The sequence below is a fragment of the Macaca thibetana genome, chromosome 3 (assembly GCF_024542745.1).
Source record: "Macaca thibetana thibetana isolate TM-01 chromosome 3, ASM2454274v1, whole genome shotgun sequence".
Taxonomy (NCBI): Eukaryota; Metazoa; Chordata; class Mammalia; order Primates; family Cercopithecidae; genus Macaca; species Macaca thibetana.
In genome coordinates this window covers 9,456,563-10,528,831 of record NC_065580.1, presented here as the reverse complement: position 1 = coordinate 10,528,831, position 1,072,269 = coordinate 9,456,563, and the positions used below count along the sequence as shown (strand labels likewise).

At 44.7% G+C, this 1,072,269-nt stretch overlaps 14 protein-coding genes, 5 long non-coding RNA genes, 6 other non-coding genes and 4 pseudogenes across 52 annotated transcripts; 16 read left to right on the top strand and 13 right to left on the bottom strand.

The window, feature by feature from the left end:
• Window positions 1-117,536: 117,536 nt before the first annotated feature.
• Window positions 117,537-121,580, bottom strand: LOC126950591 (uncharacterized). Its single transcript, XR_007724224.1, has 3 exons — window positions 121,510-121,580; window positions 117,955-118,053; window positions 117,537-117,604 (listed from the first exon to the last, which is right to left on the bottom strand). It is a non-coding gene; the product is annotated as an uncharacterized LOC126950591 (long non-coding RNA).
• Window positions 121,581-128,779: 7,199 nt separating this feature from the next.
• Window positions 128,780-129,219, top strand: LOC126950783 (60S ribosomal protein L32-like; annotated as a pseudogene).
• Window positions 129,220-139,079: 9,860 nt separating this feature from the next.
• On the top strand, window positions 139,080-164,244 carry C3H7orf33 (chromosome 3 C7orf33 homolog). The gene is made up of 3 exons (XM_050784900.1): window positions 139,080-139,645; window positions 162,126-162,380; window positions 163,710-164,244. Exons 1-3 carry the CDS (start codon window positions 139,442-139,444, stop codon window positions 163,782-163,784), a joined length of 534 nt encoding a protein of 177 aa, XP_050640857.1. The 5' UTR covers window positions 139,080-139,441; the 3' UTR covers window positions 163,785-164,244.
• Window positions 164,245-205,082: 40,838 nt separating this feature from the next.
• On the bottom strand, window positions 205,083-254,395 carry LOC126951004 (uncharacterized). Of its 2 annotated transcripts, none has more exons than XR_007724332.1 (3): window positions 254,307-254,395; window positions 206,320-206,417; window positions 205,083-205,807 (listed from the first exon to the last, which is right to left on the bottom strand). It is a non-coding gene; the product is annotated as an uncharacterized LOC126951004 (long non-coding RNA). The 2 variants fall into 2 exon arrangements; XR_007724331.1 differs by lacking the exon at window positions 254,307-254,395 and adding an exon at window positions 211,172-213,443.
• Window positions 253,345-359,321, top strand: CUL1 (cullin 1). Of its 7 annotated transcripts, none has more exons than XM_050784894.1 (22): window positions 253,345-255,141; window positions 286,808-287,108; window positions 311,458-311,632; window positions 314,806-314,973; window positions 317,161-317,211; window positions 317,411-317,501; window positions 318,194-318,357; window positions 324,092-324,254; window positions 325,148-325,278; window positions 340,567-340,674; window positions 340,755-340,861; window positions 343,396-343,444; window positions 343,826-343,957; window positions 345,072-345,189; window positions 346,268-346,344; window positions 346,828-346,959; window positions 349,539-349,631; window positions 356,111-356,158; window positions 356,238-356,320; window positions 356,874-356,979; window positions 357,566-357,679; window positions 358,786-359,321. In XM_050784894.1, exons 2-22 carry the CDS (start codon window positions 286,969-286,971, stop codon window positions 358,864-358,866), a joined length of 2,331 nt encoding a protein of 776 aa, XP_050640851.1. In that variant the 5' UTR covers window positions 253,345-255,141; window positions 286,808-286,968; the 3' UTR covers window positions 358,867-359,321. The 7 variants fall into 7 exon arrangements, with proteins under 7 accessions (XP_050640851.1, XP_050640855.1, XP_050640852.1 ...); XM_050784898.1 differs by having other exon boundaries at window positions 254,805-254,823; XM_050784895.1 differs by lacking the exon at window positions 253,345-255,141 and adding an exon at window positions 255,216-255,425.
• LOC126951001 (signal recognition particle 14 kDa protein-like) lies at window positions 350,945-352,634 on the bottom strand. The gene is made up of 2 exons (XM_050784899.1): window positions 352,249-352,634; window positions 350,945-351,492 (listed from the first exon to the last, which is right to left on the bottom strand). The coding sequence occupies exons 1-2, from the start codon at window positions 352,616-352,618 to the stop codon at window positions 351,257-351,259; spliced, it is 606 nt and encodes a 201-aa protein (XP_050640856.1). The 5' UTR covers window positions 352,619-352,634; the 3' UTR covers window positions 350,945-351,256.
• Window positions 351,151-352,345, top strand: LOC126951003 (uncharacterized). The gene is made up of 3 exons (XR_007724330.1): window positions 351,151-351,261; window positions 352,123-352,185; window positions 352,249-352,345. It is a non-coding gene; the product is annotated as an uncharacterized LOC126951003 (long non-coding RNA).
• On the top strand, window positions 352,551-355,693 carry LOC126951005 (uncharacterized). The gene is made up of 2 exons (XR_007724333.1): window positions 352,551-354,822; window positions 354,869-355,693. It is a non-coding gene; the product is annotated as an uncharacterized LOC126951005 (long non-coding RNA).
• Window positions 359,322-366,119: 6,798 nt separating the features above from the next.
• Window positions 366,120-442,906, bottom strand: EZH2 (enhancer of zeste 2 polycomb repressive complex 2 subunit). Of its 10 annotated transcripts, XM_050785820.1 has the most exons (21): window positions 442,671-442,906; window positions 405,166-405,289; window positions 404,517-404,618; window positions 395,187-395,365; window positions 391,344-391,460; window positions 388,447-388,567; window positions 387,453-387,593; window positions 386,189-386,291; window positions 385,480-385,658; window positions 378,797-378,888; window positions 377,068-377,308; window positions 376,402-376,571; window positions 375,870-375,964; window positions 374,680-374,720; window positions 374,085-374,210; window positions 373,114-373,292; window positions 370,437-370,532; window positions 369,070-369,151; window positions 368,093-368,173; window positions 367,854-367,938; window positions 366,120-366,443 (listed from the first exon to the last, which is right to left on the bottom strand). In XM_050785820.1, exons 3-21 carry the CDS (start codon window positions 404,557-404,559, stop codon window positions 366,383-366,385), a joined length of 2,232 nt encoding a protein of 743 aa, XP_050641777.1. In that variant the 5' UTR covers window positions 404,560-404,618; window positions 405,166-405,289; window positions 442,671-442,906; the 3' UTR covers window positions 366,120-366,382. The 10 variants fall into 10 exon arrangements, with proteins under 10 accessions (XP_050641777.1, XP_050641770.1, XP_050641771.1 ...); XM_050785813.1 differs by lacking the exon at window positions 395,187-395,365 and having other exon boundaries at window positions 404,490-404,618; XM_050785814.1 differs by lacking the exon at window positions 395,187-395,365 and having other exon boundaries at window positions 385,495-385,658; window positions 404,490-404,618.
• Window positions 380,497-380,565, top strand: LOC126951811 (uncharacterized; annotated as a pseudogene).
• LOC126951648 (uncharacterized) lies at window positions 442,065-464,371 on the top strand. Of its 2 annotated transcripts, none has more exons than XR_007724564.1 (3): window positions 442,065-442,185; window positions 456,038-456,139; window positions 463,435-464,371. It is a non-coding gene; the product is annotated as an uncharacterized LOC126951648 (long non-coding RNA). The 2 variants fall into 2 exon arrangements; XR_007724565.1 differs by lacking the exon at window positions 463,435-464,371 and adding an exon at window positions 461,988-462,166.
• Window positions 464,372-562,248: 97,877 nt separating this feature from the next.
• Window positions 562,249-977,502, bottom strand: PDIA4 (protein disulfide isomerase family A member 4). 2 transcript variants are annotated; one of them, XM_050785837.1, is made up of 11 exons: window positions 977,493-977,502; window positions 589,700-589,893; window positions 581,756-581,933; window positions 578,776-578,981; window positions 574,423-574,561; window positions 571,694-571,899; window positions 571,385-571,543; window positions 567,397-567,548; window positions 565,130-565,286; window positions 564,384-564,617; window positions 562,249-563,403 (listed from the first exon to the last, which is right to left on the bottom strand). In XM_050785837.1, the coding sequence occupies exons 2-11, from the start codon at window positions 589,785-589,787 to the stop codon at window positions 562,988-562,990; spliced, it is 1,935 nt and encodes a 644-aa protein (XP_050641794.1). In that variant the 5' UTR covers window positions 589,788-589,893; window positions 977,493-977,502; the 3' UTR covers window positions 562,249-562,987. The 2 variants fall into 2 exon arrangements, with proteins under 2 accessions (XP_050641794.1, XP_050641795.1); XM_050785838.1 differs by lacking the exon at window positions 977,493-977,502 and having other exon boundaries at window positions 571,777-571,913; window positions 589,700-590,079.
• On the top strand, window positions 610,905-611,286 carry LOC126951641 (cytochrome c oxidase subunit 6B1-like; annotated as a pseudogene).
• Window positions 628,222-649,568, bottom strand: ZNF786 (zinc finger protein 786). Of its 2 annotated transcripts, none has more exons than XM_050785811.1 (4): window positions 649,442-649,568; window positions 639,128-639,254; window positions 633,186-633,338; window positions 628,222-630,711 (listed from the first exon to the last, which is right to left on the bottom strand). In XM_050785811.1, exons 1-4 carry the CDS (start codon window positions 649,457-649,459, stop codon window positions 628,664-628,666), a joined length of 2,346 nt encoding a protein of 781 aa, XP_050641768.1. In that variant the 5' UTR covers window positions 649,460-649,568; the 3' UTR covers window positions 628,222-628,663. The 2 variants fall into 2 exon arrangements, with proteins under 2 accessions (XP_050641768.1, XP_050641769.1); XM_050785812.1 differs by lacking the exon at window positions 649,442-649,568 and adding an exon at window positions 636,535-636,658 and having other exon boundaries at window positions 639,128-639,210.
• On the bottom strand, window positions 663,148-1,033,549 carry ZNF425 (zinc finger protein 425). The gene is made up of 5 exons (XM_050785828.1): window positions 1,033,546-1,033,549; window positions 683,613-683,697; window positions 675,128-675,254; window positions 670,085-670,243; window positions 663,148-665,510 (listed from the first exon to the last, which is right to left on the bottom strand). The coding sequence occupies exons 2-5, from the start codon at window positions 683,628-683,630 to the stop codon at window positions 663,556-663,558; spliced, it is 2,259 nt and encodes a 752-aa protein (XP_050641785.1). The 5' UTR covers window positions 683,631-683,697; window positions 1,033,546-1,033,549; the 3' UTR covers window positions 663,148-663,555.
• ZNF398 (zinc finger protein 398) lies at window positions 704,968-736,385 on the top strand. 2 transcript variants are annotated; one of them, XM_050785840.1, is made up of 6 exons: window positions 704,968-705,249; window positions 712,294-712,689; window positions 725,575-725,701; window positions 726,234-726,347; window positions 730,091-730,204; window positions 732,282-736,385. In XM_050785840.1, the coding sequence occupies exons 1-6, from the start codon at window positions 705,226-705,228 to the stop codon at window positions 733,433-733,435; spliced, it is 1,929 nt and encodes a 642-aa protein (XP_050641797.1). In that variant the 5' UTR covers window positions 704,968-705,225; the 3' UTR covers window positions 733,436-736,385. The 2 variants fall into 2 exon arrangements, with proteins under 2 accessions (XP_050641797.1, XP_050641798.1); XM_050785841.1 differs by lacking the exon at window positions 704,968-705,249 and adding an exon at window positions 705,394-705,752.
• ZNF282 (zinc finger protein 282) lies at window positions 749,593-780,541 on the top strand. Its single transcript, XM_050785881.1, has 8 exons — window positions 749,593-749,872; window positions 752,450-752,869; window positions 760,852-760,978; window positions 761,524-761,643; window positions 764,642-764,761; window positions 766,950-767,063; window positions 768,288-768,401; window positions 778,115-780,541. Exons 1-8 carry the CDS (start codon window positions 749,708-749,710, stop codon window positions 778,948-778,950), a joined length of 2,016 nt encoding a protein of 671 aa, XP_050641838.1. The 5' UTR covers window positions 749,593-749,707; the 3' UTR covers window positions 778,951-780,541.
• ZNF212 (zinc finger protein 212) lies at window positions 796,422-812,638 on the top strand. Of its 2 annotated transcripts, none has more exons than XM_050785888.1 (5): window positions 796,422-796,586; window positions 807,742-808,131; window positions 808,253-808,379; window positions 810,212-810,301; window positions 811,061-812,638. In XM_050785888.1, the coding sequence occupies exons 1-5, from the start codon at window positions 796,563-796,565 to the stop codon at window positions 811,912-811,914; spliced, it is 1,485 nt and encodes a 494-aa protein (XP_050641845.1). In that variant the 5' UTR covers window positions 796,422-796,562; the 3' UTR covers window positions 811,915-812,638. The 2 variants fall into 2 exon arrangements, with proteins under 2 accessions (XP_050641845.1, XP_050641844.1); XM_050785887.1 differs by having other exon boundaries at window positions 811,058-812,638.
• ZNF783 (zinc finger protein 783) lies at window positions 820,242-848,361 on the top strand. Of its 2 annotated transcripts, none has more exons than XM_050785876.1 (6): window positions 820,242-820,422; window positions 824,315-824,710; window positions 824,800-824,926; window positions 825,078-825,203; window positions 842,469-842,597; window positions 844,919-848,361. In XM_050785876.1, the coding sequence occupies exons 1-6, from the start codon at window positions 820,399-820,401 to the stop codon at window positions 845,734-845,736; spliced, it is 1,620 nt and encodes a 539-aa protein (XP_050641833.1). In that variant the 5' UTR covers window positions 820,242-820,398; the 3' UTR covers window positions 845,737-848,361. The 2 variants fall into 2 exon arrangements, with proteins under 2 accessions (XP_050641833.1, XP_050641831.1); XM_050785874.1 differs by lacking the exon at window positions 820,242-820,422 and adding an exon at window positions 820,631-823,087.
• On the top strand, window positions 851,206-860,785 carry LOC126951612 (uncharacterized; annotated as a pseudogene).
• TRNAC-GCA (transfer RNA cysteine (anticodon GCA)) lies at window positions 875,729-875,800 on the top strand. Its single transcript has one exon. It is a non-coding gene; the product is annotated as a tRNA-Cys (tRNA).
• TRNAC-GCA (transfer RNA cysteine (anticodon GCA)) lies at window positions 895,098-895,169 on the top strand. The gene has a single exon. It is a non-coding gene; the product is annotated as a tRNA-Cys (tRNA).
• LOC126951628 (nucleophosmin-like) lies at window positions 897,347-898,123 on the top strand. Its single transcript, XM_050785929.1, has 2 exons — window positions 897,347-897,874; window positions 897,962-898,123. Exons 1-2 carry the CDS (start codon window positions 897,347-897,349, stop codon window positions 898,121-898,123), a joined length of 690 nt encoding a protein of 229 aa, XP_050641886.1.
• TRNAC-GCA (transfer RNA cysteine (anticodon GCA)) lies at window positions 913,764-913,835 on the bottom strand. The gene has a single exon. It is a non-coding gene; the product is annotated as a tRNA-Cys (tRNA).
• TRNAC-GCA (transfer RNA cysteine (anticodon GCA)) lies at window positions 931,359-931,430 on the bottom strand. The gene has a single exon. It is a non-coding gene; the product is annotated as a tRNA-Cys (tRNA).
• Window positions 933,092-933,163, bottom strand: TRNAC-GCA (transfer RNA cysteine (anticodon GCA)). The gene has a single exon. It is a non-coding gene; the product is annotated as a tRNA-Cys (tRNA).
• On the bottom strand, window positions 972,893-972,964 carry TRNAC-GCA (transfer RNA cysteine (anticodon GCA)). Its single transcript has one exon. It is a non-coding gene; the product is annotated as a tRNA-Cys (tRNA).
• On the bottom strand, window positions 989,510-1,019,327 carry ZNF777 (zinc finger protein 777). 3 transcript variants are annotated; one of them, XM_050785808.1, is made up of 6 exons: window positions 1,019,186-1,019,327; window positions 1,013,562-1,014,422; window positions 1,012,470-1,012,596; window positions 1,009,359-1,009,472; window positions 994,703-994,954; window positions 989,510-991,075 (listed from the first exon to the last, which is right to left on the bottom strand). In XM_050785808.1, exons 2-6 carry the CDS (start codon window positions 1,014,405-1,014,407, stop codon window positions 989,919-989,921), a joined length of 2,496 nt encoding a protein of 831 aa, XP_050641765.1. In that variant the 5' UTR covers window positions 1,014,408-1,014,422; window positions 1,019,186-1,019,327; the 3' UTR covers window positions 989,510-989,918. The 3 variants fall into 3 exon arrangements, with proteins under 3 accessions (XP_050641765.1, XP_050641766.1, XP_050641767.1); XM_050785809.1 differs by lacking the exon at window positions 1,019,186-1,019,327 and adding an exon at window positions 1,018,386-1,018,456; XM_050785810.1 differs by lacking the exon at window positions 1,019,186-1,019,327 and adding an exon at window positions 1,018,028-1,018,196.
• On the bottom strand, window positions 1,031,235-1,057,318 carry ZNF746 (zinc finger protein 746). 4 transcript variants are annotated; one of them, XM_050785833.1, is made up of 7 exons: window positions 1,056,995-1,057,318; window positions 1,053,700-1,053,999; window positions 1,053,485-1,053,611; window positions 1,052,358-1,052,471; window positions 1,035,632-1,035,823; window positions 1,035,013-1,035,138; window positions 1,031,235-1,033,898 (listed from the first exon to the last, which is right to left on the bottom strand). In XM_050785833.1, exons 1-7 carry the CDS (start codon window positions 1,057,016-1,057,018, stop codon window positions 1,032,811-1,032,813), a joined length of 1,971 nt encoding a protein of 656 aa, XP_050641790.1. In that variant the 5' UTR covers window positions 1,057,019-1,057,318; the 3' UTR covers window positions 1,031,235-1,032,810. The 4 variants fall into 4 exon arrangements, with proteins under 4 accessions (XP_050641790.1, XP_050641791.1, XP_050641792.1 ...); XM_050785834.1 differs by having other exon boundaries at window positions 1,031,235-1,033,895; window positions 1,056,995-1,057,303; XM_050785835.1 differs by having other exon boundaries at window positions 1,053,485-1,053,566; window positions 1,056,995-1,057,303.
• Window positions 1,057,319-1,072,269: the final 14,951 nt, after the last annotated feature.

The window sequence follows — 1,072,269 nt, the reverse complement described above, 5'->3', positions numbered from 1 at the left end:
TATTTTGTATTACTAAACATTTTCCATCATTTCAATGGCATATATCCAATATATGACTATCCCCAAACGTACTTTACTATTATTACTTTACCTGCCTTACTACATTACGTTATTTCTATTATTGGAGTTTTAGATAGTAACTGAATTTTCCCTATGGAAATATTGCTGAGAATAACATAATTATAAGTAGATGTATTTGTTTATCCATCATTTTGACTTTATAATAAATACCTAGAAGTGGGATCCTCTATCAAATGGTAGCATATTTGCTTCACATTGCCAAAGGGTCTTCCCAAATATTTTCCCAGTTTACATTCCTCACACCCTTGACAATTCTGTGCATTAGCATTTTTCCATTTCTGCCAAATTAAGAGGTGGAAAATGCTATCTGAATATTAGTTTAATTTGCTTTAATTTGCACTTCATTGATTACTAATGGGAGTGGACAGCTTTTTCAGATGTTTTTATTAGTCCTTTGAGAACTCCCTGTCATTTAGGAAATTCTTGATCATTTTTTTTCCAATTTGCACCAATTCACACCCCCACCAGCAGTATTTGAGAATTCCCGATTAGACAAGGGCTGTATCAGTGTGAGCTGGACTCACTGGGGCAGACCCAGCAGGCGAGGCTGGGGTGCGAATAGAAGGGCATTTCCATCAGGGAAACTTGCATGTAGTGAGAGGCGGGTATATTTCAGAACCTGAGGATAAAGCAGCTGGGTGGGAGCAGAGGGTGGGTCAGGCTGAGCAAGAAACAGCAGAGATGGGTAGAGGGGTCTCAAGGTGGCAAGACTTGAATCATAGCCAGACCACTTATCCTGTGGACAGCAATAACCCACAACAGGTCCCTGTGCAAGGGAACAATTTACAACTATTGACTTTCTTGCTTGACCAAATATTTAAATTCTCAACATGTGTGGTATTGCTAAAAAGTCTGTTTACCTTCCACCCACCCAATCTCCCAAGCCTCCATCTGCTCAACTCTGCTCCTCAAACACACATCCATATCGCAGTACCTATACCACCACTCCGGCCCGGGCGACAGAGCAAGACTCTGTCTCAAATAATAATAATAATAATCACCATCATCATCATCATCATCATCATCATCATCATCATCATCTGGAAAATAGCTGCAGAAGTAACTCCAGCATGCATATTGGTCCCTGGGTTTCAATACTCAATACATCATATTAAATGCCTCCATCCTCTTTACACTAACCTGGATCGAAAAAGAGAAGAACTGGCATCCTGTGGACAGTAACTGTCGAGAAAGTCCTGAGATATATTTATTCATAAAACCAGGCATCCCAGTGAATCTGTTGGGCCATTTTTTAATAATTTCCATGTCTTCGTCTTAAATAAAACGTATTTCACAGTTTACTCCTGCCCTCCATCCTATTCCCTCGTCTTTGTTCTTCCTGCATAACTTTATCCATAGCTTAAGCGCTGAGGACACAGAGGTAAATGCTGTCACCTTTCACAGACTCTCAGTCCCTCCCTCTCATAATCCCTCCCCCATGGTGTTGTCTGTCACTCATGGCTCTTTGTGTGGGTGTGTGCATTGCTGTGTGATGCAATTCCGTCATATTCTCATGAAAACACATTCACAGCTGAGTTGAATCTATCATCCATGCTTGTCAGAAGCAGGGAGGCCTTTGTGCAATTCTCCTCTGGGTTACAGAAAAGACATAAACATGAAAAATGTGCTTTTAATTATATTTGCTTGGACTCCTACTCAAGTCTATTCTTTTTTTTTTTAGATGGAGTCTCGCTCTGTCACCAGGCTGTAGTGCAATGGTGCAATCTTGGCCCACTGCAACCTCCACCTCCTGGGTTCAAGCGATTCTCTTGCCTCAGCCTTCCGAGTAGCTGGGACTACAGGCGTGCCCCACCACACCCGGCTAATTTTTGTATTTTTAGTAGAGACGGGGTTTCACCATACTGGCCAAGCAGGTCTCGAACTCCTGACCTCGCGATCCGCCTGCCTCAGCCTCCCAAAATGCTTGGATTACAGGCATGAGCCGCCGCACCCGGCCCAAGTCTATTCTTAAAAGCCAGAAGAAGGGGCCTGACGTGGTGGCTCATGCCTGTCATCCCAGCACTTTGGGAAGCCAAAGCAGGTGGATCACCTGAGGTCAGGAGTTTAAGACCAGCTTGGCCAATATGGTGAAAACCCGTCTCTACTAAAAATAAAAAATTTGCTGGGTGTGGTGGCATGCTCCTGTAGTCCAAGCTACTCAGGAGGCTGAGGCAGAAGAATCGCTTGAACCTGGGATGAGGAGGTTACAATGCGCCAAGATTGCGCCACTGCACCCCAGTCTGGGTGAGAGAGTGAGACACCATCTCAAAAAAAAAAAGAAAAAAAAGAAGAAAAAAAGCCAGAGGAAGGACCCATTAACAGCAATCACAGCCCCACAACCAGCTTTGAGGCAACAACAAGGATCTCTGGTTCTAATTTTTCTTCCTAAAATCCTCTGGAGGCAGCACTGAAGACACCATACAGCAGGTGGGGTGATTAAGTCAATTTCCGGGAAACAAGCCAACAGGTTGCATTGTGGTTTAGAACAACAGCCGTGATTAAATAGAGTCTTTGTCCAAACCCCGATTCCATGGTACTCATACTAAGATGCTTCAATTCAATTCTGCAAATATTTATTGAGTGCCTGCTATGTGGCAAGCACAGTGCATGGCGCTGGAGCTAAAAATGAGTGATGAGCCTCTTCTCTCTAGAAGCTCATCCTGACAGGCAGACAGGACACACCCTAAGTGACTCTATTACTCAGGAGCCTATAGTAGGTGCTAATTTAAGGGTTCAAACAGAGGTGCAATGAGGAAAGACAGAAAGGAAACAGTAATCCGAGAAGTAATCCGAGAAGCAGTGGAGCTTAAGAGGTAGGAATTGGAACCCAGAGCCAGTTGACCGGCTTAACACTCTCAACCATTTGACTTAATCTCATTAATCCTCAACTTCAATCCTCAACCTGTAATATTAGCATAATTCTAGTAACATCTTTATTGTGTTGTTCTGGAAAGGATTTTTCAAACAGTGGATGTGTCCTTCTCAGCACAGTGCCTGGCACATAGTAAGTGCTCAGAGTAAATGTTCGATAGCATCAGGGCAGCACACAATAACTTCTTTGAAAATTATTATAATAGGATTTTCTATGACCTCTGAATGTTAATTTTGGAAATGTTCTTAATTCTGGAGGAATCTCAAAAGACTATGCTAAGTGAAATAAGCTAGAAACACACCAGAAAACAAATATTGTATGATTCTACTCACATGAAATAGCTAGATTGGCATATTCATAGAGACATAAAGTAGAACAGAGGTTACCAAGGGCCAGGGTGGGTGTAGCAGGGCAGGAATGAGGACTGGCTGCTTAATGGGTACAGCTTCTGTTTGGAGTGATTAAAAAAAATGGAAATAGATTATGGTGATGGTTATACAACATTGTGAATATACTTAATGCCACTGAATTTTACACTTAAAAGTGGTTAACATGACAAATTTTTATGTAACATATTTAAATAGATACAGATGATAGATGGATAGATAGTAGACAGATAGATAGATAGATAGATAGATAGATAGATAGATAGATAGATAGATAAATAGATAGATCAATCTAAGTACAATGAAAAAAAATTTGTTTTTGGCTTTCCATTGTGGAAGAAAAATACAAGTTCGTAACCATTTTCTTACTGAATAAAGTTTTTCTTTTAGTCCACCAAGTCAGTTCCCATGATGGGCACTGCAGGATTCTGGTCCTACAGAGTTGCCCACTATTCCCTTGGGTGGCCTGCACCCAGCTCTTGCCTCTGGCCCTTCCCCAGAGTCCCATTTAAGAATGATCTGGACACTCTCAAACCCAAGCTCCTTCAGAGATGGTTCTGCTATTTTCAATAGAAAATCCTATTATAATAATTTTCAAATGGGCAGACATATATACATATGAGGACGCTGCAGAGCCCGAGAACCTTGCACAGGTGTGCGTGCTGCTGCAAGCCTGGGAGTTGGGAGAATGAAGGCAGCCTCCTCTGGGGTATAAGGAGAGACGGAAAGAATTAAAAATGTGCTTCTAATTGCACCTGGGCTAGTCCAGCCTCAGGCATGGTCATGGTTAACGTTATGTGTCAAGTTGCCTGGGCCACAGGATGTCTAAACATTCCGTCAGACATGATTCTGGGGTTACCAGCAAGGGTGTTTCAGGATGAGATCAACATTCGAACTGGGGCTGAGTGAAGCAGATTGCCCTCCCCAATGTGGTGGGCACCATCCAATCAGTCAAAGGCCTGAATAGAACAGAAGAGCAAAGTAAGAAAGAAATTACTCCTGCTTGACTGCCTTCTAATTGGGACTGCAGCTTTTTTCCTGCCTTTGGACTAGAACTGAAACATCAGTTCTTCCTGGGTCTCCAGCTGCCACTTCCCCTGCAGATCCAGGGACTTGCAGGCTCTCTTAACTGTGTGAGCCAACTTCTGAGAATACATTTCTGTCTCTGTGTATGCATCCTATGGATTCTGTTCCCCTAGAGAACCCCCAGGAATACATGCGTGGTTTACATCTGAAAACAGAGCACATCCCTCCACAGGCTGAGTTTGGGGTAACTTTTCTCCGAAGTCATGACCTAAATGCAAAATAACTGGGCCAAAAAGGAAGTCCATCAAAAAGATAGACTTTTTGGAATTTTTCCTTTAAATCTCTATTCGTTTCTTAAGGCTAAATGAATTTGGATACCATAAAAAGTACTTTTCATGCTTTTCTGATAAATCCAGGAAAAGGTATGGGATATATATATATATATGTATATATACACACACATATATATCCATATATACACACATATATACATATACACACATATACGCATATATACACACACGTATACACACATGTATGTACATATACACACATATGTATATATACACACATGTACGTACATGCACACACATATGTATTTATACACATATGTGTATATATGTATATATGTACATATATACACACATATACGTGTATATATATACACACACGTGTGTGTGTGTGTGTGTGTGTTATATTTGGTTAATGTCAATCAAGTGTTGTGAGAAACAGCCTCTCATGGGGCAGAACATCCCAGTGAGCAGCTCAGGCTCCTGGGTTGCCTAGCACGTTACCTTCAGAAGCCCTGTGACACGTGTGGTCACGTAGCACCCCAAATCCCTCTCTGTAAAATACCTCTGATATTGCTTCCAGCTCCATAATTCCAAAATAAAGTTCTATGAAATGTACACTAAATAAAAATAGAAATAATTACATATTTGTGACTGTGCATCGATTTACAGATTTACAGACTCATCATTCAAAGCTTGATATCGGCGTCAACTGACATTTGGTAGCAGCAATATCTCACTTCTTAAGGCTTCCTGATGCTGGCTACAAAGCTTAGTGCTTTATGTGAGGTTCAATTTTTTTACTTTTTACATTTTTATTTATTACTTATTTTTTAAAGAGATGGGGTCTCGCTACGTTGCTCAGGCTGGAATGCATGATAAAACTCCATCTCTACTAAAAACACAAAAATTAGCTGGCTGTGGTGGCGAGCACCTGTAGTCCTAGCTACTTAGGAGGCTAAGGCAGGAGAATCCCTTGAACCCAGGAGGTAGAGTTTGCAGTGAGCCGAGATCACACCACTGCACTCCAGTCTGGGTGACGGAGTAAGACACCATCTCAAAAAAGAAAAAAATAATAAAAATAAAACTGATGGCAATAGGTGAATAAAACAGAAGCAGAGCAACATGAAAAAAAATCTAGATATGAAGTTAGATTGAAAGAGAGCCCATGGAGACCTCTCTGGCACAGGTCACAGTCAATACGTAAGCCTTGGCCTCAAACTTTACACTCACCAATTCACAAGATGTCAAACTCCTGTCCACCACATACTGCAACTAAAGGGTGTGGAGTGTTATTGTCTCATCTGAGGCTGGGGAAACCCTGCACTCATTCGTATGTACTCCTACATAATCATCAAACAGATTTGTGCAGTGGTGTCTGCACAGTGCTCAGCAGTCCATGGAGTTTTATTTATTTTCATCTATTTTTTTTGAGATGGAGTCTCACGCTGTCATCCAGGCTGGAGTGCAGTGGCACAATCTCAGATCACTGCAACCTCCGTTTCCCAGATTCAAGCGATTCCCCTGCCTCAGCCTCCCGAGTAGCTGGGATTACAGGCACGTGCTACCACGCATGGCTAACTTTTGTATTTTTAGTAGAGACAGGGTTTCGCCATGTTGGCCAGGCTGGTCTCGAATTCCTGACCTCAAGTGATCCGCCCACCTCAGCCTCCCAAGGTGCTGGGATCACAGGCGTGAGCCACCACGCCCGGCCGTCCATGGAGGTTTAGAGGCCACCGTGGAAGAGGGGAGAACAACACAGTGAACACCTTCTGTGTCTGCTTCCTGGGTGTGCCAGAACAAAGACGAACTTACTGTCTCACAGTTCTGGAATCTGGGATGTCCAAGATCAAGGCGTTGGCAGCGCTAGTTCCTTCTGAGAGCTGTGAGGAAGAATCTGTCTGCGCCTCTCTCCTCTTCCAGTGGTTTGCTGGCCGTAAACCATTGATGCTGTGTCCGGAGCTGCACGCCCCGGCCATAGCGAATAATAATTGAGGATTAAACGCCTGAGCTCTATTCATTTCCACCCCACACCTTCTCCCTATCTTTGCCTTTTTTCCCCTGTACTAATACCCCATTAAAGATGGCGCTCTTCCTGCTTCTTCTTCACTCACTTTTCCCACGCCCGGGAAAATTGTTACTTAATAGCGCAAGCGCAACATGACGTCGGACCGGAGAAACCGAAACTAACCTGGCCACACCCTCAGCAATGAGATCATTTCCGCCTTAGCCCAACCCCTTCCCTTCCAAGTGTATATAAGGCAGTGCATTACCGCCATTAAACGAGACTTGATCAGAGCACTGTCTTGTCTCCATTTCTCGTGTCTCTTGTTCCCCAAATTCCCACCCCCTCCTCCAGGGCCTGCTCTGACTATCCCGCGGGCCGGGATACGTGGCACCCGAACAGGGACCTGGAAACGAGGGACTCCATGAGGAAGAGGACGCCAAAGGACGGTCGACCGCTAACGAAGATAAAAGGAGTCAAACTCTTCCGATCACTGCGGGAACCTGCCGCGTCAGGATCGAAGGTAAGTGACGCGTCCGAAATGGGACAAGAATTAAGCCAACATCAAATATATGTAGGACAATTAAAAGAGGCTTTAAAGATACGAGGAGTAAAGGTTAAAGGTAATGATTTGTTTAAATTTTTTGATTTTGTAAAAGACACTTGCCCTTGGTTCCCACAGGAAGGAACTATTGATATTAAAAGATGGCGTAGAGTAGGGGATTGTTTGCAGGACTATTATAATACTTTTGGGCCAGAAAAAATTCCTGTAACCGCCTTCTCTTATTGGAACTTCATTAGAGATTTAATAGATAAGAAGGAGGCCGATCCGCAAGTCATGGCTGCGGTCGCTCAGACAGAGCATATTTTAAAGGTTAGCTCCCGCTCTAACCTCACAAAGCCTCCGCAAGATACGGAGGAAGATCTCATTTCCCTCGAAAGTGATCATGAGGAAATTAAGTCTCCTTCTGTAATAGATAAAGAAATACCACACGAAAACAAACCAAAAAAATACCCAATTTTACAGATGCTTCAAAAGGAGGAGGAAATTAATAAGCCTAATCAATTGGATATAAATTGGGATGATTTAGAGGAAGAGGCGGCTAAATATCACAACCCTGATTTGCCTCCCTTTACTTCATACCCACCCCCATATAATAAGACACATAATGAGGCTTCTGCGCCCATTGTTATGGCAGCAATAGATCCCAAAGAAGAATTAAAGCAAAAAATTGCTCAACTAGAAGAACAGATTAAACTTGAAGAGTTACATCAATCATTGATAATTAGGCTCCAAAAGCTAAAAACAGGAAATGAAAAAATACCTAACTCAGACGCTATGGAGGGTTCCTTGCGCCCACTTCAGCGGCCTGGACAACATGTTCCAAGAGGGGGCTTAGTTGCTAGCCGACATAGAGAAGACTCCTCCCCCAAAGACGTTTTTCCGGTCACAGAAACCATAGATGAACAGGGACAGGCTTGGAGGCATCATACTGGATTTGATTTTACTATTATAAAAGAGTTAAAGACTGCTGCCTCTCAGTATGGGGCTACTGCTCCATATACTCTTGTTATAGTGGAATCTGTAGCTGAGAATTGGCTCACTCCTACAGACTGGAATACCTTAGTCAGGGCAGTTCTTTCTGGGGGAGACCACTTAATTTGGAAGTCAGAGTTCTTTGAAAATTGTAGAGATACAGCTAAAAGAAATCAACAGGCAGGAAACGGTTGGGATTTTGATATGTTAACAGGTTCAGGTAATTATGCAGACACTCAGGCCCAAATGCAATATGACCCTGGACTGTTCTCACAAATCCAGGCTGCTGCTACAAAAGCCTGGAGAAAACTTCCCGTTAAAGGAGATCCAGGGGCCTCGCTCACAGCGGTTAAACAAGGACCCGATGAGCCATTTTCAGACTTTGTGCATAGACTTATGACCACGGCAGGTAGAATCTTTGGAAATGCAGAAACGGGTGTAGATTATGTTAAACAGTTAGCTTATGAAAATGCTAACCCCACCTGCCAAGCGGCAATCAGACCTTATCGAAAGAAAACAGATTTAACAGGATACATTTGCCTTTGTTCAGATATTGGGCCCTCATATCAACAAGGCCTAGCAATGGCCGCCGCTTTTAGCGGCCAAACAGTAAGAGATTTCCTCATTAACAAACGTAAAGATAAAGGGGGATGTTTTAGATGTGGTAAAAGGGGACACTTTGCAAAACCAAAATAGGAGTCCAGAAGCAAAAATCCCAGGCCTTTGCCCAAGGTGTAAAAGAGGAAGGCACTGGGCAAACGAATGTAAATCTAAAACTGACAGTCAAGGAAATCCTTTACCCCCCAGGCAGGGAAACGGGATGAGGGGCCAGCCTCAGGCCCCGAAACAAGCATATGGGGCAGTCAGCTTTGTTCCAGCCAGCAACAGCAATCCATTTCAAAACTTAGTAGAGCAACCCCAGGAAGTGCAGGATTGGACCTCAGTTCCACCTCCCACACAATACTAACACCTGAAATGGGACCGCAAACCTTAAATACCGGAATATATGGACCCTTACCACCTAACACTTTTGGGCTACTTTTAGGAAGAAGTAGTGTCACCATGAGAGGCTTACAAGTCCTCCCTGGAGTTATCGATAATGATTATGAAGGAGAAATTAAAATTATGGCCAGAGCTATTGATAGTATTATTACTGTCCCTCAAGGAGTTAGAATAGCTCAGTTACTCCTGCTACCTTTGGTTAAAACAGATAATAATATCCAATACTCTAATAGAAATATAAAAGGTTTCGGATCATCAGATATATATTGGGTGCAACCAATTACAAATCAAAAACCCTCTCTAACCTTATGGTTAGACGGGAAGGCATTCACTGGACTAATAGACACAGGGGCTGATGTAACTATCATTAAACAGGAAGATTGGCCCTCTCATTGGCCTACTACAGAAACCTTAACTCACTTGAGAGGAATTGGACAAAGCAGTAATCCTAAACAAAGTTCTAAATACCTAACATGGACAGATAAAGAAAACAATTCAGGCCTCATTAAGCCATTTGTCATCCCTTACCTAAATGTTAACCTTTGGGGGCGAGATCTGCTCTCTCAAATGAAAATTATAATGTGTAGTCCAAATGATATAGTTACTGCACAAATGTTAACTCAAGGATACACCCCTGGTAAAGGTCTTGGAAAAGGAGAGAACGGTATCCCACAGCCTATACTGGTTTCAGGACAACTTGATAAAAAGGGGTTTGGAAATTTTTAGCTCAGGCCACTGACATACCTGCACCCCAAAGGTGCGCTGACCCCATTACTTGGAAGTCAGATGAGCCCGTTTGGGTTGATCAGTGGCCTTTACTCAATGATAAACTAAGTGCTGCCCAACAGTTAGTGCAGGAACAACTAGCAGCAGGACATATTGAGGAAAGTAATTCCCCTTGGAATACACCTATTTTTGTTATTAAAAAGAAGTCTGGTAAATGGAGACTCTTACAAGATTTAAGAGCAGTAAATATCACTATGATCCTTATGGGTGCCTTACAACCAGGATTGCCTTCACCGGTTGCGATTCCTCAAAAATATTTTAAAATCGTTATTGACCTTAAAGATTGCTTTTTTACAATTCCCCTTCACCCTGCTGACCAGAAAAGATTTGCCTTTAGTCTTCCATCTACAAATTTTAAACAACCAATGAAGCGCTATCAATGGAAAGTCTTACCTCAGGGTATGGCCAATAGTCCTACCTTGTGTCAAAAATATGTAGCTGCCGCTATAGAGCCAGTCAGAAAAACATGGGCACAAATGTATATTATACATTATATGGATGATATTTTAATAGCAGGAGAAATTGGCGAACAAGTCTTACAGTGCTTCGCCCAACTCAAACAAGAGTTAACAGCAGCCGGACTACAGATAGCCCCAGAAAAGGTACAATTACAAGATCCATACACTTATCTTGGTTTCCAGATTAATGGACCCAAAATCATTAATCAAAAGGCCGTTATACGTCGTGATCATTTAAAAACTTTAAATGATTTCCAAAAATTACTGGGAGACATAAATTGGCTTCGACCATACTTAAAGCTCACCACAGGAGAGTTAAAACCTCTTTTTGATATATTAAAAGGAGACTCTAATCCAAAATCCCCCAGGTCCATTACTAAAGAAGCATTAATAACACTCCAACAGGTAGAACATGCCATTGCAACACAATTTGTTACCGGTATTGATTATTCTCAGCCATTAATATTCCTTATTTTTAACACAACAGTAAACCCCTACTGGCCTATTTTGGCAGAACAATCCCATTATGTGGGTACACCTGCCCTCCTCCCCTAAAAAGGTTTTGTTGCCTTATTATGATGCCATAGCTGATCTAATTATCTTGGGAAGAGAGAACAGTAGAAAATACTTTGGAATAGAACCCTCTACCATTATACAGCCCTACACTCAATCACGCATCCATTGGCTGTTACAAAATACGGAAGCCTGGCCAATTGCTTGCGCTTCTTATACTGGCGCGATTGACAACCATTACCCACCTAACAAACTTATTCAATTTTGTAAACTTCATGCGTTTGTATTTCCCCATATTACCAGTAAAGAACCTCTCAATGACGCATTACTAATTTTCACTGATGGATCTTCCACAGGACTTGCCGCTTACACTTACAATAATGTAGTCGTTAAATTCCAGACCACTTATACATCAGCTCAGCTGGTCGAATTGCAAGCTATAATTGCAGCACTATCAGCTTTTCCTTGTCAGCCACTTAACATTTATACAGACAGCGCCTACCTGGCTCATTCAATACCCCTCTTAGAGACCGTGTCTCAAATTAAACATATTTCAGACACAGCTAACCTATTTTTGCAATGTCAACAACTTATCCGAAAAAGGACTACTCCCTTTTTTCTTGGGCATATTAGAGCACATTCAGGATTACCGGGACCTCTAACACAAGGTAACGCAACAGCTGACACGGCAACAAAAATCATAGCCACAGTCACTACAGACAATTTGCAACAAGCGCAAAAAGCACATGCCTTACATCATTTAAACGCCCAAACCTTAAGACTTATGTTTAAACTTACCAGAGAACAAGCTCGACAAATAGTTAAACAATGCGCCAACTGCATAACATATTTACCTGTTCCCCATCTAGGAGTTAACCCCCGAGGACTCATCCCCAACGAAATTTGGCAAATGGGCGTTACTCACCACTTAGAATTCGGTCAACTAAAATATATCCATGTATGCATAGACACCTATAGTGGATTCATCAGTGCAACTCTCCAAACAGGAGAGGCCACCAAACATGTCATAGCTCATTTATTACACTGCTTTTCTATTTTAGGAATACCCAAACAAATCAAAACAGATAATGGCCCCGGTTATATATCCAAAACCTTCTTACAATTTTGTAATACCCTACAAATTAAACATACCACAGGCATTCCCTATAATCCCCAAGGACAAGGTATAGTAGAAAGAGCTCATCTGTCATTAAAAACTATTATCACAAAATTAAAAGGGGGGAGCTGGTACCCCGTGAAGGGTACCCCCAGAAACATACTCAATCATGCCCTGTTTATCCTTAATTTTTTAAATTTGGACAGTCATGGAAAATCGGCTGCCGACCGTTTCTGGCATCCTGAATCTCAAAAACAGTTTGCAATGGTAAAATGGAAAGATCCACTCGATAGTTCATGGCATGGCCCCGATCCAGTTTTAATTTGGGGAAGAGGCTCAGTATGCATCTTCTCACAAAAAAATGATGCAGCCAGATGGCTGTCTGAAAGATTGGTAAGACAAATAAATCATAACCATTGTCAGTCCAGGGAAGATAAATCTCCCTGAGAAGTTCTTTCCTTCTTGTTTTTCAGAAAATGAAGCCTAATATGAAATTCCTTTGGAGAATAATCGCTCTATACAACACAGTGACAGTCTATGCAGGTTTTGGTGACCCTCGTAAGGCAAGAGAATTATTAAGAAAACAATACGGCCAGCCTTGTGACTGCAGAGGGGGACAAATATCTGAACCTCCGTCAGATAGAATCACCCAGGTGACCTGCACGGGCAAGACAGCTTACCTAATGCCAAACCAGTTATGGAAATGTAAGTCTACCCCAAGAGATACCTCACCTAACGGGCCGCTCCTAGAATGCCCTTGTAGCTCTTTCCAATCTTCTGTACATAGTTCCTGTTATACCTCCTATCAACAATGCAAATCAGGCAATAGAACATATTATACGGCCACGTTACTAAAAACACAAACTGGAGGCATTAATGACGTACAAGTATTAGGATCCACTAATAAACTTGTACAATCTCCTTGTAACGGCCTAAAAGGAAAGCCTGTTTGTTGGAGCACTACCGCCCCCATTCACATTTCTGATGGAGGAGGCCCATTAGATATTACAAGAATTAAAACCGTCCAGAAAAAATTAGAAGAAATTCATAAAGCTTCTTATCCTGAACTTCAATATCACCCTTTAGCCCTGCCTGAGCTTAGAGGTAATTTTAGGCCCGATGCCCAAACCTTTGATATCCTCAATGCTACTTACAATTTACTTCAAATGTCCAATACAAGCCTGGCCCACGATTGTTGGCTTTGTCTTAAAATGGGCCCCCCTATTCCTCTAGCCATACCTAACCTTTCATTGCCCTATGTCAATTACTCAAATGAATCCTTAGTAAATAATTCCTGTCCTATTACCCCCCCCCCTTAGTTCAACCGATGACGTTTTCTAATTCCTCTTGCCTCTTTTCACCATCATATAATAACACTAAAGAAATTGATTTAGGCTATGTTGTGTTTAGCAACTGTACTTCCATAATCCATGCCACCAACCCTTTGTGTGCTATAAATGGCTCGGTTTTCGTTTGTGGAAACAACATGGCATATACGTATCTACCTACAAATTGGACAGGGCTTTGTGTTCTGGCCACTCTTCTCCCCGACATTGATATCATCCCTGGAGATGAACCTATCCCCATCCCTGCTATTGAACATTTTATTTATAGACCGAAACGAGCCATACAATTTATTCCCTTGTTGGCTGGACTAGGAATCACCACTGCTTTTACTACAGGAGCCACAGGCCTAGGAGTCTCACTAACCCAATATACTAAATTATTCAATCAATTAATCTCAGATGTACAGACCTTATCCAGTACTATACAAGATTTACAAGACCAAGTAGACTCGTTAGCTGAAGTAGTTCTCCAGAATAGAAGAGGTCTAGATTTGTTAACGGCAGAACAGGGAGGGATATGTTTGGCCTTACAGGAAAAGTGCTGTTTTTACGCCAACAAATCCGGAATCGTCAGAGATAAGATAAAAACTTTGCAAGAAGAACTAGAAAAGCGCAGAAAAGGCCTGGCCACCAATCCACTATGGACTGGACTCGACAGACTTCTCCCCTATCTCCTGCCATTTCTTGGTCCTTTACTCACTCTTTTACTCTTCCTCACTCTCGGGCCTATAATCCTTAATAAGCTTATGGCATTTGTCAGACAACAAATTGAGGCCTTCCAGGCCAAACCTATACAGGTCCATTATCATCGCCTTGAGATGACTGAAAATGGTGAGTCTTATTTACCTTAATAAGACCACCTCCCCTGTGTGCTGAACTGGACAGTCAATGACGGGTAAGAGGACACTATCTCCATCGGAGCCTAAGACAGGAGGGCCGCCCTTGCTGCTGCCTTATCCCATGACGGGCCTAGAAGGTGGGGGTGAGTTGACCCAACCTAAGACAGGCGCAGTTCCCGAGGGGTTTTCTTATCATAAAAATATAAAAAGGGGGACCTGTCCGGAGCTGCACGCCCCGGCCATAGCGAATAATAATTGAGGATTAAACGCCTGAGCTATATTCATTTCCACCCCACACCTTCTCCCTATCTTTGCCTTTTTTCCCCTGTACTAATACCCCATTAAAGATGGCGCTCTTCCTGCTTCTTCTTCACTCACTTTTCCCGCGCCCGGGAAAATTGTTACTTAATAGTGCAAGCGCAACATGACGTCCGACCGGAGAAACCGAAACTAACCTGGCCACGCCCTCGGCAATGAGATCATTTCCGCCTTAGCCCAACCCCTTCCCTTCCAAGTGTATATAAGGCAGTGCATTACCGCCATTAAACGAGACTTGATCAGAGCACTGTCTTGTCTCCATTTCTCGTGTCTCTTGTTCCCCAAATTCCCACCCCCTCCTCCAGGGCCTGCTCTGACTATCCCGCGGGCCGGGATAATGCTGAAGCATCACCTCAGTCTCCATCCTCATCCTCACATGGCGTTTTCCCTGTACACGTGACTGTGTTGATACTGCCCCCAACCTTTTTTTTTTTATTTTAAGACAGACTCTTACTCTGTTGCCCCTGCTGGTGTGCTGTGGCACAAACTCAGCTCACTGCAACCTCCACCTTCCGGGTTCAAGTGATTCTCCTGCCTCAGCCTCCTGAATAGCTGGGACTACAGGTGTGAGCCACCACAACCACACCTGGCTAATTTTTGTATTTTTAGTAAAGACAGGGTTTCACCATGTTGGCCAGGTTAGTCTTGAACCCCTGGCCTCTAGTGATTTGCCCACTTCATCCTCCCAAAATGCTGGGACTACAGGTGTGAGCCACCATGCCTGGCTCTTCCCCCTTTTATAAAGACATCAGTTATATCGGACAAGGGCCCACTCCCATGACTTCATCTTAATCAATTACATCTGTAACAACTCTAGTTCCAAATAAGGTCATGTTTGCAGGTACTGGGGATCAGGGCTTAAACATATGAACTGGGAGGGGGCAGGGCACACAATTTAACCCATAGCCTTCTCCTGCTTCAAAGGCCGTATGAATATGTAAACTCACATTTTAAAAGTGCATTTTTGGCCATGCGCAGTGGCTCACGCCTGTAATCCCAGCACTTTGGGAGGCTGAGGAAGGTAGATCACAAGGTCAGGAGATTGAGACCATCCTGGCTAACACAGTGAAACCCTGTCCCTACTAAAAATACAAAAAATTAGCCGGACGTGGTGGCGGGTGCCTGTAGTCCCAACTACTCGGGAGGCTGAGGCAGAAGAATGGCGTGAATCCGGGAGGCGGAGCTTGCAGTGAGCCAAGATCGTGCCACTGCACTCCAGCCTGGTGACAGAGCGAGACTCCGTCCCAAAAAAAAAAAAAAAAAAAAAAAAAAAAAAAGTGCATTTTTATTTTGAATCAGTATAAGACTCACAAGAAGTTGCAAAAATAGTGCCAGGAGTTCTCACAAAGATTGCTTACATAACGCTAGTTAGTACATTGTGGAAAGCAAGAAATTGATATTGGCATGATGCTGTTAACTCTGGAACAGACCTTACCGATCAGCTTTTACATACACATTTTCAAATCGGTTAAGTCCAACAACAATAACAAAAAATAATAACTACATGTTTTAAAGATATAAAATAAGAATAGTACCAGTAAGATATGATTTCCTAATATAAAATATCAAAATATAATGTGCTTGGTTTCAAGAGCAGCAAATTATGGCATTTTAACTACAGTACTTGATTTGGGTTTATAAAATGTTAGCAGGCTATCGAGGCAGAGGTCCAGAAGATGAAATATTTTCCTATTCTTTCACTGGATCGATAAATTCTGCTTTGTGTTCAAAGCCACTCAGCTCAGTGCTTTGCAATGGCTCACTTTCATTTCCCCTCCAGAAACCAAGGTCATCTGCCTCCCCCATTCGGTCTTAGCCACTAAGCCCTAATCCTCACAATTATTAGAGGAATTGCTCTTAGGGCACTACTCGGTTTCTACTCACTTTTTGGAAAATGCAATATGTAATGTATTGGGGAGGGGCAACCACAAAATTCTTGAAATGAATTTAGATCTGAAATTCCAAATTCTCCCAGGAGAAGGGTGGGGATTTGAGATTTCTAGGGTGTAGATTTTACAACAGTTACTCCTTCCCAAAGAGCTCATGCCCACAAAGACCATGACGTGATGAAGAGAATCCTGAAGTTACACCCAGGGAAAGGATGTCCCCCGTAGCAAGAGACGCCAGGCAACTGGAAGGCAAGAAAGATGAGGAATAAAACAAACTTCAGAAGGCACATTTGGATAAAAAACTGACAGAATATGCTCTTCCCACTCTAGATTAGGTGAGACGGCAGGGTTGAGTGAGTGGGCATTGGAATGGCTAAAGATGGGCAGGGGAGGGTTGTGGCAAGAGGACACATTCATGTCTTCCACAGACCTGGCTCAAAGTTCATTATACCTTTGCAAAGTTGAACCTGAGCTTCCTATAGCCACCTAGAGTTCCCACTCCAAGCAACCACTTAGCCATCCCTGTTCCTGGGAGAATTTATGGGGAAAACTGTGATTGGGTCTAATCACCATCAATGGCATCCCATTTTGTTATAATTTTTTAAATCATCAATTTGTGCCAATTTTGATAGAATTAGTGAGACAGTAAGTACCCTACCTGTCAGAGAGAAAGCAATACTTACCTTGACAACCTGAGGAGGCCACACTGGGTATGGATGGTACAGATGCCAACGGAACTTTGAAGAGGTCAGTACATTCAATGAATATATATTGAGCCTGTGCTGCATGTCAGGCTCTCCTCTAGGCCCCGGACATACAGTAGTGAAAAAGACAAACCATTTTTTGACCTTGTGGAACTTGTCATCTAAGGGAAGCAAACAAATAACAAACACCTAAATGTATAATATAACACCAGAAGTAATGCGTGCCATAAAGAAGAAAGCAGTGTAAAGAGAAAAAGAGAAGCCAGGCACAGTGGTGCACGCCTGTAATCCCAGCACTTTGAAAGGCCAAGGTGGGCAGATCGCTTGAGCTCAGGAGTTCGAGACCAGCCTGGGCAACGTGGCAGAACCCCATCTCTACAAAAAACAGCTGGGCAATACAAAAATTAGCCAGGCATGGTGGTGAGCACCTATAGTCCCAGCTACTTGGGAGGCTGAAGTGGGTGAATCACGTGGGCCTGGGAGGTGGAGGTGGCAGTGAGCCAAGATCACGCCACTGCACTCTAGCCTGGGTAACAGAGCCAGACCCTGTCTCACAAAGAGAAAAAAAAAGAAAAAATAGAGGGAGAAAAAGGAGGAAGGTGCTGGTTTAGATCGAGTGGCCCTGCAAAGGCCTCTTGGAGGAGGAAGGAGGCATTTGAGCAGGGATCTGAGTGATGTGAGGAAGCCAGGCAAGTGGTCTAGGCAGAGGGAACCGTAGGTGCAAAGGCCCTAGGGCAGGTGCCAGCTTACTTAGGCAAACTGGAGGGACAGGTAAGTGAGTGAGGAAATGAAGCCACGGGGCAGCCAGGAGCCTGGTCACATTTGGGTCTCCTGGTGAAGATTCTGGATTTTGTGTAAATGTTTGTAGAAAGCCATCGGAGGATTTTGAACAAGGGAGTGACAAAAACATATTTAGCTTTTAAGTAAAACAGAAGTAGATGAAACAACATTAGTTAGGTGTTCTAGTAGTTGCAGGGAGAGATGGCAGTGACTTGAAATGAAGCTGTAGCAGAAGTGGCCGAAGCAGCCAGATTTAGGATATATCTTGTCGGTAAAGGCAGCAGGACCTGCTAATGGATCGAATATAAGGTGTGAAACAAGGATAAGAATCTAAGATTCATACTCCGTTTTGAATATGGTATCACTGATTGCAGTGGGAAACTTGAGTTCTGTTGGCTTTCTGAAATGTGAGGTGTTATTAGTCATCTCAGAGGATGTGTCCCATAGGCAATCAGGGTGCCCGTTAACAAAGCTTTGTAAAATGACTCACAAAAGAAACAAATTGGGCTGGTCCCGGTGGCTCATGCCTGTAATCTCAGCACTTTAGGTGGCCAAGACGGGTAGATCACCTGAGGTGAGGAGTTCAAGGCCAGCCTGGCAAACATGGTGAAACCTTGCCTCTACTAAGAAAATACCAAACAGATAGATATATATATATATATATCTCCAGGCATGGTGGTGCACACCTGTAATCCCAGCTACTTGGGAGGCTAAGGCAGGAATATCGCTTAGAACCTGGGAGCTAGGGGTTGCAGTGAGCCAAGATTGCGCCACTGTACCCCAGCCTGGGCGACAGAGCAGGACTCCCTCAAGAAAAAAAAGAGAAAGAAAGGAAAGAAAGGAAGGAAGTTAAGAGATGCTTAATTGTGGGATATACTGGATTCATGAGAAAGGTGAAGACAGCTCAAATTACAGGGACCCATAACCCTAAGGCCAACTACTCTTTTCACTGAGGTCTGTCTCCAGGGTGTGAGTGTGAAGCCGTCTGCACCACCCTACTCTGGCTCCATGGACTTAATCGTGGCATCTGAGGCTGGTTCTGCCTTTCGGTCTGCCTGGCTGCGATGTTGAGTCCTGCCTGCGTATGGCCGGCCACACTGTCCCCTGCAGGGAGCCTCCTTCCATCCCCAAGCAGCCAGCTGCAATCCCACTCCAAAAGGACGGGACACTCAGGATCTAGGAAATGAGCGTTTTCAAAACACCAGATTGAATCCCTTGGAACTTAAACTAGACTCAATCAAGCTGAAGTTCATCACATCCCTTTGGGCAGCCAGCTACCCCCCATCCTACTACACTCATACCCACCAGGTCCCATTGACCCTGGCCAGAGCCCTGAATTTCAGCAATCCTACCCCATACAGCATCTGATGTTGCAGTTTCTTTTTTTTTTTTTTTTTTTTTTGAGACGGAGTCTCGCTCTGTCGCCCAGGCTGGAGTGCAGTGGCCAGAACTCAGCTCACTGCAAGCTCCGCCTCCCGGGTTTACGCCATTCTCCTGCCTCAGCCTCCCAAGTAGCTGGGACTACAGGCGCCCGCCACCTCGCCCGGCTAGTTTTTTGTATTTTTTTAGTAGAGACAGGGTTTCACCGTGTTGGCCAGGATGGTCTCGATCTCCTGACCTCATGATCCGCCCGTCTTGGCCTCCCAAAGTGCTGGGATTACAGGCTTGAGCCACCGCGCCCGGCCGCTGCCGTTTCTTTAAACATTTGGTGCCCTTGAAACAGAAACTGAATTTCTGAAAACTATTTTCACACAATTTGTCAAGTCACATATGCTGGGAGAAGAGAAACCCACCACCTGTAGCAGAATGATTTTATTTGTGTTTATTTTAAAATAAGGGGGAGAAAGCTATCTGATTTCAGGCTTTCTTGGGAATCTTATCTAGTGATTTGGACAAATGGCTGTATCTAGATAGCAACAAATCAATTTCTGATAATTAACGAACCGTGAAAAATCCTAAGGCCTTACCATTTGTGATTTGAAGGGAACTACGTGCCCTGCTGGAGGGAGTGTCATTATGCAGCTGCTGAGCTAGCAAACAAAACTAGAACATCTCCAGAGAAGTTTCTAACCTTGGTTCCAATTCCTTAGATGCACTTCCCTGACTCTCACTGCGGAAAACTCCAGAGGACTTTTGTCTGTCCTCTGCCCAGATCTGACAGGGGTAGAAGCATGATGCAGCCCTCCCCAGGCGACCGGCTGTCCCCAGAAGACAATATGGCACCAGATGGTCTTTCCCGAATGCTTGGAGAGGCAAAGCGATGGCCAAGGGTTTCCACTAAAGCTGCCACCAGTACAGGAGTAAATACAGGGTCCTTCTTTGTGATTTTGACCTTCACCGACCTTGATTATTCAGCATGACCTTTCCCTGGACCTACGTCATTCCTTTCAAGAACCTTATTTCCATTTACCATTCTCTGGGCACACAGTTCAGCATAATTTTATTTTTAGTCCTATGTCTAGAGACTAACTTCGAGATAATGTTCATAAAAGGTTATAAACTCCTACTGAAATGTATATGGTCATACATTTTCCTTCCCTTCTGTGTCACGGCTGTTGCCTCCAGAATGGTGTTTTCAACTCATTCGCAGTCCCACCTTCTTCTCTTTCTTTTGCCCAAACCCTTTCAGTTCGAATCCACAGGACACCGACGTTAAGTCACCCTTTGTCAAGTGGATGAACACGCACACTTGCATTTTTCTGGAGCCACCAAGCAGATGAAATCCCGTGTGAAGAGAATTCCCATCCTGTCTTTCCGGCTGCCCCAGCTGATAGAAGAGGATTTTCATTGAGAGACCCTCTCTCTGGGCAGCTTCAGTGAGAGCCACATTTCCAGTCCCAGGGCTGTGCGGTGCTGCCAGAAAGCCTCAGAGAGCAGGTCGGCATGGGTGGCAACACGTCCCAGAGGCTCAGGCACAGCAAGACCTCCCTCTTTGTCTCCACAGACGCCAACTTGAAGACCACAGCCACACAGAAGACTAAATTAGAGACTAGGCACTAGAGCTTCCCTAAAGAAAGACGCTGCAGAACTACAGGGTATCCGCAGGATTTATGGCATCCAAAATGCTTTGTGATCTACAGTCTTCTCCATTTCGTCCCTTCATCTTCCCTTCCATGGCTGTAAAAATTTTGTTTCCCATAATTGGGACTGAATGAAAGAGGACTCCTATAAAGAAAGGGAGAACAGCCAATTTGACACCGCAGTGCAGAGTGATCAGATGCATTCAGCTCTGATAAAGGAGAGGACTGAGAGAGAGGCGGGCCCAGGAACCCACGGCTGTCTGTTAGTGGGAGAGTTTATTCACCCAGATGTTGAGTGCTTGTTGTTGTAAGGGGAGCTTAGGAATCAGAGATAAATGTGGTTGTCAAGGAACTCTGCGTTCTGGCTACTTTTTATGAGCTATGTGGCCTGAGATAATTGCTCAACCTCATGAGTCTCTGTTTTCTTAACTGACAAATGGGAAGAATTAAATCCATCAATACATATAAAGAGACTTTCCAAGTGACTACAAATATTAGTCATTATTTGTATTAAAAATAAACTCCTGGACCAGGAACGGTGGCTCGTGCCTGTAATCCCAGCACTTTGGGAGGCCGAGGCAGGCAGATCACTTGAGGTCAGGAGTTCAAGACCAGCCTGGCCAACATGGCAAAACCCCATCTCTACTAAAAATATAAAAAATTAGGCCAGGCATGGTGGCTCTCGCCTGTAATCCTAGCACTTTGGAAGGCCAAGGTGGGTAGATCATGAAGTCAGAAGATCGAGACCACCCTGGCTAACACGGTGAAACCCCGTCTCTACTAAAAACACAAAAAATTAGCCGGGCATGATGGCAGGCGCCTGTAGCCCCAGCTACTCGGGAGGCTGAGGCAGGAGAATGGCATGAACCTGGGAGGTGGAGCTTGCAGTGAGCCGAGATCGCGCCACTGCACTCCAGCCTAGGCAACAAAGCAAGACTCCGTCTCAAAAACAAATACATAAAAATTTTAAAATGAGCCAGGTATAGTGATGCACGTCTGTAATTCCAGCCACTTGGGAAGCTGAGGCACGAGAATCACTTGAATCCGGGAGGCCAAAATTGTGCCACTGCACTCCAGCCTGGGTGATGGAGTGAGATAATTAATTAATTAATAATAATAAATTATTTTTATTTATATTATTTATTTATTTATTTATTTATTTATTTATTTATTTATTTTTCAGAAGGAGTCTTGTTCTGTCTCCCAGGCTAGAGTGGAATGGCGTGGTCTCGGCTCACTGCAAGTTCCGCCTCCCGAGTGAAGGCCCTCAAATCAACCTTCATTGCACTTCTTCATACGTTCCAGGCACTGTGCTGCAGCCTTGAAGGCATGGCTTCAGCTGACCCTCTCAGCGCCCCTATTAGCTCAGTATCCCTAATGCTACTGTTTATAAAGAAACAGGCACAATTTCCCATGGTCCCGCTTCCAGCAAGTGGTGGTATCAGAATTTGAACCCAGTTGTTCTGACTGACAGATCCCATGTGTTTAAATGGAATCCTCAGGGAGGATCGTTGCAAGAAAGACCAGTGTTACAGGCTGAAGTGTGACCCCCACCCCAAAATTCATATGTTGAAGCCCTCATCCCCAGTACCTCAGCCATGACTCTATTTGGAGATGGGGAGGGAATTTAGGTAAAATGAGGTCATCAGGATGGGTCCTCATCCAACATAACTGGTGTCTTTATGAGAAGGGAAGGTTAGGACGCAGACACACACAGTGGGAAGACCACGTGAGGATATGGGGAGAAGGCGGCCACCTGCTGGCAAGAGAGAGAGGCCACAGGAGAAACCGACACCACCGGCAGCTTGACCTTAAACTTCCAGCCTCCAGGACTGTGAGCAAGTAAACTTCTGCTGTTCAAACCCCCCAGTCTGTGGTCCTTTGTTATGGCAGCCCGAGCAAACAAATCCAACTCGTCTTGGAAATCTCACATCAACACAGGGAGACAGGGTAAAATGCACACCAGCACCGACCGCTGCACAGGGCCCAGTGCGCAGCAAGGTCAGGGGCAGATCAATAACGGCTGCAGGAAGAAGGGCTGCAGGACAGAAGCGGCAACAGAAGCACAAAAGGTGTTATTAGTTCACATCGACGGTAGGTGGAATCGATTCTAAAGCTACCACTGTCATTATTTAGATCTCAGAGCCACAGACTTGATCTGAACACCTTCTTCATCAAGGGAAAAATCAAGCCAATTTTTTTTTTTTTTTTTTTGAGACAATGTAAATCATACTTTGTCATCCAGGCTGGAGTACAGTGGAGTGATCTCGGCTCACTGCAACCTCCCCCTCCTGGATTCAAGTGATTCTCCTTCCTCAGCCTCCCGAGTAGCTAGGATTACAGGCATGCGCCACCACGCCCAGCTAACTTTTGTATTTTTTTATTTATTTATTTATATATTTTTTTTGAGACGGAGTCTCACGCTGTTGCCCAGGCTGGAGTGCAGTGGCGCGATCTCGGCTCACTGCAAGCTCCGCCTCCCGGGTTCCCGCCATTCTCCTGCCTCAGCCACCTGAGTAGCTGGGACTACAGGCGCCCGCCACCGCGCCCGGCTAATTTTTTGTATTTTTAGTAGAGACCGGGTTTCACTGTGGTCTCGATCTCCTGACCTTGTGATCCGCCCGCCTCAAACTTTTGTATTTTTAGTAGAGACAGGGTTTCGCCACGGTGGCCAGGCTGGTCTTTTAAACTCCTGACTTCAGGTGATCCACCCCCCTCGGCCTCCCAAAGTGCTGGGATTACAGACATGAACCACCACACCCTGCCAGGAAGTCAATTTTCATCTCCACGGACTTCAGAAAGCCCAAGTTTCAATACTTCAGGTTCCTGTCATTAGGCTTAGTTTTATAAGAAGAACAGGAACAACTCTGGACATTTCACCAGGGGTAGAGCATCATGAGGCAGAACCCTGCCCTTAAACACTTTACTATTTCTTTAGAAGCTTCCAGGTGGAGCCACACCAGAACTGGCCAGGTGAAATCCTGCCTCAACCAATCCCTGGAGGGTTTATCTTGGAGAAAGCATTGCAGGGTCTGTGGCTGCAGTTTGGACTTTTTGACAAGTTTATTTGCACAATTAAAATTTATTTTAGGTCAGGCACGGTGGCTCACGCCTGTAATCCCAACACTGTGGGAGGCCGAGGCGGGCGGATTGCCTGAGATCAGGAGTTCAAGACCAGTCTGGCCAACATGGTGAAACCCCATCTCTACTAAAAGTACAAAAAAAAATTAGCCAGACATGGTGGCGGGCGCCTGTAATCCCAGCTACTCAGGAGGCTGAGGCAGGGAAATTGCTTGAACCAGGGCAGCAGAGGTTGCAGTGAGCCAAGATCATGCCACTGCACTCCAGCCTGGGCAACAGAGCAAGATTCCGACTCAGAAAAAAAAAAAAAAAAATTAAAAGACAAAAATTTTTAATGATGAAGCTGGGTCTCTTGTGTATCCTCAGATCAGAGGCAAAAGAGCCAGTTTGAACGCTCAACCCAAACACCCCGGCTCCTCTGGGTTAGCCCACGTCCCGGAACTGCTGGGACATCTCTCACTGCATCTCCTGCTACTCAGTCCCACAAGTGCTGCTGTCACTCCTGCTCCTGTTAACATCGCCTCAGTGTCAACAACAGCAGGAAATTACAAAGGAATTCAAATGGAAAACTAATCCCTTCCAGGAGACAAAGATCATTGAAGACAAAGCCCACTGGAATGACTTTCTTTTTTTTCTGGTGCATGTGTGTGTGGTGGGGGGCAGTGGCGGTGCATGTGCGTATCTGTCGGGGATGTATGTACAAAAAGCAAAGGAAAGGAAACGTCACTCTTGAAGCTTTCCAGGCCCCAAAAGGCGCACACGAACCACAAATGTAAGGTCAAAATCTTTCCTATTGTTCACCTATGTTTAACAGCAACTCACAAAATGTAATATAACAATTTATAATCATGTTCAACAAACAATAATGTGCACTTTAAATATTCCCCAAAATTAACATTTTTTTGTAGTTTTTAGTTCCCCCAAATTTCTCTACCACCTTCCCGTCAATTTTAATTTCCCAAAGAGAAGAGCAACGTGGCAGATTTTGAGGAACGGAAGAGGCCCTTGACAACTGGGAGCCGGCCTGTCCAGAGCAAAGCTCTGCTTCCTTGGATCAGCCCCAGAACCACCAAATACAGCCCGAAGCCTGTATTAAGTCCGTCCTAGCAGTCTCTTACTGAGGAACCCCACAATTCTCCATGGTGTTGTACACACAGCTGGGAGCAGCGTCTTTCTGTTAAACAGGCGATTACACAGAACACCAGCACGCAATCACTCTGTGACTAGGTGGAAGACGACAAGAGTAAGACCACTCCTTAAGCATGCCTAAACACTGAAAAACATAGAATCGTTTGTCCAAATCACACAAAAACCAAACATCTCCTCATCCTGGTTAATATGGGTGGCCGCTGCTCCTTGACCAGTAACAGCATGAGCCTCTATTCCTTCCAATGCCTTGCAGATACTGTCTGTTAAAATATCTAATCACAAAATTTGTTTCCTGACAACATTCGGTCCAGAGTAAAGCTCTGCTTCCTTGGATCAGCCCCAGAACTACCAAATATAGCCCGAATCCTGTATTAAGTCCTTCCCAGCACTCTCTGAGGTGTCCCACAGTTCTCCACGGTGTGCTCCCTCTTTGCAACAAATAAACCCAACATGTTCCATGACAGGTGTATTCCTGTAGTTCCTGCCCCTTTACTTCAAAATTGCACAATCCTTCTGTGTTAACTGCAGTTACTCAGTTTGCATAGAAGAGCCTCAGACCCAGTTCTCAACACATTCTTCTTAAATTATAGCTTCTGGCTGGGAGCAGTGGCTCACGCCTGTAATCCCAGCCTTTTGGGGGGCCAAGGCGGGTGGATCACAAGGTCAGGAGTTCGAGATCAGTCTGGCCAACATGGTGAAACCCTGTCTCTACTAAAAATACAGAAATTAGCTGGGCGTGGTGGCATGTGCCTGTAATCCCAGCTACTTGGGAGGCTAAGGCAGGAGAACCACTTGATCCTGGGAGGCGGAGGTTGCAGTGAGCCCAGACTGCGCCACTGCACTCCAGCCTGGGTGACAAAGCAAGACTCTGTCTTGGAAAAAAAAAAAAAAATTATAGCTTCTGAGGTCTCCTCAGCTGCTACTCCATCATTCAGTCAACAAACATTTGTTTACAGGGATTTCTCTCTGCTATTTCCCTGGCAGCAAATCCTGGAGACAATAAGACTACCCAGGCTCTGCCACTCTGTGGTCTTTATAGATGACCAAATATTAGAACTGAAGGGACCTCCCTTTTACAAATGATTAAACCGGTACTCAGGGAAGTTAAGTAGCTTAACTTCTAGAACCATTCATACTCTTGTGGACTTTCACCCATTTGCCACAAAAGCACATCTTGTACTGAGTCCCTGGAAGTAGACGCTCAGATGAGGATTTGCATGCACATAACCTGCTAAGGGCATGCTCCCGGGTCAGTAGGGAAGTGGGGGGAAAGAATGGGAACAATTGGAAGAAGCCAGTCAAGGATGGGCTTTTGGATAAAACCTGCAGAGGGTAGTTTCAAGTCAGTGGTTCCCAACTCAGGCAACTGTGCCCCCAGAGGACATTTAGCAATAGCTGGCATATTCTGGATTGTCATGACTTCGAGAGAGGGTCCTACTGTCATCTGGTGGATAGAAGCCAGGGATGCAGCTCATCATCCACCAATGCACAGGCAGCCCCCCACAGCAAAGACGTATCCAGTCTAAAACATCGGTCATGCTGACGCTGAGAAATTCTGGCCTCCAATGCTGACAGAAAAGGAAAGTTTGACAATTTGGACGACAGCCCAGAGACCCAGGCCAGCTGGGCCAGGAGAACACTGAATTCCCTCTTGAGCAGCCGAGAGTCCAGCCCAAGCTTGCATTGAGTATTTGGAATCAGCTTGGGCATTTGACCATTTTGCAAATTCAACCAATTTGTTTATTAAGAGAGTGATTGGGTTATTTTCAGGCAAACTCTCCTCCTTTTTTAAAACTTGAAGTTTGATCTAAAAGTGAAAGTAGCACAATGCAGGAGAAAGGGCCCGACCCTGACAGCCAGTTGAAACTGAGTCTAAATTTAGAGTCATCGTTTTCTCAATAGTATGTCTTCAGGAGGGTTACTTACACTTTCCAAGTCTCTGTTTCCTCCCCTAAGAAATGGAGGTGATCTTGCCTTGTCTTAATAGTGTTGATGTGAGAGTTAAAACGAAGCAATAAGTAAAAAGAAGAAGAACACTGGACCACGTATGTAGGCACTGAATGGATGAGAGCTACTTGGAATTTAATCATTCTGTTAGGAACTGGTCAAATAAACCTTTGGCCTCCAGCATCCTGCCAACCATCTGGTCATTAGCCTCATGCCCAGGCATGGGGGGAAGTTCATCAGGGTGCATGAACTTCAACTTACCAAGGAGAATTGCATCCCAAAAATCTCATATTGCACTACTCTGATTTCTGGCAGAAAAGAAAATAGAGTACATAGTAAAGAAGACAGAATACACACACACACAAGGAAACAGAGGTCCCCCCACCCCACTTCTGGATGGGCTGTAATGAAGCTGCAGAAGAGGGAAGCCCCTGGCTAGGGCGGAAGGAACAGCTGGCACACAGATCAGATGATGCTGTCTTCTAACAAGGAATCCCCGGCACAGCCAGATCAGAGGAGACGTTCTTGTCCTGATGAAAGACTGATGAAGCCTGACAGGTAAACTTTGGTTCTTCCAGCTAGGGCAGCAAATTCGAGTCTTCCTGGTCACAAGAGTTGAGACCCTTCGTGCGCAAAATCCTCATTCCCAGTTCTACCCGCAAAGCAAAAATATTCCACTTGCATGTTGCTTTCATCTGTATAAAGCCAAACTCGCCTGGCTGACTTGGATCCAAGGGTTGATGCGGGTCTCTGCAGTGGGACATCTAGGAGAAGCAAAGCTGCCTGTTCCAGCCTGTCCCCAGGGCATTCGTGTAATTCCAGACACTAGTAATTATTCAACCTTCCCCCTCGCCCCCGGGGCTTCCTCCAATCTGTAACAAACCCCAAGCCATCTGGAGACAAGCGGGATCCTCCCTGCTCTCCGCAGCTTCAGGACACATCCAAAGGAAGCTGCCATCCAGCGTCACGTGGCTTTGCGAACAGATAACATTTCTGGAGCTCTTGCAGTCTGAAGGCATTCGAGATGACAGATGTAACCCACATGATCTATGACAGATACAGCCATGGAGAATGTCACCATTAATATTTAATATTATTTGAATAACTGCCCTGTTTGTCTCACTTAACGTGGCAGGCACTGCGGGCTAGCAGCATGTCTCCCGGGGTGTTTGGCGGGGAACGAAGCTTGTAGAAAATGCTCAATCAGCAAGATGTTCAATAATTCAGATGTAAGATTCAGATGTGCTTTGAGAAATTACATTAAACTTGTTAAACATGACTTAGGCAGACCCCAAAGCACTGGGTACACAGAATTCCCTTCGTGCAAAAGTAGTTACAAGTACCATAGAAATTTACCTATGGGGTTTGAAGGCTCTATTGATGATAACAGCTAAGAAAAGGTATAACATTTAGGGAACTCGTAAATAAAGATGTTTATTAAAATATGGCGATAACTTTTCAGTCTACACCTCCAGGGCAGGAGCAGGGGCACTTTCTCTATCTTCCTATGCCCCTTCCCACCCTCTCCTCTCTCCTCCCCATTACCCCTGCCATGCAGAAACTGGGGCCTGCTGTAAATTCACTAGTAATGACTTTAAATGCTGCTTCTTAACTTTTCTTTTTTTTTTTTTTTGAGATGGAGTTTCGCTCTTGTTGCCCAGACTGGAGTGCAACCGCAGGATCTTGGCTCACTGTAACCTCCACCTCCCAGACTCAAGCAATTCTCCTGCCTCAGCCTCCAAAGTAGCTGACATTACAGGCACCCACCACCACGCCCAGCTAATTTTTGTATTGTTAGTAGAGACAATTTCACCATGTTGGCCACACTGGTCTTGAACTCTTGACCTCATGTGATCCACCCACCTCAACCTCCCAAAGTACTGGGATTACAGGCGTGAGCCCCCACACTCAACCCTGCTTAACTTCTGAAGCCTGCAATTCACATACTCCTCTTGACATCCTTCCCAAGATTCACTTGCATGAAGGTTGTGGTTACCTTCCAATGGCTTCACATGGTTCTTTAGAGAAGCTGGAACCAAGGGCAGTTGCCCCGGAGCAGCATTCTAGGAAAGTGCTTGGTGCTGTTTATGGGGTAAGGGAGGGGCACCTGGAATAATTTAAGGAGACTTGAGCCAAATCATCACCTTGGGGTGGTTACACACCTGCCCTGCACACCACCCAGAAGCTCGAGGCTGTGGAGAGGTTCACGGCAGAGCCTGGGAGAGGCCTGCGGAAGTGATCCTCAGCTGCCGGAAGGAAACACACACTCAGGCCATGCTTTGCAACAGTCTTCTCCATCCCTGTGTCACTCTGGACATAGCCAGGGCCAGGACCAGGGTATGGCAGGCAAAACCAGGGCCTAGGGCACCAATCCAGGGAGGCGCTGGAGCTTAGGGTCATGCCAGCGCAGAGGCAGCGCCTGAAGGCCAACACCTCCTCCTCAGGTGTTGGCCCTGGTTCCCCCCTTGCCTCCTCCTGGTACTGGTCCTGGGAGTATAGACAGCCTTTCTTCCATCCCTCCCTTTCATTCTGATGTTATCTCAGGATTGTGTACCAGGCAGTTTGGAGAAAATCTAGAACAGGTCCTGGCATGCAGTATCACCTAGGAGGCCGGCTGTCGTATCTTGCCTGTTCACAGAGGGCTAAATGAGTTCCTTCAACCCAATTCAAGAATCATTTTTTGAATATTTCCTGAGTTAAAAAGCATTGTGCTAGCTGTTGGAGGATGCCAAAATACATGAGAAGACTCCTGTCCCCACCACGGTTCGTGCTGAGGGATGAAGGCTGCTGGGGGCGGGGCGGGGGGAAGGCACTGCGAGCATGCGTGTGGGGAGTCGTGTGTAGACAGCACCCACCATCCAGGTCCCGCGCCCTGTGCCTGGTGCAGGCGGCTGACAGCAGCTTTCTCCCTTGGGATCACACCAGCCACAGTAAAGCACTGAGTGCCAGCCACAGAACCGCTCCTGGGAGCCTCCGCTGCCTCATTATTGAAGCAGAAATGACACTGCTGTAAAGGAGTGTGTATTAATCTGGGTTCTCTGGAGAAACAAAACCAATGGGTTATAGAGAGATACATAGAAAGAGATCTATTATGAGGACTGGCTCACGTGATTATGGAAGCTGAGAAATCCCGTAATCTGCCGTTTGCAAGCTGGAGGCCCAGGACAGCCAGTGGTGAAGTTCCAGTCCAAACCCACAGGCCTGAGAACTGGGACAGCCAAGGGTCTTGATGGAGTTTGCAGGCGCAGCAACCAGGAGTGAGGATGTCTAAGGGAAGGAGAAAATGAATGTCTCAGCTCAGCAGGGAGAAAGTCCGCTCCCCCTCCGATTTTTTGTTCTAGTTAGGCCCTGGGTGGACAGAATGGTGCCCACCTGCATTGGTGAGAGTTGACCTTCTGTACTCAGCCTGCCGATTCACACACTGATCTCTTCCAGAAACACCCTCACAGACACACCCAGAAGCAGTATTTCAGCGGCTTTCTGGGCATTCCTTAGCCCAGTCAAATTGACACAGAAAATAACCACTGCATTCTCTATTTTGTAATGTAGGACAAGATATTCTCTCATTTAAGCACAAACTCCTCTAATTACTTGAGTTTTAATGTATTGGTATGATGTTCTTCTCCCCTGTCCAAGGAGCTCAAAACTTGCAAGTTGTTCTGTCACCTAGATAAGTTTGAAAATTACTGGGAAAGGGCACTTTCTTTCACAGGCATGAGGTCTTTTTTGGTGGAAGACGGAGGCTGGGCTCTGGCAGGCTCCCACCCCACCTGGCATGAGAGAGTTGAGGGCAGCTCCAAAGCACCCAGCTGCTCAAAGCCACCAGCCACTCTGTTTTCCACCGGAACAGGGGTCAGTTCTGCCCTGGAATTTGCAGCCTAAGTATCACAATTCCACCAGAGTCTGAAGGCAGACTGGTTGTCATTTGAGTCTTTGGAGAGGTAGGATGTGGTCCTTTTGGGCAGAGTCACCCACTCTTCTGGGCAGAGATTATCAGGACATTCAGGTTGAACTGAGATTTCAATCACTATGTTTGAGAATTAATACGCTGTAAATACTCATTGATTAAATCACTTATTTGATTCAGACTTTGCCTAAATGATATTAAGGTAGCAGACAAGAGAACTGAAAACATAGCAAAATGGGTTTCCCTATGTTCTTTTCTGATCACTTGATTAATTTTAACTTTATCTCTACAGAATCCATCTCTGTGTCCTTTAGGAAGAGGGTGTCAAAAAACAACACCTTAAAAGTCAAAGCCATTAACTTTTACTTTTGATCATGAGTTCCCTTTTAACATTTTTTAAAATAAATTTTACATCTCCATGATATGCATTTCTGTTGGTGCACAGTTATTATCGGATATTTTTCACTTTAATGAATCTCTGTGCACACATACTAGGCAGAGGGTAAATTTCCCTGTGTGATGAACAGAAGTAAAATGACAGTGCCATCTTCAGGAAACTAAAATTCTTTACAAAGCACTACATATGTAGCTCCAAGTCAGCTAAAAGTGTTCCCGGATTTGAACATAAATCTCTCCTTTATGTTATAAAAATGGGAGGTGAAGCAAAGGATAAACCTGGGGCAGCTCTTTGCAGTGAAATGCAATAAAATCTTTTAGATAACCACAGAGGCACTAAGGATTTAGTGCTCCTGGAACCAGAGAGGGTGTGACTGCCTTGTTTTATAGCCGTATATTCATTACAGATGGCTAAAGGAGAGAAAACTTAAAAGGAGGAAGCAAAGTTGCCCTTGTTGCAAGCAAACTGCCTGTTTTTCTTAAACTTTTATGATTGCTGAAGCTAGAAGAAAACCTGCGTAGTTCAGGGTGCTGGCTCCTGGTCTGGCAGGTTATTCAGATAAGCCATGGTGTACACCTATAGGTAAGAGCACTGGGGGGACCACCATTCACAGACTAAAGGAGGTTTAGGAAACTCAGGCCATGAATGGCTAAAGCACAGGGCTTGGTTTCAGAGACCCAGAGGTTAGAGCTAGAAAGAAGTTGTTTTATAGATGAAGAAACCGAGAGGCCTGAAGAGGATGCTTAACTTGCCCAAGGTCAGGCGGCTAGACGACCACTGGAAACTCTCTTCATACCTGGAGTCCTTCAATACATGGGCATGTAAACTGGTCTAATCTTTCTGGAAAGCAACTAGGAAATTGATCATATGCTTAGAGCCAGGACTTCCTGCCCATACTGACTTTTATTTTATTTATTTATTTATTTATTTTGAGACAGTCTCTCTCTGTCACCCAGGCTGAAGTGTGGTGGCGCGATCTCGGCTCACTGCAAGCTTCGCCTTCCGAGTTCAGGCAATTCTCCTGCCTCAGCCTCCCAAGTAGCTGGGACTACAGGTGCCGCCACCACGCCTGGCTAATTTTTTGTATTTTTAGTAGAGACAGGATTTCACCGTGTTAGCCAGGATGGTTTTAATCTCCTGATCTCATGATCCGCCCGCCTCGGCCTCCCAAAGTGCTGGATTACAGACGTGAGCCACCGCGCCCGGCCACCATACTGACTTCCAAGCTGCAGACGTGGGGCCTTTCCCTGAGCCTTGCGCTTTGGGGAGCCCCTCCCTTCTCACCCTATTCCGGTTGTCATCTCCCCATGAGGCAAGGAGTCCGAGGAGATCAGGGAACGCCTCACCAACCCCCCTAGATCACACTCCAGCTTCCTGGAACTCTGGAATTCCCCGCCCAAGCAGCCCTAAGCCAGCATTCCAGGCCCTGAGCATATCACCCAAAGGGTAGCAAGGCGTGAAGGTTTACGGGAAGGGAAAGTGTGGTCAGCCCTAGGAGCTTGAGTGTGCAGGCTGAGGTGCCAACACGCATGCGCACAACCCCCTCACAGTGAGAGACAAAGCTGTGGGTGGGAAGAGGAGGGGTCAGGCCACAGGTCAGTTCCTGGTGCCCGTTCTCCCCACACCAGCATGTTCCATTGCAGAACTCCAAGGAACCTAAAAATTCTAAATTCAAACCTTGTATTTCAGGTCATTTTGAAGGCATATTTGTCAAGGTAGATGGCTAGAATATAGTTTATCTAACTTATCAATTTGCTTGATTTATAACTTTTAAACATCTAGACACATTTTTACTTTTGCTCTGAGCTCAGCAAATCAGGAATAGACTGATTTTTCTCAATACTCAGAAGAGTCATAATCAGAAATGCAAACAAAGCTTTATGCACAAAGATGACATTTAAAGCATATTTTATAAGAACCAAAAATATGTATCATCTTAAAAGTGCAATATTAAGTGAAGTGTTAACTAAATTATATTATACCCTAGATGTAAGATGCCTCAAAGATTTTAGGCTTGAATGATTGGAGATGGAGGAAGCACAAGTTGCAGGAGACGGTGAGGAGCTGCAAACCAAGAGTTCCACTGTGGACATACTATGTTTGAGATGCCTGCAGGCAAGCAGGTGGTTGGTTATACAAATCAAGAACACAGGGCTAGAGATATAAATTTGGGATTCATATAAATAGAATTATCATGTATATATGATCATATCAATATGATTACAACCATATATAAAGCCATTGGAATCATATATGATAATATGGATAGAAGTAATATCTATTGGTTGGTTTAAGCCACTCTACTGAGAGCCCAAGAGCAATGCCAACGGGGAGAGGGGAGAACGCTTCTCTTTCTGAAGCCATCAGGCCTCTTCCTCAGAACTTGCTTCCTTTCAACCACATCCAGCCTTGTTCCATTAAGGCCCCTTTTGGCTCCCTCTCTTTTACCACAGACTTGAGTGTTTCAGGCCTATTGATCCACTACAGCATTCTGCATGAGCTTTGGAAAACAGCCAGTAATGGATTAACCCTTTCTATGGCTGAAGTTCAAAGTGTTCCAAGACGGAAGCAGTGAAAGAGAAGGTGGACCACACACTGCACCCTCCTCCCTCCCCAGGCATCTCACTAAGCTCCAGAAAGAGCTGCGGGTGTCCAAATCAGCAGTGGGTCTCACTGTAATGTGAGTGCATCCATCTTTCTGCTGTTGGGACTTCAGTGTAGATAAAGAGAAAAAACAAGAGGAAATGTCCTTCAGGGTCAGTTTCGTCCTGGACACAGGATAAAGTGGGACATAGGGCCACATTGCTCTCTTCTACAGGGTTCAAACACTCAGCAACATTGCAGTCAAGGGCAAATACATGCGTACATAGTTAAATAATTCTGTTTTGCTTCAGGGGGAGTGTTGTTGTCGTTATTTTGAGACAGAGTCTGGCTCTGTCGCCCAGGCTGGAGTGCAGTGGCGCGATCTCAGCTCACTGCAAGCTCCACCTCCCAGGTTCACGCCATTCTCCTGCCCCAGCCTCCTGAGTAGCTGGGACTACAGGTGCCCGCCATCACGCCTGGCTAATTTTTCTATTTTTAGTAGAGACGGGGTTTCACCATGTTAACCAGGATGGTCTCGATCTCCTGACCTTGTGATCCGCCTGCCTCAGCTTCCCAAAGTGCTGGGATTACAGGCATGAGCCACCACGCCCAGCCGCCTCAGGGGGAGTTTTAAAAGATAAAGATGTTGTAGTTATGGGATTTACTGTGTTTCTTTTGAAAGATGCTCATAACTGTTAAGAAAACTGTTATGAGTTTACTTAAAACAGTGAGCAAATCTTCCTCTTTTCCCCTTTTTATTATTATATATATATTTTTCCATACAGGGTCTCTCTCTGTTGCCCAGGCTGGAGTACGGTGGCATGATCTTAGCTCACTGCAGTCTTGACCTCCCAGACTCAAGCCATCCCCCCACCTCAACCTCTCAAGTAGCTGAGACCACAGGCCCATGCCACCACACCCCATTAATTTTTGTATTTATTATAGAGATGGGGTCTCACTACATTGCCCAAGCTGGTCTCACACTGAGCTCAAGCAATCTGCCCACCTCTGCCTCCAAAAGTCCTGGGATTACAAATGTGAGCCACCATACCTGGCCAATCTTTTCCCCTTTTTATTTATAAAAAAAAAAAATTATATGAAATTGGAATGTTACATTTTTTTCCTCCTTTCTCATATATGATTTACAATGTAATCTACATATTTTGCATCATTAGACGTCATTAAAAATAGAAAAACAAAGAACTAGGACTGTGTTTTTCAAAGGCGGAAATGAAAACATAGTTAACATAATCATGTAAATATAAGCAAATAATGTAAATATAAACTGACGACTGAGGAGTAAAAGACAGGAATAAAAGCAGAAAGGCAGGTGATGAAATAGAATACAAATCTAAAGAATATGTGGCTGGAAAATGTGGACACCACTCTTCCAAAATTAGAAACGCAGTCTGTATGCTTTGCATGTGTATGTGTTAGAAGCCGGGGGTATTTATTTATAGATGTACACCTCTATCTCTGTCTCTTATCATTCACTTCCAATCCATCTGGAAGGTGGGGATCAGAAAACTAGCTTCAGGTGAAATGGGAAAGTCTTATCTATCCTTCCTCTCACAACGCTCCACAGCCCATACCTTTCAGAATGCCTTCCTTTTTCACAAAGCCCTCTGCCCAGCCACCTTAGGCAGCTCACTCACTGTGCCCAGCCTCCTGTTCCTGCACTCTCCAGCTCCACCACTCACCTTTCCCGTGGTGTCCTACTCACCCAGATTCAGCTGCCTCTAATCTCATTTCTTCCCATAGTCACCTCTGAAGTGTAGTGTCAAATATCACAGTAAACCCATTATATCTCCATCCATGTGACCTAGAGCAGTACACTTAATCTCTGGTACATCGGTTTCCTCCCCTGCAAGGTGGAGTTAATACTGGTGCCTGCTTCACAGGCTTGTTGTGAATAAGTTTGTGGGTCAGAAGGTGCCACAAGGAGAGCACTCAGCACGATGTTGATCCATGGTCACATTCAGCAAGTGTCAGCTTCCATTCCTATCAAAGACCCGGTGGAACAAAGTGATGGTGCTCCCACCTTTGGGGGTGTCAGCCTCTCCACTCCATCCCCCAACCTCCCAGTCTCTGTGGCTCTGCTTTTCCTTTTATATTACAAACACTTATGGGGTTTTTTTGGTTGTTATTTTCTGTTTGTTTGTTTGTTTGTTTTTGAGATGGAGTCTCTGTCACCCAGGCTGGAGTACAGTGGTGTGATCTCAGCTCACTGCAACGTCTGCCTCCTGGTTTCAAGCAATTCTCCTGCCTCAGCCTCCTGAGTAGCTGGGATTAAGGCACCCACCACCACACCCGGCTAATTTTTGTATTTTTAGTAGAGATGGTGTTTCACCTTGTTGGCCAGGCTGATCTTGAACTCCTGACTTCAGGTGATCCGCCTGCCTCAGCCTCCCAAAGTGCTGGGATTACAGGAGTGAGCCACTGCACCCGGCCAACACTTACGGCCTTTATAAAAAATACTTCTGAGACTTTCATGAGTTGTCTCTAGATTGATTCTAAAATTGAAAACCAATAAATGCCACTTATGTGATGACAGCTATGTAAATATTATCACTATAAAATCAAGTAGTGTGCTACTGAGAGGTGACAACATGCCAGCAGCCCTCAGTATCGGCACCTCCTCGGCCTCCTCATCCACTCTGGCAGTGCTTGAGGAGCCCTTCAGCCCGCCACTGCACTGTGGGAGGCCCTCTCTGGGCTGGCTGAGGCCAGGGCCCACTCCCTCTGCTTTCAGGGAGGTGTGGAGGGAGAGGGTCAAGCAGGAACCTGGACTGCGCATGGCGCTCACAGGCCAGCACCAGTTCCGGCAGGCATGTGGGGGCGTGGGGGCGCCAGGCATGCGCAGCCCGCACTTGGAGCCGCTGGCCAGGGCCACCCCCTCAGGGCAGTGAGGGGCTTAGCACCTGGGCCAGCAGCTGCAGAAGGTGCGCCAGGTCCCCCAGCAGTGCCGGCCTGCTGAGGCTGCGCTCGAGTTCTCACGGGACCTCAGCTGCCTCCCTGCGGGGCAGGGCTCAGTACCTGCAGTGGAGTCCACTAGGTGAAGCCAGCTGTGCTCCTGAGCTAGTGGGGACTTGGAGAGCTTTTATGTCTAGCTAAGGGGTTGTAAATGCACCAATCAGCACTCTGTGTCTAGCTCAGGGTTTGTAAATACACCAATCAGCACTCTGTGTGTAGCTCAAGGTTTGTAAATACACTAATCAGTACTCTGTATCTAGCTAACCTAGTGGGGACTTGGAGAACTTTTCTAACATTCTGTGTCTAGCTCAGGGATTGTAAATGGACCAATCAGCATTCTGTCAAAACAGACCAATCAGCTCTCTGTAAAATGGACCAATCAGCAGGATGTGGGTGGGGCCAGATAATAAAAGCAGGCTGCCCCAGCCAGCCAGTGGCAACCTGCTCGGGTTCCCTTCCACACTGTGGAAGCTTTGTTCTTTTGCTTTTTACAATAAATCTTGCTGCTGCTCACTCTTTGGGTTTATGCCACCTTTATGAGCTGTAACACTCACCACAAAGGTCTGCAGCTTCAGTCCTGAAGCCAGCAAGACCAGGAACCCACTGGGAAGAATGACCACCACCAGACATGCTGCCTTTAAGAGCTGTAACATTCACCGGGAAGGTCTGCGGCTTCACTCCTGACAGCGAGACCACGTAGCCACCAGAAGGAAGAAGGTCCAGACACATCTGAACGTCTAAAGGAACAAACTCCAGACTACCATCTTTAAGAACTGTAACACTCACCGCAAGGGTCCGTGACTTCATTGTTGAAGTCTGCGAGACCAAGAACCCACCAATTCCAGACACACTATGATCACACTTCCTTCTCCCCTATGCTACACAAAAGAGACTGCACCAGCAACACGTCCAAATGCATTCTCCCTTTGTGTATGTTGGGAGATAATGCTGATCCTTCTGCACCAGAAACATCTTCTGAGCAAAGGACACCAATAGCTTTGTTCAAGGATGTTTGGATAACAGACAACCATGGAACCTAGAGGTAGTGTCTCCCCACTCTGGGACAGAGGGCGGATTTGTTTATAACAGTGATTTCCTCCCTTCAATTAAGAGCTACCTCTCCCAGACCATTCTAGGGTAATATAGCTGGACAGCCCTCCTTTTTCTCCCCTGAGATATTCCCGGGTAATGAAGCCAACATCTCTCCTTGGAAGAAGAAGAGGCAGCTTTGATGGCTATACCTATAGAAGATCAGGATCTCCCATCTGCATGTTACTCAGCTGTGCACAAACCCGCTGTATGTGCAACATCCACCTAAGCCTGATCCACATTGTCCCCATGAGACCTGGGGGCAAAGGGGAGCAAGGCAAACATGGAGTCCACGGAGCCTGTTGTGCTATGAATAATAATCCAGATCCCCCTGGGCTCCTTTCTCCTTACTGGCTGAAGCTCTACAGTATGGCGAATCAAGCAACTTAGCAGTTTCACTGGTTGCTGCCATTTAAGGACTGCTCGACTCTTTTAACAGTTTACTGCAATTATTCAAAATCATTGTGCCACAGTTTGGTTTTCTTTTTGACTTGTGCCTTTCTTGTATAATTTGTTGTTGTTGTTTCCTGGAATTTTTCCTTCATTCATGGCTTGGTCTTATTCTCAGACTTTTCCAAGCCATTGATGATACAATTTTCTATCAAATTCCCCCCTCTTGCTTTTTCTAGATCATCCTCTGGTGGTCTCCATGCTCCTCTCCTTACATGGACTCGTTGCTCTGGAGGCCTTCTGCATAGTAGTTATCTGGGAACTTTTCTTTTAGATTGAATGTACTATTTCCTAAAACTCATGTTAGTATTTATTGTTTCACTTTTTCATTTTGCTGAAATACATCTGCAAGTAACTCCCAAAGAAAAGGTGTTTTGTGCCTGTAAAGCAATATTTTGAGTTTTTAATTATATAAAGATTTTTATTCTTTTTTTTTTAACCTTTGATGATTTAGATTGGTATAGAATTGAAATCAGTTCTCTTCAGAAATTTGATGGCATTATTCCATTTTCTTATAGATCAATGGCTGTTGATGACATATCAAACATCAGTATGATTCCTGTTCATTTGTAGGTAATCTTTTTGTCTCCTCCCTGAAGTCTTTTGATTTCTTATCTTTACACTTAATTCCCTGAATATCTAAATGAGGCCTTTTAAAGTTTATTTTGTATAGCTCTTTCACTTTGAATATTCATGTTCTCCTTCCATTCTGGGAAATTTTCTTGTATTATATCAGTGATACTTTCCAGCCTCTTCTATCTGGAATTCTTGTTAGTCAGGATTTCAGCTCCTAGACTCATGTTACATAACTTTTCTTTCCTCATACGTAAAAAATCTCATTACATTTTGTTCTTCATTATGAGAGGCTAGGCTGAGTACATTTTCTACCAACTGAGTCATCAAGATCCTGGAAGGAAACAGATGGCAAATGCAAAAGGTAAGTGAGGAAAATGTCATAAGGAAACAGTAGAGTTATGGTCAGTGCTAAAGAAACAACAAAGAATGGTGAAGTTCCCATAGATCCGCAACAGAGCAAAGTCATTATCACCCCTAAACCTGAAAGGGTCAGGAAAAAAAGCAAAGTTACTGGAAAATGAGCTGCAGCCATGAATGAGGGACCATCTGGCAGGAATTGTGGCCACAGCAGAGAAAATCAGTCATTGCCAAAACCACACTCAGCAGAGTACTGAAGATTCTCATTATTCATGGTAGCTATGTTCTATAAAGGCACCACAAACACTGAATCAGCAAATACTGCTTCTAGGAGAATGACGGGGTTAGGCTCCTGTAAGCGTCTGGTCACATTTTTGCCAATATTTAATTCATAAACTTGTTTTATGTGTGTTTGTGTTTAAAGACATCTTATTTAATATATGTTGTGGATTCATTAACATTAAACTCATGGCTTACAGCCCTTATCATGGATATCTGAACAAAGGTTATCTAATCTGTGTTTTTTCCATAAGGCACATCACAGATTTCTAGCACTTAGGAACAATAGACAGCACTACACTTGGGGCATTTTAAACACTGAAATCACCAAAACCAAAACACCCACAAAATATAAAAGTATGGCACTAAATAGACTGAGAAAAGGACACTTGTTTATATTGTGAGAGCTTAAACAAGAAGGAGGAGCATCGCCTGGTTCCATCTCAGCTGGGAAGTGTGTATCCAGCAACTCAAATTTTTGGCCACTCTGTGCTTGTCTGTAAAGGACAAAAGAAGCCCATGAGCACTGACTTTGGGGTGATGAATAAATTAGTGAATAGGCGAATTCACATATGTGGAATCCAAGAATAATAAAGATCGATCATGCTTTCCTGCCCTCTAATCAACTGGCCTTTCTTTGGCCAAACTCAACCAGAAGTCAGAAGCAACAAAGCCCAGATAATGCAATTTGTACGAGTCAGTCTCCCAGGCACAGAGTAGGATAGAAAAGAACAGAGAATACATCTGGAGGGAAAAACAGAAAATCCAATCCACCCTTACTATTGAATTTCAAAATTGGCAGTTATATATTTCACTTCCAGGAGATATTCCATTCTCTGTTTTTGTTTTTTTGGGGTTTTTTTGTTTTGTTTTTTTGACATTTTGCACACAAATATCTTCTCAAACTTCTCTGAAGATAACTAAAGTTATTTTTTATTATGGTATGCCTTTTTGTACATGTTTTAATTCTCTTTAGTTACCTGTGTTATTTCTGATTCCTCCAAAGTTTTTCTGTTTTTGTTTTGTTTTGTTTTTTTGAGATGGAGTATCCCTGTGTCACCCAGGCTGGAGTGCAGTGGCACAATCTTGGCTCACTGCAACCTCTGCTTCCCGGGTTCAAGCAATTCCCCTGCTTCAGCCTCCTGAGTAGCCAAGATTACAGGCATGCATGACCACGTGTGGCTAATTTTTTATATTTTTAGTAGAGGCAGGGTTTCACCATGTTGGTCAGGCTGATCTCAAATTCCTGACCTCAAATGATCTGCCTGTCTTGGCCTCCCAAAGTGCTGGGATTATAGGCATGAGCCACCACACCCGGCCTCCTCCAAGATTTTTTTAATCAGTAAATATAGGTGTCTTAGTCTGTTTTGTGTTGCTATAACAGAAAACCTGACACTGAGTAATTTATAAAGAGGTTTATTTAGCACATCATTCTGCAGTCTAAGAAGTTCAAGGGGAATGGCCCTAGTATCTACTCAGCTTCTGGTGAGGGCCACGGGCTACATTAAAACATGGTAGAGAAGGCCAAAGGGGAAGTGAATACACGCAAGGAACTCGTGGGAACCAGATCGTTCCTGGGAGAACTCACTCCAATGAGAGACACCATTTATCTATTAATTAAGGATCTGTCCCCATGACCCAAACACCTCCCATTGGGCCCCACCTCCCAACACTGCCAGCTGGCAGTTAAACTTCCACGTGAGTTTTGGTGGAGACAGATGACATCCAAACCATAGCAACAGGTATTTCTTATCCATATCATATTCTTTTCTCAACTGTATGACCATAGTTGTAATATTTATTTATTTACTTACTTGATACAGGGTCTCACTCTATTGCCCAGGCTGGAATGCAGTGGTGTGCTCATGGCTCACAGTAACCTCAATCTACCTGTGATCAGGGGATCCTCCCATGTCAGCCCCCCAAGTAGCTGGGACTACAGGTACACCCCACCACACCTGGCTAATTTTTGTATTTTTTGTAAAGATAGGATCTCGCCATGTTGCCCATGCTGACCTCAAACTTCTGGGCTCAAGGCACCCACTGGCTCGACCTCCCAAAGTGCTAGGATTACGGGTGTGAGCTACCATGCCCAGCCTGGCCGTATTTTTTTAAATGAGGTAATAGAAAAGGTAACGGTAGGGCCTATTGACAAGTAGGCTTTACTCCAGACTGGGGCTTCTCAGCCTTGACACTACTGATGCTTAGGCCTAAGTCTTTGTTATGGGGCTGATCTGTGCACAGTAGGATGTTTAATGGCATCCCCATTCTCAACCAACTGGATGCCAATAGCCCCACCCCTCTTGTGGTGACTATCAAAAATGTCTCCAGGTATTACCAAATGTCTAGTTAAGGCCAAAATTACCCCATGGTTGAAAACCATCATCTCATCATCCTACTTGAGAATTACTTAGAAATCCAGGCCAGCCGCGGTGGCTCTCGCTTGTAATCCCAGCACTTTGGGAGGCTGAGGCGAGTGGATCATGAGGTCAGGGGTTCAAGACCAGCCTGGTCAACACAATGAAACCCCATCTCTACTAAAAATACAAAAACTAGTCAGGCATGGTGGCATGTACCTATAATCCCAGCTACTAGGGAAGCTGAGGTAGGAGAATCACTTGAACCGGGAGGCCAAGGTTGCAGTGAGCTGAAATCGCACCACTGCACCCCTGCCTGGGTGACAGCATGAAACTCCATCTCAAAAAAAAAAAAAAGAAATCCAAATACTCAGGTTCCACTCCAGATGTCCTGAATCCCCTAAAACTGCTTGCAGGTGGAGCTCAGCAATCTATTTTAACAATGCTCCTGGTAATTCTGAATCACACAAATGCTGGACAATGACCGCTCTACGGTAAGAAGGTGAAATACTTTCCATTTTACTGGCACACTAGAACATTAAAAAAGAACATGATTTTTTTCACCTCCCAAGAACTGAGCGCATAGCCTGGACTCTCCATTATCAGCCCTGCTTCCTGTTCCCACCCTTACATATTTTAGTCTTCAAGTCAGGAGCTTGCACTAACTTCCACCAGGCTGATCACCCCCTCTATGGCTCACCCATACTCCAGTATTCTAGGGTGCCGCTGCCCACTCCACCAGTTCACACCCTGCCTCTCACTGTGCGTTTCCAAGAAAACTGATGAAACCTCCCATCCCATTGCTTCCCTCCCATTCTCACTGTTTTGTCAGTTTCTACCTTTCTTATCCCTGTACTATAATCTGCTAAACTGTGAATAGGGGGAATAGCATCATGACTAAGAGTTTGGCTCCTGGCGTCAGACTCCCTGGGTTCCTCTTCTGGGTCTGTCACTTCCTAGTTGTGTTTGTCTGGGCAAGTCACTTGACATTTCTCTGCCTCAGTTTCTTCATCCATAAAACTGGGATAATGGTCCTTACCCCACAGGATAGTTGGGAACGTTAATGAGTTAGTGTATGTAAAAAGAAAGATTTGCCATTAAATATGAAGAATTGGCTGAGAGCAGTGGCTTATCCTTGTAATTCCAGCACTTTGGGAGGCCATGCTGGGTGGATCACCTGAGTTCAGGAGTTCATGAACAGCCTAGCCAACATGGCAAAACCCCATCTCTACCAAAACTACAAAAATTATCTGGGTATGGTGGCATGCACCTGTAATCCCAGCTACTCGGGAGGCTGAGGCAGGGAGAATTGCTTGAAGCCAAGAGGCAGAGGTTGCAGTGAGCCAAGATCGCACCTCTGCACTCCAGCCTGGGCAACAGAGTGAGATTCTGCCAAATAAATAAATAAATAAATGGATGGATGGATGGATGGATGGATGGATGGATGGATGGATGGAACTGAACACATGCATTTACTTCTAATCCCTCCCACAACCTGACTAAGATTTTAAGAGACAGAAAAACGGAGAACTGGAGTTGAGATCATTCTGGAGGCCGAAAAGCAGCAGGAAGGTCGGAGAAGCAGCCCACATGGCACTGGAGAATCCCCTAAAGACTTGGGAATTGATGGCACCAGGTACCTCTTCAAAACACAGGCAGAGTAAGTAAAAGTTTGCCTATTGAATGCGAAGCTTGATTTCTGCACTGCAAACCCTCCCCACCCCCAGATTTCCTCCCTGACTCAGCTCCCAGAAGGTTAGCAGCCAGGCTCATACTCTTCCAGCCAGAGAGTTGGAAAGAAAATTTTCCGAAAGTTAGAGACCTGAATTTCCAGATACATAAGTCCATCTCATGGTCTGCAAAATACATGAAAGTGATCCACATAGAGGTACCTCATGTTTCAGAACAGCAAGGCCAAAGAATAGGTCCTTCAAGTTTCCAGACAGGGGAAAAAAATAGGGCACACAGTCACCCAGAGACAGCAATCTGCCATAGCTTCAGATTTCTCAAAAGCAACGCTGAGCGCACTGCCTTCGAATGTTGGAGGGAAAATGATTTCCAACCCGGAACCATGCCACAGCTTGGGGGTTTGATCCTTCCAAATCGAATGCTGGAGTCTGATCCAGCGTTGGAGGTGAGGCCTAACGGGAGGTGTTTGGGTCATGGATCATCCCTCGTGAATAGATTAATCCCCTCCAGGAGGTGGGTGGGGGTGAGTGAGTTCTCGTTCTATCAATTCCCATGAGAGCTGATGGCTAAAAGGAGCCTGGCACCTCCTCTCTGTCTCTCTCTTGCTTCCTGTCTTGCCGTGTGATCTGCACACACCAGCTCCCCTTCACCTTCTTCCATGAAATGGAGGCAGCTTCTGCCCTTACCGGATGCAGAGGCCCAGCCTTGAACTCTTCCAGACATGAGAACCGTGAGCCAAATACACCTTCTTTATAAACTACCCAGCCTCATATATTCCTTTATAACAACACAAAACAGATAAGACAAACCATAGGTCGACTGAATTACCATGTGAGAGTACACTAAGAACATTTCCAGGTTTGGAGAATCTCAATCCAAATTAGATCGACTATTCTTCTACTGTCAACATTCCCCTTTGCTTGCCTTTAAGTGGGGAGAAGGCAGTAAGGCGGTACATGCTCCCCTAGAACAGAGATTCCCACACTGCATGTCCTGCAGAGTGCCCGTACCCCGCAATTCCCCTCTGTGAACCGAGGGTGGGTGGGGAGGTCCCTGCCTCTCCCCCGCCCTCCCCCCCTCTCCCACCGCCATTCCTCTCTGTGGAAGGACAGAGAGTGAGGAGGCCCCACCCCACACCTCCTCTCCATGGGATGAGGGAGGGTGGCGACCAGGCCTTCTCATGACTTGCTGATTCAAGTGTTGTACATTTCACCCTTCCCAGTAAACAGGTAGAGGAGGAAAACTTTTTTCTCTGTACTTCTAGGTTCTCCAGCTGGGGTTCTGGAAATTAAACTGGCAAAAGATAGACTAACCAGAAGAAAGCACAGTGTATTCATATATACAGCGTGTATCCATGCGGGGAAAATGTAGTGACCGATAATTGGAAGGGATCATTAGAACTTAAGGTTCTACAGCATCTTAACAAAGAACAGTAAATTTGTAGAGAAATGACAACACTAAGGGGTTTAGGCTTTGAGGGACGGCACACCGTGGGAAGGTAAATGTACAGAGGAAGCTAATGGAAGATACGCGTTATTTTAGGAATGTTTGTTGTATAGATTCCTGCGCTGTCTTGAAGCAAATAAGTCTAAGCCTACTTTTATCAGGCAGGGGAAGCAGAGAGTGCTTTTTTTGGCATCTGCTGTTCCTCAGTTGTCTTCAGCTCAAAATAATCCTTATGCCAGAATGGCATATTTTGGGGTGACATATTCTGATCCCCTACACTAGGGGTTCCCAATCCTCAGGGTCATGGTCTGTTAGGAACTGGGCTGCATAGCAGATGAGGAGGGTCCGAGAGAGCATTACCACCTGAGCTCCGCCTCCTGTCAGAACAGTGGCAGCATTAGATTCTTATAGGAGCACAAACCCTATTGTGAGCTGCACGTGCGAGGGATCTAGGTTGCATGCTCCTTATGAGAATCGAACTAATGCCTGATGATCTGAGGTGGAGCAATTTCATGCCAAAACCAACCCCCCTCCCTTGTCTGTGGGAAAACTGTCTTCCATGAAACTGGTCCCTGGTGCCAGCCAAAAAGATGGGGGACTGCTGCCCTACAGTATGATGAAAGAATTTGTTCCAAGTCCTATGCCCTTCAGGTGACATCCCAAGCTTAATAAAAATAGCCCATAAGCTTGAATTAAACTTCCTACCTTGGTTAAGGAGTTGGGAGGGGAGGAAGAGAGTGCGTGATGATCTCTCTGGTTAATTTCCCTTTTCTGTAAAATGTAAACAATAGTATCTATTTTTCCAGGACTCTCTGAAAATCAGAGATAACATATATTCAGGACTTAGTAGATTAGTTTGCTTATGTTGGAGACAATCATAACTATTTTATTACTTAATTACTTCAGTTTGCCCTTCTTAAAATACAGCAGCCAGTTGTTACCTGAGTGGTACCAAATATAGAATCTGGACTCTCCACTCTGATTAATGCTGACTGTGACTAGTGTGGCCTTCTCCAGCTGCTAACTCAGGGTGGACTGGAATAAGCTAAAATACCTGATCTTTTTTCTCTTTCCTTTATGTAGTAAAATTTAAGTGCTAAACCATTTATTTCTATTGAAATTCACTTTACTGGTTTCAGTTCAGCATGATAGCCTATTGAAATCATTTTATTAAGACTTTCTTCTATAATATTAGGTCTGTCTTCCCACTTTTATCTCATAAGCCCACATTTTACAGTCACTTTTTCTACATTTGTATCAAAATCATTAATAGGAATATTAGGACCACAGGCAAGGCTATCCGCCTCTCCACTAGTGACATCACTGCCTAGTAGAAGACAGTTCCCTTTTCAGAGTTACAATTTTTTTTACCTATCCTCACATTTCAAAATGTGGAAAAATTATGTGATTTATTTATTTTATTTTTTTTTTTTGAGATGGAGTCTCACTCTGTCGCCCAGACTGGAGTGTAGCGGTACAATTTCGGTTCACTGCAACCTCCACCTACTGGGTTCAAGCGATTCTCCTGCCTCAGCTTCCCGAGTAGCTGGAATTACAGGCACCTACCATCACAACCAGCTAATTTTTGTATTTTTAGTAAAAACAGGGTTTCACCATGTTGGTTAGGCTGGTCTTGAACTCCTGACCTCAGGTGATCGACCCGCCTCAACCTCCCAAAGTGCTGGGATTACAGGCATGAACCATCATGCCTGGCCAAAAATTACGTGATTATTATATAGAAAAAGTAAATTGAAAAAAACCTCTCATTTCATTGATAAATAGCTGTAACATTTTCCAGTTTTGAAAATGTCTGGATCCTGATAAATCTTGATAAATAACTGTGACATTTTCCAGTTTCGGAAAGGTATGGATCAACACCCCTGAGCATGAAAACATCACAATATCCCCATAAGGATTTAAAATAAACATAAGACTAAGCCGCAAAAATCTATTGTTTTGCAAAATGACACACAGCACACAGGAATGCCAAAATTGTTTTAAAGGCTTTCCCCTAGATGTTTCTCATCTGGGTTGTGAATGGGTTTGATGGCGGTAATGGTGGTTTTCGTTATCGTTATTTTTACTGCCGCTGTATTGGTGCCCCAAGCAAGTGACTAGCCAGCATTTTGTTATCCAACAGCATTGCTGAACCAACTATAAAAATCATCAGGCCAGTGAAAATGGCTCTTATTTGAAAATTCATAAAAATACAGAGTTAGAAGGAACATTAGATATAATCTAATCCAAACTCCTGTCATGAGAAAGAAATACCCGATGCTTTAAAATTCACAGGGAAGATTGTTCACATCCATAATCTAATTCTCAGCTCCACACTGACAGGCATCCCATCCCACAGCAGTCCGCCTTCTCCCCGGATTTCTGGCCGTTTGTCCACAACTCTACACAGCTGAGAGCAGCAGTGGACACAACTCCACACTCCCTGCCCAGAGGTGAATGCTGATTACTCAAACCCCTTCTCCTCCAGGAAAACTGCTGAAAAAGAGTCCTTATACCACTCGGATGCCTCTTAGGATACCTGGATCCTAAGAAAGAGGCAATGAAAGACAACTGTGGAGACTGTCATGGTTGGATGTGACGTCACCACTATATGAAATCTCTCGTACAGGACAGACTACATTTCCTTGTTAACCAGTTTGAGTCCGTTTTTCTGTTTCATGCAGTCAAAATAATCCTACCAAATATAGGAGGGCGTCTGAGTTCCATTAAACACCTGAGGAGCTGAGGCTCAAAGATAAGTTACTTCCCAAACTAGCACAGGAGCAGAGCCAGCACTAAAAGCCCCCGACAAATATTTTAATTCATTCCACTACACCCCAGAGCATGGGGGCTGAGGCTTGAGCCACCCCCTACAATGGCTCCTCCATGTGTTCAACTCACGTTTTATTTCTTGAAACCCAAAGGGCACCTGGTCCTCACCTGCCTCAAGGCGAGGCACTGGGGAAGACGGTCAAAGAGATGTTATTCTCGTTCACAACAGGATCATTCCTTCATGGACTTGCCGGGCCTGTTACTTGGAGCAACCTCAAGGCTGCAACTCAACAAGCATCTGTTAAATATAGGTAGATAATTAGCAAGTTAGTCGCCAGCTGCTACCTGGAGTTTGGACACAGAAAAGATTCAAAGGCAGCTGAGACTGCCTTCAGCACCAACTTTAGAGTCCTGGCTTGAAAGTTGGAACCTTTGCTTCCTCCTAGAGCTGGGATATTCGAGTGTAAAGAGATCTCAGAGGGGATCTTGTCCAACAGCATCATTTCACAGGTGACACGAGTGAGCCCTGATTGGCTAATGCCAGACAGCAGGTTGGTTGTGGAGCTGGGGCTACAACCCAGTTCCCCGGCTGGGCTCTCAACAAGGCATTTCCCAGAGCAATCTGCAATGTGGATGGTAACACCTGAAACTTTTTAATGACCTATCATTCTTAAACGCAAATGCACTTTGCTTATACTGATACGGCTCAGATGAGTGGAGGAACACCAGGGTTCTTGGTCCTTGCACTGGTTTAGATAAAATGACACAGACACACGTGGAGTGGTTTTAAGGAATGGAGAGTTTAATAGGCAAGAAAGAAGGGAGAAGAAAGAAGCTGCCCTGGACGGAGATGAAGGGAGGGAGCTCCAAAGCCAAGACAGGAAACCCAAGTGCTGCGGATACCAGCCAGTTACATGAGGAGTTTGGAGGCATGTCTGATTTGCCTAGGACTCAGAGGATTGGTTTGACCAGGCATATCATTCATGTGGCCACAAAACAAACTGGCCCTCTCACCCTAGTCTTTTAATATGCAAATACAGGGTGCCATGATGTTCTACACACGTGGGGATATATGGGGGCGGCCATGCTGCCAGAAGCATATGGGGGGCAGAGGAAGAGGAGAAGGGGCGATTCCCCATGTTAGGGCGGACCCAGTCTCTAATGGCTTGCATTTGCATATCAAAGGTTGCCAGCCAGGCTCTAAGAGCCGAGGCCCTCCTGCTAGACAAGAAACTTTTCTGGAGCTGCTTTAAAAGAGACAGACACAGTGGCTCACACCTGTAATCCCAGCACTTTGGGTGGCCGAGGCGGTTGGACCACGAGGTCAGGAGATCAAGACCATCCTGGCTAACACAGTGAAACCCCGTCTCTACTAAAAATACAAAAAAACTAACCGGGTGTGGTGGTGGGGGGGCCTGTAATTCCAGCTACTCAGGAGGCTGAGGCAGGAGAATTGCTTGAACCCAGGAGGCGGAGGTTGCAGTGAGCTGAGATTGCATTCTAGCCCAGGGGACGATGCTAGACTCCATCTCAAAAAAAAAAAAAAAAAAAAAAAAAAAAAAAAAAAAAAAACTTTCCAAGGACCTTTTCCTCTCTATCTGCCTAAAATAATTTCTTAATAACTCCTACAACAATACCACGGAGTTCCTGGTTTTGGTCTGAACTGTGCTCACCCAGGATTCATGCATGTCTTGAGGACCCATAGAATGGGAACTTGAGAGCCTTATTCCATAGGGAACCCGGGTGGCCTCAGGGAGTGAGCCATCCTGAAAGGGGACAAGCCAGTGCTTGAACCAACCACATCAGGGGCTCACATTCTAATGCCAAGTGTGTGTGGAGTGCTTGCATTTTTTATCTCTATCTTTACAATTAACCTAGGAGGCAGCAACTATTTGTACCCTGTTTTATTCATAAGGAAACCATGACCTTCAGAAGTTGCAGAATTTCCCCCAAAGTCATACAACTGGTAAGTTACAGAGCCAGGTCTCCGCAGGCTCCAGCAGAGCCTGGTCTGTCAGTGACAACTGCTCAAGCAGTTACCTGCTATGCTAAATTGCCCCCAAAGAAGTAACAGCTGACGTATGCCTGTTTCTAATTTGTGCAAAGAACAGTTTTAAGGACCCTCTACAAAGTAATTTGCTTAACCCTGGTAACCTCCTGTATCAATTTCCTAGCGCTGTCGTAACAAATTACCACAAACTGGGTGGCTTAAAACAACAGAAATTTGTTCTATCAGAGTTCAGGGGGCCAGAAGTTTGAAATCAAGGTGTTGACAGAGCCATGCTCCTTTCAAAGCTTCTTGGGGAAGATCCTCCTTGCCTTTTCCAGGTTCTGGTAGCTCATTCGCAAGACAGTGGAAGCATAAGGTAGCACCACTTAGGTCCAATATGATAGAATGTGACAGAAATGTTGGTCAGAGTTCAACACGTCTACCTTGGAGGCTGTAACCCATCAAAGGCTCCAGCTATTTCAGATGCTAGGACCTACTCCCAATATTCTGACTCCCAATATTCTAGATGCCAGGAGCATCTTCAGCGGAGCAATGCACCTGCCGACATGAGCCAGCGGACAGCACCCAGGCCCAGCACCCCCACGGGACCCTTCAAGAGCTGAGGCCTCAGAGTTGACGTCACTATAGAAGATGGAATTAGAATCAGAGACAATAGCCAGAGACAGAGAAAACAGTAGGCACTATATGGGGGTGGAATCCTAAGAGGAAACCTATACTGGCATTTGAAGTGTGTCAGGCTTTGTGCTAAAATAAACACTCTGCTTCTGTTGTCTCGCTTTATCCTCACAAGACTTCCATGACAAATGAGGAAACTGAGGCACGGAGATTTTAATAACCTGCCCAAGGCCAAGTCTAGGTGGTCTAGCTCTGGAGCCCGCTGCATCACACAAAGACCTGTGACCACCAGCACATGGAAGACAACCTCCCTCTCTGTTCCATCTAATTTCACAATTATGGAAATGTTTTCAGAAAAGCGTGGGCAATTTCATCAGTAGAGGCTCAATAACACCTGGAAATGTATTCGTCAATTGTTAATTCTCCTACAACCTAGTTTCCTGTGCATGTAGAATTCCTGTTCAAAATTGTATTTTTTAATATCAAAGGTTTGTTTCTTTGTACAACTCTGATTGACAATATTCTGTTTCTAAATAAAGAGAAACATTCTGAAATTCTGCGACCATTGAATTACTAGGAAACAGTAATTTCAGCAGTAAGCCACTAGATGGCACATTCTCACAGTTTGAGGCACAGACACACTATTGAACAAATAAATTACCATCAACAGAACATTTTAAAAAATAGGTTCCAAATCAAATACTAGCATCATATGTAATCAAGAAATTGTCTGTGATAGTAACTTATTCCTTAGGGAATAAAATGATAGGATAAAAGTGTGACTCCCATCTACTCCCAAGCCTTACCCCCTAACAATCAATAAAAATTAGTACGACCAGGAGGATTTATACAGAAAAGGAAATAGGTTTTCTATGTGCTTCCAGCTGAGGCTTAACTATCAATCTCTTTGGATAGGAGAGAGGGAGCCTTCTCATATATCTACAGCTGCAACTGACAGGCTCTATCACAGAAACTGACCACCTGGGAACCTGTGGCACCCGGCTCATCCTCAGGTCAGGTTTTTGCCATGAGGTGGCAGCCAACAGGCATTGATTTATGGTGGTAGAAGGGGCATGTGCATGGAAACCTGGATTTGGGCAAGTCACCTGGGTTTAGCCAGGTCACTTCACCTTTCTGAGTCGCAGGGTCCTCACCTGTATTTAGAACCTATTTGATGAAATATATATGGTAACTATGTGAGGTGATGAATATACTAATTTGATTGTAATCATTTCACGATATCTATCAAATCATCACTGTACACTTTAAAATATATAAATTGTATCTGCCAATTATACTTCAGTGAAGCTGAAATATATATAAGTATAAAATATATATAATATGCATATATCATCTATTTGGGAGAGTTACAGCAATGGTTGGGAATAATGACTTTAAAGCACCTCCCACATTCAACAGTTGTCAGATCATTCTTTATAGCTGTTACATCTGTGTCACTTTGGGAAAGTCACTTCACCTCTCAGAGTCTCAGACTCTTCGTCTGTGAAATAGAGACGGTTCTCACCACTCTCCGTCTTCAAGCCATGACTCCTACATTTTATCTTTCTTCCTTCCCGATTTGTTTTTCTCAATAGCTCTTAATGCCACCAGACATAATTTTGATTCATTTGTTTGTTTCTTAAACGTTTCAGCATACAAAAATGCAAGCACCATGAGGGAGGGCTTACCCTCCATCTGGTTCACTGCTGTGGCCCAGCATCCAGGACAGGGCCTGCATACAGCAGGCATGCATAAATATCTGTGCCAGGAATAAATGGAATAAATGAATAGTACTACCTCAGACTGTTGCTGCAGACTTAGATGAGGATACTTTAGCAGAGTTTAGCAGAACATCTGGCCCACAGTAGACGTTCAGTGAGCGGTAGGTAGTAGTTAGTATGATTACCTGTGTGTCTTTTTTTTTTTTTTTTTTTTTTTTTTTTTGAGACAGAGTCTCGCTCGGTTGCCCAGGCTAGAGTACAGTGGTGTGATCTTGGCTCACTGCAACCTCTGCCCCCTGGGTTCAAGCGATTCTCCTGCCTCAGCCTCCTGAATAACTGGGATTACAGGTGCCCGTCACCACACCCGGCTACTTTTTGTATTTTTAGTATGTTGGTCAGGCAGGTCTTGAACTCCTGACCTCGGGTGATCCACTCACCTCAGCCTCCCAAAGTGCTGGGATTACAAGCATGAGCCACTGCGCCCAGCCATGATTGCTTGTGTCTTTGTGGATACAAGTGCAGAATCTCTCAAAACCCCAGTTACTGTAGTTCCAAGTGGAACACAGGTTTGCTATCCGGATCAATTGAGAAGACATATGCAACTCTTAGCTCAACACCTGGCACACGTCCATCCGTCAAGGCTCTGGTAACAGAATCCAGGCTGTGGAAGTTGGCAGCACTCATTTCTTCTACGTGAGGAGCTCACAGAATACACTGTCTTCGTTTCCCAGGTCTGCAGAAACAAATTGCCACAAATGTGGTGACTTGAATCCACAGAAATTCATTCTCTCACAATTCTGGAGATCGGAAGTCTGCGATCAGGATGTTGGCAGGGCCACAGTCCCTTCAAAGCTACTAGGAGAGGCTGCGCTTCCTTGCCTCTTCCGGCTTCTGGTGGCTCCAGGCATTCCTGGACCTGGGCAGCATCACTCTAATCTCTGCCTCCATCTTCACATGACCTTCTGGGTCTCTTCGCGTTGTGTCTCCTGTGAAAATTGTCAGTGGATTGAAGACCCACCCTAATAATCCAGGATGATGTCATCTGGAGAACCTTAATTGAATTGCATTGGCAGAAACGGTATCCAAATAAGGTCACATTCGGGAGTCTTACTTCTGCCTTCACCAAGGTCTCTGACCTACAAATGGGCTGCATTCCAAAGGACATTTTGTCATTCAAAATGTGTTTTCCCAAAGAAACAAGGTCATAAATGGAGGCTAAGTTCTCAGGCGCACCAATCTACAACAGTCTGTATGACCGTCACATAGATAAAATTGCATACAAGTGAATTTCTAAATCATAGTGAATATTGGCCTGGCACGGTGGCTCACACCTGTAATCCCAGCACTTTGGGAGGCCGAGGCAGGCGGATCACCTGAGGTGTGGAGTTCGAGACCAGCCTGACCAACATGGAGAACCCCCGTCTCTACTAAAAATACAAAAAATTAGCCGGATGTGGTGACGCATGCCTGTAATCCCAGCTACTTGGGAGGCTGAGGCAGGAAAATCACTTGAACCCAGGAGGCAGAGGTTGTGGTGAGCCGAGATCGTGCCATTGCACTCCAACCCGGCAACAAGAGCGAAATTCCATCTCAAAAAAAATAATAATAATAATGAATATCGTCACGTCTAATAATTAATATTAAAAATGATAAAGTTAAATAGATCATTTTGTGTCTTAAATGCTAGTCCACACTTACTTGGAGGGGGATAAGGAGGCAGATGAAAGTTTTGATGGAGATGCTAAGGGGTCTTCAAAGGATGCGGTCGTGATCTTTGTTTCATTTAATTTCCTATTCTAGGCGTTTCTTTTTTGTAGTGAGGCTCTATGACCAGTGGCACTCTTACACCTGCAAGCTGGTTATGAATCAAGTTGGCTGAAGGAAGAAATAAGGAGAGATTTTTCTGAAACAACCCATTAAATTCCCCTACGCAAAACATGAGCCTATAAAGATTCTTAAATTTTCTGCATAGACAATTATATCAATTGCTCACAATGACAGTTCTGTTACTTCCTTTCTGACTCTTACGTTTCATTTCATCTTTCTGTCTTACTGGGCTTGGTAGGCCCCTCAGTACAGTGTTGAACCACAGTGATGATAGTAAATACCCTTTTTTTTCTTTTTGAGATGGAGTTTCGCTCTGTTGCCCAGGCTGGAATGCAGTGGTGCGATCTCAGTTCACTGCAACTTCTGCCTTCTGAGTTCAAGCAATTCTCCTGCCTCAGCCTCCCAAGTAACTGGGATTACAGACACATGCCACCATGACCGGCTAATTTTGTATTTTCAGTAGAGACGGGGTTTCACCATGTTGGCTGGTCTCAAACTCCTGACCTCAAGTGATCCGCCCACCTCAGCCTCCCAAAGTGCTGGGATTGCAGGCGTGAGCCACTGTGCCTGGCCATGAATATCCTATCTTGATCCTGATTTTAAAGGAGATGCTTTTAATACTATGTCAGTAACTATGAAGTTTGCTGTCTTTTTGTTTGTTTTTGTCAATGCCCTTCATCATAATAAAGAATTTCTCCTAAAATCCAGGAAGGCTAAGAGTTTTACTCTAGTTTTTGTTCTTTAATAGTAGATATTGAACTTTTTTAACTTTTGAAATAACTATAGGCTCCGATTCCATATACCCTTCAATGGGTTTCCCTCAATGGTATCATCTCGCATCACTATAGTACAAAAGCACAACCAGGAAACTGACATGAACACAATCCATGGATCTTATTCAGATCTCACCAGTTTTACTAACACTCTTCTGTGTGTGTACATTTAATTCTCTGCAATTTTATCACCTGCGTAGATTCACGTAACCACTACCACAGTCAAGACACCTTTCAGTTGGGAGGATCCCAGGTGCTTCTGTAGCCATCGCCACCTCCCTCCGCCCCCACCCCAACCTCTGGCAATCATTAATTTCTTCTGAATCTCTATAACGTTGTCATTTCAAGAATGTTATATAAATGGAATCATAGAGTATGTACCTTTGGGGATTGGCTTTTTTTTTTTTTTTTCGTTCAGAATAATTCCCTTGTGATCTATCCCAGTTGCTGCATATGTCAAGAGTTTGTTTCTTTTTATTGCTGAATAGTATTCCATGCTATGGATGTATTAATCCCATAGTGTGTTTACCATACATGCATTAAAAGACATTTGTGTTGTTTCCAGTTTGGGACTGTTATGATTAAAGCCTGCTTTGAACACGCATGTAAAGTTTTTGTGTGAACATGAGTTTTCATTTTTCTGGGGAAAAAAGCCCAAGAGTGCAATTGTCCGTGGCTATATGGTGAGTACATGTTTAGTATTGTAAGAAACTGACAAACTGTTTTCCAGAGTGGCTGTACCATTTTACATTCCTACTAGCAGTATATGAAATGATCCACTTTCTCCACATCCTCGCCATCATTTCACATTATCACTATTTTTTAAGCCATTATGATAGGTGTGGAGTAAAATTTCACTATGGTTTCGTTTGCATTTCCCCAATGGCTGATGGTGTTGAAGATTATTTCATGCACTTATCTGTCATCTGTATATCTTCTTCAGTGAAATGTCTGTTCATGTCTTTTGCCCATTTTCTTACTGGATTGCTTGGGGTTTTTGGGTTTTTTTTGGTTTTTCTTTTTAACTGTTGAGTTTTGAGAATTCTTCATATATTCTAGATACAAGTCCTTTGTCTGATATGTCATCTGTAAATATCTTCTCCAAGTCCATAGGCTTTTCATCTTCTTCACTGGGTCTTTCGCATTGCAATCATCTTTAATTTCGATGAGGTCTAGTTTATCAATTTAACCTTTTATGGATTGTGCTTTTGGTGTCAAGTCTAAGAATTCTTTGCCTAGATCTAGTTCCCAAAAATTGTCTGCTATAATTTTTTTCCAAAATTTTTATAGTTTTATATTTTACATTAAGTCTTTTATCCATTTTGAGTTACTGTTTGCATAAGCTGTGAGACTTACACAAGGTGTGAGACTCTTTTTTTTGGCTATGAATGTCAAATGGATCCAGCACCATTTGTTGAAAGACTATCCTTCCTCCATTGAATTGCTTTGTATTTTTGTCAAAAATCAATTGGTCATATTTGTGTGGGTCTTTTTGTGAGTTATCTGTTCTGGTCCATTAATATATATCTACCCCTCTGCCAATACCACACTGTCTTGGTTACTATAGCAATATAGTAAGCCTTAATGTTGCGTACAGTGATTCCTTCCTTCCACTTTATTCTTCTTTCACAGGATTGCTTAGGGCCTGTGCCTTTCATTAGCTTATCTACAAAGATTCTATCTGGGATTCTGATAGAAACTGCATTAAACTTACAGACCAGTTTGGGGAGAATTGACACTTTTTTTTTTTTTTTTGAGACGGAGTCTCATTCTGTCACCACGCTGGAATGCAGTGGTGCAATCTCAGCTCACTGCAACGTCCGACTCCCTGGTGCAAGTGACTCTCCTGCCTCAGCCTCCTGAGCAGCTGGGATTACAGGTACACCCTACCACACCCAGCTAATTTTTGTACTTTTAGTAGAGACGGGGTTCCACCATGTTGACCAGGCTGGTCTCGATCTCCTGACCTTGTAATCCACCGATCTCACCTTCCCAAAGTGCTGGGATTACAGGAGTGAGCCACCACAGCCACCTGAGAATTGACATCTTTACTATGTTGAGTCTTCTAATCCAAATAGATGTTGAATTTTCTCAAATGCATTTTTATATATTGAGATGATCATATATCATTTCTTTTTAATATTTTGATGTAATGAGTAAAATTTTTATATTGCCAGACATTCAACCAACCTTGCATAACTGGGCTTAATAATTTGTTTATGTTTACATTTGTGAATGCATGTATCTGTACATGATTGCTACATTGCTAGATTAGGTATACTAAAATTTTATTTAGAATTGAGTTCTAAATCAATGACTGATTTTTCTCTTTCATACTGTCCTTGCAGTTTTGGTTTTAAAATTATATTAGCCTCAGAAAAATGAGTTATTGTTTTCTTTCTATTTTTTAGGAGAGTTTCTTTACAAGTAAAATATTTCTTCTTTAAAGTTTTGTTAGAACACCTCTGTTTGGTGTGGTGTTTCTCTTGCAGGCAAATTATTAACTACTTACTGATTCAAGTTCCTTCATCTTAAATTCATCGGATACATATTTTTCTAGGTCCATGTCCATTTACTCTGAGTTTTCAAATATGTTAGCAAAAGTTGTTTGTGATATTCTCTTATCTTTGTAACCAGCTGCATCTGTAGTTACACCTCCCTTCTTAGTGCAGGTATTGTGTATTTGTACCTTCTCTGATTTTTCTTCAATTAACCTTTTTTGAGGTTTGGTTATTTATTTATTTATTTATTGAGCAGAGTCTCGCTCTGTCACCCAGGCTGGAGTGCAGTGGCATGATCTCCGCTCATTGCAACCTCTGCCTCCCGGATTCAAGTGATTCTCCTGCCTCAGCCTCCCGAGTAGGTGGGATTACAGGCGCCCACTACCACACCCAGCTAATTTTTGTATTTTTAGTAGAAACAGGGTTTTGCCATGTTGGCCAGGCTGGTCTCGATCTCCTGACCTCAGGTGATCCGCCCGCCTCAGCCTCCCAAAGTGCTGGGATTACAGGAGTGAGCCACCGCGCCTAGCCAAGAGGTTTGGTAATTTTATTAATGATATCGAATAACCAAGTTTTGGCTTTATGCTGCTCTGTATTACATGTTTATTTCTTTAATTTCTGCTGTTATATCTTCATTTTTCCTTCCCTCGTTATTTTTTAATTCTTTTTACTGTTGTGATTTCTACTTCCTAAGGCAAAAGCTTAGCTCATTAACTTTTAGGCTTTCTGCTTCCTGTTTTGTTGGAGTAGGGGTAGGACTAATGATTTAAGGTGGGAAGGCGGTTATATGCACAATAATCAAAATGTAATGTGATATATACTACACTGAAAGTAAATGCATGTTATTTGTTTATTAACATATTTAGTTTTTATTTCATAAAATTTCAAACATATATGAAAAATAATAATATAATGGACCCCAAGTACCCATGGCCCAGCTTCAAAAATGACGAAAATCATGGTCAAATTTGCATCAGAGATGTGCTCACTCACATCTGCTCCATCTTGCGTTATTTTGAGGCAAATTTCAGACACCGTATGATTTCATCTATAATATGTATCTATGAATGATAAAGAGTTTAAAAAAACAAAATGCCATTATCACACCTAAAAGGTAATAATTACTTAATATCATCAAATACAGACTCAGTGTTCAAATTTCCCGAACTACCTTGTGCAAGTTTTTCTTGTTTGTTTGTTTGTTTTGTTTTAGTTTTGTTTTTTTTTTAAGATGTAGTCTCGCTCTTTCACCCAGGTTGGAGTGCAGTGGCCCAATCTTGGCTCACTGCAACCTCCGCCTCCCGGGTTCAAGCAATTCTTCTACCTCAGCCTCCTGAGTAGCTGGGATTACAGGCGCCCATCACCATGCCCAGCTAATTTTTGTATTTTTGGTACAGATGGGGTTTCACCATGTTGGCCATGCTGGTCTCGAATGCCTGACCCCAAGTGCTCTGCCTGCCTCGGCCTCCCAAAGTGCTGGGATTACAAGAGTGAGTCACCGTGCCTGGCCCTTGTGCAAGATTTTTTTCAAATCTTTGATTTGTATGAATCAGGATCTAAACAACCCTGACATTTAGCTAATATGTCTTTTAAATGTCTTGTAATCCCCAGCTTCTCCCTCCTGTTTATTCTTACAATCTAGTTCTTGAAGAAACTGGACTACTTGTCTTATAGCTGTACGCATTCTAGATTTTGCTCATTAAATCCGTATGGTGTTGTTTAACAGGTTCCTGAATCCTTTATAATTGCTGTAAACCAGATTAAATTCAGGTTCAAATTTTGGCAAAAAAAAAAAAAACAAACCACAAAACAAAAAAAAACCACTTCTTAAGAAGTGTTTAGGTAGGATTGATTAGTGGATTGTTTAAGCCATGCATCATGAAGCTCCCTATCAACTTTCACCAATGGTTTTGGCAGTCACTGGTAGTCATTATTAGAGTGAATATAACATTGATAATGTTTTCACCAAAAGAAGAAGATCAACTAATCTCATTTAAGGAATATAGCTGTAAAAATCTTTACTAAAATATTAACAAACAAAACTCAAAGTACATTTTTAAATAACATACCAAAACAGAGGGGTTTATCCCAGGAAAACAAAAGTGGTTTAATGTTAGAAATTCCATTAATATAATCTACCATATCGGTAGAGCCAAAAAGAAAACCTACACACTCATCTCCCTAGATGCAGAAAAGCTTTAGAATTCAACTATTTGTGTTAAAAACACATATTTTCTTATGCTGATCAAATACATACCAAAGCCCCAATGCCATTATCTTAGTAAAGATACACTAAAAGTTGTTCCACTAAAGTTTAGAATAACACAAGGATGCCCACAGTCTCCACTACCCCTTAACACTGTGTTGGAAGTATTAGCCAACGCAATTAGAAATAGAAATCAATTAGAAGCATAAGAAATGGAAAAGAGAAGGTATTAATAAAACCATTTCTGGTAAATAATGCTTCTATATATAAGAAAACAAATTTTAAGGAAAAACATACAAATAATAAATTTTAATAAAATGACAGGTGATGGGAGTCTCTGATATTTTTAAGATTCTCCTGCTCTCAAGGTTCTCAAAGCTCAGTTGCTGTATCTCCGCTCCCTCTGATACACGTGTCATTAATACTTGAGTCTGTCACCGTTGGTGTGTTCCCATACAGTCATGTTTGGTGGTTTATAGGGTTACCTTGCCATATTACCACCTAGTTTTGTTGTAAGTGTTAATCTCTAGTTTTGCTATTGTCGTGGCTCTTTTTGTTTCTATGAGGAAATTTGGGTAGATTCAAACACCACGCCACCTTATCATCCATATTAGGCCATTCTTGCATCGCTATAAAAAAAAAAAATCCTGACATTGGGTATTTTCTAAGAAAAGAGATTAAATTGGCTCATGCTTCTCCTGGCTATACAGGAAGCATACTGGCATCTGCTTCCAGGGAAGCCTCTGGAAGCTTCCAATCATGGCGGAAGATGAAGGGGGAGCAGGCATGTCACCTGGCAAAAGCAGGCGTGAGAGAGCAAAGGGGGAGGTGCCACATCCTTTTAAACAAACAGATCTCATGAGAACTCCTCACTACTTCGAGGACAGTACTGCAGGGGATGGTGCTAAACTGTTCATGAGAAATCTGTCCCCATGATCCCACCAGATTCCACCTCCAACACTAGGGATTGCATTTCAGTGAGATTTGGGCAGGGACATCATCCTAAATTTTATCATTGATTCTTCTTTATGTCTCCCTGGTCACCTTTGACAGCCTATTACCCTTTAATCATATTTTCAATTTCTGTGTTATTCCTTCATACATATTAAACATACTTATTTTATCTTATATATCAGACATTTCCAATATTAAAAGGCTCTTCAGGTCTGATTCTGTTGCTTGTTGTTTCTGCTGGAATGTGTGTGTTTTGTTTTTTGAACCCATTTCCCCTGGAACTTTGCCAAACCTCTCTGAGACCCACTTGAGGATATTACTCCAGAATAGATTCATGTTTTCTTTTTTAGATGACTGGAAACATTACAAGTCAGAACTAATTTAAACTAAATTTTCAATTTGGGTAATTTCATCACACAGGCAGTGTGAATTCAAGACTCACACCCACACATGAACTAGTTTATGGTAAATTTTCAATGTAGCCTTTTGTGTTTTAGCCCCTAAACCCAGAACCAAGGTTAAAACAAACAAGTTTCCTCGTGGTCTACTTTTTTGGGGGCCTTTTCTTTCTTCTAGTTTACCTTTTCACAGAGAATTTGGACATTAGAGATCCAGCCTTACTCTGAGGTTTCTAAACTGACTCCCAACTTGTATGAACCCAAAGCGTTGTTGTCCCTTATCCCCTATGCCCCTATGTAGCCTTTGAAATTGAAATTCTTATCAGCAGAGGCTGGCGGATGCCCTTAAGACATATACCATTAGGACAAAGGGTTAGAAGTCTTTGTCTCACTTTTGGTTTTGACTGTTTAAAAAAAAAACTTCCTCTTCCTAATTTTATATCTTACTCTCTAGAAAGACACAGTATAGAACTTGCATATACTTTCTGTGTTCTGAACATTTGTGTCCCCCCAAATTCATATGCTCAAACCTAACACCCGATCTGATAGTATTAAGAGGTAGGGACTTTGGGAGGTGATTAGATCATGAGTACAGAACCCTCCGAAGTAGGATTAGGGCTCTCATAAAAGAGGCCCAGAGGAGCTTGTTGGCGCCTTTTGCATGTGAAAGAACACAGCAAGAAGGCACCATCTATAAGGAAGCAGACCCTCCCCAGATGCTGCAGACACCTTGATCTTGGACTTCCCAGCCTCCAGAACTGTGAGAAGTAAATTTCTGTTGTTTACAAGTTACCCAACCTGTTTGAGTAACTGAGGATACACACAGACTGAGATAATACTTTCTCTGTCTAGCAATCCTGCAAGTATAACAAAGAAATTGGTGCTGCTGTGGTACATTATTGCCACTCTCTCCTTCCATGAGGTTATCATTGAAGGCCCTGGTAAGAGATAAAGCATTCTCATTGTTCACCTTTTTTTCCCCAGACCGCTCAAAGAGGGTGGAAGAGCTGTCATTAAGCCCTAAAGTGGGCTGTAAAGAGAGGCACCTGCAGTGTGCAGATGAAACAAGGAAGAGTCTAAGTAGGAAGAGAAAGAGATTCAGAGACCGGTGGGTGAGCATCGTGCCTATGCCATGGTAACCTCCAAATTCACCAAGAACCTCATTTGGGGTGTTTTCCTCAGGTCTTCTGGGGACAGACTCACCCTTCAGCAGCATCACACCCTCAACAGCAAGACTGGGCTGCTTATCAGCATCACGTCCACCAATGCGACCCTCCCCACATGCTAATCACTACATTCCTATCATCATCTCTAAAGATGTGGTCAAATGCTTTTCTTCTCTGCTCACAAACACATTCCTCAAAGTGATGAATCATAGCCTAGACTGGAGATCTAGTCTACCCAACAGGTCAAATCACATCCTGAAAGCTACAAAGCAAAAGTTAAAGCTAAAGGGACTTTAAAGAAAGGGGTAGAGAAGGACCACCAGCCTCAGTTCATGGTACCATTTGAGCACTCGGTCCTAGCTTGGCCTTGGGGGCCCTACATAGCACTCATCTTCGTGGTTCCCGTTCGAGCATCAGGAGTCTTATTCTTGTTCCAGCCAAGTCCATCCTCGTAAATGTTGGTGTTTCCATAGAGTGGAGCCCTTATGGTCTCTTCCTTTCCTTTCCCTTTCCTGCAACACAAGCTGACTCCATTGTTTTCTCTGCTAAAGCAGTTCCCAAAATTAATTGTAAATGAATGCATATGGCTGTGTATAAATAAAACTTTATTTATAAAAACAGACAGCAAGCTAGGTTTAGTCAACCTCTGTTATAAAGGGATATTAAAATCAAATTGGTTTCAGTCAGCCAATTTGCCTGAGCCTCTGACTCATACAGCAAATTCTCTAATAGACATCTCATAAGCATCTCAACATTTTCTACAAAATGGGGCTCATCATCCTTCTTTCTAAAACCTGCTCCTTTCCCTGAAATCTACACCTGGTCACCCTTCACCCAACAGAGCAGACAGCAGGCTTCACCTGCCCACTCCACATGCATTTAGCTCCAGGATCTACCAGTTCTCTTTCACAAGGGCTGTCGAAACTGCCCACTCTTCTCTATCTCATCCATTCATTTATTCAACAGTTTTATGGTGGTGAGTCACTAGTGGACCAACATTATTTTTGCTTTCTAAAAGCAGCACATACAGAATATAAAGATGGCCCACACTGAATCTCCTTTCCTGCTTTTCAAAGAAGCCACTCACTAAACAATTTAACTCTTTACTGCCTACCTACTTGATTTCATCACAAATGTAGAAATAAGGACATTTGGCATCATGGTGTGCCCATGCTGTTTGGAAAATACCTTGTGTGTTCAGTCATCCAAGAGATAAGCATGCCAGGCTTTGTTTCTACAACAAAGACATAGTCACCCTGTATGTGTGTATCACACACATAAAGCATTTAAGTTTCATAATTTACAGCACACACTGCATAAAGTTTTAACCCCAAACAACGAGATAGTTCTGAAGGTTTGCAGGACAAGAGCAATTTGTGATTGTTACTTGTATTTTGGCTTAAATTGTAATGTGAGTCACTTTTATTTTGGTCTGATCAGTATTTCCTGCTTTATATAAATAATATATATGTTTTAAAACTCTATATATGTGACACCTCTATTTCTTATAATTTTTCAGCACACTTGATTTTAATGTCCCTTTATAACAGAGGTTGACTAAACCCAGCCCACTGCCTGTTTCTATAAATAAAAGTTTTATTTATACACATCCATATGCATTCATTTACATGTGGTCTATGGCTGCATTGGTGCTAAAATGGCTGAGTTGCATACTTACAACAGTGACTCACAAAGCCTAAAATATTAATCATCTGGTCTTTAATATAAAGAGTTTGCCAACTTCTGTCTTATACCATTATTATGGACTTCAGGCCAGCCTTAAGGCTGTAGTCATTGCTTTTCATAGTCAATTTGCTTCTCTTCTCATGCTGATAACTATGGTCCTCTCAACAATGTTCTCCAACAGTCACAAGATACAACAGTACCAGGTTGCTTCCTTGGATGGTTTGGCTGTGTCCCCACCAAAATCTCATCTTGAATTATACTCCCACAATTCCGACGTGTTGTGGGAGAGACCTTGTGGGAGATAACTGAATCATGGGGGCAGTTTCCCCCATACTGTTCTCGTGGTAGTGAATAAATATCTCAAAGATCTAATTTTTTTTTTCTTTTTTAAATTTTAGTTTAAGTTCTGGGATACATGTGCTAAACGTGCAGGTTTGTTACATAGCTATACATGTGCCATGGTGGTTTGCTGCATCATCATCTAGGTTTTAAGTCCTGCATGCATTAGGTATTTTTCCTAATGCCCTCCCTCCCCTTTCCCCCTACCACCTGACAGGCCCCAATGTGTGATGTTCTCCTCCTTGGGTCCATGTGTTCTCATTGTTCAACTCCCACTTGTTAGTGAGAACATGCGGTGTTTGGTTGTCTGTTTCTGTGTTAGTTTGCTGAGGATGATGGTTTCCAGTTTCATCCATGACCCTGCAAAGGACATGAACTCATTCTTTTTTATGGCTGCATAGTATTCCACAGTATATATGTGCCACATTTTCTTTATCCAGTCCATAATTGATGAGCATTTGGGTTGGTTCCAAGTCTTTGCTATTGTAAATAGTGCTTCAATAAACATATGTGTGCATGTGTCGTTATAGTAGAATGATTTCTAATCCTTTGGGTATATACCCAGTAATGGGATTGCTGGGTCAAATGGTATTTCTGGTTCTAGATCCTTGAGGAATTGCCACACTGTCTTCTAAAATGGTTGAACTAATTTATACTCCCACCAACAGTGTAAAAGCCTCCCTATTTCTCCACAATCTCGCCAGCATCTGTTGTTTCCAGACTTCTTAGTGATCGCCATTCTAACTGGCATGAGATGGTATCTCAGCGTGGTTTTGATTTGCAGTTCTCTAATGACCAGTGATGTTGATGAGCTTTTTTTCATATGTTTGTTGGCCACATAAATGTTTTCATTTGAGAAGTGTCTGTTCATATCCTTTGCCCACTTTTCAATGGGGCTGTTTGTTTTTGTCTTGTAAATTTGTTTAAGTTCCTTGTAGATTTTGGATATTAGACCTTTGTCAGATGGATAGATTGCAAAAATTTTCTCCCATTCTGTAGGTTGCCTATTCACTCTGATGATAGTTTCTTTTGCTGAGCAGAAGCTCTTTAATTTAACTAGATCCCATTTGTCAATTTTAGCTTTTGTTGCAATTGCTTTGGTGTTTTAGTCATGAAGTCTTTGCCCATGCCTATGTCCTGAATGGTATTGCCTAGGTTTTCTTCTATGGTTTTTATGGTTTTAGGTTTTACATGTAAGTCTTTAATCCATCTTGAGTTAATTTTTGTATAAGGTATAAGGAAGGAGTCCAGTTTCTGTTTTCCGCATATAGCTAGCCAGTTTTCCCAGCACCATTTATTAAATAGGGAATCCTTTCCCCATTTCTTGTTTTTGTCAGGTTTGTTGAAGATCAGATGGTTGTAGATGTGTGGTGTTATTTCTGAGGCCTCTGTTCTGTTCCATTGGTCTATATATCTGTTTTGGTACCAGTACCATGCTGTTTTGGTTACTGTAGCCTTGGAGTATACTTTGAAGTCAGGTAGCACGATGACTCCAGCTTTGTTCTTTTTACTTAGGATTGTCTTGGGTATATGGGATATTTTTTTGGTTCCATATGAAATTTAAAGTAGTTTTTTCTAGTTCTGTGAAGAAAGTCAGTGGTAGCTTGATGGGAATAGCATTGAATCTGTAAATTACTTTGGGCAGTATAGCCATTTCCACAATATTGATTCTGCCTATCCAAGAGCATGGAATTTTTTTTCCATTTGTTTGTGTTGTGTCTTATTTCCTTGAGCAGTGGTTTGTAGTTCTCCTTGAAGAGGTCCTTCACATCCCTCGTAAGTTATATTCCTAGGTATTTTATTTTCTTTGTAGCAATTGTGAACGGGAGTTCACTCATGATTTGGCTCTCTGCTTGTGATTTTTGCACATTGATTTTATACCCTGAGATTTTGCTGAAGTTGTTTACCAGCTTAAGGAGCTTTGGGGCTGAGACAATGAATGGGGTTTTCTAAATATACAATCATGTCATCTGCAAACAGAGACAATTTGACCTCCTCTCTTCCTATTTGAATACCCTTTATTTCTTTCTCTTGCCTGATTGCCCTGGCCAGAACTTCCAATACTATGTTGAATAGGAGTGGTGAGAGAGGGCATCCTTGTTTTGTGCTGGTTTTCAAAGGGAATGCTTCCAGCTTTTGCCCATTCAGTATGATATTGGCTATGGGTTTGTTATAAATAGCTCTTATTATTTTGAGATATGTTCCGAGATAGGATGGTTTTATCAGGGGTTTCCATTTTTGCATCTTCCTCATTCTCTTTGCCTGCCACCAACCATGTAAGATGAGACTTGCTCCTCCTTGCTTTCTGCCATAATTGTGAGGTTTCCCCAGTTACGTGGAACAGTAAGTCCAGTTAAATCTCTTTATTTTATAAATTGCCCAGTCTTGGGTATGTCTTTATTAGCAGTGTGAAAACGGACTAATACACCTCCCTTGTTCTAAGATCCAACTCCTGGGTCCCCTTTCATAAAAAATAGCTGTGAAAGAAAAATAAATCCTCAGACCCCCAAATCACTAAGCTAAAGGGAAAAGTCAAGCTGGGAACTGCTTAGGACAAACCTGCCTCCCATTGTATCCCTCTGCTCACTGATAGATGCCTATCTGATTGCCTCCTTTGAAAAGGCTATTCAGAAACTCAAAAGAATGCAAGCATTTGTCTCTCAGCTACCTGTGACCTGGAAGCTCCCTCCCTGCTTTGAGTTGTCCCTTCTTTCTGGACGGAACCAATGTACATCTTACATATATTGATTGATGTTTCATGTCTCCCTAAAATGTATAAAACCAAGTTGTGCCCTGACCACCTTGGGCACGTGTCGTCAGGACCTCCTGAGGCTGTGTCATGGCTGCATGTCCTCAACCTTGGCAATATAAACTTTCTAAATTAACTGAGACCTGTCTCAGATTTTCACAGTTCACAAGCGTAAGTGTATCATCCCAAGGACCAGAAGGACATTTTATTTTTTAAATTGACCATCTTTACTAATTTTAAGTGACTAGTTCTGTGGTAATAAATACACACATCTTTTTTTCCCCTTCGTCTCCCCATCTCTCTCCCCTTTCCAGGCTCTGGTAGACACCAGTCTTCTCTGTACCATCATGATATCCACTTTTTTAACTCCTATATATAAGTGAGAATGTGATCTTTATCTTTCTGTGCCTGGTTTATTTCAATTAACATAATGGCCTCCAGTTCGATCCACATCACTGCAAATGACAGGATTTCATTCTTTTCATGGCTGAATAACATCCCATCATCTATATAAACCACATTTTTGGCCAGGCACGGTGACTGCAATCCCAGCACTTTGGGAGGCCAGGGCAGGCAGATCACTTCAGATCAGGAGTTCAAGAACAGCCTGGCCAACATGGCAAAACCCAGTCTCTACTAAAAATACAAAAATTAGCCGGGTGTGGTGACACACCCCTGTAATCCCAGCTACTCGGGAGGCTGAGGCACGAGAATCGCTTGAACCCGGGAGGCAAAGGTTGCAGTGAGCTGAGATTGTGCCACTGCACTCCAGCCTGAGTGACAGAGTAAGACTCTGTCCCAAAAAAATAAATAAATAATAAAAATAAATTATATTTTCTTTGTCCATTCATCTGTTGATGGGCCAGAAGGACATATTTTTGTATTAGTCCTATGATTACTGATTAATTCGGCAAATACTTCTTGTCTCCCACATGCACCAGGAATAGTGTGGCGCGAAGCACTGCCTCAGTCCCTGACCCCATGGAATTTTAGGATGAGTGGGAAAAACAGATGTTAGGCAATAACAGCAAAAGTGAGGCGCCATCAAAAGGAAGTGCGCGGGAAACCGGAGCACACAAAAGGAGGTCAGGGCCAAGTCTAAGATGTCCAAAACGATGGCCCGGATGAACTGATACTGACATTTAAGCCAAGACCTAGAGGATGAACAAGACCAAGCTTGGGAGAAGCGGGTAGGCACCGGCAACAAAAAAAAGAGGGGAGAAGGTTCTCCAGACACAGGAAACAGGGCTGAGTGCATAAGCCACCTGAAGCTAGTGAAAGCAACCAGTAGAGCCTGATCCTTTGTCTATTTTGTCCTCCTTAAAGACTTCAAAGTGACACAGAAGCCTCAGAACCACCAGTGACTCGAGGAGATTCACCCATTCACTGAGTCAGCACATGTTCACTCATGGCCCACCACGTGCCCAGGGTTATTCCAGGTGCTAGAAATGCAAAGGCAAACACCACAAAGTCCCAACCTGCTCTGCTTCTCTGAGGCAGGAGGAAAAAATGCCCCCAGAGGGAGAATCATTCACGAAGGATGAAAGCAGCCACCTGGCAGATGAGTGGAGCCCTGGTTAATAGTTAAGTTGAGATTAACTCAAGGTACATGTCAGCGGTCATTGATCTGACTAGCAGAGAAACTGGATTTACTTTGGGAAATATATTACGATTTAAAGGATGGCAAAAAGAATTTTACTTAGCAGGTAAGACTATTCATTTTAGGACTGAATCGGTGAATTTGGGAGAGTTTGAGACTTGATCAAAAAGAGGTGGTGAGAAATTAGCCATTCCAGTAAAAGTAGCCAACAGACTTAATATTGGACACCCAGAAAGTGTAGTAAGGCATGCTGACAAGGGGAGGGGCTGGCTAGCCACATACAGGATGCTGTTTATTTTTAGTAAAGGATCGGAACCATGTGAGAGCTGCTCAAAACATACTAGGAATACAGCTAAAAATATGATCTCATATGTAGGAGCTGGTCAGAAATGTTTCAGGTAAGGAGAACAATGCCTTTTATTTACCTACAGAAGTGTTAACAGCATAACCTTTATATTACCAGTGCCTGTCACAAAATAGGTTTAAAAACAAAATAGATGAAGGAAGGGAAGAAAATTATCTAGACACCGCAGGAAGGCATCACATCCTAAAACACTGCTGTGGCAGCCTTAGGGATCCAGATGAAGGCAGGGATGTGGCTGAGGATGTAAAAGAACAATGAGGTGTTTCTAAGAGAGATCACAATGAGATGGGAAAAATAACAGAATTAGATGGGAAACAGAAGATGTACCATATGACCCAGCCATCCCATTACTGGGCATATACCCAAAGGATTAAAAATCATGCTGCTATAAAGACACATGCACACGTATGTTTATTGCGGCACTATTCACAATAGCAAAGACTTGGAATCAACCCAAATGTCCATCAGTGACAGACTGGATTAAGAAAATGTGGCACATATACACCATGCAATACTATGCAGCCATAAAAAAGGATGAGTTTGTGTCCTTTGTAGGGACATGGATGCAGCTGGAAACCATCATTCTTAGCAAACTATCACAAGAACAGAAAACCAAACACCGCATGTTCTCACTCATAGGTGGGAACTGAACAATGAGATCACTTGGACTCGGGAAGGGGAACATCACACACCGGGGCCTATCATGGGGGGGGGGAGGGGGGAGGGATTGCATTGGGAGTTATATCTGATGTAAATGACGAGTTGATGGGTGCTGACGAGTTGATGGGTGCAGCACACCAACATGGCACAAGTATACATATGTAACAAACCTGCACGTTATGCACATGTACCCTAGAACTTAAAGTATAATAATAATAATAATAAAATTTAAAAAAAAAAAAGAATGAGCAAAGGGGCTGTGTACCATGGCTCACACCTATAATCCCAGTAGTTTGGGAGGCCAAGGTGGGAGGATAGCTTGAGCCCAGGAGTTCAAGACCAGCCTGGGCAACAAAGCAAGACTCTGTCTCTACAAAAAATACAAAAATTAGCTGGGCATGGTGGTGTGTGCCTGTAGTCCCAGCTACTTGGGAGGCAGAGGTGGTAGGATCACTTGAGCCTAGGTAGGTTGAGGCTGCAGTAAGCCATGATTGTACCACTGCACTCCAGCCTGGGTGACAAGGTGAGACCTTGTCTCAAATAAAAATAAAAATAAAATAATGAGCAAAGGGTTCTAAAAGTAAAAGTCGGGGTGAAAATGGCTATACTGTGCCAACAGAAGGGTCTAGTGAAATTCATGCAAATAAAAACCAAAAAGAATGAGAAGAGCAGGCCACTGTAGACCAAGCTGAAGACCCACAATGAGAAGAGAGGAGGAAGGAGGCCAGTAGAGAGCCAGAGGGGAGAGAAAAGGGGCCAAAGATGAAAAGAAGAAGGAAAGTGGTTATTCAGATTCTTGAAGCAATTATGAAAGTCACAAACACAGATAAAGCTCAGCTCAAGGAAAGATCGTGTGCCGCCTGGAGCATGAAAACACAGTCGTGAGCTTTGGCCCACAGGACTCTCAAAGAGAAAATGAGAGACAATCTGTTTGTTTCTCTTAGCTGCTTACAAAGAGAACTATAACCATGAAGACATTTCTTTAAAAGTTGTCTCACCAATTTACAAAAATAGAAGAGAAGCATACAGAAATGACAACGGTATTGAAGAACATATTTTAAAAGTTTGGAATCGTTTTTGGTTGAAAGGTCTATGATCACAATGCAAACTGGAAATGTGAAAAAGTGCATCTGTGAGGGTTTATGCTACTCCCACCCTCTGCAGTAGCAGAGGAGAGAGGAGGGAAAAACAGAAATATGTGTGAAAGATGAAATGATTTCAAGCTTTGAAACTCTCCTGAGTACAAGAAAGGTGACAACGAATTTTGCTGTTTGTTGGACAAAGTTGATCATGCTAGAAATGACCAAACTCGAAGTCAAAATGAAGCCAAATCCAGATGGGCAAGGTTAAAAGTTCAAGATAAAATTGTCCCTTTTCTATAAACTATATCACAATACTACAACGTGCTATGATTAGAAACACAGAGGGAGAACAAGTAAAACAGCATTTATGTTTCGGAAAAGGTAGGATAAAGGAAAATGTATTGTATTTCATTGTCACACTAACAATTATCAGAATTACCTTCTCAGAAGTGGGACACTTTAGAAGAGGAATATGGAAATTAACAAATTCCTATAGTGGAAGAGGATAAATTACATGAAGGGTGATAAAAATCTTCCTCACTTTTTTTAATGAGGTCGGCATAACTCCGATACCAAAACCTGACCGAGATTACATGAAAAAAAAACTGTAGACCAATATCCCTCATGAACATAGATGCAAAAATCTGTATATGAGTTGATCCAGCAATCCCACTTGGAGCAGTTTATCCTGATGAAGCCTCCTTAGAACTGTACAAAGATTACAGACCGGGTTGTTCATCACAGCGTTATGCTTTTGTTGTTGTTTGATTAAACTTTTCTAAATTAAACTTTTAATTTTAAGATAATTATAGATTCATGTGTCATTGTAAAAACCGAGAAGAAATTCCCACATATCCTTTACCCAGTTTCCCCCAACAATAACATCCTGCAAATTTTCAGTACAATGTCACAAACGTAATGTTGACATTGATACAAAGTAATTTTGGATATGCAAATTGAAAAAGGACCTAGAAATTATGGAGAAATTTCCACTGAGGACTAATTTCTGTTCTGCATCAATGCTAAGTTAATGAGTATATCACTTTCAAAGGGAAGGAAAAATGTTTTCATCCACTGTGTTTATCCACTCTTTCATTGTATCAGCTCTGGAAAGTAATTTTTGTTTATTCAGCATTTGGACATGCTACATAAACGTGCTTCATGATACATCATCAGTTTCTTTTTCTGACAAAGAAAAACAAACGCATCATGAATGAAGGAAAGGTTTTGTCTTATCCCTCATTTTAAACCCCACCTAGGACCCTTCCCCTTGGGGTCTTCCCTCTCGAGAGCCAGTGGACTTGAGCATGGAAAAGCAGTGTTTTGTCATCCCTGCCCATTTCTTCTTCCGGCATGTTGCAAAGATGCATGCTGAAAGCATACACAGTCACATTGGTTGCACAGTCATGTTTTTAAAAATTCCTTCCTTCAGTGCTAAAGGTCAGAGGCATATCATTGACTGCCCACTGTTTTCTGAGAATAGAGCAATTCTCTTTTTAAGCTGATTTTGACATTTGGGTTGCCACTTCGGTGAGCCTCTCTGGGCGCACACATAGCTGTTGTTCCATGAACACTGCCCCAATGCACATTGTCTAGTCTGTATCACAGCACACAAAGTCACCAATAACACGACTTCAGAAACTTCTTCTGTAGCGTGAATTTTCAATGATAAGAAGAACAAACTGCCATCAAGTGCTTCTCCTGTTCTGTCTTTTTCAAGAACTGACTCATACTTTATATGCGGCAAACTTACACTGCTACAAAGCAAAACTATTGATGTGCTCTTCCATATTTTATGCCATATAAATGATGTGACATCCTACGGAGTCATATGATTTAGGAATTTAGCCAGTAGCTTGTTCTGTTTTTCTCTCTGAGCTCAGAACTATGTGGCACTCACTTTTGCAGCTGGTTTTATAAGTTCTCCCACAACTGTGTAACTAATAGTATTCTTGCTACGGAAAGTATAACTGGGTAAACTCTGAATGAACTTTGAGGAGTTTTGGTCTCATCTCCACTTTTAGTAATGAAATTTGTTTGTTTCATGCTGGAAGACTTATTTTGTCTTTGAAGGGGGCATGAAAAGAAAAACTTGGTTTATTAAGGTGGTCGCTATATATTGTTAGAAAATGATGTGAACAGATTAACAGTTTCATGTTACTAACTTGAAAAGTTTTGGCTGGGTGCAGTGGCTCAAGCCCGTAATCCCAGCACTTTGGGAGGCCAGGGAGAGTGGATCACTTGAGGTCAGGAGTTCAAGACCAGCCTGGCCAACATGGTGAAATCACATCTTTACTAAAAATACAAAAATTAGCTAGATGTGGTGGGGCACACCTGTAGTCCTAGTTACTGGGGAAGCTAAGGCAGGAGAATCACTTGAACACGAAAGGTGGAGGTTGCAGTGAGCCAAGATGGTGTCACTGTACTCCAGCCTGGGCAACAGAAGCTCTGTTACAAAAAAAAAAAGCCAGGTGTGGTGGCACATGCCTGTAATCTCAGCTACTTAGGAGGCTGAGGCAGTAGAATCGCTTGAACCCAGGAGGCAGAGGTTGCAGTGAGCCGAGATCGTGCCACTGCACTCCAGCCTGGGCTACAGAGCCAGACTTCATCTCAAAAAGGAAAAAAGTTTTGGAAGAAAATAAACTGAGAGCAGGTTGCAAATGGCCCAGTAAAACAGAGGGGTTTTTTTGGTATTTTTTTTTTTACTGCATTTCCCAGCTGTAATTATCTTGTTAGGCTGATTTTGATCATCATTCCCCTCCCAGATACGGTTTTTCCAGTTCATACAGATCTGCATTCTGCAGTTGCACATTCACTTCAGATGTTTACATTTTGTAAACCAAAAATACAATTCTAAGCCCCTCATCTGACTGAATGGACCCCTCCTCTTAGCCAAGGGGATTTCAAAGTAAACCTGAAAAACTAATTCAGGCCATGATGGGAAGGAGAGGTAGGGCATGCCTCATGACACCTTCCTCCCTTTGGAGTTCAGGCACAATTGACCAGCATTAACATCAAAACAGAAATCTTAAGATTGACAAAACAGACCCTCTGTAGCCGTAAGATACCAAATTCCAACCTGATTCCAGTATAGCATCACAAGACAGATAGCAGGTCCTACAAGAAATCAAGATACTTTACCCCAAAATACATTTCTCTGACATATTTTGAAGTGGCCCTGCAAAGCTGTCTCTTGTGGGGGAAATTTACATTCTGTACAGAATCTTGATCCCTCTCTGGTCTTTTTCTGATCCTGAGGAGATTAGCTGAGAGTCCAGCAACTTTTTAAGGTCTGCATAGGAAACATTTGCCATCTATTGCCACTAAAGGTATCTACCTATGAGACTTCATCTACATAATAAGAACCTTGGTCTCTATAGCCCCTTATCTTAATACAGACACTCCTTTTTGTTGACTCCAGGCATTTAGATAGTAATTTAACTCTGTCAATCAATTGCCAATCAGGAAATCTTTGAACCACCCATGACCTAGAAGTGCCTATGTCAAGATGTCCCATCTCTCCAGGCCAAACCAATGTAAACTTTACATGTATTTGATGTGGGCAGGCAGGTGAGCTCAGAAATTGGGGCTTAGCCCAGCAGGGTTCTTGGCTTCTCCCAGGAAAGAATTCAAGGGGAGGATGGTAGTGTTAGGCAGCAATCTTTCATTGAACCAGAGCTGCTCTTTGTGGATAAGGTCTAACTCCTAGGCGGTGGGCTCAGAGTCAGCAGAGCGTGGGCTGTTGGCAGCTGAATGTATACCCACTTTTAATTACATGCAATTATTAAGGGGTGGATTATTCAGAAATCTCTAGAAAAGGGACGGTAACTTCTGGGTCATTGCCCTGGCATTTGTAAACAGTCATGATGCTAGTGGGAGTGTCTTATGCTAATGAGTAGCAAGGGCAATGACTGGTTGCCTTCAGTGCCGCCTGCTGGTTCCTGCTTCACTTCAGTTGGGCGTCACCTGCTGGTTGTTGCCAGTTTCTTTAATTCATCCTGTCAGACCTGCTGGTCTCCTGCCTCATATTGATTCATGTCGGACTGTAACCTCTGTCCCTTTAAAATGTATAAAATCAAACTGTAACCCAAACACCTTGGGCATATGTTCTCAGGACCTCCTGGGGCTGTGTCATGGGTCATGGTCCTCATATTTGGCTCGGAATAAATTTCTTCAAATATTTTACGAAGTTTGGCTTTTTTCATCAACAATTTTTATTTTAATCCCTTTTGAATCATCGATCCATTCTCGTGCATGAAGGATATGACATAACAGTAATTTTGAAAAATTCAACTTTAACAAAGAATGATGTGTAAACTATGCAGAAAGATATCAGAGGCAAACTGCCTCCTGTTAAGTAATGCTAACTGACGTGAGCCGACCAACAGGTTCCTTGCACTGCATGGTCAGCCCCTCCATCCAGCTTCTCCTCTGGAAATAGACAAGGTCGTTGTGAGAATGAGCAATATTCCCTGGAAGGGACCTGTCTGGTACACAGTGAATTATCCAAAAGAATGGCTGCAACTGTAGTGAAAACAGTGCTCAGAAACTGAAATGAAAAACCAAGATGTTCCTTATGAACTCATTCAAGAACAAGGAGAAGTAAGACAGTAGAAGAAGCAGACAGAAGCATCCAGAACCTGACCCAGCAGCTGCGGGTGAGCAACGCACTCCATCAAGCATAAAAGAAGACCACGAGCAGTGGTTTGGAGTCTGAAGGACACAGACTGAGTTCTCAGACGCTGCTGAGCAGAACGTCTGTGCTTTCTTCAAGTGAGGTCTGCAACAAAGCAAGAAATGCTCACAGATTCTAAAGAGGCAAAAGGACCTATACGGGAATTCAACTCGAGTGGGGCAAACTCACGTCATACAAACAGACTATTCTTGGAAATTTCTGGGAAAATTAGAAATTCTAGGGTGAGGACTGGGTAAGGCACTGCATACCCAAAATTTAAGGGAGCACCACAAATCTCAGTAATTGAGATAAATAATAGTTTAATGCAGAAAAAAACAAAAAACAAAAAACAAAAAACCATGCTATGCACAAAATATCATGATTTTATTTTTATTTTTTAAATAAAGACAGAACCAGTACTAGTTTTTCCTTTGCTTAGTAGAGACGGGGCGTGGTCTCGATCTATCCACCTTGTGATCCGACCGCCTCGGCCTCCCAAAGTGCTGGGATTACAGGCGTGAGCCACCGCGCCCAGGCACTGATTCTAAGTATCCGCCATTTTCTCTCCCCTAGCTGACTTTCTCAATCTCTCTACCCTAGCCCAGCTGGCTCTTGCTAATCCTACACATGAGACAATGACAGTCATCTTTGTGCTTAACCCCAGTGCATGGGCACACAGATTTCGTCACTTGTTATTAAAAATGCAGTTTCTTTTTCCTCCCATTAATCCATGAAGTCAAAATCTCTCTGAGGGTGAGGGTCTCCCCAGATGAGCCCTACAGATGTTGGAATTTGAGAGTCACAGTTCTAGGGCACTCTGTGTCCCTAGCTTTCTTAACATGAGTTCTGAAAAATTCTTTTTCCCTTAGTCGACTGAGAAATAAAACTTTTCAAAAGGAACATCAGCTACAAGACTGCAAGGGGCTGGGCATGGTGGCTCACGCCTGTAATCCCAGCACTTTAAGACATCAAGACGGATGGATCACCTGAGGTCAGGGGTTTGAGACCAGCCTGGCCAACATGGTGAGACCCCATCGCTACTAAAAATACAACAATCAGCTGGGCATAGTGGCGCTCACCTGTAATCCCAGCTACTCAGGAGGCCAAGGCGTGAGAATAACTTGAACCCAGGAGACGGAGGTTGCAGTGAACTGAGATCCTGCCACTGCACTCCAGCCTGGGCAACAGAGCAAGACTCTGTATCAAAAAAAAAAAAAAAAAAAAGGAAAAAAGAAAAAAAGACTAAATGGGAAAAGAAAAACTTTTCAATGACTATGTGAAAGCAAAGAAACATGATTTTGCAAAGCACATACTTCTCCACAGGAAATTCATCTTTAGTCAAAGATGGAAGTATGCCCAGATGGTTTTGTTTCCTGGTACTTTTCTCCCTCAGTCCAATCTCTAATACAGAAGCATCTTCAGAGATATTCTACAAAAACAATGTTCCATGGTCAGATAAGTTTGGGAAATACGGCATACTCTAACTCCCTCTAGAAGTTTAAATTTTACATCAGTGTATAAAAATCCAGCAAGAAAGAAATGTGCTTCTCTTGGCTTAACCCAGACCTTTCAAAGTTTATTACAACACAAAATCATTTTTTTAATCGATCAAATTTTTATTTCAAAAAATTTACATAACCACCTTGAAAGGAAGAAACTAATCCAAGTAACTTTTCTTTAAAGTTTCTTTATGCGACTTTATTTCTAATTACTTGGCATTTTATATCAATTGTTTACATTTTTATACTAACAGATGCATAGTTTTTAAAATTGTGGTAAAAATTTACGTTAACCACTTTCAAGCATACCATTCAGCAGTGTTAAGAATTTTCACCCTGTTAGGCTGGGCACGGTGGCTCACGCCTGTAATCCCAGCACTTTGGGAGGCCGAGGCGGGTGGATCACGAGGTCAGGAGATTGAGACCATCCTGGCTAACATGGTGAAACCCCGTCTCTACTACAAAATACAAAAAATTAGCCAGGCGTGGTGGCGGGCACCTGTAGTCCCAGCTACTCAGGAGGCTGAGGCTGGAGAATGGCGTGAACCCAGGAGGCAGAGCTTGCAGTGAGCCGAGATCACGCCACTGCACTCCAGCCTGGGTGACAAAGCGAGATTTGGTCTCAAAAAAAAAAAAAGAATTTTCACCTTCACCCTTTTGTGCAGCAACTGAGAGCCTTTTTTTTTTTTTTTTTTTTTGGCCTATAACATTTATTTTCCTGTACCAGCTTCGGAAGATGCGGCTCAGGGGGTCAACTGCCAAGCTGGCTTGGATGACAATGAATTTCATCCATCAGTACCTAGTCTGGCTAGAAATATGTAACCACTAATACCATTTGTCAAACACTCTACCTTTCACCATGCATTGCCTGGACTGGCTTAAGCTCTTTGTTTCATTTTCAGATGCCTATTTCACCCTCTTGGTGGACTTGTCACTGGAGTCCTCTTTTCGGTTAGAAGGAAGCTTCAGGTCCTCAGCTAATTTCCTTAGGCAAGAAAACCAAACAATTTCCAAGCCCTTCCCAGCTTGGGTTCCACAACCCCAACTCTCACAGGTGTTCGCCTTTCAGTAAGGCATACTGCCTGCCACCCAATTGCCTTTCTGAAAGATGGCACCAGGTTATGGATCTGCAACTGTGGGGCACGCTTCCCATGTCACTGCGTCTTCATCAACCTGGATGCAACCTACTCGGGCAATACCTGTCCCCACCTCTTTCCTATCACTAGGGAAAATGTTAATACCTACAAATAAAAAGTCCTTATACCCAGTAATGCCCCCTACCACAAGTGAATGTAACTTTAGGCCTTCATCCTTCCATATCGAAATGGAGATGGAGAATAGGAGTCTCACTGAAAATTCTGGCAATAATATTAGGTTGGTGCAAAAGTAATCGTGATTACTTTTAATTACTTTTTTTTTTTTTTTTGAGACGGAATCTCACTCTGCCTCCCAGGCTGGAGTGCAATGGCGCCATCTCAGCTCACTGCAACCTTCGCCTCCCGGATTCAAGTGATTCTCCTTGAACTCAGCCTGCTGAGTAGCTGGGATTACAGGCGCGCGCCACCACGCCTGGCTAATTTTTGTATTTTTAGTAGAGATGGGGTTTCACCATGTTGGTCAGGCGGGTCTCGAACTCCTGGTCTCGTGATCTGCCTGTCTTGGCCTCCCAAAGTGCTGGGATTATAGGCATAAGTCACCGCGCCCGGTCACTTTTAATTACTTTTAATGACGAAAACCGCCATTAGTTTTGCAGTAACCTAATAGCACCCATTGTGATCCACAAGCCATGGCCGCATGCCCTAAATGATGGGGAAGAGCTGCTAGTTTGCACATAAGAGAAGCCATAAGGTAGGGAGGACATTTACATCTGTGGATAGATCAGATACAGCATGACTGTGCCCTTTAAATGTGCAAAGAGATGGTGGGTGAGATACGCTGCTGAGTATGCAGGAGCTGTCATTCTGAGCAGGAGGTGACCAGCATCTATCTCTAATCTGAATGACAGGCAAGGATTTAAAGGAACAGAGGCCATGAGACAAGGCTCTCTATGTGATGCCTTATTGCCTGCAGACCTTCTGGGATTTAGTCATTGTAAAACTGTAAAGAGAAAGGGGCAGTAATGTGTAAGCTGGACCCAGAGGCATCATATAGGATGGGACTGTGGCAATAACTGAAGTGGGGGAGTGTTTTAAAGATATTTAAAGTTTTTATTATATACAGTCATCTCTCCTGATTAATTCTGGGACGTCACCCAGATACCCAAATCCACGAATGCTCAGATCCCCCAGTCAGACTTCCATATCCACGAGTTCCAAATCCCACAGACTCAGACAACCTCAGATTTTAAAAACTGCCTGCTTGCTAGGCACAGTTACTCACACCTGTAATCCCAACACCTTGGGAGGCCAAAGCAGGTGGATCATTTGAGCTCAGGAGTTCGAGACCAGCCTGGCCAACATGATGAAACCCCGTCTCTGCTAAAAAAAAAAATACAAAAAACTAGCCAGGTGTGGTGGCTCGTGCCTGTAATCCCAGCTACTCGGAAGGCTGAGGCATGAGAATCACTTTAACCCGGAGCGTGGAGGTTGCAGTGAGCCAACAACGCACCACTGCACTCGGCCCTGAGCAACAGATTGAGACTCTGTCTCAAAAAAATAAAAATAAAAAATAACTGCCAGTGTGGTACCTCAGGATACAGGGCCAGCTGTATGTGTTTATGATTTAATAATTTAAAAAATCATCCACCCATCATCCATTATCCTATCACCCAGAGGTAACCATTAGTATTTCCTTCCAGTCTTTTTTTCTTCATGCACATTCACACATATATGTATATACATTACACATGTGTATGTAGATTGCAAAGTTGGGATCATATGGTATGCTTAAATATGTACCCTGCTTTATTCGTTTCAATAATATATAATGAATATTTTTCAAATCCTTCAATATTCTTTTAAAATATTATTTTAAATGGTTGCAAAATACATCTTATGAATATGTCTATATTATTGTTTTTAGTTTCTCATTTTTACAAATAATTATAGGATGAATGTTTTGTGTGAGCATCACTATGTCCATGAGAAAAATTACTAGGAATAAAGTTACTGGGTTAGGCCAGGCATGGTGGCTGTATCCCAGCACTTTGAGAGGTCGAGGCGGCAGGATCACTTCAGGCCAGGAGTTCAAGACCAGCCTGGGCAACATAGCAAGACCCTATCTCTACAAAAAAATTTTTTAAATTACCTGGGCATGGTGGTGCATATCTGTAGTCTCAGCTACTCAAGAGGCTGAGGAGGGAGGATTGCTTGAGCCTGGGAGATCAAGGCTGCAGTGAGCCATGATCATGCCACTGTACTCCAGCCTGGGCAACAGAGGAGGAGGAGGAGGAGGAGGAGAAGAGGAGAAGGAGAAGGAGAAGGAGAAGGAGAAGGAGGAGGAGGAGGAGAAGAATAAGGAGGAGGAGGAGGAGAAGAGAGAGAAAGAAAGAAAGAAAGAAAGAAAGAAAGAAAGAAAGAAAGAAAGAAAGAAAGAAAAAGAAAGAAAAGGAAAGAAAAAAGATACTGGGTCAAAGGATTACAAGATTAAACATTTTTAAGATTTGGGCACCTGTCACCCAGTTGCCTTACTAAAAGGCAGCACCAGGTTATGGGTCTGCAACTGTGGGGCATGCTTCCACGTCACTGCATCTTCATCAACCTGGATGCTTCTTTTTTTTTTTTTTTTGTAATTTGACAATTTTCTAGGAAAGAATAGTATCTCATTGTTTTAGTTTGATTTAAATTTCTTTTTATTCCTAATGAGGTGGGGCATGTTTTCATAATATTATTGACCACTGTATTTCCTTCATTTGTAACTTACTCATTCAAGTGTTAATTCATTCTCCTATTAGAGATTTCACCTATTATTGATTTCATATAAGTTTATGATGAGGACTGAATTCCTGTGTCATTTATGTTCCAAATGTTTTAGTCAGTTATTCATTTACCTCTGATACTGCTGATGGTGCTCCAAACTTGTTGGAATTTATACATTAAATATATCCAGGTTTTTTGTATATCAATTATACCTCAGTAAAGGTGTTTTTTAAAATATATATATTTCTATGATACTTTCTGACACAAAAGTTTTTCGTTTTAATGTAATCAAATTCACTGGTCTTCTTCCTTATGGGGAAAAACATATATGCTTAGAACAGTCTTCTGGACTAACATATATGCTAGTCCAGATCTGATAAGATCTCGTAAATATTTACACATATTTTTCTCTGGTTCTTCAAGAGTTTCATCATTACATTTACCTTGATTTACCATCATTTACATTAATTAAACAATATAAAATTTATTTTGGTGTAGGGTATAAGGTAGAGATCCAACTCAATTGTTTTTGTGAATACTTAACAAATTATCCTACTATCATTGTTACATTCTTCACATTGATCCTGCATGCTTCCGAAGATTATTTCCAATTATTTCATATTTTTGCTGCTATTACAAGTAGGATTTTTTAATTATGTTAACTAATTGGCTTTCTGTTTTTAGAATGTGAGAAGATATACTTTGTAGACATATGTTTTGTAACAAGCAACTTTGCTAAACTTTCTAATTTTGCATTGTCTATCAGTTCATTGTATTGGATTTTTCTAGCTATAAAATGTTATCAGTTATAAATAGTAATTTTGTTTCCTCCTTTCTAATAATTAAGAAATTTCTTATTCTTATGTTATGCATTCACTAAAACACTACTAAAGTGCTAAATAAGTTATAAAAGATTACCTCACATCTTATTTTAATACAAAGTATGATACGGTTTGGCTCTGTGTCCCCACCCAAATCTCATCTCAAATTGTCACCCCCATGTATCAAGGTGAGGGACCTGGTGGGAGGTTATTGAATCATGGGGGCTGTTCCCCCATGTTTTTCTCCTGACAATGAGTGAGTTTTCACAAGATCTGATGGTTTTATAAGTATTTGGCAGTTCCTCCTTTGCTGCTGCCTTATGAAGAAGGTATATTTGCTTCTCCTTCACCTTCCACCATGATTGTAAGTTTCCTGAGGACTCCCTAGCCATGTGGAATTGTGAGTCAACTAAACCTCTTTCCTTTATAAATTACCCAGTCTCAGGTAGTATCTTTACAGCAGTGTGAAAACGGAATAGTAGAAAGTATGATAGCATTTATTATTACTCAAATATTTCTTGAGTGCCTACTATGTGTTAAGGTCTGTCCTAGATGCCAGGGATACAATAGTGGACAAAACAGTAAAAAAAAAAAAATAAAATACACCTTTCATAAGCTTACAATTGTAATGGTGCTGATTCCTATCTTAAGACAGATCATTCTTTATAGAAACAACTTCTTGAACAGTCAGGATTGTCAATAGATTAATGAGTTGTCTCAGGTGGCAGGGTTTTCTGATATTGGTATTCAGCCATAGATTAGACGCCTATGCAGGAATGTCCTAGAAACTATTCACAGCATTGAATGGATGGTTGCGCTAGATTAGTTCATTTAATAAACATTTATTGAGTATCTATCATCTGCTAGCTGCAACACATGGAGTTAAACAAAATATCCTCTGCCTCAGAGTCCAGTGGGGACATAGCCATGTGAACAAATATTTATAATAAACTAAAATACAGCATAAGAGAAGTGTAAATCGGGTTATTTACAAACATGGAGAAAGAAATGAGTACTTAACTCTGCTTGCATGAGGGAATTAAGGTGTCATCTGAAGCCTGGGGAACAGCATGTGCAAAGTCAGAGTGATGAGAGAACATGTTTATGGTTGACTACAAATGGTTCAATATGATGCAAATACAGAACTTTGGAGTTCCCTTGCAATCATGAGATTTTATTATTCACAATTAAGCTATACAAATGTTCATAGGGTGTTACACTTCCAATTTCTTATTAAGCCTCTCTTCTCAGAGTCTTTACTATGCTAATATGCATTCTGAATCTCTAGTTATAAGATATTTACTGATAGTCGATAAGCTACTTGTCTTTAAAAAGAGTTTAAGGATTTCAGGCAGCTAACAAAATAGTAAAAATATAAAAAGGTAATTAAAGTAAAAATTTTAAATCAAAACCTCATTAAAAGAGGCCAACACAAATTGGTTTTAGGACATTTTGTGTTGCTATAACAGAATACCTGAGACTGGGTAATTTAGAAACAATAGAAGTTTACTTGGCTCACAATTCTGGAGGCTGGAAGTACAAGAGCATGGCAACTGCATCTGGTGAGGGCCTTTGTGCTGCATCATCTCATGGCAGAACGCAAAAGAGCAAGAGAATATGTGCAAGAGAAAGGAAGGGGCTGAATTCATGCCTTTTATCAGGGACCCATTCCAGCAATAACTAACCTTCTCCCTCAGTAATCCTTGATAATAGCATTAATCCATTCATGAAGGCAGAGCTTTCATGACCTGCTCACGTCTTAAGGGTCCTTAACAGTCAACACTGTCGCAATGGGGACTAAGTTTCCAACACATGAACTTGTGGGACGCATTCAAACCACAGTATAAATATATCAATCTATTGGATGTGTAGTTCCCCAAAGTGTATTCTAGAGAAGTAGAATAGTGATGGTTGCCAGGAGCTGGGAAGAGGGGGAAATAGGGAGTTACTGTTTAATGAGAAGTTTGGGAAAGTGAAAAATGTTCTGGAGATGGATGGTGGTATAGTTGTACAACAATGTCAATGTTCCTAATGTCATTGAACTGTATATTTAAAATGATTAAAATGGTACATTTTGTGTTATGTATATTTTACCACAGTAAAGTATCATATGGAAATCTAGTTCCAAATAGATGTTACCTATTTTTAAAAGGCTCATATCCTTAAATAGAGAGGAGGGAAAACTGAGTTAGAATAGCATAGGTTTCTGGCTGGATGCAGTGGCTCACACCTGTAATCCCAGCACCTTGGGAGACCGAGGCAGGTGGAACACCAAAGGTCAGAAGTTTGTGACCAGCCTGGCCAACATGGTAAAACTTCGTCTCTACTAAAAATACAAAAATTAGCCGGGCATGGTGGTATGCGCCTGTGGTTTCAGCTACTCGGGAGGCTGAGGCAGAAGAATCGCTTGAATCTGGGAGGCAGAGGTTGCGGTGAGCCAAGATCATGCCACTGCACTCCAGCCTGGGCAATAGAGTGAGATTCCATCAAAAAATAAAAATAACATTAAATTAAAAATAACATAGGTATCTTTTCTTCAGGCTCTCTGAGCCTTTAGTATACTAATACGTTCATGAATCTCCAAGAGAAATGTTGTACACCAGTATTTCCCAATTGTATTCAAGCACAGAGTACCTTGCAGAGCTCTGTTTCATGGAACTCACACAAGGCAGTGGTGATATAGGAAACAGAGCATCTACACGATTTATTGTTACATTTACTGTCATTTTCTACACAGCTAAAACAAACAAAAAAAGAAATACAACAAGAAATGGAAACAACAATTTTCTTTTTTCTTGTGCCAAATTCTTTTAAAAACTGAGTGTGTGAATCCTTCTATGGAGAAACAAAGTCCCCAAAAAAGTATCGTCAAGAGTTTTTTGTTGCAGAAGATGTAGAAATGTTCTTCGTGTAGCTCTTTCTAATATTGACCCTCAATAAATGTGAAGCTAAAATATGAACATGTAACTAAGTAACGGTGTCTAAATTGATGTGGTAGAATGTGGACTACAGAAGAACTTTGCGGAAGCAGTTATAAATTACAGAATGGTGGTTCTAGAAATGAACCTTAATTTCCTGTCAGTAGAACACAAGGACATAATATTAATAAACTGACCTCTCTCGTGGCCTTCCCAGGAAACCACAGTCTTCACATTTTGATGTTTTATGTCATGCTGTACTTTTCTTCATACTTTTCAGTTTTCATTTGTTTGCAACATAGGACAATGCTGTAAGTTTTTGTTACAATTTCTTCCAATACTGAGGGGGTAACAGTCTAGTATTTACGCTGCTTTTAAATATCTTTCAGTCTCACACACATCCAGAGGCAATTTTTAATTGCTGCTTCTGACAAACTATCGCCACTTTGACTTCCCTAAAGTCTCTGACAAATAGCCTGGAAACTCCCACTCAAAAACAATCGTTCTTGTTTGTGAGCCTTTCCGAGAGACCAGGCTGGCCAATTGTGTCATAATGTATTGCTGTAATTAAGCATTTTGACGGGAAAGAGACTTGTTTACTTCCCAGCCAATGTACCCTGCTAGGTTTCACACCCGGAGGTGAAGACAGAAACTGAACAGGGAAGCTGGAGCGCAGCAGAGGAGCCTGTCAGATATAGAAACTGTCCATCTCTGCCAGAGCCTGGGGGGCAGTGCTGCTCTTGCCCATACTTGCTCTGTGACATCAACTGTATGGACTCAGACTGGGATGGAACTGGCTCTGACACTTGCTGTTTCAAAAGGCAACCATGTTGCAAATTCTCCCTCTGTGTTTCCAGTCCTGGTTAACAGCATAGCCATCCATCTGGTCAACCACGCTGGAAAATGCAGGGACAACCTTGATCTTTGCCTCTCCTTCGCCTTACATGTTCAATCCATCACACAGTCTTTCAATCCCATCTCAGAAAAGTGTTGAGACAAAAATCCTTCCCTTTCCACCCTCATGATCACTATCAATACTTTGTGCCATCATTTTTCTTGGACTAGTTTTCTTGACTTTAGTTAGATCCTTTTACCTAACTTGAGTCTAACTCTCTTTAACTCAGCTTTTAACCTGCTGCCTGGGTTATTTTTCTAAATCACAGATTATCCAGTGATCCCACTTAAAAAAGAAAAAAAAAGAAAAAAAGAAAAACCTTGACCCTAATCACCTGTAAGTACCGGCAACATTATTTTCCAAAATGAGATCTAGGCAACACTAGCACTACAGGATTTTTACAGGTATTACTGGAAGCAAGGGTTTTGTTTGGTAAACTACATTTAGGACGGCCAAGTTAAAGGATGGGTTTATGATTCTTTATTATAAAATGTGCCAGCCGGGCACAGTGGCTTACACCAGTAATCCCAGCACATTGGGAGGCCAAGACAGGCAGGAGTTCAAGACCAGTCTGGCCAACATGGCAAAACCCCATCTCTACTAAAATACAAAAATTAGCCAGGCATGATGGTGCATGCCTGTAATCCCAGCTACTTGGGAAGCTGAGGCGGGAGAATCGCTTGAACTGAGAAGTAGAGGTTCCAATGAGCTGAGATCATGCCACTGCACTACAGCCTGGGCGACAGAGTGAGACTCTGTCTTAAAATATAAAAAATAAAATAAAAATGTGTCCGAGCCTTTAAAGTATCATGTAACTCCAAGAGATGGGGTGGAGCACTTGGGGATTTCCAAATGTATCCATTCTGGAACTCTTTTTAAAGAATATATTGTAGGCCGGGTGCAGGGGCTCACGCCTGTAAGCCTTGCACTTTGGGAAGCTGAGGCGGGTGGATCATCTGAGGTCAGGAGTTTGAGACCAGCCTGGCCAACATGACGAAACCCCATCTCTACTAAAAATACAAGATGAGCTGGGTGTGGTGGCGCATGCCTGTAATCCCAGCTACTTGGGAGGCTGAGGCAGGAGAATGGCATGAACCCGGGAGGCGGAGGTTGCAGTGAGCCAAGATCGAGCCACTGCACTCCAGCCTGGGCAACAAGAGCAAAACTCCGTCTCAATAAATAAATAAATAAATAAATAAATAAATAAATAGCATATTGTAAGAGTAGGGCTCTTATGCTCCTATGGAGCATACTTCAGAGGACACTGATCTACAGTATAGCATAAAGATCAAGATCTGGCCTTGAAACGCCCTTTCCAGCCATGATGGTGTGGATTAGGATATGACACAACTAGGGATTGGTTCCCATCCTCTGTCTGGCCCATTTTCGAACGTGGTTGTGTGGACCCTTTCTCATCCGTTCTCATCTGCCGGGTCAGGGGGAAATGAGTAAGTGACTGCCTTTTGGGGAAATTAAAATCTGTCATCTCTCCACACAGAAGTGGCACGATCCTTATGTTTGGGAAGGCTTAGAAAGTGGAAAAGTGAGCTTGACAGACTGTTCTGAAGCGAGAAGGCTGCCATGGGGCAGGCTGCTGACGGTGTCAGCACCAGCTCCCCAATTTGAACAAGACACCCAGGAGCCAACAAGGGCTTTTTTCTGTGACCAGTCCAGAAAACTGGTCCCTAACGTTCCCCTGAAGCCATTCAGCTTCTACTGCAGGCCATGTGCTCCCAGCCTGTCAAGGAAGAGGCCCAGCCTGCACTCAACAGTCGCCCCCCTCCCCATGGCACCGGACCACTCCCTCCCATGCCATGCTGCCCTCTTGGCAAGGCTGATCCCAAATGATCTTAGACTCTGTCTTTGATGTTCTGCTTGTGAGAACCTGAGTGAGAGCAGCTCAACAGGTCACACCCCAGTGAGGGAGAACAAGGCTGAGAAGAACAGGGAGTGGGAGAACCCTGATTACGTCAGTCTCTTTCATAACCCTCCACGGCCCTCCATTATCTAACCAAGATGACTCCGTCTGACATCAGGAATCTCTGCGATAGCCCGTCCTCTGTAACCCACGCCTCTAATTACCGGGACAGCACAGTGATTAAGAGTGAACCATGGGGGTAAGACTCTCTGACTCAAATCCTACCTCTACGTGACCTTCACTTCTCTGAGCCTTGGTCTCTATGTCTGTAAATAGAAGGCAATGGTAATAAATAGTGCCCTGCTTCCACGATTGTTTTCAGAATTGAGATCATGCATATGAAGTGCTTAGCCCGGAGCTGGTCACATAACAAAGCATTCAATAAACCAGGAGTTTGTAAACTCTGGTCTGTGAACCAAATTCAGCCCACCACCTGTTTTTATAAGTAAAGTTTTATTGGAACACAGTCACACCTGTATGATCTATGGCTTCTCTCCTGCTATAGCAGCAGAGTTAAGTCATTGCAACAGAGACCGTATTGTCCACAAAGCCTAAAATATTTACCATCTGGCCCTTTACCAAAAACAAATTGTCCAACCCCTGCAATAAATGCTAACTTGTTAGTGTATTCCACTCAAGCCATATTGCTCACCATTTCTTCAATACACCCTGTCATTCCCTCCTCTGTCCTTTGCAGAGGCCTTCTGTTCACCCAGAATGCCCTTTTCACCCACCTGCAGAGCTAAAACACCTACCACCATGCCCAACTCTAGTAATGCTCAGTAGCTCTTTCTTCCTTCTCTTCCCAGCTATGAACTTCTATGACTCTAAGATTCTCCTGATGCTATTACAACTAAAAATGATATCTTTCTAACATCAGTTTCTTCACTGATGCAAACTCACGACACTGTTTTCAGATACAACTTTATATCTCCCTGTTCCTTTTTTTTTCAATAGAACCTCAATAAATATTTGTTAAATGAATGACAATCATGCTGTATATCATCATATATGTCTCTGTGCCCTTAGGCTTCAACTCAAGCATTAGCTTCTCCAGGAAGCCATCCCCGAACCTACAGTTTGGACAGGTGTGTAGTCTCAGTGAAGCACCACAAAGATCCAATCTGATCAAGGATACATTTGGAGTCCAGAGACTATAGAAATGGTGAGAACATATCTATTACTTCCCCCAGATAACCACCCACACAGTGCTGAATGTGCCTCACACGGGGACCCAAAGCATTACTTGCTGTCTCCTTTGTCATCATCATAGTCATCATCTTCCTCTCTTCCTCCTCCTCCTTCTTCCCTTTTCTTTAAAAATTATAAAATATATCATGCAGAGTAATTGTATACACACATATATAGTTTAAGTAATGTATAGTCTAATATATACTTTAAATAATAATAAAGCAAACACTTACATGGCCACTACCCAGCTTAGGTAATGGACCACCATCCATCAATGATGGGGACACTGTCTTCGTACGCATGTCCATCACACCCCCTCACTCTCCATCTTCCACCATAGGTAGCCACTATCTGATTTTCACATTATTTAATCTTTTACTTTTCTTTCAATTCTACCCCATATCTCTAAGCAACACATTATTGACTTTTGTCTGTTTTTCGACTTCATGTAAACTGAACCATACTGGATGCATTCTTCTATGACTTGCTCTTTTGCTGTTGCTTTTACTTTGTTTCTAAGATTCACCAGTATTGATTCTTGAAAGTGTACTTCCTCCGTTTTCACTGTGCATAGTATTCTGCTGTATGAATATGCCAAAATGTACCTATCCACCCCTGTTAATGAACATATTGGGTTGTTTTATATTTTTACTGTTATAACTAATGATACTATGCATACTCCTGCCAATTATAGTCCTTGTAATACATTCCTCAGTGTAATTGCAGAGGTGCTAGAAGATTCAACTTTGTTCATTGATATGAAATTGTCTTCTGATGCAGTTATGCCTATTCATGCTCCTAACAGCATTGTGGGAGAGGCCTCTGCTTCACAGCCTCAGCAACACTTTGTATTATTTTACTTTATTTTTTGCCAATTGAGTGGGTGTTGTTTTATTTTATTGTTTGAGACAGGGTCTTGCTCTGCCATCCAGGCTGGAGTGCAGTGGCATCTCCATAGCTCACTGCAACCTTCAATTCCTGGCCTCAAGTGATCCTCCCATCTCGGTCTCCCAAAGCACTGGGATGACAGGCGTGAGCCACCTCGCCAGGCCAGTTGGTTTAAAATTTATATTTTCCCTCTTGTTAACGAGGTGGAACATTTTTTCATAAACTTATTGGCCATTTATGTTTTTTTCTTCTGTGAAATGTTCATTCATGTATTTTGCCTGTTTTTTAATGTCTTTTTCTTAGTGATTGATTTTTTCATTTATTTAAAAAAATTTTTTTTTCTTACAGATTGGTAAGAATCTTTTTTCTGTGTTCTGGATTCTAATCTTTTGCCCATTCTATGTTTTACAAATAACTGCTCTGGAACCCTAGAAGAGGATCCCTTTTTAGGAATCCGGTCCCAAAAAGATTCACGCCCCGAGTACCAAGTCTGGTGACTCAGCTCAGAGTAGCAGATTCCTGGGTGCTGAGGTTGCAGGGTGCAGCCAGGGCCAAGCTTAGTTTTCCTACTGGGCCAGTACAGATGCACAGAAGGCCTGTGACCATTCCATCTATGGTGCTGGTAATCAAACCTAGAATTCTGGGTCTGCTGTCTGGAGACAGAATCATGGGCAAGGGTTTCCATTGTCCCTTCTTCAGCAACAGTTCTCAGCATCACCTCAGCAGTTCTCAGTTCCCACAAGCTGCCTCCTGCCCACTCAGCACCAGAGCTGGCTGGTCCAGGGAGGCTGAGGACCCTAATGACCACTTCTCTTCTGTGTGGTCAGCGTCCAGCTGGTCGGCGTCCAGAAGCTTCTGCTCCGCAAATAGCCTTTGGCTGCTCATGCACAGCCTCTCCAGTGATGTCTCAGCTGAGCTTTTTAGCAGCTGGCTGGGCTTTTTCAAGGCCCAACAGCTCTCCATGCTCCCTAAAGAGGCTTCTCACAATGCAGCGAGGGACAGCCCAGCAACACCCCTGCAATGTGTGGGGTACTGAGGTCTTGGAAACAGCCCCTTTGTCAGTTTGAAAACAAAGATGTGAACATAAAGTCCTAAATTGTGTTTTCCAAACGGTAAATATGTCAAATATGTAAACCAACTTTACTTCAACCTTGATTTACAATAACTTTTCCAGATCTGAGAAAATTCCCCAAATTAAAAATCCAAAATTGATTCTGTTGGCATGTTTGAAAACATGCTTCTTCTCTGGTCCAACTATTTAAAAATTCTACTGAATTTTTAAATTCACCGTGGCTGGGCACGGTGGCTCATACCTGTAATCCCAGCACTTTGCAAGGCTGAGGTAAATGGATCACCTGAGGTCAGCAGTTCAAGGCCAGCCTGGCCAACATGGTGAAACCCTGTCTCTACTAAAAATACAAAAATCAGCTGGGTGTGGTGGCACAAGCCTGTTATCCCAGCTACTGGGGGAGGCTGAGGCGGGAGAATCTCTTGAATCTGGGAGGCAGAGGTTGCAGTGAGGGAGATCGTGCCATTGCACTGGAGTGACAAGAGCAAAACTCTGTCTCAAAATAAATAAATAAATAAAATTAAAATAATTGCAATTCTAGAGGTGAAGAAAAAACCCTGGTCCGTTATTTTCTGTGAGTGCCCTCAGTACCCCAAAAGAGGGGAAGCTCCCTTTCTGAAGATTAGTTCATTATCTGCACTAGAATTACCTTCAATTGTACATGTTAATTCACATAAGGCAGGCTATCAGGAAGTGAAATCTCTGGGTACCATGAAAACTTATTTCAGTTATTGATTTAAACTTCTTTTCCTGCGAAAAGTATAAAGAGAAAGAGCATCAGAGTTGATTCCATGTTTTTAAATACCCTAAACAGAGAGATTCTTTGCCAATAAAATAACATGAAGTGAGAAAGTAGGGTAGACAGTGTCTAGAAACTAAGTCAACCCTCCCTCCTCTAGAGCTGATAAAAAGAGATCAGCTTCTTACAAAGAAATCATATTCTTCCAATAGTAATAAAAACTGAAGTATACAGGAACAAATCAATCCTGTGTTAAATGTGTGAGAATATGTTTGCATCCCCCTCATTTCCTACTTATTTGTAGTATAGACTTAAAGCAATTTCGCACACATTGGAAAAGCCATCAGAACACTAAATTCCAAAACAACAACTGTGAAATGGTCACAGGATGCTGCCCAGTTCATCCTCATTTTTTTCATCCCAGAACACAAGAGGATGAAATGGATGCAAACCAAATGGAGCCTGGAAAGATGAGTATACAAAACCTTTTCTGTAGGTGAAGTTGTTCAATACACCATTTCAGGGACACATAAATAATAGAAGGAGAAGATAATTAAAGGAAAAGAAAGGAAGGAAGGAAGGAAGGAAGGAAGGAAGGAAGGAAGGAAGGAAGGAAGGAAGGAAGGAAGGAAGGAAGGAAAAGGAAAAGGAAAGGGAAGGGAAGGAAACCTATTTGGAAATGAGAAGAAGATGTAAATAACACTGAGCTAGATTACAGGGTAATGGGAAAATAACTTATCACTAAACACTATTGATTCTCTCTCTTAAATATTCCTCCGATTTGCCTCTTCTCTCTGTCATCCAAATCCAGGCCCATATCATCTGTCCCTTGGAAGACGTGGCAGCCTCTTAAATAGACTTGCTCCTCCATCTCTCCCACACCAATCAATCCTACACACACTTCCAAAGTGCTTTCTCCAAAATGCAAGTCAAATCAGAATAGCTCCCCAGTGTCCACAGCATAAAAATCAAAACTGCCTAGCCAGGCAGGCTCAGCCCTTTACAGTCTGACCTTGCCTTTCTCTCTGACCCAGCTTTTCCCGAATGTGTTCTGTAGAATACTAATTCAAAGGGATGTTACAGACACAGACACGCAAAATGGTTTCTTGGTGAAATAAATTGAGGTAGTGCTAGCAGGACAAAGCTAACTGCAGGATTCTTCAGAGCCTTTTAAATGCTAATAAACATTATGAATTTCTAAGAGGGTCTAATAAACACTGCAGTGCTCCAGCCAACTTTCCTCTTCAGGGTAGACAAACCTATCCTCCAGCTTCCGGGAATATCGGCCACTGACCATTCACAGGCCACCATCCAGAGCTCTGGCTCTCACTGGGATTTGTCCTTAGCCACAGAGCACTGTCTTAACCAAGGATGTGCTTTGGGTATCAGTGACTGGTGATCTAAAGGCCTGGCCCTCTTGCCTCAATTTGGGACATCTCTGAAAGGCCATCCCAACCCTAACGCTCTCTGGAGGATAGTCTGAGACCTCAGCTCCAACCACATCAGGTATCAGTGTGGAGGCTGTGGAATGTGCCTGGTAGAATTCCAACTACAGGGAGCATGAGTGACCCAGGGCCCCATGTTCTGAAACCTGTCTATGTGTACACTGAGGCCATGTCTACAGTGGGCTACTGCCAGTCCTGAGAGGCACGGGATGTCTTTGCCAGCAGACTTTGGCTCAAGCATTCTCCAATTTGGCTCAAGCAATCTCAGATGCTCCCACCCAGACTCCACCAGCCCCAGTGATGTGCTGGTAAAGGTTCACCAACTACATGAGTTTACTATAGATGGTGTTGATATAACGGACTTGTAACACACAATGCATACATAATAATAAAATACACAATACAGTTTACTGTAAGCTCCATATAGCCATTGATTCTCACCGAATGCTTTCATTGGTTTTTGCTGAATTCTGCCTCTGTAGTCAGCGTAGGGTCATCAGGGATGATTGAGCGTAGACACAACATGAAGGTTGATTGACATTCCGTTTATATTAATGAATAAGGCAAAAGTGAAAGCAAAAAACGTGCATCAGAGCTTCACCTGATAGACAATGACATGAGTGAATTCTTTGTTGACTCCGATAAGGGTTTTCAAGTATCAGAAGCATGTGTTCTCAATTTTTGTGCAATTCACAATGTCACATCTACAGACGTGACACACTTTTTTGGTTTAATACGCATTATTAGCATCCTTTCCATCACTTTTTTAAGCCTGGCAATCAACAAAACAGTAAGTCAGGCCCCAATTTGAAGCATATGTCCATTTTTGTAATGCCAATCATTGCACCATGGCTGATGTCAAGCTACTAGCATGTGGGCACAGAGTGTGGAGTTGGGAAGAGATGGGCCCTGCATCCCATGACACAAGTAGGCACAGGGTGCCTGGCCAGTGGAAGTCCCAGGGGCCTGAGGTGGGTCCGTCTCACTTCCTTACACGCATACCTCCCTGGAGCATTCACCAAGAGACCTTCTGCACATAAGTCTCCACCTCAGAGTCTGTTTCCCGGAAATCCAATCTAAGACAACAGAGAATATAACACGCAGCATGCCCCAAACATACTGATCATGGGACCAATTTCCATAAAGTGTCTCACAGAACTAGTGTTTTATGGAATAAAATTTAGGACAATGTCTTCCAGCTTCTCCTCCAACACTTATTTATCCATTTACATGCAATTCTCTAAATACACTATGTTTCTCCAGGCCACAATTCCTTTGCACATCGGTTCCTTTTCCTGGAATTTCAAGTGGACTATGGGGAGGAAAAAGTCAGTTTCCCGGAGAAATAAGGGGAGGGAGGAGAGGAAGTTTTAACCATATTCAGCAATACACACACACAGTATTCATGCCATATGAATCAGGCCTCAGGATCACATTAGGTACATAAGAATCAGGATTTTGAATCAGGATTTGTGGGTACTCAGAGATTCTCTGCGTTCATTCAGGGGTTTGACTTCAGAAGGTAACAGAATAGCCACGTGTCTCCTGGTTGCTTGGGAAGACACCACAGGAAGGGCACTTCTTAGAAACACAAGGTAGAAACAGGTTCTTGGTTCTTACCCAAAAGTTTTTCTTTTCTTTTTTTTTTTTTAAGACAGAGTCTCACATTGTCACCCAGGCTGGAGTGCAGTGATGCAATCTCGGCTCACTGCAAGCTCATTCTCCTGCCTCAGCCTCCCAAGTAGCTGGGACTACAGGCGCCCACCTCCATGCCTGGCTAATTTTTTGTATTTTTAGTAGAGACGGGGTTTTACCGTGTTAGCCAGGATGGTCTTGATCTCCTGACCTCGTGATCCACCCGCCTGGGCCCCCAAAGTGCTGGGATTACAGGCGTGAGGCACCACGGCTGGCCAAAAGTTTTTCTTCACAGAAGATCAACTGTTTTTAAAATGAGAAAACAAAATCCTAAAGACAGCAAAATAAATGATCAAAACCAGAGTGCAGCCAGACGCAGTGCTCATGCCTGTAATTCCAGCACTTTGGGAGGCTGAGGTGGGCAGATCACTTGAGATCAAGAGTTCAAGACCAGCCTGGCCAATATGACAAAACCCTATCTCTTCCAAAAATACAAAAAAGTTAGCTGGTCATGGTGGTGCAGGCCTGTAGTCCCAGCTACTTGGGAGGCAGAGGCAGAAGAATTGCTTGAACCAGGGAGATGGAGATGCAGTGAGCCGAGATCATGCCACTGCACTCCAGCCTGGGCAACGGAGGGAGACTCTGCCTCAGAAAAAAAATAAACAGACAGAGTGCTAGATACACGCTTCCCTCCCCACCCTGGCAAAGGCCTTTCAGGCCAGTGTTAACTCTTTTGCATATACTGTTCAGGATAGATGCTCAGATATTTAGAAGTCAACAGTGTTACTGCAAGTTAGGAGCAACCAGCACTGTCGGGAGGCACGGAGTCTAGAGCCAAGATGCAGCCGGGCTTAAATCCCAGCTCTCAACTTTGCTGTGTGACCTTAAGCAAGTTGCTTTACCTCTCTGAGTTTCAGTTTCTTCTATCTGCAAACTATAGATGATAATACTTACATGTTAAGAGTTGCTGTTAAGAGCATGGACAACTTCCACAAGATGCTTGGTGCATCTTGTACATGCTAACTATCACTATTATTAAAATGCTTATTACCAAAAATTAAACAGAAAAACTGAAGCACTAGGGTTTATTTCTTCTTGTAATCCTATATGACTGTTTTACACTGAATGAAATTGGGAATCCACATCCTTTGGTTTCGCAACCAGATCTTTTGAATCCTGTGCCATACCAATGATTGTCAATGACCTGAAAAATCATCCAAAACTCGGTTGGTGCTGACAATGACATTTTCCATGACAGTGGAAACAAAACTGTAATCTGCTTTTAGATTTGTACCTGGCAGGATGCTTTTAGAAAATTACTTAAATTTTCAATATAATGATGGTTGCTTTCTTTTACAATAATTGGGTGATGTACGGTAGACTAGAAGCCTAACCCTTACCATTATGTAATATACCCACACAGCAAACCTGCACAAGTACCCCCAGATCTATAAAATTTTAAAAAATAAAACAAATAACAAAAACCAGCCAAAAGTATAGATGTGAAACATTTCTCTGAGTGCTGCACCATTTTGATGGAAGCTGACAGATTAAAATTCTCAACAAATACACCCCCTGTGGAATGCTAAAGTACACTTTCGGGCAATTTTTCAGAGCAATGGATTCAATTTATTCTTGTCACCATGGCAACAAGAGGAATCGTTCTATTATTTTCATCATAGCATTTCCAATTATTTTCTCTCACAGTTTAGGCCAGAGACAAAACTAGAAGGAATGAGGCTGACCACAAAATGAACCAAAAACTCATAACTTCCTCCCTGGATTACAGGTTGCTCTTGGATAGGTAATGCTCTTTAGCCATCATAAATCCCATATTAAAGTCTCCAGATCTTCACCAAAAAAAAAAAAAAGTATTTACTTATGAATTTATCACTTTGTCCCTTTTGAGTTGGGGGAAGCAAGAAATGAGACCATTTTACCAAATATATATACTTTAAGAATGTAAAACTAGTCATTTAATTTTCAGAGAGCTTTCCTTTTGGGGGCGGTGAAAGTAAATAATGTTACTCTTCAATGATTACGGACTCTCAAAAACTAAGCAGGATTCTATTCTATGCCTCTAAATTGTCAAATTTCATATATCGGGGTTAAAATCTTATGGCAGCGACATATCCCTGAGGTCAGCATGTCAGATGTGGCCCTTCACGCACAAGACAGAGAGGAAGAGGCATAAATGTTCAAGCAGCACTGATTATTTACCACACACATTACCCACGTGACCCCTTAAGAAGCACGCACCTGGGGAGCAGCCAAAGATAAATACATTCTACAGAAACGAATACAAATGACTTTTCTATCTATGTAACCAGCAAGCTCAGGCCTTCCCAGCTTTGGGCATAAAATGATGCCACAGTGTAATCCCCACTCGCTGGATTAGAGAAACGGATCCCCCTTCATTCTGTGTCCCCTTCCCACTCCTGCCACATATCTGATCATCTGAAGGTGCAGCCTCCAGGAGGCTCAGAAACCTGACCTCCACTCCAGCTCTTCAGCTTCCTTCTCGGCCCGTTTGCTTTGACTACAGCTCCCTTCCCGCAGCTCCAGGATGGCGGCCACCGCCAAGGGAGGAGCCACTGCCCTTCCCTTTCCATCTCTTTCTAAACTCAGTACAGTCCCTTCTCTTAATTCCTCACAGCATGGCTGAGCACTGTGGTTGCTCTTCATATTTCCACAGAAAGGTCTAGGGATGAGACAAGACACGGTGCGGCTACTCTCAGAGCCCATGGCCCTAATGTCACTGTGGCTATCGGAACGTTTGGCAGTGATGGAAATGTTCTACATCCGCACTGTCCAGTACAAGAGCCACTGACCACGACTGTGGCTACTGAGCATTGTACTGTGGCTACTATGACGGAGGAACTGAATTTTACTTTTATTTATTTACTTTTTATTTTAATGAGTTTAAATTTAAGTTAGCCACATGTGGCCAATGGTTGCTGCATTGAGCCGCACAGTTCTAGATAAATCCATGGAGTCCTTCAAAAAACACCTCTCTGTATGTCCCTCTGTAGCCAGAAGTCAACCTTTTCCCCTCCTAGGATTCCAATCCCAGGCCAGCTTTCTGGGGTCCTAGTAGCTTCCCTTCCTCTCCTGACCACATCACTTGATCCAAGCTCAGCTTCTTCTCACATACATTCAGTGCTCCTGGAGGTAAAGTAGCTGCTTTTCTCCTTTTCATAACAGCTTCTAGACCATTCTCCCTCTTCCATTAAAAAAAAAAAAAAAAATGGCTGGGCGCAGTGGCTCACGCCTGTAATCCCAGCACTTTGGGAGGCCGAGGTGGGTGGATCGCCTGAGGTCGGGAGTTTGAGACCAGCCTGACCAACATGGAGAAACCCTGTCTCTACTAAAAACACAAAATTAGCCAGGCATGGTAGCACATGCCTGTAATCCCAGCTACTCAGGAGGCTGAGGCAGGAGGTCAAGGTTGTGGTGAGCCGAGATCATGACATTGCACTCAAGCCTGGGCAACAAGAGTGAAACTCCATTTCAAAAAAAAGTTTTGACTTTCATATCATCAGGTATGCCTTCCACTTCATCTATTGCCACTGTCACCTACTGACCTTGAGGTCACTCCCTTAACTTGGCTCTTGGTTCACTGCCACTCTCTTCACTACTACCCTGTAGTAGTGACTCTGGCCTCACAGTTCCTTGAACTGTCTTCTTCCAGTGATTTTTTTTTCCCATTGGAATTTCCTACCCAACTCAGGCACACTCATATCTATGACCATGCCCCAATCATTACTGGGAACTGTAACCTTGACATTTCCTGGATAGCAAGCATTCTCCCTCAGACAACTGTCTTCTGCCTCCCAGTTTCCCTCCCTCTTGTGCCCAACCCCCACAATCCTTTGGCTGTGCTAGAACCTCCAATGTATTGATCCTAACCCCTTTTCACTGTCCCTCATCCTTGTTCTCTTCCATTCTGACTTCACTTAGAGTCCACGGTTAGTCACTGTAATTTATTCCTTGCATGTCCCTTCAACTCCCTTCCTCCACTTCTGTTTTCTTATACCTACTTGGCAAAACTAAAGCCCTAATTAAAATTACTCCTCCACCTATTTCATCCCTCCACTCATGCAACTAATCATGGCTGGAAAAAAAAATGCCCACGGTGACTGGTCCCAGCTTAACTACATGACCACAAGGCTCAAGAGGGCCCTGATGCCACCAGGCAATCATAGCGTGCATCCCTAATCAGTTCACTTCCCTTCTGCTTCAGGAGGCTATTTTATATTTTTTTCTTTTTCCTTAAACTTCCTATACTTCCTACCTCATCCTCACTCTTGCTTCACACTGCTCTGAGAAAATTGCAGCCATCAGAGTGAAACATCCATTTCCAGCAGAGGACTTGTACCCCAAAAAAGAACTCTCTCAGAACTCAACAATAAGAGAACACCTAAAGTTCTTTTTTAAATGGGCAAAAAACCTAAAGGTACTCTTCACCGTGAAAATATATGAATGGCAAATAAGCAAATGAAAAGATATTCAGTATAATCATTAGGGAAATGCAAATTAAAATCATGAGATATCACTACACACCTACTAGAATGACTATGGAAATAAATGACAGCTAGTGCTGACCAGGATGTAGAACAACTAGAAATCATACATTACTAGTGAGAATGCAAAATGGCACCACACCTGGGATATCAGTCTGGTTTTGTAGTTTTTTTATAAAGTTAAGCATACACTTACCACATGACTCAACAATCCCACTGCAAAGTATCCTAAGAGAAATAGAAATGTATGTTCACACAAGAACCTATAGGTAAATGTTTGTATCAGTTTTATCCAGTATCACTAAAAACTGGAAGCAACCAAGATGTTAATGTTCATTAACAAAACTATGGCACATCTATTTCATAAGATACTACTCAGCAATACAAAGAACAGACTATTCATGCAACAACAGGGAATCTCAAATGCATTTAGTTAAAGAAAAGAAGTCAGATCCAAAGGCTACATATTTTATGATTTTCTTGATATGACATCCTGGAAAAGCCGAAACCATTCTATTAGATGGGAGCTTAGATCAATGGTTACCAGGGATTGGAGTTGGGGAAGAGGATGACGTCAAAGGGATAGCATGATAGAATTTTTGGAGTGATGGAACTGTTCTACAGCATGACTGTGATGGTGGGCACCTCACTGTCAAAACCTACAAAACTGCACATCACAAACAGTGAATTTTACTGTAAGGAAATTTAAAATAAAATATAAAACAGATTTTAAAGAATACAACACCTGCAAACTACTTTTATTACAGCTGTACCCATGTACTCAGCCTTCCTTCCTGAGTTCAGGCTGTATGGGATATATAATATCAATTTTTGAAATTTGTTGACTATTTTTGTGGCCTAATACATGGTCAATATTTGTAACTACTTTTTGTATTTGATAAGAATGTGTATTCTCTGTTTGCTGGGTACAGAGAATCTTATTTGACCAGGCTTGTTATTTGTATTACTTAAATTCTCTATATACTCATTGATGTTTGGCTTGCATGATTTATCAGTTTCTGAGAGCACTATTAAATATTTTCATTGGCTCTGTCAATTTCTCCTGGTAGTTCCATCACTTTTTCCTTTCTCTACTTTGAAGCTATGTTATTGAGTACATAAATGTTTATGATTGTTATATCTTCTTGTTAGATTGCCTCTCTCATCAGTATGAAATATTGCTCCTTGTCCTTTTTTGCTTTAATTATATCTGATACCAATATATCTATGCGACTTTTCATTTTGGTAATATTTTCATTATTTTTCTGCTCCTTATTTTCAGTCTTCCTATGTCATCTTCATTAAGAGTATTATTTCTAAATGCCACATGGTTATTTTTTATTTATCTGAGACTCTTTGCCTTTCATAGGCATAATGATCACATTCATATTTTTTAACCAATATATTGATTTGTTATTTACTAGGATTTTGCTCCTTCTAATCCTATTTTGCATTTCCTATTTTTAGTACCTTTTTTTTTTTTTTATATAGCAAGTGATTTTTTTGTCCCAACTTTTATTTTAGATTCAGCCAGTACATGTGCAGGTTTGTCACCTGGATATATTGCATGATGCTGAGGTCTGGGGTATGAATGATCCTGGCACCCAGGTACTGAGCACAGTACCCAAGAGTTAGTTTTGCAACCCTTGCCCTGCTCACTCCCATTCCCCTCCGGTAGTCCCCAGTTTCTATTGTTGCCATCTTTATGTCTCTGCATACCCAATGTTTAGCTCCCACTTATAAGTGAGAACACATAGTATTTGGTTTTCTGTTCCTTCATGAATTAACTTCGGATAATAGCCTCCAGCTGCATCCATATTGCTGCAAAGGACACGATTTCATTATCTTTCATGGGCACTTAGGTTGGTTTCATGTCTTTGCTATTGTGAATAGTGCTGCAACAAACATACCAGTGCATGTGTCTCTTTGGTAGAATGATTTGTTTTCTTTTGGATATATAACCAGTAATGGGATTGCTGGATCAAATGGTAGTTCTGTTTTAAGGTTTTGAGAAATCTCCAAACTACTTTTCACATTGGCTGAACTAATTTACATTCCCACCAACAGTGTCTATGTGCTCCCTTTTCTCCACAACCTTGTCAGCATCTGTTGTTTTTTGACTTTTTAATCATAACTATTCTGATTGATGTGAAGTGGGTCTCACTGTGGTTTTGATTTGCATTTCTCTGATGATTTGTGATATGGAGTGTTTTTTTCATATGTTTGTTGGCTGCTTGTATGTCTTCTCTTAAGAAGTATCTATTCAAGTTCTTTGCCCATTTTTTGATGTGGTTTTGTTTTTTGCTTGTTCAATTGTTTAAGTTCCTCATAGATTCTGGATATTAGGCCTTTGTGGGATATGTAGTTGGCAAACATTTTCTCCCATTCTGTAGGTTGTCTACTTACTCTGTTGATAGTTTCTGTTGCTGTGCAGAAACTGTTTAATCAGATCTCACTTGTCAAATGTTGTCTTTGTTGCAATTGCTTTTGAGGACATAGCTATAAATTATTTCCCAAGGCTGATGTCCAGAACGGTGTTTCCCAGTTTTCCTTCTAGGATTCCTATAGTTTGAGGTCTAACATTTAAATTTTTAATCCATCTTGAGTTAATTTTTGTATATAGTGAAAGGTAGGGGTCTAGTTTGAATCTTCTGTATATGAATAGCCAGCTACCCCAGCACCATTTATTCAACAGGGAGTGCTCTCCCCATCGTTTGTCATTGTCAGCTGCCAAAGATCAGATGGCTGTAGGTGTGCAACTTTATTTCTAGGTTCTCTATTCTGTTCCATTGGTGTATGTGTCTGTTTTTGTACCAGTACCATGCTGTTTTCATTACTGTAGCCTTACAGTATAAAGTTGGGTAATGTGATAGCTCTGGCTTTGTTCTTTTTGCTTAGGATTGCTTTGGCCATTCAGCCTCTTTTTTGGTTCCATATGAATTTTAGACTAGTCTTCTTTTAGATTTGTGGAAAAATGACATTGGTAGTTTGATATGAATAGTGTTGAATTTGTAAACTGCTTTGGGCACTTATGGTCATTTTAACAATATTAATTCTTCTAATCCATGAGCATGGATGTTTTTCTATTTGTTTGTGTCATCTATGATTTCTTTTAGCAGGGCTTTGTAGTTCTCCTTGTAGAAATCTTCCACCTCCTTGGTTAGATCTATTGCTAAGTATTTTATTTTTTGTGGCTATTGTAAATGGAATTGTGTTCTGGATTTGGCTCTCAGCTTAAATGTTATTGGTGTATAGAAATGCTACAAATCTTTGTACATTGATTTTGTATCCTGAAACTTTGCTGAAGTCATTTATCAGTTCCAGGGGCCTTTTGGTACTGTCTTTAGGGTTTTCTAGATATAGGATCATATCATCTACCAAGAGAGATAGTTTGACTTTCTTTCTATTTGGGTGCTTTTAATTTCTTTCTCTTGCCTGATTGCTCTGGCTAGCACTTCCAGTATCGTGTTGAACAGGAGTGGCGAGAGTGGGCATCTTTGATTTGTTTCAGTTCTCAAGGGAAATGCTTCCAGGTTTTGCCCATTTCGTATGATGTTGACAGTGGGTTTGTCATAGACAGCTCTTATTATTTTGAGGCATATTCCTTCAATACCTAGTTTCTTGAGGATTTCCATCATGAAGGGATATTAGACTTTATCAAAAGCTTCTTGTGCATCTACTGAGATGATCACATGGATTTTTCATTTTTAATTTTATGTGGTTAATCACATTTCTTGATTTACATATGTTGAACCCAACTTGCATCCCAGAAATGAAGTGTACTTCATCATAATGAATTAATTCTTTTTTTAGGAAGTTGTTTTTATGGTGAATGAAGAACAAACTTAAAGTCCTACCACAGTGCCTAGCACACAGGAGAATTTGATACACATTTGCAGAATAAAAGAACATAAAGGCAACTCTTATTGTGCCTTCTCTCATTTCTCTCCTAATAATTAGCAAATTTTAGAATATCTGGACCACTTCCACTCTTAATCACCCACCAGTTAAAGACATTAAGCAGCACAAATTAACTTTTTGATGGATTCAGTTTACAGTATTTTGTTGAGGATCTTTCCATGTATGTTCATCAGAGATATTGGCCTGTAGCTTTCTCTTTTTGTTGTGTCTTTGCCAGGTTTTGGTATCAGGGTGATGCTGGTTTTGTAGAATGAGTTAGGGAGGAGTCCCTCCTCCTCAATTTTTTGGAATAGTTTCAGTAGAATTGGAACTCGTTTTTCTTTGTATGTCTGGTAGAATTGGGCTGTGAATTGATGTGGTCTGAGGCCTTTTTTTTTTTTTTTTTTTTTGGATTGGTAGGTTTTTTATTACTGCTTCAGTTTCAGAAGTCAATATTTTGTTCATGGCTTCAATTTCTTCCTAAAACTGGAAGGTTGTATGTTTGCAGGAATTAATCCATTGCCTCTAGATTTTCTAGTTTGTGATCACAGAGGTGTTCATAATAGTCTCTGAGGATCTTTTACATTTCTGTGGGATCAGTTGTAATGTCACCTTTGTCATTTTCAATTGTGCTTATTTGGATCTTCTCTCTTTTTTCTTCTTTGGCTAATAGTCTGTCAATCTTGCTTATCCTTTGAAAAAACTAATTTTTGGTTTCATGGATTCTTTGGATGGATTTTGGGGTCTCAATTTCATTCAGTGGTGCTCTGATTTTAGTTATTTCTTTTCTTCTGCTAACTTTGGGGTTAGTTTGTTCTTACCTTTCCAGCTCCTCTGGTGTGATGTTAGGTTATTAATTTGAGATGTTTCTAACTTTTTGAGTTAGGCGTTTAGCACTATAAACTTTCCTCTTGACACTGCTTTTGCTGCATTCAAGAGATTTTGGTATGTTGTGTCTATGTTTTCATTTATTTCAAATAAATTTTTTATTTCTGCTTAATTTTGTTTTTACCCAAAAGTCAAATATTAGCAATTTGTTTAATTTCCATGTAATTCTGCTTTTGAGAAATCTCCTTGGTATTGATATCTATTTTTATTCCACTGTGGTTCAAGTGTACAGTTGGTATGGTTTCAGTTTTTTTTAATTGATTGAGACTTGCTTTATGACCAAGCATGTGGTCAATCTTGGAGTATGTTCTGTGCCCAGATAAGAATAGGCGTTCTGTGGCTTATGAGTGAAATATTCTGTAGATGTCTATTAGGTACAATTGGTCAAGTGTAAAATTTAATAAGTCTAGAATTTATTTGTTAGTTTTCTACCTCAATGATCTTTCTAACACTGTCAGAGAGGTGTTGAAGCCCCCCTCTAATATTGTGTGGCTAAGTCTTTTCATAGGTTTAGATGTAGTTGTTTTATAAATCTGGGTACAACAATGTTGGGTGCAAATATATTTAGAATAGCTAAGTCTTCTTGCTGAATTGAATGCTTCATCATTATGTAATGACCTTCTTTTTGTCCTTTTTTATTGTTGTTGGTTTAAAGTCTGTTTTATCTGATATAAGAATAGCGATCCCTGCTCTTTTTTGTTTTCCATTTGCATGGTAGACCTTTCTCCAATCCTTTACTTGGAGCCTATGGGTGTCATTACATGTGAGATGAGTCTGTTGAAAACAGTAGATGGTGGTCGGGCCTGGTGGCTCACACCTGTAATCCCAGCGCTTTGGGAGGCTGAGGCGGGCAGATCATGAAGTCAGGAGTTGGAGACCAGCCAGTTGGAAAGCAGACTGGCCAACATGGTGAAACCCCATCTCTACTAAAAAATACAAAAATTAACCAAGCACGGTGGTGCATACCTGTAATCTCAGCTACTCGGGAAGCTGAGGCAGGAGAATTGCTTGAGCCCAGGAGGTGGAGGTTGCAGTGAGCCAAGATCACGCCACTGCACTCCAGCCTGGGCGACAGAGCAAGACTCCATCTAGGAAAAAAAAAAGAAAAAAAGAAAAGAAACAGCAGATGGATGGATGGTCTTGTTTTTTATCCAGCTGCCACTCGGTGCCTTTTAAGTGGGGCATTTAGACCATTTACATTCTAGGTTAATACTAATATCTGAGGTTTTGATCCTATTGTGAAGTTGTTATCTGGCTTGCTTTGTAGTTTCTATCATGTAGTTGCTTTCTAGGGTCTGTGGGCTACGTACCTAAGTGTGTTTTTGTGGTAACAGGTAGCATTCCTTCATTTTCTTTTCCTTTTTTTTTTTTTTTTTTTGAAACAGAGTCTTGCTCTGTCACCCAGGCTGAAGTGCAGTGGTGCCATCTCAGCTCACTGCAACCTCTGCCTCGTGGGTTGAAATGATTATCGTGCTTCAGCCTCTCAAGTAGCTGGGACTACAGGCACACACCACCATGCCCAGCTAATTTTTGTATTTTTAGTAGAGACAAGGTTTTACTGTGTTGGCCAGGCTGATCCTGAACTCCTGACCTTAAGTGATTCATCCGCCTTGGCCTCCCAAAGTGCCAGGATTATAGGCATGAGCCACCATGCCCCACCCATTCTTTCATTTTCACATTTACAACTCCCTTAAGGACCTCTGTGATGTTGGCCTAGTGGTAACAAATTCCCTCAGGGCTTGCTTGTCTGGAAAATATTTTATTTATCCTTCATTTATGAAGCTTAGTTTAGCAATATATGAAATTCTTTTTTGAAATTTCTTGTCTTTAAGAATGCTGAATATAGGTTCCCAACCTCTCCTGGCTTGTGAGCTTCTGCTGAGAAGTCTGCTGTTAGCCTGATGGGGTTTCTTTTGTATGTGACCTAACCTTCTTATCTAGCTGCCTTTACGAATTTTTTCTTTAGTATTGTCTCTGGACAGTCTGCTGACTATGCCTTGGTGCTGTTCATTTTGTACAGTACCTCACAGGTGCACTCTGAATTTCTGGTATCTAGATATCAACCTCTCTAACAAAATGAGAAAATCTTCCCTTAATTATTCCCTCAAATGTGTTTTCCAGGTTGTTTACTTTTTCTTCTTCTCTTTCAGGAAGGCCAATAATTTGTATGTTTGGTTGCTTTACAAAATCCCATATTTCTTGAACATTGTTCATTTTTTAACATTCTTTTTTCTTTATTTTTGTCTGACTGAATTAATTTGAAAGACTGGTGTTCAAGTTCTGAAATTCTTCTGCTCAGTCCAGTCTATTGACAAAGCTTTCCACTGTATTTTGAAATTCCTTAAGTGAGTTTTTCAATTCCAGAAGAAGCTCTGATTTCCTTTTAGGATGTTTACCTCTTCCGTCATTTACTGGATTGCTTTAGAAGTTTCTTCATATTGATTATCAACCTCATCTTGGATCTCATTGAGCTTCCTTGTAATCCATGCTTTGAATTTATTAGCTATCATTTCTTCGTTTCCATTTTAGTTAGGGATCATCGCTGGAGAACTAGTGTGATCCTTTGGTGGTGTCACTACATTCAGATTTTTCATGGTGCCAGAATTCTTATATTGATTCCTTATCTAGAGAAGCTGGCACTTCTAATTTTTGTAATTATTTTCAAGCAAGTAGGGGTTTTTTTTCTTTCCCCCTACCCATGATGTAATTTTTTTGTTGTTACTACTCTTTTCTTTCTTTCTCCCCCACCCTCCATTCTTTAGTGGGTGTGACGATAGAGAATGCTTGGTGGGATCATTTGGCTTTGCTTCTATAGCCCTATGCACTTCTGTCAGCAAGTTTTATATTGGACTATGCAGTTCGACCTACAAGCTGTAGATGGCACTTAGAGGTAAGAGCCTGTTGCTGCCAACATGACTGGGTATATACTTGATCCTCATTTACTGGGAGAAGTTCTCTGTTGCCTCAGGTAATGGGCTGATTTGTGGAGTGCACAATGGTCTGACTCCCTGCTCAGTCCCTTCATGGGCGGGGGTAGGGGGCCAACATTGGTGAAGCCAGACCAGGCAGGTCCACCTACAGTCCCTGATGGCAGGCACAAGCACCAGTGCTAACTGAGAATCCAGTGGGCTGTTGCCAAGGGCCCAAAGGTGTGCCTAGGCAGGGAGTTGGGAAACTTCCTTGGCCCCAAGTTCTCTGCACAAAGATGGAGGGAGCCTAAATTCCTAATCCAGGAGAGTGGGTGCTCCAGATGCCTGGAGATCTGCCTGGGTGTGGAGCAGAGAGGGCCCCCCTGTACCAGGGTTTCTGCCCATAAAGGGTAGTGTAGCTTAGGTTGATCCAGACAAGCGGGTGCTCCAAGTGCCTGGATTTCTGCCTGGGAGTGAAGCAAAGAGGGCCCCACTGCACCATGATCTCAAAGAAGCAGTTGGGGCACACAGTAATGGCACACACAGACCACCAAGGTGGTCACCAAGCTGGCCCTAGCTACAAGTCTCACTGCCCAGGAGAAACTACAGCTGTAGAAGCTCTCCTCCCACCATAGACTTGTGTTGGAAGAGAGTACAATCCCAGCACCTACTGCTGAGGAGCTTTCCACAGTTCTGACTGTAGAGGTTCCTACCCTGCTCTACAGGAGGTGCTCCAATCTCTGGTCCAAGACTAAAATTCCTGCATGGCTATGCTGTTAGGTCGCCAAACAATGGCTGACTTTGTATACCTCCAGATTAAAGATTGTGTCCTGCTCTTGATCCCGGCTCTGGAAAAATGTCTATAGCTTTGTCTGGTGTCTGTCCTCAGCATCTACAACACTGTCCCCACATCAGCTCCAGGACTTGGAAGAATGAAAGTGCTCTCCCTTAGCCTGGATTGCTCAGATCCCCGGTGGAAAGGTGAGTCACAGAGGGAGGCTCTCTGCCTCTCTTTCACATGGGGGCTTCACTAACTTTAATCAATGGGATGCCATTATGGAGGCTGTTTACCAGCATTCTCTTCCACAGGATCTGGGGTCTCCTTCATGATTCTGATGGATTTGCATTTTTCTTCTTGAATTACACTCACAGAGTTGATTTTGGTGCACCATCTTGCTATTTCCAAGTGGCTGAGGCATGCTGAAAGCTTCCAATCCATTTGGGAAGAAAAGGTGGGGAGTGCTTTCTTTTTTTACACTCTTCTTTCCTGCTTTTAATTAGCTTTCCTTTGTTCTTTTTTTTTTTTTTCATTATTGATTAGTTTGTATTATTTTACTATTTTTCTCAGGTTATCCTTAAATTTAATATTCTATAGCAAAACCTAAGTCAATTAATTTCTATTTCACTCTACCTCCAACCTCCAGGCAAGAAGAGAATCAGTTTGCTTTTGTTCTACCTTCCCTGGCCTTTCTCCATTACCTTCATTTCCTGTGACTTTCATACTGATGTGGTCTGGGATGTTAGGTGTTAGGTTCAATTTTTTTTTTTTTCAATTTATAAATAATAAAATCGTATTTAATTTTAAAAAGTTGTGGGTTTTGGGGCTTTTTGGTTTTGTTGTTGTTGTTTTTGTTCACCAATAATTTCCTACATCTCACTATTTTCCCCTGGATTCATTATTCTTCTTATTGGAGCCCTAAGAATTCTTTCAATGAATGTCTAAAAATTATAAATTGTCTGAGCTCTCAAATTACTAAATATATTTTGTTGTTGTTGTTTTAACTCTTAACTCTTGAATTAACTGGTTAAAGAGTTTTGTTTAAGTTGCAGTTATTCTGCTTTAACACTTTTTTAAAAATGTGAGTTTGTTCTGATACAATTGACATATTAAGGACCAATTAGACATAATGTGATTTACGTGCTGATGTGGGATTTAGTCTACAAAATACACAAACCGAACCGTAAAAAATGCATCCAACTAACCTACATAGTAATGCACAAAATTCATGTGCACACACCTATCTCAAACATCAACCAGCTACCTTAGTATTCCACATGTGTTATAAGCCACATCCATCCACAGCTGGTGTTACAACTTTCCATCCTAATTCAAATAACCCTCCTTACACCACTCACATCCTTTCCAATGCCCACTTCCTCACACAACCTTTAGGTCTTTTTTTTTTTTTTTTTTTTTTGAGACGCAGTCTCGCTCTGTCGCCCAGGTGGGAGTTCAGTGGCCAGATCTCAGCTCACTGCAACCTCCGCCTCCCGGGTTTACGCCATTCTCCTGCCTCAGCCTCCCGAGTAGCTGGGACCACAGGCGCCCGCCACCTCGCCTGGCTAGATTTTTTTTGTATTTTTTAGTAGAGACGGGGTTTCACCGTGTTAGTCAGGATGGTCTTGATCTCCTGACCTCGTGATCCGCCCATCTCGGCCTCCCAAAGTGCTGGGATTACAGGCTTGAGCCACCGCGCCCGGCCCCTTTAGGTCTTTTTTAAAGTAACGTGCCATATTTGTTGTGGTATTTATATATTTCTTAACAAGTTAACATGTGTAAAACTGTGTCACCATTTTTTTCTTGGGGGTTCTTTTTTTAGATAGGAGCATTTTTAAGGGTCAACATTTTTAGTATTATGCCCTATTCCCTTTTTCCCATAAGCCTAGTGGCTTTTGTTACATGATTTTACATAGTACTTTGATTTTTTAGGAGTGCATATGTCACTTTATAGCAGAACTGACTATATTTTCCTTACTGAAATGTCCTTGTTTCATAATCACGTGATACTATTTTCGTAACACAATACTTTCTCTTACCTCTCTGGCTATATGAGATATATTAAAAGTCCTATTCTGATTGCTTCATTAATTTTGCTTTTCAGGGATAAGTCTATATTGGCTGAATTTGTTTTTTCTCTTTTATCATGGGGTTCATCTCAAAGTTTGGTTATTCTTAATTGTGTATTCGTCTTTGTTGAGCTATCTTTATGACTGCCTGCCACCTCTGTTTGTGCTGGAAGAGGCAGGGATGAGCAAGCCCGGTTGCAATATGACACTGTTTTTCATTAGGTTGTTTGGCGGTGGGGGGGTTCCAACTCACTTGGAGGTTTCAAAAACATCGAAGTAAGATTTCAGCCAGGGCACTCCATTACATGTAAATCTTTGTTTTGGTTTTCTATGGCTGCTATAACAAATTATCACAAATTTAGCAGCTTAAAATATAAATGTCTTATCTCACAATTCTGTAGGTCAGAAATCTGGGTGAATTCAGTTGGTTTTCCTGCTTCAGGTATTACAAGGCTAAAGCCAAGGTGTCAGCCAGTGGGGCTCTTATCTGCAGGCTCTGGAAATAAATCTGTTTCAAGCTCATTCAGGTTGTTGGTTGAATTCAGTTCCTTGTGATTGTAGGACTGAGGTCTCCATTTCCTTGCTGGCTGTTGGCTGGAAGTCATGCTCCCAGTCATTCAAAAGACCACCACATTCCCTGGGTCACAGCCCCATTCATTCATCTTCAAAGCCAACGTTGGTAGGTCATATCCTTCTCATGTTTCGTATCTCTCTAACCTAATCTCCCTTCACCTCTTCTTCCTGTCGTATCTCTCAAACCTACTGTTCCTCCTTCCTCTTCTGCTTTTAAGGGCGCATACACTGACATGTGGCCAGCCTGAATAATCCAGGATAGTCTCACTATTTTAAAGTCAACTGATTAGTAACCTTAATTACGTCAGCAAAGCCCCTTCATACCAGTGCCTAGATTAGGGTTTGATTGAATAACAAGGGAACAGAAATCTTGAGGGCACATCTTTGAAATTCTGCCTACCAAAATCTCAGTATTTGTGTCCATTTTATTTACGGTATACAGAAATTTTTTAGGAACTTATCAAATCGTTTCTTGAACTAGATATGAGAGTTTATATCCTACTAAGATGGCAAACTCAGATATATTTAGCTAAGTGCTGGCTCTCTCCCCCAAAATTAACCCTGGAGAAGTTACAGAAACATGTGCTACAGAAGGAAAAAAAAAAAACATAAGAGAAACTACTGAACTTAGTCTTGAATCAATGTATATGACAGAGGTCTGAGGAGGCAGAGTGCATTGGAAGAAACAGTGAGAGGTCAGGTTGGAGAACAACTTTCCATGTTCCATTCTTGCCTCTCTCTCTAAATGCCTTGGGACCATCATGTCTAACCCTTCTTTACAGATACTGGTGAGTACAGCTTAGGCCACGGTGATGTTCATACTGTAGTGACCAAACAGGAGGAAATCACCCTTCCAGTCTCTTTCTCTCCACACTCCTACTGTATTATGACATATCTTGATACAGACTAGAGTCACACATATTACCTGAAAGAGTAGTTGATAATTCCAGAGGAAGAAAAAAAACCCTCAGCCAAAGCAATTACTTCCCTAAGTACAACAATAAAAGAAAGACGACAGATGAAACAACATGTTTCATCTAAAGGTAGGCCGAGAAATTTAAATAAGCATGATAAAAATGCTTAAGGATATCAGGGACTCAGAGCTACCTCATTGCACAACTCCTGAGGCACCAGTCACACTGCATTCCCAGAGAATGATGCCTTTGAGTTGTACAGTGTGGTAGCCCTGTAAGTGATGATATTACTAATATGATATAAAATAAGAAGCAAGGAAAACAGAATCAACCAGAAATATTATGTATAAAAATAATATTTTAAGTAACAAAAACAATAGATGTGATAAAGAGTTGGGTGCTTATTGTTGAAGAACAAATTAGTAAATTGGAAGATCAGATTAGACATATTTAACAATTTGATAAAGCAACAGAGAAAAATAGAGCTTTAAACCACAAAGAAAGAACTAAAGATACAGAAGTAAAGCAATAGAATCTTAATAGGAGGGCCAGAAGGAAAAAAACTATATATACGTATATGTATAAACACAAACACATATATATACATATATATATAATAAAATATGGGAATAAATATTTCAAAAAACAATGACTAGAGAAATCTGGTGGAACCACCTTAACCAAGTGATCAAAGTTATCACCAACAACAGAGCAAGACAACACTACATGTATATTCCCAGCTCTAACTAAAAGATAAGGTAGTTGAGTTATATTTAGGAGATTGGACACTTCCTGATTAACTGCCTGGACTCTGGAGTCAGACTGACCAGATTTGAATCCTAGACCTGCCACATACAAATTGTGTGTGATTTCCTATAAGTTATTCTACCATTTGCATCATGGCCTTTGGGGTTGTTTCTAATGTTCCAAAAAATAGGAGGAACAAAAGTTAATTTGTATCATTCATATCATATTTTGCATGTCATTACAAAGAAAGAAGCCATTCAAACATTCAGGTTGCGAAGTGTGAAGGACCCACAATCCATTTCACAGAGTTCCAGGACAGCAGACCTAACAGAACCACAAGGGCTTCCTACTTTCTTCCACACATAAGGGCTTAGAAGTCATCACCGCCATTCTCATAAGAAAAAAAGCTGAACAAAATGAAAACCAACGACCCCTTTTAGAGTCATCAGAGAACAGACATCACGGGGCAAACTGCTGGTCCAGAAGCTGGAAAGAGAAGAGGATACTAAGAATCTCAGCTTAGCAGGAGCAGAAGTCCAGGAGCAGGAGCCCTCGACTGGAGCCAGTGCTGGTAGGAGCACTCGAACTGCAATTGATAAACTTCTGGAGACTCAGTGTGAACTTGCAGGAGAGTTAAAACTCTGGAAGCTCAGTCTTGGGGTGGGGAGGACATTTTCATGAGTTTCACCTCCAGGAGTTCCTCTAGGCTCTCACAGTGAAGATCAGGGAAAAGTCCCTTATACTTCAGTCAGGGGAAGGGAAAAAGTAACAATTTGAAATACAGCTGACCTTGAACAACACAGGTTTGAACTGCAAGGGTTCACTTATATACAGATTTTCTTCCTCCTCTACTACCCCTGAGACAGCAAGACCAACCCTTCTCTATTAGCCTGTTCTCATACTGTTATAAAGAACTACCTGAGACTGGGTAATTTATGAAGAAAAGAGGTTTAATGGACATAGTTGCACAGGCTGTACAGAAGCATGGCTGAAAGGCCTCAGGAAATTTACAGTCATGGTGGAAAGTGAAGGGGAAGCAACCACATCTTCCAAGAGTGAGGAGAGAAGTGACACACTTTAAAACCACCAGATCTCATGAGAACTCACTCACTATCCCGAGAAGAGCAAGGAGGAAATCTGCCCCCATGATCCAGTCACCTCCCACCAGGCCCCTCCTCCAACATCCGGGGATTACAGTTTGAGATGAGATTTGGGTGGGGACACAAATCATATCACCATCCTGTTTCCCCTCCTTGGTCTGCTAAACATGAAGACTTAGAAGATGAAGACTTTTATGATGATCCACTCCCAGTTTTCTTTCTATTATTATTATCATTATTGAGACAGGGTCTTGCTCTATTTATTGCCCCGGCTGGAGTGCAATGGCGCTGATCACAGCTCACTGCAGCCTTGACCTCTGAGCCTCAATCAATCCTCCTGCCTCAGCCTCCTGAGTAGCTGAGACTATAGGCACACATCATCACGTCCAGCTTATTTTTGTATTTTTTGTAGAGACAGGGTTTCACCATGTTGCCGAGGCTGGTCTTGAACTCCTGGGATCTAGCAATCCACCTGCCTTGGTCTCCCAAAGTGCTAGGATCACAGGTGTCAGCCACTGTACTCAGCAGTGATTTTCTTAATAATATTTTCTCACCTCTATCTTACTTTATTGTAAGAATATAGCATATAATACATATAATGTACAAAATATTTGTTACTCAACTGTTTATGTTATCAGTCCGGCTTCCATTCAACAGTAACCTATTAGTAGTTAAGTTGTGGAGGAGTCAAAACTTATGCTTGAATTTTTGACTGTGCAGGGGGGAGAGGGCTGTCAGTGCCCCTAAGCAAGAATCAACCTTATGCCCAGGAGATTCTGTTCTCCTTAACAAAACCCTGCCCTCAAGGAAAACTACCTTACCAGAGCCCAGCCCATTTGGGTTTTACCAGAGTCTAATCAACCTGAGGGAAGGGAAATACCCAACTCCAGCCCCCTCTCGCCTTCCTGTCTTGCCTGAAGGGGAAAGGGACGTTGAAGGGGCGCTGAGAAGACAGCACAGGGGCACAGGCTCACTAGAAGGCCAAGGCTTAATCCTAAACAGATAGAACACCTCCCCTCCCCCACACCTTCCCATCACATCAGCAGGGCTCCTATATAGGAGACTGCAGATGAAAGAATTACAAGCCTCAGACCCTATTTAGGAAAAAGTCCCTGAGGAAACCCAAAGACAATAGGAGAGACAAAAATAAGATTATTAGAGATTATTTTAACCTCTGACACTTCCAACTAGAAGCAAACAACAAACACAGCCAACTTCTAGCCAGGGTTTCATAAAACCGAAAGTCCCAGTTCCTACCTCAGTTCATAAAACCGAAAGTCCCAGTTCCTACCTCAGTTCCTTGTACCGATACATCATAACTGGGTATCATCAAAAAAATTACAAAGCATGTTAAAAAGCAAAAAAAACACAGTCAGAAGAGACAAATTAGTCTCCCCGAGCATTTGGGGAACAGAGTTTTTAAGGACAACTTGGTGGGTGGGAGGAAGCCAGTGAGCCAGGAGTGCTGATTGGCCAGGGATGAAATCAGAGTCGAAGCTCTTTTCTTGTGCCGATTCAGTTCCCAGGTGGGGCCATAAGATCAGATGAGTCAGTTTACCAATCTTGGTGGTGTCAGCTGATCCATCAAGTGCAGGGTCTGCAAAATATCTCAAGCACTGATCTTAGGAGCAGCTTAGGGAGGGTCAGAATCTTGTAGTCTCCAGCTGCATGACTCCTAAACCATAATTTCTAATCTTGTGGCTAATGTTAGTCCTACAAAGGCAATCTAGTCCCCAGGCAAGAAGGAGGTCTGCTTTGGGAAAGGGTTGTTAACTTTGTTTTACACTATAAACTAAGTTTCTTCTAAAGTTAATTCAGCCTATGCCCAGGAACAAACAAGGACAGCCTGGAGGTTAGAAGCAAGAGGAAGTCGATTAAGTTAGATCTCTTTCACTGTCTGAGTCATAATTTTGCAAAGACAGTTTCAGTTTTGGAGCTATTTATGAAATGCTTATGGTTGCCAACAATTGAACAGTATTCTTTTCCTATGGACTTCATGATCTAAATTGTTCAGCTTTCTCAGAGGTGGATAACAGTATAGGAGAGGCCGTAATGGCATTCAATTACACTTTTTAGAAAAAAATTAGCAGTCCAAAATTAACAGAAACAAATTTTGCTTTACCAATAATAAACAACTTTTCCTTTATAGAAAACATTAATGAAATACAGATGCCAAAATATGTTCAGGTACCTTCTAACAAATTTTCAACTGTTATAATCACAGATTAATCATAGATTATTATCACTCTGGTTTCCCCTGCAGTTTTAAAATAAACCTTTAACTCTTCCTCCTAATTACTGGTGCTTCACGGTTTGAAAATCCGAGCCTTGAAAACATTCCTAGAAGGCTTTTTGAGATGTAATTTTTTAATTACATATTTTTTATCATAAATAGAATGGTTTTGAATACATCTAGAAAATATATGAAGACATTAAGAAGACTTAAATCATCTGTTGTTATTGACTTTTGACAATCAGACATTCCTACTCAGTTATGTGAGCTTAGTTCTTGCCTACAACCTGATCAGCTGCATTTTTCTGCAAGAAAAAGAAACTGGATTTTGCTCCACAACCCTGTCTTTCTCCTGCAGCCTAGATTATGCTGGAAAGTCACAATAGAGTCACGATGCATAACCATAGGCATCATGCCTCCCTTTCTTATAAGAAGGCACCAAAGTTAACTTTTCAAAAGGTTAAAAATGTAATTTATGCATAAGGTAGAGAATGAATGCATGTCAAAAAAATTTCTCATTAATAAGAGAACTAGCAAGATGGCAAAACTGGCTCAAGGAACATTTGAGGAAATGGGTATTTATAGGTATTTGAGAAAAGAATGTTAGTGACTACAATTTTTTTTTTTTTTTTTTTTTTTTTTTTAATACAGAGGTCGCTCTGTCACCCAGGCTAGAGTGCAGTGGCATGATCTTGGCTCAGTGCAACCTCCACCTTCCAGGTTCAAGCAATTCTCCTGCCTCAACCTCCGAAGTAGTGGGGATTACAGGCATGTGCTACCACACTCGGCTAATTTTTTGTATTTGTAGTAAAGACAGTGTTTCACCATGTTGGCCAAGCTGGTCTCAAACTCTTGACCTTAGGTTCTCTGCCCATCTTGGCCTCCCAAAGTGCTGGGATTACAGGTGTGAGCCATTGCACCCAAGCAGTGACTATTATTTATAATGTAGTAACTTGGACGGGATCTTGGAACAGAAAAAGGACATTAGGAAATCTGAATAAAGTACGGGCTTTAGTTAATAATAATATATCAATGTTCGTCAATTGTGACAAATGCACCATATTAACATAAGTTTAATATTAGGAAAAAGTGGGGAAGAGGCAAGTAGCAACCCTCTGCACTGTAAGAGTTAAAGAAAGAAGAAAGAAACATGAAACATGGCTTAACAGTCAAAGATAGGTTTATTTTTGTGGAATAAACCTGAGAGGAGCTTCTAGTCAGTTTCAGTCAGGACCACTCTCTCTTACAGACTAAGAGTATATATTGGTTTTAGGGTGAGGGAGTTTATCACAAGCTTGGAATGTGTCTGTGTAGGGGAGAAGTTTATGGTGGGTTGGAATGCCTCTGGGTGGAGGGAAGGTTATCTTTGGGGCTGACGTCTTTCTGGCCAGTGGGAAGGTTGTCTCAGGGCAGGCACACATCTCTGGTCAGGGAGGGATTTGGAATGTTTCTGGTCAGAGATGTCATTTGTGGTTTACGGTCATGCCGACCTTAGCCATTAGGCTGATCCCCTTTGGATTTAGGCAGTTTTTGATCAAGGTAAACTTAAAATGACAGTGCTTGTCCAAGATGGCGATACTCTTGCTCTGTCATGTACTATCTTCGCAAATTTTGTAAATCTAAAACTGTTTTAGATTTACAAAAAAACTGTTCCAAAGTTTTAAAGATTTTATTTTAAAAAATGAAAAAAATGTTAGTATAAGAGCTCTAGGTTATATAAAACGGGTTACTGTCCTGCAACACACTAAAGCAGTAATTACAAACTTTTAGGTTATCTTTTCTACTAGACAGAATTGATTTGCATCACTGCCAGACAAATAACTCACAATAACATGTAACTTCGCAGACGTGGGTGCTTTAATCATTAATAGATCACAAGACAAACAAGAACATTGCCCTAAATATTTAAATAATTTTCAGATAGACCTGTTCAACAATGCTCCAAAGTGACATTGGAAGGACACACCTGCCTCCTTGAGCGTTATTCCTAAGTTTTGAATATAAAATGAGCTTTAAAAAAAAAATCTCCCAATAGTTTGCCTTCTGAATATATTTAGACATTCTAAAATAGCAGACAATTCAACTTTAACCTTACTTTTTCTATGTAGTGAGATATTGCCGAAGCCTGGGAAGCAGGTTTTTCAATAGGGGTGCCAGGTTTAGCAAATAAAAATACCGGATGCTCTGGTAATTTTGGATTTCAGATAAAGAACAAATAATACAATGTAAATGTAATAAACAATAATTTTTAGTATAAGTGGGTCCCAAATATCACCTAGCTTCATATTATTATTTCTTTGGGCTCGCCCAGTACTAATATTCTATGAAACATTCCCTTAGCAACAAATCACAAAGATAGCAGACACATTTTTTTCTACATGAACTTTGAATCCATTCATATTTTCAGCTTCTTATGTTCTCTACAAACACAAAACTATGTTTGAATACTGTACTCCATTTGCTTTGCTACATAAGCAATTTAAAATGTCACAGAGGATCTCAGGGTTAGACAATACAGGAAGACAATGAGATATCTTTGTAGCCTTACAACAGCTGGGGTTTGGCTCTTAGTGAGACAAAGGTAATCCCAATTATTCACCGTGTTCCTGACCTTCCCAAGGCAAGGATTTGAATAAGGCCCTATTGTTCATACTGACCTAATTCAAAGTTCTTTGCAGCTTACCTCGTGCTAATCACTGGCAAATGGTCTCCAGCTGCTCTTTGGTTTTGGTTGTTTCACGTCCTTGATCCTACACGGTAGTGGGAAGATTTCCTCATCATTTTTGATAAAACAAATTTTACTTCAGTTTTTTTTCTCAGGCATAACTGAGAACCTATAACCGTAACTGTATTTTACCCTTTCTCTGTTTAATAAGAGTGACAAAAACCATGGTAGACATTTTTTTCTACACTGAAAACAGAAGTCGAATGTGTACACTGTTCTCCAAAATAAAAGCATATCTCAGAAGTTCACCTCATTCAGATCAATGTATTTGTGAACTCTTGTCTCACGTCTAGAACCTTCTTAAGTTGAGCCAATGAGAAAACAAGCTCAATAGTCAGTGATGGATCCATTTCAGAAGAGCAGAAATCCACCTACCTGTTGTTCTCCCCAATGACTGACCACAGCTACACCAAGAAGCAGATCTGAACCACCATTCCATTCTCCTCTTCTCCTGGGGCCATGCTCCCTCAGACACTGGGAAAATGCAAAGTGTAGAGACCATGATTTCAACTTTGAGTAGAGTAAAATAGTGCCCCTTCTAGAACTCAGGGTCCTTATTCCATTCCCATCTCAGGTGGTGGATCCTAATTAACCCAACTATCAGAATTTGTTTTTTTTTTGAGCTGTAATCATGCCACTGCACTCCAGCTTGGGCAACAGAACAAAACTCTGTCTCAAAATAAAATGAGAAAAAATAAATATATAAAAATTAAACTGGGGTTATCCCAGGAATTGAAGGTTGATTTAACATTGCAAAATTCATGTAAACACTAACAGGTTAAAGAAGAAAAATGTCAATAAATAAATACAGAAAAACAGCTTTGATCAAAATCAAAATCAATCTCTCTCTCTCTTTTTTTTTTTTTTTTTTTTCTTTTTGAGACAGTCTCACTCTGTTGCCCAGGCTAGAGTGCAGTGGCACAATCTCAGCTCACTGCAACCTTCACCTCCCAGGTTCAAGCGATCCTCCCACTTCAGCCTCTCAAATAGCTGGGATTACAGGTGTGGGCTACCACACCTGACTAATTTTTGTATTTTTAGTAATGATGGGGTTTCACCATGTTAGCCAGGCTGGTCTCCAACTCCTGGCCTCAAGTGATCTGCCTGCCTCGGCCTCCCAACATGTTGGAATTAGAGGCGAGAGCCGCTGTACTGGACCAAAGTTAATCTCTATGCTTAAAATCCATAGCAAATTAGGAATACAACAAATCTTAATCTGATAAGGGCATCTACAAAAAAATTTACAGTAAATATCATGCTTACAGTTGAAACACTGACAGCCTTTAGGATCAGCACATAACAAGGCTGCTTGTTATCAACTCTTCTAATCAACTCTATACTGGACATTCTAGCTAACATGATAAAGCAAGAAAAAGAAATTGAAAAGAAAGGGAAAACTTTCAGAAGATTTACACTAAAACTATGTACTGAAGTCTAAATTTACCCACTGATAAATTACTACAATTAATAACAGAATTTATATATTTGGCTGGACACAAAATCAACATACAAAAATGAATTGTAGTCCAATTTATAAGTAGCAAATAATCAGAAAATTAAATTTTAGACATCACTTATAATAATATCAAAAACAATGACACTTCTAGATATAAAGACATGTGAGACCTCTACAGAGAAAATTAAGTTTGTTTTGAGAGACATTGAAAAAGACTTTTTAAAATGCAGAGCACTGTGTTCAAGAATTGTTAAGACTCAATATTCCAGTTTAATCCCTAAATTGATTGATAGATTTTATGTAACTCTAAATGAAATCACGGCAGCTTTTTGCTTTTGTAAAAACTGACAAACTGATTCTAAAATGTTTGTGTAAATACAAATGTCCAAGAATAGCCAATTCACTCCTTAAGATGTAGGAAAGAAACATGGAAAGATTTGCTTTTATCAGCTTTCCAAACATATTACAAAGCTTTGAGAATTAAGCTAGTGTGGCATTGGCTCAGAGACACACACAGTAATAAAACAGATCAGAAGGCAGAAACAGACACCCATACTTACAGAGAGTTGGTAATGTAACTGCCCAATGGGTTCACCTTGCCTATTGCCTAGATAAAGCCAATTTATCAAGACAGGGGAATTGCAATAGAGAAAGTGTAATTCACTCAGAGCCAGCTGTGTGGGAGACAGGAGTTTTGTTATTACTCAAACCAGTCTCCCTGAGCATTCAGGGAGCAGAGTTTTTGGAGGGAGGGTTAGTCTCTAAATGGTAATTTCTGATTATCCATAATGATGATTAAACTATAATTTCTAATCTTGTGGCTAATTTGTTAGTCCTACAAAGGCAGTCTAGTCCCCAGGCATGAAGGAGGTTTGTTTTGGGAAAGGGCTGTTATCATCTGTTTTAAACTATAAACTACAAACTAAGTTCCTCCCAAAGTTAGTTCAGCCTATGCCCAGGAAGGAACGAGGACAGCCTAAAGGTTAGAACCAAGATGGAGTTGGTCAGGTTAGCTCTCTTTCACTGTCTCAGTCATAATTTTACAAAGATGGTTTCAATCAGGGACAGAATGGCAGACAGGAAAAAAAGAAAGATTTTTCAACAGATAATCCTGGGGCAACTGGACCCCTATACAAAAATAGATTGCATACCAAAATCAATTCAAAAGGAAGTAAAGACCTAAAGATGAAGAGAAAAACTATAAAACTTCTAAAATATAACATAGAAGAATGTCTTTATTGCTGCTAAGTGAAGTTAAATTAAAAGATAAAAACAAACACAAAATCAGAACAGCTGGGAAGATGTCTACACCAGCTAGGTAAGTCACTGTATGGAGGGCACGACCAGTTTAACTACCATCCCCAGCATTGCAAAAGATCAGAAAAACATTTCTGGGGCCAGATGCCGTGGCTCATGCCTGTAATCCCAGCAGTTCGGGAGGCCAAGGCTGGTGGATTGCTTGAGGCTGGGGGTTCGAGACAAGCCTGGCCAACATGGTGAAACCCTGTCTCTACTAAAAATACAAAAATTAGCCGAGTGTGATAGGGCACACCTGTAGTCCCAGCTACTCTGAAGGCTGAGGCAGGAGAATCACTGGAACCCAGGAGGTGGAGGTTGCAGTGAGCTGAGATCACGAGACTGCACTCCAGCCTGGCGACAGCGCCAGACTGTCTCAAAAAAAAAAAAAAACTGAAAGTGAATTCATCATATATTCATATTATTTCTGATACAGGAGTTAAAAAGTTAGGCAGATAGGGTATGGGAGTCCTTGCTAAAGTTTTCCTTTTAATGAAAAGCAGCCCCCAAATCATTTACTTTTCTAACAAAGAGCAGCCTGTAAAATCGAGCTGCAAACATAGGCAAGCAGGCTGGAAGCTTGCACAAGTGAATGCCAGCAGTTGCCCCAGTGGAAAAGACTACCTGGCACCAGGCTTGTTCAAAACAGCAGCTCCATCTTCTCTTTTTGCCAGCCACGTGTACAATATGGAGTAGACAAGATGGCGCTGTCCAAGTGGAAAGTTTATTTGCATAATAAGATTAGGGTGAGGCAACCAGCCTTCCCTGCCACTATGTAAATATCACACCTGGTCGAACCAATCTGGGGGCCCTATGTAAATCAGACGCCACCTCCTCAAGCTTGCCTATAAAACCTGCTTCGTTGCACCACAGGTCAGCTTTTCCCTTTCAGATGCCTTTCTCAAAAGAGAGAGAGCTGCCCCCCTCTCTCCTTTCTTCTGCCTATTAAACTTTACGCTCCTTAACCCACCTGCATATGTCCCTGTTGTTAATCCTCTCCTTGGGAGATGACGAACCCTGCGTATTTACCCCAAACAGTGAAGCCACCTCATTTCATTTCTTTTTTTTTTAGCAAGGTCTACTAAATAAATTTGGAAACTTCTCTTGGGTTCATTTAATTCTCCTTTCATGAAATTTCTGGTTTTTGCTTCTCTTGGTGGAAAAGTATTTTTTCATACTTAGAGTGTGGCTCTCTTTTCATTCCAGTCCATTCGCTAATTCTCATTCTTCTCTTTTTTACTTCTCCCTGTAGGAGGTATAGAAAATGAACTTCCTTAAAGTAGGACCTATATTTATTCAATTATGACATATTCCATTAATATATGCTTATAGAAATATTTTTGAACTGAAAGAGAAAATCTGCTTCTGAAATATTTCTAATCTGACTTAATATTTATAATTACATTATGATTACATAAATTATAGGATTGCCTATACTTGTTTACCTGGTCTATTTCTCCAGTATTTCTGAATAACTACATAAAAAAATTTAACAGATACATCATGCGTGGTTCTCTGGAAAAAAAAACTATACATTTTGCTTCAAAATTCATGTACTGAGGAACAAACTTGAATGTTTACATTTTTAGGTTTTCAAAATACAGACTAGCATAACTGCCCAATAATTTAGACAGAGTAATATTTATACTTCCATGTTTCTCCCCTATAATTCATTCTCCTTTGCTTCCCCAGAGAAAGGGGGACATGTAAGAATATTTATATTCAGCCCGCACTTGGTTATAAAATCAAAGACCGAAGTAAATAGAGACAAGTTCTGCTTTAAGCTATGAAAGATCTGTCATCATCATCAGACAGTAAAAGTAATTTACCAAAGATAAGCATTTAAGCCCGAAATTTTTATCAACAACAGAAATGTTTCTTAAAGCATGAAGTGTTTTACTAAGTTTCATACAGTTAGGAAAATGCCAATAAAATTTTCACTGCCTGTTTTCGTACAAAAATGAACACTGCTTTATTTCATTTTCTGAATTTTGCCTTCGTTTTCTTCAGTAAGACTGAACATTGCACTTAGGAACAGACACACCTGAAAATATATTCAACTGTATTTATCTCACCTTTCAAGGTGAAATTTCAGATTTTAAAATTGTAGTTATCTCAGATGATTACCAGAATGGGGTGTAATGATATCTTGCATTTATGATTATTGATGCACCTTTTTATAGATTCATTTTTATGTTGAACTACTTATTTTATATGCATTGATGAGCATAATTGTAATTAGTTGTCTAGTTTGGTAAATGAGTACCTGGGATAATTTATGAGTGCTTCTAATTTTTTTTTCTTTATGTCTTCTAAAAAAAAAATGGTATACATGTGCAGAACATGCAGGTTTGTTACATAGGTATACGTGTGCCATGGTGGTTTGCTGTACCTACTGACCCATCCTCTAAGTTCCTTCCCCTCACCCCCCCCTCCAACAGGCCCTGGTGTAAGTTGTTCCCTTCTCTGTATCCATGTGTTCTCAATGTTCGACTCCCACTTATGAGTGAGAACATAAGGTGCTTGGTTTCCTGTTCCTGTGTTAGTTTGCTGAGGATGATGGTTTCCAGCTTCATCCATGTACCTACAAAGGACACGATCTCATTCCTTTTCATGGCTGCATAGTATTCCATGGTGTATATGTGCCACACTTTCTCTATCTAGTCTATCATTGATGGGCATTTGGGTTGGCTCCATGTCTTGGCTATTGTAAATAGTGCTGCAAGAAACATACATGTGCATGTGTCTTTATAGTAGAATGATTTATATTCCTTTGGGTATATACCCAACAATGAGATTGCTGGGTCAAATGGTATTTCTGGTTCTAGATCCTTGAGGAACCGCCATACTGTCTTCCACAATGGTTGAACTAATTTACATTCCCACCAACAGTATAAAAGCGTTCCTATTTCTCCACATCCTCTCCAGCATCTGTTGTTTCCTGACTTTTAAATAATCGCCATTCTGACTGGCGTGAGATGGTACCTCCTTGTGGTTTTGATTTGCATTTCTCTGATGATCAGTGATGTTGAGCTTTTTTTCATATGTTTGTTGGCTGTGTAAATGTCTTCTTTTGAAAAGTGTCTGTTCATCATCTTTGCTCACTTTTCGATGGGGTTGTTTGTTTTTTCTTGTAAATATGTTTAAGCTCCTTGCAAATTCTGCATATTATACCTTTGTCAGATGGGTAGATTGCAACAATTTTCTCCCATTCTGTAGGTTGCCTGTTCACTCTGATAATAGTTTCTTTCGCTGTGCAGAAGCTCTTCAGTTTAATTAGATCCCATTTGCCAATTTTGGCTTGAGTACTTCTAATTTGTAGTTCAGGCTTGACATTTTGATATTGACTTGAGTACTTTATATACCTTGCTGGATATCTTTGATAATTCACACAATGAAGAATATACCTACAGATATTTATAAACATAAAGTTAAGCCTAGAATTTATTCATTCAATATTTATTTTCTTCGAAGTATAATGAGCTTTTGCTGCTCGAAAAGGACTCTCCAACCTGAAAAGCAATTTCTAAAAATATTTGTTTTCTTCCAGTCAACTGTATTAGTTATGAATTAGAAACGTAATTTATTTTAAAACTTTAAGCTCTATTTCTAAATCTTGCTATTTTATTTATAAATCTAACAAATTTTATATGAAAAAGAACAGCCACTTGTATTTGTCCCTTTATTAATATTTCGATGAACTCTCACCTGACCGAATCATCTTTAAATGTTTAACATGACTTAGAAAATTAAATTCCCTTAGACACTTAAACTCTGATTACAAAATTAACACATCTGGTTCTCTCACTTCAAACACCTAGGAAAATGTCTTAGCTTAAGTTCTCTGCCCCCATCAGGTAGCTGTAAGCCTGTCTTCTCATGACAACCTGTCATCTGTCATCATACTGACTCCCTCATTGCCTGCTGTCCACTGCCAGGAGGAGACCAAATGACCTGACCAGTTGGCGCCCACAGCGTTAGGTACGGTGGAAAGCATATTGTATTCCCTATTGAAAGTGTCCGGACAAGAATTCATGTAAAAGTGGGCTGAGCGTGGTGGCTCACGCCTATAATCCCAGCACTTTGGGAGGCCAAGGCAGGCGGATCACTTGAAGTCAGGAGTTTGAGACTAGCCTGGCCAACATGGTGAAACCCCATCTCTATTAAAAATACAAAAATTAGCCGGGCCTGGTGTAATCCCAGCTACTGGGGATACTGAGGCAGGAGAATCACTTGGACCCGGAAAGCGGAGATTGGAGAATCGCTTGAACTCGGAAGGCGGAGATCGCAGCGAGCTATCACACCACTGCACTCCAGCCTGGGCAACAGAGCCAGACTCCATCTCAAAATAATAATAATAATAGTAATCATTCATGTAAAAGTAATCAGGAAAAAATGGTAGAGGAATGGAGAATTAGGGATAGGAAGGCGAGGAGGTCAAGTAAGGGTAACAATGTCAAAGTCGCATATAGAGTACCTCCAACTCAATCCGAGAGAGCTCTGGAGACAACATAGGTCACACTTGAGAACTGTCCTAATTAGCAGCAAAAGAGCAGATAATTTATACCCCAGTAGCCATCAACTATTGGCCAAGGGCAGCCCCGAGGGAATATACTAATAAATTATCAGGCATTTCCAGCTGTGGCCGCTGGAGGGCAGCCCTCCAACAAATAGATGTGGGTCCTTCCTGCTGGGAGAGAAAACCCTCTGGAACTAGTGTGCCCAAAAATGGTACAAGGTCACAAGGGTCATGGGGAGAGTACTGCCCACCTGTTGCACCTGCCAGATCCATTTGTGCCTGTCAAGGTAATCCTCTGCGACAGTGGCTAGTCACAATTTCTAGAAGACAAGGCTTTGAAGAGAAAAATGAGTGAAACAAGTTCCTACTGGTTGGTCCTCAGACTGTAACTGATTTTCTTCTCTCTCCTCTACTCTCCATTCTAAATTTCCCTCATTCTAGGCCAGTATCTGTCTGATGGGTCATCTCTGAGGAGCCTGCACCCCTAGTTGTCACCCCCTTGTCACACTGTAGTTGCTATAATTGTCTATTTACAGTTATAAGTGCAGAACAGTAAGATGTGCCCTGGTGGGTTCTATTTTTGTTCTGTTTTGTTTTTTGAGATGGAGTTTCACTCTTGTCACCCAGGCTGGAGTGCAATGGCACAATCTCAGCTCACTGCAACCTCCGCCTCCCGAGTTCAAGAGATTCTCCTGCCTCAGCCTCCCGAGTTGCTGGGGTTACAGGTGCCTGTCACCATGCCTGACTTATTTTTGTATTTTTAGTAGAGATGGGGTTTCACCATGTTGGCCAGTCTGGTCTCGAACTCCTGACCTCAGGCAATCCACCGCCTCAGCCTCCCAAAGTGCTGGGATTACAGGCGTGAGCCACCGTACCTGGCCTCTACTTTTGGAAAAAATTAAAAATTCGCCAGCGCAGTGGCATGTGTCTGTAGTCCAAGCTTCTCAGGAGGCTGAGGCGGGAGGATCACTTGAGCCCAGGAGTTCGCAATTGCATTGAGCTACAACCACACCACTGCACTCAGGCCTGGACAACAGAGGGAGACCCTGTCTCAGAAAAAAAAGAAAAAAAATATGCTTTTATTAGCACCATGCTCTAACCAACTGAACTAACCAGCCCCTCTAAGGTATGTTTTTACAAGGACACTCCAATATTCTTCCAGGTCAAGAGCTGGACCTGGCTCAAGGGTGGTTTAGCTAAAAATGGTCTGCCACAGTGCTAGAACCCAATCAAAAGTGACCTTGAGAAGGGGTGGAGAGGGAAAAGCCTTTCAGTGTGCAGACCTTTCACTCAGCATGAAGGGATATGTGCCCCAAGGACAGGATACGAATATACATGGACTTGGCTGGGTGCTCAGGAGCATGGGAGGATGAAGACTGGCTGATGGGGGAAAGGCAGTCTGAGAAAAAGTTGTGACATGAGAGGGGCGTAGCCAGTGGATCCCTTGGTCATGTGTCCACTGTTGCACCTACTTAGCTATAAAGTGAGCTCCTTCATGTAAGGTAGCGTTTTGCAAGATCTCCTATCAATAAATTGGGTATTTTGTGTGCCCTTAGATAGTAGTGGCAGAAAATTTAAACCCATATCCGGAAGCCATACCAATTCTGATCACAAAGAAATCATGCCACATATTTCTAGGGTGAAAAGTCTCTAGTATAATCGACTTGCCACCAACTGCCTAAGTGGTCTCAAGAGATTGCACCATGTTGGCTAGGCACAGTGGCTCACACCTGTAATCCCAGCACTTTGGGAGACTGAGGTGGGCAGATCACCTGAAGTGAGGAATCTGAGACCAGCCTGGCTGATATGGTGAAACCTTGTCTCTACTAAAAATACAAAAATTAGCCGGGTGTGGTGGCGGGCACCTGTAATCCCAGCTACTTGGGAGGCTGAGGCAGAATTGCCTGAACCCGGAAGGTGCAGGTTGCAGTGAGCCGAGATCACGCCACTGCACTCTAGCCTGGGAAACAAAAGGAGACTCCATCTCAAAAAAAAAAAAAAAAAAAAAAAAGAGGTTGTACCATGTCATGGAGCCCAGTATTAGTGTCTGCTGCTGACAGGCAGAGTAGGAGTCAAATTAGCCTTAGTGATCCAATTCTGTCAGGCACATTCACAACCTCTACCTCTCCCACCAAAGTTATTCCCCTGGTCAACCCATGGTGTGAACACTGGGCTGGCCGAGGACAGCAGCTGGCTGACATCAAGGTGAGTCGTGCTGTCCATCTGCTTATCCAGTGACTCCTCTGAAGTGGATGTTCCTGGCTGGGCCTCGATGATGATACCAAAAGTGTCACACACTGGGTGACTCCCCAGGTCCACCTGCAGGCCTCTTTCCCAAACTCCTTTGCAGATCACTTCTTCCAGGGTCCTGACAAACCAGGCAAGCCTTAGCCACTGCTCAGGAGGCCAAGTGCATTCTTACCTGGGGCACTTTTCTCCACGCGAAGCAGCAGCTCTGTGGAGAGGGTTTGCGCTCACCACAAACTTCAGGACCACTTCTGAGTCAGGCAGTCCTGCAGTAGGAGTCCAGCCTTCCACAAACCAGGCCCAGATTGTTTCCTCCATCAGTTGGCAATAGGGAGCACCCCACAGGGCCATGGATAGAAGCTTGGGAGAAGAATGGATGCAAGGGCACTGAATGACCTCTTTGTGTAACTTACTTCTGCCCCAGCCATGCTCAGATTCCATCCTGGATGCAGCACTTTCACCTTATCCTAGACCACTCTGCGCTCACGCCACTTTATGACTTGGTAGACCTGACAGCACCACAGCAGCCAACTTGTGATAGGCGCTCTGGTCATATGTCGGTTGATATCCATAGTCAAAATATACTTCGTGCCTGTATTAGTTCGTTTTCACGCTGCTAATAAAGACAGACCTGAGACTGGGTAATTTACAAAGGAAAGAGGTTTAATGCACTCACAGTACCACATGGCTGGGGAGGCCTCACAATCATGGCGGAAGATGAAGGAAGAGCGAAGGCACGTCTTCAATGAGGCAGGCAAGAGATTTTGTGCAGGGAAACTCCCCTTTATAAAACCATCAGATCTCGTGAGGCTTATTCACCATCATGAGAACAGCATGGGAAAAACCCGTCCCCATGATTCCATTACCTCCCACCAGGCTCCTCCCATAACAGGTGGGGGCGGATGATCACAATCCAAGGTGAGATCTGGGTGGGGACACAGAGCCCAACCATACCAGTGCCCAACAGAGAAGCTTTTTCCAAGGAGGTATATTTCTCCTCCCCAGGTGGCATGGCCTTGTTCAGAATTTTGGAGTCTACATTGACACGCTCTTAATGAGGTTTGCCAAGAGATGGTGTCTTTATCAAGCGTGGATTCCTCTAGCATTGGGGATCTGCCGAGCCATATGGCCCCAGTAGCACGGTCATTTGTTCCACAGCTTGGACCTGCTGCTAAGTCTTCTCTTGCTCTGGGGCCCACTCAGAAGTAACTACCCTCCCTATGCAGATACTCGCTGGGGGTCAGAGAGACAATCACTGGAATTAATAAGTCTGAAATGGAAAAAGGATCCAAGAGCAATGACAGCATCTGCCGCGGAAGGCAAAACCTCCGCACTCTTTTAAGTGATTTTCATAAATCATAATAGTAAATGTAGTAGATCAAATTTGCTTACATGTTGCAATGATTGTCTAAATACCAGAGAATACTCAAAGAACTCAGGATTACAGATTATTACCACACCTATATAAACACACCTAAACTGAATGCAGTGTGACTCACACCTGTAATCCCAGCACTTTGGGAGAGTGAGGTAGAAGGATCGCTTGAGGCCAGGAGTTCAAGACCAACCTGGGCAACGTAGTGAGACCCCCCCCCCATTTCTGCAAAAATAAAAATTAAAAAGTTAGCCAGTGTCTCTTCCTCCATGCTGCCTACAGAGGTGACAACCATCTGCTTGACATGATGGCCGACCTCAGACCCTTCATGAAGCCCAAGATTGTCAAAAAGAGGACCAAGAAGTTCATCTTGCACCAGTCAGATCGATATGTCAAAATTAAGTGTAACTGGTGGAAACTCAGAAGTATTGACAACAGGGTTTGGAGAAGATTCAAGGGCCAGATATTGATGCCCAACACTGGTTATGGGAACAAAAATAACAAAGCACATGCCGCCCAGTGGCTTCTGGAAGTTCCTGGTCCACAATGTCAAGGAGCTGGAAGTGCCGCTGATGTGCAACAAACCTCCCTGTGCGGAGATGGCTCACAGTGTTTCCTCCAAGTACCGCAAAGTCATATGGAAAGAGCGGCCCAGCTGCCCTCAGAGTCACCAACCCCAATGCCAGGCTGTGCAGCAAACAAAATGAATACACAGCTCATGTGCACACTTTATTTATGTTTAAATAAAACCATTAAGACTGCCAAACATTTAGCCAAGTAAGGTGGCACACGCCCGTAGTCCTAGCTACCCAGGAGGCTGAGGCGTGAGGATTGCTGGAGCCCAGGAGTTTGGAGGCTCCAGTGAGCTATGACTCTGCCACTGCACTCCAGCGTGGGTGATAGAGTGAGATCTCATCTCTAAAAATAAAATAAGATAAAATAATAACAAATAAACACACCTTAAAATGTGAATTAATTTCTTCATCATCTGTATTAGTCAGGATTCTCTTAAAAGGACAGAACTAATAGGATACAACTAACAGGCTATCTATATATATGAGTTTATTATTAACTTACATGATCACAAGGTCCCACAATAGGCTGTCTGCAAGCTGAGGAGGAAGGAGAGACAGTCCGAGTCCCAAAACTGAAGAACTTGGAGTCCCATGTTCGAGGGCAGGAAGCATCAGCATGGGAGAAAGATGTGGGCTGGGAAGCTGGGCCAGTCTCTCTTTTTCACGTTTTTCTGCCTGCTTTATATTAGCTGGAAACTGATTAGATTATGCCACCACATTAAGGTCTGCCTTTCCCAGCCCACTGGCTCAAATATTCATCTCTTCTGGCAACACCCTCACAGACACACCCAGGATCAATACTTTGTATCTCTCAATCCAGTCAAGTTGACACTCAGTTTTAAACATCACATCATCTCTCTACTTTTTAAAAAATATCTTCCTGGGGAAATGATTTTAAGGAGGTTAACTGATTGAAAATTCAGAATCAAAGAATGTCCAGATCATTGGGGGCATCGCTCCTCAGGATGTTTAACAAAATGCTCCACAGAAACTATTGAGATGAAACCCACTGAATGGACATCATTGATTTGACAAGTCAATGGACTTTTTCTAGCTCTATTTCCATCAACAAGGTTTTAAGCAATCCCGTAGGTTTCAATTTCTTGAAACTCAATTCCTTTCCCCTAAATGACCTATGTGTTAAAATAAATGTGGACTTTTTAAAGTCCCTGGGTTTCACTTCATCTTGTGGATGAAACTTTATGGTGTAACCTCCTGAAATGCAGTCTGCTGCACACCGGCAGAAAATGAACTCCTTCATCAGTCCCTATTCCCCCCCCCACCCTTGCTTTTTTATCTTTTTCTTCATCTCATTGACCACCTTTTTTTGAGACGGAGTCTTCCTCTGTTGCCAGGCAGGAGTGCAGTGGTGTGATCTCAGCTCACTGCAACCTCTGCCTCCCAGGTTCAAGCAATTCTCCTGCCTCAGCCTCCCGAGTAGCTGGGACTACAGGTGCCCGCCACCACACTTGGCTAATTTTTTTTGTATTTTAGTAGAGACGGCATTTCACCATGTTGGCCAGGATGGTCTTGATCTCTTGACCTCGTGATCCACCTGCCTCAGCCTCCCAAAGTGCTGGGATTACAGGCATGAGCCATTGCGCCCAGCCTGACCATTTTTAATCACTGTTCTTTGTTTTGTTTGTTTGTTTGTTTTTGAGATGAATTTTGGTTTTTAAATTTTTTAATTTATTTTTTAATCTTTTATTTCCAAAGATTATTGGGGACCAGGCGGTGCTTGGTTACATGATTAAGTTCTTTAGGGGTGATTTGTAAGACTTTGGTGCACCCATCACCCAATGAATCACTGTTTTAATGAAGAGGAATAAAATATATACACGTCATTCTGCCATGATGCCTCATACCACCTGAAAGAGTACACAGTCACACATGGAAGATACATAGTTACTAACCCAATTGGAGAATGGTACAAAATACAGTCGTTACAGGTCCTGCTAGGAATATTTCGAGCATATGGAAAGCCTGCCTTCCTGAGATAGGCACCTGGAAGTCCCTGAGGCCTTACCTCCCTTCCTCTTTCCTTCTCCATCACTCTTCTCTCCACAGTACTAAGTTCATCTTGCTGAAGCCACTGGGGCTCAGGCTGGTAAGCATGATTTTCACCCTGCGAGAAAGGCCTCTTCACGCGGGGTCCTGGCATGCTGCCTCTTGTGTTCAAGGTCAGCAGGGCTTATCCACTTCGGTCCTCTGTACTTCAAAGGGAAGCATTTGAAAATTATTTTTATTTTATTTTATTTTATTTTAAGATGGAGTCTCACTCTGTCGCCCAGGCGGGATGGAGTGCAGTGGCGCGATCTCAGCTCACTGCAACGTCCGCCTCCCGGGTTCACGCCATTCTCCTGCCTCAGCCTCCCAAGTAGCTGGGACTACAGGTGTGTGCCACTATGCCTGGCTAATTTTTTGTATTTTTAGTAGAGACGGGGTTTCACCATGTTAGCCAGGATGGTCTAGATCTCCTGACCTCGTGATCCACCTGCCTCGGCCTTCCAAAGTGCTGGGATTACAGGCGTGAGCCACCACGCCCGGCTTCATTTACTTTTTTGAGACAGAGTCTTGCTCTGGTCGCCCAGGCTGGAGTGCAGTGGCATGATCTTAGCTCACTGTAACCTTCGCCTCCTGGGTTCAAGCGATTCTCCTGCCTCAGCCTCCCAGAGAGTTGGGACTACAGGTGAGCGCCACCATGCCCAGCTAATTTTTGTACTTTTAGTAGAGACAGGGTTTTGCCACGTTGGCTGGGCTGGTCCCAAACTCCTGACCTCAAGTGATCCACCCACCTTAGCCTCCCAAAGTGCTGGGATTAAAGGCTGAAAATTATTTTTAATGCAATTTTTATGCAGAGGATAAAAGGTGCCTGGAGCAAGGAAGGGAAGAAATAAAGGATGAAAGGAACACCAAGAACCCCAGACCTTTCCTAAATTTTTCCCTACAGCAAGGATCTCATTACTCCTGAAGCACTCTTACCTACCCCACCATGACACAGGGGCTCACCAGTTCCTCTACCTCTCCACTGCGATCATTCTACAGGTGATCCAGATTCACAGTGGAACAATCAAAAACAAAAACTAAGACTGTAGCTCCAACATAGCTAGATCTCACCTCTAAGTGTATTAAATTTTCTCAGAAAGGGCTGGGTGCAGTGGCTTACAACTGTAATTTCAGCACTTTGGGAGGCCAAGGCAGGAGGATCACTTGAGCCCAGGAGTTTCAGACCAGCCTGGGCAAAACAGTGAGACCCTATCTCTACCAAAAAAAAAAAAAAAAAAAAAAAAAAAAAAAAAAAACAGATGTAGTGACATATGCTTGCAATTCTAGCTACTCAGGAGGCTGAAGTGGGAGGATTGCTTGAGCCTAGGAGGTTGAAGTAGCAGTGAGCTATGATATGGCATGACTGCACTCCAACCTGGGCAACAGAGAGACACCCTGTCAAAAGAAAGAAAAGAAAAGAAAGAAAGAAAAGAGAATAGGAAGGAAGGGAGGGAGGGAGGGAGGGAAGGAAGGAAGGAAGGAAGGAAGGAAGGAAGGAAGGAAGGAAGGAAGGAAGGAAGGAAGGAAGGAAGGAAGGAAGGAAGGAAGGAAGGAGAGAGAGAGAGAGAAAGAAAGAGAAAAAAGAAAGAAAGAAAGAAAGAAAGAAAGAAAGAAAGAAAGAAAGAAAGAAAGAAAGAAAGAAAGAAAGAAGGAAGGAAGAAGAAAGAAAGAAAGAAAGAGAAAGAGAGAGAAAAGAATGAACTTCTAGATCTTGTAGGTAGCCTAAATTAAATTTATGGACTGTTCCTATAATATTTGTTACTGATTCAGGACCTGTCTCCAATCTGAAACTCCTTGAAGAAACCTAGAACCTATTTTCAGCCTTCTCACCCCAGTCCACTCTGTCTGTTCCTCCCCGGCACAATGTAAAACCTTTAGCTGTGTAATCCAAGCGTTGACTGGCCTCGCTGCCTGAAATACAATGAGAATGAGATAACATTCGCTTTAGAAAAAAAACTGCGGTAAAATGTACCTACACAAAATGTACCATCTTCCTCATTTTCATGTGTACAGTGCAATCGTTTTCGGTAGAACCACATTGTTGTGCAAACATCACCACCATCCATCTTCAGAACTCTTGCAAAACTGAAACTCTGTACCCATTAGACAAGAATTCCTCATTTCCCCCTTCCACCAGCCCCTGGTAACCACTGTTCTACTTTCTGAATTTGACTACTCTACATACCTCTTGTAAGTACAATCATGAAATATTTTGTGGGGGTTTTTTGTGGTTGGCTTATTTCATTTAGCATAACGTCCTAAAAATTCATCCATGTCATAGCATGTGGTAGAATTTCCTTCATTTTTAAAGCTGCACAATATCCCATTGAATGGATAGAACACATTTTGTCTATTTATTCATCTGTGTGTGAACACTTGCATTGTTTCTACTTTTTGGTTATTGTCGATAATGCTGATGTGAACATGGGTATAAACATTAGCTTTTAATGCCCAAATTATTATGACATCCAGAGCCTCTTAACTAGATGCCTTTCCCAGGTATTTCTGAGGATCTACAAGTACAATGACATGTTCCACACATCTGTCCGGGGGAAGCTTGCAGCCTTTGGTAGGACGAGGCCTCGGACTGCCGCTGTCCACTTCCCCGCTGAAGATGACTTCCTGTAGGGTCTGCATCAGCTTCTCAAGCTGCTGCTGTTCTCACACAGTGCGCTTTAGTCAAGCATGGGCAAGGACCCTTCCTGAACCTCCCACGGTGACAGATGAGACATGGCTTATACATTTAATAAGATATCTTTAGAAGAAAATGACAGAAACTCCAATCAAAACTGACTTCAGCCAAAAAGAGAGAGTTCTTTGGTTCACAAAGCTGAAAAAGTACAGGCATGTTCTTAGTTTGGGCATGGCTGGACTCAGAGGCTCCAGTCTTCAGTCTGAAGTCATGGCTGCACGTCTTCAGGATTCAAGCTCTTTCTTGGCTCTGTTTTGCTCTGTGAACTTTATCCTCCAAGTGGTTGCCCCCGGAAGCTCTAGGCTTATTCTTTCCAGAGGTAAAAGGATGACTCTCCCTGATAGTCCTAGCAAGACCTAAGCCTGGCTCTGATTGGCCCAGTTGGGGTCACATGCTCAGCCATGAACCAATCACCATGGCCAGGGGTGCACAGTACTCTCATTGGTCAGCTCTGCATCACTTGTGCACCCACGAAGCCATGGGATGGGGCCAGCCCTGTCTGAAACCCATGGGACGAGTGGGGAATCCAATCTCCCCCAGGAAAAGTGAAGGTGCTGTTACCAAAAAAGGGTGAGTTGAACATCAGGAGGGCAAAAACAAATGTCCGCTACTCTTGAGAATAATAGGAAAGAATTGCAATACAGAAATTCTTTCAAATTGAATTCTAGATAGGACTGCTTTCAGAATTTGTAAGGCACGGACCATTCAACAGGGTCCCTACTCGCCCACGAGGCCCGGAGAAAGGGCAGTTTCTCCATGCCCTCTCCCACGCCAAGGGCCACTTCCCCAGGCCTCGTTCCCTGTCCTGGGATTATTTGATCTCCTCAAGATCTTTGATGGTGGGAATATCCACTCCCTCTGGGAAAAATTCCCAATTCCTGCCAACAGTGCCCTCTGGCCATAGGATTTCAACAAGACATTCACATCATAGTTCAGCACGTATCAGACTTCCCAGCACCTGGCTTATTCAGTCCGGAATAACATCATGAATGGGACACCAAGACTTCAGGCCACGTAGGGTTTAGCCTGGCCAAACCCAGTTCCTTTTCTCCAGATGAAGGTTGGGCTTGTGTGTCTTTCCTATAGTCCTGGAGACTTCTCCATATCTCCTGTAAAGAGCTACATGAAAAAGAAGCCATATCACCCTAATGTCAGAGGCGTTTGAACCAGAGCAACTCCATCTTGAATAGGAGCTGGATAAAATGAGGCTGAGACCCACTGGGCTGCATTCCCAAACAGTTAAGACATTCTATGTTACAGGATGAGATAGGAGGTTGGCACAAGATACAGGTCATAAGGACCTTGCTGATAAAACAGGTTGCAGGAAAGAAGCTGGCCAAAACCCAGATGGTCACAAGAGTAACCTCTGGTCATCCTTACTGCTACACTCCCACCAGTGCCATGACAGTTTACAAATGCCATGGCAACATCAGGAAGTTACCCTATATGATCTAAAAGGGGGAGGCACAAATAATTCTCCCCTGGTTTAGCATGTAATCAAGAAATAACCGCAAAGATGGGCAACTAGCAGCCTTCGAGGCTGCTCTGTGGAGTAGCCGTTCTTTTATTCCTTTACTTAATAAACTTGCTTTCACTTTATGAACTCGCCTTGAATTCATTCTTGCACGAGATCCAAGAACCCTCTCTTGGGGTCTGGATCTGGACCCCTGTCCAGTAACTGTAGGATCAACCCATAACTTATGGATCTGAAATTGTGAGTGTGAGGTGGTTTGGAGGGATAATTCATCTGAAGCACTTAGCATCAGAGAGCTCAAGAAACAGTAGATATCAGTTTTTTAAATTACAATACAAATGTTCCAGGCAGGGGCTGTTACTGCTCTGGCAGAGACAGACGCATCCAATGCTGAAGGAGGAAGCAGGAAGCCCGCCGTTAGGAGAATGGTCTCTTAGCCAGAATGGAAGGGACAGCGGGAGCGGAAGATGCTCTCCCAGGATGGGCAAGAGAAAGATGGAGAGCAGCAGCTGTTCAGTTGCTCCTTGAAGGACCCCACCCTGAGAGCCTGAAGGCAGCTGTTGTCAGCCCCCAGGAGGCCTATAGACCAGAGCCCAGAATAGACACTGGGCTGCTTGGGGCAGTCTAATCCCACGGAGGGTTTTAACCCTAATGTTGCAGAGCCCACGTGCCTTTCCACCTTGCCACTGCCATCCATACAACAATCAACACAGAAGGAAAGGGTCAAAAGTCGCTTTTGGAGCTTTGCATTTGCACATGGGTGTTTCCAAGTCAGGTACTAATGCCTGGGGGGCTGCCAAAACCTTGTTTCTGAAATTATTTTCTAGACCCTTTCATCAGTATAGACATAGTGACGATAAACATTTTTATAGTAGACTTTCACACGAGACAAAGATCAAAGGCATGTGTAATCGATGATAAAAGGAAGTGATAAAAAGAATCACTCTCAGGTATATCTTGGTGTTGATTTTATTTTTAATAGCTCAGCTATGAGACTCTGACTTTGTGCATGTACTTAGAGCTGACGTTGGAAGCCTCCAGCTGTGTCACAGTTAGAGGTTCTTCATGCCCAAAGCACCGCCAACGATCCAAGCCATGCTGGCGCTCATTCTGTTGTTCCATCCCTTTTCCGAAGGCTTAGTTTTGGAGAAGTCGTCCTGAGAGTCCTTGGCACTATGCTTATAATTTGGATTTTGAACACCACGTGAACTCTGGCACCTGGTTATGGGGTCCAGTATCCACAGTCCCCAGTGGGAATTACAGCATTTCTCTTTTGTGTCTTACAATACCAAATAATTGGGCTTTTTCTGTGAAAATAAACTGCTTTTAATACATGCATTATTAAACCAATAAAGCATTAATATTTACTAATTACTAATTTAAGCAAAGTAAAACCTATTTCAGAGTAAGGGAAAAGCATGCAGAAACACACATTGTTATGAACTGTTGATAAACAAGGCTTAATGTAATCCTGGTTTTCCCCATTCTATCTTAAAGGAAAATCTCAAACTCTTGCTTTCATAAACAAAACTTGGTAATTTGAAAGAGTCCAGGTTTTTATAATGATCGCATTCCTTAAAATTAAACTACAGTTTTCACTTTTCTTAAAGGGAAAAACATTGAAAACTTTCTCACAGAGAGAAAGCATTGATTTTCCTCTGAGTTCCTCCCATGAACTGTCTCGATCGCTGCCAACTCAGTTCCTTCTGTATTCTGTGCACGTGGAATACACTGTTTTCTGCTTAAAGAGTTATTTCCAACCCCCATCCCCAGCCACACCTCAGTTCCATGAGTGATCGTGGCTCAATGACCTAGGCACCCCAAGCATTCGCCATAAATAAGGCTGTTTACTGACCTATTTTTACTAGGACTACTGAGATGTGCTGAAACCTGGTGGGGGTTGGAGTCGGGGGGATTGAAGTTACACTTCTCTCTAGCACCATCAGTCATTGTTCAGATATTTAAATTTCACAAACAGAATCAATGGCCTGCTGGGGGCATTGTCACTTACACCGAGCAGGGCCATCTGTCGCAGCCCTGGCATTTTAAGGCATTTTAGATGACAGCGTTGCGGGATCTCTTTCTTTGTTCGTGGATTTCAGGATGAAGTCCTCCAGTGGGGCTTCGTGACTGACCAAGGTTTGAAATTGATAATGTCCCCAGTTGGGGACTTGCTGATTAGGCTGCGTTCACAGCAATTAGAAGATCATCTGGTGTAAAAACTGTCCGGAGAGAGAGGGGCACAGAATCCCTGAGCTCAGATGGAGCAGTGGAAGAGAAAGCCAGATCTCCGTTCTAGAGGCAGAGTTTTCCACTTCTCCCTAAGGGGTCGTCTCAGCAGCCTGCCTCTCAGCTACAACATGGGGAAATCTCACTGCAGATGTGCTAATCACAGAACTGCACAGGTACTCCCTGAATCCAACTTGGGTTATTAAAACAACAATGAGGCGTATGCGTTTGGCTCCGTTCACCCCCAGGGTGACCAGCTGTCTCACTCCTCAGCCCAAATCCAGGGGATTCATTGTCTAGGAATAATTTCTTCCACCTTGGGAATTCTCTGATTTACTCTTACCTAGGTCCACTGGTCTTGACCAAAATGTGAGGTGTCCCTAACTTAAGATTTTGACTTTTAAGAGGCAGTCGAGGAAATAATGTTATGAGGTTTGTTTATTTCTCTAGTGGTCAAAGACAGAGAAGTAAAAAGGCAAAAGCTGGAGTCCGAATGTATGGCTGCAGGTTCAAGATTACAGGCCAAGTTCTTGGAACTCCAGCGCCTCTAGACTCACCAGCCCCACCAGCTCGTCCAGCCGCACCAGCCCCTCCAACCCCAGCAGGCCCACAAGCCCCACCAGCCCCTCCGGCCCCTCCAGCTCTGCCGCAGGAAATCCTGCCTCAGGGAATCATGATCCACCACCCAAAAGTATTTGCAGAAAAAAGAGATTCCACTGTTGCCTTCCCTCAAGGGTGGTGTTGAGCCCATTAAGCTTTCCCCAGCAGTACACAGAGTAACCTTCAGGATTCTGGTGGAAAAATATCCCAAATTCTGCTTCCTTATGCTTCACCATATGGCCCTAGGGCACACACACTAATCGAGAACAGCCCGGGGCATCCTGTCACCCCCCACGGTGCACCTGCAAACTGGCTTTTACAGCAACCCTGTCTTCCAAATGGGTCCGTGTCTTTCTAGGCATCGTTTGTAATGCTAACCTGTTTGGTACTACCCAGAAATGCTAACATTTCTACCACTTTAATCTAAAGAGATTAAATCACACTCCATGATACTCCTGACAACAAACAGCATTTTAACCAGTAATTTACGATACAAAGATTTTCAATCAGGGGGCTAAGCCCTTCCCTGGTGGTTTTAAGAAACTGCCAGCCTCGATGGAGACTCCTCCATCAATTCCTCATCATTAGAAAAGAAACAACGGAGGAAAAAATCATCCAATTAAGTGACAATTCCAATGTGTAAATCTTATAATATTTTTGCATTTGTGATATGGGTTCTACACTAAAAACACAACTTGTCTAATCTGAACGAGATTTTTCAGGATGTTATCCTATTTTGTTTGTGCCTCTTGGTTTAGTAAACTCCCAACCACTTTTTCTTCCCTCAGCCCCAACTCCCCACACACAAAATGTTTCTCATTATGACCTGAGACATTCATTCTGACTGTAGAGGTTTTAGATCATTTCTTCTAGGTGTTAATCAGTTCTGGCCATATGGTGAGGGTGAGGTAATCATTATTACTTTACAATGAATGCCCTTAATTACATTTTCAGTAGTAATATTAGTCCTTCTGTTTATTTGAGTACCTAAGAGCTGCAGGCAACGTGATCTGAATTACATGGAGGACAAGCTCCAGCTGACTCTCCGTAAACTCGCATTAGGATTCTACTATGCGACGACAGGAGCAGGTGGGGATAATGAGCTGGCAGAAGGGGCTGCCTGTCACACTGCCCGGTGGTCCCCCTTTCACCCCCACTTTGCCTCAGGCATTTTCTACTTAGCTGTGACCTTACTTGTGGTGATACCAATCCAGTGGTCAGGAGAGAGGCACCCAGCCCATGTCTGAATCCTCCTACTGACCCTGGGGATCCATGCGACTTGATCTTAGATATTGGTGGTGAAGTGTCGCTCTCCTTGACAGCATCCAGGAAAAGGTAATTACCTTTGCCAAAATGCAAGTGGAAGTTCAAAGCCTCAGCCTTGAAGAGTGTCCCTGGGGACTTCCAGGCCCCGAATGTGAATGTGAAGCCCTTCTGCCCAGTGGGGCAAGACGCCGGAGTGACCTTCACCTGAGTGGGAGGGCAGTCACTGTTTGGGTCCACTTTAGGGGTGGTCCAGGTCAATTTAACTTGTCATATGCCACGGGAAGACATAAGGTAAGTTAATGATTCTAAGATGAATCAACTGCTCTTTTAGTCAGGGTCTCTTGAGAATTCATTCACTCAATCCACGAATGTATTTGACTCTCTAGTATGTGTTACGGAACCAGGCTTAAGGACATTTAAGTAAAGAGAGAGACAGCGATTAATTCACTGCCCCAAAGGAGGCCTGGAATCTTCTTAGGGAAAAGAATCCGCACAAAACACTCCATTGAGTATTCTTGTGTTTAGCCAGAGTCATGTTGACTTGAAAAATTGCAACGTAAAAACTGTATATTTTCACACAGTGTGGTAGAAGGAATAGGCTTGTTCTCAGACTATGTCTTGCCCTGGAGATGGGTCCACAGGAAGCCTCTATCTTGGTCGCCGTTTGGCATAAGCTTTGCACCTGTTCCCTTCTCCTTGCCTAGATTCTTGCTTCTTCTCTCGCTTTAAAGACCAGGATTTGTTGTTGTTGTTGTTGTTGTTGTTGTTGTTGTTGTTGCTGTTGTTGTTTTAGAGATAGTATCTTGCTCTGTCCCCCAGGCTGGAGTGCAGTGTAATATCATAGCTTGCGGCAGCATAAACCTCCTGGCTTCAAGTGATCCTCCCAGAGCAGCCTCCCGAGTGGCTAGGACTACAGCCATGTGCCATCACGTTTGGCTAATTTTTTTTATTTTTTGTAGCATTGGAGTCTTGTCATGTTGCCCAGGCTGGTCTCGAACTCCTGTCCTCAAACGATCTTCCCACTTCAGCCTCCTGAAGTACCACCATGCCCAGCAAGACCTGGATCTTTAACGCTTTGCCTGTCTTTGATCTTTGACACCTCCTGACACCCAAGCCCCTGCCTCCCGCTAGGCAGGCATTTTTGGTTAAAGTATGAGCTCCCACTTTGTATTTATCTCCAGCTTTGGGTGTTCAGTTTGATGGGGACCAGCCACAGGTGTCCCCACCTAGTTCTCCAGCCCTAATTTGTTTTCTCCCATGTTGCAGTTCCTGGCTTCTTCCCATTTGCCCACACCCTCTTTGTGGTACAGTGCCCCAAACTGACACATGCCACAGGCTCAGAGTATCTTCTGGCTGGTCACTCGAGGGCAGAGAGGATTTCGTGACCTTTCCCTGAGAACAGCTGCATGAACTGCAGGGTCAGCAAAGGGGTCGTGTCTGCCTGCTGCTAAGGTCAGCTGCAGACAGCCCATGTCAGGGAAAGCCCATTTAGCATGAGAAGAGTAAAAAGAAGAAAATACCTCCTCAGCCAGGAGTACTTTGATGTGAACCAATACAATTAGTCTCTGAATGATGAATATAAATGATAATCAATGACGTATATGTGCTTAAAAGAAGGTGAGAAAAGATTATCACTGCCTAAACCTTCCTTTTAAAGGACACCACAAGTGGATGAGTGGAGCATATAGGGTAGATAGGATTTTTTTTTTTTTTTGAGATGGAGTCCAGCTCTGTTGCCCAGGCTGGAGTACAGTGGTGTGATCTTGGCTCACTGCAACCTCTGCCAACTGGGTTCAAGTGATTCTCCTGTCTCAGCCTCCCAAGTAGCTGGGATTACAGATGCACGCCACCATGCCAAGCTAATTTTTGTATTTTTAGTAGAGACAGAGTTTCACCATGTTGGCCAGGCTGGTCTCAAACTCCTGATCTCAGGTGACCTGCCCGCCTCGACCTCCCAAAGTGCTGGATTTCATGTGGGAGCCACTGTGCCTGGCCGGGTAGATATGATTTAAATCTTTTTTTTTTTTTTTAATTTTTTTTTTTTTTTTTTTTTTTGAGATGGAGTTTTGCTCTTGTAACCCAGGCTGAAGCGCAATGGCATGATCTCAGCTCACTACAACCTCCACCTCCTGAGTTCTAATGATTCTCCTGCCTCACCCTCCCAGGCAGCTGGGATTACAGGCACCCACCACCATGCCCTGGTAATTTGTGTATTTTTAGTAGAGACAGGGTTTCATCATGTTTACCAGGCTGGTCTTAAACTCCTGACCTCAAGTGATCTGCCCACCTCACCTCCCAAAGGCCTGGGATTACAGGCATGAGCCAACATGCCTGACTGATATGATTTAAAGAACACTGGGCCGGGCGCGGTGGCTCAAGCCTGTAATCCCAGCACTTTGGGAGGCCGAGACGGGCGGATCATGAGGTCAGGAGATTGAGACCATCCTGGATAACCCAGTGAAACCCCGTCTCTACTAAAAAATACAAAAAAAAAAATTAGCCGGGCGTGGTGGCGGGCGCCTGTAGTCCCAGCTACGCGGGAGGCTGAGGCAGGAGAATGGCGTGAACCCGGGAGGCGGAGCTTGCAGTGAGCTGAGATCCGGCCACTGTACTCCAGCCTGGGCGACAGAGCCAGACTCCGTCTCAAAAAAAAAAAAAAAAAAAAGAACACTGGAAGATACAGCAAAGTCTCAAAGTGGTTGTCTATGGATGGCACTATGAGTTACATATTATTTTTCCAGAGCTCAGAACGTTCTGAATTTCTTTATTTTTGTTATTTATTTATTTATTTTGAGATGGAATCTCACTCTTGTTACTTAGGCTGGAGTGCAATGGCTCATCTTGTCTCACTGCAACCTCCGCCTCCCGGATTCAAATGATTCTCCTGCCTTAACCTCCCAAGTAGCGGGAATTACAGGCGCCTGCCACCACTCCCGGCTAATTTTTTGTCTTTTTAGTAGAGTCAGGGTTTCACCATGTTGGCCAGGCTGATCTCGAACTCCTGACCTCAAATGATCTGCTTGCCTTGGCCTCCCAAAGTGCTGGGATTACAGGCGTGAGCCACCACAACCAGCCTGAATTTCTTTAGAGAATCTATATTGCCTTCATAAAAACTTGCTTTAAAGTTGTTTTTTATTTTAAATGTTCATTTGAAGTTAAAATGCTTTTCCTCTGACTAGGTGTTTAATGCATTTAGGAAAGGCTGAGCATGAAACCAGGGTTGGGGGAAAGAGCCTGTTTAGAGGGGATTTTAAAAACAGAGACTCCCAGCTGGGATTGACAGGAGAGGGTCAGAGCCCAGAGAGATGCCTGCTGGAAAAGAAGTGACAGGGTTGAATATTTGCCCTGCTCAGTGTCATGTTGGAATGTGATCCCCAGTGTTGGAGAGGGGGCCTGATGAGAGGTGATTGGATCATGGGGGTGGACTGGTCGTGAATGGTTTAGCGCCATCCCCTTGGAGCTGTCCTTGCGATAGTAAGTGAGTTCTCACGAGATCGGGTTGTTTAAGTGTGCGGCATCTTCTCTTGCTTTCTTGCTCTCACTCTTGCTGTTTGATGTGCGTGCTCCTACTTTGCCTTCCGCCATGAGTGAAAGCTCCTTGAGGCCTCCCCAGAAGCCAGGCAGAGCCATGCTTCCTGCACAGCCTGCAGAACCGTGAGTCAATTAAACCTCTTTTTTTCTTTTCTTTTTTTTTTTTTTTTTTTTTTGAGACGGAGTCTCGCTCTGTCGCCCAGGCTGGAGTGCAGTGGCACGATTCAGCTCGCTGCAAGCTCCGCCTCCTGGGTTCATGCCATTCTCCTGCCTCAGCCTCTCAAGTAGCTGGGACTACAGGTGCCCGCCACCACGCCAGGCTAATTTTTTGTATTTTTTAGTAGAGACGGGGTTTCACCATGTTAGCCAGGATGGTCTCAATCTCCTGACCTCGTGATTTGCCCACCTCGGCTTCCCAAAGCGCTGGGATTACAGGCGTGACCCACCACGCCCGGCCAACCTCTTTTCTTTATAAATTACCCAGCCTTAGGTATTTACAGCAATGCAAAGAACAGCCTAATGCAAGAAGTAAGAGGAAAGATGATACCAACTTACCAGTAAGGGTACTGAGATGACATCCAAGTAAAATGCAGAACAGTTATCATTTCATTTGCTTGGCAGAAGGAGGGTGACAGTTTGTAGGGAGATATAATCCGACCAAATGGTTTAGGGAAATGTGAAACCAAATGGTTTAGGGAAAATAGGATGAAATTCAATATATTTGAATTTGGGAATATATTCAATATATTTCAGTCCAATATATCCTTACAGAGTGAGGTTTGGCATGGTGCCACTGTGGATCATTTGTCTTCTATTCAAAAGAAGGACAATGTCTGTGTTAATGTTATGGTTCAGGAACCCAGCAGCAAGCGCAGCCCGCAGCCTGCACTCCCAGCCACTCCTGCTTACATGAGATAACAGTGAGCCACAAGACAGCGCCCCCATCTGAGCATGCTTGGCCCTGGGAATCATTAGGGACTCTTAAGAAGCAGAAAGTCCTGACCACCTAACAGTGAGCACCAGCTTTTCACTTAAGAGTTTCTGAATATTCACCAGGTCAGGTTTTCTTTTGTTTGTTTGTGTGTTTGTTTTGTATTTTTTGAGACAGGCTGGGGTGCAGTGGCACATTCACGTCTCACTGCACCTTGACCTCCTGGGTTCAAGCGATCGATCCTCCTGCTTCAGCCTCCTGAGTAGCTGAGACTGCAGCTGCACACCACCAAGCCCAGCTAATTGTATATATATGTATGTATTATTTTATATATATGTATGTATTATTTTATATATATATGTATTATTTTATATATATATATAATTATATATATATAATTAGCCCAGCTAATTATATATATATGTATGTATTATTTTATATATATGATATATATATATTATATATTTAGAGACAGGGTCTTGCTGTGTTCCCCAGGCTGGTCTCAAACTCCTGGGCTTGGGCAATCCTCCTGCCTTGGCCTCCCAAAGTGCTGGGATTACAGACATGAGCCACTGTGCCTGGCCGGCTTGCTTCTTTTAACCTAAGCTATTCCTACTTTACCTTGACCTTAAAGCTGATTGGACTTCATTTTACGAGAGGATGCTGTGGCTTACCCAGGTCATAACCATTAAATGTATCACATTAACCAATGTTTAATCATGATCACAGATTACTGAGAATACTGGCAAGAAAGTGAGTAACTACAAAATTACAACAGGTTGTGTGCAATTAAAATTTTTTTCAAATAGATTTTAGGTTAACATTAAACATTCCAGTTATAATCTCTATTCTGCAGTTGATGCAGAGTTTGAGTTTAAAAAAAGAACTGTCTTCACAGAAACGTGGACTTAAAAATATATTTTTATATAATAAACTTTATATTTTTAGAGCTATTTTAGGTTCACAGTAAAACTGAGCAGAAAATAGAGATTTCTGATACCTTTTGCCCTCAGACATGCACAACCTCCCTCCCTATCAACCTCCCCCACCAGAGTAGTAGATTTTTTACAACTGATGAACCGACATTGACGTATTATCACCCGAAGTCCGTAGTTTAGATTACAGTGGGTTTGGACAAATACATAAGGTTATGCATCTACCATTACAGTCTCATTCACTGCTGTATTAGTCTGTTCTCACACTGCTGATACCCGAGACTGGGCAATTTACAAAAGAAAGAAGTTTAATTGGACTTACAGTTCCACATGGCTAGGGAAGCCTCATAATCATGGCAGAAGGCAAGGAGGAGCAAGTCACATCTTATACGGATGGCAGCAGGCAAATAGAGAATGAGAAAGATGCAAAAGCAGAAACCCCTGATAAAACCCTCAGATCTCGTGAGACTTACTCACTAGCATGAGAACAGTATGGGGAAACTGACCCCATGATTCAATTATCTCCCACCGGGTTCCTCCCACAACACTTGGGGATTATGGGAGTACAATTCAATTTGAGATTTGGGTGGGGACACAACCAAACCATGTCAACTGCCCTAAAAATCCTCTGTGTTCCATCTGTTCCTCCCTCCCTCCTTTCCCACTCACTTCCTCCCCGACTCTACTCCTTGGCAACCACTGATCTTTTTTTTTTTTTTTTTTTTTTTTTGAGGTGGAGTCTCGCTGTGTCGCCCAGGCTGGAGTTCAGTGGCGCGATCTCGGCTCACTGCAAGCTCCGCCTCCCAGGCTCACACCATTCTCCTGCCTCAGCCTCCCGAATAGCTGGAACTATAGGCACCTGCCACCATGCCTGGCTAATTTTTTGTATTTTTAGTAGAGACAAGGTTTCACCACATTAGACAGGATGGTCTTGATCTCCTGACCTCATCATCTGACTGCCTTGGCCTCCCAAAGTGCTGGGATTACAGGTGTGAGCCACTGCACCCGGCCCAAAAATATTTTTTAGACAAAAGTCATCAAATAACATAACAAGATCTTCATGCTACTATCCGGCATACTAGCCTCATCCTTCCCAATCTCCCTTCCCAAAAAGTAACCATTATTCTGAATTCATTGTGGGCCATTCCCTTCCCTTGCATTTCTTATACTCTACTTATACATGTATTCTTAAACAACACAGTGGATTTTTGCGTGTTTTCAGCTTCGTATTGTACACGGATTATTTTGCAATCTGCCTTCCTCCTCTCCTGCCCCCACCCTTTATATGAGGCTTATGAAACGCATCCGTATTGAAATGTTCAGTTCCCTCAATTTCGTTGCTGGTTTGTGTGCCATTCTATAAACATCCCACAGTCTGGTTTTCTGTTCCTTTGTTGGTGGACACTTAGGTTGCTCCCAGATTGTTGCCACAATTGCCAACAATTAGATTATAAACAATACTAACAGAAACATCCTGGTACATGACAACTCTGGCACTTAAGCAAAACTTTCTCTGGGACAGTGCTACTCAAAATATGGTCTGAGAACTGTTTGTTTCTAGTAAATCAATGCCCTGTTTCCTTAATCAAGAAAATCTTACTATGAAACAAACATCAGCTAAACTTGATGTTGTGTTGCATAATAAAGTTAATTTACAACATTCTGGTGCAAGTTCTTCCTTCTTATAGCAGAACTGGCACTCTGCAAATAAGTGAGCCTATTTTTTCTCTCTCTCTCTGTATGTGTGTGTATATATATATACACACACACATACATATATACACACACACAGATATATATATGTATACACAGAGAGAGAGAGAAAATATAGGTTCACTTATTATAGAGATATAGGTGCATTATATATATATATTCATATATATATATAGAAAGAGAATATATCCAGGAATGAAATTATTTATTTATTTAATTTTAATTTTTTTTTTTTTTTTTTGAGACAGAGTCTTGCTCTTGTTGCCCAAGCTGGAGTGCAATGGCATGATCTTGGCTCACTGCAGCCTCTGTCTCCGAGGTTCAAGTGATTCTCCTGCCTCAGCCTCCCAATTAGCTGGGATTACAGGCGCCCACCACCATGCCCGGCTAATTTTTGTATTTTTAGTAGAGATGGGTTTCACTGTATTGGCCAGGCTGGTCTCGAACTCCTGACCTCAAGTGATCCACCCACCTAGGCCTCCCAAAGTGCTGGGATTACAGGTGTGAGCCACCGCCCCCGGCCAGGAATGAAATTATTGAGCCAGTGCAGAATGATCTACTTTCTAAATTGTGGCAAACTGCTCCCACAGCGTACTACCTAATATCATAGTGTTAATTCCTATAAATCTGAAATCTTAAACGGGTCTACCTCAAACATTATAGGACCTGAGACAAGAACACAAATGAAACCCCTGAGCAATATGTCTAAATATTAAAAAGTTTGAAATCAGGTGAATAAACTGTTAAATATCTTCTATCTTCCTACCTTGACAAAAATGCTTTTATGACAACCTGGAAGGCCAGGTTCAAATTTAGAATTCTCACCATGTTGGCCAGGCTGGTCTTGAACTCCTGATCTCAAGTGATCTGCCCACCTTGGCCTCCCAAATTGCTGGGAAGCCAAATTTAGAATTTTTTTTTTTTTTTTTTTTTTTTTTTTTGAGACAGAGTCTCGCTCTATCGCCCAGGTTGGAGTGCAGTGGCTCAGTCTCGGCCCACTGCAACCTCCACCTCTCGGGTTCAAGCAATTCTCCTGCTTCTAGCCTCTCAAGTAGCTGGAATTACAGGTGTGCACCACCACACACTGCTAATTTTTGTATTTTTAGTAGAGACAGGGTTTTGCCATGTTGGTCAGGCTGGTCTTGAATTCCTGACCTCGTGATCCACGCGCCTTGGCCTCCCACAGTGCTGGGATTACAGATGTGAGCCACCGCCCTCAGCCTAGAATTCTCAGATTTCTTAAAGTCCACCCTGGAATGTGGGTGGCTGTGGAGAGCTGGCCCTTGACCTGCAGCACAACTACTTTCTTCCCATCTCCAGCTCTGCCCTGCACCTCAGGGACCTCCTGTGTGTGTCTATAGACACGCAGCTTACGCGTCCAAACTCCGTCTACACTCCCATAAACAGTCACCCCTCGGCCACTTTGGGAGGACAGGCTGCGTGTGGGAAAGAGCCTCCTCGATCCCTGGAAATGAACTCAGAGCTGCTTAGAGGACTTCACAGCCCCTGCCCCGCAGTTTTGTGGTAGGATTACAGGCTCCGGTGGGCACATCCTCTTGTCTCTGGATACCTTTGGCCATTTGGGGATGGGTAGAATCAGAGGAGGGTCAGAACTGAACCTCTAAAATAGACCCAGAGCTGGGCGCAGTGGCTCACGCCTGTAATCCCAGCAATTTGGGAGGCCAAGGTGGGCAGATCACTTGAGATCAGGAGTTCGAGACCAGCCTGGCCAACATGGTGAAACCCTATCTCTACTAAAAATACAAAAAATTTGCTAGCCATGGTGGCAGGTGCCTGTAATCGCAGCTACTTGGGAGGCTGAGGCAGGAGAATCACTTGAACCACGGAGGCAGAGGTTGCAGTGAGCCGAGATCATGCTATTGTACTGCAGCCTGGGCGACAGAGCAAAACTCAGTCTCAAAAAACAAAAATAAAAAATGAAATGAAATAAATTAAGCCCAGAGCAGGGGCCCCTCTTGCCAGGATATAAGGGCAATACTGGGAATTTATTACTGTCAATGAGGTTTTCAAGTTCTCAGTGTTTTGTTGTTCTCGGTACTCGTTAAGATAAAAATCTGTTAAGCACCTATATTCATTTCCCCATTTCAATTTTTTATTTTGCCTATATTCATCTTTTTGTGTGTGTTTTCTTGATCTGTTTTGCCAGGGTTCTATCTTATTAATCTTTCAAAGGACCAGGTTTTGGCTTGATTCATCTTTATATTTCTGCTTTCTCCATTTTATTGACTTCTTTAAGATCATTCTTTGAGTTCATTTGATTTAACCTTTCTTGTTGCCTAATTTATTTTGAGTGAACGGTTTTTCGCTAAATACTATTTTGGTGGCTTCCCACCAATTTTAAAAGAAAGTGTTTTCATTATTGCTTAGTTCTACATATTTTGTATTTTTATGATTTTTAAATCCTTTAAAAATTTATGATTCTTTAGTAGCATGTTATTTATTTTCCAAATAGGTGAGCTTTTTACATTTTTTTTTAATTTTTTTTGAGACAGAGTCTCACTCTGTTGCCCAGGCTGAAGTGCAGTGGCACAATCTCGGCTCACTGCAGCCTCCACCTCCCGGGCTCAAGCCATACTCCCACCTCAGCCTCCCAAGTAGCTGAGACTTCAGGCATGCACCACCACACCCGTCTAAATTTTTGTATTTTTTGTAGAGACAGGGTCTCACCATGTTTCTCATGCTGGTCTCGAACTCCTGGTCTCAAGCAATCCGCCTGCCTCGGCCTCCCAAAGTGCTGGGATTACAGGCATGAGCCACCTCAGATGGGCCTTTTTAAACAACCCACTTGTTATTTGTTATTAGTTTTTAATTTTATTGCAACATGGTTAGAGAACATATTTTGTGTTTGTTTGTTTTTGTGGGGTTTTTGTTTTGTTTTGTTTTAGAAACAGGGTCTTGCTCTATTGCCCAGGCTAGAGTGTAGTGTTGCAATCATAGCTCACTATCATCTCGAACTCCTGGGCTCAAGTAATCCTCCCACCTCAGTCTCCTGAGTAGCTGCGACTCCAGGCACACACTCCCATGCTCAGCTGATTTTTTAATTTTTTGTAGAGACAGGGTCTCACTATGTTACCCAAATCTGGTCTCAAACTCCTGGCCTCAAGCGATCCTCCTGCCTCAGCCCGCCAAAGCACTGGGATTACAGACATGAGTCACAGCACCCGGCCCAAATTGAGTTTATCTCTAGAATGCTAGAGTGGTTTAGCATTGGAAAATCTGTATGAATCTCTCTTTGTCAGTTTATCTGACTGAGATTAAAATTATATGATTTTTCTCAGTTTTTAGAGAAAAAGCTTCATAAAATTCAGTATTCATTCGCCATTAAATTCTTCTTTTAAAATGTGAAAATAAGATAAAGGGCATCTACAGCAACCATTATATTTAATCCTAAAATGTTGAAGGCATTATCTCTAAGGTTGATAATAATAAGTTAAGGGTGGGTCGCGGTGGCTCAGACCTGTAAACCTAGCCACTCTGGGAGGCCAACACGGGTGGATCACTTGATGTCAGGAGTTTGAGACCAGCCTAGCCAACATAGTGAAGCCCCATCTCTACTAAAAATACAAAAACTAGCCAGGCGTGGTGGTGCATCTCTGTAATCCCAGCTACTCGGGAGGCTGAAACATGAGAACTGCTTGAACCCAGGAGGTAGAGGTTACAGTGAGCCAAGATCATGCCACTGCACTTCAGTCTAGGCAACAGAATAAAACTTCATCTCAAAAAATAGAAAATAAAAGTCAAGGATTCCTGCTATCAACATTTCTATTCACAATTGTACCAAAAATCCTGGTCAGGGCAGTAAGGCAAGAAAAAGAAACAAGAGTTTTAGGAACTGGAAAAGAAAAAACAAAACTGCCTTTATTCACTGATGATGTAATTGTCTGCCTAAAAATTCCCAAAATAATCTAAAGATAAACTGTTGTATTAATTTTAACATTTATCAAGGCTGTTGGATACAAAATAAGTATGTGAACTCAATTACATGTCTATCTACCAGCCACAGTTAGAAAAGTAATATATTTTTAAAATAGAGTCATCCTTTCTAGATTCCTATAGGATAATGGCTACTTCTTAAGTCTGAAATTCTCCATTTATTCTCCAAAAGGCATAAAGATCAACAAGAAAAGCAAATGAAACTATCCAAAAAGGCATGTCGACATCATCACAAAGAGAACGCTACAAATGTCAATTTACGTGCAAGAGAGGAAATAAATACAACACCAGCAGACCCAACCCCAGAGCCCACACTGAAGCAGAGTCAGATGAGAACACACAGAAATGAGAAGAGGGAAGTCAGGTTCCTAGTGGTGGCAGAACACAGATAAAACATCACACCCAGAATGAAAGGGTCTTGCTCAGGATGGGGGAAGTTTCAGAAGAGCTCTGAGATCAGGCTGATCTGGCTACTAAAGAATCAAAAGGAGGCCAGGCTCAGTGGCTCATGCCTGTAATCCCAGCACTTTGGGAGGCCAGGAGTTCGAGACCAGCCTGGCCAACATGGTGAAACCCCATCCCCACTAAAAATACAAAGATTGGCCAAAAATTGCTTGAACCTGGGAGGCAGAGGCTGCAATGAGCTGAGATCATGCCACTGTACTCCAGCCTGGACAACAGAGTGAGACTCTATCTCAAAAAAAAAAAAAAAAGAATCAAAAGGAAGAAAGGTACTGGAGAGTGTGCAGGATTCAGGAGGCAGCATTAGGAAGGCACCACTTCTGAGTGAGAATTTGGAAGAGGAGGCATCTGTTGGAGTGAAAAGAGAAAGTCAAGCAGTGGAAATTATGGATCCCACAGAAACAAAGAAGTCATAAAACTGGAAATACACTGACCTTCCTAGGCACCAGAAAATAAGTCATTTGTTAAAGAACCTGTACTTCACTGTACCAACGGGAGAGAGCATTCTTAAACTAAGAAACCTCATCAGTCATTCAAATCCCTCACTCACTCCATAGACACAGGTGCTAATGGCTGATCAAGAAAAATTCAAGACACTTTACAGAACTACCATTTGATGGTAGTTATTGGCAGAAGAAAAGAAGTCAGTATGTGAAAAAGATACTTGCACACACACGTTTATAACAGCACAATTCCCAGTTGCATAAATATGGAACCAAACCCAATGCCCATCAATGATTTGATAAAGAAATTGTGATATATGTATCCCATGGAATACTACTCAGCCATAAAAAGGAATGAAATAATGACATTCACAACAACCTGGATGGAATTAGGGACCATTATTCTTTTTCTTCTTCTTCTTCTTTTTTTGAGATTGAGTCTCGCTCTGTTGCCCAGACTGGAGTGGGAGCAATCTCAGCTCACGCAACATCTGCCTCCCAGGTTCAAAGCAATTCTCCTGCCTCAGCCTCCCAAGTAACTGGAATTATAGGCGCCTGCCAGCACACCCAGCTAATTTTTGTATTTTTAGTAGAGATGGGTTTCACCATGTTGGCCAGGCTGGTCTCCAACTCCTGACCTCAAGTGATCCGCCCACCTCGGCCTCCCACAGTGCTGGGATTATAGGCTTGAGCCACCACGCCCGGCCTAAGGATCATTATTCTAAGTGAAGTAACTCAGGAATGGAAAAACCAAACAGCATATGTTCTCACTTATAAGTGGGAGCTAAACTATGAGGGTGCAAAGGCATAATGATACAATGGACTTTGGGGACTCAGGGGAAAGGGTGGGAGGGGGGTGAGGAATATAAGACTACACATTGGGTACAGTGTACCCTGCTCAGGTGATGGGTGCACCAAAATATCAGAAATCACCACTTAAGAACTTATTCATGTAACCAACACTGCCTGTTCCCCAAAAACCTATTGAAATTTTAAAAATAATTCCAAGACACTGTAAAATGAACAGAAGAAGGCAGGCAACCACCATAGGAAGTTACTACAAGAAGAAAACAGGAAGAATCCAAATTTTTCCACTAATAAAAATATTTCCAAAATAAGGCAGAGAAAAACTATATAGCACATGCTTCAACATGAATTAAATATAATTAAACTAGCAGCAATGTATATACACACATACAAAAAAAAAAAAACATGAATTAAAAACCTCCTAATAGAGGCTGAGCATGGTGGCTCACGCCTATACTCTCAGCTCTTTGGGAGGCCAAGTTGGGTGGATCACCTGAGGTCAGGAGTTCAAGACCAGCCTGGCCAACAAGTTGAAACCCCATTTCTACTAAAAATACAAAAATTAGCCAGGCATGGTGGCACACACGTGTAGTCACAGCTACTTGTCGGGGCTGAGGCAGGAGAATTGCTTGAACCCAGGAAGTCAAGGCTGCAGTGAGCCAAGATGGCACCACTGTGCTCCAGCCTGGCTGACAAAGTGAGACCCTGTCTCAAAAACAAACAACAAACAAACAAAAACTCCTAATAGAAACAGACAAAAAGGAGATGTAAAACAATTTATTTCGATCAGAAAAGAAAGCGAAAGAAAAGACAAAATCATCTCAGGAATTAAGACCAAATTACAAGGTGTTCAGAGGAGAATAGTGGAATAAAAGCATCCAAGACAGTGAGCAATAGTGAGCTACCTGGCTGTGCCCATCATTAAGCCATGGATGTCTCAGCTCCAACTCCTCCCTTCTATGCTCAGCTTTGTGATGTCGGGGCAGCTACAACTGAGTTTTGCTTTGCCAGCTGGACCCAGGTTGGCCTTTGGCAATAAAGGGAGCAAAAGGGAGACTGCAAGGCTGGAGGAGAAGGAGAGGATGAGTTTCCTCCTGTCTGTTCACTGTATCACCCTAGCAATGCTTCTTCACCCTGGCAGCAGCACTTCCTTTCTGCAGAAGCATTTGAATGTAGTTTGCAGTTTGCAGTTTTTCTAGCACTTGCAGACCCGACCTCATATGGCCCATCTCATATTCACCAGAACCAGTGCAGAGCTCCCCCCTTGAAGGTCTGAGTTTGAGCTCCAGGTGCCCCTCCTCTAAGTTCCTACTTGTTCCCTTTTCTTATTGTTTCTTTAACCCTGGGAGTGGAAGCTGCAGTTGCTACCTCTATGAGACCTTAGAGTTCTCTTTTTATCCTGTTATAACTTTATAATGAACACATTTTTACCTAGTTAACACTTTTTATATGAAGTTCTTACTGTTCAAATAACTTGTATGTATACTGTCTCTTGACCAGATCCTGACTACACTGGTGAACTAATAGAAAAGTAATTTCTTGAAATGATCCTGGGTAGTTTATAGGATGAACAGAATGGCCTGAGAATGAGGCTTAAACAGATGGAAGCCCAGCCATGTTCCTCCTGCAGGAATCATCTGGGCAAGACACACTGCTAATGCCTTTCACATTGCTGCACCCACTGTCACCACCACAGATCCCAACATGCAGAGGATTTGAACAGACAGGTAAGGCTCACTCTGCAGATAGATAGGGACAGGACAGTAAAGAAATTCAGAGGCAAGTTTTTAGACAGTTTCACTTTTCTTAGATTCATCTCTCCAAAAAATATTTATCAAGTACCTTCTATGTGCTAGGCATCAGAAGGGAACAAAAATAAATGACATGGATCTTGTCTTAAAATCTAGACCACTGTTTCTCAACATTAGAATTTAATAAAATCTGGGATACTGTTAAAAATACCTCATCTCGGCCGGGTGCAGTGGCTCAAGCCTGTAATCCCAGCACTTTGGGAGGCCGAGACGGGCGGATCACGAGGTCAGGAGATCGAGACCATCCTGGCTAACACGGTGAAACCCCATCTCTACTAAAAATACAAAAAACTAGCTGGGCGAGGTGGCGGGCGCCTGTAGTCCCAGCTACATGGGAGGCTGAGGCAGGAGAATGGCGTAAACCTGGGAGGCGGAGCTTGCAGTGAGCTGAGATCCGGCCACTGCACTCCAGCCCCGGGTGACACAGCAAGACTCCGTCTCAAAAAAAAAAAAAAAAAAAAAAAAACCTCATCTCTGGAGATGCTGGACCATTGCAGCTGGTGTGGAGCCTACAACATATACTTTTTAACAAGCATCCCAGGTGATTCTGAAGTTGGTAGCCCACAGACCACTTTGAGAAACATTGATATTACAAACAAAAAAAATTATGCAGCAGGCACAAAATCATGTGTAGGGGAAGAAAAATAATTGTTTCCTCAATCCTCATAGGTCTTTTTAAAAAACAAACAAAAAAAACAAACAACACAAACAACAACAACAAAAAAAACGGAGTCTTGCTCCGTTGCCCAGGCTGGAGTGTGGTGGCATGATCTCAGCTCACTGCCTCACTGCAAACTCCACCTCCCAGGTTCAAGTGATTCTCCTGCCTCAGCCTCCCAAGGAGCTGGGATTACAGGCACCCACCACCATGCCAGCTAATTTTTATATTTTTAGTAGAGACGGGATATCGTCATGTTGGCTGGGCTGGTCTCGAACTCCTGACCTCAGGTGATCCATCTGCCTTGGCCTCCCAAAGTGCTGGGATGACAGGCGTGAGCCACTGTGTCTGGCCACTTCATAAGGTTCTTAGTTGGAATAGACCCCATTAAAAGAAAGAAAGAAAAAAAAAAGATTAACAAGAGAAAAACAAGTTTATTTACATGTATATTTCACATCTACATGGCAGACACCAGGGAAGGAGTAGTTCTCAAAGAAGTAGCTTTGAATTCCAGCTTGTATAGCATCTTCAACAAAGAATAGTGATTTTTAGAGAAGCGACAGGACAAAGGAAAAGGAGTTTGGGTCTCTAGAGGGGGCTTCTCGGCAGAGAAGCAAGTAACTGGCAGATAAAGGCGAGTTGGTAATGCATGTCCAGGTAGATTCCTCTGGCTCCAACTCCTGGCAGATAATGGTCTAAAACTGTCTTCAGTGGTTAACCTTTGTTCTCCCTGGTAAGAGACAGGGGCAGGATGCCTTTTATCTTTGTAAATCTCTGTCCTGCATTTAAGCAAATGGAGGGCAGCGAGCTTTTCTGCATCTGTTTCTTCTTAATTGTCTTCAGTTCAACAATCCTCCTTCTTTTGGAGTGGCATATTCTGGACTCCCACACATGTCTGGAAGCAATGGTCAATTTCAATCTAGAATGTAGATTTATTGATTAAAAAGAGACAAGGAAGAATTGCTTAGGAGGTCAGTTTTATGCAACTACAGGACTTCAGAAAAAGAACAGATCCTTCCTACTTGATTTTAGGCAATAAATGCTTCTTATCTGATTGATCAGAAGACCACAGCCTTTAGAAAAACATGACTCGAAAAATCTTTTTCTTTGAGTTTTTTTGACCAACCTTGAAAAAAAGTCCTGCAGGATATTTTCAGTTAGGAACCACCAATAAATGTATTTTTTGTCTGTTACCACAAATATGTTTATTTGTGGTAACGGGTTTAAATATGTTTCTTTAATGTTAAATATGTTTCTTTAATCGTACCCAGGTGAGCCTGACACTTAACTCTCTTTCGTATTCCTATATTCTTCCTTCCTCTTAATACATTTTTCTTCCTTCTTTCCTGGCTCCAAACTCCTAGTTTTCTCCCTTTCCTAATTGAATTTTTTTCAATTTTTCAGCCACAGGCGCCCAATAAAATGGCCTTCAATCCCTGCCTTTACTTCCAGCGTATTACCTCACTCCCTCTCAAACGCCAATTACAAGGCTTTGTCCATTCCTGCTTAAAGAAATAGATGGAGGAAAATGAGATCTTTCTACCCAGAAAGACAAATACTTGGAAATCGCTAATTAGGTCACCAGAAATTCTGCCAATAATGAGCCCCGGGCTGTGGCGGTGGCTCACGCCTGTAATCCCAGCACTACTGGGAGGCCGAGGTGGGCAGATCACGAGGTCAAGATGTCAAGACCATCCTGGCCAACATGGTGAAACCTTGTCTCCACTAAAAATACAAAAATATTAGCTGGGCATAGTGGTGCGCGCCTGTGGTCCCAGCTACTCGGGAAGCTGAGGCAGGAGAATCGCTTGAACCTGGGAGACGGAGGTTGCAGTGAGCTGAGATCACACCACTGCACTCCAGCCCAGGCGACACAGTGAGACTCCATCTCAAAATAATAATAATAATAATAATAATAATTAATAAGCCCACTCCCCTTGCCTGCCGAAGTGACTCCAGTAATCACTCAGCATGGACTTTACTTAAGAGCTGGCTTGACTTCCCATCTAAATTGCAGTGGCTCAGTGGCTCATGCCTGTAATTCCAGCATTTTCGGAGGCCAAGGCAGGCAGATACCTGAGGTCAGGAGTTCGAGACCAGCCTGGCCAACATGGAGAAATCCCGTCTCTACTAAAAATACAATAATTAGCCAGGCGTGGTGGTGCGTCCCTGTAGTCCTAGCTACTCAGGGAGGCTGAGGAAGGAGAATCGCTTGAACACCTGGGAGGTGGACGTTGCAGTGAGCCACGATCGCACCTCCACGCTCCAGCCTGGGTGACAGGGCAAGACTCCATCTCAGGAAATAAACAAATTGCAAGGAAAGGCCAAACAAATCTCACTGTGAATGTGGCTTGTCCATTTGCTGTATAAACAGCCCTATTGCCTCCCTAGTGTGAAGCGTCAGGTCCTGCTAAGAGTGCTGGGTGGAAAGGCCTCTTTGGGGAACATGGCTTTGTTTTGGCAAATATTGTTGCTGATCAACCCTGGGATCAGAGCTAAAGGCCCATTATTATCTTGAGGAAGCAAAGGGGTTTTCATGTGTGTGGAATAGAAAATACCTTTCACATTTTACAGACACTATTCTGAGAAAAAAAATCAGGCCCAATGTAAGGGACAAGAGGCAGCACATCAACAAGATTCTGGAATAAATACAGTACTAACTCCCATTCCCCAGAGTACTAGCTGCTAGTAAAATGAGATATAATGTTTCAGGCTTGACAGGGTCTCTGTTACAAACCATTCTTACATTCCTGGACACAGAGCTAGTCTAAACATTCATAGAACTCTTCAATTATATATTGGCTTCTACATCAGCAGAGTTGAAGAGGAAGACAATGGCAGGGTGTATGGGCCTCCTTTCAGATACGGAGTAACAGAAACCCCAACTCAAAGGTCTTTCCAAAAAGGAAATATACTTTTTCATAAAAAGAGAACTTCAGAGATAAAGCAGACTTTAGGTTGCCCTCAACGATGTTAGCAACATCCTAGATTTTCAAATCCCAGCCCACAATCTATATTTGACATCTTCATCTGGAAATTGGCTCTCCTCCTAGGTGTCAAGTGGCTGCCAATAACAACTGCACTTTCTCTAAGGAGGGAGGAAGGACTTCCTTGGAAATCACAAGCAAATCTCTCCTCAAGGCTCTGCAGCCACAACTTGGTCACATTTCCATTGCTAAACCAATTTTTGACAAAAGGGAACATATTATCCTGAAATTATTTCAGCCTAGGATAAGCTTTCCCTCTGACACTTGGCCACTTAGTGGAGGGTGGAGGCTGGAAAAAAGTCAGGGCTGTGTTCGAGGAAGAAGGAGAAATGCTGAGTGGGCTACCAACAGTGTCCCCCACCTGGAGGGAGAGGCTTTGCTGAGTAGGAACTTGAAATAGCTAAGTTAAAACTGGAAGTACATCTGAGGACCCTTCCAACTAGCAGATTCCAGGAAGACTCAATAATGCCTGATCCCAAATCCATTCTTTCATCAATCTGAGCTGAGGCACTGTGTAACATCAGGAAACTGTGCAGGTTCTTCAAGAGGTACAAAGATAAATAAAAATGGTTCCGTGTGGACTTTATTGCACAGTGAGAGTCATATGGGGTATCTGTAAATAACAATAAAAGGTAGAATCACTTTGTGGGAAGTTTGATCCACAAGGAAGACTTCTGTGATGGTTAAGTCTGTCAACGTGATCGGATTGAAGGATGCAAAGTATTGATCCTGGGTGTGTCTGTGAGGGTGTTGCCAAAGGAGAGTAACTTTTGAGTCCGTGGCCTGGGGAAGGCAGACCCATCCTTAATCTGAGTGGGCACAATCTAATCAGCTGCCAGCACAGCTCGAATATAGAGCCGGCAGAAAAACGTGAAAAGACTAGACTGGCCTAGCCTCCCAGCCTACATCTTTCTCCCGTGCTCGATGCTTCCTGCCCTTGAACATCAGACTCCGAGTTCTTCAGTTTTGGGACTCAGACTGGCTCTCCTTGCTCCTCAGCTTCCAGGCAGCCTATTGTGGAGCCTTGTGAGCATGTGAGTTATTACTTAATAAACTCCCCTTCATGTAACATTATATGTATATCCTATTAGTTCTGTTGCTCTGGGGAACCCTGACTAATACAACTTCCAAGGAGGGAGATTGCTTCTGAGCAAATTTTGAGGAATGGCAGCAAGAAGAAGGTGGCTTCTGAGCCGAGCCTTGTGAGAGATCACATTTTACGTAGTATGAGGGACAAGTATTTCTGGGTAAAGGGACAGCAATGGGGCGGGGCTAGTTAAAAAACACGATGAGGGAATTATCTTCAGTGTAAATTGCTCCCCCACCAAAAGGACAAGGTGTCTGACTCACCACCTAGTGGCTTCACTGGATGTTCTCCTTCTGCTCCACAATCCACCCCTCATTCTTCTCCACCTTATTCTGTGGCCCCAGAGGCTGGCCTTGTGGACTGTATCAACTAGGCCACCTTTTTCCTGGTGTGAGTTGGGTTCGGCTAAGATGGCATGGGCAGGAGATGACAGAGTGAGAAGAAAGAGAGTTGGAGGTATGATTCCTCCAGCGTCCTCCTTGCCAGACTATAGGTGGGCAGTAGCCATATTCCTCTAGCAAAATCCATGGCTTTCTCCAAACAGCCCTTCCCTATAACTAGTGACATGGGAGTTGGGCAGGGAAGTGCTGGGTAGAGAAGGGCCAGGTCCCTGGTGAGGGCTCCACCCTCAAGCCTGTGCCACACACCTAAGTGAGAACAGGCACTCCTGTTTTCATGCCCGAATGTTGCATTTTCCAAGACCACTCGGGCCAACCAAGCCCCCCATCCTGTACCCATATAAACCCGAGACCTTAGTGGGTATGCACACAAGCAGCTGAATGTCGAGACCAGCAGACCAGTGACAGCAGAACGATGCAGCAGAGGAAAAAAAGGGGGACATCTGGATGCCGAGGGAAGGTCGGCCGGCGTGGTTAGAGAAGGGTCCAGCTGCTGGGCAGCCCGACTCCAGGGAAAGATTATTTCCCTCACCCCTCCACCTTCTGGCTCCCCATCCATCTCGCTGAGCATCGCCTCCACTACTCAATAAAAACTTGCACTCATCATTGGAGCCCATGTGTGATCCGATTCTTCTGAGACACTGAGCCAGAGCTCAGGATACAGAGGCTGTCACACTGGCCCTCTGCTCTTGCAATAAGGCAGAGGGTCCATTGAGCTGATTGGCACACAAGCCATCTGCAGATGGCAAATCCGAAAGAGTTTGGGTTACACGTGCCCGCCTGGGAGTTGCAGACACCCACACCTAGACACTGCTATGGGGCCGAGAGCCCAAAGCATTCATCCCATCCTCTGCACCTGCCAGTCTACATGCTCCCCTAGGGGTTTGAGCTGTAGGGCAACCAAGCAGGTGAGCCACACCCTTGTTCCATGTGCTGCAGGGGGAAACAGGGAACTCTCCCACTTCACTAGCTTCCAGTGCCTGCTCCCTCCCTGTTCACCACACTGGGATAGCAACCTTGAAGCACTGCCAGCCCTAGGGGCTTCATCGTAATGCCTGGTTTCCTTGCACTATCAATGCCTCTATAGAAAAGGCCCTTGATTAAGTTCTCCCCAGTCAGCCCGTCTGAATATTCCACCTGCTTCCGGCCTGGACCATGACTGACAGAGATCTTTGTAGTCAACTGAAGTTAGCCAGTAATTTTTTTTTTTTAATTTCCATTGCTGTTCTCTTATTTCTTGCTTCTAAGTATCTTATTTCCTCATCTTCTAAGTGTGGCATTAATAATGAACTTCCCATCAGATCTATAAGTTGAAACTCTTTCATCTCTACCTTGAAGAGCTAGATATTTCTTTCAAAATGTTGGAACTATACAAAAGACAAAAGAGAAAATAGAAAAATTGGACTTCATCAAAATTAAAATCTTTTATGCTACAAAATATATCATCGAGAAAGTGTAAAGCAACCTGCAGAATGGGAGAAAATATTTGCAAATCATATCTGATAAGGGACTTACATCCAAAATATAGAATTCTTACAACTCAATAAATAACACAATGTTTTTAATGGGCAAAGAATATGAATAGATATGTCTCCAGAAAAGATTACAAATAGCCAGTGTGTACATGAAGAGATACACAACAGCATTAGCCATTTGACATACGCAAATCAAAGCCAGAATTAAAACCACTTCATCCCCACTAGGATGGCTATAACTAAAAAGGCAAATAATAACAAGTGCTGGCTGGCGAGGATGTGGAGAAATTGACACACTCATCCATTGCCAGTGGAAATACAGGATGGTGCCAGTCACTTTGACACTTCCTCAAAATATTAAACAGTTACTAGATATTTTCCCTTTTACTTTTAGTTGGCACATAATATTTATGTGATACAGAATGGTATTTCCGTACATGTATACAATGTATAATGATCAAATCATGGTAATCAGCATATTATCGCCTAAAATATTTATCATTTCTTTGTGCCATAAACATTCAAAACCCTCTCTTCTAGTTTGTTGAGAATATACAATAAATTACAGTTAACCGTCTTCACCCTACGGTGCTGCAGAACACCAGAATTCATTTCTCCTATCTAGCTGTCATTTCGTATCCATTAACCAACCTCTCCCCATAGTCTCCTCCTCACCACTCTTCCCAGGCCCTAAGACTCAGTGTTCTACTCTCTATTTCCAGGGGCTCAAATTTTCTTTTTAGCTACCATGTATAAGGGGAACATGTGATACTTATCTTTCTGCACCTGATGGATTTCACTTAACATAATGACCCAGCAATTCTACTTCTAGGTATATACTCAAGAAAGTGAAAATAGGTGTCCACACGAAAGCTCTGTACACAAATATATGCATAGCAGCCTTATTCATATTACTCAAAAAATGGAAACAACCCAAATGTCCACCAAATGATGAATAGATAAATAATTCGTGGTCTACCCACATGATGAACTATTACTGGGCAATTAAAAGGAATGAGGTTCTGATTCATGCTACAACATAGTCGGACCTTGAAAACATCATGCTGAGTGAAAGAATTCAGTCACAAAATACTACATGTATGATTCTATTTATATGAAATGTCCAGATTGGCAAATCCATAGAGGTAGAACGTAGATTAGTGGTTGCCTGGGGAAACTTAGGGAGAAATGGGGAGTGACCGCTAGTGGGTACAGGATTTCTCTAGGGGATGATGACAAAGTTCTAAAACTGACGGTGGTGATGGGTGCACATTTCCTTGAATATACTGAAAACCACTGTAAACCTTGAATTAGTGTATTACATGTGAATGATAGCTCAATAAAGCTAATAAAAATTAAAATGATGTGTTTTAAAATTTTGGAACCAACTAATTCTAAAAGCAAATGTTGCCAAAATTTCCAAAATACCTTTGTCTATAATCTTTAGGCTATTTCATGTGTCTGACAGCTACTTAGTAGCCTCAGAATAAATGTGAGAACAAATTAGTAGCTTATTGATCACCATCTTTCCACCTTTTAACCCACTTTGTTTGTTTGTTTGTTTGTGTGTTTTTTCCAGAAGCCAATCCCACACCAAAACATGAACAGGGGAATGGAATTTATTGCTCCTGTGTCAGCTCCCACCAAATCCGGTGCCCTGTGGCATTTTCTTTCTCCGGGCCCCACAGATGCCCAGAGATCAGTTAGAATCAGGCCAGGCACCAGAATGGGCTTGTCCTCAGATCCAGTTGTCAGCACCTTGTCTTCCAATTACCTAGCTCTGCTAACTCTCTCTTACAAGCCTGGGAGAAGAGTGACAAGTTCATACCTAAATGTAAGCTCTGAAGGGTCTTAGCACCCGCAAGTTTAAGGAAACCCATGAGATGCTCTGAAACTTCCATGAAAATGAAGACTTGGAGGGATTGTCACATTCTTTTTTTTGAGACGGAGTCTTGCTCTGTCACCCAGGATGGCGTGCAGTGGTGCGATCTTGACTTACTGCAAGCTCCACCTCCCAGGTTCATGCCATTTTCCTGCCTCAGTCTCCCAAGTAGCTGGGACTACAGGTGCCCGCCACCACGCCCGGCTATTTTTTTGTATTTTTAGTAGAGACGGGGTTTCACCGTGTTAGCCAGGATGGTCTCGATCTCCTGACCTCATGATCTGCCTACCTCGGCCTCCCAAAGTGCTGGGATTACAGGCATGAGCCACCACGCCCAGCCGGATTGTTGCATTCTTGCATGCCTGGATGTTTCATATTCTCTGAATATCCAGCATGAAACTGATCTGTTCCCATGCTTTTTTGCCAAAGTGGTTTATGTTAGGATAAAAGAAAATACCCCTTACCAAGATGCTCTGAAAGCACCTTCTCCGTTATATTAATGATAACTAATGTTATTAAGAGAACATAAGGCAACTTTAACAAAATAAGAGCTCACTAAAGGGAATCCTGTATGGAAATTGTTCATGCAAATGCCATTTCGGAGCTGGCATTGTACTTGCAGACGGGGTCTCTACAGGAAGCTATGGCTTCAGTCCTACATGAGCCCGTATAACCACTCAGCACATAAAGTTCCATGAAATCGGTGCCTCAACTCACAGTATCTCTAAAGGAACTGCTAACTTAAAAAGTAATCCATCAATAGTAAGGATTTTTAAACTTGAGCCTAAAAATTTTAAATACTGTTAGTAGTAATAAAGCAATGAGATTTCCCTAAAATTATTGTTGCCTGTATCACTTTAAATCTTTGACATAAATGAAAACTTGCATGGAAAATGGTACAGTTCTAAGCAAATCAAATAGGTTGAGCATTAATAAACAGGAAGATGAAGTAGGTGAAATTGATTTTGTTGGGAACTGGTGGGAACTGGTAGAGATAGTAATTTTTTAAAATACTTTTTAAAATTTTTATCTATTTATTTATTTTGAGACCAGGTTATGAGACTGGCTAATTTTTATATTTTGGTGTTTTGCCATGTTGCCCAGGCTGGTCTTAAACTCCTGGGCTCAAGCGATCCACCCACCTTGGCCTCTCGAAGTGCTGGGATTACAGGCATGAGCCACCATGCCAGGCTGAGACAGTGTTTTAAACTGTGCTATTGATGATCTAGGGAAAAGGTAAATCAGCCTGAGATAACAGAAGTCCTTGTAGTCCACATGTAGGTACGTGGGCATGAAGTAAGAAAGCTCCAGAATTCTGCTGAGGCCACAAGGATTTCCAGAACTGGCAGTAGTTAAGAATTTTGCAGAATTGAAGAGTCACACCTCTAAATTTGTGTAGATTGTGAAATCTCTTCTTGCAAGAAAAAAAGAGAAATAGCGGGAGTTATGGAAATAACAGTTGATGAAAACTTGGTAGTCTGAAGTCTGAACTTTGAACACTGGCAGACAGGCTGAGAATTCTCTTTGATCGTGAGCCCAAGTTCCATGTGCACCCGCAGGAATCTGTGCAGCATTTGTGCACTGGTGTGGCGCCCAGGAGAGGACCACAGAGTGACAAGCCACCAGGCTCTAAAGGGAGGGGACGATCCCCAGAGGACCTGGATAGAGATGTTTCCATGACCATTGTCTGCTGTGTGCTCCCAGTGATGAGACTCTAGAATTTACACCTGAAACACACAGTCATTTAAGATATTATTTGTAATATCTGGTATGTCTAAGTAAAACATGTATTCAGTAAAACTTGCCATGCAACTTATCTCATTGTGTGGATTTCATTCTTCTCAGTTAATTCTTTTATGTTTTCTGAGGTTTTTTCTAGACGGAGTTTCATTCTTGTCGCCCAGGCTGGAGTGCAATGGTGCGATCTCGGCTCCCTGCAACCTCTGCCTCCCAGGTTCAAGCGATTCTCCTGCCTCAGCCTCCCGAGTAGCTGAGATTACGGGTGCCTGTCACCACATCCAGCTAATTTTTGTATTTTTAGTGGAGACGGGGTTTCACCATGTTAGCCAGGCTAGTCTCGAACTTCTGACCTCAGGTGATCTGCCTGCCTCAGCCTCCCAAAGTGCTGGGAATACAGGCGCGAGCCACCACGCCCAGCCTTTTATGTTTTTTTAATGTCCCAGTTTAAACAAATGAAGATCATATGTTCGGTAAGGAGGCATGTTGGACAGGATGATCAGTGTTTAAGCACCTGAGGAAGGTACTTGCTGCTCGATTTTGCTGTGAACTTGCAAAGCTCCTCTCGAAAAGAAAGTCTGCTTTACAAGGAGGGGTCTAGAACTGGGCTTTGTAAGATAGGTACGGTTTGCAAAGCCAGAAAGAAGGAGAGAAGAGCATTTAACAAATAAGGCAAGATGGACCCTAATCTCTTCGAACCCAGAGGGAAAGGCCCTGATGAGACCAGAAGGGGCTGGCACAGGGAGGAGCAGTGGGGCAAGTGGAAAGAGCAGGTGCCTTGAGGTCAGCAGAGGAACTCAGACTTGAGGTTTTAGATATTAAAAAGCCATTGTGCTTGAAGTGTGTTCTGGAAAGATGACCCGCTCTGGTGTGCTTGCTCCTCTGCCCTGGCCAGGCCAACCCCAAGTCTTGGGCCTAGAGAGGTTCCTGAGGGCTGCCTGGGAGGGCCAGAGAGGAGTGAGCCAGAAAGGGGAGGGCCAGCGGGGCCATCGCTGTGAAAGAACAACTAAGAGAGGACAGGCCCATGGGCTTGGTCCAGGTGACAACAGTGCCCAGCCCTGTTCTAGGGAACTGAGGCCCGGTGGCCTTTCATCCCTCGGCCCCAGGGATACCTGGTCAGCCCCCTCAGGGGAGGTAGAGCTCTCTAGACCTTAAAGAGCCTTTGGGGTGTTACAAGTTGACTTGCATCCCCCAAAAAGATATGTTGAAGTCCTAATCCCTGTACCTGTGAATGTGACCTTATTTGGAAATAGGGAGTTAAAACGAGATCATTGGCCGGGCACAGTGGCTCACACCTGTAATCCCAGTACTTTGGGAGGCCGAGGTGAGCAAATTACCTGAGGTCAGGAGTTTGAGACCAGTCTGACCAACATGGTAAAACCCTGTCTCTACTAAAAATACAAATATTAGCCAGGTTTGGTGGTGCATGCCTGTAATCCTAGCTACTCGGGAGGCTGAGGCAGGAGAATTGCTTGAACCCGGGGGATGGAGGTTGCAGTGAGCGGAGATCATGCCACTGCACTCCAGCCTGGGTGACAGAGTGAGACTCTGTCTCAAAATAAATAAATAAATAAAATGAGATCATTAGGGTGCGCCCTTAGTCCAATGTGGCTGCTGTCCTTATAAGAGGGAAATTTGCACACAAAGAGATGCACAGAGAAAAGACAGCCACATTGCAACAGAGACAGAATTGGAGTCATTTATCTTCAAGCCAAATAACCAAGAGTTGCTGCGAACCAACCACCAGACTCTTGGAGCAGGCCAGGACTGAGCCTCCCCCGGAGCTTCAGGGAGAACCGGCTTCTGCTGATGCCTTGATTTTGTACTTCTGGCCTCCAGGACTCTCAGAGACCATATTTCTGTTGTGTTAAGCCCCACATTTTGCAGTTCGTTCTTTGAGCAGGCCCTGCTTGGGAGTGCAAGCAGAGCCCCAGGGCAGCCCAGGGGACAGGGCACCAAGGGTGTGCATCTGGGCAGAAGCGCTTCTCTAGGGTTGACGGCAATTATGTGAGTGTTGGGAGAGCAGAGAGGAGACCTGCGCAGCTGCTGAGAGGCTGATCCCCAAAGGTGTCCTCAAGAGGTATTTTGTTTTCAAAGTAAAAATCATTGTCATCCCAGCTTGAGCAATATGGCGAAACCCTGTCTCTACTAAAAAAATTACAAAAATTACCTGGGCATGGTGGCATGTGCCTGTAATCCCAAAGTGCTGGGATTACAGGCGTGACCCCTGGGCCTGGCCCTTCCATATGTTTTCTATGTGAATAAAATCTCTATCACCCTTCCCTGTTGTACATAACGTGGAGCAATGGTGTTCGCTGATGTGCAATCTACTTCTTTTGAGCACAGTTTAATCTGTGGGTGGGATTACTCGGGATTTCTCCCTCAGCTACTCGGGAGGCTGAGGCTGGAGAATCGCTTGAACCTGCGAGGCAGAAGTTGCTGTGAGCAGAGATCGCGCTGCTACACTCCAGCCTGGACAACACAGCGAGACTCCATCTCAAAAAAAAAAAAAAATCACTGTAGTCATGCAACAGACATGGGCTGATCATCCATTATGGTTCAAAGTACCGTCCAGGAGATACGCATAAAACACAGACCTGTCCTCAAAGAGTGAACAAGTCACTAGATATGTTGGTAAAATCCTTGAAATTCTTGGGGAAAGATAGCTTTTCTAACCATAAATGACCGCTCTAACTTACTTGTTAGCTCTTCAACTTCAAAGTATGTCCAAAAGAACACTGTGTTTGGGGTCTTACAGATGAACAGAGTGCTGTTGGGGTCCTGGCATTCCACAGCATAAAGACATATTCCTGGACCAGCTGCCTTAGAGCCAGAGGGCAAGATGGAGAGGCACCTGAGCTGGTGTTCAGGGCAGGGCTGTGCAGACAGCAGGGCAAGCTGCCATCACGCCCAGACCAACACACAGGTGAGGGAGAGAAGGGAGAAGAAACTGACACAGCACCAGCGATACACCACCCTTGCTGCTTGGGGCCTGCTCCTTCTAGCTGCAGACCGCCCACAGATTAAACTGTGCTCAAAAGAAGTAGACTGCACATCAGTGAACACCATTGCTCCAAGTTATGTACAACAGGGAAGGGTGATAGAGATTTTATGCACATAGAAAATGTATGGAAGGGCCAGGCCCAGGGGGTCACGCCTGTAATCCCAGCACTTTGGGAGGCCAAGGCAGGCAGATACTGGAGGTCAGGAGTTCGACACCGGCCTGACCAACATGGTGAAACCCCATCTCTACTAAAAATACAAAAATTAGCTGGGCGTGGTGGCACATGCCTGTAATTCCAGGCACTTGGGAGGCTGAGACAGGAGAATCGCTTGAACCTGGGAGGCAGAGGTTGCAGTGAGCCAAGATCGTGCTATTGCACTCCAGCCTGGATGACAAAAGCAAATCTCCATCTCAAAAAAAAAAAGAAAGAAAGAAAAAGAGAGAGAGAGGGAAAGAAAGAAGAAAGAAGGAAGGAAGGAAGGAAGGAAGGAAGGAAGGAAGGAAGGAAGGAAGGAAGGAAGGAAGGAAGGAAGGAAGGAAAGAAAGAAAGAAAAAGAAAGAAAGAAAGAAAGAAAGAAAGAAAGAAAGAAAGAAAGAAAGAAAGAAAGAAAGAAAGAAAGAAAGAAAGAAAGAAAGAAAGAAAGAAAGAAAGAGAAAGAAAATGTATGGAAGGAAACTGTTAACCCTGGAACCAGTGGTTACTTCTCAAGAAGGTGGAGATCAAAGTGGGAGACAGATTTCCTTTTCCCATATTACATTTTGTTCTATTCGAATTATTCACACCAGTGTGTATTACTTCTTCAATGCAAGTGAATTCCAAAGGGAGACGGATTTCTAATTAGCTTGATTATGATAATTATTTCACAGTGTACACATAGATCAAAACATCTCACCATATATAATTTTTTTTTTGGGCAATTATACCTCACTAAAAGTGGAAAAGACAAACACAAAAGAAAATGAAGAAGAAAAAGTTAATAAGCATTCCTAAGTTTAAAAAGAAATAAGTAAATACAGGCCGGGCGCAGTGGCTCATGCCTGTAATCCCAGCACTTTGGGAAACCAAGGTGGGCAGATCACCTGAGGTCAGGAGTTCGAGACCAGCTTGGTCAACATGGTGAAACCCTGAAGGGGTGGCCTGCCCCTCCACACCTGTGGGTGTTTCTCGTTAGGTGGAACGAGAGACTTGAGAAAAGAAATGAGACACAGAGACAAAGTATAGAGAAAGAAAAGCGGGGCGTAGGGGACCGGCGCTCAGCTTACAGAGGACCCACGCCGGCACCGGTCTCTGAGTTCCCTTAGTATTTATTGATAATTATCTTTACCATCTTAAAGATAAGGGAGTGGCAGGACAATAGGATCATTGTAGGGAAGAAATCGGCAGTAAGACATATGAACAAAAACCTCTGTGACATGAATAAGTTTAAAGGAAAATGCTGTGCCTTGAGATGCATATGCAAACATCTCCATAAACCTCTTAGCATTACTTCAGCCTATCACATGGGGAGAAACCTTGGACAATACCTAGCTTTCCTAGGCAGAGGTCCCTGTGACCTTTGGCCGTGTACGTGTCCCTGGGTAGTTGAAATTAAGAGAATGGTGATGACTTTTAACCAGCAAGCTGCCTTCAGGCACTTGTTTAACAAAGACACATCCTGCACAGCCCAAAATCCATTAAACCTTGAGTCACCGCAGCACATGTCTCTTGCAAGGACAAGGTTGGGGGTAGAGTCACAGATTAACAGCATCTCAAATACAGAACAAAATGGAGTCTCTTATGTCTACTTCTTTCTATATAGACACAGTAACAGGCTGATCTCTCTTTCTTTTCCCCACAAAACCCCATCTCTACTAAAAATACAAAAATTAGCCAGGCATGGTGGTGTGTACCTGTAATCCCAGCTACTCGGGAGGCTGGGACAGGAGAATCACTTGTACCTGGGAGGCGGAGGTTTCAGTGAGCTGAGATGGTGCCACTGCACTCCTGCCTGGGTGACAGAGCAGGACTCTGTGTCAAAAAATAATAATAAGTAAATACATAGAATTATCACATGACCTAGCAATTCCACTTATAGGTATAAACTCAAAAGAATTGAAAGCAGGAATTAAAACAAATACTTGTACATGCATGTTCATAGCAGCATTATTCACCTCAGCCAGATGGTAGAACAACCTAAATGTCCATCAGCTGATGAATGATGAACAAAACATGGCATATCCATGTGATGGAATATTATTTGGCCATGAAGAGGAATGAAGTAGTGGTACATGGTCCAGTGCACATGAAACTCGAAAACATTATGCTGAGTGAAGGAAGCCTGTCACCAAAGGTCACACATTGTATGATTCCATTTATATAAAACACACAGAGTAAGTAAATTCAAAGAGACAGAATGCAGATGGATGGTTGCCCGGGGCTGAGGGGAGGAAGGAATGGGGAGTAACTGCTTAATGGATACAGGGTTTCCTTTTGGGGTGATAAAAATGTTTGGAACTAGATAGAGGTGGTGATTGGACAACACTGTGAACGTGCCAAATGCCACTGAATTGTTCACTTACAAATGGTTGATTTAATGTTGTGACTATCACCTCAGTAAAAATATATTAGTGATTTTTTTTTTTTTTTTTTTTTTTTGAGACAGAGTCCCACTCTGTCACCCAGGCTGGAGTGTGATGGCGCGATCTCGGCTCACTGCAACCTCCGCCTCCTGGATTCAAATGATTCTCCTGCCTCACCCTCCTGAGTAGGTGAGATTACAGGCACCCACCACCACATCCAGCTATTTTGTGTATTTTTAGTAGAGATGGGGTTTCACCATGTTGGCCAGGCTGATCTCGAACTCCTGACCTCAGGTGATCCGCCTGCTTCGGCTTCCCAAAGTGCTGGGATTAGAGGTGTGAGCCACCGTGCCTGGCCTAATAAATTAGTTTTTAAAAAAGTAAATGGCCAAGCATGTTGGCTTGCACGTGTTAATCCTAGCTACTTGGGAGGCTGAGGCAGGAGGATCACTTGAGCCCAGGACTTTGAGTCTAGCCTCTGCAACACAGTGAAATCCTGTCTCTAAAGAAAAAAAAAATTTTAATTTTTGTTTTTTTTTTTTTTGAGACAAAGTCTCACTCTGTCGCCCAGGCTGGAGTGCAGTGGCATGATCTCAGCTCACTGCAACCCCTGCCTCCCAGGTTCAAGCAATTCTCATGCCTTAGCCTCCTGAGTAGCTAGGATTACAGGTGCCTGCCACCATGTCCAGCTAATTTTTGTATTTTTAGTAGAGACGAGGTTTTGCTATGTTGGCCAGGCTGGTCTCAAACTCCTGACCTCAGGTGATTCACCCGCCTCGACCTCCCAAAGTGCTGGGATTATAGGCATGAGCCACCGTGCCCGGCCTAATTTTTTAAAAAAGTAAATGAAAGTGGAAGGGATGAGGAAGTAGTAAGAAACGGCACAGATCACCCTTGCAACAGCAATCTGCGTGTCTGCAGGTACAGGGCAGGAGCCTGAAAAACTAGCTGGCCATACATCAGCCCAGGGTACTCTTTAAAAAGAGTTCACTGAAAATAGAGCATAATGAGATTAAATCAAAAGTCAAGGTAATGTTCCTGAAGTTTGCCCACGATCCCACCAAACTAAGAACTACTGTATCTTCATTTATGTTCCGACGACGGGTTTTTTGTGTTTGTTTTTTTTGTTTTTGTTTTTCTTTTTTTTTTTTTTTTTTTTTTTTTTTGAGACGCCATTTTGCTCTTGTCGCCCAGGCTGGAGTGCAATGGCGTGATCTTGGCTGCAACTCTGCCTCCCGGGTTCAAGCAATTCTCCTGCCTCAGCCTCTCGGGTAGCTGAGATTACAGGCGTGCACCACCATGCCCTGCTAATTTTGTATTTTTAGTAGAAACGGGGTTTGACCATGTCGGCCAGGCTGGTCTCGAACTCCTGACCTCAAATTATTTGGAAACCGTCATATTGAGTGTGCAGGAGGGAGAATTCTGCCAGTTTGAAATGCAGTTTGGCCGCTTCTTTACTCTGTGATAATATTGTGTTTGTCAGCGAGGGTTGCCTAGCAAGTTACCACAGACCAGGGTTGGGGGAGGGTCTTAACCAACAGACGCACATATCCTCGCAGTTCTGAAGGATAGAAATCAGAGACCAAGGCATGGGCAGAGCCTTCTGAGGCCCTTTGGCTTATAGATGGCCGTTCTCCCTGCGTCCTCACATGGTCGTCCCTCTGTGCATGTCTGTGCCCTAATCTCTTCTTTGTATGAAGACACCAGTCCCATTGGATTAGGGTCTACTCATCTGACCTCATGTTAACTTAATTACCTTTTTGAAGGCCCTATCTCCACATACAGTTGCATTCTGACGTACCAGCGGTCAGGACTTCAGTATATGAATTTTGGGGAGACAATTCAGCTGATAACAATTGTATTAGTCTGTTCTCACACTGCTACAAAGAAATCCCCAAGACTGGGTAATTTATAAAGGAAAGAGGTTTCATTGACTCACAGTTCCACACGGCAGGGGAGGCCTCAGGAAGCTTACAGTTATGGCGGAAGGGGAAGCAGTCATCTTCTTCACAAGGCGACAGGAGAGAGAGGGCATGCAAAAAAGAGGAAGTGCCACACTTTAAAACAGTCAGCTCTCATGAGAACTCACTATCATGAGAAGAGCATGGGGGAATCGTCCCCACGATCCAATCACCTCCCTCCCTCAACACATGGGAATTACAGGGCCCTCCCTCAACATGCGGGGATTACAATTAGAGGTGGGGTTTGGGTGGGGACACAGAGACAAACCATATCAACAGCGATAGCATTATGTAATAATAATAACAACAACAACTTCCAGAGATAGCTGTGTTGCAGGCACTGTCCTAAGTTCTTACATATATTATTTCATTAATCTTCTAGGACAACAGTCCTAAAAGAGAGGTCCTATTTTACAGATGAGGAGCCCAAAAACGAGCTTAGGGTCACGCACAGCTAGAATGTGCGATTTGAACCCAGGCAAGCTCAAGGCTCTTGGTCAATCCATGCAAGGAGAGAAAGGAAAAAGAAGAGAGCAGGGAGGAAGAAGGGAAGGATACCAGGGACCGCAGTACAGAAAGGCTGGATTTCCTGCTACTACAGTGGGTGGGGCTCAAGCAACCAAACAGATTTTTTTTTTTTAATTCTAACCATACTCACCAACCCTAAATTAGTAAACTATTTTTTATGCGTGTCCTTATGTCCTAGAATATGGAGTAAAACTGGTTTTTGTTGTGGTGGTAGTTTTTGAGACAGAGTCTCACTCTGTCGCCCAGGCTGGAGTGCAAGGGCGTGATCTCGGCTCACTGCAACCTCCACCTCCCAGGCTCAAGCGATCCTCCTGCCTCAGCCTTCAGGGTGGCTAGGATTACAGGCGCACACCAGCATGCCCAGCTAAGTTTTGTATTTTTAGTAGAGATGGGGTTTCACCATGCTGGCCAGGCTGGTCTCAAACTCCCGACCTCAGATGATCCACCCTCCTCGGCCTCCCAAAGTGCTGGGATTACAGATGTGAGCCACAATGTCTGACCTACTGCAAACTGTTTCATAACTAGCTTTTCACTTAACAAGATGTCAGCTTACTTCCATGCCATTCCTTTGAAACATACTATTTAGTGGCTGCATTGTATTCAGCTGTATGGGTGCACCATTATTTAGTCAATCCACATTCATTGGACATTTGTGTTCTTTCCTATTGTGTTAGCCCATTCTCACACTGCTTATAAAGACATACCCAAGACTGAATAACTTATAAAGGAAAGAGGTTTAATTGACTCACAGTTCAGCAGGGCTGGGAAGGCCTCAGGAAACTTACAATTGTGGTGGAAGGGGAAACAAACATGTTCTTCACATGGTGGCAGGAAGGAGAAGTGCTGAGCAAAAGGGGGAAAAACCCCTTATAAAACCATCACATATCATCAGAACTCACTATCGTGAGAGCAGGATGGGGGAAGCTGATCTCATGATTCAGTTATCTCACCTAGTCCCTCCCACAACACGTGGGGATTATGGGAACTACAATTCAAGATGAGATTTTGGTGGGGACACAGCCAAACCATATCACCAAAGAACATCATTGTATTTCAGATCTTTAAAGTATCTACAATGCTGATTTCCTTTCAATAAGTCCCTAGATGTAGACTTTTGGGATCTCTGAGAATGCAGATGTCTAATGTTTTTACCGTTGTTGAAACTTCTACCTGCAGGGGGTACGATGGGAAAAAAAATTTTAGGATGGAAAAAATTAGCATATTTAATCGCTCAAGTCAATAAGGTGAAGAGGTAGAGATGAAAGATACAGGAGGAGGCTGGGCACACTGGCTCACACCTGTAATCCCAGCACTTTGGGAGACCAAGGTGGGCAGATCACTTGAGCTCGGGAGTTTGAGACCAATCTGGGCAACATGGTGAAACCCTCTGTAGTAAAAATGCAAAAATTATCCAGGCGTGGTTGTGGGCGCCTGTAACCCAGCTACTTCGGAAGCTGAGATGGGAGGATCTCTTGAGCACAAAAGATCGAGGCTGCAGTAAGCCAAGACTGCACCAGTGCACTCCAGCCTGGGCATTGGGAGTGAGACCTGTCAAGAAAGAAAGAAAGAGAGAGAGAGGAAAGAAGGAAGGAAGGAAGGGAAGGAAGGAAGGAAGGAAGGAAGGAAGGAAGGAAGGAAGGAAGGAAGGAAGGAAGGAAGGAAGGAAGGAAGGAAGGAAGGAAAGAGAGAGAGAGAAAGAAAAAGAAAGAAAGAGAAAGAAAGAGAAAAAAGGAAGGTAAGGAAAGGAAAGGAAAGGAAAGGAGAAAGAGAGATAAAGAGAAAAAAAGAAAAAAGAAAGAGGAGGAGAAATGCATCACGTATGGAGCAGTCTCCCCAGTGAGGTCGACGGCATGGAACTAGACCCTTACAGAGGAAAAGGCATGCTTCTCCCATTTTAGCTGCCGGTAAATGCAGTTTTGTTTAGAGTGCTCTAATAGTGTCTCTTTAATAGCGTTTATTTTCTCTATGAAGTAGGACGCAAAGTCATCTGCTGCAAAGGGGGAATTGTGGGTTTGGAGGCTTCTACGAGTCATTAAAGGAACATTGCTAGGAAGACTGAGGACCTACATTCCTATGTTCAGCTGCACTCTCCCCTACTAGATGTGTATCTGATCTCTAAAAATCACTCCTTTTGGTTGAAAAGACTCATCCCAGTCAGGCACAATGACTCATGCCTATAATCCCAGCACTTTCAGGGGCCGCAGCAGGCGATCACCTGAGGTCAGGAGTTTGAGACCATCCTGGCCAACATGGTGAAACCCCCTCTCTACTAAAAATACAAAAATTCACTGGGCTTGGTGGCACAGGCCTGTAATCCCAGCTACTCGGGCGCCTGGGGCAGGAGATTCGCTGGGAACCTGGGAGGCAGAGGCTGCAGTGAGCCAAGATCACGCCATTGCACTCCAGCCTGGGTGACAGAGTGAGACTCTGTCTCAAAAAAAAAAAACAAAAAAACAAAAAGAAAGAAAAGACTCATCCCTTCTGGGGCCCCTGGGAACACCTGTCTATTCCATCTCCTAAAGCCTCAGGAAACCCATGCACCTGTTTTCCTGAAGCCCTTCTTGGACCCCCAGCATCCTGGAAACCTACATCCTGCAATATAAGCAGCAGCTCCTGGCCAGGCGCGGTGGCTCGTGCCTATAATCCCAGCACTTTGGGAGACCAAGGGGGGTGGATCACAAGGTCAGGAGTTCAAGATTCAGCCTGGCCAAGATAGTGAAAACCCGTCTCTATTAAAAATACAAAAAATTAGCTGGGCGTGGTGGCAGGCGCCTGTAATTCCAGCTACTTGGAAGGCTGAGGCAGGAGAATCACTTGAACTGGGAGGGCAGAGGTTGCAGTGAGCTGAGATCTCGCCACTGCACTCCAGCCTGGGTGACAGAGTGAGAAAAAAAAAAAAAAAAAGCAGCAGCAGCAGCAGCAGCAGCTCCTATTCTGTCCCCTGAACCCAGCAAAAGCTTCTTTTTCTCAGAATCTGCCGTTAATGATTTTCCTGAGTCCTAGATTTCAGGATTCTCCAGTTCCTCTGATATTACAATCTGGCAAGAGGTTTGGACAAATAGGACATATTTTTGGTTAAGTATCTGTTGATGTGTCTATAGAAGTTTGTTCTGCCATTCTTGAAGCTTTTCTGTAGGTTTGAAATTTTTCAAAATAAAAACTTAGTAAATGAGTAATCCAAGACTGTCCATATTCTTTTTTTCTTTTCTTTTCTTTTTTTTTTTTTTTTTTTTGAGACAGAGTCTGGCTCTGTCGCCCAGGCTGGAGTGCAGTGGCGCAATCTTGGCTCACTGCAAGCTCTGTCTCCCGCCATGCTCCTGCCTCAGCCTCCCGAGTAGCTGGGACTACAGGCACCTGCCACCATGCCTGGCTAATTTTTTGTATTTTTAGTACAGACGGGGTTTCACTGTGTTAGCCAATGAGTTAATGTTAGCCAATGAGCCACTGGTCTCAATCTCCTGACCTCGTGTTCCACCCGCCTCGGCCTCCCAAAGTGCTGGGATTACAGGTGTGAGCCACCGCACCCGGCCCATATTCTTTTTCAAACCAAATCAGCTTGGGGTACTATTTCCCCAGATGAAGATTCTTGACACCTCTTAAGAAGAGGAAGACATTCCTTGGAGCCACCAGTGGCACCCAGGAACAAAACCAAACTCACTTAGCCCTAGGATCTCCCTTAGATAAACAGAAACTGCGCATGCCAGGAGAGAGAAGGCTGCTTGGTGGATGGGCTGTGATCAGCATCCGCCCTTCCAGCTGCCCTTTGACTCAAGCACAAGCACTTCATCTTTTTGCTGTCTCCCGTGAAACCCCACTGCCACAATAGTTAGCTCCTGCTCTAGTAAGAAATGTCAGTAGAGGCTTCCTGGCTGGGATGACCAAGAGTCAATTTAGCGTTCAGCTGGGCATTGCCCAGTCTCCTCGTCTGGTTCTCACTCTGTTGTGTGGTCCAGTCTGCTAGCTGTTCACTCACCTTCCTGCTGACTTACTGCCTTGCCTCATCTGGCTTGGCCCTTTAGTTCCTGGAAAGTCCTTGGCTCCTGACTGTTATCTGACCTTCGACCTGCTGCCTCTCTTGATTAACCTTCAGATTTCTGCCTGCCTGATTTCAACCACTTCCTTGAACTACGCACATATTCCTGATATTAAAGCACTGATCACGACATTCACCCACTTCGTTGGGTCTGACCAGCCCTCAGCACCGCTTGAGTTGTGTGCACCCAGCCTCTCTCCAGTCCTGTTAAATGTGGCATTCACAGATAGTCCAGCCCCACAGAGCTCACTGAAGCTATCATGTATGCTCGTAACATCGGCATTTGAACAAACCCGACATTCACAGATTTGGTTCTGAAACTCCCTGACCTTTATCTCACACCTGGTTCTGTGTACATCTTTTGTGACTTCATGGGCTGCGACACCTGGCATTTTTATCCTCCTCCCCTTGTTCAGACTTTCCAGCCCCACCCCCCACCTCCTAAGAGGGGCTAGAGGTTACTTTGGTCACTAGTGGCCAATGACTTAATCAATCATGCCTATGTAATGAAGTTTCCGTAAAATCCCAAAAGAGGAGAAAGTAAAAGTAAAAGAATTTTTAAAAAAGAATAATAATAAAAAAAGGTTGATAGAGCTTCCAGATGGCCAAACACATGGAGGTTCCTGTGTAACCGCCCAACATGTTCACCTTGTCCACTGCCTAGACAGAGCCAATTTCTCAAGACAGGGGAATTACCAAAGAGAAAGAGTAATTCACACAGAGCCAGCTGTGTGCAAGACCAGAGTTTTATTCTCACTCAAATCAGTCTCCACATCTTGTGTCAGAAGTGATCTGTGGTGTGAGAGCATAGTAGGAGAAACTGCATTTGTTTTCTCCTCTATCTTGTCAGGGGTATAGGAACGGAGTACATTTTCTATTTCCCAGGCCAGGGGTTAAGCTCACTAACATACAATGAGCAGCTACAAAATGATTTTTTAAAACTCAACAACCCAATAAAAAAGTTGGCAATGTATAGGTAGGAATGAACGGTTTACGAAAAACAAAATACAAACAGCTCTAAAACATATAAAAGATATTCAACCTCGGCCGGGCGCAGTGGCCCACGCCTGTAATCCCAGCACTTTGGGAGGCTGAGACAAGTGGATCACGAGGTTAGGAGATCAACACCATCCTAGCCAACATGACGAAACCCCGTCTCTACTAAAAATACAAAAATTAGCCGGCCATGGCGGCAGGTACCTGTAATCCCAGCTACTCAGGAGGCCGAGGCAGGAGAATTGCTTGAACCCAGGAGGCGGAGGCTGCAGTGAGCCGTGATCGCATCACTGCACTGCAGCCTGGGCGACAGAGCGAGACTCCATCTCAAAAAAAAAAAAAGATATTCAGCCTCATAAAATACGAATGCCAGTTAAACTACACTGAAACATCACTTTCACCTATCAAATTGGCAAAAATCTAAGAGCTTGGTAACATATCCTGTCACTAAGGCCATCAAAAACAGACCCTCTCACACACTGTTGGTGGAAATGTAAATTGGTTAAATGCCTGTGGCAATTTAGCAGCGTCTATCAAAATTATAATGCATGTACATTTGTTCCAGCAGTTCCACTGCTAGACATTTATTTTATGAATATTCCCACATAAGTGTGAAATGATCAGGGATAAAGTTATCTATTCCAATATTGTTTATTAGAGGGTATTTTGAGTATATTCAATATTTGATAAAGTAAATTTTAAAATAATTTAATAAAAACCGTTTCATTAAAATATTTTATTGTGGTAAGAACACTTAACATGAGCTCTACCTTCTTGACAAATGTTTTAAGTGCATTACGCATTATTGTTGACTAGAACAAAACTCTGTTTTTGAAATAATAAAGGAAATAAATTGTTAGAAATACCCTAGAGAAAGATTCTGAAGTGAATCCTCAAAACACTGTCATTTTGTAACTCCAGCTCTCCATCTCGGTCTGCAGAGTTTTAAAATGCACTCCCTACAAAAGCCTGAGGGCTGAATGAGAAGCTACTTCTCCAAAAGCCCGTGTCCCTCAACAAACAAGCTCGTCCCCTGTGGCAAGGCACGCCCTCTGGTTTTACTGCTTATGCAGAGCTGTTGCTGAATTGACAGATGGTGCCGCTGTGAAAATACAGCCACGTGGGAGAGAAATAAATCAATAAGAAAGAAGACTGAAACACTCGCTCCAGATTCTTTTTTATTCTTGTGAATGCGAATCAGAATTTTCTAATAAAAATCAAGTTAAAAAAATTTATGGCAGGTGTGCTACATATTGAGCAACGGTTTCAGGAAAATATCAGAACTGGCTGTGGCTAAAATGAAAAACATTTTACAGGCTGTTTGTAAAAGCTGATCACCCCCGAGCCTGGCCAACACAGTGAAACCCTGTCTCTACCAAAACAAACAAACAAACAAACAAACAAAAATTAGCCAGGCGTGGTGGTGCGCAGCCTGTGATCCCAGCTACTCAGAAGGCTGAGGCAGGAGAATCACTTCAACCTGGGAGGTGAGCTTGAAGTGAGCCGAGATGGCACCACTGCACTCCAGCCTGCTGGGTGACAAAGTGAGACTCCGTTTCCAAAAAAAAGCTGGTCACCTCGATCTTTATCGCAATGAAGAAAAGACAAGACATTTTTAACAGCCTTCATCCCCCTAATTAGCTTATTTTTTTTTATTATGCAGTTAATTTGAAAGCTTTATTTAAACAAATTGAGTGGATCAGTGTGGAAAGGTAAGTCAATACACAGCAGATTAAAGATAACAAAAAGAAACAAGTGACCTATATTTTCAGAACATTTCCAGAATGATCGTTTGTTTTGTTTGATCAGTGCTAGAGAAAGAAGTGGCTGGAAGTTGGCAAAAGAACAAGCGGGAAACTGTAAAACTGCCTGTCTGAAATCTGGGTTTTTTTGTGGTTATTTGGGCCAGGCCGACTTCTGGTTGCCAGCACTTCTCACATCAAGCACCCGGTCCACCACAAATATGCACATCTCGTCACATGCCAGTGACATCACATGCCCTCCAGTGGGTAAGCTTTCTTCACTTTGTCTAAATCTTTTAGAATCACAGCAACCAATTGACTGGATGTGACAGTTTCTATAATTTTTCATCAAGTGACTGAAAAAAAAACCCTGACGTTTGAAAAGAGCCACTTTTAAAAAGTTGTAAACAAGCGTGAAGAGGCTTTCCTGGGTCATTAGCTGATTTTTATTTTGCAAAATGCATTCCCTGGAGACTTTCTAAGAAACTACTGTGCTTAATACCAAACTCATAAAAAGCTAGAAATTAGCTTTGTTTAAAAATGGCCATTTTTCAATCGTCTAAAGCCAGGATTGCTGTAATTTATGAAAATATCTGTATAAAGTATTTAAGATATTATGGAATAATACATGAAAATAATATATAGTTATAGATATACTAAGCTCAACAGTACCAACAGGCTAGCTCCAAATTTCCCCCAAAATCTAAAGTTTTCCCTTTTTCGTACAGGAAGTTGGAAAAGAAACTAAAAATAGAGCTTTATTTTACTGAGAGGCAACCAAGATTTTACTTACTATTTTTTTCTTACTTCTGGAATATTCCATTTAATATTGGCAAAATGCATATTTCATAACAAAAGGAGAAACAAAAGAAAATTATCATGAAAACAATGCCTACGTGAAGTTAAAATGCTCCCTTCTAAAACACTTTGTACCTGTCTATTCCCTCTCATAATGCAAGCTTTATTTCAGGAAAACCACACTCAGCTCCATCTCGCTGTGCCTAGGAGGGCTGGGTTGTCAATGTCAGGGAGGAGAAGAAAACCCAAGACAGGTTGAGCTGAGGTCAGGTACTTGGAGATGCCAAAGCCTGGTACAAAGTAGAAAAGCAGATTTAAGGATGGCCTGAGGTCAGAAAATGAGTCAAGAGCCAGATACACCAAGTTCAAACCAGGACAAGCCAAAAACCAGAGCCTTTGTGACAAATCTAAGAACAAATGAGACAGGGATATATGAATAGGCAAGTTAAACGAGACTAAGAAGCACATCAAATGGGTGTAGCTAAATCCACACAGACACTTTGTTCAGTGGCAGGACCTCTTCCTCCACCCGCAGGCTTTCAGCAGTCTTAAAGGAGCAGTATTCTGAAAATATTATGGAAGGGACCAAAACAACTAATATAAGATGAAGACTTGGTTGTGCAAAAATGCACCACCAATCCCCAAAAGGAAGGTCTACAAGGAGCACACAAGGTAAAGATTGCCATTGCTATTGTTAGAACAATAAATTATATGTGACTATTATTTAGCACCCTTGAACACACAAAATAAGACTGATGTAACATTTAGCCCATAATGTATTCATTCAAAATATTTATTGAGTACTTACAGCCAGGCGCTGTGCTGAAAGCTGGGGATAAAAAGTTAAACAAAATGTAGACTGTGCTCTCAAGAAATTCACAGAGCAAGAGGAAAGAAGCGATTTCAATATAGTGTAATAAGTACATTGCAAGGGGGAAATCATGGGGTGTTAAGATAGAAGGACGATGAAAGTTTCCAAAGGAGAGGAAATCTAAGCTGAGAACTGAAGGAGTGACGCAGAGGCGGCGGGAGAACTTCTCTCCTTTATGTTTAATTACTGTCCAGAGCCATGGAGAATTTAGAGACAACACAAAAAAGACAATTAAATGAATGAAGGCCTCAAAAATATGACCATCTGCAGGGAGTGAAAGCAGTAGCATGGTCTGATCTTGAGTACTGTTAAAAGTAGAATTTTCAAAATGTTAAACAACACGTATACAGAAGAGCATATGTCAAGGTTATTTTTAGCTCGTTAATGAGGGAACAAACAGAATGTCAAAATGATTCAAAGGCAGATACAAGAAACGAATGTACATATTTTCTATCAAAGAGAAGAAAGCTAGAATAAAATTATTAAATACTAAAACTCATCAGTGTTCTACAGAGCAATAAACTATCATCTTTAGGGTTTTTTTCTCTAGTGAACAGAAATAATTGGCATTATTATTAGACAAAAATAATTTTTATTATATCAATTTATTACATATTAACATCTAACTTTTGTTGTAAAAATGCCTGGGCCCTATTCATTAGCTAATAGGAAGTTAAATCAAATTGTATTTGCCAAGAGAGTCAAGTGATCCTTACACAGGCTTGTTAGTGAACCCCTAGCCTAACAATAAAAGTCACACCACCATCTTTTTGGCTACCTTCTATGCATTGGATCATTTTGTTTAGTAATCTCCAAAAATGTTTAGCCTCTGAAACGTACTTAGTATGAAGACATCCCACAAGGAGAGTTGTGACCTTCCTCAGTCTCCACAAACAAATAGACTAAACGTTACAGGAAAATAGATTTCTTCTATCTGATTCTAAGGTGTAAGGATGATAAGAACCACCCACATTCTGGCTGGGCGCGGTGGCTCACGCCTGTTATCCCAGCACTTTGGGAGGCCGAGGCGGGTGGATCACCTGAGGTCAGGAGTTCGAGACCAGCCTGGCCAACATGGTGAAACCCCGTCTACTAAAAATGCAAAAAATTAGCTGGGCATGGTGCTGGGTGCCTGTAATCCCAGCTACTCGGGGGCTGATGCAGGAGAATCGCTTGAACCCGGGAGGCAGAGGTTGCAGCGAGCTGAGATTGCACCACTGCACTCCAGCCAGGGTGACAAGAGCGAAACTCCATCTCAAAAAAAAAAAAAAGGAAAGAAAGAAAGGAACACCCACATTCCAAGCAGTGTTATTACACTGTTTTTCTCATTTAATCATCTCACCAATCCCATGCAGTAGGTGTGACCACATTTAATTTGTATACTTGAGGAAACAAAGGGTCACAGAAATTAAATAACTTGCCCAAATATAAATTTAAAAAGTTATTTGAAAGGGCAGGTTGGCAGTATCAATCCGAATTTAAAACATGCATATCCTCTGACCCAATTCATTCTTTAGAATCTATCCTAAAGAAAGGTTTACTACTGGGTACAGTGGCTCACGCCTGTGGTCCCTGGGAGGCTGAGGCCAAAGGATTGCTTGAGCCCAGAAGTTCAAGGCTGCAGTGAGCTAGGGTGGCGCCACTGTACTCCAGCCTCGGCAAGAAAGCAAAACCCTGTATTAGCAAAGGAATAGGAAAGAAGGAAGGAAGAAAGGGTGACAAATCTGAGTCATCATAAGAGGATATGGTTAAATAAATTAGAATATATCCACATTATGGGATATTAAGCCATATTAAAAATGAGTTAGATAAATCCATACTTACCTCCAAGATATACTGTTCAGCAAAAGAAGCAACTTTCATGATAATATGTACATGTAAACAAAAATATGCTCTAAAAGCTGGAAAGGATGTAGCTCAACTGTTAACAGTGGTTACCTCAGGAAAGGGGGGGAGGCGTGGGGGAAGCAGGGGAAGGTAAGGGTGGGAGGAGGAGAGGTTTGTATTTCACCCTATAGTCGTATATTTCTAGAACCATTTATGATGGCAATGTATTACTGACATAATTGTTTAAATAATGAATGATATGAGTTGCGGAAGGATAACTTGCTGGAGATTACCCAAGCGGTAAAAGCAATTTACATTGGGATTCAAACTCAGGTCTGACTAATTTTTTTTTTTTTTTTCCCTGAGACGGAGTCTTGCTGTCACCCAGGCTGGAGTGCAGAGGCATGATCTCGGCTCACTGCAGTCTCCACCTCCCAGGTTCAAGCAATTCTCCTGCCTCAGCCTCTCGAGTAGCTGGGATTACAGGCGACTGCCACCACACCTGGCTAATTTTTGTATTTTTAGTAGAGATGGGGTTTCACCATGTTGGCCAGGCTGGTCTCAAACTCCTGACCTCGTGATCCACCCACCTCGGCCTCCCAAAGTGCTGGGATTACAGGCATGAGCCACCATGCCTGCCCAGGTCTGACTAATTTTTAAAACGGTAGCCTTTGCAAATTATCATTCACCTCACTAATCATCCAGAACTGCATTTGCTACAGGAATGTTCTTGAGGATGTGTTTGCCACATCTGTCAGGAAGAAAATTTCTTTAGAGTTAAGGGTTGGGGACCTGCTTTGTTTCTCCTAAGACACTGGTATGGTTTGTTTGTTTTTTCCTCCAGGACAATGAGAATTCCATACCAAAATATACCTGCTTTTCATCTTGATCACCAAGAAACTCACAGTCAAATCTACCACCTATCTCTTATAATCTGGTTTCACGGTAGGTCCTCAGTCTGAGGAAAAAACTAGAAGTGAGTGAAAGTAAAGTCCAAGTCCACGTCAAAATATGACTGCCGAGTCAGGCTCAGCCTATTAGACCATATCTCCTCAATCCTCTCGGAAAACGTCAGGAGCCATACTAACAGCAAATTCTCAAGCTTGAGTATGCTTAAGAAACACCTGAGATTAATCATTGAAAATACAGATTCCCGGTCAGACACAGTGGCTCACGCCTGTAATCCCAGAACTCTGGGAGGCTGAGGCGGGTGGATCATGAGGTCAAGAGATCGAGATCATCCTGGCAATATGGTGAAACCCCATCTCTACTAAAAATACAAAAATTAGCCATTCATGGTGGTGTGCACCTGTAGTCCCAGCTACTTGGGGAGGCTGAGGCAGGAGAATCACTTGAACTTAGGAGATGGAGGTTGCAGTGAGCCAAGATCATACCACTGCACTCCAGTCTGGTGACAGAGTGAGACTCTGTCTTAAAAAAAAAAAAAATACAGACTCTCAAGATGTACCCCCACTAAAACACTTGGACATGAATGTTCCTAATAGACAAAACAATGGAAAAACCCTAAATGTCCATCAAGAGATGAACAGACAAACTATGATACAGTCGTAGAGTGGAATACTACAAAACACAGCAACAATAATATGGAAAAAACTACTGATACACACCCAGCAACACAGATGAGTCTCACAAACATTGTGCCTCCCCATGATGGCTTTCCTACAGTGACAACTCTTATCTGGATGGGTAGGATCCTGTACGTGCCTGGCTCCCCATCCACCAGTGCTGACTTAGTTCCTGCTGCTGCTGAATGTCCAAACTGCCAGCCACAATGTGACCCTACCCTTTGAAGAGACCAATCACTGTATAGCAGGTTGACTACATTAGACCCCTTCTATCCTGGGAAAGACAGAAATTCATCTTGCCTCGGTGACACAAATTCCAGACATGGATTTTTCTTTCCAGTCCTCTATGGCTTAGGGAAGCACTACTATTCTGAAATGAAATCTCTCATGACAAAGTAGAACCAAAGGTCCTACCTTACAGCAAAGAAGCTGTAGCGATGGTACATCACCTGAGATCCACTTACCAAAGGGGCTGCAGCAATGGTACATGACCTGAGACCCACTGGTCTCTCACAAACCACATCTCCTAGAAGCCACCGGCCTGATAAAGCAATAGAATGGCCTCTTAAAGATATGGCCATTTAAGAGGCTGTTTAATGGCCTCTGAAAGCAATGGATGCTTTCTTCAAGCTGGGGCACCAGCTTGAAGATGGCACCTTGCAAGGGTGGGACATCATCCTCCATGATGTGCTACATATCCTAAATCAACAAGCATTCTACGTTCCTGTGGTCTTGGTAGGTAGAATGCATGGTTCTAGGAACCAAGGGGCAAAAATAGGAGTGGCCCCACTTACCATCACCCCCAATCACCCACTTGAGGAATTTGTGCTTCCTACCCTACAAATTTAAGCATTGTGAATCTTGAAGTACCTATACCAGTGGTGGTAACACTTCTGCCTGGGGACACATTCAGAATTTCACTGAACTTTAAGCCATGGCTGCTGCCTGGTCACTTTAGAGTCCTCGTGCTAAGAGACCAGCAGACAAGGAAAGGAGTCATCATATTAGCAGGGGAATTTGCCTCTGAGCATCAGTAGAAAGTAGGTAGGTAGGTAGGTCTGCTGCTACATACATATGCCATATGTTTGGCACTCAGGTAATCCACCGGAACAGCTCTTGGCATACCCATGCCATGTTTTAAATGTAAATGGACACGCAGAGAAGACACGGCCTGAGATAAGCAAGGTAACCAGAGGCTTACACATTTCAGGGGTGAGCATGAGAATTACTTAACTGGGCAAGCCTCACAGAATGGCAGGAATGTTACTCGAGGCAAAGAGAAATCTAGAATGAGTAGCAGAGGAGGGGAAGGAGGAGTATCAGCCACAGCCTTGAGGTCAACTATAGCAGCAGGTACTCTAGTACATCCTACTAACACTTCCCTTGTAAGTTCTTCAGGGAACCGGACCAACCAGAATCCTAGATAAGCTGTTTCCAGATAAGACAAACTTCCTACTGTATAGGAAGTAAATGGAGCCAAGTCACTCAAGGGGTGGACTGTAGTGGACACTGTGGAGCTCACTCAGGTTCCCTCTGCAGGACCATGCATCTATCCTCTAGCTGCTTGAAATATAAGCTGCTAAAGTCTTCCAACTCTGTTCCTTATTGGACATTGCTCTTAACCACAGGAAACTGCCTTGCTCAACATTGCCATCTCTTCTCAGGGCAGCCCATGCCAAGTGTGACTGGCTTATAGCTATTAGTCTTTTAAAAATTGAAAGCGGGCCAGGCGTGGTAGCTCACGCCTGTAATCCCAGCACTTTGGGAGCCAAGGCAGGCAGATCATGAGGTCAGGAAATCGAGACCATCCTGGCTAACAGGGTGAAACCCCATCCCTACTAAAAATACAAAAAAAATTAACCAGACATGGTGGTGAGTGCCTGTAGGCCCAGCTACTCAGGAGGCTGAGGCAGGAAAATGGCATGAACCCGGGAGGCGGAGCTTACAGTGAGCTGAGATCACACCACTGCACTGCAGCCTGGGCAACAGAGTGAGACTCTGTCTAAAAAAAAAAAAACAAAACTGAAAGTTTCTCTTCTTTAAAGAATTAAAAATAAATAAATAAATAAATAAATAAATAAATAAAATTTAAAAAAAGGCCAGGCACAGTGGCTCACACCTATAATCCCAGCACTTTGGGAGGCCAAGGCAGGCAGATCACCTGAGGTCAGGAGTTTGAGACCAGCCTGACCAACATAGTGAAATCCCATCTCTACTAAAAATACAAAAAATTAGCCAGGCGTGGTGGCATGCACCTGTAATCCCAGCTACTCGGGAGGCTGAGGCAAGAGAATTGCTTGAATCCAGGAGGCAGAAGCTGTGGTAAGCCGAGATCGCGCCATTGCCCTGAAGCCTGGGCAACAAGAGCAAAACTCCGTCTGAAAAAAAAAAGAAAAGAAAAAACCCTTCAAGCAGATTTCTGGGTAGACATTCTCAGGGTTTAACAAGGAAGTGGGCTAGTTAGTTGTTAATTAGTTGTGGTAGAGTAGAGTAGGGGATGTGGTTATCTCTGTACCCAAGTTTGACTTGAAAGGCCACATGGGCAGATGTTTCCAACTCTTGAAGATTCCCTCAATCCACCTCTGCAGGTGCACACCCTCCACCCCAGTTCACCAGCCTTGCTGGTTTGGGTCCTCAAAACAAGACGTTCTGCCCTCTCTTCCTTTTCATCTCCTCATACCCAAGTCCTGGCTCTGAGGGATTTTGACCCTGACCTCATTTATTTGATTTTTCTCCTTATCTAAAACTTGGTAACTTGTAAAGTTAGAATCTCTGTTTGCTTGCTCTGTCTTCCAAAGCCTTTCTTCTTAGGGGTTAAACATCAAGTGGCTCCTAAATATACCTGGAGCTTACAGTCCTCCTCCCTCGCTGGAAGAGGGTTTTAGATGACAGTGATAAGGGGGATAGCATAGCTCTCAGCTGTGGCTGGCCTTCTTTTCAAAGCATATGTGTGGTCCAGCTCCCACAGGTGCACGGCCCTGAGTCTCAAAGTTACAGTGCTCATACCCAGTGTCTGATGAGGACAGACAATCTTAGAACTCTCTAAATGCCTTTTGCTTTTCCTGCAAATGACTGTTGAACTCAATCTATTGGCAGAACGTAGGAAACTGAAGAGCCTCAACCTCAGAGAGATAATTATTTAAAAGCTAGAGCTCATTCCATCCTTAGGGTATGATATGAGTCCCTTATCTTTGTAACTTAATTAGCTGAGTATATTTTGAGTATATCAAAATACATTAGAGGCCAGGCGCGGTGGCTCACGCCTGTAATTCCAGCACTTTGGGAGGCTAAGGCAGGTGAATCACTTGAGGTCAGGAGTTTGGAACCAGCCTGGCCAACATGGCAAAACCCCATCTCTACTAAAAATACCAAAATTAGCCAGGCATGGTGGCACATGCCTGTAATCCCAGCTACTTAGGAGGCTGAGGCAGGAGAATTGCTTGAACCCAGGAGGTAAAGGTTGCAGTGAGACAAGATCATGCCATTGCACTCTAGCCTGGGCGACAGAGCGAGACTCCATCTCAAAAGCAAAAACAAACAAAAAGAAAACAAAATACACTAGAGATCTGAAGACAATGAGGTTGCAATTAGGTATGCCAGGGGGCGCTATGTCTCAAAGTTTACGTTTTACTCTTACTTCTGGCTTGGGACAAAATTTTGAATGAATTTTTTTTAGCATAAAATCGTGTCTTTTAAGGGTTTTACATTTTTGTTGCACTCTTCCCATTTTTTTCTTCATCTTCTGTTCATCATTGGCCCATCTTTTCCCACTCCTTTTCACTCTACACTACTTCTCTCTTTTTTTAATGTTTCTCTTCCTCTTTCTTTAGTAGTTTCTCTCCTCATTTAACCTTTCCCTAAATCCAGGATGAAACTTTTCCTTTTTGAAATGACGTATATGCTAATTACTCTAAGGTAGGATATACCCAAGGTATCAAGAGAGCACATGTGCTGAAAATGATATCCATCAACATGCACAGAGACCACATTTTCTGAGCCAAAATTGGCATATGTGTTCCAATAAGTATGAGGCTGTTTTGGGGAGCAGCAGAATAAAATTTTTAAATTGAGACTTAATACAATAAAATTCAGTTCTCATAGTCTCGGTACCTGTATCATATGAAGAAGATCTCAAATGCAGCAGCTCGTGCACTTAAGAGACTCCTGACATGGGTGTCCTTCCTCTAGCCCGAAAATGCATGTTTCTTACAAAGCCCTTCTTGAATATATTTACCTTGGCAAGAAGGGACCTCTCTTGGTTTCCTTACTGGTTCATTGGCATAAATTGGTTTACAGTGCTCGAGGCTGAAGCAGAGAATTGCTTGAACCCAGGAGGCAGAGGTTGCAGTGAGCTGAGATTGGGCCACTGCACTCCAGCCTGGGTGACAGAGCAAGACTCTGTCTAAAAAAAAAAAAAAAAAAAAAAAAAAAAAAAAAAAAAAAAAAAGGGTAATAGGAAGAAGAAAATAGAAAAGGAGAAAAACAAGATGGATGGAGAGGTAGAGGCATGATGCCACCTTCTAATAAGCCTCTGCTAAACTATTTAAAATAATGCTATGGATTCTACTCCTTAGGTATTTACCCCAGAGAAATGAAAACCTCACACTAAAATATTTGTATAGTTACGTCCATAGGAACTTCATATATAAAATTTAAAAACTGCAAACTGACCAAATGTCCATTAAAAGGAAAATGAACAAATTATGATACATCCATGCCATGGAATGCTGGCCAGAAATACTACCGATATAACCATGAACATGAATGAATCTCACAGACATCATGCTGAGCAAAGAAAACAGACCCCAAAGAGTACATACTCTCTGTTTCTGATTATGCAAAGTTCTAGAACAGATGAAAGTAATTTGTAGTGGAAAACAATCAGAGAACAGTAATTGTCTGGAGTAGGTGGAGAATGGTGATCTTGATAGGGATTAACTGGGAAGAGGCATGAGGAGAACTTTCTGGTGTGATGATAGTGTCCTGTATCTTGATATGGGTTTGGATTATACACATGAATACATTTGTCAAAACTCATGGGAAAATACACTTAAGATCTGTGTATTTCATTGTGTATAAATTTTATCTCAAGAGAAAAAAAAACCCACCAAAAAAACTAAACTCTAGTTAATGGTATGCGTGTTCAAGTGTTTAGAGCTGAAGCTACTTGCTTTGAAATGCATCCAAAAAATAAGATGGATTGATAGATGGAGAGATAGAAGATATGGGATAAATTAGGTACTTATATTAAAATGTTAGTTTTATAGTCTAAGTGGTGGGTATATGGGCATTCATTATAAAATTCTGTCCACTTTTCTGTACGTTTGAAATATTTTATTTTAAAATGTTAAGAAAAAACTTAATAGGACATAGTACATGATATGGTTTGGATCTGGGTCCCCACCCAAATCTCATGTCGAATTGTAATCCCCAATGTTGAAGGTGCGGCCTGGTGGGAGGTGATTGAGTCATGGGGGCAGTTTCTCATGAATGGCTTAGCACCATTCCCCTAGTGCTGTTCTTGTGATAAAGTTCTCACGAGATCTGGTTGTTTAAAAGTATGTAGCACCTCCCCCTTTTCTCTCTCTCCCTTTTTTTTTTTTTTTTTTTTTTGAGACAGAGTCTCACTCTGTTGCCCAGGCTGGAGTGCAGTGGCGCAATCTTGGCTCACTGCAGCCTCTGCCTCCTGGGTTCAAGCAATTCTTGTGCCTCAGCCTCCCAAGTAGCTGGGACTACAGGTATGCACTGCCACGCCTGGCTGATTAATTTTTGTATTTTTAGTAGAGATGGGGTTTCACCATGTTGGCCAGGCTGGTCTCAAACTCCTGACTTCAAATGATCTGCCTGCCTCGGCCTCCCAAAGTGCTGGGATTACAGGCATGAGCCACCATGCCTAGCCCCCCTTTTCTCTCTTGCTCCTGCATCTGCCATGTAAGATGTGCCTGCTTCCCCTTCACCCTCTGCCGTGACTGTAAGTTTCTTGAGGCCTCCCCAGAAGCCACTATGCTTCCTGTACAGTCTGCAGAACCATGAGCCAATGAGACCTCTTTTCTTTAGAAATTACCCAGTCTCAGGTATTTCTTTATAGCAATGTAAGAACTGACTAATATAGTACATAAGAAGGAAAAAAGCTTAAAATGTCATGCATGAGGATTTTTAACTGGAATCGTCCCTTACCATAGGTGTGGAGAGAGATAATGAGGATAAGGAAAGGTGGGATATCAGAATATCAGACACTTCCATCTCACCATTTTATTTCAGGCTGCTCTGTTTGTCTTTTTTTTTTTTTTTTTTTTTTTTTTGAGACGGAGTCTTGCTCTGTCGCCCAGGCTGGAGTGCAGTGGCCGGATCTCAGCTCACTGCAAGCTCCGCCTCCCGGGTTTACGCCATTCTCCTGCCTCAGGCTCCCAAGTAGCTGGGACTATAGGCGCCCGCCACCTCTCCCGACTAGTTTTTTGTATTTTTTAGTAGAGACGGGGTTTCACCGTGTTAGCCAGGATGGTCTCGATCTCCTGACCTCGTGATCCACCCGTCTCGGCCTCCCAAAGTGCAGGTATTACGGGCTTGAGCCACCGCGCCCGGCCTGTTTGTCTTTTACAAATACACAAACAGTTGGTATTTCCAGAGGAAGCTCTAGAACTATCACATCAAGCCTCCTAAGCTCCTCCTCCAGTCTTTTTTGCATACCTTCCTACCTGCCTTTTCTGCCTTTCTCATATTCTCCGCTACTCACGGGCAAACTGTGATTGGTACAACCTTAATATTTTATCAATTGTCATGACCATGGATGATTCACTTTTCCAAGTGATCTGTTTGCTACGTGAACTTCTGCTCCAGTCAGACACTGAGTTCTAACAGCTAGTGTAGCAAACAGCTCAGCATGTGGATCTGAACCTGAGCTGCTCCTTGTTGAGTTCTGATGGGCAGAATTACCTTGTGGTTTGAGTTCTGGGACGTGGGACTTTCAGTGCGAAAACCAGAATGAGTTAGTCATCCTATCATTGGCAGCTGACAACTCGCATTCATAACAATTCAAGTCTATTTCTAAACTAAGATAGTGAATTAATTCGATGTATTTTACATTTTACTTAGTGTCGTATATAATTTTTTTAATGTGTAAATATCTGATAATGTTTAAATCAAATTCTGTAGATAAAATGCCCTGAAACACAAAGTGTCTTACCAAAAATTGGCTGAAAACCCACATATTATTTATGATATAGTTCATGAGAACTAACAAGTGTAAATAAAGCACAAGAGTGTGGTCTGGCCTCAGGCGTGTGGTGTTCATTCGCAGGCGGCCCCAGGCCCCACGTGGGATGCCTCAGGCTATGAGCCCAGACTCTACGCTTGGGCTGTTACTGTCCTGCACAGCTCTGCTAAAAAAGAAAATATACCTTTCCTTTGATTGGTATTTTTCTTTTTCATTATAAATTAAGGCAGCAGTACTGATTTCTAGGAATCAAATGTAAAAAGCATTCTCTTCTCTTTAAAATCAAACTCATATAGCTAGTTATGTGTATTGTAAATATTCAGTAAATAATGACAGGGATGACAGAATTCAATGTAAGTAGATAATAGATCTCTCCATTAAATTCCTCTTTCGCCCAGGCTGGCGTACAGTGGCATGACCTCGGCTCACTGCAACCTCCGTGACCTCACCCCGCCCCACCACCGTTTCCAATGATTCTCCTGCCTCAGCCTCCTGAGTAGCTTGGATTACAGGCACCCACCACCACACCCAGCACATTTTTGTATTTTTAGACAATACTGGGTTTTGCCATGTTGACCAGGCTGATCTCAAACTCCTGACCTCAGGTGATCCACCTGCCTCGGCCTCCCAAAATGCTGGGATTACAGGCATGAGCCACAGCACCTGGCTGAAATGCCTATTTGAAACATACCCTACCTTCTAATGAAAAAGAATTACTAATCCTTACTAATATTAGACACTTTTTCTGTGGATTATGGTAGCAAGTAGTACTCATGTAAAAATACCTGGTCTCCTGGCTTTATTTTTAATTTATTTTTTTCTAACACAGGGCCTCACTCTGTCATCCAGGCTGGAATGTAGTGGTGCAATCACGGCTCACTGCAGCCTTGACCTCCTGAGCTCAAGTGATCCTCCCACCTCAGTCTCCCAGGTAGCTGGGACTATAAGCACACATCAGCACACTCTGTTAATTTTTGTATTTTTTGTAGAGATGAGGTGTCACTGTTTTGCCCAGGCTGGTCTCAAACTTCTGGGCTCAAGCAATCCAACTGCTTTGGCCCCCCAATGTGCTGGAATTACAGGCGTGAGCCACCACACCCGGCCATCTCCTGGCTTTAAATATGTTAAGCGAAATACACACTTTGAAGGAATCTGTAGATGCTCCTGTACTTTCCCCAAGCCTGGATGTCATGGATGGTTTCTTTCCAGTAGAAGACCGATAAAACACTCAGGGGTAAAGGACATAAGGCACCTGAATGCCTGGTGTGCCTAAGACATCCACCTGCCCTGACTCATTTCACATGGAACAGCAGGACCGGAATGTAAATGAGAATCGCATAGTGCCTGGCTTGTAGCTCTCCTGAGGAGCTTCCCACATTTGGTTTCTCATCCGTCACACCCTGAGTGTGTGATGTTCCTTTATACCTCTGAGTTTGTAGGTGCTGCACCTTCTTCCCAGAAACCCTGGCCACCCTTCATCTGGTGTGCAAATCCCTAGTCATCCTAAAGACTTATCTTAAACAACACCTCCTCCGTGAAGCCTCCCTAAAGTGTTTAGCTCGTGCGAGCAGAATGAGGTGCTTTCTCTTCTGCTCCTCCAAGTTTCTTGATCATTCTATTATAGCACATGAATAACACCAAAAGTATCTGTACACATGTCTTTCTCTGCACTAAACTGTAACTTTGTGAATGTGTACATGGTAGACATTATGGTCAGGAAGCTGCAGGAATGAATGATTGTATCTATTTATGTTGGTCCTTTTTCTCCAGTTCCTAATTATATGCCTCAAGAATGTGGGTACAGGTTGTTCTTACTCATTTCCTACACCTTGCTGGTTATAACACATTGTCTTGTACATAGGCAAAAATAAAAACTTGAATGAATGAGATGTCATAGCAATAACCATATCTGCAAAACTGACAAAACCTTATTTCAACCTCTCCTGTGCTATTTTAATCCAGAATCCATAGTATTTTTCACTCAAAAAGGAAAGTACCAAAGTTCCCAAAATAGAAGGAAAGAATAATGAAAATAATAATAAAAGAAATAAAACAAAAAGGAATAAATAACAATCATGAAAGAATTTTCCAGATTTATGTAAGATAAGAGGAGACTAAGATCCAGACCACTGATGGCTTTAAAAGTCACACACTCTGTACTGACATACTAGAGGTGTCCAGATTTTCAGGTCCTCAGGAACAATTTGGACACCCAGGCCTCTGGCCAGATTGAACGTAGGTGGAGCCTCTTTATGTTATCTCTTCTCCACATCCTGGCCTTTTTTTTTTTCCGCCCCCAATCCTCAGATATAGTGCTGAGGGTATAAACTGGCAGCCCAACCCACAAACCTGTTTACTCACACAGTGGTTTTATGTTTTTAAATTAGCTGCCAATATGGAAAGAGTGGGGAAGTTCGCATAAACATTCCCAACTTCAGATTGCCAACTTCCCTTAGAAAATCACATCTGGCAACGTGGTAGAGGCACTTAATGCTCTAACCAACTGATGCATGCTTTCTCAGATATACCTACTGGATTAATTTATGGCAATAAAATTTTTTGTCTTTAAAAAAAAGTAACCATTTGTAATGACACTGAGCCTTGCCCCCAAAGCCATAAGGAGGTCACCAGTGATCTCCTAAGTACCTAATGATCCCCTGTCTTTTCTCAGTTCTCACCTCTGAAAGCTACCAACATTCTATCCTTCTTGAAACCTTCTCCTTCACTGGCTTCCATCAATTTCTATTTTCTGGATGGCCTGCCCCTCTCTGACTACTCCTGTATTTTCTTCCTTTTTTCTTTACCAAATATAGAAATTCCCTAATGTTCAGTCCATCCTCAAACCTCTTTCCCATGGCTATTCTCTTTTCCAGGAAATGTACTCACTACCATGGCTTTAGCCACACAGCCTCTCTGCGGGTAACTTTTCTCTCTTGAGCTCAAAATCCACATTATCAATGAACTCTTACTATTTCTTCCCTGCACCCCATCCTTTACTCGATATTGGCATGTCCAAAAATATTAGGCTGGTGCAAAAGTAATTGCAGTTTTTGCCATTAAAAGTAACTGCCAGGAGAATCACTTGAACTCAGGAAGTGGAGGTTGCAGTAAGCTGAGATTGGGCCATTGCACTCCAGCCTGGGCAACAGGACGAGACTCTGTCTCAAAAAAAAAAAAAACACCTTTGCACCAGCCTAATAAAATATCCAAATCCAAACCCAATGGGGTGAATGTCAGCTGTTTCTGTCTGCCCTGCATTTCTGTTTTCACTGGAGATCTACCAGACTGTCAAAATTTCCTACCTGGCCTAAGTGGAGGGAACACGAACCCCATCTTCCTGTCCGCAGTGATAGGGCCGAGGAGTAAGCACCTGCCCTAAGTGGGATTTGGCATCTGGAGATGAGAGGGAGTCATCTTAGATCATGAACTATGAAGATGCTGCAGCTGTCTTCCTGGCCACATGGAAGCTTCAGAGGGAAGGCACGGCACCCAAAGAGAAGCAAAGCAGAGCCTCTGAGTGCCTAGGACCAGGAGCGTCCAAAGCCAGACGCAAGACCCTGGGTCTCACAATTAGAGCAGTAACCAATTCCATTTGTTCATAAGCTAGTTTGATTCCACTTTGTCAGTCATCAAAAGAGCCCTCTTGGCCAGGCATAGTAGTTCACACTGGTAATCCCAGCATTTTGTGAGGCCGAGGCAGGAGGATCGCTTGAGCCCAGGAGTTCAAGACCAACCTGAGCAACATAGTGAGACCTTGTCTCTACAAAAAATTTAAAAATTATCCAGGTGTAGTGGTACATACAGCTGCTTAGGAAGCTGAGGCAGGAGGATTGCTTGAGCCCAGGAGGTCGAAGCTACAGTGAGCTATGATTGTGCCACTGCACTCCAGCCTGGGCAACAGAGCAGGGTTCTGTCTCAAAACTTACAAACAAACAAACAAACAAACAAACAAAAGAACCTTCTTTTATTACCCCATTCTCCCAGTGGATTAGTCCATTTTCATGCTACTGATAAAGACATACCCAAAACTGGGAAGAAAAAGAGGTTTAATTGGATTTACAGTTCCACATGACTTGGGAGGCCTCAGAATCATGGCGGCAGGCGAAAGGCACTTCTTACAGGGCAGCAGCAAGAGAAAATGAGGAAGAACCAAAAGCAGAAACCCCTGATAAACCCATCAAATCTCATGAGATTTATTCACTATCATGAGGATAGCATGGGAAATATGACCGGCCCCCATGATTCACTTACCTCCCCCTGGGTCCCTCCCACAACACATGGGAATTCTGGGAGATACAATTCAAGTGGAGATTTGGGTGGGAACACAGCCAAACCATATCACCTAGTTAGCAGGTCATAAAAATTGAAGACATCTTTAACTCTCTCCTCTCCTTTCCTCCAATATTCAATTTGCAACCAAGTCTTCAAATTCCATTTCTATAATCATTGCCACAATCCTACTCTCTTCTCAACCTTATTGCTACTATCCAAGCTAACAGCCTCATATACCTTTCTAAAGACTTTTGCAGTAGTCTACTAACTGGTCTCCCACCTCCAGACTCTACCCACCCTTGAGACCACTGTTAGATCCATTTTCCTAAATCGTAAGTCTAGCTACCTAGTCCCCCTTTTAAAAAGTTTCCATGGGTATCCATTGCATCCAAAATAAGAAAAGATGTCTGTCCTCATATGCTGGGGCTGCCATAACAAAGTACACAGACTGGGTGACTTAAAAACAACAGAAATGGATTTTCTCACATTTCTGGAGGCTGAGACCAAGGGGTCTGCCGGGTTGGTTTCTTCTGTGGCCTCCATCCTTGACTTGCAGATGGCTGTCTTCTCCCTGTGTGTTTTCCTGGCCTTCCCTCTGTATCTGTCTGGGTCCCAATTTCCTCTTCTTAGAAAGATACCAGTCACATGGAATTATAGCCTACCCCCAATGACCTCATTTTAACTTAATTACCTCCTTAAAGACCCCATCTCCCAATGCAGCCTCATTCTGAAGAATTGGGAGCTACAACTTTAGCACATGAATTTGGTGGGGCAATGGTGGAGAGACACAATTCAGCCCATAACAATTCCTCATTCAGATTTCTTTGTTTCTTTTTTTTTTGAGATGAAGTCTCACTCTGTTGCTCAGGCTGGATGGCAGTGGCGTGATCTCGGCTCACTGCAACCTCCACCTCCTGGGTTCAAGTAATTCTCCCACCCCAGCCTCCCGAGTAGCTGGGATTACAGGCACCTGCCATCATGCCTGGATAATATTTGTATTTTTTTTTTTTTTTTTTTTTTTTTTTTTTTGAGACGGAGTCTCGCTCTGCCGCCCAGGCTGGAGTGCAGTGGCCGGATCTCAGCTCACTGCAAGCTCCGCCTCCCGGGTTCACGCCCTGCCTCAGAGTAGCTGGGACTACAGGCGCCCGCCACCGCGCCCGGCTAGTTTTTTTTTTGTATTTTTTTAGAGAGACGGGGTTTCACCGTGTTAGCCAGGATGGTCTCGATCTCCTGACCTCGTGATCCGCCCGTCTCGGCCTCCCAAAGTGCTGGGATTACAGGCTTGAGCCACCACGCCCGGCCCAATATTTGTATTTTTAATAGAGAACTGGGTTTTACCATGTTGGCCAGGCTGGTCCTGAACTCCTGACCTCAAGTGATCTACCCGCCTTGGCCTCCCAAAGTGCTGGGATTACAGGCACGAGCCACCATGCCTAGCCTTCTCAGATTTTTTTTTTCTTTTCTTTTTGTGAGATGGAGTCTCGTCCTGTCGCCCAGGCTGGAGTGCAATGGCACGATCTCGGCTCACTGCAACCTCCACCTCCCAGGTTCAAACGATTCTTCTGCCTCAGCCTCCCAAGTAGCTGGGATTACAGATGCCCACCACTATGCCCAGCTAATTTTTGTATTTTTAGTAGAAATGGGGTTTCACCATGTTAGCCAAGCTGGTTTCGAACTCCTAACCTCGCGATCTGCCCACCTTGGCCTCCCAAAGTGTTGGGATTATAGGCTTGAGTCACTGCAGCCAGCCTCAGATTTCTTCATATGCCTCCAAATGAACATTTTCAACCCTACCAAATTTATCTGCTTGGAGTATGCATTCTCTTCCTATCTCCATCTCATATCTCTGTTCATCAGAACCCTTCCCATCCTTCAAAGTCCTTCACAAATGCCCTGTCCTCTAAGCTGTCCTACTTTCTGGATGGGACTTTCTCTTCCATTCCTTTTGAGCAGGACATCCTGCATCCTCACATTCCTTTGCCTTCCCCTGCCTTGGGAGTAAGACTTCTCTCCACTTTAGGTCTGGTGGAGCTTCCAGGTAGAGAACCCCTGGCCACAAGTGTGAACAAGCTCAGCCAATCATAGCCGATCTTCTGGGGATTTGCACACACCAGACAGAAGGTGGTTGGAACTGAGTCATTTGATGGTGGCACCCTTGACGGCTCTTGCGTTCTTCTTGCTACAATCCTCAGTGCTGCCTGGCTTCTGTCATTCTCAAAGCATCTGTTAAGCTCTTTTTTCTACTCAGTGAGTTACCCAGAAGGCTTTCAATAAACCCATTATTTTTTCTGACTTGAGTTAACCAGTATTCATTTCTTTCATGTGCAATCAAAGAACCCTATTAATATACTTTGAAGCCCCAGAGTACAATGTTTTTTCATCTCATAACACACCCTATTTCTGCCTTGTACGGAATAGCTTCCATGATTTCCCCCACGTTACTTCTTTCCCCCTTGCTTTTTTCTACATTCAAGCAGCTGGTCCACTTTGTGTTCATTGCCTTAGGAGGATGTAAGACAGTAGAAAAGAGAGAAGAAGTTTCCTAGAAACAGAAATACCCTACAGCACAGACAACAGATTTGGAAGCAAACATTATTTGTAATAGTAAGATTCTAGATCTCACCTGCCCAATCTTCCCGGACCAGAGGATTCTCAGAGTTAGAAGCAAGAAGGAAAGACGGAAGGAGACTCAGAGAGCTAAAATGCTCACTGGTCCTGGGAGAAGCAGCATTTTCTCCTGTGCCCCTGGGAGAACCTTAGGGAGGTAGCAAGACTCCATAAGGAAATGGATGAGTGCTGTGTTTATGCATGCTGCAAAGAGGCGCACGGGTTCCGTGCAACCCAGAAAGGCCTAGAAGTAGCAGAGAGAATCAAAAGGTAGGTCCTGAAGGGACCTTGCAGAGGGAATGAGTGTGTCCCCATGACTGCCTGCACGAACACATAATACACAACCACAGGGGCAGCGATGTCTCAGCAGATCGTGCTGACAGATGACATTGAGGACCAAAAAGCACCCCCTCCTGATGGCTTCAGATTATGTAAGCCCCTAGAATTAGTCATGACCCAAAAAATGGTGAGGACCCCAACTGAGCTTATTCCAACCTGGTAAAAAGTAGGGCTCAAAACAGATATTAAGTTGTTAAATAAATAGAGAGAGAAATTGTTCTTTGTTACCTGGGTTGAATACTAAGATTTTTTTCCCCCCAACATATTTATTTATATACCAGTCTTGCCCTTCCTGTTAGATGACAACACAGCAAGGACTGTCGCTCTCTTGTCTTTGTATCCCCTACAACTGCTGTCACAGGAACTTATGCAAAGTATACATTCAATGACTATGTCTTTAAGTTGAATTGAATTGAATCAAGTAACGACTCAAACTTGAAGTTTACAACAGGGTTAGATTACCAATATCGATGGGATGTTTATTCTTGGTTTATGGGAAGTGTGCTGGATATTTTGCATATTTTTATGAGAGTGAGAGTTGTATCCATGATCTGGAAACATCAATGGAATCTGCTTCTCCAGCATAACGGGGCTTGTTTGGCCCTAGTGGTTAGAAGGGATTGGCGATGTCTCCCATTCATGGTCGGAGGGTGCTTACACATTGGCAAAACAGAACCACAGAATTTGAGAACTGGGCAGGATATTAGCCATCATGTAGCCAACAACTTCACTTATTAGTGGGGAAAAAACTGAAGCCCAGAGGTATGACAGTTTACCCAAAGTAACAGAATCAGTGAGAGAGGTGAGGCAAGTATTCTCCTCAATCTCCATTTTCCCCATCTGGCTGAGAGTCCATGTCCTGCCCTTCACCCAGTCTCTTGCAGACCCTCAACTCATTCTTGCTTCATTGTTTTCATTGTCCATCCTCCCCAGCCACCTGGCAACACCTCAACTCAGATCAAACCAAGGTCTCTGATCTTTTTGTACACCCGGGCTGCTGGGCTCTGCTTGAGAATATCAGACAACCTCACAGATTGGTTCCACTAGAAATCCATGACTACCAGACTTGACTGGGCCCTCCATGCTGCCAGCAATCTATATCAATCTTTCTCTGTCCGCGCTCTCCGAGTTTCCATTCTAGTTATTTCACAAATTTGTCTACTCTCCTCAAACTTCCGGTCCCACTCCATCGCCCCTTTTCACTCAATCCTACTAAGATGAAGTCCTCTGAAGGGAAAACACTCAGATCCCCACCACCAAGCCTACATGTATATCTGCATCCACACTCACAAGGAGCACGCTTCGCCTCGCAGTCTGAGTGAGGCCTTCACTCGCGCTCTGAATTCCGTCCCCGCCCAAAACCCCTTGCCTTGCATTGCCCCTCTCTCTGCTCCATCTTTTGCCTCTGAAGCACTTGCTTATCTGCAGACGTGAGTCGATGCACACAGATGGTTCCTATTTTAAAAATCAAACACACTTCCGCAGCCCTGTGTTCCCCGCTGTTCTCTTCCCACAGCCGCCTCACTTCTCCCCTCCTGAGTTATCCACTCTCGTCATCTCCATTTCCCACCACAGTCTGGCGGGTGCTTCTGGTCAGCTAGAGTTGCTCTCACCTGGGACCTCACTGTTGTCTATGGTGAGCGTGTCGGTCCTCACCTTGCTGACAGCATTTGACCCTGTTCAGTGGTCCTCTTCTTATTCTATTTATTTATTTATTTATTTAGAGGCAGAGTCTCGCTCTGTTGCCCAGGCTGGAGTACAGTGGCATGAACACAGCTCATTGCAGCCTCTATCTCTTGGGCTCAAACAATCCTCCCACCTCAGCCTCCCAAGGAGCTGGGAGCAGTCATCCTCTTCTTGAAAACATTCTCTTATTGATTTCTGTGATTCCACATTCCTCTGATTTTCTCAAACTTCTCCAGCCACATTGTCAGCCTCTTTTTCAAGCTAATTTTCTAATATCCATTCCTTAAAGGTGTCCCTTGGTGTTGGTATCTTCTCTGATCACCCCCAATACTGTCCCTAGGCAATTTCGTCCACTTCTTGGCTTCAATTACATTCATATTGAGGTCTCCCAAATCCATACCTGCCAGTCCTGGCCTGGGTCCTGAGTTCTACATCTGTAAGTCTACTGGACATCTTCACGTGGCATCCCCAATTCAACAATGCCTAAAACTAGACTCCTTATCTCCATGTCCCCCTACCAAAAAAAAAAAAAAAAAAAAAAAAAAAAACACCAAAATCCTCCTCTTTTTCCTCCCAGTCAAAGGCAACATCACCCACCCAGTCATCCTCCTGAACACCTTCTACCCTCATGGCTCCCAAATGGAGTCAATCACTGGACGCTCTCAAGTCAACTCTAGATCTTCCTCAAATCAGCCTACCCCAGAGAGAAAACTGTAGGGAAATGGTTAAACTTGCAGTTAGACAACAGGGCTTCAAATCTGACCAGATCTGACCAGACACAGTGGCTCACGCCTATAACCTCAATACTTTGGGAGGCCAAGGTGGGAGGACTGCTTGAGCTCAGAAGGTCAAGACCAGCCCGGGCAACATAGCGAGACCTAAATTAGCTTGGCATGGTGGCACGTACCTGTAGTCCCAGCTACTCAAGAGGCTGAGGTAGGAGGATCATTTGAGCCCAGGAGGTTGAGGCTGCAGTGAGCCATGTTCGTGCCACTGCACTCCAGCTTGGGCAACAGAGTGAGACCCTGCTCAAAAACAGACAAACAAACAAATCCCAGATCTACTTACTTGGCAATGCAAGCAACTTAGCCTCTCTTTTTTTCTCCATTTGTAAGATGCACATGGTGATAACAGAGCCTTCCTCGTGTGGATGCTATGAGGACTTACTGAGCTTGTGCATAGAAAGTACTTAGAAGAAAGCCAGGCACAGTGGCTCCTGCCTGTAATCCCAGCACTTTGGGAGGTCAAGGCGGGTGGATCACCTGAGGTCAGGAGTTCAAGACCAGCCTGGCTAACATGGTGAAACCCTGTCTCTACTAAAAACACAAAAATCAGCCAGGCATGGTGGCGGGCACCTGTAATCCCAGCTACTCGGGAAGTTGAGACAGAAGAATCACTTGAACCCAGGAGAAGGAGGTTGCAGTGAGCTGAGATCGTGCATTGCACTCCAGCCTGGGCAATAAGAGCAAAACTCAGTCCAAAAAAAAAAAAGAGAAAGAAAAAAGAAAGAAAGCACTTAGAAGAGTACTTGGCACATCGTCGGTGTTACCTCTCCTTATAGTCCTCACTGCCACCCACTAGTAGCAGCCACGCCCTCGTCTGTTTCCCGGCTGGCCAATGCAGTCTGCTGAGGGGCTTTCTGTCTATGACTCTGCTCCACTTCCAATCTGGCCTTCACACTACCCTCAAAAGGATTTTATTAAACAAAACTTGTTCATGTCACTTCCCTACTAGAAACTTAAAAGTGGCTGCCCGTTGCCCTTAAAACAAAATTTCAGATTTCTGATGACAGCTTTCAAGATTCAGCATGACCAGGCCTCTGCATGCCTTTCCAAGCCAATCTTCTACCATTTCTCCTCAATTCCTTTTGCAGCCACACAACCATTTCCTAAGACACAACTTGCTCCTTCTCACCTGGGCCTTCTCACCTCTGGGGTTTTGCAATGCTGGCCACTCCGCTGCAAACACCCTTTCTTTACCTCACCCCAATCCCTCACCTACCTGGGCTGTGCCAACCCCTGCTTATCCTTCAGGTCTCAGCTAAATATCACTTGTTTGAGGAAGACAGGCTTTTGTGAAGGTTAATATTAAGTGTCAACTTGACTGGATTGATGGATGCAAAGTACTGTTTCTGAGTGTATCTGGGTGTTTCTGGGTGTTGCCTCTCCCACTGGTAGAGGCAGGGCACTATCCAATCAGCTGCCAGTGCAGCTAGCAAAAGCAAGTGGAAAGGAGGTGGAAGAACCTGACTTGTTGAGTCTTCCGGCCTTCATCTTTCTTCCGTGCTGGATGCTTCCTGCCCTTGTGCACCGGTCTCCAGGTTATTCAGCTTTTGGACTCTTGGACTCACACCCGTGGCTTGCCAGGGGCTCTCAGGCCTTTGGCCACAGATTGAAAGCTGCACTGTCCATTTTCCTACTTTTGAGGTTTTAGAACTGAGACTGAGCCACTACTGGCTTCCTTGCTCCTCAGCTTGCAAATGACTTATTGGGGGACTTCACCTTGTGATCGTGTGAGTCAATTCTCCTTAAGAAACTCCCTTTCGGCCAGGCGCGGTGGCTCACGCCTGTAATCCCAGCACTTTGGGAGGCCGAGACGGGTGGATCACGAGGTCAGGAGATCGAGACCATCCTGGCTAACACGGTGAAACCCCGTCTCTACTAAAAAATACAAAAAACTAGCCGGGCGAGGTGGCGGGCGCCTATAGTCCCAGCTACTCAGGAGGCTGAGGCAGGAGAATGGCGTGAACCCGGAAGGCGGAGCTTGCAGTGAGCTGAGATCTGGCCACTGCACTCCAGCCTGGGTGACAGAGCGAGACTCCGTCTCAAAAAAAAAAACAAAAAAAAAGAAACTCCCTTTCATATATTCATATGTCCTATAAGTTCTGTCCCTCTAGAGAACCCTGACTAATACAGATTTAGCCTCCCAACTTAGAGAATGCCCCATCCTCTCCCTGTCCATAACATTTGCCACTGGGCTTTGTCATTGTCTGTTTTGTGTGTTTCTCACTGCAGATGATGAGCTCTGCTTTTTTTTTTTTTTTTTTTTTTGAGACGGAGTCTCGCTCTGCCGCCCGTGCTGGAGTGCAGTGGCCGGATCTCAGCTCACTGCAAGCTCCGCCTCCCGGGTTCACGCCATTCTCCTGCCTCAGCCTCCTGAGTAGCTGGGACTACAGGCGCCTGCCACCATGCCCAGCTAATTTTTTTTTTTTTTTTTTTTAGCAGAGATGGGGTTTCACCATGTTAGCCAGGATGGGAGCTCTGCTATCTTTTATAATTGTTTTTATTGCCTGTCTCCACACTAGAGTCTGAGCTATTTGGGAGCAGGGACTTCATTTGGTTCCCATCACGTCCCAAGAAGCTAGAAGTATGCCTGGCGCACTGAGTACCGCCTCAGTTAATATTTGTTAAATGAACTAAATGATGCCTAGGCTATTATTTTCCCAACACAGATGTCAGGTTTTTAGGTTGAAAAACATATATTACAATTCATTTTGGAAACTGAACGCCCAGCAAATCTTCTTAAAATAATATCATCTGTTCTTGTTCAGAGACCTCTCACCTTGAGAAACCTTGTACAATCTTCTCAGATGACTTCTGTGTACTTGATCATCTGTACTGTAATATATCTTCACGGAATAGGCTCCAGGGACCCCTAACCTTGAAGAAACCTTAGTTCATCTCTCTATAGAAAGATTTTTCTATCAGAAAGCCTGTGGGCTACTTTAACTTGAAATAATGACCTTAATCACATTTGACAACTCTTTCTACTTAAAATTATTTATGAGATTCAAGCGAGCAGTTAGGAAATTAATGACAGAGCTCACTTTAAATGGTCTTTCCTTCCTAATGCTTTTGCTATAATGACTTGCAACATAAGGTTGCCTTTGTTGGTTCTAGAAAGTAAGAAAAAGGCTTTCCTTCATTTAAAAATGTTATTTTAAAAATTTCTTTCCTTAAGCTAAAACAGATGAGATTCAGAAAGGGCATATGTCCCTAATTATTATGATTAAGCATTTATTCTTTTCACATTAATGTTTGGGCATCTTTTGGTCACCCAATCCTGTTCTATCTTCTTCTCTTTTTTGGCTTTCCTGCCTGCCACATCTCCTGATGGCAAAGAAAAAAAATAATTCAAAAGAGAAAAGTACACAATATACACAGATATACATATGTAGAGAGAGGGATCTTGCAATATAATCATATATGGGGAAAGAAGGATTTGCAGCAATGTCAATATAATCTATTAGTGTATATGTGTGTGTATATATGTATGTTTATATGTGTATGTGTGCATGTATGTGTATATATGTATATATAAAGACTCAGTTTCAACATGTATATCAATTTCCAGGGTCATCTTCATAAATGAGTAAAATTTTAATAGATGCATATGAACACATGTGTGTATGTGTATATGCACATGTATATACATGTATACATGTATAAATATATACACATATATTCCATATTATGTGCATATAATGCATGTATATATACATATGTATACCATATAATATACATGTATGAAATACACATGTATTTTATATACATATGTATACTATGTAATATATGTACATGAAATACATTTATTTTTTATATATATACTATGTATTATACATACATAAAATACACATATTATATACATATGTATAATATGTATACTATATACACATACTGTATACTTTATAATACACATATATTATGTTGATATATGATATATATTTATATGTGTATTACATAGTATACATATGTATGTATACATGCATTATATATACATTTATAAATAACAAATACACATTTACATATATACTGTATGTGTATACATATACACATATACATATACAAACGATATACTAATATATTCATATTATTTGTATATAGATGTGTGTATTATCTGTGTATATTATACATATATAATATGAATATGTATGTGTATATAAACCCATATGTTCATATGCATCTACAAAAATGTCATCCACTTATGAAAATGACCCCAGAAATTAATAGATGTACTAAGTATTTCTGCCCCTTACAAAACTACACTGCCATACACATTTGTTTGAATTTTTAATGTTTAATAACTCCAACGTTTCTCCAAAGGAAATGTTAGTAACCTTTTTGTTTGGCCTAAATGTGATACTTTTCCTTTCTTCCCAAAAACTCTCATATTAAGCCAAAGTAAATTAAATGCCCTCTAGATTTGGGGCTAATTCCTTGACACTACCTGAAAAACCAGGAGACACCCCAGCATGCTTGAAGCAGCCCAGAATTCCTGCTGGGGTGCATCTTGCGCTTCTTACACGGTGTGCTCTCCACCTGAGCTGGACAGGTCTCCCCGCAACACTGCACTTCGTCCTTGTCCCAGGGGACATGCGGCCTTTTCAGAAGAAGCTAAGGCCTTTCTTACTCACCACTGTTGCAAGAAGAATTTGACAGCTTTCTTTTCTGTGAACTTCTGGGCTTCCCTGCTCTTCCAAAGATCGTTCTTTCGCCATGCCCAAGAGCTGGCAAACTGTCCACCGCGAGCTGTGTGACACAGAATCTGCAGGACGTGGGGAAGGCCGTGCCGAGGCTCTGTCATTTTGATAGAGTTTTGGAAAACACGTCTCTTGTCTCTGCTATTCTTGGGAACGTGATGTGTGAAATGAAAGCAGAACCGTGTATCAGTAAAATAGGCACTCTCCACAGGGGTTTGACAGCCACCTTAGTAGATAATGTAATAACAATGTGGCTCACACTTGTAATCCCAGCAATTTGAGAGGCCAAGGTGGGCAGATCGCTTGAGTTCAAGATTAACCTGGGCAACACGGCAAGACGCTGTCTCGACAAAAAATTTAAAAATATTGGCCATGTGTGGTGGTGTTCACCTGTGGTCCCAGTTACTCAGGAAACTGAGGTGGGAGGGTCACCTAAGTCTGCAGTGAGCCAAGATCATGCCACTGCACTCCAGCCTGGGCAACAGAGCAAGACTGTCTCAAAAAATAAAAATAAAAATAAATAGCTCTGCTAAGCATAGAAAGTGCTCCAGGGAGTACCCGGATTCAGTGTCGATAGAATGTCCGTGCCACCACAAAAATAGGAGAGACAGTGATTACAGCACACAGCACAGGAAGCAAGGAAAAGCACTTACATTTGCCTCTGTGGAAGGAACCAACAAGGCCGTGGGAAAATGCATAGCAGAAGGCAGACGCACAAACCCCTGGGAAACTGAGAGAGCAGCAGGATGACCTAAAGAAATCCAACAATGAGTATCAAGTGGTAATTTGACTTGGACAAATGTAATTTTTAAATAAATTAGCAAAACCAGAAAGAGAAAAAAAAGAAGGAATGGAGAAGCCAGATATCTCCTCCCACTTGCTAATGCTCGACTGTCAACGGGCGGCCATCCCTCCACTCCCTGTTCCCCGTAAGGGCTGCCCTCCCGCTGAGTCCAGCTCTTCAGGAGGCAGAGTGGAGCTTTCAAGTGTTTCTGCAAACTAGAAAACCTGAGTTTCTACCACATTTTATTATTAATTAGACATGCTAATTAATCCAAAGCACATCACTTTCCTTCCCTGTACCTCAATTCCTCTCTGTCAACTAAGGAATTTGGACTAAATTATCTCTCAAATTCCTTTAGCTTGACTGTTGCATGCTAACTTTCTGAGTCACCTTTCATAAATGTGGAAATCTAAAGCCACTATTGTTCCAGTCTTGGATCCATGTAGTAAAAATGTTTGACCAGTTTAATTAAAGTATCTTTTCTACCAAACACAAACGTAGAAGTTTGGGAGAATCTAAAAGTAGATTTACCAGTAGTCAGTACTATGGAAAGGGAAGATCTTGCAAGTTAATATCCTACTAACTAGATCTTAAGTGGATCTTAAGAAAAAGGAGGCCGGGCATGGTGGATCACGCCTGTAATCCCAGCACTTCGGGAGGCCGAGACACGTAGATCATGAGGTCAGGAGTTCAAGACCAGCCTGACCAAGATGGTGAAACCTCCTCTCTACTAAAAATACAAAAATTAGTTGGTTGTGGTGGCAAGCACCTGCAATCCCAGCTACTCGGGAGGCTGAGGCAGGGAATTGGTTGAACCTGGGAGGCAGAGGTTGCAGTGAGCCAAGAGCACACCACTGCACTCCAGCTTGGGCGACAGAGCGAGACTCAGTCTCCAAAAAAAAAAAAAGAAAAAGAGGCCGGGCGCGGTGGCTCAAGCCTGTAATCCCAGCACTTTGGGAGGCCGAGACAGGCGGATCACGAGGTCAGGAGATCGAGACCATCCTGGCTAACACAGTGAAACCCCGTCTCTACTAAAAAATACAAAACACTAGCCGGGCGAGGTGGCGGGCGCCTGTAGTCCCAGCTACTCGGGAGGCTGAGGCAGGAGAATGGCGTGAACCCGGGAGACGGAGCTTGCAGTGAGCCGAGATCCGGCCACTGCACTCCAGCCTGGGCGACAGAGCGAGACTCCGTCTCCAGAAAAAAAAAAAGAAAAAGAAAAAGGAACCAGGAAGGGAGTTTGCAGAGCAGCTTATCCCACTTTAAGAGTTCTGGAAGCAACAGAAGTTACTATTAACAATCCCTTTTTCCTGGCACAGAGTTTGATTGTTAGGACATTCTGGGAGAGACTGGGAAGATGGATCATGGAAGACTCTTAATTCTGCGTGTGTGTGTGTGTGTGTGTGTGTGTGTGTGTGTTTATAATTATTTTTTTGAGATGGAGTCTTGTTCTGTCACCCAGGCTGGAGTGCAGTGCTATGATCTTGGCTCACGGCAACCTCCACCTCCCGGGTTCAAGTGATTTTCCTGCCTCAGCCTCCCGAGTAGCTGGGACTACAGGTGCATGCCACCACGCCCAGATAATTTTTGTATTTTTAGTAGAGACCGTTTTCACCATGTTGGCCAGGCTGGTCTCAAACTCCTGACCTCAGGTGATCTACCCACCTCAGCCTCCCAAAGTGCTGGGATTATAGGGGCAAACTACTGTGACCGGCCTGTGTATCTCTATGTGACTTAAGTCACATGTTATCATTGGATTCATTAAAATAAGTTCAATAAAATTGATGAAAGGTAAAATTTCCACAGTGAATGTTTATCAAACTTCTTTCGGGTTTATTTTGCTTAAGGGGGAGCTCTCTAGTGTAATCCTGTTGTAACCAAGCGAGTTATAGAGAAATGCCACACTTTGAGACAAATTATGGAGTCCTTTATTAGCCGGCGACCGAGAGGCAGCTAGCGCTCAAAATTCTATCGGCCCCGAAGAAGGTGCTAGATTCTCTTTTATACTATGGTCTAAATAGGAGAGGGGGGTTTAACTGAAGCAATTTTACAGAATAGGCAAAAAGTTAAAAAAAAATTGGTTATAGAAGCAGTTACAAAAAATAAACAGTTCCAGGTGCAGGGGATTAAAGTATCAGTAAGACATAAATGCAGGGGCTTTAGGTACCTTCCACCGAGCCCATTCCCAGGAGCTGCTGGTACAGCCTGCCTCAGTATCTTATCAGCAGGTGCATTCCTGGATGTGCGTGGAGTCAGCGTGCACTAGTTATTCCCTTAAGGGGGATAAAGGGGACTGCAAGTGAAGAAACTAAAATGGAGCGTATCCGGCTCTCTCTGCTAAGAGAGAGTCACTCAGGTTAAAACAAGGTAGGTTATCTCAATCCTGCACCTCTTCTCCCCTGTCCACTAAGAAGAAAGACAAGATCTTAAAGATCACAGCCCTATCCCACTCTGCCAAAAAGAGGGGAAAACCATAATTATTCCCTCAGGGAATTTTCTCAGCGTCTCCTCTGCATTTCCTTCAGTCAGCTTGCTTACTCCATGGAAATTTGCACTTCCCAGTGGTTGTCCAGAAAATAGCCATTATCTTACTAAGGTCAGAAATATGACAGAAGTTTTTGCCTAAGCAGAGTAAGAGTCAGAATGATAAACAAAAGGGATAATTGAAATTCGCTAACTAGTCTTTCAAAGAGAGCCTTAAATGAATTTGTCCTCCTCTGCCCTCTCGCTGATTTTTATAAATTGTTGGCAATCTTGCTTGCCACCAACTGTACTAAAGGGGAAGAGGGGAGAGAAGGACTTACCAGAGTTAATAGTACTAATATTTCTACTACCTGGCATAGCAGAAGCTACTAGAGATCTCTATTTTCTGTTTTCTATTATTACCCATTTTCTGTAACAGAGGTCAGCCTGTGTGCCAAATCCAGCCCACCACCTGCTTTTGTAAATAAAGTTTTATTGACACTGATATGGTCTGGCTTTGTCCCCACCCACATCTCGTCTTGAATTGTAGCTCCCATAATTCCCATGTGTTGTGGGAGGGACCCGGTGGGAGATAATTGAATCATAGGGGCTTTTTCCCCCACACTGTTCTCATGGTAGTGGGTAAGTCTCATGAGATCTGATGGTTTTATAAGGGGAAACCCCTTTCACTCGGCTCTCATTCTCTCATCTGCCATCATGTAAGATGTGCCTTTCACATTCCACCATGATTGTGCGGCCCCCCCAACCATGTGGAATTGTGAGTCCATTCAACCTCTTTTTCTTTATAAATTACCCAGTCTTGGGTCTGTCTTTATCAGCCGCGTGAAAAAGCACTCATACAGACACACAGCCACGAGCATTCATCTGTGTAGTGTCTATGGCTGCTGTCGTATGGTTAAATATGGCTGCCATCGCAGGGTTAAATAGTTGAGACAGAGGCCATGTGCCTCACAAAGCCTGAAATATTTACTAACTGGCCTTTTTTACAGGAAAACGATTGCCAATTCTTGTTCTATAATAATAGAACACACAACTTTAAGCAAGGTGCATGGCTGCCTAGAAGACAGGACTTACTTTTCCAGCCTCCGTGAAGCCCTGTCTTGTGTCTAAAGATTACCAATAAAATGTAAGTGGAAATTACGGGCCAGGCGCGGTGGCTCATGCCTGTAATCCCAGCACTTTGGGAAGCTGAGGCAGGCGGATAACCTGAGGTCAGGAGTTCGAGACCAGCCTGGCCAACATAGTGAACCCTGTCTCTACTAAAAATACAAAAATTAGCTGGGTGTGGTGGCAGAAGCCTGTAATCCCAGTTACTCAGGATGCTGAGGCAGGAGAATCACTCAAACCTGGGAGGTGAAGATTGCAGTGAGCTGAGATCGTGCTATTGCATTCCAGCCTGGGTGACAAGAGTGAAACTCTGTCTCAAAAAAATAAAAAACAAAGTAAGTGGAAATTGTGTGCAACTTCATCTTGAACCATAAGATAAGCTTGAGAATAGCAGTCATGCACAGCAGAGAAAAGGGGTGGGAACTGCTTGGTCCCCAACACCATGGAGCACCATGTTAGACTTGGACATTTTGCCAGGATTTCTAAATGGGAGGAAAATAAATTCTTATTTTGGATTTGAAATCTCTCACAACTAAATATAATCCTAATATGTTGGGCTATATCCATTTTTAACATAAAATGTAGCGTAAGCTAAAAATATTTTTTTATATATCTTCCTCAAACAAAAACACATGGCATCTGCATTCAAGTCAAAGAGACGTTACCAGAGCCATTCAAAATAATTCCAAATAAGTGACCTCCAGACCATTCAGTAAAAGCATCATTATAGAGAGGTGGGTGTGCTCCTTATTTGCGTCTTAAGTTTTGTTTCTACATGCTATAATTTCTCAGTTTATCATCCTCATCCTTAATTGGGTGAGGACAGCATGTTATTTCTGGGAAGTATAATGACTATTAAAGTTGTCACGCCCTACGTAACTGGGAATGTCAAATTCAAAATGTGTGCTTTCCTAATGTGTCATGACAAATTAATAGGCATTCGTCAGGGGAGAATCAGGTCAGGTTGGCTATAGGTTGACTCTTCCTTCTTGCTGTTATTGTCTTTTTGCCTTCATTGGTGATTGGTAAAAACTGTTCTATCACAACAGGCAAGAAAGCTGTGCCTGGTGACACAGCAGGTGTGGGGCACATGTCTTAACAAAATGCCTTTTTATTAATTTAATTAGCACCTGTGATCACAGGCTGGTGATGCAAGAGCGAGAAGCCAACACATGGACTCCACAAAGGCTGCCTTCCGCCACAGCAACCATCACTCCAGGACTCCTTCTTCTCTGTCTTCCTCCAGTGCAAAGTCAGGTGTCACTCACTCCTGTCGCCTGATCTCTATTACATTAAAAAGGTGAAAATATGGGCCTTTCTGGAAATGTGACAATTTGATGAAATATTTTGTTTTCACTTGATGAGGAATGTTCCATAATTTGAGAATAAATGTAATATAAATGTTTAGAGTAGAATCATAGAATTTAGAATGGTGGAAAATATCCTTGAAATCATTTAGCCTCAGCTCCTCACTCTCTGGAAAATAAAACTGGGGCTCAGAAAGGTGAGGTATTTGCCCAAAGTTATGGAAAGATCTGGATTAGAAAACAAATTTTTTATTTATAATCCAGGACTCTTTCCATGAATTGGGTATATTTCTCACTGTCACCCAGGATGGAGTACACTGGTGTGATCTCAGCTCACCACAACCTCCACCTCCCAGGCTCAAGTGATTCTCTTGCCTCAGCCTCTCAAGTAGCTGGGATTACAGGCATGCGCCATCACACCTGGCAAATTTTTGTATTTTTAGTAGACACAGGGTTTTGCCATGTTGGCCAGACTGGTCTTGAACTCCTGTTCTCAAGTGATCTGCCTGCCTAGGCTTCCCAAAGTGCTGGGATTACAGGCGTGAGCCACCCCACCTGGCCAATGCGTTGTTTTGTTTTGTTTTGTTTTGTTTTGTTTTGTTTTGAGACAGTTTCACTGTTGTCCCCTAGGCTAGAGTGCAATGGCACCATCTCGGCTCACTGCTACCTCCACCTCCCATGTTCAAGTGATTCTCCTGCCTCAGCCTCCCAAGTAGCTGGGATTACAGGCACCCGCCACCACACCTGGCTAATTTTTGGTATTTTTAGTAGAGACGGGGTTTCGCCATGTTGAGCCAGCTGGTCTCAGATTCCTGACTTCAGGTGATCTACTTGCCTCAGCTTTCCAAAGTGCTGGGATTACAAGCATGAGCCACCACACCCGGCCTAAGGCGTATTCTTTTAGTGTCGAGCTTTTTCACTTTTTGAGGAACTGTGACACTGAGTTTGACTAGGTGTGTAACGGGTTTTGGACCACAGGGACTGTTTCCCAGAAAACATGTACTTCCTCCTCTCATAGCATGTTGGACAAATTAGGATAGCCACAGTCTAAGCAAGGTTATCAATAAACAGATTAAATGTTCAAAGGTCGTGCTATCCCAAGGTAATCAGAAAGACCTAAAAATTCAGTAATTTTGCTAATACATGAATTTGGCTCTGCCAGGAAAATCTCTTAGATTACAATCACCCCAAGCATCCACCCATTATCAAACACAGCTTTGCTATTCTCTTATTGTAATTGAGTGCTCAGTAACAACCCTAGAGTGATTTTTAAAAATTGTTTTTATTGGCCAGGCACGGTGGCTCATGCCTGTAATCCCAGCACTTTGGGAGACCAAGGCGGGTGGATCACCTGAGGTCAGGAGTTCGAGACCAGCTTGGCCAACATGTTGAAACCCCATCTCTACTAAAAATACAAAAATTAGCTGGGCGTGATGGTGCATGCCTGTAGTCCCAGCTACTCAGGAGGCTGAGGCAAGAGTAAGACAAGAGAATTGCTTGAACCCAGGAGGCAGAGGTTGCAGTCAGCTGAGATCATGCCACTGTACTCCAGCCTGGGCAACACAGTGAGACTCCATCTCAAAAAAAAAAAAAAAAGTTTTTATTGTGAAAAATTGCTTAGTTTCAAGTGGTAGTAACTTAGTTCAAATTGGCCCAGACCAAAAATAGGGTACAAATGATTGATTCATATAGCTGGAAGGTCTAAGGATATAATAGCTTCAGACAAGGTTAGGTCCAGGTGTTAAATGACGTCATTAAGAAGACGTTTCCGTCTTTCCACATTACCTCCTCTGTGTTAGTTTCCTTCTCAACGAGTCTCTCTGCTTGTGGTGACAAAAAGACTATCATCACTCTGCCAGGCATGGTGGCTCACGCCTGTAATCCCAGCACTTTGGGAGGCCCAGGCGGGCGGATCACCTGAGGTCGGGAGTTAGAAACCAGCCTGGCCAGCATAGTGAAACCCTGTCTCTACTAAAAATACAAAAATTAGCCAGGTGTGGTGGTGCATGCCTGTAATCCCAGCTACTTGGAAGCTGAGGCAGGAGAATTGCTTGAACCTGGGAGGCAGAGGTTGCAGTGAGCCCAGATCGCACCATTGCACTCCAGCCTGGGCGACAAGAGCAATAACTCCGTCTCAAAAAAAAAAAAAAAAAAAAAAAAAAAGCCAGGCATGGTGGCACACGCCTGTAATCCCAGCTACCTAAGGGGCTGAGGCAGGAGAATTGCTTGAACCCGGGAGGCAGAGGTTGCAGTGAGTCGAGATCGCGCCTCACTGCACTCCCGCCTGGGCCACAGAGTGAGACTGCGCCTCAAAACAATAAATAAATAAATAGTCTATCACCAGCTACAAACTTACATCCTACTCACTTAGCACCCTCAAAGGGTTCATATTCCCATTTGTGGAGCTGGAGCATGTGGTGAGAATACTTGAACCCCACGCACTGAAATGGGTCCAGTGGGAAATGCCCAGTGGCAGGCTGGTGAATGTTTAACAACCAGCTTTGGGGTTGGGGGTGAGGTCCTCATCTGTAATGTATGTTAATTTTCATGGTGGAAATGCTGTCACCGTGGCAGATTTCACACCACCAATGTGGTGCCTGAGCACTGGATTGGGAAGAGATGTGCAGGAGTAGCCATTAGGTAACATTTCTACCATATAGCTAAATGTATGGCCTCAAGATTGTCCATAATAATAAAATGTAGCAAAATAATCAGGAAGCGATGACTTTTGAGTATGTATTACCTTTGGTTTTAATATAATTTATTAAATCCCAAGTTTATGAGCCAGGCACGATGGCTAACTGACGCCTGTAATCACAACACTTTGAGAGGCCTAGGCAGGACGATCACTTGAGGCCAGGAGTTGGAGACCAGCCAGAGCAACAAAACAAGACCCTGTCTCTATAAAAAAATTTTAAAACTAGCTGGGTGTGGTGGTGTGCAGCGGTGGTCCCAGCTACTCGGGAGGCTGAGGCAGGAGGATTGCTTGAGCCCAGGAAGCGGAAGCTGCAGCGAACGATGATTGCACCACCGCACTCCAGTCTGAGCAACAGAGTGAGAACTTGTCTCAAAAAAAGAAAGGAGAAGTTTTTAGAATTTAATGTTAAATAATGACTATGTATGGCCAAATTCCTGAAATCTTAACAATTGGCTTTTATGAGCTGGTGTGAGCAGATCTATCATACTACTGGCAAATGCTCCAAAAGGAGGTTTCTGTTGTTAGAAAAAGGGAAAATCAATGCTGAGTAGGCAAAGAGAATGGATGTCTCTGATAAGTGAGAGGTATGATTTTCCTGAAAGTTGAAAAGTAATCCCATTGTAGTGTGAGGATATGCAAAAGAAAATTTTGTCTTGCCCAAGACGTATTTCAAGAGAAAAACTTTGAGAATTAGGGAGACACAAAGACCTTATGTGTGTTTACCCCTCACAGTATCAAGAGGGAGCAGCTCTTGAGTAAGTACTTCTGCAACCTCAGGCCTAAGGGTTGGTGGTTTGGTACAGGACAGCCCCAGCAACCATACCTAAGATCCTGAACAGTCACAGAGATGGGGGTGAGCGTGGAGGACAGCTGGAAAAAAGAGCTTCTCAGTATACTGCGCTCACAGCCTCCAAAAAAGTCAATATTAATCATTTAAATTAAATGCACAAAGTTCTTAGTAAACTGATGGAAGTCTGGACTGTCATTTTTTGGAAATAACGGAAGTTGCCTTTCTATCCATATGACAAACATCCTCTATCAAACCTGTGTTCAATAACCCAGAGTCCTTGATCTCTACCCCTCTGAATTTCTGTAATTTTTATTTATTTATTTATTTATTTACTTACTTATTTTTAGACAAAGTCTGGCTCTGTCACCCAGGCTGAGGTGCAGTGTTACAATCTTGGCTCACTGCAACCTCCACCTCCTGGATTCAAGTGATTCTCCTGCCTCAGTCTCCCTAGTAGCTGGGATTACAGGAGCCCACCACCACACCTGGTTAATTTTTTGTATTTTTAGTGGAGATGGAGTTTCTCCATGTTAGCCAGGCTGGACTTGAACTCCTGACCTCGGGTGATCCACCCGCCTCGGCCTCCCAAAGTGCTGGGATTACAAGTGTGAGCCACTGCGCCTGGCCTTGAATTTCTGTAATACTTAATCATGACATGTGTTACCCTATGGTTATACAGTCAGTCCTCTGTTATCTGTGGGTTTGGTACCGGCAGATTCAACTAACCTCAGATCAAAAATATTTGAAAAAAATAAATGGTAATAATAATAAAACAATAAAAAAATAACAAATTTAAAAGCACAGTATAAAAACTATTTACATGACATTTACATTGTATTACATATTATAAGTAATCTAGAAGTAATTTAAAGTATATGGGAGGATATGCACAGGTTATATGCAAAAATCACAAAATTTTATATAAAGGACTTGAGCATCCATAGCTTTTCGTATCCCTGGGGATCTTATAACACATCCACTGCAGATACCAAGGGATTACTGTATACTCTTATTTTGTTATAAAAATACTTGTGGGTGAAAGTTTTATCCTGTGAAATGCATTATTGGCTCCTCGGTATTTATTTTTATCTCCAACAATACTGAACATAGTATTAAGCACGTAGAATGTATTCAATGAAAAAGTGTATTGACATGAAAGACTGGATGTAGGGTAACACATTACTACCTACTAACAGAACTTATTTTATGAAAAGACAAGGGCGGGATAGTAAGTTACATTTAAAAGATATTTCTAAATCCTTGAAAGTGCCTAAAAATGGTTTAATCATTTTGAAATCTTTTTTTTTTTTTTTTTTTTTGAGACAGAGTCTCCTCTGTTGCCCAGGCTGGAGTGCACCAGCACAATCTCAGCTCACTGCAACCACCACCTCCCAGGTTCAAGCGATTCTCCTGCCTCAGCCTCCTGAGTAGCTGGGATTACAGGTGCCCGCCATCACACCAGCTAATTTTTGTATTTTTAGTAGAGATGGGGTTTCGCCATGTTGGCCAGGCTGGTCTCAAACTCCTGACTTCAGGTGATCTGCCTGCCTCAGCCTCCCAAAGTGCTGGGATTACAGGTGTGAGCCACCACACTCGGCCTGAAATCTTATTGATAATGCAAATTTAATTTTAAAATGTTTTTTACAAAGACAGTATAATGGTAAGAAGTAAGTTAGACTCTGTCCAAATTAACTCAAATTTTATATTAATCAGGGCCAATATGTGAGATTTCACTATCAATAAGACTTTACAGTAACACCTGTCTTCATCAGTCCCTTAGTACCATTATCCACAGTAGGAAAGCTGACCAAACTTGATAAATTCACAGAATTATAAAAAGGACAACTTTAAATTACATGGCCTGACTGAGCCAATGCCTTATGTTGGCTGTTGGAAGACAGATCACCTGTTTCTTAGGACAGAGCCTAAGGTCGAACCTTAATTCCAAGTGAATTTCCAAGTTGAATGTGGAAGTTGGCACTGAAACTGTTGGCAACCATTTTACTTACCTTTAGAGGCAAAGACATTTTCCTGGTAAGAAAATGGAGACAATTATCACTTAATCATCTTAATTGTTCATACCACACATTAGAAAAAGTCATAGAGTCTCAAATGCTATAATTATAGTGTCTTATTCAGCCTTTCTACTACAGCTGTTCCATAGACACCCCCCCATCCCTCACTAAAATAGCTTCAAAAAATTATGCTGTTCAGCTTTTGGTTAGAGTTTCCTAGTTTAAAGGAGATTTATACCATGTATCCGAAGTCATCTCCTTTTGATTTTTATTTCTCAGTCTTGTTGGGCCAGCTGCCTTACACAGATGGAAATTTGGTGCCTGAAATAGGCTGCGTCTGTCATGGTACCTGCCGGCACCATTTCTTCCTGTTTCATGTTGAATTGCATACATTTTTGCCTCTGGGCCTCTCTAGCCACACTTTAAATTATACCTAAATTTAATTTTAATTCCAAACACAATCTCTCAGAGCACCAAATAAAAACAAGTAATTAGAAGTTTGCAAGTTTGTGATATAACAATAACATAGAGGAACAGAAAAATGATGTAAATGTGGAACTTAAGAAAGACTGTGCCAAATTCACAAATGCTAAACCTCCCTCCCCCCGACTCGAGAGAGAAACAATATTTTTAAGCCATTGTCAAATTGCCCTGATATCCCAAGGACTTACAGAATGTGATTTAGCATAGCTAACTTTCCAAAACAATTAAACTACTACGCCTTTACAAATCAAAACCTTAAAAACCTAATCACTCTCATTTGAATGCTTTCCAAGATGTAATGTATTAAGTTTTTTGTTTGTTTGTTTTGTTTGCTTGTTTTTTGTGAGACGGATTCTCGCTCTGTCGCCCAGGCTGGAGTACAGTGGCACCATCTCGGCTCACTGCAACCTCCACCTCCCAGGTTCAAGCGATTCTCCTGCCTCAGTCTCCTGAGTAGCTGGGATTACAGGCGCCTGCCACCACACCTGGCTAATTTTTGTATTTTTAGTAGAGACAGGATTTTACCATGTTGGCGAGGCTGGTCTCAAACTCCTGATCTCAGGTGATCCACCCGTCTCAGCCTCCCAAAGTGCTGGGGTTACAAGCGTAAGCCACCGCGCCTGGCCTGTATTCAGTTTATAAATATAATTTAATCCACTTCTTAATGACTTGCAGTCATCCTTATGAACACTATTCCTTGAACTGCATTGTAACAGCATGGAGAGACAAAAATAAGTCTTAAGAATTTCCATTCAATACCACACGTGTTTGTTTGCCCTCTCTGTGCTAGACATGGTCCTGGGTTCTAAGAATAGAGATGAATGAAACCTGGGCCCTGCATCCAGGGTCTCCTATTCTCACTAAAAGAACCTGAGCACAGGACATGTACTGTGAGAGGTGGCAGATGACTGGCCTTGGACCGGTAAACGAGAATCAGATCATGAGTGACTCTGGATTTGACCCTGATCAGGTTCAAAGGATCCCCCTAAGGCAGTAGGAAGAATAAACAGGCAAGGGGCAAAACTGGAGACAATGGGGTAAGTTTGGACAAGGCTATTCTAGTCCAGACAAGAAAGGCCGCCAACCTGAGCCAAAGCCGTAACAGATTTAAGCAGCAGAACTGACAGGATCTGTGTCCATCTTAATGGAATAAAAAAGAAGGAAGAATCTAGAGTGGTTTCTAAGACTCTTACTAGGTCAACTAGATAGATGACACCATTAGCCAAAATGGGAAATTCAGAAAGAATGGGCACAGCAGGAAAGGTACTGAGTTTGGTTTTTCATTTATTTATGCAACAAGTATTGACTGGCTACCTGCTATGAGCCGGTCACAATGGTTAGCAAAAAGAGAGAAGATCCCCAACCTCCTGGAGCTCACAGGAGAGAACTGACTGAGTAATCACGTAACTATATGTCTATACGTCCCCTGTGATGATCGCTAGCGAGAAGAACATGGTGCCGTGAAGGTTTGTCATTGCGGGATTTCACCTCCTTGAGGGTCAAGGGAGCTTCCTGAGGACTTAGTGTCAGAGGATCGGTGTCAGACGGGAAAGAGGAGCAGGAGTTAGCTAAGAGAAAGAGGGAAGAAAGACATTCACAAAGGAAACAATGTCCAAGGGGCCTATAGTGGGAGTGTGGCATTTTCAAGGAACTCAAAGAAAGCCAGTGTGGCTGGAGCAGGGAGGCCAGGAGATAACGCCGGAGAGATGGACAGATGCCAGACCACAGAAGGCCTTGGAAGCAGGCCCAAGGGGCAGCCCATCTGCACCAGCATGGTCGTCCTGTTGTTAAGACACCACACACATCCTACCATGAGTGAATAGCTGCTGCCCAGAGCTACCCCCAAGTGTTCCTCCTAGTACTCCGCACACGAATCCAGCTGCCCAGTCCCCGTCTGGACTTCCCCAAGATCTGGCAAGCAGAAGAGTACTATCTGGCATGATATAGGGGCAGGAGCTGTTCAGTTCTGCTCCAACATGCTGGCATGTGTTCTGATGGATCAGTATCCGTGTGATATGCTTGTTCACTAATTTAACAAGAACAATGAGACATCCTTGAAGTAGGTACATGATCAGATACATGTTTTGAAAATACGACTTCAGAGGCCTGGCGTGGTGGCTCACACCTGTAATCCCAGCACTTTGGGAGGCCAAGGCAGGTGGATCAACTGAGGTCAGGAGTTTGAGACCAGCCTGGCCAAAATGGTGAAACCCCATCTCTACTAAAAATACAAAAAAAAAAAAAAAAAAAACTAGCTGGGCATGTTGGTGTGTGCCTATAATCCCAGCTACTCAGGAGGCTGAGGCAGGAGAATGCTTGAATCTGGGAGGCGGCTGTGTCAGTGAGCCTAGATCATGCCACTGCACTCCAGCCTGGGCGACAGAGTGAAACTCCATCTAAAAGAAAAAAAGAAAAAGAAAAAAGAAAATGCCACTTCAATTTACAGGTGAAGGACAGATGAGGGGCCAAAATGAAGGCAGATGGACCAGTCAGTGGACTATTGTTCATTTTGATTTCTATTAGGGTGGTGATCATGGTAGACATGGAGAGAAACAAACAGATCCAAGAGATAATTAGGGAGAAGAAATCTCAATTTTTTGTTTGTTTGTTTTAGCGATGGGGTCTCACTATGTTGGCCAGGCTGGTGTCAAACTCCTGGCCGCAAGTGATCCTCCAACCTCAGTCTCTTGAGTAGCTGGGAATTACAGACACAAGCTACTGCACCTGGCCCCCAGCAGACTTTCTTAGAGAAAGTGGCAAGGTGATTCTAAAACTTATAAAGGAAGACAGAAGGTCTAGAATAGCCAAAGTTATTTTTAAAAAGAAAAAGCACATTGAAGGGCTTACACTAACTGATTGCAAAGACCAGTGGCTGCCAGGGGCCAGCAGGCAGGGAAGATGAATTGGAGCGGCACGGAGGATTTTTAGGGCAGTGGAGCTACTCTGTATGATACTCTAATGGTGCATGTGTGTTGTTATATATTTGTCCAAACCCACAGAATGTACAGCATCAAGAGTGAACCCTAATGTAAACTATGGACTTGGGGTGATAATGATGTGTCGATATTGTAACAAACATGTTGATAATAGGGAAGGCTATGCCTGCATTGGGGGGCAGGGAGTATGTGGAAACTGTACTTTCTGCTCAATTTTTCTGTGAACCTAAAACTTTTCTTAAAATTGTCTATTAAAAATAACAATGATAGAGTCTCTTTGTAGAAAAAAAAAAAAAAACAGTTTAGGTCATGTGAGACTATCCAAAATAAACAGAAATTCTTCTGCCCTCTCCTGCCCCAGCTTGGTCTCCAGAGAGAAGCAGTGTTTGCGTGGAGCAGCCTCCTTTCCCAAGCCTGTCACTGCAGAAACCAGTTCTGGCCGCAGCACAGAGCTTTGTTTCCTGTAAAAACGCTCTCATACCACGTGCACTGCTCTGCAACTTGCTTTTCTTTCTCCACTTCGGACTGCCTACCTCCTCTTGCTCAGTCTTCTGAATCTCTGCCCAGGGTTTACACGCCCAGAGGTGGGTTCCGAGGCCACTGCCCAGGCTCACATTCCAGCCCTGTGGTGTTGGGGGCTGAACCTGCTCTGTCCTTCATCTCCAGGAACAGAGTAGATGCAATAGTCAGTGGTAGGGGGTGAGGGCCAGATTTCAGTTTTCTCTTCTACAAATAATGGTGGTGTGTGTGCATTTTTGTAAGAGTATTTTTGTAAAATAAATTCATTAAAACAGAGGAAAAATGATAAACTGGACTCCAATTTTTTTCTCTTCAATTGCCATTTTTAAGAAAATGAAATACAAACTGTGCACTCAGGAAATATTTGCAAAACATACAGTATCTGATACTTGTATCCAGAATATATAAGAACTTTTACAGCTCAATAGCAAACAGACAAACCAATTTTTTAAAATAGGCAAGATATCTGAACAGACACTTCTCCTCAGAAGATATACAAATGGCAAATAAGCAGATGAATAGATGCTCAATGCCATTTGTCATTAGAGAAATGCCATCCAAAACCATAATGAGATACCATGGCACAACTATCAGGATGCTAACATTTAAAAGACTGACCGCAAGTGTTGGTAAGGATACAGAACAGCTGGACTCTCACACATTGTCCATGGGAATGTAGAATGGTACAACTGCTTTGGAAAACAGTTTGGCAGTTTCACATACTCTTATGAATCATAAGACCCAGCAATTCCACTCACAAGATGCACTCAAGAGAAATGAAAACGTATGTCCACACAAAGACTTGTGGTTAGCTTTATTCATCATGGCCGCAGACTGAAAACAACCCAAATGTCCAACTAGTGAACAGATAAGCAAAGTGTGGTATATCTCCACAATAGAACACCACTCAGCAATAAAAAGGAACGGACTGACATGTGCAACAACATGAATTTCAAAAGCATTATGCCAAGTAAAAGAAGCCAGCCACGAAAGACACATACTATGCCATTCTGTTTATTTGAAATTCTACCAAAAAAAAAAAAAGTCAGTAGTTGCCAGAAGCAGCTGGGGTGGGGGAGAAGAATGACTGAAAAGGGGCACAGGGGAACTTTTTGGAGTGATGGAAAGATGGAAAGATTATATATATATATATATATACACAATTTTTTTTTTCGAGATGGAGTCTTGCTCTGTCACCCAGGCTGGAGTGCAGTGGCGCGTTCTTAACTCACTGCAACCTCCACCTCCTGGGTTCAAGTGATTCTCCTGCCTCAGCTTCCTGAGTAGCTGGGATTACAGATGCGTGCCACCATGCCTGACTAATTTTTGTGTTTTTAGTAGAGACAGGGTTTCACCATGTTGGCCAGGCTGGTCTCGAACTCCTGACCTCAAGTGATCCACCCACCTTGGCCTCCCAAAGTGCTGGGATTACAGGTGTGAGCGACCACCCCTGGCCCAGATTCTACATCTTGACTGTGGTAGTGGCTATGTAGCTGTGTACGTTTGTCAAAATTCACTCAACTTTACACTTAAAATTGTTAAATTTTATTGCACCTAAATTATACTCCAAGAAAGCTGTTTTTTTGGGTAAACAATACTTAAAGGTAAAATTTATGGGTTGGTAAATTCCTATAAAGTGATCTTACAGACGGGAGGGAACAAGAGTTGTTAAGCGACTGACTGAATGGCAAAACCAGTGGTTCAAATAATGAATTCTGAAGAACAGGATTTGTAGGATGAAATCATGAGTCTCCTCTGTGTCTGCTGAGTTTAGGAGCCTCTGAGATTCCTAAGAAGAACAATCAAGGCAAGTGCTTGGTACAATGGTCTAGAGCAAGCTTGTCCAATCCGCAGCCCACAGGCCACATGTGGCCCAGGACGGCTTTGAATGTAGCCTAACACAAATTTGTAAACTTTTCTTAAAACATTATGAGATATTATTTCTTTCTCTCTCTCTCTCTTTTTTTTTTTTTTTTTTTTAGCTCATCAGCTATTGTTATTGTTAGTGTATTTTAGGTATGACTCAAGACAATTCTTCTTCCACTGTGGCCCAGGGAAGCCAAAAGATGGGATACCCCTGGTTCAGAGCTTTGAAAAAGTCCTTAGGTTAATGATATAAGTTTGTGAGTCATCTGCATGTAATCGAAAGAACATAGGGTGAGAAAAGCGAAAGCCAAGACCAGGCCTTCTGAGAAACACCAACATTTAAAAGCCAGGGAAAAAAAGATGAGGCTACAAAGGAATGAAAGTGGCTGGCTGGCTCTTTTATCAGGATGGCAAAGCAAGACAGCTTGAAACCCTTGGGGAACAACTGGGTGGAGATTCCAAGAAGACATTTAGAGATGTGAGTAGGAACTTGGAAGAGAAGCCAGTGGAAAAGAAGTAGATTCAAGACTCATTCACACATAGGTAGTGAGGTAAAGCCATGCTGGGAGCCCCTCAACAAGAGGGCAAACAGAAGAGACACCTGGAAAACACTAAGTTGTTTTTGCTGTTTTTGTTATTTTGAGACGGAGTTTCGCTCTTGTTGCCCAGGCTGCAGTGCAACAGCGCGATCTCAGCTCACTGCCACCTCTGTCTCCCGGGTCCAAGCAATTCTCCCGCCTCAGCCTCCTGAGTAGCTGGGATTACAGATACGTGCCACCACGCCTGGCTAATTTTTTTTTTTTTTTTTTTTTTTTTTTTTTTTTTTTTTTGAGATGGAGTCTCGCTCTGTCGCCCAGGTGGGAGTGCAGTGGCGCGGTCTCAGCTCACTGCAAGCTCCGCCTCCCGGGTTCCCGCCATTCTCCTGCCTCAGCCTCCCGAGTAGCTGGGACTACAGGCGCCGCCACCTCGCCCGGCTAGTTTTTTGTATTTTTTAGTAGAGACGGGGTTTCACCATGTTCGCTAGGCTGGTCTCGAGCTGACCTCAGGTGGCCTGCCTGCCTCGGCCTCCCAAAGTGTTCAGATTACAGGTGTGGGCCACCATGCCCAGCTGAAAACACTAAGTATTAAGGAGCAGTTGGAGGATATAGAGATTTGGGAAAGAATGGTGTTACCAAGATGAAGGGAAGAAAGAATTTAAAGAAGGAGGCAAAGCGAAACTGAAAGGCTTCAGAAAGATCAGCTAGTGTTTGAACTGAGAAGTCTCCTCCGGGTAATTAAAATATTATGTTTACGTGTTATGGTGTGTTATGTATGTTATGTTATATATGTTATGTTATTGATATAATTTGGCTCTGTGTCCCCACCCAAATCTCATCGCAAATTGTAATATCCATGTGTGTAGAAGGGACCTGGTAGGAGGTGATAGGATCATGGGTGTGGTTTCCCCCATGCTGTTCATGCCGTTCTCGTGATAGTGAGGGAGTTCTCGTGATAGTGAGGGAGTTCTCGTGAGAGCTAATGGTTTTATAAGGGGCTTCCCCCTTTGCTTGCTCTCTCTCTCCTGCTGCCTTGTGAAGAAGGTGCTTGCTTCCCCTTCTGACATTGATTATAAGTTTCCTGAGGCCTCCCCAGCCATGAGGAACTGTGAGTCAAATAAACCTCTTTATAAATTACCTAGCCTCAGGTTTTTCTTTATAGCAGTGTGAAAATTGACTAATATAAATATGTTATGTTATGTCATGTCATGTCATGTCATTATTTGGGGGGACATTAGCAAGACCAGTTTTAGTGACGTGATGGGGTAGAAACTGAACTGAGGAGGGTTGAGGAGTACATGGGAGACAGTGGCTCTGAAGCAGACAATAGCTAGGGAGAACACAGGGCCAAGGTAGGTTCTTCTATTTGTCTTTTTGGGGTTTTGACTTTTTGTTTATTTGTTTATTTATTTATAACTATTATTACTATTTTTTGAGACAGCATCTCATTCCATTGCCCACACTGGAGTGCAGTGGCACAATCTTGGCTCACTTCAAACTCTCCCTCCTAGGTTCAAGCAATTCTCCTACCTCAGCCTCCCGAGTAGCTGGTGTTACAGGAATGCACCACCACGCCCAGCTAACTTTTGTATTTTTAGTAGAGATGGAGTTTCACCATGTTGGCCAGACTGGTCTCGAACTCCTGACCTCAAATGATCCACCTACTTTGGCTGCCCAAAGTGCTGGGGATTACAGGCATGAGTCACCACGCCTGGCAGACTTTTTGTTTATTTGTTTTTAAGACGGAGTACGTTTACACACATTTACGGAAAGGTAGAAACAACAGATAGCAAAAGGTTGATCATAGAAAATAGAGATGGGGATGTGGGTGGAATGGGAGCTGCAGGAAGATGAAAGAGAATGAGAGCTGGAGCCCAGATGGAGGAATTATCAGTGGACAGGAGACAGACATGTCTGAGGCAAGACTGGAAGCTTCAGTTTTCCCAAGGAAGTAGAAGGTCATCTACTGAGAGAAAAGTGGCAGGAGAGGAAGGCTGCTTCGATAAGAGTAGCAGAGTTTGGACAGGCCGCCCTGGAGAGGAGAAACTAGAGTAGTCCAAAGACACAGGGAGGGCAGGTGCCCACGATGCTCTGCCAAGTCCCCCAGATCCTTCACCATCTCAGTGTTCACGGCCCACAGCCACCACCTGCACCTATAAGCCCTAGGCCTGACCCCAGGCTATAGGAGCCCATTTGCCTGGAAAGCTGGAAGTGGAGGTATTTAAGAATCCCAAGGGGCAGAGGCAGACTGGAAAGGTGGTGATACGCTGAGAAACAAGTGAGAGTCAGAGTTTTGGTAATTCTTAATGGGACAGTGATTAAGAGTGTGAGCTCTGGAGTCAAACTGTCGGGTCCAAATCCTAGCTCCAGCACTGACCCTGGCAAAGTAGATCTTTGGCAAGATATTTAACCTCTCTGAGCCTTGATTTCCTCACTTGAAAACACTGGCAAATTAGATGACCTTCATTGGATCTTGGGCAAGATATTTAGCCTCTCTGAGCCTTGATTTTCTCACCTGAAAAATGGGGATAATTTTTTATTGTGGTAAAATATGTAACATAAAATTTACCATTTCAGTTATTTTTAGATATGGAGTTCAGTGGCATTAAGCACATTCACACTGTTGTTCAACCATCACCACCATCCATGTCCAGAACTGCTGCATCTTCCCACACTGAAACTCTGTACTCATTAAATACTAACTCCCAATTCTCCCCCTTTCCCCAACCCCTGGCAACCACCATTCTATTCCTTTTTTTGTTTTGTTTTTAGACAGAGTCTCACTCTGTTGCCCAGGCTGGAGTGCAGTGGTACCATCTCAACTCATTGCAACCTCCACCTCCCAGTTTCAAGCGATCCTCCCACCTCAGCCTTCTGAGTAGCTGGGATTACAGGCGCACAGCACCACACCTGGCTAATTTTTGTATTTTTAGTAGAGGCGGGGTTTCACCATGTTGGCCAGGCTGATCTTGAACTCCTGACCTCAAGTGATCTGCCTGCCTCAGTCTCCCAAAATGCTGGGATTAGAGGTGTGAGCCACGGCGCCTGGCCCTCTATTTTCTGTGTCTATGAATTTGACTATTCTAGATACCTTGTATAAGTGAAATCATACTGTATTTGTCCTTTTGTATTTGGCTTATTTCATTTAACATAATATCCTAAACCTAAAGACTCATCTATGTTGTAGCACGCATCAGAATTTCCTTCCTTTGTAAGGCTGACTCATATTCCATTGTATAGATAGGCTGCATTTTGTTCATCCATTCAGCTGTTGACAGACACTTGGGTTGCTTTTTCTGTTGCTGTTGTAAATTATGCTGCTTCTTGGAGGCACAAGAATCTGTTCAGATCCCAGCTTTCAGTTCTTTTGAGTAGGTACCCAGAAGAGAAATTGCTAGATCATATGGTCATTCTACGCCTAACCTTTTTGAGGAGGGAATAATTTTTCAAACTATTACAAACATATTACGTATTAGAGTCATTGCTAGTGGTGATGGGATGTTGTAGGAATGAGGAATGGGATGGCTGGAAAGACAGGAAAGTTGTGATGAGAGGATGGAATCTTGCCTTTTAAACTTTCAGAGGAGGAAGACTTTTAGACAATGATGAAGAAAGGTTCAGAGTATGATCATAAGCATAGAGGTAAAGTCACTGGAGCTGAGGCTGAGAGAAGCTCAGGACACTGCACAAGACGAGTCATCTTCATACACTCTGCAGTCCCCTAGGAAAATAGCAGGATGAAGAGAAATGTTGAGTTTTGGAAAGAAGCAAAAAATAATAGATGCAGTTAATAAATGTCAGTGGTAAGCGAGGAAGGTAGCATAATTCTTAAATGAAGAAGACATGAATGAGGGGCAAAGATGAATGCCTTGGAAATAACAACCCAAAATTAGGATGATACAGAAATCCTTCCTGTCCTGTGGCCAGCACAGCATAGGAGTTTGAAAACTCAGCTCTCAGAGAACTGTAGTGGAAGCAGTGTTCTTAGGGAAGACTTGGGTTTCAGTTAAAACAAGGAAGTATGAAGGGCCCTCTCCCAAGAAGATGAGTATGTGGGAAAAGAGGAAATCAGAAGGCCCCTCAGATAAAGTAAAGAGGCGTTGGTGGCATGGTGCTGCTCTGCAAATGGAAGACAGCAGAGAGCCAGTTGGCTCTGCATTTTGAACTGTGAGCAATGGTAGGCATGGTAGCAGAAAAGTGGCCACTCAGAGATGTCCATGGCTGATCCCTGGACCTGGGAATATGTCACCTTACATGGCAAAAAGGACTTTGCAAATGTGATTAAGCTAAGGATCTTCACTCTTGAGGAGATTATTCCAGATGGCCTGGGTGGGCCCAAGTAATCATAAAGGTCCTTCTAAGTGGGAGGCAGGAGGGTGAGAGTCAACGAAGATGTGATGCCGGAAGCAGAGGTCAGAGTGATGTAGGGCAGTGAGCCAAGGAGTGTGGGCAGCCTCTAGAAGCTAGAAAAGACAAGGAAATGGATTCTCCCATGAAGCTCCCAGAAAGACCATAGCCCTGTAGATAGAGTACGGACTTCTGACCTCCAGAACAGTAAAATAATACAGTTGTGTTGTCTAAAGCCACTGCATACATGGTAATTTGTTACAGTAGCAGTAGGAAACTAATACAGTTGGGGGAAAGGATGAGAGCCTTTCTTGGATTGGCTGGCCTCAAATTCTCCCTCCAGCCGTGACCCAGTTCCATGTGGTATTAGAAGTCTGATGAATTTTACAGTCCTGCCAGATATTCGAGTAGCATATTAATGGAAAGGTGTTTTACCCTGGGTGATCTTCTCCTGGTGGACACAGAAAAGATATTTGTTACTTCTAAGACTGTATTAGTTATCTATTGCTATGTAACAAATTACCCTAAAACTTGGTGGCTTAAAGCAGTAAACATTTATAATCTCGTGTTTTCTGTGGGTTGGGAATTTGGACATGGCTGAGCTGAGTGGTTTTGGCTCAGAGTCTCTCTTACAGTTTTGGGCAGGAGGTCAGCAGGGGCTATAGTCATCTGAAGGCTTGACTGGGGCTAAAGAATCCACTTCTAATATGGCACCCTTGATGCAGGATTTTTTGCTCCTTAGTTCAGCTAAAATCCAGGTTCTTGTCTCACAACCACGAAAAATTAGGCATGTGGAACATCGAAGGTTAAGGAGGGCAGATTTATTAGGTGAAAAGAAAGCTCTCAGCAAAGAAACAGGATCCTGCCAACAGGCTGCCACATTACAGACTGAATACCAGGCCACCACGCTCGAGCTGGAGAGGCCAGGCTCCTCCCTCTGCATAAGCCATGAATTCCTGATGGCTCCACCCCATTCCCCCAGTGCAAGTGGGCCTCCAGTCTGCTGTAGGAATGCCCTGGCAAGATCCTGTGCAGGTTCCCTTACCTGCCTCCTGAGTCTATCACCCTCACATGACTGTAGGCCTTGGTTTCTCACCACATGGGGACCTCCTGACAACATGGCAGCTAACTTCCCTCAGAGAAAGAAATCCAAGGAAGAGTGAGCAAAGAAGAAACCATACTGCCTTTTGGTACTATGTTCTCCCAAGTGTCCAAGACTCACATCCCTGCTTCCATTTTATTCTGCTTATTTGAAGCAAGTCACTAAGTCTAGTGTACTTTCAAGGTAAGAGGAATTTGGTTCCACCTCTTAAATGGAGGAATATAAAAATATTGTGCAGCCTCGGCAACATGGCAAAAACCCATCTGTACCAAAAAAAAAAAATACAAAATATTAGCTGGGCATGGTGCCATGTGCTTATGGTCCCAGCTACTTGGGAGGGGAGGATTGTTTCCTGAGCCCAGGAGGCAGAGGTTGCAGTGAGCCAAGATCACACCACCGCACTCCAGCCTGGGCATCAGAGTGAGACCCTGTCTTAAAAAAGAAAAATACTGTGTATATGTATTAAAGCCATCATAAAGAACATTAATTCCAAGGACTACTATAATTCAAAGATTGAGGTCTCCATTGGGTAGATGGAAGTGATATGCAGCAGATACAATATTATACAAGTTTGCATCTACAAATCATGTTTTTAAACGATAACACCTGATTTTGGCAGAGCCCACATCATCGCTGACATTAAAACTAGACAAATAAGCAAAACTCTTAGCATTCTTAGTTTTCTTGTCAATACAAATCATGATTTTTAAAAATCAATGGGTTTAGAAAATTCATCTCTTGGCTGGTCACAGTGGCTCACACCTGTAATCCCAGCACTTTGGGAGACTGAGGCAGGCAGATCACCTGAGGTCAGGAGTTTGAGACCAGCCTGGCCAACATGGTGAAACCCCATCCCTACTAAAAATACAAAATTAGCCGGGCGTGGTGGCACACGCCTGTAATGCCAGCTACTTGGGAGGCTGAGGCAGGAGAGTCGCTTGAACCCGGGAGGTGGAGGTTGCAGTGAGCCGAGATTGCGCCATTGTACTCCAAGGTACATTGTACTCCTTCGTACTGGGCGAAAAGAGCAAAACTCTATCTCAAAAAAAAAAAAACAAAAAAAAATCATCTCTCAACAAAGCACTATTTTCAAGTAATCCTGCTGAAAATACTTTTAATATACCTTATGTAATGATTTTTAAAATCATCCTAAAATATTGAATATCAGATGGTATTTGCAATTTGAAGGGTTTCTTTTTACATTGTTCACTAGCACTTGAACATCCTGCCTATTAAATTTGTGTAAAATATAAATACCGGAACTTTAAAGCTGGGCTAAAGTTGCCTCAGAAACTCAGAAATTCTTGAGAAACCTTTTCTGTAACTTTCTTTCTTTGTTTTCATTCTTCTTTGACATTAATATGAATCATCAGTTTCAAAAAATCGCTTGCTGAGATGTGATTTGACATCATGCTTTTATTACAATAATTATTCTATACTCAAATGTTTTGGCTAAAAACACTTTATTTAACCCTGTTCTTTCTCACACCTATATCCTTAACTATTTCATCTATCTAAACAGCTAGAAATCTTAATTAAATCATGTGAACACAGCAGTTTTTCTTCTATAATAATTCCATTATATTTAACCTCCCTTTGTTTGTTTTTAAAATAAAGTAGATAGTTATTATTTTACTGCTCTTGGGAGTATACATGTTAAGGTCTTCTTATGTGCCTGGGTCCAGTGTTGTGCCAAGGGGATGGCCTCTGTCGTCTGATTTCAGAAGAAATTCTCCACTGTTCTGAATATTTGAAAGGTAATCAGGAGGAGTCATGGTCTTGCATTCCATAATTTGTCTTAAGGTTAAATAAAAGTAATTACTCTTTTTTGGAACATAATACTGGTCCGAAACATTTGCTATGCATTATCTCATTTTGATCAGCACATCAAAACTGTCAGGTAGGATCATGACAATCATTCTCCTTTGAGGGCTCAATGGATAGTGACTTGACTAAGATGGCCTCAACAGTGTTGAAAATATCACTCAACAGTAGGGGCCAGAAAAAACCTCTGGGTTTTTTATTCCAAAGTCCTAGATCTTTCCACTGTAACAGGATAATGTAATTCATACCAATATGTCAATCACAGTTCTCAGAGACGTGCTTGGGGCATTGCTGCATAGGTGACGAAAGGAGACCGAATATCCCAGGGACCCTAACAGATAACTGTGGGGGCTAACCAAGCCTAGCATTCTGGGTCCACTCAGGAGACAGAAGCAACACAATGGAGAAGAAGTGGAGCAAAATGGCCAAATAGAAACCTCTACTGATCATCCTCCCCACAGGAACACCAAATCAAACAGCTATCCACACAAAAAAAGCACCTTCATAAGAACCAAAAACCAGGTGAGTGATCACAGTACCTGGTTTGAACTTCACAGCCCTGAAAAAGGCACTGAAGAGGGTAGGAAAGAGAGCCTTGAATTGCTGACATCACTCTTCCCCACCCCCTGGCAGTGGCCACAGGGCATGGAGACACAATTCTGTGTTTGGGGGAGGGAGAGCACAGTGATTGTGGTACTTTGCATTGGAACTCAGTACAGCAGAAAGCAAGACAGGGCTGAACTCAGCTGGTGCTCGCAGAGGGAGCAGTTAGGCCAGCCCTAGCCAGAAGGGAATTGCACATCCCAGCAGCTGGAACCTGAGTTCTGGCAAGTCCCACCACTGTAGGCAAAAGTGCTCTGGGGTTCTAAATAAACTTGAAAGGCAGTCTAGGCCACAAGAACTGCAATTTCTGGACAAGTCCCCATGCTGTGCTGGGCTTGGAGCCAGTAGACCTGGGGGGCATGCAACCTAGTAAGACGCCAGTTGAGTCAAGCCAAGGGAGTGCTTGGCATTGCCCCTCCTGCAACCCCAGGCAGCGCAACTCACAGCTCCGAGAGGGACTCCTTCCTTCTGCTTGAGGAGGGGGAAGAGTAAAGAAGACTTTGTCTTGCAACTTGGAGACCAGCTCAGCAGGATAGGGCACTGGGCAGAGTCCTGAGGACCCCATTCCAGGTCCTAACTTCTGGATGACATTTGTAGACACACCCTGTACCACAAGGGAACCCACTGCCTTGAAGAAGCACCTCAGAAGAGCAAATCTAACAGTTACTGGCCTTAAAAAGGAAGTAGAGAGATAGATAGGGGTTTATTCAAAGGCATAATATCAAAGAACTTCCCAAACCCAGAATCCTGCTCAGTCCTGGCAGGATTCATCAATTGCTGACCAAAGAGCTCTTGGGTCTCAAATGATCAGCAGTGAGGGTGAGATTCAGAGATATGCTGACTTCAGGTGTGATCCGGCATACACCCAGCTTTGCTGGCTATGGGGACTCCTCATGCCTGAGAAAGGAGAGGGAAGACTAAAGGGGACTTTATCTTGCAGTTTAGGTACCAGCTCAGCCACAATGGGGTAGAGCACCAAGTGAGCTCTTGGGATCCCTAATTCCAGGCCTTAGCTTTTAGATGGCATTTGAGGAAACCATTGCCCTGAAGCGAGAGTCCCATGCCTGAGAGCAGTCCCCAAAGGCTGACTGAAGAGTCCTTGGACATTGAATGAAAATTGATAGTAGCCAGGCAGTACTCACCACAGGCCTCAGACAGGGGTGGCCATAAGGAGAGACTCCTCTGCTCGTGTAAAGAGGAGGGAAGAGTAGGAAGAACTCTGTCTTATTCTTTGGTGCCAGCTCAGCCACAGAATAGAACACCAAGTAGATTCCTGTTTCTGATGCCAGGCCCTGGCTCTAAGATGGCATCTCTGGACTCACCCAGGACTGAGAGGAACTTGCCACCTTGAAGGGAAGGACACAAGCCTGGCTGGCTTCACCACCTACTGATTGTAGAGCCGTACAGCCTTGGGCAAGCATAGTTGGTAGCCAGGCAGTGGATACTGCAGACCTTGGGAGAGACCCAGTCTGAACCAGCATAGTTCTAGGTTTTGAACATTGCAGCCATATCTGCATTAGGCTGGCCACAGGGGCACTGTGTCACCCCTCTGCCACCTCCAGCAGCTCAGCACAGAGTGAGGGACTCTATTTGTTTGGGATAAAGTAAGGGAAGAGAACAAGAGTCTCTGCCTGGTAATCCAGAGAATTTTTCCTGATCTTACCAAGACCACCAAGGTGGTAGGTACCTCTACAAGTCCGCAAAAGCCTCAGCATTACTGGGCTTGGGGTGCCCCCTAATGCAGACATGGCTGCAGTGACCAAAAACTTAGATCACAATACCCAAGTCCCTTCAAATGTCTAGAAGGTCTTCCTGAGAAGGACAAGTACAAACAAGCCAAGACTGCAAAGACTACAATAAATACCTAACTCTTAAATGCCCAGACACTGATGAACATCCACAAGAATTAAGACCATCCAGGAAAACATGACCTCACCAAATGAATTAAATAAGGCACCAATGACCAATCATGGAGAGACATATATGTGACCTTTCAGATAAAGAATTCAAAATAGCTATTTTGAGGACACTCAGTGAGATTCAAGATAACACAAAGAAGAAATTCAGAATCCTATCCGATAAATTTAACAAAGAGGTTGAAATAATTCAAAAGAATTGAGCAGAAATTCTAGACTTGAAAAATGCGATTGACATATAAGGAATGCATCAGAGTCTCCTAGCAGCAGAATTGATCAAGCAGAAGAAAGAGGTAGTGAGCTTGAAGACAGGCTATTTGAAAATACACAGTCTAGGGCCAGGCAGGGCGGCTCACGCCTGCAATCCCAGCACTTTGGCAGGCTGAGGCAGGTGGATCACCTGATGTCAGGTGTTCAAGACCAGCCTGACTGACATGGTGAAACCCTGTCTCTACTAAAAATACGAAAAAATGAGCTGGGCGTGGTGGCACATGCCTGTAATCCCAGCTACTTGGGAGGCTGGGGCAGGAGAGTCACTTGAACCTGGGAGGCAGAGGTTGCAGTGAGCCAAGACTGATCACGCCATTGCACTCCAGCCTAGGGGACAAGAGCGAAAATCTGTCTCCAAAAAAAAAAAAAAGGCAGAAAAAAGAAAAGAAAATACACTGCAAAGAAGTCAAAAGAAAAAAGAATGAAGCATGCCTAGAAGATACAGAAAATCACTTCAAAAGAGCAAACCTAAGAGTTATTGGCCTTAAAGAGGGAGTAGATAGATAGGGGTAGAAAGTTTATTCAAAGGGATAATATCAGAGAACTTCTCAAACCTAGAGAAAGATCTCAATATTTAAGTATAAGAAGGTTATAGAACATCAAGAAGATTTAACCCAAATAAGACTACCTCAAGGCCTTTAATAATTAAACTCCCAAAGGTCAAGGATAAAGAAAGGAACCTGAGGCCGGGTGTGGTGGCTCATGCCTGTAATCCCAGCACTCTGGGAGGCCGACGTGGGTGGATCACCTGAGGTCAGGAGTTTGAGACCAGCCTGGTCAACATAATGAAATCCCGTCTCTACTAAAAATACAAAAAATTAGCCAGACGTGGTGCCAAGTGCCTGTAATTCTAGCTACTTGGGAGGCTGAGGCAGGGGAATTGCTTGAACCCGGAGGCAGAGGTTGCAGTGAGCTGAGATCATGCCATTGCACTCCAGTCTGAGCAACAAGAGTGAAACACCATCTCCAAAAAAAAAAGGAAGGAAGGAAGGAAGGAAGGAAAGAAGGAGAAGAAAAAGAAAGAAAAGAAAAGAAAAGAAAAGAAAAGAAAAGAAAAGAAAGAAAGAAAGAAAGAAAGAAAGAAAGAAAGAAAGAAAGAAAGAAAGAAAGAAAGAAAGAAAGAAACCTAAAAGCAGCAAGAGAAAAGAAACAAGTAACAACAAATAACATACATATGGCCAGCAGCATACTTCTCAGTGGAACATTACAGGCCAGGAGAGAGTGGCTTGACTTACTTACAGTGCTGAAAAATAAAATTTTCATCCTAGAAGAGTATATTGAGTGAAAATATCCTTCAAACATGAAGGAGAAGTAAATACCTTGCCAGAGAAACAAAAGCTGAGGAATTTCAGCAACACCAGACCTGTCCTACAAGAAATGCTGAAGGAAGTTTTTTGGGTTTTTTGTTTGTTTGTTGTTGTGGGATTTTTTTGTTTTTTTGTTTGGTTGTTTTTTTTTTTTGTTTGGTTGGTTTTTTGGGTTTTGTTGGGATTTTTTTTTGAGACTGAGTCTCATTCTGTCACCCAGGCTGGAGTGCAGTGGCGTGATCAACCTCTGTCCCCCAGGTTCAAGCAATTTTCCTGCCTTAGCCTCCCGAGTAGTTGGGATTATAAGTGCCTGCCACCATGCCTGAGTAATTTTTGTAGTAGAGACAGGCTTTCACCACGTTGGCCAGGCTGGTCTCAAACTCCTGACCTTAGATGATCGGCCCATCTCGGTCTCCCAAAGTGCTGGGATTAAAGGCATGAGTCACCACGCCTAGCCAAGAAATGCTGAAGGAAGTTTTTCAATCTGAAAGAAAAGGACATTAATGAGCAATGAGAAATCATATGAAGGTACAAAACTCATTGGTAATAGTAAATACACAGAAGAACACAGAATATTATAACACTGTAACTGCAGTGTGTAAACTACTCATATCTTGAATAGAAAGACTAAAAGATGAACTGATCAAAAATAATAACTAAGTCATCTTTCCAAGGCATAGACAGTACAACAAGATATAAATAGAAACAACAAAAAGTCAAAAAGCAGGAGAGCAAAGTTAAGAGTTTTTATGTTTTCTCTTTGCTTGTTTTTTTTGTTCATGCAAATCAGTGTTAAGCTGTCATCAGTTTAAAATAAGAAGTTATAAGATGTTATTTGCAAGCTTCATGGTAAGGTAACCTCAAATCAAAAACATACAACCAATACACAAATACTAAAAACCAAAAAATTAATATATACCACCAGAGAAAATCACCTTCACTAACAGGAAACAGGAAGGAAGAAAAGAGGAAGAGAAGACCAGAAAACAAACAACAAACTGGCAGAAGAACGTTCTTACTTATCAATAAAATTGAATGTGAATGAACTAAACTGTCTAATCAAAAGACATAGAATGGCTGAATGGATAAAAAACAAAACCTAACAATCTGTTGCCTACAAGAAACACACTTCACCTATGAAGACACATAGACTGAAAATAAAGAGATGGAAAAAGATATTCCATGCAAATGGAAACCAAAAAAGACCACGAGTAGCTATACTTATATCAGACAAAATAGATTTCAAGACAAAAATTATAAGAAGAGACAAAGAAGGTCACTATATAATGATACAGGGGTCAAATCAGCAAGAAGATGTAATAATTATAAATATATATGTACCCAACACTCAAACACACACATATATAAGCAAATATTATTAAAGCTAAAGAGATAGACTTCAATACAATAATAGCGGAGACTTCCAGAGAGAAAAACAACAAAGAAACATCAGACTTAATCTATGGCACAGACAAAATGATCCTAACAGATATTTACAGAACATTTCATCCAACAGCTGCAGAATACACATTCTCCTCAGCACATGGATCATTCTCAAGGACAGACCATATGTGAGGCCACAAAACAAGTCTTTAAAAATTCAAAAAGATTGAAATTACATCAAGTATCTTCTCTAACCACATACAATGTAATAAAACTAGAAATCAATAACAAGAGGAATTTTGAAAACTATACAAACACATAGAAATTAAACAATATGTTCCTGAATGACCAGTGGTTCAATTAAGAAATTAAGAAAGAAATAGAAAAATTTCTTGAAACAAATGAAAATGGATACACACATACCAAAACCTATGGGATATAGCAAAAGCAGTACTAAGAATAAGGTTTATAGCAACAAGCACCTACATCTTAAATGTAGAATATTAAATAAACAAGCTAACAATACATCTAAAATAACTAGAGGCTGGGTGCAGTGGCTCATGCCTGTAATCCCAGCATTTTAGGAGGCTGATACAGGAGGATCACTTGAGGCCAGGAGTTCAAGACCAGCCCGGCCAACAGGCAAAACGCCATTTGTACTAAAAATACAAAAATTAGCCAGACATGGTGGCACATGCCTGCCATCTCAGCAACTCAGGAGGCTGAGGTGGGAGGATGGCTTGACCCTGGGAGGCAGAGGTCACAGTAAACTGAGATAGCACCACTACACTCCAGCCTGGGCAACAGAGCAAGACTCTTTCTCAAAAAAAAAAAGAAAAAAAATAGAAAAAGAACTAGAAAAACAAGAGCAAACCAAACCCCAAATTAGTAGAAGAAAAAAATAATAAATGTCAGAGCAGAAATAAAATAATACAAAAGATCAATGAAATGAAAGTTGGTTTTTGAAAAGATAAACAAAATCAACAAATCTTTAGCCAGGCTGTCCAAGAAAAAAGAAGAGAAGACCTAAATAAATAAAATCAGAGAGGAAAAAAGAGACATTACAACTGGTACTACAGAAATTGAAATAATCATTAGAGACTATTGTGAGCAACTATATGCTAATAAACTGAACACATTTGAAGAAATGAATAAATTTCTAGATACATACAACCACCAAGATTGAACCATGAAGAAATCCAAAATCTGAACAGACTAATAATGAGTAACAAGATCAAAGCCATAATAAAAAGTCTCCCAGCAAAGAAAACCTTGGGACCTGATGGCTTCACTACTGAATTTTATCAAACATTTCAAAAAGAACTAATACCAATCCTACTCAAAATATTCCAAAAAAATAGAGGGGGATAGAATACTTCCAATGTCATTCTACAAGGCTAGTATTATCCTGATACCAAAATCAAAGACATATCAAAATAAGAAAACTCCAGGCCAATACTCCTAATGAATATTGATGCAAGAATCCTAACAAAATGCTAGCAAACCAAATTCAACAACACATTAAAAAGATCATTCATCATGACCAAGGGGGACTTATCCCAGGGATGCAAGGATGACTCTATATATGCAAATCAATCAATATGATACCTCACATCAATAGAATGAAGGACAAAAACCATAAGATCATTTCAACTGATGCTGAAAAAGCATTTCATAAAATTCAACATCCCTTCATGACAAAAACCCTAAAGAAAATTGGGTATAGAAAGAAAGAACATACCTCAACACAATAAAAGCCATATAAGACAAACCCACAGCTAGTATCATATTGAATGAGGAAATACTGAAAGCTTTTCCTCTAAGATCTGTAAGATGACAAAGATGCCCATTTTCACCTGTTCAACATAATACTGGAAGTCCTAGCTAGAGCAATCAGACAAGAGAAAGAAATAAAGGGTATTCAAATTAGAAAGGAAGAAGTTAAATTATTCTTGTTTGCAGATGATAAGATCTTACACTTGGAAAAAAAACCTAAAGATTCCACCAAAAAAACCATTGGAAGTGGTAAACAAATTCAGTAAAGTTAAAGGATACAAAATCAACATAAAAATCACTAGCATTTCTATATACTAGCAATGAATAATATGAAAAAGAGATCAAAGTAATCCCATTTACAATAGATACAAATAAAATAAAATACTTAGCCATTAACTTTACCAAAGAAGTTAAAGAGCTCTACAATGAAAACTATATAACATTGATGAAAGAAATTGAAGAGGACACACAAAAAAATGGAAAGATATTCTGTGTTCATGGATTGGAAGAATCAATATTATTAAAATGTTCATACCACCCAAAGCAACCTACAGATTCAATGTAATCCCTATCCAAATACCAATGTCATTCTTCACAGAAATAGAAAACAACAATCCTAAAATTTATATGGAATCACAAAAGACCCAGACTAGCCGAAGCTATCCTGAGCAAAAAATAAAACTAGAGGAATAACATTACCTGACTTCCAACTATAGTACAGAGCTATAGTAATCAAAACAGCATGGTACTGGCATCAAAACAGACACATACACCAATGGAGCAGCATAGATAACCCAGAAACACATCCAAACATCTACAGTGAACTCATTTTTGACAAAAGTGCCAAGAACATACTTTGGGGGACAGGGCAGACTCTTCAATAAATGGTGCAGGGAAAACTGGATGTCCATATTCAAAAGAATGAAACTAGAACCCTATCTCCTGCCATATATAAACATCAAACCAAAATGGATTAAAGACTTAAATCTAAGACTTCAAACTATGAAATTACTAAAAGAAAACATTGGGGAAACTCTCCAGGACATTGGACTGGGCAAGGATTTCTTGAGTAATACCCCATAAACACAGATAATCAAAGCAAAAATAGACAAATGAGATCACATCAAGTTAAAAAGCTTCTACACAGCAAAGGAACCAATCGACAAAGTGAAGGGACAACCCACAGAATAAGAGAAAATATTTGCCAACTACTACCTCACAAGGGATCAATAATGATAATATATAAGAAACTCAAACAACTCAATAAAAAAAAATCTAATAATCCAATTAAAAAACTGGTAAAGATTTGAATAGACATTTCTCAAAAGAAGACATACAAATGGCAGATAGGTAAATTAAAAGGTGCTCAACACAACTGATTATCAGAGAAATGGAAATCAAAACTACAATGAGATATCATCTCACCCTAATTAAAATGTCTTTTACCCAAAAGACAGGCAATAACAAATCCTGGTGAGGATGTAGAGAAAAGGGAACCCTCATATGCTGTTGGTGGGAACGTAAATTAGTTCAACCACTATGGAGAACAGTTTGGAATTTCCTCAAAAAGCTAAAAATCGAGCTACCATGTGATCTAACAATCCCACTGCTAGGTATATACTCAAAAGAAAGGAAATCAGTGTATCGAAGAGGTATCTTCCTTCCCATGTTTACTGCAGCACTATTCACAATAGCCAAGATTTGGAAGCAACCGATCTGTCCATCAGTAGACAAATGGATAAAGAAAACAAATGTGGTATATATAAATGATGGAGTACTATTCAGCCACAAAAAAGAATGCGAGCCTGTCATTTGCAACATGGATAAAACGTGGATGGTCATTATGTTAAGTAAAATAAGCTAGGCACAGAAAGATAGACTTTGCATGTTCTCACTGATTTGTGAGAGCTAAAAATTAAAACAATTGAATTCATGGAGGTAGAGACTAGGACAGTGACTACTAGAGGTTGGGAAGGGTAGTAAGGGTAGAGGAAGTGGGGAATGGTTAATGGGTACAAACATATAATTAGATAGAACAAATAAGATCTAGTATTTGATAGCACAACAATAATTTATTGTACATTTTAAAGTAACTAAAAGAGGGCCAGGCGCAGTGGCTCATGTCTGTAATCCCAGCATTTTGGAAGGCGGAGGTGGGCGGATCACTTGAGGTCAGGAATTTGAGACCAGCCTGGCCAACATGGTGAAACCCCATCTCTACTCAAAATACAAAAATTAGCCGGGTGTGGTGATGCACGCCTGTAATCCCAGCCACTCAGGAGGCTGAGGCAGGAGAATCGCTTGAACCTGGGAGGTGGAGGCTGCAGTGAGCCAAGATTGCACCAATGCATTCCAGCTTGGGTGACAGAGAGAGACTCCATCTCAAACAATAAAATAAAATAACTAAAAAAGTATAATTGGATTGTCTGTAACACAAAGAAAGGGTAAATGCTTGAGGTGATGAATATTCCATTTACCCTGATGTGATTATTACGTATTGCATGCCTGTATCAAAATGTCTCACGGACCCTATATACACCTACTATGTACCTACAAAAATTAAGAATTAAAACAGCATAAAAAAAGAAACCACAGGGTAGGTTAAACAGGAAGTTGAATATAAAGAGTTATTAATTATTATGAAAGAGGCCAGGAACAGTGGCTCACACCTGTAACCCCAGTGCTTTGGGAGGCTGAGGAGAGGAGAGACGATCACTTGATGCCCAGAGTTCAAGACCAGCCTGGGCAATGTAGCAAGACCCTGTCTCTACAAAAGGCATGGTGGTGCACACCTATAATCCCAGCTACTCGGGAGGCTGAGGTGGGAGGATCACTTGAGCCCAGGAGTTCGAAAGTGCAGTGAGCCGTGATCGTGCCACCGTACTGCAGCCTTGGCAACAGAGCAAGACTCCATCTCTAAAAAAAATTAAAAATTAAAATGATTTCTTAATTTAAAAAATTAAAGGTTGACTATAAGACAGAAGCAGACTCTATTTGTTACCCTAGGGCAAGGGAGAGTCCCCAAGGAAGGAGAGACCTTGAAGGAGTTCGGCACTCACTGATAAGGTGTGCTTTGGCCTACAGGAGAGCAGAGTTCGCTGGTTTTGCCAGGCCAGAGCTGGTCTGTAGTTGCTGCACAAGCACTAAGCCACCCTCCAGAGCACAAGAGGGCAGTGGGGATCAACAACCGGAGGTGTGGACGTGCAGTGGGAGTCGGGGCACCAGCCGGCCAGAAGGCCTTGGGGGTGCAGGCTGTGTGGGGGACGGTGAGACTTACAGAGGGAGCTGCTGCTGAGTGTGTGACCCTCCTGGAGGCAAGAGGCCTCCAGAGTGTGCAGGATGTGAGAGGCTCTAGTTCCTGTATCAAGAGGCCCAAGGAAAGCTTATCGCCAGGCTGAGGCTACAAGGACACAGAGGTCCGACTCTCAAAATTTTAAGAATTGGCAGGGTGCGGTGGCTCAAGCCTGCAATCCCAGCACTTTGGGAGGCCAAGGCAGGCAGATCATGAGGTCAGGAGATGAGACCATCCTGGCCAACACAGTGAAACCCCATCTCTACTAAAAATACAAAAACTAGCCAGGCGTGGTGGCGCACACCTATAGTCCCAGGTACTTGGGAGGCTGAGGCAGGAGAATCGCTTGAACCTGGGAGGTGGAGGTTGCAGTGAGCCGAGATCGCACAACTGCACTCCAGCCTGGGCGACACAGCGAGACTCCGTCTCAAAAAAAAAAAAAAAAAAAAAAAAAAAAAAATTTAAGAATTAATTCAGCAATAATTTAACTCACATTTATAAGGTACTTGTTATTGAATCTTTCTTTCAACAAAAATTTATTGAACACTGACTATGTGCCAGCCACTGAGTTAGATGGTACTATTTGCAAGGCAATATACCAAAGGCACTGCAAAAAGGAAAGCATATCTCTAGTCCTCAAAGCACCTGGAATCTAGACACATAAATCAATGGAATAGAACAGCAAACCCAGAAATAGAAGACCACAAATATGCTCCACTACTTTTACCTTTTTTTTTTGAGACAGAGTCTTGCTCTGTCGCCCAGGCTGGAGTGCAGTGGCATGATCTCAGCTCACTGCAACCTCTGCCTCCTGGGTTCAAATGATTCTCCTGCCTCAGCCTCCCAAGTAGCTGGGATTACAGGTGCCTGCCGCCACACCTAGCTAATTTTTGTATTTTTGGGAGAGATGGGGTTTCACCATGTTGATCAGGCTGGTCTCAAACTCCTGACCTCAAGTGATCCACCCGCCTCCCAAAGTGCTGGGATTACAGGCATGAGCCACCACACGCAGGCTTATGTACCACTATTTTTGGACAAAATTACAAAAAGAATCCAATGGAAGGAGGAATTGGATAGCCATAGGAAAAAAAAAAATGAAGCTAGACCTAAACCTTACACATCATGCAGAAACTACCTCAAAATGGATCCCACAGTTACATGTAAAACATAAAACTCTAAAACATTTAGAAAAACACATAGAAGAAAACTTTCAGGACCTACCTAGAGCTGGATGAAGAGTTCTCAGACTCGACAGCAAAAGCACAATGCATAAAGAGAAAAAGTGATGAATTGCACATTGTCAAAACTAAAACCTTTCACTCTGCGAAAGACCATATTAACAGGATGAAAAGACAGAGTCTAGAGTCTGGCACAGTGGAAATACAGACAAGAAGCCATGTGTATCAAAGAGGCCCAAGCAAACAACCATGAGCACACAAAGGAGAACGAGATTTATTTCAGCCCAAGGACTCTGCAAAGTCTCATGAGATGAGAACTGAAGTAGGATTTGAAAGTGAAGTAGGATTGCAATAGATGAACCCGGGAGTAAGAAGCACATCCAGTGGAGAATCAGCAAAAGCTACATGGAAGGAAAGTGTAAGGAACACGTATGCAGTGCAAAGGCCAGTACAGGTAAAGGAGTGAGAGAGGACAGGATGGGAAGTAAGCCTGGAAAGGTTCCTGGGGACAGTGTGTGGGGACACAGCTCTGCTCCCAAATAGCTTGCAGGTATAAAATGATAATTACAATAAGAGATACAGGTAACTCTGGCAGGTTTGAACTCTAGGCTTTCAGAAGAATGAGATTGTTTAGCCAGGGGCTGTCCTGAAAGATCCCATCTACTCCTTTGGAAGAGCCTGGAGGCAGCAGGACGGAAAAGGCTGGACTGCCTCTGAGCCTGCGCTTTCCCTCTTCTGCCACCTGTCCAGCCACAGGCTGGGATACCTAAGTCAGTCTTTTTCCCGTGGGAGCCTCTCCCTTGCTTCTTCCCCTAGTCTTCCTCAGACTGACGGCAGAGCTGGAAAAAGCTCACCTGTAGCACAAGTTCAATGGGATTATATCCTGCTCTGTGTAAGGTAGAGCCGCCCTTCCTTCCCTTGTCTAATCTAAAAAGCTTTTTTCTCACTGCAGGGAAGAAAAACAAGAAGTAGGTCAGTTAGCAAGTAGTTTATGAAGTGCCTACTCAGGAAACACATCTCGGTAAATGCTTGACTATTTTTCAAGCGTGTATGTAACCTGGGATTTAAAAAATCACTGTATTTTGACCATTAGAGTTTTATATTCACTCTTTACATCGACTCACCTTATTCTATCAGGAAAACTTAAGTGTCTTAATCATCTGTGGCTCCAAGTAAATTTCTGTCCGTTACCGGTTTCTTCCAGGTTGCCTTGCCGGTACTTCCAAAATACAAGAGCCCTTGCACTGTCCAAGGAGCCTTTCTTTCAAAGGCAATTAAGTTGGCTGTCGTAACATAACCAGGGACTAGATTACTGAATATTTACCCATTTCTAATCCTTTAGTAAAAGGTTAGAGCGGTCGGAAGGAAAGAGGTATGGAAAAATAAAAGGAAATATCACTGACAAAAGAATCGAGAGCCGGGCGTGGTGGCTCACGCCTGTAATCCCAGCACTTTGGGAGGCCGAGGCAGGCAGATTACAAGGTCAGGAGATCGAGATCATCCTGGGCAACATGGTGAAACCCTGTCTCTACTAAAAATACCAAAATTAGCCCAGCGTGGTGGCGCACACCTGTAATCCCAGCTACTCGGGAGGCTGAGGCAGGAGAATCGCTTGAACCTGGGAGGTGGAGCCTGCAGTGAGCCGAGATTGTACCACTGCACTCCAGCCTCAGTTACAGAGTGAGACTCCATCTAAAAAAAAAAAGAAGAAGAAGAAGAATGGGGAAGATGGATTGGCTTCCCAACCAGGAGTAAAATTTGAGTATTTCTCTTGAATATTTAGTTGCCAGCCTCCCACCTCCATTGTCTCTCCTGCTCTCCTACCCAGTTATACAAGAGGAATCTTTGAAATTCTTGTTTCATGTTGGTATTTCTCTCTTCATTAACTCTTAAGGTCACAGAAACAGACTTGTAGGCTGATGGAGTCCTCAGAGGAGCCAAAACCAGAGGAGTTGTGCTCAATAGCACTCACTGAGTTCCTGGGACATTATCAGCCAAAATAACATACAGCTCTCATTGTTCAGTGAGAGTTTGATTTCTGAACTTACTGTCAGCAGAACTAGCCAGATTTCAACTGCAAATTACTCCAGATTTCAACTATAAATTAAACTTATATTCTTTAAGGTCAGGCACAGTGGCTCACGCCTGTAATCCCAGAACTTTGAGAGGCCAAGGTGGGCAGGTCACCTGAGGTCAGGAGTTCAAGACCAGCCTGGTCAACATGGTGAAACCCCATCTCTACTAAAAACACAAAAATTAGCCAGGCATGGTAGTGAGCATCTGCAGTCCCAGCTACTCAGGAGGCTGAGGCAGGAGAACTGCTTAAACTGGAAGGCAGAGGTTGCAGCGAGCTGAGATTGCATCACTGCACTCCAGCCTGGGTGACAGAATGAGACACCGTCTCAAGAAAAAACAAAAAACAAAAACACCTTTATTTTTTAAAAATGGTCAGAGAAATTAGGCAAATTCTAAAGAGGTCTCTTCCCTTGCCATCCCATAGACTAGCAAAAAAGTACCTTTGTCCATAGAATGGCGGTATAATATCTTTCTCGTTATTATCTGTTAATTGATGACATCAACCTGCCAGCTCCTTTAGCTCCATTTTTCCATTCCCAGAGTGAATATCAAGTCAAAAGCAACTGACCCTACAGACCAAGAAAACAAAGCTCTAAAGCCATTGAAATTTCTTAAATTCTCTGTGAACATTATCTAAATACTATCATTGTTCTTTAAAATACATCATATTAACAAATGGTGTTGATGGGCTATGCCATGTTCCTGGCATGAATGTAATATGACCTGGAAAACACACTTCATCATTCATGACTAGAACGTTCTCTCTGATTTACGCCAATAAAAACTTGGAATAATCCAAGATATACTTTACAAGTATTACATGAGAGCATGCATGCAATAATCGTGACTCAAACACTTAAAACCCATTTTTGGCAATTGAAAAAAGAAAGTTCGGGAGGAGGAGTTTGTCAGACGCCTTTTGCTCAGTGTTTATTAAGAAACACCAGGATACAGTGAGGGCAAAGAGGCTGAGGAAACTTCAGAGAGAAGATGACATTGGATCAGGGACCTGGGGAATTATTGAGATTTCTTCAGAGAAAGAAAAAGGAAGGAGGACATTTCCAACAAAGGAAAACCAGGAGTACCCAAATGGCCTGGGGAGCATCTGCTAGTTTCAAGTGTCTGCAGCACAAGGTCTAGGAAGAGACGCGGCAAGAACAGACACTGGGAAAAGGGACTGAGGTCTCAATGTGAAGATGATTATTGAATGTCTTGTCCAGTATGTGAAACCATCAAAAGTTTGTTTTGTTTTTTTTGAGAGAGAATCTCACTCTGTCACCCAGGCTGGAGTGCAGTGGCACGATCTTGGCTCACTGCAACCTTCACCTCCCTTCCGGGTTCAAGCGATTCTCCTGCCTCATCCTGCCTCAGCCTCTGGAGTAGCTGGGATTACATGTGTGTGCCACCACACCCAGCTAATTTTTGTATTTTTCAAAGAAGCGGGGTTTCACCATGTTGGCCAGGCTGGTCTCGAACACCTGACTTCAGGCAGTCCTCCCACGTTGGCCTCCCAAAGTGCTGGGATTACACACGTGAGACACTGTGCCTGGTCCCATCAAAAATTTTTGATAGGAAAGCTATATTAACAGTGATAATAACATACTAATGTTTTCTATGTATCAAATATCCAACACCAAGAAAAGCTATAATTGATTTGTTAAAATCTCCTGTGAAGTGTGAACTATTCCCTGTTTTTTGGTCTTGTTTTGTTTTTTTGAGACAGAGTCTCACTCTGTCACCCAGGCTGGAGTGCAGTGGCGCGATCTTGGCTCACCGCGACCTCTGCCTCCAGGGCTCAAACAATTCTCATGCCTCAGCCTCCCATTACAGGCCTCCGCCACCACGCCCAGATAGTTTTGTTTTGTTTTGTTTTGTTCTGTATTTTTAGTAGAGACAAGTTTTCACCATGTTGCTCAGGCTGGTCTTCAACTCCTGAGCTCAGGCAATCTGCCTGCCTTGGCCTCCCAAAGTGCTGGGATTACGGTGTGAGCCACCGTGCCCGGCCAGTATTTCCATTTTATAAGTAGGAAACTGAGTCATAGATTAAATAACTTGTCGAAAGTCAAACAGGAAGTAAGCAGTACAGCCAAGATTTAAACCTGAGTGCTAGCTCCAGAGCCCATGCTGTCCTGCTTCTTGAGAAAGTCATTACCATATTTTAGAAAAATAGCTTCATGGCTATGTGGAGGATGAATTGGAGGAGACCAGAGGCAGGGAGACAGCGAGGAGGCCTTTCGGCAGTCCAAATGAAAGCAAATACAGGTACAAACCCGATGGGATCTAATAAACAAATGGATATGGAGCGGGGACAGGGCAGAACAGGAAACAACTGAGCTGCTAACTTGAATAACTGGGCAGTCCTGCCATGACTGCAAGTTTCCTGAGGCCTGCCAGCCATGCGTACTATACAGCCGGTAGAACTGTGTGTCAATTAAACCTCTTTTCTTTATAAATTTCACAGTCTCAGGTAGCTCTTTATAACAGCACAGGAACAATGATGTCAATATCAGAGACAGAAAAACAAAGGAAAATACATGAGATGGGTCAGGGGTAGAATAAGGAATAATGGTCTTTATTTGAGGCCAAATGGTTTGAAATATGAGGGACGTTCAAGTACAGGGGTCTGGCAAGCAGCTAGAAAATCAGACCTAAAGTGTGGGAGAGGTCAGGCTGAAGACAGATGGACCAGATACTCTTGAAGGTACCAAACATTAGCTTCAGCTCTCCTCACGGGCAGGGGGTCTTTCAAGCACCTGGCAAGGGCCTTAGCAATACATTCATGTTGTCATGTTTCTTTTTTGTAACAATTTCAAAAGTAGGTTATTTTTGCTGTGATTAAGACTAAGATTGTTACCTCTTTCCACCCTAACATCTTCTTCACACTTCCCGCCAGGTCAGGTGGCACTGGAGTCCTCTAGGCATTGCGGGGGGGCCTGTTTAGGGGCAAGATAAGTTTGAGATACCATATAGGTTGGGCTTCATGGGATACATTTAGGGGAGTTCCATGTGTAACTAAGTTATTGCTAGCCATCCTAGCATAGACGTCTTCTTAAAGAGTACTCCTGTGTTAAATTATATAAACTTCAAGCACCATGAAACCTTGAAGTGTCCCTGAATAAAGTCAAAGATGATAACTTGACATAGATGACAAGTGAAACTGACAAGATCACACAAGAAGAAGATATAGCAAGAAAAGGTGGCCAAGAATGGAACCTTCAGGAACCCACATTTAAGAGGAGGGTGGAAGAGAGCCAGAAAGATTGATCAGCTAGAAGAGCCATGAGGGCACAGGAGTTTGGGAGTTAAAGGATGAGTGGTTTCCAGATGGAGGGGCAGGTAGAACAAACATCAAATGCAGGAGAGGAACTGTTGAACATAGTAGGTGGGTAGAGATGGGCTGAGTCACTAGGAAGTAGGAAACTTGAGGCAATGAGTATAAATTACTTTTTTTTTTGAGACAGAGTCTCACTGCATCACCCAGGCTGGAGTGCAGTGGTGTGATCTCGGCTCACTGTAACCTCCGACTTCCGGGTTGAAGCGATTCTCCTGCCTCAGCCTCCCGAGTAGCTGGAATTACAGGTGCATGCCACCACACCTGCCTAATTTTTGTATTTTTAGTAGAGATGGGGATTCACCATGTTGCCCAGGTTGGTCTTGAACTCCTAACTCAAGTGATCTGCCCACCTCAGCCTCCCAAAGTGCTGAGATTACAGGTGGGAGCCACTGTGCCCGGCCAAGTATAAATTACTTGTTAAAGAAATAAAATGCCATTTGCTACATCCAGGACATTCCACTTAGTTCTTGTGGTGTTTAATTTTATGCATCAAATTGGTTGGACCATGGTGCCTGGATATTTGGTCAATTATTCTGGATGTTTCTGTGAAGGTGTTTTTTGGATGAGATTAACAGTCATTGTTTTATTTATTTATTTGTTTTATTTATTTATTTTTGTTTGTTTTTTCTTTCTAAGACAGAGTCTCACTCTGTCATCCAGGCTAGAGTGCAATGGTACCATCTCAACTCACTGCAACCTCTGCCTTCCGATGCCTGGCTATTTTTGTATTTTTGTAGAGACAGGGTTTCACCGTGTTGGCCAATCTGATCTCAAACTCTTGACCTCAAGTGATCCACCCACCTCAGCCTCCCAAAGTGCTGGGATTACAGGCATGAGCCACCGTGCCTGGCCTCATTGGTGGACTCTGAATAAAGCAACTTGCTATCCATATGTCGGTGGGCCCCATCAAATTGGTTGAAGGCCTTAATAGAGCAAAAGACTGATATTTCTTGAGCAAGAAGAAATTCTGCCAGCCTGATGGCCTTCACACTTGAACTTCAACATTGGATCTTCTGTGAGTGTACAGCTTGCCAACCTACCCCGCAGATTTTGGACTTGCCAGCCTCCATAATTTAATACAGTCCTGTAGGGATACAAACTTGTTCAAGAATGTCTTTAAGAAGCTTACCCAGTGCAAGGGGAGAAGTGGAATTCACATCGGGTAGAAGAGCAGGAAAGGTTTCACTAAAGAGATTGCATTTAAGGTAGGCCCAGAAGGATGGGTTATATTTGGGTAAGCAGTGACTGGAGAAGAGCAATTTCTGTGGAAGTTACAGTTGGATGAGGAAACACATGGAGCCTAATCGGGCATTCATAAGAATCTAGTTTGGATCTGGTATGATATGTATAAGAAACCAGAGGGAATAATCCATTGGAGCCAAAGTGTAGAGAATGCTTCAATATTAGGAATGAGGTGTTTGAGATTCTTTTAGGAAGCAGAGAATTATGGAAGGTCTTTGAGAAGGAAAGTGGAATGACTGAATTTCATAGTACAAACAATCCCAATTAGTGCATGAGTTGGGTTCTAACCACTTTCAATATACTATGTGTCACGCACTGTACTAAATGTTGTAGATATAGTGACAAAAGACACAGCACCTGAATTCAAGGAGCTCACAATCTGTGAGGGAGTAGGAGATAGAGAAGGGAAAAATTATAATAACTACATGGTACAAAAGAATTACACAAGAAGGACAACTAATCCAGATGTAGACATGGGGTGGGTTGAGATATGAAGGGTCATAGAAAACTCCCTGGAAAAAGCAATTCTAGGCTGGGCTCAGGGGTGTATTGTAGTCCTCGCTACTCAGGAGGCTAACACGGGAGGGTCACTTGAGCCCAGGAGTTCGAGACCAGCCTGGGCAAAATAGCAAGTCTCGGTCTCAAAACAAAACAAAACAACACAACACACACACACACAAACCCAGAAATACACAACAAGGAAAAAAAGTAACCTGGGCAACATTGCAGGAAAAAAAGAAAAAAGAAAAGCTGGGCATGGTGGCACACACCTGTGGTCCCAGCTACACAGGAGGCTGAGGTGGGAGGATTACTTGAGACCAGGATGTCAAGGCTGCAGTGAGCTGTGATCAACCACACTTCCAGCCTGGGGGACAGAGACAGACTCTGTTTAAAAAAAAAAAAGAAGAAAGAAGAAGAAAGAAGAGGAAGAGGAGGAGGAGGAGGAAGAAGAAGAAGAAGAAGAAGAAGAAGAAGAAGAAGAAGAAGAAGACGACGACGACGACGACGACGACGACGACGACGACAATATTTTAGAACACTTTTCTCTGAAAAATATCTCATAGAAACTAGGTTGAATCATTGGAAAATACATTGCTATTTCATCTGATCCAAACTGATACAATGTTACGATGGTGTTTAGGTCTCCCAGGTCAGACTCAAAAGCTTAATTCATGACTATCTTACACCAGTATTTTCTGGATTCCAAAATAAGAGGCCTAGAACTGGCAATATGCAAGATCTGAAATCAGACAGGTTAAACTGTTAAATCCTTCTTCTCCTTTTCTTCATTTTCTTCTTTAGATTAAGCCTCCTCCTCCCAGAACCTCTGGCCTAAGGCCTTCAGCCTTCCCTGAGGCACTCAGTGTTTTTCCAAAACTTGATTTGCCCCAACCTTTCTGTGTTTAGGTGCTACTGATCTGTGTTAAAAAGAAGGCGACCTGGCCAGATGAAGTATGGTAATCCCAGCACGTTGGGAGGTCGAGGCAGGAGGATTGCTTGAGCCCAGGAGTTCAAGATCAGCCTGGGCAACATAACAAGATCCCATTGTTTTAAAAATTTTTTTAAATTAGCCGGGGATGGTGACAGGTGCTATTCAGGAGGCTGAGATGGGAGGATTGTTTGTGTCCAGGAGGTCGAGGCTGCAGTGAGCTGTGATCATGTCACCGCATTCCAGCCTGGGCAACAGAGTGAAACCCATCTCAAAAACACACAAAAAATAGCAACCTGATTGAACTAGTAAATGCCAATGTGTGAACGACTATCAAACCCTCCTACCTCCTAGAGCTATTTGCATCTTTAAGAAATGAGACTTAAGAATCTTTGGTGGAATTCCAGGCAATAAAAACAAGGCCTTTGTGTATTTGTTTAGATACACAACTTATAAGTCAAGAGTTGAGAGGATGAGGTCTACCAATACTATGTTTCCCCTTCAGACAGTTTGACTTTGGTAAGTAAATTTCTGTATGATATTTTATATCTAGTTACCTCTATTATTAAAATCTTGTTTATTTGGCATTTGATGGACCAATATTAGCTATGAAATCCTTTCTAATGAAACCAAAGTAGGGGATTAGGCCAGGTTACAGTAATGCCTGTAATCCCAGTACTTTGGGAGGCTGAGGTGGGAGGATCACCTGAGTCCAAAACGTTGAGGCTGCAGTGAGCCATGATCATGCCACTGCACTCCAGCCTCAGCGACAAAGTGAGACCAAGTCTCAAAAAAAAAAAAAAAAATACAAGAAGAAAGAAAGAAATTAAAGTAGGGGACTTAAACACCTGCTTCTTCAAAAAGAATTTAAAACTCTACAGAGAAGAAATTATTCAATTATTTCATCTCTTTCCTGCTTCCTTTGGATACTAATCTAGTTGAATTACTCTGTATAGTTATAGCATATATGTAACTACTTTTGTAAGCAGAACTAATGTTTTTTTAAGAATCACAAGTAATGTATATTTCATGATTTGGATTAAACAAACAAGTTTAATTGAAAAATTATCATTGTCATCATAGGTAATATTTATTAAGGATTTAATGTACAACAACCTTATATGAGATATTATTAATATTTTGAGACAGAGTCTCACTCTGTCACCCTAGGCTGGAGTGCAGTGGCACAATCTCTGCTCACTGCAACCTCCGTCTCCAGGGTCCAAACGATTCTCTTGCCTCAGCCTCCTGAATAGCTGGGATTACAGGTGCATGCCACCACGCTCGGCTGATTTTTGTATTCTTAATAGAGACAGGGTTTCACCTTGTTGGCCAGGCTGGTCACCTCAAGTGATCCACATGCCTTGGCCTCCCAAAGTGCTGGGATGACAGGCATGAGCCACCACGCCCAGCCAAGGTACTATTATTATCATCCCTATGTCATAGATGAAGAAACTGAGGCACAGAGAGGTTAAGTAACTTGCTTAAAGTTCCCCAGATAATAAGTCGCGATGCCAGGATATAAACTCTGGCAGTTTCATGTTCCCTCCCTGCTGCTTCCCACCTACTTTTGATTCAGTAGATCTGGAGCGGAGCACTTGGAATTAGTCAAGTCCCCAGGTGATTCTAAAGCAAAGCCAGGTTTGAGAATCATCCTGTTCATTCACTTTGCACTGGATGGGTAGTTACTTACCTGTGTCTTAGAAATAGTAGTTCATATGGTTAGTCAAGTAACACCTGTACACTTTCATTTCAGTAGTAAGCAAATGTGCTTGGAATCTGCTTCAGTGTTCTTTGGGCACAGTGCTGAGGGGGCAGGTGAACGTTAGGAAATTGTCTCTCACCCCACGGCACAGACCACCTAGTTTAAAGGCACATGTGAGCAGGCAAATCAGGGAGAGATCACAAAGCTTGGGTAGAAGGTGTGAGGTGGGCTTCCTGGGAGGGGGTGTGAGCTGGATCTTGAAATGTGAGCATGATTTGGAGACGGAGGAAAGAAGTGGGGAATGGTCTCTGCTAAGGGAACAACTGAAGCAGGCCCTCATAAATGGCGATTCACAGCTCATCTGTGGGCGAGTGAGTACAACCAACAGGACTGGATGGCATTGAGAGTTCCTTCTGGGAAGTGGCAGGAAATAAATTTGGAAAAGCAAGTTAGGGCAAGATCTGGTAAACCTTAAGTGCCAGGTCCAAATTTGGATTGAACACTGTAAACAATATGGAACCACTGAAGCTTGAAAAGGCAAAATTATAATGATGAAGGTATCGGTTTAGAAGGAATCATCTGCCATCAGTCATGACACAAGGGGAAGGATACAGAAGAGATAAGAACCAGGAAAAACATTTGAAAGGTTAAAGGATCAACATAAGTGTGGGAGAATATCTTAGTAAAGGAGTGGATATACACAGAATTGGGAGTCACTGGGTCAGGTTATGCCACTGCTCAGGCTGAGTGATTTGGAGCAAATTGCCTAACATCTCTGAGCCTTAGGTTTTCTCATTGAAAAATGAGTATGATGATGGTAATGACTGACCCAAAATAGGCCAAGAATTTCTCTAGGGTGGTGACAGCTCTGGGATACAAGGTGAATGGGTTAGGATTTTGAGTCTGTTTCCAGGTCTATATGAACTAAAGAATGTGTTATGGGCCGGGCGCGGTGGCTCAAGCCTGTAATCCCAGCACTTTGGGAGGCCGAGACAGGCGGATCATGAGGTCAGGAGATCGAGACCAGCCTGGCTAACATGGTGAAACCCCGTCTTTACTAAAAAAATACAAAAAACTAGCCGGGCGAGGTGGCAGGCACCTGTAGTCCCAGCTACTCGGGAGGCTGAGGCAGGAGAATGGCATAGACCTGGGAGGCGGAGCTTGCAGTGAGCTGAGATCTGGCCACTGCACTCCAGCCTGGGCGACAGAGCGAGACTGCGTCTCAAAAAAAAAAAAAAAAGTGTTATGAATGGCAACAGAGACATCCACTTTGTGGAAGATGAGAAAGGGAGGGGAACTAATGGTGGGTGAATGTTCCACGAATTATGTGGGAATTACAAAGAAATTACTCTTCACACTCTTATGAAGTAGGTATTTTTATCTCAAATTAACCGTTGACCTTACTAGAGCAAAAGATAGTAATTAGAGTTACTGGATATGACTCAAATTTGAGTAGCTAGATACAAACCAAGGTTCGCTAAAATCTAAAACTTGGGCTTTTCCAACTAGCACATCATACTGTTCTAGATTTGAAATTTATATTTTATTTCATTGCTTCTGGCTTAATGTAGTCTGTTGAGACTGTTTTGAACTTTGATTCTGACATCTATCAAATTAATTATCCCTCCAAACTTTGGGTCATCCAAGAGGGACATCAGTTTTGCTGAGCTGGGGGAGAAAGATGGAGGAAGGATGTTTTAAAGTAGAAAACAGCGGCAGGTGGCCTTGACCTGTGAGGTCGGAGACAAGGTTATCTGCGCAAAGTAAATGCAATCTGGATGTTAAGTGGACATAAAAGTCGATGGAATAAATTTGCTGCTAAAAATGATCGTGTAGGCAGGTGGAGAGTAAAGAATAGAAAGGAGTTAAGAACCAGGAATGGAGGCAGTGAGAAGAGGGAGGGTGGTGTGGATGGACCAAATACTGCTATTAAGGAAAAATAGAGGGTGGAGGAAACAAACAATAAAGGGAAGGTTGACCCACTCAGCCCTTCTATTCAGCTGGAGGAAATCACAGAAAAGGAGGCCATATTGAATGGTAAGATTGGAGAAGACTGGTTAGGGAATAGGAAGCTTAAGTTGTCTAAAAAACGCAGTTTCCAGTAAAAGGAAGAAATTGGGACTTTTTTTTTTAAAAAAACCCACATATGTACACTGGAAAACATGGGCCACAGGGATAAACCTTCCATTTTTACTTCCAACTTTACCATGTGCTCACAAAAAAAAAAGCGTTAAATACATCTAAGTTTTGACGAGGTTATTCAAAAGTGTAGGATGTAAACCAAGAATTGTTCACACCCCAACATCCCGCACAAATTAAGGGATTACATACCTGAGTGACAAGTACATACAAATGCATTACTTCTAGAGAGACTGAGATGTGGATAAAAGACCACATTTCAATAGAGGGGATCACATACACCAGTGGGATGTTTCTTCAGAGACAAACCCACGTTACGCAGGAAACAGTGTGGACTCTGGCGACGGCCCTCTGCTCTGGCTGAGGATTTCTGTCCCAGAGTGGTACAGGAATCTGTGTAGTGTTTTCGTTTGGAGAAAACAGGAAGTTACACTCATTACATCTTTTGCCCAGATGATAGAGTTCGAAATCCCCCCGGGGTTGTTCATGGAATGAGCCGCTCTGTTATGCTGTGAGCCGTGGTATTAATAAGCCACCCCTCACTAGATGTGGGGGTTCCACAACGCTTCCTCCACCCGTCACCACAGCAGCGGATAGGCTTTAGGTTGAATATTCCAAATAGCCAATTATGACAGTTAATTTCAAATGAGATGACTTCGAACTACACGTGAAAACAATACTACTTTATATCACGACTCATGCCATCCGTGTATGTAATCAAAGCCTTCTAAGTCTTGATTTGTCCTTACAAAGACGAAGGATAGAGTGAATGTCAAAATTTGCCAAACAGGAGTTAGTGAAAGTCTGAAAGGGAAAGCCTAGTTAGGTTTAATCTTATAAGTGATTTTTAAAAAGAGACACGCAGATAAGCTCGAGCTTTCTGGAGCCGATTCCTAAGGCCTTGCAGGTGTTAAGGGGATCGAGAATTGGCTGCAGGTTCCTCGGAAGTCTGCGCCGATTCGGAGGGCCACCTGGCCACCTCTGACTTTCTGATCTAGGGTGCATCCCCCAGTCCCGGTCGACAAAGGTGGGGAGTCAGGTTCGAGGCCAGCTGGGGGGGGCGGTGTGCGCACAGGGGAGGAGCGGGGGGACTGGGACCCCCTCTCCTTCGGGGTGCTTCAGGCCGTTTCTCCAGAGGCTGGTGGCGTCCCCGACCCAAGCAGCTCAGCCCCGCTCGCGAGGTCCGAAGTGGCGGGAAGGGGTCCTCCGCGGCGGCCCCAAGGCGAGGGAGGCTGTAAAACCTGGCGGAGAATCCGGTGCCCCGGGTCGGGGATGGCTCGGGTGTCCGGGGCAGGGGCCGCGGGCTCGCAGGTAGAAGCTCCCCACGCTAGCGGGGGCCTCGGCCGCGGAAGGGGCGCCCCCGGGGCCGCCGGCATCGGCGGGCGGGCGGGAGCTTTCCGGGCCCCTCCCGCGCCTCGGGCTGGCGGGGCGATGGCGACGACGGTTTCTCGGCTCCCCCGCCCCGGACGCCGATGGCGGTGCGTTCCGGCCCTCCCCCAACAGCTTCTCCCCCGCGGTCGCCGGAGCCGGTGAGGCCGAAGAGGGCGGGGAGCCGCGGAGGGAAGGCGAGAGGGCGGAGGTTGCGTGGTGCAGGCGGCGGCGGCGGGAGGAGGAGGGCCGGGCGGGCAGGGGAGGAGGAGGAGGCGGGCGCCGTGTCGCACGCAGCTCCAGGCGGGGCAGCCCCGGTGGCTGAGGGACGCAGCCAGACCTTGGCGGGACGGGGCTTTCGCCGGGGCCCAGGCCCAGCGACCAGGCGGAGGCGTCGCGGGAGCCTTTGGGGCACCACAGAGATGCGGGTGAGTGTCGGCAGCCGCCGGGGCCGAGAGGAGGTGGCGGCGGCGGCGCAGGCCCGGCCCCGAGCCGCGGTGTCGCAGTGACTTGGGCCGCGGCGGCCGAGCCCAGGCGCCTGGCGAGGCCTGAGCAGCCGAAACGCGGCCGGGCGGAATGGCGGCCGGGCCGGGGGACTCGTGGGCGGAGGACGCCGAGGGCGGCAGGAGAGCGAGCGGGGCCGGGCCCTGAGTCACCCCGGACGGGCCGGGGCGGCCAGGCCTGGACTACGCACTGGGAAAAAGCCCGATTCATCGCGCCTGGAGGCGGCGGCCTGGTGGCGCCGGCACCTTTCCCCGCCGCGACCGGGCTGGGCCCTCGGAAGCTGGGCCGACGTGTGGCACGGGGCAGCTCGGACGTCCGCGCCTCGCCTCGTGAGGCGACCTCCGCGGGACGCCGGGACCCGTGCCCTTGCCCCCTCGCGCCCACGCTTCTCCCCAGCGCTGCTTTCCGGCCGACGCGTGCTCCCCTGTGAGCCCTGGGCTCGCGCGCAGGAGCAGCCGCCGAGCCGGGCTCTCTCGCTTTCCGGTTCCCTGCCCGCGGCTCTCGGGTTCCCTGCCTGCATTGTTGCGAACGTGCAGGGCGCTATTATTGGGTAACAGTCGCCCTTTTGCCCCGTTCTCCTGGGGCTATGGGCCGGGGCATGCGCGCAGGGATGCGAGCCCGGCGGCCGAACCGGACAGAGCCCCCCGGCGCCCGCCTAGCGCTCGCGAGTCGGGCCGGGCCCTGCGCCGCGGCGTCGGCGCGCCCCCGGCCGCAACGGGAGCGCGCGCCCTGACCCTGAGGGTAAATGCGTGCCCGCCAGGCTGCTGGGACTTGGGGTCCTCAGACTCAAGGGTCGTGCGCTTTTTTCCCCCCAAGATCTGAAAGACCTCTGTTTCTGCCGCCCGTGCAATATTGTGTAGAGCAGACATAAGATAATTAAGAGAGAGAGGAATGCTTGTAGACATTCCTTGAAATGAATCCCCAAAGTTAAGGTTTTCTCTCTGCCTGGCTTTGCCAAAAAGAGGATTCTCTTTTCCGATTGGGTCACTCTTGGTTGCTTCTGGTTCGTAGTAGGGGTTAGTGGTAAGTGCGCAAATACTGAATTGCAGTCTACTTAAATATTTATTTGCCCAGTGTAATTGCTCTTTCTTGTAGTAGCATTAAAATCGTCAAAAGTTCTGAGTGGAGTAAACGATCACACTTTTTGGAATGCACTTAACGAAGCGGCAGAAGAGGAACTAGATTCCTTTTTTACTTCAAGCCTTGAGCTTCTAGGACCTAAGCATATCTTAACGCCTCGCAGAAGTGTGTGCAGTTTTAAGTTTAACACTTCATTTCATGGTGCACCCGACAATGTACCCGATTTTCTGAAATCTTGTAGAGTGTATTATGTAGTAAAATATGTAATGATGTTTAAAATGTAAAACCAGTTATTGTGTTTGGAAAAAATATTTGGAGGTGAGATTTTTGTTTAAAGAAGGTTTTTGGATATTGAAAAATGTTTTACTTGAAGGTTCTATTTGTTGTTTTCCATGGTGAGTCGAAATAGTTGCGCTGCATTTCAAATTCCAAAGCATGCAAACATAAGACTGGCTCGCTTTAACTCTATTATGCCCATTTTTGGAGGTTTCAGGAGAGTGTTCCTTAAGCTTGAGAGGGATGGCTGAATTGCTTTCTAAATACGTTAAACTTCTTTTCTCATTGACTTATCTTTTAAAAACGGTTTTGTCAAAAAAAAAAACTAACTTTAGATATGCTAGGTTTTTCACCAATTTATGAAAGCCTCCCTCCCTGAGAGCCACATGCTCAGGTCCTTATAGGCAGCCCCACCCCCCACTCCTAATGTGTGTACCACATCAGAAGACAGACACGCATGCCTGAGCTGATTCTGCATGGTTTCCTTAGATATTGCAGTTCATTAGACTCTTGCCACTTACTGAAAGTTATCTTCTGGCTGTAATTAACTACAGTACAGCCTTATTTCCCATACATTTCCGATTGTGAATTCCTCCAGCGCAGGGGATATTCCTTATTTGTTTTTGCGTCCGGAGAGTAACAGAACTTGGTTACGGTGGTGCCTCAGTTGCTTTTTTTTTTTTGAATGAATTAGTTTTCTGGAATAATTCTAACTTACACTTAACGTTTGAAAACATGCCCTGATTTTTGGCTACAGAAAACACAGTCCTTGCACTTAAGGGGGTTAAGAATGCAAGCTTTATTGTACACTTCTCGAGTAAAATTGATCGTCTCTCTCATCCCTCCTTTTCTACCCCCCCCAATCCACTTCCCTTCCCCCCGCAACACCCCAGTACCTAGTACAGGGCCCTAACAGAAATCTGCCCGGGTTTTCTATACCTATGGAAGTCCAGGAAAGTGCCAAGAAAACACGTTGTGAAACTTTAATAACGTTTTTTCTCCTTAAAACTAGTTTTAAGGTGTGGATTTTTTAAATTTTTGTGTTTGGTGCTTCTTTGGAAACTCGATCAGGTTTTTCCCCCCAGGCTGAGTATCCAGCCTTGCCTTTGAAATGAAGCAGTTTGGTAATTAAGGCTCCTCCTTGTACAGGAGGCAAGCCCCAAGGTTGTGCTGGAGTGGGATAGGAAGTTGCTGTGGGAGGAACCATCTCTGGGTCTCTGAGGGCCTTTCATCAGAATGTCATTCCCAGTATACCCAGAGGCGTTGTGTCTGTCTTTCAGCATGGAAAATTAACATGAATGTACTTTAAATTGAGGAGTTGTTGCTTGCCATTCTTCAAATTAAAAATATTAGGGCCTTAAAAACTTAAGAACTTGGTTTTTTGTTTGTTTTGCTGTTTCAGCCCTCCTTAGGTCCTAAAGCCATGACCTTGAGTCATTCTGGAATAAAATGTCTTTGGGGGACTGAGCTTCATTTTGAACTTGTCTTTTAGGTATGTCTGGGAAAAGAATGTTAACCATTTTAAGGGCCAATTCTAAGTTTGCCTTGCTTTTTAAAAACATTTGGTAGTTTATCAGTGTGTTTGTTTTGCTTCCAAATGAAGAAATGAGCATTAAATGAAAAATAGATCCAAAAAGCCTTATGTTTACTACTGAGGACATAATTTCCTGTTTGTAGGAAGTTTCCTGTTTATAATATGAACATTTAGTAAACACACTATAAACAGAATTATTATAACATTTAATGACTTAAGTTTTTTATTCACTTATGGAAGTGTTTCACTTCTAAAAATTCTGTGAGGGAAAGAGATTTAAGTCATTTATTTTTGCTTAGGTGTAGAACATGTTGCTTGGGAGAGAAGACATGGAGTCTAGTTCAAGCTTACCTTTGCAGGGCCTATATTTCCTCATTTGTAAAATGAGATGGTTTTTAATTGACACTGCTGATTTCCTCAGGCTCCAAAAGTTTGTGGATTCCGTGGGAATGCTACAACTTTTAACATTAACAGGATTTTGGAAAAACGGTCTTAAAGAACATCAAGTATTGTATTCGTGTTTGAAAAGTAGGGTTGTGAAGCCTCAGTTTGATAGTTAAATTTTTTCCCTTGGGAAACTTGGACCAAGTAGGCACTGTTCTGCTTTTCCTAGTGTTCCTCCATGCTTCAGCGCCATTGCAGTTCCATTCTGAATCTGACTCTGCCTTTTCTGTCACCTGACGGCACACACGTCACCATCTCTGGAAAGCTGGCCCTGATGTCCTGGTCTGGGTTAGGAGCCTTCCCTGGGTTCCCATGTCGTCCTGCCTATGTCGCGATCACAGTATTTAACCTTTTGATTATACTTGGTGGTTTCTCTCACCAAACTGACCTCTTTTGGGACAGGGGCACTGTGATGTGCATCTGTCCCCAGCGCCTAGCGTACTGCATGCATCAACATTCACGTACATCCTTCCAGTGCCCTCTGAAGCATGGGTACTGTGGTTTAACCCGCTTTACAGAATATAGGTGAAGGAGCTGAGACTTTGAGTGGTGAAGGTCAGGGCTAGGAAGGTCGTCAAGCCCGAGTTAAACGGGACAGGGTAGCTCCGGAGCTCAGGCTTTTAACCAAATGTTCCCAGAGTGTTTGACTAGTTTATATGAAGGTGGAAGAAGACTAGAAGAGATTAAAATGAAAATGCTTTAAGGACTGATATCTGATCATTATGGCAGAATTCATTATGCAGAACTGTGATCCACTACCAAGAATGAGCTTATTCTTCCTGGTCTTTTAGTAACATTGTGGGAGAGTGATTGGGCACTGATAGCATAGACACGAACAGTTCTGGAACTTTGGAGCTACTGTTAAATTGGGTGTGATGTTATGACTCATTGGCCTTGCAAAAATTTGTAAAACCATTCAAGACTGTTTAAATCTAACAAGCGGCAATTTTTTTAAAAGTCTGTGTCAGAAAATACTTTGGAAAATAGATTGTATGAAATGGGTGCAGCCATTTAAAATATGTATAAAATGTGTATGTATTAGTGAAGTATCACACCGCTGGAGTGCAGTGGCGTGATCTCGTCTCACTGCAACCTGTGCCTCCCAAATTCAAGCGATTCCTCTGCCTCAGCCTCCCGAGTAGCTGGGATTACAGGTGCCTGCCACTATGCCCAGCTAATCTTTTGTATTTTTAGTAGAGACTGGGTTTCACCATGTTGGCCAGGCTGATCTCGAACTCCTGACCTCATGATTCACCCGCCTCAGCCTCCCAAAGTGCTAGGATTACAGGCATGAGCCACCGTGTCCGGCCGTGAGGATATTTAAAGTAGTAAACATGGCTGTCATTTTAGGTGGGTAAACTTGGGTGCTTTTAAAATACTTTTTGAAGAAAAAATTTAAGAACCAAAAAATTAACAGCATGGCAATCTCAAGATGGAGAAGACCTAGATATAACACCAAGCGTAGGAACTGTAAAGGAAAAGATTTGAGTACTTTAGAATAATAAAACTTCTCTGTGTTAAAATTCCATAAACAGAATTAAAACGTGACTGGCAAACAGAAAAATATTGTAACTTACAAGCAAATTTACTTTCCTTACTGTAAAAAGAGGGCATGTGAACACCACCAACAAAAGAGGCCTCGCCCCCACCCCCGTGGAAAAAAATGGGCAAACTGGTAATTTATAAAAAGAGGAGTAGGAAACATGAAAAAACTTTCAGCTTCACTATCTGTACTCCCAGAAATGCAAATCAGTGAGATACTGTTGGGTTTTTTGTAATTGGCATAGATTAAAAAATAAACTACTTATGGTGAGTGTATGGAGACAGGAGCTCACTCATACCTTGCTAGAAAGAGTGTAATTTAATATGATTTTTGGAGAGCAAAATATGTAACAAAAGCTTGTAAAATATGTGTGTGCTTTGAAATAGCTATTCCATTTCTAAGAATTTAGTCTAAGAAAATACAAAAGAATGATTAACAGATTAATATTCTGTCCAGGGTATGCTGTTATTTAACTAATAACCCTCTTAAGCTTTTGTTTTCATTTTTTTGCTGCTGTTAAGGATGATTATTTCAGCATTTAGATCAATTTTTACTTTCCATAATACTGAATTTAACGAACATTTAATCAGTATTAGTGATAAAATGTAACATAAAACAACATATGTAAGTAATATCTAAACTTTATTTTGGTGTGTGAATATATGCATTTTTTAAAAAGATGAAAACCAAAATGTTAACATTGATGATCTCTGAGCAGTGAAATTATTTTTAGTTTCTCTTAGCAGTAGGTTATTTTGAGGTTTTTTTTTTAATTTTTAAATTTTTTTCCTCCAACTTTCTACAGTGCACGTGTGTTTATAATACAGTGGATTAATTTATAAAATCAAATCCCAAAACAGGAGAAGCAGGGGAGCTACTTGCAAGGAAGACTTTTCTGCTTAGTTTAATGCTGAAATCACTTCGTGTTTGCCGTACTGGCAGCCCCTTTCCAGGTGTGTTGATGTGCAGGGTTAAATATCTGACTTTTGTTGGGCTGTATTTCCAGCGGTCAGGTTCTCCTTTGCTGGACTAATCTTCTCATTTATTTCCCTGTATGTTAATCCTTCAGATACTTTAGTCCCCTCATTTAATGCCCTCCACGAAACTGTCCTAATCTCATGAAACTGATTTATGTTTTGATGGTTTATTATAACACTAGATTAGGTACTAATGAATTGTCTTCAGTGTGGAAGTTTCTTTGTTTTAGTAATAGTTTGAACTTTCTTTTTTTGCTTAGTTCACAACTCCTAGTGATAGTAGATGCGTTTTAAATTAATGTTTAAACTTAATGTCATTATGCTTAAGAATAAGAATTTGCTAAAAATTAGAAAAAATATTTTGGTCTAGTTTGTGCAGTAGCTTGGAAAATTCAAAGGCTACTATCAATTTTTTAAGAAATGTATGCTAAATAATACAAATTAGGAATACTGTTGTGATTATGAGAAAATAGTTGTACAGAAATGTGTCACCTAACACTGCGAGGGGGTGCCTTTGCTATGTCGAAATTAATTAAATGCTAACTAAAATAGTGACATGTGCATGATAGGCATCCGAAAGTCAGAATGGGGGAAAAAGGCAGACAGCTCAGACCGCCTTTTCTCAAGGCAGGAAGGAGACTTTGGTGAGACTGGAAGGAAAGGTTTGGGATCCTAGATGATGTCGATAAACCAGACTCTTTGATCCCAAGGGGAATTCAGGGAATAGACATGGAGACTAGGCCATTTCCCCCTCCCCAAACTTCAAGCTTTAGGAACTTGGAGACTTTGGTGTGGGGGGATGGTGGAGAAGGAAAATTCCAGACTGATTCTTCTGACTTCTCTCATCTTAAATATTTAAAATATTAAAAGGTTTACTTGCCATTTTATCTTACATACAATAATAACCCTTAGTCCAGGTTGAGCATCCCTATTTTGAAAATCCTAAATCATCCAAAATCTAAAACTTCCTTAGTTACCAACATGACGTGACAGGTAGATCATTTCACCCCTGACCTCATGTGATGGGCCACGGTCAACATGCAGGTGCACAACAGTTTATTCAGCGTCCCCGAGGGGAAAATAAAATTACCTTCAGGCTGTGTGTATAAGGTGTATGCGAAACATCTGAATTCCCCAATTAGATTTGGATCCCATCCCCAAGCTACCTCAAATATTCCAAAATATGAAACAGTCTGAAATTCAAAAGACTTCTGGACCCAAGCATTTCAGATAAGGGATACGCAACTTGTGTTCAGTGCTTGGTGTGAGCCAAAGACTGTGCCGAGCTTGCTTTGTGACTGCTTACCCTCAGCTTTCTGCTGCTTGCAGATACCTCACATGGGACAGAAGGCTGTCTAATGCAGTCCTGGTTGAGGGTGGACTTTGACACACAGCATAGGAATATATTACATCAATCATCAAGTAGAGACTACTGAAATGAGAGTGTCTCCTATTTGATGAATTGATGAAAAGCTACTTGGGCACTGCGTAGAGTAGGTCCTACCAACAAGGGACTGAGAACACACAAAGGGAAGCAGGGTTAGGAATGCTGAAGACACATACTGGAATTGGCTCTTCAGTAGTGCTTTTGTTACATGTTCTGTGTATAGGGGACTTTGCCCTACACAGGGTTTGTGTGTTGCAGGGGCGGGGTGGGTGTTTAATGTCTGCAGTTTAGCTGGGGCATTACAGGTGAAACGTATGTGTTCTCTCTTTTGACACTATGAAGGTTTTGTTTGTTTGGGTCACTGTTATTTTTATAATGGAGCTCTGCGTTACCACTCTACTTGTTAATGCATTTTCAGGATTTTTTTTTTATTTAGACCAATATTTGGCTATCCGTGTTCTGTGATATGTAAGGTATGGGAATGGGAGAGAAGCTTTGTGAATAAACTTAGGAAATGCCAAGTGGCATATTGAAGGGCCTTTAAAATCTTAATGTGCATTGCTGCTGTTACAGAGAGGTATATCCAATAGGGTATGTGTATAGGTATACATACATACATTCATATATATTAAAAGGTACACTCCTAATTTAATAAGAAATTTCCTTTGAAGGAAGAAAGCTCCCCTACCATATTACATGTTTTGTAGAACACATACTGATTTTAAAATCATGGAATGTGGAAAATTAGGTCCTTACAGTAGAGATTTGATATGGAGTGAATTGATGTGTTCATTTTTTTCTCTTGAAACGAGCACCTGGAAATATTCGTGGTTCTTTGTAGCACAGTGTGGGAAGTGCCATAGAGGCCAGGATCCTAATGAGTATAGTTTTAAGTTTAGTGTCTAGGAATAATTTTTGCTTCACACTAGTCCTTGTTTAAGTCCTAAATACTACGAGAGGAATTATATTAAAATTTTAAGGCATATGGGAGACAACAAAATCAAAGCCTGTGTTATTTACATGTTATTGGTGGTGTCATATGTTGAGAACACTTTTAATTTTTTTAATAGTAATTTTTTTTTTTTAAGTTCCAGGGTACACGTGCAGGCATGCAGGTTTGTTACGTAGGAAAACGTGTGCCATGGTGGTTTGCTGCACCGATCAGCCCATCACCTAGGTATTAAGCCCAGCATGCATTAGTTCTTTTCCCTGATACTGGTCCCCACACCTTCCCCGATAGGCCCCAGTGAGTGTTGTTCCCTTCCCTGTGTCCGTGGAGAACACTTTTTAAACCTGTAAAGTAATGGTTTAACTACAAAGTTGTTTCACATTTTTTCTTTAAAAATCTAAAAACTTCCTGAGTTTTAAAAGCATCTCAATACTTCTCTTGAAGGCGCTCTTAGATTTGTACTTGATTCATTAGATTGGTTCTCTTGCATTTCCAATTCATGGTTTCCAGAGGGTGAACGCTGTTCTCAGGATGTTTTGCGTTAGATGAGTTTGGGAAACATCACCAGGTTTCTTCTCCAGAGTGGCCCCTTCTGAGGAGAGGCCACATCGCCCATTTCCCAGACTTGTGGACCAGGTTACCATTCTTTTTTCTTGGGTGACCTCTTGAGGTTAGGGTTCTGTGCAGAATACTTGTTGTTCTAGTTCATCTTATCTTTTCTAACTCTTCATGAGCATTCAGGAGACAGCTTTAACTTGATCCTCTCTTCTAGTCTTTGTTGCTTTGGGGTTTCTCAGTTTCATTCAGGTCAAGCAGTTCTCAGCAACTTCAGCTGAGAGTCTTCCAGTCCAGCTAATAGCCTTCAGGGCTTTTTCATTTGACTAACCTGCCCTTTCTTCCAACTTGACTTGCCCCAAACTGATCTCTTTTGCTCCCTAGGCCATGTCTGACATCTCTGTTTCTGGCGTTATGTCACAGACACAGATTTCAGACTTGACTTCTTTTGTTTGTCCATATTCAGCGATCTACCAAATCTGTCTAGTTCCTCCCCCATAACGCTCCGTGTTTACACCTTCCTCTTTGGGCCTGCCATCACCAGCTTCATTCTGCCCTCACGCCTGGTGATGCAGTGCGCTGGTGATGCTGCTTTGTTCAGGACTTGCCTGGCTTCCTTGACTACAGAGGCTCTCCAGGGCAGGTATCAGGCTGCCAGCACTTGATGGAGTGGGCTCTGCTCTTCATCTTTGTCACCCCTTCGCCACAACCATCCTATCTCATCTTCATAAGCTTAAAAAAAATCCTTAAAGTCTAGCTATGTGTATCATGCTAACATGCTTTTTTAAAAAAACTGGCTCTGCTGCACTTCTCACTTGAAAGTAGCTGGATATTGGTTTGGGTATTTGTCTCTATCTCAGCTCGTCAAACTGGGAATGTGATTTCTAGTAACAACGTTTAGCAGAATTTCAACAAAGCAACCAATTTGTGGAAGTTCTGTTAACTTTGAGGTTTTGCCGTAATAAATTATAAATGTTGGAATTTTTCTATTGATAAGGCTAATGTGTGGAAAACTGATTAAATAATTCACTGATTATAACCAGCAAACCATATATTACACTGAAGTTTTATTTCAAAAATATGGATATTGTGGAAGATGAGTATCCACGTCGCTTTTTATGGTAAACATATAGGTGAGCGTGTATGTGTGTAACTAGGGTAGTGATTCCCTTAATAGTTATAGGAAAAGTGATTCTAAAAAGCATTCTGATGCCTTTCTTGGTGGCAGTGAATGAAACTACAGGTTCACATTAAAAAGAGTACCTTCCCCACCAAAAATGCAGAGGAGGATTTGTTTTACTGACAGTTGAGTACAGGCTAAAGTGTGTATACGCACATACACACTCTGTGCTGTGTGTGTGTGATGTGGCAAAAAGAAAAATAGTCCTAAAATGGGCATCTCTTTATTCCATTGTATTTATATTTTTCAGAAGTTCATTTATTTGCAGTTTTGATACGTACATTTTATTTTAGAAAATTGAAGTTTGTGAGGTTCAAGTCCTCTAAAGTAAGTTTATTATATATGAGTTCTTGACGATAACAAAACTGTGGGGAAAGTCTGGATTTTGTGTTGTTAGTTTTCTTTACCTTTTTAAAAATATTAACTATATTTCCAACTGGGAACATGAATTTATGGTTTTCAAAATAAGCTACTTGAAGTATAAGCTTAAAAAGCTTGCGTGAGAAAATACACAAGTTAATGTAAATTGTATGGAATAAAAAATATGGACAGACTGTTGTTGAGACTTTCCACACGAAACTTACGCTGGGCAGTGAAGACTATGGTACTGTCCCAGCCACAACTAGGGTGGTGACAGAAATGAGTAGCAATCTTAACATGCAGGATTTTCTTTATGCCTATTTAAGGTATGGGTTTTGCCAGGTGTGGTGGCTCAGGCTTATAATCTCAGCACTTAGGAGGCCAAGACGGCTGGATCGCTTGAGTTCATGAGTTCGAGACCAGCCTGGGCAACATAGCGAAACTCCATCTGTACAAAAAATGAAAAGATTAGCTGGGTGTAGTGGCCCACACCTGTGGTCCCAGCTACTTGGGAGGCTGAGATGGGAGGATTGCTTGAGCCCTAAGGGAGATGTTGCAGTGAGCCAAGATGGCGCCATTTCACTCCAGCCTGGGTGACAGAGTGAAAAATAAATAAGAAAAATATGGGTTTAAATTAATTTTAGCTCTTGTCTCCCAGGCTGGAGCGCAATGGTGTGATCTCAGCTCACTGCAACCCCCACCTCCCAGTTGGTTTTCAAGCAATTCTCCTGCCTCAGCTTCCCAAGTAGCTGTGATTAAAGGCGCTCACCACCACGCGCGGCTAATTTTTTTTGTATTTTTAGTAGAGACGGGTTTCACCATGTTGGTCAGGTTGGTCTCGAACTCCTGACCTCAGGTGATCTGCCCACCTCGGCCTCCCAAAGTGCTGGGATTACAGGCATGAGCCATTGCCCCCTGCCCACATTTTTTCCTTTATTATAGGTATGGCCAGATTGTTTTGAGACAGAGTGGGAAGCAAAATTTAAAAAGTCTCCTCCCCAAAAGAACCCTGCCTCTTATTGAAGGTTATCATCGAGTGGCAGATTTCTATGAGCTCAGAAGACATACTCAAATGATTGAGAAACTGTTTTTCCAAATGATTTATTCTTGACTGATTTAAATGTACCCTCCTGTGCATATATGTTTCTCCTCACACTCTCTCCCCAGTGTCTATAATTTCGGAAAATACTAAAAAGTTCTTAGTACTTGATGTTGTAATAGCTAGTAAGGATATTTTCGACAAGATGCTTTTTAGCAAATGCAGCATTGAACATATGTGCAGACAGTGTGGGTGCAAATCTGACAGGTGGAACCACAGGTGTGGTGGGTGACATCAGTCACTGTGAGCCTTGAGTGGTTCAGGGACCACTGGGGACGTGTGTCGGGAGCATCTTACCTGAAAGAGGTGTCGCTTAACTGTGCCCAGTTCCTTCAGGAGAGTGGATAAAGTAGTAAATTGTCTTTAAAACAAAAAACATAAAAGCCCTAAATCAAATAAAGAGCATGGTAGCGCCGTTTCTCCTTTCGAACCAGTTTGTAGTAAAATGGGAAGTATATTTGAAAGTTTGCTCAGCTAGGGAAAGTTGCTGATCAGAATTTTCGTCTCAGGGTTAAATTATTTTAGTCAAAAGAAAACGAAAAGGGGTGTGTTCTTGATGAACAGATTCGTGTGCACTTAGTGATACACTAGCTTCCAAAATCTGCTTATTGAGCAGATACTTATTCAAGGCCCCACACTCACCTGCAGGGCAGACGGTTCACCACACATGAGGGAAATTCGGAAATTAGTTGAAGAGGATTGTGGGAACTGTGAGTTGAGACTGTTCGTCTCAATGGGAGTTAATAGCGTTTGTGGTTGACGAAGGTCATCCTTTACGGAAGTGGACCTCGTGTGCACGCCTCACTGGGAGGGGGAAAGACCCGCCAGGAGGTGCACATCTGGCCTTCCACGCTCAGTGGCCTGAGGATGTTTCCGTGGAGCACCACTGTCCACAGGCCCTCTAAAAGGAGGGCAGACTGGCTTGCTGTTTGTGTCTTTGTATTTGTGTTAGGCTGGGTTCTGAAAATACAGTGGTGCCAAGACAGAAAAGAAACTTTTTGGATGCTGATGTGCAGTGAAAGCTCTTCAGTAGCAGCTTCTCCAAAGTCAGTGGATTTTATACAAGAGCATCGCATTCATTCACTAGCAAGAGAGCTAGGAAGCCCTGTGAAGCTGGTGTTTTAAAATATTCTGTTAAACGTGTATTTCATGGTAGAATGAAAGATTCATGTGAATTTTAAGATAGAGTGATATTTCAAGGAAAATTTAACTTTGTCGCAGCTTAGGCTGGATCCCCAGGTCTGTCCCCCGATCCAAAGGACTCCTCCATTCTCTGCTAAAAGTTACATTTTGGTGGGAATTTTGGAGAAGTGCCACCTCTGGTGTCATCAGTTATCAAAGGTATGGTGGAGTTTTCAAGCAACATTAATTTACTTCATTTTGACAAAAATAAGCACAGGTGGTTTAACATTTAAATACTATCTTAGGAATTTCATAGATATTAGAAACCCTTTATAGTAGTATTAACATGAATAGTAGCAAATGCTTACCGTGTGTCAGGGACTCTGCTAAGCATTTTATTTTCATAACTCACTTATTCCTCACAGCCACCTTATACAACAGGTACTACAGTATTATTTCTAGTACAGATGATGAAATATGGGCACAGAAGTTAAGGAATCTGACCAGGCTCACACTGCCAGTGACTTGTGGAGCCAGAGCTGTGAAGTTCCACAGACATCCCACGCATTTCTATATTAGCTGTTTGAAATTTGTCACTGTGTACTGTCGATCAGCGCCTCTTGAATCGTTTCTTTAGTAAAATTTTTTTTGTGGGATAACCCAGCACCCAAACAGACATAACTGGGAAAAAAAGTGCACTGAGTAATACTTACCTTGTTGCATTCTATGAGCTCTTTTTTTTTCTATTTGATTTTTTAAAAAAGTTCCAGTTCCCTTTAACTAAGTTGGTTTCATGATCTACACAATAATGAATTGCAGCCCTCAGTTTGAAAAGCATGTGTGGTGTAGATGATCATGATCAAATGCAATACTGTTTTTTCTTGTCTTAAAGTGAATGAAAATACTTGGAAACAAAATACACGCAAGTACCAATCTAGACCGTTGAGTGAGCATGATTTAATCAAGGTAATTGAATAAAACCATTGTGCTGAAACTAAGAACTGAAATTCAGTCCTCAGCAGTTAAAACTAGTTTATTTGGACAAACTGGGCAGTCTTTAGAACACCTGTTAAATATAATGTGATTGTGATTTTCTGTAAGTTTTCAGGTTTTCTGGAGCAATTTATACCAGTGTGGCTTGTGGCATCTTACCTGGAAGTCATGTAGTAAAATAGGAAGAATATAGATGTTGACTTAATTAAGATTCGTTTCTGAATTGAGCAATATTTAAGGCATTTAGTGCTTGAGTGTGGATTTTTTAGGATTTAAAAGGACCCTCCTCTATTGCTTATTCAGGTATCTAAGAGAAAAAAAATTGTTTTCTAATTCCTAAGATGTTCATAGAAGAAAATTCTGTACTTCTACTTAATGATATCTGAGAATTCTCATAATTATAAAATGTGTGTATTTGAAGGAATGAATTAGCATGTGTGTGTATTTTATTTTATATATATATTTTTGAGATGGAGTCTCATTCTGTCACCTAGGCTGGAGTACAGTGGCGTGATCTCGGCTCACTGCAACCTCCACCTCCTGGTTCAAGCGATTCTCCTGTCTCAGCCTCCCAAGTAGCTGTGACTACAGGTGTGTGCCACCACACCAGGCAAATTTTTGTATTTTTAGTAGAGATGGGGTTTCACCATGTTGGCCAGGCTGGTCTTGAACTCCTGACCTCAGGTGATCCACCCACCTCGACCTCCCAAAGTTGTGGGATTACAGGCGTGAGCCACCGCGCCTGGCTGCATGTGTGTATATTTATATAATTAGAAGGACAAAGATTGATCACAACGAGAAGGCTGCTATATCTATTTAGTAAAACGTTGAGGCTCTACTAATTTATTCTTTATAGCAGTTTTGAGAAGTCGGTATTTTGGTGTTTAATTCCCACTCCCAGCTTTATTAAGGTATAATTGACAAATAAAACATAAAGCATACAACCTGATGTTTTGATATATGTACGCTACACATCGTGAAATGATTATGTCAAGTTAATTGTATCCATCACTTCACATACTTAACATTTTTTTGTGGTAAGAACTTTTAAGATGTACTATAAGCAGTTTTTTCTCTCTTTTGCTTTTAAGCAATTTTCAATTTTCAAAATACAGTACATTATTATTAACTGGAGTCACCATGCTGGGTGCTGGACCTCCTGAGCTTATTCCTCCTATCCAACTGAAACTTTGCACCTTTGACCAGTGTCTCCCCATCCCCCTCATTGGTGCTTAATTTTTTAAGGACAACTTAAAAATGAAGAGAATTAGAATTGGCCTTATAGAAGGAGCCAATGTTCCTTCTAAGAGAATCTGAATAGCAGTGCTGGCTGGTTTGGAGTCTGTCTGTCTTCTCTGTAGTGATTGGTGTGGTATTTTCTCGTTGCCATCTGGTGGTGATCTGATTGGAGGTCATCTTGTTGAGGTTGCCGGGGTACTCATTTTAGAGGGCAGTGGAAAGCGTGAACACACCTGGGCGGAACATGGTCATCTTTATACCAGACTGAATCCAAGGTTGCATGCAGCCAGCTGAGAGACGTGCACAGAAGTTCTATTGTGAGACTTCTGCTGTAAGTAAGTATCATCAGTTGTACTTGGCTTTTTGTTTGTTTTTTGTGTGTGAGACAGGGTCTTGCCATGTCCCTCAGGATGGAATGTGGTCACATGATCACAGTCCACAGCAGCCTGGAACTCCTGGGCCCAAGCCCTCCTCCTCCCTCAGCCTCCCGAGTTGTACCTTATTTTTGAATAAGGTACGTGGTTTTGGAAGACATGATGTTTGCACGTCTGTTCATTTGCAAGTTTGTTGTAATTATGCTTGTATACTGGCTTTAGAATTTAAAAGGAAAATTCATGTCTCACTCCTGCCCGTCATTGTATCATGGTGAATGGTAATAAGTCATCACGTTCTCCAAGTCAGTCCTGAGGATCCTCTTGTGACAGTGATGTTGGGAGAGGCAGGTATCTGGTGATTTCTGCTAGTGACAGAGTCCACCAGCCTCTTCCCACCGTCGTTTTGAGCAAGTCATTTCCGTTTCTGCTTGGCTGCAGCCAGGTTTCATTGCTTTCTACTCGTTCAGAGCTATGTTCTTGAAGGCTGTGTCTCCTGGCAGTTACCACAGTCAATGACTTTTTCGTAATAGACCTTTTCCTTGATTTATCTTCAACCTTAACACTGTTGAGCTAGAAGTTTCGTGGATGAGCCTCCTTTGGCTTGCCTTCTGGCCTCCTGGTTCTCCTACTTATATATTCTGTCTCTTGCAAGTATTCTCTCTCCTTTTTTGGGAGGGGTGGGAGGCAAGGGACTACTTTGCCCACATCCTTTAAGCACAAAGTTTTAGTCCTTGTCTCTATTAAGTTCTTCACACTTTGAAGATTTTGCGCTGTTGTTTGCACTGATGCCAACAATTTTACTTTTTTGTCAGTTACTAAATTTATTCCTTCAGGTGTGGTTTCCTTTGGGCTACAATTTTTAAACTGCCAGCCTTTAAAAAAAAAAATCACATTCAACTTATCTAAAATTAAGCTCTTCATCTTCTTTCTAGTTTCAGGCTGCTTCTCGTAACTTATCTATTTCTGTTAATCCTCACTTTCTTATATAGAGTTCTTCCTCTCTAACTCCCTTTACTCCTGGGGTTTTGCCAGCATGAGAATTTTTAAACTGAGTGTTCAATTTAGTGATATAAAGAATTTCATATAAATACATTGTATGTCTGGATGATCATCCTGTAACCTAGAACTGCCATGATATTTCGTACTTGTGAGTTCATATTTATTTACAATTATATTGTTGCTGGATAATTAGCTAAGACAGAGGCTGTAATTGCTTGAGATCCTATAGGCCACATATGGCTCCAAGATGTTCTTCTAGCTTTTACGGTACAACTTCTTTGCTTTTTTTAATCATAAAAAGTGTCAAAAGTGTAGCAAACATGTCCATTCCTGAGAATTCCACATGCTAACACATGCAGACATCTTCCTATATAAGATCTAGTAGTTATAGACTTCATATGTAACCACTATAATTTCAAGGTGTTGATGAGCATAAATGATACTGGCAATGTCTAGCGTGGAATAATGAAAATCTTTGTGATTTCTTGCTGGCAAAGTTGGACACTGTTAAAAGTACTGCATCTGTTGCCTGCATTCATAATCAAAGGAATTGTCAAATTTCCATCAAATGTTAGTGAAAATAAAGATGTAATTTTTTGCCCCATTTACATTGAGAAGCCCCCTGAAATCCACCCACAGACCCCACTGTAGTCTCACTTCCACCCGTCTGCCACACTGTTTTCTCCTTCCCCCATGGGTAACCATTTTTATTAGTGTTCAGTTTAGCCTCCCAAGTTTTCTTCTTGGAAAGAAAAATATATCTACACTTACATGTTAGTATTTACTCCCATCACACACAAAAGGTGCCTGTTTTCAGTTAAGTATCCGCTAAGAATTTACTTTCTTATCAGTATGTGGAGCTCCTTTCTTTTTTTCTTAATAGTTCCTGTCATTGCGCAGTGCTCATTGTCCTAACTTAGTCTTCCTGTCCCCTACTGATGGATTTGGGGTTGATTTCAAGTCTTTTGCAGTGACAGAACTTGAATTTACCACTTCTTGTGGTTTTGGCTGGCACATTTTGGGAATAGATTCCTGGAAGTGGATTGCTAGGTCAAAGGGTAAATGCATCTGTCATGTTATTAGATCTGGCAAATTCCTATTCTTACCATGGAACATTTCTTGAGCGATAGCTGTCCTGTTTTGAGTTTTGTTTTCGTTTTTTTTTTTTTTTTTTTTTTTTTTTTTTTTTTTGAGATGGAGTCTCGCTCTGTCACCCAGGCTGGAGTGCAGTGGGACGATCTCTGCTCACTGCAGCCTCCACCTCCAGGGTTCCAGCAATTCTGCCTCAGCCTCCCGGGTAGCTGGAATTACAGGCACACACCACCACACCTGACTTATTTTTATATTTTTAGTAGAGACAGGGTTTCACCATGTTGGCCAGGCTGGTCTCAAACTCCTGGCCTCAGGTGATCTGCCTGACTCAGCCTTCCAAAGTGCTAGGATTGCAGGCCACCATGCCCGGCCTTGTTTTGAATTTTGAAAGTAGTGTCTGTCAAGTTCTTGAATCCAGAAATAAATTGTTGGAAGTTTGAAAGTATAAATTTGAGCCTTTGTTGTCCTGAATTCTTTCTTACCTGTGTCACCCCATCCGGTCTGACCAGTCACCACGATGACTGCTTTGTGTCGCCTGTGTCTTGGGCCTCTCTCTTTCCATTGTTGTTGGTCTAAGTTGAGCCTTTATGTCAGTGTCACTTGTCTTCTCCGAAACCTCCCATAACTCTGTCACCCTCACGGAATAAAGGCCTTGCATCGTCTTCCCACTTGACCCAGCCGCCACCTCTCATGACTTGCCCAAATCCTTCACCGGGCTCCTGTGATCGGTTTTCTGCCTCATGCTTGTCTTCCCTTGGATATCAGCTTCCCTGTACCTCTACTGCTGTTCAAATCCTGCTCATCCTCTGAGAAACGCTCAAAGCACACATTCTGTAAAGGCTTCCTGATTCTCATAGCCTGAAATGACTTCTTTCCCTTATTAACTTGTATTGCCATTTTTGTCTGTATCTTTAATATGGCAGCACATCATGCATGCCATATGACATCTCTTCCAATACCTGCAGGCAAAACTTTGACGTTTGTGTTTTCACCTGTTTATGTGTATTATTGCAGGAGAGTATAAATCCCTCTATTGGTAATGTCTTACATAGCATTTCTTAAAGCTAACTTTCTGGTAGAATACTCAGTAATTTGCTTTTAGTGCTGATGTCAAGACCCATATGTACACAGAACCTGGTCGTCTTGCAGAGATGCATTCCTTTCTGTGAAGGAACTGAATTTGAACCATAAGATTTACAGCTAGCGTGCTTTAAGTCTGTTCTTTGTCTTTTCTTAACAGCTTTATTGAGGTTTAATGCACATACTATAAAATTTGCTCATTTAAAATGTATAATTCAGTGATATTTAGTGAAGTTAGAGTTGTGTGGCCGTCACTACAATGCAAGTTTAGGACATTTCCATCACCCTGGAAAGATCTTTTGTGTCTCTTTGCCGTCACTCCCCATTCCCACCCTCCTCCCAACCCCAGGCAACTACTAACCTACTTTGTCTCTATAGATTTGACTATTCTGGACATTTCATGTAATAAATGGAGTCATATGGTACGTGGTCTTTTGCATCTGGCATTCACTTAGTGTTAATGTTTTTGAGGTTCATCCATGCTGCATCAGTACTTGATTTTTTTTTTTTGCCAAGTAGTCTGACTGTGTGGCGTTATTATGTGGCTGCCTCACATTTTGCTTATCCTTTTACCTGTTGGTGGACATTTGGGTTGTTCCGCTTTGGGGCTATTATAAAGTGCTGTGAACATTCATGTACAAGTCTTTGGGTGGAAACTGATTTTTTTTGTTTTTTGGGGGTAGATATCTGGTAGAATTAATGGAGCATATGACAGATTTATGTTGGGTGAACATGGACTTTTAATGCCCCAGATGTTTAATTATTAGCTTTGAGTAACAACATGAACAAAGCAATGCAAGCATATGTGATAAATTCATGTCTTGAGACTTTGACTTGGAATTAATTGTTTGAGAAGCAGAACCCATTTCTTATTTGGGTATGTGTTTATTTTATTTCTCTGACTTTAGAGCTAGTGAACTTAAAGGTTTAGAATGGCTTTAAGTAAGTAGAGATAAAATTTAGCTACCGTCTCTAGGAAGCTGTCTATTAGGGTGTTTGTTAATTGAAATTTTTTTATGCTGCTTGTCAATTTTAATCATTTGAGAGTTTCCATAGTTTTATATAGAAAGGGATGGCATAAATCTTCTAAGTAAGTACAAATTTTTCAAGCCTTGAATTTCAGTAACGAACTCATGTAGTCTTATCTAATTAGTAAATGTCCTTCTTGGCAGATGTCCAAACACTGAATGCCCAAGTTCTTGGTCTGTATTTATGAGATATTAGTCCCTGTCCTGGCATCTTTAGTTAAAAATTTGTCTTGATTAAAAAATGTAGAATAATATAACATTCAAAATAGTAACCAGTGAAGATCCAAACAAAGTAGAGCTTTAAATAGCTTTGGGAGTGTAAATGTGAGTAAAAGTCAAGCTCATGAATTTGCTAGTTCTTCCCTGACCTATTCGTTGGCAGCAGTTTGGACCTGTCTTTACATATTCATATCATGAAGCTTTCACCTGTCTTTTTGCATGCTTCCTTTTGAAGCCAGATTATAATGTCAGATGCAGGAGTAACTCTTGGTAGCACACTTCTCAAGGAGGTGGAATGAGAAACTCCTGCCTTCTAAGGAAACAGCATGGGTAACACCTCTGAGCCTGGGCTTCCTCATTTGTGAAATGTAGCTTGTGCATGCAGAGAATATATTTACTGTGAGGAGTAAATCAGTGAAAGCATTAAAGCTGTTGCACAGAGTCTAGCATAGCAGCCCACAGTAAATATTAGTTCTTTCTTTATATAGTTAATAAGCTGACATGGAACAGTTGTACTCAGTGGACATTCTGGAGGTGCCATGGGTGTGGGTAAATAAAACGTAGCATATAGAAAAAGGTCCCTGCAGTTCATTCAGTTAACAGAGTGAGTGCCTGTTTGTGTTTTAGAAATTGTGGGGCAGCAATATGGAGGATGGATTGGAGGGGATGCAACCAGTGAAGACCCTTTAGTCAGTGAGCCAGATGGGAAGTAATAATGCCTAGACTCTGGCAGTTGGGAGTGTAAAGAGAAGGAGGATAAGAAGGAGATAGAATTCACAGAACTGATTTTTCATCGGGGGTAAGAATAGAGAGGAATCAAAGCTGATGGGAAATGCAGAAGCAGGAGTGAGTTTGAAGGGAGAGAGAGACCAGTCGAGAGGCTAAGCATGACCCTCAGTTGAAAGTCTTGGTAGAAGGAATGGGGAGGAAAAGTGAGATTGCACGCAATATGAGGAAAATAGATAGGATTAGATGTTTGGGCAGTTAGAAGAGAGGGTGGTGCTTTCGAAACTCCTAGGATTCCAAGCTGGGCAGCCGAGGCTTGTGACAACTAAGTTGGGAAGAAAGGCAGGGAGAGAGGAGTTCAGTGTTGAACATGTGAGTCTGTGGCCTTTGGAAGATCCAGCAGAAGGAGGAGGGAGAGCTGGAGTGAGGAACAGGTTGGAGTTGTCGAGGGTTGGGCAAAGTAGAAGGTGCCACCACAGATCTGGTGGCTTGTTGCTGGTTTTTTACTCCTGAAATTAACTTGAAACTGTAGAAGTGTATTATTAAAATCCTCAACAGAGCTTTTTGTAACGTGTATATAGCCTAAAGCTTCAGTTTTCTTGCCTAGGCAGTTTTACCTAATCTTGGCTGTACACTTAAAACTCAGGTTGGCTGTATTAGCCTCTTTCTTTTTCAGCCATTCCATTCATTTAATACTTAGAATTTAATAATTTCTTATGGAATTCAAAAATTTCTGAGCTTGCGCTTTCCAGTCTCAGTTCTGAGAGGCCTGGAATATCCTTTCACCTGCTAAATTGTTCCACAATGTTTTAATTGCCTGCCCCTCACCCTAAATGCTTTTGCTTTTCTATTTTTACTTATGTTATATAGGTTTGCTGAGGTTTTTGTTAGCTTTTTATTATGGAAAGTAGAAACTGCAGTGTACCTATCTCTCAGCTTTTTTTTTCTCTGCAAAATTGTAAAGTAAATCCCAGCCATTATGTCATTTCAATCTCAAAAATATGTATCTCTAGCTAGTATTATTTTTTTAACATAAGTACAATGAAACCACAGCAGCCACTGTTTTAAGCAGATAAGTGTGTGTGGGTCACTACGGTGCCTTCCATTCGTGTCGGGGAGAGCTAACCTCTCTTTTCATAGAAGTACTCTCTTAAAATTAATCTTAGTAGATATAAAAATGATATACTGTATATATTCCTTTGTCACCTTTTTTTTTTTTTTTCACTCAAGACTCCTGAAATTCACCCGTGTTGAAGCCTATAGCTGAAGTTGGCTCATTTTGTGTGGTCTGTTGTGTGACCGTCCTGCTTAGTTGTGAGTTCTCCTGTTGGTGGGCATGTGGGTTGTTTCCGGGTTGGTTTGGTTTGCTCTTATAAACAGTGCAGCAAATGCATGTGTTTGCGTATTTTCTGGCATTCATATACGAGTGTCTCTAAGTCTAAATTGTTTTACTGTCAGTTTCATATCTTATGTGCCACGCTGCAAGTAAAAGCTTACAATTCTTAAAGTTTTAAGAAGTTATATTCTGCTCTACTGTGTATTTAGGAGTTGTCAAAGGAGTAATAGATTAGGAGGACACATAAGGCGTAATTGGTTAGATAGGTGTTGAAGAAATGCTTGGCCCTGTCCAATCTCGGGCCATGGCTGAATCTTGCAAAGCGGAAGCCCCTCCCTCCTGACGCTGGAGGTTTGAATCCCCAGTGGCTCTCCCTGTGGTCACAGACTGACACAGGCCATCGAGTCATCTTTCTGCCTTCTGCACTAACGAACACCCTCAGCTGCCTGCTACATCCTCTGATTGGGACTCCCCACTCCACTCCCCTCACTTCTTTACCCACCTCAGTTCTTCCTGGACCTCTCTCGAGTCCTCATCCATGAATGCGAAATTCCTCCATGGCCGTTTCTCACACTGCTCCAACCCCATTGCTCTTCCATAAAGACCAAGACTCCTTAAAGCCCTCTCCCGGTGTGGCTGTTCCTGTCCTCCGCCGTCCTGCAGGTCTGCAGGCTGCAGACGGGGGTCCGCCTCCTCCTCGTGTGGGTTGACAGCCGTTGACCCAGAGAAAGACTCTGGAGTTCCTCTGCACTAGCCATTTCTGTCCCTGCAGTGATCATCTGCTAACCACCAGAGTTCAGAAATTAATTGGACACTTTGGCACAGCCCAGAACCACCTTCTCCACTCCTGAAACCTATTATCAAAGGTGGTTGCAGGCCACCCCAGGCTTCAGCCTCGTTTCCTTGAGCTGTGTTTTGTTCCAGTCATTTGCAGGTGGCGTCCTGCTGAGCCTTCTCACCTGGACCGTGGAGCTCCCACAGTCCCCCTTGAGTGAGAACCCTCTTCCCAGCCAGAGGCAGGAAGAGGATGAGGCATGTGAGCCTGGTTGGCATCATGCCCTTTCCAGCTTTCTTACTCCTTCACAGCCCACATGCTCAAGGTCGTCTGTCTTTTTGTCCCTCCCCACCCGTTCCAGTTAGATTTCTACTAAAGTAATAGTTGGCATTTTTGAAACAGTGTTGGCTTATTTCATCCTTACCACAAACCCATGAGGTAGGTTAAGAGAGATGAAAGAACTTAGAAGGTCACAGTTTTATGTAACCGCTGCTTTCTTCTCTTGGCTTCCAGGCTTGGGTTTCTTCTCTTTGTTTCTGGCTGTGACTTTGCAGTTACAAACTCTATGGGTTCTCCATCATCCAGTCAGTTTTTAAATGTTACTCGGGACTCAGTTTGGGCCGTCTCTCTGCCGTATTCCCCTGAGGAACTGTGGTTCCCAGGATCAGGTGGTGGACCCCAGAGATCAGCTGTCTAGGGCCACCTTCTCTTCTGTGCTGTGGCCCTGTGTGTCCAGCTGCCTGGGGTGATTCACAAGGACCTCAGGTTCACATGTCCAAGGGCAACTGCCCTCCTGTAGACCTGTTCCTCTCTGATGTTTCCTGTCTTGGTAGACAGCATCATAGTCAGTATCATATTTGTCAGATCGGTACATATAGGTATTTATCAATCACTCAAGTAAGCAAAAAGTAAATACTTATCAGGCTGCTTGTTGCAGTATTATAGTTGTTAAAAAGTAAATACTTGAAAGCTTTTTGTTAGGTATTATTATTGATGATTAACAGAATATATGACTCACCAAAAAAATGAGGTATATTTCATTAAGTGAAGTGAGGTATATCAGTTTTAAGTGAAAAAAGTAGCCGAACCAGTGTGTGTGATTGATCCCCAAAGAGCTAGAAGTCAGTAGGGGTCAGCACAGATCTTTTTTTTTTTTTTTTTTTTTTTTTTTTTAAAAGCTATGTTCCTTGAAATACTGGAGTTTTCTTGAAACACACTACTGGTCTCCAGATATGTTCAGGAAAAAATATTTCATGGCCAAGTAAGTTTGGGGGAAGATGCTTTATACTGTTTTTCTGATGGAAATTCATAAGGCATGTTCACTTATCAAGACCTCTGAAGTCTTGCAGCAAACAAAGTATTTAACTTCACTAAAGCTAGTAATTCCCCAATTCCCTTGATGTTCAGTTCAGTTGATGTTCCAATTAGTGTTTAGTGGAAGACTGTTGTAAGTGCTCTTTTTCAAAAGCCCTTTCAGTATGCATGGATGAAACTGAAATTACTAATATCAAAGAAGATATATTTTTCAGGAGTTTTGCAGGTCATTTAGTTAGTTCACACTTCTGCTCAGTGGAGGAATCTTATGCACCGTTAATCTTGAGAAACAGCCTGTTTGATTAGTTCACAGTTGGAACTGTTAGGGCGCTTGTTTCATATTGATTCTGTTGGCTTTCATCTTCCTTTGGAATAACAGTCTTTTCTGTGAGACAAGTTCTTAAGTATATGACTGCCTTCTCCTGTTAGACCTGTTTATTTTGACTGTTGTATTCCATTATTTTCCAAGGGTTAGATGAAAGTGAAGTATAACTGTGGCGCGCGTGTGTGTCTGCGCGCGTGTGTCTGCGCGCGCGTGTCTGCGGTAAATGCTCATGCGGGCTCCGGGAGCCAGCAGCTAGTGTGTGTGGAGGCACAGCTGGCTCTGCCATTGCTTCTTGTCCTTGACTAATTGCATCTTGTGCCTTGGTTTCCTGTCAAGAAAATGATAATCCCTCTCTGGGGATTAGCGAGACCTTGTGAGCATGGTTTGGGCTGGCCGTCTAGAGAACACTGAAGCTGTGAGGAGGGGCCCTGTGGCTGTCCCCCCTGTCGGCCTGCTTCACTCACCGGCCACCTGTGTGTCCAAGTCAGGAGGTGGCACATCTGCAGGGTACATGCCCGAAACTCGTGGACATTCATAACCACAATTATAACTCCTGCAACGCCAAGGATCTCCTGTACCTGAGTACTTTTGAAAACTACTTGATTTCCTAAGTACATTTTGGGTTTTTTTTGTTTGTTTGTTTTCCATATCTTTAGGTTTGGGGACCTCCTAGGTTTTCTAGCTATGAGACGTGATTTATGAGGAAAATATTTTTACCCCTTACCTAAAAATCACTTGAACCTCTCTGACTTTTATGAAATCTGCTTAAGAGTGACATTCTTTGATGGCCTGATTATAAGATGGTGGATATATAGTTTGTAAAATAAAATTGAACATTAACAGAGAAGCAAGTATTTTGTGGGCACCTGTATTCTATTTTATTGTCCCAGCAGTTTAACAATCAGTTCAGTTCAACAGACACTTGAGTGATGCATCAATAGATTAAGCATGGGCATTCAGCACGTGCACACGCGCACACACTCGCACACATACACGCACACACACATACACACACATACAAACACACACCCCTACCCCGCTAAACCGGAAAGCTTCATTACCCGAGCCTCTTGTATCCGTTGGAGCAGGCTGGTAGATACACAGGTGACCCACCCAGATGCCCCTTCAAGGAAGGACTTGACTCCTGGTGTTAGCGCCATCGGGCCTCAACTGCAGAGCTGCCTGGACCGGGCTGCGCCCGTCTCAGCCGGGTTGGGGTTAACGGCCTGACCTGCAGCCCGTGTGAGACCCTCTGGCAACAGTTGTTAGAGTTCCCTGTCGGGCTGATGCTGGCTTTGTAGGGCCTACATCACAGTTCATCTTTTCTCTGCCTCATCTGCTTCCTCCTTGTCATCTCGTGGGTGCCCATCTCTAAGAAGCATCTTCTACCCAAGCCAGGTCTCAGCATCGGCTCCAGAGGCCCCTGCCTGGGACCTGCCCACAGGTCTCTGTTGCTGCCCAGCATGCGTGTGACCTATCTGTCCTTTTAGACATTTTCGTGATGTGCTTACTTCTAACATTTCCTTGTAGACTTTGTTTTAGGTTTCTTTGCTGTATTAGTGATTAATATTTTAAGTACATAAGTGAGGCTGTTTGGGGGATATTAAAAATGTAAGATTAGGTCATCCTCTTTAAACCCACCCACTTAAGTATGAATTTTTGAAAACCTCAGATCATCTATGCATGAATTTTAGATACTCAGTGGGAACAACTAGAAAAAAGGGAATGGATAGAGAAGAATAAATCACATAGTGGCAAGAATAAAAGATTTTGCTAATTTTTCAGCATATTCGGAATATAAACTGAGGTGTGATGTGGCATAAAGTTCCCGTGCGTAGACCTGGACACAAAAAGTGTACAGCAAGTAAACTTGACAGTGTGACATGAGAAGTTGTATTTGATCTCATAGATTATCAGTGAGTTTTAACAGAGTAAGATTCATAATTGGAATCAGAAATGTATACAAAGGATAGAGAATATGTAAAGAACATATTTGATGTACTTATGCTGAGATAGGAGAATGGAGGTGTTATGAAAAATCCACATTGACCATTTTATTTGGTATATTTTAACTTTGCTAGAGGATTGCTGGTATCTTGACTTTATCTTTCAAATTGTCCTGATCGTTGCAGAGTTTATCTTAGTTTTTCAAAAGTCAGGCTTTAAAAAAAAAAAAACAGTGGGCTTTCTTAAATTTCAAAATATTTGAGTAGATTTAATGCTGATGCAATTAGGACTGACTTACTAACTCTTTAAAGCTATCAGCTCTTTTAATTGGAGATGTTGAAGTTTCCTCATTTAACAAATAGGCAATTGGTTGTTTTTTCCTATGACTTAAAGTAGTTTCACTGTTTCGACACCCTAAAAATGGAAGAACCTAAAATTCAGACTACAGTATATTAGTTTGTGGTCCTGCTACTTTGTAGCATTAGGAGCTTGCCAACTTTGATTGCTTCTTTGAATTAGTTTCTTCTACTGAAGAGGAAGGGTCAGAACTATCATTAAGGTTAACCTCTAATTGCCAGTGATTATATTTGGCTCTTAAGAACAAATGCTTTTGGTACACAAATGCATAGCACATAAAGTTTCTGATTTACAAGTAGGTTATATACCAAAAGTTATGTGTCAGCATCTTAGAAAGAAGTATACTTGGCTGGGCGCCCCATGGCTCACACCTGTAGTCCCAGCACTTTGGGAGGCTGAGGCAGGAGGATTGCTTGAGCTCAGGAGTTCAAGACCAGCCTGGGCAACATGGCAAAACCCCATCTCTACAAAAAAAAATTTAAAAAATAAATAATAAAAATTAGCCAGGTATGGTTGTCCTAACCTGTAGTCTCAGCTATTTGAGAGGCTGAGGTGGGAGGATCACCTGAGCCCAGGGAGTTGAGGCTGTAGTGAGCTGTGATCATGCCACTGCACTCCAGACTGAGCAACAGAGTGATACCCTATTTAAAAATAAATAAATGAATAAGCACGCTTTATTCCGTCAGTGTAGCATTATGAGCGTAGACCATGTCTGTTTACTGTTAAGAGTAAATAATGCCTAAGACGGTGCCTGACATATGGTAGCTTCCTACTAAACATTAAAACTAAGTAGTCACTAAAATTCTGTGATTTTCATAAGCCTGTTTAAACACTGTGTTGGGATATGTATATATTTGCAATGACCAAAATAATGTAAAACATGACTAAATGAAACAGCAAGACATAAATTTTAGCCTAAAATCCAATATTTGAAGGAACAAGTTTAGAAGAAACGAGATAGAATTTTGTAGAGATTCTAAAGAGGGATTTTGAGCAAGTTCAGATGCTTGATGATACTGGTATTTTATTCCTAAATCTTCTTAAGACATATAGCTTTTCAATTCCCTAATTTATTCCTTCATTTATTTATGTAAAATATTTATTGAGTGGCATGCCAGGCTCCGTATGAGGTTCTCACGAGCCTGTGGGGCTTGCACCCCAGTGAAGTGAGGGAGTTACAGTACAGAAACCAGTGCAGGATTATGGCCCGGAGTAAGTGTTAAGAAGGGAAAATCCCATTTAAAGGCAAACCTGAACATCTTCTGGGACTTCCTAGTAAGGCTCCTTTGAAAGTATGACTGGAAGGCAACTTGAAGAAGGGGAGGAACTTTCTAGAACTGTCTAGGCAGAGGCAGCAGCAGATGCAGAGATCCTCTGGTGGGGAAAGGAGACTGGCATGGCCAGGGAAGGGACATCCGTAGGGCTGAACCTGAGGGGAGGGAGGGGGAGGGTTGAGGTTTTGTAAGAGGCAAATAGAGAGAAAAGGATCTGATAGTGCCATATTAAGGATTTCCCTTCTTCAAACTCTGCCTTGGCTTCCTGTTGCTCTTAGGGTGACAGCCTATTCAGAATTAGGATGACACCGTCTTAGGATGACAGGGATTTTAGACAGCTGACTGCCATGTCAAGAATGATACAAGCAGACACAAGGTATTCCAATCTAGTTTAGACAATTAAAATAGTGGCCCAGGTAAGAGATGGCGATGATTACTAGAGGAGGAAGTGGAGATGAGCGAATGGATTTGAAGTGAAGTTCGTAGCACTTGAGTGTGAAAGGTGAGGGCTGTGGCATCAGACTCATTCCCAGGTTTCTGACTTGTGGATACATGTGGTGTTGCCACTCACTGACACAGACAAGGCTGATGGAGAAAGGCATTTGGGGGGCAGAGTAGAACTTTTTTTTTCAGTTGCTGATAGCAATTATAAGACAAGTAAAAGGAAAAGGAGTAAAAGAGCATCTAGAGAGGTATGAGAAAGATCATCCAAGATAGAATTAACTGAACTATGAGTCTGGGGAATTTAAGTGATTATTTCCCCTTAGGAAAAAATTAAGTGATGGGGAAAGTAGGGTAGGTCCAAACAGTTGATGCTATCAGATGGCACCACCAGTCCAAAACATGCTTCTTCTTCTTAAGTGTGCTATTGACCCTCCCAAAGTAGATGATGAAAGGAAAGCACATGGAAACTACACACAGGAAACATTTCCAGAGTGGTTGCTGAGTTGTCAGTTTCTTAAAACTTGAGGGAGTCCTTGTGTTAAATACTTTTATATTCCACATTTGAACATACCAATTTGAATCTAAGACATAAAATGCTTTCAGGATCAGGAATGGTGTTGTAGATTTATAAAATATTAAGACCCACAGCCTAGAATATAAATAAATTAATTAGAGAATGGGTTTCAGTGGTTCAGACTTACTCCTTAAGCATGACCTGACAGGGTCCCTAAATGTGCCTTAGATCACACAGAGCTCTGCAATGCCATTGAGGATATAGGATGAGCTGAATTACTTGACAAGGTAACTCAGACATAGGTTTGCAGGCTTCAATAACCTAGCCTCATTGTTCCAGATCTCGTTTACTTCCCAATAACATTTGTTTTATGAAACCATTAAAATAATTCAGTGTTTCTTCATTTGCACTGGAAATACCTATTTAAAACCTATACATTTTGATGTGATACACATAGGTAGTCCTTAAATTATGTCTGTGATGTTATGCATTGAGAAGTACTGGTTTGATACAATATTGAATACCTAAGTTACTTATGAGTCTAAGATGCTGAAGCATTACATATTGTATTTGGCATTAGCTTCGTATCCTTAGAAATAGTAGCCACTACCATGTGTTAAGCATTTACTCTGTGTTAAGTAGTTTCTTACACATTATCTTATTTACACTCTACAACATCCATTTGAGGAAAGTAATTGGCCTCCATTTTGCAGACTAGGAAATTAAAGCTTAGAGAGGTTAAGAAATTCATCCAGTACTGCATGTACCTACCTAGTAGGTGTGGCACTGAGCTTCAAACTCAGGTCTCTCTGAATTCGGAGTACATTTTATTTTATTTTATTTTATTTTTTTATTTTATTTTATTTTATTATTATTATTATACTTTAAGTTCTAGGGTACATGTGCATAACATGCAGGTTTGTTACATATGTGTACTTGTGCCATGTTGCTGTGCTGCACCCATCAAGTCGTCAGCACCCATCAACTCGTCATTTACATCAGGTATAACTCCCAATGCAATCCCTCCCCCCTCTCCCCTTCCCCCTCCCCATGATAGGCCCCGGTGTGTGATGTTCCCCTTCCCGAGTCCAAGTGATCTCATTGTTCAGTTCCCACCTATGAGTGAGAACATGCGGTGTTTGGTTTTCTGTTCTTGTGATAGTTTGCTAAGAATGATGGTTTCCAGCTGCATCCATGTCCCTACAAAGGACACAAACTCATCCTTTTTTATGGCTGCATAGTATTCCATGGTGTATATGTGCCACATTTTCTTAATCCAGTCTGTCACTGATGGACATTTGGGTTGATTCCAAGTCTTTGCTATTGTGAATAGTGCCGCAATAAACATACGTGTGCATGTGTCTTTATAGCAGCATGATTTATAATCCTTTGGGTATATACCCAGTAATGGGATGGCTGGGTCATATGGTACATCTAGTTCTAGATCCTTGAGGAATCGCCATACTGTTTTCCATAATGGTTGAACTAGTTTACAATCCCACCAACAGTGTAAAAGTGTTCCTGTTTCTCCACATCTTCTCCAGCACCTGTTGTTTCCTGACTTTTTAATGATTGCCATTCTAACTGGTGTGAGATGGTATCTCATTGTGGTTTTGATTTGCATTTCTCTGATGGCCAGTGATGATGAGCATTTTTTCATGTGGCTGTTGGCTGTATGCATGTCTTCTTTTGAGAAATGTCTGTTCATATCCTTTGCCCAGGAGTACATTTTAAATCTTGATAATTCTTGCCAGATTCCCTCCTTAAAAAGGGAGTGCTTATTTCCTTTCATTTTCAGCCTCACCAACATTTGCATTCTCGCTGAATTCTAAGAGAAAAGTTAGTAAAAGTCCTAGGTAACCCGTGAGATTGAATGATTTTTTCCTATTTATTAGCTGTTTGTGTTCCTGGGAATTTCCTGAGCATATCCTTTGCCCTTTTTTCTTTGAGTTTGTCTTTCTAATTGTCATCTAGGTCAAATGATATATTTTTTTGATAACTTTAGAAGGCAGCGAAAAGCAACAGAGTTAGTTGTGCTTGTGCAAATTTTTATCCAGCTTTTCTCTTGAGTGCTAATATCGTAATGATTTTGAACTAAATAAGCATATTTTTGTACACAGACCACATAATTAACATGAATGTGTTTCCACATAGAGAAATGATCTCTGGATTAGACTGGGCCCTGCTAATGCCTGCAGACTGAGTGTTTCTGTCAGTGTGTTTCACCCTATTACAGTACCCCAGAGACAATCCACTAATTCTCTTTATTTCTTCCTCAGGTTTGCCTGCAATGAGATTTCATTCTCTACATTTAAAGGACATCCTTTCTGAGCTGCTGTGAATAAATTTGGAATGGTACTGTATATTTTCATCTAATGGAGAACTAGCTGTACTTTGAATAAGGATTGCTGCACTGGACGACTTTAGAACATCCCTCACAATGTCGTCAACCCGGAGCCAGAACCCCCATGGCCTGAAGCAGATTGGCCTGGACCAGATCTGGGACGACCTCAGAGCCGGCATCCAGCAGGTGTACACGCGGCAGAGCATGGCCAAGTCCAGATATATGGAGCTCTACACGTATCCTCCTGCCTAGTGCAGGTTGATTTGCTTAGAGTTTTGATTATTTACTAGTAAGACTTATGAATTATTAGAATTTTATATTGTTTTCTCCTCCCAGTTCATCTTGTAAAATAATCACAGGGTTCATTTTTAGCCTTAAGTTTTTGAACAGAGTAGAACTGGTTCATTTTTAGTCAAATGCAGTGCTGGGCAGTACAGTCACCACTGGGCACACGTAGCTGTTTACATTTGAAATATTTTAAAGGTTCAGTTCCTTAGGCACACTAGCTGTGTGTTGAGTAAATAAAACATTTCTGTCATTGTAGAAGGTTCCCTTGGGCAACTCTGGTCCAAAGCAAGGTCCTGAGGTTCTCAGCAGACCGTTCGTTTTACTGTCCGTTTGTTTCTATGTTGTCTATGGCTGCTTTGTGTTATGAGAACAGAGTTAAGTAGTTGTGCCAGGAACAGTTTTGTCCATGAAGCCTAAAATATTTACTACCTGCCCTTTTACAGGAAAATTTCGTTCACCTGATCTATAGGGATAGAACATCGAGCAAAAGTTTTCCTGTTATGGCCCTATTTTTGTGTGTGATTGAGACAAGGTCTCGCTCTGTCCCCGAGGCTGGAGTGCAGTGGTGTGATCACAGCTCACTGCAACCTCAACTGCCTGGGCTCAACCAGTCCTCCCATCTCAGCCTCCCAAGTAGCTGGGACCACAGACACGTACTACCACACCTGGCCAATTTTTTTTATTGTTTATAGAGACAGTCTTACTATGTTGCCCAGGCTATGGCCCTATTTTTTAAAGTACAATATCTAAAAAGAATTTTATTCCTTTTGTTTTTGGTCCACGGTGTGCATGGGGGACTGTGCTGTGTGCTACGAAGGTGATGAGGGTGCAGGAGATGCAGCTCCCGCTATTCATGTGGTTGGAGATGCACCAGCTAATTTGGAGGTTTTCTTGATTCTATACAAATATGACATTGAAATTAGAGTTAAGCTTACTCAGGAGAGAGCAGATTGCCACTGTTTCTAGGACTTTAAAGTTGCTGATTCAACAGCTTCAGGTTTAAATTTTTAGAATATATCAGTTACTATCAAACTAGTTTTTGTGATATTCCAGTATGTTCTTACCTATGTTAATACTTCAGAATCCTAAAAAACAATTAAGTAGATATAAAACTATGTCAATCTCGGAATTAGCATAAAATGTATTGTGTGTTTGCATATTTATATATGTATATACACTTACATATAGAATACTTTTAAAATAATAGCTTTATTGAGATGTAATTACGTACCATAAAATTCAACCTTTTAAAAAGTATACAGTGCAATGGTTTTTAGTATATTTACAGAGATTTGCACCTATCATCACTATCTAACTTTAGAACATTTTAATCACCCCAAAACGACACCTTCTACCATAGCAGTCACTCCTCATGCCCTCGTCCCCCCAGGCGCTGGCAACCATCATTTACTTTGTCTCTATGAATTTGCCCATTCTGTACATTTTGCATAAATGGGATCATACGATCTGTGGGCTGCCTATGTGACTTCTTTGACCTAGCATGCTTGGAGGCTTCATCCTTGTAGCACGTATCACTGTGTACTTCGTTCCTTTTTATGACTCAATTGTATAGCTAGTCTACATTTTGTTTGCCCATTGATCAATGATGGACATTTGGGTTTTTTCCACCTTTTGACTGTTACTAATACCACTGTAAACATTGTGTGAGAGTTTTTGAGTGGCTCTGTGACTTCTGGTCTCCAGGGTGTATACTCAGGAGTGGGATTGCAGGGTGCTGTGATGGGTAGGATGCTTTTAAAGAAGATAGAGTCTTTGCCAACTGAGAGGCTATTATGCCACCCAACAGCGTTCTGGCTTGCTAGGTATGGCATTTTCTTAACTCTTGTAAGAAAGCTGAAGGGTGGGGGTTCCACCGGTGAGGCAAGACACGGGTGGGATTTCTGATGTACAGAAAGCAGGAGAGCACTGCTCCAGAGCCCAAGGAGGTGTCACTGCTGATCTGTCTCTGGAGAATTTCTTTTTAAAATCCACCTTATTGAGATATAATTAATATGCCTTATAAGTCATGGGTTTTTTGTTTTTGTTTTGAGGCAGAGTCTCATTCTGTCACCCAGACTAAGTGCAGTGGCACGATCTCAGCTCACTGCACCCTCTGCCTCCCAGGCTCAAACGATCCTCCCATCTCAGCCTTCAAGTGTTTGGGGCCACAGGCACACACCACCATGCCCGGCAAATTTCGCCCCCCCCCCCCAGGGACTGTCTCACCAAGTTACCCAGGCTGGTCTCGAACTTCTGGGCTCAAGCATTCCGCCTGCCTCGGCCTTCCAGAATGCTGGGATTACAGGCATGAGCCACCACGCCCAGCCTTGGGAATTTCTTAATGTGTTCTTTCTTACTAAATCAGGTTGGTCCTTTTTCTGATGGGTTATTTTTGCTTATAAGACAGTGAGACTTTGTATATTAGCAGAAGTTACCGAATTCTTGTATTCTACAAATAATTAAATTTGTATAATTTGTAGTTGTTCTGGTATCTGCAACTTTAATTTTTTTCAGGACTGCCACTCAAATTGGGTAGTTTTTTTTTTTTCCAGTTTTGTCTGAGAAAGTAATAGCTCTATGTATTTACAAAAAATTGGAGAATCTAAACCAAGTCTAAAATATCTTTCTTTAATTCTTTGGACATTTTTATGAAATAATGGCTACAGTTTGAGTCCTGTGTGTCAGGCTTTGTGCTTCGAACCATCCACACCTCATTAAGCCTTATCTCACCGCGGGCTGGTGGCAGTCACCTTCCTCTGTGGATAAGCTTCAGGAACCTAGTTGTATAGCAGCTAGTAGTGGTGGTGAGGCAAGTCTTAAGATTCTCAGCAGTCTGAATCTAGAATCGCCTTTAGACCCTCTGTAGCCTTCAGCTACTATATTTGAATGGATCCCATTTCTCAGAGTATTACATTTCTGTATTTTCTTTGAGAAGTTGTGAAGTATTTTGATTAACTCTTCAATATATTAGGATAGAAGTGAAACAATAGAGTGTATACTTACATTTATTAATTATTGAAAATCGTAAAATATGATTTTACCCCCTAACTCTTCGCATATCTTTTCAGCATCACTGTGAGAACTGAAAGAATTTTGAGTTGTCTGTCATGTTTTTGTAGAGCCATCTTCACTTTAAGCCATTTACACATAGTACTTTTTGGAATTGCATATATGTTGCCATTATTCCAGCCCCAGGTTGCATAACAGAGCAGTTTTTCAGAAGTTTTCTCTTACTGGTGTATATTTGGTCATTTTAAAATAATCTCCTAAAGGCTTGTTCACTGTGACATGTAACACATGCAGTTGTAAAAGGTTGCATTTCAGGGCAGGAGGTGCTTTGGAGTGGGGAAGAAGGAGCTGGCAGTGCCTCATCTGTTCTAGTATCACTCTGCAAAATTAGACATGCCTCATCAGCAGTTGGCAAAGGAAGTGGGTTAGAAAGGAAAACTGGTTGAGAGAAAAAGGAGGGATTCTTTTCCTCCCCCTAACTCTGGTTGGTAGTTAACAGCTAGATTTTTACCCGTTGTATCTCCTGGAGAAGAAAATTGAGTGTTTTTTTAGAAAAAGCAACTGCTTCTTGCTGTAAAACAAATATTCTTGGAGCCTTTAGGAACCAGTGACATTTGTTGTTGCTGTAGCAGGGAGGTGGGTTATTCTACAGCATAAATATTTATCTTGACTTTTCAACTCAAAATGGTGAAAGAAGGGCATTTTGGAAAAGCCAAAAAAATAATAATAATAAAATAAGACAGAAAAGAAAATGGCCAGAGCATCTGCAGACAGAAAGATCCACTTTAGTTAACTTGGTTTTTAGCCGTTTCTCAAAGACTTGGTTTTTCTCCTAAAGTTTTAGCCTTGAACCATCACTCTCCACTGTGAGTCTATCTATGAAGCGCTTCCAACTATTCACTTCTAGTTTTCTGTGATGTCCTACATGTGTATAGTTACCATGCAGCAACTCTGTGTGTGTGTGTGTGTGTGTGTGTGTGTGTGTGTGTGTGTGTGTGTCAGAGACAGAGTCTCACTCTGTCAACCCAGGCTGGAGTGCAGTCATGGGTTCATGGCTCATTACAGCCTCAAACTGGGGTCAGGTGATCACCCCGCCTCAGCCTCCAAGTAACTGGGACCACAGGCGCACACCACTACATCTGTCTAATTTTTGTATTTTTTGTAGAGACAGGGTTTCCTGTCTCTACAAAATTTTTTGTCTCACCATGTTGCCCAGGCTGGTCTCGAACTCCTGGACTCAAACTATCCGCCCACCTGGGCCTCCCAAAATGCTGAGATTACAGGTATGAGCCACCGCACCCGGCCTGTTTTTCTTTTACAATAAAATACACAGAATAAAATTCTATGCAGGTGGGTAAATACCAGGTTTCCTTCCTTTCGAATTTGAAATGGGTATTGGCATTTCTTATTCAATTTATTGACTCCACTATATTTCAGGTGTTGTGCTTAGGTTGGAAGACAAACATGGGTCCTGGCTAGAGAGGCATTTAAGGGGATGCGGTGAAGTATGAGGGTCCGGCCTAGCTTGTCCAGGTGTCGGGTCATGTGTTGGAGGTTTCCATTCATTGTTCTGGGCCCCAGACCTACCTGTGTCTTGTTTCCAGGTCACGTACCTCAGATTCATAATTTTACCTTCTCTTGGCATCAGTTTAAACTTTCATATTGATGTCTTTCTTTTTTTCTCTCTCTACCTCAGTAAATTCTCATAAACTTTGAAGTTTCTGTTTGTCTTCCTGTACAGTGCTGTGGCCTGAATCAGTTTGTTCTGTTCCTTAGCCTGCTTTTTCCAGTCTTCTTTTCCCCCACTAGCACCATAAGAATCTCTTTCATATTTGAGAATGAAATTGGTTGATTTGAGAATCATTCATTCATATTTGAGAATGAGAATGAGATTGATCTTGGTTGCTCTCAGTAAGTCATAACATAAGCACTTTCAGAATTCACATTTAATCATCTATTTTGATGTTTTGTGATAAGATTCGTGATTGCTGGGGGTCGGGGCACTTTTTCACCCGAGTCAATCTCCTGAGCCCTTGGAGCCTGCGGCTGTGCTTTGCAGGGACGCTGTGCCAGGACACACTGGTCCCTGCTGCAGCTCTGCACCTGCCAGTTGAGCAGTCCCGTCTTGGCTGCCGCCACCACTCTTTTCAGGTCCACACTCTGACCATCGCCTTCCCTTCCACAGGAGCTGCAGCTGCAGAGGAGGGCTCAGGTGGCAGCCGTCCTACTTCACCTGCTCACTGCAAAATTCTCTCCTTTATAGAAAACCAAAATTTCAAAGAACAGCAGATCAAACAGAAGGAATAACAAATTGTCTTCAAAGTAGATTAATGATGATCCCTGTCTGTTTTAGAATAACCATCCAGCCCAACAAATGTGTTTAGACACTTTTCATCTTGCACTCTTCATTTAGGAGTCTTACATTAATCTGATTCTGCTCACCTAATGAACATGGCTTACATCAAATGAACCTAAACATAGAAAGTTTTCATATTTTTTAGATGTAATCTTTCCTTCTCTTGTGTGTGTATAGATACATGTTTATCCATAGTTTTAGGATAAGTCTGTAAAAGGACATACTGGTTCACAGAAAGAAAAAATGCAGATAGTAAGCATATGGAAAAATGTTCAACCTTGTAACTGTTAAAGAAATGAAGAATTAGGCCAGCCATGCTCACACCTTTAATTCCCAGAATTTGGGAGGCCAATGCAGGTGGATCACTTGAGCTCAGGAGTTTGAGACCAGTCTGGGCAACATAGCAAAACCTTGTCTCTTAAAAAAAAAAAAAAAAAAAAAAAAAGGCAAATAGCCAGGTGTGGTGGTGCATACCTGTAGTCCCAACTACTTAGGAGGCTGAGGCAGGAGAATCACTTGCTCCTGGGAGGTCGAGGCTGCAGTGAGTCATGATCACACCACTGCACTCCAGCCTGAGCAGCAGAGTGAGACCCTATTTTTACCTATCATGTTGAAAAACATTGTTAAGAAATGACTATTACAGCCAGTGTTGGCAAGGAGACCAAGCTGTACAGTGCAGGCAGAAATGTTAGTTTGCTATGATCTTTCTGGAGGGAAATTTAGAAATAGATTTTTTTGTTTTGAGATAGCATCTTGCCCTTTCACCTAGGCTGGAGTACAGTGGCACGATCATAGCTCAGTGCAGCCTGCAATTCCTGGACTCAAGTGATTCCACCACCCACCCCGCCTCAACCTCCTGAGTAGCTGGGACTGCAGGCGCACACCACCACACCTAATTTTTTATTTTTTGCAGACATGGAGTCTTGCTATATTGCCCAGGCTGGTCTTGAACTCCTGGCTTCAAGCAGTCCTCCCACCTTGGCCTCCCAAAGTTGGGGGGTTACAAGCATGAACCACACAAGCCTGGCCTGGAAGTATATTTCTAGAGACATAAAAATGTACTGTGGCCCAGCTATTTGTTTATTTTTTAACCTTTATCCTAAGGAAATAGTTGTATTCAGAATTGCATGTGCAAGGCTCTTCAGCGTATTTTAATAATAGGAAACAATGGAAAACAACCTCAATCTTCGGTATTAAGGATTTGATGTAACTATAAACTGCGTTTAAAAATGCAGTGAAGACTATTGACATGGAATAATGTTCGTAATGTATTGCTGTGGGAAAGCAGGATGTGAAGTGGTATGTGAGCTGTGAACCATCAGCACACACTCCTGCTTTTGAAAACCTTTATGTATACCATGTGGAAAGGAACTGTCCCTTATAAGATGGTGGGCTTATAGATGAGTTTTTAACAATTGCTCTTCTTTGGCTTCTAGATTTTCAGTATAGAGCATGCATTTTAAAGTACAGTTTATTCGTCTGCCTTTTGCAAATGTTAAGTCCTAGCTTGCAAAATTCTCGCTACCTTTTACTACTGACCTAGTACTATTAAAGTTACTCTTAGAATTGAGAAATTATATATCTCTCTTAAAGTAAGACCCTGTAGAAATTATGAGATTGCATACTTGTCACAAGTGATGTTTTTTTTTTTTGGTTGGGGGCAGGGTTAGTATAAATATGGCATGTTCTTCAGCTATTTTTCAAAGTTTGATTCATGGTATATATACTCAGAGTACTTTGAACGTTATGTAACACAGTTTTTAGTTCATTATAATCAATTGCAATTAGTTTTTGCTTTTGAAGTATGCTATTAGATGTGAATTTATTTGCTTCGTATGGGATATTTCTTTTCAGAAATGCACCTACCCACAGACTGGACAGGACTTTATTCTTTTATGACTACAGATGGATTATACAGAATAGTATGTGAGCCTGCTGTTTTGCCATTTGGTACAGGTTAACTTGTTAATGCGTGAAGATAGGAAGTACTGTGTGTGTGTGTGTGTGTGTGTGTGTGTGTGTGTGTGTGTGTGTGTGTGTGTGTGTATTTATTTATTTTTCAGAGGGTGTCTCACTCTGTTGCCCAGGCTGGAGTGCAGTGGTGTGATCTTGGCTGACTGCAACCTCCGCATCCTGGGTTCAAGCTATTCTCGTACCTCAGCCTCCCGAGTGGCTGGGATTTCAGGTGCTCACCACCTTGCCTGGCTAATTTTTGTATTTTTAGTAGAGACTGGGTTTCATGCTAGCCAGGCTGGTCTCGAGCTGGTGACCTCAAGCGATCTATCTGCCTCGGCCTCCCAAAGTGCTGGGATTACAGGGGTGAGCCACCGCACCCGGCCTAGGAAGTACTGTATTTTTAATAAAACTTTTAGTGCAGAGTCTTTCCATGTGATTTTAATAGAAGTTACTTGTTTAAATTTCCACTTCTTAAGTCGCATTTGGGGAACAAGTGGTAGTAGGAAATGGTTCTCTTCTGTTTAGTTTTGCTTCTTTGATTGAATTCGCTTTTCTTTTAGCTAAGGAGAATGGTTGGAGTTTGGCAATAACTAAAAGTCAAGAATTGATTCCCCAGATGTGTTGACTTCAGAAATAAGGCGTGGTGCTGTGGGTAACAGACATTTGAGAACACTGGCTCCGTCACCTTGCTGCTCACTTTATATTACATTAGTAGTAGATGCTGAACTCCAGGAAGGCAGTCTGTTGGTGAGGCCTAAGTCACCCACATGGTGCCTGGCCCAGAGGGTGTCTGCTTGCTGAAAGGTGAAATGTGAAGGTTTCCATCTAATAGGACCCTTTCCCAGCGACTTGCCGCTGCCCATCAGTACAGAAGCATACCTTGGCAGACAACGTTTCACGGACGACATAAGAGTTGTAGGACCTATGTGGAGGCTGAACCAGGCTCGGCTCTTGGACATAAACCCCTGTACCACGTTACACCATTTCCCCACCTGCCTGCAGAGGAGGCCCCAGATACCTGCTTACGTTCTCACCTGCTTTCTGGCCAAAGAAGCTCTCAGAGGACCTTCAGCAAAGAACCTCAGAGTTTGAAAAGTCAAGCGTATGGGTTTGTTAGAGTCTATGGCTGCCTTAGTATAAAATACCTAATCTATTGTTTGCTGGATGAAACTTTTATTGCCTTGTAGGCTTTTAATTTTTTATCTCTGATGTTTTTGCTTTTTCTTATTTCATCTTAATTCCTATATTTAACTTTTCCTCATACTCCGTTTTAATTTTTTTCCTTTAACTTCAGATGTGAGCATTTTTCTCCTAAAGATTAGTCATAGTTCGTTTTTCTACTCTTGTAAATGATTTATGAACACTTAATTTGTGTGCATGTTGGGGCAACAGGTGGTGAGTGTGGCATTGTTGGGGCAGCGGGTTGGGGGAACAGCAGGAGCCCACACCATAGAGAGCAGCTGGGAGGCTCTGGCCCTGTCCTTTCACGCAGGCGCCCTTCAGGGCTCATTCTTTAGGAAAATGGCACACCTGATAATTCAGGAATACATCCGTTTTACAGTCCTTCCTTGAACATGGGGAATTCGCCCCTTCCAGATAACATACTTGAATTATCCCAAGAGCTCTTTTTCCTCAGGTCTCATACCAGTGGGGTCTGAGGAGGGGCTGGTGCCCTGGACAGGTCTCCCTCAGGCAGCTTCTGATCACATGAAGAACCTGCTCGTTCCATTTCTGATAACATTCCTCCATATAGTTCAGTTGATTTAAAGCTGAGATAAAAATACGATGAAGCTAAGACTGTGTGTCATCAGAGCTATATAAGATCTGCTTTCATTCCTGCCTCCGCTGACTCAGCCTGGATTCAAAGCACAGTTGATCCTGTTCTTTAGGCGAAGGTGCCCTAGACTGGGGGCACCTCTCGGGCTGCCATGTAAACTTCGTGTTATATGCTCATTGACCATTCGTGTGTCATCTTTTGTAAAGTGTCCAAGTCTTTTGCCTCCTGTTTTTTCCATTTTTGGGATATTTTGCTTTTTGTTAGTTTTAGTTATTTATATGTCAAGGGTACCAGTGTTTTGTCAGATATATTTTGCTAATATTTTCTTCAAGTCTGAGGCTTGCTAATCATTTTCTTAATGGTGTCTTTGGGTGAGCAAATGTGTGTTTTGGGGAAACCTAATTTATTGGTTTTATTTTTTTGCAGTTATTACCTCTGTGACATAAGAAACCTTTGCCTCCATCTCAAAGATATTTTGTGTTTTCCTCATAAGACTTTATGGTTTGGGCATTTACTGTTAGACCTGTGATCCACCTGGAGTTAACTTTTGTGTATGGTGTGCAGTAAGGCTTGAGGTTAAATTTCCCTTGTGTGGATATCCAATTATTCCAGTGTCATTTGTTGAAAAAGACTTTTCCTCAATGGGCTGGCAACTTCTTGTCAATTTCTACCCCAAAAGTTGATTGATTGGAATGGTATTGAATTTTTTTAATGGCTTTTTTTTTTTTTTTTTTTTTTTTTTGAGACAGAGTTTTGCTGTTTGCCCAGGCTGGAGTGCAATGGCATGATCTTGGCTCACTGCAACCTCCACCTCACGGGTTCAAGCGATTCTCCTGCCTCAGCCTCCTGAGTAGCTGGGATTACAGGTGCATGCCACCACACCCAGCTAATTTTTTTGTATTTTTAGTAGAGAGAGGGTTTCACCTTGTTGGCCAGGCTGGTCTTGAACTCCTGACCTCCAGTAATCCACCTACCTCGGCCTCCCAAAGTGCTGGAATTACAGGTCTGAGCCACTGTGCCTGGCCTTAATGGCTTTGTTGAGATATAATTCACATAGCATACAATGCACTCAATAAAAGTGTACATTTCATTAGTTTCTGGTATATTCACAGATAATGTTCATCTGTCACATTCAATTTTATAAGATTTTCATCATCTCAAAAAGAAACCCTGTGCCCTTTAGTTGTCGCTTCCTTCTTACCCCAACCTTCTGCTAATGTACTTTCTGTCTCTATAAATTCACCTATTCTGAATATTTTGTATAAATATAACTATATGATATGTGGTGTTATGGACTTAATTGTGCCCTTCCTCCATTCATATCTTGAAACTCTAACCCCCAGTGTATTTGGATGGTATTTGGAGGTAAGGTTCTTTGGGGGAATAATTAAGGTTAAATAAGATCGTGAGGGTGGGGCCTTACCCTGACAGGATTGGTGTCCTTATGAGAAGAGGAAGAGACACCAGAGAGCTCTCTCTCCACATACACAGAGGAAAGGCCATGTGAGGACACAGCGAGAAGGCGGCCGTCTGCAACCCCGGAAGAGAGCCCTCACCAGAACCCAACCCTGACAGTACCTTGAGCTTGGACCTCTAGTCTCCAGAACTGTGAGAAAATAAATTCCTGTTGTTTAAGCCATCTAGTCTGTGGTATTTTGTTATGGCAGCCTAAGCAGACTAATACATGTGGTCTTTTGTGACTGGCTTTCTTCCACTTAGTATAATGTTTTCAAACTCATCCGTGTTGTAGCATATGTCAGTACTTCATTTTTATGATAAAATAAGATTCTATTCTGTGGATATACCACATTTTGTTTATTCATTCGTCAGGTGATGGACAGTTGGGTTATTTCCACCTTTTACTATTACAAATAGTGCTGCTGTAAATATTTGTGTACAGGTTTCTATGTAGACATATATTTTCATTTTTCTTAGATGCCTACAAGTGTAATTTCTGGGTCAGATGGTAACTCTGTGTTTAACCATTTGCAGAACTGCCAAATTATTTTCCAAAGTGGCTGCATTATTTTACTTTCCCACCAGCAGTGTTATGAGGGTTCCAGTTTCTCCATATTCTGGCCAACACTTGTTGTGTTGTGTTGTACTTATTAATTTATTTATTTATTTTGAGACAGTCTTGCTGTCATTCAGGCTGGAGTGTGTGGCGAGATCTCAGCTCACTGCAACCTCTGCCTCTTAGGTTCAAGCGATTCTCCTGCCTCAGCCTCCCGAGTAGCTGGAACCACAGGTGCGCACCACCATGCCCAGCAATTTTGGTGTTTGTAGTAGAGACAGGGTTTCATCATTGTTGGCCAGGCTGGTCTCGAACTCCTGGCCTCAAGTGATTCTCCTACCTTGGCTTCCCAAAGTTCTGGGATCGCAGGCATGAGCCACCACATCCAGCTCAACGCTTATTATTTTCTGACTTTTTGATTCTAGCCATCCTAGAAGGAATGAAGTAGTATCTCATTGTGGTTTCAGTGTGCACCCTTATTGAAAATCAGGTGTCCGCAGACTCATGGGTTTATTACTGTCATTTTGTAGTCAGTTTTCAAATTGTGATGTTTGAGTCCTCCAACATTGTTCTTCTTGAAGATTATTTTGCCTTTTTTGAGTCTCTTGAAGTTCCATATGAATTTTGGAATCAGCTTGTTACTTCCTACAATGAAACCAACTGGGATTCTGATAGAGATGACATTGAATCTGTGGATCAGTTTGGGCAGTGTATTTGTCTGTTCTCATGCTGCTAATAAAGACATACCCGAGACTGGGTAATTTGTAAAGGAAAGAGGTTTAATGGACTCACAGTTCCACATGACTGGGGAGGCCTCACAATCATGGCAGAAGGCAAAGGAGAAGCAAAGGCACGTCTTACATGGCGGTAGGCAAGAGATCTTATGCAGGGAAACTCCCATTTATAAAAACTGTCAGATTCTGTGAGACTTACTCACTACCACGAGAACACTATCAGGGAAACTGCTTTGATGATTCAGTTATCTCTGCCTTGCCCTTGACACATGGGGATTATTACAGTTCAAGGTGCTATTTGTGTGGGGGCACAGAAAAACCATGTCAGGGAGTATTGGCATTGTAATAATTCTTAAATCTTTCTACCTTTTCTGTTTTTTCTTTGTTTGTTTGTTTGTTTTTTGAGATGGAGTCTGTCACCCAGACTGGAGTGCAATGGCATGTTCTTGGCTCACTGCAGTCTCTGCCTCCCGGGTTCAAGTGATTCTCCTGCCTCAGCCTCCTGAGTAGCTGGGATTACAGACATGTACCACCATGCCCAGCTAATTTTTGTATTTTTAGTAGAGAGTGGGTGTTTGACCATGTTGGCCAGGCTAGTCTCAAATTCTTGACCTCAAATGATCCACCTGCCTCGGCCTCCCAAAGTGCTGGGATTACAGGCATCAGCCATCATGCCCAACCCTTTCTACCTTTTTTGATATAAGTGTTTGAAAGTATAAATTTCCTTGTAAGGATTTTTAGCCTCATTCCACAAATTTTGATATATCTTATCTTCATTATCATTTAGTTCAAAACTCTTTGACCTTTGAATTACATAGAAAGATATTGTTTAGAAGTACTGGATTTTCCCGAGTAGCTTATTGTTACTACTTCCTAATTATAATTCCATTTTGATCAGAGAACACGCTGTATAATTTTAGTCCTTTTAAATGTATTGAAACGTGTTTAATGGCCCAGGAAAAGCCTATCTTGGTGAACATACCATGTGCTCTTAAAGAATGTGGGTTCTGCAGCTGTTGGCTGTAGACAGTGATGTGCTGGAGCTGGATCAGATCAGCTTGCAGGAGATGATTGTGCCCATCTCTCCCCAGCTCCCTGTGTGTGATATTGTCCTGTTGGTAGTTTGCGTCTGCCATGGTGGGAACTTTACACAATAGACATCTACAAAGGCTACGAATCAGGGCTTTTTGTTTTTTCTTTTCTCTTTTTCTCCCCGCTCAGAGAGCCAATTTACCAGTATACCCCTGGGTATAGAATGTTATACCTGCCCGTTAAGTTATGACTTAAGGGGATTGATAGTCTTAACAGATCATCCAAGTCGTGATTGATATTTTTCCTGTGGTCTGGTTGCTGACAGGAATGTTGAATCTTATCCTGTGATTGTGAAATTGTCTCTTTTACCCTTTAATTCTGTCAAATTTTCATATATTTTAGGCTGGGTATGGTGGCTCACACCTGTAATCCCAGCACTTTGGGAGGCCAAGGCGGGCAGATCACCTGAGGCCAGGAGTTCAAGACCAGCCTGGCCAACATGATGAAACCCTGTCTTTACTAAAAATACAAAAATTAGCTGGTCATGGTGGCAGGTGCCTGTAGTTATTCTGGAGGCTGAGGCAGGAGAGTCGCTTGAACCCAGAAGGCAGAGGTTGCAGTGAGCCGAGATGGCACCACTGCACTCCAGCCTAGGTGACAGAGTAAAACTCCATCTCAAAAAACAAATTTTTTTTCACATATTTTGAAACTCTGTTGTTAGACAAAAATGCATTTGCGAATATGTCTTTTAAGTACATTTATTATGAAATGTGTCCCTTTTTATCCCTGGTAGTAATTTGTTGTCTTGATAGTTATAGCTTCTTTAGCCTCTTCTTATGCTTAATGTTTGCATGATAATCTTTCTCCATCCATTTGCTTTCAACCTATATGTATTTTTGTATTTAAATTGTGTCCCTCATGTCAATGTATAGCACGGTCTTGCTACTTTGCCCCTTCTGACCAGCTCTGTCTTTTAATTGTAGTTTTAGCCCATTAACATTTGTTGTAATTATTAATAGATTGATTTTAGGCCTACCATTTTGTTAGTTTTTTTCTCCCCTTAAAAATTTTCTTTGTTCTTGCTTTCACCCTTCTTTAGGATTATTTGAAATTTTTTTATAGTTCCTTTTTAGTATATTTGTTGGTTGTTTAGCTATACCTCTGCAGAGTGTGTGTGTGTGTGTGAGAGAGAGAGAGTGTGTGTGTGTGTGTGTGTGTGTGTGTGTATAAGAGAGAAGAAGGAAGAAGGAATAAAGAGATTGCTCTAGGGATATAATACACATTTTTCTTTCTTAACATTCTACTTAGAGTTAAGATTGTATTACATCATACAAAATGTAGAGGAATTGTAGTTGTATAGTTTCATTTACTACCCCATCCCTCTCCTTTATATTACTTCTACATATGTTTTTAAAGCCACAAGACAATATTATAAATTTTTGTTTTAAACCATCCTTTGTATTTTAAAGAATTAAGAAAAGTATATTTACCCTGATATTTACTATTTCTACTGCTCTTCAAAGATGCAGGATTCTATTGTAGTGTCAATTTGCTTCCACCCAAAATGCAGGTCTGTACTATGAATTCCCTTAGTTTTATTTTACCTGAAAATAGCATTATTTTGCCTTCATCTTTGAAGGATATTTTCACTGGCTATAGAATTACATTGATTTCTTTTTTTCTTTCAGCATTTTTTTTTTCTTTCACCACTTAAACATGTTATTGCCCTGTCTCCTGACCTTTGTAGTTTTTGATGAGAAGTTACTGGTCATTTGAATTCTTTTTCTGTGTTAGGTTATTTTTCGCTGTCTGCTTTCAAAATTTTTCCCCCTTTGGTTTTCTAGCAGTTTTAATCTTTTTTTTTCCTTCTCAAGAGTTGATCATTTTTGTTGGTCTGTCTTCAAACCCATGACTTTTGTCTTTATTTTGATGTCAAGACCATCCAATGAGTAATTTATTCTAGATTTCCTGGTACTGCAGTTCTAGAATTTTTATTTTGTTGTTTTTCATGGTTTCTATTTTTGTGCTGCAATTTTCATTGATTATAAACATATTTTTCTATATCTTTGACTATAACTGTGATAGTTGCTTTAGAGTCTTTGTCTCCTAATTCCAACATTTGGGTCAACTCCAGCTGGTGTCTGTTGATTGTCTCTTGTCTTGAGAGTGGATCTCATTTTCCTGTTTCTTTTACATCAATGATGTTGGACTATGCCGTTCCCTTCTTCCGACACTAGGCCGCTTTTCAGTATATGCCTCCTTTTGGCGGTTCTCCGGTGCCTTCAAGACCATTGTTTTAATATATTTTCCAGGGTTTATCGTTATTTGCCTGAAATCTGGTTAGATACTTTGGTACTAAAATTGGAATCATGGTTTAAGTAATTGAAAGATTCAAAGGCTCTACAGTGGCTATTAGGATGAAGATGGAGTGGAGGTAGGGGGTAGAAAGGAGATGTGTTCTCTATTTGCAGGAAATCCATAATTTACGCAAACGTTGATTGGTCAAAGAACAAAACAAGCATATGATTTAAAGACATGTACATATCCAGCTAAAAATGAAGAGCTAAGTCTAGAAACAGTAAAAGATGGTTCTCACTATGGGTGGGGAGGGTTGGATCATAACGCTCTGGCTTGTTCTTTAGCTATTTTGCTTGTTTCATCTCTTCAATTTAGACATAAGTTGAACCTAAATTGTCATAAGCAGGAAGCCTCCTAACCACTATCATCTAATGCTTTCCATTCCTGACTAGATAATGGTGAGGAGTGATGCTAATATGAAAATGAATGTGGTGTTAAACTGAACAGAAACTTTAAAACAGCTTTTAAGAGGTGTTGGTGGCCGGGCGCGGTGGCTCAAGCCTGTAATCCCAGCACTTTGGGAAGCCGAGACGGGCGGATCACGAGGTCAGGAGATCGAGACCATCCTGGCTAACACGGTGAAACCCCGTTTCTACTAAAAAATACAAAAAAACTAGCCGGGCTAGGTGGCGGGCACCTGTAGTCCCAGCTACTCGGGAGGCTGAGGCAGGAGAATGGCGTGAACCTGGGAGGCGAAGCTTGCAGTGAGCTGAGATCCGGCCACTGCACTCCAGCCTGGGTGACAGAGCGAGACTCCGTCTCAAAAAAAAAAAAAAAAGGTGTTGGTTTTGTTTAAATTGTGCCTTTCAATCTGTTTTGTGAGGCCCCTTGCCTGTGTGTGTGTGTGTGAGGTCTCTGAGGGGTGGGCTTGGAGGAGGAAGTAATGGTGCAGAGGGGCAGTGTTCTGGGTACTGAGCTTTCCTCCACAAAGAACACTTGGTGAGAATGAAAGGATCCTGTGGGCACAAGTTTAAAACCCGTAGCCCTGCTCTCTAGAAGCAACTGCTACATTGATTCATTGATTCAAGTGCATCGCAAAGTCAGTGCACATAGTACAGTAGTTGGCCAGGTATCAGTGATGACCTAGTCATCATCACTGCATCAGTGCACACTTGAGTGCAGCCTTGTTGTTTCCATCAGCAAATCATTTAAGGACCACTGCAAGAATCTGCCCTGAAAGAACAAACCTTTGGATATCAAGAAAGCTCAGGATCAGGCTTAGAAAGTGGATGGGCGCAGATCAGGAGAAAATCTGGAATTAGTCTTGGACTACTACTAAGAAGTGCTAACACATTCAGTGGCTCAGAGGACTACGTTATATGGAAAAACACAGACATCCTTAGTAAGAGTCATAATGATTCAGAATGGACTCTGTGTAAAAACATTTTGGCAATATCCTAGCCGATCTATTTAGCTTTTCTTTATCCACTTGCAAGGATATTAGGATAAATCTGTTTAAGTCTAAAACAGGTGATTCTTTAGTAAGTAAAAGTAAAAATTCCATGTGATGAAAGTGCATTCTAATTGGCAGCATTTTCTTTACTTAGTGATACTTAATGATACATGTTACGGTTGATGTCTTAGCTGAAATTTGATAAATATATTGCAGTCTTTTTCACCACCATCTATTCCATGACATTGTTAAAAACTGCGTACTGTATCTGTCTTCAGATGGATCTGACAGTGGGTTTAACTAATTCTCTTTGTTTGACAAATACCTTGTTACAAGTTTTTTGCCATTAGGAACAATGCTGTGATAGTTTGCTAGCTAAGTATTTGTACACTTCCGTGATGATTTGCCTGTGATAAATGCTTATGAATACAATTGCTGTATCAAAAGGAATGCACTTATTGAAGGCTTTTGAATATTTCCAGATTTTACTTCAGAAACGGTGTAATTGGGTACACTCTTACCTCAAGCACATGGAAGCTCCCATTTTCCTGCACTTTAGCTGTCGTTGGGTTTGTTTTTTAAAAAACCTTTGTTAATTTAGTAGCTGGGAAGCAATAGATTGCCAAGGAACAGAAGTCACGCTGAACTAAATAACCTAAAACATCCTGGCACCAAGTACCCAAAACTGGGTGCTGTGTGAAATACAGCAAAGTGTAATGATCTGCACAGAAGTCAGAGGGAATTCCCAGGCATCTGAAGAAGAGAAGAGAGCTAAAAATGAAGGCACTAACCATTGTGAGCCTCTGTGTGGCAGCATAAGGATTTGAGCAAGGTAGGCTGGCACATAGGGTCACACAGAAAAGGAAACAAAGCCTTATGCCTGGCTGGGAGGGGCTGGGAGCTGACGTTTCCATGGAAACCTGGAAGACAGAAGCCTAAATACCCTTTAGTGTATAGGTGAACTGAAAAAAATAATAATCGACGTACTCTCCCAGGAAAGCAACTAGTAAAGGATTTAAGCTGCGCTCTGGATGTAAGGAGAGTGGGGAAAAGTCTGTCTTTAGAATAAAGGAACAAAACACTATGGAAAACAAGACAGGTTTTTAAAAGAGAAATTCTGTAAACGTAAAATGAAGCCATTAAAATTAAACAGTAAATCTGACACAACTGAAAGAGAATCACTTAACCAGATGGCAGATCAGGGAAAATTAGAAAATTTGAACAAAGATAAAGTGATAGAAGATCATTGAAGACTTTCAACCAAGGTATAGAAGGTAACATGAAAATATCTCACATACTCGTAATAGAAGAGCTAGGAGAAAATAGGGGACCAGAAATACTTGAAGAGGTAATAGAATCTTTCAGAATTGTAAGGCAAAGTGGGCATGTCATATTTTAAGGTAATTAACCATTTCGAGAATGTGTAACTCCAAAATAAAACAAGAGCTATAAGGGAACAAGTAAACTACCATTCCAGTAGAAGGGGAAAGGGAGGAAAACCAGAAACGTAGAAAGAGAGTTAAAATAGATAATACAAAATAGGATGGTAGAAATTAATCCAAATAACAGTATAAAACAGTTTACCTAAAACCAAACTCATCTATCAGATAATATTAGACTCAATTTTTTAAAAATTGACTTCAGTAATGAAGTCAATTATGCTGCGGTGGTTTACAGTAGACACACCAAAACACAGAAACAAAGGTTGAAAATAAAGGGCTGGAACAAAGACATTTAAGGAAAATTCTAACCGAAAGATAGGTATAATAATATCAGATACCATAAGTTTCTAAGGCAGTATTGTTAGGAATAAACATGGTTACTTCCTAATGACAAAAGGTACAGGTTACCAGGAATGTAATTTCAAATATGTATATTAGTTAACACTGCCTCAAAATATGACAGATATTTTAGAGAATTATAAGATAAATTGATAAAACTATTGGGAGATTTCACTAAAAATTTCTTGGTAATTAATAAACAGACAAATCAGAAACAATATAGAAGATCTGAAAAACAGAGTTGACCAGCTCTAGTGGGTCCCCGTATCCAACAGAAGTGGGCATTCTTTTTAGGCACATGTGAAATAATGGCCTACGCTGTTCTGGCCCAGCAGAAATTACATACTTGGCAACAAGTCTCATCACATTTTAAAGAAACTATCAAAAAGATAACATTCTCATGTTTCTGCAATTTAATTTTAAAATAAAATTAAATTTTTTGAAGGTAAAAGAATACATTTTGGAAATCTAAACTGTTTAACTCTTAGAACAGTGGAAAAGAGAAAATATAACTGAATGATAAGGAAAATATATACACATAAGATTTATGTGATGCAGCCAAGTGACATGTAGAAGAAACTCTAGTATAAGTTTTTCATATACTTTCCATGTAGTATGAACATTTTATATAAGTATTTTAAATGCTTATGTAAAAAAAATTATAAAGTTAACCAAAACAAGGATTTGTAGAGAAAAAGCATATGTAAGGAAAGAAGTAGGCCAGGCGTGGTGGCTCACGCCTATAATCCCAACACTGTGGGAGGCACAGGTGGGCAGATCACCTGAAGTCAGGAGTTCGAGACCAGCCTGACCAGTGTAGAGAAACCCCGTCTCTACTGAAAACATGAAAATTAGCCAGGCGTGGTGGTGTGCGCCTGTAATCCCCATTACTCAGGAGGCTAAGGCAGGAGAATCACTTGAACCCGGGAGACAGAGATTGCAATTAGCCGAGATTGCGCCACCACGCTCCAGCCTGGGCAATGGAGCAAGACTCCATTTCAAAAAAAAAAAAAGGAAAGTAAAAAGGTACAGAAATGAAATAAAGATACAGTAATGAAAATTATTAAAACCCAAAATAGTTCTTAAAAAAACTAACAGACAAGCGTGTGGCAAAATTAATGATAAAAAGAATGGCTTTGAAGTGCCACACCCTGTACCCATCTAAAACAGCAAACTTAATCCATAAATGCGTGTGTCTGCTCCACCGACTGGCCGTTTCCCCCTCTCTCTCTGGCCTCCCTACTCCCTGAGACACAACAACATTGAATTGAGGCCAATTGATAACCCCCACAATGGCTTCAGAGTGTTCAAGTGAAAGGAAGAGTTGCATGTCTCTCACTGTAGATCAAAAGCTAGCAACAATTAAGCTGAATGAGGAAGGCCTGTTGAAAGCTGAGACAGGCCAAAAGCTAGGCCTCTTGTGCTAAAAGGTTAGCGAAATTGTGCATGCAAAGGAAAAGTTCTTGGAGGAAATTAAAAGCGCTGCTCCAGTGAAAGCACAAATGATAAGAAAGCGAAACAGCCGTATTGCTGATAAGGAGAAAGTTGGAGTGGTCTGGATAGAAGATCAAACCAGCCACAGCGTTCCCTTAAGCCAGTGCCTAATCCAGAGCAACGCCCTAACTCTCTGCAATTCTGTGAAGGCTGAGAGAAGTGAGGAAGCTACAGAAGGAAAGCTAGAAGCTAGCAGAGGTTGGTTCATGCGATTAAAGAAAAGAAGCCATCTTTTATAACAGTGCAAGGTGAAGCAGCGAGTGCCGATGGAGGACAGCAAATTAGCCAGAAATCTAGGATCATTGATGAAGGTGGCTGTGTAAGCAACAGATTATTTATTTATTTATTTAATTTTGAGACAGAGTGTCACTCTGTCACCCAGGCTGGAGTGTAGTGACATAATCTCAGCTCACTGCAAGCTCCGTCTCCCAGGTTCACGCAATTCTCCTGCCTCAGCCTCCCAAGTAGCTGCGACTACAGATGCCCGCCACCATGCCCAGCTATTATTATTATTATTATTTTTTTTTTTTTGTATCTTTAGTAGAGACAGGGTTTCACCGTGTTAGCCAGGATGGTCTTGATCTCCTGGCCTCGTGATCCGCCTGCCTCGGCCTCCCAAAGTGCTGCCAATTCTTAAAATTTTGAGTCTTAAAATTTTGTGTCCTTGTAGCCTCAGCCTGGTGATAAGCCTTCCTTGGACCTCTTGACACAGAAACTAGAGCCTCTCACGTCCTGCACACTCTGGAGGCCTCTTGCCCCCAGGAGGGTCACACACTCAGCAGCAGCTCGCTCTGTAAGTCTCACCGTCCCCACACAGCCTGCACCCCCAAGGCCTTCTGCCCTGCTGGTGCCCCGACTCCCACTGCACGTCCTTCTATTGGAAGGAGATGCCACCTAGGACTTTTTTTTTTTTTTTTTTTTTTTTTAAATTTAGGTTCTAGGGTATACGTGCACAACGTGCAGGTTTGTTACATAGGAATACATGTGCCATTGTTGGTTTGCTGCACCCATTAACTCGCCATTTACATTAGGTATTTCTCCTAATGCAATCCCTCCCCCAGCCCCCCACCCCATGACAGGCCCTGGTGTGTGATGTTCCCCGCCCTGTGTCCAAGTGTCCTCATTGTTCAATTCCCACCTATGAGTGAGAACATGCAGTGTTTGGTTTTCTGTCCTTGTGATAGTTTGCTCAGAATGATGGTTTCCAGCTTCATCCATGTCCCTGCAAAGGACCTGAACTCATCCTTTTTTATGGCTGCATAGTATTCAATGCCACCTGGTACTTTCATGGCTAGAGAGAAGTTAATGCTTGTGTCAAAGCTTCAGAGGACAGGCTGACTCTCTTAGGGGTAAATGTAGCTGGTGACTTTGTTGAAAGGAGTGTTCACTTACCATTCTGAAAATCCTAAGGCCCTTAAAAGAACTGTGCTAAGTCAAGCCAATGTGGTGGCATGTGCCTGAATTTTCAGCTTCACAGGAGGCTAAGGTGGGAGATCACTTCAGACCAAGAGTTTGAGGCAGTAGCATGCTATGATCATGTCTGTGAATAGCCACTGCACTCCAGCCTGGGCAACATAGTGAGATCCTGTCTCTAAAAAAAAAAAAAAAAACTCTGCCTATGCCCTAGAAATGGATATTAAAACCATGATAAACCACAGTATGAATGCATGGCCAAGGTTGTAGTCAATGAAAACTCATGCACTACAGGGTGCTGGACAGCCGCTTTGTAGCACCAAGTTGGCAACTCTTAATAAAGTTAAACCTACCACTTTGGGAGGCCAAAGCAGGAGGATTGCTTGAGCCCAGGAGTTTTGGACCAACCAGGGCAACATAGCAAGACCCCATCTCTACAAAAAAATTGTTTAAAAGGGCCTGGCAAGGTGGCTCACATCTGTAATCCTAGCAATTTTGGGAGGTCGAGGCAGGTGGATTGCCTGAGGTCAGGAGTTCAAGACCAGCCTGGCCAATACAGTGAAATCCTGTCTCTACTAAAAATACAAAAATTAGCTGGGAATGGTGGCAGGTGCCTGTAATCCCAGCTACTCTGGAGGCTGAGGCAGGAGAATCGCTTGAACCCGGGAGGTTGCAGTGAGCCAAGACCGCATCACTGCACTCCAGCCTGGGCAACAGAGTGAGACTCTGTCTCAAAAAAAAAAAAAAAAAGAATATAAGTCTCTTGTCACTTAGTATTTATGTGCTCCAAGAAACTTGTACATGTATGCAAGGAGACCTGCTAGTTTTATTCTTTGCAGCTTTGTAAATACACACAAAAAAGGCACCTGCCAAAAGGACCATTATCAAGGTCCACCACCAAGAGAGTTGATAAAGTTTTATAAATGTGTGTTACACAGTATATTACAGCTGTGGCTATGTCAAATACCATCAAAAACAAATGACAGAGCAAATGTACATGTTAGAGTTTGTGTAATTTAAAAATGTAAAACATGGCCAAGCACGGTGGCTCACGCCTGTAATCCCAGCACTTCGGGAGGCTGAGGCGTGCAGATCATCTGAGGTTGGGAGTTTGAGACCAGCCTGACCTACATGGAGAAACCTCATCTCTATAAACATACAAAATTAGCCAGGTATGGTGGCGCCTGCCTGTAATCCCAGCTACTTGGGAGGCTGAGGCAGGAGAATCGCTTGAACCCGGGAGGCGGAAGTTGTAGTGAGCCAAGATTACACCATTGCACTCCAGCCTGGGCAACAAGAGTGAAACTCCATCTCAAAAAAAAAACAAAACAAAATGTAGGACATGTGAAATATATTTGATATATATTTATCCAGCAAAATCTAAAAACAGGAATGATACATACCCAAACATGGTGGTGTTTGCTAGGGTAAGAGGAAGGAGTGGGATGAAAGAAGAGAACATAGTGCTTCACTTATAACCTGTAATATTTTATTTTCTCAAAAGTTGAGGGGGACTGTAGGTGGAATATGAGACAAGTGTGGGAATGCAGTAAGATCTATCAAAACTGGGTCATGAGTATACAGTAGTTGCTTATTGTAATCTGTGATTCTCTGTTTTGTTTTTTGTTTTGTTTTGTTTTGTTTTTGAGACGGAGTCTTGCTCTGTCGTCCAGGCTGGAGTGCAGTGGCACGATCTCGGCTTCCTGCAACCTCCTCCTCCTGGGTTCACGCCATTATCCTGCCTCAGCCTCCCGAGTAGCTGAGACTACAGGTGCGCACCACCATGCCCGGCTAATTTTTTTGTGTGTTTTTAGTAGAGACATGTTGTGGGAAGTCAGGGACCCCAAACGGATGGGATTTCACCGTGTTAGCCAGGATGGTCTCGATCTCCTGACCTCGTGATTCCCCCATCTCGGCCTCCCAAAGTGCTGGGATTACAGGCGTGAGCCACCGCACCCGGCCTGAATTCATTTTTTTGTATGACCTTACTTAGAAACGGCCACTCCAACCTGAGAACAGATAAGTGTTCACATATATATTCTTGGTTTTACTGTTTTAGCTTGTATATTTTAAATCCTAATCCATTTGTAATATATTTTGGAATATAACATGGAATATTTAGAAATATCTTGCCTCATGCCATTTATTAGATAATCTTTTACCCATTGTCTTGAAGTATCTTTATGTAGTAAATTCTTAATTATACCAGAATATTGTTTTGTTCTGTTTTGTTGATATTTCTGAGTATAAGTATCTTTCCGTTCATTTTAGTCAATTAATAATACATGCAGATAAGCTCATCGTATTTAAAGGATACAACAGAACATGGTGGTTCTCTGCCCTTCCCGTCCCCATCTTCTCATTCTCTGTGCTCCCCCTGCAGACGCAGCTGTTTTGCAATCAGCTGTCTCTGCTGTGGTTTATACATCTCTGTATTTCTCAGTAGTGTGTGGACACTGCTGCCATTGACTGATAAGTTTTAGACGTCTACGACTATTGTAATATAAGGACTTGGCTCTCTAAGTCATTTTAAAATAAAGTTTGTGTTATTTCAATATTTAGAATGTGTGCCTCTGAAAAAGTTACAGCTGAGCATCATAATAGACAGTGCTTGTTGTTAGCTGTTTGCTTTTCCAGGAGTCAGTGATTGCATTTTCCTTTTGGGACAGTTTTCCACAAGGTCAGTCACATTAGATAATGTAAAAGGTCCAGATTTTTTTATTGGCAGCCTCCCTCCTGGAATGTTCCCTTCTCCACCTTGGCGGCGTTGCTCTCAAGGCCTACCAAGAACCTTGTGAATGGGGCTTGTTGCCTTTAGCTTTATGGATAGTGTGAATGGGATCTTTGTTCCACTCTAGTTTTTAACAGGTTTTGGTTGATATATTGGGAATGCACTGGTAATGAAATATAAGAAAATATGTTTATGTTAATGACCGTTAATGTCTGTGATATATGTTGGTTTCCTTAACTTCTCTCCAAGTCATGTTTATAACTACTGTACTAGTGTTCACCAGTCAAACCAAGCACGAGGAGCTGGAGTTCCTCCTTCTAAGTCGAAAAAGGGGCAGACACCTGGAGGAGCTCAGTTTGTTGGCCTGGAATTGTATAAACGACTTAAGGAATTTTTGAAGAATTACTTGACAAATCTTCTTAAGGTAAGATGTTTCACATATATACTGAGTATTCATAACAGGATATTTAAAAAAGGAGTGAAATAGTGGTTCTAACTTGTTAAATCTTTCACTGTCATCTGTTATGTTTTAGACACTAATGTGGGTGACAGTGTTTTGCTATTGCATAGTCTTTTACCTACTGTGAATATGAAATCATCATAAACTATATTCTGGGGTTTTGTTTTTTCGAGATGGAGATCTCACTATGTTGCCTAGGCTGGATTTTTGATCTCCTGGGCTCGAGTGATCCTTCCACTTCAGCTTCCTGAGTAGCTGAGGCTCTGCAAATTCTTACCACTGTGCCCAGCTCATTCTGTTTTTTAAAATTAGAAAGTTTTGATAACCTTTTAGCATAATAGTACCTTCCTTAAGTTACCAACCATTTTGGATTTGGTGGTTAGAAGTGATTAACTTTTTTATTTAAAGCAAATACATATTCATATTACCTGCATTTACTGTAAACCCAATGTGGGGTTCCCTGTCAGGTGTATAAATAATTGTAAGGTTATTCAGTCTTGGAAACCATTTTTTTCAAATGTGATCTTGCTCTTTACACATGGTTGTGAAGTTTGTTTTTTTTTTTATCTTTTCTTTTCCCTTTTTTTTTTTTTTTTTTTTTTTTAAAGACAGGGTCTTGTTCTGTCACCCAGGCTGGAGTGCAGTAGTCCAATCATAGGTCATTGCAGCCTCCAACTCCTGGGCTCAAACAATCCTCCCGCTTTAGCCTTCTGAGTAGCTAGGATTACTGGTATGTACCACCATACCCAGCTCCCAGCTAATTTTTAAATCTTTTGCAGAATCAGGGTCTCTTTATGTTGCCCAGGCTGGTCTCCAACTCCTGGGCTGAAGCAGTCCTCCTGCCTCCGTCTCCCGAAGTGTTGGGATTACAGGTGTGAGCCACAGTGCCTGGCCATGACATGTATTTCAAAACTGCTGTGAAGTTGTGCTCGTGACTAGGATGAGTTTCACTGTGAATATCCATTTCCTTCTAGCATAGGTCCCTCCCACTCCAAGCCTTTGGTTGGGCAGTGGTGGAGTCTTTTCCCTTTCATCTCCCGCCTTTTTCTTCCTTGGTCTTCATCCTTTGTAGCAAAGGCAGTGTGACTCCTTGTATCTAGCCACAAGATGAGCGAGTGGGTCCTTCGTCTGGTTCTGCACTGTCACAGAGTGAAGACATCTATACTCTCAACCCAGGGACATTTGCAGGAACTCTTCTGTGTATATATTTTAAATAGTTTTGATTTACACGATGTGCAGAAATTTCTGCATGCTGCAAAATTGTTTTACCTAATTTATTTTTACAAGCTAATTGAAGACTTTAAAACATCATGCTAACAGACTGTGTGTAGTTGGCTGGCCACAAGTTGTGACTAGTGTATTATTTTCGTCTTCCTCACATGGTGTTTCTAAGGTCTTGCTGAAGCCACTGTTCTTTTTATTCATAACACATTGTAAAGTGAATGTTCTAATTAATTATTCTTTAGTACTAAAGTAAGAAACAGTATATTGTGCTAAGTAATAATGTTGATGACCATGCCTTCAGTGATATTTTTGCATTTTAAAAAGGTCAGCTACCATCAACCAAAATAGCTTAGCTTTACATTTTAAAGTTCATTTCATATTACTTAAATTTAAATGAACAAAAAATTATGTGTGTCAAGAGATGATCAGGTTTTTACATGGCTTGTTCGGTCACTCGTGTACCTTATACAGGTGGAGCTTCAAGTCTGTCGTAGCCATTTAGTTTTCACTGAAGACACTGAGGCTCAGAGAAGCCAGTGGGCTCACCCCAGCCCTTCCTGCAGCCCTTCCGCCCCCACCTTCCTCTTTCGTGCTTCTCTGCTCCACACACCTAAATGGCAGTGCTGCCATACAGTGCCATTAACGTTTTTGTTTTTGTTTTTGTTTTGAGACGGAGTCTCGCTCAGTCGCCCAGGGTGGGGTGCAGTGGCCAGATGTCAGCTCACTGCAAGCTCCGCCTCCCGGGTTCACGCCGTTCTCCTGCCTCAGCCTCCCGTGTAGCTGGGACTACAGGCGCCCGCCACCGCGCCCGGCTAAGTTTTGTATTTTTAGTAGAGACGGGGTTTCACCATGTTAGTCAGGATGGTCTCGATCCCCTGACCTCGTGATCCGCCCATCTCGGCCTCCCAAAGTGCTGGGATTACAGGCGTGAGCCACCGCGCCCGGCCGCCATTAACGTTTTTAAAGGGTAAAGCTTACTTTGTAGATGCCATTAATCCCTAAGAAAAAATTTCAAGCTAGTCTCCTTCAAATAAAAATTCGTGACTCGAGTTGTAGAAATCTGGATAAAAATAATTTTGGTAAATGCACATTTTCTTTATGAGGGCTTGTTAAAGAGGAAGTATTGTTATACTATCGTACTCACATTATTTTTACAGATTACCACAAAAAAGTGTTTTGATGGTTCTTAAGAAGGAAGAAGATACATTTAAAAATTGAATAGTATTAGCCTCGTTGTCTGAATTGCTGAGTAGGACATGTTGATTTGATTTCTTTTTTGCGGGGGAAGGGGGGCGGCAGAGTCTTGCTCTGTTGCCCAGGCTAGAGTGCAGTGGTAGGATCTTGGCTCACTGCAGCCTCCGTCTCCTGGGTTCAAGCGAGTCCCCTGCCTCAGCCTCCCGAATAGCTGGGACTACAGGCATGCACCATCACGGCCAGCTAACTTTTGTATTTTTAGTAGAGACAGGGTTTCACCACGTTGGCCAGGCTGGTCTTGAACTGCTGACCTCAAGTGATCTGCCCACCTTGGCCTCCCAAAGTGCTAGGATTACAGGTGTGAGCCACTGTACCTGGCCAATTTTTTTTTTAAACAAAATATTAAAAATACAGATGATTTTGAGGTAAATTTCTTAATAAAAAGAAATTACCTGCATATCAAATGTTCAGGGTACTTTTTTTGAGTGTTTGTGGATATTTAATACCATGAAAAATGTTCCTGTTTAATTTGAGATGAAAGAATTGTTTTTACTATATTCTTGTGAGTTTATTAGCATGTTTTTGTATACAGAATAATTTAAAGAAGCCATCTAAAATCACATGTATCAATGTATTTTAATACAGTAGATGTTACTTTTATTTTTAATTTATAATGTGACAAATTAGTCATCTTAAAGCTTTAGTTAACTTGTTTTTAGGATGGAGAAGATTTGATGGATGAGAGTGTACTGAAATTCTACACTCAACAATGGGAAGATTATCGATTTTCAAGCAAAGTACTGAATGGAATTTGTGCCTACCTCAATAGACATTGGGTTCGCCGTGAATGTGACGAAGGACGAAAAGGAATATATGAAATCTATTCAGTAAGAGTTTTGTTTTAAATGTGTTTTTTTAAAATGATAAATTGTCTTTTAGTAAGAGAATCTAGGCAAATATTAAGCTTTTTTCAGAGTAGTAAACTAATTTTCATTGTTTTATCAATAAATGTCCCTTAAATATTTTTTAGCAAGAAAGTAGAGGAATGGGTAAATTGGAGTTCTAAAATACAATTTGTCCATTTCTGCATTTGCTTTTTAAAAATTTCTTCTTTAATTACCTGACCCTACCATCACAATTGGCATGGAACTGCCTGAGTTTTCTCACTGAAAGTCCTGAGTCGTGGCAGTCCCAGGCAAATCAGGTGCCATACCTGAGGGCGAGCCCTGAGGATTAGCCCTCCCATGCTTTATAGTCTGGGAAACCCTGCTTCAGGGAGAGGACCCTGAATTAATTACTAAATCACTCTCATTAATATATGTTGCTTCAGTCAGCAAAAGGGGTTTTTTTGTCCATTGGCTTTCAAAGTATGGTCCCATATTTGTCTGTTTTCATAACTTCTGATAAAAAACTGCCTGAGACTGGGTAATTTATAAAGAAAAGTTTAATGGGCTCAACAGTTCCACGTGGCTGGGAAGGCCTCATAATCATGGCAGAAGGCACATCTTACATGGTGGCAGGCAAGACAGAATGAGAGCCAAGCGAAAGCAGAAACCCTTATAAAACCATCAGATCTCGTGAGACTTATTCACTACCATGAGAACAGTGTGGGGGAACCACCCCCATGATTCAGCTCTCTCCCACTGAGTGCCTCCCGCAACATGTGGGAATTATGGGAGCTATAGTTCAAGGTGAGATTTGGCTGGGGGCATAGCCAAACCGTATCACGTCCCCAAACCTGCTCTGTCAGCATCACCTGGGGACTTGTTAGAAATGCACATTCTTAGGCCTCATCCTAGACTTAAGGAGAAACTCTGGAGATGGGGCCCAGCAATGTTTTACCAAGCTCTCCAGACAATTCTGATGCATGCTCCAGTTTGAGGACCAGTGTTCTAGAGCAATTAAGGGAGGACTCAGAAGCTCTCCAGACAATTCTGATGCATGCTCCAGTTTGAGAACCAGTGTTCTAGAGCAATTAAGGGAGGACTCAGAACAGTCTGTTCGTGATCAACACAGGCAATGCCCTTTAAAACTAGTTTTGTTAAAATGTCAGATTCTACATAAAGAAGTTAATCACCATATCCAAGAATGTTGCTATAATAGCAATACTTTGTAGCTTCACTTTTGACAAATTTAAAAGAAAAACATAATGCTGGTTGCAGTGGCTCATGCTTGTAATCCTAGCACGTTGGGAGACCGAGACAGGAGACCAGCCTGGGCAGCATAATGAGACCTACAAAAAAATGTATCCAGGCATGGTGAGGCACCTATAGTCCCAGCCACACATGAGGCTGAGGTAGGATCGCTTGAGCCCAGGAGGTGGAGGGTGCAGTTAGCCATGATCGTACCACTGGACAGAGTGAGATCCTGTCTAAAGAAAAAAAAGAAAAGAAAGAAAAGCATAATGTATCCCGGATGCATGACTTGTTTTTATTGTTTGTGTAGCTCCAGTTTCTATACCAAAATTGTTAATTGGTTCATAATGATACTTTGCTATGTAGTTAATCTGGTTCTAACAAAACTTTCTAGGTTTAGTTGTTTGATTTGGGGTTTTTGTGCTTCCCCTTTAACATTTTGTTTATTTTTTTAACTGACAAAAATGTGTACACCATGCCTTTTTGAAATATGTGTGTATTGTGGAATAGCTAATGGGATTTTTTTTCTTTTTCACATATAAATGCTTTCTTGAGACTCAAAAGTTGTTAGTATAGGAATCAGGATGATCTTGGTTCATTTCCTTTTGGAAACCTGCTTGACCTAAATGTGTACCCTACAGTAACATCACAGACTCCTAAAAATAATTACGGTTTTTAAACTTTTCCTATACTGTTTTCAACAACAGTTAAAGAAAATATAAATAAAGAAGTTGAGCTGACAAATGTCTGTGCTTGGATACCTCTTGAAGTTGTTGACTCTAGAGAGTGGCTTTCTGATTTCGTCATGATAGCAGATTTTGACCAACTTGTAATCTAGAAATTTTGATGAAGTAATTTGAGATTTAGATTATTTCCTATGACTTCAATCTTGGAAAAACATAGTAAAAGTATAGATATTTTGTACTTTTTTTTCTCCAGCTTGCATTGGTGACTTGGAGAGACTGTCTGTTCAGGCCACTGAATAAACAGGTACCTACTGGTGTAAGCGTGTGCGTGTGCGTGTTCCTTTTAAAATCCCTTCACAGTTTCGTTGCTTAGCCTTTGTCTGCTCACTCCTTTGGATTATCCCATCTTACATTGTTTAATGGCTGTGAATGTTTAAGGGATATGTAGTAATATATATCATATTCTATAACCTGTGTAATATTTTTCTACATCCTTTCTAAAGGTAACAAATGCTGTTTTAAAGCTGATTGAAAAGGAAAGGAATGGTGAAACCATCAATACAAGATTGATTAGTGGAGTTGTACAGTCTTACGGTAAATAATTTCCCTTTAGTTTATTCAAAGTTTCCACATCAAATGGCAATTATGACAATGCTCTAACAGATTTCACTTTAAAATATTTTCATATTATAAAGGACATTGTTAGCATTTACGAAGGTACTTCTCTTTCTTTTTAAGTCAGTGTGACTTTGTTTTTATCCATCATAAAAGCTGTTTGATCCGTGTGCCTTAAGGAAATTTTGATGAAATAGACATTTTAATTATTTTCTTTTCTGGTCTCGTAGTGGATTACTGGACATGTTAGAGTGTGAGCTCAATGATAACCAGAAATCTATATCAGCTTGAAAAATTGAGATTGAGAAACTGATAAAGTAATACAATGTCTTAAAAACTTGGGTAGCATTGTATTTCTTTGCAAATTTAAAATTAGTTATTTTTATTGCCTTTGGAAATATAAAAGTTCTCTAAAGGAACTTCATCATAATTTTGAAGCATACCTGGCCATGGGTCAGAATTACTTGCTTTTTATACATCTTGGATTTTTTTCCTTTTTTATTTTATTGAAAGAGTGTACTTTAATACTAGTGAGTAAGAGTTACTTATGTCCTGCCATTTCACATTTACCTTTTAAACATAACTTAAACTGAATGCTACACCTAAGTATATTCTGTGAAATATAACCAAAAAAATAGGGTAATTGAAATATAGCTCATATTCATTTCTAGTGGAATTGGGGCTGAATGAAGATGATGCATTTGCAAAGGGCCCTACGTTAACAGTGTATAAAGAATCCTTTGAATCTCAATTTTTGGCTGACACAGAGAGATTTTATACCAGAGAGAGTACTGAATTCTTGCAGCAGAACCCAGTTACTGAATATATGAAAAAGGTAAGCTTCAATATAGTACTTTAAGTAGACTTAAGTTAAAGTCATTGCTACTCAAGTGAGTTCTTTTTAGCATATACAGCTTTCTTTACAAGTCATTTGTTGGGCATTGTTTTTCTATAGTGTCTTCATCAGGTGCAAGTGCTTCTCCTAATTCTCCAAGGAGCTTCTGTAAATTAATTTGGTAATCATGACTAAGAGTTCTCCTTGCTGTTCTAAGGATATAACCATAATAGCTACATGACTTTTTTAACTGTTTATCCTAGAATGTGGATTTGTATATAATGGGCATAACAGTCACGTCAATGAGAAAATTTTAAGAAACAAATATTCTTAGATTTGCAAACTTGAAGCTTCTCCTTTTTTGCTTCTAAAATACCCCTAAGAATCTGTTACATAGCTTTCAGGATTATATTAGAGGAAAGGTTCCTCTGAAACCAGGATTTAAATTCTAATATGAGAGGATGGCTGTCCTCCCACTTCAACCTCCAGAAGTAATGGGATTAGAGGCATGAGCCGCCACACTCAGCTAATTGTTTTATTTTTGTAGAGATAGGTTGCCCAGGTTGGTCTCAAACTCTTGGGCTCAAGTGATCCTGCCACCTGGGCCTCCCAAATTACTGGGATTACAGATGTGAGTAACCATGGCCTGCTGATAATAAAGATCTAGTAGAATTACTATTCTTTGTTCTCTTTCTTAGAAATACAGATATCCTGGCCGGGCGCGGTGGCTCACGCCTGTAATCCCAGCACTTTGGGAGGCCGAGGCAGGTGGATCACCTGAGGTCAGGAGTTTGAGACCAGCCTGACCAAGGTGGTGAAACCCCGTTTCTACTAAAAATACAAAAAAATTTAGCCGGGCGTGGTGGCGCATGCCTGTAGTCCCAGCTATTCAGGAGGCTGAGGCAGGTGAATCACTTGAACCTGGGAGGCGGAGGTTGTAGTGAGCCGAGATTGTGCCACTGCCCTCCAGCCTGGATGACAGAGTGAGACTCCGTCTCAAAAAAAAAAAAAAAAAAAAAATACAGACATCCTGGATTTAGACTCTAAGGAATGACATAGGTCTGGAGTCAGCAAACTTATCTTGTAAAGGGCTACATAGGAAATACTTTCGGCTTTGTGAGCTATGTGATCTCTTTTGCAGCTGTTCAACTCTGCCATTGCAGCACAAAGCAGCCAGTGGGATATGTACACCAATGAGTGTGGCCGGGTTCCAATAAAGCTTTATTTACAGAAAAAGGCAGGCAGGCCGAATTTGGCCTATGGGCTACGGTTTGCTGACCCTTGACCTAGCTGTACTAGGACAGTGGTCCCCAACACTTTTGGCATCACGGACGGCGGTGGGGGGAAGAAGGGGGATGGTTTGGGGATGAAACTGTTCCATCTCAGATCAAAGGAGCACACAACGTAGATCCCTCACATGCGTAGTTCACAACAGGGTTCGAGCTCCTATGAGAATCTAATGCTGCCCTGATCTGACGGGAGGCAGAGCTCAGGTGGTAATACTCACTCATCTGCTGGTCACCTCCTGTGGTGCGGCCCAGTTCTTAACAGGCCACAGAGCCATACTGGCCCCCAGCCCAGCATTTGAGGACCCTTATACTAGGAGATCTCCAGGAGTCTGGATCTTTGCAAGCCTGACACCTGCTTGCCCTTTATTCCCTGTTCACTTGGAGCATGAATGGACTGCGGAATCTCTTTTCCATAAACTGAGATAGAAAGTCAATTAAAAGCAACAGCTCCGCTCTAACCTCATAGAGAAAGTTCTGTCTGGTTTGTTTGTGGTGACCTGAATGTGTTTTCCTATAGGATATAGTGGTTATAAATGGGCTTAGAAGTCTGAAGTTGAAAGTCCTTGACAAATTTCTGCTATCTCAAAGTTTAACAAAAACGGAACTATTCAGAGTATTATACTGGGAATATTAATAGTTCCTTGTGTATAATGGTGGGCTAAACTGACTTTTGTATGCTGATCTGGAACCTAACCAGCTCACCCAGAGTTTCAAACAACTGCCTAACAAATGAACTTTTGAAACATAATCTGTTTTGAATGTTAGCATTGCCTGTAATTTCATTGTTTAATATGACAGTGTTGTATTCCTAAACACTTCTCTTATTAAACTCTGCTGTATGTGGTGATTCTTTTAAAACTATGTCCCTAAAGACCTCTTATCCAGATGCACATCCATGACAGTGGTGCGAGCCTGTTCTTTTTATGGGTTTATTAGAGGATTGTGGTCATCTCCTTTGTCCACACTGATGAAGTAGTAGTGCTCTAGGGCAAGGAAACCAGTGTTTTAGGCTAGAACTACGGAAGCAGTCCCAGAACAAGTAAATCTGTTTTGAAAACCAGGCCTGACACCAAAGACAGTTGAGGAGCAAGGATTTCCAATGGCCTGGATGCGTCCAATCCAGCATGAGCCCTGCCTTCAAGGAAGCAGTGTGCTTCCTACATCCTGGTTCCCATACAGGGGATTCATTTCTAGAGGAGTTAAAGGTTTGGCCCAGATCCACCTGGATCACACCAAACACGACTTCCATCACATTCTGAAAGTTGATAATGCAGAGAGTCTATAAGCGTAAGATTGGAATTTGACCATGTAATTCTGCTCTCATCCTATAGCCTTGCATCTCAAACTGTGCTATGAGTCTAGTTTTAAATCCCCACCCTACCATTTATTAAGGGGATAACCTTAATGCTTCTGTTCCTCAATTTCCTTATCTGTAAAATGTAAATAATAATAATAGGTAATAATGCGGATTAAGTGAGCTTTAGTATTTACAAATTTTAACATGAGGTATTTATTTGTTAAAAGGTGCTTAGAATGGTGTGTGGCAAAGAGCAAGGCTAATGTATTTGGTATTACAAATATATATCCCACAAAACCTCCAGTGTATGCCTGGGAGGATGCAAAACCACAGGATAAAGGGTGGCAAATCTTACTTAATAACTTAGGGAGCAATTATGTTTACATTACAGCAAACATTCTATCAGGAAATAGAACAACATTGAGATAAAACGTGACCCTTCAAGAAATACTCTGCAAATTCTAGCCAGTTGAGAACAGTTCAGATTCCCTGGGTTTGTGTTCACTTTTCTCTATTAGGAGTGTTTTAGAGGAAACATCTGGAATATTTGGCTTGTCTTTCCAAGGATGGCTTTGAAGAGTGAACCATGTTAGTGTTTCTGAAAGATTTGACTGTCTCATACAATTGAGACTGATCTGAGCTACAGAATCTCTGTATGACTAAGATTTCTAATGTCAATTTTTAAAAACTTAAAAAAAATACCATACTTCATTAATGTGCTTATCTTTTTTGGGTTTTATTTTCCTTTTGTTTTTACTGAGAACAAATCCTCGTTGAATTAATAAAGACCATCTTTAATTACGTATTTTATTTAGTCATTTGAATTTGACCTTGGTGTTCTAATACAACAGCCTGCCAAGTGCAGTGATGAGCAGGAGCCTCTTTGACTTGGAATCAATAGAGCACCTAAATGACTGTCCTTTCTGAAAGCTGATGACAATACCTACAGCCTTGGTTTCCTTGCCAATATATAAAATAAGCTAGTGTTGAGGCCCCTCGGCCATGAATGTTTCTGTAATCACCTTAGGTACCTGTTCACTCTTCCTGCCCCTCAGCCCCTGCAGGAAGGGTCTGTAGACTAAGAGGTGGAAAGCTTTGCCTCTCAGAGGATGAATCAGCAATGGCATCAAAGCCTAATCTTTCATCTGGGAAGGGGTAAAAGTATGTTTTGCTGCCTGAGATGATTATGTTCTTCCAAGAAAGAGTTTTAACTTAAAACAGAAAAAGTGGTGCTGTTTGGTTTGCATGTTCTATATTCCACCAGCTTTAGGTTCTTGAGTTATCAGTGTTAGTGGAACATTAGATATGAAGCAGCATTTATTGTTTTAAAATAGCTTTATAATCAGAAAAACAAAATTACACATTAACTGTAGACTTTTTGGAAAATATAAATAACAAACCTACAAGCCCGGGGCACTGTTGCTAATTATATAAACCACATTGGAATCATGGTATAGGTTTTTTGTATCTTGTTCACTAATGATTTGTTATTAGTAGTTGGTGTTTGTTTTAGTGGGTAATGATATTTCATTAACTGAACATACAATAACTCTGATTGGAAATGCAATAACTTCAAGCTTTTTTCTATTTCTTCACTTATGAGTTGCCTTCCTCATGTTTGTATTTGGAGGTACTCACTGCTTTGCTGGAGATCATTATATATTAAGAATATTGACCTTTTGATACATACTACAGATATTTTCCAAGTTTATTTTTCACATTTAGCTATTTAGAATGTGTAATAAGGTTCTGACTTAGGTGGTTTAAACAATTGTCTCATTATTATTAGTTCTTGATAGTACAAGTCCCACCCAATCATTTTTTCATTTTATGTTTTCTTGGCTCTTGAGTATTGATTCATTACCGGTTGAATTTTTCCAGATTTCTCCAAAATTATACTGAATTTGAAAATCTGGGCAAGGCACAGTAGCTGGACAGCCTATAATCCCAGAACTTTGGGAAGCCAAGGCAGGAGAATCGCTTGAAGCCAGGAGTTTGAGTCCAGCCTGAGCAACATAGTGAGACCTTGTCTCTAGAAAAAATTAAAAAGTTAGCCGGGTGTGGCGGCATGCACCTGTAGTCCCAGCTACAGAGGAGACTGAGGCAGGAGGATGACTTGAGCCCAGGAGTTTGAAGCTGCAGTGAGCTGTGATTGTGCCACTACACTCCAGCCTGGGAGACAGGGCCAAGATCCTGTCTCTGAAAATAATATATTTTTTTTAAAAAATCATTTTGGGGAGTATTGGCATTTTTATAATTCAAAATATAATTCTCTTTATTCAGATCACCTGAATAATTTATTGAAATTTCTTCCTTCCTTTGATAATTTAGTAGTTTCTCTTTAAATTTTTGAAAAGTCTGATTTCTGATGATGATTTCCATGTAATCACTTCAGGGCTTATATTTGTGTGACTCTTGGCTTCAAGTAGTTTTTAATCTAAAGTAGCACATCTTAGTGTCTGCACAGAAGATGCATTCATTTCTTAGAGTGGCAGAGACATTACCTCAAAAAGATGAAATACCACTGTCTGAGGGTTCAAATGGATGTAAAGACATTTGAACTGTTAATAGTGATGATGTTGTTAGGGCACTTAAAAAGGAAATTTGGAATGGAAATACATATTGCAGAGAAAATGGCAGACATCAGTGGCTGTTTAAATATGGTTGTTTACTGTAAAATCAAAGAACTTTCTCCTTTTTCTTTCTTTCTGTTTTTTGAGAGACAGAGTCTTGCTCTGTTGCCCAGGCTGAAATGCAGCAGCACGATCATAGCTCACTATATCCTTTAACTCCTAGGCTCAAGCCATCCTCCTGCTTCAGCCTCCTGAGTAGCTAGGAAGGACTACAGGTGCATGCCACACCTAGCTAATTTTTTTTTTTTTTAGAGACAGGGTCACACTGTGTTGCCCAGGCTGATCTCAAAATCCTGGCCTCAAGCAATCCTCCTGCCTCAGCTACCCAAAATGCTGGGATTTCAGGTGTGAGCCATCATGCCCAGCCCTCCCTCATTTTCTTAATCGTAGTTTATTAGAGCTGGCATGTGAATTTAATTTGCCATTATTCAATTTCCTTTAATTTACATATTAAAGAATTGTAATAGTTCTTTACCAATGAATCAAAACCATTCACTTGAATTAATTTTCTGCAGGCAGAGGCTCGTCTGCTTGAGGAACAACGAAGAGTTCAGGTTTACCTTCATGAAAGCACACAAGATGAATTAGCAAGGAAGTGTGAACAAGTCCTCATCGAAAAACACTTGGAAATTTTCCACACAGAATTTCAGAATTTATTGGATGCTGACAAAAATGAAGGTGAGCCACAAGACTCATAAAACGTAGGTATTTATTATTATCTGCTGTTTTGATATTGCTTGAGATTCTAGACTCTCAAGTCAATGGTGTTACTTGCCCATGTCAGTCATTTTTAAAAAGATGCATGTGTTTGTACATCGTTATGTAGCGATTTCAGACTTCTGCAGAGCATTTTGGTTTGACTTGAGGGAAGAGTGTATTTAGAGTATGACTTGCTGCATACACTTTAGCATTAAATGATGCTACACTAAGTTTTTTCTTGACTGTTCTTCCTTTGAAAATTCTCTAAAATGAGGAGACCGTCATCTTATATTTCCCTTAACCACTCCCATGTTTTACCTGGGGCATGTTAGGAGCTCAATAAAGGGTTGAAGTTTGGGTTTTTCTTCTGTGGTCCTCACAAAGTAACCATTTGCTATATACATGTCTTAAATGAAGAATTTGGGAGACCTTTTCTTAACTCATTTGTTTTTATAGTTGAGATAGAAATCCATATTCTCCTTAAATACATTCATTATTTTTAAACAAATATTCGAGTGCCTGTTATGTGTCAGGCATAAATACTATTTCAATCTTGAGAATTTTAGGAAGCATTAGAGTTGTTTCTGATATATATATATATATATATTTTTTTTTTTGCTTATTCTTATGTTAGTGGTTTCTCATAGTAAGGAGGAAAATAAACTTACAATAACATAATTTCATTGTTACTTTTAGCAAAATGTACATATTCCAAATAGAGAATATTTGGTTATAATTAAATGCTATTTGTTATTAAAGTCTAAAAACATGGTTATTGCAGAGTATTTTTCATCTCAGTATAAATACATAATTAGTAGAGTGGATAGGCAAAGTTTGTTTCAGTGCATAAAAGGGGTTTCTTCCTCTTTCAGATTTGGGACGCATGTATAATCTTGTATCTAGAATCCAGGATGGCCTAGGAGAATTGAAAAAACTGTTGGAGACACACATTCATAATCAGGGTCTTGCAGCCATTGAAAAGTGTGGAGAAGCCGCTTTAAATGTAAGTAAGATTTCACTGAAAATCAGTCACGCTGATTATTTCCACATGTGAACTGCAAGCATGTGTTATGCATCTCTACTTCCAAATCTAAGTGGTAACATTTTCATTCGAACTCTGAGAACCTTGCTTTGGCTTTATTTTTTTTCTTTGAGGCGGAGTCTCGCTCTGTCGCCCAGGCTGGAGTGCAGTGGCGCCGTCTCGGCTCACTGCAAGCTTGGCCTCCTGGGTTCATGCCATTCTCCTGCCTCAGCCTCCCCAGTAGCTGGGACTATAGTCGCCCACCACCATGCCTGGATAATTTTTGTTTTTTTAGTAGAGACGGGGTTTCACCATGTTGGCCAGGCTGGTCTCGAACTGCAGACCTCAGGTGATTTGCCCGCCTTGGCCTCCCAAAGTGCTGGGATTACAGGCTTGAATCATTACACCTGGCCGAGAAGAAAAGCTTCTAAAACACATTGGTTCTTACATCTGAATGCAGAAAGCTTCTCTTGTTTTGACTTTATTGTGCATAATGATTAATTATTTTTGATAGCATTATCAAAAATCGTGTTTTTTAATCCTTCCTTTTCTGCTCTCTTTGGAAGGCTTCTTTTCCATGTTTAATATTGGAGTTGCTGCTGGCACTCAGTCGCCTCTAGGAATTATTAAAGGGTTGAGTATAAAGCTTTCCTTTAGGGTTTTAAAAACAATTTTATGCTGACAATATGGGAGGGAACTGGCTTAGCCGTGGATTTTGTGAAAAAGATCTCTAGGTTTTAGTAAAAACTTCAGTATGGAGTCCTCAGTGTCGGCACATACAGTGTCTTTACCGTGTGGGGTTTCCAGAGCCTGGCCAGGCTGCCTGCACTCGGATCTCAGCTCCACCATCGACGGCTGTCTGACCCTTGGCGAGTTACTTCTGTCCCTGTCATTTCATTTTATTTTTATTTTTTTTAAATAGAGTGATAATGCCTCTCTCATAGGATATTTGTGAGTAAATAAAACATGTAAAGTGCTTAAATCAGGGCACTAATTGCTCAGCAGTGATGACTGCTACATGTTCTTATGAGTACACGCAATTTTTTTAATTTAAAAAACTCATTTAAAAATTACCCTTCAGTTTTTATGACTTTATTTCCAAGCTAAATATTCCTTTAAAGGGCCTGATTCACACACACACACACCCCCCTCACCCCCTGTGATTCAAAAGGGGCCAATTTGGTGAAGACATTTTTTCAGTAATAGAAGATGCCTTCCCAGTTGTTGATTCAGAACTCAATTTACCTATATGGGCAGCAGAGCCAAGTAAATTACTTGACTTTCCTTGAAATGAATTAAGTGGGAAGTCTGTTATTTCATCAGATAGATTAACGAAGCAGTTTTTGTTTTTTTCATGTAAATTGCTATATACTAGGTATGAGATTGGCCTTAGGGAACTCGTGTTCTATGTAAATATAGTTAGATTTAAAATAAACATGATAGCTGGGTGTAGTGGTGTGTACCTATAGTCCCAGCTACTCAGAAGCCTGAGGCAGGAGGGTCACTTGAGCCCAGGGGTTCGGGACCAGCCAGGGCAATGTAGTGAGACCCTGTCTCCTTTAAAAGGAAGAAAGGAAAAAAAAAAATAGGCATTATAAATTACGTTTTCAGTTTTATAGGAAAGATGGGATATTAATTCTAATGTTCATCTTTTCCAAACCAAAGTAAGGTTCTAAATTGGAGAAGTAATCAACTATGATTCTTATGTCCCATTGTTTTCTTTCTTGGATACAATCAGCTGCCTGATATTCTGGGCACTGAATAAATGCTGTCCGATTGACTTTGTCAGTGGGAGTCTTGAATCTGACATTTACCTAACTCAACCAGTTAAAGCAAAAGTATATACCTTCTATGTAAAATCATTTCTCTATTTGAGGAAGCTTCATCTGTCAGCAATGACAACACAAATAAACTGTCTTTACCAGCAGTTACATTTTATGAGAAATCAAGCTTTTAAACAATGCTTGTACTACTTAAATCTAAGCCACTTATTAACCTGAATTTAAGAACCAAAACAAGATTTTCCCCCATGAAGAAGAGTTATAGCTCAGTAAACCCATGTTGCATCCACCTTCACTTGCAAAAGTCATATATTAGTTTTTTTAGTAAGTTACTGATTCTATTTATTGTTTACATAAGAACTGTTTCTACACTGAACTCATGAAACTCTGGGTTTTTTAATCATTGTGCTTATGAAGTAAAATGTTCAGGAAAGCAAATACTTTTCCAATTTTCTGCAAAAGGAGTGTTTCCTGAAATCCACTTTTATTCTTATTTGCAAACTTGCCATTGGCTCCTCCTGTTGGAATGTTGTCTGACTGGTGTGTGGGTTCCTCGTGCCCTTCCCTGCTCTGGGCTCACGCTTGCTACCTCCATTCTCCATCTCTGGGAAAGCCCACAGAATTGAAGCTCAGAGGGAGCGTGGGTGCCTAGGCCATAGCCTGGCACACAGTAGGTGCTTGATTACTTATTGTAAGAAAGAAACACAGCTGCTAAAAAACAAATACTTTTAAATAGGTTTTAGTTTTTATCATTTATGCGGTAAATGTAGAAGACAGATTATAACCCAAACCATAATTATTTTCAAAAACCCACTGATTATGAAAAATCAGGAGAAAAATAGGTTAGTAAAAGTTAGAATTATTGTACATGATTTTAAGTGGGATTTAATTACCTTGAGAACACAATTTTTAAAGTTTAAAAATTTTTGCCTAATTAAGTTGAATCATAGTGTACGAGAATCATTTGTAATTAGCATATTAAATGCCATAGAAGGCACTACGTAAGCGATTTTTTTAAGTGCAAAAAAGTATAATATCAGTCCTGTGTCTTTCTCTGGACTAGAACACTATATATGTTACACTGAAGCTGTTATTGATGAAATAAACTCCTTTGAGAGGCCAAAAACAGTTTCTTATCTGGCTAGTCCTTTTATACCACTAATTTGGTTAGAAAACCGGTTTTACTGCTAATATCTGGCCTAGACTGAAATTCTTAGAGGTTTCCAGTTTATCATGTAAATCAAATATTTTTTGTGTTCGATGTTTTAGAACCTACTTATGAATTTTTCTTAAGGCATTTTGTTTTTTTCCTAGTTAAAACCAATTTAAAAATTAAAGGCTATTTCTGGAAAACTGGCTCAAAGGGAATTTCCCTCATGGCATCTCCCTCCCTCTCCCTCTAAAAGCTGGCAGCCCTCAGTGAAGTGAAACTGAAGGGAGAGCCCTCCCAACCTGGGCGTCGGCGGGCGGGGACTGTCCATCAGGATTGTGCTTTGTTTGGAAGCGTTCTCTCCAGTCTTCAGAGAGCCTCATGATCAAGGGCATTTGTGCTCAACTGATATGTGAGGCAATCAGCCTATTGCTCTGGGGCGCCAGGAGGACTTTGGGAACTTTGCACACAAATATTCAAGGATGGGATTTAAAACTGGTTGCAAGCTGAGCAAGGAATAGGAGAAATGGCTTGTTTAATAGGCAGGTGACCCCATGCATGATTGCTGGCCCAGGAACAGGTTGGGAATGTATCGAAAAATAATCTATATTAAAATATAGAAAGCGATGGCCCCCATCCACTTAGTGAGGCTTGAAGGGGAGCATCTTGAAAGCAGAGACCATTCCTTCCTGTGGTCATTTTACAAATAATTGAATGCCCACTGTGTGTGCCTGGCCCTGTGCTAGGCTCTTAATTTTTCTTAGTTGACCAAAGCAACTACAGTCTCCTACTTAGAATGGCTCACCTTAATGAGTTTTTTGACTTTAAAATGGCATAAAAGCAATAGGCATTTATGATACTCTCAATAAACTCATCATACATTGAAAATATTGTCACACACTGAGGTCCGGACACAGTGGCTCACACCTGTAATCCCAGAATTTTGGGAGGCCAAGGCGGGCAGATCACCTGAGGTCAAGAGTTCAAGACCAGCCTGGCCAACATGGCGAAACCCCGTCTCCACTAAAAGTACAAAAATTAGCTGGGCGTGGTGGCGGGCATCAGTAATCCCAGCTACTCCAGAGGCTGAGGCAGGAGAATCATTTGAACCTGGGAAGCGGAGGTTGCAGTGAGCCAAGATTGCACTGCTGTACTCCAGCCTGGGCGACAGAGTGAGACTCTGTCTCAAAAAAAAAAAAAAAAAAAAAAAAAAAAAAACCACACATTCAGTATATGATGGGTTTATTGAAACATAATCCCAAATTGAGGAGTATTTTTAGCTGCATGATGTAGTCGGTGTTTCAACTCAAAGGGCAAACAAATTTTGCAGATCAAACCGAAATCGTCGTTTCATTTATTCAGCAAGCATTTAGGGCATTCCTGTAGTAGACGTGATGTCAAGAATTCTGAATTAGAATGCCTTGCCTTTGTCCTTGTCACATCTCCATGACCTCATCTGCCTAGTTTAGTGCCTACATTGCATGTCCATTTGAAACTCACCTCTTCATCCATTCCTTAGCACAGAGGTGGCAGCTGTGTAGCATGCATGAGTCACTCTGCCCTCATGCTTTGTTCATCGTAAGCATTAGTAATCTAATAGGGTATAATTTCCCACAGGGTCTGGATGTGGCCTCAGAATCCTTCTCAAAGCAGTAAGCAGCCGGCCTGTCTCGATAGCGAGCTGTCTCCTCCTCTGTCATCTGGATGAGTCAGTGGAGCATGGGAATTCCTCCTCCCTTGGCTCTTACTGTTTTCTGTGCATTTTCTCTCCAGTCCCAAGGCTACCATCTTAATCTGGGCTTCATCTATCACTTCTCTTCCCAAATGGCCCCACATCTCTCCCATTCCCTTTTATCCCTCATGATAATTAGCAGTTTCATCTTTCAGAAATACCACTTAATACGTTTATAATTTTACTCTGCGTTCTTTTCATCCTTTGTTTTAAACAAAGCAGAATAAAGCCCTTCCTTGTGATAATATAAATCATATTATACTAAATGAAAATCCTCTAATTAGCCCACATTTTCATGAACCCCGTCTTCCAGTGAAACTATTATAATATCATTCCCCCACCCCGAAACCCTGGCTAATGTCTCTATTTGTAACACAGTCATTCTTACCTTCTGTTTGTCTTAGTCCTGCTTTTAAGGCCAGCTCAAATCCTCCCTTCTAGAAAGAGCTGACCTTAACTCTTCCATCCTAAACCCTATTTGTAAAACTCTCATCACAAGTGTACATGTGTTTATAACTTCCTGTGCTTCCTGTCACTGCACCATAGGTTGTACAGCCCTTGAGAGCGAAGCTCACGCCTCATTACAGTTTTATGCTCTGCGGTTTCGGGCCTAGCCTCTTACCCAGCAAGGATCTGTGGATGGTAATGGTGAAGGGCATCTGCTACAGGGCTGCCGTCTCGGCTCCACGACTCTTGACCCCGCTGCGTGTGTCATCTCAGCTGGAGCTCACCATTGCATAAATTTGCCTCACTCTACCTTCCTAGTTTTTCTGTCTTCTCTTCTTAGACACAGTCCTTCTTTTTTCTACCTGTGAAATACCTATTTATTTCTCAACACCCAGCTGAAAAGTTTTCTCAATCACATTGGAATGGTAGCATCTCCCCCTCGAAATAATAGCACATTGGACTGTTGATGTGACATGTGTACTACTTTATGCTTTAGATGTCCGTGTGAATGTCCCTCTCTTGTAGCAGAGATGGCTCTATCCAGTTTTGTGTCCTCAGAGCTTAGCATGACACCGTATCCAGAATAGGGTTTCAGTATACTTACATCTTAGTTATACTTCCCATTGCTCTGAAAAGGACTTGGGGCCGCTTACACAATACGTGAAATAAAATAGGATAAATAAATCAGAGAGGAGCAAAATAAGGATATGAAACACAAAATAAAGCTTAATATAATTCTCAAAGTGTGTGCAATGCAGTCCAGTACTCTGGTTAGAGTTAGTCATAATTTGCCCTGAAATCATTGTAGTCAGTACAGAGAGCTTGGCACTAAAGACAGCCAGCGCCGTGGGGTATAATCAGCTGGTAACGCAGAATGATTTTTCTTGGTGGTCAGAGCTGAGGATACTTTCTCCAGTGGCTCATCCTAAGAAGCATGGTAGTGCCGTGGACAGCATCATCAGCAGTACACGTACAAGGAAATAGGATGTCAAGTCCTTGGGTAGTTTGATAATTTTCCATGCCACCAACTTATAGCATAATGCCAAAATAAGGTTCAGGAGAAGGGTCAAATAATGCAAGCTTGTAAGTTCTTGTTAATTAATGCTTGACTATACAGTTGATTCCATTTTGAATGTTTAACACATAATGGCTCAGCAATCTGGATGTTACTGTATTCCCCTACAAAGACAGTTTTATAAATAAACATAAATCAGGCTGTAAGAGAATATTTCCTTACTCTTGGTCCTCAGGGCAGAAGTAGCAACAAAAAAGCACCTCTTTGAAACCATATCTTGATTTAGTGTCCTCAGCCTAACAGGTATTGCAGTGTGGCCCAACAGAGATGGGTCTGTTAGATACTTCAACACCCAGCAGGGCTGCTGGCTCTAACACTGGGGTGTTGAGCTGCAGACACTGACTGAGGAGCAGTGTTGTGAAAGTTATTTGCGGTTCTGAGAGAATTGCTGTGTTGAAACAGGAGAAATTTTCAGAAGCTGCTCTCAGTAGCTGGCTCCAGGATTGGGCTGATGGTATAACACTTATAAAAGGCAGCACGTCAGATAGAGAATTTGATAGGCAGAAATTAGGTAGCTCTGGCAAGTTATTTTTCAGTGGAAGACTAAGGGGTAAATCCTAGCACCTTAGCAGAAAAAGTTCTGTGATTTGGATTGGGAAGCCGAATTAGAAATAATTATAAAAGCCCAGTCATTTGTGAACTTAGACACAGTGAACAGACTAATGTACTACCAGGTACTTCTGGTAGATTTGAGTTTGGGTTTAGTTGGACATCCAAGATCCCCTTTGTCTTCTGTAGTTAAGTGCATGATTAAACAACTGAGTCTTGATGCAAACATTCTGTGGATGGGAAGAGAAGAAAATTGTCCAGTCATTGATAACATTAGCTACAGAACCTTACATTTGGAGTGTATCCCGGCTTGGTTTGCTCAAAGGAGATGGGATACACATCGATAAAACCGGCTTACACACGTAGGAAGAGGGTCAGATGAGAAACTCCTGGACTCTTAGAGCCATAGCTATTCCTTAAAGCTGGCTAATGGGTTTATGGGGGTTGATTTTACTATTCTTTTCTCATTTTGAACATTTGAAAATGTTCTATATTAAAACATTTTTTAAGAAACGAAAGAAATGTGCAGGCTTTGATTAAGTGGATGTTGGAAAGGAGAAAGTGTCTTTAGGACAAAAGGAAGCATAGTTTTGTACAGTAAGTCGAACGTTTAATTACACAAAGAACTGATATATGCTGATCATATACATTGATTCAGATAGCATGTATGCTGATCATATACACTGATTCAGATGGCATGTAGCTAAATTTGTGAATTATAGGTACATAACTTCAAAGAAACGAGGATGGTTTGGATTTATTTTATCTTGCCAAGGGATGAAGAGAATAATCATTTTCCCTAAAAGAAAATGTACAGTTGTCATTTTGGAGTCTAACATAACCAGGCATTGATTTTTTTTTTTTTTTTTTTTTTTGAGATGGAATCTCACTCCGTCACCCAGGCTGGAGTGCAATGGCATGATCTCAGCTCACTGCAACCTCCGCCTCCCGGGTTCAAGCGATTCTCCTGCCTCGGTCTCCTGAGTAGCTGGGATTATAGGCATATGCCACCATGCCTGGCTAATTTTTGTATTTTTAGTAGAGACAGGATTTCGCCATGTTGGCCAGGCAGGTCTCGAACTCCCGACCTCAGCTGATCCACCCGCCTTGACCTCCCAAAGTGCCGGGATTAGAGGTGTGATCCACCACGCCTGGCCCAGGCTATCATTGTTATATCCAACATACACCCTCCTTTCTCTTAATTGTAGGGAAGACTTTAATCATTTCACAAGCAAATCCACTATGGATGCATGTCCCTACCCAAATTTGACTTTATACCCACATCAACTAAATTGGAGTTGAAATAAGTACTAAAGTAACCCTTGATTGGTTCAAGGCCAATTAGAGACCCTGCCCATGAACTTCTCTTTCCTGTCGATCCTCACTGAGTCAGGCAGCCCTACTACCCATCTTCCTATACACTACTTCTGCTTCTGAACTAACTTAATTATTCCTTTCTGAAACATCATTCTGCCTGGGGAATCTTTTCATTCTCTTCAGAGAAGTCAGTCTTTCCTGGCAAGTCTTAGTTCTACTTTCAAAGTTTAACATTTTCGTCTCTAAACATTCAGCCCCTGAATCTAGTCCACTTACAGCCTCCACATTTACAGAGTACATTCCAAAAGGCTGAAAACAAGGACTCCAGCCTCACCTTGAACTAAAGGAAAATGTAAGTGTCAGCCAGGACTAGGGGAACAACCAGGGGACGTAACAAAGGCCAGAATCAAAATGAAACCCACACAGTGATGGCGCTGGGATCAGGAATGTGTAGATAGTAGATCAGAATCCAAAGGCAACAATGACATTAAAAATTTAAAAATTATGGTCTGAGGCGCAGAGCCATGATTCCAAGATAGATACAAATGATTGAAGCAAAAAGTAGCAGCAGGTAGGCCAGTTAAAATAATGAGAAAAGGTTGGGCATGGTGGCTCACGCCTGTAATCCCAGCACTTTGGGAGGCTGAGGCGGGCGGATTTGAGAAGAAAGTATATTCTGCTGTTGTTGGATGAAGTAGTCCATAGATGTCAGCCAGTGATTTGTTATTAATCTTGTGAGTCCTGGGGAACCCAGAGGAACTCCCTCTTCAAACAATGTTTTAGCTGAGTCTGCATGTGTTGGGGAGTTCTCCAAATTAACTCTCATGTAGTATATGATGCGTAGTAAAGGGAAGACTTAAAATGCGCTCATTCCAATGCTCCATGTGTATGACTGAAATCCAGGAGCAACTGCAGCAACATTTTTGAATTTAGACCAATAGAGGCTTTGGGGGAGGAGCACTTTCTTGCTGGCATTCTTTAACATTGCCGGGGCATCGCCACGAAAATCATGAAGGTCAGGCACGGTGGGTGACACCTATAATCCCAGCATTTTGGGAGGCTCAGTCGAGTGGATCACCTGAGGTCAGGAGTTTGAGACCAGCCTGGCCAACATGGTGAAATCCCGTCTCTACTAAAAATAAAATTAGCTGGGTGTCATGGCATGCACCTGTAATCTCAGGTACTTGGGAGACTGAGGCAGAAGAGTCACTTGAACCAGGGAGGCAGAGGTTGCAGTGAGCCAAGATCACACCACTGCACTCCAGCCTGGGTGACAGAACGAGACCCTGTCCCAAAAAACAATAAATAAATAAAAGAATGAGAAAAGAGTACTTACTCAACTGTTAGTGTTTTTGTCTCAGTATTTTAAGTTTTAGACCACGCTCCATCTGAAAAACTGTTGGTTGCTGCTTATTGAAAGAGGTTAGGTGATAGAGTAGAAAAGGCCTATTAAGAAAATGCAAGATTATTTCTAAATGATTTTTGAGGTCTAACATTTTTTTGCCTATTAATATCAAAATTAATGTTTTCCCCTGAGCGCACACAGACTGGCAGGGGTGGACACCACAGAACCATGCCGGGCGGTGGGGACACCACAGAACCATGCCGGGCGGTGGGCACCACAGAACCATGCCGGGCGGTGGGGACACAGAACCATGCCGGGCGGTGGGCACCACAGAACCATGCCGGGCGGTGGGGACACCACAGAACCATGCCGGGCGGTGGGGACACAGAACCATGCCGGGCGGTGGGGACACAGAACCATGCCGGGCGGTGGACACCACAGAACCATGCCGGGTGGTGGGGACACCACTGAGCACCTTCCCAGATAATGGTCTAAGTACATGATCTGCACACATAACTCTCTGTGGTTTTTTTTCTGAAACCTTTGCTTCTCTATGTTTTGCATGGAGATAATATTACTTGAAGACCAAGTGCTGATGCTAATGGGAAAAACGACACTGCCCCCAAACAACTGCACGATACGTTTTTGTTACTTAATGGGGCCTCATTTCTCTCCCCTTCTTAAGGAAAAATTACCTAGAGGTAAGACTGTGGACAGTGTCGAGCCAGGTCCTGGTGTCCTAAGGTTGAGCGTTGTTGTTGACTGCCTGTCCTCAGGGAACTCTCCTAAAGCTCTTATAATTGATCTGCTCTCTTTAGCCCTTTGCTGGATGAAAGATGTGGAGGCTGAATGTACCCTCAGAGGTAGTGTAGGCAAGAGCAGCTTTCCACAGACTGTCAGATCTGTCCCCTCAGCCTGGAGAGCACCAGTTTATGTACGCGAAATGGTGAAGAAGGCTCCCCTCGAGCCTGTAGCACCCCAGTGTTCCTCTTTAGCAATATTCTTGAATGGTGCTGGGTTATTAGGAAGTATTCGAGTGTTAAAGTATCACTTGGGATCACAACTGACCCCCAGAAATTGTGTGTAAATATATACCAACTCTCCATGAGATGATGCCCTCCGACCTCTCTGTATGCCATATTTGGTTTACCTTTTTAAGAAAGAGTAGGATAAAAAGTTATGTGAGACTCTTAACGTGTATTTTCTCTTCGTGAAATTGGCGTTTAGAATTATCCTTTTAGTGGAAATGTATGGAATAAAAGGTTGTAATTCAGTTATCATTATTATTATGTTGCTGGTTCAGCCATTTAGGAGATGATTTGATGAATGCCACTTCACTAGGTATTTAGAAGTATGGCGGTGGTCGCAGGCAGACATGGCCCCAGTGGGCAGCACTGAGATGTGCCCAGCAAGAAAGGCCATTAGCAAGGAATTGGCAGGTGTGATTAGTGTTGGGATGGGGTTTGGGTAATCTAACAGCAGGGCAGCCTCGGCCTATCTTGGAAATTCAGAGAAAGCGTCCCTGAAAAAAGTGTTTGAGATGGAGAAAAGAGTTAAAGCTAGCTGGGCAAAGGGGGATCCCAGACAGAACAAAGCCCCTCGGTGGGCGTACACACAGCCCATTCTAAGAATGAAGAAACCAGGTATGACCTGAGGTAGAAGGTAAGCATGAAGGCAGCATGGGCTGGCCAGACCAGGAGAGACCTTGAAAGCCGTGTTGATGATAATTGGCTTAATCCTAAGGTCTCGAGGAAACCAATGGAGAGTGATACAGTCATGGAATCGACGGGATGTATGTGCTTGCTGCCATGTAGAAAGTAGGTGAAAAGAAGAAGAGTTGTTACAAGTTGTGATGGTTAATGTTGAGTGTCAACTTGATTGGATTGAAGGATGCAAAGTGTTGTTCCTGGGCATGTCTGTGAGGGTGTTGCCAAAGGACATTAACATTTGAGTCAGTGGGCTGGGGAAGGCAGACCCACCCTCAGTCTGGGTGGGCACAATCTAATTAGCTGCCAGCGAATAGAAGGCAGGCAGAAAAACGTGAAAAGGCGACACTGGCCTAGCCTCCCAGCCTACATTTTTCTCCTATGCTGGATGCTTCCTGCCCTTGAACATCAGACTCCAGGTTCTTCAGTTTTGGGACTCGGACTGACTGTCCTTGCTCCTCAAGCTTGCAGATAGCCTATTGTAGGACCTTGTGATTGTGTAAGTTAATACTTAATAAACTCCCGTATATTTATCTCCTATTAGTTCTGTCCCTCTAGGGAACCTTGACTAACACACAAGTATGCCAGTTAGGTTAGTTAGGTTTGTTGTCATGGTTCAGGTAGTGATAGTGGCCCACTGGAGACTGGGCTGGTCGTGGGGGGAATGGAGAGAAGAATGATGCAAAGATGCTGGCTTTGTAACCGACAGGTTTTGCGTTTTGACAGTTGTTAAAACTGGATGATGAGTACATGGGGTAAGTTTTACTGCTCTTTCTAATTGTGAATATATTTGAATTTTTTCCACAATAAAACGTTGAAAAGAAATGGACAGGTTATGTGGATCGAGTGGATTCACAGGAGTCATGAGTGGGAAAGCAGGAACTGAGTCCTGGGGCCCTGACGAGCTGCTGGGTGAGTGGTGGCGCTTGCCAAGAAGAGCTCCAGAGAACGCAGGACTGGGGAGCGGATCAGGCCATTCATGACATAAGGCTTTGGGAATCCCATGATGGCCCAGGGCAGGCCACGTGGGCTCACGTAGGGGAAGTTTGGTGTAGACCTGAATGTGTCTGTCCTCAGTGTAACAACTGCAATCATGTAGCAGTTGAATGAGCCCTGAGGGACAGCCTGGGAGATGTCCTGTTTCTTACATGTGAAAAGCTCCCGTGAATACATGGAGAGTCCTGAGTCAAACCCATTACTATTTATTTTTGTAAACCTCAAACATTCGTTCTTTGTTTTCTTGAAAAACAAACATCCATTTGATCCAGCTGATCTCTCTCCTTAAAGTTTTGTAACCTCTCTTCATCGTTTACCTCCCGAATGTTAAATCTACTCCCGTTTTGAACATCTTGTCTCTATTTCCTTAAAATTCTCTCACCTATATTATTCTAGTGTGTTCTTTGTCTGCTCCTTGACCAGTTCCTAAATGGCTTTTCTCTGAACCTCAAATACTAAATTCACATTTTCAAGGCCAGATTTTTTTTTTTTTTTGGAAACAGAGTCTCGCACTGTCACCCGGCTGGAGTGCAGTGGTGCGATCTTGGCTCACTGCAACCTCTGTCTCCTGGGTTCAAGCGATTCTCCTGCGTCAGCCTCCCGAGTAGCTGGGATTATAGGTGCCTGCCACCACCCCCAGCTGATTTTTTTATATTTTTAGTAGAGATGGGGTTTCCCCATGTTGGCCAGGCTGGTCTAGAACTCCTGACCCTCATGATCTGCCCGCCTCGGCCTCCCAAAGTGCTAGGATTACAGGTATGAGCTACCGAGCCCAGCCAAGGCCAGTGTTTTGACACACTTCCCTTAGTAGGTTCCATGCGAGTCCTCCCATCTCACCAGCCAGACTGCTGTAGTTGAAAGCATTTTGGAATTGGAGTCTGAAGACTTCTTGACTCCTGGAGATGTGGCTTTCCATGGGAGAAGTTGTTCCTGGCATTCCTCGGGAAATTGGTATTTTTCCAAATTCCAAATCTGACAAAAAATGGCCAAAAAATTTTGAGAAAATTCGGAAAAGTATTGTAATTCGGAAACATTATAGTCAACAGAGAGATGTCACTGGTTCAGAGGAGTCCACCAATGACAGATCGCAAGCAAGAGCGTGGAGTAAGTCGAGGCTGGCGTTTTCGGGACAGAGGGTGAAGGCGTGTGGCAGGGAAGCCGTGCAGGCTGAGTGGTCAGGCTGCCAGGTGGGCAAGGCCTTGTAAGGTGGGTCTGTAGCCCCCTGCTGCTAAGGGTGAAGTCATTCTTGCAAATAAAATAAGTATTAATATTTATATACATAACGTACAACACATAAATCCTGCGAGTGGCCTTCCAAAAAAATAGCAAGTTTTGGAAGCAAATTGAGCCCTTAAATTGGCAGTTTTGACACGCAGTTCTTTGTAGGGCCGTTAACTTGTTAAGAGATCCTGCATGTTACCGTGTTCGAAAACTACCCAATAACGTTTCTAGCACTTTCTAGTGTTTGAATCCTCGCTGTAGGCTGGAGCACTTTGTAAATACTGTAACAGAAGGAAGGCAGAGAGAAGTATATCTGAATGTTCTGGAATAATTTGATGTGAAATCTGAAAGTGATCTAAAATCTGAATTGGCAGAAACAATATCTATTTCAGTGGCAAAACCACAATTAGGTCAAGCAGAAAATATTTTCATTGTTTAAAAGAAGCAAGCTTATATGAAATAAGATATGGCCCAACTTGGAGGTGCTTTTGGTTCACTCTGAAGATTAAGACCATCCAGGCAAAGTGGAAGAAGTTTCCCTACGTCTGGGATAGCCATGAAACAAAGAGCAAGGCTATCTGGAAGTGCAGTTAACGCTCTGTGTGTTTTAACATTTTTAAGATGGTAATTTTAAAATAGTAAATATCTGCAATACTGCCTTTGAATATTAAGTGATTTTTATTTGGCAATCATTTTGCATTAAGTTCCCTTTTAATGTTTTCTCTTATCAAATGTTTATGTCAGGTAGAGACCATATTTATATCTTATTGAACCTATCACAATATATTCATAATAATAATAAACCTTGCATTTATTGTATAGAGCTTTTTTTAACAGAAAACTTCAGACACTCCTAGTGTAACCCTGTTGCAGAAAAATCATTCATCCTTACTTTTACACGTTATTTTTTAAAAACAAGTAAATCAATCAAATTGTAAAAAATGCAGACTAGGTAGAATTGGGAATGCTGATTTCTGGCACCTGAGCCCTGCAGATTAATGGATCGGTGTTGTGGAAACACGGGCGTGCCCCAGCGCCTGGGTCTGTGCTTGGCTAGGGGTGGTCGGGAGCTCCCTCCCACCAACCTTCCCAGCCCGGCTCCCGCGCAGCCCGGAGCCAAGCCTGTCTCTGCCACCAGTTCCTGGCAGTGTGCTTAGCTGTGACAGACAGTTCATCTGTAGAATGGGGATGAAAACAGCACCTGCTTCCCAGCGAGGGCTGTCGCGGCCCCGTAAAGGGTGGTGGTGGCGTGCACTGCATGCCCAGCAGCAGCGCTCTTTTTCTTGTTAGCACTTAGCTCAGTCTCCTTTGCTTTCCATTGTCGCTGCCTGCCTTTGGCCACAGCAGCCTCTGCGGCCAGCCTTCGCGTTGCATTTCCACGTTGTTCCTTGTTGCAGGGAGGCCCCTTTGCTGCCCTGCGCCGTGCTCTGCCCCTCTTCCCGTCCTGCGGTGAGGCCCTGACCCCTCGCAGCGCCACGCAGATCCACGCCTCTGGTTTGCAGTGGGTGGGGGACCAGTCAGACTCGCGCCCTGAGCCCCGCTTTCCCTCGCGTTGCCTGCGCAGCCGGGCTGATGACCGACCTGAGCGGCTAAACGCCTTCTCCAGCTGAAACAGTCCAGACTGTTTAACAAGGAGAAATTGGCAAAGCAGAACTGTCGCTTGGAAAATGCTGTTTTCGTGATCTCTGAGTTTTCACTGTTTTTAATGCAAGCTCGAAATCAATATTTAGTTTTGAGTGTGGAGAATAGATTGTTTTTTATGTATGTAAACAAAATGTCCTATGTGTTTCAGTGATGGTACCAAAAGTATTTCTTGATCTTATTTCTTAACTTTGAAAAGGTATCTATAGCTTTTAGAATATTTTATATACTAGTACATGCATTGTATACATTAATACACAATTTAATCCCCAATAACCATCTTTTGTTTCTATTTCTGCCCCCATTTAAGGACCCCAAAATGTATGTACAGACAGTGCTTGATGTTCATAAAAAATACAATGCCCTGGTAATGTCTGCATTCAACAATGACGCTGGCTTTGTGGCTGCTCTCGATAAGGTAGGTGTGTGACGGTTGTGACTTGCCTGTAGTATATGTGGATGGGGCGTTTGTCTCTAACTGTATTTTGTGTAACACAGGCTTGTGGTCGCTTCATAAACAACAATGCGGTTACCAAGATGGCCCAGTCATCCAGTAAATCCCCTGAGTTGCTGGCTCGATACTGTGACTCCTTGTTGAAGAAAAGGTATTAAATGACCCTATGTTTTCTTAGTCTACCTGTTTAAAATCTCAGCTTTTATATGAGGAATTAAAACTTACATTACATTTTACATACATTAAATTGTAAATTTTGTGCCTCATGAGAAAATGCTTGAACGTAATCGTCTTTCCGGTTGAAAATCCGCCTTCCCTCCCACTGGCTGTTTTGAAAACAGAAGGTGTCTCAGTGTATTGTGGGACTTTGGTTATTCTCCATCCAAGTACTAACCCGGCCCCACCCTGTTCGCTTCTGAGATCAGACGAGATCGGGCACGTTCAGTTCAGGGTGGTATGGCCGTAGATTACCTTTGTTGTTCTGTGTAGTTTTAAATTTGTTTTTGTTAGATGAGTTTCTGTTGCTGTTTCATATTCTTTACTTTTGAATCTCATTTCTCAATTGATATGTTTTCTAATCAGTGTATGTGTATTAAGATCTGGAAGCAAGATAATATATAGCTTTCTCCTCTGCGTTGTGTTTTGAAGTTCTCACTGATTGTTTTGTTTGTATGTTCTGGTTTCTCTCAGCTTCTCTTTCACTTTAAGTGTCTTTCAGTTTAGAGATGCTCTACTCCAAATATCACAACAATACGTTTTAAAGATTTTAATGAAGGAAGCCAATCTCCTTCTGGCTTTCTGTTGCAATAGTTTTCCCCACTCCCAAATTATACTGGTTTTGATATTAATAAATTATATTTGAAACAGCTCTTGAAGGCTAGCATAACCCCAGTACAAAAGAGACCGAGAATATCCACATATACCAGAATGAAAAGACTACAAACAAGTGTCACTTGAGAATAGAGTTGCAGAAATCTTAAGTAAAATATTAACAAGCCAGATTTACCTGTGAACTAAATAATAATTCTTCAAAACATAGTATAGCTTTCTAGGAACGTCAGGATAACCCAGCAGTACCAAGTCTGATGTAGTGTACTACATTAACAGAGAACTGTGTAAAAACTATGTGGCCTTTTTGGTAAACGATGGGAGAACATTTGATGAAAGTCAATAGCTTTCTCTTAACCCAGTTTACCCAAGGCCAGTGAGAAACTCTAAGTGTTTGATTTTTTTTTTCCCTGTTTATTGCAATAAACAGGAATATTTATTCCTGGTTTAGTGTGTAATTTAACAAGTCGGATCCTCTCCAGAAATGAGAAGGGGCTTTAAATTGGAAGGCCTCTTATGACTTGGTTTCATTCTGGGGGGCTGCATATTATGACTATGGAGATACTCTACTGGGTCTTCAGTTTGTTTGACAGAACACTTAGTATCATGGGTTTTTTTGGTTTTTTTGGTTTTTTTTTTTTTGTTTGTTTGTTTGTTTTTGTTTTTTTGAGACTTAGTCTTATTCTGTCACCCAGGCTGGAATGCCGTGGCATGATCTCGGCTCACTGCAACCTCTGCCTCCTGAGTTCAAACGAGTCTCATGCCTTAGCCTCCTGAGTAGCTGGGACTACAGGCATGCCGCCACACCCAGCTAATTTTTTTTTTTTTTTTTTTTCAGTAGAGACAGGGTTTCACCATGTTGGCCAGGCTCATCTCCAACTCCTGACCTCAAGTGATCCACCCACCTCAGCCTCCCAAAGTGCTGGGATTACAGGTGTGAGCCACCGTGCCTGGCCTTAGTGTCCTTTTTATCCCTTGTCTTTTCATAAATGTCCCTCGTCAAGTCTACTGATTACTGGTTAAGGCCACTGATGCAGACAGAATGGCAGAGACATTTCCACAGCATCTATTTAACGAGTGTGTGTTGGGCGAGTGGAGTCAGGGAGGCACTAAGTTAAACTGCTCCAAGGGAAGAGGAACACCCCTGACCCAAGAGTGCCGAGAACAGGGCTGGGTTTTCTGAACCAACTGTTCTCCAGTTGGAGACACCTCTTCTCCAGTTGGAGACACGTCTTCAGAGTTTCTGTGGTGGCTGATTCGTTTTCTATGAATCAGGGGTGTTGTTTATAAAGCGGTCTTGTAGAAAAGACCTGTACAAAACTTCATCTACCTTTAAGTCACTTTTGAATTATTGTTTGTTCATAGAGTGAATCAGTTGTTAAAGGACAATCATCTCTTGTACATATAACTACAGAGGGCAGCAGTTTAGTAGGAATTTAAACCCCTTCATTATCTTTAATGACTGGGCCATGAAAGGGAATCTATGTGCCTTTTTATTTCTCCAAAGTTAAATTACAGCGGACTAGAAAGCAATTGGTAAAGTGAATTTCCTTTACTGAAGTTTAAGTGGATTATCTTAAAGGCAAACTTCTTCAGAATGTTTTTGGAAACGTTTTATAAATATCTCCTGTTGGTTTTCACCTTGGATATTCTAAATGACTATTTCATAATCTGTTCTTCAATGATGAGGTTATGGTATGAGATTGCCAATTTGTAAGGAAAGTCAACCTTCCGTCTTCCTCTGCACTCATCTGATGAGAACTGATCTTTTGAATGCTTGAACCTGCTTTCTGGCTGAGTGGTGCTTGTTTAAATGTACTGATGTTTTAAAACATGGTATCTTTTTTAAATTTTCAGTTCCAAGAACCCAGAGGAGGCGGAACTAGAAGACACACTCAATCAAGTGGTAAGTGCTTCATGATCATACCCATTTCCAGTAGCTGTGTATTTCACAAGCTGTTTGTCATGTTATTTATAGAGGGCCTGTGAAATGTAAAAAGTAATAATCATTGATTTTATTTTGAATCTATGGTTTTACTTCCTAAATTGAGTTACTACTTTTAGCATTCAGATTTTTCTCAGTAATAGTCCAACTCACTGAATTAAGGGATTCACAAAACTTTCAAGACTCTGGGGTGGAGTTTTTGCCATCATAAACGCTGGCGTACAGACCTGCCCGAAGCCAAGGGCACATCTTGGCTCCTGGCTTGTGGCCGGTGACAGTCGGCTCTGCACTGTCGGCTTGTGTGTGTGCTTGTTAAGTGTGTTGTCTCGGTGGCTTTGCCAGATGGTTGTCTTCAAGTACATAGAAGACAAAGACGTATTTCAGAAGTTCTATGCGAAGATGCTCGCCAAGAGGCTCGTCCACCAGAATAGCGCGAGTGACGATGCCGAAGCCAGCATGATCTCCAAGTTAAAGGTGAGTTTCATCTTCCTGAAAAATCCCAGCTTCCGAGTCATTATTAAAACAGCTCTTAGTCTCTCCATGTTATGAGGCAGGCAGAGGAGTTTGTGCAGTGGTTTGTGCAAGAAGCTCTACCGCTGCTCTTCTGAAAGCCTCCCACAACTATCGCTCTACTCTCGTTGGGCCCCAGTGCCTTCCTGACCCCTTCCCCCCAACGCCCCCCGTGGGGCTTCCATCCTACCCAGGCCTGGCTGGGCTCAGCTCACCATCTGTGGGGCCTCTCCTGCCTCTCACACCTTTGGCCTTGGAGCGCATTCACATTGTGCTGGCCTGGAGCTGAGTGGAGGTTTTGTTTGCTCTGGGCTTGGTTGCTTTGCTGTCGGCAGCTCTTCTTCCGCCACCTCCTTTGCGCACCTGTTTGTCAGCGCTGTCGACTGCTCTTATCTGACTTGGAGCATATTTTACTGTGACCCGAAATTATGTGGGTATCTTTGTCAGCGTGGGCTGCCGTGAGAGAATACCATAGACCAGGTGGTTTAAACAACAGAAATTGTTTCTCACAATTCGGGAGGCTGCAAGTCCGAGATCAGGGTGCCTGCTGATTCGGTTCCTGGTGCGGGCCCTCTTCCGGCTGTGTAGGCAGCCACCTTCTTGCAGTGCCTCACGTGGCAGAGAGAGTGCAGAGCTCCTCTGCGTCTCTTACAAGCACACCCGTCCCGTTGTGAGGCCCCACGTTCAAGACCTCATCCCTCCACATAGCATCGCATTGGAGGTTTGGGCTTCAACACAGGGATTTTGGGGGCACACAGTTCAGTTTCTGGTAAGAGATAGAGACAAATTATTTCATCACTGTATTCTACCATAGTGCCAGGACGCCTTGCTCTTAGATGCTCATAAATTGTGCGTGAATTGTGTGTGCAAAGACTTCACTGTGCAACAGAGAGTTGTGGGGTTTTCGACAGCGTATTAATCCATGCATATTTGTACTGTAAAATATAGCAAAATGGTACTAGCTTTGCTAGTAGTTCCATATAATTATATATTGTATACTCTGATTTCTCTAAGAGTCCCTTGTATACATTTATATTTTTGTACAAATTAATAAGACAGTCGTCTGCGTTCTTCTCAGCAAGCTTGCGGGTTCGAGTACACCTCTAAACTTCAGCGCATGTTTCAAGACATTGGCGTGAGCAAAGATCTGAATGAGCAGTTCAAAAAGCACTTGACAAATTCTGAACCCCTAGACTGTGAGTATCCGTGTGTCTGTCTGTTGTGTTTACAGGCAGAGTTCTTTGTAGCAAATGAAGAAATGACAAAGTATTAGGTGAAGATGGGAGGGACTTTGTCAGAAATTCAAGAACTAAGAATCAGGAGATTCTTCCCAAATGCCCAACCCTCCTCCCCCAACTCCCGTGTGACATTAGGAGATGACAGCCCCTGAAGTGGTGTCAGCTGTACTGGGGCGAGGTCACCACCTGTTGGGATCTGGGGAGGGACTCACAGGCGTGGTTTTGTCTTGTAGTAAACCTTAGCTTGAATCCATTCTAGCATTTATTTTCATGTTCCCTTGGCCTGCATAGGTAACAGTCAAGCTAAAGACCTGTGGCTTCAGACTGGGATTAGGGATCAGTACAGGCAGATACAGGTGATTCGGTTCTCCAGGAGAGGCAGCTGGGCTGGTATGTTAAGGCCTCGCATAGTAGTAGAATGGCAGATTTATGCTTACGTCATCTTTTGATCATCTTTGTCTTTTTAAAGGAAAAATGGAGAGTTTTATTTTTCCCAAATCAGGATAACGATTCCATTGTAAACCTGGACAGTTTTGCCAGTGGGCTTTGTAACTATCTGTGAAGATGAAATTAGTGTTATAATTTATAGACCATGTGTGTCTTTTCACAGTAATAACTGAAACACACACTGTAGTGAAGTTAGCAGTTTTCTCCTGCTTGTAAGTTTCCATGAGTCTGGGGCTGTGATGATGCCGGGCCTGGCGAGCCCAGGCGTGGCTTGAGTGGACTCAGTGATTCAGGACTGAAAAGGAAAGCAAGGGAAGCAGGGCAGGCATGTGACAGCAGAATTCCGAGGTAGAAGCGAAATGAAGACTGTCACTCTTTGGAAGAAAAGAATATCTGGCTCTTGCGCTTTTTGCTAATTTTAATTGAATAAAATGTTCAATTCTTAATTTTATATTCAAGCAGGATTTTTATTTAATGTGCTTTTTAATAAAGAGCAACCTACATTCATCTGAAATGATTGAATTTTTCAATTTATAAACAAATTAATGTATTCCAGAATGTTCACTCTCCCCTCTCTTCCGCCCCCCAGTGGACTTCAGCATTCAAGTGCTGAGCTCCGGGTCCTGGCCCTTCCAGCAGTCTTGTACGTTCGCCTTGCCGTCAGAGGTAAGGATGGGTTTATCTGCCGTCCCCTTAGTGCTAGGCGGAGGGTGGGGCGGGGCAGCCTTCGCTGTGGAAGGGGATAGGCCTGCAGACGGCCTTCCTGCCGGCTGGCTGCGTCACAGTGAACCGTGAGGCAGCACTCAGGGAAGAGCCCTGTGCGGTGGGGCAGGTCTGGATGTCTAAAGGTGGGCTGGCTGGCCCAACTCTACACACACACATGTTTCTTTATTGTAATTAGAGCCTAATTAGTTGTGTAATGAACACCTTGACGAACCTGCTGGTCTTGAAGTATGAACCTTTTTTAAGATCGTACCTTCCAGTGCTTAAAGCGCTTTGCAAGAGAGGCAGACACCTGGCGTTCGTATTTTACTTTTATGTAAGCACTGACTTTGTACTGTAGGCTTGGAACAGTGTGCTTTGCTTAGAAACACTGCCTGTAGGACGTGGTGAGATCTGTATTCCATATAATGCTGTCCTTTTATCTAGTTGGAACGTAGTTATCAGCGATTCACAGCTTTCTACGCCAGCCGCCACAGTGGCCGAAAATTGACGTGGTTATATCAGTTGTCTAAAGGAGAATTGGTAACTAACTGCTTCAAAAACAGATATACTTTGCAGGTAAGATCACGTTTGTGTCTTAAAATGTTTCTGTTCTAAATGAGCATAAGGTAAATTATAGAAATCATTAGCAGTTGACTCAGCAGCAGAATCTAGAATTCAGCTTCTGGTGAAATAGTGGCAAGTTTAAAGCATGGAGTTGTAAGAATCAGAGGAGCCAAATTCCAATTCTTTCTGGCTGGGGAACAAGTTATTTAATGATTGTGAGCCTCAGTTTTCTCCTCCATTCATGGGATGTTAGTGCTTATACTTGGGAATTGATGTGAAAGTTAAATAACGTATTTAGTTAAGTGTTTGGCACGGCTCCTGCCGGACACACATCAAGTGTTCAGGTAGTGACTTAAAACGCTGGAGTTGCGTCCATTTAATTATAACAGCTCTCCACCTTTGACAAAGCAGTTTCACATTAACAACAGTGCTTACAACGATATTGAGTATAACCTAGTTTATAACTGTGTAACTAAGAATATTTCCATTTTGTAGGTGAGAAAACTGAGGCTTGGGTTAATTGAAGTGAATTTCTCTGAATCCTAGCTTATCTGTAGCTGAGCCAAAATTTCAGTTAAAGTCTTTTCTCTTAAAGTTCAGGCTTGGCTGATGTGGTGGCTCATGCTGGTAATCCTAACACTTTGGGAGGCTGAGGCCAGAGAATCGCTTGAGGCTAGAAGTTTGAGACAAGCCTGGACAACACAGCAAGACCCCATCTCTATAAATTTTTTAAAGTAAAAAGAAAAAAAAACTCCAGGCTCTTTCTACTTCACTTTTGTACAGAGTGGGCTTTACAAGTAATGGCATAATTTAGTCTCTGAGAAGGTTTCACCAATAAACTTCTGAGAACAACTACAAGTCTATGTTTAAGTATTAAGAAACTTCAGAATGGGTTGTTCTGCAGGCTCAAGCTGCTCATTAATTTAAACTTTTCATAAATCTACTCTGACTTAAAATTGTTAAAATGCATAGTATTGTTACGCTGGCTCCAGAGGTCTTTATCAAGTTGAATGTTTCTTACTATATAACTGAAACTTTGTTTCATTTATCCCTAAATATTCGTAGAAGAATCCACGTGTTCGACTATAGTACCTGGAATTTCAGTGTCCAGTTTTTGACAAGGCGGAGGCTTTGCCTAGGGTGTGTCTGCCATGTTAAGGCAGCCAAGAGCGGGCCCAGTAGAAGACATTAGCAACACACTCATTCCCTTGTGTCTCTGTTCAAGGCCCTGGAAGCACTGTTGTCTGTGGGCCCCCCTGAAACGGGCATGTGGCATTTTTTGTTTGTTTCTCTTTTCATTGACTGAGGTCTTGGCTGGGCGAGCAGTGGCTGACAGTCATGGGTCATTACTTCTTGCTGTCGATTATGCAAGGAAAGAGGGAGAAGAGAGGAAGGAGTCTTCAGGGGCATTCATTCGCTCGCACACTCTCAGCAATCAGGAACCAACGCGTGCTACCTGTCTTTTAGAAGATACTTTAGGGCCGGGCACAGTGGCTCAGCCTGTAATCCTAGCACTTTGGGAGGCCGAGGCGGGCAGATCACAAGGTCAGGGATTCGAGACCAGTCTGGCCAGCATGGTGAAACCCCATCTCTACTAAAAATACAAAAATTAGCTGGGCGTGGTGGTGCTCGCCTATATTCCCAGCTACTCGGGAGGCCGAGGCAGGAGAATCCCTTGAACCTGGGAGGCAGAGGTTGCAGTGAGCTGAGATTGTGCCACTGTACTCCAGCCTGGGTGACAGAGCAAGACTTTGTCTCAAAAAAAGAAAACCTTTAGTGCACTTGCCATTTCATACTTTACTTACTTTTTTCCTACTTTCATAGTAAAGTACTTAGGATTAGAAAACCAAATATAGGCCGGGCGCGGTGGCTCACGCCTGTAATCCCAGCACTTTGGGAGGCCGAGGCGGGCGGATCACAAGGTCAGGAGATCGAGACCACGGTGAAACCCCGTCTCTACTAAAAATACAAAAAATTAGCCGGGCGCGGTTGTGGGCGCCTGTAGTCCCAGCTACTCGGGAGGCTGAGGCAGGAGAATGGCGTGAACCCGGGAGGCGGAGCTTGCAGTGAGCCGAGATCGCGCCACTGCACTCCAGCCTGGGCGACAGAGCGAGACTCCGTCTCAAAAAAAAAAAAAAGAAAACCAAATATAATTTGATATTTGTGTTGTTTTACATCAAGAATGTGCCAAAAGATAATACTTCTTAGCTCGTGTGCCAAAAAGAGATTTGGAGATTGATGCTTAACATGTCCACATATACCAGGTGTGTGTATATGTGATTTTCGCTATAAAACGAGTGGGGACATACATATCTATAGTATATATCCACATAGACAATACATTTATTGAAAAAACTTCAAATTATTTTAATGTTTGAAAACATGGAAGATGAATGACTTTGGGAAGATGTCGCATTGTGGTGGCATTGCCACGTTTTATATTCCCTTTTAAATAGATCTGCGCTTTGTTTGTACTTGTTTAAAGAATGTGTTTCATAAATAAGTTCTTCAAACTTAGGCCATGTATTTTTGGAGGTGTTTCCATGCATTTAAGTTTTCCTTCTTTTTCTTTTCTATGGGGGGCCTCAAAGGCGTCTACATTCCAGATGGCCATCCTGCTTCAGTACAACACGGAAGATGCCTACACCGTGCAACAGCTGACCGACAGCACCCAGATTAAAATGGTATTCTCCTCTCAGCCTCTTCGTTCTGTCCAGCTGCCGTTTCCTTGTTCTCGCGGATATTGTTAGGAAAGATAAGGGAGAGGATATGGGCATCTTTCATTTGAAATAGATGTTTGCCTCATGAATATGAATATGTTCTTATTCCAGGATTTTAATGCGCATTATGAAAGTCTTAATTTTAAAACTCAGTGTTGAGCCAGGCATGGTGGCACGTGCCTGTAGTCCCAGCTTCTTGGGAGGCTGAGGCGGGAGGATCACTTGAGCCTGGGAGGTCGAGGCTGCAGTGAGCTATGATCATGCCACTGTACTCCAGCCTGGGTGACGGAGACCCTGTCTCTTAAAAATAAAACTCGGTGTAACACACACATACTCCTCATCCATGCATTTCCCTCATTCATTTAACCAGTTCTTAACTGTTTCTCCAGCTAGGCTTTTCTTACTAAGCTTAAATTTCCACCTTAGTATTATTTTTCCTGCTAGTCATATTTTTTATTGAGATATATTTCAGATAATAAAATTTCACATAACATAAAAGTCATTTTAAAGTGTACACAGTGGTTTTCAGTATATTCACAAGCTTAGAGAACTACCACCATTATCCAATTCCAGAAGGTTTTATCATCCCAAAAAGAAACCTGCACCCATTAGCAGTAACTACCAACTAGCTCCCAGCCCCTGACAACCATTAATTTACTATCAATTTGCCTGCTCCAGACATTTCATATAAATGGAATCATATAACACATGACTTTCTGTGCCTGTTTTCTTTCCCTTAGTGTATACTGTTTGCAGGGTTTGCCTATGTTACAGCGTGTGTTGGTACTTCATTTCTTTTTGTGGTCGAATAATCCAGTGTATAGCTGGACCACATTTTATTTGTTCATCAGTTGATGTACATTTGAGTTGTTTCCAATGATGAACAATGCTGCTGTGAATACGTTTTCAGTTTTCTTGGGTGTATACCTAGGTATAGAACTGCTGAGTCCTGTAATCACTGTGAATGTTTTGAGGAACTGCCAGACTGTTCCATGGTGGCTGTGCCATTTCATATTCTCACCAACAGTGTATGAAGTTTTCAGTTACTCCATATCCTCTCCAACACATTTGTTATTTTCTTTTTTAAAAAAAATTATAGCCATCCCAGGGGTATGAAGTAGTATCTTGTGGTTTTTACTTGCATTTCTCTAACAACTAATGATGTTTAGAATCTTTTTTGTGTTTATTGGCCATTTGCATATCTTCTTTGGAGAAATGTTTGATCAAATTCTTTGCCCGTTTTTCAGTTGGGTTATTTGTCTTTTTGTTGAGTTGTAAAAATTCTTTTTTTTTTTTTTTGATAAACAGACATGTTTAATGATAGCTTGCTCTTCATAGAGATGCCTACAGAGACTTTTAGTCTATAATCCAGGAGAATGTAACCATGCAACACAGACCAATTAGCCAAATGCAAATAAACTAGATTCTTACCACAACTACCCTATAAACACTGCAACTGTTCTTTCCAACAGGACCCTAATCTTATGTGAAAACACCTACTGTGGGGGAACCAGAAACCTAGCTATGTGGCCAAAAGGAAAAAATAGCAGTTCAGTGGTTAATTGGTGAAAGCAGGAAATTTGTGCCCTTTACTGTGCTGCTGTTGCTGCTGTTGCTGCTGCGGCAGGTGCTGCTGTTGCTGCTGGTGTTGCTGCTGTTGCTGCTGGTGTTGCTGTTGGTGTTGCTGTTGTTGCTGCTGCGGCAGGTGCTGCTGTTGCTGTTGTTGCTGCTGCGGCAGGTGCTGCTGTTGCTGTTGGTGTTGCTGTTGTTGCTGCGGCAGGTGCTGCTGTTGGTGTTGGTGTTGCTGTTGTTGCTGCTGCGGCAGGTGCTGCTGTTGCTGTTGGTGTTGCTGTTGTTGCTGCTGCGGCAGGTGCTGCTGTTGCTGTTGTTGCTGCTGTGGCAGGTGCTGCTGTTGCTGTTGGTGTTGCTGTTGTTGCTGCGGCAGGTGCTGCTGTTGCTGCTGGTGTTGCTGCTGTTGCTGCTGGTGTTGCTGTTGGTGTTGCTGTTGTTGCTGCTGCGGCAGGTGCTGCTGTTGCTGTTGGTGTTGCTGTTGTTGCTGCGGCAGGTGCTGCTGTTGCTGTTGGTGTTGCTGTTGTTGCTGCGGCAGGTGCTGCTGTTGCTGTTGGTGTTGCTGTTGTTGCTGCTGCGGCAGGTGCTGCTGTTGCTGTTGGTGTTGCTGCTGTTGCTGCGGCAGGTGCTGCTGTTGCTGTTGCTGTTGCTGTTGCTGTTGTTGCTGCCGCGGCAGGTGCTGCTGTTGCTGCTGTTGCTGTTGTTGCTGCTGTTGCTGCTGGTGTTGCTGCTGCGGCAGGTGCTGCTGTTGCTGCTGCTGTTGCTGTTGTTGCTGCTGTGGCAGGTGCTGCTGTTGCTGCTGCTGTTGCTGTTGCTGCTGCGGCAGGTGCTGCTGTTGCTGTTGTTGCTACTGTTGCTGCTGCTGCTGCTGTTGCTGCTGCGGCAGGTGCTGCTGTTGCTGCTGTTGCTGCTGTTGCTGCTGGTGTTGCTGGTGTTGCTGCTGCGGCAGGTGCTGCTGTTGCTGTTGTTGCTGCTGCGACAGGTGCTGCTGTTGCTGCTGTTGCTGCTGCAGCAGGTGCTGCTGTTGCTGCTGTTGCTGTTGCTGCTGCTGTTGCTGCTGCTTTGGTCTTCTTAGTTTTGTTCTTTTTGTTTCTCTTCTTCAGTCCATCCATGTTAGCTCTCAGTAGGTTTGAATGAGCCATCTGAAACTTACTCGCTTCTTTGGAGCTCACCACAGTGCTGATCTTCTTTTTCCCATCGGTAGCTCTTAACAGACACTTGTTGTCTGCGGGCTCAAAGCCCTCCACAGTACCTTTCTTTGGAATGGGTTTGGTTCGACCGTCATACTTCTTCAAGGTGATATAGACGCTGCCCGACGTCCGGCACTTCTGGAAAAGTCTGGTCAGCTCCGTCAGGAACTGCTCGCTCTCCAACACCACCATCGCGACGACGCTGGCTCGACTTAAAAATTATTTTAATATTCTGTATACTAGATCCTTATCAAATACGTAATTTGTAAATATTTTCTCCCATTCTGTGGATTGTCTTCTTACTCTCTTTCTTATATACACATTTTTAATTTTAATGAAGCCTATTTTATCTATTTTTTCTTTTTGCTGTTTGTGATTTTGGTGTCATTTCTAAGGAGTCATTGCCTAGTCTGAGGCCAAGGACTGTTCTTTCCCTGTTGTTTGGTGCTGACAGACTTGTCAAAAGTCATTTGGCCATAGGTATACATGGGTTTATTTCTGGATTCTCAATTCTTTTCCAGTGATCTGTATATCTATACTATGTCAGTATCACGCTGTCTGGATTACTATTGTTTTGCAGTAAATCTTGAAATGGAGACCCCTAACTTTGTTTTTTCACCCCAAGATTATATTGGCTATTGTGAGTCCCTTATGTTACCTTATGAATTTCCAGATCAGCTTGTCCATTTCTGCAAAAAGTGCAGTTGAGATTTTGATAAGGATTGCACTGAATCTATAGATTGCTTTGGGGAGTGTTGCTATCTCAACAGTATTTTAAGTCTCCCATTCCATGAACATTGGATGTCTTTTCATCTATTTAGGTTGTCTTTTCTTTCAACTGTGTCTCATGGTTTTCAGTGTATGCATCTTGTATTACTGTCAATTTATTCCTAGTTTATTATTTTTGATGCTAATGTAAATGGAATTGGTTTTTAGTTTTTTAATTGAGACAGAGTCTTGCTCTGTCTCCCAGGCTGGAGTGCAGTGGTGCAATCTTGGCTCACTGCAACCTCCGCCTCCCGGGTTCCAACAATTCTCCCGCCTCAGCCTCCCAAGTAGCTGGGATTACAGGCACAAGCCACCATGCCTGGCTAATCTTTTGTGTTTTTAGTAGAGACAGGGTTTCACTATGTTGGCCAGGCTGGTCTCGAACTCCTGACCTCAGGTGATCTGCCTGCCTCGGTCTCCCAAAGTGCTGGGACTACAGGCGTGAGCTATCGCGCCTGGTGGAATTTTTTTCTTAATTTCACTTTTTTCTGGTTTTTTTTGAAACCAGGTCTCACTCTTGCTCAGGATGGAGTGTAATAGTGCAGTCACAGCTCACCGCAGTATCAAATGATCCTCTCTCCTCAGCCGCCGGAGTAGCTGGCACTATGCCCAGCTGATTTTTGTATTTTTTGTAGAGATGGTGTTTCACTGTGTTGCCCAGATTAGTCTTGAACTCCTGGACTCAAGTGACCTTTTCACCTTGGCCTTCCAAAGTGCTGGGATTACACAGGCATGAGCTACCATGTCAGCCTGTTTCACTTTCTGATTGCTCACTGCAAATGTATAGAAATACAACTCATTATATTTTGATTCTATAACATTGCTAAAGGTTTATTGGCTCTAATTTATTAGCTCAAATAGTTTTTGGGGGGATTCTTTAGCGTTTTTTGATATACAGCCATATTATCTATAAATACAGACAGTTTTGCTTCTTCCTTTTCCTATTTGGCTGCCTTTTATTTCTTGTTTGTCTTTTTTTTTTGCCTGATTCTTCTGGCTGGAATTTGTGGTACACTGTTGAATGGATGTGGTAAGAACAAGCATCCTTGTCTTGTTGCTGCCCTTACTGGGAAAGCTTCCAGTCTTTTACTGTTTAACTGCGATGCTAACCAGTGACGGTGTTAGCTGTGAGTTTTTACTAGATGTCCGTTATCAGAATAAAGAGGTTCCCTTTTATTCTTAGCTTATTGAATTTTGTATCATGAAAGAGTGTTGTAGTTTGTCAAACTGCCTTTTCTACTCTGTCGAAGTAACTGTGCTTTTTTTGTCTGTTAATATGGTGTATTGCGCGGATGTTGAACTACCCTGGTGTTTTCGGGGTGAATCCCCCTTGGTCATGGTGTCTCATCGCGTTTCTATGTTGTTGGCTTTAGCTTGCCGGTGTTTTCTCGAGTTTTGCATTTATATTCATAAGGGACATTGCTCTATTGTTTTCTCAAGATGTTCGTTTGGTTTTAGTGTCTGGCTAATACTGGCCTTATGGACTGAGTTAGGAAAGTCATTTTGAATGACTATTTTGTAGTCATTCTTCAAATTACTCCCAAATATATCTTCAAATTCTCATAACAAATGAGTTTGTGCCTTTGTAGGTTGGAGGCTGGGTTGCCCCCTAGACTATGGGGAGGGCTGTGCAGACGGACCCTGAGGACAGGGCTGACGGGGGTGACTGTCCAGTTGCAGACGGGCCCTGAGGACAGGGCTGACGGGGGTGACTGTCCAGTCGCAGACGGGCCCTGAGGACAAGGCTGACAGGGGTGACTGTCCTGTCTTCGCTTGGCTTCTTCTGATCAGGGTTCTCGGCCACTCTCCGGACTGGTTCTCAGTGTTAGAACTCCTTCAGGAGGCTGCAGCTGCTCTCTCCTTTCTGCCTACAGTAGACGTTGTCCAATCAGACCTGGCTCAGGAGGTGGGCACCCCCGCACCCTACTCTAGATGCAGCTGGCAGTATTGGAATGGCTGCTGTGCAGCTCTGGCTCAGTTACTAGACTAGAGAGAGGCCTCTCACTTTGACAGCTTTAACCACGTACCCTCAGACCAGAATGGGTACCCATTATGATGCCAGGACTCCACTCTCCATGGGTTGTAAGAGTCCATGTGACTGTGTGAGTGCCCTCAGGCTGGTCCCCTTGGATTTCATAGGATCATAAAGCTGTGAGGCTGAAGGAGGGCTGGGAAGCGTTTACCACACCCAACGTTCACAGATGAGAGGCCACACACCGTACTTGAGTGCATCAAAGCCAAGTTGACGAGGTCACCTGCCGCTGAGCGCCTTCGTTCTCATGAGCAGGACATTATTTTCAGTCCTGCTGGGCAGCTCTTTAGTATTTCTTTTGTGATGATCGGTGTCCAAGATGAGCTGTCAGGCGCTTAAGAAGTGAAGAGGTTCCTCAAGATTTCACTGTGCGTGGCTTCCAATACAGGTTCAACATCCCTAATCCAAAAATCCAGATTCCAGAATGCTCCAGAATCCGAACGTTTTTGAGCACCAACATGATGCTCCCAAAAAAAAAAAAAAAAAGTACTCATGGTGCAGTTCAAATTTTGGATTTTCCAATCAGGGCTGCTGAATCTGTAAATCCAGTACAGTATCCCGAAATCCAAATATTTCTAGTCCCAGGCATTTCAGATAAGGGTTACTCAACCTGATTTAAGTATAACAGAATTGTTCATTTTTATTATTGGGTGGTCAAAGCCAGAAAGGGGTTGATTTCACTTCTAGGAGTCAGGGTGGAAGGAAGCAGTAAATTTAGCGAACATCTAAGAAGTACCGACTTTTTTTTCCTTCCAGCTTATTCTTCTTTTTGGGTGATTTTTTTTTTTTTTTAATGGAAAATGGACCATGAGGTTGCCTGTGGTGGTTATTGCAAAGAAAAATGCATTGTCCCTTTAACTTCCTCTTTTTCTCTTTAATTGCAGGACATTTTGGCGCAAGTCCTACAGATTTTATTAAAGTCAAAGTTACTGGTAGGTTTGTGCACTTTCTATCTTATGCTAGAAGCAAGCCTTTTCCTGAGATTATATAGTAACACTTTTTTTCTTACAGGTCTTGGAAGATGAAAATGCAAATGTTGATGAAGTGGAATTAAAGCCAGATACCTTAATAAAATTATATCTTGGTTATAAAAAGTAAGAAAAATATAATAAATAGATGGCCCTAGACCATAGACGTGTCCCCCGGGAGCCCTAGCACAGATCTCAGTATTGTTGTGAACCGAGGGAGACGGGGACTCAGTATGAAGCGACAGGCACTAGGCTGGGAGTGTGAGGTAGGCCTTTGATTCCATTCAGCAAGCCTGATGTTTCTCCAACTCTGAGCTGCTGGGTTTTTTGTTTATTTATTTGGCACGTAAGTCTCCTTAAATGGCTCATCAGGAAAGTTTGGACCTTTATGTCCAAGTGGCTTGATTTTATTTCACTTGACAAAATTTGGGAGAGCAGATTAAGGACCTGGATTTTCTGTAATGTGGATGTCCCTGTTAATGGCCAAGTAGGAAACTACGCTGTGATCGGACTCTGCCCAGTGCTGGGTACAGGCGTTCTCACATAGAGCTCACAGAAATCAACGCTCCCCTCTGTCTGGGGAAGCAGGGGCACTGCTTAAAGGTTGACAAATAGAAAGCAGCCTTCATTGCCTACCTTTTAACATGATAGTGATCGGTTTCCTCCATTTTCTTGATAGTAAGAAATTAAGGGTTAACATCAATGTGCCAATGAAAACCGAACAGAAGCAGGAACAAGAAACCACACACAAAAATATCGAGGAAGACCGCAAACTACTGATTCAGGTGACTTCCTGTATGCCTGTGCCGGGTGTGCGGTCCCTCACGCAGGGATGGCTCGCAAGGACGGGCCGTTGGGGAGCGGGGCTGACTCAGGAGTGATTGCCAGATGAATGGCTCTGTGATGGCAGAAGGTGGCAAGGCCGAGAGCCAGGGCCTTGTTATCTGAATTAGTCCTTTATGTCACCAGGCAGAACAGGGCAGTCCTCTTGCTCTCCATGTTGGAAAGCAGACATTGTGGCAGGCCCAGCTGAAACGAGGGGGAAGGAGAGTGCTTCAGCGGGGAGGATGGGCAGCTTCCGAGGTCTTGACTTAATTTTGTCTCCTTTTTTTAATGCTTTATGGTTGAGTTAAATTATTGAGGTCACATTGCTCAAAAGACCAAAACGTAATGTTTGCCACGTTAGAGTTGAAACATAGGCGAGTAGAATTGGTTGCCTCTCCCGTCTCACCGGCAGGACGCTTGTTGCCCGTTAGGAAATGGTGATCCTGTGCGTAGCATTGGCAGCCTCTGTGCGGCTTGCCCTTAACTGTCAATACTAAGTTGTTAACAGCTCTAAATGCACCTCTTTTTCCTTATCTGGTTGCATAGGCGGCCATCGTGAGAATCATGAAGATGAGGAAGGTTCTGAAACACCAGCAGTTACTTGGCGAGGTCCTCACTCAGCTGTCCTCCAGGTTCAAACCTCGGGTCCCTGTGATCAAGGTACAGGACTTACATAGCAGTCACATTCCTTCCTTAATTTAGAAGATAAAAGATGTAGCAAAAAGTGGATGGATTGCTGTAGCATGAAGAAGAAGGGAGCTGGCTTCTTTTTATGTAGTAGATTTCTATAAAAGAAAGCTTCAGTGTAACGCTATTGAAACACACGCACAAAGAAGTGCACAGATGATGAAGTGGCAGCTTGATGACTTTCACAGTCGATACACTGTGTAACCGGCACCCAGGTAAGAATTAAAACATGACCAGCATCCCGGAAGCCCACCCATCCCAGCTAATACCTGTGGTGCCATAGAAAATCACTGTCATGTCTTCTGACACCATAAAGCAGTTTTGCCTGCTTATGCGTGATACATAGACAGATTCTAGAGCACATGCTCCCGTGCCTGGTAAGAATTTTCTCAGCAGTATCTTTGGGAGATTCATTGCGTTGCGGTATCGAGAAGCACTGGATCGTTTTTGTGACTCTTGTGGGTGTTGTGTTATGGGAACACACCTTCCTTTATGTAGCCTACTGTTGACATTTTGCTTATTTCTGATTGGGAAGCAGGACTTTCCTTTTCCGAAACCACTTGGGTAAGGCACAGCCAGTGGGGAGCCTCAGGGGTGGCATTGACAGGTGACTCCCTCAACAGGCAGGAGGCCCAGTGTCCCTCCCGGGTTACATTTGGCACAGGTGCCAGTTCGTTCATGGCTGTTCAGGGGGTTCTCCACGGTCCCCTGTTGCCTGTTCACGGCCTCTTCTTGTGAGACTGAGCCCTGCCGCAGAGGCAAGCAGACTTTGGCGGTAGAAAGAGACTGGCCCATGGGGCTCGCAGAGCACCCGGCTCCAGTTCCTAGCGCGGGTGCAGGAGGGACCTGGAGTCCGCCTCAGCAAGTGTCAAGGAAATGGAAATTAAACGAACTCCATGCACAACGGCTTAGCTGCCCAGGAAGTGAAACTATGCTAAGAGATCTGGGGCGGGGGGCACTGCTCCCCACCGAGCTCCACATGGGGAGATCTGTGGTGGGGGCAACCTCTCTCTGTTCTGATGCTAATTTGTGTTTTTCTTCTCTTCCACTACCTCTTCCTTTTTAAAAATAACACCCAGAAATGCATTGACATTCTAATTGAGAAAGAGTATTTGGAGCGAGTTGATGGTGAAAAGGACACCTACAGTTACTTGGCTTAACCCTTCTGGAAGGGTCTGACTGTGTGACCCGCGGCAAATAGTTCACGTTGGAAAGAATGAAAACAACTCAAGTTCATAGCAGCCAGCCTGCCGCCATTGGACCTCCCTTTTTAAAACGGAGACCAAGACTCCCATCAGCTGGTCTCGGATTTACATCGGAACTGCTCAGGATTGATACATTTCAAGTCTGTAAATACGGACACCAACGCCATTTACCCTAATTTAAGAACAGCGGGGACTGACCCTCCATGCCGAGGGCTGCATGCTACCGCATCTACGTCAATACATGGGCTCCCCGATTCGCAGCTGTCGCCTTGGCAGCACTTGTCACGTTGGCAGCACTTTGAGAGCAAGTGTGAATGGACCCACATGTAATCTGCTATGAAAACCATTTGTATAGTGTGTTTCATTTTTTAATGTGTGAAAATAAAGAAAATTAAAGGATTTCTGTACAAGTCGCATTTGGTTTTGTTTTAAGTTTTACTAATTTCTATATGTAAATAAAAGATATAATGATTGTGCAAATTTATACTCCTAGTGTCTTCCTGTAGTTTAAAAGGGCTGTATTCTTTGGATTGAAAATTTTTTAAGATCTTAAAATTTTAAGCCCCGATGTAATCCTTTAAAAAAAATCTTGCTTATTTTTGTGACTTCTGTGGTGACTTGAATGCACTGTGTCACTGGATTCAGTGAGAGTCGCTGACCACACATTGGTTCTCTTTGACACTTGTAAGGACTAAATGAGTTACCCTGACAGCCTATGTGTGAAACAGTATCCTCCTTTTTGCAGGTGGGGAAACTGAGGCCAGATGAGGGAAGATGCCTCTAGTGAGTAGAGGAGGTAGGACTGAAGGTGAGTGGCGGGCTCCAGGATCCCCGGTCGCCACCAGCCTCTCCTGCGTGGAGAGCACAGGCACGGGACACAGCAGAGCCCGCTCGGCCACGCTTCTGTTCCAGTCGTGGGCTCGGGACACGGCAGAGCCCGCTCGGCCACGCTTCTGTTCCAGTCGTGGGCTCGGGACACGGCAGAGCCCGCTCGGCCACGCTTCTGTTCCGGTCGTGGGCTCGGGACACGGCAGAGCCCGCTCGGCCACGCTTCTGTTCCGGTCGTGGGCTCGGGACACGTCAGAGCCCACTCGGCCACGCTTCTGTTCCGGTTGCAGCAGGTGGCTATGAGTAGCTGACAGATGAAAACATTGGCTTTGACCGGTGAAGCTCCCTGGACTCACCCTTGTGCCAGCACGACGTCAGGGAGCCAAGGTTCTCTTGCTTTTCAGGCACATGCTGGCAAATTGGACCGTGTTCTTTGCTGTTATTCCACTTTGGGAGGCCGAGGCAGGCAGATCACCTGAGGTCGGGAGTTCGAGACCAGCCTGACCAACATGGAGAAACCCCCTCTCTACTAAAAATACAAAAATTAGCCGGGCATGGTGGTGGGCGCCTGTAATCCCAGCTACTCAGGAGGCTGAGGCAGGAGAATGGTGTGAACCCAGGAGGCGGAGGTGGTGGTGAGCTAGGATCATGCCACTGCGCTCCAGCCCGGGCAACGAGAGCGAAACTCTGTCTCAAAGAAAAAGGAGTTACTTCTCCCTGAGAATGGAATGTTTGCCCCAGTGTGTCCCCAGGAGAGGAGGTCCTGGGCCGTGGGGATGCACACCCCACCCCTCCTCCCGGCACGGATGTAACCACATCCTGGGAGCAGTCCCTTCAGGAACCCTACATGTCACCTGCCTGCGCCTCAGTGTAGCTTGTTCCTTCTGTCTCATTTGCCGGGTCAGTCACTTCCCAGCCAGGGTCGGGGATGCTGCTTTGCTCCCAGTAACTTTGTTTTCCTCATAGAAGCTTCAGGTTCCTCACAGGTTTTGTAAGTGATAAATCTCGAACATCCTTAGTATACCATACCTGTGCCCAAGTGCAAGTTAGCCAGGTGGAGGGAAGACATAGCTAACAAAATAAGTACAAGTTCCTCAGGTTTCTTAGGACAGTCAGACACTTGACGGGTTAGTTAAAAAAGTTACATAGGGGCTGGGCACGGTGGCTTATGCCTGTAATCCCAGCAATTTGGGAGGCTGAGGTGGGTGGATCACAATGTCAGGAGTTCAGGACCAGCCTTGCCAACATGGTGAAATCCTGTCTCAACTAAAAATACAAAAAATTAACCGGGCGTGGTGGCAGGTGCCTGTAATCCCAGCTACTCGGGAGGCTGAGGCAGGAGAATCACTTGAACGTGGGAGGCGGAGGTTGCAGTGAGCTGAGATCGCGCCACTGCACTCCAGCCTGGGCGGCAGGGCAAGACTCTGTCTCAAAACAATATATATGTATTACGGAGGGCCAGGCACAAGATAGCTCACGGCTGTAAGCCCAGCACTTGGAGAGAGCTCAGCCCTGTGCAACATAGGGAGCCTCCATCTCTACAAAAATTAGCCAGGCTTGGTGGCGCACATATGTGGTCCTAACCACTCACAAGGCTGAGGCAGGAGGATCGCTTGAGCCCAGGAGGCTGAGGCTACAGAGAGCCAAGACCACTGCACTCCAGCTTGGAAAACAAAGCAACTCTGTCACAAAAATTCACACAGGTTAAAAAGTAAAATGGTAATCAACTGAGCATTTAATGGTTTCCACACTTTTTTTTTTTTTTTTTTTTTAACTTTGGCCTCATGTTTAATTACTTAGCTCTCCTAAATTAAGTTACATTAAATTAAATTGAAACAAAACACTCAGGAGGCTCAGGCACAAGAATCATTTGAACCCAGAAGGCAGAGGTTGCAGTGAGCCGAGATCACACCACTGCACTCTAGCTTGGGCAACAGGGTGAGACTCATGGCCAGGTCTATGATCCACTTCTGCAGGGCGAGGACGAACCAAGAAGACACCAATACAGCGATGTAAGGAGTGGCCTGCTTCACGTTCCCGTTAAAATGAAAGATACACAGCAGGAGGATGACATCTTGTGCGATGAGGATGGGGTACTCCAGGTAGGTCAGCGGCGGATACCCATAGTAACACTGGTACCGGAGAAACACCAGGAACCTGTGTGTTCAGACCACTCAGGTCGGGAAGAAAGGGGAGCAGGAACCACGGGACTTCAATGTACAGGAGGGATCCCCCAGGGTCTCCGATCGCCTAAGCTGGGAAGGAATCCTTGCGCTCCAGGACGGCTTGTGTGGAGGATCAGCCTTCAGACCTCACTGGGTGATGGCGGGGAGCAAAGTGGAGGGCCTGGCCCTGCCAGCTCCAGAAGTAAACTCGGAAGGCTGAGGCCCCGCGCGCTGCGCGCAGCTAGTACAGCGGAGATCTCTTTTTTTTTTTTTTTTTTTTTTTTTTTTTTTTTTTTTTTTTAGCATATCTCCTTTTTCAAACAATCTAGTGAAGAGTCTCAGTATAGAAGCCAGGCAGGAAGCAGCTGGTGTTCCAAACTCCACCCCTCCCTCCACGGGACAGCCCGGAAACGCCCCGGTCGCGCCGCACTGGGAGTGAAGCACCTCTTGCTTTTCCTCAAACCAGTCCATTGTTATGCCTGTGAGAAAAGCATGCTGCAAAGGACACCACAGACCTGCCTCAAGAGCTTGTGCATTTCAGTCCTGTGAATGATAGAAATATTGTCATGAGTTTGCTGGTCTCTTCAGTCCCTCCGGGATCAAGCAGGCACTTGGGTAAGTACCTTGGTCCCGTGGAAATTCCTCACGGTAAGTGAAGGTGAGCTGAGAGATGGGCGAGTCGGGAGTTCACCCCACACCTTCAGATTCCCGGCCTTTACCTGCTCCCCTTCCACTGGCTAAGTGTACCGTGTTGACTGGTGTGAAAGAAAAGGCAATTCAAGACCTGTGTTTAGGTCCAAATGTCCCTTATGTGTAGGTTGACTCCTTTTCTCTTGATAAGACATGGAAAGGGAGACATTCTCTGAGGAATTCCTTTTTCAGGACAACTTAATAAGTCGCTTAGAGGCAGAGTCCCAGGCTTCTGGAACCCCCTGGTGTTCAGTCCCTACATGTGGGCAGCATGGTTAGAGCCCAGGAGGAAGGTCACATTCCTCCCAGTTCTCAAGCCCTCTTCTCAGACAAAATACTTGCGTGTGCACAATTGGCTTTTTGTTACTAGCTGTAATTGTGAAAATTGTGGCCAAGCACATTGGCTCACGCCTGTAATCCCAACACTTTGGGAGGCCGGGCAGGTGGATCACTTGAGGTCAGGAGTTCGAGACCAGCCTGGCCAACGTGGTGAAACCCCGTCTCTACTACAAATACAAAAATTAGCCAGTTGTGGTAGCGCACGCCTGTAGTCCCAGCCACTTGGGAGGCTGAGGCAGGGGGATCGCTTGAACCTCAGAGGCAGAGGTTGCAGTGAGCTGAGATCGTGCCACTGCACTCCAGCTTGTGCGACAGAGCAAACTCCGTCTCAAAAAAAGAAAAATGGTTTACAAAGAACCACCAAGCGCAGTATCACTGAACTAATCTAGCCCCAGAGTGCTCACATTGTCACTCTTACTTTTACCCTTTTTTGAAGTATAGGGGAGCCTCTCTCTAGAACACCAAAAACCTGGGGCTGTTATTTGCTGCCAAATCCTAGTGGGGGTCTACAGAGCGTGGTTGTTACCCACTGAGACCAAGGCTGATTATCTTGGAATCATGGCCAAAGAGGTTGGAAACAATATCACAGCAACAAAGGTTTAATCTACTGACAACTTTAACTCATTTTATAAGATCAATATTTTACCCCCTGGGTTGTAGAAACATTCGTTGTGGTTTAATCAGAGCTGGGCTGTGTACTAAGACCAGATGCACAGGCTAAGTATGTACTGCTGCGGCCTGAGGGAACCAGAGAGGACCTTGATCTCAGCGCCTGCCTGGAAGGGTAAGTCTCCTGGTTGGGCTCTGTTAAGCATGGCGTATAGACTCAGACTGCTGGCCAGGCACGCCCCAACTCGGGAATCTGAAGATTGGCCCCAGCTAGTGGGTAAGAAACAGTGATTATAGGACCAACAGGTGCTGTAATGTAACGTATCTTTACTGACAGCATTTTAAGATGCTGCTCCTTGATGAATATTGGTACCTAATTTTCCTTTGAAATTTAGAATTACCAGCCCAGCTGGAAAACATGCTTGCTGGCCTTCAGCTATGTGAATTGAATCCCCCTTCTAATGAAGACAACTTCTTGTTGTAGGAATCAGTCACTTGGCTGCCCAGGTTCATTTTTTATACCCTCATCGCTCATCTGTCCAGTTTATGACCCTGTCCAGGGCCCAGCCCCAACAATGCCCTTGCTGTAACAGGTGAGTGTGGACCACTTCTAATACCAGGTATCCCTGTGTAGCCCTCACTGGAATTGTTTATATCAAGGGACTGAGCAGATAGGCAATTATTTCAACTAGTTCCATTAAGAATTATTTAACAGAATATGGTTTTCAAAATGTTTACACTTGGATCCAGTCTTGATGAGCTATCTACAAGCTTAAATGTGTGGGTTTACATTTGATTTGATTTTGGTAGAGTTGAACACCTTGGGCAGAAGCGGAAGTGAGGACGCGGCATGGAGACAGTGAAGACTGGAGATGGGATGAACCAGACATTAATGAAAACCTGGCACAGCTTCTGGGTGCCTCTAACCAACAGAAGTTAGTCTGTGGGTGAGGTGCTGCCTATTGTATATGTCAAGCCTTGTATTAAGTAGCTGATGAGCTTTAAAAAAAAAAAAGCCATGCTGGGCGGAGCAGCTCACACCTGTAATCCCAGCACTTTGGGAGGCCGAGGTGGGTGGATCACTAGGGGGAGTTCAAGACCAGCCTGGCCAACATGGCGAAACCCCACCTCTACTAAAAACACAAAAATTAAACGGGTGGGGTGGCCTGTGCCTATAATCCCAGGTATTCAGGAGGCTGAGGCAGGAGAATCGCTTGAACCTGGGAGGCAGAGGTTGCAGTGAGCCAAGACTGCACCACTGTACTCCAGGCTGAGTAGTAACAGAGCAAAATACCGTCTTTTAAAAAAAAAAAAAAAAAAATCACAAAAAACCTCAATGTTTTAAGACAGTTTACGAATTTGTGTTGGGCTGTATGCAACCAGCCGTCCACAGGCCAGACAAGCTTGATAGGTTATATCAAATGGGTTATTATGTCAAGCATTTCTGTTCAGAAATCTGTGTTCATGGAAGTCACTGAAGAGGCATTTACAGAAGCACATTTCAAATCATGGTACAAAAAGCTTGCTGTGCATTGAGAATACATCAGACAGGGCTCAAAAACTACTGCTTTCCATCATGCCCCTTTGTCTTTCCTATGCCTTTGGGGCTCTGGTACATTGTGCTCACTGGAGGCCTCAAGGATCCATTTCCCAGCTGTTCCTCTGAGGACGGGTTGAGGGCTGTGGCTGGAATGAGCCATGTCAACAGGTACTTTTGGGCCCAAGTAATCTTTGGGGTCTCATGAACAGGCCTACATGCAATGATGAGCAGATGGGCTCCATTTCGCCTGTGCCTAAGCAAGGCCATTGAGCCATCTAGAGAATGACCTAACCCAAATAATGAAGTAACTGCCTCAGGGTCCTGCTGAGTGCCAAGAGTGGAACATGAGGGCATCGAGGGCAACAAGCTCTTAAGTGGATGGGACCATTTTCTGGGTGAGAGTGGAGATAGTTATGTAGAGTGTGGTCTGGTTTGCAGCGGTTGTGAGGGTTCCCATGATGCTGCTGGTGAATGTACCGGGGGAGGGTGCAGAGAAATTCCCCCAAATTCTGAGACCGACCACATGGTAAGGCATGCAAGGCACATGTTGTTTCCTTGACGCTTAGAGTTTGTGATTTTTACCTCTTCTTTGAGAAGATATAAAACTAGTTTGGTTATACCTGTCAGTAGGTAGGTAAGGAATCCCAACTTATATTGTATTTCTAAAGAACTCTATCTAGACTAACGGCATTTAGAACTAGGTGAGTTCTTAAAAATAACCTAAGTCTACTCTGTCAGTTTATATATGGGGAACAGACTTGGAGGTTAAATCACTTTCTCCAGTTTGCACAGCTGACTGGAACGTACCCACCCACCCTGGTCTTGTCTATAAAATCAAGCCCTTTACTGGGTCAGCCCTCAGGATGCACAGCAGTTCTTCATATATGAATGTCTTCCACATATTACCAGGCAGTATTAGTTAAAATCAAGATTCATACAAAGACAACTAAAAAACTCAAGGAGGTAAATTTAAAAGTTTTTTGTTGGGCAGTACTAAAAGCAGTTATTGACATGTTATGAGAGATGACTCAACAAGGACAAGTTCAAGTATTCTTTATTCAAAGTTGAAAAATGTACCATACTGCATTATTGCAAAAATTCACTGGTACAAAACACTTTGCAGCTGGTGAGAAGGCAATAAAAAGTTGATTTTTAAACTCATTACTATAAATTATTCTTACAGTACTTTGCAAATTCAGAATTTCAAACTGCATTTTCTTTTTCTAAATTGCCCACAGTACTCGAGGTTCCTGAAGCTAAGGCAGCTGTTTCAGAGAGGAGGGGGAGGAGGTAGCAGATGTCAAGGGATTTCCATTTCTCTTTCGATGCCGACATACTTCAGGGCATCAGCCTGGCTGTATCTGAAACAACAGGAAGAAGCAGAAGTCCGCTGGATGACCACCCATCCAACATGTGCTGAGACTTACTTAACACAACAAAGCCTGCTGAAGACAGTGGGTGCATTAAAATGTCTTAAAACAAAACAAAACAAAACAAAAAAAAAACCATCCAATTATACAGCTGCCTGCATAAGGGCACACTCGTAGAAGGCAATGCGTAGGTCTGCGTTGCTGGCCATCTAAGTGAGACGCTGCCAAGTTCTGAACTGAACAAACCTGTCTACAAGCATTTCCAGAGCTTGCCCAGCCTCCCCTATGCCTCTGAAGCAAGTGGCCCCAGGAAGGCTGGTCCACATCATGATGTTTAGGCCCGACGGTGGAAAGGCAAAATAAAACCATGGTCTGGAAAAAAACGATGACCATGGCAAAGAGGGCCAAAGAGCAGCCCGCCAGTTGTTCCCCCAGGTGAAGAAAGAACTGGAGTACAGTGGACACCCAGAAATAGTGGGTGGGGCCACCAGGCCCTCCCAAGGAAACTGGATGGCTTTGCCTCCAACCCCAGCTCCACCCCACACTCTTCATTCAGAGCCGGCCTGGAATGAAGGCAGCGGCCCTCAGTAAAGTAGGCCTTTCACTCAGACCCTGTCTGCCTCACTGAGAGCTCTCGGCTATGCAACAGCCATTAAAGGCCAGCCTGAATATTCAAGAACTCAGTACTCAAAGACAGCTTCTGGATGGGATGTACATGGGACCACAGGAGTTCATTAACTAGACAGTCATCTGACTGCACCTAAATCTGTATTCAATGGATGACTTAAATGTATCCCACAGAGCTTGACTGTGTCAACTGGCAGCCTAATGCCTAACCACACAGATACCATCGGTGGCCCACATGTCCCAGGCATCCCCACAGGGTGACCAGACAGTGATTTGCCAACAGCACCTTTTAAAATGGTAATGATACGTGTAATAAGTATTATAGCAAACAATAAATTAAGTAGATCTAATCAGTAAAGACATACATAGTATATTGTCAAGTAAAACCATGTTGCAGAAAAATCTATAGGACAGTGTGATCACACTTATCTGGAAAAACGCTCCACAGGCAAGCATGCAGCATGCGGCATGATATGAGAAGGTCTAGGACTCACCCAGCTGTCAACAGCAGGGTGAGAAACGGGGCTTTCTGCATGGATTTGATTCTATTTTTAAAATAAGCATGACTTGTATAATAAATAAATGGATCGTGAATACATAACAGGAAAGTATAACCTAATTCCCCACTAATGCTCAAGGCAAAGTGACCCGTCAAAACAACTCACCCCCACCCCTCAGCACATCTAGCAAAGAACTAAAAAAATCCTTCGCCCAGCATTCACAATCCAGTAGAAAAAGCCCTTAGAGATCATGTTAGAAATGTACTTTACCAACCTGTAATCAAAAAACAGCTCTTCACCAGTCTGGATGGCTCTCTTGGCAAAAATACCTATCCTGTGATCGCCGTTAACCATCATAACTGGAAAGAGACACACTGGTGTCAGTGAGCATGAAGACAGGCCACGGGAGGTTAACTGACTTGTTCACATAACAAACAACTATCCCAGAAGTATTCAAGTCCATCATCACAGGATTAAAAAGGGAGTTCCAATTCTGACGTCAAAGATACCTACCTTTTGCATAGCAGTTTGGATTTACCGAATGATTTGCAAAACGAATTTTGTTACCCTTGCGGGTTGCATCCACCACAAAATCTAAAAAGAAGAAAATAAGCCCAGTGAATAATTTCAGTTATAAGTAAATCAAGTTATTATGATTCTGTAAATGCAACCGGTTATAGTTCTTCAGGGTTTGCCTGCAAAAGCAAATAAATCATTCAAGCAACTTCATTCAGTAAGAAATGACATTTGGAAGAACACACTATTGTTCCAGGTTAAAATTAATCACCTATAATTCAAGATGGTTATCTGACACAAAAGCTATTAATTATCAACTATAAACATACATTACTAAGCAAAACAAAAAAAAAATTAAAAAGAATCTGACAAAATTCTTCTGAACATCAATTCATTTAACATTAGTTTTTTTTATAATGTCTATAAAGCATTCCTAGAAAAAATCTATTCTACTTGTTCCAACTAAGAGTTTCTCTGAATATCTTACATGTTAAGCCAACCTCCCACCAGAACAATCCCACCAGAAATATCCCTACAGACTTACATTCTACCCCAGAACATCAGCTATGAAAGCAACTGCCTTTCCTCCCAGTCCTTTGAGAATATCCAGGGGAGTCTGGCTCCTCCCCTCCTTCCCAGCTCCGAGGCACCGACGAGGAGGTGTGCTGAGCTGCCTGAACACAAGAGGTGAGGCAGCAAGAGCACAACATCCCCGTCACAGCCAGACACTGGTACAGCGCCACTCACAGATGGCCAGGGCTTCAGAGAGGCGGTTTCCTGCACACCTAGTCCATCTGCTCCCTGAGGAATTCCTTGCTCCAGTTCCTTTCAAGCAAGCAGCCCCCGATGCCTCTAAGGAGATCCTCCTTCCGGTCACCTCACTGACCTCCACCCTCGTTTCTGAACACTTGGCAGGCAGAAGGCTGCCACATGCAACTCAGAGAAACTCACTGCCTCCCAGCTCAGATACATACCATTGTTCAAGTTGAACAGAAAGCTGCACATGTATTTATCATATACTTTCCCTCTTCTGTCAGCTTCATCTTGAGAAATAATCTAAAAAGAAAGACACAAGAGAAAATTCTTTTGGATAAAGGTGATCAAGTCTGACAGCACATGCAAAAGCACACACAGTGAATACTGGACCTTCGGAAGAAAACAAAAAGGGTCACTACAGCCAAGTTCTCTTTCCCATTCAGTCTGCACACTGATAAATCTAAGAATAACTGTATATTAAGGACCCCAACTCAGAAATATTTCCACATCCTGAAGTAATTATCCTTGGAGAAAGTGAGGAACCAAAGTCTTCTCGCTGAGCTTAAAAAAAAAAAAAAAAAAAAAAAAAAAACACACACACACACACAAGTTGGCCGCAGTGGCTCATGCCTGTAATCCCAGCACTTTGGGAGGCTGAGGCAGGCAGATCACCTGAGGTCGGCAGTTCAGGACCAGCCTAACCAACATGGAGAAACCCCATCTCTACTAAAAACACAAAATCAGCTGAGCGTGGTGGCACATGCCTGTAATCCCAGCTACTCGGGAGGCTGAGGCAGGAGAATCGCTTGAACCTGGGAGGCGGAGGTTGCAGGGGGCCAAGATCGCACCATCGCACTCCATCCTGGGCAACAAGAGCGAAACTCCATCTCAAAAAAAAAAAATTTGGGTGAGTTGGTTCCAAATTGAAGCTAGCCCTATGATTTTTCGGTAACTCAACAATTTAGAAGGTGAATAACTAATGACACTGTTGTTTCTACATCCTTATCAACCAGGTTGTGGATTAAGCAGGACACTCTATGGTAAAGCTCCTGTTCTCCCTGCTGACCATAGATGAGAAAAGCTAAATGTGGCTAGAACCAAGCAATCCTGTTTTGTTTTGTTTTCCTCTGAGACAGGGTCTCACTTTGTTGCCCAGGCTGGAGAGCAGTGGCACAAATATGGCTCACTGCAGCCTCAACCTCCCAGGCTCAAGCGATCTTCCTCCCTCAGCTCCCAAGTAGCTGGGACTACAGGTATGCACCACCATGCCTGGCTAATTTTTGCATTTTTTGTAGCAATGGGGTCTCGCCATGTTGCCCATGCTGGTCTCCCAACTCCTGAGCTCAAGCAATCCACGTGCCTCAGCCTCCCAAAGTGCTGGGACTGCAGGAGTCAGCCCCCGCGCCCAGCACAATCCAGTTACTAAGCATGCAAATCCACAAACATGCAGAAGTCCAGGCTTAAAAGGCAGTTTATGGCAATTCATTCCCAATCAAACCCACAGACTGACCTAATAAAATCAATCTAAAATAAAGAAAAGTTAGTATATACAATGCCACCTGAATATAGGTAATCAGTGCCTTACCTCTCCACAGTATTCTGAGATGAATTCATTTTTCTGCACAGGATCTTTGATAAAAATCCCCCAGCCTGCCACATCAGATGGTGCCAGCAATAGATGCTAGAGAATAAAACACAATTACAATCAAAAAAGGAGGGTGAAGATGGACTGGGGACAAAGCAGACTACAGAATGAAAACAAAAGCTATCACTGTAAATCCTCAGACCTGTTCTAAGGCAGTAATGGAACACACAGCTTCAGTCAATGTGAAAGCTGCTGAGAATGGCTATGAACATTATGCTTTTCTCATACAGCAGATAAGAATCTCTGTCTTACAGAAAACCCTTTGGTGGTGTTAGTCCTCTGCAGTGACCATCATTCAGCAAGGTGCTCTAGGCCTGCTGCACTTTTGGCTTCCCTGTTTCTTCAGCCCTTGATTTCCTCGAATAATTTACTTTCAACCTGAATTTAAGGACAGCACCAAATCACTCTTCTTCTCCATACCTTTCCCTCTACTTCCCCCAAGTGATTTCTATTAACATTATTCCATTTTCAGCCTCAGGACACCCCTGACTCTTCGCTGGTGCTGGTTCCCTCTGAAGCCCATGGCAACTTGGCTTTGGATTTGTTCTTCCACCCCACCTCCTCAGGATAACACAAGAAACTATTGGGAGGGATTACCATGATCTTGTCAGTCCAGTAGTCTATTTTCAGCAGAAATGCCGAGATGATCATTGCTGTAAATTATGTATTTAGGGATGTGTTCCCAAACATATGCCAATTTTTCATCATGGCTCATTATTATGCTTTCATCCAAAATTTTCTTGTGACCTTTACAAAGGCTTCCCTGATCACCTAAGCTTCCAATCTATTCCTATTCTGGACCATCTTACCACTCACCTGTCAGGTGAACTTCCCAAATATCCTTCTGATCAGAAACTAAACAGCTAACTACTGCTGTGCAAATGAAACCCAACTGGTAAAAAGTATCTACATAGTTTAACATTTTTCAGAGTTAAAAAATGTCTTATAAAGAGGACATGTCAGTATGAATAGAAGTACCCACTTTCTGAACAAAGTCAAGAAGGAGTACAATGGTAAGCTGTTTGGGGGAGAAATTGAGATTTTTAGGTCTGAGCGGGTATGCCATCGGAAATTGAACCAGCGTCACTGTGATCCAGTGACCTAAATGGACATATAACTGCCTAGAGTAAAATGATCTAAATGTCTGATAGAAAAAAGTCACAGCTAAAAACAAAAAACCCACGACCCTGCACAGCTCTCCATGACCCTGCACAGCTCTCCACGACCCTGCACAGCTCTCTGCCATAAACACAGACTTTGGTTCAAAAACATAAGGAAACAAAACCAAGAAAACTTCAGTGTTTTGCCTGGAGCACAATTTCTGGTAGAAGGGGACCTGCTGGTAGGAAGTGTGATCTCAATTATAAATAAATGGTCCAACAACAAAGATATGTCTACTCTACACACACACACACACACACACACACAGCATAAGGGCAGGTAATGGGAGCCTGGAGGATTTGATCTCCTGCTCCTTTACAAGTCTTGTGACTTTGGGTTTCCTTACCTGTAAAATGGGGTTAACACTTATTCCTCACTCACAGGGTTAGGAGGATCAATGAACGAATCCACTAAAGCACTTAGAACAGTGCCTGCTATTTTTACATGCTTAATAAATGTCAGCTATTATTATAAAAAGAACTGAAGAAAGACCTTATCTGCCTTAAAAAAAAAAAAAAAAAAAAAAAAAAAAAGGATTCCCCAAACACATGCTGCTGGAGTTTCTTTCGCTCAGTCATACTTCCGGGCTCAGAGAGTTAAACCATCTACATACAATTCCCCACACTAAAAATACAGAATTCCTCGCTGGATTTTTTTCAAGGTTTTTGTTTATTTCTTTGTTTTGTTTTCTGAGACAGAGTTTCGCTCTGTCCCCCAGGCTGGAGTGCAGTGGCCCGATCTCTGTTCACTGCAAGCTCCGCCTCCTGGGTTCACGCCATTCTCCTGCCTCAGCCTCCCGAGTAGCTAGGACTACAGGCACCCGCCACCACGCCTGGCTAATTTTTTCGTATTTTTAGTAGAAACAGGGTTTCACCATGTTAGCCAGGATGGTCTCAATCTTCTGACCTCGTGATCAGCCCACCTCGGCCTTCCAAAGTGCTGGGATTACAGGCGTGAGCCACTGCGCCCGGCCTCAAAGTTATTAAACAAACAGGAAGTAAGTCTATAAAAACCTGCCATGGGAAATTTCATCTTTTACTCTACATAATAAGGAATCTATACTCTTTGATGAGAATAAGTCTATATTTTGATAGAAATCACCATTTATTTGCATTAAGGATACTAAACTACTAGTTTTATTAACTAAAAGAGAAATTCAAATAATCTATTAAACCGCTAGAAAAAATACATCTTATTCCAAATCTGATACCATGAATGGCCACTTCTCAGAATTTGCTGGTTTCTCCTACTATCGGAGTACAGTGCTCTATAGAAAACTGAAGAGACTGCCCAAGGGTGCACTATCCAGCGAAAACTATCAACACTTTCTCATCAGTTGCACCTTTCAAGGATCACTTTTACTTTTTGCCCCAGCTAAATCATCTAAGACAATCCTGACATTTGCATCACTAAATAGCTAACTACTAACAACCTTCCAGAAGCGACTGTTACTCACCTTTTTGGAGCCCCGCTGAATACTGCAGTTCTTGCAGGACACATTTTTACTGTCCCAATGGTCAGCGGCTCCACAAGTAAGACAGAGGTCAGGGTCACACTCTCGGACGGCCAGGTAGCACGGGCACTGCTTGGTGTTGCACTGTGCTTTGCAGCGGCATCCCGGAAAGCGGTTTTGACCTTCAGAGAGAGGTTTGGAGGTTCTTCACTCATAACCACCATCACCATCATCACCATATGCAAAAACTTGCAGAAAGATACGTGGCAAGGGGTGTACTGAGCATCTGGCTGACTCTCAACCCTCACAACCACCTTATTGCCCTACTATACAGACAAGGAAATGGAAGTATTAACAGCGAAGTTAAAGCTGTTTGTATGAAAAAGACCACCACTGAGTTTTTCCATTTTTCATTTGTTAAACAGTGTATATATTTAAAGTAAGTGTGAATAAAGTAACTGTGAAGAAACAATATCCATGGTCCTTGACCATTCTCACAGCCCCTAGTTCTAAACACTCCCTTAGTACTCAAGCTTCATGTGCAGTCTCATTAAACAATTATAAAAATCCACTGCGTTTATGCTACATTCCTTTATTCTGAAGACTAAAACCCTCCTAACTCTGACAATTTCTGGTGTCCAAAAATTATCTGAGTAGCTCCTTCTAGATTCCTCTTACAATCTGTGCCGACTTTAATACAACTTAATTTAAATGATCAAAGAAGAAAAAAAATAAAATTCGGGTTCCTTTAATACAACTTTGCCTGCCTCACACACATAGACACACAACACCCAGGCGACTGACCAGCCAGTGGCACAGGGCCAGGTATGGGGCTCAATAAATACTTGTCAAATCCATGAGTTTCGTCAAGTAAACAAGGGAGTGCTCCCGTGTTCTTATTTTTGATTTTTTAAATTGCTAACCAAAGGCCTATTTAGTTCTCATGCAATTCCATCAAAGCAACAAATACTTACACTCTGAACTACATTGACAAAACTTTTCACAAAAATTTTGTGCTATCACACAAGGGCACGAACTGTCACAAGGCTGCCGTGGATGATCACAGGGTTGATAGTTGTAAACATGGTTAGAGGAGCCGTCTGAGTAAAGATAACATCATGCAGGCCAATGAATCCAGGGAGATGGAAACGATCATACACAATTAACACGAGTACATTCTTCCCTACTACCTGTGGAGGGTAGCTGGCCTGCCTTTACTGAATGCGTAACGTTACACATATTCCGGTTTCCAAAACGATGGCAAAAACACTCTCCCACCCCCAGGTGCTTGTGAGTTCCATCTAGATACAGCGTGGCTACATCAAAGTCCCATCCCAAAGCACTTCTCCTTCAACCGACTCGGACTCATACCTTCCAGTCAGCCTCCACTTTACAGAAGAGAATTGACTGGGGATTCATCAATAGACATTCTCCATTCGAATTGGTTTAATGTAGAGAAGGCAATTACATTAGAATAACCCAAGCTCTAATCCAGTTACTATTCTAAAACAAATGAAAACAAAGCAGACATTGTTAAGCTAATAATGAGGGGAACGGAAAGATGCTAACCCTTTTTCAGCTGTATCTTTCTGCAGTGTGCAGCCCACAACCTGCAAAAACACAAAGAAAATGAAACCAAACTTCTGCAGGACGCTACAAATCCAACAGAGAGCGGCTTAACTGGATCTGTCCGGGCCATGAATACAGCAGTGCGTTAAAGCCAAGAGTCATGCCCTGCCCAGTTTATATTTGCCATCAGTTTGAAGCAACTCAAACAGCTTGATGGCTCAGGCTGCCCCAGGTGTGGCAAGACGTCATTTCCTGTGTTCATCCATGACTCCTGGTCAGAACTCCTGAGCTCCCAATGCTGCACAAAGCAGCTGGTGTGTGTGCCTGTTGATTTATTCTGATGTGGATGACACTCATCACTTCCTCTAATTTCAGGCATCATAAACCAATCAAGTGGACTACATGGTCAGAAATAATTCAACCAAAATTTAAGAAGCATCTCCTAAAGCCTAAATTCCTATGGGAAAAAAAAACCTTGACTTTAAAAAAATTCTAAATTGGGTTGGCCCTACACTTATTTTTGTTAAAGTAACAAAATGTTAAGGTAACAAAATGTAACATGAGCCTGTACACAATTTTTGAAGCATAATCTAACTGCACCCTTACGTTTCTCATTTTTAAACATGTGAGGTGGAGGTATGGGGAGATTAGGGCAGAGAGTCCATTTGTAAATTTTTCTGGCTCTACATTTACAAATCAAATCAACCTGAAAACATTTGCTAAGGTGACAGTAACATTCACAACAGGCTTATATTATAGTAGGGTACCCATTAGGAGTATCGAATGCAATACCACACAACTTAGAAATTCAAGCTCCTGGAGTAAAAGATACTTCTAAAAACTGGGCCAGAGCTCACATCAGAAACACAGAACATTTCATGATGTTAAAGTAATTGTTTATAGCCTTTACTGAAAAAGCTACTAAATATGTTTTTCTTAACCCAAATTCCGTCTGGTAACTATAATTTTTATGACTCTTAACATACCAAATATACCGAAGGCTGCTGTATTCTTATAGAAAAATACTAGCAATTCCCAGTGGAAATAAGATTCCATAGTTCTGTTTTTGATGGCAGTTTAAGGTTTTTTAAAAATAGACTAAGTAGAAACCAACAACGGCCCATAGGAAGGGCCTTGCCTGCAGTGTCTATCTGTGTTGACTTCTCTAAGCAGCTTCATGGCAGACTCACCGGTGTTTCCTCTTCTTTTTCCTTGGAGGAGTGTCCACATCCTCAGCAGGAGCTGGAGCTATGATGCTAGATTCTTTGACTCTAAACTCATACACCTGACAAGAGGCACAGTCACAGAGCCATGAGGACAGTCTTATTTAGGCAAACAATTCTTATACTCATGCATACCAGAAAAATGTCTGTCTCTTCTGTGACACTGCTAGATGCTGGGGATATAACAGACATCGCTGTCCCTACCCTCACATTGGAGGTAGCTGTAATTATATTCTGGTCAAGACCTGTGATGCTAAATTTAAATTCTTACTAGCTTTTAAAATCTACTATCTAACCTTAAAAGTCTACAGTGGGGAAATTCTGTAACATACCTGGAGAATAATTTTCATTCAATTCCCTCTTGGGAAGAAAAAAAATTATTTTTAGGAGATGAATAGGAGCTTAGTAATAACCAAGAATTTTCTTTGTTTGGACAATGAGTACATTTTTATCTCTATATTTGAAGCTCTTTTAACAACATTTTTATCGGATATCTTACCTGTCTACATGTTTTGGTCCCAATTAACCTAGCAATGGCACAGAAATTGTCATAGTAAGTGCCAATGAGGACTCTAAACATTGAGGCTTCAGCACCACTCCACTCCACATTCTCAGGAGGTTCAATATTTGGCTTCATCTTTATTGGTGTTTGACACCGAGAATTTGCTTCTACAAAACCAAATGTAAGCACTGGTCAAGAAATTATTGGAAATAATATTAAGAAGTAAAATTCAGGGTGTGCTTAAGAAAAAAGCAAAAAGATAAGGACAACTAAAATCCAATCAGTAAAATACTAACTCATCAGTAGTTCACATTTTCTAACAAAACTATTCATAGAACATCAAAAATATTAAACCAAATGATCTGAATTTCATCATTCCCTACCTAAGATCGAAAAAGGAAAATGGCACAAAGAATGAGAATAAACTGCATCATCAACTTTCAAACAAACAAGCAGGGCAAACACCACAAGCCAGGGTAGGGGTGGAGGCAGGAAACACAAGCAACGCAGCTACACATTCTTGAGATAATGCTGGTCTTAAGACTCTAGTCTTTATACTGAAACTAACCAACTAAGAAAATTATTCAATGCATTATACATCCTTAATCCTCACAATATGAACTTTCACAGAAGAGTAAATCCCAGTTATTAGACGTGTCTTACCAGAGGAGCTCGAAGTTTCGTCTTTCTTCTCTTCTTCTTCTTTATCATTGTTCTCTCCCCCCGTTTCAGTCCCTGCTTCCCTATCACTGTCTGTATCCTTTGATTCCAGCACATTAATGGTGGGGGTGCTGGGCCTGCTACTGTTATTGGGAAGCCGTCCTCTTCTGCGGCCTCCTGGGCGTTTTGGTGGGGTCTTGATCCGCTCAGCAGTGAGAGCAGCAGCGAACTCCTTTGCTCCCTCCTACGAAATGAAAAATGTCAACATGAGGGCAAAGTTCTAAAACTCATTTTGATGGAAGAGAAAAAAAATACTATATAAGCCAGGTTAGTCAAAAAATTTATCACATTATCCATTTATCACAAATAATCATTTGCATGTCTAATATACTTGTTTTTGATATGCTTTTGATAGTCTGAAAATTTCAGAAAGAGAAATATGGGTTCTATATATTCCTAGAATGGTACAAAAATCAGGCAAGACAGTTCTATATTGTGAATTTGTAAAATATATTAACTGGTTATAATTAAGTTAAAATATAAGAAGATAAAGTATGAAATATACTTCATGTAATAAAGGTAATTATCTCTATGGACATAGTCTATTTAAAAGTGAATCTTTACAAAAGAATCATATACCTAATGCGCACGGAGTCAGACTACCTATGCAGAGTTTAAGATAATGCATACCTCTTTGTGTTAATATTTAAAGTATACAAGAACACAAAACACAAACATGCTTGACTTTGTCACTTCCTGTCTTACTATTAAAACATCCAACATTTTTTTTTTCCTGTGAAGGATACACAGCCACAGGAAGACATGAAAGGAACTTCAGAATAAGACTCTGAGGGTTACATCTTGCATTATGAAGTACAATAATCCAGTCTCAAAGTATAAAACAATGGTAAGAGCATGGTTTATAGAGACCACAGAAACATTTTAGATGAGCCAAACAAAATTCTGCCTTGTAAAGAATATTATAAAACAAGTGCTCAAGAATTCCATTTTTTTTTTTTAGTGGAAATAGAAGGGAGAAGTTTGACAGCAGCCAACAGTTTTATACTTCATTCTACAAAAACCAAATTGCTTAAAAATAGGATACCTTCTGCAGGTGCCATTCAATGAATCTTCTGTCCAAAATCCAACAGGCAATATATACCCATTTAGTTCCTAGGTAGGAGTGGCTTGGTTCAAAGAGGGGAAATGGTAAAAATAAGAGAGTACCCGTAAAAAACAACTTTTCTACCTCATATTTTCCTAACCCCTTACCTTTTCTCCATCATTAAAAAAAAAAAAAAAATCTGTGGAACCTATCAGATAGCTGAAATGACAGTGCATCTAAAACTCAAGCAGAGGGATATGGCTATGAGAGGGGCTTAGGGTCTACTGCGTATGGTTACTGCATGCCTGCTTTCTAAGTGGACTATCTGTGCCTCGCAACTCTCATAGACTTTGTGGAAGGCATAAGAGTCCTTGATCCTAAAGGCCTTGAAATGTTGCTGAAGAGATAACACAGATTTTAAAAAGAATAATACCACATTAATGAAAGACTAAAATGTGCAGTACATGAGCTATGGAAGAAACAGCACGGGTGAGAAAGCTCTGTCTATCATATGGCCCATAACAGCACGGGTGCAGACAACATTAACGCTGACTTGATCACCTCCACCAAAGTGCAAAATAAAGTCCTCTCAAGTACCCTCTGCAATAATAAGGCACTAAGTCTTACCAAATGCTGGTAACACTGTGGTCCACAAGGTTTGTTGTCTAAAGCTGTTTCTGTGTTCTTCCGCTTATAAGTGTTGGGTGTTGCATGAAAAGCTGCAAAATAAATGAAACAAAGAATCTAATATAACTATAAAATACTTTTTCACTTTTCTAATTCCACTGGAAAAGTCAATTAATGGATTATAATCTTGCTAATATATGGTTTACATTACTTTATATAACTTTCCTTCAAGCTCTTACTGAACGATCACAATGTATTCTCCATTCCTCCTCCTCCAACCATTAAGCAGGAAGGAAAAACAGTAAATTCTGGAATGATTCATAATTTCTCATTTTTCTCCTTGCAAGTAACACTGATGCACATAACTATGGTTATAAACATTTACTTAAATTGAATCTTACTATCTCTGTTTAAGCAGCTGATACTCCCGCTACAATTAAATCAGATTCCTATTTTTAATTCTGACATACAGTTTCTTGATTTCTAAAGAAAGGTCAGCAATCAGCTTGTCACCAGTTGTAAAAACTCGTTTTTAATGGTAAAGAGGACAACCCCAGATTACTAACATTCAATTCCTGTGAATCATACCCAATCCAAGAACCTGGTGAGAGCTTACAGTGTCTTGCCACAGAAAATTACGATGTCAAAAAACAGATTTTAGATACACTGTTTGAAACCTAAAATTCCAAAATAACGTAACAGAAAGATTCAAATGCGGATACACTGCTACATGAAAACAGTGTGAACACTGACAGCAGTGCAAACTTCACAGAATTTCTTGCAAAAACTTGCTTCCTCATATACAAAAGGGAAATGCTGGAAATGGACTATTCAAAATTACACAAAATGAAAATTAATCTGGAGAAAAACAAGTGACATTCCCACAAAACAAATCATCTTTTAAATATCTGTAAAAAGCCATAAAGACTGATGAGAAAAAGAAGGGGAAAAAAAAGGGCAAAGTTGTGTTTTTAAAGAAGAAAAATTGGCCAGGCGCAGTGGCTCAAGCCTGTAATCCCAGCACTTTGGGAGGCCGAGACGGGCGGATCACAAGGTCAGGAGATCGAGACCATCCTGGCTAACACGTTGAAACTCCGTCTCTATGAAAAAATACAAAAAAAAAAAAAACCTAGCCGGGCGAGGTGGCAGGCGCCTGTAGTCCCAAGCTACTTGGGAGGCTGAGGCAGGAGAATGGCATAAACCCAGAAGGCGGAGCTTGCAGTAAGCTGAGATCCGGCCACTGCACTCCAGCCTGGGCAGCGAGATTCTGTCTCAAAAAAAAAAAAAGAAGAAAAATTCAAGGCTTAGATTCTGTTGCAGTGTGTGAGCAATTAGGCTCCAGAAAGCCTAACACCCAATACTAATCTGGTGCTGGATTACGTTCGCTTAGGCACGCTAATACAACTATTTTTCTCTTTATGAGTTAATCTAACATTGTAGCTTGTTCTCTGAAGAAAAAAAATACATAATTTAAAATATGTAAACCACTTCTTAAAAAAAAAGTGACAATGAAATACAGAGAAAACAAGAATATTAACAAAAATAAAACCACCATTTGAAAACACATAAACTTTATTCAACTTGGATGTAAAGAATAATTTTCTAAAACTCATTCAGAAGAGACAGAACATTTATCTCTATCTACCAGCACTACCATATTTTAAACTGTACTGAAAATACAAGCTGAAGTGGGTAGAAAAGACAGTTACAGCTCTTTTACAATTTGTCTTGCAGGCTGTTTTTGTTTTTTTTTTAATCAGAAAGCCTCCCCGCTCCCCGCCCCACCAAAAAATAAATAAATAAAGTATGTAGAAAAGAGAAAGAAGCTTCAGTTATAAAGACTGGAAAGAAGGCAAAACCATTAATAACTACAGACAGTATAATTACACAGCTGGAAAACTCCTAAGAATGTACTGAGAAACTGATAAACACGAAGACAATGCAGTAAGGTAGCAGGGTACAAAACAGAAGACAAAATGTGGAAAAGGCCCAACAGCAATAAGTTTAATACCTAGAAATACTCGACAAAAAATGTACAAGAGTTATATAAAGAAAACTTGGGAGGTAATTAAAGGACACAAAAAGAGAGGTGATGGTATGGTTAGTGAGACTTAACCCTTATATTTTAAAAAGTAGTTAGGTAATTTATAAATTTAATGGGATTCCAATAAACATACTGCTAATTTTTTAAAAAAAGAACTAGACAAACAGATTTTGAAATGTATATAGGCTGGGTACAGTGGCTCATGCCTGTAATCCCAGCACTTTGGGAGGCCAAGGTAGGAGGATCACTTGAGGCCAGGAGTTTAAGACCAGCCTAGGCAACACAGTGAGACCCTATCTCTAAAAAAGAAAAGAAAAAAAAGAAAAAGGAAACTAGCCAGCAATGGTGGTGCACGCTTGTAGTCCCAGCTACGCAGGAGGCTGAGATGGGAGAATAGCTTGAGCTCAGGAGGTGAAGGCTGTAGTGAGCCATGATTATGCCACTGCACCACTCCAGCCTGGGTGACAGAGCAAGACCCTGTCTATAAATAAATAAATTTATATAGAAAAACAAGAATTGCCAGGAGATGGCTGAATACCGCCTCATGAATAGACTAAAGGAACACAATGTTGAGAAACCCAAATACATATGGCAATAGGCAATGAAGGAAATATTTCAAGGTAGTGAAAGATGAACTTTTCAGTAAATGAAACAACTAGGCAACTTTGGAAGTGAGAGACAGAGCAAGACTCTGTCTCCAAAAAAAAAAAAAAAAGTTTAAACTTTGCTTATGAGACTTTTATCAAATAAACCTGAAAAAAATTGCAACTCATATTTCAAAACACCTAATTTCCTGATTATATAAAAAGCTCCTAAGATTATCAAAAGACCTATAAGACCAAGAATAAAAATAGGCCAGGTGCGGTGGCTCACACCTGTAATCCTAGCACACAGCTAAGGTGGGTTATTACCTGAGGTCAGGAGTTTGAGACCAGCCTGGCCAACATGGTGAAACCCTGTCTCTACCAAAAATACAAATATGAGCCAGGCGAGGTGGTGCGCGCCTGTAATCCCAGCTACTCAGAAGGCTGACACGGGAGAATCACTTGAACCCAGGAGGCAGAGGTTGCAGTGAGCCGAGATTGCACTCCAGCCTGGGCGACAGAGCAAGACCCCTGTCTCACAAAAACAAAAAAAACAAAGAATAAAAATAGTTCACTCTTCAACATATAGGAAGATCCTACCCTCATTCAAAGGAATAAAACCTAGATATTAAAACAATGCTTATCACCTGTGGGAAGCAGAGATTAAAAAATAAAGAAAAACAAGAACTTAAAAATAATACTAAAAGCCATTTTTCACTTACAAAATCAACTTTAAAAATTAGTTTGGTAACACTTTTTATGGGCAGGGCTCTCTGACTTTGCTGGTAGGGTTTTAAGGTGCTGTATCCCTGTATGGCAGGTCATTTGGCAATACCTAAATAGAGTTTATCAGGTAAACTTAAACTTGTGTGAAATGGGTACAGATATCTGCAAGATAATTCACTGTAGCACTGTTACAGCATAAGGCTCAAAATAATCCAAATGGTCACCATTAGAGACCAGTCCAGTAAGTTCTGCAACCTCCTACAGCACAGGCTATGCAGCTATACAGATAAAGCTAATAGCTACAATATTAAATCCTATCCTTATCCCCAAAAAAGGGAAAAGCCTGAATGCTATGGCACCATTTAAATAAGATGGTCAGGAAAAAAAGAATATCTTTATACTTGTCAAAGAAACTGTAAAAAAAAAAAAAATACAAGAGAACTAATAAAAGTGGTTAACTACTAATAAAAGTGGAAGGAGTGAGGTAAAAATTCGATGGATGGGGAACAGAAAATCATTGGGAGACTTCACTGTACACATTTTCATTTTTTTTTTTTTTTTTTTTTTTTAAAGAGATGGGGTCTCACTCTGTCACCCAGTTGGAGTACAGTGGCATGATCATAGCTCACTGTAGCCTCAAACTTTTGGGCTCAAGCAATCCTTCCACCTCTGCCTCCCAAAGCACTGGGATTAAAAGGATGAGCCACTGCGCCCAGCACATCTTCATATTAATACTTTTTAGAAATGTAAACCATGTGAATGATGACCTATTTTAAAAATCACAACAGGTAACAAGAGTCAGGTACCATTTTAACTATTTTCCACATATTAATTCATCTAATCCTCACAACAGCTCTATAAAGGAAGTAGTACCATATCCCCAAGATAGAGACCAGAAAACTAAAGCACAAAACGCTACATTTAACATACAATCGACCAGGCGCAGTAGCTCACGCCTGTAATCCCAACGCTCTGGGAGGCCGGGGCAGGTGGATCACTTGAGGTCAGGAGTTCAAGACCAGCCTGGCCAACATGGTGAAACCCCATCTCTACTAAAAATACAAAAATTAGCTGGACGTGGTGGCGGGCGCCTGTAATCCCAGCTACTCAGGAGGCTGAGACAGGAGAATCCTTTGAATCCAGCAGGCGGAGGCTGCAGTGAGCTGAAATCGCACCACTGCACTCCAGCCTGAGCAACAGAATGAGACTTCATCTCAAAAAAAAAAAAAAAAAAAAAAAAAAATACAGTTATGTACTACATAACATCTGAGTCAATGATGGACCGTATATACAATAGTGGTACCATGAGATCATAATATTATATTTTTACTATACCTTTTCTATGTTTATTAATGATTTAAATATACAAATACTTGCCATTGTGTCACAACTGCCTCCAGTATCCAGTACAATGAGTGACATGCTTCAGGGTGTGTGGCCTAGGTGTGTCATGGGCTGTACCATCTAGGTTTGTGTAAGTACACTCTGTTTACACAATGCCAAAATCACCTAACAACACATTTCTCAGAATGCATCTCCGTCCATAATGCACGATTGTATGTATTTAATGATTTAGTAACTTATTTTACCTAAGAAAAATATACCATGTGTGGTATTTTGTCAAAGTTAATGTAAAGCAATGAAGTTCCTATGGAACTCATTAGGATTGAATGATGAAGACATTGGCTCTACCGTAAAAAGAAGTAAAAGTGGGCCTAGCAAAGTTGGACCCATGGCTACCAAATGCTACAAGGAGGCAGCCAGTTAGTCCCATGAAAGCCAACTTTATTAATAAAGTAAAATATTCCTCTCTTCTCCCCAGCTAGAATAATGAGATACATAATAGGTTCAAGGTTCAAGTTAAAAAAAAAAAAAATTACTCATCTCTGAATAGCACAATAAAAAAACTCTTGTAATGTTTAACAGTAGTGTCCTACTTCTATGGTTCATTTTTACAGCAAAAAACTTTACTAAATGCTACATCTATAAACAAAAAATTGGAAGGACCTTTCAGCAACTCCAAAATAGTGCTTCTACTCAATTCTTTAGGCATAGTGATATCTGCATGCAATTTACAATATTCTTAATAAAAACTGGATGTAATTCATAAATTGATGGTGTGTAAAGGGGAATTAAAATGAAATTCAAGACAACTATTTCAAGGGCTTAACTGTCCAATGGCTGAAGCAACAAATGGATGACTTATTACGAATTTTTAAAACTACCAAATCAATTTAAACCAGAATAGAAGTTGAGAACAAGAGCAAGGAGGTTACGATATAATGATAATTCTAAAAATCTACTTCAAGTTTTTCTATTTTAAGATAACTAAACCACTAATATGTCACACACAAAAACAAAACTTAACATTTCCAGACCAATGTATACATCACTCAACACATTATCCAGGTGCAGGAAAAATAAGCACAGCAAAAACTTAGGAGGAGGTGAGGTACAGTAGCTTGGACAAGCTTAAAAAGACGTATCATTGGTGAATGAGGAGGAATAAATCTGTCAATGGTAGGCATAGGAACTCAAAACAAAGCAATGTGGGGCCATTTAGTACAGGAGAAAACGATTTTACAATGGGTCAAAGGCCCTAAAGAAGTTACCATAGACAGACATACTAAAATACAATATGGGAAAAACCAAACTATAATAAGCAAACTACTCTAGGAAAATTAGGAACTATTAAATACATTTTCAAAATATGTGCCTCAAAAGTAGTTGATGCTTTTAAACTGCGCTTAAAAGTTTCAATTACCAGGAAAATTTACTAAGAAACCACATTCCCTAGAAATGCCAGGGGAAAAAAGTATTTTTGTATATACCATACTTAAATTTTCACTAAGAACATGTTATGTTTTACTTGTATTCAAATGCAGGTATTTTTTAAAAAAACAACTTACCCAGAGGGCAAAAAAAATTTACACTAAATCGACAAGCACTTACCTGAACATTTTTTTGGCCAATTTCTTATTTAACACAATTTGTTCATCAATATCAGCAATGTTGCTCTGGGCTATCAGTTAGTTCATAATAATAGTTTTATTGTAAAACAGCTGCTTAGTTAGCACTTACGGAAAAAAAAAAAAAAATCACTGACCTGAATTCTGTATTAGTGGAAAATAGTAGTCCAAATGAAATACATACAAAAGATTTCAGAGCAATCCTCAAGCAACAAAGTAAAAATAATAATACTGAGATCTAAAGACTTTTGAAAGTAACTACAGGATTAACTGATAAATTCTAGTTGTAATAAATGATAGCACTCTCCAAGCTGGTTTTAAAACATAATTCCACAACAAAGATAGAAAATGAAAACGTACAATAATTGCACTTACGATGTAGGAAGCAGTCATATTTAAAACATCGCCTACAGAAAAGCGTATGAAAGGAGTGTAAGCTTTGCTCTCTCTGAACAGATTTAGCGTTTGGTCCATCTATGTTGGGGGTACATTCAGGAGGAAGTGCGCCTGGGAGCTGCTGTTCGGTGAGTTCTTTATATCTGACATTAACCAAGAAAAATTTAAGTAAACATGAAACAAAAATCACTTTTTTGAAAACAGTTTCTAAAAGGTTTCCATGTGTTACTTTTGATGTTCATCTTGCCTAAAACATATAGGAATGGCTCTAACCTACAACAATCTTTATTTAGATAAAGAGCCAACTAAATATTGTACATGGTGTTACGAAGAATCAAATTCATTGATATGATTCAAATATATCATGGAAAAGGATATATCAGTTTTAACTAAACACCAAATTTTGCTATCAGTATCCAGATAATTTTCCTGTAAATCTACCACTGTAAATTTTATGTGCATATGTGTGTTTATGTGTAGATATAAATTATTTATTCTATCTACAGGAAATACTTTGTAATGCAGAGTACCACAGGTACATATGTTGCTTCAAGTATCTTGCAAACACTGTAAATAAAGTGTAGTGGCTCATCCACTACATTGATTCCATTTGTAATAAACCAAGAGTTACATACCACACAGGGCAAGATTGCCTCAAAGGAACATATCTTACTTTTCCTTTAGTTCTTCTGCTGTGCCCTTATCTGGAAACATCGAGGAAATGGCTTCAAAAATTTTATCAGAAGGAAATTTCCGAGGTGGGCGGCTTTCTTTATCTAAACAGGAGAATATGAAAGGAAAAAAAGAATGGAAGTAAACAAGTTTTCGATCTTTAATTTTCTCCACCCAACTACGTCTCTGTAACAAAGTTGATTTTCTAAGAAATTTCATCTCAATTTTGTGTTTCACTTACTTCTCACATACTTTACATGTGTCTGTGGAATACCAGTCGGTCAAAAACAAAATTCAAATATGAAAAGCTTTAAGAACACTGGGAAGCAGAAAACCTAGGTTCCACTCCCAGCTCTGCTACTAACTGATTTTTGTGACAGAGTGATCACTTTACCTCTTGGGTCTGTTTACTCATCTGTAAAATGAAGGAGCAGAACTAGATGATCAATAAGGTACCTTTTTGTTATTTTCTCTTTTTCAAATATGCTTCTTAGAAATTGCTATTTCACCCGCCAAATTATTCTATGCTGCTTTAACACGAGCTTTGCCAAGTAGAGAACACCAGCTATTGTCTGTTTCTTCCCAATAGTGTAATCTTATAAGTTACTTAACCTCTCTAAATCTATCCCCTCAAATAGAAAATGGATCTGATAATAACATCCACCTCATGAAGCCGTTATGAGGATTAAGTGAGCTGGTGCACATGAAGTGATTAGTACACAACTTGTACATAGTGAATATCAATATGTTATATATTATAATGATGCCCAGAGAAGCACACAAAAAATTATGTTCTTTGCTAGCCAAAGGAAACAGAGACACTCAAGTGAAGATAATGTTGCAAGTAATATGCTTTTTTCTTTTTTTCTTTTATCTTTTTTAAGGCAGGGTCTCACTCTGTCACCCAGCCAGATTGTGAAGTGGCACAATCACAGCTCATTGCAACCTACACACCTCCTGGGCTCAAGCAATCACCCTGCCTCATGTTTTTACTTTTTAGTAGAGATGGGGTCTCACTATGTTGCCCAGGCTGGTCTTGAACTCCTGGGCTCAAGCAATCTGCCCACCTTAGCCTCCCAAAATGCTAGGATTACAGGGTTAGCCACCTTGCCTGGCCATAATATGCTAATTTGGATTATACTGCTATCAGTGTGACATTCAGCAAAGAAAAAGAGAAAGAAGAAACTAAGCTCTACTTCTACTCTTTCTACTGTTTTTGAAAGAAAGCTGTAATGGCTACACAGAATCCTAATAAACAGGCATACCATCTCGGTGATCCTCCAGATCTTTCTGTTTTTCTTCTCTTTCTTCAGGATCGTCTCCATCATCATCATCATCATCATCATTATATTGACCAAGGGCATTGACCAACTCCACAAAAATTTCATCATTTATAAACCCACATTCTGAAATGCATCAAATGTCAGAAACACACAGGGGAAGTAGTAATGTCAAAAGTTTATGTATCCTTTTTCTACTTGGACAAAACAGGCATAGATAGCCTAGTAACTAGCACTAAAACATTATTATTGAAATGAGGGGAGGAAAAGATAAGATCATTTTCAAGACTGGCGTTAGGCAAAGTTAGGAAGGAAAATTATCTTTAATACCTGCTACTTTCTGTTGAATAGCCCCTCCCCAAAAGTTTCTAGTAGAAAACTGAATTCTCTAGGAACTGATTGTGGCTTTAGCCTCCTCCCAAACAATGGATCTGTCCTTTAACTGATGACTTCAGATCCTGCTTTCTGCTGATAATGACAATGGATGATGACATTACAAATATTATCCTTTCAGACACTTTAACAGGGCCTCCTGGACACAAAAAACTGAAACCATGACTCTAATGATTGAATTTCAGGTACTGTAGTCCCTAGAGGAACAGTATTTTTGAACAGTAGGGGCTGCTGGAGCCCCCACATGCCACAGCAGAGCCCCAATCCTAATTAATTTTATTACTAAAGAATCTTAAAATCTACATACACTCAATTTCTATTTAATTTACATGTTACTGTCATTATAATTTATGTTATAACCAACTATGCGTAATTATCAGGTAGCAAACATGATCCTCCTAATTTTCCCAAAAATAATTAGGGAAAATACTGAAAATCTCAGGCCTGGGCCCAGGTTCAGTCCCTTATAGTTCAGTGCAAAACTTAATTTTAATATTAAAATTTTTCTCATGCCCTATGCCTTATAAACAAAATTATCTCTCAATTCTTTAGCCCCTTTTTCCAAGAGAAGAAGCATATGGCTCACCTCTATCCCCGTGTACTTTTCCATCATAATTTTTTATTAGTTCTTCAATGAAAGTACCATCCTGGTCTAAAACTTCATCTCCCATATACGGAATGTTATGTAAAACAGTTTCATCTTCCACCTAAAAATAAGAAAAAACAAATTTAAAAAGCAGGTTTATTCTAAGTATCAAATGTGAAATAACTAAAATACAACCTTTTTTTCATATGTAGATGTCTTTACCCAGTTCTCCAGATTTAAAATACTAGTCAGAGAGCAAACTCTAAAATGTATCAAAGAATAAAAAGACTCCTCTCGCCAATAAGCATATCTGAGAAAACTGTTGACAGGAAAAAATTTTGATTCAAGAAAAACTACTGCACTTAGTCTGTCATCAATTATTAAAACTTACCATTATTTTACATACCTCTAAGAAAGAAAAAGATGCTCTAGATTATGAGAAGACATCATCCGTTTGTTTTTCTGTTTTTTGTTTTTAATTTGAGACAAGTGTCTTACTATGCTGCCCAGGCTGGTCTCGAACTCCTGAGCTCAAGTGATCCGCCCGCCTTGGCTCCCAAAGTGCTGGGATGACAGGTGTCTGGCACCATGAGCCACCATGCCCAGCCATCATCGGTTTTAAGGCACACTTTAGATGTTAATACAGGATGATGAAATATGGTATATCAAGATCCATATAGACCCATCCCAAAAAACGACCATAAGACTCCCAAATTCCACTTGATGATCTGGTTATTAAAACAGCCATTAACTTGTAATAGTTTAAGGTAAAATGAAAAAAAAAAATTAAGACATCCAATATAATAACATTCTAGGGATGGAGAGTATTGATAGTCCATTAAAGTTTATGCCAAAAGGATATGTACTTATATGTAAAATAAGAACATTCTACAAAAACATAAAATATTTCAATATTTAGATGAATGAGATGAATATCAAAGTTGACAGTGCTAGTAAAGATGACAGGTGAGTTTTTATCAAGCTTTGGAAGACAACAGAGAAGAAGAGCCAATCAAAGAAAAGTTAAGAGAGAACAGAATACTTAAGAATACAAGGGAAAGAAAGCTGACATTCATGGGAGGAAGAGCATTTCCAATGAAGAATAAAAATGACAGTAATCATAGATAAAGACTGGACAGTTCTGAAGCACACGTTTAAAAAGACTAATTCCAAGTGAAGACAAGTCTAAATCTTAAGAGGCCTTTGAAAAGGATATTGGTTAAAAACAGAATTTTAGAAAGATAATTCTGACAAGCAGAATCGGACTGGCTATGCCTGACTGGGAGGACACAGCAGCTCTTTAAAGAGTGAGATGGCGCAGGCTGGGCCCGGCACTGTGATCATGGCCCACAGGGAAGAACACGCTGGAAAATGCCATACATGGGACTACTAGCAGGCAGGAAATGTGGGAAAAAATCTCAAATAATCCCTAGGTAACAAATTTAGGACAACTGGAGAGTTCATAAAGATAACAGTACCATAGACAGACAAGGAAAAGTGGGATAAAAGGGTAATTAAAATGCAGATTTTAATGTACCCATATATTCAAATTCAAGATTATGTACACACTAGAGGCCTGTTTTCATCTCATTTCACTTGCACTATCTCATTTAAACTAGGGGTTGATTTCTTTATATCTAAGCCAAAATTAAGTGACACTTACATATTTTGTCTTTTCAATCATATCCACATCATCCTGCTCACCAAAACATATCCTAGTTATAATAAAGATTGTGTGCCTAATCTGCTTTGGTCAGCAAAATCAGACAGGGTCTGGCTCTGTCACCCAGGCTGGACCAGCAAAATCCACGGATGATTCATAAATTATATCTAATGAAAAATTTAAATACCATATTCTTCCAGAATTTCAGTCTGTGAAAACATGAAACTTCCCTCAAGGTCGTGCAATGTAATTCTCAAACTACACTCAAATTTATACAACTACAGAAGAGGAACTGAAGCTGACAATCTTCTGTACAAAGTTACTAAAAAATTCCCTAAAGCAGTTCACCAAGGACTTCCATCAACATTTTACTAGCCTTTCCACTTTATATACCAATTAAGTAATACAACTATATATTTTTTATTTAGCAATGCAAGTCAAGAACACATGCTTCAGTTTCTCTTTAGCATTTTATTACAAAAGCTGCTGGGTCAGAGTTAGCAATGGAAATATATTTCAGCTCATGTTTTATAAGCCCTATGAAATTATATAATGTACATTATCACAATAAAATGCCACCTAAATTGTTTTTAACAGTAAGTTCTCAATTAACAAAAACCCAAAGTCAGATTTAGACTATAGGACACTGACTTTTTTAAGGATAAGAACTATAAGCTTCATTCCTTTTTTGTTTGTTTGTTTTTGAGACAGGGTCTGGCTGTCACCCAGGCTGGAGTGCAATGGCACAATCTCAGCTCACTACAACCTCCGCCTCCCTCAAGCCATCCTTCCACCTCAGCCTCCTGAGTAGCTTGTGACTACTGACATGCACCACACCCAGCTAATTTTTGGTGGTTTTTTTTGAGGAGACAGCGTTTCGCCATATTGCCCAGGTGGATCTCCAATTCCCGGACTCAAGTGATCAGTCTGCCTCAGCCTCCCAAAGTGCTGGGATTACAAACATGAGCCACAATGCCCAGTCCATCTTTTAAATCTTTTTAATCCTAGATATGGTTACTGCTTAACACTTTTCCTTTGGAGAATACAGGAAAAGAGTAATACTGCACAGGCCTTAAAGAAACTATATTAATCAATTTTTAAAAATTACTTCAAGTGTTATTTTGATAGCTTTTCAGAATTTATACTGTCTTGATTCACCTTGACAATAAAATTATCTATGCTTTTTTATTTCAAATAAGTTATCAAATAAGCAGAAGATATCTTATTTACATACCATAAAATTCTGCTGTAGGGGAGACCAAGAATACATTATGGGTACTGAAGCAACTGCATTCAGAGTCTTTAATGGGATGACTTGTGTTGGAAAATCCAAGTCACTGGTCACCGAACACTAAAACAGAAAAAATAAAATTGACTCTTAAAAGGACAACCTTAAGCTGTAGCCATCATATTGTAAAGAGATGCTGCCTACCTAAATATTTAATTTTGAAAATAAAGTCCTTACCTAGGACAGTAAAGTGGTCATATAAACCAAATAGGATTCTCTCTTTTCTCTCTTTTACTTAGGGTGAAAAAATGCTTCAAATTTTCCAAATGTTCAAAACCTCCAACCCTTCCCATACTTACCAATATCAGTAAGAATCAAAAACTGTACTTATGTGAGATTCAGCAATCTGATTAACTGCTCCATGCTTTTGCTAGACATTTATTTCCTAGCTCATCCTTCATTTCTCTTACATTCCAACCACACAGAATAATAATATATATACCAAATAAACCACTTAAATCTTACTTAACAAGAATAAGAAAACCTGTTAGGTTAATCTTCCTTATCTTTATCTTCCTTTTTTAAAATCTAAGTGTCAACTGCTGATATTATCAGATGATACATAAATATTAAGGGTAATGGGTTTGTGTTTCAATCACAACAAAGTAAATTCAAATCTATTCTGCAAAACTGTAATCTCTGAATTATAATATTAGCTAATTACTAAGTACTTTTTATGTGCTAGGCTATTTTAAACACATTACATGTCTTCTATTTAATCCTCATTATAACACTGTAAGATGGATACTATTCTTAGCCCCCATTTTACAGGTGAGAAAACTATAGAAAAGAAAGGATAAGTAGCTTGCCCAAGATTGCGCATGGTTCTCGGGCTAGAATGTAAACTCCAAAAGTCTGACTCTGGAGCCCCTGCTCTTCCCGCTCCTCACATTGCCATGATGCCGTACTGCTATAATGTGTCAGTGCACATAGTCCCTTGAAACACCATATTTCATACAATCTATGATGACAGCGATTTCAAGGTATACCATTGTGTTCTGTATCACTAAGAAAAAAGTGCTGCCAACTAAACAAAGATATAATCCGTTCTTATCATAGTGATTCTAAGATGCATGTTGGTTTTGAATGTTAAATGTGAAAAATTTTGCATCTTTGATTCTCTGAAATATGGCAAAACTCTGTGCCCAAATAACCACAGCACTTTTCACCCTGTCTACAAATCCGAGATTCCTTAAAGAGTACTACTGCCCAAGTGTAAGTCCTCCAGAGCCTTCTCAAAAATATCCTAGACATACATTCATAATCCACAATCAATGAAAATAGAGCAAAAAAGAAGTGTAGTAAAATGAAACTGAAAAATCATATATATATACACACATACATATTAAATGTTTAAATTTTTTATTTAAAATGTCTTAAGAATAGCAGAACGAGGTGTGGTGAAATTCAGAGTAGAAATCTGGCATATGCGCCACACCTGACCCTCAGCATTGGGTTGCATCAGGCCAGTGGGATAATCTCTCAATCATCACAGTCACTGCAGCACAAAAATAATTCCTTCCTTAGTGAAAGTAAAGGTTTAAGGATGGAGTAGTTAGAAAGAACTGTGACAGTGATTCATCCATTAATTTGCTTTCCAAAAAGGCAAAGATAAAGATCATAATACTAATAAGGCTCATAACCCAAGTAAACAAGACGGTGTGAACAGTTTACTAACACTCCAGAGCCCATAATCTTTCCCCTTCCTGCTATTTGGCCTCTGATACAATCCTTCATCCATCCATCCATCCATCCAATATTCCAATAAAAACAGCAGTTAACATTTATTGAGCACGTACTATATTGCAGGCACTGTGCTAAGTGCTTATATACATTATCTTAATTATTCATTACAACCTTATGATATAGTTTTAGCATCAAAACTTCACAAATGAGGACACTGAGGTTCAGAGAAGTTATATAATTTGTCTAGTCAGAAAGGTAGCAAATTACAAAACCAGGATTAAAACCTGGATTTAAAGTCTGACTGCAACACCCGTGAGCTTAATTAATTACTGCACTGTAGTTCTTGCCCTTGCAATGCTCATGGGGTAAAATAACAATTACAGCCATGCAGTACTTACTATATAAAACAGAGACATGGCTGGGCACAGTGGCTCAAGTGTATAATCTCAGCACTTTGGCAGGCCAAGATGGGCAGATCACTTGAGCCCAGAAGTTCAAGACCAGCCTGGGCAACATGGGGAAACCCTGTCTCTACTAAAAACACAAAAAAAATTAGCCCAGCAAGGTGGCACGTGCCTGTGGTCCCAGCTACTTGAGGGTCTGAGGTGGGAGGATCACTTGAGCCTGGGAGGCAAAGGCTGCAGTGAGCTGTGATCAGCACCACTGCACTCTAAGCCTGGGTGACAAGAGTGAGACCCTGCCTCAAAAAAAAAATAAAATAGAGACATATGACAATGTAATAGGAGCATTTCCTCCAACAACAACTTATTAGTACTACCAAGTCTTCTTTCCTTCTTTCTACTTAACTGGGAAAATTTGGGGGTGGAGGTGCTTATAATTACTGAATATAATGAATATAATTAGTGATACTGATAGTATCAAATACTATCCAGTGACTTAAAGTACAAAACAATTTTCATTTCTTAAAAAGAAAATTCTGATTTTTTTTACATTTGGCAGGAATAAATTAATTCTGTGGCTTCTGAAGGAAGAAGTGCTTTTAAAGCTTAAGGGGGAGTGGGCTGCCTCTCCAACTCTGACTTATTCACCTGCTTTAACACCTAATTCCAAAGTCGCACATAAGGGTTAGAGAATGAATATTGTTTTCAACTACGAGAAAGAAGGAGCATTGGCTTTGCTTCATCTATGGTTGTTCTAGTGATATAGCAAATACTCTGCAAATCCTGAATGAAGTCAGCTGATTTTTCCCATTAACAGAAAGAACTTATGGAAGCACAGAAAATATTAAGGCACAGGCTGCAGCACTACATACTACTTCCAATCCCATACCTCTGTCATACCCCAGTATCCCATCGCCTCAGTTCTGAGTCATGCGAGAGTCACTAAGAAACAAGAAATAAGCTCTCTGAGGGCAAAAGCAGCTGAGCCAAGTGTGGCTTCACCTCTATCTTGAAACGATACTCAGCACAGTGTCTCAAAAAAACAGTAGGCACTCAAAAAATGTTTCTGGAATGAACAGACTACATTTGATGACTTTCTCTAATGGAGACTTCAATTTCTGTTTAAAGCTAAGAGAGCACCTATTTAGAAAACTGACGGTCTACCCCCACCTCATTATATTTCTAGTATCTCTAGAAACCTATCCCATTCTTTAACTATTAACCGTGACTATTAACCATATTCCTTTCATTTATGAAATATTCAAATGCAAAAGCATTTGTTGGTAAAAACAAATGTGGGATTCTTATTTATTGACTTACAGAAAAATTACTCAAAAATCCCAGTTACTTACCAGCAACTTATTTTTCTTTGAAAATGTATCATCCTTGACAGTTTACATAATTAAGTCTCATGTCACTCAGAGTAGTGAAAAGAATTTTTACCTCATGGGTCTCCACATTTCAGCTGGTCAGAGCCATGTGTCCTGGACTCAGGAACTTACTAGGAGACCTTTATCAACAAATTAGATTCTCTAATTCCAGTTCCAACTTGAGGATCACACAAGGAAGTTAGAGATGATTCTTCATCAGTGGTTTAAAAAAAAGGGGCAGGGGCTAGATTCATTACCAAGGATGCTACATTTTCAGAGAAACACAGTTTACTGGTAAGTAACCAGGTTCCTCTGAGGATGGATAGACTTACATCAACCAGCTGGTACAATAGGCGACTGTGTGGCTGGACCACTGGGAGCTGGAGAGGGAAGTCAAGCCAAAAATAGTAGTTGTAGGAGTACACAACCAAACTGAGACTCTTGGCAGAAGGCTGGTTCCAAGTAAAAACTGTGTTATGGAAAATCGTAGAGGGAAGAGCAGGTGAATGGCCTGCAGGGAAGGGAAAGAAATTAACACACCCTACTATGTGCCAAGCACTGTGCTAGAGACTTTACCAAAGTTAGCTTCTTTAAATTTCACAACTACCCTGTGAGGTAGGTATGACTCCCCATTTTACAGCAGGACATCCCAAAGATAACAGTCATGGCCATCCTGCCTCTGAATAACCTTTAACATGATAAGGGCTAAGTCCAACTTTCATATAGGGGAAAATATACAATCAGTTAGCCAAGTAAAAAATATTCTCGGATACTGGTTGGTCCATTTATTTCATGCCAGAGACACAGTGAACTGTTGACATTGTCTAACATCCTGTAGCCTTTCCATGTGACAACAGCGAGGAAGGTGCAGGAAGGTCGGCACTCCAGGAGAGGAAGAGTCAGAAGAAAGCATCAGCTGCCACCAAGTCTAGAGAAAAGCTGGGGGTGATTTCTGAAACTACCCTATATTCTGCAGGATTTGAGGAAAGAAAAGATAATACACCCAAGTTTTAAATTAGCTAGCCCTTCTGGTGAAAATGACCATGTATATAATTTAAGTTCAGGCTACTTTTACGCAAAGGAAGCACTGAAGAAAAACTGCAATGAGATAAATAGCAAATTTGGATAAACAGAAGCTCAATAATGGAAGTGAATTCATAATCAGGTTGAGAAGGCAAAATAGGGGAAGGGTGACTGAAGAAGACACTTGAAAAGAAATGAGTGGCTCCTACAGGAGAGAGGCAGAAATAAAAATGGAAGAAAAAACCCTGTAAAGGTATCAACACAGATGTATTTAATGAAAGCAACTAATCGAGTGTTGGAGTTAAGGAATGAAAAAGAGTAATTCATATCAGATTGTAAATTATTTCAGTTTGTGTTGTTAAGTATTTGTTACAGACTGATTCCAGATTGGGTGAAGAACCTCTACCCTACAACACAAGGGTATTTGCTTCTCAGTTCACTTTTATCCTGTAAGTGACGGTTTCTACATTCTAAGGGGCAGGGGATGATAACGCAGCATTTAACATAGGACATTTGGAATACAGTATCAGAAAGTTTAGACCCCTTTTATTTTTGAGACAGGGTCTAGCTCTGTTGCCAAGGTTAGAGTGCAGTGGTGCAATCATGGCTCACTGCAGCCTCAAACTCCTGGGCTCAAGTGATTATCTCACCTCAGCCTCCCAAGTAGCTGGGACTACAGGTACGTGTCACCACACCTGGCTAATTTTTTTATTTTTTTTATTGAGATAGTATCTCACTATGTTGCCCAGGCTCAGAGGAAATTTAGATCCTTAAAGCTCTTCCTTGCATCCTACCTTCAGAAGCTGGGCCCTGAATGAAAGGAATAACAAACATGCAAACCTAGTTAATCCTAGGTTAAAACCCTGAAAGGCTGTTAAGGTAAATCATTCCCTCATCTGCAGCTTTGCGGAAAAACTCCAGTTTTGCTAAGTACTGGAGATCAGAAACAGAATAATCATCACAGGACATAGGCACTCAAAAAAGTACATGAAGCAGGTAACAGGAGCGATGTTCATCCATCACATGTAAACTCAAATTTCTAATTCAATAACACTCCTGTGAGTAGAAACAGAACAATTTCTGTCACTGGGGGGAAAATAACTGAAATGTAACAGAGAGTATTATATAAATCTATAGTTTATATAGGCTGTGGCAGTAAAATGGTTTTGAAGCCTTGCTAAAATCAAGGGCTTAATACTATAAAGTAGTAGAGGTTCGAGTTCAAGTGAGTGGGCAAGGCCAGGCACAGTGGCTCAGGCCTGTAATCCCAGCACTCTGGGAGGCTGAAGTGGGCGGATCACTTGAGGTCAGGAGTTCAAGACCAGCCTGGCCAACATGGTGAAACCCTGTCTCTACTAAAAATACAAAACTTAGCCAGGTGTGGTGGTGCACGCCTGTAGTCCCAGCTGCTCCGGAGGCTGAGGCGCAAGAATAGTTTGAACCCAGGAGGCAGAGGTTGAGATAAGCTAACATGACACCACTGCACTCTAGCATGGGCAACAGAGCGAAACTCTGTCAAATTAAAAAAAAAAAAAAGAAAGAAAAAAAAGTGAGTGAGCAAGATGGCACAGGCTGTGGTTTCTGAAGAGAAACACTTCAGGTCTTGCTCGAGTGGTAAAACTGCCGAGGGAACCACCAACCAAGAAGGCTGATTCTGCTCATCTTCGAAAACGAATTTACAACTGCCCCTCACTATTCATTAATTTCTCAGTAAATAGTGTTGAAACAACCAGGAAACTAAAAAGAAAAAAATTAAAAACCAAATCCCCTACTCATTCTTTACACCAAAGGAAATTCCTGATGGGTTAACTGATATTAGAATATAAAAATGAAAACAGAGAACTAAAGGAAAGATAGGTAGATAATTTATAATCTTGAAGTGAAGAAAGACTTTTGGAACCTTTAAGAAACACAAAACTTAAAAGAAAAAGAAGTGTATAACAAAGATATACCAGAAACAATATCAAAATGGGGGTAAAAATCTGCAAAACATATGACAAAAAAACTATTTTTTGTTTTTCACTTTTTGAGATTGAGTCTTGTGACTCAATCTCAAAACTCTGCCTCCTGGGTTCAAGGCATTCTCCTGCCTCAGCCTCACAAGTAGCTGGGACTACAGGTGCCTGCCACCACACCTAGCTAATTTTTTTGTATTTTTAGTAAAGATGGGCTTTCACCATGTTAGTCAGGCTGGTCTAGAATTCCTCATCTCAAATGGTCTGTCCACCTTGGCCTTCCAAAGTGCTGGGATTACAGGCGTGAGCCACTGCACCCAGTCAAAAACTAGTATTTGTAATATACAAAAAGTCCTTATGAATTGTAAGAAAAAGCCCAACCTAATTGTACAAGATCCAACACTGTAACAGCCAATTCACAAAAGAAATATAAACAAACAGTAATTGACACTTAACTTCACTAATAATTAAGACACGGTATAACAAATTCTAACAAAGTTTTACCTATTGGACTGAAGATTAAGATTGAAAATATTGTGTTGAGAATACAGGTAAACAGACATTCCATAAACAGCTGGTGGGGGTGTAATGTAAAACTTTTGAGGGTGCATTTGGTAATATCCGCTAAATTTTTAAATATGCATATCATTTTGATCTAATAAGTATATTTCTAGGAACTTCTACAGAATTACTCAAAAGATGCAAGGATGTATATGAAGTTCACTACAGCAATGATTGCAAAAGTAAAAACTAAAAATCTAAATATCCATCAAGAATGGGGCAATAAGTTATGGTATATCCATAATGTCAAACATACACAGTTTTTAAAAGAATGAAAATTCGAACAGAGGTTGTAAAGTGATATCCCAAAATGGAAAGGATGTATTATCTGGCCAATAATTTTTAAAAATAAAATACATTATTATTAACCTTGTAGTATATACAGAAAATGAAATCTGAAAGACTAAAAGCCAGAGCAGCTGGACTACAGGGACTTTTGCTTTCTGTTTTACCTATTTCTGTGTTATCTAAATTTTTACAATAATCATTTTACAATGATCTGTTCAGTGGAGAGAAAAACATAAAACTTTTAAACTAGTTTCATTAGCCCGAAAGGTAGTCACATTAGCTAGTATAAAACTGCCTTGTCAGGTAGCTTGTGAAATGTGCCCAGCCTTCCCAAAATGTTACTTAAGTGATATTCTTTTATAAAATCTGCTAAGAGAAGGTAAGACAGAATCCTAAGGAGTAAATTTAAGTCAATCCCTATTATAAAGCTAAATTATGACAAAAGTCCTAGATCTAATGTAATTTTCTTGTTTCTTCAGAGAATAAAACAATTTCTAACCTTCCAGATTAAGCAAGCATTTTTGTTTGTTTGGATTTGTTGTTTTATTTTTTAACAGTTGTCAGAACTCGGTTTTGCATTTGGGGATACATGACATTTATAACAATAATTTATAAAACACAAACTATATACACAATATTCTAGGAGAAAAACCACAAATGAAAGCAACTTCTGCTAGTTTTATTAGTTGCCTAAATTTGACTTTTTAAAATTCACCCTTTAAACTGAAGATACATAATCAAATTTAAAATATAAACATAATAAATGACATGTATTTAATATATAATGTTATATAAACTCAAATGTCCTTTTTTTTTTTATCTAATCCTGTGGAAAAGCATAAAAAGCTTACATTAGTTTACGTTCAAAAGGGGAAAAAAAAAAAACCCTTATATGATCATTTAAGAAATGTTACATCTATTTCGGCCTAAATCAAGCCAGAAAGAAAGCAAAGGCTGCATGGATTTACAAGTTATACAGGTGGGAACGACTGACAGTTAACCTAACAAGACTCAACTCTCCAAGTAAATACCAACAATAGTTAAAAAGAGGCAAGGAGTCACAGAAAGCAACTCAGAGACCGCTTCCTTGAGTCGATAAGAATGAGTGTATATGTTCAGACTAAGAGTAAGACAGACACTTGAAGAGCCATCCACTTAATTCAAAGACATGAGAAAAGTGACGAGCTTTCTGCTATATTCGCTCAAAAGGCTCATGAGAATCTAAACCTATAGGGCCTATAATCCTGAAATACATAAAGAAACCATGTTACTACACTCGAATGTATCTGAGTAAAGTACACTAAATTATACATGAAATACACTAGGATACTATTTTTTCTTTGTAAACAGTAACTAAATTTTCATTTACAATTAACTGAAGGAACTTCATTACTAAATCAATAAAAAATGCAATCGAGTGCTGACATGTAAACCAGGTATTTTTCTTCTCCTTCAACAAAAATGTTAAGTCCAAACTGCCAACATACAAAAGAATTTACACATTATTTTGATAGAAGCTTCTCCCCCACAAAAACATCTGCTAATATCAAATGCTAAGCAATGAACTTACAATCATTTCAAATATTACTAAGAAGAGCAAATGTGTTAATATTTAAAAGTCCAAAAGTTTTTAAATTCTTCATGAGGACCGTGATCCCCTTCTGGTGCTGCCTCTATTTTAGACATTCTGAAGCCCCAAGAATATACACCAAATTCTCTCTATCCATTAGTAAACAAGATACAGAACTCTTACAAGAACATTATATTCTGGGAATCTAGAAATGCATATTAGCAAGATGGATTAAATTACTAAACTAATCATACCATTTGCCCGGAAGACAGGCATTATCTAAGCAAACCTCTCTTTAAGTCATAACACATATAGAAAACATTTCGATATGAAGTCAGTGAAGAAGTGTCTTGTGATTACCAGCAAGAAATGGGCAGATGTACGAAAAAGAAATACATTAATGAGAACCTCAAGAGTAACTCTTAAACCAGTTTCTTCATTAAAACTCGAAAAAGAGACACACTGAAGAATACAACTACCAATATGAAGACCTACGGAACATAATTATTACTGGTTGACAAGACAAAGTTACGAAAGTTACCTAGAAACAATTCCTTGACCAACAGCGACATATTATGGGAATAAAATGTACATCCCTCGACCTATTCGTATTGATTAATGACATTGTGAAGCTGGATGCTTCTTTAAAAGATTAACTTAAGAATAAAAGAAATAAATGTAAAACATGTATAATCACTGTCTTCAAAAAGTCAGAAGTGTTTTTTTTTAAAAGTAAACACATTCTGTATTAAAATTCTATGAACAATACTGCTTAGATTCTGTAATCTCAATAACAAAAAAGAGTTATCCCAAAGTATCTTAAAAACACATTAAGGGACAGGTACGGTGACTCAAACCTATAATCCCAGCACTTTGGGAGGCCAAGGCAGATGGATTGCTTGAGCCCAGGAGTTCGAGACCAGCCTGGAAAACATGGCATGACCCCGTCTCTACAAAAAAAAAATTAGCCCGATGTGTGTGGTGGCTCACACTTGTAATCCCAGCACTTTGGGAGGTCAAGGTGGGTGGATCACCTAAGGTCAGGAGTTTGAGACCAGCCTGACCACTATGATGAAACCCCATCTCTACTAAAAATACAAAAACTAGCCTGGCATGGTGGCATATGCCTGTAATCCCATCTACTCAGGAGGCTGAGGCAAGAGAATCGCTTGAACCCAGGAGGCAGAGGTTGCGGTGAGCCGAGATTGCACCACTGCACTCCAGCCTGGGCAATAAGAGCGAAACTCCATCTCATAGATAGATAGATAGATAGATAGATAGATAGATAGATAGATAGATAGAAAGAAAGAAAGAAATTAGCCCAATGTGGTGGTATGTGACTGTAGTACTAGCTACTCAGGAGGCTGAGGTAAGAGGATCGCCTGAGCCCAGAAGGTCAAGGCTGCAGTGAGCTGTGATTGTACCGCTGCACTCCAGCCTAGGCAACAGAGAGAGACCCTGTCACAAAAACAAAACAAAACCACACATAGTAAGAAAACCACATACTAGAGATGTGGTCTTTGGGTTCAAATGCAGAGCTCCCTGACCTGAAGTCAGCATCTAAAGCACTCACTTCAGTAAACTTTTGTCAGACATTCTTTACTAAAATAACCTGGAGAAAATCAGTCATTTTCAAACTGAGTATATCCACTTCTACAACTACAAAAACGGTAGTGTAAGTTTAAGACCTGACAAAAGAACTAATGATTGTCATTGATTTGTCAAGCTGCAGAGGACTTAAATTGAAGACACCAGCATTTACATATAATTAGCTTATAAAAGCAAGCAGTTAATTAAAACAATGCTATAATGGCACTTCAAATGTTGAATGCTATAGACTTAACGTGTTTGAATCAACACTGCAGTCTGAAATTCTGCCAAGCCTACCACTAGGAAAGTCTTTGCCAAACAAGACTCACTTTTATTTTCTCCTCCTGCCTGACCTACTTCAGACTAGAATCTTACAAATATATAAAAGAAATAATATGTAGATGGAAATGATTAAACCAAAGAAAAATAAACAGGGATATATTCTCATCTGAAAAGTCAGGAGGTGGGACCATGAGACCACTACGCTCCTTTTTAGCCCTAAAGCTTTATGATTTATTGTGATAACACCAAGAAGTTTACCACAAACAATATAAACTTTGGCTTCTAAAAGTCAGTGATGATGGTTTGAAAAGGGGGAAAGGGGAAATAATAGATGGATCATCTGAAGCAGGATCAGCTACCAATACCGGCGACAAAAAAAAAAAAAAAAGAATGACCTTAATCAGGTCAGAGTTCTATGCAACAAAAACTGAATTCCTAAGGCTGGGGATTATTTTCCTCCTTTTCCCCCATATTCTGTGAAAATGTTTATTCTCAATCCGTGTGTGTGGTACTGTGGAAGTACTAAGTTTAGACAACAATTTTGTTTTATTAAAATGCTGATTTCTTCTCACAATTTTTCACATAAACTCACGAAAATTAGGTATCTTTATATTCAGTGACTTGTCTCCATTTGACAAAATTAAAAGAAAATTTCAATTAGTAATATCCACTTGAACAAACAATACTCTTAAATTTAATGCCAAATATTATACTATGAGCAATTCAAGTTGTATGTAAATAATGTACTTCACTAATACTTCATGTGTCTGAGCAAAGTGTGCTCTTCTGGGCCCACATCAGATCATTAGAGCAGGCAAACTGACTAAATGCTTCTAAGGCTCAGTTTCTTTGCCTGGATTTAATTTAAAAAAAAAAAAAAGCATATTACTCCTTTCTTATCATGAAGATTAAATGAGATAATGTGTACAAAGTACCTAGCACAGTAACATAATTCATTACTGCTGCTGACTTTTATTATAAATCTAAGTTAGGCTTTTGGTAGCATTCTGAGATTCATTATGGGTGGCAAAAATAAGTTTTCCATGTGAATCTATCTAATTTCTCCAAATTTCTAAGATTTATTCCTCCAGAGAAAATGAGGTTTTTCCTTCACGTCAACATTTCTAAAAGGTCACCAGATAAAAACTTTCAAAACAATTACTTAAAAGCCCCATCCTTATTCCCTTTAAGAACGTTTTGATGGGCATCAAAAAGAATCCCTTTCCCCCATGCCACTGACCTCTAACATCTAGGCTCTGGCCTGTACCAGATGTTGAGGAAAGTGTCAGTGTATAATAAATATTTATACAATTACAAGTCAGAGCTTTACAGAGGTGTCACCTAACAAATGCATAAATGGCTAAAATCATTCCAAGTGTCACCATCAAGACCACAAGAATATCACTGAAATCATCATTAGGATTATGTCTGCTGCTGCTGGGATATCACTGGCAAGTATTTGAAGCACGTATGTCACACAATCTCCAGAAGGCCTCATACAACAGCAAATTGTTGCTTGTTAAATAATGTTATATTAAAAATGGCTACTCATTGAAAAATTATCTTAAATTCCATTGTTTAGGTGCTTCTCATATTTAGACATTCAGATAAACAATCTACTACACAGTGTAATTTTAATTCCAAATTACTCTTTCCCCTTTTGCTTCAACTCCCCTTTAAATATCCTATGCCATGTCTTTCTATACAACACAGGCACTTAAAAACAGAAATGCCTAAGCTATTTAGGCTTTTGCCATTTTCTTCTCATCTTGCTGCAATCATGTTTTAACGGGATATTTAATTATAGATTCTACCATAGATTTACTGCCTTTCTTTGAAAATAGGAAACTCTTGGAGTAATTAAGAGCTACCTCGTTCAGAAAGTACAATAGAAAAAGAAATTCCAATCTCTCAACACGAAATTTAAAAATTCTTATAGAGAGGCTTAGCCTTTGAACAAAATATATAATAAAAAGCTTTCCTGTTCATGAATATGAAAACATTTCTTACCACATGGCTAATTCAAATTGGGGTTACAACAGTGAGTCAGAAAACCTTGCTCTAAATAGTGATCTGATGAGGATATTAAAGAGTATTTTATTTAAAAGTTTTTTTTTAATCAACATTCTTATAAAACCTAGGCATCTACCTAGTTCAAAGTATATTCCAAACACTTAGAATTCTGTTATAGGAATAGCTAATAGTGTGATCTACAGCAGCCATTAACAGTTGCATATTAAAAAGAAATAGCAATAAAAAGATGGACACCCTGAGGTCAATGATTTCCTCCCAATAACCACACAAATGTTCCAAAAGCAAAAACCAAAAGGTGATGATAATTACTACAACATGTTATGTTAACCAACCTCCCTAGTCCCGCGCAATGAGCTCACAGAAGTCAGGATGTGCACAGGCTGTATCCTTCGCTGTTTCCATTCTTGGTTTAAGATTTCCGTTCTTTCCAAAATTTTCTGACGATTGGAACTAAACATACTCTTTAAAAAAAATGAAGGAGAGGAGAGGAGAAATTGTTCATCGTTAGAAAATGTGTAACACCTCTAAAGCTGGTTAAAAATCTAGTGTATTCTCAAAAATATCAAGAACATTTTCTTAGGTGCATATAGATTTTACACTATAGTTTCCCACATTCAAATAATACAAAAACACCACATCTATTATTTTATTGCAAGTGGTTAGAGAACAGGAAACTATTGCAATGCTTTGTTGACTTTGTGTGTGTGTGTATTTTTTTTTTAAATCACAATGACTTTAAAGACATAAAATCATGAAATGCATCCCTTTATATTTAGGTCCTGAGTCTGCGCATGCAAATAAAAGTATACTAAACAAACAGTGATTAATGTGCATGGCATAATGTTAAGACAGATCAAGAACCTAAGCTTCCAAGTATTCACTTATCTTACTGTAAATACAAACTTAGCTAGAAATATATTATTTTAAATAAAAACTTATTGAACTTAGGAGAGGAAAAAAACCTATCCTTAATTGTATATTCATTTTTCACAAAAGATAAAATTATACCTTTACTTCATCAGCTCGTCTGAACCTCTTGAGCTGTCTCAGTCGCATGTACTCTGATTTTACACGCTTCCGCCAACAAACTGGTCCCTTCTCAGATTTCTTCCCAGTCTGGCCCATGATTATTCTAAAAGCAATGGTTTCATATTAAAATCACTAATCTAACCAGCCTGAATATGATCACCTGTGTTTTAATCTGCAGCAAACTAACAATCAGTGAAGAAATGACACATATTACACTGTTGGCATTTGCAGAAAGGTGCTCATTTGTGCTGCATGGTTAAATCCTTAAAACATTTCATTGAAAGTTTAAGTTTTTATTTAATACAACTTTTAAAATATACTTGTATTTACAAAAATTCTACACTAAATTGTAGCCATATTATAGGAACACGATCCCATTACAGGAATTAGGTATATTATATCACAACCTAGTTTTTAACTCTATCAGATCCACATTTGTGGAGGGAAGAAAATATAAAGACATATCCTAAGTTTTTCATCATTAAATTAGCTGTTACAGGAGCAAGGCATAATGGAATATAACTGAAAAAGGTAAATCCAAGAAAAAGTAAAATTTACAAACAGTACTAAAAGTAGAAACCATATAGTTCACCATATAACAAATGTACAAAGGTACTCTGTCCCCACACACTGAACCATGCAACTCTCCTTAAACACTGTGACAAAGTCTGTATTTTTGCCTCTTGTGCCACCTTTATTAACACGAGGGGTTTCTGCTATCAAGCAAAAAGAGGAATGCAGGAAATGCAAAGTAAATTATTCTGCCTTATCTTTAGTTGCAGGCTCTAAGAACCAATTATGTTCAAATGCGGGGACAGCTTATAGTTCACCCGATGTCTAATTCATACTTCAGAGTCCTCACCTTAAGTCTAAACAAGCATCTTTTTCTAGAACATTTTCTCCTAAAGTATTAAAATCATACTGTACCTTCAAATTATTAGCAGGACATTCTCTGTCAGGCTGTGCAACACTTTACAGGCCACACTAACAATTTGTGCTTTATCTTAAGAACAATGGAAGCCACTTTTAGTGTCTTAAGTAAAAGGGTGTGGGGTGAGGGAGTAAAAGAATAACTGCAACCAGGTTAGATGTTGCAGCACAGCATCCCGACAAGGGGTGACAGAGGCTTCTACACCGCACTGGCGATGACAGGGAAAAGTACATGAATTCAAGAGTTGGTTAGACCAGAACTTCCACCAAATGATGATTTAAATATGGAAAGTGAAGAAGAAGGTGACTTTCTGGCTTGAACAAATAAATGAGTAGGGCAGGCTTCATCTATTTGTTTACATAGAAACCTCATGCACAGAGAAAACTGCCTAAGAAGAAGATTTAGAATAAGAGTCCTGAGGTCAGTGGGTAACTTTCTACAGAAATACTCAATCACCAACAGGTGACAGAGAAAGCAGATGGCTGTTTACTCAGAGCTGTAACAAAGGGGCAAAGAAATTCATTTTCTCAAGCATGTAATAAATAATTATGACCCAAGCAGTTTATACAAACTTGAATAAAATGAATATACAAATATTATTAAGTCCTCGCCCCAATGGAGCTGATATTCTACCTAAGATAGAGGGGAAAATATAGTATGAAATAGACAGACGTACTTTAGTATCCCTGGGAAATTGGTTCCAGGACACCCCTCGGAAACCAAAATCCACAGATGCTCAAAAGTCCCTGATATAAAGTGGTGTAATATTTGCATATCACCTATGCATAGCCTCCCATATACTTTTTTTTTTTTACTTGGCTTCCTGGGATATGAGAGACTCCAATATACTTTAAATCACCTCTAGATTACTTATAATCCCTAATACAATGTAAATGCTATGTAAATAGTTGTTATACTGTATTGTTTAGAAAAGAATGACAAGGAAAACAGTACAGACATGTTCAGTACAGATGCAACCATGCTTTATTTTTTTCTGAATATTTTTTATCTGCAGTTGGTTGAATCCATGAATTCAGGATCCATGGATTTGGAACTCACAGATGTGGAAGGCTGACTGTTCACACAAAAGCACTTTGGGGGAAAGAAAAGAATATTAGGAACTGCAGAAGGATGGCAGGAAAGGTAACAAGTGAACTCAATCTTAAAAGTTGAGCTGGATTTCAAAAGGCAAAGAAAGAACCTAAAGGAATCTTAGGTCTGAGCAAGAGAAAGCCGGACAGGGGGCAACTAAAGTCTGGCTGGCAGACATTTAACAAGGATGGACCTGGAGAGTAAAAGTCACAAATTAAAAGGCCTGAGGACCTGAAGGGAATGAAGAGATAAGAATGGGCAGGAACGTGAGTATGCTTGACATAAAGAAGGATGATGAAACCACCAAGATAGAACTATTCCAAGTGAAAAGTTTCCAAGTGTGGCCTTGCCTGCGAGGTGCTAAAGTGGAGTAAAGCTGAGAGTCACTCAGATTGAGAAGACTAAACTCAAGATGACCCCAGCTTTGAGGTAAAGCAGAAAATGGTGTTAGGAAGGCAGTAAGGTGGGACCAAAGGACATCAAAGATGGGAAGAAACTGGAGCATTATTTTTTTTAAATAATTTCATAAAAATAGTTTTCTTCCTATCTGCTAGTTAACATGTGAACTTAACTAATTCTCTGCAAATTACTTAAGACCACTTAGCACTTCAAAGGCCTAGAAACTAGAAAGAAAAAGGAATCAGATAAAAAGGAATGATCTGTAGCCTCATTCGCTCATAAGCTAATCACCTCTAGTCCATCTATTGCCTAGACAAATTTCTCCTTGGAGGTATCACCCCTGTGCAATAAGGCCTAGGGTAGTAAACATGTTTAGTTTTCACTGATGTATAATGTGGGTGTTATTACTTTTTTTTTTTTTTTTTTGAGACCAGGTTGGAGTGCAGTGGTGCAATCTCCGCTCACTGCAAGCTCTGCCTCCCAGGTTCATGCCATTCTCCTGTCTCGGCCTCCCAAGTAGGTGGGACTACCAGTGCCTGCCACCATGCCCGGCTAATTTTTTGTATTCTCAGTAGAGAGGGGTTTCACCGTGTTGGCCAGGATGGTCTCCATCTCCTGACCTCATGATCCGCCCGCCTCAGCCTCCCAAAGAGCTGGGAGTACAGGCGTGAGCCACTGCGCCCAGTATATAACTTATTTTTTAAGGTGTATATTTTATGTCTTGGTGAAGACATTAGTTAGCATTTTGTTTTAGTACTAGAACTGTCCTTGTCTAATATTCTGGAAGACTTCCCATGCTGTTTCTAGCATTAATAACATACCGAATAAAGTATATCATGACAAATCTACAGTGTCCAGACAGTTCTTTGAAAGTGTAGGACTAAATAGGTAGATCTCTGATAAAAAATTAAAATTTAAGGTACCAATTAAAAGGATGTTTTACACAAAACAAACTCCCACCATCATAGCATTTACAATATACTAAAATCATATTTTCATGTTTTTCACTCTACTCCCACTGTAAGTGCTTCAATAGCAAGAACCACTTTTACTCATTTGTAAAATCCCAGAGCCTGTGTGTGCCTGATAATTGTACAGTAGTCCCCACTTACCCCCCAAGACCACCCCCCCAACCCCATAGCAGATGCCTAAAGCTGCAGATAGTACTAAACTCTACATATACCATGTTTTTTCCTATACATACACACCCATGAAGTTTAATTTATAACTAAGGCACAGTAAGAGACTGACAGCAATAACTCATGGTAAAATGAACAACTATAACAATATGTTGTAACAAAAGTTAGGTAGCTATAGTCTTCTCTCTCTCAAAATATCATAACATTTTCAGACTGTGGTTTGACTGAGTAACTAAAACCTCAGAAGGTGAAATTGTAGATTGGGGGTGGGGCGGCTATAGACTTAAAAACAAGCAAACAAACAGGTCTATTAACCCACACTAACAACGAGCAGCTTGTATCTTATCAGCATATCATTTGTACAGTGTAGCTACGGGTATGAAAAGCAAGGGTGGCCTATCCATGCTTGAGCCAAAAAATGAGGTAAAGTGCACCCTATTATCAAGAAACCCCTCAAAAGGAGATAAATCGCAGGGACAGTTAAGACCCTGTGGTTCAGTTGACCCTACCAGTCAGAGATCTTGAGCCTAAAACTTAGTTTCCAGAATTTCTTTTTAAAAAGGAAGCTGATACTGCCTTAAAGACCTTATCCATAAAACCTATCTCAAAGTCTGGCAACAAAAACCAAATATACATGCAAACACACTTAGTTCTGTGCCTGGCATATAGTGAGCCTTTAGTTGTTAGCTCCCCTGACTTCCTTCCCCCACAACAAATGACAGGCTCAAATCAGGTCTCTGACTCCATTTTCAGTGGTCTTTTCACAACACCACAGCCAAGTAAGCATAGTATTAAAATACAGATTCAAGGCCAGGTACAGTCGCTCAAGCCTGTAAACCCAGTATTCTGAGAGCCGAGGTTGGAGGATTGTTTGAGCTCAGGAGTTCAAGACCAGCCTAGGCAACATAGTGAGCCTCCCATCTCAAATCAATAAATAAGCAAGCAAGCAAGTAAGTCAGGTGTAGTGGCACACACCGGTGGTCCCAACTACTCAGGAAGCTGAGGTGGGAGGATTTCTTGAGTCTGTGAGGTGGAGACTGCAGTGAGCTGTCTTCACACCACTGCACTCCAGGCTAGGTGACAGAGCGAGACTCTGTCTCAAAAAAAGTAAAATAATAAAATACAGCTCTAAATATTCATATATTGGCAGAAGCCTTTATTTAAATGACTTCTACTGAATGGACACAGTGTAAATACACATGGTTTTTAAATTTTTCAAAGATCTGTTTAGTTTCATAGGTGAAATCCCACTAGTATGAACTTTATCCAGAATACAAAAGCAGCTTTTCCTGTTCAAAACAGATTATACCTTTACTCATTAAAACAAGAGTCTACCTGTATACAGTGAAACCAAAACAACAACGGCTCTTTAATACGAAAGCCAAACCAGAACATGGCAGGAGCCCATCAAAGCTTTAGTAGAACGTAGTGACATCTCACAGATTTACATTTACATAGATTTAACTAAAATTAAGGGCAATTACAGTGTTCACAATCTATTTTATGAATCAAACCAAACTCAGAAACACCCTAAACACCATGCCTTACCATTTCACTTAATCCCACTAGAGTAGATGCTATGTTGTTTTTGCCACCCAGGGTCAATTCACCCTTCTCTTGGGAACTTCACACCAACTCTTCTCTGAGAACTACCAAGTACACTGGAGGAAGCTGACTCAAGCTGCTTGTGACCTTAGCCTAACCAAGGTACATCTCCCTAGACATATTGACCAGTACAGGGTTAGATACATGGCCACAATCAGTGCAGTGAAAATCTCAAGTTTCCTGCAATGCTAGGACAAGAATGCTCTCTTTCTTCTCCCCTTAGATCTAAACCTGGGAAAATGTTTGCCCAAGGACTTGTTGGAAGCCATCTTGCAACCATGAGAAGAGCCTACAAAGAACAGAGTCAACAACAACAAAAAACAAAAGTCAAAGCCAAGAAAGAACTGTAGTCTCATCACCTAAGCCCTAAGTCAGGCAGGCCTTCCTAAACCAATTTCAGAACTATTCAGTTATATGAGGCAAGAAATTCCCCCCACCTTTTTTTTTTTCTTAATACAGAGGGTATCTGATACATATTTATTACTGAGACCATATATACAGTTGTTCCTCCATATCCACGGAGGATTAATTCCAGGATCCGCAACAGATACCAAAATCCACAAAGGCTCAAGTCCCTGATATAAAACAGTATACTATTACATAACCTATACACATTCTCCCATATACTTTAAACCAGCAGTCTCCAATTTTTTTGGCACCAGGGACTGGTTTTGTGGAAGACAGTTTTTCCACAAAGTGGGGAGAGGGTAGATAGTTTCAGGATCCCCCCCCCCCCCCCCCCCCCCCCCCCCCCCCCCCCCCCCGGAAAAAAAAAAATGAAAACCGTTCCACCAAAAAAATAAACCGTTCCACCTCAGATCATCAGGCATTAGTCAGATTCTCATAAGGATGGCTAGGCGTGGTGGCTCATGCCTATAATCCCAGCACTTTGGGAGGCCAAGGTGGGCAGATCACTTGAGGTCAGGAGTTCGAGACCAGTCTGGCCAACACGGTGAAACGCTGTCTCTACTAAAAATACAAAAATTAGCTGGGTGTGGAGGCAGGCACCTGTAATCCCAGCTACTTGGGAGGCTGAGGCAGGAAAATCACTTGAACCCAGGAGGCGGACGTTGAGGTGAGCCAGGATCATGCCACTGCACTCCAGTCTAGGCAACAGAGTGAGATGAGACTCCGTCTCCAAAAAAAAAAAAAAGATTATCTTAAGGAGTGCACAATCTAGATTCCTCACATGTACAGCTCACAATAGGGTTCAAGTGCCTATGAGAATCTAATGCTGCCAACAATCTGACAGGAGGCGGAGCTCACCTCCAGCTGTACAGCCCAGTTCCTAACAGGCCACAGACGGGTACCAGTCCACAGCCTGGGGATTGGGGATCCCTGCTTTAAAACTGTCTCTAGATTACTAAATACCTAATACAATGTAAATACTATGTAAATAGTTGTTAAACTATTATGTTTAGGGAATAATGCAAGAAAAGAGTATGTACATGTTCAGTACAGACACTTTTGTTTCTTTTCAAATATTTTTACCCACAGTTGGCTGAATCTTAAAATGCAGAATCCCATTTACAGAGGGCCAACTGTACAGGAACGTCTGAATTAATGGAAGATGGGCTCTCATAGCCTACTTTATTATCACCAACAGCATCATCAGAAAAAGCAGAGCTTCCTCCATCCTCTCAGGTTTACAGAGGCCCTAGGACATGGCCAAGACACACCTTCCTACCTACCTCTCAGGTGGCCAGGTCACACAAGTCCAAGGAATCAGCACTGTTCTCTACCAGATACGCCCCTACTCCACTTGTGAGAGGTCTTTACCTAAATCAGACATCCCCGTTCCTCCTGACCCAGCTGCCAATAACTGAATACTTTGAAAAAAGTCCCATAGGTATTGTCAGAGCCCTTAATGCTTCTTTAAAAATTCTACCTAAAGCATTTGCTAAATCAAGGGAATAATCACCTATTTGGTCTGGCCAAATAAATGTTTCTGTTTCTATTTGTCTAAAGAAAAAAATAAACTACATATACTATATATCCTGCTCAACTAAATTAATAGCGGCAACTTTGACTCTTAATTGAATACCAGGCTAAGTAAGGTCAAATCCAAACCCAACAAGATGTAAGTAATATGATTACAATATTCTTAATGTCCCTCCCTTTTAAAAATGTTTACTTCACAGCAAGACTGCCAAAAAAATGCCAATTTTGATAACTCTCCAGTCTTCAATAGTGCGTATTTGTATAAATGCTTTGAAGGCAGCTGTTAGTCTCATTTGGCAATTTCATTTATTTTTAAAGTTACAATCCATTGTTTCAATATACTGAAATTTAAATTAATGGTAAATGAGATTTTGTAGGTAAGGATAAGAAAAACAATATAAAGAGAACTCAGACATATAGATGTTAAACTATTGGTAAGTGACAAAAACTAATCACTTAGAAGCAGATCCTATGCCTGAGGGGGAATACAGAAAACCTGTCCCTGTGAAAAGGAAGACCATGAAAGAGGAATTCAGGAGAAGCAGGTACACAGTGCCATGCACCGGGCACGAGAATCAGGATTCAAAACAGAAAAGACCAGAGATGGCAAGGAGAGTTCATCTCGTACAACCACTTTGAGGGTTGTGTCCGTAAGGATTCTTGGCCTTAGGCCAGGCGATGTCCTAGCTCAGCAAAAAGCGTGCTGTCATGATTAATAATGCTTGTTACAGACATGGGGCAAAGAATTGGGGTAGCAGCACTCTCCATTTCAAATCAAATTCAAATAATAAACTAAACTAACAAGAGAACATTTAGTCCTATTAATTCTAAGTCCTATACACAGTATTAAACAAAAAGCAAGAGTTTTACTTCTCCCACTTAGCAGTTGTGACCAAGTTACTGAACAGCTTTGTGCCTCACTCTCCTCATGAAAAAAGGCTAATTCAAGAGTACTTACCTCAGAGTCACTATGAGAAGTAAATGTATTTACGGTGCATAGACGGTGCCTGGCAGATGGTAAGCACTGTATCAGCATTAAAAAAGTAGTGGCTATCAGCCGGGCGCTGTGGTTCACGCCTGTAATCCCAGCACTTTGGGAGGCTGAGGCAGGTGGATCATGAGGTCAGGAGTTCAAGACCAGCCTGCCCAACATGGTAAAACCCCATCTCTACTAAAAATACAAAAATTAGCCAGGCATGGTGGTGCGTGCCTGTAGTCCCAGCTACTCAGGAGGCTGAGGCAGGAGAATCGCTTGAACCTAGGAGGCGGAGGTTGCAGTGAGCTGAGATCGCACCACTGCACTCCAGCCTAGGTGACAGAGCAAGACTCCATCTCAAAAAAAAAAGAAAAAAAAAAGAAAAAAAGAAAAAAAGTAGTGGCTATCAGCTACATAAATGGTCGATGAATGATATCAGGAATTTGTAACATTTATATTAAAAATTTAACTCAATATAAAGACTTTTAAAATGATAAACTGTATGCAAACAAAAACAAAACAGGATGTCAGGGGATCTCAGGATAGAATGCAAACTATACAGCAAGTCTAACAGTATTATAATTTTATGAGATAGTCTCATGGAAGGAGCAGGAGGTCGGGGGAAGCTAACCTACAGAACTCTGGACAATCTACACAGTACTCTAGCTGGTAAATTTGTTTCTCATAAGGGTACAGTCTGTAATTCTGAAAGTACTCTACATGTACACTAGGGTTAAACAAATAAGTAAATAAAGTGTAGATAATGTGAGCCAAGTTTCTCAATGTCACAGAAAGAAGTTACAAATAAGCAAAGGGTGGTAATGAATTAAGTCAGATATATCAATATGAACTCACGTTTATTTCAAAATATATGCAGATAGATAAAGAAACCCAGGTATGTATGCACATGTAGGTTAGCTGAAATACATGCATTTCCAGGGTCTGTCCAACAGAGGGCCTGGAAGCAGTGATACCCCAGGAGCAATAAGCATACCCAGCACCCAAGACTTTTGTTTCTAAATACCACCCTCCAATAAATACAAGGAAGCAGGGTCTGGAGAAACAGCTGATTCTAGGGTTGGGACAGGGAAACTACAAGGCAAGCCAGTAGAAGGGAAATGCTCAAAAGATGAAAGGACAGGGATAGGTCCAAGACAGGAAGCAAACAGAAGAAACTCCAGTGGCCAAAGCTGGAATAATTTGAGCAGCAGAATAAGTCATAACAGTATTAAAACAGAACAAAATAATTATTCATAAGTCTATGATATAAATAAGTGATTAAATAAACAAATGGAGGAGAAGGAACAACTCTTCCTGACAAGAATTTCAACTGACACGAGTGTATGTCCCCATTCTGGGAGGTAGAATTCAATTTCCTTCCCCCTGAGCGTGTGCTAGATTCAGTGATTCACTTCCAAAGAAGAGTCTGGAAAGGGAAATGTTTCTGTGAAAAAATCCATAGCCATTAACATGAGCAATGATAAGTACTGCTGTTATTACGTACTCCCTGATGTGATGAAATGAGATGGGGATTTCACCTCTGTGGTATCCTTCCCCCAAACCTCAACCCATAACCTCAGTCTAATCATAAGAAAACATCCGATAAGCCGAAATCAAAGGACATTCTTACAAAACATCTGACCAATACACTTTAAAACGATTAAGAGGTCATGAAAAATAAGGAAAGGCTGAGAACAACCACAGATCAGAAAAACTTAGAAGACATGATAACTAAATGAACTATGGTATCTTGGATTGGATCCCGAAACCAACCAACCAACCAAAGAAGGACATTAGTGGAGTAACTGGAAAAATCCAAATAAAGTCTTGAGTTTAGTTAATGACAACATACTGATACTGATTTCTTAGTTTTAACAAATATACCACGGCTATATAAATCCAAAATTATTCCAAAATAGGCCAGGCGCAGTGGCTCACGCTTGTAATCCTAGCACTTTGGGAGTCTTGCAGCAGGTGGATCACGGAAGTCAGGAGTTCAAGAGCAGCCTGGCCAATATGGTGAAACACAGTCTCTACTAAAAATACAAAAATTAGCTGGGTGTGATGGCGGGCACCTGTAATCCCAGCTACTTGGGAGGCTCAGGCAGGAGAATTGCTTGAACCCAGGAGGCGGAGGCTGCAGTGAGCCGAGATCACACCTCTGAACTCCAGCCTGGGCGACAGAGCGAGACTCTGTCTCAAATAAATAAATAAATATTCCAAAATAGTTATTTTTTAAAGTGAATTAGGTTACACAACAACCCAATGTAAAGGCATTCATTTTTTAAAATGACATTCACTTTTAGAAGTGATAACAGAAACAAATTTTAAAATCTAAAAATTTTACATAAAATGTTAAATATGAAAAACAAAAAATATGAACAGATGATTAGAATTATTTAAAAACATTAGTTTTAAAAAAAAAAAAAAAAAAAGGTAGTGGCCGGGCACAGTGGCTCACGCCTATAATCCCAGCACTTTGGGAGGCCAAGGCCGGCGGATCATGAGGTCAGGAGATGGAGACCATCCTTGCTAATGTGGTGAAACCCCGCCTGTACTAAAAATACAAAAAATTAGCTGGGCATGGTGGCAGGCACCTGTAGTCCCAGCTACTTGGGAGGCTGAGGCAGGAGAATGGTGTGAACCCGGGAGGCAGAGCTTGCAGCGAGCTGAGATTGTGCCACTGCACTCCAGCCTGGGCGACAGAGCAAGACTCCGTCTCAAAAAAAAAAAAAAAAAAGGCAGTAATTAAGAAAACTTGTACTTTTTATTAACTGTGGCCCAACCACAGCTCACTACAGCCTGGAACATCTGGGTCCAAATGACAATCCCAGCTTGGCCTCCCATACTTTTATAAATCTTAACTTCAAATGAATTTGAGGAAAAAACTCCCAAATATAATTCTACTTTTTCAATTTTTTTTGGAAGGGACGAGGTCTCCTCTGTCTTCCAGGCTAGAGTGCAGTGATGCAATTCCAACTCACTGAAGCCTCAAATTCCTGGGCTCAGGCAATCTTTCTGCCTCAGTCTCTTGAGTAGCTGGGGACTACAGGTACACTCCACCACTCCCAGCTAATTTTTTTCAATTTACTTTTTGTAGAGAAAGTGTCTCACTACAGTGCCCAGGCTGGCAATTCCACTGTTTTAAAACAGAAAACATTATGTGAACAATTTAAAAGGAAAAAAAAGAAGATCTCCAGAGCAGCCTGTATGACACATCTATTGGAAGAGATAATGCACTTTTAGGCTTCTACAGAATCTGAATCAAGGGAAGTAACTGTGCCACTGACTGAACTTGTACTGATCAAACAACAAATCAAAAGGATTCTATACAATTCAGGGCCAGTTTAGCTGTGTTTAAAATGAAGAGAAAAACTGTGGTCTTTACCCACAGTGGAAGCACACAACTCAGAAAAGAGCATTTGAGTTTGCAGTTGAATAAAGAAAAGGAGAAGGGTTAATATGCATTCATTAAGTCAACAAATATTTATTGAGCATCTAATACAAGCCAGGGACTACGATAGAAACTGAAGACTTAGCAATTAACATAACAGAAAAAAATATCTGTGACTTTATACAGCTTAAAATCTAGTCGGATAGAAACAGTCAAAAACAAAGTGGCAGGTGCAGTAGCTCACGACTGTGATCCCAGCACTTTGGGAAGCTGAGACAAGTGGATGACCTGAGGCCAGGAGTTCAAGACCAGGCTGACCAACATGGTGAAACCCCGTCTCTACTAAAAATACAAAAATTAGACAGGAGCGGTGGTGCACACCTGTAGCCCCGGCTACTCAGGAGGCTGAGGCATGAGAAACACTTGAGCCCAGGAGGCAGGGGTTTCAGTGAGCCAAGAATGTGCTACTATACCAGCCTTGGCAACAAAGTAAGACTCTGTCTCAAAAGAACAACAACAACAAAGTAAAATGTTTACATGTAAAATGATGTTGAGTGCTATGGGAGAAAAAACAATACAGGTAAGCGAGTTAAGGCAAGGGTGGCACACAAAGGAATGTGAGCTGAAGCACTCAGAGTCCCTGCTGTGTGGCAAAGCCCATGGGACACAGAGATCCCACCAACCAAAGGCAGTTCACCAACAGCAAACCCAGGAGCAAACTAGGTAAGAACATGTTTTCTAGTAAAGATTCCAGAAATAATTAAATATCCACTTATGCAGATTTCAGTTCATCCACAACACCTCAGTGATCAACACAGCTTTAGAGAATTTTGACCAGGCATGAGAACTGGCATTCAAGAGCTGCTTGCTGGCCCCGTTCTGGTTAACTAGTAGGTCTCATTATCCTGAACAAAGACTAAAAGTTAACACCATTTTATAAAACATATTTATGCAAATAGCCATTCTCTGTTACTATTATCAAGCCAAATTTAAAAAACTGATTTATTATAAAGCTGATCCTGAGGCTATGTCATTCTATAAGCTCTAACATTGACTATTTGGTTCTAACAAAATCTCCTCCTTAAATATGTGTAGCTAATTTGATGGTCTATATTTAATTTGTAAATTTGCTTTGGTTTTATCATAAAGGAACTTATATGAAATCATATTCATAAAATGAAAGTCAAATTAACCCTGGGATTTCAAACAACACTCAAGTTTGAAAACCACCACATGAGAAATAAAAATGGAGTACTGAAGTAATTCAAGAATAAAATGATAAGGGCCCTGACTGGGTTGACAGCAGTGGGCACAGAAAAAAGACTTTTAATTTTAGAATTAAAAATTAAGTCTAAAATTAAAAAACCAGATGCAATCATATCAGAAGGAAGGACAGGTCAAAAGATAATTGAACCCTAAATGAGCCACTGCTACAACAGAGAATACAGAACTTCATTGAGGTTAATTATTCACATAGTAATTAGCTAGCATAGAAAAATAAAAATAGTAGTTCAAAGGAAGAACACCATTAACACCATTCTTCAGCATTTTGGTCTCATGACCTGTTTAGTTTACATGTGTTATAGCTATTAACACTTAACATAACAGAAATGAAAAACTAAGAGATTTTTTACAATTTACTTTTATTTATTTATTTATTTATTTATTTATTTATTTTCTGAGACAAGGTCTCACTTGGGCTCTGGCTGAAGTGCAGTGGCACAATCACGGCTCACAGCAGCCTCACCTTCCTGGGCTTAGGTGATCCTCCCACCTTAACTTCCCAGGTAGCTAGGACCACAGGTGCACACTACCATGTCTGGATATTTTTTTCTATTTTCAGCAGAGACAGGGTTTTGCCATGTTGCCCAGGCTGGACTTGAATTCCTGGGCTCAAACTTTCAGCCCGCCTTGGCCTCCCAAAGTGCTGGGATTACAGGTGTAAGCCACCACACCTGGCCCATTTTTTACTTTTATTAAAAACTGTAATAGCAAGCCCTCAGTATCCATGGGGGTCTGGGGGGCATTGGTTCCAGGAACTTCATGGATACCAAAATCCACAGATGATCATCTCTTATATAAAATGGCATAGTATTTGCATATAACCTATGCACATTCTCCCTTATACTTTAAATCATCTGGCTCTAGATTACTTATGATCATCTAATACAATGTAAATGTTACATAAATCGTTGTTATACTGTATTATTTGTATTTTTGGTTTTTTTTGGAGACAGAGTCTCACTCTGTCACCCAAGTTGGAGTACAGTGGAGCAATCTCAGTTCACTGCAACCTCCTCTGGGTTCAAGTGATTCTCCTGTCTCAGCCTCCTGAGTAGCTGGGATTACAGGCGCACGCCACCACGCCCAGCTAATTTTTGTATTTTTAGTAGAGACAGGGTTTCACCATGTTGGCCAGGCTGGTCTCGAACTCCTGACTTCAGGGGATCCACCCACGTTGTCCTCCCAAAGTGCTGGGATTACAGGCGTGAGCCACAGCGCCTGGCCTGTTTTACTATTTTATTGGCTATTTTCCCACAAGTATTTTTGATCTGCAGTTGTTGAATGCACAGAAGCCGAACATATGGAGGGTCAACTGTACCTATTAATATAAATAACACATTTTTAAAAAGAAACTATTTTCCTTAAAAAAAAAAAAAAAAAAATTAGTGAGTAAGGGCAAGCGTGGTTGCTCATGCCTGTAATCCTAGCACTTTGGGGGGCTGAGGCAGGAGGATCACTTGAGCCCAGGAGTTTCAGACCAGCCTGAGCAACATAGTCTTGTTTTATTTAAAAAAAAAAAAAAAAAATTAATTAGTAAGTGGTGTTTTACATTTTTGCCAATTTCTTTAATATCTGTCTAATAGGAGACAGATTATCCTGTTTCTGCATTCAATCTGTTCCAACATGTTGTTCTGGTTCAAGTATATGAAGAAAATCCAAACTTAAACATACTTAGCTTAGAAAAAGGAGAGTTTGAATAGCCTTCTGAGGTCATTGTGGATCTCGTGCTTTGATACTACACCAAAACAGTTCTATTAAAAAGTGGCTAGTTCAGTTCACAATTCAATCTCACGGGTGCTTTTCCTCAAAATAACCATCATACTTCAGTTAGCAGTGGTAATTTCTTACAAGATTAGATGCAACATGGAATCTGAAATTGTATCAGTGAACCTTTCCTACTCTACCACGTTAACATTCATTAGTCTATTCACTTTAAATGAATCTTTAAACCCATGCACGATGTTATAAATCATCATCCCTCATCTAAAAAGTACTGGTCCACTGAGTTATGCAGATTTTCCAGAAGTTGGCATATTGCAAAAAATCATGTTTGTTAAACCCATTAATCTCATCAGAAAGTCTTTAAGTACTGGGAAGCTGTCATACTCACAGTAACAGACAAAAGTTTTCCAAAAATTTTAATTTTTGCTTGAAAGCCCAAATGTTCTCTCTGCCAACAAATATGGTCAGTTGTTTTCCGTGAAGTGACAGTCTCACTTCATTGATTTAAAAAAATGTCTGCCAAATACCTAAGGCTGAATAATCATGGTTTGTCAGACCCTCTTTTAAGTAAAAATGAAATTTCCATGAAAAAAGTGGCTAGTGGAGCTCACAACTTAATCACGTAAGTGCTTTTGCTCAAAACCCAACATACCTCAACATGCAGCAGAAGCACTTTACACACATTCCCATCTTGTTGCACAGAATGTTACAAGTGCATGCGTGCAAGGATCAAGATTCAACGAAACTGGCCGGGCACGGTGGCTCACGCCTGTAATCCCAGCACTTTGGGAGGCCGAGGCGGGCGGATCATGAGGTCAGGAGATCGAGACCATCCTGGCCAAACACGGTGAAACCCCATCTCTACTAAAAATGCAAAAAAAAATTAGCCAGGCATGGTGGCAGGCCCCTGTAGTCCCAGCTTCTCAGGAGGCTGAGGCAGGAGAATGGTGTGAACCGGGGAGGCGGCGGAGCTTGCAGTGAGCGGAGATCGCGCCACTGCACTCCAGCCTGGGCAACAGAGCGAGACTCTATCTCAAAAAAAAAAAAAAAAAAAAAGATTTAATGAAATTAATCATTTTTAGTACTTCATCAAAGACATTCTTAAGCAAAACTGGCTTTTTTAACTGCAAGTTCTAAGGTGCCAACAGTTTTTACTCATTGCTTTTGCACCATGGGTACAAATGTCCAACACAGGTTTTTTTTTTTTTAAGCAAGTAACAACTCAGTATTATTATGAAAATAGTTTCCGGGAGGTTGAGACACGAGAATCACTTGAACCTGGGAGGCAGGGGTTGCAGTGGGCCAAGATGTCGCCACTGCAGTCCAGCCTGGGTGACAGAGCGAGACCCTGTCTCAAAAAGAAAAGAAAGAAAAGAAAAAATAGTTTTGATGCCATAGATCCCAGGCCACACTTTGAGAACAGCTCCCTTAAATATATCCAGACATCATATGAATCAGAAGTCATAATACCCTGCCTTTTCTTGCCTCATAGAGAACCTAAGAACAGTCAATACATTCAAATCATATATTTCTAAAATTTATAATGAAACCTAGAAATCACCACTCTTGCAACTAGAAAAAGGCAAACAAGAGTATATGTGAAAAATATTTAATGAAGGGTACTTTATTATACCTGTCAAACTACAGAATCTAAATTAAAATCTGTCATATGTCAGTGCCAAATTAAGAGACTAATACCTACTAAAAGTTGTTTAAATTGCTTCTGTTTTCACTTATCTTCTCCTTCACCACTGTAAGACATCATCAGTAGTTACAGTCACCCTTCTGACCCTCCTGCAACCTTAAGACAACCCCATCCTACCAACCAACTCCCTAAATACTCACACCTCACCCTATCACCATAAAAGATAAAATAAAAATATTGATCCAAGGACCTTTTTGCTTCCTTAAACGACTCTATTGTTTTTAAAAAAAAAAAAGAGAGAGAATGACAAAAACACACAAGCTCATTACTGTGAGGGTCCCAAATATTCCACTCAACTGTCCTGCAAAGTGCTAGAAGAAACTTCTGTTGAAGGACTTGGGGAAAGGCAGGAACAAAGAGGTACTATCAAGCAGTCAATAATAATTTACTGAGCATTCCGAAAGTGTGAAATCCTGTGAGAGATCTATCGAAATATGGAAAATACAACAGGTTTCAGTGCCTTCACTACAGTGGATTACATGTACGTGCAACTACAGATGAGAAAGCATAATGAACAGCATTTGCGTTCAAAAAGTCTCATGATAGGGGAAGATAACAGAAAAAAGTAAAGAACATATTTGTAGTCCTGGTTTCTGTAGTGCTAAAAAGTTAAGAGGCAAAGGAAAGTTATACTAATTTAGCCATCTCAGCTGAATGATAGAAAATATGAACTTGACTGTTGGAGCAAAAGCGAGTAGACTCTGCAGTAATATGTTTTCCACAACAATAAGATCACTTTCCTCCTTCCAGCAAGGAGGAAAGTGATCTTATTGAAATCATTGAAACTAATGATTTCAAACTGAAGTCCACAGACCAGTATTCTGGTGTTTATCTGAAAGCACTGCTTAGAAAAGAAACGGCCATATAAATTTCAACCAATTGAAGAACTGAACTATTTTAGGTGTTTTAAAGAATTTGCTTGAACAACAGATAAAACAGACTCACTAACTGAACTGACATCTGAAGGTTAAAGTTTTCAGCTAGGGGCCATGGCTCACACCTGTAATCCCAGCACTTTGGGAGGCTAAGGCAGGCAGATTGCCTGAGTCCAGGAGTTTGAGACCAGCCTGGGCAATATAGTGAAACCCTGTCTCAACTAAAAATACAAAACAATTAGCCAGGCGTGATGGCATACACCTATAGTCCCAGATACTCTGGAGGCTGAGGTGGGAGAATCAATCACCTGAGCCCAGGAGGCTGAGGCTGCAGTGAGCCAAGATCGTGCCACTATACTCCAGCCTCGGCAATCACAGTGAGACTGTCTCAAAAAAAAAAACAAAAGAAAGTTTAAGTTTTTCTTGAAAACTATACTAAATCGATTTTATAAATTAAATCTTCTCATTTCATTGAGTATGTACTCAGTTTACTGAAACACTGTTGGATTCGGAAAACGGAAAAAAGTACGTACCAGAGGCCAGGGCGAAGTGGCTCACGCCTATAATCCTAGCACTTTGGGAGGCCAAGGCGGGCGAATCACTTGAGGTCAGGAATTGGAGACCAGCCTGGCCAACATGGTGAAACCCTGTCTCTACTAAAAATACAAAAATTAGCTGGGCGTGGTGGCAGGGGCCTGTAATCCCAGCTATTTGGGAGTCTGAGGCAGGAGAATCGCTTGAACCTGGGAGGCGGAGGATGCAGTAAGCCAAGATCACGCCACTGCTCTCCAGCCTGGGTGACAGAGACTTGTCTCCAAAAAAAAGTACCAGAAACTAAAGCTATGATATGAAATTCATTATATTTCAAAGATGAGACATGAGATACCTGTTATTTCAACACTCCACTGAATACAAGCAAACAAAATGAAAGGGTAAGTCAATCTGATACCAGGTGTTCTTTTTGCTAAGAAGTCTATTTTAAATCTTACACCATGCATAAACCAACATTTAATTTACTTACACAAATGTAACATACATTGAGCAAAAATTTCAGAGAAAGCTCAATTTAGGTAAATACAAGGGTTCGACCCACCATTCCAGACAGTAAGCGTACGCCTAAGTGAGCAAGAGAGAGGCGACATGAATCTGCTGTTCCCATAACCTGCTGGCCAAGTCTCTCAGACTGAGGGTATTTAGCCACTCAGGAGTGATTCTGATAGGGCTGCCCCTAAGTACAAACCAACAACTCTGTGCTCAACAGAAGAGCAATGATCTGTTCTCATTTTAGAGGAAAAACGGACTGGTCTTGAACCCAAAAAGAACGTACTGGTTTGTGGTAAGGCATCTTCCCACAAACTCTGCATGGGTAACTGCCTACATGCTATTTTGCCTTGTACATTAACTTTACATCCTAATCCCCAAATAAGATGCAATTTCTTCTATATTCTGAAGACAGAATCATAAAATGGACTAGGTGGTTCAAACTACTAATCCCAAAGCATTTACAAAACCTCTCATAATTTCCAGGCAACCTAAACCAAGTAACCATTATCTAGTAATTTCAGTTTTTTAGTTCTGAAGATGCCACAGCCAGTTCTTCCAAGGAAGTACCAATGTCTGCAAAGTGCCATTTCTTTATTCTGTGGCTACCAACCGAACCCCTCACTGAAGCAGACTCTTCAGAAACTCCTCTGGCTCATGTTGGCCCCAAAGTTCATGATCTAGCTAAGAACAGTAGTAGTTTAGGGAAAGATAGAAGTAAACGAGGTAGGGCAGTTATGAGCAGTAAGTCTTTCCATGATTTTCCTATACTTAAAATTTATCACAGATATAAACACAACGCTGGAGTACTACAAAATTTCAAACGCTTCAAGTACTATTTACTTAAAAACCGATGAGATTTGTCAGTATTTGTGCTATGGTCTGAAGGTGTCCCTCAAAAACTCAGGTGTTGTCAATGTAACAGTATTAAGAGGTAGGGCCTTTCAGAGGTGATTAGACCATCAATGTTCCTTCCTTGTGAATGCCCTTATACCAGAGTCTGACTGAGGGAGTTGTTTCCAGCTTGCCCTTCCATCTTCCGCTATATGAGGACACAGTAAGAAGGCCTTCATGAGATGCAGGCACCTTGATCTTAAACTTCCCAGCCCCCAAAACTGCGAGAAATATATATATATAATTTTTTTTTTTTTTTTTTTTTTTTTTTGCTTTTTTTCCTTTTGTGAGACAGGGTCTCACTCTGTTGCCTGGGCTAGAGGGCAGTGGCATGATTTTGTCTCACTGCAAGCTCCACCTCCTGGGTTCAAGTGATTCTCCCACCTCAGCCTCCAAAGTAGCTGAGACCACAGGTGCACATCAACACACCCGGATAATTTTTGTATTTTTTGGTAGAGACGGGGTTTCACCATATTGGTCAGGCTGGTCTCGAACTCCTAACCTCAAGCGATCCACCCGCCTCAGCCTCCCAAAGTACTGGGATTACAGACGTGAGCCACTGCACCTGGCCAACTTTTATTCTTTATAAATTACCCAGTCTTGGCCAGGTGCGGTGGCTCACGCCTGTAATCCCAGCACTTTGGGAAGCCAAGGCACGCAGATAACCTGAGAGCAGGAGCTCAAGACCAGCCTGGCCAACATGGTGAAACCCTGTCTCTACTAAAAATACAAAATTAGCTAGGCATGGTGGTGGGCACCCGTAATCCCAGCTACTCGGGAGGCTGACGCAGGAAAATCACTTGAACCCAGGAGGCGGAGGTTGCAGTGGGCTGAGATCATGCCACTGCAGTCCTGCCTGGGCAAAAAGAGCGAAAGTCCATCTCAAAAATCAATCAATAAATAAATAATTTTAAAAATTACCCAGTCTCAGGCATTCTGTTATACCAGCACAAAACAGATGAAGACAATTTGTTTTACCAAAAGTAACCATCTACTGATTACTATAACATTACTTATCAAAAGCCCAGAGAAACTGGTTTTCTGAGTCTCTACTGACCTATGGAAATGATACAAAGAAATGACCAAGCACAGGGAAACTCATTATATAATTCCTACAGTTACCTTCCTGCTATTTGAGATTAATACCAAGACTTTTAGGGGAGGAAAAAGAATTTTACCCCATGTATCATCCTCTTATGTAAATTTCTGCAGCCAGTTTGAATTTCTCCCCAGAAAATGATTTTTTTTCTACCACATGGCAGGCTGCAAATTTTCTAAACTTTTATGTTCTGCTTCCCTTTTAAATATAAGTTCCAGTTTCAGGTCATTTATTTGCTTATAGGGCAAGTGAGCACAGGCTTTTAAGAAGCAGCCAGGCCACATCTTGAACACATCGCTGCTTTCAGAAATTTCTTCCACCAGATACCCTAAACATCTCAATTTTAAAGTTCAACAGCTCCCTAGAGCAGGAGCACAATGCTGCCAGTATCTATACTAACACATAGCAAGAGTGACCTTTACTCCGGTTCCCCAATAAGTTCCTCATCTTCATCTGAGACTTCATCTGCCTGGCCATCTCTGTCCATATCACCATCAGCATTTTGGTCAAAACCATTCAACAAGTCTCTAGGAAGTTCCAAACATTCCCTTATCTTCCTGTCTTATTCTGAGCCCTTCAAACTGTTCCAATCTCTGCCCATTACCCAGTCCAAAAGCTGCATCCACATTTTCAGGTATCTTTATTGCAATGCCCCACTTCTCTGGTATGAATTATGTATTAGTACATTCTCACATTGCTCTAAAGAGCTGAGGGTGGTTAATTTATAAAGAAAAGAGGTTTAATTTGTTTACAGTTCAGCAGTCTGTACAGGAAGCATGGCTGGGGAGGCCTCAGGAAACTTATCACAGTGGAAGGCAAAGGGGAAGCCAGTACATTATACATGTCTGGTGCTGGAGGAAGAGAGAGCGAACGGGGAGGTGCTACATACTTTTTAACAACCAGATCTCACGAGAACTCACTATCACAAGAACAGCAAGGGAAAAGTCTGCCCCCGTGATTCAATCACTTCCCACCGGACCCCTCCTCCAACTTTGGGAATTACAATTTGACACATGATTTGGGTGGGGCCACAGAGCCAAACTATATCACCCCAGAACTTCCATATGGGAAAAGAAGAAAATGAGAGGGCCAGGATGAGTGGCGGAGATTAAGACCCTACAGACTCGAGGGTAGAAAAACACGACTTTTTCTTTGGTGTCTAGATTTAAAAGTTGGTATTTCCATTAGTACAGAATGTCTCTTTCTAGAGAATAAGAGAGTATCTCACTCTTTATTTGAATAGCCCGAATGGGTAAAAGACTAAGGCACCCAATAAGAAATTTGAAGAAATTTTCTTTTCTAGAAAATGTGTATAGTACAACTGGCCAGTTACATGCTATTTGTGAATAACAAATCATACCAGACAAATGGTAAAAAAGAATTATTTCTTTAACTACAAGGGTACATTCTATAAGAAAAATTGGGTAAATTTGAACGCCAATTTACATTTGATTGTTTATAAAGGTAATTTATTCAGATACATCATAGTCCATTATAGCAAAAGCTTTTAGGTGCCATTATGCCCATAACGCAGAGACACAAACAAGGTAATAGGCTTATAATCAGCATTAGATGTTTTATGAATTGACTAACTTGATAAAGAATTTCAGAGAGATGCATATAACCACTGGATTAAATGCCAGCTAGGGAGAAGCATACCACCACCTGTGATGGTAATCAAACTCTCCAGAGAAATAGTTTCACCTGGATAACAGAAACCAAGTGCTTAGAATCCTAGCATTTGCACTAAAAAGAACCCTACAGGCAGCAGTAGCCTATTTTTTTTTGGAGACACAGTCTCACTCTGTCACACAGGCTGGAATGCAGTGGTGCAAACATGGCTCACTGCAGCCTCTACCTTCTAGGCTCAAGTAACCCTCTCACCTCACCCTCCCATGTAGCTGGGACTACAGGCACATGCCACCACATGCGGCTAGTTTTTTGTAGACATGGGGCCTCACTTTGTTGTCCAGGCTGGTCTTGAACTCCTGGGCTCAAGCAATCCTCCCACCTCAGCCGCTCAAAGTGCTGGGATTACTGGCGTGAGCCAATGCACTTGGCCATAAAAGCCTATTTTTTTAAGGCCCCACTAGCTGAGGGAACCTAGGCAAGTTATTTACTAATTACTTCATCTGCAAAATGAAGACATCCTCTCTGCAGGCACATACATGGTAGATACTCAATAAACACAAGTTGTTCATTATTTGTTCATCTCATTCATCTTACTATGAAGAAGAGATCCACAATAGCTACTTGCCAAGGAAATACAACTATTGTAATGGCAGAGCCTCACCCAAAGTCTACCACTCTTTGTACACCATCAAGCTATTGGTGGGATGTAGTCCTTCAAAAATATCTTCTTGGTCTGGCCCAATGGTTCATGCCTATAATCCCTGCACTCTGGCAGGCCAAGGTGAAAGGGTCACTTGAGCCCAGGAGTCTGAGACCAGCCTAGGCAACGTGAGACCCTGTCTCTATTTTTCAAAAAGAATCTTTATAGCATAACTTGAGCTCTCTATTTCAGGCAAATATCCTCCAAAGAGGCAAAATTGCTTAAGGAATTAAGTGGGGCAATTCAACACTTTCTTCCTCTATGCCAGTTCAAGCAACATTTCCGCCATCTACAGGGCCTGCTCAATTACTCTAGAAAAGTATTTCCCAACCTTTTCTGATCCATAAATAATTTTCAAAGTAGCCCAATATGGGGTTTACAAATAAATTTGCCAATTTTGCTTGCATTATTAAATAATGTTAATATAACACATTTTAGATCAGAATTTTATGAATAAGGATTGTAGTTTTTTCCTATCTAATGGTAGATCAGCATACTGTTTAAAAAGTATAAAATTCTGACCAGATGCAGTGGCTCATGCCTGTAATCCCAGCACTTGGGGGACTCCAAGGTGGGATGTCACTTGAGCCCAGGAGTTCTAGACCAGCCCGGGCAACATGACAAAATCCCATCTCTACAAAAAACACAAAAATTAGCTGGGGGTGGTGGTGCATACCTGTAATCCCAGATACTTGAGAGGCTGAGGTGGGAGGATCACTTGAGCCCAGGAGGTCAAGGCTGCAGCAAGCCATCATTGTGCCACTGCACCTAGGTGACAGAGTGGGACTCTGTCGCAAAAAAAAAAAAAAAAAAAAAAGTATAAAGTTCATCTTATTATCAGCCTGGCCAACATGGTGAAATCCTGTCTCTACTAAAAATGCAAAAATTAGCCAGGTGTGGTGGTGCATACCTGTAATACCAGTTACTCGGGAGGCTGAGGCAGGAGAATCACTTGAACCCAGGAGGTGGAGGCTGCAGTAAGCCAAGACTGAGCCACTGCATTCCAGCCTGGGTGACAAAGCGAGACCCTGTCTCAAAAGAGGAAAAAAAAAAAGTTCACCCTATTAGAATCTTTTATAATATTCATAAGGACAAATTCTACTTTCCTATTTAACAAATGATGCATGGTATTAAGTTTTACATAATTAAAATGCATGATTTTCAATAAATTCAAAAGTAAAATATTTGGGGCCAATAAACACGAAGGATACTCAACATTGTTAATGCAAATCAAAACCACAATGAGATAGCACCTCACACCCATTATGTTGGCCACTACCAAAAAAAACAGAAAATAACAAGTGTTGGCAAGAATGCAGAGACATCAAAACCTTTGTGCACTGTGGGTGGAACTGTAAAAATTGTGCAGCCATTATGGAAAACAATACTGAGGTTACTCAAAAAATTAAAATAGAACTACCATATGATCCAGCAATCGCAATTCTGGATATACGGTTGTCCCACAGCATATGCAGAAGACTGGTTCCAAAAAATAGAAGACGAATAATTAAAAAAAAAGAAGAAGAAGAAGAAGACGACGACGACGACTGATTCCAGGACCATCCGTATACATCCAAATTCACTCATACTCAAACTCCAAAATCTGATCTATGGAACCTGCATATACAAAAAGCCCACCCACCCTATACACAAGTTTCACATCCTACAAATAGTGTATTTTCTTTTTTCTTTTTTTTTTTTTGAGCAGGGTCTTGTTCTGTTGCCCCTGGCTGGAGTGCAATGGCATGAATAACAGCTCACTGCAGCCTCAACCTCCTGGGCTCAAGCAATCCTCCTGCCTCAGCCTCCTGAGTAGCTGAAACTACAGGCGCATGCCACCACACCTAGCTAATTTTTGTATTTTTTGTAGCGACGAGGTCTCACTATGTTGTCCAGGCTGGTCTCAAACTCCTGGCCTCAAATGATCCTCCCACCCTGGCCTTCCAAGTGCTGGGATTACAGGTATCAACCACCACACCCAGCCAAACAGTATATTTTCTATCTATGGCTGGTTGAAAAAAATCCACTTATAGGTGGATCCACACAGTTCAAACCTGTGTTGTTCAATGGGCAACCGTATATCCAAAAGAATTCAAAGCAAGATCTCAAAGAGATATCTGTACACCAACATTTATTGCATATTACTCTTGGCTAACCATGAATAGAGAATCATCAAATCACCAAGCAACCCAAATGTCCACCAACGATAAAATGGATTTTAAAATGTGGCCTATACATACAACGAAATAATATATAGCCTTTAAAGAAAAGAAAAAAATTCTGTCACATGCTACAACATGGATGAACCTCAATGACATTATGCTAAGCAAAATAAGCTAATCACAAAGGGGCAAATACTGTTTAATCCCATGCATGTATCTAAAATAGTCAAAAATCATAGAAACAGAAAGTAGAAAGGTGGCTGCCAAGAATTTGGGGGAAGGGGGAAATGGGAATTAGTGCTCAATGGGTACAGAACTTCAGTTCTGCAAGATGAAAAAGTTCTGGAGATCTGTTGTGCAACAATGTGAATGTATTTTACACTACTGAACTTTACATGTTTAAATGGTAAACATGACAAATTTAATATGTGCTTTTTACAATCTTTTTAAAAAAGTAAAATGTTTTCATTTAGAAACTACATGTATATTAGGCACAGGGCAGGTTCTCAACAAATAGTAATTAGTTCTATTATGTGCAAATATATGGTAGGAACTCATATATCTACAAATAGAATATATGAAATTTCACTATAGGCTATGACATAAAAAATACAAAAGCTGCTTTAATTATGATTGAAATTCTTCCACTGTTTAAAAACAATTGACCGTCTATTTTCTTAGATTTTTGTGATTTGCTTAAAGCACTTCTTCAGTCTAGTCTTTAGTATCAAAAACTAAGGCACTAAAATAGATAAAGCAGTCATGATGTATTGTCTTTTTGATACCTTTTTTTTTTAAACTTCCTGGAGACATCTTGATATACTATGTATTAATTTAGCCCATATAAATGCAGCTGAGGGATAAAGATCACTGGGATCTGATTCAAGCCTATAATCCCACAGCTTTGGGAGGACAAGGTGGCAGGACACCCCGGGCAACATATAAGACCCCATCTCTATAAAAAATAAAAAATAAAAAAATCAGCCAGACATCGTGTCTCATGTCTATTATTCCTAGCTACTTGGGAGGCTGAGATGGGAGGATCCCTTGAACCCAGAAGACTGAGGATGCAGTGAGCTATGATCACGCCACTACACTCCAGCCTGGGCAAGAGTGAAACCCTGGGTACAAAAAAAAAGAAAAAGAATAAAAGAGGCCAGGCATGGTGGCTCACGCCTGTAATCCTAGCACTTTGCAAGGCCAAGGCGGGCGGATCACCTGAGGTCAGGAGTTCGAGACTGGTCAACATGGTGAAACCCCATCTCTACTAAAAATACAAAAATCGGCCAGGCGTAGTGGCGTGTGCCTGTAATCTCAGCTACCTGGGAGGCTGAGGCAGGAGAACTGCTGGAACCTGGGAGATAGAGGCTGCAACGAGCTGAGATTGTGCCACTCCACTCCAGCCTGGGTGACAGAGCGAGACTCTGTCTCAAAAAAAAAAAAAAAAAGAAAGATCATCATAAGATCAATTTGCAGAATAATTTCATGCTCTTCATTGTTTTTTTTTGTTGTTGTTTTTTGCCTCAGAGTTTCTCAAGCTTTCTGACTTTGATCAACAGTCTACCAAGGATATACATTAAAATTTTATAGTAATCAATATCATAACAGCAGCTAACATAGTACACTGGGTGAGGATGGTACTTAAATAATTATTTATTGAGTTGCTTACAGAAGAGAGGTCTCCCAAGTCCCAAATCAACTTCACAAATATTTTATTAGTACTTACAATGTACAAAAACCTTTTTCTAAGCTCTGCCCTACAGATAATAAAAAGGAGCTTAAAATGAAGGGAAGAAGGAGAGAGAAAAAGATAAAAGATTAATACACATGTTATGGTACTTCTAAGCAGGAAAGAAGATGCTTGATTTGGTTGGGATGGGAGAGGGGTGGTTTCAAGCCACAAGCTAAACAGCATCTTGAGATGCTAAAACACGGAAGATATTCCAGAAAGAGGACAGGTACAGAATCGCCACGTGAAATTTCCTGTAGACTAGTAAGAAAACAAAGAGATCAACAGGAGAAAAGTATAAGAAAACTACCAGAGCCAGGCACAGCGGCTCATGCCTGTAATCCCAGCACCTTGGGAGGCCAAGATGGGAGAATCGCTTGAGCTCAGGAGTCTGAGACCAACTTGGGCAACACGGTGAGAAACTCTGCCTCTAACAAAAATACAAAAAATTAGCTGGGCATGGTGGCATGTGCCTGTGGTCCCAGCTACTCGGGAGACTGAGGTGGGAGGATTGTTTCAGCCCAGGTGGAGGTTGCAGTGAGACAAGATTGTGCCACTGCAATCCAGGTTGAGTGACAGAGCAAAACCCCGCCTCAAAGAAAAAAAAAAGAAAACTATCAGAGATAATACTAATTCAGAGAGTTTGGGCTGTTCTACAAACTACCTAGAATGCTACCTTCAGGAATTTCTTAACTTGAATCCACAGTCATGAGAAGGCTGAGGTGGGCAATGCCACAATCACCTACGGTGGTGGTAAACAACACCCAATGGAGGTCCGACAGCTTGCTTTATATATTTTTTTCTTTGTTAAACAGGAAAAGGAAAAGTTATGTATTACTTGTATATTGAAGAAAAACTAAAAATTTAATGTGGGGGCAATTTAGGTGTTGAGCAAAAGAACTGGTACTTTACAAAAACAAAATAGTGTACAGAAACCAAGTATATATACTCTGAGAAGCTTTCCTTTTCTATAATAAAAAAAACGTATGAGAGGCTGAGGCAGAAGAACGGCGTGAACCTGGGAAGCAGAGCTTGCAGTGAGCCAAGATCACGCTACCGCACTCCAGCGTGGGCGACAGAGCAAGACTCCATCTCAAAAATAAAAATAAAAATAAAAATAAAAATAAAAATAATTTACTCGATTGTCAAAGTAGGCAGACTAAGTTTGGCAATCATCATTTCTACATACCACATTCTAAGATCAAGGTCACTTTTTACTTTTAATATTCTCATTTATCCTTTGAAGAAGAAGTTTAAGATTTAACTCACTAATAAAAAGGTTTGAATTATGCAAAATGAAGAGAAATGCTAAATACAATCATTTTCAAAACTAGTTTAATTCAAAAAAAATTATCATGGCATACACCTAACAGTATATGAATAACATCCTTTTAGTTTACATGTTTCTGCAAATGCATAACATTTTGTTACACTAAATGACTCGTGAATTAAGGAAAATTTGTTTCACATAATTTATCTGATTATGCTTCCCATATTAAAGTTTTAACTTGATCTTTATATTAAAAATACATAAAATCAAACAAAAATGAATAAAATATTTGCAACACAATCTGACAGATAATGTGACTATGTACCCAGAACATACAAAGACCTCTTACCACTCAACCAGACAAGCCAATTTTTTAAAGGGGCAAAAGGCTTGAACCAAAAAAAGTATACAAATAGCCAATAAGCATATGAAAAGATGTTCCGACATCACTGATCATCTGAGAAACACAAACCCACAATGAGATACTTAATAATAATTTGATGGCCAAAATTTAAGACTGGCAACAGGAAGTGTCAATGAAAATGTGAAGAAACTGTAACTCCTGCACAGTTACAACTGTAACTTTCAATGTAAAATGGCACAACTATTTTGGAAAAGAGTTTTAACAGTTTCTTACAAAGTAAAATCAATATTTACCACTAAAACATACCCAGGAAAGACATACAAATGGTCATAACAGCTTTATCAATAGCTAACAACAGTCCTATGTGTCCATCCATGGGTAAACGAATTTAAAAACTGTAGTATGTGCCTACAATGGATTATTAATTCAGAGAGTTTACTACAAGTCGGCTGCCATGGCTCATGCCTGTAATCCCAACACTCTGGGAGGCCAAGGCAGAATCATTTGAGCCCAGGAGTTGGAGACCATCCTGGGTGACACAGGAGGATCCCATCTCTACAAAAAAATATTAATAATAATGTTAGCTGGGCATGGTGGTACATGCCTGTGGTCCTAGCTACTTAGTAGGCTGAGGTAAGAGGTTCGATTGAGCCCAGGAGGTCAAGGTTGCAGTGAGTCGAGATCTCGCCTAAAACTACAAAAATTAGCTGGGTGTGGTGGCAGGCACCCGTAATCCCAGCTACTCAGGAGACTGAGGCAGGAGAATTGCTTGAACCTAGGAGGCAGAGGTTGCAGTGAGCCGAGACCATACCACTGCACTCCAGCCTGGGTGGCAGAGCGAGACTCCATTTCGGGGGGCGGGGAAAAAAAAAGTTGAGGGAACGACTGTAAAGGAGCATGAAAGGACTGAGATGATGGCATCCGTTACAGATCTTGATCGAGGCAGCGGTGCAGGTGCATACATGTGTCAAAACTCCTCAAATCATACCCTTCAAATGTGTGCTTTTTATTGTATGTAAATTATACTTCATACAGTTGTTTTAACTAAAAATTAATATAATTTGACAACACCTATTAAAACTAGAAATGTTCATAATCTTGAAACAGCCAACTCTATAAAAAATTGTAACACAAATGCTCAAAGATACATAAGGATATTCACTTCTTTTCAGGAGAGAAAACAATGTCAATCACAATGGATTGGTTTGCTGCGTAATGCACATTCATAAACTGGAATACTATGCATCCCACTTACAAAAGAGGTACAGTCGGATGGCTTAGAGCAAGGCGCAGCAAACATTCTCTGCAAAGGGCCACATGGTAAGTATTTTAGGCTTGGCAAGCAGTATCAAATCTCCCTTATATATTCTTCAGGGAAGTGGGGTGATGCTGTTTTACAACTCTTTAAAATGTTCATGTTCTCAGCTTGCAGGCCTTACAAAAAATGATCCCTGACTGAGAGATCAGAACTTTGAAGCTAACGTGCCCAAATTAAAATCCTTCCTCTACCACTAACTAGTTGTTACCTAATCTCTCCATCTCTCTATATTATAGTATCTATATAATGACCAAGCATATAGTCAGCCCTAAAGGAATATCAATTATTTTTTAATAAAATAGATCTCTCTGTATTAACCTTAAAAAAAAAGTCATGATAGAACCAAATAACTTGGTCCCATTTTTATAAAATATATGTAAAAATACACATTCATAAATTAATACATTTGAAAATTTGGGGAAGAATATACACCAAACTGTTAAAGGTAGGGAATGAAGTAACAGGGATCAATACGCTTTCATTTTATAAATGTCTACATTGTTTCAGTACTTTAAACTGAACACATTTAATCAACAGACATTTCTGAATTGAAATAGATAAAACATGTGTGGTATCATTTTTGTAACTTACCAGTCCTAAGCACATAATTTTAACTTGAGAAGTGTTTGGTTCCATTAATGAGAAAGTACATCAACTCTTTAAAATAATATTGGCACAATAACTAAAAATCATTTATCGCTTTGTGCCAGGTACAGTTCTAAGGATTTCACATGTATCAATTCCTTTAATCTTCACAACCACCTTATCAGATGTTATCACTGTCCTCACCAATTTACAGAGAGGGATGCTCAGACATCAAGAGGATAACACTCCAGACACAAACTGGTAGCTCAAGGATCGGAACCCAAGAAACTGTCTCCAAAGACCACTCCCTTAGAACTCTACTCTCCTCCCCTCTCAAATGCATACTATTACCACTTGAGCTGAGAAAGAAATTCTCAAAGTTAACCTTTGGTCTGTCTAGGGTTTCACACGGTACCTTCCATCGAACTACAATTACGTGCTTTTAAATGTAACTTTCTGAATGATTCAAATAAGCTCATTCTTCTTGCAGCTGACATATCATTAATCATCCAGAAAGCCAGCAGATAACACAGAACAGATAATATGTGGAGTAGATAATATGGAGTCAAACAGAACTAAGTTTGGGTCCCGATTGCAAATTCCCAACTGGATAATCCTGGGCAAATTCTTAACTCCTCCCCTGTAGACAGTTTCCTTCCGTTTCCTCATCTGTAAAGGTTTTCGGGGTGTGTTACTAAATTTTGTATTCTGGTAAGATATATAGATAGAGAGATAGATACAGATATATATAGTGTAAAATTTACCATTTGTAACCATTTTTAAGTGTACAATTCTGTGGCATTAAGTATATTCAAAATATTGTTCAACCATCACTATTATCTACCTCCAGAATTTTTTCATCATTCCAAACAGAAATTCCATATTCATTAAATAATAACTCCCCATTCACCTCTCCCCTCACAGCCCTGGTAACCTCTATTCAACTTTCTGTCTCCATAGAGTTGCCTCTTCTAACTACCTCATATAAATGAGATCATACAATTTTGTAATTTTGTACGAAAGGTTGTGTCTGGCTTATTTCACTCAGCATAATACTCTCCAGGTCCATCCATGTATCAGAATTTCACTCCTTTTATGTCTGAAATATTTTGAAATGTTTTTATTTTTTTTTTGAAATGTCTTTCACTCCTTTTATGTTTTCATTGGTTTATATACCACATTTTGTTAATTCACCTGTTGATAGACACAGGGTGATTTTTACAAAAATTAAAAACAAGAGCTGGGTATGGTGGGTCACACCTACAATCCCAGCACTTCGGGAGGCTGAGGTAGGCGGATCTCTTGAGTTCAGGAGTTCAAGACCAGCCTGAGCAACATGGCAAACCCTCTCTCTACAAAAAATACAAAAATTAGCCAGGCGTGGTGGCATGCACCTGTAGTCTCAGCTACTTGGGAGGCTGAGGTGGGAGGATCGCTTGAGCCCAGGAGGCAGAGGTTGCAGTGAGCTGAGATCATGCATCTGCACTCCAGCCTGGGTAACAACCAGACCCTATCTCCAAAAAAAATTTTTTTTAATTTAAAAATGTTTAAAAAGTATCCAGGCTGGGCGTACAGTGGCTCATGCCTGTAACCCCAGCACTTTGGAAGACGAAGGCAGGTGGATCATCTGAGGTCAGTTCGAGACCAGCCTGGCCAACATGGTGAAACCCTGTCTCAACTAAAAATACAAAAATTAGCTGGGTGTGGTGGTGCGTGCCTGTAATTTCAGCTACTCAGGAGGCCGAGGCAGGAGAATCGCTTGAACCCAGGAGGCAGAGGTTGCAGTGAGCGGAGACTGTACCACTGCATTCCACCCTAGGCAACAAGAGTGAGATTTCGTATCCAAAAAAAAAAAAAAAAAACACACACACACACACACAGCAGGGTGCGGTGGCTCATGCCTATAATCCCACCACTTTGGGAGGACGAGGCAGGTGAATCACTTGAGGTCAGAAGTTCCAGACCATCCTCGCCAACATGGTGAAACCCAGTCTCTACTAAAAATATAAAAATTAGCTGAGGCTGGGCATAGTGGCTCACGCCTGTAATCCTAGTACTTTGGGAGGCCAGGGCAGGTGGATTACCCGAGGTCGGGAGTTGGAGACCAGCTGGCCAACATGGTGAAATCCCATCTCTACTAAAAATACAAAAACTAGCCAGGCGTGGTGGTGCATGCCTGTAATCCCAGCTACTTGGGAGGCTGAGGCAGGAGAATCGTTTGAACCCAGGAGGTGGAGGTTGCAGTGAGCCAAGATGGCACCACTACACTCCAGCCTGGGTGACAGAGTGAGACTTCATCTCAAAAAAAAATAAAAAATAAATAAATAAATTAGCCAAGCGTGGTGGCACACGCTTGTAGTCCCAGCTACTCAGAAGGCTGAGGCACAAGAATCACTTTCGAGACTCTGTCTCAAAAAAAAAAAGTGTCTGGGTCAGACACAGTGGCTCAGCCTGTCATCCCCATACTTTAGGAAACCAAGGCAGAAGGATTGCCTGGGGCCAGGAGTTTGAGATCAACGTGGGCAACGAAGCAGGATCCCATCTCTACAAAAAATAAAAAAATTAAATTAGCCAGCACAATGGTATGCACTGGTAGTACGTTGCTCAGGAGGCTGAGACAGGAGGATCCCCAGAGCCCAGGAGTTCAAGGATGCAGTGAGCTATGATCTTGTTCTGTCTTGCTATTGTTAATGGAAAACAAGATCAATTATTAAGAAACTGCTAACCATATAATCTAAACACAAATTTGTCATATTTTCATACCAAGTAGTGGAACAGTGGCAAGATGTGGAATGGTGCAACCATCTTAGAAATATTACCAGCTGTAACTTTTGAGGTATCACTAAATTTGCTAATCCATATTTAAATCATTTTAAAAGAATGATGAAAAGCATCCCAATAAATGATTCAATTACACTGTCACATCCTTCAGTTTTAGCTCCAAAACCTACCTCAATTTACTCCAATAAAGAACTCATGAATTATAACAAAACAGCTTTTCAGTTAAAAGATCTACTACCCTCTCTCGCCCTTGCCCTTTCCCTTCCTTGTATTTTTGTAAAGGGATCATCAATATTAACATTAAATCAAATTAAGCTGATACTATTACTAAATATCCAGATGATTCATCAAGTTCTCTCCAGTTGCCCGAGTGTAACAGTTGCATCTAAAAGATATCTAATTTTCAATACTACAGATTATAACTGGGAAAAACTTGGAACTTGTTCACCTTGACAATTATTTTTCTTTGTAATCATTCCCTATTAAAGAGGGAGAAAAACACCTCTCAAAGTTCCTCACATTAATACTAATATATCCTGTTCACTTTGCAAGTTCCTTAGTCAAATTATTTCCCTACATTTTTCATATTTCGTTAATTCATTCAACTATATTTAAAACCCCTATTCTCTAGCAACTACCAATGTAGGTGCTAGGTATACAAAGAAAAAAATAAGACAGAGCCTCTACCAGGAGGCACTTTGAGTGTAGGGAAGGGAGGGATGCATAAACAAGTGATTACAATACAATTGACTCATGCTACGATAAAATATGATCAAAGCCCTGTGGAAACACAAGAGTGTCTGGGAATTCAGGGAAGACCTCCAGAAGGTAAAGTATGTATCATCTGACCATGAACCTTTCTCTGAATTTAATGAATTGCTGCTCTTCACTTATGCTCTCCCCCGAAGATTTCACCTACTCGTATAGAATCTATCATGATTTACAGAAAATTTTTCATCTATACTGATATAAAGACTTCAAGGCTAATCCATAAATCATTGCTAATTAACCACAGAATACATTATATTGGAGGATTTGTCCTTGTTGGTTTTTAAAAAGCAGATCAACTTTCTCAATCACTGTTCATGTAAAGGGTAATACTGAAATAAATTCACAATCCTTGAGCACACTACCTCAAAAGCAGGAAGATATCCTGGGAAAATTCCAATAGGACTTGGAGAAATTTGCCTAAAATTTTTAAACGGCCAACATAAAGATATTCACTTATATGTATCTGTGCAAGGCAAAGCTAGGTATCAAAGTATCAGAACTTTTTCTAACTACACTAGATAAACAAGTGTGGTTTTTTTTTTTAAGTCACTGCTACTTAAACTGACTAAATACATTCTGAGTTGTACCAAAAAATAATTTAAGATGAATTTTTAAACCAATTTCCCAAAGAGATGTTTTTCAAAATATCTCACGGCAAGTACAAAGAACAGTAATTATCAAATACAGAACACGCAAGGGCAAAGTTAGAAATTTTTATCCCAGGCTGGGCATGGTGGCTCACATCTGGATCAGCACTTTGGGAAGTGGAGGCACGTAAATCACTTGAGGTCAGGAGTTCGAGATCAGCCTGGCCAATATGGTGAAACCCCGCCTCTGCTAAAAATACAAAAATTAGCCAGGTGTCGTGGTGCGTGCCTGTAGTTCCAGCTACTCGGGTGGTTGAGGCAGGGGAATTCCTTAAACCCAGGAGGCAGAGATTGTAGTGAGCCCAGATAGGGCCATTGCACTCCAGCCTGGACGACAGAGCAAGGCTCCGTCTCAAAAAAAAAAATTATCTTAAAATATCCGATTTTCTGCCAAATATCTGCATAACTAGCTCATCTCATAATGGACAAGATTATTAATAGGATTTTTAAATACAGAATTATTAGTAATTAATATAAACGTTATTTTTTTGTTATAATGTCTCAACACTTAGACCAGCACCTGGAATGCCTGTACAGTGGTGTCAACACTCTCCAAAATATATGTAATAAATTTATACTGCACTTATTTGTCTCCATTTTTAAGAAACCATAAGTTAGTAGATGCACATTAGATCTTTATCACATAGGACAGTGCAACCAGAAGAACGCCTATGTTTTTCTAACTTGTTTTCCTGGAATATACTCACTTTCCACAAAAACGAGAATTTAAGATGCAATGTTCCTGTTTCCGGGAAACCTTAAATATTACATAACCCAACACATCTCCAAAAAGAGAGAACATGCTTTATATCTATGACTAGAATCCTACCTATTCCTAACTTTAGAGACCATGAATAGAACATTAAAATATATCTTAAATACTTCTGTTTTCTTGCAAATAAAATTTACAAATAAACAAGTTAGGATTACACACTTGATCCGTATTCTTAAATATGAATTAGTTGCTAATGCTTATGAAGAGTAATAGAAAATAAACTCCAAAACCCCTAAAAGTATTGACTACATTCAACCGTGACTGCATTCGTGTTTTTCAAAGGTTTATTAAATGCTGTTTTATGGTGACATCAAAACTCCACAAAATTAAGCTAATAACTTCCTTGAACCCTAAAAAGCAAGCCTTTAAGTAAACATCAAAGATACATTTTTATTTCCAAATGAATTTAAATGTTACAGATAATGTGTGATAAACAAAGGAAGTTTAACTGTGGACAGCACACGTTAAATTTCTTAGGCAACAAACATTTCTGCATCCAGTCTTTTCTGAATCACCAAAGCTATTGTTCACAGAAAACGAGACCAATTACTAAGAAACTGCTAACCATAGAATCTAAACACACATTTGTCATAGCCATTCTATTTTGATCACCTACTTCTACCATCTCATCCTCATTCAACCCGTCGGGATTTGGGAAATAATCTCTGGCTGAATGACAGTTGATTTCGTTAGCACCTGTCGCCATTCTCAGATGTATCACACAAGTTGGCCAAAACAGCTTGTAATGTTTAAGGATTACGATTCTTTAGAAAGTGGGAACTCACTAGGCGTTCACCAAGTTTTCCAAAAGATCGTGCTTCTCGATTCCTCCCGCTTTCAAAAAGTAACCCTGTGGCACAGATTTTTGGGGGGAGTGGAAGGGGATGTACACAATGAAGTGGGAATTCAACAGGAAGCCCTCCAAAAACACAATCAATAGAGAGCAGAACAGCTCGACTCTTCCCTCAAACTTAGCATAAAGCCAGACCAGGCGGCGAGGCAGCCCGCGACCGCCGGAGCTCAGGGGGATTTCGGGGTGCGTCCTGGGGAAACGTCAGAGACGAAGCTACTCCGAGTTCCACGCCGCGAACGTCGTCCCGCGGTCGCCGCGGCCCCAGCCCGGGGTCAGCGCGCCCGGGATGGGGGCGTGCGCGGGGCTGGGGCCGAGCCCTGCCCACCCCGGCAGCGGCCCGCGCCTCCCCACGCCCCTCTCCCGCCCGCCGGCGGGCCCGGGTGTCATGCCCCTTCCCCTCGCGCCGAGACCTCCGGAGACACAGTCCGTCCTTTGTCTGAGTGCAGACTCGGCGGCTGGGTCCCACCAACTTGTGTCTGTCCCGTCCCACCCGGGCGCTCCCGCCGCGGCCGCGCCACACAAAGGAGACTTGAGGCTCGAGCTGCCACCCTGGACCGGGCACCGGAACGCCCCGACCCCGGCCCCGGCGCCCCGGCCAGGGCAGGCACCGGGAAAGCTGCCCCCCACACGCCCCCCGCCCCGCAGCTCCGGGGGTCCGCGCTGCCCCACTCGCAGGCTCCCGCTGGCCAGCCCTAAGCTCACAGCTCCTTCCGGGGAGGGGGGTCTCCCCTCACCCTCCACCCCCCGCACGCCTACAAACGCGGCGCCCGGGTGAGCCCGGTTCAGGCGATACCCGGGACCGGCACAGCAGCGGCGGGGAGGTCCTGCCGCCGCCGCCGCCGCCCGCTTCGCACTCCTGGAGCCCCACCGGCCGGGCCGCCCGCAGCGGCGCGTTACCTTCGTCCCGCGCGCCGGCTCGCGCTGTTCCCGCGCGTCGCCCCCGCGCGCCGCCGCCGCCGCCGCCGGGGCTCCACTGCCTTCTGTGTCCCACCGGGTGTCGGACGCGACCGGACCGAGCGCCAAACGCGGCAGTCCAATCGCCATCGCTTTTATTTGGCCCCCCCAACCCAATCAAGCACCGCCCCGATTGGCGGGACGCTAGGCGGGCGCCCGTCCAATCACAGGGCCCGCCGGGCTCGGAGGCGCCGAGCCAGCCCCACGCAGAGTGCGCTCAGGGCTCGCGGGCGGGCGGTGGTGGCGCGTGCGCGCGCGGGCGGTGGCGGGGCTCGCTTGAAGCGACGCGACTGGCCTTGTGGAAGCGCTGCCGCCGTCTCTTTGTTCTTTCGCTGAACACACGGCGCCTCTCAGGAAGGCGGTGTGCAGGCAGGCGGGGACCGGGAGACATCGCGGGGGCCCGGAGCCCACCGCGAACGGGAGGCGGGGAGGATGGGTGGCGGGAACGGGCCGAAGGGCGGGACGACGCGCCGGCTGCTCTTGGCGGGAACCGGCGCCGCGGAGTTCCCGGGCGGGGGAGGGGAGGGGGAGGGGAGGGGCGAGGCGGGGACTGGAAGCCAAGTTTGAACCAGTTCAAAACTCGGGGGTGGTAACGGTTTTAACCGCCGCGCTCGTTTCCCCGCGCGCGGTGCCGAGGCCCGAGCTGGCCTCTCCTGGCGGTGCCCAGGGAGGGGAGGGCACGGGCCCCGGAGGTCGGCTCTGCTGCGGCGCGGCCTTTGCGGGGAGACGCTCGCCCGGCCCGCGCGCTGCCGCCGGCCCCGTTACTTCTTTTTTTTTTTTTCCCTCTGAGACGGAGTTTCGCTCTTGTTGCCCAGGCTGGAGTGCAATGGCGCGATCTCAACTCACCGCAACCTCCGCCTTCCGTGTTCAAGAGATTCTCCTGCCTCAGCCTCCCGGGTAGCGGGGATTACAAGCATGCGCCACTACGCCCGGCAATTTTGTATTTTTAGTAGAGACGGGGTTTCTCCGTGTTGGTCAGGCTGGTCTCGAACTCCCGACTGCAGGTGATCCGCCCGCCTCGGCCTCCCGAAGTGCTGGGATTACAGGCGTGAGCCACAGCGCCCGGCCCGGGTCCCGTTGATGTTGCCTGCTGCTGCCTCGGCCACTTCCCGCCCCGCCCCCCGCCCCCCGCCTCCACCGCTGGACTTTGGCTGAGCTCGCAGTGCTTATCGCCCTAGAAACCTGTGAAAGGGTGACATTACTGCCATTTAAGACCCTTCCAGTGTTTGTAGTGCCAAGCAAGTGTCAGTGTTAAAAATCGTTTATTAAGATGAGCGCTGTTCACTTGCCGCCTCTGCAAAGTGTAAGGATATTTGCAATATTTTTTAGTGATTAAACAATGATCTTAGTTATGGGGGGGTCAACCTGCCTCAACTCAGGAATTAGGGGGCTTCTGCTTAGGATACAATCTCTCCTATTGCTTCATGTGGCAATGCAGTTAAGAGTATCCCGAATTTATTTTTACTAGGATGTACCTATGGGGTAAAATACCATTGTCCTGTAAACTGAGATTCCATATTGATAGTTCAGACTGGACACTGAAAAAAGGCCACCTATGAACTGTTGGGGTAAAAATCTGAAGAAATCTTTTTAATGATTTTAATAACTAGCTGGAATTTTAATTTTTATTTTTCTTTTTTTTTTTTTTTTTTTTTTTGAGATGGTCTCACACTGTCGCCCAGGCTGGAGTGCAGCAGCGCCATCTCGGCTCACTGCAAGTTCCGCCTCCCGGGTTCACACCATTCTGCCTCAGCCTCCCAGGGTAGCTGGGACCACAGGTGCCCGCCACCACGCCCGGCTAATTTTTTGTGTTTTTAGTAGAGACGGGGTTTCACCATGTTAGCCAGGGTCTCGATTTCCTGACCTTGTGATCCACGCGTCTCAGCCTCCCAAAGTGCTGGGATTACAGGCGTGAGCCACCGCGCCGGGCCATAATTTTTCATCAGGTGATTTAGCCCATAATTTTCCCGCCTTTCCTAAATCACCATTCCATTCCTCACATATATTCTGAACCACGCCAATGTTGGAAAGTATATATGAAGGGAAGCTAAAAGATAAGGAGAAACAAGCAATCATGTGCTCAGATAAAAGCAAAATTATCTTGTGAATCAATGATAAGACTGCAAAAAGTAAGTTATGCAACTGAGATGTGACTGTAAAATAACGTAACGAATTATAGCTGTCATTACTTACAGTCACCAATACATTCATTTTCCAAGATAAAATGCATCTATCTAGGCCAGCAGTTTGCAATTTTTTAAAACCAGCAACTTAAACCTCAGAAATTAACTACTTATCCCTAAGTTGCTTATCAAATTACTGAACTTATCAGTCCTATAATATTAAATAGTAAAACGACATTTTTTAAGAGGAAGATCAATGAAATTAGAGACTACCATAAAGCAAATCAAAGCAGTATATAAATATATGCAACATGGTGTGAAATGTCATATAAATTGTTAGACGTTTAGAATCAAGGGATGGATGGATCAAGATGTTCCAGGCCAGGCTTAGTGGTTCACACCTGTAATCCCAGCACTTTCGGAAGTCAAGGTGGGAAGCTCCAAGACCAGCCTGGGCAACATAGCAAGACCCCATCTCTACAAAAAAACTTTAAAAATAAATGGGTGTGGTGGCACGGAAGTACCTATGGTCCCAACTGCCCCCGAGGCCGAGGGAGGGGACTGCTTGAGCTCAGGATCTCAAGGTTACGGTGAGCTATGATGGCACCACTGCGCTCCAGCCTGAGCAACAGGATGAGACCCTGTCTCTAAAAAAAAAGTGATTGGACAAAATATGATTATTGGCACCAACTGAATGTTAGGAAAAAACAGAAACATGTAAAAAGAACTTTATAGAGCGACCATTCCCACCGAGAAGAGTGTGTCGGTTGGACTCTAACCATTAAAGAGCTAGGTGGGATGATATTAAATATATATATAACAGATTTAATGTAATATGAAGGCTAGGGTAAGGGATGCCAGTGGATCACAGTATTTTCTTAATGATATTATCCATTTAAGCAAGGTAGTTTAGGCCACAGTAATGGCAGAAAAGGGATAATTTGAAAATAGTCCAGAAGGATTTCATTTTATGTGGGGTTTGTATGATGTCTTGCAACTCCTTTCCGTATATGACAAATACAGCAAAGTTAGGAGGGGGAAGAAGTATTTTGCTTTTGCTACAAAAAAAAAAAAAAAAAAGTCTGAAGATGTCTAACCCAGGAAAGCAAGAAAATATACAAGCCCATTGTACAGACCTCTGTGACTATTTCAATGGGAAAAAATATGTTTAATATGTGTAATGAATAGTAAACATATGAGCAAGTGTGTGTGTAAATGCCAGTTACTCAAGGGGTGTAGATGAAGCAGAAAGCCAGGCTAAACGCAAAGGTGGACATGGAGGTTGAGGATCACCAAGCTTTTTCATTTCTGTGTAAAGATTGTTCTGCCTTGTGTGAACAACAAAAATTCAGTATTAAAGTTACAAGATGAAACCAAAAACACTTAAGCCCCAAAGTCAGGAAGTAGCACTACCTTTTTCACTGTTGTAACCCCAGGGCCTAGGTCTCCCGGCACACAGCTGATCCTCAGGGTTGTCCTGGGGGAGCTGGAGAAGATGAAGTGCCACGTTAAGGCTGTTAACATCGCAGAACTTCCCTTTGCATCCCTTGACTTCTCAGAACCTCCCTTTCAACCCCAAAAATGGGATTTACTTTCCACACGTTATTCAGCACTCATTTGTGGAGTGCTTACTCTGAATGATAATTATACCGAACATGAGGTGGTAATAAAAATAAGGCAGGCCGGGTGCGGTGGCTCAAGCCTGTAATCCCAGCACTTTGGGAGGCTGAGGCGGGCGGATCACTAGGTCAGGAGATCCAGACCACGGTGAAACCCCGTCTCTACTAAAAATACAAAAAATTAGCCGGGCGCGGTGGCGGGGGCATGTAGTCCCAGCTACTCAGGAGGCTGAGGCAGGAAAATGGCGTGAACCCGGGAGGCGGAGCTTGCAGTGAGCTGAGATCGCGCCGCTGCACTCCAGAATGGGCGACAGCGCGAGACTCTGTCTCAAAAAAATAAATAAATAAATAAGAAGGCATGGGCGGCTGGGCACAGTGGCTCAGGCCTGTAATCCCAGCACTTTTGGAGGCCGAGGTGGATGGATCACGAGGTCAGGAGATCGAGACCATCCTGGCTAACACGGTGAAACCCCATCTCTACTAAAAATAGAAAAACTTAGCCCGGCGTGGTGGCGGGCGCCTGTAGTCCCAGCTGCTCATGAGGCTGAGGCAGGAAAATGGCGTGAACCCGGGAGGCGGAGCTTGCAGTGAGCCGAGATCGCGCCACTGCACTCCAGCCTGGGCAACAGAGCAGACTCCGTCTCAAAAAAAAAAAAAAAAAGGCATGGGAAGAGGGAAGTTTTGGGTGCAAATGCTGTAATTTTAAAACAGCTTGGGGCTGAACGTGAGGTGGTTCACGCCTGTAATCCCAGCACTTTGGGGACTGAGATGGAGGATTACTTGAGTTCACAAGTTCTAGATCAGCCTGAGCAACATAGCGAAGCTTCATCTCTTCCAAAAATACAAAACTTAGCCGGTCATGGTAGCAAGTGCCTATAGTCCCAGCTAGTCTGGAGGCTGAGGTGGGAGGATCGCTTGAGCCTGGGAGGCAGAGGTTGCAGTGAAATGGCACCACTGCACTCCAGCCTTGGAATAAAATAATTTTTTAAAAACCACTTGGTTAGGGAAGCCCTCATTTTGAAGGTGACATATGAAGAAAAACTTGAAGGAGCTGAGGGAGAATTTACTGAGAGAAGACTGTTCTAGGCAGAGAGAAGGGCCAGTCAGTGCCTGGGCCCGAGGCAGAAGCATGGCTGATGTGCTATAGGACGGGAAGGGGAAGAAAAGTAGGAAATGATGTTGAAGAATGTAGGAGGCACAAGCAGATTTTTCAGCTCCTTGTGGACCATAGTTAGGTCTTTATCTTTTACAAAATGAGAGGATTTTGAGCAAAAAGGTGATATGATCATTTAAACAAGATCATTTTAGCTCCTGTGTTGAAAGGAGCCTGAAGCGGAGCCGGGGCCAAATCAGAGAGGACAGTGATGAGTCCGTTGTAATAAGCCAGGGAAGAAATGATTGTGGCTGAGACCAAAGTGGTAACAGTGAGCTGGTGGGAAATAGAGTCTGGATGTATTTTGAAGGTATAAGCAGTGGAATTTCCTGACAGATTGGATATAGGATACAAGAAAGATTGCATATAAGGAGTATCAATTCTCAACACAGGGAGCCTGAGAAGGGATGAGCTCTCATGAAGAACCAGAGTGGCATTGTACTACAGCCTGGAACACACCCCAGGATGGGGCCAGGAGATGTGTGGCATGTCGAGAAACCTTAATAAAGATAACATAATTTTTGGTTGTGATTGAAATTAACCTGATCCTTTTCAAAACAGGTTGAAATAGTCACCTCTAGAAAACCCGAGGAAGGTGTGGTAGCCAGCCTCTAAAATGTTCCTTTTTGGTTTTATTTTTATTTTTGTCTTAGAGAGAGAGTCTCACTCTGTTGGCCAGGCTGGAGTGTGATGGCACGATCTTGGCTCACTGCAACCTCGGTCTCAAGCAGTTCTACCTCAGCCTCCTGAGTAGCTGGGATTACAGGCATGCGCCACCATGTCTGGCTCATTTTTGTAATTTTAGTAGAGATGGGGTTTCACCATGTTGGCCAGGCTGGTCTCAAACTCCTGACGTCAGGTGATCCACCTGCCTTGGTCTCCCAAAGTGCTGGGATTACAGGCGTGAGCCACCATACCCGGCCAGTACTTCCGTATTATTAATACCACCTCCTGGTATTCACTGCCATGTGTAATCTTCTCCCTTGTTGTGGGCTAGACCTAGTGACTTGCTTCTTCTTTTTTTTTTTTTTTTTTTTCTTTCTTTTTTGAGACGGAGTCTCACTCTGTCGCCCAGGCTGGAGTGCAGTGGCGCGATCTCGGCTCACTGCAAGCTCTGCCTCCCGGGTTCACGCCATTCTCCTACCTCAGCCTCCTGAGTAGCTGGGACTACAGGCGCCTGCCACCGCGCCCGGCTAATTTTTTGTATTTTTAGTAGAGACGGGGTTTCACCGTGGTCTCGATCTCCTGACCTTGTGATCCGCCCACCTTGGCCTCCCAAAGTGACTTGCTTCTAATAGGATATGGCCACAAAAGGAATGGGATGTCATCCCCAAAATTACATAATGAGGAGATCGTGACCTCCCAGCTCCCGTATCCCTTAATCTGGCTGTAACAAGATGCTATTTCAGCTTTATCTCATACTTCCACCACTGTAAGTTCCAGCCATATCATATTATTCACTTTCCCAAACACAGTTTCAGCTAAACTGATCAAGATGTTACCATTTTAAGACTTTTGAGAAAGAAATTTGATCAAACAAAATGAGTAGACTAAAATAGATTTAGTCTTTAGACTACCTAGAAATTACCTGGCTGTTTTAAACAAATTCAAGTGTGAAACTGAGGAGTACTTGGCCAAAATATGCTTACAAACAACCCCTGGGTAGACTATCATTTTCCAGATGTGACACCTGTCTTGTAAAAGACTATTGAGGATTTGGGGAAGCAAAGAACTGATTAATCTTACCATTATTCTGGGCTATAACAAAGAAGAAGATAAATAAAGACTGAAAAATACTGTACAAAGAGAGGACGTAGAGGATCACTTGAGCCCAGGAGTGCTGAGCTGTAGTGGGCTGTGTTGATCAGGTGTCTGCACCAAGTTGAGCATCAGTATGGTGAACTTCCAGGAACTAGAGACCACGAGGTTGCCTAAAGAGGGGTGAATTGACTCAGGTTGGAAATGGACCAGGTCATAACTCCTGTACTGATCACTACCAGTGGGATTGTGCCTGTGAATAGCCACTACTCTTCAGTTTGGGCAACAAAACAAGACCCCACCATTTTTATTTTAATTTTTTTTTTTTTTTTTTTTTTAAGTCTGGGCGTGGTGGGTCACGCCTGTAATCCCAGCACTTTGGGAGGCTGAGGTGGGCTGATTGCCTGAGCGCAGGAATTCAAGACCAGCCTGGGCAACGTGGTGAGACACTGTCTCTACTAAAAACACAAAAATTAGCCAGGTGTGGTGGTGCATGCCTATGGTCCCAGTTACTCAAGAGGTTGAGGTACGAGAAATTGTTTGAACTTGGGCAGCAGAGGTTGCAATGAACTGGGATCAAGCCATTGCACTCTAGCCTGGGCAAAAGAGCAAGACGGCCTCCAAAAAAAAAAAAAATGGTTTTAGGAAAGGATAAGACTTGGAAACAAAACCACACAATTGTATAAATAATCTTCAAGTATTAGAATTAATGGAAGTTAACAAGGTGACTGGATACAAACCTAGTTTACAAAAAATCCATTTCTTTGTACTAACAGTAAAGAGGAAATTAAACTTTTAAAGTGATATGTACCATTTATCTTTGGGAAAATATCAAATATCTAGTCATCTGATGAAAGATGTGTAAGACCTATGCACAAAATATTACAAAACAATATTGAGGAAAACTTTTTTAAAGCCCTAAATAGAATGTCATTTTTATGATTTGGAAGATGCACAGATTCACCACAATGCCAATCAAAATCCCAACAGGATTTGTGAATGCATTTGCATCTGTGTTGTGTGTGGAAATTGACAAGTTGATTCTAAAATACACGCAAAATGCAAAAGGCCGAAAAGAGCCAAGAGAATTAAGAATGAAACTGGGCAACTTTACTACCAAATATAAAAACCTGGCTTTTTATTTTATTTTAGAAATGGAGTTTCACTCTTGTTGCCCAGGCTGGAGTGCAATGGCATGGTCTTGGCTCACTGCAACCTGTGCCTCTTGGGTTCAAGCGTTTCTCCTGCCTCAGCCTCCCAGATAGGTGGCGCCTGCCACCACACCCAGCTAATTTTTGTATTTTTAGTGAGACAGGGTTTCACCATGTTGGCCAGGCTGGTCTGGTACTCCTGACCTCAGGTGATTCGCCGCCTTGGCCTCCCAGAGTGCTGCGATTATAGGCGTGAGCCACCGTGCCTGGCCAAAACATAGCTTTTTAAAGCTGTTGTGATTAAGACAGCGATACTGCCCCAAAGATCGACAAATAGACCAATGGGAAACAGAGTCCAGAAACAGACTCATACCTATATGGTTTATAACAAAGGTGGCTTTTCAGTGCAGTTGGGAAAGGATCATCTTTTCAATCATTGGTTTTGGGTCAACTGGCCATCCTTACGGTGGGGGGGCGGTGGGCGGGTGGTGGATCTTGACCCCTGCCTCAAACCAGATGAGCTGCTGATCTAAATGTGAAAGAAAACAAGGAATGATTTTGGAATAGTCAAAAAGTTCTTAAACAGAATCAAAACTCTGCTCACCATAAACGGCTGGGTGCAGTGGCTCACACCTACAGTCTCAGCACTTTGGGAGGCCAAAGCGGATGGATTACCTGAGGTTGCGAGTTCAAGACCAGTCTGTCCAATGTGGTGAAACCTCGTCTCTACTAAAAATACAAAAATTAGCCAGGCGTGGTGGTGGGCACCTATAATCCCAGCTACTCGGGAGGCTGAAGTACAAGAATCTCTTGAACCCGGGAGGCAGAGGTTGCAGTGAGCCTAGATTGCACCATGCACTCCAGCATGGGCAACAGGACAAGACACCATAAAGGAAATAAGTGATATCTTGACCAATTGATCATATATTGATCTGTATTAAATTTAAGAACTTCTGTTTGTCAGAAGACACCATTAGGATATTCAAACGGCAGGCCAAAGAATAGGAGAAATTCACAATACACTTACCTAACAAAACACTTGTCATCCAGATCATGTAAACCACAAGACGATTTGAAAAAGAAAATGTTAGGAAATGGCCAAAGGGGAGAGACCCTTAATAAACTGGCACCCAAAAAAGTGGATACATAGATGTCCAATAAACATAAAAAGGTGCCCAGTTTCATTAGTTATCAGAGACATGCAAATAAAACCGTAATGGAATACCACTATATACCTACCCAATGGCTACAATGAAAAAATACAGAAAATACCAAATGTAGGTAAGGATATGAAGCAATGAAAATTTTTGTGCACTGCTAATAGAAGTGCAAGTTGGTACAGCCACTTTGGAAATTTGAGAAGAGATAATATCTATGAAACTTGAACAAATATGGAATACCCCATACCGTAGCCATTCTTCTAGGTGTAGCTCTAGCAAGTATATGTTTGTTTGTATATACATTTACCAAACAACATGTACAAAAAAGTTCGTAATTCTCACAAACTGGAAACTATCCAAATGCCCATCAAAAGTAGAACGAATAAATTGTGGTTAATTTACATAATGGTATATTCTACAATTATGCAAAGAATCTACAGCTACATACAACAGTGTGAATGAATCTGATAAAATGTTAAGTGAAAGAAGACAATATTTATCATATGATCTTGTTTATCTAAGTTTCTTAACAGTCCAGACGTGGTAGCTTGCACCTGTAATCCCAGCACTTTGGGAGGCTAAGGTGGGTAGGTCACCTGAGCTTAGGAGTTTGAGACCAGCATGGGCAACATGGTGAAACTCCATTTGTACAAAAAATATAAAAATTAGCAGGGCGTGCTAGGCTGTGCCTGTAATACCAGCTGCGTGGGAGGCTGAGGTGGGAGGATAATTTGAGCCCAGGAGGTTGAGACTGCAGTGAGCCATGATCAAACTTCAAAAAAAAAAAAAAAAATTAGAGGTATCCACAAAAGTAAATACTACAAGCATGTTTGATCACTGCACCTAAAAAGATTGAGAGAGAGTGAGGTAGGAGTTAGGGAGGGAAAAGAGAAGAGATTCCATTAAATGAAGACAAGGGATTGATCTTTAGGCTGAAAACGCAAAGGTCAAGAAGTAAATGAAGTGTTCAGATTATCTGAAAATATATACAATCTGGATAGAATGAACCCAGTTTCTTTTTCACTGATTTCCAGCGTGTTTCAACTAAATGCACTTCTTGCATTCTCTGCAATGTCTACTGATAACAGTTCAGAATTACTTGACTTGGTAACTAGTTTAAAGAACTTATTATCCAAAAATATATATATATATATAATTAGACAAAAGTAAAACAGTTTGAAATGTTTGCAAAAATGTTGAAAAATCTAGGCTGTACCTGACCCTTCATTTATTCATTCAAAAGACATTTACTTAGTGCTTATTTTGTTTTATGCCCTGTAGTCCCAGCTACAGGAATAAAGATGGGGGGTTGGAGGTCATGGAATGTAGAGAATTCCTCAAGAAAGCAAGCAAGAGGAAAGCAAGGAAGGGATGTAGGATTTGGAGCAGAGGAATAGTTAACTATGCCAAGGTAAGAAGGTGGCCAGGTCAGCGACGGGACAACCTAGACCCGCTCCCAAGACCAGAGTGAGCTGGGTGCCTTCAGCAGCCCACTTCCATGATTGGCGGGGCAGTTAACTCCCTTACCCCTAGAGTCATCATTGCCTAGGACCTCAAGGCAGCATGTGTGACCTGGAACCTGAAACCAGGACAGAAATCAGTGAGATTTCTGACAGGCATTCCTGATGGGAATGGGGTTACTGGATAAAAGATCTTTCTGTCAACAAGATCCTGAACTTGATCTTATCCACTGTTCCCAATTCAGGGTGATGCCCTCCTCAAACTCTTGCATGTCCTTGGTGAGTTTGAGCTGCAAAGTTCTGTTGTCACCTTGTGTCCTAGACACGTGGGCCGGCAGGCAGAGTACTGTAGCACACACTTCCTGCTGATACCTGGCCTGTTGGCCCAAGACACCAACTGGAAAGACAAGGCAACTCTAGTTTTGTAAAACTTCCATGACAGTCTATTGACATGTTGCTTTACAATTCTTGGTATACTAATAATTGCTGGCTAAAGACATTCCTGACATTAAAAGAACATGTTCTGATTGAATATTTTACATATGAGAAACATCTCCAATTGCACAAATTCATTCCTAATTTGAGGAGAAAATATTTTCCCACTGATAAAATTTATCAAATTGGTATAGAATCTTCTGGGAAGAAAAACAGCAGCGATAAAACTTCAGCTGAGAGCCATATGTTTTTAAAAACAGCCATTTTAAACTAAGGGCAATATATCAAGTGATAGAGCTGGTTGACTTTCAGTGTTGTCATACATAATCTGACCTGTGAAATTTTTGGAAAAAAAATCACTGAACTTAGAATATTGCACAGGAAATTGACCTTATAAACTCACTTGTGAATACAGTCATACAAGGATTATCCTAGGATAATCTTAAAAGAATTATCAGTTGCTCAATATTTTGTATCTTATGACTGATAAAATAGTGTATAATAGTTAATGAACTGGCAGAAACTTCTCAGTAAAAAGACATTCGTTTTGCCTATAGTTTTCTTATATGGCACACCTTATATTGTTTTACAAACCACTGTTCTTTTAAAGTAGGCTGGATCCTAGCAGGAAATAAATTATTAATTTTTTTCTAAAGTATTAAATCATATTTTCAAATTGTAATAATTATATGTGTTTTCATAACATATTAAAGGATCTACTCAAATGTCTATCCTGAATAAATGCTTTTTGTGTCCTGAAAGCCCAAGCTAGCATTACTTTGCAGTATAAACAAACCAGTTCTCCAATTCTAATTCAATGGCTAAATGCACAGGGACTTATTTGGTATCTTTCTCTTTCTCCCTTTCTCTCTCTTTTTTTTTTTATAACCACTGGTTTTTTGTTTTTTGTTTTTTTCTGATAACATCTATGTTTGAATGTTAACATTCTTGTTTTTCATTAACTGTCCTTTTTTTCAGATTATAAAAGAAATGAAAATTGTTTACAGCCCATCTCCCAAGTAGAACCACTTTTTACCATTTTGGTGTCTTTGCTTTCAGATTTGAAAAGTGACATTTCCATGTGATGTGATTTTTTTTTTTTTTTTTTTTTTTTTTTTTTTTTTTTTTGAGATGGAGTCTCACTCTGTCACCCAGGCTGGAGTACAGTGGCGCCATCTCTGCTCACTGCAACCTCTGCCTTCTGGATTCAAGCGATCCTCCTGCCTCAGCCTCCTGAGTAGCTAGGATTGCAGGCACGCACCATCATGCCCGGCTAATTTTTATATTTTTTAGTAGAGACAGGGTTTCACCATGTTGGCCAGGCTGGTTTCGAAGTCCTGACCTCAAGTGATCCGCCTGCCTCAGCCTCCCAAAGTGCTGGGATTACAGGCGTGAGCCACTGCACACAGCCTCCGTGTGATTTTAAAACATGTTTATAAAAGGAAGACATGCACATTCAAGAAATCTGACAAACGCACCTGATAAATTTGCTGTTTTTCAAGATATGATGTCAGCAAAATGCTAGGATCTGAGGAAACAGAACTCATCCATGTGGAGGGTGTAAAGTGACACGGTGTTTAGGAAGCCAGTTGGGCAGTGTTTGCTATTATTGAATTTGTGCGCGCACTCTGAGCTGGAGACTCCATGGCTAGATAACCTTTCCAACAAAATGTATCCTACATGCACATAAGGATAAGGATAGTCACTATATAAAACATTGTTTATAATAGAAAAAAACAGGAAAGGGCTTCATGTCCATCATTCGGGATGTAATTGATATCTATAATTCAGGATGTATATAAATTATGGTACAGCTGCCGGGCGCGGTGGCTCACGCCTGTAATCCCAGCACTTTGAGAGGCTGAGGCGAGTGGATCACGAGGTCAGGAGATCGAGACTATCCTGGCTAATATGGTGAAACCCCGTCTCTACTAAAGAATACAAAAAATTAGCCGGGCGTGGTGGCAGGCGCCTGTAGTCCCAGCTTCTTGGGAGCCTGAGGCAGGAGAATGGTGTGAACCCGGGAACCAGAGCTTGCAGTGAGCCGAGATTGCGCCATAGCACTCCAGCCTGGGTGACAGAGTGAGACTCCGTCTCAAAAAAAAAAAAACATTATGGTACAGCTATATTATGTGTGTATATATATTTAGTAAATACTATGCAGCTATTGAGATTAAATGAATATTTTTTAAATTTTTGAACAAAAAGTATAAGGTAAATCTGTATATACTGATACTAAAATATCTCTAAGATGTGGTATAAAATGGAAATTGTAATTTATAAAACAGTATATATAGTATTACCACATTTATTTAAATATAAGAAGGACACATGCACATATATACAAAGAAAAATACATAGAAAGGGACTGGAAGGATGTGCACAAAACCGTGTCACCTCTGGGCAAGGAAGCAAGAGGACAGTGAAGAGGGAACCTTCCCATTCAGCTCTGTGCCATTATGGCTTGCCCTGACTCTTACAATAAGAATGTGTGCATTGCTTCTATAATTTTTAAAAGTAAAACTGCACAATGTACTTGTTCATTAATTGTTACAGACCATAACATTTTAAAATGCCACATTTTAGGTTATAAAATGTCTATTTATTATAAAACATTTAGATAGCCAGGCATGGTGGCTCACGCCTGTAATCCCAGCACTTTAGGAGGCCGAGGCAGGTAGATCATGAGGTCAGGAGTTCAAGACCAGCCTGGCCAACATAGTGAAACCCCGTCTCTACTAAAAATACAAAAAAAAAAAAAAAATAGCCTGGCGTGGTGGTAGGCACCTGTAATCCCGCTACTTGGAGGCTGAGGCAGGAGAATTGCTTGAACCTGGGAGGCAGAGGTCACAGTGAGTGGAGATAGTGCCATTGCACTCCAGCCTGGGCAACAGTGTGAAACTCCGTCTCAAAACAAAAACAAAAAACCATTTAGATAATACAAGAAAGTGTAATAAAAATCAGAGAAATCCTCTCTCTCCTTGGTGGAATTCTCTTACCATATTTACAAGACCTAGAGCCAGCCTACTTCCCGAGTCCTCTTTACTCAGCTCCATTTTGAGAGACCTTCTAAACTTGAAAATTCACTATGAAAAAAATACCTCAAGCATGGAGGGCAGAAGCAGCACTGAGACAGAGTGAGCTCAGGACAGTTCTGTTTCGGGAACCTGTTTCTGTTCGTATGGACTCCATTCATCTAGTGACCAACATGCAGAAGGCAAACAGCACGGTGCTCCTTACTGCTGGTTGTCAAACTGGGATATCTGGTTGCTCTTTCCAAATCGAACTCGTTCTCCTTTACAGTGTGATACTTATGCACCTACCGCTCTAATAGTAACCTCCTTTTCTCACTAGGTTTAAGGTTCTCCAACTAAGTCAGACACTGCCACCTGACTTGACATTGCAATAAAATGATAGTCACTTCATGGAAGCCACCACTAAATATACCAGTTACCAGTAAGTATAACAAAATAACAATGCACATTCTCGGTGGGGCGTGGTGGCTCATGCCTGTAATCCCAGCACTTTGGGTGGCTGAGGCAGGAGTTCGAGACTAGCATGGCCAACATGGCAAAACCCCATCTTTACTAAAAATACAAAAATTAGCTGGGCATGGTGGCAGGCACCTGTAGTCCCAGTTACTCAGGAGGCTGAGGCAGAAGAATCATTGGAGCCTGGGAGGCGGAGGTTGCAATGAGCTGAGATTGTGCCACTGCACTCCAGCCTTGGTGACAGAGTGAGACTGTCTCAAAAAATAATAATGCACATCCTTGGCTAAATATGCCGGAATTTCTGTTCTCAATCAGCAGCACACTTTGAGAAGAGGTAACTTTTTCTAGTAAATGCTCAAAATCTCTTTGAAAATATTTTGAAATTGCCTTCAGGAACTGAACCTCCCAAATGGTGACAAATCCTTTCCTTTCGACAGTAGGGTTTGTTCACAAAAGTGCCAGCCAGGTGCGGTGGTAGCTCACGCCTGTAATCCCAGCACTTTGGGAGGCCGATGCGGGCGGATCACGAGGTCAGGAGATCGAGATCATCCTGGCTAACAGTGAAACCCTATCCTTACTAAAAAACAAAATACAAAAAAATTAGGCGGGTGTGGTGGCGGGTGCCTGTAGTCCCATCTACTAGGGAGGCTGAGGCAGGAGAATAGCGTGAACCCGGGAGGCAGAGCTTGCAGTGAGCCTAGATCGTGCCACTGCACTCCAGCCTGGGCAACAGAGTGAAACTCCGTCTGAAAAAAAAAAAAAAAAAAAAAAAGTGCCTAACAGAAGTTTATAGCCAGAGCTGGGGTGATGGAGCTGGAAACCAGTTAGTGCTGGCACCAAAGGAAGGTCGACCCATCTAATGTTAAGGTGACACCAATACGGCCACACAGGCTGTTTATGACCAGTGTCCATTCTGAGTGGGCAGTGCTTGTGCCATTGTCAGTTACTCAAAAATTTGAATTCCCTCCCCTACCCACCCCAGCAGAGGGCCTTGACAATCCTATTTCTTTTTAAAATTTATTATTCTTTTGCTACTGTCAGGATCAACCAGGTATGCCCTCTCATTTTTATTAGCCATCCCCAAAGCACCCACAAAACCATACCACTCTTGTTAAAGAAGAAAAAAATCACATGCTAGTTGAATGAATAATTGTTGACTTGCTGGTACATGAAAACTCTTAGGTTAAATGGATGTGTTCTACTGTTACCATTTATATCAAAAGTATTTTTAAGAATACCCTTTTTGGCCGGGCGCGGTGGCTCAAGCCTGTAATCCCAGCACTTCGGGAGGCCGAAACGGGCGGATCACGAGGTCAGGAGATCGAGACTATCCTGGCTAACACCGTGAAACCCTGTCTCTACTAAAAATACAAAAAATTAGCCGGGCATGGTGGCGGGCGCCTGTAGTCCCAGCTACTCGGGAGGCTGAGGCAGGAGAATGGCGTGAACCCGGGAGGCGGAGCTTGCAGTGAGCTGAGATCCGGCCACTGCACTCCAGCCTGGGTGACAGAGTGAGACTCCGTCTCAAAAAAAAAAAAAAAAATACCCTTTTTATTATTTTTTTTAGTATACTTTAAGTTCTAGAGTACATGTGCACAATGTGCAGGTTTGTTACATATGTATACACGTGCCATGTTGGTGTGCTGTACCCATTAACTCGTCATTTACATTAGGTATATCTCCCAGTGCTATCCTCCCCCTCCCCTCACCCCACGACAGGCCCTGGTGTGTGATGTTCCCCTTCCTGTGTCCAAGTGTTCTCATTGTTCAATTCCCACCTATGAGTGAGAACATGCAATGTTTGGTTTTCTGTCCTTGCAATAGTTTGCTGAGAATGATGGTTTCCAGTTTCATCCATGTCCCTACAAAGGACATGAACTCATCCCTTTTTATGGCTGCATAGTATTCCATGGTGTATATGTGCCACATTTTCTTAATCCAGTCTATCATTGATGGACATTTGGGTTGGTTCCAAGTCTTTGCTAAGAATACCCTTTTTAAAGGAGTTAATTTTTATAGCTTAAAACAATTCAAAAAGACAATCATTCATGACTCTTGAAAACATTTAAAAACCTAGTGATTACTTTTGTTCAGTCAGATCCATGAGCAAACAAAGAGTGGGGCTGAAGCCTAAATGGTTAATTCTGGGTTTGAGTTCTGAGAAGTTTCTTCAAATGTTGCTCTGTGTGTTAACACCAGGTTTCAGAAAAGTAGGCAGAACATGATCAAGAATGAGAGAGGAAAAAAATAGACGTTTTAAAGCAGCAGTGGGGACTCAGCTGCCTATACACTCCTCTGTGGTCCTGAGCAACGGGGAAAGGGGTCCTGGGGCTGGGACCTGCCAAAACAGGGTGGCAGGGCACATGGAATAAGAGTTCAAATCACCGGTCCACCGTGGGCGTGGCTAGCCCAGGCCAGACTGGTTTGAGAAGCCAATGAGGCCAGTGATATTGCTAGCCCTGGTAAATAAGAGAGCTCAGAACCTTAGAAAATTAACATGTGTTCCATAAAATGCATTCTTCCAACAATCAACCAAGATCTGCAGGACAGAGTGCTCAAAATCAATCTAGATGGGCTGTTTTCTGTATTCCAACACTGAAAAAGAGTTGTAATAATGATTTTTTTTTTAAGAGGCAGGGTCTGGCCCTCTCGCCCATGCTGGAGTGCAGTGATGTGATCATAACTCACTGCAGCCTGAAACTCCTGGGCTCAAGTGATCCTTCCACCTCAGCCTCCCAAATAGCTGGGACTACAGGTGTGATACGATACCCAATATGATAAAAGAGAGATGCATAACTTATTTTATTTTACAGCATGTATATTTCATGGTCTCAGTTTGGTTGTGGTTTCATGTGCCAGATTGCACTAGAACAACAAAAGCATGGGCACTGTTTTCACGTAGGGGATACAAGAAGCAGTGTGTGTCCTATTAAGCATGTGGGTCCTAATCCGAAATTAGATGATCAAAATTCATTTTTTTTTTTTTTTTTTTTTTTTTTTTTTTTTTAACAAAGATGAGGTCTTGCTATGTTTCCCAGGCTGGCCTTAAACTCCTGGGCTCAAGCAATCCTCCTGCCTGAGCCTCCAAAGTGCTGGGTTTACAAGCATGAGCCACCCAACCCACCCAAGATGAACTAAGTTTGAATCCTGACTGTTAAGTGATCTTTAGCGGGTTACTTAACCTAAGATTCAATTCATCTGTAAAACAGAAATAATATAATACATAATAATACATAATTCCTACTTCATAGAGTTGCTGTGAAGATTAATATGAGATACTGCATGTGAAGAACACTGCTGTTATTTTGGCTCCTAATTGTTAAAAATATTGATCATGGCGGAGTGCAGTGGCTCACGCCTGTAATCGCAACACTTTGGGAGGCCAAGGCAGGCGGATCACCTGAGGTCAGGAGATCAAGACAATCCTGTCTAACATGGTGAAACCCCGTCTCTACTAAAAATACAAAAAATTAGCCAGGTGTGGTGGCACCTGTTGTCCCAGCTACTCAGGAGGCTGAGGCAGGTAATCACTTGAACCTGGGAGGCAGAGGTTGCAGTGAACCGAGATTGCGCCACTATACTCCAGCCTGGGTAACAGAGCGAGACTCCATCTCAAAAAAAAAAAAAAAAAATTGGTCATTAACATACTGTGGCCGGGCGTGGTAGCTCACGCCTGTATTCCCAGTGCTTTAGGAGGCTGAGGCGGGTGGATCACCTGAGGTCAGGAGTTCGAGACCAGCCTGAACAACATGGAAAAACCCTGTCTCTACTAAAAATACAGAATTAGCCAAGCACAGTGGCACATGCTTGTAATCCCAGCTACTCAGGAGGCTGAGGCAGGAGAATCACTTGAACCTGGGAGGCAGAGGTTGTGGTGAGCCGAGATCGTGCCATTGCACTCTAGCTTGGGCAATAAGAGCAAAAAGCTCTGCCAAAAAAAAAAAAAAATACATGGATTTTATAAAAACAATATCTGTACAATTCCAGCATACAGAAAGGCAAAACAACAAAACAATGACAAAACAATTTTTTTATTACATAGAAATACTAGGCTCACTCTAGAAAGAGACGTGAGTACAATAGTAGTGAATGGTGATCTTTTTAAAAGCATTGTCAAGGTAATTCTTCTAAGCATTGCCTAAACATGTTCAGTATGAAGAATTTTATATTCTGTGGCAGGAGTACCAGGCATCTCTCTTTCCTTAGTTTCTTTAACTCTTAGCTCTGTCAGTTTCTAAAAACTGACTTGGAACAATGTCAGAAGCTGGCCTTTGTTACCAGTGTTTCCTCCCCCACACTGCATTCTAGTTTTCACCTGTTCTCCCTTGGATCTTCCTGTGAACGTGGCCGTGTAACTTTGCAGTCCCTCCCACCCAGCAGTCAGGTCTATTTCCTCACACTATGAATGCTGGGCTTGGCCGTATGACTCAGTTTAGCCAATGACATGTCAGGGGACGTGATACAAGCAAAGGCTTGAAATGCATCTGCACATTTGGCTTGTCCTCTTACCCTCTCACAGCCTTGCCATTGCCATAAGAAAAACAAGTCCCAGCCAGCCTGCTGGTCCAAGAAGAGTGAGACAGGCCTGGAACCAACCTTCAGTGTGGAGTCATGCCCAGTCAAGCCCAGGCTAGACCAACTGACCTGCAGTCATGAGTGATAACACCTTTGCTGTTTAAACTACTAAGTTTTGGAGGGGTTTGTTACACAGCAGTACTAACTGATAAATAGCCAAACCTGTCACCTTTGGTATACTATAGATAAAGCTGTTTTTAAAAAAGTAATAATCTGGCTGGCCACAGTAACTCATGTCTGTAATCCCAGCACATTGGGAGACTGAGGTAGGAGGATCATTTGAGGTCAGGAGTTTGAGACCAGCCTGGGCAACATAGCAAGACCCCAGCCTCTAAAAAATGAAAGTAATAATCGACAAATATATACGTAAATGTTTATGAAGTAGTATGTAAATTTATAGAAATGCATGTAACTAAATTTATTGGAGGAGAATATGCTAACTTAATTCAGTGGCTTTGTCCTTCCTCAATTTTTTTTTTTTTTTTTTTTGAGACGGAGTCTCGCTCTGTAGCCCGGGCTGGAGTGCAGTGGCCGGATCTCAGCTCACTGCAAGCTCCGCCTCCCAGGTTTACACCATTCTCCTGCCTCAACCTCCCGAGTAGCTGGGACTACAGGCGCCCGCCACCTTGCCCGGCTAGTTTTTTGTATTTTTTAGTAGAGACGGGGTTTCACGGTGTTCGCCAGGATGGTCTCGATCTCCTAACCTTGTGATCCACCCGTCTCGGCCTCCCAAAGTGCTGGGATTACAGGCTTGAGCCACCGCGCCCGGCCCTTCCTCAATATTTTTAAGTGGTTTATCTTTGAATACAACAGAAGTTGATTTTAAAATTCCAAGTGGTTTACATGTCCAAATGGGCTTTTTTTTTTCTTTTTTGTTTTTCTCATAGAGGCAGGGTCTTGTTATGTTGCCCAGGCTGGTATCAAACTCCTGGCCTCAATCAATCCTCCCACCTCAGCCTCCCAAAGTGCTGGGATTACAGATGTCAGCCTCCATGCCCAGCCAACTTTTTTATAATACATAAAAAATATAATGCAAACAAAAAAAGTTATTTATTTTTATTTTTATTTTTGGAAACAGAGTCTTGCCCTGTTTCCCAGGCAGGAGTGCAGTGGCACAATCTCGGCTCGCTGCAACCTCTGCCTCGCAGGTTCAAGCGATTCTCCTGCCTTAGCCTCCCAAGCAGCTGCGACTATAGGCGTGCACTACAATGCCTGGGTAATTTTTGTATTTTTGGTAGAGACAGGTTTTCACCATGTTAGCCAGGCCGGCCTAGAACTCCTGACCTCAAGTGAGCCACCCACCTTCGCCCCCCAAAGTGCTGGGATTACAGGTGTGAGCCACCGTGCCTGGCCAAAAAATTTAAAACCTAATAAATAGGTTGCTCTTTTATACCTGCATGCAGGCAATATGATGAAATAGTACAAGAATGTTATCAAGTTATAAATGTTTGGTTACTAACTTGAGTGATAAAATAATCTGTACAAGAAACCCCCATGACACAAGTTTACCTATATAACAAACCTGCACCTGTACCCCTGAACCTAAAATTAAAGCTTTTTTAAAAAAAGAAAAAGAAATGTTTGGAGCAGAAAAGCATAGAAACAATGTCCACGTCAGCTGGAAGTAGAGATGCAGTCTCTGCCTATATAACTATTTCCATTCATTGAGTTTTATAGACCAAAAATAAGATAAAATCCACTATTTTTTATATCAGGAGGAATACCATTTAAATGCAGATGATCGCTGTGTTCACTCCTGACTTTTCCCTTGCACTTCCTGCAGGCATAGTTAGAAGACGAGCAAAATAATGTAGTTCACAGAATTAATTGAAAACATCATCTAGTGGTCCCTTTTTAACAGAATCAATTTATTGTATTTTAAGCTGTAAAAGATTATTCACTGTATCCATTAAGACCCACATTTGGCTGCAAGTAGCAGAAACCCTCTAGTAACCGTAGCTTAAGTCATAAGGATGGTTTACACTTAACAAGAAACTCAGAGAAAGTCCATATCAGGATTGGTCTGCGAGCTTCATAAGAACTCATTAGACTCAGGCTCTTTCTGTTTTCTCATTTTGCATATTGGCTTATCATCCCCATGCATGTGCTCATGGTTGCAAGGTGGCTGCTGTAGTTCCAAGTATCCCATGCAAATTCAAGGCAGAAAGAAGGGGAAGGGACTGAGTCAGCCCCTACTTTATCATGTATCAAGGAAGCAGAAGCTCTCCAGAAGCCTCCCTGAAGACTTCTCTGCATCTTATTGGCAAGAAATGCAACACATGTCCATGGAACACATGTCCATGCAACACATGTCCATGCAACACAAGTCCATGCAACACATGTCCTAGCTTAAAGGGCAGCTGGGATATTTACAAGGAAAGAGAATGAGCTTTTCATGATTTGAAATGTCATGAATGATCTCAGGCTGGGCACACTGTTGCCCTGAGCAAAGTCAGGGTTCTGTTAGCAGAAAGAAGAGAGGAAATGACTGTAAGGTATCCAAGCATCATCTGCACGTTGCCTTAGCTGCCCTTAAACACTTTGCCTTCTCAATCTAATGGAAGCAGGAAAACAGACAACACAGAATTGTGATTTTACCTTTATGAGGGGAGTGGGGATACCTGTGCTTCTTTGAGCATCTGAGTAAGCAACAGACACTAATTCACCCCCAAATTTTCCCACAAGGAATTTTGGGGGCTGTCCAGAGCTCCTGAAACCCATCTGTGGGTGACTGACTACATGAAGAAGGCCGACCTAAAGTCAGCTCAGTCTTTCAACCTGGACTTCCACAGTATACAGCTCCTGGGTTCTGCTCTGCTTTTTCCAGTTAGTTGTGTTGTGAGTCTGTTGGTTGCTGATTCTATATGTGGTAGTATAATTCCTTCTCTCTGTAACTGAGCTTGTAACTGAAAAAAATGACATGACAATGCCTAAAATCATACAACAAGAAAAATGGAATTTTCACTATTTTCATGGTTCATTATGTTGAAAATAAAAAGACCAAAAGTTAAAGACTGAGTTCCTATTTCAAAGCATTGTCAATGTCAAACATCTAATTGCAAAATACTATATACAGGAAACTGCAGGGGTCTAATTTCTACTGACAAAGAATTTATAATCTGAGACAATCTAGTGATAACCTCACAGGTTATCAAATGGGGACAGGGCAGCAGATAATATTAAGTTATTAAATAAGGTAAGATGACTTTTAGAAGTGTAAACTATTTTGAAAATGCAAAGTTCTGAAATAAGTCCAAACTCCATATTCTAACAAGTAAAATCAGAGATTGCCAATGTCTCAAATTATGTCTGCTAAACAGATAGTGCACACACTTTGATTATGAAGTAATGACATTGATTCTGAGGCATGACTTGCAGAAATCTGGGTCCTTCCTTTGCAGACACACTTGGTAATGTGAGACAAATTTCTGGCAGCAGAGTGATGATTCAAAATTCATTCTTAGGCAGACAAAAAAGTATATAAAGGGAATAGAACAAAAATTGTGGGAAATATGTAAAAATAATTTTTTTGACTGGAGTAGGAGAATTTGCTTTTCCATTTTATTTCCTTGACAGTCCAGTAAAGCAGTATCACGTGCAATTTTGTGCTTTTTTAAATATCTAAGCTTCTGGTTCAACTCTTCACATTTCTTGTCTAACAACAGACATTCTCCATGGCTCCTTTTCTTGCTTTCTGCTGAATTATGTACTTTGTACTATTAATAGTTTTGATTTTGTGAAGACCTGAATCATTCTGTAAGCAGTTATGAAATATCTCCCATGGCTTTCTGGCCCGGGGCAGACGGGAAAATTAACTCAAAAGAGAAAAGAGCACCCTAAACTGCCTTTTCTCGGGCAGACAGCCATCGATGTGATTTCAGTGAAAACCATCAAGCTGAAACATCAATATTCCTCCACCCTTGGTCCACAGATCAGACAGGGCTCATTAACAAGCAGAACCTCAGCTGGGTTCCATCTTGGGAGGGTCTGGGCTAAGGTTTCAACCCAGAGGCTGTGAGATCCTATTTCCTCCATGGCTGAGCCCAGTTACCTAACCAGGTGCTTGTTGGAGGCTGCCTGCGATTGCAGCCCTTACTTTGGCCTCTTACTTCTGGCTCAGCCTCTAGCTCAACTCCAGCTGGCCTAGGTTGCTCCTGAGCACCAGTGGAATTGAGATAACCCCAACCTTTACAGGCCTTCTTCATAGAATGGAGAAAGGTCTGGGTCCCTGGGAAAACAGTAAAAATTGCCCCCTAAACATAATCAAAACTACAGTAACTTCACATCTATTTTTTCTTTTTGTATTTCATCTATGCTTGCTTTTTTCCCTTTCGCGACACAAATTTATAGCAGAAACCTGACACTCTGGTAATCTAAAAGCTATTTTACTGTGGTATTAAAGATGTCCTATATAACAGAACTTGTAGTTCGTTTCATGAAAATTTATTACCATACCTATGAACTAACAATTTCAAAAACTCCAACGCATATAAAATTAATAAACCTGAACACTGCTTCATAGCACAACCATGGTGAAATCTACAAATTGAAATCACTGTTGCAGCCCAGATATATGCACATTTTAAAGCCAGATGGCTTTCCTAACCAAATAAATGTCAGCCCTGTAGTGAGCGGTCTTGGTACGAGGGTGGGATGCACTGTAAGGACAAGTTCAGGCATTGTTAGGGTATCTGGGTTAAAACAACAGCAGAAGGTCCATGGAACTATCCTGGCGGGACAGACCAGAGTGGGCAAGATTCAGAGTAACCAAAGACGGCTCAGGCAGGAGAGAATCCTGGAGAAAAGACAGAGGGGGAACCAGCAACTACTGAGCACTGGATCTATGCCAAATGTTTACTGCTTGCTTTACATATATCAATTCTTTTTTTTTTTTTCTTTTCTTTTTTTTTTTGAGACAGAGTCTTACTCTGTTGCCAAGGCTGGAGTGCATGGTGCAATCTCTGCTCACTACAACCTCCACCTCCCAGGTTCAAGAAATTCTCCTGCCTCAGCCTCCCGAGTAGCTGGGACTACAGGTGCGTGCCACCACGCCCAGCTAATTTTTATGTTTTAGTAAAGACGGGGTTTCACCATGTTGGCCAGACTGGTCTCAAACTCCTGACCTCAGGTGATCCACCCACCTCAGCCTCCCAAAGTGCTGGGATCACAGGCCTGAGCCACCGCACCTGGCCTCAATTCATTTAATCTCATGTTTAGCATGTGAAGGAGGTAGGTCTCCCCTTTTACAGATGGAGAAACTGGGTTGTATGGGAACTCCTTGGTCAGAAGTCTCCGGCCTGTGAGTCCTCCGATGGCATAGATCCTATTCTCCATTTTATTTCCATCGTTCTGCACTGTGCCTCATGCATAGAAGGCACTTAATAAATACTTGTTGCATAAGCAGCCCTCCCTGACTGTCTTCCTGGTGAAACCTCCCTGTTGGAGCAGATGGTACTGGACTTTTACAAGACTGAAGTAATTAAGGGTGCTCTGTTTCCTTTGAATCTGGGGATCATTCATAAGTCCCCAGTGCCCTGATACAAATCAGGACCACATGCTCTGGCCACATCTGAGTCTGAGCTGGAGTATTAATATCACGAAGGGGCTCCTAAGGTCAGGATCCTGGTTCAGCAGTCCAGGCTCTACAGTTGGTATCTCAATCTCGCTTCATCCATTTTCTCTAAGCAAGGGAAGCACGTGACATCTGGTATCTTTTCTCCATCCGACTTACTGCCCTCCCCACTCCTGGTGTCTTAGCAATAATACTGTGTCCTGTCTCGCCAGGAACGTTTGATAAGATCATTCAGAACAAATGCAGATCACCAAAGGGATTACAGTTCTATTAATTTTGATTTTACATCTACGTTAGTCAAATTAATTCCTTCTGGGCTGAGATTTATGTGCATTTCACAATCGCGATAATCTTTTAATTTTCTGCTGTGACTTATTCAGTTATACCTCTTTGCATCTAGAAAAAGCGAAAAGATTGTTTCTCAAAACAACTGAGAAGTTGAGGTAACTGTCCACGATTATGTTGGGTGATTACCAATTTCCTTGGAGCTGATGCCATCAAATTTTTAGTGCTCCGGACCCATTTCCAACAGCAACACACACACACCCCCCACCTCCACCACCCCGTTTCAGTCCTTAAATATATTAAACTAATTTTTGTTTTACTTTTCAGTTTTGAAAAAGTTCTAGACTGAGAAAAAAAGTTGGCAAAATAGTACAAAGAATTCCCATATATCCTTCACCCAGATTCCCCAATGTTAACATTTTACCACACTGGCTTTAGCATTCTTTCTCTCTCACCCTCTGTTTCTCCTTTTTTTTTTTTTTTTTTTTTTTGAGACAGTCTTACTCTGTCACCCAGGCTGAAGTGCAATGGCACCATCTCGGCTCACTGCAACCTCCGCCTCCCGGGTTCAAGCGAGTCTCCTGCCTCAGCCCCCCGAGTAGCTGGAACTATAGGCGTGCACCACCATGCCTGGCTAATTTTTGTATTTTTAGTAGAGACGGGGTTTTGCCATATTGATCAGGCTGGTCTTGAACTCCTGACCTCAAGCCATCCACCTGCCTGGGCCTCCCAAAGTGCTAGATTACAGGTATGAGCCACCACGCCCGGCCGTGTGTGTGTATTTGTAATATGCATGAATACACAGTATCAAAACACAAATAACTAGTCAGTTCAGCTAAAGGATAAACCAGTATTTCATGTTTCTACACACTAGGTGTATCACATCACAAAGCATCACACTAAATGCCAAGTCATACAAGAATTGTCTTGTATACAGGACATGGGACGAGAATGATTTGGTCCCTTCCCAGACCTTGGAAATAAGAGGAAACAGATATCTCCCAAGAGGTAGACTGGGAAAATCAGGTGGATCAAAACAAGCCTCCTGCAGAGGACTCAGTCAGCACATACCCAGCAGCCTGCCTGGGGTCAACACCTGTGGGCTGCGAGTCCTCCTGTGTTCCCTGCTCTATTTGGTGACACCGCCATCATTTCCGGGACTCACCCTCACATTTTCTTGCATCTCCAGCTTCCAGTCAGTGACCCAATTCTGCTCATCTTAGGACCTATTTCTCAAATCCAAGATTGTGGGGCTAGAGACCACTCCGGAGATGACAGAGCAGTCCCGGTGAGAGACACAATGAGGGCCTTTTATTTGGAGGGGCTTACTCAAAAGACAGCCAAAGATTAGAATTTAAGGAGACAAAATCCAGGAAGTTGCCCAGCTAATGTCTTATGTGTGTGTGTGGTGTGGTTGTTTGCTGTTACACTGTGTCTTGTGAGATTAGTGCTAGCGAGTGTAATAGTTTGGTGTATAAGGAATTTGGGAAGTGGAATTCTAAATAGATAGCCTGCCACCACCATGAAAGCCCCTTAGAGGAACCACCCAAGTTCCCTGGCAGTTTGTCAGAGTGAAGGAAAAGACCCCAGAGAGCGGCACTGGGGAGCAGCCAGCAGAACTCACCGGCCAACCCCTAGGAATCTACCTACACTCATCTCCAAATTCCAAGCAATATCTACACATTTTGTTGCATTAAGCGTGAGCATTTGGCACAGGTGTGTGGGATAATCATTGTTTGTAGACACTGTCAATAAGATCAAGCCTGAACCAGAAAGGAGTTGTGATGAGGATGAGAAGAAAGTCTAAACTCTAGAGATGAAATGGGCTGAACTCAGTGACTGAATGGGAGAAGGAGTAGGATGAGCAGAGGGAGGAAACCTGTCCTTGTTGAGCCTCTGCTATTCACCAGGTGCTTGTCAGGTACTTTCCATATTCAACAGTATTGACACAAGACAGCCATCATTCCTCCCATTCTATGGATGAAATCCTGAGTTTCAGAGAAGTGAAGTTATTTTCCCAGGACCACATAGCTAACAAGGAATGGGACTGCTTGTTAACTTGTATCCTTATTCCTTTTTTTCTTTTTAAGTAGTATAATTTAGTTTTCGAATGAATTTTTAAACAAAAGACCAACATGAAAACAGATCAGCTCTGGTTGAAAAGTGGTGAGGGAAAAGGCAAAACTAAGGAGACAGTGAAAAGATCAGCAGGTAAAAGATCTGGGAGGAGGCAGGGGCAGAGTCCAGAGGATTTTTGAGGCAGTGAAACTACTGTTATGACTCCGACCAAGAGTGATCCCTAATGTAACCTATGGCCTGTGGGTGATAATGACATGTGATGTATCTTCATCAGTCGTAACAAATGCACCACTCTGATGAAGATGTTGATGGCGTAGGAGGCTGGGGGAGTGGGCAAAGGGCAGGGACTATATGGGGTGCTTCCACTTTCTACTGAATTTTGCTGTGAACCTAAAAAGGCTCTAAAAAAAAAAGTCTTTTAAAAAAAAGTAAATAAGGAATCCAAAGCCTCCTTCCCCTTCTTAACTCACTCCTCCCTTTGGGTGGTCCCTGATGCCACCAAAGGTCTTTAAGGGCTTGAACACGTACAGTATGAAAGCTACTGCCCCAGCTGGGCACTGTGGCTCATGCCTGTGATCCCAGCACTTTGGGAGGCCAAGGCAGGTGGATCACCTGAGGTCAGGAGTTTGAGACCAGCCTGGCCAACATGGTGAAACCCCATCTCTACTAGAAATATAAAATTTAGCCAGGCAGGGTGGCAGGCATCTGTAATCCCAGCTACTTGGGAGGCTGAGGTAGGAGAATTGCTTGAACCTGGAAGATGGAGGTTGCAGTGAGCCGAGATCACTCCACTGCACTCCAGCCTGGGTGACAGAGCGAGACTCCAGCTCAAAAACAACAACAACAAAACGAAAGCAACTGCCCCACAACCCCCCACCCCCACCCCACAAGGAGAACAAGAACCCAAAAGCAGCCCTCTCCAAATGGTCTGTGCACCATTCCCTCTTCTAAGCACCTGTTTCTGGCACCCTTCTAAGCAGCCTTTCTTTCCTCTAAACATCCTCCCCCAAACAGATAGCAGGACTCTGTCTCCCAGAGGGTGGCCCTTCCAGGTGCTAGCACCACCTGAGACCTTCCGGTTCATAAAAAGCTCACCTACCCTGTCAGAGGAAAGGGAACCAGATAGCAAGAATGGTCCGGCCTCACTGCTGCAGCCTCCAGGGGACTCCTCAGGCCCAGACAGTGGGGAAAAAAACATCTAAAGACAGAGACATGTCACAGATGGCTCCAAGACTCAGAGCTCCCACACCTCCTACAGTTCGGAAAGAAGAAAGAGGGGGAATATAGAAGGTTTCACAGCTCCATCTCTCAAGACTGCAGGCATCAACAGCCAACACAATGCCGACCCCGAGAAGGCATTTAACAAAGGCATGCTGACTACGGAATTGCTAGGCGCTTCAGGGAGAATCTTTCCCCATCGGCTAGGGGATCACTGAACATAGTGTAACAGTTTTAACAAATGATTCCAAGCAGAGAGAGGAAGTATCTCTTCCAGTCCCCTGAGCTGTGACTCAGGGGTGATAAAGACTCTGGGGAAAAACTGGTTTGAAGAAGCAATCCTTGTCATATAGAACCCTTGGAGGGCCGCAGTGGCTCTTCTGGGTCCCAGTATATCAGTAACTGTCCTGAGGAATCATGTTTTTTTATATATATATATACACATACACACACTTTAAGTTCTAGGGTACATGTGCACAACGTGCAGGTTTGTTACATACAGTATACATGTGCCATGTTGGTGTGCTGCACCCATTAACTCATCATTTACATTAGGTATATCTCCCAATGCTATCCCTCCCCGCTCTCCCCACCCCAATGACAGGCCCCGGTGTGTGATGTTCCCCTTCCTGTGTCCTAGTGAGGAATCATGTTTTCTACAACCTAATCTTGTTAATCGATACGAACAGAGGGGCCAGTCATGGTGGCTCATGCTTGTAATCCCAGCACTTTGGGAGGCAGAGGCGAGTGAGGAGTTTAAGACCAGCCTGGCCAACGTGGTGAAATCCCACTTCTGCTAAAAACACAAAAACTAGCAGGGTGTGGTGGCGGGCACCTATAGTCCCAGCTACTGAGGAGGCTGAGGCCGGAGAGTCACTTGAACTCAGGAGGTGGAGGTTCAGTGAGCCAAGATCGTGCCAGTGCACTCCAGCCTGGGAGTGAGACTCCAACTCAAAAAAAAAAAAAAAAAAAAAAAAAAAAAAAAAAAAAAGAATAGAGGGAAGCAATGGCTCCAAATATCACAAAGAACTTTCTAAATCCACTAATATTTTGGCTTTACAGTGAATTACATGATTTCTAGTAGGTTCACATTCACTTATCCAGGTAAACATTGTTGAGCGGGATTGTATGTTCCAATTGTGGCTCAGCACTTTCTCCCAACCCACACGCTTTTCTGCAGTCACCTTGCTACGCCTCCTTAATGGGTTTGACTAATAGAAGACAGCAGAAGAGATGCCACACCCATTCCCAGCCAGGACCTTACTGGCACAGCAGTCTCTACTTCCTGCCTCTTTGGAGTGACACTGCCATGCTTTGATAACTCCACACCACAGAGAGGCCATGTGCTGGTCCACACCCTGGCTGAGCCCCCAGCCACTGACGGCATCAACTGCAGCCATGTGAGTGCGCCATCTTGGATCCAGCCCAGTTCAGCCTTCAGGTGATGCCAGCTCCAGCAACTCTCTGCAATACCCTGCGTGAGAAGGACTCCAGTGAGCCCAGGCAACCCAACAGAGACATGAGAGGTGTATTTGTTTCCTGGAGCTGCTATAACAAGGTATCACACTGTGTGGCTTAAAACAACACAATTTCATTGTGTTACAGTTCTAAAGGCTAAAAGCCTAAAATCAAGGTGTTGGCAGGACCATGCTCTTTCTGAAGGTTCTAGGGGAGGACCCTTATTTTGTCTCTTGCAGCTTCTGGTAGCCCCAGCCATTCCCTAGTTTGTGGCAGCATCACTCCAGTCTCTGCCTCAACCTTCATGTGGTCGTCTTCTCCGCATGTCCAAATTTCCCTCTTCTTATAATGACAGCAATCATACTGGATTAGCACCGCCCCCCAAAGACTTCATCTTAACTTGATTACATCACAAAGACCCTATTTCCAAATAAGGTCCTATTCACAGATACAGTAGTGGAGGTCAGGGCCTCAACATGCCATTTTGAGGGGTATAATTCAATCTGTAATGAGAGGTCATGGTATAACGAATTGTTGTCTGTCTGTTTTGGAGAAGTTCATGGTGTAGCAGCAGAAGCTGGTACACTGGCTGACATTCCTCCAGTGCATACCTGGTCATGCCAGGGACACAAGCTGGATGTCTAAGGGTGCTTAAATCATAGCTGCCAGTCTATGATTTAAAAGTGCAGGTTATTGAAATATATTGCTCAGAAGTTTATGTGACTTGGTTTTCATGTAGAGTTGTGTGTTGTTTTTTTAATAAGGTGTTTTGTTCATTAATCTCTGTAATTTTTTTTAATTCAAGATCTTTACCCTAAACCTGTTCTCTATAAAGAGCAATGGCCGGAAGTCAGAGGATGTGTGTCTGTCCCTGACTAGCTCTATGATCTCAGGCAAATCCAAGTCCCTCTTGGGATTAACTTCATTCATTCAGCACCTTTTTACTATAATCCTGAAATATGTTTGAGGTGAAAGGGGATTTAGGGGTTCATACAGCCTAGCCCCTCACTTTACAGATCAGGAAGCTGAGCCCTGGGGAGGTTAAGGGGCCTGCCTGGTCATCAACTGGTTGTATTCTGATCGTATTCATCTGTAAAATGTGTTTAGAACACAGTTTCTCAAAGGTTCTTTCCAATTGTTAAACTGAATTTGATTCTTAAACTGTGGATCTATATTTTACCCATTTCAAATTAAAAGAAAGATACTACATTCGATTCAGCTGAATGCATTTCTGAGGCTCAGAAATTATGACTGCAAAATCATGTCACCACAATTTCCTTTACTTTGATGCTTATGAATTATGAAGCCAGTGAATAGAAAGTTTCATCAAACCATCAAAAGCTAAAATGATTTATTTCTGTACTCTCAGTGTTCATGACTTTGAAGCTTCTGTTTTTACTAATCTTAACAATGTCTTCATACTTTTAAAAGCCCCCAAAATACCTGGTTATGGCAAAGTTGAGTCACAGGGCTCATGTGCAAAAAGCTCAGCCCTGGAAAGTGTACCCATGTCTGATTTAATAGAAAAAGGTAATATGAGACTAACATACCAAAAAAGGGTATTAACTCATAAGTCATCTTCTGTGAAATAGGAAGAAATCTTAAATGTTGTCTGGATATGTGTTGGGGTTGTTTCTTTGAAACATACATCTGATTCATTCTCCAATTATGCCTGGTCTCAGAGTCTAAGGCTTTGACAGTCTGCAGGAACATTTTTGTGAATGAATTGCTGTTAGAAATGAAAGGCGCATCGTATAAGATATAAGATAGTGACACAAGCATGTGCAGGGTAAAAAGACATTTTTATAGTGTATCATGGGAAGTCTTGGATAACTGGGATTAACATGCAGGGTTTAAGATCGTTATGTTCTGCCATGGTAGCAAAACCTGATAATATGAATTAAAATGAACAATCATAAAATGCAAATGTGTTTGCCACATAATCAGAGCATAAGATCAATCATGTTGGCTCTGCTTGTTGAGTGTCTGTGTCAGGAGCCCACATGGAAACAGAAAGGACCGATTCTTTGTTCCTGGGCAGAGGAATAGCTTCTGCCACTCTGTTCCCAAATCCTTGTTAAATGATTTGTTGATGGTTCATCTCCTCGTCTAGGCTGTATCTGTGGGAGAGAAACTGTCTTAATTCTCTTCATTATCAGGGCCTGCTCGCACCTTGTGTACTAAAGGTGACCAAGAGCCGTATCTCCAGACCCTGCCTGGCAGCAGAAGCAGTGGCGGGACTGCGATGGGAGAGGTGGCTGCAATGCTGCGGGGCTTGAGACAGACAGATGCTGCCCCCAAAAAGCTACCGGTAGTTAACAAGTGTGTTCTGCAGCCACACCTCTCCCACCCCGCACTGTCTTCGGTGCAATGCCTTTCACGCCTCGGTGCTGTCCAGGGAAGCTCTGGTCCCCGGTGGCTGCAAGTCCTCGGCTTCCCACAGCCTCCCCCGCAGCACCTGCTGCAGACTCAGAGATGAACCGAGAGCACTGAGTCTTCAGAGATCAAGGGCATGACTCACACATTCCAATTATGACACAGAGGGAAGTATTCTCAAGAAAGAGCTAGGGAAGCAAAGATTTTATTGGGCCCCTGTTTGGGCACATTATCACGTGGCCCCCTCTGGTGCCACCTGCCAAGGGCCTTTCCCCGCTGATGGGAGGGTCTGCCCCTGGCTCTGCCCAGGAATTTTCGCACCTCCTCCACCAAGGCCAGCATTCCAGCTGGGCCCACAGCCACCCTTCACCCCTCTTCCAGTTCCTAGAACAGGAACACGCTGCTGTGGTTCCCTGCAGCAAGGTCAGGTGCCAGGTGCATGGGCCTGCTGCTCCGGGTCTGGACCGGAGGGCAAGAACCAGCAGGACAGTTACTGTTTTTGTTTGTTTGTTTGTTTGTTTTGTTTTTTTTTTTGTTTTTTTTTTTTGAGAGGGAGTCTCGCTCTGTCACCCAGGCTGGAGTGCAGTGGCGCGATCTCGGCTCACTGCAAGCTCCGCCCGCGGGGTTCACGCCATTCTCCTGCCTCAGCCTCCTGTGTAGCTGGGACTACAGGCACCCGCCACCATGCCCGGCTAATTTTTTGTATTTTTTAGTAGATACGAGGTTTCACCGTGTTAGCCAGGATGGTCTCGATCTCCTGACCTCGTGACCCGCCCGTCTCAGCCTCCCAAAATGCTGGGATTACAGGCGTGAGCCACCGTGCCCGGCCTGGACAGTTACTTTTTAAGGTGAAGGCGGAATTTGTTGGGTGACATCCCCCCAGTAGTTCCTGCCAATGCCTGAGCTGACTGCACTGTGGCTACCTGATAACTCGGACCAGAAGCTCCTTTGTGAATCGTCTTTTCCCTTCCTCCTTGATCATTATTATTTAACAGGAGTGAACAAATGGGACCCTAGTGCTGCTTTTCTTTCTTTTTTTTTTTTTCGAGATGGAGTCTCGCACTGTCATCCAGGCTGGAGTGCAGTGGCATAATCTTGGTTCATTACAACCTCCGCCCCCCGGGTTCAAGCAATTCTCCTGCCTCAGCCTCCCGAGTAGCTGAGACTACAGGCGCCTGTCACCACGCCCCGCTAATTTTTGTATTTTTAGTAGAGATGGGATTTCACCATGTTGGCCAGGCTGGTCTCGAACTCCTGACCTCAGGTGATCCGCCCACCTCAGCCTCCGAGTGCTGGAATTACAGGCATGAGCCACCGTGCCCAGCCTGCCACTGAGCTTTATATTAAGGGCATTTATTAGGGGCCCAGTCAATATCAGTGAAACCAGCGAAGTGAATCCTAACATTTGCATCACACTTTCCACTTTACAAAGCAGCTTCCTGGAATCTTCTCTGGAGAGTTAGGACCTGCCCTTCACTCAGGTACCTGGCAGTTCAAAGTTCCTGGTGAGCCCCACTTTTCGGAGAAGGAGGAGGAAATGTAAGGGGTGTTGCCTCAGGCTCCACTACAGAAATAAAAAGACTGAGAAGAACGCTCTGGGGCTCTCCGTGACTTTTGACGGAGAAGGTCAACTATCAGGTGGCTCTGTGGGTTAAGCACTCTCCATACCAAAAATCACACTTAACCCTCACACAGCCATATGAAGAGGGCATTATCCCCATTCCACAGAGGGGAAAATGACAGTCTGAAGATATTAAATAGCTTTCCCAGCCTTGCTCAATGACTCACGCCTGTAATCCCAGCACTTTGGGAGGCTGAGGCGGGAGGATCATTTAAGGTCAGGAGTTCAAGATCTGCCTGGGCAACATACTGAGACCTCCCGGCTACCATCTCTACCAAAAAAAATTTTTTTTAATTAAAAACCAGGCCAGGTGCAGTGGCTCACGCCTATAATCCCAGTACTTTGGGAGGCTGAGGTGGGTGGATCACCTGAGGTCAAGAGTTCGAGACCAGTCTGGCCATCCTGGTAAAACCCCGTCTCTACTAAAAATACAAAAATTAGCCCAGTGTGGTGGCACACACCTGTAGTCTCAGCTACTTGGGAGGCTGAGGCAGGAGAATCACTTGAACCAGGGAGTTGGAGGTTGCAGTGAGCCAAGATCATGCCACTACACTCCAGCCTGGGTGACAGAGCAAGACTTTGTCTCAAAAAACAAAAATCAAATTTAAAAAAAAATTTTAAATGGCTTTCCCCAGCTCACACAGCTAAGAAGTGACAAAGCTAGGCTTTAAGTCCCAGTCTTTCAGGCTGCAGAGAATAATTTATGTTTCATTTGATTACATCAGTGAGCTCCATTCCCTTGTGCTCATTCTTATTTTGTTTATTCAGAAGCCTCACAAAGTTAAAGGATTAGAGAATCCAGTTGTGTTTTGTCTGGCAACCTTACTGGGTCAAAGTTCAAGTATGTAAGGGCAGTCGTCTCAAAATGTGGTCTATGGACCACAGTCCAAAAATGTTACCATTCTGCCAAGAGATAAATACAAAAAACTGAGATTAGCAATGTAGAAACTTTTAAGGCAGGATTTTTCAACCTTGGCACTACTGATTTTGCGGCCCAATAATTCTTTGTTGTGGGAGCCATCCTTTGCACTGTCGGATGCTTCTGGGCGTCTCTGGCTTCTGCCCATGAGATGCTAGTAGCATCCCCCTCCCCAGGGGGGACAAGCAAAAATGTCTCTGCTATTGTCAAATGTTCTCGAAGGTGGAGGGGCAAAATCAAGAGCCCTTCCTGCCTCTTTCTGGTTGAGAAACACTAACCACTGTTTAAAAACAATTTGACAGATGAATGGTATGTCTGCTCCATCTAATAATTTTTAAATTGGACCTTGAATTTTGTATGTTTCTGTTGTTTTTTAATTTCATTTTACCAGTAATTCATTTTTATTGATTGTATTAAAGTATCAGTCTGTAAGCCATTGGAGAAATAAAAAGCAAAACAAAACTGGTCTTTCACCATGGATGGATGAAGAAGCCCTGAGGGAGGAAGAATACAACATCGATGTGTAAGAAGGCCGCTGAGAGGAGACAGAAGATATCCCAGCAGATTCTTTTCCTATCTTGTGGCTTGTGAACCTAAATATAATCTTTTTAAAAAATATATATATTTTAACAATTTTTTTAAATATGTGAACCAAGCACATGGTACCAAATCAAAAAAGCACAGCCCGGCCAGGCATGGTACTTTATGCCTGTAATCCCAGCACTTTGGGAGGCGGAGGCCGGCGAATAACCTGAGGTCAGGAGATCGAGACCAGCCTGGCCAACATGGTAAAACCCCATCTCTACTAAAAATACAAAAATTAGCCAAGCGTGGTGGTACATGCCTATAGTCCCAGCTACTTGGGAGGCTAAGGCAGGAGAATCACTTTAACTGGGGAGGCAGAGATTGCAGTGAGCCGAGATCATGCCATTGCACTCCAGCCTGGGTGACAGAGCGAGACTCCATCTCAAAAGAATAAATAAATAAATAAAAATACAGAAATAAAAACACAAAAATTAGCCAGCGTGGTGGCAGGCAGCTATAATCCCAGCTCCTTGGAAGGCTGAGGCAGGAGAATTGCTTGAACCCAGGAGGCAGAGGTTGCAATGAGCCAAGATTGCGCCACTGCACTCTAGTCTGGGTGACAGAGCAAGACTCCGTCTCAATTTTTATTTTTATTTTTTGAGATGGAGTCTTGCCCTGTCACCCAGGCTGGAGTGCAGTGGTGGGATCTCGCCTCACAGCAACCTTCACCTCCCAGGTTCAAGTGATTCTTCTGCCTCAGTCTCCAAAGTAGCTGGGATTACAGGCACGCACCACCACACCCAGCTAATTTTTGTATTTTTAGTAGAGACAGGGTTTCACCATGATGGCCATGCTGGTCTCGAACTCTTGACCTTGTGATCTGCCCGCCTTGGTCTCCCAAAGTGCTGGGATTATAGGCGTGAGCCACCGCACCCGTTTTTTTTGTTTTGTTTTGTTTTTGTTTTTTTTTGAGACAGAGTCTTGCTCTGTTGCCCAGGCTGGAGTGCAGTGACGCAGTCTTGGCTCATTGCAACCTCCACCTCCCAGGTTCAAGTGATTCTCCTGCCTCAGCCTGCCGAGTAGCTGGGATTACAGGTGCCTGCCACCATGCCCAGCTAACTTTTTGCATTTTTAGTAGAGATGGGGTTTCACCATGTTGGCCAGGCTGGTCTCAAACTCCTGACCTCGTGATCTGCCCGCCTCGGCCTCCCAAAGCACTAGGATTATAGGCATGAGCCACCGCCCCCAGCTGCCCAATTTTTTTAACATGTGGACCAAGCACATAGTAACAAATTGAAAAAGAACAGCCCCCAGTGACTTTAGAGTTATTAAGTTCTCATTCTCTGCAAGATTTTCCTAGTCTATGCAGACAGACACGCCTTCATACTTCCTCTTTCTCTCCCTCTGATGATGGACTTTTAAGGAGTGGCAGATCTGTGGCCACTCTGAGCAATGCTGCAGCATCCACCTTGTACATGCAGGCAGGAATCAGTTTTGGTAGATGATTCTGCAGCTAGATTACTTTCAAGCTCTTTGCAATACTATTTTGATTGTCAACATCATCAGTGTCAGCCCCGCAAATTAATATATCTTTTTCTGATTTCTAAAACAATATATACTTATTATAAAAATTCAAATGTCACAGAAATATTTAACTCTAAAAGTAAAAATACCCCATAATCTCACTCTTCCCTGTTCCTCACCATAACCCCTATGGTGACAACACATTTCTGTTGCTGGAAGCCATCCAGTTTGTGGTACTTTGTTAGGCAGCGCTAGGTGACAAATGCACCTATAGAAAACAGGTGACATGAGATGTGTCCCCCCATCACCTCTCTGAGACTTTTCCCACAGCATCAAATGAGCAGCAGGGCAGGCATCATGGGACCGTAGGGAGGGCTGAAACCTGGGGTCTAGTCTTCCAGAGTTTTTCATGTGTGTGTGTGTGTGTGTGTGTGTGTTTAAAACAAACGTGATCACATTATATATTCTGTCCTAGAATTATCATCCTTAGATATTAAACGTTACATACAAGATGTCCGCAAAGGTTTCTGGTACTAAAGGAAGAATAATTCAAACAAATCTATTTGTAAAGCAAAGTATTACTGATAACACATTTATCCAGATTTTAGAAATGTGAAAATCCACCGATGTGTAGCCATATGGTAGTCTGTTTGTTTCCTTGAAGTTCACCCAGAAGGATTGTTCTCATGTAGGATTTATTAAAATGTATGTTTTCTGCCTAACATTGTTGAAGAAAACAAATATTTCCCTGGACCAGCCTAACCATCTTATTAACTGTAAATTGCATTATCTGAAATGCAATCAATATTCTTCTGGTATACAGTGCTCCTAACATATCATTCTAAACCACATTAATAGACAGAGAAGCCTGCATAAGATTCACAGGCTTTGTCTTGTCTAGCTATTGTTCAGATTTCTTCATTCAAACCCTGCCGTCTGAGCTGAGCATTAATTATCACTGAGGGCAGGAAAAAAATTGCCACTTTAAAAAAGCAAGCATTGATGACTACAGGTAAATAAATGACACTGTCAGGTTTGGATTCCCAAATCAAACATTCCTTCAAAGAATATTTTTTGAGCATGTTTTACATTCTAAGCTCTGAGCTGGGTGCCATGGGTGATACAAAAACGATTAACATAGAGTCTCTGCCTTGCAAAGATTTCTTAGGAGGTAGTTTCCTTAAGAAAGAATATACTTAAAATTAAAAAAAAAAAAAATTTGGTGACTTAAGCTCACGTACTGGGTATCAAAAAATTATTGGATTTCAAGCAAGCATTCTTGCTGCTTTGGTGCATATTAATATCTTCTCAATATAGACATATCTCACCTGACAGATTAGAATATTTTAGTTTCCTTAATATGAATTTCTGCTAAATAAATCCTTCTATTATAAAATCAGATAGGATTTCTGAAAAAAAAAAAGCTTTATCTTTGAATGAAAGAAAATTATTATTTAAAAAGCAAGCATCTAGAAATCACACGTACTGAAAATGCATGCTTAGCCTTGTACAGCATTTAGCAAGTACTCAAAAAATTTTCATTATTGAATTAGTATATTAATGATAATAATATTGGTCATATTTTAAAAGTTTCTCTTCATCTGTAAAGGGCTTATCTCCTTACTAAAGCTGACTCTGAAAATGCCCTCATGTCATCACTGCAAAATGAAACCTGTCTAAATCCATCCTGAAACCCTGTGTCTGTTTCACGTCCTAGTCCCAATGTATATAGTGTCGTTCCTGGAGCTTTGGGATTCCGTTAAATTCTACTTCAGCTTTAGACCTCTATGTGTGTCTAGCTGTAACTCTCAAGCAATTTCTTAATGAGTTCTCCTTTAATTCCACTTCTAAAACTTACTTTTGTCTTATCAGTTTATCAGGTAAAGAGACAGAAAACAGTTGATTAGTTTCCTGAGACTAGAGAGTCTAATATCCAAGCCTTCCTATGAGTGCAGTAGCCTCACTTCTAAAAATACATTTCTTTCCTCTCACAATTAAAAAGCAATTAAAGTCTGAATGCACTTTGAAAAAATTAAAAGTTAAAAATAAATAAACAAAAATACACTTTTCTCCTAAGTCATCTGGTGAATCTGACCCGACAAACACCATCATGGCTGTCACCGGGAGGCATCTCCAAGGATTCCGTGATTTTCACTCATTTTCCTTGCCAGGTAATTAGAGACGCCACCGCTACGTACCGTCTGATGGAAAACACATCTTTATGTGTGCAGATATGTTTTAGGCTACTGGAAGTGCCTAAAAAGTGATACACTTTTTGAGTAAATAATTTATATTAACTTTACAACACATAACTGAATCTTTTCTATTAGTTCTGAACTTTTCCTGAAACAGCTTTTACGCTATCTCTAATCGTATCCCGGGCCTTTGTTAAAACGACAATCTTTTTAATTCACTGAAACTCTACTTTTGATGTCAGATCCCTGGGGACCCCTGGTCCGTGTGTTTCCCAGTTCAGGTTGGTATAGGTCTCTCCCTCAATCTGTCTCTCTCCTGTCTCTTCTCCTTCCCTCCTCTCTCTGGAAGCCTCTTCCTCCTCCCTCCAAGCTCCTGATGGCAGTGATTTATCTAGCTTTTTGTGTCTTTCTGCACTCAGAGTTTACAGCCAAAAAGCCTGTGTCCAGTGGGCACGTTAGAGGCCTGTGACACAAGAAGTCCTAGTTCTACTATTCCCTAAAAGAAGAAACTCACTTAAACCACTTCCATAAAACCCCTAGCCAGAATTAGCTAAATCTTCAAATGTCCAGGCCTTAGGTCACAAGGTGTCCCTTAGCAAGGGACATCTGTAGAAACTTTGGTTTGATTTCAGTACTGAAAAAGACAGTCAACTGATGTCATCAGCACACCTAAATCTCGGCCTCACATGCATACACTCTGCCCACACACAGCACATATAAACACTCACACATGTACACACACACACACACACAGAGTCACTAAATTTATGAGGTTTCAGGCCTGTGGAATTTTGAATGACATCAGCCATGTCTACTGTAATTTCATGGGCTGGCAAAATCTGCAGATGAAGAATAGCAAGTTGTTTTAACAGCAGCCAGTAGGGTGGTACCACCACTTCCTGCCGGGACGTCACCCCGTGGTAAATCCGCAGGGACATCTCTCTCCCCTATAACTATCCAGGATTGCTCCCCAGCAGGGTAACAGGTCCTCCCACTAGATCATCCCTTCTCAGAAAGCTTCTGGCACACCTAATACTGTTATTTACCAAGGGCTACCTATGATATTTTTTAAATGGAGTAAGGAGAGAAAGTGAATCACATGCTTTTGGTTTGTTGGGAAGGAAAGATGAAAACTCGAGTTCCACCCGTGGCCTGTTGTTATGGGTTGAACTGTGTCCCCCCAGGAAGATATGTTGAAGTCCTAATGCCCAGGACCTACGAATGTGGCCTGTTTAGAAACAGGGTCTTGGCAGATGTAAAGAGTTAAGATGGGATCATGCCACAGGATGACGTGCCCCAAATCTAATGTGATGGATGTCCTTATTGGAAGAGGAAAGTGGCTGTGTGAGGCCAATACAGGGAGCAGGCCACGTGACACGGGGGGCAGAGATCTAAGTGCTGCAGCTGCTGGCCAAGGAACACGAAGGAGCACCAGGAACATGACTCTGCTGACACCTTGATTTCGGACTTCTGGCCTCCAAAACTGTGAGACAACACATTTCTGTTGCTGGAAGCCATCCAGTTTGTGGTACTTTGTTAGGCAGCGCTAGGTGACAAATGCACCTATAGAAAACAGGTGACACGAGATGTGTCCCCCGTCACCTCTCTGAGACTTCTCCCACTGCATCAAATGAGCAGGAGGCCAGGCATCACGGAACCGTAGGGAGGGCTGATGAGACAACTGGGGCAGGAAAAACCCATCAAACCCAGGTTCTATGTGGGTCTACTCAATTATGTTACCAAAAAAGCTGAGGAAGAGCAGGGTGCTCGTTCGCCGTGTCATTGGGTGGTTAGTATCTCTCTCTGCACGCGTTCCCACACTCTGAGAACAGCAGCAAATGGAAGTACACAGCACACACCATGCTGCCTGTGGGAAAGCCCAGCGGGCTCAGCCAGCACTACTCTGGCACGGCCTGGCACCACCCAGCTATGGCCTTGCAAAGAAGCTTTGAAGGCAGCACTGATTTTACTCCTCAAAATGCCAGATGAAATAAAGACAGGCCAGGCACAGTGTCTCATGCCTGTAATCCCAGCACTTTGGTAGGCGAGGCAGGTGGATCACCCGAGGTCAGGAGTTCAAGACCAGCCTTGCCAACATGGTGAAACCCCATCTCTATTAAATATACAAAAATTAGCCAGGCGTGATAGTGGGTGCTGGTAATGCCAGCTACTGGAGGCTGACGCAGGGAGAACCACTTGAACCCAGGAGGCAGAGGTTGCAGTGAGCCAAGATCGCGCCACTGCCCTCTAGCCTGGGCGACAGAGCAAGACTCCATCTCAAAAAAAAAAAAGAGAAGAAAGGAAGACAAAGTTTACTTAAGATAACAAAAAAGCAAAGTCTATGGTGTTCCTAAAAGGATGAACTGACCTATATCATTTTCCAGAAGGTGTGGGTGTCCATCCCACATCAGGCTGTTTGTGCCAGCTGTGTTGGCCTTGATGATTTGCCTCCATCCTTCTTTAATTTTGATTCCCAAGTAATTCCTGAATATACTCCATTTTAAAGATTCAAATAACATAGGAACATACAGGAGAAAAGGGAATGTTCCCTCCCCTCCCCCGTGGGGCCTCCTCCCTTCTTTGCATTTCTGTATATAAACATGTACACAAGCACACAGAGAGAATTTTAAAACATAAGTATCATTCTTTCTATTCCTAAGCCTCTGTAAGCCCATAGCTTCCTTTTCCTCTTAAACACATCCTGTACAATCTGAAATGTTTCACAATATACTATCTTCACACAGTGCTCTTAAGAGTTGTAAGCTTTTATGATTTAGGTTGGGGGTTCGATAGAAACTGTTTGTCAGTGCCATTTAACAGCTATTTTATTTAACTTTAGAACACTTTCATTACACAATTATATATAATATAATGCAGATCATATGACAAATAAAAATGGCTATCAAAAAAAAGGTAAGCAGTAACCTTAAGCTGACAGCAATTAAAGTCCATCTTTGCTATGAGAAGAATGTCCAAAATGCTCATAAATGCTACTCATTTCTATCATTTCTATAAGCTCCATGATTAGAATTTAAAGACTGCAAACTAAATATGGACTTTATAAAGATTCAACAAGCTACAGATTGAACTTATAAAAATAGTTCCCTTCTTCCTTTAGGTTACCGTGCGGGTCTTGCCTGACTCTGAGGCTTGCATGCCTGGAGTCATTTTTAAGTCCTCTTTCCTTTGCTCTCTGTAGGCAGCTTATCACCCAGTAAGCTCCAGAAAGGAGTGTGGGCTCTGACCTTCCTAGAGCCAGCGGCAGAGCCCTCGTGGCCTCTCCTCTGCATTGTATCTGCCATCTCCTGACCAGGCCCTCTGTTTAGTCTCTTTTCTGCTCCAAGCCCTCTGGCACACTGGGCCCTAGAAAACTTCCAGGTCCAATCTTCTCTGCCACGCCACATGAGATGAAATAGGATGGGAAGTTTTACTGGGTAAAGATTTCAGGTCCATCTAGTTCTCATAAGAAAAATGTGGCCATGACTTTCAGATGCTCTGTGACCACCTTTTCATGGGCTGGTTGACTATCAGGGAATTCCTAGGAATTGTATATAAGTACTTTTTTTTCTTTTTGAGAGGGAGTCTCAGTCTGTTGCCCAGGCTGGAATGCAGTGGTGTGATCTCAGCTCATTGCAACCTCCACCTCCCAAGTTCAAGCGATTCTCCTACCCAGCCTCCTGAGTAGCTGGGATTACAGACATGCACCACCACATCCGGCTACTTTTTTTTGTATTTTTAGTAGAGATAGGGTTTCACCATGTTGGCCAGGCTGGTCTGGAACTCCTAAACTCAGGTAATCCACCCGCCTTGGCCTCCCTCCCAAAGTGCTGGGATTACAGTTGTGAGCCACCATGCCCAGGTGAGAATAAGTACAATTGTATGGGAAGAGTGATCCCTTATTTTCTATCATATTCCCAAGGACACCCTTGACTCCACAAAAAAGCATAAGAACCACTGACTTTATGTATCAGAAGATCACTGAATTTCAACACTGGCCAGAGGTCAGATTTAAATTGGCCATTCATTTATCCCTTCATTCACTGTCCGGAGCTGCACGCCCCGGCCATAGCGAATAATAATTAAGGATTAAACGCCTGAGCTATTTTCATTTCCACCCCACACCTTCTCCCTAGATTTACCTTCTCCCTATCTTTGCCTTTTTTCCCCCTGTACTAATACCTCATTAAAGATGGCGCCCTTCCTGCTTCTTCTTCACTCACTTTTCCCGCCCCTGGGAAAATTGTTACTTAATAGCGCAAGCGCAACATGACGTCCGACCGGAGAAACCGAAACTAACCTGGCCACACCCTCGGCAATGAGATCATTTCCGCCTTAGCCCAACCCCTTGCCTTCCAAGTATATATAAGGCAGTGCATTACCGCCATTAAACGAGACTTGATCAGAGCACTGTCTTGTCTCCATTTCTCGTGTCTCTTGTTCTCCAAATTCCCACCCCCTCCTCCAGGGCCTGCTCTGACTATCCCGCGGGCCGGGATAATTCACTCAAGTAAAGGCTATCTTAGAACAGTGACAGGGCCATGCCTGTCCTCCAGGATCAGTCATTTATCAGGGCAGATCACAAGATGGGAACACACCTGTAGAACTGTGACTTTTGAGGAAACGTCTTGGAAAGGTTCAAGGTTATAAACTTGGCTCTTTATGGCCAGGTCATTTTCAGGATGGTGTTGCTGAGGGAAGCAAAACTAACTCATAGATTTTGAAGAGAATGAGAAGGCACTGGCCCTGTGAAACTGTGGAGAATCACCAAATATCACCTTCCTCCAGAAACTGGTTTCTCCTGGTGGCCTTCTAAAATGGGTTGAATGGGGAGCTCCCAAAAAGATGTATCTGCTCAAAGCCTGTGGATGTGACCTTAGCTGGGAAAAGGGTCTTTACAGATACAATTCAGGATCTTAAAATGAGATCACCCTGGTTCAGGATGATCCCAAAATCCAATGACAAGGAGTGTAATAAGAGAGGAGAGGCAATGCAAGGATGGGGGCAGAGAGTGGCGCAATGTGTCCACAAGCCAAGGGACAGTAAAGGTTGTGGGCCACTGCCAGGAGCTGAGAGAGAGGCTCCGGACAGGTCCTGCCTGCAAGAACCCAGAAGGAAGCCGCCCTGCTGACACCTTGATTTCAGACTTCCAGCCTCCAGAACTGAGAGAGACTCAACTTCTGGTTTTTGTTTTATTTGTTTTTTCGGGGTTTTTTTTGAGACAGAGTTTTGCTCTTGTTGCCTAGGCTGGAGTGCAATGGTGCAATCTCAGCTCACTGTAACCTCCGCCTCCTGAGTTCAAGCGATTCTCCTGCCTCAGCACCCCAAGTAGCTGGGACTACAGGCGCGTGCCATCACGCTCAGCTAATTTTGTATTTTTATTAGAGACGAGGTTTCTCCATGTTGGTCAGGCTGATCTCGAACTCCCAACCTCAGGTGATCCACCCACCTCGGCCCCCCCAAAGTAAACTTCTGTTTTCTTAAGCCACTCAGGTGGTGCTAATTTGCGCCAGGAAATGAACGGATCTCCCTGTTTCTGTGGACATGCCATTTCTCTGCTCACTTCCACCTTCACCCCTCTCCGAGTCAGACCACAGCTTAAAGCAGCTAGTCAAGGGCTTCCCTCCTCTCCATTACGCCCTCCTCCTTAGAAGGGCACATGCCCACCTCCGGGTAAGCAGTGGCTCATTTCCTCACCCCCATTAGTCTTGCTTTACTTTTTTTTTTTTTTTTTTTTTTTTTCATACCGGGTCTCACTCTATCACCCAGGTTGGGGTGCAGTAGTGCAATCTTGGCTCACTGCAACCTAGAGTTCCCAGATCAAGCAATCCTCCCACCTCAGCTTCCCAAGTAGCCAGGACCACAGGCAAGTACCACCATGTCTGGCTAATTTTTTATTATTATTATTATTTGTAGAGACAGGGTCTCCCTATGTTGCCCAGGCTGATCTCGAACTCCTGGGCTCAAGGGATCCCCCTGCCTCAGCCTCCCAAAGTGCTGGAATTACAGGCGTGAGCCACAGCGCCTAGCCTCAGTTCTTTTTTGAGACAGAGTCTCGCTCTTGTTGGCCAGGCTGGAGTGCAGTGACGCAATCTTGGCTCACTGCAACATCTGCCTCCTGTGTTCAAGCGATTCTTATGCCTCAGCCTCCCAAGTAGCTAGGATTACAGGGGTATGCCACCACGCCCAGCAAACTTTTGTAATTTTAGTAGAGACAGGGTTTCGCCATGTTGGCCAGGCTGGTCTTGAACTCCTGGCTTCAAGTGGTCTGCCCGCCTCAGCCTCCCGAAGTGCTGGAATTATAGGCGTGAGCCACTGTAGCCAGTCAGGCTCAGTTCTTGATTTAAAAATCCCCAGTCTGTGGGCTTTTCCCTGATCACCCACTTCACCCTGGGCCCTGCCACACTCCCAGTCTGCCTCCTTGCTGAATTTCCCCCGCCCCATAACACCTACAACCATCTAACAAGTTACTATTCTAAGAGTGTCACTTTCACATCTCCCTAAGCAAAAAACAGAAAAACCCAAAATGAGAGATGAGATTACAAGGGATGTTTATCTCCCTCTTTATACTATTCTGTTTTTTCTCGTTTTTCTATGTTAATGTTTTGCTCTTTTTTTTTTTTTTTTTTTTTTGAGATGGAGTCTCGCACTGTCGCCCAGGCTGGAGTGCAGTGGCACGATCTCAGCTCACTGCAAGCTCCGCCTCCCAGGTTCACGCCATTCTCCTGCCTCAGCCTCCCAAGTAGCTGGGACTATAGGCCCCGGCCACCACACCCGGCTAATTTTTTTGTATATTTAGTAGAGACGGGGTTTCACCGTGTTAGCCAGGATGGTCTCCATCTCCTGACCTCGTGATCCACTCGCCTCAGCCTCCCAAAATGTTGGGATTACAGGCATGAGCCACCGTGCCCAGTCAACGTTTTGCTCTTTTTATTATAAAAAGTTATGGAAAATAAAGCTCCTGAATGCTTCCCTCTCGCCTGCCAAATATCTTCAGGGGCCCACCCCCGAGAGCCCTTGGCAGCCGGACCCTCACTGCTGGCATGTCCTTCGTTCCTTTTCTTCCTCCTTGAGTGATCTCCACCTCTCCGTGTGCAGCCAAAACTGAACTCTGACCCGCACTTCACTGACACAGTCTCCCTCGGATCCCATGAAAGGAAACCAGATGGGCCAGAATTATTTCAAGGCATGAGGGGCAACAGACAGAGACAGATGGAAGACATATGTTAAAGTCACAATCAGACCAAGTAAGAATCCCTAAAGGCGAGTGCTTAGGTCTCAGTTACATTACTCACTCCAGCATTCTGAAATTCTTTCTCCTCACTCTATTATACTTAATTTAAGCTTGGAATATCGCACTAATTTTTCTCATTGCTTACTTTTTTTAAATGCTAGTGTGCTCGTTGGGCGTCGCTATTCAACAAACCATGAGAAATCTAAAATGCAAGCCCTCCTCTGATGAGAAGTGAAATTGATTTTTTTTAAAGCCATTTGGATTCACCAGAAACAACTGTCTTTTAACACTTGTCTGAACTCCTACCTAATTATTTTTAGGGCTTTGGGCTAAAAAGCAAATTGCATTATGTTCTTCTAAAAGTATATACTTACAGAACCATCTGTAATCCCTTCAAAGCAATCTTTGCAAGTCACTACTGGAATATATAATGCTATAAATTCTATTAGATCATAGAGTCACAGGGCTGGAAGCCATCTAGAGAGCCAACAGATCATAGGCCTCCTGCTGTCTTCAAAACCACATCTTAAGTAGGCCAGAAAATAAATGACCAAATGTATCTTTTCTGTAAATCCCTTTCTGCTTCCACCTCCCACCCTTAAAAATATTTTCAGGTAGAATGAGACCAAGTCCATAAACATCTAAATTTAAAAAGGGAATTGGGCCGGCCACAGTGGCTCATGTCTGTAATCCCAGCACTTTGGGAGGCTGAGGCGGGAAGATCACCTGAGCCTGGCTAACACGGTGAAACCCCATCTCTACTAAAAATTCAAAAATCTAGTCGGGCAAGGTGGTGTGCACCTGTAATCCCAGCTACTCGGGAAACTGAGGCGAGAGATTCACTTAAACCTGGGAGGTTGGCCGGGCGCGGTGGTTCAAGCCTGTAATCCCAGCACTTTGGGAGGCCGAGACGGGCGGATCATGAGGTCAGGAGATCGAGACCATCCTGGCTAACACGGTGAAACCCCGTCTCTACTAAAAAAATACAAAAAAACTAGCCGGGCGAGGTGGCGGGCGCCTGTAGTCCCAGCTACTCGAGAGGCTGAGGCAGGAGAATGGCGTAAACCTGGGAGGCGGAGCTTGCAGTGAGCTGAGATCCGGCCACTGCACTCCAGCCTGGGCGACAGAGCAAGACTCTGTCTCAAAAAAAAAAAAAAACCTGGGAGGCAGAGGATGCAGTGAGCTGAGATCGTGCCACTGCACTCCAGCCTGGGCGACAGAGCGAGACTCTGTCTCAAAAATAAATAAATAAATAAAAATATAAAGGGAATTGGAGAAGAAGGTGTGATGGTCCATAAGTACTTTCCCCACTGGGAACATCTGCACGGATCACAGGTAAACACTCAGGGACGGGGCCCAGCCTTTCTTCTCTCCTTATCACCAGGTTATCCAACAGGGTAGGCACCAGCAGCCAAGCCTAGTCCAACCTGGGTGATCCCCCTGCTCAAATTCCCAAGGCAGGAACTAGCAGTAAGAAGAGACAGACTTCGTGACATCTACATGAAAACAATTGCTTCTTTTATCTCCAAGGCCAGATTCATTCTAACTTGGGCAAATGCTAAGAAGCATTTTTTTATGGGTAAAAGCAAGTCAGGCCCTATCCTAAAATGAAAGTGTGTATTAAAAGTCGCAGTCTCCTGGCTGGGCGCGGTGGCTCACGCCTGTAATCCCAGCACTTTGGGAGGCCGAGGCGGGCAGATCACGAGGTCAGGAGATTGACACCATCCTGGCTAATACGGTGAAACCCCGTCTCTACTAAAAAGACAGAAAAAATTAGCCGAGCATCGTGGTGGGCGCCTGTAGTCCCAGCTACTCCGGAGGCTGAGGCAGGAGAATGGTGTGAACGCGGGAGGCGGAGCTTGCAGTGAGATCGCGCTGCTGCACTCCAGCCTGGGCGAGAGAGAGACTCCGTCTCAAAAAAAAAAAAAAGAGGTCGCAGTCTCCCTCACTGGCATTATCCCATGCTCTCCTTCATTGTCAACCTCCTTCCCACCCCCAAACCCCTGCTTTTTCCACCTCTCTTCTTTTTCAGACCCCATAGGACCTTCCACCTCCCCTCAGTCTAACAGTAACTCAAGGTTCACTCACACAGCAAGTGTTTTTTGAGCACCTCTCATTCCCCAGACACTGCACTGAGCACTTTTCATAAATATCCTCTCCTTTAATATTCACAGTATGACTCAGGTAGGTACTGTACTCGCCCTCATTCAGCTGATAAAGGAACCGAGGCGCAGAGAAGATGAGTAACCTGCCTAAAGGCACAAGCTGGTGAGCAGCAGAGGAAGCCAAGACCTGAGCCCAGGAAGTCCAAGGTCAGTGGCCCTGCTCTGGGCGGCCTCCTCGTTAGGCCTCCTCCAAGGCATGGGACAACCTCTAGGGGCCTTCTATTTATTGACGGTTGTGTAACCTTGAGGCCAGCCCACACTGGGCCTACTCTGTTGATAACAAAATGGTCAGTTACCTTGAAAATACAACACAGCCAGAAAGATCGCACGTCATGGAGCCCAGGCAGACGCAATAGAAAAAGCTGGACCCTCTAACAACATCCAGAACCTACGATTCCTCGCTTCAGAACCAAGAAGACTGGGACATGACCGGAACCCGAACTCCAGAACTCTTCCAGAAGCGAGGTGTCCAGTCGCCGGAAGATCCGGGTCTAAAATTGGCCTCCACATATCTTACCATAAATGGCCAAATCTAAAGCCTTCCAATTGGACCCTGTCCAGCCAACATTCCCAAATCCTTTCCCTCTCCCTCCGAGCCCATAAACTTGCCCCAGACCCCAAGTCAGGGAGACAGATTGAAGCCCAATTCCCATCTCCTTGCTGGCAGGTTTTGCAATAAAGCCTTTCCCGTCTCAGCCAGGCACCGTGCCTCATGCCTGTAATCCCAGCACTCTGGGAGGCCAAGATGGGAGGATTGCTTGAGGCAAGCAGTTCGAGACCAGCCTGGTCAATATAGTGAGACCCCCCCCATCTCAAAAAAAAAAAAAAAAAAAGCCGGCCGGGCACAGTGGCTCATACCTGTAATCCCAGCACTTTGGGAAGCGGAGGTGGGTAGATCAGCTGAGGTCAGGAGTTCCAGATCAGCCTGTCCAACATGGAGAAACTCCTCCTCTACTAAAAATACAAAAATCAGCTGGGTGTAGTGGCACATGCCTGTAATCTCAGCTATTCAGGAGGCTGAGGCAGGAGAATCTCTTGAACCTGGGAGGCAAAGGTTGCAATGAGCCGAGATCGCTCTACTATGCTCCAGCCTGGACGACAAAAGCGAAACTCCATCTAAAAAAAAAAAAATTTTAATTAATTAATTAAAAAAAAAAATTCCTTTCCTGCCTAGCTGTTGGCTTCTGTGCACATAGGGCAGCGAGCCATTGATAACAGCAGTGGTGCAAGCATTAGGAAGTATAAGACACTGGGAGAGTATATGAGGAGAGGACCTGACACCATCTGGGCTCAGGGATAGCTTCTTGGAGTGGGGAGACAATTAAATTAGGGCCAGGCAGATAGGAGAGTCATCAGAGAAAGAGGTAGGAGAGGAACGGTTCCATCCAGGAAATGAATTCCTTCATGTGTTCATTTACTCTCTCATCTGGAGTTTGATACTGAATTGCCAGTGATTGCTACTTTCTCAGTGGCATTGGCATCTGCAGACTAGAACCTGGGCAGGAAGCAGAGATTCTGATAGTCATGCACTCATTAACGCTATCAATATTTGTCGACCCTAAACTGTGTCATTGTTAATCTCAGGCATCAAGAGATGCCGGGCTTATTTGACAAATGGATGAGAGACCTTCCCTTGCTTCCTGAGATCTTCACACAAAGTCCACCTGGCAGGTGAGGCCAACTCTGGATGAACGTCCTTCACTTCATCCATTAGTTTTTAATGCCCTTTCCAAGAAAAAGAGGCCAAGTGCACCAGACTCCTGCTGCACCCAGAGTCTGAGCTGCTCTGTACCACTGTATCCTCAAACTTGTCCTGGAAGACAGAATGGACATGATGGTTCCGCCAAACAGCCCACCCCTGCAAACATTCGTCTAGTATTTGCTTTTCATACTTAAAAATCAAGCACTCTGGAAAGCATCTGCAATAATGTATACTGTGTTGGTCTAGGCAGTTGGTTACACGGGTATGCACACTATGTAAAAATTCATTAAGCTGTGCACTTAGGAGGTGAGCATCTTTTACGTCTTTTTCACAATTCAATTAAAAAGTTTATTTAAAACATCAGCCAATGCAGTTCACTTTCTGGTTCTCATTAGCATTATGGGAAAAGAGAATATTTGAGCTGGAAAGGACCTCTGAGAGTAGCTAGACTAGCCTTTCCCAACATGTGTTCCGTGGAACCCTGGCCCCAAGAGATTGTCTGAAAAACAGAAATGTATATGGGTCAAATAAATGTGAGAGATGCTACATACTATTTGTTTTAGGGATTCACAATATCAGCTCCAAAACAGAGCTCATCAGTCTCCACACATCCCGCCCTCCACCTCATAGTCTCCATGTCAATATCACTTTTTCCATACTCCAGGAAATGGTATCCACCCAATGGCACAAGCCAGAAATCTGGGAATCGTTTCTGATTTTTCGCTTTCTCTTGCTTCTTGCAATTACATCTCCAAAACTGTTCTGAAATCTGTCCACTTTTGCCCCATTTTCACTCCATTACTCAGAACCACCAGCGTCACAACGTCTCTCCCCTACAACACCTTGGGCCTCCTAATGGTTCTGCTTCCCTCTCCCTCTTCTCTCCAAAGCAGCCAGCAGCTCTCAGAAAAACAGAGTATCACTCCCCTGATGAAAATCTTCAGTAGTTCCATGTTTCCTTAGAATAAAGTTCGAAATCCCTAAAAAAGCCTCTGAGCTCCCTATCCATCTGGCTTCAAGCTGGACTTCCCCAGTGTCTCCAACGTTCCACACTCTCTCAATAGGGCATTTGCTCTTTTTCTCTGCCACTCTCGACCACAACCTGGGCAACTCCTCCTCATCCTGCGGGGCTCAGCACTTCTTTGAGGATGCCCCCTTGCCATGCACTCCCATTTTCAGTTTTTGGGTTTTTTTTTGAGACGGAGTTTCACTCTTTTTGCCCAGGCCGGAGTACAATGGTGCAATCTCAGGTCACTGCAACCTCGGCCCCCTGGGTTCAAGTGATTCTCCTGCCTCAGCCTCCCCAGTAGGTGAGATTACAGGCACCCACCACCATGCCCAGACAATTTTTGTATTTTTAGTAGAGACCAGGTTTCACCATGTTTGCCAGGCTGGTCTTGAACTCCTGAGCTCAGGTGATCCACCCACGTCGGCCTCCCAAAGTGCTAGGATTACAGGTGTCAGCCACTACACCCAGGCCCGGATTTCCTCTTTCATAACATCCTTGAAATCCATGGCTTGCTCAATGGACAGGGACTATGTTGTCATTCAGGGCTCTATCTCTAGCAATGCCTGGCCTAGGAGGCATTCAATAAATGCTTTTGAATAAATGATAATACTGAATGTCAAACAAAATGAAAAGAAAATTCCTCTTACACTTAATATAACTGAGAATTCCCCAAACAAAGTTGACCACAACATTCTTTTCTCATTTAACCCTACCAAACTCGTGCTCCTCGGAACACTTGGTAGAAAAGCGGATCTGTTCTAAGTCTCATTTTACAGATTCTGAGGCCCAGAGAGGTGAAAAGAACTGACTGAAGTCAGTTAGCCCGTTAGTTCTTGAAAGAATATAATTTGTTCTCAGAAAATAATGTACAGTGTAGTAAAATTTAACTATTTTTAACACTACTTGGAGATGTTTTGAAGCTAAGAAATACCGTAGAAATTAGAAATCTCAATTAAGATAAGAGGAAAGGGCTAGGCAAGAAAGATAAGAAGCTGGTTTCTTATCACTGACACCGAAATAAATTTAAATTATTAAACAGTTAAGTGAAAATAAGAGCAAAATCTAGAAAAAAAAAGGTAGGGGAATATTTAACTGAATTATCAATGGGACTAACGTTCTAAACTTAAAAACACTGGAAGAAACCATAGAGTAAATGATGTGACTGCTAAAAACTAAAATGTTTGCGTATTAAAACATCAGACAATTAAAGGCAAGCAACAAACTAGGGAAATATTTTTAGCCTCTGCTACAGATTCAGCTAGTTATTCAAAAATTTATATTAGAGAGGCGGGGGGTGGTGGCTCATGCTTGTAATCCCAGCACTATGGGAGGCCGAGGCAGGCGGATCATTTGAGGTCAAGAGTTCGATACCAGCCTCCCAAACCGATGAGCACCCCTACTAAAAATACCAAAAAATAGCTGAGTGTGGTGGCGCGAGCTTGTAATCACAGCTACTCTGGAGGCCGAGGCATGAGAATCACTTGAACCCGGGAGGTTGAGGCTGCAGTGAGCTATGATCATGCCACTGCACTCCAGCCTGGGTGACAGAGTGAGACTCTGCCTCAAAATATAAAATTAAATTAAATTAAATTTAAAATGCAAATTAAAGCCACAAGAAACCACTGCCACTTTTCAAATGTTCAAAGATTAAGAAAAAGAAAAATGGTCATGGCTGGGCACAGTGACTCACGCTTGTAATCCCAGCACTTTGGGAGGCCGAGGTGGGTGAATCACCTGAGGTCGGGAGTTTGAGACTAGCTTGGCCAACATGGTGAAACCCTGTCTCTACTAAAAATACAAAAACGTAGCCGGGCATGGTGGCAGATGCCTGTAGTCCCAGCTACTCAGGAGGCTGAGGCAGGAGAATCACTTGAACCCGAGAGGCAGAGGTTGCAGTGAGCCAAGGTCATGCCACTGCACTCCAGCCCGGGCAACAAGAGCGAAGTTCTGTCTCAAAAAAAAAAAGATCATTCCCAAAAACCTCACTAAGGTGAGGCACTAGTCAAGAACCCTCTGTTCATGCTCACAGTCTTTCTGAGAATTCCTTGGCAAGATGTTACAATAACCTGAAGAGTATGCTGAGACCTGGTGACTTCACTCCCAAAAATACTAAGGAAATGACCCAGTTGAGGGTGGAACTCAGATGTACATGCTGGCATTGGGTAAAACAGTGAAAACTGGAAGCCACTGGCATGTTCGCCAGTGGGGGCATGATTGAGTAAAAGGCAGGCTGGCCACAGCAAGGAAAATGAAGAGATTTTAAAGGTATGGGGAAGTGCTTTAACTTACACAGGGTCTCACTGTGTTACACAGGCTGGCTTTGACCTCCTAAACTCAAGCAATCCTCCCACTTCAGCCTCTTAAAGTGCTGGGATTACAGATGTGAGCCACCATTATAGGCATGAGCCACCATGCGTGCCCACTTTATTTATGTATTTATTTTTATTTTTTTGAGATACAGTCTTGCTCTGTCGCCCAGGCTGGAGTGCAGTGGCACGATCTCGGCTTACTGTAACCTCTGCCTCTTGGGTTCGAGCAATTCTCCTGCCTCAGCCTCCCAAATAGCTGGAACTATAGGCATCCACCACCGCGCCCAGCTAATTTTTGTATTTTTAATAGAGACAGGGTTTCACCATGTTGGCCAGGCTGGACTGGAACTCGTGACCTCAGGTGATCCACCCGCCTTGGCCTCCCAAAGTGCTGGGATTACAGGCGTGAGCCACCACGCCCAGCTAACTTATATATATTTCAAGCAGATGTAACAAAGTAAGAAAATTGTATTAAGTGTGATTGCAACTAAAGAAAAATGCAAAGACAATGAACTGGAAGAAAACTACTCTGAGTAAGGAGCGTATCAAGTAATTTTTATTTTCCTCTTGCAATTTTTTTGCATTTTCAAATTTTATCCATAACCATATATTGCTCTTCTAATCAGAAACAGCAATGGCACCTTTTTCAGAATGCCTGTGTACCCTGGCATGTGGGCCCTGGGATGCCCAGCAACAGAAGGGCAGCCAGGAAACACTGAGCCAACACTGAGCCTGAGGCCCTCCAGGCCTACAAGGGCCAACCTTTGGCACCACGTGGCTCTTACTCCCTACTTGAATTTTCCACATCGGATTTAAATTGCAGCCACCATGCACTGGTGTGAAAGATGGTGCAGAGGCAGAACAGTCACAACAGGGCCGAAACAGGTTGCCTTCTTCCCAGCGCTACTGTGTGTCCACACCTAAGTTGTCTCATTCCTACATGTGAGCCACCTGGCCAATACAATATAGTTATTCCTCTGTATCTTCAAGGGATTGGTTCCAGGATGCCCTCACACCAAAACCCATGGATGCGCAAGTCCTTTATATAAAATGGTGTAATATTTGCATATAACCTATGCACATCCTCCTGTATACATTAAATCATCTCTAGATTACTTATAATACCTAATACAATGTAAATATTATAAACATTTGGAAAATATTTTTTCCAAGTATTTTTGGTTGGCATTTGGTTGAATCCACAAATGGAGAACCCACGAATGGCCCAGAACAGCAGCTCGTGCCTGTAATCTCAGCACTTTGGGAGGCTGAGGCAGGAGGATCCTTTGAGCCCAGAAATGTGAGACCAGCCTGGGCAACATAGGGAAACCCCTGTCTCTTAAAAAATAAAAATAAATAAATAAATAAATAAATAAATTAGGCTGGGCACAGTGGCTCACACCTATAATCCCAGCACTTTGGGAGGCTGAAGTGAGCAAATTGCTTGAGCTCAGGAGTTCGAGACCAGCCTGGGCAATATGGCAAAACCCTGTCTCTACAAAAAAAGTACAAAAATTAGGCTGGGCACAGTGGCTCACATCTGTAATCCCAGCACTTTGTGAGGCCTAGGTGGGCAGACCACTTGAGGTCAGGAGTTCAAGACCAGCCTGACTAACATGGTGAACCCCTGTCTCTACTAAAAATACAAAAATTAGCTGGGCATGGTGGTGCCTATAATCCCAGCTATTCAGGAGGCTGAGGCATGAGAATTGCTTGAACCTGGGCGGCGGAGATTGCAGTGAGCCAAGATTGCACTACTGCACTCCAGCCTGGGCAATACAGCAAGACTCAGTTTAAAAAGAAAAAGAAAAAAACACGGCCGGGCGCGGTGGCTCACGCCTGTAATTCCCAGCACTTTGGGAGGCCGAGGCGGGCGGATCACGAGGTCAGGAGATCGAGACCACCCTGGCTAATACGGTGAAACCCCCTTTCTACTAAAAAGACAAAAACTTAGCCGGGCGTGGCGGCATGCGCCTGTAGTCCCAACTACTCGGGAGGCTGAGGCAGGAGAATGGCGTGAACCCGGAAGGCGGAGCTTGCAGTGAGCTGAGATTGCGCCACTGCACTCCAGCCTGGGTGACAGAGTGAGACACCGTCTCTAAATAAATAAAAAAGTAAGCAAGCTGGGCATGGTGGCTTGTGCCTGTAGTCCCACCCTCTCGGGAGGCTGAGGTGGAAGGATTGCTTCAGCCCAGGAGGTCAAGGCTACAGTGAGCCACAATCACACCACTGCACTCCAGCCTGGGAGACAGAGCCAGACTCTGTCTCAAAATAATAATAAAAAAGAACCCATGAATGCAGAACCCACGGATACGGAAATAGGGCTGACTGTAGGTCTTTCTCTAGCTGTGTGAACAAAGCTGGTTATATTCAACTAAATAGCCAAAAGAAAAAGAAGATATTACTAGCATAAATGCTTGGATAATAGGAGATGAAAAGAGGACACAAATGTAGTGTTGGTCAGTTTTAAAACTAAAACTCAGACCGGGCACTGTGGCTCATGACTGTAATCCCAGCACTTTGGGAGGATGAGGTGGGCGAATCACGAAGTCAGGGGTTCGAGACCAGCCTGGCCAATATGGTGAAACCCCATCTCTACTACAAATACAAAAAAATTAGCTGGCTGTAGTGGCGGGCACCTGTAATCCCAGCTACTCTGGAGTCTGAGGCAGGACAATCACTTGAACCTGGGAGGCAGAAGTTGCCGTGAGCCGAGATCGTGCCACTGCACTGCAGCCTGGGCGACAGAGCAAGACTCCGTCTCAAAAACCTACAAACAAACAAAAAACAACTAAAACTCAGAAAAATCAAATTCAATGGTCATTACTTAATAAATTCAAATGGGTCGGGCGCAGTGGCTCACGGCTGTGATCCCAGCACTTTGGGAGGCGGAGCTGGGCAGATCACCTGAGGTCAGGAGTTCGAGACCCGCCTGACCAACATCGTGCAACCCCGTTTCTACTAAAAATACAAAAATTAACCAGGCTTGTTGGCACATGCCTGTAATCCCAGCTACTTGGGAGGCTGAGGTTGGAGAATCGCTTGAACCTAGGAGGCAAAGGTTGCAGTGGGCTAGGATTATGCCACCGCACTCCAGGCTGGGTGACAAAGCCAGACTCCATCTCAAAAAATTAATTAATTAATTAAGATAAATAAATTCAAATGAACCTTAGTGAGCATAGGTAGGCATTAGATTAGGTACCTTTGACCCCTACAATAATATCTGAGGTAGAGAAAGTTGCATGGGCCAAGCAATAGCATGCAGGCACATCAGCATTTAGCCTTTTCAGCTGAGAGGGAACCTGCTCCACCCTTTACAGCTGTGGTCCTAGAGGAAGATATTTGTTTTGCTTTTATTTTTTATTTTTGAGACAGCATTTTTGCTCTGTCACCCAGGCTGGCATGCAGTGGTGCAATCATGACTGACCACAGCCTCGACCTCCTGGCTCAGGCATCCTCTCACCTCAGCCTCCCAAGTAGCTGAGGCCACAGGCACACACAGACATGCACCAACATGCTCGGCTAATATTGTTTATTATTTTTTTAGAGATGGGGTGTCTCCCTATGTTGCCCAGGCTGGTCTCCAACTCCTAACCTCCAGTGATTCTCCCACCTTAGTCTCCCAAAGTGCTGGAATTATTGGTGTGAGCGACCATGCCCATAACAGGCATAAGCTGGGAACATATTTACTTTATCTGATTTAACTACCTGATAGAGCTGTTTTGAGGATGAAATGAAATAACACTAGTGAAGATCCATGGAGGTACATCCCAATAAAACATTAAAGAGGCAGGGCACGGTAGCCCACACCTGTAATCCCAGCACTTTTGGGAGGCAGAGGCAGACAGATCCCTTGAACTCAGGAGTTCAAGACCAGCCTGGTGCAACAAAACGCCCCTCCCCTCACATAACCCCTTAATCTTTTAAATCAGTACTTGTTCTAATATTTCATGTAGTTTCCTTTAGGCCCGTAGGGAAGAGAAAATGCTTTTCCTCTGCACTCTCATGTTCAGTAACTGGGGGCTTGCAAATTAAGCTGCAAAAGACAGGTACCTTTGACAAAAGGAAAAAAGCAGTTTATGTGTATAATACACATACACACAGGAGTGCTCAGTGATGAGTAACTCAAAAGGGTGGTTAGTATTTGGGGCTTATATACCTAACTTAGTTGAGGGAAAAGAGGGGAAAGAAAGGCCATTGTGGGAAAAACAAATGGGTTTCCTTAGGAAAAACAAATAGAAGTTTTCAGGAGAAGAAACAGGAGATGAGAAAGTTTGTGAGACTGTTTGTCTAGACAGGTATGGATGGTCTCCTTCAGGACCATAAAACTTCCCTGATGAATGCATTTATGAGTAGACCTAACCCAAAGGGGGAATTTATAGCAGCCTCCTTTCTCAGAAGTCACTGCTTTTAGTCAGATAAGGGAAGCTCTGAGAAAGTTTCTATGTGTTTATTCTCCATTGCCTTCAGCTCAGAATAATCCTGATGACAAAGTGTCATATTTTGGCATGGCATAGTCTGAACTCCTTTAGGTTAAATAACTATTACAAAGGGAGATAAAAAGCTGATGCATTCTATTAATTCTAAAGAAAAAGATACCACTAATATAATGAAATAATATAAAAAGTATAATTTATACAATCTAGAATGATGACTATTATGTAATTGCCACCTTAATCATAAGACAAAATCCTAAAATTATAAGTGTCACTACAGCAATTATCCACCTTTAAAAGACAGCATTTGACAACATTCCTAATATCTTAATCTACTGCCTTTCCTAGATTAAATGTATTTTTTAATCACTGTCAGCTATCTTAATCTTTAGAAATTTTTAAGCTTTTAGTACCATCATTTTCTCTAGGACAATTTTTAAACATTTTAATATCTTAAATTTGAGGTTTTCTTCATTTTCCTGAAATTGTCAACTCAACCCTGAAATCCCCAGTATCCAAAGTTTTTCTCACTAATCACTACAGATAATTAGGAAATCACCTTGAGCCTTTTTCTGAACAATTTCCTAGGTTTGTCTTTACAGGAAGAAAGAAGAGTAAGTTCTAGGAAAACCCTAAGAAATATTTTGAATAAAATGCTTTATTTTGCATAAGTGCAGAATATCTATACAAGTTTCCTCAAAAGGAAGTTTTTAATAAACCAAAAAGGCAAAAATATCCTTAGAAATAATTCAGATGAGGCTGATATTCCAAAGGGCTTAATTATGGAATATATTTCATATTTTAGTTTCGAAGCGTAACTCATATGACCTATAAAACACAAGGTTCGGCCTACCTCCTCAGACGAAATCTTCTCCCTGAAGGAATATAAGTTCATATTTTTGCTGGCATTTTTAATGTGCAAAATACTTAAGTGTGGGTAATCTCCTCTGTTCTTAGCCCTTTCATTATAAACGTTTAAAACTTCTAAAGGTCGCCAATGGCTTGCACTTTGCCAATCAATTATTGAAAAGAAATGTACCAGGCTCATGGTGGATTGAGAAAATGTGAGTAACTCATGGGCGATTTAAACTGCCGAAGAACTCCCAGAACAGGAATTTTAGCACACACGGGTGTTACTGGGTGGTATCTTCAAGTACTGGGGTACTCTTAAGGGGGTCACGTGTTGGACTCCTGTTGACTCACTCTCAATCTCTGATCAGTAAAGACCTGGGTGTAGACGATCGGAATTTCTGGGGGAAGGGGCTCCTGATGATAAAACAAAGCCGACAGGTGGTACCTGCAAATCCCCGGGGAGGGACAGGCCGGCCGGCGCCCTCTCCCTCCCAGGAGCCAGGCTTCTGAGCCCTCGGCGTCCACAAAGTCCAGACGCTGCCACTCAGCCCTGAAACGGACACGAAACGGACAAGACAAGCTGCCGCGCTTCAGCCACAGGCACGCGAGTGACTCGATTTCCTGGATCATTGCCCGGCCCGGGTCTGGCAAGTCGTGGGCTCCCAGCCCCGGCAAAGCTTTCCACCCAGACTGAAGCGCAACTCCGCGGAGACCGCGTGGCTGCGAACCACCCGCCGGGTTTACTTTCATATTTAGCTAGGCGCTACCCACAATGCATTTGTAAAAAATAAAATGCAGAAAAACCTTGGTTGATTAACATAATTCTCACAAACTCTCTTAAGAGAGAGTGTTTTTGTTTTCTTTTCATTGTATTTAATCAAAAAGTTCTATAAATTTTATTTTTTGTGATCATGGCCTAGGCTCTGAAAACTCTCCTTACCTAGAAAAGACCGCAAGTAGGCACTATAAATACCAAGGTACTCAGAGGCTATTACAGTTGGTCCGAGTGTTGTGGGTTATTGTTAAGTTGATTTAACATTGTCTCCCCCCACAACCGCGCTTGACTAGCTTGACGTTTTGCACTAATAGTAGTTAACAACGCTTACATAAATTAATCAAAATGCATATAAAAGTAACTTTTAGTTGACGGTTTCAATGAAAGACAAAGCATAGCAGAGTAAGTTTTAGTTGATTTGAATGACTTTTCAAGAAAGCCTACTTGGTTACAATCTTCTTTTAGTAAGATTAACTTCCCAGCAGCATTGAAGTATTCACCTTCAAAATGCCTGGGAAGAAAATTTACATGAAAGGAATAATTTTGTTTTAATTACCTTTGAATGTATTAAATATTGTATTCAGTTTTTAGTAAACCTTATAATCAAGGTTAATTTTCTATATATGTGTGTGTGTATATATATACACACGCATACATACACATATACATATACATACATATATACACACACACATACATGCATATATATATGTATACTTCCCCCCAACCCAGACGGAGTCTTGCTCTGTCTCCAGGCTGGAGTGCAATGGCACGATCTTGGCTCACTGCAACCTCCACCTCCCGGTGGTGGCTCACGCCTGTAATCCCAGCACTTTGGGAGGGAGAGGTGGTGGGGGATCTCTGGAGTCCAGGAGTTCTAGAGACTAACCTGGGCAAAATGGCGAAACCCCTGTCTCAAAAATGAAAAATAAAAAAGACATAAAAAGTCTATTGCTATAAATTCAATAATTGTGTAGGTGTGAGTGAGCAGATAATGTACATTTTTTGCATAAGCTTGTTCATTTGTTTCATATATAAAATACATAGGTTTTAAAATCTGAGAGCTATAAGAAAAAAAAATTTAAGACTATATAAGTTCACAGATTCGGATCAATATCCAATTTATAACCAGGTAAGAATGGAGGTGTTCATCGGCTTCACCTCCCTGGCAAGGTTTCCTCGCTGGCATTCATCCAGCCTTTCTGTCTGCAGTTGTCAGCCGGCAGTTGGTTAGAGTTGACACTCAGATTCCATCAAAAAAGTCCAACACACTGGCTTTCTTCATTAGCAAATAAACTTGGCTGCGTTGTTGAAAAATACGCACCCTCTATTGTAAATTTGCGCCAAAAAAAAAAAAAAAAAAATGCCCTTGAAAAAATTGGCAAAAGGGCCCTATCATTACTAAATCTCGGTAGAAGAAAAGGCCATCATTTGTTAACAAGGACCATTCTCAGCTGAGGAGCATTCACAAGCGGCTGAGGGCTTGCTGAAGACGGGCACTTTGTGTCTGTCCGCCTTCTTAAACTATTCATACCTGAGTCCTGAATGGAAAAGCCTTGAGATACAAAGCCCCCAAATTCTAGAATGGCTGGTAGTGTCTACAAAGTTAGAATACCAGAATCCTGTTCAATGTGCTAAACGTGATAGGCACTTCAATATCCACTTCAGGTGACAAAATTATCAGAAATGAGGTCCACCGTGAAGGAAATGGACCAGAATTTAGCTTTTGCATATGTAATTTCAACCTATGACTCAAATCCAGGAGTGACAATGAGTAAGATCAGGTTTTAGAGTGAAATAATTTTTTTACAAAAAAAATATATATCGCTGGGTGTGGTGGCTCACGCCTGTAATCCCAGCACTTTGGGATGCCGAGGTGGGCGGATCACCTGAGGTCACGAGTTTGAGACCAGCCTGGCCAACATAGTAAAACCCTGGTCTCTACTAAAAATACAAAAATTCGGTTGGGTGCGGTGGCTCAAGCCTGTAATCCCAGAATTTTGGGAGGCCAAGGCGGGCAGATCACGAGGTCAGGAGTTCTAGACCAGCCTGGCCAACATAGTGAAACCGCATCTGTACTAAAAATATAAAACTTAGCTGGGCGTGGTGACAGGCACCTGCAATCCCAGCTACTTGGGAGACTGAGGCAGGAGAATTGCTTGAACCTGGGAGGCGCAGGTTGCAGTGAGCCAAGATTGTGCCACTGCACTCCAGCCTGGGCGACAGTGAGACTCCGTCTCAAAAAAAAAAAAAAAATATATATATATATATATATATGAAAATATATAATATATATTATGTATAGCCAGGCGCGATGGCTCCCGCCTGTAATCCCAGCACTTTGGGAGGCCAAGGCGGGCGGATCACGAGGTCAGGAGATTGAGACTACAGTGAAACCCCATCTCTACTAAAAATACAAAAAATTAGCCTGTCGCGGTGGCAGGTGCCTGTAGTCCCGGCTACTCGGGAGGCTGAGGCAGGAGAATGGCATGAACCCGGGAGGCAGAGCTTGCAGTGAGCCGAGATCGAACCACTGCACTCCAGCCTGGGCGACAGAACGAGGCTCTGTCTCAAAAAAAAAAAAAAAAAAATATATATATATATATATAGTATAATGTATATATAATGCATATAATATAATATATATAATACATGGAAAAAAGTAGCATCCTTACAGAACATGAAAAATGTAAAAACAACGAGAGAGAGAGAGAGAGAGAGAGAGAGAGAGATCTTGTTGAAATAAATGTTATTTCATCAACCTCGCATTTCAGGGAATTGTGCAAGGATCTGGCCTCCTGGCACTCATTTTTTTGTGCCCTTGTGTAATTCCCTCTCCTTGAGTGTAATCTGAACTTACTGACTCATTTCTAAGGAATAGAATAAGATGTAAGTAAAGTGTCTCTCTCCTTTTCTGGGGAAAGTCAGCTGTCACATACTGAGCAGACCTACGGAGGCCAAGGAGCTGTATGTGCGCCAACAGTCAGGGAGTCCCTGAGCACTGTGAGAGAGCTTGCAGCCGATCTCTCCCCAACTGAGCCTTGAGATGACCACAACCCTGGACCACACCTTCATTTCAAGCCTGTGGGAGACCCTGAGCCTGAGCACCCAGCTAACTGTGGCCAGATTCCTGACCCACAGCTAGTGTGAGGAAATCAATGTTAGCTGGTAAGTGCTGGGTGTGTTTGTTATCAGCTATCAATAACTAACACATGCACTTTACCAAGAAGCGCTGCCATTCCAAAGCGTGTTTGGAACGTTTCTGTTTTGAAAGGCTCCTTCAAAGCTGAAGTGTGACCTGTGCAAGAAAATGGGCCGTGTTATTTTACATCACTTCATTTTTGCCAAGACTGTGCTTCCCATTGCATTATCATATTCAACATCCTTGACTTTGATGGACTTTGGACCGCTTTAAAAAGCAAATCTACCTTCAAAAGAGGAAAATTTGCTGCCACAGAGATCCAAAAAGAATATTCCACAGCTTCTGAAGACAAACTCATTTGGTTTTATGTATTATTTTATTTACCTTTGAGTTGAGATCTCACTCTGTCACCCAGCCTGGAGTGCAGTGGCATGCCATCATGGCTCACTGCAGCCTCAGACTCCTGGGCTCAAATGATCCTCCCACCTCAGCCTTCCAAGTCACTGGGATTACAGGCACGTGCCACCATGCCTGGCTAATTTTTAAAAAACATTTTCAAGGCCAGGCACAGTGGTTCAAGACTGTAATCCCAGCACTTTGGAAAGAGGCTGAGGCGGGCAGATTACGAGGTCAGCAGTTTGAGACCAGCCTGGCCAATATGATGAAACCCCATCTCTACTAAAAATACAAAAATTAGCCGGGCATGGTGGTGCGTGCCTGTAGTCCCAGCTACTCAAGAGGCTGAGGCAGAAGAATCACTTGAACCTGGGAGGCAGAGGTTGCCATGAACCGAGATTGTGCCACTGCACTCCAGCCTGGGTGATAGAGTGAGACCTCTTTTCAAAACACAAACAAAATTTTTTTGTATCCATCTCTGAAGTATCTGGGAAAAAAAAAGAAAATAAAAATATTTTTGTGGCCAGGCACAGTGGCTCACGCCTGTAATCCCAATATGCTGGGAGGCCAAGGTGGGTGGATCACAAGGTCAGAAGTTCGAGACCAGCCTGGCTAATATGTGAAACCCCCCTCTACTAAAAATACAAAAAGTAGCTGAGCGTGGTGGCGCATGCCTGTAATCCCAGCTACTCAGGAGGTTGAGGCAGGAGAATTGATTGAACCTGGGAGGTGCAGGTTGCAGTGAGCTGAGATCGCACCACTGCACTCCACCCTGAGTGACAGAGCGAGACTCCATCTCAAAAAAATATGTATATATATTGGGATCTCAAAATTCTGGCCTCAAGTGATCCTCCTGCCTTGGGCTCCAAGTTTTTGTTTTGCTTTGTTTTGAGACAGGGTGTCATTCTGTCACCCAGGCTGCAGTGCAGTGATGTGATATCTGCTCACTGCAGCCTCGAACTTCTGGGTTCAAGTGATCCTCCCGCCTCAACCTTCAGAGTAGTTGGGACTACAGCACACGCCACCTGGCTAGCTTTGTATGCCAAGATTTTGAATACATTTTGATCAATGGCTACATCTTTGGAATAATTTTTCCAAGTGATTATTTTGAAATGGATAATAGAGTATTTACTTTGGATATTTAATGCACCAATTCCTCCATGAATGAGTTGTGCTGTGTTTATTTATTTAGTATCTAACAAAAATATAACACTTCCTACTGATGATGTGGTAGGTGCCATTATGCCTGTTTCATAGCTGAGGAAACTGAGGTAGAGGAGTGACCCACGGGCACACATCAAGTACGTGGCACAGTAGGATTCTAATCCAGGCAGTCTGGCTTCTGGGGCTTTGCATTTTACTACAAAACTAACCTGCTTCTATGTTTGTTCATTTTGTTTTCTAGTTATATATCTCATACAATAATAAGTTCAAGACAATAACAAACAGTTCCTTATTATTCATTGTAATAAAATTTCACCTCTACTCTGATAATATTTCAAATAGATGGGTTTGGAAAGTGTGTGAAACATCAAATTGATATTGTTTGTTCATACATTCTCCTGTAAGAGAAGGGAAAATTAATCAGAGCAACTGTCTTTGGCCAAATCTAGGAAAGGTACAAGCTCGAAGGAGCAAATTAAGAATGTAGTGTTCATGTAAAGCCTGACATCCTTTTTTTTTTTTTTTTTAGTTAGTAATATATCAGACTTTGACTACAACTTTCCACTCCTTCAGCTAACCTGCTGCTGCTGTGCCCAAGGGCAATGCGATCAGAGCTCATGCCAGATTTGAAGGCTGCCTTTTCTGAGAAGAGGCCCTTATGGAAGCCACCGCCTTTGTTACCCTGCCAGAGGCCTCAAGAGAACTACTAAGTTACTTTAGAGGGTTCCTTGACTGCTAAATCTCTCCATTTGACTTTCTTCTGTTGCTTATGAGGGTGTCCCACTGAGTCTATCCCTTCTGGCTCTAACCAATAGGTCCTTGCTGCTCCGTGGTTTCATGGGACTGGACCCCCTCCCTTGGGTCTGGTACTCTGTTCTGGAAAACACAAAGGAGTCTCGTTTATTCCTTTTTTGTGTGTTGCCATTTAGCATATCCTTTGCTGTTTCCTAATAATTTGCAAATGTGTCTTATAACCCCAAATAGATAATAACTTCTTTTTTTTTTTTTTTTTTTTTTTTGAGGCGGAGTCTTCACTCTATCGCCCAGGCTGGAGTGCAGTGGTGCGATCTCGGCTCACTGCAAGCTCCGCCTCCCGGGTTCGCACCATTCTCCTGCCTCAGCCTCCCGAGTAGCTGGGACTACAGGCACCCGCCGCTGCGCCCGGCTAATTTTTTGTATTTTAGTAGAGACGGGGTTTCACTGTGTTAGCCAGGATGGTCTCGATCTCCTAACCTCGTGATCCGCCCGCCTCGGCCTCCCAAAGTGCAGGGATTACAGGCGTGAGCCACCGCGCCCGGCTATAACTTCTTTAATGGTGGGTATACAGTTGTATTTGTTTCATTAGCCTCAATGCCTTCTACATAGGAGTTGCTTGTTTTAAATACAAGGACCCAGGCTGGGGCGGTGGCTCACGCCTGTAATCCTAGCACTTTGGAAGGCCGAGGTGGGAGGATCACTTGAAGTCAGGAGTTCAAGACCAGCCTGGCCAACATGATGAAGCCCCATCTCTACTAAAAATACAAAAATTAGCTGGGTGTGGTGGCGGACATCTGTAGTCCCAGCTACTAGGGAGGCTAAGGCAGGAGAATCGCTTGAACCCAGGAGACGGAGGTCACAGTGAACCGAGATTGCACCACTGCACTCCAGCCTGGGTGACAATGAGACTTCATCTCAAAAAAATAAAAATAAATAAAAATAAAAAAAAAAACAAGGACACCCAGGCCAAGGCGGATGGATCACCTGAAGTCAGGAGTTCAAGACCAGCCTGGCCAAGATGGTGAAACCCTGCCTCTACTAAAAAATTAGCCAGATGTGGTAGCACACACCTTTAGTCCCAGCTACTAGGGACGCTGAGGCAGGAGAATTGCTTGAACCCAGGAGGCAGAGGTTGCAGTGAGCCAAGATCACATCACTGCACTCCAGCCTGGGTGACAGAGCTAGACTCCATCTCAAAAAAAAAAAAAAAAAAAAAAAAAACCATAAAAATTAGGCCGTGTGTGGTGGCTCATGCCTGCAATGCCAGCACTTTGGGAGGCCAAGGTGGGTGGATCATTTGAGGTCAGGAGTTCAAGACCAGCCTGGCCAACATGGTGAAACCCCATCTCTGTTAAAAATACAAAAAATTAGCCCAGTGTGGTGGTGCACACCTGTAATCTCAGCAACTCGGGAGGCTGAGGCAGGAAAATCACTTGAAATCAGGAGGTGGAGGTTGCAGTGAGCTGAGATCATGCCACTGCACTCCACCCTGGGCAACAGAACAACAGTCTGTCTCAAATCAAAACAAAACCATAAAAAATTAAAATAAAATAAAATAAAATAAAATAACAAGGACCCATGTTATCAACTATGGGCAAGATCTAGGTTGACTTCGGGAATCACGTGAACACCAGAAGATGCTTGATCTCTTTACCTCCGAGGTGCTGTATCCAACCGTTTTTTTTTTTTTTTCGAGTTGGAGTCTCGCTCTGTTGCCCAGGCTGGAGTGCAGTGGTGCAATCTCAGCTCACTGCAAGCTCCGCCTCTTAGGTTCACGCCATTCTCCTGCCTCAGCCTCCCTAGTAGCTGGGACTACAGGCGCCCTCCACCACGCCTGGCTATTTTTTTGTATTTTTAGTAGAGACAGAGTTTCACTGTGTCAGCCAAGATGGTCTCGATCTCCTGACCTCGTGATCTGCCCACCTTGGCCTCCCAAAGTGCTGGGATTACAGGCGTGAGCCACCACGCCTGGCCGTATCCAACCTTTTAAATATTCCAGACTACTAGGAATATTGGTGAAACTCAGCAGGATTGAGGATTGGTAGTGACTTTGAACATTTTGATGAGTTTTCAAACTACTAGTTATTGAACGCTATGATTAAAAAATGGTTATTTGATTTGGTAGCTATATATTTGTGTGTTACTTAACAATATAAATAATTGCACTCAGGGACTTGTTTGACTCAAATGCACATCTTTTAATCCCTAAGAATCTGAATTGAAAAAGGGTTCCAGGTATCCAGGTCCTACCACTTAGATTCTCATCCCCTTTCTATCCTTTACATGGAAGCCAAACACCAGTCACTTTCACAAGAAGATTGTCAATAAATATTTACTGGCCGCCGCTATTGGCAAAGCACACTGGCAAGGAAAACACAAGAGAAGCAACCTCTGTCCTCAGGTAGCCTAGTAAATAATGCGATTTTCCTGCCACTTTGTTTCTCTCTAAAGAACCACAAAGTAACACCAAGGTATGCTGTAAAATCGCATTGAAAAAAATTGTTTTCTTCAAAACAACATAGAGAAAGTTGTATAAAATTGAAGTAGCAAATCAATTTAAGAAATTTTAAAATATCTTTTTTTTTTTATTTTTTTTTTTGAGACGGAGTCTTGCTGTCGCCCAGGCTGGAGTGCAATGGCGCAATCTTGGCTCACTGCAACCTCCACCTCCTGGGCTCAATCGATTCTCCTGCCTCAGCCTCCCAAGCACCTGGGGTTACAGGCACCCACCACCATGTCCAGCTAATTTTTGTATTTTTTTTTAGTAGAGATGGAGTTTCACTATGTTGGCCAGGCTGGTCTCAAACTCCTGACCTCGTGATCCACCTACTTCGGCCTCCCAAAGTGTTGGGACTGCAGGCGTGAGCCACTGTACCTGGCCTAAAATATCTTTTTAATGTAACATTTTATTGTATATAATACATATATTGTCAGCTTTTTTTAAGAGATGGGGTCTCTCTATGTTGACCAGCCTGGTCTTAAACTCCTAGCCTCAAGAGATCCTTCCATCTCAGCCTCCCAAAGTGCTGGGATTACAGATGTGAGCCACTGTGCCTGGCCTATAATACGTGTATTATCTTTCTTTTTTTGAGATGGAGTCACTCTGTCACCCAGGCTGGAGTGCAGTGGCACAATCTCAGCTCATTGCAGCCTCCACCTCCCAGGTTCAAGTGATTCTCCTCCCTCAGCCTCCCAAAGTGCCAGGGTTATAGGAGTGAGCCACCATGTCCAGCCAATAATATGTTTCTAAGAAAAGAACATATGCAATTTTGAGGTGTCAATTGCTGATAGGAAATCCATGTCAGTGGCCTACGCTGGTCTCAGGCTCTGCAGGATGTGCTCATCCCTGGCAGGTCGGTTAGCAGAAGACTGGAGGAGGTGAGGAAGATAGACAGACTCATACAGCAGGGAGCAATGATCTCTGTAAGGCCACAAATAGTCACTTCATCAAGCGGTAGAGAGCTGAACTGGCAACATTACCTGCTTTAGCATTTCTTTCTTTGGAGCAATGGGTCATAGCCATTTCCCTCCTCCAGGAGAGTAAGAAACAGAACAACCCAGGCAGGGGTGAGGCCACGTGCCCGCAGCTTCCTGTGCACAGCAGGAAGATTCAATGGAGATTCTTTTTTTTTTTAATTTTTAATTTTTGTGGGTACATAAATTACTGTATACTCTGTGTATATATTTATGGGGTACATATCTTTTTTTTTTTTTTTTTTTGAGATGGAGTTTTGCTCTTGTTGCCCAGGCTGGAGTGCAGTGGTGTGATCTCAGCTCACTGCAACCTCCACCTTTTGGGTTCAAGCAATTCTCCTGCCTCAGTCTCCCGAGTAGCTGGGATTATAGACACCCGCCACCCTGCCCAGCTAATTTTTTTTTTTTTTTTTTTTTTTTTGAGACGGAGTCTCGCTCTGTAGCCCGGGCTGGAGTGCAGTGGCCGGATCTCAGCTCACTGCAAGCTCCGCCTCCCAGGTTCACGCCATTCTCCTGCCTCAGCCTCCCGAGTAGCTGGGACTACAGGCGCCCGCCACCTCGCCCGGCTAGTTTTTTGTATTTTTTAGTAGAGACGGGGTTTCACGGTGTTCGCCAGGATGGTCTCGATCTCCTGACCTCGTGATCCGCCCGTCTCGGCCTCCCAAAGTGCTGGGATTACAGGCTTGAGCCACCGCGCCCGGCCCAATTTTTTGTATATTTAGTAGAGATGGGGTTCTGCCATGTCGACCAGGCTGGTCTCAAACTCCTGACCTCAGGTGATCCATCCACCTCGGCCTCCCAAAATGCTGGGATTACAGGCCTGAGCCACTGTGTCCGGCCAAGACGCCTCGATGCAGGCATACACTGCATAAAAATTCCATCAGAGTAAACAGGGTATCCACCGCCTCAAGCACTTATCCTTTATGTTACAAACGAGACAATTATACTTTTAGTTATTTTCAATGTACAATAAATTACATCCTTGGCTGTAGTCACCTTGCTGTTCTATCAAATATTAGATCTTACTCATTCTATCTAACTATATTTTTGTACCCATTAACCGTCCCCCACTTCCCCTGACCCCATGGATATTCTTGACTAAAAGAGAAATACATTTCATAGATGCTGTCAGGATTCAATGACTTAACTGCAGGTGTCTTGGTCCAGATGTGACATACATACATAGAGGAGAAAAATCCTAAGTGCCTAGGGAAGATTGCCATGCTGAAACCAAAAGCCTGCTGCCACCTTCCTATGGACCGAATGTTTGTGTCCTCCCCACATGTGTATGTTGAAGCCCTAATGCCCAGTGTGATGGTATTTGGAGGTGAGGTCCTTGGGAGATGATAAGGTTATGAGGGTGGACCCTCACATGATGAAGGTCATGCCCTTATATGAACAGGTGCAAAAGAGATGATCTCTCTGCTATGTGAGGACACAATGAGGAGGTGGCCGTCAGCAAACCAGGAATAGAGCCCTCACCAGGATCCAAATCAGTCAGTGCCTTGAACTTGGACTTGCCAGCCTTCAGAACTGTGAGAAATAAATGTTTGTTGTCTAAGCCACCCAGTCAATGATTATTTGTTACAGCGGCTGGAGCTGACCAAGCCACAGCTCACCAGATTCCATGTCTGCCACTTACTGGCACCATGATCATGCCCAAGTCACTCTTTTGAGTCTTGGTTTTCTCATTATTAAAATAGATGTAATAATAGAATGATTAGGAGGCTGAACAACTGTACTTAGTACAGTCCCAGATCAGTGGTAGCTAAAATGAATGCTATCTATTACAATGATAATTATTATTGTTTGCTCTTTATTTCGTAGGCATGACATTTTCCATATTGTAAATTATTCTGGTATAAACAAAATGTTTTTAAATAATATCATTTGACTCTGCTTGTGAGGATTTTAGAAAAAGATAAGCACCTTGTACCCAATTCGAGAGCCCAAGGTACCAAGCAGGGTGGCCTTAGACCTCTGCCTGCTGCTGAATTCTCAAAAGTATTCTCAAGTCAGTTTCTCTAGCCCTGGCTGATCTGGGCATCTCATCTACCAACTCTGTGTGCCTGACTTCCTTACCCCTCTTGCCTGAGATTAAGACCTACTCTCATGCTTCGACTTGCAACCCTGAGGCCTTGCTCTTCACCTACCCCGTGAATGTCCTGAGAGAGCAATAAACGACTACTCTTCAAACTCAGTTTTTACATAAAAAAAAAAAGGCAATAAAACTTCTTTTTTTTTTTGAGATGGAGTCTTGTTCTGTTGCCCAGGCTGGAGTGCAGTGGCCGGATCTCAGCTCACTGCAAGCTCCGCCTCCCAGGTTGACGCCATTCTCCTGCCTCAGCCTCCCAAGTAGCTGGGACTACAGGCGCCCGCCACCTCGCCCGGCTAGTTTTTTGTATTTTTTAGTAGAGACGGGGTTTCACCGTGTTAGCCAGGATGGTCTTGATCTCCTGACCTCGTGATCTGCCCGTCTCGGCCTCCCAAAGTGTTGTGATTACAGGCTTGAGCCACTGCGCCCGGCCAAGGCAATAAAACTTCAAGTGAAGACTCTTAATAATGTAGTACTCACTGTCTGGGCACCACAGCTCCCACCTATAATTCCCAACACTTTCGGAGGCCAAGGCGAGAGGATCATTTGGGCCCAAGAATTCAAGGCCAGCCTGGGGAACACAGTGAGACTCCATCTCAAAATAACAATAATTATATATGGAGGGGCGCAGAGAGCGAGAACAAACTCACTGACGGCCTTCAAACAAGGTACTGTTCCAGCAAGCTGTGAAGAGTAACAGAGAAAGAGAAATACATGTTGTAGCCAAATCAAGAGTTGGAATAGTGGGCACCGCGATGGGCATCAACTTATAACCTGCTGGGCCCCGTGCGTGTGTCCTCTCCAGGCTCACTTGGGCCTATGTGGGACTCTTATTCCTGTTCTACAGAGGGGGAAAATGAGACCCAGAGAGGAGAACTGGCTCTTGCACAGGGAGCAGTGGCAGCTTAAGGACAAAAACTAGGCCCTGGAAGCCAGGCCCAGGCCCTTCCCTGCCTGTGGCCCTCACCACGGCTGCTGCCGGCAAGCTGGGAGCCAGACCAGAGGAGCTGGTGTGTCAGGCATGAAGCAGCAGGTCTGAGCAGAAAGAAAGAGACAAGTACAGAAGAGAAAGAAAGAAGATTTTAAAAAAGGAAAGAAGTCCCTGCGGGCTCAACCTGCCAAAACCAAAACACACAAAGCCTTCTTGTTGCAGGCTTCGGAGTGGCCACCTTGCAGAATGCCACAGGGCTGTGGGGACCAGTGGGCACAGCCTATCCCCTCCCTTAGGGCCCGAGCCAAAGCCCAGACAGAAAGGCCGACTGTTCCCATGTGGTTTATGGCTCTGTGCTCCCCGCCCGCCGCCTTCTTCACCTGGGCCCCTGCGGCTGCCTGGGGCTGCTTCCAGAGCTGTGTGGCAGGTTCCAGGGGGAGCCTCTGGGAAGGGAACCCCACATGCTCATCTTCCTGGAGAAGGGGGTGGTTTAAGCCCACAGATTCTGGCAGGCCTTTCCCAGCTGTGGGATGAGGCCGCGTCCCATCACCCACCTTGGGCACGAGGTCACCATTCTGGTGCCACATCCCAGGCTAATGGCCCCAGTGTCCAACCACCTTAGCATCCTTGTCTGTGAATAACAAGTGTCATCTTCAAAAGCCAAGCTGTGCCAAGAGAAGAGTTCATTAACTTAGAAGGAATATTGGGAAAGTGTTTAAGCCAGTGTTCCCCCTTTTCCAGTTGGAAAGCCATGTTAATTAAGAGCGCCCCCGGTTCAGCGTTGCAGGAGAGGCCTGAGATGCTCTGGGTGCTTAAACAAAGTCCCTCTTCAGGCTCCTTTATGGTTTGGAAATGTCATTCCAATCAGATGTAGGTGTTTACACAACGTTATTTACACTCTGTGGGAATGTGTCCACCCTGCTGCTTTTATTCTAACTGGCTGAGTTGGCTACAATAGGGAAATTGAGTTTTCTGACACAAATCGCACCACAACACAATCTCGTATTGGAAGATACACACACAAAGAGAAAGCAGACACTATCCCAAACATCAAACTTCTGATTTTCAGGCATTTCTTTGTTTTTTGTTTGTTTGTTTGTTTGTTTTTTTGAGACAGAGTGTTGCTCTTGTCACCCAGGGTGGAGTGCAGTGGCGCGATCTCGGCTCATCGCAGCCTCCACCTCCTGGGTTCAAGTGATTCTCCTGCCTCAGCCTCCTGAGTAGCTAGGATTACAGGCACCTATCACCATGCCGGGCTAATTTTTGTATTTTTAGTAGAGACGGGGTTTTGCCATGTTGGCCATGCTGAGCTCAAACTCCTGACCTCAGGTAATCCACCTGCCTTGGCCTTCCAAAGTGCTGGGATTACAGGCGTGAGCCACTTTGCCCAGCTGGATTTTCAGTTTTCTTTGCTCTTATTCCCATGTAATTCTCCCACAGTTTCCAGCACAGTATGGTCTTGTTTTGTTTTTGTTTTCTCACTGAACTTTTTCTGTTATGCTATTTTATGAATTTTCTCTTATGCTCCTCTTTTTTTTTTGAGATGGAGTCTCGCTCTGTTGTCCAGGCTGGAATGCAATGGTGAAATCTCGGCTCCCCTCAACCTCTGCCACCCGGGTTCAAGCAATTCTCCTGTCTCAGCCTCCTGAGTAGCTGGGACTACAGGTGTGTGCCACCACGCCCAGCTAATTTTTGTGTTTTTAGTAGAGATGAGGTTTCACCATATTGGTCAGGCTGGTCTCGAACTCCTGACCTCGGGTGATCCACCTGCCCTGGCCTCTCCATTGTGCTACTCTTAATGCTTAATTTTAAATCTGTATAACTTTCCATCTTTCAAATATTTAGGTAAAAATATACTTCATACATTTCCTATTGTTGGCTGCTTAATCTGGGAGACTATGGGTTTCAATGACTGGGGTGAGGGGTAATTTTGGAGGCAGAAGCACTGCTTCCCAAGGGGTAGAGGAAAGGATGAAAGGGCTGGGCCCAGTGGCTCACTCCTGTAATCCCAGCACTTTGGAAGACCGAGGCAGGTGGATCATTTGAGGTCAGGAGTTTGAGACCAGCCTGATCAACCTTGTGAAACCCCGTGGTGGTGAGCGCCTGTAATCCCAGCTACTCGGGAGGCTGAGACAGGAGAATTGCTCGAATCTGGGAGGCGGAGGTTGCAGTGAGCTGAGATTGCACCACTGCATTCCAGCCTGGGCAACAGAGGAAGTCTCTGTCTCAAAAAAAAAAAGGAGAGAGAAAAGGATGAAAGAAGACAACAAACTTACGGTATTTTGCAGTTAGCCACACCAGATTTTTTTTTTTTTAAATCGTGTGTGTGTGTGCGTGTGTGTGTGTGTGTGTGTGAGAGAGAGAGAGAGAGACAGAGAGAGAGAGATGGATCTTGCTTCTTGCTCTGTCACCCAGACTGGAGTGCAGAGATGCAATCATAGCTCACTGCAGCCTCGACCTCCCTGGGCTCAGGTGATTCTCCCACTTCAGCCTCTGGATTAGCTGGGACCCCAGGCACACACCACCAGACCAGGCTAATTTTTAAATTTTTTATAGAGATAGGGTCTTGATATGTTGCCCAGGCTGGAACACCAGATTTTCTTTATCTGGGGTTTATGGTCAGGTTTGGGGGGTCCAGGAACCACACTCTAAAGCCACACGTAAGATGTCTGTACACATGTGAATGTGTATGATTTTGTACACAGACACAAAACTTGCATCAGAATCCCAAAGAGTTTAATGATTTTTTTAAGTTTGTGATGATTTATTTTGTTGCTGTTTTAAACTTTTATTTTAGGTTCGGGGGTACATGTGAAGGTTTGTTACACAGATGAACTCATGTCACAGGGGCTTGTGGCACCGATTATTTCATCATCCAGGTATTAAGCCCAGTACCTAATAGTTGTCTTTTCTGCTCCTCCCTCTTCCCCATCCACCCTCAAGTAGATCCCAGTGTCTGCTATTCCCTTTTTTGTGTTCATGAGTTCTCATCATTTAGCTCCCACTTATAAGTGAGAGTATGCGATATTTGGTTTTCTGTTCCTGCGTGAGTTTACTAAGGATAATAGACTCCAGCTCCATCCGTGTTCCTGCAAAAGACACGATCTTGTTCTTTTTTGTGGCTGTGAGTTTAACAATTTTTTTTTTTTTTTTTTTTTGAGACGGAGTCTAGCTCTGTTGCCCAGGCTGGAGTGCAATGGCCGGATCTCAGCTCACTGCAAGCCCCGCCTCCCGGGTTCACGCCATTCTCCTGCCTCAGCCTCCCGAGTAGCTGGGAGTACAGGCGCCCACCACCTCGCCCGGCTAATTTTTTTTGTATTTTAGTAGAGACGGGGTTTCACCGTGTTAGCCAGGATGGTCTCGATCTCCTGAACTCGTGATCCACCCATCTCGGCCTCCCAAAGTGCTGGGATTACAGGCTTGAGCCACCGCGCCCGGCCGAGTTTAACAATTTTTAAAATATTTTTAAAACTACTGGTTTTGAGAGAAAAATGTCAAAGGGCCAAGCCCCTATAGTCACTATGCTATAAGATACATCCGATACATAGCTTTTGGGAACCTCATGCTGGCGTGTGCCCTGGGGCCTCTTCTTGGGAGAGATGAAAGCTCAGAGACCTTTAGGGAACCCAGATAGGGTTTGACTGAGGCTGTAGAAAGATGTGGTGTGAAGTAAAGAGGGAAGGTAGTGGGCCTAGGCGGCTTAAAGATGCCTCATTTAGAATCACAACTTTGATGAACAAAACCACTGCCTTCTGGGCGCTTGTAGTCCCAGCTACTTGGAGGCTTAGGTAGGAGAATCGCTTGAACCTGGGAGGTGGAACTTGCAGTGAGCCAAGATCACACCACTACACTGCAGCCTGGGGCACAGACAGAGACTCAGTCTTAAAAAAAAAAAAAAAAAAAAAAAGCTGGGCACAGTGACTCATGCCTGTAAACTCACACCTGTAATCCCAGCACTTTGGGAGGCCGAAGTGGGCAGATCACTTGAGGTCAAGAGTTCAAGACCAGCCTGGCCAATATGGTGAAACCCTGAGTCTACTAAAAATACAAGAATTAGCCAGACATGATGGTGGGCACCTATAATCCCAGCTACCTGGGAGGCTGAGGCCAGACAATCACTTAAACCCGGGAGGCAGAGGCTGCAGTGAGCCGAGATTGCACCACTGCACTCCAGCCCGGGTGACAGAGTGAGACTCCACCTCAAAAAACAAACAAACAAAAAATGCTGCCTTTCTTGGTTCACCTGGAGCCTCGGTCCCCTCCTGGGTTACTTAGGTGGACACAGGTGACTTTTCCCCTGTTGTCCTGGTTTCGGTCAGAGATCTGAGGGCCAGGGATGGGCCTGTCCATGTTCCCCAAGCCCCATACAGCTGTATCCCCTGTGCAACCCGGTGGTACCTCCCAAAGCCCTGTGACCGCCTTTTGTTATCACTTTTCGGAGCATCGGGCCTCTAGGGCAGGCCTCAGAAAACAGAATTTCTCTGGCCTTCTGCCTTCCTTTCGCCTGCCCCAAGGCAAGACTCCAATCTTCCCTCTCCTTTCCTCTACTTGTTTTTTTTCTGGTCCTTTTTTCCTTTGCTCCCTCCCATTCCCTCACCTTTATGACTGTGGGCCATAAGACTCTCATTCCAGACTGGGGGAAGGCGTGCTGACATCAGGAAGCTTCCATAAAAACCCAAGAGGGCTGGGCATGATGACTCATGCCTATAATCCCAACATTTTGGAAGGCCAAGGCGGGTGGATCACCTGAGGTCAGGAGTTCAAGACCAGCCTGGGCAACATGGTGAAATACCATCTCTACTAAAAATACAAAAATTAGCTGGGCATGATGGGCACAAATATCTGGGACTACAGGCGTGTGCCAGGTTGGTCTTGAACTCCTAGGCTCAAGTGATCCTCCTACCTCGGCCTCCCAAAGTACTGGGATTATTAAGTGTGAGTCTCTGTGCCTGGCCTCCTTGTGCTTTTTAGAGGAAACATGTTTGTATCCCACGCACAGAGGTTTGTAAAGGGAGATATCGCGTCAGAGAGCTGCTTAGCAGAGCTGACTGAAAATACTTTTGTCCACAGACAGGTTCCCCTAAAATAAGAATTTCCCTTTCCTTCCTTGCCAACAGGGGCTCTAGGTATAATCAGTCCGGATGGGAGAGACAGCAACATGGACAGAGGCCTCTGGGCCAAAGAGAGTGACTCACTGGGGAACTACAGGCAGTTACGGCGTCCAGCTGGAGGGCAGACGGTCATGACAGAGGCCTGGGTGGAGGCAGGCTGCACAGCTGAGCCTGTAGAAGACAGGAGCCGGAGAAACGAGGAACTTTAATGTTCTTTGAAGACAGCAGGGAGCCATGAAATGTTTTCCAGCATGTTTTGAAGAAAAGTACAAGTTAACATATGGAAAGTATTTACCTATGACCCCTATGGCCAAATGGCCCAAATTCCTAAAAAATGATGATTTTTCCAGGTAGACCAAAGCAAGACTGTGAGGCCTTTGCATTCACTTCTTTCTGTCTGCCCTCAGGTTCTCAGCAGCACCCAGCTCCAGCCCCAAGGTCTCTCCTGGATGTGCTTCTAGGACCTTGAGCTCAGAGTCTGTTCAACCCCTCACTGAACTCAGTTCTCCACCTTGGCCATTTGAGATGCTCAGTGAAATCCAAGGATCACTTTAATAGCTATTCACACAATATTTCCTTTAAATAAACTTGTTTTAATTAGTTACTTCTTTTTCATTTTTTTTTTCTTCACCCCTGGGTAGAGATTTTTTCTTATCCTTATTGAAGTTTAATTTGTATACAATAAAATGTACCCATTTTAATTATTCAGTTTAATGACTTTTGGCAAATGTATATGCACATGAAACCACAATCAAGAACTTTTTTGGCCAGGCACGGTGGCTCAAGCCTGGTGGGAGGCTGAGGTGGGCAGATCACCTGAGGTCAGGAGCTCGAGACCAACCTGGCCAATATGGTGAAACCCTGTGTCTACTAAAAATTATAAAAATTAGCTGGGCATGGTAGTGTCCACCTGTAATCCCAGCTACTTGGGAGGATGAGGCACGAGAATTGCTTGAACCTGGGAGGCAGAGGTTGCAGTGAGCCAAGATCACGCCACTGCACTCCAGCCTGGGAGACAGCAAGACTCCGTCTCAAAAATAAAAAATAAAAAATAAAAAATAAATGCATCTTAACAAATGGGAGGTGTTAAAGACATATTATTGTCAAACTAAGATTGTTCTTCCTTGAAGAACTTTACTAACTTTACATCCAGTGCTACCTAAAATTCCTCCTACTCCGCCAGTGATCCAGCCATCCATCTCTCACAGTTTCTGCACTCTCTCTAATGGTTCGGAATGTGTTGAGCTGTGTGTCATAGGAAACCCAACAACAGTGGCTTAAACTCATGCAGATTTAGTGTCCTCATGTTGCAGAAAGTATGGAGGTGGGGCCATGTTCAGAACTGGAGCAACGCCCCACCTGTCATCAATGCACCAAAACTTTTTCTCTTTCTCTTAGGCCTTCTTAAGTGAGGGCTTCTGTTCTCATGGTCTCAGGATGGTTTTCCAGCCCCAGACCCCCAAACCTCATTCCAGGGCAGAGGAAGGAATGCAAGTGTGTCTTCTTTCTCTTCTCTGCTCATTTTTTTTATTTCAGTCTAATTTTAACAGGGTTCCAAAAGGAATTGAGGCAATTACTGGTGGGCAGCCTACCATGTTAAACAGAAGTTGATTATTTATGTTTTAACAAGAGATGTGAACGGGCACAGTGGCTCATGCCTATAATCCCAGCACTTTGGAAGGCCGAGGTGGGCGGATCACGAGGTCAGGAGATCGAGACCATTCTGGCTAACACGGTGAAACCCTGTCTATATTAAAAACACAAAAAATTAGCCGGGTGTGGTGGCGGATGCCTATAGTCCCAGCCACTTGAGAGGCTGAGGCAGGAGAATGGCGTGAACGCGGGAGGCAGAGCTTGCAGTGAGTCAAGATCGTGCCACTGCACTCCAGCCTGGGCAACAGAGCAAGACTCTGTCTCAAAAAAAAAAAAAAAAAAAAAAGCGATGTGCGAGGCCAGAACAGCCTTCCTTCAAATGAATAAAAGAACCTGACAAATGGCCGGGCGCAGTGGCTCAAGCCTGTAATCCCAGCACTTTGGGAGGCCGAGACGGGCGGATCACGAGGTCAGGAGATCAAGACCATCCTGGCTAACACGGTGAAACCCCGTCTCTACTAAAAAAAAAAAATACAAAAAAAAAAAAAAAAAAACTAGCCGGGCGAGGTGGTGGGCGCCTGTAGTCCCAGCTACTCGGGAGGCTGAGGCAGGAGAATGGCGTAAACTCGGGCGGTGGAGCTTGCAGTGAGCTGAGATCCGGCCACTGCACTCCAGCTTGGGCGACAGAGCGAGACTCCGTCTCAAAAAAACAAAACAAAACAAACAAACAAAAAAAAGAACCTGACAAACACAGGAGAGGCTGACCAGCCCTCCAGGAAATCTCTGCTAGTCTACTTTGGAAAATTGTCCTAATCACTGCTGGAGAATCACCAAGTTGAGGGTAGGGTCTGTGTCTTTTCTGTATTCTTCACTCTTTCTCCAGAAACCTCAGCCCTTCACATCTCTAAGCCCAGATCCCAGAACAATTCTAACTCTCATTCCACTTACTTTAAAAAATTTCCTGGGATTAGCTAAGCTCAATACATATGAAGGTGGGGATGTTATGCCTTAGAAAGTAACATTTCCGGCCAGGCGCGGTGGCTCATGCCTGTAATCCCAGCGCTTTGGGAGGCCGAGGCAAGTGGATCATTTGAGGTCAGGAGTTTGAGATCAACCTGGCCAACATGGTGAAACCCTGTCTCTACTAAAAATACAAAAATTACCCAGGCATGGTGGCATGTGCCTGTAATCCCAGCTACTTGGGAGACTGAGGCAGGAGAATCACTTGAACCCAGGAGGAGGAGGTTGCCGTGAGCCAAGATCGGGCCACTGCACTCCAGCCTGGGCAACAGGGCAAGACTCCATCTCAAAAAAAAAAAAAAAAAAAAAAAAAAAGAAAATGACATTTCCTAAGCATTCATTCAAGTTAATCATAATCTGGAACATAGATTTTCTTCTGTCATTTGAAACCTTCCATTTATTATTAAAACTAATGGCAAAAACCACAATGACTTTTGCACCAACCTAATACTTTGACATTTGGTATGTTAAAATATGAATGACTTAAAACAGGAAAATTGAGATTTGATATGCAAAGATAATAATAGTTAAGGTTTATTGGTCACTTTCTAATCCTTGTCATTCCTTTTTTTTTCTGGTTAATGTGGGATTTCTTACTGAACTTGGTAAGAGTGCTTATATCTCATCATTGAGCGAGATTTGGCTTTTAATGATAAAACCATTGGTAAAAGACTGTTTTCAGGATTATGGCAACTTCTGTGTGTCAGCAGCAACCTGTCTGAAAGGTGAGAGATATGATCATATTAAACCTGGTATACCCATGTGATTTATAGGAACTATTTTTTTTTTTTTTTTTGAGACGGAGTCTCGCTCTGTCGCCCAGGCTGGAGTGCAGTGGCGCGATCTCGGCCCACTGCAAGCTCCGCCTCCCGGGTTCACGCCATTCTCCTGCCTCAGCCTCCCAAGTAGCTGGGACTACAGGCGCCCACAACTGCGCCCGGCTAATTTTTTGTATTTTTAGTAGAGACGGGGTTTCACCGTGGTCTCGATCTGCTGACCTTGTGATCCGCCCGCCTCGGCCTCCCAAAGTGCTGGGATTACAGGCGTGAGCCACCGCGCCCGGCCGATTTATAGGAACTATTAAGGATTACTAGGAAAAGTCCCAGGAAACAACCAGTGTGAACACAGCGTGTTCGTGGGTGATGTGAACACAGTGTGTTCGTGGCTGAGGAGTTCTCTGGTCCAGGCTTCGTGGGAAAGTGGATGGAAAGTACGTCCTCTGGACACTGCTGCCATCTGCTGCTGCCTGGATTCAGGAAGGCATTTTGCAGATCACAGGCAGGGAAACGACAAAAAAAAAAACACCAAAGCTCATTTTGTTGACATGAAATGTTTAACATTTCTATTGCTGAGCATTCGACACAAATCTGCTCATTTACTTTTCTGTGATTCATGAATGTCTTCAGGTATTTGTGAAGGACGAGAGGCTTCCATTTGGTAATTTACTTCTATTTCCCATCATGCAACTACATTTATTTTGAATATCAGTTTGCATTAATCTATATAAAATCAAAGGAAAATAATCAGAAAATGTATGGCTTTTTGCAGTATTATTTTATAGGGGTCATATAACATCAGACTTTTTGGAGAATTCTTAAAATAACTCATCCTAACTTATTTAGAGTAGCCACTTCAGAGATTTATATAATGAAAGTGAAAGTAGCTCCTTTGGCTGGTCCGATGGTAGTGGGTTATCAGAACTTATTAACATTAGTGTCACTAAAGTTGGTATACAACCCCCCACTGCTAAATTTGACTGGCTTTTTACCATTTGATTTTGTATTTCAATTGAAAAAGCTAACTTTACAAAATACTCACGTTGGGGGAAAAACATTTTTACATGAATGTCGCCCTCCTTTTCTTTTTAGGGTCTTACTCTGTTGTCCAGGCTGGCATACAGTAGCACAATCATAGCTCACTGTAGCCTTAAACTCCTGGGCTCAAGCGATCCTCCTACCTTAGCCTCTTGAGTAGCTGGGACTACAGACACATGCCACCACATCCAGTTAATTTTTTTCTTGTTTGTATAGACCGGGTCTCACTATATTGCCCAGGCTGGTCTCCAACTCCTTTGGCTCAAGTGATCCTCCTGCCTTGGCCTCCCAAAGTGCTGGCATTACAGGCGTTAGCCGCTGTGCCCAGCCTGAATGTACTTTTTTTTTTTTTTTTTCTTTTTTCTTTTTTTTTTTTTTTGAGCCAGAATCTCACTCTGTTGCCCAGGCTGGAGTGCAGTGGTGCAATCTCAGCTCACTGTAACCTCCACTTCCTGGGTTCAAGTGGTTCTCCTGTTTCAGCCTCTCAAGTAGCTGGGACTACAGACACGTTTCCTCTCAGCCCAGAGCCTCAGTTGGGGCCATTGTCCTAGAACAAGGAGGCCCCTGTCTGCCAGCTCTGCCTTTGCACAAAAGGGTTAATTTGACAGCCCTGTGTCCCCCAGCTCTCGAATTTATTCACAATCCTTGCTGCACTTTATCTCCAGAATAAAAACCACTCCAATCCAAAATAGACAGTGTTTGTATGTTTCAATTTTCTGCTCTACCCATTGTTTTCGGTGGAGTCTCTCCAAGAAACTTCTCAATTAAGCTTTCGTCAACATTGTTTCAGCATCAGAGTCATTTTTTTTTCCTTTCCTTCTTTGCTTCCATCTTTTTTTTTTTTTTTTTTTTTTTGAGATGGAGTCTCGCTCGTTGCCCAGGCTGGAGTGCCCAGGCTGGAGTGCAGTGGTGTGATCTTGGCTCACTGCAGCTTCTGCCTCCCAGGTTCAAGCGATTCTCCTGCCTCAGTCTCCCGAGTAGCTGGGATTACAGGTGTGCACCACCACACCTGGCTAATTTTGTATTTTTAGTAGAGATGGGGCTGGTCTCAAACTCCTAACCTCATGTGATCCACCCCCCTCAGCCTCTCAAAGTGCTGGGATTACAGGCGTGAGCCACCGCACCTGGCCAATTTTTTGTATTTTTAGTAGAGACAGGGTTTCACCGTGTTAGCCAAGATGGTCTCAATCTCCTGACCTTGTGATCTGCCTGCCTCGGCCTCCCAAAGTGCTGGGATTACAGGCATGAGCCACCGCACCTGGCCCTTTCCTTCCATCTCTACAGAATGGAATGATCAACTTCCTGATGCACCAAAGGGTTAACAACAGAGGCTTCCTGGAAAAGGAAGAAATGAGGCCACAGAAAGCTGGATTCCTGGGCGGCTGCCCTGGGCCCGAGAGGCAGCATCGCCTTGTGCTGGTGGCGAGGAGGTCTCAAGAATGGCCGAGGGTGCAGACCCTAAGCCTTGATGCCTCGGCCACACTTCTCAGTCCTCCCAGTCCTGGCCCCAGGGGTCAGGGCCACCCCAGCAGCGGGTGTAGCCCAATCATGATCACCACTGTTTCTTGCAAAAAAAGATCCCGAGGCAGTCAACAGCTCCAAGAACATTTGACTGTCCAAGAAAATGCAGACCCCAAAAGGGGAGGGATTCTGTGTAAGGAAAGGAAGAGGTGGCTCTTTCACCATCCTACACCAAACAAGAACGCCTAGGAGGAGGCAGGGATGCCAGCTCGTTGTTTTAGGAGGAAATAGGGAGGGGGACAAGTGTGCCTTTAAAAGGAGAGTTAGGGCCAGATGTGGCCCTAACTATCCACCACGCCTGACAATTCTATACCACCTTATGAGGGGCTTAAGCAACCATGGATTTTGGGATCCAGCGGGGGTCCTGGAACCACTCTCCACAGATACCGAGGAACGACTGTAGATGACTGTACATACCACATTGTGTTTACCCGTTCATGTCCTTCAATGGGTACTTGGTTGCTTCTACTTTATGGCTAATTGTGAACTACGCTGCTACGAACACAGGTGTACACATATCTTCCGTTCTAGTCCCTGCTTTCAAGTCTTTTTTTTTTTTTTTTTTTTTTTTTTGAGACAAGGTCTTGCTCTGTCACCCAGACTGGAATGCAGTGGTGCAGTCATAGCTCACTGCAATCTCAATCTCCCAGGCTTAGGTGATTCGCCCACCTCCCACCTCAGCATCCCAAGTAGTTGGGATTACAGGCATGCGCCACCACTTTCAGCTAATTGTTTTTTCTTTTCTTTTTTTTTTTTTTTGAGATGGGGTCTCACTCTATTGCCCAGGCTGGAGTGCAGTGGTGCTATCTTGGCTCACTGCAACCTCCGCCTCCCGGGTTCAAATGATTCTCCTGTCTCAGCCTCCCAAGTAGCTGGAACTACAGGCATGTGCCACCACTATGTTGTGTTTTCACTATGTTGGGAGGCTGGTCTCGAACTTCTGACCTCAAGTGATTCGCCTGCCTTGGCCTCCCAAAGTGCTGGAATTACAGGCATGAGCCACCGTGCCCAATTTTTAAAATTATTTGTAGACACGGGGTCTCACTATGTTGTCCAGGCTGGTCTCGAACTCCTGGGCTCAAGTGATGCTCCCACCTCAGCTTCCCAAAGCCCTGGGACTACAGGGATGAGCCACCGAGCCCGGCCAGATTTTTTCAGGTTAGCATCCAGAAGTGGAATTGGTGAATCATAATTGACGTAATGCTAATTTTTTGTGTTTGTTTGTTTGTTTGAGATGGAGTCTAGCTCTGTCGCCCAGGCTGGAGTGCAGTGGTGCGATCTCAGCTCACTGCAAGCTCTGCCTCCCAGGTTCACGCCATTCTCCTGCCTCAGCCTCCTGAGTTGCTAGGACTACAGGAGCCCGCCAACTCGCCCGGCTAATTTTTTGTATTTTTAGTAAAGACGGGGTTTCACCGTGTTAGCCAGGATGGTCTCGATCTCCTGACCTCGTGATCCACCCACCTCGGCCTCCCAAAGTGCTGGGATTACAGGCGTGAGCCACCGCGCCCGGCCAGTAATGCTATTATTAATTTTTTGAGGAACTGCCAGACTGTTTTCCACAGCGGCTGCACCATTTTCTGTTCCCACCAGCAGAGGGCAAGGGTTCCAATTTCTCCACGTTGATTCATTGTTTTTGGTCATATCTCACAAGTCAGCTAGCCAAGGTGGGCAGGGTCACAGCGTTCCTAAAATATCATACTTAAAAACGAGCGCAATCGTGGCCGTCGGTGTCAATCACCTGAGATAGGGCGGAACGACCGCTGGGCCTTTGGCGTCCCCTGCAGGACGCGGACAGGGTGACAAGCGCTGGCTCGAACCTGGACAGCCCATGGGAGATGCTGCTCAGGGCTGGCCGGGTGGTGCGGACACTCTCACAGGGGCTCCAGGCAAGTCCCAGAGAAGATGAGGCTCCCTGGGAGCCTTCAGGCAGAAGAACAAAAGAAAGCCCGGTGTTCCCGCTTCTCACATAAGGAGGGTCAGGGGAAGGTGTTGGGGGGTGCACAGAGGCAGAGACACCTGGGGACTGGGGCATTTCCACAGCAGTTGAAATGCAATATATGTGTGTGTGTGTATAATATGTATTTATATTTTTATTTTATATATATATATATATATATATTTTTTTTTTTTTTTTTGAAACGAACTCTTGCTCTGTCGCCTAGGCTGGAGTGCAGTGGCGCGATCTCGGTTCACTGAAACCTCCGCCTCCCAAGTTCGAGCAATTCTGACTCGGCCTCCCTAGTATCTGGGATTACAGGCGCATGCGCCACCATGCCCAGCTAATTTTTGTATTTTAAGTAGAGGCGGAGTTTCACCATGTTGGCCAGGCTGATCTGGAACTCCTAACCTCAGGTGATCCGCCCACCTCGGTCTCCCAAAGTGTTGGGATTACAGGCGTGAGCCACCGCCCCCGGCCAGGATGCAAGATATTGATCAATATCAATACCTGTGACAGAAAAGTGAGCTGCAGGGAGAACAAGAGTGGATCCTTACCCAGTCTGGAGAAAGCGAACTACAGTAAGAGTTAGATCCAACAACCAGCGATCCAGGACCCAGCGTTAGAGCAAATCATGCCCATCGGACTCAAACTAGCTTTTTAAAAGTTTTTTCAAAGTAAGAGAATAATCAAGCAGACATTTGTTACACTGATGTTCCTAGTACCAGTATCCACAACAGCCACAGGGTGGAAACCCCAAATGCTCCTCTATGGATGAAGGAGTAAACCAGATGCGGTGTTTCCACAATAGAATACTAGAGTCCTCAAATTCCTACACACAGGGAGCAGAATGGTGGTGACCAGGGCTCTGGATTGTAGGGGAGAGGAGCTTAGAATGGGAAGCTGTTGTTTGTGAGTATGGAGTTTCAGTTCTGCAAGATGAAAACATTCTGGAGATTGGTTATGTACAATGTGAATGTACTTAACACTGAATGTACTGTAGACTTAAAATGGCTAAGATAGCAAATTGTATATTTTATATATATAACATAAAATATATGTTAACACACATATAAAAATATACATAATTTTTTTTGTCACCCACTCTGTCACCCAGACTGGAGTGCGTCATGGCACCATCATGGCTCACTGCAGTCTTGACATCCCGGACTCAAGCAATCCTCCCTCCTCAGCCTCCTGACTAGCTAGGACTACAGGCATGTGACTCCATGCTCGGCTAATTTTGGTATTTTTTGTAGAAACAGGGTTTCACCATGTTTCCCAGGATAAATTTTATATGTATGCAACTATATATATATAAATTACATATATAGGCAATATATAGGCAACTATATATAAATTATATATATTATATATAGGCAACTGTATACATATAGTTGCCTGGGCCTGACCTCTCAGGGTCATGGAGGTGAAGGGAAGGAGGGCCAGTGTAGGAGATTCTAAGCTACTGTTCCTTCAACAGCAACAGAAGAGAAAGGCAACTGGGAGCAGCAGGAGACCCTATCCTTTCTTCCCGTCTCTGGAGTTCTTTATTGTCTTCTCATTTCTCTTCTTGGATCTCTCCTTTTTCTGCAACTCTTTGTCTTTACTGGCCTAGAAGTAGGATTAAAGTATTTTTTTAATGTTTATTGTATTGATTAATATCATACAGTTTTGTGTTTCTGGTGTTTTGTTTTGTTTTTGTTTTTGTTGTTTTGAGATGGAGTCTGGCTCTGTCACCCAGGCTAGAGTGCAGTGGCTTGATCTCTGCTCATTGCAACTTCCACCTCCTGGGTTCAAGTGATTCTCCTGCCTCAGCCTCCGGAGTAGCTGGGATTACAGGCGCCCACCACCATGCCTGGCTAATTTTTGTATTTTTTGGTAGAGACAGGGTTTCACCATGTTGGCCAAGCTGGTCTCAAATGTCTGACCTCAAATGCTCCGCCCACCTCGGCCTCCCAAAGTGCTGGGATTACAGGTTTGAGCCACCATGCCCCGGCCTTGGTTTTTGTTTTTTGTTTTTTTTTTTGAGACGGAGTCTCGCTCTGTCGCCCATTCTGGAGTGCAGTGGCGCAATCTCGGCTCACTGCAAGCTCCGCCTCCTGGGTTCACGCCATTCTCCTGCCTCAGCCTCCCGAGTAGCTGGGACTACAGGCGCCGCCACCACGCCCGGCTAATTTTTTTGTATTTTCAGTAGAGACGGGGTTTCACCGTGCTAGCCAGGATGGTCTCGATCTCCTGACCTCGTGATCTGCCCGCCTCGGCCTCCCAAAATGCTGGGATTACAGGCGTAAGCCACTGCGCCAGGCTGGTTGTTTTTTTTTGTTTTTTGTTTTTTCTTTCTAATATGCAAACTGAAGGTATTACTGACCAGGTGTCTCTTATCTCTGACCAGGGACACAGCATAGTTACTGGAAGCAGCATCAGAAGGGAGCCAGTTGACTTGGTTTAATATTCCGACAGGTTAATATCCTAATTTCCTGGAGATGGGGGTATATGATTGCTATAAATGGGATAGAACTTCAAGAGTGTGCTAAAACTGAAATTTAATCTGTGAAATGTAACTTGCTGTGCCATCTCCTGCGTATGCCTCACCCACATTTGTAAGTTGTACCCCAACAAAAACACCGCATCCCTATCCACCCAGTCACACTGCTACAATGAAAGACTGCTGTGATTTAGGCAATCAAGTACCTGTTTAGAACCTCATTTTCCTCGAATACAAAAGGAGTAAGTCGTCTAGAGACCTCTAAAAATGCATCTCTAAAGTTCAGTGATTCTGGCATGGTTTTTAAAACTTTTTTTACAGTTTTATTGAATATTCACATACCATTAAATTTATCCTTTTAAAGTATACAATCCAGTGGTTTTCTGTACATTCACAGAGTTGTGCAACCATGGATGCTATGAAATTTTAGAATGTTTTTTGTTTGCTTTTTGAGACAGGGTTTCACTGCATCACCCAGGCTGGAGTGCAGTGGCGCGATCTCGGCTCACTGCAACCTCCACCTCCCAGGCTCAAGCAATTCTCCAGCCTCAACCTCCCAAGTAGCTGGGTGGGACTACAGGCATGCACCACCATACCCGGATTTTTTTTTTTTTTTTTTTGGAGACAGAGTCTGGCTCTGTCACCCAGGCTGGAGTGCAGTGGCACGATCTTGGCTCACTGCAACCTTTGCCTCCTGGGGTTCAAGCAACTCTCCTGCCTCAGCTTCCTGAGTAGCTGGGACTACAGGCGCCCGCCACCACACCTGGCTAATTTTTGTATTTTTAGTAGAGATGGGGTTTCACCATGTTGGCCAGACTGGTCTCGAACTCCTGACCTCGTGATCTGCCCGCCTTGGCCTCCCAAAGTGCTGGGATCACAGGCATGAGCCACCATGCCCAGCCCCACACTCCGCTATTTTTGTAGAGATGGTGTTTCGCCATGTTGCCCAGGCTGGTTTTGAACTCCTGAGCTCAAGTGATCTGCCCAGCCTGACCTCTCAATGTGCTGGGATTACAGGCATGAGCCAACACACCCAGCCAGAAGATTTTCATTACTCCAAAAAGAAACCTTATAGCAGCTGGGCATGGTGGTTCACACCTGTAATCCCAGCACTTCGGGAGGCCAAGGCAGATGAATCACCTGAGGTCAGGCGTTCGAGACCAGCCTGGCCAACATAGTGAAACCTTGTCTCTACTAAAAATACAAAAATTAGCCGGATGTGGTGGCACATGCCTGTAGTCCCAGCTACTTGGGAGGCTGAGGCAGAAGAATCGATTGAACCCCAGAAAGGGAGGTTGCAGTGAGCTGAGGCCATGCCATTGTACTCCAGCCTGGGCGACAGAGTGAGACTCCATCTCAAAAAAAAAAAAAAAAAAAAAAGAAACATCATAGATACTTGGAATCAACTCCCCATTCTCCTAACACCCAGGACCTGGCAGGCACTAATCTACTGTCTCTACAGATTTGTCATTTCTGGGTGTTTCATGTCAATGGAATCACACCATATGTGGGGTTTTGTGTCTGGCTTCTTTCACTTAGCATCTTTTCAAGACTCATCTATGTTGTAGCATGTATCAGAAGTTCATTTCTTTTCATGGCAGAATAATATTCCATTGTATGGATATACCATATTTTGTTTATGCATTCAGCAGTAGATGGACATTTGGGTTTCACTTTTTGACTATTATGACAAAAGCTGCTACAAACCTCCAAGTTTCCAGTGTGATTTTAAGTGGTTCTTTATTGAGACAGGTCTTGATATGTTTTTTGCCACTGTGGGTCAGTGGATTGAAGGAGATAAATGATCCCTCATGCCTGCTCTTCAAAATAAGAGAAGGCTAGCTCACAGGGAGGCATCGACTAAAATACTGATACAAATTCATTGAGGGCTTGAAAAAAAAAGGTATAGTGCAAAAGAATCAAGTGATGGCAAATGGTCAGATGGCATTACCTGGGTGTCAATGGCAGAGTCAAACAGATTATGTACAAGAGGTTAAATCATTACATACCAATGTCCTATGAACACCATGGACTAAATACAAAGGAAGAGAGGAATCAGGAAAGTGTTGAGAAAACCCCCCTGTCAGCTTTGTGTGTTTTTTTTTTTTTTTTTTTTTTTTTTGAGACGGAGTCTCTCTCTCTCACCCAGGCTGGAGTGCAGTGGCACAATCTTGGCTCACTGCAAGCTCCGCCTCTGGGGTTCACGCCATTCTCCTGCTTCAGCCTCCCAAGTAGCTGGGACTACAGGTGCCCACCGCCACACCTGGCTAATATTTTGTATTTTTAGCAGAGACAGGGTTTCATCGTGTTAGCCAGGATGGTCTCCATCTCCTGATCTCATGATCCGCCCACCTTGGCCTCCCAAAGTGCTGAGATTACAGGTGTGAATCACCGCGCCCGGCCTTTTTTTTTTGAGACAGAGTCTCAATTCTGTCGCCCTGGCTGGAGTGTAGTGGTGCGACCTTGGCTCACTGCAGCCTCCACCTCCTGGGTTCAAGCGATTCTCATGCCTCAGCCTCCTGAGAGCTGTGATTACAGGCATGTGCCACCATGCCCAGCTAATTTTTGTCCTTTTTAGCAGAGATGGGGTTTTGTCATGTTGGCCAGGCTGGGCTAGAACTTCTGACCTCAAGTGATCCGCCTGCCTCAGCCTCCCAAAGAGGAGCTACAGCACCTGCCCTCACCTGCATAATTTATGGGAGGTCCACAGCCACCTAGTACAACTCCAGGGCATGAGTCTCAGTCCAGTCTACATTCTAGACTCTACAGGAATGGTGGCTCTGAGAGTCATGCAGGGCACAGCCCACTTGGTCATCCACAGTGGCACTGTGGCCCTTAGGATAGAAGCCTGATATCGTTTGGAGGTCCCCTCCAAATCTCATGTTGAATTGTCATCACCAATGTTGGAGGTGGGGCCTGGTGGGGCGGTAATTGGATCATGGAGGCAGATCCCTCATGGCTTGGTGCTGCCCTCAAGTTAGTGGGTGAGTACTCAAAATCTGGTTGTTTAAAAGTACGGTACCTCCCCGCCACTCTTCCTCCCGCTCCTGCCATGTGACACATCTGTTCCCCTTTCACCTGCTGCCATGACTGGAAGCTTCCTGAGGCCTCCCCAGAAGCAGATGCAGTGCTACACTTACTGTACAGCCTGCAGAACTGTGAACCAATTAAACCTCTTTTCTTATAAATTACCCAGTCTCCAGTATTTCTCTTTTTTCTTTTTTTTCTTTTGAGACAGAGTCTCGCTCTGTTGCCCAGGCTGGAGTGCAGTGGCACCATTATGGCTCACTGCAAGCTCCGCTTACTGGGTTCACGCCATTCTCCTGCCTCAGCTTCCCGAGTAGGTGGGACTACAGGCATCCACCACCACGCCTGGCTAATTTTTTTTTTTTTTTTTGTATTTTTAGTAGAGACGGGGTTTCACTGTGTTAGCCAGGATGGTCTCGATCTCCTGACCTCGTGATCCTTCCGCCTCGGCCTCCCAAAGTGCTGGGATCACAGGCGTGAGCCACCGCGCCCAGCCAGTACTTCTTTATAGCAACACAAAAATGGTCTAATACGAGGTCAAAAAGGTCACATTCTCAGCAGGCTTGCCCTGTTCACCAGAGCCAGTGCTTCCCAAATCTGTACAGCAGGAGCCTAAAAAAGCAGAGGCCCAATGCCAAGGATTACATTTTCTATTTTAATTAAAAGATGACTTCCCTATAGTTTCTTTCTTTTTTTTTTTTTTTTTTAAGATTCTCACTCTGTCACCCAGGCTGGAGTGCAGTGGTGCCATCTCGGCTCACTGCAACTCCACCTACTGAGTTGAAGCAATTCTCCTGTCTCAGCCTCCCGAGTAGCTGGGATTACAGACGCACACCACCACACCCAGCTAATTTCTGTATTTTTAGTAGAGATGGGGCTTCACCATGTTGCCCAGGCTGGTCTTGAACCCCTGAGCTCAAACAAAATATTTTTGATAATATCATATATGATGTAATTAGAATTGAATATATTCTAATATATATTTTATTATAAGAAGCAAGATGTAATTACTTTAATTAATCATATAAATAAGCCCACCTTAGTGCTATAAGGAGAGAGCGATCATTTACTTCAAGAGTACATTGTGCATATTCCTGTCCAATAGGAGGAAATCAATAATTACAGCATGAAGCTAATCTTTCTATGAGTTCACTTTAAAAATTCAAATGTTGTAATTAGAACATTGCCCAGGGATCCAATTTAGACTTAATGATACTTGCCAGCAGGCTCTGATGTTTTAACTGAGATGATAATTATGCTATAGATGGATTGATGTGGTGATTAACTGCTACATGTGTCACTGCTGATAGCATTACAATTACAACAACTCCCTTTGCAGCTCACAGCCTCATCACCTGAGGTCACAGGAACTGTTTGTCTCCCATGTTCCAGAAACATCCACTTGCCAAGTTCTTGCTTCATATGGATATTTATTCACCATCTAATGCAAATCAACTGGCAAGACTCAAGAGAAAGCTGTACACAAGGAAAGGAAAAGAAGACGATAGAGGAAAATCAGATAATAAAGGAAAGAAGCATTTGTGGCGGCAAATGTAGGATGTGGGTATATGCACAGAATGAGTGTTGTCGTGACAAAGGAAGTCAGGCCCGTGGAAGATAAATACCATTGAAAAACCGTCCTGGTCAAACTTCCACCAAAAAGTAGAGTCTGGGGAGGGGAGAGTAAGTGAAAAGAGCCACTTTACGGCAGAGAAAGCTGACAAACACACCTCAGCCAGGGGATCAAGGTTGACATTACCAGGGATAAGTCATGTTGGTTATATATAACCAGAGTCTCTCTGTGCCGCCCAGGCTGGAGCGCAGTGACACGATCTCGACTCACTGCAACCTCCGCCTCACGGGTTCAAGCAATTCTCCTGCCTCAGCCTTCTGGGTAGCTGGGATTACATGCGCACCACTGCGCCCAGTTAATTTTTTTTTTTTTTTTTTTTGTATTTTTATTTTTTATTTTTTCGAGACCGAGTCTCTCTGTTTGGCCCAGGCTGGAGGGCAATGGTGCGATCTCCGCTCTTTGCAACCTCCGCCTCCCAGGTTCAAGCGGTTCTTCTGCCTCAGCTTTCCGAGTAGCTGAGACTACAGGCGTGTGCCACCACACCTGGCTAATTTTTGTATTTTTAGTAGAGATGGGGTTTCACCATGTTGGCCAGGCTGGTCTCCAACTCCTGGCCCCATGTGATCTACCAGCCTCGGCCTCTGAAAGTGCTAGGATTACAGACATGAACCATAGTGTTTTTTTTTTTTTTTTTGAGACTGTGTCTTGTTCCCAGGCTGGGGGTGCAGAGGATGGTGTGATCATGGTTCGCTGCAGCCTTGACCTCCTGGGCTCAAACAATTCTCCCACCTCAGCTTCCCAAGTAGCTGGGACAACAAGCGTGTGCCTCCACACCCAGTTGATTTTTTTTTAATGTTTTTGTGGAGATAAGTTCTTTTTTTTTTTTTTTTTTTTTGAGACGGAGTCTCACGTTGTTGCCCAGGCTGGAGTGCAGTGGTGCGATCTCGGCTCACTGCAAGCTCCGCCTCCCGGGTTCCCGCCATTCTCCTGCCTCAGCCTCCTGAGTAGCTGGGACTACAGGCGCCCGCCACCGCGCCCGGCTAATTTTTTGTATTTTTAGTAGAGATGGGGTTTCACTGTGGTCTCGATCTCCTGACCTTGTGATCCGCCCGCCTCGGCCTCCCAAAGTGCTGGGATTACAGGCTTGAGCCACCGCGCCCGGCCTGGAGATAAGTTCTTGCCATGTTGCCTGGGCTGGTCTCAGACTCCTGGGCTCAAGTGATCCTCCTGCCTCAGGCCTCCCAAAGTTCTGGGATTATAGGCATGAGCCCTAGAATCTTTAGTATAAACTTTGAGGCACCTGGCCCTCAAGTTTATTTTGATTGTATTCTGTAAGTAGGTGGTCCCTGACTCCACTGGCCCCCCAATACTTAACCCCTCACCTCTCCTATATCAATTTCCCCCCACCATCTGAAAACATGCACCCATATTAACCATCTTGAAAAACAATGATTCCAGCTGGGCACAGGACTCACGCCTGTAATCTCAGCACTTTGGGAGGCTAAGGTGGGTGGATTGCTTGGTCAGGAGTTTGAGACCAGCCTGGCCAAAGTAGTGAAACCACGTCTCTGCTAAAAACACAAAAATTAGCCAGGCATAGTGGTGCATGCCTGTAGTCACAGCTACTCAGGAGGCTGAGGCAGGAGAATTGCTTGAACCCAGGAGGCAGAGGCTACAGTGAGCCAAGATCTTGCCACTGTGCTCCAGCCTGGGCGACAGAGCAAGATTTCGTCTTAAAAAAAGAAGAAAAAAAAAAAAAGAAAAACTTTGATTCCTCCCAACACCATGGCCCTCTCTTTCCCTTCCACTCACTGCCAGTCTCCTATTCTATATCCAGGAGGTGGATACAAATGGGTACCGAATGTCACTGGGCACATCCAGTAGACATTCCCTTTAAAATGTTTCTCTGAATCCCCCTCCTTTCTCGGGTCACCAGTTCTTTCTGTCTTGACAAACCCAGTGGCTGTCTGAGTTTTTCTTCTCCTTAACCCAACTCTAACATGAAGCTCCTCTCTTCTGCCTGACTCTGCTTCCCTTTCTCTGTGTTCTCCAGCCCTTGGCCTATGCAAATGTGTCTGTCCCTTGACACATCTCCTACCCCACGGCTTCAGCCGGCGAGTTCCACGTGAATATCTCACTAGACCTTCAAGCAGCCTCTTCACTACCAACCTTGTCATCCTTTCCTCCTCTTTTTCAGAACTGCCTCCCTCACCCACCTTCCCCATTTCGATTCACGGAACACCATGCCCTCTGCCCCTAGCTGGAAATCTCAAGAGGCTTCGCCGAGATTCCCCATCCACTGTCAATCATTTGCTTTTGTCTGAATTGTTCTTCAAAACTATTCCTCTGTTGTGTTCTTTACTTTCATTTCCATTCTTGTCCAGCTGCTCATCTGTAAATTACAGCAACATAAAAAAAAAAAAAAAAAAAAAAGTAAAACAGAAAAAGGTGGCCAGACACAGTGGCTCATGACTGTAATCCTAGCACTTTGGGAGGTCGAGGCTGGCAGATCACCTGAGGTCAGGAGTTCAAGACCAGCCTGGCCAACATGGCAAAACCCTGCCTTTACTAAAAATACTAAAAATTGGCCGGGCGCGGTGGCTCAAGCCTCTAATCCCAGCACTTTGGGAGGCCGAGACGGGCGGATCACGAGGTCAGGAGATCGAGACCATCCTGGCTAACACGGTGAAACCCCGTCTCTACTAAAAAATACAAAAAACTAGCCGGGCGAGGTGGCGGGTGCCTGTAGTCCCAGCTACTCGGGAGGCTGAGGCAGGAGAATGGTCTAAACCCGGGAGGCGGAGCTTGCAGTGAGCTGAGATCCGGCCACTGCACCCCAGCCTGGGCGACAGAGCAAGACTCTGTCTCAAAAAAAATAATAATAAATAAATAAATAAAATAAAAATACTAAAAATTAGTTGGTTGTGGTGGCACATGCCTGTAATCCTAGCTGCTTGGGAGACTGAGGCAGGAAAATCGCTTGAACCTGGGAGGCAGAGGTTGCAGTGAGCTGAGATCGTGCCACTGCACTCCAGCCTGGGAGACAGAGTGAGATTCCATCTCAAATAAATAAATAAATAAATAAATAAATAAATAAATCTTTAAAAAGGTGTTCCTGTCCAGGCACGATGGCTTACGCCTGTAACCCCAGCACTTTGGGAGGCTAAGGTGGGCGGATCACTTGAGGTCAGGAGTTCCAGACCAACCTGGCCAACATGGCGAAACCCATCTCAAAAAAAAAGGTATTCCTGTACATGGCTCATGAAAGGAGAAAAAAAGGGAAATCACAGGACAGTTCCTGACCTGGCTGAGCTCCATGAGCCTCGAGTATTAACCCCCGCCCCACCCAAGTCTGCTCTGCCGTTCGCCTGCCTTTTCCACACCTCCTTCAATACCATTTTCACCAAACAACGCCTCAATTAGGAGTGAATCAGGCTCCCTTACTGCCACAATGCAGATGCCCTGCCAGGGGCAAAGGACCCCAGAATCTGGACGCATTCTACCTTTCCTACTTGTACAGTGAGTTTTACAATGAGTGATTTATAAAAATTTGATATTCATTCCCCTCTGCCCCCCTCAAAAGCCCTCACAGATCAGTTTTAGGGAATGCTTGGGACCCAAGCAACTCATTATTTGTGTAAGTGTAAATATACCAAAAGAGTCCAACCTTTCTGCCTTTATTAAACATACTGTATGCACCTCAGTAACTTAACAGTCACTGAAGGAGAGTTTCTCTTTATGGAGTATGTCACCTACGAAATGAAGACGAAATAGTAGAATGAAAACTTCACCATTTTGCAACCCCTGATGAATTAACAGAGCTAGGCAACAATTATTAACAGCTGTTAGTACCACAAAAAGAGGTAATCTGATATTATGTACCTCTTCATCAAGATTCAAAATACCATTTTATAAAGTAATGCCAAAAAAGATCCAGCTGGAATCTGATCAAGACTCCAGACCTAACCACCCACTTACAGGAGATGCCGAGGAAGGGAGCCCTTTAACCACCACCTCTGAGGGCAGTCATGAAGCCTAACCTGTGAAAACGCCACAGGTTTCCCCAACAAACAAATTGCAAGAGAGAGGGAGAAACCTGCAGGTTAAAAATTAAAAGTCAGAAAGTAGATTAGTGGTGCCAGGGGTTGGGGGGCAGGAGAGGGAAATGGGAGTGACTGCTAATGAATACAGAGATTTCATTCTGGGGTGATGAAAATGTTCTGGAATTAGATAGTGGGTGATGGTTGCAGAATCCTCTGAATATGCTAAACATAAGTGCAGTGGCATGATCTCACTGCAACCTCCGCCACCTGGGTTCAAGTGATTCTCCTGCCTCAGCCTCCTGAGTAGCTGGGATTACAGGGACGAGCCGCCATGCCCAGAAAATGTTTGTATTTTCAGTAGAGATGGGGTTTCACCATGTTGGCCAGGCTGGTCTCGAACTCCTAACCTCAGGTGATCCACCCGCCTTGGCCTCCCAACGTGCTGGAATTACAGGCATGAGCCACTGCACCTGGCTGAATTGTATACTTTTATTTTATTTTATTTTATTTTTGGAGACGGAGTCTCGCTCTGTAGCCCAGGCTGGAGTGCAGTGGCCGGATCTCAGCTCACTGCAAGCTCCGCCTCCCGGGTTTACGCCATTCTCCTGCCTCAGCCTCCCGAGTAGCTGGGACTACAGGCACCCGCCACCTCGCCCGGCTAGTTTTTTTTTTTTTTTTGTATTTTTTAGTAGAGACAGGGTTTCACCGTGTTAGCCAGGATGGTCTCGATCTCCTGACCTCGTGATCCGCCCGTCTCGGCCTCCCAAAGTGCTGGGATTACAGGCTTGAGCCACCGCGCCCGGCCTGAATTGTATACTTTTAAAGGTGACTTTTATCTGTGAGATATATCTTTTTTTTTTAATAGAAAAGTACCCTTTTATTGAGAGGTAAGACAAGTATATTTACAATATTCAATTGTTAGATAATATAATCTGACAGTGAGACTTTTTAAAGCAGCAGTATTTCAGGAATTACAATTTATAAGGGGAAAAGAAAAACATTCCAAATATGTTTCTGTTACAGAAAGTACGCTTGAACAATGACAGAAACACTTACGGATATGTAGTATTAGGCCTTTTCCTCCATCTCTATAAAGTACATTTTTGTTACAGACAGAAGGCTGATTTTGGAAAGAAACAATAGGATGTATAGTGCTTTCTATCAGAAGACTAGTATGTTTAAAAATAGTCTCGGCCGGGCGCGGTGGCTCAAGCCTGTAATCCCAGCACTTTGGGAGGCCGAGACGGGCGGATCACGAGGTCAGGAGATCGAGACCATCCTGGCTAATATGGTGAAACCCCGTCTCTACTAAAAAATACAAAAAACTAGCCGGGCGAGGTGGTGGGCGCCTGTAGTCCCAGCTACTCGGGAGGCTGAGGCAGGAGAATGGCGTAAACCCGGGAGGCGGAGCTTGCAGTGAGCTGAGATCCGGCCACTACACTCCAGCCTGGGTGACAAAGCGAGACTCCGTCTCAAAAAAAAAAAAAAAAAAAAAAAAAAGTCTCATCAAGGGTTTGTGAGATATCTCTTAACTGAAAAAAGGTTTTAAGAAACATATTAACCAGGCCGGGCGCGGTGGCTCACACCTATAATCCCAAACTTTGGGAGGCCAAGGTGGGTGGATCGCTTGAGCCCAGGAGTTCAAGACCAGCCTGGGCAACATGGTGAAACTCTGTCTCCACTAAAGACACAAAAATTAGCCAGGTGTGGTGGCACCCACCTGTAGTCCCAGCTATTAGGGAGGCTGAGGCACAAGAATCACTTGAACCGAGGAGGCGGAGGCTGCAGTGAGCCAAGATCGCCCCACTGCACTTCAGTCTGGGTGACAGAGTAAGACTACATCTCAAACAAACAAACAAAAAGGAAACACATTAACCAATTACAGTGGATGGGTTTTATTTTGGATTCAAATTCAAAATTCAAGCTGGAAAAAACTTTTTTTTTTTTTTTTTTTTTTTTTTTGAGACAGATCTCACTCTACATACATATTCTTTATACTTAGTTAAAATGCTTTCTTGTTTCAGGACAACTTAGGTGGCAAGTTCTGTGCCTGGAGAAGAGGCTGGCAGAAGCTATGGGCGCTCCCTCTCGTCTTTGCTGGCCAACTACTGCTCGAATAATAGATTTGTAGCAAGCTAGAGAGTTTATTTCATGCCAAAGTGGGGGTGGCAGGGCATGGCTGATTCGAGCGGTCAGGCTGAAGTGGCGAAGGTATTTTGGGCACATTCTCTGCAGCACACAAGGAAGCTCTAGTGGGCTTAGCACCAGCTTTTTGGAATTGGACAGACCTGCATTTGATCCTAGCTCAGCCATGAAATACTTCACACCACATCCCAGATTTGCAGGATCATTGAATGGAGGTGTCAGTGAAACAATCACTTTAAAGTCAGTGATGTAGCAGCTCTACCATTAGAGAAGGATTGCAACAGATACCGGTGAACAGTGGAGGTAATTTCTTTATTTTTTTCTTTTTTTGAGACAGAGTCTCACTCCAGACTGGAGTGTAGTGGCGCAATCTCAGCTCACTGCAACCTCCACCTCCTGGGTTTAAGTGATTCTCCTGCCTCAGCCTCCCAAGTATCTGGGATTCCAGGCATGCGCCATCACGCCTAGCAAATTTTTGTATTTTTAGTAGAGACAGGATTTCACTATGTTGGTCAGGCTGGTCTTGAACTCCTGACCCCAGGTGATCTGCCCACCTTGGCCTCCCAAAGTGTTGGGATTACAGGCATGAGCCATGGTGCCTGACTGGGGTTAATTTTTAAGTGGTTAAAAACTGTTACTGATAGCAGGTGACAGACGCCATGGTTATGCTTTTCAGCATCCAGCTTTCTTTCTAGTACGGAAGAGACAGATAAAGCTAAAAACCACATTTCCCAGAAGCCTCTGCAGCTGGGTCTGGAGGTGATGCAGGTTCAGCCTCCTAGGTGCACTAACTTACTGCAAGACTTGAATTTCTAACCAGATGGGGTGGGGGCAGGCAGGATGAGGCTTACATTTTGTTGGGACAGACTGGAGCAGAGAGCAGGGACTCATGGCCACAACTGCCTCCTGGCAGCCGAGGATCTCCTGAAGCTGGGCAGAGGCATGAGCTCTCTCAAAGGCCCAGACCTGCGCCGGGCTTTGGGTGGCATTGATCCCTTCTGCTTACATTAGCTAGAATGAAGTTCATGACCAACTCAGAGGCTCCTTTGGGAATCTGATGACAGCTGTGGATCTTCTTTCCAGCAAAACACATGCACATGTGGAGGAGACAGAAGATCGGTTGTAAAATACAAGGAGTGGCAGGATCTTCTAAGCCCCTCCAAGTACCAGGTTAGGAACCCTGGTCTAGAGGCTGGGAGGTCACCCTGTCATCTCTAACTGGAGTGCATCATCCTGGAGAAGCACGGGCCTCGCCATCACACGGGTTCAGCCTCTGGTACTTGAGCAGAGGGACTGCCCCCCTGCCTTTGTCATGGCCCTGCAGTGTGGAGAGGCTCCAGGAGGAGTGTCTGCAGCGCGGAGGGCCAGGCGTTGAGATGCAGAGAAAGGGAAGTTGCATTTATCCAGGTGTAAAATGAAACCCCTGCTGGCTCACGCCTGTAATCCCAGCACTTTGTGGGCAGATCACGAGGTCAAGGGATTAAGACTATCCTGGCCGACATGGTGAAACCCCGTTTCTACTAAAAATACAACCAGTGGAGTTACAGGAGGTGGGTACAGCACAGCTGAGGAATGAGGACGTGCGCTTCTGCGGGAGGGGAACTTCAGGGATTTGTAGGAAAATTCGGAGATTAGAGGATGTGGAGAGGCGGGGAAGGGCAGCCTTGCAGCTGCTTGGGAACTACTGGGATCGGACAGCAGAAAGGGGACGAGATGAAGTGGCCCATTAACAGCCACCTGAGGAAGGGAGAGGGACTTGTCCCCACAGGGCCCAGGCGGCTGTGAGCAGCCTCATTCAGACCTCAGGCTCAGACTGAAAAACAACAGAACCAGCGGCTCTCCCTGGGGCCTACCATCCCAAGAGAGAGTAATAATCACGCCAGGAGGGAAGTTGCTGTGGTGTTGGGCTTATCATCACCCCGCGCAGGGCACGGAGCTGTCAGAGAACACCTAAAACAATCAGAAACCAACTAGAAGGTGGCTGGCTTTTCAGGATTTTCACGGCGATGCCCTGGCAATTTTAAACAATGCAACGAGAAAATGCTCCTCCCCCAAAGCCTCTATTGGTCTAAATTCAAAAATGTTGCTGCAGTTGCTCCTGGATTTCAGTCATACACATGGAGCATTGGAATGAGCGCATTTTAAGTCTTCCCTTTACTACGCATCATATACTTCATGAGATTGAATTGGGAGAACTCTCGAGCCAACACGACGTGCAGACTTAGTTAAAACATTTGTTTTAACAGTGAGTTCCTTTAGGTTCCCCAGGACTCACATGATTAGTAATAAACCACCTTTTGACATCTGTAGACTACTTCATCCAACAACAGAAGAATATACTTTCTTCTCAGGTTCACACGGAATGCTCACCAAGACAGGCCATATTCTGGGCCACAAAAGGCATGTTTATGCCTCAACAAATCTAAAAAAGTAGAAATCATACAATATCTGCTCTCAGACCACATGGAATTAAACTATACATCAATAACAGAACAATATCTGGAAAATCCCTACATACTTGAGGATTAAACAACACACTTGTATTAGTCCGTTCTCACACTGCTATAATGAACTTCCTGACCAGGTACAGTGGCTCAAGCCTGTAATCCCAGCACTTTGGGATGCCGAGGCAGGCGGATTACCTGAGGTCAGGAGTTCGAGACCAACCTGGCCAACACGGTGAAACCCCATTTCTACTAAAAATTACAAAAAATTAGCCATGTGTGGTGGCAGGCACCTGTAATCCCAGCTACTTGGGAGGCTGAGGCAGGAGAATCATTTGAACTTGGGAGATGGACGTTGCAGTGAGCTGAGACTATGCCATTGCACTCCAGCTTGGGCAACAAGAGCGAAACTACATCTCAAAAAAAAAAAAAAAAAAAGGCCAGGTACTGTGGCTCACACCTGTAATCCCAGCACTTTGGGAGGCTGAGACAGGCGGATCACTGGAGGTCAGGAGTTCCTGACCAATGTGGTGAAACCCTGTCTCTACTAAAAATACAAAAATTAGCTGGTCGTGGTGGCACATGCCTGTAATCCTAGCTACTTGGGAGGCTGAGGCAGGAGAATCGCTTGAACCCAGGAGGCAGAGGTTGCAGATCGCACCATTGCACTCCAGCGCGGGCAACAAGAGCAAAACTTTGTCTCAAAAAAAAAAAAAAAAAAAAAAATTCAAGATTTAATTTGGTGGGAACACAAAGCCAAACCATATCAACACTTTATTTATTAATATTATTATTATTATTATTTTAGAAAGTCTTGCTCTGTCACCCAGGCTGGAGTGCAGTGGATACATCTCAGATCACTGCAATCTCCACCTCCTAGTTGGAGCGATTCTGGTGCCTCAGTCTCCCAGCCACCACCACGCCTGGCTAATTTTTGTATTTTAAGTAGAGATGGGATTTCACGATGTTGGCCAGGCTAGTCTCGAACTCCTGACCAGGTGATCCACCCACCTCGGCCTCCCAAAGTGCTGGGATTACAGGCGTGAGCCACTGCGCCCAGCCAACACTTCTAAATAACATATTTAGAACTAAATAAAAAATGAAAATACATCCCATTCATGGGGTGCAGCAAAAAGAGTGTTTAGAGGAAAATTGATAGCATTAAATGCATACATTAGTAACGAAGAAAGATCTATAGTCAGTATTCTAGCTTCCCACCTTAGGAAACTAGAAAAAGAAAAGCAAATTAAATCCAAAGTAAGCAGAAGAAAAGAACTAATAAAAATTAGAGCAGAAATCAATTAACTTAAAAAAACAGGAAATCAGTAGAGAAGATCAGCCTCTGGCCAGGCTGACAAAGACAAAAAAGAGAGAATACACTAATCACTAATATCAGAAAGAGAACTGAAATGAAACAGATGCCATGGACCAGCTGGAAGACCCAGAATAGCCAACAACGTTGAAGCGGAATGAAGTCACAGGACTGACCCTACCGAACCTCAAGATGGACTGTATAAAGCTACAGTAATCAAGACAGTGTGGTATTGATTCTGATAGATCAATGCAACAGAATAGGGAACCCACAAACTGGCACACGTAAGTGTAGGCAACTAGTGTTTCACAAAGAGGCAATGGCAGCACAGCAGAGAACAGGTTAACAAACGGCTCTGGAACAATGGGATTGAAATTGGTTGTGTGTGTGTGTGTGTGTGTGTGTGTGTGTGTATGTGTGTGTGTGTGTGAGAGAGAGAGAGAGAGGGAGAGAGGAGAGAGAGAAGAGAGTGATTTTATTTTAAAAATCAATTTAACGCGGGCATGGTGGCTCACACCTGTAATCTCAGCACTTTGGGAGGTCGAGGCGGGTGGATCATCTGAGGTCAGGAGTTCGAGACCAGCCTGGCTAACATGGTGAAATCCCGTCTCTACTAAAATTACCAAAAAATTAGCTGGGCATGGTGGCGCGTGCCTGTATTCCCAGCTACTCTGGAGGCTGAGACTGGAGAATCGCTTGAACCCGGGAGGCGGAGGTTGTTGTAGTGAGTCGAGATCACGCCATTGCACTCCAGCCAGAGTGACAGACCGAGGAGACCCTGTCTCAAAAAAAGAAAAATAGGAAAGAAAATTTAAATGTGTTTAATGTAAAAGTGAAAACACACAGCCTTTACGCAGGGAGCATCACGAGATGTAATCCTTGGTAGGTGGAAAGTTAATTTCATAACATGAAATCTTTTCCTAAATTTGAAAAAAAAATTTTTTTTAAATGGACATATCTTCTTTTTTAAATTGTTAATTGCTTCTTTTAAAATTAATGGACTAATCAAAAAAACAGTGATACATACTGATTATTTCATGCGTTTTACTGAAAATAATTTGTCGTAAGAAGATTGTTCAGGCCAGGCTCGGTGGCTCAAGCCTGTAATCCCAGCACTTTGGAGGCCGAGGCGGGTGGATCACGAGGTCAGGAGATCGAGACCATCCTGGCTAACATGGTGAAACCCCGTCTCTACTAAAAATACAAAAAACTAGCCGGGCGTGGTGGCGCCTGTAGTCCCAGCTACTTGGAGGCTGAGGCAGGAGAATGGCGTAAACCCGGGAGGCAGAGCTTGCAGTGAGCCGAGATCGCGCCACTGCACTCCAGCCTGGGTGACACAGCGAGACTCCGTCTAAAAAAAAAAAAAAAAAAAAAAAAAAAGAAGATTGTTCAAAATGACCCACTCTGGGGGTCAAGGGCTCGGGCCCCCACTGCTGAGCCTGGAAAGGCAAAGACCGCCGAGGCTGCGCTCCCCTAGTCCTTCACGTCGGGTCCGGCCCCACCTGGCAGCGCCTGGGCCCTGCCGTGCGCCCCAGGGCTGGGGTCCCGGGCTGCCCCTGCTGAGAAGCCAGGCACGCGTTCAGCCCCCGGGCATCTCTCCGAGGCTCTGTGCGCCTCATTCCTCCATGGTGCCACTTTTAAAAAAGATAATTGCTAATTACGTATTTTAAAATTTTAGCTTCCATAGACAGAACGTTTCCCTTTCTGTTTAGAGTGTGGTTCCTACCTCCTTCCAGAATAGCTCAAAGTCCCCAATGCGCTTTGCAACAAAACCACTTGATAACAGGAGGGCAGGACTATGGCGAAACCGCCAGGAAAGCTTCCTAAAGAGGTCAAACAAAACGAAACAAAACAAAGCTTGGAAAGATCAAGAAAAGCATCGTGGGTGACACCAGGATCTGGGGACTTCATTCATTCATTCATTCATTTATAAAGAGGGTCTTTGGGAAGGAAAAGGGGAGGGGATTCCGGGCCGCTGGGCTCCTCGCAGGACACGCGCGCCCCTCCACGGGGAACCGGGCGGTGGTGGGGGGGGAGGAGCGCCAGCGCTGCGGGGGGTCTGGGATCACCCAATCGCGGGGACCCCTGATCCCGGGGGCCACTGAATTCCAAGGGGCCCCCACCCCCGACACACGGCGCTGGGTTGCGTCTTCCTTCGTAAGAGGACGCCCTGGCCCTGTGAGACTGAGGCCCCTCCGGGTGCACGGTGGGAGCCTTTGATGGATGCAGCTGATGCTGGGTTTCCATGCAAATCACCCACAATGCTTTGAGCAGGGTTGCCCGAGCTCCTTTAATGTCATTGAAGAGAGAAGGACCTTTTTCTCACAAAGTCAATGTGTTTAACAGTTTTATTTTTTAAACATATGCTTTCTATTTGGAGTATATTTATAATCTTTTTTCTAAATGCCCATAAATAGTCACCATAACTAAGGAAGAGATGGAACTTTTGAGGCTTATATAAGGAGCAGTGTGCCTTTGTGCTTCGGCTGGTCCGAGTGCAGTGGTGTTTACAACTAATTGATCACAACCAGTTACAGATTTCTTTGTTCCTTCTCCACTCCCACTGCTTCACTTGACCAGCCTTTTGCTGCAGCTTTGGGGTGGGAAAGCATTTTGTGTTCCCCAATATGAAACAGCCAAGATCCTGCCTGAGGGTTTTTCTTGAACACACCACCACTTGCCAGTGAAGATGACTAGTGGACAGAGCACATTGAGTGTTTTCAGGAGCCTGGCATGCTCCATGTTGAAAAGGGAGGTCCCCTTGTCTCTGAATTGTAACTCGAGAATAAGAACCATAGGTTTAGGTGACCTAAGGAATGAACCATGTCTCATGCACCTCCTTATCCACGGTGTCAGGCATGAAGAACAGGGATCCAGGACAGGCCAAAAGTCCTCAGAGTGCAGTAAGAGAGCAAGCTTTGCAAGTTGCAAAGTAATGTACATAGCATGATTCTCTTTCACACTGAAAAGTAAAACACTTTGCACATCTGTGTGTAAGCTTGTCTGTGTTAATACAGTATTAGCAAGATCAAAGATGAAGAAAATCTCAAGCTGTTAACCTAGAAATGATGCAGATACGAAGCTTTCCTCTTTACTGTGTGGTGGGGAACTGCTCACCTCGGACGCCGTGATACACAGTATTGTCTCTAAGACTTGGATCCACTAAACTTTGCTTTTCTTGTAAAACCCTATAAAGATTTTGGTATTGGAAAATATCCCCTTTCTCTTCGCAATGTCGTGCTTTTAAAAATCAAAATTATTTTGGCTTCACACTACTGTCTGTGCAATGATAGTTGGATATAGTGTGTAACATTTGGGACATACTTATACTAAAAATCTATTTACACTATTGTTCAAATTTGACCAGGCATCCTGTATTTTACCTGACAACCCTATCTTATTCAAATACGTCTTAGGAAAGAACTAATGCCAAACTCTTTTCTTCCTCAAGTTATCATATTACTCTGAGCTGGCCTTATAGTTGCACTTGGCATTCATTATTGTTTTGCAGATATTATCTGGTTAGGAAGCTTCTGGTGATAGGGTACATATGTCATCAAGACTGATAGAATTGCGCAGTCTCGTATCTGTGGAATGAAATCTGCCTAAAGTCAGAGAAATTGATTCTGCTCTCATGTTAGTTTCGTAGTGTCCATATTAACAGTTGTTCCACCATCAATTACGTACTTTTTTCCCTCCCTCTCCCTCCCTCCTAACTATCCATCCATCTATCTTTTCGTTTTTAGCAATGTTTTCACTGAATGGAATAGTACAGCAATTGGTTTCATGGCTTTGTTGCCATTGTTTGATTGCTGGTTTTTCTTTGCGGGGTAGCAGAGAGAATATTGTTGGGGAAGAAAGGTTATTCTGGCTCTGCAAGCAATGAACTCAGTGGCTGGCTCTCAGCTGCTTATGTGATCTCTCTCAGAACCTCAGTTTCTTCATTTGTAAAATGGTAATGTCTGTCATACTAACCTAACTGGACTGCAAAGAATATTAAATGAAATAAGTCATATGAAAATACCCTGGGCCGGGCGCGGTGGCTCAAGCCTGTAATCCCAGCACTTTGGGAGGCCGAGACGGGCGGATCACAAGGTCAGGAGATCGAGACCATCCTGGCTAACACGGCGAAACCCCGTCTCTACTAAAAACACAAAAAATTAGCCAGGCGAGGTGGCGGCGCCTGTGGTCCCAGCTACTCGGGAGGCTGAGGCAGGAGAATGGCGTGAACCCGGGAGGCGGAGCTTGCAGTGAGCTGAGATCTGGCCACTGCACTCCAGCCTGGGCGACAGAGCGAGACTCCGTCTCAAAAAAAAAAAAAAGAAAATACCCTGTACCTTATAAAATACAAATGTATTCCTTTGCAAATATAAAATGGTGACTATGGCCAATAGACTGTTACTCTCTTGCAGTATCATTTAATTGCCATTATTCCCGAGATACAGTGACAGTCCTGTGTTCACAGCTGGTGCATGAACATAGCAACATCAGTTGACTTGAACAATCACTGTAATTAAGGCATATCTATTACTGAAGAAGCAGCAAGCTAGCTGTACAGGAAAAGTCTCAGGACTTAGATTGAAGAGACTCACAGGGAGCCCTTGGTCTCTCTGTCTTGACTTCCTGATTCAATTACCTCTCACCAGGTTCGTCCCTCAACACCTGAGAATTACAACTCAAGGCCGGGTGTGTTGGTTTATGCCTGTATTCCCAGCACTTTGGAGGTCGAGGTGGGCAGACCTCCTGAGGTCGGGAGTTCGAGACCAGCCTGACCAACATGAAGAACCCCCCCCCCGCCCCTGTCTCTACGAAAATACAAAAAAATTAGCTGGGCGTGGTGGCACATGCCTGTAATACCTGCTAATCAAGAGGCTGAAGCAGGAGAATCCCTTGAACCTGGGAGGCGGAGGTTGCAGTGAGCAGAGATCATGCCATTGCGCTGCAGCCTGGGCAACAAGAACGAAACTCTGTCTCAGAAAGAAAACAAACACACACACACACGGAAGCTCTTGGGAAACCCACATGTGCCCTCAAGGTGCCTTGGGTTACTTGCAGCTGTAAGAACAAACTATTCTTTTGTTATATACACATTTGTGGCAGTCACACTGTACTGCAACACCACCACAATCTTACCAAACAACACTTTGCCTCGAGGCTGTTAGGAAGGTATACTTCCATGTAGCCCAGCGGAAGGAAGATCAGTGTAACTTACGACCCTTTGTTTCTGATGAGGAGGCAGCTGCCTGGCTTTCTAAAGGTTACACAAGAACCTAAGGGCTGAACCAGGATTAGAAAGTGGCTTTGGTGCCTCACGTCGTGGGCATCCCACCATGTACTCTGCCCCCTTCCGCCTTCTTCTCTATTTTCAAACTCTTGGATGTGGTTTGTCTTCCTCCAAAACACTTTCTCTCTGAGAATGTTCACATCTCTTAGCTTCAAAACTAACAGGATTGTCGACTTTGAAATGCCTCTTTCTTAATTTTGTCCATCGAGTGTTGTATCATCAAATACCAGTCTTTAATCCTACTGATATTAAAACATTAAAAAATCCTGGCTGGGCACGGTGGCTCACACCTGTAATCCCAGCACTTTGGGAGGCTGAGGCGGAAGGATCACTTGAGGCTAGGAGTTCAAGACCACCCTGGCCAAAATGGCAAAACCTCAGTCTTTACAAAACTAGAAAAATCAGCCAGGCATGGTGGCGCGCGCCTATAGTCCCAGCTACTCAGGAGGCTAAGGCAAGATAATTGCTTGGACCCAGGAGGTTGCAGTGAGCCGAGATTACACCACTGCACTCCAGCCTGGGTGACAGAATGAGACTCTGTCTCAAAAAAAAAAAAAAAAAGAAAAGAAAAGAAAAGAAAAAGTACAAGAAAAATAAAAACCCCATTCACCCTCATCCCATTTCCTGTCTTTGATCTCTTAGGACACATACTATGCCATCTTTACCAATAATTGGTCCTTAGTATCTATTATCATTTATTTGATTTTTGTTTTCTTTTTTCTTTTTGTCTGTGGATTTTCCCAAATTTACTGTTTGTTTCTGACTGACTGTTTCTGGAAGAAAAGGGTAGTATTTCCTTTGTTTTCCCCCTGTATTCCATGCTTTATTCGATGATGCTGACTTTCAACATTTTAAAATTGAGATGAAAACAAGAAACGAGGCATGCTGGGTCGGTGGCAACTCTGTAAAAGACTAGTCAAGTGCAGTAGTGAGAAGGGGGGAAAGAGTAGAACAAGGAGTTCGATCTGTAACTGACTGTGAACAATCAATTGAGATAACTCACTACCTTCGGACCAGCCAACAACTCTGCCTACTGTCTGAAGTATTTAAAGCTCCCAAATTTGTTCATTTTTCCCTTACAGTGATATTTTAGTTTCAGTTTCTTGATAACTATATTTACGATATTGATGATACACACCCTCTAAGAAGTCCCTGGCACATGTATTTATCAATAGATGGAAAAACTTACTGCACAACAAGAATCAGACATGTTGCTAAGCATCCTGGGAAAGAGATATGCAAAATTAGCATATCGTCATCAGGGTGTCTCTCCTCCGATTTGTCTTGAGTGGCTCAGCCACCACAAGGCACAGGAGAGCCGCCGAATCTGCACTGGCCTCCTTTGTTTGCTGTGTGACCCTCAGGACAGCTCTGTGGGACCTGGAGGAAACTGTGAGCCCTGCAGATAAAGTCTGTGCTTCCTGCGTCACTGAATCCCAGCAAGCGCCACTACCTGGAGGCTGACGTATTCCCATCTTGGCAGAGTCAGCTGCCTACAGAGATGCTTCCCCCATTGCCCAAGATCCCTGCTTCCTCCCTAAACCCGAACTGAGAGAACAGAAACCACTACCTAAGGAACGTGAAAGGGAAGCATCTGAAACACCCAAAGATCTTGGATTGCTCCTGAGGACTTCAGAATCTACAGGGGCAAAAGGCAGAAGCAGAAAGTCCGAAGTAAAGATGACTAAGAAAAGGCGAGCGGAAAAGATTTCTCTGAAAGTGTCAGAGGCAAAGCTCTGAAAGACCTGAAACTCATGCCGAAAGCCAAGAACAGCCAAAACACAGTAGGGATGTGTCTGGAACAAGGATTGGGCTGTTCCCGGGGCAGCAGAATTCACAACTCTGTTTTACTCCTAATAGAGGATCTTCCTCCTGCAGCGACCAGCAGACACTACTGTAAAGGTGCAGGCAAGGGGAGGGGAAGGGCAGGCTGCTGCCCGTTGGAGTTCACATCTCCAAGGCCTGAGAAAATGTGTCCCTGGATGCCCCAAGCCAATGGAAAAGCAGAATTATTGACTGTGTTTGACTCCTTCTGGTACCTAGCACAGTACCTAGGACACAGCAGGTGCTATGTAAATGTGTTGAGTGAATGAATGAATGAACGAATGAATGAAATTGAGGAGAATGAATAACCCCAGAAAACTAGACATAGGTAGATGTTGTCCTAATTTCAAAAGGGGAAAATGAGAGTGAGAGTTTCATAAATGATAATCTCTAAACGATGGTGGGAAGTCGAGGTGGGCAGATAACCTGAGGTCAGGAGTTCAAGACCAGCCGGGCCAAAGTGGCAAAACCATCTCTACTAAAAATACAAAAAGTAGCTGGGTATGGTGGTGCACGCCTGTAATCCCAGCTACTTGGGAGGCTGAGGTAGGAGAATCGCTTGAACCCAGGAGGTGGAGGTTGCAGTAAGTCAACATCATGCCACTGCACTCCAGCCTGAGAGACAGAGTGAGACTCCATTTCAAAAAAAAAAAAAAATTTTTTTTTTAAAGAATGTTAGCTTTCAGGGTTCAGAATCATTTTGCCTGGCTGACAGGATACAAGCTAACAAGAAACTAACAGACATAAACAAACAAGGTAACAGACACAAATTATCAGGGCTGAAACTTTCCTTTTCTGTTAAAAAACAACAACAGATCTGACCAAGTACCAGGTAAGAGAATCAGTAAAAATGCAAATACTTGTGCAGCTTCACAGAAGGCTGTCATTGTCCCGGAAGTCTGTTCTCACTGGGTGGAACCCAGGGCCCAGGGCTCAGTTCGGGGTCCCATATTTTAAAAAAGATGTCAACAAAGGAGAGCTGCCCAGGACAAGGTGAGCAAGATGGTGACACACACTTCCTCCAGGTGAGTGATTCTTGACTTTGCAAAAATGCTCTCAACTAACAGTTGGGTGGTTCCTCAAAAAGTTAAATACAGAACTACCATATGACCCCAAATTTCCACTCCTAAGTATATACCCCAAAGAGCAGAAAACATGTCCACACACAAGTCTGAGCACAATGTTCACAGCAGCACTATTCACAATGGCCAAAATGTGGAGACAACCCGAGTGTCCGCTGAAGCAAGAATGGATAAACGATGGTGGTATGCATGTATAATGGACTGTTCTCCATCCACAAAAAGGAAGCGCGTTCTGACACATCCTACATGGGGGAGCCTTGAAAGTATTATTCTAAGTGAAAGAAGCCAGACATAAAAGGTCACATATTGTAGGATTCCATTTATATGAAATGTTCAGAAGAGACAAATCCATAGAGACAGAATGAAGATTGGTCAGGGGCTGGAGGGCGTGACTGTTTATTTGGATACAGGATTTCCTTTGGGGCTATTAATGTTTTGGAACTAGTTTTGCACAACAGTGAGAATGTACTAAACACCCCTGAACTGTACCCTTAAAAATGGTTAATTTTATGTTATGTGAATTCCACCCCAGTTTTGTGTTTTTCTTTGTTTTTGAGACGGAGTCTTGCTCTGTCACCCAGGCTGGAGTGCAGCGGCGCAATCTCGGCTCACTGCAACCTCTGCCTCTTGGGTTCAAGTGATTCTCCTGCCTCAGTCACCTGAGTAGCTGTGACTACAGGAATATGCCACTACGCCCAGCTAATTTTTTTTTTTTTTTAGTAGAGATGGGGTTTCACCATGTTGATTAGGCTGGTCTCGAACTCCTGACCTCAAATGATCCATCTGCCTCAGCCTCCCAAAGTGCTGGGATTACAGGCGTGAGCTACTATGCCCAGCCCTCACCCCAGTTTTTTAAAATGCTTTCAACTAATAGTATCCCATTTGATCTGGTCCTGTTGACGGTCTTGTGAAGTGAGTAGGACTGGTGATATTTTTTCTAGTTTTCTGGTTGAGAAAAATGAGGCTGGGAGGTTTGCCCAGTTAGTAAGCTAAGTGATGGCAGATGGGGTCTCAAGGAGTCTCTGATTCCAGGACAAGTGTAGTGTCTGCCATTCCCCTCTGCATTCCTTTTACCCCACTCCACTGGCGCAACACCTCCCCGGGTGCAGGGTAGGGTGGGGGGGCGGTCCCACAGCCCCTGTGGTCCACCCTGCAGAGGAGCCCGAAGGGGCTTTGGGGCCATCTGTGAGGTTCATGCTGCCTTGACCCTTGGACTTGCTCTCCTGGTGAACTACAGCAGGCAGCAAGTGCGGAACATGGCGCTGCTTCCTCCCAGGCCAGGGCCAGGGCCACATCCACTGGCTGAACCAGGTAGGATGCGCTGCAGAGGCTGAGGCTGGTGTGGGTGACGTGGAGTTGCTTCTGAATGTTACCTTCAATAGACAATGGAGGTAATGTTGAAAATCTTGGCCGGGTGCAGTGGCTCACGCCTGTAACCCCAACACTTTGGGAGGCTAAGGCAGGCAGATCACCTGAGGTCAGTAGTTCGAGACCAGCCTGGCCAACATGGCAAAATCTCATCTCTACTAAAAATACAAAAATTACCTGGGTGTGGTGGCTCGCACCTTGGCATCATGGGGCTGTGCCAGTGAAGCTCCCGGGGCACCCACAGAAAGGTGGTCTCACTCGTAGGTTGTGGGGCTCGGGACTGCCACCACTCTGACTCTCCCAGGTGTGAACTGCTCTTTGCCTCCTCGTCTGTTACTGCCTTGGATCAGAGGGAAATAAACAGCAGACAAAAACAAAAACCTGGGGAAACGACATTTAAAACTGTCCAAATACCAAACCTGGAAGGAAGTCACGGCTTTTCCTTCTGCCCCATGTGAACGTCCACCTGGAGAGTGAGCAGGAAATCGAGTGTCTCCCTGCTTGAGACCCTCCAGCCTTTATTTTTATTTTTTATTTTTATTTAAGTGCTGACAGTAACCCAGCCTTTAACTTGTGAAAAATAGAACAAACAATAGGCCGGGTGCAGTGGCTCATGCCTATAATCCCAGCACTTTGGGAGGCCAAGGCGGGTGAATCACTTGAGGCCAGGAGTTCGAGACCAGCCTAGCCAACATGGCAAAACCCCATCTCTACTAAAAATACAAAAATTAGCCAGGCGTAGTGGCTCATGCCTGTAGTCCCAGCTACTTGGGAGGCTGAGGCAGGAGAATCACTTGAACCCAGGAGGCAGAGGTTGCAGTGAGCGAACAGCGAGCCACTGCACTGCAGTCTGGGCGACAGATGGAGACTGTCTCAAAAATAAATAAATAAAACTAAGTAACAGTAAAAAACAAAACAAAAAGTGTCCCAGAGCTTCCAGGGTCCCATGGGGGAGCTGGGGTCTCTCTGACCTTCACACCCAGCTGGAAAGGGCCTGGGGTCTGAGTGGCCCCCTACAGCCGGGGCTTCACCAGGCTTGTGCCGAAACTATGCCCTGTGCAGTCAGACCTGTGGTGCTGGTCCCTGCTTGATCTGCTTTTCCTGGTCCAGGTCACTGCACACGCTGGAGTGGTCTTCAAAGTGAAAATGGGCGCACTTGGGTGCTTCCTGCTCAGGCCCCCGAGATTGCAGCTCTCGGCCCCTGTGGGTCATGTAACTGACACCCCTTAGCACAGCCAGGCTTGAGGCACTGAGTCTCGCATCAGCACCCAAGAGATGCTGAAGCCCATGGCCCCTCCCTCCCTGACGACCTTGGTTGATGGCTTGGCTACTTTCCTTTCAATCCCTGAAAACATGAAGGGTGTGCCCACATGCCCTTCCCCACTGTCCCCCCAGGGTGCTGCCATCTGCCATTCTGCAGGTTGCTGGGTGTGGGGATGGGCATTTTCAGACCTCAGGGTGACTCCCAGGTGTTCCCCTGGTTATAGAAACGACTTTGTCTCAGGCGGCACTAAGTCACAAGTAACTGAAACTATGAAAACGTCCATCCTCAGCCTTCTCTGGAATTTGAATGGCCTTGGCCTGGCCTGACCACCTCCTTTTCATGGCTTCAGCGTCTGGGTTTTCCCTTACAGATTTCATCCTTTTCGAAAGGAGACTGCCTCCTCTGTCCCTGTCTGTCTTCCTTACAAGTAGAGCTCTTAGGGTCAGAGAGAAGGTCCAGCTGGGTCCCCTTTGGCAGGGTCAAGGGACATTCCCCTCACCCCCGGCCTGGTCCTGGGCCAGCCACCTTGCCTCAGTTAGGAAAGTTTTCTAAATAGCCTTTCTGAAGATCCAATTCTTTACCTGAACTCTTATGGGACAAGTGTGTACTGCAAACAGCCCCTCTGGAGAGCAGCACAGGCCCCCGCTTTAGCTGGTTTCGTTTTCACAAAGAGGAGGGGATCTGGAAAGAGGGGCTGAGGAGGTAGAGCTACTGTGGCCTGTGATCAGAGTAGAAGGATTGTTTCCGGGCCACATGACTAGGGGCAGGAGCCTGGCAGCCACAAGGTCACAGCATTTAGGCACCTGGGCTGGTAGCAGCAAAGGGAACAGGTAGAGTCTACGCCTTGTTGTAACTCAGCAGAGAGCCTTCAACTCTCAAGGCATCGAAATGGAACATACTCGGCAAGCATTCAACCCTGTGCAGTTTGGGTTTTTAAGTTAGTTTTATTATTAGAAACTGGGGTCTTGCTATGTTGCCCATGCTGGACTCAAACTCCTGGGCTCAAGTGATCCTCCTGCCTCGACCAGCCAAAGCTGGGATTACAGGCATAAGCCACTGCACCTGACCTCTCATGCAGTTTTGAATACTTGGAAGTATCCTGGCCAGCTCTGTGGCTTTGGGCAAGGCCATCTCTTCTCCAATTCTGTTTCCTTAAAAGGAGGGAGTCTGGCCAGGTGTGGTGGCTCATGCCTTTAATCCCAGCACTTTGGGAGGCCAAGGTGGGTGGATCACTTGAGGCCAGGAGTTCAAGACCAGCCTGGCCAACATGGCAAAACCCTATCTCTACTAAAAATACAAAAATTAGCTGGGCGTGGTGGCAGGTGCCTGCAGTCCCAGCTACTCTGGAGGCTAAGGCACGAGAATTGCTTGAGCCAGAGGTTGCAGTGAGCTGAGATTGTGCCACTGCACTCGTCTAGGAGACAGAGTGAGACTCTGTCTCAAATAAAAAAATAAAATAAAATAAAAAAGAGGAAGTTTGAAGTGTCAAGGCTTTGGAAGGAAGAGCAGCTTCCGATGGGCTTGAGCCTAACCAGCCCTGCCACCAGAGGACCGTTGATGCTTCCATGACCCAAATTAGTCTTGGGGTCACCAAAAGGCAGTGATTAAAAAGTGGCCACTGGCTGGGCGTGGTGGCTCACACCTGTAATCCCAGCACTTTGGAAGGCCAAAATGGGTGGATTACCTGAGGTTAGGAGTTCGAGACCAGCCTGGCCAACATGGCAAAATCCTGTCTCTACTAAATATACAAAGATTAGCTGGGCATGGTGGTGGGCACTGTAATCCCAGCTACTCAGGAGGCTGAGGCAGTAGAATCGTTTGAACCTGGGAGGCAGAGGTTGCAGTGAGCCAAGATCACACCACTGTACTCCAGCCTGGGCGACAGAGTGAGACTTCATCTTAAAAAAAAAAAAAAAATGGCCGCCAAGCACGAGGTGTAGCAGGTCTCTATGGTCTCTATGGGGCATGCTACTAAGAGGTCAGAGAATGGGGAGGCTTCTGAGCAGGAGAGCTCCTCCAGGCACTGTGTCAAGGCGACCATGGCATGAGCACTGGACCCTGGGCAAGGGACCATTCTTGTGTTCCAGTGCGGTTGAAGCATTTATGCCGTGCACTCAGTAATGCAGCCGAACAACCCTGACTGCAGCCTCAACTGCAGCTCCAGACTGGAATCTCCAGCCTTTCTAAGGGAACTACTCCATTTTTAAACCTTTGTTACAATCGGGGCATCCTGTGTGCTGGTTTATTTCTTGGGGTTATAATACCACGAGGGGAAAAAAAGGGGGATGTTGACTTAGATCAGACGTTTCTAACTAAATGCAGCCCTGAAGGGCCTTTCTTTGGCCTATCCAGTGTTGATAAGACCGTTTGAATTAGATTTGACACTTAAAAATTGGGTGATTTCACATAAAAATGTCTGGCTTTTCTTGAAAAACCAGAAGAGTAACAGGAGGCTCAGAATCCCACCAGCAACAAGTGCCTGGGGCCAAGCAGCAGCACCCACTTCAGGCAGGACAGAGGATCTCAAGTGCATCCTGGTGGCCACCACTCCCCATCACCCCTTGCCGCACTTAACCTTGCCTGCCAGGTCCCTCGAACACTGGAGTTTTCAACCTCTGGCCTCCAGCGAACCCAACTGTCCATGAGTTCCAAGTAGGAGACTTTTGTAGCAGATTGGGGATGGAGCATTCAAAGGCATGTTTTCAGTCCAACCTGACCTGAGCCTATACTTGCTGTCAATAGATGAGAAAAGCCAGAAAGAGTAGACAGACGGGAATGGGAATGGTGGCTCATATTTGTAATCTCAGCACTTTGGGAGGCCAAGGCAGGCGGATCACTTGAGCCCAGGTGTTTGAGACCAGTCTGGGCAACATAGTGATATCTCCTCTCTACAAAAAACCTACAAAAATTTAGCCGGGTGTGGTAGTGCACGCCTGTAGTCCCAGCTTACTTGGGAGGCTGAAGTGGGAGGATTACCTGAGCCTGGAAAGGCTGCAGTGAGCCGTGACTGTGCCACTGCACTCCAGCCAGGGGGACGGAGTGAGACCCTGTCTCAAAAAATTTAAAAATAATAATAATAAATAAACTCCTTTCCCACGACTTCTTCTCCAAGTTGCTTTCTTAAAAAACCCCTTCTGGCTCACGCCTGTAACCCCAGCACTTTGGGAGGCCGAGGCAGGCAGATCATTTGAGGTCAGGAGTTCGAGACCAGCCTGGCCAACATAGTGAAACCCCCTCTCTACTAAAAATACAAAAAAAAAATGGTCAGGCGTGGTGGTACATGCCTATAATCCTAGCTACTCTGAAGTACGAGAATTGCTTTCATCTGGGAAAACGAAGTTGCAGCGACCCGAGATCATGCCACTGCACTCCAGCCTGGATGAGAGTGAGACTCTGTCTTTAAAAAAACTTCTCAGTTTTTACTTTTGAACTAGAGGTCCTTTGTCATCCTCCCTTTTCCACAGTCTCTCTGTAATCTAAGATGGGGCCATGTTGAATTCAAGAGCTGTGCTTGGCCGGGCGCGGTGGCTCAAGCCTGTAATCCCAGCACTTTGGGAGGCCGAGACGGGCGGATCATGAGGTCAGGAGATCGAGACCATCCTGGGTAACACAGTGAAACCCCGTCTCTACTAAAAATACAAAAACTTAGCCGGGCGAGGTGGCGGGCGCCTATAGTCCCAGCTACTCGGGAGGCTGAGGCAGGAGAATGGCGTGAACCCGGGAGGCGGAGCTTGCAGTGAGCTGAGATCCGGCCACTGCACTCCAGCCTGGGTGACAGAGCGAGACTCCGCCTCAAAAAAAAAAAAAAAAAAAAAAAAAAAAAAAAAAAAAAAGAGCTGTGCTCATCTTGCCTTGTGCTGAGCCGAGTGAAAAGAGTGTGGAGCGAGTGGTGTGGCTGAGGGGAGGCTCTGACTTAGGCAAGAGAGCCCCTTCCCTGTCTGGCCCCTTAAGCCTGGGCTTCCCAAGAATCTACAGTTCTCCATTTACTCATTCAAAAGGTGTTCAGTTACTGTTACTATGCGCTGGTCCTGGGCGGCCTCCCAGTTCTACCTCTATTTTTTTTTTTTTGAGACGGAGCCTCACCCTATCACCCAGGCTAGAGTGCAGTGGGTCAATCTCGGCTCACTGCAGCCTCTGCCTCCCAGGTTCCAGTGATTCTCCTGCCTCAGCCTCCTGGGTAGCTGAGATTACAGGTGCCCGTCACCTCACCTGGCTAACTTTTGTATTTTTAATAGAGACAGGGTTTCACCATGTTAGCCAGGCTGGTCTCGAACTACCGACCTGAGGTGATCCGCCTACCTCAGCCCCCCAAAGTGCTGGGATTAAAGGCATGAACCACCACACCTAGTCCCACCTCTCACTTTTGCTTCCCAAGCCTTCTGCAAGATTTAAAAATACTAAGTACTAAAAACTAGGCTGAATACTGAATAAATATTAAATACAGTCATGTCACTTAACAGGAACATGTGCTGAGAAATGCATTGTGAGGCGACTCTGGCATTGTGTGAACATCAGAACGCACTTCCACAGACTCTGATGGTACAGCCCGCTGCACACCCTGGCTATACGGTAGTGTGTCACTCCTAGGCTACAAACCTGTACAGCATGCTCCTGCGCTATTGTAAGCATTTGTGTATCTATGCATAGAAAATGTACAATAAGAATATGGTATAAAAGATTAAAACAGCATGCCTGTAATGAGTACTTTCTATGAATGGAGCTTGTAAGACTGGAAGTTGTTCTGGGTGAGTCAGTGAGTGGTGAGTGAAATGTGAAGGCCTGGGACTTTACCATCCACTACTGTAGACTTTATAAACACCGCAAGCTTAGGCCACACTAAATTTATTTTTAAAACATGGTAGCGGCCAGGTGCAGTGGTTCACGCCTGTAATCCCAGCACTTTGGGAGGCTGAAGTGGGAGGATCACCTGAGGTCAGGAGTTCAAGACCAGCCTGGCCAATTTGGTGAAACTCCGTCTCTAATAAAAACAAAAATTAGCCGGGCATGGTGGCACGCACCTGTAGTCCCAGCTACTCAGGAGGCTGAGGCAGAATAATTGCTTGAACCTGGGAGGCGGAAGTTGCAGTGAGCTGAGAATGTACCACTGCACTGCAGCCTAGGCGACAGAGGAAGACTCCGTCTCAAAGAAAAATAAATACATAAATTAAATAAAACACGGTAATTTTGCTATGACATTATGAAGGCTACAACATCATTAAGTGAAAGAAATTTTTCAGTTCCACTACAATTTTATGGGACCACTGTCATAAATGTGGTCCCTCATTGACAGAAATGTCATTCTCAGTGCATGAGTGTAACTCTTTAGTTCATTATAGTAGGAATCAAAGAATCAGTCATGTCCACTTGGGTTCAATCCCTTTGCTGCACCTGGTAGGGTCTGAGGTTGTGCACCTGGTGGCCTGGACTGTCAGATTTGTCCGTGGGGCTCCTGGAGCCCTTCCTAGCTCACAGCCCTCACCCTAGGGCTGGCCCACCTTCACAGGGGATGCCTTGGTCCTTCCAAGGGCAGGTGTGTGCTCAGAAGACAGAGTCAGCTGACGAGACTTAGTGCTAGGAGAGCTGGTCAGTCAGGAGCTCGTGGATCCGTGGGATGTGTAGTCAGAGTCAGGGGCCTTGAAGTTAAAGGTCCTATCCATCTCCTGGAGGGAGGCCCAGCCTGCCAGGGCTACAGGCTCTGAGAGCTTCTTCACCCAAGAACCCCACGGAAGTTTTGTTTGAGCTCCATTATTTCCCAAGCCAAAATAACAAATTCTACTGTAGTGGAGTGCATATTAACCTCCTTGAGAAGGCTTCAACACGTTCCAGGAGCTGCTGGTGCTGTGAAGGACACCCGTTTTGAGTTCTGTTCCGGCTTCCCAGTTTACCCACCCTGTGGCTCTGGGGGAAATTCTTTTAATATCTGACCTCTGCTTCCTTTTCTATGAGGCAGAGGTGATACGACCTAGGCAGGCAAGACCTGTCCTGCCTCCATTACATCATCAAAAAAAAAAGGTGGAGTGGGGTAGGATAAGCACGTTTAAAAACGCAGCAACAGGCCGGGCGCAGTGGCTCAAGCCTGTAATCCCAGCACTTTGGGAGGCCGAGATGGGCGGATCACGAGGTCAGGAGATCGAGACCATCCTGGCTAACACAGTGAAACCCCGTCTCTACTAAGAAATACAAAAAATAGCCGGGCGAGGTGGCAGCGCCTGTAGTCCCAGCTACTCGGGAGGCTGAGGCCGGAGAATGGCGTGAACCCGGGAGGCGGAGCTTGCAGTGAGCTGAGATCCGGCCACTGCACTCCAGCCTGGGCTACAGAGCGAGACTCCATCTCAAAAAAAAAAAAAAAAACAAAAACAAAAAAAAACGCAGCAACATTTTGTTTTAGGTGGGTGATGAGTAAAGGGTGTGTTATCCAAGTCTCTTTTGCATATGCTGAAATTTCGTAAGTGACAAAACCCTTCATTCAGAAACCTGGGTGTCTTATCTGTCTTCTCAGGTCCACTCACCCACCCTCAGCATCTGATCAGTCTCAGAGCCCCGGAGATCCTGCCCCCTTATCCCTGAGACCCACTGGCCACCCATGCCGGAGCCTGCCCTCGCTCCCTTGCTCCTGAGCAGGAGGTGCCATAGCAGTGAGAGTGGCCTGTGCTCACATCCCGGCTCTGTTTGCTACTCAGCTCCACAACCCCCTCCTTTCTAGCTGTAAAATGACCACAAGAACCTACCTCACAGGTCACTTAAATGACACAATCTGGCAATGCTCAACACAGGTTCTGGCTTTTGCTCAAGGTGAGATAAATGTTAACTATTACTTGTTACCGATCTCAATCTCATCACATCACCTCCCTGCTTAAAACTATCAACGGTTCCCTGTAAACTAAGATAAAGCTCAAGATCCTGAATGCAGGCCCCCCACCTGGCCCTGCCTCTCCTAACCTCAGCAACCCAGCCTCCTTGCACAGCACTCCGCGCCGCTGGTGAAGGGGAAGGAGGGAAGTTCGCCGCCGCCTCCTCCTCCCAGCTCCAGGTCTGCACCAGGGACAGTGTCCCCTCTTGGGTTCCCAAGGCCCCGTACATACCTTCATCGTGGCACCGATCATGCTGGGCTGTCATCAACCTACTTGCCGTCTCCTTTCTGAGGTCCCTCACAGGTCCAGGGTAAATTCCTTCCGAGGTCCCGCCTTTTGCAGGCAATATAGAGGGAATTGACTCAGTTAAGACACTCTTGGGCTACCTGACCTCCAGGCTGTATTTCCAAAGAGAAAAACATTTTGATTTCTGCCTCAGGGCCTTGCACATGCTGGCCCCAAGCCTGGAACATTTACTCCTGGTATTTCCCAGACTTCAATATGCCTGACCCTCCTGGCATCTTCTTAAACACAGAGTAATTCAGTAGGACCGGGGCCCAGCCTAAGACTCTGCATTTCTGACAAACATGCCAGTGATACCAAAGCTGCAAGTCCCTGGACACTCCTATTCTTTGCCCGGCTCAAGCCAACTCCTCCTGAGGGTCTTGGCTTAGATGTCACTTCAGAGCAGGGCTTCCCTGACACCTACACAGGAGGCAGGCCACACTGCTGCTCCTCCCCAGAGAGGGGCTGTCTTTCTCAGGGCCCTTTGAACCCACGGGAGCCCTACCAGGACAGGAACCCCTTTGTTCTCACGGTACGGCGCTGAATGAATGGGACTTCTGCCTCAGGAAACAGCCTTACCCGCTGCCCTACCCCGGGTCACCACTCCAAGCTTTTTGCCAGTGTTGAGGGAAGGGCCTTGAAGAGCGAGCCCATCCCAGGACTGAGGGCCACCTGTTCTCCTGATGTGAGGGAGGTCACGGGGGTGGGGGCGGGGGGGCTGTGTGCAGAGACTTCTCACCACACAGAGAACTCTGAGGACTTGCAGAGCATGGCGCATCCACAACTCCCAGCCTGCCCTGGCCAGGCTTAACTTTACAGCAGATAATTGAGTAAGTTCACCAAGGCTGCCCCTTCCTGGGAGACCCAACGCTTCCTGCCCCCGCCAACCTCAGCAACACACTCTCATCATTGCTGCAAAAGCTGCCATCAGCACAAGGATTTTCACCTTTGCCACTTTTCAGTTAAAATTAGGAGCAGCTGAGTGACAGGGGAGGCGTGGGGTGAGGATGGTGATGGCTCATCTCGAACAAGCCCCCGCGACGAAATGAAGCTCAGGTCTCACTCAAATGCCCTGGAACCCTTATGGCACAGAACCACCTCTACACAAGGGTCAGTCCAGAGGAGCACCCACCCCAGCAGAAGTGCTCAGGGGAGACCTCTGAAGCCCCTCAGCCTAGGTCAGGACGATCCAGACCCACCTGTCTGGCAGGATGGGGGGGCTACCTGCCAGGCCTCTGCACAGCTTTAGCTACACCCCGCTCGTGCCCCACCCCGAGGCTCCCAGCACAGACCAGATGTTTTCTTACGTGGTTCTTAATGTTCATTTTTAATCATGTTTTATTCCAATGCGACAGACTACTCTATCCTTTCCACCACCCCACAGTATCTGCGTTTGGGTCTGGGGTCCTTTCTGCTCCGGCACTGGGGCTCTCAAGAGGTGAGGCTGCCACTTGGGGGGCCTCTCCCTGGAGCTGAGCCCACCCTGGGGGACCCTGGACTATGCCCCTTTGCCCCCGGCCCTTGGTTTGCAGGGAGGCCGCCTGGCGATGCCCAGCCTGAAATGGCACCCCTGGCAGGGTCGCTCAGTGGCAGCTCTCACTTTGTGCCGAAACAGGAAGCAATCAGAAACACATACCAGAAGTCCAATCTCCTACACGGACCATTTCTCAGACAACGAAAAAGCAAAGAGCAAAATCAACATGATTTGACAAAGGAATTTTAAATCTTAAATTAAAAAAGAAAACATTTTCACACAGAATTATCTGCTTTGAGAAATAAAGAATTAGAAGGTATAAAAAAAAATTTCAAACCCCAAATAATGATAAAAATAGATGTATCCTCTATAAAAATCTGGACTAAACTATTCAGTCATTCATGGTTATTCAGTATTCAGAGCATGAGGTGAAATACCAAAGTATAAAAAATTAAAAAAAAAAAAAGGAATCCAACATACTGCTGTTTGTTGCCAGCCTCGGCGTGGGCGCCCTGACCACGGGCCACGCAGGGCCTCTGCTTCCTCCCACCCTCTGCAGACCTCAGGCCTTCAAAGCTCTTCCTTGGTCCTGCTCAGTTTTGTGGCATGTTCTTCTATAAACTTGCTCAAATGCTCCAGATCTCTGTCTCCACCCTCAAATTTAACTGGGTTCTTTTTGTCCCCACTGGGGGCAAAGTAGATGGTGGGGAAGCCCTCCACCTTATAGCGGTCGCTGGGGACGTCGTTGGCTGTGGCGTCCATCTTGGCAATGACCAGGCCCTTCTGGCCTTTGTACTTCTTGGCCAGGCTGCTGTACACGGGCTCCAGCTGCTTGCAATGCCCGCACCATGGCGCGTAGAACTCGATGAGGACGTCCTTCTTGGGGTCCATCACAATGGAGTCGAAAGTCTTTCCCACAACAACCTTGACGGGTCCCTTGTTGTTCTTGGGCACTGGCTGGGATTTGATGACTGGCTTCAGTTTTCCTGACAAGGAAAGCAAGGCGGGGAGGGGGCATCAGTGCTGAAAAGGCCAAAGATTCTGGGGGATCTCTCTGGACCAGGAAGTGAGGCTGGTGTGGCCACCAGAGGGGCCAGTCACACAGCAAGAGCCTCGTCTCCAAATGCCCCATCCCCCAACGGGCAGTTTATTTCTCTGGCGAGCCACTACATTCTACTCTCTACTCCTCTACTCTCTCTGTCCCTGCAAAGGCCAGAGAGGCTGCAGGTGGCTCCAGCCCAGGCCTAATGGGCCATTGGGTCCTGTCGGGAGACCATCACAAGAGTCGCTGCCCAGGCAGAGGGTTCCTGTGAGCACTGCCGCTGAGGGCCCAGGAGCCATGGTGGAGAAGTGCCAGGACAACCCACAGACATCGGACCAGCACGGTCTGCCCACAACGTGGCTGGCGCTGGGGACCTGGGGCCATGTGCTTAGCCAAGATCAATAGGCTCTATTTAAAGCCGCACAGCAAGGTGGCTGAGGGTGAAGAGACTCCGAGTCAGGCTCTGAAGCCACAAGGGGTGTTCAGCGCACCCAGACTTTGCCTTGTGTGGGCTCCATGTTCAGATGCCTCCTCTGCACACCCCAGCCTTAGTCTGGAATTTTAGCACATTGGCGCCGAAAATGTGGTAAGGCTGCTGAGTGATGCTAGATAAGCCCTGAGATGGACCCCAAATCTTGCTTTTGCTTTCAAAGTAAACACTGGGAGAACTGCCGAGAAGAAAATAATCATACTTGCAAATGTTCCTTCTTCTAAGCTATTCTGGTGCCTTGGAGTTTGGGGTCACAGTCGACCTTTCTCTGGACGAGAAGTCAGAGGGTCCCTTGGGGGTGAGAGGGGGCTGCTGGCTGACTTAGAGGGGTGTCATGCCCGTGGCCAGAGCACCAGACGCCCCACGACCTGTCTGCATTCTGTATGAGGAGCATAGCAGCTGATGGGAGACCCCAGCCCCAGCCACAGGCTCACCTTTTTTGAAAGCAGTGACAAACTCGCGGAGGGTGTCGGAGTCAAACTCCTCCGGCTCCATGGCGAACTTCTTCCCGCTCTCGTCCAGGATGGCGGCGTTGACATCCTCCCCGCTCTCGCTGAGCCCCAGGTCCTTCACCTCCCCAGCATAGTCCTCCTCGTCCGCAATGGCAAAGGTGTACTCAGGGAAGTCCTTGGCCACCTCTAGGACTTTGCTCCGCCAAAACTGAGTTGCTGAAAGGGACCAAGGGCCGTAAGCCAGGCGGCCAACACAGATCAAGTCCCAGCTCAGACTCTGAGGTCAGGCTTCAGGTCCCGTCACTAATATTCTGACATTGCTCAAGCTCTGGATTTACCTCAATTGGAGGGAAACACATTTCTGGAAGAGCCCCACTTGTAACGGCGGGGCCACAGCTGTAAGCCCAACAGGCCCGTAAGACCTGTGCCCAGGTGGCACGGCCACGCCTGCCTGAGGTCAGGGGCTGGTCTAGTCCCAGCTCTGTGCCTCTGAACTCCTCCAAGTCTCAGCTACCTCAACTCTTAAGAGGGTTCTTGACTTGAATCTAAGCTCCCATCTGGCTTAAAAGGGAAGCCATCAATTAAAAAATACTCCTGAGCCACCAACGTGCAAGGTCCCCAGGCTGGGATTTCTGAGTGAGCCATGTACATACAGCCACACCTCCCTCAATACTCCATCTTGCCTGAAAGAATGAGTCCCCCCCACCCCCCAGCCCCGCAGTCCTCACCAGCTCTGTAATCAAAGCTGAAGTCCACACTGTAGTAGACAACCACCAGGGGGCGCCTGGTGTAGCGCTTAGCCTCGTTTGACGCCTTGCGGTGGCCAACCAGGGGCAGGGCGTACTTCAGCACGAAGTCCTTGATGGCCGAGTCCTGGGTGGAGCCCTGATTCAAAGAGGGAACAGGTGAGAGGGCCCACCATCTCTCCGCCATTGTTCTTGAGTACAATGTTTGAGTGACTTCGGGGGAATGGAAACTTTGAAGGGATGAGTCTCAGGAGGCAAAACACCAGGAGGCTTGACCCCACTCAAGCGCAGCCCAGTCACTCCCTACTGTCTTTTGGGGCTCCCTTCCCTCCACTGAACGGTAGGTGGCTTCTTAGGAAAAGGCAAACACACACCTTAGCCCTTTCCTTGGGGGTGTGGGCTCACTAACCCCAAAAAGAGACCACTCAAGGCAGGCCTGGCTCTTGGTGGACAGGAAGGGTTATCACAGACTGGGCTGTGTGGAACCTTCCACCTTCAGCTTGTGCGATCTTCACGCAGGGTGTCCTGAGGGCTCACACCTCACAAGGACTTGAGTCCCTCACAGACATCGCCCTCCAGGGGTGGGCACAGGAAGGTCAGCTACCCGCCAGAGGCTGTACAGCCAGCAAGTGGTGGGTGGACCTGTGAGCCCAAGGGCTCCCGTGGGGATGGGGCACTCAGGGAGGGGGCCTTGTGTGGCACTGAAGGGCAGGAGGGCCCTGCTGTGAGAAGGGAGCAGAAGGCACCCAGAGAGGAGGCGGCAGAGACCGAGGCAGGGCACGAGGCACAAAGAGGGTCTGGCGTGACAACACTGGAGGGTGGGATGTGCTGAAAAGGTGGGCAAGGAGGGCCTGGGAGGCCATGCTAAAGCACAGATAATCCGACTATCTCCCAAGTGGCAGGAGGCTGTGGAGTCTTTAACCATGACACTGCGCTGCATGCACTTCACTCAGCAGGGAAACGCCAGAGGAACTGGGAGCAGCAGCAACGTGCCCGACAGACAAGACCGCACAGATCTTGAAGCGTCTACTGAAAGTCACAGACCCCTTTCCTGGAAGATGCACTCACACACAGAGCTGTGTCTGATTCTCAGGATCCATGGCCCCACAAGCTCATCAGGACCCCTCTTTGGGCCCCAGATCTTATCTCTGGATGGAAGGAAGTGAAGCTGGGGGGAGGGATCACAGATGCCACGGTGAGTCCAGGGAAGAGGAGCTGTCCTGAGCTTCAAGTTAGCAGAGAAACAGATGGGATGGACACACAGACCTTGAGAAGGAGCGACAGGGCTAAAGACTGAGGAAGGAGACAGAGGACGTGGGGACCAGAAAGATTCAGGGTGGTTCTCTCCAAGGTACTGCCATGTTCTGGTGCAGGCCCCTGGGATTCCTGTCCTGTCACGCCCCCTTCTCCAGGTCCCTTGAGAGCCCACAGCCCAAACAGCCAGAGTCCTGACACTATGGGCCAGTAGGACCTGGAAAGGCCCCTGTACCACAATCTCAGCTCTGCTTCCCACCAAGAGCTATGAGGTCCAAGGTGGGGGACAGAGCTCACTTCTCTGCATCCCAATCTCTGTTAAACAAAAGCTTCAAACTCAACATCTAGGATCCTTCCAAATCTGAGATCTACTCACTGAAGTGCAGGGCCCCTTCTAAAGCACTCAGAAGGCTGAACTGGCCCCAGGTTCCCCTTGGGCTGGGAACTCCCACTGCCCCTCTAGGGTTAAGAGTGTCACACTCTAGGAGGATGAAGTGCAGGGGTGCAGTAAATGGGAAAAAAAGGCAAAATCCACCCACCAAGCTCAACAGCTCCCTCTGGTGAACAGAAAGGGCTGCTGTCCCTTTGTAGCCCCCAGCCAGAGCAGCCCCAAAAGACACGACTTGGCCTCAACGGAGCACCACCTGCTGGCCCAGGCCAAACCCTCAGTGGAACAGGCGCTGGAGGGAGACTGGTGATTGACTGCCAGGAGGGACGAGGGTTGGCAGCAACTGTTCTGGCAAAACCAAGTGCAGTTCTGCCAGGCCCCAGGACCTGCCAGGTGTGCGGGAGCCTCAGCCCTGTCCCTCCGGCAAACGCAGACCACAGGCCGCCTGCAGAAAACCTGTGGGGTGGGGAGAAGGGGCTGGAAAAGGAGTTCCAGACATTGCAGACGAGAACGAAACCTCCACATTTGAAACCTCAGAGGTGGCTCCAAGCAGAGTCCTCACGCCTGCTGGGTGCCCGGGGCTGGCATGGTAGAGGGGTCTGCTTACCTGGACGTCCATCACGTGGCTCCGGGGCTCATACTTGGACTGGAATTTCTCAGGCTGCATTACAACCAACTGCCCCTGGGAGACTTTCAAGAACTTTGCAATTTCTGTGCTGAAAGCATGGTGAAATTTGTAATCTTCTCTCAGGTTGTTAGCTGAAACGTTAACAGAGTAAGATGTAATTCTGAAAATTGCCTAAATGTCTGAGTTTTAATTCGTTACCCACATCAGCCAAAGCAAATGTTCTGAAAATAACCACTGTAGGCTGGGCATGGTGGCTCACGCCTGTAATCCCAGCACACTTTGGGAGGCCCAGGCAGGTGGACCACTTGAGGTTAGCAGTTCAAGACCAGCCTGGCCAACATGGTGAAACCCTGTCTCTACTAAAAATACAAACATTAGCCAGGTGTGGTGATGCAAGCCTGTAGTCCCAACTACTTGGGAGGCTGAGGCACAAGAATTGCTTGAACTGGGGAGGTGAGGCAGAGGTTGTAGTGAGCCGAGATCACGCCACTGTACTTTTAGCCTGGGCGACAGAGTGAGACTGTCTCAAAAAAAAAAAAAAAAAAAGAAAGAAAGAAAAAAAGAAAAAAGAAAAGAAAAAAAAAAATCACCACCAAAAATTGTGTGGATTCCTATAACTTGAACACTTGAAAGGTTTGTTTTTAAAAACTCGGTACAGGTATAATGTCTAAACCCTGGCTGGGCACGATGGCTCACGCCTGTAATCTCAGCACTTTGTGAGGTTGAAGCAGGAGGACTGCTTAAGCCCAGGAGTTAGTTCATTTATTATTTATCTGAGACGGGGTCTTGCTCTGTCACCCAGGCTGGAGTGAAGTGGCGTGATTTCAGTTCACCGCAATCTCCGTCTCCCAGGTTCAAGCCAATTCTCCTTCCTGCCTCAGACTCCAGAGTAGCTGGGACTACAGTCATATGCCGCCATGCCTGGCTGTTACGTAATTTTAGTATAGACAGGGTTTCGCCATGTTGGCCAGGCTGGTCTCGAACTCCTGACCTCAACTGATCCACCTGTCTTGGCCTCCCAAACTGCTGGGATTACGGGCATGAGCCACCGTGCTCGGCCAAGCCTAAGAGTTTAAGACCAGTCTGGGCAACATGGTGAGACCCCATCTCTATAAAGATAAAATAACAACAACAGGCCGGGCACGGTGGCTCAGGCCTGTAATCCCAGCACTTTGGGAGGCCGAGACGGGCGGATCACGAGGTCAGGAGATCGAGACCATCCTGGCTAACACGGTGAAACCCCGTCTCTACTAAAAAATACAAAAAACTAGCCGGGCGAGGTGGCGGGCGCCTGTAAGTCCCAGCTACTCGGGAGGCTGAGGCAGGAGAATGGCGTAAACCCGGGAGGCGGAGCTTGCTGTGAGCTGAGATCCGGCCACTGCACTCCAGCCTCGGCGACAGAGCGAGACTCCGTCTCAAAAAACAACAACAACAACAACAACAACAACAACAACAACAGCCAGTAAAGTTCACTGAAAAACAGCTAATTTGCCAGGAGCTGCTATTGACTGATGTCTGTAAGCAGCACGGATTCTTTGGCAGGCAGAATGTTCTGGAGCCCACATGAGCAGCACACAGTCCTATATCCCTATGTTGAGTTTTCACATCCAGCACCCTTCATGGAGGTTTAAATCTCCCTTCCTCGAGTTGGTGGGCTGCCTGTTTGTGGGCTGGAGCTCCGAATGAAGTTCTTTGGCTAAAGATACTTTTACTTAAATCTGTGAAAATGCATGATGAAACCCCATGGTCTGAGGGTACCCTTCCACAGAGCTGGGCAAACTTTCTGAGAAGGACTAGAGTGAGTAGTTTCAGCTGTAAGGACCACATGGTCTGTCCCAACTGCTTAACTCTGCTGCTGCAGTGTGAAAGCAGCCGGACAGGGTGTGAACACAGCAGTGTTCCAATGAGATGTCACCTGCAAAGACAGGCCATGGCCAGAATGGGTGTGTGGGCCACAGTGTCAACCCCTACCCTAGATCCTACAGGTAAACGCACCTTCAGTCCCTCCCCATTCTCCTCCCCAAGGCATCCAAACTCATCCTGGGCTGATTTTGAGATTTAAACATTGGGTGTCACCCCACCCTTGAAGGGCTCTTGCTCTAAAGGTTTGTGACTCCCAGCTGGGTTATAGGACACACGTGGCTGAGATGGTAAACCATGTTTTTGGGAGGGCAGGGGATGGGAGCAGCCTGGATAAGCTTGTGGCTTTCAGAGTCACATGGACTTAGATAATAGTTTTGTGACCTACTAACTATGTAGCTTTAGGCTTGTTAGTTATTAGCCTTCCCAGCCACAGGTCCTTCTCTGTAAAACAGGGGCATTAAAATCCACTAAGTAACGCCACATGGGCTGGGTGCTGTGGTTCATGTCTGTAATCCCAACACTGTGGGAGGCCAAGGCAGGAGGGATCACTTGAGCCCAGGAGTTCCAGACCAGCTGGGCAACATGGCAAAACCTCGTCTCTACAAAAAAAAATTAGCTGGATGTGGTGGCACTCACCGGTACTCCCAGCTACTTGGGAGGCTGAGGTGGGAAAATCACCTGAGCCTAGGGAGGTCAAGGCTGCAGTGAGCTGAGATCACACCACTGCAGTCCAGCCTGGGCAATTGGAGACAAACCCTGGTCTCAAAATGAATAAATAAATATCTAGATGGTGTCTGTTCTAAGCCTCCAGGTGTCCCAGGGATTTGTTGTCAGTTGGCTTCAGGCAGACACAGACCCGCATCAAGAACTTCACTTCCTGCCCACCCCAGGACCACAGACCCTTTCATCCCACAGCCGCCCCTCACTGCTCCAGCCCTTCCAACCTGTCTGTAGAACATCTTACGTCCCTGGGGCTACTCTCTCTCTCATAAGCGGGCAGACACAGCAGGCCCAGTGACTCTTGCCCCATCTGCAGCCCTAACCCTGCCCAAGCCAAATCACAGACACTGACTTCTAGGAATGTGGTGCCAGGCCCGCCTGGGACCCACTGCACCGGAACCTGCATTTTAACAAATTCCCTGGGGATGTGAGTGCACATCAATGCATACAACTTACAGTCAAGACTTGGGGCTAGGGACTCCCCTGCTGCTCATAACCCTGGGTGGGTTGGGGTTTCCTTCTGGAAGTTTCTTCCTGACTAGTTAGGCGTGAATAACAAGGCCACCTAATTAACAGACGAAGGGAACTGAGCTCTACTGGTTTTATACATTAATCTGCATTTGACGTATGCACAATTGTTATTGTGCAGCACAGAATTAGCACTGAGTAGCAAGCTGTGCGTTTGAAAAATTATAATTGGTTAGCACTTAGCCAAGCTGGTTTTGGTGGAGGGGGAGAGGGTGGCACTCAGAAGACACTGATGAGGACGGTAAGGACCCTGAGTATACCTGTCCCCAGGCATCAGGAGCCAGACCAAGGCAGATGATGGATTTCAGGATGGTTCTACTCCCGCAGAACACTATTGCTGACACTATTGCTGACAGCTGTTCATAGGCATTTCACTCCTCAGGCTAGCAAGACAAGCATTTATTATGCACTTAGCATTATCAGGCAAGTTACTAAGCACTTCATCTACATTACCTCAATTTAATAACCTCTCAGAAAAGACCACCACCTTGGGCAAGAGACCACCAGGCTAAGCCTGTGGTCACAGTGATAGTAACTGGAAGAGCCAGGCCTTGAAAGCTGGTTTGATTCCAAGTCTGGCACTTTATGGCCCAAAGACCTTCCCTCCAGCAGAAGGGCTCGGGCTCTGGAAGGCAGACATGGAGCTGGGACCAGTCTGACTGTGCCCCTCCCCTGCACCGAGGCCAGGAGGGCCACAGGGCACCCATCTCCAACCCCAAAATGGAAAGCTTATTCCCAGAGATGGCTCATCAAACCACCCCCTAACGGATGTCCCAGGAGCTTTCTGAAAAATCAGGCCAACCGCAGACCACCCAGGGCACACACATTTTGTTCAGCCCAAAGGGCCACAACTCACCAGCATCCTGGTACTGCTGGTAGGCTGGGTCACTCTCTCCCTTAAAGACCCCGACGATGATGACATCGTCTCCATCCTTCAGGAACTCCTGGACCTGCTTCAGGGTCAGAATCTCCTTGGAGGGAGGCCCGGACTGCTCGATCATGTAGTCAACGATTCCTGGGAGCAGGGCACACACCTGAGCAGGGGCCCTCAGAACTGCCCACCTCCCATGGCCCATGCCTGCCAGCTCCCAGCACTTTCAAGGGCAGCCTCCTGTTAGGGAGTTTCCCTTCCCCACTGTGGTGGGAGAGAAGGGAGTGGCCATACCGTATTTTTCTCGTGGGCCGTTGTAGTCAAAAGGCCTTCCTTTGCGGAAAATTTTCAGGGTGGGATAGCCAGAGACATCAAACCTCTTGGCCAGGTCTGTTTCGGCGGTGGCATCGACCTTTGCCAGCGGAATTGGAGGAGAACGCTTGTTGAGCTCCTTGGCGGCCTTCTCATACTCAGGGGCAAGTTTCTTGCAGTGTCCACACCTGCCAAGAGGAAACTGGTTTGTCAGGGGCTCATTCTAGTGTGGACTCACTTTCTAGCTAAATGAGCTGCAGAAACCCCGCCTGTGCTCCCTAGTAACGCGGCCACACCCAGTAAGCCTCCAAATGCCTCCTAGACCCTCGGGCCCCTCAGGCGCTACGGACAGACAGACACAAACTTCATCCCGTGGCATTCACACGCTGGGGGTGGGGCATGAGTACACACACGCACAGGACACACTCAGACAGGATGTTAGTAACTGCGGCACAGGGGAAAACATGGGAAAGGCCAAGAGAAACACTGTCCTGAGGAAGAGGACTTTCTTGGCTGGGGAGTTGGGGGCCAGCAAAGATGTAAGTCACAGATGGCTTCAGAGAAGGAGTAGCAGTGGAGCTGGGATCCACGGGACAGCGAGGAATTAGCCAGGAGTCCACGGGAGGTGGGGCGAAGAGAGGGTCGGCAGGTCCAGGTAACAGGAACAGAGGCATGGAGAACAAAGAACGTCACAAACTCTCACTGACACAGACCACCCAGGGAGGAGATGAGCGAGAGTCCCCTGGAGTCAGTATTGCGTCACCTAGCCCACTGCCCACAAGAACTGGCCAGGCACAGAGGCTCACTCCTGTAATTCCAGCACTTTGGGAGGCCGAGGCGGGCGGATCACCTGAAGTCAGGAGTTCGAGACCAGCCTGGCCAACATGGCAAAACCCCATCGCTACTAAAAATATAGAAATTAGCCGGGCGTGGTGGTGGACACCTGTAATCCCAGCTACTCAGGAGGCTGAGATAGGAGTATCACTTGAACCCAGGAGGCGGAGGTTGCAGTGAGCCAAGATCGCACTACTGCACTCCAGCCTGAGCGACAGGGCAAGACTCCGTCTCAAAAAAGAACCAACATCCCACACCTGGCTGGGGCCTGGCACTCAGGAGGCTCTCAGTCCTGAGTTAAGATAAAACACTATCCTATCAAAGTCCTTAGGACACCCAAATGAATTAAAGGGTGCATTCTGCAACTTCAAAACCATTTGTTGGCCAGCACAGTGGCTCACTCCTGTAATCCCAGTGCTTCCGGAAGATGAGGCGCAAGGGCTGCTTGAGGCCAGGAGTTCAAGACCAGCTGGGGCAACATAGCGAGACCTCATCTCTAAAAATATTTTGTATATTAGCCAGTCGTGGTGGCACGCACCTGTGGTCCCAGCTACTAGGGAGGCTGAGGCAGGACAACTGAGTCCAGGAGTTCAAGGCTGTAGTGAACTATGATGGCGCCACTGTACTCCAGCTCAGGTGACAAAGCAAGGCCTTATCCCAAAAGAAACCTCAGAAAACAAAACAAAAAAAAAACCTCCCGCCACAAACACAAAAACACATCAAAAGACCAAAAAACTGTTTGTGAATAAGTGGATAATTATCTTCTGAGGCATCATCAACCAGATCAGGGAAATCGCACTACACTTGCTAAGTGTGAGCTGTGCAGCAGTCGGCTCAGCCTGGCTCCTGAGTGAGCCACAAAGCAACCCGCAAGTTAAGACGGGCAGCTGCCACTCTCTCTCTTACACCTCCCACCCATCAGGTCGGTCAGGGCCTCATGTGTAGCAAAACAAGGGTCTGTCTCTCCAGCATCGCAAGGGGGTTAGGAGGGTGCCCCACGTGTCCCAGATGCTTCCCTCCTTCTCTCGCAGGTCATTTCCTTCTCTAACCACCCACCTGACTTCACTTTTCATCTGCACATCCAACAACTCCCAGGTTTCTGCTGCAGAATCCGTGGCCTCAGGTTTGGGCTTATCCAGGCATTGCCCGGAACAAGGGTGTCCTCAGTGGAAGGTGTGACCTGCCCCACTGCCTGTGCATCAGCCATGGCCTCCACCTGCTGGTTCTAGGCCCAAAAGCTTCCTCTGCTTACTGACTCTCCAGGACTCACTCCAGAACACACCCCTCTGAGGCAGTTCTTGCTGGCCTGATGGTCAGACACACCAGCACTGCTCAAGAATCCGAATCACAGCTGACCCACCACAAAATCAGCAAGACAGACGGTACCCTGGGCCGTCTCCTGGGAAGGCAAATGGTCTCTCCTGGAGCTAGGCTCCCCTCTGCCTTGAAAGCCGTCTTTCTTCTGCTCTGCTCTGTATTGACTGCTCCCGGCTTATCCATGCACCTGGTTGTGCGTCCCTCCTCTCCCCTCCCCGCGGAGCAGCCACCTCCGTTCCCCAAGCTGGGCGGCTCAGACCAGCCACTGTACTTGCTCCCACTCTAACCACCTTTCTTTCTGCTATCTTCTTTCCTTTGGGCCCCTTCTCCCACCCAAGAATGGACTACTTGGCAGCTCCTTCCACATCCACTACCAACAGCTCCTTTATATCCATGCTTCTTCCAGAACACCTGGACCTCAACCCTGGCCTACAACTCGTGCCCACCGTGCTCCTCTGCTGTTCCTGCCTCATGGGCAGGGGCCTGCCGTCTGCGCCTGCCACCTCGCACCTAGTGCACAGCACGGTACCGAATATGGGAAGGGCCTGACACCACCTTACCATGGAGCATAAAACTCCACCAGAATGATTTCTGCATCATTCACAACTTCATCAAAGTTCTCTTTGGTCAACACAAGCGTGACTTCTGGTGGAGGCGTCCAGTCGGGCTGGGAGACTTCTCTGACCTTGGCAACAATTTCTGAAAGAAACCAAGTAAGACTGAGCACACAAGGCCCAAACTGGCAGGCACTTCACCTCCCTCCAGAAGATGGGGAAGAAAGCAAGCGTCGGGGCCCACAAGAACGGGAGGTGTCTGATTTCCTGAAACCTGGCTGCATCTCTGCAGTTTTGGGGATACAGCCAGGAGTCAGAACGTTCGCTGTTTCCCAACAATTGTCCATTGCATTTCCACAGCCTGCAGACTTCTCCAGATGAGGCCTAAGACTTACTGATGATTGAGACTTCCTTTACCATCATGTTATGGTACTAACTTCATGCAAGCTTTTGATTATATATGCCTATGGATATGATTTTGGGGCATCTCATTCACATCTAATGTTACTATATTACATACATCATAAGATGTATGCAAAAAAAAAAAAGAGGAAAAATTTACAAGAGGAGCTCCCATTGCTCAAGATGCAGTGGCATTACCTGAGAAAGCTTTTAATAAATGCCCATCTGTAAGCCTCATTCCCCAGAAATGGATTCCAGGGCTGGAGTAGAACAATAAATTCATACCAAAATGTGCCAAGCAGTTCTTAGGACGAGTGGTTGCAATCTGTCACTCTTTTTCCCTACTGTAGAATCTACCAAGGAGCCAAATTTAGAACCACTCCTGCAAAGCTGCAGTCTTCAAACTGAAACGTGCACAAGCACCTCCTCTGTGCATTCACAGCATGAAGCGTCTGTCCCCTGCCCCTCAGCCCACACCCAGGGGTCCTGAGGCACTTAACACGTAGGAGGCCTGTTTATGAAAACATAGCATACGCTGCTCTAAAGTTTCCAAACGGCCATGTCTCTCTCGCAGTCAAATGTTGGCCGCAGACCCCCAAACACGTATGCCTGTTTATTTTGCAACAATAGAAGTACTCAACTTTCAGGCCAGGAGTGGTGGCTTGCCTGTAATCCCAGAACTTTGGGAGGCCGAGGTGGGTGGATCATGGGTGGTCAGGAGTTCAAGACCAGCCTGGCCGACATGGTGAAACCCTGTCTCTACTAAAAATACAAAAATTAGCCTTGTGTGGTGGCACGTGCTTGTAACCCCAGCTACTCAGGAGGCTGAGGCAGGAGAACCCACTCGAACCCTGGAGGTGGAGGTTGCGGTGAGCCAAGATTGCACCACTCCACACTCCAGCCTGGGGGACAAAAGAAGACTCCATCTAAAAAAAAAAAAAAAGTACTCAACTTTCAACTTGTTTTAGATTAAGTTCCTATGTACTGATATGGTTAAGACATATTTGTTAAATAAAAACATGAAGATACAGGATAGTATTTGAGATATACTAATAACTGTAAAAATGAGAAAATCTCTCACACACACATACACACACTTGCTTTTTATGTATACAAAATATCTCCAAACAACACAGAAGAAACTTGTTACACTAGTACCTTCTTAGAGGGGAGCTGGATCACCCAGGTTCAGGGAAGAAAGACTATTCATTTATCTACTTCTCTGAATTACTAAGTTTCTAAACGTATTACCTAGTCAACAGACAAACTGTGACACTAAATAGCAACAGAAATGACTCCGTTTTCTTTGTATATCCCGTAATGAGTACCATTGCTTAAAGGAGCAGAGGGGCCGGGCGCGGTGGCTCAAGCCTGTAATCCCAGCACTTTGGGAGGCTGAGACGGGCGGATCACGAGGTCAGGAGATCAAGACCATCCTGGCGAACACGGTGAAACCCCGTCTCTACTAAAAAAAAAAAAAAAAAAAAAAACAAAAAACTAGCCGGGCGAGGTGGCGGGCGCCTGTAGTCCTAGCTACTCGGGAGGCTGAGGCAGGAGAATGGCGTAAACCCAGGAGGCGGAGCTTGCAGTGAGCTGAGATCCGGCCACTATGCTCCAGCATGGGGGACAGAGCGAGACTCCGTCTCAAAAAAAAAAAAAAAAAAAAAAAAAAAAATTAAAAAAAAAAAGGAGCAGAGGATAGCCTCTCACACCATCTCAGAGATATGATCTCAGAGTAGAGGAGAGACTCTTACACGATCTCAGAGATGTGATCTCCCATCACATCCAACTGACACCACACTCCACAGATGAGATGCCAAGGCCTGGCAAGGGGAAGGCGCTTGTCCAGAACACAGGCCTATCTTATGTCTATAAGGACTGGAAACCTATTCAACGCTCTTTCCTCTACTCCACACTGGGAATGGAAAATGCAGCATCTTTTTTTTTTTCTTTTTTTTTCTGCCAGTGATTAAGAGAGACTTGCCCTTGCTAAAAGGATACCATGTGCATTCATTTAATAAAATTAAATAAATTGTATTAAAATAAAATTAAGAGGCCAGGCACAGTGATTCACACCTATAATTCCAGCACTTTGGGAGGCCGTGGTATGCGGATCACCTGAGGTTGGGAGTTCGAGACCAGCCTGACCAACATGGAGACACCCCGTCTCTACCAAAATTACAAAATTAGCCAGGCATAGTGGCGTGTGCCTGTAATCCCAGCTACTCGGGAGGCTGAGGCAGGAGAATCGCTTGAACCCGGAAGGCAGAGGTTACAGTGAGCTGAGATTGTGCCGTTGTACTCCAGCCTGGGCCACACAAGCAAAACTCTGTCTCAAAAATAAATAAATATTAATAAAATTAAATAAACTTTATTAAAATAAAATTAAACTTTACTAAAATAAAATTAAATAAAAATTAAATCACGTATTTATTCATTCATTTAATAAAACGTATGTAGGGCCTAATGTGAGCCAGGCAGGGATCCATCAGGCCAGATTGCAGACATCCTCAGAGAACCCTGGATGTGGCTCTCTGCACCTGTGGTTCTCAGCACATAGCTTCGAGCCAGCAACAATGGCGAGCCCTGCACCCTTGTAAGAAATACAAATTATTGGCTGGGCCTGGTGGTTCACGCCTGTAATCCCAGCACTTTAGGAGGCCGAGGTGGGCAGATCACAAGGTCAGGAGATCGAGACCATTCTGGCTAACACAGTGAAACCCTGTCTCTACTAAAAAAAAAAATACAAAAAGTTAGCCAGGCGTGGTGGCGGGCGCCTGTAGTCCCAGCTACTAGGGAGGCTGAGGCAGGAGAATGGCGAGAACCAGGGAGGCGGAGCTTACAGTGAGCTGAGATCATGCCACTGCACTCCAGCCTGGGCGACAGAGCAAGACTCTGTCTCAAAAAATTATTAAAAAAAAAAAAAAAAAAAAAGGAGGCCAAGGCAGGTGGATCACGAGGTCAGAAGATCAAGACCATCCTGGCTAACATGGTGAAACCCCGTCTCTACTAAATATACAAAAAATTAGCCAGGCATGGTGGCACACATCTGTAGTACCAGCTTCTCGGGAGCCTGAGGCAGGAGAATCACTTGAACCCAGGAGGCAGAGGTTGCAGTGAGCCAAGATCATGCCACTGCACTCCAGCCTGGGCGACACAGTGAGACTCTGTCTCCAAAAAAAAAAGAAAAAAGAAATGCAAATTATCTGGACTGATTTGTATTGTATCTAGACTGAAATGTACTGAATCAGAAACTCTGGGGCTAGGGCCCAGCAATCTGAACGAGCCCTCCAGTTGACTGACGCTTGCTAAGCATTAAGAACCACTGCTCTAGACCACCACCAAGACCCCTAACCTCTGATGTCATTTCCTAACACTCCTGTTTTTATTTATTCACTTATTTTTGAGACAGAGTCTCACTCTGTCACCCAGGCTGAAGTGAAGTGGCACAATCTCAGCTTATCACAACCTCCGCTTCCTAGGTTCAAGCAATTCTCCTGCCTCAGACTTCCAAGTAGCTGAGATTACACACATGAGCCACTACAAGCAGCTAATTGTTGTATTTTTAGTAGAGACAGGGTTTCACCATGTTGGTCAGGCTGGTCTTGAACTCCTGACCTGAAGTGATCCAGTCGCCTTGGCCACCCAAAGTGCTGGGGTTACAGGTGTGAGCCACCGTGTCTGGCCCATTTCCTAACACTCCTGCCCATGTTTTGAGTTTCAGAGTCTGAAATGTAAAGAGGCCATGCCCCAGCCCACCCAGCCCGCGCGCCCCCCCCCCACTCCCCCCTCCACCCCCCGCCCCAAGAACAAGTAAACATTCCAGAGGCCTAAGGCTCCTAAGTCAGTCCCTGGTACCCTCAGCTTTTCTTCCTCTATTATCCCAATTCCCATTCCCTGAACTTTCTGTTCCTGCAGGAAGGAGTTCTTCCTCCACCAGCTCAGGTACTAGCTCACCTTCTTGGGTTCTGGAGCCCTCGTAGTCTACAGCCTGCCCCTTCTTAAGGATCTTGATGGTGGGGTAGCCACTCACATCAAACCTGCTGGCCAGCATAGATGCTGAGGTTGCATCGATCTTGGCAACAGGAATGGGAGGATCATTATCCTTTAATATGTTGGCAATTTTTTCATATTCCGGAGCAAACTGCTTGCAATGTCCACACCTAACAATCAGATTAGGGAGGGCGAAAAACATTAACTGTACCTATGGAGATTTAAATGCAACAATACATACTGTACTTATGGAGATTTAAATCCAGTAATACATACTGCTATGGTCTCGATGTGGTTTGTCCACACCAAAATGTTGAAATCTGATCCCCAATGTGGCCGTGTTGGGAGGTGGGACCTAGTGGGAAGGGTTTACGTCTGAAGGGTGGAACCCTCATGAACAGGTAAATGCACTTTCAGGAATGTAGTTTAAAAGAGCTTGGCGTGGCCAGGTGCAGTGGCTCAAGCCTGTAATCCCAGCACTTTGGGAGGCTGAGGTAGGTGGATCACCTGAGGTCAGGAGTTTGAGATCAGCCTGGCCAACATGGTGAAACCCCATCTCTATGAAAAATACAAAAAATTAGCTGGGTGTGGTGGCAGGCGCCTGTAATTCCAGTTACTCAGGAGGCTGAGGCAGGACAATCGCTTGAACCGGGAGGTGGAGGTTGCCGTGAGCCAAAATTTGAGCCACTACATTCCAGCCTGGGTGACAAGAGCCAAACTCCAACTCAAAAAGAAAAGAGTAAGCTTGGCTTCCTCCTCGCCATGTTATCTCTGTACATGCCCACTCTTCTTCCACTTCCTGCCAGGAGTGAAGCAGCATGAGGCCCTCACCAAAAGTTGAGCAGATGCCAGCACCATGCTCTTGTACTTCCCAGTCCGCAGAACTGTGACTGAAATATATCTCTTTCCCTTATAAATTACCCAGCCTCAGCTACTCTGTTATAGCAACACAAAACAGACCAACACACACACACAAAAATGAGAACTTTTAGCCGGGCGCGGTGGCTCAAGCCTGTAATCCCAGCACTTTGGGAGGCCAAGGTGGGTGGACCACGAGGTCAGGAGATCAAGACCATCCTGGCTAACACAGTGAAACCCTATCTCTACTAAAAATACAAAAAGTAGCCGGGCGTGGTGGCGGGCACCTGTAGTCCCAGCTACTCGGGAGGCTGAGGCAGGAGAATGGCGTGAACTCGGGAGGCGGAGCTTGCAGTGAGCTGAGATCGAGCCACTGCACTCCAGCCTGGGCGAGAGCAAGACACTACCTCAAAAAAAAAAAGGGGAACTTTTGGAAATACCTGTGGTTAAGAGGAGAGACACAACAAAACATAAAGGCGAAGACCAAAGGGGCTTCAAAGTCAAACAGGTCTAGGTTTAAATTCCAGCTCTGCCCTAGGGCAAATACTTTCAATATCTAAACCTCAGTCTGTGGCTGGGCATGGTGCGTCACGCCTGTAATCTCAACACTTTGGGGGTCTGAGGCAGGCAAATCACACTTGAGCCCAGGAGTTTGAGACCAGCCCGGGCAATATGACGAAACTCCATCTTTACAAAAAGTACTTTGGGAGGCCAAGGCGGGCAGATCACTTGAGACCAGGAGTTCAAGACCAGCCTGGCCAACATGGTGAAACCTGTCTGTATTGAAAATACAAAAATTAGCTGGGTGTGGTGGCAGGTGCCTGTAATCCCAGTTACTCGGGAGGCTGAGGCATGAGAATCGCTTGAACCCAGAAGGTGGACGTTGCAGTGATCAAAGATCAAGCCATTGCATTCCAGCCTGGGCAAAAGAGTGAAAAATCTGTCCCCCAAAAAATTTTAATTTCTCAGTTTTAACTTCAAATATGGTAAATATTGATAAACATGACCCCCTCCGAGGTTCTCACTTCTTAAGAATGTTAAGGGCTCTTTGAACTAAAAAGTACGAAAACTTGATAATTTATGTAAGAGGAATAACATAACCTCAAAAGAGTCTTGCTCTGTTGCCCAGGCTGGGGTGCAGTGGCACGATTTCAGCTAGTTGCAGCCTCCGCCTCCCAGGTTCAAGCAATTCTCCTGTCTCAGCCTCCCGAGTAACTGGGACTACAGGTGCACATTCACCATACCTAATTTTTGTATTTTTAGTAGAGATCGGGTTTCACCATGTTGGCCAGGCTGGTCTCAAACTCCTGATCTCAAGTGATCTGCCTGCCTTGGCCTCCCAAAGTGCTGAGATTATAGGTGTGAGCCACTATGCCCAGCCTATTTAGATGTTTTAAATAAAACACTTGTGCTATGCTTGACCCTCAGACACTGCACAAAAGTGAGTGTATCCTATTTGGTCTCAGAAGTGAAACAGGGAGGGCATGAGATAGAAAAGAGCAAAGCAGGAGTCATGAGATACAAAACAGTAGAGGAGAAGTAACGGAGGAGACAGGCCCGAGAGCTCTAACAGACTGCACTATGAGGGGCAAAGACAGGAAAAGAAGTGGGGATGCCTGACTGGTCCCCTCACAGGGCCAATGTGTGTAGTAAAAAATCCACCACACAGGCCAACAGCCTGCACTTGGGGCAGCTGCCTGAGCATCAGCCTTTGAGGGAAGAGGAAGGCGGGGTGGCCTCAGACAGGTCGGGGCAGAATCTGTAACAAGGACGTATCTGTTACTAACACGAGGCTGTGTCACTGTTGCTTGTTAAATGCCCGTCCCCCAGCTGTGACCATCAGAGGACGTATTCATCTTTAACCCACTGGACTGAGACAAGAGGACATTGCCTTCCATGAGGGCTGGCTCACTGGCAGTTCCAATGCAAAGTGGTAGAACGAGTGAGCTCCCAGCACTCTTAAAGCTAGAGTGCAAGTTCCTGCACCCAGACACTCCCACCCCCAGGGTCTGGATGACCAGGTGAAGGGCTGAGCGCATGGAGCACAGTGCTCGTCCACCCGCAGGAATCAGAACGCAGTCCTTACCATGGAGCATAAAATTCCAGCAGCACTGTGTCTTTGTCAGCCACAAAATTATCAAAGTTTGCATCATTTAGGACCAAGACACCATTTTCTTCCTTAACTTCCAAGTCATCTTCTTCCTCATCATCTTCCTCCTCCTCCTCCTCTTCATCCTCAATGGCATTTTCTCGGTTAGAAGAATCTGAGTGGAAAACCCAGACTGGTTACAAACCTGGTGGTGACTCTCCTTAAAACTTTCCTGGCCGGGCGTGGTGGCTCACGCCTGTAATTCCAGCACTTTGGGAGGCTGAGGTGGGCGGATCACTAGGTCAGGAGTTCAAGACCAGCCTGGCCAATATGGTGAAACCCAATCTCTATTAAAAGCACAAAAACTAGCCAGGCATGGTGGCACGTGCCTGTAGTCTAGCTACTTGGGAGGCTGAGGCAGAAGAATTGCTTGAACCCGGGAAGCAGAGGTTGCAGTGAGCAGAGATTGTGCCACTGCACTCCAGTCTGGGTGACAGAGTGACACTCCATCTCAAAAAAAAAAAAAAGTCCTAAAACTCATACACTTCACAAGGTGTCAAGTCCTGGGTGGTCCCTGGGGGCCCACCACGTGACTGGCTGGTGACATCAGGCCTCCCTCATGCCAGCAATTCTGTTCTAAGTTGGCTACTTAAAATTTCATTCAGAGGGAGGTCATGGCTAAATAATATTTGAAAACCACAGCTCTAGAACATAAAGTCCAAATGTCGCAGCATAAGTTGGAGGGCAGCACAGGCTACCCTTTCAGAGTTGCGGCCCCCTGCCTTGCTCTGCAAACCTTGCCCTGAACCCAGACAGCCTCCGCATTGGCCACTTCCTCCCTACTCCCTTGTACCCACCTCTGCAGTCTTCCCGGGCCTCGCTCCTGTAGCTCTGGCTCCCCTACCACATCCCACACTCTACGTTTCAGGGGCACTGCATTTCATGATCTCCCCCTAGCTTGTCTGTGTTCAAGGTTATTGCTCACTGATGTGCCTCCTCCTCACCCTGTATGTTTCCACAGGCAGGGCCCCAGGAACACCTCCCATGAACAAATTATCCGCCTGGCCCCAAAAAAGTACCAACAGGAAGCAAGTACTCAATCTTGACTTTTCACTGCAGAGGATGGAATACTAATTCCATTTCTGAAAGGGGGTGGCATTTTACCTCATACCCATAAAAAATAGCCCTTTGAGTTTTATAATCCTTGAGGAAAAGGCTGAAGTGTGAAGGGAAAGAGTGTGGGAAATCACATTTCACTAATAAAGGCACAGAAACTGATGGGGTCAACATGCATCAAAAATCACACCTTTGTTTGGAAGCTAAGTTTTCTTCCTAGAATGTGAGAAATTGTGTATATTTCATTTTCAAGGTTCAATTTATTATTATTTTTTTTTTTTTGCCAAACCACAGATACAAAGAACATGGAGTTGCCGTTTTTATTAACCAGGTTCTCTGGCTACTGTCACACCAGCAAACAGAACTGGGCACAGTAAGCATGGTAATTTCATTAACGCTAAAGTCAGAATGTTTCCAGAGGCCAAATATTCTTTTCTGGAGATGTGTCCCAGGAGGTAAATGAACACTGCTAGTTACTGTTTGGGGCTGTGGGTGAGGTCAGGGTCTGAAAACCTGCCCCCAGGATCCCAGAACTCCTGGGCTCACCAACTCTAATGAAGGAACCTGCGTGGACTCTGCAGCTGCTTGGCCACGGAGGCAGCCTGCACCCACCCCACATGGCCGTGCCTGCCCTCTGCTCCTCCAGTCTACTCCTTGGGTCTGCATGGAGCAGGGAGAAGGGGGCGGCTTTGTTCATCACTGTCAACATTTACCAATCTGCAAACTTTACAAAAAAGCCAACAAGAAAGCCCCCCGGCACACTGGTCACCCGCACTCAGTCCTTTTCCTTTTAAGCATCCCACAACTTTTCCTGACTTGCACATTCCTGTTCCAACTTAAGGCCTAGGCTCCTCCTTTGTCGGCGGAGGGAGAAACAGCTCTAAAATGCCAAAAGCAAACCCACCCATCTGAGATGAGCCTCCTGCCTGCCACCCTTCCCTCCACACCGGGAACTCCCTAGGCACGGTCAGAAGCTCACGGAGGGCAGGCCACAGAGAAAGACAGCCTGGGCGCAGGCCCACCTCCCCTGGGGTCTCGGGACTGTGTGTGTCTGACAGTACAGGCAGGGGCCAGGCTGACATCTCCCCAAGGAGAACAGGGAAATCCAATGTTCCCAAGGTTTTCTGGTCTCCCTTTTCAGATCATTCTAGACCCCTAAGAGGGAGAAAAAAGAAAAGATCCTCTGCTCTGTGCTATTTAGAAAATCTTGCCCACTCTATTTACCTGTGTCTTTGAAAGAACCGTGTGAGGTTGAAATGCACATCTTGCTCTGATGTCATTAACTAAGACCAAGCTGAAGTACTAGGTTGGTGAAAGTAATTGAGATTTTTGCCATTTTTTTTTTTAAATCCTGGGTGGTCCCTAGGGGAGACCACCAGGACCCCCGGCTGGCAGTTAGGTAGTGCTTTTGGGCCATCTGTATCCACTCTCCTCTCACTACCTAGCTGCTCTGCCCAGTACGAGTCAAAGTTACTTGCAAGCAGATGGGAAGATTGGAGGAAGGTCGGAAATAACGCACTGGGGAACTTTTTTTTTTTTTTTTTTGAGACGGAGTCTCGCTTTGTCGCTCAGGCTGGAGTGCAGTGGCCGGATCTCAGCTCACTGCAAGCTCCACCTCCCGGGTTCACCCCATTCTCCTGCCTCAGCCTCCAGGGTAGCTGGGACTACAGGCGCCCGCCACCTCGCCTGGCTAGTTTTTTGTATTTTTTTAGTAGAGATGGGGTTTCACCGGGTTAGCCAGGATGGTCTCGATCTCCTGACCTCGTGATCCGCCCGTCTTGGCCTCCCAAAGTGCTGGGATTACAGGCTTGAGCCACCGCGCCCGGCCTCGCACTGGGGAACTTAATCGACTCTTCTAGCTAGGAATCACAGCTAGGAGAGGAAGGGAAACTCAGTAATTGGCTCAGTGCACAGCAGAAGACTGACATTTGCAGTAAAGAGGCCTAAAACATCACCACATAGGAAATTCCTTTCCAGGGTGAATTTTACAAAAAAGAAATAAAGATGTGTTTTTACCTACGGTCGGCCTGAAGTGGGCTCTCAACACTACAATGTGATAGAGCTCCCATGATTAAGTGGGACCTGACTAGTCACCATGGGACACAGCATTCCTAAGAGGCAACTCATTTCTCGACCCTTTTAAAAAATGAATTTTTGTGAGAGATGGTGGATCACGCCCGTAATCCCAGCACTTTGGGTGGCCAAGGAGGGCGGATCACCTGAGGTCAGGAGTTTCAGACCAGCGTGGCCAACATGGCAAAAACCCATCTCTACTAAAAATACAAAAATTAGCTGGGCATGGTGGCACATCCCTGTAATCTTAGCTACTCAGGAGGTTGAGGCAGGAGAATCGCTTGAACCCAGGAGGCAGAGGATGCAGTGAGCCAAGATCATGCCACTGCACCCCAGCCTGGGCGACAGAGTGAGACTAACAAAAAAAAATAATTCCATTATCTTTCTAAAGGATAAACAAAAAATAAGACATTCTCTATGTAATTAAGGACTCTCAACTGCATGGACCCTACCTTTCCATTCCTCCCCAGCTCACAGACAAGCCCAGGATTCATTCTTCTGCAATTTGGGAAGGTGCTAGCTCTAGATTCCTATCTACCAGAAACCCACACATCCCTGCAAGCAAAAGAGTCCACGTTTTAGTGGGAGAACACTTTTCTCTGGGCTTCATTTTTAAAGGTGGACATTCTAGGATAGAAAATATATCCAGGGCTGGGCACAGTGGCTCACACCTATAATCCAAGTGCTCCTCTGGGAGGCCGAGACGGGCAAATCACGAGGTCAGGAGATCAAGACCATCCTGGCCAACATTGTGAAACCGCATCTCTACTAAAATACAAAAAAAAGTTAGCCAGGCATGGTGGCACACACCTGTAATACCAGACACTCAGAAGGCTGAGGCAGGGGAATTGCTTGAACCTGGGAGGTGGAGGTTGCAGTGAGCCGAGATCACACCACAGCACTCCAGCCTGACAACAAGGAAGACTCTGTCACCAAAAAAAAAAAAAAAAAAAGGCCAGGCATGGTGGCTCACACCTGTAATCCCAACGCTATGGGAGGCTGAGGCAGGCGGATCACCTGAGGTCAGGACTTCGAGATCAGCCTGACCAACATGGAGAAACCCCATCTTTACTAAAAATAAAAAATTAGCCAGGTGTAATCTCAGCTACTCAGATGATGCCACTGCACTCCGGCCTGGGCAACAAGAGTGAAACTCTGTCTCAAAAAAAAAAAAAAAAAATATGGCCAGGTACAGTGACTCACGCCTGTAATCCCAGCACTTTGGGAGTCCCAAGGCGGACGGATCACGACGTCAGGAGATTGAGACCATCCTGGCTAACACAGTGAAACCCCGTCTCTACTTAAAAAAAAAAAAAATACAAAAATATTACCCTGACGTGGTGGCAGGCGCCTGTAGTCCCAGCTACTCGGGAGGCTGAGGCAGGAAAATGGCGTGAATCCGGGAGGTGGAGCTTGCAGTGAGCCGACATCGCGCCACTGCCCTCCAGTGACAGAGCAAGACTCCGTCTCAAAAAAAAAAAAAAAAAAAAAAAATATATATATATATATATATACACACACACATATATATATCCAGAGCCTTTCAGTACCTTCTGAAAAGATGCAACCTTCCTCAGCATGTGACAAATGAATTCCCACGTTCATCTCCACATTGCTCAGTCCTTGTGCTAAGGCCTCTCCTGAAACGTGGGACCCTCACCTAAGCAGGCTGCCGCAGTCCCTGTCCACTCCCACGGGGCACACCTGATGACAACACTGGGTCCCTGCCCAGACGCACGCAGCTCCTTTCAGGATGTCCTCACTCTCCATCCTCAGCTGATCACTCTCATCTCCACCAGAAAAATGCCTGAAACAGCTGCATAAACTCTACCACCCAGCCAATACTGAAGAGTTTATATTAAACACAGAAACAAGAACTGCGTTATCAGCTATGGTAACCATTATAGCTGATATCTATTTATGTACCAGGCACTGTGCTGGATTCTTAAACACACCACTTCACCCCTTAAGGGAGATTGTATTACAGGTTATATTACATGTTACAGATGAAGAAACTGACATGCAGGAACTACAGTCACCTGTCCAAGGATCACAAAGCTACTTAGTGGAGGGTCCTGACCACTTAACTGCTATGCTGTATTGTCACCTTAGATTTTCTTCCCAATACGCCCAAAGTTTTTGGAGGAACATTTAGATTTTCCACATTTTTATGGCTCCGAAAATAACTATGTCTCAGGAATCAAAAGAGGAGGGCAGTTTAACGCTTCCTTAGCATGAAACATAGGTGACTTTCCACTTACTTTTAAATCTAAACAAACCAATACCACATAAAAGCAGGCAACAAACAGGATCAGAATATTTTCCTTTCCTATCTTAGCAGGAAGGATGCGTAGAGCGCAGGCACCGTCTAATCTGAGACTGGAAAGCCGTGCAACCTGAGGCTTAAGCCATCAGAGCTTAACAGTGTATTTAGTAACCATGTTGGGGCATTTAAGTTCCTAAACACCACTGTGCTGTCTAAATCTAAAATGTAACGGAAGCAAAAAGAAAAAAAAAGCCTCGAGACTTGAAACACTTGAGGGGTGAGGTAGTGTAGACTTGAAATAAATCTGTTGGACAAGTTATCAGTGAATCTATGACAGGTTTTGACAATGAAAGGCCGAGGGATGCCCTCAGGGGTGAGAAACAGTCAAAGTAAGCCCACATCGGTCAAAGTAAGCCCACATCGGTCAAAGTAAGCCCACATCGTGGCTCACACCTGTAATCCCAAACACTGGGAATTTAAGGGCGGAGAACTGCTTGAGGCCAGCCTGGGCAACATAGTGAGACCCCATCTCTACCAAAAAAAAAAAAAAAAAAAAAAAAAATTAGCCAGGCAGCCGGCCTGGTGTGGTGGCTCACTCTTGTAATCAGGAGATTGAGACCATCCTGGCTAAGACGGTGAAACCCCGTCTCTACTAAAAAATGCAAAAAATTGGCTGGGCATGGTGGCACATGCCTGTAGTCCCAGCTACTGTGGAGGCAGAAGCAGAAGGATCACTTGAACCCGCGAAGCAGAGGTTGTGGTGAGCTGAGATCACACCACTGCACTCCAGCCTGGGCGACAGAATGAGAAAAAAAATTAGCCAGGCGTGGTGGCAAGCACCTACAGTCCCAGATCCTTGGGAGGCTGAGGCAGGAGGATCCCATGAGCCCAGGAGTTTGAGGCTTAAGTAAGCCATGATCGCGACAGTGCACTCAAGCCTGGGCAACAGTGTGTGATCTTGTCTCCGGGTCGGGGGAACCGGAGCTAGAAGCCCAGGAGGCCTGCCCTTGGCCATGATGACCCCGGGGATTCCTAGGCTCACCCCAGGAGCAATTGCTTCCCAGGGACTCACTGTGTTGAAGACCTCTGATCCAAAGGATAAACGTGCTGGTCCTAACACCTCCTAAAGCCACTCTCCCAGGCCTCTCAAGAGTTCCTCCAAAAACAAAATCACTGGATCAAAACCAAGGCAGTGCTATAATGCTTTTCCGCTATGTTCCAAAAAGCACCTTCCACCCACACTGGTCCTCAAACTTCACTGTGCCTCCAGAAGTTCATTCTATGTCTCAAGGGAGAAGTGACTTAAAATGCAGATTCCGGGGCCCACCCCTGCATTCTGCTTCAGTGTATTTTGGGCATCTGTATTTAAATAAACTGTATTTAAATAAACACTCAGGTGATTTGGGTAAAGGTCTCAAGACACAATTTGTAAGCAGCCCCGCTAGCTGGTTCCTTTCCGCAGGTGTTTTTCTCGCAGAGTGTGGGTTTTTACTTCCTTTTCTATTTGGGCAAAGACTCTTTTTGAATCAGTGACCCACACAAAGTTACTCAATCTGTTTGAAAGAGTATAAAGTTCACAATTTCCCTACACACTAACATTATAAAAGTGTATATTTATATTGGAACAAACTTAAAAGGTTAAAAAACTAGTAATTGAAAATAAGGGCAGAGAAGAAGAAAGTTAAGACCAGTACCTGGAAGCCTTATTCTCTAGGAATAACAACCTTTTCTTAACTAGTACTTCCTAATCTTCAGAGTTCTTATGTTTGCAGTTAGCTCATTTCGAAGAAAAATGCAGGAAGCATGAAGAAGTTTTAGTATTTCTACTGGAGTGCGCGCTTCATGGGCAGGGACCACACACACCATCTTTTCCTCCCAGAACCCAGTGCAGGGACTGGCACACAGTAAATGCTGAATAAATGCAGAAGGAATGGTATCTCCAGTTTCTCAAAGTTGCAAACCAAGCCATCCTTTTCTCCCTTGAACCAGAATCTTTGGATTAATCATCTCCAAATCCACACACTAAATTTTAAGAAGGAATGCTTGCTGTTCCAAAGAACTAGCACTTGGTTCTTCACGCCTCGCCCCTTCACTACAGGGGCTCCCTCTCCCTTCCCACTGCCTGGGCGCATTCGCCTGGAGTCAGCCTGGACCTGAGGAAAATCTGCAAACTAGGGCGAAGGACCCAGCTGCAAAAAAGGCGCTCTGCAGCCCTCTCCAAGCCTCGGGTGACAGGAGGCTTCCAGGGAGTCGGAGCCCAAGAGACCCCGGCCACCTTCCTCTCCTGGGAGCCCCAAATCGATCCTGCCACAGCCACAGCCCCCGCCCCTTCAACTCCGCCAAGTTTACCCCGGGCTCGGCGCCCATCGCTAGTTCTGGAGCGGACCGCGCGGAAGCCAGCCCGCCGGGGTTGCAGCGCCCGGGCCCCCGCACATCTCTGCAGCCCCCGCAAGCACGGCCCGACCCGCGGCGCGCTTGCAGCTCACCTTCGTCCGGGCCCTCGGCACCCGCCACGGCCAGCAGCTGCGCCAGCCCAAGGAGCAGCAGGAATAGGTAGGCTTTCCGGGGCCTCATGGTACCGGGGGCGGAGCGCGGCCTCCTCGCGTCGGCGGCCGCTGCGCGCACCGAGAACTCCGGGTCTAGCCGACCGCCCGTCGCTCCTCAGCGACGCGGGAGAGCCGGAAAAACCCACGGGAAGTCGGCCCGGGCGATTGGCAAGGGGCGGAGGAAGCCGCGAGCCGGCCAATCCCAGAGTGACGCCGGCGCGGACCGCGTGCGCCTCGGCCGACTAGAGTCGGCCCCGCGGCCCTAGACCCTCCTGAGTCCTGCGCGCGGCCCTGGGCTGCGCGTTTAAAACTCCGAGCCCTAACGTGAGGTGCCCCCTTCTGATTGGCTGCACCACGACCACCAATCAGCGGCTGCCACTCGGTTTGCTGGGAGCGCACAGGCCAAGAGAGGGAGCGGGGGAGAACAAAGGCGGCGGGCCGGGCACGGGGAGGGCGGGACCTGGCTACGCCTCGGGGCGCTATTGGCCACCGGTGTCGGGGGCGGGGTAGGAGAGGCGGAGCCTGGGAAACATGGAGCGGGGCGGGGCTCGGCTCAGCATTCTGTGGCCGAGCTTGGCAGTAAGAACACGTGTCGGTACCGGAGCGGTGGGGAGCAGTGGCGAGCAGGGCGGTCCTCGCAACCCGCCGGGGCTCTGAGAGTTTGGAGACCAACGCGGGCAGAGGAGCACGAGCCTGTTGCTAGAAAGAGGGGAGAACGGGGTTTCCAAGTCCGCTACATGTTCGTGGGCTTCTTAATTTTTCTGCTCGAGCAAATAAAAAGTTTATTTCTCTCCGGAGTATTGAGCGGGGAAGAGCATGCAGTAAAGTGAACCCAGACTAGAATTTGGGGAAGCCTCTCTCCAAGGTTTCATCTAGGGGAAACAAGCCATCAGACTGTCTAAACTTTGCCTCGTCTTACTTAGTCCTCTAGTGATTTTCTGCAAAAGAAAATACCAGATAGGCAATCTAGTGGTTTACACAGATGTGAATATAAGCTTGAGGTTTTCCCTCTTGACCACTTTGGAGAAGAAAACTAGGTTACGATGACGATTTTTGTATATCAGAAAAGAAGCCCGTAATGTGCATTAAGTTTGAGACTTTTTTTTTTTTTAACACCTAGGAGTTTTAGAAGGCAAATAGGGAAAAGAAAAACCTATTTTCTCGTGTGTGCAGATTATTACGCGAGGAAGGAAAAAAAGGGTAACTCACAGACCTTAGCAATTAAAAAGATTTAATTTTTTTTATTGAATGCCTATTAATCTGATGGTTCCTGGTCAATTTTGTAGGGCAGAACATTATGCAACTAACTCTACAGTACACACTTATTATTGTGCTATGAACGCTGGCTACCAGTTTGGTATCGTGTTATTTTTTGAGACAAGAATCTCGCTCTGTCGCCCAGGCTGGAGTGCAGTGGCGCCATCTCCGCTCACTGCAGCCTCCGCCTCCTGGGTTCAAGTGATTCTCCTGTCTCAGCCTCCCGGGTAGGTGGGACTACAGATGCCCGCCACCACTCCCTGCTAATTTTTATATTTTTAGTAGAGACAGGGTTTCACCATGTTGGCCAGGCTGGTCTCAAACTCATAACCTACCTCAAGTGACCCACCTGCCTCGGCCTCCCAAAGTGCTGGGATTACAGGTGTGAGCCACCGTTCCCAGCCTTAATATCATTTTAAAAGATAATCATGTTATTCAAAAAGAAGAGTCAGAGTTCTCATCTTTCTTCTTGTTTCCTATGACTCTGTTAAACTGAGAGGAATGAGGAGCCCATTTGCTCAGTGGTGGGAGAAACAATTTCACTGGCCTTTGGTCCATACAAAGATAGGAAGAAGGCTCTTGAAGTGCTGTCTGTATATGTACATAAACACACATGTATCTTGTGAAATTAAAGTAACAGTGTTCTTTTTGAAAGCATTTAGGGTATGGCTATGGATGTTTATTCAACAAAACAGAACTTTATCAAGTTGGACAGCTCCTTTCTCTTTATCCCTAAATTTTTCACTCAATTGTGTTATGGATACAAACAGGCTGGGAGACTACTGTGTTGATCAGAACGGAGAGAGGTGAGAGATGATACTTTCATGACTATATATCCAAGATCTCCATAATTGGTTGCTTTAAGTGTAGAGAGGCTGGCTGTCAAATCATAGATATGAGGCAGGGCACAGTGGCTCACTCCTGTAATCCCAGCACTTTGGGAAACTGAGGCAGGCGGATCACCTGAGGTTCAGGGAGTTCCAGATCAGCCTGGCCAACATGGTGAAATCCCATCTCTACTAAAAATACAAAATTAGCTGGGCATGGTGGTGCGCGCCTGTAATCCCAGCCCCTTGGGAGGCTGAGGAGGCTGGAGAATCACTTGGAGGCAGGAGAATCACTTAAACCCAGGAAGCAGAGATTGCAGTGAGCTGGGATTGCACCACTACACTCCAGCCTGGGCGACAAGAGTGAGACTCCATCTCCAAAAAAAAAAAAAAAAAAAAATCATAGAAATGGACCCTAGTTTGGAAATTCATTCATGTAAATGAACTTCTCCCTGGCTTATCCCCAGAGCTGTGATTTAACATTATGATGCTGGGTTTACAGACCAGTTTGAACATGCATTTTCCTCTGCTTCTGCACAGACTCCCTAGAGAAGTGATCACACCACTGCATTCATCCTGGGTGACAAAGCGAGACCTTCTCTCAAAAAAAAAAAAAAAAAAAAAAAATCAAAGATCAATCTTAACTATAAATTCAAGCTCTTTAATACATATAGGGCTATTCAGGTTATTTCTTCTTCAGTGAGTTTCAGTAGTTGGTGGGAATTTGTCTATTTCATGTAAGTTGTCAAATTTATTGACATACAGTTTTTGGTTGTATTTGCTATGGTCTGAATATATCTCCCAAAATTTGTATGTTGAAACTTAATTGCCAATGTGATAGTAATAAGAGATGAGGCTTTTAGGAGGTGATAAAGTCATAATAGGTAGAGCCATTATGGATGGAACTGGGGCCCTTATAAAGGGCTTGAGGGAATGGGTTCATTCTCATCCACCATGTGAGCACACAGTGTTCATCCCCCTCTGCCTTTCCATGTTCTGCCTTCTACCATGTGGAGATGTATTAATGACAAGAAGGACCTTACCAGACACTAAATGCCAGCACCTTGATCTTGGACTTCCCAGTCTCTAGAACTGTAAGAAATAAATTTCTGTTCTTTGTAAATGACCCAGTCTATTTTGTTACAGCAGCAAGAATGTGCTAAGAGAGTATTCTTTTCTTGTGCTTTAAATCACTTTAGAGTCAGTAGTGAGGTCACCTCTCATTACTGATATCAATAATTTTTGTCTTCTCTCTCTTTTTTTTTTTTTTTTTTTTTTTTTTTTTTTTTTTGAGACGGAGTCTCGCTCTGTCACCCAGGCTGGAGTGCAGTGGCCGGATCTCAGCTCACTGCAAGCTCCGCCTCCCAGGTTCACGCCATTCTCCTGCCTCAGCCTCCCAAGTAGCTGGGACTACAGGCGCCTGCCACCTCGCCCGGCTAAGTTTTTGTATTTTTAGTAGAGACGGGGTTTCACTGTGTTAGCCAGGATGGTCTCGATCTCCTGACCTCGTGATCCGCCCGTCTCGGCCTCCCAAAGTGCTGGGATTACAGGCTTGAGCCACCGCGCCCGGCCTCTTCTCTCTTTTTTAATGATGAGTCAGGCTAATGGTTTATAAATTATATTCATCTTCTCAAAGAACCAGCTTTTGGCTTCACTGATTTTCCTTATTGTTTTCTATTTTCTATTTCATTGGTTTCCATTTTAATTTATATTATCTTCTGCTTATTTTAGGTTGTATTTACTCTTTTCTCTGTAGTTTCTTAAAGTGAAAGCTGACATTGATTCGTGATCTTTTCTTCTCTTTTAATATGGGCATTTTGTGCTATAAAATTATTCCTGATTACTGCTTCAGACCTTAAATTAGGTGGGTGGAGATGGTGGCTATAGGGGAGTCTGTGTAAAGAATTAGAATGAGGAGAATTTGAAGAAAAGTAGGTAATTTGGCATAGCTGACATATAGTGAAAGGAGGTGCAGCACGGGATAATAAAGATGGAGAAAGAAGGAGCCAGGTGATAAAAGGCTTTAGCCTGAGGGCAGTAAAGTGTCAGTGAAGCAGGTGAGTGTGGCATGATAATATTTGCATTTTATAAGATCACTCTGGGGGCCGTGTGGGAGCAGATGTGACTAGAGTCAGAAAGACCAAATAGAAGGTGGTCTCACACTAATTTTTTTTTTTTTTTTGAGATGGAGTCTCACTCTGTTACCTAGGCTGGAGTGCAGTGGCACCGTGTTGGCTCACTGCAACCTCTATTTCCTGGGTTCAAACAATTCTCCTAACTTGGCCTCTTGATCCTGGGAGGCAGAGGTTGCAGTGAGCTGACATGGCACCACCGCACTCCAGCCTAGATGACACAGTGAGACTCTGTCTCAAACAAACAACAAAAACCCAAAAAAACAGAGGAAGAAAAAGATAAAGAAGGAAAGAAATCTATAGTCCCACTACCCAAAGATTACTACTGTGAATGTTATGCCTTCTCTCCTTCTGCCTTTTTTTTATCCTTATCAGCATGCATACACAATACACACATTCACATACATAATTTTTTGAGACAGGGTCCAGCTCTGTCTCCCAGGCCGGAGTGCAGTGGCACCATGTCAGCTCACTGCAACCTCTGCCTCCCAGGCTCAAGTGATCCTCCCACTTCAGTCTCCCAAGTAGCTGGGACCACAGGTGCGCACTACCACATCCGGCTAATTTTGTGTGTTTGTGTGTGTGTGTGTGTGTGTGTGTTTTGAGACGGGGTTTTGCCACGTTGCCCAGGCTGGTTTTGAACTCCTGGACTCAAGCGATCCACTCCTCTCGGCCTCCCAAAGTGCTGAGATTATGGGCATAAGCCACCAAGCCCAACCCACAGTTTTCTTTTTTATTAATTATTATTTTTTTTTTTACTGCGCCTGCTCAGCAGGGCTACCCCATGGGCAATGTGCTGAGACAATTTTCTTTCACAAAATTGAAATACTCTGTATACAGTCTTTGGTGCTGTGCTGGGTGTTTTTTTTTTTAATTCCCACTTTCATTATATTAAAAATATTTTTCTACTTTATAGGCATTTTATTTAGAGAATAGAGACAAGATCTCGCTATGTGGTCTCAAACTCCTGGGCTCAAGTGATCCTCCTGCCTCAGCCTCCCAAAGTGCAGGAATTACAGGCATGAGCCACTGCACCCAGCCTACTTTGTGAGTGTTTTTAAATAATTATATATAGGCCAGGCACAGTGGCTCATGCCTGTAATCCCAGCAATTTGGGAGGCTGAAGCGGGTGGATCACCTGAGGTCAGGAGTTCGAGACCAGCCTAGCCAACATGACAAAACCCGGTCTCTACTAAAAATACAAAAAAAAAAAAAAAAAAAAAGAAATTATCCAGGAGTGGTGGTGGACACCTGTAATCCCAGCTACTCAGGAGGCTGAGGCAGAAGAATCGCTTGAACCCGGGAGGCAGAGGTTGCAGTGAGCTGAGATTGCACCACTGGACTCCAGCCTGGGCAACAAGAGTGAAACTCCATCTCAAAATAAATAAATAAGTAATTATATATAGTGGAAAAATAGGGACAAAATATGATTTTTTTTAAGACAGAAAACCTATTTTAAAGAAAAAGAGCAAAAACAATCCTTTTAAAGGTAACAGTCAGAGATGAGAGGTGCACTTCATCCTCATTACTGTGGCGAGTATCTAGCTGAGTTAAGCAGTCACTGACAGGACAGAAAGGAAACCCATATGAGAGCACACGCATCTTCAAGGAAATGAAGACTTAGGCACCGGCAAAGCTAGATTTGAACCATTTGAACCTGGTAACTGGTTGTGTACAATTCATTAGTTGACACTTTGATAGTATCAGAGCCACATATGTTCTTGATAGAGGATATGGGGAGAAGCACACTAAGACAAATTGTTGATTGGATACCACCTGTGGGGGCAGGGGTGGAGTTAGGCCCAGGGACGTAGTGGTGACCATCAGTTACTGTCATTTCCCTTGTGAAATTTATTTTTATTATTATTATTATTTTTTTTTTTTTTTTTTTTTTTTTGAGACGGAGTCTGGCTCTGTCGCCCAGGCTGGAGTGCAGTGGCGCGATCTCGGCTCACTGCAAGCTCCGCCTCCCGGGTTCACGCCATTCTCCTGCCTCAGCCTCCCGAGTAGCTGGGACTACAGGCGCCCACAACCGCGCCCGGCTAATTTTTTGTATTTTTAGTAGAGACGGGGTTTCACCGTGGTCTCGATATCCTGACCTTGTGATCCGCCCGCCTCGGCCTCCCAAAGTGCTGGGATTACAGGCGTGAGCCACCGCGCCCGGCCAATTTGTTTGTTTTTTTGAGACAGAGTCTCGCTCTGTCACCCAGGCTGGAGTGCAGTGGCGCGATCTTGGCTCACTGCAAGCTCCGCCTCCCAGGTTCACGCCATTCTCCTGCCTCCCCCTCCTGAGTAGCTGGGACTACAGGCGCCCGCCACCACGCCCAGCTAATTTGGTTTTTGTATTTTTAGTAGAGACAGGGTTTCACTGTGTTAGCCAGGGTGGTCTCGATTCCTGACCTCCTGATGTGCCCGCCTCAGCCTCCCAGTGTGCTGGTATTACAGGCGTGTGAGCCACTGTGCCCGGCCTGAGTGAGTTTTGAAATACTGTGTTGCCATTTTCCTACACCTGAATTAAAGTGTCCCCCAAAATTCATGTCCTTCCCAGAACCTCTGACTGTGACCTTATTTGGAAACAGGGTCGTTGCAGATGTAGTGAATTAAGATGAGGTTGTACTGGAGTAGAGTGGGTCCCTAATCCAATCTGAGTGGTATCTTTATACCAGGAGACACAGAGACATACAGAGGGAAGATGGCCATGTGGTGACATATGCAGGGATTGGAGTGATGCAGCTACAAGCGGAAGAATACCAAGAATTGTTGGCAGTTGGGTCTGGCGAGGTGGCTCACACTTCTAATCCTTTGGGAAGCTGTTAAAAAATAAAAACAAAGCCGGGCACAGTGGCTCACACCTGTAATCCCAGTACCTTGGGAGGCCGACGCAAGTGGATCACCTGAGATCAGGAGTTCGAGACCAGCCTGGCCAACATGGTAAAACCCTGTCTCTACTAAAAATACAAAAATTAGCCGGGCGTGGTGGTGGGTGCTTGTAATCCAGCTACTTGGGAGGCCGAGAAGGAGAATCGCTTGAACCCAGGAGGCGGAGGTTGCAGTGAGCCAAGATTGCACCACCGCACTCCAGCCTGAGTGACAGAGTGAGACTTGGTCTCAAAAATAAATAAATAACTCAGCCTTGTCCCATGACGAGTGAGGCTATCAGGCACGAAGGCTTTGGGCAGTCCCTGTGCCCTGTGGTACCACTATATAAAAGAGAAGATTCCTCGCGCGATATGGAGGGGGATGTGGATCTTGAGGAAAGGAAACAATGGTTCACTGAACCTGTAAAGTCACAGTGAAGCACAGAGTGAGCTCCGGGAGGCAAGAGTCTCTCTAGATCCAGCACAAGCGCCGTGCCTGGACAGCAGGAAGTCGGTAAAGATTTGCTTATTTGGTTGGTTGGGGTGTTTTGGTTGTTGTTAGGCTCTTAAGGTTTTTTTTTTGTTTTTTTTTTTTTTTTTGAGACAGAGTCTCGCTCTGTTGCCCAGGCTGGAGTGCAGTGGCCGGATCTCAGCTCACTGCAAGCTCTGCCTCCCGGGTTTATGCCATTCTCCTGCCTCAGCCTCCCGAGTAGCTGGGACTGCAGGCATCCGCCACCACACCCGGCTAGTTTTTTGTATTTTTTTAGTAGAGATGGGGTTTCACCGTTTTAGCCAGGATGGTCTCGATCTCCTGACCTCATGATCCGCCCGTCTCGGCCTCCCAAAGTGCTGGGATTACAGGCTTGAGCCACCGCGCCCGGCCCCTTAAGGTTCTTTTAATTTAGAACTGCTCCTTGACTTTTGTTTTCACGCCATGGACTTGTTGAAGAAACCAGGATGATAGACACTTTAAAAATGTCTAAGAGCCCAGGAAGATAATAAGATGACTAACCATCCCAGTTGGCCTGGACAGAGGTGGTTCCCAGGGCATGGGACTTTTAATGCTAAAACCAAGAAAACCAGGATGACCTGGACATGCTAGAGGATAACCAATATTAAAAACTCATAAACTGTGGCTGGGCACAATGGCTTATGCCTGTAATCCCAGCACTTTGGGAGGCCGAGGTGGGTGAATCACCTGAGGTCAGGACTTTGAGACCAGCCTAGTCAACATGGTGAAAGCTCGTCTCTATTAAAAACACAAAAATTAGCTGGACTTGGTGGCAGGCGGCTGTAATCCCAGCTACTACTCAGGAGACTGAGGTGAGAGAATCACTTGAACCTGGGAGGCAGAGGTTGCAGTGAGCCAAGATAGTGCCACTGCACTCCAGCCTAGGTGACAGAGCAAGACTCCATCTCAAAAAAATAAACAAACAGGCTGGGCACGGTGGCTCACACCTGTAATCCCAGCACTTTGGGAGGTCGAGGTGGGCAGATCACAAGGTTGGGAGATTGAGACCATCCTGGTTAACATGGTAAAACCCCATCTTTACTAAAATATAAAAAATTAGCCAGGTGTGGTGGTGCGTGCCTCTAGTCCCAGCTACTCGGGAGGCTGAGGGAGGGGAATTGCTTGGGCCTGGAAGGCGGAGGTTTCAGTGAGCCGAGATCAGGGCACTGCACTCCAGCCGGGTGATAGAGCGAGACTCCATCTCAAAAATCAAAAATTAAATAAATAAATAATAAAAAAATAAAAATTCATGAACTAAGAAACAAATACTTATATGTGACAATTTTCTTTCTTCCTAGATTCAGAGTCAATTTAATTCAAGGAGTGTAGTCAAGTTAGAACACTAGACAGAGTTAAAATATCTGGGTTCAGGGCTGGGCGCGGTGGCTCATGCCTGTAATCCCAGCAACTTTGGGAGGCTGAGGCGGGTGGATCATGAGGTCAGGAGATCAAGACCATCCTGGCTAACACAGTGAAACCCCAACTCTACTAAAAATACAAAAAATTAGCTGGGCATGGTGGCGGGTGCCTGTAGTCCCAGCTACTCAGGAGGCTGAGACAGGAGAATGGCATGAACTTGGGAGGCAGAGCTTGTAGTGAGCCAAGATTGCGCCACTGCACTCCAGCCTGGTCTACAGAGCGAGACTCCGCCTCAAAAAAAAAAAAAATCTGGGTTCAGCTGGGCACAGTGGTTCACACCTGTAATCCCAGTACTTTGGGAGGCCAAGGTGGGTAGATCACCTGAGGTTAGGAGTTTGAGACCAGCCTGGCTGACATGAAGAAAACCTGTATCTCTTAAAAATACAAAAATTAGCTGGGTGTGGTGGCTCACTCCTGTAATCACAGCTACCCGGGAGGCTGAGGCAGGAAAACTGCTTGAACCCTGGAGGCGGAGGTTGCAGTGAGCTGAGATCGCGCCATTCCACTCCAGCCTGGGCAACGAGAGCAAAACTCTGTCTCAAAAAATAAAATAAAATAAAATAAAATATCTGAGTTCTAGTCCTAGGGTGAGGAAAACTTCTCTGGGCCTTAGAAATTTTATCTCAGAGATAGAAATACAGTATTTCCAGTGTGCCTTCCCAGTCTTCAGCTGTGACTCAGCTTGGGCTCATCAGAGTTGCACTGTCCCTCTAAATCCATCCAGGGCTGCACGTCTTTTATTTACACAGATACACATACCCACAATTTCACATATGTGTGTGTGTGTGCATGCATGTAATGTGTATTTATATCTATATATTAATATATAATATGAATAATATATACTATAAATCGACCAATGAACAAGCCAGCATCTCTTATCCCATTTAGAAGATCCGAGGCCTTTTACTAGTTGTCATTTCCATTTCCCAAATCCGAATCCTGCCAATATGACAAGAATACTAAGAAAAGGAATTTGGATCATGCCAATGTATAGCTTCAAATGTCAGCACCCTAATTCCGTCTAACTTGCTCCAAACAGCCACGCTTTAATGCTCTTCCAACAGAAATGCTCATTGGCGTGAAGGTGAACCACCGTTCCATTTTCTCCTTTCCCCCTTGCTCCCTGAAGAGTGGATCTCCCAGCATTTCAATCTGGGATATCAATTCTGGTGTTGGAATGGCGTAGTCTGCACAGAGAAGGACATCATGAGGTGGTTTAGTTTCTTTGAGCTTTATGTGTGAAAGCACAATCAGGGGTGCCAGAATTCCCGTATTTTACTACAGGCACAAGATACTGGGGGACATAAGATCAAAACAAAACCCCCAAATCCTGAAGACCCTGTGATGCCAGGAAGAGAAAATAAAGCCATTCATACTCCCAGGATTGTAACCTTTATTTGAAATTATGGTACCCATTTTGCTACACTTTTCATGCAACTAAAAAGTGCAGTGTGGCATATATTTTATGGTAGTAGTCGAAATACTGCTGTAGGAGGCCGGGCACAGTGGCTCACACCTGTAATCCCAACAATTTGGGAGGCTGAGGCGGGCAGATCACCTGAGGTCGGGAATTCGAGACCAGCCTGGCCAACATAGTGAAACCCCATCTCTACTAAAAATACAAAAAAATTAGTCAGGTGTGGTAGTGGGTGCCTGTAGTCCCAGATGCTAAGGATCCTAAGGCAGAAGAATTTCTTGAACCCTGGAGGCGGAGGTTGCAGTGACCCGAGATCGCACCATTGCACTCCAGCCTGGGCAACAGACTGGACTCCGGTGAAAGAAAGAAAGAAAAAAAGAAGGAAGGGAGGGAGGGAGGGAGGGAGGAAGGAAGGAGAGAAAAGAAAGAAAAAGAGAGAGAGAGAGAGAGAGAGGAGGGAGGGGAGGGGAGGGATTGCTCCAGTATAAACATGGTCAGGAATGCTGCAGGTAGCAGCTCTCACCAGCATCTAACCGAAATAAAAGGGCCATGCTGCTCAGAGCCCAACGGTTGTTTCAACTGTTTTCTAAGGGGCTGGACAACAAGGTCCAAGAAGTGAGCAGTGGAGCTGACTGGGTTGTAGTTTAGGAAGCAAATGCCGGAAGACAGTGGGAGCCCTGGAGTGTGAAATGGTGAGTCCAGGGCTAGAGGGCTGCAGATACTGGTCTCAGTTCCCTCCTTACAAGGACTTGGATCTGCCTTCCATCAAAATCATACATGAACTGTTTTAACCAAAAACACATTTCTGATGAGGCATGGTGTTGCCCAAACTGGTCTCGAACTTCCAGGCTCAAGCAATCCTCCCACCTTGGCCTCCCACAGTGCTGGGATTACAGGCCTGAGCCACACACCACCTAAAGTCATCTTAAAAAATAGATTTAGAGGCCAGGTGTGGTGACTCACAGCTGTAATCCCAGCACTGTGGGAGGCTGAGGCAGGCAGATCACTTGAGGCCAGGAGTTTGAGACCAGCTTGGGCAACATAGTGGGACCCTGTCTCTACTAAAAATACAAAAATTAGCTGGCCATGGTGGTGCATGCCTGTAATACCAGCTACTCCGGAGGCCAAGGCATGAGAATTGCTTGAACCCAGAAGGCGGAGGTTGCAGTGAGTCAAGATCACACCATTGCACTCTAGCCTGAGTGACAGAGCAAGACGCTGTCTCAAAAAATGAATAAATAATTAAAAAATTGTTCAGGCGCGGTGGCTCACACCTGTTATTCCAGCACTTTGGGAGGCTGAGGAGGGTGGATCACGAGGTCAGGAGATCGCGACCATCCTGGCTAACATGGTGAAACCCCACCTCTACTAACAATACAAAAAATTAGCCGGGCATGGTGGAGGGCGCCTGTAGTCCCAGCTACTCGGGAGGCTGAGGCAGAAGAATGGCGTAAACCCGGGAGGCGGAGCTTGCAGTGAGACGAGATCGCGCCACTGCACTCCAGCCTGGGCAACAGAGCGAGACTGTCTCTCAAAAAAAAAAAAAGATTTGGAAGTACAGCATGGTGACTACAGTTAACAATGTTGTGTTGCATACCTGAAACCTGTGGAGAGTAGGTCTCAAGTGTTCTCACCACACAAATGGTAACTAGGGAAGGTGGAGGATATGGTATAGCTTGGTCATGGTCATCATTTCAAGTGTACATGAATATCAAATCATCACATTATACACATTAAATATATGCAATTTTTATTTTCAATGAGACCTCAAAAAAGCAGTAAAAATGTTTAAAAGATATGGAAATAAGTGTGGTGTGTCTGTGTGCTCCAGGTATGCATGTGTTCCATGCACGCACATGTGTTCTATGTTCACACATGTGCTCCATGCACGCACATGTGTTCTATGTTCACACATGTGCTCCATGCATGCACGTGTGTTCTGTGTTCATGTGATCCATGTACGCACGTGTGTTGTTTGCATGTGTGTTCCGTGTTCACATGTGCTTCGTGTGTGCATGTGTGCTCTGTGTTTGCATGTGTGTTCCATGTATGCACATCCTAGCTCTGCCCACTGAGAGGACCTGGACATGGCCACACTTAAATAGCCACGAGCACATCCCGTGTCCAGTTCTTGGCTTCTAACCATTCTCCATTAAAAGGAGCAAGGGCTGCTGGGCGCGGTGGCTCACGCCTGTAATCCCAGCACTTTGGGAGGCCGAGACGGGCGGATCACGAGGTCAGGAGATCGACACCATCCTGGCTAACACGGTGAAACCCCGTCTCTACTAAAAAATACAAAAAATTAGCCGGGCGAGGTGGCGGGCGCCTGTAGTCCCAGCTACTCTGGAGGCTGAGGTAGGAGAATGGCGTAAACCCGGGAGGCGGAGCTTGCAGTGAGCGGAGATCTGGCCACTGCACTCCAGCCTGGGTGACAGAGCCAGACTCCGTCTCAAAAAAAAAAGGAGCAAGAGCTCCTTTGACAAATGGTTGATTCCAGTATCAGGACAGGGAAAATATAAATGAAACCGGAACATCTTTTTGTGCCAGGGAGAGAAAGGAAGTTGCCCAAAGAATGCCAGGGACATGCAAAAGGCACAGATATCTGTGTACAGGGCTCCCACTGGCCAAATCTGAGACAGAGCATCAAAATAATGAGAGAGAAGGATTACCATGCATGGGATAAAACAGGACTACAGGAAATGATGAGTCATAGAGGTATAAAATCTGCAGAGGGCCAGGCGTGGTGGCTCATGCCTGTAATCCCAGCACTTTGAGAGGCCGAGGCGGGTGGATCACCAGGTCAGGAAATCGAGACCATCCTGGTTAACACGGTGAAACCCTGTCTCTACTAAAAATACAAAAAAATTAGCCAAGTGTGGTGGCGGGAGCCTGTAGTCCCAGCTACTCGGGAGACTAAGGCAGGAGAATAGCGTGAAGCCGGAAGGCGGAGCTTGCAGTGAGCCAAGATAACGCCACTGCACTCGAGCCTGGGCGACACAGCGAGACTCCATCTCAAAAAAAAAAATTTTTTTTTAAATAAAATCTGCAGAGGAATAAATGGAAAACTTGATGAGGAATGGGATACTCACATGATTTCAAATTACCCCCACAGAAGTCACAAAAATACTTAGAAGTCATCAAGAGAGGGAAAAAGCAACTTCCTTAGTTATAGTGAAAGACTCTGGCAGACATTAACTTAAGTGATCAAAGTGAACATCACCAGTATTGAAACAAATTGGAATCGTGTGCCGGCTGCTGAGATGCAACAGAACACAGAATCACTTCTGGACATGCTCCTGAAGAAATGACTCTGAACCTACTCATGAAGACAGACATACCGGACACACCCAAATTAAGGGGCATTCGACAAAATAACTTTTCTGTAGTCCTGAAGACCAGCAAGGCCATGGAAGTCAAGGGCAGATTGAGACTGTTCTAGACTGAAAGAGACTAGAGAGACAGGACAGCTGAATACGGCAGGCGACTCTAAACTGGCTCCTTTTGCCAAAAGGACGTTATTAGAACGACTGTCAAAACTCGAAGGGGCCCTACGGATTGGCGGTTTCATTCTAGTTTCCTGATTTTCATGGTTATGGTATCATTTTGATGGTATCAATCACTCCAGTTTCCTGATTTTGATGGTGCATTGTGGTTATATAGGAGAATGTCCTTGTTGGGAAGGTAATGGGGCCGCGGGCAATTTACTCTCAAATGGCTGAGAATAAAAGTTCTCTGCATTGTACTTCCAGCAATTGAGAGGACAAGATAAAGATGGATGGGTTTGGGAGGCCGAGGCAGGCAGATCATGAGGTCAGGAGTTCGAGACTAGCCTGGCCAACATGGTGAAACCCTGTCTCTACTAAAAATACAAAAATTAGCTGGGCGTGGTGGCGGGCACCTGTAATCCCAGCTACTTAGGAGGCTGAGGCAGGAGAATCGCTTGAAACCAGAAGGCAGAGGTTGCAGTGAGCCAAGATTGTGCCACTATACTCCAGCCTGGGCAACAAGAGCTAAACTCCGTCTCAGAAAAAAAAAAAAAAAAAAAAAAAAAAAAGATGGAAGGGAATTATTTTGCTAAGTGCAATCATGCTCTTCATACTATTCTTTTTTTTTTTTTTTAAATAGATAGTGGGGGAGGATCTCACTATGTTGCCCAGGTTGGTCTTGAACTCCTGGCCTCAAGTGATACTCCTACCTCGACCTCCCAAAGTGCTGGGATTACAGGCATGAGTCACAGCTCCTGGCCATAATTCTTAATAAAATCATTAATTTAAATTTTACCTGAAGAAATTTAAATGGAAATGAAATGTGAAGAAATTCCTTACGTTTAGAAAGGGCCTCTCTTAGCAAAACCATATTTCTCCCTTCTTTGTTTACAGACTGACTAGTTTCAGGATAAGGTTGTTTCTTTTTTCTAGATATTTGCTGAGGGCTGAAACAAGCAAGCTGTTAATGCTTAAACTTTTTTCCTAACAAGTCCCTAGTGCTTCATATTAGTATGTACATGGTCGCTTCCCGAGAAACAGCAGGTGACAGCTCCCACCCAAAAAAGACCGTCAACTTCCTGAACCAGGACAGTCCTCTCTTCCCTCCATCCCACTCTATGCAGCCAGTTCCATAGTTTAGGATCTGTTACTTGCAACCCCCCATTTAGTTAACAGTTTCTATGTCAGTTACGACTCTTTATTTTGTCAGAGAAAATTCAACTCTAAAGTGTCTTAAACAAGAAGGGAATTTTATTAGTTTTTATAACTGGCATCCTGGCGCTGTATAAATTCAGGCGTAGCTTAATCCAGGGCTCCAACAATGTTAACAGGAGGAGGTTTCCCTGTCTCAGTTCTGCTTCCATGGTTCCATGGTGTTGGGTCAGCAGTTCTTACAGCTATATCCTTCCTCTTTTCTATCCAGTAGGAAAGAGGCTGTTTCCCCACCCCCCCATCAGTCATTCTCACTGAATAAGGAAGTTCTAATGTGATTTTCTTTTCTTTTCTTTTTTTTTGAGACAGAGTCTGGCTCTGTCACCCAGGCTGGAGTGCAGTGGCGAGATCTCAGCTCAGCTCACTGCAACCTCTGCCACCTGAGTTCAAGCAATTCTCCTGCCTCAGCCTCCCGAGTAACTGGGATTACAGGTGTGTGCCACCACACCTGGCTAATTTTTTTGTATTTTTAGTAGAGACGGGGTTTTGCCATGTTGGCCAAGCTGGTCTTGAACTCCTGACCTCAGGTGATCCACCTGCCTTGGCCTCCCAAAGTGCTGGGATTACAGGCATGAGCCACTGCACCTGGCCTAATGTAATTTTTTTTTTTTTTTTTTTTTTTTTTGAGACAGAGTTTTGCTCTTGTTGCCCAGGTTGGAGTGCAATGGCACAATCTCAGCTCACTGCAACCTCCACCTCCCGGGTTCAAGAGATTCTCCTGCCTCAGCCTCCTGAGTAGCTGGGATTACAGGCATGTGTCACCATGGCCGGCTAATTCTGTATTTTTAGTAGAGATGGGGTTACTCCATGTTGGTCAGGCTGGTCTCAAACTTCTGACCTCGGGTGATCTACCTGCCTCAGCCTCTCAAAGTATTGGGATTATGGGTGTGAGCCACTGCTCCTGGCCTGTAATTTTCAAATAGTAAAATTACAGGTAGTTTTCTCTTCTCCCTGCATGAAAACTCGAAGGGAATAGTAGAAGGGGACAGTTACTTTATTTCCCCTCTATGTGGATGTTTCATTGAGTCACTGCTGAATCTTCGATGCAAAAGTGACTTTAAAATGAAAGATGTGTCAGTTTAAAAGCCATCAAATGGGTAGCTCAGTGATATTCAAAAAGGTGAAGAGAAAGAATAGAGATATTTTGAAGTTTCCCAGAGTTTCCCATACCTGATAGACCAAAGTGAGATTCTGATGACTAAGGTTAGGAGGGAACTCGATTCAAGAAAGCAACTTACAATAAGCACCTCTCATTAAGCTCTGTCCCTGTCCTAACCAGGCCATGGCTTCCAGAACTTTTATTATATTTCTGTTTCATTATTTTTTCATATCCAGATGCTCCTCTTGGACAGCTTCCTTTCCCACTTTTCTCAGTGTCTATACAAAACCTTTACCGTATTACTTAAGTTCCTTACTCTCATTGTTTACCATCTTCATCCACAGCAGATATTTCATTTTCAGAGGCAAAAGGGACATAAACTTCTCTGCCTTCTGCACCAGTGGTGGTGGGCAGCCTCCAAGATGGTGCCCAGCAACCCCTGCTCTCCTGATCTGCTCATGTTTCTGGAGGCCCCTCCATCTGACTGAGTGTGGAGTGGATTTACTGCCTCCCTTCTCACAGACACAGGATACAAAGGAAATTATGAGCTATCACTTTTGAGATTAAGTTTTTAAAAGACGATGGCTTCCATAGCGAGCAAGCGCTCTCATTCTTTCCAGCACTTGCTCTCCATCTCTCTGTCTCTCTCTCCATGGGGGAAGCCAGCGGCCATGTTGTGAAGTGGCTCTATAGAGATTGGCCCACGTGGGAGGGACTGAGGCCTGCCACCAACTGCCGGAGAGAGCATGGCAGTGTAGCCTTCCTTCAGTCAAACCTTCAGATGAGACTGCAGCTCCAGTCAACAGCTTCTCAAACCTCATAAGAAGCTTAAAGCAGAGGTACTTGGTTAAGCTGTGCCTGCATTCCTGTACAACAGAAGCTGTGAGATCATAAATGCTTGCTGTTTTAACCCACTAAGTATTGGGGTAATGTTTTACACAACAATAGGTAATAGGTAGTTTGTCAATACTTAGCTCCAAAGGAAGGTCAGGTCCTTATTCCTTTTCAAAAACAGCCCTTAGTCCCATCCCCTGGACCCCATCCCCTGTTTGCTTCACAAATTATTTCCTTTTTTTTTTTTTGAGATGGAGTCTTGCTCTGTCGCCCAGGCTGGAGTGCAGTGGCGCGATCTCGGTTCACTGCAACCTCTGCCTCCCAGGTTCAAATGATTCTCCTGCCTCAGTCTACCAAGTAGCTGGGACTACAGGCGTGCGCCACCATGCCCAGCTAATTTTTGTATCTTTAGTAGAGATGGGGTTTCGCCATGTTGGCCAGGATGGTCTCAATCTCTTGACCTTGTGATCTGCCTGCCTCGGCCTCCCAAAGTGCTGGGATTACAGGTATGAGCCACTGGGCCTGGCTGTGTCTTCATTCTTAAAAATCCTTACTTTGGATTCTTCTTTCACTTTGTAAGATTTCTTCTTTATACCTTTTTTTCCTCCCTTAACCATCAAACCTGAAAGAAGGCCAGGTATGGTGGGTCATACCTGTAACTCCAGCACTTTGGGAGGCCGAAGCAGATGGATCACTTGAGGTCATGAGTTCAAGACCAGGCTGGCCAACATGGCAAAACCCCATCTCTACTAAAAATACAAAAATTAGCAGGGCATGGTGGAGCGTGCCTGTAGTCCCAGCTACTCAGAAGGCTGAGGTGGGAGAATTACTTAAACCTAGGAGGTGGAGGTTGCAGTGAGCTGAGATTGTGCTACTGCACTCCAGCTAGTGCAACAGAGCGAGACTCCATCTCAAAAAAACAAAAAACAAAACAAAACAAAAAAAACGAAAGAATAGTCACCCACGTAACAGGCTGGGCTTCCTCCACTGCCTCATCTCCCGTACTTAATGCAATGGGTTTCTACTCCCTATGAACTCTAGACTCAGCAATTGCCAGTGATGACATCTCTCTCTCTGTCATTCTCTCTCTCTCTCTTTTTTTTTTTTTTTTTGAGGTGGAGTTTCACTCTTGTTGCCCAGGCTGGAGGGCAGTGGCGCGATCTCGGCTCACGGCATCCTCCGCCTCCTGGGTTCAAACGATTCTCCTGCCTCAGCCTCGTGAGTAGCTGGGATTACAGGTGCATGCCACCACGCCCAGCTAATATTTTTTGTATTTTAGTAGAGACAGGGTTTCACCATGTTGGCTAGGATGGTCTCAGTCTCTTGACCTCATGATCCGTCCACCTCAGCCTCCCAAAGTGCTGGGATTACAGGCACGAGCCACTACGTCTGGCCTCTTTTTTTTTTTTCAAGAGACAGGGTCGCTCTCTGTCATCAAGACTGGAGTGCAGTGGTACAATTATAGCTCACTGCAGCCTCGAATTCCTGGGCTCAAGGTATCCTCCTACCTTGGCCTACTAAAGCACTGGGATTACAAACATGAGCAACTGTGCCCGGCCAGCCAACACCTCTCATCACCACTTACAAAGGTCTCTTCCTATGCATGAGGAAGTCTTCTGCATACTGTCTGACTGGGACTTAACTCACAGATTGCCCCCTGGCTGGTTAGGTGAGTAGCCACACTCACCACAAGTATTCACATCCTTGACTTCTTTGCAACAATTGTCTACTCTAGGGGTGTCCAATCTTTTGGCTTCCCTGGGCCACATTGGAAGAATTGTCTTGGGCCACACATAAAATACACTAACATTAATGATAACTGATGTGATGGTTAATACCGAGTGTCAACTTGATTGGATTGAAAAACACAAAGTATTGGTCCTGGCTGTGTCTGTGAGGGTGTTGCCAAAGGAGATGAACATTTGAGTCAGTGGGCTGGGAAAGGTAGACTCACCCCCAATCTGGGTGGGCACCATCTAATCAGCTGCCAGCATGGCTAGAATATAGCAGGCAAAAAATGTGAAGAGACTGGCCTAGCCTCCCAGCCTATATCTTTTTCCCATGCTGGATGCTCCTGCCCTTGAAACTCGGACTCCAAGTTCTTCAGTTTTGGAACTCTTTCCTTGCTCCTCAGCCTTCAGATGGCCTATTGCGGGACCTTGTGATCATGTGAGTTAATACTTAATACATATATATGTGTCTATTTTATATATATATAATAACATTATATATATATATATATATATTTCATTAGTTCTCTCCCTCTAGAGAACCCTGACTAATACAGATTTCGGTACCAGGAGTGGTTCTAGAGGAACAGAATATTAAGGATGGAGTTCTTCTGTTGGTTTTGGGGTTTCTGGAGTCGGCTGCTTAATATGATTAGAAATGCTAAGGACTCTATTTCTAATAGTTTGGAGAACACTGATAGTCCTTAGTATGAACTGTTTAGAGAGTTACGCAAAATAAATGCATTTGACACTCCTGATTCATTGCTTGTGAGAGGCAAGGAGTTTAGTGACTCTGTACCTAATACCTTTCACCATATGTGGAGAACCAAGGAACATAATGAAGCTGGTTGGTTGCTCCTAAATTCAGTGGACAGAGCGATGAAAGAAAATAATGAACTCAGGGATTCTATTTCCTGGCTTCAGAAGCAGATACTGAGCCTCAGATCTGCTAAGATTGCCCTGAGTAAGAGTCTTATCTCCTGTACAGAAAGAGCTGAAATTGTGGAAAAACAGACATAAGCTCTTATCATGTGTCTGACCTGCATGAAAGATGCATGCACAGCCTCGCCAGGTATCTACTGCTAGAATGAGGGCATTGATTGGAAAAGAATGGGACCTGCAACTGGGAACGGGGAAGTGTGGGAGGACCCTGATGAAGTTGGGGACACTGAGTTTGTAAACTCTGATGAACCTTTTTGCCAGAAGAAACAGCTTCCCCATCTCCAGTAGTGGCAACATCCCTCGCCGACCATGCTGCCATCAGCCTTTCCACCTTTGTCTGAGGAGATACAACCTACGCTGCCTGAGACAACAGTGATGGCCTCCCCTGAGGCAATTGTCAGGCAAGATAATGTTGATTCTCCTCAGGAACCACCCCAACACCCCTGTTTGCTTCTAGACCTATAACTAAAGTCCCAGTGGGCCCCTAGAAGTGAGGCTGACTGTGACCCATGAGGACGTGTGCTACACTCAAAAAGAATTGCTTGAGTTTTCTAATTTATATAAACAGAAATCTGGAGAATAGGCATAGGAATGGATATTAAGGGTGTGGGATAATGGTGGAAGGAACAGGTCGGGTGCAGTGGCTCACACCTGTAATCTCAGCACTTTGGGATGCTGGGGTGGGTGGATCACCTGAGGTCAGGAATTCAAGACCACCCTGGCCAACATGGTGAAACCCCGTCTCTACGAAAAAAATGCAAAAATTAGCTGGGCGTGGTAGCGGGCTCCTGTAATCCCAGCTACTTGGGAGGCTGAGACAGGGAGAACTGCTTGAACCAGGGAGGCAGAGGTTGCAGTGAGCCAAGATCATGCCACTGCACTCCAGCCTGGGTGACAGAGTGAGACTCTGTCATAAATACATAAATAAATAAATAAATAAATAAATATAAAAAGATGGAAGAAACATAGAGTTGGATCAGGCTGAATTTATTGATTTGGGCCTACTAAGTAGGGACTCTGCATTTAATGTTGCAGCTCAGGGAGTTAAAAAAAGGTTCTAATAGTTTATTTGCCTAGTCAGCTGAAATATTGATTATAAGATGGCCCATTATGAGTGAACTGTAAATGTCTGATCTCCCTTGGTATAATGTAGAGCAAAGGATCCAAAGGCTTAGGGAGTTCGGGATGGTGGAGTGCATTAGTCACTTTAGACCTACTCATCCCAGCTGGGAAGGTCCAGAAGATACACCCTTGACCAATGCCTTGCAAAACAGATTTGTGAGGGCAGGAGCTGCATCTTTGAAGAGCCCTGTAATTGCTCTTCTGTGTGTGTCAGATCCAACAGTGGGAACCTCAGTCACTCAACTACAAAACTTAAATACAGAAGTTGCATCCGGGGTGCCTCTAGGATTCAATACCATGGCAGAAGAGGACATCGAGACCAAAATCAAGAACCACAGCACTGCCCCTTTTGACAGCCGCTTCCCAACCAGAACCAGACCAGGAACTGCTGGCAGAACGACCTGGATTTCCACCGCTGTCAGAAGGCAAGACCACTAAAGGAGGCGATATCACTGTGTGCGAATGGTACCAGCGTGTGTGCAAGTCCCTCTGCCCCATATCCTGGGTCACAGCCTGGGACAAGCGCCAGGCTGAAGGCACATTTCCCGGGAAGATCTGAACTGGCTGCACCTCCCTCTCCTCTGTCCTCCATCCTTCTCCCAGGGTGGCGAAGGGGGACCTAGTATCCAGTGACCCCCACCCCGGGATCCTAAATCATTATTTCACTGCTAATAAAAACTCATTGAAAAAAAAAATTTAAACACAGTGGGAATAATTGGATCCTAAGTTGGCAAAGGCCAAGTGGCAGCACTCAATTGTCAAAGGCAAGGTGGGCGTAGCTACCCTAACAGACAGGAGAGGCAAAGTGGCAATCAGAATAGTCTGACTTGTGTAGAACTCTGGCATTAGCTTACTAATCAGTGTTCCTAGAAGTGAAATTGATAGGAAGCCTACTGCATTCCTACTTAATTTATATAAGCAGAAGAAAAACAGTTAAGGTCCAGTGCAAAAAGAAAGGGTCAGGAGAATGGGCCGGGCATGGTGGCTCACATCTGTAATCCCAGCACTTTGGGAGGCTGAAGTGGGAGAATCACCTGAGGTCAGGAGTTCAAGACCAGCCTGGCCAACATGTTGAAACCCCATTTCTACTAAAAATACAAAAATTAGTCATGTGTGGTGCTGGGCACCTGTAAATCCAGCTACTCAGGAGGCTGAGGCAGGAGAATCATTTGAACCTGGGAGGCAGAGGTTGCAGTGTGCCAAGATTGCGTCATTGTACTCCAGCATGGGCGAGAGTGAGAATCCGTCTCAAAAAAAAAAAAAAAAGAAAAGAAAAGAAAAGAAAAAGAAAAAAAGAAATCTGGGGAAGACGTATATGGATGGAGCCTCTCTGAGTGGTCAAAAACTGTGAAGATATTTGTATCCCATGTGAGTGCTTTGCTGAGTGACCTCAGCAGAGGAGGATTTTAATAATCAAGTGTATAGGATGACCCATTCTGTGGACACCCCTCAGCTCTTTCCCCAGCCACCCGTCATCGTCCAATGAGCCCATGAACAAAGTGACCATGGTGACAGGGATGGAAGTTACACTTGGGCTCATCAACATGGACTTCCACTCACCAAGGTGGACCTGGTTATGGCCACTGCTGAGTGCCTAATTTGCCAGTAGTGGAGAGCAACGCTGAGTCCTCAATATGGCACCATTCCATCAGCCAGCTCCCTGGTGGCAGGAAGAGTATATTGGACCTCTTCCATCATGAAAACAGTAGAGGTTTGTCCTCACTGGAATAAACATTTACTCTGGATATGGGTTTGCCTATCCTGCATGCAATGCTTCTGCCAAGACTACCATCTGTGGATTCATGGAATGCATGGTATTCCACACAGCATTGCCTCTGACCAAGGCACTCACTTTATGGCTAAGAAAGTGCAACGGTGGGCTCATGTTCATGGAATTCACTGGTCTTACCATGTTGCCCATCATCCTGAAGCAGCTGAATATATAGAATGGTGGAATGGCCTTCACTGTAATTGAAGTCACAATTACAACGCCAACTAGGTGATAATACTTTGCAGGGCTGGGGCAAAGTTCTCCAGAAGACCATGTATGCTCTGAATCAGCGTCCAATATATGGTACTGTTTCTCCTATAGCCAGAATTCACAGGTCCAGGAATTGGGGGGTGGAAGTGGAAGTGGCACCACTCACCATCACCCCTAGTAATCCACTAGCAAAATTTTTCCCTCCTGTTCCCGTGACATTACGTTCTGCTGGCCTAGAGGTCTTAGTTCCAGAGGGAGGAACACTGCCACCAGGAGACACAACGATTCCATTAAATTGGAAGTTAAGACTGCCACCTGGACACTTCGGGCTCCTCCTACCTTTAAGTCAACAGGCTAAGAAGGGAGTTACAGTGTTGGCTGGGGTGACTGACCCGGACTATCAGGATGAAATCAGTCTACTACTCCACAGCGAGGGTAAGGAAGAGTATGCATGGAATAGAGGAGATCCATTAGGGTGTCTCTTTTTTTTTTTTTTTTTTTTTTTTGAGACAGTCACACTCTGTCGCCCAGGCTGGAGTGCAGTGGCGCTATGTCGGCTCACTGCAAGCTCCGCCTCCTGGGTTCACGCCATGCTCCTGCCTCAGCCTCTCGTGTAGCTGGGACTACAGGTGCCTGCCACTAAGCCTGGCTAATTTTTTTGTATTTTTAGTAGAGACAGAGTTTCACTGTGTTAGCCAGGATGGTCTTGATCTCCTGACCTCGTGATCTGCCTGCCTCAGCCTAGGGTGTCATTACAGGTGTGAGCCACTGTGCCCAGCCTAGGGTGTCTCTTAGTATTACCATGTGATACCACCATGCCCTGTGATTAAGGTCAACCGGAAAGGACAACAGCACAATCCAGGAAGGACTACAAGTGACCCAGACCCTTCAGGAATGAAGGTTTGGGTCACTCCACCAGGAAAATACCATGACCTGCTGAGGTGCTTGCTGAAGACAAAAGGAATACAGAATGGGTAGTGAAGAAGGTAGTCATCAATACCAGCTATGACCGCGTGACTCGCTGCAGAAACGAGGACTGTAATTTTCATGAGTATTTCCTCCTCCTTTTGTTAAAAACGTGTTTGTGCATGTATACACTTGTACTTCAGAAAATAGCTTCATGTTAGGTGGGGCGCGGTGGCTCACGCCTGTAATCCCAGCACTTTGGGAGGCCGAGGCAGGTGGATCACCTGAGGTCAGGAGTTCAAGACCAGCCTGGCCAACATGGCAAAACCCCATCTCTACAAAAAAATCAAAAAATTAGCTGGGCATGGTAGTGCATGCCTGTAATCCCAGCTACTCAGGAGGCTGCAAGGATTGCTTGAACCCAGGAGGCGGAGGTTGCAGTGAGCTGAGATCGTGTCATTGCACTCCAGCCTGGGTGACAAAAGCAAAACTCTGTCTCAAAAAAAAAAAAAAGATAAAAAGAAAAGATCTTCATGTTATTTCGTTTCTCCTGTATCATGTGACATTTAGATTTACTGACTTCACATCAGCATTTAAGTATTGTTAACTTTATGTCATAGTATTTGGGTTGCGGATTGGTGCGTTTCCGGTTGTACAAGGGATAGTTATGTTAGGCATAATTATGACTCTATTATTACCTATATATGATCTCAGGAGATGTGTATAGGTTCAAGTTGACAAGGGGTGGATTTGTGATGGTTAAAACTGAGTGTCAACATTGGACTGAAGGATACAAAGTATTGATCCTGGGTGTGTCTGTGAGGGTGTTGCCAAATGAGAGTAACTTTTGAGTCAGTGGGTTGGGAGAGGCAGACCCACCCTTAATCTGGGTGGGCACCATCTATTCAGCTGCCAGCGAATAATAAGCAGTCAGAAAAATGTGAAAAGGAGAGACGGGCCTAGTCTCAGCCTACATCTTTCTCCCATGCTGCCCTCAAACATCGGACTCCACGTTCTTCAGTTCTGGAACTCTGACTCACTCTCCCTGCTCCTCAGCCTACAGATGGCCTACTGTGAGACCTTGTGATGGTGTAATATTCAATAAACTCCCCCACATATATATTTTATACATGTATATTATATATATGTATATTCCATTAGTTCTGTCCCTCTAGAGATCCCTGACTAATATAGCTGATGAGCTAAAAAAAAAAAAAAAAAAAAAAATCACAAATAGACTAATTTTTTTTTTTTTTTTTTTTTTTTTTTTTTTTTTTTTGAGATGGAGTCTCCCTCTGTCACCCAGGCTGGAGTCCAGTGGCGCGATCTCGGCTCACTGCAAGCTCCGCCTCCCGGGTTCACACCATTCTCCTGCCTCAGCCTCCCGAGTAGCTGGGACTACAGGCGCCCGCCACCACACCCGGATAACTTTTTTGTATTTTTAATAGAGACAGGGTTTCACCGTGTTAGCCAGGATGGTCTCACTCTCCTGACCTCGTGATCCTCCTCCTCCCCTCCCAAAGTGCCGGGATTACAGGCGTGAGCCACCGCGCCCGGCCTGACTAATGTTTTAAGAAAGTTTATGAATTTCGGCCGGGCGCGGTGGCTCAAGCGTGTAATCCCAGCACTTTGGGAGGCCGAGACGGGCGGATCACGAGGTCAGGAGATCGAAACCATCCTGGCTAACACGGTGAAACCCCGTCTCTATTAAGAAATACAAAAAACTAGCCGGGCGAGGTGGCGGGCGCCTGTAGTCCCAGCTACTCGGGAGGCTGAGGCAGGAGAATGGCGTGAACCCGGGAGGCGGAGCTTGCAGTGAGCTGAGATCCGGCCACTGCACTCCAGCCTGGGCGACAGAGCGAGACTCCGTCTCAAAAAAAAAAAAAAAAAGAAAAAAGAAAGTTTATGAATTTGTGTTAGGCCACATTCAAAGCAGCCTTCAGGCTGCGCGTTGGACAAGCTTGCATTCCTATCAAGCTTGCACTTGATACCAGTTCCATCTCTTCTGAGCTGTAGACAGAGATCGGCAAACTACAGCTTGTGGGGCAAATCCAGTGCACTGCCTGTTTTTTTTTTTTCACATTCCGTGAGCTAAGGATGGTTTTTATATTTCTTCTTTTTTAAGAGACAAGGGTCTTGCTCTGTCACCCAGGCTGGAGTGCAGTGGCACAATCACAGCTCTCTGCAGCCTCAACCTCTTGGGCTTAAGCAATCCTCCTGCCTCAGCCTCCCAAAGCACTGGGATTACAGTTGTGAGCCACCATGACTGGCTGTACACTTTTTAGCTGTTGAAAACAAACAAACAAAAAAATCAAAAGAAGGGCCGGGCATGGTGGCTCACGCCAGTAATCTCAGCATTTTGGGAGGCTGAGGCAGGCAAGTCACTTGAGGTCAGGAGTTCGAGACCAGCCTGGCCAACATGGTGAAACCCTGTCTCTACTTCAAAAAAAAAAAAAAAAATACAGCTGGGCATGGTGACTCACGCCTGTAATCCCAGCACTTTGGGGAGTCCAAGGTGGGCAGATCACCTGAGGTCAGGAGTTCAAGACCAGCCTAGCCAACATGATGAAACCCCGTCTCTACTAAAAATAAAAAAAAAAAAAAAAAAAAAAATTACCCCAGCATGGTGATGAGCTTCTGTAATCCCAGCTGCTTGGGAGGCTGAGGCAAGAGAATTGCTTGAACCCAGGAGTAGGAAGTAGGAGGTTGCAGTGAGTCAAGATTGCACCACTGCACTCCAGCCTGGGAGATACTGCGGGACTTTGTCTCAAAAAAAAAAAAGGCTGGGCATGGTGGCTCACGCCTGTAATCCCAGCACTTTAGGAGGCTGAGGTGGGCGGATCATGAGGTCAGGAGATTGAGACCATCCTGGCTAACACGGTGAAACCCCGTCTCTACTAAAAATACAAAAAAATTAGCCGGGCGTGGTGGCCGGTGCCTGTAGTCCCAGCTACTCGGGAGGCTGAGGCAGGAGAATGGCGTGAACCTGGGAGGCGGAGCTTGCAGTGAGCCGAGATAGCACCACTGCACTCCGGCCGGGGCGACAGAGTGAGACTGTCTCAAAAAAAAAAAAAAAAAAGCCGTCGTAATCCCAGCTACGTGGAAAGCTGAGGCACGAGAATTGCTTGAACCCAGAGGGAGACTCCACCTCAAAAAAAATAAAAATATTAGCCATTGTAATCCCAGCTATTTGGGAGGCCAAGGCATGAGGATTGCTTGAACCTGGGAGGTGGAGGCTGCAGTGAACTAAGATCGAGCCACTGCACTCCAGCCTCAAAAAAAGCAGGCCGGGCGCGGTGGCTCATGCCTGTAAGCCTAGCACTTTCAGAGGCCGAGACGGGTGGGTCACGAGGTCAGGAGATCGAGACCATCCTGGCTAACACGGTGAAACCCCATCTCTACCAAAAATACAAAAAAAAAAAAAAAAAAAATTAGCCAGGCGTGGTGGCGGGCACCTGTAGTCCCAGCTACTCGGGAGGCTGAGGCAGGAGAATGGCGTGAACCCGGGAGGCGGAGCTTGCAGTGAGCTGAGATCGTGCCACTGCACTGCAGCCTGGGAGATAGAGCAAGACTCTGTCTCAAAAAAAAAAAAAAAAAATCAAAATTAGGATAATGTTTCATGGCATGTAAAATGATACGTAATTCCAGTTTCAGAATTCATAAATTTTTATTGGCACATAGCCACTCTCACTTGTTTAGGTATCTTTTGTGCTGCTTTCATGTTGTAACAGGAGAGTTGAGAAGTTGCAGTAGAAATAGCCTTTTTTTTTTTTTTTTTTTTTTTTTTTGAGACGGAGTCTCGCTCTGTCACCCGGGCTGGAGTGCAGTGGCCGGATCTCAGCTCACTGCAAGCTCCGCCTCCCGGGTTTACGCCATTCTCCTGCCTCAGCCTCCCGAGTAGCTGGGACTACAGGCGCCCGCCACCTTGCCCGGCTAGCTTTTTGTATTTTTTAGTAGAGACGGGGTTTCACCGTGTTAGCCAGGATGGTCTCGATCTCCTGACCTTGTGATCCGCCCGTCTCAGCCTAGAAATAGCCTCTTATCTAGCCATTTTGCTTCCAATTTCTCCAGATTCATTCAACCTACATCATGTGATCAGTTAACTTTCCAATATACAGATCATACCCTTCTCATCTCTAAAGCCCCTGTGGCAGGCTAATGCCTTTAGGATGCAGGCCAAATCTAACGTAGTATTCAAGGCTGTCCATGAGCTCGCCTAACACAGGTTATTTCCTGCCATTTTCCCCCAAAGAATCCTATGATCTAGCCAGAAAAGATGACAGGCCAGCCTTGAATGCACTCCATTTTCACCACCCCTTGTCTTTTCTCAAACCCTCTTGAAATGCCCTCTCCCAGCTCCTTAATTTTTTTCTTTCTCTTTTTAAATCATTTAAGGCCTAGAGCAACTGACTTTTCCTTAGCGAAACCTACACAGGAAGAATTAATTGCTCCGTCCTTTGTATAAGAAATTCACAGTACTTCCCAAATTCTGAATTCCACAGAATTCCAGTTCTAAAGGGTGTGGCTACCAAATATTTGTAAAAAGTGTTCTCGGCCAGGCGCAGTGGCTCATGCCTGTGATCCCAGCACTTTGGGAGGCCAAGGTGGACAGATCACCTGAGGTCAGGAATTCGAGAACAGCCTGACCAACATGGTGAAACCCTGTCTCTACTAAAAATACAAAAATTAGGCCAGGAGCGGTGGCTCACGCCTGTAATCCCAGTACTTTGGGAGGCCGAGGGGTCATATTGTCTGAGCTCAAGAGTTCGAGACCAGCCTGGGCAACATGGTGAAACCCCATCTCTACTTAAAAATACAAAGAATTAGCCAGGCATGGCGGCGTGCACCTGTAGTCCCAGATACTTGGGACGCTGAAGCAGGAGAATTGCTTGAACCTAGGAGGCAGAGGTTGTAATGAGCCTAGATTGTGCCACTGCACTCCAGCCTGGGCGACAGACTGAGACTCAATCTGTCACACACACACACACACACACACACACACACACAAAATATATATACATATATATACATATATACACATATATATACATATATATACATACACACACACACACATATATATATAAATAAAAATACAGGCCGGGCGCAATGGCTCATGCCTATAACCCCAGCACTTCGGGAGGCCAAGGTGGGTGGATCACCTGAGGTCAGGTGTTCGAAACGAGCCTGACCAACATGAAGAAACCCCATCTCTACTAAAAAAATACAAAATTAGAGAGGTGTGGTGGCACGTGCCTGTAATTCCAGCTTCTTAGGAGGCTGAGCAGGAGAATCACTTGAACCTGGCAGGCAGAGGTTGCAGTGAGCCGAGATCGTGCCATTGCACTCCAGCCTGGGCAACAAGAGTGAAACTGTCTCAAAAGACAAAACAAAACAAACAAACAAAACAAAAATTAGCCGGGCATGGTAGCAGGTGCCTGTAATCCCAGGTACTCAGAAGGCTGAGCACAAGAATCACTTGAATGTGGGAGGCCAGAGTTGCAGTGAGCCAAGATTGCCCCATTGCACTCCCGCCTGGGCAACAAGAGCGAACCTCCATCAAAAAAAAAAAAAAAAAAAAGGGGTCAGCGGCGGGGAGCGGTTCTCAGATGAAATAAACTTGGGAAATGACAGATTAAACAAAGCTTAACAGGTTTATTTATTGCAGGGCCTCTCTAAGCCTTTAAAAATGCTGACAGCATGGCCAGGCACAGTGGCTCAGGTACGTAATCCCAGCACTTTGGGAGGCCAAGGTAGGAGGATCATCGGAGGTCAGGAGTTTGAGACCATCCTGGTCAATATGGTGAAATCCCATCTCTACTAAAAATACAAAATTAGCTGGGCCTGGTGGCATGCACCTGTAATCCCAGCTACTCGAGAGGCTGAGGCAGGAGAATCACTTGAATCCAGGAGATGGAAGTTTCAGTGAGCCGAGATTGTGCCACTGCACTCCAGCCTGGGCAACAAGAGTGGAACTCTGCCTAAAAAAAAAAAAAAATGCAGGCCGGGCGCGGTGGCTCACGCCTGTAATCCCAGCACTTTGGGAGGCCGAGGCGGGCGGATCACAAGGTCAGGAGATCGAGACCATGGTGAAACCCCGTCTCTACTAAAAATAGAAAAAATTAGCCGGGCGCAGTGGCGGGCGCCTGTAGTCCCAGCTACTCGGGAGGCTGAGGCAGGAGAATGGCGTGAACCCGGGAGGCGGAGCTTGCAGTGAGCCGAGATTGCGCCACTGCACTCCAGCCTGGGCGACAGAGCGAGACTCCGTCTCAAAAAAAAAAAAAAAAAAAAAAAAAAAAATGCTAAGGGCAATTGTAAATCTGCCTTTTCTGGAGAACACCCTTGGGAACATGAAGTAAAATTGGGGCTACTGGCAGCTATCATCCTCAGCATATGAAAGAAACCTATGCAGTTGGAGAAAATAAGGTCAACACAGACGGAAGCAAAACTAAGAAGAAAGAGCACTAAAGCACCCTGAACCGCAGTGTGAGCCCCTGCACCCAGCCAGCTGTAAAGATAATCCGACCACTGGGCTTCCTATTACATGAACCTATAAGCTACTTTTTATTTTTCCTTTAGGTACTTTGAGCTGAGTTTCTGTCATCTGCAAGCAAAAGTGCCCTCATCATAATACATATATATATATATTTTTTGAGATGGAGCCTCACTCTGTCACCTAGGCTGCAGTGTGGTGGCACGATCTCTGCTCCCTGCAACCTCCGCATCCTGGGTTCAACCAATTAATTCTCCTTCCTCAGCCTCCCCAGTAGCTGGGATTACAGGTGCCCACAACCATGCCTGGCTAGTTTTTGTAATTTTAGTAGAGACCGGGTTTCACTATTGGCCAGGCTGGTCTTGAACTCCTGACCTCAGGTGATCTGCCCGCCTCGGCCTCCCAAAGTCCTGGGATTACAAGTGTGAGCCACTGCACCCGGCCCATATGTCTCTCTTAGTGGGCTATTTGCTCCATGAAGGCAGGGACTACATTTTATTTATCTTTCTACTTACCCCAGAATCTGATACATAGGAAGTATGCAATAAGTGTTTATTGATTTCTCCTGAATTAAATAAAGGAATGAAAATTCTGGAAAGATGAGCATTGATTTAACTGGCACATACACTTCTGGATGTTTTGTGGGTTGGGTTCTAAGACAATAAAGCCAAAATGCAGAGACCCTAAGAAATTGGTGGAGACAAAGCATTTGATTAAGGTATTATAAGGCAAAGAGGATACTTTGAAGACATGAACTAGGCATAATATCATGGAAATAATTTTTCTCAGGAGATCCTACTGATAAGTAGGTTGCTGTCTCATTAAAGGCCAACCAAGCAGCAAACAGAAAGAACAGGTACCCTGCGGAGACTTGCTTAGTCTCTTATTTCATGAATTACTCTCAAATTTTCAACAAAAACCCATCCTGCCTAGAGAGATCAGAGTCTCACAGATACTTCTCATCCCCTGCTTGTAAAGTTCCTTCTGATATCCATCCAGATTCTCCTACTCCTGTATTGAAAAACAGGTGGCCATGTCGTCAAGGTCATTGCCACTTGGAACCACAAACACACTTCCTTTTGTCTCAGGGTGGCTTCACACCTGTCCTCATCAGTAATGTTTAAAAGCCCTTCTACCTTTGCTATATTGGGGAAGGAGTTAGGACACAAATCTTGAGAAGACAGAATATTCATCATGTGAATTGACTTAAGCTTTAGTTACATAATTCCAGGAATAGACTTGTGTGATGATTTTACTGTTCCTCTTTTCAAAAGTTAACCAGTGCTGCAAACAAAGCAGATTTATACCCTGACAGAAGTGGAATATTGAATACAGAGGCCCTTGTTTCACAGAAATAGTTTGGGGAGACTCATAGATAAGTAAATCTCTTGGAACTTCTACAGACACTTATTTCTTTTTTTTTTTTTTTTTTTTTTTTTTTGAGACGGAGTCTCGCTCTGTCACCCAGGCTGGGGTGCAGTGGCCGGATCTCAGCTCACTGCAAGCTCTGCCTCCCGGGTTTACGCCATTCTCCTGCCTCAGCCTCCCGAGTAGCTGGGACTACAGGGGCCCGCCACCTCACCTGGCTAGTTTATTGTATTTTTTTAGTAGAGACGGGGTTTCATTATGTTCGCCAGGATGATCTCGATCTCCTGACCTCGTGATCCGCCTGTCTCGGCCTCCCAAAGTGTTGGGATTACAGGCTTGAGCCACCGCGCCCGGCCACAGACACTTATTTCTAACTGGAGAAACACAATCTGAAATAAATAATTTGATTTAATTAAATGAACATTTGAGCAATTACCATAGGACATAGTTCTGTAAGCACCTAGCCTACTATACAGTCATGTAATGTGATAGTACTGTGTGATAGAGTACACATTGAACTGTCTTCAACATTTTGAGATGTTAAAGACATCTGTGTTTATAAGCAAAAAATAGCTACATCTGCAAAGACTTCCATACTTGGTACCATTTCACCAAAATAAATTTTTTTTTTTTTTTTTTTTGAGATGGAGTCTTGCTCTGTCACCCAGGCTGGAGTGCAGTGGCCGGATCTCAGCTCACTGCAAGCTCCACCTCCCGGGTTTACGCCATTCTCCTGCCTCAGCCTCCCGAGTAGCTGGGACTACAGGCACCCGCCACTTCGCCCAGCTAGTTTTTTGTATTTTTTAGTAGAGACGGGGTTTCACCGTGTTAGCCAGGATGGTCTCGATCTCCTGACCTCGTGATCCACCCGTCTCGGCCTCCCAAAGTGCTGGGATTACAGGCTTGAGCCACCGCGCCCAGCCACCAAAATAAAATTTAAACTGACAGTTTGCTCCAATACAACTATGATAAATTATCTTCTTCAAAACTTTTTGCATCAGAAAAGCAAAACATCACTTTCCCTAGAAGGTGACAAAGCAGAATAAGGAAAATGCCCTTTTTTTTTTTTTTTTTTTTTTGAGGCGGAGTCTCGCTCTGTCGCCCAGGCTTGAGTGCAGTGGCGCGATCTCGGCTCACTGCAAGCTCCGCCTCCCGGGTTCCCGCCATTCTCCTGCCTCAGCCTCCCGAGTAGCTGGGACTACAGGCGCCGCCACCACGCCCGGCTAATTTTTTTGTATTTTTAGTGGAGACGGGGTTTCATTGTGTTAGCCAGGATGGTCTCGATCTCCTGACCTCGTGATCCGCCCTTCTCGGCCTCCCAAAGTGCTGGGATTACAGGCTTGAGCCACCGCACCCGGCCAGGAAAATGCCCTTTAACTAGGAATAATTGGAAAACAGAATAGAAGCTTGACTAGGCAGTCACTACCCCAGAGACGCAACACACCATTAACATTAATAATATCACACCTGTAATCCCAGCACTTTGGGAGGCCAAGGCAGGCGGGCACGAGGTTAGGAGTCTGAGACCAGTCTGGCCAATATGGTGAAACTCCATCTCTACTAAAAATACAAAACTTAGCCGGACATGGTGGTGCGCGCCTGTAGTCCCAGCTACTCAGGAGGCTGAGGCAGGAGAATCACTTGAACCTGAGAGGCGGAGGTTGCAGTGAGCCGAGATTGGGTCATTGCACTCCAGCGTGGGCAACTGAGTGATACTCCATCTCTGTCTCTCTCACACACACACGCTAGCAGGGCGTGGTGGCGCACGCCTGTAATCCCAGCTGTACACACACACACACACACACACACACACACACACACACACACTAGCCGGGCGTGGTGGTGCATGCCTGTAATCCCAGCTGCTCCGGAAGCTGTGGCACCAGAATCCCTTGAACCAGGGAGGCGGAGCTTGCAGTGAGCCGAGATGGCACCACTGCACTCCAGCGTGGATGACAGAGCGAGACTCCGTCTTAAATAAATAAATAGATAGATAGAAAATGGAAGTGCCCAATATTACAATTTAGCATTGTACTTTCACATGTGTCCTTTATGGGAATCCTTTCCTTTTCACACCTGTAATTCTTCCCAATCTGCACTTCACCCAGCAGAGTCTCCGCCCACAAGCTGCGTTTAGGGAAGCAGGCACTCACCAAAAACTCTGGACTGAGTAAAATCAAGGGGTGCGGGCGGGACTCCTCCACTGATTAATTCATTTATTCCACAGCACCCACGGGGGCCCCACACTAGGCGGGAAACGAAGATGAAAAATCGCAGTCTCTGTTCCAAGGACCGCAGAGCCGAGGGCTGCGTTTTCTTCACGGCCCTTTGTTTCTTTCACTGCCCCAGGCCCCGCAGATTTTACTAGGTCAGGGCAGCCCCGGGGAGGCGCCTCCTCCCGGCCGGAACCGCCCGACTCCGCTTCGTCCTCTGGGGCCCACGGACCACTCCCCACTGCCCCGGCCCCAACACCTGCGGATCCTGCGAGCCCGAGCCCTCCCACGACCGCCCAGAGAGGGTCTGAGACCCGAGGAGGAACCCCAGGGACTAGTCCTGCCGTAGCCTGAGCTCTGGTCTCGCGGAGGAAAAGCAGGGGCGGCCCCCGTAGGCTGGCTCTTCGCCCTTCAGCCCCAGCCCCACCCCCACCCCGCGTGACCCCGGGATCCCGCTGGACGGCGGCCGTTGCCCAGGGGACAGGCAGGGCATGCTGAGAACGCTGCCTTTCCTGTGCCTGGACACAGCGCCGCCTTCTGGCAGGAGGCGTCCCCGCGGCGCTGTGCATTCTGGGCTCCTTGGATCTCTACGTGAACTGGAGCCGCTCCAGGCACTCCAGAGGTCTGACCCCTTTCTCCTTTAGGGTTACATGAGAATGCATCTGAAATTGATCGGTATGTATATTAGGGACTTGGGGATTTGGAGAATGTGTAACGTCGCCATTTTCTGTCTCAATTTTTGCTACTTCAAGCCGCCTGTCTTCAAAATGAAAGTGTGTTATCGGCCAGGCGCGGTGGCTCACGCCTATAATCCCAGCACTTTGAGAGGCCAAGGCGGGCAAATCACCTGAGGTCAGGAGTTCGAGACCAGCCTGGCCAACATAGTGAAATCCCGTCTCTACTAAAAGTACAAAAATTAGCCGGGCGTGGTGGCACGCCCCTGTAGTCCCAGCTACTCCGGAGGCTGAGGCGGGAGAATCGCCTGAACCCAGGAGGCGGAGGTTGTAGTGAGCCGAGATCGTGCCACTGCACTCTAGCCTGAGCAACAGAGCAACATTCCGTCTCAAAAAAAAAAAAAAAGAAAGAAAAGAAAAGAAAGTGTTATTAAATAATAGGAGGCCATGGTTTGGACTCAGCTCCAGCACTAGGCTCCAACAGACCACACCAAAATGGAGTTACTCATGCAAAAGTACTACATCAGCAAGGCAGAGATGTTTATCTGACAAAACAGGCCAGCATGATAAGGAAGACCTCTCTGGTTTTTGTTTGTTTGTTTTTGTTTTTTTGAGACAGTCTCGTTCTGTCGGCCAGGCTGGAGTGCAGTGACAGGCTGGAGTGCAGTGACACAATCTCCGCTCACTGCAACCTCTGCCTCCCGGGCTCAAGCAATTCTCTTGCCTCAGCCTCTGGAATAGCGGGGATTACAGGGGTGTGCCACCACGCCTGGCTAATTTTTGTATTTTTAGTAGACACGGGGTTTCACCATGTTGGCCAGGCTGGTCTTGAACCCCTGATCTCAATCTACCCGCCTCGGCCTCCCAAAGTGCTGGGATTACAGACGTCAGCCACCATGCCCGGGCGGAAGACCCCCCGCCCCGGTTTAACCTTTAGAAGAAAAAAGTGCGTTTCAACCAACCAACCCACCTTTAGTTTTCTGTTTCTGCTTTCCACCAGCTTTTCCTGTCTATAAAACCAACTGCCGGCCTGGCGCAGTGGCTCACTCCTATAATCCCAGCACTTTGGGAGGCCAAGGCGGGCGGATCACGAGATCAGGAGATCGAGACCAGCCCGGCCAGCATGGTGAAACCCTGTCTCTACTAAAACTACAAAAAATTAGGCAGGCACGGTGGCGGGCACCTGTATTCCCAGCTACTCAGTAGGCTGAGGCAGGAGAATTGCTTGAATCCAGGAGGCGGAGGTTGCAGTGAGCCAAGATGGCGCAAAAATAAATAAATAAATAACCAAACCAAACAAACAAACACGCCTGGGCTGGCTCATTGAAACCCTTATTCTTTTTTTTTTTTTTTTTTTTGAGATGGGCTTTCGCTCATTGCCCAGGCTGGAGCGCAATGGCGCGATCTCGGCTCACTGCAACCTCCGCCTCCCGGGTTCAAGCGATTGTCCTGCCTCAGCCTCCAGAGTAGCTGGGATTACAGGCACGCACCACCACGCCCAGCTAATTTTTTGTATTTTTAGTAGAGACCGGGTTTCACCATGGCCAGGCTGGTCTTGAACTTCTGACCTCAGGTGATCCACCCGCCTCCGCCTCCCAGCGCGCTAGGATTACAGGCATGAGCCACCACGCCCGACCACTTATTCTGTTTTATGGGATGAAGTGTTGCCCAATTCTAGAATACCAAATAAGCCAATTAAGATTTTTAAACTGTAATTTTGTCTTGTGACAGTACCATTGTACAGGTGATTCACTACTCCACCTCTCCACCACTCACCTACTCACAATGATGGTTTTCAACATTTCAGGAAAGGTTTCTACCTTGGGCTTAGAGCAATTCCTCCTTCTCCCTCATGAGGAATTGGAGGGGGTAGTGATAAAATTCTTCATCTGGTTGTGAAGTGGTATTTGACACAACTCCTTAATAAATGTTGGAGGTGATACTGGATACAGGAAAACTTACAATAATCAGATTGTTACAGGTAGTATAGGCATGAACAGGGCAGCAGAGGGCTCTCCCCTGACCCACTAGAAATGTTGGGTGGTGGTTTGGCAATTAACGAATTGCCTCTCTAAGAATGAGAATTCAGCAGCCGGAGAGAGACAAGCTCCTCACGGTCAACACCTGTTAACATTAAAAGTGTTACTTGAGTGCAGCTCCCTAAGAAGCAGCAGCTTCTTGGGCACCCGTGTTAAGAGACAAATGGCAAAGTATAGGCCGGGCAAGGTGGCTCACACCTGCAATCCCAGCACTTTGGGAGGCCGAGGTGGTTGGATCACCTGAGGTCAGGAGTTCAAGACCAGCCTGGCCAACCTTTTGTATTTTTAGTCTCTACTAAAAATACAAAAATTAGTCAGGCGTGGTGGCATGTGATGGCACACACCTGTAGTCCCAGCTACTCGGGAGGTTGAGACAAAAGGATCACTTGAGCTTGGGAGGTGGAGGCTGCAGTGAGTTATGATCATGGCACTGTACTCCAGGCTGGGTGACAGAGACCCTGTCTCTTTCAAAAAAAAAAAAGGAATTTATAATTATAAATTATTCCATATCTTTATATATTAATTATATATTCTATATATTTTTTGAGATGGAGTCTTGCTCTGTCGCCCAAGTTGGAGTGCAGTGGTGCAATGCCAGCTCACTGCAACCTCCACCTCCAGGGTTCAAGCAATTCTCCTGCCTCAGCCTCCCCAGTAGCTGAGACTACAGGTGCATGCCACCATGCCTGGCTAATTTTTGTGCTTTTTGTTAGAGATGGTGTTTCACCATGTTGGCCAGACTGGTCTTGAACTTCTGACCTCAAGTGATCCTCCTTCCTTGACCTCCCAAAATAATGGGACTATAGGTGTGAGCCACCATGCCAGGCTATATTCTATAAATCCTAAAGAGAATGAAAAAGACTTACCGCCGGGCGCGGTGGCTCAAGCCTATAATCCCAGCACTTTGGGAGGCCGAGACGGGCGGATCATGAGGTCAGGAGATCGAGACCATCCTGGCGAACACGGTGAAACCCCGTCTCTACTAAAAAAATACAAAAAACTAGCTGGGCAAGGTGGCGGGTGCCTGTAGTCCCAGCTACTCAGGAGGCTGAGGCAGGAGAATGGCGTAAACCCGGGAGGCGGAGCTTGCAGTGAGCTGAGATCCGGCCACCGCACTCCAGCCTGGGTGACAGAGCAAGACTCCGTCTCAAAAAAAAAAAAGAAAAAAAAAAAAAAAAAAAAAAAAAAGAAAAAGACTTACCAAGCTTCCTTTGGGAGATACTAAATTTGTTTTTTTTTTTTTTTGAGATGGTGTCATGCTATGTCATCCATGCTGGAGTGCAGTGGCACCGTCATTGCTCACTGCAGCCTCAACCTCTCCGGGCTCAGGCGATCCTCCCACCTAAGCTTCCCGAGTAGCTGGGACTACAGGTGTGTACCACCATGCCTGGCTAATTTTTGTATTTTTAGTATTTTAGTAATTTTTGCCATTCTATAGAATATATCATTAAATGTTTGCCATGTTGCCCAAGCTGGTCTCAAACTCCTTGGCTCATGATCCTCCTGCCTCGGCCTCCCAAAGTGCTGGGATTACAGGCATGAGCCACTGTGCCTGACCTAAATTTACTTTTATAACAATCACTTTTTAAAATGTCAGAACTTAGGCCGGGGACGGCGGCTCAAGCCTGTAATCCCAGCACTTTGGGAGGCCGAGACCGGCGGATCACAAGGTCAGGAGATCCAGACCATCCTGGCTAACACGGTGAAACCCTGTCTCCACTAAAAAACACAAAAAACTAGCCGGGCGAGGTGGCGGGAGCCTGTAGTCCCAGCTACTTGGGAGGCTGAGGCAGGAGAATGGCGTAAACCCGGGAGACGGAGCTTGCAGTGAGCTGAGATCTGGCCACTGCACTCCAGCCTGGGCGACAGAGCCAGACTCCCGTCTCAAAAATAAATAAATAAAAATAAAAATAAAAAAATAAAATGTCAGAACTTCTTTGTAATTACACAGATATATTTTTATATAAATACAAAAAGGTAATCACATGCTATCTGGATTTCTGTGTGCACTTTTTCTTAAAAATTTTTTAGCAATCACATATAACCTCGTAGAAATTATTTTTGTTTGCAGATGCCGTGCTTTTCATATTATGTCCTTGTTTTATAATGCTCTCTTTTCCAATATAGCCGAGATCACGCCACTGCACTCCAGTCTGGGTGACAGAGCAAGACTCCGTCTTGGAAAAAAAAAAGAAATATAATTGGTAATGTTTCCGAAGAGAAAATCCTTTGTGGTTCCTCATATTCCTAACTTGTATGACACTCTTGCTCAAAGAAGGACACCTGCTCCTAAAACCCGTCTACCAGCAGGTCTGGCTACTGTTGCGGTGGATTCCCGGGCAATACCACTCCTGCTCAACGCTTTGGATGTCCCACTCTGCCTCAACTCCAGTCGGCCTCTATCATTGCAAACAGTTGGCTGAGCCTTTTCTTAATGTCCAGTTCATTTGGAGCAGGACAGGATTTTGTGTGTACTCTGATGTGCTCTGCAAGCTTAGACTTGTAAATGAAGCCCTTCCCACAGTCGCCACAGGCAAAGGGCCTCTCGGGCCTGTGGATGCGCTGGTGCCTCAGCATGTGTCCCCTTTCCCGGAAGTTCTTGCCACAGTCAGGGCAGTGGAAAGGCCTCTCCCCTGTGTGCAGGCCCTGATGGCTGAGCAACTGCGCCTTCAGGCGGAAACTCTTGTCACACTTGGGACACTGAAAAGGCTTCTCTCCCGTGTGCGTCCTGATGTGCTCGATGAGCTTCGAGTGTTTCACAAAGCCCTTGCCGCACTCACAGGAGAAAGGCATCTCCCCGCTGTGCAGCAGCTGGTGGGCCTTCATGTCGGCCTTCACGCGATAGCGCTTGTCACACTCCGGACACTGGAAGGGCCTCTCTCCGGTGTGCAGGCGCTGGTGGCTGAGCAGCTGCCCCTTCAGGCGGAAGCTCCTGTTGCACTCTGGGCACTGGAAGGGTCTCTCCCCGCTGTGCACGCGCAAGTGCTCCGTGAGCTTGGACTGTCTGGTGAAGCCCTTACCACACTCCCCACACGAGAACGGCCTCTCCTTGCTGTGCGTGTGCTGGTGGGCCTTCAGGATGCCCTTCAGGCGGAAGCGCTTGTCGCACTCCAGGCACTGGAAAGGCCTCTCCCCGCTGTGCACCCTCAGGTGCTCACGGAGCTTGCACTGGTGGGTGAAGCCTCTGCCACACTCGCTACAGGAGAACGGCCTCTCCCCGCCGTGCCGGAGCCGGTGGGCTCTCAGCATGCTCTCCAGGCGGAAGCTCAGCCCACACTCTGGGCACTGAAAGGGCTTCTCGTCCGTGTGCAGCCGCTGGTGCCGCAGCAGCTGTCCCCTCTGACGGAAGTTCCTGCCACACTTGGCACACCAGAAAGGCTTCTCTCCGCTGTGGACTCGAATGTGCTCCGTGAGTTTACACTGCTTGGCGAAGCCCTTGCCACATTTCCTGCAGGAGAACGGTCTCTCCCCACCGTGCGCGTGCTGGTGGACCTGCAGCAGGCGGCGCAGGCAGAAACGCTTGTTGCAATGGGGACACTGGAAGGGCTTTTCTCCAGTATGCGCCCTGCAGTGGCAGGCGAGGGTGCTCGTAGGGGAGCGCTCCCCACACTCCGAGCAAGAGCAGGGCGCCGGTGCGAGGTGCTGCTGAGCCTCTGTGTCCCCCTGTTGGTGGCCGCTCTCCTCTTGCGCCAAGCGCGAGCCTGCCTTCTCTCCCGAGTGCACACTGCTGGAGGCCCCGCGGCTTTCTCTCCAAGAGGCCGGCCCCTCCCGGCTCTGCTGGCACCGGCGAGCCTGCGTGCTGTCCACCGGGAGGGAGCGCATGCCGCACGGGGTACATTGGGCAGGCTTCTCCCCCTGATGCGGGAGGCGGTGGCTGGGATGGGCCTGCTCATGTCGGAAGCACATTTCACCGTCAGCGCTCTGGAAGGGAACCCTCGCCGCGTGAGCCGCCAGATGGCTCAGCAGACACAGCTTCCTGCGGAAGCTCTTGGCGCACACGCGACACCGGAAGTGCCTCTGTACCCGAGGGCTGCTCCGCGGCATCTGCGTGTCCGCCCTCTTGTTGAATTTCTCCCAGGCCCTATGTGGTCGGTCCTTTGACTGGCCCCTCTGGTGCATTACTAAATGGTTGTTCGCCCAACAGCTTTCCCCGGAGACAGGATAAGGGTGCTGGGTGCTCTCCCAGGCAGGGACGTCCCGCAAACCAGGAAGATCCAGATTTCTGGGACTTGGGAGTTCTTTTAGGGTAGATTCACTGGGGCCGCGGGCTAGTGGCGGAGGAGTCCTGGCGTTGTGCCTCTGTGGGCTCCTGAGGGTGATGCCTCGGTCAGACCTCAAGGAAACAAAGGATCCAAAGGAACACTGGCTCTCAAGAAGATCTAATTGGAAATGGCTTTTAGTTTTTCTTGAATTCACAGCCTGCTGGCTTCCTGCAATTGAAAACAAAAATTCAGTCGGTATTCCTGTCTGCAGCACTACTAACGATTCTCACAGTCAAGTGACCCATAAGAGTGCCTTGTGGAGGCCTGGGAACTCAGTTTCTTCCACTGAGCTACCCAACCATGCAGTGTGGTCTGTCTCATGGCCCCAAGTGAGTTTGTTGAGTCTGCTGAAACTAAACTGAAGAGACGTATCTTTGGATAACATTGAAGAAAGGAAAATATAGGTTGCAAATATAGAGTGTAAGCTCTGGAATCGGACTACCTGGTTTTGAATCCTATCTGTCCACTGTGTAACCTTTGTCAAGCTAATCTCTTTTGGCTCCAGCTCCTTTGTAAAAACATGGAAACAAAAGTACATAAGATTACTGTGAGAATTAAATGAGCTAATGTGCATGAGGAGCTTAGCATGGTGCCTGGCACAGGGCATGTACTCTGTAAGTGTTGACTGCTCTCATGACTTCAGGAACGCCAATGTATCCCATTCTGATGTACAGACACACCTGGAGTCCCGAGCTGGAGCCCTAATACCACAGTTGTATGTGATCCTTGAGCCATCCTGTCTCGGGCAGCAAGGCTTGGGCTTATTCCTCCGTCCCTGCTCCCATTTCTGCCAATGTTTCAAGAAGGTTTCTTGGAATAATTAATAGATGGTAGAAGTTAAGTAATTTGTGGGGGAAAACCTTCACTTTCAAAAGAAGCACCTAAAAACTAAAACTATTTGACAAGATTTCTTGAAATGATGCTCCTGTTTGACTTTTTCATTCTGTATTTTTTTTTTTTTTTTTTTTGACGCGGAGTCTTGCTCTGTGCCCCAGGCTGGAGTGCAGTGGCGCGATCTCGGCTCACTGCAAGCTCCGCTCCCCCGGGTTCACGCCATTCTCCTGCCTCAGCCTCCCGAGTAGCTGGGACTACAGGCGCCCGCCACCTCGCCCGGCTAATTTTCTTGTATTTTTAGTAGAGACGGGGTTTCACCGTGTTAGCCAGGATGGTCTCGATCTCCTGACCTCGTGATCCGCCCGTCTCGGCCTCCCAAAGTGCTGGGATTACAGGCTTGAGCCACCGCGCCCGGCCTTCATTCTGTATTTTAAGAATCCAGAAGTTGGCCGGGCGCGGTGGCTCAAGCCTGTAATCCCAGCACTTTGGGAGGCCGAGACGGGCGGATCACGAAGTCAGGAGATCGAGACCATCCTGGCTAACCCAGTGAAACCCCCTCGCTACTAAAAAATACAAAAACCTAGCCGGGCGGGGTGGCGGTCCCCTGTAGTCCCAGCTACTCGGGAGGCTGAGGCAGGAGAATGGCGTAAACCTGGGAGGCAGAGCTTGCAGTGAGCTGAGATCCAGCCACTGCATTCCAGCCTGGACAACAGAGCCAGACTCCGTCTCAAAAAAAAAAAAAAGAAAGAAAAAAAGAATCCAGAAGTCTCTGACTCTTTTCATCATGACAAGAAATGAAAGAGAAGAGCTCAGATTGAAGTATTCAAGTAGATAACAGTCTCTAGTTGGGAAGGAAGCCATGTTAGTCACGAAGATCTGGATAACCATGGGCCAGGCATGGTGGCTCATACCTATAATCCCAGCACTTTGGGAGGCTGAGGTGGGAGCACTGCTTGAGGCCAGGACTGCTTGAGGCCAGAAGTTCAAGACTGCAGTGAGCTATGGTCATGCCACTGTGCTCCAGCCTGGGTGACAGAGCAAGATCCTGTGTCTTTAAAAAAAAAAAAAAAATCTGGATAACCAGTTTCTGCTGAGTTCTTACTATATAAACTCTCTCTCAATATATATGTATACATATATACGTATACACACATATACATGTATATACACATATATACATATACATATATACACACACGTGTGTGTGTATATATACATTTTTTTTTTGAGACTGAGACGTGCTCTGTCGCCAAGGCTGGAGTGCAGTTGTGTATTCTCAGCTCACTCACTGCAAGCTCTGCCTCCCAGGTTCAAGCAATTCTTCTGCCTCAGCCTCCTGAGTAGCGGGATAACAGGCACCTGCCAGCATGCCCGGCTAATTTTTTTGTATTTTTAGTAGAGAAAGGGTTTCACCATGTTGGCCAGGCTGGTCTGGAACTTCTGACCTCAAGTGATCCGCCTGCCTCGGCCACCCAAAGTGCTGGGATTACAGGCCTGAACCACCACGCCTGGCCTAACACTATATGTATTAACCAATTCAATCCTGTAACATGGGTACTTTCATTTTATAGATCAGGCATTAAACTACCCAAAGGTACAATAATTTGCCCAAGGTCACCAAGAAAAAGCAAGATCCAGACATAGAGACTCCAGAACCCACATTCCTAACTGTTACGCTTTACTGCCTTTATCTAGCAGATAAGACTCATCAAACTTCAGCTCGCCCAAACAGGATGACAAGATCAGAGAAGGGAAACAAATCTGAACACGATGTCTTAAGGTCGGGGCCCTGATTTCTTAATACTCACCCCAAAACAGCTGTTCCTGAAAACCTGGATCAAAAGGCAAATCACCAGAGGAGCAAATTATGTTTCCTGATTTCTGTGATTCTCTCCAGTTCCTGAAGGGCTCTCCCCCATGTTCAATCCAGGATATCAGTTCTGGTTTTGGAAGTCCATCATCTGCACAGAGAAGTCAGACAAGGTAGTTTGGCTTCCTGAATTGAAAGCACACTAAGTTTCTAAATTTCTCAACATTCACTCCTGGGACAAAGTATGAGAACAACATGTCCAAAAAAAAACAAAACAAAAACAGGTTTACACAAAGATGAAAAAACTGCCTACACATCCTACAAATGCTTCTGTCCGGGCATGTTAGATCAGGTATGTTGTTTTAATTTTGTCATGGTCCCCACACATTTAGCAATGCTGTATTTTGTCCAAAAACAAAATGGCTAATGCTATATGTATTTTTTTAAATTAATTAATTTTTTTTTTTGAGATGGGGTCTCACTCCAGTTGCCAAGGCTGGAGTGCAGTGGTGCAATCATGGCTCACTGTGGCCTCAGCTTCCTGGGCTCAGGTGATTCTTCACCCTCAGTCTGGGACTACAGGCACACACCACCAGGCCAAGCTAATGTTTGCACTTTTAGTGGAGAGGGGTTTCGCCGCGCTGGTTTCAAATTCCTGTGCTCAAGTAGTCTGCCTGCCTTGGCCTCCCAAAGTGCTGGGATTATAGGCGTGAGCCACTGCGCCCAGCCTTCAATATTCTTTTTTTTTTTTGAGATGGAGTCTGGCTCAGTCGCTCAGGCTGGAGTGCAGTGGCGCGATCTCGGCTCACTGCAAGCTCCACCTCCCGAGTTCACGCCATTCTCCTGTCTCAGCCTGCCGAGTAGCTGGGACTACAAGCGTCCGCTACCACGCCCGACTAATTTTTTAGATTTTTAGTAGAGACGGGGTTTCACCATGTTAGCCAGTATGGTCTGGATCTCCTGACCTCGTGATCCGCCCACCTCGGCCTCCCAAAGTGCTGGGATTACAGGCGTGAGCCACCGTGCCCGGCCTCAATATTCTTAATAGTGATTTAATAAAAGCCAAATCATAGGGTCCAATTTTAAAGCAAGTTGGTTACGGCAAAAACGTGGTCAAAAGGCGTTAAAATAATGCTTTAAGCTATTATTACCATTATTTTAGATACGGTCTCACTCTGTCTCTCAGGCTGGAGTGCAGTGGCCATGACCACAGCTTACTGCAGCCTCAACCTCCTGGGCTCCAGTGATCTGCCCACCTCAGCCTCCTGAGTAGCTGGGACTACAGGCAAGAGCTACCACACTGGCTATTTTATTATTATTATTATTATTGTTAGTTTTTAAAATGCAGTCTCACTATGTTACCCAGGCTAACCTCAAACTCTTGGGCTCAAGTAGCCCTACCCGACCCTGGCATCTCAAAGTGCTGCAAGTATAGGCATGAGCCACCGCATCTGGCCAGTGGTTTAACTTATTAAAAATATTTCTGGCACATGGAGAAGGAGAAAAATATACAAAAACCTGGATGCCATCTAACTTTGTCAAATCCTAGCATGCTGACACACTTCAGGTTTTTTGTTTTTTTGTTTCTGATAGGGTCTCGCTATGCCTCCCAGGCTGAAGTGCAGTGGTGCAGTCACAGCCCACTGCAGCCTCAACCTCCTGGGCTCAAGCAATCCTCCCCCCTCAGCCTCCTGATAGATAGGACTACAGGCGAGAGCCACCGTGCTCAGCTAATTTTTAAATTTTTTGTAGAGACAGGGTCTCCCTAGGTTGTCCAGGCTGATCTCAAACTCCTAAGCCCAAGATATCCTCCTACCTCGGCCTCCCAAAGTGCTGGGATTGTAGGGATGAGCCACCATGCCCAGTTTACTTCAGGTTTTTTAAAGATATGAGACATTATACAGTTTAAGCCCCTGTATATCCCTCTCCAGAGGGAAGCACTACTCTGGATCTGAATCTGGTATATATTATTCCTATGTATGTTCTTATTTTAAAATATATATGTATAAATAAAATATTGCTGGGTTTTTGTTTTGTTTGTTTTTTTGACAAAGTTTCGCTCTTGTTGCCCAACCTGGAGTGCAATGGTGCGATCTCAGCTCATCGCAATCTCTGCCTCCTGGGTTCAAGTGATTCTCCTGCCTGTCTCCTGAGTAGCTGGGATTACAGGCATGCGCCACCACGCCTGGCTAATTTTTGTATTTTTAGTAGAGATGGGGTTTCTCCATGTTGGTGAGGCTGGTCTCGAACTCCTGACCTCAGGTGATCCAGCTGCCTCAGCCTCCCAAAGTGCTGGGATTACAAGCATAAGCCACCGTGCCCAGCCTATATTGCTGGTTTTAAACTTTACACAGACCAGGCCGGACATGGTGGCTCATGCCTGTAATCCCAGCACTTTGGGAGGCCGAGGCAGGAGGAAGATGAGGTCAGGAGTTCGAGACCAGCCTGGCCAATATGGTGAAACCTTGTCTAATACAAAAGTTAGCCCGGCGTGTTGGTGCGTGCCTGTAGTCCCAGCTACTTGGGAGGCTGAGGCAGGAGACTCGCTAAACCTGGGAGGTGGAGGTTGCGGTGAGCCGAGATTGCGCCATTGCACTCCAGCCTGGGCAACAAAGCGAGACTCCATCTTGAAAAAAAAAAAGAAAACTTTACATAGACCATACCACATCGTACTGCAACTTGCTCTTCTCTCCTCAAACTATATTTTTAAAATTTCTCCATTTTGGAACACTTGGCTTCATTTGTTTGATAGTCTTTGATTATATGAATATATCACAGTCTGTCTTTTTCTTCTGCTCCCTGGCATGCCTCTGTGAATACACACATAAGCACTGACAGTTCTTGAAGTGAATTGCTGTATCATAGGATAAGTATGTCTTCAACTTTACTGTATGTTACCAAATTGCTCTCCAAAGTGGCTGTGCTGACTGACAATCTCAAGAGAGTAGGAATGTTCACTTTGCTTCACATCTTGACAACACACGATGCTATCAGATGTTTTACTATCTCTGACATAGTACCACATAATAAGTCTTGCTATCTGATTAAGACAATCAGTCCTGTAATCCCAGCACTTTGGGAGGCCGAGGCGGGTGGATCACGAGGTCAGGAGATCGAGACTATCCTGGCTAACACGGTGAAACCCCGTCTCTACTAAAAATACAAAAAACTAGCCGGGCGTGGTGGCGGGCGCCTGTAGTCTCAGCTACTCGGGAGGCTGAGGCGGGAGAATGGCATGAACCCGGGAGGCGGAGCTTGCAGTGAGCCGAGATCACGCCACTGCACTCCAGCCTGGGAGACACAGCGAGACTCCGTCTCAAAAAAAAAAAAAAAAGACAATCAGTCACCTTCCATCTTGTTCCATAAGACTGTCTTCATTATTCTTGTCTTGGTTCTCCCATGTTCTTTAGGATCAGCTTATCAAATTCCACAGAAAGCACTATTGGGATTCTGACTGGACTTGCTTTGAATCTACAGATTGATTTGGGGAGAGAATTGACAAAAGGCAGAAAGATCCATGTGACTGACTATTAGATTAAAAAGATGGGTGTTCTCCTAGCCGGCCACAGTGGCTCACGACTGTAATCCCAGAACTTGGGGAGGCCAAGGCAGGTGGATCACTTGACCTCAGGAATTCGAGACCAGCCTGGGCAACATGATGATGATGATGATGGATAATCACAAGGATATGATGAAAGCATGAGAAACAGTCATGGCCCAACAATGAAACAAATTAAAATGTAGCATAATTTTGTCTTTTTTTTTTTTTTTTTTTTTTTTTTGAGATGGAATCTCACTGTTGCCCAGGTTGGAGTGCAGTGGCGCGATCTCGGCTCACTGTAGCCTCCACCTCCTGGGTTCAAGCAATTCTCCTCCCTCAGCCTCCCAAGTAGCTGGGATTACAGGCATGCACAACCATGCCCAGCTATTTTTTGTATTTCGTTTTTTTTGAGACGGAGTCTCGCTGTGTCACCCAGGCTGGAGTGCAGTGGCGCTATCTCGGCTCACTGCAAGCTCCGCCTCCCAGGTTCACGCCATTCTCCTGCCTCAGCCTCCCAAGTAGCTGGGACTACAGGCGCCTGCCGCCACGCCTGGCTAATTTTTTGCATTTTTAGTAGAGACAGGGTTTCATCATGTTAGCCAGGCTGGTGTCAAACTCCTGACCTCAAGTGATCCACCCACCTCAGTCTTCCAAAGTGCTGGGATTACAGGTGTGAGCCACCACACCCGGCCAAAATGTAGCATAATTTTGAACAACTGATAAGAATGAAAAAAAGAGAATCCATTTGATCTTGATGCTTGGAACATTCTTATTAGGCTGGCACAGGGTTAATGGCATAGAATTATATTTTTGTCACCATAGATTCATTTACTGTAACTGATTCTTGAGTAATAATGAAAATAATGTAATGTTTTCAGTTATATGTTTTAGAAACAATCCATACATACAGCCTGCAAAAGTTCACTATGGTAACAGAACAGAATATAAATACTAGACGCTTCGCAGTATAAAGGGAGTGGTATGGCTGTCATCAACTGGCAGAAGAGATGAAGGGAAGTAATAGAGAACTAATTATCTTATCTTTATATAATGAAGGAGTCAAGAGATGAAACTGATGGAATACAATCTAGAATCTTAAACATATTATTTTAAATTATAAAGCTGACCAACAGAGGCTCAAAAACTGGGGAGAAGATAGAAGAGGGATTGTATAAGTGAACTAACACCTAATTTTTCATAGTAATTAATGAATGCTGTCTAAACTCGATAAATCGAGTGTTACTGTACGCATAGATTGGAGGAAGCCACTTTAAAAACTAAAACAAAAATGATTAAAAGTGGTTGCCTTCACGTGGTTAACTGAATGTGGAGATAAGAATGAAACAGGGACCAGGTGTGGTGACATTTTTTTTGGGGGGGGACGGAGTCTCACTCTTTGCCAGGCTGGAGTGCAGTGGCACAATCTCGGCTCACTGCAACCCCCGCCTCCCGGGTTCAAGTGATTCTCCTGCCTCAGCCTCTTAAGTAGCTGGGACTACAGGCACCCACCACTACACCCAGCTAATTTTTGTATTTCTGGTAGAGACAGGGTTTCACTGTGTTGGCCAGGATGGTCTTGATCTCTTGACCTCGTGATCCACCCGCCTCGGCCTCCCAAAGTCCTGGGATTACAGGCATGAGCCACCACACCCAGCAGAGACAGCTACTCTTAAAAACACTTCAGGCCTGGCGCTGTGGTTCACCCTTGTAATCCCAGCACTTTGGGAAGCCAAGGTGGGCAGATCATGAGGTCAGGAGGTTAAGACCATCCTGGCCAACATGGTGAAACCCCGTCTCTACTAAAAATACAAAGATTAGCCAGGCGTGGCAGCACGCACCTGTAGTCCCAGTTACTCAGGAGTCTGAGGCAGGAGAATTGCTTGAACCCAGAAGGCAGAGGTTGCAGTCAGCCAAGATTGCATCATTGCACTCCAGCCTGGGTGACAGAGTGAGACTACATCTCAAAAAAACAAACATTTCATTGTATACCCTTCAAAAATAGCTTTTCTGAAGTATTCAGACCCCACTGTAAAAGTTGTGAGGTAGGGATATCTTAGGTTAAAGATATACAGAACACTTCATAAATGTGCGCTAGGTATGCTCCTATTTGGACAATCATGGCATCCTGACAGTAAGTCATGACTAAAGGCCCCTCATAAATAATATTTAGTCACCCGGACCACCTTACATTGCTCAAATATTCTCATGCAACAATGTCTACCCTTGAGTAAGGATTAACAATGTTGACCAAAGTATTAACAATAGATTGCAGGGTAAAAATACCTTTCTGAGTTAATTTCTGAGAAATCTTGCTACCTGAGAAACAGGAGCATCAAGTGACTGTGACCCCTTACACTGTCCAGTTCCATGACCTACCCACAAAGGTGAACAGGTCTTACCTAGAGAGACGAGAGTCTCATAATTGCTTCTCATCACATGCTTGTAAAGCTCCTTCTGCCATGCCTCTAGATCCTGCCATTCTTGCTCCGAGAAATAAATGGCAACATCCTCAAAAGTCAGAGGTAGCTGAAATTGTAGACATAAGACACATGCATTCATGATTGCTTCAAAATAACTCCAGCTCCTTCTCCTTGTTAATTTAAAAGACTTTTGCAGTGGACACATGTTTCTGGTTGTTCAGCAACTTCTTCCTGGAGAACTACTCCTTCCCCTACTCCAATTACATCGTTCTGCTGTTAACCACTACATCCCCCGCTCCACATTTCATTATGCTTGTTCAAAGTATATATACATATGTAGAGTATGGAATTATTTTCTTTACAAAATGGGAACAAATCACTTTGTAACTTCATTCACTTAATATGTCACAGAGCTCTTTCCAGGTCAATAATATACATTGAGGCAAACTCATGTTTTTGGTAAACTCGCACTTACATTTCATGAGTAGATATACCCCACTGATGGGACATATATTGTTTCCATTTCCCTTATAAATTACAGTATTCAGCTGGGCACGGTGGGTCATGCCTGTAATCCCAGCACTTTGGGAGGCCGAGGCAGGCAGATCACGAGGTCAGGAGTTCGAGATCAGCCTGACCAACATGGTGAAACGCCGTCTCTACTAAGAATACAAAAATTAGCCAGGTGTGGTGGCGTGCGCCTGTAATCCCACCTACTCGGGAGGCTGAGGCAGGAGAATTGCTTGAACCTGGGAGGCAGAGGTTGCAGTGAGCAGAGATCACGCCACTGCACTCCAGCCTGGGTAACAGAGCGAGACTCAGTCTCAAAAAAAAAAAAAAAAAATTACAGTATTCTCATATGCTTCCTATGTATTAGTGCTTTTATTTCTGCAGGATAAAATCTAAAAAGGAGAACTATTAAATCAAAGAGGATACACATCTTCAGTTTTAATAGATAACATCAGATTGCCTTGCAAAAAGAATCCAGCACATTTACCCTTGCTATTAACATGAGACTTCTTGTTTCTTTACACCTTTGCCAGCACAAGATGTTCTCAAACCTTATTTTTTGCCAATGTGGGGTGGCAAATTGTATTTCAGTATTTTAATTTACATTAATTTGTAAGGCTGGAAGTCCTAGCCAGAGCAGTCAGGCAAGAGAAAGAAATCAAGGGCATCCAAATTGGAAAGCTATCTCTGTTTGCCAATGATATGATCCTCTACCTAGAAAACCCTAGACTCCTCCAAAAGACCCCTAGATTTGACAAATGAATTCAGCAAAGTCTCAGGTAACAAAATTAATGTATATAAATCAGTAGCACTGCTATACACCAACAGCGACCAAGCTGAGAAATCAAGAACTCAGTACCTTTTACAATGGCTGAAAAAAACAATAAAATGCCTAGGCATACACTTGATATGGTTTGGCTGTGTCCCCACCCAAATCTGTTGAATTGTAATCCCCAGGGTTGGAGGAGGGGCCTGGTGGGAGGTGACCTTATCATGGGGGCGGACTTCCCTTGCTGTTCTCATGATAGTGAGTTTTCACCAGATCTGGTTGTTTAAAAGTGTGTAGCACTTCCCCCTTCGCTGCCTCTCTCCTGCTCCAGCCATGAGAAGACCGTATGATTGTAAGTCTTCTGAGGCCTCCCCAGAAGCAGAAGACTAAGAGTTACCAGCAATTGGTTTTGAATTTTATTGCTTTTCTAAAAACTGCATTAGAAAAAATGCAATGTGGCCGGGCGCGGTGGCTCAAGCCTGTAATCCCAGCACTTTGGGAGGCCGAGGCGGGCGGATCACAAGGTCAGGAGATCGAGACCACAGTGAAACCCCGTCTCTACTAAAAATACAAAAAATTAGCCGGGCGCGGTGGCGGGCGCCTGTAGTCCCAGCTACTCGGGAGGCTGAGGCAGGAGAATGGCGGGAACCCGGGAGGCGGAGCTTGCAGTGAGCCGAGATCGCGCCACTGCACTACAGCCTGGGCAACAGCGTGAGACTCCGTCTCAAAAAAAAAAAAAAAAAAAAAAAAGAAAAAAGAAAAAATGCAATGTATGCAAATGTTTAGTATTGTTTAATATTTGTGTTTATTATGGTTGACGGGATAAATGGATACTTCCTGAGGCTCACAACTAGGAGTACGTAAATTATATATTTGTTAGTTTAAAACACTCTAATTACATAAGCATACATTCCACCTTTTATTGAACTACCATTGTTATTGCCATATATCCTTATTTTCTATGGGTATTAAAGTGTATCTTGTTTCAACTTTATTATTATTTTTTATTTTTTGAGACGGCATCTCTCTCTGTTGCCAGGCTGGAGTGCAGTGGCGTGATCTTAGCTCACTGCATCCTCCACTTCCCAGATTCAAGCAATTCTCCTGCCTCAGCTTCCTGCGTAGCTGGGACTACGTGTGCACCACCACACCTGGCTAATTTTTTTGCATTTTTAGTAGAGACGGGGTTTCACCATGTTGGTCAGGCTGGTCTCCAACTCCTGACCTCAAGTGATCCACCGACCCTGGCCTCCCAAAGTGCTGGGATTACAGGCATGAGCCACCGTGCTCAGCCTATTCATCTTTTATTTTTATTTATTTTGAGATGGACTCTCACTGTGTTGCCTAGGCTGGAGTGCAGTGGTACGATCTCAGCTCACTGCAACCTCCACCACCCTGGTTCAAGCGATTCCCCTGCCTCAGCCTCCGGAGTAGCTGCGATTACAGGCACATGCCACCACACCGGGCTAATTTTTTTGTATTTTTAGTAGAGACGGGGTTTCACCATGTTGGCCAGGCTGGTCTCGAGCTCCTACCTCAGGCAATCTGCCCACCTCAGACTACCAAAGCACTGGGATTACAGGCGTCAGCCACCACGCCCAGCCAGTCTAGTCATATATTTTTTTTTTTTTTGAGACGGAGTTTTGCTGTTTTGCCCAGGCTGGAGTGAAGTGGCACGATCTCAGCTCACTGCAACCTCTGCTCCCCGGGGTTCACGCGGCTCTCCTGCCTCAGCCTCCTGAGTAGCTGGGATTATAGGCGCCAGCCACCAAGCCCAACTAATTTTTTCATCTTTAGTAGAGACGGGGTTTCGCCACATTAGCCAGGCTGGTCTCGAAATTCTGACCTCAGGTGATCCACCCACCTTGGCCTCCCAGTGCTAGGATTTACAGGCATGATCCACTGCGCCTGGCCAAAGTTTGTTTTTTTTTTTTTTTAATTTTAGTTTCAGGCCTATATGTGCAGGTTTGCTATATAGGTAAATTGCGTGTTGTGAGGGTTTGGTGTGCAGACTGTTTCATCACTCAGGTAATAAGCATAATACCCGGTAAGTAATTTTTCAGTCCTCATTCTCCTCCCACCCTCCACCTTCAAGTAGGCCCCAGTGTCTGTTATTCCCTGCTCTGTATCCATATATACTCAGTGTTCAGCTCACCCTTATAAGCGAGAACGGCACTTTGTTTTCTACTCCTGTGTTATCTCACTTAAGATAATGGCCTCCAGCTCCATCTATCTTTCTGCAAAAGATATGATTTTCTCTTATGGCTGCATAGTATTCCATGGTGCATATGTACATTTTCTTTATCCAGTCTGCCATTGATGGGCATTTAGGTTGATTCCACATCTTTGCTATTGTGAATAGTGCTGCAATGAACATATGCAAACATGTGTCTTTATGCAAAACAATTTATATTCCTTTGGGTATATATTCAATAATGGGATTGCAGGGTCAAATGGTAATTTTGGCTGGGCGCGGTGGCTCACGCCTGTAATACCAGCACTTTGGGAAGCCGTGGTGGGCAGATCACCTGAGGTCAGGAGTTCGAGACCAGCCTGGCCAACATGGAGAAACCCTGTCTCTACTAAAAGTACAAAAAATTAGCTGGGTGTGGTGGCACGTGCTTGTAATCCCAGCTACTCAGGAGGCTAAAGCAGGAGAATCGCTTGAACCCCGGAGGCAGAGGTTGCAGTGAGCCGAGATGGCACCAGCCTGGGCAACAGAGCAAAAGTCCATCTCAAAAAAAAAACAAAAAAAGGTAATTCTGCTTTCAGTTCTTTGAGAAATCACCAAACTGCTTTCCACAATGGCTGAACTAATTTACATTACTATCAGCAGTGTATAAGTGTTCTCTTTTCTCTGTAACTTTATTTTTTTTACTTTTTAATAGCTACTCTGATACAGTTTTTTTTTTTTTTTTGGTTGTTTGTTTTTTGAGACGGAGTCTTGCTCTGTTGCCCAGGCTGGAGTGCAGTGGCACGATCTCGGCTCACCGCAACCTCCGCCTCCCGGGTTCACGCCATTCTCCTGTCTCAGCCTCCCAAGTAGCTGGGACTACAGGCGCCACCACCACGCCGGGCTAGTTTTTTGTATTTTTAGTAGAGACAGGGTTTCACTGTGTTAGCCAGGATGGTCTCGATCTCCTGACCTCGTGATCCACCCGCCGCGGCCTCCCAAAGTGCTGGGATTACAGGTATGAGCCAACGTGCCCGGCCCTGATACAGTTTTGATTTGCATTTCTCAAATGATTAGTGATGCTGAGCATTTTTTCATGAGCTTGTTGGCCATGTGTATGTCTTCTTTTGAGAAGTGTCTGTTCATGTCCTTTGCCCATTTTTTAATGCAGTTGTTTTTTGCTTGTAAATTTAAGTTCCCCGTAGATTCTGGATATTAGACCTTTATCAGTTGCATAGTTTGCAAATATCCCATTCTGCAGAGTGTCTGTGTACTCTGCTGATAGCTTCTTTTGCTGTGTAGAAGCTCTTTAGTTTAATTAGGTCCCATTTGTCAATTTTTGTTTTTGTTGCAGTTGCTTTTGGAGTCTTCATCACAAAATCTTTGCCAGGGCCTATGTCCAGAATGCTATTTCCTAGGTTATCTTCCAGGGTTTTTATAGTTTTAGGTTTTACATTTAAGTCTTTAATCCACGTTGAGTTGAGTGTAAGGTGTAAGGAAGGGGTGCAGTGTCAGTCTTTTGCATATGGCTAACCAGTTATCCCAGCACCATTTATTAAATAGCGAGTCTTTTTCCCACTGCTTGTTTTTGTTGACTTTGTAGAAGATGAGACGATCGTAGGTGTGAGATGATCGTAGGTGTGTGGCATTATTTCTGGGCTCTCTATTCTGTTCCATTGGTCTATATGTCTGTTTTCTTACCAGCATCATGCTGTTTTGGTTACTGTAGCCTTGTATAGTTTGAAGTCAGGTAGTGTGGTGATGTCTCCAGCTTTGTTCATTTTGCCTAGGACTCCCTTGGCTGTCTGGGCTCTTTTTTGGTTACATATGAATTTTAAAATAGTTTTTTCAGCCAGACACTGGCTCATACCTGTAATCCCAATAATTTGGGAGGCCAAGGTGAATGAATTGCTTGAGCCCAGGAATTTGAGAACAGTCTGGGCCACATAGCTAAACCCCGTCTCTACCAAAACAGTAACAAAATCCACAAAAACTAGCAGGGCATGGCACATGCCTGTAGTCCTAGCTACCTGAGAGGCTGAGGTGGGAGAACTGCTTGAGTCCGGGGTTTCTATATTGGCCAGGCTGGTCTTGAACTCCTGACCTCATGATTTGCCCGTCTTGGCCTCCCGAAGCGGGATTACAGGCGTGAGCCACCACTCCCAGCAACGTAGTTTTTTTTCTAATTGTCATTAGTAGTTAGATAGGAATAGCAATGAATCTGGAAACTGCTTTGGGTAGTATGGTCATTTTAACAATATTGATTCTTCCTATCCATGAGCATTAAATGTTTTTCCCTTTGTGTTATCTCTGATCTCTTTGAGTAGTATTTTGTCATTCTTGTTGTAAAGATCTTTCACCTCCTTGGTTAGCTGTATTCCTAGGCATTTTTGACTAGATGTGAATGGGACTGTATTCTTGATTTGGCTTTTAGCTTGGATGTTGTTGGTGTATAGGAATGCTACTGATTTTTGTACACAGATGTTTGTATTCTCAGACTCTGCTGAAGGTGTTTATCAGATCAAGGAGCATTTGGGCACGCTATGGGGTTTTCTACATATAGAATCATGCAGTCTGCAAACAGGGATAGCTTGACTTCTTCTATTTCTATTTTGGTGACTTTTATTTCTTTCTCTTGCTGGACTGCTCTGGGTAGGGCCTCCCATCTTTTTGTTATATTCATTATGAAATTTAGAGTTGAGTTTTTAAAAATTCTAATGACTCCTTTAAATTTGTCTTAGTCTGTTTAGTATTGCTGTAAAGGAACACCAAGGTGGGGTAATTTTTTTTTTTTTTTTGAGACAGAGTCTCACTCTGTTGCCCAGGCTGGAGTGCAGTGGCGCAATCTCGGTTCACTGCAAGCTCCACCTCCCAGATTCACGCCATTCTCCTGCCTCAGCCTCCAGAGTAGCTGGGACTACAGGCGCCCGCCACCTCGCCCGGCTAATTTTTTGTATTTTTTTTTTTTTTTTTTTTTTGAGACTGAGTCTGGCTCTGTCGCCCAGGCTGGAGTGCAGTGGCCGGATCTCAGCTCACTGCAAGCTCCGCCTCCCGGGTTCACGCCATTCTCCTGCCTCAGCCTCCGGAGTAGCTGGGACCACAGGCGCCCGCCACCTCGCCCGGCTAGTTTTTTGTATTTTTTAGTAGAGACGGGGTTTCACCGTGTTAGCCAGGATGGTCTCGATCTCCTGACCTTGTGATCCGCCCGTCTCAGCCTCCCAAAGTGCTGGGATTACAGGCTTGAGCCACCGTGCCTGGCTAATTTTTTGTATTTTTAGTAGAGATGGGGTTTCACCTTGTTAGCCAGGATGGTCTTCATCTGCTGACCTCGTGATCCACCTGCCTCAGCCTCCCAAAGTGCTGGGATTACAGGTGTGAGCCACCGCGCCCGGCCAGGTGGGGTAATTTTTAAAGACAAGAGGTTTATTTGGTTCACAGTTCTGCAGGCTGTATAAGAAGCCCAGCACCAGCATCTGCTTCTGGTGAAGGCCTCAGACAGCTTATGTTCATGGTGGAAGGTGAAGGGGGCTGGGCACTGTGGTTCACACCTGTAATCCCAGCACTTTGGGAGGCCAAGGTAGGGCAGACCACCTGAGGTCAGAAGTTCAAGACCAGCTTTGCCAATATGGTTAAACCCTGTCTCTACCAAAAATACAAAAATTAGCTGGGCGTGGTGACAGGGGCCTGTAATCCCGGCTACTTGGGAGGCTGAGGCAGGAGAATTGCTTGAACCCAGGAGGCAGAGGTTGCAGTGAGCCGACATCATACCATTGCACTCCAGCGTGCGTGACAGACCCAGACTCCATCTCACACAAAAAAAAGGTGAGCTGGCATGTGCAGAGATCACATGGCAAGGGCAAGAAGAAGCAAGACAGAAAGGGGGATGTGTTGGGCTCTTTTTAACCAGCTCCCTCAGGAACTAATAGAGGACAGCACCAAGACAATTCATGAGGGATCCACCCCCCATGACCTAAACACCTCCCATTAGAGCCCACTTCCAACACTGCAGATCCAATTTTTTTTTTTTTTTTTTTTTTTTTTTTCGAGATGCAGTCTTGCTCCATCACCCAGGCTGAAGTACAGTGGCGCAATCTCAGCTCACTGCAACCTCTACCTCCCAGGTCCAAGCAATTCTGTCTTGGCCTCCCGAGTAGATGGCGCCTGCTACCATGCTCGGCTAATTTTTGTATTTTTAGTAGAGACGGGGTTTCACCTTGTTGGTCAGGCTGATTTTGAACTCCTGACCTCAGGTGATCCACCTGTCTCAGCCTCCCAAAGTGCTGGGATTACAGGCGTGAGCCACTGTGCCCAGCTGCAAGTCCAATTTTGACATGAGGTTTAGGGACAAATATCCAAACTGCAGATGTAGCAGCATTTAAATCAGAAATTCATTATTTTAAGTTTAAGGAAATATAGTCATTTCTGCTATAATGCTTGTTTTGAAACGTGAATTTATTCCAACATGATTGATATATTAGGAGACAATATATTACAAAATATTTGTAATATATATTTGCACATAAGCATTGCTTATTCTGTCTATAAGAAACACTAGATTAGTGGTTCTCAATCAGAACAATTTTGTCCCCTGGAGACATTTTTTATTGTTATAATATGGGGAAGCGGGGCGGCCTACTGGCATCTAGTGCGCAGCAGCCAAGAATAGTGATAAACAACCTACGATGTGCAGGACAGCCCGCAAACCAGAAAATTATCCAGCACAGGATGTTAGTAGAGGCAAGGGTGAGAAACTGTACTATGTGAACAAATAGAACTAAGCTGCATAGACATACACAAAATGCACACGTCCAACACACTTCAAACATCAGATTACCCTGTGTTATAACCCCTACCTATTCACCTCTGGGGTCACAACTTTCTTTTTTTTGAGACGGAGTCTCGCTCTGTCGCCCAGGCTGGAGTGCAGTGGCCGGATCTCAGCTCACTGCAAGCTCCGCCTCCCGGGTTCCCGCCATTCTCCTGCCTCAGCCTCCCGAGTAGCTGCGACTACAGGCGCCCGCCACTTCGCCCGGCTAGTTTTTTGTATTTTTTAGTAGAGACGGGGTTTCACCGTGTTAGCCAGGATGGTCTCGATCTCCTGACCTCGTGATTCGCCCGTCTCGGCCTCCCAAAGTGCTGGGATTACAGGCTTGAGCCACCGCGCCCGGCCAACAACTTTCCATCTCATTTCAGATAACCTTCCTTTCACCACTTCACAATAGCTCACAAACTGCAATCCTTGCTATGTCTACTTCCACTAGCACATTTCAGGTAGTTCTTTTAGGGTTTTTGTTTTTTTTTTTTTTTTTTTTCTGAAACAAGGTCTCACTCTGTTGCCCAGGCCAGAGTGCAGTGGTGCCAACACAGCTTACCATAGCTTTGATCTCCTGGGTTCAAGTGATTCTCTTGCCTTAGCCTCCCGAGTAGCTGGGACCACGGGGATATGCCACCACACCTGGCTAATTTTTTTTAGAGAGGGGTCTCACCATGTCGCCCAGGCTTTTTTTTGTCTTTCTTGCTTTTGCGACCGAGTCTCGCTCTGTCACCCAGGCTGGAGTGCAGTGGCGCCATCTCTGCCCTCTGCAAGCTCTGCCTCCCCGGTTGAAGCAATTCTCTCACCTCAGCCTCCTGAGGAGCTGGGATTACAGGCGCCTGCCACCACACTCAGCTAATTTTTGTATTTTTTAGTAAAGACGGGTTTTCGCCGAATTGGCCAGGCTGGTCTTGAACTCCTGACCTCAAGTGATCTGCCCACCTTGGCCTCTCAAAGTGCTGGGATTACAGGCGTGAGCCACCGTGCCTGGCCTGAATGTCCCAAGTTTTAAAATCCATTCTTTTATTCATTAATCATTTTCTTTTCAGGTCTGTGATTTGGCTATTTATATCCTTTCCCCAAATATATAGATAGGTATGTATTTTTGGAGACAGAGTTTCGCTCTTGCTGCCCAGGCTGGAGTTCAATGGCACAATCTCGGCTCACTGCAACCTCCGTCTCCCGGGTTCAAACAATTCTCCTGCCTGAGCCTCCCGAGTAGCTGGGGTTACAGGCACCCGCCATCATGCCCAGCTAGTTTTTTTTATTTTTAGTAGAGATGGGCTTTCACCATGTTGGCCAGGCTGGTCTCGAACTCCTGATCTTAGGTGATCCACCTGCCTCGGCCTCCCAAAGTGGTGGGATTACAGGCGTGAGCCACAGCGCCCGGTCTAATTCATTTAATAATCAGCAAAAATCCTAAACAGAAAAGTTTACAAGATAAAATACCCTCTAAACCTCGATTCGGCAGAGCGAGACTCCGTCTCAAAAAAAAAAAAAAGAAACCACTAACTTCATCTTTTGTATCCTCTACTCCTCCCAACGTATCATCTTATACTCAACACAAACCACGCTAGAATATAAATTCTGACACTGAAGCCCCCGCCAAACACCATTTCAACCATTCGGAATCTTAAATCTTTTGGAACAGTTGTTCTGATTTCTGTGACTATGGTGTGAAACTGGTTGACCTGTAACATCCACCTCTGGCCCCAAACCTTTCTATCCTTTCCGCCGTCCGCTCCCCGCCCGCCAGGCATCCTCGCCCAGGCTCCGCCCCGCTCCTAGGTCGGTCTCGGTCCACGCCTGGCTTTGTCCAGGTGTTTAGCTACGGACAAGCCGCAGGAGCAGAGGCCATCGGCTCACCGGAGGGCCCTGAATCTACACCCCCAGCCGAAGCGGCCTGCAGACTCCGTCCAACCCGTGCACCGCGGGCACCCACGGCGACCCTAGGACGCGGGGTAGCCCGGAACCCAAGGACCCACCACGACCCCAAAACCGGGCGTCCATGCAGGCCAGCCTGCTTACCCGAGGCGGCTCCGCCATGGCCCCTGCCGTCCCGCCCCGCCCTGGCAACGCCGACCGTCTCCTACGGCTCCGCGGGAACCGGCCCTGCAGCGCACGGACTCCCCTCCGCTCCGCCCCAACCCGACTCCCAGGCATAACTCGGGTGGCAGCCAAACGCAGCGCCGGTCGGGCGCAGTGCATGCTGGGATCCGGCGCCTGGCCGCGGCTGACGCTCCGCCCCACAGCGCCCCCTGCGGGCGTGAGAAGCGGCGCCGCCCGAGGGTCGGTCCTCAGAGGAGGGACCCAGGGGCCTGGGCGCCCTCAGTGCAGGCCGCAGCACGCCGGTCTTTGAGGGATCCTGGGACTCCCGGGATCTGGGGAGGGAGGCGGTCAGAGACAAGCTGAGGAGCTGACCGGAGTGGAAACGGAGGGACAGGTGGACATGGAGAGATCAGGCACAGGGACAGGGAGACGCGCTCCACAGAAACCCAGACTGAGAGGCAGCGAGAGGGGAGTGTCCGGTGCGGTTCCTCCCAAAGCCGCCCCCGAGTCAGGCTTTGTCTGTGAGGGGGTCCCGGGAATCCAGCGAGGCCGGAAAGTGGGTGGGGGACGCGCGGTGGCCCGGGGCGTCCATCCCGTCGGGGACGCGGAGGCCGTCGGGGCCCCGTGCTTGTCCCGTGGGGGACGCAGAGGGAGGTCCGCCCACCAGGTCCGGTCCCCGTGGGTCTACAGCCCTTCTGGGCTCCCCGGACGGCCACGGTACTTCCTTGGCAGAGAACGGCCTTGGGCAGAGACCCCGTGCGGAAGCCACCCCGGCCTCAGGGCGGCCTGCAGGGACTCAGGGTGGTCCAAGGATGCGGCCGGGCACCCCAGGCCGGGCGGGAGACAGAGACAGAGCGGGAGAAGACGAAGGAGGCCATGACACAGGGCGTGAGAAACACGAGAACGTAAGAGCAGTGGAGGGATGTGAAGACGCAGAAGGGGAAACCAGGGACAGACAGAAAAGAGAGAGCGCGAGGAAGAGGGTGGCGATTGTCCCCAGAAAATAAGCCTCGCATTCTCTCCTAGTCATGTCTTAGGTGTCAGGCTAAAGTAGCAAAGGAGAAGTATGCAGTTGGGAGAGGATGTCCATGAGAAATAAAATAGTCCCTGCATAGGCTGAGGAGCATGTGCCTATCTGTATTTGTCCCGGAATTAATTGTGAAATGTACATGTACATTACTATTTAATGTTTTTTATTTTTCCAAATGTTACACAGTACAATTTTTTTTTTCTTTTTGAGACAGAGTCTCGCTCTGTCACCCAGGCTGGAGTGTCGAGGCGCAATCTTGGCTCACTGCAACCTCCACCTCCCGGATTCAAGCAATTCTCCTCCCTCAGCCTCCGGAGTAGCTGGAATTACAGGTGCACGCCACCACGCCCGGCTAATTTTTGTATTTTTAGTAGAGACGGGGTTTCACCATGTTGAACAGGCTGGTCTCAAACTCCTGACCATGTGATCCACCTGCCTCGGCCTCCCAAAGTTCTGGGATTACAGGCATGAGCCACCGCGCCAGGCCTTTTCTTTCTTTCTTTTTTTTTTTGAGACGGAGTCTTGCTCTGTCACCAGGCTGGAGTGCAGTGGCAGGATGTTGGCTCACTGCAACCTCCTCCTCCCGGGTTCCAGCGATTCTCCTGCCTCAGCCTCGCGAGTAGCTGGGACTACAGGTGCTCGCCACCATGCCCAGCTAATTTTTTGTATTTTAGTAGAGACAGGGTTTCACCGTGTTGGTCAGGCTGGTCTCAAAATCCCAGCCTCCGGTGATCCGCCCGCCTCGGCCTCCCAAAGTGTATACAGTACAGTTTTTTAAATGCATACTGCTATGATTTTTGTTTTGTTTTGTTTTGTTTTTTTGAGACGAAGTCTCGCTCTTGTTGCCCAGGCTGGAGTGCAATGGCGCGATCCTGGCTCACTGCAACCTGCGTCTCCTGGGTTCAAGCAATCCTCCTGCTTCAACCTCCCGAGTAGCTGAGATTACAGGCACTGGCCACCACGCCTGGCTAATTTTTTGTATTTTTAGTAGAGACGGGGTTTAACCGTGGTAGCCAGGATGGTTTTGATATCCTGACCTGGTGATCCGCCCGCCTCGGCCTCCCAAAGTGCTGGGATTACAGGCATGAGCCACCGCGCCCAGCTATGAACTTTTAACTATTAACTCTTTTTTAATAAATTTAAGTTATATAGAAGTATAGCTTCTATACTACTACATAGAACTCCAAATTTTAGCATATGTATAAACATGTAACTCACATCATAATCAGGCTGTTGTAGAACCCCAAAATCAGGCTTGTGTACCTCATGGGCAGATGAGGCCAAACACTGAGACACCGGTGCTTGGAGATGGAGAAAGGTTTAACAGATTTGGCCAAAGAGAGAAGGCAGCAGAGCAAATCTCTAAAATCTGTCTTAACAAAAAGAAGCATGGAGTTTTTATGGGGCTAGAGAGTAAGGGAGGGGGAGTTGCAGGGAACCAAGGGGGAAAGTCTGTGTTTCTTCAGTCTCTGATAACACCTTGAGCAATCAGGCTTCTGGGCATCAGGGGCTGGACTCAACGACCCTGAAGGCATTAATTCCCCCTGCAACAGTTTTTCATGACCCTGAAGTTATCTCCTCCTCATTGACAATGAAACAGTACATCAGCAGTATGTAATTACAGTGTGAGAACAAGGAATACTGGGCAAAAAGCAAGTGGTTAAAACATGCAAACAGGTAAAGGCCTGATCAGAATTTTTGTTTATTCAGTCCTTAAGAACTGCAAGATGCTGAACTCCCAAGGGGCCCAGTTACAAGGCTATTGGAAGTTTCATCACCCTCTAAAATGCCCTTGGAATAGCCTTTTTTTTTTCTTTTTTAAAAAATTGTTGGTCGAGTGCGGTGGCTCACACCTGTAATCCCAGCACTTTGGGAGGCTGAGGCAGGCAGATCACCTGAAGTCAGGAGTTCGAGACCAGCCTGGCCAACATGGTGCAACCCTTGTCTCTACTAAAAATACAAAAATTAGCCGGGCGTGGTGGCACGTAACTGTAATCCCAGCTACTCAGGAGGCTGAGGCAGAAGAATCGCTTGAATCCTGGAGGTGGAGATTGCAGTGAGCCGAGATTGCACCCCTGCACTCCAGCCTGGACAACAGAGCAAGACTCCATCTCCAAAAAAAAAAAAAAAAAAAAAACTAGCCAGGCATAATGGCGGGTGCCTGTAATCCCAACTACTCAGAAGGTTGAGGCAGAAGAATCACTTGAACCTGGGAAGTAGAGGTTGCATTGAGCCAAGATCACGCCATTGCACTCCAGCCTGTGTGACAGAGCAAGACTCTGCCTCAAAAAAAAAAAAAAAAAAAAAAGGTATAGAGACAGGGTCTTGCTATGTTGCCCAGGCTGGTCTAAAAATCCTGGCCTCAAGCGATCCTCTACCTGGACCTCTCAAAGTGCTGCGATTACAGGTGACAGCCACCATGCCCAGCCAGCTTGTAATATCTTTTGATTCACCTCCCTTCCAAGATCTGTAACCCTTAGCAAGGGCTGATTTATTTCTGTCTCCCTCCCTCCCTCCCTCCCTCCCTCCCTCCCTTCCCTTCCTTCCTTCCTTCCCTCCTTCCCTCCTTCCCTCCCTCCCTCCCTTTCAGACGGAGTCTCACTCTGTCGCCCAGGGTGGAGTGCAGTGGCACAATCTCCTCACTGCAAGCTCCGCCTCCCGGGTTCACGCCATTTTCCTGCCTCAGCCTCCTGAGTAGCTGGGACTACAGGTGCCCACCACAATGCCTGGCTAATTTTGTATTTTGTTTTTGTATTTTTAGTAGAGACAGGGTTTCACCGTGTTAGCCAGGATGGTCTCGATCTCCTGACCTCGTGATCCACCGCCTAGGCCTCCCAAAGTGCTGGGATTACAGGCGTGAGCCACCACACCCAGCCCATAGTTTTACCTTTAAAGAATGTCACATAAATGGAATTATACAGTATGTAACCTTTTGAGACTTATAAAAGTTTACAACATACTTCAACTCAGTATACCTTTGAGAGTCATCTACACTGTTATCTGTATCAATGTTATTGAGGAACACCGGCTGTAGTGGCTCTCACCTGTAGGTCCCCTCAAGGGATCTTGAGGTGGGGATGATCCCTTAAGCCCAGGAGTTCAAGGCCAGCCTGGGCAATATAGTGAAACCCCTGTCTCTAAAAAGAAAAATAAATGCAGGCCAGGCACTGTGGCTCACGCCTGTAATCCTAGCACTTTGGGAGGCCAAGGTGGGCACATCACTTGAGGTCAGGAGTTTCAGACCAGCCTGGCCAACATGGCAAAAACTTGTCTCTACTAAAAATACAAAAATTAGCTGGGTGTGGTAACAACTGCCTATAGTCCCAGCTGCTCGTGAGACTGAGGTAGGAGAATTGCTTGAACCCGGGAAGCAGAGATTGTAGTGAGTGGAGATCACACCACTGCACTCTAGATGAAGCAAGACTTTGTTTCAAAAGAAAAGAAAAAAATGCATTAGTACTATGGATGTATTACAGTTTGTATAGCCACCATCCATCAGAGGACATTTGGGTTGTTCCAATTTTTTTTTTTTTTTTTTTTTTTTGAGACAGAGTCTCACTCTGTCACCCAGGCTGGAGTGCAGTGGCACAATCTCGGCTCACTGCAAGCTCCGCCTCCCGGGTTCATGCCATTCTCCTGCCTCAGCCTCCCGAGTAGCTGGGACTACAGGTGCCCGCCACAACGCCCGGCTAATTTTGTTTTTGTATTTTTAGTAGAGATGGGGTTTCACCGTGTTAGCCAGGATGGTCTCGATCTCCTGACCTTGTGGTCTACCTGCCTCAGCCTCCCAAAGTGCTGGGATTATAGGCGTGAGCCACCGCGGCCAGCCTAGGGTCATTCCAAATTTTAGCAATTATGAATGGAGCTGCTGCAAACATTCATGTACATGTTTTTGTGTGAACAGAGGTTTTCATTTGTCTAGGATAAATACCCAAGAGTGGGATTCCTGGTCATTCAGTAAGTACACATTTATAAGAAACAAACCATTTTCTAGAATTGTATGATGCTGTTTTGCATTCCCATCAGCAATGTGTGAGAACTCTAGTTGCTCCATATTCTTCATAGTGGCTGGTATTGTCAGATTTTTTTTTTTTTTTTTTTTTGAGACGGAGTCTCGCTCTGTCACCCAGGCTGGAGTGCAGTGGCCGGATCTCAGCTCACTGCAAGCTCCGCCTCCCGGGTTTACGCCATTCTCCTGCCTCAGCCTCCCGAGTAGCTGGGACTACAGGCGCCCGCCACCTCGCCCGGCTAGTTTTTTGTATTTTTCAGTAGAGACGGGGTTTCACCGTGTTAACCAGGATGGTCTCGATCTCCCGACCTCGTGATCTGCCCGTCTCGGCCTCCCAAAGTGCTGGGATTGCAGGCTTGAGCCATCGCGCCCGGCCTGTCAGATGTTTTAAGGTGTAGAAAGCCTACAGTGGGCTATGCCTCATGTCTCACCTCTGTTTTTTGTTTTTGTTTTTGTTTCGAGATGGAGTTTCACTCTTATTGCCCAGGCTGGAGTACAATGGCTCGATCTCGACTCACCGCAACCTCCGCCTCCTGGGTTCAAGTGATTATCCTGCCTCAGCCTCCCAAGTAGCTGGGATTACAGGCATGCGCCACCACACCTGGCTAATTTTGTATTTTTAGTAGAGACGGGGTTTCACCATGTTTGGCCAGGCTGGTCTTGAACTCCTGACCTCAGATGATCCGCCCACCTCAGCGTCCCAAAGTGCTGGGATTACAGGCGTGAGCCACTGTGCCTGGCTGTGTCTCATCTGTTTAATCCCAGCATTTTAGGAGGCCAAGGCAACAGAAGATAACTTGAGGCCAGGAGTTCAAGACTAGCCTAGGCAACATAGCAAGACCCTGTCTCTATTTAAAAAAGAAAAAAGAGGCCAGGTGTGGTGGCTCACGCCTGTAATCCCAGCACTTTGGGGAGCTGAGGCGGATGGATCATGAGATCAGGAGTTCAATACCAGCCTGGCCGACATGGTAAAACCCGGTCTCTACTAAAAATACAAAAAAAAAAAAAAAATAGCCGGGCGCAGTGGCTCAAGCCTGTAATCCCAGCACTTTGGGAGGCAGAGAGGGGCAGATCACGAGGTCAGGAGATCGAGACCATCCTGGCTAACACAGTGAAACCTCGTCTCTACTAAAAAGTACAAAAAACTAGCCGGGCGAGGTAGCGGGCGCCTGTAGTCCCAGCTACTCAGGAGGCTGAGGCAGGAGAATGGCGTAAACCTGGGAGGTGGAGCTTGCAGTTGGCTGAAATCCGGCCACTGCACTCCAGCCTGGGCGACAGAGCGAGACTCCGTCTTGAAAAAAAACAAAAAAGAAAAAAAAATTAGCCGAGCGCGGTGGCGGGCGCCTGTAATCCCAGCTACTCGGGAGGCTGAGGCAGGAGAATCGCTTGAACTCGGAGAGCGGAGGTTGCAGTGAGCTGAGATCGCGCCACTGCACTCCAGTCTGCACAACAGAGTGAGACTCCGACTCAAAAATAAAAAATTAAAAAAGAAAAAAGAAAGCCGATAACTGCAGAGCACTGATAACTGAACATATCAAATAGGAAGCTTTGAAACACCCCACCCTGCAAAAATCCTAAGTAGGAAATAGTCTTTAGTTTTAGGAAGAAGACATAAAATTTTAACTGTAGGCCTGGCATGGTGGCACATGCCTGTAATCCCAGCACTTTGGGAGGCCGAGGTGGGCAGATCACCTGAGGTCAGGAATTCAAGACCAGCCTGGCCAACATAGTGAAACCTTGTCTCTACTAAAAATATAAAAAGTAGCTGGGCATGGTGTGCACACCTGTAGTCCCAGCTGCTCGGGAGGCTGAGGCAGGAGAATGGCTTGAACCTGGGAGGCAGAGATTGCAATGAGCCAAGATTGCACCACTGCACTCCAGCTTGGGTGACACGACACTGACAGCTTGGGTGACACTGCACTCCTACTTGGGTGACAGCTGCACAAGATTGAGCCACTGCACTCTAGCTTGGGTGACAGCCATCTCAATTAAAAAAAAAAAAAAAAGAAAGAAAAATTTTTTTGAGTGGTTTTTCTCAAATTCACTATTTGGAAAAAAAATGGGAGGGGAAGAGTAATGATATAAAATTAGCATCTCAGAATCACCTATGATAGCTCTGAAATGTACATGCATTCTTTTCCCATATAGAGGGACCGAGAGACATTATTTCAAGAATGATTTCTCCCTCCTGATGTGCCCCAGTCTCCAAACCCTGCTTAATCTTCTTTACATTTTTTTCATATCCATCCTTTCTATCCTCAGTACCCAAAAACCCAATTCATCGTTCCTTCTGACCATTCAGGAAGAATTTCTATAATGTCTTGTTTTTCTTCCTTTTAGAAATGGGCTCTTGCTGTGTCCTCCAGGTTGGCCTCAAACTCCTGAGCTCAAGCAACCCTCCCACCTCAGCCTCTCAAGTAACTGGGTGTGCCACCACGCCTAGCCCTAGAAGGTCTTCTAAGTCAGATGTGTGTTAGGTGGAGAAAATGCAAAAACAAGAGCATACAGATGCCCTCCAGGGGTTCAGGCTATGAGGGGAAGCAGACAGAGTTTCAGTGAGGAGTGCTTTAGAGGAAGGAATTTAGAGGTGCTGGGAGAAAAGACCAGCATATAACTAAACTGTTCCTGGTCTCTGGACTGAATCATGGAATGTGAGGGAGGTGAGGTGAGGGAGGGAAGGCATTCCGGGCAGAGGGAGAGTCATGAGAGAATATAATGCACTTGAGAAGGACACATGCTGTGCGATGAGGCTGAGGCTCACATTGTGAAGGTCAAACTGCAGCGGCAGGTCACAGTCAGCTCACCGATTCTTCTAGGTCTTATTAAAGAATGAATTTACAATAAAATGGGAAACTTCTTTTTCCTTTTTTTTTTTTTTCCTGAGACAGAGTCTTGCTCTGTTGCCCAGGCTGGAGTGCAATGGCGTGATCTCGGCTGACTGCAACCTCCGCCACCCAGGTTGAAGCAATTCTCCCACGGCGGCCTCCCGAGCATGGTAAATAAAAAATTACTATGCCGGCCGGGCGCGGTGGCTCAAGCCTGTAATCCCAGCACTTTGGGAGGCCGAGACGGGCGGATCACGAGGTCAGGAGATCGAGACCATCCTGGCTAACACGGTGAAACCCCGTCTCTACTAAAAAATACAAAAAACTAGCCGGGCGCGGTAGCGCCTGTAGTCCCAACTACTCGGGAGGCTGAGGCAGGAGAATGGCGTGAACCCGGGAGGCGGAGCTTGCAGTGAGCTGAGATCCAGCCACTGCACTCCAGCCTGGGCGGCAGAGCGAGACTCCGTCTCAAAAAAAAAAAAAAAAAAAAAATTACTATGCCTGGCAAATTTTTGTGTTTTTAGTAAAGACGGGGTTTCACCACGTTGGCCAGACTGCTCTCAAACTCCTAACCTCGAGTGATCCGCCCGTCTCACCCTCCCAAAGTGCTGGGATTACAGGCATGCGCCACCACACCCAGCCAAAATGGGAAATTTCTAAGTATTTCTTGAAGGGAGCAACATTAGAATTGCATTTTAGAAGAACCCATCTGGCAGATGGATGATGAATGCACTGCAGGAGAAAAGCCAGAAGCAAGGAAACCTGTCAAGGAAAACATTATTAAATAAATAAATAAATAAAGTGGGCCGGGTGCGGTGGCTTACGCCTGTAATCCCAGCACTTTAGGAGACTGAGGTGGGTGGATCACAAGGTCAGGAGATCGAGACCATCCTGGCTAACATGGTGAAACCCCGTCTCTACTAAAAAATCACAAAAAAAATAGCCTGGTGTGGTGGCGAGTGCCTGTAGTCCCAGCTACCCGGGAGGCTGAGGCAGGAGAATGGCATGAGCCTGGAAGGCAGAGCTTGCAGTGAGCCAAGATCACACCACTGCACTCCAGATTGGGTGACAGAGCAAGACTCTGTCTCAATAAATAAATAAATAAATAAATAAAGTGAACTTAAAGTAGTAACAATAGAGATAGTGAGAAATGATCTTGTTTGGGAAGAATCAGGAGCTAGATGCTAGATTGGGTTTAAGAAAATCTAGGTGCGGCCGGGCGCGGTGGCTCAAGCCTGTAATCCCAGCACTTTGGGAGGCCGAGGCGGGTGGATCACGAGGTCAGGAGATCGAGACTATCCTGGCTAACATGGTGAAACCCCGTCTCTACTAAAAATACAAAAAACTAGCCGGGCGTGGTGGCGGGCGCCTGTAGTCTCAGCTACTTGGGAGGCTGAGGCGGGAGAATGGCGTGAACACGGGAGGCGGAGCTTGCAGTGAGCCGAGATCACGCCACTGCACTCCAGCCTGGGAGACACAGCGAGACTCCGTCTCAAAAAAAAAAAAAAAAAAAAAAAAAAGAAAATCTAGGTGCATCATCAGATTTATAACTTTGGAGATGAGGTAGATCTAGTATACAGAGGTAGAAAATACAGGACAGTGTAATAAAGAGGGGTAGAGGCTGGGCACAGTGGCTCATGCCTGTAATTCCAGCACTTTGGGAAGCTGACGCTGGCGGATCATTTGAGGTCAGGAGTTCGAGACCAGCCTGACATGGGGAAACCCTGCCTCTACTAAAAATACAAAAAAAAAAAAAAAAAAATTAGCTGTGCCTGGTGACGGGTGCCTGTAGTCTCAGCTACTCGGGAGACTGAGGCAGGAGAATTGCCCGGGAGACAGAGGTTGCAGTGAGTCAATATCGCGCCACTGTACTCCAGCCTGGCTGACAGAGCAACACTCTGTCTCAAAACAACAACAATAACAACAAAGAGAGAGAGAGTGAGGGTTGATACAGGTGACAAGTCTTACTTGGGGCATTTTGTGTTTGAGATGTTCATGGCACAAATTGAAAATACAGATTTATAGATTTGAAAGTCATTAGCACATATGTGGTAACAGAAGAGATGGCTGTACCAGATGCAGCTCGGAACAGCCAAATAGTCACGCACACAGACAGACACAGCTTGCTGCTCTGCTGCTGGTTTTGGAGGTGGGAGCGCTTCTCCCTCATTTTTGGAGTTCCTTTCCACTGATGGGGAGCTCCGTGGAGCACAGCACTTGCAGCCTCTGCCTCCCCATCCACTTTGCTCAGGTCCATGCGCATGCTGGGCTCTCACGTGTTAGTTTTATGACTAGTAAAGGTGTCATGTTGATCTTACAGTCACACTGGGGGTTAGGGATTCAACCTGTGAATTTGGAAAGGGGAGGGGACATGATTCCGTTCATAATACGGAGTTACGTCTTACTGAACGCCTACTCTTTTTTTTTGAGACAGGGTCTTGCTGTGTCAGGCTGGAGTGCAGTGGCATGATCTTGGCTCACTGTGACCTCTGTCTCCTGGGCTCAAGTGATTCTCCCACTTTAGCATCTCGAGTAGCTGGGACTACAGGTGCATGCAACGACGCCTGGATAATTTTTGTACTTTTAATAGAGACAGGGCTTTGCCATGTTGGTCAGGCTGGTCTTGACCTCCTGCCCTCAAGTGAACCGCCCATCTCGGCCTCCCAAAGTGCTGGGATTATAGGCATGAACCACCGTGCCCAGCCCTGTACGCCTACTCTTGACTAGACACTATGTATTTCACATTCATAATCTCCTGTTCATCCTCATATTATAGTGAGCCCATTGTTAACTTGGCCTTTATTTCCAGAATCTGAGTACTGGTCACGAAACAATTTATACTCCCTTACTTAGGTGACCAGATTTGGGGACAAAGACAGCTTAGATAGAAACTTCTGCTTGACTCCTGATAAGCATGAGCATATGGAAAGCTCCAGGTGACACTTACCAGAGTTCCTTTCTCCTTTCTTGTTTTTTTGTTTGTTTTGTTTTTGTTTTTGTTTGAGACGCAGTTTCACTCTTGCTGCTCTGGCTGGAGTGCAATGGCGCGATCTCGGCTCACTGCAGCCTCCGCCTCCTGGGTTCAAGCGTTCAAGCAATGCCTTAGCCTCCCAAGTAGCTGGGATTACAGGCATCTGCCACCACACCCAGCTGATTTTTTGTATTTTTAATAGAGACAGGGTTTTGCCATGTTGGCCAGGCTGGTCTCAAACTCCTGACCTCAGGTGATCCACCTGCCTCGGCCTCCCAAAGTGCTGGGATTACAGGCAGGAGCCACCACGCCCCACCCTTTCTCCTTTCTTTTTTTTTTTTTTTTTTTTTTTTTTTTTTTTTTGAGACAGAGTCTCGCTGTGTCACCAGGCTGGAGTACAGTGGTGCGATCTCAGCTCACGGCAACCTCTGCCTCCCGAGTTCAAGCAATTCTCCTGCCTCAGCCTCCCGACTAACTGGGACTACAGGTGCGTGCCACCACGCCCAGCTAATTTTTAGTAGAGACGGGGTTACACCATATTGGCCAGGATGGGCTCCATCTCTTGACCTCGTGATCTGCCTGCCTTGGCCTCCCAAAGTGTTGGGATTGCAGGCATGAGCCACGGTACCTGGCCCCTCCTTTCTTAAAGCTACCCTTCCTCGTTCTCAGCTCCACCCCATTCTCTACCTGCACTTGCTCACTTTTTGCTCCTAATTCCTGCCTCGGTTTGACCTCAGAAGCACTCCTTATTGCTGCTTCTGTGCCAGTCCCCCATGTATGGACTGGGAGTGATTCTGTAGGCCACTCCATGTACTGCAATCCATCACCTAGCTCATACTAGAGAATGCCTGTGTTACCAGTATAGCTGAAAAACAGCATTTTTTTTTTTTTGTAGATGTGGCTGATTTTCATAAAGGTACCCTCCCCTCACCATTATATTAAATGGAGAAAGTAAAACTTACAGAGCTCTAGTGTCTTGCCCAAGGCCAGAGCCAGGGTCTGTTATATTTTGTGGGTTTTAGTCTAAGCCCAGTGCTTTCTGAACTATGTAACAGAACTACCCCTTCTCTTCTGTCTTCTACTCAGCCCCATGCTTTTGCTTCAGCCACTCAAGGTAATATCTCTCAATGACATTTATAATCCTTTTCTTCTTCGACCTCTTTCTGTAGCATGTGGTACCGTTAGGTACTCATTATCTTTTTTTTTTTTTTTTTTTCATTTGTTGAGAGACGGGATCTCACTCTGTCACCCAGGCTGGAGTGCAGTGGTGTGAACATGGCTCACTGCAGCCTTAACCAGCCTGGGCTCAAGCGATCCTCCCACCTCAGCCCCCAAGCAGCTGGGACTGCAGGCACACACCACCATGCCCTGCTAATTCTTCTATTTTTTGTAGAGATGGGCTTTCGCCATGTTGGCCAGGCTGGTCTCGAATTCCTGACCTGACCTCAGGTGATCCACTCACCTTGGCCTCCCAAAGTGCTCAGATTACAGGTGTAATGTCTTTATTTTCACATTGTTTTATTTTTAGTTCTGAATCTACCTGTTAAACTGTTGGCATTTCATTTATCTGATCACTGGCACTTTTTGTTTTTTGAGGTGTACCACATAAATAGCAGCCTATTCCCTACCCACAGAACTGTCCCAACTACAGGTGGCACCTTTTTCCTCTTCGTATACATGCTGTGATTCTTGTAATGACTTTGATCCCAGCAGATTCTGACTTCGGTAACTGGGGACCACGTTTTGTACAACACACAAGATTTATGAAGGCACTCAAACTTTAAGGAAGACTGTAAGTTCTCTTAAGAGTAATGTCAAAGGCTGGGCGCAGTGGCTCATACCTGTAATCCCAGCACTTTGGGAGGCCGAGGTGGGCGGATCATGATATCAGGAGATGGAGACCATCCTGGCTAACGTGGTGAAACCCCGCCTCTATTAAAAATACAAAACATTAGCCAGACGTGGTGGCAGACGCCTGTAGTCCCTGACACTCGGGAGGCTGAGGCAAGAGAATCGCTTGAACCCAGAAGGCAGAGTTTGCAGTGAGCCAGATGGCACCCCTGCACTCCAGCCTTGGTGACAGAGCAAGATTCCATCTCAAGGAAAAAAAACAAGAGTAATGTCAAAGATTGACAGTCTGGGAGACAGATGAGGGTTTGCCAGAATAGCCTGGAAAATTATCTTATAATGTTAGATTGGGCCACAGGGCAAAAAAAATAGAGTGATACCACGGACTGACAGTATTTTTTCCTTTGGTATTTTCCTCAGAGACCCTGTTAAGTACAGTTCTTTGAGAACTGACGTAACACTGTCAAAAATGTAGGGGGGTTAGATAAATAACACTGCCTGTTACTCACAATGGTGGATTTTTAGGTGATTTAAGTAAAATTCAGAAGGAAAGAACACATGGGTAATCGTTTTAACAAACGAGATAGTGGAAGACATTTATTTTTAGCATTATGGAAACATTCCAAGAAGCAGATGCCCTCTCACCATCTGAGAGAAAATGAAAATCCACTATGAGAGAAAACTGAAGGCTTTAATACAGATTTAAGTAAAATGGCGTGGTAATGGAAAAGCTGACTGAGGAGTATGTTCCTGCCTGTAACATTTCTTCACTCAGGCTGTGGTTTCTGAATTTAATGAAGGGATTAGTGGATGACACTGAAGAGATCTGTTGGACTAGCAGATCAGTATAAATGTTTCCTCCATGACTGGCAGGTCTTTCCGATGAGGATTATTGAGGGAGATGTCTCTTTGACTGTCTTTGACCGGATTATTTGCAACTTTTGTCAAGGAGCTATCGGGTTCTGCAGACCACACATCCAGCCAGTGTGTCTATAGCCAGTATTTTGTGATTTTTTTTTTTTTTTTTTGGTGAGACAAGGTCTTGCTGTGTCACCCAGGCTACAGTGCAGTGGTGTGAGCATGGCTCACTGCAGCCTCTACCTCCTGGGCTCAAGCGATCCTCCTGCCTCAGCCTCCCAAAGTAGCTGGGACCACAAGCATGCACCATAACACCTGGCTGACTTTCGTATTTTTTGTAGAGAGGGAATCTTGCAATGTTGCCCAGGCTGGTCTCAAACTCCTGGGCTCAAGCGATCCTCCCCCCTGGGCCTCCCAAAGTGCTGGGATTACAGGCGGGAGCCACTGTGCCCCATCTTACCCTGTGAATCCTTCAACCTGCCTCAACTCAAGCCAACAGAGCTGCTGGCACCACCTGAAAGCTGTGGTTGCCTGACTACCGCATGGCCTGACCTAGAGGCTGGAGGGCTTCTCCTTGGCATGCACCGCAATGTGGGTCTTGAGCGCCCCCACGTACGTGAAGCTCCTTCCACACTCATCACAAGAAAAAGGCCTCTCCCCACTGTGAAGGCACAGATGGGCCTTCAGGCTTCTCTTCTGGAGGAAGCCTTTGCCACACTCAGGACACTGGAAGGGCCTCTCTCCACTGTGTGTATACAAGTGGACCTTCAAGCTGCCCCTGATGCAGTAGCTCTTGTCACACTCCGGACACTGGAAGGGCTTCTCCCCGCTGTGGACTCGAATGTGTTCTGTGAGCCGGTACTGTTGAGTGAAACTTTTGCCACACATCACACAAGAGAACGGCTTTTGACCACTGTGCTGCAGCAGGTGGCTTTTCAGATTTCCCTTGAGGCGGAAAGTCTTCTGGCATTCAGGACACTGGTAGGGCTTCTCGCCGCTGTGCAGCCTCAGGTGCTCGGTGAGCTGAGACTGATGCGTGTAGGTCTTGCCGCACTCACTGCACGCGAAGGGCTTCTCGTCCCTGTGCATCCGCTGGTGGAACTTCATGGAGGCCTTCCAGGAGAAGCTCTTGTCGCACTCGGGACACTGGAAGGGCTCCTCGCCGCTATGAAGCCTCGTGTGCTCTGTGAGATGCGCGCGCCGGCGGAAACTGCGGCCGCACTCGGCGCAGGAGAACGGCTTTTCCGTGTTGTGGACCTTCAGGTGCTGCGTGAGCCGCGACTGCTGAGAAAAGGTCTTTTTGCACTCACCACAGGGAAACTCCTTCTGCCTGTCGTGGACTCTGGTGTGGCAGGCGAGCTTGGAGGGCCGCGTGAAGCGCTTGCCGCACTCGGCGCAGGGGAAGGGCTTCTGCTCGCTGTGCAGGCGCTGGTGGGCGCGCATGGCGTTCCTCCAGAAGAAGCCCCTGCTGCACTCCGGGCACTGGAAAGGCCTCTTCCCGCTGTGCTGCAGCCCGTGGGCTTTCAGGCTTCTCTTGAGGCGGAAACTTTTGTTACACTCGGGACACGAAAAGGGCTTCTCTCCCGTGTGAACTCTGATGTGCTCGTCCAGCTTAATCTTGTAGATGAATTTCCTGCCGCATTCATCACAAGAAAACGGCTTTTCCTCGCTGTGCGTCCTCTGGTGGGTCTTCAGGGCAGCCTTCCGGGAGAAGCTCCGGCCACACTCGGGACAGTGGAAGGGCCTCTTCCCGCTGTGCTGGGACAGATGGACCTTCATGCCCCTCTTCAGGCGGAAGCACCGGTCACACTGCGGACACTGGAAGGGCTTCTCTCCGCTGTGCAGCCGCAGGTGCTCCGTGAGCTCGCACTGCTGCACGAAGGCCCGGCCGCACTCCCCGCAGCAGAACGGCCGCTCCCCGCGGTGCAGACACAGGTGCTTCTTCAGGTTGGCCCTGTACCGGAAGGTCTTGTCGCACTCAGGGCACGGGTAGGGCCGCTGGCCGGTGTGGACAACCTGATGAGTGACGAGGCTGCCCTTCAGGAAGTAGCTCTTCTCACACTCACTGCACTGGAACCGCTTCTTCTGACACAGGAGCCTCTGAGTCCGCCTGAGTTCGGACTTCCCTCTGGACGTGTTTCTGTACTTAGGATATCTGCGGAGCTGGCTCTTGGAGTGGCTCCGTTTGTGCTTTAGCAAATCCCTCCTTACTTGGAAGACTTTCCTACAGACATAGCAGGAGTAGCATCTTGGCCCTGTGGGAATTTCTAAGCGCCCTGGGGTCTCCCGAGGCTTGTGCCGCAGGTCTTTCTTGTCTGGATCAGATGCTGTGATGCTGACTTTTTTATTTGGAATCTCTGTTTCTTGGAGACTTGGAGACTGGAAGGTGTCTCTTCGAGCTGATAAAATCTTTCTCTCCTTCCCTGGTAAGGCAGCACCCAAGTCCTGTTTTTGAGGACCATTTAAACGGCAATCCTCTTCTTTTGTCCTGAGAGTTCCTTGGTGATCTGGAGCGGAAAGAAGTATCACTCTCATCAGTGATATGTCTACCCTATAATTGGGTTTTAGGGCTGCCTTTTAAACTTTTTTTTATTATTTTATTTTATTATTATTTGTGATAGAGTGTCGCTCTGTTGCCCAGGCTGGAGTGCAGTGGCGCGATCTTGGCTCACTGCAACCTCCACCTCCCGGGTTCAAGCAGTTCTCCTGCCTCAGCCTTCCGAACTCGGAATTATAAGCGTGTGCCACCATGCACGGCTAATTTTTTTTTTTTTTTTTTTGAGACGGAGTCTTGCTCTGTCGCCCGGGCTGCAGTGCAGTGACGCGATCTCAGCTCGCTGCAAGCTCCGCCTCCCGGGTTCACGCCATTCTCCTGCCTCAGCCTCCCAAGTGGCTGGAACTACAGGCGCCCGCCACAGCGCCTGGCTAATTTTTTGTATTTTTAGTAGAGATGGGGTTTCACCGTGTTAGCCAGGCTGGTCTCGATCTCTTGACCTCGTGATCCACTCGCCTCAGCCTCCCAAAGTGCTGGGATTACAGGCATGAGCCACGGCACCGGCCTAGTCTTCTCTGTTTTCTAAATGTGATGGATTTGTTCCTACCTTTGAGCTTCAGTTTATGTATGACCCCTACTGATTCTTCTTTTCTAACCAAATCTGCCCATTTTTTGCTATTTATATCCTAATTCCTTTTAGAGTCCTCCTGGGATATTGCTGTCTTTCCCCTGCTCCTCTCCTCTAAATCCCTATAGCACTGAAGTAGGGATTACTTACTATTTTATTAACTCATATGCAACTTTTTTTTTTTTTTTTTGAGACGGAGTCTCACTCTATCGCCCAGGCTGGAGTGCAGTGGCGCGATCTTGGCTCACTGCAAGCTCCGCCTCCCAGGTTCACACCATTCTCCTGCCTCAGCCTCCCGAGTAGCTGGGACTACAGGCGCCTGTCACCACGCCCGGCTAATTTTTTTTGTATTTTAGTAGAGACGGGGTCTCACCGTGTTAGCCAGGATGGTCTTGATCTCCTGACCTCGTGATCTGCCCATCTTGGCCTCCCAAAGTGCTGGGATTACAGGCCTGAACCACTGCGTCCGGCCGCAATCTCATTTTATAGTTGACTAATTCAACTATGTATAGTTCAATATAATTGGCTAACTTAATTGCCATGTCAGTAAGACGATCAACATCTAGAGTATAACAATTGTTTTATTCATATGTATACATACACATACATTATATAAAGATTTTGCCCTCGCCTAAAGTAATATTAATGTACTCCTATGACTGTGGTAGGCACTCAATATTGGTTAGATGAATGAATGGACGGTGGCAGTGAAATGAAACTCTTGAGAATTCTTTATTTACTTTTTTTTTTTTGAGACGGAGTCTCACTCTGTCACCCAGGCTGGAGTGCAATGGCACCATCGTGGCTCACTGCAACCTCCGCCTCCAGGGCTCAACCAATTCTCCTGCCTCAGCCTCCTGAGTAGCTGGAATAACGTGCCTGCCACCACGCATAACTAATTTTTGTATTTTCAGTAGAAATGGGTTTCACAATGTTGTCCAGGCTGGTCTCAAACTCCTGACCTCATGTGATCTGCCCTCAGCCTCCCAAAGTTCTGGGATTATAAGTGTGAGTCACCGTGCCTGAACAGAGAATTCTTTTATCCTGTTGTTGGGGCTTGGACACACTTCCTGGGCTCAAAGTCTCCTTCTTCAGAGGACTCCTTGACTCCCAAGAACTTAGAAAAGCATTCACGCAGCTGGGCACAGTGGCTCATGTCTGTAATCCCAGCACTTTGGGAGGCCGAGGTGGATGGATCACCTGAGGTCAGAAATTCAAGACCAGCCTGGCCAACATGGTGAAACCCTGCCTCTACTAAAAATGTAAAAACCAGCCAGGCGTGGTTGTGGGCGCCTGTAATCCCAGCTACTCACGAGGCTGAGGCAGGAAAATTGCTTGAACCCAGGAGATGGAGGTTGCAGTGAGCCCACACGGTGCCACTGCACTCCAGCCTGGGTGACAGCGTGAGGCTCCGTCTCAAAAAAAAAAAAAAAAAAAAAAAAAAAAGGAAAGCATTCACGCACTATAAAAAGTGAAATACTGGCTGGATGCAGTGGCTCACGCCTGTAATCCCAGCACTTTGGGAGGCTGAGGCGGGTGGATCACGAGATCAGGAGATCAAGACCATCCTGGCTAACACGGTGAAATCCCGTCTCTACCAAAAATACAAAAAAATTAGCCGGGCGTGGTGGCACATGCCTGTAGTCCCAGCTACTTGGGAGGCTGAGGCAGGAGAATTGCTTGAACCCAGGTGGCAGAAGTTGCAGTGAGCCGAGATTGTGCCACTGCACTCCAGCCTGGGCGACAGAGCGAGACTCCATCAAAAAAAAAAAAAGGCCGGGCGCGGTGGCTCAAGCCTGTAATCCCAGCACTTTGGGAGGCCAAGACGGGCGGATCACGAGGTCAGCAGTTCGAGACCATCCTGGCTAACACGGTGAAACCCTGTCTCTACTAAAAAATACAAAAAACTAGCCGGGCGAGGTGGCGGGCGCCTGTAGTCCCGGCTACTCGGGAGGCTGAGGCAGGAGAATGGCGTAAAAACCCGGGAGGCAGAGCTTGCAGTGAGCTGAGATCCGGCCACTGCACTCCAGCCTGGGTGACACAGCGAGACTCCGTCTCAAAAAAAAAAAAAAAAGTGAAATATTCCCTTATGTTACAAGGAATTCAAAAGGAGTTGTTTTTTTTGTTTGTTTTTGTTTTTGTTTTTTGAGATGGAGTCTCACTCTGCCGCCCAGGCTGGAGGTGCAGTGGTGCAATCTTGGCTCACTGCAAACTCTGCCTCCCGGGTTAATGCCATTCTCCTGCCTCAGCCTCCCGAGTAGCTGGGACTACAGGAGCCTGCCACCAAGCCTGGCTAATTTTTTGTATTTTTTTAGTAGAGACAGGGTTTCACCATGTTAGCCAGGATGGTCTCGATCTCCTGACCTCGTGATCCGCCCGCCTCGGCCTCCCAAAGTGCTGGGATTACAGGCGTGAGCCACTGCACCCGGCCTCAAAAGGAGTTTTAACCCAAGTTTTAAAGTTCTGTACAATAAAAAAATATTTTGTAGAAAATTAGAGGGTTTTTCATTTCTGTATATTCAAATGGACATGGCAGTGTGACAAGGAGGTGGTTTTTCCTCTCAGGGTTTTGACAAATGGATCCCTTGCTCTTTTCTTTTTTTTTTTCGAGACAGAGTCTCACTCTGTCACCCAGGCTGGAGTGCAGTGGTGCAATCTGGGCTCACTGCAAACTCCGCCTCCTGCATTCCAGCAATTCTCCTGCCTCAGCCTCCCAAGTAGCTGGGATTACAGGCATGCGCCACCACCCCCAGCTAATTTTTGTATTTTTAGTAGAGAGGGGGTTTCACCATGTTGGCCGGACTGATCTCGAACCCCTGACCTCAGGTGATCCACCTGCTTTGACCTCCCAAGGTGCCAGGATTACAAGCATGAGCCATCACACCCGGCCATCCCTTACTTTTACAGGAATTCTCATCTTCTTCCCAGGATTTGTTTTTTTTTTAAATAACATATATCACCATACCAGGCATGGTGGCTCACGTCTATAATCCCAGCACTTTGGAAGAGCAAATGGGTGGATCACTTGAGGTCGGGAGTTCGAGATCAGCCTGGCCAATATAGTGAAACACCATCTCTACTAAAAGTATCAAAAAATTAGCTGGGTATCGGGCGCGGTGGCTCACGTCTGTAATCCCAGCACTTTGGGAGGCCGAATTGGATGGATCACAAGGTCAGGAGTTCGAGACCAGCCTGGCCAATATGGTGAAACTCCTTCTCTACTTAAAACACAAAAAAATTAGCCAGGTGTGGTGGCAGACACCTGTAGTCCCAGCTAGTCTGGAAGCTAAGGCAGGAGAATCCCTGGAACCCGGGAGGCAGAGGTTGCAGTGAACTGAGATTGCACTGTTGGGCTCTACCCTGAGTGACAGAGCAAGACTCTGTCTAAAAAAAAAAAAAAAAAAAAATTATATATTGTGTATATAAAACTTCTTTCTGTATGAAAGTAATACGTAATAAAGTCTCACATTTGCTACCCTCTTTTTTCTTTTTTTTCTTTTTTTTTTTTTTTTTTTTTTTTTTGAGATGGAGGCTCGCTCTGTCACCCAGCCTGTAGTACAATGGCACGACCTTGGCTCACCACAACCTCCTCCTCCCAGGTTCAAGCGATTCTCCTGCCTCAGCCCCCAGAGTAGCTGGGATTACAGATGCCCACCACCACACCCGGCTAATTTTTTTGTATTTTTGGTAGAGATGGGGTTTTACCATGTTGGCCAAGCTGGTCTGGAACTCCTGACCTCAGGTGATCCATCCTCTCAGCCTCCCAAAGTGCTGAGATTACAGGCGTGAGCCACCGTGCCTGGCCACATTTGCTACCCTCTTGAGTGAAGAAAACTAACACTTTCCATCAAAACAACTTTTCTTATTGACTAGATCTAGCCAGGTATCCGAAAAGAAAGATTCAAGAAACAAGGCTAGGAAAATTAAATAATTCATGACTTTAAATCCATCTTACTCACCAAAACATGGCAACTTTCCAGTATCCTTCATGTCCAACTGTTCATCAGTAGGAGGGCTAGTTGTCCTTCTTGTTTTATCTAAGCATCCCTGTTCGCTGATGAATAGCATTCTCCCTTGTTCCATCCATGTGATCAAATCTGGCTTGGAAAAAGCATACCCTGCAAATAGAGTCCACACAGACTTTAAGTTTACTGCATACTTAAATAATTTTTTTGGCCAGGCGTGGTGGCTCATGCCTGTAATCCCAGCACTTTGGGAGGCCAAGGCAGGCAGATCTCTTGAGGTCAGGAGTTAGAGACCAGCCTGGCCAACATGGCAAACTCCGTCTCTACTAAAAATACAAAAATTAGCTGGGTGTGGTAGCACATGCCTGTAAAACCAGCTACTCGGGAGACTGAAGTGCGAGAATCACCTGAACCTGGGAGATGGAGGCTGCAGTGAGTAGAGATCGTGCCTCTGCACCACAGCCTGGGCAACAGACCGAGATTCCGTCTCAAAAAAAATTATTTTAAAAAATTATTATTTTTTTATTTTTTATTTTTTTATTTTTTTTGAGACGGAGTCTTGCTCTGTCGTCCAGGCTGGAGTGCAGTGGCCAGATCTCAGCTCACTGCAAGCTCCGCCTCCCGGGTCTACGCCATTCTCCTGCCTCAGCCTCTGGAGTAGCTGGGACTACAGGCGCCCGCCACCTCGCCTGGCTAGTTTTTTGTATTTTTTTGGTAGAGACGGGGTTTCACCATGTTAGCCAGGCTGGTCTCGATCTCCTGACCTTGTGATCCGCTGGTCTCGGCCTCCCAAAGTGCTGGGATTACAGGCTTGAGCCACCGCGCCCGGCCTTTAAAAAATTATTATCATTATTATTTTGTTTTTGAGATAGGGTCTCACTCTGTCACCCATGCTGGAGTGCAGTGGCACAATCTTGGCTCATTGCAACCTCTGCCTCCCAGGGATCAACTGATCCTCCCACCTCAGCCTCCTGAGTGAGTAGCTGGGACTATAGGCAAGTGCCACCATGTCCTGCTAATTTTTTATTTTTATAGAGATAGAGTTTTGCCATGTTGCCCAGGCTGGTCTCAAACTCCTGGGCACAAGCGGTCTGCCTGCCTCAGCCTCCCAAAGTGCTGGGATTACAGGGGCTAATTTTCGTAATTTTAGTAGACAGGGTTTCACCATGTTGGCCAGGATGGTCTCAAACTCCTGACCTCAAGTGATCCGCCCACCTCAGCCTCCCAAAGTGCTAGAATTACAGGCATGAGCCACCATGCCTGGCCTCTGTCTCTCTCTTTTACCATTACCCACAATAAAAATCATTTTCATAGTTGACTTTGATTCCTAGAGACATGAAATCAAAATTAAGTCAAAAAAATGAAAGCCGTTGAAATTACATGAATGACAATAGAATACAGCCTTACCAAGACTGTTTAGTTCAGGCCAGGCGCAGTGGCTCCTGCCTGTATACCCAGAGCTTTGGGAGGCTGAGGTGGGAGGACTGCTTGAGCCCAGGAGTTTGAGACCAGAATGGGCACCACAGGGAGACCCCATCCCTACAAAAATTTTTAAAATTAGCCAGGTGTGGTGGCATATGCTTGTGGTCCCAGCTACTCAGCAGGCAGAGTTGGGAGGATCACTTGAGCCCATGAGTTTGAGGCTGCAGTGAGCCGTGATTGTGCCACTACACCCAGCCTTGGAGATAGAGACTCTGTCTAAAAAAAAAAAAAAAAAAAAAAAAAGACTGTTCAGTTTAAATATCCTCTGCAATATTTTTTTGAGACAGAGTCTCACTCTGTTTCCCATACTGGAATGCAGTGGTATGATCTTGGCTCACTGAAACCTCTGCCTCCTAGGTTCAAGTGATTCTCCTGTCTCAGCCTCCCGAGTAGCTGAGATTACAAGTGCGTGCCACCACGCCTGGCTAATTTTTGTATTTTTAGTAGAGTTGGGGTTCGCCATGTTGGCCAGGCTGGTCTCGAACTCCTGACCTCAGGCAATCCTACTGCCTCGGTCTCCCAAAGTGCTGGGATTACAGGTGTGAACCACTGTGCCTGGCCCAATATTTCATAAAATTAAAGGAAGCAGACAAATTAAGGATGATGAGGATTTTAAAAAGTAATCATTATGAGAACACTGTGAGTAAAAAGAAAGAAAAGAGAAGAAAAGAAAACTTATAGGGAGTTAAGGAGGGAACTTCAATCACTAAACTTTTCTGATTAGATGGCTCACATCCAATCCTCACTACTGAGGTACCAAAATTCTTTTTTTCTTTTCTTTTTTTTGAGACAGAGTCTCACTCTGTCACCCAGGCTAGAGAGCAGTGTTGTGATCTCGGCTCACTGCAACCTCCAACTCCCAGGTTCAGGCAATCCTCCCACCTCAGCCTCCTGAGTAGCTAGGATTACAGGTATGTGCCACCACGCTGGCTAATTTTTTTTTTTTTTTTTTTTGAGACGCAATCTTGCTCTGTTGCCCAGGCTGGAGTGCTGTGGCACGATCTCGGCTCACTGCAAGCTCCGCCTCCCGGGTTCACGCCATTCTCCTGCCTCAGCCTCCCAAGTAGCTGGGACTACAGGCACCTGCCACCACGCCTGACTAATTTTTTGTATTTTTAGTACAGATGGGGTTTCACTATGTTGGCCAGGCTGGTCTCAAACTCCTTACCTCAAGTCATCTGTCCGCCTCAGCCTCCCAAATTATTGGGATTATAGGCGTGAGCCACCACACCTGGTGAATATCGAGGTACCAACATTTTTGATCAGTGAAGTGATAGAAACAGGAGGTTGTTAAATAACAGTGATTAAGAGGTAGAGAGTAATGCAGTCTAGTGGTGTAAGCCTAAAAGAAGGGGTTTTGCCAGGTGCGGTGGCTCACGCTTGTAAACTCAGCACTTTGGGAGGCCGAGGCGGGCAGATCACCTGAGGTCAGGAGTTCAAGACCACCCTGGCCAACATGGTGAAAACCTGTCTCTACTAAAAATATAAAAATTAGCTGGGTGTGGTGGCATGTGCCTGTAATCTCAGCTACTCAGGAGGCTGAGGCAGAATAGCTTGAACCTGGGAGACTGAGGTTACAGTGAGCCGAGATCATGCCGTTGCACTACAGCCTGGGTGACAGAGCGAGACTCCGTCAAAAAAAAAAAAAAAAGGGTTTTCATAGATCAGTAGAGGGTCTTCAGAGTAGGCAGCAGGAAGCCTCTTCCTCTGAGCTTTTCGTGGTGTCTGCTACAGCTCAGCCCTCACATCAAGGCTTCTTCTCCGAAGTGGGTACCACTACCATTAGCAGCACCTCAAATACTTGTGAAAAATGTAGATCCCTGGGCCTGAGCTCGAATCTGCTAAATCCTAAGATCTGGGGCCTGGATCTGGATGTTCTATACAGAAAATCATTGGCAGGTAATACCATTTGATTTTTTTTTTTTTTTTGAGACAGAGTCTGGCTCTGCCGCCCAGGCTGGAGTGCAGTGGCCGGATCTCAGCTCACTGCAAGCTCCGCCTCCCGGGTTCACGCCATTCTCCTGCCTCAGCGCCCGGCTAGTTTTTTGTATTTTTTAGCAGAGACGGGGTTTCACCGTGTTAGCCAGGATGGTCTCGATCTCCTGACCTCGTGATCCGCCCGTCTCGGCCTCCCAAAGTGCTGGGATTACAGGCTTGAGCCACCGCGCCCGGCCATTGATTTTTGAAATTTGGAAAAATCAGACTAAATTTTCCAAGTTCAAGGACCCTAATTGTGATACCTCAAAACAACACTGGATCAGCACACAGCTCTCATCTGTCCCACCCTGCTGGCTACTGGGCCTCAGTGTCCTCAGGTTAGCCTCTAAATGAGGGCCTGTCCCAGGTCTCTTTCTGTTCTGTCTACGCATTCTCCCTAGATGATCCCAAACCAGCCCCATAGTTTAAAATACCATCACTATAACGTCTTCCAATTCTGTAAATCCAGTCCTGACCTTAACATGGAATTCCAGTTTCACATACTTTATGTTTCCATGGAAATGTCTATGAGCATCTCAGATGTAATGTGGCCCAAATGTGCGACCTCCCGACCCTTCCTGCTGTTGGTGAACAAAGCCACTCGCCATCAGGATACTCAAACCAAAAATCGAGGAGTTGATTCTTTTTTCCACATCCAATCCATCAGCAAAATCTGGGATTCTGCCTCCAAAGCCTATCTGGAGACCACCTTCTTCTGTCTTAATTACTACCTACCTGGTTCAGCTGCCATGAAATCGCACCAGAACGGCCAACACTCTTGGCTAGTCTCTCTCCTTTCATTGCTATCCACTATGATTCATTCTCCACATAGCAACCCAAGTAATCATTTTAAAAGTAAATTACTCCCCTCTGTTTAAATCCCCCCATAATCTTCCCCTTGTGTTGAGAATAAAATCCAACTCCTTATCTTGTCCTATGGGGCCCTTCCTGCCTCGGCATCACTTTCTCACCAGCCCTCTGTGCATGTCCTACCACAGGCTCAGTGTGGGTCCCAACAAACTGAGCCCAGGCACTCCTATCCTGGGGCCTTTGCCCTAGTTTTTCTCTGCTTAAAATTCTCTTCCCCCTAATTTCACATGGTTGACTCTTGTCATTCATATCTCACACAACAAACAGGGAATGAGTCCTTCAGGCTAGACTGAGATCACTTATTATAGCGATACCAGCAGAAATGGTTTTAATGAGGCCAGGTTTAAGATGAGAAATTCGTCTTATTCAGGCAACACAATAAGGAAGCATGAAAATATTAAAGAAATAAAATAATACACTTTTTTAAAAAACAGGGGCAATTAGATTACTAATTCTAATTGTGGGAGAAATGGGGGAGGGTTAAGGTGGGAGACAGAGAATTCAGAATATTAATAATACTGAAGGCAAATATACCACCGGATAAAAAGGAATTTCATATTTCCAGGCCATTATAGGAAAGGGAAGAGACATTATGAATGTAAACTGGGCCCAGTATCATTTTCAACCAGCCCACGGCTCATACAGGGAAGGAAGCCTGGCACTATTAGGTTGGTTCCTAAAACATGATTCCTTAGAAGCCCATCTTACCCAGGGAATCAAGGGTCTGGTAATTGGTCTTCATCTCTTGCTTATACATTTGCTTCTGCCACTTCTCCAGGATCTCCCACTCTTGTTCCGAAAAATATAAGGCCACATCATCAAATGTCACAGTTACCTGGAATCACAAATAGTATACACATACATTTTTACTTTACGGCTACTTTGTTTTTCAATGTCCATTACTTTATTGAGATACAGAAAGAAAACATGTTAATTATTTCTGGATGGTGCCATATTATATAATAAACAACAAAGGGGTCACAAATGTCTATTGAAGCCAAGTAAAATGAATGAACGGGCCGGGCGTGGTCGCTCGCTCCTGTAATCCCAGCACTTTGAGAGGCCAAAGTGAGTGGATCACCTAAGGTCAGGAGTTCAAGAGATCAGCCTGGCCAACATGGCAAAACCTCATCTCTACTAAAAATAAAAAAATTAGCTGGGCGTGGTGGCACATTCCTGTAGTCCCAGCTACTCGGGAGGCTGAGGCAGGAGAATTGTTTGAACCTGGAAGGCAGAGGTTGCAGTGAGTCGAGATCCTGCCACTGCACTCCAGCCTGTGCTACAGAGTGAGACTGTCTCAAAAATAATAAAAATAAACGAAAATGAATGAATGGGCCGGGCGCGGTGGCTCAAGCCTGTAATCCCAGCACTTTGGGAGGCCGAGACGGGTGGATCACGAGGTCAGGAGATCGAGACCATCCTGGCTAACACGGTGAAACCCCGTCTCTACTAAAAAATACAAAAAACTAGCCGGGCGAGGCGGCGGGCGCCTGTAGTCCCAGCTACTTGGGAGGCTGAGGCAGGAGAATGGCGTAAACCCGGGAGGCGGAGCTTGCAGTGAGCTGAGATCTGGCCACTGCACTCCAGCCTGGGCGACAGAGCGAGACTCCGTCTCAAAAAAAAAAAAAAAAAAAAAAAAAAAAAGAAAATGAATGAATGAATGAATAGCAGGTCTTTGAACACAAAGACCATCTAAAGAGGGATGCTTTACTTAGCAGCAACCAGTTATTGCTGTGGAAGACTGGGTCCAGTATTGTTGGATGTGTCAGTTTTTGAAAAATGTTTTACTTTGAAATAATTACGTAGATTCACAAGATGTTGCAAAAACAGCACAGAAGGCTTCCCTGTAAGTGTGCCTATAGTCCCAGCTACTTGGGAGGCTGAGGCAGGAGGACTGCTTAAGTTCAGGAGTTCAAAACCAGCCTGGGTTTTTTTTTTTTTTTTTTTTTTTTTTTTTTTTTTTGGAGATAGAGTCTCACTCTGACGCCCAGGCTGCAGTGCAGTGGCACAATCTTGGCTCACTGCAAGGTCTGACTCCCAGGTTCAACTGATTCTCCTATCCCAGCCTCCCAAGTAGCAGGGATTACAGGGTGTGCCACCATGCCCGGTTCGAGAGACCAATCTGGCCAACATGGCAAAATCTCATCTCTACTAAAAATACAAAAATTAGCAGGGCGTGGTGGCACGCCTGGATTATAGGCGTGAGCCACTGCACCTGGCCAAAAAATTATTTTTAAAAAGGTTCCACGTACCCTTCACCCAGTTTACCCTAAAGGTCATATTGTACATTATAGTACTATATCAAAACAAGGAAAAAAACTGACATTGGTACAATGTGTGCGTATAATTCTGTTACTTCATCACATGTGCTCACTCATGTAACCACCACTGCAATCAAAAAACACAACTACAGTCAGCCTTTGTATTCGCAGGTTCCACATTCACAAATTCGACCAACCTTGGATCAAAACTGCTTTACAAATAAAAGCCAGGTATGGTAATCCCAGCACTTTGGTAGGCTGAGGTGGGAAGAGTGCTTGAGCTCAAGCTTGAGACCAGCCTGAGCAACATAGCAAGACCTCTTCTCTATTAAAAAATAAAATAAAAATTTAAATAATGTATTTTAAAACGCAATAATAAAATATACTACAAAATTTTTTAAATCCAGCATAACTATTTACATAGCATTTATGTTGTATTAGGTATTATAAGCAATTGAGAGATAATTTATATACAAGAAAATGTGCACAGGGTATATGTAAATTCTACCATTTTATATAAGGCACTTGAGCGTCCATGGATTTTGGTATCTGTGAGGGGTCCTGGAACCAATTCCTTGAGGATACTGAGAGACAACTGCATCCCATCACCACAAACAGCTCCCTTGTTCCAACCCTTTATAATCACACCCACAAATCTATTATCCATCACAATTCTGCCATTTCAGGAATGTTGGCTGGGTGCAGTGGCTCACATCTGTAATCCCAGTACTTTGGGAGACCAAGGCAGGCAGGAGTTGAGACCATGTTGATGGTGAAACCCCGTCTCTACTAAAAATACAAAAGTTAGCTGGGCATGGTGGCACATGCCTGTAGTACCAGCTACTCAGGAGGCTGAGGCAGGAGAATTGCTTGAACCTGGGAGGCGTAGATGGCAGTGAGCCATGATTGTGCCACTGCACTCCAGCCTGGGAGACAGAGTGACACTCTGTCTCAAAAAAACAAACAAAAAAAGTTATATAAATGGAATCACATGGTATGCGACCTTCTGAAATTGACTTTTTTCTCTCAGCATAATGTCCTTGAGATCCATCCAAGTTGTCATGTTTACCAATATAGTCATGTGCCACATGATGCTTCAGTGAGAGACCACATATAAAACAGTGGTCCTATAAGGTTATAATATTGCATGTTTACTGTACGTTTATGTTTAGATACACAAATACTTATCATTGTGTTACAACTGCCTATAGTATTCAGTACAGTAACATGCTGTACAAGTTTGTAGCCTAGGAGAAATAAGCTACACCATATACCCTAGGTGCGTAGTAAGCTATACCATCTGTTTTTGGAAGCACACTCTGTTTGCACAACCACAAAATTGCCTAACAATGTGTTTCTCACAACGCATTCTTGTCGTTGAGCAACCCATGACTGTATTTCATTTCTTTTTTATTGCTGAGTAGTATTCCATGGTATGGATGCACCAGTTTGATTAACCATTCACCTACTGAGAAATATTTTGGTTTTAACTTTTTGGATATTAACAAAAGAGCTGTTATGGACAATCATGTACAGGATTTGGGGTGGGCATGTTTTTATTTTTCTGGGATAAATGCCCAGGACTACAACTGCTGTGTCATATGATAAGTATACGTTTAGTTTTTAAAGAAAATGCCAAACTATATTCTAGCGTGGCTGGGCCATTTTACATTCCTTTTTTTTTTTTTTTTTTTTTTTTTTTTTTTTTTTTGAGAGGGAGTACCGCTCTGTTGCCCAGGCTGGAGTGCAGTGGCGCGATCTCAGCTTACCACAACCCCCACCTCCTGGAATCAAGTGATTGTCCAGCCTCAGCCTCCTGAGCAGCTGGGACTGCAGGTGTGCCACCATGCGCAGCTAATTTTTGTATTTTTAGTAAAAACGGGGTTTCACTATGTTGGTCAGGCTGGTCTCGAACTCCTGACCTTGTGACCTGCCCACCTCGACCTCCCAAAGTGCTGGGATTACAGGCCTGAGCCACTGTGCCTCGTCACCATTTCACATTCTTACCAGCAATCTGTAAGACAGCATTTCTTAGCACCCTCACCAGCATTTGGCAATGTCACTACTTTTAACAGTTCTAATAGGTGTATAGTGATATCTAACTGTGGCTTTATTTTGGTTTTCCTAATGAGTAATGATGTTAAACATCTTTTTTTTTTTGAGACAGAGTCTTGCTCTGTCGCCCAGGCTAGAGTGCAGTGGTGCGATCTCAGCTCACTGCAAGCTCCGCCTCCCGGGTTCACGCCATTCTCCTGCCTCAGCCTCCCGAGTAGCTGGGGCCGCAGGTGCACGCTGCCACGCCCGGCTAATTTTTTGTATTTTTAGTAGAGACGGGGTTTCACCGTGTTAGCCAGGATGGTCTCGATCTCCTGATCTTGTGATCCGCCGGCCTCGGCCTCCCAAAGTGCTGGGATTACAGGTGTGAGCCACCATGCCCGGCCAAACATCTTTTTATGTGTTTTTTCCCATGCATATATTCTCTTTGGCGAAATGTCGCTTTATATTTTTTGCCCATTTTCTAATTGGATCTTTTTTAACTGTCCAAGGAAGATTCTTAATTTTTAAAATAGAGATGGTGTCTTGCTATGTCACGCAGACTAATCTGAAACTCCGGGGCTCAAGCAGTCCTCCTACCTCAGGCTCTGAAAGTGCTGGGATTATAGGCGTGAGCCATCTTGCCTAGCTGAGCTCTTTATGTAGTCTAGATAGGAGTGCTTTGTCAGATAGGTGGTTTGCAAATTTTGACCCCAGTCCGTATCTTTTCACCCTCTTAACAGGATCCTTCAGAAAGCCAAAGTTTTCAGTTTTGATTATGTCCAATTTATCCCTTTTTTCCCTTTATTGATTGTGCTTGTGGTGCAACATCTAGGAACTTCCCACCATGCCCTAGGTTCTAAAGATTTTCTCCAGTGTCATCTTCTACAGGGTTTGTAGCTTTGTTTTACACTGAGACGTGTTTTTTGTTTGTTTTTTTTTGTAGACATGTGATAGCCTACCTTGTTTTAACCTGATTCTCTCTTAGCTGAGGGAGCCAGACAGACTCCATTTTAGTTCCTTCACTTACAGCCCCTTTACCTCCCTCCCTTAAGGGCATAACTAGTGGAAACTGACTCAAAGCACGTCCAGGAATGCACTTACTGATAAGATATGAGGCAAGCTGCACCAGCAGCTCCTGGGGACGCGCTCGGTGGATGGCACCCAAAGCCCCTGCATTTATCTCTTTGTGATAGTTTAAGCCCCTGCACCTGGAACTGTTTATTTTTTGTTATAGCTTTTGTAACCAATCAATTTTTTTTAACTTTTTGCCAGTTCTGCTTCTGTAAAAATTGCTTCAGCTAAACTCCCCCCTCCCCCATTTAGACCACAGTATGAAAACAAAACTAGCCCCTTCCTCAGGGCCGAGAGAATTTTGAGCGCTGTCTCTCGGTCACTGGCTAATAAAGGACTCCATAATTTGTCTCAAAGTGTGGCGTTTCTCTATAACTCGCTTAGTTACAACAGATGGAGTCTCATTCTGTCACCCAGGCTGGAGTGCAATGGTGCAATCTCGGCTCACTATAACCTCTGCCTCCCGTGTTCAAGCAATCCTCCTGCCTCTGCCTCCTGGTGGTAGCTGGAATTGCAGGCATGTGCAACCACGCCCGGCTAATTTCAGTATTTTTAGTAGAGACAGGGTTTCACCATGTTGGCCAGGCTGGTCTTGAACTCCTGACCTCAGGTGATCCACCCGCCTCGGCCTCCCAAAGTGCTGGGACTACAGGCGTGAGACACCACACCCGGCCTGGGATGTGTTTTTTTTTTTTTTTTTTTTTTGAGACGGAGTCTTGCTCTGTCGCCCAGGCTGGAGTGCAGCGGCGGGATCTCAGCTCACTGCAAGCTCCGCCTCCCGGGTTTACGCCATTCTCCTGCCTCAGCCTCCTGAGTAGCTGGGACTACAGGCGCCCGCCACCTCGCCCGGCAATTTTTTTTTTGTATTTTTCAGTAGAGACGGGGGTTTCACCGAGTTAGCCAGGATGGTCTCGATCTCCTGACCTCGTGATCCGCCCGTCTCAGCCTCCCAAAGTGCTGGGATTACAGGCTTGAGCCACCACGCCCAGCCATGTCATTTTCTTAAAAGACAAACTGGAAACATAGATCATTTTATGTGAACTCATGTTGGCAACTAAAATTCACAATTTTAACAGGGGTGTTTCAAACAAAATGTCTGCAAGCCATGATTGGCTCGTGGACCATTAATCTACAATCTCTAGTATGGACTGAACTAACCAGGGCTGCTCTTCCTGGGTGTTTGAGGACAGATCCGCTGTGGCAATAGGGAAGCAACAGAACATGTGTTAACTTTTGAAAATTCCATTTTCACTCCTTTCAGATTCTGTGCTATAAATATACATGACAGCCTACAAGAAAAGCACTGGACATTTTGAAAGATGGCTGAGGCTCTTCCCAAGTGTCTAGAAAATGTTGGTCAGGAGCACAATTCTCCCAATAAGGGAATCTAGGAGACCTGACATTTGACACTTAGGATTTTGGAGATAAAAGTTTTAAAGCTAAAATTCTATCATCAAAACTATCATGACCGGGCGCGGTGGCTCAAGCCTGTAATCCCAGCACTTTGGGAGGCCGAGACGGGCGGATCACGAGGTCAGGAGATCGAGACCATCCTGGCTAACACAATGAAACCCCGTCTCCACTAAAAATACAAAAAAATTAGCCGGGCGTGGTGGCGGCGCCTGTAGTCCCAGCTACTCGGGAGGCTGAGGCAGGAGAATGGCGGGAACCCGGGAGGCGGAGCTTGCAGTGAGCCGAGATCGCGCCACTGCACTCCAGCCTGGGCGACAGAGCGAGACTCCGTCAAAAAAAAAAAAAAAAAAAAAAAAAAAAAAAAAAAAAAAACTATCATAAGCCCTGAAAGCTGAAGTATCAGCTATTATGACAAACAAGTTCAAACTTGTTTTATTTTTATTTTTTTTGAGGCGGAGTCTCACTCTGTCCCCAGGTTGGAGTGCAGTGGCACGATCTTGGCTCACTGCAACCTCCACCTCCCAGGTTTAACAGATTCTTCTGTCTCAGCCTCCCGAGTAGTTGGGATTACAGGCGACAGGGTTTCGCCATGTTGGCCTGGTCAGTCTGGAACTCCTGACCTCAGTTGATCTGCCCGCCTCAGCCTCCCAAAGTGCTGGGATTACAAGCGTGAGCCACGGTGCCTGGCCTTGTTATTCTTATAATGCGACTTAAACCAAAATCCTCTACAGTTTTCTTGTACCTCACCCATGTGTTTTTGTTGTTGTTGTTTTGTTTTGTTTTTGAGACGAAGTTTCGCTCTTGTTGTCCAGGCTGGAGTGCAATGGCACGATGTCGGCTCACTGCAACCTCTACCTCCTGGGTTCAAGTGATTCTCCTGCCTCAGCGTTCCCAGTAGCTGGGATTACAGGCATGCACCACCATGCCTGGCTAATTTTGTATTTTTAGTAGAGACGGGCTTTCTCCATGTTGGTCAGGTTGGTCTCGAACTCCCGACCTCAGGTGATCCGCCCGCCTTGGCCTCCCAAAGTGCTGGGATTACAGGCATGAGCCACGACGCCCAGCCACCCATGTGTTTTCCACCTATAAAATTCCCATTTATGACCATATTTACAATTAGCATTAAACTGCTACAGTGGAAAGGAAAATCAAAAAAAGATTTCTCCTTGCCTATCCCAAATAATACATTAGCCAAGAAACTGTTATCACATTTTCTATGAACTCAAATGTACAGTCAAAGAAGAGCTACCACAAACTTTCCCAGAGAGGAATATTCCAGGAGGTTCCCAATCATTTAAAGAGGAGAGAAAAAAAGAAAGCCTGGCTGTAGAAACACAGCTTGAAGAAATCAGAAAAAGAATCTGTACTTGCCAAGGGAGGCTGGGGAAAAGGAGTGGGAGGCAAAAGGGAAGAATCAAATATAAATAAGGAGCATTACATTCGTAAGATTATAAAATTTCATTGGGGGCACAAGAAAAACTTGCACATATAAGAAGGTTATACTTAACTGAATGTAACAGAGTTTCCTGGATTAAGCCTCAGGATATGCCTTTCAAACTCTAAAACCGGTGCTCAAATTTTCCATTACAATACTACAGCATTTACGGTAAATTCGATTTCCGCTAACCACCCAATTCATTTTAAGTTTTCTGTCCTTTCCTAGAGGGAGCAGTCTCCAATTTCTCTCAGTTCCAGTTCTCCTTCTCCTTTTTCTCATCTGCTTAACACAGATGTGCTTCTCTGAAACTACCTTCAGCAGGAGAGCACGGGCCCCAGAGACACCCCGAGGTTCAGAGTCCCGACACTGAAGGCAGGGACAGCGTTGTTGATCTGAGCCGACAACAAGCCGAGAAACAGATCTTTCCCACCCGGATTCTTTCTCCCAAACCGACTTTTATTTATTGATTAAACAGACGGGATCTGGCTGTTGCCCAGGCTGGACGGCAGTTGCTATTCACAGGCGCGATCCCACTAACGATCAGCACGGGAGTTTTGCTCTGCTTGGCTTCCGAGCTGGGCCGGTTCCCCCTCCCTGGGGAACCTGGTGGTCCCCGCTCCCGAGGTCACCACACAGATGCAGAACTCGGAGGCACCGCGCGATGGACACAGCGCATATACAGCGCAGAGCTCCCGGGCTCAAGCACTGCTCCCGCCTCAGCCTTCCGAGTGGCCGGGGCCACAGACTCGCGCTGCCAAGCCCGGCCAGACCAGCTTTTCCCCAGGTCAATTCCAGAACAGCACACGCAGCAAGACTGCGCCTTCTCCAGCCCGGCCCGGAGCTCAGTCCGTGGGCCACTGCCAACCCCCAGACCCAGGCCCCCGCCGCCCCACTCCCTGGACGCGGACCCCACTCCAGCTGCAACAGGGACCCGAGTTTCGACAGTCCTGCATCCTCCATCGGCCCCTCTTACCGAAGCCGGCTCGGCCATGGCGGTTCCGCACGAACCGGCCCCGCCTGGCACGGCCTCCCCTCCGCTCCGCCCCAACCCGACTCCCAGGCACAGCCTGGGTTGCCCCACAACGCAGCGCCGACCGTGCGCGGTGCATGCTGGGACTCGGCGCCCGGCAATGGCTGGGGCCGCTCCGCCCCATAGCGACCCCTGCGGGCTGGAGGAGCGCCGCCGCCCGGGGGGTCGGTCCTCAGAGGAGGGGCCCGGGAACCCTCAGTGCAGGCCGCAGCACGCCGGTGTTTGAGGGAGCCTCGGGCTCCCGGGATCTGCAAGCGAGGGAGGCGGTCGGAGACCAGATGAGGGAGCTGACGGGAGGGGAAATGGAGGGGCAGGTGAACATGGAGAGAGCAGGAACAGAGAGAGAGAGAGAGTAGGGACAGCGACTGGGAGACGCGCTCCACAGAAACCCAGACTGAGAGGCAGCAAGAGGGGAGCGTCCGGTGCGGTTCCTTCCAAAGCCGCCCCCGAGTCAGGGATGAGCTCGAGGGCTTCGTCCGTGAGGAGGTCCCGGGAATCCAGCGAGGCCGGATAGGTGGTGGGAGGCGCGCGGTGGCCTGAGGGTGTCTGTTCCGTCGGGGGCGCGGAGGCCGTGGGGGCCCTGGGTTTGTCCCTTCGGGGACGCGGAGGAGGGGTCCGCCCACCACGTCCGGTCCCCGTGGGTCCAGGGGCCTTCTGGGCTCCCCGAGCGGCCACGCTCCCTCCTTGGCAGAGAACGGCCCCGGGCAGAGACCCCATGCGGAAGCCACCCCGGTCTCGGGGCCGCCTGCGGGGACTCAGTGTCACCCAGGGATGCGGGCCGGGCACCCTCGGCCCCCGGCGGGAGACTGTGACAGAGCGAGAGGAGACAGACGGAGACCATGATACAGGTCGTGAGAAACACGGGGATGCAAAAACAAGGGAGAGGTGGGAAGGCAGTAGGGGAAACCAGGGAGAGACAGAAAGGAGAGAGAGGGCAAGGAAGAGGGTGGCGATTGTTCCCAGAAAATCAACCTCGCATTCTGTCCCAGTCATGTTTAAGGTGTCAGGCTAAATAAAGTAACAAATGAAAATGACTGGTTCTGTCAGGAAAGGCGGGACAACTCCAAGCGGTGCTAACAGGTTATAGGAGGATTCAGCGATTTTCTGATTGGCAATTGGTTATCGGAAGACCAGGTTCATAGAAAGGAGTGTCTGGGTTAAGGTAAGGAGTTGTGGAGACCAAGGTTCTTAGGATGTCTCATAGTGACCGGCTTTAGATGGCAAAAATGTCCTATTTAGACCTTTAAAAGGTGCTAGATTCTCTGGCCGGGTGCCGTGGCCCAAGTCTGTAATCCCAGCACTTCGGGAGGTTTAGGCAGGAGGATTGCCTGAGCCCAGGAGTTGAAGACCAGCCTGGGCCACATGGCGAAACCCCATCTCTACAAAAAATACAAAACTTTGCCGGCACAGTGGCAAAGACGTTAATCTCAGCTATTTGGGAGGCAGACGTGGGAGGATTACTTGACCCTGGGAAGCGAAGGTTGCAGTGAGCCTAGATTGTGCTATGACACTATAGCCTGGGTGACAGAGGAAGACAGAGGGAGACTCTCTCAAAAAAATTAAATAAATAAATAAAATAAAAAATATATAGTTTGTTTGTTTTTTGGGTTTTTTTCGAGACGGACTCTTGCTCTGTTGCCCCGGCTGGAGTGCAGTGGTGTGATTTTGGCTCACTGCAACCTCTGCCTCCCAGGTTCAAGCGATTCTCCTGCCTCAGCCTCCCAAGTAGTTGGAATTACAGGCATGTGCCACCACGCCGGGCTAATTTTTGTATTCTTAGTAGAGATGGGATTCTGGGATTCACCATGTTGGCCAGGCTGGTCTTAAACTCTTGACGTCATGATCCACCTGCCTCGGCCTCCCAAAATGCTGGGATTACAGACATGAGCCACCGCACCCGGCCCTATATTTTTATATAAATATATAATATATATGGCAAAGAAGGCTATTTGGTGATAAAATATTTTGATTTCCTTCTTTGTCATGCAATGTTATGCCACAGTCAGGTTGGAAACTAAGCTGGCATATAGGGTTAAATAAAACCCTTCTGGTGAGATTTTTATGGTTTGTAGGGCGTGACTCCCTAGGTCTCTTAGTTAGAAATTTGGACAAGAAAGGAAAAAAGGTCACAATTTAGTTGGTATCCATATCATTGTATGTGAAAAGTTTATTTATTTTTTATTTTTATTTTTTTTGAGACAGAGTCTTGCTGTGTTGCCCAGGCTAGAGTGCAGCAGCTCGATCTTGGCTCACTGCAACCTCCACCTGCCAGGTTCAAATGATTCTCCTGTCTCAGCCTCCCGAGTAGCTGGGACTACAGGTGCATCCCACCATGCCTGGCTAATTTTTATATTTTTAGTAGAGACAGGGTTTCACCATATTGGTCAGGCTGTTCTCCGACTCCTGACCTCAGGTGATTCACCCACCTCGGCCTCCCAAAGATTACAGGCATGAGCTACTACACCTGGCCTACAACAGTTTTATTTTAATTGCTGATAGTATTCCATGGTGTGAATATACTGAAGAGTATTTACCCATTGAAGGATATTTGTATTTTTGCCCGTTTCTTATTTTTTTATTTTTTTATTTTTGAGATGGAGTGTTGCTCTGTCACCCAGGCTGGAGTGCAGTGGCGCAATCTCAGCTCACCACAAGCTCCGCCTCCCGGGTTCACACCATTCTCCTGCCTCAGCCTCCCGAGTAGCAGGGACTACAGGCACCTGCCACCACGCCCGGTTAATTTTTTGTATTTTTAGTAGAGATGGGGTTTCACCACGTTAGCCAGGATGATCTCGATCTCCTGACCTCATGATCCGCCCGCCTTGGCCTCCCAGAGTGCTGGGATTACAGGCGTGAGCCACCACGCCCGGCTGCGTTTTGTTTGTTTTATATTTATTTGTTTGTCTATTTATTTATTTTTTTAGATAGAGTTTCGCTCTCGTTGCCCAGGCTGGCATGCAATGGCGCAATCTCGGCTCACCGCAATCTCTACCTCCCAGGTTCAAGCAATCCTCCTGCCTCAGCCTCCCTAGTAGCTGGGATTACAGGCATATGCCACCATGCCCAGCTATTTTGTATTTTTAGTAGAGAAGGAGTTTCTCCATGTTGGTCAGGCTGGTCTCAAACTCCTGACCTCAGGTGATCTGCCTGCCTCGGCCTCCCAAAGTGCTGGGATTACAGGCATGAGCCACCATGCCCGGCCTATTTATTTATTTTTGAGATGAAGTCTCACTCTGTTGCCCAGGCTGGAGTGCAGTGGCAAGATCTTGGCTCAGTGCAACCTCCGCCTCTGGAGTTCAAGTGATTCCCCTGCCTCAGCCTCCCGAGTAGGTGAGATTATAGGTGCACACCACCACACCTGGCTAATTTTTGTATTTTTAGTAGAGAAGGGGTTTCACCATGTTGGCCAGGCTGGTTTCAAACTCCTAACCTCAAGTGATCCTCCTGCCTTGGCCTCCCAAAGTGCTGGGATGACAGGAATGAGCAACCGTGCCCGGCCTTTTCCAAGTTTTGGAATTCTGAATAGAACCGCTATAAATGTTTGTGTACAGGTTTTGCGTGAAGATAAATTTTTATTTCTTTAAGGTAGATACCCAGGAGTGGGACTGCTGAGTCATGGTAAATATGTATATTTAATTGTACAAGGAACCAGCAAACCATTTTTAAGAGTCACTGTGCTGTTATGTGTTCCCCTTATGAACTTATGAGAGTTCAGTTGGTCCACGTTCTTTATTTGGTATTTTTAGCATTTTAAAAAACTGTTAGACATTCTAATCAATGGTGTTGTTACTGAAACACCAGGGTTTGGGTCTAGGTGCTGCTGTTTGTGGCTTAGAAAGCCAATCAGGGAGACAGTAAGTGTTACCAAGGAAGAAGGCTTTAATTGGGTGTTACTGCTGAGGAGATGGGAGATGGGAGATCAGTCTCAAATCCATCTCCCTGACAGACTAAAATCAGTGGCTTATATTGCTGGGAAGAAATGTAACCATATGTGGAAAAACATGAATTGGTGAGGGGTAAGGAAGAGGGGTTGGTGAACAGGAAGTAGGTGGTGGGTTATGCAATCATGATAGGTGAGGGGTCTGACTTTCATTGTCCAAATGCAGTGATCTTGTGAGTTTCAACTGGTTCATACTATCTGGGAGGCCTGATGGTTTCCTGAGAAAGGAACTCAGATAAGACAAATGTAACTGTCTCAAGTTTTTTTTTTTTTTTTTTTTTTTTTTTTGAGGCGGAGTTTCGCTCTGTCTCCCAGGCTGGAGTGCAGTGGCCGGATCTCAGCTCACTGTAAGCTCCGCCTCCCGGGTTTACGCCATTCTCCTGCCTCAGCCTCCCGAGTAGCTGGGACTACAGGCGCCCGCCACCTCGCCCGGCTAGTTTTTTTTGTATTTTTTAGTAGAGACGGGGTTTCACCATGTTAGCCAGGATGGTCTCGATCTCCTGACCTCGTGATCTGCCCGTCTCGGCCTCCCAAAGTGCTGGGATTACAGGCTTGAGACACCGCGCCCGGCTGTCTCAAGTTTTAAAAGGATCAGTTACTGTGTTTATTCAAAGAAACCATATACATCAGCTCTATAGGGCAATTGGATCTGTTTCAGTATAGGGGTATCTCGATGTAGTTTTTATTTGCATTTCCCTAGTTGCTAATGATATAAAAAAATATTATGTGCTAAATTGCCAACTTTTAGTTAAGTTTTTGTTCTTGTTCCTTGCCCATTTTTAAATTGTATTTTTCTCAGGTTGATAAATATGGACTTTTTATTAAGGAAAGATTTTATTATAGGCAATTGTTTTAACGTATTTAGAACAGGCTGGGCGTGGTGGCTCACACCTGTAATCCCAGCACTTTGGGAGACCAAGGCTGGTGGATCACGAAATCAGGAGATTTCCTGGCCAATACGGTGAAACCCTGTCTCTACTACAAATACAGAAATTAGCTGGGTGTGGTGGTACACGCCTGTAGTCCCAGCTGCTGGAGAGGCTGAGACAGGAAAATCGCTTAAACCTGGGAGGCGTAGGTTGCAGTGAGCCAAGATTGGGCCACTGCACTCCAGCCTGGCGACAGAGTGAGACTCCGCCTCAGAAACAAAACAAACAAAAAACATATGCAGAACAATATAATAAGCCCCAGCCATAATCCAGCTTTGGAAACATTTAAAAATATATATTTTATTTAGCATTTCTATTGAATTTGAAGTAGGGGGGAGGGTTTCGTGTTTTAGCTTAGTCTATTATCCTAGTGGAAAATTATTTGCTTTTGACACTTTTAAACAGTTTTAGACATTTTAAGTATGTTCACACCTTTAATAGCTATGCAGCATACCAATTTACCACAACTTATTCATCCAGTCCTCTACTAGACATTTTGTTTATAGTCAAGTTTTAGTTTATAGTCAAAAAGCATCAAATACTGCTTTCGATGAGTCTTACATTTGCAAATATATTTATGGAATATATTACTAGAAAAGTAATTGTTTGATCAAAAGGTCTACTTATTTATAATTGACACACTACTAAGTTGCTCAGAAGAGGTTATATCAATTTATAGCTCCACCAACTTCCTTATATTCTCTCTCTCTCTCTCTCTCTTTTTTTTTTTTTTGAGACAGTCTTGCTCTGTTGCCCAGGCTGTAGTGCAGTGCCACGATCTTGGCTCACTGCAACTTTCACCTCCTGAGTTCAACTGATTCTCCTGCCTCAGCCTCCCAAGTAGCTGAGATTACAGGCATGCGCCACCACGCCTGGCTAATTTTGTGTTTTTAGTAGAGAGGGGGTTTCTCCATGTTTGTCAGGCTGGTCTCGAACTCCCAACCTCATGTGATCTGCCCGCCTTGGCCTCCCAAAGCGCTGGGAATACAGGCATGAGCCACCCCGCCTGGCCCAGAGAACCAACTTTCTCTCTTTCGAGACAGAGGGGCACCCGAATGGGACCTCCAGACCTCAGTGGAGTGCACCGGATTTTGTAGGCAGGCTTGAGGAGACCGTGTCTGATTTACCAGGGGCCCAAAGATGGGTTGGACCAGGTGTGACATCTACATAGCATGAGAGGAAGCTGGCCACCCACCCTAATCTTCTTAATGCAGATGGGCTTGCCACTGGGCCAGTGCCTTGTTGTCTGCTCCCCACTGCACAAGTGGTTGGAAAGAAAAAGAGAAGATGGAGTTGCCATTTTGAACACGCCTAGTCTCTGGTAGCCTTTTCTGATTGGCACAACTGCCGGCATTCACCCGTGCAAGCTTCCACTTGCTTATGTATGTCTGCAGCTCAACTTTACAGGCTCCTTGTTAGAAATAAAATTTGGGGGCTGCTTTTTATTAAAAGGAAACCCTTACTGAGGACTTTCTTACCCTCACTATCTGCCTAAATAATTTCTTTTTAACTCTTATATCAGCAGTGAGGACAACCAGAGGTCACTTTGATAGCCATGTTGGTTTTGGTAGGTTTTAGGCTGGCTTCTTTAGTGCAACCTGTTTTATCAGTAAGGTTTTTTTTTTTTTTTTTTTTTTTTTTTTTTCTGATAGAGTTTTGCTCTGTTGCCCAGGTTGGAGTGCAGTGGCACAATCTTGGATCACTGCAACCTCTCTGATGGGTTCAGTCGATTCTCCTGCCTTAGCCTCCCGAGTAGTTGGGATTACAGGCCTGCCACCACACATGGCTAACTTTTGTATTTGTATTTTAGTAGAGATGGGGTTTCACCATGTTGGCTAGGTTGGTCTCGAACTCCAGGGCTCAAGTGATCTGCCCACCCCAGCCTCCCAAAATGCTGGGATTATAGGCATGAGCCACTGTGCCAGCATGGTCTTTATGACCTGTATATTGTGAGGACTTCCTATCTCATCCTGTGATTTAGAATGCCTTAACCATCCGGGAATGCAGATCAGCCTCATTTTACCTAGCCCCTATTCAAGATGGAGGTGCTCCAGTTCAAAGGCTTCTGACAAAGTGATCTGCCTGCCCCAGCTTTCCAAAGTTCTGGGATTACAGGCGTGAGTCACTGCACCTGGCTTTTTGGTTATTTTTGTGTTTTTTAAATATATGTATATTTTTGTTTTTTGTGACCTTCAGTTTTTTTTTTTTTTTTTTTTGAGACAGAGTTTTGCCCTTGTTGTGCAGGCTGGAGTACAATGGTGTGATCTTGGCTCACCACAACCTCCACCTCCCGGGTTCAAGTGATTCTCCTGCCTCAGCCTCCCGAGTAGCTGGGATTACAGGCATGCACCACTGTGTCCGGCTAATTTTGTATTTTTAGTAGAGACGGGGTTTCTCCACGTTGGTCAGGCTGGTCTCCAACTTCTGACCTCAGGTGATCTGCCCACCTTGGCTTCCCAAAATGCTGGGATTACAGTCGTGAGCCACCACGCCCAGCTGTGCTGTTTTTGTCTTTTTTTTTTTTTTTTTTTTCTGAGACGGAATTTTGCTCTTGTTGCCCAGGCTGCAGTGCAATGGCGCAATCTCGGCTCACTGCAACCTTTGCCTCTCAGGTTCAAGCAATTCTCCTGCCTCAGCCTCCCAAGTAGCTGGGATTACAGGCGCCTGCCCCCACGCCCAGCTAATTTTTTTTTTTTTTTTTTTTTTTTTGTATTTTTAGTAGAGACGGGGTTTCACCATGTTGGCCAGGCTGGTCTTGAACTCCTGACATCAGGTAATCCACCTGCCTCGGCCTCCCAAAGTGCTGGGATTACAGGTGTGAGCCACCGTGCCTAGCCCATTTTTGTCTTTTTGATATGAGATCTCATTCTTTTGCCCAGGCTGGAGTGCAATGGTGTGATCATAGCTCACTGCAGCCTACACCCTCTGGGCTCAAGATCCTTCCGCCTCAGCCTTCCAAAGTTTGGATCTTTGGGGACTACACGTGTGAGCCACAGCATCCCATCCATTATATTCTTAATGATCTTTCTGTACAACCTAAATTTTATTTTTTCAACTCTGAGTACTTCTAAAGATATATTAACTAGACATTAGGTAATAGGTAAAAGAGTAACACCTAATCATGTATTATTTATTTACTTATTTATTTAGAGATGGAGTCTCACTCTGTTGCCCAGGCTGGTTTTTTTTTCCTTCAGCACTTTTATTTTTATGTTTTTGGACAGAGTCTGGCTCTGTCGCCCAGGCGGGAATGTGTGGCGCAATCTCGGCTCACTGCAACCTCTGCCTCCCTGGTTCAAGCAATTCTCATGCCTCAGCCTCCTGAGCAGCTGGGACTACAGGCACACACCACCACGCGCAGCTAATTTTTGTATTTTTAGTAGAAAAGGGTTTCACCATGTTGGCTAGGCTGGTCTGGAATCCCTGGCCTCAAATGACCTGCCCAGCTCGGCCTCCCAAAGTGCTGGGATTACCACCTGACCTCATTTATTATGTTAAAGACTCTTAGAGATAATGCTGATTGCAATAACCACATTAACAAAGCCTAGTTGAAGAAGGCAGGCATTTGAAAGTAGTTTATTTTCTTATTGTTCAGTTTTGACAGTTCTTAATTTATTCTGAATGTAAGTCCTTTGTTGGATATATGATCAATAAGCCAACACGGTGAAACCCTGTCTCTACTAAAAATACAAAAAAAAATTAGCCGGGCATGGTGGCGGGCACCTGTAGTCCCAGCCACCCAGTAGGCTGAGGCAGGAGAATGGCGTGAACTCGGGAGGCGGAGCTTGCAGTGAGCTGAGATCGAGCCACTGCACTCTAGCCTGGGTGACAGAGCGAGACTCTGTCTCAAAAAAAACGAAAACAAAAACAAAAAAACAACAAAGAAAGCTTTAATTTTAAGTGGGAGCTAAGCTATGAGGACACAAAGTCGCAAGAATGCTATAATGGACTATGGGAACTTCGGAAGAGTGGGAGCGGGAGTGAGGGATAGAAGACTACACATTGGATGCAGCGTACACTGCTCCAGTGATGAATGCACCAAATCCCAGAAATCACACCTGGAGAACTTACCCATGTCACTAAACACTACCTGTTCCCCCCAAAACTATTAGAATAATAATAGTCCCGGTGCGGTAGCTCAGGCCTGTAGTCCCAGCACTTTGGGAGGCTGAAGGAGATAGATCACTTGAGGTAAGCAGTAGTTGACGATCAGCCTGGCCAATATGGTGAATCCAGGTCTCCACTAAAAATTCAAAGATTAGCTGGGTGTGGTGGTGCGCACCTGTGGTCCCAGCTACTCAGGAGACTGAGCATGAGAATCACTTGACCCCGGGAGGTGGAGGTTGCAGTGAGCCAAGGTCATTGCACTCCAGCCTGGGAGACAGAGGGGGGACTACGTCTCAAAAAAAAAAAAAAAAAAAAAAAAAATAATAATAATAATAATAATGAAGTTTTAATTTTGATGAAGTCCAATTTGTACTTTGTAGCTTTTTGTGGATTGGGCTTTTGGTGTCGTGTAAGAACTCTGCCTAACTCAAGGTCATAAAGATTTATTTTTTTTTCTAGAAGTTTCCTAGTTTTATGTTTTAAATTTATTTACGTGTATGTTTATATTCCCGTATTTAAAACTTTAAATTTAAAAGTAAAATTTATTGTCAAAAATGCAAACTTGGGGAGGGCATAAAGATCACACACAAGGCTGCCACTTCAGATTTAGAGGGTTGCACAGCGGCCAGGCAAAGGCGCTCCTCACTTCCCAGACGGTGGGGCGGCCCAGCAGAGGCACTCCTCACTTTTTAGACAGTGCGTCTAGCAGGCAGAGGTGCGCCTCACTTCCCAGTTTAAATTTATATCTATGATCTGGTTTTTTTTTTTTTTTTTTGAGGCGGAGTCTTGCTCTGTCACCCGGGCTGGAGTGCAGTGGCCGGATCTCGGCTCACTGCAAGCTCCGCCTCCCGGGTTCCTGCCATTGTCCTGCCTCAGCTCCCCCAGCAGCTGGGACAACAGGCGCACGCCGCCATGCCCGGTTAATTTTTTCGTATTTGTAGTAGAGACAGTTTTTCAGTGTTAGCCAGGATGGTCTTTATCTCCTGACCTCTTGATCCGCCCGCGTCGGCCTCCCAAAGTGCTGGGATTACAGGCGTGAGCCACCGCGCCCGGCCATGATCTGTTTTTATTTACTTTGCGTAAAAAGTGTGAGAGTTGGGTTGAGGTTCATTTATTTTGCATATAGAAGTCCAACAGTTGAGATACAATTTGTTGAAAAACTTATTCTATCGTCATGTAAGTGCTTTTTTTTATTTTTTAATTTTTTTGAGACGGAGTCTCGCACTGTCACCCAGGTTGGAGTGCAGTGGCATGATCTAGGCTCACTGCAACCTCTGTCTCTTGGGTTCAAGGGATTCTCCTGTCTCAGCCTCCCATGTAGCTGGGATTACTGGCGCCCGCCACCACACCCAGCTAATTTTTTTTTTTTGAGGCGGAGTCTCGCTCTCTTGCCCAGGCTGGAGTGCAGTGGCCGGATCTCAGCTCACTGCAAGCTCCGCCTCCTGGGTTCACGCCATTCTCCTGCCTCAGCCTCCCGAGTAGCTGGGACTACAGGCGCTCGCCACCTCGCCCGGCTAGTTTTTTTTTGTATTTTTTAGTAGAAACGGGGTTTCAATGTGTTCGCCAGGATGGTCTCGATCTCCTGACCTCGTGATCCGCCCGTCTTGGCCTCCCAAAGTGCTAGGATTACAGGCTTGAGCCACAGTGCCCGGCCCCCAGCTAATTTTTTTATATTTTTAGTAGAGACGGGATTTCACTATGTTGGCCAGGCTGGTCTCGAACTCCTGACCTCGTGATCTGCCTACCTTGGTCTCCCAAAGTGCTGGGATTACAGGTGCCCACGAGCATGCCTGGCTAATTTTTGTATTTTTAATAGAGACGGGGTTTCACCATGTTAGCCAAGCTGGTCTCGAACTCCTGACCTCAGGTGATCCTCCCGCCTCAGCCTCCCAAAGTGCTGGGATTACAGGTGTGAGCCACCATGCGTGGCCCACTGAATTGCTCTTACACCTCTGTAAAAAGTCAGTTGTCCAAATTTATGTGGGTTTATTTTTGGATTCTTGTTTTATTGATCCATGTGTCTATCCCTTCCCCAGTATGACATGCTGGTGATTACTGTAGCTTTGGAGGAGTATTGAGAGTAGACATCCTTGCCTTTCTCAGTCTGAGGGGAAGCCATTTAGTCTTTCACTATTGAGTATGACGTTAATTGCAGGTTTTTGTACATACTTTTAAGACAGAGTCTTACTCTTTCCCCTAGGCTGGAGTGCAGTGGCGTGATCTCCCTCATTACGACCTCTGCCTCCCGGGTTCAAGCAATTCTGCTTCAGCCTCCTGAGTAGCTGGGATAACATGCGCATGCCACCATGTCTGGCTAATTTTTGTATTTTTAGTAGAGATGGGGTTCCACCATATTGGGCAGGGTGGTCTCGAACTCCTGACCTCATGATCCACCTGCCTTAGCCTCCCAAAGTGCTGGGATTACAGGTGTGAGCCACCCCACCTGGCGTGTAGATACTTTTTAGCATGTTGTGCTAATTCCCTTTCATCGCTAGTTTTGTGAGAGTTTTTATTGTGAGTAAATGTGAGTATTTGTTTTGTCAAATTATTTTTCTGCATTTATGGGCAAGCATAATCACATCTATTTAATTGTGAAAAACTGGAATCTAATCATGTAAATAAGTCGGAAGCACCCATAAGATGAAATATGTAGACATTAAATTTATGTTTTCGAAAAATATTTGGCCGGGTGCAGTGGCTCACGCCTGTAATCCCAGCACGTCGGGAGGCCGAGGCGGGCAGATCACCTGAGGTCAGGAGTTCAAGACCACCCTGACCAACATGGAGAAACCCCATCTCTACTAAAAATACAAAATTAGCTGGGCATGGTGGCACACGCCTGTGATCCCAGCTACTCGGGAGGCTGAGGCAGGAAAATAGCTTGAACCCGGGAGGCAGAGGTTGTGATGAGCTGAGATCAGGCCATTGCACTCCAGCCTAGGCAACAAGAGCGAACCTCTGTCTCAAAAAAAAAGGAAAAAAAAAGAAAAATATTTAATGCTATGGAAGATATTCAAGTATATTAAATAACAAAGGCAGGTTTCAAAACAGTATTTATGGCTGGGTGCAGTGGCTTACGCCTGTAATTCCAACACTTTGGGCGGCCGAGGTGGGTGGATCACCTGAGGTTAGGAGTTTGAGACCAGCCTGGACAACATGGCGAAACACCATCTCTACTAAAAATACAAAAATTATCCGGGCCTCGTGGTACACGCCTGCATCCAGCTACTCTCAGGAAGCTAAGGCATGAGAATTGCTACAATCCGGGAGGCAGAGGTTGCAGCGAGCCGAGATCGTGCCACTGCACTTCAGCCTGAGTGACAGAGTGAAACTCCATCTCAAAAACAAAACAAAACAAATCAAAAAACAGTATTTACGGTTTCAACTGGATTAAGAAAATAAATAAATAAATAAATATTTTGTGTGTGTGTGTGTGTATTTATATAAAATAAGCTCAGAAAGATAAGAAACAAAATGCTTTGAGTGATTATCTCTGGATTGTATGATTATATGTGGCCTTTGTCTTTATACATCCCTGTATATTTCAAATATTCTGCAAAGCACAGAAAAATAATAATAAATGTGCTCACTGCAGCTTCAACGTCTGGGGTTCAATTGATCCTCTCATCTCAGCCTCCTGAGTAGCTGGGACTACAGGTGCATGCCACCATGCCCAGATAATTTTTTTTTTTTTTTTTTTTTGAGACGGAGTCTCGCTCTGTTACCAGGCTGGAGTGCAGTGGCGCATCTTGGCTCACTGCAACCTCTGCCTCCCGGGTTCAAGCAATTTTCCTGCCTTAGCCTCCAGAGTAGCTGGGACTACAGGAGCACACCACCACGCCCAGCTAATTTTTGGATTTTTAGTAGAGACGGGGTTTCACCATGTTGACCAGGATGGTCTTGATTTCTTGACCTCCTCATGATCCACCCGCCTCGGCCTCCCAAAGTGCTGGGATTATAGGCACGAACCACTGCGCCCGGCCATTTTTTTTTTTTTTTTTTTTTTAAAGTTTTAATTTTTTTTTTGTAAAGATGGGGTCTCACAATGTTGCTAAACTGGTCTCAGACTCCTAGGCTCAAGTGATTCTCTCATCTGGGCCTCCCAAAGTGCTGGGATTATAGGCGCAAACCAGTGTACCTGGCCTATCGTTACTGTGTGAATACCTGCTTTTAAATTTAGGTATTCTAAATTCCAAATGTAACTTGAAGTATAAAATCTAATGATGTGCCGGGCATGGTGGCTCACACCTGTAATCCCAGCACTTTGGGAGGCTGAGGCGGGCAGATCATGAGGTCAGGAGTTTGAAACCATCCTGGCCAACATGGTGAAACCCCGTCTCTACTAGAAATACAAAAATTAGCTGGGCGTGGTGGCACATGCCTGTAGTCCTAGCTACTTGGGAGGCTGTGGCAGGAGAATCACTTGAACCTGGGAGGCGGAGGTTGCAGTGAGCGAGATCACACCACTGCACTCCAGCCTGGTGACAGAGAGAGACTCTGTCTCAAAATAAATAAATAAATAAAAATTAAAAAATAATAAAAATCTGATGATGTGCTTTAATGTTCAAATCCTGGCAGTCAGTAGAATTATATATGAATATATATTTAATACTACAAAAGTAAAATACTATAATAATTATTAAGGATTATGAAAGATGTTATTTTATGTAATAAACAGGAACTTTCAAATAGTTACACTGACAGTATGATATTAAGAGTGTGTTATCTAGATAACTTTAGAAAGAACATTATGTTCTTTTTGAGCCTACAGATATTTATAAAAATACAATCGTACCATGAGGGAAAAAGAATGAACATTCGATACAATAATTCTAGTTACTATGGAATTATTTTGCACAGTTGCATTCATAACAGTACATAAAATACTTATTTTTTTTTGAGACAGAGTCTCGCTCTGTTCCCCAGGCTGGAGTGTAGTGGTGTGATCTCGCTCACTGCAACCTCCGCCTCCCGGGTTCAAGTGATTCTCCTGCCACAGCCTCCTAAGTAGCTAGGACTACAGGCATGTGCCACCACGCCCAGCTAATTTTTGTATTTTTAATAGAGACGGGATTTCACCATGTTGGCCAGGATGGTTTCAAACTCCCAAACTCAGGTGATGCACCCGACTTGGCCTCCCAAAGTGTTGGGATTACAGGCGTGAGCCACCAAGCCAGGCCCATAAAACACTTTTTAGAAACAAATGTTTAACAGTTTTGTTCCATTCCCTCCCCTCGAAAAAAAAAAAAAAAATCCCTGGCTGTGCATGGTAGCTCACACCAGGAATCCCAGCACTTTGGGAAGTCAAGGCAGGAGCATCCCTTGAGCCCAAGAGTTGGAGACCAGCTTGGGCAACATAGCAAGACCTCCTCTCTACTAAAAATTTAAAAGTTAGCCAGGTGTAGCAGGGTGGGTCTGTAGTCTCAGCTACTTGGGAGGCTGAGATGGGAGAATTGCTTGAGCCAAGGAGGTCAAGGCTGCAGTGAGTCACGCTTGTGCCACTGCACTCCAGCCTAGGCGACAGAGAGAACCTGTCTCAAAAAAAAAAAAAAAAAAAAAAATTCCTATTTGGTAATTTTTCACACATTAGGGAGAAAAAAGCACAGTGTCAACTTGGTCACCTCAAAATTTCACAAGGAGGGAGAATCTCATGTACAACACATATATGATAAATCATCTTTGAGACATGATTAAAAAATTTTTTTACAGAGCGTATGAAGAAAAGGAGAAAGTTTAGATTAAAATGGGGCACTCCAAATACAATTGTTCTCTCTAATCCACAGACTTTTCTTTTTTTTGAGACGGAGTTTCATTCTTGTCACCCAGGCTGGAGTGCAATGGCACGATCTTGGCTCACTGCAACCTCCGCCTCCCAGGTTCAAGCTATTCTTCCGCCTCAGCCTCCCGAGTAGCTGGGATTACAGGCATCGCCATCATGCCCAGCAAATTTTTGTATTTTTGTAGAGATTGGGTTTCATCATGTTGGCCAGGCTGGTCGTGAACTCCTGACCTCAAGTGATCCGCCTGCCTCGGCCTCCCAAAGTGCTGGGATTACAGGCATGAGCCATGGCACCCGGCCCTAATCCACAGACTTTATAAGCATGCTTTTAGTAAGACAGGTTATCATAGGTTGGCATCCATGAAGGCTGCTTTTGTTTGAGACAGGGTCTCGTTTTGTCACTCAGGCTGGAATGCGATGGTGCAGTCATGGCTCCATACAGCCCCCAACTCCTGGGTTCAAGCAGTCCTCCCACCTCGACCTCCCAAAGTGTTGAGATTACAGAGGTGAGTCACCGTGCCTGGACTAATGATTTTAGAGCTTGTAGAGATAACTGCTATAGACTGGTAACCATTTTCAGTTGCGATTTCCCCAATACCTTAATTCTAAATATTATTTTAGGAAACATTCCTAAAATATTTTTCCTGATTCATTTTCTGCTGTGCACAAAAAGGTTAATGAAACTTAATTATGCTGCAACAACATTAAAAATGTCTTATATACCAGATATATACAGTATATAATTGTATATATACCAGATACTGTATATATCTGGTATATATTTGGATATGAAGAATGAAGCTTAATTTTTTATGTTTGACCCCACAGCGACCAATTATTAATTCAACTGTTTCCATTTTCCCTACTTTATGAAAAATTCCTAGGTCTCAGTGAATCTGACTTTGAGAAAAATTTATGGAATGTAAACTCAGTAAACAGAAATGCATGAAAGTCTAATTTCCCATGGAAAAATACAGTAAAGGCTACGAGCACAAGCACACTATAGTTTGTTCCCATCTTCAGTTTTATATTCACAAAATAGGTATAGCTTAATGTATGTTATTTTATTGATTGATTGATTGATTGGTGTAGTGGCATGATCTCGGCTCCCTGCAGACTCAACCTCCCAGGCTCAGGTGATTCTCCCACCTCTACCTTAATGTATTAATGATGTAATACAAAATTACTGGCCAGGTGCGGTGGCCAGAGTGAGACTCCATCTCAAAAAAGAAAAGAAAAGAAAATTACTGGCAGCAAGCAGAAACATTGTAGATTTTTTTTTTTTTTTTTTTTTTTTGAGACGTAGTCTCGCTCTGTCGCCCAGGCTGGAGTACAGTGGCGCGATCTCAGCTCACTGCAAGCTCCGCCTCCCGGGTTCACGCCATTCTCCTGCCTCAGCCTCCCGAGTAGCTGAGACCACAGGCGCCTGCCACCTCGCCCGGCTAGTTTTTTGTATTTTTTAGTAGAGACGGGGTTTCACCGTGTTCGCCAGGATGGTCTCGATCTCCTGACCTCATGATCCGCCCGTCTCGGCCTCCCAAAGTGCTGGGATTACAGGCTTGAGCCACCGCGCCCGGCGAAACATTGTAGATTTTGAAATTGTCTCGTTTTACAAGATACTTAAGCAAAGTGGAGCAGTTATTATGTCTTTCTAAAGCTGATCGGATAAAGGCTTTAATTTTGTAATTTTCAGAGAATATTACCAATGTAGCAAGATTTACCAATAACCAATGGTTGCTTGCAGACAAAAGAGTTTGTTGGAACTTGCTGAATAAATTTATGTGCCATGAGGGTACTTTTTACAGGATATACGCTGAAAAAAATCTGTCCTTGATTCTATGCAAGGGAAGATGCTGAAATTGGTGTGCATATACAGGGAAAGTCAAGATGCAGATGGAAACTGTGATTATTTTGTTTTGTTTTTTTTTTTTGAGACGGAGTCTCGCTCTGTCGCCCAGGCTGGAGTGCAGTGGCCGGATCTCAGCTCACTGCAAGCTCCGCCTCCCGGGTTCACGCCATTCTCCGGCCTCAGCCTCCCGAGTAGCTGGGACTACAGGCGCCCGCCACCTCGCCCGGCTAGTTTTTTGTATTTCTTAATAGAGACGGGGTTTCACCGTGTTAGCCAGGATGGTTTCGATCTCCTGACCTCGTGATCCGCCCGTCTCGGCCTCCCAAAGGGCTGGGATTACAGGCTTGAGCCACCGCGCCCGGCCGGAAACTGTGATTATTTTGTTAACTCAAAAACCAATTGGCAGGGCGTGGTGGCTCATGCCTGTAATCCCAGCACTTTGGGAGGCCAAAGTGGGCGGATCACCTGAGATCAGGAGTTGGAGACCAGCCTGACCAACATGGAGAAACCCTGTCTCTACTAAAAATACAAAACTTATTTGGGCATGGTGGCGCACATCTGTGGTCCCAGCTACTTGGGAGGCTGAGGCAGGAGACTTGCATGAACCTGGTAGGTGGAGGTTGCAGTGAGAAGAGATCATGCTATTACACTCTAGCCTCGGTGTCAGAGACAGACTCTGTCTCAAAAAAAAAAAAAAAAAAAAAAAAAAAATACCCAACCCCAAAACAAACCAATTAAGGCTGGGTATGGTGACTCATGCCTGTAATCCCAGCACTCTGGGAGGCCAAGGTGGGCAGATCACCTGAGGTCAGTAGTTCAAGACCAGCCTGGCCAACATGGTGGTACCTCGTCTCTACTTAAAATACAAAATTAGCCTCCATGGTGGCGCACGCCTGTAATCCCAGCTACTTGGGAGGCTGAGGCAGGAGAATCACTTGAACCTGGGAGGCGGAGGTTCCAGTGAGCAGAGATTGCGCCATTGCACTCCAGTCCGGGCAACAAGAGTGAAACTCCATCTCAAAAAACAAAGAAACAAACAACCCCTAAAAAAGCCAATTAAATTGTTTCATAGTCACATTTCTAGATCCAAACTTTTAGGACAATTTTTTCTCTAGTGATTATGTATAGCAGCAAGAGCAGACAAAAATATTATAAATTAAAAATAAGTTAGTACAACAACCTTAAATCTGCTTCTGAAAATACTGTGCATCTTCTTTAAATAGTACACAAGAAGCTTCAGTCAGTGAAATTGCTTAATGAAATGCCAGTACCCTCCAAAGAATTTTTAAGGCCAAGAATTAAATAGGAAGAATTTCTTGTCTTAGTAAATTCCTATTAAGGAAGGAACATTTAATAAATTGGTGGTAATATTACCATATTAAAGCAGAGAGGTAGCCTTGCTTTCCATGGAGCTCAGTTGAAGGTGTCTTATTTAGTAATACAAATGTCCCTGTGAAATGGCCATAGGAGCATCTGACAGAAATTGTTCTTACGTTGTAACATCAAACTTGAAAACTTTACTACGTTTTTTTTTTTGGAGATGGGATGTCAGTCTGTCGTCCAGACTGGAGTGCACGGGTGTGATTACAGCTCACTGCAGCTTCAACCTCCCTGGCTCAAGTGATCGTACCTCAGCCTCGCGAGTAACTGGGTCGACAGGTATACATTACCATTCCTGGCTAATTTTTGTGTTTTTTGTACAGACAGGGTCCCACCAGGTTTGCCTGACTGGTCTCAAATTCTTGGGTTCCTGCCTCGGCCTCCCACTGTGCTCGACTACTACTTTTTTTTTTGAGATGGAGTTTCATTCTTATTGCCCAGGGTGGAGTGCAATGGTGCAATCTTGGCTCACTGCAACCTCTTCCTCCTGGGTTCAAGTGATTCTCCTGCCTCAGCCTCCTGAGTAGCTAGGATTACAGGCACCTGCCACCATGCCCAGCTAGTTTTTCTATTTTTAGTAGAGACGGGGTTTCACCATGTTGGTCAGGCTGGTCTCAAACTCCTGACCTTAGGCGACCCACCCACCTCAGCCTCCCAAAGTGCTGGGATTATAGGCGGGAGCCGCCGTGCCCAGCGTCTTGGCTGCTACATTTTAAATAATAAAATTACACAACAGAATTTTCCTTCCAAGAAAATTCAGATTATTATTTTTTTGTAACCTGGTCATATTGTGATTCAAAGAATGGTAATTTTCATTATTAAACATTCACCATCTGACCAATATGTATATTCAGGTAAATCCCAAATTACAGACTGCATATGTAGCCCCAGGCTAAAAGTAACTTAGTCTGCTCAAGAGTAGTTGCCCCAACAGGATAGTTCTCATACTTTTGTGATTTACAGATAGTTATACTGTTACGGGCATTGACTCATTCATGTGTTGAAATACAGGTTTGGCAGGGTTTGATTCATCCACGTTTGAAACGAAGACTTACTGGAAAACCAGGGGCCTGCGCTTATCCTATCAAGACACACATGAAACTGCCCCTACAGGGTTGACAAAAACTGCATGCAGGTTCTGGACAGAAATATAGTTATAATTAAGCATTAATCAGGCTGCACTTTGGCCTACTTCCTTGTTGCTAATAGTCACAAGGCACTAGATACTGACATTTGCATGTCTATTGTTCCTATAGATAGGATTTCAGACTTCAGACTAAGCATTGATTTGCATCCCTGTTGTTCCTGTAGACAGGATCTCTGACATTAGAATCATAAGGCTTTTGTTTAAGGATCGCTTAAGATGTTTTTCAGACCACGAATTCCAGTGAAACAGTTGATTTCAAGCAGTTTGAAGACCCCCCACAGAGGAATGGCAAGAGCATGAGAATGTAGTTTCCTCATCTCCTTGTACCATCATTTCACCCAGCACTCTCCCACCAATCCGTCATCTCCATTACCCTTACAAACCCCAACCCCAAATTCCTAGGGGAGATAGATGTGAGGCTTCTTCCTGTCTCCTCCTTAGGTAGCCGTATGATTCGACCTCTTTCTCTGCTGCAACCTGGTGTCTCAGCATATAGACTTGCTATGTGCATTGGGCAAGGAACCTATTGCAGTTACACACACTCTGTTGACTTAAAACACAACCTCCCCAGGTAACACTTTGTTCTAGCAGGTCCTTTTTTTTTTTTTTTTTTTTTTTTTTGAGATAGAGTCTAGCTCTGTCACCTAGGCTGGAGTGCAGCGCTGCCATCTCTGCTCACTGCAACCTCCGCCTCCTGGGTTCCAGCAATTCTCTTGCCTCAGCCTCCGGAGTAGCTGGGATTACAGGTGCACGCCACCACGCCCGGCTAATTTTTGTATTTTTTAGTAGAGACGGGGTTTCACCATGTTGGCCAGGCTGGTCTGGAACTCAGGTGATCTGCCCGCCTCGACCTCCCAAAGTGCTGGAATTACAGGCGTGAGCCACCACGCCCGGCCTGTTCTCGCAGGTCCTTTAGCTCAGACGCAGCAAACCGTAACCCCAAGCTCGATCTCTGCTGCTCTCAGGAATTCCACTTCCTCCAGCTTGGGCAACATAGCGAGACCCTGTCTCTACAGAAAAATAAATAAATAAATAAATACAAATAAATTAAACATTAGCCGGGCTTGGTAGCTGCGCCTGTAGTCCAACCTGCTCGGGAAGGGTGAGGGGAAGGATCGTTTGAGACGAGGAGTTTAAGGCTGCAGTGAGCCTTGTTTGTGCCACATGCGCTCCAGCCTGGACGAGAGAGGGAGACTGTCTCTAAATAAATAAATCAATAAATAAGGCCGGGCGCTATGGCTCACGCTTGAAATCCCAGCACTTTGGGAGGCCAAGGCGGGTGGATCATTTGACGTCAGGAGCTCCAGACCAGCCTGGCCAGCATGGTGAAACCCCGTCTCCACTAAAAATCAAAAAAAAAAAAAAAAAAAAAAAAAAAAAAAAAATTAGCTAGGCATGGTGGTACGTGCCTGTAATCCCAGCTACTTGGGAGGCAAAAGCAGGAGAATCACTTGAACCCGGAAGGCAGTTGCAGTGAGCCGAGATCCCGCCACTGCACTCCAGCCTGGGCGACAGAGTGAGACTCCTTCTCTAAATAAATACATAAACAAAAATTAAGAATCCCATTTCCAGACAGGCCCCGGAGAGTCAATAATCCGAGATGTGAAAGAAACCTTAGAATATTATTTGATCCCAACACGGGCCGCATGGGACGTGAACCGCCTCACCTCGGCAACCACGTTTGTAATTTCCGCAAATGATCTATATCTTCTTCATCCCAAAATTGTGCCTCCCCGTCACTCATTCCACCCACAGGCTCCCTTCAGCCCTGTCCCCCTTACTCTCACCCTGCACATTTCCGCTGTTTTAAATACCGCTGCACTTCAGCAGAAGCCGTTCCCTGCACAGGGCGCCTGCGTATCGAGCCTCGGTGAAGAAAATCACTCCCCAGAATGAACCCGGCTTTGCGGCTGGGTCCTAAACTGCGGTCAGCTGAACCTTCTCGTGGGAATATGAGAAAGCGGAACACTCGTGGGCCCCAAATAACAATCCTCCCCACACCGAAGCCCACAAGCTGGAGGAGGGGGGGTGGAGGTGACGCGGGCGGCGCTGGCCGCGGGGGCCGGCAGGGGGCGCGCTGGCCGCGGCTGGCGGGCAGCGCGAGCCTGCGGCGCGTCTAGGCCCGCGCGGTTCCCGGTGCACTCGCTGCCCACAAAGCGCCAGCTGAGGGGCCGCTGCGGGAGGAGTGCGGCGGAGCCTGCCTCGCGACCGCAGCTTGACCCGCCGCCTGCCGCCCAGCGTCTCCGCCGCGTTCCTGCGCGTCCCGAGCCCCGACGGCCGCGTGAGTCCCGTCCGCGCGGGGAAGGCAGGGCCGGGTCGGCGCCGCCTGTGGAGAGGACCCGGCGGCCAGGCCTGCGTGGGGCCGAGCGCGGCGGCAGTGGCGGCGGCGGAGACTTCCGAGGCCCGGGCCAGACATCGCAGGGCCATGGCTGAGGCGGCCCCGGCCCCGGTAAGAGAGGCCGCGCGCGAGTGTTGTGAGCCCCCGAGACCCAGACCCCGAGGGAGGAAGGCGGGAGGGTAGGGAGCTGGCAGGCACAGGCGCCGTTCTCAGGTCCCACGGGCCACGTCGCCCGGGCTTGGCGGCTGCAGCCTCGCGTGAAGGGACTTAGCGGGTGGGTGTGAAACCGCCCACCCGGGGACACCAGGCTGGGGCGCGGGTCTGAGGGGAACTCGCAGGCAGCTGTGAGACCCGGGGCCCTGCAGTTGGGTTGAAGCCGAGGGGTTGCCCGCTGCGTGTCAGCCCCACTCCTACCCGCCAGACGCTGGCAGCGGAGTTGGGCTGGGGAGCCGTCAGCCATTCTCGCGGCCACGGGAGCGGTCGTCATCGGCAATCTGAGCGGTGGCGCGGGCGGCATTTAGTGTGCGGAGGCGCCTTCCCGCCGCGCTGCGTGGCGCCCGGCACCGGACACGGGACACGGGGGAGGCCCTCTCGAAATATCTGCCGAATGAATGGTGCGGACCCGGAGGCTAGAGTGGCCGGCCTTGCGTGCGTGGCGGTTCATTCGCGGGTGTTTGCCAAGGCCTGCGGGGGCCGGCAGCGGCCAGTTGCCAGGGCGACCGAGGAGACCTGGCCGCGCCTGCACGCAGCCCCGTAGAATGAGAAGGGGACGGTCAGGCCGCGGGGAAAGCACTGATCGCATTTGCCCCCCAAGAGGCCTTTGGTCACCTCTAGGATAGCCATTGTACTGGGTCAGGAGCCACACTGGCACTTGAGGGGTGACTGGGAAAAGGAGGAAGAGCAGCGATGGGTGGGGGATAGAGCAGAGGGAAGTGCTACCTCCACTCTTGGACCTGTTTTTCTTTTTTCCAACCTTTTTTGTGTGTGTGTATAGGTGGGATGGTAGAGATGATCCTGTCTCTGTGCCAGCCCTGGCTAATAGAAATATAAGGGAAGCCACATACAAAACTCTAAATCAAACTTGTCCAACCCGCAGCCCCCAGGCCGCGTGCGGACTAGGACTACTTTAAATGCGGCCCAACACAAATTCGTAAACTTTCTTAGAACATTATGAGATTTATGCACGGACCTTTTTCTTTTTCTTTTTTTTTTTTAAAGCTCATCAGCTATCATCATCAATATTTTATGTGTGACCCAAGACAGTTCTTCCAATGTGGCCCAGGGAAGCCAAAAGATTGGACACCCCTGCTTAAATTCTCTAGGCGTCACTTTTTTTTTTTTTTTTTTTTTTTTTTTTTTTTTTGAGACGGACACCCAGGCTGGAGTGCTGGCGGATCTCAGCTCAAAGCTCCTCCTCTCGGGTTCACGCCATTCTCCTGCCTCAGCCTCCCGAGTAGCTGGGACTCGCCCGGCTAGTTTTTTGTATTTTTTTAGTAGACGGGGTTTTAAAATGGTCTCGATCTCCTGACCTCATGATCCACCCAAAAGTGCCAGGCTTGAGCCACCGCGCCCGGCCTTGTCACTTTTAAAAAGTAAAAAGCCAGGCGCTGTGTTGTGCGCGCCTGTAGTCCCAGGTAGGCTGGGGATTGAGGCGGAAGAATCACTTGAGGCCAGTAGTTTGAGGCAGTCCACACCGTGTTTCTAAAATAAAAAAAATTTTTTGAAAAAAAATAAGGATAGGCCGGGCGCGGTGGCTCAAGCCTGTAATCCCAGCACTTTGGGAGGCCGAGACGGGCGGATCACGAGGTCAGGAGATCGAGACCATCCTGGCTAACACGGTGAAACCCCGTCTCTACTAAAAAATACAAAAAACTAGCCGGGCGAGGTGGCGGGCGCCTGTAGTCCCAGCTACTCGGGAGGCTGAGGCAGGAGAATGGCGTGAACCCGGGAGGCGGAGCTTGCAGTGAGCTGAGATCCGGCCACTGCACTCCAGCCTGGGCGACAGAGCAAGACTCCGTCTCAAAAAAAAAAAATAAAAAAATAAAAAAATAAGGATAAATAGATGAAATTAATTTTAATATATTTATTTAACTCAATATATGCAAAATATTATTTCAACATGTAATCAATTTACTTTTTTATTTTTTTGAGGTGGAGTCTCACTCTGTCGCCCAGGCTGGAGTGCAGTGGCGCCATCTCGGCTCACTGCAACCTCTGCCTTCCCAGTTCAGGCGATTCTCCTGCCTTAGCCTCCTGTAGCTGGAACTACAGGTGCGTGCCACCACGCCCGGCTCCTTTTGTATTTTTAGTAGAGATGGGGTTTCACCGTGTTTGCCAGGATGGTCTCAATCTCCTGACTTTGTGATCCGCTCGCCTTGGCCTCCCAAAGTACTGTGATTACAGGCGTGAGACACCGCGCCCGGCCTCATGTAATCAATTTAAAACATTAATGGCCGGGTGTGGTGACTCAAGCCTGTTATCCCCAGCACTTCAGGAGGCAGTTGTGGGAAGATGGCTTCAGCCCAGGAGTTGAAGACCAGCCTGGGCAACACAGGGAGACTCCATCTCTACAAAACAAAAAAAAAAAGTTGTTTTTTTTTTTTTTTTTAATTAGCCAGGCGTGGTGGCATGCACCTGTACTCCCAGCTACCCAGGAGGCTTAGGTGGGAGGTGTTTGAGCCAGGGAGGTGGAGGCTGCAGTGAGCTGTGATCCTGCCACTGCCCTCCAACCTGGCAACAAAGTGAAACCCTGTCTCAAGCAAACAAACAAATATTTTTTTCATACTAAGTCTTCAAAATCTCGTGTATTTTATACTTATAGCACATATCAATTTAACTAACCACATTTCAGGTGCTCAGTGGCCACATGTGGGTAGTGGCTACTGTATTGAACAGTGCCAGTCTACCTTATGGAGAAGAATCAGGAGACAAATTGACACTAAGAAAGGAACAACCTCCCCAAAAAAGTGGAAGGGGTTGGCATAAGTGAAGCTAATGTGGAGAGTTAAGATTTAAATAGGATGCAACTTCCTTACTAAGTAAAGAAGAAAACTTAGATTCAGTTACTGATAAGTTTGAAGCGAGGAGTATAAAGAGAGTTGAATGAATTTAGGTCTGATTAATTTTTGTCTCAAAGTAAGAGGACATGTCATCTTCTGAGAGTGGGGGACTGCAGCAGACAAGTCTTACTACTCAGTGTCAGCATTACCTGGGAGTTTGTTAAAAATACAGAATCTCGGCCGGGCGCGGTGGCTCAAGCCTGTAATCCCAGCACTTTGGGAGGCCGAGACGGGCGGATCACGAGGTCAGGAGATCGAGACCATCCTGGCTAACATGGTGAAACCCCGTCTCTACTAAAAAATACAAAAAAAACTAGCCGGGCGAGGTGGCGGGCGCCTGTAGTCCCAGCTACTCGGGAGGCTGAGGCAGGAGAATGGCGTGAACCCGGGAGGCGGAGCTTGCAGTGAGCTGAGATCCGGCCACTGCACTCCAGCCTGGGAGACAGAGCGAAACTCCGCCTCAAAAAAAAAAAAAAAAAAAAAAAAAAAAACAGAATCTCAGGCCATGTACCGTGGCCCATGCCTGTAATTCCAGCGCTTTGGGAGGCTGAGGCAGGCGAATCACTTGAGCTGAGGAGTTTGAACCAGCCTAGGCAACATGGTGAAACCCTGTCTCTACCAAAAATACAAAAATTAGCGGGGCATGGTGGTGTGTGCCTGTGGTTCCAGCTACACGGGAGGCTGAGGTGGGAGAATCGCTTGAGCCCATGAGATGGAGGTTGCAGTGAGCTGAGGTTGCATCACTGCACTCCAGCCTGGGTGACAGTGAGACCCCATCCCAAAAAAACGAAAACAAAACCCAACAGAATCTCAGTTTTCCTCACAGACCTACTGAATCAAAATCTGTGCTTTGACAATATCTCCAGGTGATTCTCCCCAGGCCCCCCCACCCCGCCCACACTGTCTCACTCTGTCCCAGGCTGGAGTACAGTGGCACAATCTCAGCTCACTGCAACTTCCGCCTCCCGGGTTCAAGTGATTCTCTAGCCTCAGCCTCCCGAGTAGCTGGAATTACATCGCTTGCCACCACACCCAGCTAATTTTTGTGTTTTTAAGTAGAGATGGGGTTTCACCATGCTGGTCAGGCTCATCTCAAACTCCTGACCTCAGGTGATCCACCTGCCTCGGCCTCCCAAAGTGCTGGGATTACAGGCGTGAGCCACCATGCCCAGCTGGCCCCTCCAGGTGATTCTTATTCATGTTAGTTTGAGGACAACTGTACTAAAAGCTGAAGGACTGTGCTGAGGCTTTATAGTGGCCACTTTATGGAATGGGACAAGCAGCATGGAGGGCACGAGTCAATGTTGAGGTCCCCACAAAGCTTAGAAACCATTGGTGTGTGGTGACAGCAGTTTACCTGGTGGTTTCCTCTAGGCGTGCTTACTAATCTGCTTACAGGAATGGGAGAAAGAATGATTGGACTGATTCAAGGCTGGAGGTTAGCTGAGCAGGTGAGGCAGAAAGACATGAGAGAAGGGGGTTTGGAAGTGACTGACATGATCAACTAGAGAAAAAAACAAAGCCAGGAATAGGCAGATAAACTAGGAGCAAATGGAATAGTCAAAGAACTAGGTGAAATGAGAATAAGGTAATGGGCAAGCTGGAAAGATGGCTGGAAAGATGAAGAGAGTGGCTTATCAGTTTCATAGAGTTAGAAGGCTTTGTATACGTCATCCTAGTCCAACTTATTTGTTGTGGAAATTTTTTCCTTTTATACTACTCTTTGTTTCAAAGCAAATTATTTCGGAGCAGCCTTTTATTTTCTTGGAAAGATCAATAACCCAGGAGTTATAGGATGCAATGAGCTATTGTCATGCCACTGTACTCCAACCTGGGTGACCCTGTCTCTAAAAATAAAAAATAATAAAATAAAATTGAGCTATAGAAGACACTCTGAGGCAGCTGGTTTGCATGCTAGCCTGTTTATTCACTCATTCAACAAAAATTTATTTTATTTTTTTTATTTTTGAGACTGAGTCTCATTCTGTCGTGTAGGCTGGAGTACAGTGGCACAGTCTTGGCTAACTGTAACCTCCACCTCCTGGGTTCAAGCGATAAGTGGATAACATTTAAACTATCCATCTTAGACTTTAAAATCATATAAAATAACATGGCCCGACGTGGTGGATCACGGGGTCAGGAGATCAAGACCATCCTGGCGAACACAGTGAAACCCCGTCTCTGCTGAAAATACAAAAAATTAGCTGGGCCTGGTGGCACCCTCCTGCAATTCCAGCTACTTGGGAGGCTTAGGCAGGAGAATCCCTTGAACCCGGGCAGCAGAGGTTGCAGTGAGCTGAGATGGCACCACTGCACTCCAGCCTGGGTGACAGTGTGAGACTCTGTCTCAAGAAGTAAATAAATAAATAATAAATAAATAATGTGATTTCCCTTAAAGACTTTTTTTTTTTTTTTTTTTTTTTTTTTTTTGGTGAGACGGATCTCTCTCTGTCACCCAGACTGGTGCGATGTCACTCACTGCAAGCTCCACCTCCTGGGTTCACGCCATTCTGCTGCCTCAGCCTCCCAAGTAGCTCGGACTACAGGCGGCTGCCACCATGCCTGGCTAATTTTTTGTAGTTTTAGTAGAGACAGGGTTTCACCATGTTAGCCAGGATGGTCTTGATCCCCTGACCTTCTGATCCACCTGCCTCGGCCTCCCAAAGTGCTGCGATTACAGACATGAGCCACTGCGCCCAGCCTAGATTTCTTTTTTTTTTTTTTTTTTTTTTTTTTTTTTTTTGAGTTTTGCTGTTGTTGCCCAGGCTGGAATGAAATGGTGCGATCTCAGCTCACCGAAACCTCTGCCTCCTGGGTTCAAGCGATTCTCCTGCCTCAGCCTCCCGTGTAGCTAGGATTACAGGCATGCGCCAACATGGCTGGCTAATTTTGTATTTTTAGTAGAGACAGGATTTCTCCATGTTGGTCAGGTGGGTCTTGAACTCCCGACCTCAGGTGATCGGCCTCTCAAAGTACTGGGATTACAGGTGTGAGCCACCCACCACACCTGGCCTCTTTTTTTTTTTTTTATTTTAAGAGACAGAGTCTCCCTCTGTTGCCCATGCTGTAGTGCAGTGGCATAATCTTGGCTCACTGCAACCTCCAGTTCTCAGGTTAAAGTGATTCTCCTGCCTGGGCCCCCCGAGTAGCTGGTGTTACAGACGTGCACCATCACCTGGCTAATTTTTGTATTTTTAGTAAAGATGGGGTTTCACCATGTTGGCCAGGCTGGTCTCGCACTCCCAAACTCAGGTGATCTGCCCACCTCGGCCTCCCAAAGTGCTGGGATTACAGGCATGAGCCACCACGCCAGCCAGAATTTCTTTTTTTGAATAGTTCAATAATTATTTATTAGTGGGTCACAAAGGCACACACCTGTAGCCCCAGCTACTTGGGAGGTTGAGGCAGGAGGGTTGCTTGAGTGAGCCAGCCTGGGCAACATAATGAGACCCCCAAGACCTTGTCTCTAAAAAGAAACAAAAAATGTATTTATTGTAGGCCAAAGTTTGCCTGTCTGAAAATTTCGTTATGTTGGTTTTAGTTCTGCCCTCTGGAGTAACATAGTGTAAGATGAAATAAGTCTATTTTGCCTTCTGTTTTGTAACCCTCATTATTTGAAAACAGCTCTCATGTTTTCTTCAGATTCAAGATTCTTAGCTTATTCAGCCATTACTGAATGGTGTGGTTGTAGTTTGTAAACAGGGTGATTGACAGGTCTAGAGCATAAGTCTATAATGGATTTATCAGAGGGCACTAGGTTCAGTGAGGCCTGGAAAGGATCCCTGTACACATTTGCCTTTTCCAGAGACAGAGGATGCTGCAGCAACCTAAGCTGGGCCTTATATTGGAGGAAATATACCAGACTAGTTCAAGAGCCAATTTCATTAATTCACTGTCTTACCCAATCTATCCCAGAACCACCACATCAGGTCTCTTGGCTGTTGTTGCCAGTGAGCTTCAGAAAGATGAGACAGTACTAAAACTATATTCAAATTAATCTCTGCTGGACAGTTAAGCAGTCCTTATCTGATTTTAGTTTGGAGTTAGGGTTCCTTCTAATGCTCAGTGTCTTGTTCCATCTTTCCACTGCATGCAGACATCTGAATGGGACTCCGAGTGCCTTACATCCCTGCAGCCCCTTCCTCTTCCTACACCCCCAGCAGCAAATGAGGCACACCTGCAGACAGCAGCTATCTCTCTGTGGACGGTGGTGGCCGCCGTGCAGGCTATAGAGAGGAAGGTGGAGGTCCACAGCCGGCGACTCCTACACCTAGAAGGTCGGACAGGGACAGCAGAGAAGAAACTAGCCAGCTGTGAAAAGACAGTTACCGAGCTTGGGAACCAGTTGGAGGGCAAGTGGGCTGTGCTGGGAACCCTGCTGCAGGAGTACGGGCTGCTGCAGAGGCGGCTGGAGAACTTGGAGAACCTGCTGCGCAACAGGAACTTCTGGATCCTGCGGCTCCCTCCAGGTATTAAGGGAGATATCCCAAAGGTAATACCTTCATTTCCAGATGTAAAGTGGTACCACTAAAACTTATACTAGTAGTAGTCTTGGTCATTCAGTTACTTAGATATTTTTATTTCCTTTTAAAGTTTCTTCAAATGTCTCAGGCTGAAAGAATCATGAAAGTGTTTTATGTTTGTCTATTTGGGAAACATTTTATATTTAATTTAGTACCCATTTAGAGTGCCAAGATTCAGATTGGAAACCTCTTTCCGGACCAAAGTTGGCTATCTGGTAGATGGATTTTTTTTCTCTTTTGGTTTATCCTACCCATTACCTATGAACCGCTTCTTTCTTCGTTAACTTGTGTGCCAGAATCTTGGGGAGGAGACTACATAAATATTCATTGAAATCAGTCAATTTGAGGCTGGGCATGGTGGCTCATCCCAGCATTTTGGGAGGCTAAGGTGGGCAGATACCTGAGGTCAGGAGTTTGAGACCAGCCTGGCCAATGTGAGGAAACCCTGTCTCTACTAAAAATACAAAAATTAGCCAGGTGTGGTGGAGCACGCCTGTAATCCCAGCCACTCGGGAGGCTGAGGCTGGAGAATAGCTTGAACTCGGGAGTTGGAGGTTGCAGTGAGCTAAGATCACGCCATTGCATGCCAGCCTAGGCAACAAGAGCAAAACCTTCTCAAAAAAAAAAAAAAAAAAAAAAAAAAAAAGCCTGGCGAGGTGGCTCACGCCTGTAATACCAGCACTTTGGTAGGCTGAGGCAGGTGGATCTGCTGAGGTCAGGAGTTTGAGACCAGCCTGGCCAACACAGTGAAACCCCATCTCTACTTACAATACAAAAATTGGCCAGGCATGGTGGCTCACACCTGTAAACCCAGCACTTTGGGAGGCTGAGGAAGGCAGATCACGAGGTCAGGGGTTTAAGACTGGCCTGGCCAACATGGCCAATAAGGCGAAACCCCATCTCTACTAAAAATAAAAAAAGTAGCTGGGCATGGTGGCGGGTGCCTGTAATGCCAGCTACTTGGGAGGCTGAGGCAGGAGAATTGCTTGAACCCGGGAGGTGGAGATTGTAGTGAGCCTAGATCGTGCCATTGCACTCCAGTCTGGGCGACAAGAGCAAGCCTCCATCTCAAAAAAAAAAAAAAAAAAAGAGGCCAGGTGCGGTGGCTCACTCCTGTAATCCCAGCACTTTGGGAGGCCGAGACGGACAGATCACTAGGTCAGGAGATCGAGACCATCCTGGCTAACACGGTGAAACCCCGTCTCTACTAAAAAATACAAAAAACTAGCCGGGCGAGGTGGCGGGCGCCTGTAGTCCCAGCTACTCGGGAGGCTGAGGCAGGAGAATGGCGTGAACCTGGGAGGCGGAGCTTGCAGTGAGCTGAGATCCGGCCACTGCACTCCAGCCTGGGCGACAGAGCAAGCCTCTGTCTCAAAAAACAAGAAAAGAAAAGTTATCTGGGCATAGTGGCGGGCACCTGTAATCCCAGTCAGGAGGCTGAAACAGGAGAATTGCTTGAACCCAGGAGGTCTGGGTGGCCCTGTCTCTAAAAATTAAAAAATAAATAAAAATTGGCTGGATGCGGTGGCTCACACCTGTAATCCCAGCACTTTGGGAGGCCAAGGCAGGTGGATCACGAGGTCAGCAGTTTGAGATCAGCCTGGCCAACATGGTGAAACCCTGTCTCTACTAAAAATACAAAAATTAGCCTGGCGTGGTGGCGTGCATCTGTAATCCCAGCTACTCAGGAGGCTGAGGCAGGAGAATTGCTTGAACCTGGGAGGCAGAGGTTGCAGTGAGCAAAAATCATACTACTGCACTGCAGCCTGGGTGACAGAGCAAGACCCTGTCTCAAAAATAAATAAATAAATAAAAGTAAGCTACAGGAGATAGCCCTGAGGAAGCTGGTTTGCATGCAAGCCTATTTATTTACTGTTTCATTCATTCAACAAAAATTTGTGTTTTTTTGTTTGTTTGTTTTTTGAGATGGAATCTCGCTCTGTTGCCCAGTCTGGAGTGCAGTGACGTGATCATAGCTCACCACAACCTCAAACCCCTGGACTCAAGCCATCCTCATACCTCAACTGAGACTATAGGCGTGTTTCACTGCACTCAGTTAGCAAATATTTTTTGAATGCTTACTATTTGCTATCTACATCCTGAGGGCATAGCAGCAAACAATTTACTTAAGCTCCTCTGAAGCTTAGATTTTTTTGAGGAAAGAAAAATAATGTAAACCCACATACACATTTAGATGCTTTGATAAAAATAAAACAAAGTGCCATCTGGTGATCTATTTTCATATTTTCAATTGGGTGTCAGAGAAGCTCTCATAAAGGAGCTAATATTTAAGCTGATTCTTAAAGGTGAGGAAGGATTCAACTGTGAGAAGATCTGAGAAAGAGCTTTCCAGGCAGAAAGAATAGCTATGCAAAGTCCCTAAGGCACAAACAGATTTGGAACCCTGAGGCAAAGGAAAGATGCCAGTGAGTTGGTATGGATGAATGAGCAAGAGCATGACTGGAGAAAGGGGCAGGGGTCAGATCATTTAGGGTGGTGTTTTTCAGCCCTGGCTGTAGGTAAGAATCACCTGGGGCCAGGTGTGGTGGCTCATGCCTGTAATCCCAGTACTTTGGGAGGTTGAGGTGGGCAGATCACGAGGTCAAGAGATTGAGACCAGCCTGGCCAATGTGGTGAAACCTGTCTCTGCTGAAAATACAAAAATTAGGTAGGTGTGGTGGCAGGTTTCTGTAATCCCGGCTACTCAGGAAGCTGAGGCAGGAGAATCGCTTGAACCTGAGAGACGGAGGTTGCAGTGAGCCAAGATTGTGCCACTGCACTCCAGCCTGGGCAACAGAGTGAGACTCCGTCTCCAAAAAAAAAAAAAGAAGAAGAATCACCTGGTAGGCTTTTAAAATTTTGATGAGCATCACATCCAGATTCTGACCTAATAGGTCCAGGATGGAGCCTAAGCATGAATAATTTTTTTAAAAACCTCCATAGATGATTCTAATAAATGGCTAGGGATGTGTAGGGTGTTTAAGACCAAGGAAAGGAATTTGGATTTTTAACTAAGGTGTAATGAGGAGAAATTGGAGGGTTTGAAGCAGAGGAATTATATTTGGTTTTATAATTTGAAAGAATCCCTTTGGCTGCTTTGTAGAGAATGAATCGTGGAGGCAAGAACTGAAGAAGGGAGGGAGGAAATACTAAGGCAAGGAGGGATGTAGGTGGCTTGGATGAGGGTAGCAGTTGCAGAGATGGAGAGAAGTGGACAGATACAGGATGTTTGGTGGTAGAACTGACAATAAGAGTTATTGATGGGAAGGCCAGGTGCAGTGGCCCACGACTGTAATCACACCACTTTGGGAGGCCAAGGTGGGCAGATCATGAGGTCAGGAGTTTGAGACAAGCCTGGCCAACGTGGTGAAACCCCGTCTCTACTAAAAATACAAAAAAAATTAGATGGACATGGTGGTGGGCACCTGTAATCCCAGCTACTTGGGAGGCTGAGGCAGGAGAATCACTTGAACTTGGGACGGAGAGGTTGCAGTGAGCCGAGATCGCGCCACTGCACTCCAGCCCCGGTGACAGTGTGAGACTTCATCTCAAAAAAAAACAAACAAAAAAAGAGGTACTGGTGGGAATTAGGAAATAAGGCGTTAGGAACAGTAATTTTAGACCAGTTGCGGTGGCTCATGCCTATAATCCCAGCACTTTGGGAGTCTGAGGCAGGTGGATCATCTGAGGTGAGGAGTTTGAGACCAGCCTGACCAACATGGATAAATCTCTACTAAATATTCAAAAAAATTAGCTGGGCGTGGTGGTACATGCCCGTAATCCCAGCTATTTGGGAGGCTAAGGCAGGAGAATTGCTTGAACCCAGGAGGTGGAGGTTGCAGTGAGCCGAGATTGTGCCACTGAACTCCAGCCTGGGCAACAAGAGTGAAACTCCATTTCAAAAAAAAAAGAACAATAATTATAAATTTACTGTGTGGTAATTTAGTTAGAATTTACTATTCTAAGTGTTCTACTTATTTTAAGGCATATGAGTCTCATAATAACCCAACTTGCCTGAGATCACATAGTTACTTAATATAAATAACAAAGTTGTGTTTTAACTAGGTTGGTTCCAGAGCAGATGCTCTTAACCACGTCAGGTTTACTGACTCAGGCTTTTGGCTTGAAGAACTGAGTAGATGGTGTTGGCGTTTCCTTGAGAGGAATAACTTGGGGAAGTGTGGCCTTGGAGGTGGGAGGAAATTAGGAGTTCACCTTTCACAATGTTAGGTTTGAAATGCCTGTGATACTTTCAGGAGAGACGTTTAGTAGACTGAGAAAGTCCGGGACCAGCCGGGCGTGGTGGCTCACGCCAGTAATACCAGCACTTTGGGAGGCCAAGGCAGGTGGATCACAAGGTCAAGAGATCAAGACCATTCTGGCCAACATGGTGAAACCCCATCTCTACTAAAAGTACAAAAATTAGCTGGGCGTGGTGGTGCTCGCCTGTAGTCACAACTACTCGGGAGGCTGAGGCAGGAGAATTGCTTGAACCCGGGAGGCAGAGGTGGCAGTGAGCAGAGATCGTGCCACTGCACTCCAGCGAGACTCTGTCTCAAAAAAAAAAAAAAAGTCCAGGACCACGCTCCTGGGGTAGGAGGAGCCAGCAGAGAAGATTAAGAAGGAAAGGCTGGGCCAGCACCATGGCTCATGCCTGTAATCCCAGTACTTTGGGAGGCTCAGGTGGGCGGATCATGAGGTCAGGAGTTCGAGACCAGCCCAGCCAATATGGTGAAACCCTGTCTCTACTAAAAATACAAAAAAATTAGTCAGGCGTGGTGGCAGGCGCCTGTAGTCCCACCTACTAGGGAGGCTGAGGCAGGAGAATTGCTTGAACCCAGGAGGCGGAGGTTGCAGTGAGCTGAGATCATGCCATTGCACTCCAGCCTGGGCAACAGAGCAAGAGTCCGTCCCCCCAAAAAAATAAAAATAAAAAAGAAGGAAAGGCTGATGAGGTAGAGGAAAAAACAAACAGGAAAGTATGTGGTGTCACGGGGCCAAGGAGAATAAAAAGCATGCCAAGTAGAGAGTTGTCATTTGTGTTAACTATGTTACTGGGAGGTTTAGAAAGATGAGGACAGTGAGTATGATTTGTCTACGTAGATGTCACTGGTGGCTTTTACAATAATTGCTTGTGTGGACTGGTAGGATAGAAGACTGAATGGAGCAGGTTTTGAAGAGTGAATGGGAAGAGAGAAAATGGAAAGATGATCAACAACTCTTTCAGATTTTTCTGTGAAGTGTGGTGGAGGATGAGGAAGTACCTGGGAAGGATATTAGAGACATTTCTCATAGAGAACCTTCTCCATAGTACATTTTATTTGTGTATCTGGAGCTCCTCCAGAAGTTCTTGGGATAATTTAAATTTAGTATTCATGGCCGGGCGTGGTGGCTCACACCGGTAATCCCAGCACTTAGATTAGAGGAATGTGCCACCATGCCCAGCTAATTTTGTATTTTCATTAGAGACAGGGTTTCACCATGTTGGTCAGGCTGGTCTCGAACTCCTGACCTCAGATGATCCGCCTGCCTCAGCCACCCAAAGTTCTGGGACTACAGGTGTGAGCCACCAGGCCCAGCCAGTGTGATACTTTGATACATTTGTATAAACTGTAATGATAAAATGAGGGTAATTAGCATATCCATCACCTGAAGCATTTATCATTTCTTTGTGTTTGGAACACCAAAAAATCTCTTCTAGACCGGGCGCGGTGGCTCACGCCTGTAATCCCAGCACTTTGGGAGGCCAAGGCGGGTGGATCATGAGGTCAGGAGATCGAGACCATCCTGGCTGACACGGGGGTCTCTACTAAAAATACAAAAAATTAGCTGGGTGTGGTGGTGGGCACCTGTAGTCCCAGCTACTTGGGAGGCTGAGGCAGGAGAATGGAGTAAACCTGGGAGGCGGAACTTGCAGTGAGCCGAGATTGCGCCCCCACACTCTAGCCTGGGTGACAGAGTGAGACTCCATCTAAGAAAAAACAAAAATCCTCTCTTTTAGCTATAAGTTATTGTTAACTATAGTAACCGTACAATACTATATAACACTAGAACTTACTCCTTTAATCTAGCTGTACTTTTTTGTCTGTTAACTGACCTTTTCCTATCTCCTCCACCCACTACCCTTCCCAGCCTCTAGTAACCACCATTCTACTCTCTCCTACTGAGATCAGCTTTTGCCCCGACTGGTCTCTAACTTCTGGGCTCAAGCGGTCTGCCCACCTTGGCCTCCCAAAGTGCTGGGACTGCAGGCGTGAGCCGCTGTTCCTGGCCATGGTGTTTAACTTTCTGTGCCAGGCTTATTTCATTTAACATAATGTCTTCCAGATTCATCCATGTTGCTGCGAATGACAGGATTTCATTTTTTATTATGGCTTCATAGTATACCATTGTGTGTGTGTGTGTGTGTGTGTGTGTGTGTGTGTATATACATATATATATATATATATATATATATATATATATATATATCATCTTTTTCAAGTCCATCCATTGATGGGCACTTAGGATGATTCCATCACCTGGCTGTTGTGAATAGTGCTGCTATAAACATCGAAGTGCAAATATCTCATCAGTTACTGATTTCCCTTCCTTTGGATATATACCCAGCAGTGGGACTGTTGGAACCTAGGGTAATTCTGTTTTTAGTTTTTTGAATCTCCATACTGTTTTACATAACGGCTGTAATAATTTACATTCCCACCAATGGTGTATCAGAGTTCCCCTTTCTGTGCATCTTCACCAGCATTCATTATTCTTTGTCTTTTAGATAATTGACCATTCTAAGTGGGGTGAGATAATACCTAATTGTGGGTTGTTGGTTTTTTTTTTTTAACAGAGTCTTGCTCTGTCACCCAGGCTGGGGTGCATTGGCACAGTCTCAGCTCAGTGTAATATCTGCCTCCTAGGTTCAAGCATTTCTTGTGCCTGAGCCTCCCAAGTACCTGGGATTATAGGTGTGTGCCACCATGCCCAGCTAATTTTTTTTTTTTTTTTTTTGTATTTTTATTAGAGACAGGCTTTCACCATGTTGACCAGGCTGGTCTCGAACTCCTGACCTCAAGTGATTAGCCTGCCTTGGCCTCCCAAGTGCTGGGATTACAGTGTAAGCCCCTGCGCCTGGCCTCATTGTGGGGTTTTTTTGGTTTGTTTTGCTTTTTTAATTTTTGTATTTTCAGTAGAGACAGGGTTTCACCATGTTGACCAGGCTGGTCTTGAACTCCTGACCTCAGGTGATCCACCTGCCTTGGCTTCCCAAAGTGCTGGGATTACAGGCATGAGCCATTGCACCTGGCCGAGTACCTTAATTTTCCTAGAAAACTCTGGAATTTCTTCACAGAATAACTTTCCAGTTTTTGCCTAGGGATAAGTGCCTAGCTTTAGACCAGTCTATACTAGGAAGTGGGATTCTCTTCTGCATATGGTCATTCCCTACATGCAGTCTTAACCCCAACGAGGCAGAATTCACAGTCCTCCTCTGAATGCACTCTTCAGTTTCCCTCACTTGAATGTTTTCTCCATCCCCATTAGGACTAGCCAAAGTCACATCTCTTTTAGAGTCATGCCAGCCCCATGTCTTGTCCATGTCATTCATTTGCAGATAGTCAAATTCCCCTTTGGGGCAGAAACCATATTTTAATTATCTCAGTGCTTAGGGAAAACCTTGTATGTAGTGGATACTCAGAATGATTTCTCGTGTGAATTAAGTACACTTTGTGTTTGTATCTAACTCTGAGTAACTGTTTAGAAGTAATGTCCTCCACCCTCCTGAAGCTCATAGCTTTAGATTATCACCTTTCTTCTTGAAAACATTGTGAACTCCTAGAGATTGGTCTGTGTCTTATTTTTCCTGTATCCTTTCAGTACCCCATATAGTTTTTTGCAGTCAGAAAACACTTAGTAAATAGTAAAGATTTTTAGACTGAGGGGGCTGGAGTGGGGGTGGGCTGCTGGCTGAGATGGTGTCTGCTCCGCAACCCAAGCAAGCCTGTCAGGAGGGGGGCTTTCTCCAACACTGCCCTCTTCACCCTTGGAGCTTTCCCAGGATTCCTCAGATTTCCCCAGCGCCCCTTTGGCACTGTGTCTTCTCCTCTTTGCCTTACCTCCTCCCTGTCCCACCACCACCTCCTCACCCTGTCTCTCCCTTCTCCTCTTTGCTCTGGCTCCTTGCCACCAGGATCTTTTCCCAACTTTTTTTTTCCTACTAGAGACAGTGGGCTGACAACCTGACTTCCAAAAAATATTAACTGAGGAAAGGTAAAAACTAGTTTTTAGGCCAGGTGTGGTGACTCAAGCCTGTAATTCCAGGGCTTTGGGAGGCTGAGCTCAGAGGATTGCTTGAGGCCAGGTGTAGGATACCAGTCCAGGCAGCATAGCCAGACCCATGCCCACAAAAATTGTTTCTAAAGATTGACTTGCCATAGTGGCGTGTGCCTGTCGTCCCAGCTACTTGGGAAGCTGAAATGGAAGGATCACCTGAGCTCAGGAGGTCGAGGCTATAGGGAGCCATGATCACATCACTGCACCCCAATTTGGGTGACAGAGTGAGACCCTGTCTTAAAAACAAAACAAAACACAAAAACAACTAGTTAACAGATTCTGAATGCCTAACATACAGGCATACAAGGTGGCAGGATGAGTACATAAAGATGCCAAAACTACTCAAGCACCTATTAAATGAAAAGCAAATATACCAGGAGAAACTTCAGCACCTGCTTGAAGAACTAAGAGGGGAATTAGTAGAAAAGCTAAGGACTTCGAAGAAATGAAGCTTCAGGTATTAACTCAAAAAAAAAAGGGGAATTGTTAAAAGCCCAAATAAAACAAGAATTAGAAACTCCAGTGTTTTTGCAATTGGGATGAAGAAGTGGAAAAGTATAGAGATGAAAGCTTTGCTATAAACATAAATTTCTTCAATCAGAATCTGAAACACTAGGAAGAAGAATTTGCATGTAGTTTAGAAAAAAACCCTAAAATTTGAATTAGAGATTTATTTTTATTTTTATTTATTTATATTCTCTTCAAGACAGGGTCTTGCTTTTGCCCAAGCTGGAGTGTAGTGGTGCTATCTTGGCTAACTGCAGCCTTAAGGCTCAAGTGAGCCTCTTGCCTCAGCCTTCCAAGTGGCTGGGACTACAGGTGTGCAATACCACAGCTGGCTAATTTTTTTTTTTTTTTTTTTTTTTTTTTTTTTTTTTTTTGGGATGGAGTCTCGCTTCATCGCCCAGGCTGGAGTGCAGTAGCGTGATCTCGGCTCACCGCAAGCTCTGCCTCCCAGGTTCACGCCATTCTCCTGCCTCAGCCTCTCAAGTAGATGGGACTACAGGCGCTACTATATATATATATATATATATATATATACACACACACACACACACACACACACACACACACACACAGAAGCTAAAGTAGCAGATTTAGGGGCTGAAAAAGAGAATTCTGGTGCTCAGTTAGAAAATGTCCTAAGAACACAGGTGTGGCAGTTGGCTGAGATGTAGTTACAGTCAGGTCCCAGGAGGCCAAAAACGTCACCTAAACTATAAGTTAAATGCTCGGAAAAAGAGCCACAATCAAACAATGAACAAAATACCTGGTTTTTTTGTTTGTTTGTTTTTAAGATGGAGTTTTGCTCCTGTCGCCCAGGCTGGAATACAGTGGGGTGATCTCAGCTCACTGCAACCTCCGCCTCCCAGGTTTAAGCGATTCTCCTGCCTCAGCCTCCTGAGTAGCTGGCATTACAGGCATGCACCATCATGCCCAGCTAATTTTTTTTTTTTTAAAACAGAGTTTCGTTCTTGTTGCCCAGGCTGGAGTGCAATGGTGTGATCTTGGCTCACTGCACCCTCCACCTTCTGGGTTCAATCAGTTCTCCTGCTTCAGCCTCCCGAGTAGCTGGGATTACAGGCATGTGCCACCACACCGCCAGCTAATTTTGTATTTTTAGTAGAGACGGGGTTTCTCCATGTTGGTCAGGCTGGTCTTGAACTCCCAACCTCAGGTGATCCACCTGCCTCGGCCTCCCAAAGTGCTGGGGTTACAGGTGTGAGCCACTGCACACGGCCACGCCCAGCTAATATTTGTATTTTTAGTAGAGACGGGGTTTCGCCATGTTGGCTAGGCTGGTCTCAAACTCCTGACCTCAGGTGATCCACCTGCCTTGGCCTTCCAAAGTGCTAGGAGCCACCACGCCTGGCCAAAATACCTTTTTAATCATTAAAGATTACATAAAACTGAACAAGAAAGAAATACCCTGACCAGGCTGGGCATGGTGGCAGTGGCTCACGCCTGTAATCCCAGCAGTTTGGAAGGCTGAAGTAGGTGAATTTGGTTTTTGTTTTGTTTTGTTTTTTGGTTTTTTTTTTGAGATGGAGTCTTGTTCTGTTGCCTAGGCTGGAGTACAGTGGCGCAGTCTCAGCTCACTGCAAGCTCCGCCTCCCAGGTTCACACCATTCTCCTGCCTCAGCCTCCTGAGTCGCTGGGACTACAGGCGCCTGCCACCACGCCTGGCTAATTTTTTGTATTTTTAGTAGAGACGGTGTTTCACCGTGTTAGCCAGGATGGTCTAAATCTCCTGACCTCGTGATCTGCCCGCCTCGACCTCCCAAAGTGCTGGGATTACAGGCGTGAGCTACCACGCCCTGCAAGGTGAATCATTTGAGGTCAGGAATTCAAGACCAGCCTGACCAACATGGTGAAACCCCGTGTCTACTAAAAATACAAAAATTAGCCAGGCGTGGTGGTGTGGACCTGTAATCCCAGCTACTCGGGAGACTGAGGCAGGAGGATTGCTTGAATCCAGGAGACAGAGGTTGTAGTAAGCTGAGATAGCGTCACTGCATTCCAGCCTCGGTGACCAAGCAAGACTCAGTCTTAAAGAAAGAAGTACACTGACCACTAAAGTCAAAAAACGAAACTTTCAAACATACTAGAAATAACAGCCATGAAACTAGAGGCAACAAGAGTCAGCTAGAAAGGGAAAGGAAAAAGATTCAAAGTGAACTGGATGGTTTACAGTTAGACAATGAAATTCTCAGACCAGCTATTGAACACCACAAAGTGGCCGGGCGCGGTGGCTCAAGCCTGTAATCCCAGCACTTTGGGAGGCCGAGGCGGGTGGATCACGAGGTCAGGAGATCGAGACCATCCGTGGCTAACATGGTGAAACCCCGTCTCTACTAAAAATACAAAAAATTAGCCGGGCGTGGTGGCGGGCGCCTGTAGTCCCATCTACTCGGAGGCTGAGGCAGGAGAATGGCGTGAACCCAGGAGGCAGAGCTTGCAGTGAGCCGAGATCGCGCCACTGCACCCCAGCCTGGGCGACACAGCGAGACTCCGTCTCAAAAAAAAAAAAAAAACCAAAAAAAACAAAAAAAGAACACCACAAAGTGCCCTTAGTAAAAAAAGATCATGTGTTAATATGTAAGGCACCAGATGCCAAGGAAGAAGGTTGTAAAAGATTTGTGGTATTACAGGAAGAAAAGCTAGAAGAATTTGAGAACAAGTTAGCAGATAGAAAATGAAAGTGGAGCACAATGTCTGGAAGCAATCTGAAAAGCATCAGTGTGAAAAGAAACTGTGGGAGGCCGGGTGCGGTGGATCACGGGTCAGGAGCTCGAGACCAGCCTGACCAACATGGTGAAACTCCATCTCTACTAAAAATACAAGAATTAGCGGTGTGTGGCAGGCGCCTGTAATCCCAGCTACTCGAGAGGCTGAGGCAGGAGAATTGCTTGAACCCGAACCCGGGAGGCAGAGGTTGCAGTGAGATGAGATCGCGCCACTGCACTCCAGCCTGGGTGTACAGTGACACTCTGTCTCTAAAAAAAAAAAAAAAATGCAGAGGAAGAAAAAAATGAAAATTTTGACCTGGAATAGTAAATCAGTAGTTTTCAGATCCAAGCTACCTCACTTTCAGAGTTCAAACCAAATGCTGAAGGAAACGATGGAAACATTAAAACAGGAATGCTGAAATATAAGAAATCAAGCTGAAAAAGTCTAACTAGAAGTCAAAAAGACATTGGAAAAAGAACAGACACAGCAGTTAGAAGAAAAGCATCTCAGAGAAATGTGTAGTCAAGCTAAAGAGAAATTGCAGTGAGCTGCAGTTGCCCAGAAAAAGAGGAAATCTTCCCCTGAAAATAATTGAAGAGATGGCAGGACAAGGTGTAAATCTGGGAGGCAGGTAGAGAAGAAATGGAAACAAAATTGAGTTTTAAATAGACAAAATGTTCCATTTGAAGAATATGCAAAGCTTCAGAAAAGACTAAAGGATACACACAGAAGACATAATGAATTTTGAAGTTTAATTTTGGTTCCTAACATGCCTCCAAAGTCAATCCTGTTTGCTCTCAGTCATCAGCCATGGTATTATCCTTTCCTCCTCATGTGCAGGATGAACAGCATCAAAGGGAACTCTGTACTTGGCAAAAGACTGGAGGTAATAGAAACAACACAAAGAAAACAAATAGAGGAATTTTGGATCTCCTGGAGAGTGATGTTCTTAGAGAAAAGGCATTTTAAAAGGGGTGAAATCAAAGACTCAATAAAGCCTGAAGTTTTAACATACATGGTATTTAGATATTTTATTACTGCTTACCAGAATACTGGAATGTGCCTCAAGAAAAGGTCCCAGCTTTATTTAAGGTACTCACGCTGTATTGCATGAGTACTGGGATTTTAGGATTTACTAATGACAAGTGAAGCATTAAAAGAAACTGTTTCAGAGATATTTAGAATATTTATTGACCACCCTTTGAAAATGTAAAATAAAATAAAAGGAACTAATTGGGGGAAAGAGATTTATTGAATGACTGAATTATAATGGGAGGAACTAACCCATGTGATTGTAATTTTAGGTGCCTGTGGCATTTGATGATGTCTCCATCTACTTTTCCACTCCAGAGTGGGAAAAATTAGAAGAATGGCAAAAGGAACTTTACAAGAATATCATGAAAGGCAACTATGAGTCTCTCATCTCCATGGGTGAGGCTGAGTTGACACCTTTTGAATGAAGTGACAGCAGCTCCAAGAGGGCTCAAAACAGTCCCTTTTCCTCCAGTGACCTCATTCTCACTCTGTCTTCACACACTTCGAATTCTGGTTTCAAGCCAAAAGATGACCAATTCATTCTTGCTAAATAGGAATCATAATCTCTCCTTTTACCAAATTTTGGGGCAGAGAATGAAGTTCAGGGTTATGGGTGTGACAGCTGGTGGTTTCCATGGGTATCCTTCACTTTGAAAGGAGCTTGACTTCTCCCCCTTGAGGCACACTGTCACTTTGAAAGCAGTGCTAACTTAGCACATGTGCTTTCCCCATACATTACATCTCCACTGCCTGCTTTCCTGAATAGATATCCACAGTTGAAGGTGGATAGATGGGAAGAAGTGATATGAAGTCTAAAAGAAATTGCCTGGGACTATGACCACAAAGCTTCAGCTCAGCCTTGATGGCAATTAGTTGTCTTCCTCATTTATCTTTTTGTCATACCCTCTCTTCCTTTTTCCTCTCCTAGATTATGCTATAAATCAACCTGATGTCTTATCTCAGATTCAACCAGAAGGGGAACATAATACAGAGGACCAGGCAGGGCCAGAGGAAAGTGAGATTCCCGCAGACCCCAGTGAAGGTAAGTGGGTGAAGAGATTCCTACTTCTCGTCTCCCTTTCCTGGTCAGAGATGGTGGCTCAGAACTAAACAGGGCTTAGGGGCTTCTAGAGCCATTCATTGCTAAAGCAACTAGATTTTGAATGTGTCATCAGGCATTTAAATATAAAAGGGAGCTTAGAGGTCACCTTGTCCAGTATCTTCACTTATCAGTACTACACATCTAACAGGTACTAGTTGCATTCCCTGACAGAAGTACTGACACCTAGCTGTTTAGTAAAATAAACATGTCCTTGCATGATGAAGGAGGCAGTCATGCTCATCTGGACTAAAGTGGCTTGAGCAAACGTAAGCGTGGCCCTTCATAAGTGCTGAAGGGACTAGGAGTCTGCATGGTCCCTCCAAGATGCATGGAATCAGTAGACACTGATGACATCCACCTGGGCAACATGGATTTTCTCAGGTCTGGAAAGCTGGCTATCATGAACTCTTCCTAACTTTTTGGTTGGCAGCTGCTTAATATTGTGTGGGAAAGACTGCCAACCAAAGTCCAGTTGTATTGTTTCTCTCATGCCTCACCTTTGCTGTCAGAAAATTCTCATACACTTTTTTTTTCTTTGTTGGATAGAAGCACACAGTTCATCCTCCAGGCATCTCTGTTACATGAACTTCTCTTACAACCCACCTGCTGTCCCATACAGTTATTTTTTTCTTTTTCTTTTTTTTTTTTTTTTTTGAGACAGAGTCTTGCTCTGTCGCCAAGACTGGAGTGCAGTGGCGTGATCTTGACTCACTGCAACCTCTGCCTTCTGGGTTCAAGCGATTCTCCTGCCTCAGCCTCCCAAGTAGCTCAGATTACAGGCATGCACCACCACACCCAGCTAATTTGTGTGTGTGTGTGTGTGTGTGTGTATATATATATATTTTTGTTGTTGTTGTTAGAGATGGAGTCTCACTGTCGCCCAGGCTGGAGAGATGGAGTCTCACTGTTGCCCAGGCTGGAGTGCAGTGGCGCAATCTGCTGGGAATACAGGTGCCCGCCACCATGCCCGGCTAATTTTTTGTATTTTTTCAGTAGAGACAGGGTTTCACCATGGTCTCAATCTCCTGACCTTGTGATCTGCCCACCTCGGACTCCCAAAGTGCTGGGATTACAGGCGTGAGCCACCACGCCTGGCCAGATTTATTTATTTATGTATGTATGTATATATGTATGTATGTATTTATTTGAGAGGGAGTCTCGCTCTGTTGCCCAGGCTGGAGTGCAGTGGCCAGATCTCAGCTCACTGCAAGCTCCGCCTCCCGGGTTTACACCATTCTCCTGCCTCAGCCTCCCGAGTAGCTGGGACTACAGGCACCTGCCACCTTGCCTGGCTAGTTTTTTGTATTTTTTAGTAGAGGCGGGGTTTCACCGTGTTCGCCAGGATGGTCTCGATCTCCTGACTTCGTGATCTGCCCGTCTCGGCCTCCCAAACATTTGGTAGTTTTTAGAGCACTAACTCATCATTCAGAATTTTTTTTTTTTTTTTTTTTTTAAGATGGAGTCTCGCTCTGTTGCCCAGGCTAGAGTGCAGTGATGCCATCTTAGCTCACTGCAACCTCCACCTCTGGGGTTCAAGTGATTCTCCTGCCTCAGCCTCCTAAGTAGCTGGGATTATAGGCGCCCACCACCGCAGCCAGCTGATTTTTGTACTTTTAGTAGAGACGGGGTTTTACCATGTTGGGTCAGGGTGGTCTCGAACTCCTGACCTCATGACCCGCCCACCTCAGCCTCCCAAAGTGCTGGGATTACAGGCATGAGCCACTGCACCCAGCCCATTCACAAAAATTTTAAAAACAAGCAGGTAAGTGTTTTAAAAGTCAGGTTTTTTGGCTAGGCATGGTGGGTCATGCCTATAAACTCAGCACTTTGGGAGGTTGAGGCAGGTGGGTCACCTGAGCTCAGGAGTTCAAGAACAGCCTGGGGAACAGAGTGAGACCCCATCTTTACCAAAAATACAAAAAATTAGCTGTGGTCCCAGCTACTAGGGAGACTGAGGTGGGATAATCGCTTGACCCTGGGAGGCAGAGGTTGCAGTAAGCCGAGATCACGCCGCTGTAGTCCAGCCTGGGTGACAGTGAGACCCTGTCTCAGAAACAAATAAACAAAAGTTAGATGTTTTGAATGGAAAGTTAATCCTCTGGATATCGGTTAAGAGGTCTTCTTCCTTATATCCAGTCTTTCCCCCTCTGCCTTTTCCCTTATAGGTTTGTATGTGTATTACATCTGGAAGAGAACGAAGATAAGATTAGACTATGTTTAATACACTTCAGCTTTGCTTTTAGGTTGGAAGGCAGCTGTTGCATGTGCTAAAATCTATTTTCCAAATCTCTCCCCATAACCTGATGGTCTTTTGGGCTGTAGTCTTATCCCAGCCTCTTATTTCTGCTTTGAGAACACCGTTAGTTTTCAATGGCATCTAACTGATTTAAAAGACATTGGGGTTAAAGTAGTGAGTTCTGTTAATTTGCTGTGAATTTAACCATATTCTGCTCACAAGGCTGTGTTTGAGAAATAACCATGGAGAGCTTCAGGGTACTCTCTGGAGCTTGACAAGCTCTCTTGTCAACTTGACAGCTTGTCCATTTAGTCCAAAAAAAAAAAAAAAAAAAAAAAAAAAAAGGCAATATAGGCCTAGGTTGTAATAGCTAGCACGGCTGTTTTGGTACTGATCAGATGAGGCATGTTGTGTGCAAAGCCTCTATAGGCTGTGCACTTTTTCTTTCAGAAAGAACCCCCAAGACCTGAAGGACTTGCCAATACTATATTTTTCCCCCTCCCAGCATTTAGGAAGCAATGACTTGTATCATTTAATAGACAAAGGTAACATATCTCTTAGAAAGAGCCCAGAATTGGGAATCTGAAAAGAGTGTTTCTAAGGAGTTGGATTCTGTGTCTGTACTGACCTAACTTTGTAATTCTGGAAATTGATTTGGTTTTTTTTTTGTTTGTTTGTTTGTTTGTTTTGAGATAGAGTTTTTTTGCTCTTGTTGCCCAGGCTGGAGTGCAATGGTGCGATCTTGGCTCACTGCAACCGCTGCCTCCTAGGTTCAAGCGATTTTTCTGTCTCAGCCTCCTGAGTAGCTGGGATTACCAGCGCCTGTCACCACGCCTGACTAATTTTTTGTATTTTTAGTAGAGACAGAGTTTTGCCATGTTGGCCAGCTGGTCTTGAACTCTTGACCTCAGATGATCCACTTGCCTCGGCCTCCCAAAGTTCTGGGATTATATGCGTGAGCTACCACACCCAGCCTGTATGCATTTTTTAAAAGGCTGGTTATGTGTTATTGTTATAGTTATTTGGAAATAAATATTTGGAGCCGGGCGCGGTGGCTCAAGCCTGTAATTCCAGCACTTTGGGAGGCCAAAGTGGGTGGATCATGAGGTCAGGAGATCGAGACTATCCTGGCTAACACAGTGAAACCCCGTCTCTACTAAAAAAAAAAAAGAAAAAAAACTTAGCCGGGCGTGGTGGTGGGCACCTGTAGTCCCAGCTACTCAGGAAGCGGAGGCAGGAGAATGGCATAAACCTGGGAGGCAGAGCTTGCAGTGAGAGGAGATTGCACCACTGCACTCCAGCCTGGGCGACAGAGCCAGACTCTGTCTCAAAAAAAAAAAAAAGAAAAATATTTGAGCGAAATACAGTATTCGACAAACCAACATGATTATCTCACCTTCTTATTCAAGTTCATGAAGGCCATTTTTTTTTCCCTCCCATAAATTAGAGCCTGGTATTTCAACATCAGATATTCTGTCTTGGATTAAACAAGAAGAAGAGCCTCAGGTTGGGGCCCCACCGGAGTCCAAGGAAAGTGACGTATACAAAAGCACTTATGCTGGTGAGTAAGAAATTAAAGAGGTGTTCATGTCCATATCTAGCTCATGCCAGGACTGACTGAAGAAACAGCAGGTGAAATTTGTAGAGGCAAATGTGTAGGAAAAGAATGAGGGAAAGAAACAAAGCCATGCTCAACATTATGAATGAAACCAAACAGTCACTAAAATAAATTTTAAGTGAGTGAGAAAATATACTCCTACGTGCAAAGACAAATGAGAATTGTCAGAACAAGAAAAATAAGTGCATACAGACGAACCAAAATTATGGGGATGGGGAAAGACAGAAGAACATGTGAAAATCATGTAGAAAGGGTAGAAAAAGTGGGAGTGGGGTGGGGAGACAAGCTCTGGAGACAGAAATGGCGGTGGAGAAGTGTAAATGGGAATGTTAAGTAAGGGCCCTCCCTCAGAATGTTAAGTAAGGAAAAATCAATGATGGGAGAAGAAATAGAAGTATCTTCCTTCTAAGATACTTTTGCCGTTTGTATTGTAGAAGAGAATCTCAAGATCAGAAGGGTCGCAGTCATTTATACAGCTTAATGCAGTCTGTGTTTTTAGTATTTTCTGTGCTCTGTGTTCTTTTAGACTGGGAAACACAAATGAAAAATAAGACAGTTTTAGCTCTTGAAGAAACTTATACTAGGGACATACATATCAGTACTAGGCAAGCCTGTTAAGTATCAAGGATGAGTGGGGTGGATGACTTACATAAACGAATGAGAAGTTTCAGGAACATGCATCAGGTTGGGCTTGGTGACTCATGCCTGTAAGCCCAGCATTTTGGGAGGAAGTTGAGGTAGGTGGACCACTCGAACTCAGGAGTTCAAGACCAGCCTGGGTAACATAGGGGGATCCTGTCTCTAAAAAAAAAAAGAACATGCATCAGTTTTAGTTTAGGTATTTAGATAAGACCTAAGGAAGGGCATAAAGCCACAATTGTACCTTAGAAGATTGGTATGATATGGTTGGGTATAATTTGGGAAGATGGGGAGAGAGGGGTAGCATTCTGCAAAAGGGAGGACAGAATAAGTAAAGATGCATAGCAGAAATGTGTACTCTGTTCTCAGGGGACGTAAAGAGACAGCTGACCACAGTGATGGGTTGATCTGATAGAAATAGGAATAGATGATTATGTGATTTTAGGCTTTGTCACAACAGGCAATAGAGAAAGTTCTTGAGTAGAGGTAAAATATGGTGAAAGTGACATTGGGAAGATTGATGCCAAGGATTTTCTGTTTCTTAACAGATAGCACAGAAGAGGTACAATGTTAAATTTTCTGATGAGGGCTGGGTGTGGTGGCTCATGCCTGTAATCCCAGCACTTTGAGAGGCTGAGGCAGGTGAACCACTTGACTCCAGGAGTTCAAGACCGCTGGTCAACATGTAAAAACCCCATCTCTACTAAAAATATAAAATTACCTGAGCATGGCTGGACACGGTGGCTCATGCCTATAATCCCAGCACTTTGGGATGCCGAGGCGGGTAGATCACGAGATCAGGAGATCGAGACCATCCTGGCTAACACGGTGAAACCCTGTCTCCACTAAAAATACAAAAAATTAGCTGGGCGTGGTGGCGGGTGCCTGTAGTCCCAGCTACTCAGTAGGCTGAGGCAGGAGAATGGCGTGAACCTGGGAGGTGGAGCTTGCAGTGAGCCGAGGTTGCGCCACTGCACTCCAGCCTGGGTGACAGAGCGAGACTCGGTCTCAAAAAAAAAAATTACCTGAGCACAGTAGTGCATACCTGTAATCCCAGCTACTTGGGAGACTGAGGCAGGAGAATTGCTTGAACCCAGGAGGTGGAGGCTGCAGTGAGCCAAGGTCACGCCACTGCACTCCATCACGGGCGACAGAACGTGATTCTGTCATAAAATAAAATAAATTTAAAATTTCATTTCATTTCTCTGATGATTTGTCACAGAGACCACTGTTGTCTTGGTTATTATTGCAACCTTCTGCTGAGTTTCTGACCTGAGCTAGTTGAGAGCTTGGAGTGATCTGTTAGAGCTGGGTAGGAATGCATGAGAGTTGCTAGTGAGACAGTTATTGATAGGTATAACTCTGGAGTCTTTTCTTTCAGATGAAGAGCTTGTCATCAAAGCTGAAGGCCTTGCTAGATCCTCGTTGTGCCCTGAAGTTCCAGTCCCTTTCTCTTCTCCACCAGCAACAGCAAAGGATGCTTTTTCAGATGTGGCTTTCAAAAGCCAGCAGTCTACATCCATGACACCTTTTGGACGTCCAGCCACTGACCTGCCTGAAGCCTCTGAGGGACAAGTGACTTTTACTCAGTTGGGTAGCTATCCCCTCCCACCTCCAGTTGGCGAGCAGGTGTTCTCATGCCACCACTGTGGCAAGAGTCTCAGCCAAGACATGTTGCTGACCCACCAATGTAGCCATGCTACTGAGCACCCCTTACCCTGTGCCCAGTGCCCTAAGCACTTTACTCCACAGGTGGACCTCAGCAGCACCTCCCAGGACCATGCCAGTGAGACGCCCCCCACCTGCCCACACTGTGCCAGGACTTTTACTCACCCATCAAGACTTACCTACCATCTTCGGGTCCATAACAGCACTGAGCGTCCTTTCCCCTGTCCTGATTGCCCCAAGCGCTTTGCTGACCAAGCTCGACTCACCAGCCACCGGAGAGCTCATGCAAGCGAAAGGCCCTTCCGCTGTGCCCAGTGTGGCAGGAGCTTCAGCTTGAAAATCAGCCTCCTGCTCCACCAGCGGGGTCATGCACAAGAGCGCCCTTTCTCCTGCCCTCAGTGTGGCATTGACTTCAACGGCCACTCGGCCCTTATCCGTCACCAGATGATCCACACAGGCGAGCGTCCTTACCCCTGCACTGACTGCAGTAAGAGCTTCATGCGCAAGGAGCACCTGCTGAACCACCGGCGGCTGCACACGGGCGAGCGGCCCTTCAGTTGTCCTCACTGTGGCAAGAGCTTCATCCGCAAGCACCACCTCATGAAACACCAGCGCATCCACACCGGGGAGCGGCCCTACCCCTGCTCCTACTGTGGCAGGAGCTTCCGCTACAAGCAGACACTCAAGGACCACCTGCGTTCGGGCCACAATGGAGGCTGTGGCGGTGATAGTGACCCATCGGGTCAGCCCCCCGACCCACCAGGTCCCCTCATAACTGGGCTTGAAACTTCTGGCCTGAGTGTCAACACTGAAGGTCTAGAGGCCAACCAGTGGTATGGGGAAGGGAGTGGAGGGGGAGTTTTGTAAATCCAAATCTCTGTGGCTTCATGGTTGTATATGCTCACAGTAGGGTACAAAATCCAAGAGAAAGTCTGTGAGCCCCATCCAACACCCACAGTAATTATTACCTGGTACATCACTGAATTTGGGGTCCTATACACTTGACTAGAGACATGGTTGTGGTTTGGAATTTCACACACTTACAAGAATACCACATTTTGAAACCCAGAAAGACCTGGAAAGGGGCCCAGGACCTCCATCTTTTCAAAGATACAACAAAAGCAGAAGTTACAAGAATATTGTGGAGAGGTTGGAAAGCAGGATTTAACCTCTGGTTCTCTTGTTCTCAGAGAACAGCAGGTTGATAGTAGATTATGTCTCTAGGTAGAGACAGGTACATGGGAAGAGTCTCCAAAACTGGAAGCCCATCATGAGGCATGAGAATGTTTAACCATAAAGCCCTTTAATAGCTCCTTGATAGCTAAGATGGTTGTTGGAGAAAGTGCTTAAGCCACTGTTGATGTTGCTGCCTCCTGTCTGAAAACCAGCCAAGATCTGTTCACAAGCCTCTGTGGCTACCTTTCCCTGAAACATGGTAACTCAAGACTGCCTGCCTAGGTTTCTTAGATTAATTCTTCACGTACCTTTTGTTTAATATTGGTTGAATATGAAATCTGACTTTAAAAGATTATTAAGGAGAACATTCCTTAACTATACTGGCTTGATTTGAAACAGGCTCTTATTGCCATTTAAAGTGCTAGAAACCTTTGGCAAAGTCCTGGTTAAAAAATTGGCAACAGTTTTCTCAGTCCCAGCTTTAAAAGCTAGAGACCTCAGAGAAATAGCTGGCTTAACAATGATAGAACGGCCTAAAATTTGTGCCTACACCATGTTCTGAGAGTCGTTCACATCCAATTCTTCCTTATCTTTTCCAAGCCAGTAAGTTGGCTTCTCCATTCCTGGTGTGTGATATTCTTGACAATCATCAACAACAAAGATCACAGCACTTTCCGGAAGCATGGAGCTTCCAGAAAGTGAACTCTTCATCCTCAGTAGTGAGATGATAACAGTATTGTAATGCAGCTTTCTTGAGTCATCAGAGAGAGTGTATGTTCACCCTATCTGGCTGTATCCCATTGACAGTGGACAGATTGAGGAACTTCCTAGATCACTGAGAACTAAGCACCATGCATAGACAACAACAGTTTGTTCTTGCCTGTATTGCTTTTAGGGGCTTTGACTACCATTCGTTCTTTTCTTGGGGTGATTTAATCACCTGGGAGCATCTGAGTCTGCTGCTAAGTGGCTTTGCAGCTGGGCCTAAGTTCTGTTTCCTTTATGGATCTCAAATTTTCATCTGCAAAATGAGGCTGTTGAAAGGAAAAAAAGTGAGCCTCTAGGAGTTACTCAAAAAAAAATCTTGTGATACATTGCTTTTCCCGCCAAAATTCTGTCTCTGTCTTTGGCTTCTGTCCAGGCAAAGCTAAATAAGACAGCAAAATCAAAGCAGATAAATTCCTGCTGAAACTTGACTAAAATTTATTTGATTTGTTGTTTGACTCCCACTTGGAAGCCTGAGGTAGAAGACAGAATGCAGAAGTCCTACATCTTGGGCAGAAAATGTTCATTCCTATACTCTTGTTTCCTCTGCTTCTTCCTGAGGTGCCTAGAACAAGGTCTGGAAATGTTTAGTCAGGATATTTTCTTGATGAAGTGATAAGGGAAGGACCCATTTTTTGCTTATCACCTAGCCCAACCTTCACTCTCTCTAGTTATGCATAACAACACTAGGAAAAGGTGTTAGCCCAGCTAACTTGGCTTCTGGGAAGGCTGTGTCTGAACATGTTGCTCTGTAGGATAATCACATTTACAAAACATCTGCTCTGTGACATTCACAATACCAGGGACCGTGGGAGACACAAGAAATGTGTGCCTGCTGTCATAACTTACAGTGGAAAAGCCCAATAACACAGAACAAGACATGATGGGCAGTACCGTAGCATATTGGGATTAAGAGCTTTCTAGCCAGAATCTGGACCTATACCATGGGAAGATTTAGGGGTTCTGGGAATCCCTAAGCCAGGGTTCTGGCTTCATTGGCAACCCACTATGAACTTGAATGTGAGATTTAGCTCTAGTTTGCACCTTGATTTCCCCAGTGAAAAGGGAGAAGAGCCAAAGTATTGTCTAGGTGCTGAGTTCCTTTTCTGAATGGATTTCAAGCATTTGCCAGGGTATGCTGGAGGAGGGACTCCTACAGTAGGTGAGATGTGGGACTAGGTAACACTTTAAATACTTTTTTACTCAAAGATTTGCCAAGAGCACAGCTTATTAATGAAAGAGACCTGTGGATTGAAGTGCTGCAGATAGATCCCACAGTCCCTTTTGAAAGGAACTCAAATACAAATGAAGCAAGAGCCCTAAAACGGAATGAAAGAGGATGTGTGAGGCCGTCTCAGAGAGATGGAAGCAGGCGTGATACTAATCCTTAGCCCAGGAATAAAGTAGAGAGTTCAACTGTTACTCTTTTCTTTCATCAGTCCCCTATCAGTTAGAACTGCAGGCCAGCTCCAAAGAGTGCTTAAGATTCAAAAGTGGATAAGTAAAATGGATCAGTGGGAAGGATAAGGTGTCCAAAAGAAAGTGTGGGGGAGAAACTCTTAGCCCATCAGTGCTCCTGAGAGAAACCATGCAAATTTAACTCTTCAGTTAAAGAAATATGTGAGAACTGCTTGTCATGACCAGAGAAGATTGGAAAGGGGAAACCCCAGAAACGTGCTCTTCATCTGTCAGCCTTTTGGACCAAGAAGTTGTCACTATTACACATAAGCACCATTCCCTTAGAGTAGATCCAGGTGTTGACTATAACCAGATTTACTCTTTGCTTACTAGGTTTTTCATTGTCACCATTGGATGAACCTCTGGTTTAGCCACAGTTGTGAAAATAAATGGAAGTTGGTTGATTGTCTAGAAAGTGAAAGAAGATGGCCCTGCTCCTTTTCTGCTGACCATTTAGTATTGGAAACTCCTACTTCCCTTTTCATTAATAATAAAGTGTGCAAGGTTCCTATTGGGGGAAAGGTGTGGGGCTCTGCTGGGCTTCTCTTGAGCATATCTGAGAAATGTTCATGCCTGTCTCAACCAGGACCAGACCCTGTGACTTACTAGGTAGTAACAGTCCACAAAAGCCTCGTTGATTAAAAAAAGAGAGAGAAAGGACCTCATTCCAAATGGAATGGAAATCCCAAATTTCTGCTCAGGTTTTCTCTGAGGAGGGATAGGACACCCGCCCTTCTTCCCATGTCTTAGCTTCTTAAACTACAAAAAGCATCCTCAGTGGCTGCCTGAGGGCAGCTCAGTAGTCACAAGCAAAAGCATCTTTCCCAGACAATTTTCTTATGGACAAGGACCTCTGATGTCACTAAATACATTTTTTTTTCTTTCTTTGGGCCTTATTGATATTTCTAACCCTGTTCTCTTTAGTCTTGGTTTTTTGTTTGTTTTTGCTGAAAAATTCTTTTCAGAGAAGTCTCACTGTGTTGCCATGTTGCTTAGGCTGGTCTTGAACTCCTGGGTTCAAGTGATCCTCCTGCCAAGGCCTCCCAAAGAGCTGGGATTATAGGTGTGAGCCTCCTTGCCTGGCCTAGCTCCGGTTCTTAATCTGTAGCAAAGGAGCAGTCATTTCTCACAGGATTTATACACAGAGGCCGTTCTTTGTTTTTGGTTTTTGTTTTTGAGATGGAGTCTGGCCCTCTCGCCCAGGCTGGAGTGCAGTGGTGTGATCTCAGCTCACTGCAACCTCTGCCTCCCGGGTTCAAGTGATTGTCCTGCCTCAGCTCCTGAGTAGCTGGGATTACAGGCACACACCACCACACCTGGCTGATTTTTGTATTTTTAGTAGAGATGGAGTTTCACCATGTTGGTCGGGCTGGTCTCGAACTCCTGACCTCATGATCCGCCCACCTTGGCCTCCCAAAGTGCTGGGATTACTGTGTCTGGCCCATTCTTTGTTTTAAAATGTTTCAGACTCTTAAAAGCAAAAGATGTTACTCTTTTCTTTCATCAGTCTGCTATCAGAACTGCAGGCCAGCTCCAAAGAGGGTTTGCTTAAGATTCAAAAGTGGTAAGTAAAATGGATCAGTGGGAAGGATAAGGTGTCCAACAGAAAGTGTGGAGGAGAAACTCTTAGCCCATCAAGTGCTCCTGAGAGAAACCATGCAATTTAACTCTTCAGTTAAAGAAATACGTGAGAACTGCTTGTCATGACTAGACAAGATAGATCAGATTGGTGGGGGCAGGGAGTGTGCAGAGCCTTAACAACAATACATCATGTATGTTAGTACAGCTTAATGATTATGAGCAGGGACTCTGGAGTCCTCGATTCAAGTCCTGACATCATAAGTAAGATAACTGATGTGTTATTTAACCATCCTGAGCCTTAGTTTCCTTATCTGTAAGATAGGAATAACAATACCTGTGTCTCAGAGGTGTTAAGGCTGAGGAGGGAACCTATGTAGTGTTTAAAACAGGACCCTGACAGGAGGTGTTCAGTATCAGCTATCAGGAAAGATTTTACAGGACCAACCAGATGGGGGGTCATAAAGCCGGGCTGAACTTGAAGTGAAGGTGCCAAGAACGGAGGCTGCTCTGCAGAACTATCGGGCCAGAGCATATTGTTTCTTGCAGAAAACAATACGAAAGGTTCTGTTTATGTATCTAGAAGGTTCAGTTTACGTATCCTGCAGGAGTCATTTGTCACTTTCTAGGATGTTATTCCTCCCTTCTGGCCTTGTTTTAGTTTCTTTTTAAATGAGTAACTGGCACAATCATATATGTATACACACATACACAATGATTTTGCTCAACTTGGTTAAATTGCCTCTTCAAAAAAAAAAAAAATTTACCCTTAAGACCAACCTCCCGTCAAAGGCGGCAGATATTATAGCCCAGAGATGTCTCGAAAGCAGTGTCCTGCAGTGTTCTCAAAAATTGCCAGGTTACATTTCAAATAAAACACTTGATAAAGGCCAGGCACGGTGGCTCATGCCTGTAATCCCAGCACTTTGGGAGGCCAAGGCGGGCGGATCACCTGAGGTCAGGAGTTTGAGACCAGCCTGGCCACCCTGGCAAAACCCCATCTCTGCTAAAAATACAATTAGCCAGGCGTGGTGGCGGGTGCCTGTAATCCCAGCTACTCGGGAGTCTGAGGCAGGAGAATCACTTGAACCCTGGAGGCGGAAGTTGCAATGAGCCGAGGTTGCGCCACGGAACACCAGCCAGGGTGACGAGCGAAACTCCATCTCAAAAAAAAAAAAAACATAAAATATTTGATAAAACCTCATTGAGCTATGCGGCTTTATGTTTATTAGCAAAACCAGTATTTACTGTAAAATCTTAGAACTGGTCTAAAACCTAAGCTACCCAAGAACAGAGGCCATGTATTATTTTGTATTCCTCATGATGCCACATGCTTTTAGGCACATGGTTGCTCAATGAATAATTGTATAGTAGGAAGGTCACCAGAAGTAGGAGTTAAAAAGTGGATGATGGTCCTTGCTTGACATTCTCTACTTGTATGGGGCAAACTACCTTTTACAAAGATCTCATTTTCCTATCTCTAATGTGAAAATAGAACAACATGGTAATATAAAGTCCTTTCTTCTGGATTAGGATTGTCAGAGTTGGGGAAAAGACCCTTCAGGCCGGGCGCGGTGGCTCAAGCCTGTAATCCCAGCACTTTGGGAGGCCGAGATGGGCGGATCACGAGGTCAGGAGATCGAGACCATCCTGGCTAACACGGTGAAACCCCGTCTCTACTAAAAACTACAAAAAACAAATTAGCCGGGCGAGGTGGCGGGCGCCTGTAGTCCCAGCTACTCAGGAGGCTGAGGCAGGAGAATGGCGTGAACCCGGGTGGCGGAGCTTGCAGTGAGCTGAGATCCGGCCACTGCACTCCAGCCCGGGTGACAGAGCGAGACTCTGTCTCAAAAAAAAAAAAAAAAAAAAAAGGCCGGGCGCGGTGGCTCAAGCCTGTAATCCCAGCACTTTGGGAGGCCGAGCCGGGCGGATCATGAGGTCAGGAGATCGAGACCATCCTGGCTAATACGGTGAAACCCCGTCTCTACTAACAAATACAAAAAACTAGCCGGGCGAAGTGGCGGGTGCCTGTAGTCCCAGCTACTCGGGAGGCTGAGGCAGGAGAATGGCGTGAACCCGAGAGGAGGAGCTTGCAGTGAGCTGAGATCCGGCCACTGCACTCCAGCCCGGGTGACAGAGCGAGACTCTGTCTCAAAAAAAAAAAAAAAAAAAAAAGGCCGGGCGCGGTGGCTCAAGCCTGTAATCCCAGCACTTTGGGAGGCCGAGACGGGCGGATCATGAGGTCAGGAGATCGAGACCATCCTGGCTAATACGGTGAAACCCCGTCTCTACTAAAAAATACAAAAAACTAGCCGGGCGAAGTGGCGGGTGCCTGTAGTCCCAGCTACTCGGGAGGCTGAGGCAGGAGAATGGCGTGAACCCGAGAGGAGGAGGTTGCAGTGAGCTGAGATCCGGCCACTGCACTCCAGCCTGGGTGACAGAGCGAGACTCCGTCTCAAAAAAAAAAAAAAAAAAAAAAAAAAAAAAAAAGACCCTTCAATTCTAAAATTACAGAATTTAAGATTTTACTTTTGGGTCCTCTTTCCTTGTCTGGTTTCTTCCTAGATTCTGCCCTTTTGAGTGATTGTTCTGCACAGCAGTATAAACATCTTGGAGAGGTATGTGTTTTTACAGACTAAAGAGTCTCATTCTATCCATATTATTATAACTCCAAAGCTACACAAACTGAAAAAGTTCTAGCAAAAGTAGAAAATTTTGTTTTAAATAGAAAGTATACATTTAATTCACTTTTTCAAAACATAGGAAAACAAAGTAATTCTTTTGCTAGGGTGCTGGGTAATTCAATGATTACTTTTCCCTATAAATTTTGTGTAATGTAAAGCTCTTTGTGTAAACTTTTTTTTTTTTTTTTTCAGATGGAGTTGCCTATGCTAGAGTGCAGTGGCCCAGTGTTACCTCATTGCAACCTCTGGCTCCCAGGTTTAAGCAGTTCTCCTGCCTCAGCCTCCCAAGTCGCTGGGATAATAGGTGCCTGCCACCATGCCCAGCTAATTTTTGTATTTTTAGTAGAGATGGGGGTTTCACCATGTTGGCCAGGCTGGTTTCAATCTCCTGACCTCAAATAATCCACCTGCCTTGGCCTCCCAAAGTACTGGGATTAGAGCCACCACACCCAATTGTGTAAAGCTTTTTTTTTTTGAGATGGAGTCTCACTCTGTCGCCCAGACTGGAGTGCAGTGGCGTGATCTCGGCTCACTCCTACCTCCGCCTCCCGGGTTCAAGAGATTCTCCTGCCTCAGCTTCCCGAGTAGCTGGGACTACAGGCGTGAGCCACCACACCTGACTAATTTTTTATTTTTAGTAAAGATGGGGTTTCACCATGTTGGCTAGGCTAGTCTCGAATTCCTGACCTCAGGTGATCTGCCCGCCTCGGCCTCCCAAAGTGCTGGGATTGCAGGAGTGAGCCACCGCGCCCAGCCCGCGTAAAGCATTTTTAATGTTTTTGTAAGAATAAGGATTATTGTCATGAAAAAGATCCTGGAAAGCAAGTCAGGAGACCAGAGTTTTAACCTTGCTTTCAGTTTTCTCATTCATAATGTGAGGATAATACCCAGTTTACAAAGGTGTTGTGAAGATCAAATGAGGAAAGTTTTTTTTTTTTTTTTGAGATGGAGTCTTGTTCTGTCGCCCAGGCTGGAGTGCAGTGGTGTGATCTCAGCTCACTGCAACCTCTGCCTCCGGGGTTCAAGCGATTCTCCTACCTCTGACTCCTGAGTAGCTGGGATTACAGGCGCGCACAGCCCCGCCACCCCCTGGCTAATTTTTGTATTTTTAGTAGAGATGGGATTTCACCATGTTGGTCAGGCTGGTCTTGAACTCCTGACCCTGGTGATCCGCCCTCCTCGGCCTCCCAAAGTGGTGGGATTACAGGCATGAGCCACCACACCTGGCAGGAAAGATTTTGAAGTGCTTTGAAGTCTATATTTCAGGCATAAGAAGCCAGTGTTGATATAGTAGTTGCAGGAGAATTCCTTTGTTAACCAGTTAAACAATATCGGCTGGGCGCGGTGGCTCAAGCCTGTAATCCCAGCACTTTGGGAGGCCGAGACGGGTGGATCACAAGGTCAGGAGATCAAGACCATCCTGGCTAACACGGTGAAACCCCGTCTCTACTAAAAAATACAAAAAACTAGGCCAGGCGCGGTGGCTCAAGCCTATAATCCCAGCACTTTGGGAGGCCGAGACGGGCGGATCACGAGGTCAGGAGATCGAGACCATCCTGGCTAACACGGTGAAACCCCGTCTCTACTAAAAATTACAAAAAACTAGCCGGGCGAGGTGGCAGGCGCCTGTAGTCCCAGCTACTCAGGAGGCTGAGGCAGGAGAATGACGTAAACCCGGGAGGCGGAGCTTGCAGTGAGCTGAGATCCGGCCACTGCACCCCAGCCTGGGCAGCAGAGTGAGACTCCGTCTCAGAAAAAAAAAAAAAAAAAAAAATACAAAAAACTAGCCGGGCGAGGTGGCAGGTGCCTGTAGTCCCAGCTACTCGGGAGGCTGAGGCAGGAGGATGCGTGAACCCGGGAGGCGGAGCTTGCAGTGAGCTGAGATCCGGCCACTGCACTCCAGCCTGGGCGACAGAGTGAGACTCTGTCTCAAAAAAAAAAAAAAAAAAAAAAAAAAAAACCAATATCGTGGGTCATACTGACGCTTCTCTTCATTCAAGACTGGGCAGAGGCCGGTTGTGATGGCTTACTCATGTTATCCCACCACTTTGGGAGGCTGAGGCAGGAGGATCACTTGAGCCCAGGAGTTTGAGACTAGCCTGAGCAACATAGTGAGACCCCCATCTCTACCAAAAAATTTTTAAAAAGCTGGGTGTGGTGTCACATTCCTGTAATCTCAGCTACTTGGAGGCTGAGGTGGGAGAATCCTTTCAGCCCAGGAGGTTGAGGCTGCAGTGAGCCATGATTGCACCACTTCACTCCAGCCTGGGTGACAGGGTGAGACCTTGTAGAAAAAAAAAAAAAAAAAAAGCAGTAGTTGTTTGTTTCCAGTTTGCTTTGCCTATGATGAGAAGCTAGCCCAAGATTGCAATTTGGGGAGCAATAGGAGAAGTGTAAGTATGCATGGACAGAGATGAAGAAATTTAATGCGAAAAAATTAGTTTTACATGTATAGTGTGTTTAGCTCTAGCAGCAACTTTTGTAAGATAACCACTTGTATGTATAGGAAGAATTAGAACATCAGGAAGGCAGGCACGTTACTGGAAAGAGTTGACTAAACAAGCAGGATTCAAAATTAAGGATATACATCAATCTATGTACATCAGGTCAGTTCTTGGCCTTGAGTTTATAATTTTAAAAAATTGTATAAGACGATACCTACAAGCCACCCTCAGTGAGTAAAGAGCAGGATAAAAGCAAGAATAATTACACCAATCATATTTATGTTATTAGCTAAGAAAGTAGTCATTTAGGGTGTTTATTTGCCCAGATGGATCTTGTGGGGCTGAGACAAGGAGATGAGGAGTAGGAGGAAGATTCTGTTGCACTAGTTTGTTTTTGGCTGAACTTTAGAATAACCTGGGGAGCTCAAAAAAATATTTATGCCAAGGCCCACCATGGCATGATTTAATTGGTGTGTGATGAGGCCTGGATGTTTTGTGTTTGAGTTCCCCCAAGTGATTTTAATGTGCCTACAAGGTATAGAAGATCAGACAGAAAGTGAATTATTGGACTGGAAATGGCTACTTAGCCTGCTTTATTGGAGCAGGGAGCTGTGGATTGGAGATTAATAAAGGGTCTTTGAATCCACAATGGGAAGTCATAATTTGATTCTAGAGGCAGGACTCAGAAGGATATAAAACTATGGGAATGGTGGTTGAAAAAGTTCTGACCTCAATAGTTAGGAGCTCTAGAGTCAGTGGGAAAAGCAGCATTCACTTCAGACTGCAGAGCTGTGTCCAGAGCCTCTGATTCAAAAGCAGTTGGCAGGACCAGGTGAGCACAGATGAGACTGGTACCCCATACCTATGCTGTAGACCTAACTAACTTCCAGAATGGTGAGGCTAGTACCTCCTCATAAGAGCAGTTTAGTGAAGAGCAAAAAAGGACTTTAGTGACATCCTTACCAACTTGGATTTAACAATAATACTTTTGTTGTTGTTGTTTGTTTTTTTGTCTTGAGACGGAGTCTTGCTCTGTGGACCAGGCTGGAGTGCAGTGGCGCGATCTTGGCTCACTGCAAGCTCCGCCTTCTGGATTTGCGCCGTTCTTCTGCCTCAGCCTCTGGAGTAGCTGCGACTACAGGCGCCTGGCAATTTTTTTTTCTTTTTTTTTTTTTTTTTTTTAGTATTTTTAGTAGAGACGGGGTTTCACTGTGTTAGCCAGGATGGTCTCGATCTCCTGACCTGGTGATCCGCCCACCCGGCCTCCCAAAATGTTGCGATTATAGGCGTGAGTCCACGCCCGGCCAGCACTTGGTTTTATTACCTTATTTTTGAATTTGGAAGAACTAGAATGTTTCTTTATGAGCACTAGACTTTATTTTACATGAATTTCGGCCATTTTTAGTAATCAAATCTGCACTTAAAAGTTGAAAGGTTGCTGGGCGTGGTGGCTCATGCCTGTAATCCTAGCACTTTGAGAGGCTGAGGTGGATCACTTGAGGTCAGGAGTTCGAGACCAGCCTGGCCAACATGGCGAAACCCCGTCTCTACTAAAAATACAAAAATTAGGCCGGGCGCGGTGGCTCAAGCCTGTAATCTCAGCACTTTGGGAGGCCGAGACGGGTGGATCACAAGGTCAGGAGATCGAGACCATCCTGGCTAACACGGTGAAACCCCGTCTCTACTAAAAAGTACAAAAAACTAGCCGGGCGAGGTGGCGGGCGCCTGTAGTCCCAGCTACTCGGGAGGCTGAGGCAGGAGAATGGCATAAACCCGGGAGGCGGAGCTTGCAGTGAGCTGAGATCCGGCCACTGCACTCCAGCCTGGGCGACAGAGTGAGACTCCGTCTCAAAAAAAAAAAAAAAGAAAAAATACAAAAATTAGCCAGGGGTGGCGGTGCACACCTGTAATCCCAGCTACTTGGGAAGCTGGGGCAGGAGAATTGCTTGAACCCAGGAGGTGGAAGTTGCAGTGAGAAGATCATGCCACTGTGCTCCAGCCTGGGCAATAGAGCCAGACTCTGTCTCAAAAAAAAAAAAAAAAAAAAAAAGGTTTAAAGGTTGTCTACTGAGGAGCTTCACGAGAACATATAGCAATTACCAACATGAAACCTGTCATCTGCATAAAGGGTTTCTAAGCCCTAGGTGTCTGTTGTGTTAGTATGTTAGTAGCACGCTCAGTTACCTGAGCAGTGGAGAGGTACCATGGAGTCACTAAGAACTGACGAGAAGCCAGTCAACTTTACTCATCTACAGTCAAAACTTGTAAAGGTAATGAAATGCTTATTTGAAGGAGACTGAGAATGAATTCAAGAGGAAAAAAGTACTTTCTCCAAACGTTGCATATGTGTAAAGGAAAAATTTTCAGAAATAAGAGAAAGAGAACGTGTATGTGTTTGGGTGTTTAAGTTTGAAATAAAATGTTGCCAAAAGGTGGGTCTGTAAAGGGCAGAAATGTTAAAAAATGTCTTTGCAAGAGCAGATTGCCCTAAAACTTTATAATACAAAATATTTGACTGTATTTCTCCCCCACCCCCACATTAATACTTTCTGCCCCTTTAAGTGGTCTGGGGCTTTGTCACCTTACTCCTAGTGCCCATCCCCTCCATAAAGCCCTGTCTCTGATTTTTTATCACACTGAGGCTGTCACTGATATTGTAACCTAATTTGTTGCTCGGCCCAATGCAGTGGCTCATGCCTGTCATCCTAGCACTTTGGGAGGCCGAGGCGGGCAGATTGCCTGAGTTCAGGAGTCGAGACCAGCCTGGGCAACATGGTGAAACCCTGTCTCTACTAAAATACAAAAAAATTAGCTGAGTATGGTGGCATATGCCTGTAGTCCCAGCTACTCGGGAGGCTGAGGCAGGAGAATCACTTGAACCCGGGAGGCGGAGGTTGCAGTGACTGCCACCGCACTGCAACCTGGGTGACACAGCGAGACTCTGTCTCCAAAAAAAAAAGAGTTGCTCTTCCTTGGAGGTTGGCATAACTAGGCACAGTGTCCTAAAATGAAGGTGGAAAACTGTGACCAGAGACATGCCAGTGGCGGAGGAAGCCTGAGAAGCTGAGCTGCCTTCCTTTCCCTATCCCGGTGACCACATTGGTACTTCATAGCCTGCTCATTAAATTAGGCATGGGGCGAAAAACCAAGATAGGAGTGCAAATTTGGTTACCCTCTTCACTTAGCTAACAGTTAGTCTAGAAGTTTTCTTCCTCAAATAAAGCTTTATTGCAGTTGTTGAAAAGACGCAGAACACCAGAAATCTTTAGGAAATAGTAGACATAAATGTTCTGGCGTTGATGCATCTCCTCTCCATTGGCCTCTCCTGTGTTCTTTAGTTCAGCATCTATCACTTCAGATATCCTGTCCAGAGCAGTAACAATACAATTTCTAGGGGTGTAGATGAAAAGCAATCAGTTCCCACCTGAGAGACTGAGGGGCCAGGCCTGGGTCCTTCCCTAATAAGAAACGTGTATTAACTGTGATACGTGGCATTTATAATCCACTTTATTCAGTTGCTCATTCTGCTCCTCAGTACATTAGATAACTGTCTCCTAGTCACCCAGTGATTCCTGGAAATCAGTTTTATGCCTGGACACCTCTCCCAGTGCAGGATCTCTCCCACTCTTGGGGATCTCTCTGTCTCATCCGCCGGTTGATCATGGAAGGACCTGTAATTGGGCCCACAGCCTATGCAGCTACAGCAGCTTCCTCCTCATTCCCTGCTTGTTTTCCTTCTGGGACGTTCTCCTTAATCACTCCCTTCACTACCTTCCTGCTGGTATCCACTACGGCCTTTTATGGCCTGTGGTTGCTAGGCTTGGTGGTTATAAAATAATGTTAGTGGCCAGGTGTGGTGGCTCATGCTTATAATCCCAACACTTTGGGAGGCTGAGGCGGGTCGATCACGTGAGGTCAAGAGTTTGAGACCAGCCTGGCCAACATGGTGAAACCCCACCTCTACTAAAACTACAAAAATTAGTTGGGCATAGTGGCAAGCACCTGTAATCCCAGCTACTCAGGAGGCTGAGGCAGGAGAATTGTTTGACCTCAGGAGATGGAGGTTGCAGTGAGCCGAGATTGAGCAACTGCACTCTAGCCTGGGTGACAGAGTGAAACTTTGTCTCAAAAATAAATAAAATAAAATAATGCAAGTACAATGAAGCCTGTGCATTTAAATTCTATTTGAGTTGAGTAGCTTTGCCCATATGTGTGTGTGTGTGTATATATATATATATATATATATATATTTTTTTTTTTTTTTTTTGAGATGGAGTCTTGCTCTGTCTCCAGGCTGGAGTGCAGTGGCAGGATCTCAGCTCACTGCAACCTCCACCTCCTGGGCTCAAGTGATTCTTCTGCCTCAGTCTCCTGAGTAGCTGGGACTATAGGCACCCGCCACCCTGCCCGGCTAACTTTTGTATTTTTAGTAGAGATGGAGTTTCGCCATATTGGCCAGGCTGGTCTCGAACTCCTGACCTCATGATTTGTCCGCCTTGGCCTCCGAAAGTGCTGTGATTATCTTAACAATGAATGGGACCTCTAGCTCTGGGCTAAAGGGTGAAAGTGTTGATGGCTGCATGAAAGTCCACCCTCCGTGAAGGAGAAATGAAGTAGACACACTACAGTGATGTCTTATTGTGTAACAAGGGACATCGTTATAACTAGTTAAGTGCTTAGGAACACAAGTCATTTTAAAGGCTTTATACTGAAAAGATAGCATAAATGTTTGGGACTAACCTAGTCCTGCCTTTATCACCTCTAGGAAAGAGGAAAGATAGTTGCTACTCTGTAGTGCAGAAGATGTGTTCTGAAATGTGGCTCGCTGGTGGAAATGAATTTGCCTAGAGCTTTTCAGACTTGACTTGCCTGGTTCCTCTAATAAAAGTGGACGTGATGTTTACAGTCAGGGCCAGGAAGCAGGGAAGGAAATCACTGACTTCTGGGAGTGTGGACTTTACTAGCCTATAAGCTCCTTGAGGATAATCTTAAGTCTGTGAAGTACTCATTTCTGTGTCCTGGAAGTGTGCTTAGCAGAGAAAGTACTTGGTAACTGTTCTTCTGGATATGGCCCTCTAAGCACATGTCTCACGTAGGCCAATAATGTCCTTTATTTTACGAAGTGCAGTGGAACTTAAAGGTACTAGCAGGTCTGCCTCCACACAGGGTGATGGGCCTTAGAGACCTCTGCCTTAACAAGACAGGGACTGGTCCTTTAGGAAAACAAAGTAAATACTATTTTGAGAATAATTACAAAAACACCTTTGGGGGGTAACTATCTTTGCAGAATGCTCACTATGTGCTAGGCACGATTCTCATCTAACTTTACAACATTAAAATAGAGTTGCCAATATTTTCTTCATTTATATATGAAGAGAGTGAGGCTCAGAGAAGTTAAGTAAGTTGCTCAAAGTCATAGCTAGTGAGTGGTGATTTCGGGATTTAAACTCGGGTGTATGCAACCGCAAAGCTCACCCTCTTCCTAAACAGTACCTGGCACACAGTAGGTGTTCAATAAATACATTTGGAATGACTGAATTTTCCCCACCTCCATCTTTGTCAGCTTACACTGGCCTCTCCTTGGTTCCTCCTCTGACCTGGCCTGATGTTTCAAAGTGACACTGACCTGCCCTTAAAGGGTTTTATTTGTAGAGAAGGGGTCTTGCTGTGTCACCCAGGCTGGTCTTAAACTGCTGGCCTCAGCCTTGGCCTCCAAAGTGTTGGGATTACAGGTGTGAGCCACCATGCCTGCCCGATTTAAAGGTTTATTTATTTATTTATTTGACACAGGATGTTTTCTATGCCGCCCAAGCTGGAGTGCAATGGCACGATCACAGTTCACTGCAGCCTCCAACTCCTGGGCTCAAGCAATCCTCCAACCTTAGCCTCCTGAGTAACTAGGAGTACAGGCATGAGCCATCATGCCCGGGTAATTTTTATTTTTTATTTTATTTATTTATTTTTTGAGATGGAGTCTTGCTCTGTCGCCCCGGCTGGAGTGCACTGGTGCGATCTTGGCTCACTGCAACATCTGCTTCCCAGGTTGAAGCGATTCTCCTGCCTCAGGCTCCCGAGTAGCTAGGATTATAGGCCCATGCCACCACGCCCGGCTTATCTTTTTGTATTTTTAGTACAGACGGGGTTTCACCATGTTGGCCATGCTGGTCTGGAACTCCTGACCTCAGTTGATCCGCCTGCCTCAGCCTCCCAATGTGCTGGGATTACAGATGTGAGCCACCGCGCTCGGCTGATTTTTATTTTTTGTAGGGATGGGGTGTCAGTATGTTGCTCAGTCTGGTCTCGAACTCCTGGGCTCAAGCCATCTTCCTGCTTCAGCCTCTCAGAGTGCTGAGATTACAGGTGTGAGGCACCGCGCCCAACCCAATTTCAAGGTGTTTGAAGAGGCCAGTGTTAAAATGCACTGCACCTTACCTGGGAGAAAGAGCTCAGCCCTTTTTTGACACCTCAGCATGAATCACTTCTCTATCATCCATAACAGTGCAAAAGCTCTGGGATGGGACCAAGTAAATCTGGACTGGGAAGAAGGGGAGTGGGAGGTAAAGTCTGCAAAGGAGTGAGGGAAGGCAGACGGCCAGAAGAAAGTGTCTGAAGACAGAATTACTCTTGCAAAATTTTCAAAAGGGTCAGGCACTATTTTCTCCCAGGATGCCCAATACATTTGCAGAATTAACAGTAATCAAGCCCACAGTCCAGGTCCTCGCATAGTTTGGGTCTTTAAGGTCGGCCATCCCAGACTGAGGGGGCCTGACCCCTGGACCAGGCCGCTGCCTCTCAGCTTTGGGGCGGCGGCGGCCCCAGCCCGGGAGTGGCCCCGGCCGGTCCCCGCAGGCGGGCAGGAGCTCCGAGGCCATTGGCTGGCGCGCGGGCTGCGGAGGGGCGGGGAGCGCCGCCGAAGGGGACTGTTTGCTCCTACGGGCTGTAGATGGAGCTGTCCGGCCCCGGAGAGGGGGAAGGCGCCTGGAAAACGTTCTTCTTCTCCCTGGCCGGCCCGAGCGGGGAACAGCACTCCCAGGATGCAGTTTGTGTCAACACGGCCGCAGCCTCAGCAGCTGGGCATCCAGGGCCTGGGGCTGGACAGCGGGAGCTGGAGCTGGGCCCAGGCTCTGCCCCCGGAGGAGGTCTGCCACCAGGAGCCGGCGTTGCGCGGGGAAATGGCCGAGGGAATGCCGCCCATGCAGGTGGGAGAGCCCCGCCGGCGCCATGGCCGCGCTGCCGTGGGGGCGGGGCGCGGGCTGGGCCGCGGGACCGGGCCGCGCCGTCCTCCGGGAGCCTTGCGGCGCCCTCCCAGCTCTCGCGCCCAGACGAGGCCCGAGGCGGGCGGGGCACGGCCGGGCTGCGCGGCGGGCAGGGCGGAGCGGGCCCGACGCAGGCCCGGAGCGGCAGGCCTGGCCCGCGCGGCGCGGAGCAGCGATCGCCGGGCCCGAGTGCGGAGGCCCCGCGGGGCGGGGGCCGGGACAGTCCTTTCCGGGACCTGGCGGAGCTCTGACCCGGTGGCTGAGCCCCGGCTCGGGGCTCCCTTTGCGCCCGGCCGGCGGAGGGCTTCGAGGGCAGTGCTTCCGCCCGGCCGCTGGAGTGAATGCCTCGTTGGTGTTTACACGGTGGCCAATCTGACGGAGAGATTTTTAAAATGTTTGATTACCACCTTTCACCAAGTGTAATGAGTAATTCACTCTTCCCCTGCACCAGCTGTGATCCAGGGAAGGGGCCATGGAGAGGTGACTTTGGGGTCTTTGCTGCGGTTGACAAACTTGGCCGCATGTTGGAATGGCCTGGGCAGCTTTTAAGACTCCCGAACCCTTGCCTCGTCGCAGAGCTCAGGGTCTTTGCCGGGTGAGAGTAGCACCAGGCATTTCTTCAGGCTTCATCGATGATCTCCGTGGGCAGAACCAGTGCTCCAGAATTGGGTATAAAACCAGGGGAGGTGGATCTCAGAGAGGCCTGAGAGCTTCTCCAGGGAAGAGTCTCTGGGCCGACCCTGGGGCTGGGCTCCTCAGGGGCGCCTCTTCTCACCACCGGGTGAGCACAGCCGGGTGCTAACGAGGGAGCCAGGAGCTGCTGTGCTGTGTTTGATCATTTGCAGAGTTAGGGCTTCAAACCTGAGAAAACTAAACTGGGCCCCGGGACTTTCTTAATTTCTACTGTGGACTCTGTCCCCTTCTGTGGGCTAGGGCGGAGTGGAGCCTCCGTGATGGAGGAATGGGTGCTTTTGATGGAAATACCAGCACCTCTTACTCAGCAGGGCCTGGCAATCCTAGGGCCCTGCTCTCCACTCTGCCCTGTCCCAGAGCAGGTCTCAGGAAGCTGGGGCTGCTCTGAGTCAGAGAGGGGGGCTGGTCTGCCCAGATCGCCCCAAGCAGCAGGCCTCCCCTTTTCCTAGCCTGAGGGCCTCTTCAGCAGCCATCAGGAGGACAGAAAATGACACCTCCTCCTGTCCCAGGTGTGAAGGAGAGTCGGCTGCCAGCCCATGCGGTGCAGTGAGCCCTGAGTCTGACACCAGGTCCCAGATGACCAGTGAACTGTCACCAGCCGCAACCGGCCCCTCTTAGCCATAGGTCTCAGCCCTCAACTGCACCAATTAGTCTACCCTTCTGGGGTGAGGGCTCTGTGCTGGAAGATAAAAGGGGGAGTCCCCAGGCCATGGGGCACCCTTCCCCAGGAAGCAAGGAGGGGTCCCGGAGGAGTTTTTCTTTCTCTTGGTCCTCTTGGGTGTGAGGGACATCGCCTCTTCACCTTTAATGAGTGACCTTTTTTAGTGAACCTATTTTCAATTTGGAAAATATTTATGAAACAATAGTTGTATATGGAGGGGGGAAGCTGCTTTTCTGCCCTAGCTTAGGCTCTCCCGTCTTTCCCTTGACCGCAGCCCTGGTAGGAATCTGGTGGGTTTTTTGGTTGTTCGTTTGTTTGTTCCGAGACGGAGTCTTGCTCTGTCACCCAGGCTGCAGTGCAGTGGCACCATCTTGGCTCACTGCAACCTCCACTTCCCAGGTTCAAGCGATTCTCCTGCCTCAGCCTCCCGAGTAGCTGGGATTACAGGAGCCCACCACCACGCCCGGCTAATTTTTGTGTTTTTAGTAGAGACAGGGTTTCGCTATGTTGGCCAGGCTGGTCTTAAACTCCTGACCTCAAGTGAGCTGCCTGCCTTGGCCTCCCAAAGTGCTGGGAAGGTGTGAGCCACTACGCCTGGCCAGGAATGTGTTTTTTGTTACCTGCAGCACCTAGAGCTGCCCCAGCTGGCAGTGCAGGGAGGTGCTGCGGAGTGACCAGCTGCCTCCTTGTGCTTCAGTTTCATCATCTTTAAGGCAGAGATCATCATTCTTGCCCTAACCTGCTGAGAGATTGCTGAGAAGATTAGCGTCAGATAACTTACATCAAAGTTCTTGGAAACATAAAACACTAGGCAAATACGAAGTTCGTCATTAAGCCTAGCTCTTGAAGAAATCAGTTGGTCTATTCAGAGAAAGTGGCCTGTGACATTTTAGGCAGGGGTCACAGCCTTAACTTGCTAAGGGTCAATGTGGGTGAACTAGTGACCAGCCTGACTCACCTAGGCAGGAGATGGGAGAGTGGTGAGTTGGGTGGGTGGGTGGGCGTGGATATCTATTGCTGGGAGAATTAGTGTATCCTGAATTACGGGGGCTTGGCAGAAGAAAGACAACATGTAGCATTTGATTAGTTGACCCGTGTTCCCAGCTGACTTCCCCCACTCACACAAGGTCTCATCCTGGGTTGTCACTTTCTCCCTCCGCATACAGGCTCAAGAATGGGACATGGACGCCCGGCGGCCGATGCCTTTTCAGTTCCCACCCTTTCCAGATAGGGCACCTGTCTTCCCCGACCGCATGATGCGAGAGCCCCAGTTGCCCACAGCAGAGATCTCACTCTGGACTGTGGTGGCTGCCATTCAGGCTGTGGAGAGGAAGGTGGATGCCCAGGCCAGCCAGCTGCTGAACCTGGAGGGGCGCACAGGGACAGCCGAGAAGAAGCTGGCTGACTGCGAAAAGACGGCCGTGGAATTTGGGAACCACATGGAGAGCAAGTGGGCTGTGCTGGGAACCCTGCTGCAGGAGTACGGGCTGCTGCAGAGGCGGCTGGAGAACTTGGAGAACCTGCTCCGCAACAGGAACTTCTGGGTCCTGCGGCTGCCCCCGGGCAGCAAGGGGGAAGCCCCCAAGGTATGTGGCGGTCCCCGGGGCAGGGATGGAGGTGAGGAACAGCACAGGTGAATAAAATCCTTGGTTTCATTTTGTCAGCCCTTCTCATAAACTTCTCTGGCTCCCTGTTTTCCAATTTCAATATTCTTAAAGCCTGTTTCCACTGAAACAACCTGGTCTTGAACATTCTACCCCAGCAAGGCTCACTCCATTCATTCCCCATAGTCTGCATTTCTGTCTGGGAGTCTTTGCTCTCACTGTTCCTGGACTCCTCTGAGTTGTCTGATTGCAAGTTCCTGCAGCTCTTCACTCCTGGGTTTTCCCGCTTGACACTTACCAGTGACCATGTGTCATTGGCTGCCTTGGTATATGCTCACCGGAATGTGGCTGGAGTTGCACCTCAAACCAGGCTGCCTGGAATTGCTTTCAAGTCATGGTCACTGACCTCAGGGGGGCCCTTCTTAAAGTTCAGAACACACACTCTGTTTCTTATTCCATTCCCTCTCCTGCTTTCCTCCCGGATCCTCAACACTGCTTTTCCTTTCACTGAGAGAACGGAGTCACTCAGAAGAGGCGTCCACATTCAGCCAGCTTGTTCTTCCGTCTGCTGCTCGGTGGCCACAGGCTCTGCTTTCCCTTGTTCCTGTGGCTTGACGTCCCCTGCCCACCCAGGAGGTCACCCCGGCGTCTCTCTCCTTTCTCCTCTGAGTCATCAGTTCTCCCCTCTCTGCCGGGCTGTTCCCACCAGCATGTGACTGTTCTGTCCTGCTCTCCATCTTTTACAGAAAACCTCCCTGGGCCCTGCATCTACCTGCATTGGTGCCTCATTTCTCCACTCCTCTTTTTTTTTTTTTTGAGACGGAGTCTCGCTCTGTCGCCCAGGCTGGAGTGCAGTGGCGCTGTCTCGGCTCACTGCAAGCTCCGCCTCCCGGGTTTACGCCATTCTCCTGCCTCAGCCTCCCGAGTAGCTGGGACTACAGGCGCCCGCCACCTCGCCCGGCTAATTTTTTTGTATTTTTAGTAGAGACGGGGTTTCATTGTGTTAGCCAGGATGGTCTCGATCTCCTGACCTCGTGATCCGCCCGTCTCGGCCTCCCAAAGTGCTGGGATTACAGGCTTGAGCCACCGAGCCCGGCCTCTCCACTCCTCTTTAGAGCAGAATCCCTTGAAAGAATTGTCTATACTTGTTATCTCCAATTATTTCTTCCCCATTTTCTCTCCTTCCCTCCCTTTTCCACTTCTCTTTATTATAGAATATTCAAATAAAAGTAGATAGAATAGTATAATGGGTCCCCATGTACCCAACTTCCAGCTTCATTAGCTGCCAACTCTTGGCCAGTCTTGTTTCCTCTAAATCCCTGCCCACTTCCCCACTCGCATTTTATTTTGAAGCAAACCCCAGACATCAATCATTTCCTTTGCAAATACGTCAGTATTAGCTCAAAAAGTAAGGACTCTTTTTTTTTTTAAGTGATAACCTCAATGTTATTACCACCAACACCATAGTAAAAGCTTCAGCCTAGATCACTATCTAGTCAGTGATTAGATTTTCAGTTGTTACAATTAAAAAAAATTTTTTTTTTAGTTTGAATTAGGATTCAAGTAATGTCCACACATTGTGTTTGAGATGTCTCTTAAGTCTTTTTTAATCTACAGGCATCTCTTCCATCTATTATTTTTCCTTTCAGTTTATCTGGAATGAATTGGGCCATCTGTCCTGTTTTGCATCTCATTGTCTGGATTCCATTGATTGCGTCCCCTGTGGTCTCGTTTCACATGTTCCTCTATTCTCAGTATTCCAGTTGATTGGTAACTGGATCTTTCTGGAACGCACTCTGATCAGGCTTTTGCACACTAATGATGTCTGTGGTGTCACAGCCAGTGGTCGCTTCTCAGTCTTCATCCTCCCTGCCCCATCAGCAGCATTGTGTGTAGGTGACCAGTCTCTCCTTGAAACCCCTTGCTGTGGCTTCTGGGACACCTCTCTCTGTTGATTCTTTTCCTACCTCACCAGCTGCTCTGTCTCACTGTTTGCCAATTTTGCCTCCTTTGGCCAGCTTTCTAATGCATGGAGTGGGCCAGACTGCTGTCTTGGCCTTTTGCTCTTTATTCACTCTCCTCCCTCATGACTGCATCCCGCCTCACAGTCTTTATTTTTTGTTTATTTATTTATTTATTTATGTTTGAGACACAGTCCTATTCTGTCACCCAGACTGGAGTGCAGTGGCATGATCTTGGCTCACTGCAACCTCCGCCTCCGGGGTTCAAGTGATTCTCCTGCCTCAGCCTCCCTAGTAGGTGGGATTACAGGCACCTGCCACCATGCCGGGCTAATTTTTTGTACTTTTAGTGGAGATGGGGTTTCACCATGTTGGCCAGGCAGGTCTTGAACTCCTGACCTCAGGTGATCCACCTGCCTCGGCCTCCCAAAGTGCTGAGATTACAGGCGTGAGCCACCGCGCCCAGCTAGTTTCACAGGATTAAAAGCAGTCTGTATGCTGTCACCTCCCAAACAGATGCTTTCTCTCCCCTGCCCCCTTTCTTTCTATATGTTGCCCAGCTTTCTTTCTGGAATGCCAGATTCACATTCCTACCTATTAATTCATTTGGATGTCAGTAAGTCTTAGATTTAACATGTCCAAAGTGAACTGCGGGCCACCTGCCTGGGACCTGTTCTACCTGCAGTTGTCCTCATCTCCGTTGATGACGGATGGTTCCATCCTTTCAAGTGCTCAGGCCAAATCCTTGGAGTCATACTTGTCTCCTCTCTTTCTCACACCCTGCTTCCAATCTATTAGTAAATACCCTGAGTTTTCTTCAGAATATATCCACAACCTGGCCACTCCTCACCACTCCACTCCCATCGCCATCGTCTGGTCCCAGGCCCCATGGTCTTTCATCTGATTTTTGCCATGGCCTCCTGGTGGGTCTCATTGTCTTCATCCTTGTCCCCCCAACCCATACAGTCTATCTTAACACAGCAGCCAGAGCGATCCTTTGAAAATGTGAAGCAGTCACCTCACACTTCTGCTTAAACCTCCCAAATGGCCGTGCACGGTTTTGGCTCACGCCCGTAATCCCAGCACTTTGGAAGGCCGAGGCAGGTGGCTCATGTGAGGTCAGGAGTTCAAGACCAGCCCAGCCAACATGATGAAACCCCACCTCTACTAAAAAATACAAAAATTTGCTGGGCGTGGTGGCAGGCGCCTGTCATTCCAGCTACTCAAGAGGCTGAGGCAGAAGAATTGCTTGAACCTGGGAGGCAGAGGCTGCCATGAGCTGAGATCTTACCACTGCACTCCAGCCTGGGTGACAAAGTAAGAATCTGTCTCAAAAAAAACAAAAATCACCTCCCAAATGGCTTCCCATCTGATTAGAATAAAAGCGCATGTCTGTTTATGGCCCACGTTCTCCCTGCCTCTCTGACCTTTCCATCCACTCCCTCCTGCCCGCTCCCATCTGTGCTGTTCTGCCAGCACACCACGCGCACCCCCAGCTCAGGGACTCTGCTGAGAAGCTCCTGCCCTGAATATCTGCATGGCTGTCCTCACCTCCTCTTCCATCAGGGTCTGCTCAGGTGCCACTTCATCAGCGGGCCCTTCCACAACCATCCTATATAAAAGAACTACGTCCCCTCAGCACGCTCTTCTCTCTGCCCTTACTCGAATTTTCTCCAAAGCCCTTTTGCCATTGACATCTTAAATATTTAAGTTATTCTTCTTCTTCTTCTTTTTTTTTTGAGACAGAGTCTTGCTCTGTCGCCCAGGCTAGAGTGCAGTGGCGCAGTCTTGGCTCACTGCAACTTCTGCCTCCCGGGTTCAAGCGATTCTCCTGCCTCAGTCTCCCAAGTAGCTGGGATTACAGGCACGTGCCACCAGACCTGGCTAATTTTTGTATTTTTTAGTAGAGACAGGGTTTCACCATGTTGTCCAGGCTGGTCTCGAACCCCTGACCTCAAGTGATCCATCCTCCTCAGCCTCCCAAAGTGCTGGGATTACAGGCGTGAACCACTGCACCTGGCCTTAAGATATTATTCTTCAGCATAATGTTCCTTTTTTTGTCTTCTTGGTTGGTTTTCCCCAACCAGAGTGTAAATTCTGCTTGGTTGCCTGCTGTATCCCTGTGCCTGGAATGGTACCTGGCTTAGGCTGGTATGCAAAAAATGTTTGTGGAGTGCCTCTCTCCAGCTGGAGAGCTCACAGCTTCCTGGCAGGGACCGGGTCTTGTATGTCTCCGTGTCTGCTGAGGCAACCAACCCAGTGACTTTGCCAGAGAAGTTGTCTGACGTTACTCATTGAGGCTTCACAGACCTGAGTTGTAATAGTGGCTCTGGTTCCTCTGCAAAACATTTCCTGGCACTGCAGCCACAGAGGCTGGTTTTCAGTATGGTTTTGCATACGTCGCTTGTCTAGCACAATCAGCATCTACGTACACACTGCCCTTTTCTTTTGTCTGTACTGTGTGTCTCAGCGCATAGCCTTGTGTGGCACTGTGATGTGTTCTGTGCGTTGGATTCGGCATTAGAGTAGACTTGACTTGACAAGGGCTCTTACAGAATAATGAAATGGTTTTGGGGTCTGGAATCAAAGGACTTGCGTTTAAATCCTGACTTCGCCACATACTGGTTTTGCTTTTTATTTTTCTGGAACGGTCTCACATTGTCATCCAGGCTGGAGTACAGTTATACAATCACAGTTCATGTAACTTTGAACTCCTGGGCTCAAGCAATCCTTCCACCTCAGTCTCTCAATTAATTAGGACTACAGGCACATGCCACCACACCCAGTTACGTTTTTTATTTACTTTTATTCTTTGTAGTGACAGGGTCTTGCTATGTTGCTGAGGCTGGTCTTGAACTTCTGGGCTCAAGCTGTCCTCCTGCCTCGGCTTCCCAAAATGTTGGGATTATAGGCTTGAGCCACTCCATGAGGCCTGCTTTTACTGATTTTCCTGTCATTGGTCAAAAGTGTTTTTTGTTGTTTCTGAGCCTCCTCAATTCCTCTTTTGAAGAAATATAAACAATTCAGTAAATTCCCAGCTGGTTTCTCTGAGTTTCAGGGTTATTGTCAATAAAATGAAGATGATAATATGCTTACTTCATGGAGTTGTGAGGATTAATTAACTTTATTTGTGGGACGACACTGTGTATAGATTGTTGTGTTAGTTACCTGTTGCTGTATAACAGATTATTCCAAAACATAGCAGCGCAGCCTAAAAAAATAATTATTTATTATCTCACCATTTCTGTGGGTCAGGAACTGGGGAGCAGCGTAGGTGAGTGGTTCTGGCTCAGAGTCCCATGAGGTTACGGTCAAGCTGTTGAATGGGGCAGCAGTTATCTGAAGGTTTGACTGGGGCTGAAGGGCCTGATTCCAGCGTGGCTCACTCACTTAGCTGTTTGGGGGAGGCACGTGGTCTTGGGGGAGGAAGGAAAAAGTAAAGAAGACATGTGCCAGATGGACGGGAGGCAACATAGTTACAGGAACCAAGCAGGATAAAATTCTAGAAAGATGATCTGACCTTTCAAAGAGGTCAAAAATGTTGAGAATTTCAACAGAAGGTCGCTGATGATCTTCCAGAGTGTGGTTTCAGAGAAGGGAGGGTACAGAGGCAGACAGAGTCTAAGGGGGTGAAGAATGCGTAGATGGTAAAGAGGGAAAAACAGAATGTGTCTCTTGGGAAGTTCCCAGTGAACAGAGAGGGCAGAGTGACCTGAGCGAGCAGCATTTTGCGGGAAGTTTTTTCTGAGGTTGGAACGACCCTGAAGGGACGGAGCCAGTGGAGAGGGAGAAACTGATGATGTCGATGAGAAGGATTATTTGGATTAAGCTTCACAGGCAGGAGGTGGAGGAAGAGGTGAAGGGCACATGCTGGTGGCCTTGGATTGGCAAGGAGAGGGGCAAGGAAGGAGCCTGCCGGCGCCTACCTGAGATCAAAGACAGAGAGATGTGGGAGGTCACTTAAAGGTCTGGGAGAATGAAATGTTTGAAACAAGCCTCCCGGGGAACATAGCAAGGTGTCAGCAAGAGACAAACAAGAAGCTTCTGAAGCAACCATGGGACAGCAGTATGAATTGGTGGTGGATGTCTTCTGTGGAGTTCTAGTAACAGAGAATTAAAATGAAGAAAGGGGACTGGGTGCGGTGGCTCACACCTGTAATCCCAACACTTCGGGAGGCCAAGGCAGGCAGATTATGAGGTCAGGAGATCGAGACCATCCTGGCTAACATGGTGAAACCCCGTCTCTACTAAAATACAAAAAAAAAAAAAAAAAAATTAGCCCGGTGTGGTGGTACGTGCCTGTAATCTCAGCTACTGGGGAGGCTGAGGCAGGGGAATCGCTTGAAACTGGGAGGTGGAGTTTGCAGTGAGCTGAGATCGTGCCACTGCACTCCAGCCTGGAGACGGAGCGAGACTCCGTCTCAAAAAATAAATAAATAAATAAATAAATAAGTAAGTAAAAATAAAAAAATAAAACGAAGAAGCCGGTACAGTGGCTCATGCTTGTAATCCCAGCATTTTGAAAGGCTGAGGCAGGCAGATCACAAGCTCAGGAGTTCGAGACCAGCCTGGCCAGTATGGTGAAACCCCGTCTCTATTAAAAATACAAAAATTAGCTGGGCGTGGTGGCAAGCGCCTATAATCCCAGCTACTCGGGAGGCTGAGACAGGAGAATCACTTGAGCTCGGGAAGCAGAGGTTGCAGTGAACTGATACCATGTCGTTGCACTCCAGTCTGGGCGACAGTAAGACTCCTTCTCAATAAATAAATAAATATAAAATGAAGAAAGGGATCTGTATTAATTTTCCCAGGTTGGGGCTTTTCCTGCATCTGGTGGAAGGTCCAGGAGTTAAAGGTTCTAGTTCTGATTGTAAAGATGGACAGTGAGTTGTCAGTCCATAGGGATGGAGCATGGCACTGAGGTGTAGACATCACACCTACACGTGGCATTCTCAGAGTTACAAGCACCTGGTAAAAGGGCTGACATTTCTAACTTACATAAAGGTGCTGCCCACTCACCACGCTGAGTAGCGGTAGCTGTGCTCTTGACTTTGGTGTCTTTTTGTAACTCACCCCAAGGTGCCATACAGGCCAGTTTTGGCCCTGTAAATGAGATATGTAGACGAATGGACTGTAATCACGGGATGGGGGAGGATCGAGGGGTTAGATTTCAGACTGAAAGGCTGGTTCAGTCGGAATGTGAAAGTGGTAACAGGGAAGGCTGTGTGTCCAGAGAAGGAAGTTCAGTTATCAAAGTCATGGGAGTGAAACGATTTTGGACAATCGGTCCAAGCTGAGGTCGTGCTGGTGAGTGGCCGAAGTGAGTGACTGCAAACTGAAATCAGCTTTCTGTAACAGATCCGAACATACTTGTCATCAGTCTGACAAGTGACTGACACCACGCGATGACTCGGGCTGCAGTGGAGCTTCCTGGTATTGGCACTCACTGTGCAGCACACTCAAGTATTTATTGATTCCCTACTGTATGCTCCTGGATGATCAAGATAGAGTAGTGAACGAAGTGGACCAAGGTTCTGAACCTTAGCACAGGCCTCAGATTTTACATGCTTTGCTGACAAAGAGGTAACTGTGTACACAGAGGTGACCTGACCTGAAATACAGGTTTGGTAACCAGGTTTTACTCTACTTGGCTCACGGATACCCACTCTGAGAACCTGCCACCCCTCTGTCACCCTGAATACCAAAAGAAGCATATTGACTGCTCTTTACCCTCAGGTATCCAGTTGACCTAAAAGTGAAATAACAGTAGATGTAGCTAAATGCTATTTCTAAAAAGGCAGGGTTGACCATCTGTGTTATTGAAAGCATGAGAAGGTCCGGGACAGAGAGGACTGACTCCACTGAGATGGACGTTGGGGACTGGGGAACCACGGAGAGCAAAGGCCAGGCTTTGGTGGGGAGTGGGTCCTGTGGCCCGCAGGAATGGGGAGGTGGTGGGGAGGAGCAGGCAGGAGGTGCTAGATTAACCGCTTGTTGGCTCAGGTTCCAGTGACTTTTGTCGACATTGCTGTGTACTTCTCCGAGGACGAGTGGAAGAACTTGGATGAATGGCAGAAGGAGCTTTATAACAACCTTGTGAAGGAGAACTACAAAACCCTCATGTCCCTGGGTAAGGACGCCTTCTCTCCTCTTTGGTGAGCCATCTCTGCAGAGGGTTGTGAAATGCTTATTCGTCCACGTTAGCACCTCCTAGGCAGGTTGTTTCGTTTTTATGTAATGGAAACTCAGGAAACCATTTGCTTATAATGCTAGTAAAATAGAACAGTTTATAATAGGATAAAAATGTAAAACCCAGTAACAGGGCCCATTACTATAGAACTCAACGTTACAACACCACCACGTTGGATTACAGTAAAACAGCGCCATTCACACCTCACCACGCCCCACATCCCAGCAGTCCGGGGTGAGCCATAGCTGGTCTCATGTTGGCTTTCAGAGGCCAGCTCTTCCTGCAGTAGAAATTTGGGAATCTGTCGACTCGTTTTCAAGGTTCTTCATAAGAGATTACCTGCCTAACTCGCATAACTGCTGCCAAAGAGGGACACCCAGGTGGAGAGGGGGAGATCGGGTAGTGGAGAGTTCTCGTGTCCCCTTGCTGGATGCGTTAGTCAACTTCACTCACTCACTCACTCCCTCCCTCCTCCTCACTTCCAGACGCCGAGGGCCCAGTCCCGAAGCCAGATGCTCCGACCCAGCCTGAGCCCAGGGAAGAGCCTTGTGTGTGGGAGCAGCGCCACCCTGAAGAGAGAGAAATCTCAATGGATCCTGATGCAGGTGATGGCAGCAGAAGAGTGCAGGGTCCAGGGAAGGGCAAGAGAGGACAGCCGGCAGCCTGCACCACTGTGTATGCACTATGGGGCGAGGCTCTTGGGTGGCTCTCAGGGGCCAATTCGGCCACAGTTGAAATTTGGCGATCACATACAGGAAGAGATCTCAGGACTCAGAATAGCACCCTGGATATTTGCCGTTTGGTTTGTTAAAGCCGCATAGCTCTGGACTCACAGGTAAGCTTGGTGGAGAGATGAGGAAGGGCTTAGGCTTACGCTACTGCCCGGGCCTGACGTGGAACTACAGAGAGAGGCCCCAGGCCTGGGCTCAGAGACGCTGACAGAGGAGAGAAAGAGGAGTCTGCGGCACATGCGGGGTTTCGCCCCAGCCCGTCCCGTCACTTATTGCTCAGCCTAATGTGCAGCGTCATCACCTCATTCTTCAGCCAACACACGCGGCTTACCTGCAGGCTTGCCCTGCAAGGCGCTTGACTCACTCAAGAAGGAATCTTAAGCCTGAGGAAATTGGGCCTGTTGAACACATCACACTTGATGAGCTCTTGCTGGGGTGGAAGGCCTAGGGTTCTAGGCCTGCCTCTGCCTTGGAAATCCTTCCCCAGGGCCAGCTTTTTTTTTTTTTTTTTTGAGACGGAGTCTCGCTCTACCGCCCAGGCTGGAGTGCACTGGCCGGATCTCAGCTCACTGCAAGCTCCGCCTCCCGGGTTTACGCCATTCTCCTGCCTCAGCCTCCCGAGCAGTTGGGACTACAGGCGCCTGCCACCGCTCCCGGCTAGTTTTTTGTATTTTTTTAGTAGAGACGGGGTTTCACCGTGTTAGCCAGGATGGTCTCGATCTCCTGACCTCGTGATCCGCCCGTCTCGGCCTCCCAAAGTGCTGGGACTACAGGCTTGAGCCACCGCGCCGGGCCAGGGCCAGCTTTTCTGAGCATTGTTGGACTAGGTGAAATCTGGTGCTCAAACTGTGTTCTCTACTTCATTGGAGGAACTTTTGCCAGTCTGGGCCCTCTGTCCTCTCTTGTTTTTTTGTTTTTTGTTTTTTGTTTCTTTGAGACGGAGTCTCACTCTGTGGGTCAGGCTAGAATGCAGTGGTGCAATCTCAGCTCACTGCAACCTCAGCCTCCTGAGTAGCTGGGACTACAGGCATACGCCACCATGCCCAGCTAATTTTTGTATTTTTAGTAGAGACGGGGTTTCGCCATGTTGGCCAGGCTGGTCTTGAACTCCTGACCTCAAATGATCCACCCGCCTCAGCCTCCCAAAATGCTAGGATTACAGGCGTGAGCCACCGCGCCCGGCTGTGTCCTCCTTTGTTTTTAAGTGGAGAACGTTTTCCTGAAACTCACCTTAGAAGGCAGCTCTCAAGGCCACTCTCTCCCCTCCTCCCATTCCCAATCTTTCCTTTTTATTGAGATGTGATTTACAGACCATAAAATTTACTGTTTTAAAGACTGCAATTCAGTGGCTCACAAAGTCATGCAACCAAAATCATTATCGAATTCCAGAACATTTCTACCATAAGAAACCCTGCACCTGGCAGGGCACAGTGGCTCACGCCTGTAATCCTAGCACTTTGGGAGGCCGAGGCGGGCGGATTAGCTGAGGTCAGGAGTTCAAGACCATCCTGGCCAACAAAGAGAAACCCCGTCCCTACTAAAAAATACAAAAAATTAGCCGAGTGCAGTGGCATGCACCTGTAATTCCAGCTACTTGGGAGGCTGAGGCAGGAGAATCACTGGAACCTCACACCCACTAGCAGTCCCTCCCTTCTCCCTTTTACCCCCAGCCCCTGGGAACCACTAATCGACTGTCCATGTCTATGGATTTGCCTGTCCTGGACATTTCCTCTAAATGACTCCTTCCCTGTCTTCATCAAGCACTGCAGAAGTTTGAGGTCAGCAGTGGTAGTAACAGCACCTAGTCTTATGAGGTAGCTTTTTACATTTGAAGCACTGTAATCTCAACAGTTTCAGTTGGTTATCAAACCACCACTGAGCATGAGATAGAACAGGGATCACTGTGTCCCTTTTGTAGATGAAAAAGGTAGACCGGAACCCAGAGAAGCTAAATGACTCATCTGCTGAGTTGGTGCAGAGTTGAAGCCAGGATCCCAGTCTTCAGATTCTTTGTCTTCTCTCTTTCCTGGTGCCTGAGCCTCCTCTTGCACAGGGGGCGCCATCAGAAGAAAAGGCCCTGTTTGTTTCATGCTGGGCTTCTATGTAGAGGCTGTGTCATTGTCTTTTATGCACAGCGAGTCCTCACTTAATGTCACTGATAGGGTCTCAGAAACTGTGGCTTTAAAATGACATATAACACAACCAATTTTTCTTTCTCATCAATGTTATAACTAAACACCATGGGAGGAAGTGACGTTATTCGAGGATCTGCTGTGTCATTTCACTTGAACTCACTGTTTCCAAGAACCTGTTGATGACGGTGAGACTGACTGTATAAGGAGGTTGTGCACTATCTGTCCAACAATAGAGCTTAGTTGTGCCTTTTTGCCCAGCCTGGCTTCTTACAAATCATATATATACACGTGTGTGTGCATCTGGCCTCAGCCTGGCCAGCTCTTTCTGATTGGGGTGACAAACAAGGACTAATGACTCCCACAGAAAGGTCCAACTTGTGGCCCAGTCCTGATTAGGACCCAGCCAGTTACGTAGCTCTAGGGTATTTCTGAATTCTCTCGTCAGCCTCATCACCCCTCATTTTGCTGCTTGCCTAGCCCTTTTTCTTGAATGTTGACTCCCTCTCTGCTCCTGAGACCTTCTGCTCCTCAGGGTCCCCCATGGCTCCGACAGGAACCCAAGACCCCTGTCTTCTCCCCTGGCAAGTGCTGTCAGCCATGCTTCTGAGCCCAGAATGTCCTGGTGACCAGCACGCAGAAAAAAAGACACAAAGCAATGTCATTCTCTCTTCCCAGGAGCAGAGCTCCTGGCACCTGTGGAAAAAAAGACACAAAGCAATGTCATTCTCTGTCCCCAGGAGCAGAGCCCCTGGTGCCTGCGCAGGATGCGTCTTCCCAGGTGAAGCGTGAGGACGCCCTATGTGTCCGGGGTCAGCGGGGCCTGGAGGAAAGAGCCATCCCCACAGAATCCATTACTGGTGAGTGACCAAGTAGCCATCCACACCAGAGAGGGGAGGGGACAGGGTCAGCATGGTCTCCCAGCCCCCAGAGTTAGCTGTCGCGTGTGCCAGGCCAGAGGGCTGAGCTTGAAATGGAAGGGCTGTGCATCCAGGGCTGGGCTGAGCCAGGATTCCTCCAGGGGACACAGACGTGGCAAACAGCATTGACAATTTGCTGGTACACCTGGGCTCAGCGTGTTCTGTTTCCTCTCTTCCTCATATTATCTGTTTTTAACGATTCCATCTTCCCCTTTAGAAACAATATCCTGGCAGAAGTACTAAGTGTAAGGCTTCATGGGTGGGGGAACAGGCAGGTCAGGAAGACCTGTTGTTCCCTGACCAGGAAGGCCTTTCATTGTTTTAAACAAGTGTTTATGGGCTGCTGCCTCTGTGCCAGGCACCCACATACCTGCGGTCCTGTGAGGGACCTCCTTTTAGCTGGCATTGCAGCTGGACTCTGTTGTAGGTGAGAACTCTGTTAGAGCAGATGTATGTATCAATCAGAGTTCTCCAGAGAAACAGGACCCGTAAGGGTGTGTGTGGAAAAGAGAGATTTATTTTATTTTAAGGAATTGGCTTGTGATTGTGGAGGCTGGCAAGTCCAAAATTTACAGGGCAGGCCAGCAGGTTAGAGACCCAAGGAAGCGCTGATGTGGCTGCTCGAGGCTGCAGGCAGAATTGCCTCTTCCCTGGGGGAGGTCTGTGTTTTCCTTAGGCCTTCAGCTGGTTGATGAGGCCCGCCCACATCATAGAGGGCAATCTGCTTGACTCAAGTCTGCTGACTTACATGTTCAAATCTCATCTAAAGAAATACCTTCATAGAAACAGCTAAATAATGTTTGACCAAATCTCTGGGTACCATGACCAAGCCAAGTTGACACATAAAATCAACAATCATGAGACATATTAACATACTGTAGCCCTTTACTTATTCACAGGTTAGAGCTCCACAAACCTCATCCCCCCCTTAGTCAGAGCCTCACACCCATAGGTAAGTGCTCACAGTGTCTGGGTAGAGGAAAGCCTGTTCACTTGTCATCAGGCATGACCCTTGAAAGCATCACAGTATTAGGATCTTTAAGGAGATCTTTAAGAGATAAGAAGGCAATAAGTGTAAATTAGGTTTGAGACTCTGTAGAAGAAAGAAAATATAGGGTCTTTTTCTTACATCTTAGAAAAATCCCATTCAACAGCTTTTTTTTTTTTTTTTTTTTTTTTTTTTTGAGACGGAGTCTCGCTCTGTAGCCCACAGTGGCCGGATCTCAGCTCACTGCAAGCTCCGCCTCCCGGGTTTACGCCAGCTTTCAAAGGCTGGGACTACTCGTAGACATCACCGTGTTAGCCAGGATGGTTCGATCTCCTGATATTACAGGCTTGAGCCACCGCGCCCGGCCTCAACAGCTTTAAAGGCTTCTCGTAACATTACTTTATAGCCTATAAATATATCAACTATAATTTGTCAATATATAATTTAAAAAAAAAAGGCTTTCTGGAAGTTGTCATCTTTCCAGAGGAAATACCTCTTTCCATGGTGGTCTCAGCACCAGAATAGGAACCGTATTCTGTTTTTAAAATTTTTTAAATTTTTTTTTGTTGTTGTTGTAGAGACAGAGTCTTGCTCTGTTGCCCAGGCTGGAGAGCAGTGGCGCGATCTCAGCTCACTGCAAGCTCCGCCTCCCGGGTTCACGCCATTCTCCTGCCTCAGCCTCCCGAGTAGCTGAGACTACAGGTGCCTACCACCACGCCCGGCTAATTTTTTGTATTTTTAGTAGAGACGGGGTTTCACCGTGTTAGCCAGGATGGTCTTGATCTCCTGACCCTGTGATCCGCCTGCCTCGGCCTCCCAAAGTGCTGGGACTAAAGGCGTGAGCCACCGCGCCCAGCAATAGGAACCTTATTCTAAGGAGATTTAAGTTCCTGCAGCACAGAAAGACTCTTTCTTAGAGACTGTAGTGTCACTCCCCTACAGCATCCTCTTATTTGCAGCAAAAGCTCCGTTAATTGGGGCCAAGTTGACTTCAACCTTTAGTTAATGAGACTTATGTAATTGTACCTGATGTTTAGGGGAAATAGATAATTGCATGAAATCAGAGATTTACTCAAAACACAAACTTGCAGGCAATTTCTCATCTTCTAACACCTTTGCCGCTCTTGTTCCCGAGAGTAGACTCCCCAATTTCTGCCCAGGACCTCTTGTCCCGGATTAAACAGGAGGAGCATCAGTGCGTGTGGGATCAGCAGGATTTGGCAGACAGAGATATTCCCACGGATCCCAATTCAGGTGAGAACAGGGCCAGAATGAATATTGAGGGCAACCAGCGCTTTTCCAAAGGAATCATTAAATTAATAATTTATTGTGTCTATGCAACCGATACTAAAATTACTTCAGCACTGATGTTTTGTTTTTTGAGATAGAGTCTTGCTCTGTCGTTCAGGCTGGAGTGCAGTGGTGTGATCTCAGCTCACCGCAACCTCTGTTTCCCGGGTTTAAGCAATTCTCCTGCCTCAGCCTCCTGAGTAGCTGAGATTACAGGCATGTGCCACCACACCCGGCTCATTTTTTGTATTTTTAGTAGAGATGGGGTTTCACCATGTTGGTCAGGCTGGTCTTGAACTCCTGGCCTCAAATGATCTGCCCGCCTCAGCCTCCCAAAGTGCTGGGATTACGGGCATGAGCCACCGCGTCCAGCTATTCAGCACTGATTTTTGAACGATAAAAACAACCAAAAAGCATCTAAAAGCTGCATATAGTTCTGTGTCAGAAAATTGTTTACATTTTCTGGAATTTCTCTTGAGTGAATACTAGTTAGAAGTTTCCCAAGAAACTTGTAGGGAGGGTCTAGGCATTCAGGGAGGCATAAAAGAACAATGGAAGCCCCACCTGCCCATGACCTATGTGTGTGTCCGTGTGTTTGCAGAGCTAAGTCCAGTGTCATCGCCTGGTAGTTAGGACACAAGTCTCATCCTACCCACCATCCCAGGGAGAGAGGATGAGAAGTTGAATCTAGGATTCCTTGTGCTTTGTCACCTTCACAACAGAAATTGAGGGGACCCAGGGCAGAGGGAAAGCGGGGCCTTCCTGCTTCACTGTGGTTCTTATCAGTGACCTCTGGTTGCACCCTCTGCCATCGCTGGTTTCTAAGTCATACCCGTTAGCTATGGCCCTGTGGGCCATTATCTGGGGCTTTCTTCTGGCCTGTCCTGGCCCCATGAGTTCCTCTGGGGCTAAGCGGTAGAGCTGGGAGGTCTGGGTTTTAATCCTGGCCCTGCCTCTGCACAGACCTTGGGCTAAGCCTCTTTCTGGCCAACTTGAAATGCAGTGAGCAGAGAGAGTCCCTTTAGGAAGGGGCTTACGAGGGTAAGGAGGATGGCCTGGAAATGCAACACCGATACCAAAACGTGCCCTGCAGGCTGCAGCCGCCGCGTGGGATGGTTTTCAAATCTTTGATGGGAGGCCGAGTGGAAATGAACAAAATCTAAGACTGCCTTCTTTCCATGACAACAGAGTCTCTCATCTCAGCACATGACATTTTGTCATGGATCAAGCAGGAGGAGCAGCCATACCCATGGGGACCACGTGACTCAATGGACGGCGAGCTTGGATTAGACTCTGGCCCTAGTGAGTAGTGCCTACCTGGGCCCCGGGGTTTCTCCTCTGGAGCTGTACAGCTGAGGCCTGGAGGAAGGCTGCTGCTCTTCTCAGCTCACCCCTCGTAGGGCGATGTTCTGTTGATGGCAGCCTTTCAAAGTTCTGCACCAAAGCGCCCCCATTCTTTGTGGAGTGTGATATTGTATTAGTTCCCCGGGGCTGTCATAACAGGGTACCACAGGCTGGGCAGCTTAAGCAATAGAAATTTATTCTCTCACAGTTCCACAGGTTGAAAGTCCAAAATCAAGGGTGGGCTGGGCCTTGCTCCCTCTGAAGTCTGTAGGGAATTCCTCCCTCGCCTTTCCCAGCTTCTGGTGGGTGCTGGCAACCTCTGGCGCTCCGTGGCTTGTAGATGCGTTGCTCCAAGCCTCTCTTGTCACATGGCGTTCCCTTGTGTCTGTCCTCACATGCCATCTTATAAAGATACCAGTCATATTGGATCAGGGCCACCCTACTCTAGTATGACCTCATCTTAACTAACTACGTCTGCAATGACCCTGTTTCCAAATAAGGTCGCATTCTGAAGTCCTGGGGGTTAGGACTTCAACATACTTGGCAGGGTGAGGGGGAGGGCACAATTTAACCCTTCATGGCAGGGAGGGGAGGAAGGGAGAGGGGCCGGGAGAGAGCTGAGCCAGTGTGCCTGAGGCAGTCGACAGCAGCAGGTGGTTCACATGCTGGAAGACACTAGCCAGGCTGCTCATGGCGGCTCATACCCAAGATCCCAGCACTTTGGGAGGCTGAGGCAGAAGGATCTCTTGAGCTCAGGAGTTTGAAACTAGGCTGGGCAACATAGTGAGACCCACAGAGTCTACAAAAAAAGTAATAAATTAGCCAGGCATGGTGACTTATGCCTGTGGTCCCAGCTACTCTGGAGGCTGAGGTGAGAGGATCACTTGAGCCTAGGAGGTCATGGCTACAGTGAGCCATGCTTGCACCACTGCACTCCAGCCTGGGCGAGAGCGAGATCCTGTCTCAAAAAAGCCAAACAACAGTAGCCGAAGTACCCCAGGCATCCCTGAGCTACCATCCCGGAGTAACTGATGAACACACTGAAGCTCAAAGAGAAAGCGAGGATTGTTTTCCCCAACAGTTATGGAACCGAATGTCTCACCAGACTTGAGTCTCTTGGGTCTTTCTGAAGCTCTGCTTATTGAGCTATGACCCTAAGCGTATGTTTATGGATTATTGAACACTCTTAGCTCAGGCTAATATTCCTCGCTGAAACCCAGTACCATCCTCTTGCCCTCAACATGGCTGACCTAGTGTCTTTTGGCTGGTCGAAGTGTTAACAGAATAGCTGAATGTGTGTTCCCTGTCCATATTCCTGACATCTTTTTTTTTTTTTTTTTTTTTTTTTTTTTTTTTTTTTGAGATAGTCTCTTGCTCTGTCACCCAGGCTGGAGCGCAGTGATGCGATCTCGGCTCACTGCAACCTCCGCCTACCAGGTTCAAGCAATTCTTCCACCTCAGCCTCCCCGGTAGCTGGGATTATAGGCGCCCGCCACTATGCCCGGCTAATTTTTGTATTTTTAGTAGAGACGGGGTTGCACCATGTTGGCCAGGCTGGTCTCGAACTCCTGACCTCAGGTGATCCTCCTGCCTTGGCCTCTCAAAGTGCTGGGATTACAGACATGAGCCACTGTGCCCACAGCTGACATCTTGAAAGAGCTTAAACTCCACATAAGAGCGGAGGACATGAGTTGTTTCTGGTTCTGAACAGCCATTTCAAACTCAGGCGAGCAGATCACACTCTCTATAAGACAAACTTAGTTCTAGAAGAGCCAGTGTGGGCCTGGAGGAATTGGCAGGAACGAGATAGGAACAACGTATGTCCTTATTTCAAATAGAATTGAAAGCGATCCTCTTTATAACGGCTGGCTTGGTGGGATGAGATGGGGGAAGCCAGGACACTGGTGCTGAGCACCGGAAGAAAGCCAGCTCCACCGCTTCCTCCACAGCTGTAGGCTACCATTGCTAGCTCTGGCCCTGAAGGCATAGGAACTAGTGCATGTGACCTGGGGCCAGCAAATTCTGCCCAAACCCTTCCTTATCCCTCAATGCTATATTCTGATTCTTCCCAGTTGGCTAGGAGCATGTGGGCCTTGAGGAGCCTGTTCTTGGGGACCTGCACTGTGGGGAAAGCAGTCTAGGAAAGCCCATGGAGAATTTGCAAGGATTTGCAAAGGACCCAACCATTTTCCTACTTAAGTTTGGATATCATAGAATGATTTGCCTCATGTTGTTTTACCTTTTTTTTGTTTGTTTAAAGACAGGGTCTCACTCTGCTGCTCAGGCTGGAGTGCAGTGGTGTGATCATGGCTCACTGCAGCCTCGATCTCCTGGGCTCAAGTGATGCTCCTGCCTCAGCCTCCCAAATAGCTGGGACTACAGGCATGCACCACTGTGCCTCACTAATTTTTTAAAATGTTTTGTAGAGATAGGGTCTTGCTATATTACCCACGCTGGTCTGAACTTCTGACCTCAAGCAGTCCTCCCACCTGGGCCTCCCAAAGCTCTGGGATTACAGGCAGGAGCCACCAGGCCCAGCCTATGTTATTTTATATTTGAGAGACCTTCGAACCCTAGCATTTGGGAGGAAATGCACAGAATTTGGAAGACAGGAGTATCTGGAAATGGTTCTCTTGCCTTCCTAGTCACGACAGCCTCTTACCAGAACCTCTGTTCTTTCTCCCAAAGTGAGCCTGCTTCCTATTTATCAGTGTTGGAATTTGACACTGGCATCTCATCTGTGGTTTCTTTGAGGTTTAAAACCAACCTAGTACTGTGGTTGCCAGGGACAGCCAGATGGTAGACATGCTATTATGTGGAAGAGTCTTCTGGAAAGGGGATGGAGGGGAGAAGAGTCGGGGTAGAGAACACAGTGCAGACACGGGATACCTGTCCCTGCCAACTTCCTTCTCCAGCCCTGGGATATGTAAGAGGGAAAGAACTGGTATCCATTTGACTCAAAGACAGACCTCAACCCAATTGTATATTACATTCTTGTAAAAGGGACTCCTGAATTTATTTATTAATGAATGTGTACTGAGACTGCTCTCAGCCAGTTAGTGTAAGACAAGAAGAAGATTCAGTTTGCCCAAAGTTAATGTGCATCAGTGCCTCCACGGAAGCAGGAAGCGTAGCTAGGACTCTGGAGTCCAGTGGCTAACAGGTGCTTCTGGAGTGAGAGGTGGTCAGGATCTGGAAGCCGGGCCACCACTCTCAGATGCCAACACCCACAGAATATGACATGAAAGCACCCTCTTGAAATTCCCACATTATTCACTGCATTGGGTTAAAACAGTGGTTCCAACCTTTCATAGTTTCTATTTTTTTTAGCAGGTATTTACTTAGTGCCTGCCATGTGTTACACAATATTGTAAGCACTTAGAATCGGCAGTGAAGGGCCAGGTGTGGTGGCTTAGGCCTGTAATCCGGCACTTTGGGAGGCCGAGGCAGGTGGATCACCTGAGGTCAGGAGTTAGAGACCAGCCTGGCCAACATAGTGAAACTCCATCTCTACTAAAAATACAAAAAAAAAAAACTAGCCAGGTGTGGTGGTGGGTGCCTGTAACCCCAGCTACTTGGGAGGCTGAGGCAGAAGAATTGCTTGAACCCGGGAGGCGGAGGTTGCAGTGAGCAAGATTGCACCCCTGCACTACAGCCTGGGTGGCAGAGTGAGGCTCTGTCTCAAAAAAAAAAGAAAAAAAAATTGGCAGTGAAGAAAGACCTTTTGTGGAAAGAGGATGAATAAGCAGGCCAGCAAGCAGGCAAGGTAAAGCCAGGGTGCAGCAATGCTCTGAGAACAATGGCAGGGAGAACAGGAAGGAGTGCAGACATGAGGCAGAGCAAGGGCAGAGTGGTCAGGAAAGACCTCCAAGGGGAAGCTGTGCCTGACTGAGTGTGCCCTTGGCAGCAGGAAGGAGCTGGCCATGGGGCTGCAGGGGAAAGAGAAGACCAAGAAGAGGGAAGTGAGGGCAGAGGCCATGGAGGCTTTGGGGAGGAGGATGGAGCCGTAGACTGAGGCACCTGAGCATGTATGACCTATGGGCCAAGTTAGAGTTTGGATTTTATTCTTATAAGAAAGGAGACTAGGCCAGGTGTCATGGCGGGCACCTGTAATCCCAGCTGCTCGGGAGGCTGGGGCATGAGAATCCCTTGAACCCAGCAGACGGAGGTTTCAGTGAGCAGAGATCATCATGCCACTGCACTCCAGCCTAGGCAACAGAGCGAGACCCTGTCTCAAAAAAAAAAAAAAAAAAAAAAAAGAAAGACTAATAAAGGGTATGAAATCGGACATGATCTGGTTTACATTTTTATAGGTTTCAGGAATGGATTGGAGTGGGGTGCAGAGCCATGTCTGAGGCTCACGCATTTGATGCAGACCAGGTGGGGAGATGCAGGTGGTCAGAGCTGGGGTAGCAGCAGTGCACAGAGAGAGAAAGGACAGATTCAGATGCACTTTGAGAGTGTCACTCATGGGTTGCGTGTGGGGGCTGCGGAATCAAGAAAGACTCCTGCGTCTGGGTCCTACAGAAGTGAGTGAACGGTAGTGCTGTTTGCTCAAGTGCCAAGCCCTGGAAAAGAACCTGTGTTGCTGGTTCTAGTTTGGAGTCAAGAGTTCTAGTTTGGACCTATTAAAATTTGAGGTGACACTCAAGTAGCAGATGAAGTAGGTGAATATAGGAGTCTGAAGTTTAAGAGAGAGCTTGGGGGTAGACTGATTTGGGAGTTACAGGTTGCAGTGACTTCCAACATCAGCGACCTGGAGTTGGCCAAACCTCACAGGTTGAGGGCTCAGGCCTCCACAAGACTGTTCTCTCTTCACATACCAGGCATAAATTTGGGGGTTCTAGGCCACCCTCACTTCTGACCAGCTGGCTATAAATTCTGGGTTTCCCATCACCCCCTTGGCTCATAGAACTCAGGAAAGTGCTATATATATCATTATAGTTTTATTACAGCAAAAGGTTTCAAATCAGAACTAGCCAAAAGGAGACCCATAAGGCAAGGTCTGGGATGGTCCTAAGCATGAAGTTTCCATTGTTCCCTCCCTGTGGAGTCAGGATGTGTCACCCTCCCAGCATGTCAATGTGTGAAAATATGCAGAGCATTGCCAACCAGGGAAGTTCACTGAACTGTGGCGTTCCGAGTTCCTGTTGGAGCTTCTTTATATAGGCATGATTGATTGACTCATTAGCCATGAGGTTCAGCTCAGTCTCCAGCCCCTTTCCCTCCCCGGAGGTTGGGCCTCAAACCCTAACCCTTTAATCACGTGCTTGGTCTTTTTGGCATGGCAGCCCCATCCTTTGTCATCTCCTTAGCTTGAACTCTCTAAGAGACCACCATGAATAACAAAGACACCCCCGTCACTCAGGAAACCCAAAGATTTAGAGGCTTCTTCCCAGGAACCGGGGACAAAAGCCAGTCAAGTTATTAGGCTTAGGTTGTTGAGGACTGTATGAGTTCTAGGGACAGTGTAAGCAAAGAATTAAAGAGATCTTAGCTCTGAGCCTGGCAGAAAACCAGAGGAGCAAGGTGTTACAGAGGCTGGGAGAAGAGAATCTCTCAGGGCGGGTTAACTACGTGAGACGCCCATGAGTGGCTGCATATGCAGGACAGGGAAGAGGCTGGTGGATTTGGCAGCTTGGAAATTATTGGTGATTGTGACAAAAGTTTTTGGGTGTGGTGGCTCACACCTGTAATTTCAGCACTTTGGGAAGCCGAGGCAGGTGGATCATTTGAGGTCGGGAGTTCGAGACCAGCCTGGCCAACATGGAGAGACCCTGTCTCTACTAAAAATACAAATATTAGCAAGGCATGGTGGCGGGCACCTGTAATCCCAGCTACTTGGGAGGCTGAGGTAGGAGAATTGCTTGAACCTGGGAGGCTGAGGTAGGAGAATTGCTTGAACCTGGGAGGCGGAGGTTGCAGTGAGCAGAGATTGTGTCACTGCACTCCAGCCTTGGCAACAGAACAAGACTTGGTCTCAAAAACGAAAAAGTTTTTCAGTGGAATGGCAAGGGTGTGTGCCTGACTGGAATCATTTAAAAGAATGGGAGGTGAAGAAGTGGTAAGGGCAAGCACAGTGACTCTTGATGAGTCTTGCTATAAAAAGGAACGGAAATGACATGTGAGGAGCTAGGGCAGGGGCCATGCGGGTCTAGGGAGGGGGTTCTTTTAAGGTGGGAGATAACTAGACCATTGTCTCAGGTCAGATGCTCCCAACTACTTTAGAACCCTGATTCAAACTGCCTTAAATAATAAAGAAATGTCTTCTGTTACGTAACTAGAAGTCCTAAGGTAGGTGAGGTTCAGGCTTAGTTGATTCAAAGACTCAGCATGTTTTCAAGGACCTAGGTTCTTTCCAACTCCTTGCCTGACCATCCTCAGTGTGGCTTCATCCCCAGGCTGGTAGCATGGCAGCTGCCGCTGTCCCAAGCGTCACATCCAGACGTGAGTGCACAGGAAAGCCCATCTTTTCCTGCACACTCTAAGGAGTGAGGAAATCCTTCCAGAAGCCTCCCAGCAAACTTCCCATACCCCACTGACCATGACTAGGTCACATGCTTTCATGTGAATCACTTACCAGCCAGTGACTGGAAAGGAAAAGCCCTCATGGCCATGCATGGGGCGGGGAGTGGGGGTGGGGTGGGGGAGAGGAGGAAGGATGATGTAATCGTTTCAGAGTGGAAAAGTAAAACCCACTAGAGATGTGGGCCAGGATGCTGGGCTGTGTGGAGGCCCCTCAAGGGTTTTTTTTTTTTTTTTTTTGAGACAGGGTTTCACTCTGTCACCCAGGCTGGAGTACAGTGGCGCGATCACGGCTCACCGCAGCCTCGACCTCCCAGGTTTAAATAATCTTCTCGCATCAGTCTTCTGAGTAGCTGGGACCATAGGCGTGTGTCACAGTGCCTAATTTTTAAATGTTTTTTTTATAGAGATAGGGTCTCCCTAGGTTGCCTAGGCTGTCTCTCAAACTCCTGGGCTCAAGCAATCCTCCTGCCTTGGCCTCCCAATGTGTCAGGATTACGGGCATGAGCCACTGTGCCTGACCAGCTTGTGCAGTTTTTCAGCTGCCTGGGTGCAGTCACAGGACTGGAGTTCTCCAGGCAAGCACAATAGAGGAGCAAAGGCAGTCACGGTGCCCTAGCAAGTACCTGGGCTGCTGGGCCTGGAGAGCCAAGTTGGGTCAGGAAGACAGAAAAAGGCTGGAGGTGGAGGGCATGGCGGGATGGTGAGAACGTGGATTGAGGCTCACACTGGGTTGGAAGAATGGTCAGAGTAGGACTGTCTTAGGTTGGCTTCCTGGGAGACAGCCCCTGGGAGTTTATGTGCATATGGTTTCTTTGCAAGTCCTCTAGGAATAACACCTGGGAAGGAGTGAGAGTAGCAGGACTGGGTAGACAGAGAAGCAAAGACCCTCAGTGCCATGGCCACAGAGGCCACAGCGATCTCCTGGGATGCTCTGGAGCTGGGATGACCCTTCCCAGGCATCCTGCACTGAGGTGAAGAGAATTCTTTTGGCCTCTGCACCTGGCCAGTGTCCTGCAGAGATGGTTCTCTGCCAGGTCAATTTTGATTGAGACAGAGAGGGAGGGTGGGCCCAGTCTATTTAAGAGTATCATGTAAGGACAGATCTCAGTCAAACACCAATGAATACAGGAGGGCTGGATGGAAACATGGCAGATATGGCCTGAGAAGCGGCCTCCGGGGAGCAGTTGGGCCCTGGGCAGAGGGGTATGAGCATGGAGAAGAGAAAAGAATGCTGAGAAGAGGTGGGAGGCAATCCCTTTCTTCAGAGATCTTCCACAGCCTTCCCCTAAATTGGGGAGCAGGGCTCCTCTAGGGAGAAAGGAATTCAAACTGAAGACCAGGGAGGTGATGGAGTGTGAGGCATAAGAACCACCGGGTGGGGAGGGTGGGGGGTGGTGGGAGGGGGAAGGACTGGGCCTGATGTCACCATTCTGATGCTCAGAGCCTGGGCTTTGTCTCCCACTGCCCCCCAAGGCACAAGAACTGTGCACTGGGAGGAAAGGGGGTAAGAACCGCATCTCCTGGGGTGGTAGGCTGGGTGGCCACTGCCATGGGTGCAAGGAGGGCCTGTCACTGTGCTGCCAAGGTCCAGGTGGGTCAGGTGCCAGGGTGGGACTCACATGTCCCAGCTGCCCACACCTGCCCAAATCAGATGCCCCACATGCTTAGTGGAAACATGATTGCCAACCCGTCTGATGCTTATGTTTCCAGCTCCCTGCATTCCATTCTGTGGGTCTCTAGATGGTTTTCACCTTGGATAAAATTCTTTCCTTCCCATTGAGAGATTGTCCTGAGATAAAAGTGAGCATTGTCGGTGTCTGTGCTGGCTCACATCTGTAATCCCAGCATTTTGGGAGGCCAAGGTGGGAGGATTGCTTGATCCCAGGAGTTGGAGACCAGCCTGGGCAACATAGTGAGACCCTGTCTCAACAACAACAACAAAATTTGTATTTTTTATTTGTATTTTTATTTTTTTTTGAGACAGAGTCTCGCTCTGTCGCTGGGCTGGAGTGCAGTGGCGGTATCTCAGCTCACTGCAACCTCTGCCTCCTGTATTCAAGTGATTCTCCTGCCTCAGCCTCCCAAGTAGCTGGGACTACAGGTGTGTACCACCACACCCAGCTAATTTTTGTATTTTTAGTAGAGACGGCATTTCACCATATTGGCCAGGATGGTCTCGATTTCTTGACCTCATGATCCACCCCCCTCAGCCTCCCAAAGTGCTGGGATTACAGGTGTGAGCCACCGTGCCTGGCCTTTTAATATTTTATGTTATGTTATGTTATGTTATGTTATGTTATGTTATGTTATGTTATGTTATGTTATGTTATTTACTTTTTTGAGAGATGGAGTTTCGCTCTTGTTGCCCAGGCTGGAGTGCATGGCAAGATCTCGGCTCCCCGCAACCTCCGCCTCCCTGCTTCAAGCGTTTCTCCTGCCTCAGCCTCAGCTGGGATTACATGCATGCGCCACCACTCCCAGCTAATTTCGTATTTTTAGTAGAGACGAGGTTTCTCCATGTTGGTCAGGCTGGTCTCCAACTCCCAAACTCAGGTGATCTGCCCACCTTGGTCTCCCAAAATGCTGGGATTATAGGCATGAGCCACTGCGCCTGGTGGAAAAAAATTGTTTTTTAAATTAGCTGGGCCTGGTGGCACATGCTTATGGTCCCAGCTCCTTGGGAGGCTGAGGTGGGAGGATCAGTTGAGCGCAGGAGGCCAAGGCTGCAGTGAGCCATGATCTCTCCAGTGCACTACAGCCTGGGCAACAGAGCCAGACCCTGTCTGGAAAAACAAACAAAAACCATCGTCCACCAGACTGCAAGTAAGTCTTATTTTTTCTGAGCAATTCTATCTTCCAAAATGATTTCTGGACAGCAGGTCCCTACCCCTTAGTCCTCAGCGTTCTGGAGGGACTTCCTGTCCTTGCCGTGTGCCACCTGCTTGACCCGTTTCTGGGCTCCACAGCAGGGTGGCTTCGGGAAGGTCGAAGGGCCATGTAGATCGTGGCCCAGCACCTTGTGCAATCCCTCATAGTTAGTGGAACTGAGGCTCAGATAGCACGCTCCCTGGACCCCGTTGGGGAGCAGTGTGGGGTCTGGTCGAGAGCCCCTGTCAGCATGTTACTTCTTCCTCTCTCCCCAGGTGACAGCCTGCTGATGGTGAAGAACCCACCCCCAGCCCCGCCACAGCCCCAGCCCCAGCCCCAGCCACCGCAGCCACAGCCGCAGTCGCAGCCCCAGCCGCAGAGCCTGCCCCCGATCGCGGTGGCCGAGAACCCGGGTGGCCCCCCAAGCCGAGGGCTGCTAGACGACGGCTTCCAGGCGCTGCCCGGGGAGCGTGGCTCGGGCGAGGCGCCGCTGGGTGGGGACCGCAGCACTGGGGGCGGTGGGGGCGATGGGGGCGGTGGGGGCGGCGGCGCGGAGGTGGGGACGGGGGCAGGCGGCGGCTGCGGCAGCTGCTGCCCTGGCGGGCTGCGGCGGAGCCTCCTCCTGCATGGCGCCCGCAGCAAGCCCTACTCGTGCCCCGAGTGCGGCAAGAGCTTTGGCGTGCGCAAGAGCCTCATCATCCACCACCGCAGCCACACCAAGGAGCGGCCCTACGAGTGCGCCGAGTGCGAGAAGAGCTTCAACTGCCACTCGGGCCTCATCCGCCACCAGATGACGCACCGCGGCGAGCGGCCCTACAAGTGCTCGGAGTGCGAGAAGACCTACAGCCGCAAGGAGCACCTGCAGAACCACCAGCGGCTGCACACGGGCGAGCGGCCTTTCCAGTGTGCACTGTGCGGCAAGAGCTTCATCCGCAAGCAGAACCTGCTCAAGCACCAGCGCATCCACACGGGCGAGCGTCCCTACACGTGCGGCGAGTGCGGCAAGAGCTTCCGCTACAAGGAGTCGCTCAAGGACCACCTGCGCGTGCACAGCGGCGGCCCGGGCCCAGGCGCCCCACGGCCACTCCCGCCGCCACCCGAGCGAGACTAGGGCCCCGCTGGGGGAGGGCAGGGCCGGACAGAGTGGGCTGGGAGGCGACCCGAGGGCGGTCTGAGCACCAATCACCCTGCCCGATGTCCTTGGCCACCGTCTGGAAATCGGCAACAGGCATTGCACTCCGGTTGGGGGGTCTCCCGGGGTGGGGCAGGGGTCCCCCAGATCTATCTGGTCTGAATGGACGCCCAGCTCATCTCTAGGGTGGACCCAGTGGCCGGGGAAGGGCCAGGGGGACCGCGAGGAGCCAAGCGTCCTCGGGCACCGCCCTCACACCCCCTCGGGTGCCCTGGGACCACTGGGCCACAGATGGTCATCAGGGGAAGCCACCAGGGAGTCCCGAAGCCCTTCTGAGATCAGGAAATCAGGTCCCAAGGTTAGGAGACACCCTGAAAAAAAGCGAAGGCCGAGGGATGTGCTAAGGGTAACACCATGATGACAACACTGCCTCGCGTTTCAGTAGCGCTTTATACTTTTTTAAGTGTTTTCTATCCGTTATCCATTTCACCCTTGGCCTATCCCTCTAAGATAAGCGGGGTAGGATTTTCCTGGTGACTGAGGAAAGTAAGAGGCAGGTGAGACGGTTCACCCAATCACACGGGAAGGGGCGTGCGTGGCCCCGCCACGCTCACCGCCTACCTCCACTGCCCGGGAAGCTGCCGGCCTGTCCCTCCTGGTCTCTTTCGTTCCTCTCTCTCACCCACGGACAAAACCAGAAGCGACGGGAGGCCAGCTCTTGGGGTTCCTGGGAGCGGGGAACAGATTGGCTACGAAACGCCCCAGGTTGTGCATCCAGAGGGTTCTTTTTCCATGGGAGCTCCTGGTGCCCCCTCGGCCCCAGCCTGTCCCTCCCGCCTCCAGCCCCTCAATTTCGTGCAGCAGCATCTTGTCACTGCACAACAGTGGCCTGGTCCCCCAGAGGCAGCTAGGGCCCCAGGTCAGACCTCACCGTGATGATTCGTTCAGTTTTCCCAGGGCAGAGAGGCGAAGGAGAGGCTTTCGCTGAGAGAGCAGCCAAAAGCCTCTTCCCAGGAGCGTCGGGCAAGTGGGTGCTAGAGTCTGAGCCTCAGGCTCTCCTGCCCCGGGCCTCCCAATTGGTGCTATCTGTTACTGCCCGTGTTCACGGACATGGATACAGACCCTGCTATGCTCCATACCCTGCAGGCGCCTCGGGAAGCGCCCAGAGGACTCCCCTTCACGTTGGTGCACCTGCTCCATGGCTCTGGGCAGTGTCCCGAGGGGCCACAGTCTCCATTTCAGCGTCTTGCATGGCCTGGCACCGGGTGGGGTGGCATGCCCCAGGACCCTTGTTTGTGTCAAAAATGACTTTCCCTGCCCCTGCCGTGAGTCTGGCATTCTTCCCAGCCGTGAGCACAGTGGGCAGCCGGCACCCAGCACCACTTTGGTGAGCGCCCTGCTTCCGCCCTCACCCTCATCTACGCTGCTCCGCTCTCCTCAGACCCCTTTTTGCCGTGCAAAGGGAATTCTTGACATTAAATAAAAGGTATCCAGATTGCAGACTGCATGTTCACAGAGCTGGGGGTTCTCCAGCTTGCCTACAGTAAAGCCTCAATGAACTGGAATCCAATTCAATGGGGTATTTTTTTTGGTCTTCATTCTGCTTTTAAAAGGAGACAAATATTAAGAAAGCAAATTGAGATGAGAAATTAGACAGGGTTCAGTAGAGTTTTTTTAGAGTAGAAGGGGACCCTCCAGTGATCAGTTGCTGGGGGATGGGGTAGTGTGCCACTTTTCAAAAGCATATGCAGAAAGGATTTTCCTAATCTAGATCATGGAAAGGTCAGAATGCTTTTTGGTTGCCAGGAGTGTGAGGAGAGGGGAGGCGTCATTGTTGAGATATGGGTTTAAAACATCTGGCCGGGCGCGGTGGCTCACACCTGTAATCCCAGCACCTTGGGAGGCCGTGGCGGGCGGATCACGAGGTCAGGTATTTGAGACCAGCCTGACCCAAATGGTGAAACCCCGTCTCTACCAAAAATACAAAAATTAGCCGGGCGTGATGGTGCGTGCCTGTAATCCCAGCTACTCAGGAAACTGAGGCAGGAGAATCGCTTGAACCCAGGAGGCAGAGGTTGCAGTGAGCTGAGATCGCACCACTGCACTCCCACCTGGGCGACAGAGCAAGACTCCGTCTCGAAAACAAAACAAAAACACCTGAGCACGAGGCTGTCTGACCCCTTTATTTTACCTTCAAGGGGCAGATTCCCAAGGAGGCCTAGTGACTGAACTAGTGAGAGCCAAGCCTCTCTGCTTTCCTGTATCATAGGCTGGTGGATGCCACGTCACCAGGTACTCCTCAGCTACACCATGAGTCGCCCCAAGCCCTGGCACAGGTTGCTGGAGAGCCCCATAGTGAGCCTCATCCCCAGAACTGATTGGAGATGGTGACACTCAGGATGTTGGCCTCTGCTGGCTCCCAGGCAGCGAAGATCCTCAGTGAAGACTCTGGAGTCCACATCCTGAAGCAGGACTGGGGCCTTGCTTTGGGGGTGGATTTTTATTTTCCTTCTGAGGAAATGTAGTTTATGTATGTATTTAGAGACAAGGTCTTGCTCTGCCATTCAGGCTGAGTGCAGTGGTGCAATATTGGCTTACTGCAGTCTGGACCTCCAGAGCCGAAGCAATCTGGTTGGGCGTGCTGGCTCATTCATGTAATCCAAGCACTTTGGGAGGCTGAGGTGGGAGGATTGCTTGAGACCAGGAGTTTGAGACCACCCTGCCAACATAGCGAGACCCCTGTCTCTAGAATAAAGAAACAATTTTTTTTTTTTTGAGACGGAGTCTTGCTCTGTCGCCCAGGCTGGAGTGCAGTGGTGCCATCTCAGCTCACTGTAAGCTCCGCCTCCTGGGTTTACACCATACTCCTGCCTCAGCCTCCCGAGTAGCTGGGACTACAGGCGCCCGCCACCTTGCCCGGCTAGTTTTTTGTTTTTTGGTTTTGTTTTGTTTTGTTTTGTTTTGTTTTGAGATGGAGCCTTGCTCTGTCGCCCAGGCTGGAGTGCAGTGGCCGGATCTCAGCTCACTGCAAGCTCCGCCTTCCGGGTTTACGCCATTCTCCTGCCTCAGCCTCCCGAGTAGCTGGGACTACAGGCGCCCGCCACCTCGCCCGGCTAGTTTTTTGTATTTTTTTTTAGTAGAGACGGGGTTTCACCATGTTAGCCAGGATGGTCTTGATCTCCTGACCTCGTGATCCACCTGTCTCGGCCTCCCAAAGTGCTGGGATTACAGGCTTGAGCCACCGCGCCCGGCCAAGAAACAATTTTTAAAAACAGAAAGGCCGGGTGTGGTGGCTCACGCCTGTAATCCCAGCACTTTGGGAGGCCAAGGCAGACAGATTGCCTGAGCTCAGGAGTTCGAGACCAGCCTGGGCAACTCAGTGAAGCCCCATCTCTACTAAAATACAAAAAATTACGTGGGCGTGGTGGCGTGTGCCTGTAGTCCCAGCTACTTGGGAGGTTGAGGCAGGAGAATCATTTGAACCCGGGAGGTGGAGGTTGCAGTGAGCCAAAATGGCAGCACTGTACTCCAGCCTGGGTGACAGAGAGAGACGGGATTTCACTGTGTTGTCCAGGCTGAAGTGCAGTGATTCAATCATGTCTCACTGTAGCCATGAACTGCTGGGTGCAAGCAGTCTGTGCCTCAGCCTCCCGGGTAGCTGGGACTATAGGCATCCATGCATCACCACACCTGGCTTTATTTATTTATTTATTTATTTATTTATTTTACTTTTTGTGGAGATAGGGTTTTGCTATGTTGCCCAGGCTGGGCTTGAACTCCTGAGCTCAAGCAACCCTCTCTCCTCAGCCTCCCAAAGTGCTGAGATTATAGGTGTGAACTGCTGCACTCGGTCTGTCTTTTGTTTATTTATTTTTTAGATGGAGTCTCACTCTGTTGCCCAGGCTGGAGTGCAGTGGTGCCATTTCAGCTCACTGCAACCTCCGCTTCCCGGGTTCAAGTGATTCTCCTGCCTCAGCCTCCAGAGTAGCTGGGATTATAGGCCCCCACCACCATGCCCGGCTAACTTTTGTGTTTTTAGTAGAGATGGGGTTTCACCATGTTGGCCAGGCTGGTCTGTAACTCCCGACCTCAAGTGATCCGTCCACCTCGGCCTCCCAAAGTGCTGGGATTACAGGTGTGAACCACTTCGCCCAGCCCAGCCTATTTTTTAAATTGACTTTTAATTTAAAAATCAATGCAGGCCGGGCGCGGTGGCTCAAGCCTGTAATCCCAGCACTTTGGGAGGCCGAGGCGGGCGGATCACAAGGTCAGGAGATCGAGACCACAGTGAAACCCCGTCTCTACTAAAAATACAAAAAATTAGCCGGGCGCGGTGGCGGGCGCCTGTAGTCCCAGCTACTCAGGAGGCTGAGGCTGGAGAATGGCGGGAACCCGGGAGGCGGAGCTTGCAGTGAGCCGAGATCGCGCCACTGCACTCCAGCCTGGGCAACAGCGAGACTCCGTCTCAAAAAAAAAAAAATAAAAATAAAAATAAAAATCAATGCAGGCTGGACATGGGGGCTCACGCCTGTAATCCCAGCACTTTGGGAGGCCGAGGCAGGTGGATCACTTGAGGTCAGGAGTTCGATACCAGACTGGCCAACATGGTGAAACTCCGTCTCTACTAAAAACACAAAGATTAGCCAAGTGTGATGGCACACAACTGTAATCCCAACTACTCAGGAGAATCGCTTGAACCTGGGAGATAGGGTTTGCAGTGAGCCAAGATTGTGCCACTGCACTCCAGCCTGGGTGACAGAGTGAGACTCTGTCTCCAAAAAAAAAAAAAAAAAACACACAATGCATGCAATAAAAATTCGAATAGTTAAAAAAAAAAGAAAAAGAAAAGAGGACCCAATAAAGAGTGAAACTCTTTCCCAACAGACTTCCTGGAAGTATGAGAGCTGCATCTGTGTCCTTACAGACCTGTGTTCAACTTCTCAGGCATTCAAATTCCTTCCTCATTTCAGGATATGCTTTTCTGGGCTTTCTGTCCCCATCAGCCTAGGAAGTTCTAACAGGGACATCTGGATTGTAGCATTCCTTCCTCAGCACTGTACCAGATGATCGGGTACAAGCAGTGCTCTGCAAAGGTTGCTGCTCCAAAAAGTTCAGAGAGGTGGAACAGATCCTGAGGTGGGTGGACAGCTCAGGTAACTTCATGCTCATGGCCTCAGTTTGTGCCTTACTTTATGGAAAGGGGAAGGCAGGGCGTTAGGAGAATGAGATTGAGGATGGATGGGTGGCTGCGTTGTTATTGTTTCATGAACACCTATTAGGGAACAAAGAAGTGTAAGACCTAGTCCTTGCCCTCTGGGAGCCCAACGTCTAACAGGAGAGAAGGTATTTGTGAGAACAGCACTACTAGAAAGCATATGACTACATGAGGGTGGGGGCTTGAGAAATACACGCCTGATCTTCCGGAAGACTCGCCACAGGACATCCCACTGAGAAGTTGGGAAAATACTGGTCTATAGAAGCCATACTGAGCTAGTGATGGCCAAGGCTAAGTCTCTGGTTTCCTGGATCCTGGGCTGGGGGATCCTACTGCACTAGTGCCCCTTAGCTACGCTATGAGTCACCCCGGTCACTAGCACAGGCCCTAGGAGAGTCCCATAGGGAGCTCTAACCCCAGAGCTGATCAAAGATAGTGACACTCAGGATGCTGGCCTCCGCATTTTGTTCACTTAATTACCTCTTTAGTATTTAGCACGTGTCTAGCCAGGATGGGCACCATAGGGGGTACAAGTGATTGGAGTTGAGCGACAGACATGAACAGGAAACTGGCAACCTAAGGCAGTACAATTTGCTTGACAGCAGAGTTGATGGTAGGAGTCGGAGCTCCTGATACGATAAGCATGAGATGAGACTTCATGGAGAAGTCAGGGATTGGAGGATGAATTGGATGGGGCAGAGGGAAAGGAGGGAGGAGGCAATGTGGGACGAAGGTGAAACACACTGGGGAGACAGGAATTGGGATTGTAAGGCAGGAGACTGGCATAGCCAGAGGCCGTGGACCAGCTGCTGGTGGTCTGGGCCCCACAGAGCTGCAGCCCCTTTGGAACTCCTCAGGAACAGGAATGCATAGCGCTGAAAGGAGGCCAGAGAGGATGAAATGGAAGTCTTGAGAAGGTTGGTTTAAGTCAGACACCATCAAAAATGAAAAACACCCCAAAACACACAGGTAAAGGCAGTTATGATCAAGGATTTGGGCACCATGACCGGCTCTCTGACATCTGGGCCCTGGGTATTGGGTGTTGGCAGGGAGTAAAGGGGAAAAGTAGGAAACTTCATACCAGGCTCAGGATGAGCCAGCCTGTGCCTGTAATTTCACAGCATTGGTCCATCCAGCTGTTACTGTAAAAACATGGAATAGAGCATCCTAGAGGCCCAGAACCCTGTTTTGGAAGAGCACAGGACAGTTTGGGGGAGGTGTGGCTGTCATTCCACCCCCCACTGACTCCTAGGGAGTCATTAGGGAGGCATATCCTTTTTCTTTCTTTCTTTCTTTTTGAGGCAGGCTCTTTCTCTGTCGCCCAGGGTGGAGCGCAGTGGCACGATCTTGGCTCACTGCAACCTCTGCCCCCAGATTCAAGCGATTCTCCTGACTCAGCCTCCTGAGTAGCTGGGATTACAGATGTGCACCACCCAGCTCGGCTACTTTTTGTATTTTTAGTAGAGATGGAGTTTCCTCCATATTGGCCAGGCTGGTCTCGAACTCCTGGCCTCATGTGGTCTACTCACCTCAGCCTCCTACAGTGCTGAGATTACAGGTATGAACCACGGCGCCTGGCTAGGGAGGCATATCTCTAAACTGGTAATTCTTTTTTTTTTTTTTTTTTTTTTTGAGACGGAGTCTCGCTCTGTCACCCAGGCTGGAGTGCAGTGGCGCAATCTCGGCTCACTGCAAGCTCCGCCTCCCGGGTTCACGCCACGCCATAGCTGGGACTCCGCACCCGGCTAATTTTTTTTCTATTTTGTTTTTTTTTTTTTTTTTTTTTTTGAGGCGGAGTCTGGCTCTCTGCCCAGGCTGGAGTAGCTGGGGACTCAGCTCACTGCAGCTCCGCCTCCCGGGTTCACGCCATTTTCCTGCCTCAGCCTCCCGAGTAGCTGGGACTAACCACTTCGCCCGGCTTTTTTTCTATTTTTTAGTAGAGACGGGGTTTCATTGTGTTAGCCAGGATGGTCTCGATCTCCTGACCTTGTGATCCGCCCGCCCGCCTCCCTCTGGGATTACAGGCTTGAGCCACCGCGCCCGGCCTTTTTTTCTAAGTAGAGACGGGGTTTCACCATGGTCTCGATCTCCTGACCTTGTGATCCACCCGCCTCGGCCTTCCAAAGTGCTGGGATTACAGGCGTGAGCCACCGCGCCCGGCCTAAACTGGTAATTCTTGAGATGAGAGATCCTAAATATCTGTTCAGAATCATACACAGCCCCCAGCCCACCCTGATAAGGGTTCCAGATATCTCCTTCCAGAAGAATCACTCTGCTCGTGAGATGCTGGCACTGTATCCCAAAGGTTGGGAACCTCTGTTCAAACTTCTTTAGACATAATTTAATTTAATTTAATGTGTTATTTTTTGAGATAGGGTCTCGCTCTGCTGCTCACTCTGGAGGGCAATGGTGCGATCATGACCCATTGCAGCCTTGAGCTCCTGGGCTCAAGCGATCCTCCTGCCTTGGCCTCTCAAAGTGCTGGGATTACAGGTGTGAGCCACTGTGCCTGGCCTAGACATATTTTAAATCCACATCACCCCTCAGATAATTATATACCCCTCAAATAATAAAGCATGATAATTTCTATAGGTTTATCATAAGACTCTCTTTGTTATAAAAGACTACCTTTGGGCTGAGTGTGGTGGCTCACACCTGTAATTCCAGCACTTTGGGAGGCCAAGGTGGGTGGATCACCTGAGGTCAGGAGTTCGAGACCAGCCTAATCGACATGGAGAAATCCTGTCTCTACTACAAATACAAAATTAGCCAGGTATGGTGGTGCACGCCATAATCTCAGCCACTCGGGAGGCTGAGGCTGGAGAATAGCTTGAAGCTGGGAGGTGGAGGTTGTGGTGAGCCCAGATCATGCCATTGCACTCTAGCCTGGGCAACAAGAGTGAAACTCTGTCTCAAAAAAAAAAAAAAAAAAAAAAAAAAAGACTCCCTTTGATGTCTCCCATTCAAGATTCAAGTCCTGTATCTGGTATTAGAGGTGTAAGCCAGTGTTGACTCTCTGGGTGTCCCCACACCTTTCATTCCAATGGTGTCAATATCCTTTAACTGAAAAATGGCTGCTTCAGACCCCATCCTACATATAGTGTCAAAGCCAGTGCCCCTGCCCCACACTTCAAGGATTTGGGGATGAGAAGTGGTTCTCTTTTTTCTTTGGAGATGGAGTTTCACTCTGTCGCCCAGGCTGGAGTGGAGTGGTATGATCTCAGCTCACTGCAACCTACGTCGCCCAGGTTCAAGCAATTCTCCTGCCTCAGCCTCCCAAGTAGCTGGGACTACAAGAGCGTGCCACCACGCCTGGCTAATTTTTGTATATATATATATATATGTGTGTGTATATATAGACACACACACACACACGTATATATATATATATTCGAGACGGAATTTCGCTGTTGCCCAGGCTGAAGTCCAATGATGCAATCTCAGCTCACTGTTAACCTCCATCTCCTGGGTTCAAGTGATTCTCCTGCCTCAGCCTCCCGCATAGCTGGGATTACAGGTACCCGCCATCACACCCAGCTAGTTTTTTGTATTTTTAGTAGAGATGGGGTTTCACCATGTTGGCCAGGCTGGTCTCGAACTCCTGAGCTCAAGCAATCAGCCTGCCTCGGCATCCCAAAGTGCTGGGATTACAGGCGTGAGCCATTGTGCCCGGCTGCCACCCTATTTTATTTTTATTTTTTTTCTTGCCTTATCACTCAGGCTGGAGTGCAATGGCACGATCTCAGCTCACTGCAACCTCTGCCTCTCAGGTTCAAGCGATTCTCCTGTCTCAGTCTCTCAAGTAGCTGGGATTACAGGCACCCGCCACCATGCCCAGCTAATTTTTGTATTTTTAGTAGAGACAGGGTTTCACTGTGTTAGCCAGGATGGTCTCGATCTCCTGACCTTGTGATCCACCCACCTTGGCCTCCTAAAGTGCTGGGATTACAGGCGTGAGCCACTGTGCCCAGCTGCCAGCTTTGTAGTTTTCATTGACTGAACCTAATTTATTTCACTAGGTCCCTAATGACCGCCTTTAGTTTTTATTTATTTATTTATTTATTTTTTTTTTGAGACGGAGTCTTGCTCTGTTGCCCAGGCTGGAGTGCAGTGGCGCGATCTCGGCTCACTACAAGCTCTGCCTCCTGGGTTTATGGCATTCTCCTGCCTCAGCCTCCCGAGTAGCTGGGACTACAGGCGCCCGCCACCATGCCCAGCTAATTATTATTATTATTTTTTTTTTGGTATTTTTAGTAGAGACGGGGTTTCACCATGTTAGCCAGGATGGTCTTGATCTCCTGACCTCGTGATCCACCTGCCTCGACCTCCCAAAGTGCTGGGATTATAGGCATGAGCCACCGCGCCTGGTGACTGCCTTTAGTTTTTAAAGGAGCATTTCTTTCTTTACACTGCCCCATGATAGCAATACAGACATTTAGCCTGTCAGTGGAAGCTCTGTCTGCTCTATTGCCTGCTACCCAAACTTGCCCGGCCGTGCTCAGTCCTTCCTCCCTCCTTCCCTCTCTCCCTCCTCCCTCCCTCCCTCCCTTCCTTCCTTCCTCTTTCTCTCTCTTTTCTTTCTTTCTTTTCTTTCCTTCTTTTTCCTTCATTTATTCTTTCTTTCTTTTCTTTTCTTTTTTTTTTTTTTTTTTTTGAGACGGAGTCTCGCTCTGTAGCCCAGGCTTGGCCGGATCTCAGCTCACTGCAAGCTCCGCCTCCCGGGTTCACGCCATTCTCCGGCCTCAGCCTCCCGAGTAGCTGGGACTACAGGCGCCCGCCACCTCGCCCGGCTAGTTTTTTGTATTTCTTAGTAGAGACGGGGTTTCACCGTGTTATCCAGGATGGTCTCGATCTCCTGACCTCGTGATCCGCCCGTCTCGGCCTCCCAAAGTGCTGGGATTACAGGCTTGAGCCACCGCGCCCAGCCTCTTTTCTTTTCTTTCTTTTCTTTCTCTTTCTGTATAGGGTTTTGCTCTATGTATGTATGTATGTATCTATCTATCTATCTATCCATCTATCTATCTACTATCTATGTATCTATAGGGTTTTGCTCTGTCACCCAGGCTGGAGGGCTGCAGTGGTGCAATCATAGCTCACTGCAGCCTCGACCTTCCAGGCCCAAGCAAGCCTCCCACCTCAGCCTCCCAAGTAACTGGGACCACAGGTGTGTGCCACCATGCCTGGCAAATTTTTAAATTTTACGTAGAGAGGAGGTCTCCCTATGTTGCCCAGACTGGCCTCTAACTCCTGGGCTCAAGGGATCCTCCTATGTCAGCCTCCCAAGGTGCTGATATTACAGGCTTGTCTCCTGACCACTTCCAAGCCATGCCCTGTTTTTTCCCAGTTTTGTTCTCCAGGAGTCCTGGGCCAGGGGACCTGTGTCCAAGTCCTGGTCTCTCAAGCCCCAGCTCTGGTCCCACTTTGTCCCTGAAGACTGCTTCACCACTCTAGGCCACACCCTCCCCTGACTTCCCACAGAGCTTTTAGAAGTATCTCTAAGTCCAAGAAACTGTGCGGCTGAGAAAGACACAAAGACAGGATGGGAGGCACTCCTTGCCTTCTGGGACTTCCCATTCGGTTTGGGTATACAGAGAGCCACCATTCCTTCACTAGTCAGTGTGCTTCTGGTTGCAATCAACAGAAGCTGACTGACCAACCAGGAAGAAAAGGGAATATTCTGGAAGGAACCTGGAATCATTCACAGACTCAAAGGAACTGATGAAGAGCCAGTCTTGGACACTGACAAAAATGTGTCTGTCATTTCTGCTCCTTTCACTGTATTGGGATCATTCTTTCAAACCAACTTACTCTAAAAAAATGGAGGATGGCTGGGCGCGGTGGCTCATGCCTATAATCCCAGCACTTTGGGAGGCTAAGGTAGGTGGATCACTTGAGGTCAGGAATTTGAGACCAGCATAGCTAACATGGTGAAACCCCATCTCTACTAAAAATACAAAAATTAGCCAGGCGTGGTGGCGCATGCCTGTAATCCCAGCTACTCAGCAGGCTGAGGCACAAGAATCACTTGAAACCGGGACACAGAGGTTGCAGTGAGCCGAGATCGCGCTACCGCACTCCAACCTGAGTGATGGAGTGAGACTCTGTCTCAAAAAAATTTATAAAGAAAAAAATGGAGGACAAGATTATTCCTGACTCATATAGTTATAATTCACCAGAGAGGAAATTAGCTTTTTCCCTCAACTCAGTTAGAAGGATCCCAGGGGAAAGCTTGGATTGGTCCAGCTCAAGACACATCCCACCCTGGCTTAATGACTGTGCTATGACTGGGCCCACAGGGTGCTGTGATTGGGCTGGCTTGAGTCAAGTGCTCACCCTTCAAGCAGTTACTGAGACCAGGCTGGAGTTGCTATGCAAGAAGATGGCAACACACATTTGAATTACATGGGTAGGACCTAGGAAGGCACATTTCCCAAAGTGTAGGAGGTGTGATGCTCAAGGAAGAAAGGAGACATGCTGGGCTGAAGAAGTTCGTGGGTGCGCACCACAGACACATAAACAGCAGGGGAGGCACCTTGAGCCAAGGCGTGTTTGTTCCAGGATTCTCACTGACCTGCAGTCTAGCAGGGCATGCTCTCCATAGGATTATTAGTGTGAGGGAAGGAATACAAAAGACATGGTTTGGCCGGGCGCGGTGGCTCATGCCTGTAATCCCAGCACTTTGGGAGGCTGAGGCGGTTGGACCACTTGAGGTCAGGAGTTCGTGACCAGCCTGGCCCACATGGTGAAACCCTGTCTCTACCAAAAATACAAAAATTAGCCAGGTGTGGTGGGGCATGCCTGTAACCCCAGCTACTCGGGAGGCTAAGACAGGAGAATTGCTTGAACCCTGGAGGCAGAGGTTGCAGTGAGCCGAGATTGCACCACTGCATTCCAGCCCAGGCAACACAGCGAGACTCAGTCTCAAAAAAAAAAAAAAAAAAAAAACAAAAAAACACATGGTTCACGCCATGTAGGGACTTGCAGGATGGTAATGGCAGTGGGACAGAAAGAGCCTTTTGTTTTTTTTGAGACGGAGTCTTGCTTTGTTGCCCAGGCTGGAGGTGCAGTGGCCTGATCTCAGCTCACTGCAAGCTCTGCCTCCCGGGTTCACACCATTCTCCTGCCTTTGCCTCCCTAGTAGCTGGGACTACAGGCGCCACCACCACGCCCGGCTAATTGTTTTATATTTTTAGTAGAGATGGAGTTTCACCATGTTAGCCAGGATGGTCTCGATCTCCTGACCTCGTGATCCGCCCACCTCGGCCTCCCAAAGTGCTGGGATTACAGGCATGAGCCACCATGCCCGGCCCAGAAAGAGTCTTAATGAGTGGAATGAAGCCATGGATTATAAACTTTTTTGAGGAAAAAACAGGCATACATATATGTACTTATATAGGCTAATATGTATGCTATAAATCATACACATGATACAAATTTAAAGGATAAGATAATTTTTTTTTTTTTTTTTTTTTTTTTTTTTTTTTTTTTTTTATGAAACAGAACCTCATTCTGTCACTCAGGCTGGAATGCAGTGACGTGATCACAACTCACTGCAACCTCGACCTCCTGGGCTCAAGTGATGCTCTTACCTCAGCCTCCAGAGTAGCTGGGACTGCAGGCATGTGCCACCATGCCTAGCTTTTTTTTTTTTAATTTTTTGTAGAGATGGGGTCCCATTATGTTGCCCAGGCTGGTCTCCAACTCCTGGCTTCAAGCAATCCTCCCACCTCAGCCTTCCAAAGTGCTGGGATTACAGGCATGAGCCACTGCACCTGGCCAAGATAAATATTATTAAAACATTATTTTAACAGTGTATGTTATTTGTTCAGATAATACTTTTTTCTTTCACTAAAAATGAGGGTCTGGGGGTGAGATGATGTCTAAGGTAATTTTCAGCTCTGCATGTTGCATTCATATTCTACAAATGTGGAGATCATAGGCTACAAGTACTAAATGTCTGTTTTCTTGATTCTTGAGATACCACTGCCACTAATGGGAATAACGGTGAACTTCATTTAAAAGTTTTTTAAGCAGGGCATGGTGGCTCACACCTGTAATCCCAACACTTTGGGAGGCTGAGGCAGGTGGATCACGAGGTCAGGAGATCAAGACCATCCGGGCTAACACGGTGAAACCCTATCTCTACTAAAAATACAAACAAACAAACAAACAAACAAAACTTAGCCTGGGCATGGGGGCAGGTGCCTGTAGTCCCAGCTACTCAAGAGGCTGAGGCAGGAGAATGGCGTGAACCCAGGAGGCAGAGCTTGCAGTAAGCTGAGATCGTGCTACTGCACTCCAGCCTGGGTAACAGAGCGAGACTTTGTCTTAAAAACACACACACACACACACACACACACACACACACACACACAGTTTTTTAAAACGGACTGGGCGCAGTGGCTCACACCTATAATCCCAGCACTTTGGGAGGCCAAGGTGGGTGGATCACTTGAGGTCAGGAGTTTGAGATCAGCCTGGCCAACATGATGAAACCCCTTCTCTACTAAAAATACAACAATTAGGTTGGCGTGGTGGCACACATCTGTAATCCTGGCTACTTGGGAGGCTGAGGCAGGAGAATTGCTTGACCTGGGAGGCGGAGGTTGCAGTGAGTCGAGATTGTGGCACTACACTCTAGCCTCGGAGAGAGCAAGATTCTGTCTCAAAAAAAAAAAGTTTTTTAAAACAGCATATGTCAAGATTTGAATGTCAGTGGGAAAAAACAAACGGGTAGCTTCTAAGAGACACAACAAAGCCACATTTATCCTGCTGAATTCATTGCAATACAAGGCTTGGGCCTTGCAAAAGTAAAGCAGAGAGAAGAAATTGCCTGTCATCAAGTGCTTGCTGTATGCCAGGCACTTGACTACATAAGCACTTTACATAACAAGGTTGTTGTTCCATCAACAACCTTAGGATGAGGTGTTCACATTCTCAGCGGAAGACAAGGATACTAGGGCAGAGTGAGCATGAGCCACAGCACTTAGTAAATGAAGGATCTGGGACTAAACAACAATAACAATCATGAGTACTTCTCGATCTCTTCCTCTGTGCCAGGTACTGTTCTAAGTACTTGACTTGAATTCACTCATTTAATTCACACAACTCTGTGAGCTAAGTACTGTTTTCTATTCACCAATAATAATGAGGAAACAAGTACTAAGAAGTTAAAGACCTGACCAAAGTTCGTATCTAGTAAGTGGCTGTGATGGTGAATACTGAATCAACTTGGTCGTATTGAAAGATGCAAAGCATTGATCCTGGGTGTGTCTGTGAGGGTGTTACTCAAAGATTAACATTTGAGTCCGTGGGCTGGGAAAGGCAGACCCATCCTTAATCTGGGTGGGCACCATCTAATCAGCTGCCAGCACAGCTAGAATATAAAGTAGGCAGAAAAATGTAAAAAGAATAGACTGGCCTAGGCTCCCAGCCTACATCTTTCTCCGGTGCTGGACCCTTCCCACCCTCAAACATCAACAAACATCAGACTCCAGGTTCTTCAGTTTTGGGACTCGGACTGGCTCTCCTTGCTACTCAGCTTCCAGACGGTCGGTCTATTGTGGAGCCTTGTGAGCATGTGAGTTAATACTTAATAAACTTCCCTTTATAAAATATTTATATATATATATATATCTCCTATTAGTCTCTCTAGAGAACCCTGACTAATATAGTGGCAGTGCTGGGCTAGGGACCCAGACGGTCTCACTCCCCAGCCTCACTTAGCAAATTGCTGTATCCCACTGTCTTCACCAGGCCAGGGGACTGCAGGCGCCACACCATCTCCACCAGCCCAGGGCATTGCAACCCTGGTGCCTGGTGCTGCCTCCTTTGCAGGCTGGAAATTTGAACTGAGCCTTTTTCCAGACTTGCAGGCTCAGAGTCTGGGATGCTGAATCATGCTCAGTTTCAAGAGACTGACGTATAAGCCACAGTGTGGACATAAGCATTAGCCTCACCTGCATGTTGCCTCCCAGAAGCTACCTGGCAACATGCATTGTCAGAAGGTTGCCTCGTGAGTATAGAAACAGAGTAGAGGGAATGAGTTCTACGACTGAACTGTTTAATGACCTCAGCATCCTATGTCCTGATATTGTGCCTGTGGAGGATAACATTTTTATTTTATTTTTAAAGACAAGGTCTTGGTCTGTTGCCTACGCTGGAGTGCAGTGGTGCAATCATGGCTCACTGCAGCGTCGAACTACTGGGTTCAAACAATCCTTCCACCTCAGCCTCTTGAGTAGCTGAGACTACAGGTGTGTACCACTACTTCTGGCTCATTTTAATTTTGATTTTAATTTTGTAGAGACAGGGTCTGCCTATGTCGCTCAGGTTGGTCTCAAACTCCAGTGATCCTCCTGCCTCGCCCTCCCAAAATGCTGGGATTACAGGCATGAGCCACCTCACCCATGACACATTTTTTTTTTCTGTATCTGACACCAAGAGTTTGTTGGTCTGAGAGATCAGGTCAGACCCTCTGGACAGAATCTCCCTGACTGATTGGTTTCTTCAGCCTGGCCCATTCTTTCTCTAGATTTATTAATGATCCAATGAAGTGCCTGTTGATCTAGTTGCCCTGGAAATAATGCCTGTGTTTGAGATGACATTTCATATCCTTCCACTCTGATTCATCATTCAATCATTTACAAATACGAATACTTCTATCTACAACAAATGGAGGATATAGCAGAGAGACATTTCAGTGGAAGAGATATAGATAATTAATATGTAAATGAGTGAAAAAATGAGATTACTTCAGATGGTGATAAATAGTATGAAAAATTTCCAGCAGGGTAATGAGACTGAGTATTGAGATGGAGGATGGCGTGGGGCTGTAGAAAGGGGGGTCTGGAGATGTCTCTCTGAGGATGTAGAATCTGAACTGAGCCCTGCATGTGACGAAGGAGCTAGTCATGATCTTAAAAGTTTTGTTCTCCGCTGGGTGTGGTGGCTCACACCTGTAATCCCAGCGCTTTGGGAGGCTGAGGTGGGCGGATCACCTGAGGTCGGGAGTTCGAGACCAGCCTGGCCAACATGGAGAAACCTTGTCTCTACTAAAAATACAAAATTAGCTAGGTGTGGTGGCACATGCCTGTAATCCCAGCTACTCAGGAAGCTGAGGCAGGAGAATTGCTTGGACCTGGGAGGTGGAGGTTGCAGTGAGCCGAGATTGTGCCATTGCACTCCACCTGGGCAACAGGAGCGAAATTCCATCTCAAAAAAGAGTTTCGCTCTCAGAGGAAACAACTTCACGCCTATCACGTGAAGTGGAAGTTCATTGCTTGTCTCCAGAGAGACAATGGTATAAATTAGGCAGGTATGGTTGCAGTAGTGTTGCTGGTATTGGCGATAAAGTACATGGCGATGAAATGGTCATGTGGCTGTGCTTTCCAACAAAAATTCCGAACACATCGTCTTACATGTAGCATGAGGACTGAGAATATCTGAAATCAGGGTTGTCTTGGACTTTCCAAGGCACATGATTACCATAATTAACAGGCTACAGAGGGCTGGCCTGGGCCTGACTCCGCACTCCACACTGTTGCTGTGGAAACTGTTCCCAGTTTCTAAAAAGCCAAATAACAGGCGAACTTTTGGAATAAAATCACTTGCCTTTTTGAACCATATTTCTTTTCTCCAACAATGTTACATGTTCTTTCCTCAGCAAAAAGTCTGACTTTTACACATTTTTGAATCCCTCAAAACATTTAGCAGAGAGCTGGACATACAGAAGACAGCAGGGTCCCATGGCTTTGCCTGAAAGGCAGAACCCGGTCTTGATCTTTTTTTTTTTTTTTTTGAGACGGAGTCTTGCTCTGCCGCCCAGGCTGGAGTGCAGTGGCGGGATCTCAGCTCACTGCAAGCTCCGCCTCCTGGGTTCAGGCCATTCTCCTGGCTCAGCCTCCCGGGTAGCTGGGACTACAGGCGCCCGCCGCCTCGCCCGGCTAGTTTTTATTTTTGTATTTTTTTTTTAGTAGAGACGGGGTTTCACCGTGTTAGCCAGGATGGTCTCGATCTCCTGACCTCGTGATCCGCCCGTCTCGGCCTCCCAAAGTGCTGGGATTACAGGCTTGAGCCACCGCGCCCGGCCCGGTCTTGACTTTTGAGTAACCGAGCTCTCCTGGTGCCCACACTCTGGCCGAGAGTGCCAAGCGGCGTTCTCCCTCCCGCCGCACGGGGGCACTATGGAAAGCCTGCGCAGTGAGGAAGAGCGGCTGGAGCCTGTCTTGCGCCGGGGAGGTCGACGCTCCCAGAATGCACCTGGCATCAACACGGCGGCGGCGGCGGTTTCCAGCAGGCTCCGGGGCGCTGTGCAGACAGGAACGCAGCCGGGGGCTCTGAGGCTTGGTCCAGGTGTTGAGGGGCGACTGGAGCCATGGCGGAGTCGGCGCCTGCTCGGGTAAGAGGCCCCGGCGCGCGGGCTCGAGGGCGCGTTGGGGATGGCGGAGTCCCCTGCCCGGGGCGGGGCTTCGCGGTTTGGACGCCGCCGGGGTCTTGGTTTCCCGGGGCTGCAACTGGCGCGGGTGAACGGGAACCCTCTCCTCGCGACCCCAGTGCTCTGCCCTTTTTTCCCTCTGCTTCCTTCTGCAGCGGGGTCGGAGCCTTGGCGCCGTGCGCCCTTGCCTAGAAACTTCTCCGAAGGTTGTTTTAGGTTGGTGGATGTGTGACCCTGCCCACACGTTTTCTCTTTCGTGCCAAAAGAGCCCGTTCCCAGGTTGGAGCGGGGACGCAGGATGGAAACGGTCTCCGTCGCTACGAGTGAGCTCTCCCACTGCCCCGGAGACCCCAGGACTTGCCTGTCTGCGACCACCTCCTCCTTGGTCCTGTGTGTTGCCCGTTTCTCCCGTGCTGCAGATTTCTGTCTTGGGGTTGCAGCCACAGGTTGAAGTCAGCCTGGGCTGCTGCTTCTTGGGGACAGGTGTTATCTACAGTGTAGTTGCTGCATTTTGTATTTTGTTTGTAGAGCTGTCCAAACTCTCTCCTTCACCGTCCCCCCGCCCCCCATCGACCATCCCCATTCTGGGAATGTCAAGATACGGAGCTTGGTGTGAGGAAAATCCTATTTGTGTGGAGTCACGAAACGAGTTCAGCCGTAACTTAGCTCTCAGCTATCCATTTGGGTGATTTTAGGCAACTGTGTTCGCCTCTCTGGGTCTCTTTCGTTTTCTTAACTGTAAATCGAGAGTGTAGGAGTAGTTGCTAGATAATCTCTAAGGCTCTAAGGTTCCTTCCAGCTCCGACATTCTCATACTATTCCAAAGTAGTGGTTAATTTAACAACACTGGAGGGTTTGCAACGGAAAAGGCAGCTGGAATTGAATTGATTTTTAATGAAGTGTTCCTTGGTCCAGAAACACTTTGAGAATCATGTTAGATCTTTGTGAGAATGGAGGGCTAAGGAGATTCTGTGGGAAAATTTGACCATGAGCAGGGTGCACTATATTTGATTCTTGTAGAAAGTGCGTTAAGAACTAAGAAGGGAGGGATTGGAAGACTTAGAGAACACAGTATTTGCTTTCAAGGAAGTTAACAGTTGAATTGGGAAGGCAAGACACAAATGTTTACATTATTAACCTCATCTGACTTCTGTAAGCTAGGCTGAGCCAGTCAAAGACGGCTTTTCCACAAGATCTAGTTAGTGTTTGAGTCCGGCAAGAGGACTCTGCCACAGTTCTTCCTGCCAGGTCACTCCACAGTTACTTACATGTCATCAGTAGACCTTGTTAGGAAGAAGCCTTAAAGAAACCACAGGCCAGGCACAGTGGCTCACGCCTGTAATCCCAGCACTTCGGGAGGCCGAGGCAGGAGGATCACGAGGTCAGGAGTTGAAGACCAGCCTGGCCAATAGGGTGAAACCCCATCTGTACTAAAAATACAAAAATTAGCCAGGCGTGGTGGTGCGTGCCAGTGGACCCAGCTACTTGGGAGGCTGAGGCAGAAGAATCGCTTGAACCCGGGAGGCGTGGAGGTTGCAGTGAGCTGAGATCGTGCTACTGCACTGCAACCTGGGTAACAGAGCGAGACTCCGTCTCAAAAAAAAAAAAAGGCCGGGAGCAGTGGCTCACGCCTGTAATCCCAGCACTTTGGGAGGCCGAGGCGGGTAGATCACGAGGTCAGGAGATCGAGAGCATCCTGGCTCACATGGTGAAACCCCGTCTCCACTAAAAACACAAAAAATTAGCCGGGCGTGGTGGCGGGCGCCTGTAGTCCCAGCTACTCGGGAGGCTGAGGCACGAGAATGGCGTGAACCAGGGGAGCGGAGCTTGCAGTGAGCCGAGATCGCGCCACTGCATTCCAGCCTGGGTGACAGAGGGAGACTCTGTCTCCAAAAAAAAAAATAAATAAAAAAAATAAAAATTCCACCACAATCCCAAACTATGCCTTAAATAACATTAATTTGTCGTTGTAGAACTTATTCAAATTGTTCTTGAGCCTGTTTCTCTTCTCAGACATCTCTTCAGGTGAGGATTCTATGTCTGTCGTTTGACAGACCAATTATAGGTGCCCTGGTGAAACAACTAAAAATGCTGGAAAACCCTGCACATAAATGCATTTGAAATGTATTTTAGTAAAGAATACTTGGAGCCCCAAAACTTAAGCGAAAGAGGGAAATGGAAAGTGATTAAGAGTTCTGAAGCCAACTTTGAGGGCATTGGCTGAACATCATCTTTGGTGTTTATGATTCAAGAGACCTGCAAAATAGAACACAAATCTCAGAGCCTAAGATGGAAAGTCTGAGACGCTCCCTAACCCAGTCCCATGAAACAGAGACTTCAAAGGGCAACATTCTGTGTAAGGGTGAACTGAAAGTAAGGTCTGACCTTCAGATGATTGCAAAGAAAATTGTTAAACCTTGGCACTGAGATTACAGGCGTGAGCCACCATGCCCGGCCATAGTTTCTTTTCTTATCTTTTTTTCTTTTTCTTTTTTTTATTTGAGAGAGTCTTACTCTCTCGCTCTGGCTGGCGTGCAGTGGAGCAATCTCAGCTCCCTGAAACCTCTGCCTCCCAGGTTCTAAGCGATTTTCCTGCCTCAGCCTCCAGAGTAGCTGGATTATGGCAGGCGTCACCATGCCTGGCTAATTTTGTATTTTTATAGAGATGGGATTTCACCATGTTGGCCAGGCTGGTCTCTGAACTCCTGACTTCAGGTGATCCACCTGCCTCAGCCTCCCAAAGTGCTGGGATTACAGGCATGAGCCACTGCACCCAGCCTAAGGCAGAGGGATTTCTTAAAAGCAACCAAAAAAAAAAAAAAAAACTACCTTGAAATGAAGTACAGCAAAATTAATGGGGGCCAGCTTCTCAACAGCACCCATGGAAGCCAGACAACAGGAAAATGATGTTGTCAGTAGGCTGAAAGAAAATAACTATAATCCCATAGTTTTATATGCAGCAAAAATATGTTTCAGAAACAAAGATATAATGAAGACATTTTCAGACAAATTAAAAATGACAATTTGCGTGGCCGGGCGCAGTGGCTCACTCCTGTAATCCCAGCACTTTGGGAGGCCGAGGCGGGCGGATCACAAGGTCAGGAGATCGAGACCACGGTGAAACCCCGTCTCTACAAAAAAAAAATACAAAAAAATTAGCCGGGCGCGGTGGCGGGTGCCTGTAGTCCCAGCTACTTGGGAGGCTGAGGCAGGAGAATGGCAGGAACCCGGGAGGCGGAGCTTGCAGTGAGCCGAGATCGCGCCACTGCACTCCAGCCTGGGTGACAGAGGGAGACTCTGTCTCAAAAAAAAAAAAAAAAAAAAAAAGACAATTTGCTACCAATACACTCTTAGTAAATTCTAAAGTACATACCTCAGGTAAAATGAAAATTATCCCAAATAGAAAGTCTGAAAATGTAAGAAGATGTGATGATGCATGGAAATGGTTAAACCTAAACAAATAGTGACTTAATAAAACAGTAACAGTTTCTTGTTGTGTTAAAAACAATTAAAATACGTGATGGCATTGGTGTAAATATGAGGAAGAGATGATCAGAATTAAACTGTTTAAAGGGCTTTGTTAAAGGGCCTTCTATGTATATTTCCCATAATTTCTAGGATACTTGCTAAGCAACTAGAAATTGGTTGTATAATTTACAGATTAGAAAGGGGGATAATAGAATAAGAAAAAATTAAAAGAAGACAAGAAAATAGAGAAGAAAGATGGGATACACAGCACAAAAAAAGATAAATAAAAACTAATGAACAATTACAATAAATGTAAATGAATGAAATGTTCAAGTTAAAAGGCATAGATTGTCAGGATGGGGGAAAAACCCAACTAGATGGTTTAAAAGAGATACAACTGGCTGGGCACGGTGGCTCACGTCTGTAATCCCAGCACTTTGGGAGGCCAAGGTGGGTGGATCATGAGGTCAGGAGATTGAGACCATCCTGGTTAACACAGTGAAATCTCATCTCTACTAAAAATACAAAAATTAGCCGGGCGTGGTGGTGGGTGCCTGTAGTCTCAGCTTCTCGGGAGACTGAGGCAGGAGAATGGCATGAACCCAGGAGGCAGAGGTTGCTGAGGCAGGAGAATCACTTGAACTTGGGAGGTGAAGGTTGCAGTGAGCTGAGATTGCGCCACTGCACTCCAGCCTGGGCGACAGTGCGAGACTCGGTCTCCAAAAAAAAAAAAAAAAAAATTAGCTGGGCATGGTGACTTGCGCCTGTAATCCCAGCTACTGAGGAGGCTGAGGCAGGAGAATCGCTTGAACCTGGGAGGCGAAGGTTGCAGTGAGCTGAGATCTCACCACTGCACTCCAGCCTGGGTGACAGAGTGAGACTGTGTCTCAAAACAAAAACAAAAACAAAAAACTAAAAGATAGGGATATAGAAATAAATATAAAAGGACTTGAAAAAATATGCCAAGCAAATACTAGTCAAAAGAAAGTTGGCTGGGCGTGGTGGCTCACGCCTGTAATCCCAGCACTTTGGGAGGCTGAGGTGGGGGGATCACCTGTGGTCGGGAGTTTGAGAGCAGCCTGACCAGCATGGAGAAACCTCGTCTCTACTAAAAATACAAAAAAATTAGCCAGATGTGGCCTGTAATCCCAGCTCCTCGGGAGGCTGAAGCAGGAGAATCGCTTGAACCTGGGAGGCAGAGGTTGCGGTGAGCCGAGATCTCACCATTGCACTCCAGCCTGGGCAACAAGAGCGAAACTCTGTCTCAAAAAAAAAAAAAAAAAGAAAGTTGACTTAAATATATTTAGTATCTCTAGAGATAGAAGGCTACTACTACTTTTGTAATGGTAAAAGACTCAATTTACCAGCTAGATACAAAATTGCTAAACCTGTATGCACCTAATTACATAGCCTAAAAATATATAAAACGAAACTGACAGAACTACAAGGAAGATTCACTGTTATAATAGGAGATTTTAATACAACCTTAGTATTTTATCAAATAGAAAAGAATTATAAAGGTGTAGTGCATCCAGTAGAACTTTCCAAGATGATAGAAATGTTCTGTTCTGCACTGTTTAATACAGTAGCCACTAGTCACATGTGGCTTTTGAGCACTTGAAATGTTAGCTAGTATGATTGAGGAACTGAGTTTTAAATTTTATTTATTAATTTAATTTAATTTTTTTTTTGAGACAAACTCTCACTCTACCCAGGCAGGAGTAGAGTAGTGCGATCTTGGCTCACTGCAACCTCTGCCTCCCAGGTTCAAGTGATTCTTCTGCCTCAGCCTCCCGAGTAGCTGGGATTACAGTTATGTGCCACCACACACGGCTAATTTTTGTATTTTTAGTAGAGACAGGGTTTCATCATATTGGCCAGGCTGGTCTTGAACTCCTGACCTCAAGTCATCTGGCTGTTTTGGCTTCCCAAAGGGTTGGACTTAACAGTCATGAGCCACTGTGCCCGGCTAATTTTATTTAATTTTAACCAGCCACGTGTGACTAGTGGCTATTATATTGGAAGCACAGGTACAGAAATGATTATTTTTATTTTTACCTTTTTTCTGAGACAGAGCCTCACTCTATTTCCCAGTCTGGAGTGCAGTGGTGTGATCTCGGCTCACTGCAAGCTCCACCTCCCGGGTTCACGCCATTCTCCTGCCTCAGCCTCCCAAGTAGCTGGGACTACAGGCGCCCACCACCACGCCTGGCTAATTTTTTTGTATTTTTAGTAGAGATGGGGTTTCACCATGTTAGCCAGGATGGTCGCTATCTCCTGGCCTCGTGATCCGCCCACCTCAGCCTCCCAAGAGGCTGGAATTACAGGTGTGAGCCACTGTGCCTGGCCAGAAATGATTATTTTTTTATCCATATATCTATCAGTATGTAATATCAAAGTGTAGAGACAAAAAAGAGAGGAGGCAAACATAAAAACCTATTGGGAATGAAAATGTGTGCATTCCATGTCTGTTGGTTGATGCTGGTGTGTAGACTGAGATCGCAGGTGAGACCATGGAACAGAACACTTCATGCACCCTCTTCATGTGGCTTGGGATTTCTCAAGGGATTCTAGCACCTGGCTGCCTGTGATTTGCCCCAATAGACAGAGAGTGGAGCAGAGACAAACATCCATGTGCCACCCTCCTTTAGTTGCAGATTCATGTGTAAAGTAGATGACGATGTCTTAAGCCACTAAATTTGGGGATTATTTTTCATACAGGAGTTGATGATTGGAATAGATACCTAGGGAATATGTTAAAACATTGAAAGATATTAAAATGGAGTCTCAAAAGATTGGACATGGTGGCCCATTCCTATAATCCTAGCACTTTGGGAGGCTGAGGTGGGTGGATCATTTGAGGTCAGGAGCTTGAGACTAGCCTGGGCAACATGGTGAAACCCTGTCTCTACTAAAAATACAGAAAAATTAACCAGGTGTGGTGGCTCACACCTGTATTCCCAGCTACTTGGGAGGCTGAGGCAGGAGAATCACTTGAACCTGAGACGGAGGTTGCAGTAAGCTGAGATCATGCCACTGCCCTCCAGCCTGCAGCCTGGGTGACAGAGCGAGAGACTCCATCTCAGAAAAAAAAAAAAAAAGGATTTGCATACTATGTTTATGAATTGAAATTCATTGGCCGGGTGCAGTGGCTCACGCCTATAATCCCAGCACTTTGGGAGGCTGAGTTGGGCAGATCACTAGGTCAGCAGATCGAGACCATCCTGGCTAACACGGTGAAACCCCGTCTCTACTAAAAACACAAAAAATTAGCCAGGCGTGGTGGCGGGCACCTGTAGTCCCAGCTACTCGGGAGGCTGAGGCAGGAGAGTGGCATGAACCCGGGAGGCGGAGCTTGCAGTGAGCCGAGATAGCGCCACTGCTCTCCAGCCTGGGCGACAGCGAGACTCCATCTCAAAAAAAAAAAAAAAAAAAAAAAAGACTGATTATAAAGGGATATGAGGGGACTTTCTTGGATGATGGAAATATTTATATAATATTCTCCTGCTTTGACATTCTAATAGGCTACAATCCCTAGCCCTTGGCAGCCACTGATCTGATTTCTATCCTTATAGTTTGCTTTTTTCCAAACATGTAAATGAAACACAAATGTAGCCTTTTGTGTCTGAATTTTTTTTTTTTTTTTTTTTTTGGAGTTTTGCTCTTGTTGCCCAGGCTGGAGTGCAATGGTGCGATCTCGACTCACCGTAACCTCCACCTCCCAGGTTCAAGTGATTCTCCTGCCTCAGCCTCCTGAGAAGCTGGGATTACAGGCATGCGCCACCCTGCCTGGGTCATTTTGTATTTTTAGTAGACATAGGGTTTCTCCATGTTGGTCAGGCTGGTCTCAAACTTCCAACCTCAGGTGATCCGGCCGCTTCGGCCTCCCAAAGTGTTGGGATTATAGGTGTGAGCCACGGTGCCCGGCCCTTTTTTTTTTTTTTTTTTTTTTTTTTAAGGTGGTCTCCCTCTGCCACTCAGGCTGCAGTGCAATAGTGCAATCATGGTTCACTGCAACCTTGAACTCCAGGGCTCAAGTGATCCTCCCATCCTCAGCCTCCCAAGTAGCTGGGAGTACAGGCACATGCCACCACGCCTGGTCATTTTAAAAAATTTGTGGAGGTGGGGTCTCACTTTATTGCCCAGGCTGATCTCGAATTCCTGGGCTCAAGTGATCTACCTTAGCCTCCCAAAGTGTTGGGATTGTAGGTATGAGCCACCATGCCTGACCTGTGTCTGATTCCCGTCACTTAGCATGTTGTAACACATGTCAGTGATTTTGGTTCCTTTTTATTACATAGTAGTAGACTTAGTAGTCGAAGTGGTAGTCTACTACTAAGTAGCAGGCTTAGTAGTCTACTAAGCTATATAGGAAAAATACACTAAATATCTAATACGGTATATAATGAAGTGTCTTATATAGTGTATTTGTTTCCTAGGGCTGGTATAACAAACTGGGAAGCTTAAATAACAGAAATGTATTGTCTCACAGTTCTGGAGGTTAGGAGTCTGAAATCAAGATGTTTGCAGGGTTGGTTCCTTAAGAGGTTTGTGTTTCTCTCCTGGCTTCTGGTGGTCCCATGTGTTTTCTTGGTTTGTGGCAGCATAACTCCAGTCTCTGCCTTAATCTTGACATGGCCCATTATGTATTGGTGTAACAGAATACATGAAGTTAGGTAATTCATGAAGAAAAGAGGTTTAGTTGGCTCATAATTCTGGTGGCTGGAAAGTTCAAGACTGGGCAGCTGGGCCTCAAGCTGCTTAAACTCATGGCAGAAAGTGGAAGGGCAGCAGGTGTGTGTAGAGATCACGTGGTGACAGAGGAGGCAAGAGAGAGACCGAAGAAGTCAGACTGTTTAACAGCCCACTCTAGTGGGAACTAATCCGTCCCTGCCAATGACAACTCACCCCTGTGGGAGCGCATTAATTTATTTATGAGGGATATGCCCTCATGATCCAAACACCTCCCACGAGACTTCACCTCCCAACACTGCCACATTGGGAATAAAATTTCAGCATGGGTTTTGGTGAGGCCAAACCATAGTAGACATCTCCCTGTGTGTGTGTGTCTCTGTGTCTAAAGGTCCTCTGTTTTAGGGACATCAGTCATTGGATTAAGGCCCATCCTAATGACCTCATTTTAACCTGATTACCCTTGGAAATACCTTATTTCCAAGTAAGATCACATCCTGAGGTGCTGAGGATTAGGGCTTTACTATATTATTTTGAGGAGACACAGTTCAACCCATGACATTGGATGGATCACAATTTTTTCATCCATTCACTGGTTCGTGAACATGTGAATTGTTCCCATCATGTTAGATAATTCAAAACAGAAGACAAGAAGAAACTTAGTTTAATCATTCTTTTCAACCTCTTACTATGTGGAAGAGGAGGGGGCGTATTCCTTTGCACAGATTGTCACCTATGTTCCTGTCTGGAAAACGTGCTACTAAGCACAGAATGCTGGGCCACAGAAAGAGGAGACTCATAGACTTAAAGTAGAAGCAAAACAAACATGATGGCATGTATATATCTAGTTTAATATTTTGTTTTGTTTCACTTGTATTTGTTTTTACATTGAACTTTTAATCTTTTGCGGGAGGATGTATTTAAGCTTTTGTCTCATGTGTTCCATGATGAATTAACTGACTTGAGTAACTAGAGTAGGTCATGGCCAAACTTAAATGTTCAGTTCTGCACCAGTCAGTTTCCTTTTGTCCCATGTTCTCTGGACCACGACCCCTGGCTCCAGCAGTTCTTTCCGAGATACTTCCTCTCAGTGTCTTGGTCTTGGTGGCCTCACTGTGGTTTGAAAAGCAGCCATGAAAGAACATGAAGTTTGCAGAGGGAGTTAGGACTGAAGCGAACGTGCAGGGAGACAGTAGAGGGACAGCTTGGGGAAGACTTCCCGAATGTTGATTTCAGTAATTTTAGCTTCTACGACAGCGATTTTCCTACTGTCAGAGACAGCTCATTAAAGTGAAAATTATAGGGAAAATGTCAGTAGACTTAGTCACATCATTTCAGTAAATATTTTTTAAGGATTTATTCACCATCCCAGCTGCTAGAGTGCAAAGATGAATGGATTAGATCTCGTAGGTCCTGCTGAGGAATTTTGTCTTTATTGTGGGGAGCCATTGAAAGTTTTCAAACAGGGGTGACATGATCAACTATGAAGTCTGGCAGGGATGTGGAGGCAAGATAAGATGTAAATGACATCTTTTATCATATAGTCCAAAACGTTAAATAAAAATAGGTTTAAAATGAACACCGATACAGGAGTCTCAGAGAATATGCTAAGCGTAAAACGTAGGTAACAAAACATGCACACTGTAATTTCACTTTTGTTGAAAAAAATAAAAGATGAAAAAAAAGCCTACAGGAAATACACCAAAATTCAAACAGCTTCCTTCCCTCCCTTTCTCCCTCACTTCTTTCCTTCCTGTTTTGAGACAGGGTCTCACTCTGTTACTCAGGCTGGAGTGCAGTGGCACGATCTTGGCTCACTGTAGCCTCAACCTCCTGGGCTCAAGCCATCCTCCCACCTCAGTGCCCCAAGTACCTGGGACTACAGGCATGCATCACCATGCCTGGCTAATTTTTTTTTTTTTTTTTTTTTGAGACGGAGTCTTGCTCTGTTGCCCAGGCTGGAGTGCAGTGGCACGTGTCAGCTCACTGCAAGCTGCAAGCTCTGCCTCCTGGGTTCATGCCATTCTCATGCCTCAGCCTCCCGAGTAGCTGGGACTATAGGCGTCTGCCACCACGCCCGGCTAATTTTTTGTATTTTTAGTAGAGACAAGGTTTCACCTTGTTAGCCGGGATGATCTTGATCTCCTGACCTTGTGATCTGCCTGCCTCGGCCTCCCAGAGTGCTGGGATTACAGGTGTGAGCCACCGCGCACGGCCTGCTCCTGGCTCATGCCCGGCTAATTTTTTGAACTTTTTCTTAGAGACAGGGTTTGCCTTGTTGGCCAGGCTGGTGTCAAACTCCTGAGCTAAAGTGATTCAGCTGCCTTGGCCTCCCAAAGTGTTGGGATTACAGTTGTGAGCCACTGCGGCCAGCCCTAACAGCCTATTTCTGTGTGAGAATATTTTGTATAATATTTTCTTTCTATTCTTCAGCATTTCCCAACATTATTAATGCAATATCTACATATAATTTTTAGTATCAATAAAAGACATGCTTTTTTTTTTTTTTTTTTTTTTTTTTTTGGGGGGGGGGATGGGGTCTCGCTCTGTCATCCAGGCTGGAGTGCAGTGGCGCGATCTCGGTGCACTGCAAACTCTGCCTCCCGGGCTCATGCCATTCTCCTGCCTCAGTCTCCTGAGTAGCTGGGACTACAGGTGCCCGCCACAACGCCCGGCTAATTTTTTTGTATTTTTAGTAGAGATGGGGTTTCACCATGTTAGTGAGGATGGTCTCCATCTGCTGACCTCGTGATCCACCTGCCTCGGCCTCCCAAAATGCTGGGATTACAGGCGAGAGCCACCACGCCTGGCCCAGATGTGCTTTTTTTTTTTTTTTTTTTTTTTTTTTTTTAAATTAAAAGAAACTAGGTAACTCTAAGCACTGATAGACTTGAACATTGCTTTCTTTACTTGATGTTTGGAAGTGACATTTTCTGACTCTGTGTCTTTGATCTTTCAGCATAGGAGAAAACGACGCTCCACACCTTTAACTTCTTCTACACTTCCTTCACAAGCAACAGAGAAAAGCTCCTATTTTCAGACCACCGAGATCTCACTCTGGACGGTGGTGGCTGCTATTCAGGCTGTGGAGAAGAAGATGGAGTCCCAGGCTGCCCGGCTACAGAGCCTGGAGGGACGCACGGGGACAGCTGAGAAGAAGCTGGCTGACTGTGAGAAGATGGCCGTGGAGTTTGGGAACCAGCTAGAGGGCAAGTGGGCCGTGCTGGGGACCCTGCTGCAGGAGTACGGGTTGCTGCAGAGGCGGCTGGAGAATGTGGAGAACCTGCTCCGCAACAGGAACTTCTGGATCCTGCGGCTGCCCCCGGGCAGCAAGGGGGAGGCCCCCAAGGTAGTCTCATTGAGGATTAAAAGTTAGAAGAGAAGGGGGAGCCAGCCCTTTAATATGTAAGCACCTCAGTTGCTGGCTTTTCTGTCATAGCTGTGAGTCGGTGTGCCATTGGTGATTCCAGGTGTCCAGGTCACTGGAGAATGATGGCGTCTGTTTCACGGAGCAGGAATGGGAGAATCTGGAGGATTGGCAGAAGGAGCTCTACAGAAATGTGATGGAGAGTAACTATGAGACACTGGTCTCTCTGAGTGAGTAGCAGTTTTCTCCCTAGAATTCTGTCTCAGACATACTACAATTCCTGGCCGGTAGCTTGTAATTCAGACTACACCTGTGGCTCTTGTGGCTGTGGGTCCTCTGTTGGCTTCCACGGGTGGAGAAATGCAAGTCTCTAGGTCCTCCCATTTACAGAGACTTTTGGAAAGCTCTCGGCGTTGTGCCTTTCGTGTTTCTTTTCTGTGGTCACATAGTCTGTTCTTGATAGTATTTTCTAATAAATAAAATGTCATATACCCTACAGTGTGATATGGCTAGGGTTCCTCATGTTGTTTTTTGATTTGTTTTATCTTTTTTTTTTTTTTTTTTTTTGAGATAGAGTCTAGCTCTGTTGCCCAGGCTGCAGTGCAGTGGCGCGATCTTGGCTCACTGCCTCCCAGGTTCAAGTGATTCTCCTGCTTCAGCCTCCCAAGTAGCTGAGATTACAGGTGCCCACCACCATGCCCAGTTAATTTTTGTATTTTTGGTAGAAACAGGGTTTTACCGTGTTGGCCAGGCTGCTCTTGAACTCCTGACCTCGTGACCTGCCCGCCTCGGCCCTGCAAAGTGCTGCTATTACAGGTGTAAGCCACTGCGCCAGGCCTGTTTTATCTTTTTTTTTTTTTTTTTTTTTTTTTTTTGAGACTCTGTCACCTAGGCTGGAGTGCAGTGGTATGATGTCGGTTCACTGCAGCCTTGACAGCTTGGGCTCAAATGATTCTCCCACCTCAGTTTTCCAAGTAGCTGGGATTACAGGCATACGCCACTGCGCCTGGCTAATTTTTAAATTTTATTTAGAGACGTGGGTCTTACTATATTGCCCAGGTTGGTCTTGAACTCTTGGGCTTAAGTGATCCACCTGCATCGGCCTCCCAAAGGGATTACAGGCATGAGCCTCCGCATGTGGTCTCCCATGCTGTTTTTAATATTTAAGACTATTTGAGATGGGTATGGTAGCTCACATCTGTAATCCCAACACTGGGAAGCCAAGGTGGGAGGATAGCTTGAGGCTAGGAGTTTGAAACCAGCCTGGGCAACATAGTGAAATCTCTTTTGCTTAAAAGAAAAGAAAAAAGATGATTTGACAACCCTTTGTTACCTTGGATGAGGCAGGCAGCACAGGCTGACCGAAAGCATTTTCTTGGTGTTTGGCCAGAATTATAGCTGGTCATTGTGGTCTCAATGATTTTTGCTTGTTGATTAGAAGTGCTACTTAATAGGTATAAGTCTTTATATGCAAAATGTTACCTATTACATAATAAATGCTTTTTGTTTGGTAGACAAAGTCTTTTAAAACCTAGGTACATGGAGGAGTGTCAAGTGCCTGGAGCAGAGTAAGAGGTAAAGAAAATAGAAAATGGGCCAGAAAAGTGACCTTGTAAGCTTGATTGGGTCACATGCTCTCATTGGGACTGTTTCCTTGTCTGTCCCAGTGTCCATCTTACCTTGCAGTGCCTTAGCAAGGATGAAATTAGATCCCCCAAAAGGAAGCATTGGCAAGACTTAAACTGCACACACGGAGAGGCAGAGGTGGGTGGTGGTGCCATCAGGGGCAGTGGTAGCTCTGTAACCTGCCTGCCTGAGCCACAGGCCCTCTAATGGAGGAGCACTGGAGGCAGCAGCTAGCCAAGTCAGTTGTTAGGATTGGCCAGAATTTTATAATTGTCCCAAACTGCTAGGGGAGACTGACACGAGCAGTAGCCTTTGAATCTGTTGAAGCTTTAGTATTTTCTCCCTGCCATTGGTCACCTTGGTCATTGGCAGCTGATCAGTGTGCAGTGAGCTTTTGCTCTCTCCTGGACTCACACCGTGCTGTTTCCCCACCCAGAGGTCCTTGGCCAGACAGAGGGAGAAGCGGAGTTGGGTACAGAGATGCTGGGTGACTTGGAAGAGGAAGGTCCTGGTGGTGCCCACCCAGGTGAGTGGCTGTGGAATATTCTGTTCCCTTCCATAGCCCTCTGCAGCCTAGAGTGAGCTTTCCCATGGCTGACCTGCCAGGTGCTGACTTGGTAAACTCATCTGGCTTTGCTTGTTCTGGACTCCTTTATGATTGTTGTTAGTTCAGCTGTTACATGTGCCTCAACTCCTACCATCCTATGGGGTCTTTAAGACTAACGGCCACATCAATCACTCTTCTTCATGCCCTACAGAATAGAGTACCATACTAGGCGGTAGTCAAAACCTGCCGGAGATTGAGTGTGGGCATGTCAGAGCTTCAGGAGGGAAGGCAGTGCAGGAAAAGCACTTGTCACTAGGTAATTTGGGAGGTTATGGAGGAAGAACAGAGCTGGACATGAATTTTTAAGCTGTAGGTTTAGTTTGTCTTTAATCCTTCAGATGTGTTATTTTAACACTCTTAATTTAGTATAGTTGTTACAGTGTATTCTGTCATTTTTCCCAGAGATTAAATATAAATTTGTAGACAAGCTTGGAGAACTATAGTTTACAGTATTTTATAAGAGTAATGCATTGATATTTCCAGTCAACATTGGAAAAACTATACATGAATAGTTTTATACAAGTCTTGGAACCTAGCCAGTGTCATCCTCCTCCATGTTGTCCTAATTCACTTATTTCTGGGGTGCTTCTGAAATTGACAGATGTTTGTTTGGTCCTGAAGAAACCAAAGGTACTAGAATGTGATCTTTTTTGTTGGTCTTCTTCCACTTTGCAGCAGGTGGGGTCATGATCAAACAGGAGCTACAGTATACACAGGAAGGCCCTGCGGATCTTCCTGGAGAGTTCTCATGCATTGCTGAAGAGCAGGCTTTCCTGAGCCCGGAGCAGACTGAGCTCTGGGGTGGTCAGGGCAGTTCTGTCCTCCTGGAAACAGGTCCCGGGGACTCGACTCTACAGGAGCCTGTTGGTAGTAGAGATCCTAGCAGCAGCAGAACTGTGGGCTGCCCGAAGCAGAAATCTCATAGGCAGGTACAGCTGGGCCAGGAATGTGGGCAGGGCCTGAAGCTGAAAAAGGACACTTCCCGCCCCTACGAATGTTCTGAGTGTGAGATCACCTTCCGCTATAAGCAGCAGCTGGCCACACATCTGAGCAGCCACTTGGGGTGGGAGTCTTGTACACCTGAGGAGCCAGAGGAGAGCCTTAGGCCCAGGCCACGGCTGAAACCGCAGACCAAAAAGGCCAAGCGACATCAGTGTGATGTGTGCCTGAGGAGCTTCAGCTGCAAGGTGAGCCTGGTGACCCATCAGCGTTGCCACCTGCAGGAGGGGCCCAATGCCGGCCAACATGTCCAGGAGAGGTTCTCACCCAACAGCCTGGTTGCCCTGCCTGGCCACATCCCTTGGAGGAAAAGCCGGAGTTCCCTCATCTGTGGTTACTGTGGCAAGAGCTTCAGTCACCCATCTGACTTGGTGCGGCACCAGCGCATCCACACGGGTGAGCGGCCCTACAGCTGCACCGAGTGTGAGAAGAGCTTTGTCCAGAAGCAGCACCTCCTGCAGCACCAGAAGATCCACCAGCGGGAGCGGGGCGGGCTGGCCCTGGAGCACGGAAGGCCCAATGGCCTGCTTTAAGGGTGCAGCCCCTCGCCCGTCTGGGGGGCGGAGGGGGGTGGCATTGGTTCCCCCAAAGAGACACTGCAGTCAGGGACTGAGTTCTTCCTGAGGGCAGTTGTTTCTGATTTGCCTTCCCTTGTCCCAGTACCAAGCCAAGCCCAAAGGCTGTCCTGAAAACCCCGTGGAAGAAGAGTCCAGGCCAGGTCTTTACCCTGCTGCCAAGTTTGCTGTTTCTTGGCACCTTCAGGTCTCTGGTTTTCTCATTCATGCCAGTGCTTGTGGGCTGGGGTTGGCGTTCTGACCCCACAGGGACTAGTGGCTGGTTCCAGGGCTCGTCCTGGCATTTCATGTCTTCCCATGGGGTTGAGTTGGGCCACAGGGGTGAGCAGCTGCCTAGAAGAGTTCTGGGAAGTGTAACCCTCCTTTTTTTCTTGTTTTGTAATCTCTTTGTCTAATAACAAGTAGAACAAATAATTTAAATGAACTGCTTAACCCTACTCTGAAGAACCTTTTTTGGAATTAGATTTTAGTTAATTTTTTAAAGAATACAGCCCAACGCTTTTTTTTTTTACATTTTAAGAGTTGTAGAAGTTGTTCCTCACTTGGGGACTGGACCTGCCCTCTAGGAGGGAATTGTTAATGGGGCTCTTTTAGCCCACTGACGCTTACTTAGGCCAGAGAGCAGGGGACACGGTGCTAGGTTCCCTCGTGTGGTGCTTGGTGCTCTCAAATTGTCTGAAAAGGACCAAGAGGAAAAGAGTCGGAGGGGTAGACCCTGCAGCGCCTGTTGAGAAGAAAGATTCCAGTGAAGTTGCTGATGGTATGGCTGTGGTCTGGGACTTACGGTGTCTCAGCATACCCCTATCCTCTTCCCACCTCCTCCTGGCTGTGTTCTGCAGCCTCCCAGAGTAGAAAACAACTTTGTTACTTAAGGTTGTTCATCTTGTACTAGTGGTTATTTGAGTTTGTTCCTATTACATCAATCCTTACTTGAGGTGGTTCAGATTACAGTTTCCAAATGCATTCTGAGATTGCCTATTCCAGAGAGGGTAGAGAAAAAGCACACAGATGCTTGTCTCAGGAGTGTTGAATGTGTGCCCCGCTGCTGTCTGGGGGGATGGGAGTGGGCTCTGGGGTCATATGTGAACATCCCCTTGGATGATTTGCAGTTGCCTAGAATAAAACTTGCTACTAGCAAAAAAAAAAAAAAAAAAAAAAAAAAAAAAGTTCATACTGGATGTTTTTCTCCATCTGTCAGAACACTCTCCTGGGGCCAAGGTGGAGGAGAGGCACCTGACCTGGAGTGATGGCAGGGAAGGACTGATGGCACAGCCTGACCTGCACTTTCACTTAAACCTAGGACAGAAAACAAGATATGGCATGGGTGAGAATATTCAGGGGACCTGGAGACAGTCTGGGTGATGGCTTTTGGGAGGTAGAAAGAGTAGGTGAAATGTGGGTACCCCAGGGAGTGGCAGGCAGCTGTTACGAGCATTGGCTTAGATATATGCCTAGCCATCTGGATCCATCTTAAACACAACGCTGAGGGGAAAAGATAAGAAATTGAGATCTACAATATAACACCATTTATATAAATAAAAAATGCATGCACACAATACATTTTGTAAGAACACTTAGGACCAACGGAGACACGTTAAAGACATTACAGTTTTCCATGGGGAGAGTGAACAAATAGATAGAAGGAAACTTGGGTTACTATAAGGCAGAGGTCCCCAAACTTTTTGGCACCAGGACTGGTTTCATAGAAGACAGTTTTTCCACAGACAGTGGTGGGAGATGGGATGGTTCTGGAATGAAACCGTTCCACCTGAGATCATCAGGCATTAGATTCTCATAAGGAGCGCACAACCTAGATCCCTCTCATGTGCAGTTCACAATAGGGTTCATTCTAAGAATTTAATGCAGCCACTGATCTGACAGGAGGCAGAGCTCACTTGCTGTGTGGTCTGGTTCCTAACAGGCCATGGACCAGTATTGATCCACAGCCCAGGGGTTGGGGCCCCCTGCTATAAGGTACAGGATTGTCTTACTACAGAAACTGAACATGGTGGGAGTCCTTGTAGGGCTGGCACCGTGCGAGGTGGGTAGTAGCTTCATCAGGAAAACCTTTGGAGTTTCTTTCCTAAGTTTCTTCTGCAGTCTTTTCTTACCCTCAAGCCTTTGCCTTATAGATACCCCCTCTGTCCTGTCCTTAGTTACTCTTACTTCCCAATTGTTGAGCATTCTAATGTGACCAGCCTTAGGCCTTGCATTGTGGGGAAAAGTGAAGCACAGAATATGGTCCTACTTCTCCAATAAAGTTAAGTTTTCCTTGAGGCTGGGAAATAATTGTATCAAGAAATTGGACTCCTGCTGACACTTGTTGAATACTTGTGTGCTAGGCACTATTTATTTCCATGAAAACAAGTCCTCATAGTTTTGGGTGGTGAGTATGATTTTACCTAATTTTCCATATGAGATGTGGGAGGAGGCCTGAGAAGTGAAGTAAGATGGCAGAGGTGATGGAAACCCAGACCATCTTGCTTCAGAGCTGCACACTTGGCTGTGGGGTGGTATTGCTTCTGTAGTTAAGAACTCAGTGTCAAAGCTGGATTCTATGTCCTGAAGTGTGGGCTCTCAGCTGGCGGCAGCAGCAGCAGTAGCATCCCCTAGGAGTGTGAAATGGTGCAGACTCAGGCTCCACCTAGGCCCCCGAATCAGAATCTGCATCTCAACAAGCTCTCCAGGTGGTTCTGTGCATGCAGAGGCACTGTCTTAGGGGATAGGAAGGACTCGCCTCTTCTTGCCTGCTTCTGCCATCCTTCATTGAAAGCCTGTTCTGCCAGGTGCTGAGGAGAAAACAGGAAATGGACTGTCAGAAGGACAGGGATGATGAAGTTAGATTGAAGTCAACAGGGAAGAATTAAATGCCAAATGTTAGTGACTCATCTCTCCTGCCTTTTCTACCCTTCTTGTTCCCAAAGTTAAGGTCCTAGTCATCATTCACCTGAGCTTTTCAGTAACCAGTAGGTCTTCTGCTCTTAGTCACATCCGTTTTGATTCCAGAGTTAATGTCCTTGCACACAACTGGATGTAGACTTTCCTCAAAACCTTGCAATGGCTTTCAGCAGCTACTGATAATGAGCAGTCTTTTTAGTATAGAGCTCAAGACTCTGACAACCTGCATCACCCTGCATTTTTTTCTCTTTTCACTCTATGCTGCTGCCACATTGGGCTTCCTGTCATTCATTCATTCATTCATTCATTTAAAAAAAATTTTTTTTGAGACAGGGTCTCTGTTGCCCAGGCTGAGTGTGCCATCACAGCTCACTGCAGCCTTGACCTCTTGGGCTCAATGGATCCTTCCATCACAGCCTCCCGAGTAGTGGGGACTACAGGTGTGTACCAACCACACCCAGCTGATTTTTGTACCTTTTGTAGAGACAGGGTCCCACTATATTGCCCAGGCTGGTATCGAACTCCTAGGCTCAAGCGATCCTCCTGCCTCAGCCTTCCAAAGTGCTGGGATTACAGCTGTGAACCACCACGTCTGGCTTCCTGTCTTACTGAATAAGCCGTGCTCTTTCCCTCTCTGCAGTGTCGTCCTCTGAACCAAACACTATTTTTCACTGTTCTGGTTTATAAGCCCCTTCTGTGAAAGCTTCCCTCATCCATTTCTTTCATTGACCAAATACATATTGAGCCCCTGTTATCTAGGCACTGTTTTAAATACACATCAATGAACAAAATGAAGATCTTTGCCCTTATTGAGTTTATGTTCTTTCAAAATCAGTTTTCTTCCTTTACTGCACCTTTGCACAGCCCTTTCCTAGGTGAGGACAGTATTCTGTTCTGCCTTAGAGTTTTGTTCACTCACAAATATCTGAGTATCCTCCCTGTGCAGAATTCTACAGAGGGGTACAAGGATAAATCTTGCTCTTGGACTTACAGGCTGCTAAGGGGATATAAGAGAATAGTAATGTCTTCAGATAAGTGAGGGTAAAAGGCTGTAAGCATTCAGAGAACAATCATTTTAGATATGAGACATTGGGTAGACTTTGCCATAGGTGGTATTTGAACTGGCCTTTTAAGGATGGCAGGAAGGACATTCTAAATGGAGGTGACATGACCAAGTGAGGAGACATTATGGGGCATGTACAGAAGAGGAGTTCATCCAATTTGGGGAGGGTGGAGTGTGAGAAGGAGAGTAGTGGGTGTTACAGTTGGGTCAGGCTTCAAGGAGTCTGGATTTTATTCAGTTGGTAATGGGGAGCTGAAGCATTTTGAGCAAAAGAGTGACCCGATTCTAGCTGTGATTTGGGAATACTAGTAAGAATTAGCTGGGCGCGGTGGCTCACGCCTGTAATCCCAGCACTTTGGGAGGCCGAGACGGGTGGATCACAAGGTCAGGAGATCGAGACCACCCTGGCTAACACGGTGAAACCCCGTCTCTACTAAAAATACAAAAATTAGCCAGGCACGGTGGCGGGCGCCTGTAATCCCAGCTACATGGGAGGCTGAGGCAGGAGAATGACGTGAACCTGGGAGGTGGAGCTTGCAGTGAGTGGAGATCGCACAATTGCACTGCAGCCTGGGCGACAGAGCGAGACTCCGTCTCAAAAAAAAAAAAAAATTATACTGTGCTTTTTGGGGGTTGGGGTGGGGTGTGGGATATGCTAGGTTTCGAATGAGACCAAGGAAGAGTCAGTGAGGACTTACCTGATTGGGTGCAGCTGCGAGGGAAGGGAGCAATAGGTAAGACCAAGACACAGTCACAGGATGTGACGCTGTGGGGAAGAAGGGACCATGTCTTTTTTTTTTTTTTTTTGAGACGGAGTCCTGTTCTGTTGCCCAGGCTGGAGTGCAGTGGCGCGATCTCAGCTCACTGCAAGGTCCACCTCCTGGGTTCAGGCCATTCTCCTGCCTCAGCCTCCCAAGTAGCAGTAGCTGGGACTACAGGCGCCCGCCACCACGCCCGGCTAATTTTTTGTATTTTTAGTAAAGATAGGGTTTCACCGCGTTAGCCAGGATGGTCTCCATCTCCTGACCTCATGATCCGCCCACCTCGGCCTCCCAAAGTGCTGGGATTACAGGCAGGCGTAAGCCACCTCGCCCAGCCCCAGGAGGGACCATGTCTTAATCCTGTCAGCCTCCACAGCTCTCAGCACAGGTGCTTGGCACATAGGTGCTCAGCAAATGTTTGCTGAATGAGAAAGTATAATGGATGTTCACAGAATAGGGAGCTTGGTGTTGTCTGAAATAGGAAAGGCTTCTATGGAAGAAGGGAGACTTGGTTGTACTTCTGGTCTCCCTCTACTAATGCTTCCGTTCCTAACATCTTTATAATTCTGTGTGGGTCCACCTCCTAATCTAAATTACATTCCTGGTTTGGACGATGAGGGAGCCACAGCAATTCTGTCTCTGACCTGCCCCTATCTCTTGGCTGAGGATGTTCTGGTGGGGACAGTGGCACTTGAGTGTGCTGACCTCTTGAGTGACCCTAGGTGCTACTTTGATGGCCCTCAAACTGTGACAACCCCACCTTCTGGAGGTGGAGTCACCCTTGTTACTCCACGGACTGGGCCTCCACTGGATGTTGTTAGTGCACCCAGAGATAATCAGGCCCTGGAAATCTGATCCCCAAAAAAGCAAACTCACAAGAGACAGATTAAAGATGAATGTAGGCTGAGCATGGTGGCTCATGCCTGTAATCTCAGCACTTTTGGAGGCCGAGGTGGGTGGATTGCCTGAGGTCAGGAGTTTGAGACCAGCCTGGCCAACAACATGGTGAAACCCCGTCTCTACTAAAAATACAAAAAATTAGCCTGGCATGGTGGCGGGCACCTGTAATTCCAGCTACTCGGGAGGCTGAGGCAGAAGCTTGAACTTGGGAGGCGGAGGTTGCAGTGAACCGAGATCGTGTCATTGCACTCCAGCTTGGGCAACGAGCGAAACTCCATCTAAAACAAAAACAAAAACAAAAAAAACCATGTAATTTTAATTTATATCAGAGCTGACTTGACACGCTGGCTGGTCTGCTCAGAAACCACATTATGGTGCAAAGTGTTCATTTATTAAATATATTTATAGAATCTGAGCATGGGAATGGGAGGTAGCTGTGGGACCCTGATAAACAGTGTCAAGGTTTTCAAACTGGTCACCAGGCCAATAGAACCAGCATTTCTTGGGAACTGGTTAGAATTGCAAATTTGCATCACTTTCATCCCCTCCTGCTTCAGACCTAGAAATGCTGAGGTTTGTGCCTAGCATTCTGTGTTTTTAACAAGCACCCCCAGTGAACATGATGCACGCTCAAGTTTGAGTACCACTGACTTAAACTTTTTTTCTAAAAAAATGAAGACTAGCTGTCAAACATTATAGCACCCTTTTCTCAACAGAGATTGAATTCTAGCGTTTTTGTCTCCAGCCCATTTTCCTGACCCTTTTTTTTTTTTTTTTTGAGAAGGAGTCTCGCTCTGTCGCCCAGGCTGGAGTGCAGTGGCGCGATCTCGGCTCACTGCAAGCTCCGCCTCCCGGGTTTACGCCATTCTCCTGCCTCAGCCTCCTAAGTAGCTGGGACTACAGGCGCCCGCCACCTCGCCCAGCTACTTTTTTTTTTGTATTTTTTAGTAGAGACGGGGTTTCACCGTGTTAGCCAGGATGGTCTCGATCTCCTGACCTCGTGATCCACCCGTCTCGGCCTCCCAAAGTGCTGGGATTACAGGCTTGAGCCACCGCGCCCGGCCCTGACCCTTTTTTTTGATACGGGGTTTTGCTCTTGTTGCTCAGGCTGGAGTGCAATAGCGCCATCTCGACTCACTGCAACCTCTGCCTCCCCGGGTTCAAGCGATGATCCTGCCTCAGCTTCTAGAGTAGCTCACCACCACACCCAGTTAATTTTTTGTATTTTTAGTAGAGATGGGGTTTCATCATGTTGGCCAGGCTGGTCTCAAACTCCTGACCTCAGGTGATCCATCGCCTCAGCCTCCCAGACTGCTGGGATTACAGGCGTGAGCCACGGCTCCTGGCCCATTTTCCTGACCCTTTCTGTTTGCATTGGGCCTTAACTGTTACTCTATAACGTCACCACTTACTAGTATTTTATAATAATAGATTGTACTGATCCCTGATAAGATCCTACGGATGCTCTTAATGTCTTCAGTGCATATTTGCAGTTTGTGTCTTAGGTTGGGATAGTTCAACAAGCATTTCCAAAATGAATAATGCCAAATATTGATTTCACTTGTTACCTTAAAGTAACACGTCCTAACCTTTCCGCAAACTCTAGGGGTGCACCTTACTTAGGGTCTCAGATTGTGTTTTTTTCTGATAGTTGACCACGCTTTTGCTTGGCTCAAATATTGGTGAAAATAATTTCTCACCCCCACAAAAAAAGAAAAAACAAACCAAAACCAAAACCAAAAAAAAACACCCCAAACAAAACCAAACACAGAAAGAAACAAAACTGCAGATTTCTAGCGGGAAGAGTTTGCCAGCTTGTTGGACAAATACTGTGAGATGAATGGGAAATACGGAAAAGACAGAAAACAAAGCTTCAACTGCATACAGCACATTTAGTTCAATGTGCCTCAGCACAGGCTGAGGAAAATGGGTCCTGCGGTTTATTCAAGATACCTCAGGGCCTAAATGAGGGATGGACTGATTCACACTTGCTGTGATCCGCAGCCTGGACCAAAGCTACAGAAGGGTCCTAGTGGGTGGCTGAGGACTTTCCCTGGGTGGGCCCTGGGAGGAGGAAGGGACCCCAGCGTCCCCAGGAGGGGAGGGCAGGCTTAGGAGGAAAAAAAAATCCTACAATCTTCACCTTTGTTCTGTAAAACATAAAAGAGTTTAAAAACGTTCATCTAAGTTTCCTTGGCTTCTCCCTGGGTACACACGTATCCTTTTTACTTTCCCCAACTCAGTTCTGTGGTGCGTGGGAGGCGCTGCAACAGAGTCTCGGTCCGGACTGGAGCCCCGGCGAGGGACGCCCCGGTTCCCCACGTAGCTTTCCCTCGCGAGGTTTCGCACTTTCCAGCGCGGCTCCTTCCCCCAGCCCTCCCGGCTCCCGCGTGGGACGCAGAGAGGGGTTGGGTGCCGCGCTGGCCCGGGAGTGGCTTATGCCTGACGGAGCCCGGATGGAGACCGTGGGACGCCCGCCCCGGCGTTGACTCCCGCGCCCCGGGTGAGGGTGGGCGGCCGCGCCTGGGTCCCGGACGCCGCGGGCGCTGAAGGCCTCGGGTGGGCGCGGCGCGGTGGCCGCGGGCGTGCGGTCCTACGGGCTGCAGGGGGCGCTGTGCGCGCCCTCAGGCTCGGCCGCCGAGCGCAGCTCTTTTTAAAAGGGACAGCGGGGCACGTGGCTCGGGACGCAGTTCGCGGCCCCCCGGCAGTAGCTCCCAGGCTAGGCGGGTCCCGTTCCGCCTCCGGTGTCGCCGCCGCGCCGCCCCGGGGCCCGACAGGCCGGGTCCCGGGACTGCAACCCAGCGAGGGACGCGGGTAGCCATGGCCGAAGCAGCGCCTGCCCGGGTAAGCGCCCTGGGCCCCGCGGACGCCGGGAAGGCCCAGGCCGCCGCTGCGTGAGCCCGCGCGAGGGACTCTGGCCGCGCGGGGCCGCCCGGCGAGAGGGCCCTGCGCGCAGCCTCCGCGCTCGCCGCCCCCGGCCCATCGCCCGGCCCGCGTCGAAGGCATTGACCGGGCGGCCCAAACTCCAGGCCCGGCGGGCGGGGCCCCGACGTCAGCGACGGACGATCCGGCCCTTCTGCGGCCTCTGCCAGCCCGGGCCTCAGAGTCACGCTCAGCGACTAGGAGGCCGCGCCTTGGAAGCATTGTTCCATTTGAGGCCCCGCGGCGCCCCCATAGCAGGCTGGGCGGGCAGGGGCAGCAGGCCCCACGGGACAGTCGCGGAGGCTGAGATGGGAAGGGACTGGCCCAGGGTCACGCATCTGTTAGAGGCGGGAGCCTCACGCCGGGGCAGGGACTTTGGAATTAGACACTTTAAAACGCCTCATAGTCTACTTTTGCCAAAGAGAAAGATTTAAGTGTCGTTTACAAGAGAGATTGTAGATTAAAAAAAAAAAAAAATAAGTGTAGCAGATTTTATTTAAATTTTTTTTTTTAGAGGGAGTCTCGCTCTGTTGTGCATGCTGGAGTGCAGTGGCACGATCTCGGCTCACTGCAAGCTCCGCCTCCCAGGTTCAAGGGATTCTCCTTGAACTGGGACTCTCCGTGTAGCTGGGACTACAGGCGCCTGCTACCACGCCTGGCTAATTTTTCTATTTTTGATAGAGACGGAGTTTCACTATGTCGGCCAGGCTGGTCTTGAACCCTAGACCTCGTGATCTGCCCGCCCCGGCCTCCCAAAGTGCTGGGATTACAGATGCGAGCCACTGCACCCTGCCGTTTAAAATTTTTTAAATTAAAAAATGATATATATATATGTATTTTTAGACAGGGTCTCTCAGCCAAGCTGGAGTGCAGTGGTGGGATCTCATCTCACGGCAACCTCTGCCTCTGCCTCCCGGGTTCAAGCGATTCTCCTACCTCAGCCTCCCAATCCCAAGTAGCTGGGATTACAGGCACAGGTGCCTGTCTTTTTTATATCTATCTATCTGTCTGTCTATCTATCTAGATATATATCTATATGAATAAGTTTGTTCATAAGAATAAACTATAAGTATTTCTATACAGAATTTTTCTCCTGGAGAAGGAAGAATCACATCAGTTTTTTTCTGCATCTTCATCTGTATAAACTAGGCCAGTTTAACAGATTTTAGAATATTGGTTTGATATTGTGCAGTTTGTCCAATTGGGAGATTATAATCCTTTGGCCATTTTTGACATACTAGAAAACGCTTGTAAAGAGCTCAGTAGATGATACCTACTGTTATTAATACACCTCAGTGAAGGTTTTGAAACCTTGATTTTTCTGGATACTTTTATTAAAGTAGAACTTCCTCTCCCTCCTCTTTACTTAGTGAGTGTGGTGAGCTTCTTTTTGGGTTCCCTGAGTGCAAGGGAGAGAAAAAACATTGGGGATTCTGCAGGTTTATAGTCCTGTTGCCTGGGAAGAGGGGGCCCTAGGAGGTGACGTCATCCACTCCTCCTAGCCTGGAGCTCACAGCTTTACTACCTTTCAGCTCACTCCTGTCCACCTGCTCCTTTCCCAATGCCTTCTTGCAGCACTTGAGATCCCAAGAAACTTCCCAAAAGGGACAGATTTGCCCTGGTCTCTTGTTAGCCCATCCTATCACACTGTTGTTATTTATAAGTATTCCTATACAGAATTTTTCTCCTGGAGAAGGAAGAACCCCATCAGTTTTTTTTTCATCTTCATCGTACGTTTACTATGATAGGTGTTCAGTAATTGTCGTTGAACGAATGAAGCAATTATAGATGATTAGTGCTAGGAAGGAGGGAACAGTGAAAGTCTCTAGGATGCGTAGTCTAAGCAAGACTCTTAAAGACCAGAGGGACTCAGGCATACAGAGGATGCATATTGAGAGCTGACACGAAGGTGGAGGAGGGCCGGGTGGGTCCTCGGAATCCACAGGAGGCCGGCATGGCTGGAGCGCGGCAGGAACTGGATGGCTCAAGGTCAAGAGAGGTGGGCTGGGCCATGAAGAAGTCTAGATCTTATGCCAGGTGCACTGGGAAACTACTGAAGAGTTTTAAGCAGGGGACTGCAATGATCTATTTGTGTTTTTAAAAGATTACCAGGCCGGGAGTGGTGGCTCATGCCTGTAATCCCAACCCTTTGGGAGGCTGAGAAAGGCGGATCACAAGGTCAGGAGTTTGAGACCAGCCTGGCCAATATGGTGAAAGCCCGTCTCTACTGAAAATATAAAAACCAGCTGGGTGTGGTGGCGGGTGTCTGTAGTCCCAGCTACTCGGGAGGCTGAGGCAGGAGAATCGCTTGAACTCGGGAGGTGGAGGTTGCAGTGAGCTGAGATTGCGCCACTGTACCCCAGCCTGGGCGACAGAGCAAGACTCTGTCTCAAAAAAAAAAAAAAAAAAAAAGATTACCGGTTACTCTGTGGAAAGGGTATTGTCGTGGAGAAGGCTGGAAGTGGGGGAGAAGGCTGGAAGTGGGGAAATCAGGTAGGCAGGACCGCAGTGGCCGAGGCCAAGCAAGGTGATGGGGACTTGGACTAGACACTGGCAGTGGAGAAGGAGAAACATCGATGGATTTGAGGTAATTTTGGAAGTTAGTACCCTGTGGTGATTTAACCATGAAGCATGAATGAAATTGAGGGGTGAGATGTCGATTTGTCTCTCCAACGAGGCTTTTAGCAGCACCAACCAGGACTGTGCCCATTGCACATGCATGATGATGGCTTGTGAATCAGGTATCAGGGTAAGTTGAGGCACTTGAGAAGCTTTTTCCAAGGCACTGAAGGACAACGGAATGAAAGAAGTGGAGGTAAAAAAAGGCCATATGAACTATTTGTACCATATCCCTGAGCCAGAACCATCACCATAATCACCGTCATTGTCTCAGTCTGCTCAGGCTGCCTTACTTGGTTCCCGGCAGGTCTCTTTTCCTGGTTTGCAGACGGCTGCCTTCTCATTGTATCCTCACATGGCATACAGCAAGATCGTGTCCCTTGTGTTTCTTCTTACAAGGGCACGAATCCTACATATGAGGGCTCTGCCTTCATGGCCTAATTGCCTCCCAGAGGCTCCACCTCCAAATACCAGCATATTGGGGATTACTGCTTCAACAAATGGATTTTGAGGGAGACACAAACATTCGTTCCATAGCAATCATCATCTTCTTAGCCCTGCGACATGGGGCTCATGTTTATTATTTGTGCTGTGCTACACATTGTACCAAGTACTTTGTACACAGATTTTTCTTAATTCTCTCAGTCTTATTGTATAGGTACTATTATTATCTCCATTTTCTAGATGGGGAAGGGAAGTTGGAAGCTGTTGGAAACACCTTGCCCACAGTTGGCCAGCTTGTGAGTGGCAGAGCTGAGTTGCACGTGGGCTGTCCACTGGAGAGTCATGTCTCTGTGTCACAAAGCCTTGTCCCTTCATTTTTAGAGGAGGAAACAGACCCAAGAAGGGGAGTCACTGGTTTGAGGAAGGGGAGTCACTGGTTTGAGACTGCATGGTTTGCTCAAGCTTATGGGGCATGCCCTGTCCCCATAGTTAGTGTATAGGATGGGCAGGGGCTGTTTTTCTTCCACTTTCCCAGTTGCTGACACGTTGGTCCAGCCACTGTCTCTTGTATCAGTTAGGCTGGATTCCTAACTGACACCCTAGCCTCTCCATCTCCCCCCAGGCTGCTGCTAACTCAGGATCCCAGATGGGGCTTTACCATTGCAGGTGTCATTTCTGAGGTGTGTTTTTGAGATGGAAGGTTTGATTGTATAATTCTCATAATACCTCTCTTTTCTCTTCTTGTGAGCAGGCCCCCAAGACAGACAAGCACACAGAGGACCAGAGTCCTTCCATACCCTTGCCCCAGCCAGCTGCTGAGAAGAACTCGTACCTCTACTCCACGGAAATCACACTGTGGACGGTGGTGGCTGCCATTCAGGCCTTGGAGAAGAAGGTGGATTCCTGCCTGGCCCGCTTGCTGACTCTGGAAGGGCGCACGGGGACAGCCGAGAAGAAGCTGGCCGATTGTGAGAAGACAGCTGTGGAGTTCGGGAACCAGCTGGAGGGCAAGTGGGCCGTGCTGGGGACCCTGCTGCAGGAGTACGGGCTGCTGCAGAGGCGGCTGGAGAATGTGGAGAACCTGCTGCGCAACAGGAACTTCTGGATCTTGCGGCTGCCCCCAGGCAGCAAGGGGGAGTCCCCCAAGGTAGCGGCGGGACACCCTGTGGTGGGGAGAGCTTGAGGGGCCGAGCCTGTGAGCGTGTGGGTGAGTGAGTGCAACACTTGTGCTTCCAGGTGCCTGTGACCTTCGATGATGTGGCCGTGTATTTCTCTGAGCTGGAGTGGGGCAAGCTGGAGGACTGGCAGAAGGAGCTCTACAAGCACGTGATGAGGGGCAACTACGAGACCCTGGTCTCCCTGGGTAAGGCCACGGAGGGAGGATCTGGGCCTCTGTCCACAGGTTGTCTGTGGACAGTCTGTTTCTTTGCTTTGGCTTTTGGTACTTTGGGCACCTCTGCATCTTTGTGGGCATCTCGGGTCCAGCTCTTCCCCATTTCTTGTTCTGTGCACAGATTATGCCATCTCCAAACCGGACATCCTCACCCGGATAGAGAGGGGAGAGGAACCTTGTCTTGACGGGTGGGGCCAGGAGAAGCAGAATGAAGTAGAGGTGGGGCATCCAAGGATGTTGGGCACTGGTAAGTAAAAGAGCAAGATGTGGTGGCGTGGGGGGAGTGCCAGGGGCTAGCTGCACCATCACCCACCCTCTTGGGCTTCCCAGACAATCAGGGAGGCCAGAAAGGGAGCATAGGCCATTAACCCAAAGTGGGACCACTCGGTACAAGGCCACCCTGGACAGGAGTGGGTGGCAGACTTAGAGCCATAGCGTTTCTGTATCTGTCCAATGTGGGCCATCATACTCACCTTACGTGGCTGTGATGACCGAGTGACAAATATTAAGCATGTACATGCTGATCACTTTGTAATAGTGGGGACTGGCCGGGCACGGTGGCTCACGCCTGTAATCCCAGCACTTTGGGAGGCTGAGGCGGGTGGATCATGAAGTCAGGAGATTGAGACCATCCTGGTTAACATGGTGAAACCCTGTCTCTACTAAAAATACAAAAAATTAGCCGGGCATGGTGGCGGGTGCCTGTAGTCCCAGCTACTCGGGAGGCTGAGGCAGGAGAATGGCGTAAACCCAGGAGGCGGAGCTTGCAGTGAGCCGAGATTGCGCCACTGTACTCCAGCCTGGGCGACAGAGCGAGATTTTGTCTCAAAATATATGTGTGTGTGTATGTGTATGTGTGTGTATATATATATATATAGTGGGGACTTAGTAATACCTCCACCAGCAGCACTGCTGCCTCCTGGCGTCTTCAGGCGTGTGCATGTCCCTGCTATTGCTTGTGCCCCTGTCGCAGTCCCACAGCCCCAGCCTGTGGCAGGAAGGCCTGTCATGTGCTAGCTTCCATTTGTGTACATGGCCCTCGGTAGGAGGGCCAGGCATGCCCTGTCCTTGTAGCTGGTATATAGGACAGTGGTTCCAAAGGGGACTGCACATCACAGTCCTCTGGGGGGCTTTTTTTTAAATTAAATTTTAATAAAGTAGAATAGCACAGTGAATCTCCAAATGATCGTCACCCAGGCTCAACCCTCCGCTGGGTTTGCCACACTCGCTTCATCTGTTTTTTCCCTTTTCCTGAACGTAACCACAATACCATGGTCACACCCACAGAATATCAGAATATCATCTAATACCATCTAATACCTAGCCTTTGTTTTGTTTTCCCCAGTTGTCTCAAAAATGTTTTCTATACGTCTTAGGATCCTAATTGTAATACACCCAAGTCCACATTTTACATTTGGTTTGTGTCTCTGAAGTCTATAAGAACAAACTTATGAACCCCCCCCAGTCTTTTTCAACAGCTTTATTGAGATATAATTCATATACAATATAATTTACCTATTAAAGTGTGCAACTGAGCACTTCTTAAAAAAATTTCAACTTTTACTTTGGATATAGGTGTACATGTGCGGGTTTGTTACATGGGTATATTGTGCCCAGGTAGTGAGCATAGTACCCAAGTTTTTCAATCCATGCTCCCCTCTTTCCCTTCCCCCTCTAGTAGTCCACAGTGTGTGTTTTTCCCAGGTTTATGTCAATGTATGCTCATTGTTTAGGTCCCAGTTATAAGTGAGAACATGCAATATTTGGTTTTCTGTTCTTCCATTAGTTCACTTAGGATTATGGCCTTCAGCTTCATGTTGCTGCGAAGCACATGATTTCATTCTTTTTTATGGCTATGTGGTATTCCATGGTGTATATATACCACATTTTCTTTATTCAACCCACCACTGATGGACACCCAGGTTGATTCCATGTCTTTGCTACTGTGAATAACATTGTGATGAACATATGTATGCATGTATATTTTTGGTATAATGATCTATTTTCCTTTGGGTATATACCCAGTAACAGGATTGCTGGGTCAGATGGTTGCTCTGTTTTAAGTCCCTTGAGAAATCTTCAAACTGCTTTCCACAGTGGCTGGACTAACTTACATTCCCATCAACCGTGTATAGGCATTCCCTTTTCTCTGCAGCCTCGCCAGCATCTGATGGGTTTTGAGTTTTTAATAATGGTCATTTTGACTGGTGTGAGATGGTACTCATTATGGTTTTGATTTGCATTTCTCTGATGATTAGTGATGGTAAGCATTTTTTCATGTTTGTTGGCCGCTTGCATGTCTTTTTTTAAGAAATGTCTGGGCCGGGCGCGGTGGCTCAAGCCTGTAATCCCAGCATTTTGGGAGGCCGAGGCGGGCGGATCACAAGGTCAGGAGATCGACAAGTGAAACCCCGTCTCTACTAAAAAATACAAAAAATTAGCCGGGCGCGGTGGCGGGCGCCTGTAGTCCTAGCTACTCAGGAGGCTGAGGCAGGAGAATGGCGTGAACCCAGGAGGCGGAGCTTGCAGTGAGCCGAGATCGCGCCACTGCACTCCAGCCTGGGCAACAGCGTGAGACTCCGTCTCAAAAAAAAAAAAAAAAAAAAAGAAATGTCTGTTCATGTCCTTTGCTTATTTTTTGCTTGTTGGTTTAAGTTCCTTATAGATGCTGGATGTTAGACCTTTGTCAGACGCATAGTTTGCAGATATTTTTCTCCCATTCTGTAGGTTTCAGTTTACTCTGTTGGTAATTTCTTTTGCTATGTAGAAGCTCTTTAGTTTAATTAGGTCCCACTTGTCAATTTTTGTTTTTGTCGCAGTTGCTTTTGAGGACTTAGCCAAAAATTCTTTGCCAAGGGCAATATCGAGGAGGGTATTTCCTAGGTTTTATTCTAGAATTTTTATAATTTGAGGTCTTACATTTAAATCTTTAATCGATCTTGAGTTACTTTTTGTATATGGTGAAAGGTAGGGGTCTAGCTTCATTCTTCTGCACATGTCTAGCTAGTTACTACCCCAGCAACATTTATTGAATAGGGAGTCTTTTCACCATTGCTTTTTTTTTTTTGGTCAGCCTTGTCCAAGATCAGATTATTGTAAGTGTGTGACTTTATTTCTGAGTTTCCTATTCTGTTCCATTGGTCTACGTGTCTGTTTTTGTACCAGTACCATGCTGTTTTGGTTACTACAGCCTTCTAGTATAGTTTGAAGTTGGGTAGTGTGACACCTTTGACTTTGTTCTTTTTGTTTAGGATTGCTTTGGCTATTCTGGCTCTTTTTTGGTTTCATAAGAATTTTAGAATTGTTTTTTCTTATTCTGTAAAGAATGATAGGAGTAGTTTGAAAAGAATAGCATTGAGTCTGTAAATTGCTTTGGGCAGTATGGCCATTTTAACAATATTGATTCTTTCCATCCATGAGCATAGGATGTTTTTAAATGTATCTGTGTCATCTCTGATTTCTTTCAACAGTATTTCATAGTTCTCCTTGTGGAGTCTTTCACCTCTGTGGTTAGCTGTATTCCTGGGTATTTCTTTCTTTTTTTTGGTAGCTATTGTAAATGGAACTGTATTCTTGATTATACACTTTCAGGCTGATGTTATTCTTGTGTAGGAATGCTACTGATTTTTGCACACTAATTTTGTATCCTGAAACCTTACTAAAATTGTTGATCAGTTCCAGTAGCCTTTTGGCAGAGTTTTTAAGGTTTTCTAGGTACAGAATCATTGTCAGCAAAGAGAGATAGTTTAACTTCTTTTCCTATTTGGATGCCATTTGTTTCTCTTGCCTTATTGCTCTGGCTAGGACATCCTATAGTTGAGTGTTTTTTAGTATATTCACAAAGTTGTGCAGCCATCACCACAATCCAATTTTAGACCTTTCTTGTTCCATCAAAAAGAAACCCCATACCCATTAGTAGTCACTGCCTGTTCCTCTGCCCACCTGTTCCCCTGCCCCAGGCAGCCTCTGATCTGCTTTCTGTGTCTATGCATTTATCCATCTGGAAACTCCATATAATGGAATCATACGGCCGGGTGCAGTGGCGCACGCCTGTAATCCCAGCACTTTGGGAGCCTGAGGTGGGCGGATCATGAGGTCAGAAAATCAAGACCATTCTGGTCAACATGGTGAAACCCCGTTTCTACTAAAAATACAAAAAATTAGCTGGGTGTGGTGGTGTGCAACTGTAATCCTAGCTACTCAGGAGGCTGAGGCAGGAGAATTGCTTGAACCTGGGAGGCGGAGGTTGCAGTGAGCCAAGATTGCACCACTGCACTCCAGCCTGGGCAACAGAGTGAGACTCTGTCTCAAAAAAAAAAAAAAAAAAAATGGAATCATATATTATGTGGCATTTGTGCCTGCCTTCTTTCATTGAGCATAATGTTTTGAAGGTTCATCCACATTGATTGTAGTATGTATGAGTACTTCATTCCTTTTTGTGGCTGAGTGACACTCCATTGTAAAGATATGCCACATATTGTTTATTCCTTTATCAGTTGATAAATTCCCCCCGTGCCCCCCCATTTATTTATTTATTTATTTATTTATTTATTTATTTATTTATTTATTTTGAGACAGGATCTCACTCTGTTGCCGAGGCTGGAGTACAGTGTCATAATCTCAGCTCACTGCAGCTTTGACCTCCTGGGCTCAAGTGATTCTCCCATCTCAGCTTCCCGAGTAGCTGGGACTACAGGCACATGCCACCATGCCTCGGCCTTTCAAAGTGCTGGGATCATAGGCGTGAGCCATGGCGCCTGGCCTGGTTCTTTGATTTTATGTTGTTTATCACTTTCCTTTTACGTGGAAATCTTAAATTCTCAACTAAATTTGCGTAATTTCTTCAATGATCTTATATCCAATCCTAGCACTTCGTTATCCTATAATGTATCTTACAATTTCAAAACAGTGAAGCAATACTACTACTAACAGTTAGACTTCCATTGAAATACAAGATTTTTTTGCAGCTCTTTTTGTCCTCTGTATACATTCTGTGCAGGACTTATGGGCAAAATAATGCCTTTAAAGTCACTTGAAATGTTTTCTGTATGTACTTATGCCACCAACTTAGTATACAGTTGCATTCATTTGTTTTAGATTTTTTTATAGATTATTCTTTTTGGTTTTTGATGTAACTTAATTTTTTGAATATGTAAGATATTTTATGTTTGCAAAGTCAAAATGATTTAACATGGTACATTCGAGGAAATCTCGTTTCCCTCCTTGTGCCCTCTCCCTATAGATAATCATTTTTATTCATTTCTTATTTATACTACCATGTTTCTCTTGGAAATATCAGTAACACGGATATATTTGTATTCCCACCCCTGTCTTACGCAGTAGGTTGTGGAGACCACCTCATACAATGATGTACAGGTCTTCCTCAGTTCTGTGGATTCGGAATGTTCTGTGGTGTGATAGTTTATTTAACAGTCTATACCTTGGACATTTAGAGTATTTCCAGCATTTTGCTGATATAAATAATGCTGTAGGGAGTACTTTGTGCATAAATCAGTTCATGTTTTTGCCAAGGTATCTTTTTTTAAAATTTATTTTTTGTGAGAAGGAGTCTCACTCACTGTGTTGCCCAGGCTGGAGTGCAGTGGCACGATCTCGTCTCACTGTAATCCCTGACTCCTGTGTTCAAATGATTCTCGAGCCTCAGCCTCTGGACTGACTGGGACCACAGGTGTGCGCCACCACACCTGGCTAATTTTTGTATTAGCAGAGACTGGGTTTCATCATGTTGGCCAGGCTGGTCTCTTAACTCCTGACCTCAAGTGATCCACCTTCCTCAGCCTCCCAAAGTGTTGAGATTACATACGAGCCACTGTGCCTGGCCCCAATGTATCTTTGAGATGTAATCCTGGAGGTTGGATTGCTGGGTCAAAAGGTAAATAAATATGTTATTTGGGGAGAATTTATCTCCAAATTCCCCTGGACAGAGGAATCATTTGAATTCCCATCTGTGTTGTGAAAAAGGTTCTCTTGCCAACAGAGGATGTGGACAAACTTGTAGGATTCTTTTCAGTGTAATGGTAAGAAGTATGTCAGTGTAGTTTTAATGGCGCCTCTCTTACTGAGTGTTGATGAGTTTTTTTTTTTTTCCTTTAGAATTCTATTTTAATTTCTAATTTTTATGGTACATAGTAGGTGTGCATATTTATGGGGTACATGAGATATTTTGATGCAGGCATACAATGTGTAATAATGACATCAGGGTAAATGGGATATTCATTACCTCAAGCATTTCTTATTTCTTTATGTTATAAACATTCCAATTATACTCTTTTAGTTATTATAAAATGTACAATTAAATTATTGTTGACTATAGTCACCCTGTTATGCTATCACATTCTATATCTTATTCATTCTATTTAACTGTATTTGTTACCCGTTAACCATCTCTACTTCCCCCCTCACACCTTCCCCCAACCCTTCCCAGCCTTAGGTAACCATCGTTCAACTTCTCTGTCTCCATGAATTCAACTGTTTTACTTTTTGGCTCCCAAAATGAATGAGAACATACAAAGTTTGTCTTTCTGTGCCTTGCTTATTTCACGTAACATAATGTCCTCCAGTTCCACCCATGTTGTTGCAAATGACAGGATCTCCTTTTTTATAGCTGTATATATGTACCACATTTTCTCTGTCCCTTTGCCTGGTGATGGACACTTAGGTTGCTTCCAAATCTTGACGATTGTGAATAATAAACATGGGAGTGCAGATAGATACACTGATTTCCTTTCTTTTGGGTATATACTTAGCAGTGGGGTTGCTGGGTCATGTGGTAGTTCTGCTTTTAGTTCTTTTGAGGCACCTGTGTACTGTCCTCCATAGTGGTTGCACGAATTTACATTCCCACCAGCAGTGTTCGCGGGTTCCCTTTTCTTCACATCCTTGCCGGCGTGTGTTATTGCCTGTCTTAACTGGGATGAGATGATAAGTCATTGTCGTTTTGATTTGCATTTCTCTGATGATTGATTGTGTTGAGCACCTTTTCATATACCTGTTTGCCATTTGTACATTTTTTTTTTTTTGAGACGGATTCTCACTCTGTCACCCAGGTTGGAGTACGGTGGCGCATCTTGGCTCACTGCAAACTCCGTCTCCCGGGTTCACGCCATTCTCCTGCCTCAGCCTCCCGAGTAGCTGGGACCACAGGCGCCCGCCACCACGCCTGGCTAATTTTTTATATTTTTAGTAGAGATGGGGTTTCACCATGTTAGCCAGGATGGTCTCCATCTCCTGACCTCATGATCCGCCTGCCTTGGCCTCCCAAAGTCCTGGGATTACAGGCATGAGCCCCCGTGCCCAGCCACATTTTTTTTTTCTTTTTTTTTTTTTGAGACAGGGTCTCACTCTGTTGCCCAGGTATGACAGGAGTGCAGTGGCACAATCAGAGCTCACTGCAACCCAGTCTCCTGGGTTCAAGCCATTCTCCCACCTCATCCTCCCAAGTAGCTGGGACTAGAGGCATGTGTCACCACGCCCAGCTAATTTTTGTATTTCTTGTAGAGATGGAGTTGTGCTGTGTTGCCCAGGCTGGTCTTGAACTCCTGGACTCGAGCAATCTTCCTGCCACAGCCTCCCAAAGCACTGAGATTACAGGCATGAGCCACCATGCCCAACCTGTATGCCGTCTTTTGAGGAATGTCTATTCAGATCTTTTGCCCATTTTTAATCATATTGTTTTTTAATTGGGTAATTGGATTTTTTCCTATAGATTTGTTTGAGCCCTTTAGATATTCTGGTTATAAATCCCTTGTCAGATGGATAATTTGCGAATATTTTTTCCCATTCTGTGGGGTGTCTTTTCACTTTGTTGATTGATTCCTTTGCTGTGCAGAAGGTTTTTAACTTGATGTGATCCCATTTGTTCATCTTTTGCTTTGGTTGTCTGTGCTTTAGGGTATTACTCAAATCTTTGCCCAGACCAATATCCTGGAGAGTTTCCCCAATGTTTTCTTGAAGTAGTTTGATAGTTTGAGGTCTTATATTTAAGTTTTTAATCTATTTTGATTTGATTTTTTTATATGATGAGAGATAGGAGTTTAGTTTTATTTTTCTGCATATGGATATTCAGTTTTCCTGGCACAATTTATGGAAATGACTGTCCTTATTCCAATATATGTTCTTTTTTTTTCTTTTTTTGTGACAGAGTCTCACTCTGTCACCCAGACTGGAGTGCGGTGGCACAATCTTGGCTCATTGCAACCTCCGCCTCGCGGGTTCAGTTCTCCTGTCTCAGCCTCCTGAGTAGCTGGGACTACAGGCGCCTGCCACCACTCCCGGCTAATTTTTGTATTTTTAGTAGAGATAGGGTTTCGCCATATTGGTCAGGCTGGTTTTGAACTCCTGACCTCAGGTGATCCGCCAGCCTCAGCCTCCCAAAGTGTTGGGATTATAGGCATGAGCCACCACGCCTGGCCTAATGTATGTTCTTGATACCTTTATCAAAAATGAGTTTGCTGTAGATGTGTGGGTTTATTTCTGGGTTCCCTATTCTGTTCTTTTGGTCTGTTTGTCTGTTTTTATGCCATTACCATGCTGTTTTGGTTACTCTAGATCTGTAGTTTAATTTGAAGTCAGGTAATAGATTCCTCTGGTAAAAATGAGTTTGCTGTAGATGTATGGGTTTATTTTTGGGTTCCCTATTCTGTTCTTTTGGTCTATTTGTCTGTTTTTATGCCATTACCATGCTGTTTTGGTTACTATAGATCTGTAGTTTAATTTGAAGTCAGGTAATAGGTTCCTCTAGTTTTGTTCTTTTTGCTTAGGATGGCTTTGGCTATTTCAGGTTTTTCATGGTTCTGTATATACTTTAGGATTATTTTTTCTATTTCTGTGAAGAATGTCCTTGATATTTTGATAGGAATTGCATTGAGTCTGTAGATTGCTTTGTGTAGTGTGGGCATTATAACTAATTCTGAACATGGAATATCTTTCCATTGTTTGGTGTCCTCTTCAATTTCTTGCATTAATGTTTCATAATTTTCGTTCTAGATATCTTTTACTTCTTTTGTTAAGTTTTTTCCTAGGTTTTTAATTTTATGTATAGCTATTGTAAACGGGATTATTTTCTTGATTTCTTTTTCAGATTGTTCACTGTTGGCATATAAAAAGGCTACTGATTTTGTATGTTGATTCCGTAGGCTGCAACTTTGCTGAATTTATCAGTTCTAATAGGTGTTTTTTGGTGGAGTCTTTAGGTTTTTCTAAATATAAGATCATATAATCTGCAAACAAGGATAATTTAACTTCTTCCTTTCTAATGTGGATGCTCTTTATTTCTTTCTCTTGTCTGCTGTAGCTAGGACTTCCAGGATTATGTTGAACAACAGTGGTGAAAGTGCATCCTTATCTTGTTCATCCTTACCTTGTTCCCGATCTTAGAGGAAAGGCTTTCAATTTTTCCCCTGTTCAGTATCAGGGGAAACTGGCTGTGCATCTGTTGTATATGGCTTTTATGGTGTTGAAGTATATTCCTTCTGTACCCATTTTTTGGATTTTTTAAAATCATGAAAGTATGTTGAATTTTATCAAATGCTTTTATAGCAACAATTGAAATCCTGTGGTTTTTGTCCTTCGTTCTGTTGATAAGATGTATCACATTCATTGATTTGCAGAGGTTGAATGATTCTTCCATCCCTGCCTGGGATAAATCCCACTTGGTCATGATGAAAGATCTTTTTAATGTGTCATTGAATTTGGTGTGCTAGTATTTTGTTGAGGATTTTTGCATCAGTGTTCATCAGGATATTGGCCTGTAGCTTTCTTTTTTAGATGTGTCTTTGTTTGGTTTTGGTATCAGGGTAATACTGGCCTCATAGAATGAGTTTGGAGGTATTCCCTCCTCCTTTATTTTTCAGAATAGTTTGAAGAGCATTGGTGTGAATTCCTCTTTAAATGTTTGGTAAAATTCAGCAGTGAAACCGTTATGTCCCTGGCTTTTCTTTGCTGCGAGACTTTTTATTGCAACTTTGATCTCATTACTTGTTATTGGTCTGTTGAGGTTTTGGATTTCTTCATGGTTGAATCTTGGTAGATTGTATGTGTCTAGAAATTTATCCATTTCTTCTAGGTTTTTCAATTTATTGGCATATAGTTGTTCATAATAGTCTCATGATCCTTTGATTTTCTGCAGTATTAGTTGTAATATCTCTTTTTTATCTCTGATTTATTTGGATCCTCTTTATCTTAGTCTGGCTAAAGATTTGTCGATTTTATCTTTTCAGAAAACCAACTTTTCATTTCATTGATCTTTTGTATTGTTTTTTGTTTCAATTTTATTTATTTATGTTCTGATCTTTATTGTTTTTACACTAATTTGGAGTTTGGTTTGCTCTTACTTTTCTGGTTTTCTAGCATGCATGATTATGTTGTTTGCAGTTTTTCTACTTTTTTGATAGAGGCACTTATTGCTGTAAACTTATATCTTAGTATTGCTTTGCTGTATCTCACAAGTACCATAGGTTAATTTGATATGTCGTGTTTCTATTTTCATTTCTTTCAAAAAATTTCTTTCTTTCTTCTTCTTCTTTTTTTTTTTTGTTTTCAGACAGGGTCTTGCTCTGTTGCCCAGGCTGAGTGCAGTGGTGTGATCACAGCTTACTGCAGCCTGGTCCTCCTAGGCTCAAGCAGTCCTCCTACCTTAGCCTCCCAAATAACTGGGACTAAAGATGTGTGCCACCATACCTGGCTAATTTTTGATTTTTTGTAGAGATGGGTTCTTGCTATGTTGCCTAGGGTAGTCTCAAACTCCTGGATGCAAATGGTTTCCCCACTTTGCCCTCCCAAAGTGCTGGGATTACAGCTGGCCTCAAAAAATTTCTTAATATCCTCCTTAATTTCTTTGTTGACCCATTGGCCATTCAGGAACATATTATTTAATTTCCATGTGTTTATATAGTTTCCAAAGTTCTGCTTGTTATTGATTTCTAGCTTTATTCCATTGTAGTCAGAGAAGATACCTGGTATGATTTCAATTTTTTGAATTTTTAAGAACTTGTTTTGTGGCCTAACATATGGTCTATCCATGAGAATGATCCATGTGCTGAGAAGAAAAAAGTGTATTCTGCAGCCGTTGGATGAAATGTTCTGTGAATATCTTTAGTCTATAGTGCAGATTAAGTCCAGTGTTTCTCTGTTGGTTTTCTTTCTGAATGCTCTGTCCAGTGCTGAAAGTGCGGTGTCAGAGATGCCAGTTATTACTGTATTGGGGTCTGTTTCTCTCTTTAGCTCTAACAGTATTTGCTTTATACATCTAGGCGCTCCAGAGTTGGGTGCATGTATATTTATTATGCTATTAATATATCCTCTTGCCGAATTTACCCCTTTAGCATTATATAATGAACTTTGTCTCTTTTTATAGTTTTGTCTGAAAATCTGTTTGGTCTGCTATAAGTCTAGTTACTCCTACTCTTTTTTGGTTTCCATTTGCATACAGTAGTTTTTCTATCCCATAGTGCCCATGTGTCTTTAGGCATTTCTTTGGGCAACAAGAGCGAGACTTTGTCTCAAAAAAAAAAATTGGTTCATATTTAGACTTTCTACTCAAGATATGAGTAGCTTACACAGTACATTTACAGTATTATCATACTCTGTGTTTGTGTACTTGCTATTACCAGTGAGTTTTGTACCTTCAGATTTTTTTTTTTATTCCTTATTAATGTCCTTTACTTTTTGATTGAAGTACTCCCTTTAGCATTTCTTGTAGGACAGGACTGGTGTTGATGAAATCTCTTAGTTTTTGTTTGTCTGAGAAAATCTTTATTTTTCCTTTATGTTTGAAGGATATTTTTGCTGGATATATTATTCTAGGATAAAAGCTTTTTGCCTTCAGCACTTTTATTTTTAGTTTTTTGGAGACAGTCTCTCTGGTGCCCAGACTGGAGTGAAGTGGCACAATCTTGGCTCACTGAACCTCTGCCTCCCAGGTTCAAGTGATTCTCGTGCCTCAGCCTTCCAAGTAGCTGTGATTACTGGCATGTGCCACCACATCTGCCTAATTTTTTGTATTTTTAGTAGAGACGGGGTTTCACCGTATTGGCCAAGCTGGTCTCAAACTCCTGAGCTCTGGCAGTCCGCCCACCTCAGCCTTCCGAAGTGCTAGGATTACAGGCATGTGCCACTACGCCTGGCCTTTCAGGACTTTAAATATGTTGTGCCACTCTCTTGAAAACTTGTCAGGTTTCCACTGCAAAGTCTGCTGCCAGACGTATTGGAGCTCTATTGTATGTCATTTGTGTCTTGTCTTTTGCTGCTTTTAGGATCCTTTTTTAATATCCTTGACCTCTGGGAGTCTGATTACTAAATGCCTTGAGGTAGTCTTACCTTGGTTAACTCTGCTTGGTGTTTGCTAACCTTCTTGTACTTGAATATTGATATATCTTTAGGTTTGGAAAATTCTCTGTTATCATGTTTGAGTAAACTTTTTGTTTTTTGTTTTTTTGGTTACAGAGTTTTGCTCTGTTGCCCAGGCTGGAGTATAGTGGCGTGATCTTGGCTCACTGCAAACTCCGCTTCGCGGGCTCAAGTGATTCTCCCGCCTCAGTCTCCCTAGTAACTGGGATTACAGGTGCTTGCCACCGCACCCGGCTAATTTTTGTACTTTCAGTAGAGATGAGGTTTCGCCATGTTGGCCAGGCCAGTCTCAAACTCCTGGCCTCAAGTTGATCCATCTGCCTCAGCCTCCCAAAGTGCTGGGATTATAGGCATGAGCCACCATGCCTGTCGTGGCTAGGGCTGTTCTAAATGCTCCCTCTGTGGGTGGGTGCCAGCTAGGTTCTGCCTGGTGTTGCTTTCTGCTGTGACAGGGCAGCACTGAGTTCCGATGCAAAGTCCTACAATCACTGCACTCTCCTTCCCCCAAGCACACACATTCTCTCTCGCGAGCTGCATGGCTGCTGCGGGGGTGTGGAGGAGGGTCGGTATCAGCAATTCAAGACTATCTTTCCCGCCCTCTTCAGTGCTGCTTTCCTCCATATGACGGTACAGCTAGGTACCGTGACTGCTCATCTGGATTTTGGTTTTTTTGAAGGTGCTTTCTTGTGTGAATAGTAGTGAATTTGGTGTTTCTGTGGGGAGATAATCGCTGGAGGGTTGTTTTCGACCATCTTGTTCCCCCGCCTCCCTTTTTTTTTTTTTTTTTTTTGAGGCAAGATGTTACTCTGTCATCCAGTCTGGAGTGCAGTCATATAATCATGGCTCACTGCAGCCTTGAACTCCTAGGCTCAAGTGTCTTCCCACCTCAGCCTCCTGAGTAGCTAGGACTACAGGCATGTGCCACTATGCCTGGCAGGTTTTAAAATTTTTGTAGAGACAGGGTCTTACTGTGTTGCCCAGGCTGGTCTCAAACTCCTGACCTCAAACAATCCTCCTGCCTTGGCCTCCCAAAGTGGCAAGATTACAGGCATGAACCACTGCACCTGGCCCTATTTTTTATATGTTTAAGGGCCATTTAAATTTCTTATTCTGTGAATTATTTATGTTTCTTGCTCTAGGAATCTTTTAAAAAATGCATATTTCCTAGGCCTACCCCAAACCTACTGATGAGACTCCCAGGGGTGCTCCCCAGGGGATGCTGCTATACTAGCCTAGTACAGGATTTGGGTTTGGGAGCCCCCATTGTAGTGTTCTGAGCCAGGAGTCCCTAAAGAGTGAGATATGTGTGTGTGTGTGTGACTGAGTCTCACTCTGTTGCCTAGGCTGGAGTGTAGTGGCACAATCTCAGCTCACTGCAACCTCCACCTCACAGGTTCAAGCGATTCTACTGTCTCAGTCTCCTGAGCAGTTGGGATTACAGGCATGCACCACCATGCCCAGTTAATTTTTGTATTTTTAGTAGAGATGGGGTTTCATCATGTTGACCAGGCTAGTTGAACTCCTGACCCCAGGTGACCCGCCTGCCTTGGCCTCCCAAAGTGCTGGGATTACAGGCTTTAGCCACTGTCCCCAGCTTCCCCCACCCCTTTTTAAAATCACTCTATATTCAAAATATATCAGCTCTTTTACTTACAGAGAAAATATGAAACTAAACATTTGTTCTCTTAGCCTCCATAATGAAACCTGTATTCAGAATATGTCCACTTTAAAAAGAAGTAAAAGATTTGCAGATTATAAAGCTGAAACCTGGGAACTTTGGCATGTATTGTTTCTGTGAGTCCAGTTTTTTTTTTTTTTTTGTTCCTGGAGTCAGAGTTTCTCTCTTGTTGCCCAGGCTGGAGTGCAATGGCTCGATCTTGGCTCACTGCAACCTCCACCTCCCGGGTTCAAGTGATTCTTCTGCCTCAGCCTCCCAAGTAGCTGGGATTACAGGTGCGTGCCACCATGCCTGGCTAATTTTTTTTGTATTTTTAGTAGAGACGGGGTTTTGCCATGTTGGTCAGGCTGGTCTTGAATTCCTGACCTCAAGTGATCCACCCACCTCAGCCTCCCAAAGTGCTGGGATTACAGGCATGAGCCACCGTGCCCGGCCTGTTTCTGGGAGTCCAGTTCTTTCATCCCTCTGTAGCTGATACCTGCCTACTTGGGGCACTGGTTGCCACCACCACGGTCTACTCTTTTTTTTTTTTTTTTTTTTAAATTCCCATTTTACAGATAAACTGTAAAATTTATTATTTATTTATTTTTTATTCTGAGTGGCATACTCTTGTGTGTCGTCACTTGTAACAGCTGAGCTCATGGCATTTTCTGGGAGACGGTGCTGCTGTCTCTCCTGCTGTTCTTTCTTTCTTTCTTTTTTTTTTTTTTTTTTTGAGACAGAGTCTTGCTTTGTCACCCGGGCTGAAGTGCAGTGGCGCTATCTCAGCTCACTGCAAGCTCCATCTCCCGGGTTCATGCCATTCTCCCTGCCTCAGCCTCTCTAGTAGCTGAGACTACAGGCGCCCACCACAACACTGCCCGGCCAATTTTTTTGTATTTTTAGTAGAGACAGGGTTTGACTGTGTTAGCCAGGATGGTCTCGATCTTCTGACCTCGTGATCCATCAGCCTTGGCCTCTCAAAGTGCTGGGATTGCAGGCGTGAGCCACCGCGCCTGGCCCTGTCCTGCCATTCAAAATGATCTCCAATGAGGTTGCCTTCTTGACCTGTGCTTCCCTTTATTCATCTGGGGGCACTGGAGGCCAAGGGGCTGCGTGGGTCTTCACCTGATGGAACTGATGGAACTGATGGAAGTGGCATTTTTGGAGAGGCCTGCGACTGCCCCAACTAGGAGCACCGCTGGCTTGTAGGCTGCTCGATCCTGGGGGTGCTGCTCCTTTGCCAGTGCTGTCCCCCAAATCCAACTGCAGCAGAATCTGGCTCTTCTTTCCAATATTTAAAAATTATTCTTAACTTTTTTTTTTTTTTTGGCACAGTCTTGCTCTGTCGCTCAGTCTGGAGTGGTGCAGTCATAGCTTACTGCAGACTCAACTTCCTGGGCTCAAGTGATCCTCCCACCTCAGCCCCCTGAGTAGCTGGAACTACAGGCACATGCCACCACACCCAGCTAATTTTTGTATTTTTTTGTAGAGGCAGGGTTTCACCATGTTGCCTATACTGGTCTCAAGCTCCTGAGCTCAAGTAATTCTTCCACCTTGGCCTCCCAGAGTGTTGGGATTACAGGCGTGAGCCACTGTGCCCAGCCTTATTTTCAATTATTAGTGGCTCATGAACAGTCAGGATTCGTTATTTTCACTTAGACCGTTCTGTTTCTCATTCTTTTTTGAGGCTTCATCTTGCTCAGTCACCACCTTGTGATGCTTGGGGCTGTTTAGTAGGATGGATGATGTGTTTCTCTTTGTTGTAGGAAGGATCCAAAGATCAAACTTCAGAGGATGATCCACTGAAATTTTCAGGATCTGCTGAGGAAGCAACCGTCTTTAGGCTTGTCATGAAAATAACATTTTTAGGGGCAGTAAAACCCATTGGTTTATAACTCTCCCATACATAAAGGGGAATTGGTAGCAGTGTTAGCAGGCACAGACTCCACTGGATTATTATTTTTCACCAGTATTTCACCCTTTGATAACCTTCTGGCTGGTTTTACCTCTTCTCTTAGAAGAGAACCTCAGTTGAGGTAGAGTGGACAGGACCCCACTTGGGTTACTTTTTTAAAATTAATTAATTAATTAATTAATTAATTTATTTGAGACTGGGTCTGGCCCCGTAGCCCAGGTTGGAATGCAAGTGGCACAGTCATGGCTCACTGCAGCCTCATACTTGTGGACTCAAGCCATCCTCCTGCCTCAGCCTCCCAACTAGCAGGGACTACAGTCATGTACCACCACACTTTTGGTTGTTCTTTTATCTCTTGACAAGGCATTGTTCTCTGGAGTTTTAAGTTTAGGAAGATCCAACGTGGTAAATTCAAACTCAGGTTTGGAGGTTTTCCTACTTTTCCCATAATTCTGGGTTTGTTGTCTCTTCCCTTCTGATCTGATGCCCATCCAATTTCAAATTCCTCTTAGCATCAAGTGGACAAACGATGTGAGCCATTTGCTGATTTCATCTCTGATTGGTAGCATTCTGTCAGCTCTTACTGTCAGCCTTTTGCTCATCATAGTTTTTTTCTCATCATCTTTTTCTGCTTAAAAAATCAGAGCTTCAGCTGGGCGCAGTAGCTCACTCCTGTAATCCCAGCACTTTGGGAGGCCGAGAGGGTGGATCATGAGGTCAGGAGTTCAAGACCAGCCTGGCCAACATGGTGGAACCCCGTCTCTACTAAAAAAATACAAAAATTAGCCAGGCATGGTGGCGGGCGTCTGTAATCCCTGCTACTCGGGAGGCTGAGGCAGAGAATTGCTTGAACCCGGGAGGCAGAGCTTGCAGTGAGCCGAGATCACGCCACTGCACTCCAGCCTGGGTGACAGAGTGAGACTCCGCCTCAAAAAAGAAAAAAAAAATCAGAGTTTCATTTCTTGTGTGAGAGGACACATGCTCATTTTGAGGCTTTACCGTTTGAAAGTCTTGCTGACAGCTGGGTTGGTTACGATCACTCTGGGAGGTGGGCGCTGATTAAACATGAATGGACTCAGTTCTAAGAAGTAGGTGTAGGGATGGAGTTATTTTGAAAGAAAACTTCTGAGGGGGAAACCTTGATGCTCCTAACGCCATGTCTTCAGTTGTGTTTCTGCCCTGCCTTGGGTCCCTTATGTCATAAGAGCAGCTTGGAGGAGGAGGAGGAGGCCCGAGCGCGGGAGGTGGTGGCCACCCCATTCTGCTGGGACAGGCATGGTGTTTCTCTTTCCTGCCTTAAAATGCCAGAGTCTGTCATGACCTGCCTGGTGATCATTACCATGAATTCCTGTCTGCTGAATTCCTGTGCTGCAGTTTCCTTCTCTGGGACAAGAGGCTTTAGACTGGAATCTAGCTGCCAGGTATTCGGTGGCGTCCACCTCACTGTCATGCCCTGTGCTGCAGCTGAGGCCCCAGGATCCCAGTGACTCTGCCTTTCCCCAGAGGGTCCCTGGTCATCTGGGCAGGAGACCTCTGTGTTGTGCTCAGTGTCACTGATTTGCATTCTCCAGGCCTCCCTCCATATCCAGAGCACCTCACCAGCCCACTCAGCCCTGCCCAGGAGGAGCTGAAAGAAGGGCAGGCCCCCAAGCAGCAGCAGGACTCAGAGGTGAGAGTGGCCTCAGTCGGGCCAGGAGCAGGTGAGTGAGAACAGCGAGGCGGCAGGATGAACAGTGTCCCGAGGCAGCAGGCGGTTACCAAGCGACGGTGCTGAGGAAAAGCACTGGAAGCGTGGGGCTGGGAGAGATGGCTGGGAGACTGGTTGGGCTGGGTTGGACAGGCTTTCTGGGAAAGGGGCCCCTGAGACAGGCCTTGAAAGAAGGTAGGTTTTGGCATTTTCAGCATGAGAAAACAGTGTATAGACGGGTGGGTTCCTCCACGTGTTGGGGGCCTGGGCACAGGGGTCCAGCAGAGTGAGGGGAGGGGTAGATGGGTATGTTGTGCCTCCCCAGGGTTCTTACGAGGGTCCCATCCACAGGGCAGTGTGTGTCCTGTGCCTAGCGCGGCGCCAGCGTGGTGTTTCTCAGTAAACGCCCTTTCTGAAGACCTGCTGGGAACTCTGGCTTTAGCCATGCTTCCAGACCTCTTTGTCTGCTTTTATTTAAAGGCAGTCCCTGCCTGTCCTTTCACAAAAAGATGTATCAGGCCATTTAGCAGAACACTTGGCAAACAGTCCAGAGCTCTGTTCTCTGTCGAGTGTTCCTCTGCGGGGCTGGCTCCTCCACCTGGTTCTGCCGCTGGCCCGACTTTCAGTCTCTGGTTGCTTTCTCTGTGGTGATTTCTGATTTCTTCCCCACTGGATCTTCCTCCATTCCCTGGGTTTCTCTTTCCAGCCAGTGTGTAAGTCTGGGCTGTGCTCATGGAGTTGGAGAGATGGGACCCTCTTAGGCAGGAGGGCAGTGTTCCTGCCCCATTGCAGACCTGGAACGGTGTCCCGGAGCCTCCCAACCCTCTGTTCTTTTGAGGCTCATCAGGGTGACAGATGCTGAGGGACAGGTCATTAGCACTGGCCCGCAGGGGTGTTGGGGATGTGGCCTTCGTAGCTCTTGTCTCACCTCTGAAGCCCTCCGGACAGAAGCCCTAGGCCTCCTCTCCCTGGCAGGGACTTGCGTATGTCCAGGGCTGCTGGGGAGATGGCTATGCACGCTGCAAGCCATGGGTGTCCTGCAGCCGGTGTTGGGAGAGGCCCTTGCCGAGTCTCACACGGCCCCCAGCCAGCACCAGCATTTTATCCTTGATTAAGTCGAAAGGAGAGTCTAGATGGGGAGTCTCCAACTTCCTCCACCAGGGACATCCTGCCAGGCATGGGGCCAGGGGAAGAAGGGCGGAGGCACCTGTGGCCGCAGCAGAGCCCCACAGGAGCGTGGGGGCCTTTTGGGAGTGGGGTGGGGTTGGGTGGTGGGACGTGGTGACGGGCTTCCTCCTGAGGGTTCCGTCCCTCCCTCTCCAGCTGCTATCTCCCTGGGGACTGTGGGGACCCAGATCAGTCTGGGGTCCTTCCTGGTCTTTCCCCATTGTGGTCTGGTCTGGCCTGGCTGGAAAAGCACTGCATGAAAACCCAGGCATCAGATCCCAGGCATGTGGTCTGATGATGATGGAAAAGCTATTCATGTGGTCTTGGCGTGGCTGGGCTCCCAGCCCCCATGTCAACAGTCTGTGTTCCTCTGCCCAGAGACTCTGCTTCCCTGAGAGGGTATGGTGCCAGGACCCTTCCTCCCTCACATTAGGGACCCCTGAGAGCTGGGTGCTGAGACCTGGGGTCTCAGGTCTCCAGCACATTGCTGTGACCACCTGCCACTGCCTTGGTTGTCCTTGTCACTGCTGTCCAGCAGCTCCTTGGCTCCACCCAACCTGGGAGTTGAGTGAGACTCACACAGACCCAGGCAAGAATCTCAGGTCCTAGCACCTCCTGTCACCAGTGAGTGTAGTGGCAGGCAGGTCATGGACGCTCTGTGCGGATTTGTCATGTGGATGAGCAGCTGAGCATGGGTGCAGCACTCACCACCCCTAGTCCGCAGAGGCCTCTTAGGGTGGTCTGGGGGCAGCGAGGGCCCCTGGGGCTCATTGTCTTTCACAGATGGTAACTAGTGTCACCAGAACTCTTGGGGGTGGGGTCCTGCCACCCTCTCTGCTGTGCCAAGGGTCTCTGCTTCTGTGTCCCACTCCAGCTGACCCCTGACCTCCGGGCTCCCTGGCTCCTGGCCTTGCAGCTTGATCTCCCCTCCCCTGATGTCCTTAGCTTGGCCTCCAGGAATGAGGCTGATGACAACAATCAGGACTGAGTGACCGTGCGAGGCAGTGCCTGTGTGGCGGGGCTCAGTGAGCAGGACCCCTGCAATGTGCTGTGAGCACTGTGGGGAGAGAGGGCCCAGCTGAGGCTGGAAGCCAGGACTGGGCCGAGTGACCTGGGGGACAGGGTGGTGAGGTCCACTTAGAAACCAACGTAGACTCCTTTTGCCAGGTGGTGGTGTGGTCATCAAGACAGAGGCACAGTCTGAAGACGAGATGAGGCCTGAGCGGCTTTATCTGGGGGTGTCCCGAGGCCAGACCGAATGCAGAATCCCCCGAGGGCCCAGGAACAGGCCTGGGGGCTCTAGCCGTCATCAGGCCCAGGGCGTGCCCAGGGTGCGGGCAGGGGAGCCACGGCCACCGGGGGTCGGCGGGGAGACGCCCCGAGTCCTTTCCCGCCGGCGGCAGCGGGCATTCACCTGCCCCGAATGTGGGCAGAGCTTCCGCCTGAAGATCAACCTGACGATTCATCAGCGGACCCACGTGGAGGAGGGGCGGCGGGAGGCCCCCGGGGACAGCCAGACCACGCTGGAGCCGGGGGAGGTGGTGGTGCCTGGCCCTGTCATCCGCTGGCTCCCCGAGGAGCCTGAGGGCCGCCGCTCTGTGGCGGGCGGCCGTGCGTTGGTGGGGCGGAGGCCTGCGGCCAGCAAGATGTACCACTGCAGCGAGTGCCTGCGCTTCTTCCAGCAGCGCAAGAGCCTGCTGCTGCACCAGCGCCTGCACACCGGCAATGGCCAGGGCTGGCCCGCCTGCCCCTACTGCGGCAAGGCCTTCCGCCGGCCCTCGGACCTCTTCCGGCACCAGCGCATCCACACTGGTGAGCGGCCTTACCAGTGTCCCCAGTGTGGCCGGACCTTCAACCGGAACCACCACCTGGCTGTGCACATGCAGACCCACGCCCGAGGCCAGGCGGGCCCACACTTGCCTGCCGCCCCTGCCCGCCACGGGAGCCCCCCGCTGCCCTGGCCCAGCCGCACGGAAGAGGGCTGACCAGGCAGTACGCCACAGGGGACTCCTGGCAGGGCCTCTCCCCTGTGCCTGACGCGGGTTCCTCCTCTTTCTGGAATGGAGAGAGGTTTGTTGTTTTTACCCATTCAAATGGGAAGCCCGCCGCCCTTCTGGTGGCAGTGTGTGTGACTGGGTGCCTTCTGTTTCCTGTTTGCACTCTTTGCTGCCTTTTCTGCATTCCTGACTTGTAAAAGATTCCTTAAGGCTTAAGGGATGCCTTATTTTTGATGGGGCCTCTGGTAGGTACCACAGCCAAGAAGACCAGAGATCATGGCCCTTCCAGTATGGGGGCGATAGAGACATCGGGGACCTGGGATTTTTGTTTTGTGCAGAGGTCTCCGGCCTGCTGTCACCATGAGACAGGGGAGTGGATGGTTGGCCTGAAGAAAGGGTCCTGGAAAGTTTTCTACTTTGCTATTTTGAAACTTTTTTTCCCTTGTTATAGAGACTCAAGTGCTTTTGTAAATGTGTGTAGTTGCTAATGGAACTTCGCCTTTTGCAAAGTGGAAAGAGCCGGCTTTTCCATGTGGGGCTCGCAGAACTGGAAGGGGAACTACCTCCACCAGCCTGTGGGTCTTTTATTTTTTTAAGATGGAGTTTCGCTCTTGTTGCCCAGGCTGGAGTGCAGTGGTGCAATCTCCAGAGGTTGCTCACTGCAACCTCTGCCTCTCGGGTTCAAGTGATTCTCCTGTTTCAGCCTTCTGAGTAGCTGGGATTATAGAGGTGAGCCACCACTCCTGGCTAATTTTTGTATTTTTAGTAGAGACAGGGTTTCATCATGTTATCCAGACTGGTCTCGAACTCCTGACCTCAGGTGACTCGCCTGCCTCAGCCTCCTGAAGTGCTGGGATTACAGGTGTGAGCCACTGCTCCTGCCCAGCCTGTGGGTTTTGACGGGGATGTCTTGGCTGCTGTCTCGGAAGCACAGTGTCTCCCTAGGTGTGTGTTTCTTGGCCCAGAGTGACTCCCAGTATTCCTAGTCCTTACCCCACAGGATAGGCACGTCCATTATTTACTTTTGTTTGTCAGCTGGGAGGGGAAACTGAAGCCTGGAGTGGGAGACACTTCTCCCCAAGAGCTCAGTGTTCGTGGGTGTGTAAGATCCATTGACTGGACCCCAGACTGCATCCTGAGGGGCAGTGCGGAGACAGCCCAGGAAGCCCCTCCCCTAGAGGAGGCCCTTGGTCTGGCTGAGGGCCACCTCTACCCTGGGCCTCCAGGACTGCTTTTCACATTAAAGGGGAGGCAGTCTCTCAAAGGAGTTCTCCCTTGAGCGCTTTGGGCTCTGGGGCAGAGTTGGGCTAGGAGATCTGGGTGAATCCTTCAGTCACGGCTAGTCTCATGTTCCTCTTCTGTCAAAGGGGGTCATCGCCCCAGTGTGTCCTACCTCAGAGTTGTCAGGATCAAATTAAGAGGCACTGGGACAAATGTGAAGCCTAGCTTTGTGCTTCCTTTCAAGTTCAGGGCCTCCTTTCTACTCATTCCAGCCTTTTTTTTCCCCTGTCAGAATCCCTCAGGAAGGACCTTTATCTTCTGGAGTGAGTAGTGGCAGTTCCACTGGGTTCAGTGAAAGACTCGCCCACGGGGCTTTGTTCCCCAGGGGTCCTTTGTGTTTCGGTGAACAAATTCCTACCAAAACATGAGATTCAGACTGTAGAAGTTCAGGCAATAATATCAGGCCTCATGGAGAAGTCTGGAGGTCAGCTGGCTTCTGGTGTCCCATCACACCACTGCGGGTGCTGCCTGTAGAGCAGCCCTGGTGTGGGTGACTCTGAAGCTGGAGTGATGGGACCCCGGCTAACCTTGTTTTTTACCGCCTTGTCTGGCACTGAGAAGTGGCCACCCTTCAGGGCTGCTTCTGGGGGCCTTGGTTCCTGGATGTGCCATTTCCTTGCCCTTCTGACCCTCCCACTTCTTCCAACGTCTTGAGCAGAGTTGGGGGCCAGTGGTAGCGTTGCTGTCATCTCTGGGAGGAGGGTGAATATACAAGTCGGTGACAGTTCGGCCAGGCTCCCTTGGGTTTGGGAAGAGGCACTGCCCTTCTGTGCTGTGGATCCTGCTTGTTTGCTTTGGGGTCCCCCAACCCTTGCCAGGAGCTTCACAAATCAGAGACAGGCTGTCAGCAAGAGCTCAGACAGGATGTGTGCAAGTGCAGGTGCGTGAGTTTAACCCTCAGCTGCAGGAGCTAGTCTCAGATGTTCTGGGGATACCTCAGGCTAAGAATTTTGCCGAGTTTCTGGGCTTGTTTTTCTAATGCCAAATGCCCCTGCGTAAGTGGCACAAGGTGCTGATTCTCCTTTTTTCTTTTTTTCATAGCAATGTGTGCAACTTTGAGCTAGGTCTTGTGAATTTGCCTAGCACTCGGACGCGTTTAAGTAATGTTCTTTACATTGAAACGAGTCAACCGAAGCTTTGTGGTGCAGGAGCTGAGGGTTCCCCAGACTCGGTGGGAGCCCTGGTTGGGCCCCAAACTCCCCCAGCAGAGTCCTTGTCTTCCTCATTTGTGAAATAAACGGGTGGGCCACGACGTTAATAAGCCCAAGAAAACTGTGAAGGTGGTAGTCCCTTTCCCTAATTGGTGCGCAATAAACTTGTTGACATGAACGAGTGCGTGCGCGTGATCTGGTTTCTGCTCTCTGGGAAGTGAGTGACCGTGCGGGGCAGTGGCAGCTGGCGACACTTGTGGGCTGTTGGGCACCAGCCTGGGGCGGGCGCTCACACCTGTCGGCGGGCGCGCGCACCTGTGGGGCTCGCACAACACCTCCGAGCTCGCTGTGGGGGCGGGGCCTCCCGGGCTGGCCAATGAAAAGCCGGCACTGGGTCGCAGGCGCCCGCGAAGCGGGGGCGGAGCCTCCAGCACCGGCCAACGGGGATCTGGCTTCGGGATGCGGGGCGGGGCCCACGCGGGGCCCACCCGGTCGCAATTCGCTGGGCCTGGGGCACAGCTTCTTCCCGGACGCGTTCTCCGTGTGTCCCGAGTCCCGGCGGCCCCGCGATCTCGGTCCGTGCGGGGAAAGCGGGGCTGACGCCGTCTGCGGAGAGAACTGTGCAGCCGGGCTTGTGTGGGGCCGCGCGCAAGGGCAGCGGCGACTCCCTGCCCAGGCAGGCCAGCACAGGGCCATGGCCGAGGCGGCTGCGCCTTCGGTAGGGGCGACTGTCATGGAGGCGTGGGGACGTGGAGCCGAGTCCTGAATTCGCCAGGAGGATGTCCCACCCTCCACCATCCCCCGCCACCTCCTGGAACTGGGGAGGGCTTAGCCCGGGTGGCAGGAGGAGGACAAGGACTCCTAAGGCCACACGATAAACTCCCTTCTCGCTCTTCATTTCCTTGCCTGTGGAATAAGGCGAATGGCCCTAAACACAAGATTTGGAGGTCCCTCCTGCCCTGATATCCACTGGACCTGGCTCTGAGGGCGCGGTGGACTGTGGACATCTTCATTCCAGACCCTCCAAGGTTCCTGTTTCAGGATCCGCCTTTTGGCACTTGCCCCCACCCCGCCCCACCCCGCAGTCGACCATCTCAAAGATCCACCCCTCCTGCCAAGCTGAGACCAATGCCATGGCCTGGGGAGGGATGTCCGCTGCAGTCTGGTGGAGCCAGAGTCTGGCTCCTGACTGTGAGGTGGACTCTAGACTTGAGCTCTGATTCCAGTCTGGAGGATTCTGATGCCTGCCCACTCTTTCCAAAATTCCCTGACAAGTCCTTCTGGCTGCTGCTGAGGGGATCTGCATTGTGAGGACTTTTGGTTAGGGGCTTCAGGCTCAGGCTTGACCTAGGCCATTGCTGGCCTGCATAAGAACTGTTGAGATTTTCATAGGTCTTTAAAGGTAGAGGGGTCATCTCCTAGTATAAATAGCTTTGCAGTGGTTTTGGATCCATTCCTGGGTGGCACATTTGTGGCAGGGCATTGCAGGGAGGTGAGGATGTTAGCCCCTAATTTGAAGACGGTGCTGCCTCCTCTGGGCTCCACTTCATTGTATCAGACAGAGGCCAGACTTGAGGATGGAGAGCCATGGTGTGAGAGGAAGGAAAAGGCCAGGTATCTGGTGTCTGGTACTTGTATGTGTGGGACACTTTGCTGAGTATGTTTATTGGGGAGGTCTCTGAGAAACTCAGTTGCACAGAATTAGATTAATCAGTCTCTGGTTCTTAACACATTCAGATCACTGGTCCATAGCCTTTATATTTATTTTTAAGAATATAACATAGGCCGGGCGCGGTGGCTCAAGCCTGTAATCCCAGCACTTTGGGAGGCCAAGATGGGCGGATCACGAGGTCAGGAGATCGAGATCATCCTGGCTAACACGGTGAAACCCCGTCTCTACTAAAAAATACAAAATATTAGCCAGGCGAGGGGGCGGGCGCCTGTAGTCCCAGCTACTCGGGAGGCTGAGGCAGGAGAATGGCGTAAACCCGCGAGGCGGAGCTTACAGTGAGCTGAGATCCGGCCACTGCACTCCAGCCTGGGCAACAGAGCAAGACTCCGTCTCAAAAAAAAAAAAAAAAAAAAAAAAGAATATAACATGTGCTAATGTCATACACCCTGAGTGCTTTTTCATATCTTCAGTGTGTTTCATCCACACAGCCACCTTAGGAGTGAAGGAAGTTAGGATATCCCTGTAAGTGAGAACATAGAACCTTAGATAAGTTATGCGGCTTGACCTCAGGTTGTGCAGGATTCGGATGGCAGGAGAGGCACCGAGTCAAGTTCTAGGTGAGTTCCATTTCCAGGAGTGCTCCCTTTATACCTCAACTGTTCCCCACTGGGGCATTCCTGGATTTAAAATTTTATTTCCAGCAATACATAATACATTTTCTGCCTCCTGTGAACAGGATATTCCTTGTAATGTTTCCTTGCTCTTTTCTTTTCTGCTTTCAACTTTCTCTGGCCCCTGTTGCCTGGCAGCTAGGAGGGTGGAGACCATCCTGGGGCTGGTTGACAAGGCACCTGGATCATGGGGATGTGGTGTCAGGCAGGGCAGGAAGTCACACCAGTAGATGTCAGGGTGGATGGGCCTTAGAGATCGCCAAGGCGGAACAACAGGACTTTCTCCCCGTGAGCCCACTAAGGGGTGTGGACTTGTTCTAGAAGAAGTTGAGGACTCAGATTGCTGCCTGGGTGTGCATTGGACCCCGGATCCCCTGGCAGGTGTTCTGGACTTGGGCTTCTCACCATTTCTTGGTTCCTGCTTCTGGCCATGTTCCCTAGTTGGTTGAGTAATGGGCTGAGCTAATAGAGGCAGTGAGTGGTAGAGCTGGGATCCACTCTATTCATTTATGATAGTAATGTTGGTTATGTCATTTTCCATTGCCCCTGGGTCTTGGTTCAGGATTCTTCTCATGGGGGCTTTGTGGGGCCCAGTGTCTGCTGTCTTTGACTATTAGGTGGGGTCTGTTTGGGGGTCTGACCAGTGAGGCCCTCTGGCATTCAGAAGACGTCTTCCCCATTCTGGAGAATCCTGACCTTCCTGTGTCTGGTAACGGCTCTGGGCTGCTCTCCTGGTGGCTGACTCATGAACTTGTGTCTGGTTGCAGGACTGGTATATGCAGACTGACCTCCAGGGAGAAGCCCAGATCCGATCTGCAGAGGTCTCCCTTCTGGCTATCGTGGCTGCTGTTCAGGTGGTGGAGAAGAAGATGGAACCCCAGGCTGCCTGGCTACAGAGCCTGGAGGGACGCACACGGACAGCTGGCTGACTGCGAGAAGGTGGCTGTGAAGTTTGGGAACCAAACTGTCGCTCAGGCTGGAGGGCAAGTGGGCCATGTTGGGGACTCTGCTGCAGGAGTACGGGCTGCTGCAGAGGCAGCTGGAGAACGTGCTGTGCAACAGAAACTTCTGGATCCTGTGGCTGCCCCCAGGCAGCAAGGGGGAGGCCCCCAAGGTATAGGAGCTGGGTGTGGGTGGAGAGGCCCTGCCTGGATTCTGTAGGGTTACCATATGCATAGCGGAAGGAGCCCCCTGGCTCCCAAAGCCTGACCTCTGGGCATCCAAGGCAGTCACTAGTTGACTTTAAAGGGCTTGAAAAATGTCAGAAGAAATTGTGACACAGAAAAATGTCTGCTTTGGAGGATGGAATGGGGTTTGTTGGGAGAGAAATGGTTGTGCAGCAGTGGTTGTACATGATCTCTGAGAGTGAGGACTGGCACAAGTAGGAGATACGTGTACCTGGGAGAGGGGAAGAGAACCCAGGAGCCCTGATCATGAATCCCCTTAGTCACTGGTTCTGCCCTTTAGCCGAAGGCGTTGTGATGGAGTTGAGTTTGCATTTGCTTAGTAGTTTGGCCTGCGATGCCCACTGCTTCGGGGGAAGGGAGAGGAGACTGGAGTTGGTTTGGCTGCTCCCTGAAATGGTTGTTCCTCATGGTGGGTGCAGGCAACCTGTACTTCCAGGTGCCCATGACTCCTGAAGACACGGTCGGGTATTTCTCAGAGCAGCAGGGTGGCGGCCTGGAGGACTCACAGAAGGAGCTCTACAAACGTGTTGTGAAGGGGAGCTGCGAGACCCTGAGCTCCCTGGGTAAGAGGCTGGTCTCTGGGGGCCTCCACACCTTGGTTTTACTCCTTTACTCAATCACACGAGACTTCTGAATCTCAGAGCAGGAAGCATGTAGAGATCATTTGTTCAGCCCTCTATCTTCAGGCAGGTAGAGGGTATCCGTCATTCTCATTTTGCGGTTTTATGTAATGAAATGCAGAGGTTATGTGACTTGCCCCAGGTCTCATGGAGTAAGTGAACTGGAATCTGCTCCTTGCTGTCCTGCCCTTTATGTGGTGCCAGAGGCAGCTCCTGCGTGCACGCCTGTGGCTTGCCAGCCTGTCTGCTCCTGGGGAGCTGGGGCCTCCCCTGGTTTACATCTGCATCCCTAGGACTCCCAAGCTGCACTCTGCACACTGAGTTCTCAGGTGATTCCTGCTGAGCAAAGACGGATGGACTGTAGGCCTGCTTTTTTTTTTTTTTTTGAGATGGAGTTTCGCTCTTGTTGCTCAGGCTGTAGTGCAATGGTGTGATCTCAGCTCACCACAACCTCCGCCTCCCAGGTTCAAGTGATTCTTCTGCCTCAGCCTCCTGAGTAGCTGGGATTACAGGCATGTACCACTAGGCCCAGCTCATTTTGTATTTTTAGTGGAGATGGGGTTTATCTATGTTGGTCAGGCTGGCCGTGAACTCCCAACCTCAGGTGTTCCGCCCGCCTCGGCCTCCCAACGTGCTGCGTGAGCCACTGTGCTCGGCCAGGTCTGCTTCTTTTTTTTTTTTTTTGAGGCAGAGTCTCGCTCAGTCGCCCAGGCTGGAGTGCAGTGGTGAGATCTCGGCTCACTGCAAGCTCCGCCTCCCGGGTTCACGCCATTCTCCTGCCTCAGCCTCCCAAGTAGCTGGGACTACAGGTGCCCGCCGCCACGCCCAGCTAATTTTTTGTATTTTTAGTAGAGACGGGGTTTCACCGTGTTAGCCAGGATGGTCTCGCTCTCCTGACCTCGTGATCTGCCCGTCTCGGCCTCCCAAAGTGCTGGGATTACAGGCTTGAGCCACCGCGCCAGGCCCTGGCCTGCTTTTAAGGATGCCCCAGGTCCAGAAAACGAGGGCCAGCCCTGGGAAGTTCGGTCCTTCAGGCAGGTGTGTGTCTTCATGTGAGACTTGATCAGACGTGGGTTTTTGTAGCTACCCTACTCCCAAGCTCTCCTGCGTGCACCTGGAATTCTCACTGCTTTGGGCAGGGTGAGCAGTTGGCTTTTTGTCCACTCTCTCCCCTTGTTGGGAGGCTGAGGCCCAGAACACAGTGCCTTCCCTCCCTTCGCCTGGCTGCAGAGGTTCCTCCTTCAGAAGAGGGTCCCAGTGTGCTGTGGGAGGCAGGGTGAGGAGGCTGGCCGGCCTTAGGCGGGGAAGGAGAAGCATGTGGAAGGAAGGGCAGCAGGAAGCCTGAGCCTGACTGCCAGGAATGGCCAGCCCCATTTTTGGGCCTGAGTTTCCTCATCTGTCAGGACTAAGTGGCTTGTCTGTGTGGGCAATGGATGGGAACCCTTTCTCTCGGTCTCATGGCACTTACTTCTAGTCCACGAAAACTGAGAGGCCTTGCCCACCCTACTCTCCATGCCCCTCAACACATGCCTTGAAGAGGGAGTGAGTCCTGCTCCAAGCCTGGCGGAAAACCCTCCTTTCCAAGTCTGCAGAGGACAGCCCTGCCGCTGGCCTTTTCCTCCCTGCAGGCCGGGCCACCACCAAGCCAGATCTTCTGGCGCCAGTGGAGAAAGGACACCAGGCAGGCAGCTGCAGCCTGCCCAGTGCGGAGAGGGGCCAGAGCCCGGGCCCTGGTGAGTCCCTTAGGGTGTAGGCGGACCTGGGCCTCTCTACGTGCATCTGGTAAGGGCATCTGGTGTCAGGAGGCCCCCCTGGCGAAACAGAGGCAGAGGTGGGGGTGGGGGGAAGTGAACTGCTGGGCCTCACAGCTGGCGGTCAGGGCCAGACCTGGGTGTTCTGACACCCAGAGGACCTGGGCCATTTCCCACACTCCATGTCCCTTTGGAGCCATCGTTTGGCCTGAGACCACTCTGGAGGCTTGAGGGGAAGGGCAGAGGGCATAGCAGATTCCAGGGAACCTGAGGCAGGCTGTCGTGATGCGTGCAGGGTCCCGGGAGGAGCGACAGGCTGGCGGCCTCCGTGAGACCTGTCCTGACGCTGCGTCTGCTCCCAGGGCCCTTGGTGCCTGCATGTGTGTCCTCCTCGCTTTGCAGCCTAATTCCTGCTTCCTCTCCTTGGGTGAAGGGACTGAGTCTTGCTGTAATATCCCCCTCCCCCGGCACCTTACACAGTGCCTGGCATGTACTGGGATTATAAATAATAAATAATTATGAAATGAATGGTGAACCAGAATAGGAGCTCAGTTTTCTCCATTTTTCAAATAATAGCATTGGATCAGAATGCAGTTTTTTATTTTTTATTTTTCATTTTTTTAAGGCGAGAACCCTTTATTCCAGTGACAACCAGAATCATATAACATGGGGGACAGTGGGACTATTCTGGCTGAAGGACAGGAACCCTGGAGCTGGTTGCTCGGAATACAGCGGGTCATGCCAAGACACTGCTCCTTGCTTTCTAGATTCTTAGATTTGGGGAGGAAGGCTCCCCTGTGAAGCAGACTCTTTGAGTAGGTAAATTAAGTCACAGTGAGCCTAGAGTGGGGAAGAAGGTGGGAGTTGACAAGGGTACTGAGTGGCTGGCATGTAGGTCCAAGGCTGAAAGTGGCATTTCCAGGCACCTGCAGGGGACGGGGGCACCACAGAGAAAGCAGGGTTGCGGAAGGGGCGGGTGTGGCAGGATGCAGGTCACATAGCCTGAGCTGGGGAGCCCTGAGCGAGAGGCCAGCTGGGTGGAGTGTGGCTCTTGTGAGAGCTACTACAGCACTGAGGGCTATTACAGCAGCAGCCTGGCCAACAGCTCCTCCCCTGTGGTGCAGGGAGGGGAGCTGGGCCCAGGCACTGCAGCCACCCCGGCTCTTGGACTGGCCCCCCACAGCAGGTGTGGGCAGGACTGGGGTATGTTCAGAGGCTGTGGCTGGTGCCACAGTCCCCAGGGCTGAGCAGCTCCTAGGGGGATGCAAAGCAGCAGGCAGGGCCTGGCCAAAGAGCCCCAGGCACGACTCTGCCATGAGGCTGGGCTTGCACCTGAAGGCAGCTCAAGGAAGTGTGGTGGCTGGAGGAATGAGGGCTGTTCAGGGGGGTTAGGGTTGCCCTGCGGTCTGGGTAGTCCTTGCCATTCTAGCAGTCACTTCTTGTTTTCCACTCTCCGTAAGCTTTTCCAGATTTCTCCAGGAGAGAGCTTTGTTTACCCCCAGGACTAGGCCTAACTCCTAAAAGCTGCTTCTAAACCCTTTGCGGTCAGGCCCCAGACGGTGTGGGTGCAAGAAATCCTGCAGGCCCCAGACGGTGTGGGTGCAAGAAATCCTGCAGGCCCCAGACGGTGTGGGTGCAACAAATCCTGCAGGCCCCAGACGGTGTGGGTGCAAGACATCCTGCAGGCCCCAGGCGGTGTGGGTGCAAGACATCCTGCAGGCCCCAGGCGGTGTGGGTGCATGACATCCTGCAGGCCCCAGACGGTGTGGGTGCAAGACATCCTGCAGGCCCCAGGCGGTGTGGGTGCATGACATCCTGCAGGCCCCATACGGTGTGGGTGCATGACATCCTGCAGGCCCCAGACGGTGTGGGTGCAAGACATCCTGCAGGCCCCAGGCGGTGTGGGTGCATGACATCCTGCAGGCCCCAGACAGTGTCGGTGCAAGAAATCCTGCAGGCCCCAGACGGTGTGGGTGCAAGACATCCTGCAGGCCCCAGGCGGTGTGGGTGCATGACATCCTGCAGGCCCCAGACGGTGTCGGTGCAAGAAATCCTACAGGCCCCAGATGGTGTCGGTGCAAGACATCCTGCAGGCCCCAGACGGTGTGGGTGCATGACTGCTTTATCTGTTGGATGTTTCCATAGGCGGGCTCTTCCTGCCAGAATTCTAGAAGCAGTGTAAACGGGCTGCTCATTCATTAGGTCTGGGCGGGGTCTGGGCACTGGACTTTCAACACTTTCCTCCCGTGATTCTGGTGTCGTTAGTTTGAGGACCAAGGCTCAGAGATCCCTCTGAACAGAAAGTGACCCGCCTCTGGCCGTTGAAAGTGTCTGTGTTTTAATTATGCAAATAGATTCCTACACGAGTACGTTCTTACTAAGCAATGTGGAGGTCATGGGCAAAGCTAAGCGGCTCCTGCTGGCCGCTGGCCCAACCCTAGGCCCCTCCCAGGGTAGCCACTGTTACGATTTTGCTGCATAACCTTTCAGGCTATTTTCTCATGCATATACATACTTGTGTGTACTGTAGAAAAATACAAGGGTTAAGAACACACAGATATAGTCTACATATCTTCTGCAGTTTGCTGTTTTCACTCAACAATATGTCTTAAGGATCTTTTCGTGTTGATACATTTTGATCAACTTCCTCTCTGAAACGGTTTCCAGGGCCCTGGTTAATTGTGAAGGCAGCCTGGTGTGTGGCAGCCGGGCTGGGCTGGTGTCTTCAGAGTGGCTGTGTCAGAAGTGCCTCGTATATGACAGAAAGAAGTGGGCTGTGCCCTGGCTATAAAACCTGGCAGCATTGGGCGATTGGACAGCAGTTAGATATGGGTGACTTGGAATGTTCCCCATTCATTCATTTATTTAACAAAAAATGTGCCTACCCTGTGTCAAGCCTGGAGCAGGAAGAGGAGCAGTAACTATTTCCTGATCTTAAGATAGGCCTTAGAGGTGGGCACAGATTGGTGAGGTCGCCCAGTCCTTGAAGGACACCCACCTGAGGGCACTGTAGGATCTGTGGCTGCTGTAACAGAGACTGAAGAAAACAATGAAACCAAAACCGCAGCTTCCACGTGGCCGGGGATGGTCTTCCTCCCGACAGAGCAGCTCACAGGCCCCGGCTCCTTCCAGCCTATCGCTCCACCTTTCCTGGGGCCAGGCCTTGTTACTGTGGTTCGAGATGGCCCGCAACCATGCCCGTGGCCCTGTTGAAGGAAGCAAGGGGATGGGCTGGGGCGGGGGGGGGGTGCCCTTTCCCTTTTCGTTTTAGTTGATGCCTTTCCCTTTAACCAAACACTTTGGTTTCTTTTTTTTGTTGTTGTTGAGACAGAGTCTCGCTTTGTCGCCCAGACTGGAGTGCAGTGGCCGGATCTCAGCTCACTGCAAGCTCCGCCTCCCGGGTTCACGCCATTCTCCTGCCTCAGCCTCCCGAGTAGCTGGGACTACAGACGCCCGCCACCTCGCCCGGCTAGGTTTTTGTATTTTTTAGTAGAGACGGGGTTTCACCGTGTTAGCCAGGATGGTCTCGATCTCCTGACCTTATGATCCGCCCGTCTCGGCCTCCCAAAGTGCTAGGATTACAGGCTTGAGCCACCGTGCCCGGCCCACTTTGGTTTCTTGTACATTTAGTACTTACTGTGCAATGTTTACTTTATAAACATTGACCCATTTAAGCTTATTCCAACTCTCAGTTTCCTCATATCATAGATGAAGAAACGGAGGCAGAGAGAGGTGGAATCCAGTGTCAAAGATCCCATAGCTGGAGGAGGCAGCGCCCTCACATCCGTTAGCCAGACCAGCCACAGGGCATATCTCCTTACAGGGAGGCCTGGCAACAAGTCTGGAGTCTAGGTGGCCACATGCCCAGCAAGACACCAAGTGCTCTGTTAGTGTTGAAGCGGGGTGGATAGCATTGGAAGATGGCTGGTCATCCCCGTCACAGCTCACAGCCCATCATTCACAGGCCAAGCTCCCCTCGCTGCCATGTCACACGTCCCCAGGATGTGCTGTGCCTTTGCTGGTACCTACAGTTCTGTTGGGAGTCTCTTTGGGGTCGTGGTCCCAACAGAGGCTGTGAGAGGAAAGATGCCCCGTGATACCTGCTGCCCTCAGGGCCTCTTCCTCTTTCCCTTAGACGCAGGCCAGCTGGAAACACCCCAGGAGTTCCGGCCTGGATCAAGCAAGAGGCAGGGGCAAGTGGGAGGAGCCAGCAGGGCCCACAGGAGACCACTGTGGCACACCTGTGCTCAGGTAAGGCGTGCTGGGCTGTGTCTCCCCAGGCCTGTATCCCTGGGCCTTAGGAGACATGGCGTCCCCCGGGGGGCCTCCCAGCGCCTCTAGCAGGGCCTCCTCCTGCGCCAGGCTCCTGAGGGAAGGCAGTGCGCAGCCTTGGCTGTGTCTCTGCAGAATCTTGTGTGCTTGCTGCGTGGTGTCCTCCCATGCAGTTGTATGAAATTGTTCTTTTATTCCTGAACCTGTTTCCTGTTCATTTCATGAACTCGTCTGTAGGCAGCATGGTGCTGGGCGCCGCAGGGGCTCATTAATGTGTGAGACACAGATCACTCAGGAGAGAGAAGACGAACACACTACACAGTGGGAAGGGGCACCGTTGTGTCTACAGCCAGAGAGCCCTTTCAGGATCTGTTCCAAAAGACGGCCAGTATTCTTTTTTTTTTTTTTGACACGGAGTCTTGCTCTGTCTCCCAGGCTGGAGTACAGTGGCCAGATCTCAGCTCACTGCAAGCTCCGCCTCCCGGGTTCACGCCATTCTCCTGCCTCAGCCTCCTGAGTAGCTGGGACTACAGGCACCCGCCACCTGTATTTTTTAGTAGAGACGGGGTTTCACCGTGTTCGCCAGGATGGTCTCGATCTCCTGACTTCGTGATCCGCCTGTCTCGGCCTCCCAAAGTGCTGGGATTACAGGCTTGAGCCACCGTGCCCGGCCGACGGCCAGTATTCTAAAAGCACCTATGCTTACGATGTGCAAATAGCTGAAGGTGTTCTTTCAACTGTAGTAAAAAGGGTGTCTTGGTGGCCACAGGCGGCCCGGATGAAGGTGCTGCTGGGGAAAATGTCACCACACTGGTCTTGGGAGGCTCCGTGAGAGGGAGGTGGGACTTGAGAGGGGCTTAGAACCTGGGTGAGAGGCAAAGAGGAGGCCAGAGGTGTTCTGGGTGGAGAGGACCCTCCGGCCGAGGCTCAGAGGTGGATGAACGGGGTAGCCTTAGGTGGAACAGCACAGGGTGGAACCCGGCAGAGGACAATGGGAGCTGAAGGAGGCTAGGCCAGAGCAGGGCCTTTAGTGATGCTCTAGCCCCGGGCTTCGGACTCCAGGAGAGCCAAGGGCGGGTGGCCTGGCTGCAGAGTCTGTGGCAGGTAGGCCTCACTCGCTGTACCCTTCTGTGTCCCTTCCCTGCAGAGACCTGTCTGAGCCGCAAAGAGGAGTCTGGAGGGAGGGTCCGAGGGACACAAGCCAGCCTGGGCTGCTGGAGGGGGGCCTGGCAAGGAGGGCTCTCGGGGAAGCACCTGTGGGGGTCTGCTTCCTGACCCCAGGGAGCGAGAGGTGGCCTTCCTCCCTCCAGGCCCTCCAAGCCAGGCTGAGCCAGCTGCTAGGGGCATGGAGCAGTGCCCACCTTGCGCCCAGCGGGGCCAGAGCTTCGGCTGGAAGGAGCTCAGCCCACAGCAGGAGTGCGCGCATCATGCCCCACGGCCTTTCGCTAGTGCTCAGTGTCCCAAGAGCTTCGCGCACTGGGCCACCCCCGCCAGCCACCGCCAGGCGCATGTGGCCCAGCGCACCTACACCGGCGCCAGATGCAGTAAGACCTTTGTCCACCAGTCGACGCTCGCACCCACTACCGCACGCATATCGGGGAGAAGCCCTACGAGTGCGCCGAGTGCGCCAAGGTCTTCGGCGGCCGGGGGCCTGTCCACGCTGCTGGAGCACCGGCACACACACATCAGCGAGAAGCCCTTCCAGTGTGCGCAGTGCGACAAGCGCTTCACGCGCCTGGCCAACCTGACCGTGCACCAGAGGGTGCACTCGGGCGAGCGCGCCTTCCAGCGCGCCCAGTGCGGCAGGCGATTTGCGCAGAAGCCCGGCTTCCTGCGCCATCTGTGCGGCCACTCGCAGGAGAAGCGCTATCCTTGCAGCCGGTGTGGCGAGAGCTTTACCTGTCCCTCCTGGCTCATGTGTCACCAGGACAGCCATGCTGGTCATGTTTCTCCACCTTGCCTGGTTTATGAGAGGGACTCCCCAATCGACGAGCCGCCCACGGGTCTCAGGGATGCAGTGCGGGGGAGCGCCACTGGTGATCCTTCTGCCGCATTCAGATTTGAGGGCACCGGTACAGAGCTGAGCCTCAGGAGGTGCCCTGGGGACAGGCAGCGGAGCAGTGGTGATCAGGAAGGTCTTGCGGGGAGTCCCTTGGACAGTTCTTTTTCTCGTGTGAAGATGGAGAATGTGGGTAGCACCCAGAGAGCTCCCTAAAGGGGCTCTGAGGGCACAGGGGCAGTTGGTGCCCCTTAAATCCAAGCGGCCTCTCCTGGGGGGTCACTTCTTGACCAGGTCGAAGTATTCTGGCCATGGTCATGGCTTCCCAAGGGAGGGCTGTTCTCCCAGGCACTGCGATTGCCCACGGGGCTTCTCATCGCAGGGAGGCATGCAGGGAGGCAGGGATGTGGCGCGATAGAGGCCAGTCCCAAACACCTGAGCCTCACTGAGGGGAAGACCTGGGCTGGGAGATGGGGTGGGCAGGAGTGGCCGGCTTTGCCTTGTTCTATTAGGGGAGTGATTTTCAGAGACAAAGGTTTCAGTTAGGAGATGTGATTACTCAGTGCTTTGAAGGGACATTCAAGGTATTCACCCTTAGCCATAGCTGTTGGTTTCCTGGATACTGACTGTGAAGATTCTAAAGTGCTTCCTAGGGTGGGCAGTGGTGGCAGGAGGCCTTGGACGGAGTCCAGGCCAGGCCCAGCCTCCTGTTTAATAGGCTGAGCCCAAGCATCCCTCAGATGTGAATGCAATAGCCTTGGTGAGTTGTAAAATGTTTCATGGAAACTTTCACTGACTTCTTCCCCGGCCGGGCACGGTGGCTCAAGCCTGTAATCCCAGCACTTTGGGAGGCCGAGACAGGCGGATCACGAAGTCAGGAGCTGGGAAAGGCAGCTTTGTGGGACATGTGTCCCAGAAGGGCCTGGGCTGGCTGTGGCCCAGTGCTCAGGACCAGCCATCTTGGCTCTTACAGGGCACTGTCCAGTTGGTGTAGTATTTGCCTTCAAGCCGTTGTTGGAGCAGGCAGGCAAAGGGGGCTTTCTGAGGATCCAACCTGTGCCAGTCACTGGGATACAAAGAAGACTGAGGCCTGGTTCCTAGCTGTGGGGCTGGGAGGGGTATCTGACGTCAATGGTGGCACCTGGCAGAGGACACACAGACACCAGCAGGCAGCAAGGGCTGCAGTAAATGTTGCAGAAGCACCTAAAGGTTGAGCAGAAGGGAGGTAGGAAACCTGGACGTGGGCTGCCAGCAGCTGAGAAGCCCCCCTGAGATCCTGGTGACCCCACTACCATCTGAAGATTTAGGCCAATCACTAGGGCTTTTCAGGCAGGCCCTTATGGTGGCCCGCCAGTTTGGGACCCTCCCATTTTGATACATTAGTTCCCCCTCAGCTACTGGAGATCTCAGCCACAACTGGGCTCTAGCTGTGACCCAGACTCTGCCAGGATTCTCTAGATCCTCAGCTGTCAGATAATCCCGTGTCCCCCTCCTCCTCCCCACTAACCCCCCAGTGCTTGACATGAATGCATGTGTGCTTCCTAGGACTAGAGGCCGGTGCTGTCTCTGTCATTGCCCTCGCTTTAAGGGACACACGAGCAGATGGTAGCAAGCCCTGGAGAGCAGCACTCGGGCAAGTGAGGTGGCTCTGGCACTGGCCTTGGACTTTCATGTTTGTAGCTTGAGTTGGTTTTTATTGGAAGCTCTGTGATTTACATAATCACTTACAACCTCTGTAAATAAGGAACCATGTATGAGGAATTGTAAATTTCCTCTCTCCCCCTTCTTATCCTGTCTGTGATCTTGTTTGTGATGCAGTAATGATATTCCACTCTAGGTTCCCATGATCAGGGGTGAAATACAGTGATTTTCACCTGTGCTTCCATTCTGAAGCTCTGAAAAGAAGTACTGGATGGACTGAAGTCCAGGACAATGTCCCAAAGAAAGGCAGAGTCCAGGTGGGCTTGGAGGACCAAGGCCTGGATGGGCACTGGAGGGCAGAGGCCTCAGTATCATCGCCCGGAGGGCACAGGCCTATGTCAACGCCTGGACGGCACAGGCCTATGTCAACGCCTGGAGGGCAGAGACCTCAGTGTCAACGCCTGGAGGGCACAGGCCTCAGTGTCAACGCCTGGAGGGCACAGGCCTCAGTGTCAACGCCTGGAGGGCAGACGCCTCAGTGTCAACGCCTGGAGGGCAGACGCCTCAGTGTCAACGCCTGGAGGGCACAGGCCTCAGTGTCAACGCCTGGAGGGCAGACGCCTCAGTGTCAACGCCTGGAGGGCACAGGCCTCAGTGTCAACGCCTGGAGGGCAGACGCCTCAGTGTCCAGCACTGTGCCCTGCACATGGAAAGCCCCTATGTTTGTGGAATGAATGAATAAAAATGTTTTCATAAGTGATGCAATTCTCAATTTTAATGTCATTGATCTGATAATGCAAATTTTAACAACACATCTTTACCATTTCCTGCCTTCAATAATAGTTGTTAATACATTTCCAGTATTTCATTGAATCTAAGATCCATTGATTGTAAGACACACTCTTATTTTCTACTTCACTAAGCAAGGGAAAAAATGTGTCAATTTCACCATGACTCTTCTCAATGCGGGATGATAACTAGCTAGGTGGTGATGTGTGAGCCACTGTTACTATTCTTGACAATGTCAGATCAAGTGATTCATTTCTTTGTTGAGACAAGGAGTGGAGTGGCACAGTCATGACTCACTTTACCCTTGACCTCCCAGGGCTCAGGTGATCCTCCCACTTCAGCCTCTCGAGTAGCTGGGACTACAGGTGCACACCACCATGCTGGGCTAATTTTTTTTTTTTTTTGGGTAGATACTCAGTTTCACCATGTTGCCCAAGCTGGTCTTGAACTCCTGGGCTCAGGCAATTTGCCCACCTCATCCTCCCAATGTGCTGGGATTATAGGAGTGAGCCACTGTGCCCAGCCAAATGATTCTTTTTTTTTTTTTTTTGGTCCTGAGATGGAGTCTTGCTTTGTCACCCAGGCTAGAGTGCTGTGGAGTGGTCTCAGTTCACTGCAACTTCCATCTCCCGGGTTCAAACAATTCTGCCTCAGCCTCCTGAGTAGCTGGGATTACAGGCACATGCCACCACATCCAGCTAACTTTTGTATTTTTAGTAGAGACGTGTTTCACTTGAACTCCTGACCTTGTGATCCGCTTGCCTTGGCCTCCCAAAGTGTTGGGATTACAGGCGTGAGCCACCATGCCTGGCCAATGATTCATTTTTAACAAAGGTCCTAGAAGTGTAAAAATGAACAAAGAACAGCATTGGGTCCTATCAAGATGGGCTACCAATACATCATATCCTAGACAGCTCTTGAATTTGGAATCCCATCATTTCTGTTGGTACCAGAGAGCTCAGTTTTGTGATAGCAGCTCCCATTGTCAACCCCAGCTACAGACAAATCACCCTGAGACACCTGAGCCTCCCTCACCTTAATAAGGTGAGGCACCTATTGCAGGGAGGAGCCTCTGGTCCTTTAGGTCCTCTGGTCTCATGTAGCAAATTTATTGATTAGGACCTGTTCCAGGTCTCCTTCCTAGAGCACAGTCCAGAGTCCTGGGGGAAGGCGTCCACACCAGCACCCTCTCCAGCTCATATCCATCCTGTCCCTGACGATCCAGAGCCCCACGCTGCTCTGAGGGTAGCTGGCTCAGGGTTGTGGTTTCAGTTGTGTCCTCCCAAAGATATGCTCAAGTCCTCATTTTCAGTACCTGTAAGTGTGACCTAGGTTGGAAATAGGGGTTTTGCAGATATAATTAAGATGTGAGTTAAGATGAGGTCACACTGGAGTAGGATGGGCCCTTAATCCAGTATGGCTGGTATCCATGTAAGAGGAGAATGCCATGTGAAGGGCACAGACATCATGTGATGGTGGAGTGAGTTTGGAGGGACGTGTCTGCGGTCAAGGAAGGGTGGCTGCCGGCGACACTAGAAGCGAGGAGAGGGATGTGGAACAGGTTCTCCCTTGGAGCCTTCAGAGGGAGCACGGCGTTCCTGGCACCTTGATACCACACCTGCAGCCTCTGGAAGTGCGAGGGAATACATTTCCATTGTTTTAAGCCCGCAGGGTGTGGTGCTTTGTTTCAGTGGCCCCAGGACACTCCTGGGGTGGAGACTGTGCTTCCCTGCTGGGCTGGGATGAATGGGGCAGTGGAGGCACAGCTTTGAGGAGGAGGGTGAGGCTGGGCCCTGCTCCAGAAGAGGCTATTACTTGTTCTCCAGGTGAGAGGCAGCTGTTCCATTTTCTCCTGGCGCGAGTAAGGAGAAAACAGAATCGCTTTTCCGCCCTCAGCCCTGCTTTACCATCTGGAAAATGCAGGGAGATTGGGTGGGGGTGGGGTCCCCATTTCTCAGGCTTGTCTATCCAAATCTCCCCATCCTGGACCCCATGTCCCACTGTCCCATGTGGACTCTGACTCTGACCTGGGCAGCCCATTGCTGTCCCTTGTCTTCTTCCAGCCTTCTGCGCAGACTGCCCCGTGGCTAGAGGATGTGAGAGCCTCTTTCAAAGCGCCTTTAATGACCTTCTGGTATTCAGTTTGTCTCAGTCGGCGGTTGGCGTCCTGAGCCTGCTGTTTCATTTATGCAAAGTGTTCATGTTGTGAATGGAAGCCAGACCCCTCACCATCCTCATCTTTATCATTGCCCTACACCAGGCATTGGCGACTGCAGCTTCGAGCTGACTCTGGACAGCTGTGTAATTTGCAGGGCCCAGTGCAAAATCAAACTGTGGGGCCTCTCATTCAAAGGCAGAAAGAAACTACCATGGAGGGTACTAGAATACCAAGCTTCTCCTTTCTTCCACACACTCTCTTTTGACCTGTCATGGTGTTTTTTGTTTGCTCTTTAATGTCATTCTGAGTAAAGTTAAAACATTAATTGTTAATGTAACACGATAACTGAAAACATTATGAGTGTATGTACCATTCATCTTTGTATTATGAAATGATAGTTTTAAATGCAAATAGAAGAACATTTACTGGGATGCAGAACCACTGGAATCACATGATTCCACACAAGTAAACAATATTTGGAGTTCACACATGCATATGCATTTCATTCTTACAAGAACCGTGGATACTGCCCAAAACTAACTTCATTGTTTTCATTTCACTTCCTGCTCCATGCCCGTTCTACCAACACTCTCTATCTTCAGTATAACCAGGAGCGAAGGACTGAGGGAAAAGGAGCCATGGGCTGCCCTCTCTTCTTCCTTCTAGCCCAACATTTTCAGAGTAAATGATTGGCTAGCACATGTATGATAATACGAGTAGCATGGGGAAGAAAGTGTCTGATACATTTCTTTGGTTGCTTGTGTTTCTCAGAACACCATGTGATATGGTTTGGCTGTGTCCCCACCCAATCTTGAATTGTAATTCCCACAATTCCCATGTGTTTTGGGAGGAACCTGGTGAGAGGTAATTGAATCATGGGGGTGGTCTTTCCCGTGCTGTTCTAGTGACAGTGAATAAGTCTCATGAGATCTGGATCTGATGGTTTTAAAAACTGGAGTTTCCCTGCACAAGCTCTCTCTTTGCCTGCTGCAATCCATGTAAGATGTGACTTGCTTCTTCTTGCTTTCTGCCATGATTGTGAGGCCTCCCCAGCCATATGGAACTGTAAGTCCATTAAACCTCTGTCTTTTGTAAATTGCCCAGTCTTGGGTATGCCTTTAGCAGCAGCGTGAAAATGGACTAATACACCATGGTATTCTTTCTGTATTTGAACCAAGTTCTGGTCCCAAAGGAAAGTAGGACCTCTTGGGCTGTCAGCACCCTACTTTCTCAGTCATAGATGGAATGTGCTTACCTTATATCTATCCCACTGGGTCTTGCTGGACTCCATGCATTGTGGGCCTCCGGAATTCTATGCAACGGGGCACCACAAGCACTCTATATGCAAATTGAGCTGCAAGGAACATGCTGTGCTCATCTCTGCTCCTGACATGCTCATTGTCCTGTTGGATTTCACCTGTAAAACACAAGTTCAAAAGTAAGATTATGAGTTTCCTGATGGCGACAGCAGAGCATGATAGCAAACTCGGGTCTTTCTAAGCACGGGGATCTGTGCCACTGCACAGGTTCATGCCCATGAAGCGCTCCTGATCTAAGTGGTGCTTGGGAGGTGTTAGTATCGCCTGTTCCAGGTACTGCTGAATAGAGCAGCAGTTCCAGACGGAGTCCTGCTCTTTTACTATGAAATCACAGTGCAGTTGGGGGATGTGAGTTTATGGATTCAATAACTCATGTATTCAGTAGCATTTTCCATGCTAAGTCCTGTATATTAGAAATATCAAATCCGTGGGATCTGCAGTGAGAGTCCATGCTCTGAGATGTGTGTGATTGTGCATGTGTTAGATGTGTGAAGGGCTTGAATGGCTCAAATCCAATACAAAGCAGCAATAATGAAATAGACTACATGCTGATGTGGGAACCCGGGGCAGGCGGAGACTGGCTGTCAAGAGAATCAGGGATGAGCTCAAAGGAGCATGACGCTTGTGCTGGGTCTCAAAGAATAAGTGTCTTCAGGGACTCCCAAAGGCGTGAATCCCGTCCAAAGTCCTCAGCCACCCACCTCTGCCACCTCCTCTGCTACCACCCTGCCTCGAACATCGTGCTCCACAGCCAGGCCTTGCCCTGGCTACCTGCAGTCTGCACTGCCCACTGGGGGCCTCCCTCATGGCCAGGGCAAAGGGCCCATCCTTCTACCTGGCCATGCTGGCCATGCTTCCAGGCCTCTGCTGTCGCTGGTCCTCTGCCTGAGAGCCCTTCCCTTCAGACATCCACACGGCTCGCTCCCCGCTCTCTTCAAATCGCTTGCAGATGTCACCCCTGAATGCTCCATCTAAAATAGCACCCCCCTGCTGCTGGGACCCTTTCTCTTCCCCCAACTCTGCCTTATGTGTCTTCACAGCACAGATTTGCATCTGACATTAATTATTTATTATATTTTTTTAAAAATTATTTATTTTTTGACACTGGGTCTCCCTCTGCCACCAGCCTGGAGTGCAGTAGTACAAACACAGCTCACTGCAGCCTCGACCTCCTGGGCTCAAGCAGTCCTCCCACCCCAGCTGTCAAGTAGCTGTGACTACAGGCACATGCCACCATGCCTGACTAATTTTTAAATTTTTTGTAGAGATGGGGTCCCTCATGTTGCCCAGGCTGGTCTTGAACTCCTGGACTCATATGATCCTCCTGCCTCGGCCTCCCAAAGTGCTGGGATTACAGGCATGAGCCACTGTGCCCTGACTGTTTGATTATTATCTACTCTGTGAGTATGGGGATTTTGTTTTGTTCCTGCTGTATGCCCAGTACCTAGAATAATGAATGCCTGGCACATAGTGCTTACTAAATATTTGAATTATGGAATGAGTGTTTTGTGTTCTCTTCTCTTCTCTTTTCTTTTTTGATGGAGTCTCGCTTTGTCGCCCAGGCTGGAGTGCAGTGGCATGATTTCTGCTCACTGCAAGCTCCGCCTCCCGGGTTCATGCCATTCTCCTGCCTCAGCATCCCAAGTAGCTGGGACCACAGGCGCCTGACACCACGCCCGGCTAATTATTTTCTTTTTTTTTTTGTAGAGACGGGGTTTCACCATGTTAGACAGGATGGTCTTGATCTCCTGACCTCATGATACACCCGCCTTGGCCTCCCGAAGTGCTGGGATTACAGGTGTGAGCCACTGCACCCGGCCTTGTGTCTCTTTCTACTAAAATGTCAATTCTTTGAAAGCAAGCACCGTGTTCTTCATCTCTGCGTCTATCCCGTTTAGCACCGAGCCTGGCACAGAGGAGATGCTTCATAAACGTTACATGATCTCTTCAAATGGCAGCATAACATTCCACTAAGTGAATGCTGTGCACCGTTCCCCTACTACTAGACATTTAGAGTGTTTTTTCTAATTTTAAATTAAAAATAATACAGTGCTAATCTTCTTAGGTTTATTATTTTTCCTGGGTGTTTATTTCTTTAAAATAGATTCCCAGAAGCAGCACGACCGAGTCAATATAATAAATACAACATTGCCAAAACTGCTTTTGAAAAGGGTTGGAGAGGATTGAAAATGTGGAAAATCCCATTTTACCAGACTTGTCATCTTAAAATGTTAGTGCTAGATAACAAACAAGCAGATACAAAAACAAAACAACAACAAAAAGTACTGTGTTGATGGTATTGGTCAGCCTGGGCTGCTAAAACAAAATACCATGGACTGGGCGGCTTGAATAACAGAAATTTATTTCTCACAGTTCTGGAGGCTGCAAGTCCAAGATCAAGATGTGGGCAGGTTCCTTCCTGGCTCTCCTCAGGGCTTTTCTTCTGACTGGCAGACATCCTCAACATGTTGGGGAGAGAGGGGGAGAGAGCAAGAGAAAAGGAGAGAGAGAGAGAGAGAGAGAGATGTGGAGATGTGGTCTCTCTTCATGTAAGGGCACTAATCCCACCTTGGGGCCCCACCCTCATGACCTCATCTACACCTGATTACCTCCCAAAAGCCCCACTTTCAAACACCATCACCTTGGGGATTAGGGCTTCACCATATGAATTTTGGAGGACACATTCAGTCCGTAACACTAACCAAGAAAAGTTTCTGGAAGGTGACAGCATGAGCAGATTCATGGTGTGTGTGTTATGGGTTGAATTATTTCCCCCTCCCCCCACTTTTTTTTTTTTTTTTTTGAGATGGAGTCTTGCTCTGTTGCCCAGGCTGGAGTACAACGGCACAATCTCGACTCACCGCAACCTCTGCCTCCTGGGCTGAAGTGATTCTCCTGCCTCAGCCTCCCCAGTAGCTGAGACTACAGGTGGGTGCCACCATGCCCAGCTAATTTTTGCAATTTTAGTAGAGACGGGGTTTCACTGTGTTGGCCAGGCTGGTCTCGCACTCCTGACCTCAAGTGATCTGCCCCGTCTCAGCCTCCCAAAGTGCTGGGATTACAGGTGTGAGCCACCGCCCTGCCTCCCCCACAAATTTATACGTTGAGGTCCCAAACCTCAGTACCTCATCATGTAACCGTATTTGAAGATAAGGTCTTTAGAGAGGTGATGAAGCTAAAAAGAAGCTGTTAGGGTGGGGTCCCCATCTAAGAGGACTGGCATCCTTATGAGAAGGGGAAGAGACACCAGGATGGGCACACATAAAGGAAAGGCGTTTGAGGACACAGCGAGAAGGTGACCACCTGAACGCCACAGACAGGCCTCAGGAGAAACCAGCACCACCGACACCTTGATCTTGGGCCTCCAGCCTCCAGGACTGTGAGAAAATCAGTCTGTTGTTGAAGCCACCCAGTCTGTAGCATCTTGTTATGGCAGCCTGAATGGATTCACGGTGGGTCAATTGCTGATGGTATGGAGAGTGAACAGCTCATAGGACAGGGTGAACCAGCTGCAGCTTCCTTTGGGCTGGGTGGAGGCTGCCGGCACCACCCCACAGGATTCTTCTCTCTGTGGGTGCTCCTGGGGGTTTCCTGAAGGCTGTGGGCCCCAGGAGGTGTTAACTCTGTTTGCTGGCTGGAGAAGGCATCCCTCCAGGGGCTTGGATTGGCCTTTATCATTCCAGAAATATTTACTGAACCCAAGTCATGTGCTATGTGTTAGGTGATGGGGCTACAAGGCAAGTAAGGCACGGGTCCCCAAGGCTCAGACCAGCGGGATGCCTGTGAGAAACAAATCCCTACACTCATGCTAGAGCCAGTGTTTCGGGAAATTTAACTTAGGGTGCCTGGACATCGCAAGCATGTGTCCTTTTTAATTTGTATTTTTTTATAATATACAGACAACTGGGTTTGGGAATCATATTACTCCTTTTTTTTTTTTGTGACAAAGTCTCACTCTGTCACTCAGGCTGGAGTGCGGTGGTGCCATCTTGGCTCACTGCTAACTCCGCCTCCTGGGTTCAAGTGATTCTCCCACCTCAGCCTCCCGAGTTGCTAGGATTACAGGCACCTGCCATCATGCCCGGCTAATTTTTATATTTTTGTAGAGATAGAGGTTCACCATGTTGGCCAGGCTGGTCTTGAACTCCTGACCTCAGGTGATCCGCCCGCCTTGGCCTCCCAAAGTGCTGGGATTACAGGCATGAGCCACCGTGTCTGGCCACTCCTAGTATTTTTAAAAAATATTGTGGATGTTTTAATAACTTTTTTTTTTTTTTTGAGACGGAGTCTCACGCTGTTGCCCAGGCTTGAGTGCAGTGGCGCGATCTCGGCTCACTGCAAGCTCCGCCTCCCGGGTTCACGCCATTCTCCTGCCTCAGCCTCCTGAGTAGCTGGGACTACAGGCGCCCGCCACCGCGCCCGGCTAATTTTTTGTATTTTTAGTAGAGACGGGGTTTCACTGTGGTCTCGATCTCCTGACCTTGTGATCCGCCCGCCTCGGCCTCCCAAAGTGCTGGGATTACAGGCTTGAGCCACCGCGCCCGGCCTTAATAACTTTTATATATACTTTTTGTAAGGAAAAAAGGTACATGTTTGTGTGAGAACATAGAGGCCCGATGGGAAGGGGGCAGAGGAGAAGGCTCCGGCGAGGTTTTGTTCTAGTTACACTCTCTTCCATTTTAGAAAGTTAAGAAAATATTGACGCAATAATATATTTACATGGTTCAAAATTCCAGTGGCACAGAAACAATGGTATCTTCTCTCACTCCTGTCCCCAGCCACCCATGTCCCCTCCTTGCAAGCAACTGATGTTCCCAGTTTCTTGTACATCTTTCTAGAGCTTTTTCATGCCATAAATGCAAATATGTCATCTCTCCTTTTCTTCTCGTCTACGAACAGTAGCAGGCTATGCAGAAACACATTGTCCTTGCTCGCTTTTCTGTTTCTTCTTGGCAATCTTTCCATATCAGTGGATAAAGAGCATCTCCATTTGTAAGCGTGCCTAGCATTCAGTTGTACAGCTGTATATAATTTATTTAATAGTCCCCAGATGATGGACAATTAGGTTGCTTCTAATGTTTTATAATTAACAATGATGTGGCTATGGAATTACCTTTCACAGGCATCATTTCACAATTGTGTTCATAGACCTCTTAGTTTCTAGAAGCGTAATTCCTGGGTCAAAGTTATGTGCTTTTAGCATTTCAAGAGTTCTTGCCAGATGCCTCCTTAGAGGTGTATCAGTGTACACTCCTACCAACAACGCAAAAACCTGTCTGTTCCCCACACACCCTGAATCCCTAGTGCGCTATCAGACTTTGTAGTTTTTAGCATCTTAAAGGAGTTTACCTGGAGGTCTTGGAGAATGAGGCTGGGGGAGGAGAGGGAGCTGGGGTTGCAGCTGTTGTGAATGAGGCCAGAAAGTCAGGGAAACGGGAATGGGAGGCAGGGAACTCTAGGCTCTCCGGTGAGCCGTGCTTACTCTCTGCTGCAATAACACCACTAGCCATCGTTTATGAAATTTTGCTATGGGTCAGGCACCACCCTAAGGCTGTAAGCCTGGAGTCAGACTCTTGTTCTGAAAAGGGCCAGATTGTACATGTTTGTTATTCTATAGGCAAAATAGTCTCTGTTGTAACCACTCAGCTCTGCCTTTTTAACAGGAAAGCAGCCACAGACATTGAAGAAATGAACCAGAGCGGCTGTATTCCAAGGAAACTTTATTTATGGACACTGAAATTTGATTTTCATATAATTCTTGCATGCCACAAACTATTTTTTTAAAGCAACAGCAAATATTTATTGAACACTTACTCTGTGCCATTAAAAAAAAAAAAAACAACAAAAACCAATTGTCTCATTTACTTTTCCCCAAGTCCCATGAGGTCCTATTTCCCATCCCCCTAGTCAAACCACTGAGAAGGGTAAAATCCGTTCTTAGCCTGTGGGGCTGTGCCCTGTGACAGGCCACGGCTTGCTGATTCCTGCGGCAGAGGTTCTCATTTAGACTGGATAAAGAAAATACGGTACACGTATACCCTAGAATACAACACAGCCATAAAAAAGAATGAGATCATGTCCTTTGCAGCACCATGGATGGGGCTGAAGACCATTCTCCTAAGTGAACTAACAAAGGAACAGAAAACCAAACACTGGATGTTCTCACTTAGAAGTGGTAGCTAAACATCTTCACATGGATACAAAGAAGGGAACAACAGATACCAGGGCCTACTGGAGGGTGGAGGGAGAGAGGGGGGTGAGGATCAGAAAACTACCTATTGAGTACTATGCTTATTATTTGGTGACAAGATAATCTGTGCATCCAACGCCCACGATACGCAATTTACCCATATAACAAACATGCACATGTACCCCTGAACCTAAAATAAAAGTTAAAAAAAAGAGAAGGTTCTCATTTAATCCTCACAATTGCAGGACCTTCTGTTTTATTCTTTTTGAGATAGGATCTCGTTCTGTTGCCCAGGCTGGACTGCAGTGGTGTGACGATGGGCCCCTGCAGCTTCAGCCTCCCAGGCTCGAGCAATCCTCCCTCCTCAGCCTCCCAAGTAGCCGGGACCGTAGGCACGTGCCACCACACTCGGCTAATCTAAAAAAATTTTTTTTGTAGAGTTGGGGTCTTGCCATGTTGCCCAGGCTGGTTTCAAACTCCTGAGCTCAAGCAATCCTCCAGCCTCAGCCTCCCAAATTGCTGGAATTACAGGTGTGAACCACCATGCCCTGCTGTAGGGCTTTTACATCCCCATTTAACAAATGGTAAAGCAGAGTCCTAGGCAGGTTCAAGAGAAAAGAGGACTCAGTTAGCACTCAAGGAGGCGGCCACACTCACAGCTCCAGCTGGACCATCAGGAAAGAGGACCAAAGGACTCCCACCTGGCTGCAGAGCAGCCCTTTCTGCCCCCCTCCCAGAGCACTGTGGCCTCCTCACTTGCTTTCTGCAGGTGAGAGGCGGTGAACAGGACCTATGAGGGTCTGGGCCAGCCTCCTGGCTTCATAAGTAAGGAATGGCGTTTTGTGTGGTGTGTGCGTCTCAGCCTTCACCGAGCGTTCCTAACAGTTCTCTACTTCGCCACGTGCAGGGAGGCCCACTTATTTCCTCCTGATCTGGGCTATTTCCTTCCCTTCCCTTACTCAGCCCTCCCTCTTCCTTGGGGAGCCAAGGTCTCCAGGAAAGCTATTTATTTCCTGGCCAGAGAGGCTGCAGCCCTAGCAATCCCAGGGACCCCCACATCTGCGCAGGCCAGCCAGGCTGGAGAAGCTGGAATTTCACAGCCTGGAGGTGATCAGGCCCAGTCGGGCAGCTTCACTCTTTTCTCTGCAGTCTCTGCCCTGGATGTAGGGACCAAGGAACCCTCTGCATGGGGACTGTATTAATTCCCTAGGGCTGCCATACAGGGTATTACAAATGGGGTGGCTTGAAACAACAGCAGTTTATTCTTGGACAGTTCTGGAGACCAGAAGTCAGGCCTGCTTCCTCGGTGATGCTGGCTAGAGCTCTTCCTTGCCTCCTCCGGGCTTCTGGTGTGGCCTCGCTCCTTGGTGCTTTGGCTTACAGATATTCGCTCCAGTCTCTGCCTCCATCTTCCCATGACATTCTTTCTGTGTTTGTGTCTGTCTCCTTTCCTCTTCTTACAGGGACACCAGTGATATTGGATAAGGGCCCACCCTAATGACCTCATCTTGAGCTCATTATATCTGCAAAGACCCTGTTTCCAAATAAGGTCCCATTCACAGGTACCAGAGTTTAGGGCTTCAACATATCTTTTTAGGCAACCCACTCAACCCAAAGCAGGGACCTTGTCTCTTGGTGAACACGCACAGTGAAGACCACCCCTGAATACCAGAGTTCGTTTCTTAAGTGGGCTATAATATGAAAAATATGGGAAGATATTCATGTGCAAAAGCCAGAATAGGGAGAAGGCACCTGGATTTGAACCCCAACTTCTTGACCTACAGTCCAGTGCCCTAAGCTGCGGCCCCAACACATCAGCAGGTCTTATGGGCCCTTTTCTCCACTGGGGTCACACTCAGGGCCCATGTTGATTATTAATTCTGCAAGGAGGTCCTGCTGTACTGTAGCCCTTGGGCCTCGATGCCTCTCCAGGATCCTCCCCCATCGTCTCACCCAACACTGCGCCATGACCATCCTCGAACTTTCTTGTCAAGCCTGCACCTGAATCCATTGCTCTTGCCGCCATTTTCACATGGAATTCCTTCCCACCTCCCTTGTTTATTAAGTAAGTCCTTCAGAATGCAAGGACCATTTTGAATAGGGAACATGCCATTACCCTAGTTTCGGACAGGTGTGTAATTTATACCATCTCCTCTGTATTCCAAGAGCTATTATCATGCATTGCCATGACAGGCATTTCCACTAAACTTTTAGCTCCTGAGACCAGGAATTGTGTGGTTGTTAGAATCTGGGACACAGGAGGCACCTACTAGTGCTCGGTGAATTAAAGCATGAAACTCATCAAGGAATCTGGCTGTGCAGGGCTTCCCATGGCTCTGTTTAGCAGAGGCAGTAGGTTGCTAGTCTTTCTTAATATATTCCACTCTACTGAGAATGCTGAGAAACCCCTAGGGCTGCAGTGATGGTCCCCCACGGCCATGTCCTGGCTACTCCTGACTTCTTTTAGAGAATCACTTTTCTCCTCGTACTATAGACTATATTCTGAGTGTAAGCAGGTATACTCTTAGAAGACCTTACTCCTGAAATGGTTATACCACTCACGTACCTTAACCCCTGGTGGCAGTGGCTGGTCATGGATAGGCACAGAACTCAAGCCAAACCAACCAGAGTCCTTCTCTAGAATTTCTCTAAAATTTTTTCTTTTTTTTCTTTTTTTGAGGCAGAGTCTCGCTCTGTCGCCCAGGCTGGAGTGCAGTGGCATGATCTCGGCTCACTGCAAGCTCCGCCTCCTGGGTTCACGCCATTCTCCTGCCTCAGCCTCCCAAGTAGCTGGGACTACAGGTGACGCCACCACGCCCGGCTAATTTTTTGTATTTTTAGTAGAGACGGGGTTTCACCGTGTTAGCCAGGATAGTCTGGATCTCCTGACCTCGTGATCGGCCTGCCTCGGCCTCCCAAAGTGCTGGGATTATAGGCGTGAGCCACCGCACCTGGCTTTCTCTAGAATTTTTTAGACTCAAGTCTTTTTCTCTCTGGCAAGTGTGGAGCTATGAACCTACAAATGTTGGAGGCAGGGTCTCAGCTGCGTGGAGAGATGAGTTTGAGACATTAAAGCTAACTTAAGAGGGAACCAAAGAATAAAGCTACAGGGAGAGAGTCCTGAGAACATTTGAGTTCCTGGAAGTCAGCTTCTTGTCTGATATTTATATTATCTTTTATTTTCTATCAGCTGAAATTTAATCTCTGCCACTTACCATCATGTTAATACACCATGATTCCAAAGCTGAAATAATATTAATAGAAATTATAATGGCGACAGGGGGTATAGCTCAGTGGTAGAGCATTTGACTGCAGATCAAGAGGTCCCTGGTTCAAATCCAGGTGCCCCCTAGTTTTCTTCACTTCTAGAATGCATCTTTTAGTTTTCTTCACTTCTAGAATGCATCTTTTGGGAGAGAGTATTTGAGACAAAAAAGGTGATGAAGGAGAAACAATGAAAGGTTAAGAAGATGAAGAAATGGATGCTGGGTAAAAAGAATCAACAACTGTCCACCAGAGGGAGTGATATGGTCAGGTTGAAATCTGAAAAAAAAAAAAAAAAAAAAAAATCTAGTTTGGCCCAGCAATATCTGGGTTGGAGGAGAAGACAGGAAGAGATGCTAGACTACTGCAATAATGATGTGCTGAACAGAGCTGGATTGAGTATTGTTCCTTCTCAACAATTAGCCTCACTGGAGGTCTAGTCCCAAAGCCCTTGCAATCTCTTTATATGGTTTGGCTCTGTATTGTCACCCAAATCTCTTGTTGAATTGTAATCCCCGATGTTGGGGTAGGGATCTAGTAGGGGGTGATCATGGGGCAGATTTTTCCCTTGCTGTTCTTGTGATAGCGATTGATTTCTCATGAGATCTGGTTATTTGAGAGTGTGTAGCACTTCCCGCTTTACTCTGTTTCTTTCCTGCCGGCCATATGAATATGTGCTTGCTTCTCATACTCCTTCTGTCATGACTGTAAGTTTCCTGAGGCCTTCCCAGAAGCAGAAGCCTGTACATCCCACAGAACTGTGAGCTGATTACACCTATTTTCTTTATAAATTATCCAGTCTCAGGTATGTCTTTACAGCAGTGTGAGAACAAACAAATATACTTCTCTTTCCCTTCCCCCATTCTGTGGACAAGGATATCACAAGAAAATTTTTCTTTGGTGGTCTGCACATACGCTCAAGCCCAAAAGAGCTGTTGGCCTGGGGCACAGAGACCTCTCCTGGAGGCCTGAGACTAGGATGATGATCATGTTGTCTCTTGGGTACTCTGTATATATCTGCAATGGGAACAGTTCTCTGGCCCATGAGCTCCTTGAGTGCCAAAACAAAGTCTTCATCAGCTAGGGGTTCAGAGAACATGACACAGATTGGAACAGGTAGGAGTTCAATAAATGTTTGTTGAATACATGAACTAGTTATGACCTGTTTAAAAATTTTTAAATTTTAAACTCAAGGGGTATGTGTACAGGTTTGTTACATGGGTATATTGAATAATGCTGATATTTGGGCTTCTAATGATCCCATTGCCAAACAGGTAGTTTATCAACCCTTCTCCCCCTCCCTCCCTCTCCCCTTTTGGATTCCTCAATGCTTATTGTTCCCATCTCTCTGTCCATGTGTATCTAATGTTTAGCTCCCACTTATAAGTGAGAACATGTGGTATTTGTTTTTTTGTTTCTGTGTTAACTCACTTAGGATAATGGCCTCCAGCTGCATCCATGTTGCTGCAAATGATGTGATTTCATTCTTTTTTGTGTGTGACTGTGTAGTATTCCATGGTATATATGTACCACTTTTTTTTTTTTTTCTTTTTGACAAGGCCTTGCTTTGTCACCCAGGCTGGAGTGTTGTGGTGCAATCATGGCAATCATGGGTCTCTGTATCTTCAACCTCCTGGGCTCAAGCAATCCTCCTGCTTCAGCCTCCTGAGTAGCTGGGACTACAGGCATGCACTACCATGCCTGGCTATTTTAAAAAATTTTTTGTAGAGATGGGGGTATCGCTGTGTTGACCAGGCTGGTCTCTGGACTCAAGAGATTCTCCTGCCTTGGCCACCCAAAGTGTGGGATTATAGGCGTGAGCCACCATGCCTGGCCCCATATTCTCTTTATCGTATCTACTGGTGATGGGCACATGGGTTGATTCCATGTCTTTTTTTTTTTTTTTTCCCTTGAGACAAAGTCTTGCTCTATCCCCTAAGCTGGAGTGCAGTGGCATGATCTTGGCTTACTGCAACCTCTGCCTCCCAGGTTCAAGCGATTCTCCAGCCTCAGTCTCCCAAGTAGCTGGGATTATAGGCATCTGCCATCATGTCCGGCTAAATATTGTATTTTTAGTAGAGACAGGGTTTCATCGTGTTGGCCAGGCTGGCCTTGAACTCTTGACATCAGGAGATCCACCTGCCTTGGCCTCCCAAAGTGCTGGGATTACAGGCATGAGCCACTGCACCCGGCTTTCCATGTCTTTGCTATTGTGATTAGTGCTGTGATAAACATACAAGTGAAGGTGTATTTTTGGCAGAACGATTTATTTTCCTTTGGGTATATACCCAGTGTAGGATTGCTGGGTTGAAGGGTAATTCTATTTGTAGTTCTTTGAGAAATCTCCAAATTGCTTTCTACAGGGGCTGAACTAATTTACTTTCCCACCAATAGTGTATAAGCTTTCGATTTTCTTTGCAACCTTGTCAATATCTGTTATTTAAAACATTTTTAATAATAGCTATTCAGATTGGTGTGAGATGGTATCTCATTGTAGTTTTTATTTGCATCTCTCTGATGATTAATAATGTTGAGCATTTAAAAAACATGTTTGTTGGCTACTCGTATGTCTTCTTTTGAGAAGTGTCCGATCATGTCCTTTGCCAACTTTTTAATGCAGCTATTTGTCTTTTTCTTATTGATTTGCTTATGTTTCTCATAGATTCTGGATATTAGACCCTTATTGGATGCATAGTTTGCAAATATTTTCCCCCAGTTGGTAGCATGTCTACTCTGTTAATAGTTTTTTTGTTTTTGTTTTTGGTTTTTGCTGTGTAGAAGTTCTTTAGTTTAATTAGGTCCCACTAGTCAACTTTTTGTTTTTGTTGCATTTGCTTTTGAGGACTTAGTCATCAACTCTTTGCCTAGGTCAGTGTCTAGAAGAGTATTTCCTAGGTTTTCTTCTAGAATAAGACATTTAAGTCTTTAATCCATTTTGAGTTAATTTTTATTTATGGTGAGAGGTAGGGGTCCAGTTTCATTCTTCTGCATATGGTTAGCCAGTTTTCCCAGCACCACTTACTGAATAGGCTATCCTTTCCCCACTAAAAAAAAATCCATTTTGCTGAAGATCAATTGGTTATAGACATGGCTTTATTTCAGTGGTCTCTATTCTGTTCCATTGGGCTATTCTGTTCCATTGGCTATATTCTGTTCCATTGGGCTATTTTGTACCAGTACTGTGCCATTTTGGTTACTGTAGACTGTCGTACATGAAGTGTAATGTGTTGCCTCCACCTTTGCTCTTTTTACTTAGGATTGCTTTGGCTACTTTACTGTTCCCATCTCTCTGTCCATGTGTATCTAATATTTACCTTCCACTTATAAGTGAGAACATGTGGTATTTGGTTTTTTGTTTCTTTTATGGTTCCATATGAATTAAGTTAAATTTATTTGTTTATTTATTTATTTTTAAGACAGGGTGTTGCTCTGTCACCCAGGCTGGAGGGCAGTGGCACAATTTTAGCTCACTGCAACCTCCACCTCTTGGGCTCAAGTGATCCTCGCACCTCAGCCTCCTGAGTAGCTGGGACTACAGGTACTCACAACCATGCCCAGCTAATTTTTGTATTTTTTTGTAGAGATGGGGTTTCACCATGTTGCCCTGGCTGGCCTGACACTCCTGGCCTCAAACAATCCACCCACCCCAGCCTCCCAAAGTGTTGGGATTATAAGCATGAGCCACAACACCTGGCCCCATATAAATTTTAGAATAGTTTTTTCTAATTCTGTGAAAAATCACGTTGGTAATTTGATAGGAATAACATTAAATCTATAGATTGCTTTGGGCAGTATGGCCATTTTAATGATATTGATTCTTCTAATCCATGAGTATGGAATATTTTTTCCATTTGTTTGTGTCATCTGATTTCTTTTATCAGTATTTTGTAGTTCTCTTTGTAGAGGTCTTTCAACTCCTTGGCTGGATGTATTTTTGCATGTGTGACTATTATAAATGGGATTGTATTCCTGATTTGGCTCTTAGCTGGAATGTCGTTGGTGTATAGAAATGCTACTGATTTTTCCATGTTGATTTTGTGTCCTGAAACTTTACTGAAGTAGTTTATCAGGTCTAGGAGTCTTTTGGTAGAATCTTTAGGGTTTTCTAGGTATAGAACCATATTGTCAGTGAAGATAAATAATTTGACATCCTCTTTTCCTATTTGGATGCCTTTTCTTGCCTGATTGCTTTGGCTAGGACTTCCAGTATTATGTTAAATAGGAGAGATGATAATGAACATCCTTGTCTTGCTCCAATTCTTAGGGGGAATGCTTCCAACGTTTGCCCTGTCAGTATAACATTGACGTGGGTTTGTCAGAGATGACTCTTACTGTTTTGAGGAATGTTCCTTTGATGCCTAGTGTATTGAAGGTTTTTGTCATGAAGGGATTTTGGATTATATTAAATGCCTTTTTCTGCATCTATTGAGATGAGCATATGGCTTTTGTTTTTAATTCTGTTTATGTGTTGAGTCACATTTATCGACTGCATATGTTGTACCACTCTTGCATCCCATGAATAAAGCCCTCTTCATTGTGGTGAATTAGCTTTTTGATGTGTTGCTGAATTCAGTATGATATTATTTTGTTGAGGATTTTTGTGTCTATGTTCATCAGGAATAATATTGGTCTATAGTTTTTTTAAAATTATATCTTCATTTTGGTATCAGGGTGATACTGTTTTCATAGAATGAGTTAGGGAGGAGTCCCTCCTCCTCAATTTTTGGGAATTGTTTCATTGGGATTGGTACTAGCTCTTCTTTGTACGTCTAGTGGAATTTAGCTGTGAATCCATCTGGTCCAGGGCATTTTTTTGGTAGGTTTTTAATTACTTATTTAATTGCATTACTTGATATTGCCCTGTTCAGGAATTCTGTTTCTTCCTGTTTCACTCTTGGGATGTTGTATGTTTCCAGGAAGTTATCCATTTCCTCTAGATTTTCTAGTTTGTGTGCACAAAGATGCTCATAGTAGTCTCTAAGAACCTTTTGTATTTCTGTAAGATCAGTTGTGATGTCTCCTTTGTCATTTCTGATTGAGCTTATTTAGATCTTCTCTTTTTTCTTTTGTTACTTTAGCTAGCAGTCTATCAATCTTGTTTATCCTTTCAAATTACCAATTTTTGGTTCTGATGTTTCTTTCTATGGTTTTCTGGGGTCTCAATTTCATTTAGTTTTGCTCTGATTTTGGTTATCTTTTCTTCTGCTAGCTTTGGGTGTAGTTGGTTCTTGTTTTTCTAGTTCCTTTAGGTGCAAGGTTAAGTTTTTGATTTAAGATCTTCCTATCTTCTTTATGTAGGCATTTAATACTGCTTTTGCCACATCCCAGAGGTTTTGGTATGTTGTGTCTCTACTTTCTTTGTTTCGGATAATTTTTAAATTTCTGCCTTAATTTTGTTGTTTATAAAAAAGTCATTCAGGAGCAAGTTGTTTAGTTTTTGTATATTCTTGTGGTTTTGAGAGTCCTCTGGATATTTATTTTTATTTTTATTCCACTGTGGTCTGAGAAAATGCTTGGTATAATTTTGATATTTTAGAATTTTGTGAGACTTGCTCTATGACCAAGCATGTGGTCAATCTTAGAGTATGTCTCATGTGCAGAAGAGAAGAATGTACATTCTGTGATAATTTCGGTGGAGTGTTCAGCAGACATGTATTAGATCTAATTGGCCAAGTGTCAAATTTAAGCCTGGAATTTCTCTGTTAGTTTCCTACCTCCCTGACCTAATTCTGTCAGTGGGGTGTTGAAGTCACCACAAATTATTATATGGTTGTCAAAATCTTTTCTTAGGTCTGGAAGTAATTGTTTTATAAATCTGGGTGCTCCAATGTTGGGTGAGTATATACTTAGGATAGTTAAGTCTTTTTTTTTTTTTCTGAGATGGAGTCTCACTCTGTTGCCCAGGCTGGAGTGTGGTGGTGTGATCTTGGCTTACTGCTACCTCCACCTCCTGGGTTCAAGCAATTCTCCTGCCTCAGCCTTCTGAGTAGGTGGGATTACAGGCGCGCACCACTATACCCGGCTAATTTTTGTATTTTTTAGTAGAGATGGGGTTTCACCATGTTGGCCAGGCTGGTCTCGAACTCCTGGCCTCAAGCAATCCACCTGCCTCAGACTCCCAAAGTGCTGGGATTATAGGCGTGAGGCACCGTGCCTGGACCAGGATAGTTAAGTCTTCTTGTTGAATTGATCCTTTATCATTATGTAATGTCCTTTTTTGTCCTTTTTTACTCTTGTTAGTTTAAAATTGATTTTATCTGATAGAAGAATCGTGACCTCTGTTCTTTTTTTGTTTTCCATTTGCATCATAGATCTTTCTCCATCCCTTTGCTTTAAGGCTGTGGGTGTCATTACATGTGAGATGGGTGTCTTGAAGACAGCAGAAGGAAGGGTTTTGGTTTTTTTTTAAATCTAATTTGCCACTCTATGCCTTTTAAGTGGAGTGTTTAGGCAGTTTACTTTCTTTTTTTTTTCTTTTTTTTTTGAGACTGAGTCTTGCTCTGTCGCCCAGGCTGGAGTGCAGTGATGCGATCTGGGCTCACTGCAAGCTCCGCCTCCCGGGTTCACGCCGTTGTCCTGCCTCAGCCTCCCGAGTAGCTGGGACTGCAGACACCCACCACCACGCCCGGCTAATTTTTGTATTTTTTTTAGTAGAGACGGAGTTTCACTGTGTTAGCCAGAATGGTCTCAATCTCCTGACCTCGTGATCTACCCGCTTTGGCCTCTCAAAGTGCTGGGATTACAGGCGTGAGCCGCCGCACCTGATAGGCAGTTTACTTTCAAGGTTAATGTTGATATGTGAGGTTTTGTTCCTGTCATAGCATTGCCATGTAGTTGCTTTGTAGTTTCAATTGTGTAGTTGCTTTATAGAGTCTGTGGGCTATGTGCTTGCATGTGCCTTTGTGGAGGCAAATTTCGTTCGTTTGTTTCCATGTTTAGAACTCTGTTAAGCATCTCTTGTAGGGCCAGTCTGGTGGTGACAAATTCCCTTAGCAATTGCTTGTGTGAGAAAGACTTTATTTCTCTTTTGTTTACGAAGCTTACTTTGGTGGGATATAAAATTCTTAGCTGGCATTCTTTTTCTTTAAGAATGCTAAAAATGGGCCCTCAATCTCTTCTGGCTTGTAAGGTTTATGCTGAGAAGTCCACTGTTAGTCTGATGGGTTTTCCTTTAGAAGTGATATAATCCTTTTCTCTAGTTGCCTTTAAGATTTTTTTTTCTTTCACTTTGACCTTGGATAGTCTGGTGACTATGTGCCTTGGAGATGACTTTCTTGTGTAGTATCTCGTAAGAGTTCTCTGGATTTCTTATATCTGCCTGTCAATCTCTCTAGCAAGATTGGGGAAGTTTTCCTGATTTATACCCTCAGATATATTTTCCACGTTGCTTACGTTTTCTTCTTTTCTCTCAAGAATACCAGTAAGTCATAGATTTGGTTGCTTTACGCAATCCCATATTTCTTGAAGGCTTTGTTCATTTAAAAAGAATACTTAAAAATTTGTGTGGGTTGAGTCAAAAGAGTGGTCTTTGAGCTCTGAAATTCTTTATTCTGCTTGGCCTAGTCTGTCGTTAAGGCTTCCAACTGTATTTTGAAATTCCTGTAGGGAGTCTTTCTTTCAATTCCAGAAGTTTTGTTTGGTTCTTTCTTAATATAGCTATGTCTTCTTTCAAATCTTGGATGGTTTTTCTGGCTTCTTTGTGTTGGATTTCAACTTTCTCTTGGATCTCATTGAGTTTTCTTGCCATCTATATTTTGAATTCTATATCTGTCATTTCAGACATTTCATTTTGGTTGGGATCCATTGCTTAGAAGCTGGTGGGATCCTTTGGAGGTGATGAAACACCCTGGCTTTTTGTATTGCCAGAGTTCTTGTGCTGGCTCCTTTTCAGCTGAGCGAGCTGATGCTTTTTTTTTTTTTTTTTTTAATTTGCTATCATTTGGGTGCGGTTTCATGACATTTTATTCTTTTATCCCTTAGGGGTATGACTCTGGTGTATATTGTGTGTGATTGATTGGTTGGCTATATTTCTGGGTGCTTTCAGGATACCATGGCTCTGTATTGTTCCTTGGATGCAGATAGGTAGCTTTCTCAGATGTTGCTTGTAGTAGTGATGTAATTTTGCTTGGTGGTGTAAGTCAGGCTTCTGTCTAGCAGGTGCGCTTAAGAGTAAGAGCCGACAGGTAGGGATGGGGGTTGAGGCAATGTCGAAATGAAAAGGGCGCCCTCTTCAGGCATGCATTCATCTTCAGTGGGGTGGAGCAGCTGGAGACACTGTCTCTTTCCACCCCAACAGGAGGAGCCACTGCTGAGTATGCAACAGTGCATCGAGGAGGGGCACCAGCGGTAAGAGATGACCCCCCCTTGATGTCTGTTCTGGTCTTTGGTGTGCCTTCTACAGAAGCTAGCATGGTGCTTGCATTTCCTTTGACCTAAGGGTGGCTTTGACATACTGTGCTCCCCACCTTCTTAGAGGGGACCATGCCAAGAGTTAGATTTCCATGGGAGTGGAGTGCACTGCCCTCCAGCTTCTCAAATGGTGGTGGGGCACCCCCCAACTGACCAAGAGAGTAGGCTGGGGCACCCAGCACTCACACACGCAGACTGGTTCCAGGTCACAAAACTGCCCGTGTTGCCATCCAGGAGAAACCTTGGCTTCAGCCGCTCTCCTGCTGCAGCCTGCAGCAGGAGAGAGCCTAATTCCCGCACCTACTGCTGTGCACCTCCATATTTGCTGCTCAATTCTGGCTGTGGAGGGCTTTTCCCCCATTCCAAAGCAAGTGCTCCAATGTCTAGCTGAGACTAAAATGCCTGTTATGGCCACTGCTGCCACGTTGCCAAATAATGTCTCTTTCTCAAAATGGTGCCAGCTGTGAGCTTGTGACTGGAGCAGGTGGAGCCCCTCTCAGGAAATCATGGGAAAAAGCTGTGGGGAGTGTGGTTTGCTGGACTGTCAGTCTCACAGAAGTCTGTGGCAGGGCACCGGATATTGTTCTAGGTATGCATAGGAGAGTCTGGCTTCCTTGTCCCTCAACTGGGCAGTGGCCATGGCCACATCAGTTTAAATTCAGGCTGAAGGTGGGGCCCAACCCAGTGTTAAACCCTCAAAATGGCATCTTGGGCCTAGGACCAGAGAGAGAATGGGGCACCACCCAGACAAGCAGTGTGAGCAAGAAGCTGTGGGGAGTGCAGTGCGCTTGCATCCCAGTCTCAACAGCAGCTCATAGCAGGGTGGCAAGTACCCTTCTGGATGCATGGAAGTGGCCATTCTCCCTCCTCCCTCCTTGGAACAGTGCACCAGCTGCAGCCATTCTATAGATCCCAGGAATCTGAGACAGCAGGTCATTGCTGGGGAAAAGTCATACAACTATGTTGATTAGACTCACCTGTGACCGCTACTCGGCACTTAACATTGCCAGGCAAGCTTGTTAGTTTATGTAATACACTTGCCTTATCACCTCCTGAGATGGCTCTTTTACCTCTTTTATTCTCTTCTCAAATCCTCAACATGCCCTTATTATCTTCTATTGTAATTGAATATGCAAAAGTTGTCAGAATCAAAATGGAATCACTTGTGTTAAAAAACACTTACAAATAGAGTTGGGGAAGGTCATGAAGAGAGGGTTCTCTGCACCAGTGCCTGATAACAAGGACTGTCACAGAAGACTGCAAAACCCACAAGGTTCCACAAAGGTCATTGCAACCTTACAAACACAAAATATACTTTTGTGAGAACATCTGTCCAGAAACTGCTAACCTTGGACTGGCACCCTCTTATTATTGATCCTTAGGGTCAAGGATAATTGTCTCAAAGCAATTATATAATTCTCACTTTTTTCATTAAAAACTTTTGTCTTTCTTTGCCACCATGAATACACACATAGTTACTATGGCACACATATTCCCATTGCAATGCTCTATTTCCAAATAAGCATAATTTTTAGAGTCTCCCTCTGTATTTCTTAGTTTGACAAAATGGTGTCTCAGGAGTGGGACTGAAGTGAGCTCAGCTTGAATGGGTTGGTGGCTCCAGAGTCAAGTGTGGTACTACCTGAGCTCTTTGCACTCTGCTTCTGTCAGTTACCTTTTCTGCCCTGGTGAATCTCCTCTTGAGTTTTTGGACTCCCTTTCTTTGGTGAGTTCTTTTTTATTTTATTCATGTTCTGATTTGGCTATAAGGCCTCCTCAATAAAGAACTTTGTATCTCTCCTGGGATGACAGAAGACTTTGTTTTTCTGGCAAACCATTTCTAGTATAAGGACGATGTTCTTCTGGTTTCAGTACTCTGGTTTCTACATAATTTATGTTCTGTCTGGTTTTCCATGCCTGGTTTAACATTTTGTTTGGTCTGTACATTAGTCTGTTCTTGCATTGCTATAAAGAAATACCTGTGACTGGATAATTTAAAAAGAAAAGAGGTTTGATTGGCTCACAGTTCTTCAAGCTGTACTGGAAGCATGATGCTGGCATCTGCTTGGCTTCTGGGGAGGCCTCAGGGAACTTTCAACAATGGTGGAAGGTGAAGAGGAAGCAGGTACTTCTTATGTGGCTGGAGCAGGAGCAAGCCAGGTGGGGGAGGTGCTACACACTTTTAAATTACCAGTTCTCAAGAGAACTCACTTACTCACTTACTATCACGAGAACAGCACCGAGGGGATGGTGCTAAACTATTCATGAGAAACCACCCCCATGATCCAATTGCCTCCCACTAGGCCCCGCTCCAACATTGGGGATTACAATTTGACATGAGATTTGAGTGGGGACACAGATCCAAACCATGTCAGTCTGCATACCTGGCTTAAAATTTTTATGAGCACTCTTACTTTTGGTTTCATTTTGGTTAGGTCACGTGTATCTATAAGTGATTTGGCTCTTTTCTCCCTTGTTTGTTTCTGAACATGTTCTGTGAGAAAAAAAAAAACCATTCTAAATGGTGAGCATAAGATGACCAATTAAAAGCTACTAGGTGGTCACTGCTATCTATCACGCCAGTTCAAATTACTGACATTCTTTGACAGGATTTCTGTGATTTTATTTTTTTTGCCCTTGAGAGATTAACAAGAAATGGAATGAGATTATCAAATTCTAAAGGCATACCACAAAAACCTTCCTTTGGGATTCCAGTCAGCTGTATTATAGCTCATTCTCATGCACATTTTAAAATGGGCAAATTATACCAATAAAAATTTAGAGCACAAATGGTCATTATTCACAGTCTCTAAGAAAACTGCAACCAACTATAGGGTTGAGCCTTCCAAGTTCTCACTCTGTTTTTTTCTGCTTTTTTTTTTTTTTTTGACTCTGATGACTTTTCTCTTGGCATTAGGATGAATTCACTGGTTATGGCATTCCAGCTTCTGTCTCTCTCTCTCTCTCTCTCTATCTATCTATCTATCTAGATAGATAGATAGATAGATAGATTGTTAGATAGATGTGTGTGTGTGTGTGTGTGTGTGTGTATATATATATATATATATAAATAAATAAAGATAGGGTCTCACTCTGTCACCTAGGCTAGAGTGCAATGGCATGATCATAGCTCACTGCAGCCTCAAACTCCTGGGATCAAGTGATCCTCCTGCCTCTTGAGTAGCGAGGACCACAGGTGATTACAATCACACCCAGCTAATTTTGTTGTTTCTTTGTAGAGACAGGGTCCTCACTATGTTACCCAGGATGGTCTCGGATTCCTGACCTCAAGCCATCCTCCTGCCTTGGCCTCCCACAGCTGGGATTACAGGTATGAGCCACCATGTCCAGCCCCCAGCCAAGATTATTTAAAAAGGAGTCTTAAAGGGCTTTCAAATTAATAGCTTTACATATTACAATACCTCCATGGCAACTAACAACCTAGATACCTTTTGGAAATGAAAATTTAGGTTTGCCCAACTAACAACTGCTCAAGGTGATGGAACAATTAATTAAAGGATTGACATTCTAAAGGAAAATAACTAAATAAATATTTATAAAAATTAGGCTACCATATCAAACAAGTCAACACCTTGAGCTCAGAGTAATAACATAAGGAAAGTGTCTCCATCCAACATAAAAATTGCTTTACCACACAGGGGCAAAGCAATTACATGAGCAGTCACAGAAAATATATAATAATTAACCCAAATACCTTTTAGTTTATGTGACTTACATAAATCTTTGATAAATAAGCTAGTTTTAATTTGTTGATAAAAATAGAAATGCCTTCAAAATGGTCAGCATATACTTTTGCCTGGGTTTGCTGGCCAGATAAGATTATTTTGTTATTAGTTTTTTAGACAGTGTCTTACTCTGTTGCCCAGGCTGGAGTGCAGTGGCATGATCTTGCCTCACTGCAACCTCTGCCTCCCAGGTTCAAGCAGTTCTCCTGCCTCAGTGTTCTGAGTAGCTGGGATTATAGGTGTCTGCCACCATACCCAGCTAATTTTTGTATTTTTAGTAGAGACAGGATTTTGCCATATTGGCCAGGCTGGTCTCGAACTCCTGACCTCAGGTGATCCAGCTGCCTCAGCCTCCCAAAGTGCTAGGATTACAGGCATGAACCACTGTGCCTGGCCTGGCCAAATGGGATTATATTTGCCTCTGCTAAATGGTTTAAGGTAATAAAACTAGAAGCCTTGCCCCCAAACAGAATAATCTTTGTTTTTGTAACTCTTTGATAAATAAGATGAATTTAACATTGTTGATTTAGTGAAACCAGTTCTATCTTCTGAGGTATTGGCAAAATATCCACATATTCAAAGTTAAGGTTGTTACTCAGGTGAATACCTGATATTTACAGGCTACAGAAAAGGGCTAAAAGGGAAATAACTTAAAATAATGACTAGTGTTTTCTACTATTTTAGTTTTCATAAATAATCTGGGTATAATTGTTTAAAATAAATCAATATAAATGGGATTCACATTTATTAAACTTTTCATGCAATTTGAAATCTTAACATTATGTATGTTAAATTAAGTGATACTCACTAAATGTCTGGGTTATTTTTAAATAAGACAAAATACTAAAACATAAATTGCTAAACATAAATATAAGCTTATTCTTGGCTTCTTAAATTTTATAGGAAGGCTAAATACATTTGGGTCTACTAATACAAAATAAAAATTATGTTATGGGAAAACATATTTCTAACAATTACAACATGGTTCTCCATCTATAAAATACTAATACGTGACAGGCAGTTCAAAATTTTTTGCTTCCTAGGTTTTCACTAGAATTTAAGGTTACTAATAGTTAAAAATACTAATTAATAATATGATTCTGTCTACAAAATACACAAAAATCATGTGTTTTGATGAGAAAAATTAGAAGAAAGGCTTTAAAAATGTGTTCTTTATTGAGAAAAACCAGTAATTTGGTCCAATTCAGAGATTATTTAAAGGCTGTTTCAAGATGTGTGTTTAGGAATGAAACAGAAACAATATAGAAAGTAACCAGTAAGTAGAAGAGAGATATGAAGAAACTAATAGATATGGAGCTGTATTTTTGGTAAGGAAGGTTAAAAAGAAAAGAGAATAATTTTATATGAGAAATAATCTTGTGTGGTACATTTTTGGCCTAAAGTAAAATGACTTCTTATTTGGGAAAGAAAAAGTATAGGACAAAGCAGAAAGTCTAAGCATGTCATGGAAGGTCTGTGCAAGTTGTGAAAGATTTATGAAGGATGCATTTATGAAAGAACTTTTTTGCGTGTGATCAAGTAGGCTATAATCAGAAGGCAATTATTGAAATTATTTCTAAACATTGAGGTTTTATGTTAAAAATATGCTAATATAAAACTAAAAGTGTGGTCCCTTATGTTAGAACAAGGTTTTCTTGAAGTAAAATTACAAGAAGTTTTGATTTTAATTATGAAATGTTTAACAGCCATATTCTAAACTGCAGACTCTTCCTGTTTTACAGTTTCTATTTATGTCACATTTCATCCTGAGATGTATTTAATTTCCCTAGTTTCAGTTGAAAATGTTGTCTTCATCATTTAGAATGGTAATTTTATTTCTTGAGGTAGAGTTTTCCTCTAACTCAAGGTACATATCTTAGAAATTCAACTTCCCAGGTTCGTATCTCACAAGTTCAACTTTGGCTGTGTCTCCCTGCAGGTGATTTGAAAATAATATATTCATCGTTTTGCCTGGCTGGGGTGATAATTTTAACTTTTTCATCAGCTCAGTCCTCTAGTTCTAACTCTGCTGGTATGGCCTGACACTGAAATGCTTATCTTGAAGGTCTAGAAGAGAAATGTTTTTGTTTAATATAACTTGTTTTCTTGATGTTTCTGAATTGTTTCATGTAACCAGGAACTTCCCATGCTTTTGCCAAGAGCCATGCATTCTGCTGCTCAGGGTACTAGTTTTTTGTTTACATTCCTCTATAATGTGTTGTACACTCATAACCTTGGACACACAATCTTTCTGTGTCTTTTTAAGTTTAAAGAACTTTTTCATCAGGTTCAACTTCCATGTTATATAAGTGAGCTTCCTGTAAGAATAAGCAATCACATTGCAGGATGTTTGTCTTATCTTTTTGGTAACTGTTCTAAGAAACAAAGATTTTACCTTTTATCAAGATGATTTTCTATGTTGTCTTTATTAGGTTTTTGATTACTTAGGAAAACTGAGCTTTGAAAGCTTTAAGGCTACAAAAAAAATCCATGTAACTTTCTGTATTGCTTTTCAATTTTTTTAACTATCACTATGGTTAAATGAATGACTATTATTTCACAGTGACCTGTGATCCTGTTTTAATCAGGTGTTTAAAAACTTTTGGCATCTTTGACAGGCTTCCCCAGTATAAAAATTCTAAATTAAGTCTTTCTGACCTGGAATTTGCTTTGTGATTTTTCCAGTTGAGCCCCAGGAGAGCATCAAAAGATGTATCTCTCATTTTATAGAGATAGTAAATGATTAGGCTAGTTTGGCAAATTATATGGGATGCATTGCCAGATGATGAGTGATGCTAGATTTTTTTCAGTCACATTTGTGATATGTTATTTTAATTTTTATATTTTGAGATGGAGTCTCACTCTGTTGCCCAGGCTGGAGTGCAGTGGTGTGATCTCAGCTCACTGCAACCTCTGCCTCCTGGGTTCAAGGGATTCTCCTGCCTCAGCCTCCCGAGTAGCTGGGATTACAGGTGTGTGTTGCCACACCTGGCTGATTTTTGTATTTTTTTTTTTAGAGACAGGGTTTCACTGTGTTGGCCAGGCTGGTCTCAAACTCCTGACCTCAGTTAATTCACCCACCTCGGCCTCCCAAAGTGCTGGGGTTACAGGTGTGAGTCATCACACCCAGCCACATTTGTCATATGTTATTGACCTGAATGTTCCAAAATTGTATTAAACTCCTAAAGATATAATGTCACTAGACATAATTTGGGTTATGTTGTATGCCACAAAAATAACCAAATTTCTGTGTCAATTGCTGATGATAATGAACTTACATCAGATTTTTAAACATGATTATTTTAAGTTTTTGTCATCCACAGTTATTGTTTTGATTGTTCTCTAAAAGCATTTGGAATCAGATTCATGGAGGAGATGCTAACAAGTACACTTAAATACGGACTTCTAATAATTTTAATATCAATTAACTAAATAAAAATCTTTAGGCCAGGCACAGTGGCTCACACCACTGTGGCCAATCATTTCCCTCCAAAATGGGACCAGAGCAGCAATTTGGAACAGGTCCATCTCAGCACCAAGGAACAAAATCCTAACTACGGAGTGATTTCATCAGCAATGCTTTTAGAGAAAGACCTTGATCAAAAGGGGGAAAGGTGGAAGTTGTCAGAATCAAAATGGAGTTACTTGTATTAAAAACTCTGACAGGCCAGGTGCGATGGCTCATGCCTGTAATTCCAGCACTTTGGGAGGCCGAGGTGGGCAGATCACGAGGTCAGAAGATCAAGACCATCCTGGCTAACACAGGGAAACCCCATCTCTACTAAAAATACAAAAAATTAGCCATGTGTGGTGGCACACACCTGTTGTCCCAACTACTCGGGAGGCTGAGGCAGGAGAATCTCTTAAACCCAGGAAGTGGAGGTTGCAGTGAGCCGAGATCACACCAGTGTACTCCAGTCTAGGTGACAGAGTGAGACTCCATCTCTAAATAAATACATAAATAAATAAACACTGACAAATAGAGCTGGAGAAGGCCATAAAAAGGAAGGGAGGGTTCTTTTTTTAAAAATTTTGAGATTTTGTCTCACTCTGTTGCCCAGTCTGGAATGCAGTGGTGCAATTTTGGCTCACTGCAACCTGTGCCTCCCAGGCTCAAGCAATCCTCTTGCCTTAGCTTTCCAAGTAGCTGGAACTACAGGCACATGCCACCACATCTAGTTAATTTTAAAAATATTTTCTAGAGACAAGGTCTCACTATATTGCACAGCCTAGTCTTGAACTCCTGGGCTTAAGTGATCCTCTTGCCTTGTCCTTCCAAAGTGCTGGGATTACAGGTGTGAACCACCATGCCCAGCGAAAGGGAGGGTTCTTATGCATGAATGCCTGATAACAAGAACTATCACAAAAGACTCTGCAAAACTCATAACTTTGCACAAAGGCCATTGCAAACTTACACACACAAAAATGCTTCTACAGGGACATCTGTTCAGTTACTGCCTGTCCAGTCTTGCACTGGTGCTGCTTTTGTTATTTATCCTTGTAGCCAAGAATTATCTCAAAACAATTATATAATCCTCAATTTTCCTTTAATAACCTTTGTCTTCCTTTACCTCCTTGAATATGCAAATAGTTTACTATGGCACACGTATTCCCATTGCAATACTTACTCCCAAATAAACATCATTTTCTTTTACAAAGTCTCACTTTCTGTTACTTAAGTTGACAAATATCTTGAATAATCAGAAAATAAAGGCAATAAGATGAGAATCACTTCCATCTTTCTTCTATCAACTCCAACCAAACAGTCTCCACCTGTATTCATATAATTTGCCTTTCCCTCTGTTATGAGGAAGGGTTCCCATTCTTACCCAAGGCCAACCTATTACTTGTGAATTAAATTCCACCCCTTGCTTCCTTAAGGACCACGCCATGATGATGTCTTCACTCTCCTGAATCATTTGCTTCCTCTCTATGGTATTATTATCATAAGCATATAACATGCATTACTATCATTCATCTTTTAAAAGTTTCTCTTGATTCCATGACCCTCCAGTTCCTGCTCAGTTTTTCTGCTACTGTTTTCCTGAAAAACCACTCAAATCAATCAACTCTTCTCACCGACTTCACATCCTTGCTCCCATTCCAATCCAGCTTTCCTTTCACCTGATCCATGGAAACAGCCTTCATTGAGCTTATTAATGGCCTATATTTGTTAACATTTTGCCAGTGCCGGGGGTAATTCTCTCTCCCTGTTTACTTGGCCTCTCATGTTTTTGCAGTCCTGCATATGCAGCTCCAACAGGCTTGCACTCTCCTCTTTGAATGGTAAAGGTCCTCTAAGTCCAGGGCCAAGTGTGATGATGTGCAGATATTATCTGGCAGGACTCAAGTAAATTGTTCTAGTTCCTGCCTTACTTCTCAGCACACATCTGGCCACTGCTGAACAGAGACGTGGCAGAGCATCAATAGCAAGACCCTTTGACAAATTCATTGTTCATCACAACACTCCTCCAAATAGTAAAGAATTGGAAATAACCTAAATGTCCAAACTTAATGTAGTAGTGAGTCAAAATGTATCAAGGTACAAGGCCTTTAACAAAAGTGACCTTCCCTTGTCTTCCCAGCCTGGGCTGATGTTAGCTCCTTCCCTGCTCCTGTCCCATAGAGCCTGAGGCACAGACCCTTGGCTACTTCATGCCCTTAGGCCCATTTCCTGGCTGAGTTACTCCAATAAGTCTCCACTCAGTGTTATAAGGGGTGGGAAGAGATGACATAGTGGAGAGTGAGGGCTGCAGGTTCAGGTGTGGGGAGGAGTCAGCCAGTGGCCTCACTGCCAGGGGAAATGTGCCCATGCAAGGCTGTTGAGGGAGAGGTTCCATCTAGGCAGGGGTTGGGGCCCAGGACACTCAGCTAAGGGGCCAGTTTCAGCTCCTTCAGCAGAGCTGGCTGGCTGAAAATATCACGACCTTGGGCCAACAGAGGGAGGCTACGGTCAATTCTGGCATTTTTTTTTTTTTTTGAGACGGAGTCTTGCTCTGTCACCCAGGCTGGAGTGCAGTGGCCGGATCTTAGCTCACTGCAAGCTCCGCCTCCCGGGTTTATGCCATTCTCCTGCCTCAGCCTCCCGAGTAGCTGGGACTACAGGCACCCGTCACCTCGCCCGGCTAGTTTTTTGTATTTTTTAGTAGAGACGGGGTTTCACTGTGTTAGCCAGGATGGTCTCGATCTCCTGATCTCGTGATCTGCCCTCCTCGGCCTCCCAAAGTGCTGGGATTACAGGCTTGAGCCACCGCGCCCGGCCTAATTCTGGCATGTTGAAGTGGCCTTGAGAAAACAAAAAAGCATGGTAAATATGACATTACTTCAGAGAGACAGCCAAACTTGGTACAAGCAGCCCATGGGTGTTGGGGACCCTCTGCAGTATTTCTGGACAAATTCACTACTTACCCAAAGTCCTTGTGAGCTTCGTGGACTTTATTGGAGACTGTATCTATGGGAGAGAAGATGGATGGGGTGAGGCATTGGGAAGGGTTGATAGGTGAGTTAAAGCCTTTTTTGGCTTGTCTACCAGTGGTGGTGGGGTCTCTCTTGGCTCTGCCCACCATGCAGGACCCAGCTGTTCGGATGGGAGGAAGCTCCCACCCCTGCTGTCTCCCTATTCTTGCTGCCCATGCAGAGCCACCAGCCCTCTGAAATGAGTCTTGAAACCCAGCCTCCATACCTTGCATGGCTCACAGCTGCTGACCACAGTGTTTCCCCAGCACCCCAATCAATTTTCTTCTTGAAAGGGATTCTGAAGCTGTTCACCTTACTTCTCCACAATATTTAGCCTAATGTGGGGGATCAACCCCACAATCTGACTCATGCAGTAGAAAGGGGGACAATAGGTCATCTTGTGTCTCAGGGTTTGAGGTTGGGGCCAGGTCTCATTTCACACCTGCTAGTCTATCTATGCAGAGACTTCTCCGCTCCTCAGCACCCTAGTGCAGGAAGGCAGGAGGGAAACCAGGCTTCTCTGTTAAGCTGGGACAGCCAGTGACTGCCCACTGCAGGGCAGATGGAATAGGGGTGGCAGAGGTAAGGATATACCTGGCACATGAAATCTGGTCAGTAGGTGTTCACAGGTAGACCAGGGAGTGAGTGATGGCAGTGAGGGCCTGGCTTTCATGGGCAAGCTCCCCACACCCCTCAGGAACATGACTGTGAGTCCAGAAACAGCCATCAGCTGCACAGTTGTAAAGGTGAGATTAAGACATAGAGTCAGGCCTGGGGGTATAGCTCAGGGGTAGAGCATTTGACTGCAGATCAAGAGGTCCCTGGTTCAAATCCAGGTGCCCCCTCCTGTTTTTTAATGACTGAAGAAGTGCTGAGATTTCTGCCCCTTTTCCCCACATGTGACCATTAGTGTGCTTTATTTCATGATAAAATTTAGTGTCTGGATCAGGACAGGGTCTAAGAATCCTCCCCTGGTCATCACCCAGATAATATAATAACTGCTAGGGTCACATTTGATTGAAGAGACTGACCAAGTGAGCCCAGACAAGCCCCACTTCTGGGTCTCTTGCCTCTTATGGTCTATATGTGGACCTCACTCTTTCTCGGTATCTCATTTCCTCAACCTCACCGTAATCGCCAGAAAAAAAGCACAGACTCTCTCTTTGATCTTGCTACTACTCTCTGTGAAGTATGAAGGAAATATATGCGGATTCCTACTTCCCAGAGGCAACTATAACGATTTGAAAACCCTGTCAAAAGTTGTCTCTTTTCTCTGTCTGGGAATTTCTTGAGGGTGCTGTCTCTACCACAGACTCTGGCCACCTAATTCTCCCTTCTTCTCTCCTAACACTTCTTATTTCTTACCCTGGGTCAGTATTTCCTTGGTGAGAATACCTAGAAGTTTAATACTTTATATTAAACTTAAAAATTCAGATAAAATATTTAAGACATAAATGGCTGTAACAAATCTTCAGAGGATTCTCTACTTTCCTTGATGAGCAAAGAAATTTGAAATAATCTTTTATATGAGGACAAATAAAAATTCAGAAAATATGAAAAACATCTCATTAAAAGTATCAAATAACTAACATAGGAAATACCAGATGTAGATTTGGAAAGGATGGGAAGCAGAAATTTAAATTTCCATACTAAAAGCTGCTTTGGCCCTGAGTGTATTTCTCAGTTCAGAAGAGGCAGCTGAGAACCTGACTGGAGCTTTTGGGAGCCTCTCAAAACTAGGGAGATAGAAGTCAGAATTCTGGGCCAACTAGAGTATAGACATTGATGACACCAACTCTGGCTTCGGACTAGGAGCTCAAGGGATAAGAGTAAATGGAAAGAAATTCAGTCACTGTAAGAATTTGTGGCTAGGCTTTTTAACTTTTGAATGGCTCAGGAAAACTCAAATCTCGAAATTATATTAAGGTGTCCTGATTGTTCAGGACACCTTAATATAATTTATTTACTTGGAAAAAGCAAATAAAGGAGGATATTATTATCCCTGGCCTTAGATTAGTTCTACAAATAAAATTTTAGCATACAGTCAAAGATCACCATATACACAGGGAAGCAAAAAGCTGTGAATGAGAATCAATAAAAATAACAGACCACAGAACTAAACAAGAGGACTTTGGATATTAGAACTACCAGAAACGCTATAAAATAATAATGCTTACTGTGTTCAAGGAGATAAAAGCCAACCTTGAAAATTTCAATAGGAAATTTAAAGCATGAAAAGTAACTTAGGAGATTTAAAAAGAAGACAAAATATAAATTTTATGTCTAAAAATACAATAAGTACAATTAAAAACTCAATGAATAGGTCTATGCTCTTCTTAATAAATAGATTAAGCCAGTGAGAAAATCAGTGAACTAAAACACTGAGAGGAAAAACTATCCATCATAAAACATGGAAAGACAAAAGTATGGCAAACACAGAAGATAAGGTAATTAATATAGAGGAACAGAAAGAAAAAAGACTGAAGAAAAGTGAACAGAGCCTAAGGGACCCGTGGGACGCCACAAGTAGATCAACATATGCACTGTGAGAATCCCAGAAGAGGAAGGGAGAGAAAATGGGGGAGAGAGAATATTTGAAGAAATAATAATTGAAAACTACCCAACATTGATGAAATACATAAATATAAAAATCTAAGAAGCTCAGCTGGGCACAGTGGCTCATGTACGTAATCCCAGTGCTTTGGAAGGCTGAGGTGGCTGGATCACTTGAGGTCAGGAGTTTGAGACCAGCCTGGTCAACCTGGTGAAATCTCATCTCTACTAAAAAAAAAAAAAAAAAAAAATTAGGTGGGCATGGTGGCACGTGCCTGTAATCCCAGCTACTTAGGAGGCTGAGGCATGAGAATTGCTTGAAACCAAGAGGTAGAGGTTAAAGTGAGCTGAGATTGCCCTGGTGTGGTTCCGTCCTGTGCAGCTGTTCTCTTGAGCAGTGGTTGTTTATCTCCATCCGCCTTCTCTCCCACCTAAGTGCGTGCCACCACCTGATGGAAGATTCGTGGACATGGAGATGAGGCCCCTGAGGCCCCAGAACTATCTTTTCAGTTGTGAACTAAAGGCCAACAAAGATGATCACTTTAAGGTGGATAATAATGAAAATGAGCACCAGTTATCTTTAAGAGCAATCAGTTTAGGGGCTGGAGCAACGGATGAATTGGACACTGTTGAAGCAGAGGCAATGAATTATGAAGGCAGTCCAATTATAGTAACAGTGGCAACTTTGAAAATGTCTGTACAGCCAACGGTTTCCCTTGGGGGCTTTGAAATAACACCACCAGTGGTCTTACAGTTGAAGTGTGGTTCAGGGCCAGTGCATATTAGTGGACACCACTTAGTAGCTGTGGAGGAAGATGCAGAGTCAGAAGATGAAGAGAAGGAGGATGTGAAACTCTTAAGTATATCTGGAAAGCAGTTTGCCCCTGGAGGTGGTAGCAAGCTTCCACAGAAAAAAGTAAAACTTGCTGCTGATGAAGATGATGATGGTGATGATTTTGATGATGAGGAAACTGAAGAAAAAGCACCAGTGAAGAAATCTATATGAGATACTCCAGTCAAAAATGCACAAAAGTCAAATCAGAATGGAAAAGACTCAAAACCACCATCAACACCAAGATCAAATGGACAAGAATCCTTCAAAAAACAGCAAAAATCTCCTGAAACACCAAAGGGACCTAGTTCTGTAGAAGACATTAAAGTAAAAATGCAAGCAAGTATAGAAAAAGGTAGTTCTATTCCCAAAGTGGAAGCCAAGCTCATCAGTTATGTGAACAATTGCTTCTAGATGACTGACCAGGAGGTTATTCAAGATCTCTGGCAGTAGAGGAAGTCTCTTTAAGAAAATACTTTAAACAATTTATTAGGCCAGGCGCGGTAGCTCAAGCCTGTAATCCCAGCACTTTGGGAGGCCGAGATGGGCGAATCACGAGGTCAGGAGATTGAGACCATCCTGGCTAACCCGGTGAATCCCCGTCTCTACTAAAAAATACAAAAAACTAGCCGGGTGAGGTGGTGGACGCCTGTAGTCCCAGCTGTTTGGGAGGCTGAGGCAGGAGAATGGAGTAAACCCAGGAGGTGGAGCTTGCAGTGAGCTGACATCCGGTCACTGCACTCCAGCCTGGGCGACAGAGCAAGACTCCATCTCAAAAAAAAAACGATTTATTAATAAGTTTTCATCTCATTTCATTTCTGTAACAGTTGATATCTGGCTTTTTTATAATGCAGAGTGAGAACTTTCCCTACCGTGTTTGATAAATGTTGTCCAGGTTCTGTTGCCAAGAATGTGTTGTCCAAAATGCCTGTTTAGTTTTTATTTTTTTTATTTTAATTTAATTTAATTTTATTTTATTTTTTTTGAGACAGAGTCTTGCTCTGTCGCCCAGGCTGGGGTGCAGTGGCTGGATCTCAGCTCACTGCAAGCTCCGCCTCCCGGGTTTAGACCATTCTCCTGCCTCAGCCTCCCGAGTAGCTGGGACTACAGGCGCCCGCCACCTCGCCCGGCTAGTTTTTTTTTTGTATTTTTTAGTAGAGACGGGGTTTCACCGTGTTAGCCAGGATGGTCTCGATCTCCTGACCTCGTGATCCGCCCGTCTCGGCCTCCCAAAGTGCTGGGATTACAGGCTTGAGCCACCGCGCCCGGCCGCCTGTTTAGTTTTTAAAGATGGAACTCCACCCTTTGTTTGGTTTTAAGTATGTATGGAATGTTATGATAGGACATAGTAGTAGCGGTGGTTAGACATGGAAATGGTGGGGAGACAAAAATACACATGTGAATACTCAGTAATTTAATAAAAACAAAAAAGTGAGCTGAGCTCATGCCACTGCACTCCAGCCTGAGTGACAGAACAAAACCCTGTCTCAAAAAACGAAAAAACAAAACAAAACAAAACAAACAAACAAAGTCGCTCAGTGAATTCCAAGTAAGATGAACTAAAGAGACCCACACTGAGGGAAAAAGACACCCTATTCAAAAAATGGTGTGAAAAAATCGGCAAGCCACATGTAGAAGAATGAAACTGGATCCTCATCTCTCACCTTATACAAACATTAGACAGTAACATGAAGCCATATGAAAAAATAAAGATCTCAGTAAAGGTAAATACATGGGCAATTGTTAAAGTTAGTGTTATAGCAACAACAGTTGTAACTCCACATTTTTTTTTTAACATAATGTAAGAGACTAATGCACTTAAGAGAATTATTAGTTCATGTTTTTGGGCATATGATATATAAAGATGTGATTTTGTGACATCAGCAACTGAAAGGGGTAGTGATGGAGCTGTTAACAAACCAGAGTTTTTGTATGTTACTGAAGTTAAGTTGGCATGAATTCAAATTAGAGTGTTGTATTGTTATAATATTAAATGTAATCCCCATGAAAGCCACAAAGAAAATAGCTTTATAATATGTACATATTAAAAAAACCATATATATACATATATATATATCTAAGAAGCTCAATGAATTCCAAGTAAGATAAACTAAAAAGACCCACAGTGAGACACATTATAATCAACTTTCAACATCCCAAGACAAAGAGAATCTTGAAAGCAACATATATATATGTATATATGAAAGAAATTTAAACATTTCACTACAGAAAGGACAACAGTAATGCAGAAATGAGGGATAAAACTGCTATAAGGCATGCAGAAGACGAATAGCAAAATGACAGAAGTAGTTTTCTCTTTATCAGTAATTACTTTAAATGTCAATGGATTAAACTCTCTAATCAAAAGGCAGAGATTGCAAGAGTGGACACAAAAACATGATCCAGCTATATGCTGTCTATAAAGGACTCACTTTAGACCTAAAGACACAAATAGATTGAAAGTGAAAGGATGCAAAAAGATATTCCATACAAATAGTAATCAAAAGAGAGAGGGGGTGGCAAGACTAATACCAGAAAAAATAGACCTTAAATCTCAAAAGATTACAAGACACAAAAAATGACTATATATATATACACACACACACTTTTTTTAAAATTATACTTTAAGTTCTAGGGTACATATGAACAATGTGCAGGTTTGTTATATATGTATACATGTGCCATGTTGGTGTGCTGTACCTATTAACTCGTCATTTACATTTTGTATATCTCCTAATGCTATCCTTCCCCCCGCCTCTCCCTACAGGAGGCCTTGGTGTGTGATGTTCCCCTTCCTGTGTCCAAGTGATCTCATTGTTCAATTGTTCAATTCCCACCTATAAGTGAGAACATGTGGTATTTGGTTTTCTGTTCTTGTGATAGTTTGCTGAGAATGATGGTTTCCAGCTGCATCCATATCCCTACAAAGGACACAAACTCATTCTTTTTTATGGCTGCATAGTATTCCATGGTGTATATGTGCCACATTTTCTTAATCCAGTCTGTCACTGATGGACATTTGGGTTGATTCCAAGTCTTTGCTATTGTGAATAGTGCCGCAATAAACATACGTGTGCGTGTGTCTTTATAGCAGCATGACTTATAATCCTTTGGGTATATTCCCAGTAATGGGATGGCTGGGTCAAATGGTATTTCTAGTTCTAGATCCTTGAGGAATCGCCACACTGTTTTCCACAATGGTTGAACTAGTTTACAATCCCACCAACAGTGTAAAAGTGTTCCTATTTCTCCACATCCTCTCCAGCACCTGTTGTTTCCTGACTTTTTAATGGTTGCCATTCAAACTGGTGTGAGATGGTATCTCATTGTGGTTTTGATTTGCATTTCTCTGATGGCGAGTGATGATGAGCATTTTTTCATGTGTCTGTTGGCTGTATGCATGTCTTCTTTTGAGAACTGTCTGTTCATATCCTTTGCCCACTTTTTGATGGGGTTGTTTGTTTTTTCTTGTAAATTTGTCTGAGTTCTTTGTAGGTTCTGGATATTAGCCCTTTGTCAGATGAGTAGATTGCAAAAATGTTCTCCCATTCTGTAGGTTGCCTGTTGACTCTGATGGTAGTTTCTTTTGCTGTGCAGAAGCTCTTTAGTTTAATTAGATCCCACTTGTCAATTTTGGCTTTTGTTGCCATTGCTTTTGGTGTTTTAGACATGAAGTCCTTGCCCATGCTTATGTCCTGAATGGTATTACCTAGGTTTTCTTCTAGGGTTTTTATGGTTTTAGGACTAACATTTAAGTGTCTAATCCATCTTGAGTTGATTTTCATATAAGGAGTAAGGAAAGGATCCAGTTTCAGCTTTCTACTTATGGCTAGCCAATTTTCCCAGCACCATTTATTAACTAGGGAATCCTTTCCCCATTTCTTGTTTTTGTCAGGTTTGTCAAAGATCAGATGGCTGTAGATGTATGGTATTATTTCTGAGGACTCTGTGCTGTTCCATTGGTCTATATCTCTGTTTTGGTACCAGTACCATGCTGTTTTGGTTACTGTAGCCTTGTAGTATAGCTTGAAGTCAGGCAGCGTGATGCCTCCAGCTTTGTTCTTTAGACTTAGGATTGTCTTGGCAATGTGGGCTCTTTTTTGGTTCCATATGAACTTTAAAGCAGTTCTTTCCAATTCTGTGAAGAAAGTCATTAATGGGGATGGCATTGAATCTATAAATTACCTTGGGCAGTATGGCCATTTTCACTATATTGATTCTTCCTATCCATGAGCATGGTATGTTCTTCCATTTGTTTGTGTCCTCTTTTATTTCACTGAGCAGTGGTTTGTAGTTCTCCTTGAAGAGGTCCTTCACATCCCTTGTAAGTTGGATTCATAGGTATTTTATTCTCTTTGAAGCTATTGTGAATGGGAGTTCATTCATGGTTTGGCTCTGTGTTTGTATGCTATTGGTGTATAAGAATGCTCGTGATTTTTGCACATTGATTTTGTATCCTGAGACTTTGCTGAAGGTGCTTATCAGCTTAAGGAGGTTTTGGACTGAGACGATGGGGTTTTCTAAATATACAATCATGTTATCTGCAAACAGGGACAATTTGACTTCTTCTTTTCCTAATTGAATACCCTTTATTTCTTTCTATTGCCTTATTGCCCTAGCCAGAACTTCCAACACTATGTTGAATAGGAGTGGTGAGAGAGGGCATCCCTGTCTTGTGCCAGTTTTCAAAGGGATGTTTCCAGTTTTTGCCCATTCAGTATGATATTGGCTGTGGGTCTGTCATAAATAGGTCTTATTATTTTGAGATACATTCCATCAATACCGAATTTATTGAGAGTTTTTAGCATGAAAGGCTGTCGAATTTTGTCAAAGGCCTTTTCTGCATCTATTGAGATAATTACGTGGTTTTTGTCTTTGGTTCTGTTTATATGCTGGATTACGTTCATTGATTTGTGTATGTTGAACCAGCCTTGCATCCCAGGGGTGAAGCCCACTTGATCATGGTGGATAAGCTTTTTGATGTGCTGCTGGATTCGGTTTGCCAGTATTTTATTGAGGATTTTTGCATTGATGTTCATCAGGGATATTGGTCTAAAATTCTCTTTTTTTGTGTGTGTGTCTCTGCCAAGCTTTGGTATCAGGATGATGTTGGCCTCATAAAATGAGTTAGGGAGGATTCCCTCTTTTTCTATTGATTGGAATAGTTTCAGAAGGAATGGTACCAGCTCCTCCTTGTACCTCTGGTAAAATTTGGCTGTGAATTCATCTGGTCCTGGACTTTTTTTTGGTTGGTAGGCTATTAATTATTGCCTCAATTTCAGAGCCTGATATTGGTCTATTCAGGGATTCAACTTCTTCCTGGTTTAGTCTTGGGAGAGTGTATGTGTCCAGGAATTTATCCATTTCTTCTAGATTTTCTAGTTTATTTGCGTAGAGGTGTTTATAGTATTCTCTGATGGTAGTTTGTATTTCTGTGGGATTGGTGGTGATATCCCCTTTATCATTTTTTTGTTGCGTCTATTTGATTCTTCTCTCTTTTCTTCTTTACTAGTCTTGCTAGGGGTCTATCAATGTTGTTGATCATTTCAAAAAACCAGCTCCTGGATTCACTGATTTTTTGAAGGGTTTTTTTGTGTCTCTATCTCCTTCAGTTCTGCTCTGATCTTAGTTATTTCTTGCCTTCTGCTAGCTTTTCAATATGTTTGTGCTTGCTTCTCTAGTTCTTTTAATTGTGATGTTAGGGTGTCAATTTTAGATCTTTCCTGCTTTCTCTTGTGGGCATTTAGTGCTATAAATTTCCCTCTGCACACTGCTTTAAATGTGTCCCAGAGATTCTGGTATGTTGTATCTTTGTTCTCATTGGTTTCAAAGAATATCTTTATTTCTGCCTTCATTTCGTTATATACCCAGTAGTCATTCAGGAGCAGGTTGTTCAGTTTCCATGTAGTTGAGCGGTTTTGATTGAGTTTCTTAGTCCTGAGTTCTAGTTTGATTGCACTGTGGTCTGAGAGATAGTTTGTTATAATTTCTGTTCTTTTACATTTGCTGAGGAGTGCTTTACTTCAAATTATGTGGTCAATTTTGGAATAAGTGCGATGCGGTACTGAGAATAATGTATATTCTGTTGATTTGGGGTGGAGCGTTCTGTAGATGTCTATTAGGTCGGCTTGGTGCAGAGTTGAGTTCAATTCCTGGATATCCTTGTTAACTTTCTGTCTCATTGATCTGTCTAATGTTGACAGTGGGGTGTTAAAGTCTCCCATTATTATTGTATGGGAGTCTAAGTCTCTTTGTGGGTCTCTAAGGACTTGCTTTATGAATCTGGGTGCTCCTGTATTGGGTGCATATATATTTAGGATAGTTAGCTCTTCTTGTTGAATTGATCCCTTTAACCATTATGTAATGTCCTTCTTTGTCTCTTTTGATCTTTGATGGTTTAAAGTCTGTTTTATCAGAGACTAGGATTGCAACCCCTGATTTTTTTGTTTTCCATTTGCTTGGTAGATCTTCCTCCATCCCTTTATTTTGAGCCTACGTGTGTCTCTGCATGTGAGATGGGTCTCCTGAATACAGCAAACTGATGGGTCTTGACTCTTTATCCAATTTGCCAGTCTGTGTCTTTTAATGGGACCATTTAGTCCATTTACATTTAGGGTTAATATTGTTATGTTTGAACTTGATCCTGTCATTATGATAATAGCTGGTTATTTTACTTATTGGTTGATGCAGTTTCTTCCTAGCATCGATGGCCTTTACATTTTGGCATGTTTTTGCAATGGCTGGTACTGGTTGTTCCTTTCCATGTTTAGTGCTTCCTTTAGGAGCTCTTGTAGGGCAAGCTTGGTGGTGACAAAATCTCTAAGCATTTGCTTGTCTGTAAAGGATTTTATTTCTCCTTCACTTATGAAACTTAGTTGGCTGAATATGAAATTCTGGGTTGAAAATTCTTTTCTTTAAGAATGTTGAATATTGGCCCCCACTCTCTTCTGGCTTGAAGAGTTTCTGCCGAGAGATCTGCTGTTAGTCTGATGGGCTTCCCTTTGTGGGTAACCCAACCTTTCTCTCTGGCTGCCTTTAACATTTTTTCTTTCATTTCAACTTTGGTGAATTTGACAATTATGTGTCTTGGAGTTGCTCTTCTTGAGGAGTATCTTTGTGGTGTTCTCTGTATTTCCTGAATTTGAGTGTTGGCCTGCCTTGCTAGGTTGGGAAGTTCTCCTGGATAATATCCTGCAGAGTGTTTTCCAGCTTGGTTCCATTCTTCCCGTCACTTTCAGGCACACCAATCAGATGTAGATTTGGTCTTTTCACATAATACCATATTTCTTGGCGTCTTTGTTCATTTCTTTTTACTCTTTTTTTCTCTAAACTTCTCTTCTCACTTCATTTCATTCATTTGACCTTCAATCACTGATACTCTTTCTTTCAGTTGATCGAGTCAGTTACTGAAGCTTGTGTATTTGTCACGTAGTTCTCGTGTCATGGTTTTCATCTCTATCTGTTCGTTTATGGACTTCTTTGCATTGGTTATTCTAGTTATCCATTCTTCCATTTTTTTTTCAAAGTTTTTGGTTTCTTGCACTGGGTACATAGTTCCTCCTTTAGCTCTGAGAAGTTTGATCGACCGAAGGCTTCTCTCAACTCGTCAAAGTCATTCTCTGTCCAGCTTTGTTCCATTGCTGGCGATGAGTTGCATTCCTTTGGAGGGGGAGATGCGCTCTGAGTTTTTGAATTTCCAGATTTTCTGCACTGCTTTTCCCCCATCTTTGTGGTTTTTATCTGCCTTTGGTCTTTGATGATACTGACGTACTGATGGGGTTTTGGTGTGGGTGTCCTTTCTGTTTGTTAGTTTTCCTTCTAATAGTCAGGACCCTCAGCTGTAGGTCTGTTGGAGTTTGCTTGAGGTCCCCTCCAGATGCTGTTTGCCTGGGTATCAGTAGCAGAGGCTGCAGAAGATAGAATACTACTGAACAGCAAGTGTTGCTGTCTGATTCTTGCTCTGGAAGCTTCGTCTCAGAGGTGTACCCAGCCATGTGAGGTGTGAGGTGTCAGTTTGCACCTAGTGGGGGATGTCTCCCAGTTAGGCTACTCAGGGGTCAGGGACCCACTTGAGCAGGCAGTCTGTGACGGGGTGGCCTGCCCCGCCACACCTGTGGGTGTTTCTCATTAGGTGGAACGAGAGACTTGAGAAAAGAAATAAGACACAGAGACAAAGCATAGAGAAAGAAAAGCGGGGGCCCAGGGGACCGGCGCTCAGCTTACAGAGGACCCACACCGGCACCGGTCTCTAAGTTCCCTTAGTATTTATAGATAATTATCTTTACCATCTTAAAGATAAGGGAGTGGCAGGACACTAGAATCATTTTTAGGGAGGAAATCAGCAGTAAGACATAAGAACAAGGATCTCTGTGACATGAATAAGTTTAAAGGAAAATCCTGTGCCTTGAGATAAAACTTTTAGCAGCATTGTTTCATCCTATCACATGGGGATAAACCTTGGACAATACCTAGCTTTTCTAGGAACAAAGACACACCCTGCACGCCCAAAATCCATTAAACCTTTAGTTACCACAGCACATGTCTCTTGCAAGGACAAGGTTTGGGGTAGTGTCACAGATTAACAGCATCTCAAATACAGAACAAAATGGAGTCTCTTATGTCTACTTCTTTCTATATAGACACAGTAACAGGCTGATCTCTTTCTTTTCCCCACAGTCTGTCCATTCTCAGATCTCAACCTCCATGCTGGGAGAACCACTGCTCTCTTCAAAGCTGTCAGACAGGGACATTTACATCTGCAGAGGTTTCTGCTGCATTTTGTTTAGCTATGCCCTGTCCCCAGAGGTGGAGTCTACAGAGGCAGGCAGGCCTCCTTGAGCTGCAGTGGGCCCCACCCCATTTGAGCTTCCCAGTGGCTTTATTTACATACTTAAGCCTCAGCAATGGTGGGCACCCCTCCCCCAGCCTCGCTGCTGCCTTGCAGTTAGATCTCAGACTGCTGTGCTAGCAATGAGGGAGGCTCTGTGGGCGTGGGACCCTCCGGGCCAGGCATGGGATATAATCTCCTGGTGTGCCGTTTGCTAAGACCCTTGGTAAAGCGCAGTATTAGGGTGGGAGTTACTCGATTTTCCAGGTGTTGTGTGTCCCAGTTTCCCTTGGCTAGGAAAAGGAATTCCCTTTCCCCTTGCACTTCCCAGGTGAGGCAATGCCTCACCCTGCTTCAGCTCTCACTGGCTGGGCTGCACCCACTGACCAGTATCGACTGTCCGACACACCCCAGTGAGATGAACCCAGTACCTCAGTTGAAAATTCAGACATCACCCATCTTCTGTGTTGCTCACGCTGGCAGCTGGAGGCTGGAGCTCTTCCTATTTGGCCATCTTGGGCATGCCCCTCAGCAGATCCAGGACATTATATATTAATAAAAAGCTTAGACCAGGTGTGGTGGTTCATGTGTGTAATTCCAACACTTTTGTAGGCCAAGGTAGGAGGATTGCTTGAGGTCAGGAAGTTGAGACCAGTCTGAGCAACATAGTGACAATCTGTACAAAAAGTAAAAAATTAGCTGGGCATGATGGCATGTGTCTATAGTCCTAGGTACTTGGGAAGCTGAGGTGGGAGGACTGCTTGAGCCCAGGAGTTTGAGGCTGCAGTGAGCTATAATTGCACTACTGTACTTCAGCCTGGGCAACAGAGTGAGACCCCAATCTCTCTTTAAAAAAAGTTCAATACAACAAGAATATGTAACAATTATAAACATTTATGTACCTAATAGCACATGGAGCAAGAACCAAAACAACATAATTGAAGGGAGAAGTAGAAAGTACTCAAAAAATAAAGACTTCAGCATTCCACTCACAATAAGAAATAGAACAATCAGACCGACAATAAGTAAGGAAATAGAAGACTTAAACAACACAATAAACTCATTATCTGTAGTAGATATATACAGAACACTACTCAACAACAACAGCAGACACATTTTCCTCAAGTGCACACAGAACATTTTCTAGGATAGATCATATGTTAGGCCACATATTAAGTCTCAATAGATTTAAAAAGATAGATATCATACAAAATCTATTCTTGAATCACAACAGCATGAATATAAATAACAGAAGTAAAACTGGAAACTTCACAAAACTGTGGAAATTAAACAACACACTCTTAAACAATCAATCGAAGAACAAATCACAAAGAAAATCAGAAATACTTAGAGACAGTGAATGTGAAAACACAACATACCAAAACTTATGGAACACAGTGAAAGCAATGATAAGGGGAAAATTTATAGCTGTAAATACTTACATTACAGAACATGAAAAATTTCAAATTAATAACCTAGCTTTACAACTTAAGGAACTAGAAATTGAAGAACATGTTAACCCTCAAACTAGAAGAAGAAAATAATAAAGATTAGAGCAGAAATAAATGAAATAGAGAATAAAAAAATATGAAACAAAATAGAGAATAGAAAATCAATAAAACCAAAAGTTGGTTCTTTGAAAAAACCAAAAGTTGGTTCTTTGAAAAAAATCAAGAAAAGTGACAAACCTTTAGCTAGGTGGACTAACAAAAAGAGAGAGAAGGTTCAAATTACTAAAATAAGAAATGAAAGTGGGGATGTTACCACCAGTTTTACAGAAATAAAAAGGGTTGTATTTTACAATCCTTTGTTGCCAAGACTAGCTCGGTCAGGGAGACCCTAACCCAGTGGAGCTAGAGGAATTAAAGACACACACTCAGAAATATGGAGGTGTGAAGTGGGAAATGAGGGGTCCCATAGCCTTCAGAGCTGAAAGCCCCAAACAGAGATTTACCCACATATTTATTAACAGCAAATCAGTCATTAGCATTGTTTCTACAGATATTAAATTAATTAAAGTACCCCTTATGGGAAACGAAGGGATGGGCCAAATTAAAGGAATAGGTTGAACTAGTTAACTGCAGCAGGAGCATGTTCTTAAGGCACCGATTTCTCATGCTATTCTTAAAGGCTTAAGAATGCCTTTAAGCGGTTTTCAGCCCTGGGCGGGCCAGGTGTTCCTTGCCCTCATTCCTCTAAACCCACAACCTTCCAGCTTGGGCATTAGGGCCATTATGAACATGTGACAGTGCTGCAGAGATTTTGTTTATGGCCAGTTTTGGGGCCAGTTTATGGCCAGATTTTGGGGGGCCTGCTCCCAACACTTTGTATTATGAAAATTATATGCCAAGACACTGAATAACCAAGATAAAATGGACAAATTTCTAAAAACACATAACTTATTAAGACTAAATCACAAAAAATTAGAAAATCTATATAGACCCATGACTAGTAAGGATATTTAATCAGTGATCAAAACTCTCCCAAAATAGAAAAACCTTGAACCTGATGACTTCACTGGTGAATTCTACTAAATATTTAAAGATGTATTAACACCAATCCTTTTTAAACTTTTCCAAAAAAATTGAAGAGGAGGTGATATCTTCTAAAATATTTTATGAGCTCAGTATTACTGCAATGCCAAAGCCAGATAAGGACACTACAAGGAAAGAAAACTGCAGACCAATATATCTTGTGCACATTTGTATTACTTTGTTTTCACACTGCTGATAAAGACATACCTGAGACTGGGTAATTTATAGGGAAAAGAGGTTTAATGGACTCACAGTTCCACATGGCTGGGGAGGCCTCACAATCATGGCAGAAGGCAGAAGTCACGTCTTACATGGTGGCAGGTGAGAGAGAATGAGAGCCAAGTGCAAGGGGTTTCCCCTTATAAAACTGCATCAGAACTTGTGAGACTTATTCACTACCATAAGAACATACAAACATTTATGCAAAAATCTTTGATAAAATAGTAGCAAACAAAATTAAGTAGCTTATTAAAAGGTTTATACTTCATAAGTAAGTGGAATTTATTTGTAGGATGCAACAGTGGTTCAACATATGAAAGTTGATCAATATAATACACTATACTAACAGAATGAAGGGAAAAAACCCACATCATCATCTAAATTGATGCAGAAACAATGTTTGACAAAATTCAACACTCTTTTACTATAAAAACACTTGAGAAACTAGGAATAGAAAGAAACTACCTCAACACGATAAAAGTCATATGTGAAAAACCATATGTGAAAAACTATAGCAAATATCATACTCAATAGTGAAAGACTGAAATATTTTTCTGTAAGATAAGAAACAAGGCAAACAGGCTCACTTTCACCACTTCTATTCAACATAGTACTGGAAGTTCTAGCCAGATAAATTAGGCAAGAAAAAAAAAAACAGACATTCAAATTGGAATAGAAGAAGTAAAATGATCTCTGTTCACAGGTGATATAATCTTACACATAGAAAACCCCAAATATCCCACAAAACTGTTAAAACGAATAAATGAGTTCATCAAAGTAGCAGCATACAAAGTCAACACACAATAATCAGTTGCATTTCTAACAAGTAACAATCTGAAAAGGAAATTACGAAAATAACTCAGTTTATAATAGTATCAAAAATGGTAAAATATTTAGGAATTAACCAAGAAAGCAAAATACCTGTACAATGAAAACTACAAAACATTGCTGAAATAAATTAAAGAAGACAAATAAATGGAATCTCATCCCATGTTCATGGATTGGAATACTTCATATAGTTAAGATGACAATACTGCCTGTATTAGTCTGTTCTCACACTGCTATGAATATCCAAGACTAGGTAATTTATAAAGGAAAGAGGTTTAATTGACTCAGTTCTGCATGGCTGGGGAGGGCTGAGGAAACTTACAATCATGGCAGAAGGGGAAGCAAACACATCCTTCTTCACATGGTGGCAGGAGAGAGAAATATGAGAGCCTAGTGAAGGGGAAGTTACTTATAAAACCATCAGATCTCGTGAGAACTTACTATCCTGAGAATAGCATGGGAGAAAGCAACTCTTTGATTCAATTACCTTGCACAAGGTCCTTCCCCCAACACTGGATTACAATTTGGTTTACAATTCAAGATGAGATTTAGGTGGGGACACAGAACTAGACCATATCATTCCACCTGGCCCCTCCCAAATTTCATCTTTATTACATTTCAAAACATAATTATGCCTTCTCAACAGTTTCCCAAAGTCTTAGCTCATTTCACCATTAACTCAAAAGTCCAAGTCTGTAGTCTTATCTGAGACAAGACAAGTTCCTTCTGCCTGTGATCCTGTAAAATTAAAAGCAAGTTAGTTACTTCATAGAAACAATGGAGTACAAGCATTAGGTAAATACACCTGTGCCAATTGGGATTAATTGGTCAAAACGAAGGGACTACAGGGCATGCTGATGCAAGAGGTGGGCTCCTATGGCCTTAAGCAACTCTGCCTCTGTGGCTTTGCAGGATGTGGTACCCCTCCTGGCTGCTTTCATGGGCTGGCGTTGAGTGTCTGTGACTTTTCCAGGTGCACGGTCCAAGCTGTCAGTGAATCTACCATTCTGGGGTCTGGAGGATGGTGACCCTCTTCTCAGAGCTTCACTGGGCAGTGCCCCAGTGGGGACTCTGTGTGGGGGCTTTGACCGCATATTTTCCTTCTGCACTGTTCTAGCAGAGGTTCTCCATGAGAGCTCTACTCCTGCAGTAAACTTCTGTCTGGACATCCAGGAGTTTCCATACATCCTCTGAAATCTAAACGGAGGCAGAAATAGAAAGAATAAAATTCCTAAAATTCATATGAGTCTCAAGGGACCCTAAATTGTCAAAACAAATCTTGAAAAAGAAGAACAAAGGTGAAATACTTACGCTTCCTGATTTCAAAGCTTATTACAAAGCTACAGCAACACATAAAAATGGTTAAGAGGGTAAATGATACAGGTTTTTTTAACCACAATAATAAAAATTTGAGAACAAACCTCTTAATTATATTTCTATATTTCAGCCACAGTGAGAAATTTAAATTGTATAAAAGATAACATTTATTATAGCATAAAAATTTCAAACATCTAGAAATAACTCTAACAAAATATGGGAAATGCTCTACTTAGAAAAGCATAAAACCTTGAGAGGGGGCAGGGCATTGTAACACACCTGTAATCCCAGCACTTTTGGAGGCTGAAGCAGGAGGATTGCTTGAGGTCAAGAGTGAGAGACCATCCCATCTCTCCAAAAACAACAATAATAAATTAGCCAGGTGTGGTGGTGCATGCCTGTGGTTCCAACTACTTGAGAGGCTGAGGTGGTAGAATTTCTTGAGCCCAGGAATTAGAGGCTGCAGTGAGCTATGATCACACCACCGCATTCCAGCCTAGATGACAGAGTGAGACCCTCAGTTACATGCAACATTATGTGTGAATTTTACAAATGTAGTAGTCTGAATTTCATGGTGGATGTGAATTTTCGGGGAGTACCATTTGTTATGGGTTGAATAGTGTCCCTGCAATGGATGTGTTGAAGTCCTGTCTTCTCCTCACATTACATACTTGTGAGTGTGATCTTATTTGGAAATAAGGTCTTTGCAAATGTAATCAAATTAAGAAGAGGTCATTAGGGTGGACCTTAATCCAATATTGCTGATGTTCTTATAAGAAGAGGAGAAGAGGCAGAGATGGACACACAGAGAGGAGCAAGCCATGTGAAGACACAGACACAAGAATGTCACATGGGAACAGAGGCAGAGACTAGAGTGACGCATCTACAGCCAAAGAACAGCAAGGATTGCCAGCAACACCGGGAGCTGAGAAAAAGACCTGGAACACATTCTCCCCTAGAGTCTTCAGAGAGACCGTGGCCTTGCCGACAACTTGATTTCAGATTCTTGGCCTCCAGAACTGTGAGAAAATACAGTTCTGTTGTTTTCAACAACTCAGTGTGTGTGATTTTGTCACAGCAGCCCTGGGAAATGAATACAGCATTTGCCCAGTACAGTTTATCAGGATTTAGTCCAACTGACTGCTTTCCACTTGTCCCATTTTTCTTTTATTTTTTATTTGCAGCCTTCTTTTGGATTAACTACAATTTTTTTCCCACTTCATTTATTTTCTCTTCAAGCATGTGCCCTCCCTCCCCTTACCTCCCTTTGCATGGCAAAAACCACAACTTTACAAAATGACACACTAGGAATTTCTGCAAGCACATTTAAAAAGTCTACAGTTAATCATCTTTGTCCTCCTCCCAAGTTACATAAAGATATTATAATACTTAAACTTGGATCAGCTCTTTCCTTATATGATATTGTTACCAGTATTTTAGTTTTATATTTTTAAAAACCTGTAAGTTAGACATCAATGTGATGTTATATGGTCAATGAAATTTAGATTTACTTACGTATCTATCAATTTCTCTGTTTAACATTCCTTTCATATCTCAGTCCTCCTATCTGGGCTCATTTTACTTTTCTCTAAAGTACATATTTTGGAATTTTCTTTTCTTTTCTTTCTTTTTTTTTGAGATGGAGTCTCGCCCTGTTGCCGAGGTTGGAGTGCAGTGGCGCGATCTCGGCTCACTGCAACCTCTGCCTCCCTGGTTCAAGCAATTCTCCTGCCTCAGCCTCCTGAGTGGCTGGGATTACAGGATCCTGCCACCATGCCTGGCTAATTTTTGTACTTTTAGTAGAGACAGGGTTTCGCCTTCTGGCCAGGCTGGTCTTGAACTCCTGACCTTGTAATCCACTTGCCTTGGCCTCCCAAAGTGTAGGATTACAGGCGTGAGCCACTGCGCCTGGCCTGGAATTTTCTTTAGTAAGGATCTGTTGATGGTAATCTTTCTCAGCAATTGTTTATTCTTGAAGAATAGTTTATCAGGGAACAGAATTCTGACCTGACTGTTATTTCCTCTCATTGAATGTGTTACCACACTATCTTCTGGCCAGCAGTGGGTGATCTCATATTTCTCGCTAGCTCCCCTGTAAAGGACCTAATTCTCACCCATAGCCAGAGGATCAAAGTGTATATTGCAAAGCCCAAGGACCAGGTGAGGGGGTATTGGGATGATCAGAGGAGTGGGAGCTGAGAGAAACACAACAGCTCAGTGGGAAAGGTGTCCTCTGATTCTTCAGCTTTTGCAGGGAGACTCAGAAACTGGGCTCCGCAATGGGAAAATAAACTAGAACTCCTTTACCACCTTTCATGTTTAAAATACTAGGGGGCACCCAGATTTGAACTGGGGACCTCTTGATCTGCAGTCAAATGCTCTACCCCTGAGCTATACCCCCAGTTATGCTAGTGGGGTCCAATTAACAACCTTTCCCTGTGCAGCCACACCCAGACCTGCTGTCCTAGATTCCACTTCAGGATAGGTTTCTGAGTTACAAGGCTTGACTTGCTGCCAACTCAACACCCTGTCTTAGAGGAAGCAACCAGTTCCTTCTCCCACAGCTCTGCCACCTCTGTGCTCTCAGTTCCTGGGTAAGTGCAGGGATCTGGGGAGCAGTCCCCCGACAGCTGGAAGGCTCTCTAGTGACACCTATATTGTGGGTTTTGGGCCGAGCGCCTGCGAACAGAGACTCAAAACGCCCAATGGTTTGGCCAAACCTGCAACACTTCAAAAATAGAACCCACATTTTTCTGGATACTGGATGATAGCTCTCTTCACAAAGCCATGCTCTGGGATGCAGGCTACCACCTCTTCTGTTGCCCCAAATCTCCATAAAGTCAACACTTTCATCTGCTAAGATGTGCCCTCTGAAGAAATGATTGAAGAAATGATTTTCTGAGTTCCAAGTACGCCCTTCTGTGCTCTGTTCTGTGATGCTGGGTCAGGGGCTCCGCAAACCACACTCCTCCTTTAGCAGCCAGCTTCCTGGCCGTCCTGCCAGTAGGGCTCTAGAGGGACTAAAGGTCGGAGCAGGGAGAAGCTCCTTCCTGACTGCGTTGGGTTCCTGTCAGTGTCACCTGGTAGTAGCAGTGACAGTTCATCCCAGAAACAACCATGACCGTGGCCTGCAGCTTAGTCTCACAAGAGCAGCATCACCAGGCCTCTGCAGACATGAACACCCCCCAGGGGTCTGGGTCCCTGATCCACAGATATTCCTCAAGCCTCTAAGATTTTAACAATTTCAACCTCTTCTATTTGTTCCTTGCTCCAGGATGGCAGCGGCTTCTTGAAGGTACTAACTCTGTGATACTTAGTCTTCCACTCTGTCCTGTCAATTCCCTAATTCCTGTTATCCTCCAAAAGGACATGTTGAAGTTCCAACTCCCAGGACCCCAGAATGTGACTTTATTTGGAAATAGGGTCACTACTGATGTAATTAGTTAAGATGAGGTAATACTGGAGTAGGGTGAACCCTTAGTCCAATATGACTCGTGTCCTTATGAGAAGATGGTTATGTGAAGAAGGCAGAGCTGGGGGTGACACATCTACAAGCCATAAAGTGCCAGGAATTGCCAACGAGCACCAGAGGCTAGGAAGGGGCCAGGGAGGATTGTCCCCTTAAACTTTCTTTTTTTTTTTTTTTTTTTTTTTTTTGAGACGGAGTCTCGCTCTGTCGCCCAGGCTGAAGTGCAGTGGCCGGATCTCAGCTCACTGCAAGCTCCGCCTCCCGGGTTTACGCCATTCTCCTGCCTCAGCCTCCTGAGTAGCTGGGACTACAGGCGCCCACCACCTCGCCCGGCTAGTTTTTTGTATTTTTTTAGTAGAGAAGAGGTTTCACCGTGTTAGCCAGGATGGTCTCGATCTCCTGACCTCGTGATCCGCCCGTCTCGGCCTCCCAAAGTGCTGGGATTACAGGCTTGAGCCACCGCGCCCGGCCTGTCCCCTTAAACTTTCAAAGACAGGACGGCCCTGCCAACACCTTGAATGTGGACTTCCAGAAATTCTGAGATATTTCTGTTGTTGTAAGGCACACATTTCGTGGTGCTTTGTTAGGACAACCCTAAAAAACTTAAACATTCCTCCACAATTATGTTGAATTCTCTCTGCTAATATAATTGGTGCAGTTTTTGTCTCAGAACTGGACCCTGAATGATACAGAAATAGCTACCTGTGGGGCACCAGGAAATATACCTTCAAGGAGGGTATTGGGATGCACTTGGTTTTGTCCTTGGTCTTTAAGGCAGTGCTGAGCACCTGGTTGGATCCTGAATTGTAGGGGATGGCCGTAGGAAGAGGGTCATAAAGCCACTGTTTCATAAGCTCATCAGCTTCCTTCTGTGAGGGGACTAGACTATGGTCTCTATTCAAGTAAAACTCTATTTTGTCAGTTCGGCTCAAGGAGGAAAATGAATTCTTTAAAGGGGACACCTGGAGTTGATCCAGGGACCTCTTGATCTGTAGTCAAATGCCCTACCACTGAGCTATAATTGAGAATAAGTATGTAATTTGTACTTTCTTATAGTTCCACACATATGTACAGGTGCTCATTCTGACTCAACAGAGAGTGGCTGGTCCTGTTCAACTGTCAGTGGATCTCCTTATGCCATAACTATTTTCCTTTTCCAAAAAGAAACCATCATGTCTTGCCATCAGCTTGGAGGCCTGCTGGAGGGTCTGTGTGAGACCACAAAGTCTGTGCCTGGCTTGGTATACAGGCAGACGGTGAAGCCCAGAGGGAAGGCGCTGCTTACTGAGCAAGGATTCGAACTTTCTTTGCCAGCTTTTCGTTGAGATCACTTTCTAATAACCCCCAGTGTGGGACCAAGACGACCTCCCTGAATTCTCCTTCAAATTCCACATTTGTTTAAGGCAGTTGAACTTTAAAACAATATTTTAGTTTTTTTGCCTCATATATCGTGCCCCTTACAAAGCAGGTTCACTGTGCACTGGTTACCACTTCAGCCCACTGCGTCGCAGGCTGCACTGTTACAGAATCCTTGGGGTGTCGTTTTGCCAGCCAGAAACCTCTGTGGCCAGTGGTGCCTTTGCCTGAGTTTTGCTCTAGCCTTCTGGGCTTGTTCTACCCACTCAGCCTGTTAAGCTGCACCCAGCTCACACTACTGGCCTGGATCCCATACTTGCCAAGGGCAAGCCAGGCACGAAGTGGCAAGGGGTCTGTGAGTGAGAGTGGGGTCTGGCCACTGTCCACAGCTAGACACACAGGCTGTGGTGGGGCGGACAGTTCACAGCACTGGCATGGATGCCAGCTCCCTGCAAGGCTGCAGCTGGACCAGGCATACCATAAGCAGCTTCCACAGCTCACACCAGAAAATGCAGTGGTGCCTGGAAGCTTGGAGATGCCAGGAACCACAGAGCCCTAAAGAGGGTGTCACAGCCCTGGCTCAGGGAGCTCCTAGGTCTGAGGCTACAGCTCTTCTCTCCTTCTCTCTTCTCTTCTTCTTGTCACCCACAACGTGGTGAGCAAGGGGCATGTTTCAGCCCTGCTTGTGTTACAGCTCTTTCAGCACCCCCATTTGGTGGGTAGTGAGCTCTTGTCCTGCGTCCAGGAAGAATGAGATACACAGACAAGTGGAGGGTGAGCAAGACGAAGAGGAGCTTTATTGAACAATAGAATGGCTCAGAGGAGACCTAGAATTGGTAGCTCCTCTCCATAGCCATGGTGTCCGGATGAGTGTTCAGCTTTCAGCAGAGACGTTAGCTCCTCTCTGCCGGCAGGTTGTCCCATCATCTCTTGAGCTCTCAGCGGAGAGGGTAGCTCCTTTCTGGTTGTCCCAGGGTAGTCCAGCTGGTTGTCCCATCATCTCTTCTGGTCTGGCTGAGTCCAGGGCTTTTTATGGGCCTTAGAGGGGAGAAAGTACATGCTGATGGGTCCATGGGTGGCCATGGGCAGGCCCAGAAAAAGCACCAGAAGTACCCACTGTGGTCCATGGGACTGGCAGCTTGGTCCCAGGCTTCAGGCCCTCCCCAGCTTGAAGGTGGGACTTCACTGGGGACCTGCCCCTTTCTGCCCAGGAGCCTGTCTGCCTCTTGCCACTGTTTGTGGTGCCCAGGCTGTTTATGCTGAAGGGCACCTGCAGGCCAGCTCCGAGCTGCCCTCAGCTCCCCCTCAACCTCCTTCCAGTGCTTGTTGGTGCCCAAAGTCCAGAGGGGGCCAAGTGGGCAGGGGGCTGGTGTGTCACCACTGTCCTGAGTGTGCACATACCCAGCCAGGTTATGACAGTGCTTGGGCTGGACCTCAACTTTGCTGTGTGATTGGAGTGGCTGTTGACAGTGGAGAGAAGCCAGACCATGGGATCAGACACTTCCAAGCCCACAGGAGACGGGGGGTCCTTCCTGGGTCTCTGAGAGTGCAGAGATGCCTTGGTCTGCAGCTGCAGCTTGGGCGGCTGCAGCTGTGCCCAGGAGGGTGGGACTGTTGCCTGCTTCTGGCCCCCAAGAGCTCAGGGATGGCCAGTTCTGCAGCCATGGCTTGGGTGGCTGCATTTGCCCCTGGGGAGCTCCTGCCAGCTCTGTGGAGTGCAGCACCACCCCAGGCCCCACTCCACCTCAGGGACCGTCTCTGCCCACCCCTCTGTTCCTGGTTGCACTACTCTCCCGCTGACGGGTGACTCAGCCTGGCCCCATTGTGGCAGCTCCCAGGGCAGCAGACTGTGGGGGGCTCCCAGGGGTGGGCTTTGGGGACTGCTCACCTCCTCTCTGCGTTTTCCCCTCTCTGCGTTTTCCCTGCAGTGATGATAGATGAGGTGCCGGTGACACGGCAGCCACGGCCAACCTCACATGAATAAACTCCATGCTTTTGGGGCTGGTCCCACGAGTCCTGGCTGCACCTTTGGCTGGGTGTTTGCAGGTTCCCAAGATGCAGCAGAGAGTGAGGTTGAGGCTACAGTGGAGGCTCTGGGCCTGGGAGCAGGTCTTTCCCGGCCATATGGGGACGGGGGTGGTACAGTCGGCTGCCTCAGGAACACAGGGTACAGGGGTCCCACCGTCACCACTGCTGCTCCCGCAGCCTCCTGCCACCACTGCCTACACCTCCCCACTGCAGCCAGCATGATGCAAGTGGCCACTCTGCATGGTTTGCCGCTGCCATCACTCTACTTGCCCAACTCCAATGACACAGAACACTGCCACACACATGAGCTCCATAAAATGGGTTTATTACTTACACATAGGCAGCAAGGAATAGCAGAAGCTAGGCCTCTTGCACCAGTTAGCGAAGTTGTGAATGCAAAGGAAAAGTTCTTGAAGGAAATTAAAAGTGATACTTGAGTGAACACACAAATGTTAAGAAAGCAAAACAGCCATATTGCTGATATGGAGAAAGTTTGAGTGGTCTGGATAGAAGATCAAACCAGCCATAAGATCCTCTTAAGCCAAAGTTTAATCCAGAGCAACGCCCTAACTCTCTTCAATTCTATGAAGGCTGAGAGCAGTGAGGAAGCTTCAGAAGAAAAGCTTGAGGCTAGTGCAAGTTTGTTCATGAGGTTTAAGGAACATAGGAAGACAAAGTGAAGCAGCAAGTGCTGGTGGAGAAGCTGCAGCAAGTTATCCAGAAGATCTAACTGAGATCACTGATGAAGATGGCTATATAAACAACAGATTTTCAATGTAGATGAAACATTCTTTTATTAGAAGAAGATGCTATCTAGGACTTTCATAGCTAGAGAGGAGAAGTCAGTGCCTGGCTTAAAAGCTTCAAATGACAACCTGACTCTCTTGTTAGGGGCTGATACAGTTGGTGATTTAAGTTGAAGCCAATGCTCATTTACCATTCTGAAAATCCTAGAGCTCTTAAGAATTATGCTAAATATACTCTGCCTGTGCTCTAGAAATTGAATAACAAAGCCTAGATAAGAGTACATCTGTTTACAGTATGGCTTATTGAATATTTAAAGCCCACTGTGAGACCTACTGCTCAGATAGATTCTTTTTAAAATATTACTGCTTATTGACAATGTGTCTGGTTACCCATGAGCTCTGATGGAGATGAACAAGAAGATGAATGTTATTTTCATGCATGCAAAGACAACATCCATTCTGCAGCCCACGGATCAAGAAATAATTTTGACTTTGAAGTCTTATTATTTAAGAAACACATTTTATAAGACTATAGCTGTGATAAATAATGTGGTCCCTCTGATAGATCTGGACAAACTAAATTGGAAACCTTCTGGAAAGGATTCATTTTAGGTGCCATTAAGACCATTCATGATTCTTGGGAGGAGGTAAAAATGGCAACAATAACAGTAGTTTGGAATTTGATTCCAACCCTCATGGATGACTTTTAGGGGCTCAAGACTTCAGTAAAGGAAGTCACTACAGATGTGGTAGAAATAGCAGGAGAACTAGAATTAGGAGGGGACCCTGAAGATGTGACTGAATTGCTACAATCTCATGATCAAACTTGAATAGATGAAAAGTTGCTTCTTACGGATGAGCAAAGAAAGTGATTGCTTGAGATGGAATCTGCTCCTGGTGACAATGCTGTGAACACTGTTGAAATGACAACAACAGATATAGAATATTTCTCAAACTTAGTTGATAAAGCAGCAGCAAGGCTTGAGAGAATTGATTCCAATTTTGAAAGAAGTTCTACCATTGGTCAAACTCTATCAAACAGCATCACATGTTACAGAGGAATCTTTCACAAAAGGAAGAGGAAATTGATGTGGCAAACTTCATTGTTTTATTTTAAGAAATTGTCATGGCCACTCCAAACTTCAGCAACCATCATGTTGATCAGTCAGCAGCCATCAATATCAAGGCAAGACCCTCCACCAGTAAAAAAGATTACAACTGAAAGCTCAGATGATCATTAGCATTTTTAACAATAAAGTACTTTTAAATTAAGGTATGTACATTGCTTTTTTAGACATATTGTTATTGCATACTTAATAGACTACAGTATAAACATAACTTGTATGCACTAGGTAATAAGAAATTCCATGTGACTCACTCTATTGCAATATTCACTTTATTGTGGTAGTCTGGAACTGAACCTGCAGTATCTCTGAGGTACGCCTATACTTATATATTGCTGCATAACAAAATAACCCCAAACTTAGCAGCTTAAAACAAAAAAACATTTATTGTTTTATATCATGCAGTCTTGAAGGTTCAGAAATCTGGGAACGACTGAGCTGTGTGGCTGTGATTCAGGGTCTCCTATTAGATTGCAGATAAGATGTCAGCTGGGGCTGCAGTCATCTGAAAGTTTGACTGGGGCTAGAGGAACCACTCTAAGCTGACTCACTCACATGGCTATTAGAAAGAGGACTCAGTTCCATGCCAGGCGCGGTGGCTCAAGCCTGTAATCCCAGCACTTTGGGAGGCCGAGACGGGTGGATCATGAGGTCAGGAGATCGAAACCATCCTGGCTAACACAGTGAAACCCCGTCTCTACTAAAAAATACAAAAAATAGCCGGGCGAAGTGGCGGGCGCCTGTAGTCCCAGCTACTCGGGAGGCTGAGGCAGGAGAATGGCGCAAACCCAGGAGGCGGAGCTTGCAGTGAGCTGAGATCCGGCCACTGCACTCCAGCCTGGGCGACAGCGCGAGACTCCGTCTCAAAAAAAAAAAAAAAAAAAAAAAAAGAGGACTCAGTTCCTTAATGGATATTGGCAGGAGGCCTCAATTCCTTGCCATGTGAGCCTCTTACAGGGCTGTTTGATGTGTCCTTGTGACATGACAACTGGCTTCCCCGAGTTTGTTATCCAAGAGAGAGAAAGGTAGAGCCACAGTGTATTTTATGACTTTATTTCAGAAGTGATACATTGTCATTTCCACCACATTCTATTCATTACAAGTGTGTTACTAAACTCAGTAACACTAAACTTAGTGTCTTACTAAGCACATGGAAGATAATTGAGCTTCACATCTCCAAGGGAGAAATGTCAACATACTTTAAAACTACCAAAGTCAGCTCAAAGTAGAAGGAATATAAAGTTGTATCAGGCTGAATATATTTAAATAGGCCCACTGAGCTGAGATTTCCCAGATTTAGTGTGTTAGCTCCAGGGACTGGGAATGACTCTGAAAGGATACCTTCAAAGGGGACATCTGGATTTGAACCAGAGACCTCTTTAATTTGCAGTCAAATGCAGACTATATCCACATTGTGCTAGTGTGGCTGAATGAAAAACAGGTCCAAAGGTAGCCTACACCAAATGAACTTGAAATGCCAGAGCTTCCTTGGTATGTTGTAGTGGAAGATGTGGTAGCTAGAACTGTAAGACGGCCCACATGATTCCTCTACCCTAATATCCATACGTTTGTGTAGTTGCTTCCCCATGAGTGTGGATTGGATGTGTAACTTTTTTCTAATCAACAACATATAGCAGGCTGGGCACGGTGTCTCATGCCTGTAATCCCAGCTCTTTGGGAGGCCGAGGCGGGTAGATTATCTGAGGTCAGGAGTTGGAGACCAGCCTGACCAACATGGAGAAACCCCGTCTCTACTAAAAATACAAAACTAGCCGGGCATGGTAGCACTTGCCTGCAATCCCAGCTACTCAGGAAGGCTGAGGCAGGAGAATAGCTTGAATCTGGGAGGCGGAGGTTTCAGTGAGCCGAGATTGCGCCATCGCACTTCAGCCTGGGCAACAGGAGCGAAACTCCATCTCAAAAAAAATAAAAAATAAACAAATAAAATAAAATAAAATAAATAAATATAGCAAAGGTGATGAGATGTTGTTTCAGCAATTATGTTACTTATCTGGCAAAGATGAAGGGATTTTGCAAATGGAATAAACCTAATCAGCCAACTATAAATTAATCTAAAGGGAGATTATCCTGGATGTGCCTGACTCAATTGTAAGAGGATTTAAGCCTTCCTTGAGAGAGAGAGACCTCAAACAGCCACTAGGTCTGAAATTCCTCTATTCTGTTTACATCCTCCTGCCTTTTGCCTGTGAACAACAAGCTTAAGCTTATGTCTATAGGGTTCCAAAGATCCAAGCTTGTCATTTTCCTCCTGAAAGAGGTCAAGTGAACTCAGAAGAATCAATCCCATATTATAGGTCTTACAGCCATCATTGAAACAGTAGCCAGTTGGGCTCCCAAGACATCTGCTTCATTTAACACTTAGCACCATCAACCACAGTGATAGCTTGATTGGTTGTGATGCCAATGTATGCCATGGACTACTAGCATCCCATTATTTCTCATTGGCAAGGGGCTCCACATTGCACTCAAGCCAAGAATACAAACAAACCAATTTCCCAAACCCATGGTGTGAAACTATCTACTGATTGTTACCACCTCACTTCTGGTATCAATTCTGTACCAATCAGGATCCAATAGGAAGACAGAAACCACATGGTAACTTAAATAGGAAAAAGTATACAGAAATAGTAACTCCAGTGGAGGATTGGAATAATGAGGGACATTGATTAGTAAGGGGCAAAGAGAACTCTAAAGAATATAGGAAGAGCAGATATAGGGAGTAAACCCTACCCCAGGGCTGAGAAAGGGCACCCAAACAAGGAACAGATCTGGAAAAACCCCACCTCCACTGCAGGCTAAGATTTAAGCTCTATTGAAAAGGCTGTGGTTGTGGCTTACTGTGTGGAGAAATTCACTCAGATGACACAGCAGGGTTCAAGGGGAATCCACCCCTTAGGGTGCTGGGGGCAACGATCCATGGGGAAATGTGCACCTGCAGCAGTCACTGGGAAACTGCTTTCTGGAGTTCTTGGGGAAACCAACCATGAGAAAGTTCTGCCCTCAGAACTCGCTGCAAAGCTGCCTGAAGGTGCTGAGGAAGTCATTCACAAGGAGGTGCCATGCAGCAATGCTCCAGAGAAAGCAGTCAGATGCTGCTGGCTCAGTGTACTGTGGGAGCCCAGAGCTACAGACAGTGCACACACTGTAGGAGCCGCCAGGCAGAGTGCACCACAACCAGGAATACAAACCCTTTCCTTCCCCAGCATCCCTCTTGCGCCTTCTACTGACAAAGCATAACATTGTGCCATTGACTAGGAAGAAATAGTTACAGGGTACCACTCCATTGTCACAGAGCAGGCAATGAGGGATGCATTTGGAGTCAAGAGACATTACTTTGATAACTGGCACAGGAGACATACTAACAGAGAATTTCAGTCCTCATCCTAGGGCAGGGCAACAGTTCTACCTGTCCCAGGGCCCCAACTGAGGAGGTTAGCCCAGCTGGAGTTGCTGGGGCTGGACACTAAGTCTAGGTTCCCCAGAAACAAAGCTTGAACCAACAAGGGCTTCTGTGTTGGGACCAGAGACCCCTCCTCTGCAGGTCAATCCCAGGCCCTGAATGGGCAACTTTCCCTGAGGCAGGCCCACCTGCAGAGTGTCTGCTCCACCTGCAGTGTATCTGCTCGCTGGCCCTTCTGTGTGTCTGTGCTTCCCACCTGGATATCCATCAGGCTACCAAAGCTACTCCCTCACCTTTCAAAAATATTTTTTATTTTATGGAAAACTACATAGAATAATTTAAGAATCACCAATATACTTAACACCCAGAAGTGGTAACTGCTATCATGTTAGAATTGGCTCATGATTTTAAGGTAGTGAAACATCACCAACACAGCCACATCCTCTGCAACATCCTCCTTCCCCAGTCCACTCCCATTTCTCCCCTCCCTAAAGACAACTATTATCATGAATTTAGGCTGCATCCTTCCACTTTCCACTCTTTTTTTTTTTTTTTTAACTTTTTGAGATAACTGAAGATTCCCATGTAGTTGTAAGAAATAGAGGGATCCTGTGTGCTTTTCAGCTAATTTTCTCCAATAATATAATTTTGAATAACTAGTGTACAATAGCACCACCAGGAAACTGACATTGATACAAGCCCCACCAATCTTATTCACATGTCATTAGGTTTACATGCACCTGTGTGTGTGTGTTTAGTTCTTTGCAATGTTATAACCGGTGTAGACTTGTGTGGCCACCACCACAGTCAACCTATAGAACAGTTTTCTCACAAGGGTCCGTCATGGCATACAATATGTAACCTTCTGAGATTGGCTTTTTTTCTACTCAGCATAAATCCCTAGAGATCTATCCAAGTTGTTGTGTGTATCAATGGTCTACTCCTTTTTATGGCTGAGTAGCGTTTCATCATATAGATAAACAATAGTTTGCTAAACTTCATTAATCTATTGAAGGATGTTTGGGTTGTTTCCAGCTTTTGGCCATGATGAATAAAACTTCTGTGAATACTTGGGTACAGATTTTTCTGAGAAAAAAATTTGTGCTTCTTTGGCATAATGCCCAAGACTGCAATTATTGGGTCCTACAGTAAGCATATGTTTGGCTTGGTCAGAACCTGCCAAACTGTTTTGTAGAGCGGCAGTACCATTTTACATTCCTACTAGTAATGTATGAGTAATCCAGTTTTTCTGCGTCCTCAACAGCATTTGATAATATCACTTTTCTATTTTAGTTATGCTAATAGGTGAGTAGTGATATCCCACTGTAGCTTTATTAGCATTTTCCTAATGGCCAGTGATGTTGACATCTTTTCATGTGCTTATTTGCCAACTGAACATCCTCTTCAGCGAAATGTCTTTGAAATATTTTGCCCATTTTTGAAATGGACTTTTTTGTTAAATTTTGACAACTTTATATATTCTCGATACAAGTCCCATTTAAAAAATATTTTTACATTTATATATGGGTATACAGAAACAATATTCCATATTTTCTGTGTATGTTTAAACAACCCAAATGGGATAATGCTAAACATATAGTTCTGTATCTTAAATTATTTGCACATGACACCGTCTTTTTGAGAGCTATCTGGTCACTTTTGCAGCTGTTGAACGTGGAGCACTCATGAGGTGATAATAAAAGCAACTTCATTTTTGCTCCTCACTGCTGCTTTTAAACTTTCTCAGTGAAATGGCGTTTTCTTGTCAAAGACACTTTAATGATCACTCTTATGTAGCAAAAAGTCCCATGGCTGCAGTCTTAACTCAGTCATTAAAATGTTCAGTCCTGTGGAATAACTGATACTCTGAAATCGATTGGAGCGTCTATCTTCCACTAGAAGTGGAAGAGTTGAGTCATGGTCCTTCCTCTCCCTGTTCCCATCTAGCATTCATCCCTAGCATCTAGGGTGGGGAGAGGGGGAAGTGGGGAGGAGAGGGAAAGGAGAACGAGAAAGTTCTTACTTGACTGGCACTGTAATAAGATAGCTTTGTTTTTGCTGGGCTTGGCAAGTGTTTCAAATGACTCCCTGGTCATTTCCATGGGATTCTTCAGAGGGCTCCATTGGGAACATCTGACTGCTTTTATGACCTGGCAGCACATCTCTCTTGGACTGACATTTCTACCTGCACCTCTGGCTTTCTGGGTTCCATGTCACACAGATTCTCTCTGTTGGGGTCCATAACTCATCCTTTTGGGCAGAGTTTAAATAGCTCCTGAGTAGCTCCCTCTCTTGTGTGGCCTACAGGAAACACTCCTGTGCCTTCGGTCCCCAGCCCATGCTGGTGATGCAGGCCCATTTCCAAGAGCCGCATCACTCTCCACCTGCAGGGCAGCCACCTCTGCTCAGTTTTGTGTCCTCCTTTGTGCTGGACTCTGCTCCATCGCAAACCCTGACTCCAGGGCACGTGGACCAAGTTCTGTGAGCTGAGACTCCTTGAAGCTCCTTCACTAGGCTTGAGTTAGGGGAAAACACTCCCCCCCAACTCTTTCCCCTTGAGAAGAGCAGGAAAATGTATTCCTCACCAACACTCTAATCTCTAACAAACTGACCCTCTTCTACCTCCTGGTAGGAAGCCATCTGGTTATCAGACATGATTGAAATTTCCACATGGTGCTGTCTCATGCCTGCTTTTGGTATCTGATACCTATTTTATCTTGGATCCTCAGCTTAAATTTTCTTTTAACTGCATAATTTAAAAAATTACATTTTAAGAGTCCAGAAAGTGTTATTCATCTATTCCACTATAAATGAACATACTCAGGACATTTCTTTTTTGTTTGTTTGTTTTCAAATTAACAAAAGTACTGCAAAGAACATTTGTGCATATCTCCTGATAAACTTATGCTAGAGTTTCTTAGATGTACCAAGAAGTGAAATTCCTGAATTTTATGCATACTTTTAAGTATACTCTTATAGGTCTATATGATTTATATATTTATTTTGCTGTTTTATTGCCAAAATTTTCTCCATAGTGAGTGTACCAATTTACCAATTTTACACTATCAGATATATAAATCTTAAACACAAACCCCAAATCTGTGCCCATCTGTACACTTCCTTATAAAGTCCAGTTTTAGCCAAGAGTTCTGCTAAGCCAGTTTAGCAAGAACCCCCCACACTCTTGATATCTGAGCACTCTCAATAGCTGGTCAAGTTCCTCCTCCTCCATCATCTTCCAGGTGATGATGTCTGATTTCCCTGGCCTGTCTTCAGCAAGAATCCTGTTAGGCCAGTTTTTCCAGAATTCCCCTTACTCCTGATGTTACTTCTTAGTAATTTTCCATCCACTGACCTCTCACCCTGCTCCTTGGCTATAAATACCTACTTACCCATGCTGTATTCAAAGTTGAGCCCAGTCTGTCTCCCCCACTGCAAGACTTGGTTGCAGTGGTCTCTATACCTATTGCAATGGCTTCCTCACTGTGCTTGAACAAGATCACTGAATAGCTTTTTCTTTAACAGTATGTATGTATACGTGTGTGTGTGTGTGTGTGTGTGTGTGTATTCTGTATATTCTATCAGAAGTTTGAGTTCATATTTAGGTCTTTAATTCATCTGTTTTTTTTTTTTTTTTTTTGAGACGCAGTTTCACTCTTGTTGACCAGGCTGGAGTGCAGTGGTGCAATCCTGGCTCACTGCAACCTCCTCCTCCTGGGTTCAATCAATTCTCCTGCCTCAGTCTCTGAGTAGCTGGGATTACAGGCATCTGCCACCACACCTGGCTAATTTTTTTGTATTTTTAGTAGAGATGGGGTTTCATCATGTTGGCCAGGCTGGTCTAGAGCTCCTGACCTCAGGTGATCCATTTACCTCAGTCTCCCAAAGTGCTTGGATTACAGGCGTGAGCCACCGTACCTGACCTCATCTGTATTTTTTTTAATGGAGTGAGGTAGGGATCACATTGTGATTTTGTTTAGAAGACAATTATTCCAGCACCATTTATTGTATAGTCCACCCTTTCCCCACTGATTGGTGACACAATCCTGGTCTTATATTCTGAGGCCACACTTCATCTAGAGCAACACTGTCCAATAGAAATATAATGCAAGCTGCAAATGTGAGCCATATATGTAATTTCATAGTTTCTAGTAAACACATTAATAAATAAAAACAAATTATTGAAATCTATTTTAATGCAATATTCCATTTAACCCACATATCTAAAGTATTATTATTGCAACATGTAATTAATAAAAAAGTTAATAAGATATTTTACATTCTTTTTGTATTGTATTCAAAAATCTGATCTGGGACACAGACAAAAATCTGTGAGGGACATTTTCATGTTTTCTGACTGTGCAGAATCTTTGAGTGTACTCGCTGTATATGGGGAACGTCTTCTTTACAAGAACAGCATCCTCAAAATAGAAGCCAGAAAACTTGTTCTCCAGGCCCCTTTGAGCTTATGGAATGGGACTGGGCTCCAGTGATGGGATGTACCCTTTAAGGCCTGAAGAGGGAAGAGGGAGGGGCAGGGTCCATTTGGCTTGCAAGGGTGGTGGTGGTGTCTTCCAGTTTTGAGGGCTTGAGTTTCTGGTAGAGAAGTGGTAGGAGTTGTGGTGTCTGGAATGTAGACTCTGTCATCTGGTGCAAGGTGGCACCTGCATTATTGTTTCTTCAGCAGGCCAGTTCTGCAGTGGTTTGGGGCATTTTTTCTGAAAGGTTAGACTGAAGACTAATTTTCCACAACTCTACCTTGTGAGAGAGAGGCTTTTAATAAACGTTTACTGCTCAGTCTAGGTTCTGTTGCTGGTCCTTAAGGGCCCTGATGAACACAGTGAGTGAAATCTTGAAGTGCCAGCTGCTCCACACTAAAGAGTTCTGAGAAATAAATCTCCAGGAGGGGTGAATTAAAGCCATGCTTTTCAGTCTATCTGTGGTGAAAATCCAGCTTTATTTTTATTTTCTTAAAATCTGTCATGAATCAACACTGGTCCATCAGACTTGCAGACATTGAGACCTGCCGCACCACCAGAGCTGGCCAATGGCAGATCGTTAGAGACTTTTTCAGCATTTACTCTCGATTTCTGAATTTCTCCCATCACAGACCCGTAACAAAGAGTTCATGGACTGGCCTCGGTTCATGGACCACACTGAGTAGCACTGAGCTGAAAGACATGCTAACCATGAATTCCTCTGGCATCCAGGGATGACTTTACCACTCAGTTAAGTTAGTTGTGCAAGCCCTTTGTAGAACTGCCTTTTCCAAACCAGTGGAAGAATCATGCACCAGCAGTTAGGAGCTGCATTCAGCTGCTAGTAACCAACTGGAAATGAGAGTAACTACTGTGCTAAGGTGTACAGGCTCACTCATGACAGCATACCTTGCATTTCTAACACAGACAAGAAGTTCCTGGGGGACTTGTAGGCAGAGGAGCAGCAAAAGTATATGGTTCCCTGAGCTCTCCTTATCCTGTAGAGATGTGGACTTGGGCCAGGCAGAGCTGGGTGCACCATGGGATGCGGAACAGTAGAAGGACTTTCCTCCTACATTACTCTGTATCATTAGAGGGAAGCTGAGAAAGCTGTGGGAACACTTAGTTGACTCTGTAACGATGAAAGTTTCCTGGTCAACTGTCAACAATGAGAGTTTCTTCCTGGTCAACTGTCAACAATGAGAGTTTCTACCAAGGAAATGGCCTTGGTAGAAAAACCTTTTTCATGACTAACTCAGACCTATGGAGGTAGGTGCTTGGTAGGCTGTTGATGGAGAAAGGGGATGAACTTTCTGAATCATCTGGATTTTTCTGTCCCTGGAGGTTTCAACAAGATAGCAATTTATGTATTTTTCATAAAGGATATATGGAGGTGTATTAGTCTGTTCTCACACTGCTATAAAGACATACTCTGAGGCCAGGTAATTTATGAAGAAAAGAGGTTTAATTGCCTCACAGTTCCACAGGTTGTATAGAAATTATGGCTGAGGAGGCCTCAGGAAACTTACAATCACGGCAGAAGGTGAAGAGGAAGCAGGCACATCTTCACATGACCAGAGCACAAGGAAGAGGGTGAAGAGGGAAGTGCTACATACTTGTAAACAACCATTCAACAAGTCTCTAGGAAGTTCCAAACTTTCCCTCTTCTTCCTATCTTCTTCTGAGCCCTCAAACTGTTCCAACCTCTGCCCATTACACAATTCTGAAGTCGCCTCCACATTTTCAGGTATCTTTACAGCAATGCCCTACTTCTCTGGTACCAATTTACTGTAATGGTCTGTTTTCACACTGCTATAAAGACATACCTGAGACTGGGTAATTTATGAAGAAAAGAGGTTTAGTTGACTCACAGTTCCACAGACTGTACAGGAAACGTGGCTGGGGAGGCCTCAGAAAACTTACAATCATGGCAGAAGTTGAAGGGGGAAGCAGGCACATCTTCACACTGCCAGAAGAGGAGGAAGAGAGAGGGAAGAAGTGCTACACACTTTTAAACAACCAGATCTCATGAGATTTCACTCACTATCACGAGAACAACAGGGGGAAGTCTGCCCCCATGATCCAATCACTTCCCAGCAGGCCCCTTCTCCAACATTGGGGATTACAATTTGACATGAGATTTGGGTGGTGGCGTAGAGCCAAACCATATCAGGAGGTGAGCAGACCAGGGCTGGCATGGTAACCCGAGGATGTCTTTAGAGACACAGGCTCCTTTTGTCTCCCTGGTCAGCCTTCCTTAAAATGTGGATCCCATCCTCAAAGTTGACTCATGGTCCAAGTTGATAGCTTGTGCTCCAACCATCACATCTATGTTATAAGTAGGAAGCAGAAGTAAAGGCAAAGGGAGCACATGACATGTTTGTCCTTCTCTTATATTTTCCCAGAAGTCTTCACTGTTTCTTATCCCTCGTGTGTATGCCACCCCTAGCCAAAGACGGCCCAGGAATGTGGTCTCTTAGCTGAGAACATACTGCTCAGTATGAAATCTGGGTTCTATTACTACAGAGGAGAAGAGAATGAATATTGGGTACTTAACTAGTAGCCTCCTTTGAGACACACACACACATATACACACACACACATAGCACTGTTTCTGCAATTTTTAAAAAATGGATAAAACACAGCAAATATTCAGGGTCCCTGTGTTGCATCATTCCAGGGTACCGTGTAATTGGTAAAGTTATATAATGTGCAACCTGTGTGTCTGCACATGGTTGCCCTGGCAGTCACCATCATCTGTCCACTGTTCCATCTATTAAGACCTATCATATTAATGCTTGCTGTTCTTCAGAGCTAATAAAATATTTTTATCCACTGGTGAATTGGTCTGTTTTCCCTCTGCATGATTACCGGGAGCTATGAGATGTTTTGAATTCCACAGTAAGAGCTTCTCCTAACCTAGGCTCTTGGGAATAATTATTTACCACCTCTCCTAGACATTTGGCGCCGGTCTTTTAATACTTGTTTTACCAGTTAGAGTTTTATTGTGTCTTTCATTGTAAGTTGCCTTGGATCCTTTTTTTAAAGCAAGCTTGGTGTAAGCAAATAAAATCTCGATGATAATAATTAGGTACAAGGGAAACAGAAAAAATCTAGGGCAGCCTTCCTCTGCCCCTCTAGGAAATAATTACGGCTGAGGAGGTAAAAATGAAATATGTGAAAATGTCACAAGAGAAACACTTCAGTCTTTGCCATTGGTGGGAAAGGTGGTTCCTTGAGGTTGGCCTACCAGATAACAAGGAGCTATACTATAATTGCCCAGTGTAAAATGGTAGTGACAGAGGGGGCACCTGGATTTGAACCAGGGACCTCTTGATCTGCAGTCAAATGCTCTACCCCTGAGCTATACCCCCAAGGTACTCATCTCCTTTAAATAAAGATATATTAATAATCACAGTCATTCACAAGCTATACTCTGGCCACCCTGTCTGCTGTAGCTCCCCAGTAGCTACAGGTGTGGAGTTATGTAATGCACAACAGAGCAGCTCTTCTGTACAACCCCCTCCACACCTGCCCGCACCTGGCCAATTAAGCTGCAGCCTTAGCTTCTAGGGAAAAGGAGAGTGGTGGGGTTAAATCCAGATGTAGACATAGCTTGAGGGCCTGGGTTTGGGCCCTGGGCCTGATTGTTCTGGAATGCAAAGAGCCCCTACTTGATAGTAATAGATGTTCCAATATTGAGCCATCAGTGCATTTCTGTTTTAAGTCCTTCTTGGTTATGTGGGATTGTACTATCGGGTAAGATTTTCTACTATTTTGTCTAGATTATTCTGAAATGAGATTGGACTATGGCTTTCTTTGTGGTATATGCTCTTGTAATTTATGTTTTATATCAGGATTATGTGAATTTCCTAGAATGATTTGGAGAGATGTAAAGCGTTCTATATGCTGGAACATTCTATATAACATAGAATTACATATTTTTAACTAAAGATTAGCAGGAACTTGCCTGTAAGCCTCTGGGTGGGGTGCCTTTTGTGAGGAAGAGCTCCTTAATGATCTTTTAGTGAATTCTGTCATTATTGGTCTATTTAAGTGCTCTGCTTCATCTTAGGTCATTTTTAGAATTCATTTTCACTTAGAAAATGTAATAAAGTTGTACAAAGTATTTGCTCTTTCTTTCTCTCTCTTTCTTTCTTTAGACGGAGTTTTGCTCTTGTTGCCCAGGCTGGAGTGCAATCTTGCCTCACTGCAACCTCCACTTCCCGGGTTCAAGCGATTCTTCTGCCTCAGCCCCCTGAGTAGCTGGGATTACAGGCACCATGCCCGGCTAATTTTTGAATTTTTAGTAGAGATAGCGTTTTGCCATGTTGGTCAGGCTGGTCTTGAACTCCTGACGTCAGGTGATCCGCCCACCTTGGCCTCCCAAAGTGCTGAGATTACAGGTGTGAGCCACTGCGCCTGGCCCATAGTATTCTCTTATAATCTGAAATTTTATTTAGGTATGTTCTATTTTTTTTCATTATGTTGTTCATTTGTCTTTTTTTGGCTTAGACAACATGAAGATCCATTTATTTTTTGAGGTAAAAATTCAGATCCAACTTCAGTTACCCAAAGTTGATCAGTTGATCTCAGTAGTTGTTGCCTCTTGTATTTTGAAACTCTGTTAATAGATGCATACACATTTAAGACTGTTATGTTCTCTTGATGAATTGATCTTTTTATCATTATGAAATATTCTTCTTCAATGCATTAATTTTCCTTGTTCTGGTCTATTTAGTCTGTTATAAAATAGACTTTTCATCTTTCTTTTGGTTAGTGTTTGTTTGGCATATACTTTTTCACTTTCTTAAACTATTCATCTTGTTATATTTAAAGTGGCATTCTTATGGATAGCTTATAGATTTCTTTGTTTAAGTGATTCTGCTGTGTCAGCCTCCCAAGTAGCTAGGACTACAGGTGTGAGTCACCATGTCCAGCTAATTTTTTAAAAAATTATTTTTCGTGGAGACAGAGCCCACCAGGTAACAAGGAGTTATTCTATAATTGCCCACTGTAAAACTGGTAATAACAAAGGGGGCACCTGGATTTGAACCAGGGACCTCTTGATCTGCAGTCAAATGCTCTACCCCTGAGCTATACCCCCAAGGTACTCATCTTTTTAAAATAAAGATATATTAATAATCACAGTCATTCACAAGCTATGCTCTGGCCACCCTGTTTCCTGTAGCTCCCCAGGAGCAACAGGTGTGAAGTTATGTAATGCACAACAGAGCAGCTCTTCTGTACAACCCCCTCCACACCTGCCAGCACCCAGCCAATTAAGCTGCAGGGTTAGCTTTTTGGGAAAAGGAGAGTGGTGGGGTTAAATCCAGATGTAGACGTAGCTTGAGGGCCTGGGTTTGGGCCCTGGGCCTGATTGTTCTGGAATGCAAAGAGCCCCTAGTAGCCTCGAACTCCTGGCTTCAGTTGTTCCTGTGGCCTCAGCCTCCCAAAGTGCTGAGCAACACTCCCAAAGTGCTGAGCCAGTATGCCCAGCCACATTTGGTTTTATTTGTTCCAAATAGTAGATTTTGTTCTTGTTTTCCTGACTTCATTGGGACTGCATTTTTTTTTTTGTACGATCTCATTTTGTCTCCACCATGAGCTTATTAGCTATTCCTCTTTGTTTTATATTTTTTAGGGTTCCTCTAGAGATCGCAGTATCATCTTTAACTTATCACATTTTACCTTCAGATAATGTTTTACTACTTCTCTGATAGTGTAAGAATCTTACAACAGATTTCCATTTCCCTCGTTTTGTCCGTTGTGTTATTATTGTCATAGATTTTACTTCAATGTATATTATAAACCCAATACATTTATATTATTTTTGCATTACTTATTTTTATTTTTTCTTTTTGTTTTTAATTTTTTAATTTAAAAACGAGACAGGATCTCATTATGTTGCCCAGGCTGGTCTTGAACTCCTGGCCTCAAGTGATAGTCCTGCCTTGACCTCCCAAAATCCTGGGATTACAGGTGTGAGCCACTGTGCCCAGCTACATTAATTATCCTTTAAAGAGTTTTTAAAATGAGACAAAATTATATTACTCTACATATGTACCATTTCTGACACTTTTTATTACTTTGTGCAAATCCAGATTTTCATCTGGTATCATTTTTCTCTTTCCCTGAAGAAGCCTAGTCTACTTCCTATAAAGTAAGTCTATGGGTAACAAATTCTTTCAGCTTTTCGTTGGCCTGAAAAAATGTTTACCTTCATTGATGAAAGATATTTTCACTGGGTGTAGAACTCATTGAATATAGAATTAGTAGTATTTTTAAAAAGATGTTCCTTTTTCCCTTTCTAGACTGCATAATTTCTGATAAGAAGTCTGCTTTCATTCCTTTGTGTTGGCTGTCTTTAATATTTATCATTAGCTTTCAGCAACTTTATCATGATGTGCTTTGGTTTTGTTTTCTTTATGATACTCACGCTTGGGATTTGTTGAGGTGATCTGTGGATTTCTAATTTTCATCAAATTTGAAAACTTTTGGACCATTTATTAAATTTTTTTCCTGTATTTCTCTCTGTTCTTTTCTTCAGAGACCAGACACACACACACACACACGCACACCACACCACACCACACCACATTTTTTGTTTTTTTTAAAGACAGGTCTTGCTCTATCACTCATGCTGGAATGCAGTGGCATGATCATAGCTCACTGTTGCCTCAAACTCCTGGGCTCAAGCAATCCTCTCACCTCAACCTCCTGAGTAGCTGGGACTATAGGCACACACCACCACACCTGGCTAATTAAAAATTTTTTTTGTAGACACAGGGTTTTGCTTATTACATAGGCTGGTCTTGAAATTCTGGCTTCAAACAATCCTCCCACCTTGGCCTCCCAAAGTGTTGGAATTACAGGCATGAGCCACCATGCCTGACCAAATATATATGTATTAAACTGCTTGATATTGTCTCACAGCTTACTAAATCTATGCTTATTTTTTTGTGTCTTCTTCCTCCGTGTACTTCATTTTGGTAGCTTATATTGCTATGTCTTTAAGTTTAAAAATCGTTCCTTCTAAAAGATCTAATCCAGTTACTTTTCATTTCAGATATTATATTTTTATCTATAGAAGTTATATTTGGGCCTTTTTAATATTTTTTATTTCTTTTCTCATTATGTCCTTGTCTTCCTTTGCATATTTGAGCACATTTACAGGATTTATAATAGCTGTTTTAAAGTGATTTTCTGCTAACTTCATCATCTCGCTCCTTTCTGCGTTTGTTTTTCCTCTGATTATGGCTCATATTTTCCTTTGTATTTTTGTTTGTATGTGGGACGTTGTGAATTTTGTGTTGTGAATGTAAAATTGGATGCTACCTTTGGTTATATTCCTTTACAGAGTGCTGAATACTAGATTTAGTTGTATTCCTTTAAAGAGTATTGAATTTTGTTTTGGGATGCAATTAAGTAACTTGGCTGTCAACCTACTCCATTTGAGGCTTGCTTTTACATTTTGTTAGAGTGAGTCCAGAGTAGCCTTTATTCTGTAAATTAGTCCCCCTTTATCTATAGTTTCACTTTTCAAGGTTTCAGTTACCTGTGGTCAACCTTGGTCTGAAAATAGGTGATATAGCACTGAAGGGGTGGCCTGCCCCTCCACACCTGTGGGTGTTTCTCGTTAGGTGGAACGAGGGACTTGAGAAAAGAAATGAGACATAGAGACAAAGTATAGAGAAAGAGAAAGTGGGCCCCAGGGGACCGGTGCTCAGCTTACAGAGGACCCACGCCGGCACCTGTCTCTGAGTTCCCTTAGTATTTATTGATAATTATCTTTACCATCTTAAAGATAAGGGAGTGGCAGGACAATAGGATCATTCTAGGGAGGAAATCGGCAGTAAGACATATGAACAAAAAACCTCTGTGACATGAATAAGTGTAAAGGAAAATGCTGTGCCTTGAGATGCATATGCAAACATCTCCATAAACCTTTTAGCATTGTTTCAGCCTATCACATGGGGAGAAACCTTGGACAATACCTAGGTTTCCTAGGCAGAGGTCCCTGCGACCTTTGGCCATGTACGTGTCCCTGGGTAGTTGAAATTAAGAGAATGGTGATGACTTTTAACCAGCAAGCTGCCTTCAGGCACTTGTTTAACAAAGACACATCCGGCTGGGCGCGGTGGCTCAAGCCTGTAATCCCAGCACTTTGGGAGGCCGAGGCGGGTGGATCACGAGGTCAGGAGATCGAGACTATCCTGGCTAACATGGTGAAACCCCGTCTCTACTAAAAATACAAAAAACTAGCCGGGCATGGTGGCGGGTGCCTGTAGTCTCAGCTACTTGGGAGGCTGAGGCGGGAGAATGGCGTGAACCCGGGAGGCGGAGCTTGCAGTGAGCCGAGATCACGCCACTGCACTCCAGCCTGGGAGACACAGCGAGACTCTGTCTCAAAAAAAAAAAAAAAAAAAAAAAAAAAAAAAAAAAAAAAAAAAACAAAGACACATCCTGCACAGCCCAAAATCCATTAAACCTTGAGTCACTGCAGCATATGTCTCTTGCAAGGACAAGGTTGGGGGTAGGGTCACAGATTAACAGCATCTCAAATACAGAACAAAATGGAGTCTCTTATGTCTACTTCTTTCTATACAGACACAGTAACAGGCTGATCTTTCTTTCTTTTCCCCACATAGCACAATAAAATATTTTGAGAGACAGTGAGAGAGAGGGAGACCACATTCATATAACTTTTGTTAAAGTATACAGTTATTATTTTTCTATTTTATTATTGATTATCGTTGTTAATCTCTTATTGTGCCACACTTATAAATTAAATTATTATTATTATTATAGGCATGTATGTATAAGAAAAAAAAGTATAATTAAGATTTGATATTATCTGTGGTTTCAGGCATCTACTAGGGATTTTGGGATATACCCCAGCTAAGAGAAACTACAATATAATTTACCTTCACTTCTATGGCAAGAACCTTCTGATAACTTTGCTCAATGACTTAGGTATTATGAGATCTCTCCACTCTCTTTGATTGGAACATGAATTCTTTCTGGTCTTGTGTGAACTCTAGGAGTTGTTTGCTTTGCTGCCTACTGGTGTATTTTTGGTGTTTTTTTTTTTTTTTTTTTTTTTTTGTTTCCTTTTGGACTTAAGGATTTTCCTGTTGTCTAGACAGAATTTTAAGGTACCTCCCAGCTCCCACCAAAATTCCTACCCCCTGGGATATATGCACCATATAACCCTCTTCCTTTCCTTGTGGGTAAAACTTATGAACATGATGGGATTTCACTCTCATGATTAGGTTACACTGTATCATAAAGGTAAAGGCATTTTTCGGATTAAAGTCTCTAATAAGTTGACTTTGATTAATCAAAAGGGAAGTTATCCTAGGTAGGTATGATCTAATCAGAGGAGCCCTTTAAAAGAAGGTCCTGGTCTTTCTTGAAGAAAGAGATCCTCCTTCTAGCTTTGAAACGGTGGGTTGCCATTTTCTGGAAGGACCATGTGGCTAGGACCTGAGGGCAACCCCTAGGTGCCTGGCCAACAGCCAGCAGGCAATAGGGACCTCAATCATATGGCCACAGAGAAATGAAATCTGCCCAAACCAGTGAACCTGGAAAAGAGCCCTGAGCCTGAGCCTGGCTGCATCTAGATTTCAGCCTTACAAGGCTCTGAGGAGATGACCAGCTAAGATATTTCTGAACCCCTAACTGTCTCACTTGCACCTATGAGATTTTAATTTATGGAGGAGAACTGGAGAGACAACACAGAGACCAATGCCATTGAAAGAAGATGTTTATTACGTATATTATCCAACAGAAGGAGGCATGCCCCATCATGCAGAGCCACATGGGTGAAGCACCAGTTTTGGTCAGAAGACAGAAGTGACAGGAAAGCATAGGCCAGAACCTTTATTGGGGTTACCATGGGAAAAGTAAGGCGAAGCAGGCCCACCAGTTTAGGACTGGCTGGTTTGAATAATCTTGGTGAATCCTAGGGGCATAGAGCCTGTCCCTAATTGTCTTGATACCTGGCCCTGGAGTAATTTAGAGTAGGGGAATATTGCCATGGTATGTTAGAGTTTGATAAGGATGGTTTGGAGGATGGGCTCTGGGTTGGTTAGTTTGCATATAGAAGGTGTGCTCCCAGGTGAGCCCTTTGCTGTCTCTAAGAATTGGCTAACCCTGAGAGGGGCAGTCTCTGCCCAGTCAGTGAAACCACAAATGCCAGAGCATCAAGAATACAGACATAAGAAAATACAGTTAACATAATTGACCCTGTAATGAATGGAGGCCAAGCGACAAAGAGTCTAAGAAAGCACAGAACACCAACCCACAGAAACTGTGAGATAATAAGTTTGTGCTGTTGGGGCCTCTAAGGCTGTTTGTCATGAACCAATAGAAAATGAGAACAGTCTTCCAGGCACACTCATCCTCGTCATGGGACCTCTCCACAGTTTCCCAGAACTTTTCATGCAGCTTCCTCCTCTTTGGTACTTTCACCTACAAACTCTAGCTTCCCTGACCTCCTTGAAGTCTTATTTTTGTCTCTTCAACTCAATGAGACCCCTGGGGACTGTGTTGATTCCCTGTCCCTTCACTGCAGACCACAGGCAGTAAGCTGGGATATTGCAGGGCTTGGTCATTGTAGGGCCATTGTTTTCCTTCTCACTGCTCTCCTCTGCTTATTGTTTAGTGTCTGAAAACCATTGTTTTATTTATTTTGCCCAGTTATCTCATTGCTTATGGCAAGGAGGCAATTCCCATAGTAGTTAGCTTTTTCATGGGTGGATGCAGAAACCTATGAACCCAAAAACTATTTAACAGTCAAGTTCGCTACTCCTGAGCCATATAGACAAGGGCAGCCAGAGAGAAAGGTCGGGTTACTCACAAAGTGAAGCCCATCAGACTAACAGCAGATCTCTCAGCAGAAACTCTACAAGCCGGAAGAGAGTGGGGGCCAATATTCAATATTCTTAAAGAAAAGGATTTTCAACCCAGAATTTCATATGCAGTCAAACTATGTTTCATAAGTGAAGGAGAAATAAAATCCTTTACAGATAAGCAAATGCTTAGAGATTTTGTCACCACCAGGCCTGCCTTACAAAAGACCCTGAAGGAAGCACTAAACATGGAAAGGAACAACTGGAGCCAGCCATTGCAAAAACATGCCAAAATGTAAAGACCATCAATGCTAGGAAGAGACTGAATCAACTAATGAGCAAAATAACCAGTTAATATCATCATGACAGGATCAAGTTCACACATAACAATATTAACCTTAAATGTAAATGGACTAAATGGTCCAATTAAAAGACACAGACTGGCAAACTGGATAAAGAGTCAAGACCCATCAGTTTGCTGTATTCAGGAGACCCATCTCACATGCACAGACACACATAGGCTCAAAATAAAGGGATGGAGGAAGATCTACCAAGCAAATGGAGAACAAAAAAAAGCAGGGGTTGCAATACTAGTCTCTGCTGTTTTTTTCATCCATCCTTGGGTTGCCCTGCTCAAGACTGCGGGTCCCTAAGGAAAGTGTTTGGCCTAACATGGGACAACTGTCTGACCTGTGCTGGGATAAGGGGGTGTACCTTGCTTTACTATCCCACCAAAAAGATACCCAAAGGGAAAGAGCAGGTTCCCCCAAAAGAAGCTTAGGTTCCGATAGGAAGTGGGAAAGGATGCTGGATGGCCATGAAGAGACAAATGCCACTGGAGCCTTGAGGACGCACAGCTGCCAATGATGTCTGACATTCTGCACATTCCAAGGAGCTGGCAAACTTCCTCCCCTGCAAATTGCTTCCCTTCCTGCCAGGATCCCCTCCTCACCATCTGGCCCCTGGATGCCCCACAACCATCTGGCTGCCCTTTCCAAGTCTGTGGCTAAAAATGTTGACTCCTACAACAAGAAAGGACTTCAGGATGGCCTTTTCTGTGCCCTTCTGAGTTGGAGACAGCTGATCAATAACACAGTCAGACAGTGCCATATGGGGCCTAGGGGCTGCATGTCTTGTCCTCAGACATGGCCAGTCACACCCAGTGTGTAGTGGGCACTGATGACAGGCCAGACTCTGAGCTGGACACTGTCCACGCATCCCTTTTACAACCCACCCAGCCACCCTAAGTGGTAATTTCTCTTTTTGGTGCTTACAGATGAAGATGCTGGGGTTTGGAGAGGTTAGAGAACTTGTTCAAGGCTGCCAGCTAATAAATGGAGAGTCTGCCTTGGAGCCTTGGGCCCTGCAAAGTCAAGGCCAGTGATCTTAACCACGAAGTTATACTGCGCTGAATACAGAGGCCATTTTCCCCTCTTTGCTTCGTACAAATGAGGACACAGGAGGGGTGGCCCCAGAGTCTGAGGAAATGGTGACCACCCTCCCAAAGAGGGAGCAGTGGAGATTCACCATCATCTGTCTAGCATATGCTTTTGTAAAGGTGTTCATCCTGGGAGAACGTTTGCATGTGTGCTGTTGACAGGAGAGTTGAATGTGGTTGAAAGACCCCCACTGCAGGGAACGGGCCTGCCTCCACCCCTCAGTGGTTTGTGCCTCAACAAAGCTACAGGATATTCCCAAGTCTTGGCTTTCTCATCTGAAAAATGAGAGAAGGAAAGACCTTCTTATCCCCTGTATGAGTTCCCTTCCACGTGTTACAGGGAGTCTGTCCTACTTGCGAAAATTGTCTGTGTTCGTGAGGAGGGGTGAAAGTGGGGCCAGGTGTAAGCTCATGTGTGGGGGTTGAAGATGAGGGTAGGGGCTTGGTAGTAAACTTCTGTGTGAAGAAGTGATGAAGACAGGGCGGGATGAGGTAATAACCCCTAACTACACTTCCCAGCACTGACCAGGGCACGTGTGCACATCTGGGGCCCCTTGTGCTGTGGCGTCCAGAGAGGCAGACTCCACAGTGAGGCTTGGAGCTCTCCAGGTCACCCCACAGTCCCATAAATGACCCCCAAGACCATCCAGCTCCTTTGGTCCAATCCTGAATTTGGCTTTGCTAAGCCATTCCCAGATTCTCTCAACACGAACCCTGCTCCCTGCCTCATAGTTCACAGAGACTCTAGAAGCTGTATCTTTGACTTTCCCAACTTCCCACTCTTCCCAGGGTCACTCTGTCCTCACCTATCCAAACCCTGAGCTCTCCATGGCCCATTGTATCAATTATCCTCTTCTTGGAGTGTGTCCAGTCAATGGTGAAAATATGCTGAAGCACCCCTTCTGCAATGACTGACAGATAAATGCACAATGTCTCGGAACTTTCTTTTGATTCTCCCAAATCTAGACAGACATCCATGGCTTCTTCTCTTTCTTCCAATTCCTAAATGATATGCACACAAAAATTCTTAAAAATTGTTTTTGTATCAAAACAATGTATATGACTTAAAAAGTTTGCATAATACATGCATATGTGGGATATTACTCAGCCTTAAAAAGGAAAGACAGTCTGACACATGCTACAACATGGATGAACCTTAAGAGCATTATGCTAAGTGGAATAAGCCAAATACTGGATGATTCCACTCATGTGATGTGCCCAGTCAAATTCACAGAGACCAAACGTAGAATGGAGGTTGCCAGGGGCGTGGGGGGAGGTTAAAATGGGGAGTTAGTGTTTAATACAGACAGTTTCTGTTTGGGAAAATGAAAAGGTTCTGGAGATGGATGGTGGTGTTGGTTGCATGACAGTGTGAATGTGCTTAATACAACTGAACCATACACTTAAAAATAGTTAAAATAATCAATTTTATGTTATGTATATTTCACCACAGTAACAGAAGAAAAAGGCTTATAAAGCTTATAACAAAAAACAAAAAACTGGCAGCCCCATGTCACCTGTCTGCATAAAATCCCTGCTCCCCAAAGGCAACTGGTTTAAACTCTTAGCATTCCTCCATGGTACTTCCATTGACCAGAAGAATAGGCTTATACTGTTATTTCTTCATTTTTTCAGTTTTAAATTTTATCTAACTTCCTCTGATAGAAGACAAGAATTTAGTTCTTGTATAAGCCTCTTTCTGCCCCACAATCTACACACACACCCACAGACACACACAAACACATATGCGTGCACACACGCACACACACATTTTCTCTCCCTCTAGTCTCTCAACTCAATATTCAGTATTTATATTATTATGATCATGCAAGTATTTTTTTTAACAGCTGGGTTTTATAGTGTCCTCTGATTAGATTTTCTCTCATACAGCTCTTTGTTTTCCTGGGAATTTATGGTGACCTTTTTGCTAAGTTTTCTGCAAACTTCATTAATCATCCTGATATCTCTGAAAGAGGAATGAATCTCTATTTACTGGTGGAGTGTTTTTTTTTTTTTTTTTTTTCTCGGAGACATACTTCCCTAATCGCTCTGAATTGTTCCATGCACTCCGGGCCTGCTGCCAGCTACTACTTGGGATCCTCTCTTCCCCACCAGCCTGGGAAGTCACCAGCCCTCCCTGCCTTTGATGGTCTGTTGCATTCGTTTGATGAAGTGCATCCTCCAGCTGCTTTCTGGGACTTTAGGTCTCTGAAAGCACCTTCTTCTAACATCATTCTCAGTTGATGGTTAGTCTGGAAATTTCATACGCAGAGTTGGTGATAATTTTTCTGCACAATATTCAAAAGCTTTGCCCCCTTGTTTCCTAACTTTTTTTTTTTTTTGAGACAGAGTCTCGCTCTGTCGCCCAGGGTGGAGTGCAGTGGCGCAATCTCGGCTCACTGCAAGCTCCGCCTCCCGGGTTCACGCCATTCTCCTGCCTCTGCCTCCGGAGCAGCTGGGACTACAGGTGCCCGCCACCATGCCCGGTTAATTTTTTTGTACTTTTAGTAGAGACAGGGTTTCACCGTGTTAGCCAGGATGGTCTCGATCTCCTGACCTCGTGATCTGCCCGCCTCCGCCTCCCAAAGTGCTGGAATTACAGGCGTGAGCCACCGCGCCCGGCCACCCGCTCCCCAACTTTCAATGTTACTATTGAGAATTCCAAAGTGATTTTAATTCCCTGTGCTTCGATTCTGTCCTTCCCTCCCCCACCCCAGCTCCCCACAGGAAGCCGTTAAAAGCCTGCGGTTTCACAATGTAGTCCCTTGGCGAGAGTCTTGGTTTTGGGTGCTTGATGGGCCCTCTCTGTCTATAAACTCACTGTTTCTGCTCTGGGAAATTTTCTCCTCTCTGTCTTCTGAATTCTTCTGTCTTGGACATTGAAAGTTGGACTCTCTAAATCGATCCTCTAACAGCTTTTAAAATCTGTTTTCTCCTATTGTCTTTGTCACTATCTTTTTTTTTTTTTTTTTTTTTTTTTGAGACGGAGTCTGGCTCTGTCGCCCAGGCTGGAGTGCAGTGGCCGGATCTCAGCTCACTGCAAGCTCCGCCTCCCGGGTTTGCGCCATTCTCCTGCCTCAGCCTCCCGAGTAGCTGAGACTACAGGCGCCCGCCACCTCGCCCGGCTATTTTTTTGTATTTTTTTTTTTAGTAGAGACGGGGTTTCACCGTGTTAGCCAGGATGGTCTCGATCTCCTGACCTCGTGATCCGCCCGTGTCGGCCTCCCAAAGTGCTGGGATTACAGACTTGAGCCACCGCGCCCGGCCCCATCTTTTTTATTCTACTGTCTGGATGAGTTTTCTTTCAATCCTTCTACTGAATTTTTAATTTCTTGGGTCATATTTTGAGTATTCAGGCCCTTTTTCTTATTCTTTGAAGTTCTTTTTGGTTTTATACTGTGTTCCCTTTTCATGCATGCAAAATCTGTCCTTATCTCCCTGAGGATAGCAATGAGACACACATACAGTTTTCGTTTTTTTTTTTTTGAGATGGAGTCTTGCTCTGTTGCCCAGGCTGTAGTGCAGTGGCATGATCTTGGCTCACTGCAATCTCTGCCTCCCGGGTTCAAGCGATTCTCCTGCCTCAGCCTCCTAAGTAGCTGGGATTACAGGTACGCACCACCACACCCAGCTAATTTTTGTATTTTTAATAGAGAGGAGGTTTCACCATGTTGGTCAGGCTGGTCTGAAACTCCTGACCTCATGAACTGCCTGCCTAGGCCTCCCAAAGTCTTAAGTTTTCTTCTGCTCCTAGTATTGCCTCCTTTTCTTTTTCTGTTTGCTTTCATCTATGTTTTTTATGTGAGAGATGTTGCCTCCAAAGTCTGTGGATCTTTAATTACTCTTTTGTGAATCAAGAGTGAGGTGACTGGCCGGGCACAGTGGCTCAAGCCTGTAATCCCAGTCCTTTGGGAGGCTGAGACGGGCAGATCACGAGGTCAGGAGATCGAGACCAGTCTGGCGAACACGGTGAAACCTCGTCTCTACTAAAAAATACAAAAAACTAGCCGGGCAAGGTGGCGGGCGCCTGTAGTCCCAGCTACTCGGGAGGCTGAGGCAGGAAAATGGCGTAAACCCAGGAGGCGGAGCTTGCAGTGAGCTGATATCCAGCCACTGCACCCCAGCCTGGGCAACAGAGCGAGACTCCGTCTCAAAAAAAAAAAAAAAAAAAAAAAAAAAAAAGGGGTGAGGTGACTGACGCTGATTGGGTTCCCTCTGAGTATGGGTGGCACTTGTTGGCTGATGGCTTCATAGTAGGGAGATCCAGAAAAGCTTGATTTTGCAGATCACATGCAAAGGGTAAGGACTCCAAATGGTATCGCCTGGCTCCAGCCAGAAAGTGTAATGTGGCTACTCATGAGCTGGGGTCACAGAATAGGGGAAAGGGATGGAGAAAGTCTCACAGTTTAGCATGCAGGCTTCCCCTCAGTCCTCTCTAGAATGGGCAGGGACTTCCTCTTGTCTGGCACTGTAGCCGTGTTACCGTGCCACGTGCACTGTATCCATTCAACAAATGCTTTCTGAATGGATGAGTGAATTCCACTATTTCTAGTTGAGCAACCATCACAGCTACTCCGAAGTCTGGACTTACTGTGGATCAGCCTTTCAAGTGGGAAACCTCTCTCGCATCTGGATTACTCCATGGCAGAAAGGATTGGGGGTCTTTCTGCTTTGGAAATAGAATTTCAACCAGGGCTTCTGTTTCCAGCTCCATGACAAAGGTCCACCCATTGGGCTCTAGTGCCTCCAGTTCCTGAGCCCTTCTGGGGTTAGGGTCACCTTGGGAGTCAGTTTGCTTCTCTGGGTTCTGTCACTGAAGATATTTAGCTTTCAGCATCATCAGGTCTGTGAAATCAGTCATCCCTCCTGAACTGGGATGACATTTTCTGTTAATTTAATTGCGATTCTCTTTGTCCTTTCTGTGAAAATCTTCTCTAACATAGCAAAACACATCAGTTAATCTTCTGATTTTGTTTTTCTTGAAGATAGACCTCTTGGAATAGCCTGTATAACTGCTCTGAAAATGACATAAAGATTTTTTTGAGCAAAGAAAAACACAGTATTTATCAGCTAACCTCCCTGAAGAAAATATTGGAGTATTCTTCAGGCAGAAAAATGTATGGAATGTTGGATATGCAAGGGAAGAAAAACAATAACAAGAATAAACAGATGTGTTGGCCAGATGCAGTAGCTCACGCCTGTAATCCCAGTACTTTGGGAGGCCAAGATGGGTAGATCACTTGAGGTCAGGAGTTTGAGACCAGCCTGGCCAACATGGTGAAACTCTGTCTCTACTAAATATACAAAAATTAGCCAAGCACGGTGGCGGGCATCTGTAATCTCAACTACTTGGAAGACTGAGGCATGAGAATCACTTGAACCCAGGAGACGGAGGTTGCAGTGAGCCGAGATCGTACCACTGCACCCCAGCCTGGGCGATACAGCGAGACTCATTCTAAAAAAAAAAAAAAAAAAAAAAAAATAAATAGGTGTGTCATGTAAATAAATATTGATAGTATAACACAATGATAATGTCTAACATAGTTTAAAATATATAGATAATTACAACACACAGCAACATTACATAAGATGAGAATAAATGGACTTAAAGTGTTTTAAGGTTCTTGCGATTTCATGGAGAGAGGGTCAATGTACCATCGGTATTAAATTTTGACATGCTCAGCATGCATGCTATGCCCTCTAGGATAATTATAAAAAAAGAAGAGTAATAAAAATGAACTGGGAAGCAAAGTACAATAGAGGAGATCAATGAAGACAAAAGTCGGTTCCCTGAAAAGATTCATAAAGGCCAGAAATCTCTGGCAAGACTTTTAAGACAAAAAAAATAGAATACGAAAATACCTACTACTAGGAATTTAAAAGGGAACATTACTAGAGGTAACACAGATTAGATGGAAATTCAAAGTTAAAATATGATGAACAACTTTAAAAAATTGAACATGTAGATAAAATGGTAAATTATAGAAAACCCAAATTTACAAAACTTACATATGCAGAAATAGAAAGCTGGAATGCTCCTATGACTATTAAAGGAATTAAATCCATCATTTAAAACCTTTCCCAAAGAAAACTCTAGACTCGGATGGCTTCACCGATGAATCTAACCAAACATTTTAGAAGAAACAATGCCTCTGTTATACATAGCCTTCCAAAGAACACGAGTAAAGGGAGAATTTCTCGACTTAGTTTATGAGGCCAAAATAACCTTAATAACCTAAATCTGAGCAGGACATTGTAAAAAAGGATAATTGCAGGCCAATATCACTTATGAATGTAGATGAGAAAATTCTCAAAAGTACTAGCAATTCAGCAAATCATAAACAAGATAATATGTTCTGATCAGTTGAGTTTACTCCAGAAATGTTGACTTAACATTTGTAAATCAATCAATGTAATGTTAATGTCACCACATTAACAGAGTAAAGAAAAAAATCATATGATAATTTCAATAGATGCAGAGAAAAGCCCTGATAATATTCAACATCTATGATTTTAAAAATCATCCATTATAATAAAATAACAATAAAAATCTCAGTTTAAAAATAGAAAGGGGCTGGGCACAGTGACTCACACCTGTAATCCTAGCACTTTGGGAGGCTAAGACGGGCGGATCGACTGAGGTCAGGAGTTCAAGACCAGCCTGGCTAACATGGTGAAACCCTGTCCCCGTCTCTACTAAAAATACAAAAAAAATTAGCCAGGCATGTTGGCACACGCCTGTAATCCCAGCTACTTGGGAGGCTGAGGCAGGAGAATTACTGGAACCCGGGAGGCGGAGGTTGCAGTGAGCTGAGATCGTGCCACTGCACCCCAGCCTCAGTGACAAAGTGAGACATCGTCTCAAAAAAAAAAAAAAAAAAGGAATTTTCTTAAATTAATAAAGGATGTCTAATAAATGTCAACTAATTGATGAAATATAAAAATATTTCTCAACTGGACATGGTGGCTCAATGAACCTGTAAACCTAGCACTTTGGAGGCTGAGGTGGGAGCCCAGCCTGGGCAACATAGTGAGATTTTAATTTTAGCAACAACAAAAAATTAGCCAGGTGAGGTTGTGCACAACTGTAGTTTCAGCTACTTAGGAGGCTGAGGTGGGAGGATCACTTGAGCCCAGGAGTTGAGCTGCAGTAAGTATGATGGTGTCACTGTACTCCAGCCCAGATGGTAGCAAGACCCTGCCTCAAAAAATAAAAAAAAACTTTCTCTCTGAGATTGAGAATAGGCAAGCATGATTCCTATCAACACTTCTATTCACATTTTTATGAAGTTCATAATACCTGAAATAAGGCAAGTAAAATAAGTAAAAGTATATGTATTATAAAGTAAGAAATTAATCTGTTCTTATTCACAGAAGGTGTCCAGAGTTCCTAGACAATCCAAAAGGATATACAGATAAATCATTAGAATTGATATATGAGTTTAGCAAGTTTGTGACTTATAAGTAGTGGGAAAATGAAGTCTTAAAAGTATAACAGCATCAAAAATACCAAATACCTAGGGATAAATCTAATGAATATATTTACAGAGAAAATGATAATCTCTCTACACAGAAAGTGATAAAATATTACAGAGATAAAGATATTTCTGAGAGAAATAAATAAATGAAGGAATATATCATCTTCATGGACTAGAACACACACAGCATAAAGATATTAATGTGTATATAGATTCAACTCAATCTAAATCAAAATTACTGCAGTTTTTCATGGAGGAAAGAGATTAACAAGCTGATTCTAAAATTTACATTGAAAATGCAAAAGGCCAGGAATAACCAAGCTAATGTTCAAGAACAAAATAAGAGGAATTGCTCTTACATATAAAAATATTATTTTAAAATATTGTTAGCAAGTTATCATGATTAAGATGGTATATTTGCACAAGGAAGAACAAGCAAACCAAAGGAATTGAAATCCAAAGGAACCCAGAAATCGACTCACACACTTATGGATTCTTGATTATGACAAAAGCGGCAGTGGTGTTCCTGAGCAGTTCAGAAAGGATGGCTTTGTCAATAAAGCGTCTGAGCCCATTAGACATCAATATAGAAAAAAATGAAACTTGGACCCCTGTCTTGCACCAACACAAAATCAATTCTGGGTGAATTACAGATCCAAAGAGGAAAGGTGAAACAACTAGCTTTCTAGTGGGCAACAGAGGCGACTCTCTTCTGCTCTCAAAGAAAGTAAAGATTTTTTAAGCAGACCTTAAGAAGAACCACAAAAGAAAAAGACTAAATTAAAATTAGAAATGCTTGTTTATGAAAAGTTGTCATTAAAAGGTTGAAAGGGGTCAGGTGTGGTGGCTCATGCCTATAATCCCAGGACTTTGAGAGGCTGAGGCATGAGGATTGCTTAAATCCAGGCATTGCAGACCAGCCTGGGCAACACAGCAAGACCTCATCTCTACAAAAAAACTTAAAAATTAGCTGGGCACGGTGGCATGCGCCTGTGTTACTTGAGATGCTGACGTGGAAGGTTCACTTGAGCCCAGGAGGTGTAGGCTGCAGTGAGCCATGATCACACCGCTGCATTCCAGCCTGGGCAACAGAGTGACATGCTCTCTTAAAAAACAAACAAACAAAAAGTTGAAAGGCAAATTATAGAGAAGGAGAAGATATTTGCACACATATAACTAACAAAAGACTTTATTCAGAATATATAAAGAAATCCTATGAACCCAGTACAAAAATGAGCAATAGACCTCAACAAGAAAGTTATCCAAAGAAAAAGTTATCTGAAGAAAGGTTATCAACCAACACATGACAAATGGTCCAATCTAGTCATAATTAGTGAAATGCAAAATAAAATCACAAGATACCCTACACACCCACTGGGATGCCTAAATTAAAACAGAAAAATACTAACAATAATTGTGTTGGTAACCAGATGGTGTAATGGAAAAACATATTGCTGATGTGAGCATAAACTTGCACAACAACTTTATCCACTAAAGTTGACATTATCCACTAGAGTTGAAGATACAGACACCGTATAAATGAGAAAATCCTCCCCTAGGTATATGCTCAAAAGAAATGTGCACTGAAAGACACATATATGAATATTCATAGTAGCTTCATTCATAATAGATTCAAATAAAAAATAACCCAAATGTTCATAAAGAATAGAATGGTAAATACATTGTACCATTAGCCCAAGAGAATCTTATGCAGCATTAAAATGAATGTGCTATAGCTTCATGCAATAACATGAATGAATCTCACTCTCTTAATCCATTCCAGCACCTATAACAAAATACCATAAACTGGAGAGCTTATAAACAATAGAAATTTATTTCTCACAGCTCTGGAGGCTGGGAAGTCCAAGATCAAGGCAGATGCAGTAACTGGTGAGAACTCCATATCTTGCTCATAGATGGTGCATTCTTACTGTATGCTCACAGGTGGAAGGGGTGAGGGGTCTCTCTCCAGCCACTTTTATAAGGACACTAATTCCATTCATAAGGGCTTCACTGCCGGGCATGGTGGCTCACGCCTGAAATCCCAGCACTTTGGGAGGCCAAGGCAGGCGGATACGAGGTCAGGAGATCGAGACCATCCTGGCTAACACAGTGAAACCCTGTCTCTACTAAAAATACAAAAAAAAAAAAGACAAATTAGCCGATGTGGTAGCGGGCGCCTGTAGTCTCAGCTACTTGGGAGGCTGAGGCAGGAGAATGGCCTGAAACCAGGAGGCGGAGCTTGCAATGAGCCAAGATCGGGCCACTGTACTCCAGCCTGCGCAAGAGAGCGAGACTCCGTCTCAAAAAAAAAAAAAAAAAAGGCTTCACCTTCACAACCTAATCATTTTCTAAAGGCCTCACCTTCTAATACCATCACTGTGGGGATTAGAATTTGGGGGAACACAGACATTTACACCATAGCACTCACACATAGAATATTGACAGAAAAAAGCTAGACAAAAAGGAATATATATTTTATGGTTCCATTTAAATAAAGTTCATAAACAGGCAAAATTAATGTGTGGCAAGAGAAGTCAGAATAGTTTGATTCTTCTGGGGAGGAGAGGCCAGTGCCTAGGAGGTGGTTTCTGAGTTTCTGCTGTGTTCTTTTCTCAGCTGGTGCAGTGGTTAGTTACCAGGCATGTTCGCTTTGTTTTAATTCATTGAGCTGTACATGAGTCTTTGTGTACACTTCTCTGTGTTATGCTTTAGTTTTCCAAAGTAAAAGGAAAAAACTAGCCATGAAAAGAAACCATTGGAATCACAGACTGTAGCAATGACTGTGACCTCATCAGCTGAATCGTCCTGCTCTGGGCCTGTGTTGGTGGCAGGTACTGCCCAGGTGCTACCCAGGTGCCACCAGGTCCTGCCCAGGTGCTGCCAGAACCCATCAGGTGCTGCCCAGGTGTTGCCCAGGTTCTGCTCAGGTATTGCCCAGGTGCCACCAGGTCCTGCCCAGGTGCTGCCAGAACCCATCAGGTGCTGCCAGGTCCTGCCCAGGTGCTGCCCAGGTGCTGCCAGGTCCTGCCCAGGTGCTCATAGATCCTGTCCAAGTTCTCATAGATCCTGTCCAGGTTCTTCCAGGTCCTGCTCAGGCACCGCAACAGCAGCACAGGAGCTTGGGGGCCACAGTATCCCTGAGGCTGCTCCTAGGACCCCACCTCTCTGGAAGGCAGTATTCCCAGGGCTACATCTTATACTTTCAGTTAAAACAAATAAAACAGTTTATAAGGAAAAAAGTTAAAACCCCACCCCCAACCTCACAACAGCAGCAACAGCAGCCTCAAAAATACACAAACATTAGTATGTCGCCCTTGTCTCCCCCTTCCTCCCACATAGCCTCTGCCTGCTGACACCATCTGCCTGCAAAACAAATATGAACCTGCGGTTCCTTTGCTTCAAATCCTCAGTAAACTCCAAAATGTCTAAAATGTCAAAGCTTCCAAGCAGTCGATATATAAGGGTCCCTATAACCTGTATCAATCTACTCTTCCATCGTGGTCACCTCTCTCTCCCACCCCTCCCTGTTCCTCTCACTCCCTGTCCTCACCCTCCTTACCACCACCTCACAGACCCTTACAGGCACACATGCGCCCTCCAGCCACCGTGTGCTCTTCATGGTCTAGCATGCCTTCTAATGTGCCATCCAACGTACTTCCTAACCCCACTGTATGGACACACATTCATCTCTTGCAGTAGAGGTGACCTATCAGCTGGGTTTTTTGGTTTGTTTGTTTTTGTTTTAGTTTTTGAGATGAAGTCTTGCTCTGTCACCCAGGCTGGAGTGCAGTGGCACGATCTCAGCTCATTGCAACTTCCACCTCCTGGGTTTAAGTGACTCTTGTACCTCAGCCTCCTGAGTAGCTGGGATTACAGGCACACACCACCATGCCCAGCTAATCTGTGTATGTTTAGTAGAGCTGGGATTTCACCATATTGGCCAGGCTGGTCTTGAACTCCTGGTCTCAAGTGATCTGCCCACCTCAGCTTCCCAAAGTGCTGGGATTACAGGCATGAGCCACCAAACTGGGTATGTTTTTTGAAGACTTTTCTCCCTTTCACTGGCCCTGGGTTGAGTTGCTTTTTCTCTTTTCTGTTTTATTTTCCCCTTAATTTAAGATTTTGTTTGCAACTGTAGCACATATTATGTTGTCATTATGCTCTGAGCATGTCTTAGGCAGGAGAAGTGTTCAAATATTCCTCATCTGCATATGTCTGAAGCCTTGGCACTCAGTAGATGCTCAAAAAAAAAAAAAGTCAGTTGAGTTTAACCAAGGAGGGTTGATTGGCCTTTCCATTCTTAAATTTCAACAAGGCTATTCATGAATGTTTTGCCTTGGAACTGAGAAAGCATAGGCTGAAACACTGTGAAGACAAGAAAGGGATGGTTCATGGCAGTAAGTAAGACCACTATTTAAAATTGGTGTTGCCAGCTCCTGAAAGCAAGCTTGAAGTCCTGGGCATGTCCTCACAAATGAAAGGTGGCAGTTGTGAAGTCACAGCAGGTCAAAAGGATGGCCCAGAAGTAAAGCATTTGACTGAAGGTCAGAAAGCACTTGGTATAAAGAGAGGAACAAAAGACCATGGAAGTGACAGTGTGTGACTTTTGAAGCTAGACAATAAAAGCATGGCAGCTTCCACCTTGGTCTTTTAGATTTATTACTCCTGGGGGAAGCCAGCCTCCATGCTGTGAGGATGCTCAAGCAACCCTGTGGAGGCTGATGTGGAGAGGAACTGAGGCCCTCAGCTCATAGTCAACATCAGCTTGCTAGCCTTGGGAGACAGCCACCTTGAAAGTAGGCCCTCCAGCCCCAGTCAAGCCTTCAGATGCCACAGCTCCAGCTGACATACGACTACAACTGCAGGAGAGATCTCTAAATGAGAACTGCTCAGCTGAGCCCATCTTGAATTTCTGGCCAATAGAAACTATGGAAGTAAGACATGTTCAGTGTTGTTTGAAGCTCTAAGATTTGCTGTGATTTGTTTTGCAGCATTAACTAATCAAAATACCAGGTGAAGAAGACAAGTAGGAAAGGGCATTTGGGGTAGAGGATGCAGTATAAACAAAGGCTGGGCAAGGAATCACGTGTGTCGGGGAGCAGTGAGAAGGGTGGTGTGGGCCATGGAGGCACTGAGGGCACGATGGCTGGAGAAGGCAGCAAAGTCTAGATTGCTATGGGCCATGAGTTCCATGGGATGAAGTTTACATTTTGTCCTGTGAACACTGAGGATCCACAAATGGTTTTATTCAGGAGATGAAAATAATCTGCTCAGATTGTTCAGGAATCTCATGGTGGTGATCACATTGGAAAGGAGAGTCCAGTGGAAGCAGTTACAGGGATGTGACTTTAGAGTCACAATGATTCAGGCAAGAGTACATGAAGCCGTGGCAGTTGGGGTGGAGACAGTGGACGAAAATTTGTAATAAAAATCTATAAGATTTGGGCTGGGTGCAGTGGCTCATGCCTGCAATCCCAGCACTTTGGGAGGTCAAAGTGGAAGGATCACTTGAGCCTCGGAGTTCAAGACCAGCCTGGAGCATTGTAGTGAGACCCCATCTCCACAGAAAATTTAAAAATTAGCCTGGCGTTGTGGTACACACCTGTAGTCCCAGCTACTCAGGAGGCAGAGTTGGAAGTATTGCTTGAACCCAAGAGTTTGAGGCTGCAATGAGCTATAATCAGGCCTGTGCATTCCAGTCTGGGCAACAGAGTGGATGGATTTGATAACTCTTTGGACTGAAAGGTGAGGTGAGATGGAAGCAGGGAGGTGAAATACACAGAGGACCCCAGCTTGGAAGCCTTGAGGGCTTGCAATGTTCTCACTATTAATAGTTTTTATTTTTATTTTTAAAATTTATTTTTAGAAATAAATTATTTCATGATTATTATTCTTTTTTTATCTTATTTCTTTCTTTCTTTATTTTTTTGAGACGGATCTGCCTCCCAGATTCAAGCCATTCTCCTGCCTCAGCCTCCCAAGTAGCTGGGACTACAGGCACCCGCCACCATGCCCGGCTAATTTTTTGTATTTTTAGTAGAGACAGGGTTTCACGGTGTTAGCCAGGATGGTCTGGATCTCCTGACCTCGTGATCCGTCCGCCTCGGCCTCCCAAAGTGCTGGGATTACAGGCGTGAGCTACCGTGCCCGGCCTCATGATTATTATTTTATGTAGTCAGTCTTCTCCCCACCAAAGACAAAAAGTTAGGTATGCCTGGAAGTTATACGTTTAAATAGATCCCAGCTGCAGATGAAATTGGGATCAGAAAATAAGGGGAATGGGAGGAAAAGAAATATGACTTTGCACCAGAGATGATTTTGTACCAGTGATTGCCCTAAGCAGTTTGCACTGATATCTGGAGGAAGGCTTTTGCTAGTAGAGTGGGACCATCTCTCCGTGATGCACCAATTTGCCTCCACTCGTGTACATGTGGCATAAAAAGTTCCAGGCCCCCATCCTCTCTCTTCCCCTCCCTCTGGAGGATGCTGGAGGAGGCGTGGTGAGGGTGGGTTGCACAGAGTATGGGAAAGGATGCGGGAGTCTCTGGCCAGTCACCGCAGGGGCCGGGAGTCTGGGTTGGGTATTTGTTCCCCTTAGGTCATTGTGTCCGGCGGAAGGGAGGTTTTCTGGAAATAATGTGTTTAGTTTGTATCAGGGGCGGTAAGAGCCGCATTTCCACACTGGGACGTTTCCTGGATGCACTGCTCTCTGTCCACAAGCAGAAATGGAAGTAGCCACGGCAGGGGAGTGGGGCCCAGGCAGCAACCAGAGCATCAAGTGAGAGGCCAGAGGGAGCGGATGGAGCAAGTCCCGATTATAAGGAGGGTGGAGTCCTCGGCGATGTCGCAGCGCAAACCGGCGGAAGTTGAGCTCCTGGGCATAACATACACGTTTGTCCACACGTGGTCTCCTCGCGAGGACCCCAGTTGTCCTGGTTGTGAGGATTCTGAGACTCAGTGACTTGCTAACAATGACATAGATGGCAGGAGGCAGAATCAGGATTCAAACCTACTCAAACGTACCACAGGGTTTCTGCAGAAACAGAGAGAACTTGCTAGAAAAGTCATCGTGAGGCTAGCAAAGCTTGTCTGCTGCATTCTGTTTCTTTGTCACAGACAAATAAGACATTACAGTCCTAGAGGCTGGCTTTTGGGGGGTGGGAGAGGAAGAAAACTCTTGCTGTATAAAAACATAAACCATAGGTGACACCTGGATTTGAAGCAGGGACCTCTTGACGTGTAGTCAGATGCTCTTCCACCAAGATATATCCTCTACACTGGCAAGGTCATCTCATTAGCGCCTTTCAAGGCTGCAGTCCCCTGCCTTTTCTAATCTCTGGCTGTTCCTGGGCTCTCACCTTCAGGGAACTGGTGCTGGCAACATGGTTTCTCGCCCCCGCCGCCAGGACTCACTCACGGATTCACTCCTACGCGGCACCAGCATCATCCTCCTGCCCAGGTGCCACTCCCTTTATGTAGTCTCTCTCCGGGTCCACCTCCCTCCAGCTTCTGCTTTGCTGTCCCTGGGGCGAGGGCTGTGAGAGCAAGGCCTGGAGAGCTCCCCTAACCATAGCTCTTACCTTGCCTCAGGCCCAGGACGCTGGCCAGGGAGCTCAAGGCTTCGCCCTGCCTCCTCTGGGATCGAGTAGGACTGCAAGAGGAACCTGTCCGGGTAGCTCCTTCTCCTCCCTTCCTTCATCGGCCTGACCCTCTTCGCTCTGCGGTTGCTGTTGTCCTGCTGTTAGCACTCCCTGCCCCTCCTCTACGCAGATTCTTATTCCCTGATTCCCTTACCGAAAGTCGTGGGACTTGTTAGCCTCCGTCATGTCATGAATCAACTCTTTAAAATTAATCTCCATCTGGAGAGATAGATGATAGACAGACAGATAATAGATGATAGAGCTCTCTTTTTCTGTCTACCTATCCAGATCTATCTATCGGTATCAATCTATCAATATCTATCTATCTATCTATCTATCTATCTATCTATCTATCTATCCATCCATCCATCCATCCATCCATCCATCCATCCACCCACATCCTCCTATTGGTCCTGTTTCTCTGAAGAACCCTGACTACCATACCAGCTAAACCCCTGTTCAATAATAATGAAAAGATAAGAACCTTTCATTGATAAAAACTGAGAGAATTTGCCATCAGCAAACTCTCACTAAAGTAAATTTTATTGTATTTTGAGACAGGATCTCATTCTGTTGCTCAGGCTAGAGTGCAGTGGCATGATTGTGGCTCACTGCAGCCTTGACCTCCCAGTGGGGAGGTCCTTAAGTGAGCCTCCCACCTCAGCCTCTTGAGTAGCTGGGACTACAAGGGTGTGTCATCAAACCCAGCTAATTTTTTTTTTTTTTTTTGGTATTTTTTGTAGAGACAGTTTCACCATGTTGTCCAAACTGGTTTCAAACTCTGGGTTCAAGTGATCCTCCTGCCTCAGTATACCAATGTGCTAGGATTATATGCGTGAACCACTGTGCCTGATCTAAAGTAAGTTTTAAAGGATATTTTTTCAGGCAGAAGACAACTGTATACAGAAGTAATGAATGATAGGAAATAGGAGAGTTAGAAAAGAAATTTAAGAATCTGGCTAATCTAAAAACATTAACTGAGCAGAAGACTAATAATACAATAATTATTAATTTATTTTTAAATTAATAATCATGCAGGTATTTGGTGAAGCGAAAACAAGGTGAAGCGAAATACTTGCTTGAACAGTAAATTGACCAGGTGCAGTGGCTCACGCCTGTAATCGCAGCACTTTGGGAGGCCAGCTGGGAGGATCCTTTGAGCCCAGGAGTTCCAGACCAGCCTGGACAACATAACAAGACTCCAGCTCTACCAAAAAATTTAAAAATTAGCTCGGCATGGTGGTGTGCCCCTGTAGTCCTAGCTACTTGGGAGGTTGAGACGTAGGAATCACTTGAGTCCAGGAGGCTGAGGCTGCAGCGAGCCATGATTGTGCCACTATACTACAGCCTGGGTGACAGAGCAAGACCTTGTCTAAAAATAAATAAATAACTCATACAGAGAGATTTTAACATAGCTTTCTCAGTAATTGATAAGGAGACAAAAATGAGGATTTTAAAGATTTGAATAATGTAAATTATAACCTTAATTTAATAGATACATATATTATATACATTATATATGTAAAACATTGCACTCAATAATAATGAGGCTGGGAGTGGTGGCTCACGCCTGTAATCCCAGCACTTTGGGAGGCCAAGACGGGCAGATCACTTGAGGTCAGGAGTTCGAGACCAGCCTGGCCACTATGGCGAAACCCTGCCTCTATTAAAAATACAAAATTAGATGGGTGTGGTGGCGGGCACCTGTAATCTCAGCTACTCGGAAGGCTGAGGCATGAGAATCACTTGAACCTGGGAGGCAGAGGTTGCAGTGAGCTGAGATTGCACCATTGCACTCCAGCCTGGACAAAAAAAGCAAAACTGCATCTCAAAAAAACAAAAATAATGAATGCACATTTTTTTCAAGCACAAATAGAACATTTATAGAAATTGACCATATTACAAGTCTAATTTTAGCACCTTATAAAGAATTAGCATAATACAAACCTCATTCTCCGACAAAATGTAGTAAAGGCAGAAATTTGTAACAAATAACTTCTAAATAATCCTGTATGCTTTAAAAAAAAATTGAAAGACTTCTAAATCACTCATGGGTCAAAGAAAAAATAACCATGAAAAGTGGAAATACCTGGAAGCAAACAATAATAAATATTATCATCAAAACTTGTGAAATGGCTTCAGAGAGGGACGTCCCCAGGATTGACTCCTAAAAGTGAAAATATCAGAGTCCCGGAGCACAGCAGAGTGGCTCACAACGGTGATTCTCAACAGTAACTCCATCTCCAGTGCTTCCGATAGGCTCTCTCCCTCTCCTTCCCCACTGAGGTACTTGCTGGGTTACAGCAGTCAATCTGCTCCTTACTGGAGTGCTAATAATTGGCTTCAGAAAGGCGTCCAGAAATCCTGGACTGGCAGAACCTCAACGTGGTTGAAGGTATGGAGCTTGGGCCTCAGATTTGCAGCACCAGACCCCTGAACTTGTAGATGCAAGCTAATTTGACCAGGCTCTCAAGGTGGCCTTAATTAGACCCTCAAAGACTGATACGTAATAAGCCAGAATGTTCTTCAGGTCACCTGGGAAACTAAGAGCCATCAGAAGGTTGCTTAGTGAGGCTGCAATCACAGCAAATGGAATTGAAGGCTCTTGAGGGGATTTTCTCAGGTCATAGAAAATTATTATGACTGATTCTTCTTCCAAAGTATTGTCCCCTCTCTAGAGGCCAAAATCTCACATCCACGGAACTGAGACCCTCAGTGACTCCTTGCTCATCCTCGGCAGGTCACTGAGTCCTGCCATTCAGTCCCCTGGACCTAGACACCCATCATCACTGCTAGTGTCTTGGCTCTGTGATCCGCTATGTGTGTGTCCAAATCTCAGTCCACAAATTGAGGAGTAGACGATCTATGCCTTGTTACAGAACAACTTGATTTATATTTTGTGTCCTGTCCTGCTGGGTGACAGAAATTTAATGACTCAACTATAAATCCCCCCAATATTTCCCCCGTGTTGCCCCTAAATTCGGCAGTGGCTTTAGGAGTGCCACAGCCCGGAGGTGGGGATAAGGGTTTACTTCTTCACATCATCTTGACCACGTGTGACTGTGGGACATTCTGGTTTCCTGCTGCCTCAGGGTCCTTGCTGGTCCCCACTGTGCCTCCTCCTGCCAGCCCTGCCCATATGGCTCTCCCATGCGGGGACAGTGCTACCTCCATGCCAATCTTTATTGCCGGAGTCTCCCAGCACCCAGACTGCTGAAATTAAAAGATGAGCACCGACAATTTGCATTATACGGCGACATTCCTTCCCTGTGGTGTGAAAGGTACAAGGCCTACCTGTCCGGATAAGAGAGCAGGCGGCAACAGCAGCTACAAGGGGCAGAAACCTTGCTTTTTTTGTTTTTTTAGATGAAGTTTTGCTCTTGTCACCCAGGCTGGAGTACAATGGCATGTGGTCTCAGCTCACTGCAACCTCCGCCTCCTGGGTTCAAACGATTGTCCTGCATCAGCCTCCCAAGTAGCTGGGCTAACAGGCACCTGCCACCACACCCAGCTAATTTTTGTATTTTTAGTTGAGATGGGGTTTCACCACATTGGCCAGGCTGGTCTTGAACTCCTGACCTCAGGTGATCCACCCACCTCGGCCTCCCAAAGTGCTGGGATTACAGGCATAAGCCACCGCGCCCGGCCTGAAACCTCGCTTCTTATCTCCCATTATGAAGACCCAGCTTTTCAAATGTTCTCTGTCTACCCTCCACCTCCCCATGACTCTCCATCCTTCCCAGAACAGGTCTTACAGGGGCTTTCATATGACCGGCCGCTACATGCTTTCCATTAATTGCCTCCTTTTGTCTTCACAATGGGGTAGGTACTGTTGTTATCCCCAATTTACAAACGAAGAAACCAAAACTTAGAGACATTCAGTAACCTAGACAGTCTAACTTCAGAACCACAGTTCATGATCATATTACAAGAATTCTTTCGAAAACAAGGTCACAAAAGGTCTTTGCCTACATGGCATTGTGAGATAAAACATCTGCCAGTTCCTTATTGTCTGATTTGCCTTTTTAGATATTTGGGAAATAACAGCTTACCACCCATGACTTTAGGCTGTGAGGTTATGAAGCAGTTAATTAGACTGCCATTTCATTTCATTTACTTTATTTTATGTATTTTTTCTTGGATGTGGGCAAATCTCATTTTAATTGCAAAAGACTTCATTTACATCACATTCAATAATGAACCAACAGGAGAACTGCTGACTTTGGAACATATGAATATATAAAAATTCAGGTAGTCAAGATCATAAGTGCATGCAAGGAAAGCAATCCTCCTCATTTTTCTGAAAACTGTTTTACATTTTTAAAGATGACTAGGCATACTTAGAAGTTCAAAGCAGTAGGATGCACCGTGCAGGGAGAGAAAGAGGAAAGCCCTTTCCATGTTGTTAGGCAAATATATATCAAATATATCCCACTTCTACTTAATAGTCAGTTGGATGAGCTCTTTGAACCAGGCTAGGGCAGAATACTTAGTAAAACTGGGCGCTGGGTGGGGATGCGAACCAGGAGAAGAGGAGCACCAGATCCCATCGGTTCCCCTCTCTAACACAGACGAGGCACGCTGCCCCATGTCCCTGGACATGGGATACACCAGCACAGTCATCAGATGGTTACTGCACCCACTGCCTGGTGCTGTCCAATGGTCTTAATTTAGGCCATGGAGAAAATCCCTTACCACCAAACGCAAACTTTCATTGAACTTAAGTCATAAAGGATGTTATGGGGGAAATTCTTGTTTGAAGAAGAATTTCTTCTTCAGTTTGAAGAAGTCACTTTGGTTGTTCCTTCACATGAACACTTCTCTCTGTGTCACTTCTGCTGACTCCAGTCCCACCCCGTGCATGCCGATTTTAGCTTCACATTCATGGGCTGATGTTATATTCAAGTGACTTTATCTTCAGGTTCCAGGAGTATCACCATCCCAAAACAAAAGTGGGAGGGTCATTGGAGAAACTGGAGGTAGGCACTTTTCTGTTTTAAAAATCTCTGGGCAAGATGAACCATGCAGCCCATCCCTGAGGCAGGAACCTACCTGCAGAGCAGCTAAGGTTTCTAAGGACATTTGTCACCTAGCCCTGTGTTGCCAGTGACGCTATTGAACCAGAAACCATGGTGACTGGTTCTCAGTGTGCCTTCTTTTTTTGTTTCTCCTTTTTTTTCAGCAAAGTTCCTATTGAAAATGTCAGCCTGTCTCCATGGTGCTAAGAAAAGTAAGGAAAGAAAGTTTTCTCCAGACACACCAACATGAACTCCATTAATGTGAGACAGAAAACTAAATCAGAACCTCAAAATCAGACCCTCATTATGGAAAATTTCAAATATATGCAAAAACAGTAGAGTCTTCCATCTAAATCCAGTCCTAGTGGATGAGACCTAATTTAATTACATTTGCTTTAAATTTTAAAATGTATATTTTAGGCTGGGCACAGTGGCTCATGCCTGTAATCTCAGAACTTTGGGAGGCTGAGGTGGGAGGATGACTTGAAGCCGGGAGTTTCAGACCAGCCCAGGCAAGAAAACAAGACCCCAGTCTCTACAAAAAAAAAAAAAAAAAAAATTAGCTGGGCGTGGTGGCAATAGCTGTAGTCCCAGATACTGGACAAGCTGAGGCAGAGGGTCCCTTGAGCCCAGGACTTCGAGGTGGCAATGAGCCCCGATCGCACTGTCACAGGATCCTTCGCAGTGAGCCCCGATCTTGCTGTCACAGGGTCCTTCATAGTGAGCCCCGATCTTGCTGTCACAGGATCCTTCGCAGTGAGCCCCGATCTTGCTGTCACAGGATCCTTCGTAGTGAGCCCCGATCGCGCTGTCACAGGATCCTTCGTAGTGAGCCCCGATCGCGCTGTCACAGGATCCTTCGTAGTGAGCCCCGATCGTGCTGTCACAGGATCCTTCGTAGTGAGCCCCCATCGCGCTGTCACAGAATCCTTCATAGTGAGCCCCTATCTTGCTGTCACAGGATCCTTCGTAGTGAGCTCCGATCGCGCTGTCACAGGATCCTTCACAGTGAACCCCTATCTTGCTGTCAGAGGATCCTTTGTAGTGAGCTCTGATCGCGCTGTCACAGGATCCTTCGCAGGGAGCCCCAATCGTGCTGTCACAGGATCCTTCGCAGTGAGCCCCAATCGTGCTGTCACAGGATCCTTCGCAGTGAGCCCTGACCTCAGGGTCACAGGATCCTTCGCAGTGAGCCCCGATCGCACTGTCACTGGATCCTTCGCAGTGAACCCTGACCTCACTGTCACTGGATCCTTTGTAGTGAGCCCTCATCACACTGTCACGGAATCCTTCAGTGTTGACTTTGGTATCACTTCGCCAGTGGGAAATTTCTGTGGCCAGTGGCACCTCTGATTGAGTTTTGCTCCTGGCTGCTGAGCTCGTTCCACCTACTTGGGCTGGCGGGCTGTGCTCAGCTCAGGCTACCAGCCCAGATCCCCCGCCTGCCAGGAGCAAGCCAAGTGCGGAGCAGTGAGGGGTGTGTGAGTGTGCGGGTGGGGAGGTCTGGCCACTGCACATAGCCAGGCACATTAGCTGCTATGGTGGGGTGGGCAGTTCCAGGCATGGGCACAGGTGCCAGCTCTGTGTGAAGCTGCAGCTGGACCTTCCACCACAGGTACCAGCAACTGGAGGAGGGGAATGCATTGGTGCCCAAAAGCTTGGAGATGCCAGGAACCACAGAGCCCCAAAGGGTGTTACAGCATGTCACAGTCCTGGCTTGGGGAGGCCCACAGCTCTTCACTCCTTCTCATCACTCACAGTGTGGCAAGTGGGGTTGGCGGTGTCTTGGGGGAGTATTTCAGCTGGTTTGTGTCACAGCTCTTTTGGTCCCACCGCCTAGCTCTGGCCTGGAGCTCCTGGGCTGGTCTGGCCCTGCCTCCTGCCACTGCTGACAGAGGGCGGGGGGGCTATAGTGTTACGGCTCTGGCTTGGGGAATCCCAAGGTCTGGGCCTCAGAAAGGTTGTCACTCTTAACTCCCACAGTCCAGAAGCCTATCACTGCCCACAGCCTGGTGAGCCGGCCAGCAAAGTGTTACAGCTCCTTTTGCTCCCACCGTGTGGTGGGTCCCAAATTCTTGTCCTGTGTCCAGGAAGAATGAGGCTACTCAGACAACTGGAGGGTGAGCAAGGCAGAGAAGAGCTTTATTGCATGACTGAACAGTTCTCAGCAGAGAGGAGACCGAAAGTGGGTAGCTCCTATTCACGGGCAGGTAATCCCAGAGTGTGTAAGTCTGGCTGAGTCCAGGGTTTTTATGGGCTCAGAATGGAGGAAGTGCATGCTAATTGGTCCATGGTGGGCCTGGAAGAAGCACCACTTGATTGGCTAAAAGGCATCAAGGAAGTTTTTTCACTCCTGGTAGCAGACTTCACTGGGAACTAGCAGCCTGGTCCCCAGGCTTCAGTCCATCCTTGGCTTGAAGGTGGGGTTTCATCTGGGACCCGCCCTTTCCTGTCTAGAAACCTGTCTGTGTCCTGCCACCAGCAGCATTATTGCACTCCAGCCTGGGCAACAGAGTGGAGGCCTCATCTCTTTATTAAAAAAAAAAATGAATAAAATAAAAACAAAAAATGTATATTTTAAAAATAAACACTGAATTCACAGAATTCACACAATACAATATTCTAAAGGAACGAAAAAGTAGGCTGTGAAATTCTCCCTCTTGTTTATCTACCAAGACTCCACTCACTGGGGGGGAAGCCTATGTTTCATGTTTCTTACATATTCTTCCATAATTTGTACATGTGAGGAGTTATTAGTGCATATTTTCTCCTACCTTTTCTATAAACACAAATGATAGCACAGCATATGCATCTTGGTTTTTTTCTACCTAATTTAATTTTATAGTCTCCAGATACCTTTAATGGTGTCATAGTGGTAAGTTTTCATTAATGGGAGGGGGAACATTACCATAAAACCCGATAGGGAAAGGGAAGGAAACTTGGGAATAGAGGGCACCCAGATTTGAACCAGGGACCATTCGAACTGCAGCCAAACGATCTACCCCTAAGCTATACCCCCTTGCCTGAGGGACATTCCTTCTTAGCACATTTCACCTGTGTAGCCACACCCATTTGCTATAATACCTAATGTTTTTGTGCAATTATATTGTTCTAAATAAATTGTAAGAGTTTCATATATATAATTTTCAAAATTATTGGGTAGTACTATCACCACTACCACCATCATCATTGATGACAATGACATATGGAATTGAAGCAACTTGCCCCAAATCAGTGTTAAGTGACAGAATCAAGAGCTAAAGGCAGGGTGTGGTGAATCATGCCTGTAATCCCAGCACTTTGGGAGGCTGAGGTGGGTGGACTGCTTGAGCGCAGGAATTCGAAACCAGCCTGGGCAGCATGGCGAAAACCCATCTCTACAAAAATAAAATAAAAAAAGTAGTAATAATAAATAAATATATATATGATAGCTGGGCGTGGTGGTGCACACCTGTAGTCCCAGCTACTCAGGAGGCTGAGGCAGGAGGACTGCTTGAGCCCAGAAAGTCAAGGCTGTGGTGAGCCATGATGCATTCCAGCCTGGGTGACAGTGCAAGACCTTAAAAACAATAAAAAAATAATAAATAAATAAATAAATAAATAAACAGCCACTACATGATCCAGCCTCCACTAGGCTGCTCATTACTTTGGGTGGGGTCTGCAGGGCTCTGCTGCCTCCCAGCTGACCCCACTCCCTGCTCTGTTACAACCTCATCCCCTGCCTCCTCCCTGCCAGCCCTCCCTGTTTTTATATAATGGGGTTGCCCAGAGAAGGCCATTTAATCCAAGTGCCCTGAGAGGGCCCAACAGTGGCTTCTGGAAGTCAGAACATTTATTGATTTATTTTTGCCAGTGGTAATTAATTTTATTGCAAGCTGTATACATTCACAATTTGCTAAAATTCTTGTCATTCTTACAAATTGCCAATAAATGTTCTCAATTTCATTGAAGAAAACCAAGTTAACAAATTAGAATTATTTCCGGTCAAAATACGTTCAGAAAGGAATTGCTGAGGAGGCTACACACCATAGAAACAGTGACATTTGTCAGATTATTTAACAATTATGATAAACTACTTCCAGACCTCTTATGTAACAGAATATTTTTAATAAAAGTTTAGATTTTCATATCAGCTAAATGGAGACATAATAACCTTTTTAAAAATGAGCTATAATTTATGCATCATATACTCCACCTTTAAAAAGTATATAATTCCGTGGTTTTTAGTATATTCGCAGATTGTGTAACTATCACCACTATCAAATTTCAGGACATTTTCATCACCCCAGAAAGATACCCCAAACCCATCAGCAGACATCACTCCATTCCCACCTCCCCCAGCCCCTGGCAATGAGACATGTTAGCCTTGGAGTACAGCTGGTTATTTGCAAAATCAGAGGGGTGGGGGAAGCCTCAAGAAATCATCTAGTTCATTTTCTACCCTTAAGAGCCTCTGAAGGGAGATCCACAACCTTCTATGAAAGCTACTGTGTACTCTAAAAATGAATATAAGGGAAGCAGACAAATGATATCTATATTATCCTAGGTAAAATGGTTTCTATATTCAGAAGAGCTTGCTTATTTTACAGCTATATTTTCAATCTGGGATCAAACCTTAATAGTATTAGATATGAATACATCAGAAATTACTTGCAGATTCACCACATAATTTGATAATGTTTCTACCATTTGATTGCTTTACTTTTAACGTGAGCATCAGGTTTCCTTTATTTTTTCTTAAATCCCTACAGACAGACAGCATTAGGTTGTCTGTTGTGCCCCCTGAATCTTACTGTACACAAAAGTAAGTTGAGCCACTTTAAGGAAGTCAACATGCCTTTGGCTGTTACTTTGCTGTCACTGATTTTATTGGAAAAAGACAGTGGCACCTAGATGTCTCATCAAGATGTATAATGCAGTTCAAAAGCAGACCCTAGCTTTTTTTTTCCCCCCTCAAAAATAGATCTGAAGAGTCTCAGAGAAACAGAATGATTCTGTAAATACAAATGTAAGCTACAAATTGTCTAGAGTAATAAAAGAAAAATCGTTCCCTGCCTCCAAATCTGGTAACCATTTTTTTTAGAATTTTTTTATTTCCATAGGTTATTGGGGAACAGGTGGTGTTTGGTTACATAAGTAGGTTCTTTGGTGGTGATTTGTGAGATTTTGGTGCACCCATCACCCGAGCAGTAAACACTGCATCCAATTAGTGGCCTTTTATCCCTCAGCCCCTTCCCACCCTTTCCCCCTGAGTCCCCAAAGTCCATTGTGTCATTCTTGTGCCTTTGCATCCTCATAGCTTAGCTCCCACTTATGAATGAGAACATACGATGTTTGGTTTTCCATTCCTGAGTTACTTCACTTAGAATAATAGTGTCCAGTCTCATGCAGGTTGCTGTGAATGCCATTAATTCATTCCTTTTTATGGCTGAGTAGTATTCCATTGTATATGTATACCACAGTCTATTTATCCACTCATTGATTCATGGGCATTTAGGTTGGTTCCACATGTTTGGAATTGCCAGTTGTGCTGCTATAAACATGCATGTGCAAGTATCTTTTTCATATAATGACTTCTTTTCCTCTGAGCACATACCCAGTAGTGGGATTACTGGGTCAAATTATAGTTCTATTTTTAGTTATTTAAGGAATCTCCACACTGTTTTCCGTAGTGGTTGTACTAGTTTACATTCCCTCCAGCAGTGTAGAAGTGTTTCCTTTTCACCGCATCAACACCGACATCTATTATTTTTGATTTTTTTGATTATGGCCATTCTTGCAGGAGTAAGGTGGTATCGCACTGTGGTTTTGATTTGCATTTCCCTGATCATTAATGATGTTGAGCATTTTTTCATATGTTTGGTGCCCATTTGTATATTTTCTTTTGAGACTTGTCTATTCATGACCTTAGCCCAATTTTTGATGGGATTGTTTATTTGTTTTCTTGCTAATTTGTTTGAGTTCCTCATAGATTTCGGACATTAGTAATGTTCGTATAGATTACAAAGATTTTCTCCCACTCTGTGGGTTGTCTGTTTACTCTGCTGTGTTGCTGTGCAAAGCTCTTTAGTTTAATTAAGCCCCAGCTATTTATCTTTGTTTTTATTGCATTTGCTTTTGGGAAAGTCAGAACATTTAGAGGTTTTCTAAATGTGCAAATTAGTTAGTTTTTGTATGAGTAACGCTTTCACATGGCTCAGAATTTGAAATGTACAAGATGGCATACAGAGAAAAATGAAGACTCCATTCCATCCTTGTCACCTGGCCAGCATGTAACCTCTTTACTGGTTTCTTGTATACCTTTAAAAGAGAAACATTTCTCTTAGAGCCCCAGAGTTAACTTTATTTTAGTTTATTTCTTAGTTTATTTAGTTTAGTTCTTAGATCTGTATACACATATGTACACAAAACTAGATATAACTGCCCTGTACTTACAGATTTATACGACTATAAAGACAAAATAATTTTAGAAATCAGGCCACAGGTGGTGGCTCAGGCCTGTAATCCCAGCACTTTGGGAGGCCAAGGCAGGTGGATCACCTGAGGTCAGGAGTTTGAGACCAGCCTGGCCAACATGGTGAAACGCCATCTCTACTAAAATTACAAAACTTAGCTGGGCATGGTCATGTGTGCCTGTAGTCCCAGGCACTCAGGAGGCTGAGGCAGGAGAATCACTTGAACCCAGGAGGAGGAGGTTGCAGTGAGCCGAGATCACACCACTGCACTTCAACTAGGGCGACAGAGCAAGACTCTGTCTCTAAAAAAAAAAAAAAAAAAAAAAAAAAAAAAAAAAATTTCTTTTTTTTAGAAATTATTACAAATGAAATCATAAATCAAATAACACTCAAATTGTTAGCTATTCAGAAGAAACTGACTTGCTAGAACTAATAGGCTCTGTGTAATGTGTTTGTGGGGCTGTCCCTCACAAGCCTGTGAAGACCGACTGGACCCCAGCACGTCTAGGAAACCGCCTGTTAGCACAACTCTCACTTCCCTCTCTTGTGGACTTAGTTCAGCTTCTGTTCTTTTGCCATCACAGGTATTAAAGCACCACATGGGGCCAAGTGAATCACAAACACACGCGTACAGGCACACCCAAGCACAGAGTGCCTAGAAACAGCTTTTGGTTATTAAGTGTCCACCCAAACAAGCCCTAGCATGCCTATATTAAAAATGTGAAGATTGTGATTAAAATTTGAATAGAAAAATTCTTAAGAGAGTTCAGGGACTGCTGAAAAGCACGGATCTAGCTGCCTCCTCCATGCCACCCACCTGGAGAGAGACTCAGAGGCCTGCCTGCGTCTGATGACAATGGTCAGGACTATGACTCTGAGCTGGGTGCAGTGGCTCCGGCCTGTAATCCCAGCACTTTGGGAGGTGGTGGCAGGAGGATTGCTTGAACCCAGGAGTTTGAGACCAGCCCAGGCAACAAAGCAAGACCCTGTCTCTACAAAACATACAAATCACCTGGGTATTTTTTTGTTTTGTTTGGTGGCAATTGTGAATGGGATTGCTTTTCTGATTTGGTTCTCAGTTTGGTTAATTGTTGGTATATAGGAATGCTAGCAATTTTTGTATATTGATTTTGTAGCCCGCAAGTTTGCTGAAGTTGTTTATCAGCTGACAAAGCTTTTGGGCCACGAATATGGGCTAGATATAGAATCATGTTGTCTGCAAACAGAGATAGTTTGACTTCCTCTCTTCCTATTTGGATGCCCTTTATTTCTTTCTCTTGCCCGATTGCTCTGGCTAGGACTTCCCATACTATGTTGAATACAAGTGGTGAGAGAGGGCATCCTTGTGTTCTGCTGGTTTTCAAGGGGAATGTTTCCAGCTTTTACCCATTCAGTATGATATTGGCTGTGGGTTTGTCATAAATGGCTCTTATTATTTTGAGGTATATTCCTTCAGTACCTAGTTTATTGAGAGTTTTAACATGAAGGGATGCTGAATTTTATCAAAAGCCATTCCTGCATCTATTGAGATAATCATGTGTTTTTTGTCTTTAGTTCTGTTTATGTAATGAATCACATTCATTGATTTTTGTATGTTGAACCATCCTTGTATCCCAGGGATGAAGCCTACTTAATCACAGTGGATTAACTTTTCGATGTGCTGCTGGATTCTGTTTGCAAGTATTTTGTTGAGGATTTTTGCATTGATGTTCATCAATAATACTGGCCTGAAGTTTTCTTTTTTTGTTGTGTCTCTGCCGGGTTTTGGTATCAAGATGATGCTGGCCTCATAGAATGAGCTGGGGAGAAGCCCCTCTGCCTCAATTTTTTGGAATAGTTTCTGTAGGAATGATACCAGCTCTTCTTTGTACATCTGGCAGAATTCAGCTGCAAATCCATCAGGTCCTGGGCTTTTTTTGGTTGGTAGGCTATTATTACTGATTCAATTTTGGAGCTCCTTATTGTTCTGTTTAGGGAATTAATTTCTTCCTGGCTCAGTCTTAGGAGAGTATACATGTCCAGGAATTTTTCCATCTCTTACAACTAACCAGGAAGGTGAAACATCTCTACAATGAGAATTACAAAACACTGCTCAAAGAGATCAGAGAATACAGAAACAAATGTTAAAACATCTCATGCTTATGGATAGGAAGAATCAATATCATTAATATGGCTATACTGCCCAAAGCAATTTATAGATTCAATGCTATTCCTATTAAACTACCAATGACATTCTTCAGAAAACTAGAAAAAATACTTTAAAATTTATATGGGACCAAAAAAGAGACTGAATTGCCAAGGTGACCCTAAGTAAAAAGAACAAAGCTAGAGGAATCACATTACCCAACTTCAAACTATACTATAAGGCTACAGTGACAAAAAGAGCATGGTACTGCTACTAAAACAGGCACATAGACCAACGGAACAGAATAGAGAGCCCAGAAATAAGGCTGCACATCTATGACAATGTGATCTTTGACAAAGCTGACAGAAACAAGCAAGGGGGAAAAGACTCTCTATTAAATAAATGGTGCTGGGATAATTGGCTAGCCATATGCAGAAGATTGGAGCTGGATCCCTTCCTTACACCATACACAAAAATCAACTCGAAATGGATTAAAGACTTAAATGTAAAAAAAAAAAAAAAAAAAAAAAAAAAAAAAAAAAGACTTAAATGTAAAACTGAAAATTATAAAAACCCTGAAAGACAACCTAGGAAATACCATCTTGGACATAGGAATGGGCAAAGATTTCATGAGAAAGACACCAAAAGCCATCACAACAAAAGCAATAATTGGCAAATGGGATCTAATTAAACTTAAGAGCTTCTGCACAGCAAACCATCAACAGAGTAAACAGACAACCTACAGAACAGGAGAAAATATTTGCAAACTACGCATCTGACAAAGGCCTATAAGAAACTTAAATTTACAAGAGAAAAACAACCCCATTAAAAAGTGGGCAAAGGATGGCCAGGGGCGGTGGCTCACACCTGTAATCCCAGAACTTTGTGAGGCCAAGGCAGGCGGATCATGATGTCTGGAGATGGAGACCATTCTGGCTAACATGGTGAAACCCCGTCTCTACTAAAAATACAGAAAAAATTAGCTGGGCATGGCGGCATGCACCTGTAGTCCTAGTTGCTGGGGAGGCTGAGGCAGCAGAATGGCGTGAACCCAGGAGGTGGAGCTTGCAGTGAGCTGAGATCGCGCCACTGCACTCCAGGCTGGGTGACAGAGCAAGACTCTGTCTCAAAAAAAAAAAAAAAAAAAAAAAAAAAAAAAAAAACTGGGCAAAGGACATGAACTGACATGTCTCAAAAGAAGACATACATGCAGCCAACAAGCATGTGCAAAAAAGCTCAATATCACTGATCATTAGAGGAAGCAATCAAAACCACAATGAGATACCATCTCACACCAGCCAGAATAGCTATTACTAAAAAGTCAAAAAATAACACATGCTGGCAAGGCTGTGGAGAAAAGGAACCCTTATACACTGTTGGTGGGAGTGTAAATTAGTTCAACCATTGTGGAAAGCAGTATGGTGATTCCTCAAAGAACTAAAAGTAGAACTACCATTTGATCCCATTACTGGCAATATAGCCAGAGCAATGTAAAGCATTCTACCATAAAGACACATGCACACAAATGTTTATTGCAGCACTGCTCACAATAGCAAAGACATGGAAACAACCTAAATGCCCATCAATGACACAGTGGACAAAGAAAACGTGGTACATATGCACCATGGAATATTATGCAGTCATGAAAAAGAATGAGATCATGTCTTTTGCAGGAACCTGGATGGAGCTGGAGGCCATCATCCTTAGCAAGGTAATGCAGGAATGGAAAACCAAATCTGCATGTTCTTACTTATAAGTAGGAGCTAAATGATAAGAACTTATGAAGACAAAGAAAGAAACAACAGACACTGGGGTCTACCTGAGGGGAGAGGGTGGGAGGAGGGGGAGGAGCAAAAAAGATCACTATTGAATACTGAGCTTAATACCTGGGTGATGTGATAATATGTACAACAAACCCCCGTAAAATGTGTTTATGCGTGTAACAACCCTTCACATGTACCCCCAACCCTAAAATAAAATTTAAAAAAAAATCCTTGAAATTGAAAAAGAAAAAGAAAAAGAAATCACCTGTAGTTTCAGGTACTCTGGTGGGAGTACTGAGGTGAGAGGACTGCTTGAGCCCAGGTGGTCGAGGCTGCAGTGATGCCGTGATTGTGCTGTTGCACTCCTGCCTGGGCAACAGAGCAAGACCTTGTCTCAAAAAAAAAAAAAAAAAAAAAAAAAAAGAAGAAAGAAAAGAAAAAGAAAGAAAGAAAAGAAAGAAAGAAAGGAAAGAAAGAGAAGGAAGGAAGGAAGGAAGGGAGGGAGGAAGGGAGGGAGGGAGGGAGGGAAAGAAAGAGAGAGAGAGAAAGGAAGGAAGGAGGGAGGGAGGAAGGAAGGAAGGAAGGAAGGAAGGAAGGAAGGAAGGAAGGAAGGAAGGAAGGAAGGAAGGAAGGAAGGAAGGAAGGAAGGAAGGAAGGAAGGAAGGACTGTGACTCCAAGGTTTTGATTTCTGCTCCAGAATCTCAATCTCACACCTCAGGAGGAGCATGGACTCCCCTCCTCTGATTTTCTCCTCCTTCCAGAGCACCCTCCCCACCAGCCAATGGAGATAAACCTTTCTGAGGAAAACATTATCCTGGGGAATAATGAGTTGGTAAGCCGGTGATTAATGAAGTTGAGAAACTACAAAGCCATCATTAAAAAGGTGAACGTAAGTCTGTTACTGAGGACAATCAATCCCCTTTCAGGTCTGCAGTCCTGGCATCTAATTAATGGAACCAAAGCTTTTGGAAGTTCATTTTATAAAAGGTGAAACAGTTGCCGTTATTGTGAATGCCGGTATACTCGGTTTAAAAGTGCAATATTGAAGGCAAAACTCTTTGTGCAGCAACAATACAAGGGTGCGATTTGGGGAGTACAGCACCGGGATAAAAACAATGTTCTTGGCAAGGAAGTCTTTAGTAAATCCTAAGAAGATTCAGCAGGATGTCGTTGGAACCAGATGTGGTGTACACACAACTCACAAGTCTATCCAAACAGGCTGGGATAGTCTACCAATTCAGATAAAGTGTGAGGTTTTTTTTTTTGGTTTTTTTTTTTTGGTGATATATATGCAAATAAACTAAATTTTTTTTTGTCACAGAGCTGATTTAGTATAATAAAATATGTCGTTATGGTAGTATGCACTTTCTGCAAGTGTTTTTGAAAATAGCTATTGAATAGAATCGCTATTCAATATTTGGTCTACCAAAATACTAAAACTAAATACTGAAACAATTTTTTTACTCAAAAAATAATTCCAAAAAGTGTATAATTTAGCATCCCAATGTCCTCTCCAAATCATCCTTACTTGAACAATATATGTGGCTGGGAACCTGACTGTGGCTCCAGGGGCGCAGGTGTGTGAGATGCGAGGCACTTCCGAAGCCCGGAAACCCGCGCGGCTTTTCTACACCTTTCCGGGAGCAGCCGCTGGAGATCCTCTCTCTCCAGGAGCCCCTGGCTAACCCCTACTTGGGTCAGAAGAAACGTGTGATGGGAAACCAGCCCCTCTCTGGGACTAAGCGTAAAGAAGGTCCTATATTTCAGTTCCAGTGGGGCTGCCAGGTCTTTGGAAATCAGAGTGCTGTGTATGCAGGTTTTCCTAGAGCCTGGAAAACTCTAAAAGTCACTGCGCAGGGGGTACCCGGATTTGAACCGGCAGGGTCTTTGGAGGAAATCAGGGTGCTGTGTGTGTAGGTCTTCCTAGAGCCTGGAAACCTCTAAAAGTCACTGCGCAGGGGGTACCCGGATTTGAACCGGCAGGGTCTTTGGAGGAAATCAGGGTGATGTGTGTGTAGGTCTTCCTAGAGCTTGGAAACCTCTAAAAGCCACTGCGCGCAGGGGGCACCCGGATTTGAACCGGGGACCTCTTGATCTGCAGTCAAATGCTCTACCGCTGAGCTATACCCCCTCCAGCAAGACAGCAGCGTCACTCACACCTTCGCAGTCAGCCGCACGCAAGTCGCTTACAGCGCTGCAGGGTCCCCGCCTTGGGCGGTGCTTTCCACCGGCGCCCAGTTCCGGCCTTTGCGCTCTCACCGTCACACTCCAACGCCCAGTTTGGGAAGAAACCCCGGATGACAGCCCCGGCTCACCGCGTTTACTCCTTCAGCCGTCCTCACCTCGAACCTTATCTTTAAGCGTCCCTTTTGGGCTCTTTCCCTTTTCGCTCTCCTCATCTTTATTCCCCACCTCTATCCTCTTCCCAGGATCCTCTGACGTCACTCATGGCCCTCCCCCACACCCATTCTCCTCCCCGCAAACCACGAAGACCCTCTTAGGCCTTTATCTGATGCAAGGATTGTCTTTTTCAACTAACTGCTTATCTGCGATGAAAATGGAGGGCCTGGAGCAGTGAAGAAAAGGTAAACCATTTATTTCCTAAAGCAAAATAGGCGACGGAGGCCAAGAAAACCAAAAAGCGACAGCAGCGGGAGACAGCCTGCCCCACTAAACATCAGCATCTGCCGGGACGCAAGAATGGACTCGGCGCAGGGACAGAACACCTGGAACGCAGACCTGGGAGCACACCACAGTCCATGCATGAGCTGAATGAAAGAGCGTCACTCACGTTTACAGAGCAGTCGTGTTCACAGCGACTCCGTAAGGCAGGCGCTATGACTGGTGTCCCAGTTTTACAGATGAGAAAGCTGAGGCACAGAAACGTTGAATAAGCTGTCCAATGTCAAATGGTTGGTAAGTGGAAATGCAGACTCAAGGAGTCTGGCAACAGAGTCCATACACACAACCACCGTGTTTTACACATCACAGATTCATAGGGGAAAGGAAGAGTCATTTACATACATTCTACTGGGAGACTTAGTTGGCCATTTGCGAAAAATAAAGTGGCAACTAAACTTCATATTATATACCAAAATAAAGTCCAAGTGGATTAAATTATTACATATAAAATATCAAATAAAAGCATAAGACAGTATAAATTGCATCAAACTGATTTCTGAAGGACTAATACACAATGGAACAAATCCCAACAGAAAATACCAATAGATTCGGCTACATACGCATTAAAGGTTCAGGTATGTAAACAAAATCAAAAGGTTAATAGCAAGTTGGGAAAATATTTCTATCATGTATGACAGTCAAAATGTTACAAATTAATATCCTTAATAAGTAAAGAGCCTACATGTAATAGCAAAGGCCATCAAAAGACAATTCTCAAAAGGAAATAGTATAATAGTAGTTGATAGAAAATAGTAAGTATTATCTCAGTAAGTCAAAATAAATCTTAGTAAAACCAAAGACATGCAAATGAAAACAACACCATTGAACATTTTTCCTGTATTGAAATGGACAAATATTAAAGTAGTAATCCTTATCCTGGCAAGGGCATGGTAAGACCATACTATTTTAGGCCTGTAAACTGGTACAATTTTTTATTTTTATTTTCATTTTTTTGCTCTATCGCCCAGGCTGGAGCACAGTGTCACGATCTTGGCTCACTGCAACCTCCACCACCTGGGTTGCAGTGAGCTGAGATCCTCGGCCTCAGCCTCCCAAAGTAGCAGGGATTAGAGATGCCTGCCACCATGCCCGTCGAATTTTTGTAATTTAGTAGAGAAAGGGTTTCACCATGTTGGCCAGGCTGGTCTCCAACTCCTAACCTTAAGCAATCCACCTGTCTTGGCCTCCCAAAGTCCTGGGATTACAGGCCTGAGCCACCATGCCTGGCCTTGGTATAATCTTTCTCGAGAGGAAAGGCAGTATAAAATAAGAGATAAGTTCAAACAGTTCCCTTTGACCTAGTAGTAATTTTATTTCTATGAACCCAGCCCAGAAAAAGCCTGAAATGTGAAAAAATGTTGGCTCAAAGATATTTGAGTGCTCTTAAGTGTTATTTAAAATATTTAAGTGCCGGGCGCAGTGGCTCAAGCCTGTAATCCCAGCACTTTGGGAGGCCGAGACGGGCGGATCACGAGGTCAGGAGATCGAGACCATCCTGGCTAACACGGTGAAACCCCGTCTCTACTAAAAAATACAAAAAACTAGCCGGGCGCGGTGGTGGGCGCCTGTAGTCCCAACTACTGGGGAGGCTGAGGCAGGAGAATGGCGTGAACCCGGGAGGCGGAGCTTGCAGTGAGCTGAGATCCGGCCACTGCACTCCAGCCTGGGCAGCAGAGCGAGACTCCATCTCAAAAAAATAAAATAAAATAAAATAAAATAAAATAAAATATTTAAGCTAATAGATGGCAGGGAGCGGTGGCTTATGCATGTAATCCCAGAACTTTGGGAGGCCGAGGCAGGTAGATCACCTGAGGTCAGGAGTTCGAGACCAGCCTGACCAATATGGTGAAACCCCTGTCTTTACTACAAATACAAACATTAGCTGGCCTGTGGTGGTGCGTGCCTGTAATCCCAGGAGGCTGAGGTGGGAGAATAGCTTGAACCCGGGAGGCGGAGGTTGCAGTGAGCCAAGATTGCGCCACTGCACTCTAGCCTGGGCCACGGAGGAAGACCCTGTCTCAAAAAACAAACAAACAAAAAAACAAAACAAAAAAACAAATAGAAACAAATGCCTAATATTAGAGAGGTGGTTAAGAAGCTATGGCATAGGCACATGATAGAAAACTAGCTATTTAAAATGTTTGATATAATTCATAAGAAAATGTGAATTACATCTGAAGTCAGTGGTTCTCAATTCTGACTGTACCTTAGAATCACCTAGGGAGGTTTTAAAAGTACTAATGCAGATCAGTTGAATCAGAATATTTAGGGTGATACCCAGACACTGATAGTTTGTACTGTCAGGGGATTCCAGTGTGCAGCCACAGTTGCGAATCGCGATGTAAAATGAGAGGGGGTATTATCTCAAAGGTAAAAATAAATAGAATCAACGAAACAAAAAGCTAAAAAGAAATATTTTGAAATCCTAATATCTCCTAGCTCCGTGGTGAGATTCTTAGTGACTATTCCTTCTTTATACTTTTTGGTATTTTCAGTAATTGTTCTATTTTCCTAAACCACTAAGAAATTATTTTGTAAGTTTAAGGGCCCCCAGAAGCACCTCAATTCAAATTGGAAGCTCTTAATCTATAGTTAAATGCCCTGTTTAGGGCCATAGCCCCTTCTTGTGCTCCCCCCCCAAATCCAGCCACTCCCAGGACTCAGTCAAACAAGCATCAGTGTGTGGAACAGGCGCAGGTCCTCTCCGTGGCCTTCTAGGGAGCCACTTACCTGTCAGCTTCCCGGATCACCCACCTGAGGGCATCTCAGTTCGGTGAGGATGCCCTTCACGTGCACCGTTTGCTTCAGGACGCACATGTGAGGACTAAAGCATGAATACAGGGGTTATGGGTGATTTTAGAATGTTTTTCTTTATATTCCTCTATATTCTTCACATTTTCTGCAATAAAATGTGTCACTTTGAAAATCAGAAAAAACCCATAAATATTACACATTTAAGCATATCTCTTCTAGTAATTACAAGCAATATCACTTCCTTTTGACATAATTAGTACATAATTGCTTAAGACAAAAAACGACTCCAAGGAATGCTAATTTGGGAAATAAGAGCATTATAATTTACACATAAAGTACTCATTCAAGTGCTTTTTTTTTTTTTTTTTTTTTTTTTTTTTAGAACCAAGGTCTTGCCCTGTTGCTCAGGAGTGCAGTGGCACAATCATAGCTCACTGTAACCTCAAACTCCTAGGCTCAAGCGATCCTCCCATCTCAGCCTCTCAAGTAGCTAGGACTACAGGCCTGCACCACCACATCATCTGTATTTGTTGTTGTTGTTGTTGTTAGAGACAATGTCTCGCTCTGTTGACCAGGCTGGTCTTGAACTCCTGGGCTCAAGCGGTCCTCCTGCCTCAGTCTCAGTCTCCCAAAGTGCCAGGATTACAGGTGTGAGCCACCATGCCTGGCCTCATTTAGGCTTTTATAGGAATAATTAATTCCATTTTGCACATGAGGGCACAGCCTCAGACAATTTCCAAGGAACTCAAGTTCAAGACCTCTCTGTCCAAGTCCAGGGCTCTTTCCACAATACTGCATTTCTTCCATCTTTTCTAGTAAAGCTTGGATAACTGCAAGAACAGAGAGCTGATTACTGGGATCTGAAAGAGTTACCACCTCATTCCCAGTCCTGCCCTCTCCATGTGAGGATGGGTGAATCTGAGATAGAAATAATGGCTCACGTGTGCTGAGTGTCTCTGTTGGAGGCTCATATACACTATCCTACAGAATCCTCATAGCTCTCTGAGGCAGGTACAATTGTTATATCCTAGGAAATAGTTAAGATTGCCCCCATTTTATAGCTGAAGAAACAGATTCAGGGGGACTAAGTGACTCATTCAGTCATTTAACAAATACGCGGCCGGGCACGGTGGCTCAAGCCTGTAATCCCAGCACTTTGGGAGGCCGAGACGGGCGGATCACGAGGTCAGGAGATCGAGACCATCCTGGCTAACACAATGAAACCCCGTCTCCACTAAAAATACAAAAAAATTAGCCGGGCATGGTGGCGGCGCCTGTAGTCCCAGCTACTCGGGAGGCTGAGGCAGGAGAATGGTGGGAACCCGGGAGGCGGAGCTTGCAGTGAGCCGAGATCGCGCCACTGCACTCCAGCCTGGGCAACAGAGCGAGACTCCGCCTCAAAAAAAAAAAAAAAAAAAAAAAAAAAAAAAAAAAACAAATACGCTACGTTCCAGGGTCTAGTCTAGGCACTGAGGACTCAGCAGTGAATGAGGCAAAGAAAAACAGCCCTGGCCCCATAGAGCTGTATTCCCAGAGTGCAGTGTGACAGACAAGCAAACGAATGCATGAATGAAATAATCACAGATATTGAAAACACTACAGGAAAATAAAGCATGGTATTCTGATGGAAGACAACAGGGATGGTCAGGAAACGATGATTGGAGTTGAAATCTGAATGATAAGAAGCCAGTGAGTAAAATCTGGATGCATGTGGGGGCTCACACCTGCAACCCCAGCATTGTGGGAGGCTGAGGTGGGCAGATTGCTTGAGCACAGGCATTCAAGACCAGCCTGGGCAACATAACAAAACCTCATTTGTACAAAAGATTAAAAAAAAAATTAGCCAGGCGTGGTGGCATGCACCTATAGTCTCAGCTACTTGGGAAGCTGAAGCCAGAGGATCAGTTGAGCCTGGAGAGTCGAGGCTGCAGTGAGCTACGATCATGCCACTGCACTCCAGTCTAGGTGACAGAATGAGACCCTACCTCAAAAAATAAGTAGATAAAAATAACTAAAATTCTGGATGCAGAGAATCCCAGGCCTTGGGTAGAGTGACCCACTTGGAAGTGGCTTGGCAGCATGAAGAAAGAACGAAGCCAGTGTGGGGCAGCAGAGGGGGCAGAGCAGGACACTGATTTGAGTTGGAGGTGAGGGAGGTGAGGTGGGGTCAGGCCATGGAGGGCCCTATGAGCCAGGTCAGGAGGTGGCATTTGTTTACTGTGCCATCCCAGGGAGAGTGGAGCCTGGATTTGGATCTCCCTCCCATGTGCAGGGGCCACATCTCTGAGCCCTGCCTGAGAGACTCTGCTGGGCTTGGCACAGGTCTTCCTCATCATGGGCCTGTCCTGTGGAGACCAGCTTCCCAGGTCAGTCTGTAAGCCTCCTCGGCCATGGAATTAAAGTTATTGTTCATCCAGACGACCTGGTTTCTGCCCCTGAGGAGCAGGTTTAGGTGGAGGAGGCACACATGAACATCCACTGTCCCTCAGTATCACTTCAATGATAACTGTCTTAAGTTCTGTGAACCTAGAAGGGGGAAGGTGGACAGTGGGCACCACAGTTACCCTAAGCTGGGGTGTTCCAGAGGCCTTCTCTGAGGGAGTGACATTTCCACAACACCGTGCAGGAGGAACGTTAGTTGGGAGATGAGCAGCCCAGGAAGCTGGACAGCATGGGTGAAGCCTGAGGCAGTGGGGTGCCAAGAGCAGAGAGAAGGTTAGGGTGCTGGAGTCTGGGGGACAGCCTGTGTGGACTTAGTAGGGTCTTCCCAAAGTTCATGTCCTTCCAAGAGCCTCAGAAGGTGACCTTCTTTGGAAATAGGATCATTGCCGATGTAGTAGTTAATTAAGACAAGGTCATCCTGGAGCAGGGTGGGCCCTCGGTCCAATATGGCTGTTATCATCAGAAGAGAGGAGACACGGGGAGCAGGCCAGGTGCATGCTGGCGTGCTGCATCCAATGCCAAAACCAGGAGAGAGGCATGGGACGGTGTCCCTCAGAGACTCCAGTAAGAACCAAGCTGGACCACACCTTGATCTTGGACCTCTGGCCTCCAGAACTGCGAGAATCCATTTCTGTTGTTTAAAGCCAACCAGTTTGCGGCACTTTGTTACAGCAACCCAGGACAGGGCCGAGGAGGCAGGCAGGGCCTAGTGGGCCCTGAAGAGATTTTGGACTTTACCCTAAAAGCAATGGGGAACCGCCCAAGCAAGAGAGGACTATGATCAAATTTACCTTTTCCAAAGATCTCCTGGCTGCCTAGTGCTCCCACAGCATTCAAATCCGTTAAGAGTGAGGCCCCACAATAGGGCAGAGGCCCCGCCGCCTGCACAGCACTCACACGGAGGCACACGGAGGCACACGTTCCTCAAATGCACCGGGTGCTTGCCAGCCTTCCCGCCGGCCCACGGGGCGGTGCTTCCCTGCCTGCTCCCCACACAGAACCAGGGGAGACGGCCGACCCGCGGGAGGATCGTCTGGTCCTGTGCCTCAAACGCTGGACCAGGCAGTTCCACTCTAGGAGGTTAGTCTTCGTAGGGCATTTGTTTTATTAGGGGGCCACCGCAGCCTGAGCTAAAGAATTTAGTCTTCGGAAATAACTAGGCAGACATTTGAAAATATATCAAGGAAAAAAAAGTGCAGCCTTATCATGAGAGTGCCTCCAGGTCCACCTCCCATGGGACAAACACAGCGAGCGGCCAGGGGCTGGGCCTCAGCCTTGGCTTCCTCATCTGCACGAGAAAAATGGGTAGAATGCATGCTGCCTGGGAAGGAGCTTGAGCAACCCTAAAGCTCGGGGTCAATTAACGGAGTCCCCTCTTCTTCTGGGACCCCACGGTCCTCTGGGTCTTCTGTGCTCTTTTGTGCCGTGGGTTGAGCCTTCGGGTTGGGGTAGGTCTCATATTTCCTGTGCTCTCAGATTCCTGCGGCCGCACCTTTGTTTGCACCAACTGTGTTTGCACCAACTGTGTTTGCACGGGGATCTGCCGGGGCCTTGGGCCGGCAGGCCAGAGAGCGCAAGAAAAGCAACCTGAGAGCGGATGCCGCTAACCAGGGCTGGCTCGGGGTTGCTCCCGCACTGCGACGGCGGAAGTGCCCGCCGGCTGGCAGGCGGGGCTGGGGCTCGGGCGTCTGGATGAGCGGGTCCCTGCCGCGAGGCAGCCCCCGCGCCACCACCGAGAAGGCCGCGCGCATTCCTAGAGCGGCCGCCAGCGGCCAGGTGAGGGCGCCGCGGCCTCCGGGGCCTCCCCGGCTCTGGCCGGCAGGGGGCAGCGCGCGGCCTCCTCGCGGCCCGACGTGGCGCGGGCCCGGGAGGCAGCCCGTGGGCCGCCGGCGCGCCCTGCCGGGCACCCAGCAGCGCGCTCCCGTTGTCATCAGACGGGGGGGAAAACGCCCAGGAAGAGGAACGTCTAAAAGTCAAGTCATCAAAATTAATTTAATCGAGAAAATGTGTATACTTAAAATATGGATAGAGACGCATAAATACATCTTTAAAGTAAAAATATAATCGTTTAAGTCCTTGCTCCATTGGCTCGCAGCTGCACTCACAGCACCGGTGAGACTGACACGGTTGTACCCCATCCCACAGGCGCCAAATGGGGGGCGCAGGATTTTAGGGGCTCGAGTAGGGCCTCTTGGGCGGCAGCAATGGAGCCGCGAGGCCGGCGGGGAGACCGAGGACGGGACTCGCTGAGCTCTGGGCGAGCCGCGGGGACTCGCGGGGACCTGGACAGGCCTGGCTTGGGGGAGGGCCCCTTCTCGGGTTCCCAAGGCCCCGGTGTGCCGCTGCCGTAGGGAAGCAGGAAGGCACGGCCGCGCCAGGCGACCTGAACGAGAGGAAGCCCGGGGTTGCCGCCCGCGGGCGCGGCTGGCGTTCATACCCAGCCAGGAAGGGCGGGCGGGCCTCGGGTGCCACGCGGCGTGCCCGGCGCTGTCCCCGCAGTCCCGCTCGCTGCCCGTCCCTGGACTCCTTATCAGGCAGCTGGGTGACCTTGCTGCAAAGGGCAGGACCGTGGAGCAGGATTTCTGCCGCACACCAGCCACCTGCAACGGTGGTAAGGATTTGGCAGTGATGCGGGTACTCTACCTAATATTGGGGCTGAAATGTCAGAAGGAATGATAAAATCCATTTTTAAGTGATAGCGTTTAAAAGTGTTGGATCAGTTTTAATGAAGAGAATCATCTCCATCCCAGCTGGGCAGAGATTTGCGATTGTACCCGTGTTTCTTCCCGCACATTGTCACCTGTGGCTTGTTCATCCGTTCATTTCGCGTTCACTGAGGACCTCTGAGGACTTTGCGCCAGACTCTAGAGCAAGCGCGAAATGAACAAAAGCCGGCCCTGCCCTTGGGAAAAATCAAACACACAATGGCCGCTGAGTGCACGCTCCGAGCACGCGCCAAGCCCTGGAAAGCCCGGTAGAGGGGACTCTCCAACCTCCCGCAGTGATGTGTGTGTGGCCAGGGGTCTTGCGAGGCTGCACCTTGCACCTGAATCTTTCGTTGCCTTCACCGTGGAAGCGTTTGCCGTAAAAATAACATGGGGTTGGGGCGGGGGGGTGAGGGGGGACGTCCTTGTAGCTTTCTCACAGAGCTTAAGACATCTGCCCTGCTATCTTCCCCGGCCTTCCAGGGATTCTCGGTAGATGTTAGCTCTCTGGATTTCACTGGCAAGGTTATAGAGACTTACTATTTTCTGATAAGAACATCTGCCAAGTAACATATAGAAAATAGGAAAGCATGCATATCCCACAAGGAAAGAAATAAACCTAAGAAACTGTGTTCTGTCAAAGAATTAAGTAAGCATGGAGTGTGTCACTGGATAAATTAAACATACAGAGTTTGGATTGAGGCTAGGAAAAGTTGAAGCAAGAGAAAAGGAGCCCTGGTGACTTGCCCAGGGCAGAGGTTTTTGAAGTGAGCTTCCTCCTTGGAGACCCCTCAGTACAGGGGGAGTTTGGGAAGACGGGAGCGCCAGAGCAGGTAGGCTTGGCTCCCTCTCCAGCCTCTTAAGGCACGAGTCATTTTACATATTTAGCTTCTGAAAATTGTTTTATTTAAACAAGGGATACCAGAGGCTTCAAACAAAAGCTTGAAAACACTGACAGATGAAGTGCAAAAATTTTATCATTATAAATTTGATAAAGATTTCATGTCCTGAATCTGAAAGAGATTCTAAAATATATTACAGATTTAGTTCTACAGAGAAGGGATGAATGCATCCAAGTAATTTCACAGGTGGAGATGGTTAAAAGTCCTCATACTGGGTGGTAAATAAAACTGATTTCTTCCATAGTTATGGAAGAGACTTGACACCTCGTCTTGGAGAAATAAGGGACTTGTTCAATTTTCAGTTTTTATTGTTTAGAACATAGAAATTCCTTCTACAACCAGAAAAAAATGCTATTTTCATTTGGGGGCAAAGAATTTTAAATAAAATTCTGGAATTCTGTTACGTGATTATTACATACTAATGAGAGTTAATCTTTTTGGTAAAATAAACACCCAAGCATGTTTGTAGGCAATTAACGTTTATTTCAAGACTCTGAAGAGCTGGCAACAATTTGGGCAAGGAAAATGTGTCTATTTCTCTCAATTTGTCTACTGTATGAATTAAATACACCAGAGATTGGCTTAAACTGGTCTGAATATTGACTTGCTTTTTTAGCATCACTCTGAAACATTTGAGGTTTTTTGGTTTTTTTTCCCCCCAAACTTATTTCAGAATGCATCACTGGATAAATGGGCTTGTTAAGGCATTGATTAATTCAAGATAAGGTAAGGAACCACTGGGTTAAAGTGGGAAATAAATAATACAAATTTTAGCTGGACAGTCATTATTATTAAATTGTTCAGGGGGTCACTATGGGAACCAACTTAGCGTCTTTACTTTTGGATAAAATTAATGTGATTTATAGTGATGACTATCATCCAAATAGAAAAATACATACAGAATTTTTTTTAAGAGATGGGTTCTCACTACGTTCCTCAGGGTGGTCTCAAACTCCCAGGCTCAAGCGATCCTCCTCAGGCCTCCCAAAGTGCTGGGATTACAGGCGTGAACCACTACACTCAGCAGAAATTTTTTGTATAGGCCAGATGCGGTGGTTCACACCTGTAATCCCAGCACTTTGGGAGGCCTATGGAGGAGGATTGCTTGAGTCCAGGAGTTTGAGACCAGCCTGAGCAACGTAGTGAGACCCCGTCTCTACTAAATATAAGAAAATTAGTTAGGCTTGGTGGCTTATGCCTGTGGTCCCAGCTACTCGGGAGGCTGAGACGGGAGGATCACCTGAATGTGGGAGGACCCAGGTGTAGTGAGCCATAATGTCGCCACCGTACTCCAGCCTGAGACAGAGCAAGACTCTGTCTCAAAAACAAATAAGTATTTTTTATCTTAAATTTTAGAATTTGCATAATACACCTGCAGCAAATTCGATCATGGAACCATGTAGTTCTTGGCTGGTTGGTACCTTCTGTGGAAAAATGGCAAGTTTTACCTTCCATACTTGTTTACTTTTCTTAATTGAGTTTAGCTTAAATTCAAGCTATTTCAATCCTTTGAGGACATAATTTTATTATTTGTATATCCTGTAAATGAAGAGCTGATTGCATTTAATTTTTAAAAATATTTTATACTTATTAGACTATACCAATTTTAAGAAGAAACAGTTTGTTGTCCTGATAATCATTCTTTAAATAAAATTACTAGCAGGGATAGAAATTTTCATTGGTACATTTTGTCATTAAAATGCAACTTTCCATTACCTAAATTAATACACAGCAGTGATGCTCCTGTCTTATAATACTTGAGTTATTTTGAGAACCTGGATATTATTTTACAAAGAGAAGCAGTGAGTTTCATTCATGTGGTAGTGGCGGGGAGGGAATGGTGAGAACTCAGAGGTAGCATTGAGCCGGCAGGATTAGAGTCAAGGATGTATTTTATGTTATTAGAAAGCAGGTAGTTTTCCTTATAATAATCTCCTTCATGCAACTACTCCTTTGACTGATAAACAAATGGTTTCTTAGGTCCCAACATCAGAAATAAACAGAGAAGGGTGGCCTCTTGCCATATCAGTGCTCTTCCCAAAGTCCCTAAGGTATAGAGGGCTCAGTCTAAAATGGGGGCTGGATTGGTGTTCTAACCACCAACGTGCCCAGGAACACCTATTCTACCCTGGTCAGGTGAACCTCAGTGCCTATCCCAATGTCTCCCGGGCTCAGCTGGCCAGGCAGCCAGGGAACTGTGCTGGCCAGGCAGCCAGGGAACAGGTCCAGACTCACATGCTGTGCCCATAGATAGTGAGAGCTGCAAATCAAAAAGAAATAGTCATGTTGTGCCCTCTTTATTAAGGATCCATGTTGAAATTGGGAGGCAGTATGTAACAGTGGTTAATAGCACACAACTGGGCTTCCCACACACTTAGGTTAAATTCTGGCCGTGTGACCTTGGCTGCTGATTGCTGAACCTCTCTGAACTTCATCTGTTCAAGGGGACACAAATACCAATTTCACAGGTTGTTCCAAGATAAAATGAAAGGAAAGCATTTACGATTTGGCACAGTGACTGCAACATGGTAAAACTCAATGAATTGTAGTGATTTTAGTTATTATCCTTAATAAACTTGTGGCTAGTTCTGACTTCTGAACAGAACTTTTCATGTAAGATTGCGATCAATAGTACTATGTTTAATGTTTTCTTTCCTTTCTTTCTATCCTGGTCAAAAAAAAAAAAAAAAAAAAAAAGATTTTTCCCTATGTTTAATGTTTTTTTCCTTCCTTTCTGGTCTTTTTCCTTTTTTTTTTTTCCTTTTTTTTTTCCTTTTTTTTTTTTTTTTTAAAAAAATCATTTAACCGGGAGCTGTCTTTGTAGAAAACAGAAGTAAAAGGGCTAAAGTCTATATTTTAATGAAAATTCCTAATTTCAAGGAAACCAACTAGAAATGGTACATGTAAAGTTGATTTTTTTACAAATTGTAATCTAGAAGTTGCCACTATGACTGGGAAGCAACAAGCCTTCAACAGCAGTAATGCTTTCCAGAGTGCTGGAGGAGAGGCCCTGGCCTGACTCAACGTTGCCCTGGCAACAGTAGGGCCTGGAGGGCCTCTGTCCCTGATCCCTTAATCTGAGGAGCTGCCACCACAGTGCTTAAGGAAAGGTCTCCCACAGACACCTGGCTGGTTCAGGCTACATCCACTGAAGAGGAATGAAGAAAGGCTGGGGATGTGGTCCTTGTCGGAGACAGCCGCCTAAAGGCCTCTGATGGTCCCAGCTTTCCAGATCCCCAGAGGCTTAATCAGGCTGCCAGTCTCCACCAGATGCTAAGTGCTGTCAAGGCAGCCATGGATTCCTAATCCTCTTGTGTTTCTCCACAGAGCCCAGCACAATTCTTTGCACACAAGTGGTGCTTAATAAATACTGGGGGGCTGGAAGACAGTGAGCATCCCCTCAGTACCAGCCCTCCTGTCCCACCTGTGACCTCAGAGGACCCAACTCCTCTCCTCTTCATTTCTCAGCTGTAAATGCTAGGGCTCGGCGCTAAGCGTTTTTTCCTGCCTTGGACATTTTTTTTTAATCCTCTTACTGTGTTCATCATTTTGGCAAATGCACAGGGCATGTTCTGTTTAATATATTGTTTCCCCCAATTTTATCTTCAGTCAAAAAATCTGGAGGCAAAATGGAATAATTTAAAAGAGGTGCTGGCTTTTCTTTTTTCAACAACCATACTGACCCCAGGAAAAAAACTTTTTGGCCAAGCACATGGGCTTTGGAGTCAAAGTACTGAGTTCAAATCCTGCCTCTACTATTTGGTTGTTGTGTGACTTTGGGCCTACTTAACCTCCCTGAGCCTGGAGCTCTTCACCTATAAAATGGGTGTAATGAAACGTGCGTCAGAGTTATGAAGGGATGTATGTAAAGTCTTCCAAAGTAAGAAGCTCTCAAGAAATGGTAGTTATTCCTTCTGCTACACGGCTTTATGGGGCCAACGGCAACAGGCAACTTAGGAGTTCAAAAGTCTGACTTTCTAGTTAAATTAAGGGCACCCAAGAAAAGCACTGTGAAAGAGGACCGGAAAACCCAGCGAGGTGGGGTACTATCTCCTGCAAACTCTGGAGTGTGGCCAAGGGGTGAAACGAAACCCTGTCCACTCCTAGATAAGGACCATGATATAGTTGTGGTTTAATTTGCACTTTCTTACACCAAAATAATCTCCATTTGCCTACTGAAATTTCTTTCTCAAAGATTCATTCTTTTAGGGTATAACACTAGCCCACCATCAACTTGAACTTCTCTTTGAAATGAGTAAACTCTTACTGAGACCTTAGTATCTGCCAGTGTGTTTGCTATGTATTTATTGTGATTTAAGCCTCAGAACAATGGGACCTTTATTGTCCCCATTTAACAGATGAGGAAATTGATGTTCTGTTAATTAACTTGTTCAAGGCCATACAACTGAAGTTTAAAGCCACATCTTTTTGACGCCAAAGGCTATCTACACTTTAGGAACCAATAGCAGAGATTAGGACAAATGGAAAGTGAGATTCAAGATGGTGGCAAGAAGTCAGGACAAGGGGAGAGACGATGTGGGGCACAGGGTGCTAGGCACTTACGAAGAAGAGGCATGAGGAGGGAGTCAGAGCCAAGGAAGGGGAGGTAGTAGTCAGGGAAGTCATGGCAGCCCAGCTATGTGTTCAGATGAACCAGTCTTGACGTACTATGATGTGTCTTGAAATACTTTAAATCGTATTCCAACAGACAGAGACGTAAGGATGCACGAACCAGACTGTTCTAGTTGATGCAATAAATTAAGTCAGTTAAAATAAAAAGAAATACCAATCTTTGACTATATTTGGTTTAATCTTTTTAAAAAACAAATTTCAGATGGGTTCAGTGGCTCATACCTGTAATCCCAGCACTTTGGGAGGCCGAGACGGGCGATCACGAGGTCAGGAGGGGGATCAGTGAGCTCATACCTGTAATCGGGCCAGGCGCCTGTAGTCCCACTTTGGGAGGCTAAGGTGGGAAGATGGCTTGAGGCCAGGAGTTTGAGACCAGCCTGGGCAACACAGAAAGACTCCCCCATCTCCAAAAAAGTTAAAAAAAATTAGCTGGATGTGGTGGTGCACACCTGTAGTCCCCCAGCTACTCGAGAGGCTGAGGCAGGAGGACTGCTTGAGCCTAAGAGGTTGAGGTCAGAGTGACCATGATCGTGCTACCACATGCCAGCCTAGGTGACAGTGCAAGACCCTGTCTCAGAAAACAAGCAAAACAAAACAAAAACCACCCAGATTTCCTAGGAAAAGAAAGCCTCTCAAGCACCATTCCCATTTGACCCCATAATGTCCTGCTAACTTCATGTAACAAATGAAGTTCCTCTTTGAGTCTCCCACATGGATTCTACCGCACTCCACCTCAGTCTCCAATCAAGCTGGACGTTTCAAGCCCTCTTCAGTCCTCCAATTCGAGCTAGTAAAAATTTAGGGCAGCAACAGCCCTCTACCAAATACCTCCCCAAATTCCTCCACTAACAAGTCTTTGAGACTTCAAATATCCTCATGTTCAAAAGAACCATTTCCCCTGCCATCCCTTCAACCTCCACCCACGGGTTCTGCTATCTGCAACCTGTCCGTGGAAGAGAGCTGGTTCTCCCACACCTGACTGTTAGGTTTCTTTGCCTTCTACCAGATTCAGTCCTTGGATAGCTATTTGCATCATCTCTCTCTCCTACTCAGCAATCTTCAATGGTTTTTCCTACAAGATCCAATTCAAAGTCTGCAGCCTTGCAGTTTTAGATCCTCTCTGCACCCCTGGTCTACTCCAAACCAACATTTGGCCCTGTTTTTCCTAGAAAGGCCCTTTCCTCCAGCTCAGGTTTAATTCATCACTGCTCCTGATCTTACATGCAGCCTACTCTCCACACTTTTCCTTTTATGACCACCCCCACCAAGAAAGCTTTCCTCATTTTTCTCATCTATGGAAATCCTCCCCATCCCGTAGGCCCAGCTCAGATTCCACCTGCTGGGGGAAGCTGTCCTCCTGCAGGCGCCCTCTGCCTGGCAACTGGTGAAGCTGGCTGCACACTACCGGAACTACCTGCCCATGTATCTGCACCAGCCCCGCAGCTGATGCTTGAGGTCTTGGTGGAAACTGCCCCTCAGACCTTCACACCAGCCCAGACCTCTGCTCCCTCCTCTGGCCACCATCCCTATGTCCTACCATCGACTTAGAAATTCAGTCTAAATGGAGAAGCTTCACATGTGAGATCTTGTGCTATCACTTCCCCTTTCTGTGCTTAGCTTACGAATTCTTTATACAAAGAAGAGGGAGTTGATGATCTCTATGGTCCCCTGAAAGTCAAGAGTGTATCACCTTCCTCCTCCAAATCCCCTTTTGCAAACCCCCTTCAAGTATCTTGTCACAACTTGACAGGCCTGGCTTCAGCAGTGCTCTCCTCTCAGGCCAGTCTCTCCGCTTTCAGCCCAGCTTCCTCAGTGTGCGAGACTGAGCTGCGCACTCTGCTGGCCTCCGTGAATTGTCCCTTCGAATGGCCTGAATTCTGTCTGGGCCACTGCCAAACCCATCAGCAGAGTAAATCGCTCTGTGGGCAATGTAGTATGCCTGCAGTTTCTCTTTCTATGAGAGAGAGCTGTAGGCAGATGGGAAATGAATGAATACCTAGAGAAACCAGGATTCGTTAGTGCATTCAGCAAGTCCAGAGTAGCTTTGGTGCAACATTCAAATAAAAAATGTTCTGACTGGTGCCTTTTGTGGCTTCCGCAAAGATTGGCACCAGGGGCCTCTGCACCTCTTCCCTAGGCTTCCCTCCCGCCACCCTACTCCTCAGCCAGCTGCATTTCAAGCTAGGCAGGAACGCCTGGGCACTGAGGGAAGCGCCCAGCTTTTGCTACAGGACTCCAGCTCATTCCAAACCTGACCGTCACTCTCGTTGATCATGCTAGTCAACTGGGACCTATTACGTCCTGAGCTCCCAGCATCCTCGCGGACTCCAGGGCAGAAGCGAAGGTCTAGGGATTCCCGCGGTCCCTTAGACGTCAGTCCTGCCTCTCCTTCTCCATTTCAGAACCAGCGGGATCAGCGTCTCCTTTACCACCCAAATGGAGAAGGCACACAAAAAAGGGTCCCAACAGAACCTGTCAACTGACACTACCATATGTCCCTCGGGCCTTCTCAAACCCTCCCCTTCAAACCAAACAAAAACGGCAAACAGGAAACGCTCGTCTTTTAAAAATTACTCTATTATTATCAAATAGAACCACAGTATCCAAAAGGTAATTATAAAGTTCTATCCCCAACTAGATGGGCCCTACACCGCCCCTCTGAGTGGCCGGCGGCCAAATCACGCCCCCCGTGCTGATTGGTTTCATCCATTTTATTGTCAAGGAAATTAACAGCCCGAAAGGGTTCCCCAGGTCCGCGCCCTCCCCCCTGGGGCCCGGGGGAAACGCGGCAGCAAGGGACCTGGTCTCACTGCCCCCATGTCCTTGGGAGGAGGGACGAAAGGAGAGGGGAGCTCACGGCAAAGGGGCTGGGGGGTGCCCCGCCCCCGCCCGCTGGGCTCGGGCCTGGCGGTGTCCGAGGGGGGCTCGGCCCGCGCACCTGGCCGGGCAGCGGTGGCGGGGCGCGCGCTCACTCGCCCGTGTGGGTCCGCAGGTGGTACTTGAGCGACTGCTTGTAGCGGAAGCACTTGGCGCAGTGCGTGCAGGGGTAGGGCCGCTCGCCCGTGTGCGCACGCTGGTGCTCCAGCAGATGGTGCTTCTGCGTGAAGCGCTTGCCGCACTCGGCGCAGTGGTAGGGCCGCTCGCCTGTGTGGATGCGCCGGTGCTCCAGGAGGTGGTGCTTGCGGATGAAGCTCTTGCCGCATTCGGGGCAGGCATGTGGCCGCTCACGCGAGTGCACACGGCAGTGGTTGGTGAGCTTGGACTTCTCACTGAAGCTCTTCTCGCACTCGGGGCACTTGAAGGGCCGCTCGCCCGTGTGAGTCCGCTGGTGGCGCAGCAGGTGCGAAGGGCGGCTGAAGCTCTTGCCGCACAGGCTGCAGATGAAGGAGACCTCATGCTTGCCCGCATGCACGCGCTGGTGGATCACCAGGCTGATGTGCAGGCGGAAGCTCTTCTTGCACTCGGGGCACGTGTAGGGCCGCTCGCCCGTGTGCGTGATCTGGTGTTTGGTCAGGCTGGACTTGTGGCTGAAGCTGCTGTCGCACTCGGGGCACTTGTAGGGCTTGGGGCCACTGCCGCCGCTGCCCGAGCTGGGTGACTTGGGGCGTGGCTTGAGCGCGTGCTTGGGGTTGAACGTGGGCCCGCGTTCGGGTGAGACGCAGCCTCCGCGCACGCGGTGGATGCGCTGGTGCAGCGTGAGCTGTTGCTTGTGCCGGAAGCTGATCTCGCACTCGGCGCACTCGTAGGGCCCCTCCTTGATGTGGTTGCGCTGGTGGATGATGAGGTTGATTTTCAGGCGGAAGCTCTTGCCGCACTCCATGCAGGTGAAGGGCCGCTCGCCGCGCCGGTTCCGCTGCTGCTGGCTCGAGGCCCCGCGGTTCTCGCTCAGGTGCCGCTCACCGTGCATGGAGGGTGCCAGCCTTTTCACTGCAGGGTTTCCTAGCTGCAGAGGCGGGGGGCTCTCCTCGCCCTCGGGGGACATCTCCCCGGGCAGCGGGGTCTGGTACATACTGGCCTCGTATCTCCCGGACAGCTGCCCAAGGGATTGCAAGTGCTGCGGCAGCTCATCCTCCTCCTCCTCCTCTTCCTCCTCATCTTGTTCCTCTGTCTTGATCACGATCCCTTCTGCTCCAGGGACAGAGAGAGAAAGTCGTTAGCTGTTGCCTGGCGCCCCTAGCCTACCTGGATGGAGGTACAGCATTGCTTTACCCTCACCAAAACATTGCATTATTGGCCCAAATTCCTTCTTTTGGGAAAATTCTCCTCTCTCTGCGGCCCCTGGTCCGCTCCCCTCCCACAACGAGGTGGATGCGTAACCCAGGCTGGCCTTGCTGTTTGGTTCAGGAATGAGTCCAGACTTAAAAGGGGCTAAAAAGAGTTCTCCTTGGATTTTATATGGAGGACCGCACGGGAAATCGCTTCCTGTTGGTTATGATGCGAAACTGCTGGTAGAGCCGGACCCAGCAGGAAAGAAGGAAACCAGTACACAGAGCCGATGTGGGAACACCTGGATCCAGCCATGCCTGATGCTGGAATACTCACGATTCTCTAATTATATGAGTGATGCACACCCCTTTTTCCATTAGGCTACTTAAAGGTTGGGTTTCTACCAGCTGTACCAAAGGGTCTCCACTCCTCTAAGGTTCTCAGTCTTTGCCCCTCTGAGGACATCTCTGCCTGAACTCTGCTCAGACCAGCCCACTTCTTTCCTAATCCACTGGGAGATTTCTCCTCTTGGTGCCTTTCCTCACCTTCCTCCAGAAATTTCCCTCTCCTCTCCACGTCTGCCTTGATGATCAAAACCTACAGCACTCCACCCCTCCTTGGAGCCCACAGTACTCACTGGTGCCCACCCTAGGAATCAGGAACCCAGCCTTCTGCAGCCTCTCATGGGTGGAAGATGCACCGGCACAGTCAGACTCCACCACCCTTGAATCTGGATCAGCTGCAGGCAGTGTACGCCCCACCCAGGGATGCCCCCTCGACGCTCTAGCCTGGTCCTTTATGATAATGTAAGTTTCAGAGAAAAGAAGTGGCTCCCGACTCCTGTTTGAGTTTTCTCAAGTGGCTTGTACTTATTTGGCACTAACTGGTGAGTTCTATTTTTAGTCACCAGCTTTGTGTGACATGAGAAAGTCACTTACTTCTCTGAACCCATCTGTGACGAAGACAAAAAGTCTGTGTGTGCAGAATAATTAAAAACAAACCAACAAGACCTTTTCAGAGCACTCATACCTGTCTTCTTTTCATGAGCACAATATCTTATTATAGGGCAAGTCAAGCAAGAATTCTCCCCATTTTACAGATGGGTCATCCAAGCTCAGAGATACCAAGTGATGTTTCCAAATAGAAAATGAAGTCCTAGGCCTTTCTGGAGCTTGCAGGTTGGGACCCATCTGGTCTACCTCCTCAAGTAACAGGGACTGAAGCTAGCAATGTTCGTGACCCAGCCAACGTCTTGTAAAGTTGCTAGTGACTCCCTGTCTTCCTTAGCACTTCCTTGTCCTCCTCTACAGCCAGTGAACTACAGTGGTAAAATTAGGACACAGATGTGCTGAGTCAAGGCTGCCTCAGTAGTGTTAGGATTCTCAGCAAGAAGTGCCCCAGAACATCCTTGGAGCACGATGCCTAAAAGATCAAGAGCAGGCAGCTGCAGAGTGTGGTAACTAGTTGCCCTGGTGTTTATCCCGAAAATACTGAGTATCTCTGAAAGGCAAAGGGGAAAATAGATCCTGAGAAGGGCTAAACTCTCCTTGAGGACCAAAGGTGCTTATTTCTTTTTATCTTTTTTTTTTTTTTAATTTATTTTTGAGTCTGGCTCTGTCGCTCAGGCTGGAGTGCAGTGGCATGATCTTGGCTCACTGCAACCTCTGCCTCCTGGGTTCAAGTCATTCTCGTGCCTCAGCCTCCCGAGTAGCTGGGATTACAGGCGCCCGCTACCATGCCCAGCTAATTTTTGTATTTTTAGTAGAGATGGGGTTTCACTATATTGGACAGGCCAGTCTCGAATTCCTGACCTCAAATGATCCACCCGCCACAGCCTCCCAAAGTGCTGGGATTATAGGCAGGAGCCACCGCGCCTGGCCAAAGGTGCTTTTTTCTTAACGGAATGATAAACACCAAACATTTGGCCCTAAAACTCAAGACTCACAATTCCACAAACTACTGTTTAGTAGTTTTCTAAAGTTCTACTACAATTAATGGGGACTGCTCAAAAGGCAACTGAATTTATACAATGATGGTCCCAATTTAGCATATACTCAGAATCTACCTTATGTCTTTTCACTGTCCTTTTATGAAAGACAACATGGTATGTCAAAAACACTTCTGAAATACCATGGAGTTACTTAAAAATCAGGTGGTAGATCCATATATGTACATATTTTTGAGACAGTGTCTTGCTCTGTCACCCGGGCTGGGTGCAGCAATACAATCATGGCTCATTGCAGCCTCAGCCTCTCAGCTTCAACCAATCCTCCCACCTCAGCCTCCCAAGGAGCTGGGACTGCAGGCATGCACCACCATTCCCGGCTAAATTTTAAATTTTTTGTAGAGATGGGGTCTCCCTGTGTTGCCTGAGCTGGCCATGAACTCCTGGGCTCAAGCAATCCTCCTGCCTTTGCTTCCCAAAGTGCTGGGATTACAGGTGTGAGTCACTGCTCTGGGCCTAGATCCATGTCTTTTGACCAAGAGGAATGGTCATTAATAAAATGCAAATTATGGAGGAATTATCTACAGATAATTTTTAAGCAGTTTACATCAATATAATACTTTTAAAACCAGAAATGGATGTGGATATATTTCTAAATATAAAAGTGTTATACAAACATGTAATGGTGAATGACTTACACATAAACAAAACATCCAGACAAAAACAAAAGTCCAAGTGGGTTCTACCAGTTTTTCAAGGAACACACTCAATTCCTATTTTTTTTCAGAATACAGAACAAGAGCAAAAGCTGCCCAGTTCATCTGATACATCCAGTATGATACTGTTTCCAAAATTAGATGAGAATAATTCAAGAAAACGTTCATTTCATTTATGAATACAGTTGTCTAACTTGAGTAAAATATTTATTACCTAAGTCCAATAGTGAATTCAAAAAATACATCATGATGATCAAGTAGGGCTTTTCCTGGGCCTGCCAGGATGGCTCAGCATCAGAAAATCCATCACAAAAGATGTCCTGGGATCAGGCCACCATGAGCCCCAGTGCCTTACTGTTCTTGAACTCAGAAGGAGCAAGAGTGAGCAGCACGGTGATAAAGTTTTATAATTAAACAAAAATGAAGACTAGGTTCGAACACAGAACGGCAGTGCTATCATTATTTGAAAACCATGCTCTCCAGGGCTGAAATCTTCAAGGTAGTTGAGGCTTCTAGGGTGATATGAGATGATCAAGGACACGTTGGGAGAGTTCTGGCTTTGCCACTCTCTGTGTGGCCTTGTCCAATCTATTTAACCTCTGCCTGTAAAATGAGGGGTGGGATAGGTGAGCTCTGAGATCCCTTTCATTCTTGCCTGAACCAGTCTTTAGAGGTAACCACTTCTTTCTTGGGTTGGAGATGGGTTCTTACAAGTCCTGCGTCACGAAGCCTAGACCCGAGGCCGTGCTTGGTAATTCTTTCCCACCTGTTGCCCCATCAGTGTCCAGCTACCTCTCTGAAGGAACCACAGCTGTCCCAGGGGGCAGCGGCCCTCTGGAAGGCCTCATGGCAACACTTCTCTGGCCCTCCCCACCCAGCACTCACCCGTGCAGTTCCTCTGCTGCACCAGCATCTGCTTCAGTTCGCTGAACTCGCTGGAGCCTTCCGTGGACTCCTCCAGCGTGTTCTCTGGCTCCTGCATGTCCAGGTCTGGCTGTTCCCCACAGGGGTCACCCAGCTCTGAGTCCTGAAAGCCGTGCTCTTCCACCTGTCCCATCAGGGGCTCAGGTGTCTCCAAACTTTCTGAGCCCTCGTCGTTGGTCTGTACCTCGATCTTAATCACGATCCCGTCATGTGCTGAGAGAGGGTGGGCAGGGGTGAGAAGAAAAGAACCCAGAATGTTCATGCCAACTGCCCAGGTTTCTGCAGCCCTACAATTTACATCTCAATAAGTCTTATCTTAGAGACCCTGAAGAAATGTAATATTGAGTTGGAAATGAGTAGACACAGAATTTTCTGGACACCTTGTAGCTTTGAATACCAATACAAACTGTAGTCAAGTTAAAATAGATGCAAAGTTTGTTTGCCATGAGCACCATAATTAAAAAAAAATTCAGCATTGTCAGGGTTTATTATTAGTCTTATTTTTTCAATAGACAAAGGTCTCACTCTATCACCCAGGCTCGAGTGCAGTGGCACGATCATAGCTCACTGCAGCCTTGAACTCCTGGGCTTAAGTGATCCTCCCAAAATGCTGGGATGACAGGCATAAATAAGCCACTGTGCCCAGCCAGGGTTTATTTTAAAGAGATGCCCATTCCTTTTCTCAGTCAGACCAGCCAACTGGTACAGTTAACACAGTTTCTCTCTCATCTGCTCACTCACAATCAGGTTGATGAAGAAAAGGCCATCTCCTGACTACTCCCACCCCTCGGCCCCATACCCTGAGGTGTCCAAAAAACAGACTCACATTCCCAAGCACGTATGCATGTACACCAGGGGCATTTGAGTTTGTTTTTAGTTAAATAGCATCCTATTACACACTACCCTGAAATTTATGTTTTTAAGCTTGCCTATAGGTCTGTAGACTAATTTCAAATGTACCATTACATACATAGGTGTCATTTTACATAAATGGGATTATAACACATTTTTGGGTTTTAGTGCAGTATTTTTTTCTGTCTAATTTGCCTTCCCCTTCCCTCTCTTCCCATTTCACCGTTATGACTTCCCAGGTAACTCCTATAATTTACCAGGACTTTTCTCTGTGCTTATGAATAAGCCACATACACGTTTATTTATTTATTTATTTTTCTGTCACTATTGGCCTCCTCTGTGTTCCTCTACTCAAATATCTTGTAGAAATCCCTTCAATTTCTTTCTTTTTTTTTTTTTTATTTGGAGTCTCACTCTGTCGCCCAGGCTGGAGTACAATGGCGCAGTCTCGACTCACTGCAAGCTGCGCCTCCCTGCTTCAAGCGATTCTCCTGCCTCAGCCTCCCGAGTAGCTGGGATCACAGGCACCTGCCACCACACCCGGCTAATTTTTTGCATTTTTAGTAGAGACGGGGTTTCACCATGTTGGTCAGGCTGGTCTAGAACTCCTGACCTCATGATCGGCCTGCCTCAGCCTCCCAAGGTGCTGGGATTACAGGCATAAGTCTCCTCACTTTTTTTTTTTTTTTTTGAGACAGAGTCTCCCTCTGTTGCCCAGGCTAAAGTGCAGTGGCATGATCTCAGCTCACTGTAACCTCTACCTCCCAGGTTCAAGTGATTCTTGTGCCTCAGCCTCCCAGGTAGCTGGGATTGCAGGCATGCACTACCACATCCAGCTAATTTTTTGTATTTTTAGTAGTGATGGGGTTTTACTATGTTAGCCAAGGTGGTCTCGAACTCGTGGCCTCAAGTGATCTGCCCACCTCAGCCTCCCAAAGTGCTGGAATTACAGGCAGGAGCCACCACACCTGGCCTCAAGCCAATTTCTACAGTGCTAATACATTGTTAAAAATGCTGTATATATTCCATGGTCAGGATAATACCGTAGCTTATTCATTCTTTCCCTAATAGAAGAACATTGGCTTTTTTCCCCAGACTTTTGCTATGGTTAAGTTTACTGCAGTAACAATAGAATATGTCATGTACAAACATATTCATTCATTCATTGAATGTTTACTAGCAGATATCTACTGAGCACCAACTACATGTCATGTGGTCTAACGGCTTTTGATATATCAGTGAAAAAAACATGGACCTTACATAAGGTGGTAGACACAATAAATAAATTACATTGGATGTTAGAAGGTGACAAGTGCTGTGAGAAAAAGAGAAAAGAAACCAGGAGATAAATGAACCAAGCAGCCTCAGTCCTGCCCTCCTGAGGCTCCTCCTGCTCCTCTGCCAAATCCATTCATTCCCTTACTAAGAAATCAGACAAACTCATCAGGCTGAAAATGGGTGCTAGATGACATAAGCTGGATTCCTTCGGATGAGTGGCACTCCTTTAATGCCTCTCTGATTCACCAACTCAACTGGTTTGGAAGTGGATGGAATATAAAGCAGCTCTAATGTTCTCATTTACCCCGATTCCCTCAGAACTGTGGGACTCTCCCACTCTCTCCAAAGATGTCTGTGTCCTATTCTCTATGAAAAGGAAAAGAAAAACTCATCTATACCTCCATCCCCTACTTCCTGCACTGGCTCAGAGTCACCATCTTTACCTCCCTTTTCTCTCCAATCTCAGGGAAAGTAATGTCTCTCTTCCCTCCTCCTATCACTGAAATCCTCTGCTTGTTTCCTTAGCCCTGCCCATTTCTTTCTCCCTGGAGTTTTGCTCCATTAGTTGTGTGCCTTTTCTCCTCTGTCTTCAATCCTTGTCTCTGTGCTAAATCGTTATGATCCCTCCACAAACATGACCATGACCATGACCATGACTCTAGCATCAGGAAAACTTCTTCCCTGACTTCACAAACTACTTAAAATATTTTGCTTGCTTATACCTTAAAATAATTTTTAAAACTATGTGCTCCTTTGCATCTTTTTGAATAAATATATAAAATGCATCAGTAACTGCAAAAGATGTAATTTCTGGAGTATTGTAAATATTGATACTTTGAAATAAACTCTTCCATCACCCTTTAATGTCGCCAATGGAATCTAAGAACCCCAGCAATTTTAAACCCACCATTATTCACTTAAAAACACATGAACAAATTCTTCTTTGATAGCTGGAATTTTTATATCATTCCTTTTCACCTTGAACTTCTATTTCTATTCCCACTTTGCCCACAGAATTTTATCCTAATAGAACATATTTGTATGCTTAGAAGCCTTTTACTGATCACTTCATCTACCACTCTGCCACAAAAATGTGTATGTAAATTGAAGGTTTAATTTTGCTTTCATTTCTAATAACCACAGGTCTCTAAGTGTTCATTTTTTTCCTGGCTTAAGTTATCCTTAGTGATTATCACTACAGAATGATAAATAATTATCCAAGATAGAAAATAAAGAAACTTTGGGAAATGTATCTTATAAAGATGAATAGAATTTTTTCCCAATTAGTTTACTTATCTGGAAATCAATATTCTTATTGTAGAATATACAGTTCAGAATCAATTTGTCTGTTTCATTTTTATAAATGAAACCTCATTTACATTGGGAAACCTCATTTACATAAATATGTAGATGGGCTGGAAGCAGCTTTGTTATGGAACTGTCACTCAATTCTGAACTTCTGAATTATATGCCACAAAGATCACACGGTCAACATTATCATCAAAAACTGTTTCTAGGGCCAGGCGCGGTGGCTCACGCCTGTAATCCCAGCACTTTGGGAGGCCGAGGCGGGCAGATCACGAGGTCAGGAGATCGAGACCATCCTGGTGAACACTGTGAAACTCCATCTCTACTAAAAATACAAAAAAACTGGCCGGGCGTGGTGGCGGGCACCTGTAGTCCCAGCTACTCGGGAGGCTGAGGCAGGAGAATGGCATGAACCCAGGAGGCGGAGCTTGCAGTGAGCCAACACGGCGCCACTGCACTCCAGCCTGGGCAACAGAGCGAGACTCCATTTCAAAAAACAAAACAAAACAACTGTTTCTAATGACCTATCAGTTCACAACATTAGTTTCTCTTTCAATTTTGTTAAAGGTAAAATATTGCAAACAACCTAAGCTGCAAGAGAACTTGCCATCCAGGCCCCAGAGTGACGCGCTGCAGGACATGTATCCCAAAATTCTGAATATTCTCTCTGTTTGGTGACCTGGGGGCTTTATGCCTCTGAGAAATGCTTTATAGTAAGATGGAGATGGGCAGGAAGTGCCTGTTTTGTTTTGTTTTTTAAGACATGAGGCCTTGCTCTGTTGCCTAGGCTGGAGTGCAGTGGTGAGATCATAGCTCACTGCAGCCTCAACCTCCTGGCTTAAACCACCTGCCACCTCAGCCTCTAGAGTAGCTGGGACTACAGGCATGTGCTACCATACCCAGCTAATTTTTAAAGTTTCTGTAGAGATGAGGTCTCCCTATGTTGCCCAGGTTGGTCTCAAACACCTGGACTCAAGTGATCCTCCCACCTCGGCCTCCCACAGTGCTAGGATTACAGGCATGAGCCACCATGCCTGGCAGCCTGTTTTTTTTTTTTTAAATAATGGGAGAGTAGATGAGAAGCCACATTTCAGGGACCACATGCATTGTGTGCTTTTGGCTGATCAGCTGGACAAGAAGAGATGGACTAATGACTGGAAACTGTGCCCTCAAAGACATCTGTATTATGTCTCTCCTGGGGAGTACCCTTATCCCCTCAAAAGCATGGGTACCCCAGCTTGAAGACTAGTGCCTTCAACACCTGGCCCTACTTCAAGACCCAACTTGAGTGTCCACCATTCCATCAAGCCTCTTCAGTGCTCTCAGCTGGACACAGCTGTGCTCCTCCCTGAGCTCCAGGCATTCGCCTGCTCCTCTTTGTGGCACGTACTCTTTCTCCCTCAAAACAGGCAGTATGTACACACTTTGACCCTCCCCTCCACTTGCTAGATAGCAGGGAACGCCAGTGTTTCCCACCAACAATGTCTCCCCACCCCAAACAACTTTTCAAAGAGTACTGACAACCAAGCTGCATTTATTTATAAGCAGGAATTTGTTCTCCCATTTAAAAAATTAATCGAAGACACACACATTGTGGGAATATAGTTTATGAAAAAGGTAACATTTCAATCCAGTGGGGAAAAGTTTAAAAGGAATGGAGACAACTGGCTTCCTGACTAGAAAGGGAAAAAAGCTACTTCACGTATTTCACACCAAACTCCTGATGAACAACAATATTTATGTATAAATAAGAAATTCACACCTAAGTTTTACAACTTTAAGCTGAGGAACAGGCTATCTGTAACCCTATGGGACTTCAGATAGTCCTTCTGGAGGACGTTTGGTAATTCGTGCCAAGCATATTAAACATGCCCAACTCCTATCAACTATAATTTTGCTATAAATTGTTTTGAAAGAATTCTTGTAGCTTGCTGTTGCCATCATTTGGCTATAAGAAACTTATTTAATCTGTGATTGGTTTTTAATAATTCATGTTCATAAGAACTCCTGTGAGGTGGGGAAAATCCCATAAATTGTTTTCAAATGTATTAAACATTTGCGAAGACTGAATTTATTAGTTATTGAAACTGATATAATGCCATATTTTTAGACATTTAGTTAAAATAAGCATTTAATTACTTAAGACTTAGCAATTTTCTTTTTGTTTTCTAGGGCAAAAAAAAAAATTTATTTTGTGTTTCAAAAATTTTTATAGCTTTTTTTGAGATGCTCACAGACCTAAGATCTGTGATCACAGTGTTTACTAAATAAAATAGCTTGAGTAAATATTTCTACATTTGATATGAAACCCAGATTGGGAGGCTGAGGCGGGTGGATCACCTGACGTCAGGAGTTCGAGACCAGCCTGGCCAACATGGCGAAACCTCGTCTCTACTAAAAAATACAAAAATGAGCTGGGCGTGGTGGCAGGGGCCGGTGATCCCAGCTACTCGGGAGGCTGAGGCAGGAGAATCACTTGAACCCGGGAGGTGGAGGTTGCAGTGAGCCGAGATTACGCCACTGCACTCCAGAGTGAGACTCTGTTTCAAAAAAAAAAAGACTGATAAATTTGAATACATAAAAGTTAAAAACTGCTATTACACACACACACACATACACACACAAAATATAAAAGTAAACCACAGGCCAGGCGTGGTGGCTCACGCCTGTAATCCTAGCACTTTGGGAGGCCAAGGTAGGCAGATCACTGGAGGTCAGGAGTTTGAAACCAGCCTGGCCAAAATGGTGAAACTCCGTCTCTACTAAAAATACAAAAAAATTAGCTGTGCATGGTTGTGGGCGCCTGTAACCCCAGATACTCGGGAGGCTGGGGTAGGAGAATAGCCTGAACCCGGAAGGTGGAGGTTGCAGTGAGCTGAGATAGTGCCACTGCATTCCAGCCTGGGCAATAAAGTGAGCCTCTGTCTCAAAAAAAAAAAAAAAAAAAAAGTAAACCACAAACTGGGGAAAGTATTCATATACATACTGTTAGGCAAGGGCTAATATCCTTAATATTTTAAAAGCTTTTTACAAATCAATAAAAAGATGAATAATCCAAAAGAGTAACAAAAAAGATTATTCACAGAGTAGTAAGAGATAATAGTAATCAATAAAGGTATGAAAATATGCTCAACATCACCCTTATAGAAAGTATTTTCATCCACATATTGTGTTTTTTCTACTTACTACTTTGGCAAATGAGAAAAAGATAAATAATACCTGTTACTGGTAAGAGTGTATAGAAACAAACATTCTCATGCTTAGATGGATGAAGGCATGTAAATTGGCACAAGTGATTTGAAGGGATTTGCCAGGATCTATTAAATTTTTAAGTGGGTATATCCTTTGACCCAGAAAATCCATTTCTAAATAAGTTCCTGACAAGTGCATGAAGATCTATTTATAATAATCTTTACTGAAGCACTGAAACTTGTGAACAACCTAAATGCACATTAATGGGACAGTATTTAAACAAATTATGAAATCAATACACAGAATACTACTGTCGGCTATGAAAAAGAATATGACAAATTTATATATTGTGACATGTAAAAATGTCAATGATATACTATTGAAAAAAGAAACTTGCCAATACTTCTATATTGTCTGACTCTTTTACAATGATAATGTGTATATGTATTACCTACATAATTAAGGCTATGTGTATGTAATCACATGCACATAAAATTGGAATGAATAAACTGCTGACTCTTGAGAGAATATTATCGGGGACTTTCTCTCTGTACTTTTTCTTTGTGAAATTAAAAACCAGTATTGCCACATTAACTCTCTCTACCAGCTCAAAGCAAATAAATATTGGTTGACACTGACTTTCCAATCTTCTCATGGCTATACTTTGTTAGGTTTTTTTTAATTAAAAATTTTTTTTTAAAGTTATACATGCACACAGGCTAGTTGAACATAGTTGAACAGTTCTTCGAAAAAAATTTTTTTTTTGAGACGGGGCTGCAACTTCCACCTCTTGGGTTCAAGTGATTCTCCTGCCTTAGCCTCCTGAGTAGCTGGGATTACAGGCACGGGCCACCACGCTCAGCTATTTTTTTCTTTTTTGCCCTTTTAGTAGAGATGGGGTTTTACCATGTTGGCTAGGCTAGTCTCGAACTCCTGACCTCAAGTGATCCACCTGCCTCGGCCTCCCAAACTGTTGGGATTAGAGGTGTGAGACACCACACCCAGCCCAGAACTTATTTTTTAAAAAGTTCTTTTCCACTCACCTACCCCCATTTCCTGCTCCCCAAGGCAATCACTTCAATGATTCCAGCTGATTCTTTGGTCATTTACCTCCATAACTCTAAGTAACACACTTATATTGCTACTCCTTGAGTTTTCAATTTTAAGCATCATCCATTGACTTCCAAGGGATGAAGGTCTCCTCTGAACTGATCCTGCCAATATAGTTTTGTTGTAATTTTAGTTGGATCAATACTGGATGTTTACCTCACTAGATTATATCAATGTTATTTATAACAAAACTCTGTAGTATAGTGAGTGCTTCCAATGCCTGTAAACCTTCTTGCCTTCCCTAGATCTGACACTTTTTTCTTTTGCCCAGCTTACGACTAATTATCATGAACTCAGCCCCAAACTCCCCCAACCTTACCTTGCTGTGTAACTCTCCTCTCCAAACATTCAAATATATTGGGTGTTTATCCATTTCATCTACTTGAAGACAAATTTCTGGGACCTGTGGAGGTGCCCCACACAACCGGCTGCCTCTAGGTGCACAGCTGGCCTCTCGGAATGCCCTTGGGCCATGCCCCTGGAGTGCCTCCACCTCTCTCTCAAGTTGGCGTTTGTAATGCCTCCTTCTTGGTTTACTTCCTTATTTTGGCAAAGCACCTCCCCCAGTTTGATAAAGGATTTGTGGAGACTTGAACATCTCAAAATGTCTCAGTTTCACTCATATTTAATCGAAAGAGTTTGGCTAGATATTGAATTATAAGTTGGAAAATATTTTCCTTTGGAATTTGAAAGGCATTGCTCTACTGTCTTCTAGATCCCAATGTGGTTACAAATGTCTGAGGCCATTCTAATTCCTGTTTCTTCGCATGACTCTGTTTCTCTTCTCTGGAAGCTCATAGGATTTCCTTTGTTCTCAGTTGCTCTGAAAGTCCATGCTGAAAGTGTAGGTCTATTTTCTTCCCGTGCTCTGGGCAGCTGGCTCTTTCAATCTACAAAATTATGGCTTTAATTGGTGGGAATTTTTCTTGAATCATTTTGTTGATAATTCCCACCTGTTTTTGCTACTCTTTTTTTCTGGATATTCCTATTATCTGGATGTTGGATTTCCATCCTTCAGTTTTCTTATTCTTTCCCTATTTCCTTCCATCCTTTATTTTTATTATTTCCCTATTTTCTTATCTTTTAGCTTTATTTTCTGGGATGTGTGCTTATCCTCCAACACTGCTCCTGAGTCTCTAACTTGTACTATTACATTTTTAATTTCCAAGAGTTCCTTTCTCTTCTTTTTTAAAAAAACAAGCATTACACTTTTGTGTCATGAATGCATTCACTTATTTTATCTAAGGATTTTATATGTAAGTATTCATATATACATTTTTTTCCTCTCTGCATGGTCTCTGTTCCTCTAAATATATTTTTTCTGATGTCTTTACTTATTCATCTCTGTACACCACAGACTTTTCCCAAATGTCTTCTGGTTCTTGGTTGTCCACGGAGACTTACAAGAGGACACTCAAGAGAACAAAGAGCTGAATGCATTTGGGTGGGGCTTGCTAACTATGTGTGGGTCTCTGCTTGGCCCATAGGGAGCTTTGGCCAAGTCATTTTACTCAGAAACCTCTTGGCCTGGTCCCAAAAGTCTCCATATAAGGCTCTTCCAATATCCTGCCCGATGGGTTTAATTCTGGGTGTTGGCAACATTCTGGAAGTCGAGTTAGGGAAGAAGTCTGCAGATCTCAATATCTGCACGTCAAGTCTCCTTCTTCCCATTTCCGATGTAGTGCCCCACCCTCAACTGTGCCTGGTGCCCATGTCCAGAAAGCCTCCTTTGCACCCTCTCCAGAGAATAAGCCTGTCACATAACACGGCTAGAGAAACGCAGATGCCTGTAGTAGGGACTGAGGGAAGCAATGGGAGCTGAGGGGAGTGTTAAGTGGTCAATTTAAAAGATGTTCAGCCAGCTGTCTGTGTTTAGCCTCACTTCATTCCTATTTCCAGGAATCTCTAGAGTCTCTGGTACTATTAACTCTTGAGCCCCAAGCAGGTGTGGGGGTGCAAATTGAGTTTCTTCTCAGTTTTCCCCAGTACCAATTTCAGATTCAGCTTACCACATCTATCCACTTGCTTCAGGGCTGAAAAACTTCATTGCTGTATCTCTTTTCTTTTTAAAAGTTCCTTCACTCTTATTTTAGAAGGATTTGGGAGGCCGGGCACAGTGGCCTCTAATCCCGGCACTTTGGGAGGCCGAGGCGGGCAGATTACCTGAGGTCGGGAGTTCAAGACCAGCGTGACCAACATGGATAAACCCCATCTCTACTAAAATACAAAATTAGCCAGGCGTGGTGGTGCATGCCTTAAATCCCAGCTACTGGGGAGGCTGAGGTGGGAGAATCACTTGAACCCTGGAGGTGGAGGTTGCAGATCGTGCCATTGCACTCCGGCCTGGGCAACAAGAGCAAAACTCCGTCTCAAAAAAAAAAAAAAAAAAAGAAGGATTTGGGAGGTAGGAATAAATACATGTTCAATCTGCCCTGTTGAACTCAATCTTTCATTGTATACTGTTTTAAAAAATATATTTTTACTGAATAAGAAGTAATATATGCTTACATCAGAACATTTTACAAAACATAGAGAAATACGGCTTTGGTATGTTTCCATCCAGTTTTTTTAAACCTACTTTTGCTTACATCACTGACCTCACTATATTTACTTTTCACACTTCTACATCCTTAATCCTCCTATCAACTGGATCATTCCCATCAACATTTCAAACAGGCTTTAGCAATCCCCATCTTAGGCAAACAAGAATCCCCACAACTGTCCCATATTTCCACTCCCCCACAGCTACACTTGTTGAAATGACTGTCAGCACGTGCCATGTCTACTTCCCTGCCTCCCACCCGCTCCTCACCCACTGACTATCAGGCTGCCACCTCCACTAAGCTACCAACGTTAGTCTTCCTAAGGTCGCTGATGATTTTTAGCTTGCAATCCAATGGACACTTTTTAGTCTTCCTATTCCTAAACCACACAGCAGAATACAACACTGTTCGGCATACTCTCTCCTTCTGGAAACATTCTTCTCTAGAAATACCCAACAGGGCACTATCCTAATTTTCCTGCTACCTTTCTGGCCACTCTTTCTGTTTCCTTTGATTCCTCTGGCTCCTCCTTCTTTTTCCAAATCCTACAACAGTGGTTTTCAACCCTGGCTGCACATGAAAATCACCTTGGAAGCTAAAAAATACTAACACTTGGGCCCCATCGTGAACAACATATTCCAAATTCCCGAATCTGCCCCAAAACCCAGGGTTCTGCAGGGCATGGCTTGTGTTCTCCTCTCTTCCCCCTCTACAGACTGAGCAACCCAATGTATCTATGCTGCCGACACCAAATGTCCAAATGTGCCAAGGCCAGATGTCTCCAGCTCAGACCTCTGCTCTGAACTCCAGACTCCTTTATTCAGCTGCCTTCTCAACACCTGCTCTTTGATGTCTCACAGGGATCTCAAACCTAATGTGTTCAAAACGGAATTCTCAGTGTTTCTCCAAATCTGAACCTTACATTACCCTCCCTCTATTCTTACTTAAGCCAGAGGCCTAGGAGCCATCCTTAGCACCTCCCCATCCCTCCTATTCAACACCCACCAATCCCTAAGTCCTTCCTAGTCCACTGCCAAAGTATATCTTGACAACAGCCACTTCTCTCTCAGGGTGATGCCAAGGTTTCCTACCTGGAAGACAGAAAGAACCTCCAAGTGGTCTCCTAGCTTCCAGACCATCCTCCCTTCAGTTAGTCCTCCACGGAGCAACCAGAACCCTACTTGGCCTTCAGGTTTCCACTAGAAATCCCATGTCCTCAAAGAGGCCTTTCTGACTTCCCAAACTCAAGGGCACCTTTCCTGTCGTGGGCCTTGCAGTCCTGGATGTTCTGCATCCGTCACAGCTGGTGCCCGTGCTTTCATCTGTCGGGGGTGTTTTGGTTGTTAATGTCAGTCTCTCCACAGGAGTTAAGTCTGAGGGCAAGGGCCTCAGGGTTAATGTAGTTCTTGACACAGTACCTGCTACCAAAGAGATCTGATGAACTAAATAAACATACGAATGAAACTTATGGTTTCAAAACTCTTCATAAATGTGATTTTAGTGTGTAATAGTCTATTATACTGTGATTTGTATTTGTACATCTTAATCTATATTTTGGATTCTTTTTCATGCTAGACTCTCAGGAAGTAAATTATTAGGTCAAATGTAAGAACATTTAAAATATTTAAAATATACTTAATAATAAGCCAGGTGCAGTGGTTCGTGCCTGTAATCCCAGCACTTTGGGAGGCTGAGGCAGGTGGATCACTTGAGGTTAGGAGTTCAAGACCAGCCTGACCAACATGGTGAAACCTCGTCTCTACTAAAAAAAAGTACAAAAATTAGTTGGGCGTGGTGGTGCACACCTGTAATCCCAGCTACTCAGGAGGCTGAGACAAGAGAATTGCTTGAACCAGGAGGTGGAGGTTGCAGTGAGCAGAGAGCACGCCACTGCACTCCAGCCTGGGCAACAAAGTGAAGCTCCATCTCAAAAACAAAACAATATATATATACACACACACACACATATATAGTAAAAAAATATGTATATATTTTTAAGACTAGAAAGCATCAAATTGCTTTCTCGAGAGACTGAAATGATGAACCCTCCGAGTGGCAATGTCTGAGCACACAGATTTCAGCCATGCTTTCTGGTTCGCCTTACTCTTTGCTAATTTGCTAGGTGAAGATGGTGCCTGGCTTCTCCAGCCTCCAAGGCCACCCTTCCAGGGCTGTGAATGAATGGGAGCCCCTGTTCTGAGTATTTGGAGGGTTGACATCTGAATCATCTTTGGATCTCTTTGCCCTTGGGAACCCAACCATTAAATGGTAGTTTATTTGCTGAATTTACTTAGCCAATTCATAAAATTGTCATGTTTGGTATATTTGGAATTATGAGAAGTCTCAATTTTCTGGACTTTTCCCCCTTGGTCTCATACTTTTGGTCTGGCCCATGGCTGGATTTGCTGCCATTCTGCAAAGGGAGAAGGTGCTTGGATGGACATGTTACCACTGGAGTGTAGGGGCTCTGATACCTGCAGTTTTGCAGAACCAGCCTGCAACGGCAAAGCCGGGGCCTTTGGTTTAGCACAGAGGTGCGAGTGTGCAGCTCACGCTGTGGAGCAGCACTGCCTATGTCCTCCCCTGTCCTCCCACTGCAGACTCCCAGGGGCTGGAGATGGTGACTGGAACAAATGACACATTTCAGCCACACAAGGAGGCCTCTGTGAGGCTGCCTATTCCAGCAGAAGCTCCTGTGGAAGTGCATGTGCCAGAACAAACCCAGCCCAGGGCCGAATGGATTTGAGTTATTTTGCTTTTCAATTCTGGCCCCATTCTGTGAGAGGCCCATCTGTGATGAGGCTGTGAAAAGCAGACAGAGAAAGGGGATCCATGCTCTTGCATCCAGCTCTTCCAAGAAAATTCTATGAGAGCTGCACCTGAACCGCAAGTCCCTGCTGGGACAGCAGACTGTATTTTAGGATTTTTACCACAAATCATCTCTCCTGACTTCTCATTCTCTGCCTCCCAACCCTTCTTTCTCATTTCTTCTACCTAGAATCTCTCTATTCCTACTTGACCTTTGTTTTTGGATGTGGCCACTCAAACCTTTACGGTACTGACTGATTTTCCCAACCAAAAGTTCACCCTGCCATGTGCCACACTGTCACCAACACCTCATCCTCATCGACTTTTAAATTCCTCTTTTCTGTCTGCCAGAATGAACTCAGGGTTAGCCCCTCCCCTCGAGTTAAATTTTAGGCAAATTCATAGAAAGTGACGCCGCTGGATTTCTCTGGGACATGCCAGCACTTGTATTTTTACAGGGTTCTGTCTCTCCCAGAAGTCACCTTTCCACTCAGCACATGGGGCTGACATTACTCCATGTTCCTAGAACATCTGCTTAGAGCCAGCTGATAGGTTCCCAAATCAATGACATTAGTTCCTAACAAGACCTGGCTGTTGGCCCCAAACAGAGTTCTCCAGGTGGATCATCCTCTTTCAGCAGACATGACTGCCAGTAACACTCAGCTATGTTCACACGCCACACCTGCCCACGAAGGACCAGGATCAGCTTCCGCTGACGACCGTCGAGGTAAGTGATGCAAGTCCAAGGGCAGTTCCCAAACAGGGGCTTCAAAGAGCAACCATGCACCACAAGAGCTCCTGAAGCATGAGTGTGTGAGCCACTGAGCCGGCCGCCGTGAATGGGGTGACCCCAGGCACACCAACAGCGGCTGGTCTACTGAGCCACTGCTATGTGCCAATCACTGTGCCAGGCCCCACGGTTAGATATTAGTGCCAGTTCTATTTTATAGATGAGACTCTAAAAAAAGATCTAGTAACTGAAATCCCATCACCAGTAAGCAGAAAAACTGTACTCAGATACAGACAGCCTCACACCAGAGAGTGCACATGAGCCACACAGCCTCTGGTCAGTCTCACTGGGCACATATCTGCTGACTCCACCTACATGCTGTCCTACTGAAGCTGTGCGTGTAGGATGTTCCCGGTAAAGTCCATGCCTGCCCCTTATCCCTCCACTAACTACCTGCAGGACTCACGGATGTGGTCCTTTTCTCGGAAGTTCCAGGAATTTTAAGCACTAATGACTGCTTGACAAGTGACTGCCTTTCTTTGAGTTTCTCGCTTTATTTCCTACAGAGAGTGAGATGACACTTGGTCATGTCAAAAAATTCACGGCATTCCCATTAATCAACAAGTTAGGCTACTGGTGATCATGGCGCTCCAAAGGAGGTCCTGGCACCTGTGGGCCTCCTTCCTCCTAACATATCCCGGCAGGGCCTACCTTGGATTGTGCCGACTCATGCTGGGGCTTCCTGACTGGTGAAAGATCTAGAATGCAGAGCTGTGGATCACCCTTAGCCACTCACCAGCACTGGGATCTGTCGGCGTCTCACCCTCCTCAGAGTCTTCCTGCTCCTGCATGGTGGGCCGCTCCCCGCGTTCCATCTGTGACATGAGGTCTGGTTTGGAAATTGCATAGTCTGGACAGAAGAAAGGGAAAAAAAGTGCTCTGGGATGAGGTTGCACTGGATGTTGTTGTATCTTCTGTGGGCACGTGATTTCAGGAGCAGCTCCTCGACTGAAGACCATAATGGAAAACCACCAAGCCTCCCCACCTTTTCCGAAGAGAGGTGTGTGTGTGTGTGTCTGTGTGTGTGTGTGTGTGTGTGTGTGTGTGTGTGTGTGTGTGTAGATCATGTTGCTCAGAGGTGGTCAAAACCTGCCCAGGTTTTCATTACAAAGGCAGAAGATATTTGAAATTTTGTAAGGTAAAAAACTAATCCTGGCCAGGTGCAGTGGCTCACACCTGTAATCCCAGCACATTGGGAAGCTGAGGCAGGTGGATCACCTGAGGTCAGGAGTTTGGGACCAGCCTGGCCAACCTGGTGAAACCCCGTCTCTACTAAAATTACAAAAAATTAGCCAGGCGTGGTAGCGGACACCTGTAATCCCAGCTACTCGGGAGGCTGAGGCAGGAGAATCACTTGAACCTGAGAGGAAGAGGTTGCAGTGAGCCGAGATCTCACCACTGCACTCCAGCCTGGGCAACAAGAGTGAAACTCCGTCTTAAAAAAAGAAAAAAAGCAAAAAACTAATCCTGATAAAAATCTAAAAGCCATAAAATAAAATATCAAAAGATTTTCTTACATAAAATGAGTTCGCAGTTCTTTGGAAATAAAGTTAAAAGATGAAGAAACTTAGAGGAAATGTTATACATATATATATACATGTTTGTCATATGGCAAAGGGTTAATATCCATAGTTATACATAAAGAACTTCTATAACTAGTAAAATTGCAAAGTTATAAATAGGTAAATCGTAGAAGAAATATGAATGGCCAATAAATATATAAAAAGATGCACAAGTTCACTAATCATCAAAGAATACATATTCAAATAAATGAAGTAGGCCAGGCACGTGGCTCACGCCTGTAATCCCAGCACTTTGGGAGGCCGAGGCAGGCGGATCATGAGGTTAGGAGATCAAGACCATCCTGACTAACATGGTGAAATCCCATGTCTACTAAAAATACAAAAAAAAAAAATTAGCCGGGCGCGGTGGTAGGCACCTGTAGTCCCAGCTACTCGGGAGGCTGAGGCAGGAGAATGGCGTGAACCTAGGAGGCAGAGCTTGCAGTGAGCTGAGATCGCGCCACTGCACTCCAGCCTGGGCGACAGAGCAAGACCCTGTCTCAAAAAATAATAAATAAATAAAAAATAAAATAAATGAGGTAGCATTTTTTACCTATAAAAAAGACTAACATTTAAAATAGAAGAACATCAGCTCAGGCCAGGGTATGAAGTGGTACTTTCACATACCCTTGCAGAAATATCAACTGGCTCAGCCTTCTGGAGGGTACCAGGCAGTAGCCATAAAACTGTAAATGTGCATCCTGTTTACCTGGCAATCCCACTTCTCAGTATCCGTCTTACTGAAACACACAGAAGTGCACAAATACACAGAGATGTTTATCATAACACTTTGTAACAGTGAGAAAAACAGAATCAACCTACTGATCAGCAACAGCAGAAAGGTCAAAAGCCCTAATGGTTCACATGGAACACTGCATTGTCTTTCCAAGGAGGCCTATGTATGCCGACATGGAACACTCTCTATGCCCCTACATTAGGTAATATAAGCAAATGGGCCCCTCTGTGCAAATCCCAAACCGCATGTGCATCAGTGCATGTATCATGCTTATATCTGCACATGCAAAAAAAGATGAGAGAGATCACAGGTCAAGGTGTTCATGGTGGTTACCTCCGGAGAGTGGTACTGGTGAATGGGTGGTGGTTGCTCTTAATTATATAAATCATTTAAATTGCTGAATTTTCACAATTAAAAAACACAATTAAAAGAATTTTAAAAGGAAGGGAATGTATCCTGTGGAAAGGTATGTATAAAATTGTCAGTTCTAGTTGGAATTAAAGTTTCTATGTGACAACACATTTAAATGTTTAAGATAACATTTTTGTATATATCCAAAAAGTTCTCTATATCGGAGAAACAGATACGCATATATAAAAGTAAAGTATATTTTTCCTTTTTTTTTTTTTTTTTTTTTGAAACGGAGTCTCGCTCTGTCGCCCAGGCTGGAGTGCAGTGGCTTGATCTCGGCTCACTGCAAGCTCCGCCTCCCAGGTTCACGCCATTCTCCTGCCTCAGCCTCCCTAGTAGCTGGGACTACAGGCGCCCACCACCACGCCCAGCTAATTTTTTTATATATATATATATGTTTTTTAGTAGAGACGGGGTTTCACCGTGTTAGCTAGGATGGTCTCAATCTGACCTTTTGATCCACCTGCCTCGGCTTCCCAAAGTGCTGGGATTACAGGTATGAGCCACCGCACCCGGCCATGTAGAGTCACAGGTTTTCTTCCTTAAATATTCTTAATGAAAATCACAAGAATCTACAGACTTTGGGGTAAGACAGATCTCCGTGAAACAAGCATTTAACCTCCCTTATCATAGCCTCAGTGTTCAGGCACCTGAATCATCAAACAGGAGTGTGAACACCAGTCTTAGCCTCCCCAACATCTTGGCTGTGTGGGTCCAAGAAGGTGATTCTTGTACAGCACCTCAAACATGGCTGGTACACAGTAGGCACTCAGCATACTTTTCTTTCATTCTTTTTTCCTTCCTTAATAATAGTTTGCTGGACAAACTAATTTATTAAAAAAGGGGTCCATGGGGAAAAATATGACAGAGAGACCACTGATGTCGAGATCTTTCTCTTCCTCCTTGTCCCAGCAGCTTCTCTGAGAGTGGGGTCTCAATTTACAAGTCATTCTGGCCTGGGCCGCGCTGATGTGTGTGGGTATATGAGGGCATTTGCTTTAATTTGTTGTGATCTGTAAAACTCTGTTCTCCTTGCTTGTGACTATTGGCTCTGCTGAGGTTCAGAACTCCCTAAGGTTATGAATGCACCTTGAGCTGGTGTACAGGCAGCCCTCAGCGAGTGAAGACTTCTCCTTACCCATGGAAACCAGGGACTCGTAGTTGCCCCTCATCACGTTCTTGTAGAGCTCCTTCTGCCACTCGGACAGGTTTCCCCACTCCTGCTCCGAGAAGTGGACAGCGACATCATCAAATGTGACAGGGACCTGAAACCACACAGCAAACTTGGCTCAGACCCGCTGGAACGCAGTGACAGGCCCACAGCTGGCCAATCCCAAGGCCCAAACTCCTGGCTCTGGGCCTTCATCTACAACTTTTCTAGAAGTCTGGCCACTGTCCTGGCCCCAGAGAGTGAGGGGCCTGTCTTGTTGGATCCTTTTCCTGCCCTTCAGGATATAATTCTTGCAGCTCTAAAGCATGGTCTGTGGACCAGCAGCAATGGTGCTACCAGGAAACTTGCTAGAAATTCGAACTCTCAGACCCCACCTTAGACCTACTAAATAGCTTCTGCATTCAATAAGATCCTGGGGAGATCCATGTGCCCAGTAAAATTTGAGACATGCCCGGCTAGAGAACAGAATCTGTTTTCTCCCTACATATGGCTGTGAAAGGGGGCAGCAGCACTGAAGAAGAGAAAGCAAGCCAGTCTACACTCAAGCTCTTTCAGAACCTTCTGGAAAATAATATGGAAACCTAACTTCTCCAGCTTTTGAAAGGAAACCTCTTGAAATCAGTTTTCCTGGCACCAATATGGCTTGTAAGTGAACTGATAAACATGTGGAGCAGGACAGATCCTGGTGATGTTTAACCCAAGCTCCGTCCTCTGCTGCAATTGTAAAGCGAACGCACCCTCAGTGACTGATGGTAAAGCCTCTCCACGGCTCTCATCGGCCTTCGCTTTGCCTTCATAGCCTCTCACACCATGGACAGCTCTGCTGAACACCCTTCTAAACTGACAGCCCCTGATCCCAGGGGCATTTCTGTACTAGCCTATACTCTCATCAACACAAGAAATAATTTGATTTTGGCACATCCTAGCAACTGGGATCACTATATTTTTTCCTTTCTCAACCACCCCTTTCTTTCATATTATACTACATTCCTAAACCACACTCCAATTCAGATTCCTTGGATCAGCTTCCTTGGGAAGCCCCAGTTGGGATGTGCTTACCTTGGGAACTTCTCCATTGCTGCCGGGGGGCAGCCGCAGGATCCAGAAATTTCTGTTTTTCAGCAGGTTCTCCATGTTCTCCAGCCGCCTCTGCAGCAGCCCATATTCCTGCAGCAGGGTCCCCAGCACGACCCACTTGCTCTCCAGATGGTTCGCAAACTCCACGGCTGTCTTTTCGCAGTCGGCTATCTTCTTTTCATTTGTCCCCGTCCTGCCTTCCAGGGTCAGTAGCCTCATGGCCTGGGCCTCCAGCTTCCTCTCCACTGCTTGGACGGCAGCCCACACAGCCAAGCGGGTGATCTCCGCTGTGGGGAGCGGCTGTTCCTTCTGGACTGCAGAAGAGATCTGGAAGGGGGTGTCCTTTTGGGAAACCGGGCTCTGGAGCAGGGGGTCCACGTCAGTCTCGGGAACTGTTGGGGAAAGGGTCAGGGGGTCTTTCTCAGGAGTTTCAGGGGAGTGAACGGGGGCTTCTTGGTGCTGGGGGGAGTGGGAGAGGAGGGAGATTTCTGGTTCAGCAGCAGCTGGGGGTGGATACTGGGTCCCTTCCTGGGAAGCCAGGGGGCCCTGGAGAGGAGTCTCTTGCTCAGAAGCGGCAGAACACAGGAGTGAGGGTCCCTTCTGGAGCACATGTGGCATCCAGCCAGAAGTCTCTTGCTTGGGAGCACTGGAAGTTTGGGGCAGGGAGGCTTGTCGGGGAATGGTGGGAGACAAAGAAGGAATTTCTTTGGGAGGAAGAATGCGGGATTGGAACAGAGTTTCTCGAGGGAGTCCAGCAGGGGCCTGACGTAAGGTTTCTTCTTGCGGAACACTGGGGAACGACAGAGGTGATGAGCGTTGATTCTCCATGTCCAGCTGTTGAACCTGTGTTCATGGAAGAAAGGAAAAGAGGATTGAAGGTCACAGTCTCCAGCTAGCAAAATAAATCCCAAAGACAAGTATACACATAAAAAGTGCTTCCATTTGGTAGCAATAACATGTGCCCCTCAAATGTGAATCTCTTCTAGAGACCACAGCACCAATTTAGACATCAATTATAACACTATTATGAACAGCAAATGAAAGATGATTATGCCATCTTTTCCTTCTTACAGAGCCATCTCCTTTTTACAACATACACTGCACAGGTACCTTACGAACAGCAGTGTGGGAGAGGGGAAGGGCGCTGGGCTCCTGTTAGAACATGTGGCTTTTGGCCCTGTCTACACCTATTGCCACCTGTGTCACTCTGGATCAGTCGTTTGACCTCTCTGTTCTTAGTGCCGTGTCCTCATCCGTAAAACGAGGATAATAATATCTGGCACACACACCACCCCCCCGAGTTGTTAGAGCAGTGAACATAAAACTTTGAGAAACAAAAGAGCAGAATTTTGTAAAAGCCAAGCACTTACTATCCTACATCTCCCAGCAGGGGTGGGGGTTCACCAGCAGGGGCCGGAACTGTTAATGTTCTTAACTGGAAGGTGGACTTGGCATCCAGCCACCACCACTTCTACCAGCATTAGGCCTTTGTGGTGCCCTGGGTTCCTTCCTTCGTTCAGTCCAAAAGTGAGGACATGACATTATCTGAAGTTTCCCAGACTCCTACTCTTTGATAACAGTTGCACTGCAGACTCATCTCAATGAGTCAGTATGGTATATGTTTGACTTGGAAACATCTTCTATGTGCCCGGCCCCTGCTGTAGAGGCTGAATGGACTTCTGGATATTTTGGCCTGGTTCTGCTATAAGCAGAGCGAGACATCAAGGCAGGTGAAGGCAGGCAATTCAACCACTCCTAGGAGTGGGCAGTGATCCACTGCAGTAGGTGTGCTCAGGTGGTCTGGGTTCCACCCTCGGGTTTCCGAGGTGGGGAATGAGGAAGCAGTGAGGCCTGGAAGGACGGGCAGCAGAGCAGAAGTCAGCCGGACTGGTGACTGGTATCCAGATTTGGGGGGACTAGACCACCACAAAGACTTGGAGTCCTTCTGGGATCTCAATGACCCACGCTCTCCTTGTTCCCCACCCTGCCATACTCACATTGAGAGAATTCTTGAGTCACTGGGAGGCGAAGCCACGATCTTCTGTGAGTAACTAGTTATGTATTTACCTACCTAGATCACCAATATCTTTCGGAACCGAACACAATTTCTCCTGTTACAATGTCTGTCCACTCCCTCATCATCTTCCTTCAGTGAATCTGCTCAGTCACTATGCTCTATATCCAAGTGGTCTTTAATTAAAATTTCAATTTTCTTCAGTTGAAAATTAGCATATCCCCAGTGTTCAGTCTGACATATGGTATGTGTATAGTATGGGCCTGAAGAGTAAACTGTTGAGTTACAAAAAAATTATTAGGATAAATAATGACGTTCCTTTAGTCACCTATCAGAGACTTATCTAAAGCTATTCCATATCTTCTACAGCTTTTTTTTCTTTTATTGGTTCACTTATAGGTGACTTAACTGTGACAGCATCATACTTTTAAGCCACGGATTGAATATTCAAGATCCTAGTCACAAAAGGTTTTTGAGGTAGTATCGTCTAATGGCCTCTACCTTGAACCAGACATGAGCACTAATCAGCTGAGAATGGCTAACAATTATCCAGTATTTATTATGTGCCGTGAGCTGTGTTAAGCATTTTAAAGGATTATCTCATTTAATCCTCACAAAATCTATGAAACAGGTACTACTAGAGTTACTACCCATACTTAGTACAGGAGGACACTGGGGACAGGAGAGGCTAAGCAACCTGCCCCAAGTCACCCAGTGTTCTGGTTCCACAGCCTGCAGACTACCTCCAGGCCTTAACTGTCAACTGAGGCAGCTGACCAGGCAGGTGTGTGCTCTGAATCCTTTTTACCTCTAAAATCCCGAGGCCAGATGTTATTAATACACAAAGACTTGTGGCAGGTTTGATAGGGTTGGGAGAGGTGGGGAGGAAGGCCTTGCCTTTAGAGATATTATCATTTAAGTTGCGGTCAGGGACCTCTTTGAAAACCTAATGAAAGTTTTGGGTTCTTGTCCTCAAAAAAGACACAAGGGCACATACATAGAATTTTGCAAACATCTTCAAGGAACTCACAGACCCCTAAACCTGCAGGCTCATCAACAGCTAAACCATCTCTCAACTCTTCACTGAGGTGAAGGAAGCGCTGGGGGGCCCTCAAGGCTAGGTGCCTGGCTCTCAGGGAAAGTGACTGCCTAACACAACACAATAGGCACATTACAGCCCTTGCCTCAGAGGGAGATTAGGGTATCTGCCTAGCACTAGAAAGAAGGGGGAAAAAGAAATCCCAGGGGAGCAAGTGAGTCTCTGAGTAATGCAGAGGTTTAACTGAAACAATGAAAAAAAAAAAAAAAAAAAAAAAAGCCGCCAGTATAGTAGACAGAGCCAGCAGACCAAGGCATCTTTACCAGCTAGACAAATCAGAGCTCAAAGGAAAATACTATTTCTTTGCTATTATTAGACTGTCTCTCTCCATTTCCGGATTTGGAGGACTGTAGAGGGGCCACGGGAGTGTGTTCCCTCCCTCGCCTCCCAAATAAAAGCCCTTTGCTATAATTTCATCCATCCCAGTAAACCTGTGGCTTATCTCACCCTAAGCAGAAAGAAATGCCCAAAGAGAAGGAGGGAGCTGTAAATATATCTAAAACGAATAAGCTCAAATTCTCAAATTGCTGGTAGGGGGTTGGAGGGAGAATTCTTTTGAACCATATTCGTAGGATTTAACCGTCCCTCCTTCCCCCACGGATCAGGAGTGGACAGAGTCTCCAGGATTCATGCCACATTAGCAGAAGCATCCATAACCACAGTATCTGACTTATTAAGAAAGTCGTGGCATTTTTTTGAATGACCCAGTATGGTTCACCCAGCATTATATTCAAGGCCCCGGAAGGACTGAGTCCGGAATAAGGCATGTAAAAATCTTCGTTTTATTTTACTTTCCCAAGAGTTTTTTTTTAATTAAAGAATTGGGAGGCTTTTTAGAAAGCTATATATCCTGCCTCCTTCCTGTGTACACAATAGGAAACTGAGGCTCAAAGGCACAGACTCCCATGCAGTAATCCTCTCACTAACATGGCCAGGAGGTCTCAAAGAGCAGGCCTGCGGGAGGATCTGAGGGATGATTTTTTAAGAGTGGCTCCCTGAAGAGGAACATCAGCCCCCAACCCCCGAGAAGCTCACTCCCCAGACACCATCTGTCAGGACACCCAAAGTTTAGCCCGCGACCTTCCAGACGCAGAGGCCGGAGGCCGAGGCTTGAGCTCAGAGAGTAACCTGCTCCCACCGCGGAGATGCCCAGCTGGGCGCTGCCCGGCCTCCCCCACCGCCTCCGACGGGCCGCGTCTGCTGCCAGGGCGGCCCAGGCCCCTCACCCAGGGGCGGCCGCCGGCAGAGCCACCCCCTCCCCGTCCAGGCCCGCAGCCCGCTGGGCAGGCCTTTCTGGGGCCGCCGCACCGTGCCACGGATGCCTTGCTACGTGACCTTGGGGCCGGAAGGGCGGGTGGCCGCCAGGTGTCTGTGCCTCAGTGTCTCCGTTCTGCGAAATGGGAGAGCCGCGTCAGCGCCGCGCCCGGGCCGGCGAAGGCTCCGCGGGGCCGAGCTCTGCGGAAAACGTGCCGGCCGCTACCCCGACGGACGCAGCGCGGGCCCCGCAGGGAGCGAGCGCGCCTCCGGGCGCCCCACCTCGGGGCCGCGTGTGTGCCCGGCCGGGCGTCAGCGCAGCCTCGCACGGACGGCGGTGGGGCCCGTAGCCCTCCCCCACCGCCCGGGTCAAGACGCGCGGGCCCCTCCAGGGCGCCCCCACCCCCCGCGCCAACGTCGCAGCGTTTCTGCCCCTTACCAAGATCCCAGGCCGGGCCGCCGAGCCGGGGACACGCAGGCCGTCCCCGGGGCCCCGAGGCCGCGCGTCCGTGCGCGCGCGGGCCGGCCTCACCGGAGCCGGGGCCGCCTCGGCCATGGCCCTGCGCTGTCCGACCCGGGCCCCCGGAGTCGCCGCCGCTACTGCCGCCGCCGCCGCCGCCGCTGCCGCTGTTGCGCGCGGCCCCACGCAGGCCCGGCCGCCCGGCGCTCTCCGCAGGCGGCGCCGGCCCAACCCTGTCTTCCCCGCCGGGACTCGCGCGCGGCCGTCGGGCCCCGGCCTGCTCGGGGCGCGCGGGGCGAGCGGGCGCGGGGCCGCGGAGCCCGGGCGGCGGCGTCGGAGCGGGGCGCGCGGCTGTGCGGGCGGCCCGGCCGGCTGCGTCCCGGCGGCGAGCTGGGCCCCGGCCCTCAACGGCGGCCCCCGGCCCGCGCGCCGCCCCTCTGCGGCCGCGGCTGGGACCCCGGCTCCGGCCCCGGCCCCGGCTGCGAGCTGCGCTGCCGTCCCGGCGCCTCTTCAGCAGGGGAGCTGCACAGCAGCTGCCATGTTGCTACAAACTGCATCCTGGGAGGCATGTCCCTCTCAGGCCGTTTAAAGAGAAACACTCCGAGGCTCGTCGGAGGCTGCCGGAACCCAGACAGCTCCATCTACAGCTGGTAGGAGCGAACAGTGTCGAGCGAGCCGCCCGGCGGCGACGGACACGCCCTGAGCCCGGGCCAGCCCGTCGTGGAGCCCGGGCCGAACCGCCGGGGCCTCCCACCCTCCAGGACCCTCCGGCCTCTCACCTGGGGTCCTCTCCTGCCCGGACACCCTCGGGCGAGGCCAGGAGGCGCGCGGGCGGAGGCGAAGTCGGAGCGCGCAGCCCAGGCGACGTGCTGGGGTCTGGAGGCGGCTTGATTGGCTCCGACAGCCTTCCTCCCGCCGATCCCCTGCGCCTCTCACACCCAGAACCCGGGGTCGTTCCCTTTCAAAACCTGCGCTCACAAAGGGATCTAAGAAACCCGTCACACCAGAGAAAGCCCGGAGTTCATGTGACCAGCTCAGTGCAGCCCGGGTTCCAGGGACGCGGGCTGTGCTTCCAAGGGGAGCCAGGGGGTTGGGTGCTTTTGTGAAATGCCCGAGTGTTGTTTTCGACATGAAAGGACAGAATTCCTAGAATCAGACCCTGCTGGGGATGGAAGTGGCCAGACGGGTCATTTAGGAGGAAACTGAGGCCGAGTGGGAGGTGACTTGTTTACCCTCAGTCACAGTGTGAATGAATGCTCTTTGTAACCATGAGAAGTCCCAAAAGAAATGCAGGAGCTTAGAGTTGAAGACTCCCCTTCCTGGACAGGTCCACTTAACCGTGTATTAATTGAATACCTACGAGGTGGCGAGAACTGGGGATAAATTGAAAAGGAAAAAAAAAGAAGAAACTATAGGCAGGCGTCCTGGTTATTAGCGATGAAGCCCAACTGGAACTAACTTAAGTGAGGGGGAAGGCGGGGGGAGCAGAGGACATGTGTTTACCTAATGGAACCCCAGGAGTGGAACTGGTCTTGGAAGGCAACAGGACTCAGTATGCTGGCAGCTCAGATAATGGAAAGTTATAGCCGGGCGCGGTGGCTCATGGCTGTAATCCCAGCACTTTGGGAGGCCGAGGTGGGCAGATCACGAGGTCAAGAGATTGAGACCAACCTGGCCAACGTGATGAAAACCCGTCTCTACTAAAAATACAAAAATTAGCTGGACGTGGTGGCACGGCCCTGTAGTCTCAGCTACTCGGGCTGGCTGCGGCAGGAAAATCGCTTGAACCCGGGAGGCAGAGGTTGCAGTGAGCCGAGATCGGGCCACTGCACTCCAGCCTAGGGGACAGATCAAGACTCTATCTCAAAAAAAAAAAAAAAAGGAAAGTTACGGATAGAGGTAAGGCCAGAGCTATGCATCCTGTCCCCTCCCTTCCCGGAGGCTAGAGTTCTCACTCAGGTCTTTATGCATTTCCTAACATGTGTGCATTCGTAAACAATGCACCCTACGGGTTTTGGTGTTTTTACATTTTATGTGAATGATATTATCCAGTCCCTATCCTGTTGCAACTTGCTTTTTTCCATGGGTCATTTTGTTTTTGAGATAAAGACATGTTTAAACAAGAATATCTGGTTCATTCATTTTACCCACAATATAGTAGTTCATTGAATATATAAACTACAGTTTACGTTCCATTCGCCCTAGAGGAATGAGAACAAACCTGCTGCCAGCGACATCTGCATGCATGTCTTATTGTGCACTGCTAAAGTGCGTCTCGAGAGACGCCTAGACATGGGACTCTGGATGGCAAGAGCACCTTCATCTTTCCCTGGCTTCCCGAACTGCTCCCTGAAGGGATGGTGCCCACTTACACATCCACCATCGTGTAATTTTCTCTTTCCCCATCCTGGCTCATACTTACTGATAATGGACTCAGAACGTTTGCTGACATGATGAGTGTGAAATGGTAGCTCATTATTTTAATTTGTATTTGTATTAATGAAGTTGGGCATCTTTTCATGTTTACCAGACATTTGGTTTCTTCCTCTGTAAATTTCCTCTTCATATCATTTGCCAATGTTTCTGTTGTGAGATCTTTTTCTTATTGGCTTATAGTTGTTTCATTAAAAATCTATTCTGGATGTTAATCATATCACCAAACATTTAATGTAATTACTAATATGATTGCATTTAAATCTACCATCTTACTAGTTATTTTCTATGTGTTCCAGCTGTTCAGTGATACCTCTCTCTCTCTGTTTCTCTCTCTGCCTGCTTTGGGGTTGAGGTTTTTTTTTTAATTCTATTTTTATATTAATACTCTATTTTTTAGTAATTTCTATTTTCACCGTTCTTTTACTAGTTACATATAATGGTTGTCCTCAGTTTTACAATATACATCTTTAATTTTTTAACAGTCTACATAAATTATGCCACTTCACATATGGTGCGATAACCTTACAACAGGTTATCCCTACCATCTTTTATACTGTTGTTAGCATACATTTGATGTTTATGTATATAATCTCCACAATACCTTGTTAGATGTGCAGATGGCAAATATCTTCTCCCAGCCTGTCTTTTAACATGTTTCATGGTAAGTGTTGCATAAACATTAAACATTTTTTAATTAAAGTATTATTTATATGCAGTGTAATGCAGATTTCAAGTTTATGGCTTGTCTAGCTTTGACAAATGCAAAGACTTATGTACTCCATACCTGCCATCAAGATATAAAACATTTCAGCTGGGCACGGTGGCTCACGCCTGTAATCCTAGCACTTTGGGAGGCCAAGGCGGGTGGATCACCTGAGGTCAGGAGTTCGAGACCAGCCTGGCCAACATGGTGAAACCTCATCTGTACTAAAAATACAAAAATTAGCTGGTCATGGTGGCAGGCACCTGTAGTCCCAGCTACTCAGGAGGCTGAGGCAGGAGAATCGCTTGAACCTGGGAGGTGGAGGTTGCAGTGAGCCAAGATCGTGCCACTGTACTCCAGCCTGGGCAAGAGAGCAAAAACTCCATCTCAAAATAAATAAATAAATAAATAAATAAATAAATAAAGCATTTCATTACTGAAGAAAGTTCCCTTATGTTCTTTTTCAGTCTTTGAGTTCTGATGAATCCATGCATCTGTGTTCTGCCATGGTAGATTACTTTTGCCTTTTCATAGAAATGGAATCATACATATACACTCTTCTGTATGTAGGTTCCTTTAGTCAGCATACTGCTTTTGAGATTCTGTCATGCTGTTGCATTTTCAGTAGTTCAGTCCTTTGTGTTTCTCAGTAGTACATATTTCATTTCATAAAATTACATGCTTAATATGAATTTATTCCTATAATGGTGTATACTCGTGGTTTATTTTCCCCCCACAAGACTACCAACTGTATATTTGCACATTAATACTAAATATTGTGCAGTCAGCTGCAGATTTTTGTTATGAATGTATCACAAATTGTTAGCAAAAAGTGTTTTGTATTTTCTTCAGTAAATGGTTCTTCTTTTAAAAAACATTTTGTATATTGTATTATTATTTATTTCTGATTACTGCATTGTAGTTTTAAAGAGTAGCCTGAGTAAAATATGTTATTTGGAATTTGTTGTGATTTGCTTTGCAACCTATTTTTGTAAATATTCCATGTATACTTGAAAAGAACAAAATCTCTAATTGTTTCAACAAGACTAGTTGAATATGCTTTTGAAATTTTCTATATCCTTACTAATTTTTCTTCATCAATTACAGAGAGATGTAGAAATCTCCTATTGTGACTTTTCCTTTTTTTTCTTTGTAATTCTGTCATTTTTTGCATTATATATTTTGAGGCCATGTTGTTAGGAACATTGAACCTCATTTTTTTTCATAACATTGTGATCTTATTTATTGTAGTAATGCTTTTTGCATTAAAGCCTGTTTTGTCCAGTAATATTAATGCTCCAGCTTTCTTTTGGTTAATGTCTGCTGGTATATCTTTTTCTGTCCAGTGAGTTACTTTGAACTATTTTGTGCCCTCAAGTTTTAGGTATATTGCTTGCAAACATCATGTGACAGGATGTCAAGCATTATTTTGCCTGTGTCTGGGAATTGAGGCTAAGGCTCAGTACTAAGGATAATAGTTGTGAGGAACCCCACATTTTAACTTCATGTGGCCGAAAGGAGTTGAGACAGTCACTTACAGAGCTGACCAGGAGGTACCACCTCAGGACTGGCCCACCACTGGCACCCCTACCCCCATACACAGAAAAAGAAGACTTCAAGAGAGGGAGATTGTTGGCTATTCCTTCCCTTTCCACCACATGAGAGAGTCTTGGTCTCCTTTTGTGGGAGCCCAGGACATGGCTCATAAGCCTTTTCAGTCTCCATCTTCCACTGTAGGGAAGAAGAGGAGGCCTTTGATATGTGTCTCCTGAAGTGTGTGGATGTACTGAATCATGGAAACAGTATTTCATGTCGATTTCTGAAGAAGTAACTCATCAGAGTAGGGCTTAAAGCAACATAGGTGGGGCTATTCCCACTCCATCCCAGTTCCTCTCAACCTGATGGTGCGATGAGACCTCATCAGCTTCCTTGCCTCCCTGGGACAGAGCAGGGAGGGCAGGGAGGGGCAGGGACTCTGTGGCTGCTGTGAGCCACAGGCCACAGGATGAGACGTCTGCCCCTGAGAAAGAGTTAGGGTCAGTACTTTCCAGATTCGTCTCTTAGGGGTGATTCTCAGTGTCAGAGCGGGTGAGGGTGAAGCTGAGCACTACCCCACTTACCTGGACGCTACCATACCAGCAGATGCCTGCAGTCACAGGTGGAACCAAGCTGAATGAAGGTTCTCCATCAACAGATGTAAGCGCATTCTCCTCTACCTCCTTTTTGACCTTATAAAGCCAAAAGTGAAGCTTTGTGAAGGCCTAGGCTAGTGTCTGTGAGGGAAGCATGACAAGGTCTGAAGAACAGACTACATGTTCTCTTCACCCTAAGGTAGATCTAGCCTGAACCAGAGTTGAGGGGACCTGAGTTCTGTGTTGAGCTTCACTCAAAGTTCAAATGTGCCTCACACTAAGACTGAAATGAGACTTTCCTTATAACAGAAAGTGATGAAATATAGTATTAGAATTTTGACAAGATGTCATATGGTATCAAATAGCTGGAAAGCAAGGAAGGGTTGACATAGCACAATTACAGGGCAGTCATGAAGAAAAAGGAAAACTATTTTATGGTTATGCTCCAATGAATGAATACTCCTAAAACTTAAAAGCATAGAGCTGGATTTTTGTTTTCTTTTATAATCTGTCAACTTGTTTTTAAACTAGAAAGCTTATTTTGTTTACATTTGTAGTGAATACAGATGTATTTAGATTTTTTTCATCATTTTATTTTATGATCTTTTCATCACTTCTTTCTCCCTTTCCCTGCCTTCTATTAGATTAGTGAAACTTTCTTCATTCAAATTTTCTCCCTCTGCTAGGCAACATTCTATTTCTATTCATCTAGCAGTTTTAATGAACATTTTAAACGTGTGTTTGACTCACAAAGTCTATATGTAATTGATATCTCTGCGCTTATCTTGAAGTCACAAGGACCATAGAATACTTTCATTTTAATCATACTCCATCCACCTTACATGGGATTGTTTTCTAGTATTTTAGTTCCATTTTTTTGTATCCCTAAAATTTGTATTGTTTTATAAAGCCAATGCATGTTAAGATTTACCCACATTTACTGATACTTTTTCTCACCATTGTTTCTTCTTATATCCTTCTCCTACTGGATTTACCTACTAAGTTCAAGTTTCTTCTTCCTGAAAGATAGTCCCTAATAGTTTGTTTTCAGTGAGGGTCTATGAATGGAATATCTGAGTTTTTATTTTCTGAAAACATCTTTATTTGGTTTTGCTGTTGTATGATAGTTGATCAGGGTATAAAATCTTCATTGACAGTATTTTCCCTTACCACTTTGTAGATGTTAGTCCATTGTCTTCTGACTTCCATGTTTACCATAAAAGAGTCTATTGTCAATCTAGTAGTTTTCCTTAGAAGCCAATCTGGTTTTTTCCTCTGGTTGTTTTCAGGATGTCCTCTTTGTTTTTGGTGTTTGATAGTTTTATCACAATATTTTTACATGTGACTTTACCTTTTGTTGATGAAAATAGTCAAACTATAAAATATTTGAAGAGATTTTTTTTCTGAGCCAAATATAAGTGACCAAGAAGTCAACAAAGAAAAAAAAAAGAGTGACCAATGGCCCATGACACAGCCCCAGGGGATCCAAAGTGGCTGGGCTACAGCTTGGTTTTTTATATTTTAGGGAGACACAAGACATCAGTGAATACATGTAAGACGTACATTGGTTTGGTCTGGAAAGGCAGGAAAACTGGAAGCAGGGCCTTCCACGACATAGGTGGATTCAAAGATTTTCTCATTGGCAATTGACTGAGTTATTATCTAAAGACCTGGAATCAATAGGAAGGAATGTCTAGGTTAAGATAAGGGGTTGTGAAGAGCAAGGTTTTATCATGCAGATGAAACCTTCAGGTAGCTGGCTTCAGAGCTCTTATGAGACCTAAAAAGATGCCAGACTCTTAGTTAATTGTCTCCTGGATCACGGAAAAGACCTGGAAAGAAACAGGGATTTTCTATAGAATGTAGATTTTTCCCCTCAAGAGACAGCTTGGCAGGGCCATTTCAAAATACGTCAAAGAAATAAGTTTTGGGATAAAACACTTCAATTTTTTCAGGGCCTGCTATTTTTCATGTGATGCTATACTAGAGTCAGGCTAGAAATTGTGTCTTATTGCTACAAAAAGTCTTTTCTGGCAGTCTTGGGATCTCCATTTTAATGTTAATGCTAGTCAGCTGTGCCTGAATTCCAACAGAGGGCGGGTATAATGAGGTATGTCCGACCTCCACTTCCCATCATGGCCTGAACTAGTTTTTCAGGTTAGCTTTGGAATGCCCTTGGCTGAGGGAAGGGTCCATCAGTCAGTTGGGGAGCTTAGAATTTTATTTTTGGTTTACATTCTATTTACCTTATTCAGGACTTGTGCCTCTTAAATTTGAAGATTTATATCTTTCATCAAATTTTGAAAATTGTTAGCCATTCTTTTTTTTTTTTAAAGTTTCTTTTCTCCAGATTTCCTAATCATTGCTTTCTAGATGAGAGCACCTGATTAGATAGAGGCATGGCAAATATTCCTAGCCTATGTTGTTAACATGTCATGTTTCTGTCCATAATTTTCTGTGTCCTTCATTCTGGGTACTTTTCTTATCTAGCTTTGATTTAACTAATTCTTTTCAGCTGTATCTAGTCCTGCAGTTTCACCAGTCCATTAAAAAATGTTCAAAGAGCATATATTTTATATATTCTAGAAATTCTGTTTCAAATACTACTTTCTTTTTTTATAGTATCTTGATTTTTTAAAAAATTAGAGATTTTGCACTCCTGGTATCTTGTTTTATGTTAGGGTTTGGTGATTTCTAGTTCTATGGTTTTCCCACTCTGCTTTTTCTACTTTGTGCCCTCTGTTAGTCTTACACATTACAAAAATTCTCATTTTGTATTCTCTTCTGGATTATGTTTACATGAATTCAAGCTCTTGGATTTTAATCTGCTGCTTGTGTCCTCACTGATGGTGGATTGTTTCCTTGTGGATTTTGCAACGTGTGACTATGAGCTTACACTGAGCAGGGCTTGTGGTCTGGATTGTGGGATGGTTCCTCCTGTTTTTGAATTTGCTTCAGTCAGAAACCTCAAGTGCTATCACTGGGCTAAGGCCAATTTTTATGTCAATGTATCAGCCCAGTGGATAATGTACATTTGAATCACAAACCTGTATGAGGTACTAGCTGTGGTTTTGAATTCTGAAGGAAGATACCACCCCCTCTGGTGCCATCACCCAGAGTCCAGCCTGAAACAGATAAGCTCTCTGTCATCTGTGGCAGCCGTGGAGCTACGCCACTCACATCTCCATTCAGGAACTTACTATTCAGCTGCAAGGTGCCCTGCTAACAGCTTAAGTAGTGAACCCCTTCAGAAAATGCCCTGGTTTTCATGCTTTTCTTGGGCAGCCCCAGTCCATGGCTGAGCAGGTGGGGTCCTAGGGCCTGGTTATTTCTGCCTAACATGGAACTTCTCTGAGAGGCAATATTTGCTCTTGAGCCCCTCATCGGGTTGGCTGAAACTCAGATCCACATCCTGCTCTGTTCCTGCTTTCTTACCTCTTTCCTTTCACAGGTATTGGCCCTGCCTTGTGGCCTAAGACTTGCCTGAAAGATCCTGCTTCCTCCCCCATTTATCTTCTACAGGCATTATTCCCCAGTAGACCTCCTGAACTCCAAGCCGTGTCTGTGTCTGCTTCCCAGAGATGCGACTAACACAACATCCTTTGTTGTTGGGATGCATTTTTTTCTGAACCATGTATTTAATGAAGACGAGGCCCTCGAAAATGAGGCCTCAAGGGGCTTTATGTGGAGGTGCCAGTTTTTACCTCTGTTGGCCCAAGGCCTACATATCCTTCTCCTCACCCCACTCCAGGTAGGCCCAGCAGCGACCCACGTGCTGACAACTTGGGTGTACAGTTTTGCCTTCGTTTGGGGCACACTGGAGTTTCCTTTTATTTCATTCTATCTTAGCTCCATATTTAAAGTTATGTTTGGCCAGGTGCGGTGGTGGCTCGCACCTATAATCCCAGCACTTTGGGAGGCTGAGGCGGGCGGATCATGAGGTCAGGAGACCTATACCATCCTGGCTAACACGGTGAACCCCCGTCTCTACTAACAATACAAAAAAAAATTAGCTGGGCGTGGTGGCGGGCACCCGTAGTCCCAGCTACTCGGGAGGCTGAGACAGGGGAATGGCCTGAACCTGGGAGGCGGAGCTTGCAGTGAGCCGAGACCGCGCCACTGCACTCCAGCCTAGGTGACAGGGCGAGACTTTGTCTCAAAAAAAAAAAAAAAGTTACGTTTATGAGGTCCTATCTGGAACTTCCAGATGTAGTTGGGTCATACAATCCACAATATTTGCATTTATGACTCTGACCAAATTTTTTTAATAAAACATAATTATTTAAGTGTATGTATTTCATGTCTAAACTGTGTTTTTAATGTCTTTAAATAATCAGGTACAACTGTACAACTCTGGGTTAAAAGAAACTTGACAATTACAACAAAATTAGAAACTTCGTTTTATAGCTGTCAGGGAATAAAGGCCTCCTTATGACTTCTAAGTTTCTTGCCTCATTTAAAATTTTTTTTTTTTTTAATTTTTTGAGATGGAGTTTCATTCTTGTTGCCCTGGTTGGAGTGCAATGGCATGATCTTGGCTCACTGTAACCTTCACTTCCTGGGTTCAAGGAATTCTCCTGCCCATTCTCCCGAGTAGCTGGGACCTCCTGTTCTGCCCATTTCGGCCTCCCAAAGTGCTAGGATTACAGGCATGAGCCACCACGCCTGGCCTCTTGCCTCATTTTTAAACAGACAACTTTTACACACAAAGTGAGAGATGGTCTCATGAGGTGACAGACGGAGCCTGAGCAGGGGTCTGCGGGAAAAACAGGGGAGGTATCAGTTCCACCTGGAGAGATCAGGGAAGGCTGGGTGATGCTTTGGGCCAAGACCTGGGGGAAAGTGGGAGTGCACCAAGTGGTCCATGAGGAGGGGAAGGACATGACATGCAGTGGGAACGGCATGGTGCTTAGGGAAAGGCTGGCAGTTCGGTTTGTCTAGAGGGTGAGATGCAAGCGGAGGAGGAGAACAAGGAAGGAGTGCCCTCATGAGGGGCTGGATGTGCTGTGCTGAAGTATGCATTTCAGCAAGCAGATGATGGGGAGCCACTGGAGTACTTTACATCAGGGAGCCTCAGTAAGCAGACTTACCAGTTAAAAAGGCCCCCCGGGTCAGTATGAAGGATGGACTGGTGCAGGGTGGGGGTAGGCGTTATAGGCTTAAGGCCCAGAGAGACCTCTAACAAGCCTTCAATGTGGAAAAATGATTGACAAATGTCAGAGGAATGTCAGCGTAATAGTTACAAGTGGCCAGGGCAGTCTTCAAAGATCTTGATGCTATTGAGATGGTTAAAGTGCAGCTTAACCCATCTTGTCTTCAATCTGCCTGTGAATGCTGCATTGCTACTTAACAATGGAAAGAGTTGGAGGGAGGGGGCCATCTTCAGAAGCATCGGGAATAAGAAAACAAAGCTGTAAAAAGATGAAGGAAAAGATGTCAAGAGGAGGCAACAGCAAATGAACACCTTTTGATGGGCAACAGAGGGTGGCCAAGATGAAGGAATGGCTGGAATGATGAACCTCAAATGTTCTCATTTTGGCACAAGTTATTTCAGTGCCAGAACATATATGAACGTCCCAGGGAGTATTTGGCCTGGCCTCAGAGAAGCAATGAGGGTTGCCCTGAGTTTTGGGAGGTGTGGTAAGCTGAATAACACATCCCTCCGCCCAGGATGTCCACATCCTAGTCCCCAGAACCTATGAATGTGTTAACTTTATGTAGCAAAAGGGACTTTGCAGACTTGGTTAAATTTGGATCTTGAGAGGCAGAGATTATCTAAGTGAGCCCAATGTAATCCCAAGGGTCTTTAATGAAAGTAAGGCAGGGCAGTGAGTCAGAAAAAGATGTGACAATGAAAACAGAGGTCAGAGTGATTCCTGTGGAGGAAGGGGCCACGAGCCAAGGAATGGAGGGAGCCTTAGAGGTTGGAAAAAGGGAGGAAATGAATTTTCCTCTGAAGCCTCTGCCTCTGGAAGCAATTCTGCCCTCATGATACCTTGATTTTGGTTCCAGAACTCATTCTGGATTCTGATCACCAGAATGGTAAGATAAACGTGTGCTGGTTTCAGCCACTAGGTTCCTTATCATTTGTTACAGCAGCAGCAGCAGCAGCAGGAAACTACTAGAGGAAGGGAACCCTGTGCTTGGCCAAGCATGACGCTTTGGGACAGTGGTAGTGCAAGGGTTCCCAGGAAGTCCGTGGGGAGTGGTGGCCCTCTCATTCACTGGTACTCGTCTGGTCTCCCTCACAACTGACTGGGCACCTCCTCTGGATGTATGAAGCAGAACTCAACTACCCTGCCCAAACCTGCTCCTTTGTTCTCTGTCTTGGTGAGAGGCACCCAAACCAGAGACCAAGGAGTGCTTCATTTAGGAAACCATGCACCAGGATTCTGGCCACGATACTCCAGATTTCTGCATGTGGTGTGTGGATGAGAGGGAGTGTGAGAACACACAAGATCACTGGGGAGCGTACGGGGTGAAGAGGTGCCCCAAGCTGGACAGACACCAGAGGCTACTCCAGACTCAGCCAGGGGGCAGGTGGACCAGAAGCACAGCAGAGAGGTCAGGACTGACAAGGAGGGCAGCATGTTCCCATCCCCAGTTATCCTCACAGCAGCCAGGGCAGATCTTCTCCCATGCCCGCTGTGGCAAAAATTAAGGTGGATTTGACATTTTCATTTTCTTAAAAAGGCTATGACCAAAACAGAAGACTGAAAACTCGAGCTAAAATGGTAATGATTATTAACTCTGGCTGATGGGAATATGGGTGCTAGCCTGGCTCAACTGCCATTGGCTAGACTTTGCTCTAAGACCTGGATTACAACTACAGGCATCACGATCCTTTCTTCACCTCATGCCCAGCCAAGAAAAGATGCAAGAGGCCAGGCGTGGTGGCTCACGTCTGTAATCCCAGCACTTTGAGAGGCCAAGGTGGGCAGATCACCTGAGATCGTGAATTTGAGGCCAGGCTGGCCAACATAGTGAAACCCCGTCTCTACTAAAAACACAAAAATCAGCCAGGTGTGGTGGCTGGCGCCTGTAATCCCAGCTACTTGGGAGGCTGAGGCAGGAGAATCACCTGAACTCAGGAGGCGGAGGTTGCAGTGAGCCGGGATTACACCACTAGACTCCAGCCTGGGCAACAGAGCGAGACTCTGCCTCAAAACAAAACAAAACCCCAAAAACATGCAAGAAGAAAGCATCCAACATCCATTTATCTTGGATACTGTGCAATTTTTCTCCCAGACTTTCCTATCTTCATGTATGTCATCTCCAATCATACACAATGTAATGACATAAACTATGTTTATATCCTGTTGGAAAGTGATTTGATGTGTTTTGATTCTCTCTCTAAATGTCAGTTTCTCTTCACAGAGTCAAATCTCTCTGGAATCTTCCATTCCTAGTTCTCAAGGTCAGTCACCTGTCTGGGTCCAGGTGACCAAGCCCAGAAGGAGGGCATTATGAAAGCTGACCGGAGAGCCCCTTGGAGGGCATGTTTGGGGGCATCAGTGACAAAGACACATGCCTAGGAACGGAACCCAACAAACCGCCTTGGTGCTGGTTAGGTTTTATTTTAACAGGATGTTTTCTCTTATTTTTCAAAATATCAGTTATATCAATATTAGAAGTGTAAACAGGTACAAAATATACAGTACATAGAAACAATTTTCTTAACTAGTCTACTGCCTAATAAAAGTATGCATGAGGGGGCTGAATGAATGGGCGCTGCCAGGTCCCTCCCTCTGCAGGGGAGACAAGAGGACCAGTGGCTGCTTCAACAAAACAGGAATGGATATTTGTGTGGTAGGAACAGCACTGTGGTCAAATTAAGAAATCTGGGCCCACCTTTATGATGTTAGATGCTGGAATGAACAAGCCACTTGGCCCCCATACCCAGTCTCATGAGCTGGGCCCTCCAAGTGCCCCCAACAGGTCTGAGAGTGCACATGCTAAGGAGACTAGGGCACAGGGGAGGTGGCTGCTACAAGCAGAAGTTCCTTCGAGGCCTGGTGACTGGACTCTTGTCGGTGTGGGACAAATATTTTAAGAGGGAAAACCTGGAAATCTCTGCTTTCCCACAATGATGTTCCAGTAGGATGAGACGTCTCGCCTGTGGCTCTTCCCCACTCATGGCACACCATGTGTACTCACAGTGAGAGGCCGAGGTGTGTCCCCTCTGAGCGGTTTGCACCTCTAAAAAGAAATCCCTGTCCTGCTGCTTCCCAAGGTCACAGTAATGATCAAATGAGATGCATTTTGAAAATGAGAAACCACCATAGAAAGTGAACAGGAGACACAAGCATCTCCCGGAGTGGGAGGCAGCCCCAGGTGGGGGTGGGCGGCCAGGCTTTGCTCCTGGGGTGGTGCAGCTCCCCAGTTTCAGCTTCTCCATCTCTCCAGACCTAATGCTGTGATTTCTGACAACTCGTCCTTATGAGGCCGAGGAGTCACACACTAGGAGACACCACCAGGTGCCCTTGGGACAGGTACTGCAGATGGCCTGAAATAGAGAAAATTGGGGCCAGCACTTTTGGGGGACCTTTTCAGGAGAGGCAAGCTGGGAAATGCAACCGCTATTCCTGGAGGGGTCCTTCCTGCTGCGCTGAGGTGTGCTCCAAGGGACCCAATGGCCCTCACTGCCCAAGGGCTTGGTGCTCTGGGCTCACTCAGCCCACCTGGGCAGAGCAGGGGCGCCCACGAGACCCCATCCCCAGGAGTCAGTGGGCCAGGGGTCCCCAACTGCTAACCTTCCAACACACTATCAGACTCAGTGACATAGTGACAGAAATGCAAGCCCTGAAAACCAAAAGTACCTACAAAATTCAAATGGCCCTATTACTATTTTCCAGCTTTTTCCTCAAGAATTAAAAAAAAAAAAAAAACAGGTTTCCAATTAAATTACTTAAAATTCTACAGCGCTCCCATCTTCACAGAGAATTCTACTTGGTTTCGAGGTGGCAGCTGTCCTGGTGGATAGTTTCTCCTTCTCCAGTGATCATCAGTTCAGCAACTTGGACATTTGGGTTCTCCCCGTCCCGCGTCTGCCTGAAGCTTCCACGCCGCCCTGCTGCCTGCACACGGGGCTTTTTACACGTGCGGCCAGCCGGGGTCACGGGGCTGGTGGTGCTCACATGTCCCCGCCATCGGTGGGTCCTAGGACGCTGAGGCCACAAGTCCAGTCGGTCACAAGGTCTGTGGAGGCCAAAGGTCCTTTGGAGGCGGGGCTCTTGAACGGGTCGGGTGGTGCGGGCGGCGTCGGGAGTGGCTGGCCTCGGGCCGGGGTCTTGGCGCCCGCCGCATGGTTGCGCTGGTGCTTGCGGAGGTGGTCCTTGCGGATGAAGCTCTTGCCGCAGACCGTGCAGGTGAAGGGCCGCACGCCCGTGTGCGTTCGGTAGTGGTCGATGAGCTTGGAGCGTTCGGTGAAGCGCTTCTCACACTCGGTGCAGGGGAAGGGACGCTCGCCCGTGTGCAGCATGCGGTGGCGGATGAGGTGCGCAGGGCGCGTGAAGCAGCGGCCGCACTCCCCACACCGCAGGGCGCTGCCATCCCGTGCGCTGCCCCCACCGCTGCCGCCGCCCCCGCCGCCGCCGCCACTGCCAGTGCCAGGGGCCGACCCGTCGGGCACCCCGCAGCTGCGCTGGTGCGCGCTCAGGCTGACCTGCAGCTGGAAGCTCTTCCCACACGTGGCACAGGTGAAGGGCCGGCCCCCGGGGGGCGCCGCGGGGTGCTTCTTCAGCCCTGGCTTGTGGCCAAAGCCTTTGGTCCGGCCAGGGTATTTACAGGGTTCGTTGAAGGGCCTCGGGGCCTGGCTGGGGTCCAAGACGGCCTCTCCGTTATCTGAGGAGTAAGGAAGCCCCTCCGGCCCCGTCCTCGGGTTCAGGCCCACTGGCGGTTTACACCGGAAATTCCAGCCCCACCGGACCCCCCCGAAGAGCCAGTCCCCAGGAGGGGTGTCCTCCTGGGCCACAGCAGGGCTGAGCTCACTCATGTCCCTCTCAGGCCGGGCGGGCTCTCGCAGCCCCAGCACAGGGTCCTGGCTGGGGAAGGAGCTGCCCTGGCTTTCCCAGGCTCCTTCCTGGGCAGGACTAGGGAAAAACCGCGTGGCTTGGCCTGGTCCAAACAGGGTCCCGTGAGCCTCTAGGTCAGTAGGATGTACAGGTGTGGCCACCACCTCCTCTTCCTGGACTTCTGTTTTTATTACAATTTTTACATCTGCTGAGAAAGACAAAAAGACAGATACTGACCTGTCCCTCACCTGCTGAGCGAGCCACGATCTGCCACCATCACTGCTCAGCAGCTGCTTGGCCCCACGAACTCCACCAAGGCCCTCGTGGCTGAGCCCAGAGGGCAGCTCAGCAGAGCAGCCTGGTGGTTGTGAGGCGGCCTCCCACCGGAGGACACCAGTGTTCTGGCACCTTCACCACAGGAAAAGCCACCAGCATATCTGCTCCCCAGGTTCCATTTTTCAGTGTGGTTGTTAAGGCGAAGCATGAATTGATCCTCAGAAAGGAATTCGGACTGCTGCAGGTACTGTGCCCCACTGCAGTGCAGGGAATGGAGGTTCAGACAGCCCCGCCACACAGCAGCTGTGGGCTGCAGGCAGTTCCTAACCCACAGCTCATCTGTGAATGCCCACTTCACAGGTGTGAGGATTAAACCAGATGACATGTCTGAAAGTGCCTTAGTGAGCTATTTGACATGTAGCAGCATTCAATAAATGGACCCACTAGCTAATGATAAAAATATTACTGAATGTGTTTGATTTTATGTAAGTGTACTTGAACTTCACATTCTGAGATTTCACATCAGGGATCTTGGCTATTAGCACGTGTTCTGGGTGCTAAAATATGACGTTATTAAAGTAACAGGTGACTGGGCTTTACAACAGAAGTAAACAGAAAGCTAACAGATAAATTTGGTGGCAGTTCTTCTGAAATCGGCTTTCAGACACCTGTCTTTGGTAGTACCAATATCTAAGAAGTGGTTTCAGTTCAGTTTTGTTTTCTTCCATGCCAGAGAGAAGCCACAGTTGCTTAAGCCTGGGGAGGAGGTATATCCTTCAATCGATCAGCTTATTAGAATACACCACTTAACACCATATGAAAAAGCAACAGACTGAAACATGGATGTCCTCAAGAAGGGCTGCGGACGCCTATGATTTGGGAAGGAGATAAAGAACAGAATGTGCAAAGGGTCATAAGAGTGCAGACACCCTAATGTCTATTGGCTGGAAGGTCAGAGCAGTTCACCAATGAAAATGAGACGCCTGGATGGAGGTACTCCCCACAGGCAAGCATGGCCCTTCCCTTCCTCCTGTTGCCACCCGTACCTTCTGTGGAGGCTGCTGTGTTGAGCTTCAGGGTCCCGTCCGAGCATGCTGAAGAGGGATGGTGGGGAGGGAGATCCGCCTGCCAGGAGGTAGGTGGGATGGTGGTGGAAAAGTTGGAATGGACACCTGTGATAAGGGGAGAACAGAGCCTGTGGGTTAGGGGAGGGATGGGGAGGACAGAAGACTGCTGGGGAGGAGAGCAGGCTAAGCTCTGAGGTCCTCCCCACTGGGGGCTTTTCTGAGTGATCCCGGTTCTTTTGTCCCCCACTCTGAGGCACTGGGAAGCTCAGACATCATCGCTGTGTTTCACACGGGCCCGTCTTGAATAGAGGCAGCCAGTGACTTCAATGCCCAAAGATGGGGCAAGAGGAGCGGCCGCACGGTTATGGAGGGGCCACTGGAACAGGGCCAGAGAGATGCCCAGGAACAGCATCTGCGACCTGAGAGAGGCTCGAGACAAGTCCTTCAGTACAGTCCCACCTTAAAATGGGAAAATTTCTAAAGTTGTCAGGTCGGAAGTGTTGAGGGCCCACAGCTCCCCCATGCTGCCATGAGCCCTCCCCTGTCCCTCCTGTGATCCCTGAAACTCATTCCTTATGTCCCTGTCTCAGCCACTTACCAGAGGTGGCGTCCGTGGAGATGTCTGCTGCGCCGGAATCCAACTGGCTGAGGCCCCAGGGCTCCTCCCCGATATCTGGCTGCCCGGCTGCCCATGCCTCCACGCCCAGGGCCTGCTGCTCCTGGAGCTGGAGCTCACCCTCCTGCTTGATCTGCATCAAGAGGTCTGGGGCAGGAACTGGGGGCCCCGAGCCTAGGAAGGGGAGTGAGTGTGAGGATACAGCACCACGGCCCCAAGAGGTCTGGGGCGGACACGCACCTAGCTGGAGAGGTAGACACAGGGGCCTTACAAGGGTCCAACAGCAAAAGAGCCTGGTGGGAAGGCAGGCAGCAGCAAACAGGATGGGGGCCTAGGGCAGAGCCTGAGGTCACATGGTATTGGGAATGCAGGTAGGGCAGGAAAGGGTGAGGTGGGGGAGGGGAAGAATACACAAGCACCTTCTCAGGGCTAGGCTGCCAGTCCAGGGGGAGACTGAGTTGCCCTGGGAATGGCCTGCCCTCACTTGAAACACAGAAATCCTGGACAAAAGTGAACCCCAAGTCCCCCCCAAAACCTTACCCCCCTCATATATTTAAGTGAGTGCAAAAGAAAAGATCCCAGAGGTAAGAATGACAGAGAACACACAAAGTCCAATCAAGAGTTACAGTGGAAGGCAAGCGACCTAGAGTTATTGGAATAGGATACAGGCCTTAGGGGCTGGGCTTTCATGTCCATGTGAGGCTGGGAGTGTGGCCGAGCCACCTGCCTGAAGCCAGGAGCCATAGGCTGTGGCCTGTCTGTGAGATGGGGACTAGGAAAACTCCATCTGCCTGCGGGAGCCACCAGGAAGCAGCCTACTTTTCCAGGGCTATGTGTGGGAAAGAAACCCATAAAAACTTGGAATCCCATGTCCACACAGAATTCACACTACCCACATGGGCAGACACCATAAACTGAGAAATTCACAGAAAAACTGGCTGACAGCCATAGCAACTTAGGAGGCCCCAGCATGGGCAAATGCAGATCTGCCTCCGAGGGGCACCCACACAATGCAGTCCACAGGGGGCTCCTCAGGGAAAACTAAAACCAGAAGAAAAACTAAAACTTACAAAACAGAAGAGGTGCCAAATGGCCATGATAGTCATGGCAGAGTTCACTCCCAAGAACTACAGAAAAAAAGGAGAGGCTGAATGATACAGTAACCTAAGTATGTCTAAGATCATCAAAGAGATAAAGAACAGAATCTTTAAGGCAAGAACTGTAAATTATTTTGAAAAAGGTAGATTTGAAAAAGAACTCAACATTCTACAAATGACAGAGGCAGTTATGGAAATGAAAAACTCAAATGGATGGCTCTGGCTCAACAACAACAGACTGAACACAGCTAGAGAGAATATTAATGACTTGGGAGAGAGATCCAGGGAAATAATCCAGAGTACAACATTGAGAGATAAAGAATGACAAAGGCCGGGCGCGGTGGCTCAAGCCTGTAATCCCAGCACTTTGGGAGGCCGAGACGGGTGGATCACGAGTCAGGAGATCGAGACCATCCTGGCTAACACGGTGAAACCCCGTCTCTACTAAAAAATACAAAAAACTAGCCGGGGCGGGGGTGGCGGGCGCCTGTAGTCCCAACTACTCGGGAGGCTGAGGCAGGAGAATGGCGTGAACCCGGGAGGCGGAGATTGCAGTGAGCTGAGATCCGGCCACTGCACTCCAGCCTGGGCGGCAGAGCGAGACTCTGTCTCAAAAAAAAAAAAAAAAAAAAAAAGAATGACAAATACGAAAAAGTTAAGAGACATGGAGGATAGAATGAGAAATTCCAACACATGCTGGTAGAAATCCCAGAAGAAGAGAATGGAGAAATGAGTAATGGCAATAGGTAAAGAAATAATGGTTGAGAAATTTCCAAAACTGACGGCACTGGGAAGTCCACAGTTTGAAGAACAGACCAATTCCCAAGTAGGTAATAAAACAAACAAACCGCCGGGCGCGGTGGCTCAAGCCTGTAATCCCAGCACTTTGGGAGGCTGAGACGGGCGGATCACGAGGTCAGGAGATTGACCATCCTGGCTAACACAGTGAAACCCCGTCTCTACTAAAAATACAAAAAACTAGCCGGGCGAGGTGGCGGGTGCCTGTAGTCCCAGCTACTCGGGAGGCTGAGGCAGGAGAATGGCGTAAACCCGGGGGGCAGAGCTTGCAGTGAGCTGAGATCCGGCCACTGCACTCCAGCCCCAGCGGCAGAGCAAGACTCTGTCTCAAAAACAAACAAACAAACAAACAAACAAACAAACAAACAAACCTAGACAACATTCATGTGAAATGGAACCATAGGAAAGACAAAGAGAAAAATCTTAAAAGGTACCCAAGAGACAATAATAACATTCAGACTAAGAGTAGATTTTCTTCAGCAACTAGGATATCAGAAGATCATGGAATATCTTCAAATGTTGAGAGAAAACATCTGTCAACTCACTTTATGAGGCTAAGACAATTTTTGTTGCACAAACTAGAGGGGTTGTATATGAACAAATTTAAAAAATAATCTCATATATGAACAGATATGCAAAGATTCTAAATGAAAGAATTACAAATCAAACCCAGCAATATATTTTCAAAAAAGAAAAAGACATAATATATTATGAACACATTGGGTTTATTCTGAGAGCTCAAGGATAATACTAGAAAATATAATGAACAAAGTTAAGATTAATAGCAAAAACAATAATCATCTCAACAGATGTAAAAACAACATTTAGCTCTTCTATTTTTGACATATGGCTGGCTAGATGTGCAAAGAAACAGAAATTCCTCCCAATGCGGAATATCTAAAATTGCTGAGTAGGCTGGGTACAGTGGCTCATGTCTGTAATCTCAGCACTCTGGGAGGCTGAGGTGGGAGGAGCTCTTGAGCCCAGGAGTTTGAGGCTGCAGCGAGCCATGTTTGCGCCACTACACTTCAGGCTGGGTGACAGGGTGAGACCCTGTCTCAAATAAACAAACAAAAAAAGCCAGCCTAGGCAACACAGAAGACCCTGTCTCCACAGAGGGGAAAAAAAAAGTTTTTTAAAAAAAGTTAGCCAGGCATGATGGCATCCCCTGTGGTCCCAGCTACTCAGGAGGGCCACTGTGGTCCAAAAACTTCCAGGTCAAGACTGTAACTTGAAGTGGTCTTAAGTCTGCACTGGCATCAGATGACCAGCCAAGGAACACATACACATTCTCAGGAGGAAAGCATTTTAAACACAACTTTCAAATAATCAATGAGATTATTTACAGAAGTAAAAAAGGGGAGTGAAAGTATGAGGAAACAAGACTATCAAAACTGACCAAATTTTGAAAAAGAATCAAATGTAACTTTAGAGTGGTAACAAAAATAACTGAATTTTTTTTTTTTGAGATGGAGTCTCGCGCTGTTGCCCAGGCTGAAGTGCAGTGGCACAATCTTGGTTCACTGCAACCTCTGTCTCCCAGGTTCAAGCAATTCTCCTACCTCAGCCTCCCCAGTAGTGCTGGGAGTGCAAGTGCACGCCTCCGGGCCCGGCTAGTTTTTTTGTATTTTAGTAGAGATGGAGTTTCACTGTGTTGCAGGCTGGTCTCGAACTCTTGAGCTCTGGCAATCTGCCAGCCTCGGCCTCCCCAAATGCTACGATTACAGGCGTGAGCTACTGTGCCTGGCCAATAACAAAATTTTAAAATCCAATGTGTAGGTTAAACAACAGAATGGAAATGACTGGTGAATAGTGAACTAACTAGAAGATAGAACAAATTATTCCAACCTTGGCCAGGCACGGTGGCTCACACCTGTAATCCCAGCACTATGGGAGGCCAAGGAGGGCGGATCACCAGGTCAGGAGATCGAGGCTAACATGGTGAAACTCTGTCTCTACTAAAAATACAAAAAATTAGCCAGATGTGGTGGCGGGCGCCTGTATCCCAGCCTACTCGGGAGGCTGAGGCAGGAGAATGGAGTGAACCCGGGAGGTGGAGGTTGCAGTGAGCCGAGTCGCACCACTGCACTGCAGCCTGGGCAACAGAGCAAGACTCCATCTCAAAAAAAAAAAAAAAAAAAAAAAAAAAGGCCAGGCGCGGTGGCTCAAGCCTGTAATCCCAGCACTTTGGGAGGCCAAGACGGGTGGATCACAAGGTCAGGAGATCGAGACCATCCTGTCTAACATGGTGAAACCCCCGTCTCTACTAAAAAATACAAAAAACTAGCCGGGCGAGGTGGCGGACACCTGTAGTCCCAGCTACTCGGGAGGCTGAGGCAGGAGAATGGCATGAACCCGGGAGGCGGAGCTTGCAGTGAGCTGAGATCTGGCCACTGCACTCCAGCCTGAGCGACAGAGCGAGACTCCGTCTCAAAAAAAAAAAAAGAAATTTCAACCTCAACATAGAGACTGAGCTGAAAATATAAAGAGGGGTTCGAAGTTATAAAGGATAATATGAAAAAGCTCCAGAATAAAAGGTTAGAGAGAAAGGGGGCAAGGCAAAATTCAAAGAGGGAAGATAACACATTTTCCCAAATCGGTGAAACATTTTAGTGATTACAGCAGGATAAAAGAAAATAAACCCACATCTAGACACATTGTAGTAAAACTGCAGATCACCCAAGACAGAGACCTAAAAGCAGAGAAAGAAAAAATGCAGATCATCCACAAAGGAATCCTGATTAGACTGATGGCAGATTCTCAATAGCAACAACAAAAGCCAGAAAAAAGGGGCAAATTATCTTCAAAAGCTAAGAGAAAATAACACTCAAGCTAAAATTATGTCTTTCCACTACAGTTGTCCCTTGGTGTCAGTGGGGGATTGGTTCTAGGGCACACCATGGATACCAAAATCCACAATGCTCAAATCTCTTATATAAACTGGTGTAGTATTTGCATATAACCCACACACATCCTCCTGTATACTTTAAATCACCTCTAGATTACTTATAATACCTAATACGGCATAAATGCTATGTAGATAGTTGTTACTCTGTATTGTTCAGAGAATAATGACAAGAAAAAAGTCTGTATATGTTTAGTAGACACCTTTTTTCCTGAATATTTCAAATGTGCAGTTACTTGAATCCACAAATTTGGAACACATAAAATACAGAGGACTCACTGTATAGGGATGGAATAAAGATATTTTCACACATATAAATATATATAAACTCATATACACACACAAAGTGAGGATTCATTACCATCAGACCCACAAAAAATAACTTCTAAAGGAAGAAAAAATTTCTAAAGACTCCTCTATAACAATAGAAATAGAATACATTAACTGTCAAATTAATTAAAAATAACAAAAGTTTGAAAAGGAAAAAACCTAAATGAATAATTCCCAAAGGAGGGGCAGGAAAAATACAGAAAAGGCAGAACTAAAGATTAACAGCACAGTTTAAAATGGTAGAAAATAATCCAAATAAACTAATAACCATAATCAATGTAAATGGTCTAGACCAGAGCTAAGAAGAAAAAATAATGTGAACCACATATCTAATTTTAAGTATTCTGGTAGTCATGTTAAAAAAGTAAGAACAGGTGAAATACATTTTAACAGTATATTTTATTTAGCCCAATATATTGAAAATGTTATTTCAAAATCAATATAAAATGATTTATATTATTTTATACATGCATGTTTTGTACACATGGCTTGTTTTTGTACATGGTTTTTGAAATGTGGTATTTTATCCTTACAGCACATTTCAAGTGCTCATGTGGATAGTGGTTACTGTTTGAATATTTAACAGGTAAAGGTAAAGATTATCAGACTAAAACCAAACAAATCCCCCAGCTATCTGCTGTTTTCAAGAGACATACCTAAACAGAAGGACGCAGAAAGCAATGTAAAAGAATGAAAGATGTACTAAGCCAGAACAATGTAAAGAAATGATTTAGCTATACCATATCACATGAAATAAACATTAAAAGTAAAAATATTCATAGAAATAAAAAGCATTACTCCATAATAGTAAACTAACCAGGAAGATAAAATAATTCTCAAGTTTTTTTTTTTTTTTGAGATGGAGTCTTCCTGTCACACTGGCTGGAGTGTAATGGTGCAATCTCGGCTCACTACAACCTCTACTTCCCAGGTTAAAGCGATTCTCCTGCCTCAGCTTCCCGAGTAGCTGGGATTACAGATGTGTGCCACCATGCCTGGCTATTTTTTGTATCTTTAGTAGAGACGGGGTTTCACCATGTTGGCCAGGCTGGCCTCAAACTCCTGACCTCAGGTGATCCACCCGTCTCAGCCTCCCAAAGCGCTAGGATTACAGGCGTAAGCCACCACGCCTACCCAATAACTCTAATTTTTTAAGCTTATAATATAGCTTCAAAATAATAAAGCAAAACTGATAAAACTCTAGGGAGAAATGAGCAAATCCATTTTTGCAGTGGGGGATTTTGATGTATCTCTCTGTAATTGATAAATCTAGGTAACTAAAGGTTACATAAAATTTGACCAACTCTACCAGTAAACCTGATCAAAGGGACCGAAATAGATTCCAAACACAGAAAACACAAGCTTTTTAAGCTACACAGAGCATTAAAGAAAAATGAACACTTTCTAGGTCATGAAACAGACTTCAGCAAAATTTAAACGACTAGTATTTTACACACTGCATTTTCTAGCTACAACATAATTAAGTTTGAAATCAATAACTCCCATACATACTAAAAATTTTAAATATATTGCTTTCTAAATAATCTGAGTCTAAGAAAAAAATCGCAATGAAAATTAGAAGATATCTGGAACCCAATATTAATGAAAATATTGTCTATCAAAATGTATGGGCTACAGCTACAATGGTACTCAGAGGAAATGTTATAGCCTTGTATGTTTATATTAAAAAAGAAAACACGGGGGCTGAGAGCAGTGGCTCAAGCCTATAATCCCAGCACTTTGGGAGGCTGTGGCAGATCACGAGGTCAGGAGATTGAGACCATCCTGGCCAACATGGTGAAACCTCGTCTCTACTAAAAATACAAAAATTAGCTGGGTGTGGTGGCTTGTGCCTGTAGTCCCAGCTCCTCAGGAGGCTGAGGTAGGAGAATGGCTCGAACCCGGGAAGTGGAGATTGCAGTGACCCAAGATCGCGCCACTGTAAGCCTGGAGACTGAGCGAGACATCGTGTAAAAAAAAAAAAAATAATAATAATGTGGGTCAAAAATTAATGTGTTAAACAGTCAATGCAAGACATTAGAAAATAAATAACATTTAAGAACCTTTTCAAACGTAGAAGGAGATAATACATATAAGAGTATCATAAACTAATAAAAGAGAAGACAAAGATAGAATATAGTTAGTCAAAGTTGGTTCTTTGAAGAGACTATTAAACCAATTCACCTCTAGCAAGATTATCAAGAGAATGGGAGAGACAGCACCAATAACCAATTGGAAGAATGAAAAAGGGAACATAATGATAAATGTAGCAGAGATTTAAAAGATATAGAGGATATTATATTATTCCAAGTAATTTGAAAACTCTGGGGAAACTGACAAATTCCTAGAAAAATTTCAACCTGCCAAAACTAAAGAAGAAATAGAAAACCCGAATAGTCCTATAACTAAAATAAATTAAATCGGTAGTAAAAAATCTTCCCCACCAAGAAAACTTCGGGCTCAGGTGGCCCCACTGGTGTTTTCTACTAAACATTCAAGGAATAGATAATTCCAACATTACAAAAACTCTCTGAAATTTAAAAACAGAATGAATACATCATAGCTCATATTTTTAATACCAAAACCAAACAAAGATGGTCTGAGAAAAGAAAATTACAAGCCCATCTTTTCCATGAACAAAGATTCAAAACTTCTAAACAAAATAATTAGCATACAGCAATGTACATAAAGGATCATGACAAAGTTAGGTTTATTCCAAGACTGCAAGGTTGGTTCAACATTAGAAAGTAACATAATTTGCCTTACTAGCAGGTTAAGGAGAAAAAAACGCATAATCATCTCAATGGATACCAAAAGAAATTATATAAAATTCAAGTCATTACTGTTAGAAACACCTAGCCAACCACAGACAAAGGAAACTTCTTTAGCCAGATAAAGGATATTTGTAAACAAAATCTTTAGCAAATATTATACTCAATGTGAAAAGTTAAAAAGTGTTCTCTTTAAAATCATGAACCAATAGGATACCTGGTATCATCATTTCTATTTAAGGATTTTCTGGGAGTTCTCAGTCAACACAATAAAACAAGAAAAAAAACCCGTAAATATTTAAAAAGAAATTATTACTCATAGATATGATTAACTTTTCAGAAAATCTGAGAATGATTAGACAATTAATAGAAAGGTTATTAGCATTAATGAAAATTTTAGTAGGGTTCCTAGATCGTTAAATAAATGAAAGACAACTATATTTTTATATATTAATACTGTGAGGTTTTTGAGAAAGCCTATCAATTACAATTTTTCTTCCTTATCAAGGGTCTTAACAAACACAGAAACAAAACAAAAAGGAAGACAGGTGAGGCTAAGCTATTTTTATTACTGATAATTCATGGCATAATTCTGCATAAAGGGCAGAGACATTGGAATGAGCTCTTGTGATGGGAGAAAAAGCATTTAGAGAGGAGTATTCTCTGCCCTCAAGTCCCCAACAGCAACAAACAGAAAATGCAATTTGGAAAAAAGATACCACCAACAAAAGTGATTTTTTTTTTAAAAGAACCTAGGAATATATCTAATAAAATATGTCCAAGACCTTAATATAAATATAAAACTTCACTGCGACATTACAGACAAACCAAACGGAGTGACTTAGGACATTCACAGATAACATGACTGAATATAGTAAAAGTGTCAATTCTCTCCAAAATGTTAATAGATGGAATGCAATTGCAACCATAACCCCAACTGGAATTTTTCATGGAACTTGATAAGGCAATTTGAGGGTTTATCTGAAAGAGCAAAGGGAAAGAAGAGCCAAAGTGTAGTGAAAAAGAAGCAGGGTCTCCACCTCAGAGCACCACAAAAGTCCATTTCTGAAGGATGAAGAACTTGAACATGAAAGATGAACTCTGAAAACCTTTAGTAGGAAATACGAGAAGGTGCACTGGTGCGCTACAGCATTGAAGAACGTAAACATTTCTTAATTGTTTAAGGCACAAAAAGGATAAACCATAAAGGAAAGACTAGTAGATCTGAGAACTTTAAAATGAAAAGCATCTGTTCTTTAAAATATACCACAAATGGAAAAGATAACAGCAACACACATAGTTGACAAAAAGATTAATATTTAGAATACGTAGAGAACACTTACAGGCCAGGCACGGTGGTTCCTGCCTGTAATCGCAGCACTTTGGGAGGCCGAGGCAGGCAGAGATCACTTAAGGTCAGGAGTTCAAGACCAGTCTGGCCAACATGGTGAAACACTGTCTCTACTAAAAATATAACAATTAGCTGGGCGTGGTGATGCCCACCTGTATTCCCAGCTACTTGGGAGGCTGAGGCAGGAGAATTACTTGAACCCAGGAGGCGGAGGTTGTAGTGAGCCAAGATTGCACCACTGCACTCTAGCCTGAGCAACAGAGCAAGACTCTATTAACAAAAAACAACTTAAAAAAATGCAGAGAAGACATAAACACACATTTCACAGAAGAGGAAGGACAAATAGCTCACAAATAGAGGATGTAATGTTCAATCTCATTAATTAGGAAAATCCAAGTTTTAAACCATAAATTTTAAACCATTTCCCTCACACCAAATGGGCAGAAATAAAAACAGCATTTCCCAGGCTGGTGAGGATAAGGTGTGATTGGAACCCCCAGGCCCTCCTGGGAATACCAGCCGGTATCCCCACCTGACATCACCTGGAAAAGTTTGAACACGTGTCTCTTCTTTCCTATGGCCCAGCAGTTCCACTCCTGGATCTACACCTAGAGAAACTTTTACATATGCATAAGAATGTTCACAACAGCAAAAACAGCTTAAAAAAAAAAAAAAAAAAAAAAAAAAAAAAAACAACCAACACGAACACCCACCAACAGTAGAAGGAAAAAATACATTGTGTTATGGTCATAAAATACAAAACTGTAAAGTGCTGAAAATCATGAAAATGAATGAGCCACAGCTCATTAACATGGATGGCTCTCAAAAACATAACAGCAAATGAGAAAACCAGGTTAAGGAAGAGCATATGTGGTATGATTCCATTTATAAAAAGTTCAAAAGCAGGTAAAACCAAATGTATTACTTAGGATACGTACTGAGGGAATAAAAATGTAAAGAAAGGCAAGGGACTCTATTTCTGAATTTTCAGTTTATGTACATTATAAAAGGAAGGAAGGGGTGTGATCAGGGAAGGACGGGGGTCCAGGAGGTTCAAGCTGTGGTCTCTCTCTCATGCTGGGTGTTGGGAATACGGGTTTACTACTCATCTCTAAACGTCACATGAATTTTGTTCTGTATGTATTTTGTTTGTTGTTATATATAATACACAGTAACAATGTTGTAAAACAGGGGTCCCCATGCCCCGGGGAACCTGGACTGCACAGCAGGGGGTGGGTGGAAGACGAGTAAGTGAAGCTTCATCTGTATTTACAGCCACTCTCCATCGCTGGCATTACCGACTGAGCTATGCCTCCTGTCAGATCAGTGGTGGCATTAGTCTCACAGCAGCGCAAACCCTATTGTGAACTGTGCATGCGAGGGGTCTGGGTCACACTCCCTTCTTATGAGATGGAACAGTTTCATCCCCAAACCATCCTCCTGGTCCCCAATCGGTGGAAAAATTGTCTTCCATGAAACTGGTCCCTGGTGCCAAAAAGGTTGGAGACCGCTGTTTTTAAAGAAAGAAAACACAATATTTTTAAAAAGGAAAGCATCTGATACAATATAACACTTGTTTGCAATAAAAACTTTTGGGTAGCCTGGTTAGAAAGAAATGTCTTTAACAGTATTTTCAAAAGCCAAAGGCAAAAATCATACTTAAGGCTGAAACTCTAGAAATATATCTTGTCCACAGACAGGATGCCACTATCACTGCTGCTATTCAACAATGTCCTAGTCAAACTGCTAAAGAAGAAAAATAAAGTTATAAAAAGTTAAAAAGCAGACACAATCTTTGTATGATTTGTAGAGGATATAATAATCTACATAAAAAATCCAAGAGAATATAAAGAAACAAACCATTAGACATGAGAGCGAGATTTTTTTAAAATAAAAGTCAACAGCATACCTGTACACCTGCAATAACTATTAATACATGTAATAAACTGTAAAAATCCCATTTATAATGAAAAACAACTATCAGGAGAAAACTGTAAAATCTTATTCAAGCACATAGAAGGAAGCCTTCAATAAATGAGTCTTCCAGTGATTAGAAAGGCTAATGTTGTCATGAGAGCAATTCTCCAGAAATTAGACTGTAAAGTAAATGCAATTCCAATCAAATTTCCAACAGGATTTTCTTAGGAACTTGACATACAGATCCCAAAATTCATATAAAAGAACGAAGATCCAAGAATAGCCAAGACAATTTTTTGAACAACAAGTAGAGACGGATTAGTCTACTAAATATCAAGGTTTATTATGAAGCTAAAAGAGCAAGGTGTTGGTGCAGAGACCGACAAAGAGACCAATGACACAGAAGAAAGCACCCAGAAACAGCCTTGTGCACATGCAGAAACTGGCTCAGGACAGAATCGCATCACAAATCAGTGGAGAAAAGCTAACACATTCAGCAAACTTTGCTGGAAAATCAGACCATCGTTGTCGGAGGAAAAACTGAAACCCTTCCTTGCAAGCTACGCACATTTTAATTCTAGATAAATTAAAAACTTAAATTTGAAAAGCAAAACTTTTAAAAATTTATAAAAAAAGAGAGAATATCTTTCTGACCTTGAGTGAGGTAAGCAAGGATCTCTTACTACAGAAAAAGCACAGATCATAAAGGAAAAGACTGACATGTTTGACTCTTTCAACAGTGAAAACTTGCATACAAGAACTATAACGTTAAAAGACCTACCACCAACACGGAGAAAATGTTTGTAATGCAAATAATAGACAAAGGATTCGTATCTAGAACACATACAAAGAAGCCCTGAATCAATAAGAAAATGAAGAATATCTCAACAGAAAAAGAGAAGACAATTCACTGGAGAAGCAGCCAAATAATCATATAAAAAGGGTGCACATACTCACTAACAGTAGGGAAAATACAAGTTGAAACGAGAGGCCATCTCACCCCCATCAGGTTGGCAAAAATGTAATTATGGAAACTGGGCAAAGATGTTAGGAAGCAAGTTCTAGGAGCACCTGTTGGCACTGGGTACCCCGGGGAGGGCGATACAGTAGCGGAAAAGGTGAAATCAAGCCTACGACGTGGTAAGGCCACTGCTGGATCTGTTTCCTGGAGTAGCATCCCCACAGGGGCACAAAGAAACAGGCGCAAGAACGCTCACTACAGTATTGCTTGTGAGTGAACAATCAGAAAAAGTTTAAGTGCCAATCAGTGGAGGAATGGAAAATAAATTACAATATACTTGCTTCTGGAATATTAACCATCTGTTAAAAGGAATGAACTTGATCTACATGTATCAACATGGATACATCTGAAATACAGAATAAATGAGTGATAAATATAACAACATCTATGTAATTTTTCAGAACACAAAAAAACCATACTATATATTGTTTACAGCTACCAAAGTACACAGCAGACGTTTCAAAATGTGGATAGGAAGAATAAACACAGAAAATTCAGGACAAAGGGTTGCCCTAGGGAGGCCTGGGGGACCTAAAAAGGGATTTAAATGGTATCGGAAATACATTATTTCACACACACACACCACACACACACACGTTTTAAATTTTGAAACAGCATACATTCAGCAAATAGTTACTGAATTCCTACTCTGTACTAGGCAATATTCTAGGGTCCTAGAATGATTAAACAGATACAAATTTTTCTACTTTTGAAATTGACATTCTAATGGAGACCTGACATATGATGAATGTATAAATAGGAAACATATATATGACGTGACGCTGTGTGACACGGAAGACCCAAAGCAGGAAAGGAGGCCTGGAGTCCTGGGTGGGGAGGGGTTGCAGTACCGATGACAGGAAAGGCCTGCAGGTGGGACCTGCCTAAAGAGCACTCCCAGTAGAGGGCACTGCGAAGGCCCTGGCACAGGGCAGAGGGGACAGCAACGTGGATGGTGCAGCTGGGCAGAGTGAGAGAAAAGTGGAGGAGGTGAGCTGACGGTGCAGGTCAGATGGAAAGCCAGGACTTGGGTCCGACTTGGGTCTAAAAGGGATCACTCTGCTGGGCTGAGACGAGACTCTGGGGGATCAGAGCAGGAGGAAAGGGGATGGTGACAACCTCAGCAGGAGATAATGGACCTAGGTGGCAGAGCAGAGGGGACAAGGCCAAGTAAGAAGACAGACCTTTCAGCACCATGGAGGGCCCTGATAACCAAGGTTGGAGAGGTTTTGGTGGAAGAGGTAACAGAGTGGGAGGGAAGGGGCAGGAGACAGCAAGCGCAGATGTCCCCAAGGGGCTCTGCCACAAAGGGAAGCAGAGAAGCGGGCAGGGGCTGCAGGGGTAGAGGTCAAGGCAGGATTGCTTGTGTTGCCCTTGAGAAGGTGGCATGAGGTGGGATCTGGCGCCAGATTGAAGGAGGGCTTTGGCTGGAGGGCTGACAGTTTAGCAGTCACAGGAGTGAAGGCAGAGAAGGGGGCACAGGTGCAGGCAGATGGCGTGGGGAGGGCTGTGCGAGTGGTGTGTTTCTCTTTAATTTAAAAAAAAGGGTTAAAATATAAAACTATTCTCAGTTGTGCACCATACACAAACAGATGAGCTAGGTTTGGCCCTCAGCCACAGTTTGCTGGCCCCTGGGCTAAGGAGACACAGTGTGACTGTGTTGCAGAGCACCCACTGAAGTCGCTGGTCGTGAATGTCATGTGACACCAGCAGCCAGCTTACCTGGTTCTCTGCAGTCAGGTGCAGCTGTTTGGCTGCAGGTGCAGAACACCAGTGGATTTCACAGGTGGATACAATGACCAAAACAGGGGTAAGAGCGCCGAGGCTGTGTGCAATGGGGAACCACAGTGGTGGGCATGGAGGGAAATGAGGATGAACTAGGGCAGTGAAAAGGCAGCAGGGTTGGTGGCTTGCAGGTCTTGAAGGACTGGAAATTGCTGGAATCAGGACACCAGACAGGGAATTGAAGGCACGGCAGGAGGCGGCTGGGGAGTGGTGTGCTGGAGATGGAGATGGTGGGTGTGGTGCAGTCATTGTCATCACAGTCACAGATGGCTGTGGGATGGGTGGAGGGGGCACAGGACCATCCGCATGGAGGCTGCCATGGCCAAGACTGAGGGCAGGAAGAGTGACAAGAAAAGAGGGAAGGTCTGCAGAAGCAGCAAAAACACGAGGCCTGAGACCCAAAGGCAGGGTCTCTAGAGAGGGATTGAGGCTGGCAGAGGCACAATCTGAGGGGTCAGGACCCTGTCCCCGGTGGGCCTGGGCTTAGAGGGAGGCAGGGAAGAGGATGACAAGCACTCAGAGGGCTGCAGTCCCCTGGAGCTCAGTCCGAGCAGGGAGCACTCAGGACCTGGTGGGTCTGCTGAGCCCTGAGTCCCACAAGGCTCAGTGGGGGGATGTACAGGAGGTGAGAAGGGGAGGTGAGGTCTCACAAGGGATGGGCAAGGCCAAATGTGGCAAGGGATGAGCTGGGAGTCCTGGCTTCTCAGACAAAGGGGAGAGAGATAAAGGCCACACAGAATCCCTGCCAACAGGCTCAAGGTGGACAGTGGAGTTTGTGTCTACTCATCTTGTCTAATGGTGGGTAGAGGCCACCATTCAGGTAGAGCTGCTGAGTATCATACGATGCAGCTAGAGAGTGTTACGGGGTCTTACCAGTAACCAGCATATTTCGAGGCCCCTCTTTACTCTCGTTTAATCATGCTGTGGAAGTGAGGGAAGCCTCCACACACGGTGTAAATACAACGAAACCCACCTACCCAGAACCTCCCACCCAGGCTAGGAAGCTGGACGTGCATGGGTCGTAACCCTCTTTTCCAGCCCAATAGTATGTGTTCTCAGCCGTCTTTCTGTCCTCTAGCATTCAGCACTGTCCTTGACACCTAGAAAATTCTCAAAATACATCTGTAGAACTAAACTGTCAATGTCCTGATGACGACTAGCAAAGCGCCCAGCTCGGAACATGCTTCTACCCTTAGGAAAGTGCAAATCTGACTGAGATGAGATGATGAACATGGGGGAGGCGTTTAATTTCACACAAGTGGAGCACAGGAGGGCCTCTGCGGAACACCACCTTTTTAAGTGTCAGGCGAAAGCGAAAACCAAGGCAGGTGGGACGGTCAAGGGCGGGTCTTCTGGAGGAATCAGGGGTCGAGTCTTGCAGAGATGTGGTCTCCGTGGTCAAATGACCCAGCAGGTCTTCACTTTAGGAATTTGGTTTTTCTCCTGTGTCCACCTGTCCTTCCCTTAACTTTCAAAGGTGCTGACTGGCTCCAGGGAAATCTGAGACACTGATATCTGGTAACCAGATTCACCTTAAATAAATGTGTGCTTCTAATCATACCAAACCATAAGGCTGACCAATGGGTGTATGTTCTACAACTGCTATGGGTTTAAATTAAGGTTGGTTCTTGGAGGCAAGGCTGACTCTTTGCAAAGCTTTGAATTAATTTTGTTGTCAATATACAGCTGACCTTGAACAACATGGGTTTGAACTATGCAGGCCCACTTCTAAATGGATTTTCTTCTGCCTCTGCCACGCCTGAGACAGCAAGACCAACCCCTCCTCTTCCTTCAGTCTACTCAATCTGAAGATGACAATGAGGATGACCTTTATGATGACTCACTTCCACTTAATGAGTAGTAAATATCTTTTTTTTTTTTTGAGACAGAGTCTTGCTCTGTTGCCCAGGCTGGAGTGCAGTGGCACAATCTCGGCTCACTGCAAGCTCCGCCTCCTGTGTTCACGCCACTCTTTCTGCCTCAGCCTCCCGAGCAGCTGGGACTATAGGCGCCCGCCACCATACCCAGCTAATTTTTTGTATATTTTGTATAATTTTTTGTATAATTTTTTGTATATAACGCGGTTTCACCGTGTTAGCCAGGATGGTCTCGATATCCTCACCTCGTGATCTGCCTGCCTGGGCCTCCTAAAGTGCTGGGATCACAGGTGTGAGCCACCACGCCCAGCCTATTTTCTTTTCCTTATGATCTTCCTAGAAACATTTTCTTTTCCCTAGCTTATTGTAAGCATACACTATGTAACACATAGAACATACAGAATATGTGTTATTGACTGTTTGTATTATCAATAAGGCTTCTGGTCAATAGGAGACTATCAGCAAACTCTTTGGAGAGTCAAAAGTTATACGTAGATTTTTGGCTGCGTGGGACCGGGGGCTGTTGCCCCTGGCCCCTGTGTTGTTCAAGGGTCAACTATGCTCCTGCCTTCCCTCTCGGTGTCTTCCTCTCCCTCCCCTCATTCTGTTCCCTGCCTTTGTCTCTTCCTAAAAGATTAGGTTTGCCACCTGTTTCCCTGATAGAAAGTGTTCATTTCTGGAGCATTAGCTGAATAAGTTAGAGATTAAAATTCAACTATAAAAAACTCAGACATAAAACCTGTAAGTTTCCTGTTTCTCCTCAGCTCTCTCTGGAAAGATCACACCCTTTCTGGCCTTCCCATCTCTGTTTCCCGCACATCACCTGAGGCCTCCCTGGCCTTCTCCCAGCCCTTACCTGGACTCGGGTCCACAGGAACATCTGGAATCTTGGGGCCAGGGCGGCGCCAGTGGCAGGGCTCCTTCCCTTGTTCAATCTGGGAGAGGACCTCGGGCTTGGAGATGGCGTAGTCTGAGGAAAGACAGAAGGTTAGTTTTTGCCACGTTCCAGTCAGAGCTGGGAACAGTCAGCCCGGAAAACCAACAATAGTCTAGAAACGAAATCTCTTGATTGTCACAGAGCAGGAGCTTCCAACTGCAGGCAATTTTGCTCCCCAGGGGACATTTGGCAAAGTCTGGAGACAATTCTGGTTGTCGTGCCCAGGGCTGGGGGAAAGGTGATTGACATCTGGAAGGTAGAAGCCAGGGCTGCTGCTGAACATCCTACAATACAGAGGATGGCCCCCAACACACAGAATCACCTGGTCCCAAAATGTCAACAGTGCTGGGGTGAAGAAACTGCTGCAGAGCACGCATGTTACACAGCAGTGCACTTGTGCTGACGAAACATAACCTCACATCTGCACCTGCTCCTGTCCTCTCTAATAGGCCTCGCTGCCCTCGGCTCCAGGGTCACACAGAAACCATCGGGAAGAGGAAATCAGCCCAGGAAGAAACAGTCTGGGCCCTTCCTGGGCAGGATCAAACAAGGAGAGCAGCAGTAGCCCCACAGGCTGAGGGAAGCAAAGTTCTGAGGCGTGAAGACAATGTCTGCCGCAAGCAGCACCGTCTGCCCATGTTCTCCACTGACCTCCAGGCAAGTTGCCATAAGGGCCATGCATGTTTGTAGGAGAAGACTGAAAGAAAGAGTATTTCTCTAATGTGAGTCAATTACATACTGGATCTGAGAGCAGAAGGGGCCTTCCTGCTCCAAGTCAGCAAGAACAGAAAGGTCCACACCCTGGGCCTGCGTAGGAGAGAAGCCACCGCCTTTCCCAGCCTGGCATTCTGGGAAACTCAACACAAGGAGAAGGGAGCTTTTAACTCCATCACCCAGGGCTCATCTTTCACAAAAGATAACAACTTGCAAAGTCAACAGTGTTTTTGGTGATTTACATATCACTGTCATGAAAACAACTATGTGGAAGGAGAAGTTTGAGGACTTGCAAAATCCTATTTAACAGAGAAATGAGTGTCAGGTCTTACCCAGGGAGACCAGTGTCTCGTAGTTGCCCCTCATCACATGCTTGTAGAGCTCCTTCTGCCAGTCCTCCAGCTTGCCCCACTCCTGCTCGGAGAAATACACGGCCACATCATCAAACGTCACGGGCACCTAGAACCACAAGTGTCACACTCGCTCACCCACACGCTCACGGGTTTGGCCACTTGATCTCCCCAACTCCAAGGAATCCCAGGGCTACCTTCGGGGACTCCCCCTTGCTGCCTGGGGGCAGCCGCAGGATCCAGAAGTTCCTGTTGCGCAGCAGGTTCTCCACATTCTCCAGCCGCCTCTGCAGCAGCCCGTACTCCTGCAGCAGGGTCCCCAGCACGGCCCACTTGCCCTCTAGCTGGTTCCCGAACTCCACAGCTGTCTTCTCACAATCGGCCAGCTTCTTCTCAGCCATCCCAGTTCGACCTTCTAGGGAAAGCAGGCGAGCAGCCTGCGATTCAATCTTCCTCTCCATGGCCTGAATCGTGGCTGCCATCGTCCACGGAGAAATCTTTGAGAAACAAAAGAGAAACCGGCATCATTCATTCCACCCACTGACTTCACTGAGCCCCTCTCTCACTAATATGTGTGGACAAGTGGGGCTATCCCGTACCACATGCCAGATCTCAGGCTGGCAATCACCTGTTTGGGTATGTTAGGTCTATGTCTGGGTGGGTGCCTTTACTCCAGGTCTCTGCAGCACAATGCAGACCCTTCTTACGGTGCTTACCACCCTACACAGTAATTTCCTACCCACGCCTATACTGTGGGCTCCCTGAACATGGTATTGCATCTTTTCATACCACAGTCCTTGACACATGGCAGGTACCCAGTGCAATTTTGCTGTGTAAACAGTGACTTAGCATTGCTGGGCATTTTAGTGGAGAAATGGTAAACTGCAGATTTACTAGAGCTCAGCCTGCACCTCCCCTCATGATTACACAGGAACTGTCTACTGATGATGACCCAGCAAAAAAAACAGCTGGTTCACTGAAACGGCACAAACAAAAGTATTGCTCAATTTCTTTCTTTCTTTCTTTTTTTTTTTTTTTAAAGCATCTCATGTCCTCTTTTAATAAACATAAAAATATAATGGCCAGTTCCTCTTCCCCCAGGACAGTCTCATTTTGTCACCTTCCCATCTGCCCCTCCCCCACAAGCTAAAATCCCCATGACATCAAATCTCCATCAGTCCAGAGTTTTTTGACACTGCATGAGCCATACAAGATTCTTTCTCTTTCCCAAGTCCCACCCGCTCAAGGTAAAAACGATGGCCTCCGACATTTTTGTAGCTGTACCAGGAACAGTGACACACCCTGCAGCCTGGTGAGGAAAATGGACATATGCCACAAAGTTAGACTTGTATATGGGCAGCAACCATCTTAATTAGAGATGAGGGGCTTCCCTGTCATTGGAAATGTGCACATGGTGTATCAGTGACCGACAGCTGGGAAAAGGAAGAATGGGCACATTTTGCCTTGGGTAGGGAGCTGGACTGTTTGAGACACCTACATCTGAATGTGGGACCTACAGGGCAGAGAGGCGCTCCTGGTATCGGGACCTGAGATCAACGAGGATCAACGCCTCCTTACAACATTCTGCAAAATAATTCCTCAACAAAGGTCGGTGACTATTTCCAAAATGAAAAAGTGGCTACTAGAAACCAGTGTGGATTCACTTAGAGAAAGTCACTGAGAACTAGAACGTGGATGGACACCTCAAAAAACAGAGACAAAAGGAGAGTTTGAGCAGAGGCAGAAAAAAACTTGCCTAGGACAGTGCTGAAGAGACTATTTGGAGGGAAGCAGGATGCAAACAAGGTAGGACTCTAAAGGGTCTTCAAGGCTGGGAGGTTCTGGACAAGCTGAACTGTTTCTAGGCGAAAACCCCAGTGTGGGTGGGAGTCTTGCTCTCAAGTAGTAGGTGGTCCCGCAGCACCTGGGTGGGCTGGCTTGGTTCTGGGCTTGAGTCCACCCTCCACCTAAGGCCACTGTTCCTTCCCTCACCTCTCCTTTCTCAGATCAATCCCTGTCACGTGATCCCAAAGCCAAGAGTTTACTCCAGAAGCTTCCTTTCAACTGGTCACCAGCTCCCCATCCACTGAAATCCTCCCCATCCTCCACGTGCATTATTACGGTCTTTGTGTGGCATGAAAGGGATCTCCACATAAACTACTTTATTAAGAAAATATTAGTCTTTTACAGATGGACAACAAGGTGCACGGTTTTCTTACAATTCTGATGGGGCCAGGAAACCCTCTGTAAGGCCCTCACATTATGTGGTGGGAGGTGGCGACTGTGCGCTGCTCACTCCAGCCCAGATTCTTACTGTCTGGTGGCTGGAATATGTGGGGCTGTCCTTAGACTCCTGCCAGGAAGCCGAAATTCTTTGCTTGAGAGGAGCTGATGGTAAGAGGAGCGGGATCCCTCACCCACTGCCCACCCGCAGGATGAAGTCCAGCCATGCAGGCCCCTTCCTAGTCTCTCTCTGCAGACTCCTTTCCCACTGCCTCAAACCAAAACCATCTTCTCCAGGCTCATGGACTCCTTTCTGTTCCTCAACACGCCCTGCACTGTCCCATCTCTCTGCGCCTTTGCCCAGGCACTCCTCCCTCCCTGAAAGCACCACGGGTCTAGCTGGGCCTGAAATCCTAGCCTTCCCTAAAATCCGGGTCAAATCACAGAGGCACAGAGCATCAGGCCATGAGGGGTGGACAGCGGTACCAGGCGGCCCCCTGACACTCCTTCCCCGGGAGCCCACCGCAAGCTTCCACCTGGGCGCCAGCACTCACCCCTTTCTGTTTTGCACGATTATTGCCTACGTACCTGTCTGCTTGGTCCTTGAATACACGGAGCCACTGTGTGTCTTTTTTCACACTTTGCAGCTGGGTAATCCTGGGCAAGTTAACTTCTCTAGGCCCCGGGTTTTTCTTTTGTATGACAGAGATTAACACCAGTACCCACCCGACAGGCTCGCTGTGAGGACAGACTAACGCCTCAACAGGGCTTGTTCAAGTGCCTGGCTCTATATTCCCTTCCGAGCCGACCCCGGGGAGCTGCGCACGTAGTGGGTGTTGGTGTATGCGGATTCGAAGCCGGACACCTCCCAGGTGCCACCAGGCCGCTGCGGGGGAGATGGAAAGGGACCTACAGGCCGAGCGCCAGGCAGAGAAAGGAGCCGCGGGTGGGGGGGGGGCACCCAGAAGGAGGGGACAGCGGCTGGGGCGGGGGCAGGAAGCCCCGGAGGGCCCAAAGAACTTGGCGTGCGGCGGCCCCGGCGCGGGGTTACAACCGTTCCGCCAGCGCTCGGGCTCCGCTCATAGTGGGGACCCGGCCGACGGGCGCAGTAGGCCCCGGCGGACCCCGCGCCCCATTCGCGGGAGCCCCAGGCCCAGTGGTCCGGTCCGGACCCCGGAATCCCTCCCCAAGGCCTGCGGCGCCGTGTGCCGGGCCCGGGCCGCCCGGGGCCCCAGGCCGCGAGTCCGTGCGCGCGCGGGTCGCCCTTACCGGAGCCGCGACCGCCTCGGCCATGGCCCTGCGCTGTCCCGCCCGGGCCCGGAGGAAGTCGTCGCCGCCGCCGCGCGGCACCACGCAGGCCCGGCCGCCCGGTGCTCTCCGCAGGCGGCGCCTGCCTGGCCTTGCCTCTGTCGCCGCTCCTCGCTGGCTGCCCCTGCGCCGCGCCGCGCTGCCCGCAGTCGCGCCGCCTCCGTCAGCGCCCGGCCGGTCCACACTGCATCCTGGGAGCCGGCGCCGCGGCCCGGCCGACGAAGGCCCGTGAGGCTTCCTGGAGGCAGCGCGGCCGCACAGCCCCACCTGCAGCCCGAGAGGCGAACGGCAGGCGCGGCGCCCGCCTGCCCGCGGCCCCGCCCCGCCCCGCCCCGCCCCGCCTAGCCCCGCCCGCGGGGCCCGACGGGAGGACCTAGCGACCCTGGCCGACCCCGCGACCCCGGCCGGACTGCGGAGCGCGGGGGGAGTCACTGCACTGGCCCCGCGGCCCAGCCCGAGAATTCGGTTACCGAAAGGGTCCCCCTCGTGGGACCCGCCTGGCCGCGCCCGCGGGCGAGCACGGGCTTCCGGACAGGGCGGCCCCCTCGGCCCGGGAGGCCCGGCTCCCCTTACCCCGCCCCAGGGACACTTCTGCTGCCAGAGGTCCTGGGTCTGGAGGTTTGGGCTATTTGGGGGGAGACAGATGTAGCTCATGCCCATCTGTGTTTGAAATGGAATAAATACTTTCAACAGCAGGAATATAGTTCGGTAAACCCCGGTAGGCAGCCACCTAGCATTTTCTGTAATGGGTTTTTTCCAGTAAATATTTTTCAATGGCATGAGCAGTGGAACGCAATAGCATCATTTAAAATTATTTCGGTGAAGGTCTTGGTAGGGACAGATGTTCATGATGTTATAAGAGAAAAAGCCTGTCCGGGACGATCCTGTCTTTTTTTTAAAAATAACATTTTAAAACAATATAGGACATATGTAGCGTTATATACTGTGTACATGTGTAATTATAGTTTTGAAAAGTTTGGAAGCATATATATCAACATGGCCTCAGTAGCCTTCTTTTAATAGATCACAGGCCGTTTTTATGTCTTTTCTGATTTTTTCCAATTCATGTTTTTGTTTTTCCATAACAAGGATAGTATTTTTAAACAAGGAGAGAAAAATAAAAATTTAAATGTTCTTAAAGAGGCCAACCAGAGCAGGGGAAGGAGGGCGTCTTGGACGGGCCCCTACGTAGTTTCAGAGGCGCATTGCCTTTCAGGAACACGACTTGCTCATCTGTGTATTCCCCAAGACTAACTAGCCAACTGCCTAGTACACACTGATAAGAAAATATGTGAGAGATCTGTAATCGTTTTCAAAGAAGGCAGACCTTACAGAACAGATAAAATTTGAGCTGGATCTTGAAGAATTGGCAGAGAGCATTTCAGACCACAGGGTGGTAGTAGAGGTGTGAGCTGGATGACAGCCTAAAAAAAAATTGAGGCAGGAAGATATACAGCATTTTAGGCCCGGACGCGGTGGCTCACGCCTGTAATTCTAACACGTTGGGAGGCCAAGGTGGGCGGACTGCCTGAGCTCAGGAGTTTGAGACCATCCTGGGCAACAGGGCGAAACCCTGTCTCTACTAAAAATAGAAAAAATTAGCAAGGCGTGGTGGCACGCACCTGTAATCCCAACTACTGGGGAGGCTGACGAACGAGAATCGCTTGAACCCGGGAGGCAGAGGTTGCAGTGAGCGGAGATCACACCACTGCACTCCAGCCTGGGCGACAGAGCAAGACACTGTCTTGAAAAAAAGAAAAGAAAAGAAAAAAAAAGAATTCCAGGACAGCCCTAAGGCATTGGGTCAAATGGACCCAACTGTTTTATTCTGTTGCAGAGTGCACCTGCAATAGAAATACAGTGATTAGAAATAAGAGACAGGACATTTTTAGTGTGCAATTTAAAAAGTCCACTTTTGACAGCCTGAGTCGGATATGCCAGGGCCATCTCTAGGTAGTAATTTCCAAGCCTGACTCTCAGAGCAGCTGCATTAGTCTCTGGGGAAGCTTGTGAAGGATATGGATTTCTGGATCCCATCTCATATCTACTGAATCAGAATGTCTTTGGAATGGGTCCTGAGTATTGTGGAGAAAACTTATTTTAAAAGAAGGTCTCTTTTTAACAAGTTCCTTGTAGGGGTCGAGGTAAGGGTGAAAGTGGGGCTCTGCGGACAGCCAAGTTAGGGTAATGATGACTTGCTCTGTCCTCCACTGAAGACAGGGATCTATTGCAAAGCATTTCTGGTGCTGGTCTTCCTGCCTCTATTTGCAAAAAGAATGAAAATAAACCTTGGATTGATAAATGAGGCTTCCAAAGCCTTTCGCTCCATTTTGGACACAGGTGTCAAAAGCTGGCATGAGAGTTTCCACTCCTGTGCCTTTCCTCATGCTTTTCCCCTCTCCTCTTGCCCACCCAAAGTTCTCACACCTTTTCCAGACCAGCATATGCCCTAATTCTTCCAATTAAGTCTCTCCATGCTAATCACGCCTGCAGCAAACTACTCTAATAATTTTTATTATCGGTGCCATTGTTTTGGCATTGAGAAAAAAATTACAATACAAGCGAATAGTGTCCTGACTCACCTCTTGGATTATAAGTTCCCTGAGAGCAGGGACTATATCTTATTTCTCTTGTCTTTCCTGCAGTGCTTAATACCGGGCAGGTTTAGGCAATAAAAAGTAATGATTTAGTACAAGTCTTCATTGATTGCTCTGTGTGGTGTGATAAACTGTGGTCCAGAGCATCATCCCCCTCCTCTGCTCTAATACTTCTGCAGCCCCTACAGACTCCACCTTCCTGCTGAGTAGTCCCAGAAAAAAAATCGTAAAGCATCTTCAACACACCCAGAAGGAGCCTGGAAGGGCTGGAGAACATGAGACCACATGTCAACTCAGGGCATCAGGGAGGCAGGAAGTGTGTGGTTCAGACTGCGTGCAGACTGTGTAGATGTAGGGGCTACTGATCCACGCACCCCTGTGAGTGCTTCCTATACTTCAGCAGGTACAGCAGAACAGATGGACCTCTACTTTTCCAGCTGCTCCCTTATGCCTGAACTTTTCCCCTGGGACCAGGCACACAGCCTGAAAGTTCAGGCTTGGAGTTTTCAAAAAGATTGTGGTAATCGTTGCTGTCCACTAAATATTTTTAGCTGGATTCCCTTGAGGAACATGGCTGGATGGCACTTCCTGGTTTCTTCTGGCTGGTTTGGACCATGTGACAAGTTCTGGCTGATGTTTTTTCTTTCCCTCTACTATGGTAACCCAGCAATATTTGAGGAGATGGGTGCTGTATTTGCCTGCATCCTGGACGCAGGGGACATTGAGTGGAATCCCCAGCTGCCCATGATGAGCTCCTTACAGCATGAACATGAAACTTTTTGTTGTAACATAGTTTGGGGGTTGCTTGTTTCACAGCTTGACCTAGACTATCCTGACAGATACAAAGGCATGGTGAAAGTTGGCCAGGCGTTGCAGCAGGCATCCTTGGGCTCCAGGTGGTGTCTGCTCGAGCCATACTTCACTTACATTGTCTGAGTGCTCTCACCTTGAGCATTACCCTACAGCGGTTAGATGTGGTGAAGTGCTGGAGAACTTGCAGCTGGCCCTGGAGTCTCTCCTGTGGAGCCAGTGCCAAGTTCCTGCCTCGAATCCCTCAGTGAAATTTGCAGATTGGGATGGGCAGGGCCATGGCTCTGAGAAGCTACCCCCTTTCCTTCTTCTGCTGGGAGCTGGGAGACTCACAGTCCTCTGGGGTTGGCTGGCTGGAGGCCAGCGCCTCAAAAATATTCTATACCAGAGCCCTTGAGTACAGAGAAAAGTATGTCCTGCGGGTCTGGACGCTGCCTGAAATGGCCCTCAGTGAGCCAGAAGTTGTGATGAATTGTCATACTTTAACAGTCCATGTAAATCGTGTCTCCCTTATAAAACTTCTGTGCTTGTTTTAATTTTAAAAGATTATTTTGATTTATCGACCACAGTAAAAATTTTATTTGATGTTTCAAGACCCCTCTCTTGCTCCTGAAATGGGAACAATTCCTTCATCCCCCTCTCAGGGTGTGAGATGGGGGCTGTGGCTCACGTCGTTGGTGCCCCGCTGCTCAAACCTCTAGCGGGAGTAGCAGGCAGGTTGTGGGGCTCCAACCCCACAGCAGCATCTAGTGTAGAGTGTTTACAGCTCCTGAAGTCCCAGTGGCTGTGTGTTACAGTGCGCTCTTTCAGTTTAGCCGTCCACAGGCAGCTTATGTTAATCAGCTCGATTAGACCCTCTGCCTTATCACAAGGACAGAGGGCTTTCTGTATCCTGGAGTTCTTGCCTTAGCGTGCCAGAAAAATTAGATCATGCGTGGGCTTGGGGATGGGTGCAAGGTTTTTTGTTAAGTGGTGATAGCTCTAAGTGAGGTGGATGGAGAGGCCAGAAGGAGGATGGAGTGGGAAGGTGGACTTTCCCTTGAGTCGGGCCACCCAGTGGACAGGCCCTCCTCCGACTGGCCTCGGCTGAACTCTGTGTCGTCCCGTCACAGATGGCCTGCCAGTGTCTGCTGGTGTCTGCCAGTGTGTTCTTCTGCTGTTGAGTTCCTCTTGATGTCCAATTGCTTGTGTCTGTGCCTACTAGGGTCTGAGGGTTTTTATAGGCACAGGATGGGGGGTGTGACAGGCCAGGATGGTCTTGGAAATGCAACATTTGGGCACAGAAACAGACATACCTGTTCTCACCTAGGTCAGTGGGCACAGGCCTGAGGGTAGAGCCTTTGCCAGGGACCCTGCCTTTCTCTACCCAGCACTTTCCTGTCTCCCTCCTGTATCACTCCCACATCCCTCCCCACTCTGGACCTCCCTTTCAGGGAGTCCGTGCCTCCGTCAGAGAAGCACAGCTCCAGGCATCTCAGGTATTGCTGAGTTTCCACCCTGATGGCATCACCCTCTGCCAACCTAGAGGTAAGATCCTGATGTGGCATTAGAAAGCCAGGGGCAAGGTGAGCAAGTGGCAAATGTGTGGAGGAAGTTTCAGTGCCCTGGCGTCCATGATTGCCTTTTAAGTTTTCTAGAAGCTTCCATAGCCTCAGTTATTCTGATATGGTGATGTTAAAACCTGCCTACACCAAGGGTGTTTATGACTGACAACAACTTAGAGAGTGACCCATCCCAGGGCCCTGGCTCTTCTCTGGGGTCAGAGCTTTGAGCGACAGGAATGAACAACAGGGCATTCCAGACTCCCTCAGCAGAGTGCAAGTCTCTGCACCTGAGTTCTCCAGGGCAGGATTGAGGTCACCTTGCACCGGTGGAGATGAGGTGGATGGTAAAAGAATATAGGAGGCCCTTACTTTAAGCAAACTCCAAATATGGAAATATGGAAAAATCCAGACATATGAAACAAGCACCAGAGTTTTGTTTTTAGATCCATTTAAAATTTTTAATAACTAAAGTTATTGAATTTTCCCGTAACTAAAATCTCCACAGCTTTTGAAAATAGTGTTCTAGGTACAAAAATTGGATTTCTCAAGGAGCACTTACTGTGCAGAACATGGCCCACCCCAGAAATATTATTAATTATGATAGAAACAAGCTTATTACTCAGATGCTGACTCATATTTACAAGAGATTTTGAAGTTTTATAAGGGCTGACCTTCGAGTCATCAATTTTTGACGACCTCACAATAGTCCCTCATGGCTTTTAGAGTGGGGGAAGCCTGTCACATCAAAGGCTAGCCAGATGAAATGAAGAATATTTTATAAGGACACTGAGTCCTTTTGAGCTTGGCTAGGGACAAAACCCACTCAGCAGAAATTAGTCAACAAGTCTATACTGAGTATTTACTGGGTCCTCAGTCAGATTATATACATGAAATGTATATAATCAAGGTGACAGTATTTTCGAAACAGAAAACTCAGGGTTTTTAGTATAACAAATGATATTTATGTCATTTATTGGTGCTAAGAGATAGTCTGGGAGATGCAATTTGGACCTTAAATATAGAAAAATATGGGCCAATTTATGCATTCATTTGAATAAAAAAGAATATGTGAAATTATGATTGTCCTGGGAAAACAAGTATGCATGGTCATTTGTTCAACAAAAACTGCCCAGGGTTCAGCACAAAGATGAAAGCTGCAGTCCTTGCCTCAATGAGCTCACTGTCTAGTTGGAGATGGATGTGCAAATAAACAACAATAAGGGGATAGATGTGAAAACAAATTCCAGAAGAGTGAATAAGGAGTGCTAAGTCTTGCCTGGGAGTCAGGGATCACTTCTCAAAGCAGGTAACTTGACCTGAACAGAGAAGAATCAGTAGAAGTTTGCTAAGCAAGTGTGGGTCAAGGAATATTCCAGACAGGAAATAGAATGTCTGAAATATGGGGGAATGGGACAATGCATAGAGAATAACAAGAAAATTCAGTATGGTTAGAATGGTGGGTGGCCATGGGATGGGGTGAGGGATGAGAGGCAAGAAATAAGACTGAGGTGAGATCATAAGTAGTTCTGTATACCATGTTCATAATTTATTGTAATTTTTACTATTTTTTTGAAACAGGGTCTCACTGTCTCCTGGGCTGCAGTACAGTGGCATGATCTCGGCTCACTGCAGCCTCAACCTTCTGGGTTCAAGCAATCCTCCTGCCTCAGCCTCCCGAGTAGCTGGGACTACAGGTATACGCCACCACACCTGGCTAATTTTGTTTGTTGGTGGAGATGGGTTTTTGCCATGTTGCCCAGGCTGGTCTTGAACTCCCGAGCTCGAGCAATCCACCTGCCTTGGCCTTCCAAAGTGCTAGGATTACAGGCGTGAACCACTGTGCCTGGCCTCATGTACATAATTTAGATGCTATTATCTAAGACAAGTGCTATCAAATCATTTTAGCTCCAAGCCCCTTTCTTCAAATAAAAATCTGAGAAGTACAATATAGAAATCGGATCAATGAGAAAGTGCCCAGTGGGAGTCTCTCTCTCTCTCTCTCTCTCTCTCTCTGTGTCTCTCTCTCTCTCTCTCTCTGTGTGTGTGTGTGTGTGTGTGTGTGTGTGTGTGTGAGAAGGAGGAGTCCACAAGCCCCCTGGCAGCTTCACCATTTCCACATCCCTACTGGAAGTTCTAGAAGAATTTCCACAGAACACACTTTGGACCCACTGATTTAGGAATTGGAGAGTAGCTGATAAATTCTGAGGAGGGAGAATTAGGTATTTTGAAAGATTACTCTTGAGGTTTTATGACTGGTTGCTGTAAAAGGAGGGTGGCTCATGCCAAGAGATAAGCACAAAAGTTCAGGTGAGATAACTAGAGGACAAACTGGAGCTCTCATTGTTGAGAAAAGAGGCCCTGATAAACACACCACCCTTTCAGCTTTGACCCTTGCAGGGCTAGATCAGCTTCATAAGAATTCACATCCAATTTGGAATCATATCATTCCCAGATTGATCTATGATAATCTGCTGCTACTCTAACTGCCTGACAGGAGGAAAAGCAAATTTCTCTGAAAGAAGATAACATCTTGTACAACCTCAAAATATTACATTTTCAAATATAGTATCTGTCACTCAATCAAAGACAACCAAACATGCAAATAGATAAAATTGAATGAGAATCAAGAGAAACACAGACAGTAGATACAAATTCATGAGAAAGCCATATAGTAAAGTTACCAGACATAGACTTTAGGTTAACTGTTATTTATAAGTTTAAATGTGATTAATAAATGACAGAATGGGTAATTTCAATGGAGAATTAGATATGATAAAAAGAATCAAACAGTAATTCTATAATGTAAATAAATAACAGTAGATGAGTTTAACAGCACAGTGGGCACAGCTGAAGCAAGAATTAGTAATACAGAGTACAGGTCAGGAGAAAATATCCAGACTGATGCACAGAGAGACAAATAGTGAAAAATATATAAAATCTAAAAGAGAATACAGGACATGGAGAAATGGCCTAACATATGTATAATCAGAAACCCAAAAAGACAGGAGAAAGAGAAAAGAGGTAGGAGTAATACATAAAGAGATACTGACCAATAATTTTTCAAAACAAATGAAATGAGACAAGTGCAACTTGCATGAGTTACAAATTCCAATTAGAATAAATAAAAAGGTGACAATGTAAACTGACAAACATACTATGGTTTATTTATCATGGGAACTCTCTGTACCTTCTTCTTCTTCTTCTTCTTTTTTTTTTTTGAGACAGAGGCTTGCTCTGTTGCCCAGGCTGGAGTGCAGTGGCCGGATCTCAGCTCACTGCAAGCTCCGCCTCCCAGGTCCACGCCATTCTCCTGCCTCAGCCTCCTGAGTAGCTGGGACTACAGGCACCCGCCACCTCGCCCGGCTAGTTTTTTTGTATTTTTTAGTAGAGATGGGGTTTCACCGTGTTAGCCAGGATGGTCTCAATCTCCTGACCTCGTGATCCACCCGTCTCGGCCTCCCAAAGTGCTGGGATTACAGGCTTGAGCCACCGCGCCTGGCCTCTGTACCTTCTTCTTAATTTTGCTGTTAACCTAAAACTGTTCTTAAAAATAAAGTCTATTTAAAAAAAAAAACAACCCTCACTTACAAAAAAGGAAACTAGGCCTAGACTCACAGACAAATAACTGAAAACCGAAGGACAAAAGGAAATATTATATGTAGCCAGATAAAAAGGACATATTCATTTCAAAATAACATAAAATAAGACCTATCACTAACTTTCAACAGAAAAAATGGAAGCCAAAGGACAACAGAATGACACTTTGAAAGGACTGAAAGAAAATAACTGACAACCTACAATTCTATACTCAACAAAAGTATCCTTCAAACACAAACATAAAATAAAGACACTTCCAAAAAGCAAATACAGATAATTTGTTAGCAGCATATCCTTACTAAAGAAAATAAAGAGGGGGAGTTTTTAAGGCAAAAGAAAGACGAGTCAGATGAAAGAAGGTGTAAATGCAGAAAGGAATGAAGAACAACAAAAAAAGTTAATATCCATGTAAGTCTGCATTAATTTCAACTACGTAAAGCAACAAATAATAATAATAATAATGTGTCTCATCTTTAAATTATATGTAGGGTTTTTCAAAATGTGATAATAATAGAAAAGGCAAGATAGAGAGTAAATTGACTTAAAATGTTATAACATCCTATGTTGTCTGAGAAGCGTTAAGAGTAGTAACTTAAATAAGATTTTAATAAGTCATGGCTGTGTACTGTAACATCTAAAACACTGAAGGAATAGTAAAAGAATGTATAACTTAATTAGTTTCCTAGGGACACTATAACAGATTACCACAAACTGGGTGGCTTAAAACAACAGAAATTTATTCTCTTATGGCTCAGGAGGTCAGAAGACCAAAATTAGGGCATTTTGGGGGCAGGGCCATGCTCCCATCAAAGGTTCTGGAGAGGGTGCTTCCTTGTCTTTTCCTGCTTCTGGTGACTTCTGGCATTCCTTGGCTTGTGGCTGCATCTCTCCAATCCCTGCCTTTGTCTTCACATGGCCTTACCTATGTGTCTGTGCAGTCTGTGTGTCCTTTTCTGTCTCTTATAAGGGCATTATCATCATTGGACTTACAGCCCACTCTAAGCTCTACTTTAATTACATCTATAAAAACTGTATTTCCAAATAAGGTAACATTCTGAGGTTCTGGATGGACATGAATTTTGTGGGAACACTATTTAGCTCACTATGATAACTAGCAAAAAAGATTTTAAAAGGTAGAGAAAAGGGAATATAGAAGAGTTGACACAATGAAAAAACAAATAATAACAGATATAAAAGCAAATATATCAGTAATTAAGTGAAATGAAGTAATTAAAAAACAAAAATTTCTAAAATTAGAATTAATGTAATCTCCAAACAATGAAATTATAAGAGACATACTTTGAAGGTGAAGATATGTAACATAAAATAACGGGGAAAATATGTACCATGCAAACCTAACAAAAAGAAAGTAGGTAAAGTTATAGTCCACAAATTATATTTTAAACAAGAAGTATTCCTATAGGTAGAGATATTTCATAATGATACCAAGGTCAACTCATGAGAAACATTAAAACAAATTAAAATTTTAACGCACAGAATATCACAGTCTCAAAATAGATAAAGCAACAATTAAGAGAACTAAAAGAAAAAGTGTTTAAATATATAATCATAGTGGGTGATTTTATTTTATTTTATTTTATTTGTTTTAAACTTAAACATTCAAAGCCAATTGTTCTGAAGAGTGGGTGATTTTAATAACCTGTTTCCATAACTGATAGAAAAAGTGGGGAAAATTAGAAAACATGGGGGGCCTGAAAAATCTCAATTAATAATTTTTTTCTAAGCTGGGCACAGTGATGCATGCCTGTAGTCCAGCTATTTCAGAGGCTGAGGTAGGAGGATCACTTGAGCTTAGGAGCCTGAGAACAGCCCGGGCAACATAGCAAGACCCTGTCTCAAATAAAAAATTTTGATCTACTTTACAAGTATAGAACAGTATGCAACAATTGAAGAATAAACTTTCATTTAAGTGCACACGTAAAATTTACCAAAAGTGACCACGTGTTAGGTCATCAAGCAAGCTTCAACAAATTTTGGAAGACTGAACTAATAAACTATATTCTTGGCCACAGTAGAATAAGCTTGAAATCCATAACAAAAAAATAATGAGATAATCCTCAAATGTTTGGAAATCAGACAATACACTTCTAAATAACTCATAGAAATTAGAAAATACTTTGAAGAGAATGATAAAATGAAAATAGAACATATGTAAAGTTTGCATGTTACAACTCAAGCTGTGCTTAGAGGGAAATTTAAATCCTTAAATTCACATATTAGAAAGAAAGGTTAAAAAACCGTATAAGTAGCCACACCACACAATTAGAAAAAGAAACAAATTAAACCTGAACAATGTAGAAGAAATGAGATAATAAAGACAAAAACAGAGTGACATCACCAAGACGGCAGAACAGAAGGTAATCCACTCACATCCCCCCACAACAAAAACAACAACAATTCTACATGCATCAACAGTCAGAAATCGGTCTGTGGGAGCCTCAGGATTCAGGTAGGTGTTTGTGAAACCTCGGTGGAGTCCAAGACCTTGGAGGGCCATTTTGAGAGTGCAGACTAACACCTAGATGGCTGATTCATCAAACTTGCTCCTAGGTTCAAGCTCCGAAATGACAGTCCTCCCAGGTCCCGGCTACAGCTCCATTTGGCTTTGAGCCTGTAACAGAAACCATCTGCCAAGGGGGCAAGGAGGAACTGCATACACTACTGCCTTGGTGGAAAAGCTCATCTGCCCACTGACATTGGTCACAGTAGTGAACCTGAAAGTTGCCCTGTAACTCAACTACAGCTCCCCTTAGCTAAGATCCCAGCTCAGGGCTGCTCACACGAGGATCTGGAGGGAGACTTGCCCATATCTCACAACTCAGGAGTCTGGGCCTCCTTGTTGGGCTTGCCAACCTCCATCTCACCGCAGATCCCAAGGGGATACAGCTTCAGCTCTGGCCCCTCCTGCTGCAATCAGAGAATGATCCTCTCTGTGCTTAGGTCTGCTGGGAAACCTGTACTTGTCTGGGCCAATGAGACAGGCTCTCCAGCCTCTGTCTCACAGCACATCCCAAGGGGGCCCAGTCCTAGCCCCAGCAACTCCTGCTGCAATCAAGGAACTATCTTGTCTGTGCAGGGACTTTGCCAGGACACACATACTCCTCTAAGCCAGTGAAGGTGGGCTCTCCAGCTTTTGCCCTACAACAGATCCTGAGGGGGCCTGGTCTCATCTCTATCCCCTCCTGCTGCAGATGAGAAACTATCCTGTCTATGCAGGGACCTGCCGGGAGATGCCTGCCTTTATGAGCCAATGTGATAGCCTCTGTTCCACTGCAGATACAAGGAGAACAAGTCTCAGCTCTGGTCCCTCCTGTTGTAGTCAAGGAATAACCGTGCTTGTGCAGGGACCTGCTGGGTGATGCATGTTCATCTGAGCCAATGAGACAGGCCAACTAGCCTGTGTCCCACAGCAGATCCTGAGCTGGGGGCAGTCTCAACTTCAGCCCATCTCACTATTTTTGGGGACCCATCCTGCCCATGCAGAGGCCCACTGGGAAGTGTGCCCATCTGGGCCACCAGGACATTCTTGTGGAATCCGGTTCCTGGCCAGCATTCCAGGAATGCTGGATCTTACCCAGGTTTATCAGACCTGGAAAGCCACATCAACCTAGATGTCCTTGTGAGACTTGTGGTAAGCCTGAGTTTAGAGTATCCTCTGTTGCTGAGATGGCTGCAGGTGGTCACAGTCTAAGGAAACTCAACAGTTAGTTCTTAGAGTCCCTGGAAGACCTTCAGAAGGACAGGCACAAACAAAGCCAGACTCTAAAGGCTAAAATAAATACCTAACCCCTCAATCCAAAGACATTGTCACACATGCACAAGCATCAGGAACATTTAGGGAAATATGACCTTACTAACATACAAAATAAGGTGCCAGAGACTGACCTAAAGTGATGGAGATGTGTAATCTCTCAGCCAAAGAATTTAAAACAGCTATTTAGGCCAGGCGCAGTGGCTCACGTCTGTAATCCCAGCACTTTGGGAGGCCGAGGCGGGCGGATCACGAGGTCAGGAATTTGAGACCAGCCTGGCCAACATAATGAAACCCCGTCTCTACTAACAATACAAAAATTAGCCAGGCATGGTGGTGTGTGCCTGTAGTCACAGCTACTTGGGAGGCTGAGGCAGGAGAATTGCTTGAACCCAGAAGCAGAGGTTGCAATGAGCCAAGATTGCACCACAGCACTCCAGCTTGAGCGACAGAGTGAGACTTCAAACAAAACAAACAAAACAAACAAATAAAACCCCCCCAGCTATTTAAAAGAAGCTCAATGAACTTCAAGAAAGCACATAGAGCCAATTCAGAAATTTATCAGAGATTGAAATAATTTTTAAAAATCGAACAGAAATCCTGGAGCTGAAAAATACAGTGAATAAAATGAAAAATGCAATAGAGATCATCAATAACAGAATTCATCAAACTGAAGAAAGAATCAAGTTGAAAGATCGACTATTTGAAAGTACACATCAGAGGAGCAAAAAGTTTGAAAAAATGAAGAAAGCTGACAGGTCCTATGGGACAACATCAAAAGAGTATGCATTCAGGTTGTCAAAGCTAAGGAGGAAACTGAGAAAGACAAAGGTGTAGAAAGCTTATTCAAAGAAATAACAGAAAACTTTCCAAACCTGAAAAATGATATAAATACTCAGGTACAGTAAGGTCAAAGGTCACCAGTGAGATTCAACCCAAATAAGAATATCCTAAGACACGTTATAATCAAACTCTCAAAGGTCAAAGACAAAGAGAAGAGCCTGAAAGTAGTGAGAGAAAAGAAGCAAGTAACATGTAAGGGAGATCCAATATGCATGGAAGCACACTTCTCAGCAGAAAACTTACAGGCCAGAAAGGGGTGGAATGATATATTCAGAATGCTGAAGAAAAAAGGCTGTAAACTAAGAATATTATATCCAGGAATACTATCCTTTAGAAATGAAGAAGAGAGAAATACTTTCCCAGACAAACAAAAGCTGAGGAAATTTATCATTACCAGAACTGTCCTGTAAAAAATGCTAAAGGAAGTTCTTCAAACTGAAAGGAAAGGATGCTAATGTAATTGTTACACTGATATTGTAATTGTGGTGTATAAACCATTTATATCCTTACTAAGTAGAATAAAAGACAAAACTATTAAAAACGATAATTACTAGGTTGGGTATGGTGGCTCATGCCTGTAATCCCAGCATTTTGGGAAGATGAGGTGTGCAGATCACCTGAGGTCAGGAGTTCGAGACCAGCCTGGCCAACATGGTGAAACTTGTCTCTACTAAAAATACAAAAATTAGCCAGGCATGGTGGCAGGTGGCTGTAATCTCAGCTACTCAGGATGAAGCAGGAGAATTACTTGAACCCGGGAGGTGGAGGTTGCAGTGAGCCGAGATTGTACCACTGCACTCCAACCTGGGCAACAGAGTGAGACTCTGTCTCAAAAAAAAAAAAAAAAAAAAAAAGATACCTACTACAGGTTGTTTAGAAATAGGCAATAGGAAAGGGCAAATTGTGACATCACAAATTCAAAATGTGGGGCAAGAAGGGAGAGAGTTAATGTGTATAGTTTTTTTTTGTTTGTTTTTGTTTTTGATAAAAGTTAAGTTGGTATTTCATGTAGTTTGGCTCTATGTCCCCACCCAAATCTCACCTTGAATTGTAATCCCCGTAATACCCACATCAAGGGTGGGACCCAGTCAGAGGTAATTGAGTCATGGGGGCAGTTTCTCCTATGCTGTTCTCATAATAATGACTGAGTCTCACAAGATCTGATGGTTTTATAAGCATCTGGCATTTCCCCTGCTAGCACTCATTCTCTCTTCTGCCATCCTGTGAAGAAGTGTCTTTCTCCACAATTGTGAGTTGCCCAAGGCCTCCTCAGAGATGCAGAGCTGTGAGTCAATTAAACCTCTTTTCTTTATAAATTACCCAGTCTTGGGTAGAATGAACTAACAGAGTATTAGTTACTTTTTTCACTAAAAAAAAAATGTCTTTATTGAGATTAAATTCACATACTCTACAATTCACTCACTTATAGTCACAGACTTGTGCATCTATCACCACAATCAACTTTAGACCATTTTTATTACTCCCCAAAGTAACCCATACCTTGTAGCCATCACCGTATGTTATCCAAATCCCTCAGTCCTACACAATCACCAGTCTACTTTCTATCTCCATAGATTTGACTATTTGGAACATTTTCTATAAAGGAAATTATGTAATATGCGGTCCTTTGTGAATGGCTTCTTTTACTTAGCATAATTTTCAAGGTTTGTGTCATTCATTTTTTCAGATTTCCAAATTCTCTCCTGGATCAAGTTAGAGCACCAGAAGTCTACATACTAGGATGATAATAGTTTATCTCAGATGTTTTATTTATTTGCTTTTTTTATTTTTATTTTTTAAATTTTTAAATTTTTATATTTCGATAGGTTTTGGGGAAAATAGGTGGTGTTTGGTTACATGAATAAGATCGTTAGTGGTGATTTCTGTTTTTAGTGTACCCATCACCTGAACAATGTACACTGTACCCGTGTGTAGCTTTTTATCCATCACCACCTGCCACCCTTTCCCCCAAGTCCCCAAAGTCCAGTGTTTCAGTCTTATGCTTTTGTGTCCTAATAACTTAGCTCCCACATATGAGTGAGAACATATGATGTTTGGTTTTCCATTCCTGAA

Coding starts and splice junctions, on each gene's coding strand:
- C3H7orf33 (XM_050784900.1), top strand. CDS start 139,442: ATGCAAGTGGAAGTTCAAAGCCTCAGCCTTGAAGAGTGTCCCTGGGGA. Junction 139,646..162,125: donor ATGCCACGGGAAGACATAAG/GTAAGTTAATGA, acceptor TGTTTTTTCCAG/AAGCCAATCCCACACCAAAA. Junction 162,381..163,709: donor TGACAAGTTCATACCTAAAT/GTAAGCTCTGAA, acceptor GTCCACATGTAG/GTACGTGGGCATGAAGTAAG.
- CUL1 (XM_050784894.1), top strand. CDS start 286,969: ATGTCGTCAACCCGGAGCCAGAACCCCCATGGCCTGAAGCAGATTGGC. Junction 287,109..311,457: donor AGATATATGGAGCTCTACAC/GTATCCTCCTGC, acceptor CTTCTCTCCAAG/TCATGTTTATAACTACTGTA. Junction 356,159..356,237: donor TATTAAAGTCAAAGTTACTG/GTAGGTTTGTGC, acceptor TTTTTCTTACAG/GTCTTGGAAGATGAAAATGC.
- LOC126951001 (XM_050784899.1), bottom strand. CDS start 352,618: ATGGTGGTGTTGGAGAGCGAGCAGTTCCTGACGGAGCTGACCAGACTT. Junction 351,493..352,248: donor AGCAGCAACAGCAGCACCTG/CTGCAGCAGCAA, acceptor CAACAGCAGCAC/CTGCCGCAGCAGCAACAACA.
- EZH2 (XM_050785813.1), bottom strand. CDS start 442,741: ATGCTTGTAATCCCCGCTACCCGGGAGGCTGAGGCAGGAGAATCTCTT. Junction 391,461..404,489: donor CATTGCGCGGGACTAGGGAG/GTTGGTTAACAT, acceptor TTTCTGTTTTAG/TGTTCGGTGACCAGTGACTT. Junction 367,939..368,092: donor TCCAAACTGCTATGCAAAAG/GTAGGTATCTTT, acceptor GTCTCTTTCCAG/TTATGATGGTTAACGGCGAT.
- PDIA4 (XM_050785837.1), bottom strand. CDS start 589,787: ATGAGGCCCCGGAAAGCCTACCTATTCCTGCTGCTCCTTGGGCTGGCG. Junction 571,900..574,422: donor GTGGAGTTTTATGCTCCATG/GTAAGGTGGTGT, acceptor TCCTCTTGGCAG/GTGTGGACACTGCAAGAAAC. Junction 564,618..565,129: donor CAGCTTTGATTACAGAGCTG/GTGAGGACTGCG, acceptor GGTCCCTTTCAG/CAACTCAGTTTTGGCGGAGC.
- ZNF786 (XM_050785811.1), bottom strand. Junction 633,339..639,127: donor TGAGACTCTCGTCTCTCTAG/GTAAGACCTGTT, acceptor TTCTCTGTGCAG/ATGATGGACTTCCAAAACCA. Junction 630,712..633,185: donor TCAGGAACAGCTGTTTTGGG/GTGAGTATTAAG, acceptor TTTCAATTGCAG/GAAGCCAGCAGGCTGTGAAT.
- ZNF425 (XM_050785828.1), bottom strand. Junction 670,244..675,127: donor CCAGACCCTTGATTCCCTGG/GTAAGATGGGCT, acceptor CTCTATTTGCAG/GGTATGCTTTTTCCAAGCCA. Junction 665,511..670,084: donor TGGAAAGTTGCCATGTTTTG/GTGAGTAAGATG, acceptor TTTCCGCTCCAG/ATCACCAAGGAACTCTCAGG.
- ZNF398 (XM_050785840.1), top strand. CDS start 705,226: ATGGCTGAGGCGGCCCCGGCCCCG. Junction 712,690..725,574: donor TTAAGGGAGATATCCCAAAG/GTAATACCTTCA, acceptor TTGTAATTTTAG/GTGCCTGTGGCATTTGATGA. Junction 725,702..726,233: donor TGAGTCTCTCATCTCCATGG/GTGAGGCTGAGT, acceptor TTCCTCTCCTAG/ATTATGCTATAAATCAACCT.
- ZNF282 (XM_050785881.1), top strand. CDS start 749,708: ATGCAGTTTGTGTCAACACGGCCGCAGCCTCAGCAGCTGGGCATCCAG. Junction 749,873..752,449: donor AGGGAATGCCGCCCATGCAG/GTGGGAGAGCCC, acceptor CTCCGCATACAG/GCTCAAGAATGGGACATGGA. Junction 760,979..761,523: donor CAAAACCCTCATGTCCCTGG/GTAAGGACGCCT, acceptor CCTCACTTCCAG/ACGCCGAGGGCCCAGTCCCG.
- ZNF212 (XM_050785887.1), top strand. CDS start 796,563: ATGGCGGAGTCGGCGCCTGCTCGG. Junction 808,380..810,211: donor TGAGACACTGGTCTCTCTGA/GTGAGTAGCAGT, acceptor TTCCCCACCCAG/AGGTCCTTGGCCAGACAGAG. Junction 810,302..811,057: donor TCCTGGTGGTGCCCACCCAG/GTGAGTGGCTGT, acceptor TCCACTTTGCAG/CAGGTGGGGTCATGATCAAA.
- ZNF783 (XM_050785874.1), top strand. CDS start 823,031: ATGGGGACTTGGACTAGACACTGGCAGTGGAGAAGGAGAAACATCGAT. Junction 825,204..842,468: donor TCCAAGGATGTTGGGCACTG/GTAAGTAAAAGA, acceptor TGCATTCTCCAG/GCCTCCCTCCATATCCAGAG. Junction 842,598..844,918: donor CTCAGTCGGGCCAGGAGCAG/GTGAGTGAGAAC, acceptor TCCTTTTGCCAG/GTGGTGGTGTGGTCATCAAG.
- LOC126951628 (XM_050785929.1), top strand. CDS start 897,347: ATGGAGATGAGGCCCCTGAGGCCCCAGAACTATCTTTTCAGTTGTGAA. Junction 897,875..897,961: donor AAAAAGCACCAGTGAAGAAA/TCTATATGAGAT, acceptor CCAAGATCAAAT/GGACAAGAATCCTTCAAAAA.
- ZNF777 (XM_050785808.1), bottom strand. CDS start 1,014,407: ATGGAGAATCAACGCTCATCACCTCTGTCGTTCCCCAGTGTTCCGCAA. Junction 1,012,597..1,013,561: donor GCAATGGAGAAGTTCCCAAG/GTAAGCACATCC, acceptor GTGTGGTTTCAG/GTCCCTGTCACATTTGATGA. Junction 994,955..1,009,358: donor GCCGACAGATCCCAGTGCTG/GTGAGTGGCTAA, acceptor ACCCTCTCTCAG/CACATGACGGGATCGTGATT.
- ZNF746 (XM_050785833.1), bottom strand. CDS start 1,057,018: ATGGCCGAGGCGGTCGCGGCTCCG. Junction 1,054,000..1,056,994: donor CCGAGGCGGTCGCGGCTCCG/GTAAGGGCGACC, acceptor TGTTTCTCAAAG/ATTTCTCCGTGGACGATGGC. Junction 1,053,612..1,053,699: donor GCAAGGGGGAGTCCCCGAAG/GTAGCCCTGGGA, acceptor TTGTGGTTCTAG/GTGCCCGTGACGTTTGATGA.